The sequence below is a fragment of the Pongo abelii genome, chromosome 10 (genome assembly GCF_028885655.2).
Source record: "Pongo abelii isolate AG06213 chromosome 10, NHGRI_mPonAbe1-v2.0_pri, whole genome shotgun sequence".
Classification (NCBI taxonomy): domain Eukaryota; kingdom Metazoa; phylum Chordata; class Mammalia; order Primates; family Hominidae; genus Pongo; species Pongo abelii.
This window is the reverse complement of record NC_071995.2, coordinates 2,059,446-3,115,356: the sequence shown is the minus strand read 5'-3', so window position 1 is coordinate 3,115,356 and position 1,055,911 is coordinate 2,059,446. Positions and strand designations below refer to the sequence as shown.

Here is a 1,055,911-nt window from a genome sequence, read left to right as displayed (position 1 = left end):
CTATTTCTGGTATGGAGAAATCAGCATCTAGCTGACCAATCCTCCACACATAAAATCTATACATTCTGGACAAAATATATAACAAACAGAAAACCTACCTACCTAAGGGCTCTGGAGAGTAAGCCCAAGCAGGTAGGTTTTGGAGGGGAATCAATATGTGCAGGAAGCACCTGGCATGAAATGGGTCCACGATTTTGTGGATTTTCCTTGTGTTGGCCACGGTCACAGCACAGCATAGGATGGCTATGACAACAAAAAGAGTCAAACTCTGTAAAATATTTAAAGAGATTTATTCTGAGCCAAATATGAGTGACCAAGGCCCAAGGTACAGTCTCAAGAGGTCCTAAGAACACATGCCCCAGGTGGCTGGGTTACAGCTTTGGTTTCACACCTTTCAGGGAGGCATAATGTTACCGGTGGAAGGTATCCGAGTTACCAGCAGCGAATCCGTACGGGTCTACAGCAATCTCAGTTCTTGCCTCCTCAGAAGAAACAATTCCACTGAGGGGCATAAGGCAGAAAAAGAGACTGAGGCAAGTTTCAGAGCAGGAGTGGAAGTTTATTTAAAAGGATTTAGAACAGGAAAGAAAGGAAAGGAGAGTGCGCTTGGAAGAGACCCAAGCAGGCATCGAGGTCAAGTGCAGTGTTTAACCTTGATCCTAGGACTTTATAGGCTGGCCCCTGTCCCATGATTCTTCCCTTAGGGTGGGCTGCCCGTATGTGCGGTGTCCCCCTTACCCTTGGGAAGTGAGCACATACAGTGTGTTTAGGAAGTTGTACGCTCACCCCTCCCAGGCTTTCTTTGCGTTTCCGGTGGAGTGCCCCCGGAAAGTCATACTCCGCCATTTTGTCTGCTGATGCACCTGCCCAGGAAGCTGCTTCTCCCTGGCGCCTGCATTCAGTTAACACTTTAGTGCAACAGGTGTGGACCATCAGGAAATGGCCTCTCCCTGGTGCCAGCTGCCATTTATCACTTTTAGAGAGGCAATGTGATCATTGCCAAGTCATCATCTGACATTCCTAGTGGGTGGGGGAGCCCCCTCCTTCCTCACTCATGCCTAACTACCCATAACAATAAGACATCAGTCCGGCCAGGCGCAGTGGCTCACGCCTGTAATCCCAGCACTTTGGGAGGCCGAGGCGGGTGGATCATGAGGTTAGGAGATCAAGACCATCCTGGCTAACACTGTGAAACCCCATCTCTACTAAAAATACAAAAAAATTAGCCGGGCATGGTGGCAAACACCTGTAGTTCCAGCTACTCAGGAGGCTGAGGCAGGAGAATCACTTGAACCCAGGAGGCAGAGGTTGCAGTGAGCCAAGATTGCGCCACTGTACTCCAGCCTGGGCGACAGAGCGAGACTCCGTCTCAAAAAAAAAAAAAAAAAAACCAATAAGACATCAGTCAATACATGTGAAGTACACATTGGTTTGGTCTGGAAAGGTGGGACAACTTGAAGACGGGGAGGGGAGCTTACAGGTCATAGGTGGATTCAAAGGATTCAAAGATTTTCTGACTGGCAATTGACTGAGTTATTATCTAAAGAACTGGAATCAATAGAAGGGAGTGTCTGGCTTAAGATAAGAGTTTGTGAGGACGAAGGTTCTTTTTTTTTTTTTCAGACAGGGTCTCACTCTGTCACTCAGGCTGGAGTGCAGTTGTGCAATCATGGCTCACTGCAGCCTCAACCTCCCAGGCTCAGGTGATCCTCCCACCTCAGCCTCCCGGGCAGCTGGGGCTACAGATGCGCACCACCACACCCAACTAATTTTTGGTTTTTTTTGTAGAGACAGAGTATTGCCATGTTGCCCAGGCTGGTCTCAAACTCCTAGGCTCAAGCAATCCACTCGCCTTGGCCTCCCAGAGTGCTGGGATTACAGACATGAGCCACTACGCCTGGCTTTTTTTTTTTTTTTTTTTTCCCGAGACAGAATCTTGTTCTGTCACCCACTCTGGAATGCGGTCATATGATCTTCTCTCACTACAACTTCTGCCTCCTGGGCTCAAGCAATCAATCCTCTCACCTCAGCCTCCCAAGTAGCTAGGACTACAGTCGTGTGCCACCACACCCTGCTAATTTTGTTTTTTTTTTTTGTAGAGATGGGGTTTCACCATATTGTTCAGGCTGGCAAGTTTCTTATTGCATCAGACAGAATGGATGGTAAATGTCTCTTATCAGATCTAAAAAGGCACCAAACTTGTAGTTAATTCTCTCCTGGGTCACGAAAAGACCTGGAAAAAAAAGGGGGAATTCTCTACAGAATGTAGATTTCCTCCACAAGAGACAGCTTTGCAGGGCCATTTTTAAATATGTCAAAGAAATATGTTTTGGGGGAAAATATTATAATTTATTTCAGAGACTGCTATGTCATGTGATGCTATACTAGACTCGGATTGGAATTTGGTGTCTTATTGCTACAGAGTCTTTTTGTCAGTCTTAAGATCTCTGTTTTGATGTTGATGCTGGTCAGTTGTGCCTGAATCCCAAAGGCAGGAGGGCATAATGAGACATGTCCTAACACCTACTCCTATCACTGCCCAAACTAGTTTTTCAGGTTTACTTTGGAATGCCCTCAGCTGAGGTGCCAGGGGCCTTCAGTTCGTTGGGGGGGCTTAGAATTTTATTTTTTGTTTACAGCTAAAATTCCAATAGAAGCCCACCGGCTTTCCAGTGAGAGGAACCCGAGAGTGGAGCCCAGAGTAATCAAAGTTATTGAAGAGTGAGGAGTGAGTCTTGGAAAGGAGAAAGCCAGAGAAGAGAAACCCAGAATTCTGTATATAAACTCTGCCTAAGTCTCTGATTCCTGCTGAACCTCACATGAACAGGGAAACCTGCAGGCAGCCTAGCTAAAGATAAAAAAACTAAATCGAGGCCGGGCACAGTGGCTCATGCCTGTAATACCAGCACTTTGGGAGGCCAAGGCAGGCGGATCACCTGAGGTTGGGAGTTCAAGACCAGCCTGACCAACATGGAGAAACCCCATCTCTATTAAAAATACAAAATTAGCCAGGCGTGGTGGCGCATGCCGGTAATCCCAGCTACTTAGGAGGCTGAGGCAGAAGAATCGCTTGAACCCAGGAGGCAGAAGTTGCAGTGAGCCAAGATTGCACCATTGCACTCCAGCCTGGGCAACAAGAGCGAAACTCCATCTCAAAAAAAAAAGAAAAAAAAACTAAACTGAGACCCAAGCTCCTGCCCACTGAAGATAAAATCAAGTTTGCAATTTGAATTTAACCAAGTGAATTGCCTGCTAAAGGAAAAAGATTAGCCTTTTTCCGAGGAATTAAATAGAATCTAGAATCTCCTCAACATAACCTTCAAAATACTCAGGATATGATCCAAAATTACTAAGCATACAAAGAACCAGGAAAACATGACCCATTCTCAAGGGAAAAGCAAACAACAGAAGCCAATCTCAAGGTAACTTGGATGTTCGAATTATCAGACAAGGATATTAAGGCAACTACTTTCATTATACTGAAGAATATAAAGAAAAACACACACATAATGAATGAACAGATAGGAAGCCACAGCCAAAAAATACAAAATATTAAAAAGAACAAAATGGAAATTTTAGAACAAAAATATATAGAATAAAAAATTCACTGGCTGTGTTCAGTGCAGTGTAATCCCAGTTACTCAGGAAGCTGAGGTGGCGGGGATCACACGACCCTACAAGTTTGAGACCAGCCTGGGCAACATAGCAAGACCCCATCTCAAAACAGAAACAAAGAATTAGCTGGATGTGCTTAATGACCATTCCACCATCTCAGTGGAAAGAGCAAATGAACTTGAAGAGAGATCAATGGAACACTGGAAAGAAAAAGAGATAACAGAGCCTCAGAGACCTGTGGAACAATATGAAAATGTCCAATGTATGGATAATTGGAATTTCAGAAGGAGAAGAAAAAAGAGAGGAGACAAAAAATATATACTTAGAAGCTTTTGGGGAGGTCCACAGATGGGTTCATAGAATTCACAGTGTAAGGATAGGGATTTGGCTAAGGCAGAAAATATGACAGCACTTGCATGGCAACAGGAGGCGTAACCACTCAACAGGTTTCTTTTGCCCACTGCCCAGATAGAACAAATTTATTAAGACAGGGGAATTGCAACAGAGAATTTTTTTTTTTTTTTTTTGATGGAGTCTCGCTCTGTCACCTAGGCTGGAGTGCAGTGGTGCAGTCTTGGCTCACTGCAGCCTCTACCTCCCGGGTTAAAGCAATTCTCCTGCCTCAGCCTCCCAAGTAGCTGGGATTACAGGCACACACCACCACACCCGGCTACTTTTTGTATTTTTAGTAAAGACGGGGTTTCACCATGTTGGCCAGGCTGGTCTTAAACTCCTGACCTCAGGTGATCCACCTGCATCAGCCTCCCAAAGTGCTGGGATTACAGGCGTGAGGTACCGTGCCTGGCCTTGAAAGAATTTAATTCATACAGAGCTGTCTTAACAGGAGACCAGAGTTTTATTACTCAATCAGCCTCCCTGAAAACTCAGAGACAAGGGTTTCTCAAGGATGGTTTGGTGGGTAGGAGGACAGAGTTTTATTACTCAATCAGCCTCCCTGAAAATTGAGAGACAAGGATTTCTCAAGGATGGTTTGCTGGGTAGAGGGACAGGGAGTGGGGAGTGCTGATTGGTTGGGTCAGAGATGAAATCATAAGGAGTCAAAGCTGTTCTCTTGTGCTGAGTTGGTTCCTTGAGGGGAGCGGTGGGGACAGGACTGGTTGGCGAGTCCAGGCAGAGCCACTGATCATCAGAAATGCAAAAGCCAGAAAAGACATCTCAAAAGGCCAGTCAGATTCTACAATAGTGATGTTATTTACAGGAGTAACTGGGGAAATTCCACATCTTGTGACATCTGCAATAATGACTAGGAATCATTTCACTATGCCCACACCTTAGTAGAATTCAGACCCCTCTCATCCTCCTAATGCAATGGCCTTTCATTAGTGTTACAAGGGCAATTTAGTTTTTGGGCTATTATCATTTAAATTATGAACTAAATTTCTCACAAAGTTAGCTTGGCCCATGCCCAGGAATGAGCAAAGACAGCCAGCCTGTGAGGCCAGCAGCAAGATGGAGTCAGTCATGCCAGATTTCTCTACAGTCATAATATGGCAAAGGCTATTTCAGAGGGAAAAGAAGTATAGGATGAGAGCAAATACAGGTGGATTTATAGGTTCGAGATGGGAATTTTCATTTGGTGGCTTCTATTTCCCTGTAAAAGTGAAAGGAAGAGAAAGGAAGAGACAAAGTCAGGCACGTTGGTTCACACCTATAATCCCAGCACTTTGCGAGGCTGAAGAGGTAGGACTGCTTGAGCCCAGGAGTTTGAGACCAGCCTGGTCAATGTAGTGAGACCTTGTCTCTACACAAAATTTTAAAATTTGCTGTGTGTGGTGGTGCTTGCCTGTGGTCCTAGCTATCTGGGAGGCCAAGATGTAAGGAACACTTGAGTCTGGGAGGCAGAGGTTGCAGTGAACCGAGATCACACCACTGCACTCCAGGCTAGGCCACAGAGCAAGACCTCTTCTCAAAGTAAAAAAGAAAGAGACAAGGTCATCTGCAAGTGGAGGTTTGAAGGAAGGGCCAGGGGCTTGGGGAGATCGACAGGGGTTTGAAATAATCGCTGTGGGAGAGTAAGTTAATCAGACACTTATCGGGGTTTCCCAGGTGTAGTGAGGGTCCCTCTGGATGTAGTAATGATGAATTTATGTAGAACTGATATGCCCTGTTGTGTGACTTTCCCAGAGGCTGCCTGAGAGCAGGCACAGTAATAGGTAGTTGGGTCCATACACAGTTGGGATTTTGCCAGATAGGATAAAAAAATGACAAAGGATCAAGATTAGGGCTTGACCAACATTGTTAGAGACATGGACTCTAAGCATGATAAAGGAGGAAGGAAGGGAGAGAGACAGCTGATGGTATGGGGATAAGTAGAGACAGCCACAGATCAGAGGTGCTGATGACGGTGAACAGGTGCAGCGGGGGTACCCGCACAGGCCAGCAGTGGGGAAAGGAGCAGCAGTCAGAGAAGAGGAGAGTGAATAATAAGTGATTTGGAAGTGGAAAGTCTCAACTTCTAATAGTGCCAAAGCTCAAACTGTGACTGTGGAAGTGGGTGGCTTAGTGACAGTAGAGGTGATCTTTAGGGAAGAGGGAGTCAAGAAGCTGAGAGTCCAGTTGGACTGTTGACAATTTCACCCAAACCAGGGGTGAACTGACCTAGGATGACAGCAGCACACAGGCAAGGAGGAAGTGGTGAGACTGATGCAGAGATCTTTGAAGAAGGAGGGACCTGGAGGTCGGTGGATGACAGGCTTTCAGGAAGGGAAAAGGGTGGCATAGCTGTATGGTTGAGACTCAGAAAAAGCCTAAGGGAAATGGAAAGCAAGGAAGACAATGACCTTACTGCCCAGCTTTTAAGCTGTGGCATGGAGAAAATGACAGCCAGCCACCATGGCAGGAGGGCTACGGAAGACACAGTGTGTGCTGGGGTATGATTTTATTTATCTATGGCTGCAGAACAAATTACTACAGATTTAGAGGCTTAAAACAACACACACTTAGTATCTCACAGGGTCTGTGAGTCAGTCTCAGCATGGCTTAGCTGGGCTGTTTGCTCAGGATCGCAGGAGGCTGTAATCAGGGTGTTGGCCACAGTGCCATCTGGAAGCTCCACTAGAAGAATCTGCTTCCAGCTCACTCGGGATGCAGCAGAATTCGTTTCCTGATTCCTCGCTGGCTGTCTGCTGGAAGCTGCCCTCAGTTCTTAGCCACGTGAGCCTTTCATTTCACTGAGCCAGCAAAAAGTCTCCAGAACAAGCCTGTTAGCAAGACAGTCTCATATAATATCACTCCATCACAGTGTGACATCCAACCCCGCTGCCTATTCTGTTCATTAGAAGCAAGTGACAGGTGCACATGTACTCAAGGAGAGGGCATTACACAGAGGTGTGAGCACCAGGAGCCAGAGATCATGGTGGCCTCTCAGGGTGTGTCCTCTTCAGAAGGGGAGAGGATATAGGACGTTTGCTCGTTACGTCAGGGCAGCATGGTGGAGGACGTGGGATCTGGGGAAGGTAGGAGCTGGGTCAGGACAAGAAAGGCTGAGCACTTGAGATGAGGGTGTGCTGGGTGACAAGGAGAGGGGCTTGGACTTTGGGGGCAAGCTGATGGAGATAAAGTTATCTGCTTTTCTCCATTGTATGCACTGTGAAAAAGAAATCTGCTTACTTATAAAAACCCATGTGTGGCTGAGCGTGGTGGCTCACGCCTGTAATCGCAGCACTTTGGGAGGCCGAGACGGGCGAATCACCTGAGGTCAGGATTTCGAGACCAGCCTGGCCAACATGGTGAAACCCCGTCTCTACTAAAAATACAAAGAAATTAGCCAGCCATGGTGGCAGGAGCCTGTAATCCCAGCTATTCAGGAGGCTGAGGCAGGAGAATTGCCTGAACATAGGAGGCGAAGGTTGCGGTGAGCCGAGATCGCGCCATTGCACTCCAGCCTGGGTGACAGAGCAAGACTGCCTCAAAAAAAAAAAAAAAAGTGTTAAAAAGGTTAAGTTTATTAGATGCATGTTAATTATATTTCCTCTAGTAGCTCTCTGAAGAGCAGGTTGCAGAGACCGTCTGAGAGGAGCCCTGAAGATAACAGGGAGAAACAATGAGAAAATGACATCCCCGATCTCCAGTACCAAATGCAGGGAAGAGTCAGAAGGCAGCGATTGCTCCTGGAGAGCAGGAACCCAAGCCGATGCTTTGAAATTGAAATCAAAGCCTCGTGAATTCAATAGAGTTGGGTGAAATGAAATTGTGTGACTGTCAATAAAATGACCAGAGGAGGATGGTTGATAAGACACACAAGGAGTATAAAAGTGAAGATGGCACATTTGAAGCCCCCGTCAGGGTGTCTGGGATCTAAGAAGATATACAACCATTTATGACATTAAAAAGTTCATTAATGTTTTAATTGGAATACACATATGGGGCGAAGGAGGTAGAAAAATATATATATATAGTTGTTTTTATAAAAGAAGAATAAGCTGGAAGTTTAAAAGGGGAGAAAAAAATGAAAACCTTTTATAACAGGGTGTATTTTTTTGAAGGACTTAGAGTTGGAGTTGAATTGGACACATCAGCACAAACTCATTTCCCAGTTCCCACTGGAGTGCACTAGAAGCAGACGCCTGCCTTTAGTCCTCATGTGGATAATGTGATTCACACCATGAGCGCCCAGACATAACATTCACCTAATAACATTTGCCACTCAAAGAAACAGGGCTCCTTGGGGAATAGCTGATTCCATACCTTGGTGCAAGAAAAATCATAGTCGGCCTGAGCAGACTTTGCTAGAAGTATGTAAGTTAAAAAGCAAAAATGTTTGAGGTAGTGTTAAAAGGAAAAAGGACGCAGCATAAAGTCAAAGCTGGGCTAGGCATGGTGGCTCATGCCTGTAATCCCAGCACTTTGGGAGGCCGAGGCAGGTGGATCACGAGGTCAGAAGATCGAGACCATCCTGGCTAACACAGTGAAACCCCATCTCTACTACTAAAAGTACAAAAAAATTAGCCAGGCATGGTGGCGGGCGCCTGTAGTCCCAGCTACTCAGGAGGCTGAGGCAGGAGAATGGCATGAACCCGGGAGGCGGAGCTTGCAGTGAGCTGAGATCGTGCCACTGCAGTCCAGCCTGGGCAACAGTGTAAGACTCTGTCTCAAAAAAAAAAAAAAAAAGAAAGAATAAAAAGTCAAAGCTGGCCAGTCACGGTGGCTCACGCCTGTGATCCCCACTCTTTGGGAGGCTGAGGCAGGAGAGTCACTGGAGGCCAGGAATTCAAGACCAGCCTGGACAACATAATGAGACCCCATATCTACAAAAAATGAAAAAATTAGCTGGGTGCGGTGGTGCGTACCTGTAGTCCCAGCTACTTGGGAGGCCGAAGTGGAAGGATCCCTTGAGCCCAGGTGTTCAAGGCTGCAGTGACACCGTCTCTAAAAAGAAAAGAAAAGAAAGGAAAAAAAGGCAAAACTGTGATCATCTGATTATCAAAAAGAAAACAAAAATGTAGTGAAAAGCCTGAGTCCATAATAGTATTGGATATGGGTTATACTAAAAGAAGCATATGTGAATTCCTGAAAATGTCAACTGGTTTTTTGTTGTTGTTGTTGTTTTGCCAAAGCCAATTGTTCTGAAGTGTCCACTTTTCAAACAATGTGCATACCATAGCCAAGTTTTGATTAATAATTAAGCTATGAGTTTCTTGTACTTTTTTTTTTTTTTTTTTTTTTTTTTTTGAGACAGAGTCTCGCTCTGTCACCCAGGCTGGAGTGCAGTGGCGCAATCTCGGCTCACTGCAAGCTCCACCTCCCGGGTTCACCCGCCATTCTCCTGCCTCAGCCTCCCGAGTAGCTGGAACTACAGGCGCCCGCCACCACACCTGGCTAATTTTTTGTATTTTTAGTAGAGATGGGGTTTCACCATGTTATCCAGGATGGTCTCAATCTCCTGACTTCGTGATCCGCACGCCTCAGCCTCCCAAAGTGCTGGGATTACAGGCGTGAGCCACTGCACCCAGCCCAAATTTCTTGTACTTATGTATTTATATCAGGCAATGAGATTTAAAGGACACTCAGGGATGAAAGATGCACTGAGTTATTTAAAAACAAAAAACAAAACAAAAAAAAACAGTGAGAGTTCTATGAATCTTGTTAGTGCGGCAGGAAAAACTTGACCAAAGGAAGCCACCCACACTGATAATTGCCAGCCTGGGAGAAATGACTGTAGGAGGCACATCCAGGCCCCACTCCCAGACCCAGTGCCCAGGCTCCAAGCAGCTCTCCATACTGGAACAGCATGACAGCTCCAAATCTGGAACTCATACCCTGATCTGTAACTGTACCTCAGACCTAAATCTTCAACTGAGACGTTTCAGCCCAACTGTGAGGCTAATTCTGCTTTCTTTCTTTGGATGGAGGCTTAAAAATAAATATAAAGAAGATGATGGACACGAACGTAGATTAATACTCTTGTAATACCTTTAAGGAGTAACTACTTTAATAGCTTTAGGTAGTAACTACTGCAAACATTGGGATGATTTGGGTTTTATCTGCTTTTTAGTTGAGGTAAAATTCACATAACATAAAATTAACCGCTAACAACTTTAAAGTATAGAATTTTAAAATCTGCTTTTTAAAGTGTTGGAAAAGTGTAAAAGCATGTGACATTAAACTTGTGATATTAGTTTAGTATTTAGGTAGATTAAGTTTGGTGGTTAAATGCTTAAATAAATCTAATTGGGTCTATAAATTGAGGCTATGTTTTGTGAATAGTGTTTAAATTATTAGTGCTAAATGCTTAGTGTCTAAGATTTTGTTAGATTTGTAAATCTGCCTTGTTAGATGTTTGAATATTAATATTAATATAGTTTAAACAGCCTAAGCTAATTTAATTAATCAAGCTTATAAGTAATATTTAATGTTTAGAGAATTTATAAGCTAATCAGGCATTAATCAAATAACAAGTGATAGAAATACTAGATTTATGAGCAAAGTAACATAAAAATACTAGATTTATGAGCAAAGTAATAAATTGTATGAGTTGAACTTAACAAAACTAGTCTTGAAAATGTACAACTTTGGGTGCAGTGGCTCATGCTTGTGGTCCCACCATTTTGGGAGGCCGAGGCAGGAGCATCACATGGGACCAGGAGTTGAAGGCTGCAATGAGCCATGATTATACCATTGTGCTCCAGTCTGGGTGACAGAGCGAGACTCTGTCCCCCCAAAATAAAGTAAAACAAATAAAAATGAAAATAACAATAAAATGTACACCTTCAATAAACTGGAAACATAAGTAAAATACACAAATAACTTTGTTCCTCTGCATGCATAAAAGCTTCCCTCAGGCATTAAAAACTCAACTGACCGTGACTTAGTAGCTTATAAACTAACACAAAAGTATAGAAAGCTATTTATTTGTTGAAATTTTGACAGTTAAAAATATTACAAGTCAAATTAAAAGGAAGCACCTCTTTCAAATTTAATTTTCTTTCATTCATTTTTATTGGTGTTTTGTTTTTAAAGAGAAAAGTCACTAATTTTTACAAACAGTGATGAATATGCTGCTCAAATACATACCTTTCCACGGAAGGAAGTCTCTGTATCCCACTCATATCCCTACTCCATCTCCATGGGGGAGAGGAGTTATTGTGGATTGACCATGGCCTTGGGGTGATCAATCTATACCTGGTCAAAAAGTCTAGCTCTGTTGCTTCTCAAACTTCCAGAACCCCCTGTGGATTTTGATTCGGAAGGACTGAAGTGGGTGGGGTGAGGTTTGCACGGGCAGTGGGCTCCCAGATGACGCACTGCCACTCTTCCGGGGACCATGCTCTGAAGCCCAGAAAGTAGGTGCTGTTCACAAGTGAGCACCTGTGCACATGGCTCTTTCCACGGTCCCAGTGAACACAGGCTGGGGCTGCTCCCTCAGCCAGGTCCGCCCTCTCTCTCTGTAGTGTTGTTTTGTTATAGATTAGGGGTCCTGTTATGTTACCCAGGCTGGTCTCAAATCCCTGGACTCAAGCAATCCTCCTGCCTTAGCCTTCCAAAATGCTGGGATTACAGACGTCAGCCATTGCACCCAGCCGTCTCTAGCATTTTCTTTCACACAGCAGCAGTGACCTTGTCTCAGGAGGCTTTGGGGCACCTGCCCCCTCTCACTTCTGCGTCTCACACTCCCTCTGTTGATCTAGTGTGTGTGTGGCCTTGCCTCTATCACAGAGATCAGATCCAAGAGTAGTTTGGGTATGGCTGGGAGGGGGAGAAATAGAATAGGAGGCCTGACACAACTCTTAATTTGTTATGTGTCTCCCCCAGTAGAATATAAGCTCCTTAAGGGCAGGGACTTTGATTTTATTCACTGCTGCATCCCCAGCAGACAGAACAGTGCCCAACACACCCTAGGTGCTTAGTACACGTTTATGGGATGAATGAGGCCTGTCTGGACTCTAGGCATTCCTAGAATTCCTACTGGAGGCCCTGGGAGGACACAAACCCAGAGGAGGGAGCAGGGCAGAGGGCTAACAAAAAATGGAGGCCACCAGGGGAATGCAGTGAGTTGCCAAACCAGGGAGAGCAAAAGCAAATATCAAAGCCAGGGACTCCAGCCAGGAATCCAAGACCCAGCCAGATGAAGAGAAAGAGCAAGTGGGCCAATTATAAGCCGGGAGGGGCTCGAGGCCTTCCCGGGAGCAGGCATCTGAGGCGTGCTTTAATGTGTCTCCAGGGCCAGTGCTAGGGTGGGTCCGTCAAGATCAAAAGAGCACAGGGATGTGATGGACAGAATGGTCTTTCCTGGGGGATCTTCATTGTCTAGAACTAATGCTGGGAGACAGCATGTGGTCTAAGAAGTCACAGGCTGGCTTTGAGTCCCAGCTTCCACTCTCCAACTGTATAAACTTGAGCGAGTTAACGTAAAAGTCACTCACCTTTGCTTGCTGTTAAGATGGCAAGCTGTTTAAACAGCTTAAAATCAGAAATCTGTCTGTCCCCGGCAACTTCAACATAATATTGGCATACACCAGCCCCAAAGGGTCTGTGCAGGATTGGTGGGGATTTCGAGAAAGAAATTGGAAAGATGTCAGCAAAGTAGTTACTGACAAGGAAAAGCAGAATAAGAGAATCATGCCAAACTTCAAAACTTCTCAGCTTGGCCTCTGAGGGAGGGAGGCTGCAAAGAGAAGCAGATCCCTTTGATTCTGAGAAAACATTTATATAGTCACAAGACACTCAGCAGACTCTTGGTCTGAACATCTGATTACTCCCTGATTACTTCTAAGATGGGATTGCTAGCGCGCCAGCTGGCACACACATTTCCCTCTCGTGGTGCTTGTCTAATGTTTACTTCCCTCTATTCTCCACAATCTCCTGCACCCCACATCACCCCTATAGAAATATAAGTATTTTACTAGCCTGGGCAACATGGCAAAACCCTGTCTCTACAAAAAAAAAATACCGAAAAATTAGCTGGCCGTGGTGGCGCGTGCCTGTGGTCCCAGCTACTCTGGAGGTTGAGGTGAGAGGATTGCTTGAGTCTGGCAGGCAGAGGCTGCAGTGAGCCAAGATCGGGCCACTTCACTCCAGCCTGGGCAACAGAATGAGATCTTGTCTTAAAAAAAAAAAAAGAAAGAAAGAAAGAAAGAAAGAGAGGAAAGGCAGAAAGGCAGGGAGGCAGGGAGGCAGGGAGGGAGGGTAATTGTTGCACCAAAAAGGGATTGCTTTCTCCCTTAATGCTGCTGCTCTCTGGGGCCTTCAGGGGCAGCTTCCAACTCTCCTACCTGGCCTTAGGCAAACCCTATACATGCATCATCTGCTGTCCACCTCTTTTCATGAGCACTGCAGAGGTGCCAGGACTTCCAAGTTGAAGTACAGTGCAAGATCTGCAACTTAGTAACCAAGTGGCGTGAGTTAGTGATTTCTCTGAGCCTCTGTTTCTTCATCTGTGAAGAGGATGTCTACAGTATCACAGTGTAGCTGTAAACAGCAAGAAAGATGTTGTATTTGAAAGCGCTTTGTAGGGGGCCAGGCGAGGTGGCTCACACCTGTAATCCCAGCACTTTGGGAGGCTGAGGTGGGCGGGCAGATCACGAGGTCAGGAGATCGAGACCAGCCTGGCTAACACGGTGAAACCCCCGTCTCTACTAAAAAAATACAAAAAATTAGCCGGGCGTGGTGGTGGGCGCCTGTAGTCCCAGCTACTCCAGAGGCTGAGGAAGGAGAATGGCGTGAACCCAGGAGGCAGAGCTTGCAGTGAGCCGAGATCGCACCCCTGCACTCCAGCCTGGGTGACAGAGCGAGACTCCATCTCAAAAACAAAAACAAACAAAAACAACAAAAAAAAAAATAAAGTGCTTTGTAAACTGAGAAGTGCTGTAGTCAGGGTGGCTGGGCACAGTGGTTCATGCCTGTATCCCAGCACTTTGGGAAAACAAGGCAGGAGGATCACTTGAGTACAGGAGTTCGAGACCAGCCTGGGCAACATAGTAAGACCTCTATCTCTAAAAAATAAAATAAAATAAATTAGCTGGGTGTGATGGCATGTACCTGTAGTCCTAGCTACTCAGGAAGCTGAGGTAGTAGGATTGCTTAAGGCCAGGAATTCTAGGCTGCAGTGAGCTATGATCACATCACTGCACTCCAGCTCAGGCAAACCAAGCAAGATCTTGTCTCTGGAAAAAAAAAAAAGAAGAAGAAGAAGAAGAAGCTGGGCATAGTGGCTCATGCTTGTAATCCCAGCCTTTAGGAGGCCAAGGCAGGAGGATTGCTTGAGCCCAGGAGTTTGAGACTGGCCTGGGTAACATAGTGAGACCCATGTCTCTACAAAAAATTTTAAAATTAGCCAGGCGTAGCGGTGCCTGCTTGCGTCCCCAGCTATTCAGAAGGCTGAGGTGGGAGGATCACTTGAGCCCAGGAGCTCAAGGCTGCAGTGAGCCATGATCACGTCACTGCACTCCAACCTGGGCAACACAGTGAGTCCATCTCTAAAAAAAGAAAAAAAAAAGGTTTCCAGGAGTAGTGGTCAAATGCTACTGACAGAGAGTTAAGATGAGGGCAGAGAAATGCATGTGTCATACAGATCCCTGGTTTCCCCTACTTCCTGAGTAATAGGATTCCTCCATATGGCATATGGTCAGTCAGAATAAAAACTATATTTCCTAGGGCTCCTGCAGCTAAGTGAGGCCAATGAAGGTAAGCAGAAATGCAATTTCCAGAAATGTCCCAAAAGGGAGGGGGCATGCTCTTCTTCACTCCTTTTTCTTTCTTTTTTTTTTTTTTTTTTTTTGGAATTTTAAAATGTATTTTGCCATTTTCCATGGAATATAATAAGAACACTATAAAAATGCATATCAGTACATTATAAAATTGTAAAGCTTATATTAATAAAGTAAAATCTTGAAAAGTAAATTATAGAAATAGCATAAAACAGCAGAGTTCGACATTTGAGCAACCCATTGTCTAAGAAAGCACTGTCTTAGTCCTTTTGTGCTGCTATAACAGATATCTGGGACTGGGTTATTTATAAAAAATAAAAATTTACTTCTCTCAGTTCTGAAGGCTGGGAAGTCCCAGGTCAAGGCTCCAGCAAATTCTGAGTCTGATGAGGGTCCAATTTTGGTTTCCACAATGGTGCCTTGAAAGCTGCATCCTCCAGAGGGGAGGAACACTGTGTCCTCACTTGGCAGAAGGCAGAAGGGCAAAAGGGCCAACAGCCATGAGAAGCCTCTTTCATAAGGTCACTAATCCTATTCATGAGGGGAGAAGTCATTATGATATAATCACCTGTTAAAGGCCACACCTCTTAATACTATCACATTGACAACACCTGAATTTTGCAGGGGACATATTAAAACCATAGCAGCATAGATCTTACTGTCTTACTTGATTTCAGACATTGAGGTGTCAGCAACATATATAACTACCAGATATTACCAGAGAAAGATGATAACAGAAATTTTGTTAACAGATGTTAGGAGAGGAAAAAAAAAGCAGTCTCCCCACCACAAAATCTTGTCAGGGCCTTCAAAAGCTTCGCTCCTTTTTCTTTTCAGTTGAATGGAATGTTATGTAATGGTCTTGGATTTCCTGAAGCTCTTCTGGACCATGATATGACCTTAGGAATAGAAACTACCCATTGTAAAGCAACAAGGTAAAATGATCCTGGGGCTAGGTATGGCGGCTCACACCTGTAATCACAGCACTTTGGGAGGCCAAGGGGGCAGACTGCTTGAGTCCAAAATACTCCAACATGGTGAAAACCTGTCTCTACGGAAAATACAAAAAATTTGCTGGGCATGGTGCACACACCCAGAGTCCCAGCTACTCAGGAAGCTGAGGTAGAAGGATCCCTTGAGCTCGAGAGGCACAGTTTGCAGTGAGCTGAGATTGTGCTACTGCACTCCAGCCTGGGTAATAGAGTGAGACTGTCTGAAAAAAAAAAAACAAAAAAAAACCAAGATATTGGGTCCTTGATACCATGGAGTACCATAACAATTATGGACAGATTTCATGAGAGAGAAATACATTTCTATCTTAAATCACTTATATCATGCCATTGCACTTCCAGCCTGGGCGACAAAGCAAGACTCCATCAAGGGAAGGAGAGGAGGGGAGGAGAGGCGAGGGGGGAGAGAGAGAGAGAAAGGGAGGGAGAGAAGGAGGGCAAGAAGAAAAAGAAAGAAAAAGAAAGAAAGAAAGAAAGGAAGGAGAGAGAGAAAGAGAAGGGAAAAGAGAAAAGAAGAAAGAAAGAAAGAAAGAAAGAAAGAAAGGAAGGAGAGAGAGAAAGAGAAGGGAAAAGAGAAAAGAAGAAAGAAAGAAAGAAAAAGAAAAAGAAAAAGAAAGAAAGAAGGGAGGGAGGGAGAGAGGGAGGGAGGGAGGAAGGAGGGAAGGAGGGAGGGAGGCCAGAGTGTGGTGGCTGAAAGGAAGGAAGGAAGGAGGAAGGAAGGAAAGAAAGAAAAAGAAAGAAAGAAAGAAAGAAAGAAAAAGAAAAAGAAAGAAAGAAAGAAAAAGAAAGCAAGCAAAGCAAAGCCAGAGTGCAGTGGCTCATGCCTGTAATCCCAACACTTTGGGAGGCTGAGATGGGTGGGTTGCTTGAGTCCAGGATTTCAAGACCAGCCTTGGCAACATGGTGAAACCCATCTCTACAAAAAAATGCAAAAATTAGCCAGGTGTGGTGGCAGATACCTGTAGTCCCAACTACTCTGGAGGATGAGGTGGGAGGATCACTTGAGCCGGGGAGGTGGAGCTTGCAGTGATCTGAGATCATGCCACTGTACTCCAACCTGTCTCAAAAAAATAATATTAATAAGAGAAAGAAATAAGAAGGAAAGCAAGCAAGCAAGAAAGGGGCTGGGCATGGTGGCTTATGCCTGTAATCCTAGCACTTTGGGAGGCCAAGGCGGGCGGATCACTTGAGGTCAGGAGTTTGAGACCAGCCTGGCCAATATGGTGAAACCTCGTCTCTACTAAAAATACAGAAATCAGCCCAGCGTGGTGGCACACGCCTGTAATCTCAGCTACTCGGGAGGCTGAGGCAGGAGAGTTGCTTGAACCTAGGAGGTGGGAGTTGCAGTGAGTCGAGATCCCGCCACTGCCCTCTAGCCTGGGTGACAGAGCGAGACTCCTTCTAAAAAAAGGAAGGAAGAAAGGAAGGAAGGAAGGAAGAAAGGAAGGAAGGAAAGGAGAAGGGGAAGGAAGCTGAATCCTAACCCAGGGAAAGCCACAAAGGAGCATGACTCATACCACCGAACCCTTCAAAAGTCATGAATTGGTGGCACCAGGTATCTCTGGCAGTAGAGGTAGAGATGGGGCCAAAGACAGAAGAATTGATCAAATTGAGCTCAAGAAAAGATAGATTCCCCAAATCTCTCCTCAACCCCGTGCAGTTGGGGGACTTCTCCTCCACAGCTCAGGCAGCAGCTGGGAGTTCTCTCCCAGACACAGCTGAACGCAAGAGCACAGTGCATAAAACAGGGGGATTAGTGAAACTTTCCATACTGCAGGTTGAGACATTCCAGCACTTGGTTCCCAGAATGCTGGTGGCCACACACTCTCCCCAGCAAGAAACTGAAGAAACCCTGTCCATGGAATTTGACCAGGCCAGGAGGAAATACCCTAAAGAAACTCACTTCCTAAAATAAGAGCCCAGCCAGATGGTCACAGAGCACGACCCAGCCTCCAGCACCTGCTGCAGTCAGAGCCTCTCATCGGCTTTTAGCGCCCAGTCTTAAGTTTGAACAACTAGGACTGCTAGGCTTCTGAGGAAGGGCTCTGCCATGAATGGCCAAGACCCAAACTAACCAAGAGAAAGCCAACTGGGAGGAAACAGATGGAGCGGGGGAAAAAACCAACTCCCGAAACCGCTACTCTCCTCTAGTAAATGATTGAAGATAACCCTGTGGAGCAGGACCAGGACGTCACTCCAGCCCTCTTTCTCCACCTGAACACATGCGCTCTCCTGCCTCCACACACTTGCCCTGGGCTCCTTCCCCAGGTCTTCACGTGGCTGGCTGCTGTGTCACCTCAGAGAGGCCTTCAAGGACCACGCACTCTGAAAAAGCCATTCCAGCCACCCCCTAATGCAGGAGTGGGCAAACTTTTTCTGCGAAGGGTCAGATAGTAAATATTTCAGGTGCTGTGAGCTGTATATGGTTTCTGCCACGACCACTCAACTCTACCACTGTGGCGTAGAAACAGCCGAAGATCTGTAAACAAGGGACTGTGGCTATATTCCAATACAACTCTATTTATGGCCAGGCGCAGTGGCTCATGCCTGTAACCCCAGCACTCTGGGAGGCTAAGGCGGCCAGACCACTCGAGTCCAGGAGTTCGAGACCAGCCTGGACTATGTGGCAAAAACTCATCTCTACGAAAAATACAAAAATTAGCCAGGCGTATGCCTATGGTCTTATCTACTCTCGAGGCTGAGGCAGGAGAATTGCTTGAGCCCAGGAGGTGGAGGCTGCAGTGAGCTGAGATAGCACCACTGCATTCCAGCCTGGGCAACAGAGCAAGACCCTATCTCACAAAACAAACAAACAAACAAAACTCTATTTGTGGACACTGAAACTGGAATTCCATATCATTTTCCAGGGTCACAAATATTATTCTGCTTTCAATTTTTATTCAATCATTTTAAAGCATAAAATCCTGCTGGGCATGGTAGCCCACACTTGTAATCCTAGTGCTTTGGGAGGCTGAGGTGGGAGGATTACTTTGAGCCTATGAGTTTGAGACCAGCCTGAGCAACATAGCAAGACCCCACCTCTACAAGAAATTTTAAAATTAGCTGGCAAGGTGGCGCTGTCCTGTGGTCCCAGCTACTCGGGAGGCTGGGACAGGAGGATCACTTGAGCCCAGGAGGTTGAGATTGCAGTGAGCCGTGATTGTGCCATTGCACTCCAGTCTGGGCAACAGAGCAAGACCCTGTCTCCAAACAAACAAATGTAAAAACCATTCTTAGCCAGATGTGATGGTGTGGGCCAGTAGCCCCAGCTACTTGGGAGGCTGAGGCAGGAGGATCACTTGAGGCCAAGAGTTCAAGACCAGCCTGGGCAACACAGGCGCTGGGCTGGACTTGGCCAAACCCTACTCCAACACATCATCTAGTTTTATTTTCATCAAAGCACACATCACCTCCTGCTGTTTTCTTGTTTACCTACCTTTTTTGTTGCTTGTTTCTTGGAAGTCTCCCCTGCTAGAAGGGAGATTGAAGACCTCTGCCTTCTGCCCTGCTGTATCCCCAGCACCTAGGACCATACTTGCTTCTAGTGTTTGCTCAGGAAATGCAACTGTTGGCTGTGGCAGAATGGCCGCTGGGCCGCACCAGCCACCTTCACCACGCTCATCACTGCTGGCAGTGCCTGAAAGGACAACTCTCGGGGACAATAATGGGACTCCCAACCAGGCTCCTCCCACATCCCTTCCGCTTGTGTTTTCCTGTTCCTTTCCCCTTCCTTGCTTTCGTCAGTCTCAAATTGTAAGCCTGTCTGTGATGCCCAGCACAACCCACAAGCCTGAACCAAAAAGAATTCAGTCTAAAGCAGACCCTCCTCCACCCTCCTAGCCCTAAAGGTGAGGGGTCATGTTGGGTCACTGGTCCAGCCCACAGTCTGAAAGGAAGGTGCTGAGCATGCGACCGGCAGGCCTCCTGTCTCTCCATCCAGATGGGGAGAAGAAGTGGGGAGAAACTGCTCCAGGTACAAAGGGGGCTTCAGAATGATCCCCCTCTGAACCCTAAACTACTGAAAACGAGTGTAGTCGAGCAGCCAACTCTCAGGTGCTCAGTAGTGTTTGTGAAGTGACCGCTGGCTGTGTACTGTACCCTACTCAGCAGCATCGTCACTTTCCGCATGATGTAAGGCAGCAGTCCCCAACCTTTGTGGCACCAGGGACTGTTTTCGTGGAAGACAATTTTTCCATGGATGGAGGGGAAGTGCAGGTGGGATGGTTTGGGGATGAAACTGTTCCACCTCAGATCATCAGGCAATAGATTCTTTTTTTTTTTTTTGAGACGGAGTTTCTCTCTGTCGCCCAGGCTGGAGTGCAGTGGCGTGATCTCGGCTTACTGCGAGCTCCGCCTTCCGAGTTCACGCCATTCTCCTGCCTCAGCCCAGGGAAGCTGGGACTACAGGTGCCTGCCACCACGCCTGGCTAATTTTTTTTGTATTTTTAGTAGTAGAGACGGGGTTTCACCGTGTTAGCCAGGATGGTCTAGATCTCCTGACCTTATGATCCGCCCACCTCGGTCTCCCAAAGTGCTGGGATTACAGGCGTGAGCCACCGCGCCCGGCCAATAGATTCTCTTAAGAAGAGCGCAACGTAGATCCCTTGCATGCAGAGTTCACAACAGGGTTCGTGCTCCTATGAGAATCCAACACCACGGCTGATTGACCAGGAGGCAGAGCTCAGACGGTAATGCTTGCTCTCCCACCCACCGCTCACCTCCTGCTGTGTGGCCCAGTTTCTAACAGGCCACGGATGGGTACTGGTCTGCAGCCCAGGGGTTGGGGACCTCTGATAGAATTGACTTGAGGTGGCAAAAAATGTTGTTGGGCACAGTGACTCATGCCTGTCATCCCAATTACTCGGGAGGCTGAGGTGGGAGGATTGCTTGAGGCCAGGAGCTCAAGACCAGCCTAGGCAGTATACTGAGAGCCCATCACTAAAAAAACAAAACAAAAAGTCATTGCTAATCAATGTCCAGAAAAAAGGATTTCTTGATCCTCGGATGGGAGAATTCAGGTCCCTGTAGTGGACACAGGGGCACCAGGTCCTCAACATCAACGGCCTGCAATCCTTTAACGCTGAGCAACTCCTTGCGTAAGCACTGGCACAAGCTACCGTGTGCAAGTGATCTGGTGTTCCATGGAGGAAGGAATGTGCTGACAGGCAGATACAAGCATTCCCATGTGCTGGGAGCGGTGCTGTTCCGTGTGAATTAATGAAGTGGCACTTGGGCTTATCAATCACGCTGTTCTGATTCTGGCTAGCAAGTCAGTCATGTGGGCTGCTAGTAAGCCTGCTTATTCCTCAGCCAAGTGCCAGACTCGAGTTCCTAGGATGCCAAGCTACGGATCACATCTTGCTGGCCCCTGCCTGAACCTCTCCCTTTGACCACTCTTCAAATCCAGGGGGTCCTGTGTCCATTTACTGTTGCTCCTAAAGGTGCAGTGCTCACAGAACCTGGTGACAAAACTCCCTCCTGGAACCTCGCTTGGGGACAGTAAAGGACTGAGATAACCACATGGCCATGGAGAGCCCGGGGAGCCCAGTGATACTGGCTTGAACCTGACCCCAGGCTTGGAGGCGTCCCCGAGTGCTTTTCATTCTCTGAGATGGGCGGGGAGGGGGGTTGGGTGAGAGGCTGAGCAGCTTGCACGGCTGAGTCCCTGCTTCCACTGCCTTGCTTCAGGCTGTGATGTCCTCGGTGGCTGCGATCTGCTGCTGCCACCTCTGTGTTCTGTGGACAGGTGTGCACCTGTCATTTCCAAGAAAAAGATCACGCACACAAAGGGCTTTGTGTATGTAGCAGACTTTACTGAAGATTTGGAGAGATGAAGGGGCTTTACATAGCAAAAATACAAAAAAAACCTGAAAGTTGAGTATTAGACATCCATGAGCTTAAGAAGACTCAGCCATTTCCACCAATAGGGCTCCCACCTTCTGCGAAGGCACCTGACCACCTCTCCCTGACGTTTCTCAGGAAGCTGAATGAAAGTCAGATTTCCTGACAGTTTCTTAGAGTATTTCAGTCCTCCATTTGCTCTGCCCTCCCTCTTTTCTTTTCTTTCTTTTTTTTTTTTTTGAGATAGGGTCCTGCTCTGTTGCCCAGGCTGGAGTGCAGTGATGCAATCTCAGCTCACTGTATTCCTCACCTCCTGTGCTCAAGCAATCCTCCCACCTCAGCCTCCCAAGTCACTGGGACTACAAGAGCACACCACCATGCCCTGCTAATTTTTCTATTTTTTTGTAGAGATGGGGTTTTGCCATGTTGCCCAGGCTGGGCTCAAGTGATCCTCTCGCCTCAGCCTCCCAAAGTGCTGGGATTACAGGTGTGAGCCACAGCCCCTGGCCTGTCTTTCCTTTCTAGACCTTCCCTTGGGGCCTCTTTCTCCCCTTAATGGGCCACAAAGTTATCTCCCTGACTTAGAACACTCCCTCCCCCTTCCTGACACCAGGGTGAGGATGAAAATCGAAAAGCACAACCTTGCACGGGGCGGTTCTCACTAAACCAAGACTCAAGGTCTTCTCCTCACCTTCTTTGAGGGACATTAGAGCTTTTTTCCTCTAAAAATAAGGATGCGTGCATGTGTGTGTGTTTTAGGGGTGGGAAGGGCGGAGTCAGGGGACATTTTTACACACCCACATTTCACATTCCCTGAGCGCGCCGTGAGCGAGGGCTGGCCCTGCTCCTTCACACACCATGACCTTTCCTCCTCCCAACGGCAATCCCAAGTCGGAGCATTTATTCCCATTTCACAGATGAGATTATGAAGTTCCCTGGAGGGTGTTTGTCCAAGATCACACGACTTGTAAGAGGTCAATTCAATCACTGGCCTGGCTTAATTTTAAGTTCTTTTTTTTTTTTGGAGACGGAGTTTCGTTCTTGTTGCCCAGGCTGGAGTGCAGTGGCGCAGTCTCGGCTCACTGCAACCTCTACCTCCTGGGTTCAAGCAATTCTCCTGCCTCAGTCTCCCTAGTAGCTGGGATTACAGGTGCCCACCACCAAACCCAGGTAATTTTTGTATTTTTAGTAGAGATGGGGTTTCGCCATGTTGGCCAGGCTGGTCTTGAACCCCTGACCTCAGGTGATCCACCCACGTTGGCCTCCCAAAGTGCTAGGATTACAGGCGTGAGCCACTGCACCTGGCCAAGTGTACATTCTTAAGAACAACGTACATAGATTGGGGAAAAGTATCTCATTTTCATTCTGAGAGCTAATACAACAGAGAGTGTATGAAGAGGTCAAACACAGGGACTACTGGGTGGAACACACTGCCACTCCACCTCCCCCTCCCCCTCTGTGCCACACACCTGATGCGGCCCCACCCAACACAGCCACGGCCCCCCTACCCCCGTACCACCTGCCCAGTGTCCTCTGAGCCTCAGCCCAGCACAGGGAGCAGGTACATGCTCTAAGCACACACAGGGTGCAGGAACTGGGCAAGGCCAACCATGCCACCCCACCGGCTTCCCTCCTGAAAGGTAACACACACACACACACTAAACTCCTGTGTGGGTTTCTTTGTTAGAAAGATCATCCCACTCTGAAAGATGGGGGCCAATGGGAAACAGTCTGCTGGCTCATGGCTGGACCCGCTGAGAGAGATGGTCCATCTCCCATCCCCATTTCCATCTGGACAGTGCTGCCTGCTAACTCGGATCATGTCAGAATGGTGGAAGAGTCTCTATCCCCACAGGGCTCAGGGACCCTTCCTCACCTCACAGGCCCAAGGGACATGACCGCCTGCCATGTGCATTCGCTCACTCATCAAACAGAACCAGGAAATGAGGTCTCACTGCGCAGAGGTGAGTTTTGTGGGAAGACCCCGAAACACACAATCACACATGCTTCTCTGAGGTCCACAGCAGCCCACTGTCGTTTTCTAGAAAATCTGATCAAAAAGACTCCCCTGCTTAACACACTTCCAGGACTTCTCATCACACCGGGTAAGGTCCAAAGCCCTCACCAAGAGAGGGGGCGCCACTGGGCCACCTGCTGCCTTTCCCCACCTGGAATGCCCTGGACCCCTCCTCTCTCCTGTTCACTGTTTTCTGGACACCGTGGCCTCTTCTCTGTACCTGGGACACATCTGTCACCTCCCTGCCCCCAGCACCTGCTGTTCCCTCCACTTGGAATACTGTTCCCCCAGCCCCCCAGGGCTGGCTCTTCCTGTCCTTCAGAATCAACTCAAGCCCCACCGCCTCAGAGAGGCCTCCCCCAGTGACTCGATCTTAGCGCCTGCGCAGCCTCACCACGCCTGCCTGTCTCCTCACTTGCTTACTCTTTTCTTCCCAAGGAGCCTGTCTGTTGTCTTCCTCACTGATACATTCCCGCTGACACATCCCCAGTGCCTAGCAGAAAGCAGAAGTTAAATAAGTATTTGCTAAGTGAATGAATAGATGCATGAATCATCCAAGCAAGTTAGCGGAGCTCTCCGTGCCACATTTGCCTCACCTGTAAAATGGGGCTAGCATAGTACCCATTCGGTGAGGATGAGAAGAGACCACAGAGGCACCTGTGTCCAGGTACCATGCTTGTGACAGGGGTTCTAACAGGGCATAAATGGAATGATTTTGACACACAAGGGCAGGCATGACTAAGTCTTCTGCATGAGAAGAGGGGATTCCTCTTTGGCTCTGGAAGAATGAGTGACAGATCGCAGATGGAAGACGGGATGAGCACTACGGGCCGGGGGTGCTGGGAAGTAGGTGATTCAGGGCGGCTAGTGGGGAGGCAGCAGGGGAGCCTCAGAGGAGTCTGCAGGCGAGGTGGGGCCAGCTCACCCATTTGCCTCAAGGGTCATGGTCTGCACCACACCACAGGGAAGGTAGCTAAGTCTGCCACCTGCTATGGTTGACTGGCTTGGATTTTACACCTGTAAGGGGGTGACTGTCCACTAGGCTGCTGAGGTCAGTTCATAGAGGGAAGGAAAACTCACATCCAACACATGGACCCAAAAACATCTGCACTGACCTCTTTCCCAGCCAGGACACAAAAAGTTTATCTCTTTAAATGTGCATTTGTCCTGCGGCCAAGAGGCTGCTGGCAAAACACATCCTTCCGTCACAGTGCTGGTGCTGCCAGTCAAGCTAGAAGGACAGCCAACCCCAGCTTCCCTTATTCAATCCCCCAGGGGCAGGGGAGGGGACAGAGTGAAGGCAAAGGCTGTGCTGGTGCCTGGGGTGGGGGCAGAAGAGCCTTACACAAACACCAACCCACACTGGGACATGTAGGCACCTGGCGCCTGCTCAGGGGCTCATCTGACCCCAGGTTCCCCTAGAGCCCATGCCCCAGCTTCTGATGAGAGCTGGGCCTCCAGACTGCATAGCTCTGCAGCCTGGCAAGAGCTGTAGCAGTGGTCCTGATGCCTAGAGGGATTTGGTTAAAGCTGTTCTTTGGTAAGACAGTGGGGGCTGGGCTGTGGAGGAGAGGGAGACTAGGCTGCTGGCCTGTTCCCCAAATCTGGGATGCTGGTCAACTTCCCTCTATCTGCTTCATTAGATGCTGCCCGCCCTTTAAGGGCAGCTCCCCTCAAGCACTACCCTTCCCTGAGTCTTCTGCAGCTTGATCTCTCCAGTCTCTGAGCACCAGTGGCTTTGAGGATCACTTAATAGTTTTCCAGTCTGCCCTAGTGAGACCGCAAGCTCCTATGATTAATAACGACGTACATTTAGTGAACACATTTATGTGGGGGGCCTATGCTAGGCACCGTAGATACGCGAGGTAGGTTATCGTTACACAAATTTTACAGAAGGGGAAACTGAGGCACAGTGAAATGAAATAACTTGCCCCAAGGTCACTCAGCTAGTCTATAGCTAGTCTGACTCCAGAGCCCTCGCTCCTAACCACACTCCAAGACACCTCTTCGATGCTGTCTTACTTACTTACGTAGTCCCATGCAGTATCTCCCTGAGTGCCGGACACACAATAAACATGAACACCCAGAGGTTGAATCTTCCTTCCCTTTGTGCTCTACGCTACCAGATCTGTGGTTCCTATGAGGGAAGATGACCCCAAAGAACCACTAGGTGGCAGCAACGAGCCGGATTCCAGCCTCCCCAGGAGAGCGAAGGAGGCAGGGAGGGAGGGAGGAGCTCATTGTTAGGTGTATTTAGTACAGCTTGCAACAGGCGCTTCACAGACTCCATCTCTTCCCACTGCACAGAGAGGAAAGGGTACTAAGGTTCAGACAGGTTGACAAATGCCCAAGATCAGGCAGCTTAGAATACTAGGACTGAAGCCAGGACTGGCAAAACTCAGAGCCCATGCCAGTTCTCAGGAGAAATAAACCCAGGAACCCCTTCAGCTGCATATCTAAGTCTAGGCTCAGGGTGGGGTCCACTCCCCTCCTCCACCCCCGGGAGCACAGAAACTACCCCTCAGGGAAGAAGTTAGCCGGTGCAGGCTGGCTCTGAGGAGGCCTCCACCTAACAGGCACCCTGGCTGGGACAGAGTTTGAACAAGACTCACAGGCACCAGTGGCTCTCGGGGACCAGCGGAGCACCACAGACCTCTCATCAACCTCCTGGCCACAGCCAAGAGGACACTGGTGCACCCAACCTCCCACCAAGACTCCTTAGGCCGGCCTCAGCACTGCCGCCTCCTGCCCTCCCCGCCTCAGGCTCCTTTGATCTGAAACCAGTGCTCACAACGTGGTCACGGAAGATGGTCACAGAATCCACATCCACTGAGATGGACGGAAACTATCCAGAGAGTTCTGACGGTGTCCCCGTCCAACAACTGTCACCTCCACACCTAAAACCCACCCCCCAGGGGATGGGGCCTCTCTGTGTGAACCGTCCTGGGAGTGCAGCAGGGGCGCACGTGGCTGTGGGTGTGTGGCCCATGCATTCCTCGGGCCTCACGGCGTGGCCAGCGCCACAGTGCAGGGGCTTGAGAGGCAGCACAGGGACCGTCACATCTTCAGTTCCAGGGTCCGGCGATGTTCCTGGCTGAGTCCATTGGGGTGCTGGCTTCAGAACTGCCCGGGGTACATCTCTGAGCACTGCTTCTGGCCTGCCTCCCAGATGGGCTCCCTTGCTCCCCAGTCCCTCCCGAGGCTCACACAGCCAGACCAGGTCCTTTGAAAATACACAGCATCTTGGGTTTATTTGGGGTTGGGCACCTCAGGTTCAGGCACAGTTTGTTCCTGGGTAGAGTCACAACTGCTCCTCTCAGCTCTCTTGGCACTTCAGGGGGCTGCCCCTGCAGGTCCCCTCCCCACGTCCCCGTTTCCTGCACACACGTCTCTTCCCCCCTCCCTGCTCCCCAAGTCTCTCATTCTTTCACCAGCCTGTAGATATGGTGCTGAGCCCCGTGCTCACTGGCTGACACCTCAAAGACATAGGCAATGCACAGCAAGGTCTCCTGTGTGTCTCTGTTGGTGACCACCTGTGAGAGAGAAAAAGACAAGGGTTAATAAGGCCCCAGATGAGGGCACGCCATCGCTGCTACCCACGCACAGACTCCAGACACACCCGCAGCACCCGCCGCACACCTGCAGGATGGTGAAGTTCTCCAGTACGCTGTTCATCATGTACTTCTCGGGGAGGTGCTTGAGCTTGTGGATGAAGTTGATCATGTACTCACAGAGCGGGGACCGGTGGATGCGGTAAGAGTAGTGTCCATTCTCATAGCGAGCATACTCTGTCTGCAGGACCCGGGCACAGCAGGGGCTTAGAATCCCATTCTGACCACCTCCAGCCCAGACCCAACTCCATGGGAAGCCCCAGGACCAAGACCCAACTCCACGGGAAGGAAAGGCAGGAGTCCTAGGGGCCCTTAAGAAAAGAGTCACCCCCAGCTAGGGGCAGTGGCTCACGCCTGTAATCCCAACACTTTGGGAGGCCAAGGCAGGTGGATCACCTGAGGTCAGGAGTTCAAGACCAGCCTGGCCAACATGGTGAAACCTTGCTACTATTAAAATACAAAAATTAGCCGGGCACGGTGGCGCATGCCTGTAATCCCAGCTACTCTGGAGGCTGAGGCAGGAGAATCGCTTGAACCCAGGAGGCGGAGGTTGCAGTGAGCCGAGATCGTACCACTGCATTCCAGCCTGGGCGACAGAGTGAGACTGTCTCACAAAAAGAAAAAAAGAAAGTCACCCTCTTAGATTGGTGGACATTAAACAAGACCTCCTTTCTCCATGGGTGAGCAGCAGGAACCGGGGATGGCAGGAGGGGAGCTTAAGGAGACACAGGAGCAGCGGTAGGAGCCTCTCAAGCCTGGCTGTACATGAGGACACCATGAGGGGTACACAGGGACCCCTGGGAGTCTGGTGGTGGTCATGCAAATTTCCTTATCTACACACACGCATGCACGCGCACATAGGAGTGCCTATAAAACTGGTGAAATCTGAACCAGCTTGGTGGACTGCATCAACGTCAATTTCCTGGTTGTCCACTTTATACTCTAGTTATGCAAGATATGGCCAGGGCAAGAGCTGGGTAAAGGGCACACAGGATTATGAGCCCAAGTGGATCCACCATTATCTCAAAAGTTTTACAAGTTTAATTAGAAATAAATAATTTGAGGAACTTTTTAAAAACCACTAAAGCCTGGACTCTACCCTAGAGATTGAGGGGTGATGAATGGGTTTCGGGCACTGGTGTGTTTCCAAAGCTCCTAGGAGACTGTAAGGTGCGGCCAGGCGGAGAAGCACCGGGTGGAGGAATGTCTCTTCCCTGGTGCTGGCCGGGCATCTGGCTGCATTTGGCATGAGGAAGGTTATCAATAACTGGCAGACTGTGAGAGTAGGACTTCATTAATTCAGACCAATCTGGGGACAGGGTGAGGAGAGGGACGAAGACTGGCCTGCATGATGGGAGGTTTAACAAGTGTGTGGGTGGCACAGCGTCCCGGACTCTCAGAGTCCACAGGTGCTTTGGGTTGGAGGCCTTCAGTCCCAGCTCCTTGTCACTGCCACTATGAGCGGGCCCAGACCACAGGGTGCTGCAGGAGACTGTGTCACGGACAGTGAAGATAACTTGGCCCTTGTTCAGGGCCAAAATACAGAGGATTTTATCATAACCCCCCAAACGCGCACCGGAAAGCAGGGTGGCTGGGTGGGGATTCACCTGAGTTTGTGCTCCTCACCACTGCCCTGTACTGCCCTTGGCCGGGGGTTTAGCACAGTGGGAGAAACCATAAAAGGCAGGCCTGAATTTTCTGTAACTTCCATTAGAGCAGGGTCTCCAGGGTACCCATAAGTAGAAAATCATGGAAGGAACAGTTTTAGGCATTCATGGAGTTCCAAGTGAGCAGGGGACAGAGATCTTAGCCCTGTTTCTGCACTAGCGAGCTGTGTGACCACGTGCGGGGATTGGTGGGGAGGCCTCCGCTCTCTCTGGGCCTCCATCGTGAAGCCAGAGGGCTGGACTAGGTAGATGCCCCAGGGCCCTGCCTGTGCTGCGGCTCTGCTCTTGGAGAGGACCGGGGGTGCCTGTAAGGACGTGCTTGGAAGATCCTGAAAGGGCAGCAATGGCTCTGTGAGCTGGGCAGGACACTGGTGCCAAGGGGAGTGTGGGAGGCACGCAGCACTGACAGCAGAGAGGGAAGGCAACAAGGGATTGTCCTGGCTCCCTAACTGAGGGCACTCTTCCTGAAAGCAAATGGAAGCCACGCCCAGCAAACACAGACCACCGCCACTGCCCCTCACCCGCCAGGGTGGCCTCCTACCTCAACCTTCTCCACCACCTGCTTGCCGAAAGAGCAGACCTTGGTGGAGCAGGTGATAATCATGTTCTCGGGGCTCTCGTACTGGCTGGAGACCCCATAGAAGGAGCTGCCTTCATCCTCGATGTTGGTGTTGAGGTCTGCCTGGAGGGAGACAGGGGGAAGGCGAGGGAGTGTCAGCAGGTGCCATGTCAGACGGGAGCATCAAGGAGACCTCAGGGTCCTGGTCCCGGCTCTAGGGCTGGGAAGAAATCAGACTAAGGGTAGACAGTAGGACTCTGGAAAGCTTCCACATTCCTCTACATCTCTGCCTGGTACAAAATCAGGTCATGTTGCCTAAATCATGGGAAAAGAGGACACTGGGACCCACATAGTTTCAGGCCACTGCTGCCTGCCCAGATATTAACACACCCAGCAGGTGGGAGCCCCAGATTCCATCTTTAAGACTTCAAGTTTCATAGTCTAAGACTTTGTTCTTGTTAAACTGCAAAGGTTTGAATCTCTATCTGTCAGCTCTATTTTAGTTTGAATGCATCTATCAGAATCACTCCAGAGTCAATTTTGATAGTGCAGGAAGCATGAGAACAGAAAACCAGGGCAAGAGAACGGCAGGGGGGGAGGGTGGAAGGGGTGAAGGGTGCTCCTGTCTCATCCTCTTGTCTCGCCAGAGACCTGATCGATGCTCCCTCAGAAACGGCTCTGGGGCTGGCCTCTTCCCCCTCTAGGCATTGCTGGGTCCCATCACCTTGGATCTTTTGACATCTCTGCTTCAGCCTGCAGAGCAATCTCCCCAGCACCAGATGTCCCTCCCTTTGGCTCATTCTCTTAACTGCCCTGGGAGTCTCTTCAGAAGACAAGTCACTGCACCGTCTCATTGAGCCATTTAGCCACAAGGGACAGGAGTCTTGGTCCCCGGCCTGGCTCACAAGGCCCTTCACAGGCCCAGCCACTGGTCCTCTAGGTCAGCTTCTCTCCTTGCCTCAGACAGGCTGCTCTTCCTTCCCCTGATGAAAACAGAGCCCAGGGAGCCTCCTGCTGGATGTCGGGCTGATCTGAAACTTCCCTTCTAGAAAAGGCAGAGTAAGACCCTGTGCCGATCTCACACCCAAAACCACAGCCTCGGTTTTATCCATGAGGGGTCCTGACTGTTAGCCTTGCCTAACACCATCCAGCTGGTAAGTGAAAGACCCCAGGTCTTCAGGCTCCAACCCCAATACTTGTCCCAAACCAGCAGAGTGCCACAGCGAAGAAAGGCACCAGATGAGACAATTTGGTGCTTCGGGGACTCTGAGGCAGGAATTGTATTCCTGAAGCCCTACACCTTAGGGGTCCCCATGCCCAGAACTTCAGCCCCACATCAAATCACCCCATCTGAGCCAGGGGTGCTAAGAGAACAAGTCAAGACTCAGAAACAACGCACGGCACATTACAAAGGCTTATTCTCAGGGGAGGCCGTCCCCCCACCCACACCCCGGTTTGAAATCACTGCAAGCTGTGCCCAGAGCGCAGCCCTACGAATGCAGTGAAGCGTCAGGCCTTGGTCAAGGTTCTGACACCAAGGACTCTTCTATGCAAAGATAAGGGGATCCCTAGAACCCCCAGAAGATTTTGGCCAGATTCAACGCCAGGCACCAAGCAATTCTACTACTGGCCATGAGGGGACACTCAATCGTTACTTTTCTCTCCTTTGGAGAAAAGTTTTTCCAGAGCAGGACCTTTCTCTAGACTGGCGGTGGGTGTTGATTGTCTATAGCACAATAGAAACATTATGTAGCCACAAAAAACGCTGAGAAGGACCTGCATTTATTATCATGGATGACTACAAACACACTGAGTGGGAAAGCAGGCTTCGGAGCAGAAGGAGGGTGGATTACATTTATGATGAGGAAAAAAAGGCTGTTTTCATGCTGAAACAGAATGGCATATGGTTCAGTGCACCTGCCTCGGCTTTGATGAGGCCATTAGGGAAAAAGAGCATTTGTGTCAATGCTCAGCCTCTGAAACAGACAGCAGCATTTATCCTAAACACCCTCCATGACCACCCCTGAGCTGGCCTCAGTCTCCCCACTCTGTCTCCATCTGTGATGCTGGGAGGGAGGGGATGACACATTGTAGGCAGGGTGCCCAGGGGGGCATGGGCAGAGGTGGCTGAGGCCTCTGCCGGACTAGATTTAACTGTGGCTGTGACTGGCTCAAGGTCTTACAGGCAAATATAAGGTGAATGGGACCAGAACCCAGGCTTTTGGGCTCCTATTTTCTTCTTACTTTTTTTGTTAAAGACAGGATCTTGCTCCGTCACTCAGGCTGGAGTACAGTGGTATGATCACGGCTCACTGCAGCCTCGAACTCCTGGATTCAAGCAGTCTTCCTACCTCAGCCTCCTGAGTAGCTAGGACTATAGGCATGTGCCACCACACCTGGCTAATTTTTAAAATTTTTTATAGAGGCAGGGTCTCGCTGTTGCCTAGGCTGGTCTCAAACTCTTGACCTCAAGTGATCCTCTCACCTTGGCCTCCCAAAGTGTTGGGATTACAGGTGTAAGCCACTGCGCCTGGCCTGTCTCCTATTTTCTCGAAGTCACCTGCTCCTCCTAGGAGACTGACTTTGTCAGACTGTTCCTAAAAAGGGGCTGGGGGACAGTTTGTGTGCTCAGGACATACGCTATAGCTGGAAGCACAGGGCAGAAATGTGAGCAATGCCTGAAATGCCGCGGGCAGGAAGCCCAGCTGCCTGGGAAGGACGCACTGGACACGGTGGGGAACACCAAGAGGTGAAGCCAGGCATCAGTGGTGGTGACCCTCTGACTTTAGCCGCGCATGGCCCCTCTGATCAATGCTACGTTCGTGTGCCATCTATGACACATCCTGATTCTTTTAAATCAACTCACTTTTATTCCTTAATTCCATTCTAAGCAATAAATCCATGAAATCAAGGATTCTATTCTTTCTAATATATATGAAAATAACTATATAACTTTTTTTTATTTTTATTTTTTGAGACAGAATCTCGCTCTGTCGCCTGGGCTGGAGTGTGGTGGCGCAATCTCAGCTCACTGCAACCTTCGCCTCCCGGGTTCAGGTGATTCTTCTGCCTCAGCCTCCTGAGTAGCTGAGATTACAGGTGCCCACCACCACGCTCGGCTAGTTTTTGTATTTTTTTTTTTAATAGAGATGGGGTTTCACCATGTCAGCCAGGCTGGTCACGAACTCCTGGCCTCAAGTGATCCACCTGCCTCGGCCTCCCAAAGTGCTGGGATTATAGGCGTGAGCCACTGCATCTGGCCTATAACTATTTTTCATATTTTCAAATAAAGTTATTTTAAAACATAGGGCTAGGGCTTCGCCATGTTGCCCAGGCTAGTCTCGAACTCCTGGGCTCAAGTGATCCTCCTGCCTCAGCTTCCCAAAGTGGGAGGATTACAAGAACGAGCCACTGAGCCTGGGCAACTACATAACTATTAAAAAAAAAAAATGCTTATTCATGTGCTACCTTAGAAGAATCCCGTGTGCCAAGCTGGGAAGGACTGGCATCCACACCTCCCAGCTCTTCCAGACACACAGAGGCAGCAGCTGCCCCCAGCCCCCAGGAGCAACTGGCAGATCCCCCTCCATTACCCTGCCTGTCATAATCTGTCCAGACGTCCTCGCCCCCTTCTAGATACGATGCTCCCTGGAGGCAAGAACTAAGCTCTCCCAGGGCCTTAGTAGGCCTTCAATCAAGGTTGCAGGTGGCTGTTCACCCTCTCACCTCCGGGTGGCACCAGTGAGAAGAGCAAGGTCCCTCAGTCGCAAGCAGGAACCCACCCTGTCCTGCTCACCCTGAGAGTTCTGTGCCCCAGCTCCAGTCCCATCTCAAACACACTCTTCTGTCATCAGCTGCCACGCCCTGGCTCTTCCCATCGCTCAGGTGCCCATTTATCCAGCCCAGGCCAGCTAGAGGTTGAGACGTTGTTTCTGCTCTCAGGGAATTTATAATTGGGAGAACAAATAGAATACAAGTGCTGGGGTTGAGCAGGGGGTCGGGGGAGAAAGAGAGATCCCACAAGCAGCCCCAGAACTCATGGTCACACTGCGTAGACCCGGAACACACCAGCAGGACGCGGACGACCCGCCCCAGAGCACCTCGACTCATCCTCAGTGCCTGGATCCTTCTAATTACAGCCTCACCCCTTCTCCTGCAGATATACTCCTGAGATTTCCTGTCCACCCTCATATCCCCCCACATGGAGCACCTACCCAAAACAAGCTATGCTTCTTGGCCTAAGAAAAAATGAGAGCTGCCCCCGTCCCCTGCCCTGTGAGTGCCCCCTTGCAACCCTCCCTCCGCCCTATTCATAGCTGTGCGTGCGGGTGGGCAGCTCACAGGCTGTGCCTGCAACAGGTGTCGGGGATCGGGTGACTGACAGTTGAGGAGAGACAGCCGTAGCCCGGGTGTGGGGGCCTGGAGGGGCTCAGATTCATTGTCATGTGCTGGCATGTGCCTGGGAGAAATGTCAGGGCCTGAAAGGGAACAGCAGGCTGAGATGGGAGGAAGGCCTGGGGTACTCTGCTGCCTCCACGGTGCAGCCCGGCTCTGCCTGGCATTTCCAATGTGCAGAGCGGCGTTAATGGCCACCAGTGACCAAAGGCCCCCTCTCTCCGGCCCCAGAAACAGGTGGCCTCTGCTGGACTTGCAGGGTTCCGGGGGAGGAAGGGGGCTTCATCGCATCAGTCCCTCGCTCCAGGCCCCGTGGAGCTCATCAGATAGGGCTGAGGGTGTGCACAGCCCCAGCAGCCTCAGCCCTTCAGGCTGGCAGATGCCATTTCTAGCTGGAAATGTGTCCCAGCAGTCCGAGAGTCTATGAATGACCACCACAGCACCCTCAGTAAGAGCAGTAACTCAGGGGGCAGGCAGGGAGGCTGGACTGGGGACGGACAAGTCCTCCTCCTACTCCAAGGGGGTTCTGATTGCCTCTCCAGCACGCACATTCAGGGCCTGGGAGCCAGGACTGAGAAAACAGCCAGGCAGGAAAAGAAAGGCTCCGGGAGAGGCGACACCGTTTCCTTGCCTGAGCACTTTTCCTTCCTAATTGTGCGTGGCCAAGTTCATACCAGCTGATGGCGGGGGAAGGCGGGACCAGGCCAGGGAGCAGAAGACAGGAGCTTCCTGATGCTGGGGGAGCCGGAGCAGCCTGTGAGGACCCACGATTGACGCAAAGTCTCATTGTCAGCAAACACGAATATTTACCTTTCCCTGTCACATATGTGTCTTCCTCTGGTGCCTCTGCCTGCCCCACACATGCGGAGGAGGGAGCAGATGACCGCCAAGGTGCCCTGGCCTCCGGCGCTCCCTCGTCTCTGATTTCACCCATCCTCACCCTGTCCAGGCCGCTGGCACTCAGAGGGCTCAGTGGGGCAAGGGCAGGCCACAGCCCCCCACTCAGTACTAGCCAGCCACACACACGGGGTCTTCAGCGACATAGCCCCTGGCAGGTCCCCAGGATCAAACTGCTGACTATTCACACAAAGAAGCAGAGGCACAGAGAAGCCAATATTTGCCCAGGACGCAGTTCTCAAATGGTAGAACTGAGACTCTGCCCCAGCTGGGGCCAACTGCTGCCCACCGTGCCCTGCCATGACACACCAGAAGGGCCTTGCTGGTGGGCACACCACACTCCCCTGTCCAGTGGCTCCTGCCCCAGGACCCTGAGACTCGTGCTGGATCCTCCCATCCAGAGTGCGAGCTCCTGGAAGCCGAGGGCCGCGCTGGGTCCGCACAGCACACGGCCGGAGCACACAGTCCACAAGGGAACCTGCTGAATCCCATGTCCTTGGCACCAGCCGTCCCAACCCTCTCTTCTCCCATCAACGCCCACCTTCAAACTCCCCTAAGAGTCAGAAGGAAAGAGAGGACACAGGCCACCACCAAGTTTGGAAAAGTACCTTCTAGGTCCTCCTTCCTCCCTGGCAACCTTAGTCTCCATGCAGGGCCACTGCCCTATTTTCTGGAAGGGATATCTGAAGTCGAGAAGACGCAAGAAGCCCAAGGGCCTGGCTCTACGCTGACTGCACAGAGCTAAGTCTGCTCTCCTCATGCTACCACTGCCTGCTGTTCCTCAGGGGGCTGGGGATCTGTTTTAGACAATTCAGAGCCTTCTCCAGCGGGAGCAGGAGAAGCTCCAGGACCCTGCATGGAGGGCAGCCAGGGACTTTGCAAGGAGGATTGTTTAGTATGGTAGCTCCAGGCACACACCCTGGGATCAGGCTGCTCAGGTATGGATCCGTGGTCTGGTATGGGTCTGGTACTACGAATTGGGCAACCTTTGGCAGGTGATTTTACCTGTCTGTACCTCAGTTTCCCCTCTGCGGACGAGGTCATCAACAGTCTTGGCTGTGGTGAGGACCAGACGTGTGACTGTATGTAACGTGGTGAGAAGAGTGCAGCTGTCATCTCTCTCAGTCTGTCTGGGCCCATCTATCTCACAGCATGTATCCAACAGGAGGGCCCACAGGACAGAGGTCACCCTGGCTGGGGGACTCAGGGCCAGGCCCTGCTTACCCCATGCCTCAGTTTCCCCTACTTGTGAAACAAGAGACCTAGGATGGTCCTCATCTGGAGGGTGGCTAGAAGAACACAGAATATCACCAATAGCTAAAGGCAGGAGCTAGTGCAAGAGGGTCCCGGACATGCCACCTCCTGCTCCAGACTCACAGCAGGGTTGGGAAGCACCACTTCCAGCTGTACAGGTTCCAATTCCCACAACCAGGGCTGGAAGGGAGACTGGGAGATGATTTAAGCCCCTCCTGAGAAAAGTGGACAGCATCCTGCCTCCCACGCCACACCCTGAAGCCAGCCTCTCGGCCGAGGTCCTTAGGAGGCGCGTGCCTCTTGCCTGGTCTCCACTGCAGGAGTCTCACACCTGCTTCCAGTCTGGGTGCCGGAGTTATCCAACTAAGCACAACTCTGGCCACGTCCTGCCCTGTTCGAAAACCTTAAATGACTCCTCATCGCTTAAGAAGAAGGGCCGACAAATATTTCCCTGGCTATGCACGTGGCCGTGACCGTCCACCCAGCACTCCTCCCTGCCAGAGCCTTCTCAGCCCAGCACTCCAAACAGCGACTGCCGACCCCTTCAAAGTGGCACACAGGTCACACCCATCATCCTGGACACCTGGCTAAAGGTGGGAGACTGACTACCCAAATTTACTTTTTCCCCTTCCAGAGACCCAGCTAGAAGGATAACAGCAAGAAACTTTAAACAATGTGCAGCACCACAAAGATAAAGAAAACAAAGAGACCAGCTGACAAGAGAGCTGGGCAAGCTTTGGAGACTCAAAGCTGATTAGGACCAGACTGGATTCCACGGGGTAGAGAAAGCAAAAAGAGTCGCAACCTACCAATATCTTCAGGGGTGACAGATAAGAAGTTGAGCTGCGTGGCTCAGAGCTGGAGGGAACAGGATTTGACCCAAGGAACTGACAAAAAGTCTGTACACTGGATAGTCCGGCCCCCAGGCCCACCCCTCCCATTCATCGGCAGAAGATCAAAAGGTCAGCCGGATGTGGTGGCTCCTGCCCGTAATCCCATTACTTTGGGAGGATGAGGCAGGAGGATGGCTTAAGCCCAGGAGTTTAAAAGCAGTCTGGGCAACATAGCAAGACCCTGTCTCTACGAAATTAAAAATTAAAAAACAAACAAACAAACAAAACTTTTTTTAAAGAAGACCAAAGGGTGACCATCTTCAGAAATTAAACAGGAGGGCAACGGGTCTCGGGGACATGAGGCTTATTTAAAAGAGAGGGAAGAGGGGGAGTAAGAACAGGAGAGTTAAGTGAAAGCCAGCATCAGAAATGGTCAGGGCCCCTACCCCCAACCCTTTATCCCACTACCAGAACACTTGTGACCAAGTATGTCCCTTCCAGGGAAATTAAACGAATCATCTCTGGAGAAACTAAATCACCTCAGGTGAAAAAAAAATCCAGTGAACACGTATATTTATTGATTTCCCCAATAAAACAGCTAGCTCCCCAAGCCCAATCATCTTAAAGTGAAACCACCAGGTGACAAGTCCTACCGTGCACGAAGAGCTCCCAGTCACTACTAAATATAACCAGAACAAATAACAAAAGAAAAACTTGATAAGCTGGACATCATCAACATTAAAAACGTTTGTGCATCAAAGGACACTATTAGGAATGTGAAAAGGGGCCAGGCACAGTGGCTCACACCTGTAATCCCAGCACTTTGGAAGGCTGAGGCAGGAGGATCACTTGAGGCCAGGAGTTCAAGACCAGCCTGGGCAACATAGTGAGACCCTCTATAAAAAATTTAAATAAAAATAAAAAATTGGGCCGGGCGCGGTCGCTCACGCCTGTAATCCCAGCACTTTGGGAGGCTGAGGCAGGTGGATCACGAGGTCAGGAGATCGAGACCATCCTGGCTAACATGGTGAAACCCCGTCTCTACTAAAAACACAAAAAAATTAGCTGGGCGTGGTGGCGGGTGCCTGAAGTCCCAGCTACTTGGGAGGCTGAGGCAGGAGAATGGCGTGAACCCAGGAGATGGAGCTTGCAGTGAGCCGAGATCACGCCACTGCACTCCAGCCTAGGCAACAGAGAGAGACTCCAACTCAAAAAAAAAAAATTGGCCAGGCGTGGTAGTGCACACCTCTAGTCCCAGCTACTCAAGAAGTTGAGGCAGGAGGATCACTTGAGCCCGAGTTCGAGGTTGCAGTGAGCAATAATTATATGCCAGTGCACTCCAGCCTGGAAGACACAGCAAGACCCTGTCTCTGAAGAAAAAAAAAAAAAGAATGTGAAAAGACATTCAACAAAATGGGAAATAATAATTACAAATCATGTAACTGATAAGGAACTTTCATCCAGAACTAAGAACTCATAATTCAGTAATAAAAAATAAGCTGATTTATTAATAAAAATGGGCAATGGGGTTGAGGACAGCGGCTCACACGTGTAATCCCAGCACTTTGGGAGGTTGAGGCAGGCGAATCACTTGAGCTCAGGAGTTCAAGACCAGCCTGGACAACATGGTGAAACCCCGCCTCTACCAAAAATACAAAAATGAGCTGGGCATGGTGGTGCGTGCCTGTAATTCCAGCTACTCGGGAGGCTGAGGTACGAGAATCAGTTGAACCTGGGAGGCAGAGGTTGCAGTGAGCCAAAATTATGCCACTGTACTCCAGCCTAGGTGACAGAGAAAGACTCTGTCTCAAAAAAAAAAGGGCAATGGATCTGAATTTCTGAATTGGCATTTCTACAAAGAAAATGTACAAATGACCAGTAAGCACATGAAAAGATGCTTACCATCATCAGTCATCAGGGAAATGCAGATAAAAACCACAATGAGATACCACTTCACATTCCCTAGGATGGCTACAATCAGAGAATATCAAGTGTTGGTGAGGATGTGGAGAAAATAGGATCCTCAGCCAGGCGCGGTGGCTCACGCCTGTAATCCCAGCACTTTGGGAGGCCGAGGCGGGCGGATGACGAGGTCAGGAGATCGAGACCATCCTGGCTAACATGGTGAAACCCCGTCTCTACTAAAAATACAAGAAATTAGCCGGGCATAGTGGCGGGTGCCTGTAGTCCCAGCTACTTGGGAGGCTGAGGCAGGAGAATGGCGTGAACCCGGGAGGCGGACCTTGCAGTGAGCCGAGATCGCGCCACTGCACTCCAGCCTGGGCGACAGAGCGAGACTCTGTCTCAAAAAAAAAAAAAAAAAAGAAAATAGGATCCTCATACCCTGCAGGTGGGAACAGAAAACGGTGCGGCCACTTCAGAAGACTCTTGGGAGTGCCGCAGAAAGTGAAAGAGAGTTGCCATATGACCCAGTAATTCCACACGTAAGCATATGGAAATGAAAATGAATGTCCACACAAACACTGGTACGTAATGTTCGCAGCAGCACTACTCCTAACAGCCAAGAGGAGGAGACAACCCAAATGCCCATGAACTGATGAATGGATAAACAATGTGGGCTCTCCGTATAAGGAAGTATTTGGCCATAAAAAGGAACGTGCATGCTAAAACATGGTTGAACCTTGAGAACATTATGCCAAGTTCAAGAAGCCAGTCACAAAAGACCACATCCTCTATAAACCCATTTCTACAAAATGTCCAGAATAGGCAAAGCTTCAAAGACAGAAAGTAGATTATTGCACAGGGCTGGGGGGTGGGAGTGGGGAGTGACAGATAAAGAGAACAGGGCTTATTTTCGGGATGATGAAAATGTTCTCAAATTGATTGTGGTGATGGTTGCACAACTTTGTGAATATACTTGAAAACTCTGAATTGTATACTTTATTTTTTGAAACGGGATCTTGCTGTGTCGCCCAGGCTGCAGTGCAGTGGCATGATCTCAGCTTACTGCAACCTCCGCCTCCCAGGCTCAAGCGATCTTCCCATCTCAGCCTCCTGAGTAGCCTGGATTACAGGCACGCACCACCATGCCCGGCTAATTTTGGTATTTTTAGGAGAGATGGGGTTTTGCCATGTTGGCCAAGCTGGTCCCCAACTCATGGACTCAAGCAATCCACCCGCCTCGTCCTCCCAAACTGTAGGGGTTACTGGCACATGCCATCACGCCTGACTAATTTTTGTATTATTTTTGTGGAGACAGGTTTTTGTCATGTGCCCAGGCTGGTCTCAAACTCCTGAGCTCAAGCAATCTGTCTGCTTCGGCCTCCCAAACTGCTGGGATTAAGGAGTGAGCCACTGTGCCTGGCCTGTATGTTTTAAGTAGGTGAACTGTAAGGTAAGTTAATTACATTGCAAGAAAGCTGTTAAAAAAATACAAACAGGCAGCTAAGAACTAAAGATACCAAAGAAAACCCTCCAGCTGGAAAGACAAGGACCAAAACAGACAGAAAAACGGAATTAAAAAGAAACAAAGACAAAGAAAGGAGCAGGAGGCTGGGTGTGGTGGCTCACGCCTATAAATCGATCACTTGAGGTCAGGAGTTCGAGACCAGCCTGGCCAACATAGCGAAACCCCTCTCTCTACTAAAAATACAAAAATTAGCCAAGCGTGGTGGCGGGCACCTGTAACCCCAGCTACTTGGGAGGCTGAGGCAGGAGAATTGCTTGAACAGGGAGGCGGAGGTCGCAGTGAGCCGAGATCACACCACCGCACTCCAACCTGGGCAACACAGCAAGACTTAGTCTGGGCGTGGGTTGGGGGAGGGTTAGGAGCAGGAGAAAACTTAAGAAATAACGCTCACTTCCTACCTTTACGAAAAAGAAGAGAAAAACTACATCCATCAAACATCTTGATGCAATCACAGAACAAGAAGGAGCTCTAGAAAATTAAAATGTCAGAGCCAAAATTAAATATTCAACAGGTGTGGCAGAGATGCTGCTGTATTCCATTAATCTAATTCACCCTTAACTGTAGGATGCACACTTTATAAACTACCCAGAAAAAACAAAATGTCATCAACTGAACTAAGATACATCCATAAAAGGATGTATGCAGCTTCTTCTACAGTATTAGAGCTCTGATTTTATTCAGAACAGCAACTTACCCAACTAAAAAAGTACCTTTCCCTGGTTCCTTATGGCAAGATGCAGCCACACAATTAATTATGTGTTGTGTAGGGCTTCCCGGCAGGCCCCTTACAGGGAGCTAAACTGGCTTCTTTTGATGCTTGGAAGATGGGCTACAGTGGCTGGAACTCCAGCAGTCATGACCCTGAGTACAGAAGTCATACACTGAGGACAGCAGATAGAGAGAAGCCAGGTCCCTCATGATGTCAGGAGCACTGGGCCAGCCCTGGACAGTCTTTACCTCCAGACTTTCTTGATGTGAAAGAAAATCTATTTATGCCACTGTTTCTTTGGGGTTTGTGTGATATGCACTTGGACACAACCTTAACTAATTCAGAAAAGAGTTAGAAGACAAAATTAAGGAAATCTCTAAGAAAACAGACCAATATTGAAAATAAATGGTAAAAATCGTAGATGATAAGTCCAGGAAAATAAAGAAATGGTAAACACCATAGAGGGTTCCAACATCATAACAGATTCCCGGAAAAGAACACAGAAAACAGAGGGAAAGAAATTATCAAAGAAATAATACGAGTAAATTTCCTAAAACTGAAAGACTATCTCACAGTTAAAAGTGCCCACCAAGTACCTGGCTCAACACGGGGAAGTAAAACAACACATATCCCAAAGCTCAGCAATGTGAAACTGGCCATTAGGGAGAAAGAAGAAATATTACAACTTCCAGAGTGGGGGAAAAAAAAAAAAAAAGTTACATAATAAAGGATAGGGAATTAGAATGCTATCAGACTATTTATGTCAGAAGATAATGACAAATGCATTAAAAAATGATCCTTGAAAATCATTTCTAGGCCAGGCACGATAGCTCATACCTGTAAGCCCAGCACTTTGGAAGGCCGAGGCGGGAGGATCACTTGAGACCAGGAGTTCAAGACCAGCCTGGCCAACACTGAAAAATCCCATCTCTCTTAAAAATACAAAAATTAGCCAGGCCTGGTGGCATACGCCCGTAATCCAAGCTACTTGCAAGGGTGAGGCATGAGAATTGCTTGAACCCGCGAGGTGCCAAGATTGCACCACTGCACTCCAGCCTAGGCAACAGAGCGAGACTCCATCTCAAAACAAAGACCATGTCTCAAATAAAAAAGTCATCATTTTCTAGGGAAAATGATGTATGATCTAGATTCTTTACCCAGACTACCAATACCAATCAGTCAAGTATAAGGATATAATAAAAATAATGACATTTCAAAGAAGCAAGGTCATTTATGTACCATGCATCTTTTCTTAGAAGGTACTAGAGGATGTGTTCCTGCAAAATGAAGGGGTTGTACCAATAAAGAGAGAAATGCAAGAGCTAGGAAATTGTGTCAATATAGGGGAGGCTCAGGATGACAACTGCAGGGCAAGCCTAGAGAATAACACGTTCAGGCCGGGCGCAGTAGCTCACACCTGTAATCCCAGCACTGGGAGGCTGAGGCAGGAGAATTGCTTGAACTCGGGAGGTAGGGGTTGTAGTGAGCCGAGATCACACCACTACACTCTAGCCTGGGCGACAGAACAAGACTGTCTCAAAAAAAAAAAAAAAAAGAATAACACGTTCAAACTGGAGCAGAACAGAGACAGCCAGGAGGAAGATCTCCAGGTGAAAGGAGAAATGGATAAATTATCTAATAGTTTTGACTATTTGGGGAAAATTTTTTTTAATTCTATATGGTGGTTCTGATGGAGCAATTTGTAAAATTTTAAGAATAGGCTTATTAAAAAATATTCAAGTGCAAGAGCCATTTATTTGCAGGAAAAAAAGTTGTACAAGAGGTAAAAATGTAATCATAATACCCTTCTTGACTCTTTGTACTTTTGTTTTGTTTTTTGTTTTTTTGTTTTGAGGCAGGGTCTTGCTCTGTCACCCAGATAGAATGCAATGGTGCAATTTTGGCTCACTGCAACCTCTGCCTCCCAGGCTCAAGCAATCCTCCTACCTCAGCCTCCCGAGTAGCTGAGACCACAGGCGCACGCCACCACGTCCAGCTACTTTTTGTATAGATGGGGTGTCATCATGTTGCCCAGGCTGGTCTTGAACTCAAGTAATCTGCCCACGTTGGGGTCCCAAAGTGCTGGGATCACAGGGATGAACCACCACACCCAGCCCGTTCTTGGCTCTTTGGTGCTCAATCTACATTGTCAAAAAATGTGAATATTACTTTGGGAGGCCGAGGCGGGCGGATCATGAAGTCAGGAGATCGAGACCATCCTGGCTAACACGGTGAAACCCCATCTCTACTAAAAAAATACAAAAAATTAGCTGGGCGTGGTGGCGGGCGCCTGTAGTCCCAGGTACTCGGGAGGCTGAGGCAGAAGAATGGCGTGAACCCAGGAGGTAGAGCTTGCAGTGAGCCAAGATCACGCCATTGCACCTCCAGCCTGGGAGGCAGAGCGAGACCCCGTCTCAAAAAAAAAAGCAAACATTTTATGACTTTTACTAAATTAAATAACTTATTGGATATTATTACATTGGGATGATGAGGGGGAAAAGTAACACAGCTAATTTTTTCTACCATAATGGAAAGAAAATATAATGTCTTAATCCTGACATTGAGATATAGCAATATAAGCATATTACTTAGAACTAAAGAGATAAAGCCCAAAATAAACAGCTGAAATTTGCAGTGACACCTTTGGGGATTGGGATTTGGGTGTGGGAAGGAGTAGGACAGAACATGATGCTTTTCATTCTTTTCTTTTTTTTTTTTTTTGAGACAGAGTCTCGCTCTGTTGCCCAGGCTGGAGTGCAGTGGTGTGATCTCCGTTCACTGCAACCTCTGCCTCCCATGTTCAAGCAATTCTCCTGCCTCAGCCTCCTGAGTAGCTGGGATTACAGGTGTGCACCACCACACCCGGCTAATTATTATTATTTTTTTTTAAGTAGAGATACGGTTTCACCATGTTGGTCAAGCTGTTCTTGAACTCCTAGCCTCGTGATCTGCCTGCCTCAGCCTCCCAAAGTGCTGGGATTACAGGCATGAGCCACCGCACCTGGCCCTTCATTCTCTTTCATTAAATAAGCCTCCTGGTATTAATTAACATTTTAACCATGAACATGCATTGATTTAAAAAGAAGACCAAGTAAAATAAAATATTACTTATTTTTCATTCCAGAACAGGTTAAAACTCAAACTTTAGTGTGATCAAGACCTTCCAGAATCTAACTCACTTTCCTAGTTGTCTCCTCTTATTCCCTCTTTCACGCCTTTACCTACGGCTTCAACTTCACTCCAAAGCCCACTTCCTTCTGCCTTTACTACTCAAGCACTCCCAGGCTGCAACAGCCTTTCCCATCTCTGCCAATAGATGTGCCCATCCCTCAGGCTGGGGTCCAACTTCCATTCTGCTAGCAGAGCGCAAACGCTAAGTGTCTTAAAGGTCAGGGGCTCTAGGTCTCAGTTTCAACACTTGCCCCTTCTGGAGACAGCCTGCCCCCAAGTTCAGCTGTGGATGAGAGCCAGGCTGGGGGCTGCTCACCGGGAGCTGGGAAGCCATCTGAACGTCTATATAAACTTTGGTGTGAATATGCCTCTTTCTAGGAAAGGTAAAGCTTTCAGATTATGAAAGTGGTCTGGGAGCAAATAAGCAGTAAGAAGCTCTGCACAAGAGGCATTGAAAAGAGCGTGAAGATTGCTGAAGGTGAGTGGGGAAGAGGAATGCGGGCAGAGCCGCCCAAGCCTCAGTCCCTGTCCTGAGAATATTCGAAACCTCAGTCACGGAGCCTGACTTCCTGCCCTTCCTCACCACTGGCTTCATTAGCACTTATTTGTCTGACTCTCTCCTCGCACCCCTTTTCTGCACACACTGGGCCCCCAGGAAGCTAAGCTCCCAGAGCAGCTACTGTACCTCCTGGCCTCAGACAAGACGTTTTAATGGAGGAGGTTCTACCCACAAAATGCCTGCACAGGGGTGAGGTGGGAGGGCAGCAGAGGCCAAGTCTATGGGCTGAGCTATCTGAGAAGCTGGGTGGGTGTTTCTTGTGGGGTGGCCTCACCCTGGAGCAGAGTCGGCTGGGTGACCCACCCAACACTTCCCTCCCCTTCTCCAAGCTCTGTTCAGCCCAACATGCCTTGGACACGAGCACTGAAGGACCAGCTCCAGGCCCGGAAACCCATGCAGGACTTGTCATTCAAAGACCTGGGTGACAAGGGTGCTCCTCGTCATGTCTTCACTCATCCCCGTAGGGTCCCCTTTGTCTTTTTCTGGAACTACATCTCCTCACCTCCTGAGGGCTCCACTGCTAGCCGGGCTTAGCTGCCATCACCACCCATGAGACAAGGCCTCATTTGACTAGGCCAGCTCTCTGGGATCACTGCCCCGTTCTTCAGCTCAGCCCCAACCACCCCATAGCCATGCTGGGCTTACTCTCCCCTTCTCACTGGTGCCATCTCCCCAAGTTTCTACCGTGGCAACGCCACACTCTGGGCACTCTCGCCCCGTTCTCACTACGACGGACGTGCTGGTGGCAGGAAGGAAGAGTTTATCACAGGCTTACCCAGAACTTCACAAGAAAAAAGGCATTGGAAGGTCCCCGTTCGAAGAGATCCTTGAGTCCACCCTTTTTCTCTGGGAATTTGTCATAGATTTGGCGGATGTCCACGGCTTCGAGGTAGGGGTCGCTGTAGCTTGGGCTGGACTGGCCAATGTGCACGAACAGGTGCTTGTTGTACTGTGGAGAGAGTGGGTCTGAGGGAGATGGAGCACAGGCCAGACGGTCAGACAGACAACCCCGGCTCTGCGCGCCCACCACGTGACCTGGCGCAAGCCGCTTGGCCTTTCTGGGCCATAGTTTACCCACCAGTAAAATGGAGATGGTAAAAGTCTACTCCTTTTGTTTTACATCCTGGACTTCTAAGTAAAAGTCTATTTGGTTCATGGGTTCCTCAGCTAAAAAGGTTTGAGCTGGGCGTAGTGGCTCACACCTGTAATCCCAGCACTTTGGGAGGCCGAGGTGGGTGGATCACTTGAGGTCAGGAGTTCAAGACCAGCCTGGCCAACACGGTGAAACCCAGTCTCTACTAAAAATACAAAAATTAGCCAGGTGTGGTGGCGGGCGCCTGTAATCCCAGCTACTCAGGAGGCTGAGGCAGGAGAGTCGCTTGAACTCAGGAGGCAGAGGTTGCAGTGAGCTGAGATCACGCCACTGCACTCTCAGCCTGGGTGACGGAGCGAGGCTCTGTCTCAAGAAAAAAATAAAAAAGAAGTTTGAAGATGTCAGAGTGAGAAGGGCCCTGGCTTCCTGTCACCTTGGCCTCCTTCCTCCAGGTCCCCCTCTGACCTTTGCTGGTGACGCTGGTCACCCAGGACACTGGACACCGGACACCGAAGGGGACAGGCTGGTATCCCATAGGATACGGAGCAGACACAGGAGACTCCTCAGCTTCCTGCCCGCCTCTCAGAGCCAGAGACAGGCTGGGACAGTGTAGGGGTGGGGCTGGGACCAGAGCAACCTTGGACTAAGGGCCGGTTGGGTTAGGAGGGGAGGAGGGACACAGGACAGGGAGGGAGGAGCGTGAGGTTGACTGGGCGCTGGGACACGGAAAGGAACCACGCAGGAGGGAAAGAGGGAAGAGGGGTGACGTGAAGGAGGAAAGGAGGAGTGGGGGGAAGGACGGAAGGAAGATCGGAAAGGAACAGGGAACTTGAATTAAGCCCCAGCATGGAGTGGGGCAAGAGTGCCGGAAGCAGAAACAGGCAGAGGGGGGCGGCCAGGGAGCCGGCCAGGCGGGGGCCAGGACCTACCGTGTCTGGGTCCTGCTGCTGCTCCAGGAAGGCAGAGAACTCCAGCATCCAGAGCTTGGAGCTGGCCACGCTGCGGCCCTGCCATGGGGGTGCCGGGGGCGCAGAGGGCGATGGGGCGGGCCCTGCAGGAGACTCAAACCCTGCACAAAGTGAGAGAGGCACATGGAACCTGGTCACGGACACCCGCCCTGCCCGCACCCTCTGCAAGGACCCCAGGCCTCCTCAGACAGACCCGTGCTGCCTGGGGGACCGCCTGTCTCCCTAAATGGACCTCCTAGCAGAGGCAGTGGAGGGAGTGCCAGGCTTGGGCAAGGGTATCCTGGAGCTGCCCTGGTGGGGAGGGGCTCGCCTGGTACAACTCAGGCCACTCAGGACTCTGCATGGAACCGCCGAGCAAGACTGGATTCTGGAGGGCAGCTGGGGCCCTGCAGGACCGAGAGGCTTCCAGAACAGGCACTGTTAAGTTCCTGCCCTCGAGCAACTTCTGTTCCAGTCGGGGAAATAACCAAATGAATCCACTATTACAATATGGCATCATCCCGGAGAGACGGGGATGTTTCCTGTTTGCATCACATGTGTCTCCCCAGCTCCCAGAACAGGGCCTGGCCCAGAAGAGCCTCTCGATCCAGCGTTGCTAACAGATGAAGCTACTCCAGTCCTACTGTAGTTTAGATCATGTCCTGAAGGCACCAGGGGGCCAGGAAGGTACCATAAACCTGGAAGCAACACCGTGAGACTGAAGCTCTGGTGAATGACAGGGTGACGAGAGTAGGTGAGATGGGACAGCGAGCCGGTGAAGAGGCTGCTGCAGGAACGCAGGCAAAAGCCAGCAGGCCTGGAGTGAAGACAGGGTCAGTGTGGACAGGAGAAGACTGGCATGAGACAGAGGGTGGACGGGACCTGACACCGTGACTTTGTTTTGATGTGTGAATGAGAGAAAGCAGCCTTCAGGACCTGGGGGGCAGGGGGCAGGAGGCAGCAGGGCTGCTCTCGGTGGCAGGGAAAGCCAACGGGCCAGGCAGGCAGACTCCACACCAGAAAGGGCAGTTTAAGGGTGAGGATCTGGTCTTGTCCTACAGAGTGGGAGGTGGTGAGGGGCCCTCCTGAGAAAGAGGTGAGGACAGAGCAGAGCCTGTCAGTGAGAGGGCGGGGTGGGGGCTCCTGTCAGCACAGCTGGCTGCCTCCACCAGGTCTTCTCCCACAAGGGTCCCTCTTCTAGGGAGGGGCCCCAGGCTGGTGAGCTAGACACCCCTCGGCCCTCCCAGGACCAGGTGTGTGAGGCACACTGCAGTAACAAGGCCGGCCAAGCGGGGCAGCCGCCAGGGCACAGGCACTGCCCTTGGAACTGCACGTGCCCCAAAAGCCCTGAGCACAGTTGGGAGGGGACAGGAGCAAGGCAACCCAAAGGGCATGAAGGGGCTTGGCACACGGCTGAGGTGTGCGTGCTGGGGGCAAGGAATGGGGTGTGGCCAGGGACCAGGACGTGTGGTCGGAGTGCATGACGGGGCAGCATCTAAGAGGGACACGCAGGCGTTTGGCTGCCGGGGGCCTGGACCCAGAGGCGGGAGCCACACGGCTGCGATGGCAAGGGAGCCACACAGCGCCCACCCACCTGGCAGAGGCAGCGGAGGCTGGACAGCATAGGTTTGCTGAGAGAAAGGCTTCACACTGCGGGAGAGAGAAGAGGGGAGGTGTCAGCCTCGGGCAGGCCGCCGCCCCGGATCCCTGCGCTGGGTCCAGTGGTCTGTGTGGTAGGTCCTGGGGGTCTGGATCTCAGCGGTCCTGATGGGCCTTGGCCTCCTACTCCCGCCTCTGCCGACTCCCTTGGGTTTCGTGGCAGGTCCACAGACACAGCGCGTCTGATGAAGAAATCCACCCCTCCTTCTCTTCCTCCCAGGCCAGCCAGAGGTCTGCTTCCCAGCCTCCTCCCCTGGGGGACCCCAGCTCTGGCCCTGCCTATACCCTAGACAGACTGGAGTTTTGGCAAATACCACCCTAGGGTGTGGACATCACAGATGAGCCCAGTGATGGCTGACAGTAGGAGAGCCCAATCCCCAAGCTCAAAGCCATCCTGAAAGGCCGACCCCAGCAGCGGCCCCAGCACACCCTGGGGCCCAGGCTCAATGCCACGAGTTTATGGGTTCAAGTTCAGTTCAGGGAGCACTGGCAAGAGAGACCAGAGGCCATACTCACTCATGGGACGTCCCGGCTTGGCCTGGCAAAGCTCCTTGCCAAAACTGAGGAGGCAAAAGGCATGGAATCAGCACGGCCCCAGGTGCACCCGGGACCCTGTGGCGTGGGGGTGGGGGTGGGACCAGGCAGGGCCTCCACTGGGAGGAGAGGCTGGAGCCCGAGCCCTCGCCTAGCTAGTGAATGCTAACAGGCCACAGCAGCACCCCCAGAGTGAGTTTCAGGGAGCTCTCAGGCCCTGTGGATGAGGGGCTCCATGGGAAAAGCACCCAGGTGTGGTCCACACGGCACAGGGCAACCCCCTGCAGAGTCACAGTGCAGACCTAAGGCTCAGAAAAGTCCCAGTGCCAAGAACCCACTTAATGCCAAGGGTCCCAAACTGACCCACAGAACCACTGTGTCCTATCTGTTTAACATGCAGATGGACTAGTGCTCTCGGGGACACACTTTGAAAAATGCTATGGCCTGGCACTGCCCCTTCCCCACGTGCCTAGGGCGGTGCTGCAGGTGCCTTGAAGACTCATTTAGTCCCTGGAGCCAAGAAAGCCCCTGTGAGGAGACAGCTCTGAAAAGGGGCCTTTCTGGATCATTCTGAGAGTGTGGCCAACAGGGTCATGGCTGGGAAAGTTAAAATCTGACCAGGGGTTTGTTTTTGGGCACCAGCTCTCCACCTGGCAGGAGGGCAGGAATGAGGCTGCGTGGCACGAGCTGCCCAGGTACATGCTGGTCTCAGGCTTCAGCTCAGCCCCCTTGGCTTCAGCTTCCTCATCTGTAAGTTAGGCCAACTTGGCAGAGCTACCAGTTGGTCAGCTCCTGGAAGCTCCCCCTTCCCCCTTGTGAAGTCTGTGGAGTCACTGCCGAGGACCCCAAGAAAGCCGTCCCAACACCAGCCAAGCCGGGACGTGTATGGCCCTTGGGTCCTTGTTCCCTCTTTCCTTGACTGCCCTGGCCAAGAGGACTCAGGTGAGAGAAATCTGGGCTGGCCAATGCTTCTGGCTCTTCTGAACAGGGAGGAGGGAGGAGGAGAGGGCTGGCCCGGCCTCCGGCTCTCGGCAGCCCACTTACCCCTGAGACTGCTGGGCGGCCGGGGCCCCGGGCGAGGGCCATGCTACTGTGGAAGGCCGTGGCGGAGATGATCTGTGCAGACGACATGGCAGCCATGCTCTGCAGGGCCTTGTCCTTAGCTGCCTGGTCCTGGGGGAGACATTGCAAGGGAGGACCTCAGCAGGGTCACTAGTCAGGCTGAGGCCAGGCGGGTCTGGCCCTCGGGTCAGGGAAGCTGTCTCACTGCCAGTGGCCAGAGCTGGGGAACCAGGCGTTAAGTCTGTGCCGTGCTATTAACTTGTTTTGCAACTGAGAAAGTCAGCTGGTTTCTCTGGTCAGTTTTCTCATCTGTCAAAGGGGCATGATACTTGCCCTGCTTCTTTCATCAGAGCTTACAGAGACATTATCTGTCATTTTATTAATTACGGGGCCACCTTGAGAACAAGGGTTTTCTATGTCTTGCTCACCTCTCTACCACGGGTGCCTAGCTCGGCACCTGTCTTGTGAAAACGATGCATGAGTATCTGCTGGATCCCTCCTCGAGTGCACAGGAAGCATCATCCCTGGCCACACGGGCTGTCTGGAGGCAAGAGACCATCTCCTGTGGCCCTACCTGCCTCAGTTCTGCCCTAAGGATCTCCCTGGGCACTGCAGGCACCTGGGACTCACCCATCTTTCACGTGTCAGAATGTAAACACCCACTGTCTGCCCTCCAAAGGTTCCAAGACCCTAGAGGATGGGTTCACCCTGAATAGGCCCGGAACAAATAAGGACACAGGGAAAGCCACTTGGATGGCACGGGTAACAATAGTAATCGTTTGTTATATTCGTATAAGCCAGTGGTTTCCATCCTGAGTGCCCAAATTCCAAAGGTCTTCAAAACCAATGACACAACATTCCCTATTTCAAGAAGCCTAATGGAAATTGTGTCTTTTTCTTTCTTTTTTTTTTTTTTCAGAGACAGGGTCTCACTCTGTTGCACAGGCTAGAGTACTGCACAATCATGGCTCACTACAGCCTCAAACTCCTGGGCTCAAATGATCCGCCCATCTCAGCCTCCTGAGTAGCTGGGACCACAGGCATGTGTTACTGTACCCAGCAGGGATTATCCAAAATAAGACCCCCCACACACACAGGCTGGAACAGCAAGTATTATTCACTGTCTGCAGCTTTATCAGGGCTAAATGGCTCAACTGAGTCAACTCAGGAGCTCTGATTAGAAATTTGATATCTGGCCGGAAGCGGTGGCTCATGCCTGTAATCCCAGCACCTGGAGAGGCTGAGGTTGGTAGATCGCTTGAGCCCAGGAGTTCTAGGCCAGCCTGGGCAGCTTGACGAAACCCTGTCTCTACAAAAAATACAAAAATTAGCCAGGTGTGGTGGTGTGTGCCTGTAGGCCAAGCTACTCAAGGAGCTGAGGCGGGAGGATTGTTTAAACCTGGGAAGCAGGGGCTGCAGTGAGCTGAGATTGCACCACTGCACTCCAGCCTGGGCAACGGAGCAAGAATCTGTCTAAATAAATAAATAAATATCTTTATGATTATTATTATTTTTTCAGACAGCATCTCATTAGCCCAGGCTGGCCTCAAACACCTGGCTTCAAGTGATCCTCCCGCCTCGACCTCCCAGTGCTGGGATTATATGCATGAGCCACCGCTCCCAGCCATACATTTTTTTTTTAATGACAAAGATAAAACCATTATTGAATAACTAATAATAATTAACTTGGTAGACCTGGATCTCCCTTAAGTGTTACAAAGGTTGAGAACCTCCCAACTACTTGGGAGGCTGAGGCAGGAGGATGGCCTCAGCCCAGGAGGTCAAGGCTGCAGTGAGCTGTGACAGCACTACTGCACTCCAGCCTGGGCGACAGTGGAGTCTCTAGAAAACAAACTAAAAACAGAAGTTGAGAAGCAACGGTGAGCCTTGCAGCTCACCAGCTCTTCTGAGGGATGCCTCCACGCAGTCCACACGCAGCTCCATGAGGTGGGCAACACTGCAGCCCAGAGGCTCAGTGCTCCCCCGCCATCCTGGTGCCGTGCAGGTGTGGAGCCAGAACACAGCAGGCCCTTCCACTCATCCTCTCAAGGTGACGATTTCACCCACGTGGCACGAGGCAGCCCACGGAAGGTTTTCAAGAACACAACCTCACTGAGTCCTGTGAGACTGGCAGGACTAGTAGGATCTTTAAGATGAAGAAACTGAGGCTCCGAGAATTTGGGTGACTAGGGTGCTGAGAGTGGTGATGGTGACCAGGTGAGCTTGGACCAGACTGGCACACGGGGGGCCATGCAAACCAAGGGGTCGGGGGAGACGCACCATAGAGGGCGGTGGGGAGAGGGAAACTGTTCTGAGTAGTGGGTCATTGTCAACATGGACAAAGCAGTGAAATAGATGAGGTTTGTCCCTGGCCCTTCCTGGCCCCCTCCCCACTGTCCTTTTGGGGCCAAACTTGGGCTTTGCTCTCAGAGATTGTCTCTGATAACCAAAGAGGGAGCTAACTAGTAAGTCTAAGTGTGTGTCTCCTCCCAGAACACTTGGAATTTTCAGGAGGAAAGTGCCCAGGCCAGCCCCCGACCTCTCCCCGCAGGAGGGCATGAGGGACTTGGCAGGCGCAACCCCTGCAAGCCCGCAGACCTCGGCACTTAACAACTGCATCACGAGGCCGGGGCTGCATCTGCTCAGTGCCTGCCTTCCTGGATACTCGATCTAAACAAACGGCTGGGGCTCAGGAAACCACGGCCTGGGCAGGGTGGGGCAGGGGTCAGAGGAAGTGGGAAGGACCTGATGCGGAGTGACAGCAGTGGTCGGGCAATGGAGCCAGGGAGCCACTAACTGGGGCTGGGAGGGGAACGTGGATGTCACCTGGCTCGCCTGTCACTTTATAGATGAGGAAACTGGAGCTCCAGGAGGTCCCAGTGACTCTGCCCAAGCACCCAGGGCCACGGGACAGAGCCAGGCCTAGGACCGAGCCTCTCACTCAGGAATTTCTATTGGATCACTGTCCAACCCAGAGCTTAATCACTTTGGGTTCTAGATCCTTTGAGAATGACAAAATCCTCACTGCAATCTCTCCAAGGCAACTCACGTATACATGAAAATTTGCATATTTTAAGGAGTTTATGGCTCCCCTTGGTGTCTGTCCAGCCATCCACTGAAGGCTGTCCTTGGGCCCCAGGACAGAACCTGGGGGCCAAGGACAAGTACAATTCCCTGAAGCAAATGTGGGCCACACAGCCGGCCCCCAAGGGATTGCCCTAAACCCAGTAGTGGGAAGTCTGTTCACCGTGGTCATCTGCAGGGTCCCGGTGAGTCAGAGGCAGACGAAAGAGGGGAAACAGGGAGCAGGGCTGGGCTCCACGGCTGTGGGTGCTCCCAGGGTACATGAGCCAGGCTGAGAGGCAGAGAGCAACAGCTGAGGGCTGGTCAGCTGTCCCAGGGAAAAAGCAGCGAGGTGCCAGGCCACAGCTGTGGGGCTCGGGGAACAGCTGGGCTGATGGCAGGAGGAATGGAACTGAGTGGGCAGTGGGGTGTGGCTTCCTAGGAGGCAGAAAGGTCTGTGGTTCCCACCCACTCGTTCTGAGATTCCAGTGTCAGGATCATGAACTGCCAGGGCCAGATGGGACTTTCAAGGTCATCTAATTCAGTGGCTTTTCTTTAATATAAAAAATATTTTTAGAGATGGGGTCTCACGATGTTGCCCAGGCTGAAGTGGCCAGTCACAGGTGCAATCACAGCTCACTGCAGCCTCCAACTCCTGGCCTCAACCTCCGAGTAGCTGGGATTATAGGTGTGCGTGCCCAGCTAGCCCAGTGGCTTTTTTTGAGATGGAGTCGCACTCTGTTGCCCAGGTTGGAGTGCAGTGGCACTATCTTGGTTCACTGCAACCTCCACTTCCCAGGTTCAAGCGATTCTCCTGCCTCAGCCTCCCGAGTAGTTGGGATTACAGGTGTGCGCCACCACACCTGGCTAATTTTTATATTTTTAGTAGAGACAGGGTTTCACCATGTTGGCCAGGCTGGTCTCGAACTCCTGACCTGAAGTGATCCGCCCACCTCGGCCTCCCAAAGTGCTTACAGGCGTGAGCCACCGCGCCTGGCCTCCCAGTAGCTTTTAAGCTGGGTTCTGAGGTCCCCTAGAGTTCAAGTTCCATGGGGTGGGAAAGGATTCGTGGGAGGAGAAGAGCTTTGCCAACCTAGCTTTGACCAGAACGGCTCCTCTGATAACACATCAGGGTGATATTTTGTTGGGGGAAAAAAAGAAAAGGGGCTACATCACTTTAAAAAAAAAAAAATGTTTGCAGGCCAGGCCCAGTGGCTCATGCCTATAATTTCGGCACTTTGAGAGGCCAAGGCAGGAAGATATCTTGAGCCCAGGGGTTTATGACCCGCTCAGGCAAAATAGGGAGACCTCGTCTCTATAAAAAAATAGAAAAAAAATGGCCGTGCAGTGGCACTTGCCTGTGGTCCCAGATACTCAGAAGGCTGAGGTGGGAGTGTGATTGGAGCTTATGAGGTCAAGGCTGCAGTGAGCTATGATTGCGTCACTGCACTCAGCGTGGGTGACAGAGACAGATCCTGTCTCTAAAAATAAATAAATAAAAATGTTTATAAATGGTCTAGACTTAATGCCTCAAATGTCAGATCTTTCCACCAACTGGCTGTGCAGGCTCTGTTGTCATCACCTCCCTGATGGAGAGCTCACTCCCTCCCAGTGTTCACCCAAAGGCCCCTGGTTCCAGGGTCCCAGAGGCCTGACTCCTGTGGGGAGCAGGGCTACCCCAAGGGGAAAGCCAGCAACATCAGGCCCCCCAGAGCTGTCACCTATCAGCAGAGGCCCTGCAAGACGGGGCTGACCCAGGGAAGGGAAGGAACCCCCAGTCCCACAGGGCAGGAAGCAGGAAGGAATTCCCCAGCTCCCACAATACCATAAACGCCACCCCAACCCCCACAGCAGGCGCCCCCCATGCCCCTGCCGCTCCGCATGCTCTGGTTGAGGGCACTAAGGGGCCCTCAATAAATGAGGGCTGGTGGGTGATCTGGCTGCTCTGAGCCATGTGAGCCCCTCTAAGCAGGAGCCAGTGAGGGGGGATCCCAGCAAGAGCCTGGCCTGTAGCTCCCAGGGTGTGGGGAGCCAGGCGTCCACACACTTGACCCTCTTGTGCGGACGGGAGAGAGGTTACAGGCCCAACCTGGCTTTCCTCAACAGAGAGAAGCACACTGACTCGCACACCAGCAGCCACGCCCTGACCCCAAAGGGAAGACATGCTGCTGGAGAAAGCCACCACTCCTGACCCCTCCAGCTCCCCCACTGCAGTTTCCTTACCTTTAGCTTGGCCTGGATCTCGCGAGCTTTGCGACGAGCCAGCACCTGGATGTGGCTGGAGACCTGTGGCAGGGAGAGAGGGCTCCTGTCTCTACCTCCCAACAACCTGTGTTCCCCAGCCTGTGTTCCTGACTCTCGCCCTCCACAGCCCTCAACCCACATCTGTGGACCAAATGAATGAATGAATAAAAGGGTCAGCTGGTGGGCCCTCAGTCCTGCCTTGCCCAGCTAATCCAGAAGCTGGCGATATTTCAAAAGTGCAGTGCTGGCAGGGAGCGGTGGCTCACACCTGCAATCCCAACACTTTGGGAGGCCAAGACAGGCGGATCACTTGAGGTCAGGAGTTCGAGACCAGCCTCGCCAACATAATGAAACTCCATTTTTGCTAAAAATACAAAAATTAGCTGGGCGTGGTGGCACATTCCTGTAATTCCAGCTACTCGGAAGGCTGAGGCAGGAGAATTGCTTGAACCCGGGAAGCGGAGGTTGCAGTGAGTTGAGATTGCGCCACTGCACTCCAGCCTGGGCAACAGAGCAGGACTCTGTCTCAACAACAAAAATAAGAAAAGTGGTGCCAATGTTTTACTGTCTCTCCTAGTGTCCTGGAGAAGGATGAGAGGGGGCTGTTGGCTCTCCAGAGAGGCAAGGGGCTTCCTCCTGAGTGGTGGCAGCAGGGACCCCAGGAAAACTGGACCACCCGGCCGGGCATGGTGGTTCACGCCTATAATCCCACCACTTTGGGAGGCCAAGGCAGGTGGATTACATGAGGTCAGGAATTCGAGACCAGCCTGGCCAACGTGGTGAAACCCCGTCTCTACTAAAAATACAAAAAATTAGCTGGGCGTTGTGGCGGGTGACTATAACCCCAGCTACTCGGGAGGGTGAGGCAGGAGAATCACTTGAACCCAGGAGGCGGAGGTTGCGGTGAACAGAGATCACATCATTGCACTCCAGTCTGGGCAACATGAGTGAAACCCCGTCTCAGAAAAAAAAAAGAAAAAGAAAACTGGACCACCCGTGACATGCCCAACAGAGATAACTCATCCAGAGCTGCCACCCCTCAAAAGCCTGCGTCTGGTCCTGGGAGGACCTGGCCCACCTTGGGAGCAGGCTGGTGCTGGGACACCACCCCCGGGACCCCTACCCGTCTCTTGAGGCCCACCTGCTTCCTGGTGCGGGTCTTCCCTGTCCGGAGCTTGATGTAGCGGGCAATCAGCTCGTTCCGACCTGCAGAGACACCAGCATCCTCTCAGCGGGGAGAAGGACAAAAGGCTGGAAGTGGCGAGGGGGTGCAGGGTACCTTCTGTGGAGGAGCCCTGCCCTCACTCTCTGCCCATCTTAAGCGGATTTGTGGGGTGAGGATTCTGTGGGTTCCCTCTCTGGATCACAGGGATCTCCCAGCAGCGAGAGGAAGACAAGGCCTCACTGTGGGGACTGAAACCCAAGAACAAGGTTAACAGGGCCCGTGGCCACCAACCACACACAGCCTGAGGAACTTCCAGAGCCTCCCTTGACCCCCGGCACTGTTCCTCACCCAGTGCTGGCCGCCTCCTCTCCTCTCCCCACACTTTCTCCTGGGCCTTCTTCACACTTGGGAGGCTCCAGGGAGGTGCCCGGCCCTCGGCCTTGCCCTGTGTGACTGCCACCGTGCCCTCCGCCTCTGTAAACGAGTAGGAGCGTCCAGACTTCTTGTCCTGTCTGCAGGCAGCAGCAGGCATGGGGGGTGCAACTGCTGGAGACACTGACTATCTCCGGAGAAGAGGCCTGAGCCCGTCCGCTCATAAAGAAAAGCCAGTCAGTGCACATGTGCAGCCCCATGGCTGACCCAGACCCCTCAACAAGGAAGGCTGAGCACTCTCCATGGGCCCAGCCCCCCGAGGGACTGCTGCTGTGCCTGAAGCATCCTGGAAAACCCCAAAGAGCATCCATGGCTTCCAGTATTGAAAAAGAGGATGGAAAGGGGTTCCTTATTTCAAAGCGTCACCTAGTTCAGGAGCGGCATGTGCCCACGCAATGGAATCCATGGGTGCTACAGACAGGGATGTGTTCAGAGGACCGGGGGCCAGTTCGGACTGGGTGGTCAGGCAACTCCTTGGGTGATCCTTCACCCCTGGCTAGTGTTAGACCATACAGAGAAGCATCGGGTGAAGAGAGGCAGAGCAAGAGGGTTTGAGTGCGGGAATCAGAGGGAGAAGCTGCCAGCCCGCCCTGTCCTGCAGAACCTGGAGGGCTTGCGGCTGTCTGTGGGAGGCAGCTGCTGATGCCTGGGGAGGTGAGGGGAGTGGGCTGCCTGCCACCTGGGTTGTAACCAGAGTGCACGGCCAAGGCCAAGCTGACCCCCCAGCTGACCTTTCCCCAGTGCCAAGGCCGAATTAAGAGGCTACTCTCCAGAGGTACTGTCTGCCAGAAAAGGTTTGCTGGCCCGGGACCACTGCCTTGTCTGTGTCAGAGGAAGGAGGGAGGGGAGAATCAGAGGCTGGGGACACTGTCTGTGGGCTGATCTGCACCTAAAACCCTGAGTCCACAAGATGTCTCCTCTCAAAGCTTTCTAGGGAAAGGCTTTGGCGGTCCAGTGAACAGTCGACAGTTCTACCCCAGGTCTAACTAAAGCCACCCATGCAGCATCTCGGGTCTAAGTCATCACCGGTGGGTGAATGAAGTAGGGCCACAGACCTGGCAGCTGGTGAGCCAGGCTAGAGCCTGGCAACTCCACCAATGAGCTTTGGGAGCACGGTAAGTGTCTTCCCTTTAAGGACCTTCACTCAGCCTTCTCTTCTTTTTTATTTATTTACTTATTTTTTTTTAGACGAAGTCTCGCTCTTGTCCCCCAGACTGGCGTTCAATGGCGCGATCTCGGCTCACTGCAACCTCCGCCTCCCAGGTTCAAGCGATTCTCCTGCCTCAGCCTCCCAAGTAGCTGGAATTACAGGTGCATATCACCACGCCCGGCTAATTTTTTGTATTTTAAGTAGAGGCGGGGTTTCACCATGTTGACCAGGCTGGTCTCGAACTCCTGACCTCAAGTGATCCACCCGCCTTGGCCTCCCAAAGTGCTGGGATTACAGGCGTGAGCCACCGCACCCAGCCCAGCCTTCTCTTCTTAAATCTAGTTCCTTTAAGGTTTTTCCTGCAGATTTTTCCAAATTTCTACAAATGTAGGAAACAGACCTCAGCTCAACGCTGGCTCAGTGAGAACACTCTGTGGCTCAGTTTCCTTTTCGGTAAAATGAACATGCTCTAGGCCCAAGTAAGTAACCCAGCTCAGAGACTAGTATGCAGACAAGGAAAAGCATGAGGGAGGAAGAGAGGTTCCCAAGAGCTGCAAAGTGGGTGACGGTGTAGCAGGAGGGATGGGGATGGCAGACCATCTGGGATACAGTTCTTGGTTGCTCCTCTGGTCCATCCCTTGCACACAGGTTATCGTGTGCTCATCAGTTATCCGTGTCTGTCTTTCCTTGTTAGACTCTCAACAGCTCAGAGGAAGAGACTATGCCTCCATTCAAGTCTGCATCTCCAGTACCTGGCACCTATACCTACTCACTGAATGAATGAATGAGTCTGGTGTGGCTCTACCTCCAAAACATATCCAGAGTTCATACAGCCACTGTGCACCACCGCACCCTCCAGGGTCCAAGCTCCCATCATCTCTGGCTTGGATTAGGATCATCACCTTCCACCTGTATTCCCTGCTCCCAGTCTATGCTCAACACAGCAGACGCAGCGACCCTTTCGAAATTCAAAAGCCCTCTAATGGCTTCCATCTGTCCCAGATTAACAGTGTCCAAGTCCTTACAACAGCCTGGAAACCCCTGCAGGATCCGGCCACCCCAGTTCAGTCACCTCTCTGATCTAGTCTACCTACTCCATCCTAAACTTCTTGCTGTCCTGAAACACACCAGGCCCACATCTGCCCCACTAAGGTCCTTGTGCTTCCTGTTTCTCCTCCAGGGAACACTCTGCCCCAGAGTCCCTCACCACCTGCACCCCTCGGGTGCCAGTCTCTCCTCCCTGACCTCCTCACTGAGGGCTGAAATCATACTCCTACACACCTACCCTGGCACCCGCCGCCTTTACTTTCCTCCATAGCACCTTCTAGCATAATACATAATCTAACTTATTTGAGTACTGTCTGTGCCCTCACCCCCATCAGAACCACAGTCCATGCGAATAGAGATTTTTGGTCTATTTATTCACTTATTTATACCCACCACCTAGAAAACTGCCTGCACATTGTAGGCGCTCAATAAATACTTGCTGCCTGAATGACAAGGGAATGAATGCTAAGATGCCGGTCGGATGTCCTGTAACTGTTTTAGCCTTCTAAGACAAAGGAGTGAGTTAAATACACGCAAACAACCTTTTACTTCTGATTAGTCCGACGTAACTTTTAAAGCGCTGTCCTATCCTGGTCTCATTGAACTTTTCTGTACATGAGCAAACCCAGACTTTTGTGAGGCCTAAGACATTTAGCAATTGGGAGGCTCCCTTTGGGAAAAAGAATTTTAAAAACACAAAATCAGGTTAAAAACCTGGGGGCAATGGACATAGTCATTATCTTGATGGTGGTGAGAGGGCTTCGCAGGTGCATACATCTGTCAAAATGTACCAACTTGTCCACTTTAAGCATGTACAGTTTGTTGTATGTCAGTTATACTTCAATGAAGCAAAAATTAAGTTTAGGGACTTGGAAGGGGCCTATGTAAGTGCTGGGCCCTAACGTGTAAACCCCATTAACTTCACAGTAATCCACCTCATCCCTGCAATGGGCAAGTAATTATACCTATTCGCCAGAGAATTGCACCAGATTGCCCACAGCAGATCTAGGACTAACTGCCCAGGTATGACTCTTGGCTCAGGTGCTTGAATATGGCCCGAGGCCTGGCCCAGCGAGGATGCTTAGTTAATAGAACCTCCTCTCATCAGGCAGGACCGCCCCGTAACAGTGCTGCTTCCTCTGCAGCCTGTGGTGAGCAGCAGTAGGGAGGCCTTGGCCCCCATCAGCTGAGACCTTCACCCCAAACATCACAGAGGACTCAGCCTCTGCAAGGAGCCCCTGCCCACCACCCCACAACTACCCTCACCCTCTGCCACAAGGTTCCAGGGCTCTGCTGCTAGAAAGGCTCTGCTGCTAGAAAGCGATTACAATGTCTCAGCCCTGGGCGAGAGGCTAATAATGGGGCAGGACAGGAGCCACACCAAGGGTTAGCTAAGGCAGGCTCAGCTGTCTTCTTTTTTGTTTTGTTTTGTTTTTTTGAGAGGGAGTCTCGCTGTTGCCCAGGCTGGAGTGCAGTTGGTGTGATCTCGGATCACCACAACCTCCACCTCCCGGGTTCCAGTGATTCTCCCACCTCAGCCTCCCAAGTAGCTGGGATTACAGGCACACACCACCACGCCTGGCTACTTTTTGTATTTTTAGTAGAGACAGGGTTTTACCATGTTGGCCAGGCTGGTCTTGAACCCCTGACCTCAAGTAATCTGCCCACCTCAGCCTCCAAAGTGCTGGGATTATAGGCATCAGCCACCACACCCGGCCCATCTTTGTATTTTTTTTCTTTCTTTTTTATTTTTATTTATTTTTATTTTTTTGAGACAGAGTTTCGCTCTGTTGCCTAGGCTGGAGTGCAATGGGGCGATCTTGGCTCACCACAACCTCCGCCTCCCGGGTTCAAGTGATTCTCCTGCCTCAGCCTCCCAAGTAGCTGGGATTACAGGCAACACCCAGCTAATTTTGTAGTTTTAGTAGAGACAAGGTTTCTCCATGTTGGTCAGGCTGGTCTCAAACTCCCAACTTCAGGTGATCTGCCCACCTCAGCCTCCCAAAGTGCTGGGATTACAGGTGTGAGCCACCACGTCTGGCTTTTCTTTCTTTTTTAAACTGTACATACTGGTTGACTAACCCTTATCTAAAATGCTTGGAACCAGAAGTGTTCCAGATTTGGGTTTTTTTCAAATTTGGGGGCTATCTGCACTATATGCTTGCCAGCTGAGCATCCCTAATCCTAAAATCCGAAATCCAAAATGGTCCAACGAGCATCTCCTTCCAGGGACACATCTCAAAAAGTTTCAAACTTTGGAGTATTTCAGATTTGGGATTTTCAGATTTGGGATGCTCAACCTGTATTTATGGGGTACAAAGTGATGTTATGATATATGTATATAATGTGGAATGATTGAATCAAACTAATTAACATATGCATCATTTCAAGTACTTATCATTTTTCATGATGAGAACATGAAATTTACTTCCTTAGCACTTTGAAAAATGCAATACATTATTATTCGCTGTAGTCACCATGCTGGGCAATAGGTCTCCAAAAACATTCCTCCTTGACTGGGCGTCATGACTCACACCTATAATCCCAGTACTTTGGGAGGCCGAGGCAGGAAGATTGCCCAAGCCCAGGAATTCAAGATCAGCCTGGGCAATATAGTGAGACCCCACTCCATCTCTACAAAAAAATAAAAATAAGGCTGGGTATGGTGGCTTACGCCTGTAATCCCAGCACTTTGGGTAGGCGAGGCGGGCGGATCATGAGGTCAGGAGATTGAGACCATCCTGGCTAACACAGTGAAACCCCATCTCTACTAAAAATACAAAAAAAAATTAGCTGGGCGTGGTGGCGGGCGCCTGTAGTCCCAGCTACTCAGGAGGCTGAGGCCGGAGAATGGCATGAACCCAGGAGGCAGAGCTTGCAGTGAGCCGAGATTGCGCCATTGCACTCCAGCCTGGGCGATAGAGCAAGACTCCATCTCAAAAAATAAAATAAACAAAATCAATAAAAATAATAAAAATAAAAATAAAAAATTAGCCAGGCGTGGTGGTACATGCCTGTAGTCCCAGCTACTCAGGAAGCTGAGGCAGGAGGGTCACTTGAGTCCAGGAGACTGAGGCTGCAGTGAGCTGTGATCACACCACTGCACTTCTGCCAGGGGAGAGAGTAAGACCTTGTCTAAAACAAACAAACAAAACGGAAAAACAAAAACTAAAAACCAAAAACATTTCCCCATCTAACTGAAACTGTATTGTTTGACCAACATCTCCCCGTCACGCCCGCCCCAGCCTCCAGTAACCACCATTCTGCCCTCTGCTGCTGTGAGTTCCACTGTTTTAGATTCCACCTCTAAGTGAGCCCTCTCGGCATTTGTCCTTCTGTGTCTGGCATATTTTACTCGGCACACTGCCCTCCAGGTTGTATTTGTTAAAGTTGTGCTTTTCCCCTGGCTGGCTGTGGAGCTTCCTGCCCGTCTCCGTTGCTGGCTCATCTCAGACCCTCCAGCCTCGTTGTGCTGGTCAGGGGTGATGCCGGCAGCTGAGAACCCCCCGTGGGGGAGTTTAGTGTGGGGTGTCTGTGGGTGTGCGAGCCAAGGGGAACCAAGCAGCTTCCTTCCTGCCACCAGGGGTGCTCCAAAGGTCAACGCAGCCATTTCACTGCCTCCAGGCCAGCTGGCATCTAATCCAGGCTTTACACACAGAGGGAGCTGCTGTGGCCTGTCACTCCTGTGAAAACGTTAATGACAATGAACACTTGCTGCACACCTCATCAGTACAAGTATCTGTGTGGATACGGATATGTATCCTGTGACAGCTTTATCTGCATTCACCCTTTCGATCCTCACAACAGCTCCGTGAGGGTGGTACTGTCATCCACGCTACGGACAGGGAAACAGCAAGGTTGAGAAATTTTCTCAGGGTTCATCCATGCTACGGACAGGGAAACGGCAAGGTTGAGAAATTTTCTCAGGGTCGCAGGCAAGCACGTGGCTGAGATTCGGGTCCATGTAGTCTGGTGCCAGTGCCCATCTGTGGCTACTGCATGGTACCACTCCGAATGAACAGGGAATTGGAGGTCACTTCTCTCAGAAGCAGGGCTGGACCACGTGACTCTAGAGGTCCTGTTTAGCCTGATGAAGATGAAATGGAAGCCCAGAGAGGGGAAATGACTTATTCACAGTCTCATGGCTTGCTAGTGTCCCAGGCACCACGAGAAGGTATGTTTTCTAAGGCCGTCCCCAGTGCTTTGAGAGTATTACATGCTGGCTGTTTCCCCCCAGGATATGCTCCCCCGACAGAGCTGAGCTTCCTCTGCAAGGGACGATGCTGCTCCTTCCCTTTGGATCAATCCCCCCAATTCCTAAGTCTCTGCATGAGGTAAGGTCCTGGAGGGAGATCCGACTATTTGGACCTGAGGTCCTGCCCACCAGTCATGGACAGTGGTACCCAGAGCTGGTGGGAGCCAACATATCCTGGATCATGGAGACACCAGGAGGCTCCCAGAGTCAGGGGCAAGAGCGGAAGGCAGTAGGGAGCGTGGGAACCACAGTGAAGGCTGGCAAAGGGCCATGGCAGTGAGAAACTTGTAAAGCACCCAGCTGAGGTGGTGGCGGTGGGAGGGGCTTGTCCTTTTCCTTGCCCCAGCTCTGCCCCTAGCTGCATAACCGCAGGCCTTCTCCCTCTGGTGGCTGAGAACACAGGCTGGGGAAGAAGGAGGAGGCCAGTCAGGCAGCTGCGCATTGCAATGTGGCAGGTGGCCTCGGCCAACCCCAGGGCAGGCCTGGGTGGGGATGGGAAGGACACCCCTGCCAGACTGTGGGCCCATCTGTCAGAGCACATGTGTCTGACAGCCCCCAGCTCACACCCACGGCCCCACCCCACCAAGGGGGAAGGCTGCCCGTGGAGAAACAGGAGCCTAGGCCTAAAGGCTGAGGGTGGAGCGTTCCCGATGCAGCGTCCACGAGGAATCTCCGCTTTCTCCTAGCCCCACACCCAGCCGCACACACACCCTGCTGGCCACCTCCGTCACATAGCACCACTAAAATCGTTACCCCAGCTGCAAAATCCTGCCTGGGCTAGGTCATTTCTGTATCTCATTTCCTCTGCGCCGAGTCCCCTCTCTCCATGGCAGCCCACCCCGCTAGACCATAAACTATGAAATGGCATGGAGTAAGTAAAGCACGCACCACTCAGCAGAGGGCCAGCAAGGTCAGCAATTATTGTTAATATTGTTAACGAAGCCCTGTTATAATGAATGCTATTAGCTTTCAAACTTGAAAAGGACTGAGGAGCTGAGGGCACAAGCCTCCCCACCCAAGAGTGGGTGGAAGTGTGTGTGGACATCTTTGGTTCACTGTAGGCCTCTGGCAGAGTGGGCAAGTGCCACACTGCACCCCTGTAGGTCGGGGCTCAGGGAGAGGAGGCTGGGCCCATCCTCGCTGCCCCACCCTAATCCCCAATGGCCTGGAAGAGGGGGCCGGGGTGTGTGTGTGGGGGTGCAGCTATCCAGAGATCAACTGAAGCCATAAACACCTGGGGCTGGAGGAGGAGGCTATTTGTGGAGAAGGAACTTCTGACTGAAGCCTGAGAAGGCAGCAATTGGGCCTGACATTTGAGCTGTTCCTACCATTGTCCCTGGAGGGCTCTGAGGCTTCTGGTGAAATCAGCCAGCCTTCAAGGCCACAGCCCCAGGAAGCCCCAAGAAGCTTGCACTGCTCCCCACCCAAGAGGGCATGCCCATTCCTGCCTCAGTGTCTGTCCTAGTCATGCTCCCCCACCACACTGTGAGTTCCTTGAGGGCAGGTACATGTTCCCTTCACCCCTGTGCTGTGCATTTGGCACCTACTGTGTGCTCTCATCCCTACTACAACACTAGAAGGCAATGTCTTATTCCAATAACCTCGTGAAAAGATGCTCCACATCACTAATCATTAGGGAAATGCAAATCAAAAACCACAAGATAGCGCTTCACACCCACTAGGATGGCTGTGATCCAAAAAATGGAAAATAACAAGTGTTGATGAGGATATGCGAAATCAGAACCTTTGTTCATTGCTGGCGGGAATGTAAAATGATGCAGCTGCTGTGGAAAATAGTTTCGTGGTTCCTCAAAAACTTAAACATAAAATTACCATATGAGCTAGCAATTCCAATCCCACAAGAACTGAAAGCAGGGACTCAAGATACCTGTACACCAGTGTTCATTGCAGTATTAGTCATAGCAGTCAAAAGACATAAGCAATACAAACGTCTATCCACAGGTGAACAGATAAGCAAGATGCAGTCTATCCATACAATGGAATATTACTCAGCCTTAAAAAAGAGGGAAATTCTGACACACGCTACAACATGGATGAACCTTAAGGACATTATGCCAACTGAAATAAGCCAGAGATAAAAAGGGAAATATGTATGATTATATTTTTTTTTTTTTTGAGATGGAGTCTCATTCTGTCATCCAGGATGGAGTGCAGTGGCATGATCTCAGCTCACTGCAACCTCCACCTCTCAGGTTCAAGCAATTCTCGTGCCTCAGCCTCCCGAGTAGCTGGGATTACGGGTGCGCACCACACCCAGCTAATTTGGTAATTTTGTATTTTTAGTAGAGACGGGGTTTCACCATGTTGGTCAGGCTGGTCTCAAACTCCTGACCTCAAGTGATCTGCCCGCCTTGGCCTCCCAAACCACATGAGCCACCATGCCTGGCCTGATTCCACTTTTTTTTTTTTTTTTTTTTTTTGGAGAGAGTCTCACTTTGTTGCCCAGGCTGGAGTGCAGTGGCATGATCTCGGCTCACTGAAACCTCTGCCTCCTGGGTTCAAGCAATTCTCCTGCCTCAGCCTCTGGAGTAGCTGGGATTACAGGTGCACACCACCACACACAGCTCATTTTGTAATTTTGTATTTTTAGTAGTGACAGGATTTCACCATGTTGGCCAGGCTGGTCTCAAACTCCTGACCTCTTGATTCACCCACCTCAGCCTCCCAAAGTGCTGGGATTACAGGCGTGAGCCACCGCGGCCGGCTTGATTCCACCTTTATGAAATGCCTAGAATAGGCAAATCATAGAGACAGAAAATAGAACAGGTTACCAGTGGCTATAGGGGCAGAGGGGAACGGGGAATTATTGTTTAATGGGTACAGAATTTCTATTTGAGATGATGGAAAATTTCTGGAAATGGATGGTGATGATGGTGCACAAAAAGGTGAATGTACTTAATGCCACTGACCTGTACACATAAAAATGGCTTAAATGGTTAATTTTACACAATGTATATTTTTCTCACAATAAAATAAATAAACCAAAACACCTCCCATAAAGATAGTAGTATCGTGACCTCCACTTTACAAAAGGAAAGCGAAGCCCAAGGAGGTTAAATAACTTGCCCAAGGTCACGCCAGCTCTCAGGGACAGAGTAGATTTCAACACTCCCGTCATCAGGCCTCCAGGCACCTGAAGTCAGGGTTGTAGGCTGTAGGGAGGAGCATAGGAGCAGCTGGAAACCCACAGGGCAACAAAGCAAAGAGGAGCAGAAAATCCCGCCAATGAGGCTATGGTGAAGAAGTTGGGGCAGGAGCCCAGGTGAGACGCCGTGACCTCTGTCCCATCACCTTCGTGAAAAGACCCTCGACGTGCTCCATCTAGTTCCAAACTCAGCCCGAGTCTGGTCCCGGTTCTGCCTCTTATTAGCTGTGTGACTCATCCACAAAACGAGGGGATCCCTTCACCTCTGACAGTCTGACGAATCAACAGTGCTTCGCCCAGATCCTCCACCAGGGTCCCCCAAACCCACCATGCGAAGTCTCGCCTCTAGGCTGATGCTCACAATCTCTCCGCCCCCTTGCCTGGAGCACTGCTGTGGTTTGAATATTTGTCCCCTCCAAAATTCATGTTGAAATTTAATCCCCCATGTGGCAGTATTGACAGGTGGGCCTTTAAGGGGTGATATGGCCCTGAGGGCACTGCCTTCATGAGGGATTAATCCACTCATGGATTAACGGGCTGACGGGTTAGCGCGGGAGTGGGACTGGGGGCTGTCTCACAGGAAGAGGAGGCCTGAACAAGCACACTCGGCCCCCTCGCCACGGGATGCCTGCACCACCTCGGGACTCTGCAGAGTCCCCTCCAGCACGAAGGCCCTCCCAGATGCAGCCCCTCAACCTTGGACTTCCCAGCCTCTGTAACTGTAAGGAATAAACTCCTTCATTATAAATTACCCAGTTTCGGGTATTCTGTTCTAAACAACAGAAAACAGACCAAGACAAGCAGCCACACTCCGCTCTGGTTCCTTCAGGAAAACTCCCAGGATAAATCTGGTTAATATCGGCTGTGGACAGCCCCGGTGTCTGCCTGGGTGGCTAACTGTGCAGAGAAGTTTCTCTGCCCCTCTCATTAGACCATGAAGTCGTGGAAAGCAGAGACCACACGGCCTCAGCCCGGCCTGCCAGTGGCGGTGGGCACTTAATGAGAACTGACGAGCCACTAAAAGGATGGCCCACCTGGGACACAGGAGGGGAGAAGCAGAGAGAGAGGCAGGGAAAAGAAGAGGCAGGAAGACTCGGGAAAGTCAAGAGCAACTTCAGGAAGGTGAGAAGCACAGAAGGCAGAAAGGGATGAATGCAGAGGAAACCCCAGAGCCAGCCACAGCCCTCCAGAGAGCAGGAGGCAGGACACGAGCCCACCCGGCCAGCACTGAGTGTGAGGAGCGGGGAAGGTGGGGAGCAGGCAGAAGGGGGCGAGAAGTTGCTCGAATCCCACCACCTGCACGCTAGGCTAGGCCGACTGTGAGCCTGGCCAAAGGAGGTCAGAGTGGCCAGCACTGGCTGTGCCAGGGGGAGGGTCACACAGTGACAGGGCAGAAATGAAAGCGGCCGTGAGCAGAAGGCAAGCACCCCAGGCTCGGGAGCCGGCCCAGGAGGGTAAGAGGTGCTCAAGGGGAGGGCTGGAGCCAACAAGCGTGGGAGACTCAGCTCAGAAATAGCAGGTGTTAATCTGCCGTGCTGCTTTGCATGTCATCTGCATGTCTGCCTGGCCTTGGTCAGCGTGTCCTATGCTGGATGCGCCGTGGCCAGAGTTCGAGCAGGCCTAACCCCTGTCCTCAAACAGCTAAGGCCAGGTCCCCGGGTCGGGACTCATCCTCTTAGCCCCACCCCGTACCCCACCGGGCCGGCCCACTTGGAAAGGGGCTGGTGGCCTTTGGATGCAGGAAAGTGAGTGGGGAGAAAAGACCAGAGCTCTGGGGATGCTGGAAGCAGCTGGGGGCTCAGAATGGGGCTGGGGTACACAGAGGATGGGAAGCGCAGATCCCCCAAGGGAAGATGAGAAGACAGGAGGGGAGCAGCCACGGTGAGCTGAGGTCTGAGTCAGCTCTCAGCTTGCCTCCCGTTCCGCCTCCCAGAGGGCCCATCCCACACACTGGGGGTGAGCTCAGAGCTATCTATAGCTCCCAGCCAGGCTGGTCAGCTCTGCCTGCTGAGAGCCCTCCATCAGTCCCCACGCAGTCCTGCCTTGGCTCGGCCCCCGGGACTGGTAAGAAGAGATGGAGTGAGCGGGTGTCTGGATCCCAGCAGAACCTATTCTCATGCAGGACAGGTGCTGTGGGGGCTGGGCGGTTGTCAGAGCCTGCAGTACAGCCTCCACGGCCCTGCCCAGGGCCTGACCCACCTGGAGCCAGGGCCAGGCAGTGGAGGAGCAAGGCCATTCAGCTGACAGAGGAACACCAAGCTTGGAGGCAGGAGAAATGGGTTAAAGACCCACTCTCCACTTCCAACTTGAGAGACTGGGAGAAACTCTTGGGTTCCCTGAATTTCCATTTCTGCATCTGCAAGCAGAGGTGCCATTCCTCCCTCCTTGAAGGGACCCTTGAAAGGACCGAAAGATCACGGATGCCCCGGATGCTGGGAGCGCTGGCGTGTTATGAAGCACAGTGAAACAGCGCCTCTGCCCTTCCTCACTCTTCCTCCAGGCCCTCTGGAGCGTCCCCACCCCATGCCCCTCCCTGGGTCTCAGCACAGGGGAGGAGCAGCATCCGAGATGCCAACATGGCCAGGACAGTTTGCCAAACCATTTTCAGTCTGCTTCCCTGAGTCAGTGGCTTCCCTCCTGCCAAAGAGAATTCCAACCCAAGGCCTGCCAGAGATCCAGAGCCTGGCACTTCCCCAGGCTTGGTCACGGTCTCTTAACCCCAGTATCTTTATATATGAAGCAGGGACAGAAACATCTACCTATAACAACTAAATAAAACTAAGCATCCACCCAAATGTCCGTCGGCAGATGAACAGATAAACAGAATGTGGTCTTTACAATGGAATATTACTCAGCCTTAAAAAGGAAGGAAACTCTGACCTAGGTTACAATACAGATAAACGTCGAGGACCTTGTGTTAAGTGAAATTAGCCAGTCACAAAAGGGCAAATGTTGTATGATTCCACTTATATGAGGTAACTAAAGGAGTCAGACCCATAAAGACAGAAAGCAGAAGGGTGGTTGCCAGGGCTGGAGGGTGGGGAGGATGGCGAGAATGGAGAATTACTGTTTAAAAGGTAAAGGATTTCACTTTGAAATGAAATATTTCTGACGATGGGTGGTAGTAATGGCTGTACATCAATGTGAATATATTTCATGCCATCAAATTATGAACTGAAAAACTATAATGATTAAAATGGAAAATGTTATATAGATTTTAATATACACACACACACACTCCCAAACCCCCCACACACACATCCCCAAAAAGCAAGTCCTCAAAGCCCTTGGTCCCCAGGGGTGCTTAATTCCAGAGATGTCTGTTGATTTAGCGCATTCTGGCATCTCCACAGGGCCCTCCCAGACACCCACAGCACCCTCCACCCTTGCCCCTTGCTGGAGATGCCTCATGCACACACGTTTTCTGGCCCAGCTCTGCCTCTAAAGCACACAGACCTGCACACTTACGTTTCCCGGCCCATCTCTGCCTTTAAAACACACAGACCAGCCCTGTGAAGGGTCCAGAGCACATACCACACGGCTCCCCAGCCAAGCCGCTTGCCCTTCTCTGCACTCCCCCTGCCCTTTCTCATTTCACACCTAAGCTCACAATCTATACTCATCCCCTCCTCCACCAAAGCAGAGGAAAGAGCCTGGGGGTCCCAGAGGCTGTGTCCCTCCTGGCTAAACGGGAACAACCTCTGCAAAGCACCCAACACCACACCAGGCACCCCCAGGTGCTCCACATACAGCTGTCCCCCCCATGACACTTCCCCAGGCACTAAAAGTAAGAAGCAAAACTTCACAAGCAGAAGTGGAAGGGACTTCACAGGATGCAGAGGAAGAAAATCCCAGGATGGCCGGGTCTGCTGGGACCCTGAGTCTGCAATGGCTCACGCCTGTAATCCCAGCACTTTGGGAGGCCAAGGCAGGTGGATCATGAGGTCAGGAGTTCGAGACCAGCCTGGCCAACGTGGTGAAACCCCGTCTCTACTAAAAATACAAAAATTAGCCGGGTGTGGTGGCAGGCACCTATAATCCCAGCTACTCGGGAGGCTGAGGCAGGAGAATTGCTTGAAGTTGGGAGGCGGAGGTTGCAGTGAGCCGAGATCATGTCATTGCACTACAGCCTGGGCGACAGAGTGAGACTCTGTCTCCAAAAGAAAACAAGAAAATCCCAGAATGACAGCTGTGCAACAGGCCTGGGGGGCATATGGCACAGAATAAAGCAGGAGGGCGGAGGCCTCCAGGAGGCTTACTTTTAGGAAAACAAAATCTTAGATCACCTGGTATACTGGACCATATTAAGAGCATTTTAGGCCAGATACAGTGACTCACTCCTGTAATCCTAGCACTCTGGGAGGCCCAGGCAGGACTGCTTGAGCCTAGGAGTTCAAGATCAGCCTGGGCAACACAGCAAGACCCCGTCTCCACAAAAAATAAAAAAAATAGCCAGGCATAGTGATGCTTCCCTGTAGTCCTAACTACTCAGGAGGCCGAGGTGGCAGGATCGCTGGAGCCCAGGAGGTAGAGCCTGTAGTGAGGCAGTGAGCTAAGACTATGCCACTGCACTCCAGCCTGGATGACAGAGCAAGACCTTGTCTCTGTTTTTGTTTTTTTTTTTTAATAGAGGCAGGGTTTCACCGTGTTAGGATGGTCTCTTAAAACAAAAAAAAACAAAAAAAAAAAAAAAGGAGAGAGTGAGAATTTTACTCTTTTCTGAACAGTTTAAAGATAAACTAATGATAGACGTAGAAACAAGCAACCAAATGAAAAACATCAAGAACATTATCTCCAGGAAAACCAAAAAGCTGTATGAGAAAAGAAACGTAAAACTGTATGGAACAGCTGTGACCAATATTTACTCTGTAAAAATTCTGAAGTCTCGAATATAAGTTTAATCGAAAACTATAGGAAGGCTGGGCAGGTGGCTGATGCCTATAATCCCACCACTTTGGGAGGCCGAGGCAAGAGGATGGCTTCAGCCCAGGAGTTCAAGTCCAGCCTACACAAGGCAGTGAGACATCATCTCTATAAAAAAATTATTTTTTGGCCAGGCGCAGTGGCTCACACCTGTAATCCCAGCACTTTGGGAGGCCAAGGAGGGTGGATCACCTGAGGTCAGGAGTTCGAGACCAGCCTGACCAACATGGTGAAACCCCTTCTCTATTAAAAATACAAAAAATTAGCCGGGTGTGGTGGCAGGCGTCTGTAATCCCAGCTACTTGGGAGGCTGAGGCAGGAGAATCGCTTGAACCCTGGAGGCGGAGATTGCAGTGAGCTGAGATGGACTCCAGCCTGGGCGTGACAAAGCGAGACTCCATCTCAAAAAACAAAAAAAAAACAAAAAAAATTTTTTATTTTTTACTTTTCTTTAGAGACAGAGTCTCACTCTGTCACCCAGGCTGGAGTCCAGCGGCACAATCTCGGCTCACTGCAACCTCCACTTCCTGGGTTCAAGCGATTCTCCTGCCTCGGCTTCCCAAGTAGCTGGGACTATAGGCATGTGCCACGACGCCCGGCTAATTTTTGTATTTTTAGTAGTGACGGGGTTTCACCATGTTGGCCAGGCTGGTCTCGAACTCCTGACCTCAGGTGATCCACCCGCCTCGGCCTCCCAAAGTGCTGGGATTACAGGTGTGAGTCACCGCACCTGGACTTTATAAAAAATTTTAAAATTAGCCAGCCATGGTCGTATGCACCTGTAGTCCCAGCTACTCAGGAGGCTGAGGTAAGAGGATTGCTTGAGCCCAAGAGGTCGAGGTTGCAGTGAGCTGTAATTGTGCCATTGCACCCCAGCCTGAGTGGAGACTGTCTCCAAAAAAAAAAAAAAAAAAAATACAAACTATGGGCAGAAGCATGAAAGCTGCTAGGTGGTGAGTAAAACAGAGGATTTGAGGGATATAAGAGATCTCAGTCCTAAATTTCCATAGTAAGTCAACAGAGAATGTCTAGAATTACAAACTCAAAAAATAAAAGTGCCAAAGACAGCCAGTCCCTCCCCTCTAATTGCTATCCCCTTTTCTACAGCTACAGAGGGCTATAGCAGTGCATTGCTGGATTTTCCAATGCCTCTCGCTCCTAAGTATGGTCACCTGGCTGGGTTCTGGCTAGTAAATATTTCAGGGGTTAGTTTGCCAGTGTCTTCCTTAAATGTATCCAGGTCACTCTTCTTCATCCCATTCTCCTGTCTGCTAGCTGCAGTGTAACTCCTGGAGCTGGAGCAGCTGCTTGGGCCTTAAGGGAACATTCACAATGGAAGGCATGCTCATGAGCCACAAGACAGAAGCATCCTGGGTCCCTGAGAGCTTCATGGAGCAGAGCTGCCACACCTTCCCTGGACTACCTACCCTCCAGACATTTATAGGAGAGAGAAGGAAATTTCCCTTATATAAGCCACTGTTATTTGGGATCTGTTAAAGACAAACTTTATCTTAACTGCCACAAACACATTCAAGTATTTTATTTAGAAATACAGATGCAAGGCCGGGCATGGTGGCTCACACCTGTAAAATCAGCCGGGTGTGGTGGTACAGGCCTATAGACCCAACTACTTGGGAGGGTGAAGCAGAAGAATCACTTTAACCCACAGGGCGGAGGCTGCAGTGAGCTGAGATTGCTCCACTGCATTCCAGCCTGGGCGACAGAGCAAGACTCTGTCTCAAAAAAAAAAAAAAAAAAAAAAGAAAAGAAAAGAAAAGCCGGGTGCGGTGGCTCACGTCTGTAATCCCGTCACTTTGGGAGGCCAAGGCAGGCGGATCACCTGAGGTCTGGAGTTCAAGACCAGCCTGACCAACATGGTCAGGACCAACATGGAAAAACCCTGTCTCTACTAAAAATACAAAATTAGCCAGGAGTGGTGGCACATGCCTGTAATACAAGCTTACTCGGCAGGCTGAGCTGGAAGAATCACTTGAACTCGGGAGGCAGAGGTAGTGTTGAGCTGAGATTGCGCCCATTGCACTCCAGCCTGGGCAACAAGAGTGAAACTCCATCTCAAAAAGAAAAAAAGAGAGAAAAAGAAAGGAAAAAGGAAAAAATAAGCAACCATCAGAGCAAGAATTGGTCAGAGCAGGGACAACCTGGAGGGCCAACCCAGAAGTAAGGGAGACCCTGGAGAAGCCGAGCAAAGCAACAATGGTGGGGGTGGCACCAGTGTTGGGTGTGGGGGAGAAATGAATGGAAACCCGTGGGGGTGGGCAGCTGGTCTAGGGCCATCCTGTTGGAAGCCAGGCAGGGGCCCTGTTGTCACTGACTTCAGCCATTTAGAGACCCACTCAGGGCTCTCACTCCTGCCCCGAGACCACTGTTTTGAGCTTGGGTTCCTAGAGGACTTTCCAACGGGAACAGAAGCCTGATCTGGGCCTTCCAACAGCTATTCAGTTTTTATTCTTGCTTCACTTCTCTTTTTTCTTTTTTTTTTTTTGAGGCAGGGCCTCACTCTGGCACCCAGGCAGGAGTGCAACAGTACAATCACGGCTCAATGCAGCCTTGACCTCTTGGCCTCAAGAGATCTTTCTGCCTCAGCCTCCCCAGTAGCTGGGACTACAGGCTAGCACCACCACACCCGGGTAATTTTTTAAATTTTTACTAGAGATGGTGTCTCGCTTTGTTGCCCAGGCTGGTTTCAAACTGCTGGCCTCAAGTGATCCTCCCACGTTGGCCTCCCAAAGTGCTGGAATCCCAGGCTTGAGTGAGCCACCATGCCCGGCCCCTGCTTCGTTTTTCCAGATGCCCCCTCTTCCATCCAAAAGTCATCGTGGCCCCATGCCAACTGCTTGGTCCTTCCCATGCGGCGCTGAACAGTTTCTGTTGTGTTCTGCAACCCCAGCCACTCACAAAGATCAAGCGGTTTCTGGTGACCCTCTGCTGGGTTGCGGGGGACCTTTCCTAGGGGAGTGGTCTCCAGCACTCTGCCTCTCCTAGGAGCTCTCCAGGCTGCCTTGCAGAGCAGGTATCTGTGAGCTCACATTCCCCGCACCCCAGATGACAGGCTGGGACTAGACCCGTCTAACTCACACCAGGCACACAGAAGGCTCGGCATGTGTTTGTTGCATGAATGAGTGAGTGAATGAGGGAAAGAGGGGATGAGTGAGCATCCTTCACAGCCAAGGTGGGCAGCCTGCTGGTCAGGCACCTGCTGGGGTGCAGCTTATGGGGTGCTCCCCACCTGCTCTGGGGGGACGTTCTACCCCACCCAGACTCGCCCTTTCCAAGATTCCCACTCCCACTTCTGCTCACCGCCAGGGGCCCCACCCTCCACACCCTCACAGGCTTCTCCTCAGATGCCTTCATCCCTTGGGAGCCCAGGAAGGAAGAAAGCAGTGTCCACCCAACGAAGCCCCAAGTGATCATCCCAAGAAAGCAGTGTCCACCCGACGAAGCCCCAAGTGATCATCCCCTTAGGTGGCCTGGCAGGAACCCCAGGGTTGGGGTTCGGCCCCTTGCCTCAGCCTCAGGTGCAGGCCTGAACCTGACGGGCTCCTTACCATACATCTTGCCCTCGTCCGACAGGATGATTTTGCGCCTGCCGCAGGGCGGGTAGATGGCCAGGGCCTCCTGGAAACTCTGCTCAATGTCCGGGCTCCACACGCCCTCTGCATCATTGTCGATGGGCTTGTCCAGTGCCTGACTGCCCCCAGAGACGTTGCTCCCCTCAGGGGAGGTGGGAGAGCTCCACTCGTTGGAGGTAATGGTGCCGGCCTTGCCCTCCAAGGCTCCGCTTGGAGGAGCGCCCGTTGGACCTGTGGGGACAGGAACCACAGCCCCGGTGAGAAGTGGAAGAACCGCGTGCGCCATGGGATGAAGGCACTCCGGGGAGTGCCAGAGCCCGAATCAGTTGCTCAGGAAGCAAAGCGTGAAGTGAAAGATCTGTGAGAATCAGGCCTGGGGTCTTGAACAGGTCACTTCCCCTCTGGAGAGCTCGTCTTCCCATCTGTCGAATGAGCACAATGACCTAGGCACTCCCTGGTATCAAGGAACCCAGACAAGGGCTGAGAAGTAGGAGACAAGGACACAGTGCCAGGGATGCACTGACATTAAATCAACTCTGGGCAAAACGCATGCAAAATACTGGGTACTGTTGGTGGGAATGCAAAATGGTGCAGGCCGGGCGCTGTGGCTCACGCCTGTAATCCCAGCACTCTGGGAGGCTGAGGCAGGCAGATCACTTGAGGTCAGGAACTCGAGACCAGCCTGGCCAACATGATGAAACCCCGTTTCTACTAAAAATACAAAAATTAGCCAGGTGTGGTGGCGGGCACCTGTAATCGCAGCTACTCGGGAGGCTCAGGCAGGAGAATCGCTTGAATCCGGGAAGCAGAGGTTGCAGTGAGCCGAGATCCCACCACTACGCTCCAGCCTGGGTGACAGAGCAAGACCATATGACCCAATATCTGGGTATATACCCAAACAAACTGAAAGCAGGGTCTCAAAGATATATGTGTACACTCATATTCATGGTAGCATTATTCACAAGAGTCAAAAGGTAGAAGCAAACCAAGTGTCCATCAATGGATGAATGGATGAACAAAATGTGGTCTATACCTACAGCAAAATAGGAGCTTTAAAAAGGAAGGCAACCAGGACACGTGCTGCAGCACAGACAGACCTTTAGGGCATTATGCTGAGTGAAACACGCCAGTTACAAAACAACCCAAACACTGCATGGTTCCACTGACGAGGTATCTAAGCAGTCGCATTAGGCCAGGCACAGTGGCTCATGCCTATACTCCCAGCACTTTGGGAGGCTGAGGCAGGAGGATCCCTTGAGCCCAGGAGTTTCAGACCAGTCTAGGCAATATAGGGGGACCCCATCTCTACAAAAAATTAATTTTAAAAAAATTAGCCAGGTGTGCTGGCTCACACCTATAGTCCCAGCTACTCTGGAGGGTAAGAGGGGAGAATCACTTGAGCCTGGGAAGTCAAGGCTGCAGTGAGCAATGATTGCGCCACTGCACTCCAGCCTGGGTGACAGAGCAACGCTCTGTCTCAAAATAAATGAATACAATAAAATAAAAATAAAGTAGTCGGCAGGGTGCAGTGGCTCACACCTGTAATCCCAGCACTTAGGGAGGCTGAGGCAGGAGGATCATTTGAGTCCAGGAGTTAGCAAGACTTCATCTCTACTAAAAATTAAAAAAAAAAATTTTTTTTAAGTGGTCAAATAGAAACAGAGAGTAGAATGGTGGTTACCAGGGGCTTGTGGGAGAAAGATACAGAGTTGTGACTTGAGGGGTACAGAGTTTCGGTTCTGCACGATGAAGAAGTTCTGGAGATCTGCTGCACAGCAATGTGAGTATACTTAACACTGCCAACCTGGATACTTCAAGAGGGTTGGGATGGTACATTTTGTGGTCTTTTTTACCACAATGAAAAATTTTTTTAAATGCATATACAATATAATGTAGGTCACTATTCTCCTGTTCCCTTCCCGACTTGGGCTCTTTCTAAAAGAAACAGTCTGGGCAGCTCCTCACACACTGGAGCAACGGCAGGATTGACTTTCTGGTGCCTCTGGAGGCTCATGGCCACAACCCCACCTTCCCCTAACATGAGACAAATCCAGTGACCTCTTGGCTCCAACCATCCAAGCTGTAAGCTTCCAAACATAGTTCTCAGGGGTTTGCGAAGGAGCAGGACATACCAGTAATCTTAAGGCAGTTTTGGGTTATGAGTACCAGGTGGGAACCACATACCTCCCCGACAGCCCTCCCAGAGCCCCCAACTTCTCCCCATCCCAGCCACTGAGTCCACTTGTAAAGGAGGACCTCAGCCCATCACACACATTGCCTGTCCCTTCTCCACTACTAGCCTTGAGGAGCAATGCAGTCCAGCAGCCCAAACCCAGGCTGGGGGTCTAAACCCCTGAGCTTGACCACTTCCACCTCGGATCCTCTGAAGTGGGAAGTCCCAGAGCATTCCTCGCTTATCATTCCCCTCCATACCCTCAAAACCCTCATCTCCCACCCATGGCCTGTGAGAAGGACAATTTCCTTCACAGAGAGGCGCTGTGAGGAAGGGGTGAGGATCGAGAGAAGGGAGGGTCTAAGTGTGAGAGGCACATCCCAGGAGAGGTCAAAAGGAGCTTGGCAAAGCAGCTGGCACAGACAGGCAGTGGGAAGGAGGTTAGAGCCACTGACACGTAAAGCAGGAACCGGTCGGGCACAGTGGCTCACGCCTATAATCACAGCACTTTGGGAGGCCGAGGCAGGGGGATCACCTGAGGTCAGGAGTTCGAGACCATCCTGGCCAACATGGCGAAACCCCGCCTCTACTAAAAATAAAAAAATTAGCCGGGCATGGTGGCGGGTGCCTGTAATCTCAGCTACTCAGGAGGCTGAGGCCAGAGAATCACTTGAACTTGGGAGGCAGAGGTTGCAGCGGGCCAAGATGGCGCCACTGCACTCCAGCCTGGGCGACAGAGCAAGACTCCATCTCAAAAAAAAAAAAAAAAAAAAAGAAAGAAAGGAACGCCCCCTGCCCAGGAAACCTAAGCCAGCTCCTTCATCTTGCTGAAAAGGGCACTGAGGCCCAGAGGCCTAAGGACACGCCGAAGGTGGCGCACTGAGGCCAAGGTGCAGGCCAAGGTCTTGTTCTCAGCCCTTCAGAGTCACTGGCCTTTTTAGTGTAACAAGTGTCGCCTGTTGACTCTGCGGCTGTTAAAGTAAGTTTTCATGAGAGTTTGGGGGCAGAGTCGCTTGACTGGGAATAAACTAGTTTATTCTCTTACCAGAAATTCTGGTCTTGATTCTATCCTGAACATGAAAACATTTTTCCATACCTCCAAAACAAACTTCTTTTTTTTTGTGGGGGGACAGAGTCTTGCTCTTTCACTCAGGCTGGTGGGAAGTGGTGCAATCTGGGCTCACTGTAACCTCCGCCTCCCAAGTTCAAGCAATTCTCCCACCTCAGCCTACTGAGTAGCTGGGATCACAGGCACACATCACCACACCCAGATGATTTTTGTATTTTTAGTAGAGACGGGGTTTCGCCACGTTGGCCAGGCTGGTCTCAAATTCCTGACCTCAGGTGATCCATCCACCTCAGCCTCCCAAAGTGCTAAAATCACAGGCGTGAGCCATCATGCCCAGCCCAAAACAAACTACTTAAAAGAGCTGTCAACTTTAATTTCTGGCAATATAGTAGATAAGATGATTTTAAAACTCTCACTCTATAAATAAATTTAGAAATGACTGAGCAAAGCTCCCTTAGTAATGAGGAAGCTGGTTTTTTATTTTTTATCACTTTAAATTTTTATATTTTTTTATTTTTTAGAGACAGGATCTTGCTCTGTTGCCCAGGCTGAAGAGCACTGGCGAGATCATAGCTTAGTACAGCACTGAACTCATGGGTTCAAGAGATCCTCCTGCCTCAACCTCCTGAGTAGCTGGGACTCTAGTCACGCACCACCATGCCCAGCTAATTATTTATTTACTGTAGAGATTATGTATTTACTGTAGAGGTCTCACTATGTTGCCTAGGCTGGTCTTGAACTTCCAGCCTCAAGCAACTCTCCCTCCTTGGCCTCCCACAGAGTGAACCACCATGCCCGGCCACAACTGGGTTTTAATGGCTGCTCAGAGATGAGACCTTAGACCTGAGAGATGCAGAGAAGCTGAAACTGGGAACTATACCTAAATCCTCAGAGAACCAGTAGAACACTGACAAAATATGACAGCGAAAATTCTCTGGGCCAAGCGTTCGTTCTCTGGGCCAGGCAAAGCAGCTCATGCCTGTAATCCCAGTACTTTAGGAGGCCGAGGCGGACAGATCATTTGAGGTCAGCAGTTCAAGACCAGTCTGGCCAACATGGCAAAACCTCATCTCCACTAAAAATACACAAATTAGCTTGGCACGGTGGCACACGCCTGTAATCCCAGCCACTCGGGAGGCTGAAGCAAGAGAATGACTTGAACCTGGGAGACAGAGGTTGCAGTGAGCTGAGATCACGCCACTGCACTCCAGCCTAGGCAACAGAGACTCCATCTCAAAAAAAAAAAAAAGATTCTCTGTCTTAGCCTAAATTCTAGATATAAAAAAGGATTATTAAAAAAAAGAATTTGTAACCAAGGGCCTACCCTTTAATGGATTTGAAATTTGAATTTTATATTGCTTAGTAACCTCTAGCCAATTCTTAAAAATAAACAGTGGTCCCAGGCTGAAAATCTCTGAAGAGATTATGTTTAAATGATTATTGACCTAAATAAGGAATTGTAAATATGGGAAAGAACAAGATATTATCAAAACTACAAAGTAGGCTGGAAAAAGAACCATATCAACATTTAAAAATAAACATTTTAGTCATTGAAATTAAAAACTTAATGGTTGAGATTAACAACTTAGATACAGCTAGATAAAGAAGTAACAATCTGGAAGACAGAGGTGAGGAAATTACCCAGATGTATTTTTTAAATGACAGTAAAGAGCAAGGAGAACAGAATAAGGCAATTCAACATCAGAATTCCAGAAAAAGAGAACATAGAAAATAAATAAAGTAGAGCAACATTTGAAGAGATAACAGCAGGCAATTTTCCAGATTAATAGAAGAGATGACTCCAATAATTCAGGAAACATGCTGAATCCTAACCAGGATAAATTCAAATAAAAGGAACACATAACGTAGGCACACTGCAGAATACCCAAAACAGAGATCTTAGAAGCATGGAGAGTGAAAAAGGGCAGATTTACTAGAAAGGAAGGACTATTAAACTGATATTGAACTTCTTGATCTGGTGTGGTGGGTCATGCCTGTAATCCCAGCACTTTGGGAGGCCAAGGCAGGTGGATCACTTGAAGCCAGGAGTTTTAGACCAGCCTGGGCAACATAGTGAGACCCTTGTCTCTACTAAAAATACAAAAATTAGCTGGGCGTGGTGGTGGGCGCCTGTAATCCCAGCTACTTGGGAGGCTGAGGCATGAGAATCGCTTGAACCCAGGAGGTAAAGGTTGCAGTGAGCCCATATCGTGCCATTGCACTCCAGCCTGGGCGACAGAGGGAGATTGTGTCTCAAAAACAATAATAACAACAAACTGATAGCAAACTTCGTACCAGTAACACTAGAAGACTCAATATAACATCACCAAATTGTTAAAAGAAAATATCTGTTAATCTTGAATTTAAAACCCAAACAAAAAATCATTCATGAGTGAAGATTAAATAGAGGCATTTTTAGACAAAAATAATAGAGAATTTACCAATCAAAGAGCCTCATTGAGAAAAACAGGGCTGGGCATGGTGGCTCATACCTATAATCTCAGCACTTTGGGAGGCCGAGAGGCAGGAGGGTTGCTTGAAGCCAGGAGATCCCACAGGGTGGGGGCTTGGTTCCACAGGACTGCCTCCCGACTTCCATGCCCTGGGTTGTTTTACCTGTGCTTCTGACCCACCAGCTATAGATGGGGTTCCTACAACCCTCTCATTAGGATCAATTAACCTGCCAGAGTAGCTCAAAGAACTCAGAGAAACACTATCTACCTTTACCAGCTTATTCTAAAGGATCTCACAAAGGATAGAGATGCATAGAGCAAGGCACGTGGGACGGTTCAAGAAGCTTCTATGTTCTCTCCTGGGTACGCCACCCTTCAGGTCCCTCCACGTGTTCAGCTTTCTGGAAGCTCCTCGAACCCAGTCCTTCTAGGTGTCTACGGTGCCTTCATGACATGGGCGTGACTGATTAAACCATTGGCCATTGGTGATCAACTTGACCTTCAGCCCCTCTCGCCTCCCTGAGGTTGGAGGGTGTGGCTGAAAGTTCCACCCCGCTAATCCTGCCCTTGGTCTTTCTAGAGTCTGGTCCCATCCTGAAGCTACCTAGGGACTGCAAGCCCTAAATAGACTCATTAGCATACAAAAAGACACATCGTTTTGAAGATTGCAAGGATTTTAGGAGTTGTATGGCAGGAAACTGAATGAGGTCCCAATATATCTTTTTTTTTTTTTTTTTGAGCTTTTTTTGCCCAGGCTGGATGGAGTGCAGTGGCACAATATGGGCTCACTGCAACCTCCGCCTCCCAGGTTCTAGTGATTCTCCTGCCTCAACCTCCTGAGTATCTGGGATTACAGGCACCCGCCACCTCGCCCGGCTAATTTTTGCATTTGTATTTTTAGTAGGGATGGGGTTTCGCCATGTTGGCCAGGCTGGTCTCAAACTCCTGACCTCACATGATCCACCTGCCTCAGCCTCCCAAAGTGCTGGGATTACAGACCTGAACCACCACACCAGACCCCTAGTATATATTTCACAGTGTCACAATATCTAAATAAATGGAGAGAAACTGTGTGTTCATGAATGGGAAAACAATATTATAAAGATGTTGAATCTCTCCAAATAAATCATAAATTCAATGAAATTGTGATTATTTTATTTTATTTTTCTTTTTTTGAGATGGAGCCTTGTTCTGTCACCCAGGCTGGAGTGCAGTGGCGTGATTTCAGTTCACTGCAACCTCCACCACCCAGGCTCAAGTGATTCTCCTGCCTCAGCCTCCCAAGTAGCTCGGATTACAGGCACGTGCCACCACCACGCCTGGCTAATTTTTATATTTTTAGTAGAGACAGGGTTTCACCATGTTGGCCAGGCTGGTCTTGAACTCCTGACCTCAAGTGATCCTCCTCCTCAGCCTCCCAAAGTGGTGGGATTACAGGTGTGAGCCACCGTGCCCGGCCCTGAAATTGTGGTTTTAAAAAATTCCACATAGTTTTCCACAAAGCTTAACAAGCTGATTCTGAAAACACATGGAAGAAGCAGGAGGAGTCTGCAGTCTTCCAAGTCAGCTCCAGGCTCCCTTTCTCCATATTCCCTGGGCTCCATATTTCACCAGACTCATTCTATAAAGATTTGTCCCTGGGTTCTGACCTGACCTCTTCTTTTTAAACCCTAAACAGACTCCTGGGGGGACCCCACCCAAGGCTTGCATTCCCACTCTGTTGGTTTAATCCCCAAATCTGTGTATCTTTCCTGAGGTGAAGGTCCTCACAGAAACTGCCTACCAGGCATCTCTAATCAATCTCCAGAGCTCCTCAAACTCAACATGCCCAAAACCAAGTGTTCAGCTTGTCCCCAAATCCTGTTCCACCTCCTCGGCTCTCTCTCAGGAAATGAACCACTATCCATACAGAGACCACAAAGCTAGGAACGCAGTCACGCACTGCATACCAAAATTTCGGTCAGCCCCAAACGTTCATTCCAAGAGGGTCCCATAAGATGATAATGGAGCTGAAAACTTCCTACTGCCTAGTGATGTCAGAGCCATCCTACCGTCGCAGCCCCACACATTCCTCACGTGTGTCTGGTTGCACTGGTGTAAAACAAATCTACTGTGCTGCCTGTTGTGTAAAAATCTAGCACACACAATTATGTACAGTACACAATCCTTGATAATAAATGACTATGTTACTGCTTTATATATTTACTATACTTTTTATCGTCTTTTTTTAATATAAATCATAAATTCAATGAAATTGTGATTTGATTTTATTTTAATTAACTAATTTATTTTTTTTGAGACAGAGTCTCACTCTGTCACCCAGGCTGGAGTGCAGTGGTACAGTACCAGCTCACTGCACCTTCTGCTTTCTGAGTTCAAGCAATTCTCGTGACTCGGCCTCCCGAGTAGCTGGGATTACAGGCACGTACCACCACGCCCGGCTAATTTTTTTGTATTTTTAGTAGAGACGGGGTTTCACCATGTTGGCCAGGCTGGTCTCGAACTCCTGACCTCTGGTGATCGGCCCGTCTCGACATCCCAAAGGACTGGGATTGCAGGCATGAGCCACCACACCCGGCCTTTATCATCATTTTAGAGTGTACTCCTTCTACTTATAAAAAAAAAAATTACTGTAAAACAGCCTCAGGCAGGCCCTTCGGGAGGCATTCCAAAAGAAGACAGTTACCCTAGGAGATGATATCTCCATGCAAGTTACTGCCCCTAAAGGCTTTCCAGTGGGGCAGAACATGCAGGTGGAAGACAGTGATACTGACGATCCTGACGCTGTGCAGGCCTAATGTGTGCGTTTGTCTCTATTTTTATTATTTTTTTTTAGTTTCAATTTTTTTGAGATGGAGTGTTGCTCTTGTTGCCCAGGCTGGAATGTGCTGATGCGATCTCAGCTCACTGCAACCTCTGCCTCCCGAGTTCAAGCAATTCTCCGCCTCAGCCTCCCAAGTAGCTGGGATTACAGGCAACCTCCGCCATGCCTGGCTAATTTTTTGTATTTTTTTGGTAGAGACAGGGTTTCATCCTGTTGGCCAGGCTGGTCTTGAACTCCTGACCTCGTGATCCAGCCGCCTCGGCCTCCCAAAGTGCTGAGATTACAGGCGTGAGCCACCACGCCTGGCTGCTATGTCTCTGTTTTTAACGACAAAGTTAAAAAGTAAAAAAACAGCCAAGGCAGGTGGATCATGAGGTCAGGAGCTCGAGGCCACCCTGGCCAATATGCTGAAACCCCGTCTCTACTAAAAACACAAAAATTAGCCAGGCATGGTGGTGCGCACCTGTAATCCCAGCTACTCGGGAGGCTGAGGCAGGAGAATCGCTTAAACCCGGGAGGCGGAGGTTGCAGTGAGCCAAGATCATGCCACTGCACTCCAGCCTGGCGGACAGAGTGAGACTCCGTCTCAAAAACAAAAACAAACAAACAAACAAAAAAACATTTTGTAAACAGAAGAAGGCTTATAGAATAAAGATATAAATTAAGAAAATATTTTTGTACAGCTGTACAATGTGTTTGCATTTTTGGGTTTTGTTTTTTGTTTTTTTTTTGAGACAGTCTTGCTCTGTCACCCAGGCTGGAGTGCAGTGGCACAGTCTCGGCTCACTGCAAGCTCCACCTCCCGGGCTCATGCAATTCTCCTGCCTCAGCCTCCTGAGCAGCTGGGACTACAGGTGCCTGCCACCACGACTGGCTAGTTTTTTTGTATTTTTAGTAGAGACTGGGTTTCACCATGTTAGCCAGGATGGTCTCGATCTCCTGACCTCGTGATCCGCCCACCTTGGCCTCCCAAAGTGCTGGGATTACAGGTGTGAGGTGTTTGCGTTTTAAGCTAAGTGTTATTATTAAAGAATCAAAAAATTAAGAAGTTTATAAAGTAAAAAAGTTACAGAAAGCCAAGTTAATATATTCTTGAAGAAAAAACATTTTAAATATTTAGTGTAGCCTAAGTATCTCTTTTTATAAAGTCTACAGTAGTATCAGTAATGTCCTAGTGTAGAGTAGTGTACAGTCAAGCCTACAGTAGTGTACATTCACTCACCACTCACTCACTGACTCACCCAGAGCAGCTCCCAGTCCTGCAAGCTCCATTCACGGTGTACCCCATACAGGTGTGCCATTTGTTATCTTATATTTTGTTTTCACTGTACCTTTTCTATGTTTAGGTATGTTGAGATATACAAATACTAACACAGTTACCATTGTGTTATAGTTGCCTATAGAACTGAGTATAGTCACATGCTGTACAGATTTATAGCCCAGAAGCAATAGGTTGTACCACACAGCCCGGGTGTGTCGCAGGCTACACCATCTAGGTTTGTGTAAGGACGCTCTATTATGGTTGCACAAGGATGAAATCGCCAAGAGACACATTTCTCAGGAGGCATCCCCTTCGTGAAGCAGCATATGACTATGTTTTGACTTTTCCCTCTTATTAATATCTCCCACATCTAACTAATGACCACATCCTGTCTTTCTGTCGCCTAAATGTCTGCTGAATCTACTCTATCTCACAGCCCTAATCCAAGCTTCCAGCAATGCACATCTGGATGACTGGTGCAACCCCATTCAGGCTCCATAATCTCTTCACCCCGCCAGAGTGATTTTTCTAAAATGCAAACCTGATCACATGATTCCGCTACCTAAAAATTTTCAATGCCTTTTCTTTGCTCTTAAGATAACACTACACACTCCATGATGGGATTTTCTAGCGCTTGCATCTGCTGATCCCTGCTCTCCGGCCATACCTTCCGCCCACAGGCACCACCCTCTGTACTTCCTTCTTTGAACCCAACTCCAAGCCCCAAACTCAGCCATCCAAATCACCCCTCAACATGCTAGGCTCTTTCTCCACTCCTGGTGGAGGTGCTGTTACCCGAAACTTCCCTTCTATTCTTTGTTCACCTGACCAACTCTTGCTCAGCCTTAAGATCCAGCCATATGTCACTCCCTCTGGGAAGATGACTCCAACCTTAGCAGACTCCTGCCTTTCCATATCCAGCCCCCATCTCCCAGTAAGGACTGGTCTCCACCACACTTTAGACACCAGGGGACAGGGACAGCTGTCTTCCTCTGTAAGTCCTCAGCACGCTGCACAGAGCTGATGAACACAGAATGAACAAACGAAGGGATATTTGTTAAGTGTTATTGTGGAATAATGATTTCTCTGTCGGGAGAACAGATTGCTCTGTGCTTAGTTTTGGGAAACAAAAGAAACCTCAGGAAATGTCTGGATTTTGGCATACCAGAAAAAGAGCTTGAATTGTGCATAAATCCCTTTGGGGCTTATTTTGGAGGCTTGTAGAATGGAAGTGTGATGTATGGGAAGCAAGAGCCTGGCTTTGGTTCCAGTTCTACCACTAACTGCACAACCACAGACAAACCACGTCATTTCTCTGGGCCTCATTTTGGTCATCTGTAAAACAAGAAGGATGCCCTCATCGGGATCCAGGGTCCTTTCTGTGCTAGCAGTATCTGCGGTTCACACTCCCTCCCCAGATCCCAGAAGTCTCCAGTGGCCTCTAAAAGTACCTTGCAGACTTTCACGTGTGGCTCTGCTCAGAAGGCTGGGGAACTGATCCATCCCGGAGGGCTGTCCCGCAGGAGAGATGACATAGTGAGATGTCATCTAGTGTAGGGCCTGACACAGTCAGTGCTCATAAGAGCTATTTCTTATTGTCTTCATTGTTATTAAGCCATAAACAATGCCAAGTAGAAAGTCTCAAGCCCTAATGCCTAATATTAATACTTAATTAATTAATCATTTCAATACCTGAGGCCTCTTAAGTCCTGGTTGTAGCCTAGATTTTCTTCTGGACCTGACACTAAGTACAGATGGATGCCCTGAGTCAGGTGGAGGGTGCGGCGGAGGCCAGGATGTCAAGAGATGGAAAAGAGGGCCGCCACCTCCCTTACCCCACCTGACCCCTTCTATGGTCTCTGGGCCCTGCTCCTCCTCAGAATTCCCCTTCCTTCACCCAAGCTGAGCTGGACTGGCCTGGTGAAGTGGGCACCATCAGTCCCTGCAGAAGCTGGGCCTAGGGCAGCCCAGCAGAACACACACCTGGGGAGAACCAAAGACTCCTAATGCCAGACCCTGCCCCACGAGTGGGGTTTTCTGAGGACCTGCACTCCATGTCCCTAGGATTGGGTCTGTCCCAGGAAAAGCAGGGCAGCAGGTCATCCAAGGCCCTGGGCCACAGGATTTGTTACTGAAATGGAGTTGCTCCCAGCCCCACGTGTCCCTGGTGCTCCAGGTTCACAGTCGTCACTGGCGAGCTCCTCCTATCTGCCCGCGGCCCACATCCCGGGGCTGGCAGCTGCCTCCCGCCACCAGGCAAACCTCCCACGCACCGCCCTGCCCTGCAGCTCATGGAATGGGGTAAGCCAGCACCAGCCTCCTCCTCCTTCCCCAAGTGCTCCACAGTGACCCAGGAGGGCCTGCCAGGGGACAGCCGGAGGCGGGGGACAGATGGCATCGTGGAGCTGGGCCATGCGCTGTGAACAGAAGAGTAAAAATAATCCCAGACTTGGTTCTCAGGGCCCAGCCTAGGAGCCTCTACTCTGCCTCAGCCCCACCCAAAAGCTACAGGGTAGCCCCCAGGGCAACCCCAGAAGACAGCAGGTTGCTCCATCCTAGGGCCCACAGGTGCTAATTACTCAGGAATTTCCAGAAGGATCAGGAATGTATGGGCTTTTATTAAGATCTCCCTAATACTCAGAAGAGTAAGCTCCTCCAAAAACACTTTCAGGACAGGAAGGGAATCAGGATGCTAAGTTCCAAATGGAGAGGCCAAGCCTCAGGGAGGGCAAAGGACCTGCCCAGAGAAAAGGCAGAACCGGACCCCAGGCCAACCTGACATCCTCTCCCCAGTCCGATCCATCTCACGCTCCCAGAGCCCTCCTTTCAGAGCCTTCTGCAGCCACTGTGATCCCTAAGCCCCTCACAACTCCTCCAGCCTCTAGAGCTGTGACAGAGAATTCAGAAGAAAACACCCCGATTTTGGGGGTCACTGGGCTTCATCTCTCAAAATAAGAAATGAAGAAGTCTCTTCATTTTAAGAGAAATCATCTCTTAAAATGAGACAGGGGAAAGAGGAGCAGCAGACCCCAGCCTTCTTCCAGGTGCATCCCCACTACCCTCCAGCACCCCTGGGCTTCTCACCATCTCCTGAGCCCCAAGTCTATTCATACTGCTTCCCTGCTTAGGGTGGGCCTCAGTACTAATTTAATTCCTGCCAACAGTCCATCAACTAACTCTTTACTTAAAGTACCTGTTCTTGGACTAAACTCTAGAGAAAAGGGTCCAGACCCTCATGGGGCTCAGACTTCAGATGGGGATGGGAGACTAGACAGACATGCAAACAGGTAAGTGCTATGGAGTGTCAGAGGCTTGGGTGGAGGTAGGTACAGGGCACAAGCGGGTGCAGTGAGAGGCCCCCTCCACCCTGAAGGGTTCCCTGAGCCCTAGTTCCCAGAGGCCCCTGAGCTGCTACACTGATTGCCTGAATGTGCCGTGCTACTCTGGCCCATCAGTTGTCTGCTGTCTTCCATGCTAACTAAGCTTGGAAACTCAGGAGCTGGGAGACCAAGGGAGGAGGCCAGGGGACCTGGGCAGGAAAGAAGAAGCTGTCCTGCAGGCAGTGCCGGGTGGGCTGTGCTGCCTCCTCACACAGTGCAAGCCCCTGTGCGCTGGGCAGGCAACCCTGCAGGACGGATACAAGCAGCCCAGCACTTGTGGGAGGGCTGAGTGTCAAAGTGGTGCCCAGGACACTGAGGGACACACGTTTTACTACTTTAACACTAGGAGGTGCCAGTTTCAAATGCCCACTCTGTGTCAGGCACTGGGCAAAGCACTTGACTACATCCTGCCCCCATCCCCTTGAGGTAGCTGCACTGCCCCATTTGGCAGGTGAAGATGCTGAGGCTCCTAAGGCGAAGTGCTGTGTCCCAGCCCAAAGCCAGTAAGAGACAAGGCTCAGTCTGTGGCTCTGAAGCCCTTCCCCACTGCAAGCTGCCTCTTGCCCATCATGATGCTGCTTTTTTTGAGATGGAGCTTCGCTCTTGACCTCAGATATCTGCCCACCTCGCCCTCCCAAACTGCTGGGATTACAGGCGTGAGCTACCGCGCCTGGCCATGATGCTTCTTTGACCTATTTTACCAACTTTTTTTGTTTTTTAATTGAGACAGAGTCTTGCTCTGTCACCCAGGCTGAAGTACAGTGGAGCGATACGGGCTCACTGCCACCTCAGCTTCCTAGGTTCAAGAGATTCTCCTGCCTCAGCCTCCTGAGTAGCTGGAATTACAGGCGTGCACCACCATGCCCGGCTAATTTTTGTATTTTTAGTAGAGGTGGGGTTTCACCATGTTGGCCAGACTGGTCTCGAGCTCCTGTCCTCAAGTGATCCGCCCGCCTTGGCCTCCCAAAGTTCTGGGATTACAGGCGTGAGCCACCACATCCGGCCTATTTCGCAAACACTTCTGTTGGTAATAGGAAGGGGGATGATCTGACTCTGCAGCATGAGGGACGCAAGTTAGATGTGCAGAGTAGGAGGGAGGAGTAGCCTGGATTGGCAGGCTAAGGGAGCTAGAGAAGTTCATCTCTGCAGACATGAAGACCTCTTGGTCTCTTTCGTTGCATGGACCCCACTGTTCCCACAGCCTCCAGTGAAGGTCCCAGCGGAGAAAGGCAGGGTTCCCAGGGTTTGTGTGAGGAAAGAATCGCAGGGGAGAAAACTGCTCTCCAAAGTATAAGTGAAGAGACTAAGGCCCTGAGAGGGGAAGTGACTTGCCAAAGACCACAAAACCTGTTAAAACTGGGACTAGAACTACATCTTAGGCCTGCACTTTTCTGCCACACAATTCCAACCTCCATGACTGTCGCTGGATGCCTCTCAATGAGCACAGGAGAGGGCTTGTTCCTAGGGAGGAGAGGAACAGGCTCCCCTGCCAGAAAGATCTCTCCCTGCTGATTCTCATGCCTAACAACTCAGCACGAGTACTTCAGTCCTTGTGCCCTTCATTTACTCACTGTTCACTGGGCATGTACTATATGACAGGCATTGGGCGCTGCTCTGGTATGAATGTGCCCCTCAAAGTTCGTGGGTTAAAAACTTAATCCCCAACACAAGAATGTTGGGAGATAGAGCCTTTAAGATATGATTGGGCCTTCCTGAATGGGTTAATGCTGTCATCTCAGGAGGGAAGGAGGGAGAGTCATCTATGAAGATGCAAGTACAGTCAATCCTCATTAATCACCGAATAGTCACAGATTTTGTATTTGCAAGTTTGCCAACTTGCTAAAATTTCTAACCCCCAAATCACTACTCCCAGTATTTTCACAGTGATTTGTGGACACGTGCGTGCGCTGAGCAGCCACACATTCTCACTGCCTGACGTGCACGCACCCAGCTGAGGTCGGCAACGCCGCGCTTTGTCTACCTGGGTCAGCTCTCCTGCAAGTATCTTGTTCTGGGTCTATTTAGTGCTATGACTTCTGCGCTTTTGCAGGTGGTTTTGCTGCTTCAAGTGGCCCCAAGCATGGTGCGGAAGTGCTGTCTACTGTTCCTAAGCAAAGAATGTCAAAAGGCACCAGGATAGTCAAAAGGGGCAGCAGCCCAAATGTCCATCAATAGAGGAATGGATAAACAAAATGTGGTGCATCCAGGTAATGGAGGATGATTCAGCCTTAAAAAGGAATGAGACTGGGCGCGGTGGCTCACGGCTGTAATCCCAGCACTTTGGGAGGCTGAGGCAGGCAGATCACCAGAAGTCAGGAGCTCGAGACCAGCCTGGCCAACAAGGTGAAACCCTGCCTCTACTAAAAATACAAAAATTAGCCGGGCATGGTGGCAGGCACCTGTAATCCCAGCTACTTGGGAGGTTGAGGCACAAGAATTGCTGAACCGGGGAGGCGGAGGTTGCAGTGAGCTGAGATCACACTACTGCACTCCAGCCTGGGCGACAGAGTGAGACTCCATCTCCAAAACAAATTTAAAAAAAGGAACGAAATTCTGACATAGGCTACAACATGGATGAACCTTAAGGACATTGCACTAAGTGAAACAAGCCAGTCATGAAAGGACAAATCTCATGTGATTTCACTTCCATGCAGTACCGAGAATATGCAAATTCATAGAGACAGCCGAAGAGAGACTATCGGGGGCTGGGGATGGGGGAATGGGGAGTTTCACTCATAACATTAACAATCATTTTCAGGCGCAGTTGTTCACACCTGTAATCCCAGCACCCTGGGAGGCCGAGGCACGTGGATCACCTGAGGTCAGGAGCTCGAGACCAGCCTGGCCAACATGGTGAAACCTGTCTCTACTAAAAATACAAAAATTAGCCGGGGGTGGTGGCGCAGGCCTATAGTCCCAGCTACTTAGGAGGCTGAGGCGCAAGAATCACTTGAACCCTGGAGGCAGCAAGCCAAGATCGCACCACTGCACTCCAGCCTGGACGATAAAGTGAGACTCCCTCTCAAAAAAAAACAAAAACAAAAACAAAAAGACAAAAAAAAACAGGCAGTTACTGTTTAATGGGTACAGCATTTCAGTTTCGGAAGATGAAAAAGTTCTGGAGATGGAAGCAGGAGACTGCAGCACAATTGTGAATGTCCTTAATGCCACTGAACTGCACACTTAGAGTTCAAATGGCAAATTTTATGTTACATATATTTCTCCAAAAAAATTGTTTAAAGCACACCAGGAGATAGAAGACAAAAAGAAGAGGGCAGAGAAGGAAAAGAGGGACTGCAGGGGACCTGGGCCCGAAATACAGGAGCAAAGGAAAGGGCCTGGTTATAGCTGGAAAAGAAACGAGAAGGACAGGAGAGGCCCCAGGTCACAGGCAGGTGAGTCCCGAGGGATGGAAGGAAAGGGATTGGTGGAGAAGGAAAGAACCCAGCAGAGAAATGGATTGGGTTGGGCTGGGCTGGGCCAGGCTGTGTACTCAGTTGGAAACAAACAGATCCCACTGTGATTTCGGAAGGGCCAGGGCCTGCCAGCGGCCAGAAAAGGGCCCTTCTCAGAAAACAAGACCAAGAAAACCTAGGTGTCCCGGGGCCTGAGCTCCCACCACTGGAGTCCCTTTGTCTTGCTGAGCAGTGCCCCTTCCTCTCCTGAAATGCAACAAGTTCTCGGGGAAAGGCCACATGAAGTCCTGGACACGTTAAAGATGCCTCAGAGTCCTATGACCTGAGTGAAACCTGCCTCTCACCAGCTACGTTGCACAGCTGTTCAGCAACTTATTGAACTTCCCCAAAGCTTCTGTTTCATCACCTGTCAAATGGGGATGAGCATTCCTGCCTGCAGAGCCACTGAGGACTGAGAAAAGCAAGTAAAGCCCCTGCAAGGCAATGCACGGCAGCACCTTCCCGGCTATCCTTTGGTGTGAGGCCTTCATCACATCTGGCTTCAGGATAGGACGGGAACGGGGAGCAGGTGAGAAGAGGGGAGGCCCCACAATCCTTCCCAGGCTAAGGAGATGTTGTAACAAAAGTCAGAGAGCTGGACCCCTTCAGCAACGCCTGGTCAAAAGAGAGAGGAAAAAGAAGGGAAGGGAGAAAGGGAGAGAGAGCAGGAAGAGGAGAAAGAAAGAGAGAGAGAGGCGCCACGGGGCAGAGATTTAGCGTTTGGGATCTGGACTCAGACCCCTGAGCTCAGATCCTGGCCCAGCCTCACAAGGACCTGGGAGTCCTGAGCAAGCTACTCTAATCCTCAGTGTCCTCCCAACCACTGAAGAGGCACCAATGCAATCTCAATCTCCCCAAATAACAGCTGTGAGGATTGAATTCCATCATGTCCATGAGACAGGAGCACAGAGCCTGGCCCAAAAAGGGGCTCCTCGCACGTGATTCAAGGTCATTGCCCTGTAGTCATCACGAGGGATCATGGAGGGCTGGACGGAGAGGAAGGAGCAGGAGGCCTGCAGGCTAGCAAGAGGGGAGGTAAATTAAGTAAGTGGAGATGGCCTGGGATGCAGGCCAGCTGGGAGGAGTCTCCAGTGGGAGGGGCAGCTCAGAGAGCAACGGAGGGAGATAAGATTCCTAAATGCTGCAGGACCCAGCCCAGGCCCAACCCAAGCAGTCTCTTCCCACCCAGCCCCCAGGCCCGTGCGGCAGTGGGGTGGTGAGTACTTGCCTGGACCCAGCATCCCATCTCCTCAGCTCTCAGGGAGGTGGAAGCTGGGAACCCCACCCCCAACCCCTTCCGCATCAGGGGCGTGGGTGTCTGCAGGCCCCACCCAACACATGCAGGAAATGGGTCAAGGCAAGTGGTGAACAGAGCCCTTGCCCCCGGCCTCCCCTCAGCCTCTGGACAAAGCTGTGATGAAACAGGTTTAGTTCCAGAACAGTGCCCAGCCCAGAGGCCCCTCGAAACAGGTACCCAGAGGAAGGCAAATTAGCCTCCAAGCGCAGCTTTGCCACGGATTCGTGGTGCCTCTTGAGCCAGTCACTTCCCCTCTCTGGGCCTCAGGGCCTCCATTTGCAAAAACAAAAGGTTGGGGGAGTGTAATACTATTCAGCAAAAAAAAAAAAAAAAGAAATGAGCTGCCCAGGCGTGGAGGTTCACGCCTGTAATCCCAGCACTTTGGGAGGCCGAGGTGGGCAGATCATCTGAGGTCAGGAATTCAAGACCAGCCTGGTGTCTTGGTGAAACACAAAACGGTGTGTCTACTAAAAATATAAAAATTAGCCGGGCGTGGTGGCACGTGCCTGTAATCCCAGCTACTCGGGAGGCTGAGGCAGGAGAATCACTTGAACCCAGGAGGCAGAAGTTGCAGTGAGCTGAGATCATGCCACGGCACTCCAGCCTGGGTGACAGAGCGAGACTTTGTCTCGAAAAAAAAAAAAAAAAAAAAAAGCCATGAAAAGACATGGACGAAACTCAAATGCGTATTACTAAGTTAGAGAAGCCAATCTGAAAAAGCCACAGAGTCTATGATTCCAACCATATGACATTCTAGAAAAGGCAAAACTACAGAGACAGTCAAAAGATCAATGGCTGCCAGCAGTGGCAAGCAGGGATGAATAAACGGAACCTGGAGGATTTGGGGAACAGTGACGCTATTCTGCATGACACTGTAATGGTGGGTACACATTATTTATTACCCATGTCCCAAAACCCGGAGTGGACAACACCAGGAGGGAACCCTAATGTGAACTATGGACTCTAATAATGTGCTGGCCGGGCGCGGTGGCTCACGCCTGTAATCCCAGCACTTTGGGAGGCCGAGGCGGGTGGATCAGATCACCTGATGTCAGGAGTTCGAGACCAGCCTGACCAACATGGGGAAACCCTGTCTCTACTAAAAATACAAAATTAGCTGGGTGTGGTGGCGCATGCCTGTAATCCCAGCTACTTGAGAGGCTGGGGCAGGAAAATTGCTTGAATCCGGGAGGCGGAGGTTGCCATGAGCCGAGATCGCGCCATTGCACCCCAGCCTGGGCAACAAGAGTGAGACTCCGTCTCTGATGATAATAATAATAATAATAATAATAATAATGTGCCGATATCGGCTCATTAATTGCAACAAACGTACATCAACTGCAACAAATGCAAGATGTTAAGACCAGGAGAAACTGACTGGGGGTGGCGCAAGAATGTATCTATGGGAACTCTGTACTTTCTGCTCAAGTTTTCTATAAACCCCAAACTACTCAAAATTATAGTCTTTTTTTTTTTTTTTAAAAGGTTGAGAGACTTTTTCTCCTCGGGGCCTTTCTTCAGGGTTCTAGAATAAAGCAAAAGTTGCCATGACAGGGATACTAAAAAATAAATAAATACAAAATTTAAAAAGTAAAATAAAGCAAAAGTTATGAAAATACAGTACTTCGGAGGCAAAAGTACTGAACAAAACCAGCTGGCTTCACTTTAACTAGGCGTGTCCTAGGAAAATGCGATCTGAAAATATTAATAGATTCAGCCCCGGAGTGACTAACAGAAGCACTTGCCCTGGAATCCCGTCAAAGCCAGCACACTTGTTTCCTCAGCCTCGGGGGTGGGTGTGCCCTCAATCAGCTGCTGTCTCAAAGACAGGCAGGAGGGTCCCACCCTGTCAGAACCCGAGGGTCAGCCCAAACCAGGTGTCCAAGCAGCACGGGCACCCGGGGTGGGGCCTCCGTGCACGCCCTGCCCTGGGAGAAGGAGGAGCCAGGCAGAAGAGGGAGTCTCCACGCCAGGGAATGTCTTCCAGGACCCAGAGCCTCAGGGACCCACAGGACGTCCTGGAGGCAGTGGGGCACTAGGAGCTCCAGGAAAGTAGGACTCTTCAGCTCTGCCCTACTCTCCAGCCCTACGCCTAAGCATCTCCGGAAAAGCATCTGCACCCCCAGGGGGAAGAATGAAGACTCGAGCATCTGGACTGGGCCACGGCTCTGAGGACATAGGAGCAGGCGGGGTTAGAATGAGCTTGGACAAGAGGTGGGAGGTGGCATCCATTCTGGCCTTGATCATTTTTCATAGAAGTCATCTGTCCCAGAGCCACCCTGCCTGGTCAGGGATAGGAAGGAAGATTATGATGTTTCAGACATTCTGTTAATAGCTCAAAGCTAGCCAGGAATGGTGGCTCATGCCTGTAATCCCAGCACTTTGGGAGGCCGAGGCAGGTGGATCACCTGAGGTCAAGAGTTCAAGACCAACCTGGCCAACATGGCGAGACCCCCATCTCTACTAAAAATACAAAAATTAGCCAGGTGTGGTGGCTCAAGCCACCAGCTTCTCAGCTACTCAGGAGGCTAAGGCACCTTGAAAACCTGGGAGGCAGAGGCTGCAGTGAGCCAAGATCGTGACACTACACTCCGATCTGGGCGACAGAGTGAGACTCCGTCTCAGAAAAAAGAAAAAAGAAAAAAAAATAGCTGGAAGCCTTCACTCAGACCCTAGGCTGAGATTACCATCCCAGAAGACCCACCCTGACCCAGAAAACTCACCCCCACTGATTCCGTCTTGCACCAGCCACACACCCAGCACCTCACTCCTGCAGGCCTGCCAGTTACCGCGCCTCCCATTCCAGAAGGCATGGTCATCCGGTTTGGAAACAAGGCCATGGAAGTGGCTAAAATGCAGGCTGGACACGAACATTTGTTTTTCTGGATGGGGCCAGCCCGGCCTGACCCAGCAGGCCATTAGCAGCAGACCAGGTGCAGCCCGCCAGGCAGGAAGGATGCCCGGCAAACCAAAATTCCCACCTGTGCCTCTCATTCTGAACCATGCTCTACACCAGGAACAGAGCTTCTTGGAAGGCCCCATGACTCTTCTTTTTCATGTCATTCTCTAGGTGTACCCCACTCCTCATTCCTGGTCCCATCTTGCACTGTGAGAAAGGCCACATCTCAGGACACCAAACTCTTACCTCACTTTCAGAGTTCCTCACTCCCATCATCCTGTGAAGATTTTCTCCATAAATTAATTTTCTCCAAACATCTGTAAATCACATATCTGACTGTCCTGAAAAAGAACCTGTATCTGGAATATTAAAGAACTCTCAGAACAACAGCTGGGCATGGTGGCACACACCCACAACTGTGGGAGGCCGAGGCGGGTGGATTGCTTCAGCCAGGAGTTCAAGACCAGCCTAGGCAAAATGGCAAAACCTCATCTCTACAAAAAGTACAAAAATTAGCCGGGTGTGGTGGCGTGTGCCTGTGGTCCCCACTACTCAGGAGGCTGAGGTGGGAGGGACACTTGAGCCTGGGTGGTCAAGGCTGCAGTGAGCTATGACCTTGCTGAGTGAAAGAAGCAAAGACCCAGAGAGCTATGTAACTGCATGATTCCATTTGTGAGACATTCTTGAAAGGCAAAATTACAGGAATGAACAGATCAGTGTGGCCAGGGGATGGCAAGAGGGGAAGGGGGAGGGACGATCTCCAAGGGGCCACTGCATGATGGAATCGTTTGGGGGATGGAACAGTCTTGTGTCTTGATGGTGGCGATGAAAACACATTCTGTGCATTTGTCAACATCTACTATTTACCAAAAACAGTGTATTTTGCTGTATGTATGTTAAAAATAAATTTAGGGAAAGATTTACTCTATTTTATAGAATGACATGTTATTCTACAGGTGCAGTGGCTCACGCCTGTAATCCCAGCACTTTGGGAGGCCGAGGCGGGCAGATCACCTGAGGTCAGGAGTTCAAGACCAACCTGACCAACATGGAGAAACCCTGTCTCTACTAAAAATACAAAAAATTAGCTAAGTGTGGTGGCGCATGCCTGTAATCCCAGCTACTTGGGAGGCTGAGGCAGGAGAATTGAACCCAGGAGGCGGAGGTTGCAGTGAGCTGAGATTGCACCATTGCACTCCAGCCTGGGCAACAAAAGCGAAACTCCGTCTCAAAAAAAAAAAAAAAAAAACAAAGAGAGAGATGCTGCCTGATTCTAAATAAACGTAAAATACGACCTTCTTATCCTGCCCAGAGGGCCTAGCTCAAACCCACCCTGTTCATAAAACCCACTTGGCCGGGTATGGTGGCTCACACTCATAATCCAAGCACTTTGAGGGTCCGAGGCGGGAGGATGGCTTGAGCCCAGGAGTTTGAGACCAGCCTGGGCAACACAGTGAGATCCTATCTCTAGAAATAATGTTTTAAAAATTAGCCAGGTGTGGTGGCACATGCCTATGGTCCCAGCTACTCAGGAGGCTGAGGCAGGAGGATTGCTTGAGGAGGTCAAGGATGAAGGGAGCTGTGATCACACCACCACACTCCAGCTTGGGTGGCAGAGTGAGACTCTGTGGCTCACGCCTGTAATCCCAGCACTTTGAGAGGCTGAAGCCAGGGGATCACTTGAGGTCAAGAGTTCAAGACCAGCCTGGCCGACATGGCAAAACCCCGTCCCTGCTGAAAATGCAAAAAAATAGCCGGGCATCATGACATGTGCCTGTAATCTCAACTATTCGGGAGGCTGAGGCAGAAGAATCACTTGAACCCGGGAGGTGGAGGTGCAGTGAGCTGTGATCACGCCACTGTACTCCAGCCTGGGTGACAGAGTGAAACTTCACCTCAAAAAAAAAAAAAACATATAAAAATAAAACCTGCAGCCGGGCACGGTGGCTCACGCCTGTAATCCCAGCACTTTGGGAGGCTGAGGCGGGCGGATCATGAGGTCAGGAGATCAAGACAATCCTGGCTAACACAGTGAAACCCCGTCTCTACTAAAAATACAAAAAATTAGACAGGCGTGGTGGCGGGCGCCCGTGGTCCCAGCTACTCCGGAGGCTGAGGCGGGAGAATGGCGTGAACCCGGGAGGCGGAGCTTGCAGTGAGCCGAGATAGCGCCACAGCACTCCAGCCTGGGCGACCGAGCAAGACTCTGTCAAAAAAAATAAATAAAATAAAATAAAAATAAAAACAAAACCCACTTATCTCCCCTCCTCTCATCACTTCACGACAATAGCCCTCAAATCACTACATTTTCTCTGTCTTCCCAAGGATAGTTCTCCATCTCTCTTCCTCTCTCTGTCTGCTTCCCTCTCTCTCACACAAATTCACAGAGACATATACACGCTTGTCAGAACCCCACCCATTCTCAAAGCCAGCTCAACTACCTCCTCCTCTTGGGACAGAATCAATCATTCTTTACCAGGCACTGCCACAGACCCTGCTTGTGCACGTTCTTTCGTCTTGCAGCATGTTACTGCTAGCTTCACAGTCCATTTCCCTGCAAGTTCCGTGAGGACAGGAACCAGGGGTTCCATTCCATACTCTCGCTGCACCTAGCACAGTGCCGGGCACACCGTGGGTGCTGTGGCTTCTGTGGACTGGGTGAGGGCAGGTGCAATCGGAGGGAGCTGATGCCGAGAGGAGAGCTGGCTGTGCTGGGCTGGCAGTGCCCTGAGGAGGTATGGGAGGCACTGGTACAGCTTACTTCTTCTCTTGCATAAGCAGCAACTATTGCTTCAACCTCCAAGTGCTGGAAGTGACCCCACCTCTCATTCCAACATGAGGTCATGCAATTTATGATGGAGCATTTCCGAGGATGCTTTTGCTTCCTGCATGCCACCCGGCACAGTTCAAGCCCCAGGCAGACAGATGCTTGGGATGCACCTGCTGAGGGATGGGAACCTGTCTCGTCATCAGGATGCTGTCATTTCTCACTTCCAGAAGGCAGGCGCTCTTTACAGCAAAGAGTAGATTAGGATCTTCGGATCTGAAGTCCATTTCATTATGGAGAACTACCACAGTACAGGCGTAGACTATCAGTAACTCCACAGGGCCACTCTACGATTGGGTTTTTCCACACACATCATCGACCCCCTGCCTCTTACAAATTCCAGCTTTGACAGTTTTTAAGAACCATTTATAGGTCATTTATTTGACAAACACTTACACAGTGGTTATTATGTGCCGGGGAAAGAACTAAGCACTTTACAGATATTAACTCATTTAGTCTTCACATACACCATATGAGGTTGGTTCTGTTAACCTTATTATCCCACCCAGGTGTTAAGTGGCAGAACAGAGATTCAAACCCAGGCAGGCTGGCTGGAAAGCCACACTGTGCCAACCATGGCCACTCGCCCCACGTGGTTACTGAACATAAGAAACGTGGTTAGTCCAAACTGAGATGTGTTGTTAAGTGTACAGTACACACTACAGTTCTAATGCTTTGTGTGAAAAAAAGGTAAACGATCTCATTGATACTGTTTACTATTGATTACATGTTAAAAGGATAATATTGTAGACATAGGTTAAATAATATATTATTACAATGCATTTTACCAGTTAAGTTTTCCTTTCTTTTTTTAGAGGCAGGGTTCTCGCTATGTTGCCCAGGCTGGTCTCAAACCCCTGGGCTCAAGCAATTCTCCCGCCTCAGCCTCCTGAGTAACTGGGACCATAGGCAAAAGCCACTGCACCCAGCTATTTTTACTTTTTAAATGTAGCTCCTAGGCTTACATTATATTTCTATTGGACAGCACCACTCTGGAGTCTGCACTGATAGCCACTACTCTCTGGGGTTGTCAGGGGTCATCTTCCCCACCCTCCAGCCTCAGGGCAGGACCCAGATTCTGCCTGTTCCTAACACCATGCTTGTGCTCGTGCTCACTTGGACAAAGACGATGGCAGCCACACAGTAATTCCCTCATCTCCCCATTCTGCTTCCTCTGACTGCTCAGACACTGCACCCTCGTCCCAAGCCTTGCCTCCAGCTCCAGGTGCAGCTTCGCTCTACCTCCCTGTAGCAGGAATCCCGAAGTGTTTCATCTAGTGGCACCCCCACATGCTGATATGTGGAGAAACTGAGGCCCAGGATCACAAAATCTTCGAGGAAGCAGTGGCCCTGGAGGTGACCTAGTCCACTTTCCCATGCAGGGCAGAGACGCCTCCAAAGCATCCCTAACGAGTTCTACATAATGAAACTCTATGTACAGTAGTCCTTTGGTATCTGTGGGGGATCGGTTCCAAGGCCTCTAAGGATACTGAAACCCGAGGATGCTCGAGTCCCTCATATAAAACGGTACAGTGTTTGCATATAACTTACGCACATCCTCTCATGTGCTTTAAATCATTTCTAGGGAACTTATCGTACCTAACACAACGCATGCACGTCACTTCATTTGCATGGATTCAGTGCAGCATTCAGTGAGCAGCAAATTCAAGTTTTGCTTTTTGGAACTCTGTGGAATTTTTTCCCCTGAACACTGTCGATCCAGGGTTGGTCGAATCCATGTGGAACCCACAGACACAGAGGGCCCACTAGTTTTATGTGGTTCTACATAATGAAGTAATAGACTTCAGGTCAGATGGACCTCATCTGCTACTGCTACAAAGGGTGCCTACCTTCTAGAATGAGAAATGACAGCACCCAGATGCTGGGCAGGTTCTAAGTCCTCATCCAGCCTCCGTTAAGACCCTCGCAGGCCCGGCACAGTGCCTCATCCCTGTAATCCCAGCACTTTGGGAGGCTGAAGCTGGAGGATCACTTGAGGCGAGGAGTTTAAGACCAGCCTGGGCAACACAAAGATAGCAAGACCTTGTCTCTACAAAAAGTTTTAAAAATTGGCAGGGCATGGTGGCACATACCTGTCATCCCAGCTACTTGGGAGACTGAGGCAGGAGGACCACCTGAGTGCAGGAGTTTGAGGCTACAGCGAGCTATGATCATACCACTGTACTCCAGCCTGGGCAACAGAGAAAGATTCTATCTATTAAAACAAAACAAAACAAAAAAACACCAGCCTGGGAAACAGAGCAAGATCCTGTCTCTATAAAAAATAAAAATTAAAACAAAAAAACCGTTAGGCGGGCATGGCGTCATGTGTGGTCACAGCTACTGAGACCTGAGCAGCTGAGAAAGCTGAGCTGGGAGGATCACTTGGGCTCGGGAGGTTGAGGCCACAGTGAACTGTGATTCCAACACTGCACTCTAGCCTGGGTGACAGAGTTAAGACCCCGACTCAAAAAAAAAAAAAAAAAAAAAGGCCGGGCACGGTCGCTCACACCTGTAATCCCAGCACTCTGGGAGGCTGAGGCAGGCAGATCACCTGAGGTCGGGAGTTCGAGACCAGCCTGGCCAACATGGCGAAACCCTATCTTTACTAAAAATACAACATTAGCCAGGCATGGTGGCGAATGCCTGTAATTCCAGCTACTCAGGAGGCTGTGGCAGGAGAATCGCTTGAACCCGGAAGGCGGAGGTTGTGGTGAGTCAAGATCGCGCCATTGCACTCCAGCCTGGGCAACAAGAGTGAAACTCCGTCTCAAAATAAAAAAAAAAAAAGAAAGAAAGAAAGAAAGAAAGAAAGAAAGACCCACACGTTTGAGATCAGATCACTGGTGGGGGGTAGGGGAAGACCCACAAAAATGGCGAGCTCAATACTTAACAGCTCAGGATATATAAACTTTCCAAAACCAGATGTGGCTTCCAATGTGGCCGAAGGGTCACAGAGCTTAGTGGGTTAGGGTTTCCTGTGACACAAACCTTACCACAGCACTGACCCACACAGGCTTATGGTTTAATGGGGCAGTTTAAGAGTCAGATTGACCTGGGTACAAACTCCAACTGCAGTATAACTTCTACAGTGTCCCCTCTGTAAAGTAGAGGTTAAAAAACAAAACAAAAACAAACCAAACCTTTCTCACAGGGCTAAGAGGAAGAAATGAGACGATGAAGGCAGAAATGTCTAGAATAATGGTCTAGCACCTAACAGGCATTGAAATGTTCATTTCCCTCTTCCTTCCTTCTTCAGCCAAAAACCCCAAGCCTTTTCCCTCAACATGAATTAATAGTAAGTCCCACTCTATTCTAGACTTACATAATTGATGTTTTGAACTTAAATGCAGGATGTTACACTTAGACCTATTACATTTCTTCTTGAGATAAGTATATGTTCAACATTGCTCAATGTCAAGTAATTTTTAAAAGCTAAAAACTAAAAACAATTTTTTAAAGTCAGTAGGGCATAGTTAAATATAGTATAGTCACAGAATGAAATGTTACTCGGATCCTTAAAATTATGGTTTTAAATATTTTTTATGACATGCACTATCACCCATTAGATAGCATTCAGTAGGAAAAAAATGGGATAATCGCAATTCTGTTAAAATATATAGATTTGCACGAACACAAATTTGGAAGGACATTCACCTAAATACCAGCCCTCCCGAATTACAGTATTATGTATCATTTTTTTCCTTTATGCCTTTCTTTATTTTTCAGGGTTTCTACAATGTACATGTATTAATTTTACGAGATAAATATTTTTAAACTTCATCTTTCTACTTAATGGCAGCATTCCAGTCAATTGAGATGATTTTGAACCCTGGTTCTATCAGCCAATGTTTGCTACCCTCAACGCCCACAGAAATGAGAAACAGGGCCAGGTGCGGTGGTTCACTCCTGTAATCCCAGCACTTTGGGAGGCCAAGGCAGGTGGATTGCCTGAGGTCGGGAGTTCGAGACCAGCCTGGCCAGCATGGTGAAACCCCATTTCTACTAAAAATACAAAAATTAGCCAGGCGTGGTGGCAGGTGCCTGTAATCCCAGCTACTCAGGAAGCTGAGGCAGGAGAATCACTTGAACCCAGGAGGCGGAGGTTGCAGCGAGCCGAGATCGCACCATTGTACTCTGGCCTGGGCAATAGGGTGAGACTCCGTCTCAAAAAAAAGAAATAGGCCGGGCCTGGTGGTTCACACCTGTAATACCAGCACTTTGGGAGGCCAAGGCGGGCAGATCACAAGGTCAGGAGTTCGAAACCAGTCTGACCAATATGGTGAAACCCTGTTTCTACTAAAAATAAAAAAAATTAGCTGGGCATGGTGGCGTGTGCTTGTAATCCCAGCTACTCGGGAGGCTGAGGCATAAGAATTGCTTGAACCCAGGAGACAGAGGCTGCAGTGAGCCAAGATCACACCACTGCACTCCAGCCTGGTGACAGAGCGAGACCTATCTCAAAAAAAAAAAAGAAAAAGAAATGAGAAACAGAAGACACAGGCCACACAGGCTCCTGGGAGAGGCTCGTATCTATGGAAAACACAGAGGACTAAGCCAAAGATAGCCCTGCGGCACATCACAGGGACCTCCTCACAGTAACACAAGCTCAGGAGTCAGGAGTCAGCGTCCAGCGTAGTGGGTCAAGCAGTCACACATCCATCTCCCTGCTGTATCAGCCAGACCACACTGCTTTCTCTTGTACCAAGAAGATCATTAGACTGAAAAGCCTTACTGAACATTCCTCCACTCAAATTAGAGTTGTTTTCTCCAAGACTTGGTAGAGTGAACCCATGTTGGCTACTAGGTATCTCAACTTCATTTTCACACTCTCCACATATTGTTTGTTCAAAAATCTAACCTAGGTTGAGTGCAACCGTGTACACCTGCAGTCCCAGCTACTGAGGAGGCTGAGGTGGGAGGACTGCTTGATCCTGGGAGGTCAAGGCTGCATAAGCCATGACTGCATCACTGCCCTCCATCCTGGGTGACAGAGCAAGGCACTGTCTACGATAATAATAATAATAATGATAATTTTAAAAAATTTATGGCCGGGCGCGGTGGCTCAAGCCTGTAATCCCAGCACTTTGGGAGGCCGAAGTGGGTGGATCACAAGGTCAAGAGATCGAGACCATCCTGTCTAACATGGTGAAACCCCGTCTCTACTAAAAAATACAAAAAATTAGCCAGGCGTGGTGGTGGGCGCCTGTAGTCCCAGCTACTCAGGAGGCTGAGGCAGGAGAATGGAGTGAACCCGGGAGGCGGAGCTTGCAGTGAGCAGAGATCGCCCCACCGCACTCCAGCCTGGGTGACAGAGCAAGACTCCGTCTCAAAAAAAAAAAAAAAAAAAAATTATTACACTGAAATTATTTTTGATAATACTAGGGTTTAAGAAAATACCAACATTAACTTCCCTTTTTTTTTTTTAAGGTGTCTACTAGAAAATTTTAAATTGGTGGGGCACGATGGCTCACATCTGCAATTCCAGCACTTTGGGAGGCCAAGGCAGGAGGATTGCTTGAGCCCAGGAGTTTGAGGTCTGCCTGGTCAACAAAGCGAGACCCTACCTCCACAAAAAAACTTGACGAATTAGCCAGGTGTGGTGGCGCATACCTGTAGTCCCAGCTACCCAGGTTAAGGCAATGAGGACTGCTTGAGCCCAGGAGTTCAAGGAGTGAGCCATGATTGCACCACTGAACTCCAGCCTGGGTGACAAAGTGAGACTCTGTCTCAAAAAATAAAAAATCATTAAAAACAAAATCTAACCGAGAATTGCGCAAGGAATCAATTCCAGGAGTCTGCTATTTCCAGGGTCCCCATCTTCCTCCCTTGAAGAAACAAATCAAGACAGCATGTGTTGTCTGTCCTACACCTACCCTCCTTCCAGGTCCTGGCAGTGGTTCTCGGGTCACTCCTACACCTTCTCTTGGGACCCCAAAGCCTATCTGTGAGAATCCGGCAACCTGAACTCAGGAAAAGCAGCTCGTGTGGTCTGACTCACAATTCTCTCAGGGCAAGCTGTGGCCTTCTCACAAAGTCTGGTCGACCCTTACAAAGATGGAGGCAAGATAAGAGTCCTCCGCCTCCAGAACGTTCCACCCACTGTCTCGCTCTGCCTGTGGCTAAAGAAATCCCTCATGGCCAGGCGCGGTGGCTCACGCCTGTAATCCCAGCACTTTGGGAGGCCGAGGCAGGTGGATCACCCGAGGCTGGGAGTTCGAGACCAGCCTAGCCAACATGGAAATACCCTGTCCCTATTAAAAATACAAAAAAAAAAAAAAAAAAAAAATTAGCCAGGTGTGGTGGCAGGTACCTGTAATCCCAGCCACTCAGGAGGCTGAGGCAGGAGAATCACTTGAATCCAGGAGGCAGAGGTTGTGGTGTGCCAAGATTGCAGCACTGCACTCCAGCCTGGGCAACAAAAGCAGAACTCCGTCTCAAAAAAAAAAAAAAGAAATCCCTTATGTTGTCCAGCGACTCCAGCCTGTGGACTCCCTGTCCAGAGCTTTGCCCACAACCCACCATCGCCATTCCAGCCACAATTGCCCCAAGGTGGAGACCAGCCAGGGAGCAACAACATCAGCCTTTTATCCCAGCCAGGATGATTCACAAAGACATCTCAGGGGCTTGAGGGGAAGGGGAAGACCAAGTCCTGGCAGGGGCGAGCGTGGCACGAGCAGAGGCTGGCAAACACGAGACCTGTGCTAGTAAGAGCCAAAAGCTCAGCACAGAACTGGCACTGAGCTCTAGCTTCACACTGAGTCAACGGCCCCCTTTGGAGGAGGGCCCCACCCCAGAGGCCCACCCTATGTGTCATCAGCCCCTCCCCAGCGCCCTCTGCACTGCCCCCAACCCTCTACCGGATATGCAATCCCATCCCCCAGGAGGGTCACCCCTGCCTCAGCACAGCTCCCATTTCCTGCCCCTGGTGACTCCTCTGAAGTCTATTGTTCCCATGAAGTTTGGGTCAAAGGAAGCAGAGTCCCCACCCATGGGGGCCCGCCTGCCCACGCCAAGCCAAGGAGCCGGCCCCCGCTACAGGGAGCCTGGCCCATCCTCTGGCCCTTCCAGGAGCCCCCCTGTATTAAATGCAGGAGGACGTGGGCATAGAACTTGGAGACCTGAGTTCTAGTGGAAATTTTCCCAAATATCCAGTCCCTACCAGCTAAAGGCCCCAGGGCCTGATCACACAGGTGTGATTAGAATCTCCCAGATAGTAGCGAGAAAAACCAAAAGCAAGGGAAGAACTGTCATCTCAGAAGGGGTCCAGGCAAAACTGGAATTAGAAGATAGGAGCTGGAAGACTGTGTGCTCCCCGGTGACAAAGCCCTGCCCCCACCTCCACCTGGGCCCCCCTGGCTGCTGACAGCCCCCTCACCCCCCTTTACTGGAGAGCAGCTGTTCAGCTCCAATTTCAGAGCTTTAAAGGGAGCTGTCGTCCAACCCCTGCCAACAAAGCGTCATGGGGGCAAAGGAAGACAGGCAAGGTAAAGCCACCCTCACAAGCCCTGAATTTCCAACTGCCACTGGACTGACCTCAACTGCAGGAAAGGCAAGGTCCAAAGCTGGGGACCAACGTCCTCTACTTCCACTGGGAAGGAGGAGGAGGAGCTACAGGTTTGGCAACAGGCATTGCTTTGTGACAGTCACCGGGGCAAGACTCCAGAGTGGAAACCAAAGGAGGTTGTGACATTTGCAACCCAGGAGATCTAAAAAGATAGGGAGAACCTTCACCTGGCGGTTCATCAAGGGGAGAGGAGGGTGTGTTTTAAAGACCCGAGGGCCCCTTCCAGACTCCACAGATTCTACAGTGAGATGGCTCCTTCCCCAGAACAGCTATGTGCTTTCTGCCAGGATGGAGCAGAGTATTTCTACCTCCTACCAACGTTATCTGAGCCACAAGGCATGGCCCAAGTCAGTCTGCTCCAGCTTCCGCGCCTGTTGGATGAAGGCGGCTGAGGGAGTAGGGGGTGTACAAGCACTGCAATCCACAGGGCAGGAGACAGAACGCCAAGGGGAGAGCATAGGTTCTAATCCCCGTTCTGCCACTCACCAGGGTTGCGGCATTAAGCAAGTTACTGTCCCTCTAGGGGCATCAGTTTCCCCATCTTTAAAATGGGAGACTTACGCCAGGTGCAGTGGCTCACGCCTGTAATCCCAGCACTTTGGGAGGCCGAAGCGGATCACCTGAGGTCAGGAGTTCAAGACCAGCATGGCAAACATGGCGAAATCCCGCCTCTACTAAAAATACAAAAAACGGCTGGGAGCGGTGGCTCATGCCTATAATCTCAGCACTTTAGGAGGCCGAGGCGGGCAGATCACCTGAGGTTGGGAGTTGGAGACCAGCCTGACCAACATGGAGAAACTCCGTCTCTACTAAAAATACAAAATAAACCGGGCGTGGTGGTGCATGCCTATAATCCTAGCTACTTGGGAGGCTGAGGCAGAAGAATCGCTTGAACCCGGGAGGTGGAGGCTGTGGTGAGCCAAGATCGCACCATTGCACTCCAACCTAGGCAACAAGAGCGAAACTCCATCTCAAAAAAAAAATATATATATATATATGAAACTAGCCGGCCAGGAGGCTGAGGCAGGAGAATCGCTTGAACCCAAGAGGCGGAGGTTGCAGTGAGCCAAGATCATGCCACTGTACTCCAGCCTAGGCGACAGAGCAAGACTCCGTCTCAAAAATAAATAAAATAAAATAAAATGAAAATAAACTAAAATAAAATAAAATGGGAGACTTAGATGCTGACATTAGGGTATCTAATAATGTTCAGCAAGCTCATCCTGGGGCCAAGGCAAAACTGGAATCAGAAAATAGAAGCTGGGACTCTGTTATCTGGTGACAAAGCCCTGTCTGTCCCCCTTCCTCCTAACCTGGACCACTAGGACCCTGGATTCCTAAGGACGCAGAACACAGTGTAGGGCCTGGCTCATAGTAAATGCTCGATTCATGTTTGCTAAATAAACATGATAGACAGGGCAAGGTTTCTCAAACGGTGCTCAGAGAAACACTAATTCAAAAAACACTAATCCCTAGGAAAAAGAGGTTCTTACTGAAATAAGCTTAGGAAACACTGGATACAACAGCTATCCTATGGAGTCCATGGGATGTGCCAGGCACTGTGCTACTGGGTGGGGGCTCTGCAAACATCGACTTTTCACAAGAAACTTTCTGGACAGAAAAGCTCCCTTCATATTACCCACCAGGAAACAGCCTGAGAACCTTAAAGGTAGTGAGAGACTCAGGATTTGTACCCTGGTCTGCCTGACACCAAACCTGTGCCCTTTCCATTCCATCAGTGCTGCTTTTAGACCAGTCGCACACCAGGCCCAAGAGGTGAGAGGGTGAGGTGTTTCCCACAAGAACATCCACATCCTCAGGATGGATGGAGGAACAAGGACAAGAACCCCCAACCCCCGAGACAGTTTCTGGCTCCTTCCTTCCAAGAAGCCCTACACATGATATCCACGTTGAAGTCCTCATGCAACAAGCTACTCATTCCTCTTCTCAAAGGAAGTGCTGAGTGTCTAGCAAGTTGGAAAGAATGAAGGATTCTTCTACTGGGTTACCTGGTCAGCTCCAAGGAGAGTTAAACCAGGAGAAAGTAGTTCAGGCTGGTATACCTCCCTATCTGTTTGTCCTTGGGGCTAACTTAAAAGCACTATTTACACAAGTCTCCAGATTGAAAACTGTCTCCTTTTCCGGGGGATCCACCCCGACAAACCTTCTCAAATGTCACTCGCCCATCCCATCCCCCAAAGGCAAAGATCTCAACTTCCTTCAGCCTCCTACCAGTTTGTTGACCTATTCCAGGCAAGCACAAGACCCTCGCCCTGAGAAAGTCAGCCTCCTGGCTCCAAGAGGCAGGTGGAGACAGCTTCCTTCCATCTCTGCCCGGTCCAGGGGAAACGGAGCCTGGAGGCCACACACTCCAAAACCAGTCAAACCATCCCTGCACTCAGGCAACCAGAGACACTGACTCTTGCCCACGGCTACGTAGGGAGTAAGAACAGTCCTAGCCAGAACCAACATCCTCGAAGAGAAACACATATTTAAGAGACGTGGCATCACACACCTACTCAGAGATACTCACTTTCAGAGAGCCCCTTCTCACGCAGACATGTACACACACTCTGTCACTCACGTTCAACACAAACAAATACGCCCACTGGAAGCCAAGGTGAGTCACACGTGAACAGATATCACCCACACAGAGACTCACAGCGAGGGAGACTCGCAGTCAGGTGTCACACAGACTCAGCACAGACGCAGTCAGTCCGCGGGGCCTCAAGTGCCTGAGCACAACGGGGGAAATGTTCACTTTGGGGTTTGAAAGTTCTGCTCCCTGGATCGAGCCACTCGTCCGCATCAGGGAACACAGCAGCTTCCCAAGCCCTGAGGTGTAGGACCTTTTGCAGGGGTTCCCCCACTTTCGCATCGCCTTTGCACTTAAAACAGGCAGTCCGCTTACCTCCAGGTCTCTCCCTTCCAGGCTCGAAAAGGGCCCAGCAGAAAAGAGGCATGGGTGCTGGGTCTCTTCTGTTGCCGATGCTCTCGGTTCTGCCTCTCCGGTCCTTTCCACACCGGCCTCCCTTTTCCCCAAAGTCCCGAGTGTCCACCCCCCTTACCCGCCCCTGGAGCCGCTTCGCCTCCACCAGCCTCAGTCGCGCCGCCTCCACGTGCCTCGCTCTTCCCAGTCTCGTCCCGGGAGGGAGCTCCGCACGCACCGCGCAGAATCCTGCTCTCCAGCAAAGTCCTACCAAGTCCCCGCTCCCCAGCCTTACCAGTCCCAGGGTGCGGGAAGGTGGGATGGGTGCGCTAAGCCAGTTCCAAGGAGTCTGCCCCGAGCGCCAACTCTTCCGGCCGCGGCGATCGCTCTGCGGGGACGACAGGGCGTCAGCGCGCAGAGCCGGGCTCCGGCCGGGGCCGACGGGCGGCGCAGTGAAGGCGGGGCCGCGGGGCCAAGCCCACCCCGCGCCGACCGGCCCCGGTGCGCCCAGCGGAGCGGAGCGGAGCGCGCGGAGGGAGGAGTTTTCCCAGAATGGGACTGACGGGAAAACACGGGGATCCCTATTCCTGGAGGAGTGAGTCAACCGGGAGCGAGGAGGGGAGCGCGGGGCGGACAGGAGGGAAGCGGGAGAGGGGCAGCGAGCAGCGCCGGAGCGCGGAGGGAAGCCAGAGGTCGGGACGGAGCGCGCCGGAGCGCAGAGGTCCAAGGCGGGAACGCGGGCGGCGGAAAGAAAAGAGAAGCCGAGCACGCGGCGCGAGCGGTCTGCTGCGGCGGCGTGGGGCGCGCGGCCCGGGAGGGCGCCGGCGGGTGCGGCGGGTGCGGCGGGCGCGGACGCCTCTCACCTGGCGGGACGCGGCGGCGGCGCTGGAGCTGCGGCCCTCCCGCCCCCTGGCCTCGAGTGTGCGAGGAGGACGCTGGAATGCGCGGAATGAGGGCTGGAATGAGATGCGCGCCGCGGCGGGAGGGAGGGAGCCGGAGGGAGTGGCGGCCGGGCCACCGGCACCTCGGGGAGGAGACTGCGCCGCGCGCGGGCGGGCGAGGGGCCGGGCCGCCGGGGCGGGGCGGGGCCGGGCCGGGGCGGGCGGCGGGGGAGGGGGCCGAGGGACGGCGGGGACCCCTCCACCCGGGCCTCGGCTGCGGCCCCCACGCCCACTCGCCCTTCGATCTCTCCGCTCCGACTCTTTGCCTGCTCGTGGCGCGCCCCGCGCCCTCCCCTCCTGGCGGGGTCCCGACTCCCTTTCCCAGGAGCCGAGAGCCTTCCTCTTCGCCGGGGTGGGGCTGTCCCGGGGGCAGGGGTGTGGACGGGGCCCAGACTCCCGCCCCGCCACCCGGCGTCCCTCCGCACGAGTCCCTGGGAGGCCGGGGAAGGGGCGGGCGCCCGGCGCGCAGGAAGGGCTGCTCCCTTCCCTGCGGCTCCCACCAAAGGACACTTGCTCCGGGGAACCAGGAAGCAGGAACTCGCGGGCTCCATTCCCAGATCCGCTGCCACTGCCCCCTCGCTTGCCCTCCCCGGCTTTAGCTCTTTCCGTTTTTCTCTCCTTCCCCTTGGGCATCTGTAAAACCGCCACTACGAGTAAACCGCATGGGAGAAAGGGCACTCGGTGTGAAGTCCCTGTGGCATGCCATGAGACGCCTTGTGGGCTCAGTGACTCAATGAATATTCATCTAATATGCACGATGAGTCCAGATACTGTGAAGATCAGGATCAGCCCTCAGCACCTGCCCTCAAAGAGCTCAGAGTTTAGCTGGGGAGGCCTCGGTGTATACTGCCATCGGTGAGAGTCTGGACTTCAGACACACATGCCCAGGAGTCTCTTGTTGGGGCAGGGGGTGCTGGAAACACGCTGGGCTCCTTGTTTGGAGACGTTTAGGACAAACGGGCTTAAAGCAGTGTGCTGGCCAGGAGACTGAAACCAAAGGACTTTTGGCTTTTTCCAAAAATCAAATCCAGCCTTTTCTGGGGCATTATCACTTAGCCTTGTGTTGGGTGGTTGTCTAGATCTTATCTCCCTTGCCAAACAGAAACTTCCTTGAAGACAGAGTAGTGTCTGATTTATCTTATCTTTCACACAGAACCAGCCTGGTGCCTGGGATGGGGAAGTACATGATAAATGCTGCATACATGAAAAACAATTGCTACCGTGGAAGATATTGAAAGTCCTATCGATGACAGAGTTGTTTCCAAGAGAGGTATTCCAAAAGTGTTTCAAGCAATGACGGCATCACTGAGCTAAGCATCCAGTCCTGCAAGGTGAAGGCGTTGAAGACGCAGCCGTCATTTGAATAGATGAATTGTGGTATTCTTGTTAAATAATGAATCATATCAAGGCCTGGTCCCACCTCATGCACATGAAAAGACCAAAATACAAGGCAGCATATCAGCACCACCTGAAGTACACACTAAGCACCAACTATTTAATTCAGCAATCATGGGGGGCGCGGTGGCTCACGCCTGTCATCTTAGCAATATGGGAGGCCGAGGCAGGTGGATTGCTTGAGCCCAGGAGTTCAAGACCATCCTGGGCATCATGGTGGCCTGCACCTGTAGTCCCAGCTACTCAGGAGGCTGAGGTGGGAGGATAGTTTGAGCCCAGAAAGTTGAGGCTGCAGTGAGCCGTGAATGCACCACTGCACGCCAGCCTGGATGACAGATCGAGACCCTGTCTCAAAGTAATTAATAATAATTATATTAATTCAGCAATCATTTGAGTGTTTGTTGACTTTGACACTGCACTAAGGGAAGGGGTAGGTCCCTTTCCTCAAGTAGTTCCAGTCTAGGTGAGAAGACAGACAATTATGCAACGCTCAATGGGAACCCAAGGGAAGGAACAGTGAAATCCAATTACAGTGCATTTGATCTAGCTCTTGAGAATGAATGAGGGTTTGCCAAACTGAGACTGGAAACCCCATTTAAGACACGTGGAACAGCACCTACAAAGGTGAGGCAGCCTGTCTGCTGGTGTGTTTAGCGAAGGTTTGTAAATTGGTGTGGCTGGAGAATAGAGTTGTGGATAATAAGATTTAAGGAAGTGGATACCAGACTTTGAAGGTCATTGCGTGCCATGCTGAAGATTCGGGCATCAAAAAAGACACAAGTGCGACATAAGCAGCAGTGACCGAGTTGGACTGGAGACTCGGGGTGCCCTAAAACTCAAGCAGTGGTCCTGAGGTTGAGGAGGAGGGGAAGGAGCTAGGAAACGGTTCAGATCATTTGGCTGTGTAGTGAGAGAGAAAACAAAAATCGCTAACCTTTAACAGCTGAACAATGGTTGGTGTCAGTAAGTGAGATAAGAATTCAGGGCTGGGCGAGGTGGCTCATGCCTGTAATCCCAGCACTTTGGGAGGCTGAGGTGGATGGATCACAAGGTCAGGAGTTCAAGACCAGCCTGACCAACATGGAGAAACCCCGTCTCTACTAAAAATACAATATTAGCTGGGCATGGTGGCGCATGCCTGTAATCTCAGCTACTCGGGAGGCTGAGGCAGGAGAATCACTTGAACCCCGGAGGTGGAGGTTGCAGTGAACTGAGATCACGACATTGCACTGCAGCCTGGGCAAAAAGAATGAAACTCCGTCTCAAAAAAAAAAAAAAAAGGAATTCAAGCAAAAGGGGAGTGGGGTGAGGTCAGAGGGGAATCCAGCCAGGTTCAGGGGATGGAGAGGAAGGCAGGACAGAGTCCAGAGTGGAAACAGGAAAGCAATCCTAGTGTCATGTTCAGCGTAGACTGCTGAGAACGAACTTGGAGATCTTTATTCCCTCCAAGTCTTAACTATCCAAGACCATCAGTGATCCAAGCTGGGAAGGTGTATCTTCAGGATCTTGACTTTCTGGCCCATACCCTTACAGTCTCCTGGAGAACTCTGGAGCTTTGGGGACCTCAGGCTTGGAGCTGTTGAGGAACGTCTAGGTAAAGGAAAGTTAACAGATCTACAAATTCTGAAGAGTTAAAGGCAAGGTGATTTTACCCACATATCAGCCCTTCGCAGGGATGTTTACATTTCTTAAGGGACAGGACCCTAATTCACCGACCCTCAGGAATGAGTCTTTTGGTGGAAATATTTCAGCTGTCTGGATCCTACAAATGGATCCTCACTCAAGCTTGATGATGGACCATGCAGGAGGAGTAGAGTAAGGGTGTGGGCAGGGCCGGGTGGTTTCATGTAGGGGTATTTGTGTTGGCTATATTCCAAAGTCGAAGTTAAAAATCACATTAATTGGGCACAGTGGCTCACATCAATAATCCCAGTACTTTGGGAGGCCGAGGTTGGAGGATCTCTTGAGCCCAGGAGTTTGAGACCAGCCTAAGCAATATAATGAGACCTTACCTCTACCAAAAAAAAAAAAAAAAAAAAATTAGCTGGGCATGGTAGCACTCGCCTATAGTCCTAGCTACTTGGGAGGCTGAAGTGGGAGGCTTGTTTGAGCTTGGGAGGTCGAGGCTGCAGTGAGTCATGACTGCGCCACTGTACTCCAGCCTGGGCAACAGAGCAAGACGTTGTCTCAGAAAAAATAAATAAAATAAACCAGACACATTCATGATATAAGTGGAAAAGCAGATTCTAAAAATTATATATAGGGGCTGGGCATGGTGGCTCACACCTGTAATTCCAGCACTTTGGGAGGCTGAGACAGGCGGATCACCTGAGGTCAGGAGTTTGAGACCAGCCTTGCCAACATGGTGAAACCCCATCTCTACTAAAAATACAAAAAATTAGCCAGGCATGATGGCATGTGCCTTTAGTCCCAGCAACTTGGGAGGCTGAGGCAGGAGAATCACTTGAACACAGGAGGTGGAGGTTGCAGTGAGCCTAAATCGCACCGTTGCACTCCAGCCTGGGCAGCAAGAGTGAAACTCCATCTCAAAAAATAAATAGCCGGGCGCGGTGGCTCACACCTGTAATCCCAGCACTTTGGGAGGCTGAGGTGGGCGGATCACCTGAGGTTGAGAGTTCAAGACCAGTCTGACCAACGTGGAGAAACCCCGTCTCTCCTAAAAAATAGAAAACTAGCCAGGCGTGGTGGCGCATGCCTGTAATCCCAGCTACCCAGGAGGCTGAGGCAGGAGAATGGCTTGAACATGGGAGGCAGAGGTTGTGGTGAGCAGAGATTGCACCATTGCACTCTAGCCTGGGCAACAAGAGCGAAACTCTGTCTCAAAAAAATAAAATAAAATAAATAAATAAATAAAAACTATATATCGGATGACCCTGTTTTTGAAAAAAGTAGAAAAAGTATTTTAAAGGGATTATCTCTGAAAGTTTGCAAATTAAGGGGATCTAGTTTCTTGTTTTTATTCTTTTCTTTTTTTTTTTTTTTTAAGACAGAATTTTGCTTTTGTTGCCCAGGCTGGAGTGCAATGGCACAATATTGGCTCACTGCAACCTCCGTCTCCCAGGTTCAAGCAATTCTCCTGTCTCAGCCTCCCCAGTAGCTGGGATTACAGGCATGCACCACCGCACCCAGCCCTATTCTTTATTTTCTATAACAAACTTGTAGTTTATATTCAGGGACAAATGTGACTAGAACTATATATCTAACCCTTCCCTAATTTCTCCACATCTTTAAAAAACAAAACCCTTTACACATATGAAAATATCACATTGTGGTGCTTGCCTGGGCAGCACATATACTAAAATTGGATACTGATACAGAGAAGATTAGCATGGCCCCTGAGCTCACAAATTCGTGAAGTCTTCCATTAAAAAAAAAAAAAAGTCCTGGCGCTGTGGCTCACGCCTGTAATCCCAGCACTTTGGGAGGTCAAGGCAGGCGGATCACAAGGTCAGGAGATCGAGACCATCCTGGCTAACACGGTGAAACCCCGTCTTTACTAAAAATACAAAAAATTACCCAGGCGTGGTGGCAGGTGCCTGTAGTCCCAGGTACTCGGGAGGCTGAGGCAGGAAAATGGCGTAAACCCTGGAGGTGGAGCTTGCAGTGAGCCGAGATTGCGCCACTGAACTCCAGCTGGGCGACAGAGGGACTCCATCTCAAAAAAAAAAAAAAAAAGGCTGGGCGTGGTGGCACACGCCTATAATCCTAGCACTTTGGGAGGCTGAGGCAGGCGGATAACGAGGTAAGAGATCAAGACCATCCTGGCCAACATGGTGAATCCCCGTCTCTACTAAAAATACAAAAATTAGCTGGGCGTGGTGGCACGCACTTGTATTCCCAGGTACTTGGGAGGCTGAGGCAGGAGAATCACTTGAACCTGGGAGGCAGAGGTTGCAGTAAGCCGAGATCACACCACTGCACTCCAGCCCTGGCGACAGAGCAAGGCTCCGTCTCAAAAAAAAAAAAATGCAGCTGGGCACGATGGCTCAAGCCTGTAATCCTAGTGCTTTGGGAGGCCAAGGTGGGCAGATCATCTGAGGTCAGGAGTTCGAGATTAGCCTGGCCAACCATGGAACCCAGGAGGCGGAGTGAGCCGAGATCGTGCCACTGCACTCCAGCCTGGGCGACAGAGCGAGACTTCGTCTCAAAAAAAAAAAAAAAAGCACATTGTACACCATAAATATATACAATTTTTATTTGTTAATTATACCTTAATAAAGCTGGTGGTGGTAGCAAAGAGGTTATATAGAATTAGAAGAACTCAATGAATAGATTCTGAGTAAATGCCACCATATAAGTCTTCTAGACTTCTCATCGATCCACTCATTATCCTACATATTTGTTTCAACTATTGCTGACTGCCAGTTTACAACTCTAGAAACTTTTTTCCCCAATAAATCAAACCATTCCCACCAAACAAACAAAGAACCGACAGCTGGACTGAATGGCCTAATAGGAAACTGAGAGAGTAAAGAGAGATTGTTTCCTAGCTTTTAGGTGAAAGGCAAATATTTTACTTTTTTTTTTTTAATTTTTGAGACGGTATCTGGCTCTGTTGCCCAGGCTGCAGTGCAGTGGTGCAATCAGGGCTCACTGCAGTCTTCGCTCCCTGGGCTCAAGTGATTCTCCCACCTTAGCCTCCCCAGTAGCTGAGACTACAGGTGTGCACCACTTCACTTGACTAATTAAAAAAAATTTTTTTTGTAAAGACAAGATTGCCCTATATGCTCAAGCTGGTCTCAAACTCCTGGCCTCAAGCCATCTTCCTGCCTTGGACCTCCTAAGTGTTGGGATTACTGGTGTGAGCCACTGTGCTGGGCCACATCTTGCTTTGGAGATTTCCCCAAAGCTGCTCCCCATACCTTGGAAAATATTATGCAATGACTCCTGCTGGTCAGCTGTAACTCAGGTGCTTTTTCTTTTTTAACCTCTCCATCCTTTATTTATTTATTTATTTATTTATTTATTTATTTATTTATTTTTAGTAGAGATGGGGTTTTGCCATGTTGGCCAGGCTGGTCTTGAACTCCTGGCCTCAAGTGATCTGCCCACCTTGGCCTTCCAAAGTCCTAGGATTACAGGTGTGAGCCACTGCACCCGGCCCATCCTTTACTTTTATTTACTTTTTTCCTTAAGAGAATGTTCACTTGACATCAGCTGAACTTCATTTTGTGCTTTGAAGGACAAAACAGACCATTTCCTGTTTTGTTTTGTTTTGTTTCTTTTTTTTTTTTTTTTTTTTTGAGACGGAGTCTCGCTCTGTCGCCCAGGCTGGAGTGCAGTGGCGCGATCTTGGCTCACTACAACCTCCACCTCCCGGGTTCAAGCGATTCTCCTGCCTCAGCCTCCCAAGTAGCTGGGATTATAGGCGCGTGCCACCACGCCCAGCTAATTTTTTGTATTTTTAGTAGAGACGGGGTTTCACCATGTTAGCCAGGATGGTCTCGATCTCCTGACCTTGTGATCTGCCCATCTCGGCCTCCCAAAGTGCTGGGATTCCAGGCGTGAGCCACCGCGCCCAGCCTGTTTTGTTTCTTTGAGATGGAGTCCCGCTCTGTCTCCCCGGCTGCAGTACAGTGGCGCCATCTCGGCTCACTGCAACTTCCACCTCCCAGGTTCAAGCGATTCCCCTGCCTCAGGCTCTCTAGTACCTGGGATTACAGGCTCTCGCCACCACGCCCAGCTAATTTTTGTATTTTTAGTAGAGACGGGGTTTTGCCATGTTGGCCAGGCTGGTCTCAAAACTCCTGACCTCAAGTGATCCACCTGCCTTGGCCTCCCAAAGTTCTGGGATTACAGGCTCTTGCCACCACGCCCAGCTAAATTTTGTATTTTTAGTAGAGACGGGGTTTCACCATGTTGGCCAGGATGGTCTCGATCTCTTGACCTCATGATCTGCCCACCTCGGCCTCCCAAAGTGCTGGGATTACAGGCGTGAGCCACTGCACCTGGCCTTGTTTTGTTTTGTTTTGAGACTGAGTCTCGCTCTGTCACCCAGGCTGGAGTGCAGTGGCAGGATCACGGCTCACTGCAGCCTGGACCTCCCAGGCTCAAGCTATCCTCTCACCTAGGCAAAACGGATCTTTATCAAAGGTTTTTTTGTTTTTGTTTTTGTTTTCCCCAACTATCTATAGAATAAAAGTAGTCAATAATTTGATAAGCATACTATTCGTTCTATTATGTCTTCATGAAAGACAAATGTAGGCCAGGCGGAGTGGCTCACAACTGTAATCCCAACATTTTGGGAGGCTGCAGCAGGAGGATCACTTGAGACCAGGAGTTCGAGAGCAGCCCAGGCAACATAGGGAGACTCCATCTCTACAAAAAATAAAAACAAAATTATCCGGGTGTTGTGGCATGTGCCTGTAGTCCCAGCTACTTGGGAGGCTGAGGTGGGAAAATTGCTTGAGTCTGGGAGGTCGAGGCTGCAGTGAGCCATGATTGTATCACTGCACTCCCACCTGGCAACAGAGCAAGACCCTGTCTCAAAAAAAAAAAAAAAAAAAAAAAAAAGATGTGAAAGAGAACAGACCCTAGATCCACTGTCTAGGGAACAGTATATGCTGTGGGCTAAATTGTGTCCTCTCAAATTCGTATGTTGAGGTCCAAACCCCTAGTACCTCAGAATGTGACTGTGTTGGAGATAAGGCCTTTAAAGAGGTGACTAAGTTAGCGTGAGGTCATTAGGGTGGGCCATAATCCAGTGTAACTGGTGTCCTCATGAAAGAGATGAGGACACAGAACACTCAGACCAAGGGATGACCATGTGAGGACACAGAGGGAGAAAGGGAGAAAGGCCTCAGAAGAGACCACACCTGCCAGCACCTGCATCCTCCACTTCCAGCCTCCAGAATTGTAAGAAATGCATTTCTGTTCTTTGAGCGCCCCAGTCTGTGGATTTTGTTATGGCAGTCCAGGCTGACTGATTCAGTGTATTTATATTTCCAAACTGAAACAAACAACAGGTTTCCATTGCACAGAGGGGGAAGCCTTCTCTGCACAATTCTCAAGCAGGGTGAAGTTCCTACGGGGTCTTATCCTCAGCTATCCAGGAGCTTCCTGAAAAAAAGTCAAAAGGAAGGAAAGGCTTTCTCCAGTCTTGTTCAGCTAAAATCTTCATCTTCAGTAATGCTGTTTGATAAAATATTCTGAAAATGAGAGTTAACTAAGTTGTGTGTGATGACCTTGTCCGGGCGTTAAACAGTCAGAGTTTAAATTCCAGCTTGGCCACCTGCTAAGTGAGCCTCGGTTTCCTCATCACTCATTTTTTCACTCCACATTTATTGAATGTGTGGAAAACAGAGGAGTCATGATGTCTGCCTCTCTGGCTGCTAAGAGTGGAACACAGGAGCAGAATTGCTGAGAAGATAGTTAGCTTGGGAACCTGAAGTTGAGATTTCTGTAGACCAACTAACATTTTCCAACACAGCTTTCTGTGATGATGAAAATGTTCTTGGCCGGGCACAGTGGAGCATGCCTGTAATCCCAGCTACTCGGGTGGCTGAGGCATGAGAAGTCCTTAAACCCGGGAGGCAGAGGTTGAAGTGAACTGAGATCACGTCACGGCACTCCAGCCTGGACAACAGAATGAGACTCTGTCTCAAAACAACAACAACAACAACAGCAACAAAACAATTGGGCACAGTGGCTCACACCTGTAATCCCAGCACATTGAGAGACTGAGGCAGGTGAATCACGTGAGGTCAGAGGTTCAAGACCAGCCTGGCCAACATGGCAAAAACCTGTCTCTACTAAAAATACAAAAATCAGCCGGGCGTGGTGGTACACACCTGTAATCCCAGTTACTCGGGAGGCTGAGGCAGGAGAATTTCTTGAACTGGGGAGGTGAAAGTTACAGTGAGCCAAAATCGCGCCACTGCACTCCAGCCTGGGCAACAGAGCGAGACTCCATCTCAAAAAAAAAAAAAAAGAAAAATGTTCTCCATCTGCACCGTCCAATGTGGTAGTCACTAGCCACATGTGGCTAGTGAGGACTTGAAATGTAGCTAGCCTGACTGAAGAACTGAATTTGAATGAATTGGAATGTAAATAGCCACATGTTGGCCAGCACAGCTGTGCACCGTCTCAGAGGGAGATGCCCAGCAACAACTGGATAACACTTGCAGAGCTTGCAAAAAAATGTGGGACTGTGGGAGACAGCAAGTGTAAACGTGTAAAGTTATGGGAGCTACTAAGTGTGAAGAATGAGAAAGAAGAGGATTAAGATGACATTAGCCTGGTGTGGTGGCTAATGGGACACACCTGTTGTCCCAGCTACTTGGGAGGCTGAGGAGGAAGGATCGCGTCAACCCAGGAGGTTGAGGCTGCAGTGAGACATGATTGCACCATTGCACTCAGTCTGGGCAGCAAAACGAGACCATTCTCAAAAATTCATTAGCCGGGCATGGTAGCTCACACCTATAATCCCAGCACTTTGGGAGGCCAAGGAGGGTGGATTATTTGAGGTCAGGAGTTCAAGACCAGCCTGGCCAACATGGTGAAACCTCATCTATACTAAAAATACAAAATTAGCCGTGCGTGGTGGCACATGCCTGTAGTCCCAGCTACTCGGGGGGCTGAGACAGGAGAATCGCTTGAAGCCGGGAGGCAGAGGTTGTAGTGAGCCGGGATCGCACCACTGTACTCCATCCTGGGCCAAAGAGTGAGACTCTGCCTCAATAATAATAATAACAATTAATTAATTGTAGTAATTTCCTATGGTTTAAAACTTATTTTTTAATGATTCCTCCTGGCTGGGCATGATGGTGGATACCTAGAATCCCAGCACTCTGGGAAGCTGAGGTGGGAGGATCACTTGAGTCCAGGAGTTGGAGACCAGCCTAGGCAACATAGTGAGATCCCAACTCTACAACAACAACAAAAAATTACTCGGGCATGGTAGCATGTGCGTCTGGTCCCATCTACACAGGAGGCTGAGGCAGGAGGATCACTGGGACCCAGGAAGTCAAGGCTGCAGTGAGTCGTGATTGTGCCACTGCACTCTACCCTGGGTGACAAAGTAAGACTCTGTCTCAAAAAAAAAAGAAAAAGATTCCTCCCACATCTGTCTTGCCCTTCCCGTGCCCTGTCTTGCTCCTACAGTTAACCCACTTTTTAGTTTCCAGTTTTTCGGTGTTTATGCAAAAATAATAATGGGCTTGCAATTTCCCACCCTTTGTGCACAAAAGGAAGCATACTGTATACGTGGTTGTATAGCTCACTTCTCACTGAATGGATCCTGCAGACATTTCCACATCAATCAATACAGTCTTCCTCATACTTGTTGATTCTCCACAGTATTCCATTGTGGGAAGTACCTTAGTGGGCTTTTTCCTCTTTTTTTTTTTGAGGCAGAGTCTCTCTCTGTTGCCCAGACTAGAGTGCAGTGGTGTGATCATGGCTCACTGCAGTCTCAATCTCCCCAGCTCAAGTGATCCTCCCATTTCAGCCTCCTGAGTAGCTGGGACTACAGGCATGTGGCACCATACCTGGTTGATTAAAAAAAAAAAAAGTGTTGTGGGTTTTTTTTTGTTTTTTTTGTTTTTTTTTTGTAGAAACAGGGTCTTGATATGTTGCCCAGGCTGGTCTCAAAGTCCTGGGCTCAAGCAATACTCCTGCCTGGGTCTCCTAAAGTACTGGGATTAATTACAGGCAAAAGCCAACTGTGTCCAGCCTTACCTTAGCGTTTTTAACTAGTCCCCTGTAGACAGGCAATTTGTACATTAATCATGTGTGTGTTTTTTTGTTTTTTGTTTTTTTTTTGAGAAAGGGTCTTGCTCTGTCCCTAGACTGGAGTGCAGTGGTGCAATCCTAGCACACGTAAGCAATCCTCCTACCTCAGCCTCCCAAGTAGCTAGAAATACTACTGGTGTGTGCCACCACGCCTGGTCCAAAGATTACATTTATGTATCTCTATCTCTCTGAATAGCTGATATAGGCCGGGTGCGGTGGCTCACGCCTGTAATCCCAGCACTTTGGGAGGCCGAGGCGGGTGGATCACGAGGTCTGGAGATCGAGACCATCCTGGCTAACATGGTGAAACCCCGTCTCTGCTAAAAAAATACAAAAAAAATTAGCCGGGCATGGTGGCAGGCGCCTGTAGTCCCAGCTACTCAGGAGGCTGAGGCAGGAGAATGGCATGAACCCAGGAGGCGGAGCTTGCAGTGAGCTGAGATCACGCCACTGCACTCCAGCCTGGGCAACAGAGCGAGACTCCGACTCAAAAAAAAAAAAAAAAATAGCTGATATAGAACAACATATGACTGATCAAAGGCAAAAATCAGGAAACCTTTTTCAAGGTCACATCCTACCTTAGCCTGATATAGTTTGTCCTAAGTATGCATCAGTACTTTGGAAATGGAACTTAGACCCACATTTTTTGTTGTTGTTGTTGAGACAGTCTCACTCTGTCACCCAGGCTGGAGTGCAGTGGCGCAATCTTGGCTCAGTACAACCTCCACCTCCTGGGTTCAAGTGATTCTTGTGCCTCAGCCTCCTGACTAGCTGGGATTACAGGCGTGCGCCACCACGTCTGGCTAATTTTTGTATTTTTAGTAGAGATGGGGTTTCACCATTTTGGCCAGGCTGGTCTCAAACTCCTGACCTCAAGTGATCCGCCCGCCTCGGCCTCCCAAAGTGCTGGGATTACAGGCGTGAGTCACCGCACCCACACCCGGCCTAGACACACTTTAAAAATGCTGCTCTAATTCCTAGCCCTCTTCTGCCAGTCACCCTCCTTTCTCCTCAAACCATTCTTCCTTCCTAATCTTCCTACTCCCAAACTACAGAAGAAGGAGAACTGCTGGATAATTATTCTTTTTTTTTTTTTTTTTTTTTTTTTTGAGACAGAGTCTTGCTCTGTAGCCCAGGCTGGAGTGCAGTGGCGCAATCTCGGCTCACCGCAAGCTCCGCCTCCTGGGTTCAGGCCATTCTCCTGCCTCAGCCTCCCGAGTAGCTGGGACTACAGGCACCCGCCACCACGCCTGGCTAATTTTTTTGTATTTTTTAGTAGAGACGGGGTTTCACCGTGTTAGCCAGGATGGTCTCGATCTCCTGACCTCGTGATCTGCCCGCCTCGGCCTCCCGAAGTGCTGGGATTACAGGCATGAGCCACCGCACTGGGCCTTGGATAATTATTCTTGAAACACTTGAGATTCATGACAAGGGGGAGAATCTAGGTAGAAAGTGCTTAACTAGATGTTAAACCCTGTGGCTTGAGAGCCCCAATATTAAACCAAAGAGGTATAGTAAAGGCTGGTGATAGATCAGGAAAAAGCCTGCCCCCACCTACAACCCCAGCTTTACCCCACTTTGGTCATGGCCAAAGCCGTGTTGGGGCGCAGTGTCGAAGGAGCTCAGGCCTGACGGACCAAAAGACAAGGCACATCCAGAAAGAATCTTGGAGGCCCATTTTGTATTTGAAATACTTCAGAAATTTCCAACAACATCAGGGCTAATATTTGTATAGGCAGTTACTTCAAGTAAAAACAAGAGAGATGGGTACAAAGTGAGGAAAGGGAGGTAAGATCAGGGCTGGGCTAGCACTGGTGTGTGGAGTAACCTGACTAAAACATGCTGTGCTTCTGGCCTCTCCTGTTGTCTCTGAAAAACCATCTAAATTTGCTTTATAAACATGTATAAGCCATTCTGTATAAGTGCATGGCTAAGAAGATCATTGTTCTGTTAAGTTTTTTCTTAGAGACAGGGTTTCACTCTTTTGCCCAGCTGGAGTGCAGTGGTACAATCTTGGCTCACTGCAGCCTCCTGGGCTCAAGCCGTCCTCCCACCTCAGCCTCCTGAGTAGCTGGGACTACAGGCTTGTGCCACAGTGCTTGGCTAATTTATTTTTGTAGAGATAGGGTCTCCGTATGTGCCCAGGCTGGTCTGGAACTTCTGGGCTCAAGCGATCCTCCCAGCTTAGCCTTCCGAAGTGCTGAGATTACAGGTATGAGCCACCATTCCCAGCTCATTGTTTTATTTTTAAAGAACATTAATAAAAATGATGGCCGGGCACGATGGTTCACACCTGTAATCCCAGCACTTTGGGAGGCTGAGGTGGGAGGATTGCTTGAGCCCAGGAGTTCAAGACCAGCCTGGGCAACATGATGAAACCCCATCTCTACAGAATACCAAAAAAAAAAAAAAATTAGCTGGGCGTGGTGGCTCACGCCTGTATGCCTGTATCCCAGCAGCTCGGGAGGCCGAAATGGAAGGATCACTTGAGCCTGGGAAGGTCAAGACTGCAGTAAGATCATGCCACTGCACTCCAGCCTGGGTAACAGAGTGAGACCCTGCCTCAAAGTAAAAAAATATCATATAGATATCTGCCACTATACTTAGTGTTTATTCTATGCCAGCCAGATCCTGGGCATTTTACCTGGAATACCTTAACTCGTTTCTTTCTTTTTTTTTTTTTTGAGACAGAGTCTTGCTCTGTCACCCAGGCTGGAGCGTTGTGGCGCGATCTCGGCTCACTGCAAGCTCCGCCTCCCAGGTTCACGCCATTCTCCTGGCTCAGCCTCCCGAGTAGCTGGGACTACAGGCACCCGCCACCACGCCCGGCTAATTTTTTGTATTTTTAGTAGAGACGGGGTTTCACCGTGTTAGCCAGGATGGTCTCGATCTCCTGACCTCGTCATCCTCCCGCCTTGGCCTCCTAAAGTGCTGGGATTACAGGCGTGAGACACCGCGCCCGGCACCTTAACTAGTTTCTAAACTACAGAAATATTAGTGTTCTCAGGCTTTCAGAAAAGAGCCATGGTCTAACACGAGGTGCTTGGTAAATGCATAGTAATGTGGTCGGCTTGCTGTTTTCACTTAGGCCTGCTGACTTCCTCACCTGTGCGGGGTCTGCCCATTTTAACGCACTTGCAACATGCATTCCTGGACAGTAGGTGGCGCCACGGAACCATCTACAGTTCTCACTGCACACCTTCATTTGCGGCAGCCCCAGCTTTCAGTGGATGAGGGGAGTCTATTGGTTGATAAAAGAGACTGTGAGACTTTTAAAGCATATCCATTGACAGTGATAACGAGGAGGCACAAGCAGGAAAGGAGGCAAAATGATCCAGTATGCCAGTGGTCAGGAAACGTGTCTCAGGAGGTGGCACAGAAACTGGCAAGTCCTCGGCATGCTCCTGGCTGGGGCCTGCATGGGCCAGGCTAAGAGAGCTGTGGACTGAAGAGAAGCAGGTGTTAGACGTGCAGACAATTCCTGGGCAGGAGCTGGAGGCTGAGGAAAAAGGCAGCTTGCAACATGCTGGAGTTTAGGAGCAAGCTGCGTGTGTCTTAAGAATTGCTTGTAACAGTTACTATAACCCAATCGACAAATGTCAACTTGGCTAATAAATCGTACTTGGTAGAATGAAGGGGACATTTCTCAGTGCACGATCCTGTTTCTTCCACAATTCCAGTCTCCTCTCCATGGTGCCTTCGCTGAGGCAATCTGTGCTTTCCCTGAGCTCTGTGTCACCTCTCGGGCTAGCCATCCTTAGCCATGAACATGAAGCTGTCCAGGGGTAACCAGTGAGTTCAGCTCAAAACAGGGGAATGCCAGAGTGTTGTCAGCATGAGTGGGGAGAAACATGTAATTGAAGAATGTAAAAGGGCACGTAGTTCAAAGCCTCTCAGTCTATAAAGGAGGCACGTGGCAATCATTGGCAGAAATAGGGTCAGAACCCAGGAAGATTTTGCCTTAGTCGAACCATCACTTTATTTCTGCACTTACAATGCTGGTCTCAAGGAAGTGAACTGATGCTAGTTCATTTCTTCTATGATCTATTAAACTGATCAAAAAGAGCCTTTTGCAGGCCTGTTTTTAGACTTGTAATTGACACTTGCTGAAATCTTTCATGTCAATGCCCACCAGTATGTCACTGATCACTAGTGTACAAAACTGTGTCACAAAGAATCTATTTGGGCCAGGCATGGTGGCTCATGCCTGTAATCCCAACACTCTGGGAGGCCGAGGGGAGAGGATCGCTTGAGCCCAGGAGTTCAAGACCAATCTGGGCAACATGATGAAACCCTGTCTCTACCAAAAATTAAAAAATTAGTTGGGGGTGGTGGACGCCTGTAGTCCCAGCTCCTCAGGAGACTGAGGTGGGAGGATGGTTTGAGCCCAGGAGGCGGAGGTTGCAGTGAGCCAAGATCACACTACTGCACTCCAGCCTGGGAAACAGAGCCAGACCCTGTCTCAAAAAAACAGAAAAACTGGCCAGCCATGCACCTTAGTCAAAAATAATCATATGAAAAAGAAAATTCACATTGTGCATGTGGAAGACTAAAAAAAAAAAAAGGAAAAATCAAGCTGTAAGAATTGACTCCAGCTCTTGTCCTGATTTTTAGGCTCTTCTTGCTTCTTTCCATGTGTTTATCGTTGTGATCAGAGCCAGAAAGCCTAGGGAAGCTTTGTGGACACTTTTTTTTTTTTTTTGAGACAGAGTCACATTCAGGCTGGAGTGCAGTGGCACAATCTTGGCTCACTGCAAACTCTGCCTTCCCAGTCCAAGTGATTTTCCTGCCTCAGCCTCCCAAGCAACTGAGATTACAGCCACCCACCACCACACCCAGGTAATTTTTGTATTTTTAGTAGAGACAGGGTTTTGCCATGTTGGCCAAACTGGTCTGGAACTCCTGACCTCAAATGATCCTCCCATCTCGGCCTCCCAAAGTGCTGGGCATGAGTCACCACACCCAGCATTTTTTTTCAACTTCTGAACATAGGGCAGCTTAATAATGTGAAGGCCGGGCACGGTGGCTCGTGCCTCTAATTCTAGCACTTTGTAAGGCCGAGGTGGGAGGATCACTTCAGCCCAGGAGTTTGAGCCTGAAAAACACAGTGAAACCCTGTCTCTACTTTAAAACAAAAAATTAGCCAGTCTTGGTGGCACATGCCTATAGTTCCAGCTACTCAGGAGGCTGAGGTGGGAGCATCCCTTGAGCTCAGGAAGTTGAGGCTGTGGTGAGCCAAGATCACACCACTGCACTCCAGCCTGGACAACAGGAGTGAGACCCTGTCTCAAAAAACAAAAGGGGGGGGCCGGGCACAGTGGCTTATGCCTGTAGTCCCACCTACTCGGGAGGCTGAGGCAGGAGAGCTGCTTGAACCCAGGAGGTGGAGGTTGCAGTGAGCCAATATCGCCCCACTCCACTCCAGCCTGGTGACAGAGCCAGACTCCGTCTCAAAAAAAAAAAAGGCTGGGTGCCGTGGCTCACGCCTGTAATCCCAGCACTTTTGGAGGCCAAGGCGAGACCAGCCTGGCCAACATGGTGAAACCTCTTCTCTACTCAAAATACAAAAATTAGCTGGGTGTAGCAGCGCATGCCTGTAGTCCCAGCTACTCAGGAGGCTGAGGCAGGAGAATTGCTGAAACCTGGGAGGCAGAGGTTGCAGTGAGCTCAGGTCACCCCCACTGCACTCCAGCCTGGGTGATAAAGCAAGACTTTGTCTCAAAAAACAAACAAAACGTTAACACTCAGAGGCAAGCGATGGGGTCTATTTCACTATTAGATTGTTTGTTTGTGTTGCTGCTAAACCAGTAAAGAATGCCAACAAGAACAAATCTGGGAAGCTGACCTGGGCAGGCATCCAAAGAATATACACTCTACCCTCTGTGGCCTTGCTAAGCTCAGCTCTTGGTCCCGTCCTCTGTCCAGATGCCCCTGGCTATCATGTGTATAGTGTGTCTAGGTAGCCTCTGGAACACAGCCTTCTTAGTCTGCAGATTCCTGCTCTACATCAGGATGAAAGGTTTGTTAGTCATCACCTGGCTTTACAGAACTGATGTGCTCACTGTGTTACCAAAACATTTTTTTTCTTTTTCTGAGGTCTCACTCTGTGGCCCAGGGTGGCGTGCAGTGGTGTGATCTCGGCTCACTGCAACCTCAGCCTCCCAGGTTCAAGCAATTCCCAGCCTCCTGAGTAGCTGGGATTACAGACGTGCACCACCACACCTGGCTAATTTTGGTATTTTTAGTAGAGACGGGGTTTTGCCATGTTGGCCAGGCTGGTCGCCAACTCCTGGCCTCAGGTGATCCGCCTGCCTCGACCTCCCAAAGTGCTGGGATTATAGGCATGAGCCACTGCACGTGGCCCAAGATGACAATTATGATTATAGAACATGACAGCAGGAACTTCCTGAGGCATAGGACTTGCAAAGGCACTGACACGTTTTTATATAAATTAACTTTTATTTCTGTAACATATAAAAGGTATAAATAGGACTTATGTAAAAACCAATCACCTGCACACACAAATTACGTGAAATTAGTTTATATATCTCTTTAAACCAGAGGGAGGAGGAAGCAGGATGAGGTCCACCTGGCCCACCATAAGTCCTTCCCCAGATGCTGTCGTGTATTAGTAGCTTCTGTGGTCAACCAGGGTGATCTGCCAGGCAGTGCCTCAGGATGGGGTGGGGGGTGGGGGGTGGTGGTGGTGACGAGGTGTGAGGCTTCTGGGCACGGCTGTGAGGGAGGCACTTGGTGGGAAACATGCCTGAGATGGAAACAGTCTCGTCCTCACCCAGCAGGTGGGACTTGTCGGTGGTGGACAAGCCAAGGGTCCCGCAACTCCCAGTTGGTGCTCCTTCGCATGCTTATCTGATGTGGTGCAGGAATAACAGGCAGAGGTGAGAGGTCAGTCCACAGAAGGGAAGTCTGAGGGAGCAGCCGCCATGGGTGTCCCACCCAACGCTGGCAAACAGTTCTGTGCACGAGGGATGCAGCTGAATGGTGCTGACGGTGGAGCTCACAGAGCTCCTGCATTCTCAAGGTGTGGATACATTCTGGGAAGGGTGAACTGGTGTAAGAGTCACATAATACGTGGAGGGGTGTAATAATCAAAAAAACGTAGCAAAACACCTTCTGTGCCTATGAGACAGGGTTGAGGGAGCCGAGAAGAAAGTCCACAGCTCTGCCACACGGCCCAGCAGTGCTCATGTCTGCTGGCTGATCCTCCCCAAAGCCTCTCCTGCCAGCTTTTTTTTTTTAACTAAACTAAATGGTCAATACCGCCATCTCTCTTGATAATGACAAAGTGTTTGCACAGGATGCCTACAGGTGTGTGTGTCGCTCCTCACTAATGGATCCGTAGTGATATAGCTGTGGGAGGCACTCTTGGGTTGAAAATGAAGGCAATTATCACATTACTGTCAGTCTTGACTGAGTCACCTCTAGAGTTTATGCTTTCAGCCTTAATTGAAATGAAAACAATTATATAAAATTCTCACATAATTGATCACAAATGTGATCGCAGCCACTCTGACTAAGATTGGTGCTGGCCAATCTGCTGTGAGGGAATGAAGAGAGGAGAGGAACTGCGATGTTAGTCCCTGATTCTACTGCAAGTTTCCAAGCACAGGAAATCCCACTCTAGCTTCGGAGACCCCAGCGTGACAAGAATCTCCCTGTGCTTTACATCATCTCTCACCCATGCTAAGCTGTGATCCCTCACCAAGTCTATGAAACCTGGAAAAGGAGTGAGAGTGTGCGGGGTGTGTGTGTTTTATATATTCAGGGGTCGTTCCAAAAGGGGCAAACTATTGCTCTTCGTGTGTGTGTTTTATGTATTCAGGGGTCGTTCCAAAAGGGGCAAACTATTGCTCTTTGTTGTGTGTTTTATATATTCAGGGGTCGTTCCAAAAGGGGCAAACTATTGCTCTTCGTGTGTGTGTTTTATATATTCAGGGATCGTTCCAAAAGGGGCAAACTATTCCTTTTCGTGTGTGTGTTTTATATATTCAGGGGTTGTTCCAAAAGGGGCAAACTATTGCTCTTCGTTGTGTGTTTTATATATTCAGGGGTTGTTCCAAAAGGGGCAAACTATTGCTCTTCGTTGTGTGTTTTATATATTCAGGGGTCGTTCCAAAAGGGGCAAACTATTGCTCTTCGTTGTGTGTTTTATATATTCAGGGATCGTTCCAAAAGGGGCAAACTATTCCTTTTCGTGTGTGTGTTTTATATATTCAGGGGTTGTTCCAAAAGGGGCAAACTATTGCTCTTCGTTGTGTGTTTTATATATTCAGGAGTCGTTCCAAAAGGGGCAAACTATTGCTCTTCAAGTCCTGGGGCAGGGAAGGGAAGGGGAGGGCCACTGTCTGCTCCTGAAAGCTCTATGGGGAGAAAGGCTCCCTGCCTGATTGTCCTCTCATTCACATGCCAGCTTACTGTCAAAGCTAGAAAGACCGATGCCAAAGGCCTGTACGGCGCAAAGTGGGTAGTTGTAGTCCAGTGTGAACACGTCATCTGCCACACGTCCAAACTGCATGACTATGTAATCAGCTAGAAACAAAGAAATCAAGATGTTAGAATATAATGTGGTTGCACTAGGGGAAATCTTTTTTTTTTTCTTCCTTTTCTTAAATGGGGTTTTGCTTTGTCGCCCAGGCTGGAGCCTAGTGGAATGACCACAGCTCACTGCAGCCTTGACCTCCGTCCCAGGCTCAAGTGATCCTCCCACCTCAGCCTCCTGAGTAGTTGGGACTACAGGCAAGCGCCACCACACCTGGCTAATATTTTACTTTTTATGAAGATAGGGTCTCACTATGTTGCTCAAGCTGGTCTCAAACACCTAGGCTCAAGTGATTCTCCTGCCTCGGCCTCCCAAAGTGCTGGGATCCTATTTATGATACAGAAAGAATTCTCCAAATAGGCCAGTTAATCACCAGGTTTCTGTAGAATAGAGAGCAGCTTGTCACAAACTCCGTAGGCTAGAGCTGCCAGGAACCTTTATTGGGGTCATTTGCCTTTGTTTCCCAAACAACCTACTCTATGACTTCTCTGATTTTTTATTTTTTTCTGAGACAGGGTCTTGCTCTGTCACCCAGGCTGGAGTTAAGTGATGCAATCTCAGCTCAATGCTGCCTCGACCTCCTGGCTCAAGTGATGCTCCCACCTCAGCCTCCCAGGTAGCTGGGACTACAAGTGCCTGCCACCACGCCCAGCTAATTTTTCTATTTTTTGTAGAGATGGGGTTTCCACACCATGTTGCCCAGGCTGGTCTCAAGCTCCTGGTCTCAAGTGATCTGCCCACCTCGGCCTCCCAAAGTGCTGGGATTACAGACGTGAGCCATGGTGCCCAGCCAACTTCTCTGATTTGCTATAGCACCTCTCTCACACTCCTCTCCCCTCCTCAACACAGTGATTTACAATTTTTCTCTAAAACTGTAGTTTCATCTTTCCAAAGAAATCCTGTCTCTCTTCTGTGATTATCTCCTGACTGTCACTTCCTGTCATGTACAGGGAATGTGCATTCCCCATCCTGTAAGAGCATCTGTCCTCCTCTTCCTACCCAACCCTTCCTGGAGGCTTACGGTCATTTTTGTGGACTATCTGGAAGTTCTTCACAGACGCCTGAGTGACCCGGCCACGAAAGTTGAGGACATAGGACTGAGTGTCACTGTTCCAGACGGGGGCCTTGTTGTGCAGTTCAATCAGATTTTCCATAGTTTTGTTCTGCCACCTTGATAGCAAACTGTCATGGTTCTGTCCAAAGGGAAAATCATTACTTTGTACTGAGAACTCCAACTCTATGAGGTAGAAGGTAGAGTAGGAGAATACTTTCTCCATTTCAGAAAGGGTAAACCAGAAGCAAAGAATGAAAGCCAACAATGAAGACAGGTTTTTTTTAAATTATTCTACATTATCCAGCATTTCTCTTTGTAGAAAAAATGGTTTCAAGGCAATGACTCTGCAACTGCTCTTATCCTGAGGTTTTGGAGGGGCAGTTCTCCTAAAGAAGTATATGGAGCTATCTCCAGTGTGGGGCTCTGGAAGCTCAATCTTTTTTTTTTGTATTAATCTCTGTGTATTGTACTACTGTCTTTTAGAGTCTTTCACTGATTTAAATACATTCTTACTCACGTTTCGTGGCTGATATGGGATCTGCTTATGATTCAGTGTCATTCCAGGAATGATCACGGACATTTTCCTAGGACCTTTAAATCCAAGTACGTTCGTTTCCTGGAAGATAGGAAAACAAAGCAGAACTTGGAAACAGGAAAAAAAATAGACACCACATTCTTTTATAACATGAGACTTTCTTGGGAATGTAAGATGCTGACAATATCAGCTGTATCAGTCGGGGGCAGTGGATCACGCCTATAATCCCAGCACTTTGGGAGGTCGAGGTGGGCAGATAACCTGAGGTCAGGAGTTCGAGACCAGCCTGGCCAACGTGGTGAAACCTTGTCTGTACTAAAAATACAAAAATTAGCCACGCGTGGTGGCGGGCGCCTGTAATCCCAGCTACTCAGGAGGCTGAGGCAGGAGAATTGCTTGAATCCAGGAGGCAGAGGCTACAGTGAGCCGAGATTGCGCCATTGCACTCCAGCCTGGGCGACAAGAGTGAGACTCTGCCTCGAAAAAAAAAAATCAGGTGTACCAAAAATAATTTTATTACTTTGCTGTAAACAGAGTCAAAAACAGGAAAGTAATATTATATCTCTTTATACTTCTCTTTTTTTTTTGAGACAGAGTCACGCTCTGTCGCCAGGCTGGAGTACAGTGGCACAATCTCAGCTCACTGCAACCTGCAATCTCCACCTCCTGGGTTCAAGCGATTTCCGTGCCTCAGCCTCCCGAGTAGCTGGGACTACAGGCGCATGCCACCACGCCCGGCTAATTATTTTTTGTATTTTTAGTAGAGACGGGGTTTCACCAAGTTGGCTAGGATGGTCTCGATCTCCTGACCTCATGATCTGCCCGCCTCAGCCTCCCAAAGTGCTGGGATTACAGGCGTGAGACACTGCACCTGGCCTATACCTTCTTTAAACACCTACATTTAAAACAGAATCTCTTGGCTTGAGTTTACTCTTACCCTTTTTTTTGTGGGACCAGAGTTTCACTCTTGTTGCCCAGGCTGGAGTATAATGGCACAATCTCAGCTCACCACAACCTCCGCCTCCCAGGTTCAAGCAATTTTCCTGCCTCAGCCTGAGTAGCTGGGATTATAGGCACGCGCCACCACGCCCGGTTAATTGTGTATTTTTTTTTTTTAGTCGAGACGGGGTTTCTCCATGTTGGTCTCGAATTCCCGACCTCAGGTGATCTGCCCATCTTGGCCTCCCAAGGTGCTGTGACTATAGGAGTGAGCCACCACACCCGGCCTCTTACTCTTGAGTCTTAAATGCGATTTGAGATAACTGTGAACAAACTGTCCAACTTTGTCAGCACCAACACATATTTATTTCTCAGTGAGAGCATGGCACTATGTTACATACAGTGAAAATGAGTTGTGGTTAAATAAGGCCTGCACTAGGTGTTAAAAATGCCTGTCAAGCCAAGCAGATTATTCTTATTTTATTTTGAGATGGAGTCTTGCTCTGTCACCCAGGCTGGAGTGCAGTGGCACAATCTTGGCTCATTGCAACCTCTGCCTCCTGGGTTCAAGCGATTCTCCTGCCTCAGCCTCCCGAGTAGCTGGGATTACAGGTGTCTGCCACTACGCCCAGCTAATTTTTTTTGTATTTTTAGTAGAGACGGGGTTTTGCCATGTTGGCCAGGCTGGTCTCCACCTCCTGACTTCAGGTGATCCATCCGCCTCGGCCTCCCAAAGTGCTGGGATTACAGGCGTGAGCCACCGCGCCCGGCCAATTATTATTATTTTTTAAACAGGGTCTCATGCTGTCGCCCAGGCTAGAGTGCATGGTGTGATCACGGCTCACTGCAGCCTCGACCCTCCTAAGACTCAGGTGATCCTCTTGCCTCAGTGCCCCCAGTAGCTGGGACTCCAGCGACTGCCACCGTGCCTGGCTAATTTTTGTATTTTTAGTAGAGATGGGGTTTCACCATGTTGTCTAGGCTGGTCTCTCCTGGGCTCACATGATCTGCCCGCCTCGGCCTCCCAAAGTGCTGGGATTACAGATGTGAGCCACCAAGCCCAGCCAAGCCAAGCAGATTATATATGAAAGCTATAGAGGAAAGACACTTTACATCAAAGTGTGAAGTCAAATGGTTCTCAGGCATGTAGATAAGATCTCATGAGATTAATTTCAACTTAAGAAAGTTGAGACTTTGGAATAAAAAAAACCAGCTGAGATGGGTCAATTCCTTCTTGCTTTCTCTTACTCAACAACTCTTTGAATATCTACTGTGTGCCAAGCCATGTGCTAGTATGGATATAGCCATGAGTAAGAATTCACAAGAGTTTACAAACTGGTAGAGACAGTTCATGTTGAACAAGTAATAACAAATACATGTGGGTTACAAATGCTACAAGGACGCAGATGAAGGAATGTCAACCACATCTAGTGGAGTACATCAGAAAAGACTTTGATAAGGCAAAAGGCAAGAAAGAGGAAAAGGGAAGCCTCGCCAAGGAGGAAAGATGAGTGTGGTTGGACAAAGGAATGACAGGAGGGCTGCTTGGCTAGAATGATGGGAAGGAGGGGCATGCCAATAGAGGAGTCTGAAAGCAAATGCTACCATGTTAGATCTTACACAATGGGTAGTCACTACAAGATTTGAAGCAGAACAGGAGGATCAACTGGAGCCTCATTTTAGGAAGATTCATTTAGTAGCAGCAGACAATGAGCTAGATAGTTCTCAGGTCTTTCCTGGGTGTGAAATAAAATGAAAAAGTACAATAAAACAAATAATAATAAGATAAAATTTAAAAAGAAGTGAACTATAAATGCCAAAAAGAGGAAAAAAAATAAGAAAAAGAGATTAAAAAGAGAAAAAAGAGAATGAACTAGATAGGAAAAGATTAAAAGCAAAAAAAGATCACCTTTAATTTATTGTAACCTTTGGCCACTGGATAAGAAGTAAAGGTCTGAATTAAGTGGCAGCAGGAAAAAAGAAGAGGAAATAAGAGAAGAAATATTCTGAGAGTGAAAGATAATTGAACTTGGCAATTCAAATAACTAAAACTCAAATACATGAAGAAAATGGTACAGCAACAGAAATCACAGAAATAGAAACAAGCTTGGGAAGGGAGGTTCTTTAGCAACACTAGGTGAAAAGTGCCAGCAGGATACCAGGAGGGCAGGCAGGGGGCCTTGGGAAAGCAGCACTCACATAGGAGATGGCAGCCAGCTCCTGCCGGGTGTAGGCCGCTCCTACCAAACCCCGGCCCTTCATGGGGCAGATGCCACGGTCATAAACTGTAAACTTGGTCCCCATGAGGTTGGATCTGGAGTTAGGAGAAAAAGTCACCATGATGATCTGTATTTTTTTCTTATACAGACACAATCTAAGAGAAGGAAAATGGAAGCCTATTTGCCTGTTCTCCAAATGTCTCAATGTTCATCATCACTTTTTCAAAAATATCTCATTAAAGCAAGGAAGGAACTAAGATTTTCTTTTAACTTTTTATTTACTTATTCATTCGAGACAGGGTCTCACTCTGTCGCCCAGGCTGCAGTGCAGTGGCAGGGATCATAGCTCACTGCAGCTTCAAACTCCCAGGCTCAAGCCAACCTCCCACCTTAGCCTCCTGGGTAGCTGGGGCTACAGGTGAGAACTGCCACGCCTGGCTAATTTTAAAGTTTTTTGAAGAGATAATGTCTCAGTGTGTTGCCCAGGCTGGTCTCAAACTCCTGGCCTCAAGTGATCCTCCAACCTCAGCCTCCCCAAATGTGGATTATAGGCCTGGGCCACCACACCAGCCTTTTTTATTTTTTTGAGACAGACTCTCATTCTGTTACCCAGGCTGGGGTGCAGTGGCACTATCTTGGCTCATGGCAACCTCTGCCTCCTGGGTTCAAGCAATTCTCGTGCTTCAGCCTCCCGGGTAGCTGGAATTACAGGCTATTCTACCACACCCGGCTGATTTTTGTATTTTTAGTAGAGAGGGAGTTCTGCCATGTTGGCCAGGCTGGACTCCAACTCCTGACCTCAAGTGATCCGCCCGCCTTGGCCTCTCGAAGTGCTGGGATTACAGGTGTGAGCCACTGCGCCCAGCCTTTTTTTTTTTTTTTTTTTTCCTTTCCTTTTTTCTTTTTTTTTTAAGATTACAACATCAATACATGCTAGTTGTAACCAAGATACGGACCGTTCTGCAACTATAGGAATATGACTATCAGAAAGAATAGGACAGTGATCTAAGGTTGCTTTCACCTAAGCTTGCCGACATAACTTTCTCCTTCACGAGATAAATCAACTGGATCAATGGAGATAAGGTAGTTGGCTGTTTTGCTCTTTTTCCGCTTTCTAGCTGCAAGAAGAAATATCTGGGAAAAGAAAAAGTGTCAGTCAAAAATGAAGTCGAGAGAAGCTGCCCCGCCCCTGGCCATGGTTGTCCTACATATTCATTCAGCCAGTGTTTAGCAAGTCCCCAGCATATGTCAAGCTGTTAATCTTTGGGTCTTTATCCCTTTCTCTAACTCTCTTATCAGAATTCACTATCAGGCCGGGTGCAGTGGCTCACGCCTGTAATCCCAGCACTTTGGGAGGCCGAGGCGGGCAGATCACAAGGTCAGGAGATCGAGACCATCCTGGCTAACACGGTAAACCCTGTCTCTACTAAAAATACAAAAAATTAGCCGGGCGTGGTGGCACACGCCTGTGGTCCCAGCTACTCAGGAGGCTGAGGCAGGAGAATGGCATGAACCCGGGAGGCGGAGCTTGCAGTGAGCTGAGATCGCGCCACTGCACTCCAGCCTGGGTGACAGAACGAGACTCTGTCTCAAAAAAAATAAATAAATAAATTCACTATCAGGGTTTTCTTCCTGTACAGTTTTTCTAAATTCACTAGCTTGATTCTCCATATAATTAGTTACAACTTCATCCCTAAAACTTCCAGTTAAAAAAAAAATCTCCAAAGCTGGGCCAGGTGGCATGAGCCTATAATCCCAGCTGCTTGGGAGGATGAGGTAGAGGGATCACTGGAGTCCAGGAGTTCAAGGCCAGCCTGGGCAACCTTGCAAAATCCAATAAATAAATAACAATCAATGTTCATCCAATGCCATGATTAAGAGTCTTTCCAACTTTAGGAGAGACAGGATCCTGAAAACCTTCCCATTCTTTACTGTGATGGTTTTTTTTTTTTTTTTTTTTTGAGATAGGGCCTCACTCTGTCACCCAGGCTAGAGTGCAGTGGCACAATCACAGCTCACTGCAACCTCTGCCTCCCAGGTTCAAGTGATTTTCCTGCCTCAGCCTCCCGAGTAGCTGGAACTACAGGTGCATGCCGCCACTCCTGGCTAATTTTTTAATTTTTTGCTAGAGGCAGGGTCTTCCCATGTTAGCCAAGCTGGTCTCGAGCTCCTGTCCTCAAGGGATCCACCCGCCTCGGCCTCCCAAAGTGCTGGGATTATAGGTGTGAGCCACTGCACCTGGCCTGTGATAGCTTTCTTAATGCCATGGGGACACAGACAAAGGAATGTCAACCACATCTGGTGAAGCACATCAGGAAAGACTTTGATTAGGCAAAGGGCAAGAAGGGACAAAAGGGAAGGCTCTTCAGGGAGGAAATACTCTTTTTTGTATACTGCCGTTGTTTTAAACCACTGTGGCTTCAATGGCATGAATACCATCCTATACAGGCATCCTTCCTAAACTCTACCAGACTAGGACCATAATAGGGAAGCAGGAGAGTGGCAGTGGCTAAGCAGGAAGACTTTAGAATTATGCAGAAATAGGTTTGAATTTGGCTCTGCCACCACTTAGTGCAATGTGGGGTAGGTAAGTCACTCCCTAAGCCCCAGTTACCTCATCTTTAAAGCAGAGAGAAGAAATCCTACCTAACAAGGTGGCTACAAGGATTACAGGTGATAATATATATAAATATATATGCATATGCTTGGTCTGTTGTAAACACTCAATAAATGGTGGTTAGAAGAATTAACACCTACTATCATTATCTTATTTCTAGGCTCTTAAAATAATCTGTTAAGACCTGGTATTAATACAAAATTAATAAAATAAAGTTCATCGGCACATATTAAACTGGCTCAAACTTATAAAATAAATTAGAATTTCTAGGGTGAGAAATAAGACATTTAACTTGTAGGTCCTTCTGTATTTCTAATTCCTCCTATTCCCTAAAACTCACTCTTCTTCCACAATGTCACGTTCTCCCGTAATAAAAAGAAAAACCAAAAGAACAAACAGTAACATTCAAAAACTAAATCATGGGAGACAGATGAAAATAATTATATTAACAACTACCTGTCCATTTTCCCACATTGTGGATAAAGCTCTTATTTGTGGGAGGGTAGAGCTTGCTGCCTATTAGACCATGAGCTCTTTGCAGAAAATGAGAACACAGCATCTGGGGACTGAAAGATACAATCTACTTCCAGCTGGCTTGGTCTAATACCAGAGTTAGTTCCCTAAGGCCCATCAACAATCTATTCCCACAACATTCTTCTCTCTCTCAAGAGTTTTCTTAGAAATCAATTCTCATACCTTCTGATTTTCTTCTTTTTCCAAGTACATATAGTAGGTGGGGAAGAGGCCCCGATCCATTCCCTTTTTATCCCGGATTATCCGACATCTTACTGTGACACCTTGAGGGGCAGGACTATACACAAAGTCCTCCAGGTCGTCTATGTCTCCCAGGAGGTTATCAGCTGGTTGGGCTGCAGTAGCAGAACCGGAAGTGCCTGTATCCTGAAAGGACAGCCATACATGAGCAACAAGAGGCCGGGACGCAAATTCTGATTCTCTTTGAAAAACACTTAGTGGACAAAGCAACTTAGTAATTTACCCGTGTCTTCAGTCTTCTGACAGAATAAGGAAAACTGAAAAGTTAAGTATATGAATATTGAGAGTAATGAAGAGTTAAGTATGAAAATGGGACAAAGCCTCACAATAGCTGACCTGAGATAGAAAAAATTAGATCATAAACTAAATTTGAGCTTACACTTCTGAAGGAACCCTCAACTCAGTAATGGTATTTAAATACTGAAGATATGTTTGAGGGCTGGGCACGGTGGCTCATGCCTGTAATCCCAGCACTTTGGGAGGCTGAGGCGGGCGGATCACGAGGTCAGGAGATCGAGACCATCCTGGCTAACACAGTGAAACCCCGTCTCTACTAAAAATACAAAAAATTAGCCAGGCGTCGTGGCGGGGGCCTGTAGTCCCAGCTACTCAGGAGGTTGAGGCAGGAGAATGGCGTGAACCCGGGAGGCGGGGTTTGCAATGAGCTGAGATCATGCCACTGCACTCCAGCCTGGGTGACAGAGCGAGACTCCATCTCAAAAAATACATAATAATAATAATAAATAAATAAATACTGAAGATATGTTTGAGAAAGAGTCAAATTAGCTCTAATGGAAGAAGTTTCAGAACTACATACGGTTGAATTCTGGCTGGATGCAGAATTGGGTCTTTCTAAACATGCTGACTGGGATCTTCCGTCAGTCTCCTCATCGAAGTTCACACTTTCAGAGATATCTAGCAGAAAAGGGAGAACTGTTAGCACTGCCAACACTGGTTTAAAAAAGGTCTTTGAAACAAAGATAGTTTTAATTTTCTTGCTTAAAACATTCCTAACTATTCTGACCCTAAACACAACTCTTTTGTCCAAACACATAAAACAGGCAAATTCATAGAGACAGAAAGTAGAATAGAAGTTACTAGGGGCTGGGGGCAGGGGAGTATGAGGAATTATCTTGAATGGGTGTGAAGTCTCTGGAATGATGAAAAAGTTCTGGAGATGGATGGTAGTGATGGCTGCACAACATTGTTAATGCACTTAATGTCACTGAATCTCACACTTAAAATTGATTAAAGTTGTAAATTTTAGGCAGGGCAGGCTGGGCGCGGTGACTCATGCCTGTAATCCCAGCACTTTGGGAGGCTGAGGTGGGCAGATCATGAAGTCAGGAGATTGAGACCATCCTGGCTAACATGGTGAAACCCCATCTCTACTAAAAATACAAAAAATTAGCTGGGCGTGGCGGCACACGCCTGTAGTCCCAGCTACTCAGGAGGCTGAGGCAGGAGAATCGCTTGAACCTGGGAGGCAGAGCTTGCGGCGAGCCAAGACTGCGCCACTGTACTATAGCCTAGGCGACAGAGACTCCGTCTCAAAAAAACAAAACAAAACAAAACAAAAAAAATTTAGGCAGGGCACAGTGGCTCGCGGTTGTACTCCTAGCACTTTGGGAGGCTGAGGCAGAAGGACTGCTTGAGGCCACCAGTTTGAGACCTGTCTCCATAAAAGGCTTTTTTATAAAAATTAGCTGGTCACGATGGTACCTGTGTGTCTGTAGTCCTAGCTAGCTGAGGTGGGTGGATCACTTAAGCCCAGGATTTTGAGGCTAAAATGAGCTATGCTTGTGCCACTGCACCCCAGCCTGGGTGACAGAATGACACCCGAACTCTTAAAAAAAAAAAGTGTACTTTTTGTTATTTGGAAGGGAAGGGAAGGCTTCAGTAAAAACAGGAAAACTTGCTAGACAAATTCTAAAAAGAGCTGCAGCACTGGTAAATTATTATTATTTTTTGAGATGGAGTCTCACTCTGTCGCCCAGGCTGGAGTGCAGTGGCACCATCTCAGCTCACTGCAACCTCCGTCTCCTGGGTTCAAGCGATTCTCTTGTCTCAGCCTCCCCAGCAGCTGGGATTACAGGTGTGCGCCACGAAGCCCAGCTAATTTTTTTGTATTTTTAGTAGAGACAAGGTTTCACCATGTTTGCCAGGCTGGTCTCAAACTCCTGACCTCAGGTGATCTGCCCACCTTGGCCTCACAAAGTGCTGGGATTACAGGTGTGAGCCACCATGCCAGGCCAACATCGGTAACTTCTATGTTACAATGCATATTTTACCACAATAAAAAAAAATTCAATGATGCATTGTTCTCTACAGCAGTTTTATTCCCCTCAGCATTTTCTTTTTGTTTTAATTATTTATTTTTTTGAGATGGAGTTTCACTCTCGTTGCCCAGGCTGGAGTGCAATGGCGCAATCTGGGCTCACCGCAACCTCCGCCTCCTGGGTTCAAGCGATTCTCCTGCCTCAGCTTCTCGAGTAGCTGGGATTACAGGCATGTGCCACCACATCTGGTTAATTTTTTATTTTTAGTAGAGACGGGGTTTCTCCATGTTGGTCAGGCTGGCCTCGAACTCCCAACCTCAGGTGATCTGTCGGCCTAAGCCTCCCAAAATGCTGGGATTACAGGCGTGAGCCACCATGCCCGGCCCCCCGGCATTTTCTTAATCTCTGTCCAGTTAACTAAATCTAATTAGGAATGTTTGAAATACTAGTACTTTGGATTTATGGAGCATCTTTTATAGGAAATTTAAAACTGCTGGATGAAAAACTATTTTTTCATTTTATTCTTACATTTGAGTTAGAAGAGGAGAAACTGATAGTCTTTTTGTTTTCTATTGTTTCTTGTTTGTTCATGGAGTATATAATCTGGAGGGGAATGTAGATGTAAAATAAAGTATGATTGATGTGTGTTATGAAAGAGTGACGAGCCTCAGATTTATATGTGGGAGTACAGGCTCAGGAAGAATTCATTTCTCCAAGAGAAAGAGGCAGAGTAGGACCTAAAGTAAATTCCCTTGTGTCTAGTATCTGCAGGGTGAAGTTATTCCTCATGTAATAGTTGAAATGGTCCTCAAATCATAGATTTACAAATGGAATTAACAATAGTGTGGCTTTTTTCTCTGAACCACTTTTTGTGCACATTCAACCATCTCAGAGAGAAAAATGATCTATTTTTATATGGTACATACATAGATTGGTATTAGCTTTACTGAAGAACACAAGGATAAGACAAAGGTCAGTTTTAAAACAACCAATCTCAGGCGGGGCGCAGTGGCTCACGCCTGTAATCCCAGCATTTTGGGAGGCCGAAGTGGGTAGATCACAAGGTCAGAAGTTCGAGACCAGCCTGGCCAATATGGTGAAACCCTGTCTCTACTAAAAATGCAAAAATTAGCCAGGTGCAGTGGCGGGCACCTGTAGTCCCAGCTACTCAGGAGGCTGAGGCAAGAGAATTCCTTGAACCCAGGAAGCAGAGGTTGCAGTGAGCCAAGATCACATCACTGCACTCTAGCCTGGGCGACAGAGCAAGACTTGGTTTCAAAAAAAAAAAAAAAAAAAAAAAATTCAGTCTCAAGTGAAAACATAAGCCCACACAAAAACTTATGAGTGTTCATAACAACACTATTCCCTAACAGGGAAAGTGGGATCAAACGTCCATCAGCTGATCAACAAAATGTAGTTTATCCATACAATGGAGTGTTATCCAACAATAAAAAGAATGGAGTACAGACACTTGTTATAACATGAAGGAACCCTGAAAACATTATGCAAGTAAAACACTAGACACAAAAAGACAAATAGTGTATGATTCTATCACTATGAAATGTCCAGAACAGGCAAATCCACACAGACAGAAAGTAGACTGGTGGCTGCCTAGGGCTGAGGGGATTGGAGGGAAATGGGAAATGACTGTTGAAGGTTATGAGGTTTCTTTTGGGGGTGATGAAAATTTTGTAAAATTGATTGTGAAAATGGTTGTAGAACTCTGTACTGAAAACCAATTTATTGTTTACTTTATTTATTTAAAGATAAGAGTCTCGCTCTTGTAGCCCAGACTGGAGTGCAATGGCGTGATGTCTGCTCACTGCAACTTCCACCCCCGATGTTCAAGCAATTCTGCTGCCTCAGCCTCCCCAGTAGCTGGAATTACAGTTGCCCGCCACCACATCCGGTTAATTTTTTTTGTATTTTTAGTGGAAATGGAGTTTCACCACGTTGGCCAGGCTGGTCTCGAACTCCTGATGTCAGGTGATCTGCCTGCCTCTGCCTCCCAAAGTGCTGGAATTACCGGCGTGAGCCACCATGCCTGGCCTATTGTTTACTTGAAATGGATGAGGTGTATGGTCTGTAATTTATATCTCAAGAGTTGTTACTTAAAAAAATATTTGCTTTTGCGAAGGACACTTTTTCCTTCTGCTGTCTAAAATATTAACTTATTATTATTATTTTTTGAGACAGGGTTTCACTCTGTTGCCCAGATGGGAGTGCAGTGGCCAAATCACAGCTGCTTACTGCAGCCTCAACTTCCCGGGCTCAAGTGATCCTCCCACCTCAGCCTCCTGAGTACCTGGGACTATACCACGTCCAGGTAATTTTTTGTAGAGATGGGGTTTCACCAAGTTGCCCAGACTGATCTCAAACTCCTGGGCTCAAGCGATCCGCCCACCTCGGCTTCCCAAAGTGCTGGGATTACACGCATGAGCCATCACACCTGGCACCCCCTCCTTTTTATTGGTAGCAAAAAGGCAGAAACTCCTGAGATATCACTATCGTATGGATATCTTCACCTATTACTATGCTTTCAAATGCCATTTTTATACCAAGAACTCAGTTCCCGTGAATCTGTCTTGAGAAATCAATGATCTCTCTGAAACTTTTAAAACACGCAAATTGGACCTACTTATAGGGACATAATCTGCCAAACTGACACTTCTTAGAATTTAATGAAAACAGCACTTAATGGGTTTTATAGTCAAGATGCAACCTGCTGAGACATGAAAAGGCATTAATTCATCTAGCACTGGAAGGCCAATTCTGAAAAAGAACACAGCCATTTCATAGAGCGGTGCACAAAGAGACAGTGTTGTATTCACAGTCAGGGATAAAGAACTAGACTAAGAATCAAAAAATCTAAATCTGCCACTTTTCAGCTAGTTGACTCAGGGTAAGTAATTTAGCTTTGGTTAAACATAAAATTATTTTTGCTCCGACTCATCCTATCTGTCCAACCCACATCTTTCACTTTCTTTTGTTGCAAAAATAGTGGTAGTGAAATAATAGGAAAGTACCACGGTCATCTTCATGTTAAAGACAGGAAAACTGTCTTTACAAACCCCCACGGCACTATTACAACTATTAAGTCAGATGAGGTAGTACATGTCAAGTGCCTGACACATGATGGACATTCACAGTGTCAGGCTCCAGCTACTTCCCCGCTCCCCGCACGTAGGCAGACACACATCCTTCTTTGTTCAGTGGAATCACCCCCTCCCTTCCTCCTGGTGCCTCTCTTGTCTCTTCTCATTGCCCTAGCAGAGCAATTCTGCATCTCCCCTGCCTGTGCTTTTGCAAACACCACACTATATTGGAACTGGAGGTCAGGCCATCATCAGTCAAACGATCTCCTAGATAGCTTTCCTGTTGCTGGACTTGCCCCCTTCAATTCCTTCTTTCTGGCACATAGTAATTTTTCCATAGCTCAAGTGTGATCATACCATTCTTCAGCTTAAATCCCTCACAGGTTCTTATTGATCTTTTTTTTTTTTTTTTTGAGACAGAGTCTTGCTCTGTCGCCCAGGCCGGAGTATAGTGGCGCGATCTCGGCTCACTGCAAGCTCCACCTCCCGGGTTCACGCCATTCTCCTGCCTCAACCTCCCGAGTAGCTGGGACTACAGGTGCCCGCCACCACACTCGGCTAATTTTTAGTAGAGACGGGGTTTCACCGTGTTAGCCAGGATGGTCTTGATCTCCTGACCTTGTGATCCGCCCACCTCGGCCTCCCAAAGTGCTGGGATTACAGGCATAAGCCACAGCGCCCAGCGCTATTTTTTTTTAAATTAATTTTTATTTTTTGAGACAGGGTCTCACTCTACACATAGGCTAGAGTGCAACGGCACAATCTTGGCTCACTGCAGCCTCGAACTCCGGGGCTCAAGCAATCCTCCCACCTCAGCCTCCCAAAGTGCTGGGGTTATAGGCATGAGCCACTCCACCTAACCCAATTTTTTTTTTTTTTAATTTTTAAAGACATGGTTTCATTCTGTCACCCAGGCTGCAGTGCTGTGGCATGATCATAGCTCACTGCATCCTCAATAACCTGGGCTCGAGCAATCCTCCTAGCACAACCTCTCAAGTAGCTGGGACTACCAGTGTGTACCACCACACCCAGCTAATTAAAAAAATTTTTTTGTTAGAGACTGGGTCTTGCTATGTTGCCCTGGCTGGTCCTGAACACCTAACTTCAAGCAATCCTCCCACCTCGGCCTCTTAAAGTGCTGGGATTACACATGTGAGCCACCATGCCCAGCCTTCTATTACTCCTTAGATAAAGTCCCCATTTCTGACGTGGTCTATTAGGTCCCATATAATGAGAGCCGACTTCCCTCTCCTGGCTCATCTCTCTACATCCCCCTTCCTACCCTATGGCCACACGCCCTGAGCTGCTGCCATTCTGAACCGGCCAGCACCTCCTCCTGAGTCAGGCACTAGCTCAAATATCACTTCCCTCTCTGGGAAGGCTCCCAAGCCTCCAAGTGGAGTGAGGCGTCGGGCTCTCTCAGCACCTTGATTTTCTAGCTCTAGCCTATTTAAGTGCATGAAGCTTCAATTAGAATAAGCGCTCCATGAGGGCAGGAACCATGCTTTCTCATGTATCCTAAGTACCTAGAATGTTGCCTGAGATATGGTATGTACTCAAAACATATTTTCTTACTTTATTTTTTTTGTTGTTGTTGTTGAGACGGGGTCCTGCTCTGTAACCCAGGCTGGAGTGCAGTGGTGCAATCTCAAGCTTAGTGCAACCTCCACTTCCCAGGCTCAAGCCATCCTCCTGCCTCAGCCCCCCAAGGAGCTGGGACTACAGGTGTGTGCCACTGCACCCAGCCAATTTTTTTTTTTTTTTTGAATTTTTTTGTAGAGACGAGGTTTCTCCATATTGCCCAGGCTGGTCTTGAACCCTTGGACTCAAGTGATCTGCCCGCCTCAGCCTCCCAGAGTGTTAGGATTGTAGCCATGAGCCACCATGCCTGGACTCAAAACATACCTTCTTTTTCTTTTTTTTTTTTTGAAAAGTTTCATTCTTGTTGCCCGGGCTGGAATGCAATGGTGCAATCTTGGCTCACTGAAACCTCTGCCTCCCAAGTTCAAGCAATTCTCCTGCCTCAGCCTCCCGGAGTAGCTGGGATTAATAGGCACCCACCACCATGCTTGGCTACGTTTTTTATATTTTTAGTAGAGACGGGGTTTCACCATGTGCTGGTCTCAAACTGTAGACCTTCAGGTGATCCACCCACCTTGGCCTCCCAAAGTGCTGGGATTATAGGCGTGAGTCCCTAAGCCTGGCCAAAACATACTTTCTAAATAAGTGAATATACGAATTTGTTTAAACGTTGATTTATTATGCCATTCCGTGGTAGACTCTCCTGATTCATATATCCCAGGACCTAGCAATGTTTGCCTAATGCAAAGTAGGTACCCAATAGATATTCATTATTGGGCTTCAGTTTTCTCATCTGCAAAGGGGATGCTTAATCCCTTCTCATTATAAAATTATTTTTCGGCCGGGCATGGTGGCTCACGCCTATAATCCTAGTACTTTGGGAGGCTGAGGCAGGCAGATCACCAGGTCAGGATATCGATACCATCCTGGCTAACACGGTGAAACCCCGGCTCTACTAAAAAAAATACAAAAAATTAGCCAGGCATGGTGGTGGGCGCCTGTAGTCCCAGCTACTCCGGAGGCTGAGGCAGGAGAATGGCGTGAACCCGGGAGGTGGAGCTTGCAGTGAGCTGAGATTGCGCCACTGCACTCCAGCCTGGGCGAGACAGAGCAAGACTTCGTCTCAAAAAAAAAAAAAAAAAAAAAAAGATTATTTTTTTAAAAAGGAAAGAAGACTACAAGGGACCTTTAAAATGTATGGGAATATTTATGGAAATGAGAGCTCCAACTAGAAGAAAGGCTATCAATCATCACCAACTATGAAATGGAGGTGGAGTAGAGGGGTTGAGTGACAACTCTGTCAGAAGAAGAGGGTGGGAACTGAAAATAGTCAAAAAGAGAGAAACAGTCATCTATGGTCATCTATGATAGCTAGTATTTTATATTTAATTATCTTCTTTTTCTCAGGCAATAGTATAAATACTACCATTGCTGACAATTACCAAGATTCAGATGTAAAAGATGCTTAATACTGTCACCTCTGTGAGGCCCTAAGCCATGAGTAATTTTGAGTCATGTAGATTATTACCCACAATGAAAAGAAAGGAAAAGATTACAAATGAGTAAGAAGACAAATTGCCTTAAAATCATTACCAGTCCTCACCATGCTTTTGGAGACGCTCCTGAAGTCCTGGCTTGGAAGCAGTATCCACGGTGTTTTCAGCATCTTCTTCCAAAACAGGGGAGCTTACTGATGGAGCATGAACTTCGTCTGGTTTCAGAACAGCAGCTGGACCATCAATACCTAAGGGCCAAAATAAAATGAATTTTAAAAAAGGAGCAAAGTATTATTCACTATTTAGTTGGGTAGATTTGGCGTATGTGATCAGAATTAAGAACTACCAAATCATTCTATCTTCCCTCCTTTCTTAACATCCATAAGAACATTTGTTAAGAGAGTAGGTCAGAACTGGTGTTCTTTTTTTCTGAGACAGGATCTCACTCTGTCACCCAGGCTGGAGAGCAGTGGTGTAATCACAGCTCACTGTAGCCTCGACTTCCTAGGCTCAAACCATCCTCCCACTTCAGTCCCCTGAGTAGCTGGGACTACAGGTGTGTGCTACTACACCTGGCTAATTGTTAATTTTTTTGTAGAGATGGAGTCTTGTTATGTTGCCCAGGCTAGTCTCAAACACCTGGCCTTAAGTGATTTGCCTGCCTGGCCTCCCAAAGTGCTGGGATCACAGGCATAAGCCACCACGCCCAGCCTGGTGTTCATTTTATTAACATGCTCTGTTACTAAAGTAATATCTACTTGTACTTCAGTAACTGAAGTAGTATGTACTTCAGAAACTTAAGAATGAGACCAAGAAAACAAAGTACGTCCTCCATAGTACAGATCCTGGCCAAGCCAATAGCTCAGGTGGCTTGATTTAGAGGCACTTACAATCTTATTCTTCCTCCGCCCCTCACCGTCTCAGATGGTCCTTTGAACTATCTATTGGAAGAATGGATGCTCTCTACCTATTCCCGGCTTCATGATTCACCTCTGCCATGATTTAACAATCAAGAGCTCCTCAAATAGGTCATTCTAAACTCATTCATCCGGCATCTAGAAAACAACAGTTCTTGCCGGGCACGGTGGCTCAAGCCTGTAATCCCAGCACTTTGGGAGGCCAAGGCGGGTGGATCACCTGGGTCAGGAGTTCGAGACAAGCCTGGCCAACATGGTAAAACCCCGTCTCTACTAAAAGTATAAAAAAATTAGCCGGGCATGGTGGCAGGCGCCTGTAAACCCAGCTATTCGGGAATTGAGGCAGGAGAATCACTTGAACCTGGGAGAAGGAGGTTGGCAGTGAGCCAAGATCGCGCCATTGCACTCCAGCCTGGGCGACAAAAGCAAAACTCCGTCTCAAAAAAAAGAAAACAACAGTCGTAAAATGGACACAAACCTTAAGGCATCTTCCACTGATTATATCATCGCTTTTATTCTCCTCAAAGACCCCAAATGTGATTATAAAAATTTATGAAGGTACCTAGTAATGGTGCTAATAATATTGTCCCTTTGGTCCATCTGACAATCCTCCTGCCTTCTAGGCTTGTGAAAATTGTACCCCAGTAGGAAGTGATGCTGCCTAAATACACACCATGTAAGATGACATTGCTGTGGGGAGTATGACAGTTCACCAAGGGAGTCTGCTCATCACTGGCCCTTGGCTTTGCCCGACGTAGCCTGGCTTCTGGATTGGGCTGTACCATAAATGGCTCAAGGCGCTTTTTCCTTTGCCTCTTCTCAAGTAGTATCCTCTGGGAAAAAAGCGATATGATAGCCAGCAAGGAGAGTTTTGACATGACCTAACCATTTCCAACATGCACAGTTTGTTTTTCACTGATCCTCACAAAACATCTTGTAAATTATATTTTCCCCATTTAAGAAATGGGAAAACTGAGGCACAGAGAGGAGTAAGGATTCAATCATTTAACAAATACTTTTGAACACCTAACACCTATAAAGATCTATTTAAAATCAGATGATGCATTTTTTTTCTTTTTTTTGAGACAGAGTCTCACTCGGTTGCCCAGGCTGAGTGCAGTGGCACCATCACAGCTCACTGCAGCCTCAACCTCCAAGGCGCACCCAATCCTTCTGCCTCAGCCTCCTGAATAGCTGGGACTACAGGTGTGTGCTACCACACCCAGCTATTTTTTTGTATTTTTGTAGGGACAGGGTTTCCCCATATTGCCCAGGCTGGTTTCAAACTCCTGAGCTCAAGCAGTCTGCTCGCCTTGGCCTCCCAAAGTGTTGGGATTACAGGCGTGAGCCACTGCACCTGCCCCACACACTGCATTTGTAACCAAGTCTACTAAAGATGTATGGGAATCATCATAGCATTATCAAAATGTGACCACAAGCTCAAAACATACAAACACACATGCACGGGGGACAGATGGAGGAACACAGCAAGGGTGGTTTTTTCAGGTGGCAGACTATGGCATGATTATTTTCTCTTTTCTAGTCTTTTTTTTTTTTTTTCCAAAGTTTTCTTACTTTTGTAAATGGAAGAAAAAAACTTTATTATTCTCTAAAACTCAAATTATTTCCATGTTCTAATTAGTCAAAGAGCAGTAAGTCTGGCGTTCTTGTTTATCTTATATAATTAGAAATCAAATTTGGATCAAGGGTGAGAAGAAAAAAATGGCAGTTGGAACATATCAAATAGAAAGCAGTCAACTCTATGAATAAACGCAAGATAAAGACTATGGTAGCAAGAAAAGTCAGGAAAAAAGCATGACAGACTATGAGAAAAAAAAACCAATGAAATGGAAAGGAATGTACTAGCACAGAGTACTAGTACCTTTAGGCAAATAAGGACTTATATAGAAATTATCATTGATCTGGGATAACTCAGAGTAGAAAAATGTTAAGCCCCATGCTAAAAAATAAAGACATGATTAAAAAACAAAGATATTATAACCCACTTACTACTGTTTTTCAGGCAAAAGAAGCCATCTGTTTACTTTTTTCCATCGATACTGTTTTAGAAAAGTGCCTCCAGGAAGAAGAGTCACTCCAAGGGGTGAGACTATCAAAAAAGGAAGTGTGTTTTCCCTGAACTGGGCTTATGAGAGCACACTGATTAATAGCTTGGGTATAGAGGGAAAAGATTGGGGAGTTAAGACAACGTGCCAATACGGAATATTCCATCAAGAATGAATAGGTGTTAGAGCAAGGACTAACTTGTTTGGAGATTATTTTGAGATTTCATGAATTATCATGAATAGAAGGACCTTAAACCCAGGAACACTAAATACACAGGAGGCTATAATGACTTCCATCAAACGGAATTGGCCAGTAAGATTCTTCTAGCAGCCGGGTGCAGTGGCTCACACCTGTAATCCCAACACTTTGGGAGGCAGAGTCAGGTGGATCACTTGAGGTCAGGAGTTCGAGACCAGCCTGGCCAACATGGTGAAACCCCGTCTCTACGAAAAATACAAAAATTGGCCTGCATCGTGGCGCATGCCTGTAATCCCAGCTACTCAGGAGGCTGAGGCAGAAGAATCACTTGAACCCAGGAGGTAGAGGTTGTGGTGAGCTGAGATCATGCCACTACACTCCAGCCTGGGTGACAGAGCGAGACTCTGTCTCAAAAAAAAAAAAAAAAAAAAAAAATCCTTCTAGCAACCAAGAAGTCTTGTATAATGGATAAAAGGTAACTTGCTGGCCGGGCACAGTGGCTCATGCCTGTAATCCCAGCACTTTGGGAGGCTGAGGTGGGCGGATCACCTGAGGTCGGGAGTTCAAAGCCAGCCTGACCAACATGGAGAAACCCCGTCTCTACTAAAAACACAAAAATTAGCCAGATGTGGCGGCGCATGCCTGTAATCCCAGCTACTCGGAGGCTAAGGCGGGAGAATCGCTTGAGCCTGGGAGGCGGAGGTTGCGGTGAGCTGAGATTGTGCCACTGCACTACAGCCTGTGCAACAACAGCAAAACTCCATTTCAAAAAAAAAAAAGTAACTTGCCTGAAAAGATGGTAAATATGAAGTACTGAAATCATAAGAAACTGCCATATCTTATCTCTGTGGCCACAGCCATTTCGTCTCATACATACAGTCTGTGAAATGATCAATGAAACAAAATCACATACTGTAGGCTGGGCGCGGTGGCCCACGCCTGTAATCCCAGCAGTTTGGGAGGTCGAGGTGGGCGGATTACCTGAGGTCAGGAGTTTGAGACCTGCCGGGCCAACATGGTGAAACCCCGTCTCTACTAAAAAATAAAATTAGCCAGTCGTGGTGGCAAGCGCCTGTAATCCCAGCTACTTGGGAGGCTGAGGCAGAAGAATCACTTGAACCCGGGAGGCAGAGGTTGCCGTGAGCCGAGATTGCACCACTGCACTCCAGTCTGGGTGACAGAGCGAGACTGTCTCAAAAAAAACAAAAAACCGAATGCTGTAGCTATTTTTTGAGACGGAATTTCACTCTTGCTGCCCAGGCTGGAGTGCAATGGTGCGACCTCAACTCACTGCAATCTCTGCCTCCTGGGTTCAAGCAATTCTCCTGACTTAGCCTCCGGAGTAGCTAGGATTACAGGCACCTGCCACCACATCCAGCTAATTTTTTTTGTATTTTTAGTAGAGATGGGGTTCACATGTAAGGAAAATATTTTCTTTTCTTTTTTTTTTTTTTTGAGACAGAGTCTCGCACTGTCACGCAGACTGGAGTGCAGTGGCGCAATCTCGGCTCACTGCAAGCTCCACCTCCTGGGTTCACGCCATTCTCCTGCCTCAGCCTCCCGAGGAGCTGGGACTACAGGCGTCTGGCACCACGCCCGGCTAATTTTTTGTATTTTTAGTAGAGACGAGGTTTCACTGTGTTGGCCAGGATGGTCTCGATCTCCTGACCTCGTAATCTGCCCGCCTTGGCCTCCCAAAGTGCTGGGATTACAGGCATGAGCCACCGTACCTGGCCAAGGAAAATATTTTCTATAGAAAAGGAGTTTTCTGCTGTGGTCTAGAAAAGGGAGGCCAAAGAGCTAGAATTTGATAGGGTTATCCGGTTTGTCCAAGAAAGAGAAGTATCTTTTTTTTCTTTTTTTTGAGACAGAGTCTCGCTGTGTTGCCCAGGCTGGAGTGCAGTGGTGCGATCTTGGCTCACTGCAACCTCTGCCTCCCAGGTTCATGCAATTTTCCTGCCTCAGCCTCCTGAGTAGCGGGGATTACAGGTGCACACCACCATGCCCAGCTAATTTTTAAACTTTTAGTAGAGATGGACTTTCACCATGTTGGCCAGGCTGGTCACAAACTCCTGACCTCATTCCCTCTGATTCCTTGCTCACCAATAAGCCTTCTAATTTGAAGTTTAACTTCTTAGGTGTCGTATTCCCAGGAAAAGAGTATCATGAACAGTAGAGATGAATATACACTGTAAGAGTAGAGCTCCCTTTGTAAATTAGTAACTTGGGGTTCTGGTTTTAAAACTTACTGGTGTGGGTTTAACTAGTGTGAATTTGTGCCAAAGGACCTGGTTATATCCAGTTCACTGACAAACTAAGCTCTCACTTGTAAAGGGGAGACTAGACCCCTGACCACAGTGTTCCTGCCAAGGTATCTGGGGAAGCCTCTCTCTATCTACTTAAAGACAAATCAAACTCATTTAGACCAATGACTTAAGAAACAAACAACTGTAGACTCAAACTGTAATCAGGGCCACAGCTACTATACCTCAGTATTGAATAGATCTCACTACTGTCCAAGTTTACAAATAAGAAAAATACCATTAAACATACATGTGCAAGCTGCCATCTTGGTGAAAACCGTCATGCAGTTTGGGTGGCGGAGGAGAGAAGTGCTACCTGTGTTTGAAGGTAACAATGTCAATTCCTATTTCATTTATATTTTACTTTCCTGAAAACCTAAGAGTGCTTTAAACAAGGCTACATCAACGAAGGACTCATTACCAAGATAGGGTAAGTCAGGGAGCCAGGAAGAAAGCCAAAGCTGATGGTTAGATGCCCTAAATGCAATTAAAACACACTGCCTTCATGATTTTAAGTGTCATATAAACTAAAATTTAATCACCTTTAAATTTCCTAATTATCTTGGGAATTGAACCGTAAAAGAATCTATCTTCCCAAGAATTTAGTGGTATGTCTTACTATACTGCCTGGGGCCAAAATATTGAATGGTGATGTCAAAATAAACAATAAGAAACTAAAGGAGATCAGATAGGAGGAAATTTCCATGAAATAACTTTATCCAATAAAATAATAAAGCTCTGACCGGCGCAGTGGCTCACGCCTGTAATCCCAGCACTTTGGGAGGCTGAGGTGGGCCTATCTCTTGAGGTCAGGAGTTCGAGGCCAACATGCTGGAAACCCCATCTCTACTAAAGATGCAAAAATTAGCTGGATGTGGTGGCACAAGCCTGTAAACCCAGCTACTTGGGAGGCTGAGGCAGGAGAATTGCTTGAACCCGGGAGGCAAAGGTTGCAGTGAGCCAAGATCGCGCCATTGCACTCCAGCCTGAGCAACAGAGCAACCATCTCAAAAATAAATAAAGCTTCATTTACATGAATGATAGTTTAACTAATTCTCCATTTTCCTAGAGAAGGAGTCACCCAAGAGGTGATGGGCTGAGGTGACACTATGACAGTTTTCCAACAGACCAACCAACCACAGAGTGCAACCAGCATCAGGCTAGTTGTCTGCGGTCTGTCAGTTTGTTTAAAAATAACTAATCTCGGCTGGGCACGGTGGCTCACGCCTGTAATCCCAGTACTTTGGGAGGCTGAGGCGGGCAGATCACGAGGTCAAAGGATTGAGACCATCCTGGCCAACATGGTGAAATCCCATCTCTACTAAAAATTTAAAAAATTAGCTGGGCGTGGAGGCATGCGCCTGTAGTCCCAGCTACTCAGAAGGCTGAGGGAGGAGAATCGCTTGAACCCGGGAGGTGGAGGTTGCAGTGAGCCCGAGCCGAGATTGCACCACTGCACTCCAGCCTGGCGACAGAACGAGACTCTGTTTCCAAAACAAACAAACAAAAAAACAACAAAAAAACTAATTTAATCTCCCTACCCACAAAGCAAGATCATAGGAAGATAAGACTAAAATTTTTAAACGAGACTTCTTAAAATATCATTCAGTGCAGTGATGACCTCTCATCATACAAACAGATGAGCAACTCGGTTCAAAGGAACTATGTTGTACTTTAATCCATTTTCATCAGATGAAATAAATGTACTCTACCTAATATGCATCCATGTCACAAATATCACAGCAAGAATCAGAAAATCCATTCTGGGCTGGGTGCAGTGGCTCACGCCTGTAATCCCAGCACTTTGGGAGGCCGAGGTGGGTGGATCACTTGAGGCCAGGAGTTTGAGACCAGCCTGACAAACATGGCAAAACCCTGTCTCTACTAAAAATACAAAAAATTAGCCAGGCATGGTGGCGTGTGCCTGTAATCCTAGCTACTCAAGAGGCTGAGGCATACAAATCGCTTGAACCCGGGAGGCGGAGGTTGCAGTGAGCCAAGATGATGCCACTACACTCCAGCCTGGGCAACAGAGCTAGACTCTTGTCTCAAAAAAAAAGAAAAGAAAAGAAAATCCATTCTGCAGCTTGCTAAAGTGCCCACATACCCTGAAAACGAGTATCTTGCCAGGTATGATGGCTCACACCTGTAATCCCAGCACTTTGGGAGACCAAGGTAGGTGGATCACTTGAGGCCAGGAGTTCAAGACCAGCCTGTCCAACATGGTGAAACTCCATCTCTACGAAAAATACAAAAATTAGCCAGGCGTGGTGGTGCACTCCTGTAATCCCAGCTACTCTGGAGGCTGAGGCACAAAAATCGCGTGAATCTGGGAGGCAGAGGTTGCAGTGAGCCAAGATTGCGCCACTACACTCCAACCTGGGCAACAGAGAAAGACTTCTCCTCAAAAACAAAAAAGAGTATCCTAGTGAAACTGGTAAAAATAAAAGCAAGATATACTCAACAGGAAAGTATTTCAATAAATGGTGTTGGGAAAGCTGGATATCCACATGCTAAAGAATGAAGCTGAATCTCTGTTTCACACTATACACAGCAATTAATTCAAACATACAGTTAGATAGAAGGAATATGTTCTAGTGTTCAATAGCACAAGAGGGTGACTATAGTTAAGAATAATTTATTGGCTGGGGGTGGTAGCTCATGCCTGTAATCCCAGCACTTTGGGAGGCTGAGGCAAGCATATCACCTGAGGTCGGGAGTTTGAGACCAGCCTAACCAACATGGAGAGAGACCCTGTCTCTACTACAAATACAAAATTAGCTGGGCGTGGTGGCACATGCCTATAATCCCAGCTACTCAGGAGGCTGAGGCAGGAGAAACGCTTGAACCTGGGAGGCAGAGGTTGCAGTGAGCCGAGATTGCGCCATTGTACTCCAGCCTGGGCGACAAGAGCAAAACTCCGTCTCAAAAAAAAAAAAAAAAAAAAAAAAAAAAGAATTATTTATTGTATATTTCAAAATACCTAGAAGATTTGAAATGTTCCCAACACAAAGAAATGATAAATGTTTGAGGTGATGGATACCTTAAATAATGTGATCATTACAATAATTTGATCATTACACGTTTTGTGCATGTATCAAATATCAAATATCATGTGTACCCCATAAATATGTACAATTATTATATATCAGTTTTAGAAGTAAACCACAGAGGCTGGGCACAGTGGCTCATGCCTGTAATCCCAGCACTTTGGGAGGCCAAGGCAGGCGGATCATGAGGTTAGGAGTTTGAGACCAGCCTGACCAACATGGTGTAACCCGGTCTCTACTAAAAATACAAAAATTAGCCAGGCGTGGTGGTGCACGCCTGTAATCCCAGCTACTCAGAAGGCTGAGGCAGGAGAATTGCTTGAACCCGGGAGGCGGAGGTTGCAGTGAGCTGAGATTGTGCCACTACACTCCAGCCTGGGGGAGAGAGAAATACTGCATCTCAGAAAAAAAATAATAAATAAAAATAAATAAACCACGGAAAGTGTAAAAGCTAAAACTATAAAACTTGACCAGGCATGATGGCTCATGCCTACAATCCTAGCACTTTGGGAGGCAGAGGAAGGAGGATCACTTGAGGTCACAAGTTTGAGACCAGCCTGGGCAACACTGCAAGATCCCATCTCTAAATACAGGAAAAAGAAAAGAGAAAAGAAAAATTAGCCAAGTGTGGTGGTGCATGCCTGTAGTCTCAGCTACTTGGGAGGCTGAGGTGGGAGGATCACTTGAGCCCAGGAGGTCAAGACTTCAGTGAGCTATGACCGTATCACTGCACTCCAATCTGGGTGACAGAACGAGACCCTATCTCAAAAAAATAAAAAAATAAAAGGTCACCACACACACATACACATACACACACAAAAACTCAACATAATTAGTCATTAGGGTAATGCAAATCAAAACTACAATGAGATACCACTTCACACCCACTAAAATGGCTCGAAATCACAGACAGACAATAACAAGTGTTGGTAAGAACGTGGAAAAACTGGCTGGGCACAGAGGCAGAGGTTACAGTGAGCCGAGATCGCGCCACTGCACTCCAGCCTGGCGACAGAGGGAGACTGTCACAAAAGAAGAAACAAAAAAAAAAAAAAAAAAAAGAATGTGTTAAGGGAAGGGAAAGAGCAAGATCTACCCTGTGTCTCTAGCACTAAGGCAGGGAGAATGTCCCAGGTACATGCGAATCTCCTTCCTTGGGTAGGTATATCCCTTCAGAAGAGGTGAATTAATCATACTATCATATTTTAATGTGTTATTATAAATAGCATTTTACAAACTCTACCTGCTCTGATTTCGAATATACCAAGCCATGTCCTGATTGCAAACTTCCCACAGATATTTCTACTGGGAATGTAATGACCAGCTAATTCTCGAATACAGTTCACTAGAAAGTGATTCTCAGATTCAGATTCATCACTTATGAGACTGGCTAATACAAACCAATCCTGAGGAGACTGATTAACTTTGGTTGCTTTTAGCTGTTTCTTATCCTACAAAGCTCATGACCAGTGACACTCAACCAAAGGGACACTGCCATAGCAGAATTCCTGAGTCTAATCTAATGCACATCTGGGCAGGGCTTCCCCAGCCTCTGCCACCTCCATTGAGGGTAACGGCTAGGATGTGCCACCGTCACTGATGGGTGTGCACTGTATCCCTTGGGCAGGTTGGCTTACTCTGGACTGTGAAGCTCGCACCAAGATACTGCCCACCTGGGATGCCTGGGCTGAGCTGTAGCCTGCCCTTCCTCAATATGCCTCCATCTTGGCTCTAACTTAGAGACGCTTAAGATTCTTTCTAACATTCTATTATTTTATCCAGTCTAACTTCACTCTACAGATGAAATGACTGAGGCCAACTGACTTTAAGAACTTTACCTAAAATCACACAGCCGAATAATGGCAGAGCCAGAACTAGACCAAAGCCTTCTTATTCCCAGCCCAATGTTTTCTTCATTATATGGTGCTGCCTTTGTTGTTGTTATACACCATTTGAATGCTCAGCTTGCATTTGTGGAAATTCCCTTACCGCCTACTGAGTGACTTCCTTCTTAAGCACCTATTGGCATTTCATGGCTCTAATATTCTCATACACTTTTTTTTTTTTTTAAGAGATGGAGGGTGGCGTCTTGCTGTGTTGCCCAGACTGAACTAAAACACTTGAGGTCAAGGGGTCCTTCTTCCTCAGCCTCCCAGGCAGCTGGAACTACAGGTGCACACTACCATGCCAGCTTCTCGTACATTATTTAACACCAAAATGTATACACCTGATCCAAAGAGATTTTTTTTTAATTTTAAAAAATTCCTTTGAAACTCCTAGGCATGTGAAAAAAATTCCTATAAAATTTTATGTCTCTAAATTCACTGACTCCAAAAAAAAAAAAAAAAAAAGGCTGGGTGCAGTGGCTCATGCCTGTAATCCCAGCACTTTGGGAGGCTGAGGCGGGTGGATCACGAGGTCAGGAGTTCGAGACCATCCTGGCTAACACAGTGAAACCCCGTCTCTAGTAAAAATACAAAAAAAAAAAAAAAAAAAAAAAATTAGCCGGGCGTGGTGGCAGGCACCTGTAGTCCTAGCTACTCGGGAGGCTGAGGCAGGAGAATGGCGTGAACCCGGGAGTTGGAGCTTGCAGTGAGCCAAGATTGCGCCATTGCACTCCAGTCTGGGTGACAGAGTGAGACTCCGTCTCAAAAAAAAAAAAAAAAAAAAAAATTCACTGACTGTCTCTGGAAGATATATTAAAAGTCAGTGATAGCCACTGATAAAGAACTGAGCCAAGCAGAGAGAGAGATGTTTTCATCAAACATCTATCTTATATTATTTGAATTCTTATGTTTTTATTACCTATGTAAAAACATAATTTAAAAAAATTGTGCTACAAAAAGGCTTATAAAAGTTACAACATTTATATCACATGTAGCATTTTCAATGAAAAGAATACAATTACAAAATATTACGGCCACCTTTAAAAAAAAACTCAGAAAATGTATCTATATACAAAATTTAAAGACTAAAGTCTTAGAACATGATTGATAGATGAACCATAGATTTTACCTAATGTTAACAAAGTAGGTGCAATTGGGCCTTACAATACTAGGATGCCTAAGAATAAAAATGAATAAAAATAAATCAAAGATCTACATTTTTGTGCCCGCTTCTCCCTAGATACAATTTGCCCTGCAACGGAATGAAGAAGATAAAGGGCTCATCACAATTACCGTGACCTCTGTGGGCAGAGGGATACGTGTGTATATGTGTGTGTGTGTGTCAGAATTTTCTCCAAGATCACAGTAAATTAGTTTGTTTCTTAGTTTTCAGTAATTCTACCTTTAAAATAATTTATTAGGCTAGAAGTCCCATTATTAGTTCCACCAACCACATAAAGAACAGAAGACAAAACTTTAGAGACTTTTAGTCACCTACTGAATCCAGACATCTTGACTGTTAACGATCCTAGCTACAGAATTTGCTGAATTAGAATAGATTCATAGAAAAAAGCGAATATAAATGCAATGTATGTTGGGTATACGTTCTAAGCTACCTGAATATGATGATCACAGCATGTAACAACACAAAACTGTTCATTTATTCCTTCCTTTGTTCAAATACCTAATGAAGGATTACTACGTGTCCAGCACTGTGCCGTGAACTTCTGATATAATGGTTATCCAAAACATGCTTGGCTCCTGTTCTCACAGAGCTTAGTGTAATGGAGAAAACAAACTAAATGTGCCAGCAGCTCTGTGAAGAAAACTATTCTCTATGCGACGGAGTTTTTTATCTTTTTTTTTGAGACGGAGTCTTGCTCTGCTCACTGCAAGCTCTGCCTCCTGGGTTCATGCCATTCTCCTGCCTCAGCCTCCTGAGTAGCTGGGACTAGAGGCGCCCGCCACCATGCCTGGCTAATTTTTTGTATTTTTTAGTAGAGACTGGGTTTCACCGTGTTAGCCAGGATGGTCTCGATCTCCTGACCTTGTGATCTGCCTGCCTCGGCCTCCCAAAGTGCTGGGATTACAAGCATGAGCCACCGTGACTGGCTATGTGATGGAGATTTTAAAGCAGCACAGCAGCAAGTTCGGATCTGCATTTTAGCATAAGAACACCATCTTGTAGTTAAGTGAAATTACATCATAGAGAGGTACTTAAGGTAGCAGAACCAAATTACTACTCAGAAATACAATGTTAACATTCTTCTAATTCCTCGGAAAGAAAGGCGCCAAGGAATTTTTGGTGATTGTAAATCCAAGGGCAGTCTTGTTGCTGACATCCTCAAAGCACTTTGGTCTTGCCATAACCCAGAGCCTTGGTTCAGCAACCACTAACTCCAGACGCTGCTTCACAGGTAACCACCCGAGCCTTCTCCTTTCCAGTCTTCTTTCCATAGCCCTGCCAAAGGCTTCAGAGCCAAGACCATCAGCATCACGGTCAGTATAGCTGGCCACCTATTTCGAAAGAGGAGACTCTGCTCACCTGATAATCCAGCTTAGCCTGTCGCATCTTCATCATTTCTTCATGGAAGACACTGTTAAAAAAAAAATAAAGCAAGTATATAAAGAGAAAACGCCTTGTCAATTTCATCTTTTTACGTATGTACTCTTTTGGGCTATTTGGAACCAATTGATTCTGCCTTATAGAAGGCATCAGCTTCTAGAGGCTACCCACACTGACCACAGGAGGACTTCCCACCCTTAATACCACACTTATTCCAGAGGACCTGAGGAGACTGAAATACTCCAAGGACAAGAAAAAGATGACAACACAGACCCCATGCATGCAGGGATTTCCTTTTGTTTTAAACAATGTCTTGGGTACGCATTATGCTCTGAACACAGTGGTAAGCATTTTACATGGTATTATTTTGTTTATTCTTTAAAACAGCCCTATGAACTAGGTACCATTATTTTTCACACTTTGAAGATGAAGAAACAGACTTGAAGAATCATGTGTAAGGCTAAACAGCAGAAACAGACCCCAATTCTGGTCTCCTTCTGGCATCTAAATTACATCTGAAAAATCAAATATATTTATTTATTTTTTGGAGTTAGTTCTAAGACGGGGAAAATTTCACTGTGTATAGCATCTTACTAGAGCCTACTGAATTCCTGAAGATCTGGGCATTTCATTTAACTTACTCAAGTCTGTCATTAATAACACTTATTATGCCAGTCATCAAAGGAGAGGACTGTAAGTATGGATGAACAGATGACATTTATTGCCACTGAGAGACAGATTTGCTTGAAGAAGGAAAAAAACAATAAAAATGGAATAAAACCAGTCTTCAGCTGATAAACCAAGCCCTTCTGAACATTTAAAAACTCTCTTTGGGCCGGGCACGGTGGCTCACACCTGTCATCCCAGCACTTTGGGAGGTCAAGGCAGGTGGATCACAAGGTCAGGAATTTGAGACCAGCCTGTCCAACATAGTGAAACCGTGTCTCTACTGAGATACAAAAAATTAGCCGGGTGTGGTGGCCACGCCTGTAATCCCAGCTATTCAGGAACTGAGGCAGAAGAATCGCTCGAACTGGGGAGGCGGAGGAAGAGCGAGATCACACCATTGCACTCTAGCCTGGGCGACAGGGTGAGACTATGGCTCAAAACAAACAAACAGAAAAAAACAAAAAACCTCTCTCTGAAGCCTTTTCTATTTTTGACAATTTCCTAATTTAAGACTTTTATCTTGTGACTCGGCATTCTTGGAAAGTGTGAAGTATGAAATAAGGCATAAATGGTTCTCAATTATTTGGATGATAAATGTTTACTGGGAACTTAGTGCCAGAAAAACTGGAACTACAAGGTGCTATTTAAGAAGACAAATTCCATTACCACAAAGAGAAACATGGTTTTTGCTACATTTGGGGCAAATATACCAAAGCATTTATGTATGGCTTAATGGTGTGCCACTATATTCCTACATTTTAGAAGGTTCTATGCATCTTACTAATGTATAGCAACTTCAATTTGCATGCTGTCTCAAAGATTCTTCCTCTTCATCCCTTGTGAGGCAGGTTTAACAACCCTCACACAGACATGCAGGTGCTTTCTGATTTTCTGACATGCCTCCCTATTAATTCACTCATGACCTTTATGTTTAAAAAACAAACAAAAAAACACTGGGTGGTCAATAAATCATCTCTTTTCTCCCAGCTCCAAAGAGGAACAAATAAACAAAAATGTCAGATACAACAGCCTCTGGCCTTGACTTTGTGCCCCCCATGTTTCACCTACATATGTTCCTATGTTTTCTTTAATGTTTTTTATCTGCAGTCATGTATTTTTAAATCCCAAATTTAAAAATCCTTCATTAATATAGTGTGACAAAAAAAAGATAAAAACAAAACTAGAGTGCTAGAACATTACAGGTATTCAGTGTGTATAAGAATTAAAAAAAAAATTTTTTTTTTTTTTTGAGACAGAGTCTCTCTCTCCTGCCCAAGCTGGAGCGCAGTGGCTTGAATTCCTCTCACTGCAACCTCTGCCTCCCGGGTTCAAGCCATTCTCGTGCCTCAGCCTCCTGAGTAGCTAGAACTACAGGCATGCACCATCATGCCTAGCTAATTTTTTTTGTTTGTTTGTTTGTTTTTTTTGGAGACGGAGTCTCACTCTGTCACCCAGGCTGGAGTGCAGTGGCACGATCTCGGCTCACTGCAACCTCTGCCTCCCAGGTTCAAGTGATTCTCCTGCCTCAACCTTCCGAGTAGCTGGGACTATAGGTGCACGTTGCTACACCCGGCTAATTTTTTGTATTTTTAGTAGAGACGGGGTTTCACCAGTTAGACAGGATGGTCTCGATCTCCTGACCTCAACCTCGTGATATGCCCACCTCAGTCTCCCCAAGTGCTGAGATTACAGGTGTGAGGCACCACACCCGGCCAATTTTTGTATTTTTAGTAGAGATGGGGTTTTGCCATGTTGGCCAGGCTGGTCTTGAACTCCTGACCTCAAGTGATCTGCCCACCTCGGCTTCCCAAAGTGCTGGGATTACAGGCGTGAGCCACTGCACCTGGCCGTGTATGAGTATAAATTTTTTAAAGTTCTGCATAAAATGACATTATATAGCAAAAGGAGAACTTGGAGAAAAAAGTACACTGTTATGGACTAGTATTTTCATTTTTTAAAATTTATTATTTATTTATTTACTTATTTTGAGATGAAGAGTTCACTCTTCTTGCCCAGGCTGGAGTACAATGACGTGATCTTGGCTCGCTGCAACCTCCGCTTCCCAGATTCAAGCGATTCTCCTGCCTCAGCCTCCTCAGCAGCTGGGATTACAGGCGTGTGCCACCACGCCCGGGTAATTTTTGTATTTTTAGTAGAGACGGGGTTTCATCATGTTGGCCAGGCTGGTCTCGAACTCCTGACCTCAGGTGATCCACCCGCCTCGGCCTCCCGAAGTGCTGAGATTACAGCCATTTTTTTTTTTAATTAAAAAAAATTAGGCCAGACACAGTGGCTCATGCCTGTAATCCCAGAACTTTGGGAGGCCAAGGTGGGTGGATTGCCTGAGCCCAGAAGTTCGAGACCAGCCTGGCCAACATGGTGAAACCCCGTCTCTACCAAAATACAAAAAATTAGCTGGGCATGGCGGCGTGCACCTGTAATCCCAGCTACTCAGTAGGCTGAGGCAGGAGAATCGTGTGAACCCAGGAGGCGGAGGATGCAGTGAGCCGAGATCGCGCCACTGCACCACTCTAGCCTGGATGACAGAGCGGGACTCCATCTCAAAAAAAAGAAAAAAAAAAAGAGCCGGTGGCTCACGCCTGTATTCCCAGCACTTTTGGAGGCCGAGGCCAGCGGATCACGAGGTCAGGAGTTCAAGAGCAGTCTGGGCAACAGGGTGAAACCCCATGTCTACTAAAAATACAAAAAATTAGCCAGGTATGGTGGTGGGCACCTGTAATCCCAGCTACTTAGGAGACTGAGGCAGGAGAATCGTGTGAACCCGGGAGGCAGAGGTTGCAGTGAGCCAAGATGGTGTCACTGCACTCTAGCCCGGGCGACAGTGCAAGACTCTCTCTCAAAAAAAACAGAAAAATTTTTTTTTTTTTTTAGACAGGGTCTGGCTCTGTCGCCTGGGCTAGAGTGCAGTGGCATGATCTTGGCTCACTGCAATCTCCACCATGAACTAGTATTTTCAAACAGCTGCTGCTACAAATCTGCACTCTGTTCTCAACACTAAACCAAAGGTGTGATGACTTCTGGCATGGGGGAAAACAAATCATTCCCCACCCATGCTAAAACTTCTTCCAAAATGCTAAGTTCTGGCATACGACTAAAGTTTTCAAAAGTTTCTCTTAAGGCCTCAAATAGTGAAAAAAACAGGTGTGTCTCTGACAGTACATCTAGACACCACTTGATTCCTTTCATCAAGCCTGGGCAAGCTGAACAGACAATTTGAATAAACAGGGTATAATCAAAGCATTTTGACCTGAACAGAAGAGACAATAAATACATGTTAAGTAACTGTAACATTTACAAGTCTCCTATATATCAAAAGTCACACTTTCCCTGAGTTCTAAGTTTAAATAAATTATAACTTAAAAAGTTATACCTTTAGTTAAATTATAATCTATAAAGACATTTTATAAGGCCGGGTGCGGTGGCTCACGCCTGTAATCCCAACACTTTGGGAGGCTGAGGCGGGTGGATCTCAAGGTCAAGAGATCGAGACCATCCTGGCCAACACAGTGAAACCCCGTCTCTACTAAAAATACAAAAATTAGCTGGGCGTGGTGGCACGTGCCTGTTGTCCCAGCTACTCGGGAGGCTGAGGCAAGAGAATTGCTTGAACCTGGGAGGTGCAGGTTGCAGTGAGCCGAGATCACGCCACTGCACTCCAGCCTGGCAACACAGCGAGACTCTGTCTCAAAAAAAAAAAAAAAAAGATATTTTATAGACTTATATTCAATCTGAACTAAAATTTCTAGTCTAATCTGGAATATCATCTTAATAAATTTACATTTTTCTGATTTAATATTCTTTTTTTTTTTTGAGACAGAGTCTCATTCTGTTGTCCAGGCTGGAGTGCAGTGGCACGATCTCAGCTCACTGCAACCTCCACCTCCCGGATTCAAGCGATTCTCCTGCGTCAGCCTCTCAAGCAGCTGGGATAACAGGTGCCTGCCATATTTTTAGTGGAGATGGGGTTTCGCCATGTTGGCCAGGTTCGTCTCAAACTCCTGACTTCAGGTACAGGTGATCTGACCACCTTGGCCTCCGAAAGTGCTGGGATACAGGCATGAGCTGCCACGCCCGGCCTGTGTTAATATTCTCTTTCCTTCATTTTAACTTAGTTATTGAATAGCAAGCCTAACCATAACCAAGCCTGGTTAATAAATCAACACAAAACAGAAAGAACTCCTACAGGAAAAAAAAAAAGTGGAGTAATTCTTTTTCCTCTCATTTTTCTCAAAGAAAATTTCCTATTTCCTTGGTACAAACAGGGGAAACTCTAAACACACATCTTGAAGAAACACAGAAACACTCAAGCGTGGCAGATGAGAATGCCCACAGAACACCATTCTCTTGAACTATTTTCCAGTTACCAACCAGTAAAGGCTAAACTGAAGATACCTGCTCGGCATGGTGCCATGAGCCTGTGGTCCCAGCTACTCAGGGGGCTGAGGTAGGAGGAGTGCTTGAGCCCAAGAGTTCAAGGGTGCAGTGAGCTGTGACTGACCCTGCACAGCAGCCTGAGCAACAGAGCGAGATTCCATCTCAGATAGATACAGGTAAGATAGACAGATAAAATAAAAATTAACTGAAGATAACTACAAGGCCTTACAACACTGCACAGTGTACACAAAGAGAATTTTCTGACAATGTGTCCCATCTCACTCACCTTTATTTATGGACACCAAAAAAACCTAGACTAGGAAAGAGACATTAGTGGGAAAACTGACAGAATTCAAATAAGGCCTGTGAATTAGTTAACAGTATTGATTCTATATTAATTTCCTGATTTTGATAATGTGGCTATGGTTACATAAGATGTTAACATTAGGCCAGGCACGGTGGCTCACGCTTGTAATCCCAGCACTTTGGGAGGCCAAGGCGGGCGGATCACGAGGTCAGGAGTTCAAGACCACCCTGGTCAACACAGTGAAACCCCGTCTCTGCTAAAGATACAAAAATTAGCTGGGCGTGGTGGCAGGCGCCTGTAATCCAGCTACTCAGGAGGCTGAGGCTGCAGAATCGCTTGAACCCAGGAGACAGAGGTTGCAGTGAGCCGAGATCGTGCCACTGACTGCACTCCAGCCTGGGCGACAGAGCTAGGCTTCATCTCAAAAAAAAAAAAAAGAAGATGTTAACATTAGGGGAAACTTGGTGAAAGGTATAGAGGGATTCTCTAAGATTTTTGCAAATTTTCTGTAAGTCTAAAAAGATTTTTTAAAATCAGGTATAAAAAATATTAGTGATGAATCTAGGTGAAGGGCATAGGTTTATCAACTGTGCTTTCTTGCGACTTTTCAGCAAATTTCATTTTTTTCTTTTTTCTTTTTCTTTTTGAGATAAGAGTCTTGCGCTTGTTGCCCAGGCTGCAGTGCAGTGGCGTGATCTTGGCTCACTGCAACCTCTGCCTCCCGGGTTCAAGCAATTCTCCTGCCTCAGCCTCCCGTGTAGCTGGGATTACAGGCATGCGCCACCACGATTGGCTAATTTTGTATTTTTAGTGGAGACGGGGTTTCTCCCTGTTGGTCAGGCTGGACTTGAACTCCCGACCTCAGGCGATCCACCCGCCTCGGCCTCCCAAAGTGCTGGGATTACAGGTATGAGCCACCATGCCCGGCCAAATTTTTTCAAAATAGAAAAAAATAAAATATACATTTTCAAAGAGAAAAAAAGAAAATATACATTTTGGTAATTTTTTTTCATTGTTGTGGACTGGCTACCTTTAAAAATCCCACTGCTACCAGGTGCAGTGGCTCATGCCTGTAATTCCAGAACTTTGGGAGGCTAACGTGGGGACACTTGAGGTCAGGAGTTCGAGACCAGCCTGACCAACATGGTGAAACCCCATCTCTACTAAAAATACAAAAATTAGCCAGGTGTTGTGGTCCGCGCCTGTAGTCCCAGCTACTCTGGAGGCTGAGGCAGGACAATCACTTGAACCCAGGAGGTGGAGGTTGCAGTGAGTTGGGATCACGCCATTACACTCCAGCATGGGCAACAGCGCAAGACTCTGTCTCAAAAAAAAAAAAAAAAAAAAAAAAAAAAATCCCATTGCCCTTTAATCTAGCACCTAAATTATGCTCACACAGTATTTCTAGAGAATGAAGATGGTATGAACAATGAAGAAATTTGCTAAAGATAAGTAACAGAGAAACCTCGAGCATACTTTAAAACATTACTCTCCATTGCTAGTCTAGTGCTATACCCAACAGACCATGCTGCCAAGTACTTTGAAGCACTGAATAATGTTACTAATGACCCTCAAGAATCTATGATTATTTGGGACTCTCAACGTTCCTGTCAACTTCTCTCAGCCTGTTAAGAGTAAATTTTTCGAGCTGCCAGTAACACAAAATCTATTGCCACTAAACAATCAAGAGTGTTTCTTGCTGCTTCCTACACTGTGCCAGATAAGGATGCTGTAATCAGCACTCAACTGCAATTTGGCCACTGATGCAGGAGGCTAAACAGGCTCCTTCTGTGGTACTGGAGAGAGTAAACACCATCCCTGCCAGGAAAGCAGCAGGACAAGACTTGCAAAAATAAAGCCTGTGAGCAGCCCGTTGCTTTTCCTGATAGTAACTTGAGTGAAGGCTTCCTTTACTGACTACAGTATTGCTTCAGAACATCACAAATTGATATTTTTTAGACTTAGAAATTAGATATAGTTATCTTCTTTCATTAATGCAATAAGTGCCAGTGTGCAGTGATAAAGAGGACAACTTGGTAATTTAGAGAAATTCATAATTGTAAATATTTAGTAATTAGCTGCTGAAGTTAAAATAAATATAATTTACAAAAATTTGGTTCAACTCAACCTATCAGAAATAAATATAGTATGTGTGAGACAAGGAATTACTGCAAAGATATTACACAGGAAAGACAAAGGAAATAAAAGGTTTACCTCAAGAAAACAACTACAAAAAACAATTGTTTATTCTTAAATCTAGTTATTCACGCTTATTTGAAGATTAACATCCTTTAGAAGAAAAACTGTAGGTATGATTATGACTTTTACTTAAATTCACATACTTAAAAATCAGCAAGTTGGACTTCATCAAAATGAAAAACTTTTGTTCTGCAAAGATACTGTTATGAAAATTAGAAGGCAAGCCACAAACTAGGGAAAATATTTGTGAAACATATATCCAACAAAAAATTTATATTTGGAATCTAAAGAACTCTTACAGATTCATTAAGACAAACAACCTAACTAAAAATTGGAGCTAGGCACAGTAGCTCACGCCTGTAATCCCAGCACTTTGGGAGGCTGAGACGGGCAGATAACTTGAGGCCAGGAGCTGGAGACCAGCCTGGCCAACATGGTGAAATCCCATCTCTACTAAAAACACAAAAAATAAGCCAGGTGTGGTTGTGCGTGCCTGTATTCCCGGGTACTCAAGAGGCTGAGGCAGGAGAATCGCTTGAACCCGGGAGGCGGAGGTTGCAGTGAGCTGAGATCACGCCACTGCACTACTCCAGCCTGGGCAACAGAGAGAGACTCTGTCTCAAAAAATAAAATAAAACAAAATAAAAATTGGGCAAAAAGCCTAGGCAATATAAGGAGGCCCTGTCTCTACCAAAAAAAAAAAAAAAAAAGAAAGAAAGAAAAAAAAAATCAAATTAGCCAGGTGTGGTGGAGCGAGTCTGGTGGTCCCAGCTACTTGAGGAGAATGAGGCAGGAGGATTGCTTGAGTCAGGAAGGTCAAGGCTGCAGTAAGCCGTGATTGTGCCACTGCACTCCAGCCTGGGGAACAGAGACCCTTTCTCAAAAAAAAGAGGTGGGGGGAGGGGGCCCAAAATATTCACAAAAGAACTTTTACGAATGGGTAATAAGCACATGAAAAGATATTCAATATGATTAGTCATTAGGTAAGTGTGTACTGAAACCACAACATGGCCAGGCACGTGGCTCATGCCTGTAATCCCAGCACTTTAAGAGGCAGGAGGATCACTTGAGCCCAGGAGCTCAAGACCAGCCTGGGCAACATGGTGAAACCATCTCTACAAAAAAAAAAAAAAAAGTATTTCGGCTTGGTTGCGCATGCCTATAGTTCCAGCTACTTGGGAGGCTGAGGTGGGAGGACTGCTTGAGCCCAGGAGGTTGAGCTATCATCACACCACCACATTCCAGCCAGGGTGAGAGAGCAAGACACTCTCAAAAACCAAAAAATAAAAATAAAATAACTGTAAGTAGGAAAAAAAAGTATCTGCAAGGTCTACAGGAATAGAAGAATTCCAGAAGGATATACACAAACTATTAACAATAGTTACCTCAAAGGTAGGGTGTTAAAAAAAAAAAGTATTATTCAAAACAGATGTTTTTGAGTTTAAAAAGAGTACTTTATTAATTATACCAGGACATCAGCTGACAAGGGTAGCAGCACAGGAAAGCTTGCCATCTCCCTCAGGCTTTACTTTTGTAATTTCATAGACCCAGTCACCGATCATTATTCCCTTTCAGTTTATGGACATTTAAATTTTGCACTAATAATCTGTTATTGATATATTGATGTTTGTACAGGTTACTGTAGGCAACATTTCCAATCCAAGTGCTTCTAACAGCCTAAGAAAGTACTTTTATGCTCTAAATGAAATTGAGGAGAAAGGAGGAAAGTACGGTCCAGAGACCATCTACGGAACAATATGTCTTTAGAATCCAAGTTTTTTTGTTTTTGTTTCTGAGACAGAGTCTTGCTCTGTCGCTAGGCTGGAGTACAGTGGCGCGATCTTGGATCACTACAACCTCTTCCTCCCAGGTTCAAGCTATTCTCCTGCCTCAGCCTCCCCTGTAGCTGGGACCACAGGAGTGCGACCACACCTGGTTAATTTTTTTTTTTTTTTTTGTATTTTTAGTAGAGACGGGGTTTCAACACATTGGCCAGGCTAGTCTCGAACTCCTGACTTCAGGTGATGCGCCTGCCTCAACCTCCCAAAGTGCTGGGATTACAGATGTGAGCCACCACGCCCGCCTCCAAGTTTTTTTTTTTTTTTTTTTTTTGAGACGGAGTCTCACTCTGTCGCCCAGGCTGGAGTGCAGTGGCATGATCTCGGCTCACTGCAAGCTCCACCTCCTGGGTTCATGCCATTCTCCTGCCTCAGCCTCCCGAGTAACTAGGACTACAGGCACCTGCCACCACACCCGGCTAATTTTTTGTATTTTTAGTAGAGACAGGGTTTCACTGTGTTAGCCAGGATGGTCTCAATCTCCTAACCTCGTGATCTGCCCGCCTTGGCCTCCCAAAGTGCTGGGATTACACGCGTGAGCCACCACGCCCGGCCCCCGTCTCCAAGTTTTATCTTGAAAATTAAATTCTGGGTTTTATTCCATAAGGTAACAGGTTCCATTTTAATATAAAAACAATCTTCACTGCTCTCTTAAATAATATTCATAGTATGAATAACTATGACCTTCCAGGAAAAAATACTTTTATGATTTAGCACAGGGGCTGCAAACTATAGCCTATGGGCCAAATCTGGCCTGCTGTCAGTTTTTATACTGCCTTTGAGCTAAGAATGAATTTTTCTTTTTTTTTTCTTTTTTTTTTTTGAGACGTTGTTTCGCTCTTGTTGCCCAGGCTGGATTGCAATGGCGTGATCTCAGCTCACCACAACCTCAGCCTCCTGGGTTAAAGTGATTCTCCTGCCTCAGCCTCCCGAGTAGCTGGGATTACAGGCATGGGCCACCATGCCCGGCTAATTTTGTATTTTTAGTAGATACATGGTTTCTCCATGTTGGTCAGGCTGGTCTCCTGACCTCAGGTGACCCACCCGCATCAGCCTCTCGAAGTGCTGGGATTACAGGCGTGAGCCACTGCGCCCAGCCTATGAATTTCGCATTTTTAAAAGGTTAAAAATATCTGAAGAATAATATTTTGAGACATGTAAAAATTATATTAAATTCAAATTCCAACCAGGTGCAGTGAGTCATGCCTGTCATCCCAGCACTTTGGGAGGCCAGGAGTTTGAGACCAGCCTGGGCAACACAGTGAGACCCCTGTCTCTACAAAAAATTTAAACATTAGCCAGGTGTGGTGGTACACACCTGTAATCCCAGCTACTCAGGAGGCTGAGGCAGGAGGATTGCTTGAACCCAGGAGTTCAAGGCTGTTGTGGGCTACGACTGCACCACTGCACTCAGCCTGGGCAACATAATGAGAACCTGTCCCCCCAGCCCAAAAAGACATTATCACTGTGCAGGAAGTAATGAATAAAAAGAAAAAAATCTTCAAATTCCAGTGTCTATAAAGTCTTATTGAAACAGACACATTCATTCACTTACCTATTACCTATGGCTGCTTTTGTGCTACAACAGCAAAAGTGAGTAATGAGTAACTGGGACAGAGATTGTATGGCCCACAAAACCAAAAACATTTGGTTAAGATCTTCGCAGAAAAGGACTACTGGCCAGGGGTGATGGTGCATGCCTACAGTCCCCGCTGCTAGGGAGGCTGAGGTGGGAAGATGGCTTAAGTCCAGTAGTTCAAGACCAGCTTGGGCAACAAAGCAACACCCCATCTGAAAAAAAATAATTAAAAAGGTCTGCTGACCCCTGGCTTGGCCTACATTAGTTCAAACTAATTGTAAGTCCCCATTTAGAGACGTGTGCTGTGTGGTTACAGCACAGTTCCCAGTACAACTTAACCTAGTAAAGCCTCAAGTTTCCTAATTTACAAAGTGAGGACAATGACACTTAACTCAGAAGGTTATTGTGAAGATTAAATGAAACTTGGCTCATAGTAAGCACTCAAACTGCAACTGCTATTATATCTTTTTTTTTTTTTTTTTGAGATCTAGTTTCCGCTCTTGTTGCCCAGGCTGGAGTGCAATGGCGCGATCTTGGCTCACTACAACCTCTGCCTCCCATGTTCAAGTGATTCTCATGCCTCAGCCTCCCAAGTGCTGGGATCACAGGCATGCGCCACCACACCCAGCTAATTTTGTATTTTTAGTAGAGACAGGGTTTCACCACGCTGCCCAGGCTGGTCTCTAACTCCTAACCTCAGGTGATCTGCCTGCCTTGCCCTCCCAAAGTGCTGGGATTACAGGCATGAGCCACCGCACTGGGCCTAGACTTTTTTTTTTTTTTTTTTAAGAGACAGGGTCTCGGGCCAGGCAGAGTGGCTCATGCCTTTCCAGCATTTTGGGAGGCCGAAGTGGGAGAATCACTTGAGGCCCGAGTTCAAGACTAGCCTGGGCAATATAGCAAGATCCTATCTCTTGAGAGAGAGAACAAACAAATATGACAGACCAACAGACAGACAGGGGGTCTCACTATGTTGCCCAGGCTGGTCTTGAGCTACTGGCCTGAAGTGATCTCCTTCCTCCTGCCTCAGCCTCCCTAAGTGCTAGGATTATAGGCCTGAACCACTGTGCCTGGGAAGATTTTTGTTTTACAATACTTCTTAATACTACAAATGAATGTATTACCTTAATCTTCACTTCAGTGAGAAGACTAATGATTTCATCATAATACTTTATCGCCTTTCAAAAGCTTTCAAATGTTGGAAACCCAGAAATTTCTAATAATTTCCCCTGTATTAAAAAAATCTTTAGGCTGGGTGTAGTGGCTCATGCCTGTAATCCCAGTACTTTAGGAGGCCGAGGCAGGTGCATCACCTGAGGTAAGGAGTTTGAGACCAGCCTGGCCAACATGGCGAAACCCCGTCCCTACTAAAAATACAAAAATTAGCCAGGCGTGGTGGCAGGCACCTGTAATCCCACCTACTCAGGAGGCTGAGGCAGGGAGAACTGCTTGAACCCAGGAGGTGGAGGTTGCCATGAGCTGAGATCCTGCCACTGCACTCCAGCCTAGGCGACAAAGCGAGACTCCAAAAAAAATATTTAAAAGTCCAAAACTGTATTGTTATTGAAACATTGTTAAAATGTGTTGTCACTCTGCTAGTTACACTTAAGTACAGTTCTACTTAGTGAATATTTAATACTGCCTGCCAGGAATTATATTAAATACATATTATTTTTCACATATGATGTGTGATAATTTTCACAATAACCTTGACAAAGTAGGCACTATAATTTTATTTTACAGAAAGATATGAAACTCATAGATGCTCTAAATGAAGTTGGGGAGAAAGGAGGTGAACTCCTTTCATATGAGTTTCATATCTCTCTGTAAAATGAGATTATAGCATCTACCTTGTAGATTTATTGAAGTTTCTTCCTGCAAAGCTAAATAGCAATAATTTTATTTTTCCAGGAGCATATTTGAAAAATATTTCTTGCTTTCTTGTTACAGCCTTATTTTCTACACATCACAGGAAAGCAATTTTAAACTTACAACTATAGCTCATATTCTAAAGGTCAAACAGCTGATCAGTGAAAGAGCCCGAATTCAATCACAAGTCTCACTTCCAATCTACCTGAATGTGTTAAACTGCACGATTGAACACGTGTATTAAAATGGTCAGCAGAGGCAGGAATTTCATTCTCTGGTATTTCAATATGTTCATTAAAAATGCCAGCTGACTTGCTATTTTTAGGTAGAACTTCCAAGCCAGTGAATGGATTTTTAAGCAGCCCTGGGGAGGAGTGCCCTGAATAACGACATTTAGGTCAACCATACTGCATATACAACGGTGGTCCCATAACATGATAACACTACATTTTCGGCCAGGCACAGTGGCTCATGCCTGTAATCCCAGCACTTTGGGAGGCAGAGGCGGGTGGATCACTTGTGGTCAGGAGTTCAAGACCAGTTTGACCAACATGGTAAAACCCCGTTTCTACTAAAAATACAAAATTAGCTGGGCATGGTGGTGCACGCCTGTAATCCCAACTACTTGGGAGGCTGAGGCAGGAGAATCACTTGAACCTGGGAGGCAGAGATTGCAGTGAGCCGAGATCATGCCATTGCACTCCAGCCTGAGCAACAAGGGTCAAACTCCGTCTCAAAAAAAAAAAAAAAAGTATTTTCACTGTACCTTTGCTATGTTTAGATATGTTTAGATACACTAATACTTACCAGTGTGTTCCAATTGCCTACAATATTCAGTACAGTAACAGGCTGTATAGCTTTGTAGCCTAGGAGCAACAGACTGTACCACAGGGCCTAGGTAGGTAGCAGGATATCCCACCAAGGTTTGTGTACTCTATGACGCTCACACAACAAAATCCACTAATGACACATTTCTCAGAATGCATCCCCATCATTAAGTGGCAAATAACTGTATAGAGTGAAAGAGTCATCAGATTTCATCATGTTCAAACTGATAACAATTTCAGATAATTGTGGAAAGAGCTATTAACAAAGTAAGTTTCCTAACTCAATTGACAAATAGGTTCACCTTGTCCAAATCCTAAATGTCAATATTCGAAGGCCATGTTTTTACACATACTGACACACCAAGAACACATCCGGCTAGAACAAAATATTGCTTCTGAGAAAAGACACATAAAGGTCATATGAGAACTGTCAGAAAAGAATTCCTTTGACATCTATCCTTCCTCATCTAGGGAGAAATGTTAGTATTCTAGGCTCAGCTGTCTTCCACTTGAAAGATGCCACAATCTGGAGCTAACTTAATTGAAGCCAGGGAATGAACATCCATTTCCTAGGAGGCCCATTTAGTAGAGACACAATCAGAGCAGGGAGAATTGCCTGGGGAGAGGGAGGCAATGAGAAGGAAAGGCTGGCCGCTGATTTGAGCATTTCCATAGCCCCCAAAGAATGCTGCAGGGAAAACTATTTTATAGTAAACCCCTCCTGATTTTGCAAGTACCACATAGCAAAAGCAAAAAGCATTCTTTTGAGTGAACTAAACAGAAAGGCTATTTAAGATGTATGATTTAATCCGGAAGTTAAAAGAATGCATTTATTACCTGTAGATTCAAACAGACATTACTCAGAACTTAAGTTCATTCTAACTTTTGCCCAATTCTCCCTTCTCAGGGGTTATATTTTCTCTCTTCGGGAATGTTATTTATTTTCACTATTTCTTATTTTTATTTCATTTTATTTTTCAAATGGAGTTTTGCTCTTGTCGCCCAGGCTGGAGTGCAGTGGCGTGATCTCGGCTCACCGCAACCTCCGCCTCCCAGGTTCAAGCAATTCTCCTGCCTCAGCCTCCCAAGTAGCTGGGATTATAGCTGCATGCCACCACGCCCAGCTAATTTTTGTATTTTTAGTAGAGATGGGGTTTTGCCATGTTGCCCAGGCTGCTCTCAAACTCCTGAACTCAGGTGATGCACCCACCTTAGCCTCCCAAAGTGTACAAAGTCTACACAAATATGTAAGCCATTATTATCGAGCTTTTTTTTTTTTTTGAGACAGAATCTCACTCTGTCATCCACGCTGGAGTGTAGAGGCACAATCTCAGCTCACTGCAACCTCCGCCTCCCAGGTTCAAACGATTCTTCTGCCTCAGTTTCCGGAGTAGCTGGGACTATACGCGCACACCACCATAACCGGCTAATTTTTGTATTTGTAGTAGAGACAGGGTTTTGCCATGTTGGCTGGGCTGGTCTCGAACTCCTGACCTCGTGATCTGCCCACCTCCGCCTCCCAAAGTGCTGGGATTACAGGCATGAGCCACCGCACCCAGCCTATTATTGAGCTTTTTATCTTGACAGATCTCTTTTGTGTGTGTGTGTTTTGTTTTTTTGAGACGGAGTCTTGCTCTGTCACCCAGGCTAGAATGCAATGGCAGTCTTGGCTCACTGCAACCTCCACCTCCCTGGTTCAAGCGATTCTCCTGCCTCAGCTCCTGAGTAGCTAAGATTACAGGCGCCTGCCACCATGCCTGGCTAAGTTTTGTATTTTTAGTAGAGATAGGGTTTCTCCATGTTGGTCAGGCTGGTCTTGAACTTGTGACCTCAGGTGATTCCCCCCGCCCCCATCTCGGCCTCCCAAAGTGCTGGGATTACAAGCGTGAGCCACCATGCCCAGCCTACTGTTTATATTTCTAAAGAGAAATCATGGCATATGGACAAACTACCGACTGGGACTTCTTAGATGACTCCAGCTCACAAGGTCACACCACAGTGGGAAGCACGCCTTCAATTCTCAATTCTCTATCACTTACAAAAGGCCAGATAGGGCTCAAGTTCCAGCACCAGCCAACCCCTGTCATCTCCAGGGAATCTATATTATAAAATGCCTCGCCTCAACAAAGGTCCTGAGTGTTGTTTCAAATTTCACCTCCAATTTGCACTAAATATTTCTGATATAAGAAAAATAGGCCAAGCCTGGTGGCTCACACCTGTAATCCCAGCACTTTGGGAGGCTGAGGCAGGAGGATCACTTGAGACCAGGACTTCAAGACCAGCCTGGGCAACATAGTGAGACCTTGTCTCCACAAAAAAATAAAAATTAAAAAAAAATTTGTAGTTAATAATTTCCCTATTTTGTTGAAAATAAATCTGCTTCATGATAAAAGTTACATAATTCCAAGAAAAAAAAAAAACACAGAAAACCTAAAAGTTGGTTGTTATCCTTACATTGAAAGGCAGTAATACAGATATCAATGTATTTCATCAAAAACATTAAACAGCCAGGTGGAGGTGGGGGAGGCTCACGCCTGTAATCCCAGCACTTTGGGAGGCAGAGGCGGGCAAATCCCCTGAAGTCGGGAGTTCGAGACCAGCCTGACCAACATGGAGAAACCCCCTCTCTACTAAAAATATAAAAATTAGCCGGGCATGGTGGCGCATGCCTGTAATCCCAGCTACTCAGGAGGCTGAGACTGGAGAATCACTGGAACCCAGGAGGCAAGTGAGCCAAGATGGCGCCATTGCACTCCAGCCTGGGCGACAAGAGGTAAACTCCGTTTGAAAAAAAAATAAATAAATAAACACACAACCTGAAGCCCAAAAAGAGAAAAAAACAAGAGACTCCCTCTTAGTAACAAATGAGTTAAACAGTGATAGAAGTTGCACCAAAATTACAGAGGGCAGGAGAAACATTTGGTGACTCACACATTCCCCTTTGATGTCAATTTTACAATTTAGGGCCAAGTGCAGTCGCTCAGGCCTGTAATCCCAGAAGTTTTGGAGGCCGAGGCAGGCAGATCACTTGAGCTCACTTCGACACCAGCCTGAGCAACATGGCGAAACCCCACCTCTACAAAAAAATACAAGAAATTAGCCAGGTGGTGCCACGCACCTGTGGTCCCAGCTACTAGCGATGCTGAGGTGGGAGGATCGCTTAACCCGGGGAAGAAGAGGTTGAAATTAGTTGAGATCGCCCACCACATCCTAGCCTGGGCGACAGAGTGAGACCCTGTCTCAAAAAAAAAAAATAAATAAAATAAAATAAAATTAAATGAAAATAAAATTTAAAGAGCTAGCTTCTTTCGGAAGAAAAAGGAGGGGGACGGGCGCAGTGGCTCACACCTGTAATCCCAGCACTTTGGGAGGCCGAGGTGGGCAGATCACGAGGTCAAGATATCGAGACCATCCTGGCCAACATGGTGAAGCCCCGTCTCTACTAAAAATACAAAAATTAGCTGGGCGTGGTGGCGCGTGCCTATAGTCCCAGCTACTCAGGAGGCTGAGGCAGGAGAACCACTTGAACCCGGGAAGCGGAGGTTGCAGTGAGCTGAGATCGCACCACTGCATTACCGCCTGGGGACAGAGACTCCGTCTCAGAAAAAAAAAAAAAGGAGGGAAAAGCCTCTTGGTCCCAATTTCAAAGTCAATCCCGCATCCCCCCCTTTTTTTTCCCCCAAAAATCTGAGTCATATCAAACATCTGGTACTCATGAAATTTACTACTTTAAATTCACGGAATTAAAACTGAGCACCCACAACTGAACAAATATTTTCTGAATTCAACCAGAGATGCTGAATACTAACCTTATCTCCCCTACCACTTACACCTGCAAATGTAGTTTTCTTCCTCGACTTGGCGAAAAAAAAGCACAGTGAACAAATTTCAGAGTGCAGCTATCACCTCAATAGAACTTGACGAAAAAGGAAAATACATGTTCTTTACCCCCAACAACTTTGTGACAATTTTTAAAAATGGTTTAAAATTGTTTAAATATCTACTAGTGTAAATATCAAACTAAATCCTTACACGTCAAATCATTTTTTTTTAAGGTGATAGGATCTCGCTGCGTTGCCCAGGCTAGCGAGCTCAGTGGCCCATCACAGGAGTTTGGAACTCCTGGGCTCAAGGAATCCTCCCTCCTCAGTCTCTCGAGTCGCTGGAACTACAGGCGCGCACCACCGTGTCCGGCCAAATTTTAATTGATTGACTGATTGATTGATTTGATTTTTTTTTTTTTTTAGAGATGGGGGTCTCGCTATGTTGTCCAGGCTGGTCTCGAACTCCTGAGACCAAGCGATCCTCCTGCCTTGGCCTCCCAAAGTGCTGGGGATAACAAACGTGTTCCACGGCGCCTGGCCCCAAATCTTTGTCTTGGTAATGGAAAAAAAAGCGGGGTATACAGTTGGCGTGTAGGACTTAAATCCTCAGATGACGCCAAACTTTCTAACCAATGATTTCAAACGGCTTCCCATTAACTTCTCATTAACTTAGCGAACAAGAAAGTGACACGCTGAGATTTTGGATCCTTTTTCTTTCCGAGGCTCTCCCTCTGGCAGAGAAAGAGGCGCACAAACAAGGGGTGTGGCCCACTGGCAAATCGGTCAGACCATCCCGAATCAGGGACAAACACTGGAAAGCAGAGAGGAAAAAGAAGTTTTGCGTTTCCGCTCCTCGGACTCTGCTCCAGAATTCAGTTTTATCCGTCCGAAACAGCGGCGTCAGAACAAGCTACTAAACATCACCCACACCGCCTCCCGGGAGGGGCTGGGTCTCCTCTCGGCTGTGACACCGCCGGGCAGTGCGAGCAGAGCGGGGCCAGCGCCTCTCCCCCGAGGAAAACCGGAGGCCCAGAGGGGCCGAGGGAGCCCGTCACGAAAACTCCAAAAGTTCCTGAGCAGGGACCTGAACCAAAGGTCTTTGCCCACGGCGCGGAATGTAATGCCGCCGCTCCACTTGAGAAAGGGGTCCCCACACGGGAGTAGGGCGAGGGGGTCGCCTCCCGCCGCCGAAACCGGTCCCTCCCTGTCGACAAGTCCCGAGTCCCGCCCTCTCCCCGCAGGGCTCCCGGAGAGGACCCCCGCCTTCTCGCTTCGCCCCTCCGCCTCGCTCGGGAGAAGACCTGCCACGGCCCTGTCTGACCTGTCGCCGCTGGGACCGAGCCGGCAGCGCGAAGCCTCCATGCCCGCCACCGAGGAAGCCCCCACCACGTACACACTCTTCCCCGCCGTCGCTAGAGTGGCTAGGCTGGCACGCCGCCGCGTCCCGCCTCCTGGCAACCGCGTTCCACACTGTCGCCGCCGCCGATTGGTCCGTGTTCTCGTGGCTCCTGTCTCATTGGCTACTGCCGGGGCCCAACGATGCGGGAGGGTTGCTAAGGGGCGGGAGGCGAGCGGGAGCTAAACGCGCCTGCGCGGGGGCGGGGTGATGCGAGCCAGGGATTGGTCCTCTGGAGCGCCTCGCGGGGCCGGTACTGAGGGGGAAGAGTTTGTTTTCGCCTGGGCCTCGCCCGCCGCGCGGCCACCAGGCTAGTTCGGTCAGAGGATTCTCCTACACCCCATCAACCGCCGCGCACGCAACGGCTCCTCGCACCCCCGCCATTTTTACCGAGCCCACCCAGAGCGCTTCCCGAGGTCTGCCCTGTGAGGATGTACAGACCTCTGCCGCTTCCCATTCTGGCCCCTGCCCTGATACCAGCGGCCTTCGTGGACCCCCTCTGGTACCTTCTCCACTCCATCAGTCACTCCCAGTGAAACGCATCTTCCATAGGCTGGCCTTGACCTTCAACTGCACAGAACTTAAGCTTCCCCTACTCCAGCCCAAGCTTTTAGGTCATTCCTAGACCTGCTCTACAGACTCCCCTAAAGCACACGAGGGAATCCAGAAACTTTATTTTTTTGAGACAGTCTCACTCTCTCGCCCAGACTGCAGTGCGGTGGCCCAATCTCAGCTCACCGCAACCTCCGCCTCCCAGGCTCAAGCGATTCTCCTGCCTCAGCCTCTGGAGTAGCTGGGATTACAGGCAGGGGTCACTACTGCCTGGCTATTTTTCGTATTTTTAGTAGAGGTTGGGTTTCACCATGTTGGCCAGACTGGTCTCTTAACTCCTGACCTCAAATGATCCACCCGCCTCAGCCTCCGAAAGTGCTGGGATTACAGGCGTGGGCCCGTCCTGGAGACTCTTTCCATCTACCTTTCTACCTCCTGTGGGCCTTCCTCAAACATCCATAGCCCACAGTCAGAGCCCCTGTCTGAATGTGTACTCTTGTCTCCAATAAATCCCGTCCCCAAATGTCAGTCCCTTTCTCCCTACCGACATGCACATTATAGTCCCTACAAAACATCCTGAGTCCTGACAAGTCATTGCACAAATGGCTTTATGGCGTTCTAAGGTCAAAGTTGTTTCCACATTGGTTTTGAACCTACAAGTTAGTACTTCAGGAGGCACACGCTGAGAGCGGACCGTTACACTGCCTGGGTCAGCCTGCACTCACTGTGTGACCTGTGCATGGTTCATTCTCTGCATCAAATTCCCATCCGTAAAATATGCGGTAATCCCTGCTTGATCTAGTTGGGCTGGACCTGACACAGTAGGTCCAGCTGAATGAATGCTAAATGAATGGGGTTTAATGAGATGCTACTTGTCTGAGTAAAAGGCCATTTGAGACATTCAGTTGACTGGGGAAGTCCTTCTGCATTAATTACAATAAGTAATACTCATTGAAAACTTTCCTTATTTACACACAGTTGAACAGTTATTCTAAGAAACCATTTTCCCACCCTATTTAATATTGACAGATTTCTTCAGTTAGAAACAAAAACTCAAAACACAAGCAATCCTAAAGAACTCATCTATGTCCCCTTTATCTCCCCTCATCTCATGTAGTCCCTAAAACAGGGCTTGCTGCCCTTTCTTCTTCTTGCCTTTTCAGCAAATGAGTCAAGGTTGCAGAGGTGGCAGTCAACCATAGAGTCACAGAGTTCGATTTTTTTCCATCCATCAGGTCATAGAAGCTGCCACTGAGCCTGACAAGAGTTGGTACTCAAAAATGCAGAATGAATTAGTTTGAATGAGGTGATTAAGGATTAACGAGTAGTGGTTAAGGAAACAAAGACCTTTAGTGGATAGGGTAATATTGCTGTATCACTGACAGAAGCAGGATTCTCTAAAAAAACTTTCTGCAGCCATTTACTTACATACATTTTAAAGAGTTACTACAAGATATTTTAAAAATTTAAACAGTTAATGGAAGAAAAATATGAAGCGAATAGTTCATGACACTAAACTGAACTGTTCATGACACAAAGTATCTTAGAAAACATATCTTGGCTGGGCCAGCACTTTGTAAGGTCAAGGCCAGCAGATGACTTGAGGTCAGGATTTTGAGACCAGCCTGGCCAACACGGAGTAACCCCGTCTCTACTAAAAATACAAAAAAATTATCCAGGCATGGTGGCTGGTGCCTGTAATCCCAGGTACTGCGGAGGCTGAGGCAGGAGAATTGCTTGAACCCAGGAAGTGGAGGTTGCAGTAAGGTGAGATCATACCACTGCACTCCAGCCTGGGCAACAGAGCAATATTACATCTTGAAAAAAAACAAAAACAAACAAACAAAAGCCCCTGGGAATTGAATTCCTTTATGACTCCAGAAAACGTATCTCTTTTCTATTGAGATTACTGATGGCAGTCAGCTTTTCACAAGGAATTGGCTTCTGCTCAGCTTCCCTCTCTCCCTGAGGTAAGCAAGCAGGTGCTGTCGTCTCCTCCATGTGACCTTTATTCCATACTTGTCCTCGGGGGTGTCTTTAACCAGAACAGGTCCAGGCTCTGGGCTGTTAGGCGTGCCAGTGTGAAGAGTGCAGCTTAGAAGGCTGTTTTCCTTCTGATCTTGGGGAATGAGTTCTTCCTTCACAGACGATGACTCTGGGGTCTGGATATCAGGTGGAATGAACACATAAGGTAAGCTCTGAAGTGCCTGCACTGACATGTTCCCACAGCTTTGGGGACTGAGCACTGGAACTAAGGGTCTTCTGGAAACATCATTTTCTGATTGACTGGGGCACTCTCGGATTAAGGGGATCCTCAATGTCTCTGAACTGGAAGATTGCGGACTCTCAAAAGTTAGATGTGGAAACTTGGAGGTGGTAGATTTTCGACTTGAATGTCTCGCCCGGTTTTGGTGGTAGTGTTTCTGGTAGGCTGGGAACAAGCTTCCTGCTGTTGTATCAAAATCAGGTGATACCTTTAAAAAAAAAAAAGTGAGGTGAGCCTAACTAAGTACTAACCTAAGAGAGGAAACTATATCTGATGACCAGACTCTTAAATCGGGGTCTACTGTAGTAATGAACACAAAACTAAAATAACTGTCTAATGGCATAATAACAGGAAGCTTTCGGCAAATTATTCCATCTCTCTGGCCTTCAGCTTCCTCCTGTGTAGGAAAGGGGATGATGTCTCTTTCACTTTATCACACCACATGGATATAACTTTATAACTTTTTTCTTCCCCCTGGGATGGAGTCTCACTCCGACGTCTAGGCTGGAATGCAGTGGCACCATCTCGGCTCACTGCAACCTCTGTCTCCCAGTTCAAGTGATTCTCCTGCTTCAGCTTCCCGAGTGGCTAGGACTACAGGTGCCTGCTGCCATGCCCAGGTATTTTTTTTTTTTTTGGAGACAGAGTTTTGCTCTTGTCGCCCAGGCTGGAGTGCAATGGCACGTCTCTGCTCACTGCAACCTCCGCCTCCCTGATGCAAGCGATTCTGCTGCCGCAGCTTCCCGTGTAGGTGGGAATATAGGTGCGCACCACCACGCCCAGTTAATTTTTGTATTTTTAGTAGAGACAGGATTTTACCATGTTGACCAGGCTGACCTTTAACTCTTGACCTCAGGTGATCCACCCGCCTCGGCCTTCCGAAGTGCTCAGATTACAGGCATGAGCCACGGCACCCAGCCAATTTTTGTATTTTTAGTAGAGTCAGGGTTTCACCGTGTTGGCCAGACTGGTCTCAAACTCCTGACCTCAAGTGATCCACCCACCTCAGCCTCCCAAAGTGCTGGGATTACAGGCATAAGCCACAACGCCTGGCCTAGATATAACTAATTTATCTTTAAACTTCATGGGGGTAGGGACCAGTGGTCTTGTTCTTGATTCCCAGCACCTAGCAGAATGCCTGGAACAAAGAAGGCCCTCAGTTAATGAATAGCCAACTCCAAGCACAGGGGGTGAGAACTAGCAGAGGACCTGGCATATAATGAATATTCAATAAATGTTCATTCCTACTCTCATCCACAGGATTCTGATGTTTAGGTTTCTTCCACAATCCTGTAGCAGATATTATGGTTCTTCCAAGCAGTCCTGAATAAGTTACATTTATTAAATACTCCTAAGCCAAGCTTATGCTTTTGTCTGGCCCTTTTACTATACTACTTTCCTGTTGTATAGTAGCTATATTCTCTTCCCAGGGTTTCTATTTTTTTTTTTTTTTTGAGACAAGGTCTCACACTGTTGCCCAGGCTGGAGTGCAGTAGCGCAATCTTGGCTCACTACAGCCTTGACCTCCCGGCTCAAGAGATCTGTCCACCTTAGCCTCTCCCAAGTAGCTGGGACTACAGGTGTGCACCACCATGCCCAGCTAATTTTTCTATTAATATTTTTAGTAAAGATGGGGTTTCACCATGTTGCCCAGGCTGGTCTCGAACTCCTGGGCTCAAGCAATCCTCCTTCCTCGGCCTCCCAAAGTTCTAGGATTCCAAACATGAGCCTCCACACCCTGCCTCTTCCCAGGGCTTTTAAGCGGTCAAAATATGACATATGCTATTCTTATGGGGTTTTTATTTTTCAAGGTTCAATCCATTAAACAATAAACAGAATATCTAGCCAAATACTCCACCTTTCACATGAAGTTGAGGGAACAATCTCATTTTTAACTTGTTCTGCCATTTATCTGGCATTCTCACCCAGCTAATGGGTAAAAAAACTTTTACACTGAACTCTTTCAGAGGAAAATAGGGGAAGAGAAAGACTCCAGTTCCAGCTAACCCATTCCTCAGTTTGAACTGAGAAAAGAAGATGTACCAGGGAAGATGGCTGGCCACAGACAGAAAGAATACATTAACTCCTTGCCCCTGCCCCCATGAATCTTATTCTTTGGAGTCCCTGGTTCACGGGGCAGAAGAGTCAGCATTCTGGAAAACCTAACAGAGTAAAAGTCAAAGTAGGCTGGGCGCGGTGGTTCATGCCTATAATCCCAGCATTTTGGGAGGCCGAGGCAGGCGGATCACGAGGTCAGGAGATAGAGACCATCCTGGCTAACACGGTGAAACCCCGTCTCTACTGAAAATACAAAAAATTAGCTGGGCGTGGTGGCGGGCGCCTGTAGTCCCAGCTCCTCGGGAGGCTGAGGCAGGAGAATGGCGTGAACCCAAGAGGCGGAGCTTGTGGTGAGCCAAGATCGCGCCACTGTGCTCCAGCCTGGGCGATAGAGCGAGACTCCGTCTCAAAAGAAAAAAAAAAAAAAAAAAAGTCAAAGTAATAATCCCATGGACCTACCCAGGAAGTGATGGTGCTGTGGTCAATGGGCTTGCTGGGCACCTGTCGAGTGTGAGTGATGGGAAGTTGTGTAGATGCACAGCTGTGTTTGGGGCCCTCCAGTGGTTGTTGGTGGAACAGCAGCGGGGCTTTCTGGGAAGGCTGGCGGCGTTTTTTTCTGGGAGGCATCAACCGGTGAATGAGGAACAGTTAGTAACCACATGATGCTGTTAGCCTTCGGGTTGGGGGACAGCCTCCAATTCCAACCCATGCCTGTAGAGAAGAAACAAAAGCTGGGAGCAAATAATTCAGATGATTCCCCAGTTCTTCCTGGTCCTCTGCCAGCCAATTCTACCATAAACCTCAAGACTGTGGGGAGCACGGCCTCCTACACCTACAGCCACCAAGCAAAGCACGATACTCATATTCAACATTCATCTATTGAACATTTCTTGAGTAGGTGCTAAGTGTCATGCTGGGGGCTGGGAATTTAAAGATGAATAACCATTTATTCAACAATCATTAACTGAGTGCCAAGCACTTGTAGTGATACAGAGGTCATCTCTGTTTCAAGGAGCTGAAAGTCTAGCAAAGGGAAACAGACATTTACAACACTGTATGAGAATACAATATGGTTCCATTCATTCCAAAGGAGGCTTTCTGGAAAGGGAGATACCTGACCTAGGTATGAAAGGCATAGAAGAAACAAAAAAGCAAGGAGGGCACTCCAACCTGAGGAAGAGTGTACACAAAGGCATGGAGACGAGACGGAGTATTGTGAATTCTCAAATTCAATGTATCTGGACACAGAGTATGAGAAGATAAATGGCAAGAACTCAGGATAAACATGGTGTCAGGCTGAGGTAAGAAAAAAAAAAAAATAGGTGACATGGCTGGGTGAGGGGGCTTACGCCTGTACTCCCAGCACTTTGGGAGGCCGAGGCAGACGGATCACCTGAGGTCAGGAGTTCGAGACCACGCTGGCCAACATGGTGAAACCTCATCTCTACTAAAAATACAAAAGTTAGGCTGGGAGTGGTGTCTCATGCCTGTAATCCCAGCACTTTGGGAGGCTGAGGCAGGCTGATCACTTTAGGCCAGGAGTTCAAGGCCAGCCTGGCCAACATGGCAAAATCCCACCTCTACTAAAAATACAAAAATTAGCTGGGCGTGGTGGCACATGCCTGTAGTCCCAGCTACTCAGGAGGCTGAGGATCACTTGAACCCAGGAGGTGGAGGTTGCAGTGAGCTGAGACTGCGCAACTGCACTCCAGCCTGGGCAGCAGAGCTAGACTCTGTCTCAAACAAACAAACAAACAAAAAAGATTAGCCAGGCGTGGTGGTGCATGCCTGTAATCCCAGCTACATGGGAGACCGAGGCAGGAGAATCGCTTCAACCTGGGAGGTGGAGGTTACAGTGAGCCGAGATTGCACCACTGCACTCTAGCCTGGGAGACAAAGCGAGACTCGTCTCCAAAACAAACAAACAAACAAACAAAAAACAGGTGATACCATATGAGTTTGGACTTTAAGCAGAAGAATTTGATCCCACCTGGCTTTTAAAAAATTTTTCACTCCAGATAATGTCAAATATACACTAAAGTAGACTGAATAATATAATGGACCCTGTGTACCAATTATCCAGCTCCGGTAACTATCGGCCAGGCTAATCCTGATCCATCTACACCCCTAGCCACTTCTTCTATCCCTGGATTATTTGGAAGAAAATATATTTGGCTGGGCGTGGTGGCTCATGCCTGTAATCCCAGCACTTTAGAAGGCCGAGGCGGGTGGATCACCTGAGGTCGGGAGTTCAAGACCAGCCTGACCAACGTGGAGAAACTCTGTCTCTATGAAAAATACAAAATTAGCTGGGCGTGATGGCGCATGCCTGTAATCCCAGCTACTTGGAGGCTGAGGCAGGAGAATTGCTTGAACCCGGGAGGCGGAGGTTGCGGTGAGCAGAGATCACGCCATTGCACTCCAGCCTGGGCAACAAGAGTGAAACTCCGTCTCAAAAAAAAAACAGAAAAAGAAAATATATTCTATCCTTCCCATTAATACGACTAAACAAATACATAAATTCTTTAACATTAACAAATATCCAGCCAGCCAGTGTTCTCATTTTCTTTTTTTTCTTTTTTTCGAGATAGGATCTCATCTGTCACCTAGGCTAGAGTACAGTAGCATGATCACGGCTCACTACAGCCTTGACCTCCCAGGCTCAGGTGATCCTCCCACCTCAGCCTCCCAAGTAGCTGGGACTACAGCTCGTACCACAGCGCTGGCTAATTTTCGTATTTTTGTAGAAATAGGGTTTCGTTGTGTTGCCCAGGCTAGTCTTGAATTCCTGAGCTCAAGCTATCTGCGCACCTCAGCCTCCCAAAGTGCTAGGATTACAGGTGTAAGCCACCAACTCCAGGTTTTCTATGTCTTTTTTTTTTTTTTTTTTTTTTTGAGACAGGGCCTTGCTCTGTCACCCAGGCTGGAGTGCAGTGGCGTGATCATGGATCATTGCAGCCTCGAACTCTAAAGCCCAAGCGATCCTCCCACATCAGCTTCCTGAGTAGCTGGAACTACAAGCGAGCACACTGCACCTGGTTAACTTTTTTTAAAACATTTTTTATAGAGATGAGGTCTCACTGTGTTGCCTAGGCTGGTCTCAAACTCCTGGGCTCGACCAATCCTTCCCTCCTTAGCCTTCCAAAATGCTGGGATTACTAGCAATTCTTTAGATAGGCCTTCCCTAACAACTATGTCTAAAATAACAGTCAACTCAACCCCTTGACCTGTTTGATTTTTCTCTATACTTTTATCTTTTGAGATGGAGTCTCACTCTTTCGCCCAGGCTGGAGTGTAGTGGCTTGATCTTGGCTTACTGCAACCTCCACCTCCCAGGTTCAAGCAGTTCTCCACCCTCAGCCTCCCCAGTAGGTGGGATTATAGTCACCTGCCACAATGCTTGGCTAATTTTTATATTTTAAGTAGAGATGAGGTTTCACCATTTTGGCCAGGCTGGTCTTGAACTCAGTTGAGACCTCAACTGATCTGCCTGCCTCGGCCTCCCAAAGTGCTGGGGTTACAAGCATGAGCCACCATGCCTGGCCCCTCTGGTAGCCTTCTAACTGAGTTCCCTGCTTCCTTTTTCCACCCCCAACTCCAACCCAACTTTTCTCACAAGGTGCCTAGAGCATCTTTTTTTAAAGTTTTATTTATTTATTTATTTATTTATTTATTTATTTATTTATTGTAGAGACAGAGTCTTGCTTTGTTGCCTAGACTAGTCTGGAACTCCTAGGCTCAAGCAATCCTTCTGCCTCGCCCACCCAAAGTGTTGGGATTACAGGCATGAGCCACCACGCCTGGCCCAGATCAACTTTAACAAGGGCTTCTTTGGTGGAATGGTGGGACACAAGGTTGAATGCAATAGGTAGAGAGGTAAATGAGAGTTGCAGCTGAGCATGCTGGAAAGTCACACAACAGAGCAGGTTGGTTCTATGCATTTGTGATCCATTCAATCAACAACAAAAAATAATATGCTTTGACTTATATGACTAGGCAGTAGACATACAGGTTAAGAAAAAAAAGGACACAGTTTCTCTTCTTTTTTTTTTTGGATGGAGTCTCGCTCTGTTACACAGGCTAGAGTACAGTGGCGCAATCTTGGCTCACCACAACCTCTACTTCCTGGGTTCAAGCGATTCTCCTGCCTCAGCTTCATGAGTTGCTGGGACTACAGGCGCATGCCACCATGCCTAGCTAATTTTTGTATTTTTAGTAGAGACGGGTTTCACTATGTTGACCAGGCTGGTCTCAAACTCCTGACCTCGTGATCCACCCGCCTCGGCCTCCCAAAGTGCTGGAATTACAAGCGTGAGCCACCATGTCCAGCCAAAGTTTCTATTCTTAAGGAACTAACATCTTATGGAAAACACAAAAAAAATATGTATCCATTTGTTCATTCATTCATTCATTCATTCATTCATTCATTCACTTGAGAAATATTTACTGAGTGCCTACTGTGTGCTAGGCACTGTTCCAGGTGCTGAAAATATATACCAGAGAATAACATAAAACCTCTGCCTTTGTGGTGCTTACATTCTAGTTGGAAAGGAATAAAAAGTATAGAGAGGCCAGGCGCAGTGGCTCACGCCCGTAATACCAGCAGTTTAGGGAGCCGAGGCGGGCAGATTACTTTAAGTCAGGAGTTCAAGACCAGCCTGCCCAACATGGTGAAACTCCATCTCTACTAAAAACACAAAAATTAGCCAGGCGTCATGGCACACACCTATAATCCCAGCTACTCAGGAGGCTGAGACAGGAGAATCGCTTGAACCTGGGAGGCGGAGGTTGCGGTGAGCCGAGATCATGCCACTGCACTCCAGCCTGGGCAACAGAGCGAGATTCGGTCTAGAAAACAAACAAACAAAAAGCTACCACAGGAATCCAGCGAAAAGAAACAGTGGTAGCAATGGCTATAGTTTTGAAATTCATGACTTGCTGAAAGTCATCAGCTTCAAATGGGTACGTTGCTCAGCAATCCTGTTTCCTTGATCAACTCATTCTCCACAAAGATTATCTTAAAACTTCTCCAAGCTAGGTGCAGTAGCTCACGCCTGTAATCCCAGAACTTTAGGAGGCTGAGATGGGAGGACTGCTTGAGCCCAGGAGTTCAAGACCAGCCTGGGCAACATAGTGAGACCTCGTCTCTACTAAAAATTTAAAAGAATAATTAGCTTGGTATGTTGGCATGTACCTGTAGTCCCAGCTACTTGGGAGGCTGAGGTGGGAGGATCACTTGAGCCTGGGAGTTTGAAGGTATGGTGAGCTGTGATCGTGCCACTGCACTCTAGCCTAGGTGACAGACAGACCCTATCTCAAAATAAATAAATAAATAAAGTGGAAATTTTTTTTGTTTGTTTTGAGACAAAGTCTCACTCTGTTGCCCAGGCTGGAGTGCAGTAGCGCGATCTCGGCTCACTGCAACCTCCTCCTGGGTCCAAGCGATTCTCCTGCCTCACCCTCCCAAGTAGCTGGGATTACAGGCGCCCTCACCATGCCCGGCTAATTATAGTATTTTTTAGTAGAGATGGGGTTTCACCACGTTGGCCAGGCTGGTCTTGAACTCCTGACCTCAGGTGATCTGCCCACCTCGGCCTCTCAAAGTGCTGGGATTACAGGTGTGAGCCACCATGCCCAGCCTGAACATTTTTATTTTAATTTTTAAAATTATTTTTAGAGATGGGGTCCTGTTCTGCTGCCCAGGCTGGAGTACAGTGACATGATCATAGCTCACTGCAGCCTCAAACTCTTGGGCTCGAGAGATCCTCTTGCCTCAGCCTCCCGAATAGCTGGGAATACAGACAAGCACCACCGCACCTGGTTAGTTTCTTATTTTCTTTTTTGTAGAGATGAGGTCTTGCTATGTTGTCCAGGCTGGTCTTGAACTCCTGGGCTCAAGTGATTCTCCTCCCTCAGCCTCCCGAAGTGCTGGGATTACATGTGAATCACCACACCCTGCTCACTTTCTTAGAACTTCAGAACACCCCTTTTCTCTTAACAAATGACTTTACTTCCTACTTGACAAAGAATACAGAAGACATCAAAGGAAATGCTCTCATTTTCCAGAAAGCAAACATACAAATCTATGCGTATCAACATCTATCTTCTTTCTGCTCTAATTAGAGGTCAGTTCATTCTGCTGTCTAAGTCCTTCCCCTCTGGTTGTGCTTTGGAGCTGTTCTCACTCTATATACTTTTCTTAGGCAAACTCACCTGCCTGTATTTCAGTATCCACCTAGAAGTAGATGACTTCAATATTTATATATTCATTTTAGAATTCCTTAAGTTTGGGACCCAAATATCCCATTACCTACCTGAACAGCAACTAGATATTTCAAACGCACCTCAAATTCAACATGTGTAAGGCTGAGCGCAGTGGCTCACGCCTGTAATCCCAGCACTTTCAGAGGCCGGGGTGGGCAGATCGCTTGAGCTCATGAGTTTGAGACCAGCCTGGGCAACACAGTGAAACCCAAACTCTACAAAAAATACAAAAAATCAGGTGGGCACGGCTGCGTGCACCTGTAGTCCCAGCTACTCAGGAGGCTGAGGTGGGCAGATCACTTGAGCCCAGGAGGTGGAGGTTGCAGTGAGCCGAGATCGCGCCACTGAACTCCAGCGTGAGTGACAGAGCCAGAACCTTGTTTCAAAAAAAGAAAAGAAAAAAAAATTCAACAAGTTTAAAACTGAACTTGGCCGGGCACAGTGGCTCATGCCTGTAATGCCAACACTTTGGAAGGTGAAGGTGGGAGGATCACTTGAGCCAAATAGTTCAAGATCAATCTGGGCAACAGAGTGAGACCCTGTCTCTACAAAAAATACAAAATTTAGATGGGTGTAGTGGCATGTGCCTGTAGGGGGTCCCAGCCATTCAGGAGGCTGAGGTGGGAGGATCACCTGAGCCCAGGAGGTTGAGGTTGTAGTGAGCCAAGGTCATGTCACTGGACTTCAGCCTGGGGGACAGAGCAAGACTCTGTCTCTAAAAAATAAAAAGATAAATAAAAATAAATACATAATTAAAAAAAAAAACCAACTCATTCTGAGCATTGCTTTGTAGTAAAAAAACAAAAACTGAATTCACAATCATTGCCCTGACAACGCCCCGCCCGCCCCTTGGCCAAAGTGATTATCTTCCAGGGCCCTTGGTCAGGGAATAGTGTCATTATTCCTTCAGTTATGCAGCTAAAAATCTTGACACTTCTACCTCCCATCCAACCCACCATCAAGCCCTGTCAACTTTACCTCTTAAACATATTTTCTTAATGCCCCTTTTTCACTCTCTCTGTCTCCTTCTTTCTCTTCCCCTCTGTCTCTCCCCGCCACCCTTTTTCAAGCTCCAACAGTTCTTGCCTGGAGTATTGCAATATTCAACTGTTCTGCCCTAATCCACTCTAGCAATCCCTGCTATAGAGGGACCTTTTAAAATGCAAATCTGACCTGGGTTCACTTCTGCTTAAAGCTTATGACTGGTTTCCTTTAATTCTTGGATAAGCACAAAACTTCTCGGTATGGCCAAGGCTCTGCTTCCTCCGGCTCCAGCTTCAACTCACACCACACTCCATTCAGGTCGATTAGCTCAAACCCCTCAGATATTCCTTAGCCTTTGTACTCACTGTGCTTCCTCCTGCCATCCAGCCTTTGCACGCCTGATTCCCTCTGCTTAGAGGAGTTCCCTCCTTTCTTTGTAAAAGTCATCAGATCTCACACCAAGCTCTCATTACAAAAGCCTTTCCTGTCCTACCTCTCAAGATCTCGTTATTGTAAATACTCAAAGTATCATTAACCTCTAATGTTTCAATTTACAGCAATAATTCAACATTTGTTTGTTTGTTTTGGAGACGGTGTCTCCCTCTGTCGCCCAGGCTGGAGTGCAGTGGTGTGATCACGGCTCACCATAGCCTCCACCTCTCGGCCTCAGGTGATCCTTCCACCTCAGCCTCCAGAGTAGCTGGGACTACAGGCACGCACCACCACGCCCAGCTAATTTTTAGTAGAGAAGCGGTTTCGCTATGTTGCCAGGCTGGTCTCGAACTCGTGACCTCAAGTGATCCACCCGCCTCGGCCTCCTGAAGTGCTGGGATACAGGCGTGAGCCACTGTGCCCAGCCCACATTTGTTTATTTGATGAAAATGTCTGTGCCCCTCTTCCAGGATTGGGCTGTGAGCACGGAGGAAGGAAAGAACCTTGTCTGCCATTTATCTTCAGGGCCTAGCGGTGCCTGGCGTACAGCAGTTGCTCAACTAGACTGGTTGACTAAGTAAATCAATAAAGCACTACGGTCTATTATATCCGAAGGCTTGGCTTCGCGAGGGGCAAAAGACGGGTCAGTACTGGAAGATTTCGTGCTGACGTAGGGTTCATGGTGCCGACATTTTTTTCAAGATGGAAGAAAGCTGAGATAATACGCAGCCCTCAAAGGAACCCAGTCTAATCGGGGGGAGCAGACGATCGTTCACTGTAGGAAAATGGGGTACCATTTCCCCCAGGAAGGAAACCAACTAAAGCCGACCTTTGAAAAGGGGAGCAGAGCAGCCTGAGGGGAAGCGGGGGCGTGTCGCCTGGCGTGACTAGCGCGGCAGGGAAAGCGGGTCCAGGGACCCGGGCCTGTCACGCCGCTTCTGCGCGTCCCCAAACTCTCCCTCCGCTCGCCCACCCACGCGGCGGGGACCCCTCCGGCCCCTCCCCGGCCCCACGGCCACTTCTTCCCCCACAAGCCGGCCTGCGGCCCGCCTTACCAGCCCGGGCCGGACGGGGCCGCAGCTCCTGTCACACCGCACAGCCTTCGAGCCCGGAATGCGGAGACAAGGCCGGCGCCGATTGGCGACGTTCCGTCACGTGACCTTAACGCTCCGCCGGCGCCAATTTCAAACAGCGGAACAAACTGAAAGCTCCGGTGCCAGACCCCACCCCCGGCCCCGGCCCGGGACCCCCTCCCCTCCCGGGATCCCCCGGGGTTCCCACCCCGCCCGCACCGCCGGGGACCCGGCCGGTCCGGCGCGAGCCCCCGTCCGGGGCCCTGGCTCGGCCCCCAGGTTGGAGGAGCCCGGAGCCCGCCTTCGGAGCTACGGCCTAACGGCGGCGGCGACTGCAGTCTGGAGGTGAGCGGGATGCAGCAATGGGGTCCCAGGCCTGGCCTGGGCACAGGCGGGGAGCAAGGCCTCCGGGCGCGGAGGTCAGGGCGTCTAGCAGCAGGGCACGGGCCACGGGTGGAGGTTTGGGCCACACGGGAAGAATCTGAGCCAGGGTGCAAATTTTTCCTGCATCCAACCTCCTGGCCGTGGCCTTCTCACTACTTAAAGCGCCCCTTGGCCTTCCCTGGAAGTCTGACCTCTGCACCCTGCCCACGGCCTCGGGAGGGCTGGGGTGGCCTCTACCTTCTTAGGCCGACTGTGGCTGAGATGAAGACTGAGATTGTACTACCTTGAGTCAAAGACCAACCTGCATACACACTGCGCTGCTCCCAGGCTGTCTCACCACTGGGCAACACTGCCTCCATCTTACTTACCCTTTTGCAGGGCCCTTCTCCTGGTTCTTGAGGGTGTAGCAAGATTTCCCCGCTCAGGATGGGGATGGGTCAGAGGAGCCACTCTGGAAGTTTCCCGGGCAAGAAAGTGTTGGCAATAATAATAACAGGCTGGTCAGGAAGTAGAAGAGAAAATTAAGACTTAGATATCCTGTGGAAAAAGAGGAACAATATCTACTGATTGATGCGGGGAGAGAGGGAAGCCTGGAAAGATCGGAGGCGAAAGTAAAACTGAGATTTGAAGGTAGAGGTGTGGAGGGCCTGTGAACTCTATGCAGATGACAAATGTCAAAAAAGTGCAGTTGCTTTTCAGGGAGAGAATAAGCGTCCTAAAAAAAAAAGACAGCCAATTCCTCTGTCTTCCAGAGTTCCATGAAATAGAATTACACAATTTTGCTTCATGGTAGAGTATTCCATGTATCTATTAAAATCAACAAAAGGCCGGGCGCAGTGGCTCACGCCTGTAATCCCAACACTTTGGGAGGCCGAGGCGGGTGGATCACCTGAGGAGTTCAAGACCAGCCTGGCAAACATGGTGAAACTCTGTTTCTACTAAAAAAAAAAAAAAATTAGCTGGACGTGGTGGTGCACGCCTGTAATCTCAGCTACTCGGGAGGCTGAGGCAGGAGAATCACTTGAACCCGGGAGGCGGAGGTTGCAGTGAGCTGAGATTGCGCCATTGCACTCCAGCCTGGGTGACAAGAGCGAAACTCCATCTCAAAAAAAAAAAAAAAAAATTAAAAAAAAATAAACGAAAGACTTAAAAAAAAAGACTACACTGTTAGCATTTCAGAACCACCTTAGTGTATTGATGATAGCTCATTCTGGTAGTAAGAAGACAGGGGTTATAGTCTTATTTCTGGAAAAGAAATTAATAAAGTGGTATGCTTAGAAAGTTAAAATATGTATAACCACATGCAAGTACTAAAATGCCACTTTATAAATACAATACAAATTGTAAAAGAAAACATTCTTTTTAAATTAGAGCAAGTATAATAGCCTGTGAAATAAATGTCACCCTCTAGAGTTGTTCAGTGCACAAGCTGCACAACTTTACATGGGCCTTCAGTAAAGGTTTCCATTTTATGTGAGGTTTTGTAAACTGGGAGATGATTTTTCCAGTAGTGTGGCAATAGTACAATCCGCCTTTCTTCCCTGATTCTGTGTGCACTGGTCCTATTTACAAAGTAATATAAAAATTAAAAGGCTCGGCCAGACGCGGTGGCTCATGCCTGTAATCCCAGCACTTTGGGAGGCCAAGTGGATCACCTGAGGTCAGGAGTTTGAGACCAGCCTGAGCAACATGGTGAAACCCTGTCTCTACTAAAAATACAAAAACTAGCCGGGCGTGGTGGTGGGCACCTGTAATCCCAGCTACTCAGGAGGCTGAGACATGGGACTCGCTTAAACCCAGGAGGCAGAGGTTGCAGTGTACTGAGATTGCGCCACGGCACTCCAGCATGGGTGACAAAGTGAGACTCTGTCTCAAAAAAAAAAAAAAAAAAAATTAAAAGCCTTTGTCTTAGAATGGATTATGGGATCAGAGTTTTGTCAGGACTCCTAATTACCATATGCTTTCCTATTCTAGCATCTTCCATTCCTGTCCATACAGTCATTGCAAGTGATCTATTTATATTATAGTAGGCAATTATAGAGATTTCCACATATTTGTAGCTATCCCATCCATTTCTGTAGCCAAATATTCTGAAGCTTCAAGAAGGAGATCTTTGTCTTATCTCCAACCCAGTCCCATTTTTGCCCTTTGAATTGCTTTCTATCTGCTGTAATTTTAGCCTTCTTTTGTCAGTAAAGCTTATCTCCTTATTATCTGAGGTCTTTACAAAAGTCCATGGAATGTTTACCTGGGCCTTTAGGCTTATGTTCCTGGTCATATAAAGAGGAGCACCTTTCTCTAAAAGAACCTCTTCTCAGCCTAAAAAATCTCTAACATTTTGCCACTATTTGCATTTTCCAGGGTCCACATTTGTGATTCTCAATGGAGAGTGAAAACGCAGATTCATAATGAAAACCAGCCCCCGTCGGCCACTGATTCTCAAAAGACGGAGGCTGCCCCTTCCTGTTCAAAATGCCCCAAGTGAAACATCAGAGGAGGAACCTAAGAGATCCCCTGCCCAACAGGAACCTAATCAAGCAGAGACCTCCAAGGAAGTGGGAGAGTCCAGCTCTTGCAAGTTTCCAGCTGGGATCAAGATTATTAACCACCCCACCATGCCTAACACCCAAGTAGTGGCCATCCCCAACAATGCTAATATTCACAGCATCATCACAGCACTGACTGCCAAGGGAAAAGAGAGTGGCAGTAGTGGGCCCAACAAATTCATCCTCATCAGCTGTGGGGGAGCCCCAACTCAGCCTCCAGGACTCCAGCCTCAAACCCAAACCAGCTATGATGCCAAAAGGACAGAAGTGACCCTGGAGACCTTGGGACCAAAACCTGCAGCTAGGGATGTGAATCTTCCTAGACCACCTGGAGCCCTTTGCGAGCAGAAACGGGAGACCTGTGGTATGTGGTCTTCCAGGGAAAGGGGTGAGGGAGCCCAGCCCTTCCTCTCTAGTGGCAAGGTCTGTAGTCAGTCTTGATGCTTGCAACAGTCAGGCATCTGGCCGAGCACAGTGGCTCATCCCTGTGATCCCAGCACTTTGGGAGGCCGAGGCGAGCGGATCACTTGAGGTCAGCAGTTTGACTAGCCTGGCCAACATGGTGAAACCCGTCTCTACTAAAAATATAAAAAAACTAGCTGAGCATGGTGGCACACGCCTGTAGTCCCAGCTACTCTGGAGGCTGAGGCAGGAGAATCGCCTCACTATGTTGCCCAGGCCAGGAGGAGGAGGCTGCAGTGAACCGAGATCGCACCACCGCACTCAAGCCTGGGTGACAGAGCAAGACTCTGTCTTAAAAAAACCAAAACAATCAGGCATCCGGCCTGAGCCAATGAAAGTCTTGTCTTCATCCTGAAAGCTTGACCCAGCTCCTTTGGGTGCTATTGAAAGGGTTATAATTATGATTTAGAATTTCTATTACTTTCTTTATGTTGGAAAAGGATTATTTCTGTTTATCCTTTCCATTGACCCAAAAGAAAGTAAAAATCATCTTCCTTTCTTAAAAAAAATCTTGGCTAGGCGTGGTGGCTCATGCCTATAATCCCAGCACTTTGGGAGGCCGAGGCAGGTGGATCACCTGAGGTCGGGAGTTTGAGACCAGCTGGCCAACACGGTGAAACCCCCATCTCTACTAAAAATTAAAAAAATTAGCTGGGCATGGTGGCAGACGCCTCTAATCCCAGCCACTTGGGAGGCAGAAGCAGGAGAATTGCTTGAACCCAGGAGTCGGAGGTTATAGGGAGGTTGCTGTGAGCCAAGATTGCACCATTACACTCCAGCCTGGCCAACAGAGCGAGACTCTGTCTCAAAAAAAAAAAAAAAACACAACACAACAACAACAACAAAATTTCTATTTAAAAAAAAGTTTTTATTGTTTTATTTATTAAGAAGGGGTCTCAGCCTGGTGTGGTGGCTCACGCCTGTAATCCCAGCACTTTGGAAGGCTGAGGTGGGCAGATCACGAGGTCAAGAGATCGAGACCATCCCGGCCAACAGGGTGAAACCCCGTCTCTACCAAAAATACAAAAATTAGCCGGGCTTGGTGGCAGACGCCTGTAGTCCCAGCTACCCTGGAGGCTGAGGCAGGAGCATCACTGAACCTGGGAGGTGGAGGTTGCAGTGAGCTGAGATTGTGCCACTGCACTCCAGCCTGGCCACAGAGGGAGACTCTGTCTCAAAAAAATAAAAATAAAAATGAAAAAAGAAGGGGTCTCAAAAAATAAATAAATGAAGAAGGGGTCTCACTATGTTGCCCAGGCTGGTCTCGGACTCCTGAGCTCAAGGGATCCAACCATATGGGCCTCCCAAGGTGCTGGGATTACAGGCATGAACCACAGCGTCTGACTTCATTTTCCTTCTTCTTTTTTTTTTTTTTTTTTTTTTGAGATGGAGTCTTGCTCTGTTGCGCAGGCTGGAGTGCAGTGGTGCGATCTCAGCTCACTGTGACCTCCGCCTCCTGGGTTCAAGTGATTCTCCTGCCTCAGCCTCCCGAGTAGCTGGGATTACAGGCACCCGCCACCACACCTGGCTAATTTTGGTATTTTTTAGTAGAGACAGGGTTTTGCCATGTTAGCCAGGTTGGTCTTGAACTCCTGACCTCAGGTGATCCGCTCACCTTGGCCTCCCAAAGTGCTGGGATTACAGGTGTGAGCCACTGCGCCTGGCCTCATTTTCCTTCTTGATAAAGGAGAAAACTGAAGCAAGAGGAGGAAAATGACTTTTTCTTTAGAGATGGGGTCTCGCTCGGTCACCCAGGCTAGAGTGCAGTGATGCAATCACAGCTCACTCTAGCCTCGAACGCCTGGACTCAAGCCATTCTCCCACATCAGCCTCCCAAGTAGTTGGGACTACAGGCATGCACCATCATGCCCAGTTATTTTTTTTTTCTTTTTGCAGAGATGGGGTCCCACTATATTGCCCAGGCTGAAAAGTGACTTTTTTGGTGTGCATATCTCAATAATTCTCTTGTAAGGCTGCCTTGATTGATCTCTAAGGCTCAGTGTGGCTCAGCTTGAAATGCAATTTGAACTGTGCTCCTCAGTTTTTCCTGAAATGCATAATGGGGCAGAGTAACTCAGAGCCACAATAGATTCAGCATGTGTTCTCCGTCCCTAAAGGTAGAGGTCTTGGACAAGTGATCCCTAGCCACCAATTCTTTCTTTTTTATTTTTAGTTTTTCTGAGACAGAGTCTCACTCAGGCTGGAGTGTAGTGGTGCAATGTTGGCTCACTGCAGCCTTCGCCTCCTGGGTTCGAGCAATTCTCCTGTCTCAGCCTCCCGAGTAGCTGGGACTACAGGCATGTGCCACCACACCCAGCTAATTTTGTATTTTTAGTAGAGATGGGGTTTCACCATGTTGGCCAGTCTGGTCTTGAACTCCTGACCTCAGGGGATCCACCTGCCTCGCCCTCCCAAAGTGCTAGGATTACAGGTGTGAGCCACTGCGCCTGGCCTGCTAGCCACCAATTCTGATGGACATACTGGGCATCTGATGAGGCAGCTAAGTGGGGTGTTGGATTATTTTCCCTCTAGCAGATGGTGAGGCAGCAGGCTGCGCTATCAACAATAGCCTATCCAACATCCAGTGGCTTCGAAAGATGAGTTCTGATGGACTGGGCTCCTGCAGCATCAAGCAAGAGATGGAGGAAAAGGAGAATTGTCACCTGGAGCAGAGACAGGTTAAGGTGAATTGTTTTGTCCCTCACTAAAGAAATCAGATCCAGTGCAGGGAATTCCTAGGTAGGGAAATGGATCAAGTGGCCTGATGGACCAGAATTTCCAAGTTCTGGTGTTAGCTCTCCACTTCATGCTATTCTGTATAACTTTTGAGCTACTTTTCTGCCTGGGATCTTTTCTCCCCCATCTGTGAAATTTCCTTGAGGGCAGATTCCCTTGGTCACTCTGTATTCCAGCCAGCACTGGGTTTAGTATTCTGTCCTTAGTAGGTATTCAGGAAATGATTAGGAGGTCTTCACTTTGGGAATCCACTTGAACTTTAAAGATGCCTCCCAACAGTATGAACAGTATGAATTGAATAGAATATAAGGTAATTTTATTAGAAGATATAATATTAATAGCAGATAAAGTCAGTTATATATATACACATATATATACACTTTTTTTTTTTTTTTTTTTTTTGAGACAGCATCTTGCTCTGTTGCCCAGGCTGGAGCGCAATGGTGCAGTCATGGCTCTCTGCAGCCTCGACCTCCCAGGCTCAACTGATCCTCTTACCTCAGTCTTCCAAGTAGCTGGGACTCAGGTGCACGCCACCATGCCCAGCTAATTTTTGTATTTTTTGTAGAGATGGGGTTTCGCTATGTTGCCCAGGCTGATTTCAAACTCCTGGGCTCTAGTGATCCTCCTGCCTCAGCTTCCCAAAGTGCTGGGATTACAGGCATGCACCAACAGCCTGGCCTAGATATGAATTTTAAATACTTCCCTAGTAATCAAAATTGACCTAACCCAATTTTGGTCTGGGTTTTTTTTTTCCAGTCTGGGTTTTTTTACAGTCTGGGTTTTTTTTTTTCCACAGTTACCAATATAACACATCTAGATTCTATTGTATATACATGTAAATCATTCATTCAGCCTTTATTTTCTTTTTTATCTGAACTTTTATTTTAGGTTCAGGGGGTACATGTGCAGGTGTGTTACATGGGTATATTGTGTGTCGCTGGGGTTTAGTGTACAAATGATTTTGTCACCCAGGTAGTGAGCACAGTACTTGCTAGGTAGTTTTTCTATCTCCCCCTCCTCCCACCCTCCACCCTCAAGAAGGCCCTGGTGTTTACTGTTCCCTTCTTCGTATCCATGTGTGCTCAATGTTTAGCTCCTTTTTTTTTTTTTGAGACGTAGTCTTGCTCTGTCTCCTAGGCTGGAGTGCAGTGGTGCGATCTCAGCTCACTGCTACCTCCACCTCCCAGGTCAAGTGATTCTCCTGCCTCAGCCTCCTGAGTAGCTGGGATTACAGGTGCCCGCTGCCACGCCCGGCTAATTTTTGTATTTTTAGTAGAGATGGGGTTTCACCATGTTGGCCAGGCTGGTCTTGAACTCCTGACCTCGTGATCCACCTGCCTCGGCCTTCCAAAGTGCTGGGATTACAGGCGTGAGCCACTGCGCCCGGCCTCTTTTTTTTTCTTTTTGAGATGGATTCTCGCTTTGTTGCCAGGCTGGAGTGCAGTGGCACAATCTCTACTCACTGAAACCTCTGCGTCCCAGGTTCAAGTGATTCTCCTGCCTCAGCCTCCCGAATAGCTGGGACTACAGGCGCCTGCCACCACGCCTGGCTAATTTTTGTATTTTTAGTAGAGATGGGGTTTCACCATGGTGGCCAGGATGGTCTCAATCTCTTGACCTCGTCATCCACCTGCCTCAGCCTCCCAAAGTGCTGGGATTACAGGTGTCAGTCACCGTAACCAGCCTAGTTCCTACTTATAAGTGAGAACATGCAGTATTTGGTTTTCTGTTCCTGCATTAAATCGCTTAGGATCATAGCCTCCAGCTCAACAATCTTTAAAAGTGAAAATTCGGCCAGGCGCGATAACTCATGCTTGTAATCACAGCACTTTGGGGGGCCGAGGTGGGTGGATCACCTGAGGTCAGGAGTTCAAGACCAGCCTGACCCCGCCTCTACTAACAATTCAAAATTAGCTGGGGACGGTAGTACATGCCTGTAATCCCAGCTACTCGGGAGGCTGAGGCAGGAGAATCACTTGAATACAGGAGGCAGAGCTTGCGGTGAGCCAAGATCGTGCCATTACACTCCAACCTGGGCAACAAAAGTGAAACTCCATCTCAAAAAAAAAAAAGTGAAAATTTACATGCATGTGTATGTAAGTAAATATTAATTGTGCTATATACACAAAATTTGTGTACTTTAGAAAGTAATATCTCAATTTTTAAAAATGTGAATGAGACCGGGCATAGTGGCTGACAACTGTAATCCCAGCACTTTGGGAGGCCAAGGTGGGCAGAGTACTTAAGCCCATAAGTTCTAGGCCAGCCTGGGCAACATAGCAAAATCCTGGTCTCTACTACTAAAAATACCAAAAAAACCCAAAAATATCGCCAGGTGCAGTGGCTCATGCCTGTAATCCCATCACTCTGGGAGGCCAAGGTGGGTGGATCACCTGAGGTCAGGAGTTCGAGACTAGCCTAGCCAATATGGTAAACCCATCTCTACTAAAAACACAAAAAAAGTAGCAGGGCGTGGTGGCAGGCACCTGTAATCCCAGCTACTTGGGAGGCCGCAGCAGGAGAATCGCTTGAACCCAGGAGGCAGAGGTTGCAGTGAGCCGAGATCACACCATTGTACTCCAGCCTGGGCAATAAGAGTGAAACTCCATCTCAAAAAAAAAAAAAATTAGCCGGGCTTGGTGGGGTATGCCTGTAGTCCCAGCTACTTGGAGGCTGAGACAGGAGGATCACCTGAGCCTGGGGAGGTCAAGGCTGCAGTGAGCTGTGATCCAGCCACTGCACTCTATCCTGGGTGACACAGTGAGACCTTGTCTCAAAAAAAGAAAAAAAAAAGTGAATGATCAACTCTTTGCCTAAAACTTAGGTAACTGTGTGCTTTGCAGACACTGTCTGACTCATACTCTTGGGAATGTTTCTCTCATACAAACATTGAAATGAGATGCATTTATTCACAACACATCAGGAATAGAAATGGGACTAAGACCTAGGTTTCTTGACCCAAAAGTCTGAAAAAATGGGCGTGGTTTTAGTGTAACATCAATACTCTGAGAATCAAAGTACATAATCTAACTTTCCTGAGAAATTTCAACTGGAAGGGACTGGATTTTCTCCAAATTAAACAAAATGATGGATGACAAAACCAGTTTCCTATTGGCTAGGGTCTAGGCTAGATCATCTCCAAGATTCTTCCCAACTCTAAAATTGTATTCTATGAAATAATGGTCTCAGATGAGTTTGTTTCTAGTACCGTCCTAGGGGATAAAGGTTTCTCTAGATGTTCTTCCAGGGCTTGGGTTGGGGGTAGTTCTCATGAACTCTTTCATGTGATTCCCTGCGTCATAACCGTCAGATTGAGGAGCCTTCGAGACCATCAGCGTCCTGGCAGAACTCTGCGTCTGAGCGGCCGCCGTACTCCTACATGGCCATGATACAATTCGCCATCAACAGCACCGAGAGGAAGCGCATGACCTTGAAAGACATCTACACCTGGATTGAGGACCACTTTCCCTACTTTAAGCACATTGCCAAGCCAGGCTGGAAGGTAATATGTCCCGTAGCAACCAAAATCAAGGTCAGTCCAGCCTGACAGTCTGTCTCCAGTGCTGTGCTGCAACTTGTATCTGGGACAGCAGTTAAGTGCAAAGGATACTAGAATGATAAACAAGTGTATCTTTTAGGTTGTGACTCAATCTTACTGAATCCAGGCAAAATCATTAACAAGAGCTCTTTTAACTACTTCATCTGTTACTACCTAACGTTCATGGAGAGTGTTCAATGTAGCACTCAAGCCCACTTTTCTGCTACACAGAAGGGCAGTCCTAGATGCCAGCAGCTAGAGTGGCTAAGTAGTTTTATGAAAAGGTCTTGATTAAAAAAAAAGAATGCTGTCTGCGAGCCTCATGACCCAAGATGTCATCTCCTATAGGGTCACATACCATTTCTAGTGGGCAGGGGTTTTCCTTTCACTTCATTCGTGGAAAGACCCAGATGCCTGGGAGTCAACATAGCTCACACAGTTGGTCGGTGTCAGAGCCACAAATGAGGTCTTCTGACAGGTGCTCAATTCCAAGTCAAGTGTGGCTTTGTTTTCCTCATGGTAGAACTCTTTCGTTTTTTTTCTTTTTTTTTTTTTTGAGACGGAGTCTCGCTCTGTCGCCCAGGCTGGAGTGCAATGGCAGATCTCAGGTCACTGCAACCTCTTCTGCCTCAAAAGTTCAAGCGATTCTCCTGCCTCAGCCTCCCGAGTAGCTGGGACTACAGGCTTGCGCCACCACGCCTGGCTAATTTTTTTGTATTTTTAGTAGAGACGGGGTTTCACCATGTTGGTCAGGCTGGTCTCGAACTTCTAACCTCAAATAATCCGCCCGTCTCGACCTCCCAAAGTGCTGGGATTACAGGCATGAACCACCACACCTGGCCCCTCATGGTAGAACTTTTTTTTTTTTTTTGAGATGGAGTCTTGCTCTGTCACCCAGGCTGGAGTACAGTGGCGCGATCTCAGCTCACAGCAAGCTCCGCCTCCTGGGTTCACGCCATTCTCCTGCCTCAGCCTCCCGAGTAGCTGGGACTACAGGCGCCTGCCAGTATGCCCGGCTAATTCATGGTAGAACTTCTAACTTTACTCCCTTCCATCAGCTTACTTTCCTAGTTTTTTGTTTGTTTTTTGAGACAGGGTCTCACTGTGTTGCCTGGGCTGGAGTGCAGCCTCAGCCCCCTGGGCTCAAGCTCTTCCCTCCTCAACATCCCAAGTAGCTGGGATAGCAGGGGCACCACCACAGTCCGCTAATTTTTTTTTTTTTTTTTGTAGAGACAGTTTCCCAGGCTGGTTACTATGTTGCCCAGGCTGGTCTGAATTCCTAGTCTCAAGCACTCCTCCTGCCTTAGCCTCTCAGTGCACTGTGATTACAGGCATGAGCCACCACACCCAGCCTTAATTTCCTAGTTTCTTGCTTGTTTGTTTGTTTGTTTGAGACAGGGCCTCACTCTGTCACCCAGGCTGGAGTGCAGTGACATGATCTCGGCTAACTTCAACCTCTGCCTCCCAGGTTCAAGTGATTCTCCTGCCTCAGCCTCCCGAGTAGCTGGGACTAAAGGCATGCGCCACCATGCCTGGCTAATTTTTATATTTTTGATAGAGACAGGGTTTCGCCATGTTTGCTAGGCTGGTCTCAAACTCCTGGCCTCAAGTGATCCACTTGCCTCGGCCTCCCACAGTGCTGGGATTATAGGCGTGAGCCACCACGCCGGGCCTAATTCCCTAGTTTCTTAATTTCTCTGACCCACCTTTCTTGCTATTGATCACGACCTCACAGCCTTACTCTGCTTTTCTAGCCCCTGACAGCTATCTAGGTCTTTTCTTTATCACACTCTAAGGTTGGCATCAGTCTTTATTCCTGTAGAATAGATGGGTTTATGGCTGAGGGTGACGGCTCTGCGGTGTGGAGTGTCAGGAGAGTTGCCGAGAGGCAGGGCTGCAAAGACACCAGACAAAGCCTGTGCTGAGCACAGTGGGAGGGGCCTGAGGCTGGTTTCCCCATGTGTTTGAAGGGTGATGTTTCTGAATCTAAAGTAGCTGATAACCAGTTGTCTTGCTCTTCTTCCAGAACTCCATCCGCCACAACCTTTCCCTGCATGACATGTTTGTCCGGGAGACGTCTGCCAATGGCAAGGTCTCCTTCTGGACCATTCACCCCAGTGCCAACCGCTACTTGACATTGGACCAGGTGTTTAAGGTGAATGCCCTGCTTTCCTCTAAATGGGGCCTAAGTTGGAGGTTGTCATAGCCATCTCAAAAGGAAACAAGTTCTGCTAGTGATGCTTTCATTTGATCAGGGGACAGTTAGAAGCCAGCCACCCAATTAGTGACTTGCACAAAACCCAGTGAATTAAGTACACTTGACAAATACCAAATGACACATTTTTGTGCTAGACCAGAGCAAGGAGAAGGCTGTTCTGACCCAACAGAGAGGGCTTCCCAGGGCAGTGTTTTCCTAACTTCCCTGTGAATGGGAATTGCCTGGGACATTGTTAAAACACAACTTCCCAGACCCCTCTCTTGGGGCTCTTGATTTAGTGCTTCTGGGATGGGCCCAGGAATTTGTATTTTTAGCAAGCATCTCAGGTGATTCTTACAAGAAATTCTGGGAATGCTTGCTCTAAAAAAAGCCCTTCCTGCTGGGTGTGGTGGCTCACGCCTGTAATCCCAGCACTTTGGGAGGCTGAGGCAGGTGGATCACCTGAGGTCGGGAGTTGGAGACCAGCCTGACCAACATGGAGAAACCCCGTCTCTACTAAAAATATAAAAATTAGCCGGGTGTGGTGGCACATGCCTGTAATCCCAGCTACTTGGGAGGCTGAGGCAGGAGAATCCCTTGAACCCAGGAGGCGGAGGTTGTGGAGAGCTGAAATCGCACCATTGCACTCCAGCCTGGGCAGTAAGAGTGAAACTCCGTTTCAAAAAAAATGCCTGCCTTAGGCTGGAGACCAGAAGCTGAGCTAGCAGAACGTCTTTTCAGAAAGAAGTTATTTTGGTTTTTCAGAGTGCCCATAAGCCTGCTGGTAGCTGTAACCATTCTCCTGGGAGGGACAGTTGTCTGGAGTGTCTTTTGTCTTCAGTCAGGAATAGGTGTTTTTCCCAATCTGGTCAAATTGACCGTGTTGTTGGTAACTTCATCTCATTTCTCTCCCACAATGCCTGGCCGCCACCAGCCACTGGACCCAGGGTCTCCACAATTGCCCGAGCACTTGGAATCAGTAAGGTTCTTTCCCTCTGGCTCGGGGCTTGGCCTTGTTTTCCTTTCACTGCTCAGCATGGCTTTAGTGGACAGAGACAAGATGTGATGTGGGGAAGGGTGCCTATGGCCATGTTCTGTCTAGGTGCCAGCCCTAGACAAAGAACTCCCTGAGGCTCAGGCACACACCCACTTCCCTCCCCTCCCATGGGCATCACAAGGGCACACTGAGCAGAGCGGGGCACAGCAGGGGAGTGTGCTGCAGTAGCCATAAGCACATGGCACCAGCCTCAGGGGCGGCAGTTTGCTCACTTTTGTGCCTGGCTCTTCTTTGCCACGCATATAGCTACCTGCTCTGGCATCCCCCAGGGGTGTTGAGGACACGTGGGTGAAGCGGTAGTGCCACTCTGCCGTCATGTGTCTGTAGGCCACCCACCTGCCCACTCATCACGGTTTTGGAGACTGCTCGCCTACGTCCGTCCCCTCAGGTTGGCCTCCTCTCTCTGGGCTGTCAGTTAACTCAAGCACATGCCACCAGAGCAGCTGGTGGGGTTTTGCCATCCCCTCTTTACCTTACTGTGTTAACATAGGTTTCTTTCTCTCCCCATCTGCCACAAGCAGCAGCAGAAACGACCGAATCCAGAGCTCCGCCGGAACATGACCATCAAAACTGAACTCCCCCTGGGCGCACGTTAGTATGGGAGAGTGGGCCTCAGGCCTGGTCCTTGTTCTGGGGCCATATCTTTAGGGAACCAGACTCTGGGATTCTGTTCCCACCTCAAAGGGATCTGAGCCCACAGAAGGAGAGCAAAGCTCCTGGGGCTGAGAAGGGGTGTACTCCAGTCCCCCTGCTCCTGATCTCTCGTGTTTCCTCCTAGGGCGGAAGATGAAGCCACTGCTACCACGGGTCAGCTCATACCTGGTGCCTATCCAGTTCCCGGTGAACCAGTCACTGGTGTTGCAGCCCTCGGTGAAGGTGCCATTGCCCCTGGCGGCTTCCCTCATGAGCTCAGAGCTCGCCCGCCATAGCAAGCGAGTCCGCATTGCCCCCAAGGTGGGTGTCCTGTTTTCCTCCGAAGAGAGATTCTGGCCAATTAAGAATGTTGAACCTTCAGCTTGCAAAGCACTCTGATAAGTGTTCCTTGAGAGCTTATAAATCTAGTTGGGTAGAAAAGACATAAAAACATAGGGAAGTGTAATAGCATTAGAAGAGCTAAAAAGGTATTTGGATTACAATGTAAGTGGTGTCAGAAGGCCCATAAATACCTGATGAGCTTGTAAGAATTCAGACAAGGGTGATTGTGATAGATGGGCTAGGATGATTAAGGAAGATACACAAGGGAGGCAGGCCTTAGAAAGAGGTGGATTTGGCCGGGCGCGGTGGCTCACACCTGTAATCCCAGCACTTTGGGAGGCCAAGGCAGGTGGATCATGAGGTCAGGAGTTCGAGACCAGCCTGGCCAACGTGGCGAAACCCCGTCTCTACTAAAAAATACAAAAATTAGCTGGGCTTGGTGGCACATGCCTGTAATCCCAGCTACTTGGGAGGCTGAGGCTGGAGAATCACATGAGCCCAGGAGGGGAGGTTGCAGTGAGCTGAGATCACTGCACTCCAGCCTAGGTGACAGAGCGAGACTCCGTCTCAAAAAAAAAAAAGAAAAGAAAGAAAGAAGTGGATTTGAGGCTAGACGCTGTGGGTCTCACTTGTAATCCCAACTCTTTGGGAGGCCGAGGCAGGGGTATTGCTTACAGCCAAGAGTTCAAGACCAGCCTGGGCAACATAGCAAGACCCCAGTCTCTGCTAAAAATGCAAAAAAAAAAAAAAAAAAAAATTAGCCAGGGTGGTGGTACATGCCTGTGGTACCAGCTACTCAGGAGGCTGAGGCAGAAGGATCACTTGAGTCCAGGAGGTTGAGGCTGCAGTGAGCCCTGTTTGCACCACTGCACTCCAGCCTGGGCAACAGTGAGGCCCTATCTCAAAAAAGAAAAAAAAAAGTAGATTTGGGTAAGCAAACAGGTGTGGAGAGAGCATGCTAATGGGCAGTGCCGTGGAGGCAGGAAATGCAGTTTGTACCTGGCAGTCGTAGAGTGACTGGGTCAGACTAGCTCAGGGTTTCTCAAGTCCTATTCACGTTTACAGCTGGAGAATTCTTTGTTGGGCGTGGGAGGGACTGTCCTGTGCATTGAAGGGTGTTTAGCAGCAGCCCTTGTTTTCCCCACTAGATGCCAGTAGCACCCACCACAGATGTGACAATTAAAATGCTTCCAGACATTGCCAAATGTCCCCTGGCAGGGAGGGAATCACCCCTGCTTGAGTATCACTGGTCTAGCTTGAGGGGAAGGTGAGAAGGGTAAATTCAGAGCAAACTTGGCTCAGCCATCAGATCTGCACTTAACGCTGTTAAAGAGTTCTGTAAGTAAGGGCTGACATGTAACCAAAGTGAAAAGCTTCCCCCATCCCCTTCAGAGAGATGAAAATAGCATAGAGTCTGGAGTTTAGAGCGACTTGAGTTTGCTTTTTTTTTTAATATATAAAATATTTTAGGCCATGCACAGTGGCTCACACCTATAATCCTAGCATTTTGGGAGGCCAAGGCAGGAGGATCACTTGAGGCCAGGAGTTCAAGACCAGCCTGGGCAGCAAAGTAAGACCCTGTCTCTAACAAAAAAAAATTTTTTTTTTTAAATTAGCCAGGCATTTTCATGTATACCTGTTGTCCCAGCCACTTGGGAGGCTGAGGCAGAAGGATTACTTGAGCTCCAGAGCTGGAGGCTGCAATGAGCTATAATCGTGCCACTGCCTTCTAGCTTAGGCAACAAAATGAGACCCTGTCTCTAAAAAACATTTTCTTTAATTATAAATAAAATATATTACACACAAAATTATACAAAACATACATAATTTAGCATAAATTCATTCATGTGGCTGTAGCATGTACACTGTTTTGGTTTTCATGCAGTGGTTTTTTTTCTCCCCTTTCCTTTTTGGCTCCCCTCTCCACCCTACCATCACCCACATCACCCCTACTCCCAAGATAACTGGTTGATTGTTTATGATGCTTTCTTGCATATTTTATCAATGCTCTTAGTTATAATATACATGTATAGCGATAGCCATTTTATGTGTACACATACAACACATAGAACATTGATAATGTAATCGTGTTGTACATACTTCTCTACATGTCTCTTTTTCTTTTTCTGAGACGGAGTCTCACTCTGTCGCCCAGGCTGGCGTGCAATGGCATGATCTTGGCTCACTGCAACCTCCGCCTCCTGGGTTCAAGCGATTCTCCTGCCTCAGCCTCCTGAGTAGCTGGGATTACAGGCATGTGCCACCACACCCAGCTAATTTTTGTATTTTTAGTAGAGACGGGGTTTCACCATGTTGGTCAGGCTGGTCTCGAACTCCTGACCTCATGATCCTCCTGCCTTGGCCTCCCAAAGTGTTGAGATTACAGGCATGAGCCACCAGGCCCAGCCTCTACATGTCTCTAACTCAACAATACCTCATGGAATTTCTTCCAAGTCACCTGGCATAGTCCTAATTCATTATTTTTTAGTGTCCATGTAATATTCCATGATGTGGCTACACCACAAATTTTTCAGCCATTCCACTTTTATGGACAGATTCTGTTTCTCAATTTTTGCCCAGTGAATGACATTGCAATAAATATGTTTGCAAGGATCTCTCTTACTAGTGCTTTCATTTCTCTAGGATAGAGTCCCAGATGTGAGATTGTTGGGTGAGAAGGTATTTTAAATTCTACTAAATATTGCTAGATTGCTTTCCAAAAAAGCTATGATAAGTCATGTTTAAACCAGCAATATATGATAAGATCTATATCTTTGCCAGCAATTGGTATTATTAGTCTGTTTAATATTTGCCAATCTAATATGTACAGGTTATATCTTCTTGTTTAATTTTTTTAAATGTTTTATTTATTTATTTATTTTTAAATTTTTTATTTCCATAGGTTTTTGGGGAACAGGTGGTGTTTGGTTACATGAGTAAGTTCTTTAGTGGCGATCTGTGAGATTTTGGTACACCCCTCACCAGCTTGTTTAATTTTATCTTTGTTTATCAGTAAGTCTCAGCACCTTGTCATTATGTTTGGTGACTTCGAATTGTCCTCTATGAATTGCTTATTTATGAACATTGCCCTTTTTTATATAGGTTTTGTTATCAATTTGTGAGAGCTCTTTTTTTTTTTTTTTTTTTGAGACGGAGTCTTGCTATGTCACCCAGGCTGGAGTGTAGTGGCGTGATCTCGGCTCACTGCAGACTCCGCCTCCTGGGTTCAAGTGATTCTCCTGCCTCAGCCTCCCAGGTAGCTGGGATTACAGGCGCCCACCAACGCGCCCAGCTAATTTTTGTATTTTTTAGTAGAGACAGGGTTTCACCATCTTGGCCAGGCTGGTCTCGAACTCCTGACCTCATGATCCACCCGCCTCGGCCTCCCAAAGTGCTGGGATTACAGGCATGAGCCAACGCGCCCGGCCTGTGAGAGCTCTTTTTTTTTTTTTGAGATGGAGTCTTGCTATGTCACCCAGGCTGAAGTACAGTGGTGTGATCTTGGCAACCTCCGCCTCCTGGGTTCAAGCAATTCTCGTGCCTCAGCCTCCCGAGTAGCTGGGATTACAGGTGCATGCCACCATGCCTGGCTACTTTTGTATTTTTAGTAGAGACAGGGTTTCACCATGTTGATCAGGCTGGTCTCGAACTTCTGACCTCAGGTGATCTGCCTGCCTTGGCCTCCCAAAGTGCTGGATTACAGGCGTGAGCCACCGCACCCAGCCCCCTGTGAGAGCTCTTTGTTGTTAAAATAATCTTTCTTTTATGCTGAAGATATTTTTCTACTTCTATTGTTTATCTCTTTTCTTTCTTTTCTTTTGAGACAGGATCTTGCTATGTTGCCTAGTCTGGAGTGCAGTGGTGTAATGAAGGCTCACTGCATCCTTGGCCTCCCAGGCTCAAGTGATCTTCCCACCTCAGCTTCCCACCTGTAGCTGGAACTGCAGGTGCACGCCACCACACCCAGCTAATTAAAACAATTTTTTTTGTAGAGATGGGATCTCACTATGTTGCTCAGGCTGGTCTCAAACTGGCCTCAGTGTCTCGAAGTGCTGGGATTACAGGCATTGTTTGTTTGTTGTTTCTTAACTTTGTTTATGGTATCTCTTGCCATGGTAAAATTTGAAAGTTTTATGTAGTCAAATGTCTCTCTTCTCTTTTACAGTTTCTGGGTTTCCAGTCTTGGTTAAGAAGGTCACCCGCACCCTCTGATTGTATATGTAGTCTCCTAGATTCTCTTTCAGGATTTGTATGATTTTAAGGTTTTCATTTTTTTTAAAGCCAGTCAAATTTAGCAGTTGGGGGTTGTGTACCAACTTTAGTGACAATTATGTCACTACCCACTACCATCAGAGCAGCCTAAGGTTCTTATTTTCATGCATTAAATCTTTGTATACAGTGTAAGATAAGCATGCAATTTTATTTTCTCTTGGATGAATGCTATTATAATTATGCCACTACATACTACATACTCTCATCTTTTACCCCCAGAATTGAACTACCAACTTCAACATACATTGTATTCTCATATTTAATAGATTTTAAGATTTTAAAACGACACAAAGAGGATCAGAACCAGTATGTGATTTTTTTGTGCGTCCTGTCTGGTGACCGTTGGTTGAAGCCAGAGTTCCCTTTCACCTTGTCTCTGTTTCCCTTTCAGGTACTGCTAGCTGAGGAGGGGATAGCTCCTCTTTCTTCTGCAGGACCAGGGAAAGAGGAGAAACTCCTGTTTGGAGAAGGGCTTTCTCCTTTGCTTCCAGTTCAGTCTATCAAGGAGGAAGAAATCCAGCCTGGGGAGGAAATGCCACACTTAGCGAGACCCATCAAAGTGGAGAGCCCTCCCTTGGAAGAGTGGCCCTCCCCGGCCCCATCTTTCAAAGAGGAATCATCTCACTCCTGGGAGGATTCATCCCAATCTCCCACCCCAAGACCCAAGAAGTCCTACAGTGGGCTTAGGTCCCCAACCCGATGTGTCTCGGAAATGCTTGTGATTCAACACAGGGAGAGGAGGGAGAGGAGCCGGTCTCGGAGGAAACAGCATCTACTGCCTCCCTGTGTGGATGAGCCAGAGCTGCTCTTCTCAGAGGGGCCCAGTACTTCCCGCTGGGCCGCAGAGCTCCCGTTCCCAGCAGACTCCTCTGAGCCTGCCTCCCAGCTCAGCTACTCCCAGGAAGAGGGAGGACCTTTTAAGACACCCATTAAGGAAACGCTGCCCATCTCCTCCACCCCGAGCAAATCTGTCCTACCCAGAACCCCTGAATCCTGGAGGCTCACGCCCCCAGCCAAAGTAGGGGGGCTGGATTTCAGCCCAGTACAAACCCCTCAGGGTGCCCCTGGCCCCTTGCCTGACCCCCTGGGGCTGATGGATCTCAGCACCACTCCACTGAAAAGTGTTCCCCCCTTTGAATCACCGCAAAGGCTCCTCAGTTCAGAACCCTTAGACCTCACCTCCGTCCCCTTTGGCAACTCTTCTCCCTCAGATATAGAAGTCCCCAAGCCAGGCTCCCCGGAGCCACAGGTTTCTGGCCTTGCAGCCAATCGTTCTCTGACAGAAGGCCTGGTCCTGGACACAATGAATGATAGCCTCAGCAAGATCCTGCTGGACATCAGCTTTCCTGGCCTGGAGGAGGACCCGCTGGGCCCTGACAACATCAACTGGTCCCAGTTTATTCCTGAGCTACAGTAGAGCCCTGCCGTTGCCCTTGTGCTCAAGCTGTCCACCATCCTGGGCACTCCTGTGGCTGGGCATTCCAAGGCTCAGTGCACCCCCGCCTCTGAGTGAGGACAGCAGGCAGGGACTGTTCTGCTCCTCTTAGCTCCCTGCTGCCTGATTATGCAAAGGTAGCAGTCACCCTAGCCACTGCTGAGACCCTGTGTTCCCCAAGAGTATCTGATTCCTCTGCTGTCCCTGCCAGGAGCTGAAGGGTGGGAACAACAAAGGCAATGGTGAAAAGAGATTAGGAACTCCCCAGCCTGTTTCCATTCTCTGCCCAGCAGTCTTTTACCTTCCCTGATCTTTGCAGGGTGGCCCGTGTAAATAGTGTAAATTCTCCAAATTATCCTCTAATTATAAATGTAAGCTTATTTCCTTAGATCATTATCCAGAGACTGCCAGAAGGTGGGTAGGATGACCTGGGGTTTCAATTGACTTCTGTTCCTTGCTTTTAGTTTCGAGAGAAGGGAAGACCTGCAGTGCACGGTTTCTTCCAGGCTGAGGTACCTGGATCTTGGGTTCTTCACTGCAGGGACCCAGACAAGTGGATCTGCTTGCCAGAGTCCTTTTTGCCCCTCCCTGCCACCTCCCCGTGTTTCCAAGTCAGCTTTCCTGCAAGAAGAAATCCTGGTTAAAAAAGTCTTTTGTATTTTGGGTCAGGAGCTGAATTTGGCGTGGGAGGATGGATGCAAATGAAGCAGAGTGTGGGTGCCCAGATGTGTGCTATTAGATGTTTCTCTGATAATGTCCCCAATCATACCAGGGAGACTAGCATTGACGAGAACTCAGGTGGAGGCTTGAGAAGGCCGAAAGGGCCCCTGACCTGCCTGGCTTCCTTAGCTTGCCCCTCAGCTTTGCAAAGAGCCACCCTAGGCCCCAGCTGACCGCATAGGTGTGAGCCGGCTTGAGAACACTAACTACTCAATAAAAGCGAGGGTGGACATGCTGGGCTCTGTGGTTTATTGGCGTCTGATTCCTAAGGCACCAGGAGATGTTGGAAAAGAAAGAGGGTGTTGATGGAGACGATGGTGATAGGGAAGAGGCAAGGCCTGAAGTTGACCCAAAAAAGCAGTTGGAGCACTTTGCACAGGCACACACTTTATAATACAAATTGCTGGTTTTCCCAGTGCTAGTCCTGCACAGCTCACCTCTTTTCCCTGTCGTCTCGGACCTTGTTCCTTGGGACCTTTGGACCTGCTGGTTAACTTAGGCCTTTTGAGGGTTTCTTAATAAGACAAGCTCACAAGGGGTAGGGCCCCCTGAACATTAGGGCAGGAAGGGCCCAGTTACAGGTGCTTCATTCCCACGGCCATCCACACCCTGAGGCCTGGAAGCCAGCCTGCCCTGCTTTTCTTCTGCCTGGCAGCAGCTCCTTCTACTATATTTTGCAGTCAGAACTTGAAGAAAGTGCTATCCCCTGCCTGTCTAACCTGAAAAGCAGCCAGGGGCCCAAGGGACACAAGAGGCTCTAGGGACAGGTGAGGGCCTCTTCTCTGCATCACCACTCAGGCAGCATCACCATAGCAACCCCAGGAGTAAACAATGGTGCTAGAAAGGGCTTCCCCACAAAGCCGCCCCTCCTGGCTCTGAGGCCTAGAAGAATGGCCAGTAACCGGCAAAGATCACTCAGAGGGCCCAGTCGCCCATCTCATATGGAAGAACCTTTCCTGCAGGTAGGGGGTGGCTCATCTCTGCTGCCTACCTTTTTGTACTCCACTGGGCTACAGGCTGTCCCCTATAGTGGGCCAGGCTTTCTTCTGGGCAGCAGACTGCCTGGCCCATACATTTTCTGCTGTCTTCCCCTTTTCATCCTATGACACTACGAACCCAGAGCTCAGAACAGAGAGGAGATGTCTGGCTAGTGCCACATCTCCCAGCCCCACCCACTGGGGTGATCTTGTAGAAATGACTTAGGGGCCCAAGCTCAAGAAACAAGTGGGTTTTTGCAATCAGAAAAGTCCCGGGGGCCAGGCACCGTGGCTCACGCCTGCAATCCCAGCACTTTGGGAGGTCGAGGGGAACGGTTCACCTGAGGTTAGGAGTTTGAGACCAGCTTGGCCAACATGATGAAACCGTCTCTACTAAAAATACAAAATTAGCCAAGCATGGTGGCACGCACCTGTAATCCCAGCTACTCGGGAGGCTGAGGCAGGAGAATCACTTGAACCCGGGAGGTGGGGTTGCAGTGAGCCAAGATTGCACCATTGCACTCCAGCCTGGGCAACAAGAGTGAAACTCCACCTAAAAAAAAGAAAAAGTCCCTGGGGATGGATAGGAGGGAGAAGCATTTTAAAAGAGGCACATTTTTGTTGCAGTCAGGCACTGTGCTAAGTAAGGCCATTTCATTTCACCCAGCATGGTATGCCAAGCAAGAGCACAGACAGAGGGCTTAAGTCCCAGCTGTCACTCAGGCACCAGCACCCTGTGTGAGTCACCTACCCTTACTGTGTCTTGCTTTCTGCATCTTTGAGATGGGGACGATAGCAATACTTGCTCATAGAGTTGTGGAGGTTAAATAAGATGCATGTAAGTATTTAGCACAGCGTCAATATGTACTTGCTGCTGTTTATTTCATGGGGGGCAGGGTGCAGAAAGGGGAAGGAGCTGCCATTCTAGATACTTTCTATACTAGCGTTTTAACGAGGAGTGTGAGGAAAGCATCAGTGATGGACAAATGAGTATTGAGAGGAGTCTGGGATGGGAAAACCCCTGGCCCTGTTTTCTGGAGGACTTTCCTGGTATGTCACCAAGACCAGGAGCAAGTGAAGGTGGGCTGCCCCCCTTGGCAAGGTAGGGAGCGTTTCCCTTCACGATTTCCTGAGGCCTGATGTGCCCTCTAAGGAGCACCAGTTCCTGGGTGGGAATGTGGGGACGCCAGAATGGAGGAGGGAGGTGAAGGTAAAGAGTGAAAGCTGAGCACAGAGGGTGGGAAGTCAAAGCCAAAATAGGGTCAATGGCAAGAGATCAAAAGATGAGTGACTGTGAAAATGATACGGAACAGCCATAACTTCCACCGGGAAGGAGAGGGATGGAGATGTGGCCCTGCCAGGACTTCTGTGTCCTGATGAGAATGCTGGGCTGGCAGAGGTTGTGCCTGGGAAGGAGAGCAGAGTGCCTCGCCCACCTTTCTGCACCCCTGTCTGCACAACCTTCCCCAGGCTTCCTTTTGTCTCTCCCTAGATGATCCAGGCCAGCGAGTCCCTCTCACCCTCCCAAACGTGGGCTCAGCGTGAGTTCTTCCTCCCCAGTGAGTCCTGGGAGTTCCCTGGCTTCACCCGGCAAGCCTACCACCAGCTGGCTCTGAAGCTGCCGCCCTGCACAGATATGAAGTCCAAGGTGCGTCAGCGGCTCATCCACCCTTGGAAAGGGGGCGCCCAGCACACCTGGGGCTTTCACACGTGGCTCGATGTGTGCCGTCTGCCTGCCGCCTTCCCCACCCGGCCCGACAGGCCCTACGACAGCAATGTCTGGCGCTGGCTGACCAACTCCAATGCCCACAGATGCCCCCCCACGGAGCACCCCATCCCCCCTCCCTCCTGGATGGGGCAAAACAGCTTCCTGACCTTCATCCGCTGTTATCCCACGTTTGTGGACATGAAAAGGAAGAAGCAGGTGATTTTCAGGACAGTGAAGGAGTTGAAGGAGGTGGAGAAGCTCAAGTTGAGGAGTGAGGCAAGAGCACCCCCACTCGATGCCCAGGGCAACATCCAGCCGCCAGCGAGCTTCAAGAAGTAAGATGGCGCCTCCTCAGGGAGCCCACCAGCCTGCCCTGCCCAGGTGACCCCTCCCTTTCTAACCGGGGACTCTGTCCTTCCCTCCTCTGGCCATCTGGAAACCAAACTCTTTTCTGAGTGTAGCTGGAAGGACGAGGTGGAGACAAGGGAAGAACAACAAGTGGAGGCATGGTATTTCACTAAAATCTGGGGGACAGCTATGCAGGTGACACCTGCTAGGCACTGGGGATATGGAGAAGTGTGTCTCAGTGCCTGCCCTCAAGGAGTTTTGCAAAGATAGCTATCAAAAAAAGGCTACACATGCAAAGGGCCCAGAGTGTGAGACAGAGGGTGTTGTAAGGAAGTCAGTTATTAACGTAAAGAACTGGAGTGAAAGCTGTAGCCCAAAGGCCTGGAGTACAGTTCCAACCCCATCACCACGGTGAGGTGCCCAGCTTCTCCAGCCTCAGCTCCCTCACCGATGAAGGGGGGAGCCTCAGGTACCGACCTCACTGTGGGAGGATAAATTGAGCTAGTGAATATGTGGAAGAACTGAACAAAAGTTAGATGTTATGGCAGGGCATGGTGGCTCATGCCTATAATCCCAGAACTTTAGGAGGCCGAGGCGGCCGGATCACCTGAGGTCGGGAGTTCCAGACCAGCCTGACCAACATGGAGAAACCCCGTCTCTACTGAAAATACAAAATTAGCCAGGTGTGGTGATGGGTGCCTGCAATCCCAGATGCTCGGGAGGCTGAGGCAGGAGAATCACTTGAACCTGGGAGGCGGAGGTTGCAGTGAGCTGAGATTGCGCCATTGCACTCCAGCCTGGGCAACAAGAGAGAACTCCATCTCTAAATAAATAAATAAATAAAATAAAAGTTAGATGTTGTTACAGAAATTCAGGAGAGAAGGGGTGCAGCGACCTGGAGTGCCCCCGCCACAGGAAGGCCTCATGGGGAAGTCAGGGTTCAGGCTGGAAAGCCAGCAGACAGCTAAAAGCAGTGGCTGAGGCCCCTCCAGGCAGGGCTGAGAAGTCGGAGCGGAGTCAGGAACGTGAGAGGAGCCGCTGTGAACCCCGCAGCTCCCCCTCCCGGCCACCCTGGGAACTCACGGATGCTTCCCAACTGTGTCCAGCCCACGCACTACGCATGCAAGAGTAACAAGAAAGGGGGAAGGCAATGAAAAGGAATGTCTCAAATTCCAATCCCAAGGGCAGGACCAAAGCACTGGGAAGCTGGAGTGCGAGGCTGTGAAGATTTTTAATCTGAAAAAAAACAAAACAACAAAAAAAAAACAGGCCAGGCGCGGTGGCTCACGCCTGTAATCCCAGCACTTTGGGAGGCCAAGGCGGGCAGATCGCCTGAGGTCAGGAGTTCGAGACCAGCCTGGCCAACATGGTGAAACCTCGTCTCTACTAAAAATACAAAAATTAGCTGGGCATGGTGGCAGGCGCCTGTAATCCCAGCTACTCAGGAGGCTGAGGCAGGGGAATCGTTTGAACCTGGGAGGTGGAGGTTGCAGTGAGCCAACGTGCCACTTGCACTCCAGCCTGGGTGACAAAAGCGAGACTTTGTTTCAAAAAAAAAAAAAACGCCAAAGGTTGGTGACTTTGAGAGATCAGTCTCTTTTGTGGGGACCCAGGCTTCTCCCTGCCTCCCTGCTACCCTTGCCCTGAAGATTGCCAATTGCTGATAGGTGCTGACCCTGGCAAAGGGGAGAAAGACTTAGAGCACTCCAGAGAGACTCACAGTGGCATGACATTGCCAGGTGGTGTTCTGCCAGGTGGTGTTCTAAACACTTCTCTGTATTATTTAATCCCCCAGGACCTTCTGAGTAGAAACTATCATTAACCCCATGTTTTTTTTTTTTTTTTTTGAGGCAGAGTCTTCCCCTGTCGCCCAGGCTGGAGTGCAGTGGTGCGATCTCGGCTCACTGCAACCTCTGCCTCCTGGGTTCAAACCATTCTCCCTGCCTCAGCCTCCCAAGTAGCTGGGATTACAGGCTCCTGTCACCATGCCTGGCTAATTTTTGTACTTTTTAGTAGAGACGGGGTTTCTCCATGTTGGCCAGGCTAGTCTTGAACTCCCGACCTCAGGCCCAACTCGGCCTCCCAAAGTGCTGGGATTATAGGTGTGAGCCACCATGCCCGGCCTCATTAACCCCATTTTACAGGTGGGCTATCTGAGCTGGACAGGTCGAGTATCTTGCCTAGCCGAGTATGATGGTTCATGCCTGTAATCCCAACACTCTGGGAGGCCAAAGTGGGAGGATCGCTTGAAGCCAGTTCAAGACCAGCCTGGGGCACCATATGAGACCCCGTCTCCACAAAAATATCAAAAAATTAGCCAGGCATGGTGGCACATGCCTATAATCCCAGCTACATGGGAGGCTGAAGTGGGAGGACTGTCTGAGCCCAGGAGGTCCAGGCTGCAGTGAGCCGTCATCACTGTGCCACTGCACTCCAGGCTGGGCAATATGGTGAGACCCTAGCTCAAAAAAAAAAAAAAAGTTCCCACAGCAGGTGGTTAAGGTGGTTAGAGGGTGAAATGGCACAGGGCCTAGCATACAGAAGGGGCTCAATAGATTGTATCATTATTAGTATGGTATCTCCATGAGAGTAGGATCCTTGTCTCACATGTTTACTGCTGTAGGCCCAGGCCCTGGAGCCAGGAATGAAGGAATGAGTCTCAGACAAGTCTCAGACAAGGAATTAGGTCCCCAGAGAAGGCAGGACACATAACAGGAAGTGCCACATAATAACCTTTTGGTCAACGACAGACCACATATACCACAGCGGTCTCATAAGATTATAATGGAGCTAAAAAAAAAACCTCCTGCCTGATGATGTTGAAGTTGTCTTAACATTTTAGCACAATTACCTCATTTTAAAAATAAATTTAGTGGACCGGGAATGGTGGCTCACGCCTGTAATCCCAGCACTTTGGAAGGTCGAGGCGGGCAGATCACTTGAGGTCAGGAGTTCAAGACCAGCCTGGCCAACATGGTGAAACCCTCTCTCTACTACAAATACAAAAATTAGTCAGGCCCACTGGTGGCACATGCCTGTAATCCCAGCTACTGGGGAGGCTGAGGCAGGAGAATCACTTGAACCCAGGAGGTGGAAGTTGTAGTGAGCTGAGATCACGCCACTGCATTCCAGCCTGGGTGACAGATCAAGACTCCATCCTGGGAAAAAATTAAAATAAAAATAAATAAATAAAATAAAACAAATTTAGCGGCCGGGCGTGGTGGCTCACGCCTGTAATCCCAACACTGGGAGGCCAAGGCAGGTGGATCACCTGAGGTCAGGAGTTCAAGGCCACCATGGCGAAACCCTGTCTCCACTAAAAATACAAAAACTAGCTAGGCATGGTGGCGGGGCCCTGTAATCCCAGCTACTCAGGAGGCTGAGGCAAGAGAATCGCTTGAACGCAGGAGGTGGAGGTTGCAGTGAGCCCAGATCATGGCCACTGTGCTGGAGCATAAGGGACAGAGTCAGACTCCATCTCAAAATAAATAAATAAATAAATAAATAAATAAATAAATAAATTTAGTGTCACCAAATCATGTAGTGTTCATGAAGTCTACAATAGTGTACAGTAATGTCCTAGGCCTTCACTTTCACTCACTCACTCTCCACTCACTCACTCACTCTCCACTCACTCACTCACTCACCCAGAGCAACTTCCAGTCTTGCAAACTCCATTCACGGTAAGTGCCCTATACAGCTTTAAATCTTTAATCTTTTTTTTTTTTCAGATGGAGTTTCACTCTTGTCGCCCAGGCTGGAGTGCAATGGTACGATCTCGGCACTGCTCACTGCCTCCTGGATTCAAACGATTCTCCTGCCTCAGCCTCCCAAGTAGCTGGGATTACAGGCACATGTCACCACACCCGGCTAAGCGAGACTCTGTCTCAAAAAAAAAAAAAAAAAAAAAGACTCTGGGCCTGGCGTGTTGGCTCATGCTTGTAATCTCAGCACTTTGGGAGGCCAAGGCGGGTGAATCACTTGAGGTCAAGAGTTCGAGACCAGCCTGGCCAACATGGTGAAACCCCATCTCTACTAAAAATATAAAAAATTAGCCAGGAGTGGTGGTGCACCTGGAATCCCAGCTACTCGGGAGGCTGAGGCAGGAAGAATCACTTGAGCCTGGGAGATGGAGGTTGCAGTGAGCCGAGATCACGCCACTGCACTCCGGCCTGGGCAACGGAGTGAGACTCTGTCTCAAAAAACAAAACAAAACAAAACAAAAACAAAGACTCTGGATCAGTCAGTGAGCACATTGAAGTATTGAAGCTGTAGGGACCCAGAGGACTTCAGACATAGAATGAGATGTAAGCATGATCTTGTTGGGGAAATACAACCTTTACATGTAAACCTAGCAGTTCTGAATCCTGGCAGCCCATTATCATGACCTAGGGCTCTTTTTTTTTTTTTTTTTTGAGACAGAGTCTTGCTCTTGCCCAGGCTGGAGTGCGGTGGCATGATCTGGGCTCACTACAACCTCCTCCTCCCGGGTTCAAGTGATTCTCCTGCCTCAGCCTCCCGAGTAGCTGGGACTACAGGTGCCTGCCACCATGTCTGGCTAATTTTTGTATTTTTAGTAGAGACGGAGTTTCATCATGTTGGCCAGGCTGGTCTCGAACTCCTGACCTCAGGTCATCTGCCCACCTCAGCCTCCCAAAGTGCTAGGATTACATGTGTGAGCCACCACGTCCAGCCTAGGGGCTGGTTTTTGTTGTTGTTGTTGCTGTTGTTTTGGGTTTTTTTTTGAGACGGCGTCTCCCACTGTCACCCGGGCTGGAGTGCAGTGGCACAATCTTGGCTTGCTGCAGCCTCCGCCTCCCGGGTTCAAGCGATTCTCCTGCCTCGGCCTCCCGAGTAGCTAGGATTACAGGTGCCTGCTACCACGCCCGGCTAATTTTTGTATTTTTAATAGAGATGGGGTTTCACTATGTTGGTCAGGCTGGTCTCGAACTCCTGACCTTGTGATCCACCTGCCTCGGCCTCCCAAAGTGCTGGGATTACAGGTGTGAGCCACTGGGTCCGGCCTAGGGGCTCTTTTTTCAAATGCTGAGGTTTGAGCCTCCCTCTGGAGATTCTAACTGGCCTTGAGGGAAGCGTGGGTAGGTTGTGTTTAAAAGTTCCCAGGGTGATTCTAATGTGTAGCCAGGCTGAGAGCCTCTGCATAAACCAACAACAGCAGAAAGGGGACTATCTGCTGAACCAGGGGCAAAGTGTGTTGAGTCATAGAAAATTGGCCACTATTCAGCTGTGTTAAAAGAAACAAAAGTCTATTTCCTACTGTTTGACCCAATACCGCAGGCTTGCTGAGAAGAGGCAGTTATCCAGTTGAGTTGAGTTCTGTGACCTTCCCACTGTCACTGCATTAGTGGAAAAAGTGAGACTTGAAGGACAGTTAGAATCTGGACTGGGATCTGGATCATAATATTATATACAGTATGTCAAAAGGATGGAAGGCTTACTAGCTGTACGACATTATTTCACCAGCCTAACACCAAAACACACATAAGGTGCAGGCCATTTGGCATAGGTCAATATCCGATTAGGCGGAGAAACAGAAGGGATTGCCTGCCGCCTGATGGCTAACTAGCTTGTGGACAGCGGCATCACCCTTCCCCTTCCCCGTCTCTCCACTGGGCCTGGATCTCTTGTTTGACCTCTCTGTTCTCTCCATACCCTTCTCCCAACAGGTACCGGCACATATCCGCTGGTGGGAGGTTTGAATCCCAGGGCCTCCAGCTCACGCCCAACCCGTTTCCCAATAATTTCGCTAGGAGCTGGCCCTGCCCAAACCCTCTGCCCCACTACCAGGAGAAGGTGCTAAAGCTGGCCTTGCTGCCCAGCGCGCCCCTGAGCCAGGACCTCATAAGGGATTTCCAAACCCTGATAAAGGACAGAACTGCCTTACCCCTCCACCATCTCTCCAAGGCACAAGCAAGCAAATCCCCAGCAAGGAAAAGAAGAGAAGACCTGGACACTTCTAGAAGGGCTTCCAGAGGGGTGGGGACGATCGTGGTACCCAGAGCCCCAGGCTCCAGTGTTCTGAATCAATGCTCCTTCAGCAAGAGGCCCTGGGGTAGCAAAAGGACTCTGGCTTCTGCAGAACAGCCTCTCCACCATCCTCTCAGCCTCAAGCCACCTCTGTACCCTAGGCTATTGGAGACTCAACTGAAATTTTAAATTGTTATATTTCTTCCTTGGAGGACTCTCATCGAAGGTGGGAGGACTGCAGCCAGGAGGCTGGGTAGAGCAGGGAGAACAGGGAGGGACTCCAGTTCCTAAGGAGAGGAGAAGTGGGAAGAAAGGGGTGTGTGTGTGTGTGTGTGTGTGTGTGTGTGTGTGTGTGTGTGTGTCTGTTGGGGTGGGGGAAGAGGCGCTGTAAGAAACGTGGATAAGAAGAAGCTATCTCCACTCTCATAACCCATTGGGAATGAGGCTGGGATTGGTCAGGGTATAGAAAGCCTCTTAGGCAAAAATAACCACAATGCCACCCCCTCCCTGGACCATTTGATGTCTGGACAAAGACCAGACACAGCTGTGCTTGGCTGCAGGGCCCCATACAGGGTTTGGAGGAGGAGAGGTCAGGTCAGGGCTGGTGCTGGAGAATGGGAGAGTCAGGCCCCAGGAAGGCTAACCAGGTCTCAGCAGAGGAACAAGAGTAGAACAAAGTAGAACTTCAAGGTAAAAGAGCGGCCTCTCCACACCCCGTTGGGGATACCTGTGGGGGGAAGGGTGTGGAGGACTTATGCCAAAAGAGCAGTCAGCCCAGAGGCCTTGGGCCTCAGCTTTTTCTATCAGGGAGTCAAAGACCAGCGGTAAAGTAGAGGCAGGCAAAGCAACAGTCAGAATGGTGTTGGCCCTGGCTGGGGTGGAGATGGTTGGGGAGGGCGATGGGAAGGTGGCTGGAAGGGAAGAAGCTGAAATGGTGGGGGCCCTACCTCACCTCCTCCCACCCCCATCACATCGCCACATTGATGGTCGCACCTGCTGGGCTTCTCTTGGCCTCCTGCCCACGGCCTTCTTTGTCTCCATTTCTCTCAAGCCCTGCAGGTACCTGGGAATCAAAACATCACAGGGCTCTAGTGCTGCTTTAACCACTAAGCAGCACTGTGACCTTTGGAAAAGTCGCTATTCCCTCTGGCTTTCAGGTTCCTCGTCTGCACAATGGGGACCATTAGTTTATAAATAAATGGAATAAATACAAGAATATAGGTGAAGGACCTGCAAAGTGTGTAGCACACTGGCGGCCCTCCAGAAATGAAGCCGTCAATCAGTGTTCATAGAATAAAAATAATAAGTAGATAGAATATTATGTAGCCATAAAAAGAAACTGAGTATCGATAGATGCTACAGTGTGGATGAAACTTGAAAACATCATGCTGAGTGAAAGAAGCCAGACACAAAAGGCCACACACGTATTGTATGATTTCACCTACATGAGGTACCTAGAACAGGCAAACGTACAGAGACAGAAAGTTGAATAGAAGATATCAGGGGCTTGGAGGAAGGGCACGGGGAGTCACTGATTTTTTTGGGGGGGCTTTTTTTTTTTTTGGACAGTCTTACTCAGTCACCCAGGTTGGAGTGCAGTGGCGTGATCTTGGCTCACTGCAACCTCCACTTCTTGGGTTCAAGCAATTCTCCTGCCTCAGCCTCCTGAGTAGCTGGGACTACAGGGGTGCGCCACCATGCCCGGCTAATTTTTTTGTATTTTTAGTAGATATGGGGTTTCACCATGTTAGCCAGGATGGTCTCGATCTCCTGACCATGTGATCCGCCCACCTCAGCCTCCCAAAGTGCTGGAATTACTGGGATTACAGGCGTGAGCCACCGCACCCGGCCAGGAGTTACTGTTTAACGGGTACAGGGTTTCTGTTGGGGATGATGATGAAAAAGTTCTGAAAACAGACAGTGGTGATGATAGCACAACACTGTGAATGTACCACCTCATGCCACTGATTTGTGTACTTATGAATGATTAAAAGGTAAACGTTATGATATGTATATTTTACACATTAAAAAATTTTAAAAAAGAATACATGTTACAACATGGAGAAACCTTGAAAACATTATGCTAAATGAAAAAAGCCAGACACAAAAGGCCACATATTGTATGAAATGTCTAGAACGTGCAAAGCCACAGAGCTAGAACGTGAATGGATGCTTCCCAGATGCTGAAGGAGGGGAGAACTGAAAATATTTTTGAACTAGATAGGGGTAGTGGTTGCACAACATTGTGAATACACAAAAAGCCACTGAAGTGTATGTACACTTTAAAATGGTAAATTTTGTGTTATGTGAATTTCATCTAAATTAAAAATAATATAATACATCGAACTCTTGTAGAGTGTTTCTCAGTTTCCTTCTAATGCCACGTCCATAACTGTCTTATGTGGTCCTTCTCTTTGCTCCTCTCTCCATGGGGTATGTGCGATGGGGTGTGTGAGGGCAGAATTGAGGGGTGAAGGAGCGCTTCCTGAGTGCTCCACGGAGTGCCGGGGCTCTGGGAATTTACCCATTCTCCTCACTCTGGATTAGGAATGAGGGTGGAAAGGAGGGTTCCCTTTACATAGGATCCAAAAATGTCAGAGCTGGGCAGGCCATTAGAAAACACGCCTAATGACCTCAGACTTCAGACGGGCAAAGTGACTTCAGACGGGAGAAGTGACTCGCTCCGGACCACGAAGCCAGGCAGCCTCCTGGCGAGAGGACAGGAGGGGTCTGCCGGAGCAGGGACTGCAAGGCCTGTGCTATCATCTGCATCTTGGGCTACTTGCCACCTCACAGCGAGAGGCCCTGGGCATGGTTACAGGGTCTGCAAGAAGATTTAGGGAGTGGGAGAAAGAAAGCCATTGGGATTCTTGAAAACAAGCTGCCTACTCTCTGGCCTTAAGCTAGGGGCGGGCAGAAAGGAAGCTGCACTCACACAGGCTCCTGCCCCAGCAGACCCTGCTCACCCAGAAGCTCCCAGCCTCTAGTCAGGACTTCGCCCCGCCCCACCACCTTCCAGCCCTGCTCTCCGGAACAGCCTCTGCTCTGCAGCAGCACCCAGGCTCTCTTGTTTATCGGCCAGAGACACAGAAGTAAGGCTTCTGGCGCCCCCTAGCTCCAGCAGGCCATGGGGGTCTGCGGGGCAGCAATAGCAAGCCCGCCACCTTCCGGGCCTGGGGACCCTAACGAGGCAACCCCCACCCAGGCAGGTGCAGTGGTGTGCACCTGTAGTCCCAGCTACTTGGGAGGCTGAGGCAGGAGGATCGCTAGAGCCCAGGAGTTCCAGACCAGCCTGGGGAATACAGTGAGACCCTAACTCAAAAAAAAAAAAAAAAAAAAAAAAAAAAGAAAAGAAAATAACCCCAGCTCAGCCTACATACACTTGGCTGGCAACCATGAACAACCTCCTTACTCCATCCTCACACACGAATGAACCTAGAGGTCCTGAAAGCCTTTGGTGGGGTGGGGTGGGGGGGATCTCTGTATCTGTATCTACCTAAAGATCCACTCTTTCACCACAGCTGGAGTGCAGCTCTGAGAGGGAGGCAGGGGTGAAGGCATGGACACCCCTTTCCCCCACATACTTCACTCCCCAGGACACCCTGTGCCCTGCTGAATGCCACCAGCTTCATGGACAATAGTTAATCCCAGCAAAGGAAGTCTTCCCAGCCATTTCCGGGCCAACAACTCCCCTCCCTCCACCTCTCCCTTTCCAAGCCTGATCTTGGTGTCATGACCTGAGTTGCTGACGCAAGTTCCTGAGTTGCTGGGAGCTTTAGGAATGGCTGGGGCCAGGGAGTCGGGAAGCTGTGGGGACTGGGAACCCCTGGGGGACCATACAGGGCCACCCACGTTGCCAGTCATGCCCTGCCAGGGTTGTCTCATCTAATTACCATGCCTCAAAAAGCCCCATAGCTGCTCCTTGAGATGACAAATCTGAGCCAAGATCCCCTCTGCAGACAGCCCCCAACTCACCTTCCAGCTTCCCTGGGACCCTCCAGCCTTCATTTCAACTCATTGCTGCCTCACTTGCTCAGAGCCCCTTGTCTTCATGCCTCTTTTCCACCACTGAGCCCTGTCCTTAGTTGTGCTGCCACCGAGCCGCACACATTTGCTCTTTTCATTACACAGTGTAAACAGTGGCTGCTGCCTACCTGCCATTACAGTTAGTGGTTCCTGTGGCTATTCACATAGTTGCTCCACTTATGTTAGTCCCAAGCCAGTTCATTCTCTGCCAGTCCCAGGGCAGAGCCTCACGAATGCCTCCATGCTTGTAAAGAATGTTGCTGCATCTTGCCGTTGTCCAAATTCCAAGACAGGAATTTCGATGTGTGGCTTCCCTTAGACCACCCTTATGTTTACCGGGTGTTTATTGAACACTGACACTAGGTATCATGACATGGTTCCCAAACAATAGTCAGTGACTTCTTTAGTCTGAGTATCACTAGGAAGGCGAGGTCGTGTCCAAGGGTGCCAAGTGCAGGCCCACAGGTTAGGCAAGGAGGAGGGAAAAAATACAGGGGAATGGAAGCGGGAAACAAAAAAGATTAACAAAGAGGGAGGGACAGGAGGGCTGAAGGTAGGTCCTGTATGATTTCCATCTTGGAGATACTAAACTGAGGCATACAATTTACTATTATTTAATTTATTATAATTATTATTTTGAGACAGGGTCTTGCTCTGCTGTCCAGGCTGGAGAGCAGTGGCATGATATTGGCTCACTGCAACCTCTGCCTCCTTGATTCAGGTGATTCTCCTGTCTCAGCTTCCCAAGTAGCTGGGATTACAAGCGCACACCACCATGCTCAGCTAATTTTTGTATTTTTAGTAGAGACAGGGTTTCGTCACATTGGACAGGCTGGTGTTGAACTCCTGACCTCATGTTATCCGCCCACCTCAGCCTCCCAAAGGGCTGCGATTACAGGCATCAGCCACCATGCCCAGCCTTATTTTATTTTTTTTGAGACAGGGTCTCACTCTCACCCAGGCTGGAGTGTAGCTGTGTGATCTCAGCTCATTGCAACCTCTACCTCCCAGGCTCAAGCAATCCTCCCACTTCAGCCTCCTGAGTAGCTGGGACCACAGGCATGTGCCACCACACCTGGCTATTTTTTTTTGTATTTTTAGTAGAGATGGGGTTTTGCCATGCTTGCCCAGGCTGAACTCCTGGGCTCAAGAGGTCCTCCCTCTTTGGCCTCCCAAAGTCCTGGGATTACAGGCGTGAGCCACCATGCCTGGCCTAGTTTACTACTTTTTGCTATTCTGTCTCATTCAAACTTCACACCAACTCTACAGATTATGTGTTATTTCATTTTTATAGATGAAGAAACAAATGCCAAAAGATTAAGCACTTCACCCAAGGTCACCCAGCTAGTATAGGGACAGAGTTGGAACTTTTTTTTTTTTTTTTTTGAGATGGAGTCTTGCTCTGTCACCCAGGCTAGAGTGCAGTGGCATGATCTCAGCTCACTGCAACCTCCACCTCCCGGGTTCAAGTGATTCTTCTGCCTCAGCTTCCTGAGTAGCTGGGACTATGGGCGCACACCACCATGCTCACCTAATTTTTGTATTTTTAGTAGAGACTGGGTTTCCCTGTGTTGGCCAGGTTGGTCTCGAACTCCTGACCTCAGGTGATCCACCCACCACAGCCTCCTTAAGTGCTGAGATTACAGGCATGAGCCACCGTGCTTGACCATGAGTTGGAACTCTTGATCAGACTCCTCTGAGTTCACCATGCCATGCTCAGGCTGCTTTCATCAACACAGCCAAAGCACTTGACCTCTTCGTGCCTTGGTTTTGTCATCCATGAAACAGGAAAATAATCCTAGTGTCAGAAATATAAAATGTTGTCCTTGCCTGGTAGCCTTTGGAAGATCCACCTCTTTGGGATGGCAGTAGGGAGGTGTGCTCTCCTGGCAGCACAGGGTGCCTGGGGCCCTTGCTGGACAGGAGAATTCTGGAAAACAACCTCATTCCTGTCTTCAGCATATCTGACAGGCCCAGAGGAGAAAGCCTGAAATAGAACTGGCTGCCCTTAACCCTCCACGGGTTCAAGAGAGCTGTTTGTCTAGCTCTGAATAACCCATTCTATAAAGAATATTCCGGGAATTTCCTTATGTGGCAGGGCACTGGACTGGGTGATTTCACTGGGCCAGAGGAGCTCTCCTCTCCATCCCCACCAGCAGAGACAAGAATTGGCACTATTCAGCCTTGAGGAAAGAATGTTGAAAAGATGGAAAGATCCTTGAAGGCATGAACGGCTATGACAAGGAAGGTGGGATACAGTTCATCTCTATCTCTGCTAGGCTTGGATAAGAGGGCATGAACTTTGAATATAGTCACCAGGACTTAGATTTAAAAAAGAACTTCCTGATAGAATTGAGATTCTATCAGGATAGAGGAAAGGAGCTGTAGAATCTATTTAGATCAGTGCTCTCCAACAGAAACATAATGGAGCAACATCTATAATTAAAGTTTTTTGTTTGTTTGTTTTGAGACAGGGTCTCACTCTGTAACCCAGGCTGGAGTGCAGTGGCATGATCTCGGCTCGCTGTAGCCTCTACCTCCTGGGCTCAAGCAATTCTCCTGCCTCAGCCTCCCAAGTAGCTGGAACTACAGGCGCATGCCACCATGCCTGGCTGAATTTTTTTTTGTAGCGACGAGATCTCACTATGTTACCCACACTGGTCTTAAACTCCTGGCCTCAGGTGATCCTCTTGCCTCCCAAAGTGCTAGGATTACAGGCTTGAGCCACCACACCCGGCCTAAAACATTTCTTACCTTTTTTTTTAAAAAAAAAGAAAACAAGGCTGGGCGTGGTGGCTCACGCCTGTAATCCCAGCACTTTGGCGGGTGGATCACGAGGTCAGGAGATCAAGACCATCCTGGCTAATATGGTGAAACTCTGTCTCTACTAAAAATACAAAAAATTAGCTGGGCGTGGTGGCACACACCTGTAGTCCCAGCTACTCGGGAGGCTGAGGCAGGAGAATCGCTTGAACCCAAGAGGCAGACGTTGCAGTGAGCCGAGATCGTGCCACAGCACTCCAGCCTGGGTGACAGAGCAAGACTCCATCTCAAAAAAAAAAAAAAAGAAACACATGAAATTAATTTTTATTATTACACTGTTATTATTATTATATTATTGTTATGTATTTTATTTAACCCAATAGATCAAAAATATTATCAATATGGGTCCAGGCACAGTGGCTCACGCCTGTAATCCCAGCACTTTGGGAGGCTGAGGTGGGTGGATCACGAGGTCAGGAGATCAAGACCATCCTGGCCAACATGGTGAAACCACATCACTACTAAAAATACAAAAATTAGCCAGGCGTGGTGGCGGGCGCCTGTAGTCCCAGCTACTCAGGAGGCTGAGGCAGGAGAATCGCTTGAACCCAGGAGGCAGAGGTTGCAGTGAGCCTAGATCATGCCACTGCACTCCAGCCTGGGCAACAGGGTGAGACTCTGTCTCAAAAAAAAAAACATCAATATAAAGTAATGCAATCAATTAGAAAATAATTCATGAGATGTTTCACATAGTTTTTTGTATTGTTTTCAAAATCCGGTGTGTGGTTTATACTTGCAGCATATCTCAGTTCAGACTGGCCACATCTCAAGGGCTCAATAGCCATATATGTCTAGTAGTTATTGTATCAGACAGCATGAGTTTAGGATCACCAATAATTGTCTGACACCCAGTGGTAAATGCAAGGTGTGGTCTGGTTTTATCTAAAGACAGAAAGTGTTTTAGGAGGCCTTTGTGCCTGAGGGCTTATCAAGCTGGAAGGCCAAGAGAATCTTCCTTTTTAAGCCCTTCTCTGCCCCTTCATCACTGCTAGAAATACAAAAAAACCAGAGCCCTCTGGCGAGTCTGAGAATGTACTCAGTGATACTCCATGTTCTCCGTTCTGTAGAGGGAACGCAGGCTCTGGCAGCCTAACAGATTCAGTGGGATGGGCACTGTGCCAGGGTGATTAAGCAGGGGGATCCAGGACAAGGGCTTGGTCGTGGTATAGAAAAGTTAACCCTATTCTCTCCACAGCAAGGGACGATGTTCTGCACTGCAGCCAGTCTGCTGTCTTGCAGATGTGAGTGACTGGCCATAGGAGGAGATGGGCCTGACAGAGGGGATGGAGAAAGGCCAGTCCACCCCCTTGCCCCAGGCGGGTTTGGGGACATAAGGAGGACAATCCCTGACTACCCTGTCTTACTTGCACTCTTCCCTCTGTCTGTGGCAATCCTCCAGGTGTCTGCATGGCCCTCTCCATAGTCACCTATGCATAAATGTCATCGCTTCTAAAAGAGCCACTCTGCCCAGCTCAACTCCATCACTTTCTATTCTTGCCCTTTTATTTCCCTTTTTCTACAAAAAAAAATTGTATTTGGATTTTATTTAGAATTTTATTTATTTTGAGACAGAGTCTTGCTCTGTCGCCCAGGCTGGAGTGCAGTGGCGCGATCTCAGCTCACTGCAGGCTCCGCCTCCCGGGTTCACGCCATTCTCCTGCCTCAGCCTCCCGAGTAGCTGGGACTACAGGCACCCGCCACCACGCCCGGCTAACTTTTTGTATTTTTAGTAGAGATGGGGTTTCACCGTGTTAGCCAGGATGGTCTCGATCTCCTGACCTCGTGATCCACCTGCCTCGGCCTCCCAAAGTGCTGGGATTACAGGCACCCGCCACCACACCCGGCTAATTTTTTTTTGTATTTTTAGTAGAGACGGGGTTTCACCATGTTGGCCAGGCTGGTCTCGAACTGCTGGCCTCAGGTGATCCACCCACCTCGGCCTCCCAAAGTGCTGGAATTACAGGCATGAGCCACTGCACCCGGCCATCTTTATGAGATTGAACCTACCTACTTATGAACCTGGTAGATCTCGCCATTTTTTTTTTTTTTTTAGATTCAGGGGGTACATGTGCAGGTTTCTTAGAAGGGTACAGTGCATGGTGCTGAGGTTTGGGCTTCTATTGATCCTGTCACTCATAGAGTGAACACAGTACCCAACGGGAAGTTTTTCAGCCCTACCTCCTCTCTTTCCTTCCCTGCTTCTGGAGTCCCCAGTGTCTATTGTTCCCATCTTTGTGTCCATTTGTACTCATTGTTTAGCTCCCGCTTATAAGTGAAAACATGCAATATTTGGTTTTCTGTTTCTGTTTTAATTTGCTTAGGATAATGTCCTCCAACTGCATCCATGTTGCTGCAAAGGACACGATTTTGTTATTTTTTATGGCTCCATACTATTCCATGGTGTATTTTCTTCAGCACTTACCACCACCTGAGGTTATAAATTTAGTTGCTCATTATCTACCTTCTCCATTAGAATGTGAACTCCATGAGGGCAGGGACCTCATCTGGCTCTCCACTGTACACCCAGGGCCTAGCTCAGTGTCCAGTACATAGTAGGTGCTCAATAACTACTTTTTTCTGAATGAAAAAAACTTCATTCAGAGAAGAACCAATGCAGTGAAGGAGCCATATTTCTTACTTTCATTTTTTCTCTCAGCATTTCTGAATTTAGATCCATTCACTTCAGAGAATAACAGACATTTTCCAAGTGTCTTGGACGAGAATATGCTCACTTCTTCTACTCCTAACAGTTCAGAATGGCTTAATCTTCCTGAATAGTTGGATGAAGTTTCTTCCCCCTCTGTCTCATTATTAGAGACCAATGGAGTTATTCTTTGTTGATTAATTAATTGTGTTTTTTTTGAGCCGGAGTTTCACCCTGTCACCCAGGCTGGAGTGCAATGGCGTGATCTCGGCTCACTGTAACCTCTGCCTGTCAGGTTCAAGCGATTCCCCCACTTCAGCATCTGAGTAGCTGGGATTATAGGCATGCGCCACTATGGCTGCCTAATTTTTGTATTTTTAGTAGAGACAGCATTTCACTACATTGGCCAGGCTGGTCTCGAACTCCTGACCTCAAGTGATCCACCTGCCTTGGCCTCCCAAAGTGCTGGGATTACAGGCATGAGCCACTGTGCCCAGCTAAATTGTTTTTTTGTTTTGTTTTTTTAATTCTCTGTTAGGTAAAAAAATTATGAGGGGAGGAAACTGAGGTGTCATGGGCAAGGCCAGGCAACTCAGCCAGCCTCACAACATTCCCCACATTCTTCACTATCATAGCAAAGGGGTGTCTACAGTCCTGCAGAAAGGTCTCAGAGCTTTATATTGCTAGAACAATATATCCCATTCTTCTGGCAATCTGGGGGAAGGGCAGAGACTATGCCTTGTATTTACAAAGGAAGAAACCAAGAAACACAAAAAGGCAAGAGGGATTCTCCTTACTGCTGAGTTTGCCCTGAGATGGTAGTGAGACAGTACTTGCTTGAGTTACAGAACACAGGGGCCAACTCTCTTCCTACTCCACAGCTACATTCCAGAGAATGGCATTTTCGGAGCACAAGTGGTTTCCAGGGCCAGGCAACAAAGGACTTATCAGACTAACTGGAAAAGAGAAGCTGATGTCCTCAAACCCACTCCAAACTCCAAACTCCAAACTCCAAAGTCTCCATTCTATGCCCCAGGCACATTTACTCTTCCCTGGGGTGCAGTGTATAGACCTGAGCTCACTTGAGAGCCTGGGACAGCCCATCCATGTTGGCAGGCTGGCTCCCTAGAGCCATCTCATCCTTGTGAGTTGATAATTTAGCACAACTCCCCCAAAGGATGCATTAGTAAAGGACTCTTGAAGATGCTGAAGAATTTTCAAACCAAAGGAATGAATTGCTAAGAATAAAGTAAGTTGGAGGAGATGCTTTTCAGCTTGGGGCCTGCCCAGCATCACGCTGTGTCTCACTCAATAATCTATCAATTATAGATTATAGTTAATCCTGTTGAAATGACTACAGGAACCCAGCAAAACATGCCAGAGGATCCTCTTTGACCTCTATCCCAAGCAAACATATGGTGGTAATGGATGTCAAGACATGGGAGGGAGCTGGAAAGTTCCACTAAAGCTAAGTCTAAATGAAGGTGGGCTCTGGGTGGGACAAATCTTGAGAGATAGCATCCTATTGCAGTTTGGTTTTCCTTCCGTGTTTATCATCTCTATCAGTATTCTCCTTTAGGCACAGTGTAAATTGAATAGAACTTGGGAGAGAGAACACAAGGACTGGACTGCTTGCTCTGCTATATCATAACTGAATCTTGGGCATATTTTCTAAGAATTTTTTTCTTTCAGAGACAGTGTCTCGTTCTGTCACCCTGGTTGGAGTTCAGTGGTGCCATCATAGCTCACTGCAGCCTCGAATTTCTCGATTCAAGTGATCCTCCCACCTCAGCCTCCTGAGTAGTTGAGACTATAGGTACATAGTCACACACCTGGCTAATTTTTAATTTTGTTTTTTGTTTTTTTTGTTTTTTGTTTTTTTTGAGACGGAGTTTCACTCTTGTTGCCCAGGCTGGAGTGCAATGGCGCAATCTCGTCTCACTGCAACCTCCTCCTCCTGGCTTCAAGCGATTCTCCTGCCTCAGCCTCCCAAGTAGTTGGGATTACAGGTGTGTGCCACCATGCCCAGCTAATATTTTTTTTTTTTTGAGACGGAGTCTCTCTCTGTCGCCTAGGCTGGAGTGCAGTGGTGTGGTCTCAGCTCACTGCAAGCTCCACCTCCCGGGTTCACACCATTCTCCTGCCTCGGCCTCCTGAGTAGCTGGGACTACAGACGCCTGCCACTGTGCCCGGCTAATTTTTTTGTATTTTTAGTAGAGACAGGGTTTCACCGTGTTAGCCAGGATGGTCTCGATTTCCTGATCTCGTGATCCGCCCGCCTCGGCCTCCCAAAGTGCTGGGATTACAGGCGTGAGACACTGCGCCTGGCCATGCCCAGCTAATTTTTTGCATTTTTAGTAGAGACAGGGTTTCACCATGTTGGCCAGGCTGGTCTCGAACTCCTGACCTCAGGTGATCCACCCGCCTCAGCCTCCCAGAGTGCTGGGATTACAGACGTGAACCACCGTGCTGGGTCCTAAGACTTAATGTACTAGTTTCCTGGGGATGCCATAACAAAGTATGTATCACAAGCTTGAGTGGCTAAAACAATAGAAATCTGTCATCTTACAGTTCTGGAAGCTGAAAGTACAACAGGAAGGTGTTGGCAGGGTTGGTTCCTTCTGATAGCTGTAAGGTAGGGTCTGTTCCACGCCTCTCCCTGGCTTCTGGTGGTTTGCTGGTCATCTTAGGTGTTCCTTGGCTTGCAGATGCATCATCCCGAACTCAGCCTTCACGTGGCGTTCTCCCCATGTACATTTCTCTCCGCGTCCAACTTCCTCCTTTTAATAAGAGCGCAGTCATATGGGAGTAGGCTCATCCTAATGACCTCATCTTAACTTCACCATATCTGTAAAGGCCCTATCTCTAAATGAGGTCGCCTTCTGAGGTACTAGGGGTTAAGGGTACATTTGGGGGGTGAAGAAAACAATTCAACCCGTAACACTTTCTCTCCCTCTAAATGGGGATTAGAATACAGTATTTCTTCATATAATTGCAGTGGTTGTGAAAGTGTCTCAAAGAGGCTTGGTTCCTAGAAGCTCAGTAGACATGGGGTTTGTCCGAACGTGCATGTGCCTTGGAGCTGTCTGAGTCAGACTGCACCCTCAGGGAGCAGGGCTCAGGTGAGATAATCACCCTGTGAGTGTCCAACACAGGTAAACAGGTGCTTGGCCAATGCGTTTCTCTGATGGTGAAGAGGAAAGGCTGGAGAGAAAAATCTGCTGATAAGCCAGGGCTAGAAAAAGTCTGATACCAAGTGCTGGAGAGGATGTGGAACCTCAGGAGCCCCCGTGTGCAGCTGTCTGAGTGTGCACTGGTAAAAACACTCTGGCAATATGCCAAAAAGGCAAAGCTGTATATGGGATGTCCCAGCAATTCCACTCCTAGGTGTAGGTGTATACTCTAGAGAAATGCCTACATAGGTGCCCCAGGAGATGTGTGCAAAACTATTCATAGCAGCATTGTTTGTTAGACCTAAAAATGAAAAATAACCTACATTTCCTCAATGTCATGCATGCTTCTAGTGGAATACTATGTTACACAGCAGGTGAAGTCAATTAACTAGAGCCAGGCATACCGTATGGATGAATCTCACTAACAAACTATTAAGCAAAAAAGAGCAGATTGCAGAAGAATAAATACAGTGAGTAGGACAAAACCAACGACATATTGCTTAGAATGCATATGTAAGTATTTGCATAAAGAATATAAAGAAGTCTGGGCTTGATGAACACCAATTTCAGCAGGCGGAAGTGGAAGAGCACAGGGAGCTTCAACAGCTTATTTTTTAAACTGGTGATGAGTGAAGAGTACTGGTTATCTTATTCTTTATAACTTCTGTATATTTGAAATACAACACTTTTTAAAGAGCCAGGACTTGAGGAGAGTCATAGAAAGGAGACAGATGCCAGGGACAATTGCTACTTGTGGGAAGATTCAGAGTTGTTCCTGCCATTCCCTGGAACCCAGAATCCAGAGTAATTAGTTAAAGACTCTGACATCTGCTAGGTGGGAGGCAAGAGACCTAACAAGGTAAGGCTAGGGGGATGAGAGGAGGGAAGGACGCTCTCATGCTGCCCCTCTCTGATCTGAACCCAGTTACTGGCCTGCACGCCAGCCCTGGGCTGCAGAGAACACCAGGGGAAAACAGCTGGGCAGTCCTGGGAAGCCTGGGAGGGATGCAGAGGAGGGCGGGGGCCACACACACTGGGAGGTGCACTAAGGCTGCTGCCCCCACACAGTGACAAGCGCTTCCTCGCAAACCACCTGGCACGGGCACCCTGACAGTTTACAGCACTGTCTCTCACTCTCCTTCTCTCTCACACACACACACACACACGCCCCACCCACCGCCCGCTCTGACCAGGACCCCAGCGTTGGGGACGCGGCCAAGTCAGCCAGCTGTGGGCCCTGCCAACCCTCCCTCTCTTCTAGGACTGGGTTTTTCCAGCCGGAGTCTCACTCCCTCTACAGCAATCTCGGGAAATTGGAGACTGACGCGGCTGCTCCTGCACGTTATTTATTTTTCCTCTTTCCCTCCCGCGGAGACCCTCCTGTTGGAAAGAGAGCTGCAGCACGGGACGGAGACCGGCAGGAAGAAGCAGAGAGGACTCGGTGACGCCCCCCACCACTGAGCAGCCCCTGGCCCACTCCTCCAGCAGGGGCCATGAGCACCAAGCAGGAGGCCAGGAGAGATGAGGGAGAAGCCAGGACGAGGGGGCAGGAGGCACAGCTTCGAGACCGAGCCCACCTGAGCCAGCAGCGCCGGCTCAAACAGGCCACCCAGTTCCTGCACAAGGACTCGGCCGACCTGCTCCCGCTGGACAGCCTGAAGAGGCTCGGCACCTCCAAGGACTTGGTGAGGCATCCCCCCTCCCCCGCCAGCGTCCCCTGGCCCTTTCCTTCCACTTCCCAGATCCTGAGCAGGAAAGGCAGGACCAGAAAGTGCAGACCCTCAGCTTTCAGGTCCCGCTCCCTTGCTGAGATGGGGAGAGGTCATCCTGCCAACTCGAGGCTCTTCACTGGGGATGTTCCCATGGTTTGGTGGCTCTGAGGAGTCCTATTCTCATTGCTCGGCTTCCCTGCCTTTTTCCTCTAATGGCCCCAAACCTGAGGGTGGTAAGGAGCTAGGCTGCTTAGGAGTGGGGGCTTACAGGAACACAGGAACCCTCTAGAGTGGTCACTTACAACCGGGAGGGCCTGGAGGACTGGCCAGTTTAGGGTTGTGACTTCCTGCTCCCCCCGAACCACAGGTTCCCTCCACCTGTCTATCCACTTGTCCTTTCTCCTCAGAATCAAAACGTCGGGGGGTCTCCATCCTTCCCAGGGGATCAGGGTTTTGTGTGGCTCTTGCCAGGGGCCCCTGGCTGCCTTGAGTGCTGCTCCCCCCACTCCTGGGTGGAATGGACCTTCCAGGCTCCTCTCCTCCCATCCGTCTGCAGCAGCTTTGGCCTCAGAGGAATGGGGCAGGGGAGTAACAGTGAGGATGTGAGTGGGCTGGGGACAGATTCAGGCATTCCCCTCTGAGAAGCAGTGCTGACAAGCGGGGCTGCGCAGCCCCTTCGCTTGGGATCAGATCCTGGCTCTGCCATTTACTAACTTGTGCAATTGACTTTACGTCTCTGTGCCTCAGTTTCTTCATCTGTTAAATGAGAATCAAATCAATCATAGGATTGCTGGGAGAGTTGTTAGAGCTAATATATTTAAAGCACTTAGAACAGTGCCTAATAGCAGGCACTATCTAAATGCTCTTATTATTATTCCCCCAGCTATTACTCCATTTAGTCTGAGAAATATTCCTGGCCTCTGACCCATGGAAGAGAGGAAATCCTTTGTAGAAAGGCTTGGGAGCAGTTGGTTCCCTGTCCCCTCTCCTAGTCTGAGAAGAGGTACTCAACCAGGCTGTACTGAGAGGTTGGAAGCATGTCTGCAGGCCTGCGCTCCACCAACTGTTTCTCCCCGGAAACCTGAAGGCCAAGGCAGCGCCTCGTTGCCTTTCCCTACTTAGCGCCACCTTTCCAGACTCCTCTCGGCCTGGGTTGCCCCCACCAGGACCACAGCCCAGAGGCCTGGCAATTCCCTAGCTCCCAACGAGAAAAGGGATTGCACTGAGACTTAATTCAGGGAACTGCCAGGGGCTTATTCCTACTTGCAGCGGCAGCAAGCATAGCTGAAAAACAGGGATGGAGCAGGGAAGCGGGTTCTTTGGCTCTCAATGGCTAGAACCTACTGGGGACCATCCTACATCTGTTTGGCCCCAGGAGAAGGTGCTCTACTGACATTGCCATCCCGGAATGGCAGGTCCCACCTTCTGATGAGAAAGTCCTGGGCTTTTCACCTCTCCCCTCTGCCTAGGATATCCCCAATTGATCTCTAGCAGTTACCTCCTATGGCTTTGGGAGCAAAGGCACAACAGGTAGGGAAGACCCCATTGTCTCCCTCCCTGGGATGGCTGTGGAGCAAACTGCACACCAGTGGGAGGGGCCTGAAGCCTGTGTCCATCGTGGGAAGGTGGAAGATGGGAAGTGCAGAGCCAGTCTCTCCAGCCAGTCCCAGAGCTCACTGAACTTTTCCCAGCACTGGGTCTCCTGCTGGCAGCCTTGCTGCCAGGAGCAATCCCAAGGGCCTCATTAATCTAAGGGTAGAAAAACAATCCCAGGCTCCCAAGGAGAGAGGGCAGGTGGAGAGGTGCATAGAGCCTGGGGGAAGAGTTAGTCTACAGCAAGCATTTATTGAGTGCCTACTAGATGCTGAGCCATGCCCTGGGATATAAAAATGAGTGAGGTAGACTCAAGGGCTCTCCAGCCTAATGGGGGAGTAAAATCCATACATAACATTTGTGAGAAGCATGGCAAAGGGAGCTAAGACAAGGGACCCCAGCTTGGCGTGTATGGAGAGAGGAGCATGAAGAACTCAGAGAGGGTATCCTGGAGAGAGTACATCCTGCATTACAGGATGTACACGGAATCTCAAACTTAAGATACAACCTCTCTCTCAAATAAAGTGTGTTAAGCCAGTCATCCAGTCTAGCCTCGAGAAGAGTGAGGAAGAGGAGTTTCAGGAAGAGAGGAGAGAGGAGACAGGAGTGAAGACATGGAGGCAAAAAGCAGCCTGGTATGAGCGGTGTTCCTGGGGCCCATAAACAAGAGTGGCAGGGAAGGAGGCACGGCCCGTCATCTGGGCTACGGATCACCTTCAAAAGCTTGAGCTCTATCATGCAAGCAATGCGGGGTAGGGTGGGGGGTCTTTGATGCATTTTAAATAAGAGAATACATGGTTAGTTTCATGTTTTACTTTGGTGCTTCTCAAACTTTAACCTGCACATGAATCACCTGGGGATCTTGTCACAATGAAACATCTGATTCGGTAGGTATGAGAGTCTGCATTTTTAAGAGGCTTTGAAATGATGTTAGAGTTGCTGATCTGAGGACCACATTTTGGAGTAGCAAGGTTTTTAGCTTCCAGTCTGAAGCTCCAAGCAGATGTATTTGAAAGGTAACAGGTCTGGAGACAGGTTATGAACTTAGGAAGGTGTTGCAAGGATCCAAGAGAGCTGTGGGGAGTCTGGAACACAGGCAGTAACAGGAAGGATGGAGGCCAGGTGCTGTGGCCTACGCTTTTGGTCCCAGCTGCTCAGGAGGCTGAGGCTACAGAATGCCTTGAGCCAAGGAATTAGAGTCCAGTCTGGGCAGCATAGCCAGATCCCATCTTGAAAGAAAAGAAAAAGAAAGGAAAGAAAGAAGAGAGAGAAAGAAAGGAGGGACAGATTGATCTACACAGGAGGCAAAACTTACAGAATTTGGGAAGCGGCTGGATGGAATGGGAGTGGCTGTAGATGACGGACAGGTCAAAGATGACTCCCAGCATCCTAGTTCTTAAGAGTTTTGTTTGTTTGGTTTTGTTTTTTTGAGACAGTCTTGCTCTGTCAAGCAGACTGGAGTGCAGTTGTGTGATCTTGGCTCACTGCAACCTCTGCCTTCTAGGTTCAAGTGACCATCACACCAGCCTCCCGAGTAGCTGGGACTACAGGCACACGCCAATACGTCCAGCTAATTTTTGTATTTTTAGTAGAAATAGGGTTTCACCATGTTGGCCAGGCTGGTCTGGAACTCCTGACCTCAAGTGATCCACCCACCTCGGCCTCCCAAAGTGCTGGGATTACAGGTGTGAGCCACCACGCCTGGCCTAGTTCTTGAGTTTCTTACTGTTTTTCATCACACCACCAACCCTGGGATCTGAAGCCCACTGAAGGATGAGGTCAGAGGGGAAGAAAAAAAAAAAACCTCCTAGTTAAAAAAAAAAATGTAAGTTTGAGACAAAACTTCCCCCAAGCATACTAATTCCTGAAATGTCCCTTTGGCTACTAAGTCAGTTTAACGGAGAATGGACCATTCTCCTTTTTCCATTTCTTCACTGCTGAGCAATCTATGGGTGTCCAAGGAAAATGGCATGATTTGATACTGGGGCTTACTCTGCTCTCATTATCTGGGACCCTAGGGTAAACTCCTAGGGTAAGGCTCAGGTCTGGGGTGGGGTTGGGGGAGCATCCTGGGATATCTAAGTGGGGTAACTGAGCAGCCTGGATACCTGGGATTAGAACTGCCTACCTTCATTGTTTTGTGATGGAGCCAGCAGCCGCACAGTGTGGTCCAAAGACGCCTGGTGGAGGGAAACCCGAATTGGCTTCAGGGGGCGTCTCCCCGGGTGCAGGCCCTGATTCATGGCCAGGAGAGCAGGAGGAAGACCAGCAGGACCGAGATTCCAGCTCTTCTGGTCAACTGCAAGGTGAGAGGCCTCCCAGGGACACACTTTCATTAACAACCCTGCCTGCACTCACTTCACCCGCTCTCCTTTCTGCTCTGCCCTGATGGGAGAGGGAGGGAGGGAGAAAGGGCACCTCTCTCCCTAGCCTGGACCTAACCAGGATCCTCTACCTCCTTCCTCCCTGCCCCAACCCATGTCTCCTTGGTGCAACTCCATCTGTCACCACCAATACTCTGCCCCCTTTCCTTGGTCAAAATACAATCCTTAAATTAAGTACTCCTCAGTGTACTCTACACAGACAAATGGTGTGTGTGCATGGATAACGTAATTCTGGAAAAAACTCATGTGCTCTAAGGCACTGGCCCTGTAATCTCTGGAACCACTTAACCACTCAGTCACTATTGAACGTTTGCAATAAATTCCCACTGGTCCTCGGCCACCATCTTTGCTCTGTGCTTCTTCTACCTGGATTACTCTCTTCTTGCTCTCCAATCATTCTGGGTCCGCATTCTGCAAGTGAAAGCCCAGCTCAGATGCTACCTCCTCCCTGAAACCTTTTCTGATTTCCCCAGTAGGAAACAGCCTTTCCTCCCTCCCAACCTCTAAGGCATATTACTCATGTCCTTTTTAAAAAAAAATTTTTTTTTTTTGAGATGGAGTATCGCTCTGTCACCCAGGCTGGAGTGCAGTGGCATATCTTGTGTCACTGCAGCCTCTGCCTCCTGGGTTCAAGCGGTTCTCCTGCCTCAGCCTCCCAAGTAGCTGGGACTATAGGTCCACACTACCACGCTCGGCTAATTTTCTATTTTTAGTAGAGACAGGGTTTCACCAAGTTCGCCAGGCTGGTCTCAAATTCCTGGTGCTGGGATTACAGGCGTGAGCCACGGTGCCTGGCCCCTTTTTTTTTTTCAGATGGAGTTTCGCTCTTGTTGCCCAGGCTGGAGTGCAATGGTGTGATCTTGGCTCATGGCAACCTCCGCCTCCTAGATTCAAGCAATTCTTCTGCCTCAGCCTCCCGAGTAGCTGGGATTACAGGCAAATGCCACCACGCCTGGCTAATTTTGTATTTTTAGTAGAGATGGGGTTTCTCCAGGTTGGTCAGGCTGGTCTCGAACTCCTGACCCCAGGTGATCCGTCCACCTCGGCCTCCCAAAGTGCTGGGATTACAGGTGTGAGCCACCGCACCCCTTGACTTTTCCGTTCTTTTTTTTTTAGAGACAGAGTCTTACTCTATCACCCAGGCTGGAATGCAATGGTATGATCAGAGCTTACCGCAGCCTCAACCTCCTGGACTCAAGCGATCCTCCCACCTCAGTCTTCTGAGTAGCTGAAATTACAAGTGTGCGCCACCACACCTGGCTAATTTTTTTTTTTTTTTTTGTATTTTTAGACTAGCACGTTGGTCAGGCTGGTCTTGAACTCCTGGCCTCAAGCGATCCTTCCACCTTAGCCTCCCAAAGTGCTTGGATTATAGATAGGTGTGAGCCACAGCATTCACATCCTTTTATAGACCATAAAACTTTCTGCCATATAGTAGAGTTATATTTTACTTCCTTTAGACTCCTAAAGAATAGCATTCATTGATGTACCTTCTGGTAACATATCTTGTAGTAGATACTCAATGAATGTTTGGAATGAGAAAACGATTTGTGTGTATATCCAAGTGTATATCAAAATGTCTGTCTATGTCCCAAAGTAGGTGAAGTTGTCTTCCTTTGTTTCCAGTGGCGAACTTCTTGGTTACCCATATCTGAGTTTCCTAACAGGGGATTCCAGTCTTCTCATCCTTCCTCTATTCCTAACCTGGAGTTTTTGAACCAGGAGGCCATCAGACTCCCAAGGATTCCTCTAAACAAACAGGTCACCATTTCTCCATTTCTGGCAGATCTTCCCCAAACTTATGAACCCATCACATATAACCACTTTTTTTTTTCCATTTTATTTTTTGTAGAGACAGAGTCTTGCTATGTTGCCTAGGCTGTTCTTGAACTCCTGGCTTCAAGTGATCCTCTTGCCTCCAAAGTGCTAGAACTAACAAGCATGAGCCACCGCACCTGGCCCACTTCCTTTTTTGATTTATTTATCTGGGAGTTCTGCCCCTATTGTATGAGTCTCATAAAAACCAGTTTTTTTGTTTGTTTGTTTTGAGACAGAGTTTTGCTCTTGTTGCCCAGGCTGGAGCGTAATGGCGCGATCTTGGCTCACCACAACCTCCGCCTCCCGGGTTCAAGCGATTCTCCTGCCTCAGCCTCCTGAGTAGCTGGGATTACAAGTATGCACCACCACACCCAGCTAATTTTTTATTTTTAGTAGAGACGGGGTTTCACCATGTTGGTCAGGCTGGTCTTGAACTCCTGACCTCAAGTGATCCACCCGCCTCAGCCTTCCAAAGTGCTGGGATTACAGGCGTGAGCCACCGCACCTGGCCCCGATAAAAGCCAGTTTTAAAGACAGTTCATTTTCTCCACTCATTTCTAGAAGGGAATCATCAACGGGCTGGGAAACTGAAGGATCCAATTCCAACCCATTCTCCTAGGGACTCACTGATTCACCATGATCCCTCTTTCTTAGTGCCAGGACCAGCTGCTTAGAGTGGCCGTGGACACAGGCACCCAATACAATCGGATCTCTGCTGGATGTCTCAGCCGCCTGGGGTAAGACAGTGGCCCAAACAAGCAAATGGGGGACAGGGTTTCTTTTTGGGGTGATGAAAATATTCTCAAATTAGATAGTGACGACAGTTGCATATTTTATCTCAATAAAGCTGTTATTTAACAAAAGAGTGGCTAGAAGACTCTGGCAGAGAAGGCAAGGATTTAGACCCCACGTGAGGTCAGGGGTTGGAGGTGAACCCATAGTAGAGAGGGACACTTGCTGATTAATGGGGTGGAGCCCTCTAGGGGCTGTGGTAGCCATAACCCTTGCTTCCCAACCACAGGTTAGACAAAAGGGTCCTAAAAGCCTCAGCTGGGGACCTGGTCCCTGGGCCCCCAACCCAGGTGGAGCAGTTGGAGCTACAGCTGGGGCAGGAGACTGTGGTGTGCTCGGCACAGGTGGTGGGTAAGTCCCCCCTTCTGCAACAGCCCTGGTGCTCGCCTCTCTCTCACCTTTCTCTTCGGGGTGGGGCAAAGGCCGAGACTTTCAGTCGCTGCAGCACAAGGAGTCCCCAGAGATGTTCTGACTATCCCCCATCTCTGTGCCAGTGTCCTCGGATCTGGGGATGGGGTGGGCAGAGAAGGAGCAAGGGCTGAGAGGAGGGCAGCAGTGACCACTGGGAACCCTCAGCCTCTTCTGTTTTCAAATTGTTCCTATAGATGTTGAGAGTCCTGAATTCTGCCTGGGCCTGCAGACTCTGCTTTCTCTCAAGGTAAGGCACCCACTCAGGGCCTGATCCAAAGCACTGGGAAAAAGTAGTAGAAGGCACAGGTGTGGAAGCCTGGACCGGGTTCTGATGAGAGTGACTTAGAGATGGGCAATTGCCCCTTTGCTTCCTTAGAGGTTCCTTACTTACCACCAAGTGAAAAATCAAGAGAACTGGGTCACCCCCTCCAACAGGAGTCTAGGGAAATGGGGATGGGGGAAGAGCAAAAGGCAGGTGGAAGCTGTGGGAAGTGGGAGGGGGAACAAAAGGAGCAGGCTGGGAGGCAGGTGACGGGCTGAGGTGACCTGGCATGACTGCTCTACACCCCACAGTGCTGCATCGACCTGGAGCACGGAGTGCTGCGGCTGAAAGCCCCGTTCTCAGAGCTACCCTTCCTGCCTTTGTACCAAGAGCCTGGCCAGTGACTGCTGTCTCAGTCAGTCCCCAGAGGGAAAGACCTTGCCTTAGCAGAAGAGGCGTGTGGGGAACGTGGGCTCTTGGAGCCAGGTAGCTGGGGACTACGGTGTCTGCCCTTTCAATCACCACCCTGATCCCTGCTGTCCCATTTCCCCCAGCTGGCCACATTCCTCTCTGCTTCTCAGTAGCTGTCTTACTCCCCAGGAGGAGTTTTCACTAGACGGCCCATGATGCCAGGATTCTGATTCATTTTCCTCCCAAGAAAAGCAAAGCCAAATCAGGACCACAGATAGGAACCTAAGCAAAATGGGGTGCCTGCTTGGGCTGGGTCGAAGGCTCTGCTGACTGCTGTCCTTGCCCACCACCCAATACCACCCCAAACACAACTCAACTTCCCATACCACCATGTCTCTCACCACACCTTCTGGGGCTCATTATCTCCCACAACTAGACTGCCATGCTTCACCAACCTACGTCCCTGGACCTCCTGGTGTCTGCCTCTCGGATTCTGTGCACATCTGCTCACAGTTGAGTCGGGGAAGAAACATCAGCCAGAATTCAATACAACAAAGAGTGGGAGTTAGTATAGGAATGTCCATCTCATAAGGCTGAGAGCTTTTTTTTTCTGGGGCTGCAAATGTCTGAAGCCAGTTATTGTTTGATTACCCTGTGCAAAACCTTGGACATACTTCTGCTAACGCTAGGTATTTATCCTTCTCCATTTGCTTTTTGTACCCACCGAGCCCCTGAACTTTGGGTGTGTGTGTGGAAGAGCCTTGTAGAGAACTGCTCCTATGAGGTAGACAGGATAGTGAGGTTGTCACCACGCAGACTTAACCTATTCAGTATTCTTTCTGATTTCTAGAACTATCCACCTCATTAGGCCTTCTTGCTATCCCCATCTCTAGTCTCTTGAGCTTAAGCTTGCGTTGTCCTGGAATCAGTGGCTTTCTCACCCCCTGCCAGGCTTTGCCAAAGCAAAAAGACAGAGGCTTTTTTGAACTCACTGTGAAGAGAACCTGAACCTTAAGATGCCAGACCCCTGAGAGTCTTTCTGGCTGGTTTGAGTCTCTCAAATCATGGATTAGGAGTAAAGAAAGAGGCCGGGCGCAATGGCTCATGCCTGTAATTCCAGCACTTTGGGAGGCTGAGGCAGGCGGATCACTTGAGGTCAGGAGTTTGAGACCAGCCTGGGTAATATGGCAAAACCCCATCTCTACTAAAAAATACAAAAATTAGCCAGGTATGGTGGTGCACACCTGTAATCCCAGCTACTTGGAAGGCTGATGCACAAGAGTTGCCGGAACCTGGGAGACAGGGGTTGTAGTGAGCCAAGTTCGTGCCACTGGATTCCAGCCTGGGTGAAGGAGTGAGACCCTGTCTCCAAAAACAAACAAAAAAGGAGTAGAGAAAGACAGTGGTGCAGCTAACCTGAACAAGGGAACCGGGACCCTTGGGCTGAAACAGAGTCTTGAGCCTGGGGTTGACTGGGTTAGAGAAGAACCGGGATGCAAGGAGCTGCCCGTGATACCTGGCCTGCCCTTTCTCAGCTGCCTCCCCTGCCCTCAGAAGGAACCGGGAGGCAAGAAAGCTGCCCGTGACACCTGGCCTGCCCTTTCTCAGCTGCCTCCCCTGCCCTCAGAAGGAAAGGAGAGGGCTCACTTATCACGTGTGCCATAGTACCTGGTCTCAAAATCCTAAAAGCTTTCCTCGCCCTCACTGCCTTGCTCCACAAGGTCCGCTCTCCTGGGTCTTGTGCTGTGCCTTTCCTTGTCTGCCTCCTGCTGCTTCTGTGACTGCAGACCCCAGGCCCAGTGGCAAGCCCTCAGCTCAGCTGCTTCTCCATTGGAATAAACTCTTGTTTCTCTATGTCGATGTTCTTCTCTGGACTTCCTCCCTGCCTATCAAGAGCTGAATGATAACTCTGCCCGTTGTCCCTTACAGAAAGGAAATGTAAATGTGGGCCCTTGCCCAGGCTGACCCATCTGAGTAGGGTCAGTATAATTGAGAGGAATTTGAAAGCAATGGCTTTCAAACTCCTCTGACCACAGCTTACCACAGCAGGAATACATTTTACATGGCACTCAGTACACACATGCACATATGACTAACAAAACAATACTTACCGACACTGTGAGCAATGTAATCAGCTATTTTCTATTTTACTTTATTCTATTCTACCTATTTAAAAAATGCTGGCCATAATCCACCAAAGGACTACAACCACAGTTTGAAAAACACCGATTTAGAGCATAGAGAATCAAGAACAGACGGCACATAAATGACCCAAGATATAATTCTGATTGTGGTCTGGATCATAAACCTGCATCACATTTTAAATGTCTATTGTCTTGGCGACAATAAGCTGTTTTCTGGGGGAATGGGTGGGTGGAAAAATGGGAGCAGGGCTTCTGAAGCTGACTAAACCTGAAGAATATGGCAACGTGAGAAAGCACTGACCCAGCTGCTTTGGTAAATGGAGCAAAATCATCTCAGGGTTGCTAGGAACATGGGTAAGACCAGACTGTAGAAAGAGCCCTCAAGACAAAACAGTTTGCCATTCCTTTAACAATTACTAACGTCAAGAACTTGGAATTGTGACATGGAAGACAGAGCTTAAGATGGGGGTGGAGCCCTTACCTCCACTGCTCCCCTGGGCCTAAAGCCTGGTTTCCTTATGGGTGTTGGGGCCACACAAACAAGTCTCTGTTTTCAACACAGTGAGAGTGGGGAGTGGGACATGTCCCAGATGATTTGGAACAAGGCCAGGGTCCTATGACCCTGCTGGCATAATGGGTGAGGTCCATAAGGAAATGGGCAGAGGGTCAACTTGTCTCTTCTTTCACCAAAAAGACTGCGAGGTCTATAGTTCACGGTCACCCTAGGGCTGCTGCCATCTTTCATGCCCAGAGTCAAATCCTGCATTTCTGTAATGCATATTCCCTATCCTGCCAATACCACAGATACCTTTGGGGGTAGGGTGGGGGTTCAGAAGAATCCTTCACCAGCTACGAGGCAAGTACAGCTAGGTGGGATCCTGGAGGCTTGAGGGAGCACACTGTGGTGGCTGGTCTGGATGGTAGAGCGTTTGGTGAAGCAGGGCACGAGTCACAGGGAGGTCGTCAGGATCTGAGAGCCAAGAAGGGGTGGGTAAGAGGCTGTGGGTTTCCTGGGCACCCGGGCCACTGGCTTTTCTGGGACTCACCCACGCCCAGCTCCTGCAGCAGGCTGTGGTACTCTGGCTTGGTCTCCAGCAGTTTCACCAGATTGGTAGACTCCATCCGCTCCAGCTGCACTTCCCAGTACACATAGATCTTCTGGTTGAAAGTGACATATACGAGGCAGGGGCTGTTGCGGCCCTCTTTGCAGGCATACAGGCCTGAAAGATGTGGGCAGGGAGACAAAGGTCAGGAAGTTTCAGTGCCGATGGTGGGGGGCAGACAGCAAAACACAGACCTCCGAGTCAGCACTTCCCATCCTCCCACTGATGTCAGGAAAAAAATTAAAGGCTATTTCTTCTCTCTTGGAAACTCAGTAAAACAGGTAAGATGGGAAAAGACCTGGCTTACTTCAGATGTAGAAAAACCATAGGAACAAAACCCAGGCAGAACAGCATCCAAAAAGGTGCTATTTGTTGCCTTTCCCATCTTAGTGATATCCCTGGAGTGATGAGGGACGGCCTTGCTCGCCCAACGGCAAGACTAGCAAAACACAATCAGAAAGTAAGGCTTCTCTTAGGTGCCAATTCCTCCTTCCAAATGCATCCCCCAGTCACCCAGACAGTGAGTGCTGCCTCCCAAGGCCCCTGATTTGGAACTAATGAAAATGCTCTAGGAGAACTTTCTTCACAGACACCTGGCATGCTCAGGTGGAAAAGAACTTCCTGATGTCTTCACACATCCCAGACAGATGTCAGAAACTCCTTCCATTCTTTAAAATATTTGGGGTGGAGATGTTATTGTCTTTTATTTCTTCTTATTTAAAATTGTCAAGATGGCAATGTGGTGACCACCCCTCACCCCCAAACAAAAGAGCTGAAGAACTCACTGCTCAACGAAGACTTACATCACTCACCCCTCACCCCCAAACAAAAGAGCTGAAGAACTCACTGCTCAACGAAGACTTACATCACTCACCCCTCACCCCCAAACAAAAGAGCTGAAGAACTCACTGCTCAACGAAGACTTACATCACTCACCCCTCACCCCCAAACAAAAGAGCTGAAGAACTCACTGCTGAGCGAAGACTTACATCACTCACCCCTCACCCCCAAACAAAAGAGCTGAAGAACTCACTGCTGAGCGAAGACTTACATCACTCACCCCTCACCCCCAAACAAAAGAGCTGAAGAACTCACTGCTCAACGAAGACTTACATCACTCACCCCTCACCCCCAAACAAAAGAGCTGAAGAACTCACTGCTGAATGAAGACTTACATCACTCACCCCTCACCCCCAAACAAAAGAGCTGAAGAACTCACTGCTGAGCGAAGACTTACATCACTCACCCCTCACCCCCAAACAAAAGAGCTGAAGAACTCACTGCTCAACGAAGACTTACATCACTCACCCCTCACCCCCAAACAAAAGAGCTGAAGAACTCACTGCTGAGCGAAGACTTACATCACTCACCCCTCACCCCCAAACAAAAGAGCTGAAGAACTCACTGCTGAACGAAGACTTACATCAGGGGATATGGCAGAAAGGGAAGTGAGGTGCAAACACTTCCGTGGCATGCCTAACATGCCTATCTAACTTAAGTGTGGTTAGAAAGGGGCCATGTGGGGGCGGGGTCACCTGCACAGAAGGCACGGATATTTTCATCCACTTGGAAGCGGACGACGGTGCGGTTGTGATCAATGATGTATGTCTGTCCATCCCAGGCGCATGCAACTACCTCCTCATGCCCGTTGCCCTGAAAAAGGACAGAGACAAGGAACATAAAGGAGCTGTGGACTGGACTCTGGATGACATAAACAGCGAGCTGGGGAGGAATTTCACCCATGGGTTGGGCAGTAAACGGAACTGTCAAATGAGCCACCTCACATAATGCTCACAGCCACTCTAGGAAGTAGGCAATTTTATACTGAGGAAACCTCAGCTCATAGAAATAGAGTCACTCATCCAAGGCCACTCAGCTAGGAGACAGCAGAATCAGGATTCAAACCCAGGTCTGCCTCTTCTCCTAAACCGACAAGCATGCCTGAAGGCAATATAAAGTATAGCCCCTACCTGCTGATTCAGGGGCCACAGTGATATTAAATGGAGATTCATATATGGACCAGAAAAACCTACAAAATATGCCTCTGGAGTTGGGATGAATAACATACTTCCAGGCTCTTACAGTAACTTTTCTTTGGGGCTATTACTTCTGCTGAAGTTATGGAAATGACAGACTTCTAACAGCACAGTATAGCATTAAATATGGTAGAGTAAGAGGAAACAAACTCACTTCAGATGGATTTAGACCTATCTAAAGAGACTTAAGGCCAGGCACAGTGGCTCATGCCTGTAATTCCAACACTTTGGGAGGCCAAGATGAGAGGATTGCTTGAGCCCAGGAGTTTGAAACCATATATAGTGAGATCTCATCTTTACAAAAAGTTTAGCAAAGTTAGCCCAGTGTGGTGGCACACGCCTGTAGTCCCAGCTTCTCAGGAGGCTGAGGTGACAGAACGGCTTCAGTCTAGCAGAAAAGGTTGCAGCAAACCAAGATCATGCCACTGCACTCCAAGCCTAGGTGGTAGAGGGAGACTGTCTCAAAAAAAAAAAAAAAAAAAAGGAGACAGAGACTAAAGATAAAGGTTGGGAGTTCCCTGGGATGTGAGAATAGCCTGATTATTCCAAATCTCATCTCTCCATGTGGAAAACGCAAGAATGCTCTGCTCTGCCAGGTTTTCCACTCACAGTGACATCCAATTTCTCCAGGGCAAAGAGCTGGTGATCCACCTGCACTGACCACAGCAGCTTGTCTGCTTCTTCCATTTCTTCCATGAGCTTCAGTGTCCCTGCCGGGGAAGAGGCAGGCTGAGCGTGGATGGGATAGGCCCCGAGCAGACCCTACAGGCATACAGCCCCCACACCCCATCCTAGCATTGCTCACCATCCAGGGTGCACAGTGCAAAGAGGCCAGAGCCACTACTCTCAGTGCCGTGGCCTGTGAGGACCAGAGGAAGAAAATGTAAAGGGCAGGGCAAGGTCAGAGCCTACAGGGAGAGGGGTGTTCCGCAGCAGCAGGGAAAGGACGGGGCTCGAAATGACGGGAAAGCTATGGATCTCCACTCCTCCAGAACCGACGGCTGCCCTCATCTCCCTGATCATGCTGGGGAATGAGGCCATATCAGGGACTCTGTGTTGGTCTCTGCTGCTGGCAGTAGGGCATTCAGCAGTGGCTGTAGCCAGGGCAGCCTTGGTTCCATGTTACTAAGCCCATGCATAATGTCCATCCTGGCCACCATGGCCACTTTATTCATGAGCCCACTAGGCAATGGCAGGGGTTCCTAGAGAATGAGGCTAACTGGTATCTACAGAATGGGTTATCCAATCAATTTCCCCTAACCCTCACACCCACCACACTTTCACCTTGTTTGATGTTGCCTGTTAGGTGAGTGGAGACATTCTTGTTGTGGATGCGGCCAGATGTCTGGTGCAGCACCACATCTCGGGCAGCCGGGGTCTCCCTGTGCACAGGAGGGTGGAAGGACCAAGCGGGAGACCAGGTGAGCTGAGTTCTCCAGCGCTTTGTAACCCCTGTCCCTGCAAAAGCTTCTGGGATTTGAATCAGCTTAGAAACCTACCACTGACCCCATCTGGCCCATGTGGCAAACAGAAAAGACAGGGATGGGGCTGCCAGGTTGGAATCTCAGGACCTCTTTCAGGTGCTACAAAGTTAGAGCCCAGGATTCCCTTGGTCTTAAAGTAATCTTCCCCAGTGGGGCAAAGGTGCTTGGGCTGGGACCTAGATGAGGCAGCTCTGCCAACTGCAGACCCATTTTACTACCATGTGGCATCTGGGAGCCCATCCTGCTTCCATGCACCCCCACACCATCCACTGGCCTGTACCCCCTTACCTACTGCCGTCCATGGGCCCTTCAGAGGCAGGAGGGGACCCAGTGTCCTTTTTCCAGGTACACAGTAGAATTGCATAAGCACAGCCTGGCTGAGACACCATCAGTTCAGGAAGACCCAGTGGCCCCAGAGTCACTGAGAGGCTGTCCACCTGCACCAGGCAATGGGATTAAAGGGAGACAGAGAGAGAAGGAAGTGGGTCCCTGCAGAGAACGGCAGGGGGCAGCAGTCCTGGGAACAGCCCTCTGGGCTTCAAGCCTAGCAGCAGGAGGAAGGATTTTGAGTTTCCAGGGCTCCTGCCTGGCACCGTCCTCTCCACACAGACCACACTGTGCATGTCCCAGCTGGGGTCTAGGTCCTGATGCGGCCCACTCCACACCTACCTTCACGCTCCTCATTCTTAGCCCAACATGCCCTTCTCTTTGCCTGTTACTAGCAATTTCCCCTAAGCCCCTGATTTGAAATGGTCTTTGGATCTCTCTTGACAAGGTGACTTTTCACTTCTCCCCACCCTGGCCCCGTCTCATGACTGCTCTCCCACTGCCTCCTCCAGGAGACCTTCCTCCCAGCTCCCTGGGGCCTTGTTTCCCAGAGTCAGCTTCTTACCTGACCCTCCAGCATCCATTTCTTGAGGGACACCAGCTGCCCTGTCAGATGTTCAGGACCCTCACCTAGCTCCTCCCAGCGGAAAGCTCGCACCACACGGTCTGTGTAGCCCACCACCAGCTCACGACACCCATCTCCATCTGTGGGCATGAAAGACAAGATGGGCTCTGGAGTCCCATGAGCAGCCCCTGCTCCTCTGCTAACAGTGGCACCTTCCAGCCAGTGCGGCTTCATGCCTGATCTGCAGTGCTGCTCACTTCACACTCAGTCTGCCCCGCCCCTGCCTGCATTTGCGGCATCTTGCCCGTCCATTTGGTCCATCTGTTCCGCAGCTCCTATCCGCTCTCTGCCTTCATATTACTTCTCAAACATGCAACTCAAAGTGTCCCAATTCATCCCATGTATCTCTCACCACCTACAAGCCTCCTATCTGGATGGCTCCCTTGCTTGCCACTTTTTTTTTTTTTTTTTTTTACCAAATGTTACCTTCTCAGTGAGGACTTCCCTAACAACTCCATTTAAAATTGCTACCTCCACCTCCACACTCTAGCCCTTTCTGTGAATTATTTTCTCCATTGCACTTACTATTTTTTTTTTGAGACAGAGTCTTTGTCATCCAGGCTGGAGTGCAGTGGCACAATCTTGGCTCACTGCAACCTCCACCTTTCAGGTTCAAGCAATTCTCCTGCCTCGGCCTCTAGAGTAGCTGGGATTACAGGCATATGCCACCATGCTCAGCTAATTTTTTTCCTTTTTGAGACGAAGTCTCACTCTGTCGCCTAGGCTGGAGTGCAGTGGCGCGATCTCGGCTTACTGCAAGCTCTGCCTCCTGGGTTCATGCCATTCTCCTGCCTCGGCCTCCCGAGGAGCTGGGACTACAGGTGCCCACCACCACGCCCGGCTAATTTTTTTTTGTATTTTTAGTAGAGACAGGCCAACATGGTGAAACCCCATCTCTACTAAAAATACAAAAGTTAGCTAGGCGTGGTGGCGGGCGCCTGTAATCCCAGTTGCTCAGGAGGCTGAGGCAGGAGAATCACTTGAAACCAGAAGGCAGAGGTTGCAGTGAGCTGAGATTGCACCACTGCACTCCAGCCTGGGCGAAAGAGTGAAACTCCATCTCAAAAAAAAGAAAAAAAAATTTCTAATATTTATGGAATGCACTCTCTTATATATCAACATATATAGAGGATGGTTAGCCAGGATGGTCTCGGTCTCCTGACCTTGTGGTCTGCCCTCCTCGGCCTCCCAAAGTGCTGGGATTAGAGGCGTGAGCCATCATGCCCAGCCTAATGTTTGTATTTTTACTGGAGACGGGATTTCACCATGTTGGCCAGGCTGGTCTCGAACACCTGAGCTTAAGGGATCCGCCTGCCTTAGCCTCTCAAAGTGCTCTCAAAGTGCTGAGATTACAGGCGTGAACCACCATAGTCGGCTGCACTTATTCTCTTTTTTTTTTGGAGACGGAGTCTGTTGCCTAGGCTAGAGTGCAGTGGCATGATCCTGGGTCACTGCAACATCCGTCTCCCGGGTTCAAGCGATTCTCCTGCCTCAGCCTCCTGAGTAGCTGGGATAACAGGCGCCTGCCACCATGCCTGGCTAGTTTTTGTATTTTTAGTAGGGACAGAGTTTCACTGTGTTGGCCAGGCTGGTCTCAAACTCCTGAACTCAAGTGATCTGCCCGCCTCGGCCTCCCAAAGTGCTGGGATTACAGGGATGAGCCATCGCATCCAGCCATGTACTTACTACCTTCCAATATACTACTTAATTATCTTACAAAATGTATAGTGTTTCTTTTCTTTTCCTTTCTTTTTTAAATAGAGACAGGGTCCCACGCTAGAGTGCGGTGGTGAGATCATAGCTCACTACAGCCTGGAACTCCTGGCCTCAAGTGATCCTCCCACCTCAGCCTCCCAAAGCGTTGGTATCACAGGTGAGAGGCAGCACACCTGGCCTATATTGTTTCTTCTCTGTCTCTTCATAATAAGGCCCAGGAGGGCAGCAATTTTTGTCTATTTATTCACTACGGCAATTCCAGTGCCTTCAGTGATGCCTGGCTTATCATGGGAGCTCAGTACATAACAAATGCATAAATGAATACAGATTCTCCCTTCACCCCAATCCCTTGGGATCTGCTCTAGTATCCACTGACTCCTACTCTCCTGGCTGCCTGCAAAGGTAGGCATGCCCACCGATGTCGCTGATCAGCATGACCTTGGTGTTGGCAGGGATGTGCTGCTTGAAGACTGGACGCTGCTCCTCTCCGATTAGTGTCTCGTGGTGCCCAGAAGCATCCAACACCTTGGCAGGTGTCAGGTCAAACAAATGAAACCAGCCTTCGGCACTCACTGCCACCAACAGGTTCTAGGACAAACAGAGGTATAGTAGAGATGGACTGGGGAGGGAGTTTTGGAAACAAGCCTGATAATCAGATCACAGAGGTCAGAGCTGAAGCCTTTAACCTTCAACTGTGAGCTAAGAATCAAGGAAGGTCCCCTGTAGTTCTTACCTTTCCTTTATTACATACGTCTCCAACCCCAACGCAAGTCAGCTGTAAGAGAGAAAGGGAGGCTCAGGGAGACGCCAATGGAGACCAGTACCCCCTGATCTCTGTGAAGCAGGAGGAGCAGACAGGTTTTCTAATCACCATCACTCACTGAAAACTTGTGCCATATGAACTATGGTGATAGTCTTTATCAACTGAGTTACTGTGCTATAGGTCTGGTTTACCCAGACGGCAACATGAAGACCTGAGGTGGTTAAGACAATCTGGACTTAAAATAAAATAGAAACTCTGTATTTAATAGAGCTAGGCTATCATAGTTCTAGACTTATTCAAATTATTGCCCCCATTTTTGACTATACTTTAAGATTAGACAACCTTAGGCAACTTCCATAAAGCGTCAAGGAGTACTCCACTACACAAAAACACCCCAGCCCATGTATGCATGTGTGAGGACAGATGGGAGCACTGGCTGGGGGCTGCCCTCCCTGAATCAAATTGGTTGCAAGTCAGTGGCTGGGCCCAGTAGCTGGGGAGTCAGGACACACGGGTGAGCACCTGTGTGGGGCTCATCCTAGGCAGTCCCCGGACAGAAGGGATCCCTTCCCCCCTCCAGACCCAGGGAAGTGAATACTGACCATTCCCTGGCAGGAACAGGTGAGCCATGGCCGACTGTCATCATTTTTATACACAGACACCTTCCCACTGGTGTCTCCCACCACCAGTTCATTTAACTTCAAATGGAGAGAGAAGAAAGCATTAGGATGGGACTCTGCTGAACCACTTCAAGCTCTTCTCTACTTAGCCTAGCCAAGGGAAATCACAAGACCTCAACTTGTATCTTCATCTACTTTATTAAAAGTCTGGCCAGGTGCAATGACTCACACTTGTAATCCCACTACTTTGGGTGGTGGAGGTGGGTGGATCACTTGAGGCCAAGAGTTAGAGACCAGCCTGGGCAACATGGCAAGATCCCATTTCTACAAAAAAATTTTAAAATTTGCCAGGTGAGGCCAGGTGCAGTAGCTCACGCCTATAATCCCAGCACTTTGGGAGGTGGCGGCAGGTGGATTGGTTGAGCTCAGGAATTTGAGACCAGCCTAGCCAACATGGTAAAACCTTGTCTCTACAAAAAATATAAAAATTACCCAAGCGTGGTGGTGCATGCCTGTGGTCTCAACTACTCGGGAGGCCGAGGCAGGAGAACTGCTTGAGCCTGGGAGGTAGAGGTTGCAGTGAGTGAGCCAAGATTGCACCACTGTGCTCTAGCCTGGGTGACAGAGTGAGAACCTGCCTCTCAAAAAAAAAAAAAAAAAAAAAGGCCGGGCGCGGTGGCTCATGCCTGTAATCCCAGCACTTCAGAAGGCCGAGGCGGGTGGATCACGAGGTCAGGAGATTGAGACCATCCTAGCTAACACGGTGAAACCCTGTCTCTACTAAAACTACAAAAAATCAGCTGGGTGTGGTGGTGGGTGCCTGTGGTCCCAGCTACTAGGAAGGCTGAGGCAGGAGAATGGTGTGAACCCGGGAGGCAGAGCTTGCAGTGAGCCGAGATTGTACCACTGCACTCCAGCCTGGGTGACAGAGCGAGACTCCGTCTCAAAAAAAAAAAAAAAAAAAAAGGCTCGGTGCGGTGGCTCACGCCTGTAATCCCAGCACTTTGGGAGGCCGAGGTGGGTGGATCACATGAGGTCAGGAGTTTGAGACCAGCCTGGCCAACATGGTGAAACCCCGTTTCTACTAAAAATACAAAAATTAGCTGAGCGTGGTGGTACACGCCTGTAACCTCAGCTACTCCGGAGGCTGAGGCAGGAGAATCGACTGAACCCAGGAGGTGGAGGTTGCAGTGAGCCGAGATCGCGCCATTGCACTCCAGCCTGATGACAGAGCAAGACTCTGTCTCAAAAAAAAAAAAAAAAAATTTGCCAGGTGTGGTGGTGCACACCTGTAGTTTCAGCTACTCAGGAGGCTGAGGAAGGAGGATCACTTGAGCTCAGGAACCTGAAGCTGCAGTGAGCCATGATCGTGCCACTGCACTCCAGCCTGGGTGACAGAACAAGACTGTCTCAAAAAACAAAACAAAACAATCTTTTGAGGCCAACACAACCATAGTTTCCCAGTTCTTTATTTCCATTTAGTGGTGTGTGTGTTAGCGGGCAGGAGAGGTTACAGGAATTGAGGCTACACACAATCTATGGCCCACCCCAGAAAAGTATGCCACCTGAACAGCTCTAGGTTACACATGCTTGACTTCGGCTCTTTGAATTTGCCCATTACAAATGGGACATGTTTTGAAAACAGCCCAAGATGGTGGAGTTTTGGAGAATCTAACTTCAGACCTCATATTTAATCAGGGGCCAAATAAAAAGACAGTGTGAACTCTTGGGGCCCTCCCTCCTCCAGCAAAGCCTTTTGATCTTGAGGTGTATGTGGGAACCACAAAGGATGGTGGGGCCTGAGGGGGCAGAGCCTGAAGGGGCTGTTCCCCACTCTGGGCCTCCAGTGCCCTCAAGTGATGGCTAAGCTCTAGAGAAGGGAGGTCCCTGTATGGAGCCTCTCCACCATTTGTATCTGGGTAGCTGCCCTTTACAGGGGCTCACGATGTTAACCAAGTGGCTTCAAACCCCGCTTCCGCAAATTGCTTTATGATCTCCTCTTGGGGGTACAGCCAACATCCCCTTCCTGTTCCTAGAATACATTGAACTAATATCCTCAAGAAATTTAGTTCTAAAGGCAACAGAGATAAACAGGTGAACAGTAAGGAAAAGTTAGAAACAAATTGGAATTTATTTGAATCTTTGATTTCTGGCTGGGCACGGTGGCTCATGCCTGTAATCCCAGCTACTTTGGGAGGCCAAGGCAGGAGAATCGCTTGAACCTGGGAGGCAGAAGTTGCAGTGAGCTGAGATTGTGTCACTGCACTCCAGCCTGGGCAATAAGAGTGAAACTCCATCTCAAAAAAAAAAAAAAAAAAATCTTTATTTTTTAATTGTTATAATTGTTATGGGAGTTTCTGGAGAGAATATCAGATCACAGAAGCATAAAACTAGTTTTTTTTAAATCAAACCTTCTATTACTTGATGTTTCTTATTTCTTTTCTTTCTGTTTTTTTGCTGTTTGTTTGAGACAGGGTCTCACTCTGTTGCCCAAGCTGGAGTACAGTAGTGTGATCATGGCTTACTGCAGCCTCAACTTCCTAGGCTCAAGTAATCCTCTCGCCTCAGCCTCCTGAGTAGCCGGGACTACAAGCATGCACCACCACACCTGGCTAATTTTTTCTATTTTTTTGTAAAGACGGGGTCTCACTGTGTTGCCCAGGCTGGTCTCAAACTCCTAGGCTCAAATGATCCTTCCATCTCAGCCTCCCAAAGTGCTGGGATTACAGGCGTGAGCCATCACACCCGGCCAGTGCCTACATTCTTCTAAGTGTTGAGAATATAGCAGTGGAAAAAACAGATTAAAACATTCCTATCCCTATGGAGCTTATAGTAATGGAGCTTACAACTCAGGTGAAAAAAAATGGTAGTATACCTAATATTGTAGAAGTGAGTGTGTAATAGTGTAATTCATTTAGATAAGTACAATTTCAAAAAAGCTGGTGCTATAAACCTATAAAAAAAGGGAATACTTTTAAACAAAGAAGGCAATCAGATAAAATGGAAAATAATGTATATCTGAAGGTGCTTTGTTAATTTACTGTTTAAAAATGTGGCCTGATGAGGTTGCTTACACCTGTAATTCCAGCACTTTGGGACACTGAGGCCAGTGTACTGCTTGAAGCCAGAGGTTTGAGACCAGCCTGGTTAACACAGTGATACCTCATCTCTACAAAACTTTAAAAAATTAGCCAGACATGGTGGCAGGCACCTGTAGTCCCAGCTACGCAGGAGGTTGGGGCAGTAGGATCATTTGAGCCCAGGAGTTCAAGGCTGCAGTGAGCTACGATTGCGCCACTGCACTCCAGCCTGGGCAACAGAGTGAGACCCTGTCTCTAAAAAAACAAAAAAATTTTAAAAATTCCTCCTCTGATTTTCTCATAAAATTGGACTGCTTGGCAGTTCATGAAGAAACACGAAAGCCCAGAAAACATAATACAAATTTATGAGAATAACTCTTTCCTCCCCAGAGAGGGTAGAGCCAAAAGAGGCCTCATAAATACCTTCTCCATCACAGCACTAGGGGGCGGTGGGAAATAAACACAGCACAGTTAAGGAACTGTGAAGCAGGGAGGCCGAGTAGGAAGATAGGGCAGAGGGCAGAAGGGGGCAATACAGTGCTTTGCATTAGAACTATGAAATAGATAATAAATGAAAAGATAAAGTCTGCAAAAAAAAGAGCATCAGACACTATTCCCTTTAATGCTCCACCGGAGAATCCTCTACATATTTTAGTCAATGCATCTCATTACATTTTATTATCCGGTGACTATTACACAACTTGATTATGAGCTATCTGAGGACTGGAACTCTCTCGTTCATTTTTGAATTCCTAGAACGTAGGAGAGTCCTTGGTGCATAATGAGCATTTCAATAAAGATTTGCAGAAAAACAGAATAAAATACTAACACCACCACCACCACCACCACTAACACTTAAGTGAGCACTAAACTGTGTGCCAGGCATTGTTTTACCTCCTTGACCTGTGGTAATTTATTTAAAAAATGAGAAACGCTGGGCACGATGGCTCAGGCCTGTAGTCCCAGCACTTTGGGGGGCCTAGGTGGGCTGATTACGAGGCCAGGAGTTCAAGACAAGCCTGGCCAACATGGTGAAACCCCACCTCTACTAAAAACACAAAAATTAGTCGGGCGTGGTGGCAGGCGCCTGTAATCCCAGCTACTTGGTTGGCTGAGGTAGGAGAGTCGCTCGAGCCCGGGAGGCGGAGGTTGCAGTGAGCGGAAATCAAGCCACTGCACTCCAGCCTGGGTGACAGACGGAAACTCTGTCTCAAAAAACAAACAAAACCTCCCAAGGAACAAAACCAACCACGAACACTGAAGCTATCAATAAAGTTTTTCTCTTTAGCGCTCCAAACTAGCCACAGCGCGCATGCTCACGCTCACGTGGCACGCTCGGGCGGCCTCTTTCACTTCCCTTGCCGCGTCCCTGCACAGATCCAGGCTGTCTCTTGCAGTGCGCATGCACCTACCGTATCGTTATCAACGTCGCCCAGGCAGATTGCGTGCGGGAAGAGGCTCCCGCTGAACTCCAGCGCCACGCGCTGCACGTAGCTAACTGACCTCATGGCACCTCCAAGAGCAGAGGGAGCGGGGAGGCCCAGTAAATGTTCCCCGAACCCCCGTCGCAACAGCCGCCAGAGCGGAAGACCACCTAAGGCAGAAAGTTACGTCACTGCCTGAACCTCCAATCTCTGCCTCTTCCTCCTTTAACCTTACTGAGGAGGCGGGTCTTCCGGGCTTGGAGGCGGGCTTACCAACTCTGATGTGAGTGACAGGCCCACGGGCCACTCCTTTTCTTCACAGAGCTGCAGCCCGTGGGTAAACCAACCCTGACGTGGCCGATCTGTTCCCTTGGCAACAGGGCTCCCAAGGGCTTGACCTAATAACCTTGACCTTTTTCCTTTGTTTCCCTGGCAATGAGATTCCTAGCCATCAGACCATTCCTGAGAATCTTACTGATCTTCGTAATAACTGATAATTGCATGGTTTTGAAAAGTGTTTTTAAAAAACTAGCTACCCATTAGGAGTGAAAACAATGTAGTGAGTTGCAATCAGCATATAAAAAATTAAATACAATAGTAATATACCAAGTGACTCCCAAGTAGTAAGGTAAGTATAGTTTTTGTGAAACTCTTGTTTCAGTTGTATATACTTATATGTGTATACTGGCTTATAATGTAAAAAAAAATTTTTTTTTCAGTGTATGTGTTTTCTGGTCAATAGTTTAAAAGCCACCTGCTGCAAAGCACATTTCACATATTTCACATAATTAGTTCAGCCACTATGTGAGCTTGTATTTTTTTTTTTTTTTTTTTTTTTTTTGGCAGAGGAAAACAGGTTCAGCAAGATTAAGTAAAATAGCAGAAGGAAGGATTGTGGGGCGGGGTGCGTGCTCAAACCAGAATTGTTTGATCCCAAACCCTAGGGCCTCTCCGTCATTTACTATCATAGTTCGTAGGAGAGTCTTCAGGCTGGAAGTGAAGGTTGCCTGGATTCCGGATCTGCTCTGTCTTGTGGCCCTCCAGCACAAAGCTCTTGCATCTCACCCTCAGTGGCCTTACTCTTGTAGCACAGATGGGACTGTCACTCTCATGGCTGGCTTCTTGGGATACTTTATTTCCATGTTGAATCCAGTTCTGCCTTTCTTTGGGGTGCCTCGTCAATCACGGCAATATTTATGAAATCATACAGGTGTTCAATACATTTTTAGGTTTAGGTCTAAAAACCCAGGCTGACTTGCACTTGATGTTTCAAAAAAAAAATGATTCTACCTTATCTGGGATTTTGGACCAGGGGCTGTTCCTTTTTATGTTTTTTTTTTTTTTTTTTTTTTTTGAGATGGAGTCTCGCTCTGTTGCCAGGCTGGCGTGCAGTGGCGCGATCTGGGTTCACTGCAACCTCTGCCTCCCAGGTTCAAGCAATTCTCCTGCCTCAGCCTCCCAAGTAGCTGAGACTACAGGCGAGCGCCACCATGCCCAGCTAATTTTTTTTTTTTTTTTTTTTTTTGAGACGGAGTCTCGCTCTGTCACCCAGGCTGGAGTGCAGGGGTGCGATCTCGGCTCGCTGCAAGCTCTGCCTCCCGGGCTCAGCCATTCTCCTGCCTCAGCCTCCGGAGTAGCTGGGACTACAGGCGCCTGCCACCACTCCCGGAGAATTTTTTGTATTTTTAGTAGAGACAGGGTTTCACCGTGTTAGCCAGGATGGTCTCGATCTCCTGACCTCGTGATCCACCCGCCTCGGCCTTCCAAAGTGCTGGGATTACAGGCGTGAGCTGGGATTACAGGCGTGAGCCACCGCGCCCAGCCGCCTAGCTAATTTTTGTACTTTTAGTAGAGACGGAGTTTCACCATGTTGGCCAGAATGGTCTTGATCTCTTGACCTCTTGATCTGCCCGCCTCGTCCTCCCAAAGTGCTGGAATTACAGGCGTGAGCCACTGCGCCCGGCACCTTTTTTCTTTTTCTTTCTTTTTTTTCTTTGAGAGTCTTGCTCTGTCACCCAGGCTGGAGTGCAGTGGTGCGATCTGGGCTCATTGCAACCTCTGCCTCCCAGGCTCGAGATTCTCGTGTCTCAGCCTCCCGAGTAGGTGGGATTACAAGCGTGAGCCAACATGCCCGGCTTGTCCCTACTTTCTATGTCTGTACATAGTGGGAGGAGGCTGGAGGGCAAGACCTTTTCTTGGGGGAAGGGGGTGGCAGATTTTTTCCTAGATGTCCCAGTGGATCTGACAGCCAGATAAGAAAGAACAGCAGGTCAGAACAGTAAACTGGAGGAAGTCTGGACAAATACTGGAGACTGCAGATATATTCTGAGGCTGAACTGTGTTACAAGTTCATATTTCTGGTTGTGTACTGTGGGATGGCCAGGTCCATTAAAAGGCACTGGGTCCCACAGGTATTCCTGGTGCTTTGAATAAATTTTCTCATTTACAGAGCAGTTGCATGCTCCCTCACCCCGTGTTCTACCCCATCTCTATTCTCTCATCCTAGTTCAAACCCTAAGCTTCATATTAGGCCTTTAAGGGGTGGGAAAACCAAAACCAGTATCAAAATGTTCATCTCTAGGTTGGCTGTGGAGGCTCATGCCTGTAATTCCAGCACTTTTGGAGACTGAGGCAGGCAGATCGCTTGAGCTCAGGAGTTCAAGACCAGCCTGGACAACATGGCAAAACCGTGACTCCACCAAAAATGCAAAAATTAGCTGGGCATGGTGGTGCATGCCTGTGGTCCCAGCTACTCAGGAGGCTGAGGCGGGAAGACCTCCTCAGCCCAAGAGGCAGAGGTTGCAGTGAGCCAAGACAGTGCCACTGTACTCCAGGCTGGGTGAAAGTGAGACTCTGTCTCCAAAAAAAAAAAAAAAAAAAAAAAAAAAGTTTACCTCTGAAGTGGTTTTTTCTTTTTTTTTTTTTTTCTTTTTTTTTTTTCTCTGAGGCAGTCTCCCTCTGTCACCCAGGCTGGAGTGCAATGACGCGATCTCGGCTCACTGCAACCTCTGCCTCCCGGGTTCAAGCGATTCTCCTGCCTCAGCCTCCCGAGTAGCTGGGACTACAGGAGACTGCCACCACGCCCAGCCAATTGTTTTTGTATTTTTAGTAGAGACGGGGTTTCACCATATTGGCCAGGCTGGTCTTGAACTCCTGACCTTGTGATCCGCCTGCCTCGGCCTCCCAAAGTCCTGGGATTATAGGCGTGAGCCACCGCGCCCGGCCTCTGAAGTGGTTTTAAAGGAAATATATTACTAAATAACTCAGAACAAGAGATGAGATCACCCAGCTTCTTTCATCAGGTACCTTGGCCTGACCCAGTTATCTAATATCAGACCCCAACCCAGGATTCCCCAATGCCTTAGTTTTATCTTCCTCATCATTTGGGTTTCTTGGTCTGGATCTTTCTGTGACACGGGGTGTCTGTTTTTAATTGTAGAATAATATGTTTGCTATGAAGGTCATGTAATTATGATCACAACTTTTTACTTTTTTTTTTTTTTTTGAGACGGAGTCTCGCTCTGTCGCCTAGGCTGGAGTGCAGTGGCGCGATCTCGGCTCACTGCAAGCTCTGCCCTCCGGGTTCACGCCATTCTCCTGCCTCAGCCTCCTGAGTAGCTGGGACTACAGACAGGCACCCGCCACCGCGCCTGGCTAATTTTTTGTATTTTTAGTAGAGAAGGAGTTTCACTGTGTTAGCCAGGATGGTCTCAATCTCCTGACCTCATGATCCGCCTGCCTCGGCCTCCCAAAGTGCTGGGATTACAGGCGTGAGCCACTGCGTCCGCCTTCTTTTTCACTTTTTTGAGAGTTTCACTCTTCTTGCCCAGGCTGGAGTGCAATGGTGCAATCTTGGCTCACGGCAACCTCCACCTCCTGGGTTCAAGCGATTCTCCTGCCTCAGCCTCCCGAGTAGCTGGGATTACAGGTGTCCACGACCATGCCCAGATAATTTTTTTTGTCGTAGAGACAGGGTTTCACCATGTTGGCCGGGCTGGTCTTGAACTCCTGACCTCAGGTGATCAAAGTGCTCGGCCTCCCAAAGTGCTGGGATTACAGGCCACCGTGCCTAGCCTTATGATCACAACTTCTATACCACGCTTTTTGGCTTTTGTCAAGAGAGCCAAATAAAGTTAGGCAAGAAAGACAGGTCTCCAAGAAACAGGGCACAAGTCAAGTCCTTCCATGCCTGTGCCTCTCCCCACCTTGCATCAGTTACTTTAAGTACAGTGAGTGTTTTGTATGACTAGGCATTATAAAGCCATATGGACAGATCCCTGGCTCCACAAAGAGCACTCCTGGTCTTGGCCCCTTTCTAGTTGGATGGTTGCTAGGTCTCTTTGGGCACCATCTAAACTCCATCTTGTCTAAGCCAAGCACTCTTTCTGCTGATTTTTGTCTTGTTCCCCAAAACTGTCTAATTAGGGTATCTTCCTGATTAGGTGACATGGATCCAGTTGTATGGGTGGCATATTCTTTACAAACAATAGAAATCTCCATAGGAGGGGATGGGGGGATTAAGTGGGGAGCATTTCTTTCTTTCTTTTTTTTTTTTTTTTAAGATGGTGTCTTGCTCTGTCGCCCAGGCTGGAGTGCAGTGACACGATCTTGGCTCACTGCAAGCTCCGCCTCCCGGGTTCACACCATTCTCCTGCCTCAGCCTCCCCAGTAGCTGGGACTACAGGCGCCCGCCACCATGCCCGGCTAATTTTTTTTTTTTTTTTTTGTATTTTTAGTAGAGACGGGGTTTCACTGTGTTAGCCAGGATGGTCTTGATCTCCTGACCTCGTGATCCGCCTGCCTTGGCCTCCCACAGTGATGGGATTACAGGCGTGAGCCACTGCGCCCAGCCAGTGGGAAGCATTTCTAGGAAGATTCTTTGTCTACTTCATCCTCCAACAGTAGACAGAATGGTTTCTGTTTGCCCAGGGTGCCCAGGTAAGAAACAGGGTCTCCAAAGATCTTTCAGAACATGAGGCCCAGAGCCTCACCACCTTGGGGGCAGGGTCCAGGGCTTCTTAATGGGCTCGGTTTGGCTTATATCACCATTTCCCCCTCCCCTCTCTCATTCATGGTACACCTTAGCATATTAAAGTGTCGGAAAAGTTAGGTTTTTTGTCCTAGAAACTGGCAGAGTAGTGTGGGGCAACTCTGCACTGAGTGAAATGCTGTTATTCAGAGCTCTACTAAGTCTCACTGCCTTCCTCAAGTTTGCCCCTGTTAAAATGCACCACCAACTCTGGGAAGCTTTAATCCTAGAACTAACTCATCACGGTTGTCTGCTCAAGAGTACTGATGGATGAGAAGTTCACTGTCACTGTGTCACTTAAACATTAGGAGATAGGGTTAAAAACACAAAGAATGAGGAAGACGTTTTGGAACTAGGTAACACTGTAAAGACTAAATGGCCACCAAACTATTGAATTTAAAATGGTTAACTTTGTTTCACCTAAAAATGTGAATTTCACAGCCGGGCGCGGTGGCTCAAGCCTGTAATCCCAGCACTTTGGGAGGCCGAGGCGGGCGGATCACGAGGTCAGGAGATCGAGACCATCCTGGCTAACATGGTGAAACCCCGTCTCTACTAAAAATACAAAAAAAATTAGCCGGGCACGGTGGCAGGCACCTGTAGTCCCAGCTATTTGGGAGGCTGAGGCAGGAGAATGGCGTGAACCTGGGAGGCGGAGCTTGCAGTGAGCCGAGATCGCGCCACTGCACTCTAGCCTGGGCGACAGAGCGAGACTCTGTCTCAAAAAAAAAAAAAAAAAAAAAAATGAATTTCACCTAAAAAAATACAAATCAGTTTATGTCTGATGCACTTCTAAAACAGGAGACTGAAGATCCAATGGAATATGGAATATACATGCTGATCCTCTCTTCTAGCCACAGGTCCCTCCACATTCACAAAGGCATTGCTTTTTCTTGATCATCCCTGAGACCATTCATTCTTACTTTGCCTCTCAAATTGGTATAGCGTGGCAGGGCGCAATGGCTCACGCCTGTAATCCCAGCACTTTAGGAGGCTGAGGCGGGCAGATCTCCTGAGGTCAAGAGTTTGAGACCAGCCTGGCCAACATGGTGAAACCCCATCTCTATTAAAAGTACAAAAATTAGCTGGGCATGGTAGCAGGTACTTGTAATCCCAGCTACTCGGGAGGCTGAGGCAGGATTATTGCTTGAACCTGGGAGGCAGATGTTGCAGTGAGCTGAGATCACGCCATTGCACTCCAGCCTGGGCAACAAGAGCTACACTCTGTCCAAAAAAAAAAAAAAAAAAAAAAGGGCTGGGCATGGTGCCATGTGCCTGTAGTCTCTCCCAGCTACTGCGGAGGCTGAGTTGGGAGGATCTCTTGAGCCCAGGAGGTCGAGGCTGCAGTGAGCTGTAATTGCATCACTGCACTGAGCCTGAGCAAAATAGTGACCCTGTCTCAAACAAACGAACAAACAAAAAAAAAAAAAAAAGAAAAAATAGGCTGGGCGCAGTGGCTCACGCCTGGAATCCCAGCACTTTGGGAGGTCAAGGCGGGTGGATCACCTGAGGTCAGGAGTTCAAGACCAGCCTGATCAATATGGTGAAACCCTGTCTCTACTAAAAATACAAAAATTAGCCAGGCGTGGTGGCGTGCGCCTGTGGTCCCAGCGACTTGGGAGGCTGAGACAGAATTGCTTGAACCTGGGACGTGGAGGTTCCAGTGAGCCGAGATTGCGCCACTGCACTCCAGCCTGGGGAACAGAGCAAGACTCCATCTCCAAAAAAAAAAAAAAAAAAAGAAAGAAAGAAGAAAATAAATAAAAAAAAATCGGTATAGTGTCATTTAGTACAGGATAAATTAATGTTTTTTTTTATTCCTAGGTTTTCTAACTGGGGATAGTTAATGCATCCACATTATCTGAGGTTGGCAAACAACTGGGGAACTGTAGCCATAAGGCAGCAATAATGAATTCCAGAAAGAGAACAAATTTTCCTTACTTACAATGTCCAGACTCTTACATTGGTTGTATTCAGCACTGCCCTTAGTGCATTGTCATCTCAACTTGTTATAAGGTTCTGAGGTGTTTTGCATTTGGAAAGGGAAAATTAGTCACTGAGACGTAATAGGAATAAGGTTTGAGAAGTTCTGGTTTCTAACTTTTTTTCCAGTAATGACATTTTCTAAAAAGATACTACACTTTACTAGTCTTGCATAAAGTGCCTTTCACGTATTTTTTCTCCAATGGCAATGGAATCCAGTCCTCCATTGACCCTCAGGGTGGCGAGGCTGGGACAGAGTGAGGGCAAGTGGCGAGGCTGGGACAGAGTGAGGGCAAGTGGCGAGGCTGGGACAGAGTGAGGGCAAGTGGCGAGGCTGGGACAGAGTGAGGGCAAGTGGCGAGGCTGGGACAGAGTGAGGGCAAGTGGCGAGGCTGGGACAGAGTGAGGGCAAGTGGCGAGGCTGGGACAGAGTGAGGGCAAGTGTTAAGTGCACTTTGCCGAGCCTTGCAGGGTTTTGTGAGCCACGATAAGGGTTCTTTAGCCTACATGGGATGGGTAATCACGAGAGTGATTCAAGTACTCGGAGGAACACGGTGTGGATGCAGCAGAGTCAACTGCAGGTGAGGCAGGAGGGGATCCAAGACAGGAGCCTTTCGCAGGAGAGCAGGCTGGAGCGCATGGTGATGGGAGGGAGCGGTACTAGTATGGAGGGAGTAGAAATACTTGGGAGATAAAATTCATAGAACTCGATGTTAGAACCAGCACTAGGACAAGATAAACCCTATTTTAATTTTTTCTAGAGACCACCTGCAAAACTTGTGAAAAGCTCACAGTACTGCTTGCTACTAGCTTTTCTTTCTTCAGGCACATTTCTCTGCATATAGAAAGATTTAAGTGTTGGTAAGAAGGGACAACTGACTGGGAAATGAACTTGTAGCACTGACCCAGGGCAGACTTGAGTATGTGGTAGGATTATTTTTAGGCTTAAAGACTTGTAGGCATTTTAACAAAACATCCTCACTAGACAGTTTTAATGTTACATAAACTAAGACTTATCTCTAAATGTTCCACAGTTAAATGCAGTTTTACATTCTTGGAATCCTACAGGATGTAGAGCTGGAAGAAACCTTAGGAATGCTTTCAATTTTTGCAGATGAGGAAAGAAGCTCAAGACTTGCCCACAGCCAAATGAACCTCATGGGAGAGTCTGGATTAGTTCAGAGACCTCACCTTTCAGGCATACCTTTCCATTTAACTTCTGAGTCTTGGTTTTCTTATCTGTAAATAGGGTTATTAAAGTTATACCTTCTTTGTAGGATGGTTGCAAGGATTAAGTTTCACTCATGTGATGCTCTCAGTACACTGCTAGGCTTACTCCATAAATGCTTGAGTTAGTGATTATTGTTGGCTGCAGGCGTAAGAATCTACTACTTTTGAAATACCAAGAGGACCCAGACACAAACCACAAATACAGGGCTGTGATGTGAGGTAAGCCCCGTAAGAAAGCAGTTACACTGGGACTTTTTTCAAAAAAGAGACAGGGTCTCACTCTCTTGCCCAGGCTGGCATGCAGTGGCACAGTCACAGTTCTCTGCATCCTTGGTGTCTTGGGCTCAAGGGATACTCACACTAGGAGACTTGCACACCCCAATTTTAATCCTGGCTCCAGCATCAGCTGTGTTGTATGACTTGGTGAAAATTTTCACACAGAAATACATCTTCCACCATTATAAATTTCTTCTGGAAGGAACTATACAGCCATGTGGCTAAGCAGACAACCACACCACTGTTGGGAAAGGACTGGAGAGCTCACAGTAGGAGAGAGGGATGAGGGCAGACACGGGCTCTGGCCTGGAGCCAGTATCATCTGGAGGCAGCTCAGCATGACTGGCTTGTGCTGCCTGGCTTCTCCCAGGGCCCCATCATGCCATAGGAGTTAAGGGTCAAAGCATAGTTAGAAAAAAAGCACAAGCCTTTTCCTGTTAAGGCTGAGAAGGAAGCTGGGCATGAACACTCTGCTTTACTCTTAACCTTAATCATGTAAGTTATCTGACAGGAGGAGGTTAGTGACACCAGAAGTTTTACCTTGTTAAGAAACCAAAATGCAGATACCTCTGCCAGATCAGAGGTAGGCAGAAGACCAATTCCAACTTTAAAACGAACATGCATGGTGTCCCAGTCTTCTAGATCTTTATACTTTCGCCTTCCTAAGTGTCAGGGAAGAAAACCAGAGGCACTAAAAGCTGCCAGGTTGCTGGAGGGAGTGCTGGGAACCTAGGGTGAAGCCATAGACACAAGTCCCAGCGGCAGCCTGTGCACTGCTCAGGAAGCCATGCATGGTGGGGCTGCTTCCTGCCCAACTATGGCGTCTACATGAGATGCTGCACTTATTTAAGCTCAACTGGGACTAAGTGGGTGACCCCTTGATTTTGCCACTACCCATTATGTACCCACCCATACCCACCCCTCCAAGACTGAACAGAAAGGGTTGTCTGACACCCAGGTTTTATTGTTTCCACTTTATTGCTCAAGCACGGAACTTGAGGCAAGCCTGGACCTTCAGCAACGTGCAGAGAAGAGGCTGAGGGGATTTCGGGACACAACCTGGCCAAGAGGGGAAACTGACAGGGGAAATACCAGAACAGGGAACAGGGGGTGGTCACCATGACACCAGAAGACATCATCAGCCACACCGTTGGGGGTGAGGAAGGGAACAGAGAGAAGAAATGGCATAGCAGTGGTTTTTCCCATGTCCCTAGCACCCACATGGAGGCCACGTTTGGAAATGGACTGGGAGAGGGAAAGGATGAGGAAAACGGCTGCCCAGGAGTCTCCCTCTCCACCCTGGGTTCATATCAGACCCCATCCCTACCACTTGCCTCTTCTACCCTTAGAAAATGGACCTAACAGAGGGAGCAAAATAAATTAACATTCTGATGAATATATATGAATGGACATATGTTCATGTGCAATGGAGGAAGGGAAGAGGGGGTGACACCAGCTAAAATGATTCCCCACCTCAATCCCCCAGCCTATGCCTTTCCCCCTTCCCCTAAAGCCACCATCCAACCAGATAGAAAAATAAAGGTCTAATTCACTCAAAATTCTTCAGTTTTTACAAAACTAACAGGGTGGAGTGGGGAGACTGGGGGGCAGGCAGCCGCAGGAGTAGGGCTGGTGGAGAGGGGCTACGCTTCTGTCTCCACCTGAGGCTGGCTCCCTGCCGTGCTGCTCTTCTGCTCCTCCTTCATCTCTGCGTCAGCGGGATGGTCTCCCGAGGAAGCCTCTGCCTTGGCCTGCGAGAAAGAGGAACAGCAAACGGGCTGACTTCCCAAGTGAAAAAACACACACTTAATTTCTAGCAGAATTACACAGATACACCCATTCTCCTACATCTGTCCTAAAGATATACCTGTACAGGCCAGGCCTGGTGGCTTACACCCGTCATCCCAGCACTTTGGGAGGCTGAGGTGGTCAGATTGCTTGAGCCCACAAGTTTCAGATCAGCCTGGGCAACATGGTGAAACCTCACCTCAACAAAAATTACAAAAATTAGCTGGGCGTGGTGGCACGCACCTGTAGTCCCAGCTACTCGGGAGGCTGAGACAAGAGGATCGCTTGAGCCCTGGAGGCAGAAGTTACAGTGAACTGAGACTGTGCCACTGCACTCCAGCCTGGGCGGCAGGGCAAGAGACACTGTCTCAACAAAACAAAACAGAACACTTGTATATGTACAAACTATGAACTCACAAGGTTATTCACTGCAATGCTGTTCTAAGCAGCACTGTCCTGTATGGTAGCCACTACTGTAAGTGGCTAGTTCAAACTCATGTGTTTTTAGTGCAAAATATACATTGGATTTTGAAGATGGTTTGAAAAATACACAAATGCAACTAAAATTTAATTCCATTTGTTTTTTACCTTTTTAACATGGTTACCAGAAAATTTTGAATTACATGTTGTTGATACTATACTTCTACTGGACAGTGCTGGTTTAGAACCCTGTTTAAGACTGGCTGGGTGTGGTGGCTCACACCTGTAATCCCACCACTTTGGGAGGCAGGGGTGGGCAGATCACTAAAGTCAGGAGTTCGAGACAGCCTGGTCAACAAGATGAAACTTTGTCTGTACTAAAAATACAAAAATTAGGTGGGTGTGGTGGCGGGCACCTGTAATCCCAGCTACTCGGGAGGCTGAGACAGGAGAATCGCTTGAACCCAGGAGGTGGAGTTTGCAGTGAGCCAAGATCGTGCCATTGCACTCCAGCCCGGGCAACAAGAACGAAACTCTGTCTCAGAAAAAAAATAAAACCACTGGAAGACTAAAAAGGGAATGATTAACTAAGATAAGCCATATCCATACAATGGAATACTATGTAAGCCTAAGAAAGAATGTAAAAGTTCTTTAAATACTCATGTAAAATAAGCCTCCAGCTACTATTACGTGAGAAAAGCACAGTATGCGCCAAATCATAGTTACAGCAGGTTGCCTCTTGTTAGGGGAAAGGGAGAAAGCAACATGAACGTCTGCCTGTGCCTTGATGCAACACACTGGAACCATACAAGAACCTGAAGGGGCAGCTGCTTCTGGTGGGGGAGGCAGACTTGACCGTATACTTTGGTACAGTTTGAATTTAACTAAGTGTATTATTTATTTAATCACGCACAAAAAGCATCTAGCTTTTTTTTTTGAGACAGGGTCTCATTTTGTCGCTCAGGCTGGGGTGCAGTGGTGCCATCATAAGTCGCTGAGGTCTCTACCTACTGGGATCAAGTGATCCTCCCACTTTGGCCCTGCAAAGTGCTGGGATTGCAGGTGTGAGCCACTGCGCCTGGCCCACAAGAAAACATAAATCGGGAATTACACTCAGGACAACGAACCCAACTTCTGGGGCTTGTGGGTAGGTTTCCAGCACTGATCACAGAACACTGGCCCCAACAGCAGGAACTCGTGCTCCTTAATGCTCCAGGGAAAAGGCACAATCTAATCTGGTTTCCGGGATTGGCACAGACAACCAAAGGCACAAAGAGCCCACAGTAGCCAGGTTAAGTGGAGGGATGCTATTCCAACTGTTCCCCACCCCAATCCTCACCTTGTTCTCCTCCTCAGCCAGCCTCTCAAACATATTGGCATAGAGCTTCTTCTCCCGGGCAAGCTGCCTTCGGATCCGCTGCTGGCACACAGCCAGCTGGGTCTTGGCAGCTTTGTTGCTGGGGTAGAGCTGCAGGACCTTCTGGAAATCAGCCCGTGCCAGTTCAAAGTCATTCACGGCCAGGTGGGCCTCTCCCCGGCGGAAGAGGCCCTTCTCGTTGTTGCTGTCCAGTTCTAGGGCCTAAAGAATGCAGAGAGGAAGCAACATCTTGGGAGCTCAGGGCTTGTAGCTCATCTGGCCAAGACTGGGTTTCAAAGGGTACCCCTCAGGAGGATGAGGAGGAATGCAAATGGCTAGCTCCACCCCAGGAAGAACAAGGCCTGGGGCATTAAATGGAACAATCCAGGGTCTAGGAAGGAACCTCATTTAATCCAACAGGCAGAGAGGGAAGACAGCAGGTCTTTGGATGAAATAAAGACTTCAGACATTTAACATTCACTTTAGAATAAAGCAAGTAGGCAAGCGGAGAGGCTAAGAACCAAGGTGGAAGAAAACTCTTATGTGATTCTTCCCATTCCGTGTCTTCCTACTTCTTGCCAACGGCTTCCCACCACTAAAGCTAAGGTTCTTGCTATGACTACCTGCATCCGTGCCTTTGGTCACTACTAAAGCTAAGAGGTTCTTGCTATGACTACCTGCATCCGTGCCTTTGGTCTGTAACCTCAGAGCTCCCGCTGATCCACCCTGCTATCCCTGCCCTAGTCACCAAGGGGAAGTTTCAGACATGCTGGCAGCTCACCCAACTCTGCCTGTGAATGCTGCTTCCATGCCCTCTGAGGGGGCCTCACCTTGTTACAGCTTTCAATGGCAGCAGAGAAGGCCTGTAGTTTCAGATGACACATGGCCAGGTTGAGGTGAGAGGCCAGTCGAAGGGCCTGTGCTTTTTGTGCTTCCTCATTGGAAAAACTAGACTCATACTCCAGCCAAGACACGATCTTCTTATACTGTAGTAAAGCTTGCTTGTATTTACCTTCCTAGAATGGGAGAGAGGCTCAGGCATCTGGCACAGGTTCAGTGGTACTTGCAGACATCAGTGACACATGGCCACAAGAGGTTCCTGCTCCCATCCTTCCCACTGGCAAGGCCAGCAAGCTCACATATATGAAGTGAAGATGGCAGGTGCCAACTTGTCCACTTCTTGGCAGAAAATGATCTCGGTCACCGAGGGAAGGGTAGGCTCAGAGCAACTCTTCCTGGGAGTGTCCTTACGACAGTGACTGTTGGCTCACCTTGAAGTACACAGTGCCCCGCTCTTTCACTATGGTGCTCTGTTCCAGCTTCTCTTCTGAATTCATCTCCCAAGACTCCTTGGCCTGCCACACCCCAGGAGAGAAACAAAGTTGTCAGCTACCCCAGAGTCACGTACAGGGTGGAACTTGACTTTAGATGGGAAGACCCTGAGCAAACTTACCTTTTCAAAACTCTTGAGGTGTAATTCATATTTCAGCTCAGCATTTGGTGGGATTTGGAACTTTTCCTTCCCAACACTGCCAAAAGCATAGCTGGAGGGGTGAAAAACACTATGTGTCATCTTGGCAACACTTAACCTGCTCCAGGCTGAAAAGGCTTCCTGTCCATTTCCTGGAAAGTACCTTCCCATCCCTTGAGACTTGGTTCAAATGTCTGGCAAATCTTCCCTGGCCTCTTCACACCGTCAGATGGTCCCTCAGCATCCTTCATACCCTTCTAATAACTTATGGCCAGGCAGCAGTGTGATTACTAATTTAAATAGCACCTCACTAAACAATGAGCTAGAATTAGAAGGCACAAACAATGTCCTATTAGTCTCTGAACCCCTAGGAATTTTCAGCAGTGCCTGGCATGTAGTAGCTGTTTCAGTAATGACTGAATGAATGAATGGGAGAGGACAATCTTGATGGCAGAGGAGAGAATCTGTAGCAACCGTGACTGAAAAGACTGGGCTTAGATCCAAGGAGATGTAGACAATTGTGGCCACACTTCTAAGTACACTGAGGATATCATAATGGTGTATGTTTGGTGTGGCCAGAGTTAAAAAGAAAGGACACAAACAGCTGTTTCTACAATTCATTTTATATCTTTGATCTTGGTTTGCCCGCCTGCCTACTCTACGAAGTGCCCACCCCTCACCTGGGCTTGAGGTACACAATGGAATGTTCTCCTTTCTCCATGCGCTGAATGGCCCTCTCCAGACCATAAGGCAGATCCAGGTTCTCCCCCTCGCCAATCTCAAAGCGGAGCTCCCGCTGGTCAAAGAGCTGGTCCTTGTAGTACCCTTCCAGTGCAACTGGCATGAAAGAGAGGCAGTGTACCAGAGTTGTAAGAGGGCAGGTGACTGAGGAAAGATGCCATCAGCCTCCCTGCATCACCCCCATCACCCCAAGATTCTCCTAGCTGTGTTCTCAAATCTGGAGTGATATGAAGAGAATATGGTCCAACCCCTCATTTTATGGACAAGAAGATAGGCTTGGAGAAGGGAAGTGACTTGCCCAAAGCCACACAAGGCCTAAATATCAGAATTAGAATTGAAAGCCCAGACTGTACTGTCTCACCCTCCACGATAGCGCCCTCATTGGGCTTAGCGTAGCCTTCACCGCGAGTCTGTATTCTGCGAATGATTCCGCCATCTTCCTCTTCCGTCAGATCTTCTCCCTTAAACTCAAACAACTCCACCTGTGGGACAAGATGTGACACAATTCCTTCCCACACTAACTCATGGGCAGTGAAACACAGTCGTTCTCATCCGGGAGGGTCCCTACTAACTGCCAGGCCAGATCTGTCCACAAGGGCAGTCACAAGGAGTTGGGTAGAGTGGTACTTTTTTTAAGTTCTTGGGAGCTGCCCTATCTCAACTTTGTTAGAGGTGGGCAGACTACATAGATTTCAGTTAAGCTGAGGAGAGCAATCTATTTGCTACCTGCTCTACTAACAAGGACGTATCAGGACGTGTCCCAGATAATCCTAATTCACACTACCTGATAAGCCCAATGTGGTAGGTATTAGAAATGATTACCCAACATCTCTCAGCAGTTTCTCAGTATTCAAGGGCCCACGGATTGGCTCAACCATTTTCAGATTGAACAATGTCAAGTTCTATCTCCTCAGTGAAGCCTTTTCTCAGCCCTTGACCCACAGGGGAGCTACTGCTCCCCCTTCTGATCTCTAGAGCACCAATATTCTGTACTGCCATTTATAACGGGACATAGTTTCTGATCTCCCGACTCCTTTCAGTATTCTTCTGGGTACTGCTCTAGAGATAAAGATGCCTTAACCCCGACCATGCTTTGAGTCTGGAGAGGGGCTTGTGCCTGCCTCTTCCCATCCGAAGCTTCTATTACTTCCATTACTAGCAGCAGCAGAGCCCTCTGCATTTCTCCTCCCATAAGGCCAGACCCTCAGCGTTGGCTACATTGTCTCCAAGAAGCAGGAAGGGCTGGAGGGCAGCCAGGCATTGGGCTGAGATAAGGCCTGGCTCTTAGCCTGGATCTCAGTGACCAAACACTCACCTCAAACACAAGCGTGGCATTGGGGGGAATCTTTGGAGGACTGCCTGCTGAACCGTAGGCATATTCTGGTTTGCAGGTGATGTGGCACACCTCCCCCACCTTCATGGTTGCTATGGCAATGTCCCAAGCCTTGATGACCTCCCCTGCAGGTATAGAAGCAAACAGGACCGCCTTAGCCGGGTTCTGATGCTGGGCTCAAACAGTGCTCCTGAAGAGTTACTGCACCACACTCATGGGGAAGCTGGACATCCTTTAGAAATGGGACCAGAAGGTGAGATACCTGGTTGTATTAAGGTCTAAGAACTATAAAAGATCACGTGACCCTGAACAAAAGAGTTTAAGATGCAAGACAGTCCACCTTCGAAGGGGGAGTAAGGTGTTGGGAGGTGAGGAGAAGGGGAGACAGAGATCGATATAGTTACAGAACGGTAGAAAAAAAAAAAAAGAGTGACCGAAAGAGTTAACAGACTGTGATAAACCATTCCTCCCTGAGCTTGGTCCTGAGAAAATGGTTTCTGCTTGTGACAGCTTGTGTCCACCTCGAACCTATCCTACCAGCCCACTGACCACGCCTACCTTTTCCCAGGTCAAAGGAGAATTTGTCCTTGCGATCCAGACTGGAGTCAAACTTTGTGCCATCTAATAGCCAGCCAGTGTAGTGGACAAAGACTCGGTCCCCAATCATGGGCATCTCTGTACCTGTGCCCTCTCTCTTGATGACCTGGGAGGAAGGGGGAGAAAGTGAGTACCCCAGGGTTTGGGGCAGAAAGGGGCAGCAGCACTGCCTGCAAGCCTCCAGAGGGAACATAAAAGGACTTCTCTATGTTCATCCTCCTCTGCCTACTTGTCCCTCCAGATTCAGTTACTAGCAGCTTGGCTTAGGAGTCAACTAACCTTCTTGTCTTTCTTGAGGTGCAGCAAGACTTGGTTTGAAAAAGGAGACAAAAGGCTGAGAGATCTGAGTTCAAGTTTCCGCTGTATGGTAAGTTTTTAAAATTCTCCACACTTTATTTGTAAAGCAGTGATGATAATCCCTATCTCCTACAGTTGTCAGAAGATTAGACCAGTAAAAAGTTGAATAATAGATTATTATTATAATCGGCAAAGGGGGAAGTATTTATGCCACACTTCCTCCTCCTTCCTTCATGCCAGTGGACATCAGATTAAGGTCTGGTTTGGAGACGGGAGAACGAGGGGAGTATGAGCGAAGAGAATAGAAACAGTTCAAAACAGGTAAGGAAGAAACCAGGTTATAGGTGAACCCGGAGGCTCTCCATGGGACCTTAAACTCTGACTTGGGAGCTGAGTATTCCTCACTGGTAGCGAGTCCAGGGCTGGAGTATTTCCCAGAAACGTAAAGGCTTCTTTAGCGCCACCTGGTAGGTGTGTGGTTACCCTCTAAGGGAAAGCCTCCACGAAGAACAGACAGGGGCTTTGAGGAGTAGAAAGGTAAAAGGGAAGGAATGGCGGATCAAAGGGGAAATGACCCTTCCTGGAATAACAATCTCGTAGAAAACAGCAGGACGCTGGAGCGAGAAGGGGAAGCCGCATGCCACGGGACAGCCGCTGGAGCAGACGCTTGAGGTCCCCAATAATCTGGTGCCAAGACAGATGCACTTCTGGACCAGGTAAAGGCCCCCTGAGGCGGGTGCCGCACACCCGGAGCTCAGCGGTGGGAAGCCAGGATGAGGAGGAGCAGCGGATGTGGAGAAGGCATAAGACGCAGGCTGAGAAATCACCATCTGACTCTCCCCGGAACCTGCTCCGACCCATGGCAGGTTGTCCTGGCCCAGGTCAAGATGCCCTCCCCCCAGCTCCCCAGGCTATTTGTAGTCGAGCGGTCACTCGGCGGCAGGCTCCACAGCAGAGCGCCTCCTCCCCGCCCCACACCCCGCAGCCCTGGCTCCGGGAGGCGGCGGGGAGGGGGAGGGGACTACAGCTCCCAGCATGCCCCGCGCCCGGCCTCCCCGGGGCCGAGGGAGGGGGCGCCGCGCGGCGAGTGGGGACCTCGCTGGGTCCCGGCGTCGGCAGGGGACCCCGGGAGGGCGCCGGAACACTGTCGCGCCTGCGTCGCACAAAGGCCGAAGGGCCAGGAGAGCACTGTGGGGAGTCGCTCCCCGTCCTGGCCCGTGTTCCACCGCCTGGGTGGGCGAGCTCTGGCACCGCCACCAACGAGGCGGCCCGCGGCTGGCGGCTCCGCTGGGGCCGCGGGGTCGGGGGCGGCGTGGCGTGGGAGGCCCGGCCTGGCCCCGGGCTGCGGCTCGGGTGCCCGCGGCGGTCGCCCCGCCCCGCCCCTCTCCGCCGCCCCGCGCGCGCCGGGGTGGGCACTGCAATCCCGACCCCCTGCCCGGGCCCGGGCGCTGCCGGCTGGGGAGCCTGGGGCCTCGGCCCGCGCACCTAGGCCGCCCCCCTGCCGAGCGCATGGCCGGCCTCGGTGCCTTAAACGACGCAGCCCGGTCCGGGACGGCGATGCCACCGGCCCCCGGCCGGACGGCCGCGAGGCTGCAAAGGCGGCCGCCTCGACCCGTGCCCGGCCGCGGGCTCCGGGCGCGGCGGAAGGGCGGCCCGCCGGGCCCCGGCTTCGGACGCCTCCGCAGGCCCCGCCGCCCCTCACCTTCAGCACGCCTTCGTCCTGTTTGGGGCTGATGTCCACTCCCTCCATGGGCAGCGGCGCCGACTGCGCCCCGCTCTCGGTCGCCTTCATCTCCTCGGCTGTCATCTCCGCGCGGCGCGCCGTTTATCCGAGAGCTGGTGCCGGCGCGAGCGCACTCCGGGCCGCGGGCGGGGGCGCTACCTGCGGGGCGTGCGGGAGGCCGGGCGCGGCGGCACTGACTGCGGACCGCGAGGAGGCTTGAGCACCTCTGCACGCGGCGCGAGAGCGGGGGTAGGTGGGTCAGGAGCGGCTCGGGGAGCGATTGGTCCCGCCCCGCCGCGAGGGAGGGGCTGGGAGGAGCGGGAGCGCGGACACAGGGGGCGGGGTGCAGAACTTTCTAGAGACGGCGGGACTGAGCCGGTTCGGGCTCAGGGCTGCGGGCGCTTCGGAATTTTTTTTTCTTTTTTTTCCTGGTTCTTGCCTCCTTCTGGCTGCCTGCCCGCCCCCCCCGCCCCTTCTCCTGGGACCCTCGGACTCGGGATCTCCCCGGCGGCCTCCCCTGGCCCTTCCTCCCTCCCTCCCATCCCCGCCCGCTTCCCTGTCTAACCGGATTCTTCCAGATTCTTCTCGATCGATCTCCCGACATCACTCCACCAGTGCGCTGCGCCTGCGGCGGGGTGTGGGGAGCGCGGGCTGCGGGATGGCAGTGGCGGCGCCGCCTCCCCGGGACTGGCAGTCACCACGGGCGGCGTGGCCTCTCTGCTATGACCCGCGTAGACCCTTCCCTACCTGGGGGAAAGAGGGCAAGGGCGTGCGCGGGGAGGGGGGAGTGAGTGGACAGCGCTGCCCCGCTGCAGAGAGCCAGGGAAAGCGACCTCGATTTCCCTAGACCCGAGAAGCCCCGGCCGGGCAGCGATGCCTCGCCCAGCGCCTGCAGATGCTGCGAGCAGCGGGGTTGGCAAGGCATGGCCCGCCCGGCTCGGAACTCAGACGGGGCACACACTCAGGGGACCCTTCCCGGCGGTAATGAAACTGCCGTTTCCGCGAATGCTTACAAAGATGGGTTCCCCTCACGAAAAAAGTCACTCGGTTTTCCTAAAGGCCCACGGAAGGAGTATTTTCCTCTCAATGTTTGTTTCCCGAGTGTTTTTCGACAGGCTGTGGAGCGCGCAGCTGCCGGTGTCACCTAAGCCATGGTCGTGGGACCTAGAGAGCCATCTAGAGAGGGGCCTGGTTTTGCTCAGCACCTAACCCCAGTTTAGCATAGTGCCTGGTGAGTGGTGTCCCAATAGTTACTGGCTGCATGAATTTTCCTTTTTTAAATTTCTTTTTCCAAGTCTTGGCTGATTTTTCTTTTCTTTTTTTTTTTTTTTTGAGACAGGGTCTTGCTCTGTCGCCCAGGCTGCAATGCAGTGGTGCGATCTTGGCTCTGTGTAGCTGGGACTACAGGCGTCCGCCACCACGCCGACTAATTTTTGTATTTTTAGTAGAGACGGGGTTTCGCCATGTTGCCCAGGCTGGTCTCGAACATCTGGTCTCAAATGATCCGCCCGCCTCGGCCTCCCAAAGTGCTCGGATTACAGGCGTGAGCCACTGCGCCCAGCCTGAATTTTTATTCTAATAATAACTGTATTTTTGGATTTCCCGTTATGTGCCCGGCACTGTGCCGTTGGACACCATTAGTCTCATCAAACTAAATTGAAAGCTTTTTAGAGATGAACTTTCAGCGTCATAATGTGATGATTTATTGTAGTCCCTGCTGAGGGAACTTGAAAGGGATGCAGAAGAAAAAGCCTTTCGCTTCAGCAGTTTACAGCCCAAATGAGTTGAGCCATAATGAAGACGTCTCTTTAGGTGACCGGAGACAACTTCAGAGGATACGGGGCGGTGCCTCTGTAGGGGTTAAATCCACTACTTTTCTGCAGAAGTAACAGTGCCAGGGGTCACCCAAACTCCGGGAGACCAGGATGGTAGGTGCTGGCTTCCGGGGTGGCAGTTTACCGCAAACTGTCCTTGGCTTGCACCTACTGATTCTCCACGTGTGGCGGTTTCTTTTCTGCGTCTTTTTCTTCATCGGAAGCGGGCAGTGTGGGACCCCCCCCTTTAATTCTGTTCGGCAAATACTTAGTGGAGCCCTTCAGATTGCCTGCCATTACATTAACACATAGCCTAATACCCTAGTGGAATGAGCATGTGCTTTGGAGTAAGGGACGTTGGGTGGCCCATGTGTTATGTTAGCTGTTTAAATTGGGGCAGGTTAGTTAATCTTCATGTCTCGATTTCTTGTCTGTAAAATAGAGATAGTAACATTTGTAAAAGAGGGTGATTTAATGGTTAAAAAAAGCGGGAATCTGTGTATGGTATCTAGCTCAGTGCTCGCCTCCAACTCCGCAGTTGGTAAATAACGGTCGTTTTAGTGTGATCTGATAGGCGCTGCAGTGGAGATGGGGACAAAGGGCTAAGAAAACAGAGGTCTGTGAGACAGGGAAGGGCATGAGGGCAAGGTTCCCGGTGAGAAGCTCTGTCCCCACACAGTGGAGGAGGAAACTAGGGGACCACAGGCAGAAACTAGGAGAAACCACAGGAGGAAACTAGGGGTCTTGAATCCTGGAGCAGGAATATTTCCTGTCGTTTGTGTGATATTTTTCTGATCATAAAAAGTACACATACTGTAGAAAGTGTGCATGTGTTTTAGTCTCTTTCCTCTATCTCCTCACCCTTTCCCCAGGCCATTTAAGTTAGTATTCTCATTAAAGAAGTTTTAACTGGTACCACTCGAAATTCTTCCAAAATGTCCCCTTTTTTTGCGGGAGGAAGTCAGCACACTTTTTCTCATCCACCTTATCTGTAGGTGACTCCTGCTGGGATCAGAAACTTTGTTCTTGTCACACTGAGCCTCTTAGAGCTGACCTGGCTCAGATCCCAAACTCTGGGCCCATCATTTACACATGAAGACCCCTTGTTTCTACAGTTCATATTTTGACCTTCCTAGGCTGCCAATGCACTTAACATCCAAATAATTATATGATATTTGGATCGTTCAAAAGACTGAAATGCATATAGGTGTGTGTGTTCATGTATGCATACATGTTATGCAGCATACCAGTACAATGAAAGCTGGAAATCTGTCACCCAGCCTGAGTTAGAATGTTCCCAGTATAATTTGTCAAAAATGTAATGCCAAAAAAAAAGCCGTTAAAGACCTTTACATATTTTCTTGTTAACTTTGGTGTCTGTTGATTGAGAAAATAGAAACTCTACTGACCAAAAAAGTTATTACATACTTCTTTTTTTTGTTTTTATTTTTTTTTGAGACAGAGTCTCGCTCTGTTGCCCAGGCTGGAGTGCAGTGGCGCGATCTCCGCTCACTGCAAGCTCTGCCTCCCGGGTTCACGCCATTCTCCTGCCTCAGCCTCCCAAGTAGCTGGGACTACAGGTGCCCACCACCATGCTCGGCTAAATTTTTGTATTTTTAGTAGAGACGGGGTTTCACCGTGTTAGCCAAGATGGTCTCCATCTCCTGACCTCGTGATCCACCTGCCTCGGCCCCCCAAAGTGCTGGGATTACAGGCGTGAGCCACCGTGCCCAGCCTCTACATATTTCTTAAAACATTTATTTATGTTAGTGATTTTAGTCCCATTTTCATACAATTTAAGAACAGTAGGCCCCTATGTGAGGCCTGTGCATATTGAAGACCTGTGTGAAGGTTAAGTTCATGGGCTCTGGATTGGATTCTCCTGGATTCCAATTCCAGCGCAAGCTCTTTACCTGGATTCAAATCTCAGCTTCATCATTGAACTCACCGTGTGAGTCCTGGAGGAAGGTTTCCTTGTCCCTAAAATGGCTGTCATGATAATGCCTTTCTCTCAGGGGTTTTCTCTGAAGATTAAATGGGTTATTTGTATTTTGGAGACAGGGTCACACACTGTTGCCCAGGCTGGAGTGCAGTGGTGCATCACAGCTCACTGCAGACTCCGCCTCCCAGGCTGAAGCAAATCCTTCCACCTCGGCCTCTGGAGTAGCTGGGACTACACAGGCACAGACCACCATGCCTGGCCAACTTAAAAAAGTTTTTTTTTGTAGAGATGGGATCTCCCTGTATTGCCCAGGCTGGTCTTGAACTCCTGAGCTCAAGTGATCCTCCCTCCTTGGCCTCCCAAAGTGCTGGGATTACAGGTGTGAGCCACTGAGACTGGCAGTGGGATATTACGTGTGAAGTACCTGAACTTGTGTATGGTACACAGGGAGTAGGTGAATGGTAGTGTGTGTGCCACACTTCAGCCTGTTGATTGCTGGAATATGCAGTCGTGTTTTCTGTTTGTTTGAGACAGGCTCTCGAGCTCTGTCACCCAGGCTGGAGTGCAGTGGCGTGAACATGGCTCACTGCAGCCTCAATCTCCCGAGCTCAAGCAATCCTCCTACCTCAGTCCCCCAAGTAGCTGGGACTACGGGTACACCCCACCACACCCAGTAATTTTATTTTTTGTAGAGATGGGGTCTCACTATGTTGCCCGGGCTGGTTTCGAACTCCTGAGCTCAGGCGATCTGCCCGCCTCAGCCTCTCAAAGTATTGGGGTTACAGGCATGCGCCACAGGACCCAGGCCTTGGAATATGCAGTTGAAGATGTGGAAGTCTCCAGCCCTGAAGTTGAAAGCCACTGGTCTAGATAAGGCTTTGCTCCATTAGTTCCAGAGGAGTGCTTCTCTTCTAATGTGAAATTACATCTGTGCTTTATGCTCCTGGACAGTTCACTATGAACTTGACTATCTCATGTAACTCACAGTAGCTTCACCTGCTGATATTTTGTCATTCCAACAAGACTGAAAGCCCCTTAAAGATAGACTTGGTGTCAACACTTCCGTGAATCCCACCATTAGCTGATCTCCTTGAGAGGAGGTAATGAGATATTTGGTGGTTGTCCTGCTGAAAGAAAGCTTGTTTCCTTTTGTAAAATCTAATTTCTTCCTTCTGATAAATACATATATTTCTGTTTTGCTCTTGGAGAGATAGGAAGTAGCAAATCTTCATCCTACTGTATCTGTGGATGCACTGAAATTTGGCTTTGGCCTGGATCTTCAGAGGGCCAAATAGCCAAAGGTTGATTTCAGCATTATTTCTGTCTTCCTTGAACTTGTGTGTGATCAAGGATCATGTGGCCGAGTGGGGTGGCTCATGCCTGTAATCTCGGCACCTTGGGAGGCTGAGGCAGGAGGATTGCTAGAGGTCAGGAATTCAAGACCATCCTGGGCAACATAGTGATACCCTGTCTCTACCAAAAAATAAACACAAAATTTTACATATGAAAAAGCATCATGTATGTGTCTAGGTTATTATCATTTCTAATTAGCATAACTAGGACATGGATTGCCACGTGGGAAAAATAGTCTGAACTTCCATCATCCTCAGTTGAAAGTAAACGTATATTTAAGATCATAAATGTGCACTGCAGTGAGCACAGGAGCAATCCAGCAGCTGTCATTATTGAGAAATTAAGACATTATTGTTCCTTCAGTATAACATCAAACTTCTATGATCAGTCTGCTAACTTTTAAAAAAGGTATGAATTGTAATAGCAATAATAATTTATTTGAGAGTTCATATTTACTCTTGTATCCTGGAAGTTCATTCTTCATTGGTAATAGTTTTTGTTTAGTCAGATGTTGACTTTACTATGTATCCCTTAAGCATTTAGCCACAATGTGTATTCACAGTATCTCTGAGTTTCACGGTCCACATAGGCTCACAGATGAGATGTCACGTAGCCTTTCTCTCTACAAGTAGCCTCCTCTGGGGGAGTTATTTTGGTTTTCCGTTGGGTTTACCTCCTCAGGTTTAATTTCCTCATGGGGAGAAAGGTTGCTGGAAGCCCTGGCCAGGGGTAGGGATTCTCACATAGATTCCTGGATAGACCAATCTGTCCCTCGTTAGACTCATACGCCCTTGGAGAAGAGGGGTATCTTTTTTTTAAGGGGCCCGTGTTTGCCAGGGGCTTCATTGATTAATTATGTGGCACCCCAACCATCCTCTCTTTCCTTTCCTTGAGGGGAAAATGATGGAGAACATCCCACAGCCCCTGTCCTCAGGGCTTGCCCCACCAATTTATACTTCCTGTAGATGGCCAGTGGGTGGAAAGATGTTTATTGAGCACCTACTAGGTTCCTAGGTCTGTACCAGAGGCTGTGGAGTGCAGAGTCTGTGACAGAATCTACCTTCCCTTAAGGAGCTTGCCTATAAAGAGAAGTAGAGCAGAACCCAGGGCTAGCCAGTGTGGCACAGTTTCAAAGTGCAGAATGGCAGCATCTGGGAAAAGTATTCTGGGAAGTCCACACAAAGAGCTAGAACTTGAGAAAGAGCTTGAAATATGGAAAATCATATTTACTTACTTTTAAAAGGACAAAACATATATCTTAAATGTATAGCTTGATACATTTTTCCATATGTATGTGTCCACAAAACTGTCACCCAGATGAAGGTGTAGAAAATGTCAGCACCCTTCAGGCTCCTGGATGTTCCCTCCCAGTCAATTGTCATCTCCAATAGTAACCACTCTTCTGACCTTTGTCATAATAGATTAGTTTTAATCTGTTTTGCACATCATTCAAGAGGAATCATACAGTATAGACTCTTTTATGACTGTCTTCCTTCCTTCCACATTATGTTTGTGAAATTCATCCATCTCGTGGCAGACAGGAGTAGCTCATTACCTGTCACTGCTTTGTAATCTTCCATGGTGTGAACACCCCACACTGTATCCATTCTATTGTTGATGACATTGGGGCTTCCAGTGTTTGGCTATGATGAATGAAGCTTCTCTGAATATTTTTGTACATGACTCTTGATGAACATACGTGCTTATTTCAGTTTGGTAGATACCTAAGAAGTGGAATTGCTGGGTTTGGGTGTTCCTTATATTTGGTTTTGGTAGATAATGACAATTGCCTGCAGTTGTGGTTCAGGTTACACTCCCACCGAATGTGTACAAGAGCACCAGTTGGTCCACACTCTTGCCAACACGTGGTATTGTCAGTCCTTTTCATTCTAGTGCACCTGGGGGATGTAGAGCTAGATACATAATACATAATCTGTATTTTCTTGATAGCTAATTAAGTTGAACACTTTTCATATACTTATTGGCCATCTGGATAGCCTCTTTTGTGAAAGACTTGTCTAAATCTTTGGTCCATTTTAAAGGATTTTGTTGGTTGGGCATGGTGGCTCACACCTGTAATCCCAGCACTTTGGGAGGCCGAGGCAGGTGGATCACCTGAGGTCAGGAGTTCGAGGCCAGCCTGGCCAACATGGCAAAACCCCGTCTCTACTAAAAATACACAAAATTAGCTGGGTGTGGTGGCGGGCACCTGTAATCCCAGCTACTTGGGAGGCTGAGGCAGGAGAATTGCTTGAACCTGGGAGGTGGAGGTTGCAGTGAGCCGAGATCACGCCACTGCACTCCAGCCTGGATGACAGAGCGAGACTCTGTCTCAAAAAAACAAAAAAAAAAACAAAAAAAAAAAAGAAAAGAAAAAAGAATTTTGTTGTTTGGTTATTAATCTGTGAGATTTCTTGATATATTATAGATAAAATTTGCTTTGACACACACACACACACACACACACACACACATATATAGTAATGATCTTCTAGTCTGTGGCGTGTCTTTTCACTTGCAAAATGTTTTTTTTAAATTTAACTTGTCCAGAGTTAATTGAAGCTTTTCTTAATTCTCAAAAAGCTGGTAAAAAAAAAGATGGTACAAAAAGAAAATCTGTATCTCATAGTGAATCTGATGTCAGCAAATCACAGAAGAAAAGAGATGCTGCTAACAAACCAAGAGGATTTGCCACAGGTCTTGATCCTGAAAGAGTAATTGGTGCCACAGATGGCAGCGGAAAATTGATGTTTCTCATGAAGTGGAAAGATTTAGGTGAGGCAGACTTCATGCTGGCAAAAGAAGCAAGTATGCAGTTTTCTCAGTTGTAACTGCTTTTTTTTTTGGAGATGGTCTTGCTCTGTCGTCCAGGCTGGAGTGCAGTGGTATGATCTTGGCTCATTGCAACCTCCACCTCCTGGGTTCAACAGATTCTCCTGCCTCAGCCTCCCGAGTCACTGGGATTACAGGTGCTCTCCACCATGCCCAGCTAATTTTTGTGTTTTTAGTAGAGATGGGGTTTCACCATGTTGGGTTGGCTGGTCTCAAACTCCTGGCCTCAAGCGATCAGCCCGCCTCAGCCTCCCAGAGTGTTGGGATTACAGGCGTGAGCCACTATGCCTGGCCAGTAATTGCTTTTTATGAAGAGAGACTAACTTGGCATTTTTGTCCAGAAGATGAAACTCAATAATTGTTCACATTAAATATATATATATATATAAAACATTTGGGTCTTGCTTTTTGATTTACTAACGTGACAAAATAACTACATTCTAGTGAAAATCAAGTTTGATATATTTGTTTTGAAAGTAGTGTTGGAAGAGTTGTTGGGGTTTTTTTTTTCATCAATAATACTGGTTACTTTGAACAAATAAATAAAAGATTTCTGTAGTTGCTTCCTTTATTAGAAAAGAACATTTGATACCATGGTATATTATTTCTTCTGCATTACAGAACAGCTTTTCTATATGTTGAGGGAAATTTTCAGTCGTTACTCCATCAGAACTTGTGTTTTTTTTTTTTTTTTTGAGACGGAGTTTCACTTTTGTTGCCCAGGCTGAAGTGCAATGGCGTGATCTCGGCTCATTGCAACCTCCGCCTCCTGGGTTGAAGCAATTCTCCTGCCTCAGCCTCCCGAGTAGCTGGGATTGCAGGCATGCGCCACCACACCCAGCTAATTTTTGTATTTTTAGTAGAGATGAGGTTTCTCCGTGTTGGTCAGGCTGGTCTTGAACTCCTGACCTCAGGTGATCTGCCCGCCTCGGCCTCCCAAAGTGCTGGAATTACAGGCGTGAGCCCCTGCACCTGGCCCAACTTGTTTTCTTATAAGCCTAAGGACCATTCTAGATTTTTATTTATTTATTTATTTATTTGTGTGTCTGTGTGTATACATAAAATGCACATGTAAATAAGTGGTTTTTTAAAAAAAATTCACCGAAACAAAAGCCACAGGCAAACCATGTTTTTGAGATGCCATTATTCTAAGCAAGCTACGAGATAATCAAGTTAAAGTGAAAATTTTCCTGAAGCCATACATTTCAAGTGAAATAAGTAATTCTACTTAATAGGACAATTTAAATTGGCTAATTTTAAAGCATCTATATCTATAAATGAAGTGGTTTGTTTGCAAAATTCCTAAAAGGAAAACTTTTATCAGTGCCGTCACTGGAGGTTTCCCCATCCAGATGAGGAAACAAGACAAATCCCAGTGTGTTTTAATTAGCTAAACAAAACTGAGTTAAATGAACATTTGACAATTTCTCCAGAGGGCCATTCCTTAAAAAAATTTTGAAATCTCTGTTGCTATATTGACTAAAGGGTCATGATTCATGGACTATATAAGACTTGGCTCGTAGAAACCTAATGAGATGGTTAGAGGTGTTGGCAATCTAGGACCTGCTGCCATAAATGTGTGAACAACCTTTTGTAATCTGAACTATTGACCTGCATGTTTCTTCTTTACCCCAATGTAGAGATTCAATCAGGCTGGTGGGAAAAATATTAGAGATTGTTATAGAGATAGACAGAAATCTTCTTGGAAGGCTGAGAAGTTTGCATCATTTTGGTAATAGATCTGGCTAAAGGCAACCTGGTCCCTTTACCTTTAGTTAAATAAATTAAAGTAGTAACAAAAGAATGTGGGGAAGTTATCTAGCTAGCTTGTTTACTCATGTGGTCTTAAGATTAACCTTTGATGTAGGGTGGGTGCTTAAGTGCTTTCTACTTGGGAAGTCCACAATGTCAATTACCCTCTAGTGGTGTTGACTCAAGGCTTTGTCGATTAATCTTTACCAGTAAATGCGAGTCTCACTAGCTGGTCAGGGCTGAGTCGCAACTGTTTACAGGACTCCGCTGGAGACTCTCAGCGGGACTGGCAAAGCGGAGTGTCTGAGTGTCAGTGTACTTCATTCATCTGTCACCGGGTCAGGGCTCTGCAAAGGACAGACCCCCTGCAGCTGCTGTCCCCGTGTGAGGAGTGCTACCACACCCCGACTCATTCCTTACATGTAGACTCAGCATTTTCTTTACTGGTTCAGCAAAAGCCAGGAAAAACAACTCTGTAGCAAGCAGAATGTTATTCAACTATATATTGTTTAATTTATTGTAAATACTGGTGAACAGTGGTCAATAAATAGTTTTACATTCCTTCAAAAAGAAAGAAAGAAAGAGCTTGCAGGGTGTGCATAGGTTGTCTGCAAACGCTGTGCCATTCTGTATCAGGGGCTTGAGCACCTGTGATGTTAGTATCTTCAAGGGAGGGTCCTGGAACCAATCCCCCACGGATACTGCGGACTGAATGTATTTGGATTTTGACAGAAGGCTGAGAAACCCAGAATGTCAGAGACAACCTCCCAGCAGTAGAAAGCCGAGTTAATATCAGGAGAAAACTAGTGGTTAAATTCACAGTCTTTTTACACACAAGAGCAAAACAAATTTTACACAATGGTGGAAAAAACTCAGTGATCGCTCACCGAAGTGAATTAAAGGTGCAGTGATAGATACAGCATGGCAACCGCATATATTGACAAGCGAGATCTCATCCAATAGTATAGGGTTTGGCGGGGGCAGCCAGAGCCTCTCTGAGGATGAATCCTCCTTTGAAAGCACTGACCTCGCCCCTGTGTCCACGAACGTGGGAAAAGTGTGGGAGATGGCAGAGTCTCAGCAACCCCTCAATCCAGTTTGTCTCTTAGACAGCATCCATATCCCCCATCCTCCATCTGCTCCTTTTCCAGCTTCCCGATCCTGCAGTTGTTTTTGTGCAGCGGAGAGGGAAGTGTCTGTGCTTAGGACAATGCTTCACATTGCCAGGAGAGGGCAGCAGATCACGCTCCCATTCCCCGCGCTGCCTTGGCGCTGTCCAGGATTCCGGTCAATTTTCAAGGGTTGTTGATGCTCATGGGAACCAGGCTCTGTGCGAGGCACTGGGAGTGCAAAGCCAACTGAAATACAGGGCCCTACTTTGCAGGAGGCTGTGGTCTAAGAGGGCGAGGCAGCCATGGAAACATACAGGACCAAACAGTGGGGCAAGGCGCTGGGACAGAAGGCCCTTCAGGGGACTGTGGGGTCCCCAGGAGGTGGGGAGAGGAGGGGTATCAGAAAACACTCAGCAGAGGCCAGGCGCAGTGGCTCATGCCTGTAATCCCAGCACTTTGGGAGGCCGAGGCCGGCGGATCACTTGAGGTAAGGAGTTCGAGATCAGTTTGGCCAACATGGTGAAACCCCGTCGCTACTAAAAATACAAAGATTGGCTGGATGTGGTGGCTGGTGCCTACAGGCTGCTCGGGAGGCTGAGGCACGAGAATCACCTGAATCCTGGAGGCGGAGGTTGCAGTGAGCTGAGATCGCACCACTGCACTCCAGCCTGAGTGACAGAGCTAGACTCTGTCTCAAAACAATCAAACAAACAGTACCCCACCCAGCCAGCAGGAAGAGGTGCTTGAGCTGAGTCTTGGAAGCGGGTAGGTTTTCCCGGTTCCTAGGCCAGGCAGGGCACCCCAGGCAGGGGGGTCGGGGCTGAGCGTGACACTACAGGGTGCACTCAGGCTTGAACACAGGGCACTGGGGGCAGGAGGAGGATCTCAGAAAAGGGGAGGATCACGGAGGGCTGTCCTCCATGGCGGTGCTAAGACCTGAGACCTCCTGGGCTCAGGCCATCCTCCTGCCTCAGCCTACGGAATAGCTGGGACTACAGGCGTGTGTCACCATGCCCAACAAATTTCTCAATTATTTGGAAAGATGGGGTCTCCCTATGTTGCCAAGGCTGGTATCAAACTACTGGGCTCAAGTGACCCTCCTACCTCAGCCTCCCAAAGTGCTGAGATTGCAGATGTGAACCACCACACGGGTCCAGTTCAATGATTTTTAGTATATTTGGTATATTTACAGAATTGTGCAACCATCACCAAAATCTACTTTTGGAACATTCTGTCATCCCAGAAAGAAACTTGTGCCCATCAGAGTTACTTTTCATTCTCATCCCCAGCCCTAGGCAACAAGTTATCTACTTTCTGTCTCTATATTAGGCTGTTCTGGATATTTCATATAAACTGAATCAGGCAATGTGAGTTCTTTTGCGTCTGGCTTCTTTCATGAAGCATTGTATTGTTGAGGTTGATCAATGTAATAGCATGCACCAGAACTTCCTTTTGATTGCTGAACAGTATTCCATTGTATGTTCCATATTTTAATCCCTTTGCCTGTTGATGGGCATTTGGGTTGTCTTGACCTTTTGGTTCTTGTGAATGGTGCTGCCATGAACATTCACATACAAGCCTTTGTGTGGACATACGTTTTCATCTTCCCTGGGTACATACTTAGAAGTGAAGTTGCTGGGTTTAAGGCAATTCTATTTTTGACATTTTGAGAAACTGTCATACTATCTTCCAAAAAAGTGGCTGCACCATTTTATTTATTTATTTATTTATTTTGAGACGGAGTTTCACTCTTGTTGTCCAGGCTGGAGCGCAGTGGTGCAATCTCGGCTCAGTGCAACCTCCGCCTCCCGGATTCAAGTGATTCTCCTGCCTCAGCCTCCCAAGTGGCTGGGATTACAGGCATGTGCCACTGCACCCAGCTAATTTTGTATTTTTTTATGGTGAAAAGGTATACATATATTTAGAATTAGCCAGCTGGACTCAGTTTAGATGATCCCAATTTTGTTGGCAACATCCAAAGCATCATAATCAGGAGCCAGCTGAACATATGCCTTCTTCTCTCCATCAGGCCGAATCAGGGTGTTGAATTTGGCCACGTCAATGTCATAGAGCTTCTTCACAGCCTGTTTGATCTGGTGCTTGTTGGCTTTAACGTCCTTAATGAACACAAGCATGTTGTTGTCTTCTGTCTTCGTGGCCAGCTCAGTGGTCAGCAGAAACTTAATGACAGCATAGTGGCCAAGCTCATTTCTCCTGGGGATGCTCTTCCGAGGATATTTGGGTCGCCTCTGGAGTCGCAGTGTCTTGGGCCACTGGAAGGTTGGTGATGTGTAGATCTTCTGTCTTTTGTGGCTGTGGACACCTTTCAACACTGCCTTCTTGGCCTTCCAAGCCTTGGCTTCGGCTTTAGGAGGAGCAGGAGCTTCCTTCTTTGCTTTCAGTGCCATCTTGTGAAAAAGTAATTTTGTATTTTTAGTAGAGACAGGGTTTCACCATATTGGTCAGGCTGGTCTCAAACTCCTGACCCAGGCTGGTCTCGAACTCTTGATCCACCCACCTCAGTCTCCCAAAGTGCTGGGATTACAGGTGTGAGCCATTGCGCCCAGCCTGCACCATTTTATATTTTCACTGGCAGTGTATGAGGATTTTGATTTCCCACATCCTCTCCAGCACTTACTGTTATCTGCTGATTGGTTATAGTCATTCTAGTGGGTGTGAAGTGACATCTCATTGTGGATCAATTTACATTTTCCTAGTGACTAATGATATTGAGCACTTTTTAATGTGCTTATTGGACATTAATATATATTCTTAGGCCAGGTGTGGTGGCTCACACCAGCACTTTGGGAGGCCGAGGTGGGTGGATCATGGAGCTAGGAGTTTGAGACCAGCCCGACCAACATGGTAAAATGTTGGGAACAGGCCCCAAAATCTGGCCATAAACTGGCCCCAAAACTGGCCATAAACAAAATCTCTGCAGCACTGTGACATATTTGTGATGGCCATGATGCCCACGCTGGAAGGTTGTGGGTTTACTGGAATGAGATTTTATCCATTTTAATTAGTTACTAGCTGCTAATCTGTCTGCAGCTACTTCAAGAACTCCAGTTCCTGGCACTAAGGTCAGGTGTGCCTGGGATGCTTTAAATATTTGTCCTTTTAATTTTGCAATTAAATTTTTTTTTTTGAGATGGAGTCTTGCAGTGTTGCCCAGGCTGGAGTGCAGTGGCACAATCTCGGCTCACTGCAATCTCCACCTCCTGGGTTCACACCATTCTCCTGCCTCAGCCTCCCGAGTAGCTGGACTACAAGTGCCTGCCACCATGCCCAGCTAATTTTTTGTGCTTTTAGTAGAGATGGGGTTTCACCGTGTTAGCCAGGATGGTCTCGATTTCCTGACCTCGTGATCCACCTGCCTCGGCCTCCCAAAGTCTTGGGATTACAGGCGTGAGCCACCGCACCCGGCCACTCTGTTGTCTTTTTAAAATATTAAACTTATTTAAGTAGAGACAGGGGTCTTACTATGCTGCCCAGGCTGGTCTCAAACTCCTGGGCTCAAGTGATCCTCTTTCCTTGGCCTCTCAAAGTGCTGGGATTACAGGTGTGAGCCACCATGCCCCGCCCTGCTGTCTTGTTTTGGGAGGTTCTTCCTCCTTTCACATCATCCCCTCTATTCCTTTACATTCTGAAAATCCGTACTCACCAGGCCCTCTTCTTTGAACCTCCTCCTAACTCCTGCAGAGTTAATTATGCCCTCCTCTGTATTATTTCAGAGTGTTGTATGCACCTATAGTATTGCATACGTTGTCCTATAAGTATTTGTCATTTTTACTCACTCTGAGTTCAGCATTTATACTAGATTTATCTTAAATGTGCTTATAAATGTCAGCATATAGAAAATATTTGTTAAAAAATATTTTTTGTACTCACTAGAATTAGGATTTATCTATAAGCCTCCTTGCTTTTACTAGATCACTTTCTAATTTGTCAGTTTAAATGCATTTTTAAGAGAACATTCTTAAAAATAACACTTTAAAAGTGACAAAGTAACATGTTTATTTCAGAATATATTAAATATTTCAGAATACATTAAAAAACCCTTAGAAGAAAAGAAAAATTATATCTAAATCTACCATCTGGATATGTTACCATTTTGATGTATGCCCTTTCAGTTTTATCTGTGCATTCATATGTTTTTGTCTACGTACACATACATATGTGTATAGATGTGTGTGTATATGTGGTATACACATACATAACTGTATAATCTGGATATACCTAACTCCATTATCCATATCGTTGGATATGTCTAAAACAATGTTATCTATGCTTTTTATATCCTGTCTTAATTTTTTTATATTTAATTAATATGGATACATACTAGTTGTACATATTTATGGGGTACCTGTGCTATATTGATGCAAGCATACAATGTGTAATAATCAAATTAGAGTAATTGGGATATCCATCACCTGACACATTCATCAATTCTTTGGGTTAAGAGCATTCCAATTTCACTCCGTCAGTTATCTTGAAATATACAATATTGTTAACTACAGCCAACCTATTGTGCTACCAAACACTAGATCGCAGTCATTCTATCTAACTGTATTTTCATACCCATTATCCATCTCCCTAACCTGTCTTTTGCAGCTTAGGCCAACTCCAGCCTGACACCTGATGCTGTAAGTTTTCACTGGAACTCAGCCAGGCTGCTCATTTGCATATAGTTTGCATATTTTCCAAGGCTGTCTCTGTGCGGCAAGGCAGAGTTGAGCAATTGCTACAGAGACCCCATGTATGGCTCAATTATTTCCTCTCGGATCCTGTACCGAGAAAGTTTGCTGAGCCCTGAGTCAATCATCCGACATTGACTGGGTAGCTCCCTACACAGGGCTAGGGAGAGGGGGACGTGCAAGTCACTCTGGTTGTCTTGGAGCTGCTTTCTGTCTATGGGGAGGGGGAAACCCCATAACTGTTCTTGGGCGTGGTATGTGCTGCCATGAGAGATGTGGTACACACAGAGGGCTGCATTACCAGCTATTGGAGCACAGAGGAGAAGGGATTAGTTCTGCCTGGAGGGATTTCAGGAAGGCATCTCAGAACAGGCCAGGTTTGAATTGCACCTTGAAGAATGAGGCAGACATAACAGACCATTACATAATGAGCCAGGAGATTGAATCAGTAATAAAAGATCTCCTATCACAGAAAAGCCCAGGACCTGATGGCTTCACTGCTGAATTCTACCAAACATTTCAAGAAGAACTAATAACAATCTTGCTCAACCTTTTCCCAAAATCTGGGAGAAAATTATGAGGCCAAAACCAGAGGAGGACACTACAAGAACGTTACAGGCCAAGATCCGTGATGAACATAGATGCAAAAATCCTCAATCTAATACCAGCAAATCAAATTCAATAGCACATTAAAAAGATCATTCACCACGATCAAGTGGGAGTTATCTCGGGGATACAAGGGTGGTTAAGTGTACACAAATCTATAAATAGGACACGCTACATTCATAGAATGGAGGACTAAAACCATAGGATCGTCTCTGTGGATGCAAAGAAAGCGTTTGACAAAATTCAACATTCTGTCATAATGAAAACTCTCGACAAATTTGGTATAGAAAGACTGTACCACAATGCAATAAGGCTATATATGGCAAGCCCAAAGCTAACATCATACACAATGGGGTAAAGTTGTAAGCTTTTCCTCTAAGATATCTGCACCCCGAGGTGCATTGCAGCACACTATTCACAATAGCTGAGAAATGGAATCAACCTAAGCCTACATCAGCAGATGAACGGATAAAGGAAATGGGGCATATATACAACAATGGAATTTGATTTAGCTTTTAAAAAGAAGGAAATCCTGGCCGAATGCAGTGGCTCACACCTGTAGTTCCAGCACTTTGGGAGGCTGAGGCGGGTGGATCACCTGAGGTCAGGAATTCGAGACCAGCCTGACCAACATGGAGAAACCCCATCTCTACTAAAAATACAAAATTAGCCAGGCATGGTGGCACACGCCTGTAATCCCAGCTACTCAGGAGGTTGAGGCAGGAGAATCGCTTGAACCTGGGGAGGCGGTTGTGGTGAACTGAGATTGCGCCATTGCACTTCAGCCTGGGCAACAAGAGTGAAACTCCATCTCAAAAAAAAAAAAAAAAAGGACATTTGTGACATGAATGAATATGAAGGGCATTCATAACATTAAGCAAATAAGCCAGAAACCACACAGAAAAGCAAAACCACACAGTGTCACTTACATGTGGAAGCTGAGAGAGTTGAACTCATAGGAACAGAGAGTAGAATGGTGGTTATCAAGGGCTGGGGGTGCTGGTTGGGGAGATGCTTGTCAGAGTTAGGCAGGAGGAAGGAGTTCCAGAGATCTGCTGTGTAACATGGTGATTAGAGCTAACGACACCACGGCGCAGACAGGAAAATTGTGAAGAGAGTAGGTTTGAAGTGTTCTCACCACAAGAAATGGTAAGTGTGTGAGGCCATGCACGTTACATAACTCAGTGTGTTCATATTTGAAAAACACTACATTGTGCACCATAAATATATCCAATTTTTCTTTTTTCTTCTCTTTTTTTTTTTTTTGAGACAGAGTGTCACTCTGTCTCCCAGGCTGGAGGGCAGTGGTGCAATCTCAGCTCACAAACAAAAACCAAGTAGAGGGAACAGCATGAGGATGGAGAACCTTTTCACTGCAGGGCCAGCTGGTGGGGCCACCCTTTGGGTAGATAAGAAGGTGCTGACTCCGTGGAGTGAAATCAAGGGACAGAGAAAAGCCCTCCGTATGCCCTGGAAAGGCTCCCACGGCTGGAGCATCCTCCTATTGCATGGATGCTTGCTGTTGCGTGTCCTGCAGAGCCTGCGATGACTGCTGCCTGGGGACTGGGATGCAGTCATGTTTTATAAAACACACGGAAGCACTGAAGAGCCAGGTTGCATGAACTTTGAGAAGATGGTTTATCTGGTGATTCTTGGACCCCTTTGGAGACTCAGGGCCCTTTGAGAAGCTGGTGAAAGGCACATTTGCACAGGATTTTGCACACAATCCCAGAGAGTCTCAGGCCCTGTGAAACTCATCCCTAATCCCCAGGTGCAGAACTCCTCTTTATGCTTCTGCAGTTTATGCCTTAGTGAGAAAGAATGACTAAGAACAAGGTTTAGCTGGGGTGATGAGGAGTGCAGATTTCTGTGGGGAATAGGGATGTGAGAAGGGGCTCTGAGGAAAGAAGAGGCACAGAGAAAGAGAGCAGTGTGACCCAGGAGACCTCTGTGTGACCTTGACACACTGGCTCAAGGCCTAGGCTGGTCAGAATGCATGTGTCCTGAGTGGCCCTGCCGCCTTTGTCAAAGGCCACTGTGCGTTGGGAGAAGTTTCTGGGGCATCTCCGTAGGACATGCCCTGTGTGTTGGATGGACAAACAAGCTACATTTCTCAGCAGTCACTGCAAAAGACGATGGGAAGACAAATCATGGAGCAGTCATGAATCCTGGCGCGACTTGGCCATTTCCTGGAGGGTGACCCTGAGACCCAGGGCACTCGCTAAGAACTCTCACCGCCTTAACTCAGTGATGAGCTGTCTTTCCTGTGCGCAGGTCTTTGCGAGGTGCTCTTACACCTCTGTCCTCACAGCAGCCCTGAAAGGAGCATGCACAGGAGGCAGTGTGGCCAGGCTGCCTGTGCAGACCACTGGCGTTCAAGTGGTATTTACCGGGTGTGAGGCCTTGAGCCGATCCCTCGCCTTTCCTGAGCCTCCTCGTTCTTATCTGTAAAATGATAGCAGTGCGCCTAACTCACAAGGGTGGGACGAGGCTCAGTCAGAAGGATGGCTGTGAAAGCACAGTGTGGAGCTGCATCCGTTTTCTCTTGATATGTCACAAATTACCAAAATATGTACTCTTCATGATTGTAGGACTGAACTCCCTGTTTTCCAGCTGGATGTCAGCCAGGGGCAACTCTCACCTCAGGGAGGCCACCCGTGTTCCTTGCCCTGAGGCACCCTCCAACTTCGGAGCCAGCAAGGCTTCCTCATTGGATCCCTCTTGCCCTTGAGTCTCTCTGCCTTCCCTTCCTCTGACGTCTAGGCCCAGATGTAGAACGGCTCATGTGGTTAGGTCAAGCCCACAGGGATCATCCCCCTATATAAATGTCAGCTGCAAAATCCCTTCCCATCAACACCGAGATTACTGCGTGACTGAGTAACTGACAGAAGATGTGTGTATACCAGGGCCCTGGAATTTTGGGGGCCATCTCAGAATTCTGCCTCTGTTAGGCCGGTGTTATAGGATTTTTATTTGCATTTTAAAATTTTATTAAAAATAAAAGAATTTTTATTTTTAACAGCCAAATCATATTCCATTTTTTAATATATGCCACAATTTCTTTATCCATTTGTCTGTTGATGGATGCTTAGATTGACTCCTGTTTCTTTTAGGTCACCCAACACTTGCAGTGTTGGATTCCCTTAAGGTTTTCTTGGAGTAGTGAGGTTCTTTGAAAATAAGTGCAGTGTCTTGGGTGAGGGGAATGGTCCAGTCCTGGTTGTGTTGAGCGACGGGACAGCTGCACCCTGGTCCTGCCTTCAAGGCTCGAGAGGGCCATGTGAAATCATAAGGGCTTGGACCAACCTCGAAGACATGAGGAAGGAGTACTTCCCTTGAGGCTGTGGAAAGGGCTGGGACTACCTGTCCTGACTGTCCTTGTGCACACAGTGCATTTGCCAGCTGGCCGAGACTCTGGCTCTCAGTGGCTGTGGAGGTGTCAACTTGGAGTCCCAGTTGGGGAATATCACAGGCATGCTGTTCCAGCTGGTGAGTGTGGCGGGCTACAGGCATCCTGTCCTTGCCGTCTCTCTCTTCTTTGGTGGTGATGGCTTCCCCAGACCAGGTCACCATCTCCAGATGGTACAGGGGTCTTTGACATGGTGACCTTTGTTGCACACACTGCAGGCTTCTCTGAAACAGGCAAATGCCTGGATTCTGGGCACAGAGTGAGACGTTTTCCATGAGGTAACTTGGATACATCCTGTGTGCTTTCTGGGGTGACAAGCCTCTGTGGCTCCCCCTGAACTCTAGGGAAAAGGCAGAAGGTTCAAGGTCCTCCTTCAGCCCGTGGGAGGTGCCAGGTCTTCTGTGTTGTGGAGTAGGCAGAGGACAGTTGAACATTTTGCAAAAGGATGATGCCTTCCTTATATTTAATTGGCTGGCCTCTGTCTTGTTCCCTTTGGGGCTGGGAGTGGATTCCTTGGCTCCACTTTTCTGTTCTCCTTACAGCCTGGTGCCATGCACTGCATGGCTTCATGCCTCAGTTTCCTCCTCCACATGTAGGGTCCCTGGTTTCCATCCTCCTGGGCCTGATGGCCTTGGTCTCCCTACAGATAAGTGGCAAATACTACTCAGATTGTTACTCCATGCTGAACCACAGCTTAGCTCTGAGGGCTTTCAACATACTGAGTAAGTTCATATGTTTTCCTAGCCGTGTGTGTGTGTGCATATATGTGTGCCCTTGTGTGAACTCAGGACCCCTTTGGTCTCTCCCTGGGCTGGAGTTGGGGCCTAGGTTCCTATGGGAAGGTGGGGGTTCCATCTTCCGAGACAAGATTCAAAGTAATTAATGAGAACTTTGCCTGAAATTGAGTGAATCAGAAAGAGCATAGCCATGGCCCCACCCCACCCCTATTGTTCCCACTGCCTCACCTGGGGCTGACTCCCCTTTCTCCTGGCATGATCCCCATTTCAGAAAGGTGCTCATGGCAGGACAGCACTGATGGGCACTGTGCGCTGCCTGTGGGCAGGTATGTGGGGCAGGAGGGGCACCTGGCACATGCTCGGCACATGGCAAATGCTGGGTGGACCTGGTTCTTTCTTTTTCTTTCATCCAAGTCATGGTCAGTGGTTTGCTGTGAGCATGATTTAAGCCTGGATATTACCTGCCATTTAAACATACCCCTGACTGCCCTGTATTCACACCCTTCTGATAGCCAAGTTATATGGCGGTGATCAGCTGGTGATTTTGCTGCAAAACATCGTCAAACCCGAGGAGCCTGCCAAGGCAGTGAGAGCCCTGCAAGTCTTCAGGGATGTGTCCTGTAGAGGGAGTGGGAAAGGGGCACAGTCCTGGGGTTCTAGGACTTGACCGTTCCTAGGAAATCTGCTTTCTCTGGAGACAGTCCAGTATAGTAGTTAGAAGCGTGATTGTAAATGCAGAGTCATCTCAGTGGGTTCGGATCTTGGCTGTGCTTCTCACTAGCTATGTGACCTAGGACAAATGACTTTTAGTCTGTGCCTCTATTTCCTCATTTGAAAAACAGAGATAAAAATAATTGTTACCTTTAGGGATTTTTAGTGAGGGTGGAGTGAATAAATATGAGGTGCTGAGAACAGGGCCTGCTCTGCAGCTGGTTTTACAGTGGTTTATCTGTGATTACTGCCTGGAAGAGCAGGCTTCACCTCCAATCAGGTGTGGATGTTAAGCTTTCGCTGCGTGCTAAGCACTGTGACAGGCACGGAGAATACACATAGAGAAGACAGGCTCTGCCCTCAGCGAGCTCACTGTAGGGTAGGGAGGGTGAGGCTGTCCACACAGCGACAGTGCAGGACAACATGCACTGGGCTGCTTAGACCCGAGCGGCGATGCCGACAGGAAGGCAAGCAGGGGGAGGTCAGGGGAGCCGGGGTGGGCTTTACAGAGGGGACGGGCCAAAAGCAGAGAGGAGCCTGTGATCACGGGTCAGGACAAGGAGGCCGCAGGGGAGAGGAGCAACAGCCGAGGTTGGAAAGGTTGAGATGGACAGAGGAGAGGACAGCTTGGCTGGAGAGGCGGATTTGTGTGGGCAGTCATGGAGACTGGCAAGGGGTGGGGCTCAAATGCCCTCCTGTGGAAAGTACTGGCCAGGCTGGTGGGTTTCAGTGTGGTTGGAGGCACAGAGATGGCCGAGATGCCTGTGGAGACTCCACCTGGCCTTTGATGGCCAGGACTGTACCTGGTGTTCCTCCCGCCCGGCTGTCATCTGATGTCTCCCCAAGCAGCAGAGGCGGGGAGGAGGCTGACCTCCAGCTGCATGCCTGTTTTCTCTAGTGCCCCAGAGGGAGACCTTGAAGAAGGAGGTGATGAGTTCAGTGGTTCTGCTGATACAGAAAGATCAGAGACTTGTGAGCGTAGAGGCCGCGTGTTTGTGCTGGGAGGGCAATTGCTTTCTTGAGACCCTGATGTCATGTAAATGGAGAGGAGAGGGAGATAGGGAATGAGTAGGAAGGCACCCTCACCAAGCCAATTCAGGCTCAGACCCCTGCCCTTCAGTTCCATTTGGGTTCTTTAAAACCAGAGAAGAGTTTGAGAAGTGGAGAGGTGGTGCCTAAATACTCCCTTCTGAGCCTGTTCTGTGGGCAACACTGTTGTGTCCTCAGGGGAGACACGGAGCTCCAAATGACACTGACTCAGGCCCCAAGAACACACAGGTTGCTTGGGAGGAGAAAGCCTTGGGCTTCATGGCTGGAGTGGGACCTAAGAAGCTGTATTTTTAACAAGCTCTGCAGTCAGGGGTGCAGGCAGCAGAGACTCCCAGCTCTGGATGGTGTAGGACAGTGCGTTGGGATGGCTGCAGCAGGGCATGCTGATTTTGAGTGTTAAATAGAGAACAATGCATCAGCCTGAAAAACAAGGGCCCAATTTCCAGAAGGGTCACAGGAGGCTGGGCTCTTGAGGACTGGGCCCTCAGGACTTGCTGGATTGGTTCCTGGCTTTCCCTACGAAGGCCAAAACACAAGACCTTTCCTTTACTTGGATTGCTCTCCACCAACACTCCTGCCAATTTCAGTATCTGTGGGCACATGAAGTGTGGGAAGTAAGTGCTTGGAGTTCTCCAGGAGGACGACAGGGCTGGAGTGGGTCAGAACTTCAGAGCAGAGGATGGAAGTGGGCAGGTCCAGTCACGGGTGGTCTGTCACAGCCACAGCGCCCACTGAAGAGTCACAGTGGACGTGGATTCAGGAGGCCCGAGGTCCTTGAAGACCTCCCTGACCTGCTCTGGTCCACTGTGTGCTCACCTGGAACAGGAGGCCATCCTGCAGCCCCTTCCTGTCACGCATGTGATGGTCTGTGACCCAAAGGTACGCATGCCCCTGCTGAGCTTCATCAAGATGCTGGGGCAGCACAGCAACTTGACTCTGCCCCAGGGGAACATCATCATCCACCACCTTGTTAGGCTCAGCCAGCCAGAGCCCTCAGTGAGCAGGGCCTGGTGCAAGTGAGGGGACCAAGAGTGGAGCCAGCCTGGGGCAAGGGACAGAGAAGGGCAGGAGTGGGAGCAGAGACACAGAATAGGGGCCTGGCTGGCCTGGCAGGGAGGTGCTTTGGCATCCACACCCCTGATCAGTGGGCCAGGGGAGGCCTCTACCTGGGAGATTCAGTTGGCATTGGTTCCAGGTCTTGATCCTTTCTTTTCTTTCTCCAGAATGAAGATACCCAGCAGATGTGTGCCAAGATTCTACAAATGGTACATACGGTTAGGGTCAAAGAGGCCTCTCCATCTCCTCCTCCCTCCCCTCCATCTAGCCCCTTGTAGTGTCTCTTCCTCCCCTTCTGATCTCCATCTGTTTCTGCTCAAAGGCCTGGGGCTCCTCTGAGACGTGACTCAGTGGAGCAAAAGACGGGCATTGAAGGTGACTCTGGAGACCTGAGTTTGAGTCCTTCGGCCAGTTTCTAGCTGTGGACCCTTGAGTCCCTCGGTCAGTTTCTAGCTGTGGACCCTTGAGTCCCTCGGCCAGTTTCTAGCTGTGGACCCTTGAGTCCCTCGGCCAGTTTCTAGCTGTGTACCCTTGAGTCCCTCGGCCAGTTTCTAGTTGTGGACCCTTGAGTCTCTCGGTCAGTTTCTAGCTGTGGACCCTTGGGTACATTGCTCTCTGGGCTGCACTTGCCCCTTCTGTAGGAGGACTGTGAATTTCTCTCCTCCTGGAGGCACAGCTGCTCTCCCTCCAAGCAAGCCCTGTCTCCTGACCTTTAACATTTCCTCTCCTCTGGAATGTTCCCCAGCGAAGGCGATGACAAGCTCACAATTTCAAATTTTAAGAAGCCCCTCTGTTTAAGCACATCCTTCCCAGTGTGATTTTCTTTTATTTATTTATTTATTTTATTATACTTTAAGTTCTGGGGTACATGTGCAGAACGTGCGGGTTTGTCACATAGGTATACACGTGCCATGTTGGTTTGCTGCACCCATCAACTCGTCATCTACATTAGGTATTTCTCCTAATGCTATCCCTCCCCTAGCCCCCCACTCCCCGACAGGCCCTGGTGTGTGATGTTCTCCTCCCTGTGTCCACGTGTTCTCATTGTTCAACTCCCACTTATGAGTGAGAACATGCAGTGTTTGGTTTTCTGTTCTTGTATTAGTTTTCAGAGAATGATGGTTTCCAGTTTCATCCATGTCCCTGCAAAGGACATGAACTCATCCTTTTTTATGGCTGCATAGTATTCCATGGTGTGCATGTGCCATATTTTCTTTATCCAGCCTATAGTGATTTTCATAAGGACCTTGGTTACCTTTTAGCAATAAGAGGTAAGAGAGGAGAGAGCGAGAGAGGGAGAGTCAGAGATGGAGTCAGAGACACTATGAGCACATGGGAAGAGCAGGCTGTGCGTCCAGGCCTCTACTGCCCCTCCAGGAAAGGGATCCAAGGTTGTGGGGTTGGAGAACTCATGATGGGGACTGATTTGGGCTTGGAGTTGAGGTCCTTGCGTGTTGCCTGCCAGTTGGTTCTATGCCAGCCAAGCAACATCTTGGCCTTCGTGGTCCTCAGCAAGGCAGCCAGGAAAGTGGCTCTGCAGGCCCACTCCCTGGGGCCGCACCCTTACCTCAGCAGCTTCCATGGCAGGCGTGAGTACAAGGCTGGGTGGTCTGTGGGGAGGGGCAGCCAGGAAGGCTCCAGCTGCTGCAGGCATGGAGGGCAGTGGGGGCAGGCTGAGACCCTGCACGGGTGTGAGATGGGGAGAGGGTACAGCTCTGCGGTGGGGATGACGCCACAGATTGAGCCAGGGCTGAGACCCTGCACGGGTGTGAGATGGGGACAGGGTACAGCTCTGCGGTGGGGATGATGCCACAGATTGAGCCAGGGCCAGGATGGGAAGGGAAAGGTCAAAGGTTGGGGAGCAGCCTGAGGCAATTAGCCCCGGCAGTGGAGAAAGGGAGCCTCCTCTGGAAGGGAGCCACCTTAGAACCAGTTCCTTGTCGCCTTTAGTCCTCATTTCACAACACCGGCATCCAGGTGGAAAAGCACTCTTGTTAATTACAAACTCACGGCTGCACCGACAGTCCTGCTCCTTTGTCCTCTTTTTGCCCCAGCTCTGAGCCTGGATCTATACTTGTCCCATCCCTGACCTCTAAACCCAGTGGGGCTAGAGAAGGGTGAGGGTGTCTGTTCAGCACTTCCTCAGTGGCATGGTCACTGTTGTTAAAGCTGAAGATGCAGTGGTGGTCTTTAGGCTGAGTGGAGATGTCACAAGGCCTCGACATGGACACTGATGCTCATTTCCTCTTTGCCTTTTCTCCTGCTCTGAAGAACTGATGGGGGATGCTGGTGGGGGCTGGAGGTGGGCTCCTGGGAGCTCACCCTTACTGTGTCCTCTTCTGTTGCCCTCTCTTTAACTCACCCTCCCAGGTCATCTCCCCACAAAGACTCCTGACCTACCTTGTGGATAGTGGTGCTGAGATGGACATGGTGTCATCCATCCAATCAGTTCACAGTAGCCCAGAGCCATTCCATTCCAGGCCTGATGCCAGATATGGAGTGAGGAGGGAGGGCTGAGGGTCACGGGGGTCCTGGGAAGAGGTGCCCCAGGCCAACGGGCTTGGAGTGGGGGCCCTGGGCACATAGTGGTAGGACTGGAACAGGGGGAGGCAGAGGACACAGGGAGGGCCTGGCTGTCTCCTCTGTGTGGCCTTGTGAGCTTCTCTCTGTTGACCTGGGACAAGTCCCCCTGCCTTTCTGGACCTCCTTTTCTCAGCAAGCATGTTTTGAGTTTCTTAATTTTCCCAGTGCAGTGACAGGCATAAAGAACGTGTAGAGAGACAGGATATACACCTGCCTTTGAGGGGTTCACAGTGCTAGTGAGGGAGACAAACCTGGGAGTAACCTCACCACCCTAGTTAAAGGTGACAGAGGTACTAACAAGTGCAATGGGATCTTAGCAGAGCAATGGATGACTTGGCCTCCAGGAGTCACAGAGTGCGTCACAGAGGAGGTGGCATCTGAGGGCATTTTGGGGAACTTGTTCAGCAGGTGGAAAAGAATGGGAGGGCTCAGCTTCGGCTCTACCATTCTATGGGTTTGTTCTAATTTTCTTCTTTGCCTTCATTCTTCTCTGCCTCCCATTTGCTTCTCTGGCTGTTCAGTTGTTCTCCCTGAAGCCCTGCAGAGAAAAGGCATTTGGAACAAACACCCTAAAGCTGTTATATGCTCTGCATCCCGTCGTCTGCCTGCACCCTGTCATCAACTCGAATGTAGGCTAACTGTGGATGGGGGAGGTTCCCAAGATGTTGCAGATCCTGGAGGGTGAGGGCTTGTTTGAAAGGGAGGAGAAGTGGGACTGGGCTGTGGGGCTGACTGTGGAAGGGATGGAGTTCCGAGCTGAGGGATGGATCTTCCTCTGGGTGAGGAGGGGAGCAGCCTCCCTGTCCCTCTGGAACGTCATCTGGGTGGATCTGCTCATGTGGGCCACACTCCATGCTGGGCAGACATGCAGTCCAGAGTCCTGTGGCTCCCGTCTCTTCTTGCGGGTGGAGGACCCCGGAAGAGTGTGGCCTTTGAACTGGACGCACCCGTGTCTGGCCCCTGCCTATCCCTTGGCCTCTGGCATCCCTCTCTGTAATATGAAGTCCCCTCTCCTCAGTGGCATTCCTGGGCTCTGCTCTCTGGTCACACCTCTGTCTCATCCCGGCTCTTAGGAAGTTCCTGTCACTCTCTGAGCTGGATGGTAGAACAGAGCTGCTTCTCACCTGCTACTGGAGCATGCTCTGCCTGCCCCCGTCAGAGGTGATGCAGAAGGAGGAGTCCAGACCCACAGAGGGACAGGCCAGTGTGGTAACGAGCTCTTTGAAAGCTGTCAACTGTTGTTGTTTTTGAGAAGGTGAGAGGCTGTAGGCTTGGCAGTTTTATGTAAGGCCCTCTTGTCATCTCTAAGAAAAACAAAAAGGAAGGCCTCATCAAAGGAAGGGGCTGCTAGGTGAGGCAGCCTCTCCTCCACCCAGGAGATTATCATTCTTCCGCAGGGCACTCATTGATGATCACTGTCCCTCTGGAATATTCTGGCCCAAAGGTGGACACTGACTCCCTCCCTTTATTTATTTCATTGTTATTATTATTATTATTATTTTTGAGTCAGAGTCTTGCTCTGTTGCCCAGGCTGGACTGCAGTGGCGCGATCTCGGCTCACTGCAACCTCCGCCTCCTGGGTTCAAATGATTCTCCTGCCTCAGCCTCCTGAGTAGCTGGGATTATAGGCATGCACCACCACACCCAGCTAATTTTTTTGTATTTTTAGTAGAGACGGGCTTTTACCCTGTTGGCCAGGATGGTCTCGATCTCCTGACCTCATGATCCTCCCACCTTGGCCTCCCAAAGTGCTGGGATTACAAGTGTGAGCCACCGTGCCTGGCTGACTCGCTCCCTTTATAGCTGTCATACAGCTGAATCCAGGCTGGAAGGTGCAGACATGATTTTCCTCAAGGCCCATGGGTGAGCCACTGCAGGGAACCCAGGGGTAGGAGACTGAGTCCCTTTCCTGCAGGGCCACCAGGGTTTCCTGGAGGGAGGGCAGGGGGTTCGTGTCTTCATCTGCATTCTTCTGTTTTCCTCCTAGGAACTCTTTCCTGCCCTCTGAGTATTCCTTTATCTTGACTGGTTGTTCCATTTTGTTGATGCTATAGTTGCTTGGATTTCTTTGAGGATATTAAGAAGAATTTTTTGAAACAAGGGAGGGCAGGGGTTCGTGTCTTCATCTGCATTCTTCTGTTTTCCTCCTAGGAACTCTTTCCTGCTCTCTGAGTATTCCTTTATCTTGACTGGTTGTTCTCATTTTATTGATGCCATAGCTGCTTGGATTTCTTTGAGGATATTAAGAAGAATTTTTTGAAACAGAATGTTCTACTATTTATGAAAGAGTTTGGTTTCTTCAGGGACTATTGGCTTCGTGTGGTTCTGGTGGTGGTAGGTGGGCGTTTGACAGGGCTTCCTCGTATTTGGGGCAGGCTGGGAATCCCGGCTGCCCAGCAAGATTGGCTTTAGTCTGGAGTTGGGTTTCTTTTAAGGACTTCGTTCTACAGATTGCGGCCTTTCCTTTTCTTTCACGCTTCTTGCCACTTTTGAGGCCCACAAGTATCTTGTAGGAGACCTTCCGGGCATATTGCCTACTTTCTTGATAAGGTTTTGGTTTAAAGGCAAATACTCACTTTTTCTGGGCAGGTCCACATTATTCATGAAAGGGCAAGCGGGAGAAATGCCCTGTCCTGGCGTTTGTGATTGCCCTGCAGATGGCCAGGCCAACCCTCTATCTTCCCTGGTGCCAGTGACCTCCTAGTCATTGCTACTGACCCAAGCAGCACACACCAGGAGCAGAGCCCCAGAATGAGCACAGCCTAGGGTGTGGGGAATGCAGGGCTGGGGGAATCTGTGTGTCAGGGAAGTCCCAGCCCAGTAGGATGAGCTATATCCCAGGCAGACATTTGTGCTCTTGTGCAAAAAACAGAGGACTCCATTCAAGTTCACAGTGGGAAGGCAGCACTTGGAAATGTACGGGACAAGTTGCAGGGCAGAATTTAGCAGGGAAGCCTTCCTAGGGGAGAGAGAGAGCCCATCAGAGTTTAGGAGGAGGGAGGGGCAGTATTGGGGCAATACTCTGAGTCCCTCTTTCCTCCTCAGTCACTGTTCAGGAAGTCCCCACGGTCTCTCTGCAGGCTCGTGGGAGCTCCCAGAACTGAGACACACTGATCCAGGCCTGCTTGGAGGTCAGTGGGATAAGGCCCTTGAAAGTCGGTGTATTGGGTTCCTAGGGTTCTCATAATAACATACCATAGCTGGCTGGCTTTAAACATCAGGTGTTTATTGTCTCAGTTGTGAAGACTAGTAGTTCAAAGTCAAGGTGTTGTCAGGGTGAGTCCTACTGCAGGTTCTGAGGCAGATCAACTCCATGGCTCTCTCCTGGCTTCTGCTGGTTCCTGGCACCCTCTGTTCCGGGCCTTGTAGACACATCACTCAAAGCTCTGCCTCCATTTTCACAGGGCACATTCTCGCGTGTGTGTGTGTGTGTGTGATGTGTGTGTGTGTTCTCTTCTTAATAAGGACAGCAGTTATTGGACTAGGTAGGGCCCACACTAATCCACTGTGAGCTCCCTTTACCTTGATCTCATCTGCAAAGACCCTCTTTCCAAACAAGGTCACCTTCTGGGTTTTAGGTCGACATGAATTTTGTCAGCCCTGTAGAGCTGAGAACAGAGCAGTCAAGGGCGGGAGAAGAGATCAACCTGAGGATGAAGCTTGGGCACAGAGCTTTGAGAGAAGTGTGATCAGGGTTAGGGTCTAAGCAATGTTGGTCTGCTCCCTTGGAGGAGAATTTTCCCCTCTTCCTTCTGCTCTTCAGCCAGGGCTGCGGCCACCTTCTTTCAGCTCCTCTCTGCTCCCTGCAAGGAATTAAAGGTTAGAAGCATGGGCTCTGCACTTCCGTACCCTGCAGGTCCAGAGCCTGGTTCTCCTGTTAGCTGTGTGGCCTTGGGGACTTATGCCACTTCTCCCTACTCCAATTTCTCTGGGAAAATGGGAGAATAGTAGTACCTGGTTTATGCAGCTGTTCTGCAACGGAGTGAGACAATGTTTATAAAGTGCTTGGCTCAAAGGACTGAAATTCAGGTTCAGGCAGTTTGCCTATGTTTAAATTGGCTTGGCTGTGTTTTTAGAGATTTGGCTCACTTTATGCTAAGGTCAGTGTGATATTCTGGCCTTTTCTTGATTACCCTGTTCCCCACTTACCACATGAAGCTTCAGTTTTCTTTGCAGTTCTTTTGTTGTCAGAATTGAGATCACTTAGGGGTACAGACAGAGTATTTTGTTCAGAAGTTACTGAGGTAATCATTTTCTGTGTGGATAGAGCATGAAATTGATATAATTTAGATTTTAACATTTGTGTTAAATTTTAGAATTTCTGTTCTCCTTTCTTAATAGAAGATATTGGTGATGTAAAGATTTACATAGTTAAAAAGTTACAACTACAGTTGTACTCAGAGTAGTTTTGCTCCTATCTGGATCCTCTTAACCTGCTCCTCAGTCACCCCTAGGGAGAACCATGTTCATTGGCTTCTGATTTGTCCTTGCCATTTTTATTGTGGAAAGAAGCAAATATGTGTTTCTGGTACATTCTGATTTCCCTTTTTTTCTCACACAGTAGGTAGTGCAGTCTCTCCAAGTGCTCTGAATCTTGCTTTTATCACGTATGCACACCAGGTGGCAAATATATTCCTTATTTTTTATTGTTGCATACATTGTGTGGATGGACTGTAGTTTATTTGATCAGTCCCCTATGGATGGGCATTGGGCTGACTCTAATCATCATCATGTTGCTGCTATCTGCTAGGTCTCTTCTTAACTTTTTTTTGGATATAATTGTGGATTCACAGGTAGTTGCAAAAGTAGTAGAGGGACAACTAGGGCATTGGCATTGGTTGACTATTGTTAAGACTACAGACCTTGTTAGACTACGGACCTTATGCAGCTTTCAGTGTCTATATGCACCGTGTGTGTGTGTGTGTGTGTTTGTGTGTGTGTGTGTTCTACGCAAGATGATCTCATGTGTAGTATCTTGTAACCATCTCCACCCCTGCCATTGCCATAGAACTGTTTCATCACTGAGTGGAACTCACCTCCCTTTTGATTCTCCTTTTGAGTCACATCCCCACACATTGCCCCTGTGTCCCTGGCAGCCACAAATCTGTTCTCTGTTCTCCATCTCTAGTTTTGTCATATGGAGGATGTTATGTACATGGAACTGTGTAGTGTGTAGCCTTCTGAAAGACTGGCCTTTTTCACCAAGCTTCCTGCTCTTATGATCCTCCACGCTGTTGCCTGTTATCAGTAGTTTATTTATTTTTACTCCTGGGTAGTATTCTCTTGTATGGATATCCTAGAGTTTGTTGGCTCCTTCACCATTGAAAGATATTTGGGTGGTTTCCACTGTGAGGAATAAAGTTCCTGAATAAAGTTCTTAGGAACATGCGTGTACAGGTTTTTGTGAACTTGAATTTTCATTCTTTGGGGTAAATGCCAAAGAGTACAATTGCTGAGTCAAATGGGAAGTACATGTTTGTTTGTTTTTTTTTTTTTGAGACGGAGTCTTGCTCTGTCACCCAGGCTGGAGTGCAGTGGCGTGATCTCGGCTCACTGCAAGCTCCGCCTCCCGGGTTCACGCCATTCTCCTGCCTCAGCCTCTCCGAGTAGCTGGGACTACAGGCGCCCGCTGCCACGCCCGGCTAATTTTTTGTATTTTTAGTAGAGACGGGGTTTTACCGTGGTCTCCATCTCCTGACCTCGTGGTCCGCCCGCCTCGGCCTCCCAAAGTGCTGGGATTACAGGCGTGAGCCACCGCGCCCAGCCCATGTTTGGTTTTTTAAGAAACTGCCAAATTCTTCTCTAAGGTGGCTGTACCATTTTTCAGTCACACCAGCAATGTATGAGATGTTCAGTTTTCTTGCATTCCTGCTAGCACTTGGTTGTTATTTTTTTTATCTTATCCAATCTAACAGGCGTAGTGATAGCTCATTGTGGTTTTATTTTGCATTTCTCTAATGGCCAGTGGTGCTGACCATATTTACATGTGCACATTTTCTGTTCAGCTACTGTGTTTGGTGAAATGTCTGTCCATGTTTTTTGTCTGATTTCTCATGGGATTTTTTTAAGTGTGTTGAGTTTTGAGAGTTCTTCATAGATTCCAGATACAAGTCCTTTGTCAGATATGTGGTTGCGGTTATTTTCAATCGGTCTGTAGTGTCTTTTCATCCTCTTAATAAGACGCTTCACAGAGCAAAAGGCCTACATTTTCATGAAGTCCACTTTATCAGTTGTTATTTTGGTGTCATCTCTAAGAACTAGGTGTTAACTATTTCCATGTTTTTCCTTACTCACTAGAGTCTTCTTTCTACATTAGGGGAAAAGGAGATGCCTCTGCTACTCTTCCTACCCAAAGCACTGGACCCTCAGAAGCTGCATGCTGTGCTGGCCTGGCTGCCACTCTCCCCATACTCCCCAAGCGGGGGGGCCTGGTACCCCCTCCCACCACCTCCAGCTACACTTTCCTTTCTTAAAAAACCTAAAAGGCTAGTCCTTCTTCACTCTAAAGTACCTTCAGGAATGCTTCTGAAACAGTGTGTCTCAAACTTCTGTGAACTCCACCCAGAGACATAAAGACGTTTCACAAGGAGACCCCCTAGATACATACATCTTTGGCAATTTAGCAAGTGTTTCATAGCACAGCACTTATCTTTGTGGCATTTGATGTACACTGATAGTTTTTATTATGCTATGCTATGCTGTACTATTCTTTTAAGAGCCAGTCATAGCTGACCAAATGGATATCACCACCTTCTAATGGATCTAGATCTGCAGCTAAAATCCTCCAAAAATTCCAGCAAGGACAAAAAAGTCTCAGGCCTAGATTTGCCACCAGTGCCCTCTTCTGGGCAGCTTTATTATAAGTAGTGTCATGAAACACTTGTCAATATATGTATGTTGCACTGAGTCTTACCAGAAAATATACTTACGTCTGTTGCTTATAGCCTAAAAAGTTTAAGAAACTATGTTTAGAAGTTTTCCTTGTCAGGAAAGGCCAAACTAAAAAGGGCATTGTGTGCGTGTGTGTGTGTGTGTGTGTGTGTGTGTGTGTGTTGGGGGCTCCCATTCCTCTAAGATGATGACAGAGGCCGTGCAGGTATTTTCTATGTGATTTCCTCTCCTCCCGCAAGTTATTCCCAGAGGAGGGATCTCAGGGACCTGCCTCTGCCTCCCCAGACATGTTCCCACATTTGGGTCAGCTTGGGCAGAGGGCAGAAGAGCTCACATCTCTGTGTGGAGAGCAGGCTGGGCTCACTGCAGGACTCCCTGTCATCATTCATCTTCACTTCACAGTTCTCATCCTGAGACGTCTCCTCCTGACCCACCATGGCTGCCTGGCTGTCCCGGGAGTGGCACCTACAATGTTCAAGATAGAGAAAAACATCAAGACCTGCCAGCCAGCCCTTCTCCCCTTCCCTCAGCAAGTAAAGCATCACACACGCACATATACGTACACACAGAAACACATGCACACACAAGCACATATGCACACACACAGGTGCACACGCACGTGAACATGTATGCAGTTGCTGTGGGCTCATAATCTTGTGATGGCCATTGAAGTGTTAAGATTAGGGTGAGGGTTCCATGTGAGAGGGCATTTGGTATAGACCCAAGGAGATCTGAGTCCCAACCCTAATTCACTTACCGTCTGGTCCAAGTCACTTAGCCCAACACATGCCTCAGTTTCCCTTTCTATGAAATTGGAGTGACATGTGCCCTGCCTGTCTCAGAGGCTTGTTGTGAGTCACAAATAAAGCAACAGATGAGACGGTGCTCTGAGGGTTGAAAGAGCCAGCTTTGACGGAGGGTCCCGAGTCCATAAAGGGCAGAGTGGGCCCGTGAAGAGGCTGCTCCCCGCCAACCCACAGCTGTGACAGCTGGGCCTTTGGCATCTGTTTGGCCGTAGCTGAGGTGTCCCTGGCATCCTACTTTGATGATGCCCTTGATTCTGAATCTGGATCCCTGGAGTAAAGACCCAGAGAGGAAGCCTCACCTAGAGGGCTTTGCTCTCCTGAGCAGAGGGCACTGAGCCTGAGTCCCTGCTAAGCCTGAATCCCTCCTGAGCTCCAGAACCTCCCACACCAGGGTGTGGATTTCCCTGCTGGGACAGGGTCTTCTGCTCACTGGGTTGTGTCTTCTTTAGCTCTGGACCACGAACTCTTCCTTTTCCTGTCTGAGTTCAGCTCAGTGCCTCCCTCCATCCTTATCCTCAGACCCCAGAGGGCGTCAACATTGGGAAAAGATCCCAGTTCATCCTTTCAGAGCTGAGCACTAGTCAGTGTCCTGGGTCTGAGCATCTCAGGCAGGGTAGGGGCAGTTCTTTCTCAGGGAGGTCTACACATCGCCACCGGCCTCGCAGTGGGAAGGAAAGATGAGAGGTGGGAGCTCCAGGAGGATTGGGAGGGGAGGGAGGTAGAGTGGGCTTTGGTGAGGCACGTGGGGAGGGGCTGGAGACACAGAGCAGCAGCAGGCAGGCAACAGCACGTCTGGGGGCCACAGGGCATAGGACATGCTGGTCCATCCTCAGCACAAGCAGTACTGGCACTAGAGCTGCCCTTAGTCTTTAGCTGCGACACAGAGGACAAGGCCCGGGAGCTGGGATGTGGGCTATGCTCCTCTTCTTCACCAAGCCGAAGCTTGGCTCCTTGTGTTGTTTGTACCATCTGCAGTGGGCAGAGGGAACTATCATTTCATGAGCACTGACTGTGTGCTGGGCACTGTGCCGGGTACTTTGCATGTATTTTGCTCTGTGGAGAGATGTATCTGTGGGGACAAGGAAATCCCCTGAGACCTCCTCCCCCAGCTCCTCTAAACATCCCTCTCCCCTTATGTCACAGAGAACAAAGCTTCACATGAAAATGCCCTTAGAGGGCGGGAATTTAATTCACCCTGAGATGCTAAAGACAGACATGGAGCCCTCTTTAAGCAGAGGCTTCATGAGGCCAGAGGGGAGAAAGTGGTGTGGGGGCTCAGCACATCCTCAAATTTGGCTAATTAAACCTGGAATTGAGACATGTCTCAGTCACTCTTCTTAACAAGGTCAACCGAGGCACAAGCACCAAAGTCCACCTTTTGTGCCCACTTTTAAATAACAAAGGAAATTACAAAATATTTTGCGCTGAATGAAAATGAAAACAAAATTTGTGAGTTCCAGCAAAAGCAGTGCTTGGTAGGAACTTTACAGCTCTAAGTGCTTAAATTAATAAAGAAGAAAAGTCTAAAATTAATACTCTAAGTTTCCACCTTAGGAAGCTAGTAAAAGACAAGCAAATGGAAACAAAACTAGGTAGAAGAAAGGAAGCAGTTAAGATAGGAGTAGAAATCAATGAAATAGAAAATGCACAAACAATAGAGAAAAATGACACCAAAAAGTGATTCTTTGAAAATATCATAAAGAGGGATAAATCTCTAGCCACACTGATTTTTAAAAAATATACAAATTACTGGCTGGGCACTGTGGCTCATGCCTGTAATCCTAGCACTTTGGGAGGCCGAGGCAGGTGGATCACCTGAGGTCAGGAGTTTGAGACCAGCCTGACCAACATAGAGAAACCCCGTCTCTACTAAAAATACAAAATTAACCGGGTATGGAGGCGCATGCCTGTAATCCCAGCTACTTGGGAGGCTCAGGTGGGAGAATCCTTTGAACATGGGAGGCGGAGGTTGCAGTGAGTTGAGATTGTGCCATTGCACTCCAGCCTGGGCAACAAGAGCAAAAACTCCGTCTCAAAAAATATATATATATATTTGTATATATATATGTGTACAAATTACCAATATCAAGAATGAAAGAGAGGACATCACGACACAGCCTATAAACATTAAAAGGTTAATTGGAAAGTGTTAAGAACTGCTTCATGCCAACAAGTTTGACAATGCAGATGAAATGGATACATTTCTTGAAAGACACTGTGTTAGTTTCCATTTGCAGCTGTGATAAATTTCCACAAACACAGTGACCCAGAACTACACAGATTTAGTATCTTACAGTTTCAGAAGCCAAGAGTCTAAACTGGGCTTCATCTGGCTGAAATTGAGGTATTGACAGCACTGTGCTCCTTCTGCAGGCTCCAGGGGAGAATCTGTTTCCAACCTTTCCCAGCATCCTCCGGCTGCCAGCGTTCCTTGGCTTCTGGCTCGCAGCAGCAATCACATCACTCCAGACCTCTGTTTCTCTGGTCACATCCCGTCTCTGGCTTGTTGTTTTTTTTGTTTTTTGTTTTTTTAAATTTTTTTTACTTCCATGGGTTTTGGGGGAACAGGTGGTATTGGGTTACATGAGTAAGGTCTTTAGTGGTGATTTCGAGATTTTGATGCATCCATCATCCAAGCAGTATACACTGAACCCAATTTGTAGTCTTTTATCCATTATCCCCTCCCACCCTTTCCCCCTGAGCCCCTAAAGTCCATTTTGTCCTTCTTATGCCTCTGCATCCTCATAACTTAGCTCCCACTTATGAGTGAGAACATACGATGTTTGGTTTTCCATTCCTGAGTTATTTCACTTAGAATAATAGTATCCAATCCCACTCAGTTGCTGTGGATGCCATTAATTCATTCCTTTTTATGGTTGAGTAGTATTCCGTCATACATATACCACAGTTTTTTTAATCCACTCATTGATTGATGGGCATTTGGGCTGGCTCCACATTTTTGCAATTGTGAATTGCGCTGCTATAAACATGCATGTGCAAGTATCTTTTTCATATAATGACTTATTTTCCTCTGGGTATGTATCCATTAGTGGGATTGCTGGATCAAATGACAGTTCTACTTTTAGTTCTTTAAGGAATTTCTGCACTGCTTTCCATCATGGTTGTACTAGTTTACATTCCCACTAGCAGTTAGAAATTTTCCCTTTTCACTGCATCCATGCCAACATCTATTACTTTTGGATTTTTTGATAATGGCCATTCTTATAGGAGTAAGGTGGTATAACACTGTGGTTTTGATTTGCATTCTCCTGATCATTAGTGATGTTACTCATGTTCTCATGTTTGTTGGCCATTTGTATATCTTCTTTTGAGAATTGTCTATTCATGTCCTTAGCTCACTTTTTGATGGGATTGTTTGCTTTTTTCTTGCTAATTTGTTTGAGTTCCTTGTAGATTCTGGATATTAGTCCTTTGTTGGATGTATAGATTGTGAAGATTTTCTCCCACTCTGGGTTGTCTTTTTACTCTGCTGATTGTTCCTTTCGCCGTGAAAAGTTCTTTAGTTTAAGTAAGTCCCACCTATTTCTCTTCATTTTTGTTGCATTTGCTTTTGGGTTCTTGGTCATGAAATCTTTGCCTAAGCCAATGTCTACAAGGGGTTTTCCAGTGTTATCTTCTAAAATTTTTATTTCTCCAGGTCTTAGATTTAAGTCCTTGATCCATCTTGAGTGGATTTTTGTGTAAGGTGAGAGATGAGGATCCAGTTTTACTCTCCTACATGTGGCTTGCCAATTATCCCAGCATCATTTGTTGAATAGGGCCCTGCCTCCCTCTTACAAAGACTTGTGATTACTTTGGATCCACCCATATAATCCAGGATGAACTTCCCATCTCGAGACCCTTACTTTAATAACAGTTTTAAAGGCCCTTTTGTCATGTACAATAACACATTTATAGGTTCAGGGGACAAAGATATGGGCATCCTTGGGAGGTCATTGTGCCTACCAGAGATGCAAATACCAAAATGGATAGACAAAGAAATAGAATACCTGAATAGTCCTGTATCTATTAAAAAACCTGAATGTGTAGTTTAAAAATCTTCCCACAAAGAGAACTCTGGGCAGACATGGCTTCATTCTGTCAAACACTTAAGAAAGAAATGAACCTTAACTCTTCACATTGAACACAAAAATTAACCTGGAATGGATCATAGACCTAAACTTGAAAGCAAAAACTATAAAACCTCCAGCAAAACAAACAAACAAACAAAAAAGAGAGCATGCTTATAACCCTGAATAGGCAAAGAATTTTGGATAGGACACAAAAAGCATGAAGCATAGAATAAAAATCAGTATATTTTCCATCAAAATAAAAATCTTTGCTCTTCAACAGATATTAAGACAATGAAAAGGAAAACCAAAGGCTGGAAGAAAATATTTGCCATACATACATCTGACAAAGACTGCTTTCCAGAATGTATTAAGAAGTCTTATGATATAGTTTAAATATTTGGCCCCGCCCAAATTTCATGTTGCATTGTAATCCCCAGTGTTGGAGGTGGGGCCTGATAGGTGTTTGAGTCTTGGGGGTGGTTCCCTCATGGCTTGGTGCTGTCCTCAGGATGGTGATGAGTTCCTGTGAGATCTGGTTGTTGAAATGTGTGTAGCACCTCCCCCCTCACTCTCTCTTGCTCCTGCCTTTGCCATTTGATGTACCGACTCCCGCTTTGCCTTCTGCCATAAGTAAAATTTCTGTGAGGCCTTTTCAGAAGGTAAGCAGATGCTGGCACCATGCTTCCTGTACAGGTTGCAGAACCTTGCCAATTAAACCCCTTTTGTTTATAAATTGCCCAATCTCAAGTATTTCTTTATAGCAATGCAAGAATGTCCTAACACATCTTACAACTCAAAAATAAGAAGGCAGACAATTCAATAGAAACAGTGGGCAAAGGAGATACACAAATAAACAATAAAACACATGTGAAAATACTCAATAGCGTTAGTCACCAGGAAAACACTTATTAAAACCATATTGATATGCAACTACTTGCCCACTCAAATGGATTAAATAAAAAAGGGATGAAAATACCAAATGTTAGCAAGGATGTGAAATACCTGAACCTGTCATATGTTGCTGGCAAGAATTAAAAATAGTACCATTGGCCGGGCGCAGTGGCTCACTCCTGAAATTCCAGCACTTTGGGAGCCAGGTGGATAACCTGAGGTCAGGAGTTCGAGACGAGCCTGGCCGACATGACAAAATCCCGTCTCTACTAAAAATACAAAAATTAGCTGGGCTTGGTGGCAGGCTTCTGTAATCCCTGCTACTTGGAAGGCTGCGGCAGGAGAATCGCTTGAATCCAGGAGATGGAGGTTGCAGTGAGCCGAGATCGCGCCACTGCATTCCAGCTTGGGTGACAGAGCAAGACCCTGTCTCAAAAAAAAAAAAAAAAAAAAAGTACCATCACTTTGGAAAACAGTTTGGCAGTGTCTTATTCAGTTAAATACATATTTTTATGTAATACATATTTTATGTATTTTATGTACATATGTGTTTTATGTACATAAAATACAAAATATTTTATGTAAAAATTTAAAGCAATTTCAGTTCTATAATTTTAGTCTTGATAAAACATACAAAACATGTTCACACAGACTTGTCCATTAATAATCACAGGCAAGGCTGGGCGCGGTGGCTCACACCCATAATCCCAGCACTTTGGGAGTCCAAGGCAGGTGGATCACTTGAAGTCAGGAGTTTGAGACCAGCCTGGCCAACTTGGCAAAACCCCATCTCTACTCAAAATACAAAAATTACCCAGGTGTGGTGGCGCATGCCTGTAATCCCAGCTATTCGGGAGGCTGAGGCAAGAGAATCACTTGAACCCGGGTTGTGGAGGTTGCAGTGAGCCGAGATCGCACCACTACAGTACATCCTGGGTGACAGAGCAAGACTTTGGCTCAAAAAAAAAAAAATCACAGCCACTTTATTAAAAATAACCAGAACTTGGAAACAACCAAAATGTTCATCAACAGGTGAATACGTAAGTGATGGTATATCTATTGTGAATATGACTCAAAAATAAGAGAAACAAACAAGAGATACTCATAACAGAATGATTAAACCTCAAAAGCACTATGCTGAGCAAAAAAGAGACATGAAATAGTACATGCTGTATGATTTCCACTTATGTGAAATTCCATAAGAGGCACAAATAACATATATTAACGGAAAGCAGATCAGTGGTTAACTGGAGCTGAGGAGGGGAGGATTGACTGCAATGGGGCATGAGGTTACTTTTTGCAATAATGGAAATTTTGATTGTAGTGGTGACTACGGAGATGTATATATTTGTCAAAATTCATTGAACTGTGCAATCAAGATGAGTGCATATTACTGGATATAAATTGTAAGTCAATAAAGTCGATTTTTAAAAAATAACAGCAAGAAGTTAAAAAATGAAAGTTCTTGGTCCTCATTCTTAGTGATTCCAATACAGCAGGACTGATACAGGGCCCAGAAATTTGCATTTTCAACAAGCCCCATGGATAATTATGCTGCAGGCTGTTTCACTTTTAGTATTTGTCTCTATCAGCACACAATCCTGGGCAACAAACCAAATAGGCAAGCAAAGAAAATTCAGAAGAAAAGAGTTTGAGGTTTTGTGTGTCCTTGTTCCGTCCCCCAACCTCCATTCTTTAGATGGAATGCTGGTCACTACTAAAGCATCCTCCAGGGTGCTGTTTCCCCCAACCGTGGGCTCAGCTGTGGATAAGCTTCCTTCATTCATTCTTTACAAAAGGAATTTTGCTAAGAAGGTACATGGGATAGAAGCAAAATAAAAACACATTAGAACTGCAGAGAAGCCATTGTATTTTCATAGCACGAATAACTTCCTATAAGGTCATGCAAATCTGGCACTAGAAGGGGTTGGGTGGCCCAGCTCATTGGGCACATGGTACCCACAAATACGCCTACCCTGGAAGAGCAGGAGGTCAGCAGGAGCCTGATAGGCCGCCTGTGTAAAGAATGCAACAGCATAACAACAAATATGCTAACACCCACATCCCAGCCTTCTTCCCACCCTGCTCCTATAAAAGGGAAGAGAGGGTAATTTCTCTGCCAAATTAGATTAAACAATACTGCTGTGTTTCTGTTTGTTAGTCTTTTCCTGCTATCTGCTGTATCTTCCCCATCTGTGGCCCACTGTTGTCTCTACCTGTTGAAATCCTTCTCATTCTTCATGGTCCAGCTTGAATAACACCTCCATCAGACCTTATCAGATCATCATAGTCAAATGAAACCTCTCCCTCCCTTAAGCTCTGTGGCACTTGGCTTGAAGAGCTCTTACAGAGATCTTGACTTGTATTTTACTTATTCATGTGCATGACATATCTACTCTACTATACTGGAATCAATTTGATTACAGAAACAATAATTTCTTATCTATGCCTGGTGGAGATCCTAGTACATTACTTTGCATATATGCATCTGGCAGGTACTTTACATAAAATTATTATAGAAATGAATGATTTGGTTGATGCTGATTAGTATCTCTGAGCTTTTGCTCATGCTGCCCTTCCTTTCTGGAAAACTTTTCTCACTTTAAGAGTCACTTCCTCCTGTAGTTCATAAATGTTTGTCAAATAGAATGATTTATTCAAAAGTTTCTGGAAGAATTAGCCCTTGCTACAGAGGGCCTGGTTTATTTAGTTTGTGTTCCTAGTAGAAACAGCCGAAACTGTCCTGAGGTCTCACTCCCAGAGAAAACCCAGCATGAACAGCCTTCCCACCCCAAGTTTCATCATGGCTGAAGGAAGGAGCAGGACCAGATGCTCTTTAAGGTCCCTTAGACCTCCAGGATCCTTGTGTTCCAGGGAATTCCCCGGAAGAATAGATTGCTGTGAGCAAGAGGCGAGTGTGGGCTCTCCTCAGCAGGTCTCTAGATGGATTCCAGCCCCTGGAAGGCCTGGGCCTGGGAAAAGAATTTGCGTCCCTTCAGAGACCTACACCTTCCTCTCCTCCAGCTCATTTCTCTCTTTCTTTGCCCCCACCTTCCCCTTTTCTTCTTCCTCTCTGCCAGCTTCTCCCTTTCTCTTCCTTTTTTTCTGCTTCTCTTCTCCTACCGGTCCCACCGCACCTTCCCTGTATCACCTCTTCCCCTTCGCCTACTTTCCCGTCTGGCCAGTCAGATTCACCGTCCTTCTCGGGTCGCCTGCGTTATCCTGCTTCCCTCCCACGCCCCGACACAGGCTCCCTCTCGCTGGCCTCCTCCCTCTCCTCGCTGCCCAGCGGGAACCAGAGCCTCCTCTGGACGCCAAGAGACAGGAAGGGGTGCTCTGGGCCGCGGCCTCTCCCCGTGGTGAGTGTGTGACGATCGGGGTGGCGGTGACCCGGCGCTGGCGGCGGGAGGGAGTCTGGGCCCATGGGAGAGGACCGCTGGGCTGCTGGGTTCCCGCGCCCTCGCGCTCCCAGCCGCCAGCCCAGGGGCAGGCAGGGCGCAGGCGGCGGTGGGTGGCATCGAGAGCCTGCTGGAGAACCCGGTGCGCGCCGTGCTCTACCTCAAGGGCTCTGGGCCATCCATCGTGCAGAACCAGCAGAGCCTCGTCCACATCCAGGACCAGCGCATCGACGAGCAGAAGCGGCGGCTGGATGAGCTGAGCGCTGAGAACCGCAGCCTGTGGGAGTGTGTGCCCGCCATCGTCCTTCCCGGTACTGGCCTTCTGGGCCACTGCTCTCACCATTGCCACTGGGGGCCAGGAACCTCTCCAGGACCAGGGACAGCGCTCAGCGGCCGCGCCACACTCCGCGCCCGAGCAGATGCCGCTTCAGCACCACGGACAGCTCCTGGCGCAGCCCCGGCCTCCTGGCTGCCGGGCTCATACAGCCCAAGCGCCCCACCAGCTTCCGGGACACTTGGGGCCGCTACATACAAGTAGAAGGAGGGTTCACCGAGTTGCTGCGCTGCTCCCGGAGCCCTTCTTCAGTACAAATCCCCCGCGCCCTCGGCAAGGGTGTCCTGAGCAGGAGACCTGAGTGAGCGGGAAGGAGCAGATGGGCACTGCTGTGGTGAGAGCGAGGGAAGAAAGTGGGTGTGAGAGGGAGACGGGGAAATAGAGTGCGCAGGAGTCTAAAGGACCGGGGTGATGTGGCGTGAAGGGGTGAGAAGATGCTTGGGGACAAAAGCGTGACAGGAGATTTGGGGATGACGAAGGAACGATATCTGTGCTTGAGAAAGTTTTGGAGAATGTTGGAGCAAAAAAAGGAGTAACCAGACCATCGGTAGGGGCAAAGGAGGAAATAAATGGGTTTTAAGCGACTGGGGACGTTGAGAATTGGCGGATTTAAAGGGGACTAGACTGGAAGGAAGTTTGAGTGAAGATTAAACTGAAGAAAAGAGAACCACTGAAAGATTTTTTTTTAAGTTAGGAAAAATTTGGAAGGGAGTTTGGGTAGTAAAAGTATTTGAATGGAGAGTGAGATATGAAAATATGGAGACTGGGAAAAAGGCATGTAAAGGGCTTTAACAGGGCTGGGGCCCAGGAAGAATAGTACTCAGGTACAGGGTAATTCAGGAAGCAGAGGACATAGCTGAAAAGCTGGAGTGATGTGGGAAAGCAGGGGAGCTGGAGGCAGAGGAAGAGAAAGTGTAGCTCTTTACGTGTTGCAGTGGACGTCACAGCCAGGAGTGGCTCTTTAGGGGAAGCTTTCTCTGCTCTGACTGGAGGGGGCACCTTTCTTCTGAATTCCTGCAGAGCTGAAGGCATGCAAGGAAACATCCCATTAGACTAATGGAGGACTCAGGTATAGCTTGAGGACTTGATCTGGTTGTAGCTTTTTCCTTCGACTCAAGAAGGATTTCCATGCAAGGTCTTTGGCCATTATGGAAAGGGAATGATGATACAGGGGACAGTTGGCAGATGGAGTTGGTATTTGGATGTCCTGGCTGTTTAAATCTTCCTGTTAAGGCCAGCAACTGCAAACCTGATTTTCTCTTGGTTATTTGCTGATCACTGATATCTCATCTTGGGTCCTGAGAAAAATGTTAACTTCCCAGGACCTAGGGCCTAAAGCTCTTTCTTCATTCATGAGGTCTGTGAACTAGGCATATGGGAAGAAGACATGAAAGGGGCTGGCATGCTCTCTCCTCTGTAATGGAAGGCTGTGGCTATGTCAACTTTATTTCTCTGGTTAGATAGGTCATGGGAAACAAAACAGAAGAACAGCTGGAGGAAATCATACCTGGTCAGCACCCGGCCTTGACAATGGTTATGCTAAAGGGGATCGGGAAGGGGAAAGTAGAGCTGGGAATCTCATCTTCATATAGTTTCATGTGTCCTTTAAGTCTGGGGGATACTTGTGAAGATTTCCTGTATTCCACAAAAGCTAATTTTCTTCTTGCATCTGCTGTAGAGTTAGAGAAGTTGGGTTAGGGCATGTTAGCTCACAGGGTAGGTTGACCAGAAGCGTGGAATCTAAGAGATGATGATCTAACATGATTTGGTTTGGCAGACCTACAACATTGTATTCAGGCCCCCAAAAGACGCTGTTTTCTACCCCAACTTCCTCAATGGCTCATTTGCGCTTCCCTCAGCCTCACATTTGAGTTTTGTTTTGGTTGTTGTTGTTTTGTTTACTTGTCTGGCAAAAGCAGAAAAACAATTTTCCCTCAATGCTCAAGTCTCACCAAAAAGGAACATTTGGCGGAGCACAGTGGCTCACACCTATAATCCCAGCGCTTAGGGAGGTTGAGGCAGGCAGATCATCTGAGATCAGGAGTTCAAGACCAGCCTAGCCAGCATGGTGAAAACCTGTCTCTAATAAAAATTAAAAAAAATTATTTGCGGGCAAGATGGCTGAGTAGGAACAGCTCTGGTCTACAGCTCCCAATGAGATCAACAAAGAAGGCAGGTGATTTCTGCATTTACAACTGAGGTACCCAGCTTATCTCATTGGGACTGGTTAGACAGTGGGTGCTGCCAATGGAGGGTGAGCAGAAGCAGGGTGAGGCATCACCTCACCCGGGAAGCTCAAGGGGCCGGAGAACTCCCTGCCCTAGCCAAGGGAAGCCGTGGGGGACTGTCTTGAGAAATGGTGTACTCCGGCCCAGATACTATGCCTTTCCCACAGTCTTCGCAACCCTCAGACCAGGAGATTCCCTCGGGTGCCTATACCACCAGTACCCTGGATTTCAAGCACAAAACTGGGTGACCATTTGGGCAGACATCGAGTTAGCTGCAGGAGTGTTTTTTCATACCCCAGTGGCGCCTGGAACGCAAGCAAGACAGAACCGTTCACTTCCCTGGAAAGGGGGCTGAAGCCAGGGAGCCAAGTGGTCTAGCTTAGCAGATCCCTCCCCCATGGAGCCCAGCAAGCTAAGATCCACTGGCTTGAAATTCTCGTTGCTAGCACAGCAGTCTGAAGTCGACCTGGGATGCTTGAGCTTGGTGGGGGAGGGGTACCCGCCATTACTGAGGCTTGAGTAGGCGGTTTTCACCTCACAGTGCTTCCAGGAAGTTTGAATTGGGTGGAATTCACTGCAGTGCGGCAAAGCCACTGTAGCCAGACTGCCTCTCTAGATTCCTCCTTTCTGGGCAGGGCATCTTTGAAAGAAAGGCAGCAGCCTCAGTCAGGGGCTTATAGATAAAACTCCCATCTCCCTGGGACAGAGCACCTGAGGGGAGGAGTGGCTGTAGGCGCAGCTTCAGCAGACTTAAATGTTCCTGCCTGCTGGCTCTGAAAAGAGCAGATCTCCAAGCACAGCACTAGAGTTCTATACAGTGTAAACAAAGCTTCCGGGAATTTCGAACTGGGTGGAATCCACTGCAGCGCGGGGGAGGCAAGGAAACTAAGAATGCTGAAAAAAGGTTAGAGGATACCCCTCCCCCACCAAGCTCAAGCATCCCAGGTCAACTTCAGACTGCTGTTCTGGAGCGAGAATTTCAAGCCAGTGGATCTTAGCTTGCTGGGCTCCACGGAGGTGGGATCTGCTAAGCTAGACCACTTGGCTCCCTGGCTTCAGCCCCCTTTCCAGGGAAGTGAACGGTTCTGTCTCACTTGCGTTCTGGGTGCCACTTGGGTATGAAAAAACACTCCTGCAGCTAACTCGGTGTCTCTCCAAACAGCTGCCCAGTTTTGTGCTTGAAACCCTGGGCCCTGGTGGCTTAGGCACCCGAGGGAATCTCCTGGTCTGTAGGTTGCAAAGATGGTGGGAAAGGCACAGCATCTGGGCTGGAGTGCACTGTTCCTCAAGACACAGTCCTTCACGGCTTCCCTTGGCTAGGGGAGGTAGTTCCCTGACCCCTTGAGCTTCCTGGATGAGGCGATACCCCACCCTGATTTGGCTGGCTGTCCGTGGGCTGCACTCACTGTCTAACCAGTCCCAATGAGATGAGCCAGGTACCTCAGTTGGAAATGCAGAAATCACCAGCCTTCTGCCTTGATCTCACCGGGAGCTGCAAACCAGAGCTGTTTCTATTCTGCTATCTTTCCAGCCACCAGGAGCTGGTTTTTTTGAAAAGATTAACAAAATAGATAGATCACTAGCCAGACTAATAAAGAAGAAAAGAGAGAAGAATAAAAAAGACACAATAAAAAATGATAAAGGGGATATCACCACTGATCCCACAGAAATACAAACTACCATCATATATTACTATAAAAATCTCTATGCAAATAAACTAGAAAATCTAGAAGAAATGGATAAATTCCTGGACGCATATGCCCTTCCAAGACTAAACCAGGAAGAAGTCAAATTCCTTCTGAAATTCTGAATATCAAGTTCTGAAATTGAGGCAGTAATTAATAGCCTACTAATCAAAAAAAGCCCAGGACCACAAGGATTCACAGCCTAATTCTACCAGAGGTACAAAGAGAAGCTGGTACCATTCCTTCTGAAACTATTCCAAACAATAGATAAAGAGGGACTCCTCCCTAACTCATTTTATGAGGCCAGCATCATCCTGATACCAAAACCTGGCAGAGACACAACAAAAAAGAAAATTTCAGGCCGATATCCCTGATGAACATCGATGCAAAAATCCTCAATAAAATACTGGCAAACCGAATCCAGCAGGACATCAAAAAGCTTATCCACCAGGATCAAGTTGGCTTCATCCCTGGGTTGCAAGGCTGGTTCAACATATGCAAATCAATAAACGTAATCCATCACATAGAAAGAACCAATGACGAAAACCACATGATTATCTCAATAGATGCAGAAAAGGCCTTTGATAAGATTAAACATCCCTTCATGCTAAAAACTCTAAATAAACTAGGTATTGATGGAATGTATCTCAAAATAATTAAGAGCTATTTATGACAAGCCCACAGCCAATATCATACTGAATGGGCAAAAACTGGAAGCATTCCCTCTGAAAACGGGCACAAGACAAGGATGCCCTCTCTCACCACTCCTTTTCAACATAGTATTGGAAGTTCTGGCCAGGGAAATCAGGCAAGAGAAAGAAATAAAGGGTATTCAGATGGGAGGAGAGGAAGTCAAATTTTCTCTGTTTGCAGATGACATGATTCTATATTTAGAAACCCCCATCATCATCTCAGCCCAAAAACTTCTTAAGCTGATAAGCAACTTTAGCAAAATCTCTGCATACAAAATCAGTGTACAAAAATCAAGCATTCCTATACACCAATAACAGACAAACAGAGAGCCAAATCGTGAGTGAACTCCCATTCACAATTGCTACAAAGAGAATAAAATATCTAGGAATACAACTTACAAGGGATGTGAAGGACATCTTCAAGGAGAACTACAAACCACTGCTCAAGGAAATAAGAGAGGACACAAACAAATGGGAAAACATTCCATGCTCATGGATAGGAAGAATAAATATCGTGAAAATGGCCATACTGCCCAAAGTAATTTATAGACAATGCTATCCCCATCAAGCTACCGTTGACTTTCTTCACAGAATTAGAAAAAACTACTTTAAATTTCATATGGAACCAAAAAAGAGCCCATATAGCCAAGACAATCCTAAGCAAAAAGAACAAAGCTGGAGGCATCACACTACCTGACTTCAAACTATACTACAAGTCTACAGTAATCAAAACAGCATGGTACTGGTACCAAAACAGATATATAGACCAGTGGAACAGAACAGAGGCCTCAGAAATAACACCACACATTTACAACCATCTGATCTTTGAGAAACCTGACAAAAACAAGAAATGGGGAAATGATTCACTATTTAATGAATGATGTTGGGAAAACTGGCTAGCCCTATGCTGAAAACAGAAACTGGATCCCTTCCTTACACCTTATACAAAAATTAACTCAAGATTGATTAAAGACTTAAACTGAATACCTAAAACTATAAAAACCATAGAAGAAAACCTAGGCAATACCATTAAGGACATAGGCATGGGCAAAGACTTCATGACTAAAACACTAAAAGCAATGGCAACAAAAGCCAAAATTGACCAAAGGGATCTAATTAAACTAAAGAGCTTCTGCACAGCAAAAGAAACTATCATCAGAGTGAACAAGAAACCTACAGAATGGGAGAAAATTTTTGCAATCTATCCATCTGACAAAGGGCTAATATCCAGAATCTACAAAGAACTTAAACAAATTTACAAGAAAAAAACAAACAACCCCATCAAAAAGTGGGTGAAGAATATGAACAGACAGTTCTCAAAAGAAGACATTTATGTGGCCAACAAACATATGAAAAAAAGCTCATCATCACGGGCCATTAGATAAATGGAAATCAAATCCACAATGAGATACCATCTCATGTCAGTTAAAATGGCAATCATTAAAAAGTCAGGAAACAACAGATGCTGGACAGGATGTGTAGAAATAGGAACACTTTTACACTGTTGGTAGGAGTGTAAATTCATTCAACCATTGTGGAAAACAGTGTGGCGATGATTCCTCAAGGATCTAGAACCAGAAATACCATTTGATCCAGTAATCCCATTACTGAGTATATAACCAAAGGATTATAAATCATGCTGCTATAAAGACACATGCACACGTATGTTTATTGCCGCATTATTCACAATAGCAAAGACTTGGAACCAACCCAAATGTCCAACAATGATAGACTGGATTAAGAAAATGTGGCACATATACACCATGGAATACTATGCAGGCATAAAAAATGATGAGTTCATGTCCTTTGTAGGGACATGGATGAAATTGGAAATCATCATTCTCAGTAAACTATCGCAAGAACAAAAAACCAAACACCGCATATTCTCACTCATAGGTGGGAATTGAACAATGAGAACACATGGACACAGGAAGGGGAACATCACACTTCGGGGACTGTTGTGGGGTGGGGGGAGGGGGGAGCGATAGCATTGGGAGATATACCTAATGCTAGATGACGAGTTGGTGGGTGCAGCGCACCAGCATGGCACATGTATACATATGTAACTTACCTGCACATTGCGCACATGTACCATAAAACCTAAAGTATAATAATAATAATAATAAAAGAAAAGAAAAAAATAATAAATCATTCTACTTTAAAGACACATGCACACGTATGTTTATTGCAGCACTGTTCACAATAGCAAAGACTTGGAACCAACCCAAATGCCCATGCATGATAGACTGGATAAAGACAATGTGGCACATGTAACTTTAGAATACTATGCAGCCATAAAAAAGGATGAGTTAATGTCCTTTGCAGGGACTTGGATGAAGCTGGAAGCCATCATTTTCAGCAAACTAACACAGGAACAAAAAACCAAACACCGCACGTTCTCACTCACAAGTGGGAGTTGAACAATGAGAACACATGGACACGGGGAGGGGAACATCACACACTGGGCCAGTCTGGGGGTGGGGGAGCTAAAGAAGGGATACCATTATGAGAAATACCTAATGTAGATGACAGGTTAATGGGTGCAGCAAACCACCATGGCACGTGTATACCTTTGTAACAAACCTGCACTTTCTGCACATGTATTCCAGAACTTAAGGTATAATAAAAAAATAAAATAATAAAAAAATTAGTCAGGCATGGTGGAGCATGCCTGTAGCCCCAGCTACTTGGGAGGTTGAGATGGGACAATCACTCAAACCCTGGAGGCAGAGGTTGTAGTGAGTGAGATCACACCACGGCACTCCAGCCTGGGCGTCAGAGTGAGATCTGTTAAAAAAAAGAAAGAAAAAGAACACTCTTCGAAGATGCTAAGTGGTCTTTTACTTAAATAGGGAGAAAGAAATTTTCCTTCTTTGGGGTAAATGCCAAAGAGTACAATTGCTGAGTCACATGGCAAGTGTATGTTTGGTTTTAGAAGAAACTGCCAAAATATTTTCCACAGTGGCTGTGGGAAGGGAAGGCAAGGGAAGGGAAGGGAAGGAAGGGAAGGTCTAGTCACACCAATGGTGCATGAGCTGTCCAGTTTCTTAGCACTCTTGATAGCATTTGGTGGTTTTTTTTTTTTTTTTTTTTTAATGTTATCCATTCTAACAGGCATAGCAATAGCTCATGTGGCTTGAATTTCCATTCCCTTAAGGGCTAATGGTGCTGATCATATTTACATGTGTGCATGTGCTGTTCACATCCTTTCTTTGGTGAAATGTCTGTTCATGTCTTTTGCCCATTTTCTCATGGGATTGTTTTTCTTTTTTGAGACAGAGTCTCGCTCTGTCACCCAGGCTGGAGTGCAGTGGTGTGGTCTTGGCTCACTGCAACCTCTGCTTCCCAGGTTCAAGTGATTCTCCTGCTTCAGCTTCCTCAGTAGCTGGGACTATAGGCGCGTGCCACCACGTCTGGCTAATTTTTTTGTATTTTTAGTAAGGACGGGGTTTCACCATGTTAGCCAGGATGGTCTCGATCTCCTGACCTCATGATCCTCCCGCCTTGGCCTCCCAAAGTGCTGGGATTACAGGCATGAGCCACCGTGCTCGGCCGAGATTGTTTTTTTTCAAATGTGTTGAGTTTTGATAGTTCTTCATGGATTCTAGATATAAGTCTTTTGTCTGCTATATGGCTTGCAGATGTTTTCACTGAGTCTGTAGCATGTCGTTTCATCCTCTTAATAGGCTCCTTCACAGATCAAGAGTCCCACATTTTGATGAAGTCCATGTTATACGTTTTTCCACATATGAATTGTTATTTTGGTGTCATGTCTAAGAACTAGATGTTGAATATATTTCTCCTATGTTTTCTTCTGAAAGTTTTATAGTCTTGCATGTTACATTTAAATCTGTGACCCTTTGGAACTAATTTTGATATTAGGAGGAATTTCAGGTTGAGGTTCAAATTTTGCACATGAAAATTCCATTATTCCCATAGCATTTGTTGAAAAAAATGCCCTTTCTCTATTGAGTTGCTTTTGCACCTTTGTCAGAAATCACTTGGCCATATTTGTGTAGATTCGTTTCTGTACTCTGTATTCTGTTCCATTGGTCTCTGCGTCCATTCCTTCAATAAACCACACAATTGTGATTACTCTTGCATTAAAGTAGGACTTAAAATACTGTAGAACAGTATTTTCATCTAAATGAAACTAAATTCATCTTTTTACCTTTACTTTTGCATATAAATTTAAAAATCAGTTTGTCTATATAGACAAAATATCCTATGCTGGGATTTTGATGGATTTGTTTTAAGTTATAGATCAATTTGGGGAGAATTGAAATTTTTACTATGTTGAATCTTCCCATCCATGAATATATCTCTTCATTTATTTAGACCCTCTTTGATTTTGTTTATAGCACTTTTTAAGTTTTCAGAGTAGAGAATCTTGTATACCTAATAATTTCATTTTTCAGAAGTATTATAAATGTAATTTTTGCAACATTTAAAATTTCCAGTTATTTATTGCTAGCATGTAAGTATTGAATTTAGTATTGCATGTGTTGACCTTGTGTTATTTCTGGGTTTTTGTCTCCCCCAAGAAAGTCAATTTTCCACACAAGGAAGTCACTCTGGTTCTCCCTCCATGTTTGTCTACGCAGTGTCCACCCTTCCAGGAGTAGGAAATTCCGTTATCTAGAGCTCAACCCCAGCCTTTGGCCCTTAACAGTGTGTATCGGTGTAGTGAGGGGGGTCGTTCAAGCATCCTCCATCAATGTAGAGATGTGGCAGAAACCCATTCACCTGTTATATTGGTATCTGGCTCCATAAAGAAACATTTCATTGCTTTGACATAAAAATAAATGGATGAATGAAGTTAAACCCAGAAGAGGCTTCACAAAGAGGTCGTGTAAGCATCTGCCCATGGGACTCCCTTCCATGCACCGTCTTTCTCACTAGGTGTTGGGGAAGACAGGGAGCTGGGGCTGGGGAGGGCAGTGGGAAGAGGGAGCTTTGCTTAGGGACAGGGAAAGATGCCCCATTCCTGACAGTTGTAGGACTCTTCTTCCCTCCTGTCATCACCCTCAACCTCCTCAAATCGTAGCTGCTGGAGAACCTGGACTCTGGTGGCTGAGGGCCTCCCTGTGAGTGAGGTTTGGGCTTCCCCACCTGCCTTTGCACAGGAGCCTGTGTCAGGTGGCACCTGGACAGCATGAGGGGAGGGGCATCAGCAGAGCGGGGACAGGGTGGCAGACACCCCCACACCCCGCCAGATAGGCTGACGTGGCTGGGACAACACCCCCAGATGGAGCAAGTACTCTTCTCATCTTCCCAAATAGATCCTTGAGATGTCAGCGGCTCCACCACACTGGTCACTGTGGGTGGGTGAGCTGAACATGTCCTTCCATGAACTGGGAAGAGACACAGAGGGAGTCAAAATATGCCCTTTTCTTGCCTCCATTCACCCCCTAGTCCTCTCTTCGCTGACATTTGCCTCAGAGGCAGATCTTGTTTAAAAAACAAAATTGGCCCAGAACCCGTCAGCAAGTAGTTTCCTCCCTTGGGGTTTAAAGAGGTCTTCTGGGAATCAGCACGCCCCTTTTGTGGCCTCTTTGCTGAATTGTTTCTAAATCCTCAACAATGATATTTTAATTATTCTAGGCCTCTACGGACAGAGATACTGTCATCCTCCTTTGCCACCTTTCCTATGATGGTTTGATGAGGTTAAAAACCCTGATGACCAGGGTTCCACTCCATCCTTCTCCTAAACATTTGTTCTATTTCTTTGCCTTTAGGAGTGGTGGGCGTGTATGGTCAGGCCTATTGTAAAGGATGGTGTAAAGTAACCATTCCAAAGGTTGGTTACTTTACACGACCCTTTGAATGACTTCTGTACATAGCACTCTTGCTATAAGAGTAATTCCTTTGTAGAAAAAGGCTCTATGGAGAATTGTCTCCTTGGCCCCTTCATGTAGCTCATGACTTTTATTATTGAAATAAATGAATAAAAGTCTGCAGTTGTGGACAGACACAAATATGCTTGGACATGGCTATCTCTGATCTTGTGTGGCTCAAAATAACTTCCAGAGTCCTCATTTTCAGAGTGTTCTCACCCAAAAAGATACCAACTTGGGCATGGAAAGACCTGTTTCTCCTGGACTCCTGGATGTGCCAGGCATCGAGACAGGGAAGACCCACTGAGGTCTTCAGATTTGCCCATCACCCTGGGGACTGTCTGGCCTGCTGGCAGGTGACAGTGGCCTGTCCAAAAGTGTGAGCTACCTGAGGATGAACCAGATGCAAGGGCAGGACTGTATTCTGGAGATGTCTCCCCCTTGGTCCTTCTGTCGCTTCGGACATTCCAGGTGGAAGGAGGCCCTTCGACCTGCAAAGCCAGCCAGAGAGCCAGGATCAGGGCAGGAAAACAGGACACTGGCCTGTGACGGTTCACACTCTGGTGGGGTGCCAGGAGCAGTAACTATGGCCAAAGACACTCCTCCTTTCCCCTCCCCTCATCTGAGATGTATTCTGGTATCCAGGGCTCATCCCTGCACACCCTGCCTTTGGAATGTTGTCTCCTTGCTTTGGAAATCCCCCCACTGTGTGGGGCTGGTTTGAGGCAGGCCACAACGATTTTCCAATCATCCCTGACCAGTGTTCTCTTGGTAGTAACCGCCAACCACATCCAGAGAGCAAGATGACCAGTGTTCTCTTGGGAGTAACCGCCGACCACATCCAGAGAGCGAGGGGTGCATTTACCTAGTGAGGCAGAGCGGAGGAAACCCCTCTTCGGAGATTGCCGGATGTCCCTCTTGTCCTCCTCTGGGAGCGTCAGTTGCCGATTTTCGTCATCCTGGTAGGAGAGCCTGGAACAGAGAGCTCACAGGGCTTGTTCCCGGAGGCTGAGAAGTGGCCACTCACAGGGACAGCTGCACCCCCGGAAAGCACTTTGCTCTGATCCTTAGTGAAGGGATGCCCACTTTGTGCTTACATGCAGGTTTGGGGAATTGCCACCCCAAGAAGTTCTGGCCTGCCCCTAGCATCTTCCAGGCCTGCTCAGTGGAAGTTGCCAGCTCCTCACCTGCAGCCTGTCTCATGAGCCTGCAGTTCTGACTTGGGGCAGTGAAGGCACTCTGGGGTCAAAGGTGTTGAGAAAGCGGAAAGAATCCTAGGCCCACGAAGTTCTTTTGGGGAATGGCCTTGGCTTCTGTGTTTGCATGAGCTGATGCTGTTTTCCCCAGTGACCCTCAACTTTAGCCCAAACTTATCCCCACCCCCCGATTTCTCCCGCCCTGCCACCCCCTCATCAGCAAGAGCACATAAGCAGCTGCCTACAACCACTCTACAGTCACTCAGTAGGTGAACAGCAGGGTTGTGAGGGACCTCATGGGGCATCTAGTCTATGGCTTCCAGGCCTTTGATGGAAACTCAATGAGAAGTAGATTCGACAGCTTCTCATCATGCACAGACACACCTGATGGAATGAAACCTCATGCCGTTTGCTTACCCTTAGTGCACGGATTGCACCCTGGTGAGTCCTAGTCCACTTTTAGTCTGTTCTATTTTTATTAAAATTTTGATTCACAATCTCTGCTGGGTCAGCCTGCAGTTCAAGAAGCACAGTTGCATTCCAACCTCATTCCCAGATGAGACCACTGACTTGCTGGTCCCTGGTGCCACCCCACACCTCTGAGGGTGACTCCATGCCTGCTCATGGCACAGCACAGAGACTTGGATAATTTATAGATATGCAGGAAGGCTGGCTGAATGCAGACCGCAGTATTTATACCTTCAAGACTTGCTCTTACTCTCAGCTAGATAAGGCCTCCCTATTATATTTTCTTCTTATGCAAACCACCCACGCTCTTGCAGATCTAGCTAGTATTTGACCGTGTGCATGGCACCTACTAAGGTCACTCTGCCCTCAACCTTCTCTGAACTCCTGTACCCCTCGGAGTTCTGCCACTCTGGGGCAATTAATGAGAAACTCTCCGTGTTATCTTCCTCTCCTGAGACCCTCTTAGTTTCCTAGTTTGTGGAATCTTCTTAAGGCGTGATTTAGCAGGGTGCCTCAGTGCACCAAGCACTCTTGAAAACCGACATAGGTTAAACTATATGCTTTTCCTGGTTTCTAGGGCAGGCGGTCAGGCATTAATTTGTATTCTCTAAAAATCAATTTAGAGACTGTTATCTCATAAGGAGCTTCAGGTATTTCCCTTTTTTATATTGACCATGTTTCACTGAGTCAGAAAAGTAGAAGGTCTGTCACCCCCACCACCCCATTTTGCTGATGGGGACACGAAGGCACAGGGCAGTTGAGTGATTTGTCAAGAACCGCTGGTTGGGACTCTTTCCATGCTTTTCCTTACTCACTCGACTCTTCTTTCTATGCTGGGGAAAAGGAGGCACTTCTGCTACTCTTCCCATCCAGTTCCTGAGCAGAAAGCACTGGACCCCGGAAGCCCCATGCTGTGCTGGCTGCTGCTCTCCCCATAGTCCCCACGGTGGGGGGCCTTGTGTCCCCTCCCACCACCTCCAGCCACACCTTTCCTGTTTTCAAAAGCCTGCAAGGCTAGTCCTTCCTCACTCTGACATCCTTTCAGGAAAGCTTCTAAACACTGTGTCTCAAACTGCTGTGAATGCCACCCACAGTCATAAGACGTTTCACAAGGTGACCCCCAGATACACACATCTATTGGCAATGAAACAAGTGTTTCCCAACACAGTGCTTACCTTTGTGACATTTGATGCATTCTGATGGTTTCTATTGTGCTGTGCTGCGCTACGCTATTCTTTTAAGGGTTAGTCATAACTGACTAAATGGATGTCACAACCTTCTAAAATGATGTAGATCTGCAGCTAAAATCCTCCAAAAATTCCAGCAAGGACAAAAATCTCAGGCCTAGCTTTACCACCAGTGCCCTCTTCTGGGCAGCTTTATTATACGTAGTGTCTTGAAACACTTGTGTAATTGTCAATATATGTATGTGTACACTGAATCTCACCAGAAAATATTTTTATGACTGTTGGTTACAGCCTAAAACGTTTAAGAAACAATATTTAGGAATTTTTCTGGTCAGGAAAGGCCAAATAAAAAGAGCGTCGTGTGTGTGTGTGTGTGTGTGTGTGTGTGTGTGTGTGTGTGTGTGTGTTGGGGGCTCCCACTCCCCTAAGGAGATAACAGGGGCTGTGCAGATGTTTTCTCTGTGATCTCCTCGCCTCCTGCAAATTATGCCCAGAGGAGGGATCTCAGGGACCTGCCCCTGCCTCCCCACATCTGTTCCCACAGCAGGGCTTGGCTGGGAGAGGGCAGCAGAGCTCACATCTCTGTGGAGAGCAGGCTGGGCTCACTGCAGGACTCCTATGTTGTGGGTTCATCTTCACTTCATAGGTTTTGTCCTGGGACCCCCCCCTCCTGACACACCATGGCTGTCTGGCTTTCCTGGAAGTGACACCTACAATATCCAGGACGGAGAAAAACATCAAGAACTGCCGACACTTTTCCTCTTTCCTCAGTAAGTAATGCATTAAACATGCACACATGTGACATGCACACGTGACATGCACACACATGCACACATCTGCACACACGTACACACGTACACATCTGCACACATGCACACACACCTGCACATCTACACACACGCATACACACGTGCACACATGCACACATGTGTGCATCTGCACACACACGTGCACACACGCATACACACGTGCACATCTGCACACACACGTACACATCTGCACACACAAATGTGTACATCTGCACACATGCATACACACATGCACATCTGCACACACACACGTGCACATCTGCAACCCACATGCACATCTGCACACATGCACACACGTGCACATCTACACACATGCACACACAGTACACATCTGCACACACATGCACACCTGCACACACACATACGTGCACATCTGCACACATACATACACACATGCACACACACGTACATATCTGCACACATGCACACACGTGGACATCTGCACACACGCATACATACGTGCACACATGCGCACACATGTACACATCTGCACATATGCATACACAATGCACATCTGCACACACATGTGAACATGTATGCAATTACTGTGGCCTTGTACTCCTGTGATGGCTGATGAAGCCATGGATCCATGGAAGTGTTAAGATTAGGATGAGGGCTCCATGTGGCAGGTTGTCTGGTGTGGATCCAAGGAGATCTGAGTCCTGACCTCAATTCACTTATTCCCTGGTCCAAGTCACTTAGCGCACCCCTTGCCTTAGTTTCCCTTTATATGACATTGAAGTGACATTTGTCCTGCCTGACTCAGAGGCCTATTGTGAGTCACAAATGAGGCAACAGACGAGACAGTGCTTTGAGAAGAGCCAGCTTTGACAGTGGGTCCTGGGCTGTGCCATAAAGGGCAGGGTGGGCCTGTGAGGAGGCTGCTGCCCCACCCCCAGCTGCAATAGCAGGGTCTTTGGGCATTTGTTTGGCACAGCTAATATGTCCCTGGCATCCTATTTTGATGGTGCCCTTGATTCTGACACCAGCTCCCTAGAGTAAAGGCACAGGCAGGAAGCTACCTAGAGGGGTTTGCAACCCTCCCACACCAGGACGTGCCTTTCCCTGCTGGGATAGGGTCTTCTGCTCACAGGGTTGTGTCTTTTTTAGCTCTGGGCCACAAGATCTTCCTCTTCCCATCTGTGCTCAGCTCAGTGCCTCTCTCTGTCTTGCTTCTGACCCACTTTATCCTCAGACCCCTGAGGGCATCAGGGAAAGATCTTGGTCCATCCTCTCAGAGCTGAGAGCTGGATCAGTGCCCCTGGCTTTGAGCCTCTCTGGCAGGGTAGGGGCAGTTCTGTCTCGGGCAGGCCTACAGATCGCCACCTGCCCCACAGTGGAAGGAAAGATGAGAGGTGGGAGCTCCAGGAGGATTGGGAGGGGAGGGAGGTGGAGTGGGCTTTGGTGAGGCATGGAGGGAGGAGCTGGAGATGCAGAGTGGCAGCAGGCAGGCAACAGCACTTCTGGGGGCCACCGGGAACGGACTTGCTGGTCCATCCTCAGCACAAGCAATGCCAGGGCCTCAGCTGCTTTAGCCTTGAGCTGTGACACAGAGGACAAGGCCTGGGAGCTGGAACGCGGGCTATACTTCTCTTCACCAAGCTGAAGCTTGGCTCCTTGTGTTGTTTGTACCCACTGCAGTGGGCAGAGGGAACCGACATTTGATGAGCACTGATTGTGTGCTGGGCACTGTGCCGGGTGCTTTGCATGTATTTTGCTATGTGGAGAGATGTATCTGTGGGGACAAGGAAATCCCCTGGGGTCTCCTCCCCCAGCTCCTGTAAACATCCCTCTCCCCTTATGTCACAGAGAACAAAGCTTCACATGAAAATGCCCTTAGAGGGCAGGGACTTAATTCACCCTGAGATGCTAAAGATGGACATGGAGCCCTCCTTAAGCAGAAGCTTCATGAGGCCAGAGGGGAGAAGGGGTGTGGGGACCGAGCCAGGACCTCTCTGGAATGACAGTCTCCTGACCTACTTTTAGGCAAGGCAAGTCGGAGAACTCCTTTTTGACCACACTCAGGGGAGAAAGGAGAAGCGGGTCAGAGAGTGACCTTCTTGCTCCTGCCGTTTTCTCCATTTCCTTCCATAGAAAATACTCAGGAGGCCAAGGGGCCATATGTTGGGGTAATGTGTTCTGGGCCCTGACACTGTCCTCCTACCTGTCTGACCATTTCCTCTCTCTTCCTTTGTGGACTTCTCTCCCAGGTGTCCATCTCTGTCCATCACGGGGACTTCCGCCAGGGACGGGGGGAGGAGGAAGCCAGGGATCTGGGGTGATCTGAGGGCAGCCTGAGAGGACTGAATGAGAGGGAGGGGGCAGGAGTGAGGGCCAGCTGCATTGATTCCATTGATTCATATGAAATTGCTGATATTTGATCATTTTTACCTCTAAAAATCATAATTTCATCTGGTTCAAACTAAAACTTCAATGCTTGCTTCAGTAAGGCTCATGTCCCACTGGACTTGCACCCAGACAGTTGGGAGTGCAGGGCACTTACAGGAAGGTGACTGGAAACCCTGCGGCAAGGCTCCTCTGTGCACTTAGCAGCATCGCAGTTACAGAAGAGAGGTGCAGAGGACTCATGGGGAATCCTATATAGCCACGAAGTCATGCTTTTCCAGCTGAAAAGTGTATAGCTGACTGAAAACCCCTGTCACTATTGCAGGAGGACAGAGAAGTACAGCAAATCTCTGCATCTCCAAGACTGGGAAGCTGTCTCTGGGGTGATCTTTCAGAGCAGGCCCTGTAGTTCCATCATTGTGTGGATCTGCACAGCAGGCTGTAATGCAGAGCCACTGCTGGAGCTTTAGAAATAGAGTTGTTAAATGGGTGGTTCTTCAAAGATATGCCCAGAAAGTTCTCTGCAAAAACAAAAGGCTTGCTATAAGGAAGACTCCACTGCAGGGCAGCGGATGAGCAGCTCACCACCTGTGGATCTTAGTCAAGTCAGTCTCTCTGAGCCTGTTTCCTCATCTATAAACGGGGATGATAATGCCTACCTCTTAAGACTGTGCATTAGCTTGCTTGGGCTGTCATACTGAATACCGCAGACTGGGTAGCTTAAATAACAGAAATGCATTTTCTCCCAGTTCTGGAGGCTGGAAGTCTGAGATTCAGATGTCGTCAGGGTTGTTTTCTGGGGAGGGCTCTCTTCCTGGCTTGCGGATGGCTGCCTTCTTGCTGTGTCCTGACGTGGCCTCTTTCTCTGTGTACACGCAGAGAAAGACATCCATAACATCTGTTCCTTTTCCTGTAAGGACACTAGTCCTATCAGATTAAGGTCTCATGCTTACATTTAACCTTTATACCTCCCTATAGCCCCTATCTTCAAGTAGTCATATTAAGGGTCAGGGTTTCCATATGTTAATTTTAGGGGGACACAAATCGATTCATTATAGACTGTTTTGAGGCTCACAGGACATAGATTATGCTCTGAAAATGGTAGCTCTTTGGATGTGCGTCATCCAGGAGGCTTAACAGGTTGCAGGGAATGAGGCTGATGAAGAAAAATCTGACCAAAGACCAAGATATCCCCATGTCCTTGGAGAAGAACTGAACATGAGCACCAGACCCCACTCGACAGTGTCAGTATTTCACTGCACCTCGATTTATGCTTGAATCCACTGTTTAATAACTACCTGTGGCTTTCTTTCCTTAGTGCCACCTTCTCTCTTACTTCCTGGATTCAGTCACCCCCTAATTGTGCCTTGTCTCCTTCCCTGCCAGTCAATGAGCTCAGGCCTCTGTCCTTGATGGCTTGGCTGTGAAAAGTAGCTTCCTGTCTGAACTTTGGCCTTCACGCAGTCAAATCCACTCACACCACAGACAGGCTGATCCTGTACAATGTAGACTAGATCCTGCCGCTTCCTTGTTGGAAATGTTTCAGTGACTTCTATGATTTTAAGATAAACCCAAGCTTGTTAACAGGCTCACAGGGCTGACACCACCCACTCTAACCCCCATATCCCTTGGCCTGGATGCCTGCCACCCACCCACAAGTTTCACCCTCAGACTCAGATGCTTCTGGGTCTCTGCCTCTTTCTCTGCCCACTCCTGTTTGCTCCCACACCCTTGCCCCGGACTCACTTTTCAGATCCCAGATTCCAAGACACACCACCCTCTGGGGCCTTTTCTTGGAGTTGGGTCAGGCTTCATGTGTCCACGGGGCACCTGTTCCTCCTGTCCTGACAGTTACCTCACCGCACTGATTCTCTGTTCCCTTTAGGCTCTGAGCTCCAGGAGGCGGTTGGCTGTGCCTACAGTTTTGTTTATCGTGGTCCCTGGCACAGTGTCTGGTCCAGAACAGATGCTCAAGTACTGGCTGAATAAATTTTCCTTTATGAATCATTTTAAATATTTCTGCTCCTATGTTCACAGAAGGCTTATTCACAATAGCCCAAAGGTAGAGACCACTCAAGCATTCCCTGATGAATGAATATATAAACGATGTGGTCTACTCATACAATGGAATATTATCTACCCTTGAAAGGGGATAGAATTCTGACACATGCTATGACATGGATGAACCTTGAGGACATCACATGAAGTGAAATAAGCCAGACACAAAAGAACAAATACTGTATGAATTCACTCCTTCTCTTTCTCCTTCTTCTTCTCCTTTTTTGAGACAGAGTCTTGCTCTGTTGCCCAGGCTGGAGTGCAGTGGCTTGATCTCAGCTCACTGCAACCTCCGCCTCCCGGGTTCAAGCAATTCTCCTGCCTCAGCCTCCCAAGTGGTGACAGTTGCCCAACAATGTGAATTTGCTTGATGCCACTGAGTTGTGTACCCAAAATGGGTAAGATAGTAAATTTCGTGTTATATATATTTTACCACAATGAAAATAACTATACTAAAACACTGTTTATGCAATTCCAAGTGACAAAAATAAAACCCCCAGGTAATACTGTAGAGAGACAGAAATGGATCAGGGTCCCCTGCTGGGGGCTGTGGTCAAGATTCCAGAGCCCATGGTGGGCAGGTCGCATAAAGGTCCCCACCATGGCTGGTCTTAATGCTACTGCATGGCCTCAGGTTACTTTTCCACCTGCTCCAGACCCAGCTGCTCATTTTTGTGTTCATGTCAACTGAGATATTTAAAAAGAACACCCAGGGCTTCATGAAACTGTTCTTAGAGTCTACTCACCAGGTTGTCTGCTAAGCATGAGTGCCTTGAAATAGGCTTTGCTGCAGCTCCAGAAAGGAAACATCCTTAAAGGCCCAGCAGCAGACTGTTTCCAAAGATGACCATACCTGCAGCTCCCATCTGGCAGGATTTTGGCAAGAAGATCTTGTCTCTCCTGCTATCAAGGGGTGGCAGCATCCCTTTCCCTTCCCCTTCACCTGAGTCTGAGACTGCAGAAGTGAGGTTGTGTGGCTTCTGAGGCAGTGCCATGACAGAGATCCTGTCTCTGGGGACACCAGTTGCCACACAATGAAGAAACTCAAGATAAGAGATTGAGTTAGGAAGTGTCCACTCTCACCACTCCTATTTAACGTAGTAATGAAAGTCCCAGCCAGAGCAATCAGGCAAGGGGCGGGTGGGGGGATGTGTATGGACCAGGCAGGCATCGTGTGAGTGATTCTCAGCTTAGCCCAGCTGCTGGCCACTGGGACTTCATTCAAGAACACCCAGGCTGACGCTATGTGGGACAGAGTAGGCCAGCCAGATGCAGCCCCACCTGCTGGCCCATGAATCATTAGAAATAATCCATCATCGAGGAAGTGCCTTGATAGGATTTGCTGCAACTTCAGGAAGGAAACGTCCTTAAAGTCCCCAGTGGCAGACTGTTTCCAAAGATGACCATACCTGCAGTTCCCGCCTGGCAGGATTTTCGCAAGGAGACCTTATCTCTCCTCCCATCAAGGGTTATGGGAATAGAGAACCAAAACCATGTTTTCTACCAAATAGAACACACAGAGCGTAGAATTGTATTGTAGAGCACTCTGGCACGCCCCCTCCAGCTTGTATTCCCTGCGATGCTATTAAACAAGAAACAAACAACAACAACAACAAAAAAAGGATATCAGCCTGCAGCTCCTCATCCCGTGCTTCACCTGTTTCGTCTCTCTGTGCATGTGTCTGGTGTGTGTCGGTAGGCACGCACAGTTGGCCATGCTGTTTGTCAAGCATGTAACATCTGTGGCTTTTCCCTTTTGACTTTATATCATTCATTTACACACTTGACAAACATTTATTGAGAGCTTCTCTATGCCCGTCACTGGGGATTCAGAATTAAATGGCTACATACTGTTTTTTCACACTTTGGGCTATAATTTATATCATCAGTGCCTTGAAATTGCTTTTTGAGTTAAATACAAACTGAACCAGGTGTGTCTCTCCTTGTCTTTCTAGAACTTTTAGCTCCAAAGACTTTGTGGTCTCTTATACTATGATCTGTGGTATCAAACTATAAAGTAACCATTAAAACTATGGGGAAAGGAAAAGAAATATACCATGAACCCAGTGTAATAGAATTAGTCTAACTACACATGTAGCTCTGCTATTTCAGGCAAGATAAAAACAAAGCACAACAGTGAATTAGTCATTCCCTTTGCTTAATTACAGCAGCACATCACCTGCCTGAAGAAGAGGGAGGTCAGACCTCACCAGGTGGGAGCAGTTGAGGGTGAATCCGAGGTGAGGAGCTGAAGGCAGCATGGAGGCTGGTGTCCACTCTGCCAAAGGGCTTGGCTGTGAAGAGGACGGAGAGGGTATGTTGTGGTGGGGATGGGTGGTCGGATGGGTGGTCAGTTGGGAGACACTCTTTGGCTGCAGATGGGAAGACTCTGTAGAGAGGTAGAAATTGAGAATTTAGAGGGAGGGGGCTGACGAATGGTGCAGGGTCTCTGAGGAGGCCTGGGGCTGAGACCTGGAATGCCCCCGGGACAGGCCTTCAAAGAGATGAGTTGCAGTATTTCCGCCTTGTGACAAGGGGGAAGAAAAAGGAGGTTTGTGGGTTTGGAAGGGTAGAAAACAGGCGCTTCCTGGCCGGCAGTTTCTGTTTTTTCAGTTTAAAGTATGAGAGGAGATGAGAGTGTGGGAGAGGGGGGTTGGAGGTTTGAAATAAATGGAAAAATGATACCCTTATGGGACCTGCTGATGGTCTATTCCAGGTCAGACTGCTGCACATCTGAATCTAGGGACAGATGGAAGGAAAAAAACAGGTCCCAACAAGAGTATCCCCAGGGCTTTTGCCCAGTCTTCAGAGCAGGCCCCTGATCCCATAAACACCTGCCTTCTAAACTCTTGGAGATTAGGCCTTCAGGCTCTCCTGCACCTGCTTTTCTGAGCATGGTGATTTGTGGAGACTTAGAGACAGGCAGGAGGCTCAGCTCCTGGGGCCTCTTGGGAGATTCTGCAGGGTGGAGCAGTTGGTGGGAGGGGAGAGGTTGTCCTTTGAGTAGGAGAGCTAAGGAGGAGAGGGAACAAGAGCCAGCCCATTCTGGAGGCTGCCCCCCGATTCCGCCTATGATCTGCTTGAATGTGATATGATCCTTGGGAGTAAATTTAAAATATGCCAAGTCTTAGGTAGCTTTTAAAGAGACTCTTCAGCACTAGCTGAGATCATTGTTCAATGAAAACCAAAAGCGCTACTGAAGAAAACACAACCAGCAAATAACATGTTGGCAAGGATGTGGAGAAATTTGAACCCTTGTGCATTGCTGGGAGGAATGTAAAATGGTGCAACTGCTGTAGAAAATGGTGTGGTGCGGCCGGGCGCAGTGGGTCATGCCTGTAATCCCAGCACTTCGGGAGGCCAAGGTGGGTGGATCACCTGAGGTCAGGAGTTCAAGACCAGCCTGGCCAACATGGCGAAACCCTGTCTCTACTAAAAATACAAAAAGTAGCTGGGGGTGGTGGCGCGCGACTGTAATCCCAGCTACTTGGGAGGCTGAGGCAGGAGAATTGCTTGAACCTGGGAGGCGGAGGTTGCAGTGAGTGAGATCTCACCACTGCACTCCAGCCTGGCAGCAGAGCGAGACTCTGCCTTAAAAAAAAAATGGTGTGGTGATTCCTCAAAAGATGAAACACAGATTTACTATATTATCCAGCAATTCCCTCTCTGGTTATTTACCCAAAATAAGCAAAAGCAAGGACTTCAACAGATATTTGTACACTTATGTCCATAGAAGGTTTTATTTACAATAGCCAAAAGGTAGAAACAACCCAAATGTTCAGTGATTGATGGATGGATAAATAGAATGTGATATATACTTATTGTGTAATATTATTCAGCTTTTAAGGGGAAGAAACTTCTGATGCATGCTACAGCCTGAATGAACCTTGAAGATATGCTAAGAGAAATAAATTAGTCATAATAAGATAAATATTCTATGATTTCACTTATAGGATGTACCTATAGTAGTCAAATGAAATTCTTCTGAATTTGACTATAGAAGGTAGAATAGTGGTTAACAGGGCCAGAGAGTAGAGACACAGCATACCAAAATCTCTGGGATGCAACTAAAGCAATGATAAGAGGAAAGTTTATAGCACGAAACACCTACATCAAGAAGTTAGAAAAATGTCAGATTAACAATTTAATATCGCACCTAGAGAAACAAGAACAAACTGAACCCAAAGCTAGCAGAATAAAAGAAATAACCAAAATCAGAGCATACCTGGATGAAATTGAGACCCAAAAATCCATACAAAGACTCACTACAAACAAAAGCTTGCTCTTTGAAGAAATCAACAAGATTGATAGACCATTAGCTGGATTAACAAAGATAAAGAGAGAAGCTCCAAATAAGCACAATCAGAAATGACAAAGGTGATATTACAACTAATCCCACAGAAATACAAAAAATCCTTGGAGTATTATGAACATCTCTATTTTCTATACACAAAGTAGAAAATTTAGAAGAAGTGGAAAAATTCCTGGAAATACATAACCTTCCAAAACTTCATTAGGAAGAAATCAAAACTCTTCACAGACTAATGCCAAGTTCTGAAATTGAGTCAGTAATAAAAAACTTACCAAACAAAAAAGCCTCTGACCTGATGGACTCATAGCTGAATTTTAGCAGATATACAAGAAGAGTTGGTACCAATCCTGTTGAAATTATTCCAAAAAATTAAGGAGAAGAGACCCCTTCCTAACTCATTCTATGAAGCCAGCATGATCCTGATACCCAAATCTGGCAAAATCACAACAAAAAAAGAAAACTACATGCCAATATTTTTGATGAACATAGGCACAAAAATCCTCAACAAAATACTAGCAAATCAAATCCAGCAGCACATCAAAAGGTTAATTCACCATGATCAAGTGGCCTTTGTTCCTGGGAGGTAAGGCTGTTTCAACATATGCAAATCAATAAATGTAATTCACTACATAAACAATTAAAAACCATATGATCATCTCAATACACACGGGAAAAGCAGCAGGTAAAATCCGACATACTTTCATGATAAAAACCCTCAACAAACTAGGCATTGAAGGGGAACATACCTCAAAATAATAAGAGCCATCTATGACAAACGCACAACCAACATTATACTAAATGATCAAAAGCTGGAAGCATTCCCCCTAAAAACTAAAATAAGACAAGGATGTCCACTCTCACCACTCCTATTCAACATAGTACTGAAAGTCCCAGTCACAGCAATCAGGCAAGAGAAAGAAATAAAAGGCATCCTAATAGGAAAAGAAGATATGAAATTATCTCTCTTCACTGATGATATGATTCTATACCTAGAAAGCCCTACAGATACCACCAAAAGGCTCCCAGAGCTGATAAACAACTTCAGTAAAATTTCAGGGTACAAAATCAATGTACAAAAGTCAGTAGCATTTCTTTTTTTTTTTTTTTTTTTAGATGGACTCTCGCTCTTTCACCAGGCTGGAGTGCAGTGGCACCGTCTTGGCTCATTGTAGCCTCTGCCTCCTGGGTTCAAGTGATTCCCCTGCCTCAGCCTCCTGAGTAGCTGGGATTACAGGCATGTGCCACCACGCCCAGCTAAGTTTTATATTTTTAGTAGAGACAGGGTTTCACCGTGTTGGCCAGGATGGTCTCGATCTCTTGACCTTGTGATCCACCCACCTCGGCCTCCCAAAGTGCTGGGATCACAGGCATGAGCCACCACGCCCGATCCAATCAATAGCATTTCTATACACCAATAACATTCAAGCTGAGAGCCAAATCAAGAATGCAATCCCATTTGTAATAGCCACACACACACACACACACACACACAAAAAAAAACCCACCTTGGAATACATCTAACCAAGGAGGTGAAAGCTCTTTACGAGGAGAACTACAAAACACTGCTAGAAGAAATCATAGCTAACACAAACAAATGGAAAAATATCCCATGCTCATGAATTGGAAAAATCAATATTGTTAAAATGGCCACACTGCCCAAAGCTGTCAAACTACCAGCATTTTCACAGAATTATGAAAAGCTATGCTACAATTCTTATGGAACCAAAAAAGAGCCCAAATAGCCAAAGCAATTTTAAGCAAGAAGAACAACGCTAGAGGCATCACACTACCAGTCTGTAACCAAAACAGTATGGTACTGGTAGAAAAATAGACACCTAGACCATTGGAACAGGACAGAGGACCCCTACCCCCAAAAGCCACATACCTATAACCATCTGATCTTCAACAAAGTCGACAACAACAACCAATGAGGAAAGGACTCTTTACTCAATAAATTATGCTGGTATAACTGGTTAGCTATATGCAGAGGAGTGAAACTAGACTCCTACATCACGTACAAAAATCACATAGCATACAAAATTACATTACACACAAAAATTAACTCAAGATGGATTAAAGGCTTAAATGTAAGAGCTAAAACTATGAAAATCATAGAAGCGAAACTAGGATATACCATTCTGGACACCAGCCTTGGCAAATAATTTATGATTAAGCTCTCAAAAGCAATTTTACCAAAGCCAAAAATGGACAAGTGGGGCCTAATTAAACTAAAGAGCTTCTGCTCAGCACAATAAACTGTCAACAGAGCAAACAGACAACCTACAGAATGAAAGAAAACATTTGCAAACTATGCACCCAACAAAGGTCTACTATCCAGAATCTAAAAGGAACTTAACAAATCAATGAGCAAAAATATCTCCAATAAAAAGTGGGCAAAGGACATGAACAGACGCTTCTCAAAAGAAGACATACATGCAGCCAACAAATATGTGAAAAAAGAATCAACATCACTAATCGTTAGAGAAATCCAAATTAAAACCACAAGGAGATACTATCCCACACCAGTCAGAATGGCTGTTATATTAAAAAGACAGGAAATAATAGATGTTAGTGACATTATGGAGAAAAGGGAATCTTTATACACTGTTGATGGAGATGTCAGTTAGTTCACCCACTGTGGAAAGCAGTTTAGAGATTTCCCAAAGAGCTTGGACTTACCATTGGACCAAGCAAATCCACTACTGAGTGTATACCCAAAGGAAAATAAATCACTCCTCAAAAAAGACACATGTACTCCTATGTTTGTTGCAACACTATTCACAATAGCAAAGACATGGAATCAACCTAGATGCCACCAGCAGTGGACTGGATAAAGAAAATGTGGTATATATACACCATGAAATACCATGCAGCCATTAAAAATAATAAAATCATGTCCTTTGCAGCAACATAAATGCAGCTGGAGGCCATTATCCAGAGTGAATTAATGCAGGAACAGAAACCAAATATCACATGTCCTCACTTATAAATGGGAGTTAAACATTGAGCACACATGAACATAAAGATGGGAATAATAAACACTAGGCTCCTAGAGGGAGGGAGTGGGCGGAGGAGGTAAGGGTGGAAAAGCTACCTATTAGGTGCTCACTGCCTGAGTGTAGGGATCATTCATACACCAAACCTTGGTGACACACAATTTACTCATGTAACAAACCTGCACGTGTACCCCCTTAATCTAAAAGTTGAAAAAAAGGGAAAAATTGTTAAATTCATATATTTGTTCCTTTTCTCATTCATTCATTTGTCAAGCATAATTAGTTCCTTATTAGATGAAAGCTCTGTGCTGGATGATATGTGCATTGTACATGTGAATAAGGCTTGATTCCTCACATTTAGCAAGAGGAGAGGTAAGATCTACAAATGTAATTTTAATACAGTTGGGCTGTGTGGTGTCCAGAGGTGGACAGCCTTTATCACAGGCTGAAACAGAGAGAGAGGAAGAACCACATCATGGGAACACAAACACTTCCTTCTTAGGTTAGCTGTAGAGACATGAAACTGAGAGCCCGTGATGGATCTAAAACTTGAGCAGCCTTCTTGGATGTGCTTAGGATTCTTGGCAACTTCTCTCCCTTTCTGACCTTGGACTCTCTTTGCCTTTCTTTTCCTCCTAAGGTACTGTCAGAGTTCTCCTGGTCTTAGATTCCACTGGTCCCCTGAGAGTCAAAGGAGATGACTGCAGCGGCAGTGGCTGCACTGATCCCTGTACTGTACTCTGTGGCCAGCAACAAATCTGGCCACTACATTGGGTAGCAGCTGTGGTTTGGTTTAATTGCTATGTATGGAGTGGTGGGGTACGTGGTCCACGTGCCCTAGACCAGCACCCATGAAGATTCCCAGTGCCCTGGCAAAATCACCTATCCTTGCTTGATGGAGTATTTTGAAAAAAAATTTGGCAATCCTATAACGGGAATTTGGTACTTCTTCCTCTTCACAGTCCTATTCTTCTTTATGGAATTCATGGCTCAGCTTTGGCATAAGCAAGGTGAAGGGGAATGAGTGGAGCTGGGAGCAGGTGAAGTGGAGGAGGGCTACATGGTGGGAATCCAGGAACACACCACCTCCCCAAAGAAATCCATCCTGAACTTCCACCAGAGAAGATGATTTTGCTTTTCTACCTCCTGTGCTTTCTCCTGCAGGTTGGCACCCAGCATGTGTTTCTGTTCCTTCTCTTGTTTCAGTGCCTGCCTGTGGTGAGCAAAGCCAATAACCACTACAGCACCGATGGCTGCCCTGGCCCCTCTCTCTGCCTGAGGTGAGCAATCCTGGAGAATCAGTTATCCATCCACACCCTCATCACCTTGTCCTGCATGGCCATCCTCTTTATGATGCATTCAGGGGCCTTTTGAGTTCTAAGTTTTGGATGATTAAAATTTGGGAGGGATAACACCTTTCTTACTTAAAGTCTTTTCTCCCTTACACAATGCTTGTGTTCCTCTAAACATTGTGTCGGGGGCAAGGCTTCCTCCTGCTAACCTTCTTTGGTTTTCTCCTTTAAAAAATAAACATTTGCTGTTCTATTAAAGAGTTTTCTCTCTCTACAGCCAAGCTAAGGCTGTCTGACTGCGGGTGTTGGTATGCAGTTGAGAACCTTGCAGAGCTCTTTCATGTAGGCTATCTAATTTGATTCTCACCTGAAGCCTGTGACACTAAGCTTTCTTCCAGTATCTCCAAATACAGAAGAGTCCTTATAGTCCTGGAACAAAGAGCTTTAGATCGATTTACTTGTATTCTGGCCTCTCTAGCATTGGTTTTTTTTTTTTTTTTTTTTTAAACAATAACCATTTATTTAAGTGATGCTTTCACAAATTGGTAACTTGGGCTGGGCTCATTGGTTTTAAATACAGAGAAGGCCATTATTCCCCAGAGAAAAATTCTCAGCTGTGCTTTCAGGGTAGGGTCATCCTGGTTCTTCCTCTTGGAATTAAATCCCCAAACTCTTAGGAGAGCCCTCAGTCTTGATGCCTCACTTGAGTTTCCGGTGAGGACTACATATACCTGGATGAGTACCATTGGGGAACAGGAGGCATTTTATAGGAATATTTACTGTACATATTGTGGCAATGCTGAAAGTCCCACCCCTTCAACCAAGGGACTCCAGTCTGAAAATTGGCTTAGGTCTGGCAACAGGGTTAGAATGAGAGTCAGTGGAAGCAACCCACTAGGGTTCACAGTACTGAGAATTGTGCCTTGCTCCCAGACCTGACCCATCTATCTTGAGATAAGCTGCAGCCTAGCTCAGGTCTACACTAGGTTATTAACCACTCTTTGGGGCTCCCTGCCAAGTCCTGGTGTTTGCAAGCATAAGAGAGTTTGACTAGACATGGCAAAATCTCTTCACATTTAGAGATGGGCAAAGCTGGGGATTAGAATGAGGAGGATGTTTCAGAGAAGGTATGGTCAGTCACCTCATCCTGTATTAGGCATATCACCCTCAAAAGTAGTTTGAGTGACCATGCTGTGCCCAAGGCTTGGGCTCCATCCAGAGGCTAAAGTTGAGATGTAGAGCAGGGGCATCCAGTCTGTGCTGTTCAAGTGAGCATGATGTTCACAGATCACCTGAATGAAGAGGAATTTTCATTCACCTCAAGATGACCCAGTGATTTTCTGTGTCCTGGTGTCCCCATTGCAATCCTCTCCTTTTGCATGCAGACAGAGACTGTGACTTGCTTCTAACTAATAGGGTATGGTAAAGGACGTCACTCCTGTGATCATAGTATGTTATATGGAAGTCCATTTGAGTAGGGCAGAGCAAAAGGTTGCCTTGCTGGCTGTTAGGAAGTAAGTTGCCATGTTATGAGAAGGCCAATGCAGGGAGGTACATGGCAAGGAATTGCAGGCACCCTTTTAGAGCTGAGAGTGGCCCCCAGCTGACAGCCTGTAGGTAAATGGAGATCTTGGTCATAGAGGGCAAAGGAATTGATTTTGCCAACAACTTTTTTTTTTTTTGAGACAGAGTCTTGCTCTTGGCACCCAGGCTGTAGTGCAATGGCATGGTCAACTCACTGCAACCTCCACCTCCCAGGTTCAAGCCGTTCTCCTGCCTCAGCCCTCCGAGTAGATGGGATTACAGGTGCCTGCCACCACGCCCAGCTAATTTTTTGTATTTTTAGTAGAGATGGGGTTTCACCATGTTGGCCAGGCTGGTCTTGAACTCCTGACCTCAGGTGATCCACCTGCCTTGGCCTCCCGAAGTGCTGGAATTACAGGCATGAGCCACCATGCCTGGCCTTTGCCAGAAATTTTAATAAATTTTGAAGTGGATTCTTCCCCAGTCAAACCTCAAGATGAGAATATAACCCAGTATATATCTTCATTACAGCTTTGTGAGGCCACAGGCTAAGGACCCATGATTGGTCTCCCATATCAACTGTGAGATGATATATATATATGTTGGTTTAAGCTGTTAAGTTTGTGGACATTTGTTACACAACATTAGAATACTAACACAGTGACTGTGGGGCCCCTGCAATGGTACAGGAGCCAAGGGAAGCTGAGAGACCTCAGCATTAGGCATCTGTGGAGACATCCTTTTCTTTCCTCCCAGAAAACAATCCTCCTTCACTTCTTGCAGCAGCAAACCCAGCTTACTGCAAGAGGCCTGAGCAAGTCTTAGTAGAGTGTCCAAGACTGAGACCACTCTGCTGCTGCAGCAGCTCCTGCACTTTCTCTCTGGATAATAAAGCTCTTGCACAGGCCAGTCCTGCAAAAATACTCATGGTCCTAAATAGATCCATTCCGTTGTACATTTAGGCTCAGCAAGGTGAAACTTGAGTTCCCAGTACAGTTGTACACACAATTACAAGTAAGCAACCTGCTGGACTTACACAACCCCAGCAGGCACAAGACTCAGCAGTTAGAGCTGCTTGATGCCACCTTCCACACTCATCCTAAGCTGGGGATCTTTGTGCACTGAGTAACCTACACCACTGTGTGCATGGCCCTTGGAGTCTCCCTTTTGAAATGCAGTTGAGTTTGTGGGAAGGCCAGCAGGCACCATGTGGGTGAGGGTCTACCCAATGCACGCATGGAGTTATGTAAAAGAGGGATTGCCTCTCAGAGATGTGGGACATTTTAGGGGTGAATCAGAACCAAGTGTTGCTGTATACCTAGTGCCTATAAACAGTTTTTGATACATAGTAGGGACTTGACAAACACTTTTGGGGCATACAGAGTAGAGCCACAACCTCTCAGATAATCTTAATGTTTCTAGGGCTTGTAAGTAGTGGAAATACTGTTCTCAAGCATGTTCATTGAGAGTCAAACCTCAAAACTCAACATCTGGTTTATGTCACAAGTAACCCTTTTATGTCCACTCTCCTGGGCTTATCCTGGTTGCAGACAATGGCCCCCAGTGGTTGGGTCTGTGCCATCTTGTTTCAAAGGATAGATGGAGGCTGCCTCAGAGGCTTCAGTTTAACCATAAAGGAAGGAAAGTTTGGACAGAAACAGCAGTCAGTCAGCAGCTGGGTTTGAACAGTTGATTGTTTAGATGAAGATTGTTCCAGGCAGTGACAATGGCAAGGGTCCTGACCCTTACTGAGATGGTCTATTGGTCAGGGATCAATAGGCACAGAAACCACAGTAATTTGAATGGTGATACTTTAGTACAAAGACCCATTAACTAGTTAAAAGTGGCTGACTACTTAACATGGTAAAAAGAAGACTTAGAGTTGTCCAGAAGTAGCAATTTCGGAAAGCAGCTTTTACCTCTAGGGCTGAGGGAGGGAACAAAGAGTCTTAGCCACACTAAGAATGTGTGGCTGCCACAGAAACCTGTAGCCTTGGATGATTTAAAAAACTTGGCAGAATTCCTGGGTCAGAGCTAATCTGTAGGAGCAGAGCAACTTGCCAGAGGGTGCAGGCAGGAGCCAGTCCATGAGTGAGTGCTACCAAGCCTCCTGAAAACCAAAGAACCAGCTGCTGCACCAAAAACTAGGACACCAGAAGGAATTCCTTTCTTATTGCTATTGCCTCTCAGTGTCCTAGTATTAACTATTGACAAGTTCTAACATCAAGCCATCTGGTAAAGGAGAAATGTTCATAGGGTCCAGCTCCAGTATAACAAAGCAGAAAAAGAAGGGATGGATTTGGAGTTGGGAGGCAACACATTGATAAGTGGCGCAGTCTATCTGTTTGGCCACCCAACTTCTCTATATATCCTTCTATACACACAAGCCCTAATAAGCTGAAACTGTCCTTTGTACAAGTGAAGTTCTCATACTCTTTCCAAAGACATTATATCCATTGCTGGCTACATTCGGTACTTCCAGGTTTAGTCACAGGCAGGAAAGGCAAATTGATATCCAGAATATGTGTCTGCTGTTGTGAGGACAAATCTCTGCTCTCTCAATAATGGAAGAGAGCCAGGGTAATCAGCTTTGCCATAAGGAGGCTGGCTGGTATCCCTGACGGATGGATCCATATGGGGCTCAGTGTTGATATATTCTGTTAGTAGATTATGATCCATCAGGTGAAGTTCCCAGTTCAGTGGGGATGTCCATATTGTTGAGCCCAGGAATAACCTCCATCCCTGCCATGGCCATTTTGTTCGTGGGTCCACTGAGCGGTCAATGGGGTGGTTGAGGAAAGAAGCTGACTGATATTCACAGAGTGTATAATTTTGTCCACTGGATTATTGAGAGCTTCCTTTGCAGTGAGTGCTCTTTGGTGAGCATTCACGTGGGACAAAAATATCTTCAGGCTGCCAATTCAGAGAAGTCCTCCCACATATATTTTCCTTAGACTTCTTTCTCACCAATATTTCAGTTCTGTTCCTTCCAAGTTCAAGACCATTTGAACTGTTAACAACTGCTCATGAGTCATGTAGATTTTTTTTATTTCTGGCCATTTCTCAGTCCAGCAAACTTGGCAACCAACCATACTGGGCAAAATTCTGGCTACTTGAAGAATTTTCCTTCACCATTCCCTCTCACTCCCATAAAGTAGCATTCCTTAGTGGAGTCTTATGCTGCAGCTGTCTACTTTTGTGTGGTCAATATATCATGCAGAACATCTATAAACCAGTCTCAAGCTCTTTCTTCCTCAGGCAGTTGATCTTACAGAACTCCCTGCGATGTCCCAGGCCTGAACTGGGAGAGAGAAATTAATGTAGGAGGTGTTAGTATCAAAGGAATCTGAGTCACTGGTCCGTATAACTTGTTTCTTGACTTTCCTTGAGCCCAGATTTTGTATAGCATTTCTACTTGATGATGGATTGCTGCAGTGCACACCCAACCTTATGACTAACATAAGATAACACAAAATTTCTGATAAAAAGCTCAGCCTGTGTGGTCCTAACATGCTATGACGAGATCTCTATCAAGAGCCAGTAGCAAGTCAGAAGGTATTTCTCAAAAAGGAGAATATTCATCTGCAGAAGAGGGCATATATGTACTTAAAAATTTGAGAGGTCTGCACTGTGATTCTCCTATTAGTGCTTGCTGGAGCCTCCAAAAACCTTACTATTTTCCACAGACACTTAGAAAATATTGGATCAGCTTGATAATAAGGTAAGTGAAAGAGCAATTTGCATTGTAGCGTGGACTTGCTACAGAACTTTCCCTTGCGCTGATCCTTACTCAAAATTCTCAGCCTTTTTGGTGACTTGGGTCAAAGCCAGGACAAGGTGTTGCTTCCAAAATACAAAGACTACCAAGCCTTGCACTTCTGTGTGTGTGTGTCTCTGTGTGTGTGTCTGTGTGTGTTTGTGTGTGTCTGTGTCTGTGTATGTGTGTGTGTCTGTGTATGCGTGTCTCTGTGTGTGTGTGTGTGTGGTAAGTAGTGCGAGGTGCAGCAACTTGCTTTCACCTTGGATGGGGATATCTCAACATGCTCCAGACCTTTGGATTCCCAGAAACTTCATGGAGCTGCTGGGCTTCCAATTTGTGTGATATAGATCCTCCACCTTCTGGGTCATTTATGTCTTGCTAAGACATCCAAATGATTTACTGCTTCCTGCTTATCAGACTCAATCAGCATAATGGTATTGTGCGTGATGTTTAGTGGATTGTCAAATGATTGGGATTTCTCTGGGCTGTATTATGGTAGAGGAGGAGAGCTGATGTAGTTCTGAGACAAGTCTGTCAAAATGTATTCTTGGCTCTGCCTGGTAAAAGCAATCTACTTCTAGTTATCTCTTGCAAATTAATGTGGAGAAAAAAAGCACTAGCTAGGTCCATTCCTGCATACCAAGTGCCAGAGGCTGTGTTCATGTGCTGCAGTAAATATGCCACAACTAGGATAGCAGCTGCAATCAAAATTTCCATCTGATTAAGTTTACAATAATCCACAGTTGTTCTTCAAGATTCGTTCAGTTTTTGCATGGCCCCAACAGGCATGCTAAATACAGATGTGTTAGATATCACCACTCTTGTATCTCTCAGGTCTTTGATGGTGGCACTGATCTCTGCATTTCCTCTAGGGATGTGATGTTCCTTCCATCTTGGTAAAGAGGGGAAGTTCTAGGAGCTTCCACTTAGCTCTTTGTATCACAATCACCCTTACCTTATGGGTCAGAGAGCTAATGTGGGGATTCTTCCAGTTTCTAAGCACATTTATTCTAATTATACATTCAGGAACTGAGAGAAGAGCCACAGGGTGGGTTTGTGGACCAACCAAGGTCACTGTGAATGGAACTTGGGCTGAGACTCCATCTATTACAGGGGGACCATAAGCTCCTACTTTGACTGGTGGGACACAATAATGTCATGAGTCCTTAGGAATTAGCAGCAACTCAGAGCCAATGTCTAGTGATCCTTAAGGAGTCTGAGTAGTTCCCTTTCCAGTGCTTGGTCACTCCACTAAGGGACTGCAAATCTCTTGAGGGAAGTCTTGAAGGAATATTAACTGCATATACAATAGCAAAGCTTCAGAGTCCCACCCCTTCAACCATGGGACTCTGGGCCTGTAAATTGGCTTAGGACTGGAAACTGGGTGAGAGACCATGACTTTTCATTGCAGTGACTCAATCCAAATCTTAAAAAAAATTATTATTATTATTTGTTTTAGATTTAGGGGGTACATGTGCAGATTTTTTACATGAGTATATATCGTGATGTTGAGGTTTGGGCTCCTAATGATGCCATTGCTCAAGTAGTGAACATAGTACCTGATGGTAGTTTTTCAACCCTTGCTTCTCTTTCAGAATCCCCAGTGTTTCTTGTTTCCATCTTTGTGTCCATGCATACCCAACGTTTAGTTCCTACTTATAAGTGAGAACATGTGGTATTTTGTTTTCTGTTCTTGCATTAATTCACTAAGGATGATGGCCTTCAGCTGTATCCGTGTTTCTGCAAAGAACATAATTTCATTTTTTAAATGACTGCATAGTATTCCATGGTGTATATGTACCACACTTTCTTTATCCGATCCATTGTTGCTGGGCACCTGGGTCGATTCCATGTCTTTCCTATTGTGGATAGTACAATAAACATAAAAGTGAATGTGTCTTTTTTGTAGAATGATTTATTTCCCTTTGGGTATATGCCCAGTAATGGGATGCTGGATAGAATTATAATTCTATTTTTAGTTCTCTGAGCAATCTCCAAACTGTTTTCCACAGGGGCTGCACTAATTTATATTCCCACCAACAATGCATTGCCTTCTCTCCACAGCCTTGCCAACATGTTATTTTTTTGATTTTTTAATAATAGCCATTCTAACTGGTGTGAGACAGTATCTCATTGTGATTTTGATTTGCACCTCTCTGTAGTTCTTGTAGAAATCTTAGATGTAATCTTAGAAATCCAAGATTCCTAGGTATTTTAATTTTTTGATACGTGTAAATGGGATTATGTTCTTGATTTGGCTTTCATTTTAAGTGTTATTGGTGTATAGAAATGCTACTGATTTTTGTATATTGATTTGATATCCTGAGGCTTTGCTGAAGTCGTTTATTTGATGTAGAAGTCTCCCAGTAGAATCTTTAGGGTTTTCTAGGTATAGAATCATATTGTCAGTGAAGAGAGATAATTTGACTTTCTCATTTCCTATTCAGATGCTTTTTATTTCTATCTCTTACCTGATTGCTCTGGCTAGGACTTCTAGTACTATGTTGAATAGAAGTGGTGAGAATGGGCATCCTTGTCTTGTTCCAGTTCTTAAAGGGGAATGTTTCCAGTTTTTGCCCATTCAGTAGGATGTTGGCTGTGGGTTTGCCATAGATGTCGTGTATTATTTTGAGGCATGTTCTTTTTTTTTTGAGAGGTTTTTTGTTTGTTTGTTTGTTTTTGAGTTGGAGTCTTGCTCTGTTGCTTACGCTGGAGTACAGTGGCGCAATCTCAGCTCACTGCAACCTCTGCCTCCTGGGTTCAAGCGATTCTCCTGCCTCAGCCTCCCAAGTAACTGGGTTTACAGGTGCCTGCCACCACGCCTGGCTATTGTTGAGGATTTTTATCATGAAGGGATATTGGATTGTATTGAATGCTTTTCTGTGTCTATTGAGATGATTATATGGTTTTTGTTTTTAATTCTGATTATGTAGTGAACTACATTTATTTATTTGTATATTTTGAAACATCCTTGGATCCCAGGAATAAAGCCCACTTGATCACGATGAATTAACTTTTTGAAGTGCTGCTGGGTTCAATTTGCTAAGTATTTTGTTGAAGATTTTTGTGTCTGTGATCATCAGGGATATTGGACCGTAGTTTTCTTTTTGTTGTGTCTTTGCCAGATTTTGGTATCAGAATGATGTTGATTTCATAGAATGAGTTAGGGAGGAATTCCTCCTTGATTTTTTGAACCAGTTTCAGTAAGATAGGTACCAGCTCGTTTTTGCTTGTCTGGTAGAATTTGGCTGTGACTCCATCTGGACCAGTGATTTTTTTAAGTTTTTTTTTTTTTTTATTACCAATTCAATTTTATTTCTTCTTCTTTTTCCTCTTCCTCTTCTTCTTCTTCATTACCAATTCAACTTTATTTCTTCTTCTTCTTCTTCTTCCTCCTCTTCCCCTTCTTCTTCCTCTTCCTCTTCTTCTTCTTCTCCTTCTTCTCCTTCTCCTTCTTCTCCTTCTCCTTCTTCTCCTTCTCCTTCTCCTTCTTCTTCTCCTTCTTCTCCTTCTTCTCCTTCTTCTTCTGTCTTGCTCTGTTGCCCAGGCTGGAGTGCACTAGCACAATCTCACCTCACTGCAACTCCTGCCTCCTGGGTTCAAGCAATTCTCCTGCCTCAGCCTCCCGAGTAGCTGGGATTACAGGCACCTGCCACCATGCCCGGCTAATTTTTGTATTTTTAGTAGAGACAGGGTTTCACCATGTTGGGCAGGCTGGTCTCAAACTCCTGACCTCATGATGCACCTGCCTCGGCCTCCCAAAGTGCTGGGATTACAGGCGTGAGCCACTGCACCTGGACAATTTTATTACTTCTTATTTGTCTCTTAGGATTTCTGTTTCTTTCTGGTTCAATCTTAGGAGGTCATGTATTTCCAGGAATTTATCTATTTCCTCTAGATTTTCTAGTTGGCATACATAGGAATGTTCATAGTAGTCTCTGAGGATCTTTTGTATTTCTGTAGGATTAATTTTAATGTCACTTTTGTCATTTCTGATTGGGTTATTTGGATCTTCTCTCTTTTCTTCTCTGTTAATCTAGCTATGGGTCTTTATCCTTTCAAAAAACAAACTTCATTTTATTGATGATTTTTATGGTTTTTTTGGGTCTCAATTTTATTTATGTTCTAATTTTAGTTATTTCTTTTCCTTTGCTAGCTTTGGAATGAGTTCATTCTAGTCTTTCTAGTTCCTTTAGGTGCAAGTTTCGGTTGTTCATTTGAGATCTTTCTATCTTCTTGATGTAGGTATTTAGTGCTCTAAACTTTCTTCTTAACTCTGCTTTTGACACATCTCAGAAGTTTTGGTATGTTGTGTCTCTATTTTCATTGGTTTCAAATAATTCTTTGATTTCTGACTTAATTTTTTTATTTATCCAAAAATCATCCAGGAGCAAGTTGTTGAATTTCCATGTATTTGTGTGGTTTTGAGAGTTTCTCTTGGTATTCATTTCTATTTTATTTCACTGTGGTCTGGGAAGATGATTGGTATGATTGAAATTTTTTAAAATTGATACTTGCTTTATGGCAGAGCATGTAGTTGATCTTAGAGTATGTTCCACGTGCAGATTAGAATAATGTATATAATGTATAATGTATATTATATATGCGTGTTTGTGTGTGTGTGTATATATATATATATATATTTATACACACATATTGTATTAGTCCACTCTCACACTGCTGTAAGAACTGCCTGAGACTGGGTAATATATATAAAACAAAGATTTAATTGACTCACAGTTCTGTATGGCTGGGGAGGCCTCGGGAAACTTACAATCATGGCAGAAGGGGAAGCAGGCATCTCTTACATGGTGGCAGGTGAGAGAGAATGTTTGATGTCAAACATTTATAAAACCATCAGATCTTGTGAGAACTCACTCACTATCAAGAGAACAGCATGGGGGAAACCGCCCTCATGATTCATTCACCTCCCACTAGGTCTCTCCCTTAAAACGTGGGGATTGGCTGGGTATGGTGGCTCATGCCTGTAATCCCAGCACTTTGAGAGGTAGAGGCGGGCAGATCACCTGAGATCAGGAGTTTGAGACCAGCCTGCCCAACATGGCGAAACCCTGTCTCTACTAAAAATACAAAAAATGAGCCGGGTGTGGTGGTGGGTGCCTGTAATCCCAACTACTCGGGAGGCTGAGGCAGGAGAATCGCTTGAACCCGGGAGGCAGAGGTTGCAGTGAGCCGAGATCACATAACTGCACTCCAGCCTGGGCAACAAGAGTGAAACTCCGTCTCAAAAAAAAAAAAAAAAAAAAAAAAAGTGGGGATTACAAATTGAGATGAGGTTTGGGTGGGAACACAGAACCAAACTTCTCTCTCTCTCTCTCTCTCTCTCTCTCTCTCACACACACACACACACACACATGAAAAGTGTATATTTAACTATCTTAATGTATGAGCTATTTTCTCCTGGGTCATACTGTGTATCTGAAACATGCTGAGACTTGACTTGTGTTGTGGGTCCATGGGCAACAAGGGTTAATTACAGTGAATCTTGAGGAGAAATAACAACCCTTTCAAAGCATCTTCCCCAGATGATGTTATCATAGGGTTTTCCAGCAAAGGAAGGCTAGTCATGGTAGAAGTGATCTACTTCCACTGTCAAAGGTGATCAGAGTGTCCTGAAAATATAAGATTCTCAATTTCATTAGAATCCTACCAGATTTCCCAATTCCAACTTTCAGGGTCTCATTATTTCTCAATCAGTTCCCTAATGTTCACATGAAAAACTTGTTAAGTCTGTGTATTCAAGTGCTATTGTAATCTAGCCACTTTCACAGTTAAATTTGGTGTTTGATTTTCAGCAATAGTGGCCCTGTGGTTATGAGACATGAAAATGTATTAAAACTGCCATGGAAATGTTCGGACTCTCAGACTGTGTCCTTTTCTGTAAGTGCAGTAATGCATTCAGGAAAATCAGTTCCACATTGCAATAACTGTTGTCATCACTACTGCTGTTATAATCAAATTCAGTAGCCACTAGGGCTCCCAAGGCATTTGCGTTAGTTAGCACATCATCATAATCAACCACAGGTAATAATCTAACTTACTTATTGAAATGTCACTGTATGTCATGGATAACTAGCATCTGATTTCCCATTGGCAATGAACTCAGCACTTCCGTCAAACCCAAATCCATGACTAATCCAATTCTCAAATCCCATCTTTGAAAATCTGTCTTCTCAGACCACTCCCAATGCCAATGCTATAGCAGGGTTCAACCAGAAAACAGAAAACACACTAGTAATGTAAATGAGAAAAATTTAGTATTAATAGTTGCAACTTGTGATAGGTGATTAATTATCAAAAGAGAAGTCGCAAATGCAAAAAGCAGCTATCTATCTCTAGGGCCGAGGGAGGGCAAATTAAGAAGAAGCTGAGAACTTAGAAAAGCTCTCCTTACCATCCACTTCAACACTGACTTGTACCTTTTTGGGAAGGAATGGCTGCCATTGGCATGCACAGTCTGCCAGTGGTAAAGAAATTTTCCAGAGAGCGTTGGCCAGAGCGTTGGCTTCTAGGAGTGGCCTCTGGGTGGAGGAGAAACTAGTTAGAGGGCATTGGCAGGCTGGAGCTGGTCTGCAAGGGCTACTGAGATGAGCATGACCAGATCTCTCACATACCACTGCACGGGCTGCCATGCTTAAAAATAGCACACAAATTTGGGGAAAAGTCCCTTTAGCTTGCAATGGCCTTGCAGCATCCCTTCAAGGCTCTCTATTGATAAAGACTCTATTGACATTGAGCCATCTGGCACAGGAGAAATGTTTACAGGACCCACCTCTAGTATCTCAAAGCAGGGTAAAGAAGGGTGGATTTAGAGCTGCGAGGCAATAAACTCATACCTGGCACAAGAATGAATAAATTTGGTTGTTTAATGGTTGGAAAGAAGGCTCCTGCAGCTGAAGGTGAGTGAATAGGACAGGGACAATGTAGGAAATGAGGTCTGAGAGGCAGAGAGGTAGGTGGAGTCAGATCATGTAGGGTTTTATGGATTACGGCAAAGACTTTGGATTTTAATCCAAGTGTGATGGGAAAGCATTGAACAGTTCAGAGCAGGGGTGTGGTGTGGTCTAATTTGTTTAAAAAGATCAGTCTGATTATTATGTGGATACTTGACTTTAGGGGACAAGAGTGAAGAAAAGGGAGGCTCCCATTTACCAAATGCCAGGTAACTTATCCTGCATCTTTTGCAGGCTGCACTTTCTCTCCTGAGTTCTAACCAGGATGATCAAATGTCTTAGCTGGCCTACAACAACTTAGGGTTCATGTGCTCTTTATTCTCTAACGTTATAGTCTGAGACCATATTTTATATGGTCACCCTAGTTCTAACATATCTCAAATCCTCTCCTTTCTTGAAAAGAAGCCTGTAATTTCAAGATCACTAGGTAGGATTTCTAGGAGTGACTGCTGTATCATTGCTATCTTTGGAGAACGACTGAAGTATGGGTAATTCCTCAGGACCTCCCCGCCAACTGCCCCACCTAGTGATAGGAGCCACTGGTACCAGACTGATTCCTGTTAAGATGCAAAGGCCAGTGAGGAAGAAAACACATAGTTTGTATCAGCACCTAAGAATCCTTTCTTCTCTGCTATTTCTTCATACTGGCAAGCCCTAGTCCACTGGTGTAATTCCTGCTGTTGAGTGTTGGCATTCCTCTAACTTAAGATGGCATAAATAGGACTAAGGGACAGTCCCACTGACAACAGCCCTATTTTGAAGACCAGAATACCCACTAAGGATTTTGCAGAGGAAGCCTTTCAAATTTCTTAATAAGATGTCCAAAATGCAGCTATGTGCAGAAGATCAAGCCATCTGTTACTTCTCCTGGACCTTGGAACAGAAGTCAGAACTCCTGCTTTAGCTGACTTCGTTGCTTTTCTAGCCAAATCAAAATTTACAGGTAGGTGAAACAGGAGGTTTGCCCTAGGATGCCTCTAGCTGTTTTACCTAACCCATTACTCTCCCACCTTTTGTCATATTTTCCCTCCTTCTCCATTAATTTACCGTAAAGCTGACAGCCTTTGGACCCATTTTCCATCAAACCCTGTTCTCCAGTCTTTTATTTATACCCTCAGACCTTTGTTACCCACTATAAGGGAATGGAATGATAAAAAACTATACATTTCCTCTCCTAGTGACTTTGCATTTTAGAAGGAATCAAAGTCTGATACCAGTGGTTCCTTGATGTAAGAAAAAACTATGTGGGGAGCTTATCTACCATGCATATCGATGAGCTCCAATACCTAAGAATCTGGTTTAAAAGTTCTGGGGCGGGACCTAGGAATCCATTTTAAATCAAGCATCTCACGTGATTTTTTTTTTTTTTTTTTTTGAGACAGAGTCTCGCTCTGTCGCCGAGGCTGGTATGCAGTGGTGGCAATCTTAGCTCACTGCAACCTCTGCCTCCTGGGTTCAAGCGATTCTCCTGCCTCAGCCTCCCGAGTAGCTGGGACTACAGGCACCCACCACCACGCCTGGCCAATTTTTCTATTTTTAGTAGAGATGGGGTTTCACCATATTGGCCAGGCTAGTCTCGAACTCTTGGCCTTCTGATTTGCCTGCCTGGGCCTCCCAAAGTGCTGGGATTACAGGTGTGAGCCACTGCGCCCGGCCTCATGTGATTTTGATAGTTGTTTCAGGAGCCACAGTTTGAGAGTGATGCCTCAAGTTAAAGGGCAGAGTCACTGATGCTAGAGTTGCACGCATAAGCTGTGAGAAGTGAAGGCTTTATTGAGTCCCAGGAGTCATGCCATACAGATAGTTGCACACAAATGTATAAACTGTCTTCTGATTCTAAAATTGTGTCACATGGTATGTCAACGGGGACATCACTGAAACACCTGGGCTAAGTGGTCACCATATCGTATGGGGTTATGTGAAATTTTGTTGTTATTAAAGCTGTTCAAGAGTGCCAAGTCCCGCCCTGCCTCTCCTCCCTGTGAGATTCTCTAGAAAATTATAAACATGAAATTACAGTCAATTAAAACTATAACTCCTGTTTCATTATTAGCTGGAATAATGTTGAATAATGTGCAGCATAGAGCTATGTAAATGCTGGATTGCAGTCCAGCAGTTTGGTTCATGGTCAGTTCAGGGTCTTCTATTTCACCACTTCCCACGGTCTGAATTCTCAAGCTGATATTCCCAAATGTGCTTCTGAAGAGCAAGAGATTGCCAGACTGCTGAGCCATTTACTTGGTAAGCCATATGATAATAGTGGGAGAGAGAGATAAAATAAGAGCTAGATATATATAGAGAGAATGCTTGGCTTTGCTTACTATTACTATATAGAGGATAAAATGGGCAGAAGTAGATCTGGTGCAGGAAAAGGTGGCTGAAGGCCAGGATAGACCTAACCAGCTGACACCAAATTATAAAGCAGAAGTGTGGCCCTACATACACGTTGGATGACTTTTACTCTGGTGAAACGCTTCCATAGTTTTTAAATTCCTGGCATCGGTTATACCTCCACTCTTTTTACTCTCATTCAAGAAAGCATACCAAAATGAAAAAGAGTAATTTCTTTATAAGTCTTGAATCTGTTATATTTGATTAAGAATGTCATTTGCAAACTTTGAAGCTTTAATGATTACTGGTAACAACATTTTACAACTGATTGTGATCTATCAATAGATTATGACCTAGTGTGCCGGGTCCTGGTAAATACACCTGCAACCTGTTCCTGGAGCCGAGGCAAGCAGCAATTTCAGATGAAGTCAATCCTCTGCTACTCTCTCTAGTTCTTGAACTCCTCTTTTTTTTTTTTTTTTTTTTTCCCCCTCATACAACTTGAGACTCCAGGGTTCAGGCTCTGGGTGATGGGGCAGGGTGGATGGAGGTTCTAGTGGGGAAGCAGAAAAGTTGGCTTATGTCAACTTGCAGAAGTTGGCTCTGTAATTCTCAGAATTAACTTGATCATCAATGGGGAGAGGTTAGGAGAGTTCCTACAACTGTATTCAGCTAATATACATGTACTTCAGGGACAGATTATATTTTTTTAATTTTTAAATTGTGAAATACACATAACAAAATAGCCATTAAGTGGCATCAAATATATTCATAATGTTGTGCAGCCATCATCACTATCATCCCCAGAACTCTCTTCATCTTGTAAAATTGAAATGCATATTTTGACTACATGAAGTACCTCATATAAGTGGAATCATACAGTACTTGTCTTTTTGTGACTGGCTTACTTTTACTTAGCATAATGTCCTCAAGTTTCAGCCATGTTGTAGTATATGGCAGAATTTAATTCTTAAGGCAGCTTTATTGTTTTGGGCCTTACATTTAGGTATTTGATCCATTTTGAATTAATTTTTGTATATGGTTGTAGATAGGGGTCTGATTTCACTCTTTTTCATGTAGATATACATTTTCCCAAGAACCATTTGTTGAAGAGACTGTTCTTTTTCCTACTGAATGGTCTTGGCACCCTTGTCAAAGATCAGCTGACTATATACAGGGTTTATTTCTGGGCACTCGAGTCTATTCCATTGGTCTGTATGTCTGTCTGTATGCCATTATCATGCTATTTTGACTACTGTAGCTTTGTAGTAAGACTTATCAGAAAGTGTGAGTCATCCAGCTTTGTTCTTTTTCAAGATTGTTTTGGCTATTTGATGTCTGTTGAGATTCCATATAAATTTTAGGATGGGTTTTTCTACTTCAGCAAAAAGTATCATTAGGATTTTTGGTAGTTATTGCATTGAATCTTCAGATCACTTTCAGTGGCACTCACTCCCTAATAATATGAATTCTTCTAATCCACGTACATGGGGTATGTTGCCATTTATGTCTTTCTTATTTCTTTCAGCAATGTTTTGTAGTTTTCATTGTATAAGTGTTTTATCTTCTTGGTTAACTTAATTCCTAAGTACTTTAATCTTTTTGATGCTACTGTAAATGGAATTATTTTCAAAATTCCCTTTTCAGATTTTTCATTATCAGTGTACAGAAATGCAACTGATTTTTGTGCTTTGGCTTTATATGCTGTTATTTTGCTGAATTCGTTTATTAGTTCTAACTTTTTTGGTGTCTGGAATCCTCAGTATGTTCTACATAGACGATAATATCATCTGTGAACAGAGTTAATTTTACTTCATACTTTCTAATTCAGATGACTTTTTCCTTTTTCTTGTCTAATTGCTAGGGCTAGAACTTTCAGTACTATGTTGAATAAAAGTGGTGAAAGTGTGGGCATCCTTGCTTTGCTCCCGATCTTTGAGGGAAAGCTTTTTGTCTTTCATCATTGAGTTTGGTGCTCACTGTGGGCTTTACATATATGGCTTTTATTATGTTGAGGTAGTTTCCTACTATTGCAGTTTGTTGAATGTCTTTATCATGAAAGGATATTAAATTTTGTCAAATACTTTTTTCTGCACCAATTAAGATGATCATGTGTTTTCCCCTTTATTTTATTAATGTGGTCTATTACATTGATCAATTTTCATATGTTGAACCACCTTTGCATTCCAGGAATAAATCCTACCTGGTTATGGTGTATAATCCTTTTAATATGCTGCTGAATTTGGCTTGCTAGTATTTTGTTGAGGATTTTTGCATCAATGTTTATAAAAGACAATGGTCTGTATTTTTCTTTTCTGGTAGTATCTTTGCCTGGCTTCGGTATTAGGGTAATGCTGGCCTCAAAGAATGAGATAGGAAGTGTGCTCTCCTCTTCAATGTTTTTTGAAAGAGTTTGACAGGTATTGATGTTCTTTAAATGTTTGGTAGAGTTTGCCAGTGATGCCATCAGGTTCATGGTCTTTCTTTATGGGGAGATTTTTGATTATTGATTTAATCTCCTTACTAGTTATGGCACGATGTGGATTTTCCAGTTCTTTGTAATTTAGTCTGGGTAAGTCTTGTTTTTCTAGGAATTTGTTTATTTCATCTAGGTTATCCAATTTTTTGGTGTACAATTGTTCATAGTACTCTTATAGTCCTTTTAATTTGTGTATAATTGGTAGTAATGCCTCCACTTTCATATCTGATTTTAGTAATCTAAGTCTCCTCTCCTTTTTTCCTTGTCTGTCTAGCTAAAACTTTGTCAATTTTGTTGATATTCTCAAAGAACCAGTTTTGGTTTCATTGGTCCTTCTCTATTGTTTTCCATTCTCTATTTCATTTATTACTGTTCTAATTTTTATAATTTTCCCTCCTTCTTTTTGGTTAATTTGTTCTTATAATTTCTTAAGTTGTAAGGAGAGGTTGTTAATTTAAGATTTTTTTAAATGTAAGAACTTATAGCTATAAAATTTCTCCTTAGCACTGCTTTCTCTGCATTCCGTAGGTTTTGGTATGTTGTGTTTTTGTTTTCATTTGTCTCTAAGTATTTTCCAATTTCCCTTGTGATATCTACTTTTTTGATTCAATAGTTAAGAGTATGCTGTTAAATTTCCACAAATTTGTGAATTTTCCAACTTTCCTTCTATTTTGGATTTCTAATTTCATCCTGCTGTGGTTGGAGAAGATACTTTGTATGATAACTTTTAAAATCTATTGAGATTTCATTTGTGGCTTAACATATGGTCTACCCTGGAAAATGCTCCGTGTACTCTTAAGAAGAATCTGTATGCTGGTGTAATTGAATAACGTTTTCTGTATGTCTGTTAGATACAGTTGTTTTATTGTGTTAAGTCCTCTATTTCCTTATTTATCCTCTCTGGTTATTCTCTCTATTACTGACACTGGAGTATTGAAATCTCCAGCTGTTATTGTAGAATTGTCTATTTCTCCCTTTGATTCTGCCTGAAATTTTTGTTCCACATATACTGATGGTCTGTTATTAGGTGTGAAACTGTTTATAATTGTTATAACTTCTTGCTGTATTGAACCTTTTATTAACATATAATGTCTCTTGTAAGCTTTTTAAAATGTAAAGTCTATTTTTTCTGATATTAGTATAGCCCTTCCTGCTCTCTTTTGGTTACTGTTTGCATAAAATATCTTCCCTATCACTCTTAGTCTGTTTTTGTGTCTTTGGATCTTAAGTGAGTCTCTTGCAGACAGCATATAGTTGGCTCATATTTTTCAATACATTCTGCCAATCTCTGTCTTTTGATTTGACAGTTTAATCCATTTAAATTTAAAGTAATTACGAATGAGGGACTTACTTCTGTTATTTTGCCATTTGTTTTCTAATACCTTCTTTTGTCCCTCATTTCCTATCTGTCTTCTTTTGTGTTGAGTTGATTTTTTTGGGAGTAAAGCAATTAAATTACTTTCTAATTTTCTTTTGTGTATATTCTATAGCAACTTTCTTTGTGGTTACCATGGGGATTGTATTTAAACTCTCAAAATTATAACACTCTAATTTGAATTTATACCAGTTTAGTTTCAATAACATATAAAAACTCTGCTTCTTTACTACTCTGTCCTCAGCCCTTTGAGTTGTTGCTGTCCCAAAATTACATCTTTATACACTGTGTGTTCCAAAACACAAACTAATTTTGGAAAATGCATTAGTCTTTGAAATTATGTAGAAAATAAAATGTTAAGTTACAAACTAAAGTTACAATAATACTACCTTTTAGATTAGTATTTTTTAAGTACTAGTCTCTTAAATCAAGTAGAAAATAAAAAGTGGAGTAGAAAAGAAAAAGCAGAGTTATAGTTGCCCATGTATTTACCTTCATTGAGATCTTTTATTCTTCATACAGCTTCAAATTACTGCCCAGTGTCCTTTCATTTCACCCTGCAGAAGTGAATTTCTTGCAGGGTAGGTCTAGTGGTAATGAACTCCTTCAGCTTTTGCATATCTGGGAATGCTTTAATTTCTTCTTCACTTTTGAAGGACAATTTTGCCACATATAGAATTCTTGTCTGACAGTTGTTTTTCTCTCTTTTAGCACTTTGAATATACTGGCCCACTGCCTTCTGGCCTCAAAAGTTTCAGGTGAGAAATTTTCTGTTAATCTTACTTAGAATACTCTTGTGTGTGATAAGTCACTTCTCCGTTGCTGCTTTTAAGAGTCTCTCTTTATATTTCAAAAACTTAACTATAAGATATCTTAGTATGGGTCTTTTTCATCTTACTTAGAGTTTGTTAAGCTTGGATATTTATATTCATGTCTTTAGTCAAATTTGTAAAAATTCCAGTTACTATTTCTTCATATATTATCTCTTCTCCTTTCTTTCTCTCTTATTCTTCTTGGACTTCAACAATGTGTACATTAATCTGCTTGATGGTGTCCCACAGGTCTTTTTAGGTTCTGTTTACTTTTCTCAATATTTTATTTCTGTGTTCCTCAGACTCAATAATTTTCATTATCCTATATTTAAGTTTACTGATTCTTTCTTCTTCCTGCTCAAATCTGACTTTAAATACCCCAGCAAATTTTTCAAGTATTGTATTTTCAGCTTTAGAATTTTTTTTTGTTTAAAAACAAATTTAGAATTTTTTTTAGGTGTTCTATCTCTTTATTGATATCACCATTTGTTCATACATCTTTTTCTCGACTTTCTCTGTATCTTTCTTTAGTTTTTTTTCTTTTTTATTTTATTTTATTTTATTATTATTATACTTTAAGTTTTAGGGTACATGTGCACAATGTGCAGGTTTGTTAAATATGTATACACATGCCATGTTGGTGTGCTGCACCCATTAACTCGTCATTTATCATTAGGTATATCTCCTAATGCTATCCCTCCCCCCTCCCCCCACCCCACAACAGTCCCTGGTGTGTGATGTTCCCCTTCCTGTGTCCATGTGTTCTCATTGTTCAATTCCCACCTATGAGTGAGAACATGTGGTGTTCGGTTTTTTGTCCTTGCGATAGTTTGCTGAAAATGATGGTTTCTAGTTTCATCCATGTCCATACAAAGGACATGAACTCATCATTTTTTATGGCTGCATAGTATTCCATGGTGTATATGTGCCACATTTTCTTAATCCAGCCTATCGTTGTTGGACATTTAGGTTGGTTCCAAGTCTTTGCTATTGTGAATAGTGCCGCTATAAACATATGTGTGCATGTGTCTTTATAGCAGCATGATTTATAATCCTTTGAGTAGATACCCAGTAATGGGATGGCTGGGACAAATGGTATTTCTAGTTCTAGATCCCTGAGGAATCGCCACACTGACTTCCACAATGGTTGAACTAGTTTACAGTCCTACCAACAGTGTAAAAGTGTTCCTATTTCTCCACATCCTGTCCAGCACCTGTTGTTTCCTGACTTTTTAATGATCGCCATTCTAACTGGTGTGAGATGGTATCTCATTGTGGTTTTGATTTGCATTTCTCTGATGGCCAGTGATGATGAGCATTTTTTCTTGTGTTTTTTGGCTGCATAAATGTCTTCGTTTGAGAAGTATCTGTTCATATCCTTTGCCCACTTTTTGATGGGGTTGTTTTTTTCTTGTAAATTTGTTGGAGTTCATTGTAGATGCTGGATATTAGCCCTTTGTCAGATGAGTAGGTTGCAAAAATTTTCTCCCATTCTGTAGGTTGCCTGTTCACTCTGATGGTAGTTTCTTTTGCTATGCAGAAGCTCTTTAGTTTAATTAGATCCCATTTGTCAATTATGGCTTTTGTTGCCATTGCTTTTGGTGTTTTAGACATGAAGTCCTTGCCCATGCCTATGTCCTGAATGGTATTGCCTAGGTTTTCTTCTAGGGTTTTTATGGTTTTAGGTCTAACATTTAAGTCTTTAATCCATCTTGAATTAATTTTTGTATAAGGTGTAAGGAAGGGATCCAGTTTCAGCTTTCTACATATGGCTAGCCAGTTTTCCCAAAACCATTTATTAAATAGGGAATCCTTTCCCCACTGCTTGTTTTTGTCAGGTTTGTCAAAGATCAGATAGTTGTAGATATGCGGCATTATTTCTGAGGGCTCTGTTCTGTTTCATTGGTCTATATCTCTGTTTTGGTACCAGTTCCATGCTGTTTTGGTTACTGTAGCCTTGTAGTATAGTTTGAAGTCAGGTAGTGTGATGCCTCCAGCTTTGTTCTTTCGCTTAGGATTGACTTGGAGATGCGGGCTCTTTTTTGGTTCCATATGAACTTTAAAGTAGTTTTTTCCAAATCTGTGAAGAAAGTCATTGGTAGCTTGATGGGGATGGCATTGAATCTATAAATTACCTTGGGCAGTATGGCCATTTTCACGATATTGATTCTTCCTACCCATGAGCGTGGAATGTTCTTCCATTTGTTTGTATCCTCTTTTATTTCATTGAGCAGTGGTTTGTAGTTCTCCTTGAAGAGGTCCTTCACATCCCTTGTAAGTTGGATTCCTAGGTATTTTATTCTCTTTGAAGCAATTGTGAATGGGAGTTCACTCATGATTTGGCTCTCTGTTTGTCTGTTATTGGTGTATAAGAATGCTTGTGATTTTTGTACATTGATTTTGTATCCTGAGACTTTGCTGAAGTTGCTTATCAGCTAGAGGAGATTTTGGGCTGAGATGATGGGGTTTTCTGGATATACAATCATGTCATCTGCAAACAGGGACAATTTGACTTCCTCTTTTCCTAACTGAATATCCTTTATTTCCTTCTCCTGCCTGATTGCCCTGGCCAGAACTTCCAACACTATGTTGAATAGGAGTGGTGAGAGAGGGCATCCTTGTCTTGTGCCCGTTTTCAAAGGGAATGCTTCCAGTTTTTGCCCATTCATATGATATTAGCTGTGGGTTTGTCACAGATAGCTCTTATTATTTTGAGATACATCCCATCAATACCTAATTTATTGAGAGTTTTTAGCATGAAGCATTGTTGAATTTTGTCAGAGGCCTTTTCTGCACCTATTGAGATGATCATGTGGTTTTTGTCTTTGGTTCTGTTTATATGCTGGATTATATTTATTGATTTGCATATGTTGAACCAGCCTTGCATCCCAGGGATGAAACCCACTTGATCATGGTGGATAAGCTTTTTGATGTGCTGCTGGATTCGGTTTGCCAGTATTTTATTGAGGATTTTTGCATTGATGTTCATCAAGGATATTGGTCTAAAATTCTATTTTTTGGTTGTGTCTCTGCCAGGCTTTGGTATCAGGATGATGCTGGCCTCATAAAATGAGTTAGGGAGGATTCCCTCTTTTTCTATTGATTGGAATAGTTTCAGAAGGATTGGTACCAGCTCCTCTTTGTACCTCTGGTAGAATTAGGCTGTGAATCCATCTGGTCCTGGACTTTTTTTGCTTGGTAAGCTATTGATTATTGCCTCAATTTCAGAGCCTGTTATTGGTCTATTCAGAGATTCAACTTCTTCCTGGTTTAGTCTTGGGAGGATGTATGTGTCGAGGAATTTATCCATTTCTTCTAGATTTTCTAGTTTATTTGCATAGAGGTGTTTATAGTATTCTCTGATGGAAGTTTGTATTTCTGTGGGATTGGTGGTGATATCCCCTTTATCATTTTTTATTGCGTCTATTTGATTCTTCTCTCTTTTCTTCTTTGTTAGTCTTGCTAGCGGTCTATCAATTTTGTTGATCTTTTCAAAAAACCAGCTCCTGGATTCATTAATTTTTTGAAGGTTTTTTTGTGTCTCTATTTCCTTCAGTTCTGCTCTGATCTTAGTTATTTCTTGCCTTCTGTTAGCTTTTGAATGTGTTTGCTCTGCTTTTCTAGTTCTTTTAATTGTGATGTTAGGGTGTCAATTTTAGATCTTTCCTGCTTTCTCTTGTGGGCATTTAGTGCTATAAATTTCCCTCTACACACTGCTTTGGATGTGTCCCAGAGATTCGGGTATGTTGTGTCTTTGTTCTTGTTGGTTTCAAAGAATAACTTTATTTCTGCCTTCATTTCATTATTTGCCCAGTAGTCCCTCAGGAGCAGGTTGTTCAGTTTCCATGTAGTTGAGTGGTTTTGAGTGAGTTTCTTAATCCTGAGTTCTAGTTTGATTGCACTGTGGTCTGAGAGACAGTTTGTTATAATTTCTGTTCTTTTACATTTGCTGAGGAGTGCTTTACTTCCAACTATGTGGTCAATTTTGGAGTAGGTGTGGTGTGGTGCTGAAAAGAATGTCTATTCTGTTGATTTGGGTTGGAGAGCTCTGTAGATGTCTATTAGGTCCGCTTGGTGCATAGCTGAGTTCAATTCCTGGGTATCATTGTTAACTTTCTGTCTCGTTGATCTGTCTAATGTTGACAGTGCGGTGTTAAAGTCTCCCATTATTATTGTGTGGGAGTCTAAGTCTCTTTGTAGGTCACTAAGGACTTGCTTTATGAATCTGGTTGCTCCTGTATTGGGTGCATATATATTTAGGATAGTTAGCTCTTCTTGTTGAATTGATCCCTTTACCATTATGTAATGGCCTTCTTTGTCTCTTTTGATCTTTGTTGGTTTATAGTCTGTTTTATCAAAGAGTAGGATTGCAACCCCTGCCTTTTTTTGTTTTCCATTTGCTTGGTAGATCTTCCTCCATCCCTTTATTTTCAGCCTATGTGTGTCTCTGCACGTGAGATGGGTTTCCTGAATACAGCACACTGATGGGTCTTGACTCTTTATCCAATTTGCCAGTCTGTGTCTTTTAATTGGAGCATTTAGCCCATTTACATTTAGAGTTAATATTGTTATGTGTGAATTCGATCCTGTCATTATGATGTTAGCTGGTTATTTTGCTCGTTAGTCGATGCAGTTTCTTCCTAGCCTTGATGGTCTTTACAATTTGGCATGTTTTTGCAGTGGCTGGTACCGGTTGTTCCTTTCCATGTTTAGTGCTTCCTTCAGGAGCTCTTTTAGGGCAGGCCTGGTGGTGACAAAATCTCTCAGCATTTGCTTGTCTGTAAAGTATTTTATTTCTCCTTCACTTATGAAGCTTAGTTTGGCTGGACATGAAATTCTGAGTTGAAAATTCTTTTCTTTAAGAATGTTGAATATTGGTCCCCACTCTCTTCTGGCTTGTAGAGTTTCTGCCGAGAGATCCGCTATTAGTCTGATGGGCTTCCCTTTGTGGGTAACCCGACCTTTCTCTCTGGCTGCCCTTAACATTTTTTCCTTCATTTCAACTTTGGTGAATCTGACAATTATGTGTCTTGGAGTTGCTCTTCTCAAGGAGTATCTTTGTGGCGTTCTCTGTATTTCCTGAATCTGAATGTTGGCCTGCCTTGCTAGATTGGGGAAGTTCTCCTGGATAATATCCTGCAGAGTGTTTTCCAACTTGGTTCCATTCTCCCTGTCACTTTCAGGTACACCAATCAGATGTAGATTTGGTCTTTTCACATAGTCCCATATTTCTTGGAGGCTTTGTTCATTTCTTTTTATTCTTTTTTCTCTAAACTTCTCTTCTTGCTTCATTTCATTCATTTCGTCTTCCATCACTGATACCCTTTCTTCCAGTTGATCGCATCGGCTACTGAGGCTTCTGCATTCGTCACGTAGCTCTCGTGCCTTGGTTTTCAGCTCCATCAGGTCCTTTAAGGACTTCTCTGCATTGGTTATTCTAGTTATCCATTCATCTAATTTTTTTCGAAGCTTTTAACTTGTCATTGGTTCAAATTTCCTCCTGTAGCTCAGAGTAGTTTGATCGTCTGAAGCTTTCTTCTCTCAACTTGTCAAAGTCATTCTCCATCCAGCTTTGCTCCGTTGCTGGTGAGGAGCTGCATTCCTTTGGAGGAGGAGAGGCACTATGATTTTTAGAGTTTCCAGTTTTTCTGCTCTGGTTTTTTCCCCATCTTTGTGGTTTTATCTACATTTGCTCTTTGATGATGGTGACGTACAGATAGGTTTTTGGTGTGGATGTCCTTTCTGTTTGTTAGTTTTCCTTCTAACAGACAGGACCCTCAGCTGCAGGTCTGTTGGAGTTTGCTAGAGGTCCACTCCAGACCCTGTTTGCCTGGGTTTCAGCAGTGGTGGCTGCAGAGCAGCGGATATTGGTGAACCGCAAATGCTGCTGCCTGATCAATGCTCTGGAAGTTTTGTCTCAGAGGAGTACCCGGCTGTGTGAGGTGTCAGTGTTCCCCTACTGGGGAGTGCCTCCCAGTTAGGCTACTCGGGGGTCAGGGACCCACTTGAGGAGGCAGTCTGCCTGTTCTCAGATCTCAAGCTGCATGCTGGGAGAACCACTGCTCTCTTCAAAGCTGTCAGACAGGGACATTTAAGTCTGCAGAGGTTACTGCTGTCTTTTTGTTTGTCTGTGCCCTGCCCCCAGAGGTGGAGCTTACAGAGGCAGGCAGGCCTCCTTGAGCTGTGGTGGGCTCCACCCAGTTCGAGCTTCCCAGCCGCTTTGTTTACCTAATCAAACAACTAACTCGGCAATGGCGGGCGCCCCTCTCCCGGCCTCGCTGCCGCCTTGCAGTTTGATCTCGGACTGCTGTGCTAGCAATGAGCAAGACTCCGTGGGCGTAGGACCCTCTGAGCCAGGTGCGGGATAGCTCCTGGTGTGCCGTTTTTAAGCCCATTGGAAAAGCGCAGTATTCGGGTGGGAGTGACACGATTTTCCAGGTGCCATCTGTCACCCCTTTCTTTGACTAGGAAAGGGAATTCCCTGACCCCTTGTGCTTCCCGGGTGAGGTGATGCCTCGCCCTGCTTCGGCTGGCACAGGGTGCGCTGCACCCACTGTCCTGCACCTACTGTCTGCCACTCCCCAGTGAGATGAACCCGGTACCTCAGTTGGAAATGCAGAAATCACCCATCTTCTGCGTAGCTCACGCTGGGAGCTGTAGACCAGAGCTGTTCCTATTCGGCCATCTTGGCTCCTCCCCTAGTTTTTTTTTTTTAAACATCTTTAAGAGAGTTGTTTTAAACTCTTTGTCGAGTAGATCTGCCATCAGGTCTTTTCTAGGAGCAGTTCCTGTTAATTTATTTATTTTTCCTTTGAATGGGCCACACTTTCCTGTTTCTTTCTTTGCCTTGTGACTTTTTGTTGAAAACTGGACATTTGAATCTAAGAATGTGATAACTCTGAAAATCAGAGTTTCCTCCTTCCTTAGGGTTTGGTGGTGGTGTTTTTGTCTTTTTTAGGCCACTCTGTGCCAAGCATCAGCATGAGGTGTGAACTTCAGGTCTTCTCAGGTGTTTTCTAGCCTGTTTCTTTCCCAGGGTATGTGCAGTCACTTTCTAATTTTCCTTGTATATGCAGTTGCTTTTGAGTGTCTTAGTCTTTAATGTCTGGCTCCCAAAGAAGGAAAAAGAGAAAAGTGAAGGGGGAAGAGGGGTGTTGTTCTTCAAATTATCTGGAATCATTTCAGCTAGTGGTGGAGGGGCTTGCAGCAGTGGGGAGAGGTGCAACAAAAGTAGCTGCCCACCTCTGTGTTTGCACCTTTGTGATCAGAAGCAGCAATAAGTATCCTGAACAAAGATCCCTGAAATTTGAAGAACAGGATACTTTTAGCCCACTCTGGCCTCTACACGCTGTGTGCAAGCTGCTATTGGACAAGTGCTCAGCTGCCTGTATTTTGAGATAAATAGTACTTTCTCATAATAATAATAGGTTCTGCTGGTACTATTTCCACCCAAGGAAGTCACCCTGGTTCTCTCTTCATGCCTGTCTATGCAGTGCTCACCCTTCCAGGAGTAGAAAGTGGGCTAGGGGAGGAGAGTGGGTTAGCTGCTACTGTACTAAGAGCTGAAATTGACCAAAATCAACCTTGATTTACTGTCCAAGCCTCCCCTTGAAAGTTGCAAACCTCCATTAGACTCCAGAGTTTCAAAATATTAATAGTTAAACAAAACAGATTCTGCCAGTGCATTTGTTATCTATCGGGGAGGATTCTTGGTGCTCCTTACTCTGCCATCTTCCCAGAATCCTCTGGGACAAATTATTTTTACTTAAGGGGTTATTCTGAAAGCTTTATCGAAATCAGATTAGGTTATAATAACAAAAAAAAAGAAAAGCAATCTTACATTTGTATAGTCCTCATAGTACTTTATATATTATCATATCTCCCCCTCCTTTCTTCTCTCCTACACTCCATCCCTCTTCCCTTCTGTCCTTCTTTCAAAATCAATTTCGGAGACAGCTTTTCCTGTCTAATCCATGTGAATTAGTCATTTAATTCCTCTGATTTTGTCTCCTTTTTAACTTTTGGCCATTTTTCTGTCAACTCTTTCATGAGAAGGAAGAAATAGGGGATGGGTTAACTGCTGAATGGACTTAGGTATTATCGCTGGATTCATATTTCTTGTGTTCTCTCCAGTCTTCTTCCTTTTGGGGATCCCCGACAGTTGAGATAACTGAGTGAAGTTTGTTTTTGTGACCTCTAGGAAACAGGAGAAAGGAAGAAATAAGGAAGAGGGAAGATACAATGAAGTCAATGTAGACGTTGTTAAGAAATTTATTTGCAATTCTTATTTTTTGTGTTTTTTGTTTGTTTTTTAAATAACATCATTCCTTAGATAAAAATGCAATCTTACAGGAATATACAATAGTGTCTCACACAGAGATGACCCTGAAGCTCTCCTCGAAGGGTTGCCCCTTCTAGATTCCCTGGCCTTTCTCGAGGGTGAGAAGGCTCATCAGGCGAGGCCTCTGACAATGGGATTATTTGAGGATTACAAACTGTACAATGATATTTACAACAGTAAGACTGTGAAGTCGTGGAGCCTGGAGGGGAGGGTGTGGGGGTGTATAGGGGTGTGGGGAATGGTGACAATGGAGGCACTGCCCATCTTTCTGTGCCTCTCTGATAACAGGCATGATACAGATTGGTTTGGGGGATGAAGGTGGGTTTGAGCTGGAGGACATGAGGGGAGGGGAGATTAGAGGAGGTTTATCTGGAGTGTTTCACAGGAGGAAAGTTTTGCATGGTAGCTCTGGTGGATTAAAATAAAACAGCAATATTATGAGAGTAATAGACTTTTCAGTGCTTCACCAACGGGGAATCTGTCGCCCTATTTCTTAATGAATGTGCGTGTTTTGCCATGGGTTATTCTCATCCACTACCATCACAGACTTGTCCAGACATGCTCATGTCTGTTTCCCATGGCCTCACTGCATGACCTCACTCCCACGAGGCTCTGGGAGAACAGCAATGCATTCTGGGCAGGACAGCCCAGAACAGCAATGCATTCTGGGCAGGACAGCACATGGCAATGGGGTGGTATATAACCTGGCTGGGATTCAAGAGATGGATTTCAGGTGTGGGGATGGGCTGCAGCTGGATGCATAGGTGGCCTGAGGCAGGAAAAGAGAAGGTGCGCACAGCTTTGGGATGCTGGAGACACCTCCTGAAGGGGATCTTTTTGCACAGGACTGTGTGTTTACAAATCATCTTCCCTTGATGTACAAGTTCTTTCCTTTTCCCCTTTTAAACATTGGTGTGGTTTCTCCATATTGGGAAGTCGTGGGGTTGGGGGCTATGTACAGGACCCAGTGACCCACCCTCTTTTGCTTCTCTTATGACTCTACAGGAGAGCCTTCTCTTTTCTCCTGGCCAATGGCCAGGAGAGGTTTCTTCAAGGGGGTCCCTGAAACCTGCAGCTTCAGGTTCCTTGGCAAGGGAGCCACGGCTTGGCCTGGTGCCTTTTTTTCCTTATTCCCTTGGTAATAAACTTGAGATCTCTAAGACTTCCACAATGGGAATTCTCCAGACCCAAACAATGAATAAGAATCATTCTATCCATTTCTGCATTTCCTCACATAGAAATGACCCTCTCTTAAAACTTACAAACTCTTCCACCCAGAGCTTTTTTTTTTTTTGATAATGACCTTGGTTTGAGGTGCATGAGTGAATTTTAGCAATGAATGTACAATGTATGTCTGATTCACACCAGGGAAAGTGGCACAGTGCCCTTTCTGGGATCCCTACAAAGTCAAATTCCTTAGATCCTGAGAATTGGAGTGCATGGGATGCCCTGAAAAGGTGGGGGTGTCCCTGTGTAGCAGCCAGTAACTGATCTGAAGGGAGAGGACTTGGCTCTGGTGATGTAACATTTCAAGCCTCTGTGTAATTACCTAGTCCTAGTCTTTTCTTCCTCATTCTTAGTAGAGACGTGGGGAATTTTCATGAAAAATGCTAACTGTGACTCCTCTTAGTGCTCAACAGATTTGTTACACTTCATCCACTCAGCTGCAAGATCTAGAGTGCTTTCAGAGGTGACTGGAAGGGTTCTCTAATACCCTACAAAGACCACGGATCTTTGCCACTTCAGGTGCTGTGGCTCAAATCTCTTAAAGTCATCCCAGGAAAAAGTGTTGATTGTAGTATTCTCTCAATGTATGTTGATTGTAGTATTCTCTCAATGTACATAAATAGAATTTATGTCATAATAATAGTAGGTTCTGATGGTACTACTTCCACCCAAGGGAGTCACTCTGCTGCACCCTCCTTGTCTGTGTATACAGTGCTCACCCTTGCAGGAGCAGGAAAGTCCCTTATCTAGAGCTCAACCCCAGCCCTTGTGCCTTAACGGTGTGTGTCCTGGGGAGGTGGTTCAAGCAACCCCCAACAATGTAGAGATGTGGCAAAAACCCATTCACCTGTTATATTGGTATCTGGCTCCATAAAGAAACATTTCATTGCTTTGACATAAAAATAAATGGATGAATGAAGTTAAACCCAGAAGAGGCTTCACAAAGAGGTCGTGTAAGTGTCTGCCCATGGGTCTCCCTTCCACGCACTGTCTTTCTCACTAGGTGTTGGGGATGACAGGGAGCTGGGGCTGGGGAGGGCAGTGGGAAGAGGGAGCTTTGCTTAGGGACAGGGAAAGATGCCCCATTCCTGACAGTTGTAGGACTCTTCTTTCCCTCCTGTCTTCCCCCTCAACCTCCTCAAATCGTAGCTGCTGGAGAACCTGGACTCTGGTGGCTGAGGGCCTCCCTGTGAGTGAGGTTTGGGCTTCCCCACCTGCCTTTGCACAGGAGCCTGTGTCAGGTGGCACCTGGACAGCCTGAGGGGAGGGACATCAGCAGAGGGGGGACAGGGCGGCAGACACCCCCACACCCCACTAGGTAGGCTAACGTGGCTGGGACAACACCCCCAGATGGAGCGAGTACTCTTCTCACCTTCCCAAATAGATCCTTGAGATGTCAGCGGCTCCACCACACTGGTCACTGTGGGTGGGTGAGCTGAACACGTCCTTCCAAGAACTGGGAAGAGACACAGAGGGAGTCAAAATATGCCCTTTTCTTGCCTTCATTCTCCCCCAGTCCTCTCTGTGCTGACATTTGTCTGAGGCAGGTCTTCTTTAAAATATGGAATTGGCCCAGACTCCATCAGCAAGTATTTGCCTCCCCTGGGGTTTAAAGAGGTCTTCTGGGAGTCAGCAGGCCCTTTTTGTGGCCTCTTTGCTGAATTGTTTCTAATCCTTGACAATGATATTTCAATTATTCTTGGCCTCTAGGGATGGAGATGCCATCATCCTCCTTTGCTACCTTTCCCACGATGAGGCTAAAAACCCCGATGACTAGGGTCCCACTCTATCCCTGACCTACATTCTTGTTTTCTTTCTTTGCCTTTAGGAGTGGTGGCTGTGCATCTTCAGGACTCCATAAAGTAGCCACCATCCTTTGGGTGACTTCCAAAGTCCTCATTTTCTAGGCGTCCCTATTGCTCTGGAGATGAACTTAGGCATGGAAAGGCCTGCTTCTCCTGAGGTTGCCCCCCTGTCTTCAGCATGGTCAGGAGACATGCTGGGTGGAGAAAAGCTGGGAGAAAGTAACAGGTAGCTTCACTCCAGACAAGCACCTGGAATTTGGAACTGGGAAATAGAATGAGAGACATTGCCTTGCTCCTTTGAGTGGATTTCCCAGTGAGAGTGAGGCCTATGGGATTAAGAAGAAAGAAAGGGGTTATAACTAGTACCTTCTGAATCAAAGCTGGGAAAAATTCTCCAAGGTCTGGAAATGAAAGAGGCAGGGCTGGTCGGAGGACAAAGAATTAAGTTGACCAAACTGCAGACCTTAAACTGTTGTTTCTTCAAGTCCCTTGGGCCCTTAGCCCCTGTTTTCTCCTGACACTTGGGGGCTGTCAGGAGGGGTATGGAAGATGTGACAATTATGTTTTACAAGGTCATGGGGAAAATTCCATTTTAGGTGGAGAGTAGACATCACTTGGAAAATTGTGGATGTGGTTCATTGATGTCACTACCTGTGCCAGTCTGTTCTGACGACAGGCATCGTACGCCAGTCTTATTCTAGTGGATCAGAAGGTCAAGCTAGCATAGTCCTCCTGCCCTAGACAGGGAACGCCTGTGTGTACCTCTTGGTAGAAATCTTGGGAACTTTTCAAAGGATGATACCTAAACTCAATTTCTAGAGGACCTTGATGGCACTGAAAACGAATCAAGAAAGTTTGGATGACTTGGGTGTGGATATCCATAAAGAAACTCTGTTTCTAGACTGTTAACCGGGGAGTATCGAGTACATTTCTCCACTTTGTCATGAATCAGTCCAGCAAGCTGTCATAGAGGAATGGACTGTCCCTTATTATAATTTCTAGCTTACTTATATATGTGCCAAGAGGGGCTGAGGGAACACTAGGACTGGAAGATATTTAATGGGTCAATTCTGGGTGAATGGTTGGGTCCTGTTTTCCCCAAAGCAGTCCCTTTTCAGCCACCACTGTTGACATACATTTGAAGGACACAGCACCAAAAGAGTGATGTTCTAGGGAGATATAAGTGAGCATCAGAGATGCCCCCACAAAATCTGTTCCCACCCCCACTGTGAGCTCCGGATGCCTCTTCCCTTGTCCTGGCCCCCTCCTTGGCAGCCCAAACATTAGGGCAAGCCTGAAGGAAAGGCTGCTCCAGAGTGAAGAAGGGGTGGAGAAAGGAGCACGCAGAGTTGACTTTCAGATGGATCAGGGTTTCACCAGTTCCTTTCTCGAGCCCCTGCTGTCCTTGTTGGGTGGAGCAGAATCCTGAAGGGAGGATGCCCCTCCCTCCAAGCAGCCTGACTTTAATTTTATCCTCCAGGTTAGTGTACACTTTCCTAAGGAAACCAAAGAGAAAAGTCTGTGTGGTGGAAGGGAAGGGAAAGCCAGCCACCTCTTCCATGGGGGATGCGGATGACAGCCCAGTGACTGAGGGCTGGTCAGAACGCCTCCCTACACCTCATAGTGAAGGGCTATTCTTGGAGAAGTACCAAATCAGATGACTAGAGCAGCGTGGACAGAGTGAAGACTGGAATAAAATAGGTCCTGGTCTCTCACAGCAAGAGGCGGTACGAACATACCCAGCAAACGATTTTGGAAAAATTGAGGGAAATGGAAGCAAACACAAGATATGCAAAACAGTAATGTCCAAACCTGTTTGTGGAGAGCAGAATAATGACTACACCGGTGATACCTTTGCTCATTGTGCAAACTAAAGAAAACTTGTTCCCTTTCCCCCAACCCCATATAGAAAAAGCACTTAAGAGTTCAAAGGTAAAGCTTGTCACACTCCAAATACAAAATGATTTACTTTACATGCAGCAAAATATACAAGAAGTGAATCCGAAAACCAACTTAATTCATTATATTCGCTTGGCACAATTGCAATTCAGTTTTAAAAAAATATTTGAAAAATACTGAAACTGACCTGAATTCAAGTATAACGGTTTCTTCAACAGAAACATTATCAATGCAATAAAACATTACACGGAATATATTGAAGCAAAATGCCTTCTTGTGTTTTTCCCTTAAATTTCTGTGTCTTTTTTTAAAATACAGTTTTAATGCCAACACAACTCACAATTGTATTTTTAAATGAATATTATTGCATTGTTTTTGCATATCTTGTGGGACAGAAAATGCAAAGAGTTACTGATTCCCATTTCAGAAGCAGAGACAGTGGTTTGTTTTTGCTTTCAAATGGCCCCAGATTCAGATCTTCCCACAGCTAAACCAGAAAGGGGGGACTGCGTAGTCACTGGTGTGCACGGGCACATGGTGTGGGTGCATATACACAGGCAGGACGTATGCACACAGACAACCCACCACACACACACGCGTCGCACACACTCGGAGACTCTCTCGCGCATGCTCCTCTCTCCCAAACCCACCTGTACACCCAGCATAAAAAGGAACCCAACTCTATCACCCACATATGCAAGATCACATCAAGTGCATTGCCAGTTACCTTTCCATTAGATAACCGAACCAAACCAGAACAAAAATAGGTTACTACCTAAGGAAATGATAACAAATTATTGGGCATACACAATGGTTGGTAAAACTCTCCTGCAGCGGCTTCTATTGAACCTCCGTGGAAAAAGGAAACCACAACCGTTTAAATAATACAAGAAAACCAAACCCGATGTACATTGGCAAAGGTGAAAACAGAAAGGTGAGGGGGCTACAGGACTTTGTAAACACTCGTCTTCCTCCCCTCCCCCTGGGAAAACAAAATAAAACATTAAAAAAAAAAAACCCAAAACCAAAAAGAAACTGCAACATGCTGTCAAGAAAAGTGTCAAACCACAAAACAAAAGAGCGCTCAGCGGAAGCTCAGCACCACCTGGTTGGGCGGAGCCGGCGGCCCCTTCCCAGCGGCGCAGCTCCTCCGTCGCGCTGCCTGCGGGCCGGCGGCTGGCCGGGAGCTCGGCGTGGCCCGTGCCGGTCGGGGGATCCCGTCGCAGGTGGGCAGGGACGGAGTGAGCGGCACCACTGCCGGCCCGACGCCCATCCCCAAAGCTCCGCGCCCCTGGAGGCCTCCTCCTCTCCGGGCCGGGCCGGGGTCCTCCTGGAAGTCCTGCCCCGCTCCCTTCTCCAAATCCGCAGGGCCCTGGCTCTAGGGAGACAGCGAGGCTCGTACAGAATATGTGCAAATGGTTTCTACAAGCAGAGTCGAAAGACACCCGTTTGCTGTAGGGTCCTTTTGGTGAGGGCGCGCGGGAAGCCGGGGAGCTCTCCCCGCAGAGGCGTGGCCGGGCCCGGGGCCTGCGGGCTGGCAGAGGGCAGGCGCCTTCCTAGCGCCCCGGGACCCTCGCCGCCTCCTCTCCCCGCCTCTGCAGACGCAGCCGGGCGCCTTCCTCCCGGAGGGCGGCTCGCGCACCCAGGCTCCGCGTCTTGTCCCAACAGAAATGAATGAAGACGCTGTTCCGGTTAACTCCAGGTCACGAGAACAGTGAGGCACTTCTGAAACGAACCCATTAGGAACATTGAAACAAATAAAAAAAGCCCGCATCTGGCAGCGCCCACTACAGGCTGCTGACGTAGACCCTGCTGTCCTGGAGCTCCTCCTCACTCAGTCGCCCCCGCGCGCGCACACAGCCCGCGTCCTCTTCGCCCCCGGCTCGGTCCTGCCCCGCGTCCCTGCAGTTCACAAAGGGTAAGAGGGCGCCATTGGGGCTCTGTGGGGCGCCCCCGCTGAGGATGTTGTCGGCCGCGCTCTCCATCTCCTCTATGGTCATGTCGCAGGCGTCGGCCAGCTCCTGGGTGGTGACCTCGATGAACTTGGGATCTTGAGCAAACTGCCCCAGTCCTTCTGAAATCAAGACCTGAAGGAGCGGGGCGGGAGCCATGAAGAACCAAAGGAACATTATTCCTGGAGCCGAGCTCTTCCCTTGAGGGCTAGAGCGAGGGGTATCTGGTAGGTCACTTGGGGAAGTGTGCGTGTGTGCACGTGTACGTGTGTGTGTTGGGAGGGGCACCCATGGGGAACAAGTAGAGATGGAGCATCTGCCAAAAGAATTAGGGATGTGCAGGCCAGAGAAGTTTTGGCTGGGGTGGTCAAACACTGTCATCAAATACATAAAGACTTGCTTATGGCCCAGCATGGTGGCTCACACCTGTCACCCAGCACTTTGGGAAGCCCAGGCAGAAGGACTGCTTGAGCCCAGGAGTTCGAGACCAGGCCCAGGCAACACAGGGAAACTTCGTCTCTACAAAAAATTTAAAAACAATTAGCTGGGTGTGGTGATGCACACCTGTGATCTTAGCAAGGCCAGAGGCTGAGGTGGGAGGATCATTTGACCTCAGCAGCCCCAGGCTGCAGTGAGCTGTGATTGTACCACTACACTCCAGCGTGGGTGACAGAGCGAGACCCTGTCTGAAAAAACAACCAAAACAAAAACCAGAGTAGGTTTGGCTCTCAGAGGGGCCGGGGGGCTGCCCCGATGTTTTATCAGCAGATCCCAGCCTGCCTCTCTCCTTTCTGACACCCACCGAACCTTTATACTATTCTTTCAGAGAAACCATTCTCCCTGGTGAAACTGCTGAGACAGGCCCACTGCCCACTGCCTGCCGCTGCCTTTCCAGGGGTGAGGTATCTGTGCAAACACGGCGCATGCCGCTGCCTTGCTTCTGCTGGGAAGGGCCAGCAGGTGACCCTTAAGCTTCTCTGTCCTCCCTACCAGCTGCTTAGTGCCTGGCTATGTGAAAATCGGCTCCTGAGCCAGCGGGTGGGGGGAAGCTGAGTGCAGCCTGGCACTCGCTCCTTCCAGGCATCTGTTTGTCTTGCTCCTTGCCCACGCCACTCATTCTCTCCTTGCCCTGCTTAGTTTTTCTTTGGCACTCCTGACCTTCCTGATGTGTTATATATGTGTGTGTTTATTATCTGTCTCTCCTCACCATGATGTGAGCTCATGAGAGCAGAAGCTCTGTTTCTCAGCTGTGTCCCTGTACCTAGAACAGGGCCTGCACCTGGTAGGCGCTCAGCGGGGGTCTGTGAAATGAATGCAGGATGATCGAGACCACAGGAACACCAGACCTTGAGAGGTAAACCTTGGAAGCCACCTGGTTTAACTCCCCACCTCCCGCACGACAGCCTGATGCCCAGATGAGCAGTCTCTGCTTGGCTATGTCTGATGATGGGGGGCTCACTACCTTTCAGGCAAGCCCCTCTCATTTTGGAAGAGCTCAGGTGGGAAGGTCTTCCTCATGTGAGCTGAAATCTGTCCGCTGGTGGGCTTAGCCAGTTGCTCTGGGCCTGCCACCCTTTCCCCATTCTACCCGTTGCAGGTGTGAGAGGTGTATCGCACCCTCCAAAGTCACCTCCTCTCCAGGTTTTCTTCCCGAATTCCCTGAAACGGTTCTCCTAGGAAATGGTTTCTAGGAACCCTGCCATCCTGGTCATCCTCTTTTGGGTTTGTTCCAATGTGTCAAAGGTCCCTAATAATGTGGTGCCAGGATTGCACTAGATGCTCTGACCAGGCAGAGCACAGTGGGACTGAAAGCTCTCTTGTTCTAGACTAGTGGCTCTCAACCTGGCTACACATTAAAGTCATCGAAGAGCTTTAACAATCATCAGTTAATTTGTCCCGGGTTTCCAAAGCTCACCAGGTGATTCTCACGGGCAGTCAGGCCTGAGCACCTTGGATCTTGCCTGTCTGTGTATAAAGGCAGCCAGGCTCACATTTGCATGTTGAGCAGCTGCAGCATAAGGGATAAGTTGCTCAGTGGTTTCTGCCGCCCTCTGCAGTGAGCCTAGCCTCAAGAGAGCCAATAGCATCTTGTGCAGTCATGGCTTTCCACACACCAGCCCTCCTGCAGCCCTGAGAGGGAGGGTCTTTCCGGCTCAGATATTGACTGCAATGAATTTGGCAAGAGCCAGGTGCTCCCTTCTCAGCCCCGCATGCCAAGTCCCCTTGTTGCCCGTAGCCTCTCCCCCCTGCCCATCTGCGAGTCACCTACCGCTTCCACCAGGCTGCTGGCACTGCCGTGGAACTGCCTCCCTGGGGCCCCAGCCTGGCCGGGCACCATGAGGGAGACAGGTCGGGCTTTCCGGGCGGCGCTGCTGCCCCCGCCACCGGGGGTGGTCTCAGCCCAGGAGCCGCAGTGGATGGATGGGAAGCTGCTGTTGAGTTTCTCACTGGACTCGACCCCCTCCAGCCGCAGGGTGGGGACGGGCTGTGGGGGCCAGCCTCGGCTGCCAGGTGTGGCTGGTGGGGTGGCAAAAGGCCTGGGGAATGAGGCAGGGGAATGGCTTCTCTGGAGGAGGGGGCTCAGGCCTGCCACTGCCAATGCCTGCGGACACACAAGGAGTGCCAGTTAATAGGAGTGGTCGACCCCAAGCAAGGCAGGCCCCTGCTTCTGAGCAAGCACTGCTTTGCAGCTGCTGTGTCCAGCTAGCTCCACCTGCCTGGTATTCCCATGCCATTGTTTTCCCCTCTCGGTCCTATCTCAACCTGGCATGACTTTCAACTATCTCAAAATACATCTTAGGATCATCTGGGTCTGAAGTGATCTCTTTCTCCTGTAACTTCTGAAAGCTAGGATTGGGTGGAGTCGTGGTAACCTGCTTTTAGCCCTGGCCTGGTCACCTGTCAGCTGTGCATTCTCTCGCTCTTGGTTTTGTCCTCAATAGAATGGAGAGCAGGGCGAGGCCTTCATGTCTGTAAAGCCAGAAAACGAATGCTGTCTATCCATCCGCCCTGCGGAGCTGGTGTGAGGTTCAAGTGCAATGAGGTCTGTGAAGAAGCGCTGTGCACCTCACAAAGAGGTGGGAAAACCAGTATTTGTGGTTTTAGTTCTTACAGTTAATGGAGCCATTCATAATGCCCTGCCAGCCTCTAGCTCAGGTTGTCTTTGAGCCATTGTGAAATCCGGTGCTGTATTATGATTAAAAGATTCAGGGCCGGGAGCAGTGGCTCACGCCTGTAATCCCAGGACTTTGGGAGGCCAAGGCGGGCAGATCACCTGAGGTCGGGAGTTCAAGATCAGCCTGACCAACATGGAGTAACCCTGTCTCTACTACAAATACAAAATTAACCAGGCGTGGTGGCACATGCCTGTAATCCCAGCTACTCGGGAGGCTGAGGCAGGAGAATCACTTGAACCCGGGAGGCGGAGGTTGTGGTGAGCTGAGATCGTGCCATTGCACTCCAGCCTGGGCAATAAGAGCAAAATTCTGTCTCAAAAAAAAAAAGTCACACAGTACGCCCTCTGTCCCTGAATGTTCTTGAGCATCCTAAGGGTAGGGACCAGGCCTGCCTGGCTGTTGCCATGACGACCTGCCAGGGCAGAGGCTCTGCAGGGTGAGCTGCTCTGATGAGATGTGCTCCCAGGAGAGAGCGACACTGTGGTGGGGAAAGACCACCTCTAGGGTGACAGAGTACAGGAGGAGAAAGAGATGAAGAGGAGAGTTTCGTGCCTACCAGTACAAGAACAGAGAGGGGAAATCGACTTCTAGAAATCTTTTAAGATAGCACACACAGTGTCCCCACATCCTTCCACCTCCTGCCCCGGCCCATGGTGGTCCTCAGCCTGGGGCTCCTGGGTCCCTGGGAATCTGAGAAAAGTGTAAGGCCATATTCATTATTTCAGAAAGCCCAGTGGAGGTCAGCGCCACACAGGCTAAGAAAACCTGTTTATTTCTTGGAGCTGAAGTACGATCAACTCAGCCAGGCCACACTGGCCAGCTCATGCTGATTATGAATTTTGATTGGCAGTTGAATGCCTTTGGGTACAAAGCATAGGTCCATTTAAAACACAGGTCCATGCTATAAAACAGTATAACTTTAATAAGGTCAAAATGTTGGGAAACCCAGGTTTAGACCTCAGTTTGCCTGGGGTTAACAGACTGGCCTTAGATAACACTGAAGTTCAAAGATACTAAGGTATGTTTGGTCCTGGCATCTTGGATTTCACTATCTCAGCTGGACTCAGCCATGCCAAGAGACATTTCATTTATGGAATCTCCCTGGACCTGCTTCCCATGGATGTCATTCCCTACTCTTGACCATGTTGCTGGTGGGTTCTTTAATCACTTCTGTATGTCACTGGATTGATTTTATTATTATTATTATTATTATACTTTAGTGGATTGATTTTTATGTGGCAAAATTTCCAGGTATGTTCAAACTCTAGGTACAAGTCCATCTTCTTGAGCGCCCTGCAGCATAGGCCAGTGTCAGAGGCATCAGTGGCATCTGTGGCAGCCTAAGAAGAAAGCTCAGATGGAACCCGCAGCTGTGGGTCCTCAGGATCACACAAAGAGCTCCTGAGCACCAGCACTTCCTAGGCCCCTGCCTGCGATGCTGCAGACCTTGCTGTGGCTGTCACCTGCACAGGAGGAGTGCAAAGCCCTACAGGGATGGCTCTTAGGGCAGGGGCACGAAGTGCCAGCCATCTGAGACAGGCAAGACCCACTGAGGTCTTCAGGATTTGTCCGTCACCCTGGGGACTGTCTAGCCTGCTAGCAGGTGACAGTGGCCTGTCCAAAAGCATGAGCTACCTGATGATGAACCAGATGCAAGGGCAGGACTGTCTTCTGAGAGATGTCTCCCCCTCGGTCCTTCTGTCGCTTCAGACATTCCAGGTGGAAGGAGGCCCTTCGACCTGCAAAGCCAGCCAGAGAGCCAGGATCAGGGCAGGAAAACAGGGCACTGGCCTGTGACAGTTTACACCCTGGTGGGGTGCCAGGAGCAGTAACTATGGGCCGTGACACTCCTCCTTTCCCCTCCCCTCATGTCCAGGGCTCATCCCTGCACACCCTGCCTTTGGAATGTTGTCTCCTTGCTTTGGAAATCCCCCCACTGTGTGGGGCTGGTTTGAGGCAGGCCACAACGATTTCCCAATCATCCCTGACCAGTGTTCTCTTGGGAGTAACCGCCGACCACATCCAGAGAGCGAGGGGTGCATTTACCTAGTGAGGCAGAGCGGAGGAAACCCCTCTTCGGAGATTGCCGGATGTCCCTCTTGTCCTCCTCTGGGAGCGTCAGTTGCCGATTTTCGTCATCCTGGTAGGAGAGCCTGGAACAGAGAGCTCATGGGGCTTGTTCCTGGAGGCTGAGAAGTGGCCACCCACAGGGACAGCTGCACCCCCGGGAAGCACTTTGCTCTGATCCTTAGTGAAGGGATGCCAACTTTGTGCTTACATGCAGGTTTGGGGAATTGCCACCCCAAGAAGTTCTGGCCTGCCCCTAGCATCTTCCAGGCCTGCTCAGTGGGAGTTGCCAGCTCCTCACCCGCAGGCTGTCTCATGAGCCTGCAGTTCTGACTTGGGGCAGTGAAGGCACTCTGGGGTCAAAGGTGTTGAGAAAGCGGAAAGAATCCTAGGCCCATGAAGTTCTTTTGGGGAATGGCCTTGGCTCCCGTGTTTGCATGAGCTGATGCTGTTTTCCCCAGTGACCCTCAACTTTAGCCCAAACTTATCCCCACCCCCCGATTTCTCCCGCCCTGCCACCCCATCATCAGCAAGAGCACATAAGCAGCTGCCTACAACCACTCTATAGTCACTCAGTAGGTGAACAGCAGGGCTGTGAGGGACCTCATGGGGCATCTAGTCTATGGCTTCCAGGCCTTTGATGGAAACTCAATGAGAAGTAGATTCGACAGCTTCTCATCATGCACAGACACACCTGATGGAATGAAACCTCATGCCCTTTGCTTACCCTTAGTGCACACATTGCACCCTGGTGAGTCCTAGTCCACTTTAGTCTGTTCTATTTTCATTAAAATTTTGATTTACAATCCCTGCTGGGTCAGCCTGCAGTTCGAGAAGCACAGTTGCATTCCAACCTCATTCCCAGATGAGACCACTGACTCGCTGGTCCCTGGTGCCACCCCACACCTCTGAGGGTGACTCCATGCCTGCTCATGGCACAGCACAGAGACTTGGATAATTTATAGATGTGCAGGAAGGCTGGTTGAGTGCAGACCGCAGTATTTATGCCTTCAAGACTTGTTCTTATTCTCAGCTAGGTAAGGCCTCCCTATTATATTTTCTTCTTATGCAAATCACCCCCACTCTTGCAGATCCAGCTTCCGTTTCACCTTGTGCATGGTACCAGTTCAGGTCACCCTGCCCTCAACTTTCTCTGAACGCCTGTACCCCTGGGGGTTGTACCACTCTGGGGGTAGTGAGAAACTCTCTGTGTTGTCTTCCTCTCCTGAGACCCTCTTAGTTGCCTAGTTTGTGGAATTTCCTTGAGGATGGAGACTGGGTTCTTAACAACCTAGCAGAGTGCCTGGTGCACCAAGCACTCTAGAATAACCGAAATAGGTTAAAATATATGCTGTTCCTGATTTATAGGGTAGGCGGTCAGGCATTCGTTTGTATTCTCTAAGAATCAATTTAGAGACTGTTATCTCATAAGGAGCTTCGGGTATTTCCCTTTTTTATATTGACCATGTTTCACTGAGTCAGAAAAGTAGAAGGTCTGTCACCCCCACCGCCCCATTTTGCTGATGGGGACACGAAGGCACAGGGCAGTTGAGTGATTTGTCAAGAGCTGCTGGTTGGGACTCTTTCCATGCTTTTCCTTACTCACTTGATTCTTCTTTCTATGCTGGGGAAAAGGAGGCGCTTCTGCTACTCTTCCCATCCAGTTCCTGAGCAGAAAGCACTGGACCCCGGAAGCCCCATGCTGTGCTGGCCTGGCTGCTGCTCTCCCCACAGTCCCCATGGTGGGGGGCCTTGTGTCCCCTCCCACCACCTCCAGCCACACCTTTCCTGTCTTCAAAAGCCTGCAAGGCTAGTCCTTCCTCAGTCTGAAGTCCTTTCAGGAACTGAATGGACTGACATGCTGGGAGGGGTCGGTGAGTGCTTCGTTCCTGCCCTGGGCCCCCGCGGGGCTCCTCCCTGTCTGCATCAGCAGCTCCAGGGTTCCTTGGCGGGGCTGAGAGGACACACCCTGCATCGTGCCTGGCCACGCTTAACTGTGCTGCCATTCCAGAGTGGGACAGTGGCTCCCAGCAGGCGGCACAGCCCCCCAGCATGCCAGGCTCCTGACATGCCTGCCCTCCAGCTCAGAAAATAATAGAGAAGTGGGAGCTTCTCTCTAAACCCCTGGAAAAGTGTCCATCCAAGGAGGAGGCACACCTGTCGCTGGCCTGCCTGTCCCTCCAGAGGGCCCATTTTCAAGTGGCTGCACGCAAGCCCATAGGGCCCAGGCATTACCCCCTGGGGAAAACCCCATGCCTCAGTTTCCCTTTCTACAAAATTGAAATGACATATGCCCTCTCTGTCTCAAAGGCCTGTTGTGAGTCACAAATACAGTAACAGATGAGACAGGGCTTTGAGGGTGAAAGGAGCCAGAAAAGCTTCTGAAACAATGTGTCTCAAACTTCTGTGGATGTCACCCACAGTCACAAAGACGTTTCACAAGGAGACCCCCAGATACACACATCTGTTGGCAATTAAGCAAGTGTTTCACAGCACAGTGCTTACCTTTGTGACGTTTGACGCATTCTGATAGTTTCTATTGTGCTGTGCTGCACCTGCTTTTAAGGGCTAGTCATTAGTGACCAAATGAATGTCACAACCTTCTAAAGGATCTAGATCTGCAGCTAAAAATACTGTAAGAATTGCGGCAAGGACAAGAAATCTCAGGCCTGGCTTTGCCACCAGTGCCCTCTTCTGGGCAGCTTTATTATAAGCAGTGTCTTGAAACACTTGTTTAATTGTCTATATATGTATGTGTACACTGAGTCTCACCAGAAAATATATTTATGACTGTGTCTTACAGCCTAAAATGTTTATAAAACAATGTTCAGAAATTTTCCTGGCGAGGAAAGGCCAAGCTAAAAAGGGCATCGTGTATGTGTGTGTTGTGTGTGTGTTTGTGTCTGTGGTGTGTGTTTGTGTGTGTTGTGTGTGTGTTGTGTGTTTGTGTGGTGTGTTTGTGTGTGTGTTGTGTGTGTGTGTTTGTGTCTGTGGTGTGTGTTTGTGTGTTGTGTTTGTGTTGTGTGTGTTGTTTGTGTGTGTGTTGTGTTTGTGTGTGTGTGTTGTGTTTGTGTGTGGTGTGTGTTGGTGTGTGTTTGTGTGTTTGTGTGTGTTGTGTGTTGTGTGTGTGTGGTGTGTGTTTGTGTTGTGTTTGTGTGTGTTGTTTGTGTGTTGTGTGTTTGTGTGTGTTTGTGTGTGTGTTGTGTTTGTGTTTGTGTGTGTTGTGTGTGTTGTGTTTGTGTGTGTGTTTGTGTTTGTGTGTGTTGTGTGTGTGTGTTGTGTTTGTGTGTTTGTGTTGTGTGTTTGTGTGTGTTGTGTGTTTGTGTGTTTGTGTGTTGTTTGTGTGTTTGTGTGTGTTGTGTTTGTGTGTTTGTGTGTTGTGTTTGTGTGTTGTGTGTTTGTGTGTGTTGTGTGTGTGTTGTGTGTGTTTGTGTGTGTTGTGTGTGTGTTGTGTGTGTTGTGTGTGTTTGTGTGTGTGTGTTTGTATGTGTGTGTGTTGTGTGTGTGTGTGTGTTTGTGTGTTTGTGTTTGTGTTTGTGTGTGTTGTGTTTGTGTGTGTTTGTGTGTGTGTGTTTGTGTGTGTTGTGTGTGTGTTTGTGGTGGTGTGTTTGTGTGTGTGGGGTGTGTGTGTGTGTCGGGGGCTCCCATTTTACTGAGGAGAGGAGAGAGGCGGTGCAGATGTTTTCTCTGTCATCTCCTCCCCCCCCTGCAATCAGCCCCAGAGGAGGGATCTCAGGGACCTTCCCCTGCCTCCCCACATTTGTGCCCACACTTGGGTCAGCCTCAGCAGAGGGCAGCAGAGCTCACATCTCTGTGGAGAGCAGGCTGGGCTCACTGCAGGCCTCCGTGTCATGGTTCATCTTCACTTCATAGGTCTCATCCTGAGACGTCTCCTCCTGACCCGCCATGGTTGTCTGGCTCTCCCGAGAGTGGCACCTACAATATCCAAGATGAAGAAAAACATCAGGAACTGCCAACCCTCCTCCGCTTCCTTCAGCAAGTAAAGCATCACACACGCACACACATGCATGCATACACACGTGCACAAACACAAGCACACACACGTGAACAGGCATACAGTTGCTGGTGCTTTGTTCTCCTGTGATTGCTAAGTGTTAAGATTAGGGTGAGGGTCCCATTTGGGAGAAGGATGTCTGCCGTGGATCCAGGGAGATCTGAGTCCTGACCCCAATCCACTTACCCTCTGGTCCAAGTCACTTAGTCCACCTCATGCCTCAGTTTCTCTATGAAATTGGAATGACATATGCCCTGCCTGACTTAGAGGCTGCACCCCACTCACCTCCAGCTATGACACCTGGGTCTTTGGCATTTGGCATAACTGAGAAGTCCTTGGCATCTTATTTTGATGGTGCCCTTGATTCTGACACTGGCACCCTGGGGTAAAGGCACAGACAGGAAGCCTCACCTAGAGGGGTTTGCTCTCCTGAGCAGAAGGCAGTGAGCCTGAGTCCCTGCTGAGCCTGAATCCCTCCTGAGCTCCAGATCCTCACATGCTAGGACGTGCCTTTCCCTGCTGGGACAGGGTCTTCTGCTCACAGGGTCATGTCTTCTTTAGCTCTGGACCAAGATCTCTTCCTTTTCCTGTCTGAGCTCAGCTCAGTGCTTCCCTTTGTCTTGCTTTCTATAGACCTTGCATGCTGGGCCCACTTTATCCTCAGACCCCTGAGGGCATCAGGAAAAGATCCTGGTCCATCCTCTCAGAGCTGAGTGCTAGATCAGTTCCCTGGCTCTGAGCATCTCAGGCAGGGCAGAAGCAATTCTCTCTCGAGGAGGAGGAGGACTGCAGACTGCCACCCGCCCCGCAGTGGAAGGAAAGATGAGAGGTGGGAGCTGCAGGAGGATTGGGAGGGGAGGGCGGTTGAGTGGGCTTTGGCGAAGCATGGGGGGAGGAGCTGGAGACACAGAGCAGCAGCAGGCAGGCAGCAGCACTTTTGGGGGCCAGTGGGCACAGGATGTGCTGGCCCATCCTCAGCACAAACAATGCTAGGGCCTGAGCTGCTCTTAGCCTTGAGCTGCGACACGGAGGACAAGGGGGCTGGGATGTGGGCTATGCTCCTCTTCTTCACCAAGCTGAAGCTTGATGCCCTGTGTGTTGTTTGTACTATCTGCAGTGGGCAGAGGCAACTGACATTTCGTGAGCACTGACTGTGTGCTGGGCACTGGGCCGGGTGCTTTGCATGTATTTTGCTATGTGGAGAGATGTATCTGTGGGGACAAGAAAATCCCCTGGGGTCTCCTCCCCCAGCTCCTCTAAACATCCCTCTCCCCTTATGTCACAGCGAACAAAGCTTCCATGAAAATGTCCTTAGAGGGCGGGGATTTAATTCACCCCGAGATGCTAAAGACAGACATGGAGCCCTCTTTAAGCAGAAGCTTCATGAGGCCAGAGGGGAGAAGGGGTGTGGGGACCCAGTACTTGAGTCCTCAAAGGCCGTGGAAGGGGAGTGAGGTTGCAGAGAAGCATGAGGCCCCCACAACAGGTGCAGGCCCCCAAGACTAGATGCCTAGATTAGATCCTCTCCTATGCAAAGCCAGCCCTTCAGGCCAGCACATAAAATCCAGTGCCAGCACACTGCCCTGTGCACACAGAGGGCAGCAGTGCAGGCCTCATGAATTGAAGGATGCCCCCAGTGCTGCTTCTGGGTGGCTAAACCAGCCAACCTTGCAGAAGGGAAAGCAGACAGGGAGATGGTCCTTTTAACTGGCCTGTCGTCTGACACAATTAAATGCCTGGGTCCCATGGGCTTGCGTGCAGCCACTTGAAAATGGGCCCTCTGGAGGGACGGGCAGGCCAGCGGCAGGTGTGCCTGCTCCTCGGATGGACACTTTTCCAGGGGTTTAGAGAGAAGCTCCCACTTCTCTATTATTTTCTCAGCTGGAGGGCAGGCATGTCAAGAACCTGGCATGCTGGGGGGCTGTGCCGCCTGCTGGGAGCCACTCTCCTACTCTGGAAGAGCAGCACAGTTAAGCGTGGCCAGGCACGATGCAGGGTATGTCCTCTCTCAGCCCCGCCAGGGAACCCTGGAGCTGCTGATGCAGACAGGGAGGAGCCCTGTGTGGGCCCAGGGTGGGAGGGAAGGTCCCACCATCCAGCATGTCACAGCAGTGCATCCTAGAGCACAGGGATCAGAGGACAAGGAGAAAAGAGTGAGTCAGGAGTAAGAGGTGCAGTCAAGACCTCCAGGAATGATCCTGTGCTGGGCAGAATGGGCCAGTGCTACAGAGGGCGCCTCCCACAGTGGGGTGCCCTCTCCGGGAGGCTGGCAAAGGGGCTCCAGGGAAGCAATGGAAACACCATTCCCATCTCAGCTGGGAGAAAGGCCAGGTTTGGGCAGAGACTCGGGAAAGGGCAGACGGGATAGTTTCTGTTGTGCAGCCAGAATACAAACATCTGAGGATCACATTCTGCCACTCAGGAAGTATGGGAGAGGAGAGGGCCCCGTGGGAGAACCAGCACCGCAGGCCACTGCTGACTTGCCCTGAGCCTGCCATGTCTGATCAAGGGCAGGACTTGGGAGACAGCATACTGCCTCCTGCTCCTGCTGGGGTCTAGGGCAGCAACCTCCTGGAAGCTTGAGGGACAAGTGGCTGGCCGAGGCCTCCGTCTCCTCTGCTGTCTCCTGAGGGCTGCAGCACGTGGGCCCTGTGTGCCGCCTGGGGTGGCCAGCCTCCCACTTACCTGTTGGAGCTGAGCTTCCACGCCACCTCCTGCACCCGGATGGCAGGGGACAAGGGGGGCCCGTGGCCCTCCACAGTGCTGACCGTGCTGGGGTAGCCGGCGGGGCGAGGGAGGCGACCCAGGGCGGTGTTGTTGGCGTTGTTGATGTTGGCGTTGGAGCCGGTGGACGAGTAGCTGCTCGGGGTGAAGGTAGAGTCCACCAGCTTCTCGTGGGATGGCGACTCAGTGTCGCCCTGGCTGCTGCCCGCCTTGTTGATGTGCAGCGGGCGCTGAGTGGTGAAGGTCTGGGGGAAGGCGCTCCGGCTGTCGCTTTGGTAGTAGCTGACGTGGTTGCCGAACAGGCCACCGGCCCTCTGTAGGCAAGAAGGAGGGGGTGGGTGGAGGAGAAGCCCCCCAGCACCCACTCCTCCCAGAGAGCAGCCTCCACAGCCAGGTCAGGGAAGTGCAGGGCCTGGGAAGGTGGGCTGCCTTCTTTCGGGGACGCACAGCCCTGCTGGGAGCCAGGAGCACCTGAGGACCTTCTTCATGCCTGGTTGCTCCAGAGAGGGAGGCACCCGGAGTCCCAAGGCTCCGGGCTCCCCTCTGCGGCAGCTGGGAGAACCCACCCACCAGTGGGGATGGGATTGGGCAAGGGGCTGCCGCTGGTACGAGCCGCCCTGGAGGTTTCCAGTGAAGCCCCTGAAGGCTGGGAGTGAGTTTCCAGGGCACGTCTAGGATCGTGGTCCCTAACAGCAGCCAGCACACGGTGAGGGCAGGGGCCGGGAGAGTGACCAGAAGATTCTAACCAGATTTTAAAAATGGAAACCCAAGGTGCTCACAGAGCTAAAAGCTGGTTGGCCAAACGGTTTTGAAAATGAAGAATTTCCTGCATGATGGTTTTTTTTCCCCATAGGGACTCCGAGAGATTTAAAACCAGGAGCCAGTGTTTTTCCCCAGTATTCTTTTCCTTGTCCTGGGGAAGTGGGCAAGTAGCTATTTGCAAGGTTGTTCCAACCCTTGACATCAGAGCATCCCTGGGCCTTGGTGAATGAGGCTTTGGTTTCTAGGGTCTTGTCGGGTCGTGTCACCACCATGCCATGTCCCTGAGGCCACTCAGTGACGAATGTCTCCCGGTGATGAGAATAAGGATGAAGAAGAGACAGAGCAGGGGCAGAATGGGCTCAGCTTGCCCCCTGTGTGTTCCACAGCCTGGGAACTGGGCCCAGGGCCGGGAGAGAGAGGTGTGAGCAGGGTCCTGCACAATTATGGCTGGCAGCTTCTCCCTTGCTATAGAAGGATTTGTAACCAAACACCAGCATGGTGAGGCAGGCAACACAAATGAGTGATAAACGCCCCTTATTCTGGTAGAGCCGTTTTAATTTTCACTATTGCAACTGCTGGGCAGCTTCAGTCTCCAGGAAAGGAGAGGGAAAGGGGAGGTCTGGAGGGGTCTTCGAGACCTGGAGAACACGCGCTATGCTCCATCTCAAAGGGCCACCGCCACTAGGCTCCAGCCCTCTGCTGCCCTGCGGGAATGCAAGCTCAATATTGCCAGGTCTCCTGACTTTTCCAAGGAAGGCCAGAAGTTTTGATTTTGACCTGAATGTGCCAGATTTTCAAATATTAACAAACAAAACAAGCCTGCAGATTAGATGTGCCCCAGGGGTGAACACTCTGCAACTTCTAATGTAGAAGTTTCTCCTAGGAAACATTTCCCTTAGGAAGGCGGCTCCTTCCCACTTCTCTGAGAGCCCATGACACTGCGAGCTGCCGTTTCCAGGGAGCCCTGCCTTGGGATGGAGTCAGGCTTGGAAAAGGCAAAGGGGTGAGGAGACAGCTAATCAGGAAGAGCCTGGAAGTGGCCCTTTCCTCTGGTGCAGCTCTTTCCCCTGGACGTTCCCCGCAAAACCCCAGCCCAACCTCTTGCTCCAAACTGATCTTTATAGGGGTCGAGAGTGTGCCATGGCACCACCCACCCTGAAGATGTCATCTTCAGAAGCAGCAGACACAGCCTCCTTCATGGCCTTGTCCAGCTCCTCCTCAGCGGTGAGATCTCCAGAGATGGCCCGTCGGATCTCAGGCCCGATGTCATGCAGCGTGCGCAAGCCAGCCTGGAATCCAAGGGGAGGATGGTGAGGACCGCGCTTCCTTTCCTCCAAGCTTCCTAGCCAGCCACAGCTTCGGGCCAAGGCCTGTCCCTCCAGGGCCCTGGCATCCTCCACCCAGCCAGTCGACCCTCCGGAAGGTTTGTCTGTGTGTGAACTGGGGGCTGGGCTGCCCTGTGATGGAACAATCCACTCGCCCATCCAGGAGGGTTGAAGGGTCATTAGGAGGGGGCACCAGGGGTCAGGGGCTGTCACGGGAGCCTCAGTGAAGTGTTTGAGAGATCTGGGGGCTACAACAGCAGGCAGGACCATGGAGGGCAGTTGGTGGGTGGCAGGTAGGGAAGGGCACATCACCCCCTTCTCACAGCCATCTTTGGAAAGGTCTGGAGCTCTCTGAAAGGTTCCCTCTGCAGGGACCTGGCCTCCAGCCTGCTGGGGAGGGACCGAGACCCTGACTGGAGGTCAGAGGCAATGACCAGGACCTTCCTGGAGTGTGGGCCCACCCCCAGGCCCTCACCTGCAGAGACAGCGCGTTCCTCTGGGAGGGCTTGCCCACAAGGCCCTGCTCTTTGCGCTTCTTGAACTTCCGGAAGTACTCCTGGATCAGGAACGTGGCGTAGAACTTGCCAACAGTGACCTCATCATCTGAGATGTATGGAGAGGGGAGAAGGGGGTAAGAGGGGAGCAGGGGAATTCAGTTGAACTTCATTCATTTTTTTTTTTTCAGCATCCAAAACTTTTTAAAACTTTTTAGGTTTAATTTTTTTGGAGAGGTAGTACATTCACATGGCTTAAAAAGAGAGAAAAAAAAAAACATAAAAAGGCTTATGGTGAAAAGTCTCTCCCACCACAGCCCTTATCTGCCTAGTCACCACCTCCTGTAGATAATCTAGTTTCTTATTTTCTCAGAGATTCTTAGTGCAAATTAGTTATGTAAATCATCAAACATATTCTTATCTCCTGTTTTTTTTTATGCGAAAGGTAGCCTATCATCAAAATTATTTCCTGCTTTTTTTTTTAACTTTACTGATATTTGCTAACTCTTATTTGATTCCAGAGCTTCAAATGTCCCTCATCAATTGGCCACTCTTCCAAGTACAAGTGCAAAACGGTTCAGCTTAGCTCGGAGGGAGGGGCTGGTGGAAGGAGGGCTTTCTTCCCATGGAAGTTTGGATTTTTCTTTCAAACCAGATTGAGTTTTTGTGCCAGGTGGCTTCGCTGCCTCCCTGCTGGGCTAGATACCCAAGATTATATGTGACATCAATCAGTCCCTGTCCTGGGAGTGAACCTGATGGTGGAGAAGCCATAAGTTTGTACAGGAAACATTTCATGCCTGGTAAGGAGCCCCTTGGATCTACCTCCTGGTTCTTTGTCAAGAGATGCCACGAGCCCAAGAGACAGCTGGGGATTAGATCTAGGGGCTGGTGAGGGTTCTCCTCCTACTACCTGTCCCTCCAAAACAGCAAAATCCATAGCAGTGATGACCCCTCTCTTCTCTGGCAAGCACCCCCTTTCCACGTGGGAGAGAAAAACCCCGGGTCCCCTGTCCAGCATAGTGAGGAAGGAAGAACTGCATGGTGGGACAAGCCTGGAGTCCTAGGTTCCCTGGGGCCTGGGTTTGAATCCTAGTGAGGAAGGAAGAACTGCATGGTGGGACAAGCCTGGAGTCCTAGGTTCCCTGGGGCCTGGGTTTGAATCCTGAATCTGCTCTGGACTCTCCAGGTAACCTTGGGCCAGCAACTTAGCTTCTAAGAACTTTAGTTCCCTGAGCAAACTTCACAGAAATGTTGTCAGGATTCAATAAAATGATATATGTAAAACATCACATGGCACTGTCAAGATTTTCACTTAGCCCAAGTCCGGCTTTCCCTCTGGCAAGTGGTTCCTTTTAAGGAGGGTACAGTAAATGTGTGGGGTGGTTTTTAGTTGTCGGGGTGCCACCAGCATTAAGTAGCTCCAGACCTGTCCCTTAAAGTGCAGGCATGTTCTGCAATCACAGCTTTGCACTCTGCATGGCTTTCAAGCTTATGCTACACATCCAAGATTCTGCTTAGGAGTCTCTGAGCTCGGAACATAATTTCATTTGGCAAATGAACACAGGACATTGTTTTGCATGGTTTTAACATACCTAACCATTTCCAGGAATACAACTGCCATGTAAATTGAGGAAAACTATACTTTGGATTATTTAAACTTAGCCGAGAGAGGTTCGCATCTTGGAAAACTATATTCCTGATGGCGATGCTCTTTGTGGTGTCTGGGTCACTCACCATGTCACATCGTGGTTATTCTGCATATGTGTAAGTAAGTATGTGTGTGTGTTTATGTGTGTGGGGCTATTTATACACACACTTATTTAATATACTGATTGACCCCTTATTTCAAAATGGCAAATCAAAGTGTTGACAGTATTCAGTATTGTCTTGCTTCCTGTGAACCCAGCCGTATGTGTTGTAAGTGGGTGCATGAGAAGATCTCATCAGTTAAATGTACCTTCTGGTATAGTTATGCCTGAGTATTTACATATTGGAAACATCTGCTTTTAATAGATTTTATGTTAGAGTGAAGGCATTAGATTAATATTTTGGAAATTATATGTATAGGAAAGTTACATTATCTATAATTTTCATTCAGGATCATAGTAAAGGCAATATAAACTCCTTGCTATAAAAAGGGATTTGGGGCTTGATAGGGTCAAGAAACACTGCTCTTGGAAGAACAAAAAGAATGTCATCCAAGAGGGGAGGAATCTCAGGGGACTGTCCTTTCAGGGCCTTAGAGCAATCCTACAGCAATCAGGTTTATGGGAAACCTATACTTTGTGGAGTTTCTTTAGAAGTTCTGCCAAACCCCTAAGCATCAGGGACTTGCCTGTTACCCTATGTAAAAAGCAGAGTTGCACCAGATTTCCAACCTGACATTCTGTTTCTGAGTTTGTGCAGGGCATTGCACCTGCATCCCTTCTAACCAATAGGGCCTCTGAGTCCCGCAGGAAGGGTCTGAAGGCAGACCTCCAGCAAGCCTAGGGGACTCAAGAAGCAAGTCTCAGGGGATGCTTTCGCATTCTAAGGGTGCCACAGCTGGAGGAGAGGCAGGCAGAGGAGGGCACGGCCAGGTAGTGGCCAAGGTGCGGGAGTCCAGGGAGCACTCACCACCTGCAGGAGGCACCACCTGGTCCAGCAGCTTCATGCTGGTCCGCTTCCAGATCTTCTTGATGATTGCCCGCAGCTCCTCATTGGCTTGTTCTAGGTTCCCTGCAGGGCGGAAAGGATCCTCAGCCCCTTGGTGGGCCTCTGATGGGCTGGGTCCCTCTGCGTAAGGTAGGAAGCCACAGATGGTGGCATCTGCCCCACGCAACCCTGACTCATCAGTTTCTTTCTTGCTTGCTTCACTTCTCCCCAGTCTTCCCATTTTCCACCTCCTTCCTCTTCCCCTTCCTCTTCCCCTTCCTCTCTCCACCTTCCTTCCTTCCCCCTTCCCTCTCGTGCCCCCTCCAATGCCATTCCTCTCCCCTTCCCCCTGCCTGTGGCTGAGGCCAGCCAGGGGGCCCCTCCACCGGCACTCAGTGCTCTTCCTTGTGGACTGAGCCCAGCCCCTGGGCAGGAACAATGGCGGCCATGCGCTCACTAGCTGGAACACGTATGGCCCTGCCACGGGCAGTGGGGGGCTGGTCCCCATGGGTGGCATTTCTCATGGACCTCCTTGGGCAGCCACAGGGAACATGGATGATTGGAGGGTACATCTGTCAATGAGGGCTCTGTCTCGAGTTCCCCTACTTAGATGCCTGCCCTGTGCAGCCTCTGGGGTCCTAGCCTTACAGTGGTGAAAAAGGAAAGCTGAGCCTTACAGCTGTAAGGACAGATGTGGAGGGCAGGATTCTAAGCTGCTGCTCACCAGGGTACACATGCTGCCAAAGCCCTGGGCCCCTGACCATCATAGATTTTACTCCTGAGATCAGGTTATGTGGCACACAGCACCTATGACCTAAGACAGGGAGGTCAGGCAGGCCTGACCTAGTCACATGAGCCCTTTAAAGGCAGAGTTCTCTCCAGCTGGCCTGGAAGAAAGCAAACAGTCATGTGGGCTGAACTGAGAGAGGCAGCCTCTAGGAGCTAAGGGGGTCCCCAGCTGTCAGCCAGCAGGAAAGTGAGGATCTCAGGCCTACAATTGCAACAAATGAATTCCACCAACAACGTGATCTCCCCCAGAGCCTCCAGAAGAGACTATGGCCTGATCAATATCCTGGATTTGCCTTATGAGAGCCCAGCTTCACCACTTCTGGACTTCTGACCTGCAAAACCATGAGCTACTAATGGGGTGTCTTTTTTTTTTTTTAGACGGAAGTTTGCACTTGTTGCCCAGGCTGGAGTGCAATGGTGCGATCTCGGCTCACTGCAACCTCCGCCTCCTGGGTTCAAGTGATTCTCCTACCTCAGCCTCCCAAGTAGCTGGGATTACAGGCATGTGCCACCATGCCCAGCTAATTTTCTATTTTTAGTAGAGATGGTGTTCCTCCATGTTGGTCAGGCTGGTCTCAAACTCCCAACTTCAGGTAATCCACCTGCCTCAGCCTCCCAAAATGCTGGGATTACATGTGTGAGCCACCGTGCCCAGCCAACGGGGTGTCTTTTTAAGCTGAAAAGCTTGTAGTAAATTTGCTTTGCAGCAGTAGGAAACCAACATGGGATGTTTACTGCTCTCGCATAGGACCGGCAGTCCGGTATTGTGGTTGAGGGCTCCGGTATTGTGGTTGAGGGCAGTTTGAACCCAGACTGCCTGGGTTCAAATCCACCTCTGGGGCCACAGGGCAGAGCATGCAGAGGTGGCAGTAGAGGGATTGACAGAATCCTGAGCTCCCTGAATGCCAGATCCAAACAGGACCTGAAGGTAGGGGACGACTCCCGGGCCCTCCAGCTGCACAGGTGATCAATCCCCTTCACGGGAGAGGCAGCTGGAGGTTTCTGACACACGCAGTGCACCATCCTAACACACATGGTATTCAAATATACTTAGCTTCGGTACTGGGCTGAATAGTGTCCTTCCAAAATTCATATCTACCTAGAACCTCAGAATGTGGCCTTAGTTGGAAATAGGATTTTCACCAATGTAATTAGTTAAGATGAGGTCATCCTGGATGAGGGTGGGCCCTAAGTCCAATGTGGCTGGCGTCCTTCCAAGAAGAGGAGAGGACACAAGATCCTGGAGGCTATTTGAAGATGGAGGCACAGATGGCGTGATGCCGCTGTGAGCCAGTGCACACCAGGCATCGTCCACAGCCCTCAGAAGCTGGGAGAAAGGGTGGAACAGATTCTCCCCAGAGCCTCCAGAAAGAACCAACCCTGCTGACACCTTAGTTTTAGGCCTCTGGCCTCCTAAACTGAGAGAACTTTCTCCTGTTTCAAGCTGCCCAGTTTGTGATCATTTGTTACAGCAGACCTAAGAAATTAACATAGCTTCCAAAAGGACCTTTCATTTTTTTTATCAGCCTTAATTTATTCTCATGATGGTCTATGTAATTGTGGAAGTTCACCAACAATTGTTTCAGGTCATCTAAGTATTTTTCACTATCTTCCTTCTATGTTCCAAGAGAGAAGCTTGTTTGGCTTGGTACTGGACTTGGGCTGAGAGCTCTTCCTTCTATGTTCCAAGAGAGAAGCTTGTTTGGCTTGGTACTGGACTTGGGCTGAGAGCTCTTCCTTCTATGTTCCAAGAGAGAAGCTTGTTTGGCTTGGTACTGGACTTGGGCTGAGAGCTTTTCCTTCTATGTTCCAAGAGAGAAGCTTGTTTGGCTTGGTACTGGACTTGGGCTGAGAGCTCTTCCTTCTATGTTCCAAGAGAGAAGCTTGTTTGGCTTGGTACTGGACTTGGGATGAGAGCTCTTCCTTCTATGTTCCAAGAGAGAAGCTTGTTTGGCTTGGTACTGGACTTGGGATGACAGCTCTGCTTCTCTGAGGTAGGTGTTAATTTCTCCCCAATTCCTTCCATGCTGAGAAGTCTGAAGGGTGAGGACTGATGCAAGCCTTATCTTCACAAATGTAGATGTCTTCTCACATTTCTTTCTAGTTGCTTCCAAGACTTGACTTTGTCTTCTTTTCTTAGGATTTTAACAAGTTTGTGAAGGGCCCGTGTCTGATGAAGGCTCACCCTTGGGTGGGGGCGTTTCAATTTTAACAAGTTTGCGGAGGGCCCGTGTCTGATGAAGGCTCACCCTCGGGTGGGGGCGTTTCGGGCCCTTTGTTAGCTGTTCTGAAATGTCTTTGTGTTCAAAAGATAGTCTGTAATTCTTGACAGGATTGTAGTTCCCACATGGCTGGCTTCTCCTCTTTTCTCTGGAACTCTTATTTCCTCAGAATTGGGTCTCTGCATTTGATTGGTCAGTCTTTCGCATTATTACTAGCTATTGGTCTTCCTTAGTTGGCATGTGGTTGGCTTTGACAGTGAACCTTCGACCCTGCTGAATTCTTGCTTCCATACCTCCCTGCCTTTTGTTCCTCTAGGGAACAAAATTTCACATCCTTAATTTACATCAGTCTTTAAGTATTACAACATATTCCTCCGGCAGTCATTTATATCGCCTCTCCTTCCCTCTGAACACAGGGGAGTAACATTCCTTGCAGAAAATTTGGAAAGTAAAAAAAGCTAAAGGAGTAAGGTGGATGTCACTGCTGATCTTTCTATTCATGATAATCAGTGTTAGCATACGAACACATTTCCTTCCCAGTTTTCTTCCTTGTTATAAACACATGTGTGAATTAAATGTGTGTTTTGGCCGGGCGCGGTGGCTCACGCCTGTCATCCCAGCACTTTGGGAGGCCCAGTCGGGCAGATCACAAGGTCAGGAGATTGAGACCATCCTGGCCAACATGGTGAAACCCTGTCTCTACTAAAAATACAAAAATTAGCCAGGTGTGGTGGCACATGCCTGTAATCCCAGCTACTTGAGAGGCTGAGGCAGGAGAATGGCTTGAACCAGGGAGTCAGAGGTTGTAGCAGGCCGAGATTGTGCCACCGCACTCCAGCCTGGCGAGCAAGATTCCATTAAAAAAAAAAAAAAAGTGGGTTTTGGTTTTCTGGCAGTGAGAAATAGGCCTATTTACACCCATTTCAGATTGAGTGATTGCATTGGCTACGGATGGTATATTTTTTAAGCCTTTGCTCTTTTTTTTTTTAATTTAGTAGCAGAACTTGTCCTATTTTTATTATTTTATTTTATTTTATTTTTTCAGATGGAGTCTCATTCTGTTGCCCAGGCTGGAGTGCAGTGGTGTGATCTCAGCTCACTGCAACCTCTGCCTCCCAGGTTCAAGCGATTCTCCTGCCTCAGCCTCCTGAGTAGCTGGGATTACAGGCATGTGCCACCATGCCTGGCTAATTTTTGTATTTTTAGTAGAGACGGGGTTTCACCATGTTGGCCAGGATGGTCTCAATCTCCTGACCTCGTGATCTGCCCGACTGGGCCTCCCAAAGTGCTGGAATTACAGGTGCAAGCCACCGCGCCTGGCCCCTATTTTTATTTTTTAAAAATCAGCTAATTATTTTGACTTGTGTCTTGGTGGACTGGTTCTCCTTTCACTTCATTTGAAATGTTTCTGTTACTGTTTTTTGAAGGATCTAACTGAGAGAAGGCCCATGTCTGGGTTATTCAATGAATTAAATTCCCAGATGTCATCACCTTTCTCTAGTCTACCAATGGAGCAACTGAAGTAGAGAGAGAGTAAATGGCTCATACTCATGTCATTAGTGAGAGAGCAGGGACTCAGATTCGAGCCTCCCACCTGCCTGGGGCTCCTTCTGTTGCCCTGAGGAACACACTGACGGACAGCCTGAGCTTTAAGCTAGAAGTGTAGGAAGGGGAAGGAAGCATACTGCTTGTCTCATCTGTGTTTTCTGTAATTACTACACCAGTGGGTTTGAATCATCTCTGTAGTTGGTTCAAAATGCAGATTCCTGGGCCCCATGCTCAGGGATTTGGCGTCAGCAGATCTGTGTGGGTGCCTGGGACTCAGTAGCTTAAACAGGTACCCAAAGCTGATTCTGCAGCAGGTGGTCTTTTGACCATGCTCTGAGAAACACTAGACACTCCGAGGCTGGACACTCTTGGAGAGAAATGGTATCCTGTTAGGTGTGTTTAATACAGCCTTTCCCATAGTGGTTCACAAACTCTTATCCATCATGAAGCAAGCAGATTATCTCACTCAGGCTGCTGCTAGCCCTTAGGGTGCCTTGTGAAAACTAGAAGGGCCCCTCCAGGTGGACGCAGCCCTGAGGGAGCCCGGTCTGACTAGGTGGCACAGGTGAGGTCTGAATCCTCACCCGTCCGCTGGCTAAGAGCCTTGAGCCAGGCTCAGCCTGCACAATGTGTGCGATGACCTCCACCACGGCCACCACTTGTCACTATGTCCCCTTTCCCACACATGTCTTCCCAGCACTAGTCCTATTAATTTAATGAGTTGAGCATTTGAGACACCCACCTGTAGCCAGTGTAAGTCCTTTTAGACGGGTTCATCCTGCTTCAGGTAACACCCGTCTCCTTCTGTTTGGTGAGCTATACTCTCTGACTTCAAGATACCACCCAGAATGAGTCCCAGAGTTTCATGGAAAGCTAGAGTTCAAAATGAATAAGCTAGAGCAGGCTTGTCCAACCTGCAGCCCGTGGGCCACATACGGCCCATGACGGCTTTGAACATGGCCCAACACATATTCGTAAACTTTCTTAAAACATTGAGTATTTTGCGATTTTTTTTTTTTTAGTTCATCAGCTATCGTAAGTGTATTTTATGTGTGGCCCAAGACAATTCTTCTTCCAATGTGGCCCAGAGAAGCCAAAAGATTGGAAACCCCTGAGCTAGAGGCAGGGAGACCATTCAGGAAGCAAAGAAGTCATCAGCCGGCTAGGGCCCTGCGATGTCCTGGAGCGCAGGTTACCCCCATATCCCCGCTCGGATGCTGTCTGGGGCAGGAAGTTCCCTTGAGCACTTTGCAGGCTGCCGAGCTCCTCTCTGATTGTCTGCTAGACCTTCTGAGTGTCTCTCCCAGTGCCCACGGGTGACCTTACCTTCTGTTTTGATCCTCAGGGCCGTCCTGACCAGGGCAAACAGGGTGGCATTGAACATGACTGTCCCGTCGCTGTTCAGAGGCATGTTCATGGAGACCAGGCGCTGCAGGCGAAGAGAAGCAAAGCTGGTGATGATGGCAGGCGGTGCTTAGGGGACCACAGAACACCGTAGCAGAGTGATATGGTTTGGATCTGTGTCCCTGCCCAAATCTCAAGTTGAATTGTAATCCCCAGAATTGGAGGTGGGGCCTGATGGAAGGTGATTGCATCATGGGGTGGATTTCTCACAAATGGTTTGGTACCGTCCCCTTGGTGAGTGAGTTCTCATGAGATCTGCTTGTTTAAGTGTGTGGTCCCTCCCCCTTCTCTCTTGCTCCCTGTCTGTCCATGTGATGCACCTGCCTCCCCTTTGCCTTCCACCATGATTGCAAGCTTCCTGAGGCCTCCCCAGAAGCAGAATGCTAGTGCCATGCTTCCTGTACAGCCTGCTGAACTGTGGGCCAATTAAACCTGTTTTCTTATAAATTACCCAGTCTCGGGTATTTCTTTATAGCAGTGCAAGGATGGCCTAATATACAGAGGATGCTGGGGGAGACACGCAGCTTGTGTGGGTGTTGCTGGAGTGGGCCGGGAGTGAATGCTCCCTGAAGCATTCCAGGGAGACTCTTGCCTTTGCCACAACTACTTTTGACCCTCCTCACGGAGTGGGAGAGGTATGAAATTTGTCCTCATTAGACCTTCACTTCCATAAAAGGATGTGAAGGCCACCCAACTTTGCGCCCTGCTCGAAAGTCTGCTCAGGTGTGCAGGTGTGCTCTCCACTGGCAGCAAAGACCGGCTGTACGCCAGCACGTGCTGGGAGCCCACCTGCCAGGCAGCATTCGTCCATAGCCCAGAGAAGAGAAAGGATCACAGGAGCTTTGCCTGCAGGAGATGCTACATGTCTTCTCCTCTGTGTATTGACAAATATGCTTCTGCATCAAGCTGGAGTAGAAGCTTGCTGACACTGAATAGTGCTGTCTTGCCCTCTTCTTTCCTAGCACACCCCCAGAACAGGCTTCCCTGGCACTGAGCTCTGGTGTGGGGCCTTCAGCACGCACTGGGTCATGATGAGCAAGCGCAGTGTGACGCTCACCACGGCGTCCATGCCAAAGGCATGCTCAAGGGGGGCTATTCATCAGCTCACACGGTGTCCTGCTAATCTCAGTGTCTAGAAGGGTTACACTTTTCTTGAGTGACCAGATCTTGGTGAGCCTCATGGATGGTGTGAACTGTATCGTGGCCACTGGAAAGTTTCACACCCAGGCTTCAGCGTGCCCAGGCCCATCCGGAGGCCACAACGGACGCACTTTAGCCCCCTCCAGGCTGCACCCCTCCCCACCCTCGCCTTGCATGGTGTTTGTACCTTGCATTTATTTTATACTCCTTTTTTTCTGATATTTTCTATGCCCTTGGAAATCTCTTAAAATCTGTTTTTTTTTTTTTTGGAGCAAAGTGGAGGCACAAATGAGAAGAAACTCAGTAAACAGAGCACAAGTAGAAGGTTCTATGTTCCCTCAATCTGCGTTTTCCATGAGTGGATTCTCACAGAGCCGAATCCTCCTGCCATCTGAGTTTCCTTCTCTCTCCAGCCCTCTGGTCTCCCTTCCCCCAGCTGTCTGTCAGCTCATTATTGCCCCAACAAGGAGCGCAGAATGGCCACGGTGGAGAGGAGGGGAGAAATGGAAACAACACCTTTTTTTTGGGTCATGGTCTCACTAAGGAATCTGATTAAAGTGAGAAATCCTCTCCCTGGTAAACTTTATTTTAGTGATTTTTGTACAATTTTAGGACTCACAGACCCCTGAAGTCAATGCCTGGGCTTTCTAATGGCCCTCCAACTCCGGGAAAAGAATGCCCAACCCCTCTAGTCTAGGCTGGGAAGTCTCCCACCCCAGGATGCCCGGATGGTGCAGTGGGATGGACTGAACAAGTCCTTTATCCAGGACTGGGTCCCTGGCTCAGTAGGACAGGAGGCATTCACTCGTTATTCCCTCATAGAGTCTGAGAATTTAGAGCTGGAAGGACCCTTAAAATGTAATCATTAGGCACATAAACTAGTATGTTCATTCCCTTAAAGGATCACAAGAAATGGGCACTTCACCTCCCCTATTTTCTCTCTTCCTGCCATGAACCCAGTTATCTCTTACTTTGCAAGCCACGCGGTGAGGGCACAGCTTTCCAAAACCTAGGGGGGGCTGAATCCGCCGGAGGAGGGTCACCACATCCAGGTGTTTGATACGACCCCTAGAAGAGGAAGGAGAGGAGGGACAGGGCATCAGAGAGCCATGGTCTCTGCCAGCAGCCCAGGACGCATGCACCTGAGGGGTAGGACCCACTCATATGGGCAACATTGCACAGTGTGGTAGCCCTTTAGTCACACTCAGTACAGAGTTGCAGAATTGCATGACACAGCCCAAACCAATATACATATACACGTATTTAGATTTTAATGAATAATTTTCTGCCCATACTATGTTCAAGGTGGAAGGGATTTTAGCAGTGCAACAAAATTCTCAATATGTGCTTGCTGATTGAATGAACTAACCTTCTGACCAAAAGGTATTTACTGAGGGTCAGCCGAATGTGATTGATCTTTAGACCAGAAGCGGGAATGGAGTCAAGATTTTCCCTGGCCCTACCTATCCTAACTTGAACACTTACTAGTTATTCCTGATACTAGAATTTCCTATCCTTCCATTCAACTGAATATAGTAGATATATTATTTTCTTTCTTTTTTAGATGGAGTCTTGCTCTGTCGCCCAGGCTGGAGTGCAGTGGTGTGATCTCAGCTCACTGCAACCTCCGTCTCCCGGGTTCAGGCAATTCTCATGCCTTGGCCTCCCGAGTAGCTGGGATTATAGGCATGTGCCACCATGTCCGGCTAATTTTTGTATTTTTAGTAGAGATAGGGTTCACTATTTTGGCCAGGCTGGTCTTGAACTCCTGGCCTTGAGTGATTCAACTACCTTTGCCTTCTAAAATGCTGGGATTACAGGTGTGAGCCACCCCACCCAACCTAGTAGATATATTCTTGACTTAATTGAAGGTGCCGGGCCTCCTCCTGCTGGCCTTTGACCTTTCACCCTAGGGTTTGATGCAGTCCAGTGTTTCTAATTGATCCACCCAGTGTTGGCCAACCTTGAGCCACTCCTGCAGGTATGGTCAGCTATACCCTCTCTCAGCTTGGGGAATCAGGATTTCCCTCTGGGAACTTACTTCGCTTCAGGGTCATACTCTGCCCAGATTCTTTTAAACTCATCCAGGTGGTGGGGACCAAGGATGGACCAGTCCCTTGTCAGGTAGTCAAAGTTGTCCATGATGACAGCTACAAAGAGGTTGATGATCTGTGGGGAACAGTACAATGAGGTGCTGTGAGAAGACCTTCCTACACACCTGCCTCTGGAACCCCCTTGCCAGCTGGGGCCTCCTGATGGCAGAAGCCAACATTTCTAAAGACCAGTAATCCGTCCTACCAGACTGAGAACCTGGGTCTCTTGGACATAAACTTGACACAGCTTCCCTGAGAGTTGTGTGTGATGAACCCACATGTGGGCTAGACAGCTTCCCTCCTACCGAGCTGCTGGGCAGGGCTGCGCAGGACAGAGAGGACTTTATCCCATTTTCCTCACTCCTCAGCAAGATGCAGGACAGAGGGGACTTTATCCCCTTTTCCTCACTCCTCAGCAAGATGCCAAAAAAGTACAGCTCTTTCCAGGCCCCCACATGTCCCCGTTGTCCTCTGGGACAATGCCACCATGACAAGAGCCGAGAACAGACAAGCAAGATGCTGGTGGAGCTCACTCTGGCCCAGGGCTTTCTGCCTTTCTCTCCATGTGGCTGGACACTCCTGCCAACTTAGTCTTCCCAAGCCAGCTCCTCTGATAGGGTTGCCCTGACCATGAGCTGCAGAGATGGAGGGTTCAGGCTGCCCTGGAACTGGGCACTCATGGCTGCTGGCTGTTGAGTTCCCCCTTGGCTTACCAGGAAGGCACAGAGCATGTAGAAGCTGATGAAGTAGAAGACAGCAAAGCTGCTGCCACAGGGCGTTTCACCCTCCGTGCTGTTGCTGGGCTCGGACTCTGGGGCACACTTCTTGCCTGGCATGCAGGCCAGCATGATGTCCTGCCAGGCCTCCCCAGTGGCACACCTGGAGGGGAGGGAGAACCAGTTCATGCAGCCCCTGCTACAGACGCCAAGGAGGGCCCTCTGCATCCCTCCCCACCTGTCCCTTTCCTCCTTCCCCAGAGGGAGTTACTAAAATGAACTGGATGTTCATCATTCCCTGAATGCTCTGATATGTTTGCTAAATATGAAACACATAGCATTATTCAAATTTTATATAAACAGTAACAAATAGCACCTTTTCTGAAAACTTGCTGTTTCTGCAATCCATGCAATGTTTTTGAAACTTAGCCCTTTGGATGTATTTTAGTTCCAGTTCATTCACCTTAACTGCTGTATAGGAGTATGCTCTATGAACTTACCGTAAAAAAATCCACTGTCCTGTTAAGGAACATTTAGATTTTTCATTTTTTTCTTTTACTAGTACAAATAACACTGCAATAAACATGCAGATTTATATCTTGGGTATCCACTTAGAAGTGGAATTGCCAGTTAAAGTACATGTGTCTTCATTTTTACTAGATAGTCTATGACCTCCAAGGGTTTGTCCAACTTAGACTCCTATTACCAGTGTAGGAGAAATGACACTACTGTACAAACTCATCAGTTCATTAGTGAATTGTTTTAAATGTTGCTCATATAATTTGTGTGAGATAATATGTCATTGCTGTTTTAATTTGGTTATAAAACGATCAGTGGGTTGAGAATTTAAATTTTATCTTCCATTAAATTGCATGTTCATGTTTTTGCTCGTTTGATTCAGGTTGTCTTCTTGTTCGTTTGTAGGGCTTAAGATACTCTATTCTCTGGCCAGGTGTGGTGGCTCACGCCTGTAATCCCAGCACTTTAGGAGGCCGAGGCAGGCAGATCACGAGGTCAGGAGATCCAGACCATCCTGGCTAACATGGTGAAACCCCGTCTCTACTAAAAATACAAAAATTAGCTGGGCGTGGTGGCGGGCGCCTGTAGTCCCAGCTACTCGGGAGGCTGAGGCAGGAGAATGGTGTGAACCCGGGAGGCGGAGCTTGCACTGAGCCGAGATAGTGCCACTGCACTCCAGCCTGGGTGACAGAGCAAGATTCTGTCTCAAAAAAAAAAAAAAAAGATACTCTATTCTCTATTCTTTTTTAAAATTTTCAATAGTTTTTTGGGAACAGGTGGTTTTTGCTTACACGGACAAGTCCTTCAGTGGTGATTTCTGAGATTTCGCTGCACCCATCACCCAAGCAGTAGTCTTTTATCCCTGACCATCCTCCTTCCCTTCCCCAAGTCCCCAAAGTCCATTACATCATTTTGCAAATGGTGCTGCTATAAATGTGTGTGTGCAGGTGTCTCTTTCACATAATGACTTCTTTTCCTCTGGGTAGATACCCAGGAGTGGGATTGCTGGATGGAATGGTAGATCTACTTTTAGTTCTTTAAGGAATCTCCATACTGTTTTCCATAGTGGCTGTACTAGTTTACATTCCCACCAGCAGGGTAAAAGTGTTTCCTTTTCACCACATCCATGTCAACATCTATTATTTTTTATTTTTTAAATTACAGCCATTCTTGCAGGAGTAAGGTGGAGTCTCATGGTGGTTTCATGTCTATTCTTAACCCTTTGTTAGTTATTTGCATCAGAAAGATCTTCTTCCAATTTGTGGATTGTCTCTGGTATTATTTACAGTGTATTTTGGTGAATCTAAGTTTTTTGTTTCAATGAGGTCAAATTTATAGTTTTTTCCTCCATGTTTTGTGCTTTTTGCATCATGTTTAAAAAATCCTTCTCTATTTTAGGTCATAAAGACATTCTTTTCTATGTTCTTCCAAAGGTTCTAAAGTTTTGTTTTTCCACAATAACTTATTAACCTGAAATTTATTTTCATGTTTGATATGAGGTAGAAAGATGCTTTTATTTTTTTCTGTATAGATAAGTCATTTTGTTAATACTATTTATTGAATAGTACATCTTTACCTACTTAATTGAAATATTTCTTCTGCCATAAGTTGTATTTGCGTAGGTGTGTGGGTCTTGTTCTAGCCTTTCATTGCATTCCTCAGGTTTATTTGTTTATCTTGGTACAGAAGTACTGTGTTGTCTTCATAGTAAGTTGGCTTATAGTAAGTCCTGCCCTCTCACAGTGCAGGAATCCTTCCAACCTGTTGTTCTTCAACATTTGTCTTGGTTTTCAGTGTCCTTTTCTATTCCATAGACACCGTAGAATCAGTTTGAGGCTCTATGAGTAATCCTGTTGGGAGTCTTATTAGAATTGCATTAAGATATCAATTAATTTGGGGAATCCTGACATCTTTATGATATTAAGTCTCCTGGCCAGAAATGTGGCATCTCTCTCCTTTTATTTTGTTGTACATTTAAAATGGTATAGTTTCAACATTATATTTTAAAAGCTATATCCATTTGCTGCTGATATAGAGGGAATACAATTGATTTAATATTACAGAATATTTGCTGAACTCTCCTTTTAGCAATTTTCTGTAATTTTTCTTGTATATATATACACAGGCAATCAATTTTTTGGCATTTAATTTTGTTTCTTCCTCTCCAATTCTTATCCTTTGATTTATTTTTCCGTCTTTTTTTTTTTTTTTTTTTAGAGATGGGGTCTTGCTCTGTCCCCCAGACTGGAGTGCAGTGGCGCAATCTTGGCTCACTACAACCTCCATCTCCAGGGTTCAAGCGATTCTCCCGCCTCAGCCTCCCAAGTAGCTGGGACTACAGGCGCCTGCTACTACGCCCGGCTAATTTTTTGTATTTTTAGTAGAGACGGGGTTTCACCGTGTTAGCCAGGATGGTCTCGATCTCCTGACCTCGTGATCCGCCCGCCTCGGCCTCCCGAAGTGCTGGGATTACAGGCGTGAGCCACTGCGCCTGGCCTTTCCTGTCTGATTTTATTGGGTAAGAGTTACAAAATAATAATATTGAAAAAGTGATAGCATAAGATCTTGTCTATTACATTTACTAATTAGTTATTACCAGTACAGGAAAGCAATTATTTTTCTTTGTTAATCTTTTAATCTTCCACTTTATTAATTCTATTGTCATAAAGGGTTTTCAGTTAATTTGCATGGATTTTCTACTTGAATTAGCCTGTTGTCTGCAAACAATGACAGTTATGTGTACATATTTTCATATTTATAACTGCTTGCTTTTTTCTCTTTTTCTCATTGGCATTAGCTTTATATTAGTCTTATGGAGTGAGTGAAGAGGTTTTCTACATCTTTCTGTTCCTGGGAAGTTTATATAACATTGGAATGATCCACTCCTTGATAGTCTGGTAGACCTCACAGATAAAAATATTGAATCTTGGGCCTTTTCAAAGGCTAAATTTTCGACTACCTTTTCAATTTCTGTTGTAGTTGTTTTTTTTTTTAATTCTTAAGATAATTTTATAATTCTTATTTTCTACATAAAAGCATCTGCTTCATTTAGGTTTTCAAATATATTTGCCTATTTGTTCATGATGTTCTCTGTCTTCTTTTTTAAAGTCTGATATTATTTGTCTGCTACTCTTAGAAAAATCTTGTGTGTGTGTGTGTGTGTGTGTGTGTATGTGTGTGTATGTGTTTAGAGATGGGATGTCACTTCATCACCCAGGCTGGAGTGCAGTGGAGCCATCTTAGCTCACTGTAACCTCAAATTCCTGGGCCCAAGTGATCCTCCCGCTACAGCTTCTCAAGTAGCTGGGACTACAGGCACATGGCACCACACCTGGCTAATATTTTTATTTTTTATTTTTAGAGATGGGGTTTTGCTATGTTGCTCAGGCTGGTCTCATACTCCTGGTCTTAACTGATCCTCCTACCTCAGCCTCCCAAGTTGTTGGGATAACAGGTGTGAGCTGCCATGCTTGGTGAAAATCTTATTTTTGATAGACTCAGAAGCTCTCAGTGAGCATAGACTCCATGTCTTGGAAATCTGTTCCCGGCATTTTTCTTTGGTCTCCTTCATTCTCTTGGCCAAAAGTTTAGCATATTGTTTAACCTCTTCCTTATATTTGGAGACAGAGTCTTGCTCTGTCGCCCAGGCTAGAGTGCAGTGGAACAATCTCGGCTCACTGCAACCTTCACCTCCCAGGTTCAAGCAATTCTCCTGCCTTAGCCTCCCGAGTAGCTGGGATTACAGGTGCCTGCAACCGTGCCTGGCTAATTTTTGTATTTTTAGTAGAGATGGGGTTTCACCATCTTGGCCAGGCTGGTCTCGAACTCCTGACCTCATGATCCACCTGCCTCAGCCTTCTGAAGTGCTAGGATTACAGGTGTGAGCTACCACACCTGGCCTTACTTATTTTTTTTTTAGTGTTCTGTTTCTTCAGAGCAATACATCAGCATTTGTGTTGCAGGACATGTGGAGTAAGAAGATGCCGAGTCTTGGGTGCTTTGGTCCTGGGTTCCTGACATCCTTTGTTTAGGGGCTTACTCACTGGTGGACATCATCTTTATGGAGAATTAAAAGTTATTGGACTGTGCCATCTCTTTTGGACCCCAGGTGAAAAGGCACAGTAGTATCAGTCAGTCTAGAAATATCTTTCTCTCTCCCCCATCCTTTTTTTACAAAAACCAAATTAAGAAGTCAGATTGGCACCCACAATGCAACCCTGAACAATCTGTGCTTTCCTTCTGCAGTTCTCCTTGGTCTATAACAGAATGCCCCGTATGCAGTAGCAAGTGGACACAACCACAGGTCAGGACACATTGCTTCATAGGGAAACCTCGCTTGTCATTTGTACCATTGATTCCACCCACATAAGCCTTCCATTCTTCACCCAGAGTGGCACCAGCGACTTCTGAGGCCATATGCTTCTCATAAAAGGTATGGTTTGCATTCACTGTCCACTTCAATGAGTTTCTGGCAGCCACTGGCTGGGAAGGAGACCTTCTGCTTCATCTTGAAGTAGATGATCACCTCTGAAGTGCCACAAAACAGAGGCATGAAATTCTCTTATCATTCTAAAAATCACTTCCACATCTGTAATTATGTTGCTTTTTGCATTTCTGATGTTGTTGTGTTTTTTTAAAAAATTGGATTTGATGGTTTGTCTGTTTATTGGTCTTTTCAAAGGATCAGCTTTAGGGTTTATTGATAAAATCCATATTTTATTTATGCTTTTATTTTAAAAAATGCATTCCTTCATATTCTGGGATTATTTTACTATTCTTTTCCCCATCTATTAGCTTATTTAATATACATCTTTTAAAATAAATAAATAAATTTTAGGCTCTGAATTTTTTCTTTGGTGCTGATTGATGCATCTCATACATTTAAGATATGGAGCTCTGGCTCTCATTTCTAAGTACAGTCCTGTGTCACTTAACAATGGGGAGATGCATGGTTAGGCAATTCTGTTGTGCAAACAGCATATAGTGGACTCACACAAACCTAGATGCCATAGCTATTACACACCTCAGCTCTATGGTACAGCCTACTGCTCCTAGACTACAAGCCTATACAGCATGTGACTGTACTGAATGTTGCAGGAAACTGGAACACAATGGTTAAGTATTTGTGTATCTAAACATATCTAAACACTGAAAAGGAACAGTAAAAATAGGAACAGTAAAAAAGGAACAGTAAAAAATATTTAAATATGGTGCACTTGTAGAGGGCACATACCAAGAGTGGAGCTTGCAAGACTGAAAGTTGTTCTGGGTGGGGCAGTGAGCGAGTGGTGAGTGAATGTGAAGGCCTAGGACATGACTGCACACTACCGTACACCACTGGAGACTAGAAACACTATACACTTAGGCTACACAAATTTATAAAAAGTGCTTTACTTTCTTCAGTAATAAATTAACTTGAGCTTAATGTAACATTTTTACTTTATAAACTTTTTAATTTTTTTTTAACTTTTGGACTCTTTTGTAATAACGCAACTTAAAACACACATTGTACAGCTGTACAGAACATTTTTCTTTATATCCTTATTTTATGTTTTTTTATATTAAACTTTTTTTTTTTTTTTTTAGTTTTTTGTTAAAAGCTAAGACACAAACCCACACATTAGCTAGGCCTACACAGGGTCAGGATCATCAACATCACTGTCTTTCACCTCCACATCTTGTTCCATTGGAAGGTCTTCAGGGGCAGTAACATGCATGGAGCTCTCATCTCCTGTGATAACAATGCCTTCTTCTGGAATACCTCCTGCAGGACCTGCCTAAGGCTGTTTTACGGTTAACTTAAAAAAAAATAAGTAGAAGCAGTACACTGCAAAATAATGATAAAAGTATAGTGCAGTAAATACACAAACCGGTGACACAGTCATTTATTCTCATTATCAAATATTATGTACTATACATAATTGTATGTGCCACACTTTTATATGACTGGCAGCACCACGAACACCTGAGTAAGGCACTGCGCTGCGTTATGATGCTATAGCGTCACTGGGTGATAGGAATTTTTCAGCTCCATTATAATTTTAGGCAGTCTGTCATTGGCTGAAATGTCATCATGTGGTGCATGACTGTAGATTGTAGTTTCAGCTTTGAGTTACTAAGAAGAGTGCCAAATTTTTAAATAGAATTTGGAGGGGTTTTTGTTTTTATGGCTAATTTCTAATTTTGCTATATCAAAGTAAGAGCAGTTTTAGAATTTGTTAAATTCTTTGTGACTTAAATCTTGGCTAATTTTTGTGAATGTTTCTGAGGTGTTTAAAAAGAATGTGTTTTTTTGGCCATTTACTGAGTATAAATCTATAAGTTCAAGTCTGTTAATTGTATTATTTAGATATTCTTTACCCTTTTTTCTGTTTTGGTCTATTTGATCTGTCATGCTCTACCTGTATTAAATCTTCTACTGTGTGTGTGTTTGTGTGTGTGTGTGTGTGTGTGTGTGTGTTCTCCTTATACTTCTATTGGTATGTAATTGATACATTTCCAAACTATATTGTTAGGCTCATGTAGTTTTATGACTGTTATATATTTTTGATGGATTATACCTTTTATCAATATAAAATCCCTCTTTGTCTTGTTTAATGCCTTTCACCTGGAATTCTATTTCTTCTGCTACTGCTATTATTACGTCTACATTGTGAGCCTTACATGTATTCGTTTTTCCATCCTTTTATTTTCATTTCCTTTAGGCCATTTTGTTTTACTGTATCTGTTATAAACAGGCTAGAGCTAGATTTCTTAAAGCCAACATCAGAGTATCTATGTTTTAATAGTGAACTTTAGCTCAATAAGTTTAGCAATTATTATCTTTGTTCTTATTCCTGCCATCTCATTTTATTATTCTAATTTCCATGTTTTATTTATTTATTTTTCTACTTTTGCTTTACCTTCCTTTTGATGAATTGCTAAGTTTTATCCATCCATTTTTTTCCTCTAGTAGTTTAGAATATATACATTCCATTTCTATTTTTTTAGTGATTGACCTTTAAATCTTTAACATATATATGTATACACACTTTTCCCTTAGTTATGTACAGAATTAAACAGTATCTATTCTTATCCCCAAACAAGAGAAGAATCTTAGCATGGTTTCATGTTTCTCATTCTTCTACCACCTCACTTCCTACCTTGTAGAGATAACATAAAATATTACTCTCAAATTGTCATTAAGGTTTTGTACATTTTCCCCTTAACAAGTATCTAGACTTTATATAAACTTTATAACGTCCTTGTTCATAACTCATAACTATAAACTTCATTATTTTTTACTCATATCATTACTCTGCTCATTCCGTTTCTTTGATTCATTTTTCATTCTGTGGAAGTACAGCCTGAGTAATTGCTCCAAGGAAGACTTATGTTGGGGAGTAAACTTTATGGGTCCTTAAACACTTGGAAATGTCTCTATTTTGCTTGACTACTTGAGTGCTGATTAGACTGTATTTAGAGGGCGAGGTTCAAAAATACATTTTTCCTCATAATTTTGAACATATTATTCCATTGTCTTCTATTACATATATACTTTTGTTAATGAGAAGTCTAATGCTAATGATGATTTTGAAAGTAATTCTCTTTTTTCTCTTTGGCAACACTATTTATTAACAAGGCTGTTCTTTCTCCACTGTGTGTTCTTGGCACCTTTGTCGAAAATCAACTGTCTGTAAATGAGTGGGTTTATTTCTCAGGTTTCTCTCCTGAGCCATTGCTCTATGTGTCTGTTTTTATGCCAGTACCATGCTGTTTTGGTTACTATAGCTTTGTAACAGATTTTTATATCATGCATTGTGGTGCCTCCAGCTTTGTTCTTCTTGCTCAAGATTGCTTTGGCTATTCAGGGTCTTTCGTGGTTCCATATGAATTTTACGATTGTTTTTTCCATTTCCATAAAAAATGACATTGGCATTTTGATAGGAATTGCATTGAATTTGTAGATTGCTTTGGGTAGTATGGTCATTTTAGCAATATTAATTATTCCAATCCATGAACACAAGATATCTTTCCATTTATTTGTGTCACCAACTATTTCTTTTATCAATGTTTTATGAGTTCTCAGTTTAGATCATTAAATTTATTCCTAAGTATTTTATTTTAGTTTTTTGATGCTATTGTAAAAGGGACTGATTTCTTAATTTCTCTTTCAGATAGTTTATTGTTAGTGTAAATAAATGCTACTCATTTTTGTGGGTTGATTTTGTGTCCTGCAACTTTACTGAATTAGTTTATCAGTTGTAATAGATTTTGGTGGTCTTTAGGATTTTCTATATATAAGATCGTATCATCAGCAAACAGAGAAAATTTCACTTCTTCCTTTCCTATTTGGATAACTTTTTAAAATTTGCTTGATTGCTCTGGCTAGGACTTCCAGTAGTATTATGTTGAATAGAAGTGGTGAGAGTGGGCATCTTTGTCTTGTTCCTCATCTTAAAGGAAAAGCTTTCAACTTTTCACCACTAAGTACGATGTTAGCTGTGGCCTTGTCATACGTGGCCTTTATTGTGTTGCAGTACAATCCTTCTATGCCTAATTTGTTGAGAGTTTTTATCATGAAAGGATGCTGAACTTTGTCAAATGCTTTTTCTGCATCTATTGAGATGATCATGTGGGTCTTTTTTCCTTCATTCTGTTAATATGGTGTCTTACATTTATTGATGTGCATATGTTGAACCATCCCTGGAATGAAACCCACTTGATCATGGTGTATCATCTTTCTCATGTACTGTTGGATTCAGTTTGCTAGTATTGTGTTGAGGATTAAATGAGGATGACGCCCAGTGCATGTGGACATAAGCGCCCAGCACGGCAAATGGCACAGGTGCTGGTATAGTGATAGATATCTGTACTTATTGGACGAGAAAACTGAGGTTCAGGGAAGTTAGATGTCTCACTCAAGGTCACAAAGCATGTCGGCAGGTTGGCTTTGGGCCTGTTCAGATTCCAAGCCAGGCTGCTTTTAGCCTGTGACTTTTGCTCCCCTAATGGTTTTGTCTGGTTTCCGGCAGGTGTGCCAGTGCATAGTGGGTTGCTGTGTGGAAAGTTATCATAAATGACAATGGACCCACTGGCCTCCTTGTCAGGCAGAGAGCAAGCACACATCCTCTTCCTTCCTACTCCCCGGGAATCAGTTCCCTTTCATTCCACCACCAGGCCACAGTGTGGCACCATGCAGGTGTGTGTATTTGTGCACCTATGTCCTCAGGGACCCACCTGAAGAGGAGCAGCACGGCCTGGGGGAAGGTCTGAAAGTTGTTGTTCCGGTTGATCTCTGTGGTATCATTCAGGGCAATTTTCCCAAACACCTAGGAGAGGGAAGGAAGAGGTGTTCAGTGATTTGTGGACAGAGAGCGTCCTAATTTCCCACCATTGTTCAATGGTCTCTTCAGGGGTCTCAGGTGTCCCTGGAACTGGCTGCCACAAGCTGAACAGTCTTCCCATGCAACCTGGCAAGCACCTGCTGCCCCACCCAGCCCCTGAGCCCAAATCCCTACACTGGACAAGCATGAGAATCAAAGTGCCCACAGCCTCAGGAAGGTCCCTGCAGCCCAGTGGGAGCTGGGGCTGAGAGCAGTGGATGCTGGGACCAGGATCCTGCTTCTGACAGGACACAGGATGCACTGCGCTATTTTCTTTGCTATTTCAGTTCTGCATGTCCAAGCACTCTTTCAAATTTAGTTCTTGCATTTTGGAGTGATGTGGAGTGAGTGATCTGAGGCTAGGGCAAGCTTAATGCATTCCTGAAATCGCTTTTTTTTCCTGGTCTTTTAAAGCTGTGCTTATCTTAGAAACTGCCACCTTTATCAGGTATCAAGGTAGCTCTTTTAGTCTCAAACGGTTTTGGCAACTGAATCTTGGGTGTTTCTGCGATGAGCACGTAGGGGACTTCCTGAAGGGGCGGCCAAGGAAGCGCTTTGGGCTAGTGTGGGCGCCCTGCCAAGTTTGGCCTTGGGACCTCAAGCTGGAGCCCCGAGATGGGAATGGAGACCCCTAGGTTTGCGGTGAAAGGTGCAGTGGGCACCTGGGAGGGGAGGCCCCAGAAAACTGCTGCACGTTTGATGCGGTGAACCTTGTGTTCATTTGGCCCTTCCTTGCTTCCTTCTTCCCTCCCTCCCTCTCAGCCATTAGCTTCAAATGAATCTGGTTGGGGTAATTCTCAGGCCCATCAGACGTGGACACAAACAACAGGGGTGCTGGACACAAACAGACACACCTCGCTGCTGTTTCTTGAGAAGGGGCTGTGTCTGTCCTGAGGCCCCTTGCATAACTCGAGAATGTCTTTCCTCTACCAAGAGCAGAACCCAGGCCTCGGGGAGGGAGGCTCTCTGGGCTGTGTATTCTGTACCAGGACATTCTCCTGTTACCTACAGGAGATCCATTTGGGGAAAGTTCCAATTGCTGTGGCTTTTTGGGCCTCAGAAAATGGAAGAGGAGGGAGAGGGACAGTCAGGAATGAGAGGGAGAAGGGAGGGGGGAAGGCGTTAGGGAATGTGGTGCTGGGAACTGGGGAGAGACAGAGCAGGAGGCCAGGAGCCCCATGGTGGGAGCCTCCCTACCTGCATCCCGATCACCGCGTAGATGAAGAACAGCATCACGATCAGGAGGGCCACGTACGGCAGGGCCTGGAAGAAGTGCAGGAGACTCCCATGAGGCCGAGCGCGGAGGCTGGGCCCCTTCCCAGGGAGCGCCGCATCCCTGCCTCTGCAGCCATCAGCTATTGCCCGGTTTGGGCTGGGGGACACTTCCAACAGTCCCACAGGACTACGGGGAACCTGGGAGAAGGTCTGAGAAACTGGAACTGACTTCCTATTTCAGCTTGGTTTTCAAAGCAGGCCGCAGAGTAACGATATAGTGCGACACTACCTGGGCAGAACAATCAAGAATGAGCAAAACCTCCTCCGACTACACATGTGCGGTATGTTTGTACGAGGCAGGAGAAATCGTGGAGGACAGCACCCAGCTGACTGTGGTTACCTGTGGAGGAGTGGGGTGGTGGCAAGTTACACCCTTTCTTTACACAGCTTAATTCTATCCCACTAGTTGTAGTGAGCGGGTATTACTATTGCAATGAAAACATTTAATAAGGAAAAATTTAAAAGATCATGGGTTCAAATCCTGTTTCTGCCACTTTCTATCTATGAGGGTTGGGGCACTTAACTTCTCTGAACTTCAGTCTCCTCATCAGAAAAATGGAAATAATAATAATGACCTCAGAGGTTTCGTGGTTTAAATGATTTAAGGCTTATAAAGTGCTTAGTGCAATGCCTTGCACAGAGTTGGGTTCCATACGTTCAATTCGCTCAATGCATTATCTGCCTGGCAACTCGGACAACTAATTTTCCAGAGCCCCCGCGACTTCTGGGGACAGGCCATGGTCCCCAGGATGGGAGGCCTGGCCCATGTTCCTGGGTGCCGCTTCAGCTGTGGCCACCGGTCACTAGAGGGTGCCACCACAGCAGGTGCCGGCTGCCTGGCCTGAATGCCTGCACCACCATCAGGCCCTCGCAGTCACCCAGTCTGTGCCTCTTCCCAGCCCCAGGAGATGTGAGGGGGCAGTGAGAGTATGGCCACTCACAGCCGTGGGTTCCGCGTGCACCCAAGTACAGAGTCAGTGGCAGTCCTGCTTCCGCTGGTGTCTACTATTGCGAATCCCCAGAGCCTGGGCTGAGCTGGGCTCAGAGTGCAGGAGCCCCAGCTCATCACTAGGCAGGGTCAGCCCTGGCGGTTCGGAGGAGGCCTGGCCATTGGGAGCTCCCTCGAGAGCCTTGGATGGTCGGTACCTGGCAGGAGGCTGCTGGGGGCAGAGCTGGGATGGACATCTTTCCTCACCTGGACCAGGCCCAGGCACCCTGTCCCCAGGCAGGGACTGGCCAGGGTGGGGCACACAAAGGCCATCTTCCCTGACAGATTCTGGTCCTGGGAAGGCTGAGAGTGGCCCCTCCGTGGGGGGAGAGAAGCCTGCGTTCCGCCAGCCCAGGGAAGCATGAAACCGCCTTCACGGGTTCTGCACTCATCTGGGGGAAGTCAAGTAACCCAAGCGCTTTGCTTCTCCTTAACTTCAAACCTACAAAGGCTCCTCCGAGCTGGCAGGGGCTGATTGTCATTCTGTTTTAAGGGGAAAACAATGGCTGAGCAGAGGAACTGATCACATGGCCAGGCAGTCCTGGGCCCATTCGAAGGACCTCTCTAGCCGAGCGGAGGACACCAGGGCCCTGCGACTCTGGCCGAGGACATAACAGGTGCTGTCAGCAGATGCTGCTGAAACGCCTACGGGGAGGAGGGCGACGGCCAGATTCTGAAAATGCTGAATTCAAAGGACCATAGCGGTCACCAGGTTGTCCAGGCCCGTGTTTTTCAGGTTTGTTCCTTACCACAAAACCCCTTTGTCCAGTAAATTCTTGTGCAGAAAGACATAAATGATGGTTAAAAGTAAGGCAGACCCTTTCCGCCTCCCCTTAGCTCCCATCCCTCCTTTACCACGTGGCTTTGTGGGGCTCTGAGCCTGCCTTGGAAACCACACGCTTCGTCTAGGCCTCTCAGTGCAGAAACAGGGAGCCAGGCAGAGCGGCTGAGTTCTGCCACACAGAGGAAGGAGCAGGGCCCCAGAGTGGAGGGCTCCTCCTTGTGTCAGCTGCGTTCTGGGCCACGCAGCAGCCCTGGGATCCCCGGGCCGCAGGACATGAGGGGCAGCTACCTGGAAGGACTTGATGAAGGTCCATAGCAGCGTCCGGATGCCCTCCCCACGGCTCAGCAGCTTCACCAGGCGCATGACCCGGAACAGGCGGAAGAAGGTGATGGAGATGCGGGAGTTTTCCTCTGCGTTCTGGAACCCGTCGGCAACAGGAGGTGCAGTTAGCACAGCAAGAGGGGGGTGAGAACAGGAGGGCCCCTCCGAGAAATACAGACCTCAGTGGCAGTGGCGGAAGGCAGGCCAGGGTTTGCTGCACTAGACTTCCCCCTCCGACGGGAGGGCGGCCGCCCACTTTAATGAGTGGACAGCCCAGCCCCATGGTCTCTGCAGAGCTAGACTGTGCCCAGGCCGCTGGGCTGTGGTCCTGTGTTTTTATTCTCCCCGCTTCCCCTTTATTCCTAGTTCTTAATGCCCTGGATGGAGGACAGACGACTCCATCAGGAACTACCATATGCTTTGGAATCTTCTAGGCCCAGAGCCAGCTGCCCTGGGAGCCCCTCCTCTGCACTGCTGAGGAAGCAGCCCTAGCCTCTCTCCCGTTTGTCTGGGCAGAGAGTCCTGCATCCTAAGTGGAGCCCAGCGCTCTCCCAGGACATGGGTTGGTGGCTGGCCTCTCTCCCAGCTGTAGGTATGAGTGCATTTGGGGGTCCTGGTGGGCTGCCCCCTGAAGGACCTCATGCCCCAGCTGCTTGGGACTCCAGCACTTCCCTTGTATCACCTCCTTCTACTTTCCACAGCCCCTGTCCCAAAGGGAGGGATTGGGGTGCCACTCAGTGCTGGAGAGGGTCTGGTTTGCAGACCTTGCTCTGAAGCTGTTGCCCTCCTACTCCCCTCTGCCCTGGGGCCTCTAGGAGGCTCCAACCCTCCAGGCTGTACAAGACCCTGGAAGGGAGAAGGGCAGCTTAAGGGAGGGGAGGCCTCCCTTGCAAGTGATGCCCCTGCAGATGGTCTCCCTCAGGGCCCCTGGGGAAGGGGAAAGGGAAGGTGAAGGGGAGGAAGGGTGGAGTGCAGGCCAAGGTGACTGGAGGTGCTTGGGCTGCTGCTGTTGGACCTGGGGGAGCCTGGGGGCTTGGCACATGCCTGGCCAGGGCTCAAGGGACAGGACGGGCTGTCCTGCCGTCTTCTGCCTCCAAACCTGAGAACACGAGCTGACTCCCCACTTGGCCCTCCTTCTGCCCAAACCGGCCTGGCGAACAGGAACCCAGGAGGGAGCCACTGCCAAATCCGGAGCTAGTGCAGCTCACCCAGACCTGCGGGCACCGGGAGAGAACGGACCCTCGGGGCTTCCTGTTACTGGTCCCGTCCACACCTCTTGCGAGGTGGGAGGGCTCAGGTTGTTACTGGGGCCACCTGGGCCCTCCCCACTCCTTGCTTTACCTTGCCTTTTAATTATTTCTAGGTCAGACTCTCACTGGCAATATCCAGTGCTAAAGCCCTTCTAACTGCATTGCCTGCTCTGGCCCACCCTGATGAGGCGTCAGAGGCCGCTCCCCTCACTATGCAGGACAGGAGATTATGAGGGAAGCAGGGAGACACTCTGCCACCACTCTGCCCAGAAGCAAGCCAGAGACCTCTCCTGCTTTCCAGATCTTCCAAACAGGAGAAGAGCAAAAATATGTCTTATATTTCAAAATCAGAGCTGCCTCAGTTCCTCCTAAGGCTCCCATTCTCCTCAAGGCAGGGGACAGACTGGTGGGTCTCAGGACCCGCTGCATGGGTACCTGAGGGGCTGGGTCAAGAGCTGCAGGCAGCAGCCCTGTCCTGCCCTGAGCTCTGCCCTGCCTGTGTGTTCTGAAGCCTTTGATGCCCTTAATCTCTGTATTTCTATCACCTGTGTATCTGCTTGAACTTCTATTTTCACTCCTTAAAAGGGGGTTGTGTTCCCCCAGAGGAGTATGCAGAGGAGGCTTAGGATTTTATAACTCAGCTGTCAGTTCCACCGTGTTTGAGAAAGGAGAAAAAAAAAGAACAAGCTTAAGTGGAGAACTTCAGCTGCAAGTGTCAAGAGTTTGAGAAGCTGGTGCCACAGGGGCATCTGGATCTGCTCAGTTAAAAAAACAAAATAAACAAACAAAAAAAACCCAAAAAACACCAAACACCAAGCTTGCAGTGTGAATTCCATTCCACTGTTCAGAGCCCTCCCCTGTGGCTGCAGTTTCCGAATGCTGCTCGAAAAGGAGAATAAACACATTGCCATTTGGACGCACCAATTTGCTCTAATAAACCCAATGACAATGCAAAAAGGAGGCAGATCCAGACGGCTGATCCCGGAAGCAGAGTCCCCAGGAAGCGGGGTAGAGCACCCGGGCTCAGCCTTTCCTGTGGCAGCCTTGTGGCCAGGCAGGGCCAGGCTGCACTGGGGAACACATCAACCCACCCAAGCTTGCGTCGGCCTGCAGACTTGGTGGCTTGGTCAATCAACCCCACTGGTCCTTCTAAAAACTCATAGTTGGCCCAGTTCGAAATGCGTAACGGCAGCCTTTTGGAGGCGGCTGGGCCAAGGAGGCTTCAAGGTCACGCTGAATGGCGTCTCTTTTATCACTTCAACCAACACGAATCAGAGACTCCTACAACAGGAGTGGTCCAATCAACGGAGCTCGTTTTTCTGCTTCCAGCTTGCTGCGGAACAGTGGCTGTAGCCTAATTTTAACAGACTTCAGGAATTTAGAAAAATGCAAGGGGTAGCAAGGTTGGAGTGACTGGAAATTCAATCACGCGCTCAGTAACAAATCCCAGCTGAAACCTTTTATGGTGGCCTTTCACTTGAAGCACAGGGAAGCTAGGAGCCACAGACGCTGATTAATAGGAATCATCGTCCACCCTTCCCTCTCCTGGCTAGAGCACCTCTTTCTTCTCTCCTTACCCTGGAGCCCTGCCATGGCTCGCATAGGTACCCTCTGCAAATTTCTCACATCAGATTAAGGTCAGAGGCTTTGGCCGGTGGAGTCCTCAGGGTATTTAACAGGAAACGGCCCTCGGGTCCCATTCTCTCCCAGTGGTTCGTTAGATAGTCAAGATCTCAGTGAATTACCACCCCAAGGAAAGCTCAGGGGTAAAACACCACCACTGCACAAACAGCATCTTCACAGCTCACACGAAAAGGGAACAGGCAGGCAAGGCACACGGCAGACACAGTGGCCACATGCAATGAGAGCCAGGTGGGGCTCCCAGGGACTCTGGAGTTCGGGGTGGGGAGAGTGGGGGTGTTAGAGGGGGACACGGAAGCCGGGAGCATGGTCGGGAGGGTTGGTCTTACCATAGAGGGAGAGCATTGGGTATGTTCAGCTGGCTTTAAAGAAAGGCAGATAGAGATAAGCTGTAATGAGTCTCCCATGAAGATGCCCGGTATTCTAGGTCTTGGCTAACACAGGAGCAACACAGTGGCAGAAGAGGGCAAAAGGAAACAAGTGAAAGAAACGTGAAAGCGTAGGCCTGGCAGGTCCTGGGGCGTCCCCGTGAGTGTGGGGTCTGTGTTGCTGGGTCCCATGTCAATCAAGGACCCACAGGCATTCTCCTACCTATGCCCTTTAAATAACTCACATCCATAATATTATTAGATAAGCAGGTGAGGTCTCTGGGATTTTGTGGATGGAGGTTTGTAATTTTTTTGTTTGGTTTGGTTTTGTTCTAGAGACAGGGTCTCAGCTCTGTTGCCCAGGCTGGAGTGCAGTGGCATAATCACAGCTCACTGCAGCCTTGAACTCCTGGGCTCAAATGATCCTCCCACATCAGCCTCCCTAGTAGTTGGGACTACACGCATGCGCCACCAAGCCCCCCTAATTTTTTTTTTTTTTTTTTTTTAGAGATAGGGTCTAACTATACTGCCCAGGCTGGTCTCAAACTCGTGGCCTGGCCTCAAGCGATCCTCCTGCCTTGGCCTCCCAAAGTACTGGGATTACCGGTGTAAGCCACTGTGCCAAGCCTGTTTTAATTTTTTTTATTAGCCATTGTTAACCTATGAGGACTTGGGCTTTATGCACTTTAGCTTACTCCAGGCAGGGCCAGCTGAAGGACAGAGGCCTTGCTGACCCCAGAGCCTATCCTTGCCTACATATATTTAAACAAAGCAAGGGCAGTGGCCTCTCAGGTTTAGGGGAGACTGACTTCAAGTCAACACTGACGAGGGCCTCCAGAGGTGGCCTCAACCCACTCCATAATGGGGCTTGTTCTCAAAGCTCAGGCTCAGGCAGGAGATGGCCTTGCTTAGCTGTTGGTCTATAGGTGTGGCGAGCCCTGGCCGTTGGCATGAAATAATGAGTGTTGAATTGTTTTCTAAACTTGAAAGCCCTGTACACAATTTAGGATACTAACACCCCAGGAAGCTGTTCTCACGGGTCTGACTGCTGAACTCATTTGGGGGTAAAAGCTGAGGAAACTGGCCTCTGGTGAGTATCCCAGGGCCAGCCCTCTCCCCGAGTTCCTGGAGCCTGGATCTGGGAAGGTGCCCTTATTTTTTGGGCTCCAGCACAGAGGGCTCAGCCCTGACCGATCTTGACAATCTGAGCTGCTAACTCTTTCTAGAAAGTCAGGACTTGGCTTTTACCCTCCACTTTCAGATGGTTGCTCTTGTATTTCTGTTTTTAAGGTACAAACAAGGAAAATGTGCAATGGAATTTTTGAAGGATGGAAATGTGCACAACTAGACATTTGCTTGCAGCCTGAAAATATTTCTTGGGTAACAGATTTCTCAGCAAATTCTTTTTTTTTCATAGCTAGTTGGTAGGATGCCCTTTTAGGGGATGGTGGAGATATAGGGTGAGGTGAGGGAAGAGAAAGAAAGGGACACTTCTCTAGGCTTTTACGGAACACTCTATATCTGGATCTCTAGATCTCAGCTTCTGCTTCATGAAGATTCCACCTGCCAGGTCAATCCTTGTGACTGCAGGGTGTGGGGTCCCTAGGATTTGGCTAGCAGGCTGAGATTGAACACAGAGACAAACATAGGCAGACACACACACACACACACACACACACTCTCTCTCTCTCTCTCTCTCTCTCTCTCTCTCTCTCATACAGGTATGCACAGAAGAAATTTCTTGGCAAAGCACCTAAACCCCTTTTGCTCTGGTGTGTGATAGTTGCCCAGGATGGTCAGGTCTAGCTATCCACTGGCACCTTTCTGCCCCACTCCTGGCCCAGTGCTTGAGCTCCCTTGCTCATGGACAAGGAGTTCTGTGTTTCTCAGGCTTCAGTGGGGGCAGGGAGGGAGGTCCAGAGGGAGGTAACCTACACCATGTTAACTCCTGAGTGTTGGGCAGAGTTCCCAGGAAGCTTGAGCCATTGCTGGCCTCTTGGATCCATCCTGCAAACCATCACAGCTGTCCATCACTTCTAAGAACCCTGGGAAAATGCTTGAAGGTCTTCTGGGTCAATCCCAGCCTGAACAGGACCAAAATGGAGATAATTCTGACAAGACACCCAGGTACGCTGCTTACTGGCCTAACTGAACCAACCTCTAGGCATCAGAAAAACAAAAACAAAACAAAACAAAAAAACAAAAAAAAAACCCTGTTTTATTTTACTTCTTAAACATTCAGAATCCTTCATTTGGGGTTTTTAAACATTTGTCTTAACTGTCTTTTCTCTTGTTGCATTTTATAGCTCCCATTTAAGACCTTGTCTATTTAAGTCATATTTCACTTCAAGACTTGACTTTGGATCTGTTCAGATAATCTTGATAGTATTTTGTATTTTAATAACATGTATCGATTTAACATTTCCTATGGCATGTCTCTATAACAGCAGACAAGAGAAAGTTATGAGGACAGTAGAAAGCGGAAGAATGAGGACACTCTGAGATCTCTGTGTGGCATTCTCCTGCCCGGTAATGACAACTCTCCAAAGAGACCAACTTTGGAAGAATCTAGAGACTCAAAGATTAACTTTTTCTTGAGCCTTAAGCCACACTGTTCACAGGGCATTTGACTAGCTGGGACAGTGTTGCCTCTAACACCACACAAACCTGTTTTCACATGAGGAGCTATGTTTACAAGGTCCGTGGTCTCAAAAATGAATAACCACTCACGATGAAATCAGAGAGCAATCCCTGAGTGATTTCTACATGGTAACAATAGGAAGCAGCCTAAGACACAGCCCCTGCCCCCAAGGCCTCCGAGGTCTACTGATGCCCTGGGCATTTCCTACGTGATCCCACGTCATCGTTGGAGTCTTTGGTACCCTTTCCCCTTGGCAAGTGAATCCCCTGCTGAGATGGAAGGAGAGATTGGACTTGCTGGAGTTGGACATCTGTGGTACCCCAGGATCAGCACTTTTAGTCTCTGTGGTTTGCCACTCTGTTTAAATACCAAGTACGGCCCCTTGAGAAACTACAAATCATCAGTTCTACCTTTGGATGTAAATTCAGAATTTGTTGGTAGCTATCAATACTTGGGCCATTAATCTCTGACCCCTTCCCAGATTTGCTGCCGGTGCCCTTGAGTTAGTTTGTAGTTTCTCCATCTGTGGTCTTTCTTGGGGAAGAAAGGGGCCGTAGGATTCCCTGAAGATATACACCCCCAAGCCTGGAGACTACATTCCCCTTTTAGGGCAGCCAACAGAGCTGCTTACATAACCTGAACATTCTGGCTGATTTTCAATATGGCACTGTCTCCACTAATGGTAGGCGTGGAGAAATTTCTGAGCAGCCAATTCTTTCATCCTTGTTTTCTAACGATCTGGTAATTTTCAACAATTTCATGATATTGGGGCAATTAACTTAATTTGTTCACGTAATTGATATAAATGAAATCAGGTTATTATTCCGTATCTGAGGCAGAGGTCGGGCATTTTCAGAGAGAGAGAGCTCTGGTTAGTGGTTCCAGTTAACAGGCTCAGGGCAAACAGAAAGGAAAGACGATCTCCTTCCTTCAATATGCTTATGCAGATTGCCTTGTTTTGGCAGAACTGGCAGTGAGAAGCGGAGTGGTGCAGGGCAGCTAATGAGAGGGAGGTCTCTGGAAAGCTGTCTTTCTGAATTAAGTTCCGGGTCAAATGAGAAGTAACACTTCAGTGGATGAAGTCTTTTTTCTGGAAGGCACTCACTGTGCACTTATTTTCATCGGAGTGCCAGGTCTAGGCCACATTTAGGATGCTGAGGGGCGATACTCAGGGAATGCCAGAGGCCAGCAGAGACAGGATCCTCCCAGGTGGAGGATTTTCCCACCAGGATGGTGTGGGAGGCTGCGGGATGTGTTTCCCGGTTGCCACATTACATGGTCTCTCTGGAGACTTAAAAGGTAGTTGAAAAATAGCTCTTCACCATACGAAAAAAAGTTTTTTTTAAATTATTATTTTTTTAAAGCACAGCCAAGGGTAAGAATTATAGAAATTCAGGGGCTGAGCAGTAGATCTCTAGGCTGGAATACCCAACCCAGTTGTCCTCCACAATACTCTCCTGCGGTCAGGTGGCCAGAGAGCATTGTGAAGGGGGCATAAGCCATGGCTGCATTCTCCTTGGCAGGATGATTTTGAAAGGTGCAGATTACCTCTGATCTCCTCCAGGGAAGGCTGGCCTTGGCCCTACAGAAAAGGACTGCCCAATTCCAATGGCTGCCGTTGAGACAATGCTAGGACCTCAGTGTCACTGAGATTCCACGCACCTCTGAAGCAGACGTCAAAAGTAATGTCATGGGAGTGTGAGTCTCTAAATCGTGGTCCTGCTATAGAACCCTTGCTGTATTTTTTTAAATGTCTTGTCCAGAACTTAGGGAGGTGGATCTGATATATATTTAATTCCAAGCCACCTGAAGGTCTCCATCCAGCCAGTACCCCCTCCCCATGCTCCACTTCTCCGCTTGTACTACCTCCAATCTCAATTTGATCTGCAAGACACAATAGCTGGTTCTGTTGGGGGGTGTCATGGTGTGGAGAAAGACCAAGGGTTGGGGCTTTGAGGGAGAGACCTTGGAGGTGATCTATGTAGGGAGGAGGTGGTCAGGCTGGTGCACAGAGAGAGCTGGGAATGGCAGGGGTCAGGGGCTGCTGGAGACATCTGACACCAACTTCATGGCCAGGAGCCAGCAGGTGTAGGTTAAGGGTGTGTGTGTGGGGATCCTCATGATCCTTTTATCTCCCCTTCCCACCAGGATAAATGCATATCTCAGGAGGAGTCGGGAGGTGCTGAATCTTGGAGCCACTGGGGGTGGCAGCAGGGCAAGACATTTTAAGGAGGCCAAAGTCAAGCATGTTTTAAGCTGCAAGCCTTCTAAAGTTGAATGAACAGGTACTTGCTAAGAGAGGTGAAGGTTAAACAAACGTCAGCTGGGATAGACAGGAGCTGAGGGTAGAAGCCAGTGGCTTTCAGACAGAAGAGCAAATGAATGAGATATGCGTAGCTGGAAGCGATTCTAAGCAGAATTCCCATTTTGGTTTGGTGTGAATGGAGAGACGGAAGTGATGGAGGAGGAGCACTGAACAGAGGAAGACAAACAAAGGGCAGGGAACGCACCAGGATAAAGCTAAAGATGGACGGGGACCATGGAAAGGACTCTGCCCCGGGCCACCACCCTCAGATCGGAAACCCACGGGCTTTTGTGTTTCTCCAAAGTGGAATTCCAGCTAGAAGGAGAGGGCCTTTCTTGCCTTTCTTGTGTGTTTGGAGTTACAGACACTGAGTTGAAATGCCCCTTCAGAACTCCCCTCAAGGGGTCTTTGGCCCCAAGGGGACTGGCAGCCGGGCTCCCAGTGTGGGGCTGCAGCTCCTGGCCCTCTTTTGCTCTTCCTGCTTTGTGTGTGAAGCTGTGGATGGCTGAGAGCTATGTCCTGTGCTACTGGCTGCAGTGACCAGTTTGCTGGATGGAAGTGGCTGAAGCCTCAGGGTCTCACTGTTATCATCTGCAACCTGATAACTCCCAAGGTGTTATTACCTGCCAGAAACACACTAAACAAGACTGATTACAGAATTGCCTGGGAGTTTCATCTTCCCCTGGGAAGGACAGCCCAGCATCTAGTCATTCAAGCAAACAAACCAACCTCCACCAACAAAAAGCCCATGAAGAATAAACGAATGAAATCAGCGTGCCAGTAGTGCTAACTACATCAAAGAATTCCTTATGCCAGAGGGAGAGGTCACAAGATAGAGAAGAAAGGCAGAGAAACAGAGTGGGTGAGGCAGGGCGGGGCAGAGACTCAAAAAGGAAACAAACAGATGATTCCCTGGGTGGGAGCACCAAATATGAGAGTAAATGGGCATCAACAGAAGTGGCCATGCTTCTCGAGGCACCCTACATATCTTTTAGCCTTCCTGTGTCTCCTCACTACCAGCTCATGGCATCTTCTAGGTGCCTTTGCTTTACAAGCTTTCTGGAAAAAACCCCAACAGCAGGTTGCTGAGCCTGTAGGAACTGAAGTGTCAGACACTGGCCAGGTACAATCAGCTGTCTGGCCACAACAACGGGTGTGCCAGGCAACTTCCTCCCACCCTTACATGGAGGGGAAGGGAATAGAGGCCCGTACGTGGGTTGATAAGATGAGAACAGGAAAGGAAAGAGCATTTGAGGGAAACAAAAAGTGACTCAGTTTGGGGCAGAAGGTAGAGGGCAAGGGGAGCCTGGACGGGTCAGAGCCACATCAGGACCTCAGCAATCTCACACAGCTGAATTAACAACCCAAATTGGATGCCTATAAAAAAACAGGTTCCCATGACCTTTCGGGTCAAACCTGCAGGGTACTTCTCAAGGCAAAAGCTTTTGAGAAGACTCGCTGCACCAGGCCACTTCTCAGGCCCGTCTCTCTGTCCCCACCCCCTCAACCCCACATCACACTAGTTCATACAGCAAGCCTCACCCTAGACCTTGAGATCCGGGGCCTTCGGCCTCCTCCCAGGGGACTGCTGATGGTCAGATGCTTCATCCCACTTCTAGGAATGAGGGTGGCTCTGCTAACTCTCTCAAGGGCCGGCTGTACTCTTAAGCAGAGCAGAAAACAGCCTTTGTGGGGGGATGGCAAGGGACCTCACAAAAGTATCCTCCCCACTCAGGGGTCACGTTGCTAAAGGCTCACCTGAGATACAATAAACATTCCACCTGCAGGTTGAACATGGCCTTCTCTTCAAGGTACAATGATTTATTAGAAGGACAGCTCACTGAGTCGCTACCACCCAGCATGAATTACTGTGCTGGAATCACTTCATTTTGAAACAAGGCACCTTGGTAGCATTAGGTTTGTTGGGGGTGGGGGTTGTTGCTGAAAGTGGGAAGAAGCTAGAAGGGACTCCAAGGGCAACAGGAGGCTCCAGCAATGAGAAGTGGGGCTGGAGGGAGATGTCAAGGATATGCTCTGCCCCACCCAGCTGTCCTGAGACCACGGAACTTGATTTAATCTATGTGTCCTAGAACCAGCTCAGGCCACACCCACCAATGTTATCTAGACAATGGTCAGCAGCAGCACCCACTTGAGCCCCCTACTGACTGGGAGTTCCGGTCACCTTGCTGTGAAAAACCTGTGAAAGTGAGCAAGCTGTTTCCTGCCTCTGGCCTTTTGTGTCCTCGCCTAGAAAATTTGTATATCCTCAAGCAATACCACACAGCGGGTGCTCAAGGTATCTTTGAGGAATAAACAAATAAGGGTTTGGGCTGGGTGGTCTCTAAGGTGTGTACACCCTAATGTCCTTGGACAAATCTGCTTTCTGACCACATCTCTCTACTCTCCTTCCTCATCACAACTATGGGCGGTGATAGTGCCCATTCTGGCCCCTTCTCTGCCATGGCAGGGGGCAGGAGGTGTGGTTACAGCCACAAAGGCAGACGGAGAGAGCCAGGCCCACTGTCCAACGCAAGCACTGTGGGTTGCAGGCCAAGAGAGAGGGCTGGAGTCGTGCAGGCTGAGCTGACTCACCCGAGTGGGTGGACGTGCAGCAAGTAGCTCTCTCTATGACTCAGGACTGACTGCTTTTCTTCCATCCTTCCAGGACCCAGAGCCAGAGAGGAGCCCGGCTTGCTTGTGATTGCTTTTCCTCCATCCTTCCAGGACCCAGAGCCAGAGAGGAGCCCGGCTTGCTTATGGTTGTTGTGGGGAGTAGTGAGCGACAGTTATTGGAAATTGTGCCTGTGGGCCTATGGTGGAAAGATAGTAAGGTAGAAAGGCTTTCAGGGCCTGAAGGTGGGGAAGACTTGGGACCAGTACCCCGACATGCTGATCCCTGGACACTCCCTGCCCTGCCTTGTTGCTGCTTGCTCCCTCTGGCCCCCCTCCTCCCAGTCTCTTTCTTCAGCTGCAGATGCAGATGCCAACTGGGCAAAGGGAGTGGTGCTGCTCTGCGCCTCCTGGCCTTTGTCTTCTGGTCCCTGTAACCAGAGACACGGATCCCGGTGTGTAGCCTGCATTCTGTCTGAGCATCCCAGGGGGATCCCAGGCTTTGTGGATCCAGCATCTGCAGCATCAACCGACACAGAGAAGTCAAGTCAGGCAGCTCCGCCCCAAGTCCCGTTGCCAGGAGGCACTGAATGAGGAGTGCGGGAGCCACTGGGTCCTGCCCTTCAGTGATGCCCAGGCCAGCCTGGCCCAGGGATTTAGCCAGCGGGCACTGTGGAAATGCAAGAGCCAATTCTTGGACAGAAATGAGTTTGAATCCAAGATTTGCCTCCCATTCACCGTGTGGCCCTGGGCAGATGTTCGTCCTGTCTGAGCCTTGATTTCCTCATGTGGAGAGTAAGCACACGGGTTTCATCTGATCATGTGTATGGTGTCCTCAGCATGATGCCTGATCCGTGTTCCTCAGGTCATCCTCATGTCGGTCCTCTCCTCCTCACATTCACAGCCAGTGCCGCCTTCGCTTGGCTTTATTTCCCTGCTCTGGACACTTCTGTGCGTCGTGCAAAGCCTTCAGCAATTCCTCCTGTGAGCTGTGCCCAGAAGCTCCAGGGCCAGTGTTCTTTCCCCTCCCTGTGCCTGCTCTGCTCCCTGAAGGTCTTTCTCCTGCTCCTTTTCTCTGGAGAATCTCCAGGTGAGCTCCACCAAAGCCAAGGGAGCCTGTCCTCCCCTGCTGCCCTTCAGCACTGTGGCTTCGGGGATTATCTCTATGCAGATGATTCCCTGCAAGAAGCATCCCCACGAAGCCATGGGCGCCTGATGGCAGGAAACACCACCTCAGAACCCAGCAAGGCAACGGGGGCAAGGAAGCATCTACCTCCAGCTGTCAGAGAATGCCCAAGTCAGAGTCACTGCAGAGTTGCAAGAGACCATCCCAAACCTCTCACTCCTCACTTCTGCATTCAAGGAAATTGAGGCCCAGAGAATGGAGCTCATTGCTCTAAGTCACCAGAGCTGGAAGCATAACCAAGGCTTCTTCACTCACAACTTGGGAATGTTTCTCTATGTCCGTAATGCAGGAATTCAGGCTGCCCAGCACTTTCTATTGTTCAGTATACTTTAAAGTACAGAATGGAAAAGAAGGGTGTCGGGAAAGGCTGTTGGCCCAAGCAGTCAAATTAATTCCAGTTTGGGATGTTTAGGGAGCAGTTTTTGATGCTATAGTAACTTTCATGAAGAAGCGCAGGAAAATATGATTTCAGACCCAAGCACTGAGGAAGAGCAAGAGGCTTCCCTAGAGCAGCAGGACATTGCACTCGTATCTCCCCGGCTCACAGAGGAAGAAAAGCTCGGATTTAGACCCAGGTGATGCATTGGGAGGAGAAGGGCCGGGGCCCATGGCTCAGATACTGAGGCAGAATTCAGCGTGACCACACAAGGGGGCCTGAAGACGGTCCTCTTGCGACACCTGGCAGTTGTTCAGCGGCATCTCCCAGATGAACAGAAGTTTGTGGGTCCTGATCTCCTCGTGCCAGAGGCCCTGGCCCAGGCCTCTCCGCTCCTCTAACTCTTGTCGCTTCTTCTTCTCTAGTGCTGGGGCTTTGGGTACCATCTTGTTGTGAATGACGCCATCCCCAGGCCTCTGACCAGTGTGTCCACCTGTCCACCTGACGTCTCCCCTCCAAGGGCTAACAGATACATCAAAACTGTGCTCTGGCTTTTCCTCACTCACACAGGCCCTGCCTCCAGTCCACCTCCTTGCCTACCTGCTCCATCCTTCTCTGATTTAGGCCAAACCTCCCAGTCCTCCTGGGCAATTCTCCCCCTGCCCCCATGCAGCCTGTCAGGAAACACTGTTAATTTTGCTTGCAAAACAGAGTGATGGGCTGACCATTTTCCACCACTTCTACTGCCACAGCTTTGCTCCATGCTATGCATCTTCCACCTGGATGACTGCATTTGCCTTCTAAATGATCTTCCAGATTCCACCGTTGACTCCTACAGCCAGCCAGAGTGGTCTCTTTAAAAACCAGAGTCAGGTCACGTGACACCTCTGCTCAAAGCCACCAGTATGTCCCCTTCTTGCTCAGAGTAAAAGCCCAAAAGTGGACCCTGTTAGTTACCCCTCTGCTACCCTCGCCTCTCCTTTCCCAGCTCAGTCTGCACCAGCCAGGTTGGCTCCTCCTGCCCTGCTACCTCTTCTCCCAGATCTCCACATGGAGAATCCTCAATTCCTTCATGTCTTTGCTTTGTTCAACTCTCACCTCCTTAAGGAAGCCCATCTTATTTAAACCAACACCTGCCATCACTGCTCCCCAGCACCTTGGAGCCCCCTTATCAGGCACTGCTTTTTTTCCTAAAACGTCTATCATCTTCTAACACATCGTATGAGTTCCTTATTTTCTGTCCTCATTGCATTGTGAATTGTCTGATTATTCCCATCTACAATGCAAATCTGTGAAGGCAGGGGCTTTTGGTTTGCCAACTGATGGATCCCAGGTGCCTCAAATGGTGCCTGACATATAGGAAGTGAGACTCTAAATGTTGTGGAATGAATGAATGATGGTTCCTGAGAGGGAGGGGCCCCATAGCCCAGGAAAGAGAAAAGGTGAGACGAGTTTAAATGTGGGGAATATTTGGAGGAAAGTTAGGGTGGATAAGGCATCTGGGGAGGGGTTTAGGAGTTAAAGATGGCAGGTTACAGGTGAAACATCCTCATGGATTACACTGAGGCTAACAATGTAGACTCTTTCCAAATAGACCATATCCCTGGGAATATATGTCTTGTGATGAGAGTACGACTAAAAATACCTGGGAAGGCCCGGAGCAGGGCCCAGGGATGCAGGATTTTCTGAAGGATCCCATGGGATTGGAAGAAAATGCTGGGAATGCCCCAGAGGCAGAACCACCCAGTGGGAGGGAGTGACCTCTGAGGATTGAGGTGTTGCTCAGGTAAGCTGCTGTCCCTCACACTGGCTGCAATGTGAGCGCAGTGTCAAGCTGGACTGTGCTTTCAGAGCAGGCCCCTCGAGGCCCAGAGTCATGGGCCGTGGTAAGTGTGTGTCTGCTGGCTTTGATCCGGTTGTACCTGTTGGCCATCTCTATGGGTGTAAGCATATCTGGGAAACAGTGCTCTCGACTGTGGGTTGTAAGTTATAATTAGACTAACCAAAAGGTCTTGGTTGGAGACTAGGCCCTCCGAGTGACACCAGCAGTAACTTTGGAAGGAATGTCATTTGCCTGGGTGCCACAGTTCCTCCCATTCCACAGTGCTTTACCAGTTTATATAGAGTTTTTAAATAGATGCTCTTATTTGAGCTTCAAAACACACTGCTGTAAATACCACATTCCTCTGACAGATGAAAAAACAGAGTCTCTGGGCATGTTGGTAACGCTTTGACAGGAAGCAGCAGCAAGACTCAACAATCTGCCAGTTTTCTGACTTCAAGTCCAGCTTTCTCCTCTCCCAAACCGCCTTCCTGCCTTGGGGGATGTTATGTTTGTTCTTTTGGTTCGGAAGACATCAGTTGTGTGGGAGAGGGAGAAAGTGGCTCCGAAATAGGTGTTGGGTCTCAGGACACCTCCTCTGGCTGCCACTCACATGCACGGTTGCCACCCTGTCCCCCGACAATCCTTCGGTGGGACTTCAAAGCCACAAACACCTCAGCCCGGAGCATCTCAGTGTGGGAGGACACAGGGGCAGCGGAACTCTCAGGGTGGCTGATTATTGCTTATTTAGAAAGTGGAAAAACCCTGTGGTTATTTAAGATATCAATTACAGAGCGTAAGTTCTGAGTAAGTCGTGGCTAGTGGCAGTACACCAGGAGGGACAGGTAAGGTTTCTGTTTACCAAAAGGCATTGTGGAGTACAGAAACCGGGAATTCTGGCCTAGCAGGAAGTGAGCTGGCCCCAGGAGGGCTAGGCTGACTCTGAGGCACTGGAAAGGTACTTAATCTCTCCATCATCACCTTTAGCATCAGCAAATTGGGGATGAGAATTCTTACCTGTCAAATTTCAAGGGTAGTTTAGAGTTAAGTCAGATAAATGCAAAGTGACTTGTAAATAGAAAACCACTATTCCAATGTCAGGAGCTGCTGGACGGGTTCAGGCCTCCTCCCTATCCCCAACAGAGCCCCCTTTTCTGCATAAATTTTATATCCTAGAAAATGCTTTTTTGTTGTTCTTTTTCTTTAAAGACATGAATAGTTTGGGAGAAAATGGCAGACTGAGTGATAGGCGCCTTGCCCACTGTAGGAAGAACCCACAGGACCCCCGGAGCTGCAGTGGGCCACTGTACAGGGGGGCAGCTTGCTGTCACCTTTCTGCGTTTTCCTGCTGTGGGGCTCTTGGCCCCTCTGCATAGATTTTCATCTGCACTGCTGTCTGGAAAGGAAAACTCCTGAGGGCAGAGCCCACTGCTGCCCTGTCTTTCCTGTTTCTCTCCCTGCAGTGTCTCCCGCGGCTGAGCACTGCATGGCACAAGCTCTGGGCACAGAAGCTCTGGCCTTTATGTGCATGAGTGGGAAGAGCAACTTGGGGCTCATCCAGCTGCAAAACTGGGGTCCATTCAGAAAGGGGAGAGGAGTCTCAGAGCATGAGTAGGGAGACTGATTTAAAAAAAAATGATCTGAGGATTTACTGGGAGAAGTTAAGAGAAAGTGCACATACACACATACACTCACACACATACACACATGCATGCACACACACACAAACATACACACTCACACACATGCACACATGCTCACACACACACAGACATGCACTCACTTATACACACATACACATATACACACCGGACAAAGACAGTTCTCAGAGACACAGGGAGACAGAGGGGCCATGGTCTCTGGAGCTATAGGATGAGCAGGGTTGGGGCACCAGGCTACAGCGGGGGACATGTGACAAGTGTAACAACCGCTTTCCATAGTCCATCTGCTGAAAGAGGAGCAGACAGGGGTTTCTAATCTGGAAGAATCTGGCAGGCAAGATAACACAGCAGTGTAACTGACTGGGAGCAAAAGATGGAGTGGAGAGGGGAGTAAGGGTGCATGGAGGGGCTGGGGGTGGTGGGCTGCGTAGTTCCAAACATCTTAGATCAAAACTCTAAGGCGTCTGCTCTGTGCTGTTATTCAATGGTTCAGTGCATCAAAAGTCTATGCAAACATTACCAAGTCTCTTAATTAAGGAAAAATAATGACAAAAAAATTAAACAACACATGTTAAAGAAAGACCGCAAGAAGGCTTGCCTATAGATAAAGAGAGATTTAAACATGCCAGGTAACAGAAAAGACATGTGCAGGAACCGGTAGGAACTGTATAGGAGGAGGCACCTCTTGGGAGAAGGAGGTGGCAGGAGGCCTTGCAGAGGCTGGGGTTCTGTCTGAGGCTAGGGAGCCAGAGGCAGGGGTGTGAGAGGTCAGGGGTCGAGGGCAGGGGTGGCAGGTGCATGTGGGAGTGAGGTGCTCACATGGGGCCTGCTTCCACAGCAACTAGGAGGAAAGGTCCACCCAGAGCAGCTCTCAGTAGGTCACCCACCACCTCTAGAGAAGAGTTCAGACATGACTGATCCTCCCCTTCTCATTCCTCTTCCAAATGAGCCTGCAGGGACCTAGATGCCTGCATGGGCTGCTGATGTTAAATGAAAACAGAGCCCATTCAACCCAAGATCATGGGTGGTCCTTGGGTAAGGGTGGACTATGGCTGACGATGTAGGCTGAGTCTTAGCCTTAACTCAGGGTGTTCCACTTTGAGAGAGCTCCCTTCTGAGATGCTGTGGGGATGGAAAGGAGAGAGTAGGGAAGGCAGTGACTGGAGGAGAAGGTAGAGGTCAGAAGAGGTTTGGGTCCCTGCCCCAGCAGCTGCCCAGAGTGGCAAACATCCCCTCATGTTCTCACTCCACGGCTCCCAGAGCTGCTTCCTCCGATACAGTGTGAGTCATGCCAGGCTGATTGTACGGGAGAGAGAAAAGATGCAGCAATCAGAACTTAACAGAAAAGGGGAAGGCCTAATGCGTTCCAAAGTTAAAAAAAAAAAAAGATTTCAAAATAAAGCAACAAGGAAAAAAAACCTTCAAACCAATTCAAACAAACAAATAATAATAATAAAAAAAAGAAATAAAAATAAGAAGGTGGGAAGAGAAAATAAAATGAAGGAAAAAAACCGGGGAAAGACAAATGAGTGTTAGAGCAGGCACGGACGGTTAGGGACAGACGCCATGTACTTACGTTTACCTCGGTGATTGCTATATCAACAATGCTACCCACAACAATCAAGGCATCAAATGTATTCCATGCATCACAGAAATAGTGCTGCATGGGGCAGAGAAGCCGAGGAGAGAGAGAGAGAGAAGAAAAAAAAACCAACAACAAAGGAGAAAACAAAACAAAAGGGAAGAGGAAAAATGAAAAAAAAAAAAAAGGCATGGAAAAAGGGAGAGAAGAGAAAAAAAATGAGAAAAGAAAGAGGTTACGTGGGCATATTAAACACTCTCTTACCACTCTACAGTTCTGGCGGCTCAAACCTGGATAACCTGGTTTTCGCAGGGTGCAGAGGCCTGACAAAAGCTGGGTTAGTTCAAAGGTGGCGTGGGGCTGTGGCCACCCCGGGGAGCCGGGCGGTGTGTCCCCTGCACCGCCACTCCCTCTGCTCAGCTCCACGCCCCAGCCCGGCACCACCGGGCAGAGCTGAGGTAAATGGAAAAAAAAGGAGGAGAAGCTCCCACTTTTTTTCCCCACAGGACGACGGCAGGTTCAATAAAAGACATGACTGGAGGCGGGTAAAAACAGGAAATTAAAAAAAATAAAAGAAGGTAAACAGAGAGAGTGAGAGAGAGAGAAATAGAGGAGGCAGAGAAGGAGGAATGAGGAGGTTTCCTGGGGAGGGCAGAGTAATACTCACATTAGTCTCACTGAGAATGACGTCAATTATGCTGCCAATTACGATGAGGAAGTCAAAAACATTCCAGGGATCACTAAAGTAACCCTACATAAGGGAGGGCAGGCAGGATGGGGATTAAAAAGGAATATTAGACAGACAAAAACAGAGCAACACCACCATCAGAATCATCGTCCAGGCACCTCCGTGTTGCCTCTGGAGTTCCGGACGCCCTCACCATGGCCAGGAGCCCAGGAGCCCAGGAGCACCAGCAAGGAAGGAGCAGCAGGGAGGTGACACTCTAACCCTACTGCCCGCATTCCCTCGGTCACGTGGCCCCCATCCTACAGATCCACCCACCCTACCCCTTCTCTACAGAGGCCCTGTCCACGTCCCACCAGGGGCAGGAGAGGGTGTGGGGGTGGGGCGGTGCAAGTCGCCAGGCGGCAGGATGTGGCTACTATGCTCTCTTCTCAGTCCACGCTGAGCATCTCCTGCACCCCCAGTTCTCTTCCAGCAGAAGGGCCTGTCTGGAGGGAGGGAACACAGGTGTGTGACCCCTCAGAGGGTAGTGGGCTCGGTCCTATGGGTGAAGCTGAGAATGAAAAAGGCTTTGAAAACCACAGCCATCAGTGTGGGCCACAGGGTGGCAGGTTATCTGGGCTCAGAGGTGACCCATATAAAGCTCAAAAATAAAAGAAGGACCAAATTGTTAAAACAAGATCCATAATAAGTGCAACTCGTGCAGATCAAATCAGGGTAACCCTAGTTCCTGCACTGGGTGCCCCAGTGTTTCCAGGGGCAGTTCCAACCCTGGCAAAGACTTTCCTAAAGGAAAGGAGACAGAGGCAAGGCTGGGCTCCTAGTCTGGGAGTGGGTTATGTGGCTCTCAACAGAGCTTTCTGAGGCTTTCTAAGCCCCTCCCCAGGTTCTTTCATGGTCATTTGGAGATAGGGTCCTGCTGAACGCAGACGCCACTCAGAGGGCACGCGGTGATCAAAGCGTTTCCTGAGGATGGGTTTGCTAGGGATAGGCTGGTGGGCTGGGAGAGGCTGGCCGCCTAGAAGGGGATGAAGACAGTGGTGCCCTGAAGGAGAGATTCTGGCACAGAAGGGGAAGACCAATGTCCTGACTTTACCACTTGATTCTGTAGCTATGGATTTTGTTTATTTTTCACCATGTTTGGAGAACAGAAGGGATGAATGTTCTTAAAAGACTCTTTTCACGCACTTGGACAACGGGTCAACCAAGGAATGGGCTGTCCCAGAGGCCCTATAGGACCCCAGGTGTCCTGGATGAGTGGACTCTTTAGCAGATGGATTTCTTGGGTGTAGGAGGTGTAGGAGCCTGCACAGCAATGTTCTGTGACCGAATGGGGGCATACACCCCCAGCTACAGGCAGTCATATTCCCCATGGGTGGAGGGGGAAGGACTGAGTACTACAGAGATTTGCCTTCTTTAAGAAAAAACATTCACGCCTTTAGTTTAGAAATGGTCTGCAAAGGGGACAAGACAGGGCTGGCCACATTTTTTCAGTGGGACCAGCATTTTCCTGCCCTCTGGGCTTCCAGGAGGTGGAATTCTAGAGGTTGGAGTGGGGTATGAAAGCATGAAGCGTCCTCCGAGAGGTTCCCAGATCTCTCCCCAGCTCACTTGAAGGCTGCCAACTTTTCCTCTTTATTTTTTACTCACAAAGCCAAGAACCTGTGTTCTTCCCTTTCCTCCCAGCTCTATCCAGCTCCCTTAACTTCCCACTTCCCAGCCATGCCCTCTTTCCAGAGGGACCGAAAGACGTGCTGTCCTGGGGCTGCTATTCTTAGCGTGGGAGGTCAGGTCACAGGGAAAGGGGCCTTTTGGTTCCCAGGCATTTCTGCCAAAAGAAAACAGAAACGCCACCACGGAGACTGGACAGCCAGGATGGGGGAAGCAGAGATTAGCTGACCAGGGCGTGGGTGAGGTGAGGGTCAGCTTCAAATCAGGGCTTTCTTGTTGGCTTCCCAGGGGATTTTTCTGAGTATAGTGGAGCCTATGAGGCAGAGAGACTTCTTTCTCCCATTTAAGTCATATGCTATGAGCAGGAAATAACCAATGGGCTCTCAGGTTCTCAGATATCATTCACAGGGCAAAAGGAGAATAGTGATTTTGGGGAGAGGGAAATAAGAAGTGAAGACCCCAGATGAGCTACAGCTATGCATAAGTCTTAAAATTAGATTTTGGAAATCACTGGGAGACCCTCTTGATATGAATACTGTCTTTGTGGGGTGGAGCTATTTCAGAAGGGAAGGGCAGGGAAGTCAAGGAAGAGAAGGGAGAGAAACAAGAACAAGAGCAGAATCCAGGAATTCTCTGCATCAGCCTAGGAAATGTGCAAGAAAATATTATTTGGGTGTGGGAGCAGGAGGAGAGAGAGGAAGGTGTGAGTGTCAGTGCTCAAGAAAGGAGGATGAGTTGGAATCTTCATCCACCAGAGAGACCTGAAACAAAATGGGTAAGTTGGCCTTGGTCTGCAACACCTCTGAGATGGAGAAAGGAAAAGGAAGAAATGGACAGAACAAAGGTTTGGTGTTGAAAACCAGAGAAACACACAGTTAATCAACGGGCGCACCAGGGTGAAAGGCTGAGACCTAAAGGAACCCTGTTAACCGCCTGGCTGTGCACCCCTGGTCACCCTTTCTTCTGGATTTCTTCATATGTGTGCAGACAGAAGGCACAGCCCCCTCTTTCTTGACCACGGGAGCCCCCTCTGCCCATGGCTCCATGCTGGCTCTCACTGGATTGGCATTGGCTGGGCTCTGTTGGAGTTAAGACCTTGTGCCTCACACTTGCCCTCAGCGGGCTGTGCTACTGCAGGCTTTAGACTGACATCTGTGTTCGGTGGCACACTACCTGGGGGGCTGCAGAAACCAACCAGGTTCCTTGTCACCGAGAGCTCCTGTGCACCCAGCCCTGGGGGATTTCCGCAGAGCTGGAATGCAGCGGGTGAGGGTACATGTCTTGGGGCAAACAGGGTCCCTTTAAGAGGCAGCTCTTCACCCTGACCCATCCTCTCACCATCCTGCCTTTGGTGCCCAGAGCCCCTCAGTCCTCCAGCTGGACCATGAAGACGATTTCAGGGCCAGCTTTCAGGCCTCCATGCCCATTGCTCCTTTGTCCCCTCCTCCCATCTGGACCACACCCTGCCCAGAAACAAGGCCCAGGTCCTCCCTGCTAGTCCCCAAGTCCCCAGGTGGTTGGGTTCTAGGAGGAATACTTTTCCCAACACTCTCTGGAGTGGAAGGGCTTGATGCTGTCTCATCTCTCTTCTCTCTGTTTTTTCCCACCCCCTCGGTTGCTGGAAACCATTAGTAATAGGGGTTTTAAGGGTGTAATGGAGAAGGGAGGGTGGGAAAAAAATCATACACGTCTTACAAAATCAGTCTGACCTGGAGCCTGGTTATACCTGCTGCCCCTTATTTCTCTGATGATTGTGTCCCAAATGGTTGAGAAGTAAGGGGTTGGAGAAAGGGTTTTCCTGGCTCCCCTTGAAGTGGCAAACCAAACCTCTTACTGTCCAGCTCCTCAGAGCCACGCAGGGTGGGCTGCCCGGAAGGGAAAGCGTTTTTGCAGCTGGAGGCCATGCCCTCGCCATCCCCCAATCCCACAGGCTGAGTGGATTTTCCCCTCCCAACTCCCCACTCTGGAGATGTGTTCATAAGATGGGCCTCTCCTCTGGCCATCCCAGGGCAGGTCCCGTGTGCACCCCAGGCTCCCGGTACCTAGGCCTGAGTGCCGCAGCACCTCCACTCACTGATAGGGGTAGGCTGAGAAAATGGACACCAAATTGATATTGACATCAGAAAATCATTGCTGGGAAGGAACAACTGCTGCAAAAGCATCATAGGATGCATTTCACATGCACAAGAATTGTGGATTTTCTTCCATCTTGGTTATCCATGCCCTGATTTGGCTCCATCGTTGGAGATATACCAAATTGAAAGAGGTAGCATAGCGGTGAAAAGCATGATCTCTGGAGGCAGATCTGGGTTCAGACACTACCTCTGCCACTGACTAGCTGGGTAGCCTTGAACAAATAACTACCCTATACCACTGTTTCCACACCTAGAACATGCGATAAAGCACAGAATTGAGGTGAGGGTGAAAAGGAGACCATGCATCCAAAGCACTTAGAACTTGCCATTTCTTCTGCTCCCACCCCCAAGGCACGTGTGTCCTGACCTTTTATTGCTTTCTTCTGGTCCCAGATACTGTGTCTTAACTGTGGGGCCATGGTCCAGCGATGCTTCCTGGCTGTGAAATGCCTGCCTCACGGGTCCTCTGCTTTTTGGGGACAAGACATGCCCATCTCCCAGTGGGAAAAGGGATGGGATGACTACCTATGTAAGAAATCGTGGGCCTCTTGCCAACTGGAGGCGCACTTCCCAAGCCCTCTGTTTGCAATCGCTTAAAACAAAAAGCAACCAGAGTCCAGAGGCTTCCACCTCATTACAGCTTCAAGTGCAATTTCAAGAATCTCGTCATCACTGTTGTCTTTATTCTAGTCGGCTGGAGATTGAGCTTTCTGAGGGGAGGTAATAATAATCTGATTATTATCCATAAGAGCACCAGCCCTAGGTCTTGCATAGGGCTATTGTGAGGACCAATACCTAGGAGAGTATTTTGAAAAAATCCAAGAGATGCCTATTCTTTATACTGACTCTATCTGGCCTCCTCAGAAATAGGTGTTCTGGATGTGTGAATGTTCCAGACAGAGGATGATGACCAAAATCTCTGAATTTCTACCTTTTAAAAAAATGTTCACTTTAAAGACAGGGTGTCTCTCTGTTGCCTCAGCTGGAGTGCAGTGGTGTGATCATAGCTCACTGTGGTCTCAAACTCCTCAGCCTCCCAAGTACTACGCCCCTCTAATTGTTTAATTTTTTTTGTAGAGATGAGGTCTTGCTATGTTGCCCAGGCTGGTCTGGAACTCCTGGTCTCAAGTGATCCTCCTGTCTCCGCCCTCCAAAGTGTTAGGATTACAGGTGTGAGCTACTGCGCCCGGCCAGCCACTGTCATTATTTACCAGCATTGCTCTGCCTAGTGACGTAGGAGTCACAGGTTCTATTTTAGGTGTGGGACTGAACAGCAGGGAGACAAAGCCTAGGTGTGTGAAAGGAGGAAGGAGGAAGCTGAAGGTTCTGGAATCTTGAGTTCTCCTTTAGTCTGTCTCTCAGGCCTTTTCTGTCCATCTTCCAGGTCACTAGTATTCAAATTCTCCTGAATGAAATCTGGCTGACGCCGTTTGGGATTGGTGACAGGGTGCAGGTTGTCACGGCTGCATTTTGTAAGACTCAAGTTCATGTAGACAGTTAACTGCTAGGTTCTTAGGAGCCACTCTTCCCACCGAAGAAGGCACAGGCCACTCTTCTTTTATCCAGAGGGGCGGCGGCAGTGGGCCGTTTTCTGTCTGTTACAAGAGAGCGGCGAGGGGACTGCTGTGGAAGGGGTGACGGGTGCACGCCTTTGCCCTTGAATTCTGGGTCCTTAGCTCCTTCTCTGCCCAGAGCAGAGGCGGCCCTGCCATCTCCTCAGAGGCAGCACCAGCTTTCAATCAGGCTGGCGGCAAGAAGGCGTCCACGAGGAAGTCCGCACACCTTTCACTCCTTGCCTGGGGTGGTGCTGTCAGTCTTAGGCATTTGGAGGGCAGAGGTGCCGTCACTGCCGTGACTCTTTCTTTCTCTTCTCTGTTCCTTCCTGCCTGCCTTCCTTATCTGCCCCAAGAAACACAGGGGAGGCAGCCAGCTCCTGAGTGCCCCGGCCCTGTGGGGAAGCTGACTCCGAACACCTGGTTTCCCCTCCTAGGACACATGGAGCACGGAGCGTGCTGGCTGGAGGGGCTGCAGGACTTCTGGGCTGGATAAGAAGTGGGGCTGCTGAGATTGAGACGGAGAGTGGAAAAGGACAAAGGGTCCTCTGAAGGGCCCTTGCAGACAGGGTTAGGAACATCAGTCAGCAAGCAGCTGGAGGCTGCCAAGGTGGGGCGGCGCCGAGGGAGGGAAGGGCAACAGATGGCTTCGCTGGACCTAGGGAAGGGGGTCCCTGCAAGAGAGCAGAGGTCCTGCTTGAGTGAGCAAGCACTGGAGAGAGCGCAGGTGCGCCAGGCAGGGGGCTGGGCAGAGGTGGCTGTGCGGCAGGGAGCCGTGCCCAGTTCCTGGAAACATTGATCTTTTCTGGGTCCCAGAAATGATGAGAGCCGAATGAACCGGGGAGAGGAGCTGGGTCCCACTGGCAGCTGGCAGTGGCGGTGGAGGTGGTGAAGTCTCGGTGCGTGTCTACGTGTCTATGCAGAGTTGATCCCATTGAATATCATGAAAACAATGGTAACCGACACCAAGCGGAGATAATATAAATTGTATTACATCAGGATGCCATTTAGACATAACAGTAATCATGGAAATTAGTGGCGCCTAATGGAGAAGGCATAACTGGAGCACACAGCTGCCAGCAGCCTGGGAGGAGGTGGGGATTTCTGCCCTCCTCTGTCAGCTCCCATGCTGTGATGTGTTAATTCAGAAGCATCCCAAGACACACGCTGCACAGCTAGCGTGAGGACTGCTTGGACAAAGGGCAGGAGTGGGCAGGGGGCTGGGTGCTTGCCTCATGAAAGGACCCCAGGCGGGTGGAGGCGAGGGGAGCTGCTCTCCTAGTTGCAAGAGGAAAACACTCCTGAGAATGCACACTTTTAACTGGACACTTTCTGCTCCCAATTTTCTTTGGAATTAAGGCTTTTCCTCCCCAGGACATTTTTGAAGGCCTTCATCCATTTATTTACTGATTCATTTATTTATCTCATCAACACATAATAAGCACTTACTAAAGGCCTGTAACTATGCAAGGCTTGGGCATACAAACATGAATCAGCCCTCCTGAAGCCTGCCATCTTCCCCGCTGGGAGCAGATGAAAATTTGGGGTTATGGGTTAAGCTCCATTTGGGGGGCCTCAGGAGGCTCTTTTTCTGCCTCAGTTTGTACCTGGGTAGATTGGGGGATCCCAATAGCTGCTTCACACTACTCATGCTGGAATAAATGAGCCGTTATCTGCAAAGGTGCCTCCAGGACTAGGGTGCTGCATCAATGCCTCCTTGGAGGGGGCAAGGCTGGGCAGACACATGGCCATGCACACAGGCAACTTTAAGCTCAAATGAACAGCACCATGCACTCTGAAGAAGGGGAGGCAGGAAATAAGCAGCATCAGGTGTGGCTGGAACAAGGAGCAGCAATCTCTCCTTTGCTATGGGAGGGCTTGAATCTGTGGCAGCCTTCAAAACTGCCTGCCTGCCTAGAACCCCTTCCAGTCCAATCCACAGGACCAAGGCCATGGAGAGAGATTTCCAAACCCCAATCAGAGAGGTCCCTTCCTGCTTAGCACTCTCAGAAATCTCCCACAGCCCATCCTATCACCCCTGCACTGTGCCCTCTCTAACCTAGCGGGAGAGTGCTCCTCTGCCAGGGGATCTGGCCGGCAACCTGCACCCACACTCTTGAACAAGATGTGAATAAAATGATAGATTGCCTTCACTTCCCACAATGAGCCTCGGGTTGTACAGGCAGGTTACCTAACCTCTCTGTGCCTCAGCTTCCCTACCTGCAACATGGGAATAACCAGAGTACTTGCCCTTGTAGGGTTTTAATTTTATTTTATTTTTAGAGACAGGGTTTAACTCTGTCATCCAGGCTGGAGTGCAGTGTTGCAATAATATTTCATTGCAGCCTCCATCTCCTGGGCACAAGAGATCCTCTCGTCTCAGCCTCCCAAGGAGCTGGGACTACAGGTGTGTGCCACTATATCTGCCTAATTAAAAAATAGATTTTTTTTTTTTTTGTAGAGATGGGGTCTTGCCCAGGGTGGTCTTGAACTCCTGGGCTCAAATGGCCCTCTGGCCTTGGCCTCCTAAAGTGCTGGGATCACAGGTGTGAGCCACTACGCCTGGCCCCTTGTAGGGCTTTGTGAGAATGATACGAGTTCATACCTGCCTTGTCTGGCACCGAGAAAGTGCTCACTGATTGCTGCAGTTGCTACTATTACTGTTGTTGTTGGGGTTCTTGCCGAGAGGCTACCTTCCTGTACTGCCCACAGCCTGTGTCACAGAAGGTCCTTCCTGCCCCTAAGGCAGGCTGACCCAGTGCAGGGCTGGAAGCACTGGCAGCACCCTGGGCTTCAGTGGGTCGGGTTATCGCCGACGCACCCTGTAGGTCTGGGAATCCCTCTTCTTCCTAACAGACCGGCGTGTCCCAGTTTCCTTCCCCGTGGCAGGGCCAGAGACGGAAACCACAGTGTACTTTCCCACCGGGCTTTTTTACACAGTGTGAATAATTTTCTACATTAAATAATTAAATGTAATAGCTAATATTACCCTTCCCACACGAAGGCTTTATGCAAGTCATATAATTATTTTTTATCCTTCATAGTGACTTTTAAGCTCTCCAGCACAAGGCTGGAAAGAAACCTGTCACAGTGTTGCAACAATACGCAAATCCCTGAGTGCAGAGCCACGGGGTGGGGGGGGCGGGGGGAGGGGGAAGGTCCTCCTAGCAAAGCTGGGGCCTGCCTAAGGAGCACTGCGTGGCACCAGGTGCCCCGTGGGCACTCTGCAAATAAATAATAATCAGGGGAACGCGGGAGCTTGGCCCACACAGCTTTGGCCTCTGAATTCTGTACCGATGGTGAAGGCTGGGGCGAGAGTTGCTGCATTTCATCCCCAGCTGCTGCCCTTCTTTCCCGGTCCCTTTTCTACTCCTTTTAATGCATTTCTCTACCTAGGGATTCCTGTGGACGGTGGCAGACACTGCAGTTTCTCAATAGATTGGATAAACAGGTTTCATCTAAAAGTCACTAAGAGGCTGAGTCAGCCAGCCTGAGGCTATGTGTGGGTTCTTAGAGAGGGGGTGACACTGGCCACCACGGGGCGCTGTGGAGCTCTGTAGGGACATGGGCATACAGTGGGTGGGGAGACTATTCCAAAAAGAAGAGCATTGGGCCCAGAAAGATTGAAGACCTAGCCCAAGAGAATGTCTAGGTTTCCGTATGACTTTTGAAATAAAATTCTTGCTTGCTCTTCAAGTTTTTCAATGTGAATATTCCAGGTTAGTGAGGAAATGCAGTCATACAATCCAAGGTATGGTCATATTTCTAGTGGCAGTGTTATCCTTGTCGAGCCTCGGCCACTGGCCAGCCACTGAAGACTCCCCCACTACCAGTGTCACTGAACATCACCCATGAAGGGTGCTCCTTGGATAAATATTTCCCAAACATTCCACAGGGCCCAAGGATGCTCCTTCACTGGGCAGAACCCTCTCACATGTTGTGGGACTTTCAGCATCTCAGTCCCACCCACTAAACACTAAATGTCAGTTTTACCTCCCCGAATCATGGTGATGCCCTACGGATTTCCAGAACTGTGTTCTGTAGAACACTAAGTCTGTGGAGGTGTTAATCAGCATTACAAAAAACCAATGAAACAAAACAAACCCCCAAACAAAGACTCTATCCTCCAATAAGCCTGGGAGGGTTGAATTTCAGAACTTTCGCCTGGGATAGTCTCAGGGCCCAGCACCTCTCACTGGCCCTGAGTTCTGCACTGAACTGTCTGAGCACACTTGAGCCAGAATTTCCCTGACCTGGGTGGCCATGCTGCTAAGTCCTGCTGAGCACGGCACGGATAGCGGCTCCAGAGCCACTGTCTTTGCCTTCCATCTCTGCTTTCTTTTCCAGTAGACCACCCCAGAGAGTGACAAGCTCCTGTGGTGGGTGGAGAACTGAAGGGGGTGTCCTTGCTGGATGCTGGAGCTTGTGAGCCAGGGGCTGGAGTCACTTTTGCGAGGAGGGGCACCCCAGAGGAAGCTGCCTGTCTTGTCTTCTGTTGGCCTTCATTCAGCTGACACTGACAGAGATGACAGGCACACGGTGTTACTGTGCTAGCATTTGGAAGGAGGTTAGTATGGATGCGACCAAGAGACAGTCCTGCTCAAAGACTATCCAGTCTTGCTGGAAGGATGAGACATTTCCATCAAGAGCTCTGATTAAGTACCAGAAAAGAGAGAAAAGGGTGCTCTGGGAGCTCAGAGGTGGTGGAGACCACTTCTAGCCAGGCTGATCTTGGGAGGCAGCTTGAAGGATGCAGCACTGGAAGTGTTTATTATTTATTACATGGAAAAGGTGAGAGCATAGGTGGCTCTGAAAAGGAGACAAGGGCTGGAGGATGGGGCCGGCCAGAACAGCTGCCTCTGTGGACAATGGGGAACCACGGAGAGGCTCATGGGGGCACTCAGGACCAAGCAGAACCACGAGGAACAGCGAGGCTTCTGCAGGGACCCAGAGAGGCTACGGCAGGGGAAGGATGGGAGGGAGAATGCCAGGCAGGAACCAACAGTCTCGATGTTTGAACGTGACCCAATCACAGCCACTTCCCTTTCATCCCAAATCCTAAACCCTTGTCCCACTAGACTGCCACTTTTTTTTCCTCAGGCAACATCTTAGACTGTTCTTGAATACCTTCCCAAAGAGCAGGGCTGAACACAGAGCAGTGAACGACCAAGGCCTGGGCTCCTGCAAAAGATTTCAAGGCATTTCCCTGTATATCAAAAGACTACATAGAGATGAAAACATCTTCCTCAAAAGTGACTCCAAGAGCAGGGCATTTGTTGCTGTGGTCAGGGTTATCCCCACGAGGCTGAGAAGAGCCACTGGCCCTGAAGATCTGCCCTGAGGCTCCACAGAAGGCCCACCAGGAGATGGAAAACTGAGCCGGCCAGACTTCTGAGCCTCAGGCTGCCCTGACCATTGTAGAGGCGGAACACAGGTGAGGTGGTGGGTGGTGGGCAGAGTGAGGAGAGAGGAAAGATTGTGAAGGAAAGAAGAGAGCTGTATGAGAACGCCTGTCCCTAGCTTCAGCACTGGGCTGGGGGCGGGGTACACTCCCCCATTATCCTGTGTTTTTTATAGCAAAGAACCTCTTAGCCAAAGAGAAGTGCAGAAGGTCTGTCTTGGAAACTCCTTTTATGGAATCATGAGGCCTGTAAATTCAATTCTGCACAGCTGGGAAAAGGAGAGGACCCTGATTCTATCGCAAACATGTCCAGCAAGGTCTGGGAAGGCCTGGCTTTTGAGCTCCTCCAGGGCAAGGATTTCTAGTACGGGAGAAGGAGGGGCAGAGTCAGGGACCTCTGTGATGCTCAGTAAGGGAGGACGTGGGTGAGGGTAAAGGTGCACACTGAAGACCCCAGATCAGATTATGCAGTTCCCCCACTGAATGACCCATCCCTGTGGTTTCCAAGGACAGTCAGAGGAAGTCCACACCCCTCACTGTGGTCCTGAAGAGCCTGCGCACACTGGCCTCTGTCCAGCCCTTTTCATGTCACCCTCTGGACAGCAGGGCAGCATTCTGGCCTCCCTCTGCCTGTCCACAGTTTCTAGAAGGCCTGGAGGACCGTTTCTTTCTTCTCTGCAGCTGGCCTAACTCATCCCTACTCTTATCCTGGGAAATGATATTTTCTTCTCTACCCCTTTCCTTCTCCTTCCTCTCTTCTCTCCCAGTTTCCTTATGATTCTGCACGTTCTCCAACTCTTCTCCCAGGACTTGAAGGCTTCTGGACAGGATTCTTGGAGTTTCTATCTTCAGAGGGAATAGATAGCGCTGACTCCTAAAATACATCTCCAGCCCAGATCGCCTGTCTGAATTCCAGATTTTCACAGCCTACGTGACATTTTCTAACCTAATATATCCCCACATTCTCACTTTAAACTGGTTTCTTCCTGTTCTTCTCTATTTCAGCAAATGACACCACTCTTCCATCCACTCAGGGAAAGCCAGGAACCGTGGAGCCGTCTCTGATTCCTGTTCCTCACCCTCACATCCAATTCGCCATCCAGTGATGTCATGACTCTGCCCCCCTCGCTCCATCTCTTCCACTGCCACCTGCCTTCCCAGCATCAGGCTCCTTGCTGCTCCCCATCTCACCACACCAGTCATTTGTCAATGAGCAGCCAGCATGCTGGTTAAAAAATGAAAATCAGATTATATAATCCCCCCACTGAATGGCCCATCCCTGTGGTTTCCAAGGACAGTCAGAGGAAGTGCACACCCCTCACTGTGATCCTGAAGGGCCTGTGCACTCTGGCACAGTCCTTTTCATGTGCCACTCTCAGTTTCCAGAACGAGCTGAGCTTGCCCCTGCCTCGGGGTCTTTGCTCTTCCTTCTGCCTGAAATGCTCTTCTTCCGGCTCCTTTTCAACCTCCAGAGCTCAGCAGAAATGGTGCCTTCCTAACCTCCTTATTTTAAACAGGTGCCTCTTCACCCACACTCTTCCGTTTCCCCACCCCAGCCCTTACCCCATCTGAAACCTTTGTTTATTGTGTATTGGTGTCTCCTGCACTACTCTGTGAGCCCTATAAAGATGGTACCATGCTTCAACATCATCACTGAGGCACTCAAGAACTACTTATAGAAAGAAAAGATGGAAAAGGAAGTATGGATAAGTGGAAGTTACAGAGGGGTGCATTTTAATTCAGTATAAAGAAGGATTTCCAACAGAGCTACCTCTAGAAACAAGGAGACTCATATGGCAGAAAGTAGGACTGTGTAGAGATTTCTGCACTGATGGAAGCTCAATGGTCTCAATCCTTTCTGACACTAATATTCCGACTTTCTTTTCCTGGCTCACAATTCTCATTCATCCATTCATGCATGCATGCATCAAACTTTCACTGAATGCCTCTCATGGCACAGAGATGAACATGAAACAGCTCCTGCCATTGATGAATTTGGCAATTTTTGTGTCCCCAATGTGTAAGTCTTCCCATTGCAAATGAGTGTGCATGTGTGTGTGGAAACACATGCATATGAGTGTGTAGTCAGCTTCTGTTTCACTTTCCTGAGCCCACCTGTCAGCTGACTGCCCCCTCTCCTGAAAGTGCTTGTCAACTCAGATTTGGAAACAAAATTCAAAGGTCCAAAGCAATCTAGGGAATGCAGGGGCCACAGACAGAATGGCTGAATGAGAGGGAAGGGGTGGCAAGGGGCCTCAGAGAAGGTGGCAGGACACAGGAGTGGAGTGAACACTTTCCATTCCAGAGGGTTGTGACTCGAGAATGGCTTTCTTTCTTTTTGTCTCGGATCTTAGAAGGAAGACAGCTAACATTTACTGAGGACCCACTAAGTGCTTAGCAACAACCTGGCTTATTTACATTTCTCGTTTTAATAGGGTTGTCATGGAAAGAGTGGCTTTTGAGTCACCTAAACCTGCAATAGAATCCCAGGATTTTTACGATGATTAAATGCATTCCTATTTGTTAAGGTGCTTAGAGCAGTGTAGGGTGCATACTAAGCTGGATGGTGTTTGTTACAAAAAATAACAACAAAAAGCCAGCTCTGGACTTAGCCTTTCTCTGACCTCCAGTTTCTTCAGATGTAAAATGGGAGGCCATAATTATGGTCTTACGGATTGAATGAGATAAGGCAAGTAAAATATCCAGATTCATGTCTGGTTCTTCATTGACAATACATGTTGTTTGCTTCCCTCCAGTGCTTCTAAATGTTACTTGATCTCAGGTGTAGGCATTGATTATCGACTGCTTCTTTTTAAGTTGGAATATGAATGCCAGCTGACAGGCGGTTTCCTAGTGACAAATGAGAGGGTGAACTGGGGATGCTACATGTCTCAAGAGTGGGCCAAAGTCGCCCCAGGCAAGTGTGGCCTTACCTACCTGCTTGTATTCATGATTGAGTCCCTGGTACCAAGCACACCGCCTAGCACATGAGCTGCCCAACAAAATATTTTTGGGGTTGTTGGTGAACTTTAGCCTGCAGCAAAACACTAGCCAAGTCACACAGACAAAGAGTTCTTGAAATAAAGAATAGGAAGAATGGCAAGGCCTAGGCACTGAGAAAGAGAGGGAATGGTGAAAAACTGAGCTGAAGGCTTGAAAAGCCGACTAATGGGTTGCATTAGTCATAGGAAAGGGGAGTGATAGTTTAGATGCTGGTAGCACGGTGGATGCTTGCACAACCCAACTTCAAGGATGCACTAAGATGAGCCTTAAAGTTATTTTATGATGTGAGACAGAAATCAGACTGAAGGGATAGAATACATGGGCTCAGGATGAAAAATGACAGAATACCAATATTGCAAAAGGGCCCATTTAAAATGGTCACAGACAAGAGGGCACACCCAGGCTGGAGGTGAAGTTCCTTTGGTGCTGAGATAGAGGGCTGGGTGCAAACTCCCCAGGCGTAGGGATCCGGCTGAGTTTCATCTGAATGGCACTTTCCCTGAAGCCTTCATTCCTCTGTAGATATGACCTCACTCAGTCTCACCACAGTATGCTAAGGCAGTCTTCCTACTTTACAGAAAATCAGACATGGAAGGAACAAGTGCTTGTAGGAAGCTCTTCCTGTCCTGTCTGCTCAGCCCTGGCTGGTTCAAGGTGATGCTGAGGTGGGATCTAGGCTTCCTGGGTCTCAATCTACCAGAATTTCCTCTCTGGGTGGGATCTGGGGGCAGTGGATGATGAAGCGAAGATATAAAGCAAAATTTGCTTTGTAAAAATTAAAACTTCACACAAATTACTGCATCATACAGAAGTGCATGGCTAATTTAAAACAGTTGGAAGAGGATGATTCCTGGTGAGGGGTGCAGGTGGAGGCAGAGGTCAAGTTGGAGAGAAAGTACATTTCAGCCAGCAATGTCATTGCTGCTGAAAACATGACTGAAAAACAAACCAAGTTCCTACAAGATTCTCCGCTTTCAAAAAGAGGAATGGGCTCCAGTGTGCATCCTTTCCTCCTGGCCATCCCACTTTCCCCTTCCTTCTCCTGGTCCTTGACTGAGTTTTTAAGAACAAGTTCTGAAATGTCTCTCAACAGTCCATGGAAGAGTCTGTGGACACTGGAGTGTCTCCTGCCTCCGGGGCAGGCTCAGCTCAGGCCTGATGGATTTAGCCTGCAGGGCTCCCCTGGCCCCTCAGGTGGCCACATTGGTGCCTTTAGAGGAATTCTGGCCCTGGCATTCTTCCCACTGCCTCAGCCCTGGCTGCCCCAGGGCTCCGGTGGGGCAGTTTGGGGCCTCGTGGCCTTTGCCACACCTCTTCTTAGGCTGATGAGCCGCTGCTCTGACACAGGCTCAAGCACTCTCTTCTCCTATGGCTGTTTCTGTCGCCATTGGCAACCTTCAGGAGCCTGTTCTTTGGTGTGCCGTCCACTTGCCTCCTCCCGGGGGCAGAGAACATGTCTGATTACCATCCAGACTGACACCCTGGCCTGGGTGGGAAAAGAGGCCTGGCCCACAGTTCGTAAAGGTGGTTTCTCTTCCCTTGTTCAGACAAGCAGATCTGACCTTTGACTTGGGAGCTGAGTTGTCTGCTGAGGGTGCCCTCCCAACTTCTCCACCTGCCAGGGGAATGTCAGAATCTGATCCCTTTCCTGGGAGCAGCTCACTCCTGGAGCCAAAGACTCCACCACCTAAAACAGCAGGTCCACACCTGAGCAATCCGGACCCTCAGCCTCCGAAGTCCCCTTGCATCTGCACAGGGCATGGATGCCCCTGGAGAACCCCAAGCTGGCTGGAGGAGGGACCACAGCATCTTCAGGCGATGTGACAAAAGCTATTTGCCCAAAGAGGCCAGATGCTGAACCTAAAGGACAGAAGTTTCTGGACACGGACAGGGCTGACAGAGTAGATGAGAAACTGGGCTGTTGTTTCTCTGTGGAAGCAAGTGTTCTTCCCCATGCACCCACCTCCTCATTCCAACTTTCTCTCTGCCCATCCATATGCGAACCTAGAGCCGCAACCCAGCCCTCATCTGTGCCTTTCGACACAAGCCCAGTGAAAACAAGGCAGCTGGCGATGACCCTTCCATTTAAGCCACATCCTCAGGGTATCCCCAAAGATTTCTCCCCTCCGCAGGGCCTGTGCCTACCCATATCAGGGTCAAGAATCATTCGCAAGAGCAGAAACCAGCCCTAAGAACAGCAGAGCCTGCAGAGAAAAGACTGCTCTGGAAGCCACAGGATCCCTGCCCCCACATGAGCACACTAGATACAAGGATGGCTGCCCCTGAGTGTGGAAAGTGCAAGGCCAGCAACAGCCTCTGTCAGCTCAGAGCCTTCACAATGCAGAGCAGGCTGGTTTTGGCACAGGAACTCCAGGGTGCCTGCCACTAGGAGGACCATTCCAGAGCCTCCTGGCCCTCCCTATAGCTTAGCTGGCACATGTGTCAGTGAGACTGGGGCAAGACTGGGCCCAGAGCTGTGCTATGAAGAGTGGCCCCAAGAGAGAGCCAGCATTTGACCTCCAGGGTCCTGAGCAGCTCTGGTTCTGGCAGCATCTCATTCACCAGGCTACCGACGAGTCCTGACCCATCCCTCACTCTCGATAAAGGAAGTGCCCAGGGCCTCGCTGATGGATTCCTCAGGACAACAGGTGGGGGACCAGAGAAACCTCTCCTCTTTCTGCCTCTCTACTCTCTGAGAAGCAGCCAAGGCCAAGGCTTCACTGCCTTCATTTCCTCTTTCCTGAAAGATAACAGGGGCTTCAAAGCAGACAAGACTGTGGCAACTGAACTGCTGCCCCATTCTTAGCTGATACTCTGAAAATGCCAGCCACATCCTCTGTGTGTGGGGGCAGACAGGAGCCACAGCCCCAGATGGCTGTGGTAAGGCCTGTTGGGCCCAGCAGAGACCAGCGGGCAGGGCAAGGGCACCGGCAGGAAGGCTGGAGAGGAGCCGTGGAGAAGAGGCTGCCTCTACTTTGGAAGTGGCATGGAGGCCATGAGGCAGTAAGTCTGGCCAGCAGCTGGACAAGGCTCTGCACCCCAGAGGGGCTCAGGGCTCTTAGATTTCTGTCACTAGGGCAATAAAATGCTAATGGGGAAATCTAGACAGACGTTCAATCGACTGTGAAAAAGAGTGTCTGGGTGCCCCCTGGCTCACCGGGAACACACCCTATGGGGGCTCGCAGCAGCAAGACTAACTCCAGACCTCACCTGCGCTTGCTGCCTTCTTAGGACCAGCTCAGCACTGGGTGGGAAAGAGTCTGCAGGGAAAGGGCCTGGGTGCTCGCAGCTGCCACCGGCTGGGGAAAGCCAGGGATGGCTGGAGTAACTGACAGTGGGAGAAACTCACTCGGGCCAGGGTGAGAGACTGTCTAACCCAGTCAAGAGGGGCTCCACTACATATGCGTCAACTTCTGGCTGAAAATCAGCAGAAGAAAGGGTAGGGGGATGAGAGAAACCATCTGGCTTTGTGAAGCTGGAGCAGCTGGGCTGAGGAGGCCCAGACAGAAAGAGGAGAGTGGAGACTGGGAACGTGTGGGAAAGGGGCCAGGCCTCCTGAGGTTTCAGCTGCTTATTCAAGAAAGCAAGGGGTCAGAGGGGCCAACGAGTGCTTTTACTCTGGGTCCATTCTCCCCTCTGGACCATTCTCAGGCTGGGGGAAAGCCGAAAAGGGAGACCAAGACTTTGATTCCAGAGAGCTGCCAGGGTCAAGGCCCCTCCAGCATCCTCTTCTTGGGGAGGTGAGCACTGGCTACTCCCTGAGTGGGTTGGCTTCAGCTGAGGGGCAGAGGTGAGTCTCAGCTGCTTCACCCCTGTGTGGCCCAGGTGGGAGCCTGTGCGGAGGGGAGGAGTTAGGAGCCTTCCATGGGGTGAACCCCTGCCTTCCTGGCATACCACATTCCACTGAGGAGGAGAAGCTTGGAGCGCAGCCTCTCACTCACCGCCTCCTGCAGCTCCTCCTCCCCCAGTGCCCTTGCTGAGACATCCTCGACAGCAAACCTCAGGCAACTAGTGACATCATCACTCCCACTACCAAAGCAGCAGCTGACAGTAGAGTAGCTGAGACAGACGCTGCTTCCCGTGCCAGGCTCCTGTGCATTCCCTCCTTGGTGATATCAGAGCTGCCCGAAGGGGCTGAAGCCTCAGGACCACCCAGCCTCATCCTGTTGGCCATAAAGGATTTATGGTGTGGCTCCCTCTCCTGCCATTCTTACCTCCAGCAAAGTGCAATTGGGAGTTTTAACTGGAATGGTATTGAGCCTATGAATCAGTTTGAGGAGAAATGATATCTTAATAATATTGAGGTTTCCAATTCAGGAACATGATAGATGTCTTCAGTTATCAGCTTTTCTTGAATTCCTTTCAATTTTATCATTTTCTCTGTAGAGATCTTGGCCATTTCTGTTAGACTTTTTCCCCAGGCATTGCATATTTTTCAGTTTATCAAATCTATAAGAGTATCTTTAAAATTTATTTTCCTGTCTTTGCTGACAAGCTTCAGTTCATGATAGGACAATCCAGTTATTTAATTACCTTCAGAATATTCCAGCCAGCACTTTTCATGTTGCCCAGCCTGGTCCTGCACCTTCGTGTGGGGTGCAGGGGCCATCCAGTTATCTCCAGGTCATGGCCTCTCACTTCTAGGGAAGGAGATCCTTCTGGATCACTGTTCACTGTTCAAATCAGTGCTGCCATGATCCACCTCACTCTCTTCAAACCATGCCTGCAGGTTCCTGAGGCTTGGTCAGAGACCGACTCAATCTAAACTGGTTTATGTTGATTCCTAGTTTCTTTGTGGATTTTTTTTTTGTGTGTGAACAAAGTATGAATTTAAGAAGTGGGATGGTTAGATTTAAGGCAGGGACTTACTTGAGTAAATTTATTTTCCATGGAGTGGTGAGGAGAACACACAGAAATGAAGAAATTGGGAACATCCATGACCATGAAAGCAATGAAAGAATGAAGCAAGAATACAAGTCGACAGGCTGATGGACCAACAACCAGCCAGTTGCAGAGACGAAACATGAGCAGTGACAACTTCAGACTGTCTTCGACATCCTTGGTTCCTAGCCATCCTTTCACAGCAAATGCTGATGCTCATCTGGGTCATACACAAAGAATCACGCCAGTGAAATAAAAAGTGCAGCACACAGTCCTAGTTAATGGTGGGAAATGAAAGTTGTCATGGATTCGGGTCATGGTTAGAAGCCACTGGTTCTTGGGCCAGATCCAGCTGGATATTCTTCCAGAGCTTCAAGTTTTTCCAGTTTGGTTTTCTGCCTGAAAATTTTGGAGCTGCTTTTCCTGGAGTCTATTTGTGAATGAAGAACATAGCTCAGTAAGAATCCAGGGACCCAGCTGTGCTCCATGATGCTCCTAACTGGGTGGTGACATTTATCCCCCTCTTGCCAGAGCCCCTTTAGGGAAATTCACAGGGAAAGATCCATTTTCCTTTCTCTTTACACCATAGATGTACCCTGGAGTGTGAAATGCAAGTGGCCCCAGGATGGCTGTCTTCCTTCTTGGGTAAAAGTCTCCGTTATCTTGCCCCATCTTCTCACAATAGAAAACCAGGAACAGAGGAAATTAGGAGGCACTTTATGGTTTAGACCACTCGCAATGGTTACTTCCTAGGAAACTCGCTTGTTCCTTGATTGGCAGGATTTAGGTGGAGTGTCTTTTAGACGGAGGACAGGATGGAGGCTCCTGCAGGTGTCAATTTCATGCACTTCCCAGGGAAGGTTGTCCGTATGTCTCCCGTGCTCAGGAGGCATGATTCAGAAAGTCCACTGCAGGCTCTCCAGACTGCCTCAGACATCGTCAGAAACACATCTGAGTCAATTGTGGAATGACTCAAGGCTTTGAAATATTTAAACCATATGTCTCATGACACTGGATGAAAACGATGCCAGTTTCCCCACTGAGAGGATGTCATCCGAGACTGAGGCTCGGCTCGGCAGTGACTGCACTCCTGGCCTCAGCTGGTCATGCTGCTGTAGGTGGTGAACTGTCAGAGCTCCTGGGCTGCAGGGCTTGGAATAGGACCATGCATGGGCAGAGACACCGTGCGCCCTAAGGAAGGTGTCAGGGCAACCCAGGGGTCCTCTCTAGGTCAGGACAAGATCTGTCCTCCTAAATGGGACTTGTACAGGAAGGTGAAAAAGAGTGTACTTGCTTCTCTGGAGAAGGCAGGAAACCACCGTTCTATCACCAAAGGATGTCCCTTAGGAGCCTTACTCTATGAAAATCAGCTGGGATCCCCAGGCATTCTTTGAGTGAGAGAAGAATCTGCATTGTAGGAATATTGTCTTATCTTTTAAGTCCCTCCAAGGTTGTTTCCCTCTTTCTAAAAAATACCCACAGAACACTTGACATGGGAAAATGATAGTTAACCTCAGTGTGGTGGAAAATACAGTGAAGTCAGAGGTGCCAGATTCCAGTCTCTGCTCTGCCAGTTCTTAGCAGTGGATCAATTAATACTGGGCACTTAATTGTTTGAGCCTCACTTCCCCCCTCTCCACAGAGGGATGCTTAATACCTACTTTATAGGGACGTTTTGAGAATGACGTGCGATGATATATGTGTAGCACATGATATGGAATCCAAAGTGTGAGTCAATATTCACTCAAAGAAGGCTGTGGATATCTCCTCAATGAACATGGATTCAAAGGCCAAGCTGGACCTCCCCCACCCCCAATTAATCTTGAGACCAGTAAAAACTTGAATGAAAATAGAAGATATGGCCAGGGACTCTTGCTTTTGGCCTCCTGTTGATCTGTGTTGCATCTGGGAAAACTACCAAAGGAGGGAGGAGAAGGCTCAGTAAGCTGGAGAGATTGTCTCAAGTCTGTAACTGCATGATGCTCCTAGAACTCGTTCCTTCTCATCCTTCTCCAAAAGGTGTTATGGTAGCTTGGGGGCTGCTCAGTTGCTCTCATAGCCTCCCTCAGAAGCAGCTGTCCTGGTGGTGAATCCCGGCCAGTGGATACCAGTGATCCTGACCCATCTACAGAGGCCCAGGGTGGAAGGTGTGGCTCACACCAGTGTCTGCTCCTCCACCACTGAGGACAGTGGGGGTGACTGGCTAGGAAGGGCACAGATGATCCAAAGGACAGGAATTCTGACCCTGCCTCATTCAGCAGCAGGCCTAATCCTCCTGCCCTTACACAAGGAACAAAGCAGAGAAATTTGCAGGTAATTGTTCTTCCTGCCCCAGAGCATGTAAGGAGCAATGCCATAGCCTCTGAGGCAGGGAACAGGAGTGCCCATGGGCTGGAGCCCTGAGCCCTAAGCAAATCCAGCCCTGGCTGAATGTTTTATATGAGGTTGGTCTGTGTGGCTGATGAAATGGGAGGAGGGTGGAACAGAGGCCTGAGTGGATCTGGGGGGCTGGGCCCGGAGAGGTTTGGTCTGCCAGTCTATGAGCATAGTTTCTTCTATTAACAGGTTATGTACTAGAGGATGGGACATAGGAGAAAGACCATCACCTGCCTCTCCTAGGAGAGGCTCAGAGATTCAGCTCAGCGAGGAATCTGCAGCTTGTGCATCCCAGCCAGGGTCAACACCGAGAGCTGAGAGTGTTTCCTGGAGTTGGCCTGGTTCAGCTCTGGGCAGGTGTAGGAGTTGGGGCACTGATCATCGGAGCAGGGATGGTCCTTCACCGATGCCTTTTTCCCTCTTCCCCTCATTCTGCCTTCAATACCTGCACCCCACCTCCCCGTTCTGTCCACCCCTGATGCCTGGGAATAAAAGGTCTTTCTCAGAGGCCTACCTTGGGTTTGAAGGCAATGAGCTTCAGGATCATCTCCACGGTGAAGAGGCCAGTGAAAAGCATGTTGAGGATGTTCATGGCGATTTTGAACAGGCAGCTCTGGCCGTAGTGCTGCATCAGGAGAGGGGAGGAGCTGTGAACACGGGGCAGGGAGGTCTCCCCTCCTCCCCACCTTTTGCCCAGCCTTCTCGGAGGCCCTTGCCTCAGCAAGACCTTCCTTGAACCAAACCCCCAGAGGGCCGCCCACCTCTTTGTGGGCAGTCAGGAGGACTCAGGAGAACCTCCAAGATCTTCCCTGCTCTGCCAACTCTGAACACATCTGTGTTCATTTCCCTGGTTGGCCGTGACAACTTTATGGAGACTCTGGCACTCAAGAGAGCTTGGGAACAAGCTCTGTCCCTGAAGACAGGTGGATGCAGAACCCACCTTCACACGCCACACCTTACCGACAATGAATGCGTCCAGCTCATCCCTCCCTTCTCCATCTCCTCCCCTCTCCCCATTGATCAACCAACAACAAACGCATCCAGCTCATCCTTCCCTTCTCCATCTCCTCCCCTCTCCATTGATCAACCAACAATGAATGTGTCCAGCTCATCCCTCCCTCCTCCATCTCCTCCCCTCTCCATTGATCAACCAACAACAAACGCATCCAGCTCATCCCTCCCTCCTCCATCTCCTCCCCTCTCTCCATTGATCAACCAACAACGAACGCATCCAGCTCATCCCTCCCTTCTCCATCTCCTCCCCTCTCTCCATTGATCAACCCAGGGTGCCATGGATTCTTCCATAAGGCCCAGAGAGGAGCGCATCCTTGACAGAGAACACTCGTCTTTCTCCAACTGCCTCCCTTGGCGACCAGGAAGGCGATGCACTGAGCTGCCTGCTGCTCCGTTACACTTTCCATCCCCATGGCATGCTCCCTTCTGCAGCACCGTGGCTGTGCTCCTCATTGGACTGACCTGCATGGCCAGGCAGATGGTGTTGAGCAGGATGAGGACAAACATCAGGTACTCGAAGTAGGTGGAGTTGACCACATACCACACTTTGTACTGGTGCTGGTTCTTGGGGATGTACCTCCGCAGGGGCCGGGCCTTGAGGGCGTATTCCACGCACTGTCGCTGGGAGGGTGGTGGAGGATGGGGAGAGTGGGGTTAGTTACCTGGAGGGTGTGGGGGGAGCTGGCAGAGAAGTGTGGGATGTGAATGAAACCACACACTGTGGGGTGGGGTTCTCCGGAAGTCTGAGAAATCATTGGCAGCTCTGGCTCACTTACAGGTGGGAGGTGCTATTTGGAAAATGTCTTGATTTTGCCATGGCCCCCTTAATCAAGCAGAGAGCCCCTTCTCGTCAAATCCCCGTAACAAGGTCCTAGGCAGGGACCATACATCTCCTTTCCTCACCCTGGTGACGCCTGGCATGTGCCTCGGCAGGGAGTCGGCATCGCTAAGAATGTGCTTCCTGACCGACTGACAGCTGTGCTTCTCACTGATTACTTCCCATGCCACAGACCCTCCTTGGGTACTTCTCTCCTCAGTTTTTCTTTCCTGTCCTAAATCCAGCAGGCTGGAGTGCAGTGGTGTGATCTTGGCTCACTGCAACCTCTGTCTCCTGGGCTCAAGCGATTCTCCTGCCTCAGCCTCCCAAGTAGCTGTGATTACAGGCATGCGCCACGACGCCCAGCTAATTTTTTGTATTTTTAGTAGAGACGGGGTTTCACCATGTTGGCCAGGCTGGTCTCAAACTCCTGGCCTCAAGTGATCTGCCCACCTTGGCCTCCCAAAGTGCTGGTATCATAGGCATGAGCCACTGCGCCTGGCCAACTAAATCAATCTTTCTTATTTGCCAGTGTCCATAAGATGGAAAAACACAGTTCACTGAGAGGGAAGGGGATTCCGGACTAACTAGATTCTTGGGACTCTGGCAAAGAGCCAGTCCGCTTCTCTTCACTTTGCCCAGGCTTCCAGATCAGGAACTGGGGAATCTCCCCAGCCTCTTCTCAAACCCTCAGCCCCGATGTCCAATGCTTGAGTCTTAATGCTTTTACCTCCTCCTATTCTTTCCATCGTTACCATCATTAACCTCATACTAGATCGGGGTCTAATCCTCTCTCATTTCCACTTTCTAACTGGCCTCCTCTCTTTCCTGTCTTCTTTCAATCCAGGGTCCACACAGCAGCCAGCAGAGTGAGTCTATGCCTGAGATGTAGACTTGAAAACCCACAGGGGATTGGCTGGCCTGGTGAGGGTCACAAGGGGCACACCATGCTGCGCTCCTTCCCGTGGGCACTCCTTATTCACAGACAGGGATGTGTTTCCCCACGGACTCCTCCCAGTGGGAGCCAAGCTAGGAACAGACCTGAGGCACTACATCTACCTCCCCCTGACAGCTTCCTGACTCAGTCACGGCACTGCCAGCTCTTCACGGCTAACAGAACCTGTCACGATACTTGGCATCACCATCTCACTCCCACTTAAGCCTCTTTCCTGCCCCCGCCTCCCACACAAGCCTCTGGGTTTTACTTAAGAAACCATGTAAGAATGGTTTCTTGAAGCCGTTCTGTTCCCCACCCCAAAAGCCCTCACTCCCTCACAGTTCTAGTTTCTTTCCTCCGTATCATGGTGCCAACCCACTTGGGGCCTTCTAACTTGTTAACTTCTAGATAGGGCATGAGATTTGACAAAACCTATCATACAGTATCCTTAAGTAGAAGCTTCATAGATATTTGTCGGCTGAGTACATTTGCCAGATCTGGGGTTTGCAGGAATTTGCATTTCTTTTGCACAGGTCCCTCAAAAAGACTGACAGCCCACTCTGGTTGAGGAATAGAGAGACGATCTCAGTATCTGCACGGCCTCTCCCTGTTGCAGCCCCTCTGAGGAGTGGGCCGCAGGCTGCCATTCCCTCTGTGGGCCCCGCTTCCCTCCGCTCCTTCCTAGGAAGCTACCTGGTTCTTGTCCAGCTCACAGTTCTTGTACTCCTGCTCCCCCTGCTCCTGAAAGGTGACGATGACGAAGCCCACGAAGATGTTCATCATGAAGAAGGCGATGATGATGATGTAGATGATGAAGAAGATGGAGATCTCCACACGGTAGTTGTAGATGGGGCCCTTGTCTTCTGTGTGGGAGTCGATGGAGCGGTACAGCAGCCTGCAGGAGGAGACAGGTCCCACAGAGGGAACTGGAGAAGCAGAGTCCCCTCTGCAGAAGGATGGCACCACTGCTCCAGGGATCCCAGGGATCAGGGTGCAGGAGACAGCTCTGGGCTGGAGTCCCAGCTCGGCCACTTACTGGCTGTGTGACCTTGGGCAAAGCGCTTAACCTCTCTGAGACTCAGATTCTTCATCTGTAAATTGGAGACAATAATTCCTGACTTTCCCACCTTGCAGGGTAGTTAGAATAATGTATAGGAAGGTGTTTTGAAACTGTGAAGAGCTATTTAAATGTAACATGAGTCACGGACATTGATTTAAAACACTGGAAATATTGGTAAATATTGAGACAGCTTTGCAAACTGGCAGGGGCTCAGAGAATGTTAGAAGGAATGTAAAATAAATCTCTCCGAGAGCAAATATCCACTTAGATAAAAACACTACATGACCCACGCTACTCCAATCATCACCAATGGTCTGGTTTTAGACTTCAGCAGCTTACATACATATGCCATTCATCTGAGCCTGGGCTGGGTGCCCCATGAAGCTTGTTATTCTTCATGGACAGGGATTATCTCTTCCCCTTCCTCCATAGCCCTGCACAGCACTTGGTTATTCACCAGCTATCACCTATATCTTACCACACAATAATGTGACTCTTACCTAAGATCCATGCATTGCTGTTGACTTAGAAACATTTAGAATTTTCTGACTTTCAGATTCTAATTTCACTGGAATATGTATTGGGGGAAAAGCAGGTATCTATACAAAGATATAAGGACCTGATGGGAAGCTGCCTGGTAGAGGTGATGCAGCGTGCAAGGCCCACGGGCTGCTCTACGCACAAACGCATTGCCTCTGCAGAGGAAGTAGGGCCCGGGCTTCCATCCCTTTCTTACTTTCCACTGTAAATACAGGCAAGGCTTTTTCTAAGGAGACCGGGGTCCAGCCAATAAAACAAAGACATCTCAGCCATCTTTACCCAATGAAGGGCACGCTGGGAGTGGCAATCTTGAATCCTATGGTGACCACAGGGCCCACACCTGGAGAAGCTCTCCCCACACCCAACTCCCAGATGCCATAAGGGTAATGACAGAGATCTCTGACATTGTGGCTCATGCTGAGGTTGGAAAGAGGGCTAAAAAAACGTAATTTTTGGTGGGAGTTTCTTGACACCTTCTAGAGAAAGAAGAGTCTGTGTTTCGGCAGTGACAGTGGACTATAAGTTCTAGAAATACACCTCACTGCCTGAGGAGGACCCAGGTAAATATGACCTCCAGAGGGAGTGCGGGACATTAACAACACTTGGGGATGGGCTGGAAAGTCACTACCGGCCCTTGAATGTCAGGGTTCGTGAGGCCTTGCTTTGCATACTCACTCTGGCCACCCTTCGAAGGTGGAGACGGTGAAGAGGGCCATCATGGCTGCCAGAACATTGTCAAAGTCAAACTTGCTGTTCTCCCAGCTGCGGGGTTGGATGATGGGGTGGTCAACCTCCCCGTCTTTGTACGTGATGTAGTTGCCCCTGAGAGAGGAGGAGAAGGAGTTTACTCTGGGATCTCCCATCTTCCTTCACACCTGGCCTGCCAGTGACCCTGAGTGCTGGGTGGGATGGGACTGCCTGGCTGGAACTTCACCGTTCTAGCCATGGGAGGAGCTTCAGTGGGCAGAAACTTCAGGAACAAAAAATGCTACACATTGTGTCAGTGAGGCCAGATTACACACAGGCAAAAGTCCAGGTGCCACTGCAGTCTTAGAAAATGAGCTGTCCCTCCTTTCTGGCCAAGCCTCCAGCCTCCTGGGGCTGACCGGCCGTGGCCCTGGCTGCCCTCCCACCTCCACTCACTTGCATTCCGCCTCTGTCTGCTTGGAACTGTCTGAACAGGTGTACAGCTTTCCCTGGAAGGCAGAGAACAGAGTATTAGAGATGTTCAGTAATCAATGAGTCAATCCAAAAGCAATTAGTGAGCATTTCCATAGCCCAGCACTGTGCTAGGGACAGTGGGATAAAAAGTGCAGAATCCAGATGGACAGGGCCTGACTCACATGCACAGGACAGTGGCGAATACAGACGCCAGTGCTGCAAGTAGCACTGCAATGCAAAAATGGGAGCTTGGGTCCACGGGAGCTGTACTCTCCAGGAAGGTCTTGCTAGGTAGGGAGAAGCGGAGCTGGGCTCAGAGGGATGAATTAGATGGGAGTTTACACAGTGCGAGGTGGCAGGGGAGAATGCTCTAGGTGGGAGAATAGCAGAACTAAAAGGATGAGGGCAAAAAAGACCAGAATCCAAGGAGGACACGAGGGGTGCTGCAGGAAGCAGCGGGAGCTGACTTTGACAGGTGCAGGGCTCTGAAAGCTGGGTGGTGCAGCGGGGACGTGATGCTGTTGATAATAAGTTACTGCTGCAGGCTTTAAGCAAGTGACTGACACAGAGGTTCCACAGGATGAAAGTCCCTCTCTCTCTCTCTTTCTAGAAGGAAGAGCAGTGACCTGAAGGTCAGGTGAAGTGGAGAGGGTGAGGGGCCTCTGGCCTGGTGGCCCGATGCCTCCTTCCAGCACCTCCCTCCCCTGGTCTGAAGGTTGAGTCGGGCGGCAGGTGGAGGTTACATCCAGGCCAAGTCTGGCCCGGGACACTGTCTCATTTGTGCTATATCTGCCGGCTCCCTTCCCCGGGAATGCTGATGGGAGGGGAGGGAGGAGGACCACAACGGAGCCCAGACCTTACCTTGAAGAGCTGGACGCCGATGCAGGCAAACATGAACTGCAGCAGAGTGGTGACAATCACGATGTTCCCGATGGTCCGGATGGCGACAAACACACACTGAACCACATGCTGCAGTGGGAAGGGACGGGGAGAGGGACGTGGCTTCAGGAGATGCCAGGAGCCTTTCCAGGACGTAGCAGGGGCAGCCCGTTTGCCACAAGGGGGAGTAATTGGGCTGAGAGAGGCAAAGCCACGCTCCCAGAGTCATATAGGAAGTGATGGACCCTAATGGGATGCAAAGGCCCCCACTGGACTCTCCGTGACTACAAGGACAAAAGCCCTGCCAACCTCCCATTTTACAGTGGAAGGAATATAGGGACGGCGGCACCACGGGGCACAGGGTTTGTGTGGGATCTCCCTTTGGCACATTCTGCTTAGGGCAGACACTTTGGATGGCTGCCTCTGTTACTATTCTGTTCATTACGGAACCGCGACATGCAGTGGGACCAGTGTCCAGGACCCCACATGGCAGCCACTTGGTCTGACCATCATCTCCTTCCAACCCACCCCTCACCTCTGTGGAGCTCCCACTCCCCAGCGGGCTGGCTGGAGCCTCCCTACCCAAGCCCTCAACTCACCTTTAGCCCCTTGGCCCTGTTGATGGCCCTCAGGGGCCTGAGTACTCGCAGGACTCGCAAGATCTTCACGACATTGATTGCACTGGACCTGGGAGAGGGAAACAGGCAAGGTAGTAAGCTCCTCCTGTTTCTGGGGGGAGCAAAAATAATGTGGTAAGGGCATGTCCTGACAGGTGAATCCCAGGCAAACCTGAGAAAACGTAAAGCCCATCTTGGGGACGTTCGCATTCTGGGACCACTCTCTACTCCCGTCTCCCACCCCATGAGAGCCTGGGGCTCGCCTGTAACCCTGGGGCTTTCCTGTGGGTGAATAAATAATACGCAAGGTGGCTCCTGGAAGGTCATTAGCAATGTACTGTGCTACTCATAGGGGCATCCACAGTGTCAGAGAGAGAAATTCAGAGCAAGGCCATGGGAATTCAGACCCCAGCGCGGGCACTTGCTAGCCAAGGCACTGAGGACAAATTTCCTAAATTTTCTGAGCTCTAGTTTCTTTATCTGTAAAATGGGTCTGTAGTCAGCTCAGAAGGTCTTTGCAAGGGTTAAGTAAGAATTCTGTGTAAATCACCTAGCCGTGTGCTTGATAAACTGCCTGAATGGTACCTGCTCATGATGCCTGCTGAAGATGTTACTACACCGTTAGAATGCCATACTAACGGTGGGATCTTGGGCCTTGTGGCTGGAGGTGATGGGCATGGGGAGGAGATTTCTTAGTGTTTATCTCCAAACACATATCCTAGACAGTTGCTCCTGGCACCTATGCTCCTGGCACCTATACATAAAACCCATCCAGAGCACACTCAGGACTCCAAGGAAGGATGGGCTTTACTGTTGGGGCTCAGGAAACAACATCCCGAAACGACTGCCTTAGAAGCAGTCTCAGAAGCAAAAGTTTTTCTCTGACCTTCTCTTGCCCTCCTGTCTCAGTCCCCTTCTCCTCCGAGGCTAGCCATAGACACTAGAATCGCTCTTCCCCAAGATGGGTCATAGAAACCAGAACCCAGAACCCGTTTCCCCAAAGCCAGCCACACAACCTAAAAATATTACTCAAATTTTCCCTCTGCTTTTCTGTATAAAAACTGGCCATAAAAAATGATCAGATCCACCACGTGGGAGTGTAGATCCTAAGACTCCGATTGCAGACAGGATCCTGTCCCCGACCCAGAAGGAGGGAAAGCTTCACAGAGAGCCCAAGAAGAACCTAGAGACAGGCCTTGCTGGGTTCCCCACTCAGTCCATTCGCGTTAGATCCTACCCTTCTTGCCCAGTCGCATTTCTACATGGCTGTCCATACTTTTTTGAACCTAAGCATAAAAATGGTCAATTTCCCCTGTATCTTTGGGTCTGCATTCTGAAGGCTCTGTGTATACACGTTAAATAAATGTGCATGCTTTTTCTCCAATTAACCTTTGTCAGTTGATTTTTCAGTGACACTTCAGAAGGCCAGTCCCTTCGGCTCCTACGCTGCACTACAGGTTCCATACACCTGGGATGCCGAGGCCAAGCCAGAGCTTCTTGGAGTCTCAGGCTACGGCTTTTCCCCAGTGCGATTGGAGACAGCAGGAGACAAGCCTCTGAGCAAGACGCCTGGATGGTTTTTGGAGCTGTCCATCCTACCCAGGTGGGGCTTATTAACCATACCACCTTGGTGAGCAGCTGTGGAGCACATCCTAACCCTCACGGGCTAACTACCTGAGATAGCCGCTCAAGCTTTCAGAGAGCTTCATACTTGCCTTGGGACCTAAACAATGAATGATAGGCCAGCAAGTGCTGATTTCATGCTTTGTGTGGTCAGGATGATGTGCTCAAGAAGGGGCTGGTGGAAAGATCTGATTTCTCTGGTGCATGGCTCTTTTATTCCAAGAGATGCAAAGGCCATTCCTGTCTATCACTGTGTCTCTCCTACAGTCTCTCTGGGAGGGAATCAGTTTGCACTGAATCACAATGGAAGGGATTTAAAGGTCAGATGGGAAAAACACAGGCTAAAGAGGAAGACTTCCTCATTCAAGGTTAAATAGTGATTGAGTGGCCATGCTGGGATTCAAATCTAGACTTGTGGGCTCCCAGGCAGAAAATATGGGGTAATATAACTGATGATCACAGAAAAGGGTCTCTCCCAAGGCCCCGGTCCCTGCATGATCTCAGCCAACCATGGAAACACTCTTGGGAGGAGAGAACCAGGAACCCTGGGACTTAGGCCTTTCTCTACCATAGGTGTGACCTTGATGTGTCATGATGTCCTGAACTCCAAATTTCCCATCTATCCAATGATGATAACACTTGCCCTGTCTCCCCCATCGTTTTGTGTGTGTGAGGATGTGGAAGTGCTTTGAAAGTTAAAGTGTAGGATTCACACTATCAGCTGTTAGAACTTGCTAGAAACTAGCAATCAGGTCCTCCACATCTGCACGAGGTCTGCAACCTTGGCTGTACAGGGGAGTCACCTGGAAAGCTCTTGGAACTCACACCCAGACTGTACCCCAGACCAGTGAAATGAAACACACACACACACACACACACACACACACACACACACACACACACAAGACACAAATATACATAGTGACACACATACACACATGCACAAACACATACATACGCACATACATCCACATATACATCCACATCCACACCCATATAGACACATATGCAGACACAAACACACACATACAAACACATACATACACACACATTCACACATCCACAAACACACATACACACATACACACACCCCACACATCCACAAACACACATACACATATACACACACCCCACACATCCACACACATGCACACATACACCCCACACTTACACAGACATACATATACACATTCACACATACACTCAAACATGAGGTGCTTTGGCTGGAGAGAGAGGGGAGAGAAAGGGAGAAGGAGGGTCCAGGTCAGGGGAGGTCATGGCATTGGTAGACTGTGGGTTGCTGAAGGTCAGCCTACGGCACGGGGGCCGTGGTGGAGGAGGCAGGAAGGTCCTGGAGACAACCGTTTCTTAATAGCTGAGCCTGGCCCTGCTTGTCATGGCAACACCCAGGTACTTCAACATATTCTCGCCTGATCAACATGCCCCAAGTGACAGACCACTGAGGACACGGATCCAAGAACTCAAAGCCGCTGTGCACAGCTTTGGAGGCCCCACCCCGCTCTCATCACACTGCAGTGGCCCCGCAGGCAGGCCCTCCAGGGTTTGGTTGTCCTCTCTGGCACCCCTTGCTAGCTGCATGGCCCATCGTGGGCTGAGAGGCTCCCACTCACTGGATGCCAAAGGAGATGAGGGACACGCTGACCACCAGCAGGTCCAGGATGTTGAAGTAGTTCCGGCAGAAAGAGCCCTTGTGCAGGAAAGCCCCATAAGCAGTCATCTGCAGGGAGGGACAGAGGAACACCAGTGTGAGTGGCCCTAGCCCTAGCCCAGAGACCCCTCACACCACCCCTTCCTCCCACAGCATCCCTTGGGCAAGTCCCAAGCACCATCCACGGGGAACAGGAAGGACAAAGATGGCGATACGGTGCCAAGAAGAGTTCTGCTACCACGCACACAACCACCCAAGACTCTCCCAGCCCAGGACTGCTGGGTGGCTCCTTGCACCTGCCAGACCAAGCCAGGCTCTTTAGTCCTCCATTCAAAGCCCTTTCAAGTGGGCCTCACCATCCCACTCTAATTTCCCACTGTTCCACATCCCAAGTCCATGGCTTCGGGCCTGCAGGGTCCTTTCCTGATGCTGTCGGGTTGGGAGCACACATCCCGACTGCCTCTCCAAATGCTTGAGTCCTTAGGCCAGCTGAGAGCACCAGACATCTGCAGGGAGTGGGTGGGTTGGGGGGCGGGGCATGCCCAGCAGGGTGACCAGCCATCCTGGTTTGCCCAGTTTGCTTTATCATCAGAAATCCTGCATCCAGGAAACTCCTCAGTCTTAGGCAAACTAGGCCAGCTGGTCACCCTGGTGCCTGGTGAGAAGTTCCAGCGGTGACCCTGGCAATTAGCATACCTCCCTTTCCTGGCCTCAAAGGGTGCTTATTATTGATGCCAAATATTCTAAACTCAATTCTACTGTCCTGCTTCTAGACTACATCTGGAGTTCTTTAAGGGCAAAAGCAATGTGATTAGAGGAGCTATGAGGCTCAGTGGCTAAGAGCACAGGCTCTGAGGCCAGGCGGCCTGGGCTGGAATCCCAGACCTGTGGTATTTTATTTTTGTGGCCTGGAGCAAGAAACTCAACTTCTCTTAGTGCCTCTGTTTCCTCACTGGAAAAATGAGGATAAGGTCTACTCTACAGGGTTGTAAGCATCAAGTGGGTACTTCTATGTAAAATACTTAGGAGGCCACCCTGTACACGGTGAGCCCCGGAAAAGGGTGAGCTGTCACTACAGCCTGGATTTGAATTCCGGATGCTTCCTGGATGAGAAAAGTTCTGTTTTCTCATCATAAACTGAGGAAACTATCCCCTGCCTTTGTAAAAGCCCTTTGGAAACTTTTTAAAAGAGAACACACAAGATGATGATGACTGTTACAGGACTTGGCCATTATTACCACCCTCTGAGCCTGGTGTAAATCTGCGCACTGCAGGTGCTCAACAAATCGCCTTTATAGCCTTTCTCATTTTGCCGACTTGCGTAAGGGCCAGTGGTTATCCAGGATAAGGCATGTGACAGGCAGAGGACAGGAAGCGTCGGCCAAAGGGAAAAATGTGGAGCTGACGGTGGAGAGGTGGAGCAAGGCTCCCTGGTCATCTGGGGTCCAGTTAATCTCTTTGGAATCAGAGCATGCCCAGGGCAGAGTGTCCGCAAAGCCATTCAAAAGCAAACACAGGGGGAAATGGGCAAAAATAGCTCTTGCAACCTAATTCTCTCCATTTATCTCTTGCAGCAGGGGGTACCACACAGGACTCGGGCACCTGTGTTGGGCAATGGTTTTTAGAAGTGGGTAGATTACATAAAAGATGCAACGGAGTATAGTTCTAGAAGGCCCACCATCTGGAAGGCTTGCCTCCCTGCCTCTCGGTGAAGAGCTGGGACCCCCCAGAGACTGGACTCAGGAGGCTCCCATAATTCATATTAATTGTGCCTGCAGAAAGCCCAGTACTTCCCCAGCCACCTTGCTTTTAGTGTTAGGAAGGCACTGGGTCTGATCCCTTCTTGCTCCTGGCTTGGATCTTCTGAGGCTACTACTGAGCTCTAACAGAGCCCTCTGCGTTCCTCAGATGGGTGGACTAATGAGGCTCAGAGTGCCAACTCTGTCCTCTGGTTTTGGGCTCCTGTTTTGTTTGGGGATCCTCGAATGAGACCAACACTTGAGCAAGTGCATGTGTGTGCATATGGGGGCGGTGGGAACACGCATCCAGGCAGGGCCAGAGGAAGAGTGGCTGTACAAGAAAGGGCAAATGGACATGGGGAAAACGTAGCATTTACTTGAAAGTCATCTGTGGTGTTCAGGGCATCAGGAAAAGCCAGACTCAGGTACCCAGTGCTAATTGTTCCTCTTTGACCCTTTTTTCTGATTGCCAGCCACCTAGGTCCTGCTTTCCTAATTCTACACCATTACTTGGGAAGGGGCCTTTGCTGGGGTGTTTCCATCCTGAGGAAGGAAAGGAATGGGATGTGGCTCGCTAGCTCTGCCTGGAAGGGTAGGAAAGCTCTCAGTTCAACCACGGACCATCCCTGCCTCTCCAGGCAGCTCTTCTAGTTATGAACCTGTCTTTTTTTTGTGATTTCTACTCACTGGTCTTGATTCTGCCTTCTTCCTCTTCTATGTGACGGTCCCTTGTATTACTCAGGCCAACTGTTGTGAGCCTACAAGCCTTTCCTTTTTAAGGCCAAACATCTCCAGGCCCTTCCACTGTTCCTTGTGCTAAATGTCCCCCTTGGACAGCCATGGTCATCTGTGCCACGATATGACACTGGGCCTTAGGCCAGGAAGAGGGACCCAGTGGGAAGGAGGTACAGGGGAGTGTTCCGGCATTGGGGTTTCTATTCAGAAGCATGCTGAGCATAGAAGAGAGTAGAATAGGGAGGGGATGGAAAGACCTTGCCATGACAATGCTTGCAAAGAGACCTTTCACTTCAGCTTGCATGGCAATCCCGAAGGAGAAATAGCACCATTGAAATCCACAAGGGCAGCTCTGTAGAAGGGCACTGAGAATTGGGCCTTAGAGCTTCTCTTGTCCTGGGAAAGAACTCTGGTGTCTGTGTGCCTCCCTGCATCTGAAGTCCAGGAAGCAAAGCAGCTCACCATGGAAAACAGGTTTTGCCGCAGTGCATCTTAGTGCAGCCACGCAACTTTCGGTTCCCTCTCCCGACCTCCAGGAACCAAGGCCTGGTCAGATCTACTCTCCATGAGCAGAAAAGAAAAATCTGAGCCACATACTTGGTTAGCGGGAACCAGGGATGGAAGCTGGGAGCACCTGAGCGTCCTGGGGACAAGGACACAGGGGAAAGCACATAAAAACCGCCCCATTCAATTTGTATCTGGATGTGACTGAACTGTCATGTCCATCAACAGGCTGGGCCATGATGAGGGAGTCTCATCAGGGAAGGAGAGGCCTGCAGCTGGAAGTGGCATCGGTTAGGTGTGGACTTGAGCTTGCACTGGCCACAGCGATAGGATGACAAGGGAGCTTGGACTCCTTGGGAGGGGGAGTCCCAGGCTAGTCTCCCAGGAAGAAGCTAAAGCTGAAGCATGGGCTTCAGAGCCTTAGTCCCTCTGTTTGGGGAAAGGATAGAATCTACCCCCTTGCTCAGAGAGGAGCACATGTTCCCTGAGGTCATGGAACTCACACCCTGACTCTCAGATGAACTGGCTTGCCATGCGTTGGTTTAGAGACTCAGAAATATACCCAAAAAACAGAGGAATACTCTCTCTCTCTCATCCCAGTGTTGCCCTGAGGTGGGCTCTGCCTGTTCTGAGGGTAGCAATGTTACGGCAGTTCCCTTAGCAGAACTGAGCTGGGCCAGCAGCAGGCAAGGGCTGGGGCCTGGGGGCTGGGTGCTCAGGTTCCTTGCGGCACCTGCTGTCACCCCGCTGTACTCAGCTCTCCAGCACAATTCTCCCTCCCCCATGCTCAGGGCAAGGGCACTGTGACAAAGCTTTGCAGCAGGTGACTGAGGGGTCGGCAGTAGTCTATAATGGCCTGCTAAAAGCCCTCAGCTGGGAGACCAGCTCCAAATCTCACAGTAGGCCTGTGATTACTGTGACACGGCCCCAACCCCAGCTTAGACCCAATGTCTGCTGCAAGTACTGAGGAAGGTGCTAAGGATGGGCATCCAAAGACAGCAGCCGAAGTGATTCTTTCACGCCCCAGGAGGTTTCCCACTTTCAGAGTGTGTGAAGCAGGAGAAGGGAAGGAGAGTCCTACGTGGGCTCAGGTATCAATTAACCGGAGCTGGTGCATGTGGGCGTGTATGTCTGGCGCTGCTGATGGCTGCAGCCCATATCAGTGAAATGGCAGCCTTAATGTTGGCACAGCCAACACATGTCCCTTCCAGGCCACGGACTGCTTAGGGGTGGCTGGAGGGAGGAGCTGCAGTGGGGTAGGCTGCTCCTGGCTTCTGAGTCTGGGCAAAGTGCATCACACAAAGTGAGGGGCACTCATTTTTCCAATTTCAGGCTTGGGAGTAAAAAAAAGAGAGAGTGAAAGAAACAGGAAAGACAAAAGATCCAGCCAGACAGAGCAGAGACAGACAAAGAAAGCGACAGAGGATGCATTGCCCAGGTTGCATTACCTTAAGGATAATTTCTAATGTAAAGATACTAGTGAAGACATAGTCTGCATTGCCTAGGATCTGAAAAATAAGCATAATTGGATTAGTGGCTCTGAGAGTGAACCCCACACCAACAGGAAGGAGCATGTGTGTTAGCGACAGACAGCGGCAGAGACCTGGTGCTGGCACAAGGGGGACAGCAGGAGCAGAAGGGGATGGGGGCTTTACCTTCAGAGCAATTTCAATGGTGAAAATGGTGGTAAAAACAATATCAAAATAAAACAGAATCTGCAAAACAAAAAGGAACAGGGTGGGGATGGGGCGGGGAAGGGAGAAAAGCGGGACAGGAAGAGAGATCAGTGGCTGTTCACCAGAAAAGGGGCCACACTTCAAAATGAGATGCATGGCGCTTGAGTCTTTGCGCGGGAACACAGATGGAAATGGGGGGCAAGCAGCACACACACAGCGATCCTGAGGCGGGGCTAGCCTCAGGCAGCACAGCAGCTTCCCTTGAAGCCCCCAGATAAGTGAGGTGAGCTTCCAGGGCAGGCCTCAGCTGGTACTGGATCTGAGCAGCATCTGGTTGGATGCTTTTCCCATTAATCCAATTTACTTACAAACCCAAATCGGACCACTGAGATGCTTGTCAAAAGGACAGAGAATGGGCTTTGTCTTTTTGCAGGGAGATTCAAAATGCTTCGCTCACGTTGGTGGGACTGAGCTGGCCAGCTTCCTGTGTTGGTGGAAATCTATTCCTGGGTTATTTCCTCTGGGGCAAGGGAGGTGCATCCTTCAGGTGAGGTCTGCACAGGCTGAGGACCGGCTCCAGGATTGCATACTTATTATATTTCAGGTGATGGATCAGGGATGGGGCCAACACCTGCTAACCTCAGTAAGACAGCCCCAGACCAAGCAGGCCCCAGGAGCGCAGAGTGGTTTGGCATGGGTATGGCTTTAGATCAGCGGGCTGTCTTCATGTCCACTTGGTTGGGACTTGACAAAGTGTTGAGGTTTTGAGATACAGCAATTCTTAAACTGGCCTTTAATATTGTTCACCAGAGCCTTGGGTGGGTCCTCACATTTGGTTCTACTCTACCGAAGGTACCAAGACTCTCTTTTAGGTAAGGTCAGCCATATCATTGGCACCTATTTGCCAACGCTCCCCTTCTGGTCAGAGTACGCTGGCAGCAAGGGAGGGCATGTAGTCAGTGGCCACATTTTACTAAGTTTGCGGGGAACTAGAGCTTCCTGGGGAACATCCACAGGCAATGAAAGTCCTGATCTTTGCCAATTATCCAACCAGCCTGAGCATTTGGGTACATGCTCTCTTATTTGCTTGTGGTCCTAGGGTGGTTTTCTATCAAAGCCTTACTCTCTTAATGAAATGTTACTTGTGGATCTAATTATGACACCTAGAATTGGGCTCCTGATTGAACAATGTCAGCAACAGAAGCTGTGGGCCTGGCACAGCCCCAGGGGGAAGGAGTGCAGAAGACACAGGCGATGCATACATGATTCCTGAAGGAGGTGTGCTGGACCGGGTCCTCAGCAGCCAGGGAAATGCTGCTGAGCAGAATGAAGAAGAGGATCAGGTTGGTGAAGATCGTGTCATTGACAATGCGGTGGCACTGGAGGCGAAACCTGTATGGGAGCGGGGACAGGAGGAGAGACAAGTCAAGGCAGACAAGGGGAAGCAGCAGTCGGCTCTTGGGAGCTCCTCTCCTCAGCCCTCCCCAGCAGCTGGCAACAGGTGCTTGTTGGCTTGAAGTGACCTCTTCATTCTGAAGTCTTACTGCTGCTTGGTAATGACAACTCCTCACCCCCATGGTGCACATATCATCTTTGATATTTTAGAAGGTTACATCTGAGACCTTTGAGAATCTCTGAATTCCCAAACCCTGCTCTGACATTCATAACTGGCTTTTGTTTGGGGACTTATTTTCCCTATCATTGAAAAGAAACCACTTTATGAGATCTACTCTATGCTTACGCATAGGGAACAATAGGACTACCCGGAGCTGGGTACGCTGAGAGGCTGGCCAAGCTGGCTCCCTGTAGGTGATCTGCTCCTGTGTAATAGCTTTAAATGTGCAATTCACTTCCATGCCCCAGCACAATTACCCAACTGAGCTTCTAGGTACTCAGTGATAGCACCAAAAATGCTAGGTTCCTAAACGCCAAAGTGTCTTGTACACCATCTCATCTTGACAACAATGTAGGAAGGAAGGGATGGGTGTCATCATCTTCATTTCACAGGTAAGAACACTGAAACTCAAGTAGGAGAGTCTTGCCCAGAAACACAGCCTTAGTGTGGGGGGAGTCAGGGCTTCAACCCAGGCCTTCAGACTTCTGCTCCTAGCATTATGGTTGACTAAATGCTCTGAGAAAGCCCTCCTGCTGCAGAAGCACCAAACCCTCGAAGGGCCAAACTCTCTGAGACAATTCTGGTTTATAAGAGTTAGGAGATGGCTGTTAAGAATCATCTGCTTCAAACCAACAACCCCTCCCACCAACCTCCATTGAGCTGAGGCTATGTATGGAGAGAGAGCCAGCCAGGAGGGCAGAATTGCTTGAGGATGGAAGCCAATAACAGCAGTGCTGTCAAGAAATTGCAGGTTAAGCCAGTCTTGAGGTGGGGCAGGAAAGCCTGGGAATTTTAGGCCAAGCCAACACCTCCAAGGGGCATCTGGAAGAAAGTCTCCCCAGACCTACTTTAGGTCTTCAGGACTCTCACAAATGAAGAGGAAGTGTTGGGGTCACAATCAAAGATCATCAGATGCACAAAAGGACAAGCCACTAAGATGGGAAATCTGAAGAAACACTGGATAAGTGATTTAGATTCCAAAGACTGGAGGTATTGGAAATATTACATACAGACTATAAAACAACTATATTTGAAATATTTAATGAAATAAAGGACTAAATCACAAAGATGAGGAATCGATAGAAACTACTAGCTTAGAGAGATGGATCTGGAAAATCAAGCAACAAATGGAACTGACTGAAACAAAAACATATAATGGTCAAGATAAAAAATTGGTTTAAACAGTAATATAGATTAAGTTGAAAATAGAATTAAGAAACTGGAAGATACAGTTGAAGAAATCTCCCAGAATACAGAAAGACAAGGAGATGAAAGATATGTAAGACTGTCTAAGAAATAGGGAGGACAGAATGAAAATGTCTAACAGATGTCCAACTGGAGTGTCAGAAGGAAGAAATATAGAATTAAAAAGAAGCAATATTTAAACATTATGGCTGTACCTTTTCAATAAATGAATAAAAATCTAAATCCATAGGCTTAGGAAGCAGAATGTATTTTAAGCAAGACAAATGGAAAGAAATGCACACCTTGACACATGATAGTAAATCTGTACAACCACAAAGGCAACAGAATATGTTAAAAGCAGCTGCAAATAAAGGTTAAGTTACTCACAAAGAAATCATAGTTGGAATGACAGCTGACTTTACAGTGGAATAACACCTTTCTTGTGCTGCAGGACAAAAACTGTCTGTCTAAAATGGTGTACACAACAAAACTATCTTTCAAGAGCAAGAAGTGAAAACAGTTATAGGTAAGTAGAGGACAAGTGAATTCGCCATTATGGAACTAAAGGAGCCTCTAAAGAATGTACTTTAGGAAGAAAGAAAATGTTAGCTAAAGGATAGACTGAAATGAGTAAAAAAATGGTGAACAAATAAAATGGTAAGGTGTACATATATCCAAACACACACTATCTATATAATAGTAAGACTCACTAACTTGTTGGATTAAAAATAAAAGTTGGACTAAAACACTAATGACAATTCCATGTAAGTAAGGAGCAGATGAGTGAGTTAAAATAGTCTAAGGTCAATCTATTATACAGGAGGAGGTTCTTGATATTGTTTAACATCACATTTTGTTAAGTTAAATAGAATTAGTAAATTGTCAAGGGTAATCACCCAAAGAATAGAAATAGAGTTTAAACATTTCAAAAAGTGGAGAGGAAAATAAACACAAGTCTTCTGATTCAAAATCCAGGACTCTTCCCTAAATAAGTGTCTGTTTATACAATTTGCAAGGAGCTGGGAGAGTCTCAGGATCCATCCAGAGGTTCAGATAAAATACAGGCAACTGCCAGGCTGGTACTAGAGAGAGCAGGACCCCACCTTCCCCACCATTGCTGCACACCTGTTGTTAGAGCTGAAGATGAAAAACGCGCTGGCTTCTGGCATGGGCACTGCCTTTTCCTTAAGGTGAAGCTCAGAGAGTGGTCGTGGGCGAGGGCCGACAGGCATCTCTGGCTCCTCCTCATCCTCTTCTCCTGTAAGAAGAACAGCACCATTCTAAATAACTCCAGCACTCCCACTTATTTTACCACTTTCAGAGACCTTCCTACTGGCAGACATGATTATGGCTCTGAAAATGTAGGGTACCAACCAAGACAGACATTCTGCTGTCTCCCTGTGGGTGCTGCTGTAGCTCATCTCTGTTGGAGAAGACGTATCTGGCAGTGCACAATAAGGGGGATTGTAAGTAGGGCGACCAACTTGTCCTGGTTTTAAAACTAAAATTCCCACATCCCAGGAAACCCCCTAGTTCTGGGAAAACTGGGGTGGTTGGTCATCCTAGTTGTAAGGTATGAGAAGAGGTGACCAGGTAGGACAGGGCACTGCCAGGTGTTACTCATCTATCTAGGCTGCAGGTTGGGGAAAGGGTATGGCTGAGTTGGCTTGTGGAATCCCTTGCAAATAACCCTACCCTTGGAAGTTCCAGGAATTAGAAACCAACACTTTCCCAATTTCTGCAACTAAAAAAAAAAATTCATGTGCTGTCGAGATAACAGGGCAATACTGACCAAAACAGGCCCTTCATGCAAAGGTTTAGACACTGACACCAATCAAAGAAGCGCCTTCGTTTTCCCGGCCAGTGGCCACATTTAATGTGGACCAAAGTCAGACAGCTTATTCCTGCGCTTGCCAGCACAATGCTCATGGCAGGAAGCACTGCTCATCCTGTGCTTGTCAAATGTGTTGAAGATACTCAGAAGGGGAAAGTAAAATCATGGGAGTGAAGAGCAGACTCTCCAGCCAATTGCCTGGACCAGAATCCTGGCTCTGTTTCTTTCTAGCTGTGGGCATTTTACTGAGTCTCTCTGTGCCTCAGTTTCTCCATCTAAGGTGGAATAATAACAGTACCTCTATACCTCAGAACGGTGCCTGGTACATAGCAGCCACTCTGTAAGTAAGTGTTTGCTGCTTTTATTACAACCTCTACCCATGGGACAGACTCGAAGCCTGTAAATTAATGCTCAACATCTTTCTCAGTCAGGTCCTTACCACCTATTATTCCCTAACAAACTGTCCACTCACATGAAACTATTTTCTGAGCACTTCACTACAGTGGGTTGAACAGTTTCCCCCGCAAACTCATGCCTACCTAGAACTTTGCAATGTGACCTTATTTGGAAATACGGCCTTTGCAGATGTAATTAGTTATGATGAAGTTATTCTGGGCTAGGATGGGCCCTAAATCTAATGACTGTTATCCTCATAAAGACAGGCACAGAGACACAAAAACACACTTAGGGAAGAAGGCCATGTGAAGACAGAGGCAGAGATTGGAGGGATGCATCTACAAGCCAAGGACTGCCGGCAACCACAAGAAGTTAGGAGAGGCAAGTGAGTATTCTTCCCAAGAGCCTTTCAGAAGGCGCTTGGCCCTGTGGACCCCTTGATTTTGGACTTCCAGCCTCTAGAACTGTAAAAGGATGCATTTCTGCTGTTTAAGCTGCCCAGTGTGTGGTCACTGGTTATGGCAGCCCTAGTGAGCTGACAAGCTCACTGTGTGCTCCGTCCTTCCTCATGCTCTCTCTCTGTTTGAGTTGCTCTTCATCTCCCTCTCTGCAGAGCACACAAGGACCCCCAATGCAGATAGCATCCTCCATCCAGCTTTCCTGAGTACTCACGCTCCAGGGAATGACCTTTCCGTGAATCCCAGCAGAACCTCTGCCTCCAGTACCCTGATGACTGATTTTAAATGTCTGTCCCTTCTCCCTATGTGCTGAAAACCCTGGAAAGAAAAGCTATGCCTGGCACTAGAAGCCCTTATTTCTTGATGATGATTGAACTTCCACACCCTTCAGAAGGAAGGGGACTCTGTATAAAACGAAGGTCAAGGGGATACTAGTCTGGCTGGAGAAAGATAGTTACGGGACGCTCATCTCATGGACACAGCTGTGCCTCTGCATGTTCTCCCTCTTCTGGTTCAAACAAAGCCAGGTGCTGCAAAGAAAAAAAATGCCTGGCACAGAAAGCAATTCTTTATCAAGCAAAAAGCATTCAAGCATTTAGGGACCAAAGGCTTTTTTGGAGGGCCAGTACCATACAGGCATCAATCAGATTCTTTCCCTAGGGTAATTAGAGCTGACCAGCAAGACAAGTAATATTTTTTCAGCAGAAGAGAGGCCCAAGATGAAAAACTGTCTACAGGCCAAGAGTTGGAGTTCTTGTGACACCCAACCCTTGGTATGTAAAAGAAAAGTCTTCTACTTAAAGTCGAATAAGTAAAACCGGAATTGGCCTAAATCATGGTATTTCAAGTGAAATTTAATTGAGAAGGATCTTAAATTCCTGCCTAGGTGTTTGTATTCTTTTCAGTTTTGCCCGAAATGACCCAACACTTTCTTCTTCATGATAATTTGATAACAGGTAATTTTATCCTTATTTTAATCATTTGTGTTTACAGAAACCCATATTTACTATAGCTTTGTGCCATTCAGAGTTCCTAATGGAAAACGGTGCAGGCTCTTCCATCTGCATGAGCTCCCTCCCTTTTATGAAGCTCCATGCTGAGTTCCATTCCTGGGGAGAAGCAAGTTAGCTGGTCCATTCAGACACACAGCAGCTGAACCTCAGGCACAGTGCTTAAGAGGAAATGATTTCTGAAGGACAAACTCAGATTTGTAAAGGAACACAACTTTGACAGCATGTGATGTTTAGCAGGTATTACGGATGAGGAGGGAGGCTGACAGATCAGGGAAAGTCAGGCAAGGCTCATTTTGGGGTTGGCAACTGAACCACCTAGCCTCCTACTCCCAAATGCCAGTAGAATACATTAGGGATCTTTCTTTTCTAATTTTTGTTCTTGGAGGTTTGGAAAAAGCATTGGAAGTGAGGTGCTGCTACACGCTGGAGTTGCTGCTGCATTTCGGAAGGCAGGTCAGAGGATTCCAAAGTAAAACCAGGGCAGCACTCAAAGCCCCACCATTGGTCCTTGGCAACCTTTGCCCCTCTCCATTTGATGCTCATCCTCACTTCCGTGATTTCCCTCTTGGCCACATAAAGTAGACATTTGTAAGATCTAGTGCCTACAGAGTATTGAGCCCAAGGCTGAGAAGACAAAGCCATGGTTCTTGTCCTCAAGGAGCTTAGTTTCTAGCAGGGAGCAAGAGTCTGAAGGGAGTGCCTGGTTGGTAAGGGCCAGACACCCGGAGCAGTGCCTTGGGGTACAAGGAGCACAGGTGGTGGATATAGTTTCTGCATTGGGGATTTTCTCTTCGCTGGCTCAATTAGAAAACCTCAGAGTCACCCTACATTCCTCTTTCCCTCTCTCCAACATCTAAGCTATGAGTGAATCCAGCTGGTCCTACCTGCAAAATATACCCCAAGCCTGACCACTTCTCTGCATCTCCAGCACCATCCCCTGCCCAAGCTGCCATCCTCTCTGCCTGGATACTGCGCAAGTATCCTCCCTGCCCCCGTTCAGCTCTTGACCACCACTGTTCTTTATTCACACAGCACTCAGAGGGAATCTCTGAAAGGGTGAAGTCGGACATCATGTCAGGGCCTCCTCTGCTCAGATGTTCTGGCGGCCCTCCAGGGCACTGGACCAGACCCAGCCTCCTGCATGGCCCTGCGCCTTCTGCCCTGCCCTCCTGCCCTGCCCCGGCCTCTTGCCTCAGGGCACTATCCCTTGGTTCTCCCTGCTGCAGGCACACTGGCCCTCTTTGGAGTCCCCACAGCCAAGTGCATCCCTGTAAGAGATTCTGCACTCAGGGTCTCCACCTAGAGAGCTCTTCGCTCTGATTCCCTGTCTAGTTCTTTTGAATCCTTCAGGTTCCAGTCAAATGCTGTGTCCTCAGAGAAGCCTTTGTTGACCACACAGTCAAAGCAGCCTGACCCCCGAGTATCCCCTAACACAATCCTTGATTTTACTATCTTCACATCATGTGATGTCACCTTTTTGGTTGGTTTGTCTGCTGCCTGTCTCTCCATTGATATGTCAGCTCCAAGAGGGTGGGGGGTCTTCCCTATTTGCCCACCACAAGGACCCCCATGTCCCTGGTACCTAGCACAGTGCCTGGCACACAGTAAATGCTTCATGAGTAGTTCATGAATATCTACAAGGTTCCTCCCAACTCTCAGCATCTCTGATGATTGTACGATACTGAAAAAACTCCTTCAGCCTCTCCAACTCCCCGATTCAAAGCTCAGTCAAGACCACCCTTCTGCATGAAGCCCCCAGACTCTACCACCTCATGGCTATCCTTGTCCTTGAACCCTTTGCAGCAATGAAAGCCTCCTCCAGCACAGGCGGTGCTGACTACTCAGTGTCTGGTGGCACTCCTTTTTTTTTTTTTAATGTGTACCTGTTAACATTAAGTCCTTAGTGGCTCTTGTGAACATCTACATGCTCACTCAAATAAATTAATAAATTAAACAAAAGTAGAATTAGCTTCTACTCATCTGGGCAAAATGCTTTTCTTTTCAGTGAGTTGGGTTTTTTCTCACTGAAATATAATTAGGGTATACCGATCTGGGAGGGTGAAAGCAGCTGGCGAGCTTTTCAGATGAAACAGAGAGGGAAGGATTCTAGGGCCATGGCTGGCCTCGATGGCCCCTTGTTGAATTAGAAAGAGGCCCCTCCTCTGAGTATTCGTGGTCATGCGAGGGCAATTGAAGCTGCAGCCGGCAGAGTGCACTCTGGAGTCCAGCTCCCACTTGGCCACTCTGATACATGGCTTTAGGTGCAATCTGGACAGTCCAGGAGAGAGGGAGAGGGCAGGGGGCGAGCCTAGGAGACAGGGCAAGACAGAGACAGGGAGGGAGCAGGAGAGCATGGCAGTGTGCTCCCTGACTCCAGCCCTTTCTCCCTAGTGGTCTGGCTGAAGGCAGAGCAGAAGGGACGCTCACCAGTGCTGCCTGCTAAGGAGCACCTGCATGAACCAGGCATGGTAGGGGCCGCTGGCCTGGAAGGGGCAGTGGTTGGGAGCACAATGGTAGATCAGGCTCTTCGCCATTCATGGTTTGGGAGAAAGAGAAGCAGGAAGGAACCAGAGATTGACCAGAACACAGACAACAGGCCACATGATCTTCGGAAGTCTCTGAGAACTTCTGCAGCACCTAGCACTAAAGGATCCAGGAGCTGACTGTGGAGGCAGGGAATGGAGGAAATGGGAAGGTGAGAAGAGCTGGGAAGCACAGGCTGACTTAGCCTTTGGGGGCAGGGCGATGTGTGGGGCCACCAGCTTTAAGAGCATGCTACCCTTTGAACCTCCTGGATGAGGACCTGGAGACCGGGGATAGTGCACAAATGGGCATGCTTGGGGCTGGCTTCAAAGGCCGGAGTGGTGGCTGGTGTATGTGGTGGGGCAGTCAGGGCAGCCTCAGGGTATGGACCAGAGGTCTCAACACGAAAGTAGAGACACAACGGAATGACGGGGAGTGGGCCATATGCTCAAAAATCTCAAGAATCCTGAGGCCTCAGCAGAGGGTAGGAAGAGCTTTTCAGCTGGAAAGCGTAAGCATCCCCCGGTCCTCAGAGCCACTGGGTAGCTACGTGAGAGGCATTTCTAGGACGGCCGACCTGGTGACAAAATCCTCATTAGCCCTTTTTTTTTTTTTTTTTTTTTAACATTCTTCCCTTTGATTTCATTAGAGCAACAAAGAAGAGAAAAGCCAAGAGTACAGATTTAGAATAATAGAATTTGAGATTTTTGTTGAAGATGCAAGAGGTGTATCTGCCGTACAGGCCTGGCTGCAGCTGGGTGCCTGTGTGAAAAGACCCTCATGCCAGATCTGCCCTGTTGTGTGTGCAGGGAGGCCCATCCTGGAGGCTGGCCCCATGGGAGGGCTCTTCTCACGGCCCTAAGGAATTTGTTTTATTACTGTCTTTCATTTTAAACCTTAAAGATTTACACAAGAGTACAGTCTCACATACTAAACCTCATATATGTAACCAGCTTCAACAACTTTGGACATTTTGCTAATCTTGTTCCATTTATCTTCTCTGTCCCCATTTTTTTGTTGTTGGAATATTTTAAAAGCAAAGCAACTGGTAAACATTTAGACTCTGGCCATAAACACTGCAGCAGTTTAAAAACAGAACTATAAAATATTATACCAACAAGATTAACAAAACTACTTTAAATCATTTAGTTCCCAGTCCATATTCAATTTCCCCCAGTTCCCTCTAAAATGTCATTTTAAAGTGTATTTGTTGCTTCAGGATCAAGACAAGATCCTCCCATTGCATTTGTTCAATAATTCTAGTACGCCGTTGAAATTCCCTAACAGTTTCACCCTAGAAGGGTTTTTAAGAACTTCAAAGGCTTAATGCCAGGCATATGAAAATGCCCTTCCTGTTCTTTCTATCCAAGCTCCAGGAAACTGCATCCTATTCCCTTGCAGGAGGAGGGGAGTGAGGACAGTGTGACCACAGGGAGTCTGGTTCCCAAGGATGCCTGTGAGTGTTCTAAGCAGAGAACCAGCGGAGGGAAAGCAAAAAGGGAAACCGAGCTTTGCTCATAAATGTAGGAGGTTCTCAGCCACCTAACTTGGTGAACAACCCAAATATAGCCTAACCTACAGGAACAAGGAAATGTCAGTAAAATCAACGGTCCCTTGATAGCATGTTATTGACTTCAAGCTTGAAACTGGTGATAATATCTGCAATTCTAGGTCAGAGGAAGGCAAGCCCAGGCCTTGTACAGGGTATGGGATTTCAGGGAGCTGGGAAGTGAAGCCTGGAGGGAGGACCTCTGATCTCTGACATTAAAGCTCTTGAGAAGCAGACTGCCTGCCAATTTAGGTATCAGATAGAAGCATAAAAAGATGGAGTCAGTAAGTGCGCCTTTTATAATGAGACCTGAAATCATTTTCTAAAGCAACAAGTGGGACATCTGTGGTGGCAGCTGTCCCTGCACTCGGCACTGCCTCCCGAGTAGGGGCAAGGCAGATTTGGGATTTACTATTAATATTAAGTGAGCATAATGTTGCAACATATGCCATACTAATACATTATATAAATTAATAATGATTTTACAACATGTAATGTAACAAAAATTTAAATGTACACAGAATCCAGCTTGGAAAGGACACAAAAGCACTGCTCAAATGTGATCTCATTATGAGGAAACCAGAAACAAACCTGTCTCCCAGATGCTGACTGATGATGCTTAAATATAGAGATAGAAGACACTCAGCAGTGCAAGGTACTTATAGAGGGACACTGGAACCATGGTCCCTAATATATGGCCACTCCCATGTGGCTTTAGAATTTAGATCTCTGCCTCCAATCTCCCAATCCCAGGTTAGGCAGTGGGACTGGTACCTGTAGCTTCTGGGTTGGGGTAGGGGCTCTTATCCTCATTTTCATTGGGCTGGAGGTCATCCATGTTGATCTAGACAGTTACAGGGGAGAAGAAGGAACAATACAGTTAGATATGTCCCCAAGTTAAGAGGCTTGCAGTAGCCTTGAAGTTGCATTTTAGTCAGTGACTTAGCTCAAAAATAGGTACTTGTCACTTTGCATATCTCCTTCAAGACATCAGCAGATGGCTGTGATCCAGCCAATCTGCCTTCTCTTCCCCCTCCCAGCTCTCCTGTTCGTCCCCACTGGCTTTCTTTCCACTGGGTGTCTTTCTTTCTCTCCTCTTCTCCACGGGGTTCTGGCCTGGGAAGGCTGTGGCCCTCCCTCCCCAGCACCGGCCTCACAGCTCCAGGAAGGAGACAGCTCCTCACCTTGGTGGTGGGTGGAGACTCTCCGTCAGCTGTGATGGATTTCAACTCAATCTTCTCCTCCTTGGATTCCTCTACTGCTGGCTTCTCCACCAACTCTTGTTTCTTCTCTGGGCTGGCAGTCCTGGCCAGTCAGCAGCAGAAAAAAATAAATGGCTGTTTACTGGAGTGATAGAGAATAGTGTAGGAGGGAACCGCCCTGTGGCCTGTTGGGGCCAGAGGGGACAGATCCCCTGGGTCTGTGTCCATCTTCCTTTCTCCAGGACACTTCTCATGTGCAGCTCAGTCACAAGTGCTACGGGGCTGAGCCACACCTGCTCTGCCTGGCACGCAATTGGCCTCTTGCAGCTCCAGAGATGCCTGGGTCGCCAAAGCAGAAAAGGATGGTGGATCTCATCTAGGATTGGCTCCTGGAGGAGCTCTGCTCAGTGCCCGGCAGCTGTGTGGCCTAGAACTGTCCCGTCTAGACAATGATAGGATACAACATAGGGCCCCGTCTTGTCTTCCTAACACTGGAGATGAATTATAAAGTAGTGAGGAGGACTCCCTCTGTAAGCTGGAGCTGCGTTTCCCAACTGAGTGGTTGCCTTTCTCTCTCCCCACCCTACACTCCTGCCACCTATCACAGCTTCTCAAAAGATAATCCCAGCAGGTGGAGAATATGACACCATTGCAGAGATTATTATAATTCTTGATGGTCCCTACCAGAGTGATGCTTAGGAATTAGGAGAGAGGCCCAACTTTGGAAGCCCCAAACCCAGAGTCCTCCTAGGAGGGACAGCCAACAGAGGCTGGCGGTCAAGCGTCTCTCTGCCACCAGTGGGATGACATTCCAGAATGGGAGCCCTGGAGCCCCGGGCCTGGGCAAGCCTCGAGGGTTACCTGGCCAGCTTCTTTCTCTCCTTCTCCTCTTCCTCCTCCTTCTGGGCGGATGTGAGGCTCTCAGCATCAGCCAGGTTGTCCACAGCAATGGCCAAGAACACATTCAGTAGGATATCTGTTTGTGTCCATTCTTAAAGAAAATCACCCTTGGCTTGGGGTTTTGGTGGGCACGGGGGATGTAGGACGTGCAGGGTAGAGCTCCTCAGCAGAGAGAGCTTGAGAGTGAATCACTTTGAGGAAGTCAGACCCCAACAGTGTTCCTCCTCTCCCCTTCCTCCCCATCACCCTCCTGGCTACCTGGAGCTATGTAGAGGGATGAGAACAGGCTAGCCTGCACACTGGAGCAGGCGGAGGGAGGCAGCAAGCCCTGCCTTGTACTTTAATTGCTGGGTTTCATGATTGCTTTCCCTGCTGAGATGACTGGCTGTAATTGACATTATAAACAGCATTGTCTCCAGCAGGATGCAGAACGCTCTTAAGAGCGGTTTATTATAACTGGGTGCTGAGGGGGTGGCTTGGTACCTCTGCCAACTCTTAATATGAGCCTGCACATACGAAGACCCTTGGAGGGTCCAGCTGGAGCCAGCCAAGGCTTGGGAGCTCCCAATGGAGACAGTTCTTTGCCCTTTCTCCCCACCCCACTCCACCAACAGAAACGCTGTGGGTCACAGAACTGCAGAACCAAAGAAAGCACAGCTGGAAGGGGGCTTTAAGTCTGTGAAGTCTGACCCCCAGCCCCAGGCACTCAGACATTCATATCATTTCACATACAGGGAAGCCGCAACTCAGGCCGGGGAAGAGGGGCTTGTCCAGGGAGGCTTCCGAATGTGGCAGGGGCCTTGCATGCATGATCCCATTAAAACTCCCAACAACCCTTTACGTAGTAGGTTCTATGACTCCATTGCCACATTTTACAGACACTGAGGTAGAGGACCTTCAATCTGCAAGAGCTCATCCAGCTGGGAAAAGAGGAAACCTTGTCTGCAGGCTCCATGACTGTGTTTTCTGCACTGCCTTAGCTGGGACTTGGCCCAGAGCTGTTCTTATGTTACCCCTGGCTCTGGACGTGACTCTCTCGGGGTTATGAGCTGGGGAAGAGAAGCAGCATCCGTGGCTTGTGACCCTGGAAACCTGCCCGAGCCAGGATCAGGAAGGAGCTTTTGGGGCTGTTTGAAGTCTGTGCAGCTCTGCCCTTGACTAAAGTCCTGGAGAGCAGCATCAGAGAGAGGGGTGCTGACCAAAAAGCAGGAGGAGAGCTGAAGGTCACTTGAAGGACAACGGCTCATCCTCCCTCACGGAGCGTCCCGCCTCTGGGCAGACACAGCGGCCCCAGGGCAGCAGGCCCGCTCCAGCGCGTCCCTGTCGCAGGCTGTGTGAGTGGCTGCACACGCCGAACGCCAGGGGGCGTCGCTCACCTAGATTACGACGAGAGCACGCCCGGAGCGCGGCGCCGCTGCGGCCCCGAAGGGTTCAGGAAGGTGAACCTCACCTATGCCAAAGCTGCAGGTTTCCACCCAGACCCACCTCCACCGCCATGGGGTTCTAGGCTGGGTGGTGTGAGCCCGAGCAGGACCGCCCGGACCTGCGGGGCGTGCCCGTTTGGCATTGTGCTGCAGCCTGGGGGCTGGGGGCCGCAGGGGTGGGGGGCAGCAGCAAAGGATACAGTTTCCACAGATGAAGAGGATGATGAAGTAAATACAGACTAACATCCCTGGAAAAGAGGGGCCGCCATAAGCCATGATCCCATCATACATCACCGAATTCCAGTCCTCCCCGGTCAGGATCTGAATGACACATTCCCACCAATAAGGGACACAGCGTTAGACCAACAGCAAACCCAAAACCACCCTGCCCTGCCCCACTACGTCAACAAAATTGTCCAAAATTTCCCTTTCACTTCTTTCCCTCCTCCTGGCCCCCAATTCTGCTCCGCAGGGGCTCTGAGCTATTGAACTGTCCTTAGACAAAATGCCTGGCCATTGGCATAATATTATTTGAAGGGTGACTAAAAGGGCTTTTTGGCCCAAAGATCTCTGACTTTCCCCACACATGCTTGAGCTGATCATCAGCCATTCCTGGGGGTAAGGCATCAGGGCCCTTTTGCAGTTGTGTGTTTGCTGAGACAGCCACAGGCTACACCAGGTTTCCCCAAACATTCGTCAATGGGGCATCATCTTCAAGATTTTGATAACGTCTACATGTGATTCATTTTTACCTCTCAATCAATCTGCTTTTAAACTTAAATAGATGCCACTTTGAGTTTGCCCTAAGCCACAATATCTATGAAATCACAAATTTGATGGGCTAGTAATATTTTTTTTCGAGGGACAAGCATGGTGGGTAGGAAAGCCAGGGTTTCATCACCCTCCCCTCCCCCAGTAAGAGCAGTCTGCTTTTCTTTGTTTATGTTTTGGGCTTTCATGGAGAATTTGAGTAAAGGATTCCATGGATAAGAACGATTTTTTTTTTTTTTTTTTTTGAGACGGAGTCTTGCTCCGTCACCTAGGCTACAGTGTGCAGTGGTGCGATCTTGGCTCACTGCAGCCTCCGCCTCCTGGGTTCAAGAGATTCTCCTGAGAAGGCATTTTTAAACCACTTATATTGTTTCCCCTAATGGTCCACCCACTAGTGGAATTCCATGGCAGATGGGGACAGCAAAACTACAGAAAAAACTCAAGACTCTCCTGGGCATGGGCTCTCCAGGGCTGATCTAGGCTGGCTGTGGCTGCCCAGTGAAAGGGTACAGCTTCCCACACTCCTCCCACCAGCCCACCACTCAACCACCCCGAGTCCGAATCCCAGCAGAGAAGAGTCCGTACCTGAAACACAGTGAGGAGGGACTGGGGGAAGTTATCAAATGTGCTCCTCCGGGTCTGCATCTCATCAAAGTTGAACTTTCCTCCAAAGAGCTGCATCCCCAGGAGGGAGAAGATGATGATGAAAAGGAAGAGGAGAAGGAGCAGGGAGGCGATGGAGCGCACAGAGTTCAGCAAGGATGCCACCAGGTTGCTCAAGGAGTTCCAGTACCTGAGAGCCAACAGGAGGGAGGTCAGCCCCTTGCTGTCCTCCCCATTGTGCCTCATTCTCACAACTGCCCACTGCAGGTTCTCAGAGGAGCTGCCAGTCTATGCTCTTTTTCCCTGCCTGTGGGGGAGGGGTGTTGGTGGTGATGTGAGTTGCCACCCTGGAGGGAGTTAATTCAAGGTCTCAGGATGATTAATCTGTTGGGGAAGAGAGGGGGGCAGTGGTCAGAAGGCCGCGACCTAGCTCTGCCGGCTACCTGCTGCATGTGCCTCTGGACAAGACATTTCACTTCCCTGCCTTCTGCATCCCCATCTGAAAAAAATGGAGATTGCTGTAGCCCTTGGTTCATTAGGCTATGGCAGGATTGCATAACATGATCCACCTTTCCCCAAAGAGCCCCCTGTAGAGTGCTTGGCACATAATTGATAAAGGTTGGTAATCATTGTTGTCACTGTTGGTCTCTAAACAGAAAGAAAGCTTTTTTCCCCCGCCATGAATGCCAGTCTGAGCTCAGCCTATAGGCAGCAGCCTTCTAGCAGAGGCAGGAATTAGGTCACCCACGGGTAAGACAGAGTTCACGGCTTGGTGGTTTCCCAAGTTTACCCCGTCCTAAGAATTGTTTCTTTAAGGGCCTTTCCTCTTGAGATTGTGATTCATTAGCTGTAGTTTGGGGCCCAGATATCTTTGTTTCTAATAAGCATCCTACAGGATTCTGATCAGCCGGCGAGTCTGGGAAATCCTAGATTATAGCAAACCTGTCACCCACTGGGGCAGCTCAAAGCACGAGTCCTCTGAGTGGGCAGGAGCTCGGTCCTGAGTGGACATGGGCTTTCAGTGGGATTCGTGGGGAGGAGGTCCCCACTCCTTACAGTCCTGGGGCCTCTCTCCACTATAAATACAGCGATCCTGGGAAAATCCCTTTCTTATGACAAAGTGGGAGGGGGAACCTACTAATGACTGCTGGATGCAGGGTGGGCGCCTGTGTGAGGGTCAGCTCAGGACCAGGAAGTACACCATAGCAAAAGGACACGGCCCCGAGGGAGCAAGAGCAAGAACAGAACAATCTCATTTCCCTCTGCCCCGCTCTGGCCCACCTGCCTCCTAGGTCACTCCCTTGAGAGATTCCCAGCTCATCACCAATCCGACAGTGGATTGCTTTTGCTGCTTCAGTGAGTGACGTGCAAGCCACTCCCATTGCAGCCACAGCCTGGGCTCATCTCTGCAGAGAATGGCTCCACACCAAGGGACAGAAGCAGAGGGGTCATAGTTTGGATGGCAACATGAACTCTTTACCAACCTGCAACCTCGAGGGCACCTTTGACTTCCACAAGTCCAGCTTTTCCTCACTTCTATTTTGCCTGCCAGCCATACCCCCTCTGTTGCAGAATATTAATATACATCTATTTGTATCTGTTCTATACAGTCTTGTCTCACCAAAATAGGCTCTAAATTTTAGACGGCAGAAGATCGCAGAGTTTTGTCCCCCTCTAGCTTCCCCACCTCCGTCCTTAAATAAATTCTGTACAACTCAGTATGTGTGATGGACTGCCTGGAGACCCTGCAGGCTAGAGGCTGTAGTGATCTGCTTAAAGAAAAAAGTAAGAGAACCTCTCTGGGAGTAGAACACCCTCCCCTCTTACGGCTAAAGCAATTTTCCGAAGCCTGCCCGGTGATCAACATCAGTAGAGGTGGCTGGGCACGGTGGTGGCTCATGACTATAACCCCCTTTGGGAAGACTGTCACTTTAGGAGGTCAAGGCAGGAGGACTGCTTGAGGCCAGGAGTTCAAGACCAGCTTGGGCAGCACTGTGAGGCCTCATCTTTAAAAAATTAAAAAATTAGCTGGGTGTGGTGGCGCATGCCTGTAGTCCCACCTACTGGGGAGACTGAGATGGAAGGATCACTTGAGCCCAGGAGTTTGAGGCTGCAGTGAGCTATGTTTGCACCATTGCCCTTCATCGTGGGTGACGGAGTGAGACCCTGTCCTAAAATATTAATTAATTAATTAATAATAGAACAACAACAACAATAATACCAGTAGGAGTGTGTTAGCATTTCCTAAATCCTGATTCCCAGGTCCCTCCCTTGCACCATGAAACCCTAATCTCTGACTCGGGCTGGGGTAATCCTCACGCGGCCAGTCCAACACTTGCCAATACACTGGGAGTTGGGAACCAGCAACTTTAAGCATATTTATAACAAGAATTTCCAGCTGTATCTGAGGGAAGAGTGTCTGCCTGTGCACTGAAGTCACAAATCCTCTAGAGATCCTCTGTGTGCTCAACTGTCATGGAAGATTCTGGAAAAGCCTTAAGGGTCATGGAAGGTTGGAGCCTTCATTTTCATGAAGTAAAGAGGCATGTGGGAAATAACTCCAACTGGGATTATACCTGAGACCCAGGTATGTCTGACAGACATGGGGACCAATGGGAGCCTGACAAGCAGGTCATGGCTGCAGAGGGAGAGGGCCAGGTGCCATCAGCAAGAAAGTCTGGGGGAGGCCCCAGATGAGGGGCAGAGAGGGATGGTGAGGTGGGGGGGCCCTCCTGACCTGGGAGCCCCTCAGAATGCTTGGGGCTCCAGCAAGGAGGAGGCTGTGGGCCAGGAACAGATCCAGTCTCTAAGAGGGGAGAACACTCCTGGGAAGGCAGAGATGGAGCATGGAAACTAGCAGGGATCTCCTAGAGTGAAGGCCAAAGGCAAGGACGCGGGCAGGGACACAGAGCTGTGTCTGGAGGATCACCCTCTGCCCACTCTCCCTGCCGCCCCTGCTCCCCGCCCCTGCCTCCCTCAACCCCTGGGGTGTCTGGGAAAGTCAGAGCTGCACAACACCGGGTTCGTGCTCTGATGGAGCTCCCGCTTCCCACCCATCACCTTCCCCGTCTCAAGGAAATGAGAACCATAGCTTTTGGCTCAAGGCAAAGTCCTCAGAGTCATCTTCCTGGCTCTCTCACATTCTCCATCAGCAAATCCTTCTGCGCCATCTTCAAAACGAGTCCTGACTTTGGCCACTTCCCACTGCCTCCTCATCCTCACTGCCTGGACTCCCACTCCGGGCAGCTGATCTCCAAGCTGCAGCAGCAGCAGGTGTTGCTATGAGGTGAGGCCCACGAAGCCTCAGTCTTGCTTCAATCACCTCCCCTTTTCCTCTGGGTCAAAGCCAGAGTCCTCCCAAAGGCCTGGCAGAGGCTGCAGATTCTGGCCCCAGAGCCTCAGCGACCAGCCAGCTGCACTCCCCTCCCTCAGGCCCCCTCACTTTCTCCAACTCCCACATGCACTCCTGCCTGGCCAAGGCCATGCTGCTATCCGTCCGCAGGTTCTTCGGCAGACGTCAGTGGGGCTCACCCTTTCAGCTCCTTCAAGCCTCACATCTCCCCAGGCCACCGCTCTACCCCTCATCACTCTCAAAGAATAATTACTTCTTTGCTTATTGTCTATTTGCCCCCACCAGAATGTGAGGCTATGGGAGAAGGAACCCATCTGTTACATTTATATCCTTGGAGCTTAGAACAGTGCCTGGCCCAAAGCAGGTGATGAACAAACATTTTGTTCCGTGAATGAATGAACCTTACTATTTGTATGACACATTGGTACTTCCTGGAGGGAAAGGCAAGGGGCCATGGAGTTGCATGGTTGCTTCTGTGCATGTGTGTTTGTGTGCGTGTGCACTTAAGTTGAACACACTTTGCCAAACAGTGAGAAGTGGCTGCCTGCCTCTGCTCCCATAGCCTTCCTATTCCCATAGCTTCCCTACATCCATGGGGAGGGATTTTCTGAGATTCCTGACTGTTCCATTGCCAGACCATGCAACAAACTAATATGTATCAATTTGTCCTACAGAAAACAGGGTTTCTGTGGCTTGAGCAAACCTTGGGAGTAGGATTTCCAGATCACTGTGAACATGTGTCACCTTTGGGGAAGAACTCACATTCTCAAATTCACTGGTCCCAGTTTTGACAGCACAGGCCAGCCTCTGTTTGAAAGATGAATTGGCACCAGCCTACTGTCTACATGAAAAACACCTGGGGGAAAGACACTGTCCTGGAGACCAGTAACACAGTTAAAACATGGCTCAGACAGACAGACAGAGATATGCTTGTTTGTGCTGTTTGTCTTCAGCCTACTGTTGCTTCCCATTCAACAGGGAGAAAGACAGGGTTGGGCCCGAGGCAGGCCTGCCACCTGTACTTTCCTTTCCTTTGCAGCAGGATAAAGAGGGCAGGCTGTTGCCTGGGGCCTGGCATCACGAGGGGTGCTCAGCTTGCTCAGCAGAAGGCTTCCATTCCTAATGTACAGATTATCAGGGATGTTTTATGTGCTCATCTAGAAGATGAGACAAGGGAATTGCTGAAATGATGATGTGGCAAAGAATGCTGATAGGGTTCAGAGGAGATGGGCTGAATTCTGGAGACTGGCAGGCCTTGGCTGGTAGCAGGTTGAGGGTGGGGGCTCACTATCACTGACATGGATGGGATTTGGAGGTGTCCAGGTGGCAGCCTTTGAGGTGGGTAGGGTGACGTGAAACACCACTTAAATAAACAGCTGGCGGTCCTGCAGGTCCTCACACTCCCTCCTCTTAATGTGGTCTGATGGCTCGCACAGCTATGGCCTGAAGATTGGATGATGGCCTCCTATCCTAGAATCACCATCTTTCTCAGGAGGATTCACTGGTGGTAAACTAGAGGGGTTAATGGCACATTCACAATCAACTGAAGCTTTTTTCCTCATTGGTCAAAAATATGAGATACCCACGCTCACACATCAAAAAGGCAAGAGCTTTGGAGAGAAGCGAGCAGCAGCAGAGCAAAGCACTTCATGTCTTTTGGTCACAGGCCTCATGGAGAAGCAGAAAAATGAAGCACTCTCTCATCAGAGCAGTGCACACACATGGCCACTAGCTCACATTCAGTACTGTGGGTTCTACAGCACCCAGGTGCTGGTGTCCAGCTCTAGATCACCCCCCAGACACTCTGCCTGCGTCGCCATCCTTGGCATAACTTTCCTTTCCCATTCTCCGGCTGCTGGAATCATTTTCTCCAAACTGTGCATCCCTGCTCACCCCATCCCCCATCTGACCCACTCAGCTCACTGTTTTATCCTTAAAGTACGGCACATCTGAGGGCTTTTCATCACATCAAGTTCTCTGCCACCTAAATTCTCTCCTTCCCTCTACCTTCCTACTCCCAGCCTCCCTTTAAGCCCTCTCACTTGCTGACCACCATATCACTTCTGTTACCTTTTCCCTCTGCCTCTCCTGATTTAAGTTACCACCATCTGTTCAGAAATCCTTTTATCTCCATTTGTTTCCCCTTCTCTAGGTCTGTCTCTGGGTTTAGGGCTCTGCGGAATTCTTCCTCCTCTCCTATAATATAAAGTGACCCAAGCCTTCCTTGAACTGGAACTTTCATCTCATGAACCTTTTGCTTCAAAGAGCTCAGGGCCAAGTCCTTTACCTTTATTCTAGGTATAGAGCAGAGCATTGAGCTTGCCATAAATAAGAGATCTTCAAAATAACAGTACCCACCACTTTCGGATGCTCTGCAAATGTTCCACCCTATTCTCTCTGTGTTCCAGAGAAGATCATAACTGAGTTTGATACCTGCCCAAAATGTTCTCATCCTGAAGGCTAAAAAAAAATTCTTAGTTTCGGTGGCAAGTGATCTATTGTTAAAAGAGCATTTATAAAGCAGTCTCCTGTGGTGAATCTGTGTGGCTGGGGCTTCATGGGAGGCAATGGAGTGAAGAGGAGTGAGAGTCGGCTGAGGCCACCTGGGGAAGCAGGAAGAATCCATCCAGCAAGTGAGCACAGGAGTGGGTGTCCTCAGAGCAGAGCTTCTGTCAAGTTGAGCCCTGACCCCTTAAGACACAATAGAGCAGGGAGGGATTAGTATGCCCAGAGGCAGAACTGTATATGCTGGGCTGGGCCGGGAGGAGTCAAGCAGAATTCTAGAGTATTTTGGTCTGGGACAACCTGGGCCCCAACGCCTCATCTACCAGCTCAGTTTCTACTGGTACCTGCCCCTGCTCCCGTCCATTCTAGCAGGCTGGGAAGACGATTTTGTGGTTTCACTTTTGAGGCAAGGGCTGACTTAGTTAACAAGTTCAAAGGTCTTGTCTTCTCTGTTTGCAGCAGATGTCTCGGTCACATTAAGAACGGAACCTGCATGGGGAGTGTAACCTGGTCAAGTGGGCAAGGTGGTCTGGCCTGGACCTGGGGATGGCCTTAGCAGCGTGCTTCTCTGAGCTTCTGGGCCACAGGGCTACTCAGTGTCACCTAGTTGGCCCCTCCAACCACAGTTGTGTCAGGGCTAGGGAGTCATCCTCACCTGCATCTTTTTATTATTTCTCCTAGTAGGTGACACCAGTCCATTCCCATTCCAGAGGAGGACCGCCCATTGTGTTGACAGCCACACTGCAGGCTCTGGAGTCTGAGCTACCTTTGCCATAGACCCCTGCCAGGGAACTGGGCATCTGCCAAGCAGACCTCCTTAATAATGGCCCTCAATGAGCTCAGAGGCTCCAGGGGGCCTGAGAAGAGTGGGGGCTACAAGGTGATGGGAGAGCTGGGAAGGTGTGGGGCTGGATCTACTGCTCAAGGCCAGATGCTGGTAGGGACAAGGAGACATTTGGAGCCTGGGAGATGTGCTAACGGCTCTCACCTGGAGCTCTAGGAGGCCCATATGTGGCCAAGATTTATGAGCCAATCTGTCTGCTGAATCAGCCCCAGCTCCCATTTCAAGGCCTGGGAAGGGGGCTGCAGGGGAGGAGCAGCAGGAGAAATAAAGAGGGATTGAAGGTGTGAGAGGGAAAACAGCAAGTGCTAGAGGGGCCTCACTGCACTTGAAAACCAAGTGTGTCAAAAATGAGATGCAATTAGTAAACTGGTATCACATCTGGATTGAATCTGTCTGAAGCCCTTCTCCCACCCCACAGAATATGTCAGACTGGGCTGACAAAGAGTAGACAAACTGGATATTGAATCTGGGCAGCACTGAGAGTCACAGGTGGAAGAACCCAATCCATCATGAGGCTGGAAGGCCCACCGTACTGGGGCATTTACTCAAAGATGACAAAGATTCTGGCCATGCGTGTGCTCTACTGTTTTCAATGGGCAGGAATCTTGTCTTCCTCAGTCTTTTCTATAAAGTAATTTTCTTACAGTCCAGTACAGTCTTCCTGGCCTTTTTTTTTTGTCTTGAAACAATAGGATGAATGATCTTCATACATGCAGAATACTCCCTAAGGTGTTCTCAACAAGAGGATGAATGATCTTCATACATGCAGCATACTCCCTAAGGCGTTCTCAACAAGAGGATGAATGATCTTCATACATGTAGCATACTCCCTAAGGCGTTCTCAACAAGAGGATGAATGATCTTCATACATGTAGCATACTCCCTAAGGCGTTCTCAACAAGAGGATGAATGATATTCATAATGCAGCATACTCCCTAAGGTGTTCTCAGATTTTGACAAAACACAAAAAATATAAGTATGTAAATAATTCATTTTCCTCATAATGATACATCAAAGACATCTGCTCCCTTCAGGCATCATGGATGAGTTGTAAGTCCACCCGGTTCTCACCCATTCATAGAAGCATTTTGTAATGCAAGTGACAGAGTGATGCTATTATGTTACAAGGACAATATTAATTTGTTTTATTTTTTAAAGAAACTAGTCACAAACTTTGGAATTTCAGCTCTCAGTAATAAATTATTTGCTATACACTATCCAGCTGCTCTGGATGTACCAGTGTGTCAAGACCTCAGGGTGAAGAACCATTGATTTAGATCCCTGTTCCCAATCCTTGGGCCATGGGCCCTGGGTGAGGGAAGAGCAGCCTGGAATTCTAGAAAAGGATCCATGAATCCATGTGTACACCAAGCATTGTACTACTCTGAATAAACAGCCTTGTCTTGCATTGACATTACCACTTTTCAAACATACACAGATGTATAGGAATTTAAATTTAAAAGCTTTGCTGAATTCATAGTAGCTCTTACCTTGATGTGTTTTCTTAGTCAAAAACTATCAAAAGTACCATCTTGACAGAATTAGAGACTACAGTATGGAGAAGACAGTGGAGATGTAAGAATCAAGTTTTTTGGCTGGGCAAGGTTGTCAGCCAAGTGAGAGGATCTCTTAAGGCCAGGAGTTCCAAACCAGCCTGGGCAATATACTGAGACCCCATCTCTACAAAAAATAAAAATATTAGCCAGACGTGGCACTTACAGTCCCAGTTACTTGGGAGGCTGAGACGAGGCTGGAGTATCACTTGAGCCCAGGAGTTTGAGGCTACAGTGAGCTATGATTATGCTACCACACTCCAGCCTAGGTGACAGAGTGAGATCCTGTCTTGAAAAAAGAAGAGGGAAGAGAAAAAGAAGAAGAAAAGGAAGAAGAAGAAGAAGGAGGAGAAGGAGGAGGAGGAGGAAAAGGAGGAGAAGGAGGAGGAGAGGAGAAGGAGGAGAGGAGGAGGAGGAGAGGAGGAAGAGGAAGAGGAGAAGGAGGAGGAAGAGGAGGAGGAGGAAGAGAAGGAGGAGGAAGAGGAGGAGGAGGAATAGGAGAAGGAGGAGGAAGAGGAGGAGGAGTAGGAAGAGGAGGAGGAGGAAGAGGAGAAGGAGGAGGAAGAGGAGAAGGAGGAGGAGAGGAGGAGGAAGAGGAGAAGGAGGAGGAGGAGGAAGAGGAGAAGGAGGAGGAGGAACAGGAGAAGGAGGAGGAGGAGCAGGAGAAGGAGGAGGAAGAGGAGCAGGAGGAGGAAGTGGAGAAGGAGGAGGAAGAGGAGAGGAGGAGGAGAAGGAGGAGAAGAGGAGGAGAGGAGGAGGAGAAGGAAGAGGAGAAGGAGGAGGAAGAGGAGAAGGAGGAGGAAGAGAAGGAGGAGGAGGAGAGGAGGAGGAAGAGGAGAAGGAGGAGGAAAGGAGGAGGAGGAGGAAGAGGAGAAGGAGGAGGAGGAAGAGGAGGAGGAGGAAGAGGAGGAGGAGGAAGAGGAGGAGGAGGGGAGAAGGAGGAGGAGAGGAGGAGGAGGAACAGGAGGAGGAGAGGAGGAGAGGAGGAGGAGGAGTGGAGGAGGAGGAAGAGGAGGAGGAGAAGGAGGAGGGGAGGAGGAGGAAGAGGAGAAGGAGGAGGAGGAAGAGGAGGAGGAGGAGGAAGAGGAGAAGGAGGAGGAAGAGGAGGAGGAGGAGAAAGAGGAGGAGGAAGAGGAGGAGGCGGAACAGGAGAAGGAGGAGGAGGAACAGGAGAAGGAGGAATAGGAGAAGGAGGAGGAAGAGGAGGAGGAGGAAGAGGAGGAGGAGGAGAGGAGGAGGAAGAGGAGAAGGAGGAGGAAGAGGAGGAGGAGGAGGAAGAGGAGAAGGAGGAGGAGGAGCAGGAGAAGGAGGAGGAAGAGGAGCAGGAGGAGGAAGAGGAGAAGGAGGAGGAGAGGAGGAGGAAGAGGGAAAGGAGGAGGAGAGGAGGAGGAGGAGGAAGAGGAGAAGGAGGAGGAGGAGCAGGAGAAGGAGGAGGAAGAGGAGCAGGAGGAGGAAGAGGAGAAGGAGGAGGAGAGGAGGAGGAAGAGGGAAAGGAGGAGGAGAGGAGGAGGAAGAGGGAAAGGAGGAGGAAAGGAGGAGGAGGAGGAAGAGGAGAAGGAGGAGGAGGAAGAGGAGGAGGAGGGGAGGAGGGGAGAAGGAGGAGGAAAGGAGGAGGAGGAACAAGAGGAGGAGGAACAGGAGGAGGAGGAGTGGAGGAGGAGGAAGAGGAGGAGGAGAAGGAGGAGGGGAGGAGGAGGAAGAGGAGAAGGAGGAGGAGGAAGAGGAGGAGGAGGAAGAGGAGAAGGAGGAGGAAGAGGAGGAGGAGGAGAAAGAGGAGAAGGAAGAGGAGGAGGAGGAATAATAATCAAGTTTTCTGATTGCATATGAAGGGCAGTATTTTAGGAGAAGAAAGCAGACCAAGAGCAGCAGTAGGAAATTAGGCCAGTGGTTCTTCAAGTGAGGTCAGTCATTGGACCACTAGCATGGAACTCTCCAGGAGTTGCTGGCCAAAATCTCTAGAGATGAGCTCCTTAATGAGTTCATTAATGAGCTCCTTAATGAACCTTCATGGGTTCAGCTAAGTTTAAGAATTGCAATTACTGGTTCAGACTACACTGTAAAAAAAAAAAAAAAAAAAAAAAAAAAAAAAAAGAGAAGAAATTTCTTCTACATATGAGTAGCAGCAAGACATTGCAAAGTATTTTCCAAGATATTTTAAAAGAAGAAGAAGGCATGCACTTGTCTGATGGCAGGACCATGCACAGATGACCCATTTCAAGGTTCAGCTGAAGGGACCACAATGTCCACTCCCAACCCGTATTTTAGGCATTTTTCTTGGTCACTGTCACCCAGTCCCAAGGCTGGCACTGGAGACAGACTTACGGGATCCATGAATCCATATGGGATCCCCCAACCGAATTAGTCTCTTTGTTGCTTTCCGAAAGCCCCCAGAGGCTTTGGAGACTTGAAAATAGGAAGATGACGGCCTTTGCCAAAGTCACTTTCAATTAGACAATGATTTTTCCTGTTTATAGACTTCATAGAGATCTGAAAATACTACTACTCCTTCTTGTGGAGGGACTACAGGAAGCTCTCTGATTAAGATAGATTTTTAAAAATGGTTTCTTGGCAATATCTTCAGATTAGAAATAAATTGGTGATTAAAAATAGAATGAATGTTAAATCTTTTCAAGATGTCATAACAATATATAGCAGCAAGATTTCTTTTCTATAGAAATATATATATAAAAGCCCAAAACAGGGACTTTTGAGAATTATTTAAGAGGCATTGAAAACTCCAAGTTAAAAATAGCTTACCAGACCCCAGGAGGAGCAAGTAGAATCGGCAATTATCTAACAAGAACCAGGGCATAAAGATCTTTTAAGTCCTGTCTCAGGGACCCAGACAAGAAGACAGGTCAGCTCTCAGCTCCGCAGTGCACGGCAGTGGTTAGGAGTACAGCACCTCAAGTCAGACCACAGACCTGCCTTGCCTTTTAATCCCAGTGTTACCTCTGAGCAGTTTTGTGCCCTTGGGCAACTGACAACTCTCTAAACCTCAGTTTCTCATCTGTGAAGTGGGAATAATAATAGTAGTAGCCTATCCTCATCTTCATGTAGGTAGTTGGGAGGATTACTCAAACTAACATTCGTAGGCCTCTGGCTTACCCTATCTGGCACAGAGTAAGCACTGGTGCATGGTAATCATTGCTGTTATAAGGATTTCTCACTTTTACTGTAAACCAAGGACTTTCTGTAATGCCAACATATTCAGGACACTCAGGAAGAAATCTCTTTCGATGGGGTCAGAGAGGGAAAGAAGGCTGTTGCTTAGGAGCATTAAACTTCTGGATTTTAATCGTGCGTGTCTGTTAAGTCCCTCATCTGAGATTCAACCTTCTCCAGGAGCTATCTCCTGCTCCCAATTTCTCATAGCAGGTAATTCCCACACCCACCACACTTTGCCAGCTCATTATATTCTGTCATAGATTTTCCTTTAATCTCTTCATGTGCACAAACTCCATCTCCCCAACCAGACTATACATTTCTCCCGGGTTTAGTTCATGCCATACGCCTTATTTTTCAATTTTTTCCATCTCTCTGAGCTCAATACACAGTATATACGTGGTGGGTAAATAAGAACAAGAGTATGTGAATATGTAGGTCACTATTAGCTCTCTTCTCCTTCTTCCTTCTAATAATAGCAGTCATAATATTAGATGAATAATAAAAGCCTCTGCATATTGAGTCCTTTCTGTGCACTAAATGAAACACTTTAAATGCCCACCTCCCTGGACCATCCACAACACCATGTGACCATGCTCTGGGTGGCCGCCAAGAGAATTGTGAAGCGAAGAGCAATACCTAGGGACACTCAGAAATACGCTCTGAGCAAGGTGCCATCAGCTCCAGATCCTGAACTGAGGACACCAACCTCCATCCCTTTTTACCCGTCACAATCCAACTGATGGTTTTAGTGCTCCTGTTATCAAAGATTCCCCAAAGCAGAGATTTTGGGAGCTCCCAAAGCAGATTTTTAAGGACAGGGGACTTGTACCTTAGAGGGGCACAGGTTGAAAATTCCTTCCAGGTGTTTCCCGTATGTCTTCTAAGGCTGACCATAATGCACATTAAGAAATATATATTCTACTGCAAGTCAGGTCTGTATCTCAGCTTTTTATGAAACAATGTTTACGTTCATGTGAGACCCTCTGATGTTTTCCTATTCTATTTCATTCTTTCTTTAAAAGCGATGCTTGTGAGAATGTGAAGAAATTGGAACCCTTATACATTGCTGGTGGAAATGTAAGATGCTTTAGTCTCTTTGGAAAACAGTTTGACAGTTCCTCAAAATCTTAAACATATTGTTACCAAATAATCTAGAAATTCCACTCCGAGGTACGCATCCAAGAAAAACAAAAGCCTACATCTATAGGAAGACTTGAACACGAATGTTCATAGCAGCATTATTCATAGGAGCCAAAAGATAGTAACAACCAAATGTCCATCACTGATACATGAATACACAAAATGTAGTATATCCCTACAATGGAATATTATTCACCATAAAAGGAAACAAAGTACTGATCTATGCTACAACATGGATGGCCCTTGAAAACATTATGCTAAGTCAAAGAGGCCATCACAAAAACACATATTATAAGATTTCACTCATATGAATGGTCCAAAATAGGCAACTCTATAGAGACATAAAGTGAATTTGGTTGCTGGGAGGGAAGATGGGGGAAATGTGGAGTGGGTACGGAGTTTCTTTCTGGGGTGATGAAAATGTTCTACAACTAGAACATGGTGATGGTTGCCTAACTGTGAATATAAAAAAACAATTAAATTACACATTGTAAGGGGTAAATATATGGGATATGGATTATATTTCAGTAGAGCTGTTTTAAAATGATGGTTGTGATCCAATAAATTGATTCCACCACTCCCAGTGGTCATAAGTCAGGTGAAAATCGTTGTCCTAGAGCATGGTGCCCCTCAGCCCTGTCCTTGTCTTGAGAGTCACTGCTTGGCCTAGATTGTGAGGGAGATGGCCTGCTTTGGGTAGGTGCTGGACTGACATATGGAGGGGTGGCCATGTGAACACCATCTGCAGTGCAGTGTCCACAGCCCTTTACAGTGGCTGGATCTTGATTGCATTTTCAGCAGAACTTGTCCTGCTAGAATACTGCATTTCTCAGCCTCCCTAACAGCTCAGGTGCTCAAGAACAGAAGCCCTTGCTGAGATTTCTGGAAAATTTCTTCCAATTTGTTTCACTGTGTTAAAATACACATAACATAAAATTTACCATCTTAACCTTTTTTTTTTTTTTTAACTGTAGAATTCAGTGGTGCTAAATACATTCACACTGTTGTGAAACCACCACCATCCTCCATCTCCAGAACCCATTAAACACTAACTCCCCACTGCCCCCTCCCTCCAGCCCTGGGCGCCCACCATTCTGCTTTCTGTCTCTGTGAATCTGACTACTCTAAGAGACACGTATAAATGGAATCATACAGTATTTGTCTTTCTGTGACTGGCTTATTTCACTTAGCATAATGTCCTTAAGTTTCATCTACTTTGTAGCATGTGTCAGGATTTCCTTCCTTTTTAAGACTGAATAATATTGAACTGTATGTGTTGACCACATTTTAAAAATACATTCATCTGTCTAAGGCACTTGGGTGTGCAAATATCTCTTTGAGATCCTACTTTCAATTATTTTGGGCATATACCCAGAAGTGGGATTGATGGATGAGAGGGTAATTCTATCGTTAATGTTTTTAGGAACTGCCACACCATTCCCCACGGTGGCTGCACCATTTTACACTCCCACCCATAGTGCACAAGGGTTCCAATTTCTCCATGTCATTGCCAACCCTTATGATTTTCAGTTTTTTTGACAGCAGCAGTCCTAATGGGTGTGTCTGAGAGTGACTTCTGGGAATGGAGAGGCTGACTTGGCCGGGGTGGTCGGCCCTTCTGCTCCTTTCTCTTCTTCCCACCTCCAATTTGAATAGCCATCTTATGACCCTGGAGAGGAATCAGCACCAAGGCTGGTGAAGCACAGGAGAAGAGACTGAGTCCCTGACCCTTTTCTTGAAGGTACCTCAGCTAGCTGCCTCTGGACTTTTTTTCCATGGCTGAATAAGTCCCTAGCTTGCTTACACTGCTGAGTTGAGTCTCCGGTATTAGCAGCCAGAAGAATTTCCAAATGATGTGCCATCTAAATGAACGCAAACTACCCCCATCGCATGTGAACTTCAGAGACACCCTTTGAGAAAGAACAGCCCCCCTCCCACCCAGGCCTTGCCACCTCCCTTGCCTTCTGGAAGAACTTCTTCCTGAGTCCCCTCTTCAAAGTGAGAGGAGGAGCCCAGTACCTTGTGATCTTGAATATCCTCAGCAGCCGGACACATCTGAGCACGGAGATGCCCAGTGGGGACATGATCTTGGTCTCCACCAGGATGGTCTCCAGGATGCCACCACACACGACGAAGCAGTCAAAGCGGTTGAAGAGGGACACGAAGTAGGCCTGCAGGCCCAGGCTGTACATTTTCAGGAGCATCTCCGCCGTGAACAGGGCCAGCAGGGCCTTGTTCGCTGTGTCTGGCAGGCCCAGGAGAGGGATGAGATCCGAGCAGGGCCAGAGGAAGGCAGAGGGGGAGGCAGGGAAAGGAAATATAGTAATTATCTCCACTGGAAAAAAGATCCCCCATGACACCTCTCCCATCCACCTCGGCCAGAACGGAAGTTAGGGCCACGCCAATGGGAAAGGGCTGTCTCATCATAATCATAACAGACATTTACTGAGCATCTCCCATGCACTATAGGCTCAGCACACACAATCTCTGCTCCTCATAGCAGGCCTGTGGGGATGGCACCACCATCGTCATGCCCATTTTCAGAGATGAGAAAGGAGGTTCAAAGAGATGAGTAGCCTGTGCAGGCCAAACAGCCAACAGTTGGAGCCACACTGTCTGAGTCTGACTTCTCCACCACTAGACCCCCTGCCTCCCAGGACTCTGGAAAGCAGCTGTGGAGGATGGGGCCAGGTCTTCTTGACTGCCTAGCAATGATGCTGAGGCCTGGCTAGTGGGACCCTCGTCTAGGGGCCCAAGGAAGGATAATGAGAATGAACGACCCATCGAAGACGGTTCCTTGTGCTCAGGCCCTATTCTCTTCTCTGCCTTTTTGCTCATTCCATCCTCACGTGTTCTGGTTAAGGCTACCTCGGGGATGCAGGAAGGCCCCCAGGTATTTAAAATCCATGCTGGGAAGTTGGCAGCCAGGGGTCTGAGATAGGCAAACAAGCTGCAGCCCCTTTCCTCATCACCCGGGACCAACAGTGACTTCGGGGCAGGCTGATGGTGTGGGCCCAGTCAGGGGAGCCGTGTCTGTTTTTAACAAGGTAGTGCATTTTATTGTGGGGCTTTGGAACTGCCAGGCCCTTGGTGTCTCCAGCACAGCACCTGCCAAGAGCCCTGACCATTGGCTGCTTTCCCATCCACCTTCTGCCTGTGGTTATGCCCTCCCCTGGGCCTTGGGGCTGAGTTACCAGGAGGAAACCAGGGCAGAGCTGGGGCCGCCGCTCACCTTGGACTTCTGTGAGCCAGTGGGGCTGGTTGTAGTGCTCGGAGGCAATGGTGAGCGTGTTGAGGAACACCAGGAAAATCACCAGCCAGTAGAAGACATTAGACTTGACTGCGGCGCGGCACTTTCTTCTGCAGAACCGATTCCACCGGCGCCAGTAGCGGCTGGAAAGGGGACAGGGAGAGAAGGGTGGGGTTGGCTATGAATTCAGGTTTCCTCCAACCCAAGATGCAGCACCGTGGCTCTTCTTGCCCCTCATTGATCTGGCCTTGCTAGAGCAGCCCAATCTGGTGGCAAGGAGCCCAGCTTCTCACCCAGCTAACCAGGCCCTGCCGCCTTGGGGATGCCCCTGAACTCCTCCAAGCTTCAGTTCTTCCATCTGTGAAACGGGAAGAGGACCAACCTCATGGGGTTATTGTGGGGATGGATCAAATACCTTATAATGCATCTGGCTGCTTTGAAGTTGAAGATGCTCAATAAATGGAAGTTTTTTTAAATTTTTGTAAAACGGCATTCTTAGAAATAGTGTTGTAAGCAATAAGAGCATTATCAGTAATAGTGGAGGAGGGGCCCAGTACCACATCAGGCACTTCTCATACCTTCTCTCCAATTCTTTCAGTAACTCTGCGAAGCACGCATTATCCTGATTTTTGTGGAGGAGAAAACTAGGGCCGGGGAGGTTGAGTACTCGACCAATATCACAACAGGCAGAGCCAGTTGTGGTTTTTTGCCCAGCCTCTTGGCCCTGACTCTGTGTGCTGCATCCATATGGTAGAACGGGTTCATCTGGAGCACAGGCTCTTTGTTTTTCTGGGTTATAGAATCTTTCCAGAATCTGATGAATGTTTAGATCTGCCTTTCAGAAAAATGGGCACACACCCACACACACACCTTTACATGAGAGCCCATGCAGCACACAGACCTCTCGAAGCTCATCCATGCTCCACGGACTCTTCCCCGTATCTTGGTTTAGGGGCCTTTGTCAGTGATTCTCAAACCTGGCTACATACAGAATTACCTAGGGAACCCTCCCCAAAACCCCACTGGTCCGCAAGCCCAACACCAAACCAATTAAGTCTGATTCTCTAGGGGTTGGGTATTTTTAAGGTTCCCCAGGTGGTTCTAATGTGTAATGATGGTTGAGAACCATTGGCTAAAATCCTAAAGAAACACATTTTAAGATTCTATGGTGGAGGCGTTTTCATTTTCCTGATGCAAAGAAAATATACAGCTCTATTTGGCTGAATTCAGTAGATGACATGGTTAATAAATGGCTGCACTGTGCAAGGAGAGAGGAACCACAGCTGGAGAGGTGCTGAGGAGGAGACTGCAGGGGCCATGCTGAGGGCTTGGGGAGGGGGAAAGGACATGATCAGGTTGGATCGGAACACCCCACAAAAACAGCCCCTCTGTCACCTTCTAGACCAGGGAGAGTATGAGGAATTCTCTTCCTGTTCTCCAGGTTAGAGATGATGAAGGCAATAGATATATTAATGGAAAGATGACACAGAGCTGGCAGCAATTTTGGAGGCAGAATCAATAGTCCCTTGAGATGAGCGGATGTGCAGAATAAGAAAGACAGGTACGGAAGGGACTGCCAACATTTTTAGCTGGGGCGATTTGGGAGGGCGGCACAGAGGAGGGCCAGAGGACGGGGAGTAGAGCTCTAGGCAGAGGGGTCAGCTATGAGAAAAATGGGGTGCTTAGCTCTGCACATGGCTTTGGGGCACCTGTAGGGCTTGCACACAGACCCACGAGGCATTGAAGATACAGCTCCTGCCTGGGTAATGAAGGCAGGAAGAGAAACAAAGTAGAATCCTAGTGATAAAGTCCATGAATATCTGTATTTTTCCATAAAATGATCTCCTTTCTATGTATCTCTCTAGTCTAGACAGACATTCCTCTAAATAAGCATGCAGAATCTGCCTCTGGGCAGAGATTTCAAATCTCACACTGCAGCCCATTAGTGGGTCATGAAATCTATTGAGTAGGTCATGCCTGGCACTGAATAAAGGAATAGAGTGGAAAATATCACAGTGCGTTCATATCATAAGGAAACTGCTTTTTAAAGTAAGCAGTAGGGAAAAATATTTTTACATAAAACTTTGTTTCCGGTGTGTGTGTGTGTGTGTGTGTGTGTGTGTGTGTCTGTGTGTGGCATACTAAATCTGGATGTGAAAACCGGCCCTCCACTTCAGCACAAGGAAGCTGAAATGAGGTCCTCCATTCTAAATCAGAGTCCATGGCATGAGTCTGTTTCTCCAATCTTCCTGCCAGAGATGACCATCAAGCCTCAGCATCACCTCCTGGGTCAAGTCATGCTGGTGGTGGAGCAGCAAGCTCCATCTGTGTGAACCCACTGGTCTGTGAATGGCCTATTCCTTCCTAGCCCCCGGGCACGTAGCAGCACCACATGTGGGTGTGCCCCAGGGGGCAGGGACAGCTCTGTGCTGTGTGCACTGCCCTCAGCCTTGGTCCTCTACTTCCAGAGCAGAAGCCCCTTCAAACATCAGCAAACTCCAAGATGCCAACCTGGGCTGTTACGGATCCCTGCACCTACCCCCAAAATTGCCTCTTGGAGTAGCCTGACTTCATCCACCTATCTACTCTGTCATTTTTCTATCTATGGTCTGCAGAAAATCCTGTTACCAAGACTTTGCTCAATCTAGGATGAGGTTAGGAGAGTGAAGAGTAATCTAAGAAGGGTACTCTTTCTTCAGGACTGCAGGGAGAACTTAGTTTTTGGCCTGAGGAGCAGGGAGGGGAAAAAGGATTAATCCAGGCACTGTTCTGCTCTGGCTTGAAGGCCATCTCCAGTGAGGGCCACACCTTACATGGGACACTAGCCTACCACTTGGGGGAAAATCCACTACACAGGGAAGCAGGCCACCAGGTGGAAAATATGGTTTCCAATCTGTATACTGAAGAGATATCTGCACTCCTATGTTCACTGCAACACTATTTACAATAGCCAAGATACAGAATCAACCTAAGCGCCCATCAGCAAATGAATGAAGAAAATGTGGTACATGTACACAATGGAATATTGTTCAGCTATAAAAAAGAATGAAATTCTGTCATTTGCAACAACATGGATGGAACTGGAGGCCATTATATTAAGTGAAATAAGCCAGGCACAGAAAGACAAATTGTACATATTCTCACTCATATGTGGGAGCTAAAAATTAAAGCAATTGAACTCATGGATACAGAGAGTAGAATGATGGTTACCAGAAGCTGGAAAGGGTAGTGGAGATGGTAAATAGGTGAAAAAATATAGTTAAATAGAATAAATATGATGTAATATTTGATCATACAACACAGGAGAGAAGGATGGTGACTACAGTCATGATAATTTATTGCATATTTTAAAATAACTAAAAGAGTGGAATTGGAATGTTCGTAACACAAAGAAATGATAAGTGCTTGACGTGAGGAATACCCCGATAACCCTGGTTTGATTTTTACACATTGTACACCTGGATCAAAACATCACATGAACCTCATAAATATATACACCTATTAGGGCCCATAAACATTAACAATTTAAAACGTTATGATTTCTAAATGCACTTTGGGATTCTTGCACCCCCAGACATACTGCCCTGGATCCGAGGGAGGATGGTGGAGGGTGGACAGAGGGACAAAGGAATGAGACAATGAGTCCCAGATGGTCCTCTTGAGAGGTGACCTCTGAAGTTTGCCAGATCTTGATACTAAACAGTCTTATCTTGCAGGGCATGCCTCTGCTTTTTTCCTGTGATTGTGATTATTAATATTGTACAGTAATTTGGCAAGTACTTTTTTCCCCCTAAAAAATGAATTTTCAGGACAAACTCATATCTGATCTTAAAGAGCTGACAGTGAAGTTTGCAAAGAACATGTTTTAAATAGATACAGTCTCAAGTTCCAGAAATCACTGATAATTGTTATTCAGAGTCCAAGGCAATCAAGGTTGCTTTCTTTGCGGTATGTAGAGCTGTCTTAGAGTGGGTTTAATATGAGAGCTTGATTATGTCCGTCTTTCCCCATGCTTGGGAGTAGTGGGTATGGGTGCTGTGTGGTCAGGTTGGTCCCATGGGTCTGGAGCTGCTCTGCACAGACCCCTGAGGAGTGGCTGGAGCGGACAGGATGGTGTCCCTCTAAATTGAGGTGCTCCTGAGCAGACCCATTTGGGAGAGTCACATGGATTTGGGCTGGGGTGGGGGTGGGGTAATTACTATCCAGAGAAAGTATTTAAAGATAATTATACACCTCCCACTCTTCAAAATATAGCTTTGCTTGACAACTGGTTTCCTGGCAACACTTCCTACTGTATAATAAACGTAATGGTTTATTAGAATGTGTAAATTTATTTGTGTTTACATATGCATGGAGGATACAGAAATCAAATGATAAAATAGGGAGGAGAAATTTGCTTGCTATTCATGTTCCCTTCATACTAACTGGAAGTCATTTTCTCTAGAAATAGAACCTTCCATATGTAGACACAGGAGAGAGGGATGGATACGAATGGGTCTCATCTACGTCTCTAAACTTTGGGATCATTGCTTTTAAACTTCTGCTCTTGCAGCCCCAGCTCCGCCTGCCCTTCTCCCTACACTGGGCCTTCCTCTTGCCTGTCCAGCTGCACGGCAAGTCCTCCCAGCTACCGGAAACTCCACCTTTGCTCCATCCTCTCTGTCCTGCCCTTCCTGTGGGGCTCACACTGAGTCCCAGCTTCTCCACGATGCATGCTTCTAGTCTTCTCAGCCTTGGCACTCTTCAGTGCTTACTGTCTGCATTACTCATTTTAGTTACACATCCAAGAAATAGTTACTAAACACTGACCATGGGCTAGGTACCAGATACTCAGTAGCTAGCACAACACTCACAGACCTCCTCTGTGTAAAATCTACACGGAGATACAGACCACTAAGTGAGCAGTCACAGCAGGGCCTAAGTGCTGGGTGGGTCCACAAGGGAGCACACAAAAGGACACCTTAGGCAAGAAGGGTCCCCAGAGGAAATGAGTTCCCATTTCCTTGTATTGTCAGTTACCTTTTATTTGTATGGTTCCTGCCTCTCCGCAGAGCTCACAAGACCCAGGAAGGAATGGGGCTGTGTCTTACACTTGGTTACAGACCCACGGGACTCAGCACAGTCCATCCTGCACAGAAACCCCTGGCTGATGGCATGGTTGAGCAGGAGAGATGAACTCTACGCAAATGTACTACCTCTCTCTGGAAGACAAGGCTGAAGATTCCCAGAGCTCTTGTGAACCAGGGCTGAGGGTGGAGGTGAGGAGCAGGCAGTGCTCCTAAAATAGTCTGCTTGACATGCAATGGTGGACAGGCATCTGGAATCGTAGACAACATCAAAGTGATGGGCCCTGCAGGCTCCTTCTAGTGGCTAGAGTAAGTTTCCACTTTTTTTTCTTTTTTAACCAGAACCAACAACAAACACCACAGAAAATCATTAAGTTTAATTCTCTTGTAAATAAGTAACTTTACAAAGGACTACTAGAGATAGGGGCAAATTTGGATTTGTGCCTTGTTGCTGATGGTATGGCAGAAGTGAAGAGAACATTGGAAGCACATTTCAGTGAAGACTGGGCAAGCTAGTCCTCCCAATTTTAGAACCCCGTGAGGTTCACTTCAGAACTCCGTAAAGTTGAGATCCAGAAACTCCAACTTGTCTAATTAATCCCTTCAGGTTACAAAACACTTCCTGAATCATTTGTTTCATAACTGTTTACATTTATTCTGAACAGTGAGCTCCAAATGTCACAAATCTCTTACTTTAACTAATTCCTCTAAGTGAAAACCTGGATTACCAAGGGAATACTCTACTATGGCTGTAATCCATTAACTGGCCAAATTTTCCCGAAAGACTCCATTCTTATACTTCTTTAAAGAAACCGTGACTTTGGATCATTCTGTTTTGCAAAGGAAAAGGCCAGTTTGAGACTCAAATTCCATTATCTGTAATTGTTAAACTGTTTCACCTAACTTGAGAAAATGATTAGGAATACTTTGAAAATGTTGGTGGCATTTTCAATCTATTTGTAGCCTTTGATATTCCCTAAGCAGACACCATCAGTGAACTGCTGAATTTAGATTAGACGGCTGCTGTGTGGTACCTGCTCATGTGTGAAACCTCCAGGGCCATGTGGCCTTGTGTGGCAGCCGCTAGCAACATGCAGCTACCGTGCATGGGAAACACTGTCAGTCCAGCCTGAGATGTGCAGTCAGGGCAAAACACACACTGAATTTCAAAGACTTAGCACAAAAGCATGAATGCAAAATATCTCATTAATAATTTTTATGTGAATTACATATTGAAATAGTAATGTTTTAGAGATACTGGTTTAAATCAAAGAAATTTCCTGTTTCTTTTTATTTTTTAACCTGCCTACTAGAACATTTTTAAGAGTACATATGTGGCTTGCACTATATTTCTGTTGAATAGCATGGCTCTAGAGTTACGCACTCTGCGGACACACTAGCTACACACTAGGATGGCACAGTGATTGGCAGCAGAGCCCCTGGGTATGAGCTCTGACTCAGCCATCCTAGGGCCTGTGACCTGGGCCTCTCAAAGCCTCAGGATCCTCATCTGGAAATGAGTTCCAATGATAGTGCCAACCTACTAGCTGTAAGCCTTTAGGAGAACAAAATCTGCTGTCTGCATTGCTGCGGTGTATTGAGGGGTGGCTGCAGAAGGAGAAGGCCTTCCCAGAGGCAGATGATCAGGGCTGAATGGCCAGCACGTAGCAAAGCCTCAGGGCCGAGGGAGACTCCAGAGGTTTACAGGCACCACTGCTCTTTCCCTCTTGTTCAAAAGCACAGCTTGCACCATAGATCACTGGATGAAAATAATGTTCCCAGAGTGTTCCAGGAAATCTCTAACTCGAGACACAAGTACGTAATTTTCCCTTCCATCCTCCGGATTATATTCATTCATTCATTCATTTATTAATTTATGATTTACTCACTTGCATGAACTGAGAATGATATTTTGGAAATATTTTCAAGTGTATTTTTAATCCCTTTACTCTTATTGTGTGGGGGCTTTGGAACTGTTAAAGTACAACATGCTTTTCCAGCTTTGACTGTCAAATTAGATATTTTGTTTGAATCTGTGTCAAGTCTATTGTCTTACTGGAGCAAGATCATTCATTTATTAATTACTCACTCACTCAGCAAATATCTATTAGGTTCTTGTTATGTACCAGCCACTTCTCCAGATGCTGGAGATAAAGCAGTAACAGCCAAGCATTACTGAGAGAGAGAAATTTTTTTTTATATTTCTGGAGCTCTTTCTCTGTAATAAGAGCTAGAGCGGATGGGCCTGACCCTAGATTTTTTACGTAGACGAGGTCTTGGTTTGAAAGAAACAGGAATTGGGCAAAAAGTCTGTATTTTCCAGTCCTAGTGAAATGGGAGAGAAAGAAGGTGTCAGAAGTGGAGCAAAAGGCAGACACCAGGGTCCTCATTTAATATTTAGCCCTTGGTCACCACACCTAAGAAGTTGGTGGGGGGTTGCTTTAGAAACACCCAGATGGCCACGGGGAGGCCCGGGGACATTGGGGCTGCTGGATTGCCTTGGCAGACCCTGGGAGAAGGTCAGCCCTTGGCTTGAAGCTTATCCTGGCTGTTACAGAGGGTGTGATGGGACACCGGTAGGCCAATGAGCCTGTCATAGTGCTGCTGCCTCCTCCAGCTCCTTCAGGGAGTGTGAGGGACCTGGAAGTGTCCACATCTTCAGCTGAGGTGTAGAGGTGCTGAAGTCAGTGGGCCAACAGAACTCAAGGGTCAGAGAGCAGAGGTGGAGATTTCAAGGCCGGAGGCAAGTAGAGGGCATGGACTCCAGCAGTGGATGCCCTAACCAGATGGACCTCAGCAGATACCAGTTCAGACAGCAGTTCAGCCTAGCCCCATGCAGCAGAGATGAGCAAGCATCCAGAGGGCTTGCATGGCTTCTAGGACCAGCCCTCATCATTCCCTGCTTCCTGGGATCTCAAAGTCCCTCTCCGCCATGTGTCCAGCTCCGTTCAAGAGAGGAGCTGGGAGAGAGGCTATCTGAGAGACAAACCACTTTACCTTAAGGGACTGTTTAAAATACAGCACTGGGCTACACTTACTCAGCTGGATAAAAATTTCTCTGTGCTCCTGCCATGTAGGAGATAGGGCTAGGGAATCAAGATTAGCTCAATTATGAAAAACAACCAATATTTTTTGGCACATACAAGCTTTGTGGGAGTAAATTCACATTCTCCCTGCACACATCTGTCCACTCATTCATTCCACACACATGTATGGATGTTCACCACTGGACAGGCACTGAGCTGGGTGCTCTGGAAATAACCCCTGGAGGCATGCAGGCAGAGCCTTTGGAGGCAGGGGACTGTGAGCCAGTAATCCGAGTGTGATGTGCTGAGTGCTGTGACAGAGGCATCAGCAAAGCACCAGGGAAGGGGGAGCTGAGTAACTCTCCCTGGACTTTGCAGAAGGTATTTTCCAGTCCCAGTGAAATGGGAGAGAAAGCAGTAACATGGAAGCAGTCACATCTGAGGGTCTGACAGAAGTTTGAGTTCTCCAGATGAAGGCATGAGGGCATGGTGATCTAAGTGGAAGAATGGCTCCATGCAAGGGCCTCAACGTGCACCAGGACAGGGAACATTTGGATAACTGCAAGAAGTTCCTTGTAGGGGGAACAAAGGTTATTTTCATGGAAGTGCAGGAAGTGAGGCTGGGAGGCAGATGGGGGCTGAGGACCCTGGATCTTTTTGTAGGTTCTGTCATTGTCAAGAGCAGTGACACAGATGGGTGTCATAATCCTATGTGCTTTCCATCATCATCAAAGTTCATATCTCACCATGTTCTATAAACATGAAGTAGGTCATGACAGTCACAAGGGTTCACTTTATGTTTCTTTTAACTGGACTTCATCTTAGAAGGGAGGAAAACACATTTGGTCTGACAACTTCCTAGGGACAGTGCTGCCAAAAAGATGGACAGTCCAAGATCATTTAATAAACATCAGCCACTGGATTATTTGTCTGATCCGAGCCATAAGCTTTTTCTTGATGGCCATACAGAAAGTAGTTACTCCCTTAGAAGAACAGCTCTTACCCTACTGGCAACTCGTAGGTATTACCGTGGGCCACCCAACAGGGTGGCTGAGGGCAGAGCTGGTGGCAGAAGGAAGGAAGAGCAGCGTGCGTCTCACTCACCTGAACTTTGACTTGGAGATCCGGTGGCTGAAAAAGAAAAAGGAATGTTACCAAAGGATGGACACACACGTGCATTTAAAAGATGTTCAACAGTCCCAGGGAAATTTGATGTTCCCCAGGTAATTTCGTGTGGGTGCTGGAAGGAGGCATGGTGTGAACTAGAACATCTTGGGAGAGAAAGAACCCTATTTATGTATTTGAATGTGGAGACTGAGGTCTGGCCTGGCTAGCATCTTCTAAGTATAGACAATCCTTGCTGCAGAGGGAGAGTACCAGGTCCTCAGGGTCTGCCTAGAAAGTTCTATGAGGTCAGGTTAGGAAGAGCTGTATCTTGAGAAAAGCTGCAGAGGAAGAAAAGGCCTCTCCTGATGACAAGAGGACCCCAACAGCAGAAAAATCACAGGCAAGAACAGGTCGGCACAGACCTCACAGCTGTCTGCCAGAGCCCAGCTAGAGTGGGGTTATGAAGGGAAGACCAGCTAAAGGAGCCAGCCAGAAATGGAGGGGCCACAACAGCCCCCACCCAAGAGCTGCAGAGGGGGCCTAAGATGCCAGCCCCAGATTCCGAGGAGAAACCCAGGATGCTGACGGTCACACGCAGCCCTGAAGACCTGGGGACCTCTGGGCAGAAGCTCAGGGTGGGTGTGAAGGTGGCTGCCTGGAAGGGTCATTGAACAGGGAGGAGGTTCCATGGAAAGGCGGAACCTTCAAGGAAGTCCTGAGGTGCCCTAGTTCATGTAGGGAAGAGTCCAGGGGAGGCAGGAGGCTGGGAGAAGAGGGCAGGAGGAGAGAAGTGTGGAGGAGAGAAGGCTGAGCCAAAGAGAGAGAGACAGGGAGAGTGAGAGAATGTAAGCAGTTGAGACCATTAGAAGGCACCTGTCAGCTTGGCTTTGGTGCTAGGAGAAGGGCATGAATGCTGGGGATAGTGCAGGTGGTGACAATGTTCAGATGGACAAGCAGAAGGACAGAACGCAAGTTAGAGATGAAGAAAGGGATAGAGACAGTGGTGGAGCAACAAGGAGAGGCATGGGGAGGAAACAGGAGAAGGGAGTCTGGGAGGCGACCACCGCAGGCCTGAGACATCCCAGCGTGGCACACAGCGAGCTGTGTCGCAGAGCAAGAAAACGCCAGCCCCTCTCATTATTTCTTATTAAAAAAAATTAAGCCAGAAGATGTGACAGGTGGCAAAGCCATCGTGCATGAGATAATTACATCTCTGGGGCACTGCGAATCAGAGCCAAGTGCCTTTACTGCTCCGAACCGTTAGCTAATAACCTCATCCCACCCCCAAAGACTGCCTGTGAGGGCTGGAGGGCTTAATCACAGGTTAACAGCATGTGGGAAGGGGACCGGGAGCCCAGGACAGCATTGTTATTTACAGCCACAGTTTAACCAGCAAACAAATGTTTCCCAGCCGCTAATTGGGTGCTGGGGAACCTAGGTACTCTCTTCTCCAGCGGGGCCATGCTGAGCCCCAGACCTTCAGCGTCTTCCCAGGCTGCTTTTGGGTGGTTGTCTCTCCTTGCTGTTAACCATAAGCTCAAGTCGGTGACCACGTACTTCAGCCTTGTCACTCTGACTCCAAGCCTAGCCTGGCCCCAGGCCTTCTTTCAGAAACACCTCAGTAGTCCTGTCTGGGGTGCCCCTTGATGACGACCACCGGCCCCTTGTCATGAGGTGTTCTCTTGCTCACAGTGCAAGCGGGTCACAAGCGCAAGTGGGCTCTGAAAAGCTCCCCTCTGGGGAAACCTAACCCTGAGTGTTCGTCTCCAAGGGAAATGACCCTGGGAAGCAGGATTGGAGCTGGGGGTGCTGGGAAAGGAGGTCCTGCTTCAAGCACGGTCGTGGACTACAGGTCCTTCTGTGGCATCTGGGCACATTCTGAGCTTGAAATGGACAGAGCCTTCTTGTCTGCTTTGTTACAGGTCCAGATGGATAAGCCTGGGCACCACACTTGAAGACTGATTTTGTTGCTATTGTTGGTATCCTCCGGATTGTGAGCAGAATTTTAGGTTCACGGGGACCAAAACCTCATCCGCTTTTAAAGGCTGGCACTTTTGACAAGCAACCACCGAATGGCTAAGTTCCATGTCAGGCAGGCTCCTCTCCTTGCGAAGGGGAGGACACTGCTCAGCGGCGTTTGTCTGGAGACCAAGGAAAACTCCATGCCCGTGGGGAGCTGAGGTGAGAACTCTGTGACATCTGAACGCCTTGGTTCTTCCTGCTCCCTTTGCACACCTTGGAGTTAATGATAGGACCTCTTTGCCTCCTGGGAGGTGGCCCAGGGTTCTGGGCTGGAAAGGTGCTCCTGCAGTGAGAGGATGCAAGCCAGGAGCCCAGGTGCCTTGGTGCCATCAGGAGCCCAGGTGCCTTGGTGCCATGGTGCTGGTCCACACCCTAGGCCGGTTCACTGTGGCCAGTGCCTCCCTGCTACTGATCTTCACAATCTCCAAAGAACCCTGAGAACAGCTGGGGGCTCTGGCTTCTCTATGCACAGCACACTTGGAAGGCTTCCTGGCTTTCTCCACCGTTGTTGTTCCAATGAGGCACAATTCCTACCTCAGGTTGAGCGGATTCTTGAAGAAGAGTGAGCAGGGAGAGAAGGCTGGTAAGGAACACAAGACCATCAGAACATATCCACTGGGTGGGAACTGAAGTTCATGCAACCCCAGATACTTTCTCCACCTAGGACTCCAAGACAAACCTTCTGGGAGACCATGATTTTCCTTCGTGCTTTTCAGGTTCAGAATTAGAGACAAACTCCAAACTCCTTTTTTTCCCTAGTTACTCAGTTTGCATTTGTCATTATTTGAGACATATTTGAACTTCTTGAGAGCCATTTATATTTTCAGCCTCTCCCCTCTTCTTAGCGGAAAGAGTGCCATATGTTTACTACCTGCTGTGTAAAATAGTATTTCCCTGAATTGTCTCAAATTCGCCTTTAACATAAGTCAGATGGCACTGCAGTCATCATCCACATTGACAATGAGTCTGACTCAGCATCCTTAACTCCAGGACGTCCTCTCCCCTACAGCTGTTATTATTGGGAGGGTCACATCCTGCCCTTGCCATGGCATAGGATTGCTTCCACTCTTGGGTACTGAGCTCAGATGCTCCATGACTCTGGCCACAGCCTCCCTTTCTATGATCCCTCCTGCTCTTTCAGAGGACCCAACGTTTGTCCTCACTGGATCCTCCCCATCACTCACACCCTTTAACACCAGGCTTGACTACAGTCATGGCAATGTTGCCCACAATACCACAGACTTCACACCGCCTGGGCCTTCTGCTGTGCCTGCATGGCTAAGCCCCACCCTGGGTCACCCCGCTGTCTCTTTTTAGTGCTCTCAGGCTGCAGAGTCTGCCAAAAATATGGCTGACTGCGCATTTATGATATCAGTCTCCACCGTGGCATCAGTGCTGCCCAGCAACCTTTGAGCAACCTCTCGATGACTCACTGGTTTCAGTCTCTGTACTGTCCTTCAAGTTCCTGTGAACCCTGACCCTTGCTTTGGGAGATGAGATGGCTGAGCTCATTCGGAGTGACTCCTATCACTGACCCCTTCATCAGAGCCTGTTTCTGATTTTATATTCTCTATAGAACTGTAGGCTTTACAGAACTGGAAGGGACCCTTAGATACCACATGGACCTACAGTTTGCAGTTTCTCCAGGTGTAGAATGCTTTCTTCATATGAAATCTTGCGCCGCTGCAGGTGGTTTCCGCCCCCCACCCCAGCCTCTACTGAGACGTCAGTCCGACCCTTCTTTTTCCCAGAGGATGAGGCTGAGGCCCAGAGCAGAGTGCTTTGGCCAAGATCCCAGGGCTAGCTGGAGGGTGATGGGCACTAGACTCTGGGACTCCTCTTCTTTCATTTTCCAATTAATCCCAGGTGCACAGAAACTCCTCCTTCCTGAGCAAGTTCAGTGCCTCAAACTGTCTTTGCTGTCGCCCTTCTCCTCTTCAGAAGCAATGCCTTCCTATAAGCACTTGCTTCCCCTCCAGCTTGTTTCATCTCTTCCTGCTCTGTGACTTCTTCCTTGTCTTGAAGCTTGCCCTTGCCTTTATTACAATGAAGGCCAGCGCTTCCCACACTCATGCTACTCCTCTTCACATGCTCCCGTCTTCCTCCCTGTCCCGGCCCATTTCCACCCCCTCTCCCTCACTGAGACCGACTCCCAAGACCAGTGCCCTGCAACCCTGAGGGGTAGCACCCCAGAACACACACACAACACAGCCCTTGTTTCCCTCTGCAGCCTGAGCTGCTGCCACGTTACCTTGCACCTGCATCAGGCTCTTGCGGCTTCTCATTCCTCCCTGCTTTTTTCCTGACGTCGCAGTGATCCTTCAGGAGCTCAGAACTAACCAAATCAACCTCCCACTCAGCTCTGTTCTGAATGCTCTTCAGTGACTTCTCACACGCTTCTGATACAGACCCAAATGGTTAAGGGTCTGCCAGGCCCTCAATAACTCATGTTCATCCTTCTGTTCTCAGCTGGAATTTTAATTCTGCAAAGAGGTCTTTCCTAACCTGCCGGTCCAAATTAGAAACCTTTGTTATTAGCCCGACATTACACTTACTTTTCCTTCATAATACTTACCCCAATTTATAGTTGCCTATTTATTTGCATAGTGTCTCTCCCACACTAGACTGTGAGCTCCAGCACGATGGTGTCAATTTCCTCCCCTGTTGTGTGTCACCACCACCTAGCCTTAGCACCAAGCTGGGCAGACTGTTGAACGAATGCACAGATAAACAGCTCTGTCCTGAAATTCCTCCTCCCGCGGCTTCCAGGCTGGCGCTGCTTCCTGTTCTCTTAACATTCCTTTGTCTATTTTGCTTGCTTGGTCTTATTCTTCTATGTGTCCATTTCCCAAGATTCAGCCCTTGGCCTTGTTTTCCACTTCACTCTGAACAACCCCATCCTATCACCTCATTTCTGGTTTTCATCCCGACAACCTCAAACATGTGTGCCCACCGCTGTTCAGAGCTGAGCTTCGGACCTCTGTATCTCGTGGTCTCCATGACACCTGCAGGTCACTCCAACTGGGCTCCTGCTTCAGATTTCACTTCCGCCTCATTATCCTCTTCCCTAAGTGTGATGGCTCCTTCCTCTTCATTACCTCTACCCGCCTGCCCCTGCTGCCATGAAATAACATGCTGTAGTTCTTTCCTCCCTTCCCCCAACAGGAACCATCTTCATCCAGGCCTTCTTACTACATAGCAGTCCTCATCGTGACCTAATCTTATTACATAAGACTTTTAACCCTTAGCTTTAAAGATCCTGGTCACTCACTTCCCCTAAGACCATCACACTCAATCTCAGTTCCCATGCTGCTTCTCCCGCCAGGAATGCTGGCAGTCTTGGCCCATCATTGTCTGGGGCGGGGTGGGAGGTAGGGAGATGGGGAAAGACCACATTTTATTAGGGGCATATTATAATTCTGGCACTGTGACTCAGCATTTTGTATGCACAGAGTACGAATGTGGCCAAACATGGGGATAACAGAGACCATTTCCGCAGAGCTCTCCAGGCTGCAGAGCATGTGCTCTGAGCAAACGACAGATCCACTGGAGACTGCCAGCCTCCATCCGTGGGGGAATATCATGTTTCCTTCCTAACAGAGCCTCATGCGCTCCTGAAATGTACTCTCAAGTGACTTCCTGGTGCCAGCTCCCTAGTCCCTCCTGGTATGCAACTTGCGCCTGCCCAACAGCCAGAGTTGCAGGGCCTTTGATCATCTCTCTAAGCCTCATCTTGGTGGCAACACAACAGAAAGGCCTAGAACTGACGGACTTTGAAGACTTTCTATAGGCCTTTCCCTAGAGTTGCTGTTTCGGACCTACTTCCAGAAACTCAAGTGCTTGTTTTGTATGATTCCAAAAGAAGAGGTTTGCACTGATGCTTAAAAATGTAATTAGCATCGTATTTTAACAACATTTTGACAATAATTGCTTCCTGACAATGCTGAGAAATCTGCAGTGCAGACTCCCTGGTGCCACTGTCAGAGTGAGCGATATTGAAGCCCCATGCTCCCTGGAAATAGCGGCTGTGAGAGCTGCTCTGTCGTCAGCCTCATTCTCTCTCCCCAACATGGGCTCCCAGGCCACGCTCAAGGCTGGCATTGCTGTGTTTAGACTCTTCCACAGCTCAGCATTGTGAAAGGGCTGCACTTGCCCAGGCTCTCCGTCATTCCACAGACGAGGAGGGAAGGGAGATGCCACCCCGCCCCCCAGATGGAGCAATTCAGAAATGCATTGTATCTGGGACTGGTCTGACTCAGAGCCTCTGTTTGCAGTTCTTTAAGAGGCCAGGGTGAGTTTACAGTCGTGACACCCCAAGGCAACAGAACAGCGGGCTCCACTACACTTCTGCTTCCCTTACTGGCAGGATGACAGAGCTTCAGGTAAGGACCCACATGCCAGTCATCTCCCAGTGTATCTTCTCACCTGGCTGCTTCTCTCCCAGGTCACATTTATCAGAATGGAAAGGGTGGACAGCAGGACTCAGGACCCTAACCTCGCTGTCTCTTTGAAGAGGGGTGAAAGGGACTGGAGTGAAAGAAACAGACTTTGGGGCCACCCCCTACACACACACCCTCTGTATTTCTCAGATGTGATGAAAAGAGGCTCAAAACCTAAGAGTCAGCGCCCCTGAAGAAGTGCTGAATTGAAGACTAGCCTTGATTTTAAGACTCACCCCCGGACAGGAACACCCTCACCCCAGGGCCCTCTGCTCCCCATCTTGGTTCCCACCTGAGGTTTGTTTCTTGCCACCGGCTCTAATCTCTGCCCTTCCTGGTGATGAGCCAGCCCACTGTGATTTCCAGATGCAGCTTTTCCACCCATGCTCCAGAAAAAGCCCCAGCCCTTGGGCTCGCCGTGCCTACTCACGCCAGCCTGGCCCCACAGTTTTCTCCCTCGATGTCACCTCCAGCTACGTTTTCGGTGTTGACGGACTCGGTCTCACTGGTGGGCATGCTCACTGCAAGAGTCAAAGGGAAGCAGAGCAAGGCATTGAGGGTGGGGAGACAAGGGAACAGAAGAGCAGTAGTTTGCAACACACCCACCGCAAGACCCAGTGCAGGTTGGCAGAAAGAGAGCCTGAGCGCACTGGCTGGCTGATCCGCACAGATCCCCTTGACGGACACATCTGCTGGTTGTCCAGGGCAGATTTTGCTGCCAAGAACACTGTAAACTAATGGAAGTATGGGAGGACATCTGGTAATAAGAGCATTTTACCTTATAGGACACATCCTGAAAAAACTGACCATTGAATCTCTCCTCTCCACTCTGTGGAGTGGAAGAAGCAGTAGAGGCTTTCCATTTGCAACTACCACTTGCCATAGAAAGAGGAGCTTTCATGAAAATATATTATTTTCCTTACTTCATCCCACTCACCATCTCTAAGGGGCTCCATCTCCAAGAACAGGGACCAGCCTGTTTGTAGAAAGGGCGTGCTTGCTGCCTTGATGAGCTGCTGGGTGGACGGAGGCCTCCCCTTTCCGGCAGTTGGTTACACCCAGGAGCACAACTGAGACAGAGGGCTTGAGGGGAATGGCCATCCCCAGAGCCAGGCACTAAGACTCAAACTAGCCCTGCAGACATCAGGAGTGAGGAGTGGAAGTGTGCAATCCACACAATTATGTTTAACTGTGGTCAGAAGACAGCCTGTAGGGATACTATGTCCCCTTTCAGCCACCCTGACATTCCCATGTCAACAGGTTGACTTGGATATAAGCCATTTAATTCAACTTGTCCAGCCTCCTCCCAAGGCAGCTGTGGGCTGAATTTCCAGAAAAATGGGAGTTTTCTGGCTTAGAACCCAGTTTGGTGGCTTGAAAGAAGCCATTTCTTTTATTATTATTTTTTTTTCTTCTAAATAAAAGTTTAACTCAAAGAATTTTTCTTCACCTTCCATCACTCTCTTACTACGACACAATGCGTTCCTTAGTTTTGTAACCCCTATTCTTTAGAGTGGCCATCATATCCTTAGTCCTGGTTCTGCTGTTCCTCCAGAATAGAACTCCTCATCTGCTGAGAAAGTCATCAGCCCTCAGCAGACACAGAATCTACTGTTAGTGAGGGAGTGGCCTCTGGTGACAAGTCCCTGTGAGGCTGTCAGAGCCCAAGAAACACTTTTACTGGTTGTATGGATAATGTTGATAGATGTGGATTTTTCCTGGTTTCCTTTCCTTCAGATGAAGACAAGCCAGGTTGGTGAGAAGAGAATCATTTCAAGAACATGGAAGATACAAACAGAAAGTCCACAACTTACCGTATGTTTGACTGTTGTGTATGAGAGACCTCTCTGATCTTTTTAATAAAATTGAATTTAAAAAAATCCAGATGTTATTTTATAGAACTCTAGGGCTGGGTGAGGCTTTAGAAACTATCTGGCTCTAACTTGTCCTCCTCACTCCGCAGGAGAGGAAAGTGAGGCCAGAGAAGGGATGTGATGCCCAGGGTCACATGGGGTGTTTGAGTAGGGTTGGGACCAGGGCACAAGTGTCACATCTTCTGCACCATGTTCATCTTGAGTGCCCCAGTCTCAACCGCCTCTATACTCTACACCCTAGGCAAAGACAAGCTTCTTAAAGCCTACTAGGCTCTGGGAGCACCACAGGAGGGCAGTGAGTAGCCAAACAGGGACACTGAATTCTACAGCATTACACTCACTTTATAGTCTGAAGTCTGGAGGGGCTGGTGAGACCAACCCTTAGGGATGGTTTTAGGCCTGGGAGCTGGGAAAACAGACCTTCAGAGCTTGCCAGGGGCCCTGCTCAAACCACACTAAGGAAGTCATAAAATGGAAGCACTCAGTCTTCTAACCCATCTATCTCCAGCCATCTCGGCCCAAAGGTTTTTTTATTTTTTATTTTTATTTTTATTTTTTAGCTCTCCACCCTCTGGACATCCTTGTTTGAAGGGCTAGGCCACGCAGAAAAAGTTCTGTGACTTTGTGACACTTCATTCCCAGAGCCTTATGTGTGAGTACAGTGCTGTGGAGGTGGTGGTGCTAGGCCTGGAAAGACAAACGAACTTGGAGGGACAGGCCTGGGCACTGGAAATAACGACAGCACCTTCCAAATCAAGGCACTGCCTGTACTGGTTCCAACTGTGCATTCACAATGTCCTTACTCTAGGCCAGCTCTGCCCAAAGGAAGAGCTCTTGGAGGAATAGCTCTGCCAGTATGTCACACCCACTGACTTTATACATATGAAGCAATGATAAGGCAGTGGCTTTGAGGGGGACAGGTTGCCATCCCTTCAGAAACACACACACATACACAACATATATACATACACATATATGCACACACACAGAACTACTGCGGCACAAGCCATCAAGCGAAACACCCTCCCATTCAGTCTGGTATGCACCCACACACATTTACACACACAGAGCACAGGGGAACATTACCATGGGTTTCTGTGGAGTGACTAAACCAAGCAAACTTCCCTTTCTTCTGATCAAGCATGCCCGCCGGAGTGCCTCCTTTCACAGACAAGATGGTCAGTGTCAAGAACCAGGAACAAGACATCAATAGAGCACATGCAGTCAGCCACGGGCAAAAGAAAGAAACAAGGAACTCAGCTTTCACATCGAACATCCATTTTTATCACAGAAAATAAACAAAAAAATTCAAAGCAATAAATCAAAACATATAGGAAAACATAACACAATAGAACCAAACCCCCAACTCACATGAATTAACATCACAAAACAAATGATGGACCCTGGAGAGAAGGAATTACTCCAGGAGAGAGAGGCTATCTGGCATATCTAACAAGTGACTTTGAGAAGGCTTCCAAGGAGGGGGCTGCCACTCAACCCTGCTGCTTCCATAGGGAGCTGTCGCCCTTTGCAGGCTCAAGTGGGGTCACTGCTAAAGTCTAACTGTAGCCCTGGTATCCCCTTCATCCCTACCCAATAGCCAGGTGACTTGTCTCCTCCCTCACATGGGACCACACTGCAAAACTTTCACCTGTAGTGGATTCAAGGGCTTCCTTTGCACCTGGATGGAGTCACCTGCAGGTGGAAAAACAACCCATTGGTCGACCTACTTGCTCCTTTGTTCAGTTCAATAATTCAATTCTATTCAGCAAAGACCCATCAAAGGCCTAGGGCTCACATCCAAAACATATATGTATCTGCTTTTAATCAGTTTAAATGGGCCAATAAGTTGTTAAATTGCCTGTCAATGGGTGGTCATTTGAGGAAGTTTGTAAATAAGGAAGAAGAATTCTGTGAGCTCTGCTGGGTCTGGGCTACAGCTGAAGAGGAGAGTGCTCCAGAAGAGTGTGAAGACACTAGCCACTGCACGGGAGAGCATGAAGACACCTGCCACTGTATGGAAGAGTGTGAAGACCCCAGCTACTGCACGGAAGAGTGTGAAAACATCAGCTACTGTACGGAAGAGTGTGGGACACCAGCAACTGCACAGGAGAGTGTGAAGACATCAGCTACTGTACGGAAGAGTGTGAAGACTCCAGCTACTACACAGAATAGTGTGAAGACACGAGCTACTGCACAGAATAGTGTGAAGACATCAGCAACTGCACGGAAGAGTGTGAAGACCCCAGCTACTGCACGGAAGAGTGTGAAGACCCCAGCTACTGCACGGAAGAGTGTGAAGACATCAGCAACTGCACAGGAGTGTGTGAAGACACCAGCCACTGCACGGAAGAGTGCAAAGATACCAGCTACTACATGGTAGAGTGTGAAGACACCAGCCACTGCACGGGAGAGTGTGAAGACTCCAGCTACTACATGGTAGAGTGTGAAGACACCAGCCACTGCACGGGAGAGTGTGAAGACACCAGCTACTATACGGGAGAGTGTGAAGACACCAGCCACTGCACGGGAGAGTGTGAAGACTCCAGCTACTACATGGTAGAGTGTGAAGACACCAGCCACTGCACGGAAGAGTGTGAAGACACCAGCCACTGCACAGAAGAGTGTGAAGACTCCAGCTACTACATGGTAGAGTGTGAAGACACCAGCCACTGCACAGAAGAGTGTGAAGATACCAGCTACTACATGGTAGAGTGTGAAGACACCAGCCACTGCACGGGAGAGTGTGAAGACTCCAGCTACTACATGGTAGAGTGTGAAGACACCAGCCACTGCACGGGAGAGTGTGAAGACACCAGCTACTACACGGTAGAGTGTGAAGACACCAGCCACTGCACGGGAGAGTGTGAAGACTCCAGCTACTACATGGTAGAGTGTGAAGACACCAGCCACTGCACGGGAGAGTGTGAAGACACCATCTACTACATGGTAGAGTGTGAAGACACCAGTCACTGCATGGGAGAGTGTGAAGACTCCAGCTACTACATGGTAGAGTGTGAAGACACCAGCCACTGCATGGAAGAGTGTGAAGATACCAGCTACTACATGGAAGCATGTGAAGACACCAGCCACTGCACTGGACAGCATGAAGACACTAATCGCTGCATGGGGAATGGGAAGTTATGTACGGACTTGGAGTTCTGGATGTTGAGTGCTTTAGCTAATTGCTCAGATAGAGTTTTCCCATTTCATTTGAAAGAACTGGCATGAGCTGTGCCTCTGCGAGGTCACTATGCAGGGTGCTGGGAATGAGAGGCAAGTAAGGCACGATCACAACTTAGGTTGGTGCAAAAGGAATTGTGTTTTTTGCATTGTTGGAATTTGCCATTTGGTATTGAAATACATTCTTAAATAAATTTGGTTATGTTATACATCATTTTAATGGGCATTTCTCACTTTATTTTTTTTGTTAATGACATATTACTTGCTGTTTATTTTATGTTTATTTTAGACTATGGAAAGGATGTTAATCAAAGAGCAAATTCGAGTGATTTGGGTCATAAAGCAGTGGAGACAACTTGCAACATCAACAGCTCATTTGGCCCAGGAACTGCTAACGAACGTACAGCGCAGTGGTGGTTCAGTGGTCTGCTGTTAGTGTGATTCACTACAGCTTTCTGAATCCCAGCGAAACCATTACATCTAAGAAGTATGCTCAGCAAATCAATGAGATGCACCAAAAACTGCAATGCCTGCAGCTGGCATTGGCCAACAGAAAGGGCCCAATTCTTTTCCACAACAATGCAGGACTGCATGTCGCACAACCAATGCTTCAAAAGTTGAACAAATTGGGCTACAAAGTTTTGCCTCATCTGCCCATATTCACCTGACCTCTTGCCAACCAACTACCACTTCTTCAAGCATCTCGACTTTTTGCAGGGAAAATGCTTTCACAACCAGCAGGATGCAGAAAATGCTTTCCAAGAGTTTGCTGAATCTGGAAGCACGGATTTTTACATAACAGGAATAAAAATCTTATTTCTTGTTGGCAAAAATGTGTTGATTGTAATGGTTCCTATTTTGATTAATAAAGATGTGTTTGAGCCTAGTTATAATGATTTAAAATTCAGTCTGAAACCACAATTTCTTTTGCACCAACCTAATATTAATGAGTGGCAGCAAATGCAGGTGGGAAGTTGGTCACCACTTGCAGAAGGAAACATGTGTCCTGCTGAACCTGTGGGTGGCACCATCACTTCCAGGAAAGGCATGAGGGGAGGGGGAACCCAAGTCTTAGGTTTTTCTGTATTTCATCCTCTTATCCTAGAACACAGATTATAGTCAATGGACTTCCTTGGATGTTGCCTGGTAAGGAGAATTTTGGAGACTAGCTAGTGATAGAAAAGGGCCATGCCTATTTTTAACCTGAAGATCTGTGTCTCACACACTCATCTTCAAGGTACAAAGTGTGGAATGAACAGAAACTTCATAACTGGCAGGGTTTTTTTTTTTTTTTTTTTTCACTTCTCAGAAATCCCACATGCAAAAAGCACTGAGAGTTAGGAGCTGAAATGAGCCACTTGGTTCAAGTTTCCCTTCTAGGGAAAGGTATGTCTCAAACAGTCACTAACATGGGACTCTCATAATGAATGGTCTTTTTTCTGGAGATGTAGTGGGTGGATGTAGGCTGCCAGTCACCAAGTTTCTATCTGTGTGCTGGCTGTCTGAGGGGATGAGAGCCCTGCTTAGCGGTGGAGAGCCCAGAACATTGACACCTTCCATGCAGAAGCATTATTCAGCTTTTGGCTCTAACATCCTAAGTGTCCTATCTTGTCCATTTTCAGAAGTAACTGTATGATCACTTTATAAACCTGAATTTGACCAGGGCTGGTCTTTCATGGGGGCCAAGTTGGCAGTCACCTGCATGGAAAATGATCTGAAGAGCAAATCATCTCCCTGGAATGGTTCACGGAAGTCTCAGATCTTTCTTTTGGGGCATGGCATATATCTAAAGGTTCCTTTCTGAAATAAAAATGTCTCACCTGGAAGAAGCAATATGTGAACACATTAGTGCCTATTAATTTGCGATAGTTTATCCCATAAGCACCTGCAGGAATAAAATGGTGAAACGGTGTTTGTGTTCCTATTATCAAGGGATTACAAAGTGGTATCAAAGCTGATTCCTCAAGGAAAACTTCTAGGAAGCTGAATGTCCAAATTGTTGAGAGTTTAGAATCATGAATGCTGGATACTTATTCAATGGATGAGATGGAAAGCCTGACCCCTCCCTTGGCCATTCAAATGATGAGTTAGTTGGAAACTAAGGGGCACCTTTTCTCTAAAGGCAACCTACTCCAATGTCCTTAGAAGTGAAGTTTGATTGTCTGCTCATCTGCAGGCAATGTCATAATAGCACATCCTTTATAAGGCACAACATGCTTTATTGAGTGGATCTGGGAAGGAGAATGCTGGGGAAGAAAGCTATACAGAAAGCTTGTTTTCTGATTTTCTAACATCCCTCTTACCAGGTGCTATGGACCAAATGTGTTTCTCTGGGCTATCCAGTCCCTTGCTTCTGCTGAGAAGACTCCACAAGAAAATGACGTTTCTTTGAAAGTGCAAGAAACATCTGCCAGCAGGAGTGGCTGGCTTCTCAAGAGATTTGCTAAGAAAATGACCAGTCTGTATTCTGGAAATTGGCTGGTAGCTCAAGATGGCTAACATCATTGAATTTTTAGTAATATCATCAATGGCTACAGCAAGTTGTATGGCCAACTTGCCAACAACTGATTACATCCTTTAATTAATGTCTTCTCCCCCTAACCCCACAAACATGTACTCTTGGTGGCCACTTTTGCTTGAACAGCGCTTAGTAGGTCTATTTCTATGTCTCAAGAGAGGTGCACAGTTATTGTCTTACAGCAACCAATGTCTCCCCTGACCTGCTTTGGGAACAGTTGTGTGACTACTGGGGAGATTATAGAAAGTCATTTTCTCCCTGGAATAATCTCTTGAAACTGGAAGCACACCAGCTGTGCTAGGGGAGGAGCGCTAGAGCTAAGCCATTGTGTAGATTGCCCTTCCTTGGTGTTTGGGTTTGCAAACCCTCTGAGGGTTTACTTGCTGAAATTTGGGAATCCTCCATTAAACACCAGGTGGTGCTTTGAAAGTATGGCTGCACCGATCATTGGGCCAGCCTTTTTACAGCTGTGGTCAACAAAAAATGGGCAGGCTCAGAGCACACCAGCCTCACTTTTCCCCATAGGAAGTGAGCTCTCTATAAAACGAATGGCTCTCTTGACAGTTCCCTATATTGCTGAAAGCAAGTCTCCAAGTAGTGAATCTGCTGCAGGCTGGGTCAGTGTGTGAACACTCACATTCTCCTTAAAAAGAAATTGGATTTCATTTAGCCACCATGAGGCCAGCATGATGTGTCCAAAGATGACCAAAGTCATCCACAGGAATAAAAAATGACTCCAGAAGGGGTTTTGGCAAAGGATTGAGAGTCAGAACCACTTTAGTTTTGATAAAAAAGAAAAATGGCACTAAGGTGACAGCAATAAATCCACGAAGGAAACAATGAGCAAAATCTTCTTTGGTGCCCGCTGCTGTACTCTCGTTTCCTTCCTCCCTGCCACATCCTGACTCCCTTCCTTCCTGTCCCGAGACTGGCAGGAGGATGGGGAGAACCATCCTCATAGAGAATATCCGGCCTGTTCCTGAGGCCCCCATCTCAGAGCTTTTTATGTGTCATGACTGAGTGAGTGGCACCAGAGCAAAGCTCCACATGAGAGAATGAGGGATGGATGTGGGGCGAGATAAAACAATCTGCCTAGTTCCGAAACCTTTGGTCACCCAAAATAGCTTCGACTTTGTCCCAGGGATGGAGCTTTGTAATGTCCTGATGTGCCTGTCAGCAGGCGTGGCTGGCCTCTCATGAGATTTGCTAAGAAAAATGCCCAGTCTGTATTCCGGAACTTAGCTGGTAGCTCGTTATCCAAGGCCAGAGAGCTCACCAGCTGCTGTCAATCTTATGCCTCCTCCGGGAGGAAGAGGGTTGATGCCTCAGGCTCAGACATCCCAGGCAGTGGCTGGGGGTATCGGGAGCACTGCTTGCCCCACCCAAACTTCTCCAGTGTGGTGCGATGTCATACAAGGCCAATGGCTGAGTCCAGGTCACCAGTCTGCTGGGATCCAGTGTTCAGGCTTCCCGGCACTCCAGGATAGAACTAAGGAATTGACTTTGCCATGTACTTGGCCAGGTGCCCATCTTATTACATTTTTTGCATATGAGTGGCATAATTTGTATTTATTTTCTCAAAGTACTAATCAGACTTACGGTTAACAAGCAAAAGGATTCCTCATTTCCTACCTCATTGACTCCAATCTGGTATCTAAAACGCCCTGTAATTTGGCTTCATCTTATCTGCTGTGAGTTGAGTTATATCCCCTTGGAAATTCAGATGCTGAGGTCCCAGCCCCCCATACCTCTGAGCGTGGCCATATTTGGAGACAGTCTTGAAAGTGGTCATTAGATTAAGATGAGGTCATGAGGGTGGGCTGAATCCAGTGTGACTGGATCCTGATAAGCAGAACAACTGTGGCCACTGACAGGTACAGAGGGAAGACGATGTGAAGACTCAGAGACAAGACAGCCACCTGCAAGCCAAAGAGAGGCCTGGGGACTGACCCCTTTTCCCTCACGACCCTCAGGAGGAACCAAGCCTGCCAACACCTTGATCTCAGACTTCCAGCCTCTAGACTGACAAAATCAGTTCCTGCTGTTCCAGCCCCTGGGTCTGTGATACGCTGTTAGGCAGCCCTGGCTAACTAAGACACTGTCGGTTCCCTCTCATGTCCCGAGACTTCCTGCAGAAACTCCAACCACACCGGGCTGTCCTCCTCACCATCCTTCAATGTGCTGGCTCCATACCAACCTCTGGTCTTTCCCATGCACGGGGCCCTACATCATGCCCTGTCCCTGGAGTGCCTGTCCACCTCCCTGCACGTATTCCAGGGGTCAGCGAACTGCAGCCTGCCCTGTCTTTGTCAGCACAGTCCTCCTGGGACTGCCGTGCCCTGTGTGTGCTGTCTATCACCGCTCTCACACCTCAGCAGTGGAGTGGAGGAGTTTCGGTAGAGTCTCTGTGTGGCCAGCAAAGCCTTCGATATTGACTCTCTGGCCCTTTCTAGAAAAAGCTGGCTGACCCCTGATCTATCCAAATGTCATCCCTTCTCGGAGGCCCAGTTCGCAACTGTGGCAGCTCCCAGGACCACCCTCCTGCCCACCGAGTCTCCTCTTCTGAGCTCCTGTGACGCCGGAGTCTGTGAGAATTTTAAGTAAAAACCTGGATCTGTGTTTTGGTTTCACCCTCTCCCTAGAATAACACTTCATATCATCATGGAGTTTTAAGGGGACTCCTAGGTGCTGGACAGTTGAGAGTCTGTCCTCAGACCCACACTCCTTCCCTCTCCCCGGGCCTGGTGCTCCAGGAAGCTGACCTTGCTTCCAGCTTGGGCCTGCCCTTGTGCAGCACTAGCAGGACGTCTGTGGGTGGACCCGAGGAGAGAGAGGTGGGGCGTTCACTCCCCAACTCCAGCACACAGGGTTGGTGTAGACTGGCTGCTTCTTGCTGCCCAAGGCCACATGTCTGCCCCATGGCTCTCTCCACATAGCTGCTCTCTGACTCTGAGGCTGCCCCTCACTTCATTCCTCCAGCCTTTACCGGTAACAGATCCACACAGCTGCTACCCTGGGGTACTGTACTTGCTGGCTTCCTTAAACCCTGTCTGCATCTTTATGAAACCCACCTTAAGTCACCTAGTTTAAGAGTACTTTCTGTTTCCATGGGGACCCTGACCGACACACCCCTATGGCGCAGGCAAGGTAGATATTATTATCCCCACTGACAAAAGAAAGTGTAGTCCCCAAAGGCTGAAGTTAGGTGCCCAAGGGGAGAGCTAGTAAATGGCAGAGAATGACAGGTCTTGAGTCCAGGCCTTTTTCAGCCCCATCAGGCGATGTTGCTGAAGTGCACATTTGCAGGCTGGACTGCTGCTGAGAGCTGGTGGTGCATGGGCCTGTAGTAGAGTTGCTCCAGCCCCACGGCAGAATAGACCTGAGCAACTGGGCTGTGTTACCTCCCAGGAATTGAGGAACTGTGGCACGGCACGTTTCATCTGATTTAATTTTCTCTTTCAGAAAACAATAACTTGGAAAGTTATTCCTTATGACTTTTCTACCGTTGGATAGATCAAGCACGTGGCCACATGTATCGTCAAGTGGATAGGTGAAGGAACTCTTCATATGTGTTTTGCCCAATTTGGAGTCTTACGAGTCTCTAATACTGTGAGTCCAGGAAAAACAACAAAGACAGTCCTTGCCTTGGCCTTGCCCTAAGTAGCTCCAAAGCTTTGGCAGGTCACAGTACAACTTGGTCTCTTACATGGATAAATTGAACCGGAGGGTGAACTGAGGATCTCTTCTAAGGAAAAGAAAGGAAAGGAATGGCAAAAGAGAAAAGAAGGTTGTAGAATAAGAGGAAAGAGTGGATGAGAGAAAAAGAGAAGAGAAAAAGAAACATGGTCCCCAGGCCACAGCAGCCTGCCTGGGTGGAAAGGTCACAGAGAAAGGTGCCATCAGCTTCCAGAACCTTCTCAAAAACTTCCTGCCAGCCCAGGCCCAGCTTGGCTTCCTCTGTATAAGCAATTAAAACCTGGTTGATTTTAAACCATCAGAAAGTAAATATAAAACAGGATTAAATATTAAGAAGCCAAACAAAGTGGCCTTATTAAAAAGGCACAATAGAAGCGCGCTCTGCCATCATCATAATTATGATCACTGCTATAAACTGGGAGGAGGCATAAATGCCTGCCCTTGATCTGCAGCCATAATCCAAAGAAGAAAGCCAGGGTTATTGTGATCTCAGCAGGCCATAAACATCCTGTGCTCCCAAGCAGAAAATCTCTCTCCACCATTATGGCACCACGGAGTCTGTCAGGCTGCCTTGGTTATTGCTGCCGGGTTGGCGGGGAAGTGGACGGGGCAGGATGCGGGCAGAGGCAGGAAGTTTAGCTGCACCCAACAAACTCTTGAATTTTGGCTCACACCCTCTCCCACCCCCACCCCACCTTCACTAGAGATGGCAGGGCAGCCTGGGACATGCCCAGACCCTTGGGGACTATGGGGAAAACAGGCTATCTGACCACACAGGAGGGCGAGACACTCCAAGGGGAAAACACAGCTTGCCTGCAACCATTAGGGATGGGACAGGGATCTTCTAGACATGGAGTGGGTGGTCTTTCTCTAGAGGACTCCTTTGGAAACCCAGTTCTCACTACTAAAAGGACATTAGTAGTGTCCTTTTAAGTGCTAAGTGCCACAGGCCAGATGGTCACCCGTGTGGTATGATTGGAAAGGGACAGAGAATGATTTGCACCCCCAATCCTCCTCCAACCCAGTTCCATGACACCTAATGGCTATTCCTTGATTTGAAGGCCTTGTCCCCCAGAGTGTGCAATAGCAACATCAGCCATTTCTATCTTCGTATTAACAATAATAGCTCAGTTTCTCAATCACTCACTATATGCCAGCTACTCTTTCATGCATTTTACATACAATAACTGATGTAACCCTATGAGGGAGGCATTAGATGTCCCCATTTTTTGGATGAGAAAATTGAGGCTTAGAGAACTAAGTCATTTACTCCAAGCAAGCACCAATAAGATTCAGGATTTGAACCCGGGTAGATCGGATGCCAAGTCCATCCTCTTAGCTATAATGTCTATTGATGAATTTATAAAGCCTTTTCCTATCTATCATGAGAGAGCAAGGGTAAGAGAGCCCTGAGGATGTGCTGGCATCACTAAGTGGAGGAGGAGGGCAGTGGGTGCAGGTGGTGGTCCTGGGGAGAAGCCACTTATTTGATGACCCTGCCCAGGGCCTCCCTGCCAGCTCCTCTGGGCAGAAGGAGGCAGTCAGCAGGCAGCGTGGTTAGGAGCATGGGCTCGGGGGCCAGGGGCCTGAGTTTGGATCCTGGCTCTGCCACTCAGAGCTATGTGAAATGGAGATCTTAATCATGACATCATCACAGTCAGAAGGGGTCTGCAGGATTGCAGGCCAGCCCTTCATTTGATTTTTTATTTTTATTTTTTCGGAAACAGAGTCTCACTCTGTTGCCCAGGCTGGAGTGCAGTGACATGATCTTGGCTCACTGCAGCCTCCAGCTCCCAGTCTCAAGTGATCCTCCCACCGCAACCTTGAGAGTAGCTGGGACCACAGGCATGCACCACCATGCAAGGCTAATTTTTAAATTTTTTGTAGAGACAAGGTCTCACTATGTTGCCCAGGTTGGTCTTGAACTCCTGGCCTCAAGCAATCTTCCCACCTCAGCCTTCCAAAATGTTGGGATTACAGGCATGAGCTACTGTGCCCCACCTAGCCCTTCATTGTATAGGTGAGAATGTTAAGGTCCAGAGAGGGTCATCAGCTTGTCCAGAGTCACAGAGGCAGACGATGGTAGAGTTTTGAACCTCTTTCCACCATCAGTGCTGCCTCCCTTTCTCACTCGCCATTGATGCACATCACGGAGAGGCCAGGAGCCCACCCTTGGTCAGAAAAGCATCAAGGATGGACATAGGCCCCAGGCTCCCTCTCCTGTACAGAAGTCAGAGTTTTACTATGGATGAGTTTTGACGTTTGCACCCTGTTCTTTACCGTTCACAAAGCTATGTAGAGCTCACGATTTGCTCTCATTTTCTCTCTTCTCTTGGGCCCCATCTTTCCTGCTTCACTGCTTTCTGCTGCTGAAGACCAGGTCAGATTTCCTGCAAGGAGGCTCTACAGGGGCCCAGCACTACCTTGAAGGCTGTGAACAGCCACAGAGGGAGAGCCTCCTTGAGTATGGAGCAAGACTTCCTCAGACAGGTCTCATTTGTGTCTTCTCTTCCAGCAGGCAAGTAAATTGCTGCCTTAAATTTCTAGGCTGCTGCCATTGATGACATTTATGTGAAGCGAGTCATTTTAACTCCAACCCCATGGTGTCTCTTCAGCCCCATAATTTCATGAATGAGTTTATGGGCAGCTGTCAGAATATCGATCAGCTTGCCCCGCTATGTGGCGTGTCCTTTGCTTTAATTCTTCTCCCAACTCTGCCTGCTGGATGCTTGCAGTTTGTTTTCCTCCTTCTTGCCCTGGTGCAGACAGAGTCTTTGGTCTATCTGGCTACTTTATGTGTTGTTTTAGTTTTAGGTTTTTTTTTGTTTTTTTTTTGACAGGGTCTTGCTCTGTCACCTAGACTGGAGTGCACTGGTGTGATCACAGCTCACAGCAGCCTAAATCTCCTGGGTTCAAGTGACCCTCCTGCCTCAGCCTCCCAAGTAGCTAGGATTACAGGCCCACACAATCACACCCGGATAATTATTTTGTTTTTTTTTGGTAGAGATGGGGTTTCACTACATTGCCCAGACTGGTCTTGAAGTCCTGGGATCAAGTGATCATCCAACCTCACCCTCCCAAAGTGCTGGGATTGCAGGCATGAGCCACCATGCCCGGCCTCTGGCTGCTTTTTCTTTTTCTTTTTTTGAGACGGGTTCTCGCTCTCTTGCCCAGGCTGGACTGCAGTGGCACGATCTCAGCTCACTGCAAGCTCCACCCGCTGGGTTCGCGTCATTCTCCTGCCTCAGCCTCCCGAGTAGCTGGGAATACAGGCGCCCAGCACCATGCCCAGCTAATTTTTTTGTATTTTTAGTAGAGACGGGGTTTCACCGTGTTAGCCAGGATGGTCTCAATCTCCTGACCTCGTGATCTGCCTGCCTCGGCCTCCCAAAGTGCTGGGATTATAGGCGTGAGCTACCGCGCCCTGCTCTGGCTGCTTTAATTGCCCACATCTTTCTTGAGAGGTCCTGCGGCTTCATGCATTTCCAGGCTCACTGCTACAGGCAAAGACCCAGGGAGGCAGGGCTTCCCTCTCCCCTGTATCAGGCAGGCCCCCTTAGGATAGAAGTTCAGTGCTCAGGATCATGTTTAAAGGGGGCAATAATAGAGTTCTTTGATGGGGAAGGGCCAGTAAGTCATGTTGTGTCACTTATACAGAACAGTAGAAGAAAAAATGGAAAGGTTTAATTTAGATAAGGAGAACCTAGGAGACCTCACCACCACCTTCCAATATCTGAAGTCTTTTTCCACGGGAGGAAGACACCACCTGCCCAGAGTAGTTCTAGATGGCACTGCACTAAAGAAGGAGAACTGGAGGGGAAGATCATGCCCTAATGGATGAAACATTTCCCAAATGGCCTGGCTATCTGGAGAGATGAGGACTTGCTCATTAGTAGAAGTTTCCAGGCAAAGCCTGGATAAGCATTTGCTCAAGGGGTGGGGGAGGTGAAGGTTGAGAGATCTCTAAGATTTCTTTGCCTTGGAAAAAAAAATTGAGCTCCACAAGAAAGGAGTGGGTTGATTGGATGAAACAGTAAGTTGTTTGTTGTAAGGAGACTCTTGGCACAGAGAGAGAGGTGCTTGAAGCCTACACGTAATTCTCTCGTCTTCTGGAGGAGTCTTTCTCAGCAGGGACTTCACCATGTCACATCACTATCACTCAGCACACGGGACCCTTGTCCTGGCTCCCAAAGCCCTTGGTAATCCACTTTCACTCTACCCATCTAACCACACCTTCCCTTTCCAGCATTCGCCCTCTGATCCATGCACTCAGCCCTACTCTCTGCCTCCAGAATATGCCACACACGGTTCCTCTTGCTTTGACACCATTGATGGAGGGCTTAATGCATCCAGGGCGCTTGCTGGGAGCTGTGCACCTGTGTCTGGGTCTTTGCCCTGCTGCCCCACTCTTGGAATTCCATCCCCACCACTCCCCCACATGCACAAAAGCCTTCCTACCTACCCTCCAACTCCGACCACCTCCACGAAGCCTCCTTGAACTATGTGGCATCCCAGAACGGTCCTTTTCCCCGAGGCATTTACCATTTGTGCCATGTAGCTTGGTGCTCTGACACATATGGTTCTTTGCTCTTTCATTAGGAGAGTCCAGCAGTGTGTGCTCTTCAAGCGCTCACATGACATCACCTGATTTAATGCTCACAACAACCTGGGGAGACTACTGGGGAAGGCGTCTCCAGCCAAAGGTGAAGATAAGGAAACTGAGGCTGCCGAGAGCACAACTGGGACAGGGGCGCAGGCCTTCTCCAGCCTCTGTTCCCTGCTGCTTCCCCAGCCCTGGCGCCTTTGACATGCACTCCTGGGACAAGGAAGAGCGAGGCTGCTCTAGCCCCACCTGGCAGACTCCACCAGCCCTTGTGTCCCGACTCTCCTGTCCTTTCCTCTCCACCAAAGCTCCCAGAGAGCACACACCTCTGCTGCACCAAGCCACCTTCCCTGGGAGGGCAGATGGGAATGCCCCAGGGCGGGAGCATGGCTGGAGACTTCCACTGGAGGCATTAGAAGCACCCTGGAAAGACTGGCTGGCACTGGGGCACACACCCCAAATTCAGCTTTCTCTGTTTCTCCTTCACACTCAGGGAGGGGTATGAATGAGCATCTTGGGGCCAAGGGATGGGGTGTGCACTGCTTCACTCATTCAATGTTTGATCCATTATTCTGGAGCCATTTATCCAGCCACCCACCCATGAGCTCCTTCCTGCCTCCTGGGTTATTTTGGGTAAGGGCCAAGATGTGGGGACTAGTGAGCAGTGGTTTTCATGCCTACAGCAGCTGGGGCAGCTCTAAGTCAAGCACATTGAAGGAGAAATGACCCCAAACCAAAAGTGCAAAGAGAACAGATGGGGATGAATGCCGGCCTCCATCACTCTCATTATTCCACTGAACAGCCTCTCCCTCCAGATTCTTCCTCTCAAGGCTGAGTCTGAATCAAAGGCCTTCTTCACCCTTCATCCCTCCTCCCTCTTTGCCCGAATCTTAGAACTATTCTGTAATTTCTCAGGAGAGCTGGGCTTGTTGGGGATGCTGATTGTTCTTCCTTCAGAAAAGAGAAACGGTTTTCGAAATCCAGAGAACAGGGACCACTGTCTTCAACAAGCAAAAGGCCTGGAGGCATGACAGGAAGTGGGAATGCTAATGATCCTGAAATCGACTTGAAATGTGAGGTCTGACCTTGGGTTCACCTGGGCCTGACTGTCTGGGGTACACTGCTACCTCGCGGTGACCTGTCTCCTTCTGAGTCTTAAATTCTAGGAGGATTCATGCTGCAGGCTCAGTGGCCCAGGAAACCTGGAAGGAAGGAAAGGACACAGAGGTTCTGATTTGGGGATGGAGTCCTGGTCTTGGTGGATGGAACACAGGAAGGCTCTTGGGGTGAGGAGTGGGACTGTCGGGCTGTGTGGGCTGTGTGAAGACAGGCATCGGTGGGCCCATCCAGCCAGAGCATGGGCCCTGGGCCGCTTCAAGCTGCTCTATTGCTTTTGCTGCTTACAAGAGTAACAACTACCTGGATGGTGAAGTTGGGATGTGCCTGATTTGGGGAAAGCAGAAAGGAGACAGTGGCCTGTTATTATCTCAATAATTCTGTGGGGGAGTGGGCCTCCTTGCAGATGGGAGTGACCAAGCACAGATGTCGGAGAGGAAGGAAGGGCTGTGTCAAGGGGTGGGAGGGAGAGAGGCAGACAGAGAGAGGCAGAGAGATCCCTGATGCCTGCCTGGGCCAGAGGCAAGAGGCAAGAGCCCCGCTCTGCTCAGTGCTGCCTCCTTGGTTGAGAAGGAACATGGTGTAGCAGCTCAGCGCTTCCCTCATAGAGTCACTGGAAAGACGAAGGGAGAAGAGGTGGGAAATGATCTCAAAAGCATAACCCCTCATGGAAACGTAAGGCAGGAGGGAGCGCAGGGACAGAAAAGCAATTAGTGTGAGTAATTAACCATGCCAGGATAATTCACCACACCATCGGGAGGATGCCGCTGCACCCAGGACACTGTCTTTCCACTGTCACTCAATAGCTGCAGGTGTCAGCTGGAAGAACCTTCCAGCAACTGGGGTTTGCACAAAGATGGAAGGGTTTTTTTGACTGGTAAAGCTCCTACATGGAGAGTGTGTAAGAAGCAGGGTGGAGAGACTCCGTAGTGAAGGTGTTGTAGAGGAGTTTCACGCATAGGTGGGGATGACGGGAGAGGAGAGAACCTCAGGACACCTCCCAGCACTGAGGTTCTACTGTTCAGTGCTCTCAAGGTAGACAGACATTGTCAGGGTAGTGGCTCTGGGAAAAGGGCAGGAGAGCGTGGGCCCCAAGGAAAGAGTCAGCTGCTGGATGCGTGCTGGCAGAGAAGTTGTCCAGAGTCCTCATGCAGTGGACATTTCCTCTCTTGTGACCTCTGCTGCCTGGCTAAGATGGGAGAAGCATCTCTTTGCAAAATGAGGGCATCCTCTCCTCAGCTCAGCCACAGACTTGTTCTGGAATGTGAAACTCCAAGAGAAAGACAGGGCTGGAGGGGGCTTCAAGGGGATTGGAATGCAGAAAGATTAATAGACAATTAGAGATCCTTTGGGTATTACTTTTACATATGAGGAAATTGAGGCCCAGAGAGGAAAGGGTTGTTCAGGGTTACAGGGCCAGTTAGTGTCAGAGCTGGGACTAGGAACCAGGTCTCCATCCTCCCTTTCTAGGGCTTCTTTCCACTCCACTTCTCCTATCACCAGGCTCATGATTCTGGGGGGCTGCCATGTGCTTGCCTCTCTGACAGAAGGAGGGAAGGCTTTTGAGTCAGATGGGGCATGCCTGGGTGTGAGCCTAGGTAAACCTCCTGTTAGCCAACTGGTCTTGGGCTAATGATCTGAACCTTGCTTTTCTCTTCTGAAAATGGAGATCATACCAGTCTCAGAGAGTGAAGTGAGGGCAAAGATAATATGGGCAAAAGGCGGTGCTTGATAAGCAGTAGCTGTCGTTCCTAATATTCAATATTAGAGCTCTGAGTGTGCAGGATGCCTGGACACTGGGCATGTATACAAAAGCACATGAATACAAAAACAAGTGCAGGCCAAGAGAAGAATGTCCTCGGGACTCCTTGCTTTGCATCCAAAGGTTGCCTGGAGGCGGTACTCTTACTGGAAGGGATACAGCATTCTCAGGGCCACCCCCTAAATATGTCACAGTTAGCCATGTTCCCTCTGGGGCCATCAGTTTCTCAGATGTGTTCCTCATTGCCGTTATTCTCGTCATGCAGTATTCATAAAGTTCCTATTGCGTGTTAACAGTCACTTACCCATGGCATGGTCCCTATCCTGGAAATGATCTTTATGATTAATCACGAAAAAAATTGAAGCACAGCTGGAAAAAAGAGAGCTGCATTCAACTCCCTTTTGTGCCCCCTTGAATTTGTTTTAACCCTAAAGTAAGCCAAGGCCCTGCCAGAGATTGTGTTCTGTTCTCTGAACCCACTCTCTGCCATTCAGAAAAGGTCACTTATGACCACAATTTGGGCTCCATGGTGGTCCTTCTGGCCTTGCTTTGGCTGTTCATTGAGATCAAGAAGAAATCTTTAGGATGGCCACTGCTACAGATCTCTGTAGTTTAACTGGAAAGAGTTTTTACTACTATGAACCAGTAACACCAGTACCAGGGCAACATGGGGCCTCAGCTTCTGTTGGATTTTAAATAGATTTTGGTCTAAACATATTTTTCAATATGCAACAATTGGGTTAGTCTAATGACAAATGTCATCCCCTTCCATTGCCAGAGCAACATGCCATTTCCATTAGGAGTAATGTTTCCTGGACAGATTAAGGCACAGAAAATAATTTTTGGTCATCAACAATTCCCTTCAGTTTCACTGATCTGATTAAACTTAGCAACGGAAAAAGGAATTTACAAATTAGATGCTGTTCTCTATTTATTACCAAAATGGTTGCTTTCCACTACATCCAGGAGATACAGTTGAGATCTCATTAAGTCTCAGCTTTTGATAACATTTACTCCATAAATCTCCATTGCAGCCAGTGAATGAAATGAGCATCACACTGAAGACCACGTAATGGATGAAATGAAACCTCTGCCCCCTTTGAAGGGAGTTGACCTTTCAAGCCTTAAATGTATTCAGCTTTCTAGTTGTAAAGAAGCAACTCAGAATTTATTCTTGGTGTTCTCTTAACCATTTCCTGACTGCTATCCTTAGCTGGCTAGCTGGCCTTCTTGAGACAGGATAAAATGAGAAATATTTCTGACACTTCCTTGGACATGTTTGAAGAAGAAAGAGGAGGAGAAATGAGTACATGAAGAAAAACATCATGGGATAATCATGTCCTCCTTGAGAAATGAAAAAGAAATGTTGAGAGGCAAGGAATGGAAGATTGAAAATTAATTTGTGTGCCTGGTTAATTACATATCCTCTGCCGGATCAGAGCTGGCCCAACCTGGTTTTAGATCTGACAAAGTGACAAAGCAGGCCTAAGTGATCCATTCCCAGAGGCAGAATTCCAAGGACTTCCAAGCCAAGACCCTACTTTTATCCCCCAATTTCCAAATGCTTTTCCAACCAATATTCATTGATTGCCTATGCACCAGGATCTGTATGGGATTCTGGTAATACAAAAGTCCCCACACTCAAGATGTATTACCCAGCAGACGGTATCAGATAGATGAATGCCACAGATAAAATGCAATGAATACAGCAGATAGGGAGACACTACAGATCACATACAATAAGTACCATGATGCAGCTGTGGAATGGGGTTTCTGGGAGCATGAAAGAGCGGGTAAGACCCTGCTGGGGAGAAGAGGTGGTGAGGATAGGAAAGGCAGAAAAGGAAAGGATGGTTGACGGGGCTTTGAAGGTGGGGTGGTGAAACCAAGAGCTAACCTAATGAGGTCTACCAAACCTAACTTGCCTCACTGGCTTCTAGTTGATTTTAAAACATATGCAGCTAAAAGTCATGTAGCTAAGGAATATGTAACTAAACTTCTACAAGCCTCCTTACAGATAACATCTTTGATGTATAAGTCACCATGGTAATGGTTGCTTAAGTCATTTTTCAAGAGCTTGGGGTCAGCTCTTGTCCAGTTCAAGCTAGCTCAGACCACTAATCCTCCAACTGGGCCTGCGTGAGTGCCCAATGGGCGACCTTTTGGCATCAGAGGGCCCAAACATCCATCCTCAGATCATGGTAACGATGCTATTTTGTGAACTTGAATCCCAGGAAGAGCTGTGAAGCTTGACTACACTTGCGCAGATCACCGATGGCCTCACTTTTCCTTACCCCCAATCACCTTTCCCCATGCCTTGGACCTTGCTCCTCTATCCCATAAATATCCCTAAAACCCCATCTTTGGGGAAGTGGATCTGAGACCTGCTCTTCCATCTCCTTGCTTGGCTGCCTTGTGAACAAATGCTTTCTCCGCTGCAAAACTTGTGTCTCCGTGATTGGCACATGGCATGATGGGTAGGGCAAGCCTGGCCTGGTAACAGTGGCAGTTCAGAAGGCAGATGGTGGGGCTGGGCTTTCTGTGCAGAGAGATCAGGGTGTGCACAAGTGTGCGGAGGATCGTTGGAAGAATGGGCTGGCTTTCAGGGTGCAGGCAATCCTGCAGGAGGAAAAGTGCAATTCCAGGAGTCTGAGGACTTAAGAAGCTAGAATCAACTGAATTCCTCTGGGGTCTGATGGACTGAAATGATCAGGTTTGGCCCAGGCTCCTGGAGTTAAAGCTAATGTGTGTGAACTTAGAACTACAGAAACAAACTCCAGAGCTGGAAGGGGCTTTTACTGACCTCACCCCCCCATTTTATAAACAAGGAAACTGGGAGAGGCCAACTGCAGATTGGCTATCAAGTGGGGCCATGAAGTCAGGCTGCCTGCTTTTCTCTGGCTCCTGTTAGTTCCTGTATAGCACACAACAATTGTTCAGACTAAAAACTCTGGCATCCTGTTGGGAGAGGAACATGAGGGTCATTCATCCCAGATTGCTGTACTCTCAACTCATCTAATCAAGGGGTAGGACTTAATAGATTAATAGAATTAGTTTACTAAGGGATTATGGAAATTATAATTAATGGACATGATTTTATACCATCTAAGAGGTACAAGAAGAAACTCTGCAGTTTTTATTGAAGCTTGGGATCTTCTTGATGAAAACCTAGGATGCTCGGCCTGATGGTTAGCAACTGACTCCTTAGCTTCCTAGTCAATGCAGAAGTGGTCCAAGGGGCTGGGACCCACCACTGACATTACTTTTCATGTCAAGCAGATGCTCTCCCCTGTGGGGACAGCAGGGATCTTTTTCTCTGCCTCTGCCAGGCATAGCAAGCATCATGCCAAGCTTTTTACTCAAAGTTGGACCCAGCTGACCTTAGCGAATATTAGTAAATATATTGAGACTCTAATTCTGAATATTCCTGACAAGAAAGGAGTCCTTAATTTCTTCTTGCTCCTGTGTTTGGTGTGTGTGCATGTGTTAGTAGGTGTGCATTTGGTTATTTCAGATAATTTTGTTAACATAATAACTGATATTGGACACCATTATCATATCTCATGAGTCAGGGACATGAGATACAATGGTTGGACAGGCTGATTTGAATCTTGGAATTGAGAAGGTAAACAAAGGCTTTTTCCTTTAAAGCCAGCCTGTCAAGCAAATAATTAAAGCTTTTCAACTTCATCAGTAAGTTGTTGAGAGTAGATCTAGTCTATTACTTCAAGCAAAAGACACAATCAAGTCCCAGCGCAGTTGTAATCATTCTTCAACAGCGTTGGCCTGCGGTTTGTCTTCGCTTGACCTCTAATCTTCATACACGGTGATCCTGCACACAAGGCACTCATTGAAGTCCTTAGAGTAAGACTTGGGCCATGTTAGTCAAAACCAGCCTCAGGCTTAGCAAATAAGGCTTTAGAACATGATTTAGGGAATAGCAAGGGCTCCTCTGCCCAGACATTTTAAAAATGTCTTAATATCCTTTTTTGTAGAATAAAACAAAACACTGAATAACTTTATCAAAATTCAAATATACATATTTAGAAAGGATAAACCTTTAAATTTCTCTTTTATCAAAATTCAAATATATCTATTTAGAAAGGATAAACCTTTAAATTTCTCTTATCAAAGCTCTTCTGTCCAGTGGCTCGGCCCTGCAGATCTTTGCTGGGGTTACTTTTCTTCAGTCGGAGGAACTAATCTGTATTAATTCTAAATTGCAATGGATGTGTATTTTTTTGACTGAGTAAATGGCTACACTTCTCTTTTCTTTATTCATTCTCTTATTAGGCTCTCTGCAGCTGCCATGTAGAAGTGAACATGCTACTCTATCACTCCAGCCTACCTTCACCGGAGACCATTCATTCATGGGCTGTGTTTAGAGACTCTTGCGCAAACACGTTTCTTGCCCATCATTTCCTTTGAGGAGGGATGACTCTGGATGGCACCACATGTGTGGGCCGTGCTGGTGAATCAAACTGGGTGCAGGAGGAGAAGAGTTTATGGCCTTATCAGTCAAGTGCAAGTTTAGGCTCAAAGCCAGGTGTTTGGAAATGAATACAACTTCCTGTTGTGTTGTGGAAGGCCCTTGCCCTGCTCCCATGATGCTACCTTTGAGCATGTCCTGTGATTTTTCCAGAGACAGTGTTGAAACCTGCTCATATCTCTAAAAGAAATGGAATCTGGGAGCACTGTCAGCTGGGAGGTGGTCACTCCAGTGTGATGTGACAAGGCCCTGGAACAGCAGCACAGACACTTGGCTTTGGGCCAACAGCCCCCACATGGGGTAGGGTGTGGTTCGGGGATGCATGATTAAGCCCAGGGAATGAGGACAGACTCAGGGACCTGGAGCCCCCTTTATCCCCCAGGGTTTTAGATTTCTGTAATTTTTGGATGGCGATGGAGCTAACCACATGGCTAAATAAGGAATCCAGCACCTGGTACCAGGATATAGAAAGAAAATAAGACATAAATGAGCCAGCCCTTCTCTCCCCAGCTGCCCCTCTTCTCCTGACCCTCACCCCAGCCTAAGGCTGCCAATTGCCTTCTATTTTGAAGAATTCCATCTATCTCCCCAACAGACCACCCTTTTTATTAGGCAACTCCTTAAGCAGATTCTCTGTTGTTTCTGGCAAGGCTTCAGTTCTGTCCCTCTAGCAGTGTGGCTTCAACACAAAGTGATCACAGTGATTAATAGTCCAGTACTTACAGCAGGTATTATAGTTATTTAAGAGGACAAAGTCTCTCCTATTACATGAGGGTAGAAATCTCTTCTGGAAACACTGCAGCTGTCACCAGAGGCATGAGTATTTCCATTTGGTGAAGTAATCCTGAAGGATGGAGCCATCAAAGCCCATGTTTGGGGTTGTTACTCGACTTTTTCCCCAGGAGGTATTTAATCATGCAGGCAGGGATTTAATGAGGCTGAGTTGCTTGGAATTCTCCATATGGCACCTTTTAGGGTAAGGGGACTGCTTGTGGGTGTGTTTGTGGTCATGGGTATTAAACAGGCCTTGGAATACCAAGGGGCAGAGGGTCATGGCAGGGATCCCACCACGGAGCAGGCAGGACAAACCGACTCCCAGGAAGAGCCCCTCAGAGGGGCATGGCACTGCACAACCTCCTCCATCAGCCCTGAGGCTGAAAAGCACAAGGTGTTTATCCTGGAGCCTCCAGGATAGGTGTTCAGGGCCTGTCAGCCCTTAGGACCCTATCCCAGTGGATGCAGGCTCTTTCCAATCCTTCCCCGCCTGTCCACTCCCACTCAGGCCTTATCAGCCTCTGACTGCCCCCCAGCTCCACCTCCAGCTTCTCTCTCCTTCCAGCCCATTGTCCACACTCAGCTGCACAGTGACCTTTCGATGGTAAACTGGTACCTTGTCATCCCTCTGCTTAAAGCTCTTCAGTGGCTCCTCCTTAACCACAGGACAGAGTCCCACTCCGAGGCCCTTTGGGACCAGGTCCCAGTCTTTCCGTCCTGATCTTTCTTTTTGGCTTCTCCCCTGTGCACCCTGAACTCAAATCACCATGAAACATGTGCAATTCCATCTCCTTTCCTTCTTTTAAAAATTATTTTGCTTCTACAATTTTGCAAATGTAGCCCCCTCAGCTTAGAAGGTTCGTTTGCGATCTTTTGGCCGTGTGACCTGCTGCCAAACTGCAGCAGGGACAATGCCCTGTGCCCACCCAGCCCCAGTCCTTCTGCCCCCGAGCACTTAGCTAGCTGCTGTTCGCCAGTCCCCTGGAAGTCAGGCGGAAGTGGGAGCTGTGTTCTGGCCGATGGTGTGTCGGGAGCAATGCCCACACTCCCAGGCCTGACTGCTGAAGCCTCCAGCAGGCCCTCTATGCTCCCTCTTCTGCTGGCCCGATGCAGAGCAGACAGGGGAGACCGCGAGGCCCCGGGGGTGGCAAAGCCAAAAAAGGGGCGCAGCCTTGGGCCCTGAAGATCGGTGTGGCGGAACTCTCCTCCCTCCAATCACCAGCCCACACTCCACCGTGGAGTGAAAAGTAACCTTTACTGTACTAAGCAACTGAGATTTCATTTGGGGGCTGCTTATTACAATGGTCCACCAACCCTGACTGAGATGGCACCTTCATGAATCATTCTTAGGGCAGGCAGTCCCTCCCACCCTCTTCCAAACTCTGCTCTCTCTCTTCTGTGTTTCTCCGGCCCCTGGTTCATGACTGCAATTCATCACTGTCACCTGTCTGTTGGTGCATCTGTCTCCTGAACTAGGCTGTAAGTCCCCTTAGGACAGAGACGGTGTCTATTTATCTTAGTATTCTGGGTGTCCTGTTGGGACTTAAATGTGTGTTAATGTGCCCATGTCTCTCTCAAGCACTCAGGATGGTCTGGCAGGCATGTGGCTCTAGGATTTTCCCTCAGACACTAGCTACTGTGTTGAGGCCAATGATTCCACTTTCTGTGACCTTTCCACTAGCTTCAGGGTTCCAGGTTCTATAACTCATCCTCCCATGCCATGCACCCGATGATGGAAATACAATACGTGGCTAATCTCCCTCCATTACTGGATGATAATTTTCCACATCAGCAAGTAGTGAGAAAGGCTGGAGCTGTCACTCTCCCCTCCACTGATAGCCTCTGACAGTTAAGATGTCTTGATGCGGCATGAGCTTCTTACCCCCAGTGTTTACGGAGAAGGAAGCGTGGAGTGGGTGAGGGAGCCAAGGGTAACTGTAGTGTAGGCAGCTCTGTTTCGGGGCTGAGCACTGGTTATTGGAAGAAATGGATCAAAGGGAAATTTAGGATGATTCATCTCCCCTTCCATCCCTCTGCTGAGCTACTTTAACTCTCAGGTGTATAGATCGATTTGCAAAGCACCAAATTAAAATCAAACCAGCTCTTTACTGGGTGCCTACTCTGGGCAAGACCAAAGTGGACACAGGCAGGTCCATTCTTAAAGCAACCCGTGGCTTTAGGTAGGTGACAGGACTTCTCCAAAGACACCATGTGTCAGTGACCCTCCCGGGGCCCCGTAGTGCTGAGGTTCCTGGGATCAGAGACTTGGAAGTGATGACACTGTAGCACTGCACAGCCCAGAATCATCAGAGATGGTTCCATGACATTCCTCACACTGTACTTGCCAAGGCAGGAAAGTGGTAAGCTAGAACTCCCATTCCCAGAGCATTCTGGCTGATCAACACCCTCCTCTAAGCCAGTCCAAAGGAATCCTGAACTGAAGGAAACCGGATAGGTCACGGAATTGATACATCTCCTTCCAAACAAAACTGCCTCTTAAACCATTCCAAAGGGATGGCACTTGACCTCAGTTCGCTTTTTCTTTCCGTGAGCAAGATAATGCTATAACTTCTTTCCATGCTTCAAATATAGTTCTCAGAATCATAAAGTTCAACTTAAAAAAATCAAACCCATGCCCTACTACCAGCACCACCGCCCCCGCCCTCCCGCCCCATCTCCGTTCTTTTCCTCCTTTCTCTGTCCACCTGCTTTGCATATTAGGCTGAAGCGATAAATGCAACAACCAAGGAAAATTCACAGGCTGTTCTGGCTGGGGGACTGGAGGGCCCGCTTCTGGTTCCCCCTGGTTGGAAGAGAAGGGCATTCGTGAGGGGGCTTGTGGTAGAGACCAGTATGGTATAGAGGGAGCAGAACTGGGAGCAGCGCCCACATGACTGTGCAACTTACAAGCTGAACAATGTGAATACATTAACTTTTCCGAACCTCACTTTTCCCATCTGCAAAATGGAGCAAACAGTACCCATGTGAGATGATCTTGGGAAAGATGAAAGGAGACCATCCAGGCCTTCTTCACCTTCCATGCAAGAAACAGACATCCCCTCTCATGCCTCTGCCCCTGTCTTTCCTCTGCCCCCCAGCCCAGGAGAGCCCCAGAGGGCTGAAATGTGTCCATGATCCAAACTCAGAATCTAAAAGTTGACGCCATACAGTGAAACAATGACCCCTCCTACGGGGAGTACGTGGGCATGAGGTAGCTTTGTCCCTGTTCTGTTGACTCCTGGCTTTCTCTTCTCCTGGGACTATATAATTCTAACTCCTTCCAAACGTTCCTCTTGGCCCACTTTCTCAACACCAAATCATTTCTGTCCATTCTGTCAACCACCATACACTCTCTGGGGGCTACCATGAACACGGCTAAGACTGGAAAAAAGGTATTTGGCCAACTAGGTATGAATGTAGGGCTATCAGACCTTAATTCTCTGATCCGAAGAGAATTCAATTCAATTCATTACGTGTTTTTGGGGGAAGTCTGTGAAATAGAAATCATTGCCCTGCATAATGAGTGGGAGAGTGAATAAGAAGTTACCAATGCATGCTCCTGCCTCCCGAGAGCTTTCTATATAACAAGAGGGCTAGGCCACCCCCACCCACTGGTGGGTAGGTGAGGGTTGAGTGCTGACAGTGCCTGTCCTGAGATGGGGGCTCTGGGAGGCCTGAGCCAAGACATGCTCTTCGACCTGGGCTGGGAGGCCACGGAGGAGCAGGGGAGGAAATGGGTGCTGTAGGCAGAGGGATGGGAGATGGGTAAAGGTGCAGAAACAGGACAGCACAGGTGTTTCTGGAAAACAAGATGCAGTTTGACTTTGCGGCAGGGCAGTAGAGAGTGATAAGGTTCAAGCTATTGGCTGGGACAGGTCGGAGATGCCTGAAATACTGAGAGATGTTCAGGCTTTATTCTGTAGCCATGGAGAGACAATCAAAGCTTTTGAACAAGGGAATGACACAGTTGGCTGCAGAAATATGAACTTGGCTGCATTACACAGGTGGCGTGGGAATGGGGCTGGAAGGCAGGGCAGCAAGGTGGCTGCGAGTCCAGGCGGAGAGAGGTGAGGGGAGAGGAGGGAAGGAGTGAGAGGTCCAAGTGAAGAAGCGAAGAGGACAGCCCATATGACTTGACTGACTGAACGCAGGCACTGATAACTGTAGAAGGGCACAGGAGAGGAAGGAGGAAGGAGGCTTTGTAGCCTGGGGAACTGGGAAGATGATGAAGCCTCTAGAGAGAGAAGTGGGTTGGGAAGATGCTGGTTTGGGCTGACCCTGGCGGGCAGGCAGAGGATGCTATCCTCCAGGCCCTGGAGAGGAAGAGGGTCTTCATGCTCCACACCCTGCCAAGGACCCCCAGTGTGCCTGGCAGTTCAAGAGCTAACAGCTTGTTTGCTCTGCCCCTGCAGGGTGGCTGGCTGGCCAGTGATCCCAGGAACACAGCTGCTCTCTATCCACATCCACTTTAAACTGCAGGAGAGGTCCCAGTGGCTCCCTGGTAACTCCTGTCCCTCCAAAACCACAGTGTGGCCTCCACAGCACCCGACCCAGCCCCTGCTGCTCATAGGCCCCTCCACATAGCCTCCGTTCCTACCATAGCTGTTACACAGTGAAAGGCAGACCAACACAAAGGCAGGTATCTAAAAAGGGTGTGGGAATCCTTCTTCTGGTGCCTTTCTCAGCTGGTATTAACAATATTCTCCACCATAAACCTAGCCATCTGGATTCTGGAGTTTGTTGGCTTATCAAGGTTATCGTTTCGACCTGGACACTCCCCTAAAGTCAAGAAGGCGTCTCCCCAAGGGGAGCAGAGCCTTTATTAGCTGATGGCTTGGCAGAGCTGCCAGGCACCTTTATGCTGATCTAATGCCAGGCCCAGGAAGTTATGAATGTCTCCTGTCAAAATGCCATGTGGCTGTCACCTTCCCACTCTCTGAAGCACATGGCCATTGGTCAACGAGAAGATTGTCATGGCTTCCCAACAGCTTAAGTTACCAAGCCTTGCCCAAAGCTGGTGGTTTTGCTTTGGGAAGTGTCCGAGAGCTCACTGAAACAGGTTGACATGCCTACTTTGCACCGTATACACAACATAGCCCTTCCATAGCTCTTCCACTCCTCCCCTGGCCGGGAAAATGGCATCTGTACACTTACACTTACGGGGCCAGATAGCACAGCAGCCAGGCTGTGCGCCAAAGGTAATGTGCTACCAATGAACAGACCCCTTCTGGATCCTTACTACAACATAGCCCCAACACCCCACATTGGGTGAGACGCCTCTCACAACACCAAGTCCACAGGACCTTGCCCATGGGTATTCGCGACTACTAGAACCAGAAACATCCATCAGTGGTTTCACTGCACAGCCCCAGTACACAGCCCCACTAGCCACCATGGTCTTCAGGGAACAGCACAATCTCATTGCTTAAGAACTCCCAATGCTTTCCCACGGCACTTCGATTTCCCTGTCATCGCCACTGTCCACACATATGGGGGGCTCTGTGCTCATCTGCCTGTTTCTAAATGGTGCCTTCCAAGAGTTGAGAGTGACTGAGGGCTATTGGAAAGCAACTGTGCTCATGAAAGGAAATGACTTTGAAAGGATGTCATTGGCGATGCCACAAGGAAGTCAATTCTGAGCAGACAGAACAATGAGCCAACTCGGTCCAGGGGCAGTGTGAGCTCACCTGTTCCAACAGCTTAGAGCATGGCAGAAGGTGCTTTGCTAAAACTTGCATATGACATGCACTCACGCTTGCATGTGTTCGTGTGACTTATATGTGCCATGACATTCCCATGCTCTGGCCTATGTCAGGTCATGGGACACAAGGGTGAATTAAAGGCAGCCCCGTGAAGGACCTCTCAGTGTAGCCCAGCAAGCAAGTGTAAAGAGGTGGATGTAATTCCACAAGATAAGTGGGCACGTGCCCCAAGAGCTAGGGGGACAGAGGGACAGTTAGGGAGTGCTGCTGCCTGGGTGTCCGAGAAGGCTTCTGTAAGGAGCACTGTGGTCTGCTGGGCAGGGTCCTGTGTGGGGAATCTGGAGCCCTGGGTTTGAGTGCTGACTTCAGTAACATTTAGGCAGGTGGCTGTTTCCCACCTTGGGCTCCAGTTTCCTCACCTGATCTCCGGCAACTTTCCAGCACTAAAGTTTCCAGGGCTCTGATTAGGACCAGCTGAGAGTTAACGTGAAGGCCCAGGAGCTACTTCCAGGCTCTGCCTTAAGGATCTGCCCTCACTTCATGTCCTGGCAGCATGATCACTCAACAGCGCAAGGTATGAACAGGACCAAGGACGAAAGCAAATATCGGCATGTCTTCTCATGTAATCTGAGCCAGATGCTCCACATGTGTTTGTGTGACTTGTATGTGCCATGACACGGGATTGTGTTGTAGGTATCGAGAGGTCCAGGATAAATACTGATCGTACTGATTTTTTTTTTTAAAGATCAAATAACTATGTACATGCCCTTGACACATATAAAATAATGTAAAGCAGCAATATTCAGGTTACTGCTCTCAAGCCACATGGGGCCCTTTCGTGGACAACCTGCAGCTCTTACAAGCCTTCCAATTTCCTGTCTCAGTAATACGTGATCCTAGACTCTGTGGGGCAGGCAGCAGGCACGTGGCTCTGCTAGCTGGTGATGACTGCAAAAGTGGCTCCCGAGTCCCATAACTCGATACCATGGGGTGAATATTTAATCCTGCTTATCCGCATGGAAATTCAATATTTAGTTCCACCATCTGTCTTTTTACATGCTCATCCACATCAATGTCTGTCTTGGACTGCAAGCTTTAGAGAGTCAGGGCTGCATTTAAGTTGTCTTAATGACATGAGAGAGAGATTCCTGTAAGCATGGATATTTAATAAATGTGTTTTTTCATCTTGAAGAGGAAAAAGAAGAAAATCTGTCTCTTTTTCTTTATGGCTTCTCCCTCTAGTGTCTGACCTTCTATTAGATTTAACGTCACAGCTGGAAGATAAGCCCTGTCCCTTGGAGCACTGCATCTCTGCTGATGACAATAACCCCGCGCTAATGATGGTTCTGCAATGGGTCCCTTCACAGGGGCTTCTCACTGCTGCTCAGAGGGAGGGGAGAAGCAGTCACTAGAGTGGGGAGACCTCAACATTATCCTAGTCTTTACCCAGAGAGAAAAGGGGCTTGGCTCTTGGCTGCCCCACTTAGGAAGCCGCATCCAGGGCAACAGTACATAAACATGCCCCTTTCTTGCCTCTTTTTTGCCTTTTTGGCTCTGAAATGGCTCTTGAGTATCATGTCCTCTTTTTTCCAAGACTGTCTGTAACCCGTTGCAGAGGCAGAGGCTGGTATTGGCATTGCTGTAGAAGGGAACATCATGATGGGCTAAGCTTTAAACACTGACTGTCTTGAGGCCATGGGCATGCTAGAGTCTGTGTGAGTCTCCTCCGCTCCTCTGAAGCCAGACTCTTCAGATGGCTGGAAGCTGGGCCATGCCAAAGAAGCAAGAAGCCTGCAGAGCAACGCTCCATGCCGTTGCAGGAGGCATGCAGACTCGAGAGATGCACAGGGTAAGGCTGATTTGCCAGGAAGCTTTCTCCCGAGCATTTCATCCGACAGCCTGTGTTAAGGCACCAGCAAGTGAGCCCCACATTGCTAAGCCCAATGGTCAGTTTCCAGTCACAGCAGCAACACTCCTTTGCATTCCCTCATGTCTCTCTGGCCATGCCTTTAGGAGTCCTGTTTGCTGGTTCTTTCCCTTTATCCCAATCTCCAAACATCAGTAGGGCTAGGACTCAGTTCTTGGACTGCATCTCACTTCTGTCTACACTCACACCCCAGTGATCTTATCCAGAGACCCAGGGGTTAAGTATCTTCTATATGTTGTTGACTTCCCAAATTACAGTTCAGCCACAGATCTCTCTCCTGGAGAGGTTCATTCCTTATTACATACTCAACATCTCCACTTGGATGTTTAATAGGCACTTCAAACTTAAAGGTCTCAGATGGCTTTCCTGATCCTCCTGCCCTGACACGCGTTCCTCTCACAGACTTCCCCATATCCATAAATGACAATTCCCCTCTTGGCATCGTTCTGGACAATTGCCTTGGAAAACGCCCTACCTCTGTCTCACACATCCCATATCTGATGTGTCTGCAAATGACATCATCCTGAAGTCTGACCTTATCACTTCCATGGGTGTCAAGACCAGGCCCAGCATCTCCTGAGGCAGCAGGCACCTGACGGGACCCCTGCCTCTCCCTGGTCCACCTTCACTCCATTTTGCACATGGCAGGCAGATGGACCCTGATAAGTGTCTGTCAGATCGTGTTGCTTCTCTGCTCAATTAAATAGCAATTAAATACCCAGAGGCTCTTTGGTTTACTCCCAGTAAGAGCCAAGTTCTCACAACAGTTTATATACCCTACTCCTTGGGTCCCACAGCCTCACATTACAGCATTCACCCCCTTACTCCCTCCTCTCCAGCTGCACAAGCCTCCTCAGCTCTGGGTTCATCAGCGTGGCCCCTTCTCATCGGCCCCTTCTCGCAAGCCCCTAGAAGGCTCTCTTCCCAACTATCTGCATGGTGCCTTTCCTTCCAGCCTCCAAGTCTTTATTCCAATGCTGCCTTCTTCATGAGACATTCCTTGGCTGCCCCCTTAAAATCACAACCTCTCAACACTCTTCCCCCTTGACTGCTTCACCCCTCTCCCGCACGCTATTTAATTTACCATCTGTCTCTCTACTAGAATCTAAGTTCCTCGAGGGCAGGGATTTTTGACTCCCTTGTTCACTGCTCTATCACCAGTGTCTACAACAGTGCCTGGCAGAGAGCAGACCTTTCATTTGTGAATGGGTGGACTAATGAATGAATGAACTGGAACATATTTTTGTATATAACTTACTGGCCACTTCACTTACACTAATATTTACAGAAATGCCTCCCAACTGCATGCTTTCTTTCTGTTGTCCTTCCAGGCCATTTTTTCTACTCCTTGGTGGCTTTTGCAGCTTTCCCTAAGGAAACAGAATCCCTGGGCTCCCCTCAGGTATGCTGGGTGTCACCAAGCAGCTCCTGCACTGCACTCAGCCCCACCTCCCCAGCCTCACACCACAGGCATCCAGATGCTGCCCAGGGGAGAAGTGGAGTCACCACAGCTGCTGCTGAAGAGTGATCAGCCTTTTCTCTTAAAAGATGACTTGGCTTTTGAGCTGAAGAGAGTTGGCAAACATACCATACAATAGTCTTTTAGAAATTTCAAAGGCTAAGATATTACGGTAATTGAAACACATACGCTTCAAACGTAGCAGGATTTCTCCCCTTGTATTTGTTTCAAAGGGCAATCTATGAAATTCTCAAGACAGGAAGATAGTTTCTGAGCCACTGTCTTACCTTTTTTGCAAGTGAATTAGGCCTCTGATTCCTTAATCATTTCATCACATCCATTCTACTTTTAACTGGACTTCCCCAACAGACGCAGTCCTTTGGATTCTCTTCCTGGCTCCATTCCTGTCTCTCACGTTCCACTTCATGGCATGCATCTATCTTACCGTCTACACCTTGCTTTTTAAAATATTCATTCCCCTGCCTCATCCCCTGGAACTGTCCCACTAATTAGCATTTCCACTAATGAAGGAGCTAGGCTCCCATTCCAGTCCTCTTAGGACAAGAAACAGACCCCCAGGGCTCCTCCAGCCGTAAGGAAGCAGTGCAAGGCGAGAGAAACCAGTCTCCAGAGTCTAAGGCCATCCTTATCTAGGCTTAGGAAAATCTTAGCGAGACTGTCTATTGGGTTAGGCAGCTCATTATGCTCTTCTCAAAGTTTGTCAAGAAATTTGGGTAGATGGGCCTTGTCAATGTGATCTGCTCCAGCAGCAAATAATACTCCATGCTGGGAACTCTCCTAAGAATTTATTCATTTAATGGGTTAGATGGAGAAGCAGCACACTCTCCCTTGGAAGCTCCTGTTTTAGGCAGAGAACAGAATAGCTATGTTCTGTTATCTCAGTGGACAGCCACTGGCTGCTAAACATGTAGTGGCTATTGCAGGTTTTCAATAACACATGCTACAGAAATGCTCATCACCATTAGTCACAGGTAGGGCCAGTGCTCTGACTTAGGGTGGAGCCAGGAGCCAGCATACAAATTCCTGCATTTTAGAGGTAGGCTTCTCCATGGCTCACAGGCCAACTTATTTATTTACCATACCACTCAGTGCCACAAACTAATCAACTACTCCTCAGTTCCATCAACAGTGTAATAGAAGCTGTCAGGCATTTTTCCAGGAAGACCCTCAACGACATCATGGCTCATTGTTATTATCCATCAAGGCCCTGTATTCCAACTTGCAAAACCACTTAGTGGAGCACAAAGGCCTCCTTAGGTTACTAAATTATGTTGTTACCAGTCCCTTGTTGTTTTTGTGCTTTAATTTTGTATTTGCTCCTTGAGCAGCGTTATCAGAAAGGGAGCAGTTGATAGATTTATTAAATCTATCTTTGAAATGAGGGAGCAGAGATTCTGCTCCTGTGAACATCTTTGGCTGTCTTCGTCCCTTCTTCCTGCACCTGTTTCTGCTCCTGGCAGCTCTTATCATCATCGTCTCTGCTCAGGGTGAAGTTCCAGCTCCCTGTCTTTACCAGCATGACTCCACGCAGCAAATGCCCTGGATGGCTCTTTAACCTGTTTGCTTCCTGGAATACTCTAGATGCTCAGTGTTTAGGAAACTGTTTTTAAGTAAGGCTGCTTGAGAGGACAGAAATTCACCTATTCAAACATGTATAGTGAAAGAGAAAGATATCGCACAAAGAAAAAGAAAGAAAGAGTATGGTTAGAGTCACAGAGATCAAGGCCAAATGAGATACAGAGAGTTGTTAGAGTTAACCCAAAGGTTCTCAAATTTACTATGCATCTTGATCACCTGGGGGAGTTGTCAAAACACACATTCCTGGGCCCCATCCCCACAGTTTCTGGGTCAGTAGATCTGGAGTGGGGCCCAAGAGTTTGCATTTTTAACAAGTTTCCAGGTAATGCTGATGCTGCTGGTCAGCGGCCACGCTTTGAGAACCACTGAGCTAATCTGCTAAGAGCCTGAATTTTCATGATCCATCATTTTTTACATATTTGTGAGTCAATGTCATCCATCACTTTCATTTCTATCCCAGCCACAGCCTATCCAACAAGGGGCCACGTGAACCCCGGAGGAAGGGATTTGGCTCAATTTCCATCACCTAATTGCATTCTGCCGAATTCCTCTGGGCTTCCCCCAACACTCCCACTTAGCACTTCCCCAGGTCTTTGAATCTAATCCCCTTAAGGAAAACCTTTGACTACCTTTCCTATGAGAAAGCTCAGTGGTGCATGGAAATCTGCAAACGGGGAAGGAATCCTGAGCAGGTATAAAGTTTTCCAGGCAGCTGCTTGGCACACATTGTTCCTTTCAAGCAAGCCTGTGCTTTCAAATGGGAAGCCTGTGCCCCTGCCCAAAGAGGTGGAACCTGGAGGAGAAGGATCTCTGATATTAAAAAAGCCTCTGCCTTAGCAAAATCTCAACGGTCTTTTAAGGTGAAATATTCTAAAAGGAGCATAAGGTTTTCTAGATCGACAGCTATGATTTCCCACATGTGACCGACGTCTGCGTGTAGCAAGTGACTGCCATCAGTGAGATAACTGCTGTTCCAGGAAGGCACACCGTGGGCTGCCAAGAAAGGGTGGCAGTCAAAGTTCTGTGCTGACCCCGATGCTGTCTCCTCTCCCCCAGAACCCAGCCCAAACACAGAAGAAGATGGCTGCTCACTGTTTCGGGGCTTCTCCTCATCCATGCCTTCGTCCTCGTTCTCAGGATCGATGTCTTCGGCCTGAGTGATCCAATCCAGGTAGCCTTTGAGATCCTCTTCTAGCTGCTGCTTCTCCCGCAGCTTCTGGAAATCTCCCCGGGCCTTGGCCTTCTCCCTCTCTTTGGAAAACTCTCTGGTGAGAGTGAGAGGAGGCGCAGGGCAGGAGAGCACAGAGAAGGAGGGAGCACCGAGAAGGGGTGAGGATGGAAGGAGAGATGGAGATAAGGAGAAACAAGAGTCTTAATTGCTTTGCAGGGAGAAACCTGCCCACACACCCCTACTTTCCACAGACAGCTCCGCTAGTCAGCCCAGGTTAGGTCTACTCTCACCTCGATGGGAAGCATCAGTAAGGGGACATTCCTGACACTGGCCAGGAGAGGCTTAAGGGGATGGATGAAGTCCATCTCCCTCTTTTCCTGGATCATGATTACAGGCTTTGCTTTTTAATAACTGTTCTCCAAAGACCTGGGAACCCATTCCAAGCAGTAACTAAAAACCTCCACCACCATTCCAGAACATGCATTTCAATCCCACCCAGTATTGAGTGGTAGTTTAAAATTCTCCCAAGGGTCTCCAGGTGACACAAGGTGTTAGGACCGGCAGTGTACCAAAGCCCACTCACTCGCCCCAGGTCCTGAGAGCCAATCATTCATGTCTCTTCCCAACTCTGGCTTCAGGGATGTCTCGCTGGTAGCTTGAGATCGGCCACAGTGGGAATATTTACACCATGGTAACAGGCAAACGCTGAAAACCAGGGATTTCCCATATAGAGCCAATTGTTAAATATTTACCAGTATACCACTGATTTGGGACCCAGGAGATTTAATGTCCTCAATCTCTATTCTTATGACGAGCTCAACCTGCCATTCAGCATTCCTGGAAGGATTTGTAATCTAGAGAAGGTTCTCTCCCACATGGAGACAAATGAAGATTCCAAACACAAGAAAATGTCCTGGGGGCTGCCTTTTTGGTTTAAAGAAATCCAATCAGAATAGAAAAATACATAAAATCAAGATGATATAAAAGTTAAATGATGCATTTAATTTAAAGTAATAATGAGTAGAAATTGAAACTGGAGTGGGATTTGCTGGAAGAATGGCCTATTGAAAAATTTCTGACACAATAACTATTTCTTTTCTATGATTCTGTCCTAATTTTCTCTCTGACTTCGAATTCACTTTCTGAGCAAGGAGGAGGCTGGCCGGAGAAGGCAATCATCAACAAAGCGAATTCTCAATCCTCCAAGCAAGTCTGTGCCTTTTCTTGCAAAATAGGTATAGGGGAGTATTTTTGGTTTTGATATGCAGTCTTTGGGGAATGAGGCCCTTGGTGGTACGTGTATGTATGTATTTGTGTGTGTGTGTGTACATGCACAGGACATCTTGGTTAATTCTTGGAGCCATGATGTCTTCCTCTCTCACCAGTGAAGGCCCAGTTCAGGGCAAGAGGCTGCTGGAAGCACCTTGGAGAATGTTTTGCTCAAGCCACTCTCTAGGAAAGGCACCATGGAAGGACGGAGAGCACCACAAACCATAAGAGGGCAAAGGGCTCTGCTCCTGAGTCTACTGTCATGTGGGGCAGCTCCATCACTACCTGCACTGCCTAGTGCTTGCATTTGGCCTGTGCCACTTGGGAGAGCACTGATTTCAGCATGCACCAACTTTATGGTGAGATGGAGTTGAGGCTGGGGTGGGGCCTAGGGAACTTTTTAATTGGGAGAATGTGGGGGCTCTCAAACTAACCAGTTCTCTTCAACTGCTGCCTTAATGATGCTCTGGTTTGGGTTGAATTTTCTTCTTAAATTTGATTGAATCCAATTCTAATTGGATTGAACTTGCTGTTTCTTGGGCTTCCTGCCAACCAGCGGGTACCTTCATTTCTTTCCCAAGGAGTTTTATGCTAGGGAAAAGGGACAGATTGACAGCTCACAATGGCAAGGGAAACTTTGCTCCTTCCCTTCTGGGGATGATCACAGAGAGATGCCATCCCCTCTCCTCCTAACCTCTTATCCCTGTACCTGGTTAAGCCTTCGGGGCCTTAGTCTTGCTCCTGGAGACAGTAACCTCATATAGTATTTTTCTCCCTATGCAAATCAACTCCAAAAACTGTGTTTCAAGGCCTCCTCTCTTGACTTTCTGTTTACCTCCATTTGCACCCCTCTGGGGTGGGTTTGGAGTTGCAAGGGGCTGAACTTCACAGTCCCTTGTAAGGGCTCACTTCAGCTCTTTTGAGTGACTTTGCAGAGGGTTCAAGTTCTGGTTACAAAACACCTACCCATCCTTCTTTTGGAGTTGGGAGAATAGGACTGGGACTCAACTGGAGTAGGGACAATTGGCCCAATCCTGTTTTACAGCATCAGTCCCATGGAATGAAGCTCACCATCTATACCCCAAGGCCTCTGGGGATCTAAAATAAACATCATAGGGGGAGAAACAGAACACGAGGTATGCTGGTGATTCTGCCTGGCTTGAAGATAATTTTCCTCATAGAGGAAGGATGTGTTTTGGGAGTGAGAGAGGGATGGAGAAGGGCTTTAGTCAGATCTGGAGCGTGGCTGGATCCCATGGCGTGTGAGGCACAGCCAGGCTTGAGGCTGGATGGAAGATGAGCCAAGGTTTCCCGCTGTAAAGGATCTGCTGGTGGCAGTGTCTGGCTCTCTTTATCTCCTTGCCTGGATGCCAGCCATGTTCCTGCTCTGGGGACTGAGCTAATGAAGACATGGAGTCCCAGCCTGACAGTCTGCACTGGGCCCAGGGACTGCAGCCGGCAAGACAATCAGTTACAGCTGTGGGATTTGTCACGAGACAGGACTGCATCTCTCGCCAGCAATGGCCAACATGAAAAATGAGGGGTGGTGTGGAGAACCGGGGGCCAGGGCTCAGTGATATAAAGCATGCACAGGGCGGTGTGTGTGGAATCCAAGCAACAGCCCGAGGTGTTCTAGGCCCTTTGATCATCGATACCACCCAAGCTCCTTATTTGTGGATCCCACATCTACAAATGCGCCTACTCACTAAAATGTGTTTGTAACTCCAGAATCAATACTCGTGGCACTTTTAGTCATCTGTGGACATGTGCAGATGACAAAAACCTCTGCATGTTCCCGCTGAGGCCAAACAAGAGGCATGTAGCGTTCTGCCTTCCCAATTCAGCTCTCATACTGTGAGGTGTCCTTTTCACCGTCCACTTAGTGCCATGTTTTCTCATTTTTGTGCTTTTTGTTGGTGATTTTGCTGTTTAAAATGGCCCCAAGCGTAATGCTGAAGTGCCGTCCTGTGTCACCATGCGCAGGAGGGCTATGATGTGCTGCACAGAGAAAACACGTGCATTAAATAAGCTTCCTGCAGGTGCGAGTTACAGTGCTGGTGGCCACGAGTTTAATGTTAATGAATCAATCACATATATTAAATAAGGTGTCTTTAAATAGAAACACATATATATTAAATAAGGTGTCTTTAAATTAAAACAAGGTTATGTATTGATTGGTTGACAAAATGTGAGCAGAGGCTCACAGGAAATAACCCTGTAGTTCCTCAGGACCAACGTCTCAGTGTCCACTACTTCATGTTTGTGGTGACTTTATGGAATGTAACCATCATGAATAAGGGTTACATTCCATAATATGACTGTGTATGTTGGGCCATCTCTTCTGCTCCCACCCCCAAGGCACGTGTGTCCTGACCTTTTATTGCTTTCTTCTGGTCCCAGATACTGTGTCTTAACTGTGGGGCCATGGTCCAGTGATGCTTCCTGGCTGTGAAATGGCTACCTCCCAGGTCCTCTGCTTTTTGGGGACAAGACATGCCCATCTCCCAGTGGGAAAAGGGATGGGATGACTACTTATGTAAGAAATCGTGGGCCTCTTGCCAACTGGAGGCGCACTTCCCAAGCCCTCTGTTTGCAATCGCTTAAAACAAAAAGCAACCAGAGTCCAGAGTCCAGAGGCTTCCACCTCATTACAGCTTCAAGTGCAATTTCAAGAATCTCATCATCACCGTTGTCTTTATCCTAGTCGGCTGGAGATTGAGCTTTCTGAGGGGAGGTAATCATAATCTGATTATTATTCATACGAGCACCAGTCCTATGTCTTGCATAGGGTTAATGTGAGGACCATCAGATAATAAATTATTTTGAAACAATCCTTTAATATCTATTCTTTATATTGACTTTATCTGGCCTCATCAGAAATAGGTGTTCTGGATGTGTGCATGCTCCAGATAGAAGAGGTCTAACCCTCTCAGGGCCAAAAGTCTTTGAATTTCCATTAAAAACTTTTTCTTTTTTACTTTTAGAGACAGAGTCTCGCTCTGTCACCCAGGCTGGAGTGCAGTGGCACGACTATGGCTCACTGCAGCCTCAAACTCCTGGACTCAAGTGATCCTCCCACCTCGGCTTCCCGAATACCTGGGACTATACGTGCTGCCACCAAGTCCAGCTAATTAAATTTTTTTTTTTTTTTTTTTTTTTTGTAGAGAAAGGGTCTCACTATGTTGCCCAGGCTGATCTCAAACTCCTAGCTTCACATGATTCTCTTGCTTCAGTCTCCCAACGCTGGGATTATAGGCACGAGCTACCATGTGCAGCCCTGAATTTCCACACTTTAAATGGAAGCTTTACGGAGTCATCTTCTCTACCTTCACAAGCAGAACACACCCAGCACTGTTCAATCTTTCCTTAGTGACTGAAGGACATAATTTATGAGGATGAGTTACTGTGCTGGGCTATAAAATCATATTATCCTTAATTGTTGGAATGTAGGGTTTCACACCCACTTCTCCCAGTCCCAGAAGGCTCCAAGACCGCAGTGCTATTCAGTTAGTGGCTTTGCTCTCTTTCAAGGGCCATGAAGATCTGCAGGGCTGCTGGCCCCTCTGCTAAACAGCCCAGCCCTGCTGCAGGCCTCTGGGCAGTTGCCTTTGCAGCTTCCTGCTGGGATTGTGTGTGCCTGCTGGCTGTTTCCCGCAGTCTGTGCTGATTGCTTCTGTGCCTGCCTGCTCGCTCCTCTCACCCTTCCCACTGCAGCTTCTGCTCTTCCCCTCTCCACTTCTCGCCGGTCATTTAAAAGCATGGGATGAACCCGTCCTATGGGTTTGGGGAGAGTACACCACAGAGGTCAGGGATAGAAGTGATGGATTCACACCACTTGGGCTCAGCTCTGCATCCTGCATTTTTCACCTGCTGGAATTGAGGTCATTTTGCCTGCTGAGCCTCACTTTCCTTCTCTGTAGAATGGACACAGGAATAGCACCAGCTCACTGAGTTGCCATGAGAATTAACTGAGCGAATCTAGCGAACGCGCCGAGCACAGAAGAGCCTGACACAGAGAATGCTAGTGACTGTTAATGCTATCACTGTGACGGTCAATTTCATGGAGCAGTGAGACCTTTTTGAATGCTTCTGGAAGTGTAGCTTAATCAGAAGTCTGATGAATAAGCGGGTACTTGACTGCATGTTCAACTACACCTGCACCCAGTAAGTGTGTGACTATTCTATGGTCCTGGCTAATCAAGACACTGACTGGAAACCGTTACCTCTGAGTGGTCAGCCAACAGAAGGCTGAATCCAGCTTTGGCACTGCATGGGGCGGGGGCAACCAATTCAGAGTGGCCAGCCCTTGACACATGAGGAGAGGCCTCCTTAAACCAGAAAGGGGAGGTGCTCACCCATACACACATCTTTGCTCTTTAGGGCAGACCCTTGGCCAAGGAAGCCTTGGCAGATGTTCTATCAGTGATTCAGGAGCTGCAAGGAGCAGACAGCAGCTCTCAGAACGGGTCAGGAAACAGAGGCTGGGGAAGGTCTCCAGGAAAGACCAGCGTATCGACTCAAAGACTCCTAAGTTCAGAGGTCAGATAGCCTTCATGTTCTTGTTCTGAGTCAACCAACATTTTTGAATATTACTAAGCTCCAGGTTTGGGGTTAGGGGTCTAAACACACCCTAGCGCATTTAGGCTGAGTCAGCCAAGATATGGCCTTCCTCAACATCAGCAGCTTCTGTCACTTGACTTCACTGCTTTGATTCCTGGGCAGACACTCTGCTCAGGGAGGACCCTCAGGACCCAGCCCTCATTCTACACTTCAGGCTCTCGGCGGGGGGTTACTTGTTCAGATTTGGTTCCCAATCTCCAGGGGAAGAAAGTGGAGTTACATTCTTTTAAAAGTCTCGAGCTGTGGCTTGTGTTGCAGTTCAAGCTCATTCATCATAGACCTCATGGGAGGTGGTGCCTTAAGTGCTGGCTCTGGTTCTGCTACTTACCAGGGAAGTGACGTCGTACAAATCACTTAACATTTCTGGGCTCACATTCCTCATCTTTAAGAGGAAAGGCTGGAGCATGTCTAACATTTGATGATTCTATACTTCCAGTTATAACAGGCACCAAGTAAATAATAATCATTGTAATTACAGCACCATTATTGGGCACTTATTATATACCATTGTGTTAAATATTTTGAAAATGATCTTATTCTATCATCACAGCCACCTATGCATTGGAATTATCATCTTCACTTTTTCAGACGGGGAAATTAAGATTTAAAAAGGTGAAACCACCCAACATTATACACCCAGCAAGGACAGAGCTGGGATGCCTCAATTTCTGCTTTGATTCAGGGTGATGAGGTTGATTTTTTCAATCCTTTCCTTAGAGATTCACATATAAACACATGGGCATTTTCTTGTGTTTGAACATTAAACTGAAAACCTCTCTACCTTCCAGGCAATGAATCAGGGACTTACGTTGTTCTGCTCATCACTGTTATCCCTGATGGAAGGCACTAGTCTCCTGTGTGGCCTCGCCTTGGCAAAAGGCATTTTGTCATCAAGGTCTCTATTGGGCCATTCTCCATGGGAGGTGGAAGGGCTGGGAGGAGATTCTTTCCTCTATGCAGCTCTGAAGGCCAAGCCCACTGCTCTGCACTGCATTAGGGCAGCTGTAGGAGCTGGGAGTAGCTATTCCCAGTTTATGTACTGGGGGAAAGTGGAGAGCAATCTTTGTCTTTATGCCTAAATTTCTCCCAGCATTAACCCCTCTAGACATTTAGGAAAGACTCTGCAAAGCAGCTGATGAGTCTTAAGCGGAGTAGAAGTAGATTACCCCCCTCCCCCAAGTGGCAAAGGCAGCAGAGTGGGTTACCCATGAGCCGGTCACCAGGAGCATTTAGGTGTTAGGCCTTGGCATGGCTGGTGTGGACTTCTGAAGAAGAAAGTGGGCTGAGGAAATATCCCATGCGTTTCCATAGTGAAAGGTGGCCATCCTCAGGTGCTTCCTTCCAACTCCACACTACTTCTACCATGGGGTCTCGCTATGTTGCCCAGGCTGCAGTGCAGTGGCATGATCACAGCTCACGGCAGCCTTGAACTCCTGGGCTCAAGTGATCCTCCTGCCTCAGCCTTCTGAGTTGCTGGGACTACAGGTGTGCACCACCATGCCCGGTTACTTCTACCACTTCTAACTTTATCTGAGCAAGGGCTGAAATTAGGTAGATGTGATACTTGCAGCCAACTAGATAAAGTTAGAGGAAAGTGCATCTCATCTCCTCTATTCTTAAATAATCTATGGCTTTAAACAGTTTAGGGTCCTTTCCATTCAGAAAATGAAACTCAGAGATAGACTGCTCAGTCTATGAAGTAAAATGAGAATTAGATTTTGAGTCTGTCTTTGTTTATGTTTTAAACCAGTCTTTTCTTACCCATGCCTGTTCACCAGAGGCCACGAAGGCACAAGGAGAAGTGCCCTGCCTGCCTGGACAGCTACTTGAGGCTGGGAGGCGCCGGCTGGACCCAGTTTTTGTGGTGAAGCCAGCTCTCCTCCATTGTCCACCACCAAGACCAGTGGCACATCTGACCCTTTACCCAGCCAGGACAAGGACATCCACTTCAAGGCTCCTGTGGTGACCCCTTATCCCAGGTTCATCAGAGCCAGAAAAAGAATACAGCCAGGAATAGCAGAAAGAATAAATAAAAATAAATGGAAAAATCAAGACCTTTTTCCTTGGTCCTGCTTACCCGCTAAGCACACCGAGAACCAAGTTAAGTACAAAAAATGACCCTATGATGATTAGTGTAACAAAATAGATCCAGGGCCAGTCCCTTCCTACGGCATCATTGACCTGGAAGAACGGAATGATAGTTAGTGAGGCACACTCAGCAACCGAGCACGGCCAGTGCTGGTCCCCGGCTCCCGAGACACTGACCCACGCAGCGCCGGGACCCGGGGACCCTCTAGGTGCAAATCAGAGGCCAAACAGCCTGCCTGGCCAATGGGTCAGAATCTGTGGTTGAACAGAGGCTTTGTTGTGGTTTTCCTGGGCCTGTCAGGGTCCCGTCCCTGAGGACCCCGGGCATGTATGGAGTGGAACCTGAGACCTTGCTCGGCTGCGTTGTGGAGAGGACATAGAAACGGTCAGCTTACCCGCTCAACACACCGAGAACCAGATTTAGAACGAAAAAGGATCCAAAGATGACCAGACTGACAAAATACACCCAGGGTAACTCATAGCCCATAGCGTCCTGCATCTGGAAAGACGAAGGAAAGTTAGGAAAGAAGAAGCAGAATTGGGTTACAGCAAAGAGGCAGGCAGCAGGTGTGAGCAGATCGGGAGGAGACAGACGGGGTGAACGTGGGCTTTGTTCATGTGCACCAGGTTACCCATGTTACCCGAGGCATCGCCCACGTTCATAGGACCTCCTGTGACCGAAGGGGACCTCGGCCCGCTCTGCCTCAAGAGGAATCACTCTGTCTCTCTGTGGTTTTATTTTCTGAAAAAGAAACATTTCTCCAGTGTTTTCTATTCACTTGTCTGAGAAAATGGGTCACCTCAAAAAATAATTTCTTCAGAATGGGATGGTTTTAGCTCACTTGGGTTTGCCTGGACATTAAGCCTTTTGTTGTACCCAGAGGCCCCTGACCTTGGTGTATGAAGTACATCAGCTCCTACTGACAGGCCTGGAGAACTGAAACCACAGAGGAGGTGTGAGGAAAGATATCCTTCCTCAAGGGCTTGCCACCTGGACCGTGGGCCAAGACCAGAAGTTAGAGGCTAAACCCCAGCGCTTCACACATACTGTGGGCCACCGGCTGGGAGAGGCAATCATTTTGGTTTATGCATTCAGAGAAGGGTCCTGTGACTGCAACCACAGTGTAGAGGGAAATGGTCCTTGATGTGGAAACTCACTGTAACTACTGAATGGTGGAGAACGCCCCAAAACGTCACAAACCCCTACGGCAGCCAGAGACAGTGGTGCGCCGGAGCTGGCTCCTGGGGGCTGTGGGGAGCTCACCGCGCACATCTCCTCCCAGATACGTGTTCAGTGACCACACTGGTAGCTTGAAACTGATCATGGTGGAAGTATTTACACTACAGAGATAAGCAAGCAATAAATCAGCCCCCTGTACCCGCTGCCCCTAAGAAGAGATGCTTAAACATTTATTAGCTCACCACTGGCTGGAGGGTGGACGTGAAGATAAATTGCAGAGCTGTGCTTCCATCAGAGGAAATTTATTCTGATTTTAGTTTCTCAAATCTATCTCTTCTGATGCTTTCTGACTAAACAGGGTTAAGTTCTGGCTTCCTAAAAATGAACCCAACTTTGTCCCTGTGAAACTAGCTCATAGGAACCCAAACTTCCAAGGCACACAAGCGTCCTGAACGATTCACATCAATGGCTCTCAAAGTGTGGCCCACAGATGAACAGCTTCAGCGTCATCTGGGAACCTGTTCAGAAATGCACATACCTAGACCTCACCCTGACACTGTGGGGGAGGCCCAGCAACCCACGTTTTGACAGGCCCTACAGCTGATTCTGATGCACGCTTGAGCACCACTGATCACATTGTTCTCTCCATAGCTCCCAACTTCAAATGTACCTCCACAAGGTTGCATAGCACTGTTCCTCAAAGTGTGGTTCCAGGACCACCAGCATCGGAAACATCTGAGAGAGTTATTAACAAAGCAGATTCCTGCCCCATGCCCCCAAGATCTCAGGGTGGCCCACAGTCTGCATATTAACCATCCCAGGTGATTCTAGGCTATGTTCAAGTTTGATAACCACCCCACGATTTCCACCCAGGAGCCTCAAAGGAGTTCACGATTTCCACCCAGGGGCCTCAAAGGAGTTCAGGCAGGTGGGATGTTAATGCCCTCAGCCCTTGAGCTTCGCAGCTTCAGCAACCACATGCATTTGCCTAAGTACGCTGGATAAACATGTTCTCTGCACGCCGGAAATAGAAGACTGAGAAGTACCGAGACACCTAGCTAGTCTGACTGGTATGAAGTGTTACATTCCAATATGTTCTTTACAGATCCATTGAGATGTATCTGATATTACTAAATTTTGGTTAGGAAAATTCACCCAACATAGTCATTGTGCATAGTGAAAATATCATGTCTGGGGCAAGAAGATTCCCTCTGTGGGCCCACTTGGCCATGCCATCGCGAAATTCAATTGAACCTGGGTTTACTGAGCATGCCCATTTTCCCATGTCTGGTTTGCTTTCCCAGAGCACTTCTCACTTGGTAACTGTATCATTACCTATTTATTACGTTTATTATTTGCTGCTTGTCTTCCATGCTAGAACGTGAGCTCCCTCAGGACAGGTGGTTTTGGCCTGCTTTGTTCACGGGTGTACCCCAGGTGCCTACAACGGTGCCTTGCACATGGTAGGTCCTCAGCTAATGTTCTTTGAGTGAATGAGTGAACTTGATATGTGTTAGGCACTGTGCTGTAAACACGAAATCCTTGTCGGAGGGGAGACAGGAAATGACCAGGCAGCTACAGTGCAGGCTGGCAGCTGCAACTGCAGAAGGAAGCGTGCAGGGTCCCAGAAGGCTTCCACCAGTGGAAGAGTGTCTGCGTGAGGCTGAGGGGGGCAAGGGCCAGGCTCAGCAGGCCTGTGTCAACCTTGCACTGCACAGCCACTGAAGGCAATGGAGATAAAGAGCAGGAAGGAAGCCCCAGAGTCCATGTGGTCCTATGATAGCAATGGAGGTTTGCAGAAATCGGCAATTGTTAAAAATAGAGCCTATGACTGTGAAGCCATCCTGGCGGCAAAGATTCTCCCAGTGGCTGAACTACTAAAATATGCAGCAAAACAGCAGCTGTTAGGAGAGGCAGGGTGAAAGGTCCTTGTGTGTCAGACCCTGTCCCCATCCCAGGGAGCCTGGGAGCTTTCCTTTAGCCATAAGGTAACTGTCTGAACCAACAGTGCAAAGGAAACCACGCCAGACTTCAGCACCAGGAGAAGAAAAACAAACCCGAGCCAATACAGGATGGGTGGGATTGGTGACATGAGATTAGGGAGAGAAAGGCATGAGAGCCACATGAGCTGCCTGACCACAGGCCACACTGACAGCCGTGCTGGCCACGATGGTCTGTGGTCTGCAGGTCCCATTGGACCATGGGAACTGTGAGGTCATTCTTTGATTATTCTTAGCAGTGGTCACATCAGAGTCCACGTTTGTTCAACAAGTATTTACTGAGCGCCTACTTGTGTAAGGGTTCTGTTGTGTATTGGACTGTCTGCTACAGGGAAGGCAATGGGGTTGAGATAGCCCTGGAATGGGAGTCCCAGGCACCCACCGAGGAAGAGGGAAACCTGGATCCAAGGTCATGGGGAGCCTGTGGGTGTCCTGGTAGCTTTTCCTCTCTCAGAGTAAATCCTGCGAAGGAGGGTCAGAAGCAGTCCCTTTCTTTTCCTCTAAATGAGTATTGCTTTACTTTCTTTTTTTTTTTTTTTTTTTAGGCGGAGTCTCACTCTGTCGCCCAGGCTGGAGTGCAGTGGTGATCTTGGCTCACAGCAAGCTCTGCCTCCCAGGTTCACGCCATTCTCCTGCCTCAGCCTCCCGAGTAGCCGGGACTACAGGTGCCCGCCATCACGCCCGGCTAATTTTTTTTTTTTTTTTTTAAGTAGAGATGGGGTTTCACCGTGTTAGCCAGGATGGTCTCGATCTCCTGACTTCGTGATCCACCCACCTTGGCCTCCCAAAGTGCTGGGATTACAGGCATGAGCCACTGCGCCCGGCCTGCTTTACTTTTTTGAAAGGGTAGGGCAGTCAGGAAAAGCTTTTGAGAACTATGGACTCCCACCAGAAGTAATGTGCACTGCACACACACAGCGTCCTGCAGACAGCCTCGAGGGCACGCCGGCACCCTGAAGCCCGTGCAGGACCCCGTGGTACTGACCTACTCCAAACGACTGGTCTGTTCTGTTCGACCCCAAAGGAGCTTGCCCCGTGTGTATCAGGGGATCGAGAGTGGCAGAGGAGGTCTGTTCTTGGCAAACTCCCCTTGCTCCTCTCTGGGTCACAGACCCCACCTTCTTCAGGACATGTGGGAGCAGCCAGTTCCAGGAGGCCACGGCGTGCTCACCACGGTTCCCCTCCCAAAGCTGCCTCTGGAGCCTGGGCAGATGGCAAGTGGGAGTTGGGCTTGATGGCGCCCAGCCAACTTCCTCAAAATGAAATCTTTCCTCACTAGTTCCTCACACCCCTTAAATTTTGTGAACATTTAACCTCACAGAAAATGCAGCCTTGGAGGCCACACAAACCCACGCGCCTTGGAGATTTCCTAAGGCCCAAGCTTAGTTTGGGAATCCTTTCTTCTGCGCCACACACAAGGTGAGAGGCTTCCAGCATATGAAGGACTTCAAAGGGGGAGCTGCAGACCTCAAGGTCATGGCCCCACAGATAGCCAGGACCATAAGAGGAAACCCATGGGTCCCCCTCGCCATCCCACACTTCTGCTTTGGTCCCTCCTGGGCTGTGGGCTGGTTTTTTAGAGGTTCAAGATGGGGAACAGCAGGCGAGGGCAGGAGGCAGAAGGACAGATGAGAGATGGAGATGGACGAGGCGAGGGTGGTCCTCAGAACCTCACTGCCTGGGTGAGCAATGCTCAGCTGCCACAGAAGGTGATTTTCTGGCCTGCCTGGCTCTGGTCTGAAAGGAAAGTTCTCCTTTCATTTCCCTCTTACTTTCTCCTCTTTATTCTGGGCCACCTACTTTGGGGGGGCAGCTGAGTAGAGAGCACACAAAGCTGGGTAGCTCTGAAGTAGGGCGATGCCCGGAGTCATGAGACTGATGTCCTAAAGCAGTTGAAACGGAGCTATTAAGAAGACAAAGAATAAACTCAGATTTAAAAAAAAAAATGACCCAGATTGCTGACACCCTTATTTAGAGGTGAAATAAGGGATAGGTCTTCTAGAGCCATTAAGCCATGTTCCTCAGGTCTCCTGACTTTCCAAAGGAAAGTCAGCTCATTGTCTGTAGCCTTGAGGGCCTCCAGGCCCAAGTACTGGCAGGACGGCCCCTGCCTTGGCTGAAACAGCCTCACTACAAAGGGAGGGAGCATTGAATGAACACTATCAAAGACCCTTCGGAAACCAGCATCTAATTCCTTGAAGGGAACCCCAGATTTAAACCCTCCACCTTTTATCTTTCCCCAAAAAGATAAACAGGGGAATAAGCTTCCCTAGCCCATCTCCTCAAGGCCACTCCCCAGCCCAGCAGACTTCCACGGGTTCTCAAGCTGTGTGTACCTTTCCCGTAAGGTTCTTGGCACAGGCACTGTGGATCCAAAAAGACTGAATCGTTTCAGCAAATGTCGAGAGAGAGGCTGACACCTGCCATCAAAAGGCAGGAGGTGTAAATCTGTGAAAGCCATGGTGCTTTACACTGAGTGTCACTGGGGGACAGGATCTGCTGCTGCCAGTGAACACCAGTCAGCTCAGGGCAATAGCTCCATCAACCTGCGGCTTTCATAACTTATGTCACCTTGCTTGCTGGGACACAGACAGCTACCTCACGGAGCACCGAGTGAGCAGGAAGTTGTGGAACATGCTCCACCTGGCTCCTCCCCACCCCTGTACCTGCTTATTGAGTGCTGAAAACCCAGGAGTGCCTCAGAGCCCAGGTAAAAGCTTAGTTTACATGGGGGAAGAAAACAACAAGCCCCTAGCACCAAGGCAAGCCAACAAAATAAGCTCCTCCATGCATTTAAAACTCCCTGGAATCAGATGGACTCATGTGCTGACATCGTGTGGGAGGTTGGCAGCTGTCATAGAGAGTAGTGGGCCCCAGTGTGAAGACCTGTGCAGGAGACAACTGGCTCACAGCCATAGCGATGTTGAGAGAACCTAAAACCCAGGTCTCTGCAGCCTCCCAAACTGAGACAAAGCTTGCTTTCCCCAGGCAGAAGAGCCCTCTCTCCTGGTCCAGCAAAGCTCCACTTGGTCCTGGAGTGCTCTGTGCCCCTCAGGGCTGTCCTGCTCCCACAGAGGGCACTGCCCCACATGGCTCAGCTGCGTTCCTCCGCATGTCCTGCACCTCTTTAGTTAGACCTGAACTGCCTGGGCAGGCCTTATTCTTCTCTGTGCTCCCACATCCCTCGTCCCAGGAAACAGCAAATGCTCAATAAATGCTTGCTAAATTAAATTACAGAATCATAAGGACTCATCTAATACCAGCAAAATAAATAAAATGAAACCCAATAAATAAATAAAGAATGGCTTTGAGAGACGCTGACTCTGTTCCTTGATATGCTTCTGAACAGCCAGTTTACTGCTTAGATCAGGGATTCTCCATTTTAGGCTACAGGTGCACTCTGAGGGTAGCACGGAGGCAGGTGAAAAGTCAGGGACCACAGAGGTTCCTAACGGTCTCTACTCCGATACCTGAGAAAGGGCCCTGGACACTGTTTCTGGGTTACTTGAGGGTTTCTCAGCTCCTCACTTAGAATGACTCTTAGGTCATCAGCAGAATTCAGCTCTAACTTTTATGAAGCCTTCAGCAACTCTATATTCTGTAGTGAAAGGAGGCGGCTTTGTGAAGATGGAGTAGACAAAAATAGGGTAAAACACCCAATTCAACCTGCTTGGATGCAAAAGGTCTTTGTCATAAACAAGGGATATTTCAGCAGCACCAAGAACAGAGATTAATAGCTGTCTTGTGTGTGTGAATTTAATAGAAATACCTTCTCCGCACATCCAGACACATAGTGGGATGGCAAGATGAAGGGTGGAGCTGACAAGTGACTTATGAAAAGTTAACTCGTTAGATTTTTGTTCCAAGGGTCTCCTGTTGGCTGAGCCAAAACAAATCCCAGGTTCTAGAGAACATACTATTTGTGACTCTAAAAAAATCTTTCTTTTATATGATTTCTCATTAAGTATTTTTTATAACCTGATTTTTAAGTTTAATTTTTAACTTGTAGAAAAAAAATCAGTCGAAGAACTGATCACGGAGAAACTAATGCAGGGGCAATGGGTGGTGTCAGGAAGAGGGTGGCCCCAACAGGATGGGAAGGGGCATGAACCCAGGATAACATGGGCCAGAGGCTCTTTACTGTGGTTCACAGTGTGCAACATTCTTGGGGATCCCAGAAGGGCATGGGGTGGACAGAAGTCAACAGAAAGCTCCTGATGAATTATCCAGGCATTGAGATTCCTAAAGAGCTAGAAACACATCCTCTAGTGTGACGCTTAGTCTAGCTGCTGCCCCCCTCCCACAATTCTCACCTGCAACCTTCTGCATGTGTCCCCAACCCCAGATCAGCGGCCATGTCATTCTGTTTCCCATGAGCAGGGGCCTCATCTCAAGTGCTGAACACAAAGTCAGCACTGAAAAGATGTTTAATGGATGGATGTTTCTGTTACCTGATTGTGACTGCCCACAATGTGTAAGAGGTCATGCTCAGAGTTTCAAACTAACTGGAATTCTCAGAGCATGCCTATGAATCCTATCGACAAGGTCCTGCAAAGGAGGCTGACCCAGCAGCCTCTTACATCTTTGAGATGGCACATGCGTAGACCATGGGACACAAGCAGCCTTGAATGATGTGCAAAAGGCTAGGGATGTTTAGATTTTTTAAAAAAACAAAATGTGAAACTAAGAATGGAAAACAATGGTAACATTACACATTAGGTTCTTCCCTCCTTGGTGCTTCACTGCCTCTGAAGAAGGCCAGTGCTTTTTATCTGATCACTCTCCCCACACCTACCCATCGGTTTTTGAGAGTCTTGGACATTCTGAGAGTAAAGGATGAGCCTTTGGCTTAAGAAGTAATTTCCTAAGGAAACTATACACCAAACCCGAGTTTTGTTTCATTTCCAAATCCCCGGTGTCCACCCTTCCTTACTCTGTCATCTGCACACTTCTCAAACAGGATATTAGGTAGAAGAAATGTTTTCAGCAAATTGCTCGGCTTGTTGGAGCCTCAACGCAATGCATGGCCAATGGCTTTCATAGCTGAAGCAATGTTCAAGTATTACTTGACCAAGTCTGATTTTATTTTTAGTCCACTCTTTAAAATAGTAACAATGGAATGCAATAACGGATGTTAGAGGAAAAGAGAAAGATACTGTATCATCCACAACCAGAAGCAAGTGCTGCCATCTTCTAGGCCCCTTCCCTGATCCCTTCTATCTCAGGCCATAACCAGCGGCTGACCAATCGCTTCTTTGATGCTTTAGTGACTTACTCTTTTCCAGCTGTTTGGTGATTTAGAATGAATGGAGCTCTGGGGTTTCCATGCATTACTATATTTGAAAATCTTGGCTGCTCCTTCTCAAGTCCTTTAGACTTGCCCTTTGTGCCTGAAGGACAATTCATTCTTCTGAGTGAAAAGCCTTATTTCCCCCTCCTCCCCGTGGAAACTATCTCCTTAGAAGGGTTCAAAGCCAGCAGCATCATACCAGCACCATGAGGTTCAATAGGTTAGATTTCCAGCGTTTTCAAACTCCAGCCTGGAAATCAGAATCACCTGGAGAGCTCTTTCAAAATGCAGATACTGGGGCCCCGACTTTAGAGCTTCTAATTCAATGGCTCTGAGGGAGGTTTGGGTATTTTTATATTTACAAAGCTCTACGTTTGATGCTAGAACACTTTGAGATTTGAGAGTCTGTGCTTCAGAGATACTGGCCTAGAGGCTAAGGAGGAGGGATACTGGAGAGAAAGGAAGAGGGAGAGGAAAGAAGAAGGAAGAAACAGCCACAGAAAGGTCAAAGCAATTAGAGAAATTGAAAGCAGGAGCAATGGGCTAGGCAAGGGCTTCTATCATCAATACCCAAGTTTCAGTTTTAGGTGTGTGTATGTGCACGTGTGTGTATAGATGCATGCAGCCGTGCACACACATACAAATGCACACACACACAACATGTCCATTTTGGGAAGGTGCTGGGAAAATCAGAGAGAGGCATGTCCCATGAGCCTGGGATTGTTTCTTCACCTCTGACACTCTTTCCATTCCCAGCCTGAGCTCTATCACAAACTCCCCAGGGGAGAAGGCACAACACAGCTGCTGAAAATTGGTGGTTGCAGTTGTTGCTGCTTCTGCTTCCCCGCTCCAGCTGTCACTATGACAGTATTTCTTTGGGTCACATCTGGCTGGTGGGGCATCAATGATTTGTGGTGGGGGAGAAGAAGGGAGTGGTGAAGGAAGAACACAAAAATACATCAGCAAAGGCAATCATATCTATTCCTACCCTCCACCCACCCTCCACTGCCACCTGCCCTCAGTTTGATGCCATGGAAGGCATGGGTCTCAAGCTTATGGGATGAGGCCCCAAAGCACAGTCCCACACAATCATTTATCCTATGGCCCGTAGGAAGAAACTGCCTATTGGCAGAAGGATGTTTCTGTCCTTGGCTGGTCAGAGGGACCCACCCGAGGAAGAAGGACCAGTTAGGGCCACTTAGGAATTTGGTCTGCTTAGCTAAACAAAATAAATTTGCCTAAGTGTAATAAGTTCAACTCCTTCTCTCTGTCTGACAAATTATTCAAAACCAAGGTCTTACTGAGCATGAATCTCAGAAATGTTTTCCAATGTTTCATTTTAGTTTGAGGCAGAGGGGATCTGACCTTTGTCTTCTTTTTGAAAGTATCACAACACAGCAGCTTTGCCGCGGCATGGGTCCAGCCATACTGCCATTATTCAGTTTAGAATTTAGTTGGCTTCCTAGACTGAGATAATTGGACTGGACTGGATCTTATTTATGACTGAATCCTCAGAGCCTAGAAGCACCCCTGGCATGCAAGGACACTCAGGAAATGTTTGCTGGGTACAAGGTCCTCGGGCAAGTTTCAAGTTGTCACTTACAGAGAGAGGGACACATGTCACAGCAACACTGGGTTTTGGCATATTGACTATCACATAGAAACTGAGAAAGAGGGATTCTGAATCAATAGGACATGGTGCTTTTAAAGAAATCATATGACAGAATACTGTGCACCACATCTCTGTACAGTTACAAAACTCTTCCTTCCGATTTAGGAAGAAGTCAGTGCCTCTCTTGGCATGATTTCCTTTTGATCTGGCAGCTCTGCTCAACGGGAAGCATTCGCTCCCCTCTCACTCTTCCCTGCTTTGGTTTGTAGACATGTTCCCTGAGCAGGCTCTTAGACTGTTTTCATGATGGCCAAATAAATTTGCCTGTTTGCAAAACTCTGAAGGAGATGGTATTTTTAAGACTGGCAGCATGCTTTATTCGCCCAAATTCTGGAGGATAACACTGGATTCTGGCAAGTCATTTCTCATGCTGAAGTTGGAGACACTATGAAGGATATATTTTCTGGAGTTTTTCCTAATAATGGACTTTGCCAGAATCAAGACAGCTCAAATATGGAGTGTGGATTTGCCTGTGGGATAGGCTGTACAAAAATCTGGCACTTCAGAGGCTCGAAGCGCAGCAAAGTAGTGTTGGCTACTGGATAATAAAAGGGGCAACTTTAAGGTAAATGAAGATTTACTATTGATTGGGTGGCTCTTGAGAAGTGGTATTTCTCTACCTAATGCATGTGGGGCTTAATAGATGACGGGTGGATGGGTGCAACAAACCACCATGTCTCATGTATACCCTTGTAGCAAACCTGCACGTTCTGCACATGTATCCCAGAACTTAAAATAAAAATTTAAAAAAAAAAGTGTATTTCTAAATAGGCATCACATGACCAGCAGCATGTTTGGGGAATAGCAAAAATGCTGCCAATGCATTTGTCTGATGGACTATTCTAATATGTTAAGGTAAGAGTAAAATAAAAAGTAAAAATTGAATAGCATGTCACAATGCTACACAATTCAATAAAAATGGTTTCTTTATATAACTTCTTTTTAGAAGATGAGGACTTTTTCTCTTCAGCCCTAAGAATACATAATTCTGCCTTCTAGCTCCCTTTTGCGGAAAGAGGCAAGAAAAGGATGAGGGCAGAAGGAACTCTGCATGGGAGGAGGAGTTGAACGGAACCCTTGTGCCAGCCTGGCCAGCTCATCCATGCCTGCACACCAGGGTTTTGCACTGTGGGATGCACTGGACAAATGACCTTTCCCTAAGGCTGGCGGGTGGGGGAGGGGACTTGTTAGAGTGAAAAGCTCATGCTTTGTTTCTCAGGCAAGACCTGGACGAAATCAAAGACGCTCTTCATCAACCATTCCATCAAGATGCATATGTGACCCCAAGACCATGGGGAGGAGGAGAAAGGGAGGTGTCAGGGAAGGGCTCACGGCCGCTGTGCCCCCACCCTCTGACTGCCCACTCATGCTACGTACCCAGTACAGCACATCCGTCCAGCCCTCCATGGTGATGCACTGGAACACCGTCAGCATGGCGAAGGCAAAGTTGTCAAAGTTGGTGATGCCGTGCTTGGGCCCATCCCAGCCGGGTTTGCACACTGTGCCGTTCTGGCACTGCCGCCCGTGGCCTGTTTCCAGCGCACAAGGGGAAGGGTCATCTTCTGCTGGAACATCTCAAATGGCCAGAAGAAGACAGGAGATGGGAGCAGCAGGGAGGGAGAGATGTGGGCAGAGAAAGAAGTCAGAGAGAAAAGTGACAGGATGGGGTTGATGGGATGGGCAAAGCAACCATGGCAACAACAGTGCAAGACACATTTAAATCAGGTCCCCTAGATGTGAATTAAGCAACATAAGAAAGTAGGCTTTCCGTTTAGGCTGCCGTTAATTTAGAAGGTCTGTCCTTTCCACGCACTGTTGTAAAAGCTGTATTTTAATCTCAGTAATTGATTTCTATTGCCCATTCTGTTGCAACATGTCAGCATCATAATCAAATGGCCAATCAAAAAATGATGATGCCACCACTGCAAGTGGAAACTGACCCAGAAAGCAATTAGAAAGCCCATATTTTCTTTTTTTGGTGGTAGAGTTCTATAGACACTTGTATTGGAATACCAGAATTTAGGGTAAGGACAATACCAATGCAAAGACTCCTTCACATAGTTAGCCAACCGATCCCATCCAATAATGCTTTCTAACTATATGGGTCCACTATGTATTAGAGGATACATCGCCAGGGACGCAAGTCACTTTACAGTGAAGCCTTATATAGGCAAAAGACGGAAAATGGACTCTGACTGCCGGGGAGAGGGATCACCTGCAGCCGTTTTCATTACAGCCTGTGAGTACACACTACTGACTACTTCATGCATGTCATGTGGGACTTCGCAGCTCTGCCCTTTGCTCTGCAGCATGAATACCTTTCAGAAGAGAAGAATCATTTTCTGACCTCTAATCAAGATAGAGCAGCAGTGAATAATAGGGAGTGTGCTTCCTCAGTACGGACGGGGTTTTGTCAGGAAACAGTAGAACACAGTGTCTGTGGCTAAAGGCAGCAGTTGGACTAATTTCACGTGCTGGGAATAGCTCCCAGCAAATTAATGAATGAAGATGTGACTTATATTTTGAGTGTGGAGATTGTCGGTAAATTTAAACAAGACCTGACTGATCTAAGAATTTCCATTATGGGAAAACACTGAGAAAGTCTTGGCTCTGGCTATGGAAGGTAATGGTGTGGAATTCACAAAAGTTTGTGAAATCAAGGACATTGTCTTGTCCTTAGACAAAGTAATGACAATAACAGACAGAAGAGACCCCAGTTCCAACGAATAAATGATTGCCTATAACAATGAAAATACGCTTCCAAAGAGACAGAGAGAGAAAGAGAGAGAGAATTTGCTCATAGTTCTTCGTTTAGAGACAACAGATCACCCAGGATTATTTTCTGGTTTCATATATATCAAAACCATCATAAGTGTGATTACTTTGCCTACATTAGGCTCTGCATTGAAGATGACTGGCCGGTGGGCTGATTCTCAGTTGGTGGCTTTAAATCTGAAACTGTTCACTCCCAAGAGGAAGACCAGAAGAGAAATATTAATCCTTAAGTAAGAGATAATTCTTAGGAGAATAGAGTCTACTTGAAAATATATGCCTGATTGTGTCTTCCCAGCAGCAGTGGCAGCTCCTCCTCTTCCTCCTCCTCCTCCTCCTCTTCATTGTCATCACCACCTTCATGGTCATCTTTGAGGCCTCCTCCTCCTCCTTGTTCTCTGTCAATTTCATTTCCTCTTCCTCCTCTGTCATTTCCTCCTCCTCCTCCTTTTTCTCCTCCTTCTTCTCCTCTCCTCTCTTTCTCTCCCACTGACCCCATCAGCTTTACTGACCTATAATTTACACGCCTCGGAATTTATCAATGTAAATGTACATCTTAATTATTTTTAGTAAATTTATATAGTCACACAGCCATAACCACAATCCATTTTAAAGCACGGCCATCACTCCCTGAAACCCCCCTCGCCTGTTTGCAGTCAATCCTTCCTCCCATCCCCAGTCCCTGGCAACCTGATCTGCTTTCTGTCTCCATTGCTTTGCCTCCTCTAGACATTTCATATAAATGGAATCACACACTATGAGGCTTTTTATGTCCATCTTCTTTCACTTAGCATAATGTTTTGAGTTTCATCCGTGCTGCTGCATATATCAGTAGGCTCTGTTCCTCTTTATTGCTGAGCAGTGTATTTCATTGTATGTTTATTCATTCACCAGCTGATGGACGTTTGGATTGTTTCCAGGTTTGGGCTATTATGAATAACGCTGCTTCCTGGCTTATTCTTGGGCCAGTGCTTAAAGTTGTGTTTGAGTCTTGTGTTCGTTGATCAAGGTGCAAAGGTCTGCACTGCTGGTCCCTGAACTGTTAGAGAGACAGTATCCACACCATTTCCTTATTTCAGGGTCCAGCTCCCAGGAGGGCTCCATTAATGCAGCTGAAATAAGCAGTCCTCTAACTACAACTTTTTATGACTTTTAAAGATGTGAAATCTTTAGAGATTTGGATGTGATGCTACAAAAAAGGGGGAGGCTAAAATGTAAATCCTAAGCCTAAATAATACATGAAAAAGCAGATAATAAGCACCGAAAAATTTGAGAGCTGAGAGACTGGAAAACCAAGAGCCAGTTAGATCATTAATTCTATTGGGATCTCATCCATTGTAGTCATAGCTTTCCAGGGAGACGTGTTCAGTCGCTGTGATAAAAGTGCTGGAATGATAGGAGAGACGGGACAAAGAGAGAGGGTGAAAAAGTGAAGGGGAAGCTTGCATCTTTTTCTTGCATCTTTTTCTCATGGTTTGCTTTTTCGCAGAATAAAGATGCAGTTAATCTTTACATTGGGACCACTCATCTGACAGCATTCCCTGCACTCTCAGTTCCTGAAACGTCACAAACAGGGAAGAGGAGAAGGCTGCCAAAGGGAGTTCTGAGTGTCCTCGAGAAAGGAAAACATCTCTGGGGATTTTACGAATATCTGTGAAAAAAGAAAATGGCATCAAGGGGAAGTGATCTCACTAATAAGAGAGAAAGGGACGAGATTCAGAAACATTATCCAAAGGCTTAGTGCCATTCTGCTATTTAAAATCTGATTTGAACAATAATGAAAAAGATTTGAGAACAATTAAGAAGCAGTGATGATCTGGTAAAAATAGGTATCTATAAAAAGCACTAAAGCGAACACTTGAAAAAATGTGAACACACACAAATCAGCAGGTCCTAGCAACACACACTCTAGGGTGAGGAGAAATTTGCTTAAATGTAAAAATGTGTTAGTTTTCTTTTGCAGAGTCATGAAGTCCTGGGGAGGAAAGTGGGAACATGAGGTGGGAGAAAGAAAAAAGCAATGCAGGTTCTACATTTTAAGACAGAAATGAAGAGAGGTAGAGTCATTCTGGAAAGTCCAAATTAAGTTTTCGGTAAAATAATGGAGGTGAAGATTAGGAGAGATTTTAGAAACGCAGTTAATACCAACAAAAACATGCAATCCTGGGAGAGCTCCAGTTAGTGATTCCAAGGAGAAATCACTAAAGACAAAAATCAATTACTTTTTTAAAACTCAACTTTAAGGAGTGAATAGAATGAAGATGATTTCATTTCTAGGTTTTAGCCAACCAGTTCTGTGCCAGTCTCAGGGGTAATTACTGTGATTGGGAAGCTATTCAGAGTGACCTGGCTCAGTGCATCATCAAACAGATGGGACAACCAGAAACAAAAGGTATCGGCATATGGTGATGTGTCTGTTGAGGAGCTGAGAAGGCGCCTTGCAGATGTCTCAGGGATTAGGGGAACGCTGCCTCTTCTGAGACCATCTTCACCGGGGCTGTTCCCTGGAAGGGCAGTCTAGAGGCAGAACATGGTTCACCTGGACAAATCCATAACTTTCTTTGTGGATTTTATTGGAAACATGGCTCAAAATAAAATGTAATTTGAAATCTAGAGATACATAAAATTCAGTCTGTGAAATAATACTGGACTATAAAAAGAATTTGATGTAAATCTCATCAAAAATTACAACAAAGGCTCACAAAGCACTTTTGTGTAATCTACATTTGCAGAAAATAGGATAATTCAATCCAAAGTCTGAAATTTAAAAAAAAAAAAGAAAGAAAGAAAAAATTTAAACCACCCATTCCAAAGTTTATATAAAACTCTCCAAAACACTCAGGGGTTGGTTTCAAAGCCTGCAAGTATTTGGTCTTCTACTCCATGGCTGCACAGATATGTCTGGGTTCTCGCATATCTTTCCTCCTTGTCTGCACTGCCGACTATGTGGGTGGACAAGGGCTTGAAGGCAGCGGCATTGTGTTGTGCTAAGAGTGACAGAGTGGGTCCTTGCTTGTGATCAGATGGCAGGTTTGGGAACGAAGGGACAGCAAGCTCCTGATTGCAGAGTATTTGAGAGGACAGGCCTCTGCAGCTGTGTCCTGGGCCCCTCTTCCCAGCAGGGACTCTGGCTCAGACGAATGAGTGAGGCCACCTTCTCATGGAGCCTGGCAGGGCCCTTCTCTCTGGAGCGCTCTGCTGTTGTCCTGGCCCCCTTGGCTCATGGCCATTTCCGTGATGGGAGCCTACTTCTCTTCTGAACTTGCAGGTAAAGATAAACCCATCACATAAACAATCTGATGAGTCTCTTGGTAGGAGGCAACTTCTCAGGCACTTTTCCTGGTCCTGTTTACTATCAATGGTGGACAATGTGATCCTAAATTGGCCATTCCAATTGGGGAGGCCAAGTCTTATCTCTGTCCTAAGAGAAGAGGAGGTCATGACAGTTTCGGTACTTGGGGCGTTGGGGTGACCTCTTCACTGGGCCCTGTGGCTATGGCCTTCAGGACGGCTCCCTCCCCGTGCCATGCTTTGTCTACCATGCTCACCATTTTCTGACTATCCAGGGTCTCTGAGGCCTGGTAACAAAGCCTTGGGCTTCCAACCAGTATTCAGGGCTGCTTATCCTCACAGGCCCTTGCAGGAGCCCACCACCGGCAGAAAACACTCTTGGACTGCTTTCTCGTTAGGATGATGGAAATCGCCTGCAGTTTTGGAGCCCCTCTCCTTACTCTGTGGTGCAGAGACATCTGATTGCACGGCAGGGCCGCCATCTTTCGCTCGATGGCTGAACTCTACCATTTCGCTCTCCCCCATTTTGTTAGTGAGGGCATCACCATCATTCACTGCTGAACTGACGGGGAATCTTTGAGACTCCACATGGCTGAGACTTCCTGAGGAGTTTGGGTCAAATGGGTCATTGATAATTTCAATACAACTGCATCAACTTTAGACATACCACAGTCAGTTTTTAAGGAGTCTTAAAATGAGCTCTCACAGGGCCACACAATTCATATAAATTTATTGGTTCTGAGCTAGCTACAAATCAACCTGAATAAAAGGAAGGATTTTAATTAAGGAGGAAAATATTATTCATATATGGTTTGGCATTTCTTTAAGCAAGGCTGAAAAATCTCAGAAATTTAGCTACAGGCAAGACCTGCTTTTTCCAACTTAACAAGGATTCTATTTTTGAAAACAGGATAGTTTATTTTATACAATTGTGACCCAAGTAATTTGGAAATCCTCTAAGAGTCTCCTGTTAAACAGACTTCCATCCAAAAAGTGAAAACATTTGTGTGATTCTGTGTCTATAGGAGTATATGTTTTGTGTGTGTGGTTTTTTGTTTTGTTTTGTTTTTAGGACTGTGGCTATGTGGAAATAAACTAGAAACACCCTCAAATATGCAGTTTATCCATCCAGTCATACTAGATCATACATAGAAAGTATTCTATTTTGGTTTCTGCTACGAATTTCACTCCCTGTTGTTTGGAAGCTATCCCTCCCCACCCCAGTGAAGCGAGAGGTCCCATTTAACTGAATGCTGGGACTGAGTGGGAATGAGGTGCTGTGTCGATGGAGAAAATTAGGTATCCTTCACTGTTTCCGGCAGATGATGCTCCCCTTTTTCCACCAAGATGCCAAAAACTAAGATGATGAATCTTGCTGTGTGAAAAAAATCATATATATTTAACACGGCTAGCCCCTTTGGGGCAGGGGATATTTTTTCAACAAGTTCTTTGTGTTAAGCCGCTGTATATGTCTGTTTAAAAGCCTTGTCAATTTCTGTTTAAATGATTCTTTAAAAGGCCAAGCTGCGATGTTAGTAGCTTTAGCAGCAGCTTGCAGCATATCCTGCAAGCCAAAACTCCAGTGCCACGCAGGGAAGTGCCTAATGAGCCAGCATTGCTGTTAAATATATTGATTTATGGAAGGAACGTGAAATGGGAAGGCTCAAAAAGGAAGGGACTTGGAGTCATGGGGTAGAACTAAGCCTCCTCCTTGAAGGGAGGAAGTTTGGCTGCTGGCAAGGGGGTAATTCCCACCTGCCCTCCTCCCCTACCTGGAATAGGGGCTCTGGGGCATCTGCCTGTGAATGGAGAAGCAGAAACAATAATTACAGAGGATCTGGAATCAGCACCATGAAGGTTAAAAGATCTTAGAGTGGTGCTGGGAGAACCTGTTGCTCAGGGCTGAGTGGCCCTGTGAAAGGGCTCCCAATGGCCAACCACACTGAAGCGTGGAAGGAGCAGAGACCGACGTCCCCAGGTCAGCTCTGATTCTTAAAATACTCAGGGTTGGCTTGAAAAGTGGTAGATTGACAAAAGATAGGTTCTGAGTTATTCAAATGTTTCTCAAATTGTGTAGCTTATTGAAAAGTGCTGAACGAAGTTTGCATTAGGCCGGTTTAACAGAGATTAAAACAAAAATTGGAACTGAGAAAAAAAGGATATGGGTCTCTGCCTCTCACTTAACCATGCCCAGTGTGTATCTGAATCAATGGGGCCTTCCCTAGGCTCTGCTGGTCATGTTGGTGTAGCCAGCAGCGGGAAAGGTTCGGGGAGCGATAGAGGGCAGGGCCTTGGGAGCGCAGCCGCTTGCCCCTCTTACCTGCTATGCCCTCCTGGTTGTAGCAGGTCTTGTGCATCTTCCCCATGAAGAGCTCCAGGCCGATGATGGCGTAGATGATGATGACAAACAGCACAAGCAGGGCGATGTGCAGCAGGGGGACCATGGCCTTGATGATGGAATTCAGGACCACCTGGAGACCTGCGGGGACAGAGCCACTCACTGAACCAAGCATCACTGCGGGTACCATGCTGACGCCATCTCATGCAATCTTCCGGCAACTCTGCAAGGAAGGAACTGCCAGCCCTGTTGTTTAGATAAGAAGACTGAGGCTCAGAGCCATACGCCAAGGACTGATGGTGCAAGGGTCTAAATCCAGGTTGGCCTCACTCCAAATCTGTCTTGGAGACTCATCCAAAGCAAAGGACTGGCAGCTGCTGTACTTCCAAGGGGAAGAACATGTTGTTTCCATCCATAACTATCGAATTGTGTAATACCCCATCTTACAGACAACTGAGCATCTTTTTCTCCTACAGCAGCATCTCAGGACAGTGAGAGCTCATGTGGACTCAAGACAGCCCTGCAGGGACTCATTTATCCTCGAGGTTTTTCCCATGGTGGGATTGGAAAAAGTTCCAGAGCTGGATGGTGGTGACAGTTGTACAACAGTGTGAAGATACTTAGTGCCACTGAGCTGTACACTTGAAAATCATTAAAATGATCAATTTTGTTATGTTCTTATTACCACAAGAAAAGAAACTCTAAAAAGCACCCAGATGCTTCTGGTAAAAAAGAGTAAAGGAAAAGCCCGCCTGGGGACATGGGTGTTGTCGGTGAGGTCTGGGGCTTGCACCGTGGTCTATGGGGAGAAGGCCCCCCTTACTAAGCTCAGTTATACCAGAAATAACACACTGGGGATGCCATTCATTTAAAGGGACACTGCAAGTCATTTGCAAATGGCAGGAAGGTGGTTATCAGCAAGTCACCCCCAGATGACACCCAGCACCGAGAAAGTCACGTGTGAGATTCCTGCCCGAGTGAGTGCAGTGAGTCTCACATGCCAGGTGAGAATGTGGAGGCAGCTCCTCCTTCCCTCCAGCAGAGCCAGAGGTGCAGAAAGTCACCCTGAGTGCCACCTCTGACACACACAGGACAGGACCCCCCCCTCCAAGTCACGCTACACAGGTCACTTTTTGTGTCTTTACCTTCTGTGTGGGGCATCTCACCCTCACATTTATCCACCGCGCTTGCCCCTGGGTAAACTAAGGCTGGTCACTCCCTTCCCAAACCCCAAGGCCATTGTTGGTGCTTTTCGTTCTGGTGGTGTGATTCTCACAAGGCTGATTAGAATGATTCTCCCCAGCTATTAAGCCAAGCTGGGAAGACTAAAAAAAAAAGAGAAAAGCTGGAATGATTTTACCTGTGAATTAATGAGAGTGCTTGCAGCCTCCCATTAGAACAAGATGTTTTCAGATTGAAATGATTCCATTAATTAGCAAGTTGTACACACATTAGTGTTAGAGTACGCGGAACCGCGAAGAAAGTTGAAAACTGAACTGCAAAGCGGCTTTCAGGGCATCTGCTGGGGGTGGGGGTGGGGGACGTGTTCCAAGTGCTACTCGAGGTGGTGGGAACCCCAAATCTGGGCTACCTAGGCATGAAGGGGCATCTCGACGGGCCTCAGTGCCACAGCCTCCAATGGCAAGAGAACGGTGGGTGTGGGACATAAAGGGACACCCATTGGGAGGCTCCCCTCCAGGCCACAGCTGGAGGGCTGCTCAGCAGGCTGCCTCAGGCCTGCTGGAACTTTGAATGCCTTCCTCTGCTCTTAGGATGAAGACAAGATCCTTCCTGTGCCCTATAGGGCCCTGTCGGGTCTGGCTCCACCCACCTCTCCACCCACTGCCTCACCCCAACCCACTCCAGTAAAACAGCTCTTCTTTTAGAGAGTTGAATACGCTACTGTTCCTCCCACCACACATGCTGTTCCCTCAACCTGGAATGCTCTTCCCCACTTCCCTCCTACTTATCTTTCACTCTCAGCCCAAGCATCTGTTTCCCCAGGGATCATCATTTCCCCAGGGATCATCACGTAACTCCCAGACCAGAAACGTTTCCTTTATGTCTTCTTGGAACTATTTTCTTTCTTCTGGAGAGTGCACCTCCGTTTGAAATGTTATGTTCCTTAACGGGATTTTAAAACATTTATATCTGTCTCTCACATTAGGCTGAGTTTTGTGAGAGAGACTGTGCCTGTTCTTTTCCATTTTGTCACTAAGGCCTGGCTTGGTGCTCAGCATATGTGGGCACTCAGTAAATATTTACTGAAGGAGTGACAAAACTTATCATCTAAATAAATGCTACTGCTGTCCTGGAGCGTGGGTGAGTATGGCTGCACAGACACCTGCTTTCCAGGTTGGTGTCTAAGGGACAGGTGAGTTTCAGGGCTGCAGGGGGCAGAGGCCACTGAACAGGCTGGAGAGAGGCCAAGTGCAGTGAAAGCAGCTTGTGGGCATCATTTCAGCTGTCAGAGATGCCATAAGAATTCCTGCCAAATGCCCTGTTCCTCACATCCCCGTCCAGGTTGGGGGTCACGCCACTCATCTGAGCACCCAGGCCAGAAAACTGATCTCCTAGGCTCCTCCTTCCACTCAGTAACCAAGTCCTGCTGGTTTGGTTTCAAAGTATCTTTAGACATGAATACATTTTTCTTACTGTATAAATAATATATGCTAATTATAGAGAAAACAGAAAATACTTATTATAGAGAAATTACAGAACACAGGGAAGAAGAAAAAAGCAATGACTCATTGTCCTGCCCCCAGGAGAAGAGCCACTGTTAGCCTTTCCATCCATGACTCGTTTTCCTCCTCTCTGTCCCCTTGGTGCTCATCATTTGGCCAACTGGTCTCCCGGCTTCCAGTGTTGCCCAGTCTTCGAGCTACACTTAAAATGCTCTTCCTAAAGTACACACCGGAACATGTCACTTTGTAGCTGAAAGTCACCCAGTGACTCCCTGTCACCTGCAGGTAAACTCACCTGCCTCCTTCCCCAGTTTGATCTCAAATGACTCCCAGTTTTTACCCTAGGCTTGAGCAATACACTCTGCAGTTCTCTGGCTTCGTGCCTCCAATCCCAGCGCACGCAGTTCCCCCTGCCTAGAAAGCCATTCCCTGCCTCGCTGAGAGCTCCTTGAGTCTCATCATATCTTCTCATCTCTGTGTCTCAGGCACGTGGGGAGGGACTCCATGCACATGGAGCCAAGTCACATTCGTGAGCACAGGGTGCCTTCAGAAGACAGAAACCACAGGAGTGAAAGAATTGGAAACAACATCATTCAATAATCATTAGAAGAAATTGAAGGTGTTTTGTCAGGAATGGTGAAAAGGCATAGGCAGGAGGGTAACGTCAGTGATTTTCAGAGGATCTCAACTGCTATTTGAGGAAGAGGGGTTAGATGAGTTCTGTCTGACCACAGGGATGGAACTACGACCAACTGGGAAGTGTCCGGGAAAGACTTAGGTTCAACAAAGATAAACACTTATCTGTCCAAGAAACAGGCTTATCTGAAGGTGCAATAGGGTGCTTTAAGAGGTAGTGGATTCCCCATTCTCAGAGGTATCCAAGCAGTGACTTGAGGAAGTGCCTGGCTGGGGATTCTGTCACTGGGTGAAGGACTGCCCTGGAACATCAAAGGCCCTCCAACTTGATGAGCATGTTCTGAAGACTTGCCATGGGCAAGAGCAGCCCTCAGCACTCTATTGGATCATTCCGTCTCCTCCCAGCAACAACCCTAGGAAGTAGGCACTATTTGTAACCATATGTTTCAGATGAGAAGAGTGGGTCCAGAGCAGTGGAGTGATCTGCCCAGGGTCGCACAGCTGGGAAGTGGTGGCACAGGGCTCAGTGCCAGGTGGTCTGGCTCCTAGCCCTTGGCTTCACTACTGTGCAAATACCCCCCACACGCTTAGACAGTGGCTCTCAGCCTCCACGACCTGAGTCTGTAAAGCAGTGACACGTGCTTGCAGCATCTGCTGGGAAGGCGCAGGAGTCTAGTGGAGTCCCTGCTTCCAGGAGAGCCCAGATGTTTCCAAGGCTGGTCCAGGAAGGGCTCTCGCTTCCATCTGCTTTCCTCGCGGCCTGCCTGGGGTGGCAGAGCCAGGCTGCCTTGTGAAGGCGTGCGGCCAGACTTCCTCCTCTCCACTCTGCCATGTAGAGTTTGGCTCTCAGGGCCTGGATGTTTAACAGCTTCTTGGGATTGGCTCACAGCTGCCCCAGAAACAGCTCCTCCAACTCAAGTTCTAATTTGGAAAATACACGACATTTCTCCACCCAAGTGTTCTCAGATAGGCCATGCTCACAGCTGATAAGTGAGTGTCGGGCCTTCTTCAGGGCTGGCTGCTCATGTTGGTGAAAGAAAACGGGCCCTAGATAAGCCTGGTGAAGCAACTGCTGACAAACGTTCTGTGAACACAAGATCGCTATTGGCCCGCGCATGTGATGAGCCTGTTTTTCTAGCCCTAAATCAGGGTAAGATCTCACAAACACATATGTACTTATGGGACCAATAAGACTGAGTATGTGACAGGAGAGCTCTACTGGAAAATCTAGAAGATACGATTCCATGCAAAGATCAAACAGCACGTAACCTAGAAATTCAGTTTCGCTAGTTTGGAGTTCATGTCAAGTGACTGCCTCTTGGTGGGTGGAAAGACTCTTAAGGTACCAGGAAGACCTTCCAGGGAGACGGGGCCTTGGGCAGTGGCATCATTCAGTGCTGGGCTCGGGAAAAGGGGAGGATGGAGTTTAGCCGGCAGACATGGCTTTTCCTTTCTTTCTCTTACAGTGCTGCCCGCATTCCCTCTGGGGTGCAACTTGACAATTCCGGCTAGGAAAGGCTTAGAGGACCTGCATATATAAATCACACTATTTCTCCTTAAAAGTTCAAGAGAAGCCATCCACTGCACAAAGCAATGTCTGGCACCTTTCTCTACAGTGGTTTTGAGGTTAGCCTGGAGATGCCCAGATTGGCCAAAGTTGGTGCTTCCATTACCTGGTCCAGACTGTCCACCATGACTGACGAGGGCTGACAACAGATCACACCCTCTTTTGCTTTATAAAACAGCATCTCACCAAGCCCTACTTTTGGGATGAATTGTTCTGCTCAGGGCCCCAGGGATACTATCACAAAAGAGTATGAAAATGCCTTTATGAGCAAGAGGAAAATGAGAACTTCCTGGGGCTGGAAGGTAACGTGCCTGATTCAAGGCTCCTCTTAAGGACTCTGTTCTTTTCATGTAATCTTCAACCCATACTTCTCTCTTTTGAATTCATATTTTGAGTCATTTCACATGAGATGGGAGGGTATAGGGAGAAACTGTTGAAGACCCTAGAATTGGAGGTCATTGCCAATGTTAGATTCCATTGTTTGGATTCCGCATTGATGCTCTGCTTTTCTGTTGGTGTTTAGGCATGAACATTTCACATTCCCAATTATTCAAACTCGAAGATTCCAGCCAAGCCTTAGGAAAGTATGAAAATGAGCAACGAGACTTGATGACAGAATTCATCAGAAGACAATGCTGAGAATCACTGATCTAGGAAGAGAGAAGTTTGGGTTTAGGGGGTTGGTGGGTACAAGTTTCTCATAGGTGGACTCAGAGTTTGCCATGACAGGAAGAGGACTTTGGGATCACCTAACCCAATGCCTTCATTTCACTCAAAGACTATTTACTGAGCTAAGCTCTACAGGCCATGAGCCATGCTTGCTGTGCTAGAGATGGGAATACAGTGATGACTAGAAGGCCTGCAGGCCTTGCCCACACAGAGCTTGTAGGCAGCCAAACATTAGTCAAATAATCACGCAATTGATGTATAATAACAAACTCTATGAAGAGGCTTAAAGAAGTGAACAAGGTGCCACGAGGGTCCCCCTTTGGCATAGAGGCTGCAGAAAGGCTTTCCAGGAAGTGCTGCTTAAGCTGAAGGCTGAATGGGGAGAGGACCTGGTCAGGTGTGTGCAGGTAGAGGGTCCCAGCGCCAGGGCTGTGAGGTCCAGACTGCGACGTAGCCTGGATGGCTATAGGACACCCAGGGAGGGCTCTCCGTCTGTCAGCCCCATGCTCCTCCTGGCTTTGTTCTGTCTCTTAAAAGAAATCCCTGGAAAGAGGTTTAAGGAACCAGTTTGTTGCTTCTGTGTGAAATCAGAGGAAGCAGATATCACTTTTACTTTCAGGAAAACCAATTCAGGAAGCACACGAGGAAGGCCCGCCTGATAACGTCCTCGCTCGTAAAGTGGAGGAAATAATCCCCATCTGGTGCCACAGAGGGGCAGAGGAAGGACAGCATTAGGCCAGGGGTCCTCTACTCTGCTGGCTTTACTGGGGCAATCTTAACCACAACTTCTCAGCAGACCCAATCTAACAGAAGAGAGGGCTGCGGAACCATGTGAGATTCTGCCAATACAGAAATCCTGGATGAAAAGAAACGGCGAGTCAACCTCAAGCCTGGGAAAACCCCTTCTACATGTGATATCCCTGATCCCGATGCAGTCAGGGCTTCCCAGGAGTGGGGCTGACTCTGGATTCTGCTGTGCTTCAAGCCAGCATTAAGGCGACAGCCCACTTTCAGGACTGGGGCAGGAGTCAGGACATGAAGTTTTAGAAAGCTGCTCCTTAACTTGAACTGGCTGTCCTTGCAGAATGGAAGAGAAAGCCATACTGCTTAATCCAGATGTCTGATTAGCTGAATGATGGCTGACTGCAAGGCTGGCCCTACCAAAGCAAGTTATGCCTTCTGTATTTCCCAATAAACTTTAGCCAAATCCAAACAAAAAGAGTCACTAGATGGTGGGCAAATTCTAAGCTTCCCTACAAGTCCTTCCTCTTAGAATTGGATGCCATCTGAAATAAATAGATTTCTCTTAAGACAGGTGTTCAAGGCCAGGCACAGTAGCTTTAGGCCTGTAATCCCAGCACTTCAGGAGGCAGAGGTGGGCAGATCACTCGGGCCCAGGAGTTCAAGTTTACAGTGAACTATGATCATACTACTGCACTCCAGCCTGGGTGACAGAACAAGACCCTGTCTCTAAAAAAGAAAAAGAAAATTTAAAATAATTTTTTAAAAACTTAAAAAAAACAGGTGTTCAAGTGAAGGGCACTGTCCTTACTGTGCCCACTGAGCCCCATAACTGCCCTTGAACCTCACTAACCTTGGACCTGTGACGCAGATTCTAGGAAAGTGTAGATCAAACACCAGCTTCTCCCAGAGGGGAATCTAGAATGAAGTTTTCCATCCTCAGCTACATCCTCTATCTGAGAAAATACTATCAGAGAGTCTCTCCGTTTCGTAATGAGAGAGGCAGGCGTACCCAGGCTGTAGAAAGCTTTCCCCAGATGGTCAAGGTTCCCTTTCTTGAGGCTACCACAGACAGCTATGCCATCCCTCACTTGTGCATCTTTCAAGCACCTATGGAGAACCTATGAAGCACCCTGCTGATTGCCATGGGAGGTGGGAGAAGGAGGAGAGTGCAGTGGTTGAAGAAGAGGGACCCTTGGAGCCAAATGACTCCAATGAATCCCAATCCCATGTCTCAGCCATGTGTCCTTGTACCAACTATTGACCTCATCTTAAAGAGAGGATGATCATTTACCTATCCCATAAAGTTGCTGTGAGGATTAAACAAGTTAATTTAAGCAAAGTGCCCAGAACAACGTCAGGCCCGTAGTAACGGCCATATCAGTGACAGCCATTGTTATTTGAAGTGTGGTCTTACAAGCGTGACACAGGTCTCAGTGGGACCCTTTAGGGTGAATGAGCACACAGGTCCCCTAGGATCCTGTCAAAATGTGGATTCTAATTCTCCATCGTGGGTAGGGAATGAGTTTGCATTTCTAACCAGGTCTCAAGTGACACCGCAGCTGCTGCTCCACCAACCAGCAGCCAGGCCCTAGGGCACGCTGGCCATCCTGGGAGGCTGCAGCAACCTCATCCAGTCTTGTTGGTGTTCTCAGATGCTCTCAAGCAGTGACTGGAGTTTTTCTTGCATGGGGGTTATCCTCAATACATCACTCTTTCAAATAATTTGTATAATCAGTAAAGTGCGCGAAGCCAATGCTGGATGCAGAAAATATCATACACTAACTGGTGTGAGGGTCCTGCGGGGTTATTAAGTTTTTAATTTTTGTTTTTATTTGTAAACACCTGATCACTGCAGAGGGCAAGACCAGGAGCCACATACCTGCACTGCACTACTGGGGAGCACAAGTGCTGCGTGAGTGCCTCTCCTTCCAGGAGAGTCATGCAGAGAGTCACAACCCAGTGCAGCAGCTTTGTAGGTTTAAGCAGCTCCACCTGAATTCTCCTCTCGCTGGTGGCTTCTGTCACTGCCACTCTCATGGAGCTTGCATCCTCAAGGTTACTGATGGCTCCAATGGGCCCATCCATGCCTTGGCTTGGCCATCATTTTCCTTGACCTATTTGACGTTATTGATGACTCGCTTCTTTTCAAAATGGTCTCTCCTTGTCTCCATGACAGGGCACAATTTTGGTTCTCCTGCAATTCTGTATTTAATTCTTCACCTCCGTTATTCCCTCCCTCCCTTCTGGGCCTGTTTGAGGAATATCACAGGGGCAAAAATGATACAGTCCCTGCCCATGAGCTTTCAGCTAGATGGGGAGGCAGCCATGGAAACAGCTCATTGCAAAGCCAGTGATAATATTCCTAAGAATTATGCCCAAAGGACTGTGGAAGCATAAGGAGAGGGAGAGACTATCTTCACCTAGGAAAATAGGAAAACAGTTCCCAGAAGGGTGGACCTGTGAGCTGTGTCCATGGGTGGAGCTTCTCTCTGCCCTTTTATTCTCTTAGTCTTCTGCCCTTTGTGTGGCTCTCTCTCTAAACTCTCTCAGAAAATTCACGCACTTCACTCCTTCCTAAGAGTCCAACAGTCACCACTAAGTAGATGCATCCACACCTGTACTTAACATTTATTTTCTTTGTCCTCTCTTCTGAGTTCAGGACACGTTTCATAAGCCTACTAGATATTTCTATGAGGTTGTCCCACCATCTCCTCACACTCAAATTAAGATAATTTGAGATGACTGGTGCTTTTTATGAAGGTATGATGGGGTAAAGAGAATCACAAGGGTGGCCTGGAAGTGGCAACAACAGTGATCTATTAGCACCACTAGGCTGAAGAAGCAAGTGGAAAGAGTGGTTACAGAAAGTGGGAAAGACAGCATTTTGTAGAAAGGACCACTCGGAGAGGCTGTGACAATGCCAGCCCAGACCTGCAGGGAAGGGTCTGGGGACAGAAGAACCTGACCTCACCTTGTTCCCACCTGCTGAGCTCTTGCTCGGCTCCCCGTTGACTGAATCCAACTACAAACTGGAGATGAGGCAGCCTGTTGATAGAGGCCATCTGGCCAACTCCCCAGCCAGACAGCAGAGTGGGGAAGGGTAGAGAGCAGATGTGGTAATGCAATTGGAGGATGGCTGGCAGACAAGACAGAGTGGCTTTCTATGTGCCACCATCACCATTCCATTAAGCCAGGAGGAGGTATTCCATCTGGAGGGCTTCTAAGTTTTGTGAGCCAACAAGTTCCCTCCCAGGGATAGTGATCAGATAAATATCCTCTTACTATAACTCACTAGCCAACTCTGGGTCCTCATCTTCCAAAGTCATACCTGACTGTTTCTAAAAATGAGTGCTCCTTTCAGCATTTGTGGTGGTGACAATCACCATTGTCATCATCAGGTTGTGACTACTAGCCCACACTTACTTCTGATCTCCATGAATCATGTTGCACCGGCTAGAAGCTGGAGACGTGATGAATCTCACAGATCATGTTTTCTGCCTTCATTTGGCTGATGAAGTACTTTTAATGGTCTCACAGGCTTAATGGCTTTCAAAAGAAAATAGGTCTAGAACTAGGAAGGCAGACAGTTCTCCCTTGGGGAAAGGAGTAAGTTTATCACGCTGAGCTTCAAAAGTGACTAATGCATTTTCTTACTGGGAAAAGAAGCTTCCTATAAAGGGGGAAAGAACTATTGCCTGGATAGCTCTCCTACAGCCTCAAGTTTTATGATTTTTGCATGTTCTCATTAGAGTGTCCTTATTCATTAGAGATTTTCATTTATTTTTAATTTAGCCTTTCCATATTAATAAATTCTGCATCCCACACATGGTAGGAGGAACACTAAAGAAGGTTTCTTGTCCTAGTAAAGGGATGGTGGATAACTGGTTCCCCAATAAATTAAAACTTTAGGAGTAATTAAAATATCAGCCTTCAAGTTGAATTAATTTTTTATATTACCATTGTGGATTGAAAAGAGAAGTTCAGAGAAAAAGATATAAAAGAAACCCTGTGTTAGAAGAAAACTGTATATGGTGAAAGGCAGACAAGATGATCTAAAGCAAACAACAACAATAATAGCATTAACTATCATTTCCCGAGGACTCAGCACCTGCTGGGTAGCACATAAGTGCTTTACATACATTGTTTCATTTAATTCCCTGACCATCTTAATACAGATAAAAGAAATGAGGCTTAGGTAAGAACAGATAAATTGTCCCAGATTACACACTTGGTAAATGGCAGAGTTGGAGTTAGAAGCCAAGCCAACTTGAAGCTACCACTTCTATTCCTTAGCCATTATCCAGGCAAAATGACAACTACACTGCACACATGTGCCACTTCCTGGCCCTGCACCATGGCAGATGTTGCTCCTTCCCTCTGGTCCAGATGGGGCCTCACAATCCTTCTCAACAGTGCATCTCTCATGACAACTCTAATCCACTGGAAGTGATTGCATCACGATGGCCGTCCCTCTGTGCTGCCTCCCTATTGGTGGCAAACTGTAGTTTTCTGCTCCAGGCAGAGTAAGGAGCAGATCTCTTTTGGCATCTGCCAATGATGTAGCTACCTGGGCCTGTACTTTTGCTTCTTCTTACATCTTTTTTTCAGAAAAAACTGTGAAATATACATACAAAAGATGCAAGAAAGGGGGATGTTACAATGTATGATTTATCACAAAACAAACAGCCAGGCAGCTATTACTCAGACCAAGAAATAAAACCCCACCAGCTCTACAGCAGCCCCACTCACGCCTCCTACACCAAGATAACCACTATATTATGCTTCCATAACAAGTTAATATGTAATTCACCACATTAATTTAAAAATAACGATTCTGTCAGATGTAGGAAAAAAACATTTCATAAATGTGAGCATCCATTTATTCCCTAATATTCTGTACTCTTTTCTGCATTCCCAGTTCTTTTCAGTTTCTGTGTTTGATTATCGGTATTTTTCCCTTTCCTCTCTCTAGTTCAATAACTGTTTTCAGCTGTGCCAAGTCTTTTAAATCCATTCACTGCATTTTTCATTTCGGTGATTGTATTCTTCATTTCTAAAATTTACATTTCGTTCTTTTCCATATCTGGTTCTTTGGAAAATTACCAGTCCTGTCTTTGATATCTCTGAATGTGGTAAATACAGTTATTTTCAAGTCTATATCTGATAATTCCAATATCTCGATTCCCTGTGGGTCTATTTCTATGGTTTATAGTTTCTCCCCATTTTCACTCAGGTTACTTTGTCTCCTTGTGTATCTAGTTATTTGGTATCATGAATGAAACCTTCTTTTCTTTTCTTTTCTTTTTTTTTTGAGATGGAGTCTCGCTCTGTTGCCCAGGCTGGAGTGCAGTGGCGTGATCTCAGCTCACTGCAAGCTCTGCCTCCCAGGTTCGCGCCATTCTCCTGCCTCAGCCTCCCGAGTAGCTGGGACTACAGGCGCCTGCCACTGCGCCTGGCTAATTTTTTGTATTTTTAGTAGAGACGGGGTTTCACTGTGTTAGCCAGGATGGTCTCGATCTCTTGACCTCGTGATCCGCCCGCCTCGGCCTCCAAAAGTGCTGGGATTACAAGCGTGAGCCACCACACCCAGCCAAAACCTTATTTTCACACAATTGGTTTTCAAAATAATTTGAAAATGTTGATGATGTTATCTTTCTCCACAGAGGATTCACATTTGTTTCTATCAGGCATCTTTTCCAAGTTCCAGAAAGAAGATTTAGAATATTTTGTCCAGCATTTCTAATTGTCCTCAGCAGGACAGTTGATCTGAATCATCTCAACTGCCATTTCTGAAAGCAAAAGTGGCCTGCATTTCTTTTTTTCTTTTTTTTTTTTTGAGATGGAGTTTCGTTGTTGTTGCCCAGGCTGGAGTGCAAAGGCGTGATCGCAGCTCACTGCTACCTGCGCCTCCCAGATTCAAGTGATTCTCCTGCCTCAGCCTCCCGAGTAACTGGGATTACGGCGTGTGCCACCATGTCCGGCTAAGTTTTTGTATTTTTAGCAGAGACGGGGTTTCGCCATGTTGGCCAGGCTGGTCTCAAACTCCTGGCCTCAAGTGATCTGCTGCCTGCCTCGGCCTCCCAAAGTGCTGGGATTACAGGCGTGAGCCACTGCGCCTGGCCTGGCCTGTATTTCTTATGGGAGAAACTACCCACGGAATCCAACTGTAGCTTTTCCTGCCACACTCACTCCCACAACCAGACAACTGGGTTTTGAATACAAGGATATATTCTAGAGAATTGGAAAATCTTTGCCAAATTCTCTTAGTGCCAAACCCTTGACAGAGCCTCTTGGAGTGAAGTTTCTGAGGACTGGCTGTTTGCTGAGCAACATACTTGATAATAAGGCCAAACAGGAGCAAAAGGTGGCTTGGTTGCACTCACTGCAAATCCTCACTCCTTCCTTTAGAAATATAACAAGGGTATACTTTTGGGGAAAACTTCAAAATATCTCTATGGTTTTGGTGGTAAATGAGATGTACTCATTATAGAGTTATCTAGCTGAATGAATTACTAAACTAGTCTTAATTACGCCTCTCTAATGATTTTTTTTTCTGGCAAATACATTATACCTAGGCAACAGCTTTCTCTTCCCTGGATGTTCTTGAGATGGAGTGTAACAACGAACCAAATTTGTTAATTGCTGCTAACTTATGGGAACTCCACACCATAAGCTAATCTTTCTATGTAACGCAAACAAAATGCTCTTAGGGTCACATACTTACTTATTTTCTAATTCTGGCTCAAATCACTATTGCATCAATAGGGACTTCGGCACTAACCAAATTTTCTATAGTGGGAAAAATTTCTAAACATCATGCTTAGATTTTCTTTTTAAATATATTTTTGGAGGGATTTAGTGGGGGAAAACGCCAGGCTATTTCCTCTTCTGCTATCAATAACTGTGTGACCTTGACAAGTCTTTTCACCTTTTGGGTCTAGGTTTCAATATCTTTAAAAGGTGGACATTGGATGAGAAAGCGCAATCTGGCTCTAAAATTTTCTAAGTTGTTATTTTCCAAATAAAGCAAGATCCTAGTACCTGTCCTTCTTCCAATTACTATCGTGCCTTATACACAATAAGTCCTCAGTAAATGTGTGACATATAAGGGAATATATAACATATAACATTATATTATATAATATACTATAATTAAGAACAGTTTCCTGAGGGCAGCACAAAGAGCTACAGTTCAAGCACACCACTGCAGCCCCGTGGAATTGAAAAGGCAGAAATCAGGTCGGAATGTGGGAAGCTGAAGTGGCTGTGGTGGGACATCCAGAAGAGACAGCGAGGTAGATACGGGGCCCTGGAAGTTTGTGTAGGGGTTGCCTTTGTGTCTGTGGCTTAGGGCTGGGTTTTACAGGTACAAGGTGAAACCAGTGAGGCATATCAGATAGCAGCTGCTTTAGGGTTGAGAGCAAAAAAGAGACGGTATAGGTTAATCAGTGCTGGGGAAAAAGCAGTGTCAGGAGATTGGACTTACGGCCCTGAAATTGTGGAGAGACCTAGTTAACATCTCATTACCACCCTCGACAGATGACTTTGACACTGTGAGGGCACCTCCTGGGAGTAAGGCCCTTCCTCTACAGTAAGACTCACTCTAGATCCATCCTGGCAAAGCTAAAATCATTGCCCTGACAACATCAGGAGGGGAAAATTAAATTTGGAGGTCAAGGGGTTTGGGCTTTCAATGTGTCAGCACCAACAAGCATAAAACTAAGCCTACACACGTTCATGGTAAACTGTCTGCTGACGAACCAATACTTTTAGGAATATGAAAAGATCCAGAGTCACAACAACATATTATCCATGATTCCAATATTCAGTAAAAAGAAATCACTAGACATATAAAGAAATATAAAATGTGATAGTCAAGGAAAAAAGCAGTCAATAGGAAACAAAAAATGAGATTGTTCAGATGTTGGACTTGGCAGACAACGATTTGAAAACAGCTATATATATGTGGGTGTGTAGAGAGAGATATATATATAGAGAAAGTGCTACATATGTATCCATATATAGATACATATATTTAAAGGATGGAAGAGAAACTGATTAAAGGAAATAAATGAGTATATCATCTTAAAGGGAGAAATACAGAGAATTCCACAAATAAATGGGAACTATAAAAAGGAACAAAATGGAAATTCCATAATTGAAAAGTAACTGAAATGAAAAATTACGAATAGGCTTAATGAAGATGGAGACATTAGAGGAAACGTGAGTCAACTGAAAGAATAATCAACAGAAATGAACTGAACTGTGGAACACAGAGAATAAAAGACTGAAGAAAACTGAACAAAGCCCTGGGAACCAATGAGATACTATAACATGGCCAAACACCATGTATAATAGGAGTCCCAGCAAGAGAAGAGTGAGAATGGAGTAGAAAAAAATATTTGAAGAAATGATGGCCCAAAAAGTCCCGAACTTGAAAACTTCTCATTTATGAGTGTATCTGAGAAGCTCAGAAAACTCCAAGCAGAACAAATGTAATGAATATAATAATGACGCACATCATTGTCAAACTGCTGAAAACTGAGAGAGAAAATTTTAAAAGCAGTCAGCAAAGAAAGAAACATTATGTGCAGGGAAATAATAATAATAATATCAGGCCAGGCACGGTGGCTCACACCTGTAATCCCAGCACTTTGGGAGGCCGAGGCAGGTGGATCACGAGGTCAGGAGTTCACGACCAGCCTGGCCAAGATGGTGAAACCCCATCTCTACTAAAAATACAAAAATTAGCTGGGTGTGGTGGCAGGTGCCTGTAATCCCAGCTACTCAGGAGGCTGAGGCAGAGAATTGCTTGAACCCAGGAGGCGGAGGTGACAGTGAGCCAAGATTGTGCCACTGCACTCCAGTCTGGGTGACAGAGCGAGACTCCATCTCAGAAAGAAAAAAAAAAAAATCAATGACTTCTCATCAGAGACAGTAGAAACCAGGAGAAAATGGAACATCTTTAAAGTTCTGAAAGAAAAAAAAAACCTGTCAATCAATAACTCTATACCAGCAAAAATATTCGTCAAAAGAGGATGGCAAAAGACATGTTCAGATAAACAAAAGCTTAGCTAATTCTCAAGCAGCAGACCTATAGTATAGAAATGCCATTGAGTTGCTTCAAGATAAGGGGAAATGATACCAGAAGGGAACTTGGATCTACAGAATGTGTAGTAGAAGCATCAGAAAGAGTAAATAAGTAGGTAAATATAAAATACCATATTGTATTTTTTCCCATAATTTACTTAAAAGACAGTTGACTAAAGTAAAAATAAAAACACTGTTGAGTGGAACTTACAATAAATGTGTAAATAGAAGTCATATAGCAATCACACAGGACAAGGGGTTGGGTAAGTGAAATTCTATGATTTTAAGGTTATTACACTTAAGTGTACACTTAAAATATGGGAATTTTATTGAATATAAATTATGCTTCAATAAAGTTATTTTTAAAATGATGTATAAGTCAGGTGCAGCAGCTCACACCTGTAATCCCAGCATTTTGGGAGGCCGAGAAGAGCAGATAACCTGAGGTCAGGAATTCAAGATCAGCCTGGCCAACATGGTGAAACCCTGTCTTTCCAAAAAATACAAAAATTAGCCAGGCATGGTGGCACACGCCTATAATCCCAGCTACTTGGGAGATGAGGCACGAGAATCATTTGAACCCGGGAGGGGGTGGTTGCAGTGAGCCAAGATCTTGACAATGCAGCCTGGGAGACAGATCCAGACTCGGTCTCAAAAAAAAAAAAAAAAAAAAAGTCAAGTATGGAAGGTCCCCTTCTCTGATCAGTCCAACTTGGAGCCTGAGGTAGACAGACAGGGAGTTGGACCCACAGAGTACTAGTAGTATTTGCTGAATGCTTCCTGTGTGTTTCACACAATTCTATTGCTTTAAAAGTATTTACTTATTTAATCCTCACAAAAACTCCATGAAGCAGGTGTAATTTTAGCCCCCATTTTATAGATCAGGAAATCGAGGCACACAGCTAATAAACGGTGGCTCTGGGAATTTGAACCTAGGTAGTGGGATTCCACCATCTGAGTCTTTAACTGCTAAGTGTCACGAATCAGCACAAGAGAATCAACCAATAATAACAGACACATGGGGCTCACGTTCTGCGTATTGATCACTTCACAGGATGCTGGCCTCACTGGATCTTCATTTCATTTCCCCCTCATTTTTCTTTCCAACATTTAGAAAGCCTGGGTCACTTATAAGCCTAAGTGGCCTTTATTATTGCCATTATTTTTAATCAGTCATCACCTTGTCTGTGATTTCATGTTTGGGGGTCTCCAGACACAAAAAGGAATCCATTATGGAGCTTCCTGAGTTTAAGAAGCCCACTTGTCTCTTGTGATGATTATACCACCTGCCACGGTTCTGGGCTCATGATGAGTGCTTAATAAATACCTGCTCTTATTTTAGGACCTATTCGCCCACCTCTGGACTGTGTGATTGCTTACTATATTGGGAGGTGAAAGAGTGGCATTTGCCCAGGGTCATACTCTGTCGTGACACCTCAGGTCTAGAATTAGTGGTTAAAAAAGAAATTCTTAGGTCACTGCTCTTCTCTGTCAACAAAGCACAGGATGATAATACTCAGAGGAATTTGAGGTATTCAAGCTTTTTTTTTTTATTTCTGGAAAATGCAATTTAATTAATATAGTTTACATCTACCTGCTTTCACTAAATCTCAAGAGATTCAGGAAAGCTCTTGTTGACAATAGAAGGTAAGTCTAACAATTTCTGGGGAAAATACATGATCAAGGCATTATTTCTGGGAAAATTAAGTGAATAAATATATTATTTTTTAAAAAAGTATTTCTGTTTTGCACAAGTGTTTATTAGTAGGACTATATAGTCTAGTAAAAACAGCTTGAAGAAGGCATTATACTTTTTTTGGATGTCTCCTCAAAGCAGTTGATGGTGCTCACAGTCCCAAGGCTTTTTCTGAGTTCAGCGCTTTTCCATTATCCTCCAACAGTAGTACATTTTAAGAATACTCAAAATTATCCCAGCTTAGAACTTGAAGCAACACTGAAAACTCACCTGATGACACGCTGTTCCAACCACCCATGTCTTCAGATGGAAGACGTCTACAACTTGTGCCAGATTATTCTCCTCTTTTCTGCCCTGACAAACAGCTTGACACCTCCTATGACATGAGTGCATTTCCTATTTCAATCCTTTGCCAGTATCAACACAATGCGGCATAGATGAAGAAACAGACTGGTGGCTCGTGTCGCATGGCTCAATGCCTGGCAGATAGTAGTCTCTGAATAAATGCTCCTGATCGATGGCATGTCTGAGTGAAGACAGACCTTCCTATCATCATCAACATCATCTGCTGCTGCCACAGACCACAGTGTTTTGTGAGCTTTTTGTGAGAGGCACAGAACCATTTCCCCTGGCTAATGTTTGTGTGTGTATATATATATATATATATATATACACACACCCCAACATGTTTTTCCCCTCCCGATGTGATTCTGTATATCCTTGGGGTCACACACCACACAGTCTACTGGGGTACCTACAAAAGAAATGGCAACAACCTTGGTGGCTCTGAAATGTTCCCAAGCCAAATATTAAAAAAACAAAAAAACTAACTAATATGCAAGGGGGTGCTCAAGAAGTCAGCTGACTGAAAATTACGCATGATTCAGAGGGCAACTGCCATGGTGAAAGGTGAGCAGGGCAGGCATTTAAAGGCTAAAACTCTAGGGTGAATACAGTTGTACCCTCCCATTTTACACATGAGGAAGCTGAGGGTCAGAGGTTAAATGACAAGGTCACACAGCTGGCCAGACTTAGATCCCTGGTCTCCTCACTGGCAGGCCGGAGTGCCTCCCACCCCATCACAACTCCTGAGGTGACAACAATACTATTTGCCATCAGGCCCTGCCACCCAAGGGGCTCACAACTCTTGAAACATAAATAAGGCAACAGGCAAACTATGAACCACTCTCAATCTCTAGAGCCAGGCAGGGCGCCCTACAGCCCAGAAGCAATGTGATTCCACTCAGCTCAGGAAGCTGTGTTCTCTTCCAAACAACAGAAATCAAGTCCTGGGGGGAGTTATCCCGACTGGAAAACAGTCTGAACTAGATAGCCTGGATTTACCTATCTCTAAATTAGGGATAACGTCCCTGTGTTCCTAGACCACTGGGCCGATTCATCAGCTAATCAAGCTCTTTGAGTCTGAAGGCCTTGAACGGATGCTGAAGATTGCTTGTAGTTGGAGGTAACCCTAACATTTATCACTGCCTCCTACATTTTGTTCTCAAATCAAAAAGAGACCAGTTCGTGACTGGAGGAATGTGTGTGTGCCTTAGCACACATGTGACGTTCCTGTGTGACTGCAGGCATTCTTTGCCATAAGGACTTTTTACCCTGCTGTATCTAGAACACTAAATAATAGAGATGTTCCCAGTTCAGCCACATACTGTTGTTGATACTCAGTAACCTCTCAGTGAAACTCCACTACAGCAGAGGCGGGAACCTGTGAGTGTGCTTACTGTGTCAATCAGCTCACTTTGCCGCATGGGGGGCCTCTTGCCTTCCTATCTCGTGCGGTGGCTCCTCCCAACCCACAGGGTCCCTCTCCGAGAGGTCTCGGATGCTGGGAGCTCGCAGGGCTGCACAGGTGGAATCTCCTCCTTATCCACGGCATCCCCATCACTCACTCTTTGTAGATTGAGACACCGAGGCAAAGCACCTGGCAGGGCAACAGAGAAGTCGCAGCAGGGTTGGGACGGTCTTTCAGGGTCACCTGGGAGGAGGCCGGGAAGAGAGTTGCTTAACTGGGGAGGCAGCGGTAGAGGGGAAAGACTGTCCACACTGGGAGATCAGGAGACACCAGGGGAGAGGGTGGGCCTGGCAGGTGCTAAGGGGCGGGGCCGGGTGTGGGACCCACCCCGTTCTAAATTCTGTTTCTGAGAGGCAAGCCTCCTGCAGTGTGAAGGGCCCCCGGCCCTGCCCCCTGCTGTCTCTGGCTGCCCTCCAGGGTGCTCTGCCCCATCTGCAGAGCACAACCCCAGGCTGCCTGGGTGGGAAGGCGGGGAGCCGGTCCCGGGGCCTTCCTCCCTCTTGGGGAGGCTGGGAGACCTGGGGGCGCCAAAGATCAGCAGCCCAGAGGGTTCCCTCACCATCGCCATCAGAGTCCCCTTGCAGACTGTGCAGGAAGCAAGGGTCCTGCCCACCTGCCACCAGGTCACTCTTAAGGACCTTAAGGAAGCCATGTGGCCCTCTGGCCTCAGCGCTCCTCTCTGTAGAATAGAAGCTCGGTTGTACTAGCCTAGTCCTCTCCCACCCAGACATTCGGATTCAGGAACAGTGCCATGAGACGCATACAGGGGACAAAGTTTGAGTACTTCATGTGGCAGTGAAAGAAGTGGGAGGGAAAGGGCTTAGAAGATGTTGTAGGGACCGTCTCCGATGGGCGGGCAGGGGGACCAGGCAGCCTCCAGCGCTGTGTGAAGGATGAGAGATGGCCTCGGGGGTGTCCCCCTGCACATGCCCCTGTCCTCATAAGTAGCTTTGTAAGTGTCCCCTCATGTTGTTTAAGGGTATGTGGCCTGTAAGACCCCTATAAGACAACGGGGATAAAAAGCAAGAGGAAGCAAAATAGAAAGTGAGGGGAGAATGAGGGCCAGGTCCAAGGACAGGAGAGGCGGTGAGAACAGGGGTGGAGAGGCTGAAGGTCTGCAAGCAGTGAGGGTACAGCCTGGTGCGGTGGGGATCAGCATGTGGGAGAGGGAAGGGGATGCAGAGGCCAGCCGGTTCAGGCCCTTCAAGCCCCAGATGCAGGACAAAGTCCAGAGGGAGGGCAGACCTGCCCAAGGTCTCCAGCCTTGTTCAGGTGAATGCAGGTCTGGAGGCTGGGTCCTCTGCCTGCCCAGGCTTGTGCTCAGCTGCACCAGCAGCATCCTGTGGGCACTTCAGTGCTAAATCACATCAACCAGAATTAAAGTGAAGTCTGGGAACATGAGGACACAGGCAGTAGAAAAAGCAAGGGTGGGGAGTGAAGCACTGTGGTTTGAGCCTCTTCCCTGACTCTGGGATCTTCTCTGGGACTCCAAGATATGTCAGTTTCAGGGGCTGAGTTACATGATTTTGCATATCTGCTCTAGAAAGATGTTCTCTTATCAGTCCAGACTGGGAGGTGTCCTTAACTGCAAGCGAGGTTCAGGAGCTGTTTGCAGGGACCATGCCTGCTGCCTAGCCTCCTCTCTTGCACAGTGAGGCACCACCAGGGCCAGAAAACACTTTCCTGGGAGCCACGATGGGATTGCAAATCTGCTGTGGCTCAATTTACCAACAGCACATTTCAGACAGGACAGCATGAGTGCCTTTAAACCATCAAAGTGTGAAAACACTCAGAAAAGCTGCTTTTAGTAGCTCTAATGTGCCTCCAGTGGGTCTGATTAACTGGCATCGCTTGCTAATCAGTGTGGCCAGTTTCACGGTGACTAATCCCCAGGAGGGGAGAACCCATCCTGGGAGGAAAACTACATCTCAGGATGAGTGTGGGCACTTGGCACTCAGGTGAGTTTTCAACTTCTGCAGCAGGAATTTTTAAGTCAATATTCATCTTATCAGTAACTATTTTTTTAAAAAGAGTGTTTGGTGTCAAGCAGCATAGGATCTTCTGGCAGGGCGCTTGGGACAGAGCACGATGGCCCAGACCTGGCCTCTGGGATGGAGGTCATGCAGGGCGGGAGAGAGCAGTGGCAGCTTTGGTATGGCTCTGACCCCAGCTCTGCCACCAGCCCGGGTGGGTTCGTGAACCTCCCTGGAATTCAAGATTCATGGTCAGTTCTGACCTTTTTTTGTAGATTTCCAAGACACTTAGCTGTCTCTGCAGTGCGGTTTTTTGAACGTTTCGTATGGACAGTGAATAGCAGTGCTGTTTAGAAAACTGCCTCTTGGCATGCCATCCAAGACCCAGCTCAGTCTGCTCACTGCAGACTTTTGTCTCCTGGTTCTCACTACCCATACTTTCTTTTCGGTAATGGGTTTGGGCACCCCACACCTACGTGCTGGCCGAGACTGGCCCACACTGGTGACCTAAACAAACGAGGTTTTCACCCTCAGACGTCCTTCCATCCTCATCCCTGCCTGTTCCACATAAACCTCAGGGCTTATCCCCGACATGTCCTCCTTCATAAAACTTTTCAGACTGCCACAGTCCCTGGTAAACTCTCCCCTTGAGTCCATTTCATCATCTACACTATGCAAGTCAAATAATCACACACATGCCTCTCTGGTGATTTTTGGTCTCAAATTGCTATTTAACTCTTGAATATTCCTTATCTTTTAAAGTATATTTGTTGTCTCTTGAGAATGATCTTGTCCTCTATTTCTAGTCTACATATGTAATATAATATAATGTAACAGCTACCACTTAACTGAGCACTTACTATATAAGCAGGACACCATTAAAGTGCTTTGCATGCATTAACTCATTTAGTCTTTCCAACAGCATGTGTAATATGTTCGATTACAATTCCTATTTTACATAGGAGGAAACTAAGGCACAGAGAGGCTTAGTAACTTCCCTAAGTCCACAGGGTCAGTAAGTGGCAGAAGCCAGCAGTCTGATTCAAGAGCTCATGTTCAAAACCAGCATGTCTTAAGGCTTTCCTTGCCTTCTATATGGTATCCACTCCACAGATATTTGTCTACTAACTGGTGCTGATTTGCTTTCAGGAAACAGTCTTCACCTGAGCAAGGAAAAATTGAAACTTCTGACCTCTATCCACACATGGTCCTCAGTGCTCCTTCTCACCTCTCAGGATGAAAGCAAACTTCTGTTTAATAGCAAGCTGTTTTCTATTCTGTGTGCTTCCAGATATAACATTTTACTGACAAAAGGGACATCTTGAAAGATCAAATCTTGTAAAGACTCACATACTAGGAAAAATGTATCCCATGAAAAGTCTTTAAAGCATTCCATTAGGACTAAATCAAAATCACATTAACCAGGATTAAAGGGAAGTCTGGGAAGATGAGGACACAGGCAGTGGAAAAAGCAAAGGATGAAGAGTGAAGCAGTGTGGGCTTGAGCCTCTGCTCTGATTCGGGGATATTCTCTGAACTCCAAAATATGTCAGTTTCAGGGGCTGAGTTACATGATTTTGACTATCTGCTCTAGAAAGATGTTCTCTTATCAAATCTGGACTGGGAGGTCCAGATTTAAAACTGGATGGTCCTTATGAAAACTGGACAGGTGTTCCGTTTTGACTGATGGGAGTGCACTATCTACCTCTGTTCCTGCACCTAGCTTTGTGCTTGGCTTACAGAGAGTGCTCAATAAACATTCATGATGAGTGAAGGGTGTCTTCCAAGGCTAGTGCTGGTCTTACACAGAGGCGATTTTTCAGTTCCCTTCATCATCAGATCAAGTCTAGGTTGCTCTGAGTTTTCGTCAAAGACCCTACACATCTTTCTCATCTCCATCTGACTTCTCCCTTTATCACGTCCCTCCTGAAAGTTCTTCTCCAGAAGGCATATGAGATGAAACGGAAAGCAGGAAACGACCCCTTGCTTACTGCTTCACAAGCAAATGTACTCCTTGCATATACGTTGCAAATATTTAACCACAACTCTCCCTATTTATTGTTCACCTCACTGTATAACGTTGATTCCTCCATATGGCTTAGTCTTTGGTGTAATACGCATGCTCCACAGCATGGCTGCTGTGGGAAAGTGGATGCTCACAGCAGAGAGAACTGATTCTGTTACTGTAGAAGAGTCTCTATGAAGCCAAATGGCCAAATCTTTCAACTACACAGAACTCCATTGGAAGAGCCAATCTGATTTTCACCTCCGCAGTGTAATCAAGCCATTAGCCTTGCAGCCTCACAGTGTGCATCTCCAGGGCCACAGCCACTCTCCTTCCTTTGTGTGATTTCCTGGAATGCCTCTCCTCACTCATCCTTCAAGTTCCATCCCAAATGCTACCTTCTCCAAGAAGGCGCTCCTGATTCTCTATCCACACTCCCCAAAGTATGGCGTCTCCAATGCATGGCTTGTCACAGAACTCATCACATTGCACATCTTACCCAAATTTTCCTTTTTGACATCTCCAATTTTTATTCTATATAATCATTTTTATGAATATTTTTTCTTCTACTACACTTCAAGCTCTCTAGACCACACTTAACATCCGACTCACTTCTGTATCTGCTATAATGGCTAGCAAAATCTTACATAAAGTAAGTACTCAGTCGATTTTGTTGAACAAATTGATGAATGACTCATGGACTTGTACTCTCGCAATCATCTATTTCCATAACCTGTGATCATAAGATTTCAATGACATTTAGTGCATATAGGTACATTTAAAAAATGCAACTTTTAGGCTGGGCGCGGTGGCTCACACCTGTAATCCCAGCACTTTGGTAGGCCAAGGCGGGCGGATCATGAGGTCAGGAGATCGAGACCATCCTGGCTAACATGGTGAAACCCCGTCTCTACTAAAAAATACAAAAAATTAGCTGGGTGTGGTGGCAGGCACCTGTAGTCCCAGCTACTCGGGAGGCCAAGGCAGGAGAATGGTGTGAACCCAGGAGGCGGAGCTTACAGTGAGCTGAGATCATGCTACTGCACTCCAGCCTGGGTGACAGAGCAAGACTCCACCTCAAAAAAAAAAAAAAAAAAAAAAAAAGAAGAAAAGAAAAAAATGCAACTTTTGGGGCCTCTAACACTATTGGTCTAGAATTGCAGATGTCAAAAACAGCCCAATGAACCTATTTGTTGTAAGAAAAACCCTACATATCTATATATCACCTATGTACATTTCTTCATATCACCCAATTGTCATGAAGATGAAATGAGACAGAAGAAGTAAAGACCCTTAGGAAAGGCCAGCTAAGGCACATGTCCAGGAAGCTGGCAGCACTCACACCATTTTAGTGGGCTGAGTGGCTCCTAGGGCCCGCAATGTGAAGCCATGCCAGCCGCCATGGGCGTCTGTGTAACCATGTTTGTTCATTCTACAGAGATTTATCACCTTTATTGTCGGTGCTGAGGACAGAGCTGTGAACACAACTAACCAAAAATTGTTGGCCTCACGTAGGTTACATTCTCATGAGGTAAGGGGTGATAAGCAAATGAACACGTACACATAAAGAATGGCAGATGGTGAGAGGTGATGTGGGGAAATGGAGCAGGGAAGGGTGGATGAATGGGGAGTGAGGGGATGGCATCAGTGGGGGCCGAGGAGGTGTGCAGGCCTATATGAGAGCTGAGCCGAGGGCATTCAGACAGAAGGAGCAAGTGCTGGCCACCACCCCACAGTGGGGTGAACTTGGAATGTTGGAGGAATATCAAGGGGATCTCTGTGGAGGGCTGGTGAGGAGGGAGAGGAGGGAGAGGAGGGGAGGGTGGAGGAGGGAGAGGAGGGAGAGGAGGGGAGGGTGGAGGAGGGAGAGGAGGGAGAGGAGGGGAGGGTGAAGGAGGTGAGCTCAGGGAGGAAGGAGGCATGAGATCGCAGGGCCTATGGGACTTTGGCGCTCACTCTGGGCTAGTCAGGGAAGCCTTGGAGGGTCCTGAGCAGGGCAGGAACATGATCCGACTTGGCTGTTCAGAGGGCCGTTTGAATGCTGTGTTAGGTCCGGGCCATGATAGGGATTGAGGCAGAGACCCCTGCAGGAGGCTGTCGCCATCATCCAGGCCAGAGGCGAGGGCGGCCAGCACTGAGCTGAGTGTGCAGGCGGTAAGAGACAAATTCCTGATATGTTTGGAAGGTAAAGCTCATAGGATTTTCTGATGGATGGTATGCAAAGAGTGAGAAAAAGAAATAAGTCCAGTAAGGCCTGAGAAGCTAGAAGGATGAGGCTAGCATTTACCGAGCTGAGAAAGACTTTGGGAAGACTGGGAGTTCTGCCATGGGTCTTGCTGTGCAAGATACTTATTAGCTATTCAGACAGGAGAGGAATGGAATCGGCAGGTAGGGATACAAGTCTGAGGTTTGGAAAAAAGGTCTGGGCTGGTGACACACAGCTGGTGGTTACTGAAAGATACATAGATTATATTTAACACCATAGATTATATTTATCACACCAGGAGGCTGGACGTGAAAACTAGGGAGTGAGTGCAGACAGAGGAGATCTCAGGATCTACCCCTGGAGCTTGCCAGTGTTAAGAGGGTGAGAAGATGAGACAGAAGTCAGCAAAGGATTCCAAGAAGAAGAAACAAGTGAATGAAGGGCAGAGCTAAGAAAGAGCAGTGTTCCAAGGGCCAAGGGCAACGGTGGCTCAAAGACAAGGAGCGATCAGCTGTATCCAAAGCTGCCAACAGATCATGTAACACGGCCCTGGAGGACAGAGCACTGGGTGCGGTAACGGTGATCACTGATGGTCTGGACAGGAGATGTATTGGTGCGGCAGTGGGGAAGAAAGCCCCATCAGAGTGGATTCAAGAGAGAATGGGAGAACAAGAATCACAGACAACAGGTAGAGGCAACTCTTGAAGAGTTTTGCTGAAATACAGAAAGAGATAACCTATGGCTATGAGAAGTAGAAGACAGAGGCATTTGTCTAGGTTAGTAGTCTGGGGAGATATTGCTGACATCTTTGTAGATGACACCAACCACACTGGTACAGTGCACTGATCTACCATGCTCTGCATGGTTCCCTGTTTCAAAAGCTGCACAGACACTATTCCAGCAAGAAAGAGCAGCAGGCTGGATGAGCTGAGGAAGAGTCACCACTTTACTGGTGACCTAAAGGAAACCAGACACAGTTGTTGCTCCTATGCATAAGCATAGAGCTACCTACAAGGCACCCACAACAGCAAAACCATCTCAGTGTCATCGTCTCTAATGGCGAAAATATTCTCCTGGACTGCACGGCAGTAACATGAGGGCCTTGTATTTGAGGCCTTCATCCTCTTGAGAGAATTCCTAGGAGTGTTACTGCTTCCTGACAACTACAAGACACGTCTCAGGGCTCCGTCCTCAGAAGTTTCCTCTGTAGTGGAAACCAAGTGACCCGATCTAATCTAATTCTTCCTTTTAATGTACTGTAGCATGAGTGGCTCTCAACCATATTCATCTCTAATTAAGAATCTCTGTGCTAGAACAATTACTGTAGCTACTGCTGTTGATAACAATCATCTCCTCAGTCTCTTTGTGGTAGGCTGCTACGTGTTCTCAATCATTCACCCATGCTTCTCTGCAGGTATAGCACACTTCTTGGCCCCATTATCTTGAGGGTGGCCATGTGACTTGCTTTGGCCAGTGGAATGCGAACAGCTAAGACAGAAGCCACATTTAAGCATCAGCCTTAAGTTGCTGATGCAGTTTGGCTCTAAGCCCCATTTTGTGAGCATCTGCCCTCAGCCATGACAACCACAAGGCCTATCATCGAAGGTGAGGGCTCCTTTGACCTGGGCTTCGGAATTGGATGGCACGCAGAATGTGGTCAAGCCCAGAGTCCAGCTGAGTGCAGAAGAGCTGCAGCTGACCACCATCCTCAGGTGCTACGAGCCAGGTGTAAATGTTGCTGGTTGTAAGCCATGGAGAGTTTGAGATTGTTTATTTCCACCGCAAAAGCTGACTGTTATACTCTTTTATTAGACTGTCAAATTTCTCTAGTGAAAGGACCATGCTTGTTCTTTATGATACGTCCTAATACCCCTAATAAAAATTGCAGGCCCCTAATAAGTACATAGATAACAGGTCAGGGGTCATTGTGTCCATTTCGCTTGGTTGCTTGACATTTGGAATTAACTCCTAGTTGCTATCACTGACACACTGGCGGTACCATTACAAGCTCCTTAAAGTCATGTTCAAAGTCACTGTCATCCTCCTTTCCTACTTCCTGATTTTGGCTATTGAGTTATGGCTGATTGACAAGGAAAACCCAAACAATTTAGGCTTCAAAAAGAAGTGGGTCCTGCCTATGATATATGCAGTTTCTATTCCTAAGTACCCCCAGACAGTTAAGGCCGAGTAGAGAAAGTCTGCTTTAATTGTGCTTGTGTGCTCAGCTCCGTGTGCCTTTTGAGCCTAAGACAGGCCACAAGCTTTGCCCAGGGAGTCCCACTGCAAAGAAAACAAACTCTTGCTTTTGCTTATTCAGTAAGTTCCCTTTGCTTATGTTGTGTGGGAATCAGAGGCAATAGAAGGCACAGTTCTGGGTTTCAAGGGGCTTATAGTGTAGTTTAAGAGACAGGATATATGTGTGAAAATCCAAGACAATTGGCTGGGCGCAGTGGCTCACGCCTGTAATCTCAGCACTTTGGGAGGCCAAGGCAGGCAGATCATGAGGTCGGGAGATCGAAACCATCCTAGCTAACACGGCAAAACACCGTCTCTACTAAAAATACAAAAAAAAAAAAAAAAACACACACACAAAAAAACAAAAATTAGCCGAGGGTGGTGGCAAGCACCTGTAGTCCCAGGTACTCGGGAGGCTGAGGCAGGAGAATCGCTTGAACCTGGGAGGCGGAGGCTGCAGTGAGCTGAGATTGTGCCACTGCACCCCAGCCTGGGGACAGAGTGTGACTCCGTCTCAAAAAAGAAAAAAGAAAAAAAATCCAAGACAATCAAGAGATATATACCACTTAATTATTTAAAAGAGGCAGTGCTGTATGGCAGGAAAGAGAGCTGGTCTAGAAATCAGGAGACCTGATTCTAGTCTTGGCTCTATTGCTAGTTAATTAAAGTCACAGGAAGAGCTTTTCACTGTTCCATGTATGAACAAAAAGTAAACTGGTTAATATGAAGTCCCTCACATTTCCACGGTTTCATAACTCCAAATGGTACCACCCAGCAGCACTCCGGTAACCAAATGCTCAGTACATGGCATGGGTAGGAGAGGCTGTGCATTCGGAGGTCCTCTGTCTTCCTGTCCCTCACCCCACCTCCAGACTCATCTGGTCCTAGCCTAGTCTGAGGGGTCTCCTATGTCTTGAGTCATGGGCCAAATCTACTAGAGCTGAACTGAAAGCAAAATTTAAGCAAATGAGTCCAGAATTGTTCTCAGATACCACAAACTGAAGAGGGAAGAGAAGGAGGAATTCTAAAGTGGACTGAGCTCCCAGGAGCACCTTGGGCTGGGGTTTGCTTGCGCCTTCCCAGGGGGCCTGAAGCCACTGTGTTCAGTACCTCGGGTGCATCCATAATGGGCCAGGCTTCTGGAGGAGTGGCAGAAGAGGTGTTGTCCATGGGACTGACATCCAGATAGGCAATACCTCTCTAAACCCTTCCCCTGATTCAGAGAGCGGAATACCCTCCTCTCTTTGGGAAAAATCAGTTCTCACAATGACAGGCGTGGTGTCCCCAGTAGGGCTCCTGAGGCCTGGCTGCCCCATTTCACAGGAAGGGAGGAGAGGGCTGGGAGAAAGGTCAAAACAGAACTTTTAGAACATCCACTGATGCTTTCCTGATTGTTCTTTGGAAAAATACAGAAAGTAGAGATAATCTCATTGGCTAAAGTGCTCTGGAGCCTCGGGGATTAGCCACCTGGCTCTTCTGCTGCAAAATGTATTTAAATCCCCATCCCAGGGCCTCCAGGGTGGCTCAGATGGCCATGGGATTACTTCCTTTATGTAGCATTCATGTGGCTGAGTGACTGCTGTGAACTTTCTCCAGGAGTTTCCAGGAGCTGGGACCACAGTGTGTTTTAAGGCACTTACACCAGAGTTGGGCTCTTCAGATCAAAGGAACTCATTTTAAAACAAAAACAAAAACCCCTCCATTTATATGGAATCAGGTCCCTTTGCAGAGTGTTCTTGGCAATTCAGCAAAGGACAGCAGAAGGTGGTGAGGAGATAACACTGTACACAAGAACAGGCTTCACTTACTTGGGACTCCGGACACAAGCCGCAGGGGGCGCAGCACGCGGAAGGCCCTCAGTGCCTTCACATCAAATCCGGCCCCTTTCCCTCCGAGAGCGTTCGCCCCGTCTGCTTTGGTTGCTTGTTCTAAAATTGCACTAAAAAGCCTAGAAGAGAGGAAAGAGAGAAGGACTGTCAGGACTGGGTTTTCTTTTGCCCAGCTGGGGCTCTGACCTCTGGATGCAGCCTGGAAAAGCAGATTGCGCACGCGTCTCCAGCCCAGGGGCGGGCGCTGTGGGTGTTCGTGGAGTCCGTGGGTGGTTGTAAGCTGACATCCCCCTCAGTGTGGGTGATGACCATGCCCAGGGTGCCACCATGGACCAGGGAGGCCTGAGCGAGCTGAGGGGCAGGCCCTCTGCTGTCATAAAGGCATGAGCTGGACAAGTGCTGGACAAACGTGGGAAGCAGGTGAAGTCTGTCGTCAGTCCTTATCTCCTTGAGGAGCCCTCCGGCTTCTCCATGGTATCCTAGTGCCCCTCCCAGGGGTGCCAGCAACCACGTGCTCTGTTTCCCCACCTCCTTCCTTCTAGAGACCCCCCTCTCTTTGACTTGTTCCTGGCCCATGGAAATCTCCTTTGTGCTGGCCTTGGTGGCTGCTCAGGAGGTGCGTGCTGCACAAATGAATGAATGGTTGAGTGGTTAAACAAGAAGGTCTCAAGTGGGGTAAAACCACATGTGCATGTAACCGAGACGCAGGGCCTTTAGCCCGGCCACTTTAGGTCTGAGCTGGCATATTCACTCCTCCAACAAACAAGAACACCTGCGGTGTGCCGGGCACTGTTCTAGACACTGGGGCTATAGCAAAATGGACAAAGCCCTTCCCCTCATGGAACTTACATTCTAGCAGGGAGACAGACAATAAACTGAGCAATCAGTAAACAGACACTGCAGCTTAGAGTGATGAGTGCTGAGGAGGAGGAGCGGGGAGGGCCTCTGCAGAGACAGGGTGAGGGCCGCCTTCCTTCCCACCTGAGAGGTCTGCACAAAGAACTCCCTGCAGGTGACACTTGAGCAGAGGCCTATGGGAAGTGAGGGTGGGACCCACTTTGCTATATGGAGACTGTTCCAGGCAGAGGAAGCAGGCAAGCCAGGGGCCTAAGGGAGGGGCAGGGTGTGCGTTAGAGGAACAACAGCGACCAGTGTGGCTGGAGCACGGCAGGGAAAGGGGAGAACTGTGGGAGAGGAAGTTGGAGAGGAAATAGGGAACCCCACTGGGTGCTGGTATCCTCTCTGAGACAGAAGCCATTGGGGGACTTTGAGCAGGAGAGTGACATGATCTAACTACAGGTCTAAAATAATCATTCTGCTGTTGTGGGAGACTCCCCTGTCAGGGGTGAGGCCAGAGACCAGCTGCTGCAGTCACCCAGGCACGAGACACTGGTGGCTCAGAACAAGTGGTGGTGTTGGAGGTAGTGAGAAAAAGTTAGATATCAGATTTACCTTAAGATAAAGCTGGTGGGACTGGCTGATGGACTAGATGTCAGGTGTGAGAAAGAGAGGGGAATCAGAGAAGATTCCAACAGTTTGGGCGTGAGCAACAGGAATGATGAGATATGAAGTTTGAGTTGTTGCTTGGACATCGATTGCATGTCTTGAGTTGGTTCTACTGTGTCTGGAGGTCAGTGGGGAGGTCCAAGCTGGAGACAAAAGCGCAGCAGTTGTATAGTCCATGTTTAAAGTCAAATCGTATGTGACTACCTAGGAGGCCAGTGCAGAAGGTGAGGATGCGAAAGCACCCAACCCTGCAGTGCTCCCACATTGAGGGGTCAAGAAAGGAGAAAGCAACAAGACAGACTGATGAGGGATGGCTTGCAGAGCAGGGACATGGAGAGAACAGCGCCCCACAAAGAGAGTGGTCAGTGAACAGGCAGTGGTGTCACATGCCGCAGAGACATGGCTGGACACCGACCGCTGGGTTTAGCAACACCAAGACCATCCAAACCTTGAAGGCATCCGTGTTGGTGGAGTGATGTGGACAAACGCCTAGCAGACATAGGTTCAAGAGAACAAGGGAGGAGTGGCAGGCCGTGAGGATAGACAGCCCTAGCCAACAGAAATATGATGCAAGCCACAAGCGTGGGCTGCATGTGTAATTTACCTTTGCTAGGAGCCATATTAAAAAATAAAAACAGGTGAAATTAACAGTGATCATCGATTTTATTTCACCCAACATAGCCAAAATATTATCATCTCAACATGTAATAAATATAAAAAATCATTCATGAGACATTTGTCCTTCTTTGTTTTGTACTAAATGTTTGAAATATGGTGTATATTTTATACTTATAATTATTATTATTGCAATGCAGATTAGCCACATTTCAAGTGCTGAATGGCCACGTGTGGCTACCGTATAGACAAGTCTTCTGAGAAATTTTGCTCTAAATGAGCAGAGAAAAAAAGGGGGTTACTAGAAGTGGGAGTGGAGTCAAGAGGATTTTGTTTCTGAATGGGAGATATGACAGCAGTTTTCTATGTGATGGGAACCATCTAACAGAGGCAGAAAATGTGATGACATAGAAGTGAGAGGGAACCGTTGCTGGAAGGACGGAGCTCCTTCACTGGCAAGAAGGGGATGGGTGCACACGAAGGGTGTCACCTGTGCAGGGGCAGGGCCATGTGTCGTGGTTCAGTGAGAAGGCGCATCGTCAACACAGACACGTGGTTTTGGGAATACATGAAAGTTCCTTCTGATTGCGTCTTTCTCAGGGAACTGGGGAACAAGCCCATCAGCTGAAAATGTGAAAGGGGAAGGGGATGGGGAACGTGACGAGAGAGGCACGGGTGCTGAAAGAATTATCTCAGAAAGCAGAAGGGTGAATGGAGTGCAGACAAAGCAGGAGGGCCCTCAGGTGTCACTGAGGGCCTCCTCGAGGTCGGAGGTCATGAGTGTAAAGTGAGACTCTGCTCAACTTTGCAGATTTCTTGACCCTTTCCAGGTACCAAGCAGATCTCTGGTTGGACTTGATTAGGGTTGGTGTTTTTCCAGGTGTGCAAGATAGACAGAAGAGTAAGAATGCTGAGCATAAATGCAAGTGAGTGAGGGCAGCAGTGGCACACGGCATCTGAGCTGGCTGGAAGGAGGGTGGACATGGTGGCAGGGATGAAGAGTGCAGTGGGACGAAGGGATCGTGGGAGTCAGGGTGAGACGGTGGTGCTGGTTAGAGAGTAGGATGTTAGATTTGGGATTATGGGGGAGGTGTTATCAGTGGTGACAGGGAATATTGGCTATAGCCATGGGATTGGGCCTACTGAGATAGGCTCCGCAGAAGCCAGATATCCGGGAACCAAGAAGCTACTGCAGGAAAGTGGAGAAGTGAGTGTTGGAGTGAGGTAGAGTGAACCAGGAGCCCATGTCCTCAAGGCACAAGGAGGGGTGACTCAAAGGTCTGCAGAAGGCTGCAGTAAAGAGAAGTAAGGCATAGAGGATCTGATGACACAAATGTCAAAACTGGAGGGCTCCAGGGAGGTGGGGGTGCAATGGAGCAGAAATCAGGAGCTGGCAGGGCCCCCTTAGACCTGGCAACCTGGTGCAGTGGAAGGAGGCTTCTGGGAGAGGAAGTGGCTGCCTGCTGAGAGGCAGCAGAGAAAGCTGCACCCTCAGGGGAGAATCAGGAAGTCACCAGAAAGGAAGCTGAGAACTGGGCCACCTGTTTTGTAAATAAAGTCTTGTTGGAATTCAGTTACACCCACTCATGGAGATACCACTCTTGTCCTGCAGCTGGACAGGGTGGAGTAGCTGGAACAGAGACTACACGGCTCGCAAAGATGAAAACCAGCATCTAGCCCTTACAGAAAAGTTGGCTGACCCTGAACAGGCGAGGGACTATGGGGATGGGAGGGCACAGTGGGAAGGTTTCCGCAGCGGGGTGGTGAGGAAGGAGGGATTAGATCAGAGGATGCACAGAGCCACATGGGAACAGGAGTCCAGGTGATGAGGGATGACTCAATAATTTTGGGCTTTTCGTGGCAACTGAGAAAAATAGAGGAAAGGGCGTGCAGGGTGATTTCTGTCCTTTATACCCAGAGAGGATGCTACGGATTCATTGCCACAGAATGCACTACACGCTGGGTCGTGTTTCTTCAACAGAGGGGCCTGGGATCAAGGAGGGAGCCCAGGTATTAGGAGTGGGTCTCCATATCAGATCTGAACTATGAACCAGGGCAGCTTTCATTCAGGAGCAATAGGCTTGAGCTCTTAAGTGACTTATGTCCCAGGTAACTGGATCTAGAAATGGGAAGCCGCAGCTGGGGGATTAGCCAGACGCATTAGCAGAAGTTCAGGGCCAGGCAGGGCTGAGCCATGAGGGGATTGGTCTAGAAACGCTCCATGAAGGCCCCCAGGCACTGACTGGCTGAGAGACTGGCGTTCTAGTCCAGAGGAGCTTCCCTTCTATCTGGTCTGTGTCTTGGACCTCTGAGCGAGACTCTCAACAGTGTGTTCTGCAGCCGAATGAAGTTTGAGAACCCTGTCCAGGATGTATCTCTCAGCCTGGCAACTTGGTGGCTTCCTATGTTAGCTGGTGAGGCCTTGAATCCCAGGCAGAAGTTGCCAGGATGGGGGAGTGCGCTTCTTTCTCCATAAGAGAAAAGTTCTTTCCACTGAAGCCTACATCACTGAAACCTGAGGAAATGAAGACCAGTTTGCAAATTTGTCAAACAACATTCCAAATGCAAACCAGATTTTGTTCCCAGTATTTCCTGCAAGAAGGCAATATGCTTATCGGAGTAAAAGATGTTCACAAAATACTATTCAGTGAAGGGAGTGGAGATTAGACAACTTGCCTTTAACTCCTGCCTCAAGTTGAGACTCTTTATTAAGTATCCGCTTTTAATTCTGAAAAGGTAGAAAATTCAAACATAGGTGTAGGAGTGGTTGGTATATTTCTCCTCAATAAGATGTTCTAAAGGCAAAACCACTGCTTGGTGCCCACTAGTTCCTAAGGGTTGGGCTCTGACGTGGATGCCTGGCTGAAGGATTGCTCTGGGAGGTGTGTTTGGCAGATCTGTAGCCAGGCAGTGGAGCTTTTAGAAGAAAAGGACTGTGAGGCTGTAGAATGATCGTGATGCCCAGAGAATGGGAAAGACAGGGCCTCCACCCTCCTAGGGAGGTAGGGATGCAACAAAGCCTCACTGGCTGGCATGGAACCCCCTGAGGATCCACTGAGGATTCCGCGGTCCCTGGGTAGGGGCAGGTGGATCTGAGGCCACAGTCCCTCTGTGTTTATTCAGCAGTCCCACCACCAAGAGGCTTCTGCTTTAGGAAGGAAAGAAATGCCACGTGTCATGTGCCACCAGAATAGCAATGCAGAGGTGAGGCTCTCAGCCTGGCACTCAGGCAGTAGGCAAGCAGGTCCACCTTTCTCCAGGGTGAGTTAGGCTCCCCTCGCTTTGTGGGAGGCCAGAAGAAACCTTCCCCTACAGCTACACAGGAGGGGCAAAGGATAGCAGATATTTTCCAAGAGACACAGGGAAGCAAAGGGCTACCCATTTAATATTGCAAAGGAAGCAGAAAAAGGAGGCAAGCTGGAGAGAGGTGGTAAGCTGCACCTTCCAGCGACGGGGGATCATTACAAGGATGGGCTGATTTAGACAGGATGAAGAGCCCTTAGGAGAAGAGAGACTAGGTGCCAAATATGTCCCAGTGCAAGACCAACCACGAGCTGGGCAACTGCTGGCATCATAACCTCTGTGGCGTAGAAACAGGAGCACACAACTGGATGCCTCCCTCTCTTCATCAGCCTCATGGCCTAGACCCTAGGGAGATGTGACTGGAATCTGGGCTGACCCCAAAAAAGAGCCTGGCCCCCTATGGTTGTGGGGAGGAGTCTAAGGGATGAAGCCGGGTCCAGACAGGCTGCAGGTGAGGCGCCAAGTGTGGGCCAGAGATGCACCACTGCACTGCCTCCCTGTCAACCCAGGCAGGGCCCCTCCCTCCCAGGGCTCCTGTTTGGTGCCTACTCATCCTGTATTTCTTGTCTCTGCTCCCCCAACTCATGATTTAATTAAGACCACATATGGGGCAAAGCACATATAATCAACTCCAACTCACTTCAAAATTCCAAAATTTTGCCTAAACAAAATTCGTCCCTGCAAGTCACCCTCATCCCTCCACTGGTCCCAGAAGCATCTGCTCTCATCATTCCCGAGGCTCTTTTCTATGCATGTGCAAAAGGCTCCCAGGAGACTGAGGCCTTGAGAAAGATGCCAAATTCTAAAAAGGATTTAGGGGCATTTGGAACAACCCACCTTAAGGACTTTTGCTATGGTTTACTGCGTTATTCAAGGCATGCGTTTAGCCACTCTTTGTTTATTCTGGCATGAGCAGAAGCAGCAAAATCTCTCCTATAGCTGCATGCACACCCCGAGTGCTATGAGCCAGAGCTAGACCTGGCTAATGATGCTAATAACCTTAGTGCACCTCGTATCACCCAAATATTCCTGAGGTTCATGTGGCCAAAGTGCGTCATTCATTGGCCAGGCAAAATAAGGCAACAACAACAACAACAACAACAAAAACCCTAACGTGGTTCCAAGCAACCTTATGAGCCATCCAGATGGCCAGAGATGAGGAAATAACTTGCAAATGATCTCGATGTCCTCCTGCGTTATTTCCTGCAGTAAAGACCAGGCACTCTCACAAGATGGTGAACGGCAGGTGCTCTGGAGATGTCCACAATGGCTGTGTCTCCTCTGGGATGGCACAAAAGGATCCTCCAAAAATAGGCCTCTGGGACAAAGAGCCCCTGACGTTCTGACCTTGACTCTGCAGACTGCCAGGACTTCAAGAGAGGGAGAGTCCAAGGTGGCGGCCACTTGAGCAGTCACTGGGCTCAGAGTAATAAGGGATTAGCCCAAAGGAACCGGCTTCTTCTCAAGGTAAAATCTGCTGCAATGGGCTCCCTCCTATTACAAGACAGATGTGTTGATGGAACTTCATCACCTGCTTTTTTTTTTTTGAGACAGAGTCTAGCTCTGTCGCCCAGGCTGGAGTGCAGTGGTGCGATCTCGGCTCACTGTAAGCTCCGCCTCCCAGGTTCATACCATTCTCCTGCCTCAGCCTCCCGAGTAGCTGGGACTACAGGCGCCGCCACCTCGCCCGGCTAAGTTTTTGTATTTTTGTAGAGACGGGGTTTCACCATATTAGCCAGGATGGTCTCAATCTCCTGACCTCGTGATCCACCCGCCTTGGCCTCCCAAAGTGCTGGGATTACAGGTGTGAGCCACCACGCCTGACCTCACCTGCATTTTAATAACTTACACTTCACCAGTGTATGTAGGCCTGTTAGGTACAAATATTTTATGGAGATTCTTTTTGTGAGGTTAATAACTTATTTATAAGGAGAGCTCGTCTACATTTTATTTAAGATTCTTTGCATTGCTGTTCTGAAAGCCTAGACTGACTCTACCTTATCTTATGCTACAGTGGAGCAGGGTGTCTGGGGGGAAGCTGCATTTGATTGGGGTTTGGTTACCTGTCATCTTCGCCTTTCATAGTTCCCTGTTTCCTTCTCGTCCACCTGTCTTGAGCAGTCTGGTTTTCTGGGGCCACAGAACCAGGCCCCCTGTAGAGTGAGAATGGGGATGAGGCCTCTGTACAAGTCCAGAGCACAGGCACAGCCTGTGTGCACCCCACCCTCACCCCACACCTGCAGACTGCATGCTCACAGACAAGCTGCCCCAAATGTGCTCAGTGAAACAGCAGGGAAACTGTCAGAGGAACTGCGGGGCCAGATGTGGTCTGAGATGAAACGAAAGTCCTTAAGCAGGGGGATATCCTATAGCGGCACAAAGCAGCCTGGGTTCCATCAGGAGAACTCAGGTCCAACCGTGTGTGTGCATGCCTGTGGGAGTGGTGGAGAGGGGTGCTCTTGGGACATAGCCCCTGTCCCTCTGGGGAAGTCTGAATTCAAAGTGATTTTCATGGATCCTTTCTTCTTGCCTGAAGCCCAGCACAGTTAGGACCAAATTGAAAAGAGATAATACATAAGGAAGAAGAGGGATGTACTGGTGAGACAGCCAGGTAGGGAGGAGTCCCCAGAGAAACTCCAGCCATCCTGCGCACTGGGAGGAGTGCACACTGGGGTGGAACCACAGAAGTTCACGCCACCAACTGCAGCAGAGAGAAGCCTGACCCCTCCTTTTCCTGGGTAGAACCTTGGATTCAACCTGCGAGGCGGGAAGCCCACGGGCAGGAAGCACACTCTCTCACTTTGCTAAGAGTCTCTCTTTCCCTTTCTGCTTCTTTTAGCAAAATAAATCTCATTTTTCTCACTCTCTAGATTATCTGTGAGCCTAAATCTTTGTGGCCATATGACAACGACCCTGTCTTCAGCTAACTTAAGGAAAAGTCCCACAACACTGGTAAGATAAAGGGAAAGAGACAGGCAGTGATACTTACCCCACAACCACAATTATAAAATCTAGTAGGTTCCAGCCATTGCGGAGGTAGGCATTAGGGTGAAAGAGGAGTCCATAGGCGATTACTTTTAAAAACGCTTCCACCGTAAAAATTATGAGAAAGAGATATTCCACTCGTTCCTAGGAAACAGAAATAGAAAAGAGAGAAAAATAAGTCATTGGTTTGGGGATTTGGAAAGTTTGGAACCAGTAGATCTCACAAGTAGGTGGAAGACAATGCTGCTCCCTCTGTGGTGGAACCAAGTGGGGACACCCAGGCCAAATTAGCAACTCCACAACCTGCTCTACCATGACAGCACCAAGCTACTGGGGATTACAGGATTTTTTTTTTTTTTGCGTCAAAGTTCCCCCATTAAAATGTAAATATTAGACTAGTGGAAAAATTTCATATTTTTTGAAACATTTTATTTAGTTAATCAGTTGACATTTTATTGTGCCCTCCCAGAAGAGAATTCATAATGTCTGCATCTAAAGGGAAACAATGTCAGGGCCAAAAGAGAAGGGGATAAAACAGAGCTCCTGGAAAACCAGGCTCCAATTCTGCAGGAACAAGCCCTGAAGACAGCAGACTTGGTCTTGGGGAGGGTAGTAGCTGAGTTCCTCCAAATGACAAAGCAAAAATGCAGCCACAAAGAAATGGAGACGGTGAAGATCCCTTAAGAGCAGCCCAGACAGAGGCAACCTGCTCACATACACCGATGCAGAAATGTGAAATCTCTTTCTTGAGAAAATAAAACCTTCTGTCCAAAGACATCGAACATTTCAGCAGAGAAAATCAGCATTTTGCGGATGGAGGCAGGCACTGGGTGGGGGTGGAGAATGGAAAGAGCCCCTCTCTTTCCTCGAGGGGCAGAAGACAGTCTTCTTCCTCCCCTGCCACCTTGAAGAAGGGCTTTGCATTTAAGGATGCAGCTCCCATCCCTGGGAGCCCAGAGCGAACAGGACAAACTTGTTGGCTCAATTAGAGCGAGCCAACTCTGTGCTGATTCATGCACATCCCTCGCCACTAATTGCTTTCTCCCACACCCCCATCCCAAGTGCAGAGCCTTAATGGCCCCCACCAGGCAAAGGCCGCCTGGATGCCTTCATGCTCCACTGCTCGCCTCTGCAGAAACCTCAGCCATCCCTCACTGGAGCCACGAAACACCCATCCACATTGCATTCGGGCACAGGCCCTCCAGAGTGGAGCAGGCCTGTCCACAGCCCCAAGTGGGCACTCGGCCCAGAATCCCTAGACCCATTTTCCCCTCCTCTGCGAGTCAGAGGGAGCTCTGGTTTGTGCATGTGGGAGCAGTGGTGAGGGGGTGCTCCAGGCTCACCCACATTCTGGAGGAGGGGTGTTGCCTACAAAGGCCCACCTCCTCCTGACTAGCCAGTTGGGAGGGTCCTCCAAGGCAGGGCCAGATGGAAAGCTCTGGAGGGAGCCATCAGGCCATATCAGTACCCTGGGCTCCCATTCACTCCATCACAATCCCCTGGACATGTAGGGAGTGCCAGCCTCACTGTGAAGCAGTTTGAGGATGCAAAATTAAAAACTGTAGAATTCTGGGCCCTACCCAGACCTACTGAAACAGATCTTCTGGCTATGAAGCTTGGAAATGTGCATTGTAGACAATTTCCAGGTGTTTCTGAGGTACCCAGAAGAACCACCGGCTCACATGCTGATGAAGGCCCAGATCACGCCGTGGCAGTGGGAAAGGAGAGCAGGGGTCAGACTTAATCAGCATCTCAGAGGCAGATTCGTCCTTCCTTTCCTGCCCATTTTTGTGCCATAAAATTGGTTTAGGGAGGCAGCTGCCTTGGGGTTGTGAACCACGAACAAATCACAGTACGTGGGAAGCTCCAATCTTTTAAAGTCAGGTGATGTTGGGTTAAAATGTACATCAGGGCAATGTTGAAGGAGAAAACATGAGACAACACAGCGCAGGGGAACCTGAGGATGTTTGTGGGAATGGGAATAGTGGAGCTGTCACACAGCCACTCAGCCTGTTTCCTTATCCCCAACCCATGATGGTTCAGAGCTTTCATGTCTGCCACTAGATGACAGTGTCACCTCTTTCTATATTCCCAGAAAGTTGAAGCTGAGATGGGAAAGAAAGAAAAGGAAAGGGAAACACACAAGTTGGGTATCCATTAGGTGTCAGGTGCTTTCATATGTGCTAGTTGCTTTCACACTTCCATTCACCTGCCTACCCATCCATCCATCCACCCACCCACCAATTCATCCATCCGTCCATCCATGTACCCATTCACCCATCTATTCATCCATCTTTCCATGCACTCACCCATCCATTCATCCATTCACCCACCCACCCACTCACTACTCATCCATTCATCCATCCATTCACCCACCTGTCCATCCACCCATCAATCCATCTATCCACCCATTCACCCATCCATTCATCTAACTTTCCACCCATCACCCATCCATTCATCTGTCCACCTACCTACCCACCCACTCACCACCTATCCAGTCAGCCACCCACCCATTCATCCATCCATCCATTCACCCACCTATGCACCACCCACTCATCCATTCATCTGCCCATTCACCTACCTGTCCATCCATCCATCCACCCACTGACGCACCCATCCATTTGTCAGTCCACCCACCCACCCACCCACCCACCCACTCACCCATTCTTCTATCCATCCAACCACCCACTCATCCATCCACCCACCCACTTATCCATCCACCCATCCATCCATCCATCCACCCATCTATCCATCCATCCACCCACCCACCCACACACATACATACATATATACACCCACCCACCATCCAACCACCCATCTATACATCCACCCACTCACCCATCCATCCATCCATCCACCCACCTATCCATTTATTCAACTATCCTCCATCCATCCATCCATCCACCCACCTACATATATCCATCCATCCATCCATCTATCCATCCACCTACCTATACATTTATCCATCCATCTATCCATCTACCCATTCATCCATTCACCCACTTACTCATTCATCTATCTGATCATCCATCTCCTCATCCACTCACCCACCATCCACCCACTTACCCACCCATCCATCCACCCATCTGTCCCCTCAGTCATTCATGATCGGTGTGGCACAACTAGTTGCATTGTCAAAAAGTGACCCTGTATCTCCCTCTGGGTTGTCTAGATAATGAGCCCTCCAGAAGAGGTAGCACTCAAGCACAGAGCCCCTCCTCCCTCTGGCAGAGAGAGCAGCAATATCCTGAAGGCTCAGAGGGCCCTATATGCTGGGAAACTGGCATTCCCAGACAACTCCTATAAAGAGCTGGCACCCCTAGTCCAGACCGCCTGGTACCAAGCAGTCTGCTTATTCCCTCATTGACAGGCTGCTTTCTCTTGCTTAATTGCCCCATAAAAAGAGAGGGCCATGGGTTGCAGCGTGTGGTGAGGGCCCTCCACTTGGGTACAGGCTTACTGCAGGGCCAGCAGCATCCTGGACCTGGCATATCTCTTTTTGAGATGGAAGGGTTGGGGGATGTGACTTCTCTTGTTGACTTTGGCCTTGGCAAATTTTCCCAAAAAAGCCTATTCTTCGATCCATGCCATGTAACATTTGTCCTGCATCCTGGCACAGAACATGTGGAGACCCAGAGGGACCTGTCCCACCTGACAGTGATCATTCAATCCAACATTAACTCAAGCATTCACAAACATGTTTATGTAAGTGTTGGGTGCTGGAGACTTGAAAAAAAAAGTCTCAGAAACAGACCTCAAGGATGTACTGGTACAATGCAGGGCAAATGGACAGATGATTCCAATACAATTAGGACATGGCATGGCATTCTGGAGGCAAGCACAGCTGGCTATGGATGGACTTCCCAAAGTAAGAATCTTCAAGCTGAATCTCAAAGGATGAAGAGTTGTCCGGGTGAAGAAGGTTAGGGGCTGGGGGTAGGGAGTAGGGAATGTGGAGGGGGTCAGGCATTGCAGGTGGAGAGTGAACTAAGAAGATGGGAAGTATGGACAGCTCTGCTATGCAAACATTTGATTTGGTTGGAGTGAGGGTGTTGAAGTAGCAGGGCTGGAGGGCCTGGCAGGAGCAAGATGACCAGGAACTTTGTGGCTATGCCTGGATGCTTGGATTCCATTCTGAGGAGAATGGGGATGACTTGGTGAGAGATGCCCTGCAATCTGGCACTGGCTGGAGAATGAGCGATGGGGTTAAGGGTAGGGGACTGACCCATGCAGAGATCATGGAGGCTGCAGCCAAGGTGCAGACAGTGGGATTGGTGAGACGTAGGTGGATTTCAGAGGAGAAAGCATGTGCTTTGTTTTCTGGTTGTACGTAGGGGTTGAGGGAAGAGGCAGTGCAGAGATGTGCAATGCCCCCTCCCTGAGGTTTCTAATTTGGGTGACTGTGTGGATGATGATGCCTCTCACTGCAGCAGGGGACTTCAAGAAGAGGAAGAGGGGTTTTGGAGGAAGGTAGAGACATCAGTTATGAATTGGCTGAATTGGAGATATTGGGGATCAGACCTACAGAGGTGGGGCCCAGAGCAGAGTTCATCTTGCAGGGGACGGCTGAAAGAGGAGAGTGTGCAGACTAAAGAGAAAAGGGCAGAGGCTGGGCTCCAAATCAGTACGGAACAGCCACTACAAACCCCCATCAGGATGTGCATCCCATCAGAAACCTCATCCCCAAGAAAGCCCCTTCACATTATGCGAATTTATCTCCAGCAGAAGTTACAGGACCTCTCTTAAAATCATGAAGTCTGGGAGAGAAAGAAACTTAAAGGTTATCTAATTAACCTCCTCACCTGAAAAATTACGATTCTGACAAGATACTCAAGCCAGAGAGAAATGCACAGAGGACAGGAAACCAGACTTTCTGACCTTCAAGCCAAAGGTCCGTTCATCCCGTCTCGCCTGCCAGGGTACTGGAGAAACGCTGTTCACTGGTACCACTTGTCCCCAGAGACATGGCTGGTTTCACAATCCTCATGCCTGATTGTTTAAGGGTCTGAGATAGAACTGGAAGGGCCCAGGGAGCCAGTAAGAAGGGGTCTGAACAGGAATCCAGAGAAGGACAGCTGCCTATTGTTGAAAAATCTGGGACATGGTCACTGTGTAGCATGTGTGTGCAGTGTGTGTGTGCGTGTGCTGACTAAATGTTGCAACAAGCAGTATTATTCACTCTGACCTTAGAGGCATGACTGCCCTTCTAGAATTACTTTAAAAAAACAACAAAAAACATAAACAAGCAAAACAACTTGGTTAATTCCTTCAAAACATATGTTGTGCTGTCATAGAAACATCTAAGGGTGAGTATGAATGAAGAAAAGAAAAAGTTGGTCAAAGACTGTTCTCGTGGATGCCCCAAGTGTCTCTGGTTCCATGAACATACAATTCTGCCGCCCTCTTTATGCCTGAACTCTGAAGCCAGGCCTGTGTGCCCCCTAAATCCTGGGTGGTCACAGAGCTCATTGAGAAGGCACCAAATATTCAGCATGCAAACTGGCCCTTTTGGTGATCTTGGGAAATGGGAAACTTTGGAAGCCAAGTGGAACAGACGAAGACTCCCATTCCTACTATTCAGTGTTAAGGTTGGATAGTGTAGAGGAGGTGTGAACAACTGCAGAAGAGAGAATGAACCCCAGAACAATAGCATGGAAGCACCCAGACTTTCAAAGCTGCAAATGGGCTGTACCCAAGGAATTGGAAGCCCACCCCTCACACCACTGTGCCCTGGATGTGGGATGAAGAATCAAAGCAGGTCATTCTGGCTCTTTAATGACTGCCCTACTGGGTTTTGAACTTGCCTGGGGACTGTGACCCCTTTCTTTTGATCAATTTCTCCCTTTTGGAACAGGAAAGTTTACCCAATACCTATATTCCCATTGTATCTTGTAAGTAATGAACTTGCTTTTGATTTTACAGGCCCATACATAGGTGGAAGGGATTTGCCTTCCATCTTGCTCCTGCTGGGCCCTCCAGCCTTGCTACTTAAGATGAGTCTTTGGACTTTTGAGTTAATGCTGAATGACTTAAGACTTTGGGGGGACCATGAGAAGGGATGATTGTATTTTGCAACATGAGGACATGAGATTTGGGAGAAGGCAAGAGCAGAATATCGTTTGAGCACAACCTCACCTAGATCTCATGTTCAATTGTAATCTCCAGGGTTGGAGGTGTTTGGGTGATGGGGATGGATCCCTCATGAATGGCTTAGCCCATCCCCTTGGTGATAAGTGAGCTCTCTGCATTCCTGTAAGATCTGATCATTTAAAAATGTGTGGCACCTCCCTGCTCCATTCTCTCTCTTGCTCTGTTCTCATCATGTGATGTGCCTGCTCCCCGTTTGCCTTCTGCCATGATTGGAAGCTTCCTGAGGCCTCCCCAGAAGCAGATGGCACTATGCTTCCTGTACAGCCCACAGAACCATGAGCCAATTAAACCTCTTTTCTTATACATCACCCAGTCTCAGGCAGTTCTTCATAGCAGTGCAACAACGGCCCAATACAGGCTGGAAGGGATTCCCTGGTGCTCCTGGAGGACCCTGCTCCTCCGACAGTGGGTGGACCCCTGCCAGCCTTGAGGGAGGCTGATGACCTTGCCCACAGATAGCTCCTGTCTTCTTCCTTTCTATCACTTTCTCTTCAATTCCGTTTTTCCTTTATTGCTTCCTATTTCCATCTTCTTCTCCCTTTCTTCCTTCTCTCCCTGTTCATTTCTTAGATCTACTGGCAACTGGGGGTCCATGGCCACACTCATGTCTGAAATATTTAGAAGAGGTCAGTGGAGAGACAGCCCCAGTTCCAGGAATCATGATGGCTTCTAAACACTTGTGGAGCTGATGAGACACTGATGTGTACAGGTTATCCTAGTTTTCCACTTATCTTCTCATGTATATATTACCACTCGTTTCAACTACATTATAAGCTTCTTGAGGACAAAGACTCAAGAATGAGAATAATAATGATGAGTCTTTACTGATGAGAAGTCTTTGAATGATGGTAATAATTTTGATTCTGGCACCAACTGGCTGAACATCCTTGGACAAGTCACTCTACTTCTCTGGGTCTATTTTCTCATGTGCAAAAGGACTTAAGAAAACTACAGTGCTGCAAAGAGCTCTAGGCCTCCACAGAGGGCTTCGGGACAGGTACAGGCAAGGGGAAGGCTAAGTAAGGAGGCTTCGACTCCCCATCCCCTCTTGAACCAGAGCAATGCCATAATCCCACATGCTGAGTGTCCAAGGGTCCTAACACAGTTGAAGAGGGTCCAGGGAGCCAATATGACAGAGTGTGGACAGAGAATACACACAAAAAGCAGCAGCAGCTACCTATTACTGACCAGTCTGGAAGACTTTTACTGGCTTTATGTGCCGGGTTCTGCATAAGATTTGAAAAGAGGGATCAGTGTTTTTTTCATTTTTCTTGGAACTTTGAATACCACTTCCAAAGCGGTAGCTAACTTCCAAAGTCCCTCCAAGATGCTATGGTGAGGGAGACCGCCAGGCCCTGGTTTGTGTGCATTTCTGCCAAAGGCACAGTGAGATTTTAGGACGTGGGACAGAATAAAGAGCTCCTCTTTTTCACTTCCTTTCCTCGTTGTTCTGAGGATCACCATGAATACAAACAGACTTTATAATAAAACACCCTCCATTAAGGAGATTATTAATATTTGTGCTTTAGAGGAACACACACTCCTTGTGAGCAGAAGCCATGCCAGGGTAGATCTCTTGGGACAAGGACAGTCTGGAGAGACTGAAGTGTCTATTCCCATGTGCACAGTAGAGCTGCGGGATGCCCACCCACCTGTGCTTAACACTGTACGGCTACATCCACTAGGTGACAGACCCAGGGTGTGAGAACTCATACCAAGACAGCCTGTGTAGGCCCACCTAGATTTATGTAAATGTACTTACGGAAGCCAGCAAGAATTCTCCACCAAACAGAATTGTTGAGAAGCCCAGTTATGCAATTCCATCTCAGTACAAGGTGCAAAAGACAATCAACACAATAATAATACCTCAGGTAGCACGTTGTATCTCAGGTTGTTTCAGAACTTGAATACTAATCAGCCTGACCTCTACATGCAGTTCCTGCCTATTCTCTGTCTGAGACGAAGGAAGCACAACCCCTTAGCTCTCACTATCTCATTCTTCTCCCATGTATTCATCCAGCATGCCACAAATACTTCCTGAGAGCTGCAGCACTTTGCTCCACTTGCCGCATTGCCCTCTCACGGCATCAATGAGTTGGAGAATGTAAGAGGCTGGGAGAAAAACCAGGACACCCATCCCAAACTCCTTGGGATATGGAGGTGAGGGAGCTGATTCAAGGACACACGTCTTGCCTATGTGAGGGGCATGAGGGTTTCTCCATGGCTGGTCTGGCATTCCTTCTGCTGAAGCACGGCCGTCTCTATCCATGGACTGTCTGAAACCCCTGGGTTACTGTGCCCAAGGGAGCTGCTGGGCAGGTAAAAGCCTGCTTGCCAGCTATGGCTGGAGGGGTGGGCAGCAGGCCTCCCACACTGAAGGCCTCCTCCTCCTGGGATCTCCACCTATGCCTGAGATTCAGCCATGAAGAAGCCTTCCTTCCACTGACAGAAATGGATAAACAAAATGTGGTGCCTACACATTCCCACACATGCTACAGCATGGACGAGCTGTGAAAACACTGTGCTAAGCAAAAGAAGCCAGACACAATAGGACAAATACCGTATGATTCCACTTACACGAAAGATCTAGAGTGGGCAAATTCACAGAGACACATGGTAGATTACGGGTTACGAGGGGCTGGGGGAGGGAGGAATGGGAATTACTGCTTAACAGGTACAGAGTTCTTGTTTGAGGAGATGAAAAACTTCGGAAATGGTGATGATGGTTGCACAACATTGTGGGTGTGATTAATGCCACTGAATTTCACACTTAAAAATGGTTAGAATGGTAAATTGTGTTATATATATTTTACCACAATAAAAAAAGAAGCATTCTTTTGGATCTTAAATGTTTGACAGCACAGCTTTTTGTAGTGGGGCAACGGACAGATGCGCAGGGTAAGCCTAGATTGGGAAGAAGGGCTGGGCAGGGAGGTGGGGCAATGCTGTGATTTCACAATCCTGCGGGCAGGTCCTGCCGGGGGCCTTCTGCAGCAGCCTCTGCTAGAAGGTGCCTGCTGCTCCGAATGGTCTGGGCTTACACTCAGGACATTCTTGTAAAGCAGAAGGACAGGGAAAACCAGTAACAGCCTAACAGCAAAGCAGCCTTGAAGAGAACAAGGCACCTATTTATTGAGGGCAAGCAGCAATTGAGGCTGGGTGAATTAAAAAGTATGCCAGTTTCATTGGTTTTATAGTAGTTCAATTAAAAAAAAAAAAACCCTTCTCAAACTTATCTGTTTCTCTCTACTTGCCCACGATGTTAAGTTGAAATGGCTTATTTGCCTATCAGTTTCTTGCGAGTATGCTTTCCTCCCTGCCCCAGCACATGGGTGTGGGCCTGCCTTGCCTCCCTGCCCCAGCACGTGGGTGTGGGTGCTCAGATCCAGGGTGCCGAAAGCTGCCTCGTTGTCTGACACTAGCCCTGTGCACACCTCTTGGGCTCTTCACTTCCGCTGCCCCAGCCCAGACATGTGCCTGTGCTGACCTCACAGGCAGGCCTGGGGATGAGAAGCCAGTGCGGGAGATTTGCACACCCCAGTGGCCTCCTCATGGTCCACGTTTTTCCAACTGCAAGCTACAGGGCAGGCATGGGGCATTTGATTTCTTTGCCTGGTGTCCGGCATTTGAACAATACAGAGGACATGATCAACCTTTGCCACAATGCTGCCTGTGTCACCCTCTTGGAGTTGAGAGGAAGCCCAAATGCCACCCAGGCCAGCCACCTGCCCAGGGCAGGAGCCCCTTCTCCACTGGCCTCCTCTGTCCCAGGGCTGTCAGGTCCTCATAAGGCTACTTGTTCCGTCATTGGGCAGCTGTATGTCAGAGCGTGGCCACAGCCCCAAACTCTCCAAGGAGCTCACTGTGCTCATGGTGATTACCTCTTCTTTGGGGGCAATGGAGTGGAGAGGGTGACAGATACTACCAATCAGGGCTGAATTACTCCTGGGGACAATGGGCATTTGCTTAGTGACCTGTGGGCTAGCACGTAATTTCCCAAATGGGGGAAAAATGCAGCAGTGGTCTTAAAACTCTACTAACTGCCCACCATCTTTCAGGAGTTAGACCAACACCTGGCCCAGGGAAGAGGATCCTATCTTTCTGCCTCACCCCATGGCCTCTCCCCACTCAGGCCCCCATCATGGGGTGTCTGGATATTAAAAGATCTTCCTAACCAGGCTCATTGACACCTAGGCAATTTTACTGCTCGAAAGCCTTCAATGGCTCCCTTCTGCCCTTAAATGGGATCTAGCCTCCTTAGCATGGTTCAAGGTCTGTCACAGTCTGACCCTCCCCGTCCCTCAGCCACATTCTGTGCTCCAGCCACACCAAAGGCTCACCACAGCCAAACCAGGCCGGCTGTTTCCAGCAGCTTTCTTTTTCATGCCCTTCCCATCCCTGCCCCTTTCTCCACTTCCAAGAACTCCTACTCCTCCAAGATGCAGCTCAGTGGCCACCCTGCTTTGGACTTCTCAATCCCCATCTGCCTGCCACGTCCACCTCCATCATCACCTCCTTCCGCCATCACCACCACCACCATCATCATTATCATCACCACCATCTCCACTACCACCATCCCCTCTACTTCTACTATCACCATCATTGTCACCACCACCACCATCACCATCATTATCATCACCATCCCCAACATCACCACAACCACCACCACCATCACCACCACCACCATCATTACCACTATCATTACCACCACCACCATCACCATCATTATCATCACCATCCCCACCATCACAACCACCACCACCACCACCACCACCACCACCACCATCATCACCATCATTACCACTATCATTACCACCACCACCATCACCACCATCATCACCATCATTACCACTATCATTACCACCACCACCATCACCACCATCATCACCATCATTACCACTATCATTACCACCACCACCATCACCACCATCACCACCATCACCACAACCACCACAACCACCACAACCACCACCACCATCACCACCACCACCACCACCATCATTACCACTATCATTACCACCACCACCATCACCATCATTATCATCACCATCCCCACCATCACAACCACCACCACCACCACCACCATCATCACCATCATTACCACTATCATTACCACCACCACCATCACCACCATCACCACCATCACCACAACCACCACAACCACCACCACCATCACCACCACCACCACCACCATCATTACCACTATCATTACCACCACCACCACCATCACCACCATCACCACCATCACCACCACCATCACCACCATCATCACCATCATTACCACTATCATTACCACCACCACCATCACCACCATCACCACCATCACCACAACCACCACCACCATCACCACCACCACCACCACCATCATCATCACCACCATCTCCACTACCACCATCCCCTCTACTTCTACTATCACCATCATTGTCACCACCACCACCATCACCACCACCCTCACCACCACTATCATCATACTGCTACCATTACCACCACCACCATCACCATCGCTGTCATTATCACCACCATCCCAACCATCACCACCACCACCACCCCACCACCACCACCACCACCACCCCACCACCACCACCACTACCACCTCCACTATCACCATTACCACTATCCCTACTACTACCTCTACTATCACCATCATCACCACTGCCACCACCATTACCACCACCATCACTACCATCATCACCACCATCATTACCACCACCACCATCACCACCACCCTCACCACCACTACCATCATACTGCTACCATTACCACCACAACCACCACGATCACCATCATTATCACCACCATCCCAACCATCACCACCACCACCACTCCACTGCCACCACCACTACCATCTCTACTACCTCTACTATCACCATCATCACCACTGCCACCACCATTACCACCACCATCACTACCATCATCACCACCACTATCATTACCACCACCACCATCATCACCATCCCCATCACCACCATCACCACCTCTACCATCTCCACTATCATCATTACCACCATCCCAACTACCTCTACCATCACCATCATTGCCACCACCAACACCACCTCCCCCATCACCACCATTACCACCATTTCCACCTCCCCTATCTCCACCATCATCACCTCCACCATAGCTGCCATTAGCAACAGTCTGAGCCTGGACATTTTTGTTCTAATCCTAACAGTAACTCTGCATGATGGGTAAAAACTATCTCCTATATAGAGATGAGCAAACAGATCAGAGGGCTTAGGTAATCTTCCACAAAGCCTTACTGCTAGTAGGTGGTAGAGCCACAATGTTGAGTTTAATGTTTTTTTCCCATTGTTTGTGATTAGAGAGAAAGCTGGACTCCATCAGCTCATGTCCCAACCACCTCAGAACTCCCTTTACCTGGCACAGTTGTCAGAATGGGAAGTGTGTTGGGGCTTCGTTGGGGCTACACTGAATGCCTGATTTTTGAGTCATGTGCTGGCTGCTGCACAGGCCTCCCCACTCTTTCCGTACCACACACTTTCCTCCCATTGCCTGTCAGACCTGGTCACCTCATGAGGAGCACCACTGGCTATGAACCCACCACTGGTCTGACCCAGCTAAAGCTGACTTTATCCCTTTTCTCTTCTCCATCCATTGGCTTCAGAAGTGGCCTGAGACCCAACCCTGCCAGTGTGGCATGAAGGGAAATTTTCTCATTGATTCAAAAAGAGAGAGAGGCATACCAGCACAAAAGCACTATGATCTCTCATTGAACGGGAAACATCCATGTCTATATGTGAAGTCTGGAACTGTGGCAGTCATCTGGGGACCATGAGGACAGCTAATTGATGACAAAAGCAACATGCTGAGGGTGGGCAAAGAGAAAAGGTGGGAAAACTGAGGTCCTAGGGGAAGCAGTTGAACCAACTTCAGTGCCACCTTAATTTGGGGCTTCCTGTATGTGAGATAAAATTTCCTTATTGTGAAAGTCATTCCGAGTTGAGTTTTCTAGTACTTGCTTCTGAAAGCAGCTCTATTGATGGGCTCATTTGCTGTCTCTGCAAGGGTGCTCAGTGCTTCCACCCCTTATCAGCCATTTGGGCATATTAAAGCTCAACTTAGTCCTGCCTGGGTGGAAAAGGCAGTAGTATGCAGACACTGGAAGACAAATGCTGCTCTGCCTCCCTGTTAGCTCCCAGCCTGTGTGGGAGATGCTTAGTTCAAATTATGGTCTCAGACTAGATCTACAGGGATCAGCCCAAACCCCCAGCCGAGGGTAGCCCATGTAATTCTGTGCTTAGCCTCTTGTTACAGCACAGAGCTGTGGAGCAGAGGATGAGGCTATGGGAGGGAGGCAGTAATGTTACAGCTCATAGAGAGGCCGGGGTGAGGAGGCCGAGAAGAGGCCCCTTCAACAGCCTCAGATCTACAGCTGGAGGACACAGGGATGCGGACCCAATATTTCCCTCCCTAGTGGTGGTTTCTTCCTACCTTCAAGTGATGAAGGAATTTCTGAGCAGTGAATTTCTGACAAGGAACTTTCCGGAGTCTCATTTTGAACATGCCACTTCCCTAAGTCAAGAACTTATAAGGATTCCCAATTAGTAGTTCATCAGGCCCCAGCTTCTCTGCTTAAATCCTTCCCTCCCCACCTACATGTCTTGTCTTCTCCCAACTCTCACTGCTCCGGTGGAGAAGTTGCCTCCCTAACCACCAATCTCCATCACTGCCCCTGCAGCCCCTTGCCTGGTAAGCTCTCACAGCCAGGCCAGCTGGACTTCTCCTCCCCTGGAAGGGTGCTTTGGCTTGTCCAGCCTCTCGGTCTCCTTTTCCTGTGGTTCTGCAGCCTCCTAGCCAGTCTATCCACTGCTCGTTTGGGATATTGGTACATGGCACAACGGCCTGCTTTCCAGGCTGTCCCATTCGGCAAGCGTGCAAGACCTCGCTCCTGCTTCAGGAGCAGGAGCACTCTGAGGGCAGATTTTCCTCTGCTATCCACAGTGCATTATATAGTGCCGGGCACTGGAGGCTCCCAGAGTCCTCCAGAGTGGAAGTTGAAGGGCACTGAGTGCCATCAAGGTCGATGTCCCAGCCACGGCCTCCCTCCGGTGCCTGCAGCATGTCATGGTCGACAACATGCTTTCACCTCTCAGGCTGCCTGTCTCCCAGCACTCGGGGTGCAACTCCAGGGGTGCTGCAGAGGCCACCCTTCTTCCTGGGCAACCCTTCCCCCTGCCCGGACCATGTGAATTCAAATGAGCAGCACCCACCAGGACACCTTAGTATCCTCAACATGGATGTCCTGTGCCAAGGGCCCACCCTGAGAGCACTGGAACAAAGGACTGCTGTTACAAAGGGCAGGAGATGCTTCCCTGGCCCTTTGGGGTGCACAGTCCAGGCAAGTGGGCAGGAAGGACACACACCATGGACAAATTACAACACACATTGTGTGTACAACCTGCCACATGAGCCCTGTCAGTAATCAGCAGTTTAAGGATTTGGAGAAAAGGCGATTGCTGGGGCTGGTGGTCAGGATGTGTGGTGGCAGCGAGGCCTGAAGGTGGCAGGGGAGGAGCTGCACAATGGGGTCCTGGTCAAGGTCGGTGACCTCCACATGAGAAATACAAGATCCTCGGGGGAAACAAGCAGCAGCCCCTGTTTGCTGGAGTGTCTGCACGGTGGGGGAAAGCCTCTGCACAGGCGGGTGAGGTCTAAACTCCAGCCAGCCTCCAGGATCACAGGAAGAGTCTACACTCCCTACCCAGGATGTTGTATCTGGGACTTAACGTCCATGTTGACTAGGGCTGATGACGGTTCATGATCAAAGGGTGATATGTGCCAAGCTATGTTTTAGGAAATAAATATGAAAAGCAATCTTTGGATGAACTAGACTGAAGTGGGGAGACCTCTGCCGTGGTCCAGGAATGAGGTAACGACAGTCTGAATCAAAGAGAGGGAGAAGAGGAAGAGAAAAGACAGAGTGAGAAAATGTTATGGCCTGACAGGGACTATCAAACATGGGCTTCAGACTTCATTCAGAACGGCTGGAAGAATGAAAGGCTCACAGAAAACAGAGTCCAAAGTGTGGGCTGGCCAGTGACCCCAGGGGACTTGGACATGTCATGCAAACTTGCCAGACCGCAGTTCCTTTGTCCACAAAAGTGAATTTGGCTGGGTAATCCCCACTCCCCTTCGTGCATGCAGCTAGAAGGCATCCCAGTGTAGTGGGACATCCACGGCGCTGGAAGGAGACAAATCAAGTTTAGAATTTTAGCTCTTCCACAACCATTGCAGCTTGGACACATGATTTAACCTTCCTGTATCTCCATTTCTTTGGTTACAAAATGGAGAGAACATCTTGTTGCAGAGACTCTTTTAGGACTAAAGGGAAAATATGAACTGAACACATTAAATAGGAAATATTTCAGAAATGTCCTTTTCCCCAACCCCTAGTGGTTCTAGAATTCCAGGGTGTCTGAGAAGCTCACTTCAGACATGACATGATGAAGAGAGGTGACGGCCTCCCCGTGGAGATGTATGTGGGGATTACAGATGGGGGGTCAGCCCTGACAGGTGGGCTTGACAAACAACCTATACAGATAGTTATGTGAAATCCACAATCAAAGAAGAGTGTGAAGTGAGGGGAACAGAGGGAGCGGGTGCAGGAAGGGAGCGCAAGTGAGAGCGCCCAGTGCAGCATCCCCCGGGATCATTGGAGCCCTTGCCATGTCCATGAATGCATAGTGTTTTTCCTCATTTTTTCATTAAATCAACTCACTTTTTTCTTACATAAAAATTTGGAAAGGGAACTTTTTAAAAATCAGAGCACCACTATTACTGCTTGCTATGATAATGGTAACAGTAAAAATAACTATTAAAAATGTCCATGTACTAACCCAAATTGTCTCCCTAGCCATGCGAAGGGCCCATTCCACACTTGGGGAAACACTGGGCTCAAGGGCTGTCCCTTGAAATGATCAGGCTTGGTCCATGTGGCACTGGAAGGGAGAAGGAAGTCAGCAGGACTAAGCAGTGGAACGAGAGGGAGGCCGATCTTGTCTCAAGAAAGAACTTCTAGACTTGGAGTTCCCCAAGAAGGAAGGGCTGTCTGTAGGCAACGGAGGGACTGAGCCTCAGAGAGAGTTAGAGCACATCTCCTCCAAGGTCCCTTTGATGACCAACAGCACTTGATGCCACGAGGTGTCCTCACATTCATGAGTGAGAAGAGAGCAAAGAAGTACATGGATAAATAGGTGGGTGAATGGATGAATGAATGAATGAATGAGTGAGTGAATGGGTGGATGAATGGGTGGATGAATGGGTGGGTGGATAGATGAATTGAGGCAGAGAAGGGCTATTTATCAAAGCAGGCATGGGTCCAGGGCACTGCAGGGCTTCTATTGTCTTAGCCAAACCTCCCTCCTCTCTTCTGCACCTGGGCTTACCCAGGCTAAGACTGCTCCAGGTCTGTGGCCCCACAAGAGGGACTGCCCCTGAGTAGGACCACCTGTGGCCCCAAGCACACCAGCTACACCAGGCTGGATGCCTCCTTGGCCTCTGTATGCCTTTCATCTCTGCTGCTCAGCTCTGCTTCCTGTGCTGAGACGGGCACAGGGCAGCATCTACCCAGGCTCCTTAAAACCAACAGGCAAGGAAATAAAATGCCCACCAGCGGCAGCCCGGACACCCTTACCATATGGTGCAGAGTCATCAGCACACACGTCAAATGGGTGGAACAGGAGCCTCATTCCAGCAGCGAGGCTCCTCTGGCATGGGTTGCTGTGGAAGGGGACTGTCGCTGCCTAAGTGGCACGGGGTTAGTCTCTAAAGGAAGACTTCCCCTCATCATAGCCTCAGTGTCTGGTTTGTTTGCCCTCTTCAGTCTCCAATTCCTTCCTGGTGGTTCACCTGGAAGGCTGCCGAAGACTAACAGGCTTTGTGGTGCTCAGCAAGCATTCTAGTTGGAAGGGATATGGAAGCTCATCTGGTCCAAGGCTTTAGTTGTCCAGATGAAGACAGTAAGGCACAAAGAGGGGGAAGGACCTGCTCAAGGCCACAGAACCAAATACTATCAGTAACGTGGTAATGATGCTTATTTATACACTCCATTTTTTAAAAAGAAGATTGCACGTATGCCTCTTCTGATCCACCATCCAGAACAGATGATTGCACCATTATCTGGACTTGCACCTGTGTTTCCCGGCCCTGGCCTTGCTCCAACTCCCTTAGCCCCGGCCACTAATCCCCAAGGTAGCAAGAGAGTGGGGTGGGTGGGAGGAGAGGGTCAGACTCCCAGAGAAAAAGAAGCTGAACCCCAGAACATCGAGTCCCTTTTCCCAGGTCAGCCAGAGGTAGGTCTTTGGGGCTGACCATCAGGATGGTCATCTTCCCTCTCCAGGCACTGAAGGCCCACCTGGCATCATGGTGGGCACCAGGGCACCAGCAATGCAAAGAAAGTCACAGTCTCTGCTCCAAAGGAGCCCTCCATCCACTTCCTTTCTTGTAAGTAAGTGACTTTTATTCCCAATAACTGCTCCTGGCCTCTTTGCTGACCATATGCCCCCTAAAAGGGCTAACTCGCCTCTCCTCCAAATCAGGCTCTGCTCTGAAGCTGTCTGACACCCATACTGAAGGCAGATCTAATTTAAAAACTGTTTGCTGCAAGCTTTAAACTGTCATAATTTTGGCTTTTTTTGTGGGTGTCTCCTTTCCCTTGTAAAAATGGGTCTGTTCTCCTTGCTGATCAGTACAATTATAATGATATAAAACAGAGTACAATAAAAGCTGGGGACCTGCCCTTAAAAGGGAAGTTGTGGGAAAAGTGATTCATGGCCTTATCCTCTGGTGACCTTGGCAGGGTTGGGCTGAGCCTTGAGTTGGTTCTCCCAGATGAATATGAATTTTGTGGTAGGTGAGGGAATGGGAATCTTGGGGTCTGGAACACCAGGGCTCACAGTGCCCAGGAGGTCCCTGCATTGAAGACTCTTTAGTGCACAGCAATGCAATGGCAGCTGTACCTCCACCTGCTTGTGGGACTTCTCCATTGCCATAACATCAGCCAAATGAAGTAACTGGACCTGAATCCCTCTCATACAGGCCAAACCCTTGACCCCTAGTTCTTGCTGCATGCCATGTCCTGTGTTTAATGCTTTATGTAGGTGATCTCACAACAACCCTGGGAGGTGGGTATAATCATTATTCTCATTTTACAGGGTTGGAACCAAGGTCTGCCTGGTACCAGGATGGCGTCTTAACTATCATGTTCTACCGACCTCTCAGCATACAGCACATTTGGATCACTGGATTCCATATTGCCTCTTACGTTTTTTCTCCCTCTGGAAACATAGCAAGGGCAAGGAGTAAGCTGTGGCAGTAAGAGCATCATCCTGGAAGCCAGGAATCTTGGGTTCTAATTTTAGTTTCATCATTATCAAGCTGGGTGACCTTAGGTAGGTGACACAGCCTCTATGAGTCTGATTTTTCTCATCCACATAATGAAGACGTTGGAGTATATGAGTGGATCCCAAACTTCAGTTCTCCTACAACTACCTACAGATATTTTGGGGTACTTGTTAAAAATGCAGCCTCCTGGGCCCCCACTCCAGATCTGCTGAGTCAGAAGATCCCGGGGAGGACCTGGGGATCTTGATTTCTAACAAGTTCCCCACTTCTGAAAAGCACCAGGGCCTGGGAACTACTGACCTAAGTGGCCCCATGGTTCCTTTCAGCTACAGGATTCGCTGCTTCTCAAACATATCACCCTGCCCATGGCCACCCGTCAATGAAGGGAGCTCCCTCTGCCTGCAGGGCAGGAAGTGCAGAGCGTGTGAGGAGAGGCAGAAGCTTTGCCTGAAGCTGCCCACAGAGAAGCCATGTGTGGCTGGGGTACTGGGACATGGAGTCAGCAGTGGGTATGTTTCCTGGGTGGGAGGCTCAGGAACAGAGGAGAAACAGAATGAGGCCAGGGTGCTCAATGCCATCAGCCTGTGGGGATTGGGCTCCATGGGCCCAGCTTCATGTTGAGGACTGCAGGGAACACAAAGGAAGGGCCTCCTATACCCCTGGCGGAAGGAGACCTCCACATCCAGATCCTACAATGCCAGGAAGGAGTATACAGTAAGCGGCACCTGAAGAACAGAGACCAGGGTGCTTGAGTTTACAGGGGAAAGGGGAAAGGAAGTGTTTACAGAGCACATACTCTGTGCGAGCATTGGGTCTCATACATGCTTGGACCCCTCCACAACCTCCCCGACTGAGTCAGGGGTGGGCAGGTGGGGAGAGCAAACTCAAGGCAAGTGTGAGGGTGGATAGGTCTACAGTTTTCTGTAAACAGTCCTGGGAACTAGTTAAAAGAATATACTGGACCATGAATCAAGTATCTGGGTCACTTTGCCATGAACTAATTGCAGATCATCAGGCAACATATTGAGTGTCTCTGGATTCCAGTTAGAAATAAGAACACCTGTCCTGCCAACTCATGGAATGAAATACAGCACAGCAGATCTATGGAAAGTTAAGATCGCTGCTTGTTATGGTCTGAATGTTTGTGATTCCCTCCCCCAAATTCCTTTGTTGAAATCCTAACCCCCAAGGTATTAGGGGGTGGGGCCTTTGGGAGGTGATTAGGTCATGAGGGCAGATGGCCTCATGTATGAAATTAGGACTCTTATACAAGAGACCCAAGAGAGCTAGCTTGCCCCTTCCACCACGTGAGGACACAGCAAAAATACAGCCGTCCACGAATGAGCCCTCACCAGACACCAAATCTGCCAGCACCTTGATCTTGCACTTCCCAACCTCCAGAACCATCAGAAATACATTTCTGTGGTTTATAAGTCCCCACGAAATACCCCAGGTTACAGTATTTTGTTACAGCAGCCTGAACCGACTAAAGCGCTGCTCAAATCTCAGGTCTTTCTATGCACAGCCTCCTCTCCTACTCCTCACCACAATTGGCCTGAACTCATGAGCTTGTGGAAACTACTCTTCCTCATCAACTAAGATGGGTGGAGCTGGGCACGGCTGGTGTCTTGGCCCACAGAATATCACGAAGTACTTGGGAGTGAGCAGAGGGACTGGTATCTATCAAACAGCTCCAAGCACCCCTTGCAAATTTCTGAACTTAACTTACAAAGCCATCTCCTGGACAAAAAGAAGCATGGTACCATCCACCATGTGCGTACTGCCTGCAGGCTACGAAGAGCTTTTGTGTGAGTGGATTTTCTTAACCTGAACCCTGGGAGGGAGGAAAGGGTATTATCATCCCCATGGGAAAGACAAGGAAAGCAAGGTTTACCCCGCTGGACTACGGTGGAGAGTGGGCTTATAACCTAAGTTTTCTGACTCCAACCCCAGTGCTTTTCCCCCAAATCAACTTGGTGTGTGCCTGCTGAATAGATGTTAGGTCCCAGAACTCTCTCTGTTAGCTGAGGACAGCGCAGACTCCTTCCCAGTCAGTTTGTTACAGAATCCAGGCTGGCACTGGGTTGAACAGCATCCTCCCTTCCCCAAATACATGTCTTTTCCAGACCTCAGGATGTGACCTTATTTGGAAATAGGGTCACTGCCAATTTAATTAGTTAAGATGAGGTCATCCTGGAGTTTGTGGGCCCCTAATCCAATATGTTGATGTCCTTATAAGAAGGGAAAACAGACACACACAAAGAGGGAAGCCATGTGACCACTGAGGCAAAGCTGAGTGATTAATGCATCTACAAACCAAGGAATGCCAAGGCTGTTGGCAACACCAAAAGCGAAAAGAAAGGCATGGAACAGATTCTCCCTAGAGAATGGCCCCACCAACTCCTTGATTTCAGACTTCTGGCCTCCAGGATACAAAAGTATACATTTTTGTTGTCTTAAGCCACTCTGTTCATTGTACTTTGTGACAGCATCCTTAAGAAACTAACACAAGGCCATCACCTAAGATGCTCCCAGCTTCTCCTCTTTGCACAGAATCAGCGTGACAAGGCTTGGACACAGGCTAAACATCAGCATCAGCCTCTTGGCTTCCCACTGCAAAGTCACTGCCCAGGGCAAGCACAGAGCACCTCTAACTTTAATGAGCTCTCTTTCTTCTCTCATGCCTTTAAGGAAATGTCCAGCCAACCTGGAGGACATCTCATTGGGTTGCAAGTTCAGTGGGACCATGAGTGTCACAGCACAGATAAGCAGGTAGCAGGGAGACACATGCCTGGCCCCACAGTCTGGGGCTCCTACTGTGCTGGCTCCTTTCAGAGTGAGCAAAGCTCCCCACCTTTGAGATTCCACACACATGGTGCACTTAGGGACTGGGAAGACAAGATCTGTGCCTCAGGAAGGTGGCAGTCTAGGCAGGCAGGATTAATAGCCCCCCAAATAGAACTAAATACCAGGTGAGTGACACGCAAAGCCAACACCACAGCTGGCTGGATCCACGAGTGAGGGCTTCCTGGAGAAGGCAGTGTAGGAACTTCCCACCAAAGAGAGGGCAGAAGAGAAAGCTGAAAGGCAGGGGAGGACCCAAGGCCAGCAGGAGACGAGCCCATTCAAGCACAGTGCCCATTAGACCTGGTTAAAGCAGGGGCTTGCAGGGGAGGGATGGCACAGAGGGTGGGGACGTGCTGGGGGTCCCTTCAGGGAAGGCTTCAAATGTCAGTGAAAAAAATTGGGGCTTGCTTCTGTAAGCAGTTTTGAACAGACAGTACATAACTCAATCTTATGAAAGTAGTTTTCAGGCATAATTAAAACAGGTTTTCCATTTGCAAGCAAGTAATAAGAGACAGCCTTTCCTTTGAAAGTGTTTCTCAGTTTGAGAGCTCTAAAGTGACAGGCCGAGTGTTTGATCTGATAAGGAGCCACTAATACAGTATAAACATTCCAAAATCAATGGTATTTTACTTTTTAAAATATGCCTCATGGCCAGGCGCCTGTAATCCCAGCACTTTGGGAGGCCGAGATGGGCAGATCACTTGAGGTAAGGAGTTCGAGACCAGCCTGGCCATCATGGTAAAATTCCGTCTCTACTAAAAACACAAAATTAGATGGGCATGGTGAACATGTCTATAATTCCAGCTACTTGGGAGGCTGAGGCAGGAGAAGCACTTTAACCCAGGAGGCGGAGGTTGCAGTGAGCTGAGATCACACCATTACACTGCAGCCTGGGTGACAAGCGTGAAACTCCATCTCAAAAAATAAAAAAATAAAAATAAAGTAAAATAAAATATGCCTCACAATTGCTAGCCATTCTTGGCCCAGCTGAGATCCCACCTCTGCTGGGAAGGCCTCCTTGATTGTGTGGGTCAGTAGCGAGCCATTTCTTCCTTCTGGGAATTCTTGATCTTCATAGGCTATCCAGTGACACCCAGGCTCTAGTCAAGATTTTATTGATCAGTACAAAAGCAAAAGAAATGTTAGGAATGGACACAGGGTTGCCAACTTTTTATTCTGCCAATAATACATTAAAAATAACAACGATCATTTGTTATCCTTTTCATTTCATGAAAGGAAGGAGAAGCAATACTAGAATAAAGAACAGCTGACAACCCCACTACCATCCCCATCCCCGTCCCTGGCATGTACACAATACACCCTTCCTGTTTTTCTCCTCTAACTGCAGGCTGATAAACCTTCATTGCAGACTGGCACAGGTCGGCAGACTGGCACTGGGAAGCACAGGTCCTTCCCACTCTCTAGCTCATTACAACCCTTTCTATGTCCTTCCTACTAAGGGGTTCTTTGGTCTGGCACCCAATCCAACCAACCCATCTGTGGAAGATGGCAAAAATGGCCACGATATTTTGCAGTTCTTCTTTTCCAGAATCAGAGTCTATTTCCTCATCTCTTCAATCTGAGCTGACTTTGTCACTTGCTTTGACCAAGAGAATATGGTGGAAGTAATACTGTGCAACAGCTAAGCGTAGGTCATGTGAAGCCTTGCAGCTTCTCCTCTCACACTCGGAACTTTTCTTCCATCACACAAACAAGCCAAGAAAGCCTGCTAAAGATTGAGAGGCCATGTGGAAAGAGGACATTCCAGCCATCCCAGCCATCCCGGCCAAGGCCACTATGAACCACCAAGCTCTAGCAATCTACCAGCTGACAGCAGACACTTGAACACCAAACCAAGATCCGTGGAGCCCTGCTAGGTCCAGAAGAACTGCTCAACTGAGCCAATCCAGATTACCAACCTGCAGAAATGTGAGTTAATAAATGGTTGTTGTTTAAAGCCACTAAGTATCAGGGTAGTTTGTTACGCAGCACAAGCTAACTGATATATCACCTTTCTGACCACAATTTTCATGGGCATCCTAAACCCTTCTATTGCCTTTCAAATACAACTTGGGCTTTCCTATCTCTAAGAATTTACCTATATTATTTCCCCCAGACCTGAAATATCTACTGCCTGTGTCCTTAGATTTTACCCATTCTTACAGACCCAGCACTCACCGTCTATGCCACTCCCTTGGCCGTAATCACGTACTAGTCACCTTGCAGCGTCTCTCATACATTGTTGTCAATTATTTCTCATAACATTAACTTCAGATGGGTTTATTACCTTCTCAATTAGATTGCCAGTCCTTCATGGCATGTATCATATTTAGACCCCCCCAGTTTTTAACCCAGTATTTTGCACAGGGTGGGCATATGTATTGCTCATTGATTGATAAGATTTGGAAATTCAGTGGGTATATGAAAATAACTGTGCTGGGTTAGTTCTCATCAATGTTCCCTGCCCCCAGCTCTGAGCTATATCCTACTCTCTCATTCTTTTCAATGAGGACTGGGCTAGTTTCTCAGTTCCACCACAAATGCCTTCGAGAATATGAGGAACATAGTCATCTGTTCCCCCTACAAGAATACCACAAAATCCAGAGAGGCACACCCAAACCAAAGCAAGGAAGACACCTCCTGCCAAATTATTACTTGACTTCCCAAGTCTCTTGGGGCTTTCTAAAAACCCTCTGGAAACTTCTTCTTCTCATTCCTGTGACCTTTCATTTGTCCCAGGCATTGGGATTGGATAATCCAGGCTTTCCGTGCTTTTCCACCTTCGGTAAAGTCTTTAAGGTGAACTACAAAGCTTTGAGGGGAAAATAGATAAAAAGCTTAGCATTGCACATGAGGAGAGCATTAAGCCCAGGCTGGAAATGAGGTAAGTGCATTTAAAGCCACACCTCTAAAGATTGGCTGCAAAAGGTTAAATTGTAAAGGTTAAGGTCCAGGGTTCCCTGCTCTCATGGTTTCTCAAATGGCCAATAAGAAGTCAGCAACATGTGACTTGCTGTTGTCCCAATTATTTCTTATAATCTCGATAATTTTACTTTCTAATAGCCAAATAACAAATTCTTTGTTATAAATTTAAGAAAACTCTGGGGGCCGGGTGTGGTGGCTCACGCCTGTAATCCCAGCACTTTGGGAGGTCAAGGCAGGTGGATCATGAGGTCAGGAGATTGAGACCATCCTGGCTAACATGGTGAAACCCCGTCTCTACTAAAAATACAAAAATTAGCCGGCCGTGGTGGCGGGCGCCTGTAGTCCCAGCTACTCGGGAGGCTGAGGCAGGAGAATGGCGTGAACCCGGGAGGCGGAGTTTGCCGTGAGCCGAGATCACGCCACTGCACTCCAGCCTGGGGGACAGCGCAAGACTCTGTCTCAAAAAAAGAAAACTCTGAGACACCCACCCAAAAAACAGGAAAAGGAAAAGGAGCAGTATTCCACTTCCTTGAAGCTACTATTGCTGACATTTTCGCTTATACAATTAATCTATTTCCTTTGTGTGTATTTTTCCAAAATTGCGATTATACTATTCCTATCATTTTCTCTATTTTTGCTTAACAACAGCTTTTAAACATTTAATACATTGTCGAATTTTGTCTACAATATCATTTCCAATAACCTTATAGCATTCTAGTAGCAGGAATAGCTGTACTATAATTTATTTACCCAATTTTCTGCTTTTGGTGTGTTAGGTTTCTATGCCACCTAGCAACTATTAGGGGCCTATCCCTGTCTGGGGAGCATGACAGCCAGGGCCTGCATTAGCCCCAGGGCTGCCTCATGCCACGCGTCAGTCCCTGACCAGACCTCTGGACTCTCCTTCCCTCCCACAGTGCAGACAATCGCCCAGGTGAGTCCAGTGGGCCCCACGTCCTCCTCCAGGTGCAGAGGAGCTACTGTTGGCCAATAGAGGACCACAGCCCTGTGACACTGCAGACAAGGACCTGGCCTTGTCATGGTGTTAGGACCCTCCCTGCTTCCTGGCCCTTATCAGCACTCATGTCCATGGCCTCTGCCAGCTCGGTCTCTGGGAGAGAGGTTTCCCCAACTTCCTCCTCACTCTCCCACAGGACACAGTACCTGGAACAGACTTTTCCACTTCACAACGGAATTGGGAGAGGGAGGCAGGCAGAGGGGTCCTGGAGCTGCTGAAGCTCTTGGAGAAGTGAGTTTCTGCACTGTCGATGCTCTGGGCCCCACTCTCAGCATAGCCCAAGCACTCATCCCCACCCACATGTGAAAGCAAGCCCCGTTCCAGGCCTGGGCTTTCTGCAAAGTGTCCCAACGCTCTCCATCTCCCTGTCCCTGAGACAACATTCAGTTGACATATTTTTAGCCAAGACACCAAACATCCAAGAAAGAAGTGAATCTATCTCACACTGGGTGAAAATAACCATGTCCTCACACACGCTCCTCCACATCTCCTGTGGTTTCTCTCACCTTCTCCCCATTTTCCCTCCCTCCCCCTTGACTTTTCCTCTCCCCTCTGCCTCTTCCCGCTTGCTTTTTCTTTCTGCCTCTTCTCTGGACCTCTCAGATCCCCCCTCTCCACCTGAGGATGGACAGCTGAGTGCATTCTGAGTGCCTTCACTGAGTCACGTAGGAATTTGGCTAATTGAGGTCTTTCCTGCAAATTGCTGAAAATGTGTGCAGACCCACTGAAAATGGAAAAACACAGAGCTGTGAGCCTCAGCTTGTGGCGCTGAAGACGCCATTAATGAGGCACCAGACCTTGTAATACAGAGATTGGGGGAAATTTCCTGACCCATATGGAACCACATAATGAGTGTGGGTTACTGAAGAAACACTGACATGGCAGGCAGCCTCTCCCAAGGGGAGGGGAGGGGGAGCAGGGGGGGCGGGGCGGGGGGAGCACGAGCTTGTCCATTCAGCCACCTGCCACGAGCCCATAGTACAGCAATGGCATAACAAGCACCCTGTACCTGCCACTGACCTTACCAGATGATCTGAGGTTGAGGAGGGGAGAATTTCAGCTCCCCAGCCAATACTCTCTCAGTGCTAGATGGGGAAAATATCTCTTTAAACATCATCTTTATTTTTCTCATTACCTTGCCTGCTGCTTCTGACCTGTGGATATAAATCCTAAGGTAGACACAGTGCAGTAAATTCTGGGGTCACTGGGGTCACATACAGACTTTGGGGTCAGTTTCTGAGAAGAGTCCCAGTTATGCCATTTACTTGCTGGGTGTAACTACTATACTACTATCACTATAGTTAATTGCTACCTCCACCACCTCTACCACTCACTCTATCAACTCATTTTATTATATGTGTTCTATATTCCAACCGGTGTCCCAAGCAGCTTGCATGAATCATTTCATTTAATCCTCAAAACATCATTATGATGTAAGTATATTACCCCATCCTACTGATGAAGACACTGAGACACTGAGAGATTAACTTGCCCAAACCACACATACTGTGAGAGCTACGGCAAGTGCTTGAACCCAGGCAGTCTGAGCCTGGAGTCCCCTTTACCTGGCCTTTACTTAGCTTTAATTTCTTCACCTATAAAAGGAAGATGATGAAAATAAAGCCAGAGTCATGTGACTGTGGTGAGATACATGCACATGCTCTGTCAACTGTAAAACGCACTATGAGAACACTAGCTGACATCCATCCCAAAGCGCAGCTTCACTCTGGAGCAGAGAGGGCCCTCTCACAAAGTTATCACAGGATCACACGATTCTAGGGTTGGAAGGGAGCTCGGATGTTCTCTTGCACAATCCCCCACTAGATGGAGGGAGTGGGAAATCGTGCTAGATGACATCGGAGCTCCCTTCCAAGCTAATCCTCGATGGAGGATGAGATTAGAATTATGGAATTGAAAGAGAACTTCAGGTATCTTGGTCCAACGTCAGAGAGGGGAAACGATCCCACTCAGATGACAGGAAGCTAGGAGCAGAGCTGGCCTGAAACCCACACCCTGACCTGGCCAGCGTTTGTTCCGTGCCGGCAGGGAGTGCTGCCTCTCTCTCACTGGCCCCACTGGCCGCTGTAGTTAACCCATTGCCAGGGCTTCGCTTACTGAGCCACAACACGACTGCAGAACCCTCCTCAACACAGCACTCCAGCAGCTGCTGCCAGTCAGTGCTGACACATAAGGTGGTGCCCTTTACCCTCCATGAAGGGTACGTGGACTGGCCATACGAGTTAGCACTCAAACAAGGGCACTTTAGAGAGCTAAAGAGGGCAACTATTAATAATTTTGTGGGGGACACAGGTGATTACGCTGGGGTTATCTCAGATGACCTGGAAAAAATGGCCATCCTATGGTACTTGAATGAGCCTCCCAAGGCATCCAAGATACACCCAAGTCCTTGTAGGGCAGAAATGCTCTGAAACTGACTTGAAGGAAGGCTTGTTGAGATCATCTTCCTACAGATGGTTGGGGAGGCACCAAGGGGAAAGAAGGGAAATTCTATTGGTAAAAAAGGACGAAGGCTCAGCTTGGTTCACAGACTTGTCTGCAGAAATGATTCTGCCCTCCATGGGTTATTTTCCCTCCATTCCACTGGCCCGTAACAGCTCATCACCTTCCTAGTCAAAAGCCATGTATGTCTGCTAACGCTCCCCCCGCCTTCCTCCTCCTCCTCTCTTTCTCCTCCTATATTGAATAATTGTTTCTATGGTAGTTTAATTAGCCATCTACGAATGTATTCAGGCATCTCATGGAGGAAGAATCACTTTGTTTACTTTTTGGAAATTGAATGGGCTGCATTTTGTTTCTATTTTGGGAGATTTATGGGTATTTTCTGTTTCTAGATTGCAAAATTGAAAAATTAAAGTCTTACCAAGTATTAGTAGATTTCCCTGAGTGGAGGAACAGAGAAACGTATTTCGTTCACTACCAGGTTGCCCATGTCCTAGCATGGCCATGACAAGAGACAGAGAATTGCGATGCTCATTTTTTTTTTTTTTTTTTTTTTTTGAGACAGAGTCTTGCTCTGTCACCATGCTGGAGTGCAGTGGCATGATCTTGGTTCACTGCAACCTCTGCCTCCCGGGTTCAAGCGATTCCCCTGCCTCAGACTCCCAAGTAGCTTGGACTACAGGTGCGCACCACCACGCCCAGCTAATTTTTTGTATTTTGGTAGAAATGGGGTTTCACCATGTTGGACAGGATGGTCTGGATCTCCTAACCTCATGATCTGCCCACCTCGGACTCCCAAAATGCTGGGATACAGGTGTGAGCCACCGCTCCAGGCCAGAATTGCGATACTCTTACAGACCCAAGAGAAGAGAGGAAAGGAAGTTAGCAGGCTCACCTGACAGAACACTTATGTTGTAGTGAGATAGAATTAAACTGTTGGACTACTCTAGTTGGGCTAAGTTGACCTCTTCCTTCTCAAATCTGGGAAGTTCCTCTCAGATAACTCTCTTTCCCATGGTGAATCCCATTTGTCCCTCAAAAAAGAATTGAGGCGGATTTAATTAACAGTATGAAACTTCAAGCGTGCAAAGTTCTAACCAGGCATTGCCTCATTGACTCTAGTTTGCTTCAGACATTGACTGGGTCTTGCTTTTCCTTTGCCCTTATGTGTTCTATGAAACAAGTTTTCAGAAGTTATATGAGAGGTTAATTGGGCAGATTATCCTAGCAAAATAGTTGCAAACCCAGTTAACACAAGAAAATCACAATCATCACATGTTTTATATATTTCTAAGTTCCCTATAATTTTTTTTTTTTTTTTTTTGCTAAGCTTTAAATATTCTGCACGTTTGGGTTGGAAGTATGAGAAAAACAATCTGAAAATTTTATGTAACAGCAAATGAAACTGTCTTCTTGACACTGATGGAGACTTAAACTTTGTTAGTCACTAATAGTTTACCTTCTCAGCTATTATGGCCATTTTAAAATTTAATTCACAGGATCTGACTAAAATAAGGGTGCATTTCCTACCATTAGAAGATATAAAGGCACTAAGGTTTCAGAGCACCCCCAAGGACATTCAGGGCTCCAGAACTGCACACAGACTTCAAATACAAAACCCCATTCCATCCTCACAGTGATCGTGAGAAATAGGCGTAGTCCTCCGGATATGGAAGCCAGGTGAGAGGGACTGAGCGATGCAAGGCGCAGAGCCAGGGCTGGAATCCTGCTGTGATCCCTACCCAGGTCCCGGCTCTGCCCAGCACCCCAGGCTGCTGCTGGATGCTCGCCATGTTTTATTTGCCCATTCCAAACATCTCTGAGTTCCTACAGATGTTCCAGAGACCTTGCTTAGAGAGACGCTGTGGGCAAATGCAAAATCCCTTTTGTTCTTCACTTGGAGGATGCAATGAAAGGGACTGGGTAAATTTAATAACAGTATCACTGTCCTTCCACCTTGGAACAACACACATACCTGCTTCAGGACTGAGATGACCAGTTACAGCATGCAGGGAGAAAAGCCAGTGGGAGGACACAGCTCCGAGACAAGAAGCCTTTCCTTTATCAGGACGGCAGCTCTGAAGGTGGGCCCAGTCAACCACACCATCCCTCCCACGGCCTCAGCATCACAGCGGGGGTGAAAGCCTGGTGGCATCTCCCTGGTCCAATCTCTCATATGAATTAACAGTGGCAGCTGGCTGGAACGCAACTTACGAGGGTGGAGGGAAAGAGGAGGGAGGTTTAGTTAGTGGGAGTGGCTCCATGTCCCTGTTGGCTCTGTAGCTCTTTATTACCTGGTATTCTCTCCCTGTTGAATGCTCCCTCTCCACTCCATACACGCACACACACACCATTCTGCCTGAGTCTGATTACCCTGTCTGGCTGCTTTGTCCTGACATCCAGAGGGGTGGGGCCATGGCCAAAGTGACCCCATTATGAAAAGCTTGGCAAGGCCCAGAGCAAGGCTGAAAGTGCAATGTGGGCCCAATTGGAGACTGGTGGCGGGGATACAGAGATGGTGTGGAAGTGACCCTAGCACAGGGCAGGCTGGGCCCCCGGCACCCATGATGACACAGGTATAAGGCCCCCACCCAGCCTCAGCACTGGCTGCCCTCTCTCCCGTGTGGTTGAGGTTGGATCGCAGAGTCAAAATCTCTTAGGAGGAGAGGCACATACATCCTTGAGAATTCTCTTCTCTTCTTTATTGCTGCAACCACTGTTCCTCGAGGGCCTACTGTGTGTGAAGGAAGGGTTTGTGCCCCTGTCTAGAGGGACTATTCTTTGAACCCCCAAATCAGGACACACAGATGGACAAGTCTCAATTTATTTGGAACATTCTGGACTGCAGGGCCCCTGCTTATGCCCTAACGAGTCTAATTTGATGTGACACATGATTCACGGTAGATCTGGGATGACAGAAGAAAGGGAACTGGCATGGTGGTGCTATAGTTCGGATATCTGTCCCTCAAATCTCATGTTGAAAGGTAATCCCCAACGTTGGAGGACTGGAGGTGGGCCTGGTGGGGGTGTTCGGGCCATGGGGGTGGATCCCTCATGTCTTGGTGCTGTCCTTGGGAGAGTGAGTTCTCATGAGATCTGGTTGTTTAAAAGTGACACCTCCTCCCTCCCTCTCTCTTGCTCCCAATCTTGCCATGTGACATTTCCTGCTCCCCCTTCACCTTCTGCCACGATTGGAAGCTTCCTGAGTCTTCACCCGAAGCTGATGCTGGTGCTGAGCTTCCTTTACAACCTGCAGAACTGTGAGCCAACTAAACCTCTTTTCTTATAAATTACCCAGCCTCAGGTATTTCTCTATAGCAACGCAACAATAGCCTAATATAGGCAGAGAGGCCTAGGGTTGGGGGAAGGCATTATGTCCCGGAGGGCCTCAGTTTTCTAATCTGTGAAATGAACACCTTATCCTTTTGCTCCCTCCTAGCGTTTATTTTATGATGTAAAATCACATATAGTGCTGCATGTACATGTTTGCTTGTATGTTTCCACAGGGGTCCATAGCTTCCAACAGACCATAAGGGGCTCTGTGACCCCAGGAGGTAAAGAACCCCTCAGCCCCCAATCCCCTCTACAGGCAGTGGAGCTGGGGGTCAGTCAGCATGCTCCCACTGGGGGGTCAGCATGGGCTGCATCTGAGGCTAACACTGGCTCGTGTCAGGTTGTAGGCCCCCACCTCCCTAGAGGCTCCACTGGCCAGCTGTCCAGGGATGTCAGCTCCCTGCAGGCAAAGGTGAGTTCCACTGATCACGACTGCCTGAGTGCTCTTTGAAACTCATTTTACTTGCTGGAGGAGGGATCCTGGGCCCTTCCCGGGATGATGCTGTCCTTGGGGTACATAACTGGAATATAACGCAAGAGCCTTTTCCTCCTCTTCCTGCCCTCCTCCTCCTCTCTCTCCTCACTCAAACACTCATCTCCTCCACAGGGCTCTGGCCTAACTGAGCAACAGTCGGCTGTGGGCAGGGCTTGTTTTACAGGCTCTTCCCCTGCCCTCGTCAGGCCCCCACCTCTGCCAGGTTCTCTCCCTCTACAAAAACCTGCTCTCAGGACAGATCCGATGTTAGTCATTCACACCTTACTGCACAACCCAATGGCAGCGGTCGCTCTCCTTGGAGCATCTGAACTTGCACCTGTTGTGTTTATAGCCATCTGAAATGTGGGAGACCCCATCCAAAGGCAAAAGAGGTGGGAGGTGGGGAGCACTGTGGGGCAGCAGAGGCTCCAAAGTCAAAGGCCACCCCCAGCCCAGGAGAAGCCAGCCTGGGAGATGCCAGCCGTAATGCTAGGGTTCTGTCTATGCAGCTGAGTGAGCTGAGGCAGAAGGTTAGACAGGGACCCAGAAGCAGAGAGGGAGCGGCTCCCTCATCCTGTGGGAAAGAATTACTTAAGTAAGGTCAACTTTCTCTGCTTGATGTAAGCCCAGTAACAGCAGGAACTGTGCCTGGTTTTGGTCTCCACTGAAGCCCCTGCTAAGCCCAGCACCTGCACCTGGGAGGTCCCGCACAGGTATTTGCTGAATATGCAGCTAGAAGAATGTCTGCTCTGGGACGCCCCCTTTGCCATTCCTGTGTCAATCTTTATTGCTACAGGCGGGAGGGGTAGCCACCTGCAGAGGGGAATTGGAACACAGTGAAAAGTCTCCTGCCCAAAATCTTTCTCTGGTTTCCAAAACTGTCAGCATTCACATCACTCACTTCTCAAGGGCCTTTTCAAGGAGATGAGATTTTTAACTGAATGAGAAAGTTCTGCTACCTGGGAGGGATGATACATTAGCACAGATTAGTGTTTCTGATTAACAGCATCATTACCTCTCCCTTGTCATCCGCCTGGACCACCTTGCAGCCAGTCATATGCCACCAGACAGACTGCAGCACACACACAGGGCCCCTCGATCTGACAGGCCAGGCAGAGGTCCTCGGCTCGTACCTCCTGGGAATTTTAAACAAACTGCCTGGGCCCTATCCCCAGAGACAAGGTAAACAGGGGCCAGGGAAGGGCCCCAGGTATTAGCATTTTTAAAAGCACCCACAAGCACCGTCAGCCAGAGTTGAGATCCACTGAACCTGTTGTGGGTGTCTGTAGCACTACCGTGCAGGCCCATGAGGTGAAGATGAATGACTGCAAGTGGGTCACAACTGCTGGAAGCTGATCATTACAGGACATCACCGGGCGGGAGCCACAGATACAACCCGCATCGCAGAGTATGGGCTAGCTACAAGGAGTCTCCCCACTCATGGAAAGGGCCACTTTTAGGAAAAGGCCTTCTACATCAGCATGACATGAGCTAGGTCTGATTTCACCATTGGACCAAAGTGACATCCTTGCCAGAGGGCTGGATGCTCCACATTTTATAGAAGTGACCACAACAGCACACTTGATCCATTGCAAGCATGTTTAAGAGATGTGTGTACAGAACAAGACTTTTCAAAACGGAGAGGCGGTCACTAACCTCCAAAGGAGTCTATGATGAAAAGCCAAGTAGCATGAGGAATGTGAACACTCCGGATGTGGAGCTAGAAGAGCTGGGTTCGAATCCAGCCTCTGCTTGCTGCTGGTTGTGTGAACTCTGGCCAGTCCCTTAGCCTCTCTGATTCTTAGAGTCCTCGTTTGTAAAGGGTCCTTTTCAGAGGGTTGTGATGAAAATGAAGTGAAATTGTGCCTGAGATAATGACTTCCACAGTCAGTGCCAAGTAAAAATTAACTCCTCTTCTCCCGCTCCTGATGGAGACGTTCCCTGGCATGATGGGTGGAGTCCCAATTGCCACCCACAGGGCTCCTGCCTTGAACATCTTACTGCAGGCTCAGAGCATGGTGGTTGAGCCCAGTCTCTGGAGACAGACTGGTTTTGGAGCCAGGTGCTGCTACTTACTAGTGGTTTGACCTGGGACAAATTCCTTAAGCACTGTGCCTTAGTTTCCCCTCTATAAAATGGAGATGGTAGCAGCTACCCCATGGGGTTAAAACTTATAAATATTACAATCGTCCCCCGCTCCTTCCTTCCTTCTCTTTTTTCTTCCTCCCTTTCCCTCTCTCTTCTTCCCTCCTTCCTTCCCTCCTTCCTTTTCTTCCCCCACTCCTTCCATTCTTTCATTCCTTTTTCCTTTCCGATGGAGCATCTCCAATGTGCCTGATACTTTCCAGGCCCACGAAATAGTGTGGGAAACAAGAGAAGAAAGAGAAAGCAAGTCATAAAGGAAGGGTGCTGTCATGGAGCGCACACACAGGTGGGAAGGATGGTAAATGAGTGAACAAATAAGACCTTTCTAAAATAGCGATGAGCTGTCAAAGGAAAACAACCAGGGCTGAGAGAGGCCTCTCTGAGAAGGAGGCACTGGAACTCGGACCCGCAGGACAAGAAGGGGCCGGCTTGAGGATACACGTGAAGAGGTCCCACCCCCACACCTTCACCTCAGCAAAGCCTGAAACCTGGGCTCCTCTGAGAGGACAGAAAGGGAAGGGGAGAGGAAAGAGCAGGAAGAGAAGCCTGCAGTCAGCACTGAGAGTCACCCAGCGCATCAGAGAAGGGTGGCCGGAAAATGCAGGGAAGGGGTGCCGAATAAGAGCTGGCCAGGGAAGGAGCAGGTTGACCACACTTGGAGGAGAGAAAGGTAGACAAAGAGAGAAGCAAAGACAGAGAGGGGGTGGGGGAAGAGGCCACCATGGCAGGGACTCCTGCATTAGCTGCTCAATGAGAGCCGCCAAGCTCAGCTCTGTCCACATCAAGCAGGAAGGTCCCGCACACATAGGGCTGTAACTGCCACTGACGGCCACCACTGTCCAGTCCTTGCCTCCCCAGCGCCTCTGCTTGATCAAATCAGAGGAGAGGGGCAGCCACAGAGTGTGTCACTGTTTTTATTTCTTCTTCTTGGGATGGTGTTGTTATTCCTGCTGCCGGTACTGTTTTTCATTTTCATTTTCTGTGGCCTTGGAGAAAATACATAAAGTATTTCCACTTGGAAGAAAAGCTGAATATTTCCTTTTCATGATCACAGCTCAGGTCACCAGCTTGCTGCCATGGAACACTACAGGGGCACTGCACGGCCTTCACGAGAGGCTTGGAAGTCAGTGTACCGGCCAGGCTCAAGTTTGGAAACGTAGGTAGAAAGGCGTGGATGTGGCTCACAGGACAACAGGCGAATGGTTGAGCCTACTCACAGTGGAAGAAACAAGGTGAGAGATAAAAAAGACTAGCAAAAATTACTAGAGAGGAACATTTAAAAATACAAAGGAGAATAAAAAGGCAAATAGGAAGAGAAAACATAACAAGAGCAAGACAGAAAAGTGGATCCTCTGTGTGAGACCCCTCACCACCCTGATAGAACCTGGGTTCAGGTCCCACACTCACATGCCCCAGAGGTATCTGCCCAGCAGAAGAGGGTGTGCGTGCCTGTGGAACAGGAGCCCATGGCACACACAGACTGTGTCCGGTGCCTTGGAGAAGACAGCCTGCTGGGCATGACTCATACCTGACTCCAGGAGGAGGCAAGCCCTGTTTTGGGTCCCCTGGGAAAAGAACTGGCCCGCCCTTGGGCCAGTTCTTGGGAGAAAGAAAGCATGTGATCCCAGCACCCCTGTCCAACTGAAGCCAGGGTCCCCCCGGCAGACACCTGACCGCCCTCTGGCTAGAAGTGACATCTCCAGCTCAGGGCTGCCCACATTCAGTAAGGGGTATAAAAAACTTGGGAAACAATGGGTTAAGCAAAGTCCAAAGGTTTCTTTGCTATAGGACTTCTCAGAGCCTTTAATGAGCTGGTATGCCCTGTGACAATCAGCGGCAGAGGCTGCAGTCAGCTGACACCCAGAACACAGAACCCTTTCATTTTCTTAAAATCTCAGAATAGCTGTTGACATTTCAAAGGACGCTGCCCTTCCTCTGAGACTGGTAGGTGGGAAGCCTGACCCAGGCATAAGGACACCAGCTGAACTTAGTTCCTATCCAAGCCTCCCAGGTCCTTCCCTCCCCTTCTGTTCCTACTAAGCACAGGCAATCAAAATCCGGCCATCCACGGGAAGCTGGTGTCTGCCCCATGGCTTACGTACGACTTCACCTTTGATCATCTCAGTAAAATTCCCATTCCCAAATTCTGAGCCACAAAAGGAACGGGAAGGTTGTGTTGCATAAGTGCTAGTCCTTTTAAAAGAAATATTGAAAATGATGGGCTCCAGTGGAGTGAGGAGAATACAGAGACAGGCAGCTATGTCCTGAGTGACTTCCATGTGTAGACAGTAAATCAAGTGACACTTGGAACACGGGTGACTAGTGTCATCCCCATCTTACAGATAAGGCAACTAAAACTCAGAGAGATTACGCCACTTATCCCAGGTCCCACGGCCAGCAAATGATGGAGACGGGATAGGACTTGGGCCGGTCTTACTCTGAATCCCACTCTCTCTGTACTACCTAACGTTGCATCCCTACTGTGGGAGGCACTGGTTTGAGTTTTGGGGGCAGCCTTGGGTGGGGGGTGATTTAAAAACTCATCAGATGGTCTCAGCTTTTAAGGAGCTTATAGTCTAGCAGGAGAGGAAAACTCCTGTTCCCTAACAAAGAAGTGCCTGGGGAAGAGGAAGGGAAGCTCACCTCTAGCTCAGGAACAGGAGGCATTTGAGCTGGGCCTTAAAGGACAGAAGAGTTCCAATGGCCTAAATGGCAGTGGAGGGCCTTCTCTGTGGAAGGACCATGGTGAGCAAAGATGCAGGTGGGAAAGGTCAGGTTGGCTTTGGGGACCCGTGTGTCTCACATGAGGTTATGGTGGGACGGCAGGACTTGAGTGAGATGGCAGGATGGCGGCCAGATTCAGCCAGAGCAGCTGTGAAACCTCAAACACAGCAGTTTTGCAGCAGGATGGTAGCAGGTTTCGGGATAGCGGGCTTTGGAACAGCACGACGCTGCATTTTATCAGAGCTCTGTTGACACACGTCTGGTCCAATAAATTAACATTTCCATCTCAGCTGACTTCACTTGGCAGAATAAATTCACATGCAATTCAAACTGAGAAGGGGAAGAGCGTCGGGGGAGAGGGCCTATGGGGATAGGAGAGAGGGTAAAGTCATTCACACTTTATCAAATTGCTTTCATTTGTTCATGCAGTCATTCAGAAAGCATTGGGTAGGCTGGGTGTGGTGGCTCACGCCTGTAATCCCAGCATTTTGGGAGGCCGAGGCGGGTGGATCACCTGAGATCAGGAGTTCAAGACCAGCCTGGTCAACATGGTGAAACCACGTCTTTAGTAAAAATACAAAAATTAGCTGGGCGTGGTGGCGCACACCTGTAGTCCCAGGTACTTGGGAGGTTGAGGCAGGAGAATCACTTGAACCCGGGAGGCGGAGGTTGCAGTGAGCCGAGATTGCGCCACTGCACTCCAGCCTGGGCGACAGAGTGAGACTCCTTCTCAAAAAAAACAAAAAAGCATTGGGTGGGCCCAAGAACCAGCTTATTTTATGAGAGTATCTTTCTAGCAGCCAATTCACTTATATCATAAATTTTACTTATATTTTGAATGGTTAGGCTTGGACAGAGTTGCACGCTTTTCAGAGTCTTTTCTCAGTGTGCCCTCACGTTATTTATTCCACAATTCTGTCCCGTAGAATAGGTTCTCTGCTACGTACTCAACACGAGAGAAACCTACATTCGGACACGTTTATTCCTCCAGCATAGCCCCTTCCTCCTGATTTCAATAGTTTGAAAACTCAGCAAATCCATTGTATAGGCATCTCTTAAAATCTATTTATTTACATATTGATCAATATATGTATTCTCTGGTTCAAAAAAAAGATGATTTACTGAGCACTTACTATGAAGCGGAGGTGACTGAATTAAATTGAATTAATGACAGAGATAGGGCAAGCTTACTCACTCATAGCTCAATGTGCTTTCTCTCGAGCCCTAAAGCAAAGCATACAGTGTGAGCCTCTGGCCGCGGGTGCGCCCGTCTCACTGCTGGGCTCCTGGGGCTTATGCGTCTCCTATCTCCTGGAGACCACAGTTTAAGCAGCCAGGTCTGCTGGGCACCGCCCCTTATCCCCATGATCTCAAAAGATCCAGGGAGGGCCTGAAGAGCACTTAATGGAGTACAAAGCCACAAACGTCACTGCCTGACCCGTTTCTCTAAGAAGCCAGGTCTGAGGTTATCAAGGCACATAGAGGAGGCCTCTCCGGTGTGTGTGCTGCGGAAGGACGGCCTTGCCAGCAGGGACTGTGGGGGGCCTGTGCGGTGTCCTGGGCGTCCTGCAGTGGGGCTGGGGCTGTGGCGAGGGAAGGGAGGGACTCCTGCCTGGGGAGCTGCTCTTCCTGAGGGACCTCCACAGCCACAGGGGTAATGAGCTAAGGGCAGTGGAGGAGCAGGTGGGCATTGGGGGGGCCTTGGGCGTGGGGATCCAGGGTCTAGCTCTAGCAAGAAGACAGCTCTGGGGCCCAGAAAGGGTCTTCCTGGCTCCACAGGACAGCTCAGAGGGACAGCCAGGAGGGAGAGGCTATCTAAGTCAAACGCCTTCCCCTTTTATGGTCCCTGTGCCTCCGACTTCTCTCCCCAGATGAAAGGAAGCAGACACCTGCAGTTCCTTCGGGGCAGAGCTTCAGAAGGACGGTGCAGCTTTCTGCCTCCAGCCCAGCAATCCTGAGGATGGGGGAGGAGCCTCAGGGTGGACAGACAGCAGCGCTGGGCTAATCCCCCGCACATACCTGAGGATCTGCAATCTTCTCATTGGATTCCTCTCAGCAAGCCCTGGAAACCTCTGGGCTCCCTGGTGTAAAAGGTGAAAGGGTGGCCAGGCTACCTCATGGCTGCTTTCTGAACAAGGGGTTCTTGGTTGCCTCCGGTGACTCCAGCAAGGCCAGGGCCCAGGGACTAGGGCGGGGAGGCAAGGGCTCTGTTCCTCCTGGTTCTTAGCTGCTCTGAACACACAGCCAGCAGCGCCATTTTAGCCCACAGAAGGAGCAGGGCTTCTGTAGTTGTTATTAGTGGTTTTCATTCAACGAAAAATAGAACGGTAACATTCCAGTGTACCCCCCACCTCCAGCCCCTCATCCCCTGATTCTAACAGCTCTTTCACCTGTCTTGTCCCTAAAGGTCCCAGGGCTCTGACTCTGCCTGTGACTGAGCACTTCCAGTCACCCTTCTTTTCCTGTCTATATAAGGCCTGCCTTCATTGCAGCTCTCCACTGCAGGGCTGCTGTGGGCTGCTGAGGCTGCTGCTCTGTCCTTCTTCCCCGGTCGAGTGGTGAGGCTCCTGACACCCCACAAGGCTCAGGAGGTGGGGAGAAGGTAGGCTTTGCTGGGGACAGTTGGAAATACCCAACACATACACGGGCGGAGCAGTTGGGGACATCATGATGGTGAGATTTGTGCTGATCTAGGCCCTTCCTAATAGGCAGAACTGGCCTCTCTGGAGAGTGACGGAGCCTGGTAGTCCTACAGGGGCTGGGCCTCTCATGCTGCAAGGGGAGTAGGGAGAGAAAGATGAGAGAAAAATCCATGTCACAATGGGAGGCAGCCAGGAGAAGGGAGGGACAGGAAAGCCATCCTCACAGCCAGGGTCAGCTCCTGAAACACACACATGCACATGCACACACACACATATACACACACAGGGGAGCCATCCTCACAACTAGAGTCAGCTCCTGGAACACACACACACACGCGTGCACACACACACACACACAGGGGAGCCATCCTCACAGCTAGAGTCAGCTCCTGGAACACACACAAACACATGCACACGCATACACACACACACACACACACAGGGGAGCCATCCTCACAGCTAGAGTCAGCTCCTGGAACACACACATGCATGCACACACACACACACACACAGGGGAGCCATCCTCACAGCTAGAGTCAGCTCCTGGAACACACACACACACATGCACGCGTACACACACACACACAGGGGAGCCATCCTCACAGCTAGAGTCGGCTCCTGGAACACACACACACACGCACGTGCACACACACACACACACAGGGGAGCCATCCTCACAGCTAGAGTTAGCTCCTGGAATACACACACACACATGCACGCGCGTGCGCGCACACACACACACACACACAGGGGAGCCATCCTCACAGCTAGAGTCAGCTCCTGAAACACACACACGCATGCACACACACACATGCGCACACACACAGGGGAGCCATCCTCACAGCTAGAGTCAGCTCCTGGAACACACACACGCATGCACACACACACATGCGCGCACACACACACACACAGGGGAGCCATCCTCACAGCTAGAGTCAGCTCCTGGAACACACACACGCATGCACACACACACATGCGCACACACACACACACACAGGGGAGCCATCCTCACAGCTAGAGTCAGCTCCTGGAACACACACACGCATGCACACACACATGCACAGGGTCCAGATGCTTTTTACTCCAAGCATATTTCTTCCTCATTTACTTTAAATATTTGGTTTTGGCATTCTTTGCACAAAGTAATCCATGGAAATCATGGTCCTTTGAAAACGAAAAGTATATCATGCACCGATTCCTTGCTGGGGTCCACTCATGACAAACTTCCACAACCAGAGCCACAGTGATTCCAGAGAGAAGGGAGGTTGTGGGACACGAAGGGCTTTGTGCCCTTTCCTGCTGTGAATGGGAGGCCAGGGTTGTGTTTCCAAAAATGGGTGGTGGGGCTGCTAAAACGGTGCCCGGCAATGAGCTTGGTGAGGTTGATTCTGCAGTCGCCATAGTCATCACGACTGGCCGAGCCTCGGTGCTGCGGGGAAGGACCCTGTCCCTCTGGCAGATTGGAGTGGGAACAGGATGCATGAGCCCACCATCCAAGGCTGACAGCTAAAAACAACCCACAGTCTGAGAGGACGAAGCTGCCAGCTTGCTGAGGCCTGCGGCTGGCAGGTGAGGATGATTCATTCCCACCCCGATCGAAAATTCTCCTCTGTTTGCATTCCTGTCTCTCTGAGCTGTCCTGCTCATCCATCTCTCCCTTCTGCTAGTTCTCCCTTGTGCTCTCCCGCCCCATTTTCCTCCTAGCCCGACTTCCCTCTCCTCCCTGACCTGAGAGGGACTGTGTATATCACACCTGCATTGCCTCCACCTCCCTTGCTGGGCAGCGGGCCCTGCGTTGGCTCCTCTTTCTTGCATTTGGCACAAGTGCCATGGGAGGCACCAAGGGAGCACAGGTACTTGCCTTGCTAAGGTGAACACTGCAGCTTCAGGGAGGACTATAAGGGGTTTGGGGGGGACTGCGAGGAAGTGGCAGACAGAAAGAGGACCTGCAATCAAGGCACCTAACTTCAAGGGGAACAACACACAAACATCATTTCTAATTTGGTTTTTGCTTCAAGCACAATTGCCAACAAAAATTAAGAAATTATGGTGAGAAACCTAAAATAGGAGTCTCGTTGAAGATTCTACCTGTAGTGACCATCCACTGCTGGTTAATATATCTATCAGCAGAAACTCATCAAGGAGGGCAGACCTAAGGTGATACCTCCATTCTCAACCTTCTGGTCTGACGGTGCCCTTGACTTTATCAGAGCTGAGTAGCCTGAACCTGAAGATACTTCCCAGAGGATGGGTCCCTAGGGATGGTCTAGTTCTACACCTGTCACTTTAGTGGTGAGGAGTCTGAGGCTAATCATCCAGGGGAAGGAGACGATCAGCTGATTAGTGGCAAAACTAGGTCGGAACCCAAACATCCCAATTCAAAGCCCATTGCTTTTACCAGGGTGCTACACCAGGGTGCTTCATCCAAGGAGCGTTTTGACAGTCAGCAGTTATCATGAGGACAAAAGGACAAGTCCAATGTAAGTGTGTATGATCACATGTGCTAACAAGAGTGTAAAAGGAACAGAGCCACGAGCTGAAGACACTAACAGGACAAGAAGAGAAGGATCAGCATAAGTAGGATAAACTAATGTGATTATGAGTGGCACTAGTCAACACACCTGGGATTAGTATTATTGCAACATTGGGCAAAAGAGATGTTGAGGAAGGGGATGTCACGGAGGATGGCAATAGGCTTCTTTCTTGATGTTATGACTGGTGCCCGGGAAATGTTTAGAAATATCAATGCAAGGTTTCAGAAGTAGGAGTCCTTTTCCATGAAAACGAAATATATTTTTTCGGCTATAAGTGTTATATACTAAATTGAAATGAATAAGACTTCACTAGTGAGCAAAAAGAAATGAAATGTGGACAAAACTCTTCACATAAAGTGGCTTGGAGACTTCTGCTTCCAGAAAGATGGAGTAGACACATCTTTCCCTACTAAGTGCAACCAAAATCACTGTACGTTATATATAAAAGAAACATAAAAAGACTCTAAGAGAGGACAGAAGACAGTAGACCAGAAGGGAACCCCAGGACCTGAGGAATGACATAGCAGAGTTCTCTGGATTCCTGGGGAACCCAGAAACATCAAAAGGTACAGACCAAAAAAAATTTTAAAAAGCCCCAATTAGAGCCTCCTCTTGTTAGCCAAAAGCCCAGTAAAGGGGAAGTCTAGCAAGACCCAAACTTTGTAAAACTGTGGTAAAATATACATAACATAAAATTTACTATGTTAGCCATTTTTAAGTGTACCATTCAGTGGCGTTAAGCACATTTACATTGTTGTGCAATTATCACCACCCATCTCCTGAGCTTTTTCATCCTCCCAAACTGAAACTCTGTACTTAATAAATAATAAATCGCCATTATCCCTTCCCTCCAATCCCTGGAAACTACAATTCTACTCTTTGTCTCTATTAATTTGCCTAGTCTGGGTACCTCATATAAGTGGAATCATGTAATATTTGTCCTTTTGTGTCTGGCTTATTTTACTTAGCATAATGTTTTCAAAGTTCATCCATGTTGTAGCATGTGTTGGAAATTCCTGGTTCCCCATCTGTCTTGATGCCACCCCAGCAAAAGAGTTAGGGTGCCTTGTTACAGCCTGATGAGGATGGACGTCGAGGTTCCCCACTTGGCCTTTGCTGGGGGAAGAGTGGGTGAAGCTGCAGTTTTTCTTGTGGTGTTTGGCTGGAGGAGAATAGTTATTGTCTAACATTTTCTGTCTTAATATAAAAATAAGCAAAGGATTTGAATAGACATTTCTCTAAAGAAGATCTACGAATGGCCAATATGCACATGAAAAGATGCTCAACATCACTAGTCATTAGGGAAATGCAAATCAATACCACTGCACACTTATTAGGATGGCTACTATCAAAAGAACATTCCTTCCCACTGGGTCATAATGAAGCTCCCCAGTACCCACATGGTGTCAGTGGAGACGAACTTCCACCCCAACTAGGCAGTAATGAGGTGTGCCTCCCTTTCCCTGCCAAAGTGGTGTCAGAGGAGGCCTAAGGGAGGGCCAGGACATTGACCGTGTGGTGATGAGGCCTCTCCCTCGCTGCGGCGTCAGTGAGGCACTAACGAGGCTCCCCTCTGCCTCCAGCCAGGGTGGTATCAGCAGAGGTCCAGCAGGGAGCCTGAGCCACGCCAGCAGTAACGAGGAGGCCCTGCCTCACTGAGTGTTGATGGGGGCCGAGTGGGAACCTGACTTCCACCCTTACTGGAATAACAAGATGGTGGCATCCCTCCTCCCTGCTGGGTCAGTGGCAAAGGAAAGCAGCTGTAAGGGAAGGCTTCAAATAACATCTGGAGCCGCATAATACCCAGAACATCCAGGTTCCAATTGGAAATCACTCCTCATACCTAGAACAGGAAAGCACCAACTTGAATGAGAAAAGGCACTTGGATGACACCAGCACTGAGATAACCCAGATGTTAGAATTATCTGATGAAAATGTTTAGGTGGCTACTGTAAAATGCTGCAACAAGCAATTACAAGCACGCTTGAAACCGTGGAAACATAAAAAGTCTCAGCAAAGAAACAGAGCCTCAGTAAAAAAATGGAAGACATAAAGAAGGCTAAATGAACATTTTAAAAGTAAAAAGAACAATAAATGAAATTTCAAAACTCAATGAATGGGCTCAATAGCAGAATATAGACAACGAAGGAAAGAATCAATGAAAACTTGAAGGTAGAATAATAGAAATTACCTAATATAAGCAATGGAGAGAAAATAATATTTAAAAAGTGAGCAGAGTTGGGTGGCCTGTGGGATTATAACAAATGCTTTAACATCCATGTCATCAGAGTCCCAGAAGGAGAGAAAGAGGAGGATGGGGCTAAAAAAGTACTCAAAGAAATAATGGCTGAAAATTTCTTAGCAAAAGACATAAACCTACAGATTCAAGAAGTTGAGTGAAGCCCAAATAGGATAAGCCTGAAGAAATCCACACCAAGATACATCACAGTCAAACCCTTGAAAACCAAAGTCAAAGAAAATATCTTGAGAGCAGTGCAAGGGAAATGTCATCTTGCCCAGGGGGAAAATAATTCAAATGACAGCATATTTCTCATCAGAAACCATGAGTATCAGAAAGAGGTAGCATACCATTTTGCAAGTGCCTAATGAAGGAAAGTGTCAACCAAATTATATATCCAGTGCAAATATTCTTCACAAATGAAGGGGAAATAAAGGTATTTTCACAGATGAAGGAAAACTAATAGACTTTGTCACCAACAGACCTATACTAAAAGAATGGCAAAAGGAAGTTCTCTAAGCAGAAAGGAAATGATTTTTTTAAGGAATCTTGGGTTATCAGGGAGTAAGGAAGAACAGAAAGAGCAAGAGTATGGGCAAATGAATAGACTTTCTATCTCCTCTAGAGTTTTCTAAATTTTGACAGTTGAAGCAAAAATCGTAACACATGCATTTCTCATGTGTGTGGAGGAAATACCTAAGGCAATTCTATCATAAATGGGTGAAGATAAAAGCGACACAGACACACTTCATTTGGGCTGGAAAAAAGTAATACCAGTAGACTGATAAATTATGCATATATAATGTAATACTTAGAGTAACCACAAAACAGCTATACAAAGAGATATACTCAAAAACACCAGAGGTAGATAAAAATGGAGCTCTAAAAAATGTTCAACAAATCCACAGAAAACACAAGAAAAGCCATTTATATAACATTCTTGAAATGACAAAATTATAGAGATGGAGAACAAATTAGTAGTTGCCAGGGGTTAGGGATGATGAGGAGGAAGGGTGGGTGTGTCTAAATGTGCACACGGGGAAGATCTCCGTAGTGAACGAACAGTTCTGCATCTGCGGCAGTGGTCAAATGAACCTACATATGATAAAACAACACAGAACTATACACACACATTGTTCCAAAGTCAGTTCCCTGGTTTTGATACTGTGCCATCGTTATGTACACATGGTGTGACTACTGGGGGAAACTGGGTGAAGGGCACTGCCTCTGTGCTACCTTTGAAACTTCCTATGAACCTATAATTATTTAAAAATTTTAAAAAATTTAAAGTGACTTGGATCAGTAGAATGTATCTATAGCCCATCCCTACTCTTTCCAGATATCCCACAGGGAGTAGCTGAGTTATCCTGCAAGGAGCCTAAACTAGCACGCCTGTCAGGTGGGGAACCAGAGGTAGGGAGCTGCCTTAACAGAATAAGTTCCTTATGCAGTTTAGCAGTGTTTATGGAAAGATCTACTATGTCCTGAGCACTGCGCACTGCGCCAGGCAATTTGAGAAGAAGTTAGGAACATGTACTTAGATCCTTCCTGATAATCCCAAAGCTACTCTTCTTCCTGGATACCCTTGGTCCTTCACGCTTAGCTCTTCACAAAGAAAAGCCACAAAAAAAAAATCCAGCCACAAACTTTCGCTGTGTAATCTTTCTATGGGAACTTCCACTGCTTGGTTTCTTCCCACGTGAACAAGCGACCCCCAGAAGCTGACGAGACAAACTATTTGTCTTCATGTGCTTGGCTACTTGATCTTCTGGAACCCAGGGCCCCCCACGCATCCGGCTGGGAGCTGGCCACTTTCTGCCTGGGCACGTGAGGAGAGTCCATGTTAGGAGAGGCGTGCACAGCAAGCCAGCTTCTGAGAGGAAATCGAGTCCTGCCTTCCAACAAATCGTCTGATCATGCAGGATTGTACACGGTTGAATGTCACTGATTTAATCTTGCCTAGAAAATACTGATTATAAGTACACAGGGCACCGCTTCCCATGCAAAATGCCTGCTAAGTGAACCCCTTGTGGCTTGGGTGCGGGGCTCCTAAGAAGAGGGTGGCCTTTATCCTAAGAAAGGAACACATGGAATGTTAGGGTAGACAAGGGGACAAGGGGAAATGTGCTTCACCCAGAAAGATGGGCTAAGGCTGCCCCCAGGAGCACTCTTGGTTACTGTGAGGAAAAGGCCAGGGGCTCATTCCTGAGGAGCATGGGGCTCTGGCCGTGCTGAAGAGCTAAGGACACGGCTTGAGTTTCCCGGGGCACTTCAATTACTATCCTTGCTACAGGCACGGGAGTGGACTAGCGGTGATTCTCAACCTTTTCCACAGTGTGGCACACAGAGAAAGGGACAGTGCTTTTATGGCATCCACAGGGAAATGGATGAAGTGCCCACAACCAGCGGTGACCAGCCTAGGGGATCCTGAGTCCAGGCCCTGCCTGGCTGGACAGAGCCCACAGTGTGCCCTGGTACACAGCAAGGACATTCTGACTACAGGATTTCTGTAGACACTTTCAAGGGTGAGAATCATTAAGTCTTTCCTCCAGGTGGAAACGGGCATCTCTGAGAAAGTCCCTGGGGCCCCAGGGCAGAGCTGTGGTCCATGGACACCAGCAGTTTGTCAACACCACATCTTCATCATCTTGTGGTGGGAAAGGCACCGAGCGTTCCACGCAGCCCCTGAGTGATGCAGCAGACATCTACCTGGGGCTCACTGGGAGATGGTGGGGGCTGGACTGAAGAGATGGAGGAGGGGCTCTGCAGGTTGCACGAGTCATCTTCTCATCTGTTATTTACTGTACTTGTCCTAATCATATAGTGTCAATGCATCTATAAATTATCTTGTCTTGCAGCAGCTGCCAGGAGTGGTAAAAGCTGTCACTTAATCAAAAAAGTTTAATTAAAGAATTTTAAAAAAAGAAAGGAAAGGAAAAGCAGCCTTGGGATGGCAGCTCCGGGCCTTGCAGAGCTGGTGAGAGGTGAGGCCAGTGCAGGAGTCACATGCCTGCAGCTTCCTCCTTGACTTCTAAGCCCTCCTCCCTGGGTCCTCACAGCTCCGTGCTCACTCTTGCCTCCAACGCCATCCCTCTGCAGCCCACCTTGATACAAGAGGGGAAGTCACTCATCCAACGACACAAGCAGCTAGTCAGCTGTGTGGCCAAGACCAGAAGGTCAGTCATAGGAGATGTGTCTTTGGCCTGGAGTAGTATCTGCTTCACCTTGATTTTGGGGCAGGGCAGTGAGACACTAGTTGGAAAAGAATTAAGGGTGTTAAAAGCAGGTTGACCTCCAGGAAATGTTGGGAAGACTGTGGTTGACCCTCATCACTCCAGGCCTACGTCCTAGCCCCCGTCTGTGTGCTGCTGCCTACACACAAAGGTCCCTCTGCCCTGCCCCACAGTGCTATTCTAATGTCCCTAACTCGAAGATCCTCATGATCTGTCTGTCTCTTTCAGCTCTCATCCCTACCCAAGAACAAAAGCAAAACAAAGCAAATAACCTTGCTCATAGCAGAGGGTCAAATGGGTAGGAAAAAAATTAATGGACCTATTATTCCTAAGGTATTATAATTGATATGGCTTAAATCATAACCTAAGGAATAAATCCTTGAAGGGAGCGATGTTCTAGTGCTGGTGGCGGTGGCACAGCAGACCTTCCTGTTGACCCTGAGACCAGACCACCAGGGCTCCCACTGGCACTGGGGGCCTACAAGTCTGGCTCGGAGAATGAAAGCTGAATGGCGATGCATGGTTATTGCTAGTAGATTGTTGCTTATCTCCAGATTACAACAACATCAGTGTGCACTTGAAGATTTATAGGTCAGTTTCACATGTGAAGTCGTCAGAGCCAGTATTAAAATTCTCATTCACAGATAGGACTACTGAGACTCAGAGAGGTTAAAGGCTTTGCTTAGGGTCACACAGCAGCAAGTGGCGAGTGAGGCCTGGGATAGCAAACCGTTTGCTGTTCGCACTCACACCGCCTGCAATGCAACCTCCTGCCTGCCTCTTCCAGCTGGTGGGCTTCTGTTCTCTAGAGCTCCCGGTCAGGTCTGGCCCAGGCCCCTGGAAGCATACGGAGGTGCTCCTTCCAATTGCACCATCCAGCAGAGTCTCCTAGCCAGTCATGTTGCACATGGCGCTCAACTCATTTCATTATCTTCCTCAAACTCCAGGACCAAGAGGAGAAGCTTAACATTAAAGGCCTGGACCATTGCCAGCCAATAAGATAAACAGTCAAAAAGGTCAGGTGCTGCTTGGATAACTGTCTAGCTTTGGTGGAGTCATAGAACCAGACTAGAAATCAAAGTTTTCTCAAGCAGGATGTTCCAGCTTTGCAATAAACACTGCCATCTTATTGAGATACTTGAGATACTATAATTCAGCCTGTATGCATCTTCTCTGCCAAGAGGCATGAACCTACAATACTCATGTATAAAGGAAATTCACCATGTTTAACGAAAGTTTTAAAGAATGAGGTCCTCATCCCATTGTCAGAGGCTCATGCCATATCTAGAGCCTTCTTTAAGTAACAGAAGAGTAGGTGACGCTTTACTCCCTTGCTTCTCATTGTGGATGTGTTCAGAAGTGTACAAAAGGAGAGGACATAGTGTAAAGAACTCCATATGCATATCTAGGTTGCATTATTTTACAACATTCAGTGCTTACTAGCTGCCAGGCACATAATCAGTTAATACTTGCTTTGAAGATCATAACTCACTTATTCCTTATAATGAGCCTATGAACTAAGTATTATGTCCATTTTAAAGAAAGGAAACTGAGGCACAGGGAGGTTAAGTAATTGGCCAAGGAAACAAAGCTATAAGTGGAGGAGCTGGGAATCACACCAGCCAGTCTGGCTCTCGGGTTTGTTCTTGACCATCACTGGTTTGTTCTTGACCATCATGGATGCCCCACCCAGATCTGTGGTTGCTCTCCTGTCTGCTAGCTCTATAACGTTATACTCTGTGACTAAGTTTCCCCATCTGTTCAAAGGGGAGACCTGTCCTACCTACTGACCTCATAGGTTGGTTGATGACGATCAGATGAGGTCGTGGAAGTGTGTCCTTTATCACAAGGGTGTGAAATGAATGTGAGTATAATAATTTTTTTCTTTAAAGGTGCAGCTTAAGTCCTCCCTTGAAACTTAACTGTGGGCACCCTGGCTGCTGCCCAACAGACTCATCCTGCAGCCTCCTCTGTGCGCAGCCTGGCACTGGGCCTGGGCAGGGGGCAGGGGACACAGGTTCCCACCCCTGCCACAGAGGACCAGCACACCAACAAGGACTGGAGACTCAAAAACATACGTGCAGTAGTACCAGAATAATTCTTGCCTCTTCCAGACCCTGAGGTGTCACTAAGAGCCACCCAGTTATTCTGAGAAGGCTGTGGGCAGGAGCTGGGAGAGACTGAAGGGAGGACCAAGCCTTGGGGGGCTTCTAGGCCAAGATGGGGAGGGGGTCTGAGGGCAGTGAAGAGCAGGGGACTTGGGAGAAAAGGCTCAGAGGATGAGGACGGAGGTGCCTGGCATGGGGAGGGCAGGGCAGGAGGGAGATGCAACTGAAGCATCAAGTATATTTGGGGGTGGAAGGAAGCAGTAACAATAGCTGTAGCTGCTGTGCCTCCATCCATGGTTACCAGTCAGCAGATCAGCATTAGAGGTGTACATTGCTGCCCAGGTGTCAGGCACCTGACACCTTGATGGGGCCCCTGAGATTAGGTAGCCTGGTGGCAGGTGGATAAGAGGGAAGAATGCTTCAAGGGAGGCAGCGAGTACTGTGGGTGCACAGAATGGGAGACCCTAAGCCAACTCGAGGTGTTCAGAGAAGATGCCGTGCCAAGCACATTATTTGCATTATCTCGTTCTGTATTCGTAGCAGCCCGGTGTGGGTTTTCATGCTACAGATAAGGTCAGCAAAGCCAAATTTGCTCATACAGCATGGGGATGAAATTCTTCGGTAAAAGGAGCAGGTTCTCAAACCCAGCCTCTGACTCCAATTGCATGCTTTGACCCTAATGAGAACTTGGTAGGTAGATGGAGTCAGTTATGGCTACATAAGCCCCTGCCCCGTAGGCACCACCTGGAGTCCACATCACAATGAGCCATTACTCATTGCTGAGTTCCTCACTCTGCTTTAGCCTTTGCATTCAGAGAGAGGCAATAGGGCACGAAGGAATGACCTGGTTTCTAGAGCTCCACAGGCTGGAGTTGAGTCCTGGTCCACCAGTGATCCATGTTATTTAACTTCCCCAAGCCTCAGTTCTTAGCTGTGTAAAATGGATTTAATATTATCCACCCCATGGTGGTGTAGTGAGGAATAAATGAGATAATGCAAAGTACCAGGCCCTTCACACTGTTGGTGATATAGTTTTAGGAACACAGCCCCTTTGCTTTCACCTCCAGGAAGCGAGATCTTTGAAAACTGGGCACAGCTGTTGTAAGACTCACTGTCTAAATCTTCTAAAAACTTTGCAAGGGGGGATCAAACCCCTGGTGTATACAGGCAGATACACTGGCATTAATATATCCAAAAAGCAAGAGACAGGAAGTCAGAGTTCAGATGCTGAGTTATTAATGATCTGAGGTCATTGTGAGTAGTTCTTTAATAAGATAGAGTAAACCCATGGGGATAATATGGCCAGGAAGCAGGGAAGAAAAGGGTGGGGTCCCTGGCAAGGGTTCCACCCCCAAGCCTGAACCCATGGCCCTAAATGAAAACTTCACATCCCTGTTTTCCTGCCCAAATGTTCCCTTTTGGCTCACCACACTCCCATAAAAACCCCAAGCTCCGCTGGCAGAGGAGCAGAGCAGCGTGGCAGAGAAGGAGAGAAGAGAAGAGGTGTCTGAACATTGAGAGAAGAGGCAGCTGGACATCAGAGACTATGGTCAGAGAGGAGTTCAGCTGGGGATGGTTGGACAGGAGTTTGGCTGAGGATGGCTGAACTCCAGAGGAAGATTATCTTCCCACTCCATCCCCTTTCCAGCTCCCCATCCCGCTGAAAGCTATTTCCACCACTCAATAAAATCTCTGCATTCACCATCCTTCACATCTGTGTGACCTGATTCTTCCTAGATCCCAGACAAGAACCCAGGCACCAAGAGGGCAGGGTGTAAAAGGCTGTCGCCCTGATCCTCCACTGACCTGGTTTAACATTTAGTCATCCACGGATGGAAAATACTAAAGGAGCACTGTTTGTAACACACACCCTCTGGGGCTCTAGAGGTCACAGGCGACCACTAGACATTGTTGTGTGCAGGTATGGGGTTCATTCCTGCCAGAGCCCAAGAGCACTTGCCCTGCCTCCTGCACCCACTCACCTGCATGCTCCCCTTCCCACAAAGGGTTAGAGTGCAGCAGCCAAGCAAAGGAGCCACCCCTGTCTCAAGTCCCTGGGCGGGGGTATTAAGGGAGCTCTTCCATCTCAGGGAGAGGGTCAAACTGTACCCAAAGCCCCATATTCCTGGGGTCTGTGACAATGACAGTTGCTAGGGCACTGAGGGGGCACCTCACAGTTGTTACCAAAAACAACAATACTAGGAAAGCTCTTCTGGCTTTCCCAGTAAGAATGTTTCATGATTTCTTCCTGTCCTGAGGTCCCCAGGTGAGAAGATGTCACAGCTTCCTTGTTCCTCTGCAAGTTTCTAGCCTGCTGCCTCCTTTGGGCTGTCTCACCAGGAACTGTCTTGGGCATCTTTAGACCCCACACATCCTCTCCCCTGGACCCATGCTCCCCTCTCTTTCTGCAGCTTTGGGTGGCGTAGGCCACCCTCTTCTGACCTGGAATGCTGGAGAAGCATTTCAAAGTGCTTCTCTAGACATAGTCTCAGTCAGTGATGATAACTCTGTGGAAGGTAGGCAGGATGTAAGGTACGGAGGCCCCCAGCTGCCCAGCTTTCAGATAAGGAATGGTGGCTCCCAGAAGTCATCTGGTGAGTGGCCAGTCTCCTGATGCACAGACCAGAGCTCTGCCCGACTCAGCACCACCCAGCCGTGCTGCCCTTCGCTTCCACAGAGTATCCAGATGCAGGGCATATAGTTTGGAAAAGCTTATTCAGTGTGAAAACTTTATATTTAGAGACAAAAAAACACATCTTGCTTTTAAAATGCAAACTTCACAAGGTAAAGCTCAATACAGTTTTCTTGGCCTGGGAGCTCAAAGGTGTGAAGGATTCTCCAGGGGAGGGGCAGGTATGTGGAAGAGGCCTTCAGAGCTGGGTTATTGGATTTTGCCCGAGAACAGTGGAACTCAGAAAATGCAAATAATGGCATCAAAACAGTGCATTGATATTTAAAGCACAGAAATGAAAAGTCCTCCTTCTTACCTTTTGGAAAAAGCCAAAGGGCTCTCTTCCTTCTAACTGCCCCTCCAGCTTGGCCTGAGTTTATTTCAAGCCTGGGCCTGCCCTCAGGCCAATGATAGAGATTCAGGAGCGAAAGGCCCAGGGACCAGGCAGGGGCCTCCTGGACCAGCCCTTTGGGGCACCACACTTCAAAGTCCTTCCTGCCTGCCAAGGGCACTTGTTGTGACTCATCTGAGGGACAAAGCACGCTGTCTGCCACAGCTAGCTGCCCGAGAGCTAACTATGCTTTCTCCTGACTGCCCCTCCCTACCCCTAAATCAGAAGCTCTGACAGAGCAGTGAGTAAGATTTATCAGAAGGCTCATGGCTTTGGAAGCCAGCAGGATGCCCTCTGCAGACACTCTAATCCCACTCACAGGTGATGGGGTGTTTCCATCCTCACCAGCTTTGCTGCTCCACTGTCTCTATCATCCGCCAGCATTGAGTGTATTGGGCTTCTGTTTTGTGCCAGACACTTGGTACACATAAATTCCCCTGCAACCACAAGCCTGATTACCATTTCCAGAGCCGTGGACTCTGGACTGGTCCAGGGCCACACAGTCAATCAAGAGCAATGAGCGTCTGAATGCAGGTGCCGCCTCCGCGGCACGTGTGTTGCTGCTGCTTACCTGACTTGCTCCTAGAGCGCTAAAGCTCCTGGGGGCTCTGAATAATTGCCCTGGAGTGACTTTGTGTCTGGGATGGGCCTGTCACTCAACTGAGCTCCCACTCATGCCTGTGAAGTCTGGAGTGATTCTAATGATCTAGCCCCCATTCTACCGCTCAAGGACTTCGATTCAAAATCCAAGACACAAGCAAAAAGCCAAACAAAACAAAACAAAACCCAATACCTGTTTACTCTTCTTCTTGATGGATAACACTCCACAGTCCCCAGAGTTTAAGTGTGGAAGCAAGTGTGGTTTAGCACAGGGGTTCTCCACTTGGATCCACTGATGATCTTTAGAGTGTGGCTTGTGAATACCTTGTAATTCTAAGCACAATGTTGTACGTATGTGCATGGATGTATCTTTCTGGGGCAAGTCCAAAGCTTTCATCAGATATGAAAAGAGGTTGGTGAACCCCAAATAGTTTAGAACTACTAACAGGCTAAACAGTTTGAGAGACAGATGTATGGCCCAGAAGTATCCAGACCAAGAAAGAGCTGAGACAGTGCAGCAGCCTGCCCTGGGCCTCCAGCCTGGACTCCAAGTGACCAGATTCCTGGGTTTGGGATCCTTCAACAGTTTGGTTTTATGAAGTGTTCACGTACTTCTGAATGGTGTGGCTCGGCCAGGCTTGGCCCCACGCCTTTAGAAAACCGCTAATGAAACATTAAATAGTTGGAGAGGCCTAGCTTCATGCCAGAACTCTTGGCCAAGAGGCGCCTGCTGTGTGGCCATAGGCCAGGGGCTGCTAGGTCCCCAGAAAATGTACTAGGTGGTGACAGGGCAAGTCCTGGTGACAACAACTCACCCTGTTCACAAGGGCCCTAAGTTTTGGGATCCTCAGCTGGTGTTTTGGAGGACCACAGGCCTGGGCAGCAAGCCACTGCTTAGCTGAATCAAAGCTCAGCACATTCCCCAGGTCAGAGGCCACAGACCCAGTTAAACCTGACCTGAACCACTTGGGCAGCTGGATCGCCTTTCTGCCCCCAACCACAGAAAGAGAAAAATCATCCCTCTTCTTCTGGGGCAGGCCTCTTTGTCCCCTTGACTCAGACACCGAAAGGGAGCAGAAACAGCTTTGCTAGTGTTGCATGCAGAGACAATCAGGCTGCAAAAATATTTCCATGTTTCCCAGTGTGCTTTCTCTCTTCACCTCTTTCTGTTGCTCCCCAACTCAGAAGGCTTGAACAGATGTGTGTCACTGAAAGATACACAACTTGGCACAGATAGAACCCCAGGAAATAACCCAGCACCCTAAAAGACCATCAGAGTGTCGGACCCAGGGGCTGAGACTGTACAAAAGACACCATGCACATACACTTCCTGGTCAGCAGAACTGTTTCAGCAGGCCAGGGACAGCCCCTGCTGAGGTTCAACACCAGGAATGCAGACATGGGGATGGGCACCGGGCACCAGGCTCCAGTGAGGTAGACTGGAATCTACTCATTGTGAGATCTTGACAAATTAATCCCTCTGAACACCGGGGACCCTAGCACCGGACCCTGGCTTGTAAAGATTAAATAAGATGACGTGTGTTTGTGCCTAGCACCTTCTAAATTCTCAACCAAAGGCAGATAATGGTATGAGCAACTGCTCATGTGGCTCAGATCTGTGCTAATGTCAATGCAAAAGAGAAAGTCGGGGGTTCGGCTACCTTTTTTCAGATCATAGGGTTCAGGGATGCACATAGAGGTGCTGCGTTGAAAGGAATACATGGGAAGCCTCAGGCTGGAAACAGGAAACAGCTCTAGCCTGGAAAACCTGGTTTCTCCTGGATGGTTCCAGCAGCCACTTGGCTCTTCCAGAGGGTCAGAGGGACCCGACTTGCTTTCCCTGTAACTACAGCCTCTGGCCACTGGGGGCGCACTGAGTCCCTCTGTCTTCAGGGTCATGAAAAAAAAAAAAAGCCCCTTTTCCTTTATTCAGTTAAAATAAGGCTGGTCACTTTGAGAGGCCAAGGCAGATGGATCATATGAGGCCAGGAGTTCGAGACCAGCCTGGTCAACACGGTAAAACCCCATCTTTACTAAAAATACAAAAATTAGCTGAGCATGGTGGTGTACACCTGTGTTTCCAGCTACTCGGGAGGCTGAGGCAGGGGAATCTCTTCAACCAACAAGGCAGAGGTTGCAATGAGCTGAGATCATGTCACTGCGCGTCAGCCTGGGCAACAAAGCAAGACTCTGTCTCAAATATTAAAAAAAAAAAAAAAAGCTAGAGAAAAGGAAATAAGGCTGGAGTGCGGGCACAGTGCTTCCTGTCTGTAGTTCCAGCTACTCTGGAGGCTGAGGCAGGAAATCACTTGAGCCTGGGAGGTCGAGGCTGCAGTGAGCTATGATTGTGCTACTACACTCCAGCCTGGGCAACAGAGTGAGATCCTGTCTCTATTAAAATAAGTAAATAAATAAATAAATAAGGCTGGGAATTTTCAAATGAAAATTTCACTAGAAAACTAAGTGAAACAAACAAAAAGGCAAGTTGACAGTGAAGAATTTGGATCCTAATTGAACTTAAGTCTAGCCTTACACTGGCTTTGCAGATATAGCTTATGGTACATCTGGCCAAGTTACAGATGGTAAACCAAACCATTCCGATTTCTCACCCGAGACTCACTGAGTTGGTACTACTTCTTGTGTTTTCTCCAAACGTGGGCTCTAGCTCCTGATCCTGATGGCCCTGGATAAGGAAGACTCTTCCTGACAGAGGTGTCCACTCCCCATCCCTTTACACCTGGAGCCCTTCCTACTTGATGCCATTCTTGTCACCAATGCACTTCTGAAGACCCCTTTGGATGGGCCCAGAGAGGAGACCTTCCAGAACCCCATCCAGGGTTTTACAGTCTGAAAACACTTTACATTCACAAACTCAGTAAATGAGATGACATCATTTCCACTAAGGAGAGGAGGTGGCCATTCTCTCCAGGCAGCAGGGGATTTTATAATTAAGTAAAAGATTTAATATTTAAAGGTATACTTGCAGGGGAAGGTCGCTCAAATTTATTCTACATCTTCCCTTGAAAATCAAGCATGAAGAATGGAGAAATTTTTATTAGTCACTCTTATCTTTTCAAACTCTTGGATTATAAAGCCTGTGTTTATCATGGCTGTGTCGAAGTTACTCCTGTGGGTCAGGGACCAGTTCCTGCGTCCACACCAGAGAGAAGCTGCATCAGGAGTAGGAGGAGGGCCATATGGGAGTCCAGACGACAGGCCTCCGCCTGGCCCATGCTGGTTCACCTTGGCACCTTGGAAAATTGTGGAGCTTCTTCTCCAGTGTCCCTCCTTTTCCCTTTTTTTTTTTTGTTTAGAGACAGGGTCTTGCTCTGTTGCCCAGGCTGCAGTGCAGTGGCAAAATCATAGCTCACTGCAGCCTCGACCTCCTGGGCTCAAGGGATCCTCCTGCTTTAGCCTGTAGCTGGGACTGCAGGCACATCACACAGGTAATTTTTATATTAATTTTTGTAGACATGTAGAGATGGGATCTGGCTATGTTGCCCAGGCTGGTCTTGAACTCCTACCCTCCCATGATCCTCCCACCTCAGCCTCCCAAAGTGCTGGAATTACAGGTGTGAGCCTCCACGCCCAATCCCCAGTGTCCCTTTTCAGCCTAATTCAGAGATGTAAACCCTTTCCTGAATTTTAATTCCCTAAAATAAGAAATTTTGATCTTAGAACTTTCTTAGTAAGAAAACCAGTACCCGACAAGGATTTAAACCAGAGAGAATAGAGAACCAGCATCTACAGAGCCTTTGTGTTACGCATTTGATAAACATCATTTAATCTCTGCAACAACCCTGCACAGTAAGTATTTTTATCCTCTTTTGCAGACTAGAAACAGAGGCTCGGAGAAGTTCTATGGCTTGCCCCCAGCTATACAGCTAGCAAGGAGCGGGGGTAAGCTTTGGGCTGTCAGGCCACACTTGCCCAAAGTTACACAGCTAGTAGATGGCACAGCCAGAAAATGAGAAGGATTCCAGTCAGAAGCGTGTACTCTAGCCTCACTACTGGATGCTACAGTCTTCACTGGAGGAGGAGATGGTGGAGGGCCAGCCAGCAGGGTTTGAGTCCATGGTCCAGGCCTAGAGCTAGCAGTCATTCACACGCCACTCACCCCTTCTCTGCTTGGCTGGTGATCAGTTAGAGGCCTCCTCAGTCCAGCCTGCATTTTCTGCTTGGTTTGCAGTTTGCCAGGCGGCTTCTATGGTAAGACAGTGGTCTGGAGGCCTTGCCTGTCCTAGTGAGCCCAGGTTTCTGTGGGAGATGAAGCTGCAGCCTTAGCTTCCAGCTACGAGGCAGGACAGTGCACTTTCAAGGGCTGTTGACTCAGGAGCAGCTCCCGGGGTGAGGTCTGGCTGAGAGGCATGTGTTTGTATAGAGGCTTGAAGTGCACGACAGTACTTTGCTGTGCTAATACTAGAGGGTTAATGGTAGTCAACAGTCTACACAAGGTAAGGACACAGGGTTCTTACGGAGGCAAGGATTGGTCTAGGAATTTCAGCAAAATAGCAAAGTCCAGATGGACACAAAGAAAAGCTCCCTAGCTGCCATACTTCTGCTGAACGCATCCATGAACACATCCATGTGGGATGGGGCCAGCCCTGAGAACATTCTGCCAACATGCTCTCCTCCCCCAGGTAAAGGCCCCGGGGCAGGTTCTCAGGTACAATCTTCTGCCTCCCATTTGGGCATCAGCAACATTCCTCCAGCCCAAGTTCAGGTCCTGCTGCATGCAGAATAATGCAAAGGACCTTTTTACACCCAGGCATCTTGGAGACACAAAATCACCCCATGACAAATCCCCTCTAAAGAATACTAAGGAAAATAGCTCAGGGAGGAATGAAAAGTGTGCTTTGAGCTTGGGCCCAGACACAACGGTTTCTCAGAAACCCACCCCCAGCTGATGGATGCATGCAAGGGGCTGGCAAATCAGATGCTTTTTCTCCCCAGCAGCTGACAAAGTCTGCTTAGGTGCCCAGACAGGTGAAAGCTAGCAGGGCCTCTGCAGCTTCCTGGAAGGAAGAGGCTATGGTGCTAAATTTCCCTAATGAGCTCATAACTTTCAAAAAAAAAAAATAGAAAAATGAAGTTACTGTGGATGCACAAAAGCAAATTATCAGATGGAAGTGGTTATGATGGTAGCTGTGGAAAGACTACATAGATGGCTCAGTAGAAATAATTCTCACATTTACATTTCTCTCTCTTATGTTTAACATCATGGAGCAATTTATTATAGGTCAATGCCTGGAAAAAATGTTGACTTGAAAATTGTAAGAATTCTTCAGCTTATATGATAAAAATACCATCTGGTTTTCTTCACCTCAGAACTAGGTTTGGAAACTAGATAAGCAGATCGAGCATAGATACTCTACTAAGTTCCAAAAGGCAGGATTAGGAAGATGATGAAATGCAGAGTTTAAAACAAGGCTGTCCAGCGGAACTCCTGGGAAACACGGGAACGCTCTGCGCCCATGTTGTGCAGCACGGTGGCCACCAGCCACGTGGCAGCTGAGCACCTGATACGCAGCCAGTGCCACTGAGGAACTGAACTTTACATTTTATTTATTTTAATTAATTTAAATTTAAATAGCCACACTTGGTTAGTGGCTAGTGGATTGGATAGCCCAGGTCTAGAGGGCAAACAGAGTGGGTGCTCTTTCAGAAGTCACTGTAAAAAGGGACTTCCTTAAAACTCCATTAACCTGAAAAGAAATACTTTTAATTAAACCCCAGCTCACCCTCCATCTTCACACCTTGTCTTTGCCCCACTTCAAGCGCTCAGAAGGAGCAGCCTACACCTTGCTGTTTCCTCCTCTCTGCCTCCGGCCCACTCTCGTGGCTCCTGCCCGTGACTTCAAGAAAACTGCTCATCCAGCGTCCTCGGCTTGACCCTGCTTCCTTCTGGGCTACCCTGACAGTTTTGTTCTTGGTTCCCTCCCAACTGCTGACTGCTGCTTCTGAACAGCCTTTCATGGTTGCCCTTTCTTTGGGGTTAGACGTTGCCCAGAAATCAACCCTGGGTTCCCAAGTCCTCTCGCTCCACACTTGCTCCCTGAGTCATCCATCCACAATCACATCTTCGATCAGTGCACCGAGGGGTCAGTATTTCTGACATGAATCTGTCCCTCGAGCCCCAGACCCATAGATACAAACTCCTAATGGACGTGTCCATGTGGATGCACCACAAACACCCAAACATGCCCCAAATGGCCTTTGGTGACGTCAGACTCAGCTGCTCTCCTGCTCCCTGTCTCGGTGAAGGGAAAGCCTATCTTCTTGGTCTTCCAAAGCAGGCTTGTCTCATCTTGGCATTTTTGTGTTCCTCACCTTCCACGTCAGTCACTGCATCCTATCGTCTCAGCTGCCAAATGCTCTCTTAGAGTTGCCTCCTTCTCTTTGTCCTCTCTGACCCTGCCTTAGTCCAGAAGCACCACACCGCCACTGCTGTGTGGAGAGTCTCTGAGGTGACCTCTCCACTTCTAGTGGTTGCCTACCCTGGCCTTCTCCACACCTTCACCAGATGTGTCTACTAAGCTCCAGCATGCCACAGGCCGCTTCAGACCTTGCACTCACGCACAAAGAGATCACAAATGCACAGAATGAATGATGCCTCCAGAAGGTGAATGGGTCCTGTCAGGGCCCTGTCCCGTTCCCAGCTTTAGCTCCTGCTCTCTCTTTTACCCACTGTGCCTTCGTTCCACACTCTTGGCACACATTCCCTCTCCTGCAGCCCTATTCCCCAAGAAATCCTGATCATCTTCAAAGCCCAGCTCTCCTGTCACCTCCTCTTCTCGAATCCCTCCAAACTCATCCCTTCTTCTGCTTTGTTCCCAAAGCACTTCGTCCATAAAGCTATTACTTACCAAAACTGAAGTCAAAACTTATCACACTGAATTATGGCGAATTTTATTTGTGTCTTTCTTCCCCAAAAGTTTTTTAAGGCAAGGGTTATATCTTATTGTTGGTTCTAGTATCTGGAACAATGCCTACTCCATAGTGGCTCAGTGACTGTCCCCTAACGTTAAGCACTAGCCAAAAAAGAGTCTCTCGGGTTCTGTCCCCCATTACTCATCATAGGCAGGATGACTGCATGTCCTGGCTAGCCAAGGACAGTCCTCATTTACACCGGTTGTTGTTCTGGTGTTCCCAAAGATCATACCTGGGTTCCCAAGTCCTGTTTGATCACGGCCCCCTTTGGCATCTCTGTTTGAATGCAAAATTACATGGTCACCCTAGTCATAAGGTCTGGGCTTGGGGGACCTTTTACATAGAAATCTTAAAGAAGATGTACCTACAAAGAGTTTGGAAATCAAGCTGCCTAGAAATAAGGGAATGGGTCAAATAACCTCTCAACTTCTATTCAGTAATAAGGTGCAAGGACTCTATGATTTCTAGAAATATTCTTGAGAGATGCTATAATAAAAATTTAGCTACTTTAATTTCCTCAGCCTGGGAGTAGAAGGCATTCCAGGCAGCCTCCTGTGCACTCTGACAAATGAGAAGTAAGAGAGGAGGGAAATACGGGAGTTCACTATAACCAGCTGGAACTTACCCAGGGGACAGAAGGAGTGAAAGGAGGGATTCGGTGCTGGAGGGTTGGAAGAACGAGGGTGGATGAGTGGGCGGCACCAGAGCAGGAGCACACACACCAGTATCAGTGGGGACTCCGAAAGGCTGGTGACAGGAGGCTTCTTCTAAAATTGTGCCAAGGAAGAGAAAAATGGAGGCCCCAAGTGTGGACAATTAGGAGGCAATGGAGTCTCTGCAAAAGCAGTCATCAATGAAGTGAGGCCAGTCCAGGAAGCCTTGGCCATTCTAAATGCCTATCAGGTTAGACACAGGGCTTGTAAGATGACATCTGGCACTGATCACATTAAAAGGACACTCTCCTTCACTGACAGAGGACAGGATCACAATCTTCCCTTTTACTTAAAGTTTAGCCAGCTTGCCTCTCCTACTTCAAAACAAATGACAACAAAAATAGAAGATATCCCTTGATCCCAAAACTGTCCTCTTTCACCCCTCTCCTTCCCAGCACAGTGTCCTGGGGTTCAGATGCTTGTCTCCATCACTTGCCTCCCACTGCTTGGCACAGTGTGCCCTGACCTCTGCCTCAGCACTCCTCTGGCGCACTTGCCAAGTGCACCGGTGATCAACACATCTCCAAATCCAAAGGCCATGCCTCTGTCCTTATCTCATTTGACCTCTCCTATCAGCAAGAACAGGGGACTCTGTTCACCACCTCTATTCCCAACACCATCTTCCTTAGCTTCCATGACTCCACACTTTCCTGGTTTTCTCTCTCTCTAGCCACTCATCTCATCGCTGCTACTAGCTCTGTCTACCCTGGTCATTGATTAAATGTGATGCCCTATTCTCCTCCTACCCTAGTCATTCTTCCTAGACAATGAATGACCCTTGCTCCTATAGTGTCAGTTATCATACACTGATGACCCCAATCTACATTTCTCTCCCACATCTCTCCTCAAATTTCCAGAACTGAATTTCTAAGTGACTCCTAGACAACTGCACTTGGATATGTCATAGGCACTGCCAACTCCACAAACCCAACATGGACCATGAACTGATCAACTGCACTTGGATATGCCACAGACACTGCCAACTCCACAAGCCCAAAGATGAACCATGAACTGATAAACTGCACTTGGATATGTCATAGGCACTGTCAACTCCACAAACCCAAAGATGAACCATGAACTGATCAACTGCACTTAGACATGTCATAGACACTGCCAACTCCACAAGCCCAACACAGACCATGAACTGATCAACTGCACTTGGATATGTCACAGACACTGCCAACTCTACAAACCCAACATGAACCATGAACTGATCAACTGCACTTAGACATGTCATAGACACTGCCAACTCCACAAGCCCAACACGGACCATGAACTGATCAACTGCACTTGGATATGTCATAGACACTGCCAACTCCACAAGCCCAACACGGACCATGAACTGATCAACTGCACTTGGATATGTCATAGACATTGCCAACTCCACAAGCCCAACATGGACCATGAACTGATCAACTGCACTTGGATATGTCACAGACACTGCCAACTCCACAAACCCAATATGGACCATGAACTGATCAACGGATATGTCACAGATACTGCCAACTCCACAAGCTCAAAGATGAACCATGAACTGATCAACTGCACTTGGATATGTCAAGGCACTGCCAACTCCACAAACCCAACATGAACCACGAATTGATCAGCTCTCCCTACCTCTCTCATATTCTTAATACTTCCCTCACCTCCAACATCAAATCCAGTCATCATGTTCCATGATTCTGCTTCTTATTTTTCCCCAGCTTTATTAAGGTACAATTAACAAAAAACTGTATATTATTGAGATGTAAGATTGACATTGGTATACACTATGAAGTGCTTACCACAACCAAGGTGATCAACATATCCATCACCTCACAGTCACCATAGTCTTACATGTGTCCACCACACATAGCAAATTGTGTATGTATGTGGTGGGAACACATAAGACCTACGTCCTGAGCAAATTTCAAGCGTACATTTTTATTATAGTTACCATGCTGCACATTTGTTTTCTAGAACTTATTCATTTTACAACAGAAACTCTGTACACTTTGACCCAAATCCCTCCATTTCCCCCAGCCCCCCAGCCCCTGGCAACTACCTTTCTACTCTCTGCTTCTATGAGTTTCATTTCTTTAGATTCCACATATAAGTGAGACATGATTCTGCTTCTGAAACCCCTCCCTTTTATCCATTGCAGCAGCCTCTTCCCTACTCAAGGCTTGGTCTCCTGCTCTCTAGCTTCGTCTCTCCTGGACCACTGATCTGGGCAAGTTCTCTTAGTACAGATCTGGTAAGGGGGCTCCCTGGTTTTATGCCTCAGTGGGGTTTCATTGCTCCTAGGATAGAATCCAGACTCCTGAAAATGGCTTCCAAAGCCCCTCCTGCCCTGGCCCCTCTGCTGTCACTCCTCACAGGCTTTGTGGCAACTTCTTTCTGTTCCTTGCAGCTGCTGAGCTCTCTCTGGCCCTGGAGCCCTTTCACAGGATCTTCCAGTTGCAGGGAACAGCTTTCCACCTTCCTCTTTGCCTCAGGTGTCAGCCCTTGGCTCCACCTACTCTGGGAAGCCTTCAGGAAACCCCACAGACTCCTAGGAGCTAACCCTGGATGGAGCCTAGCACCTTCCATGCTATAGCTCTTAGTTCACTTATTAGTCATTGCTTCTTTCTTTCTTGTTTTTTTTTTTTGAGATGGAGTCTTGCTCCGTCACCCAGGCTGGAGTGCAGTGGTGCAATCTCGGCTCACTGCAACCCCTGTCTCCCAGTTTCAAGCGATTCTCCTGCGTCAGCCACCTGGATGGCTGGGATTACAGGCGCCCGCCATCAGGCCCGACTAATTTTTGTATTTTCAGTAGAGCCGAGATTTCAGCACGTTGGCCAGGCTGGTCTCAAACTCCTGACCTCAAATGATCCACCCACCTTGGCCTCCTAAAGTGCTAAGATTACAGGCATGAGCCACTGTGCCCGGCCAGTCATTGCTTCTTTAATCATCTGAGTCACCTCCTAACTGAAAGTGCTCTGAAGAAAGTGCCCTCCCCTGCCTTGCACACCACTGCCTCTCTAGGCCTGGAATAATGTTGGCATGTTATTGAATGAATAATGAATGGACAGAATTCTAAACCTGGAAAAACTAAAGTCAGTTTAAAAAGTCTGATTGTTAAAAGAGCTGTGAGAACCATCTTCATACCATGTCTAGCAGCAGCAAGCCCAGAATGTGGTCCGTCACAGGTATGGCAGTAATTTACTCTTCCTGCCTTTAGAAAGGCTGGGTCAGGTGGAGGAGTAGGGTGGCGAGAAGGCTGCCCCAGGAGTCAGGAAACCTGGTTTAGCTCATTTATCCATCCAGTAAACACTGACTGAGCATCTACTATGCTGGTGCTGCACTCCATGCTGGGATGCAGAGAAACAGGGCACGCCCTTGCCCTCAGGTGCTCAGTGTCTAATGGGGTGGAGATAGACAGAGATACATATAATCAGAAAGCACCATAAAATTCTAAAAGCCCCTTAATGAGAAGACACACAGGTCACAGAGGCAGAGTGGTGAACCTGTGTGGGGAGGAGGCATAGAAAGAGTTCACACAGGACAAAGTACTGAGCTGAGTTTTGGAAGATGAACAGGTACTTGCCAGGCAGACAAGGAAGTGACAGGCATTCCAGGCAGAAAAATCAGTGTGTCTAGGAGTAAAAACACAGAACAAAAAATAACATGGCATACGTGTTTGGGCCACTGCAGTTGATTGTGTGTGGAGGGACTGAAGAAAGTTGGGGGAAAGAGGAGAGTTTTTCTAAGAGATGAGGCTCGCTCAAGAGGCAGAAAGAGTCAGATCCTGGCTGGTGCTTCTCAACTCTGCTGCTCATCAGAATCAACTGGAGGAGCTTTAAAAAAATCATGTAAATACCTGAGCTGCAGCCGTGATATCAATGTTTAATGACTTGTTGGGGGGAGGGGGCTGATTTGTAGCATTTGCCAATTTCTATGGTATAAATACTCATGCCATGGTCAATTTCAAGCTACCAATGGGATGTCACTGACTGCAGAGTTGGGAAGAGATGTGTAGTAGTGTACCATTATATAGTATTTCCACCCAACAGATAAAATCAATAGAAATTACCTCGAAAGGTAGTAAAGTCATCAGGCAAACCTGACTTTTTAGTATTTATTACCTTTGTTTTTAACATGATGTACTTACTTACAAGTTTATATAATTTTTAATAATGGTCATTTAACAACCCACTCATAAGATTCCTGGAAGCGATGGCCTCTCCTGAGTCACTGGAGCTGGTTCCAGCTGTAGGACACGACTGGCCTCACCCAGGCCCACTCTATCGAATCACTACAGGTGAGACCCAGGCATGGGTAATTTTAAAAAGATTCCAGGTGATTCTAATGTACACCCGGGGTGAGAACCACCTATCTGTAGCCCATGTTAAGGAGTGTGATAGTTATCCTAGGGGCCATTGGGGCCATTGCAGGATTTCAAGACTTTTAAACAGAAGCAATTTTATCAGGTTTGTGTTTTAGATGGGTAACGTAGCCACATGGTGACAGGTGAATTAAGACTGGAGGGAGGCAGGGGGACCCATCAAGAGACTTGCAAATTTCCAGGCAAAAGCTTCCAGGGGATTACCTAAGGCTACAGAGGGAAGGAGGTCGTGGAAAGACAGCAGCGGGTCCTAGCTGCCCTTGGGTGTAGGGGTGCTAAGTGGATAAGGTGAGGGGGATACAGGAACAATTTTAGTTGCTGGTGGAGACTGAGAAAGTTGAGGAAGTTGTTTTCTGATCACCTCATTTTTTTTTTTTTTTTTTTCCTATCTGAACTAGGTGATGAAGTTCCGTTGCCGGGAGAGGGAGGCAGGCATCAGAAAAGCCTCTGGCCCGGCCATGCAGTACCTGGCTGTGTGCATCTGAGGGGGCCGGTCTTCCTGTCTATAAAGCCAGGGAGCTCAAGCAGATCCCTCTGAAGTCTCTTCCAGCATGGAGACTCTGATTCCATCACACTGGCATTTGCTCATGTTTTCACTTTCTTAACTTCCTCTATGACTCAAATTACAACTTGTTATGGGTATAAAGCCTCATTTGCTCTGGGAATCCAGACTATGTCTTTGTAAGTCTTCAGCTCGGGGGAGGCGATTTCCATGCTTGGGGAACGAGCACTATGCTTACTTCTCTCTCATCTCCCTCCTTTCACGGTCAGTTGGCTCCCCTCCCTGAGGCTGACCACTCCCAGCCCCTTTCCAGATGGCGTCTAATAAAGCCGAATGGGACAGAGATGTACCTTCTGGATAACTACTCATGCAGTAAATTCTAGCAGACCAAAAAGTAAAAAGATTTGCTAAGCCAAGGAGTGGGCTTTGCTCAAATTGCAAAGGAATTTCTTCAAAGTCCTCTGCAATGCCTTGCTATGGAGTTCATCTGTCCCTGCAGCACCTCTACTGGCACTATACTATGCCATGGTGAGGACCAAGACTGCAAGAGGCTGGAGACCCAGGTTGCAGGTTGCCCATGTGGCTTACTCTCCCTCCACCTCCCTTCCCTTTCATTGTTGCTGCTCAGAGAAGGAAAAGTGCAGGGTTGTCTACCAGGAAAAGAAAAATAGGGCATGTACACAAAAGGAGAAAGGGAGGCTGGGGTTGAAAAAGAGCCATGAACTGGAGAGACTGACCATGGGCTTTTGTTAGAAACAAAAAAAGGAGCCAACAACAGGGTGCCAGGAGACCTCTAATTGTGCTCATTCTTGCTAGAGCCCTTCATGGATTCTAGGCTCAGTTCCGAATCCACAACCAAAGTAGATGAACTTGGAGTAAGATCCAACAACATAAGAAGGTGATTAGGGTCAGAAAGAACAACTTGCACAGAAAGGGTGAAAGATGCACAATGTGTAACCTGGAGGAAAGACAGTAGAAACAATATGTAACGAACATCTTCGAGAATATGAAGAACTCTTACAAAAAGACAATACAGTAACCCGCGATTCCCCGCCAAGGAGCAGGCAGATGAGTCACCTGCGAGAAAACTTGTGTTGAGTGCAACAGAGTGTTTCTGGTGGCGCTGCTGCTAACCTGGGTGGTGTGTGATCCACAGAAGGAAGGCAGCTTGTCTGGAGGGTTTTAAAAATCAGAGTGGTCCTTATCAGTTTGCTGAGGTTCAGATGAGGTTCTCCATGTATGGGTGGCAAATGCATTCACAACCTCTCAAGTACCTTGCGCCCGAAGGATCTGTGATTTCCCTGCTCATTAGCACCTTTGGCAGAAAGGGAAGCCAGGATGAAATGCTAATCAATTAGATTTCCTGCTCATTAACAGCTCTTCTGAAATGATTAAAGGAGGAAGTGAGAACCAAGAGACAAATTCAGGACTGGGCCCCGGCCTCTTTTTCTGCCCTCTGGCCCATTCTGCAGGAGGTTGTCTTGCACTGGCTTCTCACTGGGGCAAAGGGTACTTCACTGTATTTTTGGTTCCTTCTATTTTGACGTGGTTTGAATGTTTAGCTCTCCCCAGCAAGGCATGGGAAAAGGCTCTTTTCCTTGCCTTGGCTCTGAGACAAAATCCTTTCTCAGGATGATTATTATTGCTATTCACATTATCATTGCAGACGAGGCAGTGAAAATTCCCTACTTACTCTGCTGTCTCATTGGATCCCCTCCTCTGTCTGGGAATTCAGGCTTTCCATTTATAACTCCACTGGTTTATTGTAGAGTTGAAGCTGACCCCTCGCTCAACCGGACATGAAGACATCATTACTTAGAAACCAAGGACAAAGGGCACATTCCTGCCACCCAACGAACTAGTTATATTGCTGGTCTCTTACCACCCAGGAGTGGTTACGATTATTCCAATGACAGTAAGACCAGGCAAAGAGGGAAATTCCAGGCCCATAGGTTAAGCATTGCCACAAGACAATCCGCTTTAGTCTGAACTGCTCTTGTTCGCCTTTGCTCCCACCCACCCTTGTTTTCCGGAGCCTTCCAAATGCTACAGGTGCTGCTTGCATATGATCATAGTAATAGCTACACTGGTTTAGTGCTTACAAGCTAGGCACACCTACACAGCACAGCACCACATTTTATGGAAGAGAAGGCGATAAACCACTTGCCTGGGTCACACAGTTCATTAATGATAGTGCTGGGACTTGAATCCAGGATTGCAAACTAGTTCCAGCTGATTGAGAGTGCATTAGAGAACACTGCCTCGCTTACCTACAAGTGGCCTTGGTCCAGCCTGCTGAGCCCAGAGCTAAGATGCTTCCCAGCTCTGATCCCAGTGACTAATACCAAGGCTTTCCCCATCCTGTGGGACTCTCAAGAACAGCTGAAAGGCGGTTGTATCAATAAGCCCATCTCAAGATCTCGGATGAGCTCTATTCTAAGTCAGTCAGTCCCACATTGATGCACGTTCTTTTCAAATACTCATGGGTTATTTTCTTATTTAATCAGGAGGTAAAGGGTGCCCAGAGCAAAATACATTCTGGGATTTGCCAGTTCAGGAACCTTTCTTTATAGGATATATGACTGGTTTCGAGTCTCAGCACACACAAAGTTGGCTCCTACATCTCACCTTTCTGTCTCCCACAGCCTCGATGTTCACATAAGCTCAGAGCTCCCCCTATAATATGATTTAGACACAAGCAGCACAGGATTGAAATGTGAATTGCCAATTTAGAGAAGTCTGTAAGCTTCTTGTGCTGTGGCTGCCTTTGGTGGTTCTCATGATAGCTGTAGGTCCCTTCTCGGAATAATGTTCTTAAATGGAAATAAAGGATTGCAAATAAAGCCAGTTATGTTGAAATATAGATATCAAAAATATTTAAAGACAATTTTGTAATACACAAATATGCATGCTTCTTTGATAATGTGTTAAATAACAAAATCTAGTGGATTACCAGAATTTTGAAGTAGTATTGAAAGCAAACAGTATTTTTGAGATATTTGCAACCATCTTAATGTGATAAGAAAATATCCATGGTTTCTAATGGTTGACAAAGTAACAGAAACTGCTAATGCTATTGTGGTCTGTTGTCTATATTTGCAAAGGAATACTATGATAAATTTTGGCTAGAAGCCTGTGATAATAAAGATCCAATTATTCTCCCATCCAAGTTCATAAAGACCCTGGAATTCCATCTATAGGCTTCACGAGCCCCAGTTTAAGAAGGGAATGTTTGGGAAAACAAATGACACAGAGAGGGATGGGTCTGCCCTAGGCTGGAGGCAGCACTTGCTTTGAAGGAGGGCCCTCTGATTGTTGGGCTGTCCCTGGGATCCATCTGCAGAATCCTCCCAGATGTTCTGATTCTCAGAGTTGTTTCTATCTTCTCCCAGGATACCTCCAAGGACTCTGGGAGATTTTCTTAAGCATCCCCATAGTCAAAGTCATTATTATTAATTTGTTAGTAAAATTCCAAATGAGAAATGCTGCCGATTGCTCTGAGATCATTCTATCTGAGTGAAAGTTAGAGATAGTGAGATGATGAGAAAGTAGCCAGTCTGGGGAAACTGGGTTAGTTCTCTATGACAAGGAAACCACCAAGGCTGCCCAATAGTGGAAATGGTCTTCAGGGTTAGCCCCGGGATTGCTACAGTGTCCTGGGGTAGGGGGCTTACATTGAGGATAACCTGGAGGCAAGGAGCCAGGCTTCCCAGGGCTGTTGCAGATGAGTTGGGAACACCAGAGCCACCTCATTTGGGGAACTTTCCTGGGAGGCTACTCGGTCAATACTTTTAAAGCAGCTAATTTATAGGACATTTCTGACCGAGTGTCTATCATCTGTCTCTACAACCTGAATGCTGAGTTTGTCTGAGCTGACAACACACGTTAGGTTTGTAAGTTCTAAAATCATAATCGGGAAGAGAAAGATGGATCCTTGGGGAGCGTCTCACTTGGTGGCCCTTAGCCTTTGGTTCAGGGACCTCTGAGAATCACAGGCAATGGACTTTTAGTTCCTGACAAATGCCTGACACACATTCACATTTTATATATAATTTCAGGAACTTCAAGGACTCTTGGAAACCCGATCTAACCTCCCTTCCTCCATTCAGAGATGACAAAACTGAGGACAGAGGAGTCAGGGACTTCCCACAACCACAGACAGCCAGCTTGAGTGTCTCTGTTGCACAGTTCACAACAGGTTCTGGAAGGCAGATGGCCATGGACATGGACCTTGCAAAGGGCCACATCCCTGGAAATTGCTTCTCTTCTTTCACACGCCTCAGTCCCCCTCCCCATCCCACGTGCTGCTGGGAAAAAGCACAAGGGCCAGCTGGGAAGGAGGTTGCACCTTCCGTAGGTGATCCTTGGTGACGTGCCTCTGCCTCAGGACACCATCCATCTTATGCGCTGTAATGAGGACATTGCCCTCCACCCACTCCTGAGCAGGGCTCCCAAAGAGGCCAGTCATGTTATTTAAGGCTTTATCTCTACACAAATAATAAATGCAGAGATCACAGGCATGGGGAAGTTAATTAGTATTATTATGTCTTTAATTCTAACATTGCTCACTGGCAGAGCCCTTTCGTGCCAGCCTTAAGCCAAGAACAACCTTTGTGATACTCACTTGGACAAACCCCTTGTGTATGTAAAGAGGGATGGGGAAACACTGGGAATCTAACCAACCTATTAAGAGCCCAGTTTATCCCAAGAGGTCAGTACAGGGCTCCCAGAGGGGTGAAAAACATCAGCTGCAGATAGAGAGCAAATGAATGCTCCTTGCTACCACCTAAACACACAGACGGAATGCCTGCATGCCCTCTTGCTATCGTTCCAATCTTTTAGAAGCTATATTTGAATCCTAATACCATTGTCCAGGTACTGCTTTTTAGTCACCCCCATTGCAAGATTGTGCCTGTAAAGAAACAGGCAGCTTCACGTGTTAAAGCTTGCAAAGCCAAGTCCAAAAATTGCCATGCAAGCACCATGCAAGTTAGGGTTAGACTACACAGATGCTACAGGAAGCAATTCACACCAGGACGGCATCTGTCTTCCAGAGAACACAATCTACCATCAATAACTTGGACACAGAAAAGGATACGAGGGACACCCAGCCATTTGGGCAGAGTGTTGAACACGTGCTTAAGCTGACTTGACCGTCACATGGGTGGGGATGGGAACCAGGGTGCCTGCACCAAAGGAGAGCTGGTATTATTATGTCTTTAATTATATTATTATGTCCCGCATCATGGCAGGCTCTCTGTAATGGGTGAAGGGAGCTCAGTGTCACTTCCAGATGACTGTGCCACATGACCACGGGCCAGTTACTTACGTCTCAGGGTTTGCCTCCCTTCCTCACCAGTAAAATGAGAGATGGACTGGACAATCTCTACCATCCAGACAGCCTCACGCTCCTATGAGGCAGACCAAGAAAAAGCCGTTCTATCAGGAGCGTCAAGACCCTCCTACTTCCTGTACACTTTTAACGACGTGCCTTCTTCCTTGTCCCCAGCCCCAGGGTGAATAAAATTCTCAAGGTTAAAAGCTTTTTCCACTTATGCTAAAATGTGGAAGAGAAAACCGATAAAGGGATATAAACGGTTACTTAAGATTTCTCTAAAAGGCTGAAGGAGCTAAATAAAAGGTTCATGATTATTAGCCCGGGACAGCCTATCATCACCGTTACATGGACAAATTGTATTGCATGTCAGAGCACGCACAAGATGCACAATAATTTATCAGTCAGGACCCAGAAAATTGTACAGTACAAGTGCCTCTGCAGCTCGTGCCTCCCTGCCCTGCCACCCACCCTCGGTTCTGTCAAAGGGACATTGCCAAGAGAGGCCCTTGCTTTAGGCCTTGGTTTAAAAAAGCACTTATCAAAACCAAAAAGGAATTGAAATATTTCTGTGACATTTATGAGTAAACAACAAAAAGAGAAAACAGTATTTTTCTCGCTGTTCTCCTTCCCTCCTGTGGTTTCTCACTATTCTCTAGGTAGTTTCCTAAATGCAACCACAAAAAAGAAACCTAAATTTGTGTAGTAAACATGGGATTGACCAAGAAGACATATGAAACTGACTATGGCGGCCTATTGGCAAAGAAAGGAAAGAAAAAAAGAAGGAAAGAAAGAGAGAGAGGAAGGAAAGAAGGAAGGAAAGAAGGAAGGAAGGACGGAAGGAAGGAACCAAACAAACGAACAAAAAGAACAAGGACAACCAAGCAATGGCCGAGAGCAATGAAGATTTAGTAGCCTGTGAAGTGGTGAGGGAGCACTCTTCCCCCATGGGGAGTACTTTATCCCTGACCTTATTTAGAATGGCCAGGCCATGATGACAATACAAAGTAGACCATCTTTCTGTGAATTTTATGATTGTTTTTAAATTTCCCATAGACAACTGCTCCCCTCTTGCCCGCAGAGGGTAGATGGTTCCCATGGGCCTGTGCTTGGTACACCCCGTAGACACTGGTTGGCATCTATGTGCTTACGTTTGATGATTTGAGGAATCATGGGTAATGAAGACAGGCGCTTTTGTGGTGGCACAGTCCAACCCTGTGATGTTCTAATGTAAAAACAATTTTAAAAGACTGCAGATTGGAGAGGCCATAGAGCGGTGCTGGAATCTGGCATTCGAACCCATCCACACGCAGGGGCCTGTGCTTCCCTTAGGATGCCTGGAACTCTCCTGGAAGCTGTTCCTCTTTTTCTAGCTTGTGTTTCTGGGGCTGTTTCTACCTCTAGAATCTACTCACTAGACCTAGCACTTCATTCATTCCCAAGTATTTACTAACTCAGTTGTGGTTGTTAATTGTATTATTTCTAGACTTTATCATCATTATTACCAGAAGAAACTAAAGTCCAAAGAAGGGTATGGGAGTCCAGTGAGCTCCTGGCAGAAGAGAAGTCATGACTCGGATCTGCAGGCGATCATACTCTTCACGTCCACCCCAACCCTCTTCTGGGCTCAGACCACCAGATTACTGCCAGATCCCTTAGCAAGGCCAATTCACTCAGCTCTCATTCCGCAAAGCTCACGGGAGCACTCAGGCCTACCTTCTTTCACATTTTCCCACGTAGGAGAGACGGCGAATTCTCCCACAGGACACAGGGAGGCCTCGAGTGTTCTTCAGAAGGCATGGAGAGGCAGAAGGAGCTCCAGGAGCCAGGTGGACTCACTTGGCATCCTTTCCCCTCCTCATTAGCTGTGTGAACTTGGGCCAGCCACAAAATTCTTGCAAACCTCACTTTACTCAGCTGTGAAATGGGGATAATACGCCCCACCTTTTAAGCGAGCAGTGCAGACTGCAGGAGATAAAGAACATATAACATGTGCTCAATGCTCAGTACCTGTGGTCGTGGTGAAGGAGGTATGGGGTGTTTCTTTAGTATTTCCTGGCTGTCTCCCCACAATCGAAAGGCAACATGGACCACGCTGACAGCAAATAAAACAAAACCCTAAATCCCTCGGCGTCAGGGGCCTAGCACACCTGTGACGGCCGCTGCAAGGCTAGGCTGGTCGGTGAGTTCCTTGACAGCTGTGAGTAGGTCAGCGGTGCAGCACTGTTGCAGCTGGGTGCATGTGGTGTTCGCCATGTTTGTCCTTGCACTGCATGAAAGCCCCTGAATCCCGGGCTTCGGCATGACAATATCACCTCTTAGGGCTCTGCTGAGAGTCCTCCCAGCTTGGGCTCACAAATAGAATGGGGGCCGGGAGAGGAGGGCATTGAGGCTGCACACAGCCCTGCTCCATGAAACCCACAGCTCATGCTGGTGTTTAAATGCTAACTATGGGCTCCCAGGACAGCCCATTTAATTTCTCCTTTTGTTGGCCACGTCCCAGCCCTTCCTTCTCCTCCAGGCCCCTCCTCAAATATCGCACCAGCTGGGGAGCTGCCCCTCCCCTAATTATTACCCTGGGGCTGCCAAGATGCTGGCTCCACCCCCGCAGAGGATGGCGGCAGAGCATAGAACGTGACAACAGCAGCAGCAGGTGGCCCCAGCAGAAAAGGCCTGATCATGGTCCTTGCGATTCCTGCCATCCCTGGCCAGCTAGTGGGCGTAGCGAGCATGCTTTGTGTGGCGCAGGGGTTCTGCATTCTTAGTGCACCACCATCTTTCACCCCATCTCTGTGAAGCAGGGAGGAGGTGGGGGGTTTTCTGTGCAGCAATGTACGCCTAAGACACACTCTTCTAGTCAAGAATGTAGGATTGCTTAGCCTAGAGCAGCAGAATCCCAGTTAAGGTTTCATGTTGGGGTTCTTGGGGTGGTCTTACCCTCCACATAGCTCCCCAAGGGAAAGGGCTCCTGTGAGCAGAAATATACTGCAGCTCACAGCCCCCTAGCCTATTACAGAAAGGCAGGACAACCCTTTGGAAGCAAGCAAAGTTTGCCGCTAGCAGCTCCCAGAACCTTCCTTGCACATTTATTCGTCCACCTGTCCACCTAAGCTGTGCATCCATCCAACCACCCACTCATTTTTGCTGAGAACCTAATGAGTGAGGGCTCTGTGCCACATGCTGGGGATACAAAGGTGGGTAAGACACCATCTCGGTGCTATTTGACCCCCTCCTCAAGCACAGGTACTCAGGGGGCATCATCCAGTTGTATTTTATGAGGACTCTGCAATAAGAAGAATGGGTGCTTGTCCTCACACACAGAGGCTCAGAGTTCAGTGGCTTGCCCAAAGCCACACAGGAGGTCACAAAGCCATGACTCCGACCTGGACTTCTGATCTAGAGTGTCCTCCATGGCAGTGTGTTCTCTAATGGCAAAAATAGACCACTTCCCCAACCAATGGCTGAGACTGAAGGGGCGACTCTGGCCTTGAGCGTGGCTGCTCCTTCTACTGAGCAATCATGTCATTTCACTCAATGTTTCTCAAACACCTGCTAGTGCCAGGCCCTGTGCTGGGCACCAGCCAAACTGCCTGGGGCCCTGCTTGTCCTCTTCCCCCATTTTGATTTGCTTGCTTGGTTGTTTGGTTCTTCTTGGACTGTTTCTAGGTTGGTTTAGTCTTTGATACTCCTCCCATGTGAGAAGGTCCTGACTGGTTTCATCCCAGGGAAGGAAGACAGCTCCCAATCAAGTGGTGTGGCCAACGTCTTCCACTTTGCCATGCAGAGAGCCTGAGTTACCAGTGAGGTCTGGGCAGAACCGGTGGGCTAAAGATTCTCCATGGATTACATCAACACTGTCAGAACTGTCAAGTTAGGCACTGTCTCTAACTCAATATGTTAAGATATATATACTAAGACAAGGACTTGATTTAACAACAACAGCAATAATAAGCATCCTTAGGGTATGATGTATAAAGAAAAGAGACAACGGCCTGGAAAACCTACAGGTGGTACTTCAATACTAACTATAAATGGGAAGTTGAAATACCTTGGAAAAGAAACATATCATCATCAAGGAAGAGCTTTGTAAATCATAGAATGGTATCAGTGAGTGTAACGCTGGGGACCTCCAGGCTAACTCCTTCACTTGGTGTTCAGAAAGCTAAGACTTAAGAGAACTTCCAGTGCCACAGAAGCCGAAGGTGGGCCAGACCCGGGACACGCACCTCCTGAGCCCCATGCCGGGCCTATTCTGCTAAGCCACGACACCGGGCATCATTCACTGGGCATCATTCTCATCAGAACCCCAAGAAGCCCTGCTTGTACCCTGCAGATCTCAGCCCAACCTGCCCCACTGAGGCAGCACAGGGACGACACCAGCCCTTCTTCTGCAGAATCTCAACCATCCTGTCTCTTTGGCAGTCGCTCAGCACAGGCACATCTGCTGCCCAGAGAGAAGGGCAGTGTGTGAGAAGTGTGCCCTGCACTGGGTTCATGTTCCAACCCTGACTTTCCCTAGCCTGCTGACCTTGAAAGAATCACTAATCCTGTCTCATCTTGTTCCCTATCTGAAAACTGGGGCAATAATCTTATCTCTGAATGCTTTTGTAAAGATGAAGACGTAGATTGCCACTGGAAGCACCTTATTATTGATATTGCCCAGTTCCCAGACAACACCGCCAAGCTCTGAGGCTGTCCTGCCACAGATCTCAATGTGAAGCCATCCCGTTCTCCAATGAACCCAACTTCTAGTGCATGCATGCCTTTCAGAGTGAGGAAACGCGCTTCTGCCTCATTGTTTGCTTTCCCGGCTGTGCTGGTTGGATGCAGCAGGGATAATGTTGACTGGAGATGGTTTATTTGTCACCTAATGCTAATGTGTCATCCCTGCAGCAGTGGTTATCACCTACTGTTAGTATTCTTTGTTTGCTGAGTGAATGGCTAAGGGGCCCTGTGCTGGAGTGGACGGAAGAGGGAAAGACAAACTAAGTTAGGAGCTGCTATGTGGGTGTAAGCCAGCAGGGAGCCCTGACCGCTCTTTGAAGGCCTGAGTAGGAAAACCACCGTGGCTGAGTTCCCACCCTGAGGCCCGGCCCACAGAAGGCCAGTGTGGCGTGGGCTGTGATATGCTATTGAGACAGGCAGAGGGTTGGTGGCCTTGGATGCCACGGCTGGAATACTGAGTTACAAACAATAACACCCAGTCCCCAGTCATGGGAAAATAAGCAGGGCTTAGGGAGGCCCCAATGGGAGCCACAAATCACACCGAAGCAGAAAATGGCAAAAACAATTGCCATCACAATAAAAAACCACATAGAACCAAAACTTGTGGCCAAATTTCCCACATACTGCAATCAACAGTCCATTACTAAAAAATTCCAGCATACCAGGGAAGAATGACAGGACTGGAGGAAGGCAGAGAGATGAATCAGAAAAGGAAGAGAAGAAATAATGAGCACTGGTAAGTAAACGTGCGCGTGGGAAGACTACTAGTCTACTGTCTACTAGTCGTGGGGCGGGAGAGGGTGCTGGGTTCTAGCACCAGAGGCCCAGCCCTGGCTAGCGGTGTTGTGATGTGGGCCAGGTCCCTTGACCACTGTGGCAACGAGGTTTCGTCATCTGTAAAATAAGGACTGGACCCAGTGATCTCTAAGGCCCCTGCTGGCTCTAGAATTCCAAGAAAAAGGAATTCGGAATATCCCTTGAAGGCTGGCATAACAAAGTTCATCATGCACAAGAGAGGAAAAATGGGACTGAGCTTACTGCTACTGGAGAAAAGCATGAGGTTTGACTTGCAGATCACCTTCAAGCCTAAGAAGGGTGGCAAATATCTTTTTTTAATCGCCACTAATGGAAAGGCAAAAGGAAAATGGGCTTGAAGAGGGCTTCTTAAGGCAGCTGGAGCAAACTCATAAATATGAATATAACTCTTGTTTCCCTTCTAAAATACTTCCAATGGTTCCCATATCTATCACTTAAAATCCAATCTCTCCCCCAGCTCATAAGCCCCACAGCTGCGGCCCCTGGATCCATGCCAAACTCCTGCCCTATTGCTCTGCCCAGTTCAGAGTGCTCCATGCTGGCCTCTGCAGGCTGCCTGGGACACCCTCTCTCGAGCTTGTCCCGGGGCAGGCTCCTCGGGGCAGTCGGGCCTCAGTGTCACCTCAGGAGACCTCTGCCGACCACTCACTTTGCAGCCCCCCCCAAAACTCCCCATTGAGTCACCCCATTTTATATTCATGTTCCTGACATTTTCCTTTCTTTACTTATTGTCTGTCTCCCCCATGAGAATGTAGGTGCCAGGAGAGGAGAAAACCCATTTGTGTTATTCAGTGCTCAGGGTCTAGAACAGAGCCTGCCACATGGAGAAGCTCAGTGAGCATTTGCTGAATGAATGAGGGGTGACAAGTAAGTAATACAAGTAGAAAACATATGGATGTTTTCTCCAAGGAAGGCTGAAAGGCACTCAAATGAAGGGTTGGGGAAAATCATGGATCCTCCTTCACTGAAGCTCTCTTTAAAGAACAGTGAGATGCTTTCCTGTCAGTAATGATCCGGTTCCTTGTCACTTCTCCCGCCACAGACCAGACCAGGAATGTGCCAAGCGCCCCAGGTCAGCTGCCCACTTTGTGACATACAGAAGCCAACACCGCGCGTTCCTTTGGATGGTGAGTCAAGGAGCTTCTTGGCACTGGACTTGCTGGCCTCTCCTGGGGCTGCCCCCGCATCCATCTGCTGCCATTGCTAACGAGCCCCTGGCCTCTTAGGCCTGCCCAGGGAGCTGCCATCGCACTGCTGGCATGTCCCTGGGACCTTGCGGCTGACAGGACTTCTCACCAGCCAGCCAGGCCAGATGGACAGGCCTCGAGGAACATGCCAGGGGACATGCTAACGGATGGATTGGTCTTGGAAAGGGAGGCGATAGGGATTGATCCTCAAACTACATTTTAATCTGATGAGAACACTAAAGTGATCCATTGCTTTATTTTTGCAGGTTGCCAAAAAAAAAGGGAATGTGGATTTATTTATTATTATTATTTCAGTGATGTGGGGGATGAAAGGCAGGCAGGCAGGATTAGGTGGGTTGTTGGAAAATGGAATATTTTCCAGTACTACATGTGTCCATCTCTCCTGGATTAACTGGAGATCAAAGAATCCCCTGCTGGAGATCTGCCTGTGTCATAAGGTGCAACGAGTCAACCTGATGTTGCTATAGGAACCAGATTCCTCCCCAGCGTCATGGCAACAGACTCCAGTGTGTTAGGCGCACAGTCTGCTCACACTGACATAGTGAGCTCAGGAAGAGAGCAGCAAGGGGTGGGGAGACGTGGGGGAGGCTGTACACAGTTCTCTTCCTAAACCAATTAGCTGAAAGCTCAAATAAATGAGGCTCACTTTGAATGGAGATGATCACGGGAGTTGTGCATCTTTGTTGGAATAACTGCAGGACACTGAGGACATCATCAAACTTTGGGGTCCCATCTGTGGTTTTCTACGTCATATACTATCTGTTCTTATAACAAGGGGTTTCACTGAGGAAGGCTCCTTCCAGGGTCAAGTAAAACAACAAATGATAAACAACCAACCAACAAAACAAAACCCAAAAGAGCTAATTATGGGCCATTCTGAAGTCCAAGAGCAATATTCTATTTCCTTCATGAATTTCTAAGTGACAATGAACTTCCCCACCATCTAGGAACATCTAAGAGGGGAAGGAAGAAAATTGCAGCACCCACTCCCCTTAGAGGCTTTTAATACTCAACATCAATTTCTTTGGCCTGGTGATACAGCCCATCATCCAGGTAGAAATGTGGATCTGGAAAGAACGGCCTGTAGTCTGTGATTTAATTCCACAAGTTTCAACACTATTGTCCAAGAGTCTGAGATTAAACAAAAAAAAAAAAAAAAAAAAAAAAAAAAAAGCATATGTCATTTAGTATGTGTTTCCTGTGTGCCATATTTTTTTTCTAGGTTCTCTATACCATCGGGCTTAAGAATATCTCCTTATTTCTTGCTCTTGACCTAAGGTGATGGTTCTCAAAGTGTGATTCCTGGAGTACCAGTGGTAGCAGCAGCAACATCACTTGAGAGCTTGTCAGAAATGCAAATTCTCAGGTCCTCCTCACCTGAGACCTGCGGAATCAGAAACTATGGAGGTGGGGTCCAGCACTGTTTTAACAAGCTCCTCAGGTGCTTGTGTTGTAAAGTAAAGGTTGAAAACCACTGGCCTAAGGAGTCTCTGCCCCTTCAATGCCTTCTTTCTGCCCATCTGGGCCTCCAGTCAGTCAATGATGGGACTGCAGAAATCCTACGGCTGGGTCTTTTGATGCTTTCTATTGCAACTTCTGCCCAATGAAGCCTCTCACTTTCACTCCTCAAGGATGCTTTTTGTCCTGGTGAGCTCACCATTTTGCAAGATGAACACTTGACTACACCTTGCATGGTTCTAAAACCTGCCTCTCCCTTTCACTCCTACCCAAAATCTAGTTCTGCTTCCTGAAGCTACTCAGAATTAGTCTGATTTTTCATCCTCATGTAGCCCTTTATGTATGTGAAATCAGCTATTCCATTGCCCCTAAATATCCTTGTTTCCAGGTAAAACATCCCTAGATCCTTCTGCAGTTCCTTATGTAACAGTTTCCAGAGGGTTCCCCTGGGCTCCCTCACTGAATGTGACCAACATGAGAGGAGGACACACCTTGCTCCTCTTTAAACTTGGAGAGCAGATGTGCCTGACTGTACAGAGCATAGGGACTGCCACCTCCCCACCTGGACACCACAGACCGCCACCAAGGCAACCCAGGTCAGCTTCGGTTACAATCACAACACCAAGCCTGCGGCAGTGAAATCCCCCTTGTCCTTTTCATAAATGTAATGGTTAAGTTAGTTCTCTTTCATTCCTATTTTTTGAGGCTGAGCCTATAACTTGCATTTCTAATACTAAATTTATCTCATTAGTTTTGGTCCAGAATTTTTATTAAGATACTATTGAATTTATTTTTATACTGTACAAAAATGTGATATTAGGCATATTTATTTTCCTTTTAAACTTTATTCAAATTCATATGCTGTCCATATGTTTTATATCCTGCTATTAATGTGAAATGAGCATTTCAACTTGTTGACTTCAAAAACATAAGTTTTATTAGCTCATCATATGAATTATAACACATTTAAACATTCCCCTTTGATGTTAGGTTCGCTCCTCTTTTTTTTGCTGTTATACATGAGCTGAAATGAACATCATTATACATAAATATAAAACTTTGTCTAATTATTTTTCAGCCCAAATTCCTAGATGGAAAATTAGTGGTAATAGGGTATGAACATTTCAAAGACCTTGATATGCATTGCTAAATTGTTTCCAGAAAGGTTACAACTTTTTCTATTTCTATCATAGTATATGAGAGCCCATTTTACCACACCTATTGCTAATGTATTGGTTTTTTTTTTAATCTGTGTTACTTTAATAAGTGAAAAATGGCATCTTCTTTTAATTTATGTTTCTATTTTACTAGTGAGGCTGATTTTAAAAATCAAAATGTATTTACCAGTTTGTAGTTTATATTTTGTGAATAAATCTGTTCACGTCCTTTGCCAAATTTTCTAATGGGGATGTGTTGCTTTAATTGATTTCTAAGATCTCCTTATACAGCAGCAATATTGACCCTGTGTCTATCACTTTAATAAACATTTTCCCAGTGTGTGTTTTCCTTCCAAAACTTTCTGTGATTTTTCTATGCATAAAAGTTTTCTATGTTCATGAGTTGAATCTCAGTTTTTCCTTTTGTGCTTTTTTCCATTACTTTCATGTTTATAAAGTCTTCCGTAATTCTGAAGACAGTTAAATAGTCATTTTCCCCCAAGTCTTACGGTTTATTATCTTTCATTTAACTATTTGAATCCACCTGTAATTTGCTTTGTCTAAATGTATAAGATAGGTATGTAGGCTGGGCGTGGTGGCTCACGCCTGTAATCCCAGCACTTTGGGAGGCCGAGGCGGGAGGATCACCTGAGGTCAGGAGTTCAAGACCAGCCTGGCCAACATGGTGAAACCCTGACTCTACTAAAAACACAGAAAAATTAGCTGGGTGCAGTGGCATGTGCCTGTAATCCCAACTACTCAGAAAGCTGAGGTAGGAGAATCGCTTGAACCCGGGAGGTGGGGGTTGCAGTGAGCCAAGATTGCGCCCCTGCACTCCAGCCTGGGCAAAAGAGCTAGACTTTGTCTCAAAAAAAAAAAAAAAAAAAAAAAAAAAAAAAAAAAAAAGGTATGTAAAGTTATTTTCTTTCCAAATACTTACTAATCCAGTCCCTGCCCTCACCCACCTTCCTTAGAACTCCTTTGCTTCCTTTACCATAGCCATAGATGCACTGCATATTAGTTTCATTTTTCAGAGAAACACCTTAAAGTTATTTTTACCATACATGAATTGAGGGTAATTTTAAACTGGTTTTGTAAGGGAAAACAGATTTTCTTTTCTAGTATACAGTATATGCTACTTTGGAGACACACAGGAGGATGCAAATTTTCTTCTGCCTTTGACTGATGCATTATTTTATGGCTCTGCCCTTCTACTTTTACAATGGTGCTGTTGCATACAAGGTTATTTTAGACACATTTATTTTTAAAAATTTTATTTTATGCCCCAACAAATATCATTACTAGAGGCTGTTTCCTGGTTGGTTGTTTCACACAGCTCTGTCCGTGGATTCCTTTACCTGCACCATTCTGTTCAGCTGTAGGAATTCCGTTTCTTATCCTTTCCTCACTGTGCTCATGACATATCTTTCTTGGTAAATTTGGCCTGGTTATTTTTCCAGATAAATTCTAGAATTATTTTTCTAAGCACTCTCCTTTCCACTCCCCACCAAAAAAACAAACAATGCCCAAACCAAAATATAAACAAAGAAAATACACCCTGGGCTGTTGATTAGGATTTTTTTTTTAACTCATGAATTAATTTGGAAAGATTTGGCATCTTCAGATATTCAATCTTTCCTATAGAAATATGACATGTTTTCATTTATTCTAACTGTTCTTCTATATCTTTTAGTTAAATTTAATTTTGTCATACAGTCCCATGTGTTTAGAATATTTTCCCTAAGCACATTTTTAAAGTTTTATAATTATTGTAAATAGGAATTATTTTCCATTTTATTTTCTAGATGGTCATTTTTGGTACATAAAAGCTACTGATTATTAAACTATTTATGTCATATCCAGTCACGTTTCTTGAGCCCTTTTATTAATACTATTTTCAGTTAGATTTTCTAAGACTATAATCACACCATTTGCAAATATTGATAATTTTCTCTCTTCCTTTCCATGTCCTGCTTTGTTGTAACCCCTCGACCTTTCACAGTGCTGACTGGCAATGGTTCTAGTGCACATTCCTTTCTTGTTCTTGATTTTAAAGGAAATGCTTCCAGGACGTCATCACTAAATGTTTGCTGTTAGTTTGAGATACATATTCTTTATCATATTAGTTATCATTCTATTCCTAGTATTTTAAGAGTTGTATTTAAAATGGATATTGAATTTTATTGCATGCTGCATTTTTTAGTTGACTTACCAATGTGATATATTATAGTTGTAAATTTCCCAGCATTGAGTAGTCCTTGAATTCATTGGCTGTGTCTTACCTGTGAATCCAATGGATTCAATTTTACTTCATTTTTCTTTTTTCATCTGTGTACATATATAAGATTATTCTAAAACTTTTTTGGTGACATCTTTGTCAAGATAATGCTAATTTTATTAAATAAATTTTTAACTTTAATGTTCTTCTGTATTTTGAAAAAAATTATCTGAAGTTGAAATTTATATTTTTCTAGAAAGTTACAATTAAGATTTTCAAATTTCTTAGCATACCACTATGACTAGCATTCATTCTCTTATGCTATTATGTTTCCTTATTAATTTTTGCTCTTTTTTATTTCTAAATTTCCAGAGGTAAATTAATTAATTAAATTTTGTATTTTATAGCACCAGCTGCTTTATATTGTAAATCTATTCTGACACTGTTTCCTAATTAATTAATTAAACTTTTAGCTTTTTTGCAACACTTTGTTTTAGTGTCTCCTGTACAGAATATGGATACATTTTCTGTTTTAACCAAAATCTGTAAGTCTTATACTTTTAATAATAAGAGTGTTTAACCCACTTACATATTTTAGCATAGTTAAACGTTCAACCCTACTTCTGTCATTTTGTTTTATGCTTCTGGATATCTGTATGTTTACTTTCTCATTTTTTGTTTCACAGAGCAGGAGTCCCCAGTCCCCCCAATGGTGAACCGGTACCGGTCCATGACCTGTTAGGAACCAGCTGTGCAGCAGGAGGTGAGCTGTGGGTGAGCAAGCATGACTCCCTGAGCTCTGCCTCCTCTCAGCATTAGATTCTCATAAGAGCTTGAACACTATTGTGAACTGCGCATGTGAGGGATCTAGGCTGCATGCTCTTTATGAGAATCTAATGCCAGATGATCTGAGGTGGAACAGCTTCATCCCAAAACCCTGTCCCTATCCCTTCAGTCAGTGGAAAAATTATCTTCCATGAGACTGGTGCGATATGGTTTGGCTCTGTGTACCCACCCAAATCTCATCTCAAATTGGAATCCCCACATGTCGGGGGAGGGGCCTGGTGGGAGGTGACTGAATCATGGGGCAGACTTCCCCTTACTGTTCTCATGACAGTAAGTGAGTTCTCACAAGATCTAGTTGTTTGAAAGTGTGTAGCACTTTCCCCTTTGTGCATGCGCTCTCTCTCTCCCCTGCTTTGCTGTGATAAAACATGCCTGCTTCCCCTTTGCCTTCTGCCATGATTGTAAATTTCCTGAGGCTTCCAGGCCATGCTTCCTGTACAGCCTGTGGAACTGTGAGTCAATTAAACCTCTTTTCTTCATAAATTACTAAGTCTCAGGTAGTTCTTTATAGCAGTGTGAGAACAGACTAATAAATGGTCCCTGGTGCCAAAAGGGTTGGGGACTGCTGTCATAGAGTATGCTTTTGCTTTATCTTGAGTTTTTGAAAGTTGGAACCCGGATTTTTAACCTTTATACGTATTAAAAGCATTTGCAACTTAAACTTCTATAATTTACAAAGTTCAAAACAAAACTTTAACTCATGGTTCCCTTCATTAAGACAAGTAAGTTTTAAAATACATGTAACACCTGCTTCCCTCCAGCACCCAATATTTCCTTGTCATTACCAATTTAGTCTTGTATTATATAGGCAATTTCTTATATTGTTATTTCACAAAATATTATTTTTAAAAGTAAATTCTAATTCTTATTTTGTAACTATAGTTAACATAGTTATTTTTATTAATAATACTAATAAAGTTGATAAGAGTTGTAATTTACTGGGCACTTTACCTAAATTTTCTATTTAATCCTCACAGAAATCACACCTGTTCAGTGAAGTTCAGAAAGGTTAAATAACTCTCGCACAGTCCCACAATTAGTAAGTGGCAGGGGTGGAGCTCATTTGCAGCTCCTAGAGCTTGTGCTCTTGCTCAGGATGCCTCAGCTCTATTTAATTGGTTTCAATTCACCATTGGTCCATTTTATATTATGTTGGGGTCCTTGATTTTCATTCATCTCAGTCACTTGGAACATTAAAAATTAATTGACTCATTGTCTCTGGAGGAGGACATGTATGCTTTATTTTCTGAGACCTTGCATATTTTTACATGTCTTCATATTTTTCTGCCTGAATCACATCTTATTCAACAATCCAGCTCTTTGGGTCTGTCAGTGGATAGACATGTGGAGTGCAGGCCAGAAAAATGCCCCTCAATTCACCCATTCCCACTGGTAGGAGTTCCACTTGCTCTTTAGCGCCCCTTGATTTACAATGTGATAGGAAGTTTTAAACTTTGTTGGCATATTTATGGTACTTTATTTATATGTTCTTAGGAAGTATATCAAGCATATTTGGTCTCCTGTCATGTTAAATTAAAAACCAGCATGGATTTTAAAAATATTGTTTTCTATGCATTATTTATATGGCATTAGTCATCTCTCCCAACTTTGTGTCTTCAACAAATTCGTTAAGTTTGTATTTTGCAATTTCATGAAGGCCAGTGGTAGACATGCTGACTAGGCCTGAGCCCCATGACAATGAACTGAAGTCCTCCCTCCAAACTGACATCGTAATGTCAGTTATGTTAATGTCAAATGTTAATCTGCATTTTTGGGCCAGTGTTGGCCTAACAATTATTAACATATTTCTCCATATTTTTCAAAAGAAATCATGATAGATGCTCCTCAATGCCTTAATAAAATCAACGCTATCTTTGGTATTCTTTTGATCTAAACCTAGTAGACCTACAATAAAAGAAAGTTCAGTTAATTTGCCATGTTCCTAAAATTACTGATTTCTTTTGAAAGCACACACACTATTGTTTAAAGAATACACCCTAAGAGTCTTCCAGGAATTAACATCAAGCTTACTCTCCTACAGCCTCCTAGCTGTAGAAAATCAAAATGTTTCGCTTCTCTGGTCCCTACGCACGCTCCATAATTTCACAGAGATCACTGTCAGAAGCTTTAAGAAAATATCAGGAGGTTCTTCCACTACTTGGGATAAAGCTGGACAAGAAAGACTGGAATGCTTTGTAAATGCATTGGGTCAATTCCTTTGTGGAGGCGTCTGCTGTGCTGCTTCTAGCCTGTAGGCCACTCACAGGCACGGGCTATTGCTTCCTCATTCTCCTTCTTGCCTTAAATTCACCGCAGACGCCCATGTGGTATTCTCAGCATTCTCTGCAAGCCCCTGCTTGTTCTACTCTTCTTGAACTACCTTCTTTTCAGAGACTTTCCTGGAATCACAAGATCGTTCTCTTCTCTGTGCTTCCTGAGGTGTCTGTGGCTGACCTCCATAGGCTGAGTTCTGTATGGCAGTCCTGTTTTCAGGAGGAGGAGCCCCGAAATGACTGGTCTCTCTCATCCATGATTTCCTCACCCCAACTAACTCTTCCTCCTTCTCGGAAGTGAGTCAAGCGTGGCCATCCCTAGAGCTGCTCCCACTTCTTCTTGAGAGCTGGACCTCTCAGCAGCCCATGGCAAGAGTGTATTTAAATGTTCTGCTTTTAGCCGAGTGAAATTTCTAGCAGAAGATGGGACTATTGCCTCTGCACCTATTTTCTGAACGGTATTAAGAAGTCACATTTCCACAACATAACTTAAGTTCCTCTCTCTTTGTATCCTTACTAAGTCTCTGCACTGGGCCGCCACACCGGGTTTACGGGTTTCTACAACAGTGTGGACTTCACAGATGTCCGGTCCACTCCCAGCCTCTCCCACTGGCACTGCACCTTTCAAACAAGGTGTGCACTTTTACTGCCACTGCCAAGTCTTAAATTGAAAACCAACTCTCAGAGACGCCTGTAAAAATTGCATTTTCCCTATTGCACTCACATTTTAAATTTATTTCCTTTGTCCTTATATGCATTTACCTAGAGACTTTCAAAATCATGTTGATAATGGAGAAAAAAAAGAACTAAAAGGGGGGTGCAGGCCTTCACTCTGGCCTCACCTCTCATTTAGGTGTGAAGACTCACATCAGATGTAGTGGACCTTGGGGCTGGTCTGGGGCTGGGATGCTGACTGATGAGTTAGGCTGTCCTTGGAGAAGACCAAGGATCAGTCCACCCTCTCTGCTAACCCAGCACTCAAAGCTCTAAGGGCTGGTCGTCACCAGGCACCAGGGATGATGGCACTGGCCTCCTGGCCTCCAGGCCTGCCAGTAAGTTTGGACCACACCTGCTACTGTTGTTCAGGGGGTCTGCCTACTATTCGAACATCCCCAGCCTTCTCCCTTCCAAACTGTGCTTCACTGACAGGTCCAAGAAGAAGCAGAGATATTCTTTACTGTCCCCCTACCCCAAACCTTAATACATACCATTATCCAGTCCAAGACACTCAAGAAAATTAAGACTCTAGAGGCTGTAAGAGATCTTCCAGGTTATGCTGCTCAACCTCCCACACACATATTGTGGCTATTCTTACACAGAGATCACCTTCAGGGGAAAGAAAGAAAAAAGCTCTAGAAAACAGGAAGCAGGAAGGGTAGGGAGAGGCAGAGGCTGGGGTGGGGTGGGCACTGTGGAAGCACTCCCCCACTGGGAACCCCAGCAAATTGGGGAAGGATTCAACAAGAAAAGAAGAGAAAGATCTGCAAACAGCACCAGATAGCCACCTCTCCTCCGACAGCTGAAAGTGGTTTTGTGAGTACGGGTTGGTAACTTATTTGGAGTGGACTACCTAATTGGTTGAGCCAGGTCAAAATGATGTGGAGTTTCTAAAAGCAGGAATATAGAAATGGTACGGAGAGGGGAAGAATGATCATTTTAGTGGTTTCCAAGATCCTCCTCAGTATGTTATGAGATGAGACAAGGTGGGTTTCCAGGGAGAAGCAGGCCCCTGATCAGGAAGCCATCCAAGGTAGCTTGTCTTCTTATGGGGAACCTCCAAGGGCAGACAACGCTATGGTCAGCCAGGGAAAGGGCACAACTGGGGCAAGAGGATGCAGGACTGGCCCTTAGGTGAGGGAAATATTCCTCTGGAGGGCCATAATGTGACCATGTGGGAGTGCAAGAGCTCGCTCCTGATGGAAGGAGGCAGTTCAGCCCAGCTGCCTGACACCTACTCACCCCAGGCCATTATCGCATGTGACTGACAGCCTGTTACGGCCACTGGGAGGATTTTGATGAGGGAACTTCTTTTATGTGGAGATTTCCTTAGGGTGAGAAACCATCTCTTATCATCCAGTTCATACCTGGGTTGGAGGAAGGCTCTCCTGTGTCTGCCCGGTACAGCTGCCCTGATGCCCGCTGGGCCTAGAATCTGGGCTGGGCCATGTGTGAACCTGGGGCTGAGCCGTCCCTCCCTGCTCTCTTTCCATTCTCCCTCATTACAGTCTGCAGCCACAGGAGAGAGAGGGCTGCAGGCCTGATCTGAGCCCTCGCAGAAAAAAAATTCTTAACTGTAAAACTCAGCTTTCTCCATAAAAACACTGAGTGCCTACTGTGCCTTCCACACAAAAGGAATGATCAGAACTGGGCTCTGCTTTCAGGATTATGGTCTAGCTGGAGAGGACACACATGCGCCCCAGCAGGAGAACAAGCATGGTCTTGAACTGTGTGGTCTTGCAATAAGCTCAGTGCAAATGTTGAGGATTAGCTAGACTAGCTTGGGTGGGTCTATGGCAGAGGAAGGACTTCCACGGGCCATAAAAACATGTAGGATTCAGAAGGAGTAAAGGAGAAGGGAAGTATCCCGAGCCACAGGCCCACGTGAGTGAAGGCCAAGAAGTGCCAATCTAAGATGGGATCCTTCAATCTCTGGCACTGTACACGGGCTTGGTATGCATTCCCAAGCCTGCATCACAGCATGCAGGCACACACATGTTGCATACCTGGGCCCCATGCTACAACACTGGATATGTCCCAGTGGCCTTCAAACCCCCTCAGAGCAGGGGCTACACCGTATGCCTCTGTATGTCCCCAGTGCATAGCACAGTGTCTGTGGCCAGGTGGACACACCATGTGCCTGTGCACACACAGAGCCACTACTTTCAAGCACCAGCTGTGTGCCAGGTACTAAACAAAACACCTAATACATATGATGTCTAATGCCAATGAATGGCCTGCGGGGTGGAGATTATTACTCTGATTTACAAATTAGGAAATCCAGACTCAAGACAATCAGTTGATCAAGATCACAGTCGGTCTCAGGCAGAGCTCGATGTCACACTCCACCTATCTCCAAAATCTCTCCTTTCCTGTGCTATGTTATAGCAAAAGTCTACTGCTCTGAGCAACTCAGCGGTGGCATTTGCTTATCAGGGCTACCCTTTGCCTTTGACCTTGGTTCTCACCATCTAAGCCAGCTCACTTGGAACTTATATGGATTCATTAGAATTTGGTGCAGCTGCATAAATAAAACAAAAGATAATAGTGGCTTTATTTTTCTCTCACATAAAAGATGTCTGAAGGGAGACAGTCCTGGGATGGGATGGCAGCCCCATGGTCATCATATCCCAGGCTTTCAGCTTTCTGCTTTGCCATCCTCAATGCTTGGCTTCCATCTTATGGTCTAAAGTGGCTGCTAGAACTCCAGCCATTGCAACTGCATCCTGGGAAGGACGGAGGGAGGAAGAAGGGAGGGAAGGAGAAATGAAGGGAGGGAAGGAGAAATGAAGGGAGGGAAGGAGAAATGAAGGGAGGAAGGGAGAAAGGAAAAAGGGATCCTTTCCTTACCTTTTTAAAGGAGCCTTCCTTAAATTATAGCGTACAGTAATTTAGTTTATCTCTATCATTGTCCAGAGCTCACCTGGCCATGCAGGACACTGGAAAGTCTATTACAGTCTAGGTAGCAATGTGCCCCAGATCAGGTTTAGTTACTAAGGAGGAAGGCTGGGATAGGCAGCTAGCAATTTTTCTTATACTAACATTTCATTCTTATTTTTTAAGTGTCAGGGTGTGGCTGGTCCCAAAAGCTTAGAAGCAAAATTAATCATTGATATTGGAGCTTTTCTTTTTTTTTTTTAAGTACCACCGCAATCTGGAATTCAGCAGGAAACAAGCAAATAAGTGTGTGAAATAATGATCCCAGCCCCCCAACCTCCCTAGTGTCCCCATGAACAATACTCACTGATTCCAAGCTACACATTTAAAACATACACAAAACTGTTCTGAGGCCAAAGAACAGAATCTGTAGTTTGGTATGCTGCCACCAAGGGACCAGAGAGCTTGCGCATGGTCGTGTGTGGTGAACGGCAGGCCCACACACAAGCTGAGCTAGCTGGAGACGAGTGGATTCGTATATTTTTCCTCATCCTTCCAAACTTCCCCAAGATAAGTTATGCAAAGAAAAAAAAACATTGAATTTAAAATACTTCACTACAAAATATTACACTGAATCTACGACTTTATACTCTTCAAGCATTGCAATTCTTCAAACAGCCAGCAGAGACAGAAAGGTAGAGCTGGATGGACCTTAGAGACTGTCCAGTCCGGGTGTCTCTCCTTTTCTAGAGAAAGAAACTGCAACGGGGAGAGGTAAAATAACCTGCTCAAGCTCAAGGGTACATCTCCTGACTCCCAGGCTCATTCCATTCTAGCCCCTGTGGGGCAGCGGTGGCGTCTGAGGGACCCGTTGGAAAACTCCACAGAACTGTGACCTAAGACTTCAGTGACTGCCAGTGAAGTCCAGACAAAAACATGGAATGAGCATTTTTCCCAGCACCCTTGTGATCAGGGACAGACGCAGGGATTCTCCAGAGCTGTAGGGCAGCTTTGATGCCCCAGGGTCCATTCCAAGTGACCCAGCAGGGATGCTGGACGCAGCCACCAGGGCAGGTGTGGCCTGGGCTCCGGAGCAGCTCATGGGCAGTGGAAGATCTAGCGGGATGCTGCAGGGAACAACCAGAGGAATCCGGGGGAGGCATTTCTTCTTTCTTCACATCACCAGCCTCTTGGTTCTCAATGAGTTAGTTCTGCATTTGTCCTGGGGGATGTGCGTGCGTGCGTGTGTGTGTGTGTGTGTGTGTGTGTGTGTAAGAATACAGACACCTGGACTTTCCTCCCAGAAACTCTAAACCAGGAGGTCTGGATAGGGCCCACGAAATTGTATTTTTACCACGTGTCCCTGGAGATGCTGAGGCAGCCATCTCGCTACTATCTGAGGACAAGTGATCGGGAAGCTGTCCACCAGATGACTCACAGAAAGCCCTACCACCGTCCCAGTGCTGCTCTCGTCTGGGAAGACTGCTTGGTGGAAGAGCTTGTGATCCATCCTGCCTTGCTATAATTAACAGACCCTGTGATAAGGAGTTCTTCCTGCAGCCTCAGGCTCCCCTACCTCCCACTTTAAGTGTCTTTTCTTCCCTGGTAATGGGAAGCCAGTCTCCATGTCCTAACCCTCCACAAACTGGAAGCCTATTACTAGGTCACCTGTCAGCCTCTCTGTCCCAGTTAAATCATCCCCATTCCTCTCACCATTCATCCATGCTCCTATTTTCCAACCCATCATTTCCCTGCTTTTCTCCAAATGCTCTCCAAGTTCTCTCCAGTTCCCAAGTTGTCTTTGTTCCTAATTCTTCCCTTGAACAGTTTGTGTCTTGTGAGATTTAAAAAAAAAAAAAAAATCCTGCTCCAAAAGGATTCGAAGGCTATTTTGACAAGATTAATTTAAGAAACCTCCCTGCAGCATCACAGCAATCCGGGAAAGAGGGCAGGTTGCATAAGAAAAGTCTAAGGAAGGTAGTACAATAAATACTCCATTGTCTCCTTGGAAACACACCCCAAAAGTTTTCTGGATGCTCACATAGGCAGGAAGGTGAGTCTATGGGCCGAAGGTCCACCCGCTGGCTCACCGGAAAGCAGGAAGGACGGCTTAGCTTTCCCTCCATTCATGTGGTAGAGATCAGAGCAAGCTGAGACTACCTGAAGGACTGAGCAAGTGGGAGAAAACAGAATCGAAGGCGGGAACCAGAGAGCAAAGGGAAGGAGTGTAGGAGATGGGTGGGTCATCGCTGACCCCTGCTGACAATGGCATCTGTTTAAACCATAAGCAGAAATTCACTTTTGAGAAGATTTTTAAGGAAGGCAAAAAGCTTTCTCACGGGGATGATATGAAAAATCAGCCAGGAGAGGTGGAAGGAGAAAGAAGGGAAGCAAGACCAAGAGTAGAACAAAGAGAGACAAAGTTCAGTGGCTGCTGCAGACCTATTTTCTACAAAGAGCAGAAGGAAAGGGAGAAGACAGCAGAGGGAAGACAGGGCAGTGGAAGAGGCACAGAAATGGAGTGAGAATCTGCCTTCCCAGTCTCGGGGGCCCAGAAGAACACTGACTGCACCTCCAGTGAGGACAGTGACTGTAGGCTTTGCTGGAAACTTAGGAAAGTGGGCACCAGTTTCTAAATATTTCCCAAGAGGTGATCTCACAGAACAGCTATGTGGGCGTGCGTACTGTTCTCTCACCCACAAACTGCCCACCGCTTGCGGTTAACCTGGATTGTGCAGTTTCCAGAAAGCCTAGTGCACTTAGAAGCTCGTCGTTTAGCACTTCTCCTTTCTTTCAAGTCCTTTCTTATATGATAATTTTTGTCTTCCTAACAGAATTGGCATTTATTAGTCGTAAATTCCTAACATTATGGCCACTGACTTTAGAGAGCACAGTTAATTCCTGTTACTGCCACTTACTAGGTGTGGCCCAGAGGAAGTCTGTAAATCTTAGCCTCAATCTCTTGGTCCAATAAATGGAAAGGGTTGTAATGAGATTTTAAAGAGATGATGTAATTACATGCCAAGAAACATTTGCTGAATATGAATGCCTCTATCTCTTTCTGCACTGGATATGCTGACGATGACAAAGAAAGAGAGAGAGAGACACACACACAGAGGAGGACACCACTTCTTTTAGGCCAGCCTGGTGGCAGATGGGCTGGGGTGGACACACCCTCCTGGAGAATGGCACCTCCTTCTTCCATCCTATGCTGAGGTCAGGCATTTCCTTTGGAAAACCCCTCTGAGGCCTCCATAGCTGATGAGATAAGGAGTCATCAGTAACCTTTCCTCAAATGGTGAACATGTTGGGTAAGAACACTTTAGATGCGACTATGATAAATTACCAGTGGGGAAGGGCCGTATGTTTTGTTGTGATTTCTTTTTTTTTTTTTTTTTTCTTTTGAGACAGAATTTCACTCTTGTTGCCCAGCCAGAGAGCAATGGCATGATCTCAGCTCACTGTAACCTCCACCTCCTGGGTTCAAGTGATTCTCCTGCCTCAGGCTCCCGAGTAGCTGGGATTACAGGCACCCGCCACCATGCCCGGCTAATTTTTGTATTTTTAGTAGAGACAGGGTTTCCATATGTTGGCCAGGCTGGTCTGGAACTGCTGACCTGAGATGATCCACCCGCCTCAGCCTCCCAAAGTGCTGGGATTATAGGCATGAACCACTGCGCTCGGCCGATTCCTTTTTTTTTTTTTTTTTAAGGAAAAAAAACCCAAACAAATAAAAAACAAGCAGACTAAAGCCCTTCTCCACCCTTTGGTTCAATCCTAAACCCTGGCCCAATAGCTAATTTTGTTGGTTAGCCTCTTTGTTCACTAATTAGCAATTATGAACAGCTAGAGAGAGGATTACTCACCTTGAGAAGAGGGAATTGTGGGCTCAAAAGGGATGTCACTTAGGGAGAAAAGAAGAACCTCTCCAGATACAAGATGAACCAAACAAAACATGCCTCAAATTAGATACATCTTTAAGAAGGCCAAGAAAAGAAAACACAGCTCTGTTTGCCTCCACATGGCCAACATGCCACCCCCTGGTTTCTGGGTAGCTCCACTCTCTAGTACCTACTTTCATCAGGAAACAGAGATGCCAGCTGCCTTGGAGCAAGGTGATTCTCTTGTAATTTTAGACCTACTTGAAACCAGGGCGTGTAGCTGGGGAACAGCAGGTTGTTCTGGATGGAACAGAAAATCCAATCTTGGAAAGAAGGAAAGCCTCACTTCTAATCTTGTCCAGTTTTGGTTCTCATCAATGAGTGACACATAAAAAGCCCAGAGATGACTGCGCATATTATAAGCATAGCTTAAAAACACCTAGGCAAAGCGGCCTTGAGTTTCAAGACCCCATGGAGGATGGAAGGATGGGCAGAGGCTGCATTTTTGAGAAGTGGACAGAAAGGATGCTGCAGCACTCTAGAATGGCCAACGCATGGACTCTGAGTTTGAAACCGGTCATTACTGCATACTAGCTGTGTGGCCCCGGGCAAGCAACACAATCTCTCTGTGCCCCAGCGGCCTCATCTGTGGAATGGGAATGCAGATGGAGGGGAGGTGAGCAATGCACATAGAGCACTTAGTATATTTGGGGAGAGGCACATAAGCTGACCAAGTCCAGCCCCTACCTGGACGCAGGGAAGAATTTTTATTCCCCTTTACAGAGGAGGGCAAGCCCACAGGTCAGGGTCAGACAGTTAGTGCTGGTGAAGGCGCTGGCCACACAGAGGTCATCTGCCTCTTCAAGTCGTGTTTTTTCTGCCTCACCAGAGTGCTCACACAAACGGTGTGCCCCTAATGCACTGCTGGTGTGACAGGCTCTGCTCCCACAGCCTCGGGGCCAAGGGCAGTGCCTGGGCCAGCCACCTGCCTGCCCCCTTTCCCCGGCATACAGTTCAGATGGGAGCATCTTCTATGTGGGTTCCAATGTGAGAACACTGAGGAGCTCAGCTCCACACCACACTGCCTCTCAGTATAGACTCTGGACAGTCCTGCACTTTTCCAACCTACCTCAACAGACAGTTGGGGCAGTGGCTGTTTTCGGCCCCATCACTTTTGAGACAAGGAGGTCAGAGAATTACTTGTGTCATTAAGATGCACAATAAATAAGGAGTGTCTAAAACCACTCAAGGCCACAGCTTACAAGCATTTTCCATTTTCACTCTCATCCCTAAGACCCCAGTCTAGGCCACGGAGGCCACTTCTTGATTGTGAAGCAAAGGAAAGACCAAGCTACCGCACCAGGTAATTGGTGCATTTGCCTAATGATCTGCAGGGCAGCTTAGGTTCAATTCGATTTGATTCCATTTAACTAAATGAATTCAATTCAGCCCCATTTATTGAGTGTCCAACTAAATGCAATGTCTCATCCTTGGTTCCTGGGGGTTGCGGGCCTGGAGGAGTGGGTTGGGGGAAGATGCAAGTAGCTGTGTCCTGCCCTCTGGGAGCTCCCAGGAAGGAGCTGAACAGACATGGAGGCTTGTAGATCTCTCAGCTCAGCACCGCTGACCTATTGGGCTGGATCATTCTCTGGGGTGGGGCTGCCCCATCTACTGTAGGCTCTTCAGCAGCATCCCCGGCCTCTACCCGCTAGATGCCAGTAGCACCCCTTTCAGTTGTGAAAACCAAATCTGTCTCCACACACTGCCAAATGTCCCCAGGTGGTAAAATCGCCCGCATTGCAAGCCATAGCTGTAACAGGAAGTTAAATATAATTTTCCATAAAAGAGGTATAAACCAAGCGTCAGGTGGGCCAAGAAACAGGTGACCAGGGCAGACTTAGTAGACAAAGTGACATTTGGGCTGGGCCTAACAGAGTCAGTAGGGTTTTGACAAGTCTCATTTCTATCTCATAAGGAAAAAATACAGCAGCAGGAAATATGAGGACCCAGTGTCAAGGGACTTGGCATAACCTGCAGGCTACAGTGAGCTTCTGAAAATACTGAACCACGGTGGCACCCACCAATCGAAATGAGTCCAGGGAGCAGCCTTCCACTGAGGAAATGTGGGGAGGTAGGAGGTCCTGGATGGGGGATGGGCACTCAGGGACACAGGACAGCTGACGTTTCTCAATATTTAACAACTGATATGGCCATGCAGCCACATGTCAGTGAACATCAGCCAGCTTCTCCCCCTCTGGAGGAGGGCAGATCCCAAAGTTTAATCCACTTTCGGTCTTAAGTGAAGGCTTAATCAGCCCTGACCTGACAATGCTGGAAAACCCTTTTCTATGCAATAGCTCACACTGACGGTATGTGCGGTAGAAGGTAAGCATGATAAATACCCGGGGGAGGGGGCACAGAGTTGGTTTTGCTGCAGTAGGTTTAATATCCAACTTTACACAATGTTACAGCTCCTTCTTCAGCTCTCTATCCCACCTCACGCCCAAACCCATCCTCACACCTGCACCTCCAGGATTTGGCTTCGTTTCACTCAGGTCGCTCAGCCTGCCCAAGTGCACACCTGGGTAATGTAAATTTCCTCACCAAAATGGAATCTAAAGCTGCGGGGAAACGACCAGCTCTGAAATGGTTACTCCGGCTGAGCCTGGAAGGTGGAGAGCAGCCCAGGGAAATGAGAATGGAACCAGAAGTCAAGGCCAGTCTTGCCGTGTCTGGAGAAGGCAAAAGCAGGTGTCAGGCCAAGCGACATGCAGAATTCTCTTGCCATGCTCAGTCTGTGGTCAGGAGTGTCTGGGCTCTCCCTGGAGGCCAGGAGAAAGGATGGACTCCGTTCCTGGGCTCTCCCAACCAGAAGCACACACTTCTCACAAGCATAGCTAGGAGAGCATGTGTGCGGAAAGGCATTCTCCCTCTCTTGGGTCTCAAAGATGGAATTCAATTCAGCTGCTGGTGAGGCTCTCCGTCCCCTTCTCAACAGTCTCCCGTTCCTCCCAGCGTTTCCCTACAGGCTGCAGTCATAGCTGCAGCCCTGGCTAGCTGTGTTCTCGCTCCTCTAAAGAAAGATTTGGCTTATCACCACTCCAAGCAGGTGGCTGCAGAGCGACCTAGAGGTGCCAGAGGAAACACAAGCTGTGTGCGTGGCCTTCTGCTCTGTGTTTCCTGCCCTGCAGGGCTTCTGTGACAGGCTTAGGCAAGACAGCCAGGTAGGGTGAGAGGACAGAGGGACACGGGCAGCCTAACTGTGCGGGGCCCACATGAAAGGTGGGGCTTCCACTGGGTTAAGGGGTTCTGGAAAAACAGACTCCATCCAGTCCTTCCCGACAGCCCCTACTCCATCCCTATCAGCATTTCAGAGCAACCTCCCAGCTCTGCCACTTTCACCCAGCTCCTGGGACCCTGCAGTGGTCGCCGGGCAGGCATTTGTCTCCAGATTCTCCCTCCTCTAACCTGTGTGAACACAGTGGCCAGATTAATCACACCCAAACATGACTAGCATCTCATCCTGCCACACACAGAAGGCTCACTGCTGATGGCAGGACACTGCAGCACCACAGCCCTGCATTCGGGACCAGAAGGTGTGCTCCCAGCCGCCCTGACCTCCTTCCCCTGCCTCCCCACACAGCTCTGCCTCAGCCAAGCCACCTCATCAGAATCCCACAAACAGGCTTTGGCCATCTCAGCCCTGGGCCTGCACTGTATCTCCCACCCCCAGACAGCCTCCCCTTCAAATCTCTAGATGGAGACATCGGTCACGCTCCACTTCTTCCAGGAAGCCCTCCAAACCAGAGTATTCTCCCTGAGCCCCAACACACTGGGGGGCACTTGGCAAATCCAAGGGCAGAGGCTCCTGACCCGTCTCCTCCATGGGGCCCTTTGGACCTTGACTTGATGGAAGTAGACCCTCCAAGTCTCCCTCTCCACCTCCTGCTGCAGGGAGCCCCAGGGCTCCGAGAGGCAAACTAAGTGCTCTTCTTCCCAGCCCAGGTGCTGAGTGCGGCAGCGCTGCCTGTTAGGACGGTCTTCCAAGGCAGCAGCGTAGAAGTGCTCCTGGCATGGGACAGGTAGGGAGGATAAGAGCACGGCCAGGGGGACAAGGTTGTCCCCATGGGCTTCAGAACTTCCCAGCACCAAGGGGGCTCATTCTGCTGAGTCAGGCCTTGGAGACTTGCAGGGTGGGTGAGAACTTCTGCATAGGCCAGCATCTCTCCCTGTGGAAATTCCACCCACCTGCCAGACTCAGCCTGAGGCCACTTTCTCCAGGACAACAGCCCCCAGCATCCCAGCCAGAGTGACGTGGCCTTCCTCTAAAGTCCCTCCCACCTGACCTGCTTCGGTGCCAATTCCACAGGTGACCTCCCCCCGCAGCACGCAGAACACTGCCTTGCACGTGCAGCGCTCAACCAAGATTACTTTAAGGACAAGATTCCTTAAAATAACAATCCCCCCTTTTCTTCCACAATAACAATCCATCAGTCCCTTGGGTGTATGCTTCATAAGTTGAAAATGCATTTGTCTTGCAGAGTCTGATTTGGTCCTCGCCACTGCTCTGGGAAAGTCAGTGTGACATCATTATCCAGTCTTACAGATTGGCAACACTGGAGGTCAAAGGGGCCTTTTCAGATCCTGTATCACAACCAAGAGGTAGGTCAGGGTTAGTCCTGAACTCATTTTTCTTTGCCAGACACTCAACGATCCACAGAGTCTATTTCCCCCAATAAGTAATGCAGTGCTAATTCAGCATCCTTGGGGGTAACCAGCATCTCCCCACCAAGATAAAGAAAGGAGGCCATTACTGGAAAAGGCGGGATGACAGCAGCGACACAGAACTCACCTGCCATGTCTTGTGAAGGTCTTCAAACCCGACCACGTTTCCCCAAATCTTCCTGCAACCCACACACATCAAAGGCAGGCAGCTTATTTTGTATGATTGATGAAGACTTTTTTTTTAGCATAAGAATTTAATTACAGGGTAACTGTATTTTCAGAGGGCCTGTCAATTGAGGTCTCACCATACAGACCTTCTGACAACCTTAGGCAGCCTAGAGACCTCGTCAAATGAGCAGGAGAGTGGGAGAAGAAAGTAATGTTTTCAAGTCGGTGCCTCTGCCAAGGCCCACAGTGCAGGTCTGGGACATTAGGTAAGCATCTCACCTGATGATGCTCTAGACTGTCTGTCTTCTCACCAAGCTGCTACAGAGCAAACTGGAAGCAGAGAAAGGGAATTTTTATGGCTCTGGGGACAGGGTGATTGTGTTGCATTTGGGGTGAAAGCCTGACGTTTCAACCAACACATTTCTGAGTCAGGCTACAGAGAACAGGGCAGGTTACTAAGGTCTTCTGCACTGGGCAGACAGAAAACCTGACAAGACCGGAATCTTGGCTTTGTCCTCAGGCCTTTCCAGAGCCTGGGGATGTCTCTTCCTTGCTCCCATCTCCTTGTTGGGTAATTTCCAGACCCACGGTGTGCAGAAGAGGCGGTGGGCATGTATTTAGGGGTAGGGGCGGGGAAAGGGGCAGCCCAAGGAAGCACCTGCAGAACCCACATGGAAGGAAACACGCTCTCGTGACCCTAAGCCAGGACACAGGTGTGCAATGCTGTTTTCCCTTCTGCAGCATGGCAGACACCAACCAAATGAGAAGATCACTGCAGACACACCCCAGGGAAGGACAAGCGGAAAAGACCTTAGAAATAACCCATCCCTCCACCACCGGCCACGCCCTGGACCCTATGGTCCCTCAACTCCTGCATCAGCCACCCTTGAGAGGAAGGGAGGAAGGACAGAAGGGTGGGGCAGGCCCTATGCTGCCCATTGCTGACAGGGCAACTGAGGAAACCAGACCACCTCCAGGAAGTGGCCTTGGGGACCGCTGCCTTGTTCACTCCAGGCCGCTTCAGCAGAGGCCAGGTTAAGGGAGATGGTTTTGCTTCAGCCAATGGCCATCGGATGCTGGGGTGGGGGCTGCTCTCTGACCACCGGGCAAGGCAGAATTAGAACAGCAGATAAACCCAGGCGATTTCGGCCCCCTTCGCCCCAGGGGACATTTGGCAGTATCTGGAGACATTTTTGGTCATCACAGCTGGGGGCAGGGCATGACTGCTACTGGCACCCAGTGGGTAGAGGCCAGGGATACTTCTAAACATCATACCATGCACAGGCCAGCCCCAGACAAGAAAGAATTATCCATCCCCAAATGTCAATAGGGCCAAGGCCAAGAAACTTCCATTAGAGCATCTGAAACAGTTCACTCAGCAATTGCCTTCAGAAGGGCCCCGAGGGAACAGACCAGAGGGCCTGGCTACGGCCAGTGGCTGGAGCTGCTCCAGGGCAGCCTTCGGCTTGAGTTTATGAACAAGAACTTTCTATCAATTAGATGGACATCCAAGGACTCCTCCATCATCCTTGCTTGATTCGACAGGTCCTGCCAAGAAGGCTACAAAGGACTCCTGAGTCAGGTGGAAGAATAAACAGGGTGACCTCCAGGGTCCTTCCAACCTGAAGACTCTGGTGTCCTGCGACATGAGGGGGTGCCTGCGAAAGGGGGCAGAGCTCAGCAATTGTCCAGGGGAAAGGGCTTGGAAAAAAGAGGACTCCATTCAGGCCAATGAGAGCTGAGCCGCTGAGCCTGAAGACAGCCTCTGCTGCCCACATGAGGGGGTGACCAACCATTCATCATCCAGGCATTCGGGCTCTTCAATTCATGGGCATCAATGGCCCTGCAGCCCAGCACACTTCCTCTTCTCTTTGCCATCATTGTGGAAACATTCAGGCCCCATTGCCCCCTTGATCTTTCTATTTCTGCTGCTTAAAAGGCTTAGAGATGAAAGAGACAGATTCTGGAGCCAGACTGTCTGGCTGAAATCCCAGCAACATCACTATTTGTGTGTTTTTGGGCAAGTTATATGACTGTTTACTACCTCAACTCCCTCATCTGTAAAATGGGAGAGTCACAGTCTCCTACCTAACAAGGCTGCTAGGAAGTAAAGGCTTCAGCAGCATCTGGCCCATGACAACCCCTCACTCAGTGTTGATAATCACTCATCTCATCACAACCCACCCCTGGGGAAGGTCCAGTCAGGGACTCCTCTCTGCTTTGGATCTTCACCTGATGGAGGTGAGGTGGGTTCTCTAGTCTCACACTAGTGTGGTAAGAGAAGGCACAAACAGCAAGAAGGAAGAGGCCCCCCAAAAGGAGGTTACTAGAAGATCACCTTCTCACTAGACAGTGAACAAACATGACTCCTAAGAGGGGTGTCATAGCCAAAAACCCAAAAAGGAATTCTGAAACCTTTTGTGAATGCTGGGGCCACCCCTTTGTCCTGGCTGCATTTCTTTCTCTGATTCTCTCTGCAACCACATATACACACACTGATCCATGGAAAATGACTCTTCTTTCCTCCCCAAGACTAAGTAAATCACAAATTTCCAAACTCCTAGTCAGATTACAATATTTCCTGAGCACCTAGTACATGGAAAGCCCCTTTCAGAGGGTGCTGTGTGCCAGACACTGTGCAAGGTGCGTTCCTCCCATACGACAATCCTATCCCCATTCTGCAGATGAAGAAACAGAGGCTCAGAGAACTCACGTAGCTCCAGACTCACAAGAGCTCCTGGTTTAAAGCCAGATCCGGGGGACCACTGCGGAGCTCTTCCCATCCTCTGCAGTATCTTCCTCCTGAGTCTAGACACCACCTTTCATACCCATGGCAATGCCAAGCAGGGGCTAAAATTCCAGAGGGGAGGAGGGCAGGGGGCAGACGTGGGAGCTCTTCTCTGCTTTGCACGCTGCGCCTCTACTCAAAATGCCCCCAGGCTGGCAGAGGCAAGCATCTGCTTGTAAAATGTTTATTTCACCTGAGCCCTTCCATGTTTCTTCTTAACTTTAAAAAAACGATGATTCCAATTGAGACAGTACTAGAGAATCTCCCTGCAAGTCTGTTGAAATTCCATACCCAGTTAGAACCCCACCCAAACTGCTCTATGTCCCAACGCTGCCAGGGGCCACTTCCCAAACCAAGGTTCCACTCACACAGGACCATGGGACTTCACGCTGGTCACATCTCAGTCCTAACGGTGTTTGTGTTGTATTCTACCTTGTGACGTTTTCCAGGCCGTGGGAATACGCCATTAGAGCAGACCCTCCCGTGACCTTGGTGTAGTGCTGAATGCCATCAGTAGAGTAAGTCACCATCCTCTCTTGGGCCTCAGTTTCCCCATCTTATAGATGAAGGGGCTGGATAAGATAACCCACAGTCTTTTCTGGCACCACCATCCTTCAATTCAGTGTGTTTTGGGTGACAGCCATTTTCCTCACCATTCTGGGCTAACTGAACTCCAAAGTATAACACCAGTTAGCCAGTCGACACCTACCTCTAAGAGGAATTCCATTAAGGAGGCCTTTAGGAATGGGGTTCACTTTGAAGGAGGCTTTTTCCATCCGGGCTCTGAATGCTGACATGATGGGTCACATCCCGCAGCCCCACCCTGTGTCTGGGAAGTCCAGCCATGAGCAAGCTTGAAGCTACTCTCCCCATGCCACCCAGTTTCCGAGGAAGGAACCTTTCCCCCGAGACATTCCCAGCTCCTTCTCCAGGGCGCCCCACACTCTGGGTCCCTCTGGGAGAAATCTTAAAAGTGTGGCAGCAGACGGAAGCATGAGTTTATATTCAGCATGCCAAACATTCTCTGGACGGCTTCTAAACATAACCAGGCCTTAATATAGTGTCTCTTCTTGTGCCGACGACTTGAAATCCTTGCCCACCCGGTGTATGAGCCCATTCCCTTGGGGAGACTATTTGTAGCCCTAAACCAGGTGCTGAGGCTCAGCGAGAAGACACCATACACGCCAACGGGAAAAGGGGTTCTTACATATGCCAATCACCTTCACGTTTGGATTGACTAAGTTGCTAAGAAGCCGCGTGACTCAGTCGTGGGCTGGGAGCTCTTGGGAAGTCCCCCGCACATAGGATCCAAAGGGTCTAGATCCTCAGGGCCAGCACTCAGGACTGCCTGCCCTGGCCCTGCAGTGGGGGAGGGGCTGCAGACCTGCCCTCCTTCCGGTGAGCAGAAGGCCTCAGGAGTCAGGCCCAGCTGGCGCCTCACTGCACTGCCCAGCTCCTCCGGCTGGGGCCATCCCACTGGCAGCTAGCCCCACGCTCCCACTCTGGCAGCAGGCAGGAGGGGCTCCCCTCGAGTTGAGAGTGGGCTTGCTGCACAGTCACCTCACTGCAGTTTCTAGGACAAGCTTCCTCAGGGAGACCTCACAGATTTCCCAGCTGGCACTGGCTCTCTCAGCAGGTACCAAAGACTGTTTCCAACAGTCCGGTGAGAATGGCCCCAGGGCATAATCCTCCTGCTCCTGACCCCTCTTCTGGAATCTGGTGTGATACTCCAACAGCCTACCAAGTGCACAGCCCCTTGGAGCTGGTGGGGAGGGAGAAAGGGCAAGATCTGAGTCTGAGACCCGCTCCCAATGTGGGGATGTGTCCTCCTGTAGAAGCTGGCCAGGGACATCACCGGGCAGGTCTGGCTCAGTGTCCAAGCTCAGGCATGAGTCAGGCACAGAGGGCATAGGGCCTGGCCACATGGATGGAGCTCAGAGGATGGAATCCCATAAGGCAAACCCTCCCATGAATCCCAAAGGCAGGAGCTATGAGACGGGCCCCCATGGGTCCTGGGTTCCTGTCCTCTAGGATTCTCTGGTCCTGGAGTGGTGTTCCTACTGACTGGGTCAGAGGAAGCCCTGGGATACCACCCTATGAACATCAGGCCCAGAGCCTGCTAACTTCTGTGATCCTCAGCCCGCTGCACTCAGGACCTCTCTTGAAGCTTTTTACTAGTACAAATGTGGAGCCTAATTTCCTTTCCCCATCTCCCTCCAGAAAGGATAAGCTTAAACAGTTGTCCGCAGCATGAAATGAAACTGTGATGCTGTGGATGTGCCTAGCACACAGCACTGGATGCTGGCTGAAACTGTATGATCGGGAAGACAGGCAACCATGGGTGCTGGTACATCTCACTTAGTTCATTCCTCACTGATAGATGTAGGGAAAGTGCAGCGTTCGTGGGGAGGTGAGAAAGGGTGCATTTGTTCATTCGTTAATTAATTCATTCAGATGCTAGCTGCACACACATGGCAGGCTCACATACCCCTAGAGGTAGTACAAGGAGCAAGGCTTGGTCTCTGCCCTCCAGCAACATAGGGGAGCAAAGAATTATAACAAGAGTTCAGACAGGCTAAAACTGGGGTGTGATCCTACACAAAGAGGAGCACCCTACTCACTGAAAGGGGGTCAGATGGCCTCTTAGTCCTGTAAGGTCTGTGGCACCAGCCAGTGGAAAGGGTTATACAAAGGACTAGCATTCTGAGAAGAGGGAGACACCAGCAAAAATGCAGAGGTGAGATGTTTCAAATCATGGCATCCCCAACAAGCCTTGGAGGTGAGTGAGGCACCAAATGATTGCCACATACACACTGCTTTGTATGTATTTGTGTATATGCTGCTATATTCTTGTCATGAGCTGGATGCAAAATCAAGGTTTAATGTCCAAGTCACGTTTGACTCCTGATTGCTAAATGTTCCTTTTAAGGCCTTCCAATTCCCCCTGCTAAGCCCTGGAAAAGCCTGCACTTCATCACGGTGGACGATGCAGTCATTCTCCAGGCTTGGAAGGTCAGTGACTACGCCCCCAGGACACACACTGGGGCCGGCTAAGAGAAACGGGGGAGTATGTGACTGAGCCACAGCCATCCTAACACAGCGGCAACTCTCTTCCTGGGGCCCAAAATTTAAAAAATAGCAAGCCCATTGTCCCAAAACCCTGGACAGCAAAAACATTTCCTCTAGGACCCGTGGAACGTGAGTTTGTCCCAAGCCTGGGGAAGGGGGTGGAACACAGCCTTGCCCAAACACAGACATAGACACACAAACACACACACGCACACAGAGACATACATAGGCGCACACACACATTACAGAGACACACACAGAAATGTACACACAAACACATTACATAGAGACACAGGCACATATGAGAGATGCACAGACAGAGACACACACAGAGATGACACACACACAGACACACATGCACGCCTCTGCCTTCCTCGGCTCCACCCACAGACAACCAAGCCATGGCTATCACCTTGCAGCGGATCCAGGTCTTGGGAAGGCTCCTGGTGTACCTGGGGAGCTTCAGCGGTTCTAGATGGAACACAGAGGCTGTGCATCTTCAGCACTATCTCAGCCTCCTCCCATCACTGGCATATGGCCCACGTTTCTTCACAGACCAAGCCCGGGCATCAGAGGCGATTAATGGGGGTTTCATGTAGCAAGGCAGGGTCCTGAGGAGGCAAGTGGGTTTCTACTTTCCTTCCTCCAAGTCCTGGACCTTGGAATTTGGCCCAGGGAAGAACGGAAAAGTTCATGAAGGTTCAAAAGCATAAACATCTCACCATACTCCATTTGAGGACCTCAGGGACAGATGATCACGGCTGCACCATATGACCCACCCTGTTCAGTCACCTCCATGTCATCATTTTGAAGTGAACTATTTCTAGTGGCCAGCCTAGATCAACCTGCAGAGACAGTAACAGGCAATTTGCATAAGGAGACAAAAGTCACCTTGTAATTAAGAGCATGGCCTTCAAAATTAAACAGATGGTTCCAGTCCAGCCGTGCCACTTTCTAGCTACAATTTTAGAGAAGTTGCTTAACCACTCAGTGCCTCAGTTTCAACATTTGTGAAATGGAGATATTAACAAAATCTAACTTCTGGGTTATTTGTAAAAGTTACTGAGTTAGTATGTGTAATAAAGCATTTAATATTTAACTAAGCACTTACATCATTAAAACACTTTGGAACCAGTTGGTTAGTGGCCACTGCCCTATGCTCGCCGAGAATCTCCCACCGCGTGGCCCTTCTTCCAGGGCTACAGGACCTCTTCGCAATCCAGTTACCAATCCCATTAATGCCTGGCGGACAGGGGGAGCTGCCTGTGCGAGCCTTGATATCTATGCCATAGCATCCTTCGCTGTTCAAATGTCACCCCTGCCCCATAGACTCTCTCACACTCCCTTTCACCTCTGCGCACTCGGCAAGCTCCTGAGGTATGCCCTCTTCCTACTCTCAGAGGGACTGAGCCTTCTAACCCTGCTCAGCTTCCTCCTGGTTCTGATTGAGCATGCAGTTCCTCTCTAGATCATTCAGACCCACAGACATGGGGCTCACGGCCAGAGAGATTGACCTAGTATGGTTCCCAGCTTCATTTCAAGGCCAAAAATGTTTGGGAAAAGCTGGAATCAATGTCCACACTTCTGCGAAGCTAGGAAAACCCCAAAGCTAGTCTCTTAGGGCAGCAGTAAATGCTCAAGAAAGTAAATATTTCTTAAAGAAACAGTTAAATCCGACCAATTCTGCCACCACTATCCGCCCTGTCCTGGTTTGTTACCACTGTTTTGATGGAGTAACCTGGCCAGTAGAAAGTATGACATTCAAATAAAAAAACATGAGCTTGAATCTCAATGGTGCTACATGGGGCACTGGGCAAGTCCCTGCAGTCTCAGCCTCCACACACACAGGGACACACATAGGCGCACATCCTCATTTGGGAGTGAGGTGTGCTGTGGGAATAAAGCAAGGTGAGGGCCCATCCCAGGACAGCCCACAGACTCAGCACTCAAGACACTATTGAGGGAGGAAGTTTTGGGCCACGCACCTTCACATTCACTGGAATGATAAGCACTCAAAAAAGCAGTTGAATATAAATGTTTTAAAAAGAGTTGCTTGGTCTGTGGATTTGTAATGCAAATGCCCCTAATAAAAGAAGAGAGGGGACAGACTCACAGGAGGGCACTAGGCATGTTCCTACCTCTCCAGGATGCAAGAGAACCCAGGGCTACCTTCACAAAGTTGCTGTGAACATGCAAAGTGTGAAATGCTCACACACCTGGAGGAAGTGTTCAAAAAAAATGCCCTTTCTTTGCTACATCATTCCATTTAACAGGCTGGCAATTTTCAACTTATCCACAACTTCTATTACCTGACACCATCACAGGTAAATTTCCTAACAGTAGTAGCAATCGGCCTTAAAAGCATGACGTGTGAGATCTCAAGAAGGCATTATTGGGAAAATATGATATCCTGGATTTCAAGAAATTCTCAATTGCCGAGAAATCTTTGGTAACCTAATTCCGTTTTCAAGACAGGGTTGCTCCTTAAATTTACTGCCTGGGGGAACCAAAGTTTTCAAACTATCACTGTCAGATCAACTCAAGTGTGTGGGGAAGGTGGCACCGTTTTCTCTATTTCCAGGACAGGAACCAAATTGGTCATTATGTTAGGCAGGAGATGAAACATTGCTGCAGTCAAAAAGTAATATACTTTTACAGTCAAAGTAAACTGACCCTTATTTGATGTGTGCATGTGTTTCTGAGCCTTGGCTTCTCCAGTCTGCCATTCGTTTTCATATGAATTGCTCTTTCTGCAGCTAGCGGCCACATCATTTCCCTACTGCCCTGTAAATAGTAGCTCAAGATCCATCTTTTCCAGGAAGCATTATGTAATTAACACTATACATTCTGCAACCCATTAATTTATTTTCCCAGCCCCCACTCTTACTGAAGGCTCTGCTGTCCTTACAGATCAGAGACTGCCCACCCAGCCACAGCCCTGGTATTAGGGCTACAGATAAAATATAGGACACCCAGCTAGATTTGAATTTCAGATAAGCAATAAATAATTTATTTAGTATAAGTATGCTCCATGTAATAGTTGGGACATACTTACAAAAAATTATTTGTTGTCTATCTGAAATTCAAATCCCGCTGGGCATCCTGTGTTTGGTTTTGTTCTGTTGTTTCTTTGTTTTGTTTTTTGTTAAATCTGGCAATTCGATCTGTTATCCTTCCTCCTTGCTTACACTTCAGAGACAGAGAAGAAAAAGGTTGTGAACAGCCAAATAAAGAGAGGCCACAAAACCCATGCACTAAATCTCAAACACTGTCTTCAAAGGAGAGACTCTTAAACCTTCACCTGGTCATTTTGCACCCAATTTTAACAAGCTTTGCGGCAGATTACCAGTACCAAACTAGAAAGAAGGTTGGGAGTTGCTAAAGGGAAGAAGGAAACACTCCAAAGGAGAGACTCTTAAACCTTCACCTGGTCATTTTGCACCCAATTTTAACAAGCTTTGTGGTAGATTACCAGTACCAAACTAGAAAGAAGGTTGGGAGTTGCTAAAGGGAAGAAGGATGTTGGCACAGAAAGAGTCCCAGCCTAGAATCAGAACACCCAGTCCTGAATCCCAGTGTCTTCCTTCTAGCCATGTATCTTTGGCAGGTTGCTGAGCTCTTGAAAGCTTCAGTCTGTTGCTTGCTTGTTTGTTTTTTCTCTTTTAATCAACAAATTGGAGATCATCCTATCTGCCTTGCAGAGCTGATATAAGGCTTAAATAAAATAATGCACATGAAAAGTGCTAAATAAATGTAAGATGCTTGTTATCACAGAGATTCACTGATGGAATAAAAAATAAGCATCATCAGTTTCACTGCTGGGAAGGAGACAAACTATAGAAATCAAACACAAGGGCTCACAAAGACAACACTCAGACTGATTTAACGTAAGGGCAAAGAACTGGTATACCTCAATAAAACAGAAGCAACACATCATCCTACTGCAGCACTGATGTTCAAAATGACAGCTTGGAGGCATCAGGAAAAGATGAAAGTAAATTCAATGCATTCTGTTTAAGAAGGCAGGGGAGTGTTTCATCCGGGCGAATCTGTCAGGCCAGGGGCTTCAGTATGACACAGCTCCGTCAAGAACCCTGAGAGTTGCTTTTTATAAATGCATTGGGCACCTCAATGTGCCAGGCACTGTGCTAGGCATAGTCACATTCATGGGCTTAGAAAGAAACTCTTTGTTCTAAGCAACTGGCTGTTATCCTGCTAATAAATATTTGTGGATTGAATGAGGAAGAGGATGAATGAATGCCTATGGTGAATTTACAAAGTGCTGGATACACAAAAAGGACTCGGGATATACAAGTGGCTGGATTAACTCCCTTTATATTATAAGTGACGAGACAGAGCAGGGAAAAGAAAAGGTACCAGTTATGTGCACAAAGTAGAAACAAACAGAACGATGCCCTGACTGAGGATGCCCAGCATGAGTTCAGGGGGGGTAACTTCAACTCAGCAATGACAATCATACTGCAATCTGTCGGGTGATACCGCTCAAGGGAGCCAAGGGAAGACTTGCCTAAGGAGGGTTTTTAAGTGGTTAATACTTCACGAGTCATCCTATTTCTCTACTCTTTGGAAACAATCTGGTTTTATTTCCTAACAAATGACTGGGCCCTGCAATACCTCACTATCATGGTTTTAACCCGTGAGGTCGGGTCGAAGCCTACCCAAGCAGCATGGGGTTAACACTCCCCAACTCCGAGGCTATCAGTGGGCCTTACATGCAGCCATGAGCTGAATGGGGCTATGTGAGTTGTGCGGATGGGGTGAAATCCACTAAGGTTAAGCTGCAGTAAACAGATCATCACAGCCAGGGCCAGAGAGGTCAACCCGTTGAAATCACTTCCTTGCCAGTCAAACTCCTTATGAACCAGTCAGTTACCCCTGAATGAGGGTCTGTCACACGTGCTCGTACTAGTTCCAGACTTACTTGAGGGCAGGCAAAAGTCAGAGGAGATGACGGACCTGGTCTTGCCCTCAGGAAATTCATTTTCTAAACAGAGGACAAACCCACAAAGGCAAGAAGACAATGACAGACATCTGCTAAGGCATGTGGATAACGTCATAGTCCAGCAGGGCTCAGCGGGAGGCTGCCTCTCGGGTGTGCACAGCGGCCTGTGGCTACCTGTGGGAAACGCCAGGGCCTGCAGAAGCATCGCCTCCCAGAGCGGGGATTCCACAGCGACTCTGAACTTCATACTTAGAAGAGCAGCGCCTCACTTGGGCTGCCTTGGAATCCTCAGGAAATTGAATCTCATGGGGTTCTTAGACATCAGATAATTTAATCCCTCGCTGGAACAGATGAAAAAGGGAAAGGGCCAAAGGAAAAACAATGACCAAGTGCCAAGCTCTCACCATGTGCTCTAATCCTCACGCTATCCCAGGGGTCAGAGACACAATCTTTCTGCAGATCGCCTGCCAGTCACACAGCCAGGATGGAGGAACAGGATCTGTGTAACCAATGCCCCAGCACTCCCCTCCTGCCCCAAGCCACCACAGGTGAAAACAGGAAGAGGCCTGTCCAGGTGACAAGGGTAACAAGTGGCACATCCAGGCCTGGACCAGGGCTTTTGACCAAGTCTTACACGCAAAAACGTTCATATCCACTCCCCCTAGGGAGTGTTGAAGGTGCCTACTGCCGTACCACTGTATTTCATTAAAAGGTCAAGTCTTTTTTTATTTTTTTGAGATGGAGTCTCGCTCTGTCGCCCAGGCTGGAGTGCAGTGGCACAATCTCGGCTCACTGCAAGCTCCGCCTCCCAGCTTCACGCCATTCTCCTGCCTCAGCCTCCCGAGTAGCTGGGACTACAGGCGCCCGCCACCACGCCCGGCTAATTTTTTGTATTTTTAGAGAGACAGGGTTTCACCATGTTAACCAGGATGGTCTCGATCTCCTGACCTCATGATCTGCCAGCCTCGGCCTCCCAAAGTGCTGGGATTACAGGTGTGAGCCACCACGCCCGGCCAGTTTCTTTTTTCAAGGAAACTTCAGCTGATGGATCAAATCAATCCCCTGTCAATACATTTCCAGGGACCCTCCAAATCCCTCTGTTGATCAGAATTTTATCTTAACTACAGGTAGAAATAAGAATGCCCCAGCTTGGGTTCAGCTGTGTTTTGCTAGAGGTTGTACAGGTGGCGCTTGCGTTGTGTTTTAAAAGAGTAAGTGCTGGCTCAGAAAGCATTTTCCCAATGCTATGTCCCATTCACTTGTTTTCTTCCTTTCAGATTAATAAAGATAATGCTCAGTCTGTTGGCATGGGTGTGAGGAATCAAACACTTTCACATTCTGCTGCTGAGAATCTAGATTTGGACAGGCTTTCTTAAGTGCCTTTTGGCAAAATAAAGCAAAAAACATAACTTTTCACCTATAAATCCTTCTATTAGAATACATCTGCAAAAAGAAGTATATATAGAATACAGTTATTTATTTTACATATATGTTATTATGTACATTATAAAGGTGTATATAGAAGAATAAAGTTATTCTTCCCTGTGCTACTGAAACTGTGAAAACAGCTTCGTGCTCACCAAACAGCGGATGAATTATGAACGCCAGGACACCTTCACAGGATTCCACATTATATCACAGGATTCCACGTTATATCACAGGATTCCACATTATATCACAGGATTCCACATTATATCACAGGATTCCACATTATATCACAGGATTCCACATTATACTGCAGATTCATATTTAATGCCACAAAAGGACAGTCATGACATATAGTTTTTAAAAACCAAATTACATAGTAATATGTGTAGTAGGATTCTTTTTTTTAAAAAATATATTTCCATATTTGCATGGTTAAGACTGGAAGGATATACACATAAAAGAGAGTAGTGTCCCTTTGGTCTGAGATTTTGAATGAACTTCTTTGCTCTTTAAAAATCTGTCCTTAATTTTTTGATAATGACTATGTATGACAGTCACGTGCTGCATAACACTACAGTCCACAACAGGCCACACACACAATGGTGGTCCCATAAGGTTATAATGAGGCTGAAAAATTCCTATCACCTCATGACATCTTGATGACCTGCGTAGGTCTAGGTTACTATGTGTGCGTGTCTTACTTCTTCACAACAAATTTACAAAGCAAAAAATAAAATAATAGTTTTTAATCGAATACATCACATAGAAAAAAGACACAAAGAGAATATTTTTGTACAGCTGTATGTTTGTGTTTTAAGCTACATGTTATTATAAGAGTCATCAAGTTAAAAATTAAAGTTTATAAAGCAAAAAAGTTATAACAAGCTAAGGTTAATGTATTATTGCAGGAAGAAAAATATTTTTTATAAATTTAGTGTAGCCTAACTGTCCGCTGTTAATAAGGTCCACAGCAGTGTGCAGTCATGTCCACTCACTCATGACTCACACAGAGCAACTTCCAGTCCTGAAGCTCCGTTCATGGTAAATGTCCTACACAGGCAAACCACTTTCTTAATCTTTTATACTGTACTTTGTACCTTTTCTATGTTTAGATATGTTTAGCATTGTATTACAATTGCTTACAGTACTGAAGTATAGTAGCATGCTGTACGGAAGCCAAGGAACGATGGGCTATGCCATATAGCCTAGGTGTGCAGCAGGCTCAACCATCCAGGTTTGTGTAAATTCACTCTATGATGTTCACATATGATGAAATCACCTAACAACGCATTTCTTAGAATGTATCCCCATTGTTAAGCAATTCGTGACTGTACTTGTGTCACTATAATTTTGAAATTATTCTCTAAATTAAAAGAGAAGCTATTATTGATATGGGGGAAGCATTTTTCCCATAAAACAATCTGTAACTCATAATAAGATAATCAGATTGGACCACAAAACCTGTTAAACCTGTTTAGCATGATCGGTATGCTAGCTCAACTTGGGGGTGTGTTGGGGGAAAGGGACAAGAAGGAAGGAAGTTCCCTTCATTTCCTTGGGCCTAGGATAAGCCCTCAAGAGCCCTACTCCACCCCCAAGGGCACGTCCTCCAAGGCTCCTGCTATTCTCATGCTTCCTGGGCCCTGTGTCCTGGATGTACAGGCATACCGGATCACTCTCTGCTCCAAAGTTACCCACTTCACACCAACCTTGCCAACCCTAACCCTATCTCTCAGGCATCACCCAGTCTCTGGGGAGCAAAAGAATGGCATCTGCCAGAAGAACAGCTGACATGAGCCATCAGTGGTCAGTGTCACTGACTGGAGGGAGGGGGACCATGGTTCCAGCTGTACCAGCTTCATGGGGGTGGGGGTGGGGGGACATTTCTGGCATGCAGCCTCTTTTGGCTCCAGTGCATCCTGAGCCACACAGCCAGGACCTGTGGATGGTATGTGTCCATTGGCCTTGGCATCTATTTCAGATAGACCCTTGTGCACAAGGCACCCCACCCTGGGGTCTCTTCTTGCTATGGACTGCATGGGGATGCTATTATTCCTACACAGATGTCTGTTTTATTCATTTATAGATTCTCTGACTTACTGATTCAGAAGAGGTTTGCTGCTAATTAGCCCCTTGCCAGACATCAAGGAGGGTACAATAGTTAAAAAACGAGTTGCCCTCTCCTCCTCCCATATAGCCAGCACTGGGGTCTAAAGTTGGCATGGCATGCTCCTGCCAAGGCCAGCCTGGCTGTAGGGAAGGCATGCTGGGGGTACTGAGGGGGAGTGTAGGGTCCTGGGATAGGACCAGGCTGTGCAGAGAGGGGATTCCAGGCTGGAAGTGTGGACTTAATCCTGGGAGAGTCATTCCAGGTGCTGAAGCAGAGAAAGGGGACAATTAAGGAGATTTGCCTGGGGGCTGCCTGTGGGATACTACAGGGGGCTGAGACCAGACGCAAAGACCAAACCTGAAGTCAGAGGAGGAGGTGTGGTCACCGCAGCCTTCAGAGAAGGTGGCCAAGGGCAAAGTGCCTGGTTCAGGAGGGCCAGCTTCTGGCCTCCCCAGTGGTGGGTCCTGGAGGGTGTTACTCAGCAACTCCGGGCAACCCACTTTTCCTGGGTGAAGCGCACATGATAACCCTGCCCTCGCATCTCAAAGGGGCTGGGTGCATTTAAAGTGCTTTGTTAAATCGTAGAGTGCTATACAAATGTTAGCTATTATTATTAAAGGGCTGAGACAGTATTTTGTCAGCAGCTTAGTTCAGCTTGGTTGAACACGGCACTCCAAACATTTCACCAAATACCAAACAGGACTTTGTTATTTAGGGAAGAGATTCAGGAGCTTTCATGGAACACTGGAACATCTAAACACCAGCTAAAAACACAACTATCCCAGCCTCCATGATAAGCATCTTCACTCTGGCGAGGCTGGAGGGCTGGTGAGCACGGTGACCCTCAGGCTCACGCCCAGAGAAGGCCTACAGTCTTGGGGTGCTTGGCTCCAAAAGGGGTCTAAGTCTGGAGGAAAGGAAAAGGAGGGTGTTCATATGGCCAGAAACAATGGTCCTGGCTAGTCTGTGTTTACCCAGGTTTACCCTGAATGCTCACTCAGTTCTACAGGGGAAGGGCCTCTCAGGGACTACTGACCATGCAGAACACCTCAGAAACTTGGAATCCCAAAACCTTGGTCTTGGAAGGGCATTGTAGCCAGGCTGCCTCTCTACCTGCTTATCTTCCTCCCACAAGCCTGTGGGCTTCTCGAGGGTGGAAACCAGTTCCCTAGTACCTAGCAAAGGACCCAGGACGTAGCCAGTTTCCCATATGCATTGGTTGTTTGGATGGATGGATGGATGGTGAACGGATGAATGAATTCCATAGCATTTCTAATCAAGAAAACACCAACCTGTTGCTTCCCACCTTTCCAGAGGAAGCCACCTTTTCTTGCGGTGTCTTACTCCTAAAAGACTAGAATCTCGTCCTGTGTCCCAACCCTGCCCGACACGGCACTCTACTCGCTCCTTTCTCCCACCACTGCTGCCCATCAGGAGGCTGTTCTGTTAATTCTGAAGGCTGAAGCCACCCAGAAACCTCCTCCCAGATGCCTTAGAGGGCCCCTAAAGAGGAGGAAGTAGCCAGGGCGTTGGCCTCATTTCCCAGCTAGCAGCACCAGCTCTTCCCTGGGTGTGAGCTGAGAACTTTCAGGGACAGGCAAAGAGCCTTCCGGAAGGGCAATAGGTTCCTATTTAAACGTTTGTTTTCATTTGCGTGTTTCACTAAGCACAAAAGCTCCCCTTTAAGCCCTCATCTCCTGGTGAACAGACTATTCCTGCCTGTCTGAGTCACATATCTCTGGGCAGCCAGACCTTCTGACTCACTTGTGGTTGAAATCTCAGATTCACAATACCAGAGAGCTGCTAAAAATAGGAATCATGTACCTGGGCCCCAAAATAGGACAGAGTCAAACACGGCTCTTTAAAAACCTACTGCCCAATGTGTAACATAAAAATCAAAGAGGGGCTATACTTGTCTTCTTTCATATTATCTTCAATGTAATAAAGGCATCTCTAATTCCTTTGGAAATCGGCAAGGTAGATGGACCAAAACAATAGAAAGATAGGGTTGGAATAATTGTGCCTAGGGCACTCTGGTTGTTTTTATTAGAAAATTCTATATCCTTAAATTAGCATAGGGTATTTTCACAGCAGTGGTAGGGAAATGAAGCTTCTCCATCCATGCTTTGCCAGTTTCTCTCTTGGGAGTCAATGTGGCTTAAAATAGTAAGGAAATTGTCACTGAAGAACAAAGAGGATGCTTAGGGTTTTTTTTTTTTTTTTTTGGAGTTGTTTTATATTTCCTTTCAAGGCTTTGAGGTCCCCCTATATTAAAATTTTATAGCTTTTTCCATTACTTGCAAACTATTTGTACTTGAACAGCCTTAGGATCAGCCTTGATTTTTTTCAGCCTTACTTTTTTTTGGGAAAAACATCTATACCACTGCCAAGTATTCTTGACAATTCTGGGCAAAAGTCGCAACAACTTTCTTCATCCTGCGTCTCTCCTATAGAAGTCACCATGGCTTCTGGGCCTCCGCTGACCTCACAACAGCCTGCAGGGAGGTTGGGCAGATGTCCTCACTCTGGGTCTACAGATGGGACTCAGATGTGCAGGGAGGAAGCACTCAGAGGGAGGGCCGGTCCCTCACCCAGTGTTTCTGATGCTCGCCCTGTCCAGCACCTGGAAAAGCTGGGAGTAGACACATGTGAAAGAAGAGAACAGAGCAGACCTGCCTTCCCGGGACAGGAGGGAGCCACGCTGTGCATGTCGTGCTGTCTGATGGCTGCCACCCGTGGAAAGAGGTGCTGCCATTCTGTCTTCCATACATGCACATCTTTCTACATTATGCTTAAGGTTTTTTTTTTTTTTTTTTAAACTAATATGCTCTACAGAGCAGATGACCTAAAGAAAATCACCCTGGAGATTGTCTCAAGAGGAAGGAAATGGCTCTTGACATCATAAATCACAGATGTTTGTTTTCATGGTGTTTTAAATTCCAATGACTTCCGGAAGGTGGGAGCCTGCAGGCATGGGGGCACAGACCACTGAGTTATGGATCGTAAATCACTGGGGCCACTTGTGGAACCCAGCCTAAAATCGCCAGCAGCCAAGATGAGGCTGCCGGGTGAGTGAGGGGGAAGACAGGGGATCACAGTCACACTTTGGCCAGCTGGGACAAGGTAAAATGGCATTATGTGTGGCTGAGATACTAGGACCTCCAAGCCCAGAGCATCTTCAGAATAGGGTTGAGGCTCATGAGAGGCCACTGCTAGCTTGGAAGCAGGTGTGGGAGTCCCTAGAATGGGTGCCTCAGCCTGGGGCCATTGGATAGGTCTATGGGGGAAAAGCTTAAAGAGAACGTGCAAGAGGCTCTGATAATGAAGCTTAGACATTTAAGAAAGGCGTTCTGGTCTTATCTTTCTTGAACACACAATGGAAACCCCAAACTGTGACATTTCTATCTAATTTAGGAGGGAAATAAATTGTCGAGAGTTGATGGTGGCAGGCCTTTAGTTGCTGTCACCTCATTTAATCCTTGCATTATACAATGGGACAGTTTATTTATTCTCTTAATTTTATAGATGAAGAAACTGAGTTTCAATGAAGTTAAATAATTTGCTGGAAGTCACATAGCTAAGAAGTAAAGTCAACATTGAAAAAAATATTATTTTGTAGCAACGGGGCCTCACTATGTAGTCCAGGCTGGTCTCAGAGTCCTGGCCTCAAGACAGCCTACTGTCTTGGCATCCTGAGTCACTGGGACTATAGGCGTGAGCCACCGTGCCTGGCTGGAGTCAATGTCTGAACCATGACTTGCCTGACATCCAAGCCCACTTCGCCTCACTACAACACAATTCCTCTCTAGGACAAGTGCCCAGTCTGCTAGATGGAAGTTGAGCATCCTAATGAACCAGCGCTCCTGTCCTTTTGAGCCTAGAATGAGTTCTTTTGACTCAACCCATGGCAACCTTTTCCCTGGCTTTCTCTCTCCTCAGTTCCAGTAGAGTGACTGGCATGTGCTGGTAAATGTCTGCTGAACTGCAGTAATGCTGTGGCACCTTCACTTCAGGGGGCCTCCTCTAGAATAAGACATCATAAGAGTGGCCAAATGGCTTCCACCCACTTTCTGCCTTGTGTAAATCTTTTTCACTAGGTGGGGGTAACCTGAAGGAGAAGGATTTATAAGCATGGAGGGCCCACCTCTTATAGGCAAATTCATCTTCTGAGGCAGGAAGTAGCGTTAGGAATGATCTAGCCCATCTCCTTGCCCCAGGGTGAGACAATAAGGGATCTTCCGCTCTGCCCAGCATTGTACTGTTTGCAGAAGGAGTAAGAAGGGATAAAGAGGAAGTTAGAAGACTGACCTAGTCACCAATGACAGGAGGCAAGTAACTTGATTTCCCTGAGCCTCAGTTTCCTTTCCTAAGGGAAGTAATTCCTGTCTTGTCTTTCTTAGGGAGTTCTTGTGAGACCCTAATGAGGGCCGCGTGCCACAGAGCTTTGAACATCAAAAAGAGCTACACAAATGGCAGGCATTTCTTCTCCAGGCTCTCTGGGGAGACAGTGAATGGTGTCTTTGTGTGATTCATTTTGTGTTGATTCACTCTTGCTGTCAGAAAGGCTTCTGAATGCCAACCTCCATCTCTCCCTGCAGCTGTCCCCTGTCGTTACACCTTGTGAGGTGATGGAGAACAAGGGGTCAGAATCACCCTAACAAGGCTGCATCCACTGCTGCTGGAAAGCTTGGTGCATCACCATTGGAAGGAGGCTGGATGGCGCGGTCATGCTTCTTATGCACAGGCATACAGTTTGTCTTCCCCTTAGGCCCCTGTGGGATGAGAATTCCAGGAGAAAACGAAGGAAGGATGCTTGCTATTTAATAACAAGCTTGAGGAAATCACAACAGAGAGGAGGAAGCAAACAGGCTGACTAGTCAGGATGGCAACACGGGGGCCAGCGCCCCCAGCTCACCCACCACGGGCATGACCCAGGAGGCCAGGCAAGACTGGAATTAAGAGCACAGGTGTTGGAGTCTCTCAATCTCACTTGGAATTCCAGCCTCACCTCTTACTACACACTGGCCTTGGGTAAATCATTCTGTCTCTCCAATACTTAGTGTTCCTTATCCACTAGGAGATTAAATGAGATTCTGGAGTGCCCAGCACACAGCCCATCATGACCTGTAGGTGTGTCACACTCCACGTTGTCACCATGATGTCAGCAACCCCTCCTTTTCCCCCACGGAGTCTTCCCTACTTTCTAAAGAACTGGGACTGGAACGTGTCCAAGGGGCTGCTTGTCGCTGCCAGAGGGAGAACTGTTCAGACACTGTCGTCACACAGTCACAGAAAGACTCAGAACTTCATTGCTACTTTATTTGTTGTTTTCTGGCTTTAGGCTATTTCCTTATGATAAAAAATGTGATATTACTTTAAAAATATTAAAAAGTAGGGAGAAATGCTACTGAGTATACTCTTAACATTTTGGCTTACTTTCTTCCAGATTTATAATGCATATTTTGGATGTAATTGAGATTCTACTGCACGTACATTTTATTCTCGTATTTCACAGGACATTATAAGATAAGCATGTTGTCATGCTATTAAAAACTCTTCAGAGACATCATTTAATGGGCACATCCTATTCCATGGTAGGGCTACACCAGGCCCCCATTGTTAAATATTTAAATTGTCTCCAATATTTTACTGTTGGAAGACACACTGTCATAAGATACTTGTGCATAAGTCTTTGCATTTTTGTTTATTTTATCTGAGCAGAAATGGGGCTAAAAGTTATGGATATTTTTAAGATTCTTAATACAAATTGCCAAGTTACATTCCAGAAAAGTCTGGCCAAGTCTTTCCTGTGGCTAGGGTTTAGGAGCTCCTGCTACACCCTCACATCCTCTCCTTCAATGGCTTGTCCTTATTCATCAACAAGCAAAATAGGGCACTTGCCTTTTTCTTTTTATCTTTGTATTTTGAAATAATTTCAAACTTAGAGAAAAGTTGCAAGAACAGAGAAAGACACTCACATAGATGCTTCCCTTAGATGGTCCAATTGCTAACATTTTTGTCATATTTGCTTTATTATTCCTCAATAGATAGGTATGTAGGCAGAAATATACATATGTAACATACATACACATACATAAACACACATATATTTTTTCGGAATCATCTGAGATTAAGTTCCAAACAGGATGCCCTTTAGGCCTAAATACTTCAGCATGTATTTTATAGAAACAAAGACATTTTCATATACTATGATGAGCAAAATAAGAAATTTAACATGGACACAGTACTGTAACTAATCTGTAGGCCTTAAATTTCACCCCATGCCCTTTATACCAAAAAAAATTTTTAAAAAAGAGAGTTCAGGATTCAACCTAAGTCATGCATTACACTTAGCTGTCATATTTCTTTAGTTCCTTTAATCTAAAACAGTTCTCTTCATCCCTCTGTCTTCCATGACCATGACATTTTTAAAAAGAACAAGCCAGGATATTTGTAGCATGTCCCTCAATTTGGGTTTGTCTAATATCTCCTCCTTATTAGCTCAGAATCACGCATTTTGGGCGGGAACACCACGGAAGTGACGTTGGGTCCGTCTTGGGATATCACATTGGGCGGTGTGTCCACATTCGTTAGTTGGCATTATATCCTAAGGAAAAGTTTTCCTCATTCTGCCCTATTTATTCACTAACTTCCGTATATCAGTATAGACTCATGGATTCTTATTTAAGCTGTTAATGTCTCCTCTATTTTGATGCTCTAATTATCTGGGATTTAGGCAGTAGGAAGCTCTTGGATGGGACTTCTGTGTCCCTTTGACATGACCTCATCCTTCTGAGAGCATGACTTTCTGGCACCAGATGTAGCAAGAAGTTCTCTTGTGCTAACTTTGCCTTTGATTTCTTTCAGTAAAGCACAATATTAGAAACCAAAATCTAGATGCTAGATTCACATATTGCTCTAGGGATGTCATTATTTCTAAGCCCTTTCAGCAGCTCTCCAGTTAGGACATGTATGTATGTGTGTATGTATATAATCCATATTATATGTATATCCATACATGTACATATGATATATATGCACAAATATAATCATATTAACATGACATTTCTTTTTAAATTAGAATTTTTTGTAACTATTGCTGAGGTTGAACACTTTCAAATCTTATTAGGGTATCATATGGCTCCTTTGCACACCTATCTATCAGATTCTTTGCATTTCTTTAGATACATATTTAAATACGGATATTAAGGAAAAATATTACATTCGTGGTAAGTACTTACCCAAATTTATTGTTTGCTCTTTTATTCCTGATGCAGAGACTTCCAGTTTTTTAAAGTTGGAACTATCCCCAATTTTTGTAATTTATTTCACTGTTTTGAGTTATTAAAGTCCTCCCCCAGTCAGAGATTTGATACTCGCTTCTATTTTCTTCTTCTTTTTCCATTAGTCTATTTAATCAACTTGGAATATATTGTGGCAAACTGTATAAGATGAGGATCCAAATTGCTTTGATATTTTTTCCAAGCAGCTAACCAATTGTCCTAGCACCATTTATTATATAATCCTTCCCTTCATCACTGATTTATCATTGTTGTTTTTAGAAATTGCTTTTTGTATCTCCATCTGGCCAAGTGGGCTTTATAAAGGTTGCAGGGTAAAACTGTTTTTCTCTCCTAGTCCCACATAATTTAGAACATTGGAGAAATAGCATCCTGGCTAAGCACTTGGCCTCTGGACTGAAGCCAGGCTGCCTGGATTCAAATCAAGCCGCCAGCTTTCCTACCTGTAAAATGGGGCTAATCAGTGCATCTACCTTGTAGGATATCATGAGTATTAAAGGAGTCAAAACACTTAAATGCTTAAAATAGTGCTTAGCACATGGAGGAACTCAATAAATCTTAGTTATTATTCTTTTTCAAATTATCTTGTTGTTTTTAATGTTAACTTGTTTATTTCTCAGATGGGAAACTGAGGCTTAGCAATATGAGGTGATCCTCCAAGCTCACGCACCCAAGCCCTCCCACACTGATACATTTCCTACAAGAAGGCAGGTCTTCCCCGGCATCTCATGCTCAGGTCAAGCCCCATGGCATTGACTGACATAGGCAAATTCCTCTATGAGATAAGGAGATGGAGGGAAGGTGAGAGGGAGGGAGGATGCAATTCAAACAGGATGTGTGGTACCATCCACCCTTCTCTCAGCATATGTCCACCCCATGTGAGTGGGGAGACCCCGACAGCTGTTCAGCTTGTCTTTCTTAGTTCCTGTGGCCCTTCTTCACCACACTGAGTGGGTTTCCAGTGTTTAAAGATATGTATTTTCAAACAACACGGCCCCTAAATGTAAACCAACTAACGTTATTCCATCTGGGGCTCAACTGCCCCAGCAACAAACCTCTAATCCTCCTGGAGCAAAATCCAGCTGTCGTGGCCTTCACAAGAAGTGGCTGCCATTCTGCAGCACGGCCCTTTCCTAGGGGAGTTTATTCACTACAAGGACTATGAGAGTGAAGTCACAGCCGCCCAACTGCCGCTCGATTTTTGTCTTAGGTCATTCCCCTTTTCCTATTTTATTCTCCTTTAATGTGAACTCCATAAAGTGCACACTGGACTCTTCACCATGTCCCCACAATCACACAACCACACAACATCTACAGCAGCAAAAACGGTTTCCTTTTGCCAAAATGCTAAAATCAAGAATTATTATTATTTTTGGGGGGTAGACTGGAAAAGTCTAAAGTGACAAGTCGGGATAGAGCATGTGGCATGTGCAGAATAGGATGCACTTGCTTGACAAGAGGCATAAAGGCATGATGTTCATTGACGGGGACAGGCACCGGCCCTCACTGCATTGGCCGGTGGTGCACTGACACTGCAGGTGAAGGGACTCTTCCTCATGAGCAAGTTTCCACACTTGGGCTTGAGTACGGCAAACAGCTAGATAATGTCAAGACAGAGCACCTAATTCTGGCTAATGCATTACAGAGTTCTATGTGTTTGAAAAATTGTAATAACGGTAGAAACTGTTGATGCTGTTATTCCACTAATCAGAACCATTCCAAAGTTACATACAGGAAAAGAATATGATACTGGTAGAGAAAATGGGTGGAGGCTGAAATGCAGTCATTAGACCAGCAGCGTCGATCTGTGGTGTTTGTAGACTCAGTAGGTGGCCAACGGGACCAGGAAGCCATTGTACACCAACATCGCCAGTCAGGGCGCTATCTTTAGTTATCTATCACAAAACTAGGAGGCATCCACAGCAAATTTTGTTAATGCCCATACTGTCATTGATCCTGAAAAAAATCAATCTGAGAGGTAAAAATAGAACAAGGGTGACAACAAGCAGTACTTAATTTCACCTGATTATTATGCAGACAAATTCCCCTTGGTCCCAGATGAGACACCGCATTGCTCCTTAGTCATTCTGTGAAGGCTGCCTTGAGTGGCCTTGTCTACTCACACTGTCACAGTGAATGCTGCAGTTGATCAATGGCACAATGAAGAAGATGCATTAGCAACAACTAAAGATGACTTGCTAATTGGAGCTGACACAGTAAAAGCCCCCATCTAGACATCCTTGTCTAATTGCACCAAGATGGCAAATAAATGGCCCAAGAACAGACCAAGTGGCATTCATTGATTCAGTTCCCAGCTTCCATAAAACTCATCTATCAAGCCCATGCCCACCTATGTTTTCCATACTGAAGCTGCTCCAGTTGGTATGAAGAGTGATAATTCACTAATGTTCACTTTTGGGGTTCCTAATGCCTTTCCTAGGGAGAATGAACAAAAGCAGACAATCAGGGCTGCATTTGGAGCTAAACTTGACTAATCCATCCATCGCTTCAGCTCATTCTAACACTCACTCTGGGGTCAGAACTAAGTCACACCTTTGGACAAATTAAAATAAAAGAAGGGGGCAAAAATGCTAGAATCCTAGTGACTTCACTGCTATCACAGCATCCTAGGAACTTATGTTAAACCTGGGCACAAAGCCTCACTGGGCAGAAGCTCTCTAATAAAGGGAGCTGAGTATCCCCAGGGAGGTTCTGCTGCCCAGGTACTAAGAAGAAAGAACTGGGGCATCCGGGAAATTTCTGTGAACCTTCAAAGCTCAAAGATCATTTGGGGGGGCAAGAGATATTACAGCCAGCACCCTCTCTACTCTCAGTGCACGGGAAGAAAAGGAGGCAGCAGCCTTGCTGCTTTGACAGATCTAATGAAACTACTCTTTTGGCTGAAGTTCTATGAAAATTTTCCTCTGTAAAGAACTGCCCCCCTATCTAGGGCATCTGGAAGATATGTTCTCCTACAGAGTAATTAAATGATCTCATCTTTTGAACTGGATATTCAGGAGAACCGGCCATAGGTGAAGGATGAAGTAAGGTGAGGAACCATCTGAGGGTTTTCCACTGAGGTCCAGTTTTCAGATACATCCTCACCTCCCAGTGCTTTCACCTCACCAGGTCTAGTCATGCTGATTTTTCCTCAGACACCATCTTCCTTCATGAGTACCTATAATGAGGTAACTGAATTTTCATTTTGCTTTTGGCAAGGCAACCTTCCAAGTTCACCATCTTCCTTCTAATTATACTGTTGCATGAACCCCCAACTCCATCCATTTCCTAGTCATTTGTCAACCAACCATAAGGTAAGCTTAGCCAACCAGATTCACATATTCCGAGTTCCTGCTCACACCACACAAACACCTCTCAGAACTACCGTTAGGTCAGAATGTTAGAAATGGATGGAGTGTGGAGGTCATCTGGTAAAAGGCTGTCATTCTACAGTGGACCACAGTGAATGCCAAGACACAGAACGAAATCAGAATCAGAATCAGGAAGCCCAGAACTCCCGACGCTACCAATGAACCCCATTCTCTTTGAGTAGAAAGGGGAGGACAGGCAACCTAATCAACCACTTGCTCAGTCAGCTAAGTGTTTGTTGTTTAACTGTAGATGCCTGGCAGTGTGTTTCATTTCATAAGATCTGCAAAGGAAGTATACGTACAGCAGTTACCTGCAAATAACTTACAAAGTTAGTGGAAAATTGAGAGGAACAGGAATTCAGCATCCAGGACCTCAATCTCGAGGAGCAGGTCTGGGCTTCCTTTTTTCTGTTAAACAACATAGAAGTTCATTTCTTCTCTCTTATGTAAAACTCCGGAGGTGAACAGTCTACTCCACCCAGTCTGTGGACACCAGATGCTTCCAGCTTCCTAGCTGATCATCTCCTACTCGTGGTCCAAGATGGCAACTAAAGCCGCAGCCATCACATCCACATTCCCAGCAGAGGAAGAAGGAGGCAAGAATGAATACTAGAGGGTAACTAATATATCTGCCATGGCACTGTAAAGAGAATGTTCACCAAATCAGCCTCCTGGAGTTTGGCCCTGCCTATTTTTAAAAAGCTTCACAAGCAGTTGTTGATGCATAGCCTGGTTAAGGACAACTGAGGCAGATTGTCTCTCAGGTACCTTCCAGCAGGAGCCATTTTGAGTGACATGAAATGAGAAGAGATCGATGAAGTACCACACTAAGCTTTGTTTCAGGCAGTAAATCCAGTGGGCTGATCAATGCAGCCAGGCCTTGAGAACAGGGTGAAATACAGGCTGGGCCCTCAAGGCCAAAAACAATGCTGAGAGTTGCAGGCAGGTATTTACTAGGAGACACAGCATGGGGAGAGCTAGGAGGCAGGGGTCAAGCCTGATTACATTCCTGGAAAATAGCTCCTGTAGTCCAAGGGCAGTGGCAGCCCCTCTAATGAGATGAAGAACCTGCTTTTACCAGGGAAAGGAGCCTGGGACTTTTGAGAATCTCCATTCCAGGGCCCAGCTGAAGGTTCTGTACTTCTCAAAGTGTGGTCTCCGAATATCTACATCCAAATTGCTAGAAGAGCTGGTTAAAATGCATATTCCTAGGGCCCTAGTTTAGACTTATTTAATCAAAGTTCTAGGATTTGCATTAAGTTTTCAAAATGTGCAGTTTTAACAAGATTCCCAGCTGACGGTTAAAGAACATGAGATCCTCTTCCGTTCCCTCTGAAGGAAGGCCAGCTCACACCGTCCACCTTTATCCTCCTATCTGCCCTCTTTATGCACCATTTCTCTGCACTCTCTCTCCTCCCTCGTCATCCTCCTTTTTCTCTCCCTGCCTCCTTTAGTCCACCCCTCAAAAGCCCTTCTGAAAAAATGGATGATGAAGAACAAAAACGCTCCCCCTGAAATGTGGGTGAGTCCTGCCTCCCCCTGCTGCCCCCTGAGTTTCTGCAGGCCCTTGTGTGCCCTTCCTCACAGCAGTCCTCAGGGGGCTGGCCAGGCTGATGTTTGCTGTGAGTGGGATGAAGGGCCCCTTGGGAAAAGCCAGTTGAGCTGGCACACACAGTAGCGGCTGGTGGCAATGTCTGAAGGAAGTCCTATTTCAGTCCCCCTCTTCCTGCCTGGCCTAGAGAAAACTTCCTGCCGTCCACAGAGCTCGTGGCCTGAGTGTCCCTTCATGAAAGGTACAGAACAACACCACCTTGTCTACATGGCCAGGGCTGGGCTGATGCATAAGTGGAGTTGGCAGCTATTACATGACTTGAAGGAAAGTAGGAAAAACCTGTTTGCCCTCAAAGGGAAAGGAAAGAAACTAATATTTATTGATGGTCCTGCTGAATGCCAGGCTCTGTGCTGTGCACTTTGTGTGCGTAACTTCACTTATCCCTGTATCACAAATGGCACAGTGGGAGCTCAGAGAGTTTGCATAATTTGTCCAAGTTCACACAACGAGTAAGTGAGGGTTGGGATTTGATATGTAACTCTACAGCCGATATTCCTTCCAATAAACCATATACCATGTACCCAAAAAGAACAAATTTCAACTATTAGACATTTACTTCTTAGGATTGGTTCCAGGAGTCCTCTGTTAAAACACATGTTGCCTCTGTTAAAACAAGGTGCTCCCTTGGTAAACTAATCTACTGTTTCCTGACCAGGTATTCTCACTGTATCAGAGAGTTTCTTGGATAATTTTCCAATGTGAGAGCAGCTCAGAGGAAATGGGTCTAGAGACCAGATAGTATGGATGGTGGGCAGAGGTTGCCCAGGAGGGGCTGTAGTGAGGGTGGGTGCCTCCAGACAGCAGGTGACACACAGAGCACAGGAGATGGGAGCCAGGGTAGGGCGGCACACTTATCCGCTTTACAGGACTGCGGAGGGCTCTCGGCTGGCACAGACCTTGGGAAAGAGAGCCCAGGTCCAGGCAGAGCTTTGAAACCAGAGGTGGGTCTAAACCTGTGTGATTTAACCTCTTCTGTCAGTCATTTAACCTCTCTGAGCCTCAGTGTTCTCATCTGTGGAAATGAGACAGTAATTCACTCCTCACCAGGCCACAGTAACGATTAAATAGCTTACAAAAAGCCATCCGGCACAGTCCCTGGCACATAGTAGGTACTCCGTGGCATTTTCCTGACAGGGTTCATCATATGGCGAGCAAGACAGACAGCAAACCCCCTGAGAGGCCCAGCTCTGTGCCCCAGACCTAGCATGCCCTTCCCCAGCCACCCTTCCAAGCAAGCCCGCCAAGGAGGTGATTGATGGAGGCCTGTTTATTTCCTTTGCATATTTTTAATGACCTCTGCAGTCTACCAGCAAGCCTGCCCTATTTCCTACTTCAGACAGAATCACAGAGCAGAGAAGCAGCTGAAACATCAGGGTCCTGGCAGCATGCCTGCTCCAGCAGGTGCAGCTCAGGGAGCCTTTTCTCCTGGGGAGGCGGGGCCCGGGCAGCTCCGAGTGCAAGCTCGGGACCCAGGGCTGCTGTGTGTTCCTCAGGCACGTGTGCAATGGTCTTGGGCAAAAACAGGACAACTCCAGCGTGTCATCTGGGCACAAGCTCAGATGCCATCAGGTGGAGATTCAGGCAGCAAGGGCGCGACTTGTCCCTTCTTGGTCCAGAGAAATGAGATCACAAAAAATCCAAAATCTCCCCAAGCAAAATGAATCGAGAAATGAACACTTTTCAGGCCCCTCTAAGTGTCTGTGGCCCCGTGAGGTGGTTTCACATTTTGTGCCAGGCCCATGGAAGCCCTGAGGTGTTAGCCCCATCCCTCAGGCTTTTGAGGGAAACTGAGGCTAGAGTGGCTACAGTGAGTCATCTTTAAGCATCAGAACTGGGACTTGCACTCCTATTTTTAGACTTGAAGGGAAGGATTGACAATTCTCTGGACATTTGGGTTATATATAGAGCCAACTGGCTTGTTCTCAAATGGAAATGTCCAGACTGACTACATAAGCCAGACTCACCAGATAAACGCACCCGGCTCCTGCGATGGAGAACTGGAACGGAAGGTCTTGGATTTCAACTTCTCCATGCCCTTCAGTCACCACCACTACCCCACTGTACGCCCCCATCCGTCTAGGCTCTGCTGGGAACAAGGGGGAGGTTCTGATCCCAGACAGAGACAGAGGTCCCTGCCCCAACCCCCTCCCCCAGAGATCTACCAAAGCTCCTCGCTGCACGGACTCCCACAATGCCCTACGCAGCCTCCATTAGACCCATCCTGAAGTTAATGCACCATTTCCCCAAATCTCCTGGTCATGTGCTGGGCTACAACCTAGGAACAGGAAGCATGAGCTCACAGAAGATAAACTGTGGGATGAGCTGTCACTGGGCAGGGATGGAAGCTGCCTCAGGTCTGGTTTTTCGAGGGTTGCAGGGGACAAGTCCAGGGCAGCAAGCTCAGTGTGTGGGCACTGCAGGGAAGGACAGGGTGGTGAGGGGTAGGTGTGGCGGTGCCAGCTGAAGATCCTGCCTCCTATGTGGGTCTACTCTAATCCTGTTCTGATGGCGACACTCACCATCCTCTCAGATTCTGCCACTATTTTCCTATTCCACAAACAGAAGGCCCAACTTCCTCCCTCGGTCTTTGCCAAGGTGCAGCTGCAGGCAGTGAACCCCAGCATATCTAGGCTAGAGAGGCCTCTCCAGGGGGAGCAGAGCCCCTCAACATTGTGGCCAATGAAGGCTGCTGAAATACTTTTTAAAAAATTATTATTTTTCGGATTGTGAGCTTAAAGAACATCTTCAGAACTTCAAATTTCCTTAGGGTTGTGAATTACCAGATTGAGATAGAGGAAGCAAGGTCGGCTGAAAAAGAGCTGCAGCCGTGTCTGGCTGTCTCCTGTGTGTGCAAAGAAGAGAGGAGAAACAGGGAAGGAAGGAGGAAGGCGGGGAGGGAGAAGATGGGGAAGAGCATAGGGCTTGTGGATCGTCACAGAGAAAAGGCAGGTAAATGGAGAGGACAAGAAAGAAGAACTTCAGAGACCAGGGCTGGACCACAGCTAGGGGGAGTGGTGAGGACCTTCAGAACAGACAGCATCGGGACAGCGTGGTGCAGCAGGCAGGCAGAGGGCCACTTCATCACGCAACTGCTCATGTTTGTGGAGCACTTGCTATGGACCAAGCGCTGCTCTAAGTACTTGCCATGTATTCACCCACTTAACTTCCAAGGTAACCTCATGAGACAGATGCTCGTGCAACAGGCTATGGGATAGAGCTGAAATTCGAGCCCGGGCAAGCTGGCAGGTGGCAATGCCACAGCATAACTGCCGTGCAACATGGCATGGTAAGAAGAGGCTCAACAAAGCATTTGGGGTGAGCAGAAGGAAGGGAGAGAGGGAGGCAAGGGGGAGGAACACCTGACTTTGGGAGGGTCCCATTTCTAGCCTGGACAGTCCACTAAGGTTTCAGAGCCTCATTTTTCATCTGTAAAATGGAGAAGATGATTTCTCTCTTGCCTTCTCATCGGGCTGTTCTGAGCCTGCAGATCATGCAGATGGAGGTGATTCATGACTGTCCAGCTCCACACATGCCCGGGCATCATGACCACTGGCGGCCATTGGGAGTCTCCCACGGTGGCAGGAATATATAATGCGTAATCTCCAGAGTCAATGTGCTGGGCAGGCCCTCGGGCCCTCCCAGCCCTTAGTCCGCCTGCTGGCTTCTGAAGTTAGGAAAAGCTTTACTACATTCATTGAAAATAGATGTCTTCATCTGGGGGTGGCTCCGGTGCCCCTGTGATTCAGCCCGATTCACCTTGTAGGCAGATGTGCCTTTCCAGGCTCTCAAGCACCACTCCTTGTTCATCACCCGCACAGGCACATGTGATGGAAAATAACTTGTAAAGATAAACAATGTGCACACACAAGTGTGAAGCAACTCAATTGACCCAAAGTGCAAATTAAATCGATTTCTTAATAATGCCCTATAAATAAATTAGTTTTGGCTATTGAACACAATAATGAGCTTCAGCAGCTGCGTCTAGTCCTGATAGATCAGGCTAATCTGGGACACCTCCCAAGAACTCAGCCCTTCACTCCCAGGTGGAGGATTCTCTGATGTATACCACCAGGTCACCTTGGGATTTAATGCAAACTTGATGCATACTTTTCGCTCGAGGAAGGAACCAGTTGCCATCATAACATAATCAGACTTCATTCATTCCTGCCCCAAGGACTTTGCACGAGCTGTTCCCTCTGCCTAGCAACTTCTCCTCCAGATCTGCACATGGCTAGGACTTCATCCTCATTCAAGTCTCGGCTCAAATGTCACCTTCTCAGAGCCCTCACCTCCCAGCCCATATGACTTTACCTTCTTCATGGCACCTAGTGCTATATGAAATTACTTTGTTTATTCACTTGTTTACCTCCTTAGTTGTCTGTTCTCCCCACACACATGCTCACACACGCCACTAAATGCAAGCTGTATCTTAGCCACTGCTTTATCCCCAGAGCCTAGAATCATTCATCCTGACACACTGTAGGTGCTCAATATTTATCAAACCACCAGAATTAATAAACTAATTAATGTAAACACAAGGCTAAGCAGTATTGCATTCAATCATCCCATCAGCCCTACGAGATGGGTACAAGTGCCCATTTTACAGATAAGGAACTGAGCCAGGCTAATGCACCTTGCTCATAATGGGACTCCAAAACTATGTTGCCCTAACAGGTGGACAGAAAGCAGAACAAATCCATCCCACCCAGGGGACAAAGGAGGAGCCAAGGTGAGTATAGGCACCTGCTCTTTCCCCCCCAACACCACCTTGGAAGCCAGAAAAAGCCCCTCCCCTGGACAGGTAGGAGGATTTGAAGTAGTTCCAGCTGCAGATGACACTGGCTGACTGAGCTGAGCCCAAGCAGACAGCCTCTGTTGGCTGAAGGAAGAGGCTGCGCCTCACACACCTTTCATTTTCCATAATGCAGCAACTGTAAATACATGATTATAGGCTGCAGCCTCAGCCATCCATAGCCTTACACAGCTGCTGCTGCAGCATCCGTGTGGCAATGGAAGCCCCTCCTCTGGGCCCCCCAGGGTTGTAGATGCTCTAGCTGGTCTGGCAGGTCACCCAGGACCTGTGACTGTCCCCGAGCCATAGGTGCAGGGAATGAGGGTTTCCAAGCATCCAGGAACCTCATCCTTTTTGTCTCCTGCTCCTACCCCTAGCTGCCTTGGCCTGAATGCCTGGCTGAGGCTGCACACCTCCAAGCTGCTGATTTAATACAGTGCTTTTCTTGAGAGAAGCCGTGTTTTGGGATGGGTCACAGAGAAAGGGAGGAGAGAAGAGGTGGCCTCGGAGGGGGTCCAGAGTAACACAGAAAGAAAGAACCACGCACCCCCAGAGAGAAAAGAAACCCCAGGGAAACCAGCCCTCCCCTTCTCCTTCCTCTATGCCACAAGCTGACTCCTAACCCCTTACGTTATCCATTAATGCCACAGGCAAGGTACATGGAGGATTAATCACGTGTACATTCTGCTGATTACAATAATTGCTATTTAATGACTTGTGTATATTTCTCAGACTGAGAGCACATACGCTGCCAGCTGATGGACTAGGACGTGTTCGTATTTGGGTTCTGCTTACTTTTTATTTTTGCTAAAATATCCATACATATTCAACAGATACATGGGAATTAAAAGCAAGGCCAAGAGGCAGCTATAGAGGGTGGAACCGCAGGCTGCTCAGTCAGCCTGGAATAAAGTCAAAGGAGGGAGTTAGGATGAGGGAAGCTGGATCCCACAGGACCTGAAGTCCAAGATTTTCATGCAGGCCCTGACCAACCACTGGAAACCCAATCTACTGCTCAATTTGGAGTCAGGGGCCCAGGTCAGTAACACTGTGGCTTATCCTCAGGCAGGGGACACACCCAGTGGCCTGAATCCCTGGGGCTGGAGAAGAGGCCAGGGAGGTGGCTAAGAAGGGAAGGGAAATACTTGACTGCAGAGTTCAGAGACCATCCTGCAGCAAAATCCCCAGGGACAGGAGCTTTAAAGGGTGGGAGCTGGTGTCAGGACCAGAATAGCTCATGGGGCTTCCTCAGCTCTGGGAAGGATGTGCATTTTCCCTGAAATGTGAACATGACTCATGCTTAAGGAATGAAGTGAAATGTCTGGGGGCCCCTCCTGCTAGAAGGGGATACCTGGCAGGCTCTCTCAGGGTCCAGCCCCTTCCCATCTAGTGCTCTGCTGTCTCCCTTCTTGAGGAATGCTTAGCCTCTCCTGGCCCAGCACACCCCCCGTGAGCGCCAACATTTGCAGACACCCCAGATCAAATTTAATACACAGCAAGAGCAAGCCAAAGAGTAAAAGAAATGTCTGAAGAAGATGAGGTCTGCCTGGAGGGTGTGTGGAGACCTCCAGAAATGAGCAGAGCTACACCCTTATCTCAGGCTCACCCGGCAATGCCCCTGAGTGGAGACCCTGGAATCCAACCCACCCGCTGGCTGCTGGGGGTCCGGAGCCAGGGTGTCAGGGGCCTGGGGCCTGGGGCCTGGGGCTGTGGCATGGGAGCGAGGTCTCTTCCTCCTGATGCACGGTGGCTGCTCATTGTGTACGCTGGCCATCATGTACGCTGCCCATGTACACCACCCATCAGGTACACTGCCTACCAAGCACACTGCCCCCATATATGTCGCCCACCATGAACGCCGCCCTCATGCACACTGCCCCCATGTACACTACACATCATGTAAGCTGCTCATCATGTACACTGCCAGGACAGGGCAGGGGAGCCCATGAGGGTGCAGTGATATGTGGGGACCCCTGCCTGCCCAGGACAGGTGACAGGTAGGTGATGGGGTAGGAAAAGGAGCCGATGAACTTCACAGCCCCAGGAAACAGCTGGGGTGAGAGACTCACAAGCCCCACTCTGGAGACTAAAGATGGGTCCTCAGAAACACCACTATTGTCAGAAAAGGAGCTCAACTCTGAGCTTCTCAGTCCTTTTCCTGAGGACTTAGAGGAGTAGGCCTCCCTCCCTGCCTTCCTTCCTTCCTTCCCTGCTCTCCTCCCTCTCCTTCTCTCTCTCCATTCTCTTCTATCCATCCCTCTCCATCCACCTCCCTCCCTCCTTCTGTGCCTCTCTGCCTGCTCCTCTAGCCCCGCACTCCCTGTCCCCCTCCTTCTGTCCCCCTGCCCTATTTCCCATCCTCCATCCCCGTGCCATCTCCCTCCTTCCCTCTCTCCCTCCATTCTCTTTCTTTGGTACATAGTCCATGTCCAACACTATTCTAGGTGCCGTGTGGCACCTGCCTGTCTGGCAATCTGTAAACTCCTCCAAGCTGGGAATCAGCACCCAGCCTGACTCCTCTGATTTCTGGGACCCTTAGCAGAGCCTTCTCCAGACTCTGCACCCCTTAAGGACAGGAGCCATATGCTTACAAAGCGTAGCACAGGGCGCAGCATATACCAGGCCCAGAGACAGCTCTTGAGCAATGTGGGCTGGGTGCCTGGTCCAACGGATGGAGGCCTCCTTCCACCACTGGGATTGATTTTACTGGGGATGTGGTGCTGGCTTGTGGCTCAACAGGGTTGCCTTGCACAATAGGGAGAATTCTCCGCTGTCGCCTTGCTTAAAATCATTGTTTCAGCGGCTGCAGAGTAAGATGTTCCTTCTGACTTGCCACCTGTCAGGCCTGTAATTACACTCCACAGCTCCAACAAAATCTTCCTCATCCTGTGAGTTCCTGCCCCAGAAGGAGAGCGCCCAGGCCAAGGGGCACAAAGATCATTCTTTAAATGCCTCGTGAATTCTTCTCAGAGAGGAAGGTCAACTAGGTCAACCGAGTGAGAACAACTCTGTCTATTCCAAACCCTGGGCCGGTCAGACCAAGCCACCTGCAGCGCCATTCCTACCCACCACCCTTCAAACGTCCCGGACCCTCAGCTCGCCCCCGCTCTCCCTGTCTCCCTCTGAGCACCCGCAGAAGGCGCACTTCCTCAGGCCGGGCTCCCGGAGCTTCTCCGCTAATTAAAATGTGATGCCAGTTATTTATTCCTTAGGATGAGATTAAGTCACTGCATCCTCACCTCTCCCAGGGCTGCTTTCAGTGTGATTATGAAATGAAGGGGATGGCGCCATTTCCTCTTCTCTCCTGAAATCTCCTCTCCACCCAGACCGCGTTCCCACATCCAATCGCCACCAGAGCCTCTGGCCTGTGCAGGGCCACAGTGCTTGGAGGGATTTCTTCTGTTCATCTGGATTCAGATACAGCAAATATTTATTTGAGTTCCTTTTGTGTTTTTAAATTTTTAATTATTTTTAAAAATTTTGGGAAAATACATATAAAATTTGCCATCTTAACCATGTTTAAGTATGTGATTCAGGAGTGTTATATACACTCAAATTGCTCTGCAACCGATCTCCAGAAGGCTTTTCATCTTGCAAAACTGAAACTCTGTACTCCTTCAATAGCTCCCCATTCCCCACTCCCTTCATCCCCTGAAAACCATCGTCCTGCTTCCCATCTCTATAAATTCCACTACTCTAGGCACTTCATACAAATAGAATCATGCAGAATTTGTCTTTTGTGACTGGCTAATTTCTCTTAGCGTAATGTCCTCGAGGTTCATCCATGTTGCAGCATGGATCAGAATTTCATTCCTTTTGAAAGCTTGTGATCATATTTCACATTTTGCTTATCCATTAATCTGTCAAAGGACACTTGGGTTGCTCTCACCTTTTGGCTTTTGTGAGTGATGCTACTGTGAATATGGGTGTGCAAATATGTCTTTGAGGCCCTGCTTTCAATTCTTTAGGGTGCATACCCAAAAGTGGAATTGTTAGATGGTATGAGAATTATATTTGTAATTTTTTAAGGAATACCACACCATTTTTCTAAATGATACAATTTTATATTCCCACTAGCAATGCCCAATGGTTCCAATCTGTCCACATCCATGCCACCACTTGTTTTCTGCTATTTTGTTTTGTTTAATAAGAAAATCCTAGTAGGTCTGAGGTAATGATTTCCTTTTATGTTTCAGGCACTATGCTGGGTGCTTGGCATGAGTATTCTCATTCAGTCCAAGTCACATCAGCAGTCAGCTGGTAGTGTCCGCATTCTCCCCGAGGGCCCTGGCCATCTTTTTGTGCCTGTGCACATGGGTATCCACTGCAAATCAGCTCTTCATAGCACACACCCGCATAGTCACGCCGGCTGCCAGCGCAAGCCCCCAACTGCGGCAGATACTTGGGAGTTTTCTGTTGGTGAACTAATGAGTTCATGGTGTTTGGGCATCAACAAGAAAGGTGGGATTTCTCTTTTTGGCCATTGGGGTCTCCACTGAAACTCAGTGGCCATATACATGCTACTCCACCTATTCATGAGCCCAAGCCTGGCACGGTATACAGGATGACCAAGGGCTTTCCTTGTCAGCTAAAGCAAAGTCTCAAGTAATGACTGCCCCTAACTGAGCACTATGTGTCAGCTTCAGCTGTGCATGAAGCAGGTACCTGAAGGTGTGTCTGGCCTCTGTCTGCATACAGTAGGTACCTGACAAATGTTTTCTCCAATGACAAAAAGCCTACACTCTTGAACGTCTACCACATGCCCTGTACATTACGTACACTGACTGATTTAATCCTCATAACAACCCAATAAGGTAGGTATGATTCTCCCCATTTTACAGATGCGGCAACCAAGGGCTCACAGAAACACAGGCACTTTCTCAAGACCATACAGATAAGAGATGGCAAAGGTGGAATTAAATTTTTAACTGTTCTGCCCTGCTGTGTCTCCATCTACGTTCAGCTTTGGGGGTCTGCCCCACATTGGTAGAAACTGAACAGGCCAGAGCCCATTCTCTTAGTGGAGACAGCAGCTTCCTGGGTGGAGCATGGGACCCTCAAACACCTGCTCTCCGTCCATGAAGGTGCTGCCCTCTGGCAATAACTTATGGTTATTCTTACCCTTAGAGTTGAGGCCAAAGAAGTCAGGAGCACCTTTATACACAAGGAACTGGAACGCAGATCTTTCTGTTGTTGTTCTCTTGCCCGATGAGAACATGTTCTCAAGCTTCAGTGACATTAAGAGACTTTGACCAAAAAGCCATTATTCTTAGGGCACTCTTACTGCTAAAAGTGATCTAGGAAAAATCTCAGAAAATTTCTGTTCTGGGGAAGCCAGCAAAGCTCTTAATTGTATTTTAAAACTAATCATTCATTCATTCATTTGCTCAGGAAATTGTATGCACGCGCCTAAAATAATGCCTAGAACTTAATGTGTGTACAATTCATAGATTTTTTTTCTTCCCTTTCACACCCCTTTCCCCAAGCCCTTCAAGGGAGGATGGATGGATGGTTTGAGGACACCCACAGCTTGCGGGAGTCTGTGGGAGGCACAGGGCGTACAACACCTGCCTTCGTTTCTTTCCTGAATGAGAACTGTGATGGTTAAAGGCCTGCTAGAGCCCATTCTTCTCCCTAATAAGTCAGCACACTGACAACACAGCTTCCTAATCAAGAAAGGTGGTGACTAGAAGGGGAAAAAACACAAACTGTGGCATGTTCACCCAGGCATTCATCAGTCTAGCTGACGGAGGCTGGTTCCGTGTTGTCATAAATTCAATCTCAAGCAAACACTCATCTCTCTCTCGTTCCCAGATTATTGGCACAAAAGGAAAGCAGACGGTTGCAGATGATATCCATCAATGAATGTCAGGGAGCTGTGCTTCCCCAAACCCTCTGGATAAACAAGAAGAGGCCACGTCTGTGGTGCTCATCTGGCCTTGAAGATTTGAAGTTCAAATAAGGCACTTTGTGGAAAATTATATGAGCTATAGAAGGGGTTGGGGGAAAGTGTGACCCGGGAGACAGGAGGATGCGTCCTTTTCTCTCATGTCGCTCAAAATAAAGGTTCTTTGCAGGCGAATAGAAAGGTAACTAGGCCAGGGATCAAGAAACAGCAGTCCTCACCTTGCACAAGTCCCCACCTCTGTGTTTTCTTTCATAAAGGCAAGTCAGTGGGGGCTGAGGAGATAAATGTTCTCACATTTTCTACATTGAAAAAACTTCTCAGTTGCACAACCACTTTGTAAAACTGGCAATAATTGAGCTAAACATAGGCACATACCCTACAACCCAGCAATTCTACTCCTAGGCATTACAGGTAATTAAAGTACATGCATATGTTCTCCATTAAAAAAAGAAAATATCCATCAATGACAGAATGGGTAGAAACACTGTGGCACACTTGTACAATGGAACACTATACACCAATGAACATGAACAACTTTAAACCAATGACTATGAACAAACAACTACAGGCATGGATGAATCTCATGAACATGATTCTGAGTGAAGAAATCTAGACAAAAATATAGATTCATGAGTTTATATGAAGTACAACAAGAGGGGAAATTGATCTATGCCATTTAGGAGTCAGGGCAGTGGTTCCTGGGGAAGGGAGGCAGTGACTAGTTGGGGCACGAGAGGTGTGAGTAACGTTCTGTGTCTTGACCCGGGTGCTGGCGACATAGCTGTGTGCACGAGGTGAGAATTCATGCTGTGCACTCACAATGTTTGCATTTTGCCGTCTGTGGGCTACACCTCAATGACATTTATATTTAAAGCTTTTACTTTAAAATATCAGATCATGGAATTTTGAAGGCTCCAAAAAAACCTCAGTGAAATAGAAATGTTATCCTGGGTAGCCTCTGCTGGAACATGTCACTGGGCATCTGAATATATGAGCAGTACAGGGGGCCCTGGAACAAGAGGAGGCATGGACCCAGCCTAGAAGGCTGCGAGCTCCTCAGAAGAGCAGGTGCCAGGAGAGAAGGTGACGTGGCTAGATTCCCTGATGGTGACAGGGTATAATATAAAAACCTTGGTCAAAGGGAATAAGAAGTGGGGGGAGGAGAAGACAGAGGAAAGGGCTAGGCCACCTGGAAAGGCCACGTGCCCTGTGCCCACATAGGCACCGCCAGCGGCAGGCAGGCTGTTGATATTTTCCTGAGCCTCCCTGGCCATGGGAAAAACATGTGGCAGGTGATGGAGTTGCTTTGCTGGTAATTATTTCCTGCTCAGACAGGGAGGCGATAGATCATCTCAGGGGAGACTCCTTAATTGAAAAAGTGTCAATAGATAAAAAGCGATAAAAGCCTTTTCAGCTGAAACCCTGTCTGCCTCAGTCTCAACCAACTGCTAATGCTGCTTCACCAAGAAAGACCCTCCCGGGCCCTCTTAGCTCCAACCTGACCGACTCCTTCCCTAAGGCAGGGAGCGAACCAGCACATGTCCACATTAGAGGGAAAGGGCTCCACTGCTTTTAAGTCAGGAAAAGCCAGTCCCCAATCTCTGAATCAATGTTTTAAACGAACCAAGGAAACCAAATGTTGTCCCAAACTGTCATTTAGTTTATCCTCACTGATTATAGGAATTCTCTTTTTTTTCTGGGGGATTTTCTAGGCCCTTAATCTTAGGCTACTTCTCTTTCCAAAGACCCGCAAGCCAGTTTCCTGCTGATTCGTATCCTACCAGAGGGCTCCAGGAGAAATTAAACTCAAAGCCCCCACTTTGTGAGCAGTTTTGAGGCAACTTTTTGGGTGGGGAGGAAGTTAAGTCTGAATGATCACCTGCAAGGAGGCTAGGGGATGACCTTGACCGTCTCAGCCCGCAGAATGTAGTGGACACCTGCCACGTGCCGGGCACCACATCCCCCTGCTAGCCTGCCCTGTCTATCACAGCGTACATCTCTTTAACCAGTCCTCGCACACTCTCCATCAATCCTTGGGAGCAAAGTGGAGAAGCCCAAGCTGGATGGTGGTGGCTAGGTGGACTCAGGGCCGCCTCACCACACCCACATAGCTCTGATTGATGTCAACTGAAAAGGTGGTCTCTGTACTCCCAGGCCAATTCTGCACAGCATTTCAATCAAGCTGTGCTATACAGAATTCTAAGTCAGTGAGGACATAGAAACACCCAAAGCTAGGGAAGGACAGTGGGCGAGGGAGTCAGGACTCAGCATCTGGATATCAAAGGCCCTGAGTTTAACGTAATGAATAACAATAAGATTTCTAGTAAATTTCTGGGTTTAAGTTAAATAAATTTACCTAATTTCAGGACAGGGGAGCCCTTGCTCAACAGTCATTCATGTAAAAAAAAAAAAAAAAAATTCCTGAGGCTTCAGATGATCACAAGCTTTTTTAAGGAAAGGATGGTATGACCATTGAAATGCAACATTGGGGGATAATATTGGACATATGGAAGTCAAAACAGAACAGACGACAAAATTTCCGTACTCCTCTCTGAGCAGACCACTATTAGTATTGGGTTTAGTTCTGGGCATTGTCCTGAAAAACTACTGTACACCCAAAGAAGATGCCCAGGGTGGTTAGGGGTCTGGAAGCTGTGTCATATGAGGAAGAAACTGAAGAGAAGAGGAGGAGGTTCTGGCGGGACACAAAGAGCATTTTCAAAGACGTAAAATGCTGTTGGAATGGAACTGGCCCTTGTGTTGATCTGAGGGCAGAAGGATGGTCAATAGACAGATTACAGTGCTTTGTTGCGGGTGTTGCCTTGCTTCATATAAAGAGGGAGGAACCTGCAACAATTAGAGTCTCAACAACAGAACAGCTCACGTGTGCACACCCACACGCCTGCCCCACTGCCATGCTGCAAGATACTGAAGTCTCTCTTCTCCTTTCGGGGAGAGAGGGTAAGTGGGTAGCCTCCAGCAACTCTTTTCATAGTTACAGCCAATAGTGAAGGCGACCACTTATTCGCATTTCTCAGTGCTCCCTGCCAAAGAAGTCACCCCTCTAACAAACTCGGAAGGGGTGTGAGGGATTGGTCAGCTCCAGGGGCATGGCTTTCTGGTGTTTTACATAAATGCCCCTGAAATATCCTGACATTGTGTGGGCCTGTTCCCAGGAAGCCAGAACTTCACCCTCTTGTATTACATGGGGGAAATAAATGAGGACTATTTCGGAGGTTCTCCTAGTTTACATAATCCCAAAGAGCCTTTATCGTCTGAACATCCTGCTATTTTATTTGGGGGATAAAATATACATAACACAAAATTTACTATGTTAACCATTTTTAAGTTTACAGTTCAGTGGCATTAAGTATATTCACGTTATTATGCAATCATCATCACCATCCTGCTCCAAAACGTTCATGCTACCTTTAAATGCCATGATGAAGTTACAAAATTATTCTCAAAAGCTGTTTCTAGTTTTATCAGGCAAGTATGAGATGCCACGGTTTTCTCTGCAGGCCCACCACGAATGTGGCCATTCGTTTTTAAGGGCACACTTGTATTTCTGGCTAAAGAAGCCTCTGATGTCTGACATATCAGGGGAAGAGGTTCCTGCCTGCCCTTGGTTCCACCTGATGCCCAGCTAGGCGTGTCACGCTGTCTCCTGTTTGCTGTGCGAGAGAGGATGGCTTAAGCAGCCTCTTCTCAGGTTGGGACTGTGGAAATGGGTCAGCTTGGTTCCCGTTTCACTGTTTTCTGAAGGTAAAGGGAGAAAGTGAAAATCAAGGGTCCCTGCATCCTCTGGTTGATCTGCTTGGCTTGGTGTTAATGTAAACAGTTAATTGCAGGCTTGTAGGCCTTAGAGAATACCGGGTTGCTTTAATTAATTCCAGCACACGTCTTGCAGTGTTTACATTCCAAATTACCTTCATGTCACAAGTATGCAGCCCAGGACCACAGTTTGGGGGCAATAAAATTCCACTAGCCGCTGCTTCCAGCATCTGGAAGTCATTTGCTCAAAGAGCCAGAGTTTGCTATTTGGGAAAGTTAAATACTCTTCAAGATGGAGATGAGGTGACACTGGCTTCCGCCAAAACTACTGATGTCAGGAAAGCCCCAAGCTGGCTCCAGAGGAAGGGTGATGCCCTGTGGATTCTGGGCAGAGAGGAAAGCCTCACTGCGTGTGGCCATAAGTGTGAAAGAAAGCCCAGGATGAGGGTTTAGAGAAGAAGAGATGCTACACGGATGACCAGGATTAGACTCTAGAAGGCACTTTATGCTGTTGCAGACATCAGCCCTGGGTTCTGCTGAATGTGGCGGTTGTCTTCCTTTCTCTACCCCTCAACTCCCTCCCACCCAAGTGCACCTTCCGGGATTCACAGAAAACTCCATCTGCATTAGGAAGGGGGTCTTGCGGCAACCATTGGTTCTTCTGATGAGCTTCAGAGCATGAGCTCTGCAAAACACACCAGCTCCTTGGCATCTCTCACGCCCAGAGAACTGGAGCCCACAAAATGAAAGAACCCTGTGAGTCGAAAGCCCTTGCAGGTTTCCTCTAGTCCATCCCCCTGCCTTTAGGAACAGCTAAATAGAAACAACTCCAGACTTTCAGTTACCTACCTTGTTGTTTCCCTCTTCAGATCTAAAAATGGAGGGCTGGGGCTTGAGAAATACTTTGCATTTGCTCCTTTGGAAGTCGAATTTCCAAATGAGTCAACAATGCCAAACTGTTTATAGCATCTCTAAACAAACCAGAATTTCATGTAAGTCCCATTATCTGTCAGTGTCATTTTGCCTCCCCCACATTCAAAACCAAGTTAGATATGTTGGTGATACACATCAAGAAGTCTTTATTCCTATATATATATATATATATATATATTTTTTTTTTTTAACTGGGAGGCAGAGGACAGGACAGGATGTTGCCCCATCTTTCCTGTTGAGGGAACTGAAGGGAATAGAATGTAGGCCCTGGAGTTAAACAAACCTGAGTTGGGGCCCCTGAATTGGGTTCAGTTATGTAGCCTCTCTGAGCACCTCAATTTCCTTGTGTGTAATAATACTACTTATCTGATGGGGTTGTTAAAGGGTTACATGAGCTAATCATCACAGAGGGCTTTGTATGACAAGTGTTCCACATCGTAGCCAACCAGTGAGCTGAGCAGCTCTGCAGACCAGACAGAAAGATTTAAACATAGATCTCATAGACTTCCAGGCCACCAGGTCAGACTACAGGTAGTACTAGGGCATTCCCAGACTGCTCCCTGCTGAAAACGCTAGAGGGTGAGAGATACCATACAGACCTTTAAGAAACCTCGGAAACTCATGCAGTTCCCCGGCTGCCTATGATGCAGCTGTCTCCTCCACAGCATTTGCTACTTGGTGTTTCACTGCTCTACTTCCTCATTCCTTCCCTCCTGGACTGTAAGTCGCCAGAAGGCAGGGGCCATATCTGTGCAGATTGCTGCATGCATGCAGTACAGTACTCACAATGCCCCCTGCAAGGCGATGCTTAATACTTTCTTCTTATTTACTTTTATTTATATTTTTAGTTTTGTAGTTTAAATATAGCTATAGTTTACAGTTTTACCCAGCTTTATTGAGGTATAATTGACAAATTAAAAAATTGTATATATTTAAGGTGTACAACGTGATGATCTGATATATGTGTACACTGTGAAATGATTGCCACAATAGAGCTGAATAACACAGTTCCCTCTGTGTGTGTGTGCGTGTGTGTATGTGTGTGTGTGTGAGTTTGTGTGGTGTCATAGGCCTTAAGATCTACTTTCTTAGCAAATTTCAAATATACAGCATAGTATTTTTAATTACAGTCACCATGCTGTACATTAGATCGCCAAGTTCATACCCCTTCTCCATCTCCCATTACCCATTCCCCCAAGCCCCTTTAGCCCTGGCAACACATGTTCTACCCTCTGCTTCTATGAGTTGGGCTCTTTTAGATTCCACATACAAGTGAGATCACACAGTGTTTATCCCTCTGTGTCTGGTTTATTTCACTTAGCATAGTGTCCTCTGGGTTCATCCACACTGTTGCAAAGGGCAGGATTTCCTTCTTTTTTTAAGACTGAATAATATTCCATTATTTATACAAAATCACATTTTCTTTATCTATTCATCTGCCAACTAACACTTAGGTTGTTTCAATATCTTGGCTGTTGTGAATAATGCTGCAATGAACATGGGAGTGCAAATATCTCTTAGAAATACAGATTTAATTTCCTTTAGATATATACCCAGAAGTGGAATTTCTGGATCATATGGTAGTTCTATTTTCATTTTTTTGAGGAGCCTCTATGTTGTTTTCTATAATGGCTGTACCAATTTTCATTCCCACTGACAGTGTACCAGGATTCTCTTGTTTTAATATCCTCATCAATACTTGTCATCGCTTGTCTTTTTGATAGCCATTCTGACAGGTGTGGGGTTTTGATTTGCATTTCCCTGGTGATCAGTAAGGTTAAGCACCTTCAATATGCCTGTTGGGCATTTGCATGTCTTCTTTAGAAAAATGTCTTTTCAAGTCCTTTGCCCATTTTTCCATCAGGTTATTTGCCTGAATAGCCAAAGCACTCTTGAGAAAGAAGAACAAAGCTGGAGGCATCACACTTCCTGATTTCAGACTGTACTACAAAGCTATAGTAATCAAAATGGTATGATACTGGCACAAAAACAAGACACACAGACCAATGACAGAATAGAGACCATAGAAATAAACCGACGCATATATGGTTAACTAATCTTGACAAGGGTGCTAAGAATACACAATGGGAAAAGGATAGTCTCATCAATAAATGGTGCTGAGAAAAATGGCTGTTGAACCCTCATCTCACACCATAAACAAAAATCAACTCAAAGTGGATTAAAGATTTAAATGTAAGAAAATATTTGCAAGCCATATATCTGACAAGGGGTTAATATCCAAAATATATAATAAATTCATACATCTCAATAACAAAAAAAATTTAAAAAAAGATTATCAGGATGATATCATTGTGCTACATGTTATCCACATTAAAAATCAAGATGCCTTGCTTCTTTCTCTAACCCACTTGGACAGTCATAAACCTGAATTTCAAGCCTCATATCCTAGCACGTGGGTGTTTGAGTGATTCCTATAATTACACAGTTTTGGTTCTTTACTATGTAAGTCAGCATTCCTCCAAGTGTAGTCCAAGGATGAATGCATCAAAACCACATGGGTGGAGGTGGGAAGAGGGTGTGCTGGTTAAAATGCAGATTCTTGTCTTCCACCCCAGACCTCCTAAATCATAATCTCTGGGGATAGAGCCAGAGGTCTTCCTTTTAAATAAGCCCACGAAGAGCAGCCTCTGTGGCTCCCAGAGTTTGTTTTTACCTTACTTTTCAGAGTCTGCAATAGTGGGCAGCCGCATTGCCTTTTGGAATTGAAGGTGTGGCCAGTTTGTTATGTAAGTGGGCTTAAGCAATAGGAATTTGCACCTCTTGCCCTGTAAAAGAGACCATGCAAATTCAAATGCACCCGAGAGCAGGAAAAGCTTCTCAGTGCTCCAGGTTCAACAGCGCAGAAATAACACTCCATCTAGAACCTCAAAAGATGAAGCAACTTTCCCAAGACCCTGGCCCTTCAAGATGGATGATTCTGTAATTTTTACAAAGTGCCCTGGGTGGGTCTGCAGCACAGTAACATTTAAGAACCATAGTTAAAGGCCATGAATCTCGGCCCCAGTACCCTTTGCAGAGGAGTAGAGCCATGCAGCCAAAAGACCATGAGTACTGGGAAGCAGGGAGCTGGGTGCTGGTCCTGGCTCTGCTGCTTCCAAGGAGCTGTGTGATCCTGCACAGGTCTCAGCATCTTGGAGCCTTAATTTGCCTCAACTGTTCAATAAAGGAGGTTAAACTACATCAGCAGCTTTCAGATTTTCTTTTTGGCAATGAAATGCTTTTGCCAAAGAAACTTTTCTCAGACCCTGGGTACAGAAAGCAGATGAAAGTGAAGCAGGAAGCCCTACTGGATCCCAGAGGACCAAAGAACACAACTCTGAGTCCTCTGGGCCAATGACCTAACATCCAGGTCAGATTTGCAGCTTTGCACATCCCAAGGGTACAACCCAGGAGCTGACAGGAGGGAAGTCAACAGCAGGCCCAAGAAGAGGTGTGAAGAACTGGCTGTCAGGGGTGCCTCATAGCTTCAGCTGAGACCATGGCAGGTGGTTAAGAGTGGGCTCTGGTTTTGGTGAGGGGGGTCCTGATTTCCTCTAAGGCTAGTCACGGGGCTGCGGAAGTGCCGACAGCATAATTCCTGACAGCCAATGGATGCTACTAGTTTGCTATGACAGCCACTGGCAGTGCAAACAGGCCTTGAAAACACTTCCTCATTTGTATGTGAGATGGAGGGGAAGGGGCTCAGCTTCTACCAAACTGTGGATTAGCTCTGCCTCCCGAGGACATTAGCGTATCAAAGGTCCTGAGAAATCCTGTGGCACATCAACTTGCTGAGCATGACTTTAAGCCAGTGTGTCTCAAACTTTTTTTGACTAACATACCCTTTTTACGAGAAAATTTTATCCAACGTTCTTTGAAAGTCAATTTGGGATATACCAAAGTATTAGTTTCCGAAGTGCTTGAAGAGTGTGCAGGGTTTGGGGAAAGATTGACATTCTGAGGCTTTGGGCGAGACGGGACAGGCAGAGGAGGAATTCTTTTTAGGACCTTTTCTCTTTAATTTTCTATTCTACAGGATAAAAGACCACAAGGACTGAACTTTATGACTGTGTAAGTGCTAGGATTCAAACTAGCTATGAGGCATTTCCAGGGTCCCTCGTTTCTCTGCTGTCTCTGAGAGATCTCAGGAGAAGACAGAGGACCCAAGAGGGCCACCAGCTGCCTGCTGGCCTGTGATCAGGCCCTGAGGGTGGAGGGTGTCAGACGGCAGAGCGCACAGGCTGAAGGTGGGCTGATCTGCTCATTCACTGCTTCCCACCATGGACCAGAGCCTGAGAAACAACCATCTGCACAGCCAAACCACAGCTTCCGGAAGTATCCAACGTCCCCTTCACATCCTAGCAGGCTGTCACTCAACAGGATGAGCAGCACAGCAGGGCTCCCCTCAGAGGAGAGGCATCTGAGGTTAGGAACTCAAGGACTGCAGTGAAGCTGCCTGGGCTCAAATCCTGGCTCCACTACCCTCAGCTGCATAACTTCTGGCAAGTTCCTTACCTCTTGGTGCCTTCGTTTCTTCAACTGTAAAATGGAGAAGGTCGATATGAGGATTACATGAGCTAATACGAGTAATATATTTAAATAGGGCCTGGCACATGGTCAGCCGTAAAAAAGTGTCTCTATTACAAACCTCACATCACAAATTTGGCCTCACTAGTAATCTGGGTTTTGTTTTTAAGAGACAAGGTCTTGCTGTGTCACGCAGGCTGGCACGCAGTGGTGCAATCACAGCTCACTGCAGCCTCCACCTCCTAGGTTCAAGTGATCCTCCGGCCTCAGCCTTCTGAGTAGCTGGGATTATAGGCATGCACCACCATGGCCAGCTAATTTTTAAATTTTTTAAGAAATGGGGTCTCACTATGTTGTCTAGGCTGGTCTCTAATTCCCGGTCTCAAGTGAGCCTCCCACCTCAGCCTCCCAAAGAGCTGGGACTACATGCATGACCCTCTGCACCTGCCTTGAGCAACCTGTTTTTTGAGGGGTGGGGAAGAAATGACCCAGCCTGAGTTGTGTCTGGACCTCTACAAATATGTCCAGCTGAAGAAAGACATGAGGATGGGGAAAACACCCCAGATAGGACAAATCAACAGAAGGACAGATATGTTGTCATCTAGGGGAAGGAGCACCAGGCTGGGAGCCAGGGGACCTGGGCTCCACCTGAGGCTGCACCATAAACTTTCTTTGTCCTAAGAACATGTCTCAACATCTCTGGGCCTCAGCTTCCTCCCAAGTAAAGTGATGAGATTGAAATAAGAGCTCTCAGAATCTGCCCCAGCTTTTAAATTCTATGTTCCTAGACCCAGGTACTGGGCACAGGGAGGGCTAGGGGGCGAGAGCAAAACCAAACTGAGTAAAGAAATAGCCCTGCAGTGTGTGCATCTGTGTGTGGGACAGGATATCAGGGAAGATGGATGTTCAGATGCCTCCCAGAGCCCCTGCCAAGGAGTCTCTGCCCAGCAGTCCTCCAAGCAGCTCAGGATGGCACGGATGCTGAGGCAGTTATCATCCTGCAAACACCCGCACACAGCGGCCAGCCAGCCACCAAGAGCCGTGTTCAACTAGGGAAGAATTTAACGTCACATTAGAAATGAAAGCTCTGTAAAAAAATAAAGCCCCTGGGCACGGTGGCTTTTCTCACCCAAACCCTCTGCTCACCCTGTCTGCCCTGCCCGAGACCCCTTCTTTGTGCCCAGGTGTTGATGCCCCAGCAAACCTCACCTTAACTCTTGCATTTGGATGCAAGGAGCATTTTTTAAATTTAGAAACAACTGGCTGTCCTAGCAGGAAGGGATCTACCTGTGTGGTGCAGAGGGCTGGTCCCCAAGGAGGCCTGGATGTGCCCAGAGCCTCCTGGGAATGTGCTTTGGGGCCCGTAGAGCAACCCGCTCTCTGTGCCTTTACAAAGAGGAGGAGGCAGGGGCTGCCTGCCCTGGGTGCCAGGTCATGGAGCTGGCACTTACTCTTCCAGCTTTATCCAGTTAATCCAGCCCTGCCTGGGAGGTGGAACAGCAAAAGCACAGGGGGACAAATGTGTCAGGACAGAGGTGATTTCACGCTCTCAGAGCAACCTGGTAGTAGGGGATCTTCCTCGGTGCCGGGTTAGGATATCAGTGCCATTTGTGTTGCTGCTGTTGCTCCTGTGAGAGGGACCCTCGGCTTGCTTGGTGAAGCCTGACCCTGAAGGAAGGAAAGGATCTGCAAGCCCAAAGCGTGTCCTAGGCTGGACTGCCCTCCAGCTTTCTTCTGGGGCCATGTACCTCCTCAAGCCCTCCACCTCGCCTTCACACACATGCCCGGCTGGCAGCCCACCAGAATCCACCCTGGGACTTTTCACTTTCAACCAGAGTTCACAGCCCCTGAGGGACATCCCTCAGAGATCTGACAGAAGACGCAGCAAACGCTCCCTGCCCTGTCCTGCGCACCCCGGGTGAGGGAGCCCAGTTATCTCCTGGGGCACATGTTGCAGCTTTCTTAAGAAAAGCCCACATCTCACCAGGAGAGAGGCAGGGGCCATCTGCAAGAAGTGCCTCCACAATCTCTCTCCACCACTCCACGCCAGATGCCGAGCCAGCGCTCACCATGTGCAGATAACTAACTGGGGTGAAAAGTCAAACAAGACCTATCCCTACCCAAGAGCAACACATCTCCCTGAACCTGTGAGAAACACACAGGTTTTCTGGTCCAGGCCCGTCCACAGGGGGCCTCCTTGGACATCAGACTAAGGTGCCTCCCCTGGAGTTCTGCCCGGCGCCCGCTCTGCACAGCCTTGCAGAGCAGCCTTGCCCGTTAGATAGAAGCATGGACATTCAGCCAAAGCTCATGTGCGAAAGCCCTCACCCCTAGCACCTCAGAATGTGCAATGGTATTTAGAGATAGCATATTGTTTGGTTTTTTTTTTTTTTTGTACAGACAAGGTTACCCAGGCTGTACATACTCCCTATGTTACCCAGGCTGGTCTCGAACTCCTGGTCTCAAGTGATCCTCCTATCTCAGCCTTCAAAAGTGCTGGGGTTACGGATGTGAGCCACTGCACTAGCCTAGGGGTAGGGTTTTAAAAGAGGTTGTTAAGTTAAAATGAGGGCATGAGGGCGGGTCCTATCCAACATGAATGGTGTCTTTGTAGAAAGGGGAAGTGTGAACACAGACGCACAGAGGGATACCATGTGAGGATCCAGGGAGAAGCCAGGGACAGAGGCCTCAGGAGAAGGCAACCCTGCACCACCCTGACCTCAGATCTCCAGCCTCCAGCCTCCAGCCTCCCGCCTGAGAAGAAACCTGTTTCTCTTGCGCGAGCCACCCAGTCTGCGGTGCTCTGCCACAGCAGCTCAGCAAATGAATGCGGGTTTCTTCACTCATTTTCCCACCTGAAAGGCACTTTCGTGACCGGAAGCCACATTCATGGTCCATACTAGCGGCTCCAGCATGCAACCACATCCCTCTGGACTGGGAACATGGTCCCCACCAGGGAAGCTCCCACTGCCAGTTTCCTGCTTCCATCCTGGGAGAAGGAGGAGCTCTGCGCCCTGCTCTTGGGCTCCCCACTTGTTGCTGTGATGCAGGCTCTGCATTTACCAAGCCCCCCTCCCTGGGTCGCAAGAGCCCCTCACCATGGCCAAGGCAGCAAGCGCAGCCAAAGCATGAGTGAGGCCTGGGAGCGGCCAACCCCAGGATGAAGCCGAGAGGCTCCCTGGTCCCAAATTAGAACACAGAGGGCAGAGAGACAAAATAGACCAAAATACCATTCTTCTCATGAGGGAATATTTACTGAATAGTTTATATATACTGAATGAATGTTATGTAAGAGTCAACATGTTCAAAGCACTAAAAATAGTTCTGGATACATTTTGGCAAATAAGCTATTGATGTATTTAAACCCCTCTAAGGACAGGGCAAATACAGGAGCAAAGGTAAGTGGCTACTCCCTGTTGGCACACCACCCATCCCAAGCCCTGGCTCACTGGTGGAGTATCCGAGGGGCCGGGAGGACGCTCCCCTCCCGGCAAAGTGGAAATGTCCCCAGGTGTCCCGGAGGCCAGAGCCACAAGGGGGAAACTTCCAAGAACTGGTGCCTTTGGAAGAAGATGGGGAGTGTGGAAGAGGCAAGGGACTGACGCTACGGCCGCCTCCTGCCTCCTTGGGAAGAGTGACCTTGGCATTCTCAGCACTTGGGCAGCCTGGCACTAGCAAGCAGAGGCGGCAGGGGTGGCAGGGGGCACAGCAATCATGGCATGACCTCATGTTCCTGACGTCAGCCTCCGCTCCTGCCAAGACACAGGCCAGGTGTCCTCCATCTGAAAGTCTCAGCAGTGGGAGAGAATGGCGAATGGGTTAATAGCTACGAATGAGGCCTCGGGCTAGGAATTCACTGTGCGAGGCTCACTGAGTGGCAGAGGCAGCCAGATTTCAGTTCATAAACACTAGTCAGTCACGAAAATCAGCCAGCCTCAAAGGCAGTATCTTTTTCAAAAACCCAAACACTTCTTTCTTGTAAGTGAACCAAAGTTTACAAATTTTTTCCTAATAAATCAGTTGGATCATACTCCTTTTTGTAAGATTACTGAACCAGAAACAACCTAAAATGTCTTCAAAATAGCCTCACAACCACACTGATAGTTCATTCAATTGCAAAGCCTGCCCACGAGTCTCCTCTCAGCCTTAATTCCAGCTGGTTAACAACTAAGGAACATAAAACCAGACCTGGGATCTGAGGCTCCCCACCACTGCAGGGCCAGGCTGGGGAACTTAGGAATCTCCTTTCAGTGTCTGGGGCTTGGAAAATGAACAGGCAGATGGAAGGCTCCTTCAGGCTCAGTCTGGCAGGACCTCATCACTCCAGTTTTTTCCAAAGGAGATCAGGCTGGGTCATAGGTTGCCCAGAACATTCACAGGGGCTGTGTGAGAAGGGTACTGTGGTCAAGAGAGTCTGCAGGCCACACAGGGCTCTGAAGAGGACTTCTTCTGCAGGACTTCTCTGAGCCTTTAAACTGCCAATGAGCATCTGTGTGACTCTCTGGTGGGGTGGCGGGGGGCGGATTAGGCTGCTGCATTTCTTATGCTCATTTAACTAACAGAACCTTGCTCATTTTCACCTCTGGAGCAAATCATGGATCAGGTACCTTCTGTGGGAAATTCTGCCCTGCCTCTGTGCTAAATTGGTGGCCCAAAATTAAGATCTTGCCTTATCACAGAATTTAAGGTCTAATCATTTTTATCAATGTAATTTTACAAGATCAGAAGGTTTTTAAGACCCACAGATATGGAGTTGACTTCTGGGACAGAGGGTTCTACCGATGCCTCCTAAGCGATGGCACAGAGGAAGGAGGCCACCTGCTCTCCTGTCGCCCACACCCCACCCAATCACCATCAGCTCAGCCCTGGAGCCAAGCGCCTCCTGCAGATAGTGCTCTTGGGCCGTGCTAAGAGTGCCTGCGGCTTCCTGGGCAGATGCCGCCCTGAGGGCCAGCTCACGACAGGACATGGAGTGCATGCCTGCAGACTACCACCAGCTGTCAGGGGGCCACAGACCCAGACGACCCCAGTTATAAGTGGCTGTGCAGCTCCAGGACAACAGGGACCCTCACCTTCCATCCAGATAGGGCAGCTGCTCATCATCCCCATCTCAGCCGTCAGTCTTGTCCCAGGACCCTCCTTGGACATCTCTTTGGATTTGCTTGCAGTTTCCTGCTCCAGATCCCTCCCTACTCTCCTCAACAGGCTCCCCCAGCCACCTCCATGGCTCATCGCGTTGCCATCCTTGAATCATCTAGCCCTGGAGAGTCCTAGTGACACAATTTAGCACTTAATTACACATCCTCTCGTCCTGCTCCTGTTCTTCAAAGGGAGCTAATTGTACTTCCCAGACCAGACAGCCAATTCCCTGAAAGAAAAGAATCCAGTCCTTTTAATGTATCATTATTATTTTTTTAGAGAAGGTCTCACTCCGTCACCCAGGCTGGAGTGCAGTGGTGCGATCACAGCTCATTGCAGCCTCAACTTTCCAGGCTCAGGTCATTCTCCCATCTCAGCCTCCCAAGTAGCTAGAACAACAGGTGCATGCCACCACGCCCAGCTAATTTTTTTTGTATTTTTTTGTATTTTTAGTAGAGACAGGATTTCACCATGTTGCCCAGGCTGGTCTCAAACTCCTAGATTCAAGTGATCCACCTGCAATCAGCCTTCCAAAGTGCTAGGATTACAGGCATGAGCCGCCGCGCCCGGCCTGGTCCTTTTTATATGTGATGCCACCAAGCACAAAGCTGAGCAAACAGGAGGCACTCCATAAGTGCATGTTAATTAATTCATTCTAGATGACAATCAGGACCTCACTGTTTTCCCAATTATGGCTTTGTACTCTTAACAAATAGGTCTTGAGGGTTACCTGTGCGATCTTACTCCAACTCTCTCCAGAGAAGCTTCTGGTTCAGATACAAGTTTAAAACCAATTTACCCCCACTAGCCTCTAGATTTGCCTCAGACTTCACAGCCAGAATTTTTTTACTTCATACTCTTTAAATCTTAGAAATTGCTCTTACAGTGTGTAGCTTCTGAGTTACAAAATGATAGTGCTGATGATGATGATGGCAGTTAACACACTGAGTATCTACAGTGTGCCAAACATGCATATCACCTCATTTAATCCTCGAAACACTCTTAGGAAGCAGATACCATTATGGCTCTCATTTTACAAATGATGACACTGAGGCTTAGAGAGGCTGAATGCCTTGTCCGGGTCCCATGGCGAGTAAGTGGCCTATCTAGTGAACCCTAGGGCCATCAGATGACCAAAAGGAAAATGTAAAATCTTCACTCCTAGGAATTGAGGATCGAGTTTTCCCCTTTCGGTGATTTCTGAATCAAAAGCATCTTCTGGGAAGCTTCACTATTCCTAAGAATAACAGGAATAACAGATTCTTCATTCCTACCCTCAGAGGTTCTGTTCCGGCCAAAGTGGATGAGGCCTAGGAATCTGTATTTTCTCAAAGATCATGGGGGGATTCTGACCATCATTTCAGGACTGAGAAGCACCGGTCCCACAGGTACCCCTCTGTCCATAGCATCTGAACTAGCTATGCCAAGCATCCGATGAGAGCTCTCTGGCAAACACTCCCTGAGCATCTACCAAGCAGGAAATGGTACACAGCTGGGCAGCATGCCAGTCCTCCCTCCTACCTGCCTCCCACATACACCGGAAAATGTTTTTAGTTTAGCCCAGTGGGCCTCAACCTTGGCTGCACATGAGAACCACTTGGAAAACTTCAAAAACAAAAAAGCAAAAACCACACCCCCTGATGTCCAGGGAGGGCCAGTGAAGCAAAGGAGGAGGTGGGGCCCGGGCACCCCATATCATTAAAGTTTCCCTGGTCATTCTAATACATAGCACATAAAGTTGTCTTTTTTAGGATGAAAGACACTGGGCATTCAACCTTGGCGTTCAGAAGTCCCTTTCTCACATAAGCAAAGTGAGCAGGGACTCTCCTTAACGGCTCGGGCTAATTTTAAAACTAATAACACTAAAATGCTTTAATGCCCTCACTAGCTCTGTTCAGCCTCATTAGCAAGAGTAAATAAAACAGACCACATTCCCACACACATACTCAAACCTACAAAGTCCCCGGAGGTGGGAGCCACATCAGTGTTACTCTTGAAGTCAGTTTCCAGCACAGCGTCCTGCAAGATTGGAGTGGCCAGGCACAGAAGGGTGGGCTGGGAGGACTCCAGAGAGCCCCTCGATGGGTCCACTGTGATCCAAAGATGGGAACCGACTTGGCTGGGGCCACACAAAGCACTAGCAGCAACATGGAACAAGAAGCCAATTCTGCGGCCGCAGAGGGCACGGGTCTACAGAAGTTAGTCCGAAAGCCTTCCAGGCTCTACTTGTCACCTTCTGAATGCCAGGGCAGACATGAACCAAATCTGTCCTGAAAGCCTCCATGTTAAGACCCTGTCACCTGGCCAGGCACAGTAGCTCATGCCTGTAATCCCAGCACTTTGGGAGGCCGAGGCAGGCAGATCACAAGGTCAGGAGATGGAGACCATCTTGGCCAACATGGTAAAACCCTGTCTCTACTAAAAATACAAAAATTAGCTGAGTGTGGTGGTGCATGCCTGTAATCCCAGCTACTTGGGAGGCTGAGGCACAAGAATCGCTTGAATCCAGGAGGCAGAGATTGCAGTGAGCCGAGATTGTGCCACTGCACTCCAGCCTGGCAACAGAGCGAGACTCTGCCTAAAAAAAAAAAGACCCTGTCACCTGAGAGATGCTTGCATTGTAAACTTGAGCTGTAACTATAGGATGAGCAATTTTGTTCCTTGTGAAAGAAGGCTGAGACTATTGCTGAGCACTTGTCATGGGGAGGGCAGGGTGCTCTTCCCAGGAAGGTCTGTCCCTCTTCCTCAGATGGAGAAACTGAGGCTTTGAGAAGTTGAGTTGCCGCACCAAGGTCACAACAGCACATGTGAGTATTTGAACCCCACTGTCTGACTCCATAGCCCTTGCCTGGGCCCCCTGTGATGTCGTCTCCTTTAGACGTTGCCCAGCAAGGACAGAAACCTATTTTGGGAAGAACTGCTGAGGTCCCCTGAAACAGAAAAAGCAACCTCCTTCTGGCTGTTTTCTTTTCTTCCTTCTCCTTCTCTATTTATTTATTTGCGTGTGCGCACGTGAGTGTGTGTGTGGTTTTAGGTTTTTTTTGTTTCTTTGGTAAAGGTTGGAGAGCTGCAACACATCTATATATATCCAACTGTTCAGACAGACAGCCATATATGCACATTACAGACTTAAGTATATGCACAGAGTATGGAGAAACACACACATATATAATATAGATGCATATTTATCTGTAGATACTTAGACTAAGCAGAAAAGAGGACCCTAGATTCTCACAAAGATGCAATGGAATGCTTTTGATGTCACAGTATCACTTGTAAAATTCACAAGCCATGCTGTAGGGCTCAGCAGTGGTGGGGAAAATACATACCTGGGTGTCTGCTTTCCACAGAAATGACCCCCTAGCATCTCTCTTCCCTTTGCCTTTCCTCCTTGGAAGCAAGGGCCACTGCCCATGTTCTCCAACAACCCATTGTCTCCTGACAAATTAAAATAACAACCATAATAACAGCACTAGTGAATCAAGCCAGTGTACTTGTCCACTAATGACAACCCTCTGATACTGCCAATGGTTTTCTATTTTTCAGTCTTCTCCTGTTGCAGGCAGGATTTCTCTCTCAAAGCCCAGACAATGCTATGGATAAAACAATCAGCTTTTAAATGCCTCTGGTGAATGCTACTGTCACTAACGCAGCTCCTGCAGTGGCGGCTCCCACGTGTTCTGTGCTCCTGTCCCTAGAGAGTTGATGACAGCAGGAATGTGGATGGTAGGCTGACAGGATAGCACTCGAGAAGCCTGCTCATACAATCGGAGTTGTTTCTATTACTGAGCGGTTTCTTTTGCTGTCCTGGACCTGCCATCTTTCTTCTTACCATGGATATTTTTCTCCCACAAACTAAGAGAGGGTTATACCCCCAAGGCAGGAGGACCAAGACCAAAAGGTAATGAAGACAGAGTTGGCTTTCTAAGCTTTTCTCTGTTTCCTTAGTCATCTCTGTGGATGTATATGATCTGTGACGAAGTGATTCTGATCAAGGTGTTAGCCAGGTAAAGTTTTCTCTTCCCCTGGAAACTGTGGAATAATGGAAGCAAAGTAAAGCTAGAATGGTGAAATCTCAGGCAGTGGAACATTTACAAAGAAGAGACATTTCCACCCCATGCAGATGGCTATCCATTTCCATACTATTGGACCACAGACCAACGGGGGAATTTGGTACTACTTTGGGTCCCTTAGAACCCCTGGCTTCCCTTTCCCTTATCCTCACTCCTTGGCTCTACGGTAGAGAATTTAGATAGTCTGTAGTGTGAGATGGAAAAGCCTAAGGCAGGAGGCTGGGGACAGAAAGCCTAGTGGAGGTGGTGGTGGTTCCACATGAGGATATTCTGAAAGCAGCACCAATTACTTCTTTGGGTTGGCCTTAGAAGCAAGAGGAAAGCTAGGCCTGCACTCCTTCGGACCCCAGTAATTTTCCTCCAGCCTGTCACCACTCCCAGGGCAGTGCTGTAAATGATCTTGGACTCCCCCAGAGCCCAGAGGACGGCAGTGTCAGGAAATATCAGATGTCTTTGTTGTCTATGACCTGTCTTTTGGATCTGCAAGGCCAGACTGTTACGGAGATCCTCCAGCCACTGTTTGCAGCCTGGAGTTTTAGGCTCCCCTGCAACTAGGGTGAAGATTCCCTGTGCTCCTGCATTTGCAGCCCACAGACTGCTCCTCATAAGCATTAGAGCAGAGTGGCTATTGCGTCCCCACTCCCTCATAAGCATTAGAGCAGAGTGACTATCACGTCCCCACTCCATTAGCATGGATAAACATTTGTGCTCACTCATGATCTGTCAGCGTCTCTCTGCTCCCCACTGCCTTTGCATTTCTCCATCTTTACTCTAAGGCACAGGGCATGAGTCATCCATTCTTATGACACCTGCTGAGCAACCTCATTTTTCTGACCATTCTGGCATGTGACATCCCTTTCATTCTCCCTGCTTCTTACTGAGGCTGCTCTCATATGAGAGACGTGGGCAAAACCCAATCACGGGGATAAGGAAGCAACATGGTCACAAAAACAAAACAATGAAAAAATCCCATGCAATCTGGGAGATGCAGCTATGGCAGAGGACACATGTTGAGAGGTTGGGAGTGTGGGCCGAGAAGCAGAACACTGGCCTACTTCCACATTTGCCACTTACTAGCCACATGACCTTGGTCAAGGTATGTCACTTCTTATCTGCAAAATGGAAGTAATGCCAAGACACAGGGAGGTTACGCTGATTCAATCATATGATGGTTGTAACCGGTCTAGCACTGTGACTGACCCATTGCAATGAATAAATGGTAGGTATTGTTATTACTTAAAAACCATTATCATTCTTAATACCACTTAGCATTTATTTGGCCCCGTCAGCTGTGCCAGAATCATTGATATCAATACACATTCACTGAATGGCTGTTTTTTAGAATTCTGCTAGGTACTGGGACTAAAGGAAGTACAAGAAAATTCCCTGCCTTAGAAAGAGAAATTGGGGTATCCAGGCACAGTTGCCACGTGCCCCAGGGGTCATATGCAAAGTAAGGAAGGACGCTTCACTGAGAGGCATGTGGTTGCACAAGACTTCACGAAGGAAGTTTGGTTTGAATGAAACCTTGAAAGACAAAAGTGGGAGGGGCATGTTAGATGGGGTTGCCAGAGGTAAGAAGCGGCATGACATGAATAAGAAACAGGGAATTCATCTGCTTGACCATATGGGAGGACTCCTGAAGGATAATGAGGAGTGGATTCAGGGAAGCTGCTAAGGGCTTAAGGATGTTCACTGCCCAGGCTTCACAAAGCCAAGCTCTTTAAAAGGGGACTGAAGGGCACGGGGCGGTTTAGGAAGAAGACTCTTAGAGGCACACATGAAGAGCTGGTAAGTGGGCGGCTGTAGGCAGGGAGCTGGCAGAAAGACTCCTGCACTCAAGCCAGCCCCGGAAGATGTGGTGAAAGAGGGAGGATGAAGGAGGGCTAGGGTGGGGCACAGGCCAAAAACACCCCTTCCCCGGGAGAGGCACAACACAGAACTGTGCGCACAGTATTGCTTCACTGACCATGGAGGTTACACAACTGGAGCAGATGTGACTCGCTGAGCACCATGTGCACACAGACGGAGACCGCCCTGCCCCACCCACCTACTGCCGACTCTCTTGCTTGATCTGTGGTGAAAGTTGCCTTGACTACTTGTCTGGGTCAGTGTGACCAACAACGCGCCCACAGTCCCGGCGGCTGCCAGAGATGCTCAATATTGAGGTGACATGTTACATATTAACTAACAAAGCCATTTAACCCGCAGCTGTACTTGGGTTCCGCTAGCTCGGATGGCAAGCCTGAGGCCACGCTCCCTTGCTTGGTTTCTTGGCATGCTTCAGGCTCTATGATGTATCCCGACAGCATGCACAAAAGGAATCTTTCCCACCACACCAGGACTACCGCGATGGTTCCTGGCCAGCCTCCCCCACCCCTCACTCTCCACTGCCCCAGCTGACCCTTCCGAGTCTCCTCAGGGCCTTTCTGACTGCCTGCTCAGCTTCTGCCCAGGGTATTCAAGGCCTTCGTGCTTTGACTCCAATCTACGTTTCCAGCTCCACCTTCCTCAGCAGCCGCCTCTTCAGGGCTCCCCAAGCACAACCATACCTGTGCCTCATGCTATGGGCCATGCTCTTCCTTCTGCCAGGACCCACCACCACTGCCATTTCTTCTCGCTGACTCCTGCTCGTCTTTAAGATGAAGCTCAAATACATCCTCCCTGAAACTCTCCCCTTTAATGCCAGGCAAAAAGCACTTCCTCTGTCCTAAATTATGAATATATACCCTTCATTAATATATTACCCATCGATATTTCATTTTAAATTATATGCCCATCTCCCATGTGGATGGTAAACACCCCTCACGTCTCGTCAGGGTTGTGTCTTGTCTTCCTTTGAATAACTAGTGCCTGACAGTGGCTGGTGCATATTATTAGAAAGTTAATAAATGATTCAATTAATATATTAGCACAAAAGAAGACTTGTTATTAGAGTTATTACAAGAGTTCTCTGTCACCTTAAGAAAAAATGATAAATTATAGTGTAAGCACTGGCAGACACTGGAAGCTGCTGTTATCTATTAGTCACTCATCAAACACTTATTGTCTACTATATTCAGGCACTATATTAGGCTGTGGTAGGGATACAAATAAAAATGATAAGTGTATAATGTGGTTTGGAAAGTGAAGTACATACATATGAAAAATAATAAGCCAAAGCAAGATACTCTAAAGGTCAAACTGTGGAAGGCTCTAGACCAGGGATGCCCAATCTTTTGGCTTCCCTGGGCCACATTGTGAAGGAGAAGAATTGTCTTGGGCCATACATAAAATACACTAACACTAATGATAGCTGGTGAGCTAAAAATAAATGCAAGAAAAATCTCATAATGTTTTAAGAAAGTTTATGCATTTGTGTTGGGCCACATTTAAAGCCATCCTGGGCCACGTGTGGCCAGTGGCCCATGGGATGGACGAGCCTGCTCTAGGTGTTACAGGCATTCATGGAGTCAAAGGGCTGAAAAATATTAATTACAGCAACACCAATTAAGCACACTAGACATTTAGTTTATTCCACTCCCTGCATCTTGTCCCAGTCAGATGAGAATCGGCCATATGTATAAAAGCTTATTGTGAACAAGCAAAAAGGCATTTGACATCTATCAGGAAAAACTTGCTTGTGTCTATTCTAGCACACTTATGCTACAGGTTGAGCCCATTTCTTTTGCTTTTGGTCTTCAGAGGAGATTTAAAAGTGTTACCATTTCCTTGCCAGAAGTTACCTTCTCGCCTTTTGCTCCTTTCCCTCTCCTGCCCTCAAGCCTAAAGTACACCCACTAAGGCCTCAGATTTTACAAGATCCTCCAAGAACAACCAAATAATACACAGAAGTGTTTGTGCCTGGGCATATATCAAGGAAGGTATAAATGAGCTGCAGAGGGAAATGGAATTTCCTGGGTTGCCAAGGGGCTTTTAAAACTCATAAATACACCAGAAAAAAAAAGAAAGGAAGCAATTATGGAAAGCTCTCTGGCATGCCCCTTTAACCAGGCATGCAGGCTCCCACTAGCACTCCAGTGTGGGCCTGGTGCTGCAGGCCATGGGAGAAAGGCAGGAAGAGACACTACAGCCACATCCCCATTTGGACCTTCACCCATAGGCTGCCCATTCAGGGAAGAGATTGGCTGAGAACTAGAAGCTCCCCAGGCCACCTAAAGCAGGCAGCTTTCCTTAGATACACTCAGTCTCTGCCCTGTTCACCCTCTCCACCAACCTCTGCACATCCCTTCGATCCCTCTAGCCTGCTTGCCAGTGCCGGTACAGTATTTAGTGAACTTTTGTTGATTGGATACATGAAGCTGTAGAGAGGTTTGATAACTTGATCAAGGACATACAGGTGGTAAGTCCTGGAGGTTTCAAACGTGGGCTGTCTGATTCCTGAAACGGCGCTCCTGACCTCTGTGCTGCACAATGTGAAAGGGCTGAAAAACGGTACTCAACTGTATCCTTCTCCAAATACCTTAGAATATCAACCAACATGCTCTGTTTATACAAAATGGGACACAATAAACGTGCATGGAATAGAATCATCACCTTGGAGGTCAGAAACTGTGTCTAACTGAACACATGCATGCTTCCTTCTCCAATATTCCACAAGAGGACAGACCTGTCCAATAGGGCTCGTCACTTGCTTCACTCACTATTGTACACTGATTTAGCACAAGCTTGTCTTGTCTACTGAACTCTCAATCTCTTAAGGACCAAGGTCATGTTCTATGTTTCTTTGCCTCCCCGGGAACCAGCACAAGGCCTGGCACTTAGTAGTGCTTAATGGATGTCTGTCAATTGACTCCATGCTATTTCCAAGCCTAGTGATGTCCTCCTGCTGGTCTCACTGACAGCTCAGCTCAGAGCAGCCTGAGACCTGGGCAGGTCATTAAGCCCAACAGAACAGTGGGAAACTTAAACGACCCTTTCCTACCTTCTCAGTTGGAAAAATGCTTCCAAACAAAATCTCAGAATGAAATGTGGCATGGCTCCCTAATTAGGATCTCTCTCTTCTTCTAGCTGATGGAGGATTTCTGGAAAAGGTCTTCTTCCTGCATGTGAATCACTCTTCCCACGTAGTAAACAGAGGTGACGTTAATGGCAAAAGGACCGATTCCAGTGGGCTGGTTACATTCACCTTTCTTGCTTCGTGGGAGGGACAAACAGCAAATCAAAAGCAGCCTGGATGCTCTACCCAGAACAGGCACTTCCAAACGCTGCCATTTGCAAGTCGCCTCTAGTTCTGCTCCGTCACAGCCAAATCCTGCGCCTTCCACTGCAGGGCACTTCTGTGACGAGTTTCAATAAAACTATACTTATGCTAAACACGAGACCAAACAAAAGCTCCGGGCTCTAACATCTTATTTACAAACATCTCAATTTGAAGTAATTAAAACAGTTGCAAAACTACTAGTTACCTTCCTTCCTCCCCACCTCTCCTGGTGTCCTGCTCACCAAGGAGCAGTCCAGAAAGAGAGTGTGTAGTTCTAGGAAACTACCAGTAGGTGGTGCAGGCAAATTCTGCTGTGGAGTAGGCCCTTGAGAAGCCAGGGGCCCTTGGGCAAATATCCGTCTGGGTTCCATTTTGATTGTTTTGGCTGGTGGTTTGGGATTTTAGGGCCCCCTCATTAAAAGAATGTTCCATTTCCAAATAACTTCTCTGGCTTAAAAGGAAGGATCTTTTATTGTTTTGTTGTAATAAGGGTTACCATTTAAGTACCTCCCAGGTGCCAGACACACTAGTCGGTGCTTTACCTACTTTCAATCCAGCCAACAACCCTATGACGTATTCACCACCACCTCATATTACAAAGGAGCTAGGACTCAGCAAGTTCTAGTGCCCTGCCCCAGAGCTGGAATTGGTAGAACTGGGGATTTGAATCCAGTCTACATAGCTCCAACATCCGTGCTATAACCCCCTGATATCACTTTGAAGCCTACTGATTCAGACAATACATTTGAGGAAGCCAGAGAAGTGCTATTTTAGAGCAGCATCCCTAGGTCCGGACAGCATCCCTAGGTCCCCAAGATCCTGAAACGACTGCCGAGGATACCGGGATTCCCATTCCTGGAACACGTCTCAGATCCCTGGGAGACCTACCTCCCCTCCAGAGGTTACCATTCCATGCTGTTAGGAGTCCCTGACTCCTTTTCTCATCTCTAAGACACGGAGTGGAGCAGCCCTGGAGGAAGCAGGAGGGATTCTGGGTGGAGCAGCCCCGAGTGTATGTCCCTAATAAAGCCAGGCACAATCTCCTCGGCTCACTGTCCATGGACAGTACAATTAATCACATTCCCACTGCCACCTTCCCACCCGCCCTCGTGGTCATCTTCCAGAGTCTTCCTGGTTAGGAAAGGAAGTCCTTTGACACAGATCATTTCTTTCTCCCCAAGAGGGCACTTTTTCTGCCCCCAACCAGCACTAATCCCTCATTCTTATACATATCCTCCAAAAGATCTGCTCCAAGATTTCTGTTGTGGGACTGTCACCCTGCAGGGCTGCCCATAGGGAGTCAACACCATTGTCTCTGAAAACATGCTCCTGCCCGGCTGAGCCCAGGGAGGCCCAGAGGACAGTGCCCCAGCACTACCACTTTCCTGATGCCCTTTATCATACCCTGCCCCCAATCCCCAATTGCCTTGACATCTGCGAAGCAAGGCAGGCGCTGGCCAGGAGGCTCTCTCTGATGCTGGCTCTCCACCTGTCCATGCTTACCACCTGTGGACTCCAGCTCTGCCGGGCCAATTAAAACATTAAATCTTCAGAGCGAGGGCAGTTGGCCATAAGTGCCCAGGAACTTCCCCTGAATCAGCTCCATTTTTCCAAAGAGGAGGTAAAGTCAAAGAAATACTAATCTGGGAGTCAGAAAAGCAGAATTCCATCCAAGCTTTATTACTAACTAGCTGTGCGATTTTGGACAAGTTCTTTAACTTCTCTCCTTCAGCATCTTCACGTTTAAAGCAGAAGAATTAGGCCAGGTGATCCTCCAAGTGCAAATATTCAGTGATTCTATGTGACTTGACACAAATTTCCTCTTATCAGAAGGGTAACTGGAGCTAAGTGAATGTGAACATGTAAATGGCAAAATAGGAAAAAGCTGTTCTGACCACTTGGGATCCTAAAAAGTCACTTCAGAACTAGGTGTCCCCGGTGTGTCCCCATCAGCACCTTGGATCATTGCCCATATGGCACTGATACACTGATCACGTAACGCCTTGTTTAATCCATGTTCTCCAGTGGCATACAAGTCTCGGTGAGGGCAGCGTGCCTTCATCTCATCCACCGCTGTATCCCCAGTCCCTAGTACCACCAGCACAGTATAGGCACTCAATAAACATTTGTTGCATGAATGAATTTCCACTGTACAAATCTGATTTCCTGACTATATCAGAGACCAGGCAGTAAGCACACATTTAATAGACTCTGCTGCTCTTCTCTATCCCTTCCCTGTAGATTTCCACAGGAAAATGGGCTTCTGATGGTTCTAACAGTGAGTTTTGTCCAGCAGGGTTGCCTCTGGAGGTGGCTAGTTTCCCTCCTCCATCCACCCCCTCCCCAGGCAGTGGAGCAAATTCAGGATGACTATTGGGCACAGTGCCTCAAAAGCCACATCCACTCAAAGACACGCAATTTGCTGCTGGGCCATGGGCTCTTTTTTCCCACCTGCTCCTTTTTGGCACATGCCTCGACTCTCATACCCTCTCTCTGTACTGTCTGCGCCCCCTGACACTGCAGGGGAGAAGACCCAGTATTCTTCAGGAAGCTTTGGCTCCTGCTGGCTCTGCTAACCACTTGAGGGCACATCTTCCCCATATGGGATGCATTTGGTGCATAATTAATCAAAGGCATCTGATTTTAATGAAGCCCTAGTTCTTCCAGCTTGGTCCACAGTGCACGAGAGAACCCTCTTAACCTGACCGGCAGCCTGACAGCTTGGCATTCCTGTATCTTTAAAGGCAGGCTGAGTTGGAGAACAGACTATTAATTAAAATTTACCTTCCTATACATGTGTTGCCCCACTGTTTACATTGTAATTTTCAGGTCACACATGCATATTAGTGCTACTTTTTGGGTGCTGGCAGTGGCAGCTCTACTGATGAAGGCTACACTACAGGATCCATTGACTGGGGCTGCCAGAGCCACTGGGTAGCTGGCATCCCGCAGCAGGATGATTAATCTGTATGTTCTTCCTCATAGCTGTTGTAGATACAAGCATGGGGTGGTGGGTGGTCCTGAGGGAAAACAGACAGAAGGGAGGCACAGACCCACCACGGACACACAACACAAAATGCAAGGGCACCTTCTCAGCCCCGCAGCCAAACTGGGTGGAAAGGGCTACTCCTCAAGACCTTGGAAAAACAGACCCCATCAAGGAACACAAACCCAGTAACGGACAAGCTGACTCAGAGGGAAAATGGAGTTGCAAACACCTTTGATAGGGAGAGGCGGAAAAGTACTTTTGGGGTGCAATCAACCTATTTCAGGGCAACTGACTATGCTTTCTAGGTTGCCAGGGCCAGCTGGTTGATTGATTCCTGAACTGTCCGGGAAGGCAGAATCTGCGCAAGAGCCTCAACCTCCAGAGCAAAGTAAACAGACCATTGTCATGTACTTAGCAAGAAATCCTCACTCCTCAGAGAGAAGCTGGCTGGAGAGGGAGGCCGGGTAGGGTAAACAACAGGCTCTCACACTTACTGCACATTCATGCTCAAGGAGGAGGGGCTGGGGTGTGGGCAGGAAGCGTCAGCTGTGCTTCTCCAAAGGATGAGGAAGAGGAAAACAACTGTATGTCCTTGGACAGGGCTCGGTTCCCTTTGATGATTCAGTCGTCAGTGGAATTCTTGAGGGTCTTCAACTCTAACTCAGTGCCCAGCACAAATCTGACCAATGAATAGTTATTGGATGATGCAAAAACAAACAAAAAATCAATGATCAGAAATCGTTTTCAGCCAGAGCTATATGTTAAAGTCACCTGGAGAATGTGAAAAAATTCAGATGTCCAGGCCACATCTGCAGAAATTCTGATTCCTGTGTTCATAATCGTGATGTCCAAAGTGTGGTCCCAGGCCAGCAGCAGCGAGTCACCTGGGAGCTTGTTAGAAATGCAAATTCTCAAGCTCCATCCTGGAGACACTGAAACTCGGAAGCTGGAGCCCAGGAATCTGGTTTCACAAACCCTCCAGGTGATTCTGATGCCCACTCAAGTTTGAAAATGAAGGGCCTGGAGCAGACTGTAGGATCCTGGCATTGTGTTTGTTAAATGATCCCAGATGATTCTTATGTGTGGCCAGGGATGAGAATTACTAACTTAAAGAATCACAGGAGCACTCCCGATGGGACATGGTCTGCTTTACCCAGAATCACAGAATTGGAGAGAGCTTCTCATCAGCCAAGCCCACATCAAGACCACGCAGGCTGAAACTGCTCTTCAGGCCCTGAACTCCACTGACCCAACCTTCCTAAGTAGCCACTGAACACATGAGCAGCCACGTTCATCCTCATTCCCTCGTTTCTCTGGAACTGCACCACGTGCAGCACTGCCTCAAGGGACACTGATCGCGTATCCAGCGACACTCCATGAGGCACGGGTCGCAATCACAATCAGGATGAGCAGGAATGACTCAATACTTGCCCGATCCCTCCTCTTGGGAAGGTCATTCCCAGAAACCCTTCCTCTAGAACATTCCTTGGGAAAAATGGAGAGAAGGGGTTAAAAGTACCAGGAGACCACGAAGGAGGAAATGCCATAATTTGAGAAACCCAGAAGGGGTCCTAATGGTAAAGAGCCCTCTGTCAACTGGGGGCAGGCCCCTGTGGGTCCTCCCACCTCTGGGCCTGGAGGCCGGGGTAATCGGGACAGTCAGCCAGACAAGGCACACAGCTTCCAAATTTCTTGCATGACCCCTCCACACACACCCCTCACTTTAGATTTTGCCTCCAGAAAACAAGAATAAAAATCTGTTTAAAATTCCTCTGGCGTTCCAATGTGCTTGGGGCACATGGGTAAGGGAGGGCCACTACCAATTTCAGTCCTGAGGCACATTCTTTTGGGACAGTAAAGAAATCCTTTCTCCTGTTATGAGCATTGCTCAGTAAGAAAAAACATAACAAAGTCGTAAGCGTGAGTCCCCAACTCACATTTCCCACTCTCCAGAGGAGGGCTGCTCATGACAGCCTGAGCCTGGGTCCTGTCATTGTTTCTCGTTTGTCTCCTTCCACTGGCCAGAGTGCTCTCGGGGGAGGGACTGCGCCTCCTCGACTCTGCAGCCCCAGCCCTGTGTCTGGCACACCATCCACACTTGATCAACAGGAGCCCCGAATGAACCTCACAGACCTGTTCTTCAGCCACCCAGAGAAGCCCCGAAGCCAGAACTACTGCAAAGCAGCGGGGTGCTGGGCCATCAGGTCCCATTACCTGTGACATCTTCCCACAGGGTCCTTACTGTGCAGAGCCTGTAGACACTGGCCCTTCCTATCGGGCTTCCTGCCTAAGGCATATTTTCACCCACTTGCTCCACTTTCAAGTATTATGTTCCAGGAATACTAGACACTAAGACATCTTCTCAAATTGCTTATTAAAGAATAGGCCAGAGCCTAGGATAATCAAGGTTCTTGTTTCCTACTCCCTTTTAATGCAAACAACCAAACCTGTTTCCCAGGCCTCAGCAAGCTTTGACATTAACTCTAAATGGAAGGTCAAGCAGGCCAGTCTTGTTTCGAAGCTCTTTGCAAAGAAAAAGGACAACTGAAAACAGAATCGGCCAGGTATAAATGACTACTATTTAGCTCTTGGTAACTCTGTTCATTCTAATAACTCCAGCAGTCATCCATAATTCACATGAGGCAACATCCCTTTAAACAGCTGAGTGGAGAAAACAGGTGACAGGACTAGGAGACCTTCATTTTTAGTTAGAGTTCAGCCCCTGGGAAACATCCTGGGCCTCAAACTCCCTGACTGTAACATCAGGGCTGGCCTAAAGGAATCGGCCTGAAAAGCTATGCAGTTTGAAAAATCCCTGTCTTCAGTGGAAAATGGCTGAACTTTACCATCCATGTGCTATTCCTTGCACATATAACTTAAATTCCTAATAAAACACACTCCCTTCCACTCCCGCCCAAAAAGTCACTGGGTAGGTGCGCACCAGCCTCTCTTGAATGAGCACATTAGCAACAGGTTGAGAAAAAGAGTAGAAATACCGTCAGATAAGAACATGGGGTTTGGAGAACAGGGAACGGTGGAAGGCAGCCTAGAAACAGAAAATAAGTCTCGTCCATCACTCTGCTTTGAGTGATTCCAGCTCTGCTCCACAGCAGAGTCCTCTAATTGAAGGTCAACCCATTTGGGATGAGGAGGTGTTTAAAGGAGAGTTTCAGAACAGAGCTCCTAAGTTCCAAAAGCTCCTGAGTGGTAGCCAGCACAGGCTACAGGCAAGGAAGGAAGGCTGCCATTTCCTCCACTACCTGGACTCTCCCTGCAGCCCTACCTCACCTTCACAAGTGGTTCCAGCCAGTGGTATGTTGTTAAGTGTTTTAACAACTGGCTTTTAGGAGAGGGGGAAGGAAAGCTCTGGTTGTAGCATATGCCAGTTTTTGTGGTATAAATATTCCCACTACTGCCCATTTCAAGTTCATCAACATGATGACACCTGAATGCCCAGTGTAAAGGGTTGAGTTCAGTCAGCTATCATGAGCCCTTCCCACCCGCTTAACCCAAGGAAGAGGAAATTCCTGCTAGGTAACACGCAGTGATGGAATGGAGAGAAACAGAGTGTTTCTACAGAGGGAGCAAGGTGTGAGTGACAGGCTGCCGTCAGCACTTAGTGGCCCGTCCCTCCTCCCAGAGAGCCGGAGAGATGCCAGGCACCACTGGAAGCCAACCCAGGCTCTGCAGAACGGCCCTACCCCAGGCCCCGCTCACTGAAGGGCAGCTCCCAGCAGAGGGCAGGCTGGAGAAATGAAAGGAGGCACATGGCTCTGGCCCATTTTGTGGCTACCAGAGAGGTAACAAGGAGGAGGCTTCAGGCTCTAAGGAAAATGAAGTTTGGGGATCACCAGTAGAAGTTAATTATCCTTGCTTCCCCTTGGAGCAGCGGGCATCCCTTCCCTGCAGACTCACATTGGAACAAGGCTGACCTGAGAGCTGCCTGCCTGCAGCTTAGGGGCAGAACTGTCTCGTCCAACTGCCACTCAGTCAGGAAACTGAACAAAGCAGGACCCCATAGAGTGCACAGGCCCGAATTATGGTAAATTACAAAGCAATGATAATCATTTACATGTGTGCGTGTCTGCCAGTGTATGCCTCACTTTCACAGGCCTTTTTCTTTTTTAATTCGGATCCTGGGAGGCAGACAGAACAGTCAGTTCTCTCCCTAAAGAGTTGACAGCATAGAAGCAGGCAGTGTGCCCGCCTGGAGGGCTGTTCTGCGCTGCGTCCGGGTCCTGTTCTGCACCCTCCTCCCCCAGCCCCTCACTGTCTCTTCCTTTCAGCGCTTCTTCTCATTCATTCCATCTTGGCAGCAGCCGCTTGTGTAACTAAAACCGCAAGAAACTTTGTTTGGCTTCGAATTCAGAAGAAATTCCAGTAACTCACTTCCCACTACCAAAAAAAAAAAAAAAAACCCAGAGGTCTGCTCTAGAGAATTCAGCTTTTTCCATGGGTAAAATGTTCACAAAAAATGCTCCCTCTCCCCAGCTTACCCCACTCCCCCGCTGAAGCCCCAACATCTGAAAGACATCGGCCCCTCACTCATGCAGCCCGGCAGAGTCCCCAGCACTTCCTGAGGGCCAGGGCCGAGCTAGGGGGATGGCGGGTTCCTGTTTTGTGGCTGGAGCCAAGCAAGTTAAGAGTTGGTGAAAGACGTGCTTGGCTGCTCTCTCTCCTCACCCGGGTATACTGCTGATTTTTATTTTCAGTGGACAAGGAAGCCAGAGATGAGATCTCTGAGCATCCAGCTCCCGGATCTTGGAAAAAGGCATAGCCAAGGCCCTCCTTATTCCTCCCCACCAGCCTTATCTAATATCTGCTAACATCCTTGCAAGCAGCTTCGTGCCTGCATGAATGAAGCACAAGTAGCTGCTGCTAACTCAGGAGGAAGGACTTTACTCTGCATGTCCTAGGCCCAGGATTCGGACCAGACGGCAGCATCCTCTGGGAGCTTGTTTCAAATGCATCATCTTGGATCCCTATCCTGGATCTCCTGAATCAGCACTGCATTTTCACAAGATTCCCTGGCACTGTCTTTAGACCATGTGCCAATAAACATTTCAGTGTAATAGACATGTATTGGGTACTTGCTGTGTACCAGGCACTGTGCTGGGGGCTGAGGTGATAAAATTCTGAAAGTGGAATCCCTAATCCAGTGAGTATACAGGACAGACTGGCTCGTGGCAATAATGCCCTGTCCCTGCAGGCTGAGTATGGATATAGGGTCCATCGTCTTCCCTCGTGGAGGTGAAGGCTCTAATTTGTCCAGCCCAATCTTGTGACTTCAGATGCTTCCATACCCCGCATTTTCAGTAGAATTCTGTGGCTGATATTGGTTTGCTACTCACAGTCTCCCCTGAAAAAGGTAAGATACTTTTTCAGCCTCCCTTGCAGACAGTTGTAACTAGTTAACTGGATTGTGTCACTAAGAGTAAGGAGAAGTAGCCTTGCACCTTGCTACTCAAAATTCAGTTTCCAGCCACACTGACATACTCTGGCAGCTTGATCAAAATGTGGAATTTCAGGCTCTACCCAAGATCTACTACATCCAAACCTATATTTTACCAAGATTCCCAGGGGATCCTTGTGTAGATTAAATTCAAGAAGTACTATGCTAGGGACTTCTGGGAAAGCCTCTGTTTTATGTAAAAAAAGGGCCAGAGTGTTATTGGCTCCACTCCTTCCTGATTCCACCTGCCTTGAATGGGGGCGTGATGCCTGGAGCCCCATCGACAACCATCTTGCAACCATAAGGAAATCACCTTGAATATGAAAAGCCAACAGGCTTAGTACAAGGAAGTGGAAAGAGAGAAAGAGCCTTGGTTCTCAGTGGCATCTTGAGCTGCTGAACCAATTTAGAGTCCTTAAGTATCCTGTTACTTGAAGTCGAGAACATTCCTAACTTACATGTACTCTCTGTTCTTTAAATGAGCACAGGTCTTGAGGCGGCTGATCAAGCCTGAAGAAAGCTAAAGATTCTGCTGAGACCTGCCGCAGCCAGACTGCAGGTCTCCTTTTCTCTGGCAAGAGGTAGGTGCGCTGTACCTGACCACTCATTCAGCAGGCACAGCTGGCTCTGATCCCGTGAGCTGTGAGGCAAGGAGTGGTTTTGGTGACCTCCTCCTAAGGTCACTGTCTCAGACAAAGCTTTCCAAGCCTACAGGGGAGCCTGTTTTCTTCCGGGTGTCGATTTGGAACTCAGTTTCCATAAAGCTGCTGTTCCTGTCTCACTCCTGTGAGAGGCTCCCTAAGTCTTCCCTACTGAGAGGGAAATCCGGGCGTTCAGCCCTGCCTGCCAAGAGTGCGCTAGGGCTGTCTAGTGCCTTTGGGCTCACAGGACTCTCCTTACTTTGGGGATAAGAAAGAAGAAGAGGGAGGAAGCAGGAGAAATTGGATGTATCCTAATCCAGCCTCTAAAGTGTCAAGTCCTGCAAAGTCCCCCAAATTCCAGGAATGTCACCTCCTGTATTCCCTCCCTCCAGAATCTCCAACTGGTAGTCTGGCTTTGGGAACGGAAGCTCTGGATTGGTTTTGAAATAATAATCATTATAAAATTAGGTAAATCCACCTAGGTTCTTCTAAAGGAAGGAAGAGAAGGAATGAGGGAGGGAAGAAGGCAGGCAAATTATGTATGGCAAAAAAAAAGAGAAGATTCATAAACACATAGTATAGGAACTATCCAAAATGAAGGACATAGAAAAAAAAAGAATAAAATGAAAGTGCCAGTGATCTGTTCGACAATGTCAAGCAGCCTAATACATGTGTAATTAGAGTTCTCACAGGAATGGGGGGAGAAGCAAAAAAAAAAAAAATTATAAATAATAGCCAGAAATTTACCAATTTTAATTTTAAAAATATAAACCCACAGGTTCCAGAAGCTCAAGGAATGCCAAGCACTAGAAACATGAAAAAAGAATTATACCAAGGCACATTATAATCAAATTCCTCAAAGCAGTGATCAAGAGAAAATGTTAGAAGTAGCCAGGGCATAAAGACACATTTAGGTACAGTGGAACAGACAAGAGGGACAGCAGGTTTCTTATTAGAAACAACACAAGCAAGAAGACAGTGGAATCATAGCTTTACAGTCATGGAAGAAAAAACTATCACCTGAGAATTCTATACTAAGTAAAAATATCCTTCGGAAATAAAAGTGAAAAATAAAGACTTCTCTTCAGATATAGAAAAGCTAAAAGATTTTAATCCTAGCAGACCTGTACTGCAAGACATGTTAAAGTCCTTTAGGCAGAAGGAAAATAATATGAGATAGAAGTGTGGATCTACATAAAGGAATGAAGGATACCAGAAATGGTACTGACATGGTTAAGTACATATGATTTTCATTGAAAAGATCATTGACTGCCTAAACCAAAATAGTAACAATGTATTGTGAGGTTTGGAACAAATGCACAATTAGCATGTATGGCAGCAACGGCATAAAGGCCAGGAAGGGAGTGATCTAAGTGTGCTATTGTGAAGTTCCTGTGCTAGATGTGAAGTGGTTTAGTAACAACTGAAGACAAACTGCAATGATTAAGAATGTACACTATGAGCCCTACAGCAACTGTTAAAATAACAAAACAATGGATTTTAGCTAATAAGTCAACAGAAGAGATGAAACTGAATCCTTAAAAAATACTCAGTTAATCCAAAAGGAGGCAGAAAAAGAGGGAAAAGGAACAAAGGCTACATGGGACTAATAGAAAACAACAAGAGGTTAAACTTAAACATAGCCAGGTATCAACAGCAAATTTGTTGAATACGCCAATTAAGTCAGGCTGAATAAAAGTGCAAGACCCAACTATCCGCTGCTTAAGAGAAATGCACTGTAAATATAAAGACACAAACAGGTAAAGAGTAAAGGAACAGAAAAAGATATGCAGCTGTCCCTCAGTAACTGCAGGGGATTGATTCTAGGACACACCTCCTCCTGCCCCACAGATACCCAAATCCTCAGATGCTCATGTCCCTTATATAAAATGGTATGATATTTGCATATAACCTATCCACATCCCTCCATATGCTTTAAATCATCTCTAGATTACTTATAAAAACCAATACAATATAAATGCTATGTAAATAGTTGTGATACTGTATTTTTTATTTGCATTATTTTTGTTATATTTTTTATTTTTATTTTCCAATATTTTCAATCTGCATGTGCAGAACCTGAAAATACAAAGGACCAACTATACGATACTAACACAGTCAAAGGGACACTGGAGTGTCTATATTAATATCAGGCAAAATAAATTTCAGTGCAAAGGTTATCACTAGGGATTAAAAAGGGCTTTTCAAAACAACAAAGGGGTCAAGTCTTCAAGGGCACATAACAATCCTAAATGTTCATGCACCTATTAACAGAGCTTCCAAATAAATACATGAAGCAAACACTTTTCTTTGTAGAAATAGGCAAACTGATTTTAAAATTCATATGGAAATGCAGAAGGTCTAGAATAACCAAACAACTATGAAAAATCACAAAGCTGAAGGGGTAACTAGCACTATCTCATTTCAAGACTTATTATTATAAAGCTATAGTAATCAAAGCAGTGTGGTATTGGTGTAAAAATAGACAAATGGATCAATGGAACTGAACAGATGGTCTAGAAATAGACCAACACATATATGGAAAATGACTTCCAACAAAGATGAGAGAGAAAAGATGACACAGACTGAGATAAAATATTTGCAAAGCACATATCTGATTTAAAAAAAAACTTATAGCCAGCGAGAATATATAAAGAAACCTCATAATGCAATAATATGAAAATGACCCAAGTATAATGTGTGCAAAAGATATGAACAGATACTTCACCAAAAATATATATATGAATGGCCAATAACCACAGGAAAGATGTTCCATATTGTTAGTCTTCAGGAAAATGCAAATTTAAAACACAATGAGATACCACTGCATACACATTATAATGACTAAAATTAAAATTAAAAATACTGACCACACCAGGTGTTGGTGAGGATGTAGAAGAACCAAAACTCTCATACACTGCTGATGGCAGCACAAAATGGCACAACCACTTTGGAAAAGAGTTTGGCAACTTCTTAAAACGCTAAACGTACACTACCACATGATGTAACCATTCCACTCCCAGGTATCTACCCAAGAGAAAAGGAAAGCATACATCCGTACAAAGCCTTATACACAAATGTTCATAGCTGCTTTATTTAAATAGCTCAAAACTGGAAATAGCTCAACAGGTGAATGGCTAAATAAACTGTGCTATATCCATACAATGGAACGCAACTAAGCAATAAAAAGGAATAAGCTATCAGTACATCCACAGACATGTGTAAACCTCAAAATAATTATGCTGAATGAAAGAAGGCAGTCAAGAGAGTCCATGCTGTATGATTTCACTGATATAAAACAACAGAAAATATAAACTAATCTATGATGACAGAAAAGAGATAGCGGGGGCGGGGAGGGCTGAGCTACTGGGATTACAAAGGGGCAAAAGGAAACTTTTGGGAGTGATGGATATGCTCACCCTCTTGATTGCACTGATGGTCAATGTTGAAACTTTCCAAAGTATACACTTGAAATATGTGCAGTTTGTTATATGCCAATTTTACCTCAGATAAGCTGTTTTTAAAAAATTCATAGAACAATAGAGTGAATGGGTGACTGTTATGTTTGAAAATTATACCTAGTCCATTAAAACATCTTTAAAAATAAATGACAGATATGAAAGCTGGGAGAAAACATCTGGATATTTGGTGACTCCACCCATTGGTTTATTCCTATGGAATTTAAAATCAGATGGCTTCTGTCCCCAGTGCAGATCATGAGGACTGAGGTTGGCCCTCACTGCAGGCTTGAGGCCTGTCACCACCCAGCATGGGTGGCCTGGCCAGCCTCAGTCTGTGCTAAGCGTGGTGTGCCGTGCAACCCATCTCGGCACGATGAGTGAGACTGGAGGCAGTTTCTCCATCTAATGCCGCATGCTCAGGGCCCTCTGCTCTGCTTGCTCTGTGCGAGTGTAACAGGATCAAGTCCAGTAATGAAGTATTAACATGCAATAAAGCAGCATCAGAGAAAACAAGTCAATTTTTGGTGAGGGGTTATAGTGGGAGGGAGATGGGGAGGACAGGAGCCATCTCTTGTGAGGTAGAGGAGGTGGGAGAGAGAAGGCTTCCTCAGCTCCTTGGGATGTTGCCTGGCTGAGACTCAGAGGTAAAGGACTCAAGCTGCACTGAACTGGGACCTTCAAGAGGAATGGTGTTGGGGGTTTCCTCTTGGAGATCTTTGCAGCAGCCCTTCAGGGTGGGGTGGACCCCACTGTTGCTGCCTGAAGCCTCCTTAGATTTCTGAGCAGGGCTGAGGGTTCTGAAGGGGTTTTTTTTGTGAGAGAGCGACAATTGGGAAACAGCTATGGAAAAGCAAGAAGAGAAGTCCTCTTCCCTATCAGCCCTCAGTGTGTGTGTGTGTGTGTGTGTGTGTGTGTATGTGTATGTGTGTGTCTGTCTGTCTGTCTACTAGAAGGAGAGAGAGATGAATTTAATCGGACATTTCCAGGACATGAGTTGCTAGAAACAACTATAAGAAGTAAGTTAATGACAGTGTTTCCAAGTAATGGCTCACTGGGCCCCTGACCCTGTGTTTCCCCACCTTTAAAAGAAGGACAATAATAACAATAATAATAGCTACCTCAAGGGGTATTAAGAGAAGCGCCTAACATATGAGAGTGTTATATTAACTGTGAAGTGCTATGCAAATGTCAGCTATTAATATTAGTGAGGACATAGTTCCTGATAGGAAAGCTCAATGCCATAATCTTTTTTGTGACTTTGCAACCCCTGTGACGTGCAGAGTTTAGGCCGTGGCAGAGGCACTGGGATTTTCATGCTCCAGGTAGTTTTATGGAGTAGCTAGAGTTTATGTCTGAGACCTTCTCTGGTCTCTCTGGTCCCTGCCCCAGTGATTCAGGCCCCAGCTTCCAGGCTGCCCTGATTCTCACCCTACCCCGCTACCCCACCCTCCGTCATCCCAATGCACTCCAGCTGAACTTGCCCTTCCTATGTTTCAAGCATTTCCATAGTGCTCCAAATATTTCCTTAATCAAAAACTATCCTGTTGGGAACCCTATTCTTTTATCAACCTGGTCTCTGATCTCAATTACTCTGCTAAACACACACATGCTAATTAAGGTGTAGAAGCTGTTAATGTCTGCACCTATTCATCTGCCCTGGTAATAGAGGCCATAAACATTTCTCACTATACTCCATGGAGCTCTAAAGGTTCTACCAAGATACATAAGGGACCTCGTTGGAGAATCAGGAGAAGCTGAACAGGTCAGCTCTGAATCATCCATTCTTTCCTATGCACTTGAACCAAAGCATCTCTGCTCTTTTCTGTTCTGTGTTGGGTCACATGGGAAAAAAGAGTTCTTTGGTAATAAGATGCTTGGTAATCCCTGACTTACTTCAAAGGTAATGCTAAAGGCAGAAATTCTAGGGAGGAAATGGCAGATCCCTCAAATTCCAGCACATGGACAGCTGTCTGCTCCAATCCTGAAACCAGCTCAGCCTACTTTTGGACAGACTGCAACAGAGATTCGGGTTCATATCCCAGACCTGGTGCCAACCAACAGTAGTTCTTAAGCATATCCTTGCTTATGTGTTAGGTCTCAGTTTTCTACTCTGAATAATGAAGTACAGTTGGCCCTCTGTACCCACGGATTCAACCAGCTTTGGGTAAAAAATATTAGGAAAAAAATCATTTAAAAATAATACAAATTAAAAAATAAAATATACCATATGTAAAATACATAAAAATGGTGTAGTATGTGCATATAATCTACATATATAAAAGGACATGGGCATCCTTGGGTTTTGTATCTGAGAGGGGTCCAGGAATCAGTCTCCCCACAGACACCAAGGGATGACTGTAACTGGGCTTGATGACTTTCTGTCTGGCTCAAAACCCATGTTTTTTGAGGCTCGTTGCAGACAACCTTCACCAAAGACCAGAGGGGGCCTGCTGCCGAACATCCACCCCGGAAGCACTGAGCCCTCCCCACTCTACTGGCTCTCTTCTCCCACCTATGCTTCCGTGCCTTAATGACAGTTTCCTGCTCATCCTAGCCCGACCACAAGAGAAAAGGTCAAATCCAATCTGAGACTGGCCGTCTTCTCACAGAGAGAGGGGAAAGATCCAGTGGTGCTGTGAGCTTAGAGTGGTCAGGCCGCCTCTCTTCCATGACACAGGCTCCACAAGCAGGTGCAGATGGAGGTGGCGGGTCAAGGGTGGGGCTGTGTGGGGGTTGCGAGCTGGGGGACAGTGGACGGAGGCTGCATGTGGGATGGAACAGGGGGCCGGGAGAGAGCTAGGTCATATGCACAGAACGATGCGGTACAGCTGGCAGGCTCACCAGACAATCTGTGCAGGCACGAGCCTTCTGGGAAGACACAGCCAGCAGGACTGTCCCCTGTTGGGTGATGGTAAGGAGTCAGGGTCCACAGACAGGCAGAGACACATAGTCATGCCTCTCCCTCCCCCTTGCCACACAGAGCCTGACATGTATTGGGCAAAGGAAAGAAAGATCACGTTTGCCGGGCTAACATTGCTGATGATGACTGCTAGCTAGCAGGACAATGATTACACACCAAACACACTGCCACAACTAATTTTCAAGCAGATCAAAATAAATCAGAAAACAAAACCATCTGACAGCGGAGAAATGGGGAAACCTGTTAAGAGGTAATTACAGTCCTTTACCCCTTGTTTTACCCTCATCTCTCCCGCCACTGGTGCAGGCATGGAATCCCAGCTGTCACTCTGTCAAGAGGCCTGTGTGCCTGCAGGCTTGTGCAGGGTGGGCCAGGCTGGGAGTGCTGCCACCATGCCTGGCTGCCAGGGACCAACATCTCCTGACAGGGACATTCGTCCATCCCTGACACTTGAAGATACTGTCTCATCCCAGCCGGGGCCCCACACCAGCCAGCCTGGCACTCCACCATCTCATGTTCCTTCAAACAAACCCCATCAGTCCCTGCTCTAGACTGCACCCTCAGACCATACCGTGGAAAGAGCCCAGCTTCGGAATCAGACAGCCCCAGGTATGAATCCCAGCTTCACTAATTACGGCCTCCTAGTTAGACGGCCTTGGGCAAAATACGTGAGTTCCAAGGGCCTCAGTTTCCTCATGTGAAAACAGGATACAGGAATGCCTAGCTTATGCAGGGACTGTGTGAATTAGGAATCATGCATGTCGGGCACCCACTCCTTGGTTTGCTTTCTGAGGGGCTGCTATGCTCACCATCACTGTTGTTCTCTCTCACAAGTCTCACCAGAGCAGTCACCAGCGGCTGAACACTTTCACTGCAACCCAGTGGCTGCTTGGGAGCCTTTCTGGTTGATGAAGTGTCTCAGGACGTCTCTCCATGGGGCAAAAGGAAACGTTCCCTTTTCCAGATCATGCTTCCCCTATTACCTGAAGGAAGCCCTCCTAGCTTGGAAGCATCAACAGGTACTCGGAGCTGAACGAAGGAAGCAGGCAGTGAGTGAAATGAACACACGCGGTGAGAACGACTCAGGAGTGCTCATATCCTCTGAGGGGACGCCTGGGCCCCACAGCACTTTCTGAGGGAACTGCTGGGCGTCCAGCTTAGAAATGAGGCCCACAGGATGAGGGCTTGCTGCCATAAAGGAGGAGGCCATGCAGATAAGGGCACAAGGCTCTAGATCATCATCAAGCACCCAAGTGGGACCTTATGCCACTCCTTCGACCCAGGGCCATCTTTTAACACTAAAGCCAGGATAGCTCCTGCTGAGTGCTGGACAGGACGCAGGTGAACAAGCCCTGCCTGCTGGAGGCTGCCAAGCACAGCCCATACCCCTTGCATGGACAGTCAGTCAACAACCACCCATCAGGTGCTCATCAGGTCAGGGACACAGCCTGCACACACGTGCTGTCCAGGCATTTGCACCGAGGGAAACAGACAGCCTCCTTGATCCCCTCCCATTCTCTGCTCCCTAACTAAGCCCAGGGTCGGGGAGAGGGGGGTGACCCCCTCCCTTCCCTGCAGGAACTCCCCCTATGTTGCCCTTTCAGATTTACAAGTGTCTTCTCTTAGCCCACAGGAAATCGTGCAAAGTTCCTTGAACACCCCTCCATCTATCTGAGCTTTGTTTGCCAAGTTACCCTAAGAGGTCTAGATTCTTCTTCTGGTTTCACTCTGATTTGATTTCCAGAAAATGTCACATCCCTCTCCCCATCTCCAAAACCAGCAGCATGTCTCCATGGTTCTGGCCGCCCTGCTGGTCCTAACCCAGCAGCCTGGAGGAGCTCCCAGCCCACCGAAAGAGCCAGCTCTGGGAGTCCAGTTTCTTCTCCGCCAGCCCTGTTCTTCCCCTAATGATCCGTGCCTGGGCCCTGGGCTCTCCACTTTGAGCTGTTGATACAGTTGGCCCTTTGCATTCTTGGTGATTGAACCAGCCACAGATAGAAAATATTTGAAAAGAAAATTTTTAATAAAAATAATATGACAATAAAAATCATACCAGTAAATGAAAACAGTACATCATAAGAACTATTTATATAGCACTTACACCATATTAGGTAGTATAAGTAACCTGGAGATGATTTAAGGTACACAAGAGGATGTGCACAGCTTATATGAAAACACTATGCATTTTATGCAAGGGACTTGAGTACCTAAGGATTTTGGTATCCAAGGGGTTGGGGAGTCCTGGAACCAATCACCTGTGGATACCAAGGGACAACTATATTTAGATTGGAAAAGATACAAAAAGTCACCTGGGCAAATTAACCTTTAAAAACTAGACTACAGTCAAGAAGCAAAAGTATCACTGGGACCTTCTAACGTGGACAAAATTAACCTGTAATATGAAATATGAGCAGTTTCTTTTTAAGGGCCAACATCAGAGTCTTGTTTGCCTATAAACTGATTTCTTCTAGCTGTGGAGCTATTTTATTCTGATCCTGGGCCTACGAACATGTGTCCAATAGAACGGATAAATGTAATGTAGCACTAGTCATAGAAAGTGTCCCTGTTTCAGGGAAAGATCAAGTCCCAGGCAGTGGCCACAGCGCTTTTGCTGTCATCTCACAGCACAATGCAGAGGAAGCTCCACATTATAATAGGGATGGGGTGACAGGAACAACAAAGCAAATCAACTGCCTTGGAGTGACTGCTCTACACAGCCAACCGTCAAACTCCCGTGATGCTGGCCCTAGGAATAACTTCCAGGAAGTTCAGCCTTTTTTGTGTTCTTAAGAAATATAGCAAATATACAGGCAAATCCACAGGTTTTCAGTTTTGGAATATCTGCTGTCTGGCTTCCAGCTCAAGGCGTCAGTAGAGAAAGGAATAGGCTGCTTGGGAGGAGATGACTGATGATACGAGGCAGACACCAGCCGGGGAAGCAGGAGGAGGCAGGAGGCAGAGGATGGTCATCCATAGGCATGGACAAGCCTTCAGGGCAGAACTGAGCTGGAATCGAAGAATGGATAGGCTTTGGAGGGAAAGGTGAGGAAGGAGAGCTTTTCAGGCAGGGTAAGGCAGAGGTGAAAATAAGTAGGAGAATGGGGCCCATAAACAGATTTTCCTGGTGAAGCAGAGGGTTTGTGGCCAGGAATGGGCACAGCCAGACAGCAGATTGTAGACAGGATTGATTTGGCCTGCATCTCCAGACAAGCAACTCACTGAGGGTTTGTGAGCAAGGCAATAGCTCGATGGAAGAGATGCTTGGGGGACACCGGGGGATACCGGTCCCGTTGGTGGCCTTGCGGATGCTCTATCTCTCCAGAATCCTAGGAGGATGCTCTGCCCAGAAGAGTATGCTTCTTGAAATAAATAAGAGCAAACATTTGCATGGCACATGGCATGCATTAAGCACTGTTTTCTGCACTTGACACACTTAAAAATTTTTTTTTTTTTTAGACACAGTCTCACTCTCTCATCCAGGCTGGAGTGCAGTGGTGTGATCATAGCTCACTGCAGCCTCAAACTCCTGGGCCCAGGCAATCCTCCTGCCTTAGCCTCCCAAGTAGCTGGGACTACAGGCATGCACCACCATGCTCTGCTAATTTTTTTTTTTTTTGTAGAGATGGGGTTCACTATGTTTCCCAGGCTGGTGTCAAACTCCTGGGCTCAAGCAATCCTCCTGCCTCAGCCTCCCTAAATGCTGGCATTACAGGAGTGAGCCACCATGCCTGGCCTTGACACAATTTAACTTGTTTAATCTTCAAACTAATTCCCTACCATAGACACTATTTTCATCCCCATTTTATAGATTAGGGTACCGAGGAACTAAAATGTTAAATAACTTACACCCAGCTAGCAAGTGGCAACACCAGGACTTGAACTCAGGCAGTCTGAGCTGGAATGAAAAGAGCGAACAGGCTTTGGAGGTACTCAGAATACCTAACTCCTTAAGCTACACTGCCTCATGGGGGAGATTCTCTCTGAGTACTTTTCCCAAGGCTCAGGGCAGCCTCCGCTTTTCAAAAGGGAAAATAACCCGCTCTGGGGCTGCACCTTGAACTTAAACCTACAGAAACGTTTTCCATTTAGAATGAAACTGGGAAGTAGAAACACAGGAGTCGAAGAACATCTGCATTTCACCCAAATTGGCCCTGGAAGCCATGAACTGGATCCCACACCCCACCCCTCACAGGCCCTTCCAACCCGGCCTGATAGTGGCAGATGGCTACCCAATACAGGCTGGAGGTGACAGAGCCTGTCGGCCCCAGGACCCTGTGGGACTCAGGAGAGGAAGAGACAACTGGATGAGAAAGAACAGTGTCTGCCATTACCCGAAACAGATCCGCGTTGTCCTAGAGAGCAAGCAACAGGCCACCAGCCCTTGGCAAAGGGAGTGTCTAGACACCCTTCATCTCCCCTTTCACGCTTACTTCACCCACACCCCCCACCACCACCCAGGCCCTCCAGCCTGGCCACGGAGGGGAATGGCTGTCTGTGCCAGCACTTGCTAATGATTTCATGTGCTCTCCCCTCAGGTGGAGTAAGACTTCACCCAAAAGAAGAATTGGAATAGTGGCAATACAGACATTGTGGCATCAGGATGGACGTGACATTTGAGGACCAGGAGCCCTATTTAAGACATCGCATGGCCAAGCTTACACCAGAAAGGGAGTCCAATGACTTTCCACTCCTGCTTCCTCCATCCTGGCCTCCTGGGTTCCTGTCTGGCTGGGTGGCATGGCCATGGGCTCTCTATACCGTAGAGGGTTCCATCACCATGTCTGGAGTGCTGTGGCCCCCACTCAAGGAGACTACTCATTTTCTCTCGCTGGAGAACTTAAGCCACTCAGCAAGATGATTGCCTTGACCAATTCAAAAGCCTCAAAACATGGACATGAGGGGTCACTGAGTACGCCATTCTGGAAAGTGTAAGGCACTCCAGGTGTGGAGGGGTGGAAGTGATTCAAGACAACTGCTCATAAAAGAATCAGGCCCTGCCCTCTAAAAGCTGACATTTCACAGAGAAGGAGGGTGTATGGGAGACATTTGAGAATTTCATTACAGCTGGCTCAAGGTAGTTTGCAAGGTAAACACACTAGTCTTGATGACGGAATACTTTAAGAGTCAGTAACAGCTTTCGAAGCTCGCCTTCTCAGGATGAGCCTTCTAGAGTTGGCTAAACAAGACCAACATTACAAACGAGCTCTGGCTCCCTGCTGGCTCCCCTAGACCCCTTCTACCTCTGTTCCCTGACCCCGTGCCCTGGAAGCTTGGTGCCTGGGGACTGCTTGACGTGCCCGGCTCCCTGACCCTCCGGCTTCAGGTTGGTTTGGCCAATGAGCAGCATCAATAAGAAACTGGAGATGGGAGGACAGAGAAGGCAGGGTGTTTTCTTTCCATGTCCCCCTACCTTGGTGCCTTGGTCCTGGCAGTGACAACATCCTTCCGTGATTACGGTTTCTCCCCCATGGTCCTCCTCCCAGCTCCAGCTCCCACCAGGCCCTGCAAACAGGATTTTCTCCCCTTCCTCCTCAGGCCCTAGGGTGATGACAGCTTCCCTCTACGTTTAACCCTGGGTGCCTCAATATCCCTTGCTGGTCTCCTTACCCCTCCGTAAATATGCCCCTCAAAAAACTCTGTTCCGTTGAACCATCTGTGTAGAATTCTGCTTCCTATTATGATGCCAACTGAACACTGGGTACCCATTCTTTGTCCGTAGTCAAGGACAGTTTATACAGAAAACACAAAGCTTCTGTGGTTAGAAGCTGGTTCCTGGCTTCCATGAGTGGCTGTACCCAAACCTGTCCTAAATAGACAATCGTCATTTTCGTTTTTCAAATTCTCCACAAAGACTATACATCTGTGTTGTCTAGAGGGCTGTGTGTGATTTTGAATCCAGAACCCAGGGGCTCAGAATTCCTCCACCCTAAACCTTCCTTCATCAGGAACTTCACTGTCACTCCTATCAGTAGAGAAGAGACAGTCTCAAAGTTCATTGAGCCCATCCCCTTAAGCACATACACACATAGAATTTAGGCAGGTTTAACCTAGGTGATTTCTTTCAGCCAGTCTATAGATCAAGAACTAATTCCCATGACTCCCTCCTGGCTCTAGAATGAGCATTCCCTCCCGGACTCCTTGGAATGTCTTTTGCATATTGAAGTCATTTTCCTCATTGCTCACCCTTCCCTGAGTAGACACGGAGGCATTTTGTAACCGTCAGTGTTTTGACAAAGCATGAGTATTTAATCATGTGCCCGCTACTCCCCGTACCCCACATGGCATACAGGCTTGCTGGTACCTGCTGCCGGGGCAGGACAGTGGGCAGAGAGCCGGCAAGCTCCCAAGACATCCGACCCTGGGCAGGGGGTGGGGACTAAGCCAAGGAGGTAAGACTCTCCCTTTCACAAGATGCTCAGTCTGCCCAAGGCCGAGTCTGTCTTCCATTCCACTTCAGGGAGGGAATGCTCAGCCCGGAATGAACAGCACCAAGATTAACTGGGACAGAAAGGACCATCTCGTTCTATCCCTTGCCTCTTCCGGAACTAAATCATCTTTGGCAGATGGTGTTTCTAGCCACAGTCTCCCAGGGAACCTCCCCCAGCGCCTAGCAACCTTCAGCATTGGGGAGTCCTTCCCGTGGTTTGGTCTAAATGCCCACGATGCTCCCAGGCTCAGGGGTCCACACTCCTCTGTCCATTAGGGGCCCTCAGAGGAACCCAACCCCCAGGACACCACAGGTCCAACTGTTCCCTCGCTAGGAGCCCTTGGCCATCCCACCATGGGGCGAATGTGACCTCCCACTCCAGCCAACACTCCCCACACCCCCAGCCTGCCCAGGAGCATTTGCTTTTCAAAACTTCCCTTTCTTAAAAAAGAAACAATTTTCCAAAGCCCAGGGAGTTAATCCATGAAATCTTCTGGAACAAAAGCAGCTGGCCCAGGCCTTGGATAAGTCGATCAACAAACATGCCAGAGCCCTGTGTGGTTCAAAATGTTCTTTGTTCCAGCCGCCGAGCCTGGATCTTGCTGGATCCTAACGGTGAGTTGGCTTCTCAAAGTCACACCCCTCTGGCTGTCGGCCCCACCCCTGCCATACCCTTGAAAGCTAAACCCTCTTCAGAGGGACCACATCATCACTTTCCCCTCAGTCTCTCCCTCTTTCAGAAACCACCTGATTGAAAATGTTTGGAGCCAGTCAAGGTTTGCTGACAATGGAAACAAACCGGTCCCTGGCACAAGGCACAGGCTGCTCAGTGTAACTGGAGGCCCCATATGGTTGTTATTCTGGGAGAGAATCAAAGAACCTAAAAACCTGCTTCTTGGATGACAACAGGGGAAAAAACACATGAAAAAAACCCTGTTTTTTAAATACCCATTCTTCATTTTACGTGCAATCGATCCTGAACAGTGTCAGATGTTTGGCGGGTGCTCCGAGACCAAAAGAACAGTGGAAAAGAGGACTGGCAAGGTCAGCCGGCCAGCAAGATTTCCCAAGCATCACCAGGGGGAATACCCCTCCCAGACGTGCCACACGGAAGGAATTCCAGCAGGCTCCTTCCTCGCTGCCCTCCGCAGACGCATTCCAACCCCCCTGCTCAGAGAGGGTGGGAGGCTGAGTGCAGCTGCCTGGCAAGGCTGAGGATCCTACTCTGGGATTAAAGAACTCTGGGAATAATAAGAACTCTGGGAATAATAAGAAGGGAATTTGCCCTTCTTATTATTCAGTTCTTTCACCTGAGCTCTGTCTGGCTGGAGCTGAGCTTCGGGTTCTTTCTCCCTCTCAGCCTCAGTTTCTCATCTGTAAAATGGGCATTGCTGAGGGCCGTTATGAGAGAGAGGATTCCATGTATCTTCTTGGGGGCAGCTGGTGAATCCGGCAGGTGCTCAGCTGTTTCCTGCCTGCCCAGTCCTGCCCACACCCTTCTCCCAAGCTTCCAAGGAGGCTCTGACAAGTACTGTACAAGAAGGCTTAGTTCCCTAGTTCCTAGTTGAGTGATCTAGAGCACAGCACTTAACCTCTCCTGACCTCATTTTAGTCATTTTTAAATGGGGATAATAATTATATATTATGAACCCAAAGCTCAGCTCCAGCCTGAGACAGTTCAGGTGAAGGAACTGAATAATAAGAAGGGTAAATGAATTTCCCAGGTTCTCCTTGCCAGGCAGCTGCACCCCCTTAACTGCATGAACATTTCTTAAGCGCCCACCGTGGACCAGGCACGTGCTGGGCTTTGGAAATACAGCGCTGGGCAACACTCGCAGAACCCCTGCTCTCACAGAGACACTACACAAACCAGCCAAAGTCCATGTGAAGTAATGTGTGATTGCAAATCCGGCTACATTTTATGGAAGTTTTAAAAAGAAAAGGAACGAAGGTCCTGGCTCAAAATAAACGTTTAATAAATAATAGATACTCCTGTTATCATTAAGTGTAACCAGTCAGTGTAGCTTCATTATCCCTTGGTTTACAGAAGAAGCAAAGAAAAGCTCAGGAGAGGCAAGTACATTTCCCCAGGCAGCACAGCCTGAAGAGAAACACTGGAATTCACACCCAGGGGCATCTGCCCAGCTCCAGAGCCCTTACTCCTCCCTCTGTGTCCCATGGCCTCTGTGTTTCATAGGTAGACTCCCTTGCAGCTTTCCTAAGAATTTCACATGACCTCACCTGATCCTTATAACATTCCTTAAAGTGGGAGGACTTATTGTTACCCTATTTCTGCTTCTAGGGAAACTAAGCCTAAGGTCACTCACTTACCAAACCAGAGCCAGGTCTATTTTCACTACAAGACCAAATCAGTTACTGCTTCTCTTGGAACCCAATGCACCTTCCCAGCTCCTGGGTCCATAAAGGGAGCAGAGGTGCAAGCACATCATGCCAGCCCTGGCAGCGACAACCTTGAAAGTCCCAAGTTCCATCTAACAGGTGTGCCTAGAGCACGAGAGGGTCACTGCAGAAGAAGCATGAGAACAGGTGTTGGAGGCTGGAGCATGCCCAAGGCCCTGTAACCCCCAGATTAATATGCTCAGCTTAATTATTTCCAGGACCTGGCCAGTGGCTGGTGTATCCCACTAGGAGCTCCATGCAAAATAACAAGGCCATATGCCCCCAGTGCTGCCCACCCGGCACATTCTCAAATGCCAGCAGGCTCGAAGGCATTGTTCTGGAGGTGGAGGAAGGGAAAAAGTGAGGCTGCTTTGGGGAAAAACAGAGGCTTTGGGGCAGGGAGAATGTGTTTTTGCCCAATGATGTGCACAAGGCAATCCACATGCCTGCTCATCCTGCCTTGGTAGCCTGAGTTTCTGAGCTCTTTGATAGCAGAATAGGAGAATTGCTACTCTGTGTCCACGGAGCCCAAGGATGAGGCATTTATCTCATCAGATTGTTAAGATACAGTGTGGGTGTTTGGATGTCATTACTGCATGGATAGCAGCGTGCAGTGGAGGGGGACAGAGATGCTGAGATAAATAACACAGGATCCTTTAAAAATACACTGGGAACCAGGAGGCTACTGAGAACTGCAGGAGGTCTGAGCCAGAAGGGGCTCCAGAGATTGCTGGGCCACCCAGCTCTCCCTTTCTGTGGGAGACTGAGGCCCAAAGGGGGCGGGAGCACTCAGGCTGACAGAGAGGAAGGTGTGGAGCACACTGGAGCCCCGGCGTCTTCCTCCTCGCTGCCAGGCACATTCCATTGCACCACGGGTTTATGCTCTGGCATCCCCAGCAGAGAAAAGATGATGGCAGAGAAACCACTGCACAGCGTCACCCTGCATTTGCAGGGAAGATGGTCCCCTGGGGGATGCTATTCAGCAACCACAGAACAAAGAGGTTGGATTATCTGTAATGAAGGGACAGGGGTGTGGGAGGAGAATGAGATAGGGTACAGGAGTCCTCCGTCCTTGCCAAGGTTGCAGCCCCGCACTCTGCAGTAAGGTGGAAGCAGAGGAAGACACAACGCCAGACAGAGAGGGCATCTGCCCCTTTAGCCTTGGGATGGAGCATCAAGCACCTCTGGTTTTAGAGACCCAGGCCTAAGTTTTGTCCCTGAAACAGGAGTGGAACAAATGCCCCCGTGTGCTGTTTCCCACTCTGTAATTCACAACTACAATTGAGGAGCAGAGGGTCGGGAGTGCTTCACCTAGACAGCCAGACATTTGCGGTAACTAACTGTTCCCTCCCAAAGCCTGTGCAGAAGGTCAGCATCACTCTATCCACCCCCAGCAGGCCAAGGGCCTCCCCCAGGCCAGCAAAGATGCTGATCTTCAAACTCACTGTCCTGGAATCCCTGGTATTGTTGCTTAATTCACCAGGTCACTTGAGGGTAAGAATGACCTCAGCTCATCAGGCAGGCATCCTAGAGCTGATATTTAAGGAGAAATCCAGAGGCTTAAGAAGTAGTCAAGAAAAAGGCAGCTCAGACAATGGGAAGGACAGAAGGGTTTGCAGAGAGTGAAAGGAGCCAATGCAGGATAGGGCAAGCCAGAGCAAACAGCTCTGGGCTGGGGTGGAGGTGGACTCTGGCAAATGGAGAAGAACTTGGGATGGAGCTACCTCTCTGCCCCACCAAGGGCATGGGGAATAGCAAAGCCAAAGGGGAGCCATCAATTTTAAGCAAGATATCTCCTGAGGAAGTACTGGCTGCCAAGGGAGTCCATGTTTCATCAGCCAATGGGGAGATTTGACTGGACTGCCAAAAGGGCTGGCTGACCTCCGGGTTGCCAATCATTCCCCAACCCCTGATCTGGCAGTAAAAAGCCCATGTGGAAGAGGGTTAGGGAGAAACAGCAGGAACCATGAGCACACGAGCCATCTCTGAGTCACAGCATTTAGGAAAATGCTCGCAACCTGGCACGATTGCAAGGGTTAAGTGATTTGCCCTAGGTCATGAAGCTTCTAACCTGGACAAGTCCCATCATCTCCCTGGACCTCAGTTCCCCCTCTGTAAGAGGAGAGAGTTGGATGGGATGCTCTCTGCAGTTCTTGTCAGTTCAGACATTCTGCAGGTCTAATCAAGGGCTTCTGATCTGCCAATTTCATCTCCCTGGATTACTGTGGTTATCTGAAGACAGGCCCAAGAGAACAACAGAGCCAGAGGGCTGATCTGAGAAAGGCAGAGACTGCTCCTCTTTGAGAGCCCCCCTGGAGCCCTTGCAGAGGAATCTCCACTACACAGGAGAGTCCATTCCAGTTCCAGTGGGGCCCTCACCCTACACCTACTCCCTGGGAGTCATTCCTGTGAGGTAAGCTTTGAGCCCTGCCTCTTGCCACCTGTGAGTGCAACAGGGGCTCTGCAGCACCACCAGGGTGGATGGAGGGGTGGATACCCCAGGCTACTCTGTTGCTCTTTGGGATTAAGCTCAGGGTTAGAGGCTGGCTCTGAGATTTCCTTTCCTTTATGCATTTGATCTCCGAGGTAGGACTCGGCTGAATAAGTGCTACTGCTGCTGTTTCCCTCTTTCCTTTGCACATCCTGGGTCTTTCTGCCTGCTCCAGCCTAGACCTCTACAGTCAGTCTCTGCTTGGGCATCTCAAACTTGGCGTGTCCAAACCCCAATTCTTCAGCCTCCCCCACCCCAACCAGCTCCTGCCCATCTCAGATCATGGCGACTCTCCAGCCTTCCATTCACTCAAGCCAAGTGATATAGAGTCCATCTTCCCTCGTCCTTCTTTCATACCTCATGTCTGGTCTGTTAGCAGATCATTTCTGGTGTACTTCTAGAATGTGTCAAGGATCTAGCAACTTCCCTCCACCTCCACCTTTATCACTCTGGTCCAAGCTGCTAACATCTGCCTCTTGGATTACTGATCCAGCCTCCTGACTGACCGTCACACTTCTACCAACCCCGAGAAGCTCCTGGCAATGATCCTTTTTCAAAACAGTCAGATCAGTCACTCCTTTGCTCAAAAGCCTCCATTCGCTTCACACTTCACCCCAAGTTAGCACCACAGTCATCACAATGACTTACAAGACCCTAAGTGCCCTCTGTTCCTCACTGACCTCACCTCTGAGCACTTTCTGTGTTCCAGCCATACCTGCCTCCTCCCTGCTCCTGAGGGCCTCTGCACCTGGCCCTCCTGCTCCCAGACACACTGGGCACACTCCCACCTGAGGGCCTCTGCACCTGGCCCTCCTGCTCCCTTGAATGCCCTCTCCCCAGATCCACAGCACTTACCTCGCCATTTCCCACCAGTCTGCTCAAACGTTATCTTCACAATAACACCTTCCCTGACCCCTCTTATTAAAAGCTATAATCCCACCCTGAAGCACCCTATCTCCATCCCTGCATTCATCCCTCCACTGTGTCTAATATTACTTATCTTATTTGTATTTTTTCTTTTATGTTCTCCTTTCCTTTATTTTCTTCTTCACACAAAAGTGCAACCTCCTTGCAGGTAGGAATTGTCGTCTGTTTTATTCACTGATGTAACTAGTGATGCACCTACAACAATGCCCAGCCCTTGACCATTATTTGTTGACTGAATAGTAGCTTCTGCTCACTGTGGGCATTCAGATAACATTTAAAAAGCAGGGGCAAGGAGCACTTTTCACATCTACTGTATGTTTCTGAGCTTCTGCCTGTGGTCACTAACTTTCTGATTCTTAGCATTCATCCCATATTTCAGACACAGCCTCCACCCCACCCCAGTCCTGCAAGGCATCACTCTGGCTCCTGGATGCCTCCTGGCCTCCTGCACCACCAGCCTCAGCATCAGACAGATGCTGGTCTGTTCTGCCCACGGCTCTTGGTGCAGGTCAGATTCCTGATCCTGGCTCCCTGCATTTCATTGTCAACCTATGGCTGCACACACCACTGCAGATGCTGAAGACACCGTCTTGGCCACAGGGAAGACTGTGCTACTGCGACTACAAGACTGAGCCTGCCTTTTGATTGGTCAATGTTGCTTTTCCCTTGGTGGGAGATGAGCAAGAAAACAGATTGGGGACTCAAAACACACCAGGTGTTTAATAGGTGGCTAAGTGAATAGGCTTTCCAAATTACATGCCAGCACAGCAGCTTGCCACAGCTTTCAGCCCACTGCTTGCATTATGGTTTCTGGACTCAACAAAAAGGTCAAGGGAGTGCCAGCTGACTGTCACATGGTCTGCAGGTCCCTGATGGGAGGACAAAGTCATGGACTCTAGCCTGCATCTTAGCATCTCCTGGGTTGAACTGACAAGCTGTTTCCAGCATTCAGGCCCAGCAACTATGAGTCCTGAAGCACTCCACTGTGCCCCTTGGCAAGCCTCTGCCTGCCTTATTTAGCCTGACTCTGCTCTAGGTGAGAAAGGCAGGTTCATGTCCTGGCCCTGGCACTGCCTTCCTGAGGGACTGGACTGGCTCCCTCCCCCATGAGGATAACTGCAGGGTGATGGGGAGGGGAGTGCTTTGCCTCCTAGGAGGAAAGGCTACTATGTGATGTGATGTCCACTCGCTGTCATTCCCATATTAGTATTGCACGCATCCCAGCACAGCAGCTTCAGATACATCCAGACACTTGCAGGGCTCCCCCCAGCCAGATGGGATGGCATGGAACTGCTTGGTGGCAACAGCAGAAACACCTGTTGTGTGTGTGTGTGTTGCACAAGGACCCTTCTAGAGCTTCGCCCATATATGTATAGAAAACCACCTCTGATGCTATATCTCCTAGTAAATAGTGCTGTTTGTAATAATTTTTTATTCAGTGATTACCACATGCAAGGTGTTATACTAAACACTTGTCATGACTTATTAATCCAGTGTTTCTCAAAGTGAGAAACCCTAGGAACCCTAGCAGGATCTCTGAGACCTTTTTCGTGTATCTGTGAGGAGAAAACTATTTTTATAATAACTCTAACATTTTCACTGTAATGCTCTCACAAATACACAGCAGGTTCCCAGAGCCTACATGACGTGATACCATAACACACTGAATGACAGAGCACATATGAGAACCTAGCTGTTTTCTAGTAAGTCAGACACTAATCTACACAAATGTAAAGCAATGTCACTCTTCTCACTGTTTTTTTGTTTTACAAAAAAATTATTTTTCAGAAACAATATTGCTTATGTTAACATGCAATCAGTTTTTCTTGTTTTTGTTTTTTGAGACGGAGTCTCACTCTATCACCCAGGCTGGAGTGCAGTGGTGCGATCTCGGCTCACTGCAAGCTCCGCCTCCCGGGTTCACGCCATTCTCCTGCCTCAGCCTCCCGAGTAGCTGGGACTACAGGCACTTGCCACCACACCTGGCTAATTTTTTTTTGTATTTTTAGTAGAGACAGGGTTTTACCATGTTAGCCAGGATGGTCTCAATCTCCTGACCTTGTGATCCGCCAGCCTCGGCCTCTCAAAGTGCTGGGATTACATGTGTGAGCCACCACGCCTGGCCGCAATCAGTTTTTTAATGAATTAAATTGATTTCTAATACAATAAACATGAGTAGCTATAATTTACACAAATAAAAACCCTCTGGGGTTCTCAGTAGTTATTGAGAATATAAAGGAGTCCGGAGACCAAAAAGGCTCAGAACTGCTGCATTAACTCATTTAATTCTCAGAATAGCCCTGCCAGGTATATATAATTAACCCCATTTTAGGAACAAGAATGTTGAGGCAGAGAGAAACAATGGCTTATCTAAGATCACACAGCCAACAAGCGTTGAAAACAGGACTTTAGCCAAGGAATCCATGTGATCTCAACCATGATGCTACCCCGACTCCAGGATGGGCCGCGGGCCCCACCAGCAGAAGTGACAGCTTTGCCCCCATGGGGTTGAGCAATCTGTGCTCCTCTCCTCTTCTCTTTTCTCTTCTCTCTCTCTCTTCTTTTCTGTCTCTTTCTTCTTTTTTTTTTTTAAATAGAGACAGGGTCTCTGTCACCAAGGCTGCAGCACAGTGACATAATCATGGCTCACTACAACCTCAAACTCCTGGGCTCAATCAATCCTCCCACCTCAACCTCCCAGGTAGCTGGGACTACAGGCACGTGGCATTACGGCCAGCTAATTATTTTTATTTATTTTTATTTTTGTAGGACAAGGTCCCACCATCTTGCCCAGGCTGATCTAATTCCTAGGCTCAAGCAATCCTCCTGCTGCGGCCTCCTAAAGTGCTGGGATTACCGGTGAGAGACACAGTACTCAGCCCATACTTCTCTTTTTACCCCAGATTGTGTCATTGTGTCAGCCAAGTCAGACCAAAGTGTGCCCCCCACAGCAGGGAATTAGTGACCATGTGGAGGTGCAGGATGTCGGTTTTCCTTCTGATGGTTTGGGACTGCTGGACCCAGGCTGCCAGGCAAGCTGGTTTCTCCTGCACACCAGTGTGCAATCTGGTGGATGCTGGTGGGGAGAGGGGGATTCTCTGAGCATGACCATGAGAACACCCAAGAAAGCGGGACTTAGCTCACAAAGCTATTACTAGTGCTTTCTGTCACCCAGGCTGGAGTGCAGACGTACAGTCCTAGCTCACTGCAGCCTCCACCTCCTGGGCTCAAGCAATTCTCCCACCTCAGCCTCCCAAGTAGCTAGGACCACAGGCATGTGCCACCATGCCTGGCTAATTATTTTACTTTTTTAGTAGAGACCAGGTCTTGCTACATTGCCCAGGCTGTAATGCACTCATTCTTAATGATAAAATGAAAAAAAAAAAAAAGTATAGCTCCTGTTCTACATTACATTAAGAAAGCTACACACTTAGATTTGATACAATGCTTAGTCTAATAATGACAGGCTGTCTCCGGGCCACAAAAATGAGTCGTCCCCAATCACTTCCTCCTGTCAAAAGACACTGGAAAATTCTGCCCTGCTCTTAGCTCCCCCTTGCAACATCTCAAAGCAGCTCTGCTTCTTAAAGAGGCAACTTACTTCTGGTCTCCTGAGGTTTGTTTTTTTTTTTTTTATTTGATAAAGACATTAATTTTCCTCATTAGCATTTTGAATTCACTCAGGGATGTTTTAACTACTTAGTTATGATCCAAATAAAGAGTGGCTTCCAGCCCCTCTCAGAGGTTGTTTTAAGCTAACCAGTCTCAAACTTCAGTATACATCACAAAAACCTGGTGGGCTTGTTAAAACACAAACTGCTGGGTCCCGTGTAGGGCAGGGCGGGGCATGGGGAGTTTCCTTTTTGTAGAATCGGCACTTCTAATAGGTTCCCAGGTGATTTTGATGCAGCTGGTTCAGGGCCATATTCTGAGAATGACTGCTTTAAGCTACCTTTCCTTAAACGGAAAAGAAAAACAATTAAGTGAAGGAAATATTGAGTTCCGTGATTTCCCCAGGGCCAGGTAAAAGACTTCCACTTATGAAAAGGCCTTGGTTAGGAATCATGCTGAACTCACTAGTGTAATTCCATCTCCCTCACCAATTTTTGGAATTTGAAAACACATATAAGTTAATTTATATTGAATTCATAACATTACTTTATTAATCCATCTCTCAAATGGATTACTTTTTAAGGCAGATTTGTGCCTTCTTCTCTCCTGAAAACTTAAATATTCATTTTAATGAGACAAAAATAACAAAATTTGATCAGAAATATTCAGTAACTTTAAGGAGCTGATGCTCACACATCTACAATAATCAATAAGATAGAAAATATTCAGGCATCTTAAAATACGAGGTATCTGAAATTGAGAGGGAAGAGATTAAAGTGATGATGAACAGCCTGGAAGGGCAGCATTGATACAGCAAAAGGGGCCCTGGATTAATTCTGGATGGGAAACCCAGTCCCAGTTACCCCACTGAGGAGCCTTATGGGCTCGGAAAATTGGTGTTTATGGACCTCAGGTTCTACATATGCAAGATGAAGATAACATCATCCTCCAAAGATGATGATATAATTAAATTTAGTTGTTTTATCCCACATCATTTTTTAAGAACTTGAGATTTTTTAAATTTCACATTTTTAAAAAAACTTGAGGAAAAAGTGAGTTTTCAAAAATTAATGAGTAAAATACATATTTTAAAACAATATATACCAACCAAAAACACACAGTAAAATTATTCTGACTAATCACAAATGCTGGCCTAAGTTTCCTGGCAGTTAAACTGAAGAAGGGAATTATTACATAACTCTCATTATCTCATAAATTGAGAGGCGGAAACAAGCGAATTCCTCAAAGCAATGAATGAGATCATGTGTGTGAAAGCTTCTGGCAAATAACCAGAAATAAGATGTCATTATTAAGTTTTCAGGAAGAGGTGGGATATGAGCTTTACTATGGTGGGATAGGGCAGACCCCAAACACATCAGGTGATGAGATTTAGTACAAAGAAACTCTGCCTCCATCTTCTCTTTCCTTTGGCTTGGTTCTCAAACCTCTGCCTACTGCAGAGTGGGAGTGCACGTGCTGAAGGCAGATTGAGGGTGCTCTTCCATCAAGTTGAGAGTGTAGCATTCACTTGTATGAAAATGCCGCTTCTGTAGGTCTAAAAATATCGGTGATTTCCTAAGGTTCAGCCTAACAGTAAGACCAAGTGAAGTGAAGGCAACAGGTATAAAGAATATACCATTTCAAGGCTGTCTTTGCAGTTCTAATAGTTAGAAAAGAACATTCTGAAGACTAGAGAGTTAAACCTAGTTTGGAACCTCACTGCTTGAGAACCTGGGAGAATCTGGAGAAGAAGAAATCAATGAAAATGCTTAAAGACTTGTAGAGGAAGGGAACATGCTAGAGCAGGGGTCCCCAACCCCCAGGTACCGGTCCATGGCCTGTTAGGAACCAGGCTGCACAGCAGGAGATGAGCAGTGGGCAAGCCAGCATTACAGCCTGAGCTCCAGCTCCTGTCAGATCAGCAACAGCATTAGATTCTCATGGGAGCAAACCCTATTGTGAACTGTGCATGCTGGGGATCTAGGTTGCATGCTCCTGATAAGAATCTAATGCCTGATGATCTGAAGTGGAACAATTTCATCCCAAAACCATCCCCTCTCAGTCCTCTGTGGAAAAACTGTCTTCCACAAAACCGATTCCTGGTGCCAAAAAGGTTGGAGACTGCTGTGCTAGAGAAGACTGAGCTGTCCCACCACAGCCAGGTCCCTTCCTCCAGGGTACTCAGCTGGACTACATTTCCCAACCTCCTTTGGAGACAGGTGTGGCCCGTGGCTGACTTCTGGCCAGTGAAATGTCAGTGAAAGTGATAGTCACAACTTTCAGGCCTGGACGATCTTGGCCGCCATTACAAACACCTGTGTTCATTCCTCTGTGACTGGCTGAGTGCTGGATGTTAACACCCAGGGAGGCCTGGAAAGCCAGCAAGGAAGACAGCAAAGCCCTGGTCCCCTACAATATGGAGCAGAGCCACCCCAGTCCTGATAGGGTTTCCATTCTGTTGTGTTGAGTCACCATGATTTTTGAATGCAACTGTAACATAGCTGGTGTAATAGAAGAATGGATAAAGGAACTGTTGTTCTCATGCCCCCTCTAAAAAAGAGATAACTAATCCATTTACTATTTTAAAAGGTAGCGTGCTGGTTTCCAAACCTGGAAACACCCATCAGAATCACCTGTGGAGTGTTTTAATCAAACAGATTCCTATACTACACCCTGGATCTCCTGAATTTTTCCAGGATTTTTTTTAAGTTCTTTAGGAGGTTATGACTGATCATGAGGCTGGAATCTGAGGATGGCAGAAAGGATGTGGCTGCAACGCTGACCTGCCGATGTCCTCATTTCTCTACCCCTGGAAATGCGCCATCTGCTTTACGTCCTGGCTCTTAATCTTGCACCATCTTCTCGTCATCTCTAACTGGTTAACCGGTGTGTTTTATCAACTCAAGAACCCTGTACGCTCATCAGGGGCCAGGATTATAGCTTTTATATTTATTTTCCAAACAGCATGAAGCTAGGCAGGTAATAAAATCTCAATCAACACATTAATTCATTTGATTTAAGCAGTTGTTTTCTTCTATACCATCAGAATAAGGGGAAAAAGGGCTTTTCTAGCAATCTAGACACAGGCTAGACTTAGCAAAACAGTTCCAATTGTGTGTTTATGTCATTTTTAAGACACCAATGTGCTCAAGGTGACTGATTACCCTGTGCACTGATGGAGAAATAACCAGTTCTCAAAATTTAATATGTGCAAGGCTGAACTATGAAGCTTGTTAAAAATGTAGATTCCTGGGCTCAGCCTCCAGGTAGTCTGATCTAGCAGTTCCAGTGTAGGGCACAGGAATTTGCATTTATGACATTCCTCCTCCTACCCCATCCATGAGTTGTATGCAAGTGGCAAGAAACAGTGGGTGTGACTGTAAATTAGTGAGGTCAGGATCAGGTCTATTTTGTTTAATGTGATATCCGTAGGGCCGAGCATATTGCCTAACTCACAATAAAGCTTATTGTCTGTCCAATGAGGAGGAATCTCATCTGACTTATCCTAAATACTGCCCTTCCTTCCAGAAAGGAAATGAACCAGGTGACCCTTCTGGTCTTCTGAAGGCCACCAGCTTACTGTCACACACTTAGTAAACTGGGAAGTGCCCCTTCTGGCTGCCTCAGCCCCATCTGCTCAGAGTTCTAATTGAAGAGGCCAACCTCCTTTGATTGGCACTTCCTTCTTGCTCTGCCAGGGACCATCTGTACCCACCACCTCCTGACAGCTCAGACATCCCTTCCTTCTTGCAGGCACGGATGGGCAAGGACATTAGTAAATGGACCTGGATCTAGGAGAGAGGGCCTGCCTGTCACACCCCGAATGACCTCAGGTCTGTTAGCAAACTCCACACAGGTACTGAGAACTCCCACACCTGGGGAATGGTGCTTTGCTAGTAACTAGGTTGGTTTTTTTTTTTTCTGCAGCAGAATGCTGAGCATCCTATAACCATGATTTCACTGGCTCTCACAGTACCTCAGTAAAACCAGGAGGGAGCACGGGTCTGTATCCACATTTTGCAGATGGCAAGCAGAGAGGAAATCTGACTTGCCCAAGGTCACACAGCAGGTCAGCCATGAAGCCAGGGAGGGTATCCAAGCTCTACGCATCCACAGCCGTGGCATCCGCAGGGCCACAGCCCGTTCACAGGGGCGGGGAGTCACAGCTGCTTCCATTTAAGGCTGTTGCTCCTCAGTTTTACACAGGGGCATGTGCTCTTCAGAAAGGAAATACTAAGCTAAGCTTTGCCTCTCTTCACTTAAAAGACCTTTGGGATGAATCTCTTCAGAGACTCAACTGCCATCCAAGTGAAGACGGGGCATATGGAAAGATCTTTTTCTTGGCAGTGGTAATGAACCTGTAGTTCTCAAAGGGTAGATGGCACTTTCTCAACATACATCGTCCCCCATTCACAGATTCTGATAAGTCAACCAACCCCACTTCAGCCCTGACTCCACAGCAAATCTCACAATGGAGTAGTTTGAGTGGTTTTTTTCTTTTCCCTTATCCCATGGGCAGGTGTTAACAGCAAAGGGGACAGGGGTGAGCAGTAGGAAGGGGAAGCCTGGACCCTGGACAATCCACAGCAGAGGGTGCGGAGCTGACGTGCCCCTGTGCCAGTTTGCCGCAGCACGATACAAAAGGTGCACAGGACACAAGAGTAATGAGGAAATCCAGGCCCACACCTTCGTTCTCATACTAAGAGGAAAACAGAAAATACAGGGTTACAGAGTTCACAGCCAACACTCAAAACAACAGACTGGAGCATGTGTCTAAGGAAGACATGAGATGGAAGGGCCACTACAGACAACCGGGGGTTGAGAAGATAAGTAAGACTCAGCCTACAACCTCCAGAAGCATACTGACAGACAGAGTCTGGGGTCGTTTGAGGCTCTCCTCTGTACTGATACTCTCCACCCCACTCCCTGAGAGCAACTGGAGGGAGGGTGCCTGCCTAGGGGCTCTCGAGTGGTAAGCACAGTGCTGGGCACACACAGTAAAGCTCCAGAAAAGTGAGCTGTTTTCGCATTGCGAGTTTTTCTGGACTGTGTCAAATTTTACTTTAAATAAGGCACATCCAAACTAAGAAGTGCCCAGGTGAGGTCGGTCACCCAGTATTGGCTTCCAGGCTCACCAGCACACCCTCAGTCCTATCCGTGACTGACCCCTTCCCATCCAGCCCTCCCCCGGATCCCGGCACTGTTGCTTCTCCCAGTCAGTACGCATCCCTCACTTCCCTGTTGGTTTCAAAGTTTTCTCTCTCCAGTGATCCCACAAATCAGGCACATGAGACAGAAGGTTTTCCCATCATGTATAAAAGGTTATAAAGTGCTCCCAATGAGATAGAAGAAATCTTCCATTGCAACACGAGAGGCATGCTTTGGACATCAGAATGAATAGTGGTAAGCGCTACTTAAACAATGTAGGTTACCAGTGGATAGACGGAGAGGCAGAAACTGACATTTACTGACTACCTACGTGTGTGAATGTGCTTGATTTTATTTAATCCTCGACACCCTCCTGCCAGGAAGGTATCATTATTTCAGGGATGAAGAAAGAGGAAAAGAATAGCATTTCCATAGCAGATGTTCTTAGAAAACAGAAGCCACAGACTTAGGTTCCAATGACTTGCAAATAGTACCCTGGTGGGGAAAAGGATGCACATATGTTTGGCCTCCACTGTCCCCAGAGCTGCTTGGAGAGCCTTCCACATGGATCAGTCAATGACCAAGGAGGAGTTCTAAGCCTTTGGGTGGCAACCAATAAATAATCATCTTTTCTGCCCTTATAAGCTCAGAACAAATTAAGAACCAATTAAGAAGGAGACACACAGATTGAAATCAAACCAGAAGTTTGATTAGGAACAAATTATAAAATGGAGGAAGTGGCTTAGATGGGCTTCAAAGGACTTCCTAATATTTCAACCACTATTAAATGTACTTACCCTGCCAGAAGGTGAGACCATCACAGGCTTTCCCCACAGGGCCAGATCAGTCCCAGTAACTTGGTGAACCCTTCTTTGGGGATAAGTGGATTCAAAAGACAGTCCCAGAAGGGGCTACACCAAACTCACCAATCAGATAGGTCACTTCTCCCCTGGGGACAAGGGCATAAAGAGACAGGGAAAAGTGGGATGTGTTCCTCCCATAACTTCCCTTCTGGGAACATGAGCTAGAAACTCCCTCCTCCCTCTGCCCATGTAACACAAGGGATAGGGAGTAAATGATATTCCTTTTGGGGGAAAGGGTCATCAACACTTTCAAGCTAACTCGAATGTATGGGAAAGACTGAAAAAAAAAAAAGTTAAATCCATGGACCAAGCAAAGGGCCATCCTCTAAGGAGGACTTGGAAGGACCCAAGAAAGTCTTGGGAAGTAAAAACTGGGGAAGAGTAAAAGCTTAGAAAAAAGAAAGAAGGAGTTTGACCTAACAGGTCTGTAACAGAAAACATACAGCTGTCTCCATACAAACACCTTGATCTGATCTGGAATTTGCTCTACATAGAACGTGAATAATCTCCTGGAACCCACCAGGCCTCTACCACCTACAAAGGCAACCTTGACATTTAAAGTGCATAACTCTTGCCCCTGCTTCTTGATAGACAGTGGAGGACAAGCGATGACTCACACAGAAGCCCCCAAGCCTGCTTCAGGGCTTCTTCAGCCTCAGCTGCTCAGCTGCTGCTTTCCATGTCCTTCCACCTTCCACTCAGCACGTTGGCCTCCCAGAGGGTCCTCTTTCTACACTATCCTACAACCCAAACGTTTGTGTATCGTATCAGAGCTGCTGATGTGAAGAGGCCTTTGACTGTGGCCAGATTGTAGAGGCCACTCTGTCTAAACCAGCCCTTTTTTGGACTTTCTTTTTCAGGCGGGCTATTTACACACTTCAAACGAGCCCCACAAGAGCCCCCAGCAAATAATACATTCACGCAAACAGCTGTCTCTGGTGGAAAAAAAATCGTTATTAATTGGGGTTACAGCACTCATTTTAACTGCAGCAGGAACTGAGCCAACTTGATTTAGTGGTGTGCAGTCTTTTTCTGAACTCCAGTGGATACTTCCCAAATAACAATAAAAATTTTAATGGTAGGACAGACATGGAGTGGGCTACACAGCTTCACTCATTAAACAAACTCCATCCACCATGCTCAAGGATTCAAGCTGTTTTATGTGGCCAGCCACTTTGCCTAAGCCTGCTGCAGATGAGAGAATAAATTTTCATGGTGTCAAGTTGCAGTAAGAAACAGGTTTCATTAGCCCTCTTAACAGATGCAGAAACCAAACGCCAGAGTGAGAAAGTGATTTAGGATCAATCAGAGGAGGTACCAGGAGTCCATTCTCAGCCCCACCTCTCGCCCCAGCCTCATTCAGTTCTGATTTCCAAAACATTTTCGCTTCATGGAAACTAGGAAGACTCCATTCTCTGGAGAACTGCAGGGCAGCTGTTTCTGATTATTTGTCCAAGAAAGACACATAACCAAAAGGGTATCTGGTTATAAAGCAATTTATTTCTCTACCCATTAGAAGATACATATGTTCATTCCCATGGGCCCAGGGCTGGGTTTGGTTGCCCTGCAATGACAACGTCTAGCAGGACTCCACTGAATCCAGGAGGCCGGTAATGGAAACTCAAAGACTGTGGCAGCGCCACTTACGTAAGCACCTGCAGCCTCCCTGACCTGCCTCAACCTCCCTGGCTTGGAAACCTCTGCTGGAAATTTCACAGGAGCTACTTCTCCCCTTGCAGGGGAGAATTTTCATCACAAAGGAGGATTTCAACACGCTTCAGCCATGTCCTTTAGGATCACTGTACTAGAAAGCTGGGTATAGCTCTGACCAGCCATTGACTGCCTGCCCTTGTGATGGTCACGATCCCAGGAGCTGTGTCAGTAGACCACACTGTCCAGCAGCAACTCAGCTTCCCTTTGCCCTTCACCCCCACGACCTTATGCTGACTGTCAACCTGATCTATTTTCTCCCTTGCTCTTCAGAAGCCCTCAGCAACGATTCTCCACTCCCCAGATATTGATGACAGAAATTAAATGATCAAGAAGTGTTCATATGAGCACACACACATCCCTCTCAAACTCAGGCTCTTCCAAAGTGACACGACTGTTCTGCAGATGGGCTGAGCCAACGCAGAACACACTGTCCCTCCTTCTGCCTCATGCTGGAAGTTGCTCTAAGTGCAGGATGTGGTAGAAGTCACCAGGGTGGACGGGATGGTCTGTGTTTCAGCAAACCCACAAGGACAGAAAAGCCATCCTGGGCTGGTTAAGGAGAGGACAGCTTCAAGGCTGAAGACAAAAAGTAGAGCTATTATTCTGGGTGGCTTGTCGTCATCTCCACTGAGAGCAGAACAAACCCCTAAAGCATGTGGAATTTCCGTTACAGACAAAAAAGAATTATTGGACAGTGAGGGTCATTAGACAATGGAATGAGTGCCCAAGGCTACAGCACTGGCATCACTACAATGATCAAGTCAGGAGGGCCGGCTGGGGTTGGGAGGTCACTGGATTAGAGATGGATGAGCAGGGCTCCATTGGCTCAGGGGGTATTTAACGCATGGCCTTGGAGGAGGTGCCAGTCTCTCTCCACTTCAGCTACAGCGTAGGCCATCACCCAGTTTGTCCCCCTGAGTAGTTGCTATGAAGACCAAATGAGATCATGGATGTAAAAGTGTTCGGTGAATCATAAATTGCTACCCAGATATCAGCTGTCATCAATCACACCCACAATCCTGACTAAAGGTCTCGGGATGGAGAGAGGGTCTTGGCCCGTGCCCTTCAGCATTCAGTGCTGTGTGTGCAACCTGGGAGTTTCTGCCCTGTTAATAAGCTGAGTGCTCCCAACTCCAGGTGCTGGGAGGTGAATGGCCCAGGGTTGGAAATGTCTCTTCCTGGAGTGCTCAGTGCTGATGCTGGCCAGGTGGAGCACGGAAGACAAATGAACTCCGCAGATACTGACTGGGTGGGCTCCATGAGGCACTGTCCATGCCTCAGGGAGATGGACTGACACATCCTTGTCCTTGAGGACTCTAAAGAGAAGGCAAGGCAGGCCGGGCGCGGTGGCTCAAGCCTGTAATTCCAGCACTCTGGGAGGCCGAGGCAGGTGGATCACGAGGTCAGGAGATCGAGACCATCCTGGCTAACATGGTGAAACCCCGTCTCTATTGAAAATACAAAAAATTAGCCGGGCATGGTGGCGGGCGCCTGTAGTCTCAGCTACTCGGGAGGCTGAGGCAGGAGAATGGCGTGAACCCGGGAGGTGGAGCTTGCAATGAGCCGAGATCGCACCACTGCACTCCAGCCTGGGTGACAGAGCGAGACTCCATCACAAAAAAAATAAATAAATAAGAGAGAAGGCAAGGCAGATGTCACTGATGCGGAGCCACCAGCCGAGTGAGCCCTAGACTAGATTTTAGGCCTGGCCTCACCTTGGACAGGTCACGTGAGTCCCCTGAACCCCAGGTGCAATAAACAGGGAACAGTCATCGCTTCTGTGTGCCCACTTCACACAGCCAATGTGAGGGTTGGCGGTGACAAACTGCAGAGGAGTACCAGCAGGAATAACAGCAAACATTTACCTGGTATCTGCTCTGTGCCACACACTGTTTAAACCTTTTACAACCAGAGGGCAACAAACTTTTTCTCTAAAGGGTCAGGTAGTAAATATTTTAGGATTTTATTTTAGGATTTGTAGGACAGACAGTCTCCGTCACAATTACTCATCTCTGCTGCTGCAGCAGAGAAACAGTCACAGACAAGACACAAATGAATAAGTGCGGCTATGTTCTGATACCATTTTATTTACAAAAGCAGATGGCAGGCCAGATGTGGCCTGTTTGCCAGTTCACCAACTCTTGCTTTGCATACTTGCCCTCACCATGACCCAATGAAGTATACGTCACTTTATACTCATTTTACAGATGAGAAAAGTGAGGCCCAGTCACATGAATTAACTTGCTCAATGTCAGAGAGCTGTTAAGTGGCAGGCTTGGGATTTGAAGAAAGGCAGTCTGGCCCCAGAGTCCTTACCTCTCTACTGATAGCCTCTTCAGAACGCTAGAAATGAAATGTGACAACCACTACATCAAACTGAGGTGCCAGTCAAGCATGGTCATAATAATAGCCAACATTTCCTGAGGGCCTATTTTACGCCAGGCACGGTGCCAGGTGCTTCCCAGATGCAACTTTCATAGCAGCTCTGTGAGAACAGGACTATCGTGATGCTCATTGTACAGAGGGAGAAACAGAGGCTGAGGGTTACCATAACTTGCTCAAGGTCCCAGAGTCAGCAAGCATTAGAGCCATAATAGAACCTAAGTCCGTCACTGCCAAGGTTGGCACTTGCCCCTCCACACTGTGAGGCCTTCTTGCCAAGAGGCAACGTCCGCTCCTGTCTTTTGGTTACTTCTTTCCAGAGTAAAGGTAGACACTGTTCTCTTCTAGAGTTGACACCGCTATGGCTTTGAACACAGGAGCATGATGCACTGCCTTGGGGATGATCACCCCCAGGAAGACAGGAAGGCTCACTTCTCTGCCCCAGTTGCAGCCATCGCCTCTCCAGCACCGACTCCTGTCCGTCCTGCACACCACTCAACACAGAGCATCTGCCAGTTTCTACAGCACTGCAGGCAGAACACTCACTTGCAGGCTGCTAACTAAAAATACTGGAAAATGGAGCCCAGCAAGGCGGCCTCGGTTCCTTCACAATGGAAAGGGATGTCCCCTTGTGTTCCTGGCCCAGTGCAGAGAAATGTTCCCTGGAAGGACAGCACGGAGATTCCCAGCATTCCAACTCTTGTTCCTGGACTCATCTCCTCCTCCCCTTAACTGGTCAGGAGCTAAGCATGAAAGAGACACTGCTCACTGGTTATATTTATAGAGCAGAGTCCAGCAGCCAGGAAGTGGACATTATGGCAATGTACAGTGTAAACACAGCATAGGAGAGGAGATTCTTAACTACTTTGCAATGGACATTTGAGCCAAACCTTCCTAGGTTAGCTAAGTTGTGGTGTTACTGTTTCTCCAATGAACACACACACACATATATACATAGAACTTTTAAGTTAAAAAAAGTTTGAGTGGAAAAAGATGTCCACGATTCAGCTCAGTTTTAGAAATAACTAATTATATTTGAGAATGGGAGAGAAGACTTCTCTCTGGCTTACAAAGGTTCCCAGCCACCTGTCCACCCTCTGCAGTGGCCACAGCACCTTCTCTCCTTTCCATGTATTGTTTCTTGCTTTGTTCCTAAAATTCAAGTTGTCTTCCCCTCCCTTGGAGAATAAAGAGAAAAGAGCAGGTGAGAACGAGACTAAGTGGAGGTGACAGAGAACGAAGAGAGGAAGCACAAAGAGGCTCGGCAAGAATCCAGAATTTTAGAAGGAAAAAGAACAAGTGATTAAAGACCTACAAGGTTTCAGCAAAAATTTCCTTTTGTCCCTTTGCAAAATCTTGCCATAGTCCATAGGGAACTGAGGAAGGACCAGGAAGTCTAGATTTCGCCTTGGCTGCCCACCAGGAAGGTCAGGAAGCCTGGAACTCAGCCACGGGGACAAAGTGCCCGCCAGGCGGATGAAGTCTGAAGTCACGTTGCCATGTTAAACTGGGACACTCCATCACAAAATGGCATGGTCGATTTCTCCCAGCCTAGAAATCTGTGAGGAATTTCCCTACGAAGCTTATATCTCATTTTGTCACATGCAAATTTAGCTAATTAAACCCCACCCAGAAAAGGAGTTCAAGGACAAGAGAGCATCAGACTTATAGGAAAAACAGACCCTGTGGCATTGACATGGCAGAGAGGGTGCAGGAAATCAAAGAATGACCTCATAGGAAAAGGCAAGGGTGCTCCCAACTTCCATGCAATGCACTCTGACCATATAGAGAGAGCAAGGTAATAACAGGCCATCCCCGCTGCCCAAAGAAAATGTCCTGCCTATTTTTAAGACAAGAATAAAGGATAATCAGGGCGAAAACTGGAAAAAAATTCCAGAATGAATTGAAGGAAGCTACAGATTTGCAGGAGTCAAAGGGAAGAAGGAAGGAAGCTGATGTAGCCTTTCTTACTTTATAGTCTTAGCTTAAGTTTTTCAAAATTTTAATTCTACCTATCAGGGAGTTATTGCAGGCATGTGTAGGCATGTGTGTGCATGGGGGAAGAACGGCCTGGGAGGGGATGGAGAAGTGGGGAGACAGGGAGGCAGCCTCTATGCGTGAAGTGTCAGCCAAGGGAACTGGCCTCCTTGAAGACAGGAGATTACAGTTCTTCTTGGATGGGTCATGACATCACCCCTCACCCCCAACCTTGGCCCATGTGCCAGCGGGTTTCTCCGTGCCCAGGGGGCGGTGTGGACCAGGAGAAAAGCTTCCTTGCTGGGACCTATAAAAGAACAGGTTAGGACAGAGACTAGCAGTTAAGAGCACACACACGCCATGCTGGCTGGGTTCTCACTACAGCCCCTACACTCATGACTCACGGGACCTGACAACCTACTCTCAGTGTGCCTCAGTTTTCTCATCTATACAAAGGGGACAATAATGGTATGAACTGCACAGAGTTGTCAAGGGTTAAGCAGTTATAGGAGTGCCTATTACGTAGGAAGTACTGTGTACGTGTTAGCTGCTATTACTCAGAAACACGTTTCTGGGAGGGAAGCATGGCTCAGTGGGATAAGGAAAGCCAGAGATTTAGGATCCTGTTCACTCCAGGAGCCACCATCTAAAAGGCCTTATTAAAGCCTCCTATTCAGCAGATTACTTTCCTGCTCAGAACTCAGCCTCGGCCCCCGATCTATAGAATTGGGTCCACTCTCATCTGTTGGGCAGCAAGGCCTCCAGCATCTGCACCCCCTGCCCAGCTCTGCCGAGCCTGCCCCACTGCAGTTGTCCTGCCACAGCACTGACTGTGGGCACTGTTCACCTTAACCGTCCCCACACCCTGCCCTGTGCTGTTTGCTGCCGGCACCACATCTTCTCTTGCTCTGTTTGCTTGCCCTTCCTCCCGCCACCCTAACGGCAGGTGCTTTGTGGTGACTCTGAACAGGGGGCCTGGTTCTATGTCCATCCCACCATGGGTGTATCATGCACAAAGTTAGGGTACTGAGGTTTCACTCTAACTAAGCAACAACATGCAGGTAGTGCTCACTGTGTGCAGGGCCTCCTAGAGCTCCACGGTCCCTTATTGGAAAGTCTTGGGGCCAAATGCATTTCAGAATTCAGAATGTGTCAGGTAAAGTCATTTGCATATCTACTGTATGTAACAGCACAGCAGGGTGAAGGGCCCCAGAAGCCAACGTATTTCTGCAGTGAATCATATGAATATTCACTCTAAGCAGGTTAAATAAGACTGCAACTACCCTTGTGTCAGTTTAGCACAACTTTGCCCCAGATGAATTCAGGATAGGCCAGGTTTTGCTGTCAAAGGGATAATAAATGAACTTTCACTTTTCAGAGATTTGGGGATTTCAGAATTACAGAGAAATGGCTAGGGATCTGTACTAGGTGTTCTGGGGTCATAAAGATAAATATTTTTACACAAAGGAAATAGTATAACTGCTGCCTTTGGGAGCAACAAAGAAAGGAGCCCAAGCGTGGGCACATTCTAGACCACCCACTCTGAGCCTCAGCTGCCTGGTCTGTGAAACGGGATGACATACTCCCAGCAAGGAGAGGTTTATTATAAAGCACCTGAAACACTCTGCTCAGAGATCTCATGTGTGTTTGTTTTTTCCCTTTACTGTCCAGTCAATGAAAATTTAAACCTGGGTGGCTAAGCAAGCATGCATGTGCTGAAGGGTTCTCAATGGAGAACGGAGCTGAGAATGGCTCAGCTAAGAAGCTTCCTGGAGGGAGGACTCAGCAAATCCTTATGCTTCCATTTTGCTGTCTTCAACTAGGAGGAACAGAATGCCATTAATTGAACCACCTTCTTAAAGTATGCGAATCCCAAGGAATAATACAATTCCCTTTGCTCTCACGATCAGCATGGCCCCTCCACATGGCCATGCTGTTTCTGCCTTGCCTGCTCCTCTTTTGCACTTTCCTAGACACTTTCTTTTTGAAAGACATCAAGCACACAAGTACATTCAGGCAATCAGTTCAGCAGCGGAATTGCATTTACAGCCCCAGAGAGAAACCCTGTGGGAACGTCAGGGTGAGCAGACAAGAAGGCCTTGGCTTTGATGGGTCTGGGTTTACAGTTTACTCTGTTTGTTTTTTGTTGATAAAAGTAAAGTCTTCCCCCGCCCAGTATCCATTGTGAAGTGTTCCCTTTTACATAAATGAACCTAATCCCCCTGTTTATTAACATTAAACTTAACATTTATAGCCCAAGTGCTTTATCAGCATTAACCAATAATCCTCAGTGAATTCTTGCCGGGAGAGTCCATGTGAGGCACTGAACTGCTCAACAAGAGCCTTGGCACAGCCCAAAGCAGGTGATGGCTCTGCTCTAGGAAGGAGGAGGGGCTTATAGGACTGACCTGTGGCTTCACCCCTCATGCCCTACAGGGCAGATTTCTGCATTCTCTTCTCTCTAAACACGGAGGGAAGTGTGTGCAGCCTGAAAGGCAGTGGGCACAACATGGTTAACAGGGGAATCCTGAACTACTGCTGGGACATGGGGGGCAGTTTCCAGAGGAGATGACTGTATTTAGTGTTTTGCATAGGTAATGATGGAAGGATGAGGTCTGTGTTCACCTGGAACCTTCCCTTAGGACCTTCCCTGCCTAGTGATAAATACAGGCTCAGGCCCTGAGTGCTTCTGTTCAAAAGCGGAGCTGCAGCCATGAGTCAACACTGCATTCCTGGGCTAGTGGTAATGAGCAAAGCAGGCAGCTGACGTTCCACAACGCACGCTAGGGGAGCCGAAGGCCCCTTCACAATGAAATTAATGAAGGCTATAGCTGAAAGACTCTTGGAGCAAGTGGCTAACTACAGACTCAGGAGGGCAAAGGGCCTGAAATAGATAAATGAATCTGAGCCAAGAGCAGCAGGGGATGGCCCCACAGAGTGGGCAGGATGCTTAGAGGAGCTCTCCAGAGATGCTTCTCTCTGGTAACAGTTCACCCAGGTCCTTAGTGGAGAGAAACTGGAATTCCACATCATAACTCAGTTCTATATCCATAGTTGTACATAGTTGGCCTGAAGTTTAATTGAAAATAGTGCCATTTCCCTTATGTGCACCTAGTCATTCTCCAATTGTCATTATCTTAATAAAACCTCAAGTTAAAAGGCTCCTCCCAGTACTGTTATAAAGGAATATTTGTATTGACTGAACCTCATCTGACAATTGCAGCGAGGAATTCAGTGCCCGGCATTGGCAAAACCAGATAAACAGTGCCTTTGTGAGTACTGCTCTAAAAAAGCAATTTATAACTGGGCTATGCATTGCACTTGAGCACCTGGCCTGTTCCAGGGACAGACTCATGAGGTAGCTATTATTATCCCATTATATAGGTAAAGAAACTAAGGCTCAACAGAGTTAAGTTGTCCCACAGCCAGGGATTAGTCAAACCCAGATCTGACTCCAAAATGCCATTTCTACTATGTCATTCATACCTTCTCATCATCCCCCCATGTGGTCTTCTTGGATGGTGATTGTACTGACGGCAGCAGTCACACGTGCTATCATGCATGTTTGATCAGTGGCTACCAGCAGACCATGAGCTGAGGGTTTAGGACTATGAGCCACCAGGCCCCTGACTAACCTCAGGCACAGCTCAGCTTTGGTTTCAAGTTATGGTTCTCTCTCAGGTGGCATCTCCACTTTCCTATGATTCAATTCATCAGCAATTACTTACCAAATGATTCTATGGGCCTCTCTGCACTAGACTTCATCCCTGCCTCCAGGTACTCACATACAACCTGGTTAGAGATGTAAGATCATTACATATCAAATCGTCAGAGCTCAATTACCATGGTGTATGGATGAGTGTCGCACTATGAGGAAATGGAGGGCATATACTTATTAGTAATAACCCATATAAGTAAGCTCCTTACTCCTTCTTATGCACCCACATAGCACTTAACAGCTTACAAAGACAGATCTCATTCTATCCAAAAGTTCAAACAAAACACCAAACCACACAGCAGATAAAAGACCCAAATGACACAGCTAGCTCTACCACTTATAAACCCTATGATCGTGGGTAAGTCACTTCACCTCTCAGAGCCTCAGTTCTTTCCTCTTAAATTAAGAATAACCACACTTGCCCCTGCTAACCGCACAGGGTTCTTTTGAGGATCAAATGAAATCACACGTATGAAAGCACTTTGAAACTACAAGCCACACAGCTGTACCGTGGCAGATTATTGGACAAGCCAAATATTATTGTTCTCATTTACAAACGAGGAAACTGAGGCCGAAGCAGAACCAGGACCAGGGCTCAGGTCTTTAGGTTCTTTGGCCAGAGGTCTGTCCTCTCCATGACAATGCTTCACTAACTAGGAACAGGTAGGAAGTAAAGAATCCGGGTGGGCCTCAATGATCTAGGAAGACTCCCTGAAGTAGAGGTCACATACTCGAGGCCAACAGGCCACTGACAGAGTTGATTAAGAATAAACTTTTTTGAGTCAACATTTAAGAAACAGTAGGTTTCACATAAAATCCAAATTTTCTGCCTTGAAAAGTCAGAAGAGCTCATAACAGCAGGCACAGACTTCCTCAGTGGTGACTGTCTGCTGTGGCCGCCACCTTTAGGAAACACCTGTCACTTCAGTTCATCACAGTGCCCCTGGTCCCCCATTGTTCCTCCAGCATGGAGGCCAAGTGTCAGTAGCTAGTTTTCATTATCCCTGCATTGCCGTCTCTGTGTAGCAATGGAAGTGAGTATGTTTCTGTGGGAAAGTGAAGACTCCTCCCACTCCTGTGTACCTTTCTTGCTTATTTCAGCAGGCATTTAAGTTTGCATTGTCTGACCTGAAGGACAAAGAGACTCCCAGGAGATAGGGTGGCAGGAATGTAGCAAGAGCAAAGTATGGCTGGGAAAACTGAGCGTGGAGGTGGGAGGCCAGGTCACAGGATGCGGCCTGACTGGGAGGAGGGGCTATGCAGAGGGGACAGGGACAGCGGAGGACTGGGAAGACTTTCGGGCTAAGAAATGAGGCTGCAAGATGGAGCAGGGAGGTTGAATGATGATGGCGATGGCAGGGACAAGGGCACCATGCCTGGTAGTGCCAGCCTAGGGAGCAGGAGAAATGGAAATTCTAATGGGCAAGAACCAGGAGAGATGCCTTGCGAACTCATTCGTTCAAAAATTTACTGCGGACCCACTGTGTGCCAGACACACTGAGTTCTCTGGGAATACAGTAGGGGATCAAACATGACAAAAAATCTCCACTTTGTGGCAGACACAGCCACATTGGGAGGGATCTTTCCACAAAATTCCCCCATGAATGATTAAGGATAGGTGCTTCTGAGCCACGGAGGACAATAGGCAGAGCTGACTGCGACAGGCAGAGCGGATAGTCAAGGCGTGAGGTTAAAAATGCCCCACCTGCCAGTGCTCAGCTGGTGAAGGCACAAAGCAGCTGGAACTCCCTGCCCCATCTATCTTCGGAAGACACAGAGGAACTTGAGCATGAGAATACAAGTAGCTGGTCCTGCCACTCCCTCACCTGCTTGGCCAGGCTGCACACGTTTTGCAATTGATCCCATCCCACACGCATGTTCTCCTCTGCTTGCCACACTCTGGGGCAAGGGGGGAGGCATAAAAAACATGGCATGATAAAAAGATCTGGAATTGGGATGACTTGAACTTGAGCCCTTTCACATGACCTTGGGCAAATTACAGGATCCTCAGCTTCTGGTTTCTCGTCTTTAAAAATGGGGACAATAAGATTTGCCTCAGAGAATTTCTCTAAGGCTGCCATGACATCATCTATGTGAGAACACACAGCCAGGCCAGCACGGGGACATAGCGGGGCTGCGGTCAATGCTGGCCTTCTCCATGCGTGGGAGGATGGAGGCTTCTTGACCCACTCGCAAGTCAGAAATAAAGCTGCCAGGAGCCTCGCAAGGAAATGCCTGCCCTCTTCCCACCCGCCTTATCTCGTACTGGTTATGTAAACCATGGCTCTCTCCGGCATTATTTGAGAAACATGTGAAATCCCCTCTGTGGTAACTCCATTTGGGTTAATACTTCCATCCCCAGTAAATTCCTGTTAAGATGCAAGCATAATCCCTGGCGAGATCCCACCCTGGCAGAAGCACCCACTGCGATGATGTGGAGAAGGGACTCTCACCCCGGAAATTCAGGCCCTGAGGGAGTTGGGTGAGCACTGCTGAGGGGAGCTCTGGGCTGCCAGAGGTCAGCGGGTGTGGGAGAAGGCAAGGAAAATGGCCAAAAGAGAGGTGGAAGATGAGGCCACGTGTGCCCACCTAACCATTTGCTAATGACCAAGCATGGGTGGAGAAGGCACCTTGTCCCTTCAGTCAATACCCATTAGCATCTGCCATGCAGCAAGGTCACCAATATCAGGCACTCTGGGGGATGGTGTGCCCAACACTGACACTGGCCTCCCAGATCTTACGAAACGTCTCACCCCTCCAGGAGTCCTTCCAGCCAGCTTGTGGCTCAGGCTGTTGTGACCATTACTCTCAGTGCAGGCCCTGCCCCATGCCTGGAGCCCCATCAGTGGCTTTTGTTGGATTCTACCAGCCTCAGTAAAGGTGCAGATGTGTCTTCACACATCACAGACCCCAACAGAAGATTGCTAAAATGCAATCCAAATCTTTTTAACCTCTCTAATTTTTAAGACTGTTCAATATCACTGATTTCAAGGACTATGGTACGTCTTTGTTTTTCTAAATAGGGGGAGATGTCTGCAACCAGCATCCACCTTTAACTCCAGCAAGAAGGGCAGCAAGGGAGGGGAAACCGCATGTCAGCTGAGAGGGAAACAATCGCGGTTTCCCTGCTTCTCTGAAGAATACAGATCAAGCCAAGCAAAGAGCAACCATCCTGAGCTATTTGTGTTTCATGTAATAATGCCCTAATGATCCAATTAGCATTGATTCTTCAGCAGCAACAATATTTTCTCACTGATTCAGCAATTTAGCGATCACTGTTGATTGATACAATTTCTGTGAGTAATAAAGCAGTTTGAAAGAAATTTGTTTAAGTCTTCACAAATCACTTTTTAAAAACATTTCAATTTTAACCTTATTTCCATTTTCCATTTTTTCCCAACCAGTGGACCCTTTATGCCATCTCCCTTGGGCATCCCGCTCCCCTGACCGTCACGTGGGCCGGCCCTCCCTGCCCCTTGTCTGGGCATCCTCAGCCTTCACCGCCCCCCGCAGATGCTTGCTGGCTGCAGCCCGGGGAACAGATGGGCGCAATGCCTGAGCCTTAGGGAATGGTAGCCGGGCACACAGCCTCTGTGGAAACGGCCCAGGCGAGAGCCACTGGAGCAGGCTTCCTGAAAACCTGCCCTGGTAACACTGCTAAAATTGGAAACCAGGCAGGGGGTGGGGGACAGCGTGGGAGGTGAGCGGGAGGGAAGAGGGACAATCACAAACAGGGAAGGGAGCTAGAACAGACTGTCGGGATAGAATCTCCTACCCGCGAAGCACTGGGCTTCCCAGGAAAGGAGCTGAGACCCAGCAGCTGGGTGGAGAGAACAGCCCTGGGAATGAACGGCCGTTTTGACGTCAGGGACTGGGCAAAGGGCCGTGAGGTCTGTGCAGCTGACCCCTCCTCCAGCAGTGCCCCAGCTGTGTCTCCCACCAAGAGCCTTCCAAGATGAAGCCTGTGTGTGTGGAAGGAAAGCCTCACCGCCTGGGAGAGCTGGTGTTGGCCCAGCCCTCGCCGTCATTCAGGCGACTGACACGGCACACAATGACCAGTGGGCCCTGATGGAGGGGACCAAACCTGGGTGCTCTGGAGGCAACTTCTCCCGAACAGTTTTCTGGCTGTTTTGGTCCAATCTAATGCTGCCCTCCTGATTATCTTCACCGCTCCTCCCTTTTGCCCACGGACGCTTTCCCAGTCAGGTTACTGTAGTAAAACTAGGAGTAAAAACAGCTGCTAAAATTTCACAAGCCACCATGGGACAGGCGTGACGCTAGCTAAATGGTTCATATGTGTTATGTCATGTAATCCTCTTAACCACCTTCTGAAACAAGTGTTATTCCCACTTTACAGGTAAGGAAACTAAGGCTTAGGGTGGTTTAGCCACTCAAAGACATTTAATAAGCCAAGGAGCTAAGCCAGTCAAAATGAAAAACCCTGGCCTCCAAAACCAGGGTCAGGCATTCCAGAACCTCTCTGGATCATGAGTCCCCAAATTTCAGCCTTAACCAGGCAGATTTTCTCCTGACTTCACTTCCTCCTCTCGGCTTCCTGCAAGTTCAGCCCTCATCCTCTGCTTCTCAGAGAAAATACCTAGATGGGGAACACCTTTCCAGGACACTCTCCTTGGACAAAGGACCACATCATCCAGGTTCCCTCTGCTCCCAGAGAATGGCTAGTCCTATTCTCAGAGGGCAGTTGGTAGGTCAGTTCCAAAGCCTATTTCTTTGAGGCCTGTCAGAGCTACCTGCCCATTCTCATTCACAAGAAAGTCAGACTGACAGACTCCTCCCATTTCTCTGTAAGATTCAACATGATTTTGGTGGAGTTCCTACAGTAGTTCCCCAATTCCCAAACCTTTTACTGTTCACCACTATCTCAAGGAATGTGAGAAACTTCCGAGTCTGCAGCTCAGAAATCACATTGAAGGCAAGGGTGAGGAGACAGTTTTTGGCCACACTTCAGTTCTTTCTATATTAAGTGAAAGCTTATCTTTGTCTATATATGGTCCAGCACCATTATTTCCGTGGGAAGGCCATGCCAAAGTCACCTAGTTACCTCGTTACTCCATTACAGGAAATACATCCCAGTTTATACACATATCATGCGTACTAACTATATTGGTTACTCAGGGGAACAAAAAATGCTTCTTCTGCATGATAGTTTCCCAGTCTCCTGTGTAGAAGCCTTGCTCCCAAACCTGATTCTGTCTATTTTGACAATGAAGGCTAGAACAAAGAGTCTCTGCCACCCGTGGGATTGTTTGGCTTTTAAACAAACCTCCTTAAAGAACATACGGATAGGAACAGCAATCAAAACTGCATTTATTAATGTTAGGTCTTCAATACTAAAACCTATCATTGTCACCTTGATACCACTGGAAATGTTTTGGGTACATAAACAAAGGTGGAGCTGGGGAGGGCAGAGGGAGCAGCACAGGTCTTCATTTGGACTGATGGCACATTTGTTAATTAATGTTCTATCGAAGGATGCTCTTTCCTGAAGTTCTGCTTAGCAGTAAAAACAGTGCTGTTGGCTAATGCTGGTTTTTTGAAGCTTGGATATAAAAATGAAGAACAAGGCTAGTGAGATTAAAGCCACCATCTGCCCAGTTCTTCCCAGGAAATGTCTTTTTAAGGCAACATCATAGGGAGCATGAAGGCCCATCTTTCCTTCCAATTGGTTATGTCTCAAAAGAGGCCAACCATTGACCACTAGGAATTGAGTGCTTAGGGTCTTCCCAGAGACTCAATATAACACTCTGAAGCATCTCCAAATCCAAAAGCTGCCTGTCAAGACATCACGTGGCCAGGCTACTGCATCTTAGTTTATTACTTCCTTTCTGTCAAACAATGGGAACAGAAATCAGCATTTATATTCCATTGGGTCATTTTGGTTTATTTTCTCTCAGCTCCATCAAACATTAGGTCCTGTCACAGGCCTCAGTGGAGAGGTATAGAGTGCATTTCTGCTGATGTCATCCAAATGAGATGGACAAAGTGAACCCACACTATCATCCCCTAGGCAATGGAGGCTGCCATGTGCAGACGCAGAAAGAGAAAACAAGTTGCTTTTTGCTTGAATGTATATTTTTAAAAATTGACCCACAAAATCACACTTTCACTGGTTTCACACATTGGAATTAAGATTTCTCCCAAGGCCACCATGTGATAAGGTCTGGTCTTCCCCAGCCCATCCACTACTGGACTTGGCATATGCCCCACATGACAAGCAAGCAGATACACCAAAATACTGACACATGAACACAGCAAGACTCAGATGTGGTTATCCACCAAAACTCAAACCAGAAGAACAGAGTATCACAAGGCATTGTAGTAATCTCATGGTGGTGGAAGTTTAGGACCAGAAACCCCTGGAGGCTAACTGCAGGACTGGAGGGAGGGGAGGAGATTTTGAGTGTCTGGAGTCTTCAGAGTAAACGGAAGCCCCTCACTGTAGGGAGGAAGATACCGCAGCCTAGTGTGGGCCCAGCACCACTCCCCTCCATTTCTCAGAAGAACTTGGTTCACTTCAACTATCGCCTCTGCTCAGGCTGCTGGGCACACTCAAGAATCAAAGGATGCAGTTGCCATGGTGATTCTGATTTTGTGATGGATTCAACCTTGTATCTGATCCCTTGTACACTGCTGGGGTGTGACTGGGAGAATTGCATATAATGGTAACTGAGAAAAGTTAGGACTAAAGTAGCCTAGAAGTGCCAAGTTAAACCCAGGAACAAAGGAAAGACCCCTGGCAAAGATACGGAAAAGGAGGACACAACCTTTCCATTTTCCATTAGAGTCCTAGGAAAATTAGTTTTTAAACAAAAAATTGATTACTATCTGCTACTATAGTTGATCATTCATTAAAAATTCTTACTGGTATTATTCTATTGCTGAAAGAGCTCCCTATCCAAATGCAGTTAACTCCAATCTGACAGTGAAAATAGTACACAGGCATGATAGTAGTCTACCACAGCGTTGCTGCTCAATGTGTGGACCAGCAATCAGTCACACTGACATGACCTGGGAGCTTGCTGGACCTGAGACTCTCAGGCCCCAACCTGAACCTGCTGAATCAGGATGTGCATTTTACCAGGATCCCCAGATGGCTCTTGGGCACATTCAAACCTGAAAGGTACTATCCTGAGACACTGTGAGGTCTCCGGCTCTGAAAACACTTGGGGCTGAGATGGAATGGAACTTACATAATTGATAGCATGACTTTGATAGAGCCGAGTGGACTCTGAAGCCAAACTGCCTGGTCCAGCTCCAGAAGCAAATGTCCATGAGCAAAATTATTAACCTTTCAATGATTCAGTATTCTCATTTATAAAACAGGGACAATGGTAATGCCTACCTGTGATGTCCTGTGAACGTCAAATGAATTCATTTATGCAAAGCACTTAGACTAGGCAAGGCATGTAGTAAGCACTGTACACAGTGGTCAGGCAGATGGGAGGATGCATGCAAACTGGAAGTGAAGAATGGAACCTGCGAGTCATTCCACAGCTCCAGTGCACCAGACTGCTCCTACCTGCCTGCCACAGACAGCTTCTTTGTTAGTCATTCAGACCTTTGTCCCGGCCTTCACATCAGACATGGCCCTGCTTTGCAACTGATTCCCAAGGGGGCCATATATACAACCTGAAGCGTAATACACTGCACCCCATCCCATCCCTGGGTAAACCGGCATCACCCAGAGATGGTCTAGGTAGAGAAGCACTGCAAGGCAGCACGTGGGAGAGATGGACCCCCAGGGATGGCAAGATCTCCTCATCTACCAGAAATAATAAAAATGCTGCAAAATAAGCCAGCAATTTAAAAATATCTAACCCATGATTTTCTGGGTGAAAAAAAATTAGCCTCGAGTTGCTCCAGCCCTTGGCATCCTCGTCCTGCCACATCAGGGTTGGTGCAGTGCCCAGCAGTTGAGCTGGGTGCAGAGGGGAGAAAATCTGTGTTGGACCCTGGCTGAATGGCTTTCCTGACTTGGTAGCTCCAGATGTTAGCTTGTCATTGCAGAGCAACTGAGTTAATTAGGCATTTCTGTGGAATCAGAATTCTGAACAGTAGAGAAGAAATGGAAAGGGAGGAAGAATGGCCCCCCTGTACCACGGACAGTGTTTGCTCTCCATGTATTCCTCTGGGAGCAGGCCGAAGGGGCTGGGAGAACACTGGCCCTCAGAGAGCCATGTATAGAGATGCTGTAAATGGAAGAGCAGATGTGCAGAAGAGCAAGGAATAATGCTGCCCGAATCCTCCCCTTGAAGAGAGTTTGCTTGGCACCATCCCACAAAAGCTATGTGTTCATAGCAGGCGGATATCCAGAAGCCACCTTCATGAGAACCTCACCTATGGAAAGGGTATCAGAGCTTCCATGACAACTATCAGTCATGACTTCTTCCCAGAATCGCTTGTCACTTCTATTGTTTTGCCTGAACCAAAGCTCCTGGGAGGGATCTTCCCCTCCCCGTCCTCCACCTCTTGCCAATCTACATGGCCTGTTACTTTTAATTGAAATACTTAAGCTATGTAGGTCAGCTAATTTAAAATTCTCAAGGGCAGATCACTGCATTACAAGCAGGATGGGACATACAAGGCTGTTCTCTAAACCGGATTTCATGTATTAAAATACACACACACAGAGGAAATTTTTTTGAAAAACACCAACATAAAAATGGAGGGAGGCACTAAAGACTCATTTCCACAATCTGGCCCCTGGCCCTACACCAGGCTCAAAGCTAGGGGTTGGGCCACCTCAGGCGAACACTCCAGGCTGTTGAGGAGCCTGCATACAGGAGCCCATCTCTGGCAGTATCTTTGGCACACCTGACGAACAGATGCTCAGGTGCCTAGACCACACATTACTTTTCAAGGCACACGCAGGTGACCCATGGTGCCCTCACATTTTTGACCACAGACTGCATGGCAATCAACTCACCACAGCTTGAGTGTTCCCTTCCTCCCAAGAACAGGCAATCGGTCAGCCATTGTGTGCGTATTTTGCATGCTGAGAACACACATTTGTTCAGAACACAAAAGACATAATTTAACACATGCCAGAAAGGAACCAATAGAAACAGAGAACCAGCCTTAGCATGAGTTTTCAGCACTGCCCATCTTCTCCAAAAGTAAAGGAGACATCGGACGCTTCCAGCTCACTGACTCGTTTGAAAAGGCTGCGTTGTCCAGCAGAACACTCCTTGCTGGAGACACCTTTCTGGGCTGTGAAAGTGATTCTTATTCCATTCATGCGCAAAAATTTAAAGGAAATGCTAATAACCAGCCAAAGGGAGAAGTGTTGGAATAATGCCAGATTGTATTAAATCAAGTGGGAAGGGTGGACCTGGGAGTAAGGATCATGCCCATCCAAATGACCTTAACTGACATCACTTTCAACCCCCTTGAAGCTGAACCCAGATCCAACTTGATTTGTAGGTGGAGGAAAGTCAAGCAAGAGAATCTTTGCTGAAGGGATCCTTTTGGGGTCTGAGAGTGGTTTGAAGAGGAGGATGCCTACCCTATACCCCAACCCCATAGGAGAGGGAAGCACTGACCAGAGAGTATTGGTTAGAGGGAGCAGTTAAGACTCTAGAGGTCTTATCAAGTCAAAGTATATATCTTCAGCCTCCTTGCATCTGAAGAAGTCAACCATCTATGTATCAGAAACAAGGCATGGGCAAAGGTTTTTAATGGCCCCAGGAACTACTGGGATAGGGAATGGTCTCTTCGTATTCCAACAACCTCTGAATCTAAAATCAAAATTTAAAATTCCCTAGGCTGAACTTACATGATTTTAGAATGCTGAACAATCTGAGGTGAGTTCTGATAATATGCAGAACCAAGAAAAGGAGTAATGTCTCCTAGATGCCATCAAAGAAACTATAGTATAAACTTGTTAAGGGCAGAATTTTACTCACCAATGTAAATCCAGTGCCTATCACAAGGCCCAACCCACAGTGTACATGCAAGACATATTGACTTAATGAATGAGTGAAAGGATAACACTGATTCATAACTTTAATTCAATAGAATTTGAAATTACCCCCAGATGAGTCACATGGACATGGTGACACAACAGAACTTAAAGATCACTGAGACTCAAAAATGGGAGAGTCACGAACTGATCCTGATATGATGAGATAGGAAGCTAGCACCAAAATGTGAATCAACACACTACTTCCTTCATCAGGAGAGTCTCCATATAAATACAAGCTGATAGGAATGAGCACACCTAGTGCCCAGGTCTTGGTTTTCACATACTACCACTCTCCAATAAACCGAATCAGTACTCCTTGGAGTAACAGTTGATTCTAGGGCTAGGAGGGAAATAAAAGATGTGCCTGGAGTATCTTGTGGTCCCAAAGCAAGAAAACACTTGAGAAAGGTTGGGGGTATGTCAAGAGGCACAGAAGCCAACCAGAAAGCGCTCCCAATGGCCAAAGCTAAAACAATTTGAGCAAGAAAATAAATTAACAGTAGTAGTGGATTATTGCCCATAGAATAAAATAAACAAACATGATACTGGTATAAATCAATGACTAAATAAATAAATAACTAGGGAAGAAGGGACAGTTTTTCCTTAATGGGAGAATTCTAGTTAATAAATATGGAGGCAAAAAGGACAATAGAAAAATCATAAGTAGCCAAACATAATAACTGTTGCAAATAAGATGTACCAGAGAATGCTAAAACTATGGGCAAAAGCTTGAAAAGAAGCATGATATTTGCACAGTCTCAAAATATCTCCCCCAGGATACTTATTAGAAATGGGGAAATAGCAGCTTTATAGTGAAGAAACTCAAAAGACACCACCTTCACCAAGTGATGAAGGTTAACAGCACCAGTAGAAAGACATCAACATCCTTTACCCTTTGATAGGACACACTGTGAAGGGCACATCACTTCTGTGATATTCAGAAGTATGCATTTAGTATGCAACATATGCATACCCTCCATCTAATCATGAGTAAACATCAGACAAACCCAGATTAAGAGACATTCTACATGATAACTGACCCGGATTCTTCAAAAGTGTCAAAGTCATTAAAAACAAACAAACAAACAAACAAAAAACAAGGAAAGACTGAGAACTACCACCAGTTGGATGAGACAAAGGAGACACGATGACTAAATGTCATGTGGGATCTTGGATTGGATCTGCACCAGAAAAAAAGGACTGAAGTGGAGAAACTGGTAAGATCAAAATGAAGTCTGAAGTTTGTTAAAAGTATTATACCAATGTCAGTTTCTCAGTTTTAATCACTATATTATGGTCATGCAAGATATTAACATTAGAGGAAGTTCCCAAAGTGTTTATGGGAACTCTGCACTATTCTTCAACTTTAAGCCTAAAATTATTTCAAAATAAAATGTAAAAAAAATAAAAAGGCAAACTAAGCAGTGTGTTTATAGACACAGCTGATTTACATTCTGTCACAAGCTCCTGATCTTGCCAAAAACTGGTAAGTGATAACCTGCCTACCGGTCAAAGGATCACATTCTAGATAGTGCTAGTGCACAGTCTAGCACTGTGCAAGACTGTTGTCAGTTTACAAGAGACAGAACACCCTGTTGTTCATGCCTAATGAACAATTAGGTCCTGTGTTCAATCTGTGTATCCAATAGGTGTGTATTGGGCACTGCTTGCAAAATAGGAAGATTAGGAGAGGATGGTTCTGATCTCTTCTCCGGTTTTAAAAACAAAATCAGAAATAAAAACAAAACCTATTTGTGATCTTGGATAGCTCATTTGTTGTCTCTGCCTTCAGTTTTCTCATTTTCTTATAATTAAGTAATGTGTGCCTCCCACTCTCAAAAGGGTTAGCAGGAAGATGAAACAAGATAAACTGCATGGAAGCATTTTGAAAATCATAAAAACATTATGCAGCTGTAACTGTGTTATGATTCACATATTTAAAGGTTCTCATTCTCATTGTTTTCAGAACAGAATGGCTTAAGTGAGAGCTGGTTACCACACGCATCCATTTAACGTTAGAAATGATTTAATATTTACTGAGCACCTATTATGTTAAAGGCACTGGCTTAGATACTACGGTGAATATAAAAATGGATTGCACATGGACTCTGGCCTCATGAGTCTCCAGCCTTAGGAAGAGGGATGACATATACATCAATAAATTATAACATAAAATAAGAAGTGAAAATTGCCAGTCACCAGCTGCCTGGCAGGTGCCCACATGGATATGGGAAGAAAGGGGCTTAAGCCGGTTTTCATTTTCCCTTTCTGACCTTTGTGTGTATCTGTGTATGTTATTTCCAAAAACTCCCTCGCAATAGTCCACATGGCAAATAAGAAATTAAGAGATTGACAAAGTCAGAAGCATGCATTTGGATAATGTCCCAACACCTGTTAGCAATGGGTCTTTGGGCCAAGTCCTTCTTTGGTTTCTTCCTCCGCAAAATCGGAATAATAATACAACCCACCTCACCAGATCATTCTGAAGATTAAAGTAGTCCAAACCAAGCACGCAGAACAGGACCTTGTGCAAAATATGCACGGGAGAAGGGTTAGTTGCTGTTACTCTTTTCTTGTCTTGGAGAAATGTATTTATGGCTTTGTGACTGACAGTGGAATAAAGTCCCGCACAACCCAAGATGGAAGATTCTAGCCTCTTTTCTCCAGAAGGCCCAGGCCTCCCACCGTTAGTGATCAGGCGCGGGAAGAGCCCGGTCAGCAGGGCGGGGACGGCCAGCTACTGAGGCTGTCGAGGGCCATGATGGGTGCTGTGTAACCTCAGCCAGCATTCCCTTCTGTTCTCCTCTTAGCCTTTTGGACACTCAGGTTCTACCCTCAGCTTTTAAGTTCTCAGTCTCTTCCTGAGGGGTCGCACTGAGAGTTCCTCGCTGGCAGAGGGCTGACTATGCTTCCGGGCTCTGGTCCCGCCTTCCCTTCCGGGACCGCCATTGCTCCTCCCAAGGCACCGTGCGCGCCACCAAGGCGAGAGGCCCCGCTTGCCCTCAGCAGGCCCTGGCGTCTCAGCCGCAGCCCGGCGCTGTCCCCACGTACACCCATGACGCCCTTCCCGACCTCTGACCACGAGCTAGACGCGCCAGGCCCACCCCCGGGCTGCGAAGCTCGGCAGCAACCCCTCACCGCCTGCCCGCGGCTCCAGGCCGCAGCCCTGGGACGGGACATTCTGAACACAGTCAGCGAGGGACGCCCCACCACGAGAACCAACCTCTCCAGGCCTCTTCTTCCCCTTCGGCCTCTAACCGGAGGAAATCGCTGCCGGAGCTTAAGGCAGTTGTCAGAGCTACTGCGGAGCCAGGCAGGCGCGCACACAGGGCATCCCCCTTGTCACCTCCCATACAGTAGCCATGCTCACCTCGGATAGTCCGCACCAGACCACGCCACACCTGCTCAAAATCTGCAATACCTCCTTCCGGGCAAAAGCTGCCGTGCTCACCGCGGCCTGCAAGGCCCTGCTCCGCCCGCCTCTTGACCCCTCACCTGCAACCAGCGCCCACCCTGCTCGTGCTGCTCCCTCGCCTTTCCCTGAGCCTGCCAGGCCGCCCGTCTGTCAGTGTCTGCCACTGCAGGTCCCTCTGCCTGGAATGCGTTCCTCCCGAGTGCCAGTCCACCCTGCTGACCCCCTCATTCCCATAGATGGTGCTCAGACATCCCCTGCGGAGGCCTTCCCTCATCGTCTTATTTACAAGTAAACCTGCACTCACACCCCATTCCCCTGCATTACCTTTCTCCACAGCCCCTATTGCCATCCAACAAAGTGTGTTTAACTTACTTATTTTATTCATTGTCTCTCTACTAGAATGTCAGCTCCCCGTGGGCAGGGATTCAGGCCTGTTTTATTTATGGCTAACTGCCTGACACCTAGAACAGATACACAATAAATATTTGATGAATGAAGGACGGACTTTTAAAACCCATACACACATATACAAACGCATATGTATATATTCCTAGGTGTGCATATCAAGGCTGCCACTGAGGGAGCACTAGCAATTAATACATCCCGGGCCCTGGAGGAGGCCTGTATCAAGCCTGCACTCTGAGTGTCTAATTAATTCTTACAATGAGGCCGTGAGAAAAATGGACTACCCACATCATAAAATTGAAACTAAAGCTTGGAGTTTAAGGAACTTACCCAAGTGAGCCAGCGAGGAAAAGACAAAGCTCAACGTGCTCTTCAGAACTCCAAATCCTGTGCTCTTTCTACCAATCAACGGTTCTCTTGGTTCTCACACCCCTAAGAACTTGCCCCGCTAATAGTAATGGGCCCATACATCTGCTGTCTTCACTACCAAACCGAGCTCTCTTGAGGCCACAGGAGCGTCTCCTCCTCTCTGTTTTTCCAGGAGATATGCACACACACACATAATATTCTAGCTCCTGGAAAATATTCAATCTCAATCACTCACTGTTAGAGATGTTAATTTTCTTTCTACTTGACTTGACAGACCATCAAACACATACTCCTCTTTCCCTGGCACCTGGGGCATATCTGATTCAAGGCAGAAGACAGAAAAAGTCACAGACGGGAAAAGTGGGGCACTGTTCATGCCAGCTGGCCACAGTCACCCCTGGCCCTGGGACCATGCTGGCACAATGCCAGAGATGAAATGATGGAAAGAGTGTACCTGGAGAAGAGGAGCTGAAAATTCACTCAGAAAGGTTCAAAATCTATACTGGGTTATCCTCCTGTCCATCCCCCCTTTCTATAAACTCTATCATCTACCCCTGCCTCTTTAGCACATACCTTCTCAACCACATTCTTAGGAGAACGAAAACTCAGGTTTAACTCCCATGCTGTTTTGTCATTGCCACTAGGTAAGGCAGAGTTGCCAACTCAGGCTTGGAGAGAAGCAGAAGGACAGAGAGATTCAGATCAGGACATTTGGAGCCAGACAGATCTGAGTTCAAGACCTGGGCAAGTAAGTTAATTCCTAAGCCTGGGTTTGTGTAAGATAAAGAAGTACCTACTTTATGGAGTAATCATATTAATTAAAAGAGTATATATATGTCAAGTGCTTAACAGGGCCTAATACACAGTAAGCACTCAATAAATGTTAGTTGAAAAGCCCACTTTGAATATTACATGATAGGGAGTTCCCTGTGTAAGGTGTGGGAAGGCATCTTGGGGCCAAACACAGGGGCGGGGTTGCACAAGCCAGCTGAACTCTGACACAAGAATGCAACCCTAAGTGTCATTTGCACTCTATTCACATGTGTCCCAGAAGCCCAGAAACTCTTCTTCCTGCTGCCCCTTTATCCAGATGGCAGCCCACCACCTAAGGACATCTTGCAGACGCTCCAGCACAAGGTACCTAGGAAGAGACTGTATCAAGAATCACCAGGTCAGGGCAGTTATTTGCCACTTGAGTTCAGGGAATTTAAACTCAGGTGTTTAAAAATAATTACCATATGTCCATCAAGTCAAAGTTGTAAGTTGTAAGATGTGCCTATTATTTTATGTATCAATGAGAAAGAAAAAATGGTGCCAACTAAAGTGTAACCTATTTGTTTAGATTGCACTTTAGTTTTAGAGAAATGAAAATGTAGGGGAAAAAATATCTTAGGATCAGTAGAATCAGTAAAATATAGTAGGTCAAACCAAAAACTAATTGACACCTGGGGTGTATTGTCACGTAGGAGTGATAACTGATGGGAGAATGACCTTTGGCTTCTGCCTAGTTCTTAGCAAGTCATCCAATGACCTTGAACAGATAAGAGAGGCTTTGTGAGTTCTTCAGGAGAGAAACAGAAAAACAGAACTGACATATAATGATTCGCCACAGGCTGAGCACATCCAGGTACTTTATGTGATATCATTTAATCCTTCTAACAGGACAATAGCATTGTCTTCATTTGGCAGACTCAGAAAGGTTAAGTAACTTGCCAAAAGTCAGTCAAAGGTGGTATAGAGATTCAAACTCAAGTCCCTCTGATCACAGAGTCACTATGACTCTGAATCAGCAGAATGCAGTGTCTGTCTGGGAAACTCCTGTGACTGGATAAATTCCCGAATCAGCACTCAAAGCTTGAAATGCTCATGTTCTTGGGGAAAATTGACACTGAAGTGCAAGAACCATTTTTCCAGAAAGTTGGTCCTGGTTAGAAGAAGGCGAGGAGCTGGAAGGAGATCCTGGAGTAAAGTCAGGAGGGGATGATTTCAGAGAGGAGGGGAATAGCTAAAAAGGGGAGGGCAGGGAACAGAGAAAGCATGCAGCAATCCCCCCATCACCCAGCAGTTGTGGAGGGAGCTCTTGGTGAGGATTGCCTCCCCACACAGGCCATGGCATCAGCAGTAACAGCAGCAATATCTGCAAGTGGGCTAAGGACAGGCATATTTGAAAGCCTTAGGCCAGTTTAGCATCTTCCACCTGGACCGGGATTCAGATGCATCCCTTTCAGATTTATTGCCTGCCCAGCGCATTCATTAGAAAAGAATTTGCACTGCGATGGGCCATTTTTCAAGAGCCCTTCTCCTGCCGAAAGAATACTTGAAACTCGTGCTGAAAACCAACAGGGAGAGAGCTTGAGAACTGGAGGGAGATGGGAGTCAAACTCTGTGTATTTTGTAGCTGTTTAAGACCCAAGTGCAGTGAAGGACAAGTTCCTGGCTTGCTAGCTTCCATTGTGAGTCTCCCTGGAGGAAACAATGACACTATGTAATTATTAACAGCAGCAAGCCAGGTCTTAAGCATGCTGTGCACTATGGTGACACAAAATAGTAATTTAAAAACATGAGATATGGAGAGGAAAACTAGGTATCTAGATGGGGCTTGAAATCTTTGTATGCAAAATTTGTGATAGACAGGTGGTATTTAAATACATTGGCTTTAGAATGCTGACCATCTTCCAGAGAGAAAGTCAGGGTATTAGAGGGAATATCTAAATCTGGTCTCTGCCAGATTCAGACTGGTTGTGTGACCTTGGCCAAGTTATTTAACCTCTGAGTCTTGGTTTCCTTTTAAGTACAATGGGGATGATTAATATTAGTCTCACCTACCTTGACAGCTAGTCTTTTTGTGTCAAATGAGATCAAATCAGTGAAAGGATGCTGTAAACTATAAGAGAAACACAAATAATAGCTAATTTAATTAATTTCCTGACAGGTTTTACTACCCCTGTATGAAGAAAACTCTGTGTGTGTGTGTGTGTGTGTGTGTGTGTGTGTGTGTATGTGTGCATGCGCGTGTCCCCACATCTCCAAGCAGCATACCTTGGGAGTTCAGCTTTTCTAAGAAGTCACAGGAAATAATTTAGTAAGTAATCTCAGTCTCATCACCTTCCTCTCCTAGCACTGGGGAAGCAAATGGTACTCTTCTCCCTAGAGCTTTCCTTTCAAAGTGTGTAACTGATGGGGAAGTCAGATGTATACAGACTTGTAGAAGTTTCTCAAGATGATTCAGACAGCTCAGTGATTACATTTGTATGGTGTCCTCACTCTCTGGGGCCTCATCCATGTGGTTTCCATCCAGCTTGGTTTGGATCTCATTCTCATGATTGTTCATAATTCAATGAAGGCTCACAATGCAATGACCACAATATTCAGAAGAGGAATGATGGTTGCCTACCACTCTACAGCATCGTCTGTAAAGCACAGACCTTTCCCCTTAACAGGGTCTTAAGCCTTAATGTCTGAGTATTAGTTGACTTTGGAGGGAGAAGAGACAGTGACAGAAACCCAAATACAGAATCCCAAGTAAAACTCTCCAGAACACTTTCCCTCCCCAGTCCACCCACTAGGGTCTTCTTCTTGCTCAGGTTCCAGGGGGCAGTGTCTGGCAATTTCATTTACATAAAACCAGGTTCTTGCGTGACTTGGCTCCAGAAAGATGAGAAATTTCTGATAATTTTATCTATGTATTTTTGGTAACTATTTCTATGTATTCTTGATAACTGATTTCTTTGCATATTGGTGCTTGTTAATTATTTATGCTACTGTTATTTGTGTAGCCTAAAAGATAACATTTGAATTATTGCTCTCTTTAGTTGCCTAGTTTCTGCCTTTTTAAGAAGATATTAGAATATAACTAGCAGGCAAGGAAGGGATCTAGTCTTTATAATTCTCTTTGTGCAATGCTACATAAGTGCTGAATAAGTGCTTTTTAATGATGCAGCAGCTGAAAGGGTTCCACACATTATCTTATTCATATTGAAGATATCCTGGCAAAGTGAGCAATGTCTCACAGATGGAAAAACAAAAAGCAGAGAGGTGAAGTGACTTGCATGAGATCAGAAAGCAAATCAGAAATGGAGCCTTGACAAGTCTTCACACTCTTAAGTTTGGAGTGCTAATGTTTATTCATCCATTCTAAAAAGCCACAACCTTAAATATCTGAGTTTTGTGGTCCTGCAAAATTTGGGTGTGACAAAAAGCACTTTATAAATTGTGCTAGAAGAAAAACAGCCCTGACAGTTGGCTAAGGTACATAACTGTCTCTTTCAACCAAACATCAGAAAACCATTTTGCAAGCAAATACTACATTATCATCCTCTCCAGACAATGATGGCAATGGCATAGTAGTACTTACATGCGGCCTCCCATCTCTGGGACCCACGGTGCTTCCTAATGTAATTATCTCCAACACTGACCTGTTTACTTATACGAAGAACGCCAAGTTGCCTTTTCTTCATCAGGAAATTGATGGCAAAGTAAGCTACTCCCCAAAATCCCAAAGTGAGCCAAAACAACAGCCTGACCTCCAAAGTCATCTTATAACACACAACTCTGGACCCGTCACCCCATTCTTCCCTTACTACTAATGTGCAATGCAGCTGACCACCCTGGCTACCGCTGCAAGGAGGGGAGCAGAACAGGGGCTGGGAAGTTGGGAGCTCATGTACAAGGGAGTCTGGGAAGGTCATGCACTCTGTTTCAACCTTAAATCTAGAAGAATGCTGGACAACCAGGATTAGAGGCTCAGCCAGGGGGATTAGCAGTTCAAAAGAGAGCTCTAGAATGAAGATACAGATGTGTGACTCATTTGCATATCGGAGACGGTGGAGAGGAGACCAGAAATCATACTTTCTCATGTAGGCCTCTTGCGGCAAGTCAGGTTTATCAGAATAAAAACTTCACTTCCCAGCTCCCAGTTATTGATATCATTAAGAAGTGGAATTACAAAGCAGAAACAAACCAGGGCACCTAGGGTGTACTGCAGGAGCCAATCAGCAGGCGGGAGGTTCAGGGTGGGAACCAAGCCTCACCATCTCTACCTGTCAGAGTGCCTACAGGTCTTTAAGACCCATCTCAAATGATACATCCAACTGGTATTTTCCTGATTTCTCCAGAGGTATTCTCTCCCGTCTTTAAACTCCGACGGGATTTTGTGTGTGCACCTTTTATGAGATGCATCATAATCTGATTGGGGTTATGGATATCTATAAATAAACTAGAATATATTTGTGTATTATCATTTACTCAATAACTATTTATTGAGCTCTTGCTACGCACTTCAAACTCTTAAATAATAATAATATATATATATATATAAGTTTCTTGAGGGATGGAACCATGATTTATTCATTTTCTACGATGCATACATTTTCATTCTAATGTACATAGGATACAACTGAATTCAAATCCAATAGCACTGGCAAAACAACTCAGTAAGAGGCAGGATAATGGAGGACTTCAGAGCAGGAATCTTAGAGTCAGAGAGATCCAGTTCAAACTCTAGATTAATACCTCTGTAGCTTTAAGGCCTTGGGCAAGCAGCTTAGCTTATCAGCAGGTGGGTCTGTAGGGTCATCCACCACAGGAAGGATGATGAATGTTACATCACAAGGAACCCACTATTGACACACTTAATCAGCAGCTATGGGGCCCTTATTCAAAATGGCCAGGTTAGGGTCCTCTTCTTAGGATCAGAAGGCACTACTGACCACCAGCATTCTTTCCAACCAGGCAGTTCCATCCAGGAACAGGTATCCATGTTGGTAACTGGTATGTGCTATATTTTCTACACCTCAATGGAGCTGGGAGTCCCCAAGAAATAAACCTCAGCAATTGGTTAGACTTGGCTGCTTCATCTCCCTTTACCCAAAAAATCCCAGCTGAAAACAGGGGCTCAAACCCTTATGTTTGGACCCATTCACTACACAGCTTCTTTTTGGAGATGTGACTCTCCAGTAAGACATCCCAGTGCAGACAACATTGTCCAATATACTATGAGTCTTGCTATGAGCCAAGTAGGATATCCCTGTCCTTGAACAATCAAAGATTTAAAAATTAAGTGCCTGCTAAGCTGTTCATCAGCATTTATGTGCATGTCCATTCCAGTATGTAAAGATTGTGACATTTGAGATCCCAGTGTTTAGGGTCCATTAAAAAGCAAATGTCTCCTTTAAATGGAGAGGTAGTGCATTTCTCCTTCGTCTTTATTCCAATGGGCAACTCCCTCTGCCCAACTCCTTTGCAGGTTCATTTCCAATAGGTTTATGTAACAGAACAGCTGAACCATGTATCAAAGGGGCTCTGGGTGCGGCTGCTGAAGCAGCATTTCACTTACAGCTTTCCAGTGAATGAGAAAGCACTCCTCATTTGAGAGCCGCCTGCCGCTCAGGACAACTCATTGTCCCTTGTGTTCAGATTGCTCGCTTAATTCAGGGCTTGGGATCAGACGTGAGCTGGCCATTTGGTTGCATGAGATACACACTAAAGGGCACGACAAGGTACCATTAATGATCTGTCCAAAAACCTATTGGTGCCCATAGTCACGTCCATGTCAAAGACTTGGGCCCTGGAATATTAATATTTACACTGTGCTTTTCCTCTTACAAAATATTTTCTAATTCCCTATCATTGAATCCTCACAACTCCATGAAAGCATTATTCTTGTTCTTATTATCACCATTCATTCCCACTGCAAATTGAAGCAGCCAAGGGTCTGTACATTAGAGGTTAAGCGTCGTGTTCAAGATCACAAAGCCAGTGAATGGCTGAGCTGGGACTCCAACTCCAAGTCTTCTGACTCAAATCCAGTGACTTACTCAACACAAACTTTCTGAATACAAATGGTTGTCCTATGTACGGCAGTGTATTAAGAAGGGCCACCAGCCCACTGATTTATTCACTATTCAGTTTATACTTGCACATGGTAAGACATCACAAGTTTTTTCAAATAACAGGGTTTTTTTTAAGTTTTTATTTCAAATGTTTATGGTAGAAAATTTAGAAGAATCATAGAGAATGAAATAAAATAATTTGTAATTTGTTCCCTGAATTGGCTTATCATTAACACTCTAATGTATACCTATTAGACCTTCCAGGGTATAGTATATCCTGTCTACACTTATATGAGATGTAAATAGAGTTTATATATCTTATAAAATTTGGGATCATATTGTAGATAACTTTCTATATTTGTTCATTTAGCAGTGCATTTGAACATCTTTATGTGCCATTAACTGTCCTTCTAGGTTATCATTTGAATGGCTACATGGTGTTCTATCATATGGATGCATCCTAACTTAGTTACCCAGCCCTCTGGTGATTGAAAAATAGAGGAGAGAAATTATCCCAGGTTTAGCTCCATTACAAATAAGACTACAACGAACACACTTGTAAGTAATCCTTGTATATTTCTGACTATTTCCATAGGATAAAATCCTACGAACTTGTTGAGCCAAAAGAAATGAGCATTTTGAAGCCTTTGAACATTTTGTCAAATGACTCTCCAAGGTGAGTGGAACTTCTGCACTGCCATCAGCTGTATCTAAAAATGTCCAGCTTCCCAACACTCTTCACAAGACTTTCACTGTTGATGTTTATTCTGAACAAACTGCCTGGCATCCTTTGGGGCCTCCTTGCCCAACTGCCCAGCAGGCCCTGGCAACTCTGCCTCCCAAGCACTTGGATTCATCCCACTGGCCAAATTCTGCCCATTCATCTCACCTCCACTGCTGGCACCTGGTCCCAGCCTCTATTCTCCTACCCAACTGGCCTCCCAGCCAGTTTCTCATTCCCTCCCAACTCCCTTTTCTAATCCATAGGCAGAATGATGATATCCTAAAAATAAAAAAGACACGTCACCCTCCCTACCAGTCATGATCTAGCACTCCCTCACCCCACACCGCCAACCCTTTGACCAGCTCACCTGCACCCACCTGGTCATTCACTCTGTGCCAGCCTTGCTCTTTGTTTCTGACACATGCCAAGGTTGTCCTGCCTCCGGGCCTTTGTACTTGCTATGCCATCCCCCGGAAGGCTCTTCCTGTCTTTCTTTGCAAGCCTAGCTCCTTCTTGTCTTCCAGGTCCCAGAGGGGACCTCCCTGACCACCAGCTTAAAGTAACCCCCCACCCATAGTCATGTTACCACAAAACTCTGCTTGTTTCTCTTTGATTTCTTTTTCATAGCACCCACCATAATATGAAGCTCTCTCGTTTATTTGCTTACATCTTTCATTTCCTGTCTCTCCTCTCTTCTTGCTCTCAGGTGCACAGAGAATGTAAACTCTCGCTCAGCACCAAGCGCAGCATCATCAGTGCCTGTCAAAGTGCCTCGCATATAGTTCATCCTCGAGAAATATGTGTTGAATAGATGAATGCACAGGAAAAAGGAAATAATTTTAGTATTGCGCTAACCAAGCATAATATTCAAGCTAAATCTAATATAAAACTTACCACCAGCTGCCTTCCGGAAACAAGTAAAAAAAAAAAAAAAGGACAAGAGACACCACAAACAATGGTGAGTCAAGACTGGTCAGTAACTACATATCCCAAAGCTCCAGCTGAAGATGCCTCTCCTACATTAGACTGATCTAGGAGAACCCAACCTAGTATCAGCACCCCTTCACACCAAATATCAGCACCCCTCTGTCCCATGGGAGGGCAGAGGTAATGCTTGTACCAGTTCCCTATGCCTGAGCCTTACCAGGGAGCCAGCACTGTAGCTAGTATATCACATGCGTTAGCATGCACAGGCCTCACAACTCTGCAGTATCATCATTCCCACTCTTACAGATAAGGAAACCGAGGCTCAGAGAGCTATGGATTAAGCTCAGCTCAAAGGAGTTGAGCAGAGGGAACTTTGAATTGTGTCAGTATTCCAGCACATATCTATATGACCCTATATACATGCTTTCTGTACAATTGCCCAGGAACCCCACAGCACTGCCAGTTGGAGAACAGGGGAGCCGAGGTGCCGGTCCCTGACCACTTCCCCTGTCTTGTGCTGATTCTGGATGCAGGATGCAAAGAACCATTTCCCTCAGCATCTGAAAAGGAGGAAATCCTTTCTATCACAGAAAGCAGCTTGGGTTCTCATGACAACTTCAATGTCAGAGAGCTGAACCAACATCAGAGAGTGCTCTTCAAGGACAGCCTCCCTCCTGGGCCCTCCTCTGCCTAGGTCACCAGGCCTCCAGACCCTGGGCCTCCAGATCCCAGGCCAAAAAGCTGCTTGTATTTCCTTACTCTCCCAGGGCCTCTCCTGATACCTGGCCTCTGAAATTCTTTCCACATATAAGGGTGCCCTCAGTGTTTGTGAAAGCAAGTGTTTCCAGGGTTTCAGGTGCTCCACAGAGAAACTTTCATAGTCATTCAAAAAGATTAGCTTCTCTCTCTAATTCACATCATCACCAAGGGATAAAGCCTCACAGGTTACGGGCTGGAGCTTCTTCCTCTGAGGGTCTAACAGGAAAAGCTGGACAAGGATATATTTGTTCTTTTCTACTTACAGCCCAAAAGAGTGGCACAGTCCCCAAAAATACTTCATTCTGTAGTTTTTTTAAATAAATGGACAAAAAAATAAAACACTTGGTTTCTAGATGGCCAGGTAAAATAAGAAAAGAGCATTTCCAGGGTTGAGTTGGCAGCCCTATCTGTTGGTCTCTCCACTTCAGTGAGGTCCTCTGAATGGTAAATGAATGAAGGCAGAAGAGGAGAGAAGAGCTTTTTCTGACCTCACACCAAAAAATAACAGGAGAGTCAAGAAGGAAACAGGCAGAAGCCTGAAGGGATAGGAACAATGTGAAAAGTAGAGTAGGTCTGTGAGCTCCTTCCCCAAATCCCTGCATGGCCAGTTAGCCCAGAAATACACCAGGGAAGAGCTCCACAAAGGGAGAGAAGCATCCAGCAGCCATGGCGCTTATGACCATCATAAAAGGGACAGCAGTTCTGGAGATGGGACTCTACCTGGCTGGTTTTTAGATCATACAGTCAGATACATATTTGTTGATCTAACTCAGCATTGGTTTATACTCAACCCTTCCCTTCCACATGTCAAGCACACAAATACACATCCCAGATTTACAAACTGACAGTTTCCATTCCTGTGCGGAACGCCTTGGCTTAACTTGAAAGGCATTTCAGAGGCTGAACTACTGAGACAGATTCAACACGTACAGTGACACTCAGGCTGCTAGGTAGCGACTAGTCAACCCTTGGCCAGCAGCTGCCAGATGATTAAAAACCACACTGAAATGATCAGATCCCTACGTGCAACCTGCAACTGATGTGAGGACCTCCCTGTTTTGTATTTTCTGTTGTTCTAACAAAAAAAGGATCTTCTTAAATCTATTTCACGTATTACAGTAGCCCGGACATCAAATGTTTCTCAGAGTGAAATTAAATATAGCATTTTATTTGGAACAAGCCATCCTAACTCAATTTCCCTCCCCTGCATTACCACAGAGAGACCTTCCATTTGGCAGCTGAAAGATGTGCTGAGCTCTAGGCTGGACGTAGGACTTCTTTCCATGCTCTTGGTAATCCATCTGCTTCCTCTGCCCCAGTACAAGCACTACAGGAATAAAAAAGGGAGTTTTGCCCCACTTCCCCTACACACTGCCTTTAGGGAAAAATATCCCTGTCTTTCCAGCACAGCCTATCCAAGCTCCTGCAGAATATGGTGCTGCACCACCAGAAATTAACTTCCTGAAGAAAAGTCAATGAGTTTGCCATAAAGCAGGTTTCCCTCTTTGGAGGAAGCCGGTCATATCTGGGATATTGTTGCATGTTGTTGATGATTAACCTGCAGGAGCCTGGTTGTTAATAAATATTTACTGGACATCCACTGAGGGCTCTGCATCTCGGGGAGTGAGAGGCTATGGAGAAGCAAAGGATGCTAGAGTAGGGACGTGGGAGGAACCCAGAGACCCCAAAACCCAATGTGCTCACTTTGTAAATGTAGTAACGGAGACCGAGAAAGAACCTGGTGTTGCCAAGGTCACAGCACCATGTGGCAGCCCTGGCGACTTCCTGAATCTCAGATCAGGGCTTCTCCGAAGCTCTCTCCTAAGTGAGACAGGGGTAGAAGTGGAGACTGAATATCTATCTCAAGTACGTAAAAGTGTCCGTGGAAGTCTCCAGTGACTCTGCAGTTACAGCTCCCATTTCCCGAGGGCCTGAGCAGGGACCTGGCACCTAAGTTATCTCTAACTTCCCAAACAAGTCTGAAGTAAGGACACTTAGGCTCAGAATGAGGCCCAAGGTCACACCGATCGTGAACGTGACAGGTGCAATTTGAACCCAGTAGTGTCTGATTCCAAAGCTGAATATATGGATATGTTAGGATGCCCACCTACCATGTCACCTCACTTACTCCACCCTTGAGATGGAACCATCTCTGTAAAGAAACAAGGATTAAACCAAATCAAGTACAAATGAAAACCCAGACTGCAAGGCATCATAGAAAGTAAGACTCAATGTGTGTATGTATTTGCATGATTAAGCACACGCAGAGAAAGAATACATCTAGATATCAAGTGGTAATTTTTAAATTTTCTCCTTTATAAATTTCTGTTTTTCTCAAATATTAAAATAGATGATTCTCATTAATCTGAAATTAATTTTTTAGGTTGTGGTAAAATATATACATGTAACAAATTTTACAAACTTAACCATTTTTAAGTGTACAATTTAGTAGCATTAAAAACATTTACATTGTTGTTTAACCATCATCTCCATCCATCTCCAGAACACTTTGCTATTCTTGAAAATCTGAAATCCTGTACCCATTAAACAACAGCTCCACATTTCCCCCTCCACCAGCCCGTGGCAACCACCATTCTACTTTTGTCTGTATACATTTGTCTATTCTGGGTACCTCATATAAGTGGAATCACACCATATTTCTCCTTTTGTGTCTGGCTGATTTTATTTAGCATAATGTTCTCAAGGTTCATCCATGTTGTAACATGTATCAGGATTTCCTTCCTTTTTAAGGCTGAATGATATTCCATTGTATGTATATACCACATCCTGTTTATCCATTTATCCATAGATGAATACTTGGATTGCATCTGCTTTTTGGCCATTACAAATAATGTTGATATGAACATGGGCAAACAAATACTTCCGAAAGCCCCTAGACTTTTTAAATCCCGGAGTATACTTTTAGAGTGTGCCACCGTGAATTAAAATCAGGATACGCTTTCTATTGATCTCAGCCTGGAAAACAGCAAACTCTATGCTGGAGTCTACACATTTTGCCTTCTGCCTTTAAACCCCTCTAAACCAGTGGTTCTCAACGCTGGCTGCACACTAGAATCACCTGGGGGTGCTTTTAAAAAATACTGATGTCCCAGCCCCATGAAGGCCACTGAATCAGAACTCCTCTGAGTTGAGGCAGAGGAATTGAGTATTTTTAAAAGGCTGCCCAGATTATTCTACTGTACAGACAGGAGTAAGAATCAGTGTCCTGAAGCCTCTTCTTCTGGGGTCCCTTCTCTTTATTTAAGAAATCGCTGCCTTATGAGTAATTCCTCTTCTTTCCTCCCATCAAAACCCAGAAGGGTTTGATAACCAGTCAATTGCCCTAGTTGTTTGACTGATTGCATTTCAACTGAAACATTCGCTCCAAGGCCTTACCTCCTCCAGTTGAAGCCTTTCATCTCTAATTGTGGACTGCGTGCCTGCTTCTTTCTTGGAAGGAATGTTGATATGAGTAAGCAGTTAGGGAAGTATTTCTAGGCCTACTCAGTCCTTCAGGTAATTATAATCTAGTCCTTTCAAGGCAGTAAGGACAATAAGAGGGGCCAGAAGATGTGGTCCCAGTCCATATCCAGTGCCCAACTGAGGCACTGAGCCGGCTCAAGAGGCCCCTTCCCATCCTCACATTTCATCCCTAAGCCCTGGCCTCCCCTCGCTCTTGCCCAAGACCCCCAGCTAGTTAATTGGCATGCCCCAGGGACCTCTGGTGGTTTTTGCCCAGTTCTGTCTTTGCTAATTTTCTTCTGTGACGGGGTTCCCTCCTCTAACACCCTAGGACACATCTCTGCTGAGTGTGCTTTCTCTCTGGTTCCTGTGTTCTTGACAACAGAGCATGTCAACTGATGGGCAGCACAGTGACTTCGAGAACAGGATGAGTTCCAAGCATCTTTGTCAGAAATTTCACAACCACAGCCGATGTCACACTGGCGGCAGCAGGGCGTGTTCCAGGACACAGATTCGCCATCAGCTGCTCCCCAGGCAGGCAGGCCTGGGGCTCCAGGGCCCTTCAACTCACCTTGGGGCTCTTCTGCGTCTTTGCAAACAGCCCGCCAAACAGGGTATTGGAAGCTGAAGCCATGGCAGCAGCTCCAAGGACTGGCCCGTTTGGGAGAGAACATGGTCCTTCCCTCTGCCAGGCCTACCCTGGAGCCGGTCCCTGAAGGGCTGGGACATCCTGAGTCCTCCACAGGGGACTGGCTGCAGTGCCCCTTTATGTCCACGTGCAATGCTGCTGTAAAAGTGTCAACGGTGTGGGGGACAGGGACTTTGGTAGGAGCTCTGAAGAAAGACAGAGCATGAGCTGGAGGAATCAGGCCCCGAGGAAGGAGAGGAACCAAGCCTAGGAAGAGGGAGAGCGCATCCCACCCAGAGGAACAGGCCCCACTCAGAACCCTTCTGCCCTCGCAGGCATGCTGGGCCCTGCAAGCTGGCAATCCATCGGGGTAACAGAGCCCTCAGCACCACCACCTGATCCACTGACCAGGATCCATCCTAGTAAGTGGGCAAGCTCGCGGAAAGGGAATGATGAGGAAGTGCGAAGGACAAGGAAAATGAAGACTGAAGCCCCACTAAATGCAACAGAACACTCACAAATAGCAGATTAAATCCAAGCAAAGGGACTCAGATTGACATGTCTCTGATGTCTCAGTGACCAGGGAACCCCAGATATGCCGGCAAACACGGCTTCGTTTCCCCATCTCATACAGCACACGTTTGCTGAGCCCTCCGACACACCCGCTGCAATGCAGGTCCTCACTGCCTCTGGCTCCTCCCAACTTCACACCCGTGAGGTGCTCCAGTCCAAACCCAGACAGAGCCCCTCTGCCTCGCTGGGGGAAAAGGGGACGTGGGGAGAAGACACTGAACACTCCTCTTCTCTCTTCTTGAGTACCTCTTTTGGCGGGGATGAGACATGGCTGCACACTTTCTAGGTAAAGAAGCAGAAGCATAGACTAGAAGGGATGGGGTCAAAGGAACCTCACATGTCCATCAACCATGTGCGCTAACTAGAAGTGTCTGCCTGTGGGTGAGTGCTGGGCCTACAGGGAAGACAGGAAGGGGGCTGGCGGTGATGAGAACTGTGTAGTGATGCTGTCACTGCATTACAGCATCATGGGGACTCCCAGGAGTCAACTCCTACGGCCATGCTGTAGCCAAGACCCACTCCAAGCACATTTCTATAAGCGAAGGAGTGTGGCGCAGGCAAACCGACAGAGGGATGGAAGACAGACAGACTCAGGTTCAAACCGCAGGTCAGGGACATTTTTAGCTCCATGAATTTGGGTTTCAGCTTTAAAACGAGACATAAAAAACTGTATCATGGATTAAAAAGAATCGTGGTATTATTATCATGGTGATAATATTTGTTCAGTATTATTAACTTATTGCCAGCAGTTAGGCTTTCTTAAGATATTTCACAATGATTCACATACTTGACCTCATTTACCTGGAAAACAATAAGATTTTTGAGGTGTCTGCTGAATATGAATGAAGTCGCCCTCATAGATTGTGAATTGTATGGAGCAGTTTTCCAGATACACTGTTAAGTAGGAAAAAACAAAACAATGCAGGACAGAATGTATCAGCGTTCCCATCAGAGGTTTACAAATCAATATACATGTTTATGCTTACTCATGGACAGACCTCCTTGCAGGGGAGGCACTGGGAGGCTGGGGCAAGGGAGAAGAGAGACTTACCACTATATACCCTTTTGCATATTTTTGACTTTATACCATGTGTATGTGCTACCTTTTAAAAAAATACATAGAAAAATTAAAAGGACTATTACTCTGAAAAAAGAGAAAGTAAAGCTGTTACATGTTGCTGAAAGCTTTGGATGAACTAGCACAGTAAATAAGTGGCAACGTGCTTCCTTAGCCCAACTGAGAGGTGTTCGCCAGGGACCCCGCACCCTAAGGAAGAGGCTAGGGTTACACAGAGGTGGCTGCAGTTTTTACTCCATTGATCGTTAAAGAGCCTGGTAGAGCAGTGCTGGCCTCAAGATGGGCCACAGCAGCTGAATGACACCCCTCTGGAGGTCACACTTGATGGACTTGTGGAGGTCAACAATGATGGTAGCCAGGCGCAGTGGCTCACGTCTATAACCCCAGCAATTTGGGAGGCCAAGGCAGGTGGATCACTTGAGGTCAGGAGTTCCAGACCAGCCTAGCCAACATGGTGAAACCCCATCTCTACTAAAACTGCAAAAAATTAGCTGAGTGTGGTGGCGTGTGCCTGTAACCCCAGCTACTTGGGAAGCTGAGGCAATAAAATCTCTTGAACCCAGGAGGTGGAGGTTGCAGTGAGCTGAGATTGCACCATTGCACTCCAGCCTGGGTGACATAGTGAGATTCCCTCAAAAAAAAAAAAAAACAATGTTGGTAATTCTGTGCTCACATAACGCCTCTTATCCAAGGAGTGCAAGGTCCTCAGGCACACTCCTGGGGTCCCGGGCCCACCTCCCCGGAACAGGGAGCAGTCACTGAGGGCATACAGGGCCATCTCCTTCAGGCTCACCTTGCAGTGTGCAGTGTGGGGGCTCAGGGCACACCTAGGCTTCATGTCGCTTCCAGCCACCTTGGCAGTTGCTCAACCTCTCCATGCTTCAGTTTCCTTCTTTGTAATTCAAGAATAACAATAGTCCTAGTTCACGAAATCAGTGTGAAGACTGAATAATGACCACACATAGTAAGAACTAAGATTTATTGAACCATGATTTTATTATAAGCCCTGGACACATATGTATCTGGTTGGAGTCCTGCAATGGCATTCTGAGGTAGATACTATTACTATCCTTATTTACAAGTGAGAAGTGGAGTCACAGAGGGGTCGAGCAAGTCACCCACATCATAGAAATGGTGAGCAGGAGCCCAGAGCACTTCACATGAACCCCTCCCTCAGCAGCGCCAACTTAAGGAACATCCAGTTTCAGATACGCGCTGCTTTAGAGATGGACAAACTGAGGCACGAGGAGGCTGGAGCAGACTCTGCCTGCTCTTCCTCACAAGTTATTGTAATGCTGCGAAGGCACCCTTGAGGGACAGATGCCAGAGAAGCAAGACAAGAAGCTATGGTGGAGTTATTGACTCTCAGCCTAAGGGCTGAAGGTGCAGGTCTTCCCTCCCCAATGTGAGCGCCAGTTCCAGTCACAAATCTCCTCTCTCAAAACTCGCGATTCAGCCCTGCTGATCAACTGCAGAGAAGGTGCCATAAAAACCTGCTCAAATCTCGAGGTGCCCCAAACGTGAGAAAACGGGCTACAGCTGCCGCTTAAAAATGTGGAGGGATGGACTGCAGGAGAAGGGGCAGTGCGAGAGCCAGCAGCCCATCCGTGAAGAGAGGAGAAGCTGGGAATGTGTAAGCAGAGCCATAAATCCCTTGTCAACGCTGCCTCTGTGCCTTCCCTCTGTGGATGGGGCCCGGGGCCTGGGAGGCCTGCAGAGGGGAAGGGAGCCTAGCATTTAGCCTCTGATGGCCAGAAAGATAGCTCCACACAGTGTCTGTCAGAGCACCAGGAAAGCAGACACACTGAGAGTTTCACTCATTAACATCGGTGTTGCCATGACAATAAGCTGTTGCCAGGTAGCAGCGAACTAGGAGAAGAGTGAGAATTAGCAAAGCCTAAAAATAAAGCTGTTATGTTTCTTCCCCCGTCTAGATGTCCATGTGTAACAGGCAATAATCTCGCCGCCTCCTCCTCACCCCAGCCCTGGAAGCCCACATGGGACAGACAGGGCCCTGCACAGAAGGGGAAGGTCACCTCTCCAAGGGAGGCAGGGAGAACAGTACCTGAAGATAGTGGTGGCCAAAATCTGAAGGCCAGCAACAAGCAGCACCAGAGAAAGCTCAAAGTAACACCTGGGAGGGATTTTTCCTTCCCTTAGGAAGTAGCTGACCTGAAGTGTTAACCTCAGCTCCAGATTGGAACCGGGCCCTTCCAGGCTGTCAGATGCCGGTCCAGCTCCTTGGCTCTGAAAGAATGGGAAATGGCAGGCGCTGGGGGTCCTGACTGACTTTTCTCCTGGAAAATACTTAGCCGGGCCCCAGCCCCAGAGGCATCTGTGGGAGTCAGGAGCCTAGACTGGGCACATGGGCAGTTCCTGGTTGCTTTTATAACTATGCTACTGCCAGAGAAGCCACTGTGATAACAAATCCAAACAGGAGGATATTTTAACAATCAAAATCACTGAGCAATTTGTTAATATCTCCAAGGGACATGCAATAGAATTATTTTCAGGATCTTCCAGTTTGGCTCTGATGTCAGAGGAGAAAATGCATGGTGTCCAGTTCTGTGCTTCCTCTGTCCATCATTCCCACCAGACTGTAAGCTCCATGAAGGCAGAAATCATGTCTAACTGGTTACCCTCATGACCGCAGCATCTGCTGTCACCCCAGACACTTAGTCAGTGTGCAATAAATACACAGAGGAAAGAGGAAGAGAGGAAGGGGCAACTGGCTCAAGCATAATAGAGTCAACATTCTAGATAAAACAGTAAAGATATTAACAGTAAAAATATCTGGCCTAAATAAAATACATCTCTTTCTAAAATTATAAGCTCTGCATTCTAAGGACTGAATCCTATTCCTTATCTCTCTATTCTCAAAAAATAAGTTAGCAAGTATGCAGGTGTCATGCTTTAAGCAGATCAGATTAGTTAAAATCCAGAATTTTGGGGCAATGATTTCCTTTATAAGCAATCGTAAGATTTCCTCAAACACAGAACCTGCATGATCTCTCTAAAGTAAAATGTGTTTAATTCAGATAATATGTAATAATCTGGATCTATACATTGAATGAAGCTAGCGGCAACCACAGGATTCCTGGTTTCTTTCCTTGCAACCACACTTACCTTTGAGTTCTTTCTCTCTACCACAGGCTGATGAGTGCTCAGGAAATGCAAACAGTGGCTAATTTTGCTATCAGTGCAAGAAGCACACATTTAGGAAACAAAATTCATTCTTTCTTTCACCATCACCCCATAAAAACATATAACCTGGAACAAAATATTAATAATTTCTTGGTTCTTTGACTGCTCTGGATTACCCAGCCATTGATCCAAATACCAGCTCCTGCCTCTAGTCCTCCAAGCTTGTGTGAATAACTTAAAAGTAGCAGAAAGAGGCCGGGCGCGGTGGCTCATGCCTATAATCCCAGCACTTTGGGAGGCTGAGGCGGGTGGATCACCTGAGGTCAGGAGTTCAAGACCAGCCTGGCCAACGTGGTGAAACCCCATCTCTACTAAAAATACAAAAAAATTAGCCGGGAGTGGTGGTGGGCGCCTGGAGTCCCAGCTACTGAGGCAGGAGAATCGCTTGAACCTGGAAGGCAGAGGTTGCAGTGAGCCGAGACCATGCCATTGCACTCCAGCCTGGGAGACAAGAGCAAGACTCTGTCTCAAAAAAAAAGCAGCAGAAAGAGTAACAGAGTAACAGGTGAAAGAAAGGAGGAGCCAAATGCAAATGACTGGGAATTTGAGGGCAAGCCCTGCTCATGTCCCCCACAAGCCCCAACCTCCAAGCAAGACCAAACCTGCATGAATGACTTTACACTCTTGGAAGAAGGAGAGTCTGCTGGTGGGGTCCTAATTAATTAATCATAAAGATGCATAAGGCTTCTAGAGTTAAAGAGGCCTCAACAGAGGGTCATAGATTTACAAAACTACAGCAGCAATAGCTATCCAGTTTGCCTTTGGCCTCTAGAGAAGTTAAAGTTCACGGACATACTCCTTCTCTACCAACATGAGACACCCCAGACCTCTCCTGGTGAAGCCATGTGCCCACAAAACCTGACGTTCTCACCACCAGGCACAGCCTGGACCAATCCAATAAGCTGCTGGAGCATGGTTACTGCGAGGTGTAAGAAAGTGGGTAGCATCCTGTAAACTACAAAATCCCAAATTAAATCTGACCTTGACCTGACAGCCTGGGAGGACTCCTAATTCAGGGAGCTCTGCCTGATTGACTGCTCTCATTGCTGACGCTGAAGGGACCTTCATGCAAACACCCACCTTGATTCCTGGGTTTTCAGTAGGGCCTTCCTTGACCACAGAACAAAGAAAAGTCAGTCCTGACACTAACTGGAGAATAGAACTCTTTTGAATGCTTTATGTTCCTTTCTGCTAAAATGCATCCCAAGAGATAGTTCCTCCATCACTATAACCATCTTGATACACATAATCCCAGTTTGCCCACTTGTATACTTTCTTCCTTCTCTATGGCATAACATACCAGTTATAGCTGCAGATTCAATCGGAAAGGAGTTACCAGAGAGGAGATGACACTGAACCTAGCTTCAATCTGCCCCCAAACACAGCCTCCAGCAACACACTGGGGTCCTGGCAGATGATCAAGAAAGGTATGTTGCATGACTGAATGACTGAATGAAAAAATTAACTTAATGCTTTTTTCTCTAATACACTTTGATCAATGAAATGTTTCTAAACTTTGAAACTTGGACCCTGTCCTCTGAGATTCTGCCAGTCTAACATTGATCATGTTTGCCTCAACTTCCAGATCATGCAGCACAAAATGTCAGTGTCAGCACAAGCACCATGTGAACTGGGTTAAAAATCCACTTATAAACTTGAGTCATCAAACCCCCCACCAATTTCCCAGACTTCAGGATGGAGGTACCAACATCAATCCCAGGCTTCCTCCTAGGAAAGAGAAGCAAGGCTAGCTATTTAAATGCCTCCAAAGAAAGAGGGCATAAGTCTTAATGCTATTGTGATAAGCACTATCATCACATGCCACTGATGGTATGCACCATTACATATGCCACTGTTTCAGCCTACCCCCTTCCTCAACTCCCAACTATGCAAAGAGTTCATATTTTCTATCACATCCCTGGGAAACAAAGCTCTGGGACCCTAATGAAACTGTTGAAACATAGACATACCCTGATTCTCACTTGCCTCCTAGATGTTCTATTGCAAAAGCATTCAGATAAAAACATATCACATCAAGACGAAGATCAGATTCCCCTCTCTGTCCTTCCTTCCTGCCTGCCACAGATACATTTGTTTTCTTACTTTGCATCTGCCATTTTTAGAAACGAGTTGAAAGTAAAATTCGAACCTCTCCTGGAGAAAAGGATAAGCATCTCTTTCTCTCTTTCAATCTCTCTCTCTCTCTCTTCCCTCCTTCCCTCTCTGGCATGTGTTACTGAATTTTATATAGCTTGACTTGCTGCATCTCTGATATGAGCCACTTATATACACAACATAACCAGACACACATTTTTAAGAGTATGCAGCACTTAAAATAACTGTATCTTAAACCTTCTGATTTTAGTTGAGAATTTGATTTAGGGACTGGATGGATCTTGGCTCTTGAGGAAACAAAGCAATTACTATTTTAAAGGCATACGAACATAATCTTTAAGGAGTCCATTAACTGAAAAGTAGAGAAATCTGACTTGCTTCTTGCCCCATCAGATTCCCTTGGAAGTATAAATATCTCTCTATGAATATTTTCCAGAGATGAGCTTTCTGAAGCTCAAGATAGTTATTGTAAACTTCAGCTCCCTCAATTGTATTTCTAAAATATAATTCGGATTCTTTATTCTTGGGTAAACAACTGGTAATAGGGCGCTGTGTGACAGTGGTACCAGCCAGTGAACCACCTTATGAAACAGCACCCCAGCTACAGAGCAGCCACGGGCGTGCCTCCCTCCCTCCCTCGCTCCCTTTCACACAGATGGAGCGCCATTTGTCTTCAGAGAGCCATCAAACTTCAAGCACACTATGACTCCTCCCCGTGCATTTCTTACTATTACAACCATCAAACATACCCCTTCCCACTCCTTTGTTCATAAGGATTGTTGGTGTTTGTTTTACTTGGTTTTCTTTCAGACCATACTGATTTATAGAGGGGAGGCTTACACAATTTTTTAGGATGATTATTGTTTTTATGAAAACAAATCCTTATAATCATATACCTCATCCAAAACCAAGACTTCACTGTGGTACTGTGTGACTCGTTGCGTCTTACTGATAGAAGTGGCAGGCATGGGAACCAGGGGGATGATAGCTACAAGATTTCATACCAGGTGCTGCACAAACACCGCCGTCAGCATGGACACTGCTGGCCAGGAGAGCTGGCGCGGGGCTCTGCGGCCCTCAGCTTTGCCATGCACAAACTCTCTATTTACTGGATGGGGGTGAGGCCCAGGGCTCTGGGGCAGGGATCACGGTGCTGGAGCACTTTGATTAGAATCATTAGAGTGGTCAGGTCACAGGTTTCTCTATTATTTCAACGTAGGGTACTTAAACCCTAAGTTAGACCCTTAGGTTAAGCCAGGTGGAACACCCTCCAAGAACACAGGACAGTTGTTATTGGGTAAAATATATTTCCTGGATTGGGACGAAAGAGGATGGATAGCCTATACCTCTGGCTTCATTAGCTTACCTACCCCTGGGGTCCAATTTGGGCTGATCTTCAGCTACTGTACATGGTAAAACACTGTGTGGGTTGGTAAATATCAGTGCCCTGAGTCCCTCAAATGCCGCCCACCACCCAGACATCCTTCCTTAGGTCCCTGGAGCTTCCCTCCAATGCACTGCATAGCGGATTTATGCCTAGGGGACAGAGGGCTCCAGAGCCTGCCAGCTCCCTAAGCCAGGGGCATCCACTCTGACGGGCACTGCAGTGCCAGGTGTTAATAACATGGGCAGCCCTCATCAAGACCTTGTCTTAAGGCCATCTCAGCTAAGATAACTGTCCTAGCCAAAGCCACAGCAGCCTCTCAGATGTGCACGTCATCTCCCCTCTCTGAGCAGTGCGTTGTCTAGCTGTTCTTCTCTTTTAGCACATTGTAACTTTTCTACCTTGAATCATGTTGTGCTGTGTTTTTTTAATGTCTTCTCACTCCTCTTAGACACAGAGAAGTTCAGGCTGGGCATCATGCTACGTTTTCCGCTTCCTTGCTTATCACTTTATACTTAGCACAGCACCTGTGCATGACAGGTACTTAAGGAACATTCATTGAGAGAAACTGCTAAAGTCTGAAATTCCAACAGCCATGGCGTATGTGGTTGCTACCCATCCTCTCCAGCCCTGCCGTCCTCAAAGGTCCACTAATTTGGCTGTGTACCTCCTTGTGCTATTTGTTATGTTCCTTATATGAATGCTCCATTCTTATTGTTTGTTCTGTCTCCCTAAAAAACTATCCACGCCTTGAAGATAGGGACCATTTGTAAAAAGGCACACATCAATAAGCCTTTCCTGAAAGTCAGATGTTCTGTGGGAAATGCTAGCCAATTTCTCATGGGTTTTTTTTTGTTTGTTTTGTTTTGTTTTTGAGACAGGGTCTGGCTCTGTCTCCCAGGCTGGAGTACAGTGGCGCGATCTCAACTCTCAGCTTATTGCAGCCTCAACTTCCTGGGCCCAAGTAATCATCCTGTGTCAGCCTCCAGAATAAATGAGACTATAGGCGCACACCACCACACCTGACTAATTTTTTTACTTTTTTTTGTAGAGATGAGGTGTTGCTATGTTGCCCAGGCTGGTCTCCAACTCCTGAGCTCAGTTAGCCTCCCACCTCCGTCTCCCAAAATGCTGGGATTACAGGCTTGAGCCACTGTACCTGGCCTATTTCTCATCTTTTAAATAAGAAAAATTATAATGCATTACATGTCAACTCAAAGCCAGTTTCCTAAAATGTAACCAAAACACTTCATCATGTATTTCCTAAAATGTAACCAAATACAGCATAAAGTCTATTATATAGTATAACTATCACATAAACTATCACAATGGATATAACGTGCTTAAAATAGCACTTCCTGACCTCTCTGCTTAATATGCAGAAGCCCGTCAGCTGACTTCACACAGCCCCATGGAAGGGCCAAACAAATGACCTCTTTCTAGGAAGAATGTCAGCCAGAAAAAGGGAAGGGCAGAGTCCAGGTGTGTCATGGGTCAGGAAAGCAGCCTGGTCTATCCCCCAAATCCTGGCTCTGCAAATCCTCCAACACATGTGGCCAAGATGTGTCTTGCCTTGGGAAGGGAAAGATGCTCCTCAAATGTGGTCCTGGGGCCCAGACACATCCTCAAAGCACGTCCCCTTTATTGACACTCAACGGGCTCTACACAACACCCACAAGTGATTCCCACATTCTATCAACTGTACTTGAAATGTAACTCAAGACTTCACTAAAATGTTATATTGCGTTTGGAGGCTGTAAATATAATTTCCTATATAAACAGCAGCTTAAAATCATTTTATTAAAATATGTGCATAAAATATGAAGCATGGGTATTAAAAATCCAAAATGTATTCTCCCAGGAACATGTTAATGTGGGAGATGGTCTGCAGGATAAATCTGTACTCCTAAATCTTCACCACCCTTCACACAACAATGGGTCCATTACATGCACACAATATGCACCTATGGACTACCTAGTTAGTAGACATGACAGCTAACAGAATAAATTAGACTAGGTTGGAGAGCAAGAGAAATCTAAAACTGGCCATGCCGGCTATTCAAGAGAGAAAAGGAACAAAGAACAAACACTCATTGGACACTCACTATGAAGCAGGCATGTGGTAGGTAGGGAGGTGGGTACACACGTCATTTCATTGAATACTCATGACAACTCAAAAAGGGCGGTGTTACTAGCCCCATTTTGCAGATAAAAATGCTGAGTCTCAGACTGGATAAGTGACTTGGCCAAAAGCTACACAACTACTCAGCGGTGAAATCTAGAATCAAATGCAGGCTCCACTCCAAAGCCCAAGCTCTTTCCACATCTCACAGTGCCTCCTCTCGGATCCGAAGCAGCCTCCACTTCCCATGCTCTGCCATTCTCCCAACCCTCAGGGTCTCATTTGCTTTTTTAAAATACTACTCTGCACTTCCGAAAATACAAATCTACATTTCATAAGTCATCAACTGGCCTTCTTCCCCCTGGATGTCATTCCAAGGGCTGGGTTGTAAGTCTCCTGGAGCTCCTTAGAAGGGCCGGATCTCAAGCAGGCTCCCAGGATGCTACAGACACGGTTTACACGTCTGCAGGTCTGTCCGGCTCGCCCTCCCCCCCGTAAATACTCCTCAAATCAGGGTAATTCCCACTGCAGTCATGTACATGGTGACAGACTGAATGTGTCCCCCCAAATTCCTATGCTGAAATCCTAGCCCCCAATGTGATGATATTGGGGTAGGGGCTTTCATAGGCAATTAGGTCATGGGGTAGAGCACTCATGAATGAGATTAACACTCTCAGAGACTCCAGGGAGCTCTCTCACCCCTTCCACTATATGAGGACACAGTGAGGAGACAAATGTCCACGAGCCAGGAAGAATGCCCTCACCAGACACCAAATCTGCTGGCACCTTGATCCTGGGGCTGCCCAGCCTCCAGATCTGTGAGAAATACATTTCCATCTTTGTAGTCCCCCAACTGCAGTATTTTGTTATAGGAGCCTGAGCAAACTAAGATGACCCCAAACCTTCTGCCTACTTCCTACTTTGAAAACTCAGCCGGAGCGGATGCTACTGCCACTGTTTACTCATTCTGCAGCTACTAAGATGCCAGCACTTGCAATGCACAGGACCCCAACTCATGCAGTTTACCATCTACTGGGGGTGACAGATAATAAATATACAAATAAATATAGAATTACACATTGTTTTCAGTGCTATAGGAGCCAAGAGCACCACAGGGCAAGATGAAAGGTTAAGGTAATTTAGAATAGGAGTCTAAAGCAGACTTTTCACATTAAGTGACACATAATGAGTCCTGAAGAGAAAGCCAAATTAAGAGCGAGTGCTTCTGGGCAGTCCCCCTCCTGCCTGTACCCAGGCTACACGCCCTGCTCCCACCAGCCAAGCTCCACAGCCAAGGGTGGACACCTGGCCTCTCAGGACTGGTTCAGGTCACGCTGCACCTCTACACACTGGCTTTCCCAGTGTAACGTGCAGAAATCTGTTGCCTGGTTTCACCCAGCCCTTCAGAAGTGCCCAAATACATGGCTTCCTTCTAGAAAGGCTGGCAGCCAGGAAAGGGAAAGAGGAAGGGCAGGGCCCTGGGACTGCTGTGGGTGGAAGAGCTCACTGGCTTCGCAGAGCCTCCCACACATGTGGCCAAGACCTTCTCCCTGGGAAGGGAGGAGGTTCTTTGGGGAGGAACATGAGCATGAGGGAATGAGTATATAAAGAGGTTTTAAATGTCCCTCGTCTGCTTCTGATTCATTCCTAATTCATCACATTGTTGTTTTGCAAGCATCGTTTAATGTCCAAAAGACTGCAGAGCCTCCTGGCCCCACATGAAGGGGCAGAAATCACATGCAGCAAAGACCTGTGCCGGGGACCTGGGCCCTGAGATTTGGCCAGAAGTAGGCCTATAGGTCACTTCACTCAGTTCCATCCCCTTGGGCTCTGTCTAGCAAGCTCTCTGGTGTGAAAATATATCCCAAATGCACGCATCCCAGGACCAAGTATAAAGGCAGAGGAGATGCCAGAGGGCCCCAAGGAGATACAATGTGCTTCTTGGCTGGGTGAAGCCATGATGGGCTGGTGGGTGACCCTGAAGGAGCAGTGTCCCCCAGTGCGCTCTTTCCCTACATTCAGAAAACCGCCCTAAGAATGCAGATCCCTGGGGGTACAGGTACTGGCTTGGCCATAGGATTGCAGCCGCCTCCACAATCCTGACTCCTAATCCATCCTGTGTCTAACAGAGGCCCAGAGCAGTCTGCTCTGCGGGAGGTGGCGAGAAGCCAGTGGGGGACTTCTGGTTGCTGCAATACCTGGGTAGGGAACTGAATGCAGGTAAAAGCCAAGGATCCTAAACCTTCAAGGATCCTTAACCTTAACCAAGGTCTACCCTTCAGTGGGTGAGACAGCCCCCAACAACGAACAGTCCCTGCCAAAATGCCAACAGCACCACAACTGAGGGGGACTGTAAGAAGGAGAAGTCCAATGTCCATAATTGTTCCTATGGGGACATGAGGACAGGACAGCATGGAGACAGATCGCAGGTGGACATCCCATCCTATACCACCTTCTCAGTCCTGGCTGGTCGCTCCCGTGGCCTGATACTTTGAATAGTTTGCAGGCACTTCCCTTCATGGAAAAGACTATGTATGTTTCACTATAGACAGGGTATACATGGCTACACTCCCAGCATGGAAATCAAGACCTTTCTAAATTCCCCAGAGAACTTTAATACGATCCCCATGTGGATTCCATTCACATAGAAAAAAAGAAAACTTTCGGTGTACAAACGGCCAGCTCCTAGGTTTCTAGGATCGTACTTGGGTTTCCAGAAGCAAAGCATCTCTTCATAGAGAAGAGAGGTCCTCTCCTTGGATGCAGACTTGGGAACCTCTGTCAGACAGACAACTTCATCTCCGGGGCTTGAAGCATTCTCAAGGCCCAGGGTCCTTTATCCTCAAGCCTCATTCCACCCTCTGCTCATGGGGAAGAGGACAACAGAGCTCAGAATTTGGTCATGAAACATTTTTAAATTAAATAAGGGTCTAAGGATGCTTCAGGTGAGACACTCCTTCCCATGTGAAGCAAGGCCCCTTCCTCTTCTCCACTGTGGCTGTTAGTGGTGGCAGAGCTGCCTTCGAGGAGGAAGGGGCAGAAGAGGCACCACCCAGATGGTGTGGTTCTGAAGGACCAAGAAGAGGACTGAAGGTCCCCATCCCCCAAAACAACTTCCATACCTGTTAATAAGTGATTGAAATGTCTTTAAATGATTCAAGAGAAGACTTAAAATAAGAAATATCTAATATTCATGCTGAGCTATATATGACTACTATTTAGTTCTTCAGTTCTGGTGCAGGTTTCAACCGAGATAAAGACTTAAATGTGTACAATAGCATTGATTAGCTGGAGGGAAATGGGGACCAGGCTTTATGAAATTAGGAAAAAGACACAAAGTAAGAGCCTGTGCACCCAAAGCATGCAGGCCTCAGCTGAACGAGCAGTGAGGTCCCAGGCAGGCCACACGGCAGCCTGGGCTCAGTGAACCCGTGTGGAAAGACAAAGACTGAACTGGCTGTTCTTTAAGGCTTTCCAAGTCTAAAATCCTCTAAGTCAAACCAATTTATCAAAAGCAATGCCTGTGCATTGTGAAGGCCCAGCTCAGTCAAGGGGAAACAAAGGCCCATGATCATTATCATTTCTCTAATCATTATAACAAAAGACATTCTTGCACGTGATGAAGAACTAGAAAAATACAAATGGTCAGTATCTTCTGAGTCCTTGCCAGGAAGATAAATGATAAAGTTGGAATCATTGCCTACCCAGAAGCACTCCCTCCTTCTCCCTTGCTGGGAGTGCCCAGATTTTGTTTGGATGTCACCTCTCCCCAAGCAATGGAGGCACATCACAATTCACCCAAGCCAATCCCATCCTCTCTGCTAAAGAGATATCTGGCCAGCCCCTGGCCAATAAAGCATGGCAGAGTCTGCTGGAGGGTTCTTGGAGAGGGTTCCTCACTCAAGGAAGACATGCTCTCCTGTTCCTCCTGGAATTCCCTCTCCCAGAACTTGATATGTGACACAATAACTTGTTGTTAGGATCATGAGGACACTTGCAGCCAAAAGCAACCTGACTGACACACAAGCAGTAAAAAAAGTGACATTTATAGCAAGGATAAATACATGCTAGAAGTACAGAAAGAAAAGCTAATTCCTTTGACATTTCCCAGATGGGCAGCAAAGATCTAAGGGAAGACATTTCCAGTCTTCTGTTCAGTCTGGGAGAACACAGAGAAAGATGTAGAATTTCTCTGGGACTCTGTATGGACAGGCGACTCCTAAGAGGAGGAGCCAGGCTGAGCAATGGAGAAAAAAGTGTTAGTGGGTTTGTAGCACAATGGTATTGAATTATACTGCATTTTAGGGCTTTATAACCTAACAGATAAGAACATCAAACTATTATTGAGGAAATTAAATTGATCTTTCAGGCTCAATTATTGAAACTCCAACTGTGGCTAAGTTGCAGGGAAGGTCCCCCACCTTCTCTGTGCCCTTCTTTATTTTTTGGAATGTCCTATCCTGGGACTGTGTGTGTGATTCTCTGAGCACTGAGTGGAGAGACAAAGCTGTAAGACTCCCAATTCTGGGAAAGGGGAGGAGGAATCAACATGGCAGCCAACCTCAGAAAGATAAACCACCACTCTTAAGGAACTCTGAAGTCTAGAAAAATACGTTTTTTAGGAAGCTTAGCTCTTTCCAAAAAATGAGATATTGCAAAAAAGAATACTAATCTAATGGTTTTTCAAACAGATGTCTAGGCTACCTTCATTGGATAAAAGCACATTCAAGCCCCAGAGTGAATGGCCCTCTTTGAAACCAACCTAAACCTCAGAACCTTTGGAAAGCTTTCCCCTTCCCCATTAGCATTTGCTGTCTGGCTCCTCCTGGTAGGGTCTGCCAGATCTCCAGGGCTGCCTCCAGCTCATCTGAGGGGTCCCAGCTCATATGCCACCCCTCAGAAAGCCTTCCCCAATCCTTCAATCTAAGTAACTCCCACAGCTACCATCGCAACATTCTACTTGCTTTCTTTGTCAGCCCTTGTCATTCCCAGAATAATGTCATTTGTTTATTGTGTATCTATCCCGGTTCCTGCAACAGAATATAAGCTTCATGGGAGTAGGGGCCTTGCCCTGTCACCACCGTATCCTCAGACTCCAGAACAAGGTTTCTCAACCTCACACTATTGACACTAATGACATTTTGTGCCAGATGATTCTTTGTTGTGGGGCTGTCCTGTGCATGACAGGATGTTTAGCGGCATCCCTGGCCTCCACCCGCTAGATGCCAGTAGCAACCTCCCACCCACCCTGACAATCAAAAATGTTCCTAGACATTGACAGCTGCCCCTGGAAGGCAAAATCATCCCTAGGTTAGAACCACTGCTCTAGAATAGTGCCTGACACTTGGTAAACACTCCTCAAGAGTCTGCTGAAGGATTTACCCCTTACAGACTGAGTACTGAATAAAAGCATTCACAGGAGAGTTTTTACACATTACTAACCTTCCTAATGGATATATTGATACAGAGAAACTCCTGAGTGTTGTCTGGATTAAAACAGAATAATAACAGAATCGAGGGTCCATCCATTCATTCATCCTTATAATAAATTTTTGTTGAGCGTTCACCATGTGCAGGCACTGCTCGGTGCTAAGGATACAGCAGAGAACAGAGAACATTCTGGTGGGAGGCAGACAAAAAATAAGTAAATAAATGAGATCATTTCAGATAGTAATTGTGCTATGAAAAAAATAAGACAGAACCATGGGCTCCTGAGTGATTCCTGGGAGTGAGGAGCTGGGAGGATGGTAGCACTTTTTTTTATTATTGGTATTATTTTTGAGCCAGGGTCTCACTCTTTTGCTCAGACTGAGTGCAGTGATATGGTCCTGCCTCACTGCAGCTTTGACCTCCCGGCTGAAGTAAATGGTGCCACTTTAGATAGGCATCCGCAGAGGCCTCTCTGTGGTGGTAACCCATGCTCTGGGACCTGACAGAGGAAAAGGGATGGGGGCAACGCCTGTGGGAAGAGCAGTCCAAGAAGATGGAATGCAGTTTGCCCCCGAACAACGTGGGGACTGGGGGTGCTGACTCCCTTACAGTCGAAAATCCAAGTAACTTCTTACTCCCCAGAGACTTAACTACTCTTAGCCTACTATTGACCAGGAGGCTCACCAACAGGATAGTCGATGAACACATATTTTATATGTTGTATGTATTTTATGTTGTATTCTTACAGTAGAGTAAGCTAGAGAAAAGAATGTTATTAAGAAAATCCTAAAGCAGAAAAAATACATTTACTATTCATTAAGTAGAAGTGGACCATCCTAAAGGTTTTCACCCTCATCGTCTTCACGCTGAGTAGACTGAGGAGGAGGAAGGGGAGGGGTTGGTCTTGCCATCTCAGGGGTGGCAGAGGCAGAAGGAAATCCACGTGTAAGTGACCCACACAGTTCAAACCCGTACTGTTCAAGGGTCAGCTGTAGCAAGTGCAACATCCCTGAGGCCAGAACAAGCGTGGCCCTCTCCTGGTACTGAAAGAAACTGGGTAGTGAGGAAGTATAATTCGTGGCTGGGAGGGGAGTTGAGGGGATGGTGTAGGGGAGGCAGCAGGACAGAGGTCGGGGGATTCACGCTTAAAAGTCTACCAAGATGTCACGGACATGATCATGATCAAATGACTTGGAGCCACTTGATGCATCTCAAAAAGGACAAACTTGCAACAAATCTCAGGCAACAGGACTTTATGCAGCCAATACTTAATTTATAAAGGTTGAAATATTTACTGCAGGAAAAGTTCTTTAAAGATCTGTTGATAATAAACCATAACCTATGATTAAGAAAAAATAGCATATAGTAAAATGCATCCTCACCTTGGAAACTTTAAAAAAATCACCTAAGATGACTATGCCTCTCTCTGATGTGGTGGGAATGAGGGCCGGTCACAGCAGCCACCGGATGACAGCACGTAGTGGGCAGTTTCCTTGCCCGTTCCCTTACTAGCCAGAACCCCCTGTCTCTCCCCCACACCTCCCACCTCTGCCTGCCTTACCCTGGTGGAAACTGCAAGCCACAGAGAAGAAAATAAAAAGAATTCATATCAAAGACATTGTGTAAATTTGCCTTTTCCTCCAAGCCTGGTTCAATTTCTGTTTTTTAAAATCGAAGTCCTCACAATTTGGTAACGTGGAGAAGCACAGAGATTACACCCCCATGTAGGTGCAGTGCCTACAATACGCGGAGCTGTAATTAATTGTTAAACGGTGAGTCATCCTCATGCCGGAGGAACACATTTAAATAGTCGCAGAGGGGAGGCCTCCGGTTCCACAGAGACAAGAAATTCTCCTGGCCGCCAACAGCAGCCTCCTCAGAAGCCGCCTCTCTGGGGGGAGGCAGAGGCGGGGAGAGGGGCAGGCAGAGCTCCAGGTAATCAGCCCCTGCTTGCTGCAGAAGATGCTGCCAGATCTGGGTATTGTCTTAAAGGATGAAGGCACAAACACAAGCACCTTGCTTCCTGAGGACGCCCTTTGCTGTAGGCTGCACTGTGCTACAGCCTTGGATGCGAACTTGGCCTCGACTCCCAGCCAGGGCGGGTGTCCTCATTTCAAGGCCTGCTCACCCTCTGGGCCAGGCAAGCTGCATAATGAGAGAAGGTGATTTCCATACGGGGGCCTTCCGGTAGTAAAAATTCATTTAGGAGAAAATAAATTTGAATTAAACTTACAAAACCCAGAACATGTAAATCAAGAAAGCATTCCAAATGAAACCGCAGCTTGGTTTGGAAATCATCTCTTAACACTGCAGTTCTAGACCTGGGTTCATTTCCGCACTGAACCGATCAGTAGGTGCTTATTTTCAGAAGCTCTGGTTCTATTAAAGGGTCCTCAAAACTGTCAGATTTTGAAATTAGTAAAATCAATTTCAGTTTGGTGCTACTGGTTCAAAAATTAATCTTCCCCCAATTTGGTTCTATTCAATCATTGACTTAAATGTGAGAAAATCTCACTTCTCTGGATGTTTTTGGAGGAGGGGAAAGGAAGGAAGTCTTGACTGATTAAAAAATTTCAAATTTCTGATTTTTGAAGAAAGGCGGTTTTAGTACTTGCACTGAACATATTATAGGCTAAGATTTAAATGAACACTAATAAGCAAAATTCAGTTAGTCACTGAAAAATTACTAGCCATAATAGGGCTTTATTACATAATAATGAGTGACATTATATCACTGAGTCTTAATTTTTTAAATCAACGGGAAACACGGTTTGTGTCAGATTTCCTGGGGTACAGTCTGAATGTACACTGCCTGGCATTAAACTGAGCATTCTCAACAGTCAATGAGAAGATCCAGTGGACACAAGATGCAGGGGGATGGGGGCAGCAAGGAGGTCTCCCCAGAGAGGAAAACATGAATTTCCAAGTGTGGAATCTCAGTTTACACACTGTAACACGGAAAAGCAGCAGAGAGAGTGATGGGATTTAAACTTCCCTAGGGCGTGGTGGGTATGTTCTCGGCCAAGGTGGAGGCCAGTGTGTTGCATGCTCCTGGTTCTGCCAGCTTCCACTCCTGATCTCAGAAGCACAGCACAGCGCCTGGAAGGAGGCAGGTGTTCAGGGCCAGCCTTGTACCTCACGGAAAGCCAGGCTCTGGAGGTAGCACCGGGCGTTGGATTGCTGACCTAGAAAGGGTCAGCATTTACTTCGCTGGGCAGCTCCAGCCCGCCTTTTCTGAGCAAAAGGCAGGTGGCTAACAGGTTCTGTCTTCCTCAAAACCTGAGAAGCCCTAGAACTTCCGCTTTCCCCAGCCCACCTGGCTCCTAACAACTCTGGACCCGTTGGTCTGGGGCAGATCTGAAAAGCCCAGGAGCGGTTTTTCAGGAGGCCGTGTGGCTGCACACACCCATGACCATAAGGCTAAACCCTGCTGCTCTGGTTGCTGCTTCCCCGGGACTGCCTGCAGACACCCAGTTACCTCTTGCTCCTCATGGCCCTCACAGCAGAGTAAAGATGCATAAAGCAACTGTCTTTTACGCTTCGGTGTAAATGTGTTCATGTGCTGGCTGGAACCGCTGAAGGCCTTCAGGGAGTCTGCAACTGCAATTCTACATTATCCATTTGCAAAAATACTATTTTCCATTATGATTTATGGCAACCATATAGTGTGTCAGCTGTGTTATGCATTAAACAGGCCAGCCTGGAAAACTAAATGCCATTTGCAGTTTTCTAAGTTTGAAACACCAACTTAATAATAAATAAAAGAGCAGTTCAAAAGTTGGGAATCATCTATAAATTATTTCTGTGTGAAAAACTCAAAATATCTTATCAATCAGGCCTCATTTGGGCTTTCACAACACCTAAGCTGGGAAATTCTGACTTGACTTTATCACAATTTATCAACTGAGCGTAGCAGAGAATCCTAGATTCATTACTTCCCACTAAGAAGTGGTTAACTGTTAGACTAAGCTGACAAATCACAAGTATCCAGGCCAGACAGACAAGAGGAGCTTCCTAAACCAACAGAAGGACCCCAGACTCCTTGCCCCAGGTACACTGCACTAAACCAGCCTGTCCCATCCACTTTAAGTACAAAAGGAAGTCTCAAGACAGTTCTCATCAGTTACATCATAATCTCTAAAGCAGAAGTTATTGGAAGACAGGCTGAAGGATCCCAATAAGCTCCACATCCCTGAAGTAAGCCCTACTCCACTAAGATCTACTTAGTAGGGATGGTACACTTGGTACACAGGCTGGGGGCCATCTGATCTGAAGACTCCTCTGCCAGAGATGCTCCAGGAGCTTGGACCATGTGGCCTCAGGAGTCTCTTTCTCCCAAAGGCTGGGGTTTCCAGGGTTGCTGACATAAAATGAAGGAGTGGACTAAATGGTCACTGTGGGCCCAGATCTGACATATGAATTCTGGGCTCGGGGCTTAAGGGAAGCCCCTTCCCGGTTTAAACATTCCCTATCCTAATTACTGTCGAATTCCAGGTGCAGAGCTAGAGCTAGAGTAATATAATCTTGTGACTCCCTGAAAAATCGGTTCTAAAATTATTTCCCTATTCTGTTTAGGATGCTCATCCATCTGTCCTCCTTGCCTTCATCCCTACCCCTGCTTCCTAGAGAAGTGATTTCCTAACCCCCATTCAGTTTGTCCAACATCAGAAGACATTTTGATGATGGCATTTTTTTCTTGTGACAGCAATGTTTTCCAAAGGAATTTGTCACTGAAATAAGGGAAACAACAAATCATAGATCTTTAGAGCTGGAAACCTACTTAAGTGCATCCAATTCAATCCCGCCACTTTACTACAGGAGAAACTGAGGCCCAGAGATTTGCCCAGTGGCAGTAGCAGTAGCACAGCAGTGGCACAGAGCCCCAGTGAGTTCCTCCCTGCCTGTCCTGTGTTCTGTGGGAAAACTCCATTTCCTGCTGAAGAATCCCTACTTCCACAGGGAGGGGCGTGGTGAGGTCCTCCAGCTGTGATCAGGATAGGCCTTAACCTCCCTGAGGCTTTGGGACACTAACACCCACTCCTCATGACTTACTGCCTGGACCAACTGACAATGTGTGCAAGCACTTAGCAAGGTGCCAGGCATGGCATGGGTGACTGTCACCATCATCACTGCTGCCATCGGTGATTTAAATACACACACACACACATCCTTCTTTCATTCAGGGAAGTGTATTTGATTCATTTTCAAGACAACATTAGAATACATTCCCTATTTTAGTAGCTTGAAACTTTCTACCACATCCCATCACAGCCAAAAAGACATCCTAGTCAGTGTTTGCTCTTGGGAATAAAGTGTCCCCAATGTCCTCAGAAGACCTTAGATCAGAAGACATTCCTATTTGCAACAGTGATGAAATTTTCAGATATTCCAATATAGGATGCAGGGTAAGTCCTGGAGAATACTGTGCTCCTCTGAGGCCAGAAACCCAGTGACTCCTCCCCTCAGGTGCTCCATGGCAGGGTCAGGACTTTGGGGAGAAACGTTCTTGTATGGGAAGATGGATCGAGCTGCGGGAGCATAAGCGATAACAAGGAAAGAAGCTCAGATAAGGCCCAAAACTTCTCCAGTCACTGAAATACCAGGCTCACAGTAGAGAGGGTACGTAAACAAGAACGTCACAGAGCAGGAAGGGGGAAGGAAGGAAGATAGGCAAGGAGACCCAAGAGCAAAGTCATCAATGAAAAACATTTGGCAGAAAATATCCAAGAGAAAGAACAGTACATGAACAGAAAGGGAGAAACAAAGCTCACCAGCAGCACAAGGTCAACATGAGTAAGCTATGTAATATGGCTGCTCAGAGGAGGGGGAAGAGGGGACAATCAGGAAGAGGAGGGGGAGCAGGAGGGGGAAGGGGAAGAGCAGGGAGGAGGAGGACCAGGAGGAGGAGGGGGAGGAAGAGCACAGAGGAGGAGGCAGAGGAGGTGTAGGAGGAGGAGGGATAGGAGCAGGAGGAGGAGAAGAAGGAGGCAATGGAGGAGCAAAAGGAGTAGAAGGAGGAGGAGGAACACAGAGGGGGAGCAGGAGGGGAAGAAGAGGAGAGGAACAGGAAGAGAAGCACTAGCAGGAGGAGGGAGAGTGGGAGGAGCCAGAGGAGGAGGATGGGGCAGGTAATCTTGGGCTGCATCAGTGGGAATCCGCTGACTCTAAGAGGAAGCCTCTTACTGCCTGGGGTCCAGTTGGAGCTGAGGTATCCTGGGTCAGGAATAAACACTGAGGTTCACATGGGAGTGGCCAGGACTGAGGGAGAGGGTGCAGAGACAAGGATGGCTAACCTCAAGGAAGATAAGTAAGAAGCACAGGAGCACTGTCTTCAATACCAAGACAGACGTCCTAGGGAAGAGAGGACACGTTCCTCCTCTGAGGACAAAATGAAGAGCGGCAGGTAGAAAATAAAGACTGGCAGCTCTAAGAAAAACCTTCCTTCCAATCATAATCTTCCCCACATAGATGGCTAGCCCTGGACGTGTCAGGGCAGAGGCCAGACAGACCTGTGAAGGCTGCTGTAGGAGAAGGGCCTCCTTGGCTGGGTGGGCTGCAGAGGCCCAGTCTAGCACTGTGATACCAGGAAACCAGGGGAGAGAAGGGTTCCAACCTAGGGCCCTTGCTCAATTCAGACGGCTTGCTCACCGCTTGCCTGAGTTCTCTTCCTACCTCTAAACAGAAGGAAAGGTGGCGAGCTCTCAACACCAGCCTCTACAGGGAAGGAGTTCATGAAACCTTTACAAGCTTTTTTTTTTTTTTTTTTTTTTGAGACAGGGTCTAGCTCGATTGCCCAGGCTGGAGTTCAATGGTGCAATCTCAGCTCACTGCAACCTCTGCCTCCTGGGCTCAAGCCATCCTCTCACCTCAGCCTCCCAAGTAGCTGGGATTACAGGCATGCGCCACCAGGTCTGGCTAATTTTTGTACTTTTTGCAGAGACAGGGTTTCACCATGTTGCCCAGGCTGATCTCAAACTCCTGGGTTCAAGTGATCCACCCGCCTCAGCCTCCCAAAGTGCTGGAATTTCAGGCATGGGCCTCTGCACCCGGCCTTGACGTGACAAGTTTCAACCAGATGTTCCTGGCAGGGCCAGTAAGCCCCAGCACACCTGGCAGGAAACCATGATGTTCTCCTCTCACTCCAGGTATGGAATCACAGCAACTAACAGCTTCTCCTGGATGTGCCCTGCAAATGGAAACCTACATGGAATGACATCTTGAATCCGAGGGGGGAAAATCTGCTCAAACAGACAGCTGTTTAAAAGGTTCTCTTCCCATTTGTACCTGATGAACTCTCTTCTGACTCTGAATGCAGAGGACAAAGGCCCATCTCCTTGGAAAAATACACAGCATGAAACTCTGGCTCCACGCACCCTCTCCAGCTGTCCTTCACCGCTCCCCATCACACACTACACTTATCACAGCACCACGAAGTCTTCCAGGGCTCTGTGGAGGAGGGGGAGAGTGGGGGGAGTGCCAGGTACCACGTTACATACATTCATACATTATCGTATTTAATTCTCACAACAACTTTGCAATTGTGGTGGCAGCATTCACATTTTACATAAGAGAAAATTAACTTTAATGAAATTAAACATAAAAGGAAAAAGTACTTAAAAACTGACACAATTAGCTGCTGCCTTCTGAGACAGTGACATCCTTCAAAGCATGGGAAATGGACGTCTTTACTGCCCCTCTCCCTGTGGAAGGAGACACGGTCCACCCCACGTGAGCCGGCCTGGCCTGTTGTGAGTCTGCAGGCACGGGAATCCATGCACAGAAGGCTTGGAGCTGAGCTCAGGAGTGGGGACTGGAGAGGGCTGAACTGCTCTGTATAACAAAAACACAGGGCGGTGGGTGTTAGAGTTGTTTGGGAGCAGCAAATGGGGAGAGGTGGAAAGGGCAAGAAATATACCAAGACACAGCAGCCAACCTGGCAAAAAGGCCTGAGGGGATTTCTCAGCACAGAAGTTTCAGACATTCAACATTCACATTACTGTGATATCAGCTCCATCTTCCCAAAACCTTGAGTGCAGGCTGAACCAAAAACCTTGTGAGGGAGCAAGGGGTGTGTGTGTGTGCGCGCGCATGTGCATGCCGTGTGTGTGAGGGCATGTGTGTGTGCCTGCGTGTGTATGTGTGTGCCTGTGTGAGTGCATGTGTTTGTGTGTGCATGTATATGTGTGTGCATGTACGTGTGTGCCTGTGTGTGAGTGCATGTGTGCATGTGTATGAGTGTGTGTACATGTGTGTGCATGTATGTGTGCCTGTGTACTTGTGTGTGCCTGTGTGTATATGTGTGTGTGCATGTATGTGCCTGTGTGTATGTGAGACCATGTGTGCATGTATGTGTGCCTGTGTACTTGTGTGTGCCTGTGTGTATATATGTGTGTGTGCATGTATGTGCCTGTGTGTATGTGAGACCATGTGTGCATGTATGTGTGCCTGTGTACATGTGTGCCTGTGTGTGAGTACATGTGTGCGTGTGTGAGTGCATGTGTGCCTGTGTGTATGTGTGTGTGCCTGTGTGTATGTGAGTGCATGTGTGTGTGCATGTGTGAGTGCATGTGACTGAGTGCATGTATGTGTGCATGTGTATGTGTGAGTGTGTGTATGTGTGAGTGTATGTGTGTGTATACATTAAAGAAAAAGCATCAGGTCCATGTCTGGGTTAATCCACAGCAAAAGAAAAGTCACAGCCAGAGAAAGTGACTCGTGGTGAGCCTGCAGCCAGCGTGACTGCAGAGGGCCAGTCCCCAGGTGATGCCAATATGCTGGAGAAAGCCTGGGAAGACATGCTGGAGAAGGCCTGGGAAGATGCGCTGAGGCGGACACCTGGGACCCCTAAGGACCAGACCCAGAGCCACGCTGCTGGTGAGTGTGGGCCGGCGCTTCAGTCTGTTTCTATCTGAAGACACATCCAGGCCTCTTCCTCTTGCTTGCTTGGGTTGCTCTTCTCATGCCCCTGCTCTCCTGGACCCCACATCCAGCACCCCACACCCCACATCTCCCTGGCAAAATCCCCTCTGACAGAGCCTCTCCTGACTGCCCCAGGGTGAATGGGCTGCTCCGTGGAGTGGGGACATGGCTGATGTGCACCACACCTGCTCTTCCTCCTGGGCACGGCACTGGACCACACTTCCCAGTATCCCTGGACAAGGCAGGGACACAGGCCGAGTCCCAGCCAATGGGACTTGCAGGAAATGACTGGCACCCTTTCTAGGCCTAGACCCTAAAACATGGGTGCGACTTGGGCCCTTATCTGTCAGCTAGACTCAGGGGTTTAAAAGGTGGGTTCCAAGGCCCAAGAGGATGGCACAGCCTGCAGGCAGAAGGATTCTGAGACCCTGAATAACCCTTATTGCCACCCCACCAATCCAAGCTGGGCTGTGATGTGAGCAAGAAACTCACCTTTACTCTCTAAAGCCACCAGCTGCTGGGGGTGACTTGCTACAGCAGACAGGCTACTCACAGCATTGTGCTCCTCTCTCTACAGCCTCCTTGCCCGCCAGGCTGTATTTCCATTTTCCACAAACACGCCTGTTTTCCCACTGGATTGACCTCCTTGAGGAAAGGAACTGTATTATACTCATTTCTACATCCTTTGCACCTAGAACGCACAGCTTATGTCTTCATTAAGTGTGTAATGAATAAATAAGTGAATGGCTGGCAGGGCCCAGTGAAACCCAACACGTCTACGATACCTTAAAAAAATTAAAACAAACAAACAACAAAAACACAGAAAACAAAACCCAATGCTAGATAAGCGCCTGATGGAGGGAATGGGGCACGGGGGAGGGGTGGGGGAGGGGCGGGGATGAGCAAAGCCTTCCCTGCTGTGCAGCCACACCTTGAATGACAAAAACCTTACCTCGGAGAACGCTGGCTGGCAAGGAATTTTTCACTGTGCTCCATCCTACAGTATTTTGAAATCTTTTATTTAAATCGATTGGCAATGTTTAAACACGCCATTTCACACAGAAGTACAACATTGCTAATTAGGCAATAAGGAGAGAGACAGTGTCATTTCATGGTAACGCATCATGCACAAAAAGCCCTCCCTCCTTCCAATAAATTTTAAAGGATTTCACATCATTTCATTTTTAGTGCAGAAAGAGGATTCCATTCCATTAACAAAGAGCAGGTTCTGGTTGGCTGCGCTATTCCTTTAACATTGAACCACAAGGCATGACCCAAGATGCTTCACTCAGGTGTAAGAAGCACTGGTGCCCAGCCTCGAAGATTTCGGCTCTCACCTGGATCACAGGCAGCCTCTTTTGGGACCTCCTTTGTTCTCTCGCATCAGTGATCTCAAGGGATCTGTATCTTCTTTTGCTGTAGATAATTGCCTCAAGTACTTTTGTGAGGTTTTTTTTCTTCTTTAAATATCACTAGTTACAAGAGCCCTTAATGAGCATGTTATTTTAATGGGGCTGGCCACAACTTCATGCTGTTTTACTTTAGTATCTCTTATGGCAGGTAAATCACAATGGCGGAAGATGGCCAAATGTTCCTTGGTTTCCCTGCCCCTACAGGTTCCCACTCCACACACTGATAGTTTTCCAGCCAGTTAGCAGCCCTCTGCCTGGAAGCTGCCCTTTCGAAGCTGGACCTGGCCCCCTTGCCTCGGGCAGCAGCCAGCGCCCAGCTTCAGTCCCCACACAGGCAGCCACGATGGCCCATATGGCAAATCTCCCTGTTTCCATGGACTGGACCCTTCTGACACGTCCCTAGGGAGCCTGCTCCCACAGCGTGCAAGATTTTCTCCAGCCTTCTCTCCTTGTACACATCCCACTCTTATCCCGAGTCAGTTCTTCTCCATTCCTCTGGTAGCCATTTGGTGCTCAATATTTGCACACACAGCCAGCAAGGGACCTCTGTCCTCGCTGCATCCATCTAGCACAAGGCTCTCTTACTGGGCAAGGGGAGAAATCCTGTATCAGGTTACGCCAGATCCACACACTGGTGCTAACTCAGGCACCATCCCAGGAGAACCAGTGTTCTCCAGTTCTTCTCCCAACACTTAGAAAAGCTGAGCTGTTTGACGCTTCACGTTGGGAATTTGTCTTCTTCCTTCTTCTTCTTTTTTTTTTTTTTAAGACGGAGTCTCGCTCTGTCGCCCAGGCTGGAGTGCAGTGGCGCGATCTCGGCTCACTGCAAGCTCCGCCTCCCAGGTTCACGCCATTCTCCTGCCTCAGCCTCCCGAGTAGCTGGGACTACAGGCACCCGCCACCACGCCCGGCTAATTTTTTGTATTATTAGTAGAGACAGGGTTTCACCATATTAGCCAGGATGGTCTCGATCTCCTGACCTTGTGATCCGCCTGCTTCGGCCTCCCAAAGTGCTGGGATTACAGGCGTGAGCCACCATGCCCGGCCGTATTCTTCCTTCTTCTAAAGGATTTGGGGCAATTGATTTAGTATCATCTGGGATCATCAGAAATTTTCCACATTTCTCAGAGAACACTTCTTATATTTTATAAGGATACCACCAAATAGGAGATTAGAGGACCTGAGACCTAAGTATAATATAGGCCTAAAAACTGACTATCAATTTGCTGAAACAGCGTCTTTCTCTTTTTATTTTTTTTCTCTCTCTGGGGATGGGGAGAGACAGAAGAGATTTTATCCATTAGGTGCAATAGGTTCAACTCTTATACCCTATAAGCTTTTTCACTGTCCTGAAAAAAAATGTGAAAATCAAAAACAAAACTAGATTGGGTCCAAAATATAAAACTAGAAAATCAAAATAAATATTTCACACAACATCTACAAAAATTAACATTGTGTCAACTAGTCAAATGCATCTCAATCCATAGTTATCTATCAGAATAATAGAGTATGTTGCAAGACTAAAATGAATAATTTATTCTTAATAAAACTCAACATTATAAAAAATATAACCATTCTTCCCAATTGTGTTCTAGAAAATATATTCTATTTGATGTGGGAGGTAGATGCATTTTCAGATGTTTGATATGCGGAAAGGCAGAGTTACCAACTATCTGAGGGTGTGGGCCTTCGGAGGTCTTAAGAGATCATGGGGAAGATACCACTTACCAGTCCATGCGGCCCCTAGGGTATATGCTGATAAGAAGTTTCTTTTTGGTGTTTTTAATTCCTAGTGAAAAGCCTCCTAGGCAGGCTGCTTATGCTGTTGGGTGTCTGCTTCTCACAGAAGCAGAGCCAGGGCTTTGGGGAAAGACAGCTCCCAACCTGTGGCCAATACCACAGCAGGGGCCAAGGTGCCTCCCCTGGCATCCTCCTCGCCCTCAGCTCAGTCCCCGTCCTGGGGGCAGCAGACTCTTCTCTGAGATCAGGATGACCTGTCAAGGGCCTGAAGCCCCCCACCTTCTGCTGCAGGCGTGAGGGATGTGGCACCAGGAGGGGTCACCGAGCAAAGTCAGCTTTTGCTCCTTAGTAATCTTTCTCTGGAGGACAGGCAGGGACCCCACAAACCAATTGCCGCCCCTGAGGGACCACCCTGCTTCCTTGGCTACTCCGGTTCTCACCACAGTGCCCACACCTTCAGCCCTCTGGCCTATCGGTCACTGACTCAGAAAGGTGGGTCTCTTCACCCTTGCCTGGAAGAGTCAGCTTTTCCCTCTGAGAGGGCGAGGTACCCAGAGCTCCCAGGAATGAACAAACTAAGTCATTGCGTGGATGCTCAGCCTTGGGAAGAGCCTGAGGCCTCCAGAGGGAAGTTTCTATGTGCCCACTCCGTCCCTTGCTGCCTCAGCCACTCTCCTGCCCACTGCCCCACCTCTGTTCCTCATGCAAATCATTTCCTGGCCATTGCTGATTTGTATCTTCGGCCCAAGACAGAGAGGCTGCTATGGGGGCCGGCTTTGCACAGAGGTTCCTACCAGGGTAGAGTGGTGGATTAGAACTCTGAGCCTTGACTGGGTCCCAGCTCCACCACACAGAGACTATGCAGTGGCACCCCAGGCAATCATTTAACCTCTCTGACCTCAGTTTCCCCAACCATAAGACAGAAAATAATATTCACTCACAGAATGATGGTAAAAATTAAATTAGATACTGCCTGGAAAAGGTTCTGAAAACATGAAAAGGTACACAAATGTAAGATAACGTTTTACCATGAGTCTGTGTTTGACTCTGCTGGCGACAAGCTGAGCACCGAGGGATAGGGGCAGCAGGACAGGCAAGGAGTCGGGTGTGCTCACAGCCAGTTTGGGGCAAAAGGGGACCTCACAGGAAAAAAACAGATGGTGCAGCACCAGGAAGGCAAGCAAGAAGTGTCACATATGTTTAAGATAATACACTCTGGGTCAGGCAGACCTGAATGCAGAGCCCCTGCTCTTTTAGTCATGTGACCTACTCTGAGCCTCAGTTTCCTCTTCTGGCAAGTGGGGCTAATGAGAGCTTCCCCATCGGATTGTCGAAAGGATTAAAGGAGGTCGTATTGATAACTGACTTAGCATAGTACCTGGCATATAGTAATCAGTTAAGAAATCCCATTATGATTAAACTGATGTCCATTATGCTATGGAAAGGTGTTAAGTACTGAATTCCAGGCACAAGGTATGAACAAGTCAGGGATCAATAAATCCATAAGCAATGTCTCCAGCACATCTCAGTTTCTGTCTCTCAGACCCTGACCCCCAGGGTTTTTAGTCTCTTTTTGTCCCTTCATTTCTTTAAAATAAAAAAAAGTGAAATGCAAGTTCTCTTGGGTAGAGGCACATTTCTCACTGAAAGGAACCCTGACCCCCTCAGCGGCCACCTGCCCATGGCCCGCAGCCGCTTCAGGACATCCCCAGGAGGATGCAGAGGTGGCCACCTTGCCCCACCCACAATGGGCCTAGTCACTTGGGCCTAGACCCCAAGACAGCCTGCCTTCCCGGCCACCCATAACATGAGCCGAGCGGACCCACCACACAGCTGGGGACTGTGACTGAATGCCAGGAGGGAACCAGGGAAGCCTCTGTGCTGGCCACACGTCGGGAAGGGAGACCTTTATTGCAACCATCCCACTCTAATCGATCCTGGGCTGAGCAGTTTTCCCATAAAGACGAGAGGACTGAAAGAAGCTCACCAAAAACCACAGCCCGTAGTGCAGGCAGCTGCTGACGTGAGTCTGGCCATAGCCACCTCAGAGTAGGGAACCGAGTGAGGTGCCTGAAAGAGGAGCCAGACAGTGGCCAGGTAACGATCCGCACCCTGGCTGAGAAAACCAATCAATCAGGCTACAAGTGTGCATTGGGCGCTTGGCACGGGACAGCCACAGAGAAGCCTGAGGGACTGCAGGAAGTCTAGACTGCTGCCCAGGAGTGGCTGGAGCCCACCGGGAAAAGACATGTGGTGCAGGAGGAAGGGTGAGTGACACTCCCGGGCCGCTTCCGCCCAGGGCCACGCAGACAGGGCAGGAGGCGGTGCTGGGATTGCCCTGACAAATTGCCACAGACAGGGCGGCTTACACAACAGAAATGAACTTCCTGAAGGCCGGAAGTCCAAGATCAAGGTGCCAGCAGGGTGGATGTCTCATGAGGCCTCCCACCATGCCTTGCAGTTGCCCCTCTTCTCCCTGTCTTCACACGCTTTTCCTTCTATGTGTGTCTATGTCCATGTGTGTCTGTGTCCATGTGTGTCTGTGTCCATGTGTGTCTGTGTCCAAGTTTCTTCTTTTTATAAATCCAATCATATTGGAGTAGGCCCACCCTAATGGTCTCATGCTAACTTAATCACCTCTTTAAAGACCCTGTCTCCAAATGCAGTCACATTCTAGAAGTACAGCAGACAGGGCTTCAACACATGAGTTTTGGGGGGACCCAACTCAGCCCATAGGATTTCAGCCAAGAGACAGGTGGGCTTCTGGGGTTAGGGCAGGGCCCTGAGGGCGTGGTGGGATATGGAGAGTGGACAGGGGTGGGGAGCGGTGCAGGAAGTGCTCCAGGCTGGAGGAAGGACTGTCCCCTTCTCTCCTGCAGAACAACTCCTCCCCATTGTCTATCTTGCCTGCCACACATTCAACTAGAGAAGAATGTGGACCACCAGTGATGTGGGAGTGACAAAAGCCAGTGAAATAGAAACCCGAGAGAGACAACTTGGAGGACGGCAGTAGGGACATTTGAACTCCCGCTGCTTGGCCACGGCATGGTGAATGAGCTACAGCTGCGTTGAGTTGTAAAGCCCAGGAGCAAAGAGCCACGCAGAGTGAGATTCCATGGCTGCCAGTAGGGCCTGTCCCCCCAAAAATATTAGCTCCACATGCCTTTCCTTAGGACTTTAACCCCAGTTAAATACTAAATGACTGAATACCCAGAGGTGGGGTCACATTTTAATTCACCATGAGCCCTTTAGATGTCAGTGCTAATGGGCATGTTTGGGGATAGCGGAAGTGGGGATATAAAGAGACTGCACCTCTGAGCAGGGTTGGAAAGCAAGGTTCTCTGCCTGCCTCTCTGCAGTGCCTTGTTTGCCTGTCTTCCTCACTAGAACCTAAGTTCTGTGAGTGCAGGACTTAGCCTTGCTTCTCACTCTGCTTCCGGAGCCCACGACATGCCTAGAACATGGTAGACAAGCAAGAAATAGTTGTTGAACAGATAAACAAACAGGTTAATGAATAAACCATGTAAAAAGATACTTAAGCACTCGACAAGTTCGTATTCTAGATGTAGCCTCATCAGAGAGGCAATCACATTCTTGGGTGGATGTGGTCTATGATCAGCCCTGCCAGGAACGACGAAGAAACATGTACCCTAAAGTCTTCACCAAAGACTCCAAACTAACACAAACTTATTTCAAGTTATCAGGGGACCAGATCATCTACAGCAACCAGAAGCAGCTGTGAACCTCTGTCCCTGTAGTGGTAAACACAAGGGCATGGTCGGGAAGTCAGAGCTCCTCCTACAGTCCATGGAGCATCCTAGAAGATTTATAAGAATAAAGAAAGCAAGTTACAAAGCCGAGGCCTTGTGGCTTCAGAAGACACGTTAAATAACAAGTCTCTTCAGCTGCTAAACACAGAGCCAGCATTCTCTTCCTGCCGGCTTTCAACATACACACCTGAAAATCCTTCAGAACAACCGCAGCCCCAGCTCTGGTGCCTGCTTGCCTTGCCAAGAAATCAGAAGCTGCAGGCAGTGGGGGATGGGATGGAGAAAAGAGAGAGGAGATTCCTGCAGAAAAAGACTGGGCCAATTAGGAACAATTACAAAAGCTTTCAGACCAGGCAGAGGCTGGCCCTCCTGCACACACCAGATCACTCTGTCTCCCTCTTCCACGTGGATGGATATAATTCACAACAGATTTTACGTTTACAGGAACCAGGCTGGAACATTTTCCACGCTGACTTTTCAGGCTGGTGACAACTAAGTATCTTAAGAACCTCTAGAGAGAGAGCTGATGAGATACCACTATTTCCTCAGCCACTGCCCTATCTGCTGGAAAGCCCCGTGACTAACCACCTGTTCCTATTTCCTGAACCACCTGGCGGGAGGCAAGAGAGGAGGGCAGAGCAGGGCTGGCCCTGGGGCCTTTTGCCTCCCAAGCCCTCGTTCTCCAGCCCCACTCTCTGTGCCCACTAGCACATACCACGCAAGGATGCATCTTCATTTGTGTGGGACCATGACATTCTGATGAAAGCTGTGGGGGGGGGGTCTGTCTCCAGAAAAAGACACACACAACTTTTGTTGGTATATATTGTTAGCACGTCTCCAAACTGAACTATGCATCAGAATCACTGGGGCAACATTTCTGATTCCCGTGCAGCCCCTTCCCACACTTTTGGAAACAGAATCTCTACAGGAGGCAGCTGAAACTTTGTGTTTAAGAGACCATTCCTGGTGCTTACCAGATCAGCGGGACAGGCACTTATGAGCAGGTGTTAGGGAACCTCTGCATAGGGACTCATGCACCTCAGGTGAAGGAGCTCTGTTCTCCTCAGGAAGGGAAGAAAACTTTCTTTCTTTTTTTTTTTTTTTTTTTTTGAGCCAGGAATTATGTTAAGTGGCTTCCCTAAATTAACTCATTTAATTTGATTTTCATAGAAATCATGTCAGGGGGCTGGGCATGGTGGCTCACGCCTGTAATCTCAGCACTTTGGGAGGCCAAGATGGGAGGACTGTTTAAAGCCAGGAGTTGGAGACAAGCCTGGTCAACATAGTGAGACCCCATTACTATTAAAAATACTAAAAATAATAATTTTTAAAAAACGAAATAAAAGATCATGTGGGGGAAGTAATATCCCCATTTAAGAGGTGAAGAACAGAGGCTCAGAAAGGTTAAGGATTACCTGGCATCCGGTGGACTAAAGACTGAAACCAAGACCACCTGCTTCCAAAGTCCTCTCTTCCGAGGACAGCACCATCGAAACCCTGCCTGCAAGATGTCTGGACACGCGCCTCTTCCCCAAGCTGCTGCAGGGTGGGGTGTGCCTTCATCAGGATGGACATCATCACAGTGTCATCGTGGACCACTTCCTCCTTCCCCTACCTTGGACTCAAGGATGTTCAGGCACACATCCCAGTCACCTTGCAGTACACAGTCCCTAGCACACTTCCAGTCCACAGTGGGCACTGGACAAATGTTCTGTGGAGGAATTAGACAAAGGAAAGGAGAGAGCATAGGGGTAAGCTCACCACCTTCTCCCTATAAAAACTTCAGAAGAGAAGTCATTTCCCCAAAATAACTTTACATTTTGTAACATCAATACTATAAGATACCAGTGACCCCCACAGGGCTCACCATATGCAAAGAGACTGTGAAATGGCTACAAATGTGAGTGGATTTCAATTTAAGGTGGTTTAGGAGGGGGAAAAAATCCCCATAAGGAGAGATTTGGGAAAGGCATTGGGAGAGGGGCCTCGTAGAAGCAGATGCAAAAGAAACCATCAGCATACCCACCCCAGGGTGCATGAATCCATCACCGTAACAATGCCATGTTCTCACTCACACAACAGGGAGCCTGTGTTTGGCTTTCACCAGTATTACCTGATTTGCTCACACAATTTTATGGTGGGTGTTCTTGCTTGAATATTACTAAAGAAGATTACATGGGTTCAAGGTCGGTACCGTCATTTTTTTTTTTTTTTTTTGCAGACAGAAACTCACACACAATCTCCCCAGTTCCCTCCCAATGTTAAAATCCCTTCTCCAATACCTCCCACAGCCACCCAACCTCTCCTTGAATGCTTTCAGGGATGGAGAACTCCTGGTCTTTCAACGTGTTCCATTTCTGAAGAGCTCCCTACTGAACCCATACCCTCCACCCACTGGTCGGAGTTCTACATTAATGACTAATCCAGAATCAGTTTACCCCCACTCTGCAGGACCCTCTTAACACACATCTTGCCTGCATCCTCCAGCTGTTCCTCTGGGCCAGGGACAGAGTGTCCTTGCAGTCCATTACTTACCCTCGCTAAGCTCCAGTGTTCTCATCTATAAAATGGTAATAACAATAACATCTACCCCATGGGTTATTGTGAGGATTCAGTAATAGCTGTAAACAAACGATATCGTGGATGTGGGTCCCTTGGCCTGCAATAACTAAAATATTATTGCTCTTCTTTTCCTTGCCCTGGCCTACACACTACTCACTATTCTGCAGGTGCAGCTTGGGATTGTGTCATATTTGTAGCAGTTCTGATGGCAACAAGAATAAAATAAAACACCTGGATTTGTTTTCACGGGCATGACCCTCCAATCTGCACTCCCCTATTACGCCTTTCAGCAACTGAGTTTTGGAACCTAACATCAGGCTCAAATGTTTTCCTCTTTGTTTCAGCTCGCCGTGCCAGTCTGCTGTGATCATGTTGATCTTAACTCTGTCCCCACACTGAAGGCCTGGGTGCCGCCCCTTCCAGCTGTCTCTCCACTTGTATCTTAGAGATTCTCTAAATAACTTCAAGCATGAGCCCAAAGACTAGAAACTCAGGAACTGCCTCTGTGAGAGGACTGCAATTCAGCTGAATGTTTTCTGGATGAGGAAACAGAGGTGCAAAGATATTAGTTGGCTACAGGAAATAACAGAGGTAGTAATGATCATTGTTACTGCCGTCATGCACTGGGCTCTCCTGTCCACGGGCACTATGCCACATGTTTACACAGGGGTCTTCCCCAGACTAAAACCCCCAGAGGAAAACATTTGAGTCTGATATGTAGGTTCCAAAACTCAGTTGCCCGAACACGTAATACAGGAGTGCAGATTTGAGGGTTATGTCTGTGAAACAAATCCAGGTGTTTTATTTTATTCTTGTTGTCATCAGAACTGCTACAAATATAACCCCCCAGAGGAAACATTTGAGTCTGATATGTAGGTTCCAAACCCCCAAGAGGAAAACATTTGAGTCTGATATGTAGGTTCCAAAACTCAGTTGCCCCAACACGTAATACAGGAGTGCAGATTTGAGGGTTATGTCTGTGAAACAAATCCAGGTGTTTTATTTTATTCTTGTTGTCATCAGAACTGCTACAAATATAACACAATCCCAAGCTGCACCTGTCCCCAGAGGGCAGGATGCGTGGTTGCAGCATTCAGCACCCCGTACTCTGCACCCAGCTCTGTGCCAGACACACACTAGGGACTCAACAAACACTTGCTGAACAAACATTTGACATTTCCAACAACCCTCATTTTGAAAATGATAAAAACTAGACTTTAAGAGATTAAACAACTCACTCAAGGTCCCCAGCTGATTCTGGGACACGCTGTGATTAGAACCCAATCTGCCTGGCTCCAAAACCAGCCCCGCACTTTACGGCCTCCCTATCAGCAAAAATGTTCTAGAACGCAGCGCACTGGACAGTCTCTCAGCACTACATCTGGGAACTGAGCCACTATAGTGACATGCCCCAAACTTATATCTAAACAAGAGAAGTGGGGAAAACCTACCAAGACCTAAAATATCTTTGAGCAGAGAAGATCCTTTAGCCTCTCCTCCCAAAATGACTCACTTTCTGGTTCCATTCTCCCACTGACTCATCCTGCTGGGACATTTCGCTTCCTCCAAAGCAGGAGGGCTCCATGCCAGGCTTGCCAGCACTCAGGCCCTGCTGGGCTTCCTAGCAGAAGCCAGTTCCAGGGAGGAACAAGAACCAGAGCCTCTGTATCCTAATGCTTTCCCCACCACCCCTTTGGCCTTTGCCAGACACCAGGGAAGAAAGAAAGGGTTCTTTCTCTTCATCTACACTTAGGAGTGTGTGGTGTTTCTGTGTGTAGGTATGTGTTTATACTTGCACGCGTGTTTACTCAGAATGAAGGCTTCATCCATCCATCTACCGTGTGCTCAACCTTACAACAGACACTGTTGGGGTTATAGGGAATGAGAGGACGTGCTCTCCATTCTAGCAAGTATGAGCAAAGACCTGAGTGAGGCTGCTCAGGAGGCAGTTGGAGGGCCTGCCTGGCCAAAAGATGAGTAGAGAAAGAAGGGAAGGGCCTTGAGGACCAAGCTCAGAAAATTTTGATTTTCACCTGTCAGATGAAGAGAAATGATCAAAATTTCATTTGAAGCAGAGAAGGAGCATGGTAGAAGCCGATTCTTGGGAGATCAGTCCAGCAACGGTGTGTACAGTGGTTTGGAGGCAGGAAGGCAAGAGCTCTTCCTGAGAGCAGGCTAGCATCCAATGAGCGTGGAGCAAGCATATTTCCATTGAACAGCCAAATGCTCATTTGTGGTCATTATTATGAAACTTTGTTCTTTTTCAAGCTACTCTTTGCCAATCTCCATTTTCCAACTTCACTCATGTCTGTTCCTTCCTGTGGACATCCTTCTTTCTAAATCTCTTCCAACTTGGGGACTCAGGTCTGGAGCCAATATTCTAGCAGCATTCCACTAATTGCAATGATATTTTCTAACGCAACAGGGGTCTGGGTCAATGTTCAGTATGCAGAGCCCAGAGTTTCTGTGGTGCTTATTAATCAAGCATCAAGTGGGGCAAGGGGCTAGATGACTTCAAAAGTCCTTCCAACCTTAGAGTCTATGGGTCTAAGGTGCTGACTCCACTAACAGGTTTGTACGTTTTCCTTTCATTAGACAACTCACTTGTTCAGGAACATGGCTAAGACCAACCTATCATCAGCGGGTCCAGGGAACGCTTCCTAAGTCTGTGGCAACGCATACCTCCTCCCCGACTTACTTCTGTGCTGAACTCCTGGCTCCACCTGGCAGGATGCCTGCCACCGTCATGAGTGCCTGGAGACATAGAACACTGAGAGTTTTATAAAATACTGGATTCCAAGTCATCAAACATTTATTTTGATGCCTGCTTATCCATTAAATAAGTATTAGGTTGTTCTAAGTACAGAAAAGACCCCCATCACATCTATCTTCCTTTTTTAAATTATTTATTTATTTATTTTGAGACAGAGTCTTGTTCTGTCAACTAGGCTGCAGTGCAGTGGTGCAATCACGGCTCACTGCAACCTTCACCGTCTGGGTTCAAGCGATTCTACTGCCTTAGCCTCCTGGGTAACTGGGACTGCAAGCACCTGTCACCCCAACTAGCTAATTTTTGTATTTTTAGTACAGACAGGGTTTTGTCATGTTGGCCAGGCTGGTCTTGAACTCCTGACCTCAGGTGATCTGCCCGCCTCGGCCTCCCAAAGTGCTGAGATTACAGGCAAGAGCCACTGCGCCCAGCCTGTCTTCTCCTTTTCTTCTCAGGGTCTGTGAATTTGTATGGGGGAAAAAAGCACAATCACGGGTCCTGTTAATAATCTGGTACTCAAGCGGTTCCAAAGGCTCCCCAGTGGGAACCCAGTCATGAAGGAAGTCGGAGAGTCTGTCCTGGGGCCAGGAAAGGAAGGCATTTTTCAGGAGCAGAGAGTTGTTCACAGCCTTCTGTGACACCCCCACAAGGGGCCCAGACTCCAGGTCTTAGCAACCAGCTCTCTAGACACAGGAGCATTGATACCACAAGACAACTGCTTAGACTCCTGCTCAGATCCTGTAGCAAGCCTTCTGCAGATCCCTGGATTGTCTGAAAAACATAATCCTACATGCAGCATCAACTCTGAGTTAGGTTCATCCCATGCAAAAAGCAAAGTCCATGCTTCCTACAGTTAGTGCACGGCTCCTTGAAGAAACTCAGCAAGCGCTAGCTCCCTTCCCTTCTCGACAGCCAGCCACTGGCTCCTCCAAAATCCTTCTGGCATGACAACTCTATTTCCTCTCCTGTTAAACTGATGGATATTGGGGCTACCAAGGACTGATGCCCATTTGAAATAATCTGCTACTTCCCCAGCAAGCAACTTTCCTTTTAATAAGAGGCAAAGAGTCCATTCCTAAGTCCTGATATCCCTTCCTTGGAGAATCTGCTTCCTTCACTGTGTCCTTCCTTCTTCTCTGCAGATCTGCAGTTCAAGAAGAAACTTGCAATTTGGAGATGCCTGCCCTTCTCCTAGCTCCTCACCTCCCTTGGTGTGTCTCATCTTCATGCTAGGCTTGTGGGAATCTCAGAGGGTTACACAGAAACACTGGAAATCAGCCACGGGCAGTGGCTCATGTCTGTAATTCCAGCATTTTGGGAGGCAGAGGCAGATGGATCACCCGAGGTCAGGAGTTCAAGACCTGCCTGGCCAACATGGCAAAATCCCATCTCTACTAAAAATGCAAAAATTAGGCGGGTGTGGTGGCGGGAGCCTATAATCCCAGCTACTCAGGAGGCAGAGGCAGCAGAATCACTGGAACCCGGGAGGCAGAGGTTGCAGTGAGCCAAGATCGTGCCACTGCACTCCAGCCTGGGCAACAGAGCGAGATGAAAGAAAGAAAGAGAGAGAGAAGGAAGGAAGGAAGGAAGGAAGGAAAGAAAGGGAAGGGAGAGGAGAGGAAGGAAGAAAGAGAGCAAGAGAGGGAGGGAGGGAAAGATAAAGAAAGAAAAGAAAAGAGAGAAAGGATGGAAAAGGAAAGAAAGAAAGAAAGAAGGAAAGGAAGAAAGAAGGAAAGAAAGGAAGGGAGAGAAACACTGGAAATCAGGACAGGGAATAATGAGAAGGGATGCTTGCAAGCTGTCTTTGAGGCAAGATCTGCTTGAACTGGATTCTGTGTATTTTTTATTTATTTAAGAAGCTGCTGTTTAAGTTGAGGTGGAGCGTCTCTCTGGCTGATTTCACTGCATATACAAACCCAGAGAAGACGAACAACGGGAGCAGCTACCTGACAGGGATAGAGGCGGCTTGTATCGTCCCCTCTCCTGGTTGCTAAGCACCCAGAAATTCACGAGCAGCCTTTGATAGGAGAGAGTTACCGGCAAGGAGAGATGCTCATCCACAGAAAGGCTCTCTGGGTGTTGGGAAGGCAGCCTGGGTAAAAAGTGCTCTCCAAGCTGGCTGAGAAAATCTGGATGGAAAGGAAAAGGTGCCCCGTTGCTCTGCACCTTATGCCATCAGGCACCTCTTGATTAAGCCGACCTGGCCATGGGTGGAGTGGTCACCCTCCATAGATGGATGGCCGATCCCACCACAAATGCTGACTGAGTTGTGGAATCATGAGAAGTTCCCCCGGAATGTGCCTAGCTAGCCAACGCCAGTTCTTCAGTGATGGTAAAGACGGTCCAAAAGACTCGCCACCAACCATGAAACAAGATGGGTCAAGTGACAGCATTGTCCTCGTGTATCCCACTTTCAGTATAAAATGGAATTCCAGTTCTCTGGGGTGATGGACATGTAGCCATTCTGTTTAGAGACTCGGGGAGGAAGGTTTCTGCTCTGGGATTTTATGTCCTGAAGCGCTCAAGGAGAATGCTATGCCTAGGAATTTTAAAGGATGGGATTGAGTTGGAAGCATTTCCCATAATGCCACATGCACAGAGGACCCCCAGGAACATGTGAAGCACTTGCTGCCCCCCAGCTCCAACCCCCTCAACACACCAGGCACTAGCTGACAAGGAAGGAAGCTTGACCAGGGCTGAAGGCTTTCTGCTTTCAAGCCTAAACTCACTTCTACCCTTACCCGACTTCTCCATCTTCTTCCCAAGCGGCCAGCAGGACCCTTTAGAAACGTGAGTCAGACTATACCTCTGCTTACAGTCCTCCAGGGCTGCCCATCTCATCCAGGGGAAAACCAAGGCCCTGAAAATGGTTTCCAAGACTCTGCCTGGTCTGCCCCTGCAACCGCCTCTCTGGGTCCGTCTCCTACCATCTTCCTCGCACAGGCTCCACACCAGCATCCCTACCTCACGCACTCCAGCCTTCTGCCTGGCCTGCTCTTCTCCAGCAATTTCTCACCTTCTCAAGAGTTTGCTTAAATGTCACCTCCTGAGCCTGCTTACCCTATTCAAGATTGCAAACCCAAATTCCTAGCATCCTCTAACATCCCACCCCTCTAGCACCCTCATGTCCCTGTCCTGCTTTGCTTTCCTCCATAGCCTGTATCATCCCTGAAATAAATATATAGCATGCCAATTTGTTCACTATCCATCTTCCCCCATTGGAATGTAAATTCCAAGAATGCAGGGATTTTTATCTGTTTTGTTCACTGCTGAACCATCAGGATGTTAGAACAATACCCAGCATATAGCAGGAACTCAATAAATATTTGTTTAATCAATTAATTAAAGACCTATTGTCCTTTGCAAGGGACCAACTCATTACTTTGAAAGCCGGTAAGCGATGAGAAAGCACCTGTCCTGCTTTTTCTGCCACATGGTATTTCAGGGTAACCAAACTGTTGATGAGAGAGTGTTCTTCTTTATAGAAGAATTCCAGCTACTCAACACAAAAGGAATGATAGAATCAGAAAATGAGCATTTCAAGCCCTAATGAAATAATGGATCTGGGCAACAATCGTCGATGGATGTGAAAACCATCAGGGGAAAGGCTGATGGGGCCTCAGTAATAGATGAAGGATGAGGCTGTCGATCCCGGAGTCCCCCCACCCATCTCAGCATCAGAACAGGAAGAGGCATAACCACAGCTGGCACATCCTTGACCCTCCCTTCAAAATAAATGGAACCTGAATCTAACTCCGAGGTCACAGAAAACATGGAGGATGAAGGAATAAATTAAGGGACAAAATAAGGAAGCAGCCAACCAAATCAAAATGAGGGACATTCTGCAGGACAACTGACCTAGTTTCTTCAACAAACAAATGGCATGCAAAATGGGAGGGGGAACAATCATAGATAAAAAGAGATTTACAACATGTACAAGCAAATGTAATGTGTGGACTTTATTAGAATCCTGATTCAAACCAACCGGCAAAGATATTTCGACATAATAAGGGAAATTTACATATGAACTGAATATTAGATGATATTAAGGATCTCTTGCGTTTTACTGTTATTGTTGTCTGGAGTGATAGAGGCATTTGGTGATATATATTTTTTTTAAATCTTGTCTGTTAGAGATGCATGCCAAAGTACAGCTGACCTTGAACAACACAGGTTTGAACAGCGTGGGCCACTGACACGTGGATTTTCTTCTGCCTCTGCCACCCCTGAGATGGCAAGACCTAGCCGCCCTCACCCTCCTCCTCCTCCTCCTCCTCTTCCTCAGTCTGCTCAATGTGAAGACAAGGAGGATGAAGACCTTTACAATGGTTCACTTCCACTTAATGAATAGCAAATATATTTTATCCTCCTTAGGATTTTCTTAATGACATTTTCTTTTCTCTAGCCTACTTTATTGTAAGAATACACTAAATAATACATACAACATACAAAGTATGTGTTCATCGACTGTTTATGTTATCGGTCAGGCTTCAGGTAAACAGTAGATTGTTTGTTAGTAGTTAGGCTTTGCGGGAGTCAAAATTTATGTGCAGATTTTTGACCATCCAAGGGTCAGCATCTCTAACCCCCATGTTGTTCAAGGGTAAACTGTACTTACAGGTGAAATTATATAATTGCTGGAATTTGCTTCCAAACATCCCAGAAAAGAAAAAAAAATCTTGAGGGAAATAGATAAAACCAAATCAGCAACTGTTGATAACTGTTGAAGCTGGAGCACGGGAACTCATTATCTATGTCTCTTTGATTACATTTGAAATTTTCCATTATAAAACCATTTTAAAATATAAAAACTACCTGTCTTATAGATGAACAAAAATTCAAAGTACCTAGAATAGTTCTGAGCACCCCATCAATTCTGGCTGGAGGTCAAGTACTAGCAGCTGAAGAGCTGCTCATTTTATGACTATAGGGACTTGCTTCCCCTTCTAGAGAAGGCACCTCTGCCTGCAACAAAGCCCAGGCACTGGTGACGTCTAGAGTTTTCTCTCTTGCCTGAGAGCCCTTGAAGGCTGGCCGCCATTTATCTGGGATACCACGTCCCTTTCCCATGCAAAGCCACACATGTCCCTCTCGTCTGCCTCCTTCCCCTTGGGCAGCTCCTTGGCCCCTTAGATGTTCTTTAACCACAACTAAACATATTATGTAATAAATCTGTGAACTTGTGTGGAGAGTATTAAAACTCGCCCTTTGATGTCTGCTGCTGATTCTAAGGCAGAAGGGGGGCTAATTTTTCTTGAATTCCAGGCCCTTAAAAGGTAGGTAATATTGTCCCTGATTCCCACATGAGAAAACGAAAGTGCAGAGAGATTGGGGAAGTTACCAAATCACAGGGCTCCCCATCACCATAGGAGGACACATCTGCTGCCTACTTTGAGTTGGGCATGGTTCTAGTAGTAGGTACCGTAGTTAGCCCCATTTTACTGATCAGGGAACTGAGGCACAGAAAGGTTAAGTAGCAAGCCCAGTGGTGGTGGCGGTGGGGCAGTGGTGGTGGGGCAGGTGGCGGTAGGGCTTGAGCTGGATCCTGATACTGAGGAGAACAGGCTCAGGCGGGGAGAAAGGGAGTCCTGCTCCCAGCAGAAGATGGGGACACAGGGTGAAAACACACACTGCACATACAGCATGCATCTCACTGCACCTGCTATCAACAAATGGGGTGATTATACATCTCAAGGATCATAAGTAAGGTGACAACATGTCCCAGATGGCATGGGCCAGTCTTTGTTCCCACATAATCTGCCACCTTTTCTTCTCAAATGTATCCCAATTTGGATGATAAATTGTATGATCACCTTCCATCATAAGCTCTTGTGGGGTAAGAAAAGCACATGATAGCCAATTAATACCTGTTGAATAAAAGGTCAATGAATTTCTTTCCTATGGTGACAAACCTTCCTGGAAATGGAGAACTGACTAAGTAATGGTCTCTGCAGTTTCCTTGGTAACTCTCTAATTCTGTGACCCACAACCCTTCCCTAACTTCTCCCCTCAGACTTAAATATCCCACTCTGCCCCCAGTCCCCTCCGTCATCCCACTGCACATCTCTAGGGGCAGTACAGTGGACCTGGGTTAGGGCCAAACACGGAAACTCCTGCACTCTTCCTTTGTTACTCTTAAGTAAGAGACACCCCTGGACACACTCATCCCACTGCTTCCCTCGCTCACAGTAAGCCCTGCTCTCTCCTGGACAGATGCCAGTCTCCTGTCTGCAAACGTCCTTGCCATTCAGAACTCAGTCCTTACTGATGAATCCCCCTCCCAGCTCCTCACCAACTCTGCTGTCCACTGCCACTTCTGGTCCCATGAGGCCTCAGCCAAGGCTGGCCAGTCTCCCTGGCCTCACCCTACATCCATTCTCCACAGACAAGGTCCATCAGGGTAAGTCTATTCCAGTTTTCTCCAATCTTGGCATTTTGCAGTATCTAATTAGCTTCAGTCCCTTATTTGTGCCTCATCTCCTTTCTGTGACGTTAAGATAATCCCGTTTCCCTAATCCTATCACTATTCTGGCTTATTGCCAGGAAAGATTAGCTATCTTTATGAAGTCAGAGATAAAGACAAGAGAAAGACTGGAGCCTTATCTTAATGTTGGAAGCCATCTTCCCAACTTCTCCGTGGGTCCTCCTTTCTTCCTAATGCAGGATATTTGGACATATTATTTTAATACTTGCATTTTGAGCTCTTCAGAAGAAAAGCAGACATAAAATTGTGAGATTTTATTATCATAATTAGTAATATTAATTTTTAGAGCTAAGATAATTTGGGTTTGATTCATTGCAACCATATGGCACTTATTGGACAAGCACATTACTACTTAATTAGAAGACCAAGCGCTCCTGGTGACATGACAAGAGTCTGGAAAGGCTGCCTTTTAAACTGACATTACAGCAGGATAGAGCCTCTGGCTCAGACTAGCAGGAACAGCCAGCGGCAGAGAGGAGCAGGCCTTTGGCTCTCCCAGGGCCCCTGTTGCTGAGGTGATAATGAGCTTTACTTCCCTGCGCTCAAGCTCCCAGTTGCTTCAGGTCCTGTGCACCTGCCACACGCAATGATTAGACTGCAGTCGTTAGGGTGGCACTAGCTGCTGCGGCAACACTGAGGCAGCTTCTGGGCACAATAGGAGTTTATTTATTGTCCACAGTCCAAAGCAGGAACAACCCTGCATTCACGCTCTCCCGCAGCTCGGTTCAGAGACTAGTCTCTGTCCTCCCACAGGGCCCTGTGGTCATCTGCATACTGGTCTTCCCTCCTCAGGGCCATGGCATGTGCTGCTGCCTCTGTGCATAGTGGCCGTCCTCCCAGACCTATCATGAGTGGCTCATCACAGAGTCACAGCCCAAGTGGAATTCCCTTGGGGAAGCCTTCCTCTCCTCTGCTATCTGAGATAGTCGCATGCCCCTCTCCACCTGTTATCCTAGTTTCTTGAAAGCACTTACCTGTATTTGAAAGTCTGACTGACTTAGCTGTTTGCTTCATTTTTCCCTCTCTTCCTGCCATAGCACCAGCCTTGTCTATGCTATTCTTCACTGCATTTCCAGCACTTACAACCCCTGATGGGCACTCAGAAAATATTTGTGGGGAAAAGGAAGAGAGGGAGAAAATGAAGAAGGGAAGGAGGAAAGAAGAGAAAGAAGGCTCAAAGAGTTTAAGTGACATTCCTAAGGTTCCCATCCCAGGAAATGGCGGAACCCTGTGGAGTCCCCACCTCCCCGTCTGTGAGCTTTTCCACCATGGACTCATCTTGATGGACTCCCTGCAGAATGCTCATCCCTCCTCACACGTGGAGAGAACAGGGCCGCAGAGAGCATGTGGGGATGGCGTGTGATCCACCCCACTCCCTTCTCCAGCCTCCTATCTGTGAGCTGGCTGGGGTGGGGGACTCAGGGGAACAAAGGTCCAAGGTTCAGTCTCTACGGGGCCAATTTGCTCAGTTTCAAGGCAAGTCCTGTTCCATCAGACACTCCTCTCACTCTGGCCAAACAGCTACAGACTGTATTGCCCTGACAGGTCAGGCTGCCCCTGCCCCTGCCCTTCCCTGGCCTTCAGAAAAGATATCAATCAACTTTCCAGACCCAAGTCCACCTCACCTATTCAGGGATCCGCTAGGTAAAAGACGTTCTCAGCAATCCAGCCCGGCACCTGAAAAGCCATCCACTGTAAAGGAACCACAGGCTCTGAGGCCTTCTCTCCCTGCCACAGGGCACTGTGCAGATGGGAGTGCCCAAGTGCAGGGACAGACCAGCCCTTCTCCCTGCCTCCAAGGGCAACACATACCCTCCCAAGCAGCAGGGGTGGGTGCCATTCTCATGCCACCAACCCCCGCCTCAGGGCCCCTGAAGGCCTGGAGTGCCCTCCCTAGAATCCACAGGCCTAGGAAGCAGACCTCTAATGCGTATTGTGCTATGTACTGAGGTAACGTGTCCTCATCTTCCTTGCTTCCCAGTGAACGTGGGAGAGGAAAGAGCAAAAGCACAAGCAGAAGGAAACAGCTCAGGTCCCCTCTCCATGGCCTGCCAGCCCAGGCTTCTAGACACACTCTGCACCCCCCAGGGAGCAGGAGTCAGGAGACTTCCACCTCAACTCCCTCACTCTTCAGTTGGAACATAATGTCTTCACAAGGGTGACTCACTATAGCAGTGAAAACTGACTAATTATTTTGATCTTCTTGAAGTCAATTGCCTCATTAGTGAATATTCTCCATCCTGGGCCAAGACCCAGTCCTGCAGTCAAACTTGGCTCAGTCAACCAAGCATGAAGTGGTGGGACAGCCTGGCCTCTCTCTTTTCTTTAGGTCATGCTTAAGGTCCTCTCTTTCTTGCTCTAAAATGGACATTTCCCTCTAAAAACCAGTGTCTGATCTCAGTCACGGCAGGTAAAGCAGAACAGAGGGCTTATCCCCCTTTTTCCATAACCCTGATCATGCCAAAGCCATGATACCATGGAAAAAGAATAAGATGGCAAAAGTTCCACTATCCAAAAATGCAAAGCGTCTTTTAATGACTCAGACCTGGCCAAACTGAAATCAAGTCTGAGATTCACAGATTTAACTGCCAGCCATGGTTGGACCTGAGGATTTCATCTCCTAAGCATCTACTATGAGTCAAACATGAGGTTAAGTGCTGGGGATAAAGGAGTGGAAAAAACCAGGCAGAAAGCCTGTCACAACTGACAGGGGAGCCTCCTGTTTCAGGGGAGCCAGACCTGCTCTTCTGTGTCACTCTCCCTCAACCCCTCAAGCTCACCCAACCCCCCTCTTCTGCTGTCCACAGTCCCCAGATGGAGCACCAGAAGTAGGTAATGTGCTCCTCAATCAACCTGTTCTAACAGAATAGGCCTTCATAAATAGGAGAATTCTGGAGGCAATGCTGTTAACACATATGAGTTACATCAATGGCAGAAACTTAGGGCACGGAGTCAAGGAGGCAGGAGACACACTCAGAAAAGGCCTCACAATGCCCTCAAATAGTAGGAGCAGAGTCCACACATAGGCCTGATTCCACCAGAACCAACAAACGGAGGCTGGCAAATGCCAGCCGTGACCTGACTTGAAGGTCACATGCTGCGACCACATGCTCCACTTCCTGGTATTTCTGCCAAATCCAATTCAGTGACCACAACATGATAGAAGAGAGAGACCTGTTATGGAAAGGTACACCATGTCTACAAGCTTGGTTCGCAGCGCAGAAAAGCCACACAGCCAAGGAAGGGGCATGAGCAGGTGCTTAGACTTGGGCCTTCCTGAGGACAAGCATGTTTTCGCAATCATGCTTGTGAATATCCTCAGGCCAAGCTCAGATGCCTAGCAAATATCTGAAGTGATGTACTCACATGTTTCAGATTGGGAACAGATCAGAGAAAAATCTGAGAGCCATATAAGACAATATCATTTAGTCAACTCTGAGTAAAATGACATTCATCAAAGTAAAAAGCCGTACAATCCTGGGCAGAAAGCCTTGGTTTACAGTTCACTCAAGCAACAGCACACAAAAATTATATTGCTGCCTCTCCAATTCCTAAAACCTGATGTTTCACGAACTGAGTGCGGGATCGATTTACAGAGGTGGTGCACTCAGCTACTTTCAAGCACTAAAGGACCTGAGCTCTTAACAAGGCAAAGTGCAGAAAAATGTGTTATGCGGAAGGCGAGCGGCTGGACTTTGGATCCCCTCCCCAGCAAGGACAGGTGTTGCTGTTCAGTGTGTCATCACAATCTCTGACTCACACCAGGGCAGAGCAGGAACTCTTTGCTCTCCAGGAAGCCTTAGAAAGGGTAGGGCATCCTGAGGCTCAGGAAGCCTCATTTTCCTATTGGTTCAGAAACAGGAAAGGATGAAACCAACATGCCCATCACACCACCACCAGCATCTCCCGAGGTTCTCATAAGACCATCATAGAATAGCTTCTCACCCTTCCCGGTTTGGGTACCCCTATTGCAATGAATCCCTAGCTTGGGTTCTTGCTAGGCCCACCTCCACCTCTCTGAGGACTGAAAAAAAATCAAAGCCAGGTTAATAGTAGGCCACTTAAGATCACATAAAATGACCAAATACCTGTTGTGATACAGGAGGTCTGAAGGGAGAGCTGGAGAAATTCAAAGGCTGTTACCCACCCGTGGTGCATTCATTTGTGTTGTTTTGTGCCTCCATTACCTTAATCTATTCACAAGCCATAAAATATCACTAAATGGCATTTTTTAAAGCCTGGGCTTCAAGGGCTGTGTATAGTGCTCTGCAAAAAACAGCCTTGTGGGAACTCCTGGCTACAGTAGGACCAAGTAAAGGCATTAACAGGAAGATCAGAATACTAGAGCCATAAGAGACATTAATGATCATCTAGTTCAACCCCTCATCTTCCAAAGGACAAAAACTGAATTCTGCTTCCCCATCAATCCCCTATCTTTCTACCTCTTTTGATTCATCCTTCATACAGATGCCCAGCAATGTTTCTAAGAACAATTGTGATCATTTTGCTCTTATGATTAAAGCTCTCCATCACAGCCTTCAGGATCTAGTTCAAATTCCTTAATATAACCCAGAAGGCTTTTGATGATCTGACCTCTGCCTTTAAGCTGTGCATATTTCCATGCCCCTGTAATACACGCATGCACACATGTACACAAATACCTACACACACACACAAACTGACCTACTTGCAGTTCTTGAAATATCCATTGTGGGAGTTTTGCTTCCAATATCTCAGAGTAGTGTATATTGGACCTATCATCTGAATATAACTATTACTTAGCAAAAAATTAAAAATACCTATTTGCATGCACTAGAGAGCATCTCAAAGCAGGCAGAACCTGGGAGAAGGGAGCACTGGGTGAGTTTCTGGGTTTCACAGTTTTTTGCTTGAGAGCAGAACCCAATCTGTAGTATATAGAGTGATTAGAAACTAGACAGAAATCTGCAGGATCAGAAGGGCAGCTGGAAAATGGAAGGAGCAAATGGAAGCAGAAATCCTCAAAAGAAGAAAGCCTCAGAAGGGATGCTCCAAATTCTGCATATAAACTCCATCCAAATCTGTGGCTGACTCCTGAGCTACACATGCATGGGGCAGATTCCAAGCAACCCATCTAAAATTAATAGAACTGATCAGAGATTTCAGCTTCTGCCCACCATGGAGGAGACGGTTTGGTGTTTGAGTTCAGTCAAATTAAATGCCTGCTAAAATAAAAAGTAAACACTCTCCAGAGAAACATAATAGAATCCATAGTCTCTACACTAGACCATCAACAATGTCTAGAATATAATCCAAAATTACTAGACATAAAAATATGGCCCATACTTAAAAGAATAGGCAATCAATGGAGACTGACTCTGAGATGAGTTAAATGTGAGAATTAGCAGACAAAGATTTGTCACACACAATGCTCTGTCATCCATGCCTTTCCCCTCACTAGATAACTCTCACTCATCTAATCTTAGGAATCAACTCCTCCCAGAAGCCTTCCCAGGGCACTTCATTCCTCCTGATCACTCAGGAACTTGTTATATAATTGTCTAGTTACTTACCTGCTTCCTTCTTCTGCTTTCTTGAGGGTAGGGAGTGGTTCATTTTTATCTATAACATCAATGAACAGCACAGGTTTGATGATAAATGTGGGTTGAATGAATGAAACAAAGAATGAAGAAACTGAGACTGATAAAAGCTTGAGTATTGTTGACTCATGGGTCGCCCTTTTCTACCTCATTCACATTGTCTTGAAAATGCTTGGGTTCTTTTTCTGTTACTACGTCTGGTGTAGGTTATTTCTGTGGCAAGGAGGGCGCAGGCACTGCAGAGATGTGCTCACATCCTGCACACTCCCACACTCAGAAGCCTGCTGCCTAGTCTTCTCCCTGATCCCCACTTTTCCCAAGGTGAGTCTTATTCCTTCTTAGCATCAGTTCCAACATGCCTACTAATCCTCTGCTTAGACTAGTTAACATAATTTCAGCTAACTTTTATTGAGTGCCTGTATGGTGTGAGGCAGGCACAATGCCAAGCATTTAACAAATACTAACCCATTTAGTCCTCCTAACAACCCTATGAGGGATACATTACATTGCTGCCATTTTACATATGACAAAACAGAGACTGTGAGAAGGTTATTTATAAAATTAGTAACTGACAAATTCCTTTGCCCACCATACTAGACAAAGAGCAAGACTTCAAGAGAAGCCCATTGTTCCTCATTGTTGACACTCCTCAGGTATCTCACTTCTAATTTAGAGGCACTTTGAATGGGGACAGTGTGTCTATCCACCATGAAAGTCCTAATAAATGCCCAAGGCTATATGAAGAATTGATCAGCCAATGTAAAGTTAACCTGAGCACATGCTGCTTGCCCATTCTCTTTATGTTTCTCTTCCCTTCCAAAGGGGTGTGAGTGATAATCCCAAAGAATGACTACTGAGGGTAGAGGCCTCTCTCTGTTCCTGACTGGAGCTGCTGAGGAAGGGGCCAAGCTGGAGGAATACGGGTAAACATGGCACAGAAGCCCATCATCCCAGCAGCATAGAATGTTTGCTGGGTCTAATGGGACTGGAAAGCTGAGGGATGATGTAACACATTTCCCCAGAGATAATCAATCTTTGAGAAATCGCCGGAGCACTAATGGGATTAATGGATAAAAGACAAGTCTTTGAAGTTTCACCCTGTCCTGTTTCATCAAAAGCTATTTCTTCACTAACTACGTGCCCTCTGCACGTATGCCATTTCCATTATTTCTTTTTGCTCTCTGAGTATTTATTAAAGTTTGGCTTTCTGGTTTTTCTTTATCTTCTGCAATTCTTTCTGACTCAGAATCAATGTTAAAACTCAGTTAAACATAATTGTCAAGATAAGACATGGGAGATCTGGAAGTCCTAAGTCTAAGTCTAGCTCACCTACTGCACACTGTATGCTAGAAACCTTTGCAAGTACTTGAACTTCAGGCTAATACACACACACACACACATCTGGACTCTCTCCAGAAGTTGCTTGAAAGGTAATGTTCACTCACCATGCATTTTCCACTTAAACAGAAAGGGATCATCTTAAGCCAGGTTAAGTTCATCCAGGTTTCACTATCTAAAGCTCGGCGATGTTCATACTGCCATCCACCACTCTTTTAGTTGGTAAGAATGAGGTATCCAAGGTTAGGAAGTGACTTTCCCAGCACCCAAAGCAAGGCAGTTAGAAAACTTTGATTCAGACCCAAAGTCTTTCTTGAGTCTTCATTGCTTAGATCACTGAGCCACCTCCAAATTTAATACTTGAGAAGGCTTCACTTACCCAACCCCAGAGAAGCTAGAAAAAGAGAAGCAAGTGCCACAGTGGGTCTCTTGCTTTTGGTAGTTCAGGGACAATCTGGAAAATCTCTCCTTAGCAAATCACCTCAAGAATGAAGTGTCTCGTTAAAATAGTTTCTTATCACTGGATTTGTTTCCTTTTTCACAATTTTGTTTAAAAGTGCAGGTTTACACTTGATTTATTTGCACTGGCAGGAAGCAACAGCAGCCCGTTTGAATCACTCACCAGAAACCTAAGACTCTAGAGAGTTAACCCATGTTTTTGTAAGTCTTCCCAATTCCATAAATTATGGAACTCTATTAAAATGCTATCATGTGCACAATTAGTACTGCTAGTGTTCATATTAGAACTAAAATGGTTTTCCTCAAATCATTACACTGCTTATTAAAATGATAAAGGCATTGTCTTAAAATGCAACCAATAGTTTACAAGTCAGAAAATGCTCACCAAAGGACTGGAAAACACACCCCTCTGCTTCTTGCCCCTCCCCACTTTAATAACGATGATTGCCACCACTGAGTGAGCTCTGACAGTGTGTGTGCACCATACCTGTATTATCTCATGTATTCCTCCATTGCCTTGTGAGACTGGCATTAACTCCATGTTTCTGAAAAGAAAGTGGTACTTAACAAGGTGACTTGCCCAAGGCCACACAACTATTAAGTGGTGGGGCTAAGACTGAAACCCAAGTTTGTCTGATTCCCCAGTCTCTGCTTCTAAACACTACTCAACACTCCCTCATTCTCTTTTGTGACCTTCCTGAGATACGAAGACAAGTTTTTAAGCTACATTCAGGCAAATCAGAGGTGCGAGTGATAAGCCAAAACAGCTTACCAGGCTGCAATATGGGGAGCACAGAGAGACAGGTAAAGGCGATGAGCATGTCTTCAGCTTAGTCTACAATTAGTTTCAGAACTCTGAATTTGAAATGGACCTTAGAGATCATCCAGTTCAACTCTCATTTTACAGATATGGACTGAGCAACCCAGAAAGGCAAAGGGATTTGCCCTGGCAACAAAACCTGGTCTCTGGGTTCCCAAGTCTCCATGTTTTCTACGCCCTCCACAATGCCTCATTCAGTGAACCGTCAGCCTTCATATGTACCCAGCACAGCCAGGCACTGTGAGAGAGGAAGGAAAGCAGACCCAGTGTCTGGCCCCAAAGAACACAGTCAGGATTATTGTCCATGAAGCAGTCATAAAATAGTGCAAGTGGATATTTTTAAAAGCCCCAACATGGATGACAAACAATAAGGTCACATACATTCTGGGAATGGAGACTCCATGGAAGGAGCAGGGTCTTGCAGCAAGGAGGGTTTAGCTAGAGGGAGGGAGGGAGGAAGCCCACTCCAGGCCCTAAGGATAGGAGAAGCCATGGCAAGGTGGCGGGCAGCTTGGTTTTCCAATTACGCAGCCAAACCCAAAGAAAGAAAAAGACGTCACTTTTGATATCTGCTCCACACGGGAACCTGAACTTTTTACTCCAGCTGGGTTACAGGCCCCAGAGCCCGAGAAGCCAGCCTCGGATGCAGGTGGCTCCAGTTATGTTTTAGATCAGCCACAAATAGCCCTTGCTTTGTACAGGGCCGTGACCCCGCCAAGCCAGCATCATCACTGGAATGCCTCAGAGGCCAAGGGAAACACATGCAGCCGCCAGAGCCGTTGCAAAATCGATCCAAAATCCAGGGAGCGGGGGAGGAGGGCCTGACTCAGCCATGGTCAACTCGCCTGCCAAAGTCTTCTGGCACCTGGACCATGCTGGAAGACGCTTCTGGATCCCATTCTTTCTGTGAACCTTCACCACTGAAAGCCATTTTCCTTACCCCCACTAGAAAACAGAAAAGTGTACCCAGGATGTACCCACCAGGGGGTGATAAGAAAAGTCACACGTCTTGTTCCTAGGCTATCAACAGCAGGGCGGAAGAAGCATCACAGATGACAAAAAAAAAAGGAGCGATGGCTGTGGAGTCCAAAGATTACGCCCTGCCTTGGCCATTTACTTACTGTATGAACCTGGCCTGGTGCCCAAGCCATTCCAGCATCCGCTTCCTTATCTTTGAAGTGAGAATACGAACACTGCCTACGTCACAAGGCTGTTGTGAGGCTCAAATGATGGATGAGAAAATGCACTGTTAATTTTAAAGCATTATACACATTTCAGTGGTCACTTTTTTTTTTTTTTTTTTTGAGACGGAATTTCACTCTTGTTGCCCAGGCTAGAGTGCAATGGCATGATCTCGGCTCAAGGAGCCCCTGCCTCCCGGGTTCAGGTGATTCTCCTGCCTCAGCCTCCCGAGTAGCTGGAATTACAAGCATGCGCCACCACGCCTGGCTAATTTTGTATTTTTAGTAGAGATGGGGTTTCTCCATGTTGGTCAGGCTGGTCTTGAACTCCCGTCAGTGGTCATATTTTCCATCAGGGAAGGCATATCCGTGGGTTTTCCATGTGCACGGGCAAATGAGGGGCAGAGATTATTCTAGTTTTAATGAAGACGTTCAAGAAGGCAATGGCTTTGTGCTGGTTCTCAATGGAGTGGTCCACAAAAGCATACCAACAAGGAAATTTCATCTCAGCAAAGTTCTCTGTTTAGGGCATGGATATCAGTCTGGATATGGCAAAGCCACTACTGATGGTAACATCACTGTGGGCCAGGCAGTGTGCCAGGGGTTTTGTATCCATCATCTCCAACTCTCCTTGTCAGGAAGGCAATTTCTCCCCCAGGCCTCCTGTTCACCCCTCTGCTATTCATGGGGGCACATCCTTTCCTCTCTCCACCCCATCTCTAGGTCTCCCTGTAGAAAGAGTAGCTATTATAACTACTCACTCTCAGGGACATTCAGTGGGCAGGCTTACTGTGCCTCAAAGACACAGCCTCCTCCTTCTTTTATTTATTTATTTTTTGTTTTGTGGCTGATAAGAAAAAATGGACCATTGCCCTCTGAACTTTGCTTGCTATTTCCCCCAACTTTCTCTTGTACTCTCAGCCTCCATGTGGAAAGCAAACGGGGCAGACTTGTTTCCCTAGACACAAAATCAGCTTCCTCATCCAGGCAGGACTGATGGCTGGTGAGCTGCTCCTCAGAGCAGTTTAGGTTCAGCGGGAGGGGACAGGGAGGCCTCAAATGGGAGGGGGTGGTGGTCAGGTGCTTGTGGAGCTCGTTAAGAAAGGGACAACCTCTTTGCCATTTGGATATTGTGCTTTGGGAGTAAGGTGTGTCCTGAGAGGCCCTGGAAGGGAAGACAGGTAGACAGGAGCAGTTAGGCCCAAAACTAAACCCTGAACCCCTAACACTCATAGCAAACCTACATTTTTATCCCCATTTCTACAGATGAAAAAACTAAGACTTACTCGTAAATAAACTACCATTGTTGACCTTACAATCTGGCTGGAAACAGATAATTAGAACATATCATGAGAAACAGAACAATTAAGTGCCAAGCTCTGGTGGCAGTTTTAAGTGCCATAGGTCAGGATGTATTTTTGAGTGCTTCTGCTTCCAAACATCACTCTTTCAAAACAAAACACAAAGATCCCCAACCACCATTTCTGCCCCCTGAGTCACCAGCAAGGTATATAAATGGGCTTGCGAAGTTTGATATACGGTCTCCAGCCTGGCTTTCTTTAGTCTGGACTCAAAAGTCAGAAAATCTGGGGGCCAGAGAACGCTCTTTGTTTGCCAAACGGCATTCTTGCACATCCCGTTCTACAGCACCGTCAGTTTGGCTGTGCCCCAGAAAAGTGCAAGTGACTTTTACAAAGCAAGAAAGTAGGCCACAGTCCCCATCATTTTTCACGGCTTGAGGCTCCCATTCCCTCTAGATTCATTTGCCTTGCTGAAGCATTTATCTCTGCTGCCATGGGCTCTGTGATGGGGTCTGGAGTGCAGGGAGAGGTGACAGGCGGGGCCCCTGGCACAGCCACACCGGCACCTCCACCAGCCCTCAGCAAAATGACAAAGTGGGCCGACCAAGCTGGCGTTTAGAGCCTCACACCACTCTCTGTGCCCCTGCTCTGCCCGTCTGGAGCCCTCTGTCCTCAGTGCAGCTGCCAACAAACCCCAGGAATAACTAAGTAGCATGCAGTGCCCCCATCTCTCCCCTTCCAGAGACCCCTCTCCCATTCCACCACATCCACACTGCCTTTGGCAAGGTCTTGTCAACCACATAAGCTGTTATTGATCATTATTCTCTCCTTCCATTCTTGTGTTTATCACAGATAGATGGCTATCAACTCAAGCATCTATTCAGCATAGAATAACCAGAGCTAGCCGGGGGCGGTGGCTCACGCCTGTTATCCCAACACTTTGGGAGGCCGAGGAGGGTGGATCATGAGGTCAGGAGTTCGAGACCAGTCTGGCTAACATGGTGAAACCCTGTCTGCACTGAAAATATAAAAATTAGTCAAGTGTGGTGGCGCATGCCTGTAGTCCCAGCTACTCGGGAGGCTGAGGCAGGAGAATCGCTTGAACCTGGGAGGCGGAGGTTGCAGTGAGCCAAGATCAAGCCACCGCACTCCAGCCTGGGTGACAGACCAAGACTCCATCTCAAAAATAATAATAATAAAATAAAAAACAACCAGAACTACCATACCAAATTGATACTCTTTCACTGGAAAGCAAAGAAACTTGCCATTTTAGTTACTCTTTGCAGCCTTATCTTAAATAAATGGGCAGTTTCCATTAGGTGTTTTGAAATATTAAAAAGTGCTCTCTGGCCACCATTATGCCTGTTATGAGGTCCCAGCGTGTGGGAATTCCAGGTTGGAAATTACTGTGATAATGGGTCATAGTATTTTTCCTCTTAGGGGCACTTGTATTTTCCTTAATTTCCAAATATTCTTCAAGACGCAAAGTACTAGATCTGAAACCATTAGATTTCAAGCAGCAAAAGTGGAAACATCAGGGAACTGGGAAGGCTGCAGCAGGCCCTCTGTGGTGGCCCCTTTTTGCCAAAGCTATGAGCCATCCAAGGATGCAGGGTGGCAGATATTTGGTCCGCTTTGAGGATCAGAGACAGGAGAGAGTAAGTGAGTACACGTCACAGTTACCACGTTCATTCATCCACTGAGTGTCTGCTATGTGTCAGGCCACGTGCTAAGCAACTAAACGGTCAACTGTGCCATCTAGGAATCTGTGGATATGGCACGCTTCTCCCATCTCAGAAGAACAAGCAAAACGTACCACTTCTGACAACTCACCACTGGAGAGCATGAGAGAAGCATTAAGTAAGACCTCCCTGACATCACACTAGGGCCACAGCCACACCCAGCAGAAATCCAGAGAGAGGCGTATGGGGCAGGTGGTAACTAGCTCCTTAAATAGGATCCCAGCAGAACGGTCCAGAACAGGAGCAATGAAATCAAAGGGAAATAAGGAGAAAAGAAATTGCCTCAATGCCCAGCACATAATAGATACTCAAAACAAAATCCATGGAATAAATGAATGGACAACACAGGACTCTTGTTTTACTTACATGAAATAAGTCTAGGCCAGGAGCGGTGGCTCACACCCATAATCCCAGCACTTTGGGAAGCCGAGGCAGGCAGATCACCTGAGGTCAGGAGTTCGCCACCAGCCTGGCCAACATGGTGAAACCCCGTCTCTACTAAATACAAAAGATTAGCCAGGCATAATGGCACATGCCTGTAATCCCAGCTACTTGGGAGGTTGAGGCAGGAGAATTGCTTGAACCCGGGAGGTGAAGGTTGCAGTGAGCCGAGATTATGCCGTTGCACTCCAGCCTGGGCAACGAGAGCAAAACTCCCATCTCAAAAAAAAAAAAAAAAAAAAGAAAAAAAAAAGAAATCTAAAGGAGATAAACACCAATAATAAGCTACTAATTTTTCTAGTTTTAAGCTTTATCTCTTATACATACATTTAATTAATTTATTTATTTATTTATTTATTGGCAGGGTCCTACTCTGTCCCCAAGGCTGGTACAATCACAGCTCACCGCAGCCTCAACCTCCCAGACTCAAGCAATCCTCCCACCTCAGCCTCCTGAGTAGCTGGGACCACAGGCACACGTTACCACGCCCGGCTAATTTTTGTATTTTCTGTAGAGACAGGGTCTCACCAAGTTTTCCAGGCTGGTCTCAAACTCCTGGGCTCAAGTAATCCTCCCGCCTCGGCCTCCCAAACTGCTGGGATTACAGGCATGAGCCACCATGCCCGGCCTATACACATAATTTAAAGAGTCAATTTGTTCTAAAAGGTTCATTGAAGAAAAAAAATCCACAGTTCTCTTCTTACCCGCCTCCCCAACCTGCCCCTCAACAACAATAACCTCTTTCAATTCCTTAGCTGTTTCTTTTGGTATTCCACTCCATATTTTTAACAATATGCTTATGTAGCCCCTTAGTGATTTTTAAGGTTTTTTCCTCATTATAGAAGGTAAGGGTTTAGCCCTCTTTCACCTCTTCCCTATCCTCTGCAATAGTTTTTTCATGATTTAGTTTAGATCAATGTCCTGCGTCCACTTTATCACGACTACGAAGGGCCTCCTCTCACATACTCCATCTGCCCCTCTTCTGTGTTGGACCCCATTTCCGGGATCCTACGTTTCTCTCGGTTTACTCCCTCCTCATGGTGAAGAACTCCAATAGCTTTCTGAGAGAAGGTGCATCGGGGCTAAGTTTTATTTTTTTCTTTTTGTTTTATATTTTTACCTATCTGAAAATGTTTCTCTTCTACCTTCTTGCTTGAGTGATAGCTTGATCAGATATAAAATTGTCAACTGGAAATCTTTTTTTTTTTTTTTTTTCAGAACTTTGAGGGCAATTCTCCATCGCCTTCTAGCGTCCCCACTGCTGCGGGTAAATCAGGCTGATTCCTGACCTTCTGTAATACGTTTCTTCTTTCTAGAAACTTTTTTTTTTTTTTTTGAGACAGAGTCTTGCTCCGTCACCCAGGCTCAAGCAATCCTCCCACCTCAGCCTCTCGAGTAGCTGGGACTACAGGCACGTGCCACCAAGCCTCGCTAATTTTTTGTATCTTTGGTAAAGACGTGGTTTCGCCACGTTGCCCAGACTGGTCTCGAACTCCTGAGCTCAAGTGATCCACCCGCCTCTGCCTCTGGTACTGGGATTACAGGCGTGAGCCACAGCGCCCAGCCTAGAAACTTGTAAGATCTAATTGTCCCTACTTTTCTGAGATTTCACAAAGATGTACCCTTGGGATAGGCCTGTTTCATCTATTTGTAAGGGCACTTAATGAGCCCTTTCAATCTGGATACTAATATCCTTCTGTTCTAGGAAATGTACTAGAACTGTCTCATTGGTGATTTCCTCCCCTCTGTTTTTGTAGTTATCTCTTTCTGGAACTCCTAGTATTCAGATATTGGACTTCCTGGACTGTCTGTCATATTTTTTTTACTCCTAATTTCCATCTCTGATTTTTTGCCCTACTTTCTTGGATATTCTTCAATTTTGTTTTCTAACCATTTATAGCACTCAGTCATCACATTTCTTAATTATCAATGTTTTAATTTTTCCCTTTACATAGCAATCAGCTTCTGTATCAAGGATATAATATCTTATCTCTCTAAAGACAGAAAATAATGTTTTTTTTTTTTAAGTTTTCTTCGTGTATATTCTGATTTAAATAGGCATCCTTTCCTTGTTTGCTTTGGTTTCTATTTTCAAGGCCTTCCTAAGATATTTAGGGATATTTAGGGATCCTTAACTGATGGACCTTATGTAAGAGAGAACCACCAAAAACCGATGGGATATTCTGAGCGCAGGTGTGGCTTATGATGCACTAGGCTTTGCTCCAAGGTCCCACGGCTGGAACGCACTGTTGGATAGATCTTAGGGCTGTCCTCTTTAGGCTGATCCACTCTGCCAGGGAAAGACATGCAGATCTTCTGCCTAGAGAGTACAGGCTTATGGGACAGCACTCTGAGAGCAAGTGAGAGATACTCCAGAAGTCTCAGCCCTGTATTCACCTCGGGCATGCTGCCCTCCATTGTGCCAGTGGTGCCCCCATGCAGACCTCTTGCTTTATCCCCATTAGAGAACATTCCACTTTATCCTCCAGTCCTCAGCTGAAATGGGAAGAGTATTAGTTGCTGAGAATAGGAGTATGGGTCTGAGGTCCAATTAATTTTTTTCAATGGACAGATAAAATTATATATATTTACTGTGTACAACATGTTTTGAAGAATATTTACATTGTGGAATTACTCAATCTAGCTCATTAACATATGCATTACCTCACATAGTTATTATTTTTGTGGTGAGAACACTGTACCATCTACTCTTAGCATTTTCTAAGAATACAAACGTTGAACCAATTCTCCAGTTTTTAGCCCCATTTTAACCGTCACTTCCAAAAATACCTGATACCACAATTTCCAAGCCTTTTGGAGGTTGTGAGCTGCAAGTTTAATTGTGTCTCAATTTTCCCCACTGCCGCTTAGGATTCAGCTGTCTCATACAGTACATGCAAAGTCTGTTACTACTTGTCCATCTACTTTCCAGCTTTCCCAGCCCGCCACTGGGCTGCACAAAGGCAGAACATCTCCAGTGAGTTCAACATTCAGCTCCAACCTTAAGCCTCCACCATGGCCAAGAAAGGGATTGCTGCTGGGGGAGAAATGGACATTAACACTGCTTCAGAAGGGTGCTGAAGACCACCCTCGTCCCCGATGGCTGAGCTTGTGGAATTCATGTATACTTGCCTCTGACCCTCATGAGTCTATGTAGAAAAACCTGGTTGAGGAACTGTTTGTTGACACCCACATCAGCTTAACTGAGGTTGGTCAAACTAAAAGAATGGGTAAGGCCTCTGCAAAATCAGCAGAAAACCAAAGCCCTGTAAGCAACTGGTTGCAGCTGTATGGTTGTTAAGGACAGTGCCAAAGAATCAAGGCCAAATATGTCATCAAAGAGTATTTCAAATACAAAAAAATGAACAAACAAATACCGTTTGGTGATGTCTTCTTTGGATTCATTTTGTCTTTGTGGTTTATGCATTTTTTAACAATTCCTTTACCATCATGTTAGTGTGGTTTTGGAAGACAGCATTCAATCCACCATATTAATCTGCAATTTTTATGCTACTAGTTTTTTTCTGATTTCCATGTCACTTTATTCAATTTTTATTTAAAAGGTACATATGACATATTTTTATAGTTTAATGAATAATAAAGCACACTTTCATGTAACTACTATCAATCAAGAAACACAACATTACCTTAACTTTGCTGTCATCATTTCCTGACCTTTCTTTATGGTTTTGCCACTCATGTATGTGTACCTTAAAAGATAGCTTCATTTGGCCCGTTTTTAGCTTTATAGGAATGGAGTCCTGCTGAACACACCCCTTTGCCGTGTTTCTTTCACTCAATCATAGGTTTGTCAGATTCATTCTTGTTCTTGTGTCTAAGCTGTAGATTTTTCTTTTATTTGCATCTTTACTCTTTAAGGAAAAATGCTTTATAACAATAATAAAAATTAGAGTCATTGGGGAACTATGGAGGGGACAGGAAAAGAAAGATACATAATTTGTTCAACGTTAAGATAAAAAATCCTCAGATTCAAAAATATTTCTCTCGAGCAAGGAGCATAATTAAACTCTGGAAAACATAAGAAAAGCACCCCTAAACTGGCTTTCCAGGGACATCTGGCTCATCCTCCCACCTCCGGTGGCTCTAAACTAGTCTAAGTGCCCGTTTTCGCTAGGAAAGGAGACACCCTCATTTGAATTGGTGATGTCTTCTAAGAGGTGGTCAGTTTCTCCTTTCAGCAATCCAATATGCTCTCACAGCACTTTTAAGTGAGGCAGAGCCCCAAGTGACATGAGGCTCTAAAACTGGTAACTCCTTATATAAGGAAAACTGATTGAGGTCAGAAATTCCTTAACAAACAATTAAGTTATTCTAGTCAGTTCCACAAAGGCCAAAGAATGGTGAGAAAAAGACAATAAAAACTCATTATGTACGGAATTCTGAAAAAGTCCTTAAGATCCTTTGGGGCAATTCTATTTTTTTTTTTCCTTTTCATATAGGGAAACCCAAGCCCAAGCAAAGTAAAATTGTGTGTCTAAGTGACAAAGCTCTCCGGGTTGCAGTCTCTTCATCTGTGGAGGAAAGGTGTTCTAGTACATGATCTCTGGGACCCTGAAGAGCACTAACAAAACTCCTGCTGTCCACAGGTCCATCAGTCCCACACCAAGGGAACCACTGTCATAGAAAATGTGTCTTCACGCTCCACGTTCTCCACGCAAAACAACGCCCATGACACACCAGGGGTGTGACTCTGTGTGTGTGTGTGCCTCTGTGTATGTGTGTGCCTGTGTGATTGCAAGAGAATTATGTCTGCATTATAAGAGTCTTCCCACAATGCCAGGATTCACCAAGTGAAAAAACCTTTCATCTCCCGATAACTCAACAAACAGAGATAGACGGCACCCATATCTCCATGCAAAACAACGCCCATGACACACCAAGGGTGTGACTCTGTGTATGTGTGTGCCTGTGTGATTGCAAGAGAATTATGTCTGCGTTAGGAGAGTCTTCCCACAATGCCAGGATTCACCAAGTGAAAAAATCTTTCATCTCCCGATAACTCAACAAACAGAGATAGACGGCACCTATACTCTAGGATGGCAGGATGGACCCCTTTCAGTGCACAGAGCCGGCTCAGGAGACCAGCCTGAGGGAATACCCCACTTTGGGGAGCTTTGTCAACACCAACATGATCATCGGGAAGCTCCCACCTACCCACTGTCCTGCGGGGAGTTTCTGTATCATTGGCAAGACAAGGCTGATAAACGAAACTGTGAGAAAACAGTAGAAAGCAGCTAAACTCTCCGATCAGACATTCTGTGCCTTTGGAGCTGAGAGAAGGAAGGAGGCAGCGTAGGCAGCAGTCATCAGAGAGGGGGGCGTTCCAGGCTTCAGTTTCTCCTCATTTATAAGTCTTCCTGGTAAACCTTCAGTGACTTCTTCCCTGGAGCCCAGGATTCCCCACTAGGCAAATCCCAAGGCCTTGGAGTTGTAGCTGCAAACACAGGACTCCAGGCTGAGACCCCTGAGCCCTAGCCCCAGCCTCATCCCTGACCTACTGCTGGCCCCGGGTGAGGAGTCTCCCTCATTGCCCCTGTTTGTTAAGTGGGCGCCAGGCTGCTGCACACAGCTGGCCATGACCACGATGAGTGGGGCAGGGAGCAGGAAGATTCCGTGTGTGCAGGAAAGCAGCAGCTCTGTGCATCGGAGGTGGTGTCCTTTTGATAACCTGGCAGGTTTTGTTTTCTGACCGCCCACTCTTTGATTGCCTTTCCAAGTGTACCATCCCCTGTCCCTCCCCGGCCAGGCTCTGTAGCACAGGCTGGAGTGGGATGTAGGATTTCTTCGTTGTTTGTTTTTAAGTAGGGCCTGTCACTGGGGGAAGATGACTAAGCCTCCTTTTGTCAGGAAGAACCCAAGATTTTTAAACAGAGAAGCTGGAGGAAAAAGAAATCCTCTGGGTGGACCTGTTGTTGAATTTCATACAGGAAATCGCTCGAGTGAGAGAAGAGGCCGGGAATGTCACTGGGGAGAAGGGAAAGTCTGATTTTTTTCTTGAATTTTAAAGAACCTCTACCCAGCATTTTGGGAGAAAGGGAACAGAGTGCGGACAAAGGGAAATAAATGTCCAAGGACGGGCGAAAGCTGCACTTGTTGAGGTGGCGCTTGGTGAGACCCTGTGATTATTCAGCTTCTCTGAGATAGTTAATATTTCAGATTTTGCCAAGTACCTTCCAATTATCTTATTAATGATCTATGCCTTTGTGCTCCAAATAGACAAGGCAGGCACCATTTGCTCCATCTCCCAGGAAGGAAATGTAAAGATGAAATGAGGAGAGCCTTTTCCCCGAAAGGGCTGCCCCACCCCACGGAGAGGACAAAGGAAAACTACAGGGCGGAGGCCTCATGGTCCCTGTCAACACGGCCCCGTCCTTCCTACCAGCAAGGGATCCACTTGCCTCTCCCACGACTTAGCCAAAACTAGCTCCAGTCACAAAAGGACAAATACTCTGAGATTCTACTCATATGAGGTTCCCAGAGTGGTCAAATTCATAGACAGAAAGTAGAATGGTGGGTTCCAGGGGCTGGGGGAAGGGGGAATGGGAACTGATTGTTTAATAGGTAGAGCGTTTCAGTTTTGCAGGAAGAAAATAGTCCTGGAGATGGATGCTTGTGATGGTTGCACAACAGTATGAATGTACTCAATGCCACTTTAAAATGGTTACAATGTGAATGTTATATTATGTATATTTTACCACAATAATAAAAAAAAAAAGTAGCCTCTATTCTAAATTGGAGAAAGAGTTCTGTAAGTGGGAAGCTTCTTGAGTGTTGTCTTTCATTAACCTCAAGGATAAGGGCCGATTCCTCAGGCGAGTCCCAATAGGCTTTGCAGGAACAACAGACACAGAGAGAGGATTGAGAGGAAAATCAACTGCTCCATTCACTCAAGGGTCATTAAAATTGATTATCAAAGTTAGATGAGAAATGAGTCTGTCTCCTAGCCCTTCACTCTGCTGGTCTCTGCCATAGTGACCACCACTGAAAGGCAGCTGGATGCCCAAAACTGTTTGTTTGTTTTCCTTTGCTTTGTAACTAACTCCTTGAGCTTTCATCTCCCAATTTTAATTTTTCTGCCACCATTCCCAATCTCTAGGAGAATCCAGTTCCAATATTATCCAATATAAAGGGCTGTAAGGACACTTGGGACCAGTGGGACCTACCAATCTTTCCTACTGGGCACACCGGTCCTGTGAGTGAGATGGGCACTGGAAAGAGGAGGAGGAGAAACAAGGCACTTCCACTTCCCGGTTCCATGTCCTGACTTTTTTGTGTTACTTGAACTTGGTCATCTTATCCAAGTGCTATCTGTTGTTTTATTTTTATTTCTTAAGTTTTAAATTTCTTTGCCTTCCAAAATCAAAGTTCCCAATAAGTAGGGTATAACTTAAGTTATGAATTGAACTGTGGTTGACAGAGACCAAAACAACAGGGATTCCCCGTGAGAGACATTTACTTCCTCTCTCCCATGGAAGCCTTCCCCCAGCCATCACCGCCTTCTGAATGGTTGCTCCACCACCTGGAAAGGGTCTTCAGTCTGCATGATATGAAATGGCTCCTCACCATGACGGCAACACGCCTGCAGAGGGAGACAGGGAAAGGGCAGGCATGCCTTTCCCTTCAAGGGCACACACCGGAAGTCACACGCATCACCTCTGCTGACATCCTACTATCTAGAACTTAGTCACAAAACCTCACTTAGCCACAAGGGAGGCTGAGAACCGTAGTTCTTCATTCTAGGCAGTCATGTGCCCAGCTGAAAATTCTATCACTGTGAAAGAGGTAGAGAACAGACACTGGGTAACAGTCAGTCATTTCTGTCACAAGTGGCGTCTGTGCCCTCTTTTGTATGAACAACCCCTACATTAATGTGCATGCCATAATGTGGTCCATTGCAATGCAGCTATCTAGGGAAGGGCACTGTTGATGTTTTCCTGAAACTAAATGACCATTACCATAAATAGCAATGAGACTGAGTTCCAAGTTTCTCACACTAGTCAAGGCACTAAAAACACCAGGGTTTAAAATCTGCCCAGATAGGCTGACTGTAAGTCATCCACCGGCTGCCACACCCTTGCTTGGTTCAGATCTCCCAGAGGCATACTCTGTCCATGGGGCAGCACTAGCTCAGATATGCCTGGCAAGCATTAAGCTATTGAAATGGCCTCTGCCCAGCCCTTGGCTCATCCACTAGTGTATCAGAATGGATTCCTGAGGGTCCACTGACCTGTGTATTTGGGATGGAGGAAGACAAGCTTCGTGTGTGTCTCCAAGACTGGCCTGCTGTCATCTATATTTTTCTGTAACACTCTCATCATGATGGAGGCCAAGACAAGGTAAAAATCTCCCTTCTTCATCAATACAAAGCCATTTCTGCAAACCTGGCTCTCTGCCCAGCTTCAAGACTCATTCTATGACAAGCGCTATTCTCTGAGACGTACCCAGCCTCCCAGCCAGATGCCTTGGCCTGGCTACTGAAATGTATGTGATAGGGACAGAGTCCAAAGCCAGTGAGTCTTCTGTGCAGAGTTGCTCCTGAAAAGGGAAAGACTATTTCTGGTTCTGCTACTCCAAACCAATGCAAATGTCTATGAAAACCTATAAAAATGGCTCCTCAGTCAGACACCCCTCCTACCATCTCAAATCTCTTTTTTTTTTTTTTTTCAGCTACCACTGGTCAGCCAGTGGTATATACAAAGAATCCTGGCTATGGTAAGGGTGGCTTCAATTTTATTCAGACCTGGGCAAAAAAAAAATCTTACTGTGCCTCAGTTTCCTCATTCTGTAAAGTCAGGGAATTGGATGAGATGATCTGATCTGCAAGTTTTCTTTTAGCTCCAATGATCCATAAACATTGATTTCTACAGAGTTGAGTTGTGGCCACAGGAATCCTGTACCACTTGTAGAGTCTGTTATGAACAAAGTTCATGAATTCAGTAGAACTCAGGGAAGCTGTGACTGTCATGCTTCTCCATAATTGCCAAAGACAGACCAACAGCGAACTCAGCCAGGGGAACCAGCCAACACAAAGGAAAGCATGCAGGACCCAAAGACGCAGGCTGCTACAGGCCTTGGCACCTGCCCAGAAGTGGCATTGACCACCATTTTTACATGTCACCTTCCCAAGAGGCATTTCCCAAGTACACTGTACCTTATACAGCACTCCACTAATGGAAAAGATTGTTATCAGAGTGAGAAAATAAGAGCGGTAGAGACAGTTTCCCCATCTCTACTTCTCAAAGGAGGGAAGCTGAAGGAAACTGAAAACCTAAACTTGTGGGTTAAGTTTTGATTCTCTGTCATTGTCTTCAAAACACCCATGTAAATAAGTATTCATTGCATGCCAACCCACACACGTTTTTCGCCAAATGCCCCTTTCATCAGAACTCACAGAAGGAATGAAATTAGCCTTACCTATTTTAAGGCCACCTAACTTTCTAGAGGAGAGGGAGTGCACTGCTGTTATCAAAGCTGCTTTGTAGCCTGGGAGCCCTGTTTGGGAATTAAGAGGGCGGAATATCATGATGTGAACACGGCTCTTGTTCTTCTTTGGTGAGCATTCGACATTCTGGGTGCATGAAGCTTATCCTGGAATGCCCCTACTCTGTCTTCCCTCTGCCCTGTTCCCCAGGGAATGTTGGGAGACTGGGGAATGGAGGTGACATTCACTCCTCTTGAGTTCTGTGATGTCACTTGATAGACACCTGCCTTCTACCTCTTTCTTCCATGCAGTGGCTCCTCTAGAGACCAAGGACAAGACCCAACCTATTCTCCGTGTTACTTTTACAGTGCAGCCAGACATGGGCTTATCTCAACCTGCAAGCTCCAGGCCAGCCAAAACTGGAACTGCATCTCTGCTCCTGACCAACATGAAAAGTTCCTAAGCTGATACAAACGGTTGCCAGCCAGCCCCTCTGGGAGCTGCTACTCTTGCTGCCCAGATTCCATGAGCACAGCATGGCTCTCTGTTACCCAGTCTCCATGCTCTGTTACCCAGTCTCCATGCTGGGTCCTTATTAGTGCCTCTGGGCCTGGATACCCCATCACTAGTTATCATAACCTGGATCCTCATCCTTGCTTCCTGCTTCCTGCCCAGTCTTGACTCATAATTCCAGTTTGGTCCTTTAAACTCTGCCTGCTATCCAGATTGCTGGGCTACTAGAGGTGCTGATGTTCTACTTCAGCCTGGGCCCCAGGTCAGGCCTCCAGATCCACCAGCAGCCCTTTCCTGGGGTGTGCTCCAGCCTGGGTCCTACACAGCTCCCAGTGAGAGCTGATCTTCCTTACTTGGGGTTGGCTCTCTTAAGTTTGGGTCCCACCTTCTGCCTTCAACTGAAAGAAACTTCTCTTGGCCTGCATTTCAGGTCATTGTCCCTTACTCAAGGGAAGTCCCAATCTGAGAAGTTCTCTGATAGGGCAGACAGTTAATAAATGTTCAGGAAAAATAAGATACTGTTGAAAACCAGAAAAGTCAGTAGCCCGCTCACTACTGCTATGAGCATTCCTAAAGCGGGAACGTTCACAGCAGTAGAGCATTCCTACAGCCAGGACTTTCCTAAACTCCAGCTTTCCAAAACACCATCCAGTAGAGATAAGTCTTGCAATCGAAATATTAAATGGCTCTTGGGCTTTTTAAGCGAGTCCAGAAAGGACCGTGACATTTCCTATGATATTTCACCAGGCCTCTCTTTCTTTCTTTTGGCTTTGAGCCTCGGAAAGATGCATAAGCAGCTTGATTCTTCACACTGGCCTGGCGTGAGTCTGAACATGTGCACTTATCTGAGCATTTCCACAGGGTCACAAGAACAAAATGCAAAACCCCAAGATAGGTCATAGCTGCCCTTTCTTCCTCAACGTCCTTTGTGGGTTCTCAGATCAAGCAAACTCATCAGTCTATTAGTTAATTCCACATTCGCCCCAAATGTCATCTTGCAAGGTTTCCTCTGCTGCCTAGGTGACCCCCAGGACCACATCTTCCCAGATGCAAGACATCCCTTGCCAAGTCTTTACAGATGACCCAAGGAAAAGTCAAATTCTCTGTGGAATCTCCACTGGAAAAGTCAAAAAAATAAACTGTTAGGGATGGTCCAGACAGGCTGCAAAGCAATGAGTCCCAGGGCCACCCTCCAGGCTGCCCACTGGACTGCATCTAGTAGTGCGTAGAGCCAAGGAAGCACAGGTCCCAAGGCAACTCCTCCAGACCGCAGGGAGGGAAGGCACTTTGGAGGCCGAGGCAGGAGGTCAGCTTGAGCCCGGGAGTTTGAGACCAGCTTAGGACAGCAAGACCCTGTTTCTACAAAAAATTACAAAAATTTGCCAGGTGTAGTGTCACATGCCTTGTAGTCCCAGCTACTCAGGAGGCTGAGGTGGGAAGATCGCTTGAGCCTGGGAGGCAGAGGTTGCAGTGAGCCGAGATCATGCCACTGCCCTCCAGCCTGGGCAACAGAGTGAGACCCTGTCTCAAGAAAACCAAAAAGATGACAAATTCAAAGTTCCTGGCACATAATACATGCTGTAGATGGTAATCATTACTAGCATGATCAAAGTAAATGGCAGCTAGAGGGAAGATGTGACCCAGAACCCCTGGAGCTTGGTCTGGCCGTGGAAAGAGTTTGATTAAATATACAAATGTGAACAGCAGGGATTTCCATCTGCAATCTTTGAGCCATGCCTGGAAGACAAGTTCAGATGCCTTCTTGCCCATAAGTGGGATCAATATCTCCATGGCAGGTCTTTTCAGTGCAATATTTCAATATGAAAGACAGAGACAAAGTTTCCAAAAAGAACCATCGGGCAACAGGGAGTTTAGTTCACAAGAGATTTATCAGAGATTTCTGTGGTTGTGTGGATGATTGGTTTGCTGCAGAGTGATATATTTAGGCTTTTTCTCACATCTTTCTCTACTCTAAAGTCCCTTCAGAGATTTATGACTTTATAATGCTAATCCTTTCAAAGATTTTTGAAAAATTTGACAGGTTTTATATAAGTGTGCACGTATGTGTATATATGCATGTAAACATACAATTTTTAGAAGCCTAGAAGTTGCATAAATATTCTGTATTCCCATTCCTAGCATCCTCCTGTTACCAGATGTACTGATGGCATACTGCTTTCCAATGGGATTCTGCACAACTGACAATGGTAATCCTAGGATTATGAACCAAGAACATGAAAACTCAAGCGTGAAGAGGTGGGTTTTTCAAAATGTGTGAAAACCTACTGCCTATTTGCCCCCCCAAAATCCCCCCAAAACATTTGAGAGAGTAGAAAGAAGTCTTCTTTCACTCTGTAATTCGCATTTTCTCTCCTTCCAATCTGACCATCGTATTTTCATTAATTTCATTTTACATTTTATCCTCAGATACATACTTCTTCACATCTTTATCTTCCCTCTTCCTCCAGTTAGTTCTATACTCATTCAATCTTTACTCTCTCCACTCTCTCACCTTTCTGCTTTCTCCATCAATAATGCAGTTAATGGAAATTATCTAACATTTGTCACAAAGAGGCAACGGGTCCCTGGAAGTATTTAATAGCAGATAATTCTGGCGAAGCCCCAATACCAATAAAGCTAGATGTCTGCTTTGCCCAAATTTGGCATTTCACTCCCCAAAGTTGCCTAAGGAAGTTGTCAATCACTTTCCCATTTATTAACATTATACAGAAGCACACTGGAAGGAAGCCTGGCCTGGCTGAAACAGCAGTTTATTTCCACCATCAACCTCTATAGCACTCTGTTTCTAACTTTCCTCTCTCTCTAGTCAGCCCCACTTCTTGAAATTTAATCTAAATTGCTCAATTCCTGTGAAGCTGCTGAAACATTAAACAAGCAACTCACAACATTTTGAAGGTTGCCACCCTCTCTCAGTGATTCGTTTGCTGTAATTTTCCTAGAAATCCCTTAAGCCCTGAATTTATAGACCTAGAGATAAGGACAGGAGAAAGGATAGAGCTAGTATGGAGATACGACTTAGAGTGACATTGATTTGCTTTGATAATTAGGGGGGTTGGAGAGCTCTCAGGGAGGATATGTCTGTCCTCTCTCCTTTGCCTGTGTCTGGAAGGGCTCAGGCTGTCCTTCCCCTCTTCCCCGCTTCCCCTAACTCTCAGCCCTGCTTGGGTCCAGTTAACCCTTAGACATTCACACCTTGGATGATTAAGGGCCTGAAAAATCACAGTCAAGTCATAACAAACCCATTCTGCAGAAAAGAGGGGAAAGGATGAAGAAGGCTACGCAAGCTTGGTTGTGTGATGCTCTGCCCACCAGCAGGTAAACGGAATGGGGTATTGAGAGCAGAAAGCAATCTTTTCCAGCTGAATGGGAAAACCAATCATTCAGGCTGTCAATAGCAGAAACACAGAATATGCCTTTCCAACAGCTCTGCTTTCGTCTAAATCCTGCTCTTCCCCAGGCCTGTGCCCACCGCCTCCCCACACCTTCTCCAAAGACCTCAGGCCCGGGGCTGCCCCTCCTCTGGCGCCAGTGGAGGGAATTTTGTACCATTCATTATCATTTTTTATTCAAGTAACCTGACTCCTCAACCAAAATGTATTTGTGAGTCCCTTGCCACATACTGCTACTCAATCAATATTTATTTTACTATGATGAGCATACAAAGATGATTCTGATTCCTATGCTGATGACAGCCTCACTCAAGTGCCACTTCACAAGTGAAGGCTTTCCTGATTCCTACTGTAGAATTTTGAAGCCAGAAAGGCCCGGAGAGATTCTTGAGCCCTCTATCCCTTCTCTCAACTACCATTACCTGCTTCTCAAACTGGTTCTTATCTCCCCAGTCTGATCATAAATTCCTCGAGGGTGAGAACCTTTCCTTGCCCCAGTCCAAACGTGACAGGGAAGGGGGTGATAATAACCCCTCTCTTCTTTTGTTACCATCCCAGTGTTGAATTAGAAGGCACTCAATAATAAAAATAACAATACCTTCCATTTGAATGCTACACAATTTACAAAGAGCTTTCAAAAACATTATCACTAATGAGATAATGCTCCTCACAAAAAGCCTGGGTGTTAAGCAGGTATAATCAGCTCTAAGTGACAGATGGAAACTGAGGCTCAGGAGGGTTAAGTGACTTGCCCAAGGGCAGAGAGCAAGGTTCGCATTTCTGGTGTCGATCAGCATTTTCCTCTACACTGCAGGGCCTCTCCAGAGACTTTAAAACATCCCTAGCATGAAATGACTATCAGGCAAATTGAGGCAAGAAAGACAAATTCCAGGAAAGCTCACTCCTGCCACGAAATCCCACACTTGGCCATACTTGACATTTACAGTAATCAAGATTTAATCTAGTGTTTTCCCCACAAGCCCACGGACTACTTAAGCCCAGAGGTACCATACCCTCTCTCACAGAATGCCCCTTGCCCAGTGCCTGGTACACAGTAGGCACTCAATAACTGGTAATAAAATGAGCAAATGATGACAAAATAAATGAGCAAACACATGTATAAACCTACAATGAGAGGCGTGTTGAAGCTATAAACGTAACCAAGAATAGATTTCAAATCTAAAGGAATCCACAAGTGTAAGAAAAGCTGATTTCAATTTATAGAATTACAAATGTTTGAGATAAAACAGCTCTAACACAAGCAAAGACCCAGCAGAATAAACAAAGAGTTTTATTACTTAGCTCCAAAAGGCCAAAACCAGCAATTCTACATTGGAGAAAATGAAAAGAATAAAAAGTTATTCAGGCAGAAAGCTCTTCCAATTCCAAAAGGATAAATTAACTATAACCATTTTTTTACAAAAATAAAAATAAACAAGCTTTACTAGAAATGGCTAGCTACAGGGGGAAATACGACTTCAGCAAGTCAGAATTTAAAGTCTGGCTAATAGGTAATGACAGCAGGCAGCTCTTAGCGGCTCAGCATCTCCCCAACAGTTAAAACAGCCTTAAACACATACACTTTTTGTGCATGCTAATTGAGTTTTCAGTTTAACAACTCTCTCCAATATAGTGCTGCCCTCCTGTCCACCTCTAATACAGCAGAGGGTTGAAAGTTTGCTCAGTTCTTTCCCTGGTATGTTGTCTTTCCTCCTAGAAGCCTCTCCTGGCCCCTCATGACAGGTGTGGCTTTACTTCAAACAGACACAATCTACTCCCCATGAAGATTTGTAGGTCCTCCTCACTCTTTTATCCCTTTCATTCAGCAAGTCTCAAGCTTTATGATTTAGGGATCACTTTAGCAGAATAAAAAACTCCACAAACAATCTACCCTAAAACATTTTTTTCAATCATAATTTAAGACAAATGTCATCTTCATGAGACAGTCCCCGCTTCCATGAAATACAGTGATCATTAGTTTGGGTTTTGTTTTTTCAGTAGCATGCGTAAAATATTAATTTAAAACAAATATAGTCACACCCCAAACCTAAACATTTTAGAGGTGAGTTATAAATGAATAAATAATTATGTAAATAGATACTGAATACCTGTCTCCCTTAGATAGAAGGATGCCCTATGAAGGCAGGAACTGTGTATGTTTTAAGCACTGTTGTGTCTCATACATGATAGGTGCTCGATAGATAACTGTTGAATGAATGAAAGCAGACCACCCTAAGAATGATCTTAGACTGAACTTTGGAAATTCTGTGTTTATATGTCAAAATGATACCTTTCACATGGAATGGTGTCTCTTCTTTTCCTTACCTGGAATCCCAGCACTCCTACCATTGGTCCAGACAATTCCTCTACACCCTTCAAGATGGCACTCAAGCCCAGCTTCTTCCAAGAAATCCTTTTCTACCACTCCAATTCATGCTAACCACTGCCTTATTGGCTTTCTAATAATCACATTACAGTAGAATCCTGCAGATAGCTCCTAATTTTTCCATGTGTCTTAGTTGTGTTTTCTCAACATTTACACAGGATTAGTCCTCCTGTGTTAGTTCTGTTTTCTCAACATTTACACAGGATTAGTCCTCCTGTGTGCCCACACGGTGCTGACCACAAGCAACAGAGCAGGGATCAGTTCATCTTTGTTTGACTGGACCAACTAACTAGCCTACTGCTACCAATACCGGTGATTATAAATTCACAGTCAGGCAGCTGAAAAGTAAAGACACAACTACATCATATAGATAGCATGTAAATAGCACTGGGTGTTGGGGTGAGGTGGAGAGAGGAAATAGCAAATCGAAAGGGTGGGTATTGTGGTGGGGCAGGGAGAAAAATCACAGGAAGGCTCTGCATCACTAAAGGAGGTACCATAACCCAACCAAATCCAGGAAACCCCACGTGAATGGTCTTCTCAACAAAGTCCTTTAAAGTTTACCCCTAATTATAGTCTTGTATCTCCTGACGACAGGGATACATCCTGAGAAGTAAGTCGTTAGGTGATTTTGTTGTTGTGTGAACATCATAGAGTGCACTTACACAAACCTGGATGGCACAGCCTATGACACACGCAGACTGTATGCTACAGCCTAGTGCTCCCAGGCCTCTGACCATGCCTGAGACTATACTGAACACTGTAGCAACTGTCGCACAATGGTATTTGTGTATCTAAACATGTCTAAACAAAGATAAGGTACAGTAAAAAATAATCTATAAAAGACAAAAAATGGTGCACCTGTATAGGGCACTTACCATGAATGGAGCTTGCAGGACTGGAAGTTGCTCTGTGTGAGTCAGTGAGTGAGTGGTGAGTGAATGTGAGGGCTTAGGACATTACAGGACACTACTGCGGACTTCACAAACACTGTGCACTTAGGCTACTCTACATTTATTTTAAAGATTTTCTAGGCCAGGCGTGGTGGCTCACACCTGGAATCCCAGCACTTTGGGAGGCCAAAGCGGGTGGATCACCTGAGTTCGAGACCAGCCTGGCCAACATGGTGAAACCCCGTCTCTACTAAAAATACAAAACTTAGCTGGGCATGGTGGCGTGCACCTGTAATCTCAGCTACTCAGGAGGCTGAGGCAGGAGAATTGCTTGAACCTGGCAGGCAGAGGTAGTAGTGAGCCAAGACAGCACCATTGCACTCCAGCCTGGGCAATAGAGAGAGACTCCGTCTCAAAAAAAAAAAAAGAAAAAATTTAAGATATTCTTTATTCAATTAAAAATTAACCTTAGCTTACTGTAACTTTTTTACTTTACAAACCTTTTAATTTTTTTAACTTTTTGACTCTTTTGTAATAACACTTAGCTTAAAACACACACTGTATAGCTGTGCAAAAATACTTTTCTTTTATCCATATTCTATAAGCTTTTCTCTATTTGTAACTTTTTTTAACTTTTAAGGTTTTTGTTAAAAACTAACACACATATGTACACAGTAGCCTAGGCCAGGACTGTCAATATCAAGGATCAGGATCCTTGGTCAGGATCAATATCACTGTCTTCCACAACTTGTCCCACCAGAAGGTCTTCAGGGAAAATAATACACACAGAGCTGCATCTCCTATGATGACAATGTCTTCTTATGGCTACCTCCTGAAGGACCTGCCTGAGGCTGTTTTACAGTTAACGTTTGTTTTAATAAGTAGGCATATACTCTAAAATAACAGTTAAAAGTATAGTATAGTAAATACATAAATCAGTAACACAGTCATTTATTATCAAGTATTGTGTACTTACAGAACTGTCTGTGCTAGACTTTGATAAGACTGTCAGCCCAGTAGGTTTGTTTACAACAGCGCCACACCACCACACACACGTAAGTAATGTGTGCCACTGCACCATTACGACGGCAAGAAGATAGGGAGGTTTCGGCTCCATGATAGTTTTATGGGACTACCATCGTACATGTGCTCTGTCGTTGATCAGACCCTTGTTATGCAGTGCGTGACTGTACAATCCACCCCACGTGGTCCTTGGGAGATGGCGGGAGGTGACGTGTGTAAGGCACAGAGCTGCACACTGCAGCACTCATAAGCATTAGGCTTCCTTGCCACTGTCACGTGCCAGGTGGTGGCTGTCCCCCACCAGTCCAGGGACCTCCCCACTCAGTGCTGCCTCCCCAATACGGAGTCTTGTCTCAAGGAGGCAGTGCTCCCCAAATGAAGGAATGCTGGAAAGGAGAGGATACCCTTCCCACATCATCCCTTCAAAGAGCTGCCTGGCTTCCACTTTATGGTATCCTCCTGCAGGCTGGGTTATTGTGGCTTATACAGGGCTGGTCACCCATCCCAGCTGCCATAAAGGAAAGAGTTGAGCTTGAAAATGCAGTCTGCCTCACCCCACTTCCAGATAGATGGGGGCCAAGCGCTGTCAGATATACAGCAATCTGGGTGTCCAGAGCTCTGTCTCCACGTTCCTTTCCCCTGAGGCCAAAGTCTACCCAGGGCCAGAGGCGCTAAGGAGTGGCCTGCTGCATGGGCCAACCCTCTGGAACTTCGCAGCCCTCATTGGCGAGGAGCCTGAGTGCTCGTTACGGAGGTTGCATCCCTTACGGGGTGACCAGAAAGGTTTCTCTTGTGGATCTGGATGCAGAGAAGTTGCTAGGGAATGACGGCTGGATGGCCAAGCCCACAGTGTACAGAAAAGAGACGGGGAAACACCTCACAGGAGCCTTGTATCCCAGAAGCTTCTGGCAGGTCCCTTTGACATGTTTCCATGACCGACTTCCCTTCGAGAAATGGCAGCTTGCACCATCCAGGGCTTTCTCCCCCAGTGAGCTCTGGCCAGGCCCTCTGGTAACCACATCAACCGCTTTGGGAATGCTAAAGTCAAGGCTGTAACCCTCGCCTATCTCTGCTACCTTCCTAACCCTCCTCCAGATCCTTCCTGCTCCTCTGGAGCCTTGGGAAGCACACAGACCTGCCAACGTCACACTCAGAACAAATTCCTCATGCTGGCCCACATAATTCAGCCCGTGTCTGCCCCTCCAACCCCACTCACGTCCTCCTTCATCTCCCTCCTGAGCAGCAGCCACAGTGGGGCCCTGCTCACCTCGGGGTCCTGGCCCTGCTGTCCCCTGCCCGCAGGCTCTTCCCCAGGTCTGCCCACAGCCAGCCCATCTTGTCACCACCTCTCAGCCCCAGTGCCACCTCCTCAGAGAGACCCTCCCTGCCTACTGGCTCCAGGTGGGCCCTCACCCTGGAACTCTCCACCTCATTATCTCCTTTACTTTCTCCATAGTATTAATATTCACAATGCTCTGAAAGCATCGCGTGTATGAAGTTGCCAGTTGTTTACTGACTGGCATCATAAGAACGTAAGCTCTGTGACGGCAGAGACCCTGTGCACCCTTGTTTCCACACATCTTGCATTTCCAGCACCTAGCCTGGTACACAGTAGGCATTTAACAAATATGACAGAAGGAATGCATGAAGGAATGTGCTCATATCAAGTCAAATGGTCTACTTGTCAGGCAAAAGACCACAGATGCACAGAACATAAAAGAATCCTCTACATATACTCCTAGATTATGAAAAATGAACAGAGGTCAAGAGAAGCAAAGACACTTGCCCAAGGTCACTCAGCTGGTGAGGAGCAGAGAGAGGTCTGAGATGGAGGCTTGCTGGCCTCTCGTCTGGTGCTCTCTCAGCCATGCCACACCTTGCCAGAATCCCTAGTCCATGAACAGCTTCTCTTCTTCACATATTCATTCAGTTATTTATTCAGCAAATACTCATCGAGTGCCTTCTATGTTTCGGGAACTGTGTTAAGAACAGACACCAAACCAAAAGTGACTGGGAGGCCCTTGTCTGCAATCCCAAAGAAATCACCCTGCGGTCATGAACAATGGATCCTCTTGCTGGAGGGTCTCTGACCATTCTGCAAATCGTCCACCTACCGTGACTGTTCCCAGAGTGAGCTGGAGCCTGTCCCTGTCCCAGGACAGAGGTTCTCTGGTTATGGGACAGGTTCTCTGCCAAAATATGATGACAACACACAGCCGCATGGGCAGTGAGAGAGGGGTCTGCAGGGAGGGATGCCCTCCAAAGCTCCTAGCCTGGTACACAGCACCAGGAGCTGCCTGGGTCACCGCTGGTCCACCGAGAGCTGCTCATCCTGTTTGGACTGAACTGTGGCAGAGATAAGTCCCTGCTGAGACCCCTGCCAAACCTGATTCACAGCACCGTGAGAGCTAGGGAGGAGGCCAGCCCTTCCCAGGATGGCCTCAGTGCTTAGGGAGCCAGAAGCCAGGGCATGTCACATGAGGCCTGCTGTGTCCTGGGAGCGGCCTCACCTGCCACACCTCCAGTTCACACTCTGCATCCTCCCATCTTTAGGGTGCATGTCTGAGGCCAGTGGGCAGAGGAGGGAGAGAATGAGGAGGCATTGGTGCTAAGCTGCAGGACTAAGATATAATTGGAGGACCTCAGGGGCGCAAGAGATCCCCTCTGCCACACATGCCACTGTGCCTCAGGCAGCTATACTGTAAACGGGTACAGAAGCCCACCCTGTCTGGAGCTAACAGGCAAGGGCAGCGGCCCAGTCAGGACCAGCATCCACACTGAAGCACACCTTCCTTTAAAGAAACACTCTCTCTAACAGCCTGGCCCTCACAGACACGCACAAGGCTCCAGCTGTACTCCAGGTACTGCACTGGATCTGTGTAGATGTGATCCCTTCTTGCACAGGGCTCGCTGCTGGTGAGAGCTGCAGATGGGCTTTATGTGGAAATAAAGTCTTTGCAGATGGAATCATGTGAAAATGAGGTTATACTGGATTAAGGTGAAGGAGCCCTAATCCAATGACTGCTGTCTTTATCAGAGGAGGGAAAGCTGGGCACAGACAGACAAACACCCAGGGGAGCGCGCCATGTGAGGACGGAGGCAGAGATCTGGAGGGAGGCACCTGGAAACCAAGGGATGCCAGGCGCTGCCAGCAACACTGGAGCCAGGGTGGGTGCACGGAACACGCTCCTCAGAGTGCCCAGAGGAACCAATGCAACTGACACCCGGATTTTGAAACTCTGGCCTCCGGAACTGTGAGACAATAAATTTCTATTGTTTTAAGCCACAAAATGCATGGTATTTTCACAGCAGTGCTAGAAAACAAATAACGATGAGGGACGCAGATGAGTAAACAGGAGGCTAAACGTGCTTTGATAGGGGTCATCTAGAATGCTACCGAAACACAGAGGGCAGCACCAAAGCCAGTCATGGAGGAGCAGACAAAACTTCCTACAAGAAGGGACTCCAAGTCTGGGCCTTGGGGATTGTCTAAGTCCATTTGTGTTGCTATAAAGGAATTCCTGAGGCAGGGTTACTTAAAAAGAGAAGAGGCGTATTTGGCTCACAGTTCTGCAAGCTGCACAAGAGGCATGGCTCCAGCATCTGCTCCTGGTGAGGGCCTCAGGCTGCTTCCACTCATGGCAGAAGGGGAAGGGGAGCCCGGCTTGTGGCTGAAAGACCATGTTGGGCTTCACCTCTCTCCGGGATAACCTCTGGAACATTCCTCCGATGGGCAGGAAGCGTGGAAGTGACCTGGCCTGCTGCTGGTCACTCTCTTACCTGCTCTCTCTGGTCAGTCTGGCAGAGGTGGGACTCGGAACCACGTCCTGGCCTTTGACACCTTCTCCCACAAGGCCCATCCCTATCAACCGTGCCCAACTCCCAGGGTTCAAGCACCTCCACACTGTGAGCTGTGTACACAGCCCAGCCCTCAAGCATAGCATCCACCACCTGCCACCTGCCTTTCCCCACACAACGAGGATCCATCCGCAAGCACAGGCCGTGCCAAGGCTTGTGCTCCCCAGCCCCGTGAGGCCGGCCACAGGGACCACAGCACTTCCAGTCAGATCTGACGAAGCCTCGGTGCAGACATGAGGTCTCCTCCTGGATATCCCGGCCTTCCTTATTCTTGATGCCTGACCTTGTTCCCTCAGGACTCAAAGACGCCAGGGAGAGAGGCTGCCCCAGGCCATGTTTCTGACTGTGCGCCTGAGAGACCAGATAGTAAAGCCCTGGGATTTTCTCATTATTTCTGCTATGCATTTGAGGAAGGGGTTTGCATGTCGCAGGACAGCACCAAACGAACTACTCAGCAGCTACACTTGGCTGTGCCGGAGTTCAACTAGACCCAGTGAGAAAACAAGGAGTGGCCCGCATGAGCTCCCAGCAGGGGCGCCTGTGTGAGGCGATGTGTCGGCTCCAGGACGGCACACAAAGACAGGGTCCACTGGCCTGGCGCTCCCGGACCCCAGCAACCCTGCCAGACTCTTGGCAGCAGGCAGGTTGCAGCCACACCACTCACCACCCATCTTGGAAAGGTCAAGAACTAAATTTGGAACTTGGCTTCTAGTTCTTTTGCATCTCTAAGTTATCTTGAGAGGAGGCTGAGGAAAAAGGTCCATAGAGGAATGTGCCAGAAAAAAACAGTATTTTAGAGACAAATATATCTGTCTAGTTTTAATCATAAGAGTAATAATGATCACGATAATGCTTCTACGTTTATATGGCACTTTGCATTTTTCCAGAGCATTTTAAAAAATAAAGATGGGGTCTCGCCCCATCACCCTGGTGTAATCATAGCTCACTGGTGCCTTGAACTCCTGGGCTGAAGCAATCCTCCTGCCTCAGTCTCCCAAGCAGCTAAAACTACAGGTGCCACCGTGCCCAGCTAATGTGTGTGTATGTGTATATACATATATACATATATACATATGTATATATGTATATACATATGTACATATATACACATACATGTATATATACACAAATGTGTGTGTGTGTGTGTGTGTGTGTGTGTGTGTATATATATATATATATATATATACTTTTTTTTTTTGGTAGAGCTGGGCGGAGCATTTCTATCTATACTCTCATTTGCCCTCGCCATAACTCAGTGAGGTAGGAATTAGTATCTTTATTTCACAGCCGAGAAACCTAAAACTCAGAGAAGTGAAGTGACAAGGCCGTGCCACCAGGCAGAGGTAGAACTGGAACCCGAGCCCAGGGCTGTGACATGCAGCTCAGCACTCTCTTACTACCCATCCCACATCCTGGTGTTCAGGCCATAGCTCTTTGATGTTTCCACGTCTCCAGCAGGGCCTAGGGTGCGCAGGCAGAATCTGTGGAGCCTCTCGGCATGAGAGGGGGTCTGCTCTCACCCGGGCGGGGCGCCACGGGGTCCCCCACATGGTACGCTGTGAGCCCTGCCAACCACCAGTACTGACTGGGGTCCCATGAAGGCCCCAAGTTCAAATGCAGGCCCAGGCAGCTCCCAGGATCTGCTTCCAAGGACTCAGTCCACGAGAAGGGTCCCCCAAGTTTTAAGCTTGTCTCAGAAGGTCAGGCTGATTCTGGGTTCCCTCACCCCAACCAGAGATTCTCATCTATTTAGGAGGAGGCCTGGGGGCCTGTTTGGTTGAGGATCTCAGGTAATATGAATCACTGATCCCTGGGAAAATATGGCCTCAAAGCCAAGTCTACCTCTCAGGTAGCAGCAGATGAAAAAGCCTCCCCTTTGCCTACCCCTTATGCTTTCCAAGTGGCATGGCCTGGGGGCTCCATGGCATGCCCCCAGGACCCCCACAGACACCACCCAGCCTGGGGACGTTCACTCTCTCCTTCACTGTTGCTCCTCCCTTGGTCCTCTTGGCAAAGACAGAAGCACACACACTGCATAAACTCTAGTTGAAGGCCTGATAATTAAGGCACCGTATTCAAAGCAAAATACCCTTCCCATTTACACCTTAGTTGGGGGTCACACAGCATAGCAGTTAAAAGCACAGACTTGGGAGCCACACACCCAGGCTGGACTCCCAGCTCCACTGCTTCATAGCTATGCAACCTTGGGCAAGTTAGTTCATTGCCGTGTGCCCCTTCCTCATCTTTAAAATGGGGTGATTACAAGAAAGGTCTCATGGGGTAGTCGAGCTGACTAAATGAGTTAACACACGGACCATAGTCAGAGCAATGCCAGCAGCATAAGGGCTGACGTTATTGCTGCTATTATTATTAGTCAGAAGGCGCCAATCCAACAACTTCAATCACACAGAAACTAGAGAGAACAAAGAGAATAAAGGGGAAAAATGGCTTCTAAGAAGCCAAAATCAATGTTATAAAACCCATAAATTAAAGCTAATGCACTTTATTCATAAGTAAGCCCTGTAGGTCCTCAATCAGAATCTATTTACTCTAACTTTGCACATAACTGTAATGGACTTGATCAACTGGTTCCCAAGCCTGCAGGAGAGAGGGAGGAGCAAATTAATCAGGCTGGTGCTGGAGGAGGCTGACACCCCAACAGCGTGGTGCATGAAAGGCACACCCCAAATCTTCCCCAGGTCAGGATGTTCTGGGACCCTGTGCGAGTTGCTTAGCTCTCCCAACAGCTCTCCAGCATTACAACAGGTGCAATCATTGAAATTCCTAAGAATTGTATAGTCCTAGAAAAAGGATGAAATATGTTCAGATTTTTCTTTTAAGGATCCAGGGATTTGTATTTTATATTCTGAAAAGACTTCCTTCAAATATACTTAAATTACAAGAAGTTTGGTACATGAAAGGGGTTCTATTACATAAACGGTGAATTTATTTGGAATATTCTCCCCCAAAAAATGAATAAAGATGGATAAAACTGGAGCAAGAGGTGTCACCATATTTAGACTTCAAATCATCATCTCTCTTTTCCCATCCGCTGGCAAATGCAGAGCAGACAATGCTTTCTACTCTCTCTGAAATATTCAGTGAGTAAACACTGAGTCAAACAATTGCCCCAGGCTCTCTGCGGGTTTATGACCATGAGATGAAGCACAAACCCATCCAGAAGCTGCCATCTATTTTGAAATGCCATGTTCCTGATGAAGACAGTCCTGTGGTCTTTGCTCCTTTCCTACACCAGCCTTGCAACGTGTCTCATCCCGTTCCCAGCTCTGTCCTTTCTCCTAATGCATCGGTTCTTGGGGCAACAGTTTTCTCCTCTGTGGTTTTAACAGAGCAGCATTTCCCAAAGGTGTGAGCCCAGGAACACCATTCTTCAAGATGTCTGTGATGGTATGAGTGGGAAAGGTGATGTGCTGTCTGGCTAGTCCAGGGACTCACGGAGCACCTTACCACACAAGGAGGCAGCTGTAGCAGAATGGCTAAGAACACAGACCGGGAGATGCCTCGCCCACTTCTGCATGGCCATGACTTCGCTTCAGGGCTACATCTCACAGGGTGAATTATTTACATTCTCTGAGCTTCTGTGTGTTCATCTATTGAATGGGATAATAACATCTTATCGTGCTATAATCATGTTTAAATGCATTTATACACAAGGAACTTAGAACAGCATCTGCACATGGTGTGAACTCGTAAGTAGTGTCTGTTGCTATTGTGTTAAAGGCTTGGAGAAGTCTTATAATAATGTATTTACCTGGCCGGGCGTGGTGGCTCATGCCTGTAATCCCAGCACTTTGGGAGGCCGAGGCGGGCAGATCACGAGGTCAGGAGATCGAGACCATCCTGACTAACACAGTGAAACCCCGTCTCTACTAAAAATACAAAAAAATCAGCTGCGCATGGTGCCGAGCGCCTGTAGTCCCAGCTACTCGGGAGGCTGACACAGGAGAATGGCGTGAACCCGGGAGGTGGAGCTTGCAGTGAGCCGACGCACCACTGCACTCCAGCCTGGGCGACAGAGAGAGACTCCATCTCAAAAAAAATAATAAAAAAATAATGTATCTACCTTTGGCTCACTTGGTACTTACTGAATTTATTTTGCAACAGAACCAAATTTTGTGGGGTTTTTTTTTTGGTTTTTTTTTCTTAATCTGTTAATACTGCTACAGAGTGTTTAATCTTTAAAACATTTTCACATATACCTCACTGGATACTCACAGCGACCCTACACATCCCAGGGAACAGAGCAAAGAACCCAAGCTGTGGTTTCATACAGTCCTAAGTTCCAACTACAGCCCTGCCACTGCCTCACCAAGTCACTTTACTTCTCTGAGACTTTACTTTCTTATCTGAAATAAAGGGAGAACACCTCACAGGATCCATTCATTCACCCAGGGTTCACTCAGCCGATATTTATGGAAAGCCTTACGTGTGCCAGTTATTGCCAAAGCACTGGGGATACAGCCGTGAACAAGAGGGATACATTCTCTACCCTCAAGTAAACAAATACCTAGAAAGCATAATTTACAGTTGTGGAGATCAGAAACATTGCACGCAAAGTTCTGGTACCTGGTGGTCACTCAATAAAGGCAATTACAATGACTAAGCAAGCGTTACTACTCCACGTGCCAAAAGAGATACCAACAGAGAGGTTAAATGACTGACCTAAGGCCACACAGTTCAGATCTCTCTTCCTAGGTCAGTGCCTGCAACTCTGGCTCTGGTATAGCTTTTAAGACACACCCACACCCAGGTCCCACTCAGACCCATTCAGCCGGAAAATCTGAGGGGAGACCTAACTCAGTAGAAGAACTTTCCCAATGCGCTGTGTCAAGCTCATTCTCTCATCCAAAAACAGGCTCTCCACCCTGCCTTCCACACCCCACTGCACAGCACAGGACAGGGTGTTTGTACATGATACAGTAGCTATGTGGTTTGTTCCTTGCAGTTATCTATTTGTGTATTTTATAACCCTAGCATTTCTGCAAACCCTAACACCTGCTGCATTAGGACAACACATAACAGATAGCAATAATAAAGCTCATTTCATTATCATCATTATTGTTGATGCATGAAAGCCCTATAAAAATACTTCTCACTCTTAGGCAAACCTGATAATAAAAGAAAACACAGTTCACTGCAGGGAGAGGAGGGGAACCCAAACTGGCATTTCCATTCACTTCTCAAAACATGGGGGGGCGATAGGGCTCAGACACATCTCAGAACTTGCGGTGGTGGTCCAAGTGCAGGGCCCCATGTCGGGTGATTCAACCCAGCACTGCGTGGGAATGGGGGAACCTCAGGCTGACAGGCACCTCCTGAGTGGACTGGCAAGAGACACACAAAGCCCAGCGGTGGGGGAGTGGGGTCCCCCACCAGTGCTCTCCCTCTGGAGCTCTTCTTTGGCCATTAATGGATCCCAGCTTCTCTCCCTGTGTAGTCAGAAGGCAAGGGTGAGCACACAGACACTAATCTTGCTGGGTCAGAGCTGCCAAAAAGCACAGTGTTTTAGTTTCTTCTCTCCCACCTTTCTGAGGCCAAAGCTAGCACAAGGTGCCAATGACCCTGACTTACCCCCAGGGACCAGGCGGAGGGGAGGGGCCTTCAGCCTGGCTTACAGTTCCAAAGAGCAACACACATTCGCCTGTGCTGGGCATGTCCTGTGAAGTTTACTTATGTTAACTCACTTCATCCTCTCAGCCAGGTTATGAGGCAACTCTGGTTGCCCCAATTTTACACCAATAAACAGGCAAATCTGACATCTCAACCTTCTTCCTAGTCTAGCTCAAGCCCCTCTGATGGACAGCTTCTCCTCTCACAGCCTCTGAAGGAAGAAAGCCCAGCCAAAAGATGATCCCTTTGCTGGCCTCATCCCCTCTTCTCTTCACCTCCACTTCAAGCCTGGCTCTTGCTCCAGAAAGTACATGCACTGTTCTTTGCACAAGGTCAAATGCCAAATATATTCTCTTAATATTTCAACTCAAGCCAAGTCTTCGCGGACTTCAGGGTATGCAGAGAACAGGGAGTTTTCCACACACAATGAGTCGGCTCCGCTTGCAGAGCTTGTTCAACAGACATCAGACAATCTACCTAACAGGTAACAGCTCTTGGTAGACAAGGGTTACAGCTGCTGTATTACAAATTACGTGCTGCATAGAGGTGGCACTGCCAATAACAGTGCTGAATCTAAAGAAAGAATTGTCATGTCATGGCCCAGTTCAGCTTTCATTACGCTTCACTAGCATGAGGAAAAGATAACAAAGATGATGGATTTTGGTGCAAAAGTGTATGTTAGATGGAGCATACAACAAACAGACTTTTATTTAAATAATGAGAGAGAGAGATCTTTTTTTAAAAAAAAAAAACTCTATTCTGGAATACTTTTCATCTCTTGGAAACAGAAGAAAGCAAAGTGTTAGAAAAATAAGTGGGAGAAAGGAAAGGGCCTGCAACAGAATGGGTGGAAGCCGATGAGTTTGCGAGGGAATCTGAGAGCAGGAGCGAGCACAGATGTGAATTTGCAAGTGTGTGTGAAAAGAAGAATCTTTTCTAATTCTGGGACAGTGTGAGTGTGCTTTGCTAAATAGATTATTCTTGAACCCAATGGAGTGGGAAAGCTCTCAGCAGTTGACGTGTGTCGTCTTTCTGCTTGGATCCTAAAGGGAACTTGTGGGTAGACAGAGCTGATTGCGGAGGGAGCTGAAGGTGGATCCAATCACACCATGAGGAACATTCTAGGTCACTGTTCTCAAAGAGCAGCCCAGGACCACTTGCATCAGAACCCCAGGGGAGCTTATTAAAAATTCAAACTCCTAGGGCCCACTCCAGAGTCAGAATCTCTGGGAGCAGGGCCTGGGAACATGCATTTTCCCACAGGGGTTGAGAGCCACCTGCTGCAGGTGCATCAGCATCTCTTCTTTGCTGTTTCTCAGAGTAGGGCTCTGAAATTGCAATTCTTTAATTTTTTTAAAAAAGCTATGAAACTAATGGAGGATTTCTCAAGCCTCATTTTCAGGGTACATAAGTGATTTGGGGCATCCCACTCTGGCACAACAATGGGAATGTTTCAAGCATTGAACCTCAGCAAACCGTTGTCATGCACCTACTACTTCAGGGCCTCCATAGGGGTACAGACACAGATCAATATCCTCTTCTCTTACTTTTGGCCCTAAGCTCAGCTCTTCTCACAGTCAGGCCAATCCTCTTCTCATTGGCCTTGAGTTGCCATGAGCCATGATTTTGAACTACCAACCAGCCCCTCTTGGATATCTTAAACTCTCTGTTCCCTTAGCTTCTAAGACTCCACTCTCAGCAGGTTCCCCTCCTACCTCTCGGGCTAAGCCTTCCTGACATGTGATATTTGACCTTCCTTTGCTCCTCTTCCTCCACCCTCTGCAAACGTCACTGCTCTCCAGGGTCTGGCTGTGATCACTGCTACCCTCCCGCTCCACCCTGATGCAGGTGCTCTGGGCCATACCTACAGCTTCTCCTTGTGTCTCTCCTCTTGTTGTCCCCAAGTCTCCATCCTCAGCATAAACAGTCTCCCGGGCTGCAGGCCCCTGTCGACCGCCGGTAGGACATCCCCAACCTCACGCTCCATGGGCTCCTCCACTTGACAATCCCCAATCGTACGTATCATTCCCTGCCCCTCAACTATGACCCTCCTCCTGAAGTCTTTCTCCTGGCTGAGGGCATCTGGCTCCTCATATCACCATCCTGGGAGCCAGCTCTCTCCTCCACCCATGATATCCAACTGGTTACCCATCCAGGCAAGCTTGCCTCCTAAATCGACTGCCCCCTCTCTATCCTTATTGTCACCACCATCTGGACTCTGGCAAGCTTTCTTTTTCTCTTCACAAACAGTGAGGCCTCCGTCTGAGCCATCTTCCTCATGCTGCAAGAGCACTCCTCTGCCGTTAAAGCCTTCGAGCCTCCTCCTCATCTGCAGTGAAGTCCAACAGTTTGCATGGGCCATCAAGCCCCCACCACCTGGCTCTTCTCATTCCCTCAAAACCAGCACCCCTTCCTCTGGTCCTAAAGAATGTGACCACATGTATACTCATGCCTTTGCACATGAGTATACTTCAGCCTGAAGTATCTCTTATGGCATCCTCTTCTTGAGAGATGCAATGCAAATATGTCAACCTATGTGAAACTTGCCATTAATCCTTTCTCTACAGCAAAATGAATCAGTTCTTCCACCCTGCCACCCTGGCCCTTTATAAGACCTTTCATTATTTGAAACTTCTGTTTACAGTTTTATCTTCCCTATTAATCATAGTGCCTATCTGTTGGTATAGATGTTTGGCAAATGACTGCACACACACACACACACACACACACACACACACGAGCTAGACCAGTGGAAGGAGAGACCAGAGCGAGTACAGCAGGAAGGAGGTGACTGTAAGAGTCCAGGAGAAAGGCAACAGGGCCTGGGTTAGGTTGACAAGGATGATGATGATGACAATAATAACAACAGTATCCAGCACTATTAACAAGACCCAACACTTAGCCCTTACTAAGGCGCTCTCCTAAGGGCTTTACATATTTTGGCTCATTTAATCTTCACAACAACCCTATGAGGTAGGTACTGTCATTATTATTATTTCCATTTTATAAATGAAGAAACTAAGGCACAGGAAGTCTAAACAAATGACTTTGAGAGTAGAAAGAAAGCTAAATGTGATACATTGCAAATTACAATCTCCAAAACTGGATTCCTGCTCAGATGGGCATGGCAAGGGGAAGAAGATGTCAGAGATGGTTCTGTGTGACAGCGAGGCCAGCAATGCCATCAGCCCGGCCAAGGGAAAAGAAAAGCAGCAGCATTCACCTGGGCTATGTTTTGTTTTCTTCAGGGGGACACGGTCGTGTGGCGGGAGAGAGAATGAGTTCTGTTTGGGGCTTGACGTATCGGCAAGACATCCTGGCACATATAATTGTCACTGCCCGCCCTACTCTTCCCTAGAACCCTCTGAGGTCACTTCCATTTTACAAGCTGGGGAACTAAGGTTTGGAAAGACTAAATAACCTCAGACTAAGATTCAGACTTAACTTTTTTTTTTTTTTTTTTTTTTGAGATGGAGTCTCCCTCTGTCGCCCAGGCTGGAGTGCAGTGGCGTGATCTCGGCTCACTGCAAGCTCCGCCTCCTGGGTTCACGCCATTCTCCTGCCTCCGCCTCCCAACAAGCTGGGACTACAGGTGCCCGCCGCCACGCCTGGCTACTTTTGTTTTTGTATTTTTAGTAGAGACGGGGTTTTACCGTGTTAGCCAGGCTGGTCTCGATCTCCTGACCTCGTGATTCATCCGCCTCAACCTCCCAAAGTGCTGGGATTACAGGCATGGGCCACCACGCCTGGCCCACACTTAATCTTAAAGTGGAGAAGCCAAGATTTGAAGTCAGGTCTGTCCAACTCAAATTTTGCTCTGCCCAAGAGGCCAGTTGTTCCCAAAGCTGACTAATCATTGGCATCCCTATGAGGAATTTTTTTTTAATGCACATCCCCAGACCATGCCCCAGAACCACTAAATGTGAATCAGATCCGCAGGGGTGCTGGGGTCTGCACGGTTGGAGTTTTCTCGGGTTGTAATGATGTGCAGGCCTCAGGGGTTGCTGCACCAGTCCACAGGCCTCTCCAATGCAGGAAATATGGGGCCAGGCCTTTGGAAAGGCTTAGCACTAGAGATGTCAGTCTTAGCAACAACTTACCTGGAAAGGGAACTTAAATCTATAGACACGGATGAGCTCCCCAAAGGGAGAGTGCAGAAGAAGAAAATCAGAGGGCTCAGGGCAGAAGCCTAGTAAACGTTCGTGTAGACACAGGAGGAGAGGCTGGAAGAAGCAAGGGGAGAATGTGCTTTGTAAAGGGGGCATCTGCAGAGATGCTGCAGCTTCAAGATGCTGTAGAGAGCAAGGACCAGGAGGCCGGGTCACAGCACTCACGATGGGTTTCTCCGTGGGGCAGAATCATGTTCTGATTTATTAGCTGATGTTAGGTCGTGTTTATTCATCTGTTTTAAGGGTTTTCTGATGCCACCCCTGCCCCTTCAGCTGGCAGCATTCACTGCCCCAGGGAAAGTGTGACATTGTGGAATGCAGAGAATGAGGAGTCATCTGCAGCTTTATTGAGGTATCATTACCATACCATAAAATTCACCCACTTTAAGTATACAATTCGATGATGTTTGGTAAAGTTACACAGTTGTGCAAGCAGCCCCACCATCTCCTTTAGAATACTTCCGTCACTCTGTGGTGTGATAAAAAACCTGCCATCCCTCCCACATCATCTGTACACAGCAACCTCACTCCAGCTCCAGAATAAGTCCAGGGTGACCTCTTGTCCTCTCCTACGAGCCCCTCTTCCTCCAGGAGGTCCAGAGTTGAGGGGTCTCAGCCCGCCCAGGGCTTCCCTCTAGCTCAGCAAGCCGAGTGGCTCCGTTAATCCTCCTGGGAACCGAGGGGTGAAGGGGCTACATGTGGCCATCTCTAGGACCCAAGAAAAACCAAACTCCTCTACACACTTTCACCACTGCTTGGGCCTTGAGCAGCCCAAAGTGTCATCAGCTTAAGAACAAGATAGGGATTCTATTTGGAATGAAGGCTCCTCTTTAAAAGTTGCAGATTAAATGTGAAACTGTGGGAGGGTTGGGAGGACTATGGCAGGGGAAGGAGGTGGCTACACAGGGAAGAAACGGAACCAAGGGAAGGAGTTCCTGCTTCAGGGAGACACTTTGCCTTGTATTTATTTTGACACAGTGAAGATTTCTTGCCCCTTAAGAGATGAGGTCACGCTTCGGATGGCCTCATGGACAGAGGCCGATACCATCACTCAGTGCTGTGCCCAGCTTTGAAATTTTTGGAGCCTGTCCCCAACAAAGGGCCCCAAGCTGAGCCACAAGACACCACAGCCTGCAGGCGGTGAACACCTTACCTGCTATGCATCAGCGGCTACCTGAAAACACTGGGGTGACAGCTGAGAAGTTAAAATGTGCATCAGAGTTTTTTGCTGAAAGGGCCCAAGGAAATGTCAAAGGTTACAAAACACAAGAAGCACCCTGTGATGGCATCAGCCCAGCAGCTGTGGAAAGGAGAATCCTATAAGCTGCCTGCTTCTTTTAAAAACCATCTCATTGGACGGTTCCATCTCAGTAATTAAAGGAAGGTGCTGACGGCAGGGGAAAGACGGTGGCTCTGATGACCAAACACGCCATGTGGAAATCACGTGGCGAGTGACGGTGTCTCTGCAATGGAGGGGGAGAAAGAGACGGGATTTTCCCCGCACGCCTTTCACAGAGGCATCCTGGAGTGCCCCAATTTTGCCAACTGCATTCCAGAGCTCTTTTCCTCACATGTCCAGACGGAGCAAAAGTCTTTGTAATGACTTCAAGCTCAGCCAAAATTAAACACACTCTCTGCTTTTTCCATGGATCAATTCTAACCCCAAATTGCCAGAGCTGGCCCCTCAACAATCCAAATGGAAAGCCGCCTTTCCCAATAAAATAAAGCCTTTCTAACTCAATAATAAATGTTGGCTACAAAAGCAAACGTTCCTAAAAGCTTTCTAGAAATTATTTATCGTGCAGCAACGCTCCAGATCACCTGAGCAAACCCCACCAATGGAACAAAGACATTCAAAGGAAATACAACACACAGTCCAAGAATAGATGTTTGCTGCAGCAAACACCCGCACTCACAACTTTTGCAGCACATTTTGTAGCACTCACAGGATTTGCTACTAAACACACACACACACACACACACACACACACACACACAGAGCTCACCACCACCTAACTGGAATATTCTTTTGGAAAACAGGCCGGGATGAGACAGGTGCTGATTTGAATAAAGAGTAACACAGCACTCGGGATGTGAGCTCTGCAGGGCTTCTGCACACGCCAAACACACGTCTCACTTCTCTCCCATATTCCGTGCATCTATGTGATCTGAACGCAGTTCTCCATCGAGTGAAAAAGCAGAGACTTGAGGATGGTGGACTTACCAGGTTGGAATTGGTGGCGTTGGAATCATCTTCTGGAAAGGGAATATAGATCGCTAAGGCCACACAATTGGCAAAAATAGTCAGTAAAATAATTATTTCAAATGGTCTGAGAAAGGGAGTTAAGGAAGTTAATGCCACAGAAAGTACAAGTGAAACAAACATAATCTACATATTTTTTAAAATGAATCAAAGATTCATAAGAATTTTGTTTAAACAATGCATTCCAAGCCCCTTGTATTCTGAAAAGAAACATATGCCTTTTTAAGTGCTTCTAGTGGGTCCCCGCCAAAATTTTCCCTAATATGTCAAAAGCAGTGGAGGCCAGTCGCGTGCCAGAGTAAACACAGATTTCTAAAAACTTTTTTCCCCTCCTTTTATTTATTTAGATTGCATTGGTCTTCATTCTCCCCCATGTGTGCCTGGGGTTGCCTCTAAAGAGCATGGCCTGCGCCAAGCACCCCGTTTCTTCACGGCTTATGCCGAACTGCCTGTGGGCCCACGCCCACCTGGAACGGGGGACATGGGTGGAACGGGATTCTAAGACAGAGAGACTTTCCCTGGGTTTCATTGAAATTTGGAGATTTTATTTTTAATCTTTTAAACTAAAGTTAAGAGTGGTTTCCATTTCTTCTCACTCATTCTCTGACAGGTTCCAGAGATCCTGAAGACCCCCAGGAGTATGGCAGGGAGTCTGTCCTGAGTGTAGGGAAGGAAAGCCTTCTCCTCTTTAAGGCTGAGTCTCACAGACAGCATAGAAACCCCTTTGGTCTGCAGAGGTCCCACTTCAGCAGGCAAAGCTTTGATTCCAAGGCCTCCTGATTTTTCCTTGGTGTGTGCTGGGCTCTAGTGGGACAGCCCGAGGTTCCCTCACCAGTAGCAGTGCAGGCAGAGGTTCCCATGCCCTGACTTCTTCATCACATTTTCAGGGCAGGACACGCTCTCAAGAGAAAAATCAGCTAATGTGATAATACCCCTTCCAAAGGGACCACCCCACACCCTCCATGGAAGGCCAGCAAGCGGAAGCTTCCCAGGAAGGGCCCGTCTATGCTCTTCCAGCTCCACTCCCACCTACCCCGCTCCCATTGCCAAGTTTGCAGCCCAGTTCATGGAGTCTCACAAGAGGAGAAGGAGGAGGAGGAAGACAGAGAGGGGTGGAGATCCGGGGTGAAGGGACCACCATAATTCTCTCAGGGAAATCCATACTCACAAAGTTAGTGAATATTGAGGCAGAAAGAGACCTTAGAGATTATCTAGTCTAACCCTCTGAGGCCCAGAGAGCCTGAGAAACTTTCCCAAGGCCCCACAGCAGGTTAATGACCAGCTGAGACTACAGCCCAGATTTCCCGATCACCAAGTCCAGTGTTCACTCCGCTGCCACAGACGGCCTTCTGACATGTTCACGGGCAGCCCTGGGCCAGCGTCAAAGAATTCTGAACTGGGAGGAACCCGAGTGATTATCTTAGCACTGGTGTCCCTAGCCCTGTGGGTACTCCTGAGGATCCACTTTCCTGTAGAACATTTTCTATGTCCACCTTGATACCAAAAAAGATGCCACACGGTGAACCTGTCAATCTCCCAACTTTGCAGGTGTGAAAAGTAAAGCAGCCAGTCCAAGACCCCAAGCTGGCATATAGCAGAGCCTGGACCAGAACCCAGATGGACTGACTAAGCTTTTACATTCTGCTGCCCTTGTGTTGGATGAGGCACAAGTGGTGATGATGGGAGACAGAGGCTGATGCTGGTGCTGGCGACGGTAAGGACAGAAGCTGACCTCTGCCAAGGGCTTGCTCAGTGCCAGGCACATTCTTACGGCCCAACAGAAATGCCCTGTGTGGAATGTACGCTTGTGATCCCCACTTTCTAAATGAGAAAACGGAGGCACAGAAGGGTCAGATGTTAACTTGTGCCAGGTCACAGAGCAAGTGGTAGGATAGGATCCAAGCTCAGGCAGTCTCAGTGTTAAGGACTACTCTATACTGATCCACTCCAAAGTTACCTTGAAGCCTTTGTAGGCAGTTCTTTCAGCCCTCCTACCACGCCACCTCTTGCCTCCCAAACCTTTTCTCACCTGCTTAGGAAAGTGACACTGAGCCCACAGGCTGGCCAGTTTCATTCCACCAGCTGGTGCCTGTGCTCTCCCCATCGGGACAAGGACGCAGCAACCCAGCCAAGCCAGACCCGTGCACACACACCCAGAAAATGTCACCTCACTGCCTCCACCACAGTGGGGGACAGCTGAGCTTGGGGTTTCTGACCACCATCAGTTCCCCTCCCCTCATTCAGACTCTCCACCTATCCATCCTTCACTTTATGCTAAGGGCACTGGGCTAATGCCAGAGAAGATCATGTGTAAAAACCAATCAGGCAGAGAAGAAAAGCCACTGGCTGAAAAGCAGAGAACCCAGGTAAGCCCTGGGAAGTGCTCTGTGTCGCCTTCTGAGGCCCAGATTACTTTTTAAACTGCTTTCCCTTCCTAATGACAGTGTCAGATTCCACTTTTTCAAGAAGAACTGGCTGGCTAGTACTCCAGGCTATCTCCTTCCCTGTCCAGCCACTCTTCCCAAGCAATCTTGGAATGCCAACCACCTGGCACTGCTAAGGCTGGGCCCCCTTCCTCTCCTCCAGGTGGGAAGGCACATTCCCCCGGAGGGATGGCCACAGCACCCAGGGAGTAGGTGTTAGGCCCGGATCCAGGTCCGGCATGTCCCAGTGCACCTGGACTGCAGGCCCTGAACATCCTCCCAAGTACCTAACCGGTCCTACCTGGTATCTACTAGTACCTGCCTAGTCCTGCCTAATACTATGGATGCATGGGGTGTGGGACGGGCATGGACTTTGGGGTCAGGGGAACCTGGATTTGAAGCCCAGCTCTGTCAGTCGCCAGCTGCGTGATTCAGGGCAAGTCCTTTGGCTTCGCTGGGCCTTGCTGCCCTTCTCTCAGGGGTGCCTGACCTGCAGGGCCCTCAGCTCTCCCACTCCTGACTCCACCGTGAGCAGCTATGCAAGCAGTCCTATGGGGCTGACTAAAGCCGAGCCTCCCACTCAGTCCCCCAGGCACTAAAACCATGCTTGGCCACTCAGGCAGGCCAGCCAGGCAGCTGCAGCCACTTGTTTTAAAATGCATTTTCTTAAAATACTTTTAAGTTGAGGGGCTCAAATATTTATTTATTTATTTATTATTTATTTATTTAATTTGAGACAGAGTTTCACTCTGTTGCTCAGGCTGGAGTGCAGTGGTGTGATCTCAGCTCACTGCAACCTCTTCGTCCTGAGTTCAAGCAAGTCTCTTGCCTCAGCCTCCCGAGTAGCTGGAATTACTGGCATGTGCCCCGACGCCTGGCTAATTTTTGTATTATTAGCAGAGATGAGGTTTCACCATGTTGGCCAGGCTGGTCTCGAACTCCTGACCTCAGGTGATCCACCTGCCTTGGCTTCCCAAAGTGCTGGGATTACTGGCGTGAGCCACCGCACCTGGCCTCAAACATTTATAGAACTAACATTTCTGTCTCAACAGAAATTTTATCTCTAGGCTACCTTCTTTCAACCAGTACCTGAGACTTTTAAATCTTTCCATAGAAACTCATTGATGAAGCCTAACGCTCCCATCCTGGCCTTTGAGAGACATGGCAGTCCTGCCTGGATGAATCCTTATTATAAAAATTCCCACAGTCAGTACAAGGGTCCTAGTCCCATCTCTTCCTGACCACATGACCCTGGAGAGCCTCTCCTGTGGGGCTCAATTTCATCACTCGTGGAAGTGGGGGAGGAACTTCAGCGATTAAAGGTCCTTTCCAGGCCAGGCGCGGTGGCTCACGCCTGTAATCCCAGCACTTTGGGAGGCCGAGGCAGGCGGATCACGAGGTCAGGAGATCGAGACCATCCTGGCTAACACAGTGAAACCCCGTTTCTACTAAAAATACAAAAAAAAATAGCCGAGCGTGGTGGCGGGCACGTGTGGTCCCGGCTACTCGGGAGGCTGAGGCAGGAGAATGGCGTGAACCCGGGAGGTGGAGCTTGCAGTGAGCCAAGACAGCGCCACTGCACCCCAGCCTGGGCAACAGAACAAGACTCCATCTCAAAAAAAAAAAAAAAGTCCTTTCCAATTTCTACAGCCCCAGGATTCTGATGAAGGGGCTTGTAACTCCACAGCAAGAGCCCAATCCTTCAAAGCCACTGTCTCTGAAGGATCCATTCACTTGTTTCTATATGGACAAACAGAACACTTCTAGACAGTGTTCTCAACTTTGTCTGCACATTAGACTTACCCAGAGAGTTTTCTGTTGTTGTTTGTTTGTTTTTATGCCTAGGTAGAACTGAGTGGTCTGTAGTTTGTTAGAACTTTCCAGGAGACTCCAATGTGCAGTCAAGGCTGAGAACCACTGCTTCAGGGCCCTTGAGCCAACAGCCAGGGGCCCTGACCACTAGGCTCTTGCATCTCCCGAGCCCCTTCACCCTAGAGAGAGGGACGGCCATGAAACCATCCAGCGCCATGGCACAGGAGGGAAAGAAGGGAATGAGGCAGCATGTAACTAACGACGGTTACCCCAACTCATGAGTGGGCCCCTGGGCAAGCTCAGCTACAGGAGATGATATTTCATAACTTCTTAGGCTGATTTTCTCAAATGTTGCTTATTATATGAAAAAAACAAACAAAAACCCAACCCAGGCAGCTTATTATACAAGCAGATTGCTGGGCCCCATCCCCAGAGATTCTGATTCATCCAGTCTAGGGTGGGGCCCAGAACTCTGCATTTCAAGGCACCCCAGTGATGCAGATGCAGTAGGCCCGAGGCCCCATTTGTAGCCCAGCACTGCTGACACAGCCTGTGGCCCAGGGAGCCTCGGAGGGCTGGCCCCAGGGTGCAGGTCCCAGGAGCACGCCCAGCCCAGCCCGGCGAACAAAGGATATTTCCATTCGACAATGCTGATGCAGGCCCTCCGGATGGGGTTCTTCAGGGTCAGGCAGAGCAGGGCTCGGGGCGGGCGTGTGGCCGTGGTGCTGCCCTGCTTCTTGGGTTTCCCATATTGCTGCCGCTTCCGCTGCGTGGAGCTGACTGTGGAGATGGTCGCATTGCCAGCGCTGCCCATCAGCTTAGCCTGCCGGGCCGCGTCGATGGCCGCCTGCCAGGACAGGGCGGCCCCCGGGGTGGGGATGTGCTCAGGGGCCAGCCCCGCCGCCGCATTGGTGTTCATGTTGGCATGGGCGGGGCGTGGGCTCCCATAGTTGGAACCTGTGGCAAAAGAGAAAAGAACACAACAGTTACTAGATAGAAAACAGGAGCACTTCCGACACTCTCTGGACCCCAGATTCACAATTTTTTCAAAACCTTATTTCAAGCTATCGCAGGCGGTTAGGAGGTGGCACGTGGAAACATGAGTGTGAGATGCTGACGGAAGAGGGCCAGGATCGTTCCGGTCCTGGTTTAGCTGGGTGACCTTGGGCGTGTCACTCTGCTGTAGTCTCCTTGCCTCATCTTAAGTGGGCAAGAGATGAGACCCGTGCATTACAGCACGTATGGACCTCAGCAGAAACAGACACAACACAACACATTACCTACAAATTAAAATACGTATTGTAAGAACCCATGCAAATGAAAGAATATTCATGAAATCGAATAGAATGCTTGTTTAAGGAAGGTGAGGAGGAAAATGAGCGTAAGATATAGGGGTTCATTGTAGATTCTGGATATTAGCCCTTTGTCAGATGAGTAGGTTGCGAAAGGGGAACATCACACTTTGGGGACTGTTGTGGGGTGGGGGGAGGGGGGAGGGATAGCATTGGGAGATATACCTAATGCTAGATGACAAGTTGGTGGGTGCAGCGCACCAGCATGGCACATGTATACATATGTAACTTACCTGCACATTGCGCACATGTACCATAAAACCTAAAGTATAATAATGATAATAATAATAATAATAATAATAAAAGAAAAAAAAAAAAGATATGGGGGCAAGGAGGAAGCACAAATGAATGAGTGAGTGAATACGAGCAGTCATTGCATGAATCAATGATGAAAAAGGTACAATGAACTGGAGCATGATTCACTCAACTCTCTGCACCTGAGTTCCAATAAACAAAAATAAATATAATAAAATGAGAAGGCTGGACTAGAGTAAGGTCACATCCAGCTACCTCAAAGCCATCTGGGCTTTAAGTGTTGGTTGACCAGGAGGGGCTAGGGGAGCTGTGATGGTTTTAAATCATGTCAACAAATCCCTTTATATCTGACATCCCTTTCATTGAGAAAGATCTAGGCCCTCCTCTTGAAATGAGGTCAGCCTTTGGTGACTGTTTTACCAATAAAGTACAGCAAAAGTGACACTGTGTGGACTTCCAAGGATAGGTTAAAAAAAAAGGGCCACATTGCATCCTCCTGACTGTCTCCGGATGGTCGTCCTGGAGGAAGCCAGCCCCCACACAAGGCAGCCATTCAGCCTTGAGCTGCCATGCCGTGAGGAAGCCCAGACTAGCCTCAACAGAGAGGCCATGTGGCAAGAGGGAGTCCTGGCCAGCCCCTAGCTGCTCCAGTCACCATCTGACTGCCACCCCAGGAGAGACCCCAAGTCAGGACTGCCCCAAATCAGTAACTTTTTGAATTACTGACCCACACAAGAACTTCCTGAATTCCTGACCCACGGAGACTGAGCAATAACAGGGTGTCTGCTGTTGTGAGCCACTTTGTTTTGGGGTGATTCATTAGACAGCATTTGCTATCTGGGAAAAGGAGCTGTGAGTGGCAGGGGTTGATGGGGTAGGGGAGAGGGACAGTGTCAGGAAGGCAACCTGATTGGAACCAGTGCAACCCAGAGCTCCAACCTGCACAGGGACAGCTGCCCTGCTCTGGTGTCTAGGCAACGAAGCCTCTGAGACTGTCCCTAAGACAGCACATATGCTTGGCAAACACTGTTTGGCCTGTTAGGCTGGATGCCTCGCTCTAGAGTCTGTAAGGTTTGCCAAGCGATCAGCTCAGCCTGGCCCAAACCTGAATCTCCCAGAACACATGCGTGACCTTGAGACATGGTACCGCTAGTCAACTGGCCAGGTGCCGCAGGATCAAGAAAAGCCGCAGAGAAGTGGGTGCTACTGTGGGCGGTGAGGTTGGCATCTGACGACACTTCAGCTGCCCGGGAGACTGTGGCCGGAGCAGCCAGACCAGTCGCACATACATGACCTCCAAGGCCGCCCACAGTGACCTTTTCTGGTCCATGTGCACAGGGTCTTCCAGGGAAGCTGCTGGGTCCTAAGGTTGCTGGCTCAACCTTATTGACCCCCTCCCTTTCCTCACCTGTTAAGACACAGATGAACACTTGGCACCTCTCCCAGGCGCCTCTCCAACTCTTATCTTGGGCTGATCCTTCTATGTTTGACCTCCAAGGTAACTTTGCTCCCCATGTGACCTGCTTTCTAGAACCTATCACCCCCACCTCCACCCCTGTCCCCACAGGAACCTGTGAAGAGCACATGACCTGGCTTAGCCATGTGAACATTTTCACCTAGAGAGAGTCTGCCCCAGAGGCAGAGCCCGAGCAACCTCACCAGATTCCTTATCCAGCCACACCTGAAGTTAGCCCTTACCTGAGCCACACGCAGGTGAGGCAGGTGAGACAGGTGTGGCCTCTTGGGGCTGACCTCCATTAGGGCTGTACTGCAAGGCTGGCTGAGCCTCCCCTTCTCCAAGTAATTTTCCCCCACGCACTGTGATGTTTAAGTGACTTATTGGGTCTCTGTCCCTTGCAACCGAAAAACAACCTAATATGCTCGGTCGGTGCCCAAAGCTTGGACCTGGCGGGGCTGTCATTTCTGCTGGACTCCAGTCTATATCCTTTCCATCACACCAGTGACAGACAATAAGTTTCAACTTTTATGCCAATTGATTGACATCACTGTCCACAATGCTATATACTTAAGGGACTCTGAGGATGATAGATTAGTGTTGCCCACCATGGGCACAAAGGGCAGGGAATGGCATCACTCATGCCACATAGCTACCACCCCTGCATGTTCCCAAGAAGACCCCTCAGGTCCTCTTGGAGACCAGCTGCTCAGCTGCCTCCTGTCCTGCAACAGTTGCCACCTGCTCTACCGCCATCTGGCCCCTGTAGCATTACAGCCCTGCCTCCACTCCTCAAGGCCTGGAAAATTGCCTCTCTGCCATACCCAATTCATAGCCACATTCTCAACGTGACACCGACTCTCACCTCACCATATATATTCCCTTCACCTTCCTCCTGTTCTCTGCCCCAGGGATAAACTGCATTAACCAGAACATCAGGCTCACGGAGGACGTGACACTCCCTATAATGGGATGTCTCATCTCTCCCTTAACTCATCCCTGTCCTCCCTGCACTCGCTGTGTAGATCCCAAGCATAAAGTGAGGAAGACCCCAGTGAGGCCGGAACCTTAACCTTTCTCACAAGATCCAGCAGGAAAAGATGTAAAGAGTGCATCTGAATTAATAAAGGCACCCAAAGCATGAGAACTGCTTGAACACCCAGCAAGCATGCATGTCTGCATTTAACACATAAGAAGACAAAGGAGTGTCTGACTCACTAAAGGTCACAGAATGGGGCGACGGAGGGTTGCTGCAGCAGGCACAGGGCTCACGGTGAGCTGCTAGACTCTACCCCTGCCTCCTCAGCCCTCTCTCACACACTCCACATGCACGCACACATGTGCTCAGGTACATGGTGACAAACAAGGTGCACACCTCCTCCTGGGCTTCTCCAGGCCGGAGATACAAGGGGCTGGATTTCTGACCCCAAGAACATTCTTTCTGTTTACTATGTTCTCCATGTGACAGCATCCACTACACCACCTGCCCCCGCAGTAACCTCGGGGCGCCTCTTAGGCAAAAGTGGAAAGCGCCCTGTTTCCATCTGCTGTACTGGAGCCACTGAGCTCCTCCTGCTTCTCTGGCTTGCCAGGGAAGGCTGGAACTCTAATTTTGCTCCATTCAATCTGTGGTATATAATTTTTTCTTCCTAGACTCTCTGTTTGGCACTGACAAAATTTAATAGACGATTTTAGTTCCTAGACTAACTTCTCCTTTTCCCTCAGATACTTAAAAGCTGCCCTGTCCCCAACCGTTGGCATTCCCAGCCCCCAATTCACTCATGGTAAGCTCTCCACAGCTCACGCCTCCCCCTGAGATGGCTGTCCCCAGACCTTAATCTTTGTACTCACCCCCATGCATTGCCCTTAATCCCCCCATCTCATACGGGCTGCCAGTTCCAAAAACCAAGAGTCCCAGGAGTTTGGGGACAACACTTGGAAAGAGGGCAGGAAGCCCCAGCCCGAGAACACATCCACCACCCAGAAAAGCTGCGTGAGGGGTGCATCCCTGCACCCAGAGCACGAGGTAGAAGCTTCCAAGACGGCAGCTGGCTGTGCAGAGCCCCGGGGCAGCTCTGAAAACCACATCCTGGTGGGCTGCCTTCTGAGCCCTCCCAAAACTCCATGGGGGACCTTATTTATATTGTAAACTGTTCCCAGAGCGCAAGGACCTCTCTGGAGCACACCATCTGGAGAAAGCACATATGAACCAGCCCATGGGGAAAAATGGAATGTCAACCTCTCCCTAGCCAGAGGCCAAGAAAACAACCTACACTATTTTGGTCCTGGCAGCTCTGAGCATTGCTGCGGTCCCATGACATGACTAGGGCCCTGCACAGGAACGCGGAGCCGCACACAGGTGAGACAGGTATGGCCTTTCGGGACTGGCCACCTCTGGGCCTGGGCCTCCCCTTCTCCAAGTAATTTTCCCCACCCACTGTGGTAGATCCCCACCCTGCCCTGAGACATATAGACCAGTCTATAGCAACACTGTCTAATACAATGTTTACGGTAATGGAAATGTTCTATAATCCTAGGCTGTCCAATACTCTAGCTACCAGTCATATGTGGCTCCTGAGCACTTGAAATGTTCTATGAGTATCTCCGCGTCACCCACAACAGGGTGGCACAACTACCCAAGACTCCCAGGAGTGGAAAATCCCCATCTCTGGCTCAATGTTTTGAATCCAGAGTGGTACCATGAAGGTAGAGCAGGCAGCATTGTGTCCCTGATGGCTTTTGTTAGCACGAAATCGCCACCCAATGCAAAGAGATCAATTTTCAAATTATAAAGCTGATTCAAAGCTCAGGCTCCTGGCTGCCAGCTGAAAGGATGCCACCATTTAAGTCCGCTCTGGCTCTGTCTGACTGGGCTGTTTCCACGGATGCTCCCACCCCTGAACAAGGCCCTGAGCAGCTGCCTGGCAGATCAGGCCACACACCAACAGGTAGGTGCCCCCAGCAGTGACCTCATCCCCAGACATAAGAAAATACCTCCCACCTGTCAAATGGCCCAGCTCCCCTGACAACAGCATCTGTGTCCTCCTCCTGCACCCAGGTGCTGCTGCTGGGGACCAGGATGAGGGCAGGACCCCAGCACAGTCTGGCCAGCCTCGTGTCATTCTGCTCTGCAAGGGTCCAAGTGAGGAGTCCAAGTTAGCAGTCAGTGGCTTGTGCTTCCTGGGTGTCCCCTGTGAGTGAGGGGCTTGGTGCTGGGGACTTAGAAGGTGTTCAGTGATGAAACAATTGAGTTTTTTTCTTTAATCCATCTCTATTTCTGCACCTGATTCAAGGCCGTATCCCAGAAAATGCTCAACACAGTTTGCTAAGGACTGTAATGATAATGTTGTCATGATACAGATGAAGGTGGACTACAGTGACGCTGTAGAAAGAACACTGCTGGAGTCAGTCCACCCACCCCTAAAGAATGGGCTTATTCTCAAGCCACATGCTCTTCTACCGATTTCTTGGATGTAACCATGGGGGAGAAGTTCTGAGGAAAGGGGCTGTGAGGAAGATCTCCATCCTAGTCCAGGCCACTACCTATTTCTTGCCCACAAGTGCTGCAGGAGCCACCCTGCCATTTCCCTCAGTCCACTCTTGGCCATCCCCAAGACAATCTCCATGCAGCAGCCAAAGTCACCTTTTAGAAACAGAACTCGTAAATTGGGCCCTGTCATTCCCCTAGTTAGATCCCTTCAAAATCCAAACTCCTTGTCACAGCTTACAACACCTGCACAGACTGGCCCTGGCCCACTTCTCTGAGTTCACCTCACTCCCCTCTGGGCCCAGTCCAATGAACTCCTGACACAGTGGCTCATTTCATGCCTCAGACATGCTCAGCTCTTGCCTGCTGCAGTGCCTTTGCACGTACTTAGAATGTCCTTCATGTTCTTCCCTCTGCCCTTTGCTAGGCAATCCCTTCTCACATTTCAGGTTTGGGCTCAGGTGATCCCTTCTTCAAGCCCCCACTCCAAATAAGCAGAACTCAAACACTAGCTGCCAGTGTTCTCCCCACTTCCCTGCCTCCATGCCACCCTTGAATAAACATGCCCAACGGCCCTGGCATTGGAAAGGGATCCCCCAAACAGCCGTGTGTAGGAAAAGGTCTGGGGCTACCAGCCTGCTTCAGCAGCAGTCACCCTGCTTGGCCTTGGTGCCTTCTGTGAGCACAAAGGCAGGTCACTCCTCCACCTTCGTAGACACAGACACCCACACTGATTTAGAGAGGGCGAGCAGCCACAGCTCACACCTAGAAAGGGAAGAACTGCAAATGAATTTCTCCCTAAAGTCCTGACCACTGAGCAACCCCTGCAGGTCAAAGGAAATGCCTTCTCTCAGGCCAACATGTCACCCAGAAGCCCACTTGGCTCTTGCTGTCTGTCATCTTGCTATAGTGACAAGGGGCCTGCATTCCCTTTAAGAGCATAGCAGACAACCTGGAACAGAAACCGGACTTTCCCCGCCCACTAAAGGCCCAGTGACTAGAAAGTTGGGCCATTAATCTTCCCTATCTATTGCAGTACAAAGATAGCTGGAGGACGTGAACAGAGAGGACACCGTCTCTTGGTCTCAGACAATAACCCAAGGCCCTGTCATCTCAACCCCAATGGCACTCCTCTCTGGAAGGATGGCGTGTGCTGGGCACCATGTGGTGGGGGGGAGGCTGGTAAACTTGCGGTCTCAGCAGCTCTTCCACCCTCCTCCTGCTGCGCCCCGCTGGACTGCAGGGGCTAGAGGGCTAAACACAACGGCTCCCAACCTCCCTTGGAGCGAGAATTCCTGACACAACTTTTGCCAATCAAGAACTGAATCAAAACTACGTCAGGTGGGGAGGCGTCTATTTTGCAGGTATCTGGCTGGCAGGTATCTGGCTGGCAGGTATCTGGCTGGCAGGGCCACGCCAGTGGCTTCCTGATTCCTGGATCATGAATAAGGTGGTGTGATCCCAGAGCCAGCCCTTGGCACAGTGGCTTCCAGGTCCCCCAGCCTCATAATTGTACCCGAACCGCCGTTCCCTCAGGGGGCCTGTTCTGCAGCGCTGTTTTGGGAATCATTCCCACAGACCCAGCCTAAAGCCTGCTCTTGCAGCATTTCCAATTATCGTATAAGGCCCTCAATTCCTGTACTGAGTATCTTTCCTCTAAACACGGCTACAGAAGTTTCTGTTATAGGCCTGAACCCTGACTGAGATATATAAACCAGTCTATAGCAACACTGTCCAATACAACATTTACAGTAATGGAAATGCTCTATAATCCTAGGCTGGATTACAGAGCCCTTGCTACCAGTCATACGCAGCTCCTGAGCACTTGAAATGTAGCTAGCACGTCTGACAAAATGCATTTTGCATTTTACTTAATTTTCAATTATGGTACATTTAGATAGTCACATGTGGCTAGAGGCTCCCACACTGGGCAACACAGGTTGTGCTGTATTAAGAGGAAGTCCTCGTGGGAAGAGCATGGCGATGAAGAAGTGTGAGAAGTGGGGAAGATGACGAGCAGAGCACTGAATTCAAAATTGTGGGAAAACTTTTTAAAAAGGCAATCGAGAATGAATTCAGATGTTGATGGGTGGGTGGATTTTCTGATCAGGAATTAACCACCCTATGCAAAAAGACATATTTTCAAAGCATAAGAGATTCTAAGACCCAAAAAACAATGTAGAAACCAAAAGTCCTTTTTCAGTGTCTAATACTCTGATCACATAAATGAGAGATGACTTTCTTCTCAATGGCCAAATGGGGAAGCTAGCATTCCCCTCCAGCCTAAGTGAAAGAAATCCTCAGGACACCCCAGCTGAGGTGGAAACCCTCTCCAGGGTGGGTGCCCAGTGGCTTCAGGACACCCCAGCTCAGGTGGAAACCCTCCCCGGGGTAAGCACCCAGTGGCTTCAGGACGCCCAGCTGAGGTGGAAAACCTCTCCGGGGTGGGCGCCCAGTGGCTTCAGGACACCCAGCTGAGGTGGAAACCCTCTCCAGGGTGGGTGCCCAGTGGCTTCAGGACACCCAGCTGAGGTGGAAACCTGCTCCAGGGTGGGCGCCCAGTAGCTTCAGGACGCCCAGCTGAGGTGGAAACCCTCTCCGGGGTGGGTGCCCAGTGGCTTCAGGACACCCAGCTGAGGTGGAAACCCTCTCCAGGGTGAGCGCCCAGTGGCTTCAGGAAACCCAGCTGAGGTGGAAACCCTCCCCGGGGTGGGCGCCCAGTGGCTTCAGGACACCACAGCTGAGGTGGAAACCCTCTCCAGGGTGGGCGCCCAGTGGCTTCAGGGCACCCAGCTGAGGTGGAAACCCTCTCCAGGGTGGGCGCCCAGTGGCTTCAGGACGCCCAGCTGAGGTGGAAAACCTCTCCAGGGTGGGCGCCCAGTGGCTTCAGGACGCCCAGCTGAGGTGGAAACCCTCTCCAGGGTGGGCGCCCAGTGGCTTCAGGACGCCCAGCTGAGGTGGAAACCCTCCTCTCCTGGGTGAGCGCCCAGTGGCTTCAGGACGCCCAGCTGAGGTGGAAACCCTCTCCAGGGTGAGCGGCCAGTGGCTTCAGGACACCCAGCTGATGTGGAAACCCTCTCCGGGGTGGGCGCCCAGTGGCTTCAGGACACCCAGCTGAGGTGGAAACCCTCCCCGGAGTGAGCACCCAGTGGTTTCCGGATGCTCCCGCTGCCATGCCGCATCTGACTGCGCTTCCTCCTACCTGAGCTATTTCCACACCATCTCCAGCAGCATTCTGTCACTCTGCCAGTCGTCCTTTCCCCCACCCTGCTACAGACACAGTTCATGAAAGGTGGGGTGCCCAAAACAGGCCCCATGACCACAGCAGTCAAATGTGCTCCAAAACAAGGAGACTGTGAGGGCGCCAGGACATCTGCAGCTCTCTCCCCAACTCAACTGACGAGTACTCCCTCAAATAAAAACTGTATCTTTTCTGTCCTACAACCCACCTGCCTCTGATGACTACGTGAAGGCAAGAGAAGGCAAAGAGCCTGGAGCACTTCACAGGCCCAAGCCAATGGGAAAAGCGGAAAAGCTACAGCATTCACACCTGCTAGTGATCCAGCAAACCACACCTGCTCTCTGTTCTTTATGGGGCAGCTGGCTGAAAGAAGGTAAAGAAAGGAAAAGGAAGACTCATAAGGAATGCCTGGAAGCAAACCACCTGCGATGACCACAAGGCCAACACTGCTTCGGTGAGAGGACCCTAATATAACACCCTTGGTACTTGAGGGCTCTCATATTGACATCAGAGACCACATGGAAAAAAACAAACTGACAGACACACAGCTAAGTCATGGCCTTCAACTAAAGATGACAAATTGCCATAATTTTTGCCATAATAACCACATGCTTCCTCCACTTATTTCCAAGCATACAAAGGAAGGAAGTCACGACCTCTCGCTACTTGAACTAAAGCACCTATCACCACCTGGTGATAGCAAATCTAAATTACAGGCCCTAGTTAAGGATTAATTCACATTTATTGAAAATCAGCCTTTCAACTTTTTTAGTGTGGCAGCACAGATTACTGAATAGGCAAAAACTGGAAGCATTCCCTTTGAAAACTGGCACAAGACAGGGATGCCCTCTCTCACCACTCCTATTCAGTATAGTATTGGAAGTTCTGGCCAGGGCAATCAGGCAAGAGAAAGAAATAAAGGTTATTCAAATACAAACAGAGGAAGTCAAATTGTCTCTGTTTGCAGATGACATGATTATATATTTAGAAAACCCCATTGTCTCAGCCCAAAATCTCCTTAAGCTGATAAGCAACTTCAGCAAAGTCTCAGGATACAAAATCAATGTGTAAAAATCACAAGCATTCCTATACACCAATAACAGACAGAGAGCCAAATCATGAGTGAACTCCCATTCACAACTGCTACAAAGAGAATAAAATACCTAGGAATACAACTTACAAGGGATGTGAAGGACCTCTTCAAGGAGAACTACAAACCACTGCTCAAGGAAATAAGAGAGGACACAAACAAATGGGAAAACATTCCATGCTCCTGGATAGGAAGAATCAATATCAAAATGGCCACACTGCCCAAAGTAATTTATAGATATAATACTATCCTTATCAATCTACCATTGACTTTCCTCACAGAATTGGAAAAAACTACTTTAAATTTCATATGGAACCAAAAAAGAGCCCGCATAGCCAAGACAATCCTAAGCAGAAAGAACAAAGCTGGAGGCATCACGCTACCTGACTTCAAACTATACTACAAGGCTACAGTAACCAAAACAGCATGGTACTGGTACCAAAACAGATATATAGACCAATGGAACAGAACAGAGGCCTCAGAAATAATGCCACACATCTACAACCATCTGATCTTTGACAAATCTGACAAAAACAAGCAATGGGGAAAGGATTCTGTATTTAATAAATGGTGTTGGAAATATTGGCTAGCCATATGCAGAAAGCTGAAACTGGATCCCTTCTTTACACCTTATACAAAAATTAACTCAAGATGGATTAAAGACTTAAACTTAAGACCTAAAACCATAAAAACCCTAGAAGAAAACCTAGGCAATGCCAATCAGGACATTGGCATAGGCAAAGACTTCATGACTAAAACACCAAAAGCAATGGCAACACAAAAGCCAAAATAGACAAATGGGATCTGATTAAACTAAAGAGCTTCTACACACCAAAAGAAATTATCGTCTGAGTGAACAGGCAACCTACAGAATGGAAGAAAATTTTTGCAATCTATCCATCTGACAAAGGGCTAATATCCAGAATCTACAAAGAACTTAAACAGATTTACAAGAAAAAAACAATCCCATCAAAAAGTGGGCAAAGGATATGAACAGACACTTCTCAAAAGAAGACATTTATGCAGGCAACTATACAAAAAAAGCTCATCATCACTGGTCATTAGAGAAATGCAAATCAAAACCACAACGAGGTACCGTCTCATGCCAGTTAGAATGGTGATCATTAAAACTCAGGAAACAACAGATGCTGGAGAGGATGTGGAGAAATAGGAACACTTTTACACTGTTGGTGAGAGTGTAAATTAGTTCAACTATTGTGGAAGGCAGTGTGGCGATTCCTCAAGGAACTAGAACTAGAAATACCATTTGACCCAGCAATCCCATTACTGGGTATATAGCCAAAGGATTATAAATCATTCTACTATAAACACACATGCACATGTATGTTTACGGCGGCACCGTTCACAATAGCAAAGACTTGGAACCAACCCAAATGCCCATCAATGATAGACTGGATAAAGAAAATGCGGCACATATACACCAGGGAATACTATGCAGTCATAAAAAAGTATGAGTTCATGTCTTTTGCAGGGACATGGATGATGCTGGAAAACATCATTCTCAGCAAACTAACGCAAGAACAGAAAACCAAACACTGCATGTTCTCACTCATAAGTGGGAGTTGAACAATGAGAACACATGGACACAGGGTGGGGAACATCACACACCGGGGCCTTTCGGGGAGTAGGGGGATAGGGGAGGGATAGCATTAGGAGAAATACAAATGTAGATGACGGGTTGATGGGCGCAGCAAACCACCATGGCATGTCTACACCTATGTAACAAACAAGCACATTCTGCACATGTATCCCAGAATTTAAGTGTAATTAAAAAAAATAAAAAATAATCTGCCTGCCTGAGGACAGAGAGCCATCTACAAAAAGGAGAAATCCTTCAGGTTGCTGATGTCTGGGGAGCAGGGAGGGGGTGCAGACAGTGGGGAAGAATGCCCCAGAGCCAGGCACCACACTGAGGGGACCGAGACACTGGCTCAGCCTCCCCTTTCCTTCGGCTGCTGAACGCCTGAGATGAGTTAAACTCTAATACTTGGGTCCTTCTCTCATTTTCCCAGCAACTCATAAGCTCCTTGAGAGCAGGAAACAGCATTGTGGCCTCAAATCCTAGTACAGTGTTGCCAGGAGGCACTCAAAACACATTGGCTGCATGGAAGTTCTTTTACAGAACTTTAATTTGGCCTTCAAAGGTTTCTGTGCAGAAGTATACAGGGAAGATGCTCTTCCGTTATTTTAAATTAGTATGTTTGCCATATGTTCAATGTATCTATTATCATTGGTTAAATGAATATGTGTTTCTTGTTCCCAACGGGAGGGAAGTCCCAGGAAGCAGGAGCCTTTGTTTTGCACCACTGTATTCTCAGAGCCCAGGGCAGCCTGGAGTGTGGTATGTGCACAATACCAATGTGTTGAATGAAAGGATGACTCAAAATGTAACTGTCCCAAGGCTTTTTTCCCCATAATAGTAATTACTTGGACTTCAGTCCCATGATGCAGGGGTTCTGTTGCTCTGGTCCACTTTATTGGTAGGAGAGCAGAGGCAGAGGGTGAGTACAGCTTTCCCAGGCACCAGAACTAGAACACAGGAGGCAGCGACCTTGTGAGGGCAGTTTTTAGTATTCTCAGTGGCCCCAGCCTCCTTCTGCCACCATCCGAGAGAATGGCTCCCTCAGCTAATCCTCACTCACCCTGCGCATTCACTGTCACCCACTGAACTGGGCGGGCACCCTTGGGAACCAGCAGGACCTGCTCGCACTCCACCTTGTGCCTCTGAACACCCAGCCTCGTGGGTCACGGGACTCAGTGGGATGGCACAGTGGTCCCTGCAGCAGAGGCTGCCCCTGCTCCTGAGACTCGGAGCTCACGGACCCACAGATCTGACACTCAGGGAGGCAAAGCGGGCATTTCTGTTCTGCACTGTGAGGACGATGGAGCTGTAGCTCCCACAGCCCCACCTGGGAGGGGGAGGTTGAGCCCCTGACCCCTCCTAGAGCCTCCTGCACTTTGCCCGGGGGAAGCATGGTCTGCTCCATCCTGTCAGGACAGCAGTTCAGCACTCTGGTGGGAGTTGTTAAGAAATTGCAACATTCACCACCCTTCTCAGGAGCTACCCTGAGAGAACTAATCCAAGAGTCTGGCAAAGCTCTGCACCTGGGTACTCGTCACAGTGTGAATGATGCCAGTACCAAATTGAGATAACCTAGAAGCCTGTCACTGGAGAACTGGTTAGAGAAATCAATGCACATCCACTGACAGCATTTTAGGAAGCCATGAAAATTACATTTTGAAAAATATGAAATAATATAGAAATTGTTTCCACAGTCTAATATTAAGCAAAAACAGGGTCCACAAAAGTATATACAATGGGACCACAGTTTCTTTTCTTTTTTTTTTTTTTTTTTGAGATGGGTCTCACTCTTGTCGCCCAGGCTAGACTGCAGTGGCACAATCATGGCTCACTGCAGCCTCGACTCCCCCAGATTCAGGTGATCTTCCCACCCCAGATTTTTGTTTTATTTTTAGTAGAGACGCCCTGTTGCCCAGGCTGGTCTCCAACTCCTGGGCTCAAGCAATCCATCCATCTTGGCCTCCCAAAGTGCCAGGATTACAGGTATGAGCCACTGCCCCCGACCTTTTTTTCTTTTTTTGAGACAGTCTCGTTCTGTCACTCAGGCTGGAATGCAGTGCCGTGATCACAGCTCACTGCAGCCTCAACCTCCCTGGGCTCAAGCGATCCTCCCACCTTAGCCTCCCAAGTAGCTGGGACTACAGGCATGCGTCACCATGCCCAGCTAATTTTTTATTTTTTATTCTATTTTATTTTATTTTATTTATTTTTTATTTTTGGTAGAAACAGGGCTATGTTGCCCAGGCCAGTCTTGAACTCCTAGGCTCAAGTGATCCTCCTGCCTCAGCCTCCCATCCAATTTTCTTTTTTTTTTTTTTTTTTTGAGATGGAGTCTCACTCTGTCTCCTAGGCTAGAGTGCAGCGGCGCAATCTTGGCTCACTGCATCTTCCGCCTCCCAGGTTCAAGCAATTCTCCTTCCTCAGCCTCCCAAGTAGCTGGGATTACAGGCACGTGCCACCACACCCAGCTAATTTTTGTATTTTTACTAGAGATGGGATTTTGCCATGTTGGCCAGGCTGGTCTTGAAGTCCTGACCTCACGTGATCCACCCACCTCAGCCTCCAAAAGTGCTGGGATTACAGGTGTGAGCCACTGCACCCGGCCCCCATCCAATTTTATGTTTGTTTTCATAGAAGAAAGACTAGAAGGAAACGCTAGTGTTACTTTTAAGTGTCAGGTAATATACACGTGCTGAGAGGCAGTACAGCCTAGCACTCAGGGGCATGGACCTGGAAACCAGGCAGAATGGATCCAAATTCAAGCTCTGTCAGTTGCTAGCTATGAGACTTGAAAAGGTACCTAGCCTCTCTGTGCCTCAGCTTCCTCATTTGTAAAAAGCAGATAATAACACTGCCTATCTCATAGCACTGTGTGACAATCAAATGAGTTAATGAACATCACAATCTCAGGACAGAGCTGCAGGGAGCTGCTTGTGTTTCCCTGTGGTGCTGGGGGTGACGGGGAAGTGGCCTCAGGCAGGTTGGGAGGCAGGCAGCCTGTCTGCTCCCTTCCAGAATGGGACTGTCAGTGGCTGGGCAAGAATCTGGCACTGGCGTGCCCACAGTAAGAGAAAACATAATACATAATAAATAGTACTAGGTATTTTTGTGATTAATTTTCCAAAATTCTGTGCAATAAGTAATTATTTGGCAATCAGAAAGAAAACCAAGTTACAGTTTGGTTTTGTTGCTTAAGTATATTTCCAATATATTGTGGCCATGCCAGTGCCAGATTCCCGCCTCTGGAAGGGGGCAGACAGGCCGCCCGCCTCCCATCTGCCTGAGGCCACTTCCTCCTCATCCCCAGCACTGCAGGCAAACAGAGGCAGCTCCCTGCAGCAGCAGAGAAAGAAGCAAGAAGTCCCATAAGAACTCAGCACACCTCTCGGCAGCCCTCTCAACTCCAGCCTAAGCTCTGGACAAGAGGACCACTTGCACTCCTGGGTTTCCAACTGTGGCTCTCTGCAGAAGGATCTAGGTTCAGGGTAAAGTAACACAGTAAGATGGTTGGTTTGAAAATTAGCTGAGAAACATGGGCAAGATCCTTTCCTCTTTCTCTTCATCTTTTCCTTTTTCTTTTCATCTTGTTTAAAAACCGTTCCGTTTCCTATCTGCTCGCCTCCATGAAGCAAGAGCAGGGCTATGCGCCCGGAGTGAGCGGCAGCGAGACTAAGCCCTGGTCCAGAGTGCACCATGCACAGAACCTCAGAACCCGGTGCCGGGGAGGGAGGGCTTCCCCAGCCACACAGCCACGCGGCTTCAGCACGCAGGCCCTAGCTCTGCGGCCGCCCTTCACACCGTGAGCAGTGCTACCAGTGCCAAGTGACACATGCTGTCCACGCCTCAATTTCCCCATCTGTAAAACTGAGATGATACCACATCCCTCACAGAACAATGGTGAAGACTACAAGGGATTATGTCTATGAAAGTACTACCTGAATATGAAGAATTATTTAGTAAAAAGCATTCCACAGACAAAGCCTCAGGGCACCCAAGAAGAACCTCATTTCAATGAAGTAAAATAAAACATGAAAGCTGTGTTTTTAAAACTCTCTTTCCCAGAAGCACATTTTCCATGTTAAGCAACCAACTCTTAAAAATAATCTCTATATCCCATACACAGATATTAATGGATCTCTCCAGATAATTCAGAACACAGAATTCCAGAGATCCTTGAAAATGGTGCTGCATTTCCCAAGGATCCTCTATTAGTAAAAGGCTCTGAAATTCTTCCATTGTCAGGGGATCGCACTGTATGGGGAAGGTGGGTCACCCTGCATATGTACACACTAAAAACATTACACACACAAATGTACCCACACACAGCCTATTCGTGCCACTCCTGGAAGTCTCTAATTCTCACTAAGGCACGACAAAAGAAACAGCATCAGGTTATTTCTACACACTCACAGGCTGTTTAATAACAATGCTTTGTATAAAATATAACGCTTCTTTCATTTAGAAAAGTCAAAGCCATTTATCTGATTAATCCCCACAAAACCCCACTAGACATCAGGCAGACAAGACAAGAAGGTAGAAGGCAACGAAAAAATATGCAAGTCTCCCCTGAGGCTGTCATTCCTTGGTAAATATCAAACTTCATATAGACATGAAGTTATCTTGACTCCTCCCCAAGTTCGGTGGGAAAAGAACTAGGGCCACCAGTCAGTAAATCTGAATTCCAGCCCCAGGCCCATCACTTATTTGCTCTGCGCACTCAGGCAAATGACGTTCCTTCTCCGGCTCTCAATCTCTTCCATAGAATGAGGAGGCTCCACCAGATACCGTACGAGGTCCTTCTAGTTCAGACAGCTCAGGTTCCAGAACTCATTGGTCCAGACATCTCACTGCTCCCCTCAGCCTCTCCAGCCAGCCTCATCCCCCACTCCCAGTTGTTTGGTGCCTGGATCTCCTCCCCTACCGATCTCAAAGCAGGGGCTGGACCAGGTGCAGCCCAGCAGCCACCCCGCTCTGCCCACTGGCTGGGCTCTCCCGGCACAGAGGTGGCCTGAGAGCATGCTCAGCTATCCTGAGTGGCTGCCTCCAATCTGCCTGTGCTTACAGGGCAAGCTCAACCCAAGGGGCCCCCACCTAGGAACAGCCACACAGAGAGCCCTGGCGGCTCGCCATAATTTACATGGAAATCCTCAAAGCCAGAGACGGCTCTTCAAACCCCTTAGGATGGCTATTATCAAAAAATCAGAAAATAACAAGTATTGGCAATCATGTGGAGAAATTGGAAACTTCATGTGTTGCTGGTGAGGAATGTAAAATGGTGCAACCGCTATGGAAAACAGGATGAAAGTTCCTCAAAAAAATTAAACACGGCCAGGTGCAGTGGCTCACACCTGTAATCCCAGCACTTTGGGAGGTCGAGGCGGGCAGATCACTAGGTCAGGAGATCGAGACTATCCTACCTAACACAGTGAAACCCTGTCTCTATTAAAAATACAAAAAATTAGCCAGGCGTGGTGACGCATGCCTGTAGTCCCAGCTACTCAGGAGGCTGAAGCAGGAGAATGGCGTGAACCCAGGAGGCGGAGCTTGCAGTGAGCCGAGATCGCGCCACTGCACTCCAGCCTGGGTGACAGAGCGAGACTCCATCTCAAAAACATAAATAAATAAAAATTTAAAAATTAAACATAAAATTACCATATGAACCAGCAATTCCACTTCTGGGTATATACCCAAAAGAATTGAAGGCGAGGACTTGAACAGATACTTGCACACCCATGTCCATAGCAGCATTATCCAAAGAGACAAAAGATGGAAACAACCCAAGTGTGCATCAACAAATGGATGGGCAAACATAGTGTGGTCTATCCATACAATGGAGTATTATTCAGCCTTAAAAAGAATAAAATTCTGCTACAGGCTACAACATGGATGAGCCTTGAGGACATGATGCTAAGTGAAGTAAGCCATACACACAAGAACATGCACTGAATAATTCTGTTTATATGAGGTACCTAGAATAGTTGTAAAGATAGAAAGTAGAATAGAGTTTGCCAGGGCTGGGGAGGAAGAGAAAATGGGAGTTAATGGTTATAGAGTTTTGGTTTGGAATGACAAAAAGTTCTAGAGACAGATAGTGGTTGATGGTTATACAACATGGTGAATGTATTTAATGCCACTAAATTGTACACTTAAAATGGTTAAAATGATAATTTTTATGTTACATATATTTTACCATAACAAAAAGTTATCTCAATGTAATGTTTTTTAAAAAGCCAAAGAGACTCAGAATACTTGGAAGAACATCCCAAGAGGAACAAGAATGAGGTCTGTCCTCAGGAAAAGAACCAGAGGGGAAGGCATTTGGAAGCTGTCCCTCAGGAAGGAGATGGGAAGATAGACTTTAGTCCAGTCCAGAGGAGAGATATGTGGCAGGACAAGTCTCTACCCTATACAAGTGCTTCCGGTGAGCCCTCAGCACACGACATAGGCCCAGAGAAGGATGCAAAGAATTCTGGTCATAAATTGTTTTCAAATATCAAATAAATCACATGTGCACATGCACAAACATGCCTTCACAATTGAGTAAAACCAGACTCACCTCCAAATATATCAACAGTTTTCTCAAGCGCCGTTAACAATCAGGCATCGGACCTTTGGCTGCGAGAGCTGGTTTGATGGGAAGTTAGATCAACCCCTCATCTCTGCACAGCTTCAGTCCTGTCCAAAAGCTCCGCTCTGGGCACCTGTGAGTATCTCCAGGGCAGGCCATGACGTGCTCATCTCTGTGGCACACAGCCAGTATGAAAAGAAGTGTTTGCTGAAGGAATGCTGATTTCAACTCAGTGCCTGATCATTTTAAGTAAAGAGACAAAAGACATTATTCCCAATGATGGTGAATGATGAAACCAAGGCAGAGAGAAGCACACAGCCTCCATCCAGTGGGACCCAGGCTAAGACTGACCTCTCCACTCCTAAACCTTCCAGTTTCTCTGGCATCATAAATCCACGCTCCATCCTCACAGGACGCGTGCACTCTCCTCCTCTGTGGGCGTCTGTTTGCCATCGTCCTGTGTCCTGCACTCCCCCTTCTCTTCTTTCTGCTCAGGTTTTTCTGACACTCTCTGGAGCCAGTGGTATCCGACCCTGCCTAGCCCTTCTCCTCCAGGGTCCTTGAAGGACTGGCGAAACACTGGATGGCCTGACTCGGGCCAAGGGCACTTATGGAGCTGCTCGGATTCTCCCGCAGCCTCAACTGCATTGAAAGTCTGGGCCAAAAGGGAGAAGAAGGGGAGGTCAGGAGAAGTCTATCTTTACGAACTCGAAAGCAGAAGGCAGAAGTCAATGGCACTACCATTTTTCATCTCAGAATGAAGTCAGGATTCACAGAGCAGAACCTAGAGCTGTAAAAACGCTGTAACAAGTGATCATCTCTGTGACTCTGTCCCCCTCTCTCTGTTCCTCTCCTCTGACTGTGTCCCCACAGGAATCAGGAGGGTCATAACCTTTAAGACAAATTGGACCTGCTTCTGGTCTATGAAGACAGGAAAGAAAAAGTGGACAGGTGGAGTGCAGGATCTAGAAATACTGAGTTTTAGGGGGACAGGACTGCAAGCGCATTGAGTGAATTACAGGAACCACCTCTATGAAGAGATAGTGTGATCTGGTGGTTAACAGCAAAAGCAGGAGCCCTAAGTTCCCATCTGTATTGCCATTTACTAGCCCTGTGAGCCCGGGCAACTTACATATCTGAGACTTAGATATCTCTGAGTTGTGACAAGAGTCTTAAAACATTTATAAGCACTTAGTGTGGTGCAGCCATCTACTAAGTTCTCAGGGGGAAGTAGTCATTAATTGGTCTCGTTTTGTTATTGTTAAAGGGGGTTGAGCCCCTGGGGCCTGCAGCAATGAAGGAGAGGCACAGGAGGGGCTGAGCACCTGGAAGGCCCCTGTAGGCACCCCAGCATGGCCCCATCCAGAATGGCTGCATTTCACAACCCCCAACATTTCCCCTGAAGCACAGATAGTCCCAGCCACTCCCACTTCCTGGTCGGCTCTCCCTCTTGAGTCACTGTTTTGAGTAGGGCTGAAGGCATGAGCCTCTTCCTCCCTTTCCCACTAAGCAGCTGTGTGACTCTAGACAAGTTTATCTCCCTCTCTGTGCTTCAGTCACCTCATCTGTAAAATGAGGGTGTTCACCAAATGATCTCTAAGGTCCTGTGCACTTTTCTGGCATTCAGTGATTCTGGAATTCACCAGTGGGTGGTGGAGAAGTTTATCATTCAGGACATGCTGGCCAAAGCAATAGGCTTCCCAAAAGACAGGAGGCCCCCACTCGCCCACTTCTACCCCTGAATTTCCTCCCTTAATGTTGATAAAGACTTGAATCTGAAAAGTACTCCTGAATAGGGCAGCCACTTACTGGGGGTGCTCCCTGAGTCTCAACAAACGCGGCTAATGGGCTAGGACCACTGGAACTCCTTGAGCATGGGATGTGCGCTGCCCATAGGGCTCAGCTTCTGAAATGTCTGCTGGTTTCTTAAGCTGCTCTCCCTAACACTTGGGGATGCAGTTCAGATTGCGGAGCGGGATGCCACTGGGATTACAACTGCCTGCTCATTCGCTTCCCTTCAATACCAGGCTCTTTGGCAGCCTTCCTGCCTTTGCCTTTCCCACCTGTGAAATGGGGCTAATAACAGCTACGCATCTACAAGGAAGCACCAAACAGCATGTATGTGGAATCTTTGGGGTGACCCAGCAGCATTTTTCTCAAGGTGACAGCTGCCCAGTTTTCACACATGCGGAGGTTACTGGGGAAAATGGGACGTCTGCTTTGGTCTGCTCTATGCACTCAGTATGCTGCTGAAGAAAAATGTCCTTTCAGCATGAAACGCAGATGGCCTCAACGTAGCTTTGTTACTGGGTGGTCCCCTGGCAGCCTGCAACTGCAGGCACTGGGCGCTGACTGTCATGAAAGAGGGGCGGTTTCCAGCATAAAACCATGGTCTTAGGGCTCACACTCAGGGTGGCAAATACCTGCTCCAACTTCCCAGTTGAGCCAAAGAGTTACGAAGCTGCCCCCACGGGCCCCAGATCATCCATGATCATACAGTTGTGTAAAGGGCTCCGCGATGGGGGAAAGGAGCAGCCACCACCTGCCCAGGGTAAAGGGCTCGGGAGGCAAGTCCCCCACATGACCCCACAGTCACCCTTGAGTACATGCACGCAGGTACACAAGTACACGTACGAACACGTGTTGCCAGTGTGGAACACGGAGGCACAAAGCATAGCCACTTGCATCTGTGCAGCTCATGGCCTCGGTCACTGCCTTTCTTGTATCCATGTAACTTCTCCTCCTGCTCCAGCATAACCCTGAGAGCAGAGCCCTGTCTCATTCCACTATGTGGCCTCAAGGTGCCTAGCATAGGACAAGTGGTCAAGAAGCATCGGGGCGCAGGCCTACCAGGGGCTCCACTGGTACAGGGGAGTGGGAGGCATGGCTGTGTAAGATACTCCCCTGCCACAAGAAGCCACTAGCCTCCTTGGGAAGGAGAGGCCCCGCTGCACAGTCACCCACACAGACACATACCCACGCACACTCTCTGGTAACTATGCCCTGACAGGGGCCTTGCTCTTTCTGAGTCTGTAACTAAATTTGGGCCTGAAACGAAAGTGGCCAACACAAGATTGGCCCACAGTTAGCTCCAGGCAGCCTGGCATTCCAAAGCGGTTGACTGGCCTCTGCCAGAGTGCGGGGTTTGCAGCCGTCACCTCCTCCAGGCTGTGGCTCGGTGCCTCCTCCTTCACTCACAGCTCCACACTCCACTCCCAAGGGCAATGGTTTTACATGAAGGGAAGAGTCCAGAAGATATGATGTGGCATAGTAGAAAGAGATGCATTTTGAAATTCGACATTTAATTAGACATGAGACTCATTTCCATTTGAGTCTCAGCTCTCCACTTGTTGACCATGTGATCTTTGCTAAGTTAACTTAACCTCTTTGATCCCCAGCTTTCTTATCGGTAAAACAGGGATAATATAATATAATAAGGATTAAATAGGGTGCATTAATACTAATGCATGCTTACTAAAGGTTAACTATTTCACGTCAACATTCTCCCTTGAGTTGGAAGAGATGAAGAATGACACAAGGACCCAAGAGTCACCCTCTCCTTCCCCAGCCACTGGAGGACGCCAACTGTCCTTGGCAACTTCTCCCAGCCTGCTCCAGAGAAGAGTCGGGCCACCTGTCCCAAAGAGAACAAACAACACCTTTTCTTGCCCCTCAATGCCACGTCCAGGGTGCAAGGCTCCTTCCCTTCCTTGAATACGGATGCCCATGCCAGTCACCACACATATCGAGTTACAGGATATCCAAGCCACAGGGAGACACATCTTCCATCTGGCTGGCAGTTTACAAATATTTGAGCTTATCAGGTTTGAACTGGAAGAGGGGGCTAACTGAAGTTTCATAGGAAATCACTGTACAAGTTATGTATGACCCAATTAGGCTTACAGGGTGTGCAGTATTTCCATTTGTTTGTTCCAAGGATGCTTTACGTAGGGGCTGGAGGAAGGAGGCGGGCAATAAAGCAGTGCCTTCGCGCCCTTCATTCCTGCTATTCCTGTCCTCCTTTGAATTAGCTGGTGCCCAGGAGCCATTTCCCCAAAGTTTCACGTAACTTTCCTCTTCTACCCTTCAGGGCAGCCTCAGTCTCTCCATAGCCAATGGGAAAAAGCAATGTGAGGACACCACATGAGAAACGAGAGCAGGTAAGGATATGGCAGAGCCAGAGGGACCTAAAGAGCACCTGGCCCACCCGCCTCCTTTAAAAGGTGAGGTCACAGGAGCTCAGAGAAAGCAAGCCTCTTGTCCCCTAGGTTCCCGCCCAGTCAAAGACAAACCAAAGTCAAGTCCAAGCTTTCAGATCCCTGGATGCTGTTCCTACTAACCCAGGGTAAAGTCTAAGTCTGGAAGGCACAGAATAAGAACCCTCCCTACAAAAGCTGCTCTTACCCCTGCCTTCCACATAGCAGAGGCCCTGTGTGGGGTGAATAATGACCATCACCCCCAGACATGTCTTTGTCTTCATCCCTGGTACTTGTGAATAAATTACCTTATGTGGCAAAAGAAACTTTGCCAATGTGATTAAGTTAAGGATGTTGAGATGGGGGGATTATTCATGTGGGTCTGAGGTCATCACAAGGGTCCTCAGAAGAGGAAGGCAGGAGAGGAGAGCAAAAGATGCTACACTGTTCTCTTTGCAGGTAGAAGAGGGGGCCATGAGCCAAGGAATGTGGGCATTCTCTAGAGCTGGAAAAGGTAAGGAAACAGTCTTCCAAGTGCCTCCAGAAGGATTGCAGCTCTGCAGACCCATTTTAGACATCTGACCTTCAAAAATACAAGATAACAAAACTGTGTTGTTTTAAGCCACTAAGTATGTGGTAATGTATTAATACTGAAGCAAGAAGAAATGAACATACCCAACCTCTCATCCATGTAAATCATCGCGAGGTGGAAACAGCCGGATGGGCAGAGCTAAGTAGTCCGGAGGGGTGCTAGTTATATGGCCAGTGGGGACAAGTAACCCGCATGCTTTCGGGACTCGCAGAGGGAGAGGCCCCTGCTGCCCTATGCCTCTGCTGGTGCAGGGTTGATCTGGCCCCCTCTGCAGAAGCAGGCCAGTCCCAATATCTAAGGATATGGGCAGAGCAGAAAGAGAAGTCCTCGAGTATTGATGTTAAAATGGGCAAAAGACTTGAATAGCTATTTCTCCAAGATGATATACACATGGCCAACATCACTGATCATCAGAGAAACACAAATCCAAACCACCATGAGCTATCACTTCACACCCATTAGGATGGCTGCTATCAAAAAATAGAAATTAATAAGAGCCAGCGAGGATGTGGAGGAATAAGAACGTTAAGCACTGTTGGCGGGAAAGTAAAATGGAACAGCCACCGTGGAAAACTGTATGGCGATTCCTCAGAAAATTAAAAATAGAACTACTACATGATCCAGCAATCCTACTTCTGGATATGTATCCAAAAGAACTCAAAGCAGGATTTCCAAGAGATATTTGCATGCCCAGATTCATAGCAGTACTATTCACAATAACAAGTCCAAATGTCCATTGACAGAAGAATGGACAGACAAAATATAGTCTATCCTTGGCTGGGCACGGTGGCTCATGCCTGTAATCCCAGCACTTTGGGAGGCCAAGGCAAGCAGATCACTTGAGGTCAGGAGTTCAAGACCAGCCTGGCCAACATGGAGAAACCCTGTCTCTACTAAGAATACAAAAATTAGCCAGGCGGGGTAGTGCACACCTGTAATCCCAGCTACTCAGGAGGCTGAGGCAGGAGAATCATTTGAACCTGGGAGACCGAGATTGCAGTGAGCCAAGATCGTGCCACTGCACTACAGCCTGGGTGACAGAGCAAGACTCCATCTCAAAAAAAAAAAAAAAAAAAAAAAAAAAAAAGTCTATCCATAAAATGAACTATTATTCAGCCTTTAAAAGCAATGAAATTCTGACACACACTGTAAGACAGATGAACTTTCAGTCCATTATGTTACGTGAAATAAGCCAGTCACAAAGAGACAAATACTCAGTGATTCCACTTTAACATGAGGTATCTAAAGTAGTCAAATGCATAAAAACAGAGAGTAGAATGGTAGTTGCCAGGGGCTGGAGGCAGGGAGAAATGGGAAGTTGTTTAATGGGTGTATAGTTACAATTTTCATTTCTTTTATTTATTTATTTTTTTTTTTTTTGAGACAGAGTCTCACACTGTCACCCAGGCTGGAGTGCAATGGCATGATCGCAGCTCACTGCAACCTCCGCCTCCCGGGTTCACGCCATTCTCCTGCCTCAGCCTCCCAAGTAGCTGGGACTACAGGCGCCCGCCACCACGCCCAGCTAATTTTTTGTATTTTTAGTAGGGGTTACACTATGTTGGCCAGGCTGGTCTCGATCTCCCGACCTTGTGATCCGCCCACCTTGGCCTCCCAAAGTGCTGGGATTACAGGTGTGAGCCACCGCGCCCAGCCAGTTACAATTTTTCAAGATGAAAAAGTTCTGGAGATGTGTTCCACAACAATATACTTAACACTACTGAACTGTAACACTTAAAAATGATTCAGATTGAAAACTGTGTTACGTACTTTTTACCACAGTTTTTAAAAATTAAAAAATGTCAAGTCTCTGGGTACATAACATGCCCTGGACGAGCCCAGCAGAGCCCCAAGATTCTTATGGCATCCTGTCACCGCGCTCCGTTGCCATGTTCATCACAACCTGTTTTATTCCTGTGTTCGTCTCCCCCAAGAGATCTTGAGCTCGTTGGGGACAGGAGTCAAGTCTTACTACTCCAAGTACCTCGCACGGCGCCCAGCATGATGCTTTACACATAAGAGGTGCTCAGCAGACCTTTGTTGTATTTAATTTTTCAAAAGTGTGTTCCTAGCTTCATGCAAATTAATCCTTTTCTTCCAAAGGGATGCTTAGTCTACCACTCGCCCCCACATCCATGGCTTACCTCAGGGTCAGGGGGACAGACAGGGGTGGTTTAGGGCTTACGGAAGAAGCCCAGGCTGTAAGTGACACAGTGCAGCTATTGTCTATACACTCATACAATGTCACTCCTTTACCCACTGCCCCAGCCTTCCACACGTGCACGAACCATGAATCCCTCAAGAACACAGAATCAGCAGTAAAAGCAGAATGAATCACTGGCAGCAAGGGACCACTTCCAGTTGGTTGGACTAAGAAGTGCAAAGTCTCAGAGCCCCACAGGGTCTCCCAGAAGTAAGAATATAGGTCTGCACGCACAGCCCTTCCTCCACATTTAACACCGTGATTCATTTAAGAGTATCAACAGCAAGCAAGTGCCCAGCCCGCCTAATGCAGTGGAGTCCTCTGATATTCCCTCCATGCTGCGGTGACATATAATAACCACTCCAGCTAAATCCTATGAACTGCAAAATTGCTTTCCCCGTGTGTTGATGGTCATCTCTTAACATAAGCTGAGCCCGCACGAGGACAGTGGAAAGGTCCTTCTCCTCATGTCTGCAAGCATGAAGGCTGCTCTGAGGCCCTTCAGATACATGGGAGGAGGTTGTTTAGTCAGCAAGTAACCAAGGAGAACGCATCTGAGGCAAAGCATCTTTCTAAAATACCTGTTTAAAAATAAGAGTTAATACTTGCAGAGTACTCCCTGTGGGCCAGACCCTGTTCGCATGATTTTACATACATTGGTTTATTTAATCCTCTCAGCACCCCCGTAAGGTAGGCATTATTATGACCCCCACTTCACAGATGAGAACACTGAGGCACAGAGGGACTAACCAGCTTGTGCAAAGCCTCTGGCAAACCAAGCAGCCTGACAGCAAAGTACATGCTTTAACCACCGTGTTTACAGCCTCTAGAGTTAGGGCCCCGGCCTGAGGGTGTTGACTTCCAGCCTCCTCTCCTTCCTCCCCAGCCTCCAACCCAGCAGAGGGTACCATTTCAGCCCTCACTAGGAGAGGCACACACATTTAAAGAGCTATTTCTAGGAAACAGCATTTGCAAAAAGCTGCATGTCTCAAGGCAAGAACCAAAGAACCAGCATACGGAGAAATAAACCTAACAAAAGTGTAATTGTATTTTGAATTCCCATAGGATGTTGTACTTATGTATTCTGAAGCGTGTTAGAAACATGAATTACTTCTCATTCAAACCTCCTGAAAACTCATCCTGTTCCCATCCCCACTTAATAGATAAGCAGACCATCAAAAGAATGGAGAATTGGCCTGCCCAAGTGAGTAACCTGCAGAATGAGTGGGTGACAAAACAGGTAATGGAACTCAGGCATCATAGTTCCTGAAACCTTACAAGACAACACCCCTTCCATTTACAAAATCATCCGGAACCATTACCCAGAGACAAACACATTCAGTATGAGCATCTCTCAAACAAGGTCAGAGTCCAATGCAGAACACCCAGCTTTTTTATTTTTTTCAAAGAATCATGGCACAAGAAGAGATTTTGAGCTTGCTCATCCATCTCCTGCCACCCAGCAGGTCACTGCAAAGCCTTCTGAGATGAGCTCTTCCACTCCCATTTTTTCTAGGAAAGCACATTACTTAACCTCTCCATAATGGCATCCCAAATTCTGGAATTTATGATTTTTTTCTTTGTCTCTTACCTAAAATTCTCACACTAAAATGTGACACTTTCTTCTTTCTCAGAGTAACAAAAAAACATGTACTCTACCATCACCACCTTTGCAATTTTTCTACATATATGTAAAGATTATCCATTCACTTCAGGCTTATCTGCTTCAGGACATGCAGCATGGATTCTTTTGGCTTCCCAAAGCCCACATCTCCCAGTGGCTCTCACTGTAACTCCCTAAGTTCTCTAATTATCTCTAAAAACAGAGTTCAAATCCATACTCTGTACTCATAGGAAAGACTTCAAATCACAGGACAGAGTGAAAGGACTCTCCCCCATTGTGCCAGGATTTAGAATGGGATGGGCTGTCCCTGAGGAACACATCTGGCAATGGCAAGCAGGTACCAAGAATCAGATGGTCCAGTCCCAGATACGTGAGCAAGCGAGGATCAGCTGCTGGGAAACTGGAGCGATGAGCAGTCAAGATCAGACAGGCCAGCAAGAAAAGAGAAATGAGGTACCAATGGCCAAGAGGGCTTGAGAGAACAGAGAGGCAAAGGGCAGAGATAAAAAACCCAGCCTGGGAGATAGAAGATCAAAGGGCTTGGAGCACAGAAAATGCCCTGACTAAGAAGAGCTCTGGAAGGCAGCCCTGGGAATCACGAGGTCCAGAATCTAAGAATGGGTGCAGTGGCAACTGTTCATGCTCACAAATATCTGTGTTCCCTTTTTCTTCCTGGGGTCACAGCTAGCCTACATTTTCCAGCTGCCGTGGCAGTTAGATATGACCATATGACTAAGTTCTGGCCAGTGAAATGTGCACAGAAGTGATGATGTGCTGGTCCAGGCCGGGCCAGTGAGAAGCTCCCATGCACCATCCCTCTGTTTCCTCACCTGTAATTGCTTCTCTTTCTCCATACATTAGCTGAATGGAGAAAACGTCAAAGACCTCAAAGAGAGAAGCCCTGCAGAATGAAATGGACCATGGTCACTAAGCCACCATGTGGAAGGCCACCTGACCAGGAGTAACTGCACTGGACTATCACATAACTGAAAATTAAACTTGTATTGCATCAAGCCAGTGAGATTTTGGGCTGCTTGTAACAGCTGCTAGCCTTCCCTAACTAATACAGGATCAGAGAAACAAACATGCAACCAAGTGGTAAAAATGGAGTTTAACAAGCCTAGAATAGATTAGAAATCAGATGACTTGGAACATCTATGGAGAAAAAACCTAATCAATGTCAAGTACACTTTCACTTTTTGAATGGAGTTATATGGCCAGTACATCAAAGGGATGCCACAGATGCAGAATCATAGAGCAATGCTAAAAGGGAAGTAATGGTCACTCAGTTCAAGGCAAATTGGAAATGATTTGTCAAATCATCCATTCACCCATTTTTTCAACAAATCCCAAGTGCCTACTACTATGTGCTAAGAGCTGTCTGTGGCTCCAGTGGTAAACAGAGCACAGACATTGCCCTACAAGGGCCCTCAACCAAGTGGGAGACGCAGACAGTCTACCATGTAGTGATGAGTTATCCAATGGGTACACCTAGAGTGTTGCAGCGGTGCTGAAAAGGGATGCCCAACCCGCTGCATCTGCGGAAGGAGTCTCAAAGGAGGGGATGCTTGATCTGAATCCTAAAGAAGCAGTAGAAGTCAGTTGACTAGAAGGAGTGAAAGGCATCCCAGGTACAGGGAACAGCATATCCAAAGTATGAATTTACATGCTGCAATTGGGAGCCAGCAATTGGGTACCAGACAGTACATCTAAAGTGTAGGGTTGGTAGAACAAACAGTAAAAGCTGAGAACAGTAAGACGATGCAGGACCACCTACCATTTACAGTGGACAGGACGCTAGCAAAGGCTTCAGTGCAGTACACTGACATAATCTGAGTGATGCTTTTGTTTCCTGGTGACACAGTAGAGGATGAGGGCTAGAAGAAGTCAGGCCAGGAGTACAGAACCTAGTCAGAAGGTTCTTACAGTTGTATAGGCAAGACAGATCAGAGTCCGTGGGGTGTATCATGATGTATTAAGGAGGTAGAATCTCTTAGAACAGCTAAGGGTATTTTTAACTACCCTACTCAATTGAATTAGCTGTGGAGTGAGAAGAAAGCAAAAGCACTGAGAATGGCTTCCAGGTACCTGGCTTGGCCAACTTGGTGGCACCATCACAGAAATCGTGATCGCAGAAAGAGAAGAAGGTTTCAGAGGACGTGGAGATAGCGGATTTACTTTGAAAAATTAAAACATTCTGCACCTATCCAATTAAAAAATTCAAAATGTAAACTTGAGACAGATATCTGGGCTGAAAAGGTAAATTTGAAAGTCATAATCCTGTCAACGGTGGTTCAATAATGGAAAAAGTTGACATTGCCTTAAAAAATGAGAAGTAAAAGAGTCTGAAAATAGAACTCACATCACCAGTGTGGCTAATAAACTCAGGAGGGTCTGCAGTTGGCTGATCCAGAGATGCACTGATGATTGACACATTCATAGGTGCACTGATTCTATGCACAGATGCCTAGGGATTGACTCACTGATACATTTACCCTGGGAGGTCTCTACTGATGTGACCCAAGCCTCTGTCTTCGGCTCTAGCCTTTTGAACACTAAATTAAAAAGTTGGATGAAGACAAATTTGTCAAATGTGCTGCTGACACAAATCTGGGAGGAATAGCTAGTAAATTGGAAGTCTGAGTCAGAATAAAAATGACCTCAACAAGCTGAAACTATGGTCCCCACTAACGAGATGAAATATAATAAGCACAAATGTAAAGGACTATACTTAGATGAAAAAATTTACTGCATAAACATAGGGTAGGTGGAACCCTGGCTTGCCTTATCAGCAATTTATATGACAAGGACCCTAGGGATCTTAGCAGGCTACGACTCAATATGAGTCAACAGTAGAGCACAGCTGCCAAAAAGGCAAATGCAATCTTTACTTCTTCCTTAATCTGCATTCAGAGCTCTGAATCGGGACGTAGCAGGCTGATCACTCCATCCAAGTCAGCACACAGCTGAAGCCCTGTGTCCCTTCTGGGGAACAGACTCCAAGAGGAACACTGGCAAGTAGAAGCTGACCAGCAGAGGTGGGGCAAGAGGGTGAGGAACGAAGCCACGTGAGAACTTGAGTAAAGAAAGTGGGGACAAGAAGTCTGGAAAATATGCTTGGAAGAAACATAATAGTCTGCTTCAAAAATCTGGAGGGCTATAAGAAAATGAAGTAAATATATTTTGTTTGCTCCAGATGGAGGACTCAAGCTTGATGAGCAGAAGTTAAAGGATGGTAGATTTCAACTTAATATAAAAAAGAACATTCGAAAGATAATGGCTATTTAACATTTGAATGGCTGCGTGTTGAAGTTAGTGAGGCCCCCTTCCCTGGAACTATCCAAGTAGAAACTAGATGACCACTTGTGAAGAATGCTAAAGACAGGCCTGCCCTGGGTGGGGAGTTGGGCTAGATCAGTCATCCCCAAGCTGGATTTCAAGGACAAGTAACAACACCTTTTTAAATTTTACTATGTGAAAAGTTTTTCAAAAATCAACCATCACCATCATCAAACAAAAGAAGAGACATTTTAATACCAAAGAGGAGGACAGATATACTATCAGCATTTTAAAATCCTTTATATATATACAATAATTTAATTTTATGAAAACAACACACCTAATTTTTCTAACTCTGTGAAAGCCAGAGGAAACATTAGTCATGATTCCACTTGTTTTATTCAATGTTTTATTCCCAGTGCCTCGTGTTTAGTAGGAACTCAATAAATATTTGCTCAATGAATGATCCAACGAATGCATGCATTTAATATATAAAACACTGGCTTCCACAGCGTCAAATGGCTTCTCCCCCTCATCATTCATCAATATTTATTGACAGCTCTTGTGGTTCTTGGCACTGAAATATGGCAGAGCAAGGGCCATTAACTTCCCACAAAACATCCTCCAAGCACTGAGGGTAGCAATGCCTTACATTTGTATTGTTTTAAAGTTTACACAGCATTTTCTTCTGTATCATAAATTCTCTTTACAATGTGGAGACAAATATCACCAATCTACAGCTGGGGAAACTGAGGATCAAAGACTCTCCCAAGAGCACAACCTGAGATGGTTGGGTGAATCACAGCATAAACCCAGCTTCTCCAATGGCAAGGTGCATGCTGCTTCCACCCACCTCAACTGTGTCCCTAAGAAAGGGATAGCCTGATCCTCTGACACACCCCTGGGGAGTCAAAACGCTCTTGGCCACCAAAACGCAGGACATAGTCCTCAACAACACAGGCTGCCCTGGCAATGCTGGGATCTATGGCCAGGGCCTCTTTGGGGGAAAAGGAGAAACTGGAGGAGTCCATGGCTTCCATCAGCAGCAAGCCAAGAGCCTTTGTTTGCCTTTAAGACACCATCTGTCCACCAGGCCGGCTAACACTGACAATTTAAATCAGGAATCCCTCTGGTATGGAATGATTTGAGCTCAGGTCAAGAAAAACCCTCCAAAGAATGATGACAGTGTGTGAGAAGCCAGTAATCAGAACCTAAACGCATCAGAGCTCCCTGTTCATTCTATGTTCAAGCCAGGCCATGTGGGACTACCTGATTAACTGCCTTAGCCTGAAATTAACTGGCAATTCAGGAAACCAAACAGCACAGTCCATGATTAAACAAACCAAAGGGGCAAAAAACAAACACCACCAAAAAACTATTTTCACAGGCGTAACAAGTTAATTATTCAGTGTGTGTATGTATACATGTGTGTGCATATCTATATATAAATATACGATATAAAGTAGACTTGAGCAGAGATAGGCGTTTTGTTGAAAATATAGAAAACTGAATGAAAATTCCTTGAACGCGAGACATCCCACTCTCAGCACCTCTTCTCCAGTGTGTGACTAGAACAGGGTCCAGTGTAGCTTAGCAACCCCAGGCTCCAGTTTTCTCCCTGATAAGTCCTCCATTAAGAAAACCCAAGCTCTGAGGTCCACAGTCTAGAATGCAGTGGAGCATCTCAGTGTGGCAGGGTCAAAGTGCCAGGAGCGTCCTGAACAGATGGTAAAGGCAGGTGTGTACAGCAGGCAGGAGAGAGGGCACCTGCTTCAAATGCTATGATCGCTCCTGCATTTCCTAGCAACACCATGCTGGGGGTGTTGTCTGACTGCCACATAGAAACTTGGGAGCGACAGCCAGCCCAGGCTTGTTGAAAGCAAAGCAAGGATCCAGGAGACCCTGCCAGGCTGTGTGACACCTGGAAAGACACCACTAGGACATCAGGGCCTGAATGGGACAAGTCACACAGACCAAAGCATGTGTGAGAGGGGAAAAGCGGGGCATTAATTCACAGGAAGTGCAGGGCCAGGGTCTGACTATTCTAGAGTCATCTACTCAGAGAAGGAAACAGTAAGGGACAGACACTATGGAGAAGAGCAGGGAGTCTGAGGCTAGACAGGCCCGAGTTAGAACCACAGTTTCATCACTTCTCTAACATGTGACACGAGCAAGGTGCTTATTGTAGTTTAACCTCACTTTGGTTTGGTTCATCCACATTCACTGAACACAGACTATTGCTGTACGTTACCCTCAGTGATGGCAGCACTGAAGTGAATATCCCCTCTGTCCCCCCTGTTTTCTTACCTCCCAAAATGGCAGCATTACCTTTTTCATACGGTTGCTGCGAGATTAAATGGAATAACATCATAAAAGACCTTGGCACACAGTAAGAACTCCGCATATATTAGTTGTTATTCTAGTGATAATGATGGTGCCCAAAGGTCAATGTCTGGGTATTTCTCTCTTCTTTCTTTTGAATTATGAAATATTTCAAATAATAGTTCATTATTCCCCTGAAAAATACCAAGACCTTAGAATACATTAAATTCTGATCTTTGCACCCACCCCATCTCTCACTAACCTTCCACCTTATTATTGTTCAATGTCTAAAACCACCTTAATTTTCAATCATCCTTAATCTTAATCTTCTTTAAAAAAAAATACATTTGCAATGCCAGGTTCATGAAAAAATTAATGCTTCTTTATTAAGCATGTCCCTTGGTAGTTCTCTCAGCACAGATCACTTTAGACGTAAATACTCTCAGCCTTTGTTTATAGGAAAAATGTCTTTTTTTTTTTAGACTGAGTCTCACTCTGTTGCCCAGGCTGGAGTGCAGTGGCGCGATCTCAGCTCACTGCAAGCTCCACCTCCCGGGTTCACGCCATTCTCCTGCCTCAGCCTCCCGAGTAGCTGGGACTGCAGGTGCCCGCCAATACGCTCGGCTAATTTTTTCTATTTTTTAGTAGAGACGGGGTTTCACTGCGTTAGCCAGGATGGTCTCGATCTCCCGATCTCATGATCCGCCCACCTCGGCCTCCCAGAGTGCTGGGATTACAGGCGTGAGCCACCGCACCTGGCTGAAAAACGCCTTTTCATCCTAACTCTTGAATGATAATTTAGCTTTGTATAGAATTCTAGTTTGATATTCACTGAGCACTTTGAAGATATTATTTCATTGTCTTCTGGCCTCTGTTGTGGTTGATGAAGTCTGGTGTTTGTACAGAAATAATCTGTCTTTTCTCCCTGCTTGCTTTTAAGATTTTCTTTGACATTTAAGCAGTTTTCTACACTGAGTATCTGGATCGAGATGTATTTTTAATTACCCTACTCAATACTCAGTGTGCTGGTATAATCTAAAAATCAATATCTTTCTTAAATTTCAAAACATTCTTGGCATTATCTTTTAAAGTAATGCCTTTTCATCATTCTCTCCACTGTTTCCTAGAACTCCATTTAGATGTAAGTTAACCTTTTTCATTCTTTCCACCAATTCTTTCAATGGCTCCTTCATATATGCAATATTTTAATATCTGGGCTGTATTCCATACAATTTCTTCAGATCTAACTTCCAATCCACTGATATTACCTTCTACCATATCTAACCTAATGTTTAACCCATCCATTAAGTTATTTATTTAAATGTGTTTTTCATTTCTAAAAATACAGTTGGGCCCTTTTTAAAAATCTCCTTTTTCATACAGCACTATTATTTTATTATGCTTTCTATTTCTTCCCTTATCTCTTTGTTTTTTGTTTTTTGTTTTTTTTGAGATGGAGTCTCACTCTGTTGCCCATGCTGGAGTGCAGTGGTGCAATCTTAGCTCACTGCAAGCTCCGCCTCCCGGGTTCACGCCATTCTCCTGCCTCAGCCTCCCAAGTAGCTGGGATTACAGGCGCCTGCCACCACGTCCAGCTAATTTTTTGTATTTTTAGTAGAGATGGGGTTTCACCATGTTAGCCAGGATGGCCTCAATCTCCTGACCTCGTGATCCACCCGCCTCAGCTTCTCAAAGTGCTGGGATTACAGGCATGAGCCACCGTGCCTGGCCATCTCTTTGTTTTAAACAAGGTTATTTTATTTGTTTGTTTTGGTTTTTTTTGTTTTTGTTTTTGTTTTTTGTCTGAGACAGGGTCTCACTCTGTCATCTAGTCTGGAGTGCAGTGGCACAATCTCAGCTCACTGTAACCTCCATCTCCTGGGTTCAAAACATTCTCCTGCCTCAGCCTCCCAGGGAGCTGGGACTATAGGCGTGTGCCACCATGCCCAGATAATTTTTGTATTTTTAGTAGAGACAAGGTTTCGCCGTGTTGGCCAGGCTGGTCTTGAACTCCTGGCCTCAAGTGATCTGCCCGCCTCAGCCTCCAGGTGTGAGCCACCACACCCAGCCTAAACAAGGTTATTTTATATTCTCCTCAAATTGTCCTGTGACTTCAGTTTTCAAGGTAGTAATTCTGTTTGTTATATCTGCTGACTCTTCCTCAACTCTGTTGTGAGGTGTATATTATTTTTTATTGTAAGCTCATCTTCAGCCTGGACTGCTTATTTTATGTAAGTCTGAAGGGTCCTAAGCTGTGGAAGAAGGCTTCAGAGTTTTTGTGATTATTTTTGAAGGGTCCTATGGGTATCAGTTATCCTAGATCTAGTTTTGTGGGGTTCTTGTTATTGAGGCAAAAATATATATATATAATTTACCATTGCTATGGACTAAATGTTTGTGTCTCCCCAAAATTTATATGTTGAAGCACTGGACCCCCAATGTGATGGTATGAGAAGGTGCAGCCTTTGGGAGGTAATTAGGTCATAAAGATGGTTCCTCATGAGTGGGATTCGTGCCCCTATAGAAAGAGCCATGAGAGTGCTCTTCAGTTCTCAACTCTCTGCCAGTGAGGAGACAATGAGAAGGCAGTCATCCAGGAAGCAGGTCCTCACCACACATCAAATCTGCTAGCACCATGATCTTGGACTTCCCAGCCTCCGGAATTGTGAGAAATGAGTATTTGCTGTTTAAGCCACCCAGTCTATGGTAAATTGTTATAGCAGCCAAACTGACTAAGACAACCACCTTAACCATTTTTTTAAAATTATTATTATACTTTAAGTTTTAGGGTACATGTGCACAACGTGCAGGTTTGTTACATACGTATACATGTGCCATGTTGATGTGCTGCACCCATTAACTCATTTAACATTAGGTATATCTCCTAATGCTATCCCTCCCCCCTCCCCCAACCCCACAACAGGCCCCGGTGTGTGATGTTCCCCTTACTGTGTCCATGTGTTCTCATTGTTCAATTCCCACCAATGAGTGAGAACATGCGGTGTTTGGTTTTTTGTCCTTGCGATAGCTTGCTGAGAATGATGGTTTCCAGCTTCATCCATGTCCCTACAAAGGACATGAACTCATCATTTTTTATGACTGCATAGTATTCCATGGTGTATATGTGCCACATTTTCTTAATCCAGTCTATCATTGTTGGACATTTGGGTTGGTTCCAAGTCTTTGCTATTGTGAATAGTGCCGCAATAAACATACGTGTGCATGTGTCTTTATAGTAGCATGATTTATAATCCTTTGGGTATATACCCAGTAATGGGATGGCTGGGTCAAATGGTATTTCTAGTTCTAGATCCCTGAGGAATCACCACACCGACTTCCACACCGAGCCAGTTAAACTAGTGTTAACTATATGTGCATTGTTGTGATCAGATCTCTAGAACTTTTTCATCTGGTGTAACTGAAACTCTATATCCATTGAACAACCCCCTCTGCACCCCTAGTCCAGCCCTTGGCAACCACCATTCTACTTTCTAAGAGTTTGACTACTTTAGATACCTCGTACAAATGGGATCATGCATTATTCGTCCTTTTGTGACCGGCTTATTTCACTTAGCACAACATCCTCAAGGTTCATCCCTGTTGTAGCGTATGACAGGATTTCCTTCTTTTTTTCAAGCTGAATAGTACTCCACTGTATCTATCTTAATCAGCTCAGGCTGTCATAGCAAAATACCATAGACTAGCTGGCTTAAGAAACAAAAATTTATTTCCTCACAGTTCTAGAGGCTGGAACTCCAAGGTCAAGGTGCCAGCAGATGGATTTCTAGTGAGGGCTCTCCTTTTGGCTTGCAGACGGCCACCTTCTTGCTGTGTCCTCACGCAGCAGGGAGAAAGTGAGAGCAAGCTCTCTGGTGTTTCTTCTTCTAAGGGCACTAATCTCATCAGGAAGGCCCACCTCCTGGCCTCATCTGAACCTAATCACCTCCCAAAGGCCCTATCTCCAAATACCATCACATTGGAGGCTAGGGCTTCCACACATGAATTTGCGGGGACACTATTCAGTCCACAGCAGTATGTATACACCACATTTTCTTTATCCATTCATCTATCAACGTCTTAGATATCATTTTTATGTTAATTGTTATCCTAAATTTCCTATAGTATGCAAGTAGTATGAATTCAGGTGCCACACATGTGGCTGATACAGCCTGAGAGTTTCACTTTCTCAAAGGTGATACAGCAAGCCCCAGGACACACAGAACACTTCCGTGCTGTTGACTCCAAAGCAGTAAACAGAGTTTCTCATCTCCCTTCTCTGAACAGGAAGCTCTTTAAGGCTCTGGGCTTTATGCAAGGGTTCCATTCCAGCTCCCCCAATTTTTATAGACCTGAGGACATAACTCTTGCCTCCTCAGCCCCAAACCCTATAACCTATATCCAGCTCCAAACTTCTATGGGCTGCCATGGCATTAGCTATTTTGAACCTATTCTCTCCTTTGTTCACACTCATATCTACAACACACGGTTGTTGTGAGAAGTTACACAAGTCACATAAAGTTCCTGACATAAGGCCTGGCATACACTAGATACTCAATAAAGTAAGGCTATTTTTACTTGCAAATCCCTACTCAACCCAGTCTAGCCAATACTACTTCACCTTCCTCTTTAAAAAGAAATACAAATTTAAAACTGTGATATAAAACATTATGTACCTTGGACTACCCATACATTAATATCTCCCCTTTTTCTTGAAAAAGACAGAAGAAAACATTTAGAAAAGAGAGATCTGCAATCAATTGCAAAGTCTGAACCCTAATGTCATTTTTATATGTGAGGTACCCCATTATGAAACACTTACCTAGAAGGTTAGCTAATGTTCAAATTTAAACAAAATGCCTGAAACTCTCACCAACCTACCACACACACATACTCACACATGCAGCTATTAGCTGTACCTAAATTAAATTTCCCAGTTGATCATAAACGGTATACATCTTAAATCAAACTTAAGTGGGCAATGCGTTGTAATGAATGTTGCTCGACCTCATTGCTAAACATGAAGCCACAGCTAGTGAGCCCAGCATGGCGTCCGCTCCAGGGCACGTGCCAGCCAGTGCTTCAGCCCTCTCCTGGATTCCAGGGGTGGCTGGCTCATGTTCCATGTCTCAATTTCCCACTCAGCAGAAAGTACCGTATAGCAGAACCCAGTGTCCTTCACACACAGCAACTGCATGTTCAAAGAGCCAGAGGTCTCCCAGGCCTTCCAAACAGGGCGACCCATCTGACAAGTCCCATTCTATAAAGCAGGGGCTCATTTTAACTGTGTCATCTCATAAAAAACAGCAATGGTTCCAATACAAGTGTAGTTGACTATAGAATAAATGGGAATCGAACTTGGGAAAAAAGCCAGAGGCAAATAATTTTGTGACTGAAAAATACAGGGTACTAGAGATACCATCTCTGTTGCCTTTTCACATCCCTTGGAAAACTGTTTTTGCTCATGAATGAAAAAATTATTTTGCTTAACAAAGGAAGAAAGGAGGGGGAAAAGTGAAGGGAGGAAGAGAGGGGGGAGGTAGGTAGGGAGGGAGGGAGGCAAGGGAAGGAAGAGGAGAAGAAGAAACATGGCTCACTCCCAAAAGCAGCAGACCCATGTGAGTCACGTGGCCACTGAGCTGGATGTGTACGAGCCCCTTTATTTATCGTATCCTCTTGGAATGCTTTCAAAGCAAGAACATTAAGCATGTGTAATATCCAGAAGTGAAAACAGACCCATTTGACATTGCTCTGCAAGTTTCTGCCCTAAATTAGACAGTGAATCAGAAGGTTACATCTGCGGGTGGGTTGCAGAGAGAAAACAAAAAACCCTAGCACATGTGAGCACGTTGGAGAAAGATGGGAATCGAAGGCAAGCCTGTGTAAGGATCTTTTTTTCTCAAGTCAGGAAAGGCAGATCCAGGCGAGTCTTGTTTTACTGCAGTGCAGACAGCGACAATTCCAAACTGATAATGAAAGACCCTAAAATAGGCCCTATGTATCAGGCTGCCCTGTGTCCCTGGGAAAGAGCCATGTGTCAACTGGATGTCAACCCCAGCATTTTCTTACTGACCCACCTCCCTGACTTTTATCTCTGAGCATGCAGATAAGCACATATGACAGTCTCTAGAGATTATTTCTAAATATACCAACCCCTGTTTATACCAAAATGGGTTCCCTGACTGTCAGTTCTCCATGGGTGCAGGCAGACTCCCAAGAACAAGCCCTGGCACATCCGCTCCCAGGAGAAACCTGGGGCACAGCACAAGCCAGGACTCTGGGAACCTGGCTCCACTGTTCTACATCCGAGGTTGGGACAAGGACAAGTCCATGGCACTGACGCCACTTCTGTGAACATTCCTAGCGGAGGTCAGGGCAGTATCCACAGGCTTGTTCTGCCAACCTATGGACTGCTATTTAAGCAAGCAAGAAAGAGCTCAAAAGCCCAGCAACAAAGCCTCCAAATTAGACAGGAAATAACATAAACATGGCAAAGCATTTTAGAAGCCAGAGCTCAGAAAACAAGCTGCCTAAGTTCAAATTCCAGCTCTCCCATTCATTAGCTGTGTGACCTTGAGCAAATTAATTAGGCCCTGGGAATGTCAGTTTTCTTCTCTGTAAAATGGGTTTCCATAAATGTAAAATTTTCTCTCAAGTGTAAAATGTAAGAAGTCCCCCACCTCATCAATGGGAGGGGAAGATTAAACAAGATAGTGTATGGGACACACTTAGATTAGTGCCCACCAGGAGCTGACGAGCAGGGCCCATGCCTGCACCCCGTGAGCAGCTGCCACCCCAGGAGTCAGGGCTCCATAAACAATGGCTATTTGTCTTCAGAATGGCCTCCCTATCATCCCTTGCAATCATCAAAGTCTCTGGCTGTAGAAACAAATCCAAATGGAGGCCTGGGCTAAGGAGAGTGGGGGTGAAAAGATGTTGGCTGTCATGACTCTAAACTGTTTATAACTGAAGGAATGCATTAAGACACTCACACTCAGGGAACTGATTTATGTTAAGTAAATGGCCCTACATCGCTTGGATGTCTCCACTGGAGCTCCCTCCACAGCCCAGTCATTTAAACACATGGCTTGATCCGGGTCCCCATGTGGGTGTTGGCAGGTTGAAAGGCACTTCCAAAGCCAGCAGGCTCTAGAATGCCAAATATGGCCAAGCTCAGACCCCGCGAGGTGGACCACAGGGAGGCCCCCCACAGGTGCCAGAAGATGGAGAGGGGTGACTCAGATGGCATTAGCTGACAGCTTCAGGGTATGGATGGCTATGGGCTATTTTCATTTCCAAACAAAATTTTCCACCCTATAAACCCTAAAGTATTTTATCGAAGCAGGGGGGTCTAATTCATCTATTTGCTGCGGAAAGGGCAACATCTTCAGCAGGGAAGAGACAGCTATTTTGAGTCACGGCACTAACAGTCTCCTCCCCCTGAGAGGGCCTATCAATAACAGTACTCCCTGGATGGAAATTTCCATCTCCCAGAGGAGACCCCAGAGGAGTCGCAACAAGTTCATGGTACAAAGGAAGAAGAGCAGGGCCAAGCCTGCACCTGCTCAGACTTGCCATTCAATTTTCGGCAAGTCAGATCATCTCCGAGCCTCAGTTTCCCCACCTGTATGCTGGAAACAAATCTGTGATGGGGTCAAGTAAACAATGCAATGAGACAACATGCGTGAGATGTTTTGAAAAATCCTTAGAATGAAGGTGCAGTAAAACTATAAAGTATTATTTACTGACTCCTTCAGGAAAGCTAGAACAGAAATTAGAAACTCTCAAATTAATTCACCTTTAAAAATATGTCTATGATTTACCAACCTAGCTGAATAAAAAGGGAAGAATATAATTTTTTAATGGGTAGATGTTTTTTCCTACATTATCCTAACACATACTTCAACGGATTTTTTTTCATTGAATTGGCTATTTGTTTGATGGCGATGATTGAGTCAACTTGCTGTATAAAATACAACCTAAGCACCTCTCTGACTCTATGAGGAATGGCCAGAATTGCAGTGGTGCCGCTTACCTTCACTCCTGCCTAGGCCTATGGCAGACATCACTAATCCATCACTGAACACTTTCCCCTAGGAGCTTAGGCAATGGTTCAGGATCCTTTCAACACAGCACTCCAGGTGGCCATAACCAGTCCTGAATCCACACAGGATCTGAAACCTATTTGTCATCTTAGATTTCTCCTTTGCCGGATTTAACTGGAAGTCACAGGCTCGGCAAAATCATTCACAGGATGATTTCCATCTTACTAATTCCTCCTGAACTTATTTGCTGATGCCTGAAATTCCTGGAAAGGAGACAGTCTTTCATTTCACAATTAGAGAAAAGGCTGAACATGCAAATACTTCAGAGGGAAGACAAAATGACTTAAATTCATACAAAAATGTAAATAGTAGATTCCAGCCTCTCTCTGAGCAGGTTCCAGGTGGCTCTGCTCCTATGGGGCTTTCAGCTGCATCCTAAAGACCATTCTCCTCCCACCTGTGCTGTCTGCTGGCAAAGTTGGCCTGGAGGGCCACCCCAGCTCCCCCAAGACACAGCCAGCACCGCATTGCCAGGATGAGCAAGAACAGTGCAGCAAGGGCCCTTTCTCTGTGGTCATGTTTCAGCAGAGGGAAGGAGAGATACAAGGGAGGAGCCCTAGATCCTTGAGGGTGAAGTGAGAATGTTCCACAGCAATGGAAGGGCACAGAAGGGTAAGATGACAACCAAAGACAAACTTCAATGACATAGAGATAGCCCCTCAACCTCACAAAATATCATGTTTCATCCTGTATTTGACCCCCTTATACCAAAAGCTGCTGATCTGTTGGACCACGTTTTTTTAAACACTTGGTCCTCAATGGGACCAGGGTATCTGCCTGTGCACTGGAGCTCCATGGAAAACAGAGCAAGACTTTCAGAGCTGAAAGATTCACTCACTTCTCAAACAAGTGTGGTTTAACAATGGCCCATGTTGCCACCACTGAGAATGCGTGATGCACTTCCAGCCAGTGGCCCCACTGTCAGCTGTAGCACAGCAGATGCCCATCTGTTTTATTCATCAACGTATCTATCACTGTGTCCGTCTGGTATCTAGTAGACCCTTAATATATGGCTGTCAAAATTGGTTATGCTTGTTTATGCCCTCGGCCAATGGCTATTACAGTGCCAAGCTCACAGTAAGCACACATTTAACATGGATTGATTGATTGTTGATTGACAGTCTGCCCTGTCTTTGGCTCCCTAAATGAAGGCAGTAGAATGAGTTAGCCTAATATACCTGACATATACCCAATACACCTAACCTAATTTACCTAATAGATACCTAATGTACCAAAAATATATTTAATGTAGATCTAATATATACCTCATATACCAAATTATATACCAAAACATAATGAGAACACATGGACACAGGAAGGGGAACATCACACTCCGGGGACTGTTGTGGGGTGGGGGGAGTGGGGAGGGATAGCATTGGGAGATATACCTAATGCTAGATGACGAGTTGGTGGGTGCAGCGCACCAGCATGGCACATGTATACATATGTAACTTACCTGCACGTTGCGCACATGTACCATAGAGCCTAAAGTATAATAATAATAATAATAATAATAATAATAATAGTAATAAAAATTAAAAAAAAGGAAAAAAAAAAAAAAAAAAAAAAAGAAAAGGAGAAACCATGGACTAACCTCTTGAAAGTTTAAAACACTCTGTAAATAAGTAAGTTCCATCGAACAGATTAGAAATCATTAGGTGCCATGAATAGGAGGTAAGCTATTAAATATTGTCTTGTCAGGCTGGGTGCAGTGGCTCACACCTGTAATCCTAGCACTTTGGGAGGCTGAGGCGAGCAGATTGCCTGAGCTCAGGAGTTTGAGACCAGCCAGGGCAACACGGTGAAACCCCGTCTCTACTAAAATACAAAAAAATTAGTCACGCATAGTGGCGTGTGCCTGTAATCCCAGCTACTCAGGAGGCTGAGGCAGGAGAACTGCTTGAACCCGGAAGACGGAGGTTGCAGTGAGCTGAGATAACATCACTGCACTCCAGCCTGGGTGACACAGCAAGACTCTGTCTCCAAATATATATATATATGTATATATATATATATATGTATATATATATATATATGTATATATATATATGTATATATATATATGTATATATATATATAATCTTGTTGCATACATTTGAAGAGTTTCCCCTTACAAATATAGTTTTATTAAATGTCTGATTCAAGAGAGAATTATTTAACAAGCCAAGCAGAGGTATATTTATTATAACCCCTTTCCGGTAAATATACGAATACTTTCAAAGCATCTCCACATCCATTATCTCATTTGTCTTCACAACATCCTTGCGATGGTAGTAAAGTATTATTAGTGGACTACAAAACACAGGTTCAAATTTCCAGTTCTGGCAATATGGCAGGCCATGCTCAGAGCACCAAGGAATGGAGAATTCATGCACATATTGTGAATTCATTCACAATGGAAATTATAAAGGGAAAAAGATACTCTATGAAAAAACTAAAATATTTGAAAAAGTAGAACTTCTAGGAATAAAATGTCATTGAAATTGCAAATGCATTTAAAGGCTAAGCAGCAGATACAAATGAGGGGGAAACTGGTGAACTGGAAAGCAAAGCAGAAGAAATTATCCAGAATGTAGCAGAGGATAGATAACAAAATATAGAATATGAAAGAACATTTAAAAGAAAGAGTAAAATGAGGAAGATCAATACATGTTTTAATAATAGAGTTCCAGAGGAATAAAATAGAGTGACTAGGGGAGAGATAATATTTGAAAAGATCATGAGGCTGGGAGCAGTAGTAGCTCATGCCTATAATCCCAGCACTTTAAGAAGCCGAGGTGGTATCACCACTGGAGCTTAGGAGTTCAAGATCAGCCTCGGCAACATAGCAAGACCTCATCTCATCTCTACTAAAAATGAAACAATTAGTTGGGCATGGTGCCGCACATCTGTAGTCCCAGCTACTCAGGAGGCTGAGGTGGGAGGATTGCTTGAGCCTGGGAGGTCAAGGCTGCAATGAGCCAAGATTGTGCCACTGTACTCAAGCCTGGGCAACACAGTGAGACCCTGCTGAAGGAAAGGGAAGCAAATGGAAGGAGGAAGGAAGGAAGGAAGGAAGGAAGGGAGGGAGGGAAGGAGGGAGGGAGGGAGGGGGAAAGGGAGAAGGGAAGAAAGGAGGAAGGAAGGAAGGAAGGAAGGAGAGAAGGAAGGAAGGAAGGCCAGCAGGCAGGCAGGCAGGGAGGGAGGGAGGCAGGGAGGGAAGGGGAAAGGGGAAAGGGAAGGAAGGAGAAAGGAAGGAAGGAGAGAGAGAAGGAAGGAAGGAGAGAGAGAAGGAAGGAAGGAAGGAAGGAAGGCCAGCAGGCAGGCAGGCAGGGAGGGAGGGAGGCAGGGAGGGAAGGGGAAAGGGAAAAGGGAAGGAAGGAGGAAGGAAGGAAGGAAGGAGAGAGAGAAGGAAGGAAGGGAAAGAAAGAAAAGAAAGAAAGAAAAAGAGAGAAAGAAAGAAAAGAAAAGAAAGGAAGGGAAAGAAAGAAGATAATGACTAAGAACTGGTGAGTGATATGAATCCTCAAGTTTAAGTATCTCACCAACTCCCAGGAATATTTTTTTAATCTATGTAATCAACACATCATTGTAAAACTGCATAACACTAATATATCTTTTCAAAAATCAGAATATTGATTATTCATTTAGACTGACAGCAGACTTCTCATCAGCAACAATAGAATCCAGAAGATAATGGAATATCTTTAAACCGCTGAAGAAAGATAACTGCTAACACAGAATCCTGTACCTGACTAAACTATCATTCTAGAATGAGAAGCCAAAAGGAATAAAAGAAAATTTCAGACAAAGACTGAGGAAGTTTACCACTCATAGACCATTGCTGAAAGAACTACAAAACATATGCTTCAGTACTAAGGAAAGAAATTCAGAAAGAAGAAAAGGAATCCAAGATGCAATAAAGCTTCCTCTCAAAGACTTTCTTGAAAATGGGTATGACTTCTTAGTCACATCTACCACAAGTAAGATAAAGCATCCCAATTTAAGACTCTCAGTAGTTTCATATGCAAGGCCATGGAAACATGGGACATCCTCATTCCTTTAAGACCCAAAGTCCTTTGTCCCTAGTACTATTTTTGAAGTCATGGAGCAGGGCTGTTTTATACTCTTCCCGCTCCACCCCCAAGACATTCTTTCTTAGTGAGAACTTAGCTCAGAAATGCTCTTTAAGGCTGAGCATGGTGGCTCAAGTCTATAATGCCAGCATTTTGGGAGGCCAAGGCAGGAGGATCACTTGAGGCCAGGAGTTTGAAACCAGCCTGGAAAAGACAGTGAGACCCTGCCTCTACAAAAAATTTGTATCCAGGCATGGTGGCAGACACTTACAGTCCCAGCTACTCAGTAGGATTGCTTGAGTCCAGGAATTTGAGGCTGCAGTGAGCCATTATCTCATGACTGCACTCCAGCCTGGACAACAGAGTGATGCCCTGTCTCAAGAAAAAAAGAAAAGAAAAGACTCTTTAAGCATTTGAGTCTATGCTATAATGTCCCAATGCAGCCGATACTACATAAAGGACCAGACACAAAGTTTTCTCCTGCCATATTTCCATCAATCCCTTTGAAATACTCAAATAACAGTCATTATAAGTAGTTACAAGAATAAATAGATTCATAAGGTAGGAAGGTCAGATGCAGAATCCTAGACATGGGAAAATTAAATGGTTGGAACAAAATGCCAACATGACGGATAACAATACAACTAAAACATAAATTCCTGCTCCCAGATATGGCTGTATCTTGTGAGCACATGCTGTCTTTCAGGGGTTACAAGCTCAGTCACACTGCTCTCTCCTCCTCTCTGCTTCTTCTTTTCTCTCCAACGCACATGAATGCACATCCACACACATACATGCACATCCCCCACATGCAAGTCAAATAACTTGGGGTTTGGCCCCCAAGTGTTAGAGGAACCTTTCCATAAGGTTCTGTCTTTGGTTTAAATTTTCTGTTCATTTCCTTCTGGGCCTGAAAGATGTAAGTTGATGACCCTGATTGCCATTTTATCCTCTCCCTTTCAGACAGACCCAGGAAAAATCATTAGGAGGGATGCTAGCTGTGCCAGTCTGAGGGCCAAGGATGCATGGGACTGCAGGCTGTGATGTCTACAGGTCTCTGAAGAAGAGCTGAGTCCACTTCTCAGGATACCAGCCCATTCCATGGCTTCCTCCAACTCAAGTACATTATTCTTCTGGTCATTTTCTTCCTCAAAATTTTCTTTTCTCCTTCATTTTATTGAAGCCAAGTCAAACTCCAAAGAAATGCAGAGGACCAGTTGTCTGAGTGTGGCAGCAGCTGGAACTGCGGAACCCTGTCCATCTGGACTCTGAGTTCATTCCCCAACTGATACCCTCAGAGGAAAACATTGCATTCTGCCTAAGTTTCACTGCAGTGGAAAAAAGGAAAAATCCCAAAGCCTTTTGTTGCCCAGACCCAGCAAGAGATCAAGCTGGGGTCAGCGCTGCCCTTGAGGTTCATCAGAATAAAGCCAAACTCTGCAAGTAGGTTTCCAGATGAGGCCAGACAGGGTGAGATGGTGGCCACAGGGCCTGCCATGCCAACTCCCACGAGGGCTGTCGTAACACACTGTTTCCAGGCAAGGCACACAGAAGACTAGTGCTACTTCCCTAGCCAAAAATGGAAGAACAAAGGCAAGGACTTGGGGCCACTGGACTGTCTATGCATTTTACCATGAGGAGCTAGTACTCCAAACATCACACAAATTGGCATCTATGAGAAGTCAACAACTGTGCCTCTTTTGGGAACAATGCCAACATATAAGAATGGATGCAGGGGCTCTGGCCGCTGCAGAGAATTTGAGTGAGGTGCAGAAGCCCAGCCTCCCCAACTCAGAGACACTAGGTCTTTGCAGCCACCGCCTCTCTGCCTGCCTCTGGGAAAGGCCTCCAGGCCACTCACAACCTGCCCCCCCACCAGACCCCTCCCAACCAGAGTCCTCTGCATATGTGACAGGGACTGGGGCAGGGTCTGGGGGGTACCTCCTGGTCATTCACACCTTCTTACACCAAGGGTAAGCTCAGAGCCACTCAGCAGAGCATATTTCCATGGCATTCAAGGAGTGTTATTGTCCTTGGCATGAAATACTCACATCCTTTCATGAAACATTCAGGATATCATATTTTTCTTGATTACAGGGAAATCAAGGCATTGCAAAGCTCAAATGGGGTCCAACCAGAGGCTTTCCAGTGGTTTGTAACAATTTTATTGTGGGATTATAACAGGGGAGAGGATGAAGAAAAAAAATAATAAAATGTTCTGTTCTCAGGAATTTGATATTCTGATATAATTATAAGGACATAAAATCGCAGGGCTTAACACTCCACAAAGGCTAACTGGTTCTCCAGAGAGCCAATATCATAGGCTGTGAAGCTGGGCTTGGTTTGGATGGAGGGGCATGGAGAGACGGGGGCGGAACAGTGTGAAGGTAAGTATTCTCCAGGTGAGTACACTGAGGTTGGCACTTGTGGTCTCGATTGCCCCATCATTCCTCCTTTCTACTGTTGTGCCCTGACTGAGGTTAACAGTGCAGGTTCCTTGTCCTTGATGCCCAAGACAGTCTGTGGGAAGCCTGGTGTCTGACGTCCACTTCCACCAGTCCTCCCATCCCCTGCTTCCTTCCATCCGCGTCACAAACGTGACCTCAGGGTTCCATACCACGAGCTCTCTCCGCTTTGGTGTCAGCACCCAGAAGACCCTCTGGAGGCCAAACTGTGAAACCAGTAAAGTTTGTCTTCATGTGCCTGCCCTTACACACAGGCACACACATACACACATACACACACACACACACACACACACACACATCCTAGTCCACAGTCCTAAGCCCACATCCTTAAACCGCCACCATCTCCACCACCCAGGCGTTTGTCATCTTCTTCCTGTTACGCTCCCCAAAGAAAGCCCACCTGGCCCTTTGTGCATCCACTCAGAGCTCAAGGGGCCCACTGGCTATTCTGATGACTAACCCACCTGGGACGGAGGCAGGCTGGGGGATTCAGACTCCCTGACTCCCACTAAAATGATGCATCCTGGCTCCTGCATCCCATTCGCCACCTCGATTCTCCCACACCAGCTCGAGCTTGGCACGCCTCCTTACAGAGCTAGAACCCTTTGCCCCCAGATCTAGTCAGCAGCTGTCTCACTTTGCCAAATTCATTTCTGGCGAAGCTTTCTCTAGGAATGCCAATCACTCCTGGCCCCTAACTCATGCTTCCAGACCTCGGTCGGTGCCTCTGGAACCTGGGCACCCTTGTGGATTTCTTGGGGTGTCTCATAGTGTTTCCCACTGACTGTTCCCTCTTCCGGTCTCCTCAAGCTCAGGCCCCACTCCAGCTGCCTCATCCCTCCCAGGATTCAGCACCCCTGCCTGAGGCCCCTCCTGTCCTCCTTTCCAGCTCTCCCCATGCCCCTCTACATTTCCTCATCCCCTGCTTTACCGCATGTCTGCCTCTGAAGACAGAGTGCTACCTCCTTTGCTGGGGTTGAGCCTTCCACTCCCATCCCCAACGCCACTGCCTACTGCCTTCTTCCCAATCTGCTCCCCTCTCTTGCATTTCCAATCTCCCATGTGCCAACAAATCCCTCCCCTCTCCTTTTATTCACAGCCGAAATTCTTGAAAGAGTGGTCCCCATGTGCTGCCCCTGCTTCACAACCACCACGCCTCAGCATTGCACAGTTTGGCTGCACAACAGTCACTCTGAACCCACTCTCCAGCCCAATCATTCAATCCAGCGGGCTTCTCAGTTCCCATCTTCCCTTTCACGACTCCATTCAGCAATGACGGCCTCCTGGAAATGCTCTCCTGCCTTGATCCCCGAGACCCTGCAGTAGTAAGGCTCTCCCCCTACCTCCCTGACTACTTTGTCATTGTCTCCTCCATTTTATCCTCCTCCTGTCTGCCTTCAGCTCTCCATCGTTCCTTCCCTCTGCTCTCTGTCTCCCTAATGGCTCTACCTCCACAGCTTCAAACAGCACCTTCTTAGACAGAAGTCTAATTCTGCATGCATGCTGGGCATCTTCTACTTGCCTCCAAATACAACCTCTACCCTTCCCATCCAGATCACAGCACAGGGCTCCCTTGTCTCTGGCTTTCTGCTGGGAAAATCACTCCTTCCCTCTCTTGCCTGAACAGTGGCAACAGCCTCAGAACTGCCCCTCTACCTGCAGCCTCGACTCCCCTACCTTATCCTCTAGCCTGCTGCCTGGAAGAGCAGCTCTGAGTACACCCTCTCTCCACTCATACACTTTAAATGGCCCTCCATTGCCTACCAAATGCCATGCAAACTCTTCAGCCCAGTATCGGGTGCTCCATGCATTATCCCCTTCCTGCCATTCCAACTTTCTCTCCCACTTCCCCCCCCCTGCAAAACCTTGTTCCAGCCAAACTCAACTCACTACTCCTTTGAAATCCAATGCACATCCCTGCGAATACATTAAAGGCCATCCCATCCTTTCTGTTGGGAATGTGCGCCTCTCCTCTCCACCCCATTTCTGTCCACCCTTCAAGGGTCAGTTCAGTCACAACCTCCATATAACACTTCCTCCATTTATTCCATCTTTCCATATCACCCTTCTTCTTTAAATCTGTGAGCCTTTATCTTTACATCCTTGTAACATCAAGCATGTTCTGCCTTTTATTAGAGTTGTGGGTGTCTGTGTGTCTAAGCATAAATCTTACCTCCTAGTAGAATAGATACTTCCCTTAAAGGAAGGGATAGTTGAGGGCTGTAACCTTGAAGATAACCTTGAATCCAGAGATCCTATAAGCAAACTGCCTTGCAGATAGCAGATGCTCAATAACTTTTTGTTAATGACTAACCATTCCTATTCTGGAGGAAAAAAAAACTATTTAGAATTGTTTTCATCATAACTGGCATGAGACATTTCATTTTCAGAGATATTTCACAGTCAATTTATCCTAGAAAAGGCTTCTTATCTCCTGGTCTTTCAGACAGCTGGGCATAGGTCAAAATTTTTGCCTTTTAAATAATTTTAAAAACAGAGGCACAAGATCCTATTCACGACAGACCAAATATGAGCTCTGAGTCACTGAAATCCACTTGGACGTGGAGCTCGAATCCCCAGGATGTCTCAGGCAGCCAGATATGGCAACAGAAGCTTCCACCTTGGAGAAATGCTATGCAACATTCCAGCTCTGCACAGCGGCCCAGAGGCACCTGTGAGCAGGGCCAGTGAGGGGGTGTGAGGGCAGAGCCCAAAGGAGAGGAATTTACTAATAGTCGGTTGGATTAAAGTAAGTACATTGGCCTTCAAAGTGCAAAGTCTTCAGAGCTTCACACACCTCCGTGAGCCTGTGTGCTTTTTTGTCCATACGCAGGTCTCTGATTAATGGGTTCAGCCGAGGCATCAATGTGTGTGTTTGTTTCTTCCTCAGATTAGCACAGTTCAACATGCTAAGACAGAAATGCATCCGATGATATCACTCTTAGGTAAAATGATCACCAAGAAAATACCCATCCCAAGATTGGAAAGAGGGTTCCAGAGTCATTTAACTGGGGCATCAATCCACAGCCAAGAGCCTACCATGTGCTGCTGTTTCCTCTGGCTGTCTACCCGCTGCTCGCTTCCTTCTCTCCTTCCTCCTTTCCTGATTTTCTCCCTGGACTGTTTACCTTTCTTCTCACGTTTTTGCCTCTCTTGCCTAGACTTTAGATGCATGAGGAGCAGGTGAGAGCCCTGGGAAGGTGCTTTTCTCCTCTGAAGGCAGCTTTCAGGCTGAAGGCAGAGATCCCTTATTAATCAGTCATGCCTGGGGCAGGGCAGGCAGCACCTGGCCAGCACAGAGCACAGAGCTGCCTCCCCAACACAGTCCAGGGAGGACTCAGCCCAGCCACACATGAGGGGAGCCACTCTCTCCCACAGTCCTCAGGCTTATCAAGTCCACATCTCTAGCCACAGACATGGGTGTTCCTGGACTAGACACACAGGCAGAGGGAGAGACAGAGACAGACACAGACTAAATAGCTTTGTCTTGCCAAACACCAATTTCCTGTTGAGTTACAAAGCCAGGTCAGTAACGAGGTGAAAGCTGAACTGGATATAGAGACACTGGTTTTTTCTGTTTTGTTTTTGTTTTGTTTTGTTTTTTTGAACAGAGGCAGTATCAGTCACTCCTCATCAAAAGGCAGCTGTCAGATTGTGAAACACCAATTAAAGTCAAATTTCTGGTATAGGAACTGGGAGCCCACAGTAAATACCAAACCCTCACTACTGACACAATAGAATTTCCTAATGCTGTAGTCTCATCTACGTGGGCTTCAAACTTGGGGCACTACCCAAGGAAGAGGGCTCTTAAAGCTAAAAAGTCATATTGCAGGGCCAGCAATTCCACTCCTAGGTAAACCCAAAATAACTAAAAATGGACTCAAATAGGTACTTGAATACTGGTGTTCATTGCAGCACCATTCATAATAGCCAAAAGGTGAAAACCCAAGTGTCCATCAACAGAAGAATGGATAAGCAAAATGTGGCATGTGCTTTCAATGAAATACTATTCAGCCATAAAAAGGAACGAAGTCCTGACACGTGGTACAACGTGGATGAACCTTGAAGACATTATGCTAAGATACTTTTGAAAAATGCTAAAACCACTTTTTTGTATAATTGAAAGAAAACACTTAATCCCACCTCCAAATGACAGCCAGCTCCCTAACTAATTTCACGTGCTTCCTTTTAATGTCATCACTTATCATGTAGATTGTCATGACCTACCTAGGTCTGAAATTTGTGAGATATGTTGCCAACAGTCAGACTACACAGCAAACTCCAACTGTAGAATTATTATTGCTGTTGGCCGGGCACAGTGGCTCACACCTGTAATCCCAGCACTTTGGGAGGCCAAGCAGGTGGATCAAGAGGTCAGGAGATTGAGACCATCCTGGCCAACATGGTGAAATCCCGTCTCTACTAAAAATACAAAAATTATCCAGGCGTGGTGGTGCGTGCCTGTAGTCCCAGCTACTCAGGAGCCTGAGGCAGGAGAATCACTTGAACCAGGGAGTCGGAGGTTGCAGTGAGACGAGATCGCGCCACTGCACTCCCTCCTGGTGACAGAGCAAGACTACGCCTCAAAAAAAAAAAAAAGGAATTATTATTACTGTCAATAACACATGAAAATCCATAGAGACAAAAGTAAATTCATTGTTGCCAAGGGCTGGAGAGAGAGGGGAATGAAAAATGACTACCAACGGGTAAAGGGTATTTTTTAGGGGGTGATGAAAATATTGGGGAAGTAGGTAGACCACTGAATCGTACACATCAAAAGGGTAAATTTTACAGTATGCGAATTATACCTCAACAAAGCTGCTATTTCAAAATAAATAAATAAATACTGCATGAAGTCTGGAGAGCTCAGCTTACAAGGATGGTCCCCGGGACTCACGGGAATCTCGTTCGAGAATGGAGAGTGTCTATTTTCCAGGAGGGAGTGACTGAGAAAATATTCCAAGAATGGGTGGTGAAGCAAGGCCATGCCACAAATAGGTCCCCCGAGAGACAAGGTGTACTGACCTAGGTGGTCTGTGAAGGCCTGTGAGGAGATGTGAAGAAGCAAAGAGGGCCCTGGCAGAAACCCTGGGAATAAGGGGAAAGAAAGCCAGAGGATGGGACCAGGAGGGGAGGTGGGTACCAGAACCACATACAGCCATCAAGAACAAGGATTCCAGCTCTGAGCTCCCACAAGGCAAATCTAAGCCAGGTTCCAGAAGGCGAGGACAAGGTCATTTTCCCAGGATAGAGAGATGGTGGCTTCCTCTTTCTACTCTTCTCCATGGGGAGAAGTAACAGAAAGAACAAATGTTTTGAAAGTCTGACAGACCTGAATTTAATTCCCAGCCCCAACACTGTCTGGGTGGCTGTGGCCACATTGCTTAAGATCTTTGTTCCTCAGTCTCCTTATCTAAAAAATATAATTAATACCCACGTGGTAGGATGACTGTAAGGATAAAACATATTAAGCACATGAAGCACCAAGAACATTGCCTAACACATGCTAGGCATTCAATAAATGGTGGCTATTGCTCTTGCTCTATTTTAAAATTATAAAAAGGTAGATGTTATACCTCAATATAGCTTTTTTTCTTTAGATACAAATTAAAACATATATGGCTCCACAGATCACAGGACCAGAGCTGAGGGTAGAGCAAGGTGCAAACAAATGCGAAAGTTTCCCAGCATACTTTTTGATGATGGGATTATTTTTGCTTTGGGAAACTAAAACTAATCCTGTCACTTAGACTGTAATGTTAAAGCCCTTTCCTATTTTGATCAGTGTCTTAGGGAGCTGCACAAAACTGTCCCCTCTATCTCCAAACCTGCAACACTTTGGCTATGAAAAATAAATAAGTTTCTTTTCCAAACCCAAAGTTTACTTTTGAAGCAAAGTTTTATTTTCCAGCCCATTCTTCTGTACTGGGAAGTTGTGTTTAGGTTTGGGGAATTCACGTTCAAAAGTGAGGAGACATTGGTTGCCCAGGTGGTGTTCTTCCTGCCCTCAATGGCCCTATTTCCAGGCCACGAAAGGAATTCCAGCCAGCGTGGCTTCAGACTTGAGGCCGAAGGCAGGCAGCCATGTGTGGTGGCAGTGAGGGGACAGCAGTATGGCAGGTGGATGGCTGCCAGGCATCAGGAACCCTGCATCCCCATGTCCTCACCCTCAGCTTGGAAACAGCAGCAGTGCACATGGCTCCACCGTCCTGGGAGCCTACTGGCCACAGGCTCCTAGACTCTCTGGAGGGCAAAATACCAGGCCCATCTCGACCAATGGTTCACTTCCTCCCTGATTATTCTGCTATCAGCCAGACCACCTCAGACTCTGGTTTCTCTTTGTTTTACGTTTTCACCTTTATAATATTGAATAATGTCAGCCCTCCCACAACAGCTCCAAAGTTGTTTGAAATGCTGTGAATGTTACTTCACGGTGTTGCTCTTCCAAACTCTGGTGCTCTGCTCTCTGATGGGGAGAACAAGAGTAGCTGATGTTTGAACAGTGATATACACTCATTCTCCTATTTGGATCCTCACAGCTGCCCTGCGAAGTGAATTGGCTAAGGATTATTATCTCCACTTTACAGACAAAAAAAAAAAAAAAAAAGGGATTTGATTCCTTCTGAACTCTCAGAGAAAGAGATAAGTCAAAGAAGGTGACGCAAGACCCAAGTCATTCTCTAGCCTACAGCCTTATTTATTCTTTAGCTATTTACTTTGTTACTTTTGTTAATATCTTTGAAAGGTTTTAGCCCAACGTAGATTATTTTGGAAGAAAGAAAGGAATATAAATGACTGTACATGACACAATGGTTATAAAGTAAATAGAGCTTAATTGAGTAATCAAGTCAACATTTCTGCCCACAGGCAATATGGAGAAGAACATCCATTTACTGTCTAGATTTTGGCTTGGTTCTCTAAAGGACAGGAGACAAGATTATTTTATTTTCCTTTTAGCTAGGTTCAAGCGGGCAACACCAAGTGTAGCCGAGTGTATTAAACGAAACCCCTGTTGGCAAATTGGCAGCTTGAATATTTCATGAAATTATCACAACACTATGTTCTGAAATGATGGCTTCCTCCAGGGAACTCAAAAGCCACATCTCTAAGCATGAGCCTGGCTCACGCCTCCATCTTCAAGCTAGACCGAGTCAGCCTCAGAGGGCTTCCAGTTTCTCAGAGAGGACTTGAAAGAGTATGAAACAAGTCAGCCAATGAACACTTCAAGGAAGATGGGAATGTCAGAGGCAGGTCCTAGTGATTCTCTTCCATGGGCTGAGTCTATCACCACTGCTGGGAATGTCTCCTGGGAGTAGGCCGGGGGTCCTAGGAGACCAACCCTGACATGGGAGCAGAAAGACGCCCTTGACCAACTCAGGTGGAGTCTGTGGCAGCCTGTCTCACAGTCTCTACCCTGGGGCTGATCTGTGTGTCCGTACCCCAGCTACTGGTAATGCCGGCTGGTCCATGAAGAATCCTAGCAGCTCACCAGGGAAGTCCCACAGCACAGCCTGGCTTCCCATCCCCATCCCACTCTCACAAAGGGGCTGAAACAAGCCTAGATTGGGGCCGAGAGGAAGTGAGCAAATAAAAAAGGCTTAGAGGCAGATCTGTTTGCAGACAAAATCGTGATCTGAATTTTGCAGGAGTTTCTTGTGGACATGTATGAACTTCTACTCTGTAGCCTAAGAAAGTATTTTTAAACCTTTCCAATGATAGATTTCCCCCACCCCACCCTTCCAACTCCATTCCTAAATCTAACATCGCAGAAATTATTTTAAGGCAGTACAAAGGTGGAGGCAGGGGGAGGAAGAATAGAGAGGTTGAGAGATCTACCAAGCAAAATTTAGCCAGAAGCACTAACAATGCTCTCTCAGGGGGCCAGCACCAAGTGTGGTAAAGACAGGAGGATAAAGAGACTGAAGACCTTGTATTTAGTTACATCCCTGCCTCCGTGAACCTTTAGGGGCCTCTGTTTTCTCAATTGGAAATGAGGATTGTCTCTAACGTTCCTTTACCCATAAAATGTCCTGATCCTAGAAAGTAAATTCCCAAAGAGACATTACATTTATTCTATGTTTGACAAACCCTTAAACGAACCAGAGCCTAGCCCCCTGCCCCCTATACACACAGGGTATAGCACAAGAAGCCCATTTTAAAGTGAAGGTGTTTTGGAGAGAACTGTTTTGTGGGGTTTTGGGGAGGGGAGGGGCTGAGAGGTTTGGGTTTCTTGCCAGTTAACCCCCGCTTTCCTCACCCTCTGCTTCAGCCAGATGAACCCTTCCTCTAGTTCCCTTGGCTTCCGGGGAAGGAAGGGTGTATTTTCAACCTCTGTCTGACTCCTGAGCTCCAGGCCCAAACTTCTCTCCTACAGTCCCTACAATCCCTACTTAAATTCAGTTCAGCTCCACAAAGAGTAACTGACTACCCTGATGACCTTGCTCCCCTAACGCTCCCAGACACCCTAGTGGGCTGGGGCTCCTCTGGCTTCCCCTCATCTTCTGCACCTCAGCTCTCGGAGGCTGCAGCCATCTCACAGCTCTGCTTTTCTGTGGGGTCATCCTGGGCTCCCTGTCTCCCAGCTGGGGTCCTGCCCACACGGTACACACAGCTAGCACTGAAGCAAGGTTCTCCAGGGACCTGCGCGGGTCCTGCCTGAATTCGGCAGGGGAAAGGGGCAGTACAGAATGCATCCACTTCCCTTCCTGCCATGATAAACAGCTGCCTCCAGGGGTGCCTCAACTATAGAAGCCAAGAGGGTCTGCCCACCTGCTCCAGGCCCGTGTCTACACAGGCTCAGGAAAGCCTGGTCTTGAGCAAATAAGCACCCCATCTAGGAATTAAAACACAGAGAAGAGCTCTTCTGGAGCGCCCAGGTTTCGGTTCAAATGATGGCATTCATTATTTCAGCCTTCCATTTTGCTTTTTCTGCAGTGGGTTCAGTTTAAGTCTACACATCCGGCTTTGAAATGACACGGAAAAACATTCCATTCCACTTTCCCTGAGGGATCCTGTCGCTTTTACTTGTTTTATGTGGTATCTAACCTTGAGGTACATGTAAACAGGTGTTTACTAAATTATTTTAATAATGACAGCCATGGCTCAGAGTGTTATTTCATTATCAGAATGTTTAGCACTTCTGTTGCTAAATATTTGGCACCTGATATGTTGCAAAACAATTCCCCATGCCTTTTTTTTAACCAATCTTCTGTTCTCCTCCACAGTGCCCAACATTAACCTAGGCAACTGTGAGGATGGAATCTAGAAACAGACAAAATCAGTGTGATTATTTTGTTAATTAGGCTTGTTGTTAAGTCTCCAGGTGTTTCGCAAACAGTCTATCAGCTTTCTGTAGTCCATATTGGAAAATAAAATTGTCTGCTGAATCTGAATGCTCAGCACTGATTTCAGGGTCCCAGCAAGGAAGAGGTGAGATGACGCCAGCTGACCTGTACCTCCTACAGAACAAACAGCTGCTGTATCAGGCGGGAGGAATTACTGTAAAAGGAAGAAAGTGCTGCCAGCCACTCACCCCTTCTTAACACAGTGCCAAGGGCTTCTCAGACCTCATGGAACTTGCCATGCAACTAAGAAAACCGAGTGAAGAAAGGAATAGAAAAGAAAACGCCAGGCGCTGGAAAACATCACTGGAAATTAGAACAAATCTCAGTTACTTCCTAACCTGGGTCTCCTGAGCTTTTCTGCCATTACCCAGCAGGAGATCCAGGCAGACTCATAAACGGAAATCAACTGTGAAGTGCACCCAGTTGTTTTTGCGTTCTTTTCCCTATTAAAGTTAGGAAAATGTCTTCCTGCCTTTGGCTGGCAAGCTTTGTGACTGCACAGGTTTGGGTTCCCAGATCCCATGCTTCGGGTCACCCCATGCTCCACTGGGCTTGGGCACCACCGGGCCCTCTGGTTACTAAACCATCGGTGAAAAATCAGGGAGAAAATTAACATCTGGCCATACCAAGTTCAGCGATTCACCCAAAAGCCTCCCTCCAGGCTCGGCGGGATGCTGTCTGTGCTGGAAGGAAACAGACGTCTGTGGGAAGACCCTACGATGGACTGGGGGGACTCCAAAGGAGTTTTCATCACAACAGGGTGGAGAGGTCTCTGTGGGATCTGGGTCCCTCATTGATGCCGCAAGGGCCTCCAGTGTGTGCGGTGGCACGGAGACACACTAGTCTTTTGGGTTACCTGTGCCGGGGCAGGTGTGGGCCTGATGGAAGCAGCACAGCCCCAACAGGTCGCAAGCTCTAAACTCCCCCTACATCTTTCATCACCAGCCGGACCCTGAAGCCCCTTTCCTGACTCCTAAGCCCTGTGGCGCCACCTACTGGAAGAGGCAGAAGCCACATCTACTGCAGGTCTGGCCAGGTTGCATTCATTCATTCACGCAGACTTTATTTGTTCAGCCTTGCATCAAGGCCCTGGACTGAGCAGCCGCCTGTACTAGGAAGCAGGGATCCAAAGATGAGCAGGGCCTCGAAATCTCCACTCAGTATGCTCCTTGGATCCCTTTGGTAGGTCTTAAGAAGAACCCAACTCAAGCAGTTTTAGTTGAAGAAAAAATTGAAGAGTCCTAGGTCATTGCCAAGACTGAGAAATGGTCCCAGGGGGCTAATGGCTCATCATTTCATTTACAAAGCACTGTGCCTGCAGCATCTACCTGTAAGAACGAGTCTCCCTTTACTATGAAGAAGAAATCTTTAAACAGTCTTAGGAGACTGCATTATCAATACCCCTCTCTCAACACCCCAGGTCCCGGAAGGGGATTAGCCTCTCGTGTGATCTATTTAAAACAGCTTTTCCTTATTCCATGTGTGTATATATACACACACACACTTAAATACTGTTAGTGTGTATTCTATGGAAATAATCAAAAATTGACTCTTTTTAATATATTGTCATATTCTAAAACACTAAAAAGTACCTGACCAATAGTAGGAATAATATGCTGAACTCCAAAAGCCCCTTTCCTCCAGTTTTCTCCATGCAGGATCAAGAAAAAGCAAAGCTAATGCCACAGCTTTCTTTAACCTGCTCAAGCTGATGTGCGAGCAACGTTGTTCTCTGACCATTTGTAAAGAAAGTTAACTGTGATCATTATTATTATTACCTTATTACAGCGATTCTTATTCTGCTGAATCGCTAAGTAGTTAAAAGAAAAGCACAGTGTGTCTTGCACTCCCCGAACACATGTTTCTCCCCTCTGCCTTGTCTCTAGCAGATAAGGGACATTCTGGGTTTTATTTGTTCAATGGTTGACTATTAAGACACTCATTTGCTAGCCGGAGCCTGCAATGGAAAATCAGCCCAGAAAAGTGGGAGGCTGGCACAGGCCCAGAGCAGACAGGCTGCCAGAGGTGAGGCAAGGCTTGAGTGTGCCACCCCAGCCTGAAACCCAGGGTCAGAAGCTGATCCTTCAATGAACTTCCAGGCTGTTCCCAGGCGCTGACCTCCAGTCTCCAGTTCGACCCTCAAAACACACACACATACACACACACTCACGCATGCACACACTCCACAGAAAAGGTGAGAGAGCAAGGACTGGTGCATTCCATGTCTCGGAGCATGTTGGGAAGAGAGGAATGCACAGCCCCCACCACTGACAACTTTTTTGGTTCTCGACTCTTTGTTTCGTCACCATTACTGATCTTCTGAGGCAGTCCTAGACTCCTCTTCTGTCTCCTGAAACTCTAAACCCTATTATGGCTCACCCGCCCCCTTTAGTGATTAGCCACAGCAACCTCTTTCTTGTCAATATTCAACCTCTTCTAGGTCTGCCCTTCCCGCCTCCACCACCCTCCTCCCCTCTCCTACCCCAAAAACCTCGGCAATGGCAACCAACTAAAGAAGAGAAGATGGAGAGTAGAGGAGAGACAGGGATCTTGGTGCTCTTCCACCTGGGAACCGCATCTAGAAATGGAGGCAAAACTGCTCCCATGAATTATATAATCACTGCAGCTTCAAGGGAGAGAACTGGAATTCAGGTTGCCATAGTGTTTGCTGGCATGTTGCTGGAAAGGTAGAGCTCTCAGCCACTGGCTCCCTTGCTCCCTTCCCCTCTACCTTTCTCAGGAACCTCTCTGGGGTTGGCACTCCTACTTTTAATGTCTGCTCTCAGCATACAGCGGGGAGATGCTGAGAGGCAAAGGGGCAAAAGAAAACAACCAGAGTAAGGAAATGGGTTCAGAAGGGGTTTATCCTGCGCCAAGAGGAGGCCTTGTGAACTAGTTAAGATTATCATCATGTGAATAATGTGAATAATCACTATTATTACCACAGTACATTGCCATTGACAGTGATACTTAGGCAATACTACAGAGCTCTTCTCTCCAATGCTGCTTAGACTGAGGAGGTGGGTAAAGCACGCAGTCTCAGAATCTGGAGGGGAGTCATCTTGCATTCCCACTCTTCACTAATATCACTCTCTTTTGTGTCTCACTCCCTCCCTCCTAAACCATTCACTACCCCCATCAGTTACAGAAGGGAGGAGGGGATCAGGTGAGGGATGGGGTCACCAGTAGAGAAATCCAAACATGGACACTGCCCTTGTGACCCCAAAGCTCTGGCTCACCCTAGAACCCATGACCCTTGACAAGATTCTTTCTTCCAAAGGAGGCCAAAATCCCCATGCTGCCACCCGTGCTGGAAAGCAGAGAAGACTGGCCCCAAAATCAGTTTCAGGATAGATGGAGACCAGGCAGGCTGGCTGGCAGCTTCTGGCTCTAAAGACTGAAGGCCCTGTCCCCAAAAGGTGGAGCTGGGAGCAAACAGAGGGAAAAAGCTGGACTAAAAGACCTGGAGACAACTCCTTCCACCAGGCTGGTCTTCAAAGGATCACTGGGAAGAACCCAGGGAAAGAACAGAGACCGGCAGTAACAGACAGGCTTTCAGGTGAAGAGAAGAGGAAGACTGCAAACAGGGAGGCTCTGGGAACTGGGAGAGAAAAGGGAGAGACTACACCCAAAGAGACAGAGAGAGCAGTGGCGAGAAGAAAGAGATGTCATGCCTGGAGGTTGCCAGAAAGCCCCGCGGGACCACCCTGTCTGCACCCCCTCACCCCCAAAACCTTAAATGCTGAGCAACGTCCAAGAAAATAACTTGTTAATATGGGGGGAGAGCGGTGAGGGAGAAAGTTTCCAGGAAGTAGGGAGTTACCTGACTGCCTTTCACCATCACAGGGGGAGCTGGTGACATTTGCGGCCAAGGATGGAGATGCTCGGAAAACACTGGGCAATAGTATGGAGCCGCGTGAGCCAGGCACACCCTTTCATCATCTCCTTCAAACACGAAACAGCAAAGCCCACACACCGCCCGGCTCCTCGCCGCTTCCATCCTCAGGTGCTAGCCCACATGTGGGTGCGAATGAGAACACACGCGGCGTGGGCGCGCTCGGGGTCAACAGCAGTGGAGAGGTGGGTGGGTGTAGGTGAGCGGCGGAGGAGGGAGGGAGAGAGGAAGAAGGGGACCTACGGAGGGGGAACGAGAGGGGCGCGCTGGGGTTCACATCTGCACCGCCGCCCCCACCCGCCACCTGGAGCGCGCCGCCCAGGGCAGGGGCGCCTGGACGAGAGTGGACGCCGGGCAGCGCGAGGGCGCCCCCGGGGCGGCCGTGGGCGCCGGGCTCTGCCGCCTTAGGGTGCGCGCGCGCGCTCCCAGCCGCGCCCCGAGCCGGGCGAGGGACCCCGGGCCTCTGGGCTCCGCGGCGCCGGCGCCCTCTGCCCCCCGCGCAGCTGGCCAGGAGGCCGGGCTCTCCAGGCGAACGCGAGAAAGCGAGGCGGCGGCAGCCACTTGGGGAACTTTTCCCCCCTCGCCTGGAATTTCATAGGAAACACATGCTCTGGAGAAGCTGGGGCCCGGAGGGGGAGGGGCGGGAATTTTCCGCTCCGTCTCGCGCGGCGGTTCGGGCCCCGATCCCGCCGGGCTCCCGGGCGCTCCGACGAGGCGGAGGCGCCCCTCGCGGACGCGGCCCCGGGCCACTCCGCAGGGACCGGCCCCGGGGCCGCGGGGAGCGCGGGTAGGGCAGGAACCCGGTGGAAAAGGCAGGGAGCCCCGGCGAGGCGGCGGGGTCCAGCCTTACCTTGGTGGTTTTCCTCTGGAATGTACATCCTCGTATTCTCATTGACCATGGACCAAAAATGGTTTTAAAAGGAGGAGCAGCCACGAAGAGGAAGAAATGTGAAAACACCCCCCAGCGGGTCTGGATTAATCCCTCCTCCGAGGCCGGCGGCTTTCGTGCAAGATTCGAGGAAGCCGTGGTCTGCAGCGTTTCTTCTTCCCTGCCGACGATTACCTGATTCCCATTATGGCATCAAACCCCAAAAACTGCTCCTTTCCACTACTGCCTCCTCGAGTGAAATTGTAATGCATCCTCAGTACATCCGGGCCCCTTCCAAGAATTGAGCACCGCACCTCTGGCGGCTACACCATTTGAAAAAATAAATCGGGAGAGGCAGGGCGAGAAGAAGAGGCGGAAAGGAGGGGCGGGGGGCGCGCGGGGCCCGCCTGGGCCGGCAGGGGCCGAGGCGCCTCTGCCCACTCCCAGCGAGTCCTCCTGAGGCCCCCGCCCGGCTCTCTGCTGTCAAAGGGAGCCGGCAACTCCTGGGCGCGGAGGCAGGAAGAGCCGCCGCCGCCGCTCCGGGCCCGCCGCGCCGCGCCGAGCGCCGCTCTGGCAGGAGCTGTTTCTGCAGAGGCAGCGAGAGGGAGACACCGGGCGCGCGAGAGCGCCGCGCTCACTCCCCCCGGCCCAGCCCCGCCGCGCCCGCGCCCGCCCCTGCCCGCGCCGCCCGCCCGCCCGCCCGCCCGGCGCGCCGGAGACAGACGCGCTGAACGCTTCCAGATGTGGCTGCGGCGGCGCGCAGGGAGCCGGGCGCACGGCGCGGGGCGCACGGCGGCGGACTGGAGCCCGAAGTTGGGCCCCCTCTCGGCGCCCGCGGCAGCGCCGCCCGAGCGAGCCCTCGGCCCGCATGACGTCAAAGGGAGCGGGCCCCGGCCGCCGGCGGGCGAGGGGCGGCGTGAGGAGCCCCCGGGGAGGCCGGGGCGCGCGGGGGGACCCGGGCGCCCGCCGCGGTGGCCGCGGTGGCCGCGGCGCGGACACACCCCCTCGCGCCCCGCCGGCGGCGTCGCGCCCCCCGCGCCGGCCTGCAGCCCCCCGCCCGCGTTCTCTCCTCCGCTGCGGCGGCGCGTCCCTGCTGGGCCGGCCACGCCGGGAAGGCCTCTGTGAGCGGAATTCCAAGGAGGAGGAATACAATTTGCCCAACTACCAGAGTCTCGTTTCGGATCGGGCCACTGAACAAAACGGCAAAATGAGCCGTGATTCCGTGATTCTGTTTGATCAATTATAATCAGAGCGGTTGTAGAAGTGACAGCTAGAGGAGGGGAGGGGGAGCGGGAGGGGCAGCGAGGCGGAGCCTGGTAGGCGAGGCAGCGGTGCCCAGATGTCTGAACAGATTCCTAGACCCAGGTTTGCTAATTCCTTGGAGGCGGCCGAGCACGTGTTCTACTAGGATATCCTTACCTACTTCTCTTAATTATTTCTGCAACTCCGGCAGGAATCTATCCGGCACCTCTCCTTCCCGGAGAAGCAAACACTTCCTCCATCACTCCCTGCAACCACAGCAAGTTCCACGGCACCCCCTGCAGGACCGGGCTCTCCTCCAGTGGGGCTTCGTGATCCCTTTCAGGGGGGCCTACAACTCCCTCTTGGGGAAAACCTCTACCTGCCTCCACATAAGACCTCCTCGCCTCCACATCCACCCTCATTCCCTGGGTGACCCTAACCATTCCCGTGGCTTTCAGCAGCTGTCTGTATCAAATGTCTATCTCCAGCCCAGACCTCTCTCCTGAATTCCAGACTACAGCCGACTGCGTCTAATAGACATCTCAAGCCTAACACATCCAAACACTGGATTCCTGATCTCTTCAAAGCCTGCTTCTCCTCACACAGCCTTCCCCATCGCAGTCGATGACAATCCCATACTTCTAGTTGCTCAGATCAAAATCCTGGAGTCACTCTTGACTCCTTTCTCTCATCATTCCACGTCTAGTCCATCAGGAGATACTGTTGGCCCTACCTTCAGGTGAATCCAGAGCCTGACCGCTTCTCAGTTCCTGCACTGCTACCACCTGGGGCTGAGCCAGCATCCTTCACCCAGGTTTCTCCTGTGGCTGATCCCCCTGGTGTACTTTCCCTCTACCCTCTGGTATTTTCTCAATACAACAGTCAGAGTAACCCATTTAAAACATCACATCCCAGCACTCATCTGCTCAAAACCCTCCATGGTTACCCATTTCACTTAGTAAAAGCCATGGTCCTTGTAGTGACCTACAGGAATGGCCGAGTACAAATCCTATTACATCATCTCCTACTGCTGTCCCCCTCACTCGGGATACGCTAGCCTCCTGATGGGGCCCCAGACACTCCAGGAATGACCCCTCAACACACACACACATTGTAAGGCCTTTGCTCTAGCTATTCCCACTGCCTGAAACACAAACTCCCTCGGCTTCTTCAGGGCTTTCTGCAAATCTCACCTGTTCAATGAGGCTCACCAGGACCTCATCCTGATTCAGTACTGACAGATCCCCACAGCGCTCCCTATCTCCCCTTACTCTTATTGAATCCCTGTCTAACATACTATATAGTTTACTTATTCATTAACTTTATTGCTTATTGTCTGTATCCCCCCACTAAAATGTAACCCCCTATGAAGGCAGATGTCTCATCTATTTTGTTCACCAGTGCCTAGAGCAGTATCTGGCAGATAGTAAGTACATAATATGTGTTGAATAAATGAGTGAGTGCCTGAGATACTTTCAGGAGTGTTGCAATTCCCCCTATGAAAATGCATCTGTCCGTCCCTTGATACCTGAAACCTTACCACTCCTGTTTGCTTCCTTTGTCCAGTGGTTCTGGCCCCAGTGGAAAATGTAAGTGCCCCTGGAAGAGGTATTAAGCTGTATCAGTCATCTTCACTCTAATGTGAAGAGCAATCTCAATTTTGTTGGTTACAAGAGAAATCTGGCCTCTTTGCCATTTTGGTGTGTTCATACTCAATTTTCAGCTTAATAGAGAAAATTAGAAATAACACAAAATCAAATATTTCGCATTTACTTTAGGATGCATTATAGGCCTGTGTTTCAGAGGCTGCTGTAGCTGATAATTTGTTTAAATGAATAGTAAAACTGGTTTGCATCCCCTTCACACACAAGTGCAGGAATAATAATAATAGCTAACACTACTGAGTGCTCTGCGCCAGGTACTGTGATAGGCATTTTACAGCCTTTATCTAATTTAATCCTCACTGCAACCCAATAAGTTATGTGTTATCGTCGTTATTATCCCCATTTTATAGATATGGAAACTGAGACTTCGAGACTTGAATTACAATGTCCAGGGTCACCCAGCTGAGTAAATGTGGAACCTGGACTTAGCCCAGGCATATCTGACACCAAACTCAGGCTCTACTATTATCTTACTCCTTCTTCTGAAGGGTGAAGTGTGGGTGAGCTGGTGGGGGCAGGGCTGCAGGGAGATGAACAGTGTGAAATGATTGCAAAATATGCTGCAGATAACTCACAAAGAGCCAAGTCACTGGGAACAGAGTGTATGTGTGTTAGGGGGTCACGTGCAGGATTTATAGCCCAGCTTTTCTAAAGGTAGGCACCATATAAATCTAGCAAGTAAATATTACCTTCATGCTTCTTTAGTTTCATTTTTCACTTCTCTTTTCAGCTGTGAAATGTGTTCTTTCCTTTCCAGAAAAAGGTATTTCCTAAATATTTGGTCTTGCAGTATACGCCCATATCCCAGCTTTTAACTTTGGAACACAGCCCTGGGTGTGCTCTTTCGAGGTAACAAATTCTCAACGTGACAAAAGGAGACCATTGTGAATTCTGATTTGGGGATTTGGGAGGTGGTGGGAGCAGAGGAGGGAGTCTGTCTTTCTCTGTCATCGAATGATTTGATTCTCCAGCTAAAGAATCTCCCATAGGTCTTCATATGTGCCCTCTTTCTGCAAGTATTTTGCTTATATTTGCATGAGCCTTTTCTCTCCTCTTCCTTACTACATTTTAGGTGTCTTCAAGAAGAAAACTGTGTTTATTCTTTGTGCATAACATAATGCCTTGTACATATGGACACTCAATTTGTGTTGAGTGCATGATTCACTCTGGAAAAGATTTTTAAATGTGACCACAGATATTTTCTTTGGAAGCAATTAAGAGTGCACTGAATTTGTTAATTACAGTATATTTGTAAGAGTGAAAACCTGGAAATGAACTAAATATTCAACAAAAATGTTGGTTAAATAATAACCCTAAGAGATTATTCTAAGTGCTTCACATACATAAAGTCATTTTCTCCTCCAAACAACCCTGTGAAGGAATTGCTTTTATCCACATTTTACCAGTGAGGAAACCAAAGCACAGAAAGGTTTACTCACTTGCCCATGTTTTCACAACCAGTTACTGTTGAAAGACCTGGGATTTGAACCCTAGCAGTCTTCAGAGCCTATGCTCTTAACCACCACATAACTGAACTAGAGTGCATTCATACAGTGAAATTCTACATAGACATGAACAATATTAAGGAAGAATATTAGTAACGTGGAAAAAGATGATTTACACTGAAAGAAAAACAAGTCACAAAAATATTACAGGCAATATGATTTCATTTTCCTTTTAAAGTCAGGTTTATATTTGAACTAGGGAAAAGACTAAATAGGGTTCACACCAAAATGTTGACAGTATCCTCAATCTGGGGCATGTGGGGAAAAAAAATGTTGACAGTAGCTTTCTTTGGGAGGTGGGAATACACGTAAATGTTTCTTCTTCTTCTTCCCTATCTGGCCCAAGGCTTAGAAAGCCAGGTTGCCAAGCAGGCTCTTCCTCTTCCTTAGCACACACACACACCTCTTGACACAGAGCCCTCCCCCCACTGCCTAGCCAGGGACGACGCCGCTAATAAATCTCTTCAGAATAAGTCTCCCATCAAGTCTGCAAGGTGTCCCTTCTATTTCTCTCCCTCTGCCCACCACAACAGCCACTCAGCACTAAATGCTGCCACCCACCTGCAAAAATTACCTGTCCAGTGTTTCCAGCCCAAATGCATTGCATTGTCCTCATTGCAATCCAAGCTGCCTGCAATGGATTGAAGTGTCAGCTACTCTGTGTTGGTGGTAGAAAGCTAGGAGCACCAAGATGATGGGTAAATTTTAACAGTGACCTTTCGGGAAGATGTTTCATCCTTAATTTCTAATCCACATAATTGCCTGTATATAAGGGTGAGCATTTCAAACCAGGTAAAATTGATTAGCAAGCCAGAGTAGGAAGAGTGGAGTCCGAAAGCCCAGCTTAAATGTGCCTTCTGACACCTTACCTTCTTTATCTCCACATAGGGCCACGCACAACCACTCCTTCTCAAAGGCCAGAGAGGGGAACATCAGTGTGGTGGTTTTGCATTAGGTCAACTTAACTAAGCTGGAACCTATTTCCCAGAATTGCCTTCCTTATGTGGTTCTGCATTAAGGTTGCCCCCAACAGGTATTTGTGGAGCCTCTGGAAGGTGGACATGAAGCAGCAGCATGCACTCATTGTCACCGAATTGCTGGCTTACCCTGATGGTGGAGCCCACAGCTCCTCCAGCTCCTGCTAGATCTCCTCCTTCAGCTATCTGAGGCCTGGGCAAAGTACGTGTCCAGCTCTGTAGTCAAGATTCCAGCTTTATGTTTCACAGTCGAGATCGGAAGTGGTGAAAGGCAAACAAGGGTTGTATTTGTCCTCGTGGGCTCCACTTTGGCCTCACTCTCTCCCACATCACGTCCTGCTTTCCTCCGGCCTTTTGGCACTATGGCAACTTCATACCCTTCCTCAGATGCAGAGGCAGCAGCCTTCTATAGATTCTTCACCAGCTTCCACAACTGGATAAGGTCTAATCGCTGCAATCAATCCCTTCCTCCATGTCACTCACGGTGGTACTGCTTCCCTGACCAAAGCTGGCTGATGCATCAGTGTAGTGCTCCCACCTGTGACCAGGTTACTTGTTTAGATATTTTTATGAATAAATAGTGTCTGGCACATAGTTGCCCTCAATATATATGTTTGTTGAATTCATATTAATTATCATCATTTAATATGCCTGGTGAATATCAGGGGCTGTAATAGGCACTTTAAATACAGCGAAGAGCCTGGTCTTTGGAGACAGGCCAAAGAGCAGGTTCTGCCTGCTATGAGCTATGGGCATGTGGACACCTGACTTTACCTCTTAACACCCAGTTTTTACAATATGAAGCTAATAGTGGTACCTACCTCCATAGGGTGGTTGTGAGAATGAAATGAAATAGTCCAAGTAAAGTGTGTGGGGTGCACAGTGTGCTCATTTAATGTTAGCTGTTATCATCCTTCACCCCTGTGAGAAAGATTTGTTGAGTATCTACTATGTGCCCTGAATTCACCACAGCCCTGCCAAAGAGACTTACCACCTTTGTACAGGTGCAAAACAGTAGGTAAGAGGTTAATTTTCTTGCTGAAGATTGCTTTGTCAGCAAATTATAGAATCGGGATTTGAACCCAAGTCTACACAAACCCAGAGGCCATGCACTGGCCACTACTGTGCGCAACATTTCAGGAACTAGAACTAAAATGGAGGAGAGAGGAAGGCTTTGGGGAAAATTCCCCAACCCACGGTTCAGAGAGCAAAGCTGAAGAGGGTGCAGAATGGCCTTTCTCCTTTTGGAAGACCCATAATAACACTGAGGCCTTCACAACTTATGTTAGTATTAAAAACCTCTGCTGGCAGAGTTCTCCCTTCCATCACATCTCCACCTTTCCTCCTGTCTGTTTATCTAGAAGCCATAGGACGGACCGGATCCCACCTAACCCACTGGGCTGTCTTTATACACTACACTTAGGGAAAACTCTCCTGGACGCTCAGCCCCAGCGTCCGTCCCAAGGGGAAGCCAGAATACTCGGAGTGTGAGGAGAATTCAAGCCTCATTCTACAGCAGCCTAAGTTGTTAGGATAACAAGGTGTGGTAACGTGACTAACCTAGCCTTGTGATTTTCAGCAATGCTTAGCCCCCAAAGACAGAACGCAGCAAGGTTATTTATGGCCTGATCCTGGGGACTGGCTCTCCAGGTGGGAGAATTCATCTACCATGTGTGAATTCAAATGATGTCCCTCTCTACCTCAGCAAGCCAGTGGTGCATGCTAATTATGTAACTATCTTGGACTTCTGTTTGCTCATCTGCAAAATGGGAATGTGTGGCCTCATCTCCTGAGGCTCTTTGGAAAGAGAAGTTGATACCAAAGGAAGCGCTCAGTCACCAAAGCTATACCTTCATTACTTGTTAAGGCCCTGAGAAAGTTTGTTTCATCTGGGTGACCTGCTGACCCCCAGAAGGAACCACATAGTCAAGGCTCAGACCTGTCCACTATTGTGTCCACTTTTTTAGGTGCTCAAAGGCCTTCACAAAATGCGAGCCATTCCCACATGTATTCAGTTTTTGCCATAGCAAATTACCACTAGCTGGATGTTTTAAAACAACAGCAATTTATTCTTTCACAGTTTTGAGGCCAGAAGTTCAAAATCCAGCAGGGTGTGCTGCCTGCAGTGTCTCTCAGGGAGAACCCCTTCTTTGTCCCTTTCCAACTTCTGCTGGCAGGCAGCATTCCTTGACTTGTGGCCACATCACACTGTCTCCGTGGTCACCCTGCCTCCTCATCTTCTGGCAGTCAGATATCCTGCTTCGCTTTTACAAGGACACCTGTCATTGGATTTAGGGCTCCCCAGATAATCCCGGACGATGTCTTCATATCAAAATTCTTAAGTTAATTACATCTACAAAGACCCTTTTTCCTGATAAGCTAACATTGACACTCTCTGGGAATTACGACATGGACATACATTCTGAGGGGCTGCTATTCAACCCACTATGCTACCCTAACCTACGGGAATGTTTCTTCACCCATTTTCACTTGAATCTCAAGCCCAACATTTGCTAATTCCTGACACTTTAGCAACCTCTTTCTCTCACTGAGGCTCAGTTTCTTCACTTATAAAACAGAAGTTATTGCCACATGTTAGAGCTTAAGTGAGTGGTGACGAAGGTGCTGCACTATGGAGGATGCTCCTTCCCACAGAACTTAGTCTCACACTTAAACAACCCTTCCAGTCAATCACCCTCAGCTATTTAATTAGAGCAATTGAATGCTTGGAGAGGTTCAGTAACCTGGCCGAGCCAGCTCAGCTGGGGAGAAGTGGACCTGGCTTTAAACCCCAAAGACCATTCTGATCCTCAACCTCCCTAACCCGTTTACCTTCTTAACTGTTCCAGGCCAGTTCAAACGCATTCAATGGAGCTAGATAGAAAATGTCTTCTCAAAGGAAGCTGAAAAGTGTTCTTTTCAATAGGGCTTTCAGAACCTTCCTCTTCTAATTAGCTTTATAAATGTTCTCTCTTCTCTTTTTACCCTTCTGTGAATGCATTCTAAGTTCTCTGTCATTTTCAAAACACAGTCCTAAGAGTAAACACCTTTATTTGGCCATCAGAAATCAGCCATCAACCCTCATTCTATTCACAGTCCTCCTATTAATATAACTCTTGGCAAACTCACCTTTCCTTCCATATTTCAGCTGGCATTCAATCTGTAATGTCTTCTCTCTCTGACCCCTGGTTCTTCTCCCTCTCACCCAAGGATGAATAATAAATGACGGCTCAGTTCGTATTTGCATTCTGGATTATTCTTTCCTGAATGGTCACTTTGCGCGCATCTCTCTTAGAATTCCACACATTAATTTCCAGCTTGCTTTCCTACAGTATCAGAAGTCATGTGAGAGTAGGGTTATGTAGCCAGGAACATTTCTGGTTCCTAGTCTGACACAGGTCAGGTAATCCTTTACTTGATATGACATTTGGGACCAGCCTGCCTCAATAGACAAAAAGGGATATTTGTTCCCTAAAACCTCTTTTTTAAAGATGATGCACTCTTCTAATTGTAGATTCCAAGGTTCTTTTATAGGGATACCCTTGGGTCAACCTGCAGCAGTCCCATCCCTGAAATATAAAAGAATATAGACAACACTGATAGGAATAATTCCAAATATTTACATTCCTGGAACGGTAAACCTGAATGCCATATAACTAATTAACATATGGCTAGTTCACTCTAAGTTGTTGATTAGGCCATTTTCCAAGTACCTGGGGGCGGGGAAGTTACAGCTAATCATCATCACCCTGCTAGAGAGGTCGTTGCTCCATAATACATCTAGAAATAGGCAAAGTCAAGAGGGAAACCAAAGGGGTATCTTCTCAGTAGTGACTGTCATTAACTTGCCGAATGACTTCCACTCAGTGGCCAAGTGGAGCCTGGTGGAAACAAGAGCTGGGCAGAGTTGTCAAGTATGGCAGGACACTTCCAGTCATGTTTTCGTATGACCCAGCTGAAGTACCTCTGCCAGCTAGATAGGTCTTCCTTCAGTCAAAGTCATACTTGAAGGTAAGTTTCAATCTCCCAAGGTTTATCATTTTTGCCTCTTTACATAGCAGATTCAAATTTTCTGCCTTTTTCATGTTCAGTCCTGCTTACATAATGATTTTTTGTGATGAATATAATGCCATTATTTTATTATTAATCACTAACTCTTGGTAATCATTTTTTTAACCAATGACCAATTGACCAATACCACCCATATCAACTTCTACTATAGTTTAGTTAGCAAGAATATTCTGTTTTCTTCTCCTCTGGGGCACATGGCAGAGTGAGCTTCTCAGCCATTCTGCATTTGGACACAACTATTGGACTAGTCCTGACGAATGAAATGTAAGTAGAAGTGACTGTGTCACCTCCAGGTTGAGGTGATGGAAGACCTGTTGCGATTCTTCTGTCCCTCCCCTCTCCTGCCACATTATCCAGATGGTACAGCTGCAAGATAGAGAAGCATCCATCAACCCCGGGTCCCTGAGTGACTTTGTGAACCAGAACCTCTCACTAGCCCCCTCTGGATATAGTATGATCAAGAAATAGATTTGTATTATATTAAGCTCCAGGAATGTGGAAAATATTACCATAGTATAATGTTAACTATCTTGACTAACAGGCTGGAATAAATCAACAACTCCATGTGCGTGAACCATGTGTGGTTAGGGATTTGCCAAGTTCTGATTCATTGAATTGACTTCTATTCCAATCAGCATAATATCAGTCAGTGATTCTAATTCATAGGAGGGCAGGCTGTAACCATAATGATCTTGCGATGAAGTAATATTGAAATCATTTATAATTCATGTAGCATATAATAGTTCTATTTGTTCTAGATAAACGGGTGACAGTGTCTATTGCAACTGATTATACAGATGAAATACCCCAAAACACGTCCTCCTCTTAAAGTACAGGCATATTTCTCAAAGTACAAGCATATTTATGCTTGTATTTATATTGAATAGCTTATGCAAACTATTCTTATGTGGATGAATCAAGAACATGTTAACAATTTCCCAAGTGGCCTTGGAAAGTGATCGGAGTAGTGTAGGACATCTTGAAACTCATGTACAAGTAATGATTTAATAGAATTCATTTCCAGACCCTCAACTTTCATATGTGCTCAGTCTTCATGTTCACCAGAGAACAACCTGGGGCAGAGCCTGGAGCCTACCTGCCACTTCTCCTGTCTCTCAAAGGGGCATCCTTATCCTACACTTCAGCAGAGAGGCACACCTGTCATTCACTCTGCATCCTTCCAGGTCCATATCCCTGTGGTGTGAATGCCCCCAGGACACCAAACAAGGAGATCTAGGAAATACTGGTGCCCAGACAAGGAGACATTTGAAATACACGTGTCTAGAAAGCCTCTTGAATTGGACAACATATCCCTTCAATCATGATCTTTTTAAAATATATTATTTCTGGTACATTTTATATTAAGAATTACCTCGAAAAGCTCATAATGTAATTATGTTGTTTTTCTCAGTTGTACATTAATAGTATCTGTGATGATAATTCAATCCAAAAGAAATGTATAATGCAAAGCCTTATGTTTATAAATTTTTTTAATTTTAAATTTTAATTTATATACCTCTTTTTGTTGCAGAGTAATATGATAGTGTGATCAGTAAAAGACTTTCAAGCATAAAAATATATTGTATTAGGGTAAAATTTTAAGAAGGAAATGGAATGTAAATATGTATCCAAGGAGAAAAAGAAATGATGAAAAATCTTTGACTGTTAAAAACAGGGCTTTTATATATCTTTGAATACATAATAGAAGGTATCAAATAGCTGCAGTGTTTATATTTTATTGGAAACTTTAAAAGAGTAATGCAACAATTTTATGTTAAACTGTCAAGATTTATAAAGCACCAGAAATTGCATCATTTACAACCATTTAAAATTATCATGAAACTTTTGGGATGTCAACTTGAAAACGCATGATGAGGCACAGACTTTTCCACAACTCTTTTGGGGGGATCTGCAAGCAAAGCACTGTGGAGGCCCTGGGTCAGCGCAGGCTGCAGCCTTGTAAGGTCCTGGCTCGGCAGCCCCGGCCGACTGAACATTGGTTCAGGCTGCTGCTCTTCACAGGGAAGGCCAGGGCTACAGACCTTGGCAGATAAGTAAATGTTCATAAAACAAATGAACATCTCTACTTTCTCATTCTTTCTCTGTCTTCTATCCCCAACATGATCTTGAACAATATGCCTCCCTTCTTGGGGTTTGTAGTCTTCTTGAGATTCTTGGAGAAAGCAAGCAAGGTGTCCTGTGGTCACATTATCCCAGCGGATATCAAGAATACCCTTAGTGGGCCGGGCGTGGTAGCTCATGCCTGTAATCCCAGCACTTTGGGAGGCCGAGGCAGGCGGATCACGAGGTCAGGAGATCGAGACCATCCTGGCAAACACGGTGAAATCTCGTCTCTACTAAAAATACAAAAAATTAGCCGGGTGCAGTGGTGGGTGCCTGTAGTCCCAGCTACTCGGGAGGCTGAGGCAGGAGAATGGCATGAACCCGGGAGGCGGAGCTTGCAGTAAGCCGAGATAGCACCACTGCACTCTGGCCTGGGCGAATGGGCGAAACAGCAAGACTCCGTCTCAAAAAAAAAAAAAAAAAAGAATACCCTTAGCATCACTGTGACCCACACACCCCTAAGCAGTCTTTTTCAACCCAGATTGTTTGGATTTTATTCCACAACAGAGTCACTCAATTTTAAGTATGTTTTTAACCCAGAAAGGCCAAACAGAGCAGACACTAGGACTTCACTGCCTATTTCTACCCTTTCAATGTTTGAGATGGAATTTTTCTCAGCCTCAGAAGAAATACTTTCATTTCTGGCCTTCAATCAGGATTTATTGGACAGATCTGATTCTGCTGTATTTTCATTTACAGCCTACAAGACAAAAGCATCAGGTATTAGAAAGAACTCTGAGTTTAAAGCTTGTATCTATTACCACTTGGCTGTGTAACTTTAGCCAGGTCTCTTATGTTCTTTGAGTATCAGTTCCCTCAACCATAAACCAAGGAACTTTCAAGGAATGGATTCTGAGTACAAAGTGAAATATTAGTATGAAAAAGCTTGGCGAGGAAAAGTATAGATATAGCAGGGTACTTATTACCACAAAGATGGAATTTTCTGTCATCTTTGACAATCCGTTGAAGCACCCAATAATCTTTCTTGGTCCAACCTGAATATCATTAACCACAATTCCAACCATTTTCTTTTTGCCTTTTATTCCTCTTTGGAAAAAGAGACTAGTTGGTCACCATCTCTTATATAAGAATTAATTATCTATTTGAAAAGAGATGCTTAAAACCAGTTCTTCAGAAGTGAAAGTCAAGGTATTCGACATCTCCACAACACCCAGCCTACCACTTAAACTTTGATAACAAAATTCTGTCACATTTCTTATAAAAGTCTAATTAAATCTCAACAATTTTATCCATGTAACCATTTTCTGCTTGAAAATTTCCCTTAAAACTCTGAAAGTAAATCCTATAGGGGAGGTAGTTAGACCAGCTACATTATTTGCTGTCGCTTCTATGCATTTAGTGAAGGCCCACCAAGATGGATGTTCTGCAGAGAGCAGTTCAATGTTAAAAGAGTTTGGGAAGCACAGAGCTAAGAACATTTCCTATCACACAAAGACCTCATTTAAGCCATCTTTGATAGTTTTTACAATACCCAAATCACGAATGTTAAAAACAGAAACAAACAAACAAACAAAAAATAGATGGAGGTTTGCTGTCCATCCTCAAAGTTTTAACTCTCTCCCTGCTGAAGTCACGGGTGTGCCACAACTGGGTAGAAAAGTACCTGGATGGGAAAGCAAGTTGAATGAAGAGGTGATGACTTGAAAGAAAAATCTAGTGCTGTCAGGTTTTCCATGGCATCCAAGTAGATGCATTGGTCTCTGCCATCCTCCATATCCTCTTTGCATAAATCCTACCCCCATCCCCATCTCCAGAAGCACTCTCTCTACATATATAGGCAGCCAACACTGACGTGTTACTCCACAGGAACCCAAGCACTGTAATCCCAGCTCAGGAACAGGGATGCTCACCCCTATGGCTCAATGGTCCAAAATCATCCCTTATTCCTTCTCCCCTCCCATACCCAAACTGCAGACCTCCATCCTTTGCATCTGTGTGCAAACTCCTACTCATCCTTTAAGACTCAGCTCAAGAGTCCCGGGTCGAGTTCTTCTTCCTCTGTGTTCCCATAGAGCCTACCACTATCTCTATCAAAGCACTAGTTATATTGCTGTAGTTATTTGTTTACCTCCTATATTCCCAACTAGACTCTCAACATCTCAAGGGCAAGAACGATGTTGTACTTACCTTTGAATCTCCTTTACCAAGAATAGTACTTGGCTCACAGTAAGTGCTTAATAAACATCTGATGAATAAATTAATGATTACTCTATCTATCCTGTTGGTGGTAGAGAATTAATCCAAAAAATATATTGCTAATGGTGCAATTTCAGGCATATTGCAGGCTGGTAAAAGAGAAATTTTGAGACCAAGAGACCTGCCCTACTTCTATCAATCATCTCATAAAAGTATCTACATGAAAGGCTGCTCTTGAGCTGGTAGCTAATGTTCCTGGAAAAACTCCCTGGCAGGTTACCCAGGGAGATTAGTTTAAAGGGAGGTTGTTACACTTGTCCTCTCATCATTGTTTAGTGAGTTACTTAGCCAAAAAGATCCTCTACCAGGGGACTGGAACTCTGCATGAAAGTTTTAGCTCTTATTTGTCTATTAAGAAGCCCATGTTATTTGCAAAGGATTGTCTGTTGGCCTCATAGACCATTATTCACAGCACCTGTCTTTTGCAATTTCCTACCTATGGACATTGTGTTTACTTATATAACATTTGCAATCCTTGCATTTGCCAGTGTCCCATCTGTAACACCTGGATTTATCTATTTCCATTTCCCAGCATCTGTCTTTTACAGGCTTTTTTTTTTTTACAAAATTTATGTTAAGGGATTTCACCTGTCAACATACCTGGGCACAGGACAGTCAGGGAGTTGCTGTAATATTGGAATGCATTGCTAGGAAGTGACTTGCATGAGGAAAAAAACGTCAGGTCAAGCAATAAAAAGGAGAAATACCATGTAAGCCAGATTTATTTCTACAATAACTGGAAATTAAAAGGAGAAATAATCCTCACGTGTCAAAGCTGACCGGCAAAACTAGCACCCTATTAAGCACGGGTTCAGCTATCTCCAGAAATAGTTCCTGAATCATATCTCAACAATTCTCTTCTTTTATGTTTCTTTGACTTATCAGAAACTCTCCTAAAATCCATTCCTTATTTTGAAAACTGGACTGTGTCTTAGGAGGCCAAACATAGCAAAATAATAAAGATAAGAAAGAAGTATCTGAGAAGCAGCACTAAGAATCCAGTGTCTGTGAGCAATAATGAGGGCTTACTGAGCTGGGAAGTTTTGGGGGTCACCCAAAGCTTGGGGGTCCAGTCTGTTACATAGTCGGATTAAGTAGTCACCCACATAGCATCCTATTAGTGATTATAAAAGTCACCCTATTCCCAGATATCTGCAATCTCTGTCAGAGTGCCACCATGACTCGAATTCTATGAAAGGAAATATAATCTTTAGGTTAAACAGTGATTCATTAAGTATCCTATTTTAGAGTGCAATATCCATATGAGAAAGAACCCTTCAAATTCTAAGTCACTAACAGCTTAATAGGAATTATTTAATCATGTCTCTTTTCTCCAATATGTCAGAGACCTGGGCTATGTTGAGTGCACAGTCTTCATCAGTAGGGTTTTGTCTGGGTGCTTTTGGGAGGGAGTGAAGGGAAATGCAGGGAAAAGGAAGCTTTAATGAGAGAAAAGAATATTGAAAATAGAGTTGGTGGTCCCGAAGAGAAGCCTCACCTGCTTTACAATGTTGCCTAGAACAATGCACTCGAAATCCACCAAGAAGGACTCTATTTTCCAGTGGGCTAGACTGGGGGCCTCAAAGTTAAATGTGCTTAAGAATCACCTGGGGTTATTTTTAAAATACAGATTCTGATTCAGTAGATCTGGATAGAGCCTGAGATTCTGGATTTCTTACAAGCTTCCAGGTGAGGCTGACGCTGCTCTACCCCAGACCATGCTCTGAGAAGTGGGGGTTATATAGAAGGCCTAAATATCTTCAGAACTTGGTGCTGTTCCTCCAGTGGGACACAATTACAATCCTGAGCTGATGGAAACCCTTCCATGACTGGTACAATGGTGGAAACCAGTTCTGCAGTGCACCCCTGCCTGACCTGTACAAAGTGGGGAACACGTCCCTTCCCAGGAGACTTGCATCTGAGTTGGGACCATTCTGACCCTTTTCTCCCCTTCAGAGGCCCAAGGACATTTTTGGTGTACCCAATGCCTTTTAACAATTTCAAGACCAAGTGGGGTCCGAAGATACTTTAACTCCCAGCTAATTCTGAAATAATAATACAAGAATTGCTGTTAGCAGACAGTGAGCCCAATGCAGCGTTTGATGATACCAGTAATAAAGGCAAGAGAAATCCTACAACCTCACATTTACATGTGCAGAAGATTAAAATTCCTCCCATGCCGTAACAAACAAGGAAGTCTTTATTTCTGTCTCAAACAACTTGAGGAGGTAAGAGAATACAAGTAAATAGCAGATTACGCTGTCTCATGATGTGATCCAGTCGTTGGCTGAAGCTCTATTTACTCCTATGTATAGATAAGGCAGGATGCTCGGAGAGCTTTGGCTGGTGGAACTTTGCCTAGAATGAATCCTGCCTGAAAACTGCCCCCTAAAGCAAGGTAACTCATGCCACCTGGAGAAAGAACCAGCTCCTAAGGACACACATACCAAAGTAAGCAGACAAGAAGGTTTTTAAAACAAGGGGAAGTGAGTGAACTTGGTCTCTTGCCGCTGGTGTGGAGCCTTTGTTTTGCTGTTGGCAAACCTCCCTCCCAGGGTACCCCAAATCCTCCTGTGCCAACCCCTCCAGTCTCAAGACTAAGCAGCTACCCTGTAGCCCATTTCCTCATCCAGTCAGTAAAGGGTTACCTGATAATGACTTAAGATATAACCCTTCCTAGGGCATTTGCTTTTTAAAGATAGGAAAGGGGAGGCTGGGCGCCGTGGCTCATGCCTGTAATCCTAGCACTTTGGGAGGCCGAAGAGGGCAGATCACAAGGTCAGGAGTTCGAGACAAGTCTGACCAACATGGTGAAACCTTGTCTCTACTAAAAAGACAAAAATTAGCCAGGCGTGGTGGCGCATGCCTGTAATCCCAGCTACTGGGGAGGCTGAGGCAGGAGAATCTCTTGAACCCGAGAGGCAGAGGTTGCAGTGAGCTGAGATCGCACCTGCAGCCTGTGTGACAAAGCAAGACTCTGTCTCAAAAAAAAAAAAAAAAATAGGAAAGGGGAGGGAGGATGAAAATCCACTGTCCCATACAACTGCCCTCTGCTGGGTGTTCATTTCTGAGCTCTCCAGAGCTAGAGGCTGGGGCAGCACCCACAAAGCCTGATTCCCCTTTTCCGTGCAATAGATGACCAGAGTGCCTACCCTGAAGTGACTTCTGGAAGGTCCAGCTGTGAGTGGCCCAGCCCACTCCACTGCTCATTCCTTCCCACAGCCCACTCAGACACTAAGGGATGGATGGCTTTCTGGACTAGGTCTACGTGGCATCATTTCAGATTTCGGCTACATGCTTTTCAATGCAACAAAGCGTTATTATTTCCACTAAGTATTGAATTGCACAGGATACCAATGCAGCCCTTGTCTAAAAGCTATGACATTTGAGAAGTCATAGCTTTTAGAGGTAGAAGAGTCCTTGGGAACCATCCCTAACTCACCCTCCAACCCCATTTACCAATAAAGAAAATAAACCCCAAAGAAGGTGTTACAAGAGATAACTTTTTCACAATACCGCAAAATTAGCACCAGAATCCTCCCCTCCCCTGAAGCAGAAGAGCCACAGCGTCTACCCTCAAGGAAAAAGACTTAAATCACAACAGTGGAGATTTAGATCCGGCATAAAGAAGAATTCGCTGGTAATGAAGATGATTAAATACTAGAACAGACAGCCACAGGGAATTGTGAAATCGTCCTCCCCAGAGATCTTTTAAAATAGGACAGTTAACCATCTGTCTGAGATGGTTTAAGTACCGTCCTGCCTTGGAAGTAGGAAAATAATAAGATGATCCCCTCACCTGTCGCATTTGTGGTTCTATAGGCACACCTGGCTGCAGGTGCACATATTATGGGGATCCCAGCTTGAATCTGGCTGTGTCCCCTACTGGCACTCAGATGAGTCCGCGCACTTAGCGTGGAAGGCCCACAGGGCTCTGTTGAGGTGGGGTGGGAAGGTGTCTGCACAGAAGAGGTTCGCACAGGGGATTCCGGCGAGAAAAGAAGGGAGGAGGAAGAAATGGAAATGTCTATTTCCCTGGACCCCATCACCTCCCGACCGCTTGTAGCACCATCGTACCCACTCCCTGCCTTGCAAGCCTCATGACTGCCCCTCTTGCAGACAGAACCCAGGGGCTCCAAGAAACAGAGCCCTTCGTTGTTTCCAAATGACATCGCATAGCATCCAGTAAGAGGAAAGAATGGTTTTCTCGTTTCCTTAAAACATCCAGAATGGCTCGGGCCAGGTGCAAATGACAGGAAAACTGCCTCCTTCAGGACTTGGAAGGTGGCAGTTCTGGAGCAGCAGGAGAACGTGCCTTGGCGCAGACGCCAGCGCCCCGCGGAGGGCCCGGGCACACCCGCCCGGCGCAGGGGAGGCCACGCCCCCGGGCCTTGCCGTCTCCGTGCACCAGCAGGGGGCGCCGGCACCTGAGGTGGACGACGGGGCTGTCGCGGTTCCGGCTCTGAACCGGCGTCCGCTTTCCCGTTTTCCCGTGTGCTGTTTCCAGTGCCCAGATCTCCTTCTTCTCTTCACCCCCTCACCTCGCCAGCTCCTAAGTCTTCTTCCCCTTTCCCACAAAGTTGGATTCGGTGTCCCATAGCATCCTGTACTTTCCTAATTATATTTACACGCAGAATGAAAATCACCTGTTTGCCTGTCTCTCCCCATTCCCATCTATAGATTCCTTGCACAGGGACTACCTGTTATTCACAACTATACCTGCAGAGCCTGGCACAAAGTAGGCACTCACGTTTTTGAATAAGTGAGTAAATACATGAATGGGAAACTGTGAGCTTTAATCACACTAGATGAGCCAGTTGGCCCTCGAATTATTTCAAAGTCATCGGATATTGAACCAGCATATTGCATTGGCCTTCTCTTTGAGCTGTGTGCTTGGGAAGTTTACTTTAGAGTAATAAAACAGAAAGTATTATGAGGGACTCATAATATTAAATAACCCACCACAGCACCCTCAACCTTAGTACCTCAGCCTCTGCCTGAGACCTCCAAGGGATGGAAATGCAGCCCCAGCTGGGCTTGTTCATTCCATCTCTGGACAGCTCTAACCATGAGCAAGTTCTTTATGAGGTTGCATTGAATCTCGTTCCTCTGACATCTTCCCTGTAGTTCTCATTCAGTTATCTGGCGTCTCACGGAGAAAGTGTACTCCCTTCCACACACTGGGGAGGCTTAGAAAAAGGAACACGGCCTTGGATCTAAAAGGACTTGGATGTGGCAAAGTCTTAACTTTGCCACTCTAAGCATGTGAGTTTGGGCAAGTCACTAAACCTCTCTCTTCAAGCCTCAGTTTCATCATCTATATAATAGGAATAAAAATATCCACCTGATGGGGTTGTTGTGAGGATTAAAATGAGTTAGTATGTTCTAACAGCCTAAGGTGTAGCAGATGTTAAAAATGTGGTCGTTATTATTATTAATAAATGTTGCAATCGAGTTACTATATTCTCTTCCTCCCCTCTCCACGATTCTTTTCTTCTCTAGGCCAGAACATGAGCCACTCTCCCATCCTCTTCCATGCTCCTCTGTCTTTCTCTATCAGTGCTCCTCTCAGAACATGCTGCCAGAGCTAAGCTGTCTTCGAGGGCAGTATGGCCAGTGCCAGGCAAACTCTCACCACCTCTATTTGGAATGCCAGACATCTATTCATGGTGCCTACATTTACTTTAGCTTTATTGGCAGCTGCATCTGCTGAGGTTCCTGGGCATTTTGACTATGTTATTCTCATTTCTCTAGTGGGATGTTTGCTGGAGATTTGACCTGGGGAATGATTTTAAATGAAAGCGAGCTGGGGTGTTGTTGTTGTTGTTGTTGTTGTTGTTCTCATCTGTTTTAGCATGAGGTTGCCAGAAAAACTTTGTCCTTAGGATTATACTGTGAATCATGTCCAAAGCCCTGAACACAATACCCCCAAGCCCCAAGGACTCTGAGACTCCAGGGGACATATAGCCCAGAAGAGTGGAGGTGAAGCTCCGTTTTTCAGGAAAGAAGGGACAGTTGGCCTTATGTGTTTTGAAGGTGTAAATATAGCCTGGGTTTGGAGAGAAAATGGGATCCATGTCCTGAGTTCCAGGGTGTCGGATGCCAGAGCTGCCCCCTCAGCATCCCAGGATAGACTTGCAGGCCAGGCGGTGGCCAAGCATATGGGCGGACTTGAGCCTGCGGAGGGCGGGCATCATGGGAGCCTCTGTGTCAGGGCCAGAAAGAGGACCCAGCTGGACGCAGAGCCTGGCTTCACTTGTTCTGGGACATCCTGTCCACACCTTCCTCAGGGTTCCTTGTACGTCAAAGAATGGAGAGTCAAGTACCTCCTCTCTGGAAGTGGAATGGCCAGCGGAACTCCCCCAGGGTGGGTTAGCAACATCACTGCACCTACCCAGGTGCTGCCTGTCAGTGTCATAGGCTCACCTGGCATTTTACTCACCACCCCCTACCTTCAGTTTAAAACTCTTCTGATCAAACTGGCAAACGTTAATTTTTCACAAAGAAGTCCCCTCAAAAGCAAGCACTGGAGGGATGTTTTATAGGGAGAGAGGTTCTCTTTCCTGACTTGTGTTATTATTTCCAGGACCAGCGCTTCAGCGTTGTTAAATCAGGACCTCGTTCTATAAATATTTCTGATTTGAAAAGCCACATTCATGTTCTCTACTTCAAAATCTAAGCCCGAGATGGCAGCAGCATCTCAGGGATACAGAATATGAAGAAAACACGGCACAGTTGTTAGCTCCGGCTCCTGATGTTCTGAGCTGCCTGTCCATAATTCAGAGGACAAGACAAGGTCACTCATAAACACCACTGAACTGTGTCTCCTTTCACGGGTTCTGCATAAAAATGTTGCAGCCCCAATGAACATCAAACAAGTGTAATGGATTGGTTTAATTCACATCCGACCACTCACAAACACAGTGGCCCTAATAACATTCCTGTTTCCAGCAGATTTCCATGCTTGTCAATTATTCTGAAACATCAACTGTCTTAACGTTGACAAACGAGATGCTAACTTGATTTTTTAACAATCCTTTTCAAGAGCAACAGAGTCCATTCTCTATATGTGCCATCCACAGACACGGGCTTGAGCCTCCTGGCTGAGTGTGCTAAATGTCCCTAGGGTACACCCAAAATATGGCAGGTGACAGAGAAATTGATGTTCACTTTAGGGATTGTCCATGGCACTAAGGCTGATGTGAGTTATAGTGATATAAGCACTCATATGAAACACAAAACTGGGGAAGAACTCAAGCAGAGATGGATGGGTGTTTGGGACCACAGGAATGCCTCTAATTGCTCCCTTAGAGCATGCCCTCCCCCTCCAGTTACCGAAACTGCGGCAAGCCGTGCTCCCACTCACATGTGAGCCACCCCTCCTCCCTCTACCTTGCAGCATGGGGATGGGAGCTGTGGTTACACTGCTCTTACCTCTTCCAAACACACACACACACTCTCACACGAACACACTCACACACACAAACACACTCAAACACACTCACACACACACTGACACACACAAACACACACAAACACACTCACACACACAAACACACTACACAAACACACTCACACACACTCACACACACACACTCACACACGCAAACACACTCACACACACTGACACACAAACACACACACGCAAACACACTCACACACACACAAACACACACACACACAAACACACTCACACACACACTCACACACACACTCACACAGAAAGAGCAACACATTTGTCTCCAGGGTGGGGAAATAACAAACAAAGGTGACTATTGCATACTCATGAAAAGACACAACCCACAGCTGCCCTCTCTCTCCTGAGATCCTGCCCCTGTTGCTCAGGAGGCCAGTGTTCTCGGGGCATCTCAGGAGGATTCAGCATCTCAGGAGGATTGAGCAGGACTTGGAGAAAGCCAAAGAAAGGCACTGGGCCATCTACATTCAAAATGGTACCAAAGCATTCCTTACAGTATAATAAAATCCAACCATGAATTTGATTTGGGATATAGCCTGGGCATCAGAATTTTAAAATCTCCCCAATAACTTTATTTTACATTCAGAACCTTTACTCTAAGGTAAGGGGTAGTAGGATAGGTAGAGAAATAGAAACCCAAGAAGACTGACTTTCAAGCTTCATGTCCATAGAAAATAAGGATGGAAATAAAAAAGAAACTCATTGGCCGGGCGCGGTGGCTCACGCCTGTAATCCCAGCACTTTGGGAGGCCGAGACGGGCGGATCACGAGGTCAGGTGATCGAGACCATCCTGGGTAACACGGTGAAACACCATCTCTACTAAAAATACAAAAAAATAGCCGGGCGTGGTGGTGGGCGCCTGTAGTCCCAGCTACTCGGGAGGCTGAGGCAGGAGAATGGCGTGAACCCAGGAGGCGGAGTTTGCAGTGAGCCGAGATTGCGCCACTGCACTCCAGCCTGGGCGACAGCGAGACTCCATCTCAAAAAAAAGAAAGAAAGAAAGAAAGAAACTCATTATCCAATCCTCTTTTGTTCAAACAAAAGACATGGGACAAGGAAGGTGGCAGAGGAGACAGGCACGCATTGTCTTCTGGAAGGTTGAGCCTGAAGGACACAGCACAGCCCCCCATTCACCATGCTGCCACTTGTGTGCCAATGAATCTGGCCTCCCATTTAGTCCAAACTCACTTGGACAGCAGAAGGTTTGGAGAAGAGAAGAGTGAACAAGCTCTTGAGTGCCATGAGTTTTGGGTTCTCCGTACTGAGACCACAATGCTGAGAAAGACAAAATCCAGGTTGGACCCCCAAGAGAGTGACTGGATCCTCCAATTTGGATAAGGAGGAGAGGGCCTGCCTGGTAGGCAAGAACCAAGGATGCCCATGGGCACTTAGGCAGCAAGTCTCTGGGTCCCTTTACTACAAAAGAACAAAATCTATTGTTAGCAACTCACATTAGGAAACCACTGAGTGGTCTAGGGTGCTGTCCATCCTTAATTATGGGTAAGTTGAACCTGCAGAGACCTGTCTTGCCTTCTAGCAGCACACACCTGTGAGTTCTTGCCTAACATAGAACAAAGGAGAAGGCAAAGATGTCAGGACAAAGCTTGCCTCTGTCTTATGAACTAAACTCATGGGTAATGTTCCCAACTTGTTTCTGGGTCTCCAGGTTCCACCTGCCTCACCTCTGGTGACTTCTGAGCCTTTCTGCCTCAACTAAGTTCCCTGAGCCCAAGCTGCCTGCTCCTTCAGGCCTGTGGAATGTGGCCTCATGCCTGCCTAACTTTATGGCCCAAGAGGATGCTGGCACCCAGTCCTGACCCCTTCCAAGCATCTCTGCCCTGCTGTGGCCTGTGCCTGGGCTCCAGAAAGATTAGCACAAATAACCCCATCAGCAAAGCAGACACAACTTCACACGCACCTAAGGAACTAGAACACAGGCTCCTGTGTGGACAAAATGCAGCCCCAAGGGCACATCTGAGAGCCGTGGAGCGGCCCACAGCAACATGTGAACCAAGGGGAAGGAAGATGCTACTTCTTCAGCACAGCCCAAATAAAGACAAACCAGGGATTTGGCTCTAAAAGTTCATTTTTGGCAACGTAACCTATGAAGGTCTTGGTTTATGAGAGTAAGGAAATTAAAACAAAAAAAATCTATGTTGGGCAAGATTTTATCTTGACAATGTTCCTTTAACTGATGTAAAATGTGAAGAAATTGACTGTAATTGATTCCAAGGAAGGATGCCAGAGATTCCTCAGCATTGGATCCAAGCTTAAAAAAGGAATTATTGGGCCTGATTAATATGGTGATTTTATTTTTTTAATCTCTCCTCTACAGTTCAGATGTTCAAGTTTACAGACAAGAAATTCACCCCATTAACAAATGGAACACCTAGACATTGCAAAATGACACTGTGACATATTGCTCTGGTAATCTGCATTATGACATTGTTGCCAAGACCCAGAGGGCCCACCTATCAGTGTGGTTCCCCTGTCAGGCTTGGGGTTGTGACAAGAAGCTGACAGCAAAGGTGCCGATAAGAGATAGCCTCTCCACTGCCATGTGGGCTCTGTGCAACATCCAGGTATCATGGTGGGGCCAAATCGCCAAGCCCCTGAAGTCCCTTCCTTCTTCATGTCCTCACAAACACCTGGGCACAAGAACAGTGACAGGGAGGGAACCTAACAGAGCAGGTCCCACCAGCATAGCAGCAGCTAGACTTTCTCTGCTGTTGGTCTCCTGACCGGAGAAACCAGAAACAAGTTTTCTGTAAATAATAGAACCACAATGTTAGCCCCTTACTAATGACCAAGTTGTGGGGTGGAAAGGGAGAGAGAAATAGTAAAACAGAAAACTGTGTTACAGTCAGTTAGCCTCACTTCAGGGGTGGTGAGAGACAAAGAAAGACAACAAAATTCTTTAACCAAAGTGCAACATAAAAGCCATAAAAAGGAATGAAGTATTGATTTATGCTACAATGTGGATGAACCTTGAAAACATTATGCCAAGTAAAAGAAGCCAGACACTAAAGTTCACCTATTGCATGATTCCATTTATGTGAAAAATACAGAATAGGTAAATCCACAGAGACAGAAAGCAGAGCGGTGGCTGCCAGGGCCTTGGGTGAGGCGGGAATGTGGAGCGTCTTCTTAATGGGTACAGGGTTTCCTTTGGGATTAATGAAAAACTTAGTGGTGATGGTGTATATTGTGGATGTGTTAAATACCTCTGGATTTCACATCGTACACAGGTTAATTTTATGTTAAATGAATCACGTCTCAATTTTTAAAAATTTATAAATGCAGCATAAACATATCGGTCCAATGAATGAGAACTGGCTTTCTGATAGAACACAGGTTCCCAGGACTGTGTCAGGAGTCTCTCCTTCCCTGCCCCCTGCCCTTTTGGAAAAAGCCCCTTAAGATTACTGAGCAAGTCATTTCCACTCATGGAGCTTCAGTTCTCACTCAGGTACTTGTAACACAAGACATCCATGACCACAGTCATCCTCAGCACCAAACACAAAAGGCAGAAGGATCAACAGACTACAGAGTATCTAACGGAAACTTAGAGAAAGACTGATGATTCCAACTTTTAAATAAAAACTATTATTCACTACTTGCTACACACTGTTCTCAGTACTTGTATATGCACTGGTTTATTTCATCATCCTCACAGCCATTTTACAGATGAGAAAACAGAGCTACAGGAAGGTAAGTAACTTACGCAAGGTTCCCTGCATCATACGGGAATATTCCCTGCATCATACAGGAGATACTCGGTGGAGTAGAGATTTGATCCCAGGAAGTCTGGGTCCAGAGTCTACATGCTTAACCTCTCTGTGTCTCAGCCTCTCCATAGACAGGATCCATTTTATTTTGTATTTTATTTTAGTTCTAACGTTGGTGCTGATAGGACCATGCTTGTCCTGGATAAAAGGAGGAATTCAATAGTAAATAGGATAAGAAAAGAACACTGGACTGATAGAAGATCTGTATTCTAGATCCATGTTGGTCACTGGTATTGTGACTTTGAGCAGATTATAAAACTCTCTGGCCCTCAGCATCCTCCTCTATAAAATGAGAAGCTGGACTAGATCAATAGTTTTCCAATGATTTAATCAATGTAACTGTCTTCAGATTAAACCTCACTTAGAAACCCAATATATAAGCATGGGCTGTTCTGGCTCGGGGTGGGGGAGAGAGGATGCAGACCCACTCTCCATGCCCCAAGCAGCTCCTGAGACACTGTCTTGGAACCCTTGTAACTCTGTGGAATACAATTTGAAAACCTCTAAAGTTTCTTTCGAAAATAAAACCTAAAAACCTTAAATTCAAATACTGCATCCTTAGGCATTCTTTAACACGGTGGGAAAACTTATAATATTCTGGTCACTTTGCTCAAAAACATTTGTTTGGATTGATGGCTTTGTGCAGAGGAGGCGAAGGTTTCAAGTATGAAGCATGAGGGGATCATTCCAAGGACGGATAAGGATATCCAAAACCTAAACACAGCCCCCCTCTTAACTGCTAGATGCTACCAGCCCAGTGGGCCCCTCTTGGGAGACAAGCTGTTCAATTCTCAATCTGTGTGTTTTCTCTAAATAGCTCTACAGTTACTAAGCTGGGTTATTTATTAGAGTTTTACATTGATCAAAGTAGTACTACTTAATCCTTCATAAAACTTAATACTGATATTTCCTGTGGTCCTCATCATTAAGCTTGGTCAATGAATAATTGGACAAAAAGTGTCAGGGAGAGAGTGAGTCCCTCATGCTCACTCTGGAAAGATCAACTGACAGAGGCCTCCAGGGAAGGGACCTTCTGCTTTAAATGCCCACGCTCAAGTCAGTTCCATTCTCTCCTCTCACTTCATAGGCATTTATAAATTTAAGTTTGCTGCAGTGCTTGGAAGAGGTTATACAATTGTTATGATGCAGTGTTCAAGGCAGACGGCTCCCCATAACTCAGAGGCCAAGACAAACAGGAATATATTAATAGCAGCCACAACATAAAGATAATTTATTTTCAGTATCTAGGAGCTGAGGGGATCAGCAGATAAGACTGTGAAGCATTTAAGCATTAAAGCAAAGGAGCTTAACAAATGGGGGGAAGACAGAAGGAGAGAGATGGAGAGAAGAAAGATTGATCTCCTTTGGAAACAATGTAGCATCTGAACCAATTAACCAACAAACAATTATGTAGTTACGGGCAACACCAGGCAAAAAGGAAAAGACATTCTCCTAAACCCCCTTGCTCTGCCATTTGGGTGGTATATGCCACCCCAGGGGCAAAGCACTTGTTTAGCACTGAAAGAGAATTTATACCAGGAAACATTTTCCTTTTCTTTACACCCCTGCTCCCCAGCATCATCTGGCTTGCTAGCCTGAGGACAATAAACAAAAAAAAAAACTGTTTTAATTTAGTGAAATATCACAGTATCTTTCTTTGGGAAATGGCAAGAAAGAATTAGAAAGCTATTTCTCCACTAACTTTTTTTTTAACCCACAAAACCTGAAGGAAAAGCATCGTTTTGTAGTTTTCTTCTTTTAAAACATAACAGGGTACACATTTTGATTTTGTACTCCAAGAATGTATACTGTGTACTCCTCAAAATTTCCCCAATAGTACTTCATAAAAAAAGAATCTGACCACCAGCTAGACTGAAAATCAACACTGCAAAGTCTTTACACTGTAAACTGTCACATGAAATCTTCACAATCCACTTTTTAAGAAGGATATTCACATGATTTCAGTCTTACAAGTTTGTGTCAAAACCCAAACGTTCAGAAAAGCATACACCATTTGTACACAGTGTAAAAAAGCCAATATTTATTGAATAAAAGAAGACGTTGCCTTATACAGAGGAGTGAAGGCTTCCAGCATCTGCAACTTCCTGTGCATCCAATTACTCATTTTCAGTGTCTCTTAAATGTGTTCCCTTCATTCATTCCTACCCATTGCCACTGCTAATAATTCAGAACTCTCCTCACCTCTCACCTTTGCTGGTGTCATTGCCTGGCAGAAATTTGTATCTAACTGATCCATCTGACTTGAGGCTCACTCCTCAACCCCAATCAATTTTTCCCTCCAAATCCAACCTCATCATTCTAATACACAGATGGGACCATGCACCTTCCCTCCCTAAGAATTTTCAAGGCTCCCTATTACCAACAGGAAAATCCAAAAGCTTTAGCAGAGCCAATAAGTACTTGCCCACCTTGCCCAACTCAGCTTTTCCGGTTTATCTTCTATTCATCCGTCCTTCTGTTTTGTATCCTTTTCTCCCACCCAAATAAACAGACCTCCAGCTCTCACCTTCTTCAAATTGTTCATCATTTATACTCATACCTCTTCCAGCCAGCAACTGTTTCTATCCACTCACCACTGAATAGGCCAATAAGAATGCCAGCTCCCCCATGAAACTTTCTGACATTGCCAGGCAGTTGGCTTTCTTCTGGTCTTTCAAAGGCTTTTGCACATATGTCTACTAGTAAGGTAATAATTTGTTCTGTTATTGTTTCCAGTAAATGCCTTCCCCCCTTGGTTACCCTAGCGAGGTGCTACACAGGGGAATTATTTGTCTTTGTCTGCTCTGTGCCTAGCAAATCCTAGTAAATAACTGATAAATGCATGAATAAAACAAGTCAGGAGTTTAAAACCTGAGAAGAGGACAAAAATATGTGAAGTTAAATACTGAACAACGGAGATCGGTAATGGTTCTGCTCAGCCAATGAAAGAAATTGGGGGAGAATCAACAAGGTCATAGAAATCCCAAGGCTGGTATTTTAGGTGAAAGCTTCTCCAAGACGAGTTATTGGAGTCTTCAAAAGATGAATAAGATTTGAGTCAGAAGACAGAAGATGGAACAGCATTTTGGGAGGCTGAGATGTGAGAGAATAAAGGAAAACAGGACGGCCCAAACTGTGTTGGGAGGCCAAAAGTAAAATGGGCCCAGAACCATTTTTGGAGGCTTAGAGTAAACTAAGTCCTCAACAAGGAAGTGTCTGGCCCTCCACTCTGCAGAGAGTGCAGAGCTGGAACGGGAAAAGTTGACCACCACATTCACCTCTAGAGTCTCTAACACACACCACAACACCCAGGGTACTCACCTAATGGATGTCAACCATGGCAGGGGGCAGACAGCACTGCCCCAGCTGTGCTGAGACATCACCGCCTGGAATCAGCTCTTCCAGATGTTGTGTGGAATGCAGAACCAAGGAACATGTCTCTGCACGGCTGGAAGTCATCTTTGCAGTCTGAATCTAAGTCGGAAGTGACTCTTCCCACTAGGGAAGTAACCCTTGCCTTTACTACAACCATACAATTGCACAAAGAGACAGAGAACGCAGGGTAAGGGAACTGAGAGCAGCACTTTGTAGAGGCCGTGGGGAAGGCTAAGCCTGCCTTCCCCAGAAATAAGCGCCTGGAGCCTCCATTGTGACAAATGCATAAATGAAGTTTAGTACCTAATCAGAAGAACTGTGAAGAAAAGTTGGCACTCCAGAGCAATCCAAACAAGAACAGTGCAGGATAGTCAGAGAAGACCCAGACTGGACTAGCACAGAGACCACAGCCATGGCCTCACCAGCTGAGGGTCTGCACCAGCTCCTTGGAGGAGGAATGGGTGATTGGTGCCACAGCCTGCTTTGGTCTTCGTGGTTTGTTGCATATAAGTTCGTGGCCTACGTGCATAGAGATCTCCTGACAGGTCAGAGTGCAGATGCTCTCTTCAGGCCCTTTGGTTCATCTTAATCAAATCCCAAGACACAGGCCACATGTCACAACCTGCTACTTGTCTGCCAGTGTCCACTCTCCCACATGGCTGCCCAGAGCAAAGACTGCATTTCCTACCTTTCAGTGGACTGAGTTCTGGTTGTTGGGCTGGGAGGGAAAAGAGATGGGTGCAACCTGGCTCTGACTCCCCTTCTTCCATCCTGCTGCCTGGACTGTGAACACAGTGGGAAGCCATCATGGGCCATGCAGGGAGGACAACACTCTAGGCGGGCAGGAGCAACAACACGGAAGGGGCCTGGAAGTCTGACACGGAGACAGCCTGGATTGCTTGAGAGAGAAATAAATGTCTACTCCCACTAATTCATTGTTATTTTGGGTTTCTATTATAGCAGCTAGCTCTGTGTTCCCCATCTAAGGATGTCATCTATAAATACCTGGCCCAGGTGCAGCTGGCCTGACAGTCAGAGCCAAGATTCCTGAGCCACACGTGGAGGTCAGGAAAGAAGCCCCTTACGCAATTTTCTCAGAATGAGCCTCAGGTTTTCCTGTATATCATTCTGCCACAGGGTTTCTCATAATGAGCCTCAGGTTTTCCTGTATATCATTCTGCCACAGGGCTTGCAGTGCAGTAGATGAAAAGATCGAGGTAAATATCTCTGGATTGATTAAAAGCCTGTTCACTTTGAGCCAAGAGAAGGAAACCCAAGCTCAACATCTGTCGATTCCTAAAAGAGGGAGCCTCATAAAATTTCTGCACTGGGTACTACGTGCAGGGCTTAGCTATTGCCTAATTCAACTTCTTCCCTTAATCTGGGAAGATTAAACTAGGTGGAAACCCAGGTTTCCTGACTCCTGGTCCAGTGCTCTTTCCAAGATATCTTACTGCCACTTTGAAGGCATTCATAATCTGAATGAAGTCTATTAAGCAGCAAAACATAATATCAGGCCCTGGTGTTCTGAAGAAGGTGTTGGGTAGCTATGCATTCTTACATGTTACATCTGTCCTTTTTTTTTTATTGGCAACCATAAGCTGTGAGCCGCATTTACTTAGAAAGGCATATTTTTGTCAAACTGGACTTACTAAGATGACTGGAAGCAGACATCCAAGAAGCACAGTAAGTACCTCTCCCAAATGACTTGTCCTGGAATAGTTACTAACAGCGCACCCCTGCCTACTTTTGTGAAACCTGCATTCCTGGCATTTATGACAGGCTAAGGAAGTAATGAGGAGAGCCCAGAGCTTCCACATTAGCCAATAGGAGGAAGCTCTCACTCAGCAGGTGGAAGCTTCTCCTGGGGAAATCCTGCAGGCTCGTTGTTCCTGTCAACTACTATAATGTGCCCATAAATTTCCTTTGACAGGAGACACAGTGTCTAGGGAGTAGAAAGTGATAAAAACCAAAAATGTAAAAGCATTCCTGCCAGAACTCAGCCCTTCTCCATGCATGGCATTAAACATACAAGAAAGGAAGCCACTCTCCACACCCTACACTCCATCCCTGACCACTGGGGCTTTCCAGGATAGTAAGACCAGAAGCCACAGAACAGAGAATGGGTTCTAAAGTTCACTCCAACATATGAACCTACAGAACGACAGAACACTCGATGCACCACCACCAAAACAGGTGGTCTATTTGTCAGCTTGACTGTTTTCTTTCGTTTTTAATGGCAGACCCAGAACAAGTTAATAATTTGGGGGGCTCAGTGCAGAATAAAAACACAAGCCTCCCTGTTCAAAACTTATTAAGAATTTCAAGGCTGTGACAGCAGAGCATAAAACCAGGCTCAGAGCCCTTTTCAGTGGGAGACTGTACAAGTTGCATGTCCTCGAACCTAACCCTGGGTAGACTCCGCTTTCCACAGCATTCTCTTTTTATACCAGATGGAATGAATGATTTATTTGAGTACAATAAGCCTTCACTTAATGCCACCAATAGGTTCTCAGGAATTGTCACTTTAAGTGAAATGATGATATAAGGGTATTACAAAACTGGTATAACAAAACCCATTTTACCATAGGCTAATGGATATGAACAAGAGTTAAGGCTGGGTGACGTGGCTCATGCCTGTAATCTCAACACTTTGGGAGGCTGAGGTGGGAGGATCATTTGAGCCCAGGAGTTAGAGACCAGACTGGGCAACATAGAGAGAACCCTTCTCTACAAAAAATACAAAAATTAGCTGGGTGTAGTCACATGCACCTGTAGTCCCAGCTACTTAGGAGGCTGAGGCAGGAGGACCACTTGGATCCAGAGGTCCAAGTTATGATTGCGCCACTGCACTCCCACGAGGGTGAGACTCTGTCTCAAAAAAAAAAAAAAAAAAAAAAAAAGTTCCTTAGGACATCTTTCTGGTCACAAAAACATTACCAAACAAAAAAAACCCCCAAATTTCTAAATAAAGACCAAAACACTTCTAATACTAAACATTGAAACAAATGTGAGCTATACATACATTTAAGAAAGATTACAGAAATAAGATAATTATTTACCCAAGTATTCCAGTTCCCCTGAACTCAGGTGGCCAGAGCCTGTCCTGGCAGCTCAGTGTGCATGGCAGGACCCAATCCTGGACAGGAGGCCATTCCATCACATAGAGCACTCACACACACACCCACACTCACTCATGCTGGGACCATGTAGACACAGCAGTTCACCTAAGTGCACAGCTTTGGGATGTGGGAGGAAACAGGAAAGGCTAAGGAAACCCATACAGATGTGGGGAGAACTTGCAAACTCCACCCAGACAGTGGCCCTGGCTGGGAATCCATTTTTTCTTCTCATCGATGTCATAATGAAAAGATGTTGAACAAAATAAATTTATTCAAAGACCTGCTGTACCTGCAATAGTCTGCATGTGTCCCCCAAAATGTATGTGTTGGAAACTTAACCCCCAATGCAATAATGTGGGGAGGTGGAGCCTTTTAGAGGTGTTTAGCTTCTGAAGGCTTTACTCTCATGAGAGGATTAATGCCACCATCAAAAGGACTTGCATGTCTCTGTCTTGCCTTCTGCCACGTGAGAAGCAGTAAGAAAGCCTTCACCAGATGCTGGAGCCTAGATCTTGGACTTCCCAGCCTCCAGAACTGTGAGAGAAAAGATGTCTTTTTTTTTTAGATGGAGTTTCTCTCTTGTTGCCCAGGCTGGAGTGCAATGGTGTGATCTCAGCTCACTGCAACCTCCACCTCCCAGGTTCAAGCGATTCTCCTGTCTCATCCTCCTGAGTAGCTGGAATTACAGGTGCCCACCACTACGCCCTGCTAATTTTTAGTATTTTTATTAGAGATGGGGTTTCACCATGTTGGCCAGGCTGGTCTCAAACCCCTGACCTCAGGTGATCCGCCCACCTCAGCCCCCCAAAGTGCTGGGATTACAGGTGTGAGCCATAGCGCCCGGCCAAAATCTTTAAAAATTACCCAGTCTCGGGTTTCTGGTATAGCAGCACCAAATTGACTAAGATAGTGCTCTACCTCTGTGTATAAATTATCTGTAGCAGATCCTGACTCCTCTGCCTATAGTGTAGGTGACCCTGAGCAAGTTATTTAAGCTCTCTGAGCCTCAGCTTCCTCAACTGTAAGATAGAAACGACAACATAAAAAATGATCTATGCAAAGCTATTTGCAGTTGGTTATTATCAACTATTATTATTACCTAGCAAAAAGGCAGTTGATTAAGAAATGTACCGAGTGATAATTAGTGATTAGGAAGCGTTTGTGAACCCAGTATCCAGAAATAATTTTACCACTAGGGAAAAATAGTTGACGTGTAGATATTTTCCTACTTACCCTGGAAACTATTCTATGAAAGACTTTTCATGTATGGCCCCAAGAAGTCAGTTCCTGGCCACTGAGCAGAAGTTACTGGTAGGCAAATATTGGTTCCATACAGGGAAGAACTTTCTAATTCACCGTCTGTTGAGGGGAGCTAATGAGTTCTTCATGGCCAAGGGCATTCAAGGAGGCTGAACCACCACCTTGTCAAGATGCAGAGCAAATTTATGTATTAGGCAGATGGCATTCAAATTCTCCTCCACTCCTGAGAGTCTATGGATTTGGTGCAATTTCAGTGCTTCTATTCTGTAGCTATGATGTCTAATTTTATTCCTCCCGTGGCCCTCCACCAAATCAGCCCTTCTGTCTTCCCTTCTTTCCTGCTCAACCATTTCGTTGTAGCCAAGTGTACTTAGAGTCCCAGGAAGCTTTACAGCATCTACAGTTCTCCTCTCTTACCGTCTCCTCTGCTGCCGTAAGTCGTCCACTTTCTCCCATTCCACGGCAGCCTCTATTTTTATTCCTTTATTCTTGTTATATGCATGTAGCCTTACTTCAGGAAATTTGTGCTGATTACATGCTATGAGAGGGGAGGAACCAGAGCTAAGGGTGCAAGGCACCGGTTTGGAGACAAACAGCCCTAGGCATGCAAACCAGCTCTCTCAGCTACCAGGGGTGACACTGGACAACTTAGTCAATCTCCCTGACCCTCAGTATTGTATCTGAAAAATCTAGAAAATATCAGCACCCACTTTATAGAGTTTTTCTGAGGTTTCGATGATCTAATACAAGCAAAGCGCTTCACATGGTATCTGGCACATAAGTAGTCCTCAGTGAAAGTTGGCGGTTGTTATTATTGCTGTCCACCAAAGAGCATTTGTTAATGGCATCATATTCTTGCCTCCTTCAGTTTCCAAGAGAAGTGTGTGTGTGCACTTATGTGTGCATGTGAGAGAGGGAAAGAGAGACACAGGAGATATACACACACTCTCAGAGAGAGACAGAGAAAAAGTTCTCTGAAAGAAATGTATACCTTTAAACATTTGTCTTTCATACTATTTTAAAGCTAACCCTCCATATTCATGGTGCAATGCTGCATAGTAAGAAACATAAAAAGAAATTTAACACATGGCTCCTCCCTGCAGAAAGTTTAAAAACATGAGAAATAAACGTAAACCATCTACCACTGATATCTTAAGGATTCAATTAAGTGGTAAATATTAAATACATGTAGGTACATATTTCATATTTTAAAATACTTAACATATTATGGACACTAAAAACTAAATCAATCTGTGAGCAAATCAAATGATTGCTATAGTTAACAGTATCCCCTCACAAAAATACCATGTTACATTAGAAGCCATCCAGATTTTCTTTCTTTCTTTCTCTCCTTCCTTTCTTTCTCTTTCTGTCTTTCTTTTTCTTTCTTTCTCTTTCTTTCTCTCTCTTTCCTTCTTTTCCTTCCTTCCTTCCTTCTTTTCCTTCCTTCCTCCCTCCCTCCCTCCCCCCCCTTTCTTTCCTTTCTTTGTTATGTTTATTTTAGATACAGGGTCTTGCGTTGTGGGCTAGGCTAGACTGCAGTGGTGTGATCATTGCTCACTGCAGCCTTGCATTCCTGGACTCAAGTGATCTGCCTCAGCCTCCTGAGTGGCTGGGAGTACAGGCACGTGCCACCACACCCAGCTACTTTTTAAAAAATTTTTATAGTGATGGGATCTCACTATGTTGCCCAGGCTGGTCTTGAACTTTTGGGCTCAAATGATCCTCCCACCTCAACCTCCCGAAGGGTCAGGATTACAGGTGTGAGCCACTATACCCAGCCCCAGATTCCATTTCTAATCCTCAATCAGCTCCATCTCTACTTTTCCCTTTGTACTGCCAACCTATCAAACCATAGACACACTGAGTTCAGAGCCAAAGATGTAACTCAGAGAGTCACCCAGTTTGGTTTCTCCTTTTCCCCCTTCAACAGCAGCCATGAGAATCCAATCTGTTAAGGGAGAGTGACACATTTTGCTCCCTCATTAGATAATGTTTAGGGAAGGGTTAAATTTTGTTTTTTAATTAAAACCTTGGGACCACTTCTTTAGCTGTTTCAGTTTATTTGCATGTTTGTAGGAGAGCTAGGTTAGGAAAGAAAATCCAACGTTATCGTAAGGGAAAACTTCTATCTTCTGTTTCATCACGATCACTCTACTCACATGTAAATTTTGAGCACAATACTATATTTTTATAACAGATTTACTATATATTAAGTCAAGTTCCCTGTCCCTGCCAGGTACTGGCCAACTGAACTGAGTTTTCTTCCCAAATTAGTTGAGTCGTGCTTATTAAGACAGAGGGCCTGAATGAGCTCCGTCCCATCATTGGCTGCTGCCCGTGCAACGCCCACGCATGGCTCCATCTCGGTTGATGGAGGAAGCGCTCGTCCACAGCCATAAACTTCAGCTTTCCTTGCTGTGTTGCTTTCATCCTGACTGCCTCTCAACATTCTGGCTTCCCCCTCCAGCCGTGGTGTACTGGAGCCAGCTTGTACTAGTTTGTGAGAGAATATTTTTAAATTTTCAGAAATTTTGCCAGCCGATTGTTCAACATGGCCAGTATAAAAACTACATTATGTAAACTTACAACTAAATAAATTATATTAGAAACAAAGAGAATAAATACTCAAAAACTCCTTCCTTCCTAATTATTTTACTACATTTTACCATTCCCTTTGCTCTCAAGGTTGCTTATCATACACGTTAGCCTATGCTATCTGCGTGGTGGAAATAGCACACCATGGTAAACCACTGCTCAACTCTCCCTAGCTCCCTATGCAGCAGTGTTTACGTGGAGATTCTCAAATCAAGTCATCGTGAGAGTATTTACAACAGGGAGGTCAGTAAATGTGACACATCCGGGCTTGATTTATTGTTCTGTTAATTGTTTAGACCACGGGTCTGCAAACTCTGGCCTGTGGCCTGTTTTCCTGTGTCCCTTGAGCTAAGAATGGTTTTTATGTTTTCAAAGGTTTTAAAAAAATATTCAGAACCTCCCATTGGTAGACATAATAGTATTGTGTTGAGTCTGTGTAGAAGGCAAGCAATGGTTTTTCTCATTTGTGGTGCTACTGCCTTCAAGCCAAAATGGGAGCCTCCCGCTGGGCTCTTCTTGCCTCTTCTGCCTCCTTCCTAATTACAATGAGTCTGGAATGAGGACACACCGACAGCTGACTCTGATGGAGCAGAAGGCAAATGGAATCCAGTCCTCTCACTATCACAGTCATACCAGCTCCACAGAACCAATAATAGTAAAAATATGTTTTTATCAGTAGAGGCATTAGGCCAGGAAAAAAAAAAACAAAAAACAGAAAAAAAGATACATTGACTGAAACCATGCTTACATCACCATGTTTAGTGGGTATCTGGCAATTATCTAGGTAATTGGATCCTAAGTAGCCAGACCATCTCTTCTCCCCTCACCCCCTGTGAAAAACTCTATCTGGAAGCTTAATGATCTACATTACCAAAATTAACTGGGAAGCTGTAAAAGCTAACTGAGTTCTTTTATTTTTTAAGGGTGATCGGTTATCTCTGTATCATTCTGAAACCCACAAATGCTTGAGAGTTCTTGAAGGGGCTGTCCCCATTTACAGCCAAGCTAAAAAGTACTAACGGAATTCTTTAGGTGATTACTAACAAGGCCACGATTAAATTTCAAAGCTGAAAACCAACAGAAGTAGAACATTTGAGTTGCTCTTATTCTCTTTTTCCCCCTGTGTGCCAGGGTTTCCGCTGCTACCTAGCATCGGAATGCCACCATCTTGGTCTCACGTAGGCCCTTGGTCATCTCTTCTTCCTAACAATTACCCTGTGTCCAGCCTTTCCAATTTTCTAAATTGTAGCCAGAATTACCTTTCTGAAACTTTGATGTCACTCCCCCTTTCAAAGACTTTTCATTGTACTTCATTGCCTAGAGAACAAACTCCAAATTCCCAAAGTCCAAACATGGTCCCAGAAGACTCCTAACCACCCAGCGCCAGCCAGTCTTTCCAGAGTTGGCTATATTCTTAAGGAACAGGAAGCTTCTAAACCAGTGCTTCCCAAACTTGGAGGTACATTATAATTACCTGGGAGCTTTAAAGAAACTCAATGCCCAGGCCACGTCCTACATCAATTAAATCAGAATGTCTGTGGGTAAAGCCAGTGTCTGGCACCTTAGGTAATACCAAAACTATATTAGGATTTTGGTCACCCAGATTGCCTGGTAGATCAGGTACTGTTCTCAGAAATGTTTTAAACAGGTGGGCATGGTGGCTCACGCCTGTAATCTCAGCACTTTGGGAGGCCGAGAGGAGCGGATCACCTGAGATCAGGAGTTTGAGACCAGCCTGGCCAACATGGTGAAACCGTGTCTCTACTAAAAATACAAAAAATTAGCCAGGCATGGTGGCGGGCACCTGTAATCCCAACTACTCGAGAGGCTGAGGCAGAATTGCTTGACCCCAGGAGGAGGAGGTTGCAGTGGGCCAAAATCGTGCCATTGCACTCCAGCCTGGGCAACAAGAGCAAAACTTTGTCTCAAAAAAAAGAGAAAAGAAATGTTTTAAACAAACCCATTGTCACAATCAATACATTGATATATTGTACAATAGTTTTAGTGTATCTCCTCCATTAAACTTTAAGCTCCTGGAAGGCAGGGTCTGTATTTATTTCGTTGTACTGATGATATTTAGATAGTACTCGGGACCTGATAAGTCCTTGGCACCTAATAAGACACTCAACAAATGTTTGTCAAATCAAAGAACAAACAAATGAACAAATATATGAATGATTTCAACCAGGAGACACCAAACTAAGAAATGAAGTCATTCATGTCTTTTTGAATAAAGGTAATTATTTGAAAGATGGCACACCCCGTTTCCCACTGAATTGATCATTATAAGCCTTGATAAATCCTCATGGTAGAAAGAGCATTGCCTGGAAATTGGAGACCTGAAGTCTAGTCCTGTTCTGTCATTACCAAATAACAAAGTCAGTGATTTGTATTTATTAAGTGCTTGTTATGTCCCAGGTACTTTATTTGTATTTTCTTGTTTAATCCTCAAAAATAATCTTACCAAATAGATATGATTAGCAACCTCATTTTATCGAGAAGGAAGCTGAGGTTTACCTAGGACAAGTGAACTGCCCAAGTCCCATACTAGCTGAGCCAGATCTGAACCCAGGAAGTGCAGAGGCTGCCAACCAGGCTGTCCAGTGGTTCTCCATTCTGCCTGCTGTTTGAATCACTTTGAGACTGACCAGGGCCCAACTTCAGAATCCTATTAACTCCTCTGGATGAGCTCTGGCCATGGGGCTTCTTTTTAAATGGCTTCCAGCAATTTTAAAGTGTGGCCAGGGTTGAGAACTTTTGCTCCAGGCTCTCTCTACTCTAAGCCATTGTATCCTCCCAAAAGCCACTTCTCTGTGCTTCAGTCTCTTCTGTACGAAGAGGTGGCTGAAGCCACCTATCTTGGCAATACTTCTAGCTTGAATGCCTACAAATTATCCCTGCCCTTGCTCCACTTCCCACCTTAGGCCCTGGCAAACAGGGGACTCCTAGACTCTCCACATCTGACTCCAGACAGCTTTCCCCTGAAGTTTTCAGCCTCCACTACAGAAAACTTGGGGCTGGGATAAGCTAACACAGTCTTATTTTGTTATATGCTGTACAGCAAGTAAAAGCTGTAGCTTCTTAAGAAGAATAAGGATGATAAATGTAGCCCAATGGGTGCCCCTTGTCAGCCGTAATTGAGGATGGTCTTTCGGCACCAGGTAAAGGGAGAGAGAGTACAGCAGAGTCCCCTGACTGGTAAACTAGCCCTTTCATAGACCGACATGGTCTTCTCAGCCCTGCCTCAGAGGGATGCGTTTGGAGAAGCAGAAGATCCAGTCTGTTTTCTTGGGAAAGGAAACTCCAAGAAGGAGAACAGGAGAAAGCTGAGCAGGTAAAAACTACTGGTGGCTCAAGGATATACTATTTGCATAGGTGAATCCCTGGGCCAAGACCTGCCAGCCCATAAGCAGGAAGGGATTGCTCCCATTCCCAGTGCTCTTGGGAGGCTCTTAGTCTGACTAGCTCCAAGGCCAGTGGGGACCAAGGTGGCTTTAGGATGACACCTATGGCACTACCCAGACAAGTCTCTGGCTCCTCTGTAAGGCCTAAAGCTCAAACCAACCAGAAAAGTCTTATGTCCAAGAATAACTGAGACCAGCCTCTAACTCTTAGGACCATTCCACTCTGGTCTAGGCACAAAGACAGGTTGTACAGTGTCTTCAGGTCGATACACTTGGCAATTCATTTAAAGAAACTGGAGCCTCTCTTGGGCCTCTGCCATGCTCCCATAGCATCCCAAACTTTTCACACTCAACGCACTTTATTTTGATTACCTGTTTATGTGTCCATTTTCCCCATGAGACTCTAAGCTCTAGGAGGGCAGGGAATGTGCCTGTCTTGTTCACTGCAATATTCCCAGCTCCTAGCCCGGTGCCTGTCTCATGGTAAGAGCTTAATAAATATTCATTGAATGGACAAGTGATTAAATGTAAAGGTTATCTCATAAGCGAATAAGCAATACTTGCTACCTACTCCATGGGGAAGCGCTGAGCCATAAGTTGCTATGCTTATTATAAGAACTCTCCCATTATAGACTAAACACTGGCTTATTTGGGTTAAAAAAAAAAAAAGATGCCTATTTTTCTGACAGTTTGTTGTTTTCTTCTAAAGTCCATATAATTTTTAATAAGAGCGAACAAAACCAAACAGTGGTTTCAGTGTTTGGGGTTGTTTATAAATACACTAATACTGAAGGCCCACGTAGCCAGCCCTGTTAACAACACGGGCCTGGCTGGCTGCAGTCCTGGTCACTGCTCCTAGGAGTCTCCATAGCAGCAGGGGAAGGTCAAAGCACTGGGAGAGGGCTGTTTATTACCAACAGGAAATGTGGAAAACACCCTGCCCTTTAATCTTCAAATTACCTCAAGGAAAACAGAAAACAATGTTATCATCGGACATTATCCACAGAGAAAACAGAGCCTTCTGTGGATGCTCAAACCCTACTTCTAAAGCCTCATATTTTATGATTACATCAAAACACTTAAAGTGTTTCTAAGAGCTCTTTCAGCAATACTCACAACAAGCACAAAAATAAATGTTATAACATTATCTCCTTATTAGAGATAAGAAAAACTGGTCTGGATTCTACGTAATTTCTTCCATACCCACAGAAGTGGGTGAGAACCTACAGATGCTGCCTTCCAGCCCACAAGGCTGCTACCACTGCCCTCTGCCTTACCTCCAAAGACAGTCACAACAGGTCCTGAAAACACCCAAGATTCCCGCATTAGTATCAGAGCAGAGATCTGTATCTGTGTTTTTTGCATCATGCTCCTCGTCCCAAGATCCCCAAGGACATCACAGAAATAAATCAGGGGCCTGGCAATGGCGATATGTTAAAAATTAAAAATCACAACCATTAGTAAACCAAAAAATGGGGAGCAGTAATTCTTTGCTTTACATTAGTACATTTTGTTATAAGTGCCTCTATAAATGATAAAGTACTAATTTTTGCTCTGGAACTAAGTAGGACTCTTTTGTGCAGGATATAAATCTTGCTATTCTCAGGAGCAATGGTCAATGACTAAACATTCATGGAGACCTATCTTCATACCAGGCAGGCGCTTTATATTCTAAACATGTCACAGGCATTATATTATCTAGTTATCACAGTAACCCTAGCAGGTTGCCATTATTGTTGTCTCTATTTTATAGATGAAGAAACTGAGGCCCAGAGCTTTAGAGTCTCCCCAAGTTTACACAGCTAGAGGGAGATTGAGACTTGGGTTTCTTTGACTGCAGAGCTCATGCTTGCAATCATTTTGCTGTATTGTCTCCAAAAGAGAAAGACATTATGCCACTATGGCTAGATTTAATTTTCTGTAGTTTAGGGAGATTGAAGGAATCCCAAATCCCAGAAAAATCAGTCAGCTAAAGTCACTCAGAAATATTTCTGGTCATTTAGGTGTCCTCTAAGCACAAGGCCAAAAATAACAGTGATTTAAATGACACTGGAGTAGAAATACAGGTCACATCCAATTACAATGGATCTCAAGGGAGCATCCAAGCTCTTATTGTGTCCTGGAACTTTTTATATTAAATATTGCTTTCCCCAACTACTAGAGGTCTCACTGATCCTCCTTCCTTTTCTCCAAATTCTGGTACTTGCCTGTACATCACAGCTGAACCCTTGATCATACACTATCTTTTACTGTTCACTATTTTTTCATGTATGCTAGTCTTTTTCTCCTCAACTAGATTTTAAATTCCTTGAGAATAGAAACTGGGCTTCCAATCTATTGTGTATTTATAATGTGCACAAACCGGGTGCCTACTAAGCATATAGAAAGTTCTCAATATAACTTATGTGTTGATTTGTTTAAATAATATAGGCCAAAAACCTTTTTCTGTAAAGGACTAGATAGTAAATATTTTAGGCTTTGCAGATCACATGGTCTCTGTTGCAACTACTCAACTCTGCTCTTGCAAGGTGCAAACAGCCATAGACAATCCAATGAGCACAGCTGTGTTCTAATAAAACTTTATTTACACAACAGGCAGAGGGCCAGATTTAGCCTGTGAGCTGTAATTTGTCAACCCAATATAAGATATTTATGATAGGCTTGAGGGACCGGTAAGGAAATATTCTCAAATCTCAGCATTATAGAAGTAGATACTATACCTTCCCTTCATCCCTCTACCCCCTAGTCCCCAATATTAGAGTTCTAGCTCCTGACCAAGCCAAGTATTTTTCCAAAGCCTCTCATCTTGGACTTAAGGTTAGTTTAGCACAATATTTTGCAGTTCAATTACCTTTGGGGCTTCATACATCAGTTTAAAAAGAGAAAAATCAATGACAAGGTGAAAAGCTAACATAGTAGGTTGTAAGAACAATAAGTAATTACAAAATTCTTCAAATGCATTCCACCCAGGAGTCTCTGACACTCTTTCCCAACTGCTTCTTACAGACTGCCATGCAAATCATCACAGGTGATTTGAAATACTCATTTCACCTGGATTAGCAATCTACAGAGACAGCCCATCCACCCTGGCAGGAAACCACCTACAGGACGGCAAGGGGAAACATTCCTTCCTCCCCACAACAACAGCTTTCCTTCGAGCATGAGGGAACACAACAAATGGAAGAAGAAAGGCTTTTTGGCCCTTAGTTTTGATTTAACATTAAAAAGTCTTTAATGGGCTGCTTCCCTGACCTAATTTCAGTGTGAGCTCTTTCCTTAAACAAATTGTTCAGTATTGTTTCTGGGCTTCTCTACATGTTTGTAAAGATTTGATATGCATTTGATATGAACAGAGGTAGCTGAATAGAGAACCACAGGATTTGTAGCTGCGTAGCACTCTTCCAATTCAATCTCTTTATAACACAGAGAAGTGAAGTGACTTGCCCAGAACTGTGGGTTCTTTGCTCAAAGCAGATAATCATTCAGGTCATCCCTCTATGACCTTAGTGCTATGATAATGAATCAGCTAGCACACACCTAGTTAATGTGAAAGACAATCCGGTGACAACCCTCAACACTCCTCCATGTCCCAGGACAAGGCTCCTTTATGTGAAATCAGCCACATCCAATATCATCTTCCTCAATAATGTGACACAGAGCTGCCTGTGTTTTCAGAGGCATGGCCAGCAACTTCCGTTGTCCTTTCCATGGTACACTGAGAATAAAACAGAGATTTGTCTTCTGCAAATCTCTTTTTTTTTCTTTGAGACTGAGTTTCGCTGTTATCTCCCAGGCTGGACTGCAGTGGTGCAATCTTGGCTCCCTGCAACCTCCGCCTCCCGGATTCAAGTGATTCTCCTGCCTCAGCCTCCCGAGTAGCTGGGATTACAGATGCCCACCACCACGCCCAGCTAATTTTTTGTATTTTTAGTAGAGACAGGGTTTTGCTATGTTGGCCAGGCTGGTCTCGAACTCCTGATGTCAGGTGATCCGCTCATCTCGGCCTCCCAAAGTGCTGAGATTACAGGCGTGAGCTACCGTGCCCCACCTCTACTTCCTCTTTCTTAACATCTTTTTCTCCCTGTTGGTAATCAAATGACTGATTACTTTGAGACTCGTGGACATTGGGTAGCACTATCAAGTCTTTGCATTTTAAGCCAATGATCTCTTCATGTGGAATTAGAGGTACTTCCTCATATCTTAGGGTGATGCCCAGAAATACAAAGAAGCAAATCAAAAGGTGTAGCTATTGTAGAGATCCTCTAGACGCACTGAGCCTTCATTTGACTCCTGACAGTGACAGTAAATTAACAGATTTCATGGGACTGGCAGAGAGAAGCAAAGAGAGTGGTCAATTCAAGAGTGGTCTCTCCACTCCAAAAAGCTCTAATTACCCCAGTCCCCCTCCAGGTCAAGTTAAGAGAGGTCTAGTCCAGGGAGCTATAAGGCCCAGACTGGAGAATTTCTGACCTTTTCAAAGGTACAGGTTACCTCTTACCCTAGCAAAAGCCCCCCTGGTAGATGTCTGCCTGCCCCACATTCCCCAGTCTTCACCCCATATTTGCCCCTTCTCATTCTGCTCTGGCTCTCAAACAATTGTTTCAAATCTTAATCTTTTGTATAACCTTGCAGAACAAAGAGCTATGTCTCATATTTTATCTTCCTCTGTGAAGTTTCTGATAAATATGTTTTAACTTGCATTCTTTATCGTATAAAATATTGGGAATGTGCTGCCTTGGGAATTAACATATTTTTTGTCACTTATGCAGAATTTTTTTGATTTGAACACTAATTGGGTAATTGGATTAAAAGTATCCCTTCTGGGCTTCTATTAGAAAGAATAACACTGGTCATGAAACTAATAATAATGATGATGAAGATAGCGATACTCTGACTACTACTAATTATAATAGTTTTGTTTTTTTTCCATTTGCAGTACATTGTACAGATCGCAAAGCTTTTTCTGGTACATTTTCTCACTTGATCTCATTTACCCAGTGAAATTGGTAGAGCAAATATTATGTTCCCCAAGGTATAGGTGAGGTCATCTGTTGAAGGTCACGTAGATCGAAAGAGGTGAAACTAGTTTCCCTTTCCAGGAGGGGGTGCCCTTTCTACTGTGCTCTGCTGCTTAAAAAATAAATGAACCATGCATTGAAAACAACTGATAACACACTGCTTCAAACTGTTCTCCTCCACAGGGAGAGAGAGAGTTAATTGTTCACTTCTATCATCCTTTGGAATAAAATTCCTAGCAAAAAAAGGGCAACTCATACAGATGGCAAAAGCACAGCATCAGAGGCTAAGTCATCTCAGAATCACAAATTCTTAGGGGCATCCTGAAAGCGCCTCTCTTCCTCTCCATTCTAACATATTCTACTACAGGACAAATGCCAGACTTAGAGGGTATTTACACAACAAAGAAAAGAGTACTAATAAAGCAGACTGTGTATTTGTGTTTTAAAATTGTGATGATATAGTCAATCTCTATTTGTATACAAACATTCATTCATGCCTACAAAACCAGTTTTC

General features: G+C 47.5%; 12 protein-coding genes, 6 long non-coding RNA genes, 1 other non-coding gene and 2 pseudogenes across 65 annotated transcripts; 12 read left to right on the top strand and 9 right to left on the bottom strand.

Annotated features, from left to right (window-relative positions):
- Window positions 1-26,872: 26,872 nt before the first annotated feature.
- TEAD4 (TEA domain transcription factor 4) lies at window positions 26,873-110,230 on the bottom strand. 2 transcript variants are annotated; one of them, XM_054526678.2, is made up of 13 exons: window positions 110,061-110,216; window positions 109,180-109,585; window positions 75,040-75,294; window positions 56,477-56,541; window positions 55,315-55,377; window positions 50,011-50,139; window positions 48,949-48,992; window positions 48,368-48,423; window positions 46,756-46,895; window positions 45,509-45,682; window positions 29,468-29,608; window positions 27,288-27,440; window positions 26,873-27,181 (listed from the first exon to the last, which is right to left on the bottom strand). In XM_054526678.2, the coding sequence occupies exons 2-13, from the start codon at window positions 109,229-109,231 to the stop codon at window positions 27,068-27,070; spliced, it is 1,386 nt and encodes a 461-aa protein (XP_054382653.1). In that variant the 5' UTR covers window positions 109,232-109,585; window positions 110,061-110,216; the 3' UTR covers window positions 26,873-27,067. The 2 variants fall into 2 exon arrangements, with proteins under 2 accessions (XP_054382653.1, XP_063568060.1); XM_063711990.1 differs by lacking the exon at window positions 109,180-109,585 and having other exon boundaries at window positions 110,061-110,230.
- Window positions 109,750-114,365, top strand: LOC134759463 (collagen, type I, alpha 1b-like). The gene is made up of 2 exons (XM_063711968.1): window positions 109,750-110,993; window positions 111,292-114,365. Exons 1-2 carry the CDS (start codon window positions 109,750-109,752, stop codon window positions 111,371-111,373), a joined length of 1,326 nt encoding a protein of 441 aa, XP_063568038.1. The 3' UTR covers window positions 111,374-114,365.
- A 460-nt stretch (window positions 114,366-114,825) lies between these two features.
- On the top strand, window positions 114,826-114,925 carry LOC112135942 (U6 spliceosomal RNA; annotated as a pseudogene).
- Window positions 114,926-127,725: 12,800 nt separating this feature from the next.
- Window positions 127,726-178,504, bottom strand: TULP3 (TUB like protein 3). The gene is made up of 12 exons (XM_055078513.2): window positions 178,251-178,504; window positions 159,402-159,453; window positions 148,026-148,185; window positions 146,543-146,683; window positions 138,802-138,899; window positions 137,907-138,110; window positions 135,615-135,727; window positions 134,574-134,688; window positions 131,418-131,516; window positions 130,868-131,039; window positions 129,723-129,836; window positions 127,726-128,341 (listed from the first exon to the last, which is right to left on the bottom strand). The coding sequence occupies exons 1-12, from the start codon at window positions 178,289-178,291 to the stop codon at window positions 128,076-128,078; spliced, it is 1,575 nt and encodes a 524-aa protein (XP_054934488.1). The 5' UTR covers window positions 178,292-178,504; the 3' UTR covers window positions 127,726-128,075.
- On the bottom strand, window positions 139,874-139,934 carry LOC129049427 (U7 small nuclear RNA). The gene has a single exon (XR_008512487.1). It is a non-coding gene; the product is annotated as a U7 small nuclear RNA (small nuclear RNA).
- A 1,278-nt stretch (window positions 178,505-179,782) lies between the features above and the next one.
- On the bottom strand, window positions 179,783-192,727 carry RHNO1 (RAD9-HUS1-RAD1 interacting nuclear orphan 1). Of its 6 annotated transcripts, XM_054526673.2 has the most exons (4): window positions 191,937-192,005; window positions 190,099-190,180; window positions 183,661-183,912; window positions 179,783-181,351 (listed from the first exon to the last, which is right to left on the bottom strand). In XM_054526673.2, exons 3-4 carry the CDS (start codon window positions 183,826-183,828, stop codon window positions 180,797-180,799), a joined length of 723 nt encoding a protein of 240 aa, XP_054382648.1. In that variant the 5' UTR covers window positions 183,829-183,912; window positions 190,099-190,180; window positions 191,937-192,005; the 3' UTR covers window positions 179,783-180,796. The 6 variants fall into 6 exon arrangements, with proteins under 6 accessions (XP_054382648.1, XP_054382652.1, XP_002822818.1 ...); XM_054526677.2 differs by lacking the exons at window positions 190,099-190,180; window positions 191,937-192,005 and adding an exon at window positions 192,707-192,727; XM_002822772.5 differs by lacking the exon at window positions 190,099-190,180 and having other exon boundaries at window positions 191,937-192,136.
- On the top strand, window positions 192,044-212,513 carry FOXM1 (forkhead box M1). Of its 12 annotated transcripts, none has more exons than XM_054526668.1 (10): window positions 192,044-192,299; window positions 194,700-195,248; window positions 197,882-198,030; window positions 201,396-201,587; window positions 203,650-203,778; window positions 204,755-204,799; window positions 205,399-205,468; window positions 205,656-205,831; window positions 208,755-208,788; window positions 210,516-212,513. In XM_054526668.1, the coding sequence occupies exons 2-10, from the start codon at window positions 194,747-194,749 to the stop codon at window positions 210,527-210,529; spliced, it is 1,311 nt and encodes a 436-aa protein (XP_054382643.1). In that variant the 5' UTR covers window positions 192,044-192,299; window positions 194,700-194,746; the 3' UTR covers window positions 210,530-212,513. The 12 variants fall into 12 exon arrangements, with proteins under 12 accessions (XP_054382643.1, XP_054382642.1, XP_054382645.1 ...); XM_054526667.1 differs by having other exon boundaries at window positions 197,879-198,030; XM_054526670.1 differs by lacking the exon at window positions 204,755-204,799.
- Window positions 210,366-258,915, bottom strand: ITFG2 (integrin alpha FG-GAP repeat containing 2). 6 transcript variants are annotated; one of them, XR_008511734.2, is made up of 16 exons: window positions 258,660-258,893; window positions 254,150-254,245; window positions 253,518-253,559; window positions 253,201-253,372; window positions 251,009-251,148; window positions 250,405-250,553; window positions 249,917-250,014; window positions 249,438-249,491; window positions 249,242-249,342; window positions 248,132-248,249; window positions 246,540-246,713; window positions 246,302-246,463; window positions 242,664-242,770; window positions 239,400-239,451; window positions 233,363-233,573; window positions 210,366-211,418 (listed from the first exon to the last, which is right to left on the bottom strand). XR_008511734.2 is itself a non-coding variant. In XM_009247318.4 (12 exons), exons 1-12 carry the CDS (start codon window positions 258,753-258,755, stop codon window positions 246,360-246,362), a joined length of 1,344 nt encoding a protein of 447 aa, XP_009245593.1. In that variant the 5' UTR covers window positions 258,756-258,915; the 3' UTR covers window positions 245,478-246,359.
- TEX52 (testis expressed 52) lies at window positions 212,617-221,494 on the top strand. The gene is given in 4 exon segments (XM_054526672.1): window positions 212,617-213,241; window positions 214,749-215,299; window positions 221,000-221,265; window positions 221,268-221,494. Coding segments are annotated over 4 exon segments (915 nt in total). The 5' UTR covers window positions 212,617-213,169; the 3' UTR covers window positions 221,294-221,494.
- On the top strand, window positions 235,136-244,991 carry NRIP2 (nuclear receptor interacting protein 2). Its single transcript, XM_009247320.4, has 6 exons — window positions 235,136-235,651; window positions 239,425-239,577; window positions 242,128-242,210; window positions 242,495-242,616; window positions 242,871-242,923; window positions 243,250-244,991. The coding sequence occupies exons 1-6, from the start codon at window positions 235,460-235,462 to the stop codon at window positions 243,340-243,342; spliced, it is 696 nt and encodes a 231-aa protein (XP_009245595.1). The 5' UTR covers window positions 235,136-235,459; the 3' UTR covers window positions 243,343-244,991.
- Window positions 258,886-267,161, top strand: LOC134759483 (uncharacterized). The gene is made up of 2 exons (XR_010135698.1): window positions 258,886-259,299; window positions 266,752-267,161. It is a non-coding gene; the product is annotated as an uncharacterized LOC134759483 (long non-coding RNA).
- A 987-nt stretch (window positions 267,162-268,148) lies between these two features.
- Window positions 268,149-277,230, bottom strand: FKBP4 (FKBP prolyl isomerase 4). Of its 2 annotated transcripts, XM_002822768.4 has the most exons (10): window positions 276,896-277,230; window positions 274,858-275,002; window positions 274,282-274,424; window positions 273,328-273,448; window positions 272,906-273,062; window positions 272,208-272,298; window positions 272,026-272,109; window positions 271,585-271,770; window positions 270,737-270,976; window positions 268,149-268,940 (listed from the first exon to the last, which is right to left on the bottom strand). In XM_002822768.4, the coding sequence occupies exons 1-10, from the start codon at window positions 276,998-277,000 to the stop codon at window positions 268,833-268,835; spliced, it is 1,380 nt and encodes a 459-aa protein (XP_002822814.1). In that variant the 5' UTR covers window positions 277,001-277,230; the 3' UTR covers window positions 268,149-268,832. The 2 variants fall into 2 exon arrangements, with proteins under 2 accessions (XP_002822814.1, XP_054382646.1); XM_054526671.2 differs by lacking the exon at window positions 274,858-275,002 and having other exon boundaries at window positions 276,896-277,168.
- Window positions 277,231-289,651: 12,421 nt separating this feature from the next.
- LOC100456494 (large ribosomal subunit protein uL23-like) lies at window positions 289,652-290,752 on the bottom strand. The gene has a single exon (XM_054526664.2). It carries the CDS (start codon window positions 290,127-290,129, stop codon window positions 289,668-289,670), a length of 462 nt encoding a protein of 153 aa, XP_054382639.1. The 5' UTR covers window positions 290,130-290,752; the 3' UTR covers window positions 289,652-289,667.
- A 26,431-nt stretch (window positions 290,753-317,183) lies between these two features.
- LOC100451258 (IQ motif and SEC7 domain-containing protein 3-like) lies at window positions 317,184-319,268 on the top strand (annotated as a pseudogene).
- Window positions 319,269-329,481: 10,213 nt separating this feature from the next.
- Window positions 329,482-332,873, bottom strand: LOC134759437 (voltage-dependent L-type calcium channel subunit alpha-1C-like). Of its 2 annotated transcripts, XM_063711704.1 has the most exons (3): window positions 332,245-332,372; window positions 330,271-330,377; window positions 329,482-329,896 (listed from the first exon to the last, which is right to left on the bottom strand). In XM_063711704.1, exons 1-3 carry the CDS (start codon window positions 332,262-332,264, stop codon window positions 329,790-329,792), a joined length of 234 nt encoding a protein of 77 aa, XP_063567774.1. In that variant the 5' UTR covers window positions 332,265-332,372; the 3' UTR covers window positions 329,482-329,789. The 2 variants fall into 2 exon arrangements, 1 of the variants encoding a protein (XP_063567774.1); XR_010135634.1 differs by lacking the exons at window positions 329,482-329,896; window positions 332,245-332,372 and adding an exon at window positions 332,835-332,873 and having other exon boundaries at window positions 330,280-330,377.
- Window positions 332,854-346,136, top strand: LOC129049024 (uncharacterized). Its single transcript, XR_008511777.1, has 3 exons — window positions 332,854-333,026; window positions 339,638-339,783; window positions 345,984-346,136. It is a non-coding gene; the product is annotated as an uncharacterized LOC129049024 (long non-coding RNA).
- A 27,443-nt stretch (window positions 346,137-373,579) lies between these two features.
- On the bottom strand, window positions 373,580-1,012,131 carry CACNA1C (calcium voltage-gated channel subunit alpha1 C). Of its 22 annotated transcripts, XM_054526646.2 has the most exons (50): window positions 1,011,537-1,012,131; window positions 950,190-950,511; window positions 945,281-945,386; window positions 621,923-622,062; window positions 613,489-613,628; window positions 584,348-584,506; window positions 577,342-577,538; window positions 566,218-566,321; window positions 557,767-557,939; window positions 524,933-525,007; window positions 522,403-522,493; window positions 515,509-515,535; window positions 506,295-506,455; window positions 505,082-505,307; window positions 490,483-490,690; window positions 489,327-489,447; window positions 487,664-487,778; window positions 486,785-486,905; window positions 486,375-486,444; window positions 478,953-479,085; window positions 476,290-476,419; window positions 475,007-475,066; window positions 474,800-474,859; window positions 470,336-470,442; window positions 467,064-467,151; window positions 466,447-466,554; window positions 465,568-465,620; window positions 465,100-465,246; window positions 463,518-463,719; window positions 461,533-461,691; window positions 460,571-460,681; window positions 439,019-439,102; window positions 438,346-438,429; window positions 424,130-424,162; window positions 420,877-421,005; window positions 418,739-418,804; window positions 417,396-417,487; window positions 407,655-407,820; window positions 406,890-407,017; window positions 405,820-405,916; window positions 403,631-403,733; window positions 397,728-397,886; window positions 395,093-395,220; window positions 394,447-394,581; window positions 392,492-392,844; window positions 389,599-389,727; window positions 385,771-385,877; window positions 385,360-385,463; window positions 382,818-383,150; window positions 373,580-380,683 (listed from the first exon to the last, which is right to left on the bottom strand). In XM_054526646.2, the coding sequence occupies exons 1-50, from the start codon at window positions 1,011,583-1,011,585 to the stop codon at window positions 380,384-380,386; spliced, it is 6,693 nt and encodes a 2,230-aa protein (XP_054382621.1). In that variant the 5' UTR covers window positions 1,011,586-1,012,131; the 3' UTR covers window positions 373,580-380,383. The 22 variants fall into 22 exon arrangements, with proteins under 22 accessions (XP_054382621.1, XP_054382623.1, XP_063567772.1 ...); XM_054526648.2 differs by lacking the exons at window positions 474,800-474,859; window positions 566,218-566,321 and adding an exon at window positions 565,812-565,915 and having other exon boundaries at window positions 1,011,537-1,012,129; XM_063711702.1 differs by lacking the exons at window positions 475,007-475,066; window positions 566,218-566,321 and adding an exon at window positions 565,812-565,915 and having other exon boundaries at window positions 1,011,537-1,012,129.
- On the top strand, window positions 380,677-396,502 carry LOC134759438 (uncharacterized). The gene is made up of 3 exons (XR_010135635.1): window positions 380,677-380,775; window positions 394,417-395,248; window positions 395,633-396,502. It is a non-coding gene; the product is annotated as an uncharacterized LOC134759438 (long non-coding RNA).
- LOC129049025 (uncharacterized) lies at window positions 662,472-672,785 on the top strand. The gene is made up of 3 exons (XR_008511778.1): window positions 662,472-662,569; window positions 670,774-670,870; window positions 672,565-672,785. It is a non-coding gene; the product is annotated as an uncharacterized LOC129049025 (long non-coding RNA).
- Window positions 802,751-804,555, top strand: LOC129049023 (uncharacterized). The gene is made up of 2 exons (XR_008511774.2): window positions 802,751-803,187; window positions 804,297-804,555. It is a non-coding gene; the product is annotated as an uncharacterized LOC129049023 (long non-coding RNA).
- Window positions 847,606-858,494, top strand: LOC103891948 (uncharacterized). 2 transcript variants are annotated; one of them, XR_008511776.2, is made up of 4 exons: window positions 847,606-847,746; window positions 849,403-849,483; window positions 850,238-850,489; window positions 850,902-858,494. It is a non-coding gene; the product is annotated as an uncharacterized LOC103891948 (long non-coding RNA). The 2 variants fall into 2 exon arrangements; XR_008511775.2 differs by having other exon boundaries at window positions 850,238-858,494.
- Window positions 1,012,132-1,055,911: the final 43,780 nt, after the last annotated feature.

Excerpts from the sequence above, each read along its gene's own strand:
- TEAD4 (XM_054526678.2), bottom strand. The coding sequence starts at position 109,231 with ATGCCTCTTTTCTGCTGGGCCCTTTTCGAGCCTGGAAGGGAGAGACCT. Across the intron at positions 48,993-50,010 it reads GCCGCCCAGCAGTCTCAGGG|TTTTGGCAAGGAGCTTTGCC; the intron begins GTAAGTGGGCTG and ends TTGCCTCCTCAG. Across the intron at positions 27,441-29,467 it reads AGGTGGTGGAGAAGGTTGAG|ACAGAGTATGCTCGCTATGA; the intron begins GTAGGAGGCCAC and ends CGGGTCCTGCAG.
- LOC134759463 (XM_063711968.1), top strand. The coding sequence starts at position 109,750 with ATGGGACTGACGGGAAAACACGGGGATCCCTATTCCTGGAGGAGTGAG. Across the intron at positions 110,994-111,291 it reads CTCGGTGTATACTGCCATCG|AACCAGCCTGGTGCCTGGGA; the intron begins GTGAGAGTCTGG and ends TCTTTCACACAG.
- TULP3 (XM_055078513.2), bottom strand. The coding sequence starts at position 178,291 with ATGGAGGCTTCGCGCTGCCGGCTCGGTCCCAGCGGCGACAG. Across the intron at positions 131,517-134,573 it reads AGCTGGCTGCCATCTCCTAT|GAAACGAACGTACTTGGATT; the intron begins GTGAGTGCTGCT and ends CCTATCTTCCAG. Across the intron at positions 131,040-131,417 it reads TCCCATATCAGCCACGAAAC|AACCATGACAGTTTGCTATC; the intron begins GTGAGTAAGAAT and ends CCCTTTGGACAG.
- RHNO1 (XM_054526677.2), bottom strand. The coding sequence starts at position 183,828 with ATGCCTCCCAGAAAAAAACGCCGCCAGCCTTCCCAGAAAGCCCCGCTG. Across the intron at positions 181,352-183,660 it reads ACAGCACCATCACTTCCTGG|GTATCACCTGATTTTGATAC; the intron begins GTAGGTCCATGG and ends TTTTTTTTAAAG.
- FOXM1 (XM_009247321.3), top strand. The coding sequence starts at position 194,747 with ATGAAAACCAGCCCCCGTCGGCCACTGATTCTCAAAAGACGGAGGCTG. Across the intron at positions 198,031-201,395 it reads TGGAGCAGAGACAGGTTAAG|ATTGAGGAGCCTTCGAGACC; the intron begins GTGAATTGTTTT and ends CATAACCGTCAG. Across the intron at positions 201,588-203,649 it reads TTGCCAAGCCAGGCTGGAAG|AACTCCATCCGCCACAACCT; the intron begins GTAATATGTCCC and ends CTCTTCTTCCAG.
- NRIP2 (XM_009247320.4), top strand. The coding sequence starts at position 235,460 with ATGAGCACCAAGCAGGAGGCCAGGAGAGATGAGGGAGAAGCCAGGACG. Across the intron at positions 242,211-242,494 it reads GGATGTCTCAGCCGCCTGGG|GTTAGACAAAAGGGTCCTAA; the intron begins GTAAGACAGTGG and ends TCCCAACCACAG. Across the intron at positions 242,924-243,249 it reads AGACTCTGCTTTCTCTCAAG|TGCTGCATCGACCTGGAGCA; the intron begins GTAAGGCACCCA and ends TACACCCCACAG.
- ITFG2 (XM_009247318.4), bottom strand. The coding sequence starts at position 258,755 with ATGAGGTCAGTTAGCTACGTGCAGCGCGTGGCGCTGGAGTTCAGCGGG. Across the intron at positions 253,560-254,149 it reads CCTGTTCCTGCCAGGGAATG|CTGACTTGCGTTGGGGTTGG; the intron begins GTCAGTATTCAC and ends TCTCTCTTACAG. Across the intron at positions 246,464-246,539 it reads GCTGCAGGAGCTGGGCGTGG|ATCCTGACGACCTCCCTGTG; the intron begins GTGAGTCCCAGA and ends CTTGGCTCTCAG.
- FKBP4 (XM_002822768.4), bottom strand. The coding sequence starts at position 277,000 with ATGACAGCCGAGGAGATGAAGGCGACCGAGAGCGGGGCGCAGTCGGCG. Across the intron at positions 274,425-274,857 it reads CTCCTTTGACCTGGGAAAAG|GGGAGGTCATCAAGGCTTGG; the intron begins GTAGGCGTGGTC and ends CTATACCTGCAG. Across the intron at positions 272,110-272,207 it reads ACCTCAAGAGTTTTGAAAAG|GCCAAGGAGTCTTGGGAGAT; the intron begins GTAAGTTTGCTC and ends GGGGTGTGGCAG.
- LOC100456494 (XM_054526664.2), bottom strand. The coding sequence starts at position 290,129 with ATGGCACTGAAAGCAAAGAAGGAAGCTCCTGCTCCTCCTAAAGCCGAA.
- LOC134759437 (XM_063711704.1), bottom strand. The coding sequence starts at position 332,264 with ATGCATCAAATGTCACAAAG. Across the intron at positions 330,378-332,244 it reads ATGCATCAAATGTCACAAAG|GCTCTCCTACCAGGATGACG; the intron begins GTAAGCACTGTG and ends TCTCTGTTCCAG. Across the intron at positions 329,897-330,270 it reads CCTCCGCTCTGCCTCACTAG|GTCGAAGGGCCTCCTTCCAC; the intron begins GTAAATGCACCC and ends CTGGCTTTGCAG.
- CACNA1C (XM_054526646.2), bottom strand. The coding sequence starts at position 1,011,585 with ATGGTCAATGAGAATACGAGGATGTACATTCCAGAGGAAAACCACCAA. Across the intron at positions 475,067-476,289 it reads ACACCTCCTTCAGGAATCAT|ATTCTGTTTTATTTTGATAT; the intron begins GTATGCATCGCC and ends TTTGTTTTGCAG. Across the intron at positions 439,103-460,570 it reads TCATTGCCTTCAAACCCAAG|GGTTACTTTAGTGATCCCTG; the intron begins GTAGGCCTCTGA and ends TCCCTTATGTAG.